Here is a 1,153,433-nt window from a genome sequence, read left to right on the forward strand (position 1 = left end):
AAGATGGAGTAACTCAGCGCGGACAGGCCGCATCTCTGGAGAGAAGGAATGTTTCAGGTCGAGGCCCTCTGCAGTTGTCCAGGGCCTTGGTGAGACCGCACCTGGAGTACTATGTGCAATTTTGGTCTCCTAACTGGAGGAAGGACATTATTGCTATTGAGGGAGTGCAGCATAGATTCACCAGGTTAATTCCTGGGATGGTAGTACAGACATACAGTATGGTGAAAGAATGGGTCGACTTGGCTTGTACTCGCTGGAAATTAGAAGGATGAGGGGATCTTATAGAAAAATACAATTCTTAAAGGATTGGACAGGCCAGATGCAGGATAAATGTTCCCGATGTTGGGGGGAAGTCTAGAACCAGGGGTCACAGTTTAAGAATAAGGGGCAGGTCATTAAGGACTGAGATGAGGAAAAACCTTTTCACCCAGAGAATTGTGAATCTGTGGAATTTGACACATAAGGCAGTGGAGGGAAATTCACTGGATGTTTTCAAGAGTTAGATTTATCTCTTGGGGCTAAAGGAATCAAGGGATATGGGGAAAAAGCAGGAACGGAGTACTGATTTTATATGATCAGCCATTATCATATTGAATGGCGGTGCTGGCTCGAAGGACCAAATGGCCAACTCCTGCACCTATGTTTGCAGATGCAGTTGATTTACAGGGAGATTTAAGGCTGCCTGGAGTAGGTGGATGAATTTGAAGAATAGGTGGATGAATTTATTTTCCCACTGCCTGCTCTAACATGGAGTGGCAAAGAGTAGGAGTAAACGGGTCCTTTTCACAATGGCAGGCAGTGACTAGTGGGGTACCACAAGGCTCAGTGCTGGGACCCCAGCTATTTACAATATATATTAATGATCTGGATGAGGGAATTGAAGGCAATATCTCCAAGTTTGCGGATGACACTAAGCTGGGGGGCAGTGTTAGCTGTGAGGAGGATGCTAGGAGACTGCAAGGTGACTTGGATAGGCTGGGTGAGTGGGCAAATGTTTGGCAGATGCAGTATAATGTGGATAAATGTGAGGTTATCCATTTTGTTGGCAAAAACGGGAAAGCAGACTATTATCTAAATGGTGGCCGATTGGGAAAGGGGGAGATGCAGCGAGACCTGGGTGTCATGGTACACCAGTCATTGAAGGTAGGCATGCAGGTGCAGCAGGCAGTAAAGAAAGCAAATGGTATGTTAGCTTTCATTGCAAAAGGATTTGAGTATAGGAGCAGGGAGGTTCTACTGCAGTTGTACAGGGTCTTGGTGAGACCACACTTGGAGTATTGTGTACAGTTTTGGTCTCCAAATCTGAGGAAGGACGTTATTGCCATAGAGGGAGTACAGAGAAGGTTCACCAGACTGATTCCTGGGATGTCAGGACTGTCTTATGAAGAAAGACTGGATAGACTTGTTTTATACTCTCTAGAATTTAGGAGATTGAGAGGGGATCTTATAGAAACTTACAAAATTCTTAAGGGGTTGGACAGGCTAGATGCAGGAAGATTGTTCCCGATGTTAGGGAAGTCCAGGACAAGGGGTCACAGCCTAAGGATAAGGGGGAAATCCTTTAAAACCGAGATGAGAAGAACTTTTTTCACACAGAGAGTGGTGAATCTCTGGAACTCTCTGCCACAGAGGGTAGTTGAGGCCAGTTTCATTGGCTATATTTAAGAGGGAGTTAGATGTGGCCCTTGTGGCTAAGGGGATCAGGGGGTATGGAGAGAAGGCAGGTACGGGATACTGAGTTGGATGATGATCACCATGATCATATTGAATGGCGGTGCAGGCTCGAAGGGCCGAATGGCCTACTCCTGCACCTAATTTCTATGTTTCTATGGGATATTGGGAAGTCCCTTCTATATTGGTGGCATGGGATCAAACTGTCATCACCTCTGACTATTCTGTACAATTAGATTGTTGTAAACAGCAAGACTAATGATATATTTTGATCGTTTTCATTGTCCTAAGTTTTCACAGTCCCTAAGCTCTGGCATTCGCCCCCTAAACCTATTCCTGCAAAACACAGATATTTTAGCCATGTTTAGTGCAGTGTATAAATGCAAGCTGTTGTAGTGTAGATATTACTTAAGTCATCAGAATACTTATAATAAAAGTAGTGTAGACCTAGGTCATCAGAAGACTAAGAATAAAACTTTTAATTTTGATATTTCAGATACAGTGTCTGGGCTGGGAACGTTTTTATTTCAAGGGGCATATGGCTGGCTCTGGATGCACTGGAATTTCAGCAGTTGTCCGCCCAGATGGAATTCCAGGCAGAACAGGCTTGACGTTGAATCCAAGTCGCAGAGTAATTGGCTCATTGGTTTTGGCGAATAGCTTCTTGGACAGAAGCTGTACATCGTTTGGTGATTCTGCAGTACCAGCTTTGTCTCTGTCAACTAAACCCCTAGTACCTGCACACAAATTTAAACATAATTTAGTAATTGCTCACCCTTTGAGGGATAAAAATGTCACGAAAACATTTTGGTGAACCTGGTCAAACGTCCCGCTACTCCCTTTTTCTGTCAACCGAACAATTCTGACTTTCCAAAGACATTTGGACAGATAATGTGGATTGGAAGGGTTTAGTGGAACATGGGCCCAATGAGAGCAAATAGCACTAGTCCAGAATGCTAACCTGGTTGGCACAGACAAGGTGGGGCGAATGTCCTGTTTCATAATGTTTTGTAATGGATAATGAATGGTCACTAGTCTATTTTTAAATTGGAGATGTCAAGAAGGAGGAGTCGGGTATGGGCTTTGACAGTGAGCAGGGTAGAATGTACCAAAGGTAATGAATTTTTGTAGTTCTGAATGAGTCATAAAAACATTCATAGATATTGCTGTATCTTTCTGCTTCAATTATTTTCTATTGTTTCTAACCACTGAATGTTAAAGTAATTGCTTTTTTGACAACTTTGATCCACATCCTATCACAGCTATTTTATTTCTTCCATTCTCTTCATCCCTCCCTTTGCAATTTAAAATGTGCTGTTTTCTCACTTTTCAGTTCTGAAGAAGTTTGTTCTTGTTGACTGTTTCCCTTCCATAGATGTTCCTGCTGATTGCTTTCCATATTTTCAGTTTTATCTCCATTAATACCCCTATGTATCGTAGGACAGCACGGTGGCGCAGCGCTAGAGTTGTTGCCTTACAGCGCTTGCAGCGCCGGAGACCTGGGTTTGATCCCGACTACTGGTGCTGTCTGTACGGAGTTTGTACATTCTTCTCGTGACCGCGTGGGTTATTTCTAAGATCTTCGGTTTCTTTCCACACTCCAAAGACGTACAGGTTTGTAGGGTATTTGGCTTGGTATAAGTGTAAATTGTCCCTAGTGTGTGTAGAATAGTGTTAATGTGTGGGAATCGCTGGTTGATGCAGACTTGGTGGGCCGAAGGGCCTGTTTCTGCGCTGTTATCTCTAAAGTAAACTAAACACACATTGACTTTGTTTCAATAGAAACTTGTCAGATGTGTACTCTCAGGCCCTATCCCACAATCATCTTGGAAACCTTTCAATTTTGAATGGAAAGTTTGATTATTTATGTCTGTAAAATCTTCTTTGTATAAATAATTCACCAGGCGAACTGAATGCTCCAGTATATCATTTTGTTTTTTGTAGTTTCATTCATACCATTACTGTAATGAAGCCAAGTTTTACACAAGTATTGTTAAACTTTGAAAGAGTAACAGAAGATGAAAGTTTCAAAAATCTATTGACCACTTTACTGCTTGGGATTAAAATTCTTCTGATTTTAGATAGAAGACTGAAGGAGGTAAAGACCAATTTGAAGGAGTTAAGAGTACCAGAGTATGTGCAAGGAGTCCTGATTATAACAATGTAGACACAACTAGGAATACTGGACAGAGGAAGGACATCACAGGAGAGAAGGAGAAGTGGTAAGACATTAGAAGGTCAATTATCAAAGTATTTTAGATAAAAATGAAATTGTTAGGCAGATCACTTTTGTTTATGGTTATTTTTGCTGTAGTGGTAAACATACCTTTTAGTGTTATCTGCAAATCTGATAGAAGATTCATTTCCATGTTTTGCATCATCTCATTATTAAGCTGCACAGATGAGTCGGAATCTGTTTCAATAGACGAGGACTTGGCTGCATATAAATCAGGTGATAAAGGCGATGACTCTCCATTACTGATTTGGGTCATCTCAGAGCTGCCATAGAAAACAACGTGATTAGTGGCCTTGCACTACATGGAAATAGTCAATCTTTTTATCTGTACTTCTATTAAACTAAAATATTGCAATGTTAATGCGTGCCAAACATTCATATGAGTTTAAAATCAACCAGAAAGGTTCCAGTCAGCCATAACGCAATTGAGAGCCTCAGATTTCTAATTCCACCTCTCCCCTGAAAGAAATATTTTTAGGTGTTAGGGCAAGGGAAAGGTTTCTAGAGTCATGCAGTGAACAAACCGACCCTTCAGCATAACTTGTCAATGCTGATCGACATACTCTATACGAGTCCCATTTGGCCCATGTCTCACTAAATCTTTCTTATCCATGTACATGTCCAAGTGTCTGTTAATTGTTGTTATTCTACCTGCCTCAATTACCACATCTGGTAGGTCATTCCATATACCCACCACGCTCTGAGTAAAAAAAAATGACACGTCTGTTTTTTTATTAAATCTTTCCCCATGTCCCCTGGTTCTTGATTCCCCTCTCCTGGATAAAACACTCTGCACTCATCCTATCAATTCCTCTCATGATTCCATACTCCTTTATAAGATCACCCCTCGGCTTCCTGTGCTCCAAGGAATAACGTCCTAGCCTGCCCAACCTTTCCCTATAACTCAGGTCCCCGAGTCTTGGCAACATCCTTGTAGATTTTCTCAACACACTTTCCAGCTTAATGACATCCTTCCAAAATTCAACACAATACTCCAAAAGTAGTCTCACTAATGTCTTGTACAATTGTAACATAACGTCCCAACTTCAATAGTCAATACTGTGACACCACTTATAGGGAATTGAGCACCTATATTCTTAGATCTCTCTGCTCTTCAATACCTCCCAGGCCGCTACCATTCACTGTGAAGGTTCTGCCCTGGTTTGACTCCCCAAAATGTAACATTTCACACTTACCTGCATTAAATGCCATTAATCATTTCTTAGCCCATTTGCCCAGCTGATCAAGATCCTCCTGTGATTTTTGATACCCATTGTCACAATCTACAATTCCACCTGCTGCAACTTACTAATCATTCCTTGCATGTTCTCATCCAAAGCATTGACATAAACTGACTGAATAAAAAAAGGAAATAAAAGAGTCTGAAGAAGAGTCCCGAAATGTCACCTAACCCGCAGAGTTACTTCAGCACTTTGTTGTTATTTTGTAAACCAGAATCTGGAGCACCTTGTTTCGACATTCTGAATAATAAAAAAAAATACTCTGCTTTGAAAATGCAACTCAAATCAAAAGGGGTCATTTGGCATTCTACGACCCATAGTTAGATTCTTATGTGTTGGAAATAATCAATACCTGCCACCTTTGTGGCACAAATATTACATCCCACTTATACCCATCACAGGTTGCTTCATTAAGATGTTCTGAATGGTATCAAACATTGTGCAGTAGTCAGCAGACATCCTCTCCAATTACCTTATTACATTCGGAAGGTCTAACTTCACAAAACAACACTAAATCAGTGATACAACTCCATAGGTGATATTCTGAAACTTCTAACCACCTCATGCATCTTGCCAAATGCAAGGCATGAGTTCAGCCATCCCTTGATGCCCATTGACATTAGTTTATCTACACAGAGTATCATTTCCAGGTGTTTAGTTCAGATTAGTTTAGTTTATTGTCACGTGTACCGAGCTACAGTGAAAAACTTTTGTTGCGTGCTAACCAGTCAGCGGAAAGACAATACGCGATTACAATCGAGCCATTTACAGTGTATAAGATAGACGATAAGGGAATAACGTTTAGTGCAAGGTGAAGCCAGTAACGTCCGATCAAAGATAGTCCGAGGGTCACCAATGATGTAAATAGTAGTTCAGGACTGCTCTCTAGTTGTGGTAGGATGATTCAGTTGCCTGATAACAGCTGGGAAGAAACTGTTTCTGAATCTAGTGTGCTTTTTCACAATTCTATACCTTTTGCCTGATAGGAGAGGGGAGAAGAGTGGCCAGGGTGCGACTCATCCTTGATTATGCTGCTGGTCATGCCAAGACAGCATGAGGTATAAATGGAGTTAATGGAAGGGAGGTTGGTTTATGTGATGGTCCGGGCTACGTCCACAATACACTGCAAATTCTTGCCATCTTGGATGGAGCTGTTCCCAAACCAAGCTGCGATGCATCCTAATAAAATGCTTTCTGTGGCGGAACTGTAGAGGTTGGTGAGAGTTGTTGAGGACAAATCAAATTTGCGACGTGCGGAGACTTGCCCACCATATACACATCGGGAGAACAGATAGATACATTGAGCGCGTGATTCCCCATCTCTTAAAGATTAAAAATAAAAATCTGAGATTTATTCTATCTTGTGGAACTATCTGTTGGCAGCTTAAATGTTTCTGGGGAAATTAACACTACCTTAAGGTGAACAAGGGAAGCCGTCTGAATTCCATTCCCTTGTAGCGGCACCTAGTGGTGGCTTGGGGCAACACGAACCCTCGCTATTGGCTGGCAGGGTCATGTAATCGCGGGTGCTTTTTCGCGTGTTTTTGTTTCGTTAAGGGCCTCTCACTTGGGCGACCTCGTCCACGAGTTCTGGCGAGTTTGCCCTCGACTCATACTCGCAGCACGGTCGACACAAGGTCGTAGGAGGTCTTCGCATCTCTCCATGTTTGATAGTGGTCTCCGCGTACTCGAGGCCTTAGCTAGGTCGCGGCGTTTTTTTCAATATGTTAAAAAATGCCCGCGTGTAAAAAAAGGTCGCCATGGAAAAAATCGCTACTTTTTTACTCGTAGGTTTAGTCGTAGTAGGTCGGCATGTTAGTCGTAGGTAATCGAGGGTAGTCGTAGGTAGTTTTCATCATGGTCGAAGGGAGGTTGACTTCACTCGCCACTATTCGTTGTCCAATTTTCCCGTATTTAGTCAAAGCTGGTCTTCAACATAGTCGTAGGAGATCTTCAACATGCAATTTTTTTTCAAACTCTTTTAAACTCGCCAATTAGGTCGCTCAAGTGGGACAGCCCCTTTAATCAGTTGAGCTCCACCCATGCAGAAGGCGCTTAGTATTATTTGGCTGACTTAAAACGCGATTGAAAGAAACGCTTTGTTTATCCTCCTAAATAAAGAATTAATTTTCACTCAACTGTGTTGTCTCGCCAAACCCTAGTGTCTGTTTGACAGTACCGCAGACCCAGGATGTGACTGTGTCAAAATTAGTGTGTTCTTACATAATTATCAATGTTTGCTTTTCTTGTTTGTTGTAAGAAGAGGCAAGAAATTATATCTAAGAATTGATGACGTATAATTTATATAGACCTTCCTTGAGATTTTTTTAAAGTAGTTCCGTCAGTTTTATTTAATGAATGGAATATTAATTAGGGGAATGGGATCGATGGGAATGCGCCAGCATTCCCAAAAGTCCCAAGGAACAAATTGCCACTGTCTTCGTCATAAGATATGAGAATTTACATTTTCCAGTATTTATTTTGTGTAGGTTGAACATTTTGGGTCGAGACCTTTCTTCAGACTCAGATTCTTGAACTTACTCAGAAGTCTGAAGTAAGGTCTCAACCCAAAACGTAACCTATCCATGTTCTTCAGAGATGCTGCCTGACCTGCTGAGTTACTCCAGCACTTTGTGTTCTTTTGTGAACACCTATGCCGAGCTTTCTCCTGCATCCACCTAAACTTTGGGCAAGTTATAGCATCTAATTAACACATCTTTGGGTTGCAGGAAGATGCCTAGTTATGATTATATTACGTCTGTAATGACAAACTGGCCTTAAATGACAAATTCACAAAATACCCCAGAAGAGCTTATGCGGAGAGGACACTAGTGCAGTAAAAGGTTGTCTTAAAACTTGGACATTTTTTTCCACATGCAGAAAAAGTTACAATTCCAGACTCAGAAGAGTAAGGGAAACCCAAAATGAAAGTATCTACATTTGTCAACACTAACATCCGTTACTTGGAAGAACAAGTTCAACATAGAAAAACAATTTACTAAAATGCACCTACATTTCTTCCACAAAGAACTGAAAATTGATGAGGAATAAATATACCTGGCTGAACGAGAAATGCTCCCAGGTTCAACATCCTGAACCGAGGTACTTGCAAAGGGCAAAATAGATGTGCCAGATGTCCATACTGATACCTCACTCTTCAAGAAATTGAAGTCTCGAACCCTGTAATGAGAATGTTTATTAATGATAAAGAAATTTACTCCCAGCTAAAAGCAGATTTTTTTTTTTTTTTTTTGCTTTATCCATTCTCTTTCCCATTGTATTTACTGTACTGCATTTCATTCATTTCAACTTTATTAATCCATTTAATGATTGCACAGTACTGATTGATCATTGCAGCATCTGTGCTCTGATCTTTAATTTGTCTTATCTTTATTTGATTGTGCAAGATCTGACTTCAGGCGAAGGAACTCCACACACAGGACGTTGCTTGGTTACAACAGGGTTCCATTCCTGAAAACTGTTCCTAATGAACAACAGCTGCATGGGAGAGGGTCACAGAAACATCTGTGATGGGAGAGGAGCAAATGTAGGAGGAGTGGCCGCCCTCACTTTACTGAGTGAATGAGTCAGCTCTGCCGGCTCCACCCAGCCCGATTGTTGCAGTTTGTGGACGTGGGAAGAGAAGGCACATGGAAATGCCTCTTTCCTACCCAACTGAAGATGCCTGCAACCCTGCAGAAGTCAGCAAATCCATCATCATCCATGCCACCGGTCTCCCAAACACTTAATAGAACAGTGCAGCACAGAAACAGGCCCTTCAGCCCACAATGTTCGTGCTGAACATGAGGCCAAGTTAAACTAATCTCCACTTCCTCCTCTATCTCCATTGCATTCATAATCATGTGCCTCTCCTAAAGATAGCTCATATGTACGGGGTGTCCATACCCAGGGAGAAGCGAGAGCAACGTGCTATTTGAAGATCACTCCAGCCTAACCGATCAGAGACGGCCAAAAACAAATTAATGGTTGGCAATGTTGTTGACAGTGAGAAAGCACGTTAGGATTACTGGAAACCATCAATGGACTGGTGAGGTTTTATAATTAAAGAAAGAACAAAAGGTGAACTAAAGACTTCATAAAAGAAAGAGATGACGCTGATGTCACAGGCAGGGCAACAAGTGTGAAATATTAGATGGGATAAAAGAGAGAGTATGAAGGGGTTTAAAAATGCTGACATTGCCTGGCCTAAATTAAGTATATCCCAGATTGTTAAAATGGTGGTAGGCTGCTCTTGTAAATTTTCAATCCACTCTGATACAGCAATGGTCCCAAGCCAATGGAGGCCATTAATGTTTCATTCTTTAAACAGTGAGGATGGGATAAGTAATTACTGGGCATTTAATTTGTGGCTATTCATAAGGGTCTAAGGACAGTACAAACTTAAATTGGAAAGGCAAAGATTAATCAAGGAGTCACAGCATGGATTTATTGAAGGTCCTATCAGTTTATTTTGAGCATGTAATAAAAATGGTTGTGGAGGGCAGGGTATAGGAGTGTTACAAAATTTTGAGATTTTAAAAATCAAGCCTGTAATTTATCCCATCAGATAAAGCATAAAAACAACTTTAATTTGATACCTAATTCACTTTCATATCTTCAGCAATAAAAAAAAGTTATGGTCAGTTACGGTAATTTCATACTCGGAAATTAGCATCTTGTTCCCTATTGCTTTTCCATTCTTAACACAAAAGCTGCAATCGAGGACAGTCAATTGACATAAAAGCCCGTAACTTTCTTAATTAAGCGAATTTAATTAAAATTTCAGTTATAGATTGAAGCATTCTGAAACACATATGATACATGGATGACCTGAAATTAAAGTGTATAATTAGTTAATTACCTAATTAAGTAGTTAATTACAAAATTCACCGTTGTGACAGAAATAGTAATAAACACCCAGACTGCCTTGAAAACGCAAAAATATGATATTCTCAAGATCCGAATCTCTCCTTGACAACCAATAAAAATCTGCATTTTACCCTCCACCCCACAGCTTCTCGAGTTGCAAGCACAAGCATTGAGCAGATCAAGAGCGCCACTGATGGCAGGAATTTGTAACAATATCCGTATTTCTACACGGATTTTAGCAAGGCTATCGATATGGGCCCGAAAGGCAAGGTGGTCAAAAAATGTAAAAGCCGATGACAGGAAATAAAGTGGGGTTGTTGTTAACGGGTGCTTTTATGACTGGAAGGGTGCTACCATGAGAACTCAGTTTATAGTCCTCTCCTTTTTGTAATACAAATAAGCAAGTTAATCCAAACACAAATGGGACAATAAAGAAGGTTGGAAATGACAAGCTAGAATGACTGAGGCTTCAAGGAAATGATACAAAATCAGCTATAAATGATGAGGGAATAGTGGTGGTTGGATTCTGAATTAATTCCCTGAGCATGAGGAGAACAACAGTGCCACGCAGTGAGCTGGTCAACACGCAGAGCTAAATCACACATAATGGAAGGGAGGTTGGTCACCTTTTGAACAGATAGGTGTTAATATTTCGAGATATCCCCTTCACAGCCTCCCGCGCTATCATCCGTCGTTGCTCAATGGAATCTTGTTCCTAGATAACGAAGAGAATCAATTTGAAGACAGCGTTGAGTGCTTCTTAAATAATATAAAGCTCGTAAATAAAGGTTGGAAAAAATTAACACCCAATGGAAATTATGAAACTATTGAACTCCAGCAGTCCTCCATAAAGTGGAAATTTTATTATTCTTATTAATACCATGACTAAAATAGACGGTTGTGATTATATATTTATCATAATTAAGAATTTTTTAATTATCATATGATATATATGTATTCAGAAAATTCAATGTAACTTCATGCTTATATCTTCTTTATTTAACGTAAATCTGAAAGGATAGAACACCGACCATTATTCACAATAAAACAACTCTTATTCTGCTGTGAAAATTCTTTGATTCTGATCTTTCCACCAATGCCAGCCAATGATGTTTATACAGTGCCCATGGCATGATGAATATTCCATGGTGTATGGATAAGAACAATTTGCTGGGCTTGAGTGGTGGATGCACTTGAATGAATGGGTTGGAAAGTATTTGAAGATTGGAATAAGATAGAACGACTGAAGCTTCAAGGAAAACATTTGAGAGCTAAGATGCTAAGGTTAATTGTGAAAATACGTGCGAGAAGTTACAGGCTGGCACTGGGGTTGAATTAGAATGAAGAAATGAGAAAAGGAGCTGGAGTAACTCAGCAGCTCAGGCTGCATCTCTGCAGAACATGGATTGGTGACGTTTTGGGTCTGGGCCCTTCTTCAGATTGACTGTGGTCAGCAGGAAGAAAATTAGAAGATAGGGGAAGGACAAAGACTGCTTAATTGTAGGTTGTTACCCAAGATTGGCCAGAATTAAAGATAAGGATAGAGATCTAAGCTACGGAAATAGACCAAGAGGGTGCTGTTCCTTACCAAAATTGGAGAATTTACAAGCTATGTGCTGTTCCTCCAGTTTGCATGTGGCCTCACTCCAGCAATGGAGGTAGCCGAGGGCTGAAAGGTCAGTATGGAAATGGGTAGAGGAGTTAAAATAGTTAGCAGAGAGAGCCAAAGACAGATAGGGAGAAAGACGTTATGAAAGAAGGACAGATTTAGGATGAGAGATACAGCAGGGATTTGCCCTACACAAGGCCTTGTTAACTATCCATGATCAGCCCTGATCTTTCCAAATGTACACAAGTGCCTTCTCTTAGGATTTCCTGCAATAATTTCCCTACAAATAATACAAGGCTCACTGGCCTGTAGTTAACTAGTTTGTGATTTAGTATGGTTCCCATATGGAAGGCTTTTTACAAATGTGGCACCAGCTTAAAATAGGAAAGAGACCAGTGTAAAGAATCAAAGTGAATAAATGTACATTTCTATATTTCCTTACAACCCAGGAGATTATTTGACCCATTACTCTAGGTCAGGTCTCAGAACAATTGCATCAATCCTATTCCCTCACTTAAATCAGTTCACAGTTTAGTTACTAAATTAGGTTAGCTTGACAGGTGCAAAAACAATAACTATGGATTACTATTGTAAAATGATTTTAATGATTCTTACCAAGGCTGATTTTTGTGCTGACAGTCTAGCCTGTACTCTGGAAGAATAATTTCTGGTAGAGGAGTCCACAAATTCAGGAGGGTAGCCAGTGGCCCATGAAATTGAACTCCAGTTTTGTTCATTTTCACTAGATGGAATCGTGGTCATCAAATCTGTGCAACAATAAATAACGTATTTTGTAGTTCAAGAATACGGCACTAAATGTTGCTACAATAGAAAATTGGAGAAGATTTTGCTAATAATTCAAAAGAATCACTGGACTACCAACTAGGGACATGAGTTCAAATTAAAGGAAATTGCGCACCACTCTTCCAGCTTTCTTCCCCATCCCCCATCCACAATCAGTCTGTAGAAGGGTCCCTACCCAAAACATCACCTCCCGTGTTCTCCAGAGATCCAACCTGACCCACTGAGTTACTCCTGCACTTTGTTTTTTTTTACTCTAAGGAGCGAGGCAATCACCAGGAGAGTTGAATGAAGATCGTCTGGGAAAGAACAAGATTTATTTAACTGCTTTTGATGCTTCCTTTTCTTGTGATAGAATAATTACATAGGAAAGCAACATACCCTTTGTGACAGGAAGTACCTGTGTAGATCGCATGACAAAAGAGACTTTGCTGCGAAGATAGCTTGCAGCTTACATTGTCTTATATAATAGCATTCAGAGCTGCACAATGATTGATAGTACCATTTAAGCGATACAAGAATAATCTTCAAACTAAACATTACATAACTGAACTGCACTGCTGGGATTCAAAGCCGTTATTGCAGAAATATGAGGTCAGCAATTCATCACCAGAAACTCTGCTATTAATCCATATTTTGATATTATGGCTCAAACTCACTAGACATCTGCCATCTTTCATCATCCAGGCTTTTGGTACTTTCATCGCATTTTGGCACATTGAGGCTCAGATACTCTTTTATCAACTTGCTTAGCTCCGCGTACGCATCCGTAAGTTCATCTGCATACAAAGATGGCACAAAATAAGAGTTGATGCCATTACTTAACTTCTTCATAATCTAAACACCATAAAATTAAATGTTTGGTAATATTTGCATGTTTGACAAGCCGTCCTCACTTTTCAGAACAGCTTTCTCATCTTTGACAATAAACATGTACAGTGTATCATAAGAAAAGAAAGATGTGCATGTTCTATTACTACATATCTCTTTATCTTTATATACATATAGTTATATACATATTCATCACTGAGTTAGGATAAAGGAAATAACATTGAAGGTAGTAAACCGATTCCTTTTTGAAAAAAGTAATGAACAGCCATTGCGTTGGAGGTGAAGATGCAAATATGCTAATGTAATTTAGGGGATGTCATCAATTAGATGAAGAACTCAAACTAGAACATAAAATAGTATAGTACAGGAACCAGATCTTTGGCCCATGATGTTTGTGCTGAATATGATGCTGCAATAAACTAATTCCTTCTGCCTGCACCTGATACGGCATAGAATCCAGCCATTTGGCCTAACTTGTCCACGTCCACCAAGATGTCCACCTTTGCAGGTCCTATTTGCCCATGTGCCTCTAAACCTTTCCTATTGATATACCTGTCCAAATGTCCTTTAAATGCACTTGCCTCCATCACTTCACCTGGCAACTCATTTCATGTACAAATGTACAAAATGTACAAAAAGTTGCCCGTTGGGCAATTAAATAATTCCCCTCTCACATCAACCCTATGTCCTTTAGTTACTGATGTTATTGATACCCCAACCTGGGAAACGGACTGTGCACTTACCCTATTTATGCCTCTTACAGTCTTATACACCTCTACGACTTACTGCATTCCGTGAATGGCCCTGCAAGCTTCCCAGCAACACTGGAACCCTATGTTTTTCATTAACTTAATCTGAATCTCATGAAGGGTAACACAATAGCGCAGAACTGGTAGAGCTGCTGCCTCAGAGTGCTGGAGACCCAGGTTCATTTTTTACCTAGAGTGCTTTCGTTTCCTCTGGATGCTCAGGTTCCCTCCCACATCCCAAATAATTGTGGGTTTGTTGATTAATTGGCAACTGTAAGTTGTGGAGTCTTTTAAATTCCTGGGAACCATCATCTCCAAGGACCTTAAATGGGGGCTACCATCGATTCCACAGTCAAAAAGGCACAACAGAGGAGGTGCTTCCTGCGGCAGCTGAGGAAGCACAATCTGCCACAGGCAATGATGGTCCAATTCTATATGGCCATCGTAGAGTCTGTCCTCACCTTCTCCATCATGGTCTGATTTGGCTCAGCCACCAAGCACAACACCTGGAGGCTGCAGCAAATCGCCCGATCAGCTGAGAAGGTTATTGGCTGCAACCTTCCCTCCAACTGTACACTGCAAGGGCCAGGAAGCTAGCGGGTAAGATCATCTCCGAGACCTCTCACCTTGGCCACAAACTCTTTGAATCACTTCCCTCTGGAAGGCAACTCCGGACTGTCAAAGCTGCCACAGCCAGACATAAAAACTGTTTTTTTCCCACGAGTAGTAGCTCTACTCTATAACCAAAAATCTGTAGCCTCCTTTTGCTCTGGTATTTTATTTAATTCACATGTTCAATCAATAATGTTTTATTATTAATGTTTTACGTGTCATTCCTAATTGTAACTGTATGTCGGTGTCACTTGCGGGGAGAGCACCAAGGCAAATTCCTTGTATGTGAATACTTGGCCAATAAACTTATTCATTCATTCCTGGTGTGTAGGAAGGGGATGCAAAAATGGGATAAGAAAACACTAGTGTGAACGGGTGATCGATGGTCAGAGTGGACTTGGTGGGCTGAAGGGCCTGTTTCTATGCTGTAACTTTCAATCAATCAATATCCTTCAACGTCTTTCAGACGAGATATTGGGCAATTATCAGGAATTAGTTGACTTCATTTAACAAGCTTATTTTTAATAACGTCTATAAGAATGTACTCATATCTTCTCCAGACATAACTTTGAGGGGAAGGTAACTATATATCTTTACTATTTATGGCAGGATCCGATCATCCCAGGCATCATTAATAGGGGGGAACAAATAAAACTGATTTTATTCATGCTCTCGGTGGAAAACTACTTGGTTAAATATACGAGAATAAAATAGAAACTGATTTTTTTTTAAAGTATAACTAATCTATTGACACCTGCATTAAGCTAAATTCTTGATTTTGAATCCATTCATGGAATTTAGCATCTTGGTGGTCCAGCTTCAGAGTGCTAATAGCAAAGGCCGAGGCTAGTTTTCTTCACTGTAGAATGACTACGAAAGAAGGCAAAACAACCAAAGGAGGGGATTTCCAGTGTAATACACCTGAACTTTAAAGTGTGATTATTTTAAACACTGGCTGATAAGTGTTGAAGCAATGGTAACCAGGTAGTCCAACCAGTAAAGAGGAAAGTGGGGATAATTTGGGCTCTATTCTTTGGTAATGTTTCTCTCCAATAATAAGGTAACAAAGAGATGGGTTCCTTACCAGAGTTAATCACAGCATCAAAATAGCCTGGAAATTCTTGGTTTATGCTGATATAATTATCAACTTTGGATAGAGCACGATTGATTTGTGATTCATTGAGCACGCCTCTAAACCTTAATCTTTTCTCGTGCTCTTCCTTATTGTTTGGGATCAGGAGAATGTACCGAGGCTCAAAGTATGTCATCTTCAAGCTGCGGACTCCCTGTTCAAAGATGGAATACAAAACAATTTAGATTTGTCTACTGTTCCTATTTAAAACAATTCAATTTCTTTAGTGGACTAAATAACATTATATTAAAAAAACTATTAGGTGAAGAGTCAGACTTTTTACAGTAGCACACAAAGATATTGTGAAACATGCACGTGATCTATTTGCCTCCAATCCCTGTGTATTCCTGTGTCTATTTATAATGCCCCTGTCCCACTTAGGAAACCTTAACGGAAACCTTTGGAGACTTTACGCCCCACCCAAGGTTTCCGTGCGGTATCCGGAGGTTTCAGGTGGTTGCCGGAGGTTGCAGGTAGTGGAAGCAGGTAGGGAGACTGACAAAAACCTCCGGGAACCGCACGGAAACCTTGGGTGGGGCGCAAAATGTCCAGAGGTTTCCGTTCAGGTTTCCTAAGTGGGACAGGGGCATTAGGCTTTTAAACACCATCCCCACTCTTGGCAGCGCTTTCCAGGCACCAACCACTCTGTCAAAAATAAAAATTGGCCCACACATCTCCTTTAAACTTTGCCCCTCTCACCTCAAAGCTGTACCATCAAGTCTTTGATATTTCCATCCTGGAAAAAAAGATTTACTATGTGGAAAGTTTATTGTTCCTTTAAGAATATTTCAAAACAATGGAGTAAAAAGTGAAATCATTGTTGCAATGTAAAATAAACTGCAGACTTTAGTTGAGAAACAAGAGCTGCTATTTTTGTCACACATCACATTTTTATAACATCCCATTAGATTTTACAAAATATCGATTACTCTTTAAGTCAATTCTTGTTATATTGGTAAACAGGTTGTACTAGATCGTGCTGGATCCCTGTTGCTGTTTAGAGGCATTTTGCCCACCCAACCAAGTTTAGTTGGTTTTGTTATTATTTATATTATTTTGCAAAACAGATGGAAGCTGTTGGCCATCAAGTCTTTCACAGCACTCAGAACATTCCCATCAATCCCACCCTTATCTTATTTTTCCCTGTAATCCATTCTCTCTCAAAATCTGATGATTTATCCCTCACTAATTCTCCACACCTGGCAGGGCAAACATAATCCCTGGGTCCACTCTATTAAGCCCAAAAGAACTTTAGCTCGATCACTATCATGAATGTGAGAAGATGCTGACCTGATCCGCTTAATCTCCCATGACATGACAACCTCTCCATTACAAGAATTAACCTGGTGAACCTTCATCACACTATCTGTATCGCAAGATATGATAGTCTGATTTTCATGTAAGACTTTTCACTTTCTCTACTAAGATCTCAACATTGGTGGAATGCCTTAAATTTCCTGACAATTGTAAACTTTTAAAACAAACATGTGATGCATAATGCTGGGACATTTAGACAATAGACAATAGGTGCAGGAGAAGGCCATTCGGCCCTTCTGGCCAGCAACGCCATTCAATGAGATCATGGCTGATCATCCACAATCAGTACCACGTTCCTGCCTTCTCACCTTGACTCTGCTATCTTTAAGAGCTCTATCTCGCTCTCTCTTGAAAGCATCCAGAGAATTGACCTCCGCTGCCTTTTGAGGCAGAGAATTCCACAGATTCTCAACTCTCTGGGTGAAAAAGTTTTTCCTCATCTCCGTTCTAAATGGCCCCAGGTTCTGGACTCCCCTAACATCGGGAACACGTTTCCTGCCTCCATCGTGTCCAATCCCTTAATAATCTTATATATTTCAATAAGATCCCATCTCATCCATCTAAATTCCAGAGTTTACAAGCCCAGCCACTGCATTCTATCAACATATGACAGTCCCGCCATCCCGGGAATTAACCTCATAAACCGTCGCTGCACTCCCTCAATAGCAAGAATGTCCTTCCTCAAATTTGAAGACTAAAACTGCACACAATACTCCAGGTGTGGCCTCACTACGGTCCTGTACAACTGCAGAAGGACCTCTTTGCTCCTATACTCAACTCTTCTTGTTATGAAGGCCAACGTGCCATTAGCTTTCTTCACTGCCTGCTGTACCTGCAGGCTTACTTTCAATGACTGATGAACAAGAGTTGCTAAAAATACCTAAAAATGGTTTGCTAAAAATAAACAATCAGAAGAACAGAAAAGGGTATATTGAGGTGATGGCTGAATTTGACAACGAGAATAAACATTTACAATCAAAACATTGCTGAAGCAAAGCCAAAATGCAGACTACATTGTTTCTCGTTTAACTGGAATACACCAACGAGGTACTGTTTTATCAAAATGATAAATATTTCCAATGATGCACCATTCTTCACATGTAATAACATTACATTCCTTCACAAACTATTACCAACAGAACTATATCTGTCATTACTACATCACGCTCACATGGCAACCTTCATACCTACCTCTAGTCCCATGTGAATGCAGCAGGCCAGACCCCTACTGGCTACAGTTTCCAGTGCATCTCTGCTGAGGCCAAAATAACATCCATCCTGCTTTACTGTCTCGATAAATTTCCCCTGCACAAATATATTCAAATAGAAAGAGCAGTCAGTATCTCATTGTTATAATGTCATGGAAAATAATAGCTAATAGCAAGTGTTTCACGTTTTGATTCAAAAACAAGTTTGAAACGGAAAATGGCAATGTTATCTTAATCCATCTCTGATATTTTCTTGCTTCAAAAATCATGTGACAATCTTTTTAAACAACTTTCGACCATTAGGGAGACTGACAAAAACCTCCGGGAACCGCACGGAAACCTTGGGTGGGGCGCAAAGTCTCCAGAGGTTTCAGTTCAAGTTTCCTAAGTGGGACAGGGGCATAAGGATGGCCAAAAATTGTAGCACAATCCTGTACTGTTTTTGCGCAAATATAGGTACAATTTACAAAGGTACAAACAAATCTACAAACAAGATGAGAGTTTTAGAAACATATACTAGACCAAGTGGTACCTATTTTGATCCTGTCACAAGGGTATTCTACCACTCACCCACAGCCCCCATGGGAGGCCTGGTCCCCCAACGCAACCCGTTTCCAATGCAATATTACACCCGTTTCCCCAACGCAAACCGTTCCCCCAATGCAATATTCCAGCACTCACCCATAGCCCCCAACTGCACAGGGGCTCATTTCCCCTTATTCACCCTCCCTCATTAAGCTTTTAAGAAAATCCTTGCTGCCAGGAATATAAAAAAAGGGACTGCAACATTGTAGCTTGCAATTCCACTTGTTTACTACTGGCAGGACTAAATGTCCTGGGATAGCAACATTGTAGTGAGCAGGGTTACAATCCCATTGTGACATTATTGCTCTAAGTGCCAGTGCAGAGGGAAGACATTTTTTCTCAAATTGGGGTTTTGTAAATTAGAAAATGTGAATAACTTGTGAAATATAACATCAATCTGAACGAAACGATACAAACCACCACATGACAATTGTGAGTAAGGTGGTCCAACAATTGTAGCGCTTAGCGCACCTATAATCTGGCGTAATACGACGACATCTCCGAATCAGAATTCACAGACAAGCACGCACGCGCACACACACACAGAAACAAACAAGATGAGAGTTTTAGTATAATAGATATATAGATGGATGTGTCTCAAAATCAGTTTTACCCAGTGTAGATCACTTTTGCATAAAATTGGACTAGGCATTTCATGACAATTTCCACTTTAACGAGGTTGACCTTTCCCTGGCACCAGACATACACCTAATTATATTGCTGGCTGCACAACACAACTGTCTACTCCAGCTGACATAAATTGGAGCTTAAAGATGCACACAGCAAAAGTCTCAGTACAACTAGGAACACATTGTTCTACATTCTTGCTTTTGTTATTATTTAATGTGACATTTTACTGCTTTTAGGAATTTTGATTTGGCAACCTCACAGTTGACACTAGACTGGTCAAGTGTCTTCCAAAGTCCAGAGTGTTCTGCAAATGATATGGATGACGTTCGCAGTGTTTTGCTGCGATGCTATTCATTCAATAAGTGCTCAACTGGTGAGGCTGCAGGTAGGGATAGAAGGAGTCTTTGCAACAGTAGCTTAAGATATACCCACCTGCACTGAGTCTTTTCCTGAGAGTCTTCAGAGATGCTACATCCTACCTGGAGCTGTCTGGTTACCAACCCATTTACAAGGTCTTGTTTTTTAAGACAGCCATCTTAGGAGATGTGACATCTTGTAGAATAACCACCAGCCACACTTGACAATGGACTTTTCATGGAGGTCAAGGCCATTTATCCTTGTAAGGGAATAGCAAATGGAGTATTGTGAGCAATTTTGGTCACCATATCCGAGGAAGGATGTGCCGGCTCTGGAGGCCCAGAGGAGGTTTACAAGAATGATCCCAGGAATGAGTGGGTTAACATATGATAAGTGTTTGATGACATTGGGCCTGTACTTGGTGGAGTTGAGAAGGATGAAGGGGCACCTCATTGAAACTTACCAAATAGTGAAAGGTTTGGATAGAGTGGATGTGGAGAAGATGTTTCCACTCTATCCAGGGAGTGTCTTAGAGGTCATAGCCTCAGAATTAAAGGGCATTTGTTTAGGAAGGAGATGTGGAGGAATTTCTCTAGTCAGAGGGCGGTGAATCTGTGGAATTCTTTGCCACTGAAGGCAAAGCCAATGGATATTTTTAAGGCAGAGATTGGTAGATTCTTGATTGGTAGGGGTGACAGGGGTTATGGGAAGAAGGCAGTAGAATGGGGTTAGGAAGGAGAGATAGATCAGCCATTATAGAATGACATAGACTTGATGGGCTGAATGGCCCAATTCTGCTCCTATTACTTATGGCATGAACAAATCTCTGCAACATCTCTCAATATACTGCTCATTGCAGCTTCTGGGAGGTCACCCAGACTCCTGGTGAATAAAGAAGTGATTTCCAATCTAATCATTATTTATAATTTTGCATCCCATGAAGATGTGGAAACTCAGTTGAGTACATTCTGAGATTGGTAGATTTTTGCACACAAATGGAATCAAGGTATATATGGATCAGGTGAGATAGTGAAATAGCCACTATCCTACTGACCAGTGTCCAAAGGCAGTGTTGCCTACATTGATTTCCATTTCATTTATTCTGAACAGCCTTCGCAATGTTGTCCTAAAAGTCCTATTCTGATTATCATTTGATTTTAGTCAACTAGGTTTCTAATCTTATTGCTGCTCTGTGTAACCAAGCTTTTATCTGGGAAAAATATGTAACCACACACAAGGGAATGATAGGTTTGTACTCTGCAGCAATACTTCCCATGGTCATTAAACTGCTGGCAGTCACTATGTAGAATCAGCAGGAGCGCTGGCCATGCTTAAGAACTTCTGAAAGGCTATGAGCTCTCCTGTGTCACCAGTAGTAAACTAATGAGTCATATACTCTAAGAGAAGAGAAAATTGGCAAACACTGGTGATTAAAACAAACAAATGGGATAATAAAAGGAATCACACAGCATGACAGATGGAATGCAGTGCACAGAACTCTTGGGGCTCATCAGTAACTGTTCCTTCACTGGAGTAAAATAAATGTTTTATTCCAGTTGTCTTAATGGTTTACCCTTTATTTAACTGGTTTGTCCTTCATCACATTTTGAAATTTAAATTTTGGGTTTGGATCAGAATTTTGCTCAGAAGTGAATCTGAATCAAGAAATTCAAGTCACACATCATACAGTTTATCTGGCCGACTCTTCTGTAATATCAAGCTGATTCGTACCAGAAAATAGAAAGGAGGTGACTCCAGGGTGAGAAATACCATGTCAGCCAAGATTCTTCTTCAGTTCAGAACTGCCCATGTCAAACAAAAATAGAAGGCGTATGGTATGAATACCTTCATCGATCGGGGCATTGAATTTAAGAGACAAAAAGTCATATTGCAGCTTTATAGGACTTTGGTTAGGCTGCATTTGGAGTACTATGTGCTGTTCTGGTTGCCACATTACAGAAAGGATGTGGAGGCTTTGGTGAGTGTGTTATAGAGGTACACCAAAATGCTACCTGGATTAGAAGGTATTAACTATATGGGGAGTTGGACAAACTTTGATTGTTTTCTCTGGAACATTGGAAGTTGAGGGCAGACCTGATAGAAGTGCAGACAATTATGAGAGACATAAATAGGGTAGACAGTCAAAATCTTTTTCCCAGGGTGAAAATGTCAAAGAATAAAGGGCATAGCTTTAAGGTGACAGGACCCAAGTTTAAAGGAGATGTGTGGGCAAAATGATTTTTTAAACACAGAGATTGGTGAGCCTGCAATGTGCTGCCAGGCATGGAGGTGGAGGCAGATATGAGGGTGATATTTATGAGGCTCTTGGATAGGGACATGAATATGGAGGGATATGGATCATGTGCAGACAAAAGATATTGTGGGCCAAAGGGCCTGTTCCTTTGCTGTACGATTCTATGTCAACTGCACATCCTCTCAAACATAGTTGGTACATAATCAATTAAACTGGGCAGGCAGAGAAAATAGTCTTGAAAGGGGCTACAAAGATGTGGAAATAAGAAATAAAGGCATTTGTCACAGGAAGATACACGAATACAGCACCAAATTTATGAAGCACAGTTTAACCAAGCTCTCAAAAATGAATTATGTAATACTTATCTCATTTAAATTACAGATTTATAATATGAACATAGAAATGAGTCACAGAAAAACTATCACACCGGTGTACTGAATTCTAGATTGCTGGGATAGGAAATCTAAGTACACGATTTCCAGCAAAATCTGTGCCATGATTTTGGCTGTTTCATAAGGAGTTGCAACACAGATGGTAGACAGAGTGGAAGCAAAAACTGAGGGCAGGAGTCATTTCTAGTCAATCTCAATTTGTTTTCATGCTTCTCAGAATTCTCTCTCTATGATCAATGGCCACACACACACAAAATAACAAAGGACCAAGCATATATCTTTTAAGCAGTAGGAAAGAACTGCAGATGCTGGTTTAAATCGAAGGTAGACACAAAATGCTGGAGTCACTCAGCGGGTCAGGCAGCATCTCTGGAGAGAGGGAATGGGTGAAGGGTCGCGACCCGAAACGTCACCCATTCCATCTCTCCAGAGATGCTGCCTGACCTGCTGAGTTACTCCAGCATTGTGGGTCTACCTATCTTTTAAGCAGATTTGAGGATCTCAGGAAAGTGAAGAGAAACAAGATATAAAATAGGATATTTTTTTAAACAAAGATTTGAAATCTCTCACTGATGTGAGGTCGATTATTGAACTCAATGAACTTTAACTTCAATAGTAGAAGTTACATAATGATTTAAGTTATGCACATATAAACACATTTTAATGTGCTTAATGATTATTGTGTGATCTTGTACATCTACTTGGTCTGCCCTGCATTGTTAGAGCTCTGTGTAAATGTCATAACCCAGTTAACACACAGGCACCAAACATATGGATTTGCAATATCTGTGATACAACATTTTGCAATCATAAATGGTTAAACATGGGATATGGGAATAACCGTGAATAGTTCCTTGAAGGTGGAATCTCATAGAGATAGGGTGGTAAAGAAAGCTTTTGGTATGCTAGCCTTTATAAATCAGAGCATTGAGTATAGAAGCTGGGATGTAATGTTAAAATTGTACAAGGCATTGGTGAGACCAAATCTGTAGTATGGTGTACAATTTTGGTCGCCCAATTATAGGAAGGATGGCAACAAAATAGAGAGAGTACAGAGGCGATTTACTAGAATGTTGCCTGGGTTTCAACAACTAAGTTACAGAAAAAGGTTGATTAAGTTAGATCTTTATTCTCTGGAGCGCAGAAGGTTAAGGGGGGGGACTTGATAGAGGTCTTTAAAATGATGAGAGGGATAGACAGAGTTGATGTGGACAAGCTTTTCCCTTTGAGAATAGGGAAGATTCAAACAAGAGGACATGACTTCAGAATTAAGGGACAGACGTTTAGGGGTAACATGAGGGGGAACTTCTTTACTCAGACAGTGGTAGCTGTGTGGAATGAGCTTCCAGTGGAAGTGGTGGAGGCAGGTTCGATGGTATCATTTAAAAATAAATTGGATAGGCATATGGATGAGAAGGGAATGGCGGGTTATGGTATGAGTGCAGGCAGGTGGGACTAAGGGTAAAAATTTGTTCGGCACGGAATTGTAGGGCCGAGATGGCCTGTTTCCGTGCTGTAATTGTTATATGGTTAAAACATCTCAAGTTGCTACCTGAAGGGTAAAGCTCATTGAGGGAAAAAAAGGAAAGGAAACCGACCGGTAATATTAAATGCGCATTAAACTTTATTAAAAGTTGTCTGGTTTCTTAAAAGTGTCTCCACCTTCTCCCCCCACCCTTCTCTCTCATTCTCTCCCCCCCCCTCCAAAGGACTTACCGTAACTGTGCCAGCCGTATTCTACCTTGCTGTTCATCACGGGTGTGAATTTCAGACAACGCACCCCTGCTTTCCCTGGCCCCCGTCTTTGAGATGTGTGTGTGTGTGTGTGTGTGTGTGTGTGTGTGTGTGTGTGTGTGTGTGTGTGTGTGTGCGCACAGACGGTCGTTCCGGTTCGCGGTTTTATCGCTGATGGTCGATCCAGCTCAAGGTTTTTCAGGAGAGGGCCCTCGAGGTTGGAGGTCGAAGACAGTCGCTGAAAAATCGCGCTAGTGGGACAGGCCCTTTAAGTGTTTTAACCAAAGTAGTCACTGTTATAGAGATTTGACAATAGACAATAGGTGCAGGAGTAGGCCTTTCGGCCCTTCGAGCCAGCACTGCCATTCAATGTGATCATGGCTGATCATCCACAATCAAGACTGGATTAATATATACAGTAAGTGATGGGTGAAGTGGCACAAGGTACATCAGATCCTGGAATTTTCAAGACAAAATAATAAAATGTTTTTTGGAATACATTGAACAGAACCTGGTGGGAGCTCCCAAAGAGTTTAAGAAAATGATGTAATATATTCATAATGCTCAATGTCAACTAATTCTTACCATTTGAATCATTTCTTCAAAGTTTTCATTGGACACAAATTGATATTCTTTTCCATTCTCTTCGCCATTGTAAGGAGTTCGGCTTGTGTGGCTGATGCTGAAAATGAAGTTGAAAGATAAGCTGCCACAAATTATTTTGCCAACATGGGATTGTTTTGTTGAAGCGTCTCTTAGCTTCAGAAAGCTTCAGAAAGACAGCACTGTAAGCGCGGGAATCAATTGAATCTAATAAAATAGATGTATAAATAAAAATAATGAGATAATTTAAAATGTCAGGGTTGGAAATTATTCAGTACATTAAACTTTTGCTGGGGACATTGGGAAAGCGATGTTTAAAGTGCGCAATGTGCAATAAATCAGTTAGAGTCAGCAACTACAGACTGCATCCAAGTAATCCAACACAAATTGTGGGATAAGGCCAAATTGTGGGATAAGGCAAAGCAAGATTTCTTCTACGATCTTCAGTTGTGTATCATGAACTCAGAGGACCTTAATCAAATTTCTGGAAGCCCAAAATGAGCAGGAGGACATCCAATTGTGTTTAGCAATTGGGTTTTAAATTAACTCCAATGCAAAATACAAAAACACCGTATCATGTGATTACATTTTTAAATCCAGATATCCTATCAATCTTAACAAAAATAAGTGCACTACATGCAAATTATTTTTCTACCTTAGAACCATCAATTTATATTAGCGTAACTTTCATACTAATCAAATTGCTTGGTAAGGAAGATTTTCCACTTATTTGCACCCAAAGTTAAGTGCTCTCCGCAACACACAATATAACGCAAGAGAAAAGATGTTTTGGTTACAGCGTAGTTATGAAATAAATACGTTCAAAATAATATTTTTGTGACTTTGCTTGGTGAATACAAATGAGAACTATTCATTTAGGAACTTGCCACATTGCCTGGCTCTGCACATAGGTAACCCCATTGGTCCTTAAGTAGACCCACTTTTTCCCTTGCCACTCTATCCTGCTATACATAACCCAACATTATGGGATTCTCCTTAATCTTATTTGCCAACATTTGTTTGTGAAAAAGCTGAAATAGCCTTAAGAGGAGGTGCAACATTTTATCTTGTAATCATTCTAAAGCCCCTGTCCCACTTTCACGATCTAATTGGCGACCTCTGCCAAGTTTGACCTGCACTCATACTCGCAGCATGGTCGCCAGGAGGTCGTTGAAGGTCGGAGGTCACTCTTCGTCATGCTCGTGTGTGGTCTCCGCGTACTCGTGGCCTCAAGTAGGTCGCTGCGTTTTTTCAAGCCTGATAAAAAATGTCCAGGAGTAAAAAAAGGTTGGCATGGAAAAAATGGATACTTTTTACTCGTAGGTAGGCCGTAGGTAGGCCGTAGTAGGTCGTGATGGTAGTCGTAGGTCGGTAACTGGCCCGAGAGAAAAAATTGCAACATGACATCATTTTATCATGTGATCATTTCCACTCGTAGCTAGTCGTAGTTGGTCTTATGTGTGGAAGACTGAGGTCGAGGGGGGTCGTAGGAGGTCGTAGACATAGTCGTAGGAGGTCGTAGACAGAGTTGTAGAAGGTTGTAAACATAGTCGTAGGAGGTCATAGCAGTTCTTTTACTTTGGCAACTCCACACGACCTTGACATTTTTTCAACTCGTCTAGGGTCTTCTAAACTCGTGGATTAGGTCGTCCAAGTGGGACAGCCCCTTTACAAAGCTCAGCATATCTTTAGTGAACCCAAATTCGCTTAGACATTTCTCTTTCCCCACAAAAAATATTTGCTAGACAAAAAATAATATATCTGCAACAATGCAAAATATAATAATGGAAGAACATATCCCTCATTATACTATAACTCCAAATTTAGAAAGTTGTTGTTATTACAACATTTCATATTCTGCACCAATTAAACCCAGGGTACTCGGTGATAATCCCGTAAAGATGTCAATCAGTGGTGAATTACAGGCAATTTTGTGGTGTTGTTTTACTCCAATTGGCCCTGGTTTGTGATGTGGTTTAAATTCACTACCGGTGATAAAAATAAAGACATTTCCGTTACACGAGTCTACATTAGACCTGAATCTATGTGTCAGAGATGAAAGAAAAGCATTCTAACTCATTAAGCCACTCTTTTCCTCAGTATTTTCTCAACAGCAATATTTTAAGAAATTTTACTGTTCTGTCTGGCTTTGAAAGATGCTGAAACCAAAGGGAAACAGATGTTCTCATACAAATTGGTTCTCAAGTTAAACCAACATAAAAGGAACAAAGCTATTTCTTTCAAATATGCACAGTAGCTGTGTCAAAGGTAATGGATAAAATTAGATTCCATAACTGCAGGCAACCAACAGTGCTTCAAAAGATATGTTCCAAATGTGGAATAATTTATCAACACAAAGCTCATTTTACACCAAAAAAAAAATGTGAATCACATGTTGCTTGTAAAACATTATTTTCAAAGACCACTTTAGAAAAAAAAAGTTATGAATATGTCTAAGGCTTTAGGCATCAGTATTTCTTTGCATCTCTAACTTGTGGCAAATTGCAGCAAACTGTAAGATGCCAAAAGGGTCACTACCATCCTTTTTTAAATTCTTTAAGATTACAATGTCACCAAATCATTTAGCAAATGTTGCATTCTTGAGCACTAATGGCAGTATTCATATTCTCGGATAATTCTTTACTTTTAACTTTAATTTGGAAGTGCTATAATTTCAGATGAATAATTGGAAGACACCAAATCAAACTGGTTTGCAGAGACTGGTATAACATGTTATTCAGGTTACAGCTCAACGCCGTGACAATAATCTTCCACCTGCTGGATAGAATAAGCTTACAAAATGTGGGTTCAAGTAAAATTACAGTCAAAGTAAAATAGGCAGGGAAAAATGAAATCATAGACTTGAGTAAGTTACTGAGGATCACTAATCTAGCACAAAAAATATATTGGTTCTGAAAAACATATTTAAATGCAAGTTCTGCTTGGCTGTGGAAATATTCATTCTAATATTGCAGTACATACATACTGCAATATTACTAGACACTGTGGTTCAATCCTGTCAAATGGTTAAATCAGAGAGAAAATAATTCTGATTAGTCACTTTAATATTGTGTTTGAAAAAGAAACAAACTGTCGGAGGGACACAGCAGGTTAGGAAGCAGCGTGAAGGGAAGTAGATGGATGGCATTTAAGTCAGGATCCTTCCTTCCTATTTAAGAAGGAACTGCAGATGCTGGAAAATCAAAGGTACACAAAAATGCTGGGGAAACTCAGCGGGTGCAGCAGCATCTATGGAGCAAAGGAAATAGGCAAGGTTTCGGGCCGAAACCCTTCTTCAGACTCAAAACTTCTGAAGAAGGGTTTCGGCCCGAAACATTGCCCATTTCCTTCGCTCTATAGATGCTGCTGCACCCGCTGAGTTTCTCCAGCATTTTTGTGTACCTTCCTTCCTATGCCTTGAAGAAGGGTCCTGATCTGAAATGTCGTCTGCCCACTTCCTTCCACAGATAGCCTGATTTCTTCCAGCAGTTTGTTTTTTTGCTCAAGATTCTAGCATCTGCAGTTTCTTCTTAAAATTGTGTTTGTTTAATTGCACAAGTATATAACAACTAGTTTGTGATCACAAGTGACTTGAAAATAAGTCCTTCATTACTGGGTCCAAATCCTGGAACATCGCTTTCTTGGTTCTCTCTCAAGCTTGTACTGGTTTGATTTGGAAATTTCTCACTGATCCCTCATCGCTGCTGAAACCTCCAACCCAACAGCACTGTGGGAGCACCTTTACCAGAAACATTACGGTAGTTCAAGAAGTAAGCTCACCATCACCTTTACAACAGCAATTAAAGACGAAAAATAAATGATAGCTTTGCCAACAGTGCCTAGAAATTGAAAATTGAATAAATATTTATTTTTTACAGGATCTGTCAAGAGGAGCAACAGGTGACAATAAAGAATCAGGCCCGGTGAGCCAAGAAACACTGTTGGAACAGCCTCAGCCCTTGCACTAATGCAAAAGGCAATGTGTGTGAACAATAGCAGACTGCAAGATCAATAAGCAAACTGACTATAGCAAATACAGTTATCTGACTTAGAGCGATAGACAAAGTTATCCTTAGCTATTAGTATGACTTCAGAGGAGTTGTTGCCTTTGCAGCACCAGGGTTAAGGGCATCTCCTTTGTGTTGCAAGGGAACATGGCCTGGGAGTGTAAAGAACCAGCTATTGTTGTGCTTGAGGGGAATAATGATGTAGATGGAACAAAGCGTCCAAATTTAAGAACATGGAGTCCAAATTAAGATGCAGAACCACAAGGTAAATAATCTCTGTATAACTTCCTGAGCTGCAAGCTAATTAACATACAATAAATAAAGTCAGAGAATTGAAAGTACATCTCATGTGAAAAATACATTTCAATTTACGGGACACTGGCAGCAGGACTTGGGAAATAGGGAGCTGCTCATTCATTTCATTAAAGATGGGAGTAACGAATCAAATACCTAGGGTTGTAAATCAGCCTTTAACCAAGTACCATGTTGGTTTCCCGTGAGGGGAATCTTAGAAAGTTAAACGACACAGTGATAATTCAGGGTAGCAAAATGTGCAATGATAACTTGCCAGAAAGGGTCAGAACATTGAAACATTAGAGTATACATTCGATTAGAGTCAGAGAAGAGGAAAATGTAAAACAAAGCAAAACCGAAGGGCCCTTATTTGGATACAGTTTTCATAATAAAATAAGTGAATTAATTGCATTGTCACCCAGATTGGGAATTGAACCTTTGGATCATTTAGCCAAAATGTTAAAGGGGCCAAGGTAGCCTGATTTTAAAATATTGGTTAAATTCTGAAGATAAGATGTATCTGAACTCAGAAAATAATAACATATCATCAGTGTTAGTAGAGCACAGGTAAAAACAATGTTGAGATTGGTTTTGGGGCCTTGAAACAGGAGTGGAAATCTAGTATCAAGTAGAAGTCAGGAAATTAGAGGTGATTGAAACAAGAATAATACAATTATTATGCAGGACTTAAATCTACATTAGACTGAATACATTATTAAGGAACCCTGTTTAAATGATCAAGTGATCAAATGGAATCAGGGGAATGTTTATCATTAGCGTGAGTTATACATAATACAAAAATTAGTCCTTATTACATAAATGCTAATTTAAGAGAAGACATCCTGTTTATATTGCAAAACCCCTTGATAAAGTGCTTGTGTAATAACCACAATATTTATTGTTGCTCCACTGGTCACTATGGTCAAACAGACAAGCTCAAGAATAATGACCATTTACTGTAACTAAGGTAATGAGTGGATGCAATGCTAGCTTGAGGAAAAGTGATCTAACAAAGATGCAGGACAAAGGTAAATTATCTGGGGTTTGTGGGGGGGGGGGGAAGTAAATTGTCAAGAAAATGAATAGCAGGGCAAAATTTAGCAAGCATTGCACATCCGAAACTCTTTACTGCTTCGATTATGGAAATACTTAACTCAATCAAACAGCAGGATGAAATACTTTAACAGCTCCGATTGAAAAGTATGAAAGGTAAAGTGTCCTTTCACCTCTACAACCTGGCTGGAATCTAGATGAGACTGATGAAATGCATGTGCGTTCTCTCTGACAGCAGTAAGAAGTGAAGTATGGGCAATCTCAATTTGGTTCCTTGCGCCTGTGTGTCAGCAGCATGACACAGGTCATATTTCAGAACTAATTGGTTATCACACATTCATTGAAGCTGGCTGCATCTTGTATTTATATAATACCAACTTCAAAATGGAATTTGTTGCATAAATAGAAACAATGACAAAATAAATATGCTGTCTTCAGTAGTGAATCAAAGAAATTGATTAAAGCATTGCTGCTAGTTGTTCAAAACCAATTTGTCTGGAAACAGTGGCTAATAATGCACTGTGATCTCATTAAGATAATTGAGGAAAGAAGCATTAGTGTATCTGACAAAGTACTGAATGGGAAGTAAATTACTCCATCCAAATACTGGGAACTTAAGCCCTTTCTGTGAGATGACCCCCACACATTCAATTACACTGCCATTCCAGTTTGGGGCCAAATGAGGTAGTTTTACATTTTAGTATCATGCTTGATACCAAGAAAGGTAACCAATCATAATGAAAAATAATTTTCAGCTCTGTTTTTTCTTTCTCATTACACGGCTCCATACTCAAACCAGCCACTGCTTAATCACTCGATGTCCAGGATACACCAGACCCGACCATTGCACTGTACCCTTGGCTGGCTTCCTAGATTCCAGATGCTGGTTTACACTGACGATAGACACAGATTGCTGGAATATCTCAGCGGGCACAGGCAGCATCGTTGGAAAAAAGGAACGGGTGACAATTTGGCTTCTCTCCGGAGATGCTGCCGATCTTCTTATTATGTCTGAAGAAGGGTATTGATCTGAAATGTCACCTATTCCTTCTCTCCAGAGATGCTGCCTGTCCCGCTGAGTTATTCCAGCAATTTGTGTCTATCTTCAGTGTAAACCAGAATCTGCAGTTCCTTCTTACACATTTGGTATCAGAGGTCCAACAGCAAGCAGTCCATTTGAGAAATCCTAAGGGAATCATAATTTGATGAGTCCACCAGTCCTACTAACACTGAGGGAATCTTGCATGTCCTAGCCCAATAATAATTGAATTGCAAGGGACCCTCTGCCCTCACCATCTGAAATTCTCTCACCTTGGTCAGTGTAGTTTGCAAATAAACCAAAGCAGCCAGGTTTGATTACCAATGTCTAAAAAGATAGATCCACATTCAAAATCCTGCTACAAAATCATTCTTCAGTCTGAAGAAGGGTCTCGACCCAAAACGTCATCCATTCTTTCTCTCCAGAGATGCTGCCTGTCCCGCTGAGTTACTCCAGCATTTATATTCTATTGTTGATCTTCTCTGATACCATATGTTATGTTAGAATATATGATTAGTATTGGGAGAGGGGGAGCAGTCAGCCAACTTAATACATTTCTGCTTCAACTTTGGAAATGTGCAATTTTAAGTCCTAAAAGCAGTGAAGCCATTTATATCTGGCTTTTGCTTTTATGAACCACACATTTTTAGCTAAAGGAAATTGCTTCGGAAGCACAGAGTAAAATTCAGACCTGTTCCCTATTAAATTAAATTTGTCATCTACTGCAGAATGGACTCTCGTGCCAAATGAAGAAATACTATGTGTTGCTGATCTATGGTACTCATTTCAAACCCTGTAAAGCAAGAACAACCTGATTTACTTTAAAGATGCACCTGGCGCTTAAATCAAAGATAAATGAACCACATCATGAACATTCAGATTCCAGCAACATGCACCAGACTTGGTCACTACATATGTTTTGAAATAATTAAATGAAAGACATATTTTGTTCACATTTAACAATATTCCTCATTTTGCATCAATATGGTGTTCACTAGACATGTATTGTAACTATGGCATTTCAGAACCATAGGTTATGACACCGTTTTTAAATACATCAGCCTCTGAGCTCCAAGTCACAGGTAGTTTTCCCCAAAACAGAAATGTAATCTCAGTACTTTGATGTTTAGATTAGTTATATATTTTTTTAAATGTTGCTTGTAAGTTGGCTCCTCCATATTAACTTCACTAACAAAATTCAGCTACCATCTAGGGTTAGCGCAATCCAAAATTACATAAACCTGTTGAAGACAACCCGGTTCATGTTAAAGTCCAATATCAAATGTTTATAAGGCAAGCTAATCACGTTCTTCTTGAAACATTGTGATTGCTGCATTCTAACAAAGTCACAGAATCCAAAGAGATGAAGGAAAATCAAAATCAAACAGCATAATTCCTTGTCTGAAATTTTCTTGGAAAAAAAGGGAAATATAGTGATTGTTAAATCAAAGAAAACCCTCACGGCCACAGGGACAAACATACAGACAGCACCTGTAGTCAGGATTGAACCCAGGTCTCTGGCGTTGTAATGGATGCATAGCATGTTGACTGATATGACTTAAAGTGTAGTAGAAATGAATATTTCATCTCCAATTCAAGTAAAATTAGTTGCAGATATTTCCTAAGACAATGTTGGCTGGAAACCATAATAGGTGCAAGAATGTTTCATATTTTGATTGAAGTATTCCCATTCTGAATAGAAATAAAGGGAAAGCTTGCCAAGGGCTTACAATCTCCCGATGATTTACTCTGCTAATAAATTCATAAAATTTACAAATACATTCAAGATGTCATTCTTCCAGCTAAATTGAGTGCATTAAAAAGGTTTTACTGGAAACATTGAACCAAGGAAATCCGTACGCCTTATTGTTTAAATTCATTGCACACAACCATCAGCTGCTGTTCTACAGTCGTGCCTTTTATGTATCCAATCACATGGTCTACTTCCATCAAATCGAAACACTTCAATACAGAGTGCTGAACACTAAATTAATCAGAAAGTGCTCCTTAAACCACTCTTCTGAAAGATGGGAAAGTCATAAAGATTAATACTGGAATTCTGAGCAATCTAGTCTATGGAAGGAAAAAAAGTCATAGGAATCATTGCTTCAGGCTGTTGTATGATTGACACCAGACTGCATATGTCCAAACAGTCTGACAGATAAATTAATGGGCCAGATGTGCTTCAAACATATATTTTTTAATCTGTTCATTTCTTAACATCTGGGCATCACATGCTTGGCCAGTATTTACTCTCCACCATTGGCAAATGCCAATGTTGTACTATACTGCAACAGCTTGACTTGAGGTGAGACTGGATCCACAGTGTAAGTCTTCATCATTATTACAGCTGGAATGGTGCCGAGTCTCACGACCTTTGTTATATCTAACCATTTATTGATATCATGTTGAAAGAATCGAATGAGGTGGAGGCTAGTTTCTGCAATGTGGTGACTCACGAGGAAATCAAGATGAATTATAGAAACATAGAAATTAGGTGCAGGAGTAGGCCATTCGGCCCTTCGAGCCTGCACCGCGAGTCAATATGATCACGGCTGATCATCCAACTCAGTATCCCGTACCTGCCTTCTCTCCATACCCCCTGATCCCCTTAGCCACAAGGGCCACATCTAACTCCCTCTTAAATATAGCCAATGAACTGGCCTCAACTACCCTCTGTGGCAGAGAGTTCCAGAGATTCACCACTATCTCTGTGTGAAAAAAGTTCTTCTCATCTCGGTTTTAAAGGATTTCCCCCTTATCCTTAAGCTGTGACCCCTTGTCCTGGACTTCCCCAACATCGGGAACAATCATCCTGCATCTAGCCTGTCCAACCCCTTAAGAATTTTGTAAGTTTCTATAAGATCCCCTCTCAATCTCCTAAATTCTAGAGAGTATAAACCAAGTCTATCCAGTCTTTCTTCATAAGACAGTCCTGACATCCCAGGAATCAGTCCGGTGAACCTTCTTTGCACTCCCTCTATGGCAATAATGTCCTTCCTCAGATTTGGGTTGATATGGTTGAATATGACTATGAGTGCTCCAGACATATCATTAATATTCATAAAATGGAGCCTGCCAATGTTGAAGATAGGGATGTCATTAAATTATGATCAATGCTGGATAGTCTGTCCTGCTTGACTCTCTCTTTTTCAATGGTTTCCTAAGCCTTTTTAGAAAGTATTTAAGATTTAAGTCAACTGCATGGGCTGGTCATCATACGGAAGACCAGAGTGGATGAGAAAGCCGGATATCCATCCCTTGAAGGACATTAATGACCAGGTGGGTTTTCATGACAATTTGTAGTTTTGTGAAATCATTACCAAAAATGAATTAACTTAAGTAGGATAGTAATCTTTAGATTGTTAGTCCAGAGTTCCTATTTCTTAACCTAATAATGTACCCATTATTTGAATGTAAAAGACAAGCAGGTAAAATATACAATTACTGTACTTTTTATTACAATGTTAAACTATGGAACTCGACCCCTCCATGGAAGAATCTGATTTTTTTTTTGCACCATATTGTGGAGAGTCAATAGACTTGGTTATTAGACTCCATATAATTCCCACATATCTTGAGATTGCAGCAAAGAGGAGCAATAGAATAAACTGGAACTCTAGAAAAAAAGTGCAAATGCTATAAATCTGAAAACATATCAGAAAATGCAGATCAGGCAGCATTTGTGAGAAAAAAAAAAACAGGAATTAAAATTTCAAATAAGTATGTTAACTAAATATCTTTTTCCACAGATGCTACCTGACATGCTGAGATTTTGCAGCGTTTTTTCTGTTTTGGTTCAGAATAATCTGGATCATTTTAATGCCCTTGTTAGAGAGTTTCATTGTAACAGACAAAAGGTAATGATACTCCAAACCCAGCAAGAAGTAGTGAAATGGGGAATATGAGAGTTTAGAACTGTGCCTCTGAATATTTCCTTTGGAGGCAACACCAAATCACCTTGGATGTCATCTGGTCTTATGCAACTGGCAGAGATGTGAGAAGTCATCTAATATTATGGTCAGCCAATGACAAAAACTTCAGTAAAGAAAATATTTAAATTGACAGCAAATAACAATTAATGTGGATAATAAACAGAAAAAAATAATTCATCAACCAGACACTGGGATTTAATACAATAAAAACTGTCACAAGGTACATCATAAAAGGTTAGTACTGATAGGAAATGAGCTGCAAAATAAAGAAAAATAATTCCCTGTCATCTGGTACATCATTCAAGCCACTGCACCCTACTGATCACTTAATTAATTTAACAGCTTTCATTTTCTCTCTTCAATCCACTGGTCTCACACCTAATGTTTTTTTTTTAAATCTCTGGTCTTTATTCAACCATTTGCCTATCAACACCCCCTCCCCTCCCCCCACCTCCCTGTGTTCACATAATCCACCACATTTTGCCCCACCACTCCTCTCTTCCAGATTTCTTCCCCCCCCCTCCCTACAATCAGTCTGAAGATAGGTCCCTATTCAAATGTCCCCGACCCATGTTCTCCAGGGATGCTGCGTGACCCGCTGAATTATTCCAGTACTTTGTATTGATCAAGACAATATCATGTCCTACCAAGAGGAAGCTAATGAGAGGACCATGTTAGCCATTATTTTACACAGAAATTCCAAAATATTACATAAAATGGCAACCTTTTGCTCCATAAAAACAAGCCTAAATTGACTACATCCAAACATGTCCGCAAAATTGTCTATACCTTTCTCCCACACATATTTATCAAGCTTCATTTTTACAACATAAAAAGGCTTATTCCTCTACCCATCAAATTAGCCCACACAAATCACATAAACCTGTTTTTGTTTGGATCAGGTCAGGAACATATTAAGCTGTTCAGAGAATGCAAAAAAGTGTTTGTTACTTATTTTTCTGAGATCAATTTCATTAATCAGCAAGAAAAATAAATCAAAAATATTGCTACTAAATTTCACAGGAAATTATTTTAATTAACAAATAAAGTGCATCAATATCAATTACATTATGGCAATGCATCATGATTTACTGGAAACATATGGTTACATTAACATCTTAAAAGTACAATACTATAAAAACCCAAGTTGTTATTGTTCTACCTTATTTTTGCCCAACAACGTTTCATGCGAACAATTATATAAATGACTGTCAAATTATTGATGTCTTTTCATTTTAAAGATGGAGAAAGGTATTCTATTTTCCAATTAAAATAGCTTTTTCTGGGTTTAGATAGATAGCCTTTTATTGTCATTCAGACCGAAGTCTGAACAAAATTGCAGCAGTCATACATATAATACAATACAATAAAACAACAATAAACACACATTAACATCCACCACAGTGAGACCACCCAGCATCTCTTCACTGTGATGGAGGCAAAAGTCTTAGGTCTGCAGTCTCTTCCCTCCTCTTTTCCCTCTGCGATGGGGCGAACCCCCCCCCCCCCCCCCCCCGGGGCGATGTTAAGAACAGTCCCGCGGCTCAAACACCGCGGCCCGGGGTGGTTGAAGCTGCCGCCCACCATAGCAGACGCAGTCGCTGGCCCGCGGCCGAACCCCGGACTCAGGCCACCACCGCCAGAACACCGTTCCAGCCACCCTCACGTGAGTACTGCGCCGTCTTCAGCCTCGGGCTGGGCCGCCCCGACTTGGGCGTCGCTTCTCTTGGGTTTGTCTCTTCTTCATGATTTTATTTGTACTATTGGGATAACTGGGTTATTTTATAAAGATATCCATTGGCAGTTAGCTTGTGACTCTAGCTGCCAATGTCACGTCAATTAAAGCTTCTTTTCTCTCCAAAACCAGAGGTACTGCAATTATAATCCTTAAGGGTATACCATTTAAACATAAAACCACCATAGCAGACAAAGATGGTAGGTACATCATAGTATCTGGGGAGATATATTCTACCCCACTTACTATGGTAAATGTCTACGCTCCCAACTTTGATAACCCACAATTTTTTAACACAATTTTTAATATAATTTCAGATTCCACCCAGCAAAACCTGATAATTGGGGAACTGTGTTCTGGATCAATACTTGGATAAATCCTCTCAACAAAAGAGATACATCTGTACATAAAACCTTTTCAGGTATTGACTATTTTCTGGTGCACACAAAATTAATACCTTTTCCAACTAATCTCAAATACCATAATAGTACTATTTCCGATCATTGTCTGCTAACCTTCTCCCTAAAACTAGAAGGAATGTACAATAAAAAATAGTTCTGGAGGTTTAATCCTCAAATACTAAACAACCCAGATTGCTGTATATATTTAAAACACCAGATGGAATTCTATTTTGAGACCAATGACACTCCAGGTATTTCACTCTTGTTATTATGGGAATCGTTTAAGGCTTTTATTAGAGGTTCTATCATTTCATATCAAGCATATCAAAACAAAAATAATAGGATGGAACAATTGCAACTAGAAGAACAGTTCAGATAGCTGGACTCAGAAAACCCAACAGATCCGTCTATGGATAAACATAATAAGATAGCAGTATTAAAATTTAAGCTAAATCAAATTCTCTCTGCAAGAGTTATCAGATTATTTCAAATGACTAAACAGGAAAATTTTGAATTTGGCGACAATCCACACAAACTTCTAGCACGCCAGTTGAGAAAAGTGGAAAAGGACCATACTATTCAAAAAATTAGATCAGATAAAGGTGAATTGCTTACACTTCCAAAAGACATTAACGAAAGATTGGCTCAATTCTATTAAAATTTATATACATCCAAAACATCAAGAGAAATTATAAAAAGTACAAACTTTCTGACACTTAACGCGGTGGAACGAGATGAATTAGGAGTACAGATTCCAATTAAAGGAATAGGAGAGACTATCAATTCATTGAAGAATGGCAAAACACCAGGCCCAGACGGGTTTAGTAACGAATTTTATAAAAGATTTTACGAGGTAATCTCCCTGCATTTACATAACCTTTATATACACGCATTTAAAGAACAGACACTACCACAAACCCTAGCCGAATCAACTATTACACTTGTACCTAAAAAAGATAAAGATCTGGAAGATCTGGGATTATACAGAGCAATTGCCCTGTTAAATACAGATCATAAAATATTAGCTAAAACTCTGGCTAGAAGACTAAGTAAATACATTAATAAATTAATACAAACTAGGTTTATACCCAAGAGACACTCGTTTAATAATTTGAGACGCCTGTTCAACATAATGTACTCACATAGAACTATAAAAGACATCAATTATTTAATTAGATGCAGAAAAAGCATTTGATCAAGTAGAATGGAAATATAATTTTACAGTATTGCAAAAATTCCAGTTGGGAGAAATTTTTATCTCATGGATAAAACTGCATTATGATAAGTCGACTGCCAGAATGCTGACTAATCCTATACTCTCACCTAAATTTCAGTTATCCAAGGGCAATAGACAGGGATGTGCATTATCACCCTTGTTATCTGCCCTTGCGATTGAACCTTTGGCGGAAAGTATAAGAGTACATCCGAACATTCACGGCTATAACACTAAATACTCCAATAATAAAATATCATTATATACAGATGATGTACTACTCTATATAACTAATTCCCAAGTTAGCATTTCATGTATATTAAATGTTATAGAGGAATTTGGATCCTTTTCAGGATATAGAATAATTTGGAACAAAAAATGGAATTATGTCAATAAAACCTCAAGAGCCGTCACACCTCCTAAAATTCCCTTTCAGAATTGCTACGGAAAAATTCAGATATCTTGGTGTTCATGTAACCAGAAAATACACTTCTCTATTTAATGCAAATTTTCCTCCTTTAGTTACTAAATTAAATGCTCTTACTTAATTTTGGAAAACACTTCCTATGTCTCCCATAAGCAGGATAAATGCCATAAAGATGATCTTCCTCCCACAAACCCTGTACTTATTTCAATCAATATACCTTCCTACATTTTTTTTTTTTAAACTTTATTCTTTGATCACAAACTTTATTTGGGATTATAAAACACATAGAATCCATAAATGGCATCTATGTAAACCCAAAGAAATTGGTGGACTGGCTCTCCCCAATTTTTTTTATACTGTACTATTATTGGGCAACGAATATTAAAAACGTAATCTATTTGTTGCACAGCACATGCCAACAGGTAAACTGGCTAATAATGGAGAGAGAGGATTGTTCGCCTTTCTTCTCTCACAAATAAATTTGAAGAAAACACTATATGAGAAAAATCCGATTATCCACAGCACCCTACGAATCTGGAGACAAGTGGTCAACCCTTAAACTGAGAAATGTATCTCTTCCCTCACCAATTGCCAACAATCCTTCATTCGAACCATCTATTTTAGACAAAACGTTCACACATTGGGAAAGATTAGGAATCAAAAAACTCAGAGATCTTTATGAGATGGGAACTTTTCTCTCATTTCAATAGTTAAAGTTGAAATATCACTTGAAAGGTAGTCAATATTTTAGATATCTTCAAATTCGAGACTATCTGAAATCATATACCCAAGACTACCAATCTTTGTTGCCAGCCATACTAGACGAATGTATGAATAGAAACTCGGACTCAAACAAGTTAATATCATATCTGCATAACACCCTTTTAAATATAGAAATCGCATAGTCAGAAGTAATTAGAAGAGCTTGGGAAGATGAACATTCTAAAAATTCTAAAAGACAGAAGGAAAACCTTCTATATATACACACAGAAGTAATTAGAAGAGCTTGGGAAGATGAACATTCTAAAAATTCTAAAAGACAGAAGGAAAACCTTCTATATATACACACAATTGTTCGATTAGCGTTAGGCATTCGTTAATTTAATTTAAAATACTGCACAGACTATTATTCAAAGTCTAAACTGAATAAGATCTTTCCAAATGCATCTCCTATTTGCGATAAATGTCTTCTTCAGGAAGCAACTATAACTCATTCCTTTGTCTTGTATAAAGTTACATAATTTCTGGAGAGGAGTTTTTGAAAAATTTTCAAAAACACTAAAAATAAAATTGGATCCCGATACGGAATTGATCATTCTAGGTACGTCAGAAGCCTGCTCTGAGCTATCATTATTTCAAAGACGTTTCCTTAATTATGGCCCGATAATGCCAAAAAAAACTAATACTCAAATTCTGGAAACATACATCAGTCTCAACTCTTAAGATGTGGACTATAAACATGTCCAAGACACGACATCTTGAAAATATTAGACTTGTCTTGGCAGAAAAACCAGATCATTTTTCAAAGACATGGACACCATTCATTGATTTATTACAAGGATAGTATGGTACAACACAACTTTGGATATAAATCTAATTACAGGTGGGTGAGGTGGGTGGGGAGGGAAGTGAGGCAGATATATCACCACTTTTTTCTTTCTTTCTCTTTTTGTCCTTTTATTTACTTATTTTTTTCTATTCCTCTCTTCTTTTTTTAATTTATTCACTCTTTGGCTACACAACTTTGGTAGTCTAGGGGGTTCTATCTTTGCACATTTCACTTTTTCTCCTTGCTTTTTCTCCTTTCTTTTCTTCCAACTATAGCTGCAAGTAAAAATTGAAGCTGTACAATAACTATTATTTTATATGCCGTTGGTTCTATTTTTGTACATTTGCTTCTAATAATTAAAAAAAAAAAAGAATTGTTTACAGAAACATAGAAACATAGAAAATAGGTGCAGGAGTAGGCCATTCGGCCCTTCGAGCCTGTACCGCCATTCGATATGATCATGGCTGATCATCCAACTCAGGATCCCATCCCTGCCTTCTCTCCATACCCCTGATCCCTTTAGCCACAAGGGCCACATCCAACTCCCTCTTAAATATAGCCAATGAACCGGCCTCAACTACCTTTTGTGGCAGAGAATTCCACAGAATCACCACTCTCTGTGTAAAAAATAATTTTCTCATCTCGGTCCTAAAATACTTCCCTCTTATCCTCAAACTGTGACCCCTAGTTCTGGACTTCCCCAACATCGGGAATAATCTTGCTGCATCAAGCCTGTCCAACCCCTTAAGAATTTTGTAAGTTTCTATAAGATCCCCCCTCAATCTTCTACTTCTAGTTTCTATTCTCCTCCATGAGCATACTTTGCTTAGTTCAGCTTAGTTTATCATCACGTCTACTGAGGTACTGTGAAAGGCTTTTGTTTAATCAATCATTACAAAACATCCATTGGAATAGAAATTTTAAATTTTTTGCTTGAATCAATAGAAAACATCCACTGAAATTGAAATTTTACATTAAAAAATAAATAAATAAATAAATGAAAGCACACGTAACCATTTGTTTATACTTACCAATATCCAAAATACTCATGGAATTCATGACAAAGCATTTGACAAAGTTTTCGTTTGCCAGAGCCCTGAGGCCCTACCAGAACCAACATTGGGTACGGAATATCAAAGTTAGGCAAAGTGCTGCAGAGGGAAATGAGAAATATGTTCTTAAAAGGTTAACGTTCTAAACTTGGAAACAATAAAGGAACATCAGTGAATATAATTTTCACAAGAGCAACACAGGAGGGCAAGAGATCCAGATTCTTAAGAATGTTTTAGTCTACAATACGTATTTGCAATAAGACTTAAATTTAAACCATGCCCGTTCATTGAGATGAATTCAAAATATCCCAGGCACAGTTTCAAGTAAAATAATTTTTTGAATCAACTAAAATACCTGTAGATGCAAATTTTTCTACATTGCATTTTAAAGGCACTAAACTGTCTCAGGTGTGCTTTTGGGTATATCGAGGCAGAAGGCAGCTCATGACTGAAAAGCTTGTTGATTGCCTGTTGCAGGACTGCCAACATTGGGTGACAGTTGGGAGTGAGAAATGGAATGGAATGCTATTTATTTTCATTCAAACCTAGGAGACCTGGGGGAGCGTAATAAACGAGCGGTGGGGGGGAGTGGAGGGTGTGGGAGAGGGGTGTTCCCTCCTCCAATTGGTATGGAGCTTTTGCCTTTTTCAGCTTGAAATTGTGCAATCTGGTGCATACTGTAGCGAGTCTTTTAACTTACACTTGAATGCAATATTTATGCTTTAAATTGGATTAGCTATGAATAAGGTTAGGCTAACTTACATTCCTAATTACATTCCACAGTAGAGCCAGGCTCTGATCAACAGGTGCAGCACATGAATTACCTTAGTACATTCATGTATGGAAATCAGATTATAATCAAACACTTGGCCCATGTTGACCAACCTAGGTCTCACTGCACACCTGGTACTACTCCTGACCCTGACTTGAGTTGCATACCTTCTCTCATTCCTGACCCTGAGTCCAGCCTTACACCTACCCCCCTATTCTACCCTGATCATAGCTGCTTACCTGCTTAGGTTCCCAGTGCTGAACACTTCCATTGTCCCAGTTTTTTTCTGGACACCTAGTACTATCCCAGACCTTGACTCTGGTTGCACACTTGGCCTTGCTCCTAGCCCCTCAGCACTGACAATATATCTGGCCCACACATAAAGCCCCATATCTAACCTATTACATGCAAGTCCACAGTCTAAGTCCACTTATCTAATGTGATGATCTTTTATGGGGCACTTCACAGGCCAAATTTTGCATAACAAAATTTTCTACATCCATTGGCTTCCTTGTTATGTAACATTGGTAACTTTGTCAAAGAAGTCATCAATTGGTTGAACACAATTTCTCATCCGTAAAATTAAACTCACTCAGCTGTATGAGTATTCTGTTACCATTTCCTTCATTTTCTTAACAAACTGTCCTGAAATCATTTTCACCCACAATATTTTCAGTATTTTGCTGTCTTCCTCTCAGCTGGGCCTTTTCCAAAATGCAAAGTCCAATAACTATATATTTAAGGGACAAACAGTTTAAAACTGAGGAATTTGTTTTGTAAATTGGTAAATTAGGCAATTTATTAGTCAATGTAAGCAAGGCTGCTCTGGGGGAGCGGCAGTGAGGGAGTGGCCTTGTGAGTAAAGTGTGAGTGGTTGGCTTGAGAGCTTTGGCGAGGAGGCTGAGGGGAGGAGACTACGCAACACGCTGGAGAGGGAGAGACGAAAGGAGATGTCAGGCAAGCTGATTCAATGCGATGCTCGCAGTATGTGGGTGGTCAAGGAAGCCGCTGGTGTCACTGGCTGCTTCATGTGTGAGAAGTGCATCCAGGTACAGCTTCTGAAGGACCATGTTGGGGAACTGGAGAAGCATGTGGATGACCTCGGGTTCGTCCGAGAGGCTGACTCATTGCTCGACGAGTCCGACAGCAAGATTGTTACACCGAAGGTACTGGAAGAGGGAAGGTGGGTGACAGTGAGAAACGGAAGTAAACATGGAATGCGCAGGTCCCCGGGTGTTGTACCTCTTGTGAACAGGTTCACCCACTTAAAAGCTGTCGGGACAGAAGACATTGATGCACTGAGCAGCGCACTGGCTTGCAATGCAAAAAGTGCTGCTGAGCCAAAACCAAAGAGGCCAACGTCAGGCAGCAGTGGTGGTTGGAGACTCCATTGTGAGAGGTACGGACAGGGGTTTCTGCGGCAACAGACGGGATTCAAGGATGGTGTGCTGCCTCCCGGGTGCCAGGATCCAGGATGTCATGGACAGAGTGCAGAAAATCCTCAAAGGCGAAGGTGAACAGCCGGAGGTTGTAGTGCATGTTGGCACAAACAATGTCGGAAAGAAGGGGATGAATATTCTGAAGTGTGTCTTTAGAGAGCTCGGAAAAGTGCTGAAAACCAGGACCTCCAGGGTGGTTATCTCCGGTTTGCTTCCAGTTCCTCGTGCTGGCGAGAGCAGGAACCGGGAGATACAGGACCTGAATGTGTGGCTGGGGAACTGGTGCAGGGGGCAGGGATTTAGATTCTTATACCCCTGGGATCTGTTTTGGAGTAAGGGGAGCTGCACAAATGGGATGGATTGCACCTGAACAGGTGGGTGACTGGCATTCTGGCAGGCAGGTTTCCCACTGCGACACAGGGGTTTAAAACTAAATAAGGGGGGTGGGGGTGTCAAATGGGATAGTCAAGGACGGAGTTAAAGGTAAAGGGATAGTTAATGACCCCAGAATTAACGGGAAAGAAAGCTCACAAAGGGATAGGAGAGTATGGCCAAGTGTAGCAGGGGTCGATGTGAATGGTGAGATGCGTAAGGAATTAATAGTACTGTATTTGAATGTGTGAAGTATAACAAGTAAAGTAGATGAGCTTGAGGCTCAGATAGAGGTTGGTAGATATGACATTGTGGGGACTACTGAGACGTGGCTGCAGGAGGATCGGGCCTGGGAACATAATATTCAGGGTTATACATCCTATAGAAAGGACAGGCAGGAGGGCAGAGGAGGGAGGGTAGCTCTTCTGGTGAGGAATGGAATTCAGTCCCTTGCGAGGGAAGACAGGATTGGGAAACTTTCATGGGACAACTGAAGGAAACAAAACGGGCAATACGGGCTGAAAAGATGAAGTACGAAGGGAAGCTGGCCAGGAATATAAAGGACAGTAAAAGCTTCTTTAGATATGTTAAGGAAAAACGAGTAACAAAGTAAATAAGCTCAGAAACCTAGAGATGCAGTCTTTTTAAAAATATGCATTGTGATTGAAAACAGAATTAGCTACTTTCCTGAAATTGGCCAGCATCCTGGTCTCTCACACTAAATTAATATACACTTTTGCATATGAGTCCAGAACATCGCAAGAAGGATCAGCAACCTTCTGGCTGCTATCAAGAACCCATTACATGAGCAAAAGAGGTAGTGGGCTGATATTAGGCAGCTGTTTCCCATTTCTGGAAGAAATGGAGCTCAAAGTATGTGGCTCAATTTGTTTTCATTGACAATGACAATCCTGTGATGCAGTTCAATTGTAAGTTACTTGGACTAGTTGGGAAGAGATTATATGCTGACTTTAATGCTATTCAGTAACTTTTCCATGATATTTGCCAGGGTCCATTGAGCTATGAACTGTTGGTTCATAGTAAATGCAGTCAATCTCAGTGGGCAAGACCACTAGCCACCATTGAGATGACTCCTGTTCACCAAAATCTGACAAAATATGGCAAATTAACAAAAGTGCCAGTTAACAGTTGGAGTAATCATAATCAATGTTGTATTCTGCTAATATACGTTTCAACACTTTTACGGTAGCAACTAGATATTACAGTCGGGCTGTTGCAACAGCATTGCATGTAATTAATAAGAAAACTGTCATAGCCCCTATTTAACTTTCCCCAGGGAAGGAGGTGGAAAGCATAACATATATTCACTTAGTTTTTGGAATAACTCGAAAAAAGAGCATGGCTGGAGACATTGATATTTTGATAACTTGCTACCAATATATCAATCCAAGTTTCGGTTGAAATAACTACATTTTTCTCCACTTGGCAAACAATGAAAGAAGTGAAGGAAATTGAAATTGTAATAAACCGAAGAATAGGTCAGAATACTGCAATTAAACCTCACAGACTATGGAATCATGTAAACAAAGAACAAGCACTCGTGGCATATCCTTCATCTGAGAAATCGCCGAAGACCAAGTTAGAATAAAAATCTATATTTAGTGGTCATGAGACACTTACACCACATTTGGAAATTGACAGGTTAGTGGAAATTAAAGAACAGAATTATTTTTGGCAATTCAGGGATTGGGGATTCTGTACAGATAAACCCCACTAGCTATTTTGTGAATAAAACTGTTGCCTGAAAGGATCATACAATGAAAATTTGGAGCAGAGGGATCAATGAAGTAAAAAGAAGAAGGGCACTCCGAGTGGGAACCCATGCAAACTTTGATCTGTGACTCTAATTCAATGAAATTGAATAGGAGTACAGATGCAGTTCAATATTTATACAGTCTCACTTTAGAAAAAGATAATCTCATAATTTCTCAAAGCTGTTTGTGAAAGCTAGCTAAACACAAATTGTCTGCAGTTTTCCCCCCCACATATTTGAATAGTGAATGTAGGTCCTCCTTTTTTTTAAAAAATAGTGGATACATTTTTTACACCATACTTTAATGATAAAAGAGGCCCCCATACCAGAAGCATCCACGTCGCGGGGCTGGAAACCGGAAGTATCCTGAGCTAATTCTGCTACCACTATCATCTATTGTAACAAGTGGTGGCTCCCACTGATTGTCGCCGGAAGCTTGCGTCCTTTTCAGGACGAACGATGACCGCGATGTCAACATTTGTAACAAGATGGACTCGAAAGAAGAATGATAAAAGCAAAGTCCAAATTGTATTTAAATGAGCCTATCACACAGGAGCTTGGGGTCAACTAGTACAATATGCATTTCTCCTATCAGAGCTTTAAGGAAAGACAAAATTGTGGAAGAGATTATGATGAAACCAAAGAATATGTTATAGTTACTTAAACCAATGAAAATTAAAAAACATAACACTTGAGTAAATCAGAGTAGGAAAATACTGCCTTATTTTCTCCACATGCTTCTCAGGCCAAAAATTAGCATAGATAAAATTGGAAGCAAGTTCTCATTTAACAAATGTTTACAAAAATTGAATATGACCATTTAAAATTCCAGTCTATGGGTGATGCAATCTTCAAGCGCCCTCTAGGGGCAATGGACATATTTTCAGTCAAATACTTTATAAATACCTGTCATAAATTCTCTGGGTTTGTAGAAAGCGATACATAATATTGGTCATGTGATCGTTGGCAGCTACCACTTCAGGAGGAGGGTTGTATTTATTCATGGCTAGAACCTGGAGAGAAAAGGTTAATGTAAGTATGTACTTGTACTGCTATCAAGGGTAATATTATTCTCCTTAGCTACTTCACGTGATAGAGTGATCTAGTTTCCTTCTCTTCTCAGATTAAAGACTATGTAACCCAACTTCACTGCTTTGATTGCTTCAATTCAGTGACTATCAATATTAGCTTTCCTCATCCTAGTATAAAAGTTATCATACCAGAGTTAAGTAACTGGACCAGAAGCCAGAATAATGTTTAACTGTTCCAGCAATACGAGCTCAGAGCAGCCAGGGTATTTAAGCGCAAGTAATTAAATAAAACTCTGTTTTGCCAAACACTTGCGCTCAGTCTGCGAAGGCCTACTGGATCTCCCGGTTGCTAACCATTTTAACTCCTCCTCCCATTCCCATACTGCTTTTTCTGTCCTGGGCCTCCTCGATTGTTAGAGTGTGGTTGCACACAAATTGGTGTAACAGCACAATATTCCGCTTGGGTAGCTTACAACTCAATGGTATGAACATGGATTCTCCAATGACAGGTAACTATAAACATGGCTCCCCTTTCCCTTCCCCCTCTCCGCCTCTTTTCCCCATCTGGACTCTCGCCTATTCAAGGGAGAGTTAGATTTAGCTCCTAGGGCTAAAGGAATCAAGAGATATGGGGAAAAAGCAGGAATGGGGTACTGATTTTAGATGATCTGCCATGATCATAGTGAATGGCGGTGCTGGCTCGAAGGGCCAATTGGCATACTCCTGCACCCATTTTTCTTTGTTTCATCTCCCCTACATTCCTTCCTCTTCTTCACAATTCACAACTCAATGATGTTGTCTCATGCCTGCTATCTTTTCGTCTCTTGCCATTGTCTAACCACTGGCCTATGAAACCCCGTCCTCTCACCTGTATCCAACAAAGCCAGGCTTTGTTCTGTCCTCTTTCGTTCCAGTTTTTTATCTCCCCCTCCCCATAATTGGTCTGGAAAAGGGTTCCGACCCAAAGTGTCACCTATCGATGTTCTCCACATATGCTGCTTGACCCGCTGAGTTAGTCCAACACTATGTGTCCTTTTTTGTAAGCATCTGCAGTTCCCTGTTTCTACAACCTGACTTTTATTCGATTTATCGACTTCTGCCTTACTTCTATAATCTCTAATTCTTGAAATAACTTCATTTTTATTCGAATTAACTACCTCATCAGTTTAAGGACATTCACCAGGCCATACCTCAGAATCCTTGACCAAAAAGATAGACAGTTAGATATTTTGCCTTTCACTAAATCATGGATGTTTGCAAACTACTTTACAACCATTGAAGTTTAGGTTTATTATTGTCATGTCATAGTCTTACAGAGTAGAAATGGGCCCTTCGGCCCAACTTGTCCCATCTATACTAGTCCCACCTGCCTGCGTTTGGCATATCCCATATCCCTCTAAACCTGTTCTTTCCATGTACCTGTCTGAATGTTTCTTAAACGTTGTGATAGTACCAGCCTCAACTATCTCTTCCAGCATTTTGTTCCATACACACATTACCCCTCAGATTCCTATTAAATCTTTCCCCGCCACACCTTAAACCTATGTCCTCAAGATTCCCCTATTCTGGGCAAGAGATTCTGTGCATGTATCTGATCTATTCCAGTCATGATTTTGTACACCTCGATAAGATTACGCCCCACCCTCCTGCGCTCCAAGGAATTGAGTCCTAGCCTGTTCAACCTCTCCCTATAGCTCAGGCCCTTGAGTCCTGGCAACATCCTTGTAAATCTTCTCTGCACCATTTCCAGCTTAACAATATCTTTCTTTTGGCATGGTGCACAAAACTGAACACAATACTCTAAATGTGACTTCACCGACGTCTTATACAACTTTAACATGACCTCCCAACTTCTATATTCAATACTCTGACTGATAAGGCTAAAGTATTTTTGACCACCCTATTTACCTGTGATGCCACTTTAAGTGAACTATGTACTTGTACTCCAAGAACCCTCTGCTCTACAACACTCCCCAGGGCCCGAATGTTCACTGTGTAGGTCTTGCCGATGTTAGTGCCAAAATACAACACCTCACATTTCTCTGTATTAAATGTCATCAACCACTCCTCAGACCACCTACCACACTGATCAAGATCCTGTTGCAATTTTTGACCACTATCTACAATGCCACCCACTTTTGTGTACCAAGGTGCAGTGAAAAGCTTTGTTTTACATGCTATCCAATCAAATTAGATAACCAGTGAAGTCACTGCGATAATATAGCAATCCATTTGTACACAAACTGCTACAAATATCAATATGATAAGAGCTGAACAATGTGCAAGATGGAACTGCAGATGCTGGTTTAAACCGAAGATAGACACAAAAAGCTGGAGTAATTCAGCGGGACAGGCAGCGCTGAAGAGAAGAAATGGGTGACGTTTCGGGTCGAAGAAGGGCCTTGACCCAAAACGTCACCCATTCCTTCTCCCCAGAGATGTTGCATGTCTCGCTGAGTTACTCCAGCATTTTGTGTCTATCTACAATTGTAATGATGTTGACAACAGGATAAATATCGAGCATATTAACTGGGATATCTCCCCTAATCTTTAAAAATGATTATCCTAAATATTATCCTAAGATCTTTCACATCCACAAATGGAATCAGGCAGCGTAAGATTTATTTCAGGGATTACACCTCTGCAAGGGTAGTGCTCAGTCGCTGCTGCATGAGAATGTGAGGCTAGATTCATGATCTGAAACCACAACCTTCCACTCAGAGATGGTGGTGCTGCCAACCGAGCCAGAACTATTCGGAGAAGCCCAATCTGTTCAATCTTTCAGTATTAACTTCTGAACAATGTATTTCCACTGCCAGTATAGCTTTTTTTTAAATGAAGTTCAGAACCATACATTAACTGTAATTAGACTTTGCTTGCAGAAATGTATAAATTTAATGTGATTTCTCTACTTCCCAATTCTCCCTCTTGAAATACATGGACTTTTAACAGACAATTCACAACCTTGTACAACACAAACTATCAATTCTAGAGATAAGAACAACCTGGAAAAAACACTTCACTCAGACCTGTTCCTATTGAGATATTAATCAGTTACAAATCCTGCAATCACAACCATAGATTTAGGGGGACAAACTCTCTCTGGATATCCTGTTTTATGAAGTAGCACATCAGTTTCAATTTAACTATCAATAAACAATTTTACTTCCACTGTATCTATAGGAATCCCAATAGATACACGTCAACTAAGGCAATTAAAGTCAAAGCGCTAATATAATGCAAACTATAAATGAAATAACGTAAGAATGATGTTTATAAATGCTTAAATTCATTAACACGGAAGAAATTAATTAAGATCCCTTCATCCAACCACCCAAAATTATGTATGTAAAATAATGGAGCACAGAAATAATTACATTCAGTGATTTATCAATGTTAACTATGTCTGTATTTATAAGCCATATGGTTTCTCAGTCTTCTGTAGTATGAGAAACGTTTCTCCTGAACATTCTGATTCGCTACGTGGAATCTCCTTTAGCTGCTGACTTCTTGGTTTCAATAAAACTGTCCAATTCCCCCCAATTTGAACTTGTAGTTTTATGTAAGATGTGAAATAGCAGATCAAAATGTATTAGAACATAGTTTCTAAGACAGGATTAAATGATAAACCTAACTAATCTTGTTTAATTTGTGCACTCTTTTTAGTGTATTGGTAGGTTAAATATTTTTTAAAGTACTGCTTTCTTCAAGCCCTGGGAAAATTCTTGTAGAGTGTTTCAACCCTTTGCGTCTGGTCATTCTAATAAAACTGCTTAATGTAGTTGCTGCTGAACCAGACTGTTTAATAGAATGTTTCAGAAGGAGAATTGTAGAGGCATTGAGTCAAAGCACCGTAAAAGAATGTGCACATTATACAATAAAATCCAAATTAAGTACAGTACTTGGTATCAAACTTTATTAATTTAATTAAGGTGAAGACTCATTGAAAATAAACACACATAATTGAAAATGCCTTTATTTGCCACTTAAGAAAACGTTCCATTAAAATCTGTTCGATTAAAATCTTTATATAATTATTTTCTGCTATTTGGCCTGCCATAAATTTTAATAGACACAAAACACCAGAATAAGATGATGTCTCAGACAATAACCATAAGGATTAGACCTTCACCTACATTTTGCTTTTGGAGAATTCTGGCTGTGTTGATAGTTAATCAATTAATATTCATGCATTAAACTCAACGAAATGCTTGGTTAGGGTGGGGGGGGAGAGGGGAGGTTGTCAGTAATTGTGGTTTAATTTTGCTGGCATAATATTTTAAAAGTGGTAATTTCTTACAATATCATGAGATATGAGTGCTATAATTTATTCTTCAAAGTCTGACGTTAAATCAACATATTGTTAGGAAAAGTAAACTGATTGCACAGAAAAATGAGAACAATTAAAAACTGACATATATTCAACACTTCTGATGCAATGCTGAGGCCCAGAATTATATTTTGTAAAAAAACTGCTTTATTTCAGATGATTAATGTTCCATTCCAGAATGTTGGCTTATATGTTTCCAATTTACTTGGCTGTTTTAATTACTCTATTTACCTTATCAGTTACTTTCACTTTTTTATTGTCCAATGTGGTCAGTTTCTGTATTACGAAAAGAGTCCACAACAAATAATCTGGATTTTTCTAGTGGTAAGAAACAAGAAAGAAAAAAAACGGGTTACCAAAATACTGAATATTAAACCGTTTCACTAAAATCCATTCATTTCAGTATATGATCAATGTTTCCTAAGGAGATCTTTTTTTGTGGCTCAGTTTTGTCTGTAACTGTTGAGTACATTTTGGAAATTAAACGTTGGTTTTAATATTGACGCAATGCATCATAGGACTGAAAAATAGGTAACGTTCATGACAGTTCAGAAAACTGCAAAGATTGGAAAGAAATAGGATAAGTAGAATCAAGAGGTAAAAGTAGCATTGGTGTGAAGTTCTGCAGAATTCAAGGGGGAAAGCAGTTTGAGACATTCTGCAGTTTTGTAATTTTAAGAGGGTGAGAGATTGTGTGGTACGAGGAGGGGTACATAAAAACTGGTAAAATTTAGTATTTTGGAATGAAGCAGAATTACTTCAAGTAGTAAGCCATATTAACCATAAAGGATCTACCTCTGCAGGTAAATGTGTAAGAAGGAACTGCAGATGTTGGTTTAAACCAAAAATAGACACAAAATCTGGAGTAACTCAGCAGGACAGGCAGCATCTCTGGAGAGACATTTCCATTCCTACACAGACCTTTCTGTCCTCGGTCTCCTCCATTGTCAGAGTGAGGCTAAATGCAAATTGGAGGAACAGCATCTCATATTTCGCTTCGGCAGTTTAGAGCCCAGTGGTATGAATTTTTATTTCCTCACCAGGTAGCCCCTCCCTCTCTATCCCTCCCTCTCTATCCCTCCCTCTCTATCCCTCCCCCTCCATCCCTCCCTCTCTATCCCTCCCCCACCCAAGTCGCACTAGCTTCTCATTTTCACCCTACAAACAGCTTACAACGGCCTGTTTTGTTTATCATCGTAACTTTTTGCATATCTTTCATTTATTATTCTTTATCTCTCCACATCACCGTTTATATCTTTTGTTTCCCTTATCCCTAACCACTCTGAAGAAGGGTCTCAACCCGAAACATCACCCATTCCTTCTCTCCAGAGATGCAGCCTGACCTGCTGAGTTACTCCAGCTTTTTGTGTCTACCTCTGCAGGAAGTCTGGCAGGGATCTCAGTTAGAATACAATTCGGGGATACAATTGGTCTCAGCATCATTAGTTCAGGGGTTGGACGTCAAAATAACTAACTAGAAGTCCTATATCCCGAGCAGTGTTCTACATTTGAAACAAACTATTATAGATAATGGGAGGTGAAGTAAAATCTACAAAGCTGTTATGCCTTCAGGTATAATAACTTGCTGGCTTTCTTATAGAAACATAGAAAATAGGTGCAGGAGGCCATTCGGCCCTTCGAGCCAGCACCGCCATTCATTGTGATCATGGCTGATCGTCCCCTATCAATAACCCGTGCCTGCCTTTTCCCCATATCCCTTGACTCCACTAGCCCCTAGAGCTCTATCTAACTCTCTCTTAAATCCATCCAGTGACGACCTCCACTGCCCTCTGTGACAGGGAATTCCATAAATTCACAACTCTCTGGGTGAAAACGTTTTTTCTCACCTCAGTCTTAAATTACCTCCCTTTCATTCTAACACTGTGGCCCCTGGTTCTGGACTTGCCCAACATTGGGAACATTTTTCCTGCATCTAGCTTGTCCAGTCCTTTTATAATTTAATATGTTTCTATAAGATTCCCCCTCATCCTTCTAAACTTCAATGAATACAAGCCTAGTCTTTTCAATTTTTCTTGAAGCTTAAACGTTAAAAGTAGCCATCTGTATGAGACCAAAAGGCTTGCTTGGCTTCAAGAAGAGACAGGATGAGTCGACATGAGCCAGCACACAACTTGGACATTCAATAGTTATATTCAAAACATCAAAAGTAGGAATTAAACAAAGCACAGATCATTAATAACTTTAAAATCCACAGTCAATCTGTATCGCAGATGGGCATTTAAAAACCGTTGAACATATGCCATATGCAGACAAGATTAAATATGCATCATAAATCTGCAACACACCGTTTCAATTGAGTGAATGTATTCCTGTTATATCAGAATATTTCTTATTAATTTAAATATGAGTAAATCTAAATCGAGCAACAAAAAAAAAATGTATATGCACAATCTAAATTCCTAATTTTGGTTACTTTCCCCAAAGGAGAATTTTTTAAAACACCTTCTGCATCGGAAAAAATTGGATGTTGAGGAACTGGATAACAACAATGACTTTCGTGAGACAATTTGCCAGTCAGATAAAGAATCTCATACAGCGTGGTTGGGGAAATTGCTCAGAGGGATGGCAAAGAATTTGCTGGGCAAAAGGAGGAAGTATGGTTGGGCAAATTATGAGACTCGGGGTGGCGATGCCCAGTACCACGCACAGTAACGTCATACACTGTTGTGTCGCCTGCTCAGAAAAGCCAGCTATAAATCCTCACCACAGAGGTTTGTTCAGAACTGGAAAAAGCACAACAAATCCAAATTATTTGGCATCCATATTCAAGATTTTTAAATTAAATGATGCAATTAATAAATAAATTGTCCCCATTATACATGTAAAATAAAATTATGTTTACTCGATTCTCCATCATCTGTCCCACTTCTCTTCCCCTTTCCTTCTTTAGTACCTGTATTGGGTTGTGGAGTAGGTTCAGGTCCCTCAAAAGCGGAAGGTTTCGCAGGTGCATTATTTCATCCAGGTCGCTAATCTAACAACATAAAAATCAATATAGCAAACAAAATAAGCTTCTTAACCGTTGTATTAATTTTCACTTGACACAGAGAATCTTAACACATCATCAATCCAACACTGCTAACGGTTAACATTCAATGGCAATTTTAAACTAAACTAGACCAAGTGCAGACCCGTTGGGTCTGTTCCCCCAACGCGCGGTGGGGGGAGTTGGGGGGTTGGCATGTGGTGTCACACACACTAACCACCCACACACACACACACACACTAAGGGGAGGGGGAGAGGTGGGGGGGGAAGGAATGGGGGAGGGGAGGGAGGGGAGGGGGGAGGGGAGGAGAGAGGGGGGGGGGGGAGGGGGGGGGAGGGGGGGGGGGAGGAAGGGGGGGGGAGGGGGATAGAGAGGGGGAGAGAGAGGGGAAGGAGAGAGGAGGTAGGAGAGAGAGAGAGGGGGGGAGAGAGAGAAAGGGGGAGAGAGAGGGAGTGGGGCGGTGGGGGGGGGGGGCAGCTCGCGAGGCCCGAGCGAGGCCCGGAGCGATCTGAGGACCAAAGATCCTATAGCTTGCTATGCCTAGCTTGTTATAGGATCTTTGCTGAGGACTGCCAAAAGCTGTGGAGGACCGGCCGATCGTGGCTTACGCGAGGGGAAGCCCACCCACCAGCGTGAGACGTGTGGGCCGGGGAGACGGAAAGGAGGTCATCCCCTGTGATGGGCATAGAGGAGACGGGAGAGAGGGGGGTGAGAAGAGGAGGGGAGGGGAGATGGGGGGAGCCGGGAGAGTGAGTGAGCTACGAAAAGCAGAAAGAGAACCGGCTTGACTCTGGAAACCCGCAGCTGCAGTGAGCGCGCTGGGGGGGGCGTGACTACACAAGCTGCGCTGGCCATGAGGAGGGAGAAAGTGTGAGCGCCCTTGAGCGACGGTAACCTCGCGATCTGCAGAACTTTCTCGTTCTTTCTGCGCCTTTTGAAGAACGGGGCGGGGGGGTGGGCGAGTGGTCGTGGGGAAAAAGGTGGGGGGGAAGAGGAGGAAGGGAACGGGGAGTGTAACTGGCTGCGCATTGAGAATCTGCGCAGCTGGTCGCAAGCAGCAAAGGCATTGTGATGACAGCAGCTGGCCAGCGGCGATATTTGAAAAAAACTGTCTTTGGTGAACAATTTTAGTGAAAATATAGGGAAATAATTGACCAAATTTACAGCGGAGTGAATTTCTAAAATCATATGGTAAATCGCTACTGAAATATGTAAACGTTTCCCCGTTTTGGCGTCTGGTTTTCAAGGAGATGTAAAGGGCAAAATCACACACACAGACACACACACACACACACACACACAAGCACACAAACACATTGTGATGACAGCAGCACACACACACACACGACACACACAAAAAAACACACACTTTGTTTTAAAAGTATACTAGTGAAAATATACCAGGAAATAATTGACCAAATTTACAGCGGAGTGAATTTCATTAAATGGAATTGTCATAAAAAAATGTCTCACCTGTTTAAGCTTCCAAGAACCTAGAGAAAGATGATGAATGAGCTGAATAGTATTCCTAGGTAATTCTGATGGTAATATTGATTGTGTATTAATAAAGACCATGGTCTAGAATTTCAGTCTTGGGTAAAAACTAGAAATGAAGTGGTGCCGACTTGGCACCCCTATGTTCCAGTGGCAAAGATTTGTGTTAGCTTGAAGGGCCAGACTGCTAATTCTGGCCCTATTGTTCTATGTCTAGTTTTAATACAAACTAGACTCACATAATCTACCAATCACAATTTGTGATATACTTTGCTCTGAATTCAGGCCTTAAGCATTTGAAAATTTGGAATGTGACTGAATTTACAAACAAAAAGATAATGGAAATAATATAATTTTTACACAACTTGCATGAATTTGATGCAACTCAGTTGGAAAATATGAGAGCTTCTCCTCTCTCCAACGATTTATATGGCCCCGCATGAAATCTGTTTGGGTAAAACTACATTTGGTTCATAATGCGAATGTAAAAAAACCTCATCACCTGGTAAACACATTCATAGGAATGCAGCAATGGTTTGTGTAGGAAATAGAAATAACACACAGGGACACAGTCTCTTTCAAGATTGGAATTATTGATGTTGCAGGGCATAAGAGGTTAATACATCGATGCTGCATTGCTAGAAAGCTTTGTTCTTCATCTGGCATATCCTGTGCCAGACTTGGAGTTGTTGGAGGATGATATTAAGTGACAAAGAAGGAGACCACTTTAGTTCCCAATACAAAATCGTTTGCTATGAAGAGAAAAAAAATCATTCCACAGGACCTCATCCCCATACACCCTGATTACAATATGCCCATTATTCAAACATGTATTCATTCAACATGAATAGCTGGATAGTTGTCTGCAAGTAGAAAACTATATACGTACATGTGAATAAAACCTAGGCTGAAAGGTGAATGGGTGAAACTCGCATTCCCATTCTGCACAGATTGTTACCTGATTGTTATCCAGATTGATTGTTTCCAACAGGTCATGGTCCTCCAAACCAATCAGAGTTTCTATGTTGTTTTCCAACAAATCCAGCTTGTGTAGGCGTTTCAAATTTACCAGTCCTTTCACATTTACTAGTTGGTTACCTCGCTGTGAATAAATTTAGAGTTTAAGCTATAGAAAAAGAAAATATTTAACATTTTGTGATATTGCTTTTCTACCATCTAAGGAATTGTTAATATTTCCTACAATTCAGCATTTTTAAGGGTTTCATTTGCAAGGGTTAATTTACTATCTTTTAGAAAGATGTTAATAATCCTAAGAGAATAAACTAAAACATGAGAAACTCATAACCCAATGTCCCAACTACACTAGTCCAATCCGCCTGCCAAACACTCACCACCCTTTGCATGAAAAAAATTACCTCTCAGATTCCTATTACGTCTTTCCCCCTTCACTTTAAACCTATGTCTTGTTCACGATTCCCCTACTCTGGGCAAGACTCATGTTCGTGTACCCAATCTATTCCTCTCATGATTTTATACACCTCTATAAGATCAGCCCCCATACTCCCACGCTCCAAGGAATAGAGTTCCAGCCTGCCAATCTCTTCCCATAGCTGAGACACTCTAGTCATGGCTCAGACCCTCAAGTCCTGTTTTGTCAAGGCAATTCAAAAGGCAATTATTAGAAAAGAAGGTAATGTTGAATGTCTGTAAGACCTTTCAGCGGAGTGATTATTTATAGCATATGCTGCAGTAAAGAGCTAAACATGCTGATACAGCACAAATTCACCAGTACATCACAAGAAATGAGGGTTAACAGTTACAGTATGGGTAGATATTTAAGAAATCAGAGATATTTCATTATTGGTGAAAATTAAGGAACAACCTTGTTGACCAATATTCTGAAGGATTATAATGGAGTAAAGAGTGATATAGTGTCTCAATTAGTCCCTGGAATTTCAGTGAATTATCAAATTTAAAATAAGCATAATAAGAATTAGAGAATCAGAAAGGACAAAGTTTACAACTGTTGTTTGTGAAGTCAAGCTGAAACCTTTCCCGAAGAAGAATTTCCATGGCTGCTTATGAAACAGTAATAATGAAAAGGGGTGAAACAAGCAAGATTAGACTAGGTTCCTCATACACAGATCAGATTGAACTTGACAATCCAAAGCACCATTTATTGAGTTGTAAAAATCCATATCCGTGCAAACTACAAACAAAAAATATCACAGTAAGTCTACAACAAGGCAATAGACAGGGAGATCATTCTCCCCGGCAACATAATCTTCACAAAATCAATTCTACCAATTTTACTGCAAAATAAGCGAAATTATACAAGGCCATCAGCTTAACCAAGGGCGTCTCACCCTGGACACTCCCATCAGGAAAGAGGTCCAGAAATGTGAAACACCTCCAGATTCAGGGATAGTTTCTTCCCAGCTGTTATCAGGCAACTAAACCATCCTAACACCAATTGGAGAGCGATCCTGAGTTAGACCTTCAGGCAACTTCATACAGACAGGGGCGGAAATCCCGGGAACATGTCCCCCCCCCTCCCTGTTTTGAGAGGTGGGAGACGACCCCCCCCCCCCCATTTTTTGTATTCCGGATTTTAAAACCCGGTGAAATCTCCACTTTCCGCGAGACAGTGGGGGTGGGACTGATAATCGAGGGCGCCGATTGGACGAGAGAGACGTCGATCAGTAGGCAGCGGGGGCGGGGCAAGATGATTCAGCGCAATGATTGGAGGAGGGAGGGAGGTGTCCGTCAGAGGCCGTAGGGGGGTGGGACTGAGGATAGAGAGCGGTGATTGGAGGAGGGAGACGTCCTGGTTTAGCAAAGATCATTGAGCGGAGCTTGAATTGCATGCCCAGGTCATAGGGTCACAAGGGAAAAACACTCTCGGCAGCCCTGGACTCAGACTTACATGAACGACAGGTTTACAGCCAGCGTGGAGAAGCAGCGCTAGCTCCACGGCTCCACGGCTCCGGACTAGTGTCCCGTCAGTCCAGGCAGGGCTGTAGGTTAACCGGCGAGACAGGCAGAGTTGAGCTGCATTTAGCGCTGCTTCACCACGCTGGCCGTAAGCCTGGGCTGTCGTTCCCGTAATTACCGTCCACAGGGCCCACGGCTGAAGCCTCTGAAGCCTTGCGCGCGCGCGTGTGTGTGTGTGTGTGTGTGTGTGTGTGTGTGTGTGTGTTTGTGTGCGTGCGCATGCGCGCGCGCTGCCGACAAGAAATTGTGTGTCCCCAGTCCCCCCCATGTTTTGATAGTGATTTCCGTGCCTGCAAACAGACTTTACTGGACTTTATCTTGCACTAAATGTTAATCCATTTATCTTGTATCTGTACACTGTGGACAACTCGATTGTCATCATGTACTGTCTTTTCGCTGACAGCACGCAACAAAAAGCTTTTCACTGTACCTCAGTACACGTGACATTAAACTACTGAATAAAAATAAAAAATAAAATAAATGATATAAAAAGAACACATATTTTGTACATATTCAAGGTGAGGAATTATCTATCACAATCTCAGCAAAGAAATATCCAGACTCCTTTGAGTCCTTGTTTAACTTTCCTGCGCTGCATGGTTTTGTATGCCAGTGTTCTAGAGGCTGTTTAGTATGTTGGCATGTTGTAAATTCCAATTAAAAGATTAATGAAGACTGGAATATAAAAAAAGGTTTTAATGGCACAACTTTAAATTTCCAAGGAATTCTGCAGGCCTAGATAATACTTGATTGGCACCTGAACTCCCAAGGCATTGAAATAATTAATCACCAAATCCAAACTTTAGTTTCAAAAGTTCCCTGTTAAAAATATATATTCTCCAAAGAATTAATAATTAAATCTTTTTGCAATGAACATAGAAAAGTACAGCAGAGAAACAGGCCCTTCGGCTCACAACGCCAAACATCATGCCCCGATAACTTCATCTTATCTGCCTGCACATGATCCATATTCCTCCATTCCCTGCATCTAAATGCCGTTTAAATGCCATTCTTACATCTGCCTCCACTACCACCCTGGCAGCACATTCCAGGCTCCTACAACACTCTGTGCACAAAAACCTGTCTCGCACGTCTTCTTTAAATGGTGGCCCTCTCACCTTAAAGCCATACTGTCTAGTCTGACATTTCCATCCTGGAATATAGATTTTGACCATCTACCCTATCAATGCTTCTCAATACTTTTATATACATTATTTCAGGACTTCCTTCAAAACTCTCGTGTTCTGGAGAAATCAATCCTCATTTGCACAACCTCTCCCTGTCCCTAATGCTCTGACAAATGAAGGTGAGCATACCTTACTCCCTCTTTACCACTTTATCTACTTGTTTTGCCACTTTCAGGGTACTATGGATCCGGAGTCTAAGATCCCACTGCGCATTGATACTGTTAAAGATCTTGTCATCAACCGTTTTCCTTACATATGACTTCACAAGTGCAACGTCTCACATTTCCTCAGATTAAACTCCATCTGCCATTTCTCCACCCATTTCTGTTGTTGATCAATCCTGCTGTATACTTTGAAGCCTTCCTCACTGTCTGCAAGTCTAGCAATCTTCTTGACAATTTATCAGCATAATTTGTTTGCCACACCACATATTTCTATGCATTTCTACATGCGTTTAATATTAAAACAAAATGGCAAGACGAAGGAGCCTGGTTCTATCAATTGGAAGATGCAGAAGATCAGTAATTATATTTTCCAGTTCTCACTTTATTCTATTCATTGTTGTCCAAACGAATAATTTAATTGTAAGATTAATTGGACAAAAGGAGAGAGAAGCAATTTTAAAATTCATATATGGAATAAATTTCTGACAAGAAATGTCCAACATATGTGTAGGAAGGAACTGCAGATGCTGGTTTACACCGAAGATCAAGAGTCAAGAGTCAAGAGTCAATTTAATTGTCATTTGGACCCCTAGAGGTCCAAACGAAATGCCGTTTCTGCAGCCATACATTACACACAAATAGACCCAGACACAACATAATTACAATTTTACATAAACATCCATCACATAGCTGTGATGGAAGGCCAAAAAAACTTATCTCTCCACTGCACTCTCTCCCCCCCGATGTCAGAGTCAAAGTCAAAGCCCCCGGCTGGCGATGGCGATTGTCCCGCGGCCATTGAAGCCACGCCGGGTGGTGCGAGGTCGCACACCGGGTCTTGGTGTTGGAGCCCCCGGTGTGCGCTCGCAAGTACCCGCGGCCATTCCAGCCGCGCGGGGCGGTGATGTAGGCCCCGCTCCAGTAGCTCCCCAACCCCGCAACACGGGCGGGAGAATTCTCCGTTGCAGGAGCCCCGAAAAGCGGTCTCCCTCCAGGGAGCCGCAGCTCCCGGCGCCGCTGTCCGCAGACCCGCAGCAGCAGCCCCCGACTCAGCAGCGGCATCGGCAGCAGCAGCAGCAGCAGCAGCAGCAGCAGCGTTCCTCCACCGCTCCGGTCTCGGCCAGCTCCGCGACGGCAACGGTGAGTCGGCACCTGAGTCCCCGGCTTCTTCCTGTTGGAGGCCGCTCCTCGTTGCGGCCTCAACGACAACGGAACCCGACGAGAGAAAGGTCGGGTCTCCAGTGCAGGGAGAGATTTAAAAAGTTTCCCACCCCATCCCCTCACACACACACCCCAACAAAAACATAACAAAAACTACATTAAAACACAGACAGAAAATAATAAAAACGCGGACAGACTGCAGAGGCCGCTGCTGGCCAGAGCCGCGCCGCCTACCGTTTTCTAAGATAGACATAGCTGAGCGGAACAGGCAGCATCTCTGGATAGAAGGAATGGGTGACGTTTCAGGACGAGTCCTTCTTTAGACCCGACCCGACCCGAAACATCACCCATTTCTTCTCTGCAGCGATGCTGCCTGTCCCGCTGAGTTACTCCAGCATTTTGTGTCTATTTAAGGGTTGGCCATCTCTAATTTCCCTGGAAAAACTGACTCAATGTTCACTACTCTTTTCCTTCTTGGTGGCAGTGCCACCAGTTTGATTAGCACTATTGAAGTAAATTTGGCAGTGTTATGATTGAATGTTTAGCACAATGGATAGTGTGTCAATCAAGCACATTCACTTCTTTGTTCTGGATAATTTTAATCTTCTTAAGAGTCATCTAGGCAGATACAGATTGCTCCATCACACTCTAGTTGGTTGGTGACAGGCCATAATTTCTGAATTGTTTTTGTAGTCCAAGTACTTTTGTGGCTGGCCAAGTTACAGTTTGGTTAATGATAACCCTCAGAATGTTCATGGTGGAGCTCATTACAACGGTTATAATAGCTTTTACAATCTCAATACATAGAAAATGTCACACTCCATCCATGTTTTCTAATAAATCACTGAGAATGTATCTCTGTAACACAAGGGAAGATATTTACTGGCTCTAGTTTTCCTTTCACCTCTTTACTATCTACTACATTTTTAACTACTGCTGGGTGTCACCCAGCTGCCTGGTAAAAATAGATAAACATAATAACTATGTTGGGAGCACCTTGGTTCCAAACACAGCAACCTGCTGCTGTCTGTGGGTGTGATACCAATGTTATGTTGCTTATCAGTATCAGAGTTGCTTATCTGTGGCTTCTCAATTGTGTTAAAATAATATTTATGATGGAACCAATTAATATAACAGAAAAAAGAGGGACCATTAGAAATACCTAGAGAATGCCTCCCCCCATTTCTTAAGGAAAGGTGTATTTTGTTGGATGGAAAAATAAAATAGAGATGGATGATTGTTTGTGATGAAATGCATGATTAATTAAGGGGAACAAATACTCCTTTATTGGAGAAGTTAAGAGATTTAGATAATTGGTGATGAAATTACACAATCAAACTGCAGAGTAAGGGCTCTGGTTAAGATTATTTTATTTGGTAATCACACCTACAGGCTTCAGAATCTCTGCCGGGCAATCGCTTGAGCATCAGAAATCTCAGGAACAATTGGCAACTCTCTTAACCTTTGCTTCCCATTCTTTTAAAATGTGACAGAAACAAGAAACAAGTATATATCAAATGAAGACTTACAAGGGAAAGAAATTTAATTGGCAAGTGGTCCAGGCAATCGATTTCCAACAGTCTATTTTTTATCATGCTGAGGAAGGAGAGACTTCTGCAGTTCTGCAAGCCTGCAATTGCCTGAATTCGGTTGTCTGAGAGCCAGCAATTAGACATAAGGAAGAATACACCAGGCATATTCAACAATTTGCATCCCAAGGAACATTTGCAGTCCAAGTTAATTCTGCCAGTTTAGTTAATTCTGCCAGTTTAGTTAATTCTACTTCATAAATTACCCTCAGAGAATGCAAAAGATGAGGAAAGCAGACCAGCTCTAAAGAAATATTTCTAAAATGTGTTTATGGATGTGAACCCACATATTTTGATGCTTAACCTTGTAAACTTGCATGGATACGATACGTTTTTTTAGCGTCTGATGAAGGGTCCTGACTCAACACATCACAATCCATGTTCTCTAAAAATGCTGTCTGACCTGCTGAATTACTCCAGCACTTTGTGTCCATTTGTGTAAACCAGCATCTCCAGTTCCTTGTTCTTTGACTCTACACCTCAATAAACCATGCCATTTCGATATGCTACTGAATAATCTGCTGTGCAATCCAGTATTGTCTGATTTTGTTTTCTTTTGCAATAATATTGGCTTGTTCTCTTTGTCCTGTGATATTTTATCATTCAAGTCCCAATTTTCCATCTCCCTGCTTGCCTCTGTAGAATCCTAATTTTCTAACATGCCTTTAAAGCTCTTCTGTGTACAATTTTCCATTATACACAGTGTATATCTCTGTAGGATTAGCTCTTCATTGACAATGATTTAAACATCTACCTAAATATTTCCTACCCCATTTACATTACCTCCTCCACCCATTCAACTTCATCTGATATATCGACTTCCCCGCTGCACCTTGGCCATGTCCGCAGTTTCCGTGCTTAGAACCATAACAGTATTTGGAGGAACTAATGCATTACTTTAATGAAAAAAAATGTTCAGAGTATGCCCAATGCAGTAAGTAGGTAAAGGATACTGTCCAAATTCAGTTTGGAAAGAAACGGATAGCCTGATAGTTCCTTCATGTCAGATATCTTGTTAAAGGACAAGTCCACTTCCTGTAGCATATAATAAATGAAAATTATATATTGAATGCAACTGAAGAAGGTTTGACAAATACTCTGAGACAATGTTAAGATATTTCACTCACTTTCAAGACATCAACAATTAGTCTGACAATGTTAAAAAATATAACAAATGGGCTAATGTACAAGCGATTATAAAGGAATAACAAATCACAATGGTAATCACTGAGGAATGTGAATGGCAATTTTCCATTTGGAAGATTCAAAAGGAGAATGGGATAATTCAGATCACTACAAAAAACATAATAACAACTTTCTTAAATGGTAATGTAAATATACAGAAACTGAGACTTTATCAAGTAAAGAATGAAACATTTCTACTTCATGAAAAAACTCATGACCTTGCAGTCTTGTCCACTAAACCGGTTATTTACCATTTCTGAACTAGAGGCCATCCGCTTCATCACTTTCCTTTGCTTTTGAGAAAGGTCACTGAGTTTAAATCCAAAACAATTAAATTCTGATGTTCTATTGCTCTTAGTTGTGACACAGTGGTTGCAGGAATGGATGATGGGAATTAGATTAAAGCTTTACTCCTTCAAAGTATTTGTTGCTGTCACATACCTACAAAATCATTCAATCAGTTTTTGAACTAGATTCAAAGTGACTACGCCTGATAATCCTGCAGTTGTTTTATGAGCTTGTTCTGCAAGCATTAAATTGTCAAAAATAAGGTAATATGCATTAAAAATGATAAAAGAGGTGAATGGTTCAATGAGTTGGCTTTGAAATTTTTAAATTAACATGGCATATTTCCAATAAGTTTTAATTAAAACCCATTACATTGGCAGCACCCTTCTGTGAACCTCAGAAACGTTACTCTCTTTATCCTATATCAGTACACAGTGGGCAGCTTGATTGTAAGCATGTACAGTTTTTCTGCTGACTGGATAGCACGCAACAACAAAGCTTTTCACTATACCTCGGTACATGTGACAATATACTATCCCTTGGTATATGTGACAATATACTAAACTAAACTGGGGTTATCGAACCGTGCAGGGACAATTGGTTATGTAAGTTCACAATAAAGACACAGCTAAATATTTATTTCAATAATTGTTTTACATAATATGCCACTCGTCCACATCTTTTCATTCTTGGAAATCAGGGGTGACTTGCTTTAATTCTGGTTTTGAGGTGACTGATGAGATAGGAGGGGACAGGTGGGTGGTAGTTTATGAATTTGTGCACACTTTCTGCTATTTACTGTATGCTCCTGATACATGGGCTTGAAGATGACAACACCACCTGAAATGATCTATTTTCATTTTGCATGGTATTGGTTCTCGGAAGTTAATGGGCATGTTGCATTTCTTCAAAAAAGCTTTGAATATGTATTTTAATGTTTTCCTCTGTCTGCTGGTATTCTCTTCCCATGACCGAATTCAGAACAGAGTGTCTATTTGAGGAGTTTGATGTTGGGCATGCCCAATGAAGCCGACAGTGTGTAATTTGAGCCCCAATGCCGGGGACAGTAGATTTAGAGGATTTTGTGGAGACATCACGGAGAAGCTGTGATACCCTTCCTTTCCCCTTTATCCAGGGATGCAAACAGTCTTTCCAGGTGAAGCGGCAATTTACTTGCGCTTCCAATCTACGGTACTGCATTTGGTGTTCACAATGTGGTCTTCTTTAAAGTGAAGAAACCAAATGCAGATAGGGTGATTGCTTTGAGGAGCACTTGTGTGCAGATTGCAGGGACAATCCTGAGCTTACCATTAAACACCTCTTTAATTATCTGTCTTGCTCCCACTCTCACCTGCTGGTCTGTGGCCTCTTCTCCTGCAAGGGGCCCAATTCAAGCTTGAGGAACAACACCTCATTTTCCAATTGTGCATTTTGCAGCCTCTGAACTTGATAAATTAACTCAAAATGAAGCTTTTCAATGCAAAGTTTCAGCTACAGTTGGAATACTTTCTGCTCACATGCCTTGTTGATTGTCTTAAGTAGGTTATGACCTTTTCAACATCTTGGCAGCCAGGAGTGGTGTTAGGGTTGGTTGCATTAGTTTTATGGTATGGTGTTAATAGACGCACGTCAAGGACAGAGTGATCGTTAAAAAGACCCTGGAAACAATCCTTTCAGCTGATGTCCATTGCCTCTCTATGCTTGATAAATTCAACCCTGTTTTTTGACTCTCAACGGTTGATGGACTCAAGAACATAAATGGCATGTGGCCAACATGTTCAACATACACAATATGGTCAATTTTGAGTTTGACAGCTGGCAATCAGTTTTGACAATGACTGAGCACATCAGGAAATCAAAACATCTGTCCACAATTTTTTAATATGTAGGTTATGGGGAGAAGGCAGGAGCATGGGGTTAGGAGGGAGAAATAGATCAGCCATGGTTGAATGGCGGAGTAGATTTAATGGGCCGAATGGCCTAATTCTGCTCCTATCACTCATGATCTTATGAAGTATGTACACGGAAGGAACTGTAGATGCCAGTTTAAAATAAAAGATACAAAATGCTGGAGTAACTCAGCGGGTCAGGTAGCATCTCTGAACAACATTGATAGGTAATGTTTTGGGTCAGGACCCTTTGTTGATTGTAGTAGAAGGTAGAAAGCTGAGAAAGATGTGGGGGTGGGACAAAGCCTGGCAAGTGATTGACAGATAAAGGCCAAAGTTGAAAAGACAAGAAGTGTGCGATGAGGAGTTAAGGGTAGAAGATCCGTAAAATGCAGAGCCTGAGGAAGGAATTAAGGTGGAAGGGGCCAGTGAGAAGGCAAAAGGGAGAAGTGGGTTTGCATCCAAGTGGGGCACAAGGAAGATAGGGGGAAAAAGGGGGGGAAGAGGGTGTTTGTCGTTAGCTATTTAAAATTGGAGAATTATATGTTCATACTGTTAGGTTGTAAGCTGCCCAAGCAGAATACGAGGTGCTATTCCTCCAGTTTGCAAGTGTCCACTATGGCAATGGAGGAGGCCCAGCACAGAAAGGACAGTGCGGGAATGGGAAGTGGAGTGGTTAGCAACAGGGAGATCCAGCAGGCCCCTGGTGGACGGTACGCCAGTGTTCAACAAAACAGTCGCATAGTCTACGCTTGGTCTTCCTGATGTAAAGGAGGCCACATCGGGAGCACCAATGCAGTAGATGAGGTTAGAGGAGATGCATGTGAACGTCTGTCTCACCTGGTACGACTGCTGGGGTCTCAGGATGGATGTGAGGGAGGAAGAATAGAGACAGGTGTTACATCTCCTGCAGTTGCAAGGGAAAGGACCTGGGTTATGGGTGGAATCGGCGAGAAGGAATGAGTGAACCAATGATTTACACAGGGTGCAGTCTCTGCAGAAAGTGGAAAGGGGTGGGGAAGAGAATATGTGAATGGTGGTGGAATCACATTGAAGGTGAAGGCTGATTTACAGCTGATATATAAATCATCACTTCCTTGACAGGGTTAACATAGAAAAATGGCAGAAGAATAAACTTAGTGAAACAAATATTAACATTATTTATCCAATCATAGTCCTTGTGAGTGCAACTTCCTTTCTAAAACCAGATGCTCTTTGATTCAGATCCATTTATCTTACCTCAATGTTTTTCGGTAGTTTTAGGCCAGTGAGTGAGTTCAGAGCATTATGAGAGGCATCCAACTTTAACAGGTAGGGCATATAACTTACACAACGCAAATCTATAAAGCATAAAAGATATGTTGGGCAGCAGTTTAAAATAGTCAAGTGTCAAACAGTGTTTTATTGTCATATGTACAGAAATGGATCAATGAAATAATTACCAACTTGATTGATAAAAGTCATAATTATTGAAAATTAATTACCTAAAACTTTAACTGTTTCGCCCCCTGAGACCCTGTCTGCTAAGAATTTTTGTTTTGCTTTTCAAGTGTAATTAACTGCAAATGATAAGCTCTTATCATTGATTTTATTAATATTTGCCGGTTGAGTTCAAGCTGACTTTAATCAAAGTGAAAGGTCATGCTGAGTCATATATTTAATCGCGGAACTGACAGTTTAGAGCATTTTAGGCATTTCAGAACGGAATGCTGTCTTGCAGCAAAGTAACTTGGTTTCCATTTCAAAGAATAGACAGGTTTTAGAAAGTATTTTAGCAATGTTTATTTAATACCCTTTTTAATAGTTTTGATGACTTATATAGACAATGCATAAACTGAAATCGAGTGATAAAAGAATTAAACAATAACGTTTTCCTGCTGCAATTTTCCATGATTGCCTGAGTCTTGGTTATTTCATGATTTCTTGACAATATTCCCTATCAAATACATGGAGACCTAAAGCTAGAAATTACTTTGAGACATTTAAAGTCTCGATGCTTTCATATGGTGTTCCCTGAATTTAATCATTTTCATCAATATAATCTGCAATAAAAAATTTCAAACTCATTTATATTTACTCATCGTGCACTATCAATGAATTATTTACCAATCTTTGGAGGAAAATGCCCTCTTTGTTCCAATTTGAGTAGGCAGTAAAATGCTTATGTTTTTATTAACAGAATCACAAACATTGGTGGGAACAATATGAAATATTAATACAATGCTTTAATTATGGATTTTGAGCAGGTACCCAATGAAGCCACACTTCTTCCAAATACAACGTGATCAAAAAGCACATCAAGGTTACACCAAATTAAATTATATTCCTTGTTTTCCATTGCAGGTGCCTTTTGTCTGCATCAGTTCTATGCGCTTTCACACCGGGGAACAGCTTATCGCAATGTTTAGGTTCCATTGCTTAAAGTTTTAGTGTACATCTCTCCTCACTGGTAAATCTGATAATCAGCTATCCAATAGGTTCAAGGGTGCACCAACCCCAATTGTCAAGGTTTCTTTAATTCCATCTACTAGCGCTATTGTCTAAGGTGACGATAGCCTCCGTGCAACATATTGTGGGTTGCAAAATGGAAAGCTTTCATCTTTTCAACCTATTTTGCAGCTGCCTCAACATTTCTATGGAGATGGAATTCCAGTAATGCGTTGGTGCGGGTGAGTACATGAGTGGGCGGTGAAAAAAGGAAAGCGAAACATACCGATTAACAGCAGTAAAAAATTGTAAAGTAAAAGCAATCTTGAACACGCCACATACAATGATGACCTTCAGAAACTGAAAAATATGGTATAATACCGTGTCAGATGTACTTTTCTTCAAATAAACATCCGTATTGACCAACTGAAACAGGCAGATAGGGTTTCACAGTAAAGGCCCACCTCACTGGGAATACCTCTGATCAATGGCATTCTCTGGAGTACCAAAAACTCCACCTTATTTCATAACCTAAGTATCCAATATTCTCACCTCAAAGAACACAAGTAATTCAATGCAGATTAGCTTCATTCCATACCCACGCTTATGTAAAAAAAGACATTGTGCTGGAGTAACTCAGCGGGTCAGGTGATATCCCTGGAGAACATGGATAAATGACTTTGTATAAGGACCATTCCTGACCCAAAACATAATCTATCCATGTTCTCCACGGATGCTGTCTGACCCGTGGAGTTACTCAGCATTGTCTTTTTTTTGTAAACTAGCATCTGAAGTTCCTGTTTCCACCTTTATTTTGTTTGCCTTGCCATATGTAAGAAAATACTGTTGGCGTAATAGGGAATTATAACAGCTTAGCCTGGGGGAAATACCTGTGTCTATTATAAAAGATGCAATAACAGAGCACTCGGTGATGAATGTCAGGATTGGCCAAAATCAACATTGATTTATAAAAGAGAAATCATGCTCGACAAATATGCCATCATTTTTTTTTGAGAATGTAACTATTAGAATCGATGAAGGAAAAAAATAGCAGTGATATAGCAGTGATATATTTCCTGAGGTATTCCATAGGTCTTACTTAAAAAAAGCATGCATAGGATTGTGAGGTGGGGGGGAATTTTGAAATGGACAGAGATTTGGTTAGATGAGAGGAACTAAAGAGTAGGAATAAAATAGTCCTTTTTCCAGGAGCAGACAGCAACTAGTGAGGTATCACTAGTACTGAGATCCAACTACATATATGGATAATGGAATAAATGGGATGGGTTGGATTGCTCTGCTGAAACCTCACTGACTGAATGTCCTACTTCTAGATTTTAAGAATCAGGCAAGCCGGGGCTCATTAGGTAGCAACTACACCCTTACCTGTGAGTCAGAAGACTGATTTCAAGTCATATTTGTGTTTCCTATCCTATAGCACACAATCTAGATAGATGCTTGAGTATAGAAAGAAGAAACATAGGAAAAAAGGAGTTGCCTCGGATCAGATCGATGTAAACAATTCATTGGCTCCTGTATGAAGATGAAAGAGGCTGTTTCCTCCACTCTATTTGTCCCTCAACTTGCAAAGCCAAAATGCAAAATATCTGATTGTTACAACACTGCTGTCTGTGGAAATCAATGTGTGGAAATTTGATTCTATTGTTATTTAGGTAAAGTAGCAATTATTATTTGAGAAGTATTTTTGAAGCCATGCTTTCTTTAATGGAATGGGCAGTTCTTTATTTGCAGAGAAGGAAACTTGAACCAGGGTAACCATCACTTTCGTAAAAGCCATCTTTAACTTGTCCCCACAACTCCTCCAGCCAATTATTTAAAGATTTAGGGTTGTGATCCATCAATAACTAAAACCTAACACTCTAGAGGCAGATGATTGCTGCCTGACATCTGGCCCTGACCATACCATTCCCAATGGATTATGAACAACTTGCAAACAATGTGCCATTCAAATATCTGAATGATGTGACCCTACAACAAGCAGAATGATGGAAGAACATCAGTCTGAAGAAGTGTCCTGACGCAAACCGTTGCCTGACCATTTCCACCACAGAATAGATGCTACCTGACCCACTAAGTTCCTCCAGCACTTTGTTTGCTTCACTGCAAGAACTCAGCAGGTCAAATCGTATCCATAGAGGAAAGAGGTGTAAGTCGATAATTCAGTTCAAGACCCTGCATCTGGACTGAGAGGGAATAGGGTATATTGCCAATACAGAGCAATGTGAAGGAGGGATGGCACAGAAGCTGGTAGATGATAGATTCAACCAGATAGAGAGGAGATTGGATGAGAAATGCGTTAAAAAAAAGGAGAAGAAAGCTAGGTGGACAGATGTGTGTGTGTGGAAGAAAAAGACCAGGGTTGTGGATTATCTAAAACTGGAAAAATCAGTGTTCACACAATTCAGGTAGCAAGGTACTCAAATGGAAGATGATATATTGTTCTTCTAATCTGATTTTGGCTTCTCTGTAGCAATTGAGATTGCCAAGTACTGACTAGTTAATGTGGGATGTGAGTAAAATTTCAAAGCCATGCAATGGGAAACTCAAGCAAGCCACTGCAGATAGGGCACAGATGCCGAGTTCTATTTCAGATTCCAGCATCTGCAGTCTCTTTTGTCTTTGATTCTATAACACCTTGTCAGGACATTTTACTTCTACTTCACTTCATGCGCACGGCACATCTAATATGTCACATCATTCATCGCTGTATGATTTCAGTATCTCAATGTAATTTGAGAAGAGAAAATACTTTCCAATGCACTATTTTAAATTACAGTACCTGTTATTTTATTGTTAGGAAGTTCCAACTTCTGTAGGTGAATGTAGTTACAAAGAATAGAAATATCACTTAGTTCATTATTCTGTAAAATAAAAAAATTGAATTATATGCAGAGAAAACTTGAACAATGTAAAGTACTAAGACATTCTGATCCTCAATATGAGTGAAAATGAATCCTCATAAACTGATTTCTTTACAAAACTGTGGTAACATCCAGCACCACTAGTTGTGGGTTGTTTAGATATTAGATCATCTTGGGACGCAAATGGAAACAGGGCCACCTAAACTCCAACCAACTTTCACACAAGCCTTGACTTAAGGGTATGTTGAATTGCTTCGATTTATTTACAACTCTCTTCATTCATGTTGGGACATCTTGTCTCCTTCGTGATCTTAGCCCCCCACCCCCCCCGCTAGCCTTAGACACTGACAGTGGACCGAGGTGGTCTGCTTGAACGGACACGGTTTTAAAGGACCGAGCCCGGGGGCCTCCTAACATCGGCCGACCAGTGGCTACCCCCCAATGCGCCACAGAGAACTTACATCGTCGTACCATCGTCGGCGCAGGGCGTTGAACATCGGTCAGAAACCCAGTTTTCCTAAGAAGCTGCAGCTTGGATCCGCGGTCCAACTTGAATGGATTAAGGACGACGATAGACTAATAAGAATCTGACTTACATCACAGTGCAAGGACGTAGTGATTGCGAGACTCACTGTGCAATGCCAGATGATCTTATACTAACTGTGTAAGGTGTGCGCGTCTTGCGTTTTTGTTTTCTTTTGTAATGTAAAAACTCGTGTCGTAAATGTAATTGTTACGTTTCAAACTCCCAGTTTTTTGATATGACAATGCACAATACCAATTACGTAATAACATTTCCATCCATTACAAATTTAGGGCCACTGCTTAAAAACTTAATGGGTGTAGCCGAGGCATGAGAGATATATATTTTCTGTAGAGAACCGGACCCACAGTCAACGCCTCTCTCGACGCAGCAAGCGTACGTCTCGTTACGGACCGCCACACAGCAGACCCAGGCTCTCAATCCTGATAGGCAGTTGTGCTTACTCTGTAAGGAGCTGTGAGTCTCCTGCGACGGGTCTCTCTCCACATGCTCTCAGTTCGCTCCCTCACTCTAAAGACGTACAGATTTCTAAGTTAATTGGTGCTTGGGTAAAATTCTAAATTGTCCCAAGTGTGTAGGATAATGCTAGTGTATGGAGTGATCGCTGGTCGGTGGGGACTTGGCACCGCTGTATCTCTAAAGTCAAAAGTTTAAAGATCATGAGATCCTATGAAGACACTCTTCAAAAGTCAGGGGAGCAGCTTTTTATTTAAGGACAGCAGATGCGAAAGATACTATGAGATAGAAAGGATACTAATGCATAGGCAGATGTTGGAGCGGTTACAATGCATCAAAACATTGACTTCTGACTATTGACACAGCGGATCGTTATTATTTCGCTTTGGACATGCTTAACAGCCCCAGATGTATGAGAATTACTCTGATTTATATCACTGTCAGGATAGGCCCTCACTATCCCTCCTATCCGTACACCCACCCATTAGCTACAACTAGCTTCTAATTTTCACACTGTTCACACAGCTTCTACTATAATGCGCCTCCAGTACCCCGTTTCCTGTATATCTTTGTTACTTTCTAGCATATATTGATTCCATCATTGCTTACTTTATCTTCCAGCTCTAATCTACCATCTAAATTTCACGTTATCCCCTGTACTCTCCCTATAACCAGCTCATGAAGAAGCGTCTTGACCCAAAACGTCAACCCATTCCTTCTCTCAGGAAAGACGTGTCTGAACGCTAGAGTCACTCAACGTTTCTGAATGTCTATCATTCTATTATCTTGTTCATTTTTTTTCTCATTCAATTTGTATCCTGATCTGGAATGCTCTTATATGATCACTTAGTGTAAAAATAAATCGCATTAGAATATGATATGCCACTGTTGATGAGGGTCAAGCGTAGACCAAGGGAAAAATAAACGGTGAAATATTGATTGATTGTCAGCCAGGAGGTAAACTGAGAAAAAGATCGAATAGGACTCAGGCTCTTATGACACGCACCATGCTTCAGATGGGGAGCAGCAAGTCAGAGAAAGTTATTGCAATGTCACCAGAATGATGCACTTCAAATACGCTGATGTTCTACCTGAAAGAATTCCATATATCTAAATTCTGATTGGTGCTGTGGGTCTTGATTTCAGGCCTGAGACATAGAGAAAAAGATCTCACGCTGTTTGCCTAGAATTTGATAAGAAATTTTGTTATGAATCTAATATGTGCCATTTCTCAAGCTGGGAACCGGAAAAACAAACATGATGAATACATCAGTCATCTATCTAGTCTCCTCTCCCTTAATAAAAATCATGGCCCTTTTTTTAATTTTTGATGTCACCCCGTAACTCTGCATTTCATGAACTTCATTTTACATTTCATAACATTCATAGACTTGTCAATAATCTTCTTCAACTGATCTAAAAGATTTTCACAGATATTGCTCTCATCACTGGCCCCTTGGAGGAAAGAAGCACCGTTGCCATCAGGATCAGGACTCTGTCTTGAGAAATCGCTTACTTAATCTCATTGCACCAATATGGATGCGCTTGACTGCGATGTGATAAATTTAAAGAATTGCTCTTTGCAAATGCGCTTTCAATTAGAAGGGAACTGTCCAGCTGTAAGGATGACTATGTGTCGTTTAACTTACTCTATTGTTTTTTAACTGTCAGCCGAATATTGTTTTGCTTACATTAGTATGATTTGCATTAACTTACAGGCAAGGCAGAGATGGCACCCGATAGCCTGCCCCTTTCCAGTCCAGTGCTGCTTTAAGTGTCTCAGATTGTCAATTTCCACCATATAGCTTCTGTCAATTCATCACACGTATCTTAAATTCTTCCTAACGGAAAAAACATACGCCTTGTGTAAAGTAGAATTACATCACACAGACCCTTCTTGAACAAGCACAGACTAAACGAGCCTTTTTTTGCACAGGTCCAGCGGTACATTCTTTGCTTTTATTAGCATACGGTTATGCCTTTTTGCTATAGCCCATAATCTAATCTTATGCGAAGCCAGACCATATATATGAAGGTAGCAAGTGCTGCGCGTTGGAAGAGGGTCCAGAGGAAGCGTTTTACGCCGAATGATACCCAGGAATTATGAGAGCCTGTAACATATTGTGAAGCGTTGATGAAGGTACTGGGCTGCTTTACTCATCGCTGCAATTTAGAAAGCATCAGGGGGATCATGCGTGAATTTACAGAATAATGAAAGACCCTGGATAGAGTGTAATCATGCGAGAAGAGGATGTTATCCACTAAGTGGAAGAGCTTTTTTTTTTTTTTTTTCGCGCCTGAGACGATTGTAATGTAGAATAGGAGGAGGGTACCTTATAAAGGAGATGAGAACGAAGCTCGTCAAGTGCCGGTGGAAGGGCATCTATGTGAATTCATCTGTCAGCAGCATGGGTTGATGACGCTAAATCACCTGCGATATTTTTATTGGCCCACGCAGATGACAGATGTGATTAGTAAGGGTGGTGGGGATTATTCGGCGCAAATGGCAACAGGGACGAATGAGAGTTCGAGATGAGCACGACCAAGATTAGATCATGCCGTGATTTAATGTGCGAGTAGCACATGATGGACCGAAATGCCGCCTATTTCTCGCTTACATGAACATATGTCACAAGAACGTCTAAATTACTGCTGTTAATTCTGAGACACAACAAGAGTGAAAAGAACGAGTTAATGTTTCTAGAAAACTGCGATGCACAACCCAGCTTTCGCGATGAATATGCCTTACTTGCCTCCACAAGCAACACTAGAGAGGCTCTTAAACACATCACAACCTAGTGTCTCGGTGTGCTAGGACGTGGATGATAATGTGGAAGACTACGAATTAAGCTGTGAAGATCAACTGCGTCGCGTGGCGGACTCAGATGGAGCCAAAGCCCGACGCCTGTTTACCATCGACCTATTTCTAAACATTAAAACCAAATAAACCACTAACCTCTTCTCTTACTCCCCCCGCTCTCTTTCTTCTTTCCCCAAGATCTCGTCTCCTTCTTCATCCTCTCATTCCTTCTATCCTTCCCCTTCTTTCTATCTCCTTCTCCATTCGCTTTCCTCTCTTTTCTCTCCCAAGGCTTCTCCTGCCATCTCCTTCCTCAGATCAACTAGAGGAAATTCTCCCGATGTATCCCTCTTCTTCCTTTCTCCCTCCTCTCCCCTTCTTTCCACTTTCTCTATCAGTCTTTCTCCACCCTCCTTCCCTCTCCCTCAGCCTCTGCTGGTACCCCTTCTTTCCCCCTCTTCCCCCCCTATCTCTCTTCCCCCCTAACTCCTTTCTCCTCCTTTCTATTCCCTTCCTCTTTCTTCACCCTCGCAGATTCTCCTAACTCCCACTCCCCTCTACCTGTCCGTCTTCTCCTCTCTCTCCTTCTGCCCCCGTCTCTCTTACCCTTACTCTACTTCTATTTTTCTCTTCCCCCTCTCCCTCTCCACCTCTCTTCTCTATCCTCTCTCTTTCCCTCCCTTCTCCTGTTCTTTTCTTCCTCCCTTCTCCTTGGCCCTTGCCTCCCTTCTCCCTTTCCGCTTCCCTTCCCCTTTTTTTGCCTTGTCACTTCTTTCCTCTAGTACCCCTCTTCCCTCCTTCCTTCCTCTAGGCCTCCTTCAGCCCTCACTTCTTGCTCCTGTTGTCTTGGCACCCTTTCGTCTCCTTTCTATCTTGCCCTTCTCTTTCCTTATTCCTCCTCCCTCCCTATCCTATCTTCCTATTTTCTCGCTCCCTTCTAAGCATCTATATCCCCTTTCTTTCCTCCCACTCCCCTCTTCTTCCTCCTCGCACCACACTAGCTATCCTTCACTCCCCTCCTCCTCTTTACTCTTCTCTCTCTTCTTCTCCTCCTCCCCCTCCCACCCTTAGAGCTTCTCTCTTTTCTTTCTCCTCCCTTTTTCCCTTTCCAACCCAGATCTATCTTCTCTTTCTTACCTCCCTACCCCTCTTCTCTTTTTCTCCTTCTACTGCCCCACTCTCCACACTTCTTGTCCTCCCTCCTTCCCTTCTCCTTCCTACCTCCCCCTATTCTACATCTTCTCTCCTCTCCTCTATCATTCTTCTCCCTCCCTTTGCCCCTCCTTCTTCTCCCCTTCAGCCTCCTTGTCCCACTTTACCCTTCCTCTATTCTCTTCTCTTCGATCCTTTCCTTCTCTCCTTCTTCCTCCTTCCCCTTTTCTTTTCATCCTTCCTTGTTTCTCTGACCCTTCCCTTCCCCCTTTTCCTCCTACCCTCTTTCCTATTACTCTCCCTTAAGAGTCTCCCCCTTCAGCTCCTCTCCTTCTGCTCCCATCACCTCTCCCCCCTTCTACCCTCCTCTCTTTTTCTGCCATTATCTTTTCCTTTAATCCTTTAGCTATCTCTCTTCCCTTCTATCCTCCTTCTAGTCTAACTTCTCTTCTCTCTTTCCCTCTATCTTCCCCCTTCTAACTCCCTCTTCTCTCCGTCCCTCTTCGGGCTTCTCGCAAGTCCTCCTCGATCCTTCGCTTTACCTTCTTTTTCGCTCCCCATCCTTTCTCGTTTCTTCTCTTTCCTTCTTTCCCCCTCTAGAATATCTACCATCCCCCCTTCTCCATTAATGCCTTCTTTCTCTCCCCCTCTCTGCCACCAGACTTCTCCTTTGCCACGTATCCCTTTCCGGGACATTTCTTTCTCTTTCTACTCTTCACATCCTTCTTTTTTCCTTTATAATTCCTCTTTTCTCTTTTTCCCCCTTTCCTCCCTCCCTTTTCCCTCCTTTCTTCCCCCGGCCACTCCCTTTGCTCTTCTCCCCTCTTCCTCTTCTTCTTTGTCTCGCTCCAGATTCCCTTCCCTCCTCTTCCCTCCTTCCCTTACTCTTCCCCTTCCCAAGCTTTCCCCTTACCTCCTTCTCTCCTCTCCCCTCTCCTCCCCCCTTTTTCCCTTCTCCCCTCCGGTTTTCCCTTCCCTCTCCTTCTTGACCTCCTCTCCCTCCCCTTTCCCTCCCCCTCCCTCTTTTCCTCCCCTCCTTTTCCTCTCCCTTTTCTACTCCTTTCCTCTCCCTTCTCCTTTTTCCTATCTCTCACTTCATCTCCCTTTCCCTCCCTCTCCCTACCTTTTCCACTCTTCCTTTTCTTCTTTCCTCGATCCTCTCCCTCTCCTTCTCCCTCTTTCTCTTTCTTTCCCTTCTCCCTCTGCGTCTCTCTTCCCACCCTTTTTTCCCCTTTTTCCTCCTCATCCCTCCCCCCCTCTTTTCTTCTCCTCCCTTTCCCTCTCCTTCCCTCTTATTCTCCCTCTTCCTCCCTTCTCCTTTTTTCCTCTTTTCTTTCCATTCCTTTCTTTACTCCTCCCTTATCCCCCTCCTCCCTCCTTTTCTTCCTTTTCTTCAACCTTCCTCCTTCCCTTCCTCCTTCTACTTCTGATTCTTTTCCCTCCCCCTCCATCCCTTTCTTCTTCTCCTCTTCTTCCCTCTTATCCCTCATCCTTCTCTTTCTTCCCTCCCCCCTTGTTCTCTCCCTTTCCACTTCTCCCCTTCTCTCTTCCTCCCTCTCTTCTTTCCCTTCCCCCCTCCTTCCTTCTCCCGCACCCTCCTCTCTCTTCTCTCTCCCTCTTCCCTTCTCCCCCTCTCCTCCCCTCCTCCCCCCTCCCCCCCCCTCTCCACCCTCTCCTTCCCCCCTCTCTCCCCTCTCCCATCCCCCCCTTCCCCTCTCCTTTCTTCTCCCCCTCCTCCTCTACTCCTTCCCTCTCCTCTCCCCCCTCTCTCCCTTCCTCCCCTACCTTCTCCCTGTCCCTCCTCTTTCCTCTCTCTCCCCCCCCCACCCCCTCCCCCTCCCTTGATTTTTCCCTCCACCCTCCCCCCCTCCCTCTCCTCCTTTCACCCCTCTCCCCCCGTCTCTCTTCCTTCCCTCTCCCCCTTTCCCTTCTCTTCCTTCCCTCTCCCCTCTCCTCCCTCGCCCCCCCTCTCCTCCTTTCCCCTCTCCCTTCTGTCTCCCCTCCTCCTCTCCTCTCCCTTGGAGCTTTCCTCTTATCTCCCCGCCTTCCTCCCTTCTACTTCCCCCTCCTCTATCCCCTCTTTTCCCTCTCCCCCTCTCTCTCTCTCCCCTTTCCCTCTTCCCTGGTTTCTCCTCTCTTCCCCCCCCCTCCCCTTCTTCTCCTTTCCCTTCTCCCTCTCGCTTTCCCCTCCCTCCTCCTTCTCTCCTCCTTCACCCTCTCCTCCTCCCTCTTCCCCCCTCTCCCCTCCCCTCTTCCCTAGCACCTTCCTCTCCTTCCCTGACCAGCCTTTCATCTTTTTCCCCGCTCCCTTCTCTCCCTCCCCTCAACCTCTCTTAATTTTTTCTCCCCCCTTTCTCTTCCCACTCCCCCCTTCCCTCCCCCACTCCTCCCTCCCTCTCTCTCTCTCCTCCTCCCCCCCTCCTTCTTTTCCCCGTTCCCTCCATCCCACCCCCATCCTCCTCCCTTTTCCCTCCCTCCCCCTCCCCTGCTTCCCTCTTCTCTTTTCTCCCTCCCTCTCTCCCTTTCCCTTCTCTCGCCCCTTGCCCCCCCCTCCTTTCCCACCACTTCTTTTCCTCCCCCTTACCCCCACCTCGTTTTTTATCCCCCATCTCCCTTCCGTTCTTTTATCCCCTCCCCCCCACTACCTTCCGCTCCTCCCGCCCTCCCTCTTCCCTCCTCCCTCCTTACTCCTCCTTTCCTCCTTCCCTCCACCTCCCCTCCGTTCTTCCTATCCCTCTTCCCCCTTTTCCTCCTCTTCCCTTTCCGCCCCTCTCCCGGCTTCCCCTTCGCTCATCCTTCCCTCCTTCCCTTCCTTGCTCCCTCCCCCTTCCTCCCACCTTTCACTACCCCTCTCTCCCTAAGCCCTTCAAACCCCTCCTTTTGGCTCTTCTCGTCCCCCCCTCTCCCCCTTTCCCCCCCACGTCTTTCCCCCTTCCCTCCCCCTCTCTCTCATATCCCTTCTCCCCCTCTCTAAGCTCTTACCTTTATCCACCCCTCATCCCCATACCCGTCTTTCCTCCCTTGTTAACCCAGTTGTGTAACTCCCCTCTCCCGCTCTCCCCCTTCTTTTACCCCTCCTTCCATATCCCTCCTACCCACCGACAATCACGCAGACCAGATTTCTCACCATTGACTCCATCTACACCTTACACTGTCTTGGAATAGCACCCTACACAATCAAAGACTTGTCCTATCCCAGTCATTTCTTCTTCCCATCCAGCATAAGGTAGAGATACTTGAAAACGCTCACCATCAGACTCAGAAACGCATTCCCCCCCTCTGTTATCAGGCTTCTGAACGGCACTACCATAAGCCAGAAATTCAGTACATAAGCTCCCATAAGTCAGATTCACTACCATGTTGGATTCACCTCTACCCCATTGTGTATGTTGGGCTTTGTCTATGAAACCTTTGCACTACAATGCTATATTTTTCACTCTGTATCACCCCCATGGCTCTATCGATTGCACTTGAGTTTAATTTGATTGCATTTTTGTCGAATATATGAAATCTGTTTGGATCACGCAAAATGAACTGTACCTCGATGCACCTGAGTATCAGTGTACATTACATTTACAGGCCTCTTAAGCTGCTGCAAATAGGAATTTCATTGCTTGGTTGTCAGTGCATATGACAATTAACCACTCTTGATTTTTATATAGGCCAAGAGAACTTCACTGTATCCTCCCAAATAAATATTGAAGATTAAATAGTTTGCTAGCAGTGAATCAGCAAGGTTTTTCCGATAAATATGTTTGCAATCAATCTCATATTTTACAGCCGAAAATCCTATTCTTAAACTTCTGGCTTCTGTTAGCTCTGGGCAAATTAATTGCGGGTTTTTGTCCAGCCCTACAACTCACTTCTTCCTCATCTTCCACCAGTTCCTCGCACTCCCCTGTGCTGCTGCTGTCGCTGCTGCTGAGGGCATTGGCCAGCAGCTCCTGGAGGAACTCCTGCGCCAGCTCCCTAGTGCCGTCGTCCAGCATGTCGATGAACATCCCCTCCACCGCCGCCTCCTCCACCGCTTCGTCCACGGCGTCGCCGGCCCACTCCCTGGCCACCTCCTCCACCAGCTCCCACACCATCTCCAAACCCTCCGCCTCCTCCTCCTCCTCCACCTCGGCCACATCGCTCTCGTTACCCGCCGGCGCCTCCATTATCCACGAGTGTCCGTTCAGAAAGCGCCCATTCCCTTGCTCGTTCGGCCGCGCCATCATGTTGTCGGGCGGTTGCTAGGAGACGGACTCCATGCTCTCTGGGCCTAGGACTACAATTCCCATCATGCTGTCGGGCGGTTGCTAGGAGACGGACGCCGGGCTGACTGGGTGTTGGACTACAATTCCCATCGTGCACAGCTCCTGCACATGCGCATTCTCTTCCCAGGAGTTAAAGGATTCAGATTGTACATTTGTTCTTGGAACGTGTGCTTTTTTGCGGATAAAGATGGGGTAGGAACAAAGACAGTAGTAAAATTATGTGAAGAGGTGTCCAGTTTTGGAGAATTGTGTATACGATCATAGAGTCTTACAGATGCCAAATAGGCCCATTGTCCATGGCAACCAAGGATGCCCCAACTGCACTAGTCCCAGTTGCATGCATTTGGCCATTATCTTTCTAAACCTTTGCTAAACCATGTACCAATCCAAGTGTCTTTTAAATGGTGTTATAATAACTGCCTCAACTATCTTCTCTGGCAGTTATTTTCATATACCCAGCCACTGGCGGACTGGCCAGGGTGTCAGCTTGCCCGATGGCAAATGGGCCCCTGATGAAGTGATAGCAAGTGATGGCAAGTGGGCCCCTGTTAAATGATAGCATTGTAGTTGTGGGTGGGCCCCCTTTGTCTCCTGGCAACCAACATTTTTAGACCCAGTCCGCCACTGTACCCAGCACCTTCTGAATGAAAGAGTTGTCCCTCAGGTTCCTCTAAAATCTTCCCTCTCGCCTTAAACCTTTGTCCTCTTGTTTTCGATTCCCCTTCTCTGGGTAAAAGATTCTGTGCATTCACCCTATCTATCCCCTCATGACTTTATACACCTCAGTAAAACCATCAAGAGAGAGGCTTATCATAGTCACACTGACCTTAGTCAGACTCAGCAACACTTGACAGCCAGCTAACCTAAGGATCCTGTCCCAGAAAATTAACTTGGAACTTCTCTTTGGAGGATATCAAGACCTTAGCGAAGCGTGCAAATGGTATTAGAATAATATTGAGGATGCTGGAGCTCACATGGAGGTACTAAAGAAGCTGAGGTTCCACCAACCATGAAGAAAGTCATTCAACCCTAGATGGGTCTAATGGCCTAATTCTATTCCTATCACTTATGAACACGACGGATGACCAAAATCTTGATAAAGAATGTAAAACAAATTTTTAGTTCTATTTTTTCTCTGAGTTTCTTCTAATGCTACTGTTCTTAGTTCTTGATTCTTTCACTATGGTTTTCGAATAGCTCAAAACAGGCTCATCAGTAGTCGATTATCCAGAGAAGCCCATCTTGGCTCAAATAAACTCTAGAGTCAACAGAGGATGTAAATGTAACATTATTATTTACTAGCACCTGCAACCAAATTCTCTGCCCAATCAGACCCTAAAATAAAATATTATGTACTTTGATGTTTTCCGAGAATCTCAGAAGCAGAGAGAAAAGTACTGACCCAAAACAGACGAATATGCAGAGGCATTAATGCTGTATGTGGACACAAACTCAATTACTAAGCCACAGCTGATCATAGAGAGTAAGATAAAGAGACAGGGAGACACACGCAATGACAGAAGCACAAATAGGCAGCTTTGTATTCTCCAAATACAAATTTTGTCCAGGTTTTATTTTTACAAACAGCTACCTTTGCCGGGATTGTTATAAATGTGCTGTACTACAGATTACAGAAAAATATTAAATAATAACAATTCCCATGAGGTCTGCAGTGCCTGGGATGATGTAGTATAGCTTAAAATCTGCAGAAAAAAATAATTAAACAATTAATCAATTTAACATTAAATACTTGAAGAGTGGCGTTCAGCAAATGTCCCAATCCAACATTTTTTAATTTAAATGGAAACTTTAACTCAGTAAAACATTCCAAGGTATCTTACTGAATCTTGCTGTTGAGTCACACAAGGAGATAATAGGAGAGATGACCAGAAGTTGAGTCAAAGCAGCACATTTTAGAGAGCATCCAAGAGGTGATGTAAAGAGAGAGAAAATGTTCATGGGACGAATTAGGATCTTAACAGCTGAATACACTATTCCCAGTGTTGCAACAAATAAAATTGGGGATATATGCAAAATGCCTGAGTTCCAGACTTGGAGGAAAATTTTGGAGTTTGAGGGAATTGCTCAAGTAACCCTAGGTTTTTGGTGCTGAATTATTCCAGTCACTAATCGGGCTACAGTTGGGTTTAATTACTGGCAATCACAGTAGCAGGTAACTCAACACGCTGACTCAACTTGTCCTCCAAGGGACTTCCAGCTCAATACAAAATTAATCCCCAGTACAATAATGACAGGAGGAACTAAAGTTAATGTGCAGCAAGACTTTAACTAACCAAAATCACACACAATAATAATAATAATAATAATAATACAATTAGTAGTCACATAATAATAATAATAATCTTTATTTATATAGCACTTTTCAACAAAACCAGTATTTGAACCAAAGTGCTTTACAGAGATTGATTAAATTAATTGAACAGATCAAATGTCAATATATCCATACAAAACAAAAAAGAGAAAAAAAGAAAAAAGACACAGAACAGTACACTATAGAAATCAACATGAAACGTCCCCCCACAGCAGAATTCACGGTGAGGGAAGGCACTAAAAATATCCAGTTCTCCCCCTCATAGTCCACCCGAGGTCGGGGTCTATATGTGGCCTCCTCAGCCAACTCGAGTTAAAATAATGATAACAATAATAACAACAATAATACTTATCCAAATAACAATCCAAATAATATTACAGAAGTATCTCTACATATTGTATTATTACACACACATAGGTATGAATGAGCCCATGAGATGATTTGAAAGCAAGGATGGCAATATCATGCTGGCTGTCAATTTTGCTTGCTCTGTTCTATGACTAAACATGTTAGGCCAGGCTATGGCTGGATCCCTTGAATGAGCCAATATTCAATATCGTGCTCTGAAGTCATATTCTTGTGTAGTTAAAACTTTCGGTATCACCTTCAGTCAGCACAGAGTGTCTCCATCAATCTGGCAATCCAGAGCTTCTTGAGCCTGAAAAGTTGTAGTGATCACCATTAGCCCGCTGATTCAGATAAATTAACTCTGTATTGACAAATAGTTGCATTTGTGACTTGGGGCCTATGTGTCAAGCTCCGTATTGTAATGTGTGGTGGGTCATTAACAAAGCTATTTTGAGAGAGTCAGCTGTAATTTTACCTTTACCTAAAATTTAAGCAGACTCAATGTGCATATAGAGCAGAAAGGAATTGACAATGTGGAGCATAAGGAACTGCAGATGTTGGAATCTCGAGCAAAACACAAACTGTTGGATTCAGCAGGACGGGCAGCATCTGTGGAGGGAATGGATAGGTGACATTTTGGGTGAGGACCCTTTTTCACACTGAGCTGACCCATTAAGCTACTCAAGCAGTTTGATTTTTGCAGAAGGTTGTGCAGATAGGGTTAAGGGAACTCGAGCGAGAGGAGGTTTATGGGATGCATCAAAGCCTGCACCCCCTCATCGGGTTGATTGACCTGTTTTTTTTGCTGTCATAGTCATAGAGTGATACAGTGTGGAAACAAGCCCTTCGGCCCAACTTGCCCACACCGGTCAACAAAGTCCCAGCTACACTAGTCCCACCTGCCTGCGCTTGGTCCATATCCTTCCAAACCTGTCCTATCCATGTACCTGTCTAACTGTTTCTTAAACAATGGGATAATCCCAGTCTCAACTACCTCCTCTGGCAGCTTGTTCCATACACCCACCACCCTTTGTGTGAAAAAGGTACCCCTTGGATTCCTATTAAATCTTTTCCCCTTCACCCTGAACCTATGTCCTCTGGTCCTCATTCCCCTACCTTGGGCAAGGTATTCTGTGCATCTACGCTATATTCCTCTCCTGATTTTGTACAACTCTGTAAAATTCCCCCTAATCTTCCTGCGCTCCATGGAATGGAGACCCAACCCACTCAACCGCTCCCTATAGTTCACACCCTCCAATCCTGGCAACATCCTCGTAAATATTTTCTGAACCCTTTCAAGCTTGACAATATCTTTCCTATAACATGGTGCCCAGAGCAGAACGTCTTATACAACTACAACATGACCTCCCAACTTCTATACTCAATACTCTGACTGATGAAGGCCAATGTACTAAAAGCCTTTTTGACCACCTTATCTACCTGCGACTCGACTTCAAGGGACCATGCACCTGCACTCCTAGATCCCTCTACTGTACAACACTCCCCAGAGGCCTACCATTCACAGTGTAGGTCCTGCTCTTGTTAGATGCCCCAAAATACAACACCTCACACTTTTCTCCATCAACCATTCCTCAGCTCAACTGGCTAATCGATCCAGATCCTGCTGCAATCTTTCACAACCATCTTCACTATCTGCAAAGCCACTAACTTTTGTATCATCAGCAAACTTGAATGTTCTCAACCAAATCATTGATATAGATGACAAACAGTAACGGGCCCAGCACCGAACCCTGAGGCACACCACTAGTCACAGGCCTCCAGTCTGAGAAGCAACCTTCCACCGTCACCCTCTGCTTCCTTCCACCATCACCTTCTGCTTCCTTCCATGGAGCCAATTTGCTATCCATTCAGCTATCTCTCCTTGGATCCTAGCGATCTAACTTTCCAGAACATCCTACCATGCGGAACCTTGTCGAATGCCTTACTGAAGTCCATGTACACAACATCTACAGCTCTGCCATCGTTGACCTTTTTGGTCACGTCTTCAAAAAAATCAATCAGAGTTGTGGGACACGACCTCCCACATACAAAACCATGCTGACTATCCCCAATCAGCCCTTGCCCATCCAAATGCCTGCATAACCTATCCCTCAGAATACTCTCCAGTAACTTTCCAACTACGGATGTTAAGCTCACCAGCCTATAGCTCCCAGCATTTTCCCTGCAGCCCTTCTTGAAAAGAGACACAACATTTGCCACCCTCCAGTCTTCCGGCACCTCTCCTGTATTTAAGGACGACTCGTAAATTTCACCCAGGGCTCCCGCAATTTCCTCTCTAGTTTCCCGCAATGTCCTCGGATATATCTAATCAGGCCCTGGAGATTTGTCTACCTTCATACACGATAGTACCTTCAGTACTTCTTTGACGGTAACACTGATTGCTCTCATGAAACTTCCATTGACTGCCCCAACTTGCTCCGTCCTACTGTCTTTTTCCTTGGTAAATACAGAGGAGAAATACTCATTGAGGACCTTGCCCATCTCCTATGGCTCCACACAGAGGTGACCACTTTGATTCCTGAGAGGTCCCACTCTCTCTCTAGTTACCTTTTTCCTCCTTATGTATTTATAAAATCTTTTGTGATTGTCCGTAATGCTACCCGCCGGAGCTATCGCCTGGCCCCTTTTTGCCCTTCTGATCTCCTTTTTCAGTTTACTCCTTAGTTCCTAAAACATCTCCAGGGGTGCACTTGATCCCAGCTGCCTGTCTATACCTGTCCCATGCATCCTTCTTGTTTTTGTCCAATGATCAATTTGACATCATTTGAAAAATACGCAGAAGAGCATCACAATACCCTCAGTGTTTCATTCAGTACTTACTCCACTTCGGCAATTAAATTTTCTGATATATCCTTACATGATTCCATAGTGACTACTCTGCTGAAAATCTAATAAACCACTTGTGTGGTTATAACCCCAACCTTATCATCAGTTCTGTTGCCTTTACCTTGTGTCGTCCTCATTTCGTTCAGGAACCCCTTACACATGATATCAAGTAAATTAGAATATTTTACCATTCTCAATATTGTGCTGTATCGATGAAATGAGAATTTAATTCACATCCTTCTGACTCATAGACGTTAGTGTTACCAAAGAAGCTATGAAATACCTCATCTTCATTGGGGAGCCTGCAACAGTCTATCCATCACGACAAGGAACTGCAGATGTTGGTTTTCAAATAAAGACACAAAGTGCTGGAATAATTCAGCAGGTCAGGCAGCGTCCTTGGAGAACATAGATAAGTCACGTTTGGGACCCTTCTTCAGACTTTAAGGAGAGTATTCGTAAAATTGAGCAGCTTGAACATTCCTGAGTATTCATCTAGTTTTGGTCTTTGTCACAGCTTTAGCTCCACACAAGCCATCTCTTAAGGGCAGTATTCTCATTCTCTCATCCTCTTACTTGGATAAATCATGATTTTGTGCAATGCTTCAATATGGGCTACGTGAGATGGTAATTTATTTTATATCCCTTCCCATTTCCACAGAAGTCAAATCATAAAGTGTTTAAAAAATAAATAACATCTGGGTAGAGGGTGAAGGATATATGGAACATCTGCCAGATGAAGTAGTTGAGGCGGATAACAACATTTAAGAGACATTTTGGACAGGTACATGGATAGGAAATGTTCAGCAGGACATGGGCCAAATGCAGACAAGTGGGGACACAAGGAACTGTAGATGTTGGTTTACAAAAAAAGACAAAATGAGAGAGGTAACTCAGTGGGTCTGGCAGCATCTCCATATTTTCTTGTTAAGTTACTCCTGTATTTTGTGTCTTTTCTCGCGGGAAAATAGACCTAGTTTAGATATGGCATCTTGTTCGACACTGACGAGTTAGGCTGAAGGGCCCGTTTCTGTGCTGTTTGACTATGACTCTAAGGCTGTAGATTCTCGCAGGCTAATGGATGTGACCATGACCCCCAGGAAATACCTGGGTTCTTGAACACTCGTTTCTTGCTTGGAGACCAAGTGGGCTGATAATTGTCTTCCTGTCCTGTCCTCTTCATTGGCTTAGCGTAAATGCTAAACTCTCTATAGGATTGTGTAACCATTTTCCCACTTGGGCTGATGACAATATTCCTGCTGTCAGTTTTCAAGAATAGAGTTACTCATCCAAACCAGTAATGGAAGTAAATTCCGCATTTTAGGGTGTTGTGATTCTGCTGAGTGCTTGCCCATCAACCAGAAGGCTGTGAATTGGAGTCTAGGGACTGTCTGTCACTTTGAGTTGCCTTGCCACAGTTGGGTGAGCTTTCTCAGGTCTCAGCCAGGTTGCTTGATGAAATGCCACATAGAAGAAGAGAAGAACTCAAGCTTCTGTCTAATCTTATCACACTTGAATTGTCCCAGCTGCTGTGGAAGACGGAATAATTCACAGCATTTGTTGAGGAATCTGTGACCCTAAACTGCCACTCCATGTCCATCGAAAAATGTGAAGACTGTCAAGATTTCTCTTACAACAAAAATACGAAATGTGCCGAATATTGCAGCTCGTTTTATTGTGCAGCCAAATTGTAGCGATCTCTTCATCTCAACAACATTGGAAAATGATCTAATTCATTATAGGGGACAAGCTACTTCACGTCAAGGAGAGTTTTGTTTTAGAACAGTAGACGGCTGATCAGAAATGTATGCTTTTGACTAAAATAATTGCTGCCAACTATCCATATACCTTCTGCTTTCCTTAATAATGTATACTGCATTTCATTACTGCTGTTTAGAAACATAGAAAATAGGTGCAGGAGGAGGCCATTTGGCCCTTCGAGCCAGCACCGCCATTCATTGTGATCATGGCTGATTGTCCCCAATCAATAACCCGTGCCTGCCTTCTCCCCATATCCTTTGGTTCCACCAACCCCTAGAACTCTATCTAACTCTCTCTTAAATCCATCCAGTGATTTGGCCTCCACTGCCCTCTGTGGCAGGGAATAGCTGTTTCTAATGCTTATCCAAGAAAAATGTCCAGCAATGTGAAAAGAGAAATAGTTAATGTTTCAGGTCCTAGATCCTTCCTTATTTCCAACATTTTCTGTTTTTATTTCAGATTTCTAGCATCTGCTGCTCTTTGTGATTTTCATTGCCAATTATGAAGGCTGCAACAGAGAATCATAGAAACATAGAAAACATAGAAAATAGGTGCAGGAGTAGGCCATTTGGCCCTTTGAGCCTGCACCACCATTCAATATGATCATGGGTGATCATCCAACTCAGTATCCTGTACCTGCCTTCTCTCCATACCCCATGATCAATTTAGCCACAAGGGCCACATCTAACCCTCTTAAATATAGCCAATAAACTGGCCTCAACTACCTTCTGTGGCAGAGAATTCCACAGATTCACCACTCTGTGTAAAAAAATGATTTTCTCATCTCGATCCAAAAAGATTTCCCCCTTATCCTTAAACTGTGACCCCTTGTTCTGGACGTCCCCAACATCGGGAACAATCTTCCTGCATCTAGCCTGTCCAACCCCATCAGGAACAGCCACCAATTTATTGACAAATTAGCTATTGTATGAAAAAAGGGTCCCACCATTCAAATCCTGCGCTTGTTCCCCAAAGGAAAACACTATTTACATTAATTCAGTACATGCAGCAAAATATGAGATCACAGATAATGTAGGCTTCTTTTTTGAAAGGAGCTCTTGAACCCAAGTGGTCACTGTTGACTGAGCAACAGGATAATGGATTGAACCTTACACACAACCCTTCAAACAATAGCTGAGCATGCACAATTATTGAGCTCAGGGTCAATCCTTTGTGCTGCCAATTAGCTTCAGGTTAGGAAGCGATGAAAAAGATTCATGAAAAAGGTTTCTATTCCTGATCACTGACTTCCTCTTCCCCCTTGGCATTTTTCTGATGCTGCAAAATGTCAGTTGTGACTTGGTGTCTTATTTGACCCCAAGGTTAACTTCTAACTTAAAATCTGCTATATCAGCTTTGGCTCGCTATGTAGAACTACATCCAAGCCTTTAATATCCTTAAGGCTTTGACACTTCTAGTCGTCTTCTGATCACATCTCACTTTCCACTTTACATAAGCTGACCTTCATCCAAAAATTTCTGTTGTCATGTCCTGCCTTACATTATTCATCTTGTACCCCATGATTCCCAGCCCAGCAAAGCCTCAAAGCCTTCTTTGTGGCCACATCCATCCCCTCAACTAAAACTTCCTTCAGGATTCCTGCACTCTGTTTAACCTGGCATCTTCTGCTGTTCTTAAGTTTAATTGTTCCATTATTGGTGGCATTGACTTCTGTATCTTAGGCTTAAAAACCTGCATTTCTTTCCCTCAACTTCTCTAGTTCCATATTATGTTCCCTCTGGTTATGGTGACTTTTGTTTTTTTTTGGCCATCAATTCTTTTGTTTGATAACTCTAGTGCAAAGCGGTTTGGGTCATTTTTACCATTAACTGTGCTGCTCTTTTTGATTGTTGTGTTAAATATGATGTCTGGAGATTGGATAGAGCGCTGATTTATAAAATAAAATGTAACATTTAAAAAAAGCCTTTCACTGCTCGAGGACATTCCAAAGGGTTTTACAGTCAAAGTAGTATCTTTGAAATGCAGTCAGTGTCCGAATGTAGAAATTGCAACCGAAACATTATGCATGGCATTCACCTTTAAACTAATGGAAACAAAGACCAAATTTGGGTTGCTATACCATTGTGCTGATTGTCACTTGCAATTCCTGCTCGTATTTACCAAACAGGCTGCAAGCAACATTGGTTGCTGCAAGAGAAAGAACCTAGCAGGAGATTGCATCCTTTCATTGTAGCCCTTCCCCTTCTCCATTTCAGAATATTCCTGCCTCCTTCCTCTGCTATCCCATCAAGGGACCCTCTAATGTTTCCTTTGTGCACTTTTCCTCGGTCCTTGAGGCTGAGCTACCATGGAACATGCCATCCAGAACAGATAAATTAAGGAATGTAAATAGACCTTTTAAAATAACAACAACAAAGCTGGAAGTACACGGCAGATCAGGCAGCATCTCTAGAGGAAGAAATAAAGTTAACATTTCAGGTGAATGGCCATGCTTCAGGATGAGAAAAGGTTAGAACTCAAAGGTCATAAGTGCAGAGTCGAGAACCATGGGAAGGGCCAGTGATAAAATGACACAGGAGGTGGTGGAGCTATCTGAAAGAGGATGGTATGGTCTAGTGAAGAACAAAAGGCATGAAGGAGGGAGGATAAAGAGGAGGAGATGAATGACATCTGAAGTTACCAGAGGGAAAAAACAACTGCTGGAAATGAGAGACATGTTCTGTGGAATGGCTGATTATATTGAGCAGTTAAATTCAATGTTGAATCAGAGAGGCTGTAATGCAGGGTTCAACCTAATGTTGAACTCTATCTGGCAAGGCTGCCTTCATCGAACAGAGCATTGAGTACAACAATTGGGATGTCATGTAACGGTTGTACAAGACATTGATGAGACTGCACCTGGAATACTGTGCAGTACTGGTGATCACATACCATACAATTACAACATTGAATAGACATTTGGACTGGAAGGCAGTGATTAAGCTGGAAAGGCGCAGAAAAGTTTCACAAGGATGTTGCTGGGACTGGAGGGCTTGAGTTATAAGGAGAGATTGGATAGGTCTGGACTATTCTCCCAGAGGGAAGGGGAAATCATGACTCAATGAGTCGAGCAGCATCTGTGGGAAGAGAAAGAATTGTTGATGTTTTGGATCGAAACCCTGCAGTGCGTCTTGAGAATGGAGTAGGAAGACAGCCTGTATAGAGGAGATGAGGGATGATGAGACTGGGCCATTTGGTGACTGGTGGAATGCGGAGGGGAGGGGAGGGGTGGATTAGGGAGAGTGAAAGCGGAAGTAGCTAAGAGGGTGATGTGCACGAACTGAACATCTGCCAATGCTGGAATCTGATAAGTGAGGAAGGTGGAGATGGGATCTATTAGGGGAGAGGTGAACGACAGATGGAGAAGAGAGTATGCTGGTGGGTGAGCCTGCACCGCCATTCAATATGTCATGGCTGTGATCCAAACTCAGTATCCCGTACAGAACCCCCTGTCCCCTTCCCACAAGGGCCACATCTAACTCCCTCTTAAATATAGCCAATGGGCCTCAAACCCAAGAGGAAGACACCACTCTCTGTGTGAAAAAAGTTATTCTCATCTCGGTTTTAAAGGATTTCCCCCTTATCCTTAAGCTGTGACCCCTTGTCCTGGAGGTGATGGAAACACAAGAGGAAGACAGAGATAGGGGTTTGACACAGGTGGAGGGGTGTCTGAAAAAGGGGACAAAAATAGGAATGGAGATAAACACATTGTTTTTTGCACTAGATTTCCGGAATCAACACATCATCTGTAGGGTAAAGTTAACTTGCCTCACCATCCACTTGCCTGTCCTCAATGTCCACCCTTCCCCAATGTGGCTCATTCAGCCCGACATCCTTCACCTCTCCTCTGTCCACCTGTGTAGCCCATCCATTTCACCTCTTCCCCTTGTCTCTTTATACTGGTTATCTTCCCTCTCCACTCTTATTCCTGTTCAACAGTTGGGACTTGAAATGTTGATAGTTCCTGATCCCCCACTTTTTGTATATCATGCTGTGTGGATCTTTGTTGACCTCCATGGATTCCATGGGCTGAATGTCCTTTCCTCATGACTTCTCCATAGCTACAATGGTAATTTTATAACCATCTCATGAGCACTGAAGGCTCAGACAGAAGGAGAATTAAATCACTGCTTCCCCTGGAAAAAGTTGGATGTCATTAAGAATCTTAAAAAAATGCGAATGTAGGAAATCTGAAATAAAAACAGCAATTTATTTGGGCAGCACGGTGGTAGAGCTGCTACCTTACAGCGTCAGAGACCTGGGTTTGATCCTGACCTTGGGTGCAGTCTGTATGGTTGCACATTTTCCGTGATTGTGGGTTCCTTTCCGGTGCTCCGGTTTCCTCTTAAATCTCAAAGGCATGCAGGTTTGTAGGTTAATTGGCCTCTGTAAATTACACCTAATGTGTCGGGAGTGAATGAGAACATGGGATAATAAAACTACTGTGAACGGATGATTGATGTGGGCTTGTTGGGTCAAATCACCAGTTTCCATGCTATATCTCTGAACTAAGCAATGTTAGAAACATTCAGGTCAGGTGGCATCCTACCTAATTTACTGAGTATTCCCAGCTTTTGCTGTTAGATAAGTAATTGGCTAGGCTCACATCAGAATACAGATAACTTGGCATTTGCCTGCAAGAAGCAACTCTCTAAAATTGCATGAGTGTATCAGTTGAGGAAGTGTGGTCGAACCACTTAAAGTGTTTACAATTATTAAGGAATGAATGAGCCAGAACATGAGAAGTTGTTCTCTGTGCAAAAATGGGAGCACAAGGTCAGTGGTCACATTGTAAATTTAAATAAGCATAAACAAGATATGATATTTGAAATACTGCAGAGAAATTAGATCTCTTTATATGAATTTTACCGCAGGAAATTGAGACATCCCGATGAGGGAATGAATGAAAGGATAGTAATGTAAGGGAGAGTTCTTGTGGAGGGGTGAAATTGAACAGCCATTGAGCTCTAAATAGTTCAACATGAATGAAGTAACCTTTAATGTATTCCCTGCTTAGTCTAGTTTAGTTTAAAGGTAAGCATGGAACCAGGCCCTTTGGCTCACCCAGTTGACACCTACTACCGTTTACACCAATTCACTGTTATCCTACTATTGCATCCATTCCCTCCACACTAGGGACAATTTACAGAGGTCAATTAACCCACAAACCGGCAAGTGTTTGGAATGAGAGCACTCAGCGGAAACCCACATGTCACAGCGAGAACGTGCAAACTCCATACAGACAGCACCCAAGGTCAGGATTGAACCGGGGTCTCCATGCTGTGAGACAGCAGCTCTACCAACTATGCCATTATGCTGCCCACTGCGAGTTATTTTGCTCATTATTCAGTGTCTGACATTTTAAAAAAATTAGGGCCAAATCTTTTCTCACCAGGCACTTTCTTGGCAAATGTTGTGAGAAAGTACCTGTAGGTGTTTATTCAGAATAATTTTGACTCTGGTCAGAAGTTAATTTAGAGCAGCCCTATGGAGATTCCTTGTGCGAACATCATTTCCTAAAGCTAATCCTGTGGTGATTCATCTGGGCTTGGAATGTCAGTCACCAGAGAGTGCACCGTTGAATGCAATACTGCACTTCATTTGACAGGGCTTTTGCTCCTGCGTAAATGAGGGGATGAGAAAGAAAAGCAAAGAATCTTGACAAATAACTTTAATTCCAGCTTTATTGCAGAATGCTTTGAACACGCTAAGAACAGAGGAGCCATTGGCCCATGCAGTGCAGGGATAAATCTCATAGTTTAAGTCGTAATCACAAATCATTCATTTACTGATCTAACTAAAATAATTATTGCAATACTAATTCTATGTATGTGCTTTTTATTTTGCATTTGACCAATTCTAATTTTGAGAAAGCCCTGCTGGCAACAATCTATTTTCTGCTGTTTCTATTGATAACAGTTGGGAGTGTATGCAATATTTGTGAGCATGAATCTTTCTTGCACAGACAGTTTGGTACATAGAAATTAAAAAAAGGGTCATTCCTTTTAGAGGAGAGCAAGTCCTTTTTAATTGACCTACATACACCAGAGAGAACAAATACAATTTCTGGAGCTTCCTTAACATCTTCTACTCTTTTGAAAATTCTATGTGATATACTTGACTCAAATGCCTTCTATTGCATGGCTTAGAAGTCTGGGATTTGTAAAACATGAAAAAAGCCTCAAAATCTGGATTCACTCACCATCCCAAAATTACATACGTGGCTGACTGAGGTGGTTTGGCTGAACAGGACAAGGACGAGGATATTAAGCCAGAGATATTTAAAAAAAAGCAAGCAAAAAGGACATAAAATGCTGGAGTAACTCAGCAGGCAAAGCAGCATCTTTGGAGAACATGAATAGGTGACGTTTTGGGTCAGGACCCTTCTTCAGACTGAAACAACTCAATGGTCATTGGAAAAGATAGATCAACTTATTTCCCCTGGGAGTATGCTACGGATTGTTCATTCAGAAGATCACAAGATGTGAACATCATCCGATCATTACACAAGTCTTGCACCGTCAGTGATAATTGCGTTTGTGTGTATGACCCATTCATCTGCATTGTTTATTGTGCAAAGCCTTTTGCTAGCTGGAGATAGTCCCTCTTGTACAAAGTGTACTTTTCAGTTGTGTATTTTAGCATAAATCTGTCTCTTTTTGAAACCACCATTCATTTTTTTTCGTGATAATGTGATTAAACCAATCAGATGAGGAATTTAAAAAATGTAAAAAAAAAGGGGAAAAAATGAATTTTGTATAAAAGTTCATTATTAATTGGGCTCAATCCTGTTAAACTAAATTAACCTTATTTCAGCCATGTCAGTGAAATTTGCCCAATTGTGTAACCCCATTATGTATACGGATATGCATGTGGATACCCTTTGACAGTCTGCTGTGTATCTAACCACACAAGACATACTTAATCAGTAGGTTTTCTATTTTGTTACAAAGAAGTCTCTCCTTGCATTCTCTATCTGAGAATGTGACACAGTTATACAGATCACCTTTTGACCGTAATACTCAGTTATGAAATCCAAATATGGTTCTCGTGCTAGGCCTTTTCCTGAGTTTTCCTTCCATGCCAGGAGCTGATTTTAATATCCCAAATGCGATCTTGGCTGAATTGAGAAAACCCAATCTGGGACCTGAGGTGGAGGTTACATGTTCTACCAAGGGACCTTTTACCCACTTGTCCATCTGTAAAGGTTTTTCTCCAGCTGAAGTTTCAGTTAGTGCTAAGGGGACGTCGATTATCATTTGGAAGTTCCTGATGGGCACATTTCATGAAAAAAATGTAGGATTTCAAAAGTGTGTCTTTATGGTCCATTTTAAATTCTAACAAGGAATTGTAAATGTTTCTTCCTGCCTCTCTGAAGCACAGGAAGGAGCTTGATCGCACTCTTAATACAATGTATTCTTCTAAACTGTTACTCATTTGTGTTTTATAATGGAGTTGTGCACAAGGATTGGGTCGTAGGTGAAATGCAACTTCCTTCCTGTGCTTTGGCAGGGCACATATAGATGCGTGGTGGAGAAAGACACAAGCGAATGAAACATTTCCCACTTTGTACACCCGGAAATAATATAAAGTACTGGAGAGAAAAGGTGCACAGGCACATCATGGTCAATGAATGGGCAGCACTGATGGTATTCCAAGCTGGTGCGATGAAGGAGAAGCACAAGGAAGTGGCACAAGGCAGTTGTGTGAGAACTCAAAGCACAAAAAAATGGGAAAGGTGTGTTTTAGGGGCAAAAGTTTATCTTTGTTAATGTTAAACTTCTATTATAATTGGCTAATGAAAGGTAAAGTAGATCCATGGGAATAAAACTCTTCCAACAGAGAACACCCCTTGCCAGGACAAGGTAGGGCAGTGCCACATTATCTTTTATAACGTATCTACATATTTCATCAGTAATACATTTAAACAATTAAACAAATGTCAAACATATTGCAGGTTGGCTTTGAACAATTCTAAATATGATGAAGTCTCTCTTTACTCAGACTCTCTTTCACATGCCTGGCTCCCTACACTGTAGTGATCTTCTTGTCCTTGGTGGCTTGTTTGATGGCAGCCTGTTCACAGATAATCTCTTTGAGCCGCTGTACACGCATGTTTTGCGTAGTCTGATCTCCGACGCCCGTTTGGCTGCGGTGGAGGAGACTTAGGGCATTAATGTACTCCAGCTCTGTGTACTTCACCCCTTGGTCCACCACGAGATTGAGCAGCTCGTCAGGATTGTTGTACAGCATTTCGTAGTACTGCCTGTTTACAAAAAATAATGCCAAACCAGAATTAAAAACGTCAAGTGAACTGCCAGTTCTGATGGTAATAGTTTCATTTCATTCCGCCTGTTTATAGTTTCATATAATTTCACATCATCATCGATGGGACCATATGAATAAATAGTAAGTACCTTTCTAGCCTACCTATCCAAAAAAGTCTGATATTCAGAGCCATAAAAAAATTAATAGAATTAAATAAATTATAAAGAAACGTAAAGATAATTGCAATTTAAAAAATAAAAATGTTATTACTTAAAAGACACAATTCTTGTTATTCTGCCTCCATACTGTAAACCCCCTATTGAAGTTGTTGAGAATCTTTTGTCCAATCTTTTGTAGCAGCACAGCAAATATGTAAACATAGTAATGTGTTTAAGAAGGAACTGCAGATGCTGGAAAATCGAAGGTACACAAAAATGCTGGAGAAACTCAGCGGTTGCAGCAGCATCTATGGAGTGAAGGAAATAGGCAGCGTTTTGGGCCGAAACCCTTCTTCAGACTTATGTAAACATAGTAATCTGCAAACAGCTAGGTGTAACCTGGTATAAAATTATTAGCAAATTCATAGCATTATTGCTGGGGAACCCCAGGCAGCTTATGGAATGTAGTGGAGGAGTGTACTAAATAATTTGCCGACAGTGATCTGTGAACAAGTTCAAGACATGTCCATTTAGATGTGCATGCACCTACACACCATGTGTAGGAAATTAGATACAAGATACAATTTAATTGTCATTTGGACCCCTTGAGGTCCAAACAAAATGCCGTTTCTGCAAACCAAAGATAGACACAAAAAGCTGGAGTAACTAGGCGGGACAAACCATGGTATATATGGTGTCTGAAGAACAGTCTCAACAGGAAACGCCACCAATTCCTTCTCTCCAGAGATCCTGCCTGGACAGGCAGGATCTCTGGAGAGAAAGAATTGGTGGCGTTTCCTGTCGTGACTGTTCTTCAGACACCATATACACCATGGTTGCATTCACAATGGTAAATGTAGTATTTACTAGAGGAATTCAGCCCCATTTATTGTCCACAAAATATGGATGGGTTGGATAGAATTTTTACTTTATATTGTGGTTTCTCTCTTTTGCAATTTCTGAAAGATTCCATGCTTACGTAGGAATGGACTGGAAGTCTCTCTGCTCTAGTCGTCACGAGAAAGTGGGTTATTGTTCACTGCTTGTTATTGAGTAAAACTATGACATCTAGTCCATACTGTTGTGATGTGTATTGAGATAGTTCAATAGATCCACCTGGGCTTGAAAAACTCATGACATGACTTTTGAGTGACCTGGATTGCAGTGAAGAAGATTCAAACTTACTCTCTCATCTGGGCAAAGCAGCTTCCAGGGAAAAGGCAAAGTCAAAATGCCTGGAGAAGTTAACTGGATGCATGGATGCAAGAGCTCCCTTCATTATTGCAGGATGCTGCCAGACTGCTTCGGGATCCACTCCTGATTTTCTATCTGGTTTATTCTCATAGTCCCATTTTTCACCAAAACAACCCATGGGAAAGCAAGCACCTTCTGTCAGGGATTACGCCCTCAGCCTTATCCGCCCCTGAGGTTAGAGTTGCCAACTGTCCCGTATTAGCCGGGACATCCCGTATATTGGTTTGTCCCATAGGGGACCACCCTGGTCCCGTATTCGACCGCTACTTCTCGAGTCGAGGAGAATGTTGGGTTGGAGCGCCACGTCCGGTCCCGCCTCACCCACCCTGACATACTGCAGCCCATGGAGTGCAGCAGCAGCTCCTCGCCCATGGCCCTCGGTTCTCGTGCTAGGCCTTTTCCTGAGTTTTCCTTCCATGCCAGGAGCTGATTTTAATATCCCAAATGCGAGCTTGGCTGAATTGAGAAAACCCAATCTGGGACCTGAGGTGGAGGTTACATGTTCTACCAAGGGACCTTTTACCCACTTGTCCATCTGTAAAGGTTTTTCTCCAGCTGAAGTTTCAGTTAGTGCTAAGGGGACGTCATAGTTTAAACTGAAGGAAGAATGATTATCATTTGGAAGTTCCTGATGGGCACATTTCATGAAAAAAATATAGGATTTCAAAAGTGTGTCTTTATGGTCCATTTAAATTCTAACAAGGAATTGTAAATGTTTCTTCCTGCCTCTCTGAAGCACAGGAAGGAGCTTGATCATACTCTTAATACAATGTATTCTTCTAAACTGTTACTCATTTGTGTTTTATAATGGAGTTGTGCACAAGGATTGGGTCGTAGGTGAAATGCAACTTCCTTCCTGTGCTTTGGCAGGGCACATATAGATGCGTGGTGGAGAAAGACACAAGCGGATGAAACATTTCCCACTTTGTACACCTGGAAATAATATAAAGTACTGGAGAGAACAGGTGCACAGCCACATCATGGTCAATGAATGGGCAGCACTGATGGTATTCCAAGCTGGTGCGATGAAGGAGAAGCACAAGGAAGTGGCACGAGGCAGTTGTGTGAGAACTCAAAGCACAAAAAAGTGGGAAAGGTGTGTTTTAGGGGCAAAAGTTTATCTTTGTTAATGTTAAACTTCTATTATAATTTGCTAATGAAAGGTAAAGTAGATCCATGGGAATAAAAGTCTTCCAACAGAGAACACCCCTTGCCAGGACAAGGTAGGGCAGTGCCACATTATCTTTTATAACGTATCTACATATTTCATCAGTAATACATTTAATTTCATCAGTAATACATGGAGTGCAGCAGCAGCTCCTCGCCCATGGCCCCGTCGGTCAGCAGCCCGGCCAGCTGTCTGTGACAGTCGGACCTTTGCTTACTGCCGACACCATCACCCCTCCTTCTCATGGCCGATCATCGGTTCATGTGTTGGATGGGGTGCCGATTGCATGCAGCAGAACACAACGCCCAGCCAGTGGGCTGGGCTTTGTGCGCAGTCCAGCACCCGGGCGAACTCATCATTCGCCCAGGCAAGGCCGAGTCGGTCAACAAATTTACGTCGGGAATTTGTCTCTTATTTTGACCGTTTGTCCCTTATTTGGGAGTGAGAAAGTTGGCAACCCTACCTGAGGTACCCACAAGGTGATGGGACTATTCTCCCATAATTGGGGAATCGAGTATGGAACGGGCTTGACAGACCAGCTACTCTTTTCCCTGCCTGTCATTGTCATATTTCATGTGTCAAAACAATTTCATAGGTTTCTGAATGTGATAAGACATTTCATGAATTAAAATCACTTTTATGGAACAGGCAAGATAAAACACTAAATAAATTATTGTAGTTGGTTAACAAAATATTTTTCTGATACCAGAGGAATGTTGGTTTAGTTAGCGATAAAGGTAATTGTCTGCAAACAAAACCCTTTAGAATTTGGAAACCCAATTTACTTAAAGCAAATATTTGATAGAAAATAAGGCTGTTCAGATAATTACAATAATGCACAGTGTCAAAACAGGAAATCTTAAGGTTATAAAAGGCCAATTATAGTCACGTTTTACATTTCATCATGTGATATGATCACTGAAATCATCCATCAAATTTTGAAATTTTCTTTCCTCTCCTTGTCCGTTAGATATGTCATAAATATTTATGAATTACCTCAAAGAATGAAAAATTAAATGAAATTAGTGTTGAGCTGAAACTCGTTTATGCAAAGTGTTCACGACCGTAGGCAATAGCGATTTCAGAGTTAATTACAACTTTCTAGTAATAATTTCTGCCGTGCTATTGCAGCAGAAACGAGTACAAAGTACGCAGAAATTAACCATTTCACACTTGACATTTTATTTATGAACTTTAAATAGCACCAAATTAGTTAACATTACTCTATCCATTATGCATGAATCCCCTTGGCTTTCAAGGTCCTTGATCTCATTTACAAATAATTTCATGGTCTTGCCTCACTTTTCCTGACATAGCTTACACTCTCCACAACTTGGGAGTGTTGTCCCTCAGACGAGGTTCTCTGGAATGCCTGAGGTTCTCTTTGTTCCCTTCAAATCCTTGTGAATCTATTTTCTTATCTCTCATTTGTCCTTGTCTATCCCCCTTTCTAACAAAGGAAATGTTAATGTGAATGCTTTGCAAAAATGATAGAAAACTGGTGAGTTGTATGACCATTCCAGGATGCATGCTTCTATACAGAAATAAAATAAGGACTGATGTAGCACTCTCCATGCAATCCAAACCACTGTGAATGATTCACCACCATGAAATAGTTTTGAAGGGAACTGAAGAGATATGTTTCAGCTAGTTTATTGTCAGCAATTTTTCACAAACGCTAGTAAAATATATCTTCATAAATCTCTTTGAGGAGCCTTTAAAAAATGAATATTAACCAGGATACCAAGAAAACTCTTTTGCTTCGTACTAATTAGTACCTTAAAATTTTTTGTCCACCAAAAGAGCAAAAGATACATATGAAAACCAAAAACAAAATGTAGCTGCAGGAAATCTGAAATAAAAACTATAATATTAGCTGGCGACACTTAGAGGTCATGGAGCAATCATGGAAAGAGAATCAGAATGTTTTAGGTGTGAGATCCTTCGTCTGATGAATTGGACTTGAAATATCAACCTTGTTTCTCTTTCCACTGATGCTGCCTAACCTGCTAAGTATTGCTAATTTTGTTTTTGCAAAGATGCATCCCTCAAACTGCAGTAAGCAAAGAGAGGCAATGCGACTCAGAACAGAATCTGACATCCTAATGCCCCTGTCCCACTTAGGAAACCTGAACGGAAACCTCTGGAGACTTTGCGCCCCACCCAAGGTTTCCGTGCGGTTCCCGGAGGTTGCAGGTGGTTGCCGGAGGTTTCAGGTAGTGGAAGCAGGTAGGGAGACTGACAAAAACCTCCGGGAACCGCACGGAAACCTTGGGTGGGGCGCAAAGTCTCCAGAGGTTTCCGTTCAGGTTTCCTAAGTGGGACAGGGGCATAATACACTTCCACTGTTCAAATTGACACCTGTCTCCTACTCAGGAGGCCATTTCACACCACTTCACATCTGCATCAGATGCGGTGTATATGCAATGTGGGGCAAAGTCACCTCTTAAAACACATCAACCCATTGACTCTCTGGGAACTTGTAAAACTTTGCACAGAATTGTTTTAACTTGAGGTCAGACATTCCCTTTTGTTATTACAAATCAGCAGTCAAGCAAGAAGAACTCCGTGCATTCGTGGGAGCTGTAATGTGCAGAGCTCTTTTGTCACTTTTTTATTTTCAGTGACATATTAGATTGATACAACAAAGATGTGTCATTGTGCATTGCAACCACCAAATACCACTCAGATCAATGATCAGTTAATTGATGCTGTTTTGCAGTATCCTGATCTGCATAAATGACTATTAAAAAGGCTTTGAAGACAAAAAGACTTTTATTTAAATATGTCCAAGAAAACTGTTATATAATTAATGACTATGCAATGACTATGTTATATGGGCAGATGCAGCAATCCATATATAGATTTCCCAAACGTAGTTTAGACGGAAGATTAGACACAAAAAGCTGGAGTAACTCAGTGGGACAGGCAGCATCTCTGGAGAGAAGGAATGGCTGATGTTTCGGGTCGAGACCCTTCTTCGGTTTAAACCAGCATCTACAGTTCCTTCTTACACATATTATTGTGGGGCCCTCGATAAGGATAGTGCCAACCAACACCACAAGAGGCATGTTGTGATCACAGACGGCCCCTTCCTTAACCCTCGAGCTGTCTCCTCCCATCCCCCCACCCTCGGGCTCACAGACGGCCAACCTTCCTTAACCCTCCCTCCTCCCTTTTTCCTTCCTTCTCTCCCCCACCCCCCATCAGTCTGAAGAAGGGTTTCGGCCCGAAACGTCGCCTATTTCCTTCGCTCCATAGATGCTGCTGCACCCGCTGAGTTTCTCCAGCATTTTTGTGTACCCACAAGAGCAATACTTTCCTTTTGGAACGGTGACAATGAATTAATTTATTTTACTAGCACTTGTACAGGGTAGTGTTGAATTTACAATCCTTATACTTGAAGGGCAGTGTTTATTAATTGTCATGTTGTCATTCAAGGGTCAAAATATGATTGTTGTATGTGTAAGGCAAGGATACAGGTGATAAAGGGATAAGCTGCCTACCTGCCTGGCAATTATTCACAAAGGCACTCACTTGAAATGGTTAGTTTGTTGTTTCAATGTTCCTAATAGCAAACAAGCTGAAATCCAGTTTCCATGGAAAGTGAACTACAATGCCGACCCAAAAGCCTGGCAACTTTAACTGAACGGTAAAAAGACTGCAGCCCCCTGATGAAAGTGCACAGAGGTAGGTTTATTTGGACATCCGTTTCAAAGCTCTGTCTCAGGATCGAGGATCTGAATCGCCTGCTTTTATGTTTAAAAATTCTATGATCATAGCATAAACAAGAACCTCCAGCTTCATAAAATCCAAACTCAACTGCCTTAAATTTAATGGTATGTTCACGAGTTGATTAATACTTAATATGGACGCTGATATCGATGCTATCTTTCATTACATCATTAAAAGAATAACCTATAGTTTAGTTTTCATTACAAGGAATGATTCGATTTTTCTTAAACTGTAAAATAAAGATAAGCCTTAAGGCTTGCGAGAAATATTCCGATGCATTAAGAACCATAATATGTGAAGACATTGACTGATGATATTTTGCAATATATCCAGCATCAAGTCCAGCATATTTATATGTGGGTAAAAGAGCAGCTATATATGCTTATAATTCAGGTCACAGCACTGAATGGAATATATCCGCATTGCAAATAAATTAGACAAATTTACTGGGTTGTTTTGCAAATAATTTTCCTCGGATGAATAAAGTTTCATAGTTCAATTTAATACCTTACACAGAATGCAAATTTCATTTTTACACATCAGCATAATGCCTTTAAAGCAGGGACAGCACAAACTCATCAACATAACCTGCAATAATGAATAATTAAAACCACCATTTTGCCTGTATTTTGATGTACACATTTGGGGAAAAAAAACCTCAGGTTTAATGATCCTTTTTTTTAATGCAGTTGATACATCTGACTGGTTATTCGGGAGAAATGGATGAGTGTGCCAATTAAATCAGTAAGGAAATGTTACTCATCATTCAGATTCCCATCAGTAGAACTTACCAGCAAGAATATAAATTATTTCCATTATTCACTTTATCGCTGCAATCATGAAAACACGATGCAGGGAGAGACGAATTGGGTTGGGATTTGTTGCGAAAGAAACAATGGGGCTAACAATGTTCACTTATTTACATTGAAAGTAAGTCCTGAAAGGATATAAATCATTAACGTTGCTTTCTGAGAGGCGCTGCTTCAGAATGACTGTAGTCGAGGGGAGAAATCTGGAAGAGAGGATGGGGCGGGACAACGCCTAGCTATTGATAGTTGTAGGGGGATGGCATCTTTGCAAAAGGCAGGGTGAGAGGCAGTTATCTGGACTATCTGTGGGAATTGGTGGGTTTATAGTTTAACATCAGTTGATAATCTATCTCCTGAGATGGGGAAACAAGATTGAGAAAGGGGAGGGAGGTGTCCGAGGTTGTCCATGTGAATTTTGATGGTAGGGTGGAAGTTAGTGGTAAAGTTGATGAAATCAATGAGAGGTGTAGGAGGCAGCCCCGATGCAGTCATCAATGCAGCAGAGAAAGACCTTCAAGGACCTTCAAGAAGGCTCACCAGCGTCTCTTCTTCCTGAGGAGACTGAAGAAGGTCCATCTGTCTCCTCAGATCCTGGTGAACTTCTACCGCTGCACCATCGAGAGCATCCTTACCAATTGTATCACAGTATGGTATGGCAACTGCTCTGTCTCCGACCGGAAGGCCTTGCAGAGGGTGGTGAAAATTGCCTAACGCATCACCGGTTTCTCGCTCCCCTCCATTGAGTCTGTCCAAAGCAAGCGTTGTCTGCGGAGGGCGCTCAGGCATCGCCAAGGACTGCTCTCACCCCAACCATGGACTGTTTACCTTCCTACCATCCGGGAGGCGCTACAGGTCTCTCCGTTGCCGGACCAGCGGGTCCAGGAACAGCTTCTTCCCGGTGGCTATCACTCTACTCAACAACGTACCTCGGTGACTGCAAATAACCCCCCCCACCAGACACTCCTCCCACAGGAAAAACACTATGTCTGTATATATGCTAATGTAAATATTTATTCAAATCATATGCTATGTCGCTCTTCCAGGGAGATGCCAAATGCATTTCGTTGTCTCTGTACTGTACACTGACAATGACAATTAAAGTTGAATCTGAATCTGAATCTGAAAGAGGGGAATGGTGCCAGTGTAGGTTTGGAACTAATGCCCCTGTCCCACATAGGAAACCTGAATGGAAACCTCTGGAGACTTTGCACCTCACCCAAGGTTTCCGTGCGGTTCCCGGAGGTTTTTGTCAGTCTCCATACCTGCTTCCACTGCCTGCAACCTCTGGCAACCACCTGCAACCTCCAGGAACCGCACGGAAACCTTGGATGGGGCGCAAAGTCTCCAGAGGTTTCCGTTCAGGTTTCCTAAGTGAGACAGAGGCAAAAGGCTGTTTGACGTAACCAAAAAGACAGGCCCATGCACGTGCTCCATGGCTACACCTTTTACTTGAAGAAGGTGAAAGGAGTCTAAAAAAAAAGTTGCTGAGGGTGAGGCCAAATACTGCCAGGTGGAGGAGAATGTTAGAAGAAGAGAACTGATTGGGTGTTTGTTCAAAGACGATCTGGTAGACCCTGAGACCTTCTTGGTAGGGAACAGAAATATAAGGGGACCGGACATCCATGGTAAAGATGAGGCATTGATAGTTATTGAAGTGTTGAAGGGCATGTGAGGTGCCTCAGATGTAGGTAGGAAGGGACTGGGCAAAGAGGGGACAAGATGGAATCGAGGTATTTGGAGATGAGTTTAGTGAGGCAGGAGCAGACAGAAACAATGTGTCTGCCAGGGATGTTTTATTTTCAGATTTTGCGAAGGAGATAAAAATGTGTACTTTGGGTTTAGGAATAATGAGGTTAGAGGTTACACAGAAAAGCTGGAGAAACTCAGCAGGTGCAGCAGCATCTATGGAGCGAAGGAAATAGGCAACGTTTCGGGCCGAAACGTTGCCTATTTCCTTCGCTCCATAGATGCTGCTACACCCGCTGAGTTTCTCCAGCTTTTCTGTGTAACCTTCGATTCTCCAGCATCTGCAGTTCCCTCTTAAACAATGAGGTTAGAGGATGTGGAATGGGAGTTTGCCAGAGGCGATGCGTTCAGAAACAGTCTGGGAGATGGTGGCCTGGTGTTTTTCTGTGGAAGGGGTAGAGGAGCTGGCGCTTGGCTCAGTACAGGAGAGGTCAGCCTGCAAGACTTCAACGGTACCTCCTTAATAGAAGGCACTTCCCTGATAGGATAATAGAAATCAAGGACATTGCCCTGAAGCAATGATCTTCCCTCTCCTAAGGTCAGAGATGAGGATTTTTGCTGAAGATTGAACACTGTTTAATTCCATTCACAACTCCTCAATGAAGACATAGACACAAGAAACAGCAGATCCTGGATTCTTGAGCCAAAAAGAGTGCTGGAGGAACTCAGTTGGTCAGGCCGAATCTGTGGAGGGAATGGACAGATGTCTGTCCATTCTCGCCGTAGTTGCTGCCTGAGTTTCTCCAGCACTTTGTTTCTTCCTCAATTACGCAGCAGTCTGTGCATGTTTGCCGAAAGACCCAGATAACATGAAAATATGCGCTGATACGTGCCAAATAATATTTTTATCACTGTTATTTAATTGTTGCTGGGTCTAAATCCTGGAACTCCTTGCCCAAAGCAATTTGTGTAAAATGGACTGTAGCAGTTCAAGACGGTAGCACACTATGGCAACATTGCAGCGGCACCTGGTGGCTAGCCATGGGCATAGCGAACCCTCGGCTCAGGAGGGAGGGGTTGAGCGTCTCGGAGTGGGAGGCATCGGGTCACGGGGTCTGACGCTGGGTATTTAAGGTCGGGTAACGCCTGTGCACGTTGTTGGAGTAGGGAGCACTGAAATAGTAATAAATACGTTCGATCACACAACTCTGTGCATCCAACTAATTATTTTCTGGACTCCTGTGAGTCCCCGCCACAACATTTGGAATGGACAATAAAGACCTGCCTTGCCAACAATGTCCACATTCCTAGAAATTAATAATTGTTCAATTGATTCTTTGTCAGTGGTCCATTAAGCCACGTATATACAATTGGGAAAATTAGGATGTCTGGACCCCAATTTAAGGATAACATGCAAATTAATAAATTGACCGTCTGGTTATCAGGGAGGGCTAGTTACTTTGGGGATTTCCAATGGGAGTTTTTGATGAATTCAATATTTGGTGCTGAATAATTAGCTGTTGAGATAACATGTAACAATATCCCTTCGTGTCTGCTCTGTTATTTCTGCTGTCACAATACGCTGTTGATCAATATATCAATCAACCCTTTCACATTCCACAAGACAGATCCAAACGAGTATTATTCCCCCATAGTAGGTTTTCTCAACATATAGATTTAGAAAAGTGATCCAAATGCATCCATGAATTAATTTTCCACCTTATTACATCAATTTCCACAAATGTGAATTCTATGGAGCAGCAAGTTCCACATTATTCACCATTCTCTGATTGAAGAAGTGTTTACTGAACTCATTGTTAGATTTATTAGAAGTTGTGTTAATGGCCCCTAATTGTAGGCTTTCTATTTCTGTGATTAAAGGACTGGCTTATAACTGCATTCTGTTAACATTCTGCTTAATGTCTTTGCATGTGTTTAGTAGCTCCACTTGGCATCGCAGACAGTTGCCATTTATATTCTTTTCCTACCGAATGGGCACCTGACAATGCAGGGTGGAAAATAACATATACTTTCCTCCGTCAGTTTTGCCACCTCCAACGTGACCCCACCACTCGCCACATCTTCCCATCTCCCCCCATGTCTGCCTTCCGCAAAGACCGCTCCCTCCATAACTCCCTTGTCAATTCTTCCCTTCCCTCCCGTACCACCTCCTCCCCGCAACCGCAAGAGATGCAACACCTGTCCGTTTACCTTCCCCCTCGACTCCATTCAAGGACCCAAGCAGTCGTTCCAGGTGCGACAGAGGTTCACCTGTATCTCCGCCAACCTCATCTATTGCATCCGCTACTCTAGATGTCAGCTGATCTACATCGGTGAGACTAAGCGGAGGCTGGGCGATCGTTTCGCCGAACACCTCCGCTCGGTCCGCAAGAACCTACCTGACCTCCCGGTGGCTCAGCACTTCAACTCCCCCTCCCATTCCCCGTCTGACCTCTCTGTCCTGGGACTCCTCCATGGCCAGAGTGAGCAACACCGGAAATTGGAGGAACAGCACCTCATATTCTGCTTGGGGAGTCTGCTCTCTTGCTGTCTCCTCCCTTTCCTCAGCCTTTGGGCTCCTCCTCCTCCTTTTTCCTTCCTTCTCCCCGCCACTCCCTATCAGTCTGAAGAAGGGTTTCGGCCCGAAACGTTGTCTATTTAGTTCGCTCCATAGATGCCACTGAGTTTCTCCAGTATTTTTGTGTACCTTATACTTTCCTTACATTGTTCTGCTTCACAAAGTAGTTACCAGCCTCTCCTTTACTAACCTTGCAAAGTCTAAGTCTGCCTCTCGAGACATGGTGATGTTGGTCAGGTTCTGCTGCAGCACAAAAATGTTCCTGCACATTTTCTTGATCCCTGATTCACTGATCCTCTTGAAATACTGTGCACCGTTGATCAAAATGCAGGAAATTAGGTGACCCAAGCCTAGGTTCAAAGCAGAAACAAAAGTTAAATCTTTTCTAAAATTAACATTGATACAATCATTCAATTTTCCCGTTAAATGGTGGGATTTAATCAATGTTCAAAAACTACTGAAATATGCAGGAAAAATAAAGATATTTTATTTTGTTAAGATCTGCAGAGCCATGCATGGCTGTTGATGTCAATGCATAAATCTTTGAAAGGGTACCATATCGTTTCAACACCAGCATGCAAACCGCAATGCTACCTGTACCTCTCTATATGGATATACCTCTATATCTCTCTATATGGAATTGACAGCATGCAACAAAAGCTTTTCACTGTACCTCGGTCAGTACACGGGACAATAAACTAAACTGAAACTATAATTAAAAAATAATGTTTTCATTCCTCCTTTCCTGCACAAGTCATGTTTATCTTCAATTCAATACAATGCAGGCGGATATCCTATTCATATGATTTAATTTGTTCAAACATGATCAATGGTGGTGGATGTCAAATGTAGATGGTGTCAATATTAACGCCTGGATTTATTATTAACCAGTTTCTATGCATGAAGCAGCTAACTCAGGGAACAGAGATGTATTTCTTTGGCTTCTTGTTGAAACCTGCAGTAATGGTCTACCTTCTTTCCCACAATCAGTGATCCACCTAACACATGCCTCACATGCTTCTATAATAATCCAATCATTCCCTTTATATCTCCTCACTCTGAATTTCATTGCAGAACAATCGCATGCAGTGACTCTTGCTGATTTTTCCTTTCTGTAATCCAAAAATGCACTGTATCCAAATTTTAAAAATGGATGTCTTTGCAATCATTCACACTAATGATTCTACGTATGGAATCACAGTGGGGTCACTGCACAGAGTGGCTCAGTCTGCAAGGCTACCGCCTTTAATCATGAAAAGCCAATTCATATATTTGAGAGTTCCCAACATTTCTGTATGGGCAGGAAGGAACTGCAGATGCTGGTTTAAACTGAAGATAGACACAAAAAACTGGAGTAACTCAGCGGGACAGGCAGCAATTCGGGAGAAGGAATGGGTGACGTTTCAAGTCGAGACTCTTCAGTCTCAGTTTCACTAGCTTTTTGAGTCTATTTGTATATGGGCACTTGGTTAAATTTCCTCGATTTGGTAATAACATGTTCTGCATTCCACTTGGAAATTTCCTCCTGAATTTAAAGAATCACACCTGTCCCAATCTTTCTCCTCCATAAATTCTATTATTGCCTTTCTGAGGAGTATAAGCTTTTAATGTGCTTCTCTAAATTTCCTGATCTACAGTAAGTCCTGGGACCATTCTAGTTATCTCTGATTTCTTTCTGATGACCCTGATGCTGCTCCTAAGAGGTTCTGTCATCTGGTAATGTATCTTTGTGGGATAATCTACTTTGTAAAATAAACAGATGAGTTTGTAAAGATAAAATTGATGACAGGATGAGCTCTGACTCCAGCTCTACGTCAATGACAAATTCAAATAAATGAGGGTGACAAATCTATCTGTATACTTGTAAAACCGTGTGTGTGTGTGTGTGTGTGTGTGTGTGTGTGTGTGTGTGTGTGTGTGTGTGTGTGTGTGTGTGTGTGTGTGTGTGTGTGTGTGTGTGTGTGTGTGTGTGTGTGTGTGTGTGTGTGTGTGTGTGTGTGTGTGTGTGTGTGTGTGTGTATATCATTTTTTTTGCCTTTGATTCGTTACTCTGCGAAAACCAGACGCAAAAACACCGAGATTTTTACCATTTCACTAGCGATTTTACTTTTAGATTCGCACATGCACTCTTCTTTAAATTTAGTCATTTGTCTGTACACATTTTTAATAAAATCCTTCCCCCTCACTCACTCATTTTGTCGCCTCTTGCTGGCCACCATCTCATCGCGTCTCCCGCGCGACCATAATGGCTGCTACCGCCCGGCTCTACCCTCTCCCCCTCCCTTTCTACCCATTCCCCGGGGAAGAGAAAGAGAGGGGGGGGGGGGGGTGAGAGAGGGTGGGTGGACGGAGGGGGGAAGAGGGGGGGGGAAGGGGGGGAGGAGATGGGAGAAGAAGAAGGAGAGGGGGGGGGGGGACCCTTCCTCTCTGCCCCCCCTTCCTCTCTTCCCCCCCTCCCTCCCTCTCTGCCCCCCCCCCCCCCCCTCTTTCTCTGCCCTCCTCCCTCTCTAGGGAGTGGTGAATATTGGGACCTATGGGTGAATGGTGGAGTATTACGTTCGGGTACCAGCCCTCCCCTGTGATGCCGCACCCCTCCCCACCCCTCAATCTCTACCCCTCTCCTCCCTCTTTACCCCCCCTCCCCCCCCACCCCCCCCCCCCCCTCTAGCCGCGCGTGCGCAGTTGAGGGTTGTGCGTGAGTGGATAGGGCGGGGGATGGGGTAAAAGGAGCGAATGAAATATATTAATATAATATCTAGGGTGGTGGGGGTAGTGTGTGTGGAGAGTGGTTAGTGTGTGTGTGACACCGAAGGCCGTCCCCCTCCCCCGCAACCGCACGTTGAGGGGACAGGACCCAACGGTATGATATAAATCGGATCTGCGCAGAAAGACAATATAAAAACATACCACAGAATTTTATTTTACATTTTATTTTCCTGGCTTTTCTCTCCTAAAGGTAGCAACTTAAACATTCTAGATATTTGTTGTGTTTCTACACATGAATCAGTGCAAGTCTCCAGACCATCAACTGCTGTGGTATTGATCCAGACAGAAATTGAGGGATTAATTTATTTGAATAACCTGAGAGGCCAGGCAAGGCACAGCAGGCATTCATTGTTAGAACTATGCTGAGAAACAGTGCAGGATGGTAGCTCAATTATCCAGAATGAAAGGGCTGGTGAAGGTCAAGCAGCAGTGTTATGGGGTCCTACTCTCCAAGGAAGGATGGCAAAGAGCAACAGAATATTTATTTCACAATGAGCACAATTTAAAGTAGGTAATCATTATTCTCAAATTTTCTACCTCGCTCCTACATTCCAACAGTGACTCGACTTCAAAAAACGTATTCATGAGGCGTAAACACTTTGTGGCGTTGAGGGAATGTGAAAAACATTATGTCCAAGGTATATTCATTCACACATATTCAATGCAGAATCTTCTACTTCCCGTTATTCATATTGGTAATCTTTCTACAGCGTCATATGAAATTCTATTTTGCACAATGGTAATGTCCTTGTCCTTAAAAACATGCACCTGACAGTGTTTGTTTGTGTATAGATATTGTTTTCAGAATGTAACAGCACCCAAACTTTATCTTAAAGGATATTCATAAATTGTCAGGGAGGTAAAGATAGACAATGCAAATGTGTTATTAGATGTGCAACCATCTGGGAGACACTGCATCAATTCAGTTCATACTTATGCTTGTCTGTCAGTGTATTTGTACATGACTGTAATTCAGTAATGGGAGTATAGTTTGTCATCTGATGCCAATAAATCTTTTCTGAATCCTACAGTGATTTCAACAATTGATTTCTCTGTGTATTAATGGCTGAAAATCAATGATCTGAAACAAATCTCGTCGCAATTGCATGCAGTCATATTGATTAAGTTTCAACTCATTTACCTTCAAAAATGTATTGGAATTTGTGTTGCTGCAAGCTGCCACTCATGGCTTCTTCAATGGCACTGATGTCTTTGTTCAGTCGCACCACCAGAGGGTCATAATCCATGCTCTCTGCATTTGCAACAATGGCATAGTTGCCTTGCTTAGCCAGTGGGATTAGGTAGTGAAAGCAGTGAACTCTGAGGAAACAAGGGAGGTTAATGTAAGGTCTCCAGAGCTGGAATGAAGCTCCAAACTGCTCAATTGTTCAAAAAGAAAACTAATCTGGAATTATGTGCATGGAATGATGTAAAATTCTCACGGATGTTTGGTTTTCATCACCAGCTCCCAGCATTGTCTTAATTAAAAAGAGGTTTGCACATGGCTTAGAACACAAATTGTTAATTATTGCATAGTGGCTGACTTAAAGGAGAAAGCTTATCTACACTATGGCAGCATGTAGGATGGCAAATGGTTCTATTAACGAAAGAGTTAAAAAAAAACAATTTTGCTCACATTTAATTAGATTATATTGAGAGCAGAATCTCACATAGCAATATGGAATATTACTGCAATATTCCGTCACATACAGGGCAGACAATGCACATCTACAGTGGAGAAGGGGCGTGGCTGCTTCCTCCTGATGTCCACTGGCATCAGAATGATAAGCCTCCTGTGCAGAATATTTTGGACATGGTGTAGTTGGGGCCATTCTGGGGATGGGCGGTGGTACGTAAAGGAAATGTGGAGGTGAAAGTGACAGCCTACAGCTACTGATGCTCCTCAAACATAATTAAAAACATTAATCAAGGGGACTCGGGGAAAATAATAAAAAGTCCTCCAACAAAAGTGACTCTCTGCTCCTCTCAGCATTCTACCTTATTCTACTCACTGGTACCAGCATTGTGCCTTTCACTAAATGCCTCTATCTTGGAGGTCATTTTTAGGTGTCATTCAGAAGCTATTGGCATTTTCTAGTTTCGAAATTTTGAAACTTATATGCTTTATACACTCTTTTGATTTTTATTTAGAATAAACGATGCACTTAATAATTTATTGAGGGAAGAAAAGTACATTTCTGATACTTCACAATTGACTATGCATTTCTTACTTTTAATTTAAAATGAAGTGGGAGTTCTCCTAATAGTAATTGAATGGAAAAAGATCCCTTCACCTCTGGTTTTCTTTTTGTTGTGAAAAATGGCACTGAACAAACAATGTTGGGCAGTACCTGTACCAGTATGTATTTTGGGATTTTGGTCAATTGACCCATTCCTGCCATTGAATTTGTGGACTTGGTGTGATCAGTGGGCTGGCTCGATGCTTGAGGAGGCTTTCCATTGTAAGATCCATGTGTCATTACCACTCTACACTAATTTCCACTTCTCTCCACTAATTAATCCCATTTATGGGGATCTCTTCAAGTTTGAATGTAACTTCATGGCTGTCAGAGAGATCTCCTCAACAGAGTTGATCTATTTCTCGAGGCAGTGTTGAAAGGATGTTGCTGGCATGTGTCTAAGATCTGGCTGTGTGGGTGGGGTGCACAGATCAGTTTCTTAAGGCATGTAAATCACAAAAATATTGTTTTGGTTACTTTTGATGGGAGTTATTACTAACCTCTACAGATGTTTACATCAGATATGGCCACAACCTAATTCTTAAACACCACAAAGGGCACATTTAAAAGAATAATTTTAAAAAATCAAAGATGGCAAATATCATTCAGTAGTGCCAAAGCTCATTCTTCAAGTATCTAATTCTTCAGATGAAGCATCAATAGTTTGATTGCCTCAGAAACCTCGAATCTATGGTGTGATATTAGCTATCCTCTGCACAGATTTCTCCTTTTACTACCCAATCCACAGTTAATTTGTCAATACTTTTGACCTTATTTGACAAGAATCAGAGGGTGGTGAATCTGTGGAATTAATTGCCACAGACGGCTGTGGAGGCCAGGTCAATGGATATTTATGTGGATATAATGGATAAGGGTGTCAGGGTTTATGGGGAGAAGACATGAGAATGGGGTTGAGAGGGAAAGATAGATCAGCCATGATTGAATGGTGAAGTAGACTTGATGGGCCGAATGGCCTAATTCTGCTCATAGAACTTATGAACTTATGAAGAATGATTTATTTCTGCTGTGTTTAGAAGCGTTCCCTAAAAAAAACACCAATACATCCATTTGGACAATAAACCTGTCCAATGAGGAAGACGTTGACACCAAGAAAAAAAAAATCAATAAAGAATTAATAAAAAAGAGAGCATAGTCCATAATTCAGCTAAACGGAAATGAAGCGGAGAAGAATCTCTTGTTCAAATGATTTTAGACTTGTGGCATTAATTACTAGGATACATCAATAACTAAAAATGTTAATTTCATTTATATTGTGTTGAGCACAACAAATTGTATTCAAATACTTCAGAGACAGAATAGCCTTGAAAAGCAGTGGTTTCACAAGAGATTGTGGAGCTCTGAAGAGGGGGAATTGCAGATTTTAAAAACAGCCATCAGGACAGTTCCTAGAACCAAATAAAAGGGAGATCTGTTCTTGCAGAGCGGCCATTTTGAAGCAGCCATTGCGAGAGTGGCTGTGTGCAAGTTCCAAGTGCAATGTTTGAGTGTCAAATGCTGAGGCTTTGTCTAGAGCGGCTTCGGCAAGGTGTTTGAGCAGTGGAAAATGAAGATAAAGTAAGGTATTTCTAATTTTCCTGTTTAGCCTTATTGTAGTCAGGGTGACAGTCGTATTCTCCTCCTGCAGGATTGTGGGAGACCAGGAGGAAGGAAGGGGATGCTGGGTTGGCGAACTCTGATACTTTACCTGACTTCCAAATGAAGTGCCAGCAAGCAGCGGTCAGCCATTTCTTGAAACGACTTTGCAAGATCATTGAGAGTCTCCACAATCTGCTCAGACACAGGGGGGATATCCATGTTTACATGGGTGTCTTGTCCTTGAGGGAATGCTGTGGATCAGGAACAAAGGACACAAATACTCAGGATACACAGAACACATTTAAATTATGATCGATATATAGAATGGTACATTAGAAATTGATAATAACATATACATATAATAATAACATGTTAATATTGAAAAAAAAGACAGGACGGCTGAATTCCATCTCAGATAGCCAGGAACCCGGAACTGCTTTGATCTTTGATCTAACTATATGAATCTCAACAGTTCATACACAAAAGACAATCTAAATGGATTGTTTTCTCTAGAGTGTCCGAGGCTAAAGGCTGTCCTATAATAGACAATAGAAAATAGGTGCAGGAGTAGGACATTCGGCCCTTCGAACCAGCACCACCATTCAACCACAATCAGTACCCTTGTAGCGGGGGACTCACAGGAGTCCAGCCAGAAACTAGTCGGACACGAGTCGTGTGCACTAGATGTGTTTATTCTCTCTAATACAGCTCCCTACTCCTCGCAAGACACGGGCGTTGCCCGGCCTTAAATACCAACTCAAGTACCGACCCCGTGACTAGCGCCTCCCACACCAAGACGCCGTCCTCTGGAGCCGATGGTTCGTTATGCCCTTGGGTTGTCACCAGGAGCCGCCACACCCCGTTCCTGCCTTTTCCCCATATCCCCTGACTCCGCTATCTTTAAGAGCCCTATCTAGCTCTCTCTTGAAAGTATCCAGAGAACCGCCCTCTGAGGCAGAGAATTCCACCGACTCACCACTCTCTGTGTGAAATATATAAGATTATATGAGAGATACAGATCATCAATCTGTTTCCCAAGATAGACACAAAATGTTGGAGTAACTCAGCGGGACAGACAGCATCTCTGGAGAGAAGGAATGGCTGACATTTCGGATTGAGATCTTTCTTCAGACTGTTTCCCAAGATGGAAATGTTAAATAGCAAGGAGAATAGCTTTAAGGTGAGAGGGGAAAGTATAAAGGAGATGTGCGGGGCAAGTTTAGTTTTTACACAGAAAGCGGTGAGTGTCTGGAGCACTCAGCAAGGGGTGGTACTGGAAACAGATGTCACAGTGGCATTTAACAGACTGTTAGACAGACACACGAAGACAGACAGGGAATAGAGGAATATGAACCAAATGAAGGCACATGTGCAGTTTAAAGTGGCATCATGGTTGACACTGTGATTGTAGGCTGAAGGGCCTGAGCCTGTGCTGTACTGTTCTATGTTTTATTATATCTCCCATTGCCAGGCTTAATGCTCCTTTAAAGCTAAATCCTCCGAGAGAATGTATTCCTTAAAATACCTTGATTGAAATGAGGAAAATGCAACTGAGCCAATCAATAAAGCACTATGGTGAAACCTTCTCTGGCATTAATGTTGCGATACACAATTTTAATCAAGTATAATGTCAAAACATTCATCTCTTCATTTTAGGTAAATTCTCTTAACTCATTTCTCTCCCTGGGGCTCCTGTTTTTTTTCTTTAATATGCCAACTCATTATTTACGGAATATCAGTAAAGGTTGTGTAAAGAGGAGCAGCATTTCAAGCAGGCAAGTGGCACATCCGTGACAATTGCTACTGTTCGAAGAGCTGGAAGATGATGGTCATTGTTCGATGAGACTTCAGGTGAATGGATTGGATTGGATGGAGGGAATGGAGGTGTGAAGGAAATACTGACATATGCATGGGATCCGATTTTTCATCTTGCCCTCGATCAAAACTTCTCTTGCATTTCTTCCACTTTGAAATTCCAAATCACCCAGCAGGTCTAGAATAGTGAATAGTTAATAGGAAGGTCTTAGCACAATCCAAGTTAATTTGTACGGTTCAGTACCACAGGACAGAAAGCCACTGTACCGTTCTAACTAGTAGGGGTCTAAAACTGGATGAAATGCACACTTTACAAAACGTTCGTCTATTATACTGATGCATGGTGTTTATCCTTTACAGTATCGTCAGTTCTGTGTAGTCGGATCATGCCGGCAACCTTGGGAAATCTTGTTTTGTACACCATACAGATAGAAACTTTTAATCTATTCAATTTTCCTTGGAGGCCAGCTCAATTTAGATGGCTTACAATGAGATGCTGCCGGCATGATCCGACTGCACAGAACTGATGATATTCTAAAGGATAAATTACATTGCTACAATAAAACATTACGGGTGGTGCACAAATAGGAAGCTGTTACAGGGCTGATAAATGGTGCAGATGGGAATATATGTAAGCAACTGGATTATCAAATAGTAAACAACCTCAAACAACACTTTTGGACGGTTTAACAAAATCCCACTCCATCCATCCTTCAACCAGTAACAGGACTAATACTTTGAACATTTAATACGTGAACAAAAGGCCATTGCCCTATCTTCACCCAGATACCAAAACTAATTTACATGGATTTCATTTTCTTCCTATCTGTATTTTTCAACAGAATTTAAAGCAAAGAAACAAACAGGCGTAACTGATTTATGATGTTTGATGTTTCTCTTTATCAGGTTCCACCTTTACACCCAGTGCTCTGTTATAGCTCTGTCAGATAGGTTTCACATCAAATATTTACCATTATTTTTTAAATGCCCAAACACATGGACCTACTGCAAATTTCAGATTTATCAGTTTAATGAGTCCACCAAACGCATCCCACGAGTGAGTATGGCCCAGAGTGGTTGGATTTCCGGTGCAGTGCTGTTTGTCAGAATCTGTCAGACATTGTCTTCTTGTTCAAGCTTGCAAACATACTGGCCTTGAAATTAAAATACTTGAGACGATGCAGACGTAAGATTGGCTGAGGAAAAACTGGAAGGCAGCACCCAACTGAAAGTAGGTTAGCAGCTTGGATTTCATAGGAATCGTCAGCCATTTAAATAACATTGAGGCAGATCTCAGCCCCTTGGCCAGGTCTGCTTAAGCACACAGGGCCCACACTAGCTGCTGGCCTTGTCTGCTCAGGGCCATTTCATGTGATGTCAAAACCATTGCTAAATGTAATTTGTCATCTCCCACAGACTCGGAGGCTCTCTGATTAAGTTAAAAATCTGGAAACATGCCACTGATCGGACAAACCGTGATCAGTTATTTGTAAAAACTACATGGTGCAGTGCACCAAACTGTTCAAGGTCACCACTGTCTGGATGCACTTTGATGTGTGATGGAACTGCTTGTCAAATGGATTCTTTCAAAATGGATACAATATAATTCAAGAATAGAATGGAAGCTCATTCAAGCTTGGGAAAAGAGTGGTTTTCTTCATAGTGGAATGATCTAATGGGGAAGGAAGAGTGTAGGTTCAGCCGAAATAAATTCGGCAACAGTGACCCTGAGCCCTGATTTACCGAAGTATGCCATTCCGCTTTATCCACAGATTTTGAACCCCATTAAAGTATAAGTCTGGGTGCCACTGTGGCATTACAGTGCCAGAGACCAGGGTTCAATCTGACCACGCGTGCTGTCTGTATGGACTTTATACGTTCTCCCCGTGACTGCATGGGTTTTCTCCTTGTGCTCCGGTTTCCTTCCATGCTCCAAAGATGTACAGGTTTGTACATTAATCAGCTTTGGAAAAAAATTGAAAATCATCCACAGAGTGTAGGATAGTGCTTGAGTACACGGATTGCTGGTCGGTGCGGACTCAATGGGCCAAAGGGCCTGTTTCCACGCAGTATCTCTAAACTGAACTCTATGGTTCCCAACCTAAGGGGTGTGATTTACTTGAGCTTGGGGGTAGTGTCAGAGTTTACAAGTGTCCATGAGGCTTTAATTATAGAGTCAATTAAGTAAGAAAGTGCACCAACAAAATAAAAACATGCTTAGGACATTCACTGCCCTCGCTATGGAGTTACTAGCAGTTCCTGGGAATGCACAACTCCATAAAGGACTGGCCCATAATGCCATCAGTTTGTTCTTGGTGGTGGGATATTTGACCAAATCAAACAAGTGGGGCTTTCATTCAGTAAGGTTGTGGATCACTGGGCTCGCTCACTTCTTGGTCCTGCTCCACGGACTAAGAATTCTAATGCTGCAAGTCATGAGGTCAGATTGTAAGAATTATCAAATTAGTTCAACCCATCAGGAGTGCTCGTCATGCAGTCAGAAGCTGATGAGTGCACTCCATGCAGTTGACCTTGTAGAAGACGTACAGCCTTGTACTCACGTTTCATGAAAACGCATGATGCGCTGACTCATTTTATAGTTCGCAGGATGTGTTCCCATGCCCCCCTTGCCCCCGATCTAGAACATTTTCAACAGTTCTCTCGAACTTTCAAAGAGAGTTAGTTTAGTTTAGAGATTCAGCACGGAAACAGGTCCTTTGGCCCACCGGTTCTGCACCGATCACTGCACACTAACACTATCCTACACTCTAGGGACAATTTACACATACACCAATTCAATTAACCTAAAAACCTGTATGTCTTTGGAGCGTGGGAGGAAACGGAAGATCTCAGAGAAAACCCGCGCGATCATGGGGAGAACATACAAACTCCGTACAGACAGCACCCGTAGTTGGAATCGAACCCAAGTCTCCAGCGCTGTAAGGCAGCAACTTTACCACTGCGCCACCGTGCCGACCTTTAGTTTGAGACTTTCTTCTTCAATGTTAACTTGCCCCAATGGTTCAAAATGGTTACTTGTACACCTCACATTTACCATTCCTTTCCATAAAAACGTTTTAAATGTGAGCGGTGTACGGTGACAGTGGCTGAAGTGATGTGGAACCGTGTTGGAATGTGGAATCGGGACACAGCAGTCAGCAACCTCCCCGGCTGCTGTCAGATGGAAACCAGGCCATTTGACCTTTAAGACTTTGTCACTTTGTCCTTGGGTAGTCTTTCACAGAGCAAAGCTCCATGCATTGATGGACATTGAATTCTTTTGTCACAGCATCTGTTAAAAAAAAGAATTGATTTTTTTTGAAATTCTATTAAATCATCCGTGTCTATGTTTAATATGAGTTCTGTGTCAGCAGGACCATTAAGGACAGAAGACAGGAGAACTTTTCGATTGTCATTGCTTAAATGGGTTTCTGGAGAAGGAAAGGTCCTTGTTATTTATTCGTTTTGTTTCATATCATGCCTCTTCATACATAACTGCATTGATTTACTAGAAACAATCTTACAGGGGACAGCCATCCTGCTGGTAAGGTCATCTAGGTTGTTGGCTCTTGTCTCATCAGTTTGTTTCTGAAAAATGCAAAAAGGGAAAGTCCTAAAGCTGACGCTCAAATGTAGCGTAAAAGTCGTAGGGTCATGTTTGTAGTCATAACAGCATGGAATCAGACGCTTGATCCCAATTCGTCTTTGTCGGCTGAGATATCTATCCACGCAAATCCCATTTTCATGTATTTGATCCATATCCTTCTATTTATTTCCAATACACGTCCAAATGCTTTTTAATTGCTGTGTTTGTTCCTGCTTCAATCACCTCCTCTGGCAGTTTGTTCCATTTACCCACCACCCTCTGTGTGAAAACCTTACCCCTCTGATCTCCTCTGAATATTTCCCCTCTCACCCTCAACCTTTGTCATCTAGTTTTAGACTCCCCTTCCCTGGGAAAAAAGCCTATCTACTCTATCCATACCCGGCATAATTTAATACATCTCTATAAAGTCACCCCTCAATTTCCAGTAAGAACAATCCAGCCTATCCAACATCTGATTTTAACGAAAGGTCTGTTCCAAGTAACATCCTGGTGAATTTCTTCTGCACTCTTTCTGGTGCTTCCTTAACCTTCCTGTAGTGTGGTGTCCAGAACTGCATACAATATTCCAAATACGGCCTAATCACTGTCTGACACTGCAACAACATGATGTCTCAACCTCAATGGCAAGAAGGGCATCTTGCCATAGAGGGAGTACAGAGAAGGTTCACCAGACTGATTCCTGGGATGTCAGGACTTTCATATGAAGAAAGACTGTATAGACTCGGCTTGTACTTGCTAGAATTTAGAAGATTGAGGGGGGATCTTATAGAAACTTACAAAATTCTTAAGGGGTTGGATAGGCTAGATGCAGGAAAATTGTTCCCGATGTTGGGGAAGGCCAGAACAAGGGGTCACAGTTGAAGGATAAAGGGGAAGATCTTTTAGGACTGAGATGAGAAATACATTTTTTACACAGAGAGTGGTGAATCTCTGGAATTCCCTGCCACAGAATGTAGTTTAGACCAGTTCATTGGCTATATTTAAGAGGGAGTTAGATGTGGCCCTTGTGGCTAAAGGGATCAGCGGGTATGGAGAGAAAGCAGGTACAGGATACTGAGTTGGATGATCAGCCTTGATCATATTGAATGGTGGTGCAGGCTTGAAGGGCCGAATGGCCTACTCCTGCACCTATTTTCTATGTTTCTATACTTGATACCTCTGCCTATGAAGGCAAGCAAGCTAAAAACCTTCTTCTCTATCATGTCCATTATCTCTATTTACAGGGAGCTATGCACTTGCACCCCAAGGTTCCTCTGTACATTAATACTACATGGGTTCCCGCTCTTTACTGTAAACGTCTGGTCAGTATTAGATGACCCAAAATGCATTACCCCACATTCACATTTATCTGGATTATATCCCATCTGTCTCCGCTCCACCCAGTTTTTAAGTTGATCTATAACCCTCTCTATCCTTAGGCAATTATTTTTGTAATCAACACCTCCAACCTTACTGTCGTAAGCAAACATATTTATCAGATCACAGACATCGCATCCAAATCAATTATATCTCTGACAAACAATAAAGGCTCTAACATTGACCTCAGTGGTACACCACTGCTTACAGATCCAGTCAGAAAAATCCTTAGAGATCAGGATTTCTCTCCCCCGTGTTGTTTTTCTACCTGGAAGCACTGACTTCGTTTTTGGATGCAGCTTTAATTTGGATTTTCCCTATACAGATGCCCTGTGTTCATCAACTACCAGCTGCACTCCTCTCTAAAATACCTCTGATGTGTAATTGTAAACATCATTGATTAATAGACAATAGACAATAGGTGCAGGAGTAGGTAATTCGGCCCTTCGAGCCATTCAATGTGATCATGGCTGATCATTCCCAATCAGTACCCCGTTCCTGCCTTCTCCCCATATCCCCGCTATCTTTAAGAGCCCTATCTAGCTCTCTCTTGAAAGTATCCAGAGAACCCGCCTCCACCACCCTCTGAGGCAGAGAATTCCACAGGCTCACAACTCTCTGTGAGAAAAAGTGTTTCCTCGTCTCCGTTCTAAATGGCTTACCCCATATTCTTAAACTGTGGCCTGTCTGGGTTTTCATAATCATAATGACTTTATTAGCCAAGTATGTTTTGCAACATATGAGGAATTTGATTTGCCGTACAGTCATACCGATAAAAAGCAACACAACACACAAAATACATTTTGAAGGCCCCAACTCGAGACGTCATCTGTCCATTTCCTTCCATAGATGCTGCCTGAACCACGAGCTCTTCCAGCAATTTAATCTCTGCTCATTATGCCAGTTTCATGTGTTTCTTTGGGGTTTATTCTGCACAAAGAGTGGTGGATACTGCCCAGTCCACCATGGGCACCTCACCATCAAAGAGACCATTTGGAAACGCTGCTTTTTGGGGCAGCCAGCAATCCACACAATCCTGCCCATGCTCTCATTTCACTCCAACCGTCGGGAAGATGGTAGAGGTGTCTAATAACCATGACTGTTAGGTTCAAGAATAGCTTCTTCCCAATAATCATTAGGCTCTTGAACACTGCACAACATGAACGTCAACTATGAATTATGGCCTGCCTTTGGCTGCACTAAGGAGTTGGGAATTCTTTTCTGCGCTACTATTGAGATTAGTATTTTATTTATTTTTTTGTTTACTATATATTATCTCTATGAATTGTGTACCGCGTTTACAGGCCTGTAACAGGCTTCTAGTAAGAATTATGTTGTTCCGTTGCCGGTACATATGAAAATTAAACACTTCACTCTGAGTTCACGCTGTAAATGTATAGACCGTCCACACACAAAACTGGACTGTCTGGCTCATGTTGCAGTCAATCTATGCTAAGTTTGTGAAGCCATAAGCACCTCAATTAAAAATGCAATTAACTATTTGTTATTTTACCATGACTACACAGAATTCACTCAGAAAATTCCTTCTGCAATTTACTTTTGAACACCTATGTGAACTCCGGAGATTTCAATAAGACGAAAAGCAATTTCAAACGTCTGAAGATAAAATGACAGCCCTGTGGTTTCCATCAGCTCAGTAAACAATCATAATGAACAGCAGAATGACTGTCATCTGTGATAAAATGCTAGTTAAACAAAGGCAGTATGTTATTTTCATGAATTAATGTTTCCATGGGTTTACTTACTATTACTGTTTAATGAATTGTCACATTAAAACAATGTGAAAGAATGGCATTTGCTGCTCCAACAATAACACATAAACTCACTGCAATCATCAAAAAATCCGAATCTCTCAGGCTTTGCCAGGTATAAGTGTTTCTTTATGATCACGTTTTTTTGATTTGCACTTCAGTGTTCAAATCCATTTCGATTTCCTGAATTAAATGTCAGATTTTGCATCTCTCTATGGGTAAAGCACCTCCAGATATAGGCACAAAAATCCCTAGGTTAAAACCCAAATATGTGGTCATTTAACTTATCTTAATAGATAACCGGTATATTTGGCCAGGAGGGGATGAAAAGAAGGTGAGCCAGTTTTCTTATCCGATGAAAATGAAAAAAATAACAGACACTGAGTTTTTCCAGCATTTTCTGCATCCTTATCCAATACGCAGGTTGAAAGTGCATGTTTGCTCGGATGGCGGGTGAAGGTAGGATGTGGTGATTTGCAATGTTGTTTGATAACTCTATTGCTGATCAAACAAAAGATTTCTCCACTTTGTTAAGCTGTGAGTAGGAATGGAAAGTCAAGTCAACCAATTTGTGTCCTTCAAATCCCATGGGTACCAAAGCAAACAGCAGGTCCTGGATGTAGATAATTTGTTGCTGAATCAAAGTTAGATTACAAAGCTACCAAAGTCTGTTAAATCCTGCTTTCCCAGTATTTATGGGCCAGGTGAAAATTTACACAGAGTTTTGGTGCCTGTTCAACATCCTGTTGAATATGCAGTACTTAACACAAGATGAAAGCCTGGCAAAATTCAAGGGCAGCAATGTAAAAGAGCATAAAACATAAAATAATATTTTGTCCTTTCAGCTTCTATCAATTTAATTCTGCGAGAGTGTTTGGTGGCAGCTTCTGTGGGTTTGGTGATCTCTTGGTGCGCATGGGAGGGTGATCTTTGGGTGTGGGAAATATTCCTGGGTATAAGGAGGATTGAACTCTTATGGTCTACATTCCATGAGTCCGGCGGAATAGACTTGGTGGGCCGAATGGCCTAATTCTGCTCCCTTAACATGAACATTTGCATCTGGGGTCTCTCAGTGCAAGAGGTCTCTGTGTGTTTGGGAGTGTCATTAACCTAGTCCTCTATTATAGCATTCTGGATCCTGACTGCAATATCATTATTTTTAAAGGAAAGGTAGGATGGCCTTGCTCACAAATATCAAACTAAATGTTAGTACAAAAACAATTTGGATAGAATGTTTAAATGGATACTGAACCAAAGAAGGCAACAGTGGCCTCAGAGCTGTGTGAGTAATCAATAATTTGTGGAGGAGGTGCATTTTACAAAGTATTAAGCAGAAAAACATGATATTTAATTCCCAAAAGGTTTATTGAGCATTTTGGATTGTTGAAAATCAATATCAGCAAAAAAAAATGTTAAATAAAGTTAAATTAAATTACGTTCAAGAAGTCATGTTCGAGCTATTGTGACACCCTGGACAAAGTTTATCTTGAGTGCAGCTTTGCAGGCAGAAGTAAACTGGAAGAAATTCATGCGTTGCTGTCTGCAACAGAAGAATCATGATCTCTGGTGCTGCAAGCTCAAATTATGAGAAAAGATTGGAGAAAACCTGAATCAAGACACCGTTTTTTTTTACTAATTTTCTTACCAATCTCGATTTTGGAGTTAATAAACATTGGCTAAGAGTTAGCTCAATAGATGCTAATTTGCTTTCTGTACTATTCTCAAGGAGATGCTCTGACCTACATTGACCCAAGACGCATCCAGTCCAAGATCAACTGACGATTTTTTAACATGCGAATCTAAGCAATGAGGCTTTCCTTCATCATTCTTATAAGGATGCTGGTGCCAGGATCTCTGTTGCTACCCTAGTCCCACCTGGCCGCATTTAGTCCAAATCCCTCCAAACCTGCCCTCTCCATGTACCTGTCTAACTGTTTCTTAAATGTTGGGATAGTTCCTGCCTCAACTACCTCCTCTGGCAGCTTGTTACATATACGCACCACCCTATGTGTGAAATAGTTACCACTCACCTTAAACCTTGGTCCTTGATTCCCCTACTCTGGACAAGAGACTCTGTGCATGTACCCGATCTATTCCTGTCATGATTTTATACACCTCAATAAGATCACCCCTCCTCCTCCTGCGCACCAAGGAATCTCTATCCCAGCTTACACAACCTCTCCCTATAACTCTCTATAACTCATCAAATGGATCGCAACGGATGTCCGGGTCTGAGAAATTAATGCAGACTTTCTTACTGAAACTCTAATCCTGAGAATACATTACTCACCCGCTTTGCCACTCTCATTTAATCCTTAATTTTCCTTACCTCAGGTAGACCATTGTCAATAAATTCAATATAAAGAAAACCTCTTTCTGACAGAGAATATTAACTAAGGCAGCACAGTTCTGGGAAGAATTCAACACTCAAAGGGTTACTTTGAGTTTTAATTTATTACATTTCACATTATGTGACAAGGAAAATTATTTGTATTATTAATAAAAAAAATAATTTTCCTCCTTGAATAGCCTAATAAAATGAAAACCAATTTTGAATGTCTCCAGATAAGACAGCAGCTACACAACTTCCATCTACTCAGTAAACAGTAATAATGAACAGCGAGGTGACTGTCATCTGTGATAAAGCACTCCTATTAGCCATCCTGTTTTTATATTAATGTTAATTATAACATACATACAGTAATGGATTATTGAGTTTTTATCTGTTTTAAGAACACTGATGGTAAACATGCCACAAAACGCCACCTTCCCTTTTTTAATTAGATTATTTTTTTTTACAAGTAGAATTCTTTGTTCTGTTTTTCTCGGTGCTTTAAACCATAGTACCCGTTTAATATTATTGCTGCTAATGATATCGCAGGAACGGTACACACTGGTTACTATGTACATGGAAGTATGAGTTATTATTTGGATTTTTTTTTAAGTTAAAAATTAAGCTCAAGTAGTCATTGCACTGTACTTCGTGTGAAGCCTTGACCCTGTGGCTGTAAGTGCATTGTGGACTCGAGCCCCAGTCCAAAACAAACATGCAATGCTTAAGTGCAATAATGAGGTTGTACCGCATTGTACGAGATGCTATCTTTTGTAAGGCGCATCAAACCCATACTCTTTCAACTGTCAGGTTGATGTGAACGTCCCTGCTACAGTATTTAAAGAACACTGGAGCTGTTCACCTATGGGTCTTGCCATGTATACCACTAGTAACAATCCATTTACCATTTGTGGGTTGTTGGTCACTGTTGTGCACAAATTTGTTGCCATTATAAGCTGTAAAACAATGAGTACCATGGAAAATCTTGCATTTGCAAAGTATCTTTAAGGGTGAAAGCTGCCTAAGATTTCACCGGGGTGTTAGACCAAGGCATTTTTATTACAAGTTACTGAGAAAGGGTTTTAATGGTCATAAATGAAGAGAGGAGTTGAAGAAGTGTGAGGATGGAAAGATACGACGCTGGTTGTTTTAGAATGAAACTTCCAGAGCTTAGGATGGGAATTGCTGAAAGTAACAAAGTTGAAAAAGTTGGATTGGAGGGAGGATTAGGTCAAGGTCAAAGGTCAAAAACTTTACAAGGGGAAAATGAGAGAGAAACAGAAGCTTGGGAGCATCAAGTGTGTGGACAGGAAGGAGGTTACTAACAACAGAAGAGAGAATGTCATGAAGGGATTGTAAGAGCAAAATGGGTAGTTTAATATGAAATACTGGAAAGTTACCACTCTATTGTAGAGGGTGGAATTAAATGGATCACATCGCGGATGAAAGGTTTATGAGATGCAGATAGCCAGCAAGTTAAGAGGTGACAAAGACATGGGGTTTGGAAGTGGGATGGACACCAATGATGTTACTGCAGTGGAAGTGGAAAGTTATTGCCACGGCCTAGATGCAGTTACAACATCAATTTAGGATTGAACAGAAAGTTTAGGTTACATTTTGATTGAGTGGTTGAGGATGGAATGGGATCGGCGAGTTTGCAACGAGTCAAAGATAATGCCTTTGGTTTCTTAATATGAGGCTGGAGGAGAAGGCTAGAGCCAATACTAAACTTGATGTTGGACAACCATTTTGGATGATATATCAGCAGTAACGCAATCAAAATAAGTGGTGGCGATGTATAGCTGTGAGATGTCAGTATAGCTGAGAGAGATACAAGAGATACACAAGATATATACGAGTCAAGAGTGTTTTATTGTCATATGTCCCTGATGAAATTATTACTTGCAGCACCACAACAGAATATTTTGTTTTCCATGATGATGGGGATAGGTGGGTGAGCGGTGGTGATGATAAGGGACAAACAAGCCACAGAGAAAGAGCACAAACATCTATTCCAGTCTGCAACGTTACCAAAGAAGATGTTAAACTCAGACAAATTCATACTATGAGGCCGAATCAGAACACTGCAACTTGTGTTACAGTCTGAGCTACATACTTACACTGAGCTGTTGGCAGACTGTAGAAGAAGCCCTTTAACCGTGCAGCTAACCATTCCAGGCTCTCATGCAGGTTTGCCAGAGCCTTTAGATCACTGACATCTCGCAAAATCTCATTTTGTGGTATTAGTTTGTCTCCCAAATTGCCAGTTAAGACTTCAGACTCTTTGGCATTGGCAGCTCTGTAACAATAATGATATGTTTTCATTAAAGCTTTGAAGGGAAAGGAAGAGCTCATCAATAAAAAACATCACAATTAAAACTATTAACATTCTTTTGTCCCCCACAATGAGGTTAAAGATCATTCATAAAACCATCCACAAACGTAAAACGTAATTGATAGTGAACTGAATTACAAACCCAGCCTAGTCAGCTGTTAACGTTGCCAAAATACTAACAATGCTTTTGACATTATAGACCATTGCACACCAGGGGCGTCGGGGAGATGGCCAGCCCTGCCGGTAGTCTGTTCGTTTTTTCACCTTTTTGTTATTTTTAGCGTCTGTTACAAGTTTGTTTTATGTGGGGGGGGGGGATTGGGGGAACTTTTTTTTCAAGTTCTTACCTTCCCGAGATGTGATCCATTTTCGGATCACATTCTCCGGGTTCTGCGGCCTACCATCGCTGGAGCTGGAAGTCGCCTCGGACTGTTGTGAGCCTCACCGCGGAGCTCGAACTTAACATAGGAGCGGATCCCTTGCCTGGGATCGCTCCCACCACGACCACCGCGGAATCAACAACAAGGGCTCGCAGTCTCGGGAGAGGCCGAGTTGGGAGCTCCAAAGCCGCAGAAGGTTCGACCAGCCCCGATGCGAGGTTCGATGGCCCGGCGCGGGAGAGCTGACATCCCCCCGATGCGGGAGCAGATCGCCTCGACGCGGAGGGCCCGAATGCCGCCGGCTATGGGAGCCAAGTTCGTCCTGTCAACCGGGGCTCGAGACCCCCTTCCGAGGAAGAACAAAAGGAAGAGACTTTAACTTTATTTCACCTTCCATCACAGTGGGGAATGTGTAGTAGTCACTGTGGTGGATGTTCATGTTAAAATGTGTTTTTGAGTCTGTTGCTTTTAATTGTATGACTGATCTGGCCAGTAAAATTCCTCGAATGTTGCAAAACATACTTGGCGAATAAAATCTGTTTCCGATTCAAATATGGTGCTCTTAGCTTCATTTCCCCCTGTTTTTTCTTGATAACACTTTAGCTAATATTAATTTGTTTTCTTGATTATTCTATGAATTCAGAATTCACCCATTTCCTGAATCCTCCCTTCCTTTACCATCGTTACTTTTTTGCATATCTTTCATTCCTTGTTCTTTATCTCTCTTCATCATCGTCCATATCACTCGATTCCCTTATCCCTAATCAATCTGAAGAAGGATCTTGACCCGAGACATCACCCATTCCTCTTCAGAGATGCTGCCTATCCCGCTGAGTTACTCCAGCGTTTTGTGTGTATCTTTGGTTTAAACCAGCATCTGCAGTTCCTTCCTACATACTTCAATAGTGAGTGTTGTACACAACTCTAGGTTGAGCAAAAGCATCAAATAGCTGCAAAAGTTTGCAATGGAACATTTATTATTTGTGAAATACATAGAAAATCCAATAATTTCTGTAAATATACAGCTTGATGACTTGTTGAATGAATGGGGTTACGAGGGAGAGATAGATCAGCCATGATTGAATGGCGGAGTAGACTAGATGGGCCAGCTGGCCTAATTCTGCTCCTATCACTTATGACTTTATGACCAATACTATTACCGGATAATATGTCATTCATGATCAACACCAATTACTTGAAAATTAGCCACAACCTTTACATTCTACACTGGGAAGGAATAGGGGTGACGCGGGCCGTGATATCGGGTAAGTTTCATTTGAATGGGGTTAGGAGGGAGAGATAGATCAGCCATGATTGAATGGCAGAGTAGACGATGGGCTGAATAGCCTAATTCTACTCCTGTCACTTATGACCTTAAGATCATCCTGGCCCCATCATGGCAAATACGATTGTCCCAAAATATCAGACACAGCGACTGTCCTTACACCCAGCTGTTAAACCAGCTATATAGTCATTTGCTCTCTTTTCAAAGCAAGTCAAGGATTTGGATGCTCACCATTTGTCTTACTTTGTTATTTCTCAGGGCACCCATTTCCTTCAGCAACCTTACTTCAAACCTTTATGAAAGCTATTGTTACATTTATGCAGCCATTTACTGTTAATTACACTCCCTGGACTGATGTGTGCAAGGAAGAGCAAGAACCTATTTAAATATGTTGCCCTCAGGATAACTGATGAGGTTTATTCTTCGTTGAATAAATATGTGCTAAGCACATTCCCATCTGGTTTTGCCAGCGTTGTGTTAGAAAGGAACATTTACTCTTATAGAGGAGTTTAACAGAATATGCCTACTCATCATCTGGAACTGTAAACTTGATTACCTAATATATCTCCAGTGTCAGTGGACGACAGAAAAAGTATTTCATCACCACGGAACAAAGCCATTCTGTCCAAGTACTCTGTCAGTGTGTATGATCAGCACATCTCTTCTCACCTTACCCCAGCAATATCCTTTATCCTGGATCTGTATGCTGTTAACAGGCTGATTGTAATCATGTACAGTCTTTGTTAACTGGATAGCACATGACTAAAAGTGTTTCACAGTACCACAGACTTTCAGAAAGCATTTGATAAGGTCCCACACAGGAGATTAGTGGGCAAAATTAGGGCACATGGTATTGGGGGTAGAGTGCTGACATGGATAGAGAAGTGGTTGGCAGACAGGAAACAAAGAGTAGGGATTAACCGGTTCCTTTCAGAATGGCAGGCAGTGAATAGTGGGGTACCGCAAGGCTCGGTGCTGGGACCGCAGCTATTTACAATATACCTCATTGATTTGGACGAAGGGATTCAAAGTAACATTAGCAAATTTGCAGATGACACAAAGTTGGATGGCAGTGTGAACTGTGAGGAGGATGCTATGAGAATGCAGGGTGACTTGGACAGGTTGGGGGAGTGGGCAGATGCACGGCAGATTAAGTGTAATGCAGATAAATGTGAGGTTATCCACTTTGGTAGCAAAAACAGGAAGGCTGATTACTATCTAAATGGCGTCAAGTTTGGAAAAGGGGAAGTACAACGGGATCTGGGGTCCTTGTACATCAGTCTATGAAAGTAAGCATGCAGGTACAGCAGGCAGTGAAGGAAGCGAATGGCATGTTGGCCTTTATAACAAGAGGAATCGAATATAGGAGCAAAGAGGTACTTCTGCAGTTGTACAGAGCCATAATGAGACCACACCTGGAGTATTGTGTGCAGTTTTGGTCAAGATGAGATGTTTAATTATATAGATGTATGTGTGTACTAGTGGGTATGTGTGTATATATACACACACACTGAACTTTTTTCTCTCCCTCTCGTTTATCATATTGTTTACATATTCTGTTGTCCTGCAGCAAGTAAGAATTTAATTGTTCTAATTGTGACATGACAATAAAACACTCTTATTTCACCTAGATTCATCATCAAAACCTTTCTTAGTATGGACAATGGAATTTGAAAGGGGAAGGATGATTTAAAAAAAATCAGCTTATATAACTTAATCAACTATGGTTGAATCCACATTCTAGCTCCTCAGAGTAAGGATATTGAGATTCATCAACTATACCATTCCATGCATATCCCTCATCGTATCTTTCATTTCAATGTAATAGTCAAGCAAAGGTTGAGCTATAAATGTTTGAAGGGTTAAAAAAAGAGGATACCTGGACTAAGAAATGCAGTCAAAATTATTGTTGCAACTACTTGAAGGCCATGCCAATATTTATGAATAAATACATCTCTACCAAACAAAGTAGGACTAATTATCCGTATTTTATTTTGCATAATATTGCCTCCTTTCTCTTGCTAGATCTCTTTTTTTTTCCCCTTAGTCCCACCTGCCTGCACTCGTACCATAACCTTCCATTTCAGTGAACCTGCCTCCACCACTTCCAGTGGAGCTTCCAACAAAACTGGTAAAGATCATTCCCCCACAGATAGGAATTTGAATCCCTTAATTCTGAAGTGAGTCTCTTGTTTGAATCTTCCCTATTCTCAAAGGGAAAAGCTTGTAAATCAACTCTGCATCCCTCTCATCAAAAAGACCTCTATCCCCCCCTTAACCTTCTGCGGAGAATAAAGACACTGATTCAACCTATCTCTGTTTTAGTTGTTGAAACCCAAACATTCTAGTAAATCTCCTCTGTACTTAGCACATCCTTCCTATGATTTGGACCAAAATCTACTCCAGAGCAAAACAATTGTACAAAGTTGTTTGACAGTGATATAGTTGAGCTAACAAAACTGGAATCATTGACCCACAGATAGGAATTTGAATCCCACAGTCTGAGTCTCACCAGAGCCCTGTAAAACTGCATCAAAACTTCCCAGGAGACACTGATCTGATTCACTCTTTGTTGAATAATATGTGCTTAGCACATATGATGGAATCTTGAGCAAAAATTAAATTACTGGAGGAACTCTGTGGGTCAGGCAGCATTTGTAGATGGAAATGGACATACAAAGTTTTGGATCGGGACTCTTCTTTTGACCGAAGAACAAAACCTACATTTGTACTCCACTGCCCTAGAAATCCAATATTCCATTAGCCTGCCTTATTAATTTGCACGTTGACATTTTGTGCTTCATGTACTAAGATTCACAGATCCTTTTGCACTGCAACATTTTGTTGTAATTAAATAGATGTAATTTAACAAAGCTAAGATCAGCAATGGTTACATGAAACCACCGATTGTCTTAAAAACCCATCTGGCTCACCAATGTCTTCAGGGAAGGAAATCTGCACAAGTATGACTCTATGCCCACTGATATGAATGATTCTTAACTGCCTTTTCAGTTCGCAGGCTGTGAGGCATGGACAAAACTGCAGGCATTGCAAGCTTAATTCACCTCAAATAAAATAAACTCTACAAGTCTCATATTTTTTTATCTTATCTAACTGAATGGTTTTGACTTGCAACATGCTCACTGTCTGCTTGCCTTATGATTTCAACCATTGCAGTTGGTCTCAGGACTGCCATATGCCCAAAGGCTGAATGGAAGAATTTAAGTAAAGAACTTCAAAAGCGAGGTGGGAAACCACGTGAGGATGCTATAAAGAAATGAAATTTAGTAATTAAAAAAAAAATGACTTGAATGTTTTTCTAAGATAAAGGAATGGTATCTGACTAAAGCACTACTGAATGATAACAGTGCCTAAATTAGGGGATCAAGAGTGGCAGATTAGTTTAGTTTAAAGATACAGCTTGTAACCAGGCTCATCGGCCCACAGTGTTCTCGTTGACCAGCGATGCCTGTACACTAGCACTATCCTACACACTATCCTACAAACCTGCACATTTGGAGTGTGGGAGGAAACCAGAGCTCCTGGAGAAAACCCATGTGGTCACAGGGAGCGCGTACAAACTCTGTATAGTAAATTACCTAGCAAAGAGGTCAAGTAAGCAGAGATGGCCTAAGTGGAATGTACAAGTTTAGAAAGGGAAAGAGAGATATGAAGTAGAAAGTACAGTGTGATGGTTCAATCCACATCTGGGGCTGGATTCAAGGAAATAAATGTTTAACCTATAATCACTTTACATCCTATACAAAGAAAGGTTTGGATGAAGTAATTAATAATAAAATGTCCTGTTCCTTTTCAGATGCTGACTGACCTGATGTGCTTTCCAGCATCTGCTGTTAACAGTTATATCTTCTACTTTATCACTTAGAAACATTAGTTTTGGATAAGTTTTTGCAGTGCGTAGTGTGGATTAATAACACTGTTACGCTTTCCATTTCCCTGCAACAGTCAGTTGACAATCTCGTGGCATAGAATTTCCATTGCAAAAAACTACTTTCTTCCACCAAGACCCCTAATCTTCATCCTCCCCTAACGGAAGAAACACCTGAGGTAAAAATCTCAATTTGCAATTCCAATGAATCGGAGATTGAATTATTGACAATGTCGCACCTGGATAAAAAAAACCTAATCGCAAGAAGTATACGTCAGAAAATCGTATAAATTCTCTTTTAAAAGGTCAGCAGTTGAAAAATCACAATTTTTCTCTTGCATTTAAAGCTGCTTTGAAGATTTGTAGAGACATGTTTACTGGAGCTGCTCTTGAATCTGAGACTAATGAATTCTGTCAGCTGTTGTTCTACTGCAAGATGCTTATTATTATGAAGAGTAACCTTTTTGAAATGGTGTACATATCAGTTGCTTAGAGACCTAAAAGCCAAGAGAATTAACTGGCGAGGACAGAAAGCAGAGTGATGCTCATCAATTAGCATATTACTAGTCACCCTGCAGCTCTCAATCATATTAAAGGAAAATTGCTGACAATTCATTACAATAGGGAGTTGATATATTGCAACGCTTGACCAGAGCCACCTCAGGTCATTTAAACTTCAGTTGCCCACTTCCTCACTAACTGCCCCAACCACTTGGTAAAATGCTGGTGGTAACGTGTCAGCAAGTACAATTAATCACGTTTACTCTGTTTCTTTCTGGACACTTAAAAGATATTTCTATTTCAGGATTCTGACAGGGTGATAAATGGAAGGATGGGCCAAGCCATGGAAGGAGAAATGGAAGTCACTGGTGCCATTCAAGTATGTTTTATGTGGCTGAAACTCATCCTGCTCTTTTAACCTTTTAAGTACAACATGTTTAGAAACCATCTATAATCGTCACTGCTTTCTGAAAGCTTGCGATGGAGAGGAGTGCAGAATGTTAATCCTTCTTGTATACTTTGATGACACACAGCAATACTATGTATTAAAGCAGGGATATTCCCTGTACCCTTGAAATTGGCTGATTGCAAATGTTGCCTTAACCCTATTTGATTTTATTAAAGAAACCTCAACATTATTATGTTCTTAAAATTAAAAATAAGATAAATTGGACAATTAATTAACTACAAATATATATTATTGGCACCGTTCACAATGTTCATGTGACTCACTAGCACTGAAGCATGCAGACACAAAGAAGAATCACGGACTGGTACAAAGGATATCCTGGCAAAAATGCAGAGAGAGAGAGATATCCATCTATATCCTTGAGAGACTAATTAATTGGCCACTTATTCAATTGAAACCAAATCTAACATGCATGGACACACAATCTATTTAGCCCCAGCAATTTTTAATGCTATCGTTGAGAGGAGAAAAATCAACTTGCTTCATTTTTTAAAAAAAAGGAAAATAGGGCTGAGCCATAAATTGGCCTGTCCATAAATTGAATGTGAAGTTTGACCAAGGCTTGAAGGTCCAATAGGTTAATGCCAATTTAGAACACAAGCTAAATTAAAAATGGAAATTATAGTTAGTTTATTTCAATATTTACTTTAGCTTATTTATATAAACTGCAATTTTTAAATGGTTACTTTTTTTTGTTTGAAATAAAGACTCTAACTGACACATCAATCACAATCTCAGATAGACACAAAATGCTGGAGTAACTCAGCGGGACAGGCAGCATCACTGGAGAGAAGGAATGGGTGACATTTCTGGTCGAGACCCTTCTTCAATCTGAAGAAGGATCTTGACCCGTCACGAAACCCATTCCTTCTCTCCAGAGATGCTGCCTGTCCCGCTGAGTTACTCCAGCATTTTGTGTCTATCTGTGTTTTAAACCAGCATCTGCAGTTCCCTCCTACAAAATCATAATCTCAGACAGGTCATTATAAGCGTACAATGATCACCACTCCAACTATACCTCCAACTGTAGTCAGAGCTGAAGAAAGAAGCCCTTATGAAATATAAAACACTCCCAAAACGGTTTATTTTTAAAAGAAAATTCCATGGGTTATTCCATTATAATATCATGGACAACCATTCATCATGGCTTCAAATTGCCAGACTATTACTGTTACTTGATCAGAGATAATACACATTTTGTAAATTGTTGGTTTGAATCTAAGATCAAAAACTGTCTACTCTTCCCATCCGGAGGGTAGCATTGCTGACTATTCTCCTATCTATGTTTCAGCAATTTTAACTGGAGTGGTACTTTTTACTTTTCAATAAAGATAATGGTCCCTTATATTATCCCTCATCATACAGTGGGACATGAAAACGGCTGTGAGATCGTGTACTGCCTCCTGCCAATATTGCTCTAAAGTTGGCCATCATAATCATAATTTATTAGCCAAGTATGTTTTGCAAGATACGAGGAATTTGATTTGCCATAGTCATACCAATAAAAAGCAACAGAATACATGAAATACATTTAACATGAACATCCACCACAGTGACTCCTCCGCATTCCTCACTACGATGGAAGGCAAAAAAAAGTTCAATCTCTCCCTTCTTTGTCCTCCAGCAGTCGGGGGCCAATAACCTTCCATTGACGGGACGATCTTACTCATGTAGCCGGCGGCGGGCCTCCTCGTCGGGGCGTTCAAGCTCCTGCATCTGGGGGGAACCTCAGCCCCCCCTGCACCGGGCGATCTACCCCAGGTCGGAGCTAGTCGAATGGTGTGCGGCTTTTGGAGCTTCCCGACATCGGTCTCAACCCGAGACTGCGAGCTCGTTGATGTTGAAGTCCGCAGGCCGCGGTTGGAGCATCGATCCCAGGCAAGGAATCGGCTCCAATGGTTAAGTCCACGCCCCGCGGTGGGGCTCAAAGTCAGTCCCGAGCAAGGCCTCTGGCTCCACGATGTTAGATCCGCAGAGCGGCCGGAGATACGATGCGGTAAACAATCGCATCTCCGGCAAGGTAAGAGATTGAAAAAAAGTTTCCACCAACCCCTGCACCCAAACACCACATAAAACAAACCAAAGAACATTAACACAAACTTTTTAAACACGCTAAAAGTAACAAAAAAAAACCCAAGGACAGACAGACTGTAGGCGAGGCTGCCATCGTAGCACCACCCAGTGGTATATGCGTGATAGAAGTGCGTGAAAGAAACCCGAGGGAAATCCTCTTCTAGGCTTCTCCTCATATTTGTCCATTAGATAGAGAACTCCCAATGTCCTACTTGATGCATCCAAATTTCCCCTCAACCACCCCATGTATTGAGGGTCTGCATCATTAATCTGTATTGCTAGTTGTGCCAGCAATGTGCTGAGATTCAATAGCGGAGAAGCTTCTGTGGGGGGGGGGGGGGGGGGGGGGGGGGGGGGGGGGAAGGATCGTCACTGCTTCAGTCGAAACCCTGCTTCTGGACTCTGCTGTTTATATAACTGTTTATTTCTTTAATTTTCATTCTGTACTCTGAACAGCCTACATTATTGTCATAAAACAAAACCTTTAACCATATTGATAAACCAAATGACAATTTGCTTATTTATTGCATTGTCTGAGAAAAAGTAAGCATCAGACCTTTGTCTTACATGGATGGATAAGCCCTTATTTTTGGATGATAATCCAAAAATGTAGATTCTCCCAAAGGAAGCAAAAATCCCTTGTCCACCCTTCAAAACTCTTTAGCATCTTATATTCCAACCATTTCCTTTCACTCTTCTAAACTCCTGCTAATAGAAGACTGACCTGTCCAATCCTTCCCTGTGATCTTTTTCTGAACTGCTTCCAATACATCTACTACCTTTTTTATATCAGGGGACCGCACAATCTCACCAATACTTGGCATAAATGATGCATAATTTCCCTACTTCTGCATTCAGTTATCCTACCAATAAACAGTTTCAATCTATTAACTTTCCTGTTTGCTGTCCAGCCTTTGTGAATCTTGCACTAGGACATCCTGATCTCTCTGCACCTTCAGGCTCTGCACTCCTTTATCATTTTGACATGTTTCTATTTCACTTCACCTGCCAAATTAGACAATTTACATTTTTCCTTGATTATACTCCACACCATATCTTTATCTACTTGCTTAATCGTTCAGTCCTTTTTGCAGCCTCATTATCTCTGCGTAATTTATTTTCCAAACTTTCTCTGTGACACTAGCGAAATTAGTAATCAAACCTTTAGAGTCGTCATTCGAGTCATCTACATAAATGGTCAAGAGTTAATGGTCTAATTCTGATTTCTATGGCACACCGCCCATTTTATTTTTGCCAACGAGGAAAAGATCCTCAAAGGTCTCCTCTTTTACCTGTCAATCAGTTAATCTTCTATCCAATATGTTATAATCCGCACAGGCTCCCTTTTGTCTGCAGAACATGTTATTTCTTCAAAGAATTACAAGAAACATAATTTCCCTCGTTGATTTGCCTAATTAGTTTGAATTTTTCAAGGTGGTCTACTGTGACACTTTATATCATAGTCCTAATGTTTTCCCTCCAACAGATGTTAAATTAATTGGCCTGGGGTTTCTTCATGTCACCCTTTTGAAAAGTAGTTTTATTCACTATTTTTCAATCTTACGGACCCTACCCCAAACTTAGCAAGGTTTGTAAAAATTAAGGCCAGTGCATCAATCATCCCAGTACAGTTCATTTCCTACCCCTGAAATCGACCATGAGGCTCAGGGGACTTGTCAGCCTCCGACTCCACCAGATTTTTCAGTACCATTTCCCTGGTGATGTAACCCAGGTTCCTTCCTCCCTTGCAATTCCCATTTTTCTGCTATTTCTGGGACAATATTTGAGTTAGCTGTTAAAACCCCCAGACTCAAGCACCCAGCTTACACTTGTCTTTTTGTAATATCTGTAGAATCTCCGACCATGTTTTTACATTTCTAGCTGGCTTTGTCTTGTACTCTAATTTAATCTTTTATTGTTGTTGTTTCTCATAATGTCCAAAAGCCTCATCTCAGATCACAGCTCTTCACGTGTGTGGGTTGGCCAGTTGTGCCATTAACATGTCTATCCCACTCCCAAGTGCATTTTTTCCTGGAAGCGGCCTAGTGGGACATTGAAACTGATTCACGTCAAACCTTTTCAGGGACATTTATCTCAAACTAACGTGGCACATGAGAAAATCAGAAATAGACACAAAATGATGGGGTAACTCAGCGGGACAGGCAGCATCTCTGGAGTGAAAAATGGGTGGTGTTTCGGGTCAAGACCTTTCTTCAGATCTTTAGTGTAAACCAGCATTCCTTCCTACACATAATGAGAAAATCAGAGAGTTGTCCCCAGACACTTGACATTTCGTAGGTAGCGCGTGCTCAACGGATTTTATTCCAACCAGAATTTTCAATCTTAATACAGGTGCACAACCTTTTATCCGAAAGCCTTGGGACCAGACACTTGTCGGATTTCGGACATTTTCGGATTTCCGAATGGAAGATTTTTAGCGTAGATTAGGAAGGTAGCGCGGGCGGCTTGAAAAGTCTGGAGCGGCTGCCTCCTCCCCGGAGACCGGGGAATCATTGCATAAATGTTAGTCAGTTAGTTTGGAGGGATTTTATGGGGTGGTGGTGGGGTGTGAAGGGGGAAACTTTAATTCTTAGTCCCCTACCTGGTCGGCGACTCCCAACATCGCGGAGCTGGGGGCTCCGTCCAGCCGCGGGTGGCGTCGGTTGGAGCTCCGACCCCGGCAACTCTTCCCCTGGCTGCGAGGCGCTCCAAATCCAGCGCCGCCCGCGGCCGGACGCCCGCCGTCCCAGCTCCGCGAATGTTGGGAGTCGGCGGCCACAGCGCTCCGGAGATTACCGTACGGCGACCTGGTAAGGCATTGCCCGCTCCCCGCTGGTATCCCAGCGCTGCGACGCCGCCGTCTCCCAACATTCGCGGAGCTGGGACGGCGGGCGTCCGGCCGCGGGCGGCGGTGGATTTGGAGCGCCCCGCAGCCAGGGGTAGAGTTGCCGGGGTCGGAGCTACAACCGGCGCCGCCCGCAGCCCCAGCTGGGAGTTGGCAGCCACAGCGCTGCGGAGCTTACTGCACGGCGACCCAGTAAGGCATTGACCGCTCCCCGCCTCTCCGACCAGGTAGGGGACTAAGAATTAAAGTTTGCCCCTTTAACCCCCCTCCCTTTCACATAAAAGCCCTCCAAACTAACTGACTAACATTTAAGCAATGATTTACAGATGTTTAAGTGTCTCCGGGGAGGAGGCAGCCGCGACAATAGTACAGACCTGTGTTGACCGTGGGTCGTTTCGGTCAAGTTTGGCGCCAAACGCGAGCTTTGGTGTGCAGACGACATCCTGGGGAAAAATGGCCGGTTTTCGGAGTTTTTCGGTTTCCGGAACACCGGATAAAAGGTTGTGCACCTGTACAACTTTCTTCAATTTCAACTTTTTATTTCACCCATATGGTTCCAGATCAAATGCCAGATTGTGGGGTTTCACTTGAAAGCATTACAAGACATAATACTACAATACAAAATAAACATTCATTCTTTACCTTATCACAACAGAACATTTCCTTTTCATCCCAACTTTTTGGTTAAAACATCAATTTGATTACATCAGAAAAGGAACTACTCATTGGCTCGAAATGACAGAAATTGAGATTAAAACATTAAATGAAAAGCCCCGACCCAAACATCATCTATCAATTCCTTCCACAGATGCTGCCTGAGCCACGGAGTTACTCAAGTACTTTATGTTTGCTCAAGGTTCCAGTATCCACAGTTCCTTGTGTCTTCAAATGTATGTCCTACCTTGTAAAGTCTTCCTCGTCTTCTCGCTTTGGTCTCATCTGTTTAGGCTGAGCCATGTTCGTCCAGTTAGGGAGGGATGTTAGTAATCGGCTGATGTCCTCGTCTTTTGCCCACGATGCACTAATGATGAGCTTCTCTTCTGACTGAACAATGCTCCTGCAACAACAAGAAGAATCTAGTTTTACACTGATCATCTCCTGCATGTTATGAATTTCCACTTCCACAACTCAGCAAAAAAAAGATAGAATTCAGCGGAGGTATTTTCCATGGGATGGACATTAATCCTAAAGACTTACTGTAAAAATAAATACTCTGGGGAAATAACAATAACCAATTACATAGCACCTCTTCTGTAATGAAGTTAAATGTCCAAAGGCACAGAAAAGGTCTTTTATCAAATAACAATTGACGTAAAGGACCATAAGAAAATATCAGTGCAAGAAATGGAGGGATTTTACAGATATTTAGTGATTGGATTCTGAAACCTAGTGTTTGTTACCAGCAGGTATGGTTGCCAGTGGTGGAATGATTAAATTCAAGGTGTACAAGAAACCGGAATTAAGGGGCCACAGGTAACTTGAGGATAAAGAACCAAACAAAATAGGAAGGAACAAGAAGACTGAGGTATTTAAAAAATAATGTGTCTTTTAAAATCACGGTGATGTTTAACAGGAAGCAATTATAGGTTTGCAAGCACAGTGACAATGACAATGGATAAATATAACCTGGTATAAATTAGGATACAAGCACCAGAGGTTAGGATGAAAGGTTTATAGAGCAGAGGGTTGGATCCTAGTCAGGAATGCTTTGCAGCCATTATCCAGTGAAAACAAAGGTAGGGAATGGGTTTCAGAAACAGATGAGCGGAGGTCCTGAAATTGAGGATGTGGAGTTAGCAGTTTTGTTCATGACATGGGTACATGCTTCAAGCTTCTGAGTCAAATATAACATTAAACGTTCATCAAGAGGCTTGTTAAATTTGATTTGCCTGGAAAAGGGCCGCATTGTGGTGCAGCCCTAGTGTTGCTGCCTTATAGCGCCAGAGAGCCAGGTTCGATCCTGACTGTGGGTGCTGTCTGAGTTTGTATGCTCTCCCACATGGGTGCTCCAGTTTCCTCCCACATTGTGAAGTTTCACCCGTTTATAGGCTTCTGTAAATTGTCACTAGTGTATAGATGGAACTAATGTACAAGTGATCGCTGGTTGGGGCGGACTCAGTGGAGCCAAAGGGCCTGTTTCCACGCTGTATCTATAAAACTAAAAGGGATGGAGTCATTTGTTTACAAATGAGGAATGTGGCAGAAACCAAAGGTGGGGTATACTATCTTCCGAATATTTAACTGGGAGAAATTTCACCTATGTTTAAGAAGGAATTGCAGATGCTGGAAAAACGAAGGTAGACAAAAATGCTGGAGAAACTCAGCGGGTGAGGCAGCATCTATGGAGTGAAGAAAATAGGCAATGTTTTGGGTCCAAACCCTTCTTCAGATTGATGTGAGGGTGGGGGGTAGAAGAAAGGAGGAGGAGGAGCCAGTGGGCTGAGGGACAGCTGAGAAGAGGAGGAGAAAGTAAGTACTATCTGAAATTAGAGAAGTCAATGTTCATACCGCTGGGGTGCAGACTGCTCACGCGAAATATGAGGTGCTGCTCCTTCAATTTACGGTGGTCCTCACTCTGGCCATGAAGGAGGCCCAGGACAGAAAGGTCGGATTCGGAATGGGAGGGGGAGTTGAAGTGCTGAGCCACCGGGAGATCAGGTTGGTTATTGCGATCACCAAGCCTACGCTTGTTCTCGCCGATGTAGAGCAGCGGATGCAAAAGATTAGGTTGGAGGAGGTGCAGGTGAACCTCTGCCGCACCTGGAAAGACTGCTTGGGTCCTTGAATGGAGTCAAGGGGGGAGGTAAAGGGCAAGGAAAAGTGCCCGGAGAGGGGGTGGTTTGGGTGGGGAAGGACGAATTGACTAGGGTTTCAGCTATCCTGTGTTGGATAAAGAACCTTGTAGATCATGGATATGCTTCAAACTATGCCTCATAAGAGAAAGATTCTGGATCAATATGTTGCGGAACCAATGAAGATACAGATGACTTTAGATATTGCACTCTGTAATCAGCAAGGGTTAATTGATTAATGATAGAAAAGGGTCTTTAATTATAATAATCTGATATAATTGTATATGAAGTTTTGAAACTAATTTTGTTCATTCCGAAACTCATGTCTTATATCTGAATAATGCAAAGTGCAAAGGCTTATCTATATTTAACTGGGAATCTACATTAAAATTAATGATAACAAAGAAGCAATAATTCACAGAAAAGGAACAAATACACTGCCTGTAAGGCAATAAAACCTAACAAGGCAAGTGCTCCAATAATGGCTATCAAGAGAAGATAAAGATGGCATATAATCAAAGGAAAATGATTACGATATTGCCAAATAAGGATTGTGACTATTTCTGAATTTAGCAAAGGAGAAAGGTATTGTTTTTGGTAATTCACAGAATCATATATAGATTAAACTATTACAATATAGATACGTCAGTGAAGGAAAATATGTTTTATTTATGAAAAATCAGTTCTCACAAATGTTCTTTGATCTGAAATATGAACTATGTTGCTCTTTCCACAGACACCACTTGACTCGATCACAGTTTCCAGCAGTCCGTGCTTTTATCTCAAAAGTTCCAAATCTGCCAGTTTTCTGTTTTCATGTTTTCTTAAATTTCAAAAATAAGCTTTGTTCAAAGTAAAAGGAGATATACGAAAGAAAAGCTCAGTGGAAAGATCTTTAGTTTCTTAGTGTCATTCGGGTTATACATTCAGTCCCAACCCAACACCTCACCCATCTGCGTTCTCCAAAGATGCTGCGTGACCTGATGAATTACTCCAGCGCTTTAAGTGTCCTTTTGTAAACCAGCACCTGCAGTTCCTTGTGTCTATACATTTGGTGTTGTTTGTTTTATACATTGTGATGTTAGCATCTCATTTTTGTATAGAGCACTGTTGCCACTTATACGCAGCCCTGGGGCGTTACACCCTCCATTTTTTGGAGGAGTTTCCCCACAGCCCTGATTTTCATGTACCAAAGGCCACAGCAGCTAATTAATTAGGAAGAGGCATGGAGGGAAATGAGCAGGTATGTTGAACACAGAGAGCTCCCACTCACAGCCATGATCATATTGAATGGCGGTGCAGGCTCGAAGGGCCGAATGGCCTACTCCTGCACCTAATTTCTATGTTTCTAATAAAGTGATAATCGACTGTTAATGATGTTAATTTAGGCATCTTAGAATACCAGCAATAATTTCCCTGATTTTCTTCAAAATAGGATCTATATGTCTAACGGAAGTTTCCACCAAACAACATTTCTGACCATACATTATTCCATACCAGAGCTTGACTTAAACGCACAAGTCTCTGACTTAGAGCTGACAGGACTACCAAGTAAGCAATGTATGCGATATTCTGACCATTGTGGCATCTTTGTGCCTTTTCTCAAAATAGAAAAATATTTCTGTGCTTAATCTAGAGATTTCGGTATGCCAGCTCCCTTACCAGCAAATATTCCCCCGTAATGTTAGAATGCTTCTTGCAGCAGCTGTAAATTGTATTACTACGTAATATAGTCGCTGGTTCTTCTGGTCTTTGGCTCCATTTGTCATGTTTACTGTTTGGTAGAAGCTGCAGAACCCTGAACCCCGTTCCCTTTTGCATAGTTTGGATGCGTTTTCCTGCCATGTTACATCAGCCACACTGAGCTGTGAGAAACAGTGACAAGTTACCCTGTGTGCTTGAGGGGGAGCTGTCTCCACGTCAGATTGTAATCAGCCCGCTTTGATACATGCAGCCACCTTCAGAGGACCGCAATTCCAGGCAGGTTTTCAAACTCAAGGTGTCAGGTGGCATTTGTCAAAAAATCTGCACTTGATATTTGGAGATGGTACATATGTGACAGTTCTCGGCTCTCTTGCTTTTAAAAGAAACATTGAATCTATTAAGAAAATCTTAAGGTGGCACAGTGGTCGAGTTGCTACCTCACAGCGCCAGAGACCCGAGTTCGAAGCTGACCAGGGGCGATGTCTTGGTGGTGTTTTCATGCTCGCCCTGTGATCACGGGTTTTATCCGGGTCCTCCGGTTTCCTCCCACATCCCAAAGACATGCAGATTTGTGGGTTAATTGGCTTTGTACAATGCGAAAATGGGATAACGGAGAACTAGTGTATGGGTGATCGTTAGTCAGTGCGGCTTCGATGGGGCCTATTTCCTATTTTCCTATTAAGGACCTATTTCCACGCTGTATCTCTAAACTGAACTAAGAATGCAATGTACGGCATTTCATGCAATCATACAGCACAACAGATGGTTGATTCATTTTGCCTGAGTTGGCCAAATAGTATCAATCACTGGCTGTTTTCCCACAGCATCTTCCACAAGTATTTTTCCAATTCTTTGACTCTTCTTTTGCCACTTTATCAGTCACATTTTGGACCACAACTTGCACAGATAATTACTCTGTTGCTTTTTGGCCAATAAATTTTGCAGTGTTCCCAAATACATCTTCAAAGCCACTCAAACTTTTCACTTGGCATAACAACTGAAGGCTTTGTAGATCCTCCGTGTATTTAAAATCATTTATCCTTCAAAGATCTTCATAAAACTTCCCTGGATCCTCACCAAAGCCTTAGCCATTCCGAAAGTGTCGTCCCAAGAATGAGGCACAACTCTCCAGAGGAAGACTAAACAGTCAGCTATACATGTTTTGGTACCCTCTCCGTCTTTTGAATTCCATGCATCTTTTTATGAAGATTAGATCCCGCACATTTTTTTAAACAGCTCATACAAGTTGTCTGTTCTGGGATAATAGTGCCAGCTTGGCAAAAGGCTGAATAGCTCCCATTTTATGAGGGTTTTATGATATTTAGATAATTATTTAGGCTGACTTAAGGGCCTACCCCACTTTCACGATGTAATTCACAACCTTTTTTTGCTCATAAAAACTTCGGTGACTGCCAATCACCCCGGACACTTATTATTATTTATTCAAATCGTTTGCTATGTCGCACTTCCAGGGAGATGCTAAATGCATTTCGTTGTCTCTGTACTGTACACTGACAATGACAATTAAAATTGAATCTGAATCTGAATCATGGACATTTTTCATCAGTTTAGAAAAACGCCCCCCGACCTACTTGATGCCATGAGAACCCACGACTAGCATCATGACCTACCTACGACCTCCTACGACCATGCTGTGAGTATGAATCAAGAGCAAACTTGGCAGAAGTCGTGAATTAGGTCGTGAAAGTGGGACAGGCCCTTAATGATTTGAGTTAATTGATAATCTGCCACAGCCATTATTTCCTGAGATCCTATAAATGATTAATTACATATTTCATTGTGTTGTTGGACTAAACTGAAGTGAGAGAGTCAGCTGGATAAACCCAGACGGAAGAGACTTACAATAAAGTGAAGCGTAATAGTAAAGCGGATAAACCCACCGATGCAAAGGCACAAAGCCGATGAGAGATGCAGAAAGATGAAATAAAAGTTAAGGGGAAAAGCATGGAGGAGCTAAAGGAAAGAATTAGAGATAAATTGAGAAAGTAAAGCTTTTGTTTTTCCAAAGTTTTTGCAGATGGGAATACAATAGATGATCATCACTACACGATAGACACATTCTTTTGGCACAAAGGTCTATTGCTAAAAAATAATATATTCTACATTGTGAGAAATGTTAAGGGCAATCTGTTAATATTACTTCAAAATAACATATGGCTCTTCCAAATAAAAGATCATGCAAATTAACTGTAACATGTGTGGGAGTTACAAAGTTCTGTTTTATACCAGTTCCCAGAGAACAATGCAACAAAATCAACCTGCCAGGCTCTTCTCAAATGTGAGCTTTTGTTATTGTGTGCGTTTCTCCAAATTGACCAGGATAACTTTAATTTTGATTTCTGATCATCCACCCACATCTGGACTGGTGGTAAGGGGTTTTAGAAACTGAAACATTATTCAGTGCTCCTTTCCCTGAATCTTATCCTTGATCGCTTCACTGTAAAACCTGGATGCGTAGAGATATAGACATGATCCATTGAATTTCCTAGTATGTTTGAATACCATGTTGAATCTACAGTAGACTCATACAAGGTCAATGGTAACTTGGGCATTATCGTTGACCGCTATCAGTCAAAATTCTGTGCTTAGATAGATAGAGTTAGCAAAATAAAGTTGGAAATCATTACTTTCTGTCATAACTTTATTACATTCAACCCTGCACCCACCCATATAATCATCACTCAATGAGATATTGCATTGCTTTCTATTCAACAGATTTCATATGTAACACCTCAGGTGCACAGGTATTGATGGTCCGAGTTAGATTTTGGAAGAAGTTAAACATCTGACATTGCTAATGCGCCCATTCCCACATCAAGGCTCCAGAACACTTGATGGAGTTGACAGTTCCAATATTACTCATTGTAAGTACAGCAGTACTGTTTTCAATATGAAAAATTCAGCTGCTACTGGAACAAGTTATAGGTGGAACTGGTGTTGCATTGCAGAAGTGGATCAGGAGGAGTTGCTGGAATTGGCAGTGTGAAGTATGGAGTACAAGCTCAAAACTATTCCTTGCATTGAACAAGTTGTATTAGAAGCGCTGCAATCATATAGAGCAAGAACATTAATGTCATTGATGAAAGAATAGCACTGGGACAGATGACAAAAAACTACTGAAGAATTTTAAATGGATAAGATACTAAAAATGTGTCCAACATTAATTTACTAGCTTGCCTGAGGCTTAAGAGACAAGTTGGAGTTTGCCTCTAAAATCACTACTTCCTGCTGTTGGTGCTTTGTTGAAATAAAACTATGCTACGAGTACTGGGTAATGCTTCTGGCACAAGCAGCATTGTACACCAGTAATTGTTATACATATAAAAATGTAACTGCCTGAATTTCAAAGATAGACATAGGAATACAAATCAGTACCATCCAATCTAAATGTCTTGATTTTTTCAGCTCTTTTGCTACCAAATACAAAATTATTATCCCACAGCAGACAACCCTCTGTTCCGTTTCTACCTCTGGATCCCATGTCCAAGATACACATTCTCCCTTCTTGTTTAACTCCCTGTCCAGAGATTCAACTTTCCCTGAAGCCACACAATAATATACATCCTTCCCTATTTCTTCCTGTATTTCTGGATTTCAACTCCTGGTCTCAAAGGCCTGAAAAGTGCCTCTAAAAATCCCCATGAATCTCTTGTGCATTATTCAATGTTTTCATTTCACGTACTCACCAAACTTTCTCCCCAATCCCACCTCTCCACTCTCAATCGCCTTGATTTTGTGCTTTGTGTCATCCTGTCTACTTACAGCAACTTTCCTCTCCTACTTCTCCTCCAATGTTTGTTTACTTCCACTTCAATGTTAGGAATAAATTAAATGAATTATTAAATGAAAGCCTGGATCTCTTTTCTACTCTCCCCACAACCCCCTGCTCAGTGCATAAAGCTCATGGAGACAACCATCTGCTCAGCTATTTACCTTGGTCTCCAGGGGCATAAAACTAACAACGGCACCTGATTAGGTGGCTTAACATCAGTGGGAAAGAAACCCAGACTGAAACAGTTCAGTGCTTTTTCTTCAAGGAACACCTGCCACTGGTGGAGGATGATTTCATATGATTTCCTCATTTATTCAGTCAGCTGGAAGATCTGCTGGCAGTCCTGGGACACAGGTCCTGGCATGTACAGAGTTTGGCAACCATGGTGAGAATGAAGGGAACTCAGATGTCTACACTGAGCCTTGCTGACAGCTACATTCAGGAGAACACACAGTGATGAAAAGGGAATAGAAATCAAATCCCTTTCAGTCAACACTGCCAGTTCAGAGGTTTTTAAAATAGAAAACGCCTTGGGCTTTGCATTTAAGATATTTAGAAACAAAATGACAGTTTAGCTCTTTAATTATTGACGTTATTTCTTCTTGGTCCTTTGTCAGAGTCTGCATAAATAAAATATAAGATTATAAAAATCCACGACTGATATTGCACATCACAAATGAAGGTATTTCTCCACATAATAATAACATCAGATGACTTATTTAAAATGATGTTTTGTGCATTCTCCCCCTCTTGTCTCTGGAGAACAGTGACTAATGAATGGGGCTTTCAGCAATGTGTGATAGCAGGCCTCGTCACCTTAGCCAATGAGCACTTATCATGTGGAGTATTGACTGGAATGCCGCCGAGCTATTTGATTTTAGGGAGCACCACACACCCCACTGAACATTTATCACCTGTCACAGAGCAGTACACCTGGTACTCTATTTAGTCCTTTACAAATGACTGTTACCCTAGACCACTTCGAAAGACATTAAGATGTAGAAATTTAGCCTTGGTCTTCAGCACTAAATAGATGTCAGAGTATAGATTACCAATTTTGCACCTACCCAAACATGTGGTTCAGTCAACTTCCACACAATTAAATGAAGGGAGAGGTGTAGACAGAGATATGTTGCAAAACAAGTCTTTATTTTACAGGGAGCGTGGTATGTGCCTGGCAAGTGCTGCCAAGGGTGGTGGAGGAGACACCGAGAAGAAATAATAATTAAAAATATGATAGTGGCATTCATGAGGCTTTTAGGTAGACACTAGACCAAGGGGGACCCGTTGGGTCCTGTCACATCAACGCGAGGTTAGGAGGGGGGGCGGGGCCGGCCTGCAGCGTTATACACACACACTAACCCCCCAATCCCCCCCCCCCCCCCCACACACACTAACCACCCCCCGCCCACCCCCCCCCCCCACACACACACACTGACCACCCCCCTTGATATTATATTAATATTACTCATTGGCTCCTTTTACCCCAGCCCCGCGCTATCTCGAGGGGCAGAGAGAGTGGGGCAGAGAAAGATAGAGAGGGGGGGAAGGAGAGGGGGGGGGGGGGAGGGGGGAGAGGGGTGGAGAGGGGGGGGCATGGAGAGGGGGTGGCATGGAGAGGGGGGAGAGGAGGCTGACTGCGAATGGGTGGCGGGCCTCGACAGCTCTCGGGTCCTCTTGGGACCTCTTAAGCCCTCGGAAGCCCAACCAAATTACTGCGTGTTTAGCGGCTTCAATCCTGAGCACGGGGGGGGGGGGGGGGGGGGGGGGGGGGGGGCGGGGCGCTGCCGATGGCCAGCCGAGTGCGAGTTACGCGGGGGGGGGGGGGGATTACGTAACTAGCTGCTCATGGAAAACAGTGGCCAGCAAGCTGCATGTTGAAAACTCTGCACAGCTGGCTGTGAGGAGCAGAGCCATTGTGACGTCATCAGCTCGCTTCAGCTCGTTAACTTCCAAAAAGTTCTGATTCGTGACGAATTGAAGAAATAACTCAAGAAATAATGAATCAAATTTACAGATGAGGCGATTTTCGAGATCATGAGGTAAACCTCTACCGGAATACGTAAAAATTTCACCGTTAGATCATCGGATTTTCGAGGATACACAATCAAACGCACAAATAAATACGGACATAAACATCCAAGATCAGAGTTTTATAATAATACTAGACCAAGTGCAGACCCGTTGGGTCTGGGGGAGAGGAGAGGAGAGGAGAGGGGAGGGGAGAGGGGGGGAGGAGAGGGAGAGGGAGGGAGGGGGGGAGGGCGAGGGGGGGGGAGGGGGAGGAGGGGGGGGAGAGGGGGGGGAGGAGAGGGGGGGAGGGGGCCAACGTGCGGTTGTGGGGGGGGGGGAGAAAGAGAGTGCCTTTTTACTTCAACCCAAACCCAAACAACCATTTGCAGGCAGTGCTTTTTTACCTCTAATCATATTTTCATTTTCAAACCAAATTAAGGGTACTCACAGTGCTGTAGACATTTGTCAGTGTCATTCAAAGCTCTGATTGAGGCACACCACTTGCAGAGACTGATTGAGGCACACCACTTGCAGAAACTGATTGAGGCACACCACTTCCTGGTTTTATAGTCCCTCCCCCTCCCTCCAGCAGAGGCAGCAGAGAGAATGGGGAATGTTGTAAAAACATTAATATCTCTGTCAATTTTCATTGACGGGAAAAATCCTCGGCACACATACAGCGGAGGGGGGCTCTGAACGAGGTGGCCAAAAATGACGGCCGTAGGTGGTGGCGTACTCTCGGAAACCGCAGCACAGAAAGCCAAAACCGGTCAAGAACAGAGTTTTAGTAAAATAGAAAATAGATAGATAGATAGATGTGGATGTGCAGGGAATGGAGGGTTATGAATCACATGGAGGCAGAGAAGATTAATTTAATTTAGCATCATTTTCGGCATGGACATTGTGGGTCAAAGTGCCTCTCCCTGTGCTGTACTGTTCTATATTCTAGATGACACAATATAGTACTTTGATCACTGTTCAGTGTGCACCAATTTAAATCACTAAGAATCCATCAAAAACTTGTTTTACATGTCAGGATGACCGGCCCCTATATCAAAGGGGATTAACAACCCATTAATGCCTATATTTCAGAAACTGACAAAGTTCAATTTAAAATTACCAGTGCAATGCTAGTCCACTTTTCTTTTATAACCATCTATTCATCAATTCTGGCAAGTTCTTGGTCCATTTCCCAGTCTATGCTCAGTTTGTTGACTTAAACCACAGCAAAGATAAGAAACCACTAAATAGCCTCAACACACTGAATAAGAGCAGGAAAATTCAGTCAGGGTTTCCTCTCCCGATTGCTGCAAGTATGTGCACAAACTTTGCTGAGGATCTGAAATAGCTTGGAGGCAGCATTCTATTCTACAACAACCTTCTGACAATCACAGCTAATAATCACTAAAAAAAAAGGCAAGTCAGAGATGGATAATTAGCATATGGTGAGGAAACAATGACCAGGAAAGAGGGGAAAGGAAGAAAGTTGGTTGACAAGACTGGTGGGAAAAAATAAATTAAAAATATATATTTTGTTTAGTTTTCTTCAGATTTATGAGAATATATTTTCCCTGCGATGAACAATATTCCGAACTGTGAGGTGGCTACACACAATTTACTTTGATGTGAGGACATTTCTGTTATTTTGAGACCTACATTCTAAATACATCATAACCTATAGGACTGTGAGATTACAGCATTTATAGCTTTGTTTAACGGCTTGCTTTGGTTAATGTCAAAGTGCCAATAATCTAGTCGTAATTCTTATCAGGAAAATCATCAAAACGCGTTTCCAAAAGTCCAAATATGATAGACTTCTTTTAACAAATGCAGAAAATTAAAGTAAGGCAGGATACCATTCAATAGTGTAAAGACTGGGGCACACAAGATAAATTAAAGAGAGTAATTAAATGATGTCAAGTTAAAGATTTATTCAAATACAGTTTCTGACAGGTTAGGAGCTAAATTGTGAGTCCTGATTGCAGGAGTGAATTCTATTGAAAAGCTCACCTCTAATTCCCTGCCCATGATGGTGGGCAATATTTGTAGCAAAGGTGATGCCTTAATTAAAGATTGTTTCCCAATGTCCTTCAGATTTGATTGAAATAACTCTGCCTAATTGATGGCAGCTCCCCTTAATCAAGGTGACCATGTGTTGTCTGGACCCACTTCAGCCAAAATAGGTTTAAAAAAAACTGAGGGTGCAAATAAACTTGTTTTTTGTTGTCATGTTCCTTCAACCTTTTTAAGCTTTAATTTGACAAAAGCGAGGTATCCGAATGCCCACAGTGGTGTGACCTGAATGAAGAGCGGTTGATTCTAAGGGACTACTGGGAGTTTTGTCCTTCACTCAGTCACGTCTGCCTTTGCTTGTAGCCCATTTATATTACTACCCACAGTGTGTGGGCGGAGTCGTATTCGTTGCCCTGTAAGGAGCAAAAATACGGTAAATAATACAATTAGCTTATGTTTTCTTTTATCTCCTTTGAAATATTTCTTGCCTCTTCTGTATCTTTTACATTGGTTGAGAAACAGTACAGGAGAGAGATACTACACCAAACAAAGCGAAAGGGACCGATATTATTGCCTCTTTAGTATTGTTACACATTTTTCAATGTAATTCAATTTTACTTTGGGGATAGTGCATTGACCTGCGAGAAGGTAAAAATCTAGCGTGCAAAAGGAAAAAAGGATATTTAATTCAATACATTTAGAATGCTGGTTACAACCAGTAGGACTAAATTATTTTGAAATGTAGTTCAACAAAATGCAGCACAGATTGTGCGGGAGGTGGGAGTCGAGCACAATGACTTCCGTCTCTGTTTTCTCACCTTTGAAGTCCTCATTCAGAATGCAGTCCAGGCAGATGGGGCACAAAAATAAGTGAAATAACATTTTAAATAACATACTGTGTTTTTATGACGGAGGCGGATTTGATCTCTACATTGAAGGTATATTTTTCCAAATCCAAAACCGGATTTAAAAGTGCACAGGTCAGACAGCTGAGGTGGGTGAAAAATTCTGCAATGGATGGAGAACAGATGTCAATCATTCACCAAAAGGGCCACTTTCATTAAAAGGGATGAACAGGATGTGATATGAATAGATGCACGTTGTATAAAAATGCAGATTCTGTATTTCTGAGAATCTTTTGGCAGGAATTAGTAGAGAGAATGGATGGAATTGTAATAGGTAGTAAGAAGGCGGCAACATTAATAGTTAGAGCATAGAGAGAGGAGGAGATTGTAATTGAGAGTTGCCTTCACGGAATACAAGGACAATTGAACTTTAAAATGCCAAAAGAAGGTTTATGATCTTACAAGTTCAGAAAAGCCAAATGGATTGATAAAAAAAAAAAAAACACACTGAGACATAGAGAAGTCTGACCTAATATTAACACTGCAGCATTTTAGTTATCAAGTAGCTTCAGGTTCCCATCACCACAAACAGTATGACTAGATCTCACTTGTCAAATATGCTCTCGAGGTTTGCATCCTTGGTCCTTGTTCCCTTCCGCTTACTGATATTATTCCCCGTTCCAAGAACTGGCAGATTGTGACAGTGGAATCTGGAGACTGCTGAAGCCAATTAGTACAATCCAACAGGAAGAGATTGCACATAATGTCAGGGAAACACAAATGTGAGCCACAGAGGAAACAACTGCAGGCTTTTGCACATGAACTCAGCATGAAACAATAGAACAATGATAATCATCGCAACCAAATATCGCCTGCGTATTGGGAATTAAGATATGGGAGTCAGTGTGCCTTGATTAGATTTGAGAGCATGCCAATATTTTTACAATGTGGCTGCATTTTATAGTATCTCCACCAGCTTTCATGCTGCAATTATGAAATCCACAAAAAGTGTCACATTTGTGTCACTAATAACCTCAAGATGGAAAAGTATCACTGAGCATAACCTCAAGATGTAAAAGGAATTCCTTCGGCAGAAAGTGTAAGGTAGGAAGAAGAAACGGAAAGGGCAAATATGTTGACCAGGAGATGTGTTTCAGGCCAAGACGGGCATCCTTTCATTGCCTCTCACTCGGTCAGGGGGAAGCAAGAGAGTGCCAGTGAGGAAAAGATATTTGGCAAATACCAAGGGGTGGTAACGGAGCTGACAAAAAATATCAACACCTGATAAACAGTCGGGAGACCGAGAAGAAATGGAGTCGATACATAAGCCTATTGACGTATGACAAAGTGAAGTCAGGCAGAATCAATGCATTCTTCTACAGCATGTTCAATACATTTAATGCCCGTTTTGAACAGAAGGTCAGTGGAATGACCTGGCCCCTACACCTCAGATGTACTTGTACTCTTAATGGAACTCTGAAATGGGCTGGCTAGTTCAGGGGCAACAGTAAATGTCAGAATTGCCAGTGATTCCATGTCCCATGAAAGAGTCAAATAAATTAATCAAGTTAGTCAAAGATGATTTGCAAGTATATGCTGTGTTTTCGTGATTAAGATGTGCCCTTTAACACACCCACACTGGTTCTCCTCAATTGAACCATGTCTTTCCAAGTGAGAGTTATTTTAGGTTTAGATATTAGTTTCCAATTATCTAACAAGACAAAGGCAGCTGCGTAGTAAAATGTGTAAATCAAAAAGTTCTCACTGAAATATGTTCAATTCTACAAAAAAACAAAGCACGTCTCAGGAAGTTAAGCCATTAATGCAAATTTGAGTACATTCTTAATTTAATGTGTTATGGCTTGTCAGCCTTTGGTGTTGTAACTTAATTATTACAAGCTTGGAGTGTTATTCCTTAAGGTTTTTAATGGAGTTTTTAAGAAGGAACTGCAGATGTTGGAAAATCGAAGGTACACAAAAATGCTGGAGAAACTCAGCGGGTGCAGCAGCATCTATCGAGCGAAGGAAATAGGCAACGTTTCGGGCCGAAACCCTTCGAGGTTTGCTTTTTCTGTCCATTTTATCCTCTCATAATCCAATCATTCATTCTCCTTTTATTTATGATGCTCTTTCTTTACGTTATTTGAAAACCATTTCTCCATTATCATTAATATGTCCTTCTCATTCCTTGAGCGGTTAACTTCACTATGACATTTAGTATAGACTAGACTAAGTTGGGTCCCAGCATCACACAGGAGGGCTGATCATCCAACGCAATATTCCACCTCTCCACCAATTCTAATATTGATGGCCAATTGGGGGGGGCTTTCTGTAGCGCTAGTATGGGTGTTGTTGGCTGAAGGGACTGGTTTCCAGAGGGCTAGTATGCAAATTGTGCGCCAAATGGATTCTTGGGCTGGCGTCTCAGTCAAGCCTGTTGTGCTGGCAACTCACTCACTCACGGCTGGTGGGCTGGTAGTTGACTCACGGCTAATCCTTCAAACAAGCTATAAGGCCACCAAATTCAAGTGCAGTTTCTTACCACTTCTAGTAGGGTGCAAGGCCACCAAATTCAAGTGCAGTTTCATACCATTTGAAGTAGGGTGCAAAGCCACTAAAGACAGCGAGTCGTGACCTCTCCCTCCTCCATCTTGCAGAGACTGAGCCACAACAACATTTCCGGGTTTTATAACCCCTCCCCCCCCCCCCCCAACGGAAAAGGTGTGGCTTTCATGGAGTGATTGACAGGAGAGAGATTCTCAACATTTTTTAAAAAACTAATAACTTTTATTTTTCATTGATGGGAAGAATTCTCTGCATCTGCTCAGTGGAGGGGGACTGAGTAAGATGGCCAAAAATCACAGCCGTAAGTGGTAGCGTTTTATCTAAAATCAATATACAGTGCAAACAGGAAGTAAGTGCATTTACAGTAGTGCCTTTTAACTTCAAGCCAAAGCACCCACGCCACCATTTGCAGTAAGTAGTGCATTTCAACTTCATGCCACCATTTGCAGTAAGTGGTGCCTTTCAACTTCAAGCCAATGCACCCACGCCACCATTTGCAGTAAGTAGTGGCTTTCAACTTCAAACCACACCCAAGCCACACCCAAGCCACCATTTGCAGTAATAGTGCCTTTCAACTTCAAGCCAAAGCTCCCAAGCCACCATTTGCAGTGCCTTTCAACTTCAAGCCAAAGCAACCAATCCACCATTTGCAGTAAGTAGTGCCTTTCAACGTCATGCCACCATTTGCAGTAAGTGGTGTCTTTCAACTTCAAGCCACACCCAAGCCACCATTTGCAGTAAGTAGTGCCTTTCAACTTCAAGCCAAAGCAACCAAGCCACCATTTGCAGTGATAATGCCTTTCAACTTCAAGCCAAAGCAACCAAGCCACCATTTGCAGTAAGTAGTGCCTTTCAACTTCATGCCAACAATTTGCAGTAAGTAGTGCCTTTCAACTTCAAGACACAAACCAAGCCAAGCCAACCAGGGGCAGTAAGTAGTGGAGGGGGGGGGGGGGGGGGGCATTTTCTGGAAGTAGTAGTATGAAACATTTTAGAACCAATAGACTTTTGTTTGCAAGCTTTAGAACCAATAGAGACACTTTTTGCAAGCTTTAGAACCAATAGACATTTTTTTTGTAAGCTTTAGAACCAATAGACACTTTTTGCAAGCTTTAGAACAAATAGACATTTTTTGCAAGCTTTAGAACCAATAGACATTTTTTTTAGAACCAAGCTTTAGAACCAATAGACATTTTTTTTTACAAGCTTTAGAACCAATAGACATTTTTTGCAAGCTTTAGAACCAATAGAGACACTTTTTGCAAGCAAGCTTTAGAACCAATAGACATTTTTTGCAAGCTTTAGAACCAATAGACATTTTTTTGCAAGCTTTAGAACCAATTTTTTTTGCAAGCTTTAGAACCAATACACAAGCTTTAGAACCAATACACATTGCCTAGAATCTAATTTACTTTAAACAATGTGCCACCTGGTTTCCACCTGCGACGCTGCATATGCGGATCATTACTCTGCCGCAGCAAAGATTGTTTTATCAACCAAAAATGATCAATAGCAATTCCATTTTGAAGCTATCGGAAAGATGCCCCTTAACTACCGTTAACCATGTTAAAGAAGGGATAAGATCACCCAGGTACAATGGCGGAAGAACATTTTAACACAGATTCAGTCAATCACCAAGAAGGTCAGAAGGAATAGTAGAATTAGCTCCATGGAGTCTACTCCACCATTCAATCATGGCTGATCTATCTCTCCTAACCCCATTCCCCTGCCTTCTTCCCATAACCTCTGACACCTGTACTAATCAAGAATCTATCTATCTCTCTGCCTTAAAAATATCCACTGAATTGGCCTCCATGGTCTTCTGTGGCAAATAATTCCACAGATTCACCACCCTCTGAATAAAGAAATTTCTCCTCATCTCCTTCCTAAAATACGTCCTTTAATTCTGTGGCTATGACTTCTAGTCCCAGACTCTGCCACTAGTGGAAACATCTTCTCTACATTCACTCTATCCAAGCCTTTCACAATTCTGCATGTTTCAATGAGGTCCCCCCCTCATTCTTCTAAACTCCAGCGAGTGCAAGCCCAGAGCCGACAAACACTCATCATATGTTAACCTGCTCGTTCCTGTGATCATTCTTCTAAACCTCCTCTGGACCCTCTCCAGAGCCAGCACATCCTTCCTCAGATATGGTGCCCAAAATTGCTCACAATATTCCAAATGCAGCCTTCCCAGCTCCTTATAGAGCCTCTTGAAATAAATACTAGCATTGAGTTTGCTTTCTTTACTACCGATTCAACTTGCAGATTAACTTTTTGGGAATCCTGCACCAACACTCCCAAGTCCCTTTGCACCTCCTATTTCTGGATTCTCACCCCATTTAGAAAATTGAAAATTCCATTTGCCCATGGGTGGAAATCCCGGGGGGAAGGGGGGTGGGGGGACGGACACACACGTCCCCTACATGTTTTGAGAGGTGAGGGGCAATCCCCTCCATGTTTTGTAATCTGGATTTTGAAATACGGTGAAAAACAATTAAAAATCTCTGCTTTCCGCGAGACAGTGGGGGTTGGACTGATGATCGAGGGTGCCAATTGGACGGGACAGACGTCGGTCAGCAGGCAATGGGGCGGTGGGGGCGGCACATGATGATTCAGCGCGATGATTGGAGGAGGGAGGTGTCAGTCAGAGGTGGAAGTAGGGAGGGTGGGACTGAGGATAGAGTGCGGTGATTGGAGGAGGGAGACGTCCTGGTGGAGCAAAGATCATAGAGCAGAGATTGAATTGGCCCATTCGCGGGGCCTTTCGTCGCCTGGTGAGACTTAAAATCGGCCGCAGGATCTTCCACCGTCCCGCAGTAAAATTGCTGTGTCGAGGCGATCGAGGCTCCCGATGTTGAACCCCCCGCCGGGCGATGGAAGATCCCGCGACCGGTTTTAAGCCGCGATTTGGGGCGGATGAAGCTGCTGTTGTTGGAGTTCGGAGTCGGACACCAACCAGGTCAGTTCCCATGTTATCGTCCACAGGGCCCATGGCCGAAGTCTCCAAAGACTCGCGTGTGCGCGCACATGCGTCCGGGCGCCAAGAAATTGTGTCCCCCCCATGTTTTATAGCGATTTCCGACCCCTGGTCTGCCCATTCTCCCTACCTGTCCAAGTCCTTCTGCAGAGTCCCTGCTTTCTGTACACTACCTGCCCCTCTAAATATTTTCGTATCATCCACAAATTTGCCTCAAATCCTTCAATCACCTCGTCCATATCATTAATATACAAAGTGAAGAATAGAACCCCCCTGCACCGACCCTTGTGAAACTCTAAGAAATAGGTTTATCTCTTCAAAAGAAACCTCTCCTCCAGAAAGCTTTCATTAATCAGGCGCATGTGCCTGACTGAGAAAGCCCTGTCAATAACGCCATGCACAGTGTTGCAAAATCTCAACAAATGGGAAGAGCCCCATCACCCCATCCTCAAAATGCTGGGATTTAGGATTTGATTCTTTAGTTAGATTGGGGCTCATTAACCAATGGGAAAGTTTCAGAATTAAAAGGATCGGGGATATGTATGAAATGGGAAATCTACTATCATTCCAACAATTACAATTAAAAGTTAAATTGAAAAACAACCAATATTTTAAATATCTTCAGATTTGCGAATTCATGAAAAAAAACATACAAGGATATTCCTCTTATTGGAAGAAGCAATGAATATTAATGACTCACAAAAATTAATTTCATATTTATATAATAGTATTTTAAATATAGACCTACCATCGACAGAGGTACTTAGCGAAGAGTGGGAACGGAAATTAATGATAAAAATTACAAAGGTTACATGGGAAAAGTACTTGATATATATTCACAAATGTTCGATTAATGTAAGACATAATCTAATTCAATTAAAAATTTTACATAGATTATTATTCAAAAACAAGATTGAACAAATTCTATCCAAATATATCCCCCATTTGTGATAAATGTTTATCCCAAAACGCAACTATAACACATTCTTTTGTTTCCTGCATAAAACTTTATAGATTTTGGAGTGATATTTTTGAAATATTTACAAAATTATTTAAGATAAGAATGGAACCTAATACTGAAATGATTATATTTGGAGTAATGGAAGATGGGAATAAATTGAACTCATCTCAAAATTTAATTTTTAATTATGGTTTAATAATAGCAAAAAAATTAATAAAATTTTTGAAAAATACATCAATATCGACGCTTAAAATGTGGATCGCAAGCATGTTGGACACCACACATCTTGAGGAAATGCGATTCCTCCTAATAGATAAATCAGACCAATTCATAACGAGTTGGTCTCCATTTGTCGTCTTTTTGGAATCATATGGTGCAACACAATTGTAAAAGCTAACTGTTTCAGGACTGGATGAGGGATGGTCAAGATTATAAACAATGATCTCCTTACTTCTTTTCTTTATGTCTTATTCTCTTTTTCCTATTTTCCTTTCTTCAACTTTCTTCATTCATTCTTATTTTTTCTTCTTCTTCAGACACTATATATCTCACGTCTTTCTATCCTTTACTATCTAATTTATTTTTCTTTTTCTTATTCTTCTTTATTATAACAAAAAAAAAAGATGTACATAAAATGTATTATGAAAATATATATTAGGCACTTTAGTGCCATATGATTATAAAATAAAATATTAAAAAAAGATTGGGGCTCATTCCCAAATTCCACACCCTGCAAAATCACATATCCTAATTTATTTAAACTTTTCAACTCATGTGCATCTGTGGCACAAGTTTTCCGTTCCCTCTACTGTATTTAGTCTCATTGTTTCTGTTGATCTGGCTGACAGTGATTATAAACCATTGGTAAACTTAAGGGTCCCTGAAGAGCTCTAGAGACTGTATTTTTTTTTAATATATTCAGTTATGTAGTGCAAACATAATGTCACTATTTCAATGTAGATAGAAACTAAATGCTGGAGTAACTCAGTGAGACAGGTAGCATCTCTGGAGAGAAGGAAATGGTGATGTCACTCATTCACTCCCTCAAGAGATGCTGCCTGTCCCACTGAGTTACTCCAGCATTTTGTGTTTATCTTCGGTGTAAACCAGCATCTGCAATTCCTTCCGACACATTCTTTCAATGTATTCTAATCTCCTTTCCACAAATCTGTTTACTTACTAATAAGGCATAGGTTTCAGTATGACCTTCTTATCATCTCTTTTCGCTGTGGTAAGAGAATGTTACCTAGGTACAATTACTCTACACCTATTATATTGCTTAATTGTTTAATCATTCACAGCAGCGAATGAATTTAAAATATTCAGTCATTTGCAAAGTGCTTTGGGACCTCTGAGATTGTGTGAGTCATAACAAATGCTATCCTTTATTTTTGCCACTTCACCAGGCCATGTATTGCATAATAAGTAGCAAATGCAAATGGCCCTTGCACAATAGGCCTCAAATACTTTAGCAAAATAGTTCAGATACTGAAAACCTGAAGTAAAAATAGAAAATAGTGGAATCAGGCAGCATCTGTGGTGAGACAAATTAGATCAATGACCTTTCAATGGACTCTCTCTCATCTGAAGCATGAATAAGGCTTTTAGATATGCAGCTATGATATCTAAACTCCAGGCATGAATGTACCTCAATCGTTCAAACTGATGTTTCACTCTGTCCTTCAGTGCCACTGAATCGCTTAAAGTGCCATTTCAAAGTACTTTAAACAAGACGGATGAGTTGGCAAGCTGTGGCAAAACGGCAACGACAGTAAATATCCATTTACTTGTGCAGTGCAACCCGCTACACAAGTAGAGCAATTCGACTGCAGACAGCAAAAGGCAGTTTCCCCAGTTGATCTGGCTGGGAACAAGTCACCACAGCAAATCACTTGCCATCGTTACATGTTTTCAATCAACCTACTTTCAAAATAATCAAAAATGTTTAAATTACTATTTTATGAAACCCATGAACATCTAAATTATAGTAAAACTTCAGAATAATCACATGGCAAATTATCACCAGAGCTCATTATATGCTTCTTTGGTTTAATTTTGGAACTCAAGTTTGTGAAATAAATCACAGCTCAGTTGCCAAATCAATTGTGAATCTAAAGGGAATAATATTCCTGGTATTCGGCAGTAATCTTTCTCTTGTTTGGGTGTTTGTTGACCTGAAATATTACCCAAACATGCAATTTTCTTGCCATACACGCATCATTTGAATGAATATGTGGGCAGGTGATTTGCTTGCTGCTGCCGACTATTGCTCGTGAAACTGACAGTCGCAGGCAGGTGAAATGGCCTTCTGAGAGCTCTCTCTAAATTCCACTGGCTAATCCCCATTGTTACCGATGTAATTTCTACGTAATGTTGCCTCAGAGTGACTTGTAGAATTAATAAACACCATCCCAACCACTCTGTGCCTCTGTGGGTCTATTGCCACTCTTTGTAGGTTTTATTTGGCACTTTAAAATGTACTTCCTTCAGAATGTCAGGTTCAGAGTATTATTGGTTGCGATTAAAAGATTATTTGGGTACATTTTCCATTTAACGTCCTCCTGGAGATTCGTAACATGAAAACAGCGTTAAACAACTAGATTAAAGCTCAGAAAAGTAAATTCTGATTATTTAAAGGTTTTGAACATGAAAACATGTTTTTAAAATGTGCAACTAAGATGACCACCATTAAAAAAATAATCATATGGAATATTGTCATATAGAATCAAACACAAGGGTGATCTTGTCTGCCTTTCAAGTTCCTAGGAATAAATATCACCGGCAACTTATCCTGGACCAGCCATATCGAAGCAATGGCCAAGAAAGCACACCACCACCTCCACTTCCTTAGAAGGCTTAAGAAGTCTCCAACAACTCACTCCAACTTTTACAGATGTGCCATAGAAAGCATTTTATCGGGATGCATCACAACATGGTTTGGGAACAGCTCCATCCAAGACCACAAAAAATTGCAGGGAATTGTGTATGCAACTCAGACCATCACACAAACCAACCTTCCCTCCATTGATGCCATCTACACTTCACGCTGCTCAACAAGGCCATCAAGGACGAGTCTCACCTCTTCTCTCTTCTCCCATCAGGCGAGAGGTACAGAAGTGTGAAAAAGCATACCAACAGATTCAGGGGCAGTTTCTTCCCAGCTATTATCAGGCAACATAACCATCTTATCACTAATTAGAGAGTGGTCCTGACCTGCTATCTACCTTATTGGAGACCCTTGGACAGTCTTTTATCAGACTTTACCTTGCACTAAATGTAATCCCCTTTATTTTGTATCCCTACACTGTACATGGCTTCATTGTAATCGTGCGTAGTCTTTCTGCTGAATGGGTAGCACACAACAAAAATGCTTTTCACCTCTGTACACGTGACAATAAACTAAATTAAACCATCCATGTGATAATTTTATAACTTGGGGAATGTGATGGAATTGCTCTGTTTTTGGACTTAAACCAATCCCGGGCCACAGGTTCCAATTTAACAATTTACGAATACAATTTTGTGAATAAAATGTCTTTATCAAAGTCTACAGTCAACAATCAATAGACAATAGGTGCAGGAGTAGGCTATTCGGCCCTTCGAGCCAGCACTGCAAATCTGTAAGTGTCAGAGAATGTTCCATGGCTGGTTTGAGCTGGTCCTGACAACTTGTACTCTACTTTGTTACAATTCCAGCAAAATCCTCCCGAACAGTTACCCTAGTTGCTGATTTTTTTTGCCAGTACAGGTGCACAACCTTTTATCCGAAAGCCTTGGGACCAGGCACTTTTCGTAATTCAGAATTTTTCGGCTTTCGGAATGGAAGATTTTTAGCGTAGTGGTAGAGTGCTCGGCTCATATCCGCAAGGTCGCGAGTTTGCGCCTCGATCCCGGCAGTTACTCGATCGTGAGTTTGAGTCTTCAATGTAGTTTTTTCTTGCAGAATAGGAGAGAATAGGGAGGGTTAGGCTGGGATCATTCTCTGTGAGATGATCTTAGTGCGGGAGACAAGTGTAGGAGAGGTGTACTGACTGTGTGGGCAGAACTTTGGAAGTGATTGCCCACCATTCTCAAAAGCCGCTGAGTCTCCCTGTCCCTCCAACTCCAGAGGAATCCGCTCCCCGATGGGCCGCTACGGCGACAAGTGGCAGTTCGCCCACAGCCCGAGCTGCGGCCCCTCATCCGCAACCCGGGGTCCTCTGGAGTTGGAGCGGGGCTGGGCTAGAGTTGTTGCTGGCTGTGAGTCTCTGGGATCTCCGTGCTTGCAGTGGGCCTGGGGGTCGGTGTCCCGATGAGGGGGCGCAGCTCGGGCTGTGGGCGAACTGCCACTTGTCGCTGTAGCGGCGCATCGGGGAGCGGCTTCTGGTGGTCCTGACGTCTCTCAGCTCCTGTCCAGGGGGACGGCCGGAGACGTCAGGACCAACAAGAACCCGCTCCCCGATGGGCCGCTACAGCGACAAGTGGCAGTTCGCCCGCAGCCCGAGCTGCGCCCCCTCATCCGCAACCCGGGTTCCTCTGGAGTTGGAGCGGGGCTGGGCTGGGCTAGAGTTGCTGCTGGCTGTGAGTCTCCGGGATCTCCGTGCTTGCAGTCGGTGTCCCGTTGGTCCTGACGTCTCCGGTCACCCCCCTGGAATGGAGCTGAGACTGGGAACTGTACCGCCCTTGCCCCCTCCCTCTGCAACTGCAAACAACCCCATTCTCCTGCTCACCTGCACGGGCGGTACAGTTCCCAGTCTCAGCTCCTGTACAGGGGGGTGGCCGGAGGCGTCACAGCCCGAGCTGCGCCCCCTCATCCGCAACCCGGGTTCCTCTGGAGTTGGAGCGGGGCTGGGCTAGAGTTGCTGCTGGCTGTGATTCTCTGGGATCTCCGTGCTTGCAGTCGGTGTCCCGTTGGCCCTGACGTCTCCGGTCACCCCCTAGAATGGAGCTGAGACTGGGAACTGTACCGCCCTTACCCCCTCCCTCTGCAACTGCAAACAACCCCACAGTTCCCAGTCTCAGCTCCTGTACAGGGGGGTGGCCGGAGACGTCACAGCCCGAGCTGCGCCCCCTCATCCGCAACCCCAAGACCAAGACGTACTTTGCACACCATCAGCTTCTGTCCCTACGGGCAGAGCGTGTTCCTCTGGAGTTGGAGCGGGGCTGGGCTGCTGCTGGCTTTGGGTCTCTGGGATCTCCGTGCTTGCAGTGGGCCTGGGGATCGGTGTCCTGTTGGATCGTGACGTCTCCGGTGACTGGCGCTGGCTCCGACGTGAAGACAGTGCAAAGCCCCCGCGCCGGTGCAATGGGCGGGGAGCTGGAGAGGGGAGGGAAGGGGTCACACACATGGCCGGGAAGCAGAGGGGTGTAGGTGGGGTGAAACTGAAGGGAGCGACAATCTGCTGCTCCCTGCCCGCTGAGTTAAAACGTTCCCACGCAAGACTCATGATACACTGTGTATTATTAACCCTCCCGCGCAATATACCCTCACCTTCTCTTTTATGAATGGGGATTTAGTTCCCCTTTCTTCGAGGACCGACCGGAGGTTCCGCTGTCACCTCTGCGGGCCGCCCTCGGTGAACATCTTCAAGGACCTCTTTTCAAGGACCGAAAAAATGTCGCTATTCGGAGCTTTTCGTTATTTGGAACTTCGGATAAAAGGTTGTGCACCTGTAATATAAACACATCTCGTGCCACAATTCCTTAGCTTCCAGGATCTTGTCCTTTAGAAGGCAGTGATAATATGATCCATGGAGCAGATGATTGAAAAAGATAGCAGTCAGAAATCAGAGTAGACAATGTACACATGAAGCAAGACGGAAGAGAGGTATATGAGTGCAAGCTGGGAATAACTAATCTGACTTGAATGGGCCGCATGGGCAATGCAAACTGAGGGTCACGATGGCTGGAGGGGGGAAATGGCCTGTACCCGCACTACAGGTTCGAGGTAAACCAGTACTTTCACACACCTTTTCATGCCACAGTGAGTGCAGCCGGTAATGTTAGTTACCATTTTAAGTGAGAGTGGATTGAGAAGACTGCATGTATTCCAGGCACACTTCTGTCTATTACTGCTGTTTTTTGTTCATCACAGCACCTCCTAAGCAACAATGCAGGAATTAGGTGAATTGTTGCAAATTTTCAAATGGTGTACGACTCTATACGTCAAATTAGGTCCTGGTGGCTAATATTGGACCGCTATTTAAGTGACTTTTGGAAAGGCAAATGGTAATGCAGGGAATGGATGGATATAGATTATGTGCAGGCAGATAAGAGTTAGTCTTGGCATCATGTGCAGCACAGACATTGTGGGCCGAAGGGCCTGTTCTTGTACTGTGCTGTGTACGATATAAAGGGCAGCAAGGACAAGTCGGTAGTGGGAAAGATGTTGGAGGGGATTCTGAGGGATAAGAATCAACTAAGGAGGTGTAATGTTCAGGGTTTTGTGTTACTGTAGGTTTAAGACAGATAGGCAGCAATGCAAATGCATTTTAATCAGTGAAATTCAAATAAATGAAACAAGGAATTATCTAAGTCACGACGTGGAAATGGGAAACAATGAAAGGATTAGGGTCAGTTTGATTTGCAGAATTGGTCATCACCTGTAGGCAAGGGTACATGTGTCCTTGTACTCCTGCAGTTTCACGCACACCATGTTCAGGAATTGGTCAGAGTAGGCACTCAGGTCATGCATCAGGTTCACCAGATCCTGCATCGATTTTTCCACCACCACAGTGCTCTACAGGAACAAAAAAGTAAGATCCGTTACCCAGCGAATTATTCAAAACGGAAAATACAATAAATTATATAATTTTTTCATGCTGAAAAATCTTTAAAAACAGACACATTTGCATCCAAATCCTTGTACCGGGGGAGTCCATCATACCGTCAGTGCCAGACATTCACTTGTCTCATTGTCTGATAAGCTGGAGTGCCAGGTTGGCGATATGCAGAGTACTGCCCTGCCGACTACAAATTCAGAAGGTTCAGAAGGAAGGTCCTTCTCAGCCCAGCCTCCGGTTGTCAACACCTCACAATTATAAGGTCGGGGAAAGAGGATCGCTACATTGTGAATCATAGATACAAATTGTTATCCAATACTCCATGGTATTGTGAGTTTTCAATAGCTCCTTATGACATTGGAAGCTAGTCAGCTCATAAATTCAACGCTGGCTCTCACAACAATCAAGAAGCCTCATCAGTCTTGATTCCCCTGTGTCTCCCACAATCCCGTGTCTCCCTCTCTTCCCACATTCACCCACCCGCCATCCACAGTAATCTAAGAACCCACACGTATGGGAGAAAACCAGAGGACCTGGGCCACATCCACGTGGTCAAAGGGAGAATGTGCAAACACAGACAGTATCCGAGTTCAGACTCCACCTGGCTCGTTGGAACTGTTCTTGTAGCATTACATACAATAAAGTAATTAGATTTGGTTGAACTATTTTATGTTTTTCTCCATACAAACTAAAAAAAACACAACGGATTGCTGTCAGTCATATTCATTTTCTAAGAAAAATATTTAATAGAACAACATTCTGTATGAAACAGAAATGTACTCGTCTTTACCCCATTCTGATCCTGTAGTTGAATTCAACAATTGGACAGGGAGATCTCAGTGATACAATTCATTTGCACACAGAAAGCCAATCAGCCCTGCAAAGTACACCTATGCAGAGTCTATAGTTCACCAGTTTACAGCATCTATCTCCTTAATTATGTCAGTGCTTTTGTCTCGATCATCCTGTCTGGAAATACATCCCTTTATCAGTCAGTGTGAAGAAAACTGTAATGAATCAGACGGAAAGTTGCTTTTTAATTAGCTTTGACTGGTGTGTTCTTGCCCAATTTCTGTATAATTCTCCATAAAGTACATCATGTACTGATCTTATTTCTGTAAATAATCTAAAGCATTTGTGCATAAATTAAAGTTTTAGTTTTATTTCAAGTGAAGTAGGAAGAGTTGCACTGAAACTAAATGGTGAAAATCTTTTCCAGATGCTCAACTTACCTCCACATAGCTAATAATTCCTTTGGCCAACCTTCCTCAAGCAGGCTGGGAAACATTAGGATTAATGTCAATTTGCCACTGAACCAAATTATTGTTGTATTTATTAACACACAGCGAGTACCAACACGTTATCTTTGTGGAAAGTAGAAAATGAGGATACTGGGCAGGAATATTGTCAACAAATGTGGTTATCAGTCTGATGTTTGATTGCTGCGCTACTTAAATACTCAAGAGTATTGAACCATTCAATCTCTTCTCTGGTGAATTTTGTCTGCTAAAATATTTGGATGCCGCAAAAGTGTGTTGACCACTTTATGATCATTGTGTTTCGGAATGGGGTATCATAGAAGTGCTTTGACGGTGAGCTATTCCCATAGAGGACAGGAGAAAATGAGAAACCAAATCATCCTGAAAATAAGAAAGCAAATTTACCTTTACCCTTGTGTAAAGCAAGCAACAATCTCAAACCCAAACCTCGGACAGAAGAGCTAATATAAACGAGAAGGCGCAATTCCAAAAGAGGTGGAGGATCCAAACTAGCATGAGCATTGTTTGTTAAAGGTGGATTGAGAAAGTGGTTAAAATGCGTACAGAATCTTCATCTTATTGAAAAGATACATAGAGTACAAAAGACAGCACATCATAATGAAGTACTGATTAGGCCACTATTGAATTTCTGGGCACTGAGCTTTAGAAAAGATGGAAAGACTTTAGAGAGGGGTTAGAGGAGATTTAATTAAATGATCCCAGGGATGAGAGACTTTAGTTATGTGAATTGTTTCTCTTGGAACATAGGAGGCTGATAAGGGCTTTGAAGATTTAGGTGTCAAGGGTTATAGGGAGAAGGCAGGGGAATTGGAAAAGGTGGGAGAGATAGATCAGCCATAATTGAATGGCAGGGTAAACTTGATGGGCCGAATGGCCTAATTCTGCTCCTATCACTTATGACCTTAGGAATTGTCCCCCATTGGCAAAAGGTCAAAAAGCAGTGGACAGAATGAAGGCGAAGAGCAAAAGAATTAAAAGTAGCATGAGGAATTTTTTTAATGCAGTGAATGATTTGGGGTAGGAGCAGATTCAATTGCAATATTGAAGAAAGAGCTAGATTAGTCCTTGATAGGAGAGAATTTTCAGGGCTGTGGGGACAGGGTGTGGACTAGCTGGAGTAGTCTTAGATTGTGTTGTTATGGTCCTGATGGGCCAAATGGCCATGCTGTAAATATTCTGTGATTCAACAATGAAATCTTATGTAATTGTGTGTCTTGTTGCTTGTTTTATATGGCTGTATGGTAATTTGCATATTACTGTACCTTAATTGAGCGAGAGATATGCCAGAAAAAAACCCTTGAATTTATATAATGTCGCTCAAAACCTTGAGTCATGCTAAAACACTTTGCAGTTAATGAGATCCAACTATGGGAAAATCACTTGGAGGAAATTACAGTAAATTTGCATGCAATAATCTTGCACAAAAAAACCCCACATAATCTGCTTTTGTGCGATTGGCGAAAGAGAAGAAAGGTTGGCGGGGATACTTTGAATGACTTCCCTACTTTTCTTTTAAAACTATAAGATATTTTATATAGACCAGAGAAAACAGGTTAACATCTCATCTGAAAGACAACGCTGCATTCGGCTGGTATTGCACTGAAATTTCAGATGTAAATTTTGTGCTCAGGTCACATCAGTCAAACATGCTTATCATTTTCTAATTGAAAATGGGAATACTTCCAACTGTGCCATGGAGAGTAGGAAGAAGCAGAACTTCTATGGTAATTGTCCCACGTACCACAGGGAGGTGAAATTATGAAACTGTTGGATTGGATGGGCGAAAGGATCATATTTTGACTTGTGTGAGGAATCTCAGCACAAGAGCCATAACCAGGTACATTTTGCTGCGAGATGGGGTGGCTGAGTTGAATAAAATAAATGTACACAAGGGGAAAGCAGTGGGAAAATGGAATAGAAAAAATGCTGACAATTGAAGTTTGGGTGGATGATACCATCACAGACTAGTTGGGCTAAACAACATGCTTCGGTACTGTAGATTCCATCTTTTTTTTTTTACTTCAATGTAACTATTACATGCACCAAGCAGCCTGGTGAAAAACAAGTGAAAAGAGAAAAATCTAATATTTTTGCATTCGCTTCAGGAAGGTGTGGCCGCTGCTGAACCGCCGACTAGCAAGTGCACAGTAATTCAATCAAGTGCTTTTGAGAGATTTACTCCTACATATTGAAAAGATAACAGGTTTCACTGATCAATATCTTATTAATTTTGCATACCCATTTGTGAAATGAAAACTGCAGAAACTGAGCATGCAATCTAGGAACACCATAAAAAATGGAGGTAGAAAGTTGTCTGGATCTTGCAAAGATCAGGTAGTGACAACAAGTACATTCCTTATTTTATTTCTACACATTTCAGACACCACTGGGTAAAAGTTGTATGATTTTGCTAAATGTATTGTAGTTTGTAATGCAGCCTACAAATCACTCACAAACCAGCAAACATACCTACAGTGAGGCAGGAAGAAAAGCTCTACAATATTTTTAAGATGCACCGCATGCCAGTATTTTCATGGTGATTTTACAAACGTAATGGCCATTCAGTTTACCTGTTGGCAGATGGAAAAGATTGAACGTTTACTTCGTCTTAATTACAATGGAGGTAATTGACCTTGGCCTCTTTGGCTATCTGCATTCCCCTAAACCCACAAGGATAGATTTTTAAAACATTATTCATTTTCCTCCCGGCTCTGACAGGGCTTATTCAGCAGTGGCTGCCACTGACCCGTGATGGGTACTATTCATTAAGGACTGGCCACAAATATATCAATCAATCTGTCAGTGAAGGAAGCCCACATCCAAGCCAGTGTCTCTGAGGGGAGCAGCAATCGGTACCGATTTGTTCCACTTCATGAGGTATCACCTGTCTGCACTGCTGTGCACAGAGCAATAATCCATTACTGTGACAGGACCCCAAGTGGGCCCAGTGCTTGATGCTATACACTTCTGTGGTTATCACTAGCCCCCCCCCCCCACCCACCACAAACCACGCAGAAACAATATTGTTTCTAGTTCAGCAGCAACAGGGATGAAGAAATGATTGATAAAATAAACCTGTAATAGCCACGGAAATGAAAACAGATTTAACTAGAAGAATGCCGATAAGCATATAACTCAATTAATTGAACATAACTTGCACTAGTTTTTATCCTCAACATCTCTCTCCCAGTCGAGTGCACAGTCAGAAAGATTAAGTTAGAAGGATGTAATTTTCACATCATTCCAAGGCGGACAAAGTTTATATTTTTGGGTTGGAAGTAAAAAGTGAATTTACTACGTTGGAAAACTACGTCGTACTAAAGATCTGCTCAGGTGTAAAATTGAAACCTGACCCAAGTCTATTTCAAGCATGGCCAACTTGAACCCAACCTGAGAACCAACATGTACAGTCAGATCCTGTCAGGCTCAAGTGCAGTAACCAGCTTTTCTTTAAGTTAGCCTGATGTAAGCTGGAGAACATAACACTTCATGCCTCACTACACCTAATCCTGACAAGCAAAATTGGGTCCCATTGGGCAGGAGTTGAGGAGCCATGCTCTACTTAATGTTGGAGATAGTTGTTAAATCAGAGCCGGCCAGGTCTGACACAAACAGGAAAGGGTGGTTATCTAAAGGTGTTGTATATAATAATGAGTCCCAACAAGTGTCGTATGTGAGGCCTTGAAGTGGAACAAATCAGTACCATTTCCACACCCCTCAGAGCAATTGAATTTCCTCCAGGTGCTCCTGTTCCTCCCACATCTCAAAGACGTGCGGATTTGTCAGTTAGTCGGCCTCTGTAAATTTTCCCTTGTGTGTAAGGAGTGGGAAATTGGGATAACATAGAACGAGTGTGAAGGGGTAATGGATGGTCAGTGTGGACTTGTTTGGCAGAAGGATCGGTTTCCGTACTATATCTGTAAACTAAACTAAATTCAAGGCTCACATGTCTAAGTTTTGGATTGTCAAACTGGCTTTCCTTTCAGCAAAATGGTGTTTGATTGGATTGAAAACTTGAAGAGCTAAACATGATGGGCTGAATATTCTCTCATTTTGTGCTATATGATCCTAATCTGGAAACATTGATGCAAAGGTGAGACAATATACAGTGTTTAAGAAGTAACTGCAGATGCTGGAAAATCGAAGGTACACAAAAATGCTGGAGAAACTCAGCGGGTGCAGCAGCATCTATGGAGCGAAGGAAATAGGCAACTAAGTGTTTTGGCCCGAAACGTTGCCTATTTCCTTCGCTCCATACATGCTGCTGCACCCGCTGAGTTTCTCCAGCATTTTTGTGTACCTGAGACAATATACACCCAGGAATAGTTAGAGATTCTTTATACTTCATCTCAGCACGTAACTCATTTGATATTCATCTTTTAGTGGATTTTGCAGCTGATAATATATTAAAGAAAATGCTGACTGGATAATGTCATGGTGGAATCTGGAAGCAGCAGTGTGTGGCCTTCACAAATCAACTACTTAGTGCTGTACGAGACAGAGTATTAGCCTTGGGCAGTTTAAGCTTCTCAGCCAGACACTGGGAAGAGGGCACAAATCCCCAGCTTGATTTATATATTTCACACAGTAACTGACCTCTCACACATTCGACCTGCACAGGAAAGAGTACATTCAGTTGGCATTAGCAGTTCACGGCCCAGGGCATTCAAAGAGTCCTGGATTCACAGAGATACAGCATGGAAATAGGCCCTTCGGTCTCACCGAGTCCATGTTGACTATCCACCACCCATTTAACACTGATCCACACCAGCCTGGTCTCACTCTCATTTCATTCCTGCCACCGGGAAAAAGGTATAACTGTAACGCCCAGGTTCAGGAGTAGCTTCTTCCCTACAACTATCAGGCAATTAAACACTAGAACCTCCAAATAAACTCCAAACTACATAGACTTGGGGGCATTGTTTTTAGTTTAGTTTAGTTTAGAGATACAGCGCGGAAACAGGCCCTTCGGCCCACCTAGTCCACGCCGACCAGTGAACCCCGCACATTAACATTATCTTACACAAACTAGGGAAATTTACACCTTTACCAATTCAATTTACCTACAAACTTTGGAGTGTAGGAGGAACCTCAACATCTCAGAGAAACCCCACGCGGTCACGGGGAGAATGTACAAACTCCGTACAGACAGCACCTGTAGTCGGGATCGAACCCAGGTCTCTGGCCCTGCAAACGCTGTAAGGCAGCAACTCTACTGCTGTGCCACCGTGCAGCCCTTTTTGTCTTTGCACTTTATTGTGTGTTTGTTTTTTGAATATATAAACTGAACTTTACGGAGTACTATGTTCACATATCTGCTATGCTGCTGCAAATAAGAAATCATTGTTCCGTTTTGGGACATATGACATGTACTTGATTGTACATTAATCCCATGGTTTATACTCCTGGCATTCTAACCAACCCTCGCCAAGTTCAACTCTCACACTTACACTTGGGGCAATTTACATTGGTCAATTAAACAACTATCCCACACATTCTTTGGAATGTGAGAAGAAACTAGAGCACATAGGAGAAAGTCCGGCAGTCATAGACAGAATGTGCAAACTCCACAGAGACAGCACTCAAGGTCAGAATTGAACCTGAGTCTTTGATGCTGTGAGAATATAGAACTTATAACTTATAGAAACTTATAGAAACTTACAAAATTCTTAAGGGGTTGGACAGGCTAGATGTAGGAAGATTGTTCCCGATGTTAGGGAAGTCCAGGACAAGGGGTCACAGCTTAAGGATAAAGGGGAAATCCTTTAAAACCGAGATGAGAAGAACTTTTTTCACGCAGAGAGTGGTGAATCTCTGGAACTCTCTGCCACAGAGGGTAGTTGAGGCCAGTTCATTGACTATATTTAAGAGGGAGTTAGATGTGGCCCTTGTGGCTAAGGGGATCAGTGGGTATGGAGAGAAGGCAGGTACGGGATACTGAGTTGGATGATCAGCCATGATCATATTGAATGGCGGTGCAGGCTCGAAGGGCCGAATGGCCTACTCCTGCACCTAATTTCTATGTTTCTATGTTTCTATGAGATAGACAGAGGTAGATGGGCAGAGATAGATAGATAGATTCTTGATTTGTACAGGTGTCAGAGGTTATGGGGAGAAGGCAGGAGAATGGGGTTTGGAGGGAGAGATAGATCAGCCATGATTGAATGGCGGACTAGACTTGATGGGCCGAAAGGCCTAATTCTACTTCTATTCCTTATGGCCTTATGAGACAGCATCTTTACTTGCTGTGCCATTGTACAACCCAATATTTCTTCCAGAAGATTTTTATTTTAAACTTGATGGGCAGTATAATCCAATTACCATTCACCAGCTATCATGTTTGCTTATAGTTGCAAAGCATTTTGTTCATTCACCTTCATTATCATAGTTGAACTCAGTTTATCTGGTGAATCCTGCACATGTAGATATCAATAGCACTTGCTGCAGACCACATGAATGGTATTTCTACATGCTGATAATGTAATTGTTGCTGGCTAATTATATACAGAGCTCTGGGAGAACAGGTACATTTAGGGATTTGGGAAGTTTAAATAAACTTCTGGTTTCAATGCAGGAAAACTGGCATTTTCTTTTTTTAAAAAGGGTATGTAAGTGTTACTAACTTTTAAAAACATTGGCAGGTGGGAGTGAGATAGGAGAGCAAAGCAGGTCAAACTTGGACAGAAATGCAGGGATCAGTTACGACTTCCAAAATAAGTGACTGCAGAGACAATAAAAGCTGACACAAGTAAATAGCATCACAGTGTACACCACTGAATGTGTTAAGTGAATTTAATAAGGACACAGAAGGAAAAAAGATCAGCCAGTCCACAACTGAGGCAGTCAGTCCTCGTGGGGAAAGTGCTAGGCTGATGCAGAAGGTTCATGCATCTGATGACGTACCGGTATCTAGGGAAATCACAAGGTCAGCACTCCAGCAATTGCGGTGCTACTCTGCAGCAACTGACCAGAAACATAGTTCAGATCCGACAACCATCTCTGTAACTGTTGGCCTGTGGGTCTGATTGTTTGGCCCAGTGTGTTATAATAATAATTCTGTGCATGCTACATACAAACATTTGTGCAATCTGATGGAGTGAGTTTGTTCTGGGAGGCAGACTAAGCCCCCTAAAGTTTAGGTTGGTCAAACTTTATATTTATTTTTAGAGTTGTAGCTAGGAAACAGGCCTACTGAGTCCTCGCCGACCATCGATCACCTGTTCACACTAGTTCTGTTATCACCATCCACTCCCTACGCATTACGGGGAATTTACAGAGGCCAATTAACCTACAAACCCACATGTCTTTGGGAGTGTGGGAGAAACTGGAGCACCCAGAGGCAATCCACAGTCGTCACAGGGTGAATGTGTAAACTCTACACATAGTTAGCACCCGAGGTCAGGATCAAACCTTGGTCTCCAGAGCTGTGAGGCAGCAGCTCCACCAGCTACGCTACTGTGCCGACCCTGAAAGCTGACACACGGAGATGGCTTCACAGTGATCACTGCGCTTGAACATTGGAGATCAGTCCTGACCTCGATCAACACTGAAGAGAAGGCAATACTTAACCTGACTCTCATTCAAAATAGTGACTGACTTTGTTTCTTGTCATGGTGTACCATTTTATATTCCTACCATACAAAAATCTAGAATGTATAGAAATATAGAACAAAATATAGAAAAATATAGAAAATGTTGAACATACAACTGAAACAAGTTATTTGGCCCAACCAATCCACGTGAGGTGTTTATCCTCCAAATGGTAGTTTACCTTGTTCAAAGTATTGGACAAACACACAGCACAGCACTATAAATATAAAGCAAACAAAAAATCTATTTCAAAAAACTCTCTTTTTGGGTTATCAAAGTCTCCAGAAATCTCTACGAATCATTATTTATGAGACCATATGAATTAGAAGCAGGAATAGGATCTTGTTTACTTAAAAGATCCAATACCTAAAGAAAAGCTTGCTCCTATAAATTACAATTAAAACACAGTTTTTATTATTACAATTACAATTTTAAAAATTACAAAAAAACACAAAACACAAAGTAACATCAGGATAAGCGTTCATCCAAGACCCATGCCCAAAGCCAAAGTACTATCTAAATTGATTATACAAACTTATGCTGAGGACAATAATAACTAACTCCATATGTAATAATCAGCTACCTACATGTTAACAAGCACATAGTGTAGATGCAAGTATATCATTGGTGTTTTGTTGAGTTAGGCCCACGATACCTCGGGAAGGCTCAACAGTTAGTTCTGGTGTCCCAGAACAACCCTCCTGAGTACCTGCTCTCACCACCTCTGCTGCCAGTATCTACTAAATAAAGGAAACTACCAATTAATTCACTCTAACAAATGCTAAACACTCGATGTACTTCACCCTCCATGGGCAGAATTACAATACTAAAGATGGAATGTCAAGTTCAACCTAAGACTGCTCCAATTAGTAACTCCAGGAACACAAATAAAATTGTAATCTATCATTAAAAAACATTTAAGACACATAGAAAATTGAATCGTAGAGGACAATAACTGGCCCTTGACCACAATGTTTGCACCGAACATGGGAAGGGGGAGGGGACACACACACGCACACACGTCCCCCCCATGTTTTGAGAGGTGGGGGACAATCCCCCCCCCCCCCCCCCATGTTTTGTAATCCGGATTTTGAAATTCGGTGAAAAAAAATCTATTAAAATCTCCGCTTTCCGCGAGACAGTCACTATCACTTTTAAGCGCTTGTTGAATGTCTCTATTAGCATTGTATTAAAATGATGTGTCACCAATTGTGTTTTGACCTTCAAGTATTACTGAAGGTATTCACGGAGAATTTCTTAAAGCTGTCTGATGCGGGTACAATTACCATTTGAACTAATTGGATGTATTGGTGGATGGGAAAGATTTAAACGGGTATCGGATTTAAACGGGTTGGGTCATTAAGGGCTCCAGTCGAATGGGTTTTCAGACATTTTCTAAGGGCTGAATCGGCCCATTCGTGGGGCCTTTCATCGCCCAGCCCGGCTTAAAATTAAACAGGAATTGTGTCCCCCCCATGTTTTGATAGCGATCTCCGCCCCTGCATAAGATCACCCCTCATTCTCCCACGGACCAAGGTATTAAGTCCCAATCTTCCCAACCTCTCCCTATTACTCCATTTCTCGAGTCTTGGCAACGTCCTCATAAATCTTCTATGCACCGATTCCACCTTAATGGCCTCCTTACAATTGCAAGGTGACCAAAACTGAACACAACATTCCAAGTGTTTCCTCACCAATGTCTTGTAGAATTGCAACATAACATCCCAAATACGATACTCAATGCCCTTACTGATGAGGGCCAGCATGTCAAAAGACTTCCTCACCACTCTAACCATCTATGATACCAGTTCCAGGGAACAATGTACTTGTAATCCTAAGTTCCTCTACTCAATAACACTTCCCACAGCACTCTTGGTCACTGTAATATTGTGACAGTACCTGCCTCAACTACGTCCTCTGGCAGCTTGTTCTCCAATAGTTGTCTGGAATATTGTATGTCATAAATATTGCTGGCAATGATGACTGTCTTACACTTTCAGCAGTGTAACTGAGATTAATGTCCCAACAATGAAGCAGTAGTATAACAGCAATTAAATATAAATTGTTGTCCACTGAGCAGCTTAATCATAAGCCACAGCAGTTTTAACACATGCAACAAACATATTGGATTCTTTGAAAGCACAGCTCTAAACATTCCCTGCTCACCTTGTGATTTGGCAGAAGGAACGGAAGCTCAATCAAAACAGATACAGCAGCAAGAGATCACCCTGGAAGAAATGTTTATCTTGTTGCACAGATGAAGGTTGAATATCAGGAACAGTGGGTTCAAGAAAGATGAAGAACACATTGGTTTGGGCAGTGAGGAATAGTGGAATGGGCAGGGGGTGGAGGAGTGGGTGTAGTGCGAATGAGGTGTGCAACCCAACATTTTAAATCAGTGCCAGTGAGTATTCATGGCACTTTTGTGTTTATATAGAAACACGGAACTGCAGATGCCGGTTTACAAAAATGACACTGTGCTGGATTAACTAGGTGGGTCAGGCAGCATCTCAGGAGAACGTAGATGTGTTTGTGGTGACATTTTTGGGTCGGGACCCTTCTTCAGATTGATTGTAAAGGGGTGGGTGGGGAGAGGGTGAGGAGAAGGTGGAAAGATGGAAGAGAGGAGGGAAAGACCAAAGCATGGCAGGTAATAGGTTGATATAAGTGGGGGTTTGATAAGCATCTCATTGGCAAAGGCCGGAGATGAAAAGACAGAAGGCATGAAACAAAAGGATTGAAGAGTTGGAAATGGTGAAGTTATTGGTAGAACCAGAGGGGGAAGGGAGAAATAGGTGCTAGTCTAAGTAGGGCACAGAGAAAATGGTGAGGGAGAGTAGGGGGAACTTTTTAGATAACTACAAAACCCTCCCCAACAACCCAGGTGTTACTTCAGCACTTGTTGTTTTTACATTTATTTATTTATGTGTATTTAAGACCTTTTATTATGTTGTTAATACATTTTGGAGTTATTTTTATTTTGTAGGAACCAATGTGAACATAGAAATGTCCTACAGATAGGCATAGGAATTATAACCAGTTAACTTGCTCTGGGGAAACTGACTAAGGAAGGACTAAGGAAGGAAATAATGTTTGCTATACTGGATGAAGCGCACATCCACAAAAACTCAATGCGTCACCAGTCACCACGTAAGTAGGCAGGACTTTTTTTTAAACATAGGAAGTCAAAATATTATATTGAATTTAAAATTTCCTTAAAATTAGGAGGGATAATCAGCAGTTCAGGTGCCAACACTTGAACTTTCAGTGTGAGCTTTTAAGGATTAAATGGCATATTGTTTGTGTTTAGCTGGGCAATAGTAGGTTTATACTCATTGTTCTGGAACATGAGGGCATATTTTTCAGGTGTAAGAAGATGATTTAAAAGAGTCCCGAGGTGCAATCAAAAATCAAATTTTGTGAAGCAGAGGTTGGTGGGTATGTGAAAGGAGTTGCTACAGGGAGTCATAGAGGGGTTACAATGGCTATGTTTAAAAGACATTTCAAGTAATACATAGATTGGAAAGGTTAAGAGGGATGCGAGATGAATGTGGTCAAATGCAACTGGGTCGGCAAAAAGCCTGGCCGGCGTGGATGAGTTGAGCCGAAGGTCCTATTTCCGTGCTGCATGACTCTATGACATCCAACTGTCCAGCATCGCCCGTCCCAACTCTGCCAGAGTCTACCGCTCTCGCAAAGGGCTCAAATGCTAGATCAAGCCCCATGGAATTTAAATGGAGGGAGATTATCCTCAACCTTGAAGAGCACCAAAGAATTGTGCAGAATCAATTGTAGCACCCATGACGTTTTAACCCGAAAGCCAGAAGAAAAAAACAACAAAAGGTTTATCCTTGTGTATCCTGAGTAAATTGCTGTTGGAAAATCCACGTAAGTAAATGCAGGTGACGTTTGCAATAAATAAATATTAATAAGCTTAATACCGTGAATCACACACCTTTACAGAAATTGCAGAAATATGCCAATACCTTTGGTATCTTGTTCCCCAAAATGATCTTCAAGAATGGGAAGGAGAAAATTAAAGAGGCAGAAAAAACATTCTTGGGATCGGACCATGTTGATACCAGTGCGGCAGAGAGCCTTTTGTTTAGTCATGGACATATTTTTAATGAACTGTTGGATGCTTCGTGAGCAATAAAGGTCTCCACGCCATGCCAAAAAAATGCACGAAACTGAAGATTGATGTTGTATGGCAAAAACTGTAGGGATAGCCTGGATAGGATGAGATTTCAGGTTCACAGGAGTTAATGAAATGGGTCAAGTGCTTTTCCATTAATTCTCATTGACTGGGATTTTAGCTGAAAGGAGCAGGTGAAAATGCTTAACCTCTCTCAGCTCACAGAACCTAGCGCTTGTACAGATTTATTTTTTAAATAGAACAGCCATTGCTGCAATGATGCCAGTGCATCACTCGCCATCTCCATATGATTGGGACCAATCCTTCTTTGTTACTTGATTGCCCGCGCACACTATAATCGGATACTGCTGACTGAAGACAGCACAGCTTTCCAATTTAAGGGTGTGGATGTTGTCATGAAACTACCCGACCACAACATAGGTCTTGCATGTTCACCCGCATCCTGAAATTAGATCACAGTTCATAAATCACTGGGAGCCTCCAACATTGTTGACACTGCCCTTGTGTAGTTCTCTGCGGGGTTGTTTATTGTCTCTGATAGAGAGCAACAAGATATTGCCTACAACGTTACTACAATACTGTGAAGAAGATACTTCAGATAGTTTCAGATTGTTTAGTTTAGAGATACAGCATGGAAACAACCCTTCGGCCCACCAAGTCTACGCCGACCACACTAGTTCTACGTTATCCCAATTTCACATTCACTTCCTAGACATTGGGGGAATTTTACAGAAGCCAATTAACCTACAAGACCCGCATGTCTTTGGCATGTGGGTGGAAACTGGAGCACCCGGAGGAAACCCACGTGGCCACAGGGTGAATGTGCAAACTTCCCACAGCACTCAAAGTCAGGATCCAACCCAGATCTCTGGTGTTGTATGGTAGTGGTTCTTTGAAAAATGGAAGGGAAGAAATAAAGGAGGTTGTCACCAACACTGCTTAATTACATTTTGCATAATGTTTTGCATGCGATAACTGGGAAATATGTAAACAAATTTGGTAATGCTTTACAATCAGCGCAATTTCCATAAAAGCAATGAAATTGATCTTTTGATGCTGTTGAGGGAGGAACAGTAGCCAAGAAATTTGGATTAATTCCTTCAATGGTACTTTGGGAATTCTAATGACTGAATATATTTCACTTAAAGGATTGGGTGAACCAAGATCACACATTTATTTTATTAATTTTATGGAAATCTTAATATGTGCAAAAATGTTAAGTGTAAACCATTGCCTTCTTTGGTTGCATACAAATAGTTCCCAGTACAGCAGTTAATTGGAAATAAAATATTTCGCAAAATGCGATTAAGCATTGTTGGTGACAACCTCATCTTTTTCGCTTCCTTTTCTTCCTTCACAACAAGAAAACACTCTGAGATCCCAAGGATAGTTTCTCGCCACTGATGTGCAATGAAGTATTTTATAAATTCCCTATCTGCCATGCTATTAATTACATATATTTTAATTCATTTTAATAGCATTTCTTCCCTTTGCAAACTTTTAGCTATGCATCCTGAACTTTGATACGTTCTGTTGCATGTCATCTATCGTTATGGTTTGCAGAATTTGAGGTGTGCAATCTGCCTTAGAGGTTCGTCCACGGAGCAGTTCACAGTTGGAACCTTGCTATTTTCCTTATGCTCTCGGTTAATCTCAAATATGCATCTGAGAATAGACTTGAGAATAAAATTTATTCTAACCCAAGTTTCCACCAGGTGGCACAATGCACTACCTGTATGGTTGAGGATAGTTCTTAATTAAGCGTATTGTATTTCACTCATGAAACTTGGGGTGGTGTAATGAGGAAAAAGATTTAAGGAGTAAGTAATAGTTATGTAATATTCTTGCATTTTTTACATCAAACCTTTCCAGATTAGGCAGAGATACTGTTGGAAGCAAAGTCCTTTCAAGCTCATTTCAACAAACCGCCAACCCCTCGTGCACAAGTTCCACAGGATGATTGAAGTCCACAAATCAGCGGGAAACTCTCCTCTGCTTTCAGTCATCGCAAAGTAAAAGTGCTCTAATTGTTGGAGGACATATGTTCAAAACAACAGGAGATGATGTGTTCTTAGGGCTGTATCCTAGGCCCAAACATATTCTGCGACTTCACTTATGACCTTCCCCATATTACTGGACCTGAGGCGGACCACAGGTTACAGGACACAGGTCATGGAACACAGGACATAGTGCAGTATAGCACAAGAACAGGCCCTTCTCTTATCTGACTGCACATAATCCATGTCCCTCCATTTCTTGCATATCTATATGCCTATCCAAAAGTCTCTTCGACTCCATTACCATGTATACCTCAACCACCACCCCTGGCAGCAAATTCCAGGCACTCACCACCCTCTGTTGTACTTGCTGCAAACAATCCAGTTTAACAATTTCAATGCTTAATAGCTAACACATTCAATTGCCATTCACTGAAAAGATATATGCAGTAACTGCATCTATGCAGTAGATGCACAGTCTCTTGCCCAGAGTAGGTAAATCGAGGACCAGAGGACATAGGTTTAACCTGAAGGGGAAAAGTTTTAATAGGAATCTGAGGGGTAACTTTTCACACATAGGGTGGTGGGTGTATGGCACAACCTGTAAGAGGAGGTAGTTGGGGCTGGGACTATCCAAATGTTTAAGAAGCAGTTAGACAGGTAAATGGATAAAAGAGATTTAGAGGGATATGGACCAAACGCAGGCAGGTAGGACTAGTGTAGCTGGAACATGTTGGCCGGTGTGGGCAAGTTGGACCGAAAAGCCTGTTTCCACAGTATCACTATGACTCTAACATTTGGAAATCTATACTAAATCTATACTAAATTCATGATACTGAATCGATTGGTAATGTTCATTAGGTTGTAAAACATTACCATCAAAAGTATTCTAGTTGCTGCAAACACTTGGCACAGGGGCTAACTTTCATTCAACTCCCATTAGCTAAAAGACATGTATGCAGTAACTTCTTGTAAACCACTCTATAATGTGTAATTCATGATGCTGAATCGATGGCAATATTTACTATGTTGTAGAACCTTACCATTAAAAGTTACTGCAAGCCGCATCAAAAAGTATTCTACTTGCTCTTGATCGTATAATACACAATTTCATGAGTAATCCTAAAAAAAGCAGTCGATGCTGAAATGCAGTGAGTCGCGGAATACAACGAGGTTTCGACCACCGACAAGGACAAAGTATTTGCGCATGACCATTGCCAAGAAGAAAGAAAACAGTTGCATCCCCATGTAATTCAAAGTATCCTCAAATCTTCACAATTACAATTCTGCTAGGAAATGTAACTGGATATAGATCAGCTAGCGAAATGGGTAGAGGAATGGCAGATGGAGTTTAATCCAAACTAGAGTGAAGTATTGCACTTTGGGAGGTGGATATAAGGATATTGGATATACATTGGATATACAGAGGGATCTTGGGGTCCAAGTCCATAACTCCCTGAAAGTGACAACATAAATAGAGTGGTAAAGAATACATATGGTATGCTTGCTTTCATTGAGTATGTCAGGAAGTCATGAGACAGCTTTATAGGGCTTTGGTTAAGACATCTTTGGAGAATTGCATGCAGTTTATGTCACCCCCATTAAAGGAAGGATGTGGAGGCTTTAGACAGGGTGAAGAGGAGATTTACCAGAATGATACCTGGATTAGTGGTATTAGCTACACGGAGAGGTTGGAGAAACTTGGATGTTTTCATTGGAATGCTGGAGGTTGTGGGGGACCTGATGTCAGTATATAAAATGATGAAAGGCATATAAAGGGCAGATGGTCAGATCTCAATTCCTAGGATGGAAATATCAAATACTAGAAGCCATACCTTTAATGTGAAAGGGGCAATTTTTAAAGGCGATGTGCAGAGCAAGTTTTTTTTTCAGCGGGTGATGAGTGCCTTGAACATGCTGCCAGGGGTTGTGGTGGAGGCAGATATGATAGTGGCACTGAAGAGATTTTTTTGGATAAGCACAGGGAATGGAGATATTTGGATTATGTGCAGACAGATAAGAGTTGGTCTAGGCATCATGTCTGTTACAGACATTGTAGGTCGAAGGGCATGTTCCTGTACTGTACTGCTCTAAATGCTCAAGGGTGTTATATCTGTATCCTGCATTGAAAACAAGTGCTGGTTTATTGTCCATTTGGCCTGAATTCTATTCAGTTTTATAAGATTCCCCCAGATATTTGACAAAACCTTTGCTCAGCCACTCATTCTTTACCACTCTCAGACCGCAGGCTTAAATGCAGCTCAGATCCGTTTATAGAAACACGCTGCTCAAAAGTGAGGCAACAACTATCTAGTTTATGTATTTGATACAACATTGCTGACAAAAACCAACTCTTGACTTGGTTTATTGCCCCCAAATATGGATAATTATTTTCTGGCAATTGCAGCAGGGTCTCCTCCTACACTTCTCTATTAGATTTCCGTGCATGTTTAATAACTTAAAACAAAGAAAAATATAGAACTAATGACATTTTAATCAATCTTTAAACAACACCTCCATCCTGTTAAGTGTAAACCAACACAAAATCACCATGACATTAGGCTTTTTTAAAAATGGAAACAAGCCATTCTGGTGTCTTGCGCTGGAGAACGTATTTTTCATGAATTTCCTTGATTCTCTTACTTGGTCTAGCTCAGAAATATCTTCCATTTTGGAAGATCATGGCAAACATCAAGAAAGGCTGAGATTCTCAATGGGCTAAGAGTTCGGCTGGTAGCCGGTTCAAATCCCGCTTGGAGTGCATACTGTCGTTGTGTCCTTGGGCAAGACACTTCACTTTGCCAAATGTTACGGAACACCGCGACGCCCTGTGAAGATGCAAAAATGCATTTCGTTGTCTCTGTAGCAACAATGACAATAAATTGAAAGGCTTTCATTTCAGAGGGATTATGGGCCAAATGTAGGCAGGTGGGACTAGTGTAGATGGGGCATCTTGGTCGTGTGGACAAGTTGGGCCAAAGGGCCGGTTTCCATGTTGTATGACTCTATGACTCTCTAACATAATTTGTTAGCAACGCAGATTATCTTTACGGTGGAGACCACAACCAAGTGATCCAAGCTATGCTTCCTAATGGTAAAAGTGCGACCCATTATCTGAACTTTTTTTATTCACTCGTGGTTGATATCATCTGGGTTTCAGCAACTTTTAAATGCAATATTGCAAAGAAATTGCAGTGTGCTTGAACTGAAAGTTTAAAAATAATTTCTAAAGAACTGTTTTCTGAGTTCATATAGAAATATTGAACAAAAATAGAACTCTTAGTATCAGGATACTAAAACTACAGATAACATCAGAGACCTTATCAGCTGCATTGGAAAGTGGAAAGGAGGCTAAGGAAACACTGCAAAGAAAGCATGCCATAAGAAAGATAGCCTGGCCTCTGTGCCGCATGAGAATTCACGTACCACAGGAGATACAGTAGGAAGTTGTACAGCATGAAAGTACAGATAAGGGTGTGAAGTAAAGGCTTATTGGAATGAATGTATAGAAGACAATTGGAAGGGCTAATAGTACGTAATTGGTTGACTTTGGGAGAGGCCGACTAATCCTGCCTGTAAATATGTCCCTGAGCTATCGCTTTCACTGATTTTCCCAGATGAACATGTGAAAATAGGAAGAGCAGCAGGCCTCTGGGGTACAGGGCACCACCCTTGGCGAGAAGCTCTTAAGCACCCCTGTTTTAATTGACCACCTCTATTCTTGTAATTACAATTCCTTGTGGGAGATTCTCCCACTAATGGAAACATTTGACATCCCTCTTCTCGTATTCACTCAGGACCCGAGATATGTCAACATGATCACTCATCATTCATGTTAATACAGAAGAATTTAGATCTAATTTCTTTAGCTGTTCATGGTAGGAATGGTGCCCCATAGCTCCATTTCCTCAGTAGTCATCACCCGCTCTTCACTTCTCTATTGATTGACATTATAATCCATGATTCAAATCAACCAACTGCCTTAAGTAATGCAATTATAGTTGGCAGTTATTGTTTGCAGTATTGTGGGATTCCTGGAGATTACCCAAGAGAGAGTCTAGGATGGTAGATCCCTGCAGAAGACTTGCCATTCATAAAATACCATAGAGTGCAAACACCAGCATGCTAAAATCTGACTGTTCTTTGCAAATCAAATTTCCTTAGTTTGCACAAGGAAAGAACTCAGGTGAAGTTGCCCCTAGTCAGCCATTAACAGATAGCAGATTGTACAATATTATCCTCTTTCACATGAATGGCAATGTGCCACAGTTTGCTTTCACTTTAGGGACATGCAGATGAGCTCTGTGGCCACCTCTGGCAATAGGAACTAATCACAGTGACTGAGTTTCTTCTCCGTAATTATGAATTGAATTGATGGAGTTCCTAACCCAGTGACACCATCTGCAAAGTAATCACGAGAAGGAAAGCTGAAAGTCAATTGTCATTTAAAAGGATAATTTTGCCTCATTGATTTGTGGAGCTTTCCCTGAAAATTGCATTCTCGAGACGCCAAATTGAACATCATAAAAAGCTCAAACGCAAACACCTCCACCGCTAATTTTGCTCAATACTCCGTGTCGTATTTGACCTAAGTGCTTTTCTATCAATAAATGAACGGGGTTGAACAGAAGGCATAATGTCACAGCAAGGGAACAGAAGCTCACACTGTACAATGAGCAAAGCATGGACAAGCACTGGTTTACACTCAAGTTGTTAAAATGTGCTCAATTCACTAGATGACAAAAGCCGTGTGTGCTCCTGCTGGAAGTGTTTCCTCCTATGAGAGGGCCATGACCATATTCTAGAAAGGCTTCATAAACCAGGGAAGAGTATGATTAACGTTTAGCAATCAAAGGATCATCTCACATATCCTTAATAAAACCCAATGGCCTTCACCCTAGAAAGTGCATGTAGTTGATAAACATTGAACTCTCTCCCTCTAAAATGCAATTGAGGCTGGAGATCAAGAGAACATTTCAAAGAAAGATCTGAAAGAATTATATTAGGCAAGGATATTAAGAACTGTGCAGCATGTAAACCTGATAATAAGATAAAAGTCACCTGTTCTTGGGATCTCCAAGCAGCATCGTGGCATAGGGTGTAAAAACCTGAACAGACAGTGCCACAGCATGGCAGAATGCTAATTCTGTTCACCGTGTGCTACTGATATCAGACTTGTCATTGTGCAGAGTTGCCGAGTAGCCACAAGCCACTTCATTGCAGCATTCAGAGGGAATTTTAGATCAAGAGATGCTTTTCTTTGATAAAGGATCTCCTCACAAAACATTAATCTACCTTTTCTCGTTCCAGAGGACATACGTGTTGTAAAATTTATACAGTGCATTCTCGCTTTAAAAATCATTAGCTAAGAAAGTCTTGGAGTTACAGAGTAGCTTTCAAAGTTGTCTCAGAATAATTGCCATTGTGCAAAGGCTCCCGTGACGATGAAATGGGACATAGAAAGGAAAGACTGTAGTATTAGACAGTTGTCAGCAGCAGCAAATAAATAACTTACAGGATATCCATGTTAGAGATAGAGCTCAATATTCTGGTGTTGGTTTATTATTGTCATGTGTAGCAAGATACAAGGAAAAGCTTTTGTTTGCATGCTATTCAGACAACTCAAACCATTACATACGAGTACAATCAAGCCATAGATAGTGCAATGCGATAAATACCAGAGTAAAGAATATATTACACTGTTATACAATTACAGACAAAACTTCCAAGATTCACAACAAGGTAGGTTGTAAGATTGGGACTACACCCTAGTTAGTTTATTGGAGGATTGTTCAGCCGCCTGTTAACAGCGGGAAAGGTTCTTGATTATGTTATCTGCTTTCCCAAGGCAGCCTGAAGTGTAGATGGAGTTGATGGTTGAGAGGTTGGTCTGTGTGATATATTGGGCTACAACCACAATTTCTTGTGGTCTTGGGCAAAGCTGTTCCTAAATTAAACTGTAATGCAACAGTAGATAGTGCGCTATCAACACACTAGTACACTTGTGTGCTTTCTACCGTGCCTGTAGATGTTGGTAAGAGTCGTTGGACACATGCTGAACTTGGTAATGGGCCTGTCCCACTTAGGCAATTTTTTCGGCGACTGTCATAGTCGCAGCAGGCCGTTGAAAAACTGGAGACTAGACCCCCCTACGACAATGTCTTCAACAACCTATCACCTAGTCGATGTCAAGGTACGGCAAGCTACCGACAACCAGCGACCCATTAGGACGTCCACCTACGACCACACCTACGATAACCTACGTCCACACGCGACAAGGTAAGACAATTCAGTAACCAGTACCCGTCGCTGGTTGACGTAGGTAGTTGCCAATGGAATTCACCAAAGTCAGCACCGGCGACAACCTACATCACCTGCCGACAACCTACGTCATCATGGCGACAACCTACAACAGCACCTACGTCAGGAGAAGACAAGCTATGATCATTGGCGTCAATCCCACTGTCGCCGAAAAGTTTTGAACATTTCAAAATCCAGCGGCGACCAGAAAAATGCTAGAACTCCTTGGGCGACTTGAGGAGACTACTCATGACCATACCGGTGTCACCCCGCGACCATGTGGCAACTGTCTAGTTGCCTGTAGTCGCCTAAAAAATCCCCTCAGTGGGACTGGGCATTTGGTCTCCTGAGGAAGTAGAGGTGTTATCATTTGCTTTTTTTGAGTGTAGCTTCAATATGGTTGTTCCAGGGCAAATTGTTGGTAATATATAGGCTTACGGACTTGAAGCTCCCCATTGTTAGTACTTCTGCACCTTTGTTGCTGTTTGCGGCATGTACTCCACCATGCTTCCCAAAGTCAATAATGAGCTCCTTCGTCTTGTTGACATTGAGGGAGGGCTTTTTAATCTCAACACCATCTTACTAAGCTCTCTATCTCCTTTCTGTACTCTGTCTTGTCATTACTTAAGATACTGCGCGCTATGGCAGTGTCATCTGAAAACTTGTAAATTGAGTTAGAATAGAATTTGATTGCAGTCTTGAGTGTATGGGAAATATTTTAAGGGGCTGGGAATATGTTTAGGATGCAGAACTAAATTAAGATCCAAACAAATTGTGTTGTACAATTTTGTATAGTTCATTTTAGTTCCATTTTAATCTCAGTTTATTGAATCACTCTCTCCTGTATACGCATGAACAAATATATTGATCCCCATGATATACAGGTAATATTATTGATAGCTTTAAAGCCTAACTCTCATGAATGTAATGGGTCTGAGACAGAACTGCAAAATGCTTATCATGGGAATGAAAAAATTGCTTGAATTTAAAAAATATCCTCCTGCCATGGTAATATTGGAAGATGTCTATCAGTAATCCCACATTAAATTTATCAGTCTTACTTTTTACTCTATTGTCTATGCTAATAACCCAGGCAAATAATTTAATCCTACGAGGTACAATTTTTCTACCAAACGTTTATTCACAGAATCATAGAATTGTTATAATACAGCAGTCTATCGAGTCTGTGCTGATTTATGCTCAACCAATCTGATTAGTTCCACTGACATGCTCTTTCCCAAAAGCCTGTAAGTTATTCTCTCAGAAGTGCCTATCCAATTCCCTTTTGAAAACTCGGATCGATTCCATACAATGAGAATGTTCATTTCTCATAACAAATTGCTTGCCTTAGACTTAGAGACAGTCAATGAAATCTTGTGTGAAATGTGAAAAGCATTACCAACAGAATGATCACACCTTTACCTGCATTTGACGGCCTCAATCTTAGTGGAGGAGAAAAAGATAAGAGGAATTTTACTTGAATAAGAGATTTGAGGAAACAAATTCCAGAGCTTAGAGCTGAAGGCCTTGCCAGAGTGGAGTGATTACATTTAGGAGTGTGGAAGAAACAAGAACTGTAGTATTCCAGAGATCCCACAGAGGTTTAAAGGGGTTGCAGGGACAGGGTGGAAAGGACAGGGATTGGGATCTTTACAAACTTAAAAAAACAAGGATGCGGATTTTAAAATTGGAATATAGATCAGTGTAATAGGTGAGGCAAGATTATGATGAAGTTAAGAAATTAGTGGCAGATTAGAATCAGCACACATTGGCAAAATGTTTAAACATTGGAATAGTCTCATCTAGGAAGTTACAATAGGATCAGCTGAGTTGACATTCCAATGTTACATTGGGGGGATTCACAGTTTTAGTTAGCGAACTGTATTGTCTGTGGTTAAAATGTTCAGCTCTGCGTAAAATACAATAGCAAAGTTATGACCAATCTGGGTCAGCTTCAGAAATCTTTCTGGGATAAAAGTGGAGGCATGGGTGCTGGTTTTGTGATAAGGACAAGAGAATGACTGCAGGCATCCCCATATTCACTTGTAGGAAATTCCTATCTATCCAATATTAGTTAACAGATAAATAATGTGACAAACCTAAGCCCATGGAGTGGTCCAAAGAGAGAGGTTAATCAGTGATCAAGTATAAAATCTTAATAATCTTTGATTGAAATAATTGAGGTTTGGAGGGATAAAAAGTAGAAGGTGCCCATGGTAGAAACCTTTGTTGTTTATTCTATGGGCATGATTCAATAAATAAAAACAGAACCTAGTCAGAGGCTCATCTAGGAGGGCCGCTGCCTCATAGTGTTGGAGACCCAGTTTCAATTTGACTTTGGGTGCTGTGTGGAACTTGCACATTCTCGCTGTGACCAAGCTGGTGTCCTTGGGGCTTTCTCGCTTCCTTCCACATCCCAAAGCGATGTGGATGGGTGGGGCTTAATTGTAAATTGCCCCCAATGTGTTGGTGAGTGGTACAATCTGGGAGAGTTGATGACAATAGACTATAGACAATAGGTGCAGGAGTAGGCCATTCGGCCCTTCGAGCCAGCACCGCCATTGACTGTGATCGTGCCTGATCATCCACATTCAGTACCACGTTCCTGCCATCTCACCATATCCTCTGACTCCGCTATCTTTAAGAGCTCTATCTAACTCTCTCTTGAAAGCATCCACAGAATAGGCCTCCATTACCTTCTGAGGTAGAAAATTCCACAGATTCACAACTTTCTGGGTAAAAAAAGTTTTTCCTCATCTCCGTTCCAAATGGTCTACCCCTTATTCTTAAATTGTGGGCCCTGTTTCTGGACTCCCCCAACATCTGGAACATGTTTCCTGCCTCTAGCATGTCCAATCCCCTAATAATCTTATATGTTTCATTAAGATCCCCTCTCATCCTAAATTCCAGAGTATACAAGCACAGTTGCTCCATTCTATCAACATATGACAATCCCGCCATCCCGGGAACAATAGCATCATTAGCAACAATGATGATAATGTATGATTAGTGTAAATGGATGGCCAATAGTCAGTGTGGACCTGGTGGGCCAGAGGCTCCCCTCCCTATGACTTTATAACCAAGCAAGTTGTTGATTAATTCAAGAGGAGACTCTAGGTGGATGGAGATTTTGTCCCAGTGGAAGGTAGATTAAAAGATGCCTCTGCAGAGATCAGAGAACATTATGTAACATTTGAGGGTGGATATTTAATGTCAATTGTAATGTAATTTAATAATAAGCTTCAGTTATGCATCGATTTTGTGGCTTTCCTGATTATTGCCCATTACAATTTCTGCTGTTGACTACTAAAATGGGATTCTGGATAAAATCGTACATTCTCAGTCATTGTCAAATACTCTGCCAATTGTCAATGCCCAAGTTGAAAGTGGAATATTGTCAATCTGTTTGAGGTGGTGCAGGGCTCCAGGCCACACATATATCATCGTAGGGTAATGGCTTCAGCAGGAATATTAGTGACATTTGAAAATTCACCAAACTGTATAATAAAGGGAGAAACGCAAATAGGTATTGGTGCATTCTAATTAAATACACTACCCTATTCTTCCCCAGGCTCTTTCATCAATCATATTAAACATGTGCTATCTGGTCATTAGCCATTGGAAACAATTTCCCTTTAATGGCATTATTAAAACCATCCATAACTTTACGTGGCTTTGTCAAACATACTGCATTGCTCCAAGGAAAAAATAAACTAGCTTCTTCAATCCATCCCTGGAACTATAATCCACATTCCTGGAGTCAACTTCACAAGTTGCCTTGCCAACGGTCTGTCTCGCCTTTTACCTTCTTTGTTGTTTTTAGTTTGTTGTAAAATGTATGTTTTAGTGTACTTTTAGTTTTGTGTAATTTCGGGGGGTTGGGGAGGGGGGAACTTTTTAATCTCTTTCCTCGACGGAGATGCAACTTTTTTTCCGTGTTGTTTCTCCGTCCAAACTGCGGCCTAACATCGTGGAGCTGGTGGCCTCTTGTTGGGGTCCGACTTTGATATCTCCAACCATGTGTGCCCACATCCACATATATTCCAATCTTCCATTCAATATCCTTTGATTCAATGAGAGTCATACAGGGTGGAAACAGGTCTTTCGCCCACTTCCCATTGTCTTTCCCCCTTCATTTTAAACCTATGTCTTCTTGTTCTCAATTCCCCTACTCTGGGTAAAAGACCGTGAGTGTATCATTATTCCACTTTCCACTTTGTGCCCAAAAATCTATCAATATTGGTCTTTAATATTCTTATTAGCTGAACATCAAGTGGAGATCTCTAATAAATTATAATGCAGTGAATGAATACATTTCCCGTGATCTTAGTTCTCAATTACCAACCCCTCAACCCAATAATATGACTAGTTCTAGCCAGGGAATATCTACCTGCCAAGTTCTGATGAATGTTATGTTGAATGTTATGAGCACCACTTATTCTTTGAAACTTCACAGAAGACAAGGAAATTCTATTCCATCCCCTCTTTCATCCTAGGATTCAACCCCAGCAAATCTTTCCGACACACTAATCTCAAAGGGTTGACAAAAATTATACTCTAAAAAATATTGTCTGAACAAAGACCATATACTTGCAGCAGGTTGACTCTGAAATAGTGCGGTTCCATTGTAAAGAACGCCAAAATACAATCTGCCTTCTGGGTTAAAATCTATACCATCTATACCATGCAATCTTGATGAGAATTATGAATACGAACACACAATTTGTGATCAATAGCAATGTATACTAGCTTTTCTCTCTTCTTTGAGTTTTTAAAAAGTCTGCTTTTTCATTCTTTTCCCAAATGAATATTTCCAAGCTACCACACAATATTCCATTTGTCATCTTCTTTCCTACTGGTCATCCAGTTTGAAAATCCCTTTGTACTCTTTTGTTTTAAACATCGAAACATAGAATATAGGTGCAGGAGGAGGCCATTTGGCCCTTCGAGCCTGCACAGCCATTAATTGTGATCATGGCTGATCATCCACAATCAGTAACCCGTGCCTGCTTTCTCCCCATATCCCTTGATTCCACTAGACCCTAGAGTTCTATCCAACTCTCTTTTAAATTCATCCAGTGAATTGGCCTCCACTGCCTTCTGTGACTGAGAATTCCACAAATTCACAACTCTTTGGGTGAAAAATATTTTTCTCATCTCAGTTTTAAATGGCCTCCCCTTTATTCTTAGACTGTGGCCCCTGGTTCTGGACTCCCCCATCATTGGGTACATTGTTCCTGCATCTAGCTTGTCCAGTTCTTTTACAATTTTATACGTTTCTATAAGATAGCTTCTCATCCTTCTAAATTCCAGTGAATACAAGCCCAGTCTTTCCAATCTTTCCTCATTTGACATTCCCGCCATCCCGGGGATTAACCTATGAACCTACGCTGCACTGCCTCAATACCAAGGATGTCCATCCTCAAATTAGGAGACCAAAACTGGCTTTGTTGCCTTGTTTTCTATTGCTATCAAGAAAATGTATTACACTTGTTCCCTTCAGAGTCATAGGGGTCTACTTAACTCACACGGTCTATTCCATATTTGTTATTGATATTAGATGTAAATGGCTGAGACCTGAGCACTAATCTTTGTTACATTCCCTGTCCTTTTCAATAATTTGTGCAGAATACCACCTCTTGGCATCTGGGTATTTGGTGTATTTAATCTATTTGTGGCCATTTTTTCCCATTCACTGCACAGAGCAAGAAAGTCTCAGTGGTTAAACAAAATAGTTTAAAAATAAATTTAACGAGCAGGTTATGATATACTATGTTCCTGCAGGTATTCATTTGTTGTAACATGATACAGATTTTTTTTTCTGTGAAACTTTTCAATAGCAATCATTTACTAAAAGCATTAACAGACCAAAATGTTCCTATGTGGAACGACAATCAGAAGATTTGAAGCATATAAATAGTTTTTGAATTATTTATGGAATAGTCATGAATTGTGTCTATCCATTAGACTAATCAAAACGGAATTTCACATCAGAAAGTCATTCTTGTGGAGATGAATACCTCGCTCTCTTCTCAATAGTTTCTGAACAACAACAAAAAATGTGCATAACTTTTTGAAAAAAATATTTTTTCAGAAATGCAATCCTCAAATTGCAACTTGTTTAAGTTCGTAATTTGAATAAATCAGAATAAATTTATTGATGGCGTCTGAGATGACAAGCAATAAATAGAATGTTGTTTTAAAAATCTGCTTTCACCCAGGAACAAGTGTAAATTGTACATTTCCCACTTTGTGAAGCAGAACGTCAAGGCAACTCAAAGTGCTTCAACATGAATGCAATCAGTTGAGAATGTCATCACTTTAGAGTCACCAAGTCAGCAATTTGTTAATCCTAGTATCACACAAATTCAATGAGAATAAAAATAAATGGATTAATATTGTCCAAGCCAATCAGTGAATCTGCCAACTCTTCTTTTAGTGATACCAGAAGATCTTGTAGTTTAATTTCAAAAGATTGAAAAGGCTTCAAAGATTCGTTGAGCCACACATTGCTGCCTACTTACTGCCCATCGAGTCCTAGCTGACTATTAACAACCCATTTATACTAATCCTACAATAATCCCAATTTATTTTCTTCCCAATTCCTCCCAAATTCGGTCATTCACCTACATGCTAGAAACAATTCACAATAGCCAATTAATCAACCACCCTGCATGTCTCTGTCCTGTTGAAGGAAATTGGAGCTCCTGTAGGAAACCCACGTGCAAACATGGTGCAACCCACAGGTTAGAAAGGTCGGATTCAGAATTGATCGCAATAACCAACCTGATCTCCCGGTGGTTCAGCACTTCAACTCCCCCTCCCTTTCCAAATCCGACCTTTCTGTCCTGGGTCTCCTCCATGGCCAGAGTGAGTCCCACCGCAAATTGGAGGAGCAGCACCTCATATGTTGCCTGGGTAGTTTTTACACCCCAGCGGTATGAACATTGACTTCTCCAATTTCAGGTAGTCCTTGCTTTCTCCCTCCTTCTCCTCCCCAGCTCTCCCACAGCCTCCACCACTTCCTTTATTTTTCCCGCCACCACCCCCACCCCACAGCAGGCTGAAGACGGGTCTCGACCCGAAACGTCGCCTATTCCTTCACTACATAGATGCTGCCTCACCCGCTGACTTTCTTCAGCATTTTTGTCTACCTTCGATTTTTCCAGCATCTGCAGTTCTTTCTTAAACAAGTTGGTTATGGCAGATTTCTCTTCTTGAAGAATGAGTGAACTTAATGTGTTTTTATGAAAATTGATGATTTCATGGCTACTGTTACTGGAACTAACTTTACTTTCAGTTTTATTTAATTACTTGCATTTAAATTCCCCATTGCCATTGTGGGAATTGAATTATCTGAATATCAATTGTCTGGGGAAAAAAAATCGAAAAATGGCAGATGTTGAAAGTGTGAAATTAAAAAACAAATAAAATGCTGACAACTCTCTGGGGACCAAGCAGCGTCTATGGAAAGTTACGTGACATGCACAAGTACGATGAAGAAGGCACTGAAAGCTCCTGTTTCCGCACTGTATCTCTAAACTAAACTGTAAAGAAGTAAGCAAGTAAAATTCAAAGTGTTGACACAAAAAAAATATATGATAACATTTGTGTAGCATTCTGAAAACCCCCCCAAACATTTTACAGCTATTCCTTGTCCATTCATCAATTTGTAACACGGGTGTTTTTGGTGTTTGCAGTATATTGTAGTAGTTATGTGCAATTAGAAACTAATTAGCTTACTCCAGTCTGATATTTCATTACTATTTCCAATGTTTGACAGTGCAACTTTTGCAGCTCGAGCTCTCCCAAGTGATAAAAACTTTGCTTTAGGTGATCATTTAAATTTGACAGTGGTGCTCAATCACAAGAAGCATTCCAGAGATTGAGTTTGCTACTTCCCTGGGATGGCCTGTAACCATCACTCAATTATCAATTGCACTGACTCTCTAAACATTTTTTAAGACGTGAATACGCCCAAGAACTGAACTGGATTTTGCCAAGTGCTCATGAGACTGAGGAGTTGTTATTCCAATTCAGAAGATTAATACATTCATCTGCACTTTGCAATAACGATGCATAACTCTGAAACACCAATGGAAAAAAATATATACATACATATAATCTTAAGACAAAGTGAACAAATGTAAACTATAACAGCAATAACTAAACTTGCGAAATTACTTATACTGCACTACAATTTTTGACAGTGATTGAACATTTCTTAAAATATGATGCTCAAACATCTCACCGACTTTCCAAATCTAGGGTGCCAAAATTCCTGACTGCAGTAGACATCTACCATACTAACCAGACACCGACCCAGTATTTCCACATTCACTAAGCCCTCCTTCAGCATTAATTTCTTCAATTAGGTTAGGTGCCAACTCTTCTGTGATGATTTGCACAAGGCAAGGCCTTGGGATGTAATTGCAAAATCAGTTCAAAATGTCCACGTGCTATAACTGCCAGAAGAAAGGCCATATTGCCTCAGCATGTCGGGCCAAGCTTAAAACAGGAAACCAACAACCTGCGGGAAACAAGCGACAACACCAGAAAGGAGTTCACAACTTAGAAATGAACTCAGATGGAAATGAACGTGGGTTGTACACCATTTATGCAACCAACATTGATAAGCCTACAACCAGCCAAGGCAAGGACTTTCGAACTAAACTATTGATTAATGAACAGTTAATTGATATGTGTATTGACACGGCCGCAGATTGTTCGGTCATGAGCAGAGACCAGTACAAAACAAAGTTCCCACAGATACCATTGTTTGAGAGTAAGGTCAAGCTGAGAACCTACTCGGGCAAAGTTTTGGAGACATGCGGACAAATGAACTGTAAAGTTCAGCATAATGGTCAGTCAGTAACACTGCCCATCATAGTGGCTAGCTACAGAAATAAACCAACCCAACAACAGGTTCCTCACCTGCAGAACTGTTGATGAAGAGAAGGCTAACAATACACTTAAGTCTAGTTCAACCCAATTTGGCCTTGAGAGTTGAGCAAAAACAGAAGTCAAAAATTCAATTTTGTCTCCCACAAAAAAGTAGAGGAACTTCAAGCCAGATGAGCAAGTTTGTGTTCCCACTCCTCCCAACAAGTCCAGTCGATGTTGGAAAAATAGTGGAAGTGTGTGGAACAAAAAGATATTTAGTTGAGGTTGGAGATAGGATCAAAAGTGTTCATGTTGATCAAATGATTCCAGCCAAATATGAACCAAAAACTGAGCATGAAGTCCTAATCCCTGAGTTTTTATCTGAAAGCGAGTTGGAAGAGACCACTATGATTGAAACACAACGTTCAGTTAGGACAGATAAAGAAACAGATTCCTCTGGTCAAAGTCAGGGCACTAAAACAGAGCCAAACAAGCCTACAATTGAGTCACCACCTAAACCTGTTACACCTGTTACTATTAGACGATCAGGCAGGATCTGCAAACTAGAGGTCAGGTTAAGTTTGTAAGTTAAATAAATCACTGCACAAGTAAAACAAAAATGTGTAGATATGTAAAATAAATATATTATGTTATCATTTAGAATTTCATGAACACTAGTTTAAATCGAGTCTCACAACAACAAAATTGTAACTGAGTACTTAGGTTTAATACTTAAAACAAGGAGAGCAGTGTAATGTATTCATACATATTCATGTGTATGTTAATGAGTTGATGTTCAATATAATCAGGGAATGCTGGGTAATAAATCTCTCCCGCGTGATCCAGGCAACCAGTGTGCAAGTTGTTATTCATTCTGCCATCCGGAATATAACATATTCTCTCTATGCAACACCTTCCAGCATTGCGATGAATAGAACTGCTTGTATTACTCCAGATATGTTCTAATTAGATCTTTGCATGATTTCTAACTCCTCATATTTGAGATATGCCAGGATTTCTCTGACTCTTGAAGTAATAATTGAAATGCCTCGACTCAATTTTCTCTGGAACTTCAGTTTCCATCGTTTTGCCTTTGAGAATGTATTTTTTTGTCCAAAATGGATAGCCACATATTCGATGACAGTGAATTTCATTTGTCATGGTTTTGCACATTCCTTTAATGTCTTAACATTTCCATGTGATTTAATAAATCTAACTATTCTGCTTATAATACACCCATATATGTGTTAAATGTTTGACGCCAGCAGAGCACTTGGCATGCTGTCAATTACAGTACTTGTGCACAGTCCTTATATTCTATATCCTACCACTCACATTACAAATCAATAATTTGCTTTCAATTTTATAAGCTTTAAATATAGAAAATAGTTACTTTTGATGATTTGTTTCCCCATTATAACATCTATAATAACCCAATATTATAACATCTAGTCTTGACAGTCTTGCAGCCTGGAATGGCTACCATATCATACTTGTCAGGTTGAATGTGTCCTTATTTTAGTTTCTAATAAACATTGGGTATTTGGGCCACACACACACAAACCTGTTTGTATGCTGTCATTTATTATTCGGTTTTCTTTTTTCTTTCTTCTGGTTTAATTACCTCATGTATTTTAGAATTCCCTTTACCTGCAGTGCCTGAAGCATAATTTCTGACCATTACTCTTCTCTGTTTCCTTTGTTTGCTTTAGAACTATTACTTACACAGCCTTCCCAAAGTAAAGCCTCTCCTGCCTATTCTTATGTCAAATTGCACAAGGATTATTTAACAATGCCCCGAGTTCTATTTTTCAAGCTGAACCCTCAACCCACCATCATGCTGCTGGGAATGTGCAATTTGGAGTTGTCAATCCTTCGTAATTGCCATTTGATTAATGAATCCACAACAACCACAACAACTCTCTACCCCCCCCCCCCCCCACCCAACCCATGCAAACCGTATCTTCACTACAACCTTATCATACAAGGTCTGTGAACATCTGCATTGTTTTTATGTTATCTATTTTACTTCTACACAGCTTTCAGGTTGGTCTGCCTTCAACTTGGTTTTATACAAGTTAAGTACTTGAAGAAAATTCATGAAAAATCACCATCTCCTCATTCTCATAAAGCCTTGACAAAAGAAAAATGGCCTGTCAGCCTAACCATTCCCCTTTCTCTCTTCTACCCTCTTGGAGAAGTTACAGGAGTTTGAAAGCTTGGACTTCCAGTCTTAAGAACACCTTCTTCCATGCTGCCTTCTGACTCCTGAACCAATCACCTCTTTCACATCCCATTTCCGGAAGTGTTGCCATGTGCTCTTTTAACTCTGGCCCAGTCGGGTATTCCATTTTCATGTTTCAATATTCTTTTGTACTGATTGGATTTTGCATTACAGTTTTGCACAATGTTGTTGTTTTGCATTTCTCATGGCATTTATTCTTCTATTTTTCATAACTGTACACAAAACCTTTATAGCCTTCATGTGAGTAAGGAATTAATGGCAACAACCTAATGTGAATCTGAAAACTTTCCAATATACTTTCTGTTTATGATGTACACTATTTAAGAATAGAAACTTGACCTTTACATTGTCCTTCCGGACAGCCTTATATCCAAACTCACTGAAATTTAAAATGTCTTCCCCTATACAAATTTTAAATTGCTTCTTAATACCACTTCGTCAATGCCTTGAGGCACTTGTCAGGTTTCTGTGGCTTTGTATCAACATGTTATTGATCAGGGAATGGTTTCAATCCAGTTCATTGTCTATGTTTGTTTCCACCCAGACATGATTCTCACATCCACATTCACATTGTGTGGCAACATAAGTCCAATATCCTTACCAATATACTGACGGGTGTCAGGGACTATGGGGAGAAGCAGGAGTATGGGGTTGAGAGGGAGAGATAGATCAGCCATGATCGAATGGCAGAGTGGACTTGATGAGACAAATGGCCTAATTCTGATTCTATTACTTACAGTATATCATAATATTTCAATACTTCACTGCCAAGGTTTTGAACTGATTTTATGTGTCTCTCAATCAAAGACATTTAAACAGCTCAAAATAAATGAAATACTATAAATAATACGATAATTAGTTAAACCAATTAAACGCCTTTACATATGGAGGTATTAATTACAAATATCTTCATCAATATTAAGATAGAAATTTTATCCGAACTACCTATCAGCACATATCTTCAATTGAGGGCAATCTGAAAAGAATTGAGGTCACATGACATTTGTGACGTAAAAACGATGCATCCGTCCCCTCAGCTCAGAGTTCAGCTTTAGCGAGGGAATTGTGTACTGTGGTCTGGTGAGCGACATGAACCAGCCAAATTGCTCCTGTGAAGTCCTTTTGGAAAGTGTTGCTTCTAAAGAACGGTCCAGAACCGAAATGTCTCCTCTACATTCCCTCCAGAGTTGCAGCCTGATCTGCTGAGTTACTCCACCACTTTGTGTTTTGTTTATACTGTACATTTTGTGTGCGTTAATATTACGCATTATATAGTTGCTATTGCTAGTAAGAGTTCAACAAACTGAACTAGTTATAGACCGATGTAAAACCTTTTCTGAAATAACATGAAATGGAGGCAGGTTAATTGCAATACAGATGATACTGAAAAACAAAGCAAAGTGTAGCTGTTTCTGGGCCTTAGGTCACATCAATACATAATTCCTAATCCCACAAACAAAGAGTCGAGATGTATTTCTGCAGCTGGGTAATGTGATAATGCTCAAGTGATTGGCAACATCTGTTAACATAAATAATTGAAAACTTTTGGGCCATCTAAATTAACATATTAAAACAGATTCCTTAAAATACTAGTGTATTTGAATTCAGAGGTCTGGCCTAATAATCCATCACACCAGCGTTTATATCACAACACAGCAGTCATGGAATTTTAATTTGGTTAATAACCTGAAAAACACAATTTTAGTAAAGACAACCACAAAAACTAGCAGATTGGTGTAAAACTTTGGTTCAGATATTTCCATCATGGAACACGTGTCATCCTAACTTGGTCTGGTCAATGTGAGACTCCAGGCCCCCCTTCGTCACTGACTCTCAAATGTTACCTGGAATGCTCTCGGGAGACACCCAGGTTTTTATTTTTATTTCAAGAGTCAAGAGTCAAGAGTCAATTTAATTGTCATTTGGACCCCTGGAGGTCCAAACGAAATGCCGTTTCTGCAGCCATACATTACACACAAATAGACCCCAGACACAACATAATTACATTTTACATAAACATCCATCACATAGCTGTGATGGAAGGCCAAAAAAACTTATCTCTCCACTGCACTCTCCCCCCCCCCCCCCCCGATGTCAGAGTCTTTGTTCTTTGTTTTATCAGAGAAAGAATAAAACTGGACATCCCCTGGCATCAAATTTGCATCTGGTAACAATGCCCTAAGCACAGGTGACTTTGAAAATGCCTTCTCATGAGCGTCACTTGAGAGCTCTCCTAAAGATTGTGACAAAACATCTCAGACCTGAATCATTAACTCTATTCACTTTTCTACAGATGCCGCCTACCTGCTGAGTGCTTCCATCATTTGCTATTTTTATTTTTGGTCAGCACGCATTTATGAAAGGAAAATCTTCTTTGACAAATCTACTGCCATTTTCTGAGGATGTAACTGGTAGAACAGATAAGCGAGAGACAGTGAATGAGGTATATTTAGATCTTTGATAAAGTTCCACACAAAACGTTAGTGTTCAAAATTGAAGCACATGCTGTTGGGGGAAAATATACTGGCACAGATTGAAAATTGGTTTAAGAGTAGGATTATATGGCAGAGTATACACATCAGAGTGGTGCAGAGATCAATGCTTATGCACCTGCTATTCCCAACGAATGTCAAAATTCTGGATGTTACACAATGTTACACTTGGGAGAGCAATGAGTTGAGACAAGGATGTAAAGAGGTTTCAATGTATTATAACGTTGAATAAGTAGACTGGTGGCTGTCCTATAAAGTTGATACTGTAGTGAGACCAGGCAGGTAGAGCAAAATGTTCTTTATTAGCGAAACAACACTCGCACTGCATGCGTACCTGGTCAGGAATAAATGATCTAAGCTCCTGTCGTCGTGAGGAGCACTAGCTACTGAACATACTGAAAAGCCCGCAAACGAACCCCCGGTCATGTGACAGTCCCGACCAATGACGAGGGTTCTGAATACACAGCTTCACCACTAGTTGCCGCTACAATACATGTGAAGTAAAGAAAAACAGAAAGACAACTATTATTTAAATAATAATAGATTGGAAGATACGGATATATAAATTGATCTAGCTTGACTTGCACTCGGGTCACTTAAAGCAAATATGCCAGTGCAACAAGCAGTTATAAAAGTAAACTGCACATGGGCCTTTATTGCAAGTTTTGTGCAACAGTAAGTCATCGCGTTTTATGTCTGCTGCTCTGTTGAAGGCACTATAAACCTCGTTGGGTGGGGACTTCCAGAACTTAGACCCAGCAAAGGAATCTCCTACAGTGATGATCTGGTGTTGGGTTAATTGACCTTCCACATCGCAACTGTGTTCCATTATTCAAAGTAGGACAACAAATGTTACCTTGGTGTCAAGGCCAGTAATTCTGAGCTCACCACTGGAATTCCAGTTTTGGACTAAGGCTGTGATGCGGCCTTGTGATGAATGGTCCTGGCGAAAATAAGAACTGGCAATTGGCTCATTTCTTTAACGGAACCAATATTATAAATGCATGCTGAAATAGGTGAGGAAATCCTGCCACTTTCCAGTATGCTTCGAATTTTGGTGGTGCTGAAGTCAGCTGCCATACATTAATGAAAACCGAAATGAATGAATTCAGTACAAAGAAACTTGAAATTCTCCTAGTCTGATAGGAGTCCGTGGGGATGATGCATTTATTTACTGATCCATGTGTGAAGCGAGCTGAATAAATGCCAGTGTGGATGGTTTTGCTCCTTGGAGCTGGAAGATATGAAGCTTGAAAACAAGGTAGTTTAAAAAAAATAAAGATCAGAATTTCCAAAACTCCAGAATGCAGACATCGATGAAGAAGGATTGAATGAATGAAGCAGTAATTAATGGGGTGCACCACTTATAAACTACCCACCCGCCTTCCCAAACCGCTCTGGTCACTTCAAGATAGAATTAAAGGGTTATACATTATAGAAACATGCTCGTCAGCCCAACTCGTCCATACAAGTTGCGTAACTGGGCTGGTTTGAGCTGGCCATATCCCTCCAAATTTCGTATTCGGGTGATTCTTCAGTAAGTATCTACTTTTAAGTTTCTGGAAACCCGAAAATAAAATTTTTGCAACTTTGAATGTTGTTTTACATAGATCAACATCTCTACTATGGGAAAAATATGCAGTTTTCGGGGGTGGGGTGGGGGTGGAGGGCATCAAACATCGGGTAAAAAATTAAAAAATAGCACTTTATTCATTAGGATTTAATCTTTATGGGGATTATGTTTATTAACAATATAGAAAAAGAAGAAATTGGATATATTTACAGATGTTCCTAATATACGGCATCAAAGTAGCGGGACACCAAAGTATCAACTACTGATCTGGTGTTGCGACTACAGGATGATCGATTTTCAACATGTTGAAAAATTTTTGCGACCAAAAATTGTTCGCCATGGAGAAAATCGATCATCCTATAGTCGTATGTGCAGATGTAGTGGGGTCGCCTTGTAGTTATACGTAGTCAAGGTAGTTTTAGTTAATTACCTTTGCTGAAATTACATTTTCATTGGCTCATGGGGGGGAAAAAACCGTAAGCACGAGTTTTCAGAACCACGGATAAGCGACCAGTTATGTTAAATGCCCGTCGAACTTCACAGCTCTGTATCACTGGCTTATTAAAAGTTGTCTGGCTTCTTAAAAGTATCTCCACTCCTTCTCCACCCTCTTTTAAAGAACTTACCGTACACTGTGTTAGCCATCTTAACCGTCCAGTTCATCCCAGTGTGTGTCTGTATCACCTTGGCTTTGCACCGTGTGAATTTCAGACAGCGCTCCCCCCACTTGCCGTGGCCCCCGCCTTTGCGATGTGTTTGTGTGTGTGTGTGTGTTCCACTCTGACAGTCGCTGTTGCAGTTCCTGGTTTTTCAGGCGAGTGCCGGCAGTCCGCTGAAAAATCGCCTAAGTTAACTATTCCACCATTTAGCTGTGCTTGGATGCAAGTTTATATCCAATAGCTCGAATGACTCAGTGACGACAAAAGTCCTCTGTTGCCGCTCCCCCGCCTTTTCATGCAGTTTCGGTGTTTGTGTTCAAAAGTAACCATGTTGCAGTTCCTGGTTTTTTTGTCAGGCGAGTGCCGGCAGTCAACGCTGAAAAATCGCCTAAGTGGGACAGGCCCTTAACTATTCCACCATAAAAGGAATCACGTTTCTCCTCAACGCTCAATTAGCTGCTGCTTGGATTTGCTCAAGTACTCTCCGCAGAAAAAACAAGTTTATATCCAATAGCTCGAATAAAAGCATGGAGTTTACCTCAGTGACTTAGACAAAATGTATTCCTCAATCAAAATTACTAAACGTATCAATCGATATCCTATTGCTATTTATGGTGAGCATGCTGTGCACAAACCCGTTGCTAAGTTTTCATGGTATATAGTTCAAAAGTACTTCAATGACTATAAAGTGCTATGAATACCCTAAGGTCCTGGAAGACACTGTATCAATGCAATACTTCTTAAGCTTCATTGTCATAATATGCAGTCTGTTAATAAGAATATCTTACACAGCACCTTCAATACAGCATGGCCTGCCACAGTACTAACTGGAGAGTTAACAGCCAAAATGTTACACTCTGTCATGTACCAAGATATTAAATGATCAAGAATCTGAGGAAAACAGTGTATATTTAAGAATATTTTTAAAAGAGGAGGCACAACAAACGTTTGATGTCAAAATATAGAACTTAATATCAGAAATTAGTCTGAGACGAGAAGAAAATTTACTTATATAGCTCAGATGAACAACGAGCAGTGTTCAGAATCATTGTTTAGCAGAAGACATTGCATTTCAGAGGCAACATATGCTAGCCGTTTTAGACTTAAAGATAAAAATAAACTCGACTAGTTTCACCTCACTTGAAGCTCCCTCAGTTGGAACACTGCCTAATAATTACAGGAATTCAAAGTACTGTGCTCATGAATAATAAGCTACCTACACATTTCCTTTGTACCTCAAACCTGCAATTAATCCAATGGTGTGAATTTACTCACCAGCTTAATGACATACGAATGTCGAACTAAAATACCTTCATATTTGGAAGTTGGTTATCAATTAGTAGTGTGTCAACATTGGTATTGGTGTATTATTTCACACACAGAGTGGTGAATCTCTGGAATTCTCTGCCACAGAAGGTAGTTGAGGCCAGTTCATTGGCTATATTTAAGAGGGAGTTAGATGTGGCCCTTGTGGCTAAAGGGATCAGGGGGTATGGAGAGAAGGCAGGTACAGGATACTGAGTTGGATGATCAGCCATGATCATACTGAATGGCGGTGCAGGCTCAAAGGGCCGAATGGCCTACTCCTGCACCTAATTTCTATGTTTCTACGTTTCATTGTCAAGTGAAAAAATGTATTTAGCGTGCTATCCGGGCAAATCATATCATACAGGAGTAGAACTGGTGTGCAAAAAGAGAAAGGAAACACAGTGCAGCAATATACTGTTACAGTTGCAGTGAAAGTGCAGTTAAAAATTGCAAGAGTCACTGCAAGGTAGATTGAAAGATCGGGAATACTTCTAAGTTTATGAGAGGTCGGTTCAAGAGTCTGATAACAGCAGGGAAGATCTTGCAAACGCCATATTTGCACACGCTATTTTTTATTAGTAAATTTTACTTTGTATGTTCAGCAAGGCAAAATACTAAGTTATCCCAGGACAGTAAAATAGAATGATTTTTATCATCACTGTACTTAAAGTCCTATTCCTCAGTACATTTCCAATAGCAAAAAATTTTTAAGGGTGGCATGTCATAGGTATGTTGCAAAACCTACCATAAGCGTCCCTGCAGATCTGTCCCAGCCCGTGTGTGTGATTATGGCGCCGTTTAGAGGGGGGCGGGTTTAAAACGCGATTTTCCCTAGGCTGTTCAAATCGAGCTTGTTCAGTCTACCTCAGCTGTGAATGAAAAATCGCTTGAAGTTTCGCTCGCATGAGCTATTTTTACATTTTACGGGTTTATTTAATTATTATAGTAAGTTAAAAATTAACCTCTAAACCCGCGACCGCCGACAACGGGTCGGATCTCATACAGGGGACAACGGAAGGTAGGTTGTTTATTTTTACATTAAAAAGCGCTTCTTAAGATCCCTTTATACAAAGTTTTATGTTGCGAATAGCCCCATTATATCCTGCAGTTTTTTTGGGGGGCATTTGGGGGCACAAATCTACTGCAATGTGAACGTTCTAAACCAGCGCGTTCCACAGGATCCCACTTGTAAGCTGATTTAAATGGCCATTAATTTACAGCAATTGAACACTAAATTCCTTCCATTTGGCCTATAAATTAACGTAAATGAGATTTAAAAATCATGTTTTATCGTGAATTCTTTGTGAATATTATTTGGACACTTAGGCTATTTACAAATGTTATTCATTTCTTAAGAAATGGATAGATGTTTAGATCTAGTAACTGAAGTTTGGAATTAGCTACAATTGGGTAACTAACTAATTATATGCTTTAATTTCAGGCCATCCAAGTAAGATTATTTTATATTTGTTTCAGAATACTTGAGATATGAAAGTGAATTAGGTGTCAAATTAAACTTCTTTTTATGCTTTATCTGATGGGATAAATTGCAGACTTGATTTTTTAAATCTCAAAATTTTGTAACATTGCCACATGTCAACATGTGATAAACTGCAAACAGCTCTAGCATATGGACAATAGCCCAACTCAACTTTATTTGAGCCTTCCCAAAACCCATTTTTACTTAGTATCTCCTCAGCAAGCAATGAAAGAGAGAGTAGGCCCAAATTGCTAGAGTAACTCAGCAGGACAGGCAGCATCTCTGGAGAGAAGGAATGGGTGACGTTTCGGGTCAAGCCCCTTCTTCAGACTCAATAGAGGTACGTCATCCAGACTGGATCTAAATTTATTTTTTCTGGCAAGCGAAAAGATGGTGAGTATCTTAATATGAAGGGAAGGAAATTGTACCAGAATTATTTTTTTAAAAAACACCCGTAGAGTTAACAGTTTAAACATCTCCCTTAAAATCAGTGACTGGGGAACTTTTACGTAATTCTAACGAAATTACAAAATGTTTGCGCTTCGGGCTGTAAGTTACTCCCAAATGGCAATTACTTTCTCAGGCGATTTGGATCCGATAATAATGTGACTGACTGGCTAATGTTCGAAATGCTGTTGCCTCTGGCTAATTTTTGTTTGTTTCTGCCCTCGTATTTGCAGTATGCTGCTAGCAGAAATATTTTCATAGGCTGCCAACTTTGAAATAGATTGTAAATTAGCTGTCCATCAAATCTCTGCACTGAAACAAGACCACATGATTAGAGAGCAGACAGATGAATCTTTACTGATCAAGATTCTGCTGCTGTCCAGGTGCTTTATGCTAATGATACCTGGATCTCTTTTTTCCCGTATTATCCATTTTGTGTAGAGTGCACAGCAATGAAACTCACAGAAGGATAGTTATTCTCTTGCGTCTAATGACATCAAGTATGTCCCTGCACTCCATTCAAAAAGCACCATCATCATGACATTTACATCACAAAAGAGTTCAGATGAATTATTACCTTTGAACAGTGATATACAGCAGGAAAACATTTCATCCGTCCAGACTGTCCCAGTCAAATCATGATGTATAGTCACACTCTACTCTCAAGCCAGAATCAAATGAACTCCTGTGAGATTCGAGAACCGGTATAAAAACCTAAACTAATTTGGGGGAATAAACACCTGTCAAATACAATGTGAAGCACACAGAGGTGATCAAAAACTAATCTGTGACATTCGACTGGCCCTGACTTCCCAAAGGTGCCTACCTTTTGTAACAAATCATCTCTGCTCCAGCTAGAAATATGTTCAGGTCTCAAATCTGAAAAATGATGTGCTGCCCGAGGTCACGCTTTTCCCCAGTTTACACGATGGAGCTGGTTCAGAAACCAGCAGGAATGCAAGAGCAATCACACCTGCTGGCTCCTTGGGGGTTCAAATCCAACTTTAGGTTACCAACTGCACAACTCTGATTTTCAGGATTGGATACAACAGACAGAAATGTATGTTTTGCTTGGGATGAGGCTGAGAGGGCTTCAGGGAACAGTAGAAACATCTCACAACACGATGCACCGCGCAATGTCTAAGAATTACAAAGTGTTTATGCTGAAACATTAACAAGGATATCATGCACATTTATGTATTTATGTATTTATATTATGAGGATGTTGCCTGAACTAAAGGGTCTGAGCTATAGGGAGAGGTTGAGTAGGCTGGGACTCTATTCCTTGGAGTGCTAGGAGAATGAGCGGTGATCTTAAAATCATGTATAAAATCATGAGCGGAATAGATCGAGGATATAGGTGATGGGGAAAAGATTTAATAGGAATCTGAGGGGTAACATAAGGGGTGGTGGGCATATGGAACAAGCTGCCAGATGCGGTAATTGACCATCCTAACGTTTAAGAAACAGTTAGACACGTACATGGAAAGAACAGCTGTAGAGGGAAAGGGACCGAACCCGCGCGGGTGGGACAAGTGTAGCTGGGACATGTTGGCGTATGTGGGCAAGTTGGGCTGAAGGGCCTGTTTCTATGACTCTCTATGACTAGCATCCAGCATATTCTGAATAATCTTTAATGCATTTGTCTATTGCACAAAAGGCCCCATGACTGAAAAGATAGTAATTTAATGTCACATCCCAAAACAATGCTTCTATTGATATTGTATTTAAGTCCCTCACCATCACTCCCAACCATCAAAATTATTCAGAAGAAAGTGATTGAAGAGAAGCAATGGAAAAAACATAAATATCAATTATATATAAATCCGTGGGAAGTCTAGCAGTTGCTAATGTTTTCCTCATCGATGATGGACAAACCATTAGACTCACTGTGACTATCTCTCGGGTGGTATCATGCAGTAGTTAAGGCCGTAGTATTATTGGAAGGTCTCTTGAAAGGAACAACGAGAGAGATCACTTCCAGATGTATGTCAGGACTTTATGTGGGTAAGGTTTGACTCCAGGTTTTTGATAAAATAATAACCAGCAGAGGCTCTGTTGGTGACTCACTCTCGCCAGAGTTAGAAAATGGTGGCTTTCAGTAGCAGAACATACAACTCCAGGATGATGTTCAAGTACAATATGGAGGTAGAGCAACATTTGCAGAAAACATGTATAACCAAAGCAGCATCTATTTTCTCAGGTGGACACAAAAAATTCAATGACACTATTTTAAAGAAGCCCAGGGGAGTTATCCCTCGTATCCTGGTTGCTCTTTATCCTGATTATATCAACTACAATAGATTTGATTATCTTCACGTTAATGTTTGTTGGAGCTGGCTGTGTTCACACTGGCTTGTGGACTTCCCTCCTGCCAACATAGAATATATTTCCTAGGAATTAGCTTTCAGGGACTTTCGGACATCATGAGACATGCCACATAATGACTCCCTTTTCTTCATTTGGAGTTTAAGAGACTGAGTTTCTCAAAGAAAGTGGGCTTGAAGCTGACATACATCGTGTCAAGAAGTTTCTGTTTGTTGTCAAGAACTTAGAAGTAAGGAGGATCAGAAGACGGTTTATTAGTGAAAGAACCACAATGGGAATCAGAGAGGGGGAAAGGTGCAGAAATCAGAACAGATGATGATAGAATTTTCGGCCTGTGAAAACCCACAATGTTATCATATGCTAAACTTTTTTTTTTGGTACTAAAATTGTGAAGTCCTGTGCCCCTCCTTGGAGATGCTGCCTAATTTGCTGAACGTTTCTGGAATCCACTATTATTATTTCCAAGTTGCTCAATCTTCTTCTTCTTGCGAAAGGCGTGCACAGCCGAAAGTTGTAGGACAACTTGTTCTATTTGATCTTATTTGATTGTGCACGCCGGGTTGATTGCATTCGTCGAAACAGGGCGGACCACGTGAAAGTTGCAATCTCCCACCCCAGTTGCTCAATGATTGTATGGGAGGCAAGGATTGTAGTAGAGAAACTGAGGTGAATTGATTGAAAGATATACTATGGAAACGGGCCCTCCGGCCCACCGAGACCTTGCCGACCATCAATACACACTCCTTACACACCAAGGGAAATCCACAGAAGCCAATTAATCTATAACCCGTACGTCTTTGGGATCTAGGAGGAAACCAGCAAAGCCGGAGGAAATCCTTGTGGCCACAGGGAGATCATGCAAACTGCACACAGTCAGTGCCTGAGCTCAGGATGGAACCCAGGTCTCTGGCACTGTGAGTCAGCAACTCTTCCACTGAGCTATCGTAGAGATACTTTGAGATGTTTTCAATTTCCATGACGATCTTTGTATAAACTGGTATATGTCACTCCTTTGGTTTTAATTCTCAGCTTTTAAAGATTGTTTGGGAAGAGTTGTTAAAAGTAACTACATCTGAAGAATGATGGCTTTGTTTTTGGAAGCTGGAAGGGAATAGAGCTCACTAATTGGACGAAATGAGGAGCCATAGAGTGATATAGTGCGGAAACAGGTCCTTCAGCTCGATTTGCCCACATATGTCCGAGCTAAACTAGTCCCACCTGCCTGCGTTTGGTCCATATCCTTCCTAACCTGTCTTAACCTTGTACCTGCCCAATTGTTTCTTAAATGTTGGGATAGTCCCAGACTCAATTAGCACCTTCTGCTTCAATAAAGCTAGGATTGTGGCGCCACCTGGTGGTTGAGCCACTTATAGATCGAACCCTCGTCATTAGTGGTGGAATGGTCACGTGACTGAGTTTGGTGGGAGTGTGGGAGTGAATATCGTCATCAGTGCACGGGTGTGTCCTACAGCAGCAGCACAGAGATCGCTAGAGCTCTGACTTAGCGCGCGGGTGTTTAACAATTGTATTTGCCAATAAAGATTGTTTCATTCACGACACGTGAATTACTACAGGCTGGCATTTCTCATTAACCACAGCATAATTTGGTTAAATAATCAGAAGTGCTCGAACATGTCCTATTGATGTCTGAGAGCAAGCTCATTTGTGTGTAAGATGGACACAGGCAGTTTAGAGGAATCATTGAAATGTGGAAGCCATGCTGTGCCTCAGATTGAAGTGCGCGATATTTTGTGAATAATATGATATTGAATCACCATGCCAGCTAATAAATTAGGCAAGGAAATGGGAACTTCCTGGTATGCATCTCACCTGCTTTAACTCTCCCATACCATGTTCCTGCCAGAGAAATAGAAACATTCTCAGTAGATTTCAACTTTAATGAGTAATACATCACTGGGTGGCACATCAGCGATGGCAGACAACAGTCTGTCTGTCTTTTCGTCTTTTTTTGGTCTTTTTCGTTTGTTTTAAAAAGTATGTGTTAATGTTATCTGGTTTATTTTATGTGGGGGGTGAGCGAGGGAGTCGGGGGAAACTTTTTTCAATCTCTTACCTTGCCGGAGATGTGATTTAATTCCAGATCATATCTCCAGTCGCTCTGGAGGCCTTGCTCGAGACTGACTTTGAACCCCACCGCGGGGTCATGGACTTACCATTGCAGCCTGCGATAGATCCCTTGCCTGCGATAGACGCTCCAACTGCGGCCTGCATTTTCCAACATCGAGGAGCTCGCAGTCTCAGGTCGAGACTGATGACAGGAAGTTCCAAAGTTGCAAGAGGTTTGACTAGCCCCGACCCGGGATCCGATCGCCCGGCGCGGGGAGCTGAGATCTCCCCCGATGCGGGAGCATGATTGCTCCGATGCGGAGGGCCCGTCCGCTGGCTACGGGAGCCAAGATCGTACCGTCAACGGAAGGGTCGAGGCCCCCGACCGAGGGAGAACGAAGAAGGGAAGAGATTGTTTTCCGCCTTCCATCACAGGAGGAATGTGGAGGAGTCACTGTGGTGGGTGTTTATGTTAAAATGTATTTTGTGTGTTTTGTGGATTTTATTGGTTATGACTGTACGGCAAATCAAATTCTTCATATGTTGCAAAACATACTTGGCTAATAAGGAATGATTATGATAATGATTAATATGATTATGATTAACAAAGGGTGGAAAATGAGAACAAATTTCCTATTTCTCTAAGTGTGTTGATGTTCATTTAATCAAATTGCTACTTTAAATATCCATGCTCCTTTCCATTTTGTTACCGACGACTTTATTACACCAAGAATGCGACAATAAAACAAGCTTCATTTATGTTCCAGTATCTTCATACATTTGCAGAAAAGATTAATAACCTCCTTTGGAACTATTAATCTGTTCGTTGCTCATCTGAAAAGAACAGTTCAATACTTCATGTTTCACCAACCACTGAGGTTTACACAATGAACTGAGGAAAAAGCATACTTCGTGCACCAGATTACAGAATACAGGGCCTGTCCCACATGGGCCTGCTAGCGTGTGGGTAGCGCGGGACGGGCGCATGGAGTGGTGTGGAGGAGTGTGGAGTGGCGTGGAGGAGTGTGGACTTCGTCCAGCACAAAATCTTCGCGTGCCACTGGCCTGTGAGACGCAATGTCTCACCTCCAACAGCAGAAGCAGTCAAATGATCGCCGTGCTTGGCCTGGGGCTCACAGCAGTTGTGGATCCAGATCCGCCCCCACTCCTACTCCCACAGAGCCAGGCCAAGATGATTGGAGATAGACACTAAATGCAGGAGTAGCTCAACGGAACCGGCAGCATCTCTCTTGAGACTGAAGAAGGGTCTCGACCAGAAACATCATCCATTCCTTCTCTCCAGAGATACTGCCGGTCCTGCTGAGTTACAAAGGAAGATGGTGGATGACATTGGAAATTAATCAGCTCAACCCCCAAGATATCCTTGCAGAATTTCTTCAGAGCAATGTGCTTAGCAAAGACCTTCAAGTGGTCTTGGTTCTTGGTTCTGTGTTTCTTGGTCCTCCAACATATTCCAAATTGAATTTAAACTGGAGGTGGTATCCCATCTCTCCCCTCCCCCCCCCCTCTCTCCCCCCCTCTCCATCTCCCTCCCCTCACCCCTCCCCCCACTTCTCCCCCTCCTCCTCCCCCCCCCATCTCTCTCTCCCCCACCCCCTTCCCTCTCTACCGCCCCCCCTTCCCTCTCTCTCCCCACCCCCTACCCCTCTGTCCCTCTTCTACCACTCCCCCTACCCCCCCCCCCTCCCTCCCCACTCTTCCACTTCTCTCCCCCCCCTCTCTCTCTCCCCCCTCCCTCCCCTCTCACCCCTACCTCTCTGTCCCTCTTCCACCACTCCCCCTACCCCTCTACCCCTCCCTCCCTACCCACTCTTCCACTTCTCTCCCCCCCCCCCCCCTCCCACTCTCCCTCCCCCCCACTCTCTCCCCTCTCTCCCCCCCACCCCTCTTGCATGGAGCGAAGGAAATAGGCAATGTTGCCTATTTCCTTGGCTCCATAGATGCTGCTGCATATGGTCAGCAGTAGGGATGTTCATTGATGATTGCACTGTTCAATTCCATTTGCAACATCTCAGCAAAATGGACCAGTGTAGGTCTGAATGCAGAAGGATCAAGACAATATTTGGACATGGGCTGATAAAAAGCAAGTAATATATAGACCACCTCTAAACCAGACACCCAACATTAAAGGGCATTACTATTGTCATGACCTCACCATCCACATTCTGAGCTTCACCACTGATCAGAAACTCAACAGGATCACCAGCCACGTAGCTGGAAGAGCAGGTGAGGCCCTGGACATCAAGTGACGAGTGTTTAACCTCACGACTCCTCAAAACCTTCGCACCATCTAAAAGACACAGACCAAAAGCACGACGCACGACTTTCCACTTATATGGATGAATGCAATTTCAACCACGGCCAGAAAGGATCCAGGAAAAAGCTGCTAATTGCAATGTGGCCAAATCACCACCCCAAACAATTATTCACTGCATACATTTCTTTCAGTTTCCTGGCATTCACTTACTAGGCATTGTTATGAACAATTTGTTAAAAACACCAAGAATGCTGAGGAACAAATACTTTTAAAAGCAAATTAAATTGATATTAATGATGGACAGAGGTCAATGTATGAGTGTTTGTAGAGATGTTGGCCTTTATAACGAGAGGATTTGAGTATAGGAGTAAAGAGGTCCTTCTGCAGTTGTACAGGGTCCTGGTGAGACCACACCTGGAGCATTGTGTGCCGTTTTGGTTTCCTAATTTGAGGAAGGACATCCTTGCTATTGAGGCAGTGCAGCGTAGGTTCACGAGGTTAATCCCCTGGATGGCGAGACTGTCATATGAGGAAATATTGGGCTTGTATTCACTGGAATTTAGAAGGATGAGAGGATATCTTATACAAACATACAGGGGCCACTGTCTAAGAATAAAGAGGAGGCCATTTAAAACTGAGATGAGAAAAAAACGTTTTCACCCAGAGTTATGAATTTGTGGCATTCTCTGCCACAGAAAGCAGTTGAGGTCAATTCATTGGATGAATTTAAGAGAGTTAGACTCAAGAATCAAGGGATATGGGGAGAAGGCAGGCACGGGTTACAGATTGTGGATGATCAGCCATGATCACAATGAATGGCGGTGCTGGCTCGAAGGGCCAAATGGCCTCCTCCTGCACCTATTTTCTGTTTCTATGTTTTCTATGAAAGAAGAGAACACATGAACATCAAACATGCAATTGCAAAGAAACTGCATAATAGCTGAAATTGCCACATTTTCCCACTTCAAAAGGTGTGTTAACCATTATATGAAAACTAGAAGAGGAATTTAAAGAGATTGCTTTCTACTTGAAGGCAGTAAAATCTGCATTTATCAGATTTAAATGTTCAATCCATAATTATGCTACCTTCAATAAAACACAAATGTACCAGTTTTATGTTTTAATTCCTAAATTACAATCCCTCACAAATGAGCCTAATTACACTTCATGGAGCGAAATTATATATTTTCTCATCTCAAAAACTGTAAAAGCCGAGTGACATAAGTCATTTGTCTAAAATTAACTCTACAAACAATTGAGTTTTATTTTTCTGGAGAACAGGATTTTTTCTTATCAGCAGATTTCCTCCTTGCCGTTCCTTTCATGAATCCACACAAACAAACCGTGTGCAGAGTTGAAGGTTGCCAAGGAATAGACAAGGTCAAATTGTCAACAGAGGCTGTGACATTCGACTCCAACACTTAACTCTCTGGTGGGATGATCTTGTCACTGTTGATACCATGTGGAACCAATTTGATTTTGAAAAAGTTCTTAGCTAAAAGAATGAGAGAACAACCTATGTGGGAAGTGAGGGGGATTCACAGAGTGTTTAATTTGATTGCCAGGTCAGATACTTAATTTTAATCACTTTTACACAAGGACTGAAATATGCTAGATTCAATTTTCAATCACTTCCATTATTACAAAATGTATAATTTGCATCTGTGGAACTGATATGCCACACAGATGTCAATTATATTCTGCACTCTATCTTTCCCTTTGCTACATCTTGTGCACTTGAGTTTGACTTCATTGTACTCATGCATAGTATTATCTGATGTGTTTGGATAGAATGCAAAACAAAACGTTAATTGCACCTCAGTAGACATTACAAGAATAAACCTAACCATTAAAAAACACGGCTTAACATATCTCTTGAAGGTAGACACAAAATGCTGGAGTTACTCAGCAGAACAGGCAGCATCTCTGGAGAGAAGGAATGGGTGATGTTTTGGGTTGAGACCTTCTTCAGTCTGATGTCAGGGGAGCGGATAGGACCGAGATAGAATGTAGTCGGAGACAGTAAGACTGGTGGGAGAACTGGAAAGGGGTAGGGGGTGGAGAGAGAGGGAAAACAAGGGCTATTTGATGTTCGAGTAGTCAATGTTGGTACTGCTGAGGTGTAAGCTACACAAGTGAAATACGAGGTTCTGTTCCTCCAATTTACGCTGGGCCTCACTCTGACAATGGAGGAGGCCCAGGACAGAAAGATCAGATTGAGAAATAGGAGGGGGAGTTTATGTAATTTGAGCATGTATATACAAATGTCCAGGGCAATTTTATGTCACAACAACTTCACACCATTACAGTGTGACGCTAGGAGTTTAACTGGGATATTAGAAGAGTAAAACCAAACTTGAACACCACTAGATAGACAAAAGTGCTGAAGAAACTCAGCATCTATGGAGCGAAGGAAATAGGCAACCTTTCGGGCCGAAACCCTTCTTCAGACTTTTGTCTACCTTCGATTTTCCAGCATCTGCAGTTCCTTCTTAAACATTGAACACTAGTTTGCCTTGAGACATTATTGGCCAAGATGATCCCCAGTAATGTCAAGATATTTTCGTAAAGTACAGTAGTACTTTATCTTCTACCGCTCGTCCATCGAGAGCCTGCTGACATACTGCATTACAGCATGGTATGGCAGCTGCACCATGGCAGACAGGGAGAGGCTTCAGAGGGTAACCAGGACAGCGTAGAGGATCATTGGCTGCCCTCTCCCCTCCCTGATGGACATCTACACCTCCCGCTGCCTTAGCAGGGCAAAGAAGATCATCAAAGACAGCTCCCATCCTGCGTTTGGACTGTTCGACCTGCTGCCCTCTGGAAGGCGCTATAGGTGCATCAAATCCAGGACAAACAGGCTCAGGGATAGTTGCTTTCCGAGAATTATATCTACTATAAATTCAAATCCACACATGCACTGACTACACCGCCCAACACGGACTTCCATCTGTATATATGTATATATGTATGTAGCGCCGCAGAATTTGTGCACCTATTCCCCCCCCCCCCCCCCCCCCCCCCCTCCTCCCTTCTGTTTTTTGTTTTTTCTGTTTCTTGTTTTTTGTGCTAAATTGTATGTATGCACTGAGTACGAGCAGCTTTCAGTTTCACTCTACATGTATAGTGACAATAAATGGCATATCTATATCTATCTATCTATCTATCTAGTGTATGTTTGCTCAATTTTTCAGAATAGGGAAAATGACATTTTACATTACAAAATAACCAAATGCCAAACACTGGATCTGGGTATCAAGAATTAAATGCTCTGCCACTACTGCACTCGGAAGGCTGAACAATTTGCTCCAACTGAGTTAAAAAACAGCAATTGGGATAAATAGAATTTACAACCAAAATATCACAAAATGATTGTTGAAGCTGAACAAAGCAATTTTGCTCATTTAATTCATTTGTCAATGGAAACCCAGTTACCGATCATAACTTACCTTTAATACCTTTTTGGCTCTCTAAACCCACCAGCAAGGCCATTCCGTGTAAATCACACATGTTAAAAATCCACCTCTTGACTGGACTTCCCTGGTTTGTAATTTATCTGTAACTAGTATTTATGATAATCTAAATTTTCCTTTTGTATCCAATTATCTTTCTGCAGCTCCATGTTCCGTATCACTTCTATTCCTTCGTGGCTCAGGATCAGAATTTCTTCTTGGCTTTTCAAAAAAGACAGTTATAAATGATTAACTCTGGGTACAAGCATTGTCCTGCACATTTGAAATAGTTCTTCTTTCATCCAGATACACCAGTGTTAGTCAAAAACTCCATGAAAAAAATCAACAAAAAGTAATGAAAAGATATACCATTAAAATTGTTAATTGTTGGACACTTAAAATAATTGGATTGTTGGCATAATTACCTCACTTTAGGCACTGGGTGGCTGTTTCCAGTATGAACAACAAAATGATACTTCACAGAGCTGAAAGACCAATTACTTTTGGTCCCCTAGTCTTATCCCATGGGATACATTTTCACTTCATTAAAGTCTTTATCCAAATCTCATTTAAATGTTACAATTGAATTTTGTTCCTATGCTCTTTTCAGGCAAACCATACCGCATCATAAAAAAATGTGTGAAAATAATTATCTGTTTCTGTTGCCAATTACCGTAACACTAACAGTTTGTCAATTGTAAATGTGTCTCCTCATCTATGTGTCATAGAATAATTATAACCTTAAAATTGCCTTATGACTTCACTAACACATCTCTGCCTCAAGTGTGGCCTCTGCTCATATAGTCTTGCACAATACTGAAGATCCAATCATTAATAATCTGCCGTGCATCTTTTTCAAGGTATTGACATTTCTCCCTGTGTGCTCATTAGAATTAGGTAGAGTGCTCTATCTGAATCCTAATCTGAGATGTTTTAAGGTTTAGCATGATATACCTCCTCCCCCTGTATTCCAAGCTTCAGGTTGTAAAGCAAAGGAACTCTTATTTTTCAGCCAACAGCTTATCCTACAATCTTCATAATTATATTGAATAATGAAAGGTCTAGATAGAATGGACGCGGAAAGGATGTGCCCAGTAATGGGAGAATCTAGAACCAGAGGGAGAGCCTCAGAATGAAAGGATGTACCTTTAGAATGGAGATGAGGAGGAATTTCTTCAGCCTGAGGGTAATGAATCTGTGGATTTCATTGCCACAGGCAGCTGTGGAGGCCAAGATATTGGGTATTTTTAAAGCGGAGATTGATAGGTTCTTGGTTAGTAAGGGCATCAAAGGTTATGGGGAGAAGGCAGGAGAATGGAGATGAGAGAGAAAAATAGATCAGCCGTGATTGAATGGCGGAGTAGATGGGGCGAATGGCCTAATTCTGCTCTTTTGTCTTAAGCATTGCACAACACCACATACTATCCCCAACTATGAACCATAGTCTGTCTTTAGTTGCACTAAGAACTTAGGGTTTTTTACTCTTATTGAGGATAATGGTTTATTGATTTTTGGTTATTATATATTATCTGAGCATTGTGTTTACAGGCATATTATGCTGCCACCTATAAAGAGTTCTGTTGTTGGTACATATGACAATTAAACACACTTGACTTGACTTGTGACATACATGTACCTGACGGTCTTTCAATCCTCCAACCCCTTTAAAATTCCACCATTTTGTTTATGGAGTTATACAGCATGGAAACAGGCCATTTCCGCCTACCACATCCATGTTGTCTAATTAGCGCCCATCCATATTAATTCTATCTTCCATCACCTGGCCCAAAGCCTTCAATGTCCATGCAATTCTAAGTGCTTATCCTAAAGCCTTTCAGTAATTCTGGTCCCATCACTCTCCAGCAGTGCATTCCTGGTACTTGCCATTCTCTAGGTGAAAAAGCCCTCCTCAGATCCTCTCTAAACTTCCTTACCATAAAATCCATGTCCTCTCGTTTTATTCACCTTTGATAAGGGGAACAGATTCCTGAAGTCTACCCTATCATAAATTTTCTATACCTCAATCGTGTCTCTTCTGCTCCAGTGAAAAAGGACCTAGCCTCTCCTGTCTCTTCACCTAACTGAAACATTACATCCCAGCATCATCCTGGATCTTGGTGAAGCTCCTCTGCTTCCTCTCCAGCGCTAACACATCGTTCTTATAGTGTGATTACCAGAAATATTATGTTTAGGAAGGAACAGCAGATGCTAGTTTAAACCGAAGATGGACACTGGAGTAACTCAGCAGGTCAGGAGGCATCTCTGGAGAGAAGGAATGGGTGACATTTTGGGTCGAGACCCTTCTTCAGACCCAGAATATTATTTCACATACCCACCCCATTATTATTTCCAAACATGTACAGTACATAGAATGGGCCACAAGTGAAAAGCTACCCATTTTTTGCTTTCTTTCACAGGGGAGGTCACAGAATGCATCATTTCCACCTCTGACTCTTCACACTGACCAGCCAAACCCGATGCAAAGCAGAATCATTTCCCAATAGAAAGCATCGATGCAGAGCCGTAAGCTATGCTTTGCCGGTTGCACGACAGCATAGAAGATTATGAAGACAGAAAGTCATTCAAAGATCAAAATGCAGCCTATTGCCATTTTACAAATTAATTTTAATTCTTCACACAAGTAAATTTAAAATTGACCACGATTCTTGTACCTCCCATAGGTTGTTAATGCAAAGCAGATGTTTCCACTTAAGCAAACTAAAAGATCCCCGGTTGGAGGTTGTTGATTATCCAGTTATTTAAAACAATGTCAGACAAACAAGATGAAAATAAGCATCACTGACATTTTCTGCTGAAAGGAGAACATCTATCAGTTTAAATCACCATTTATTCATCATCGTTGAAAACATTAGCGACGCAGTGGTGCTGGTTTCCAACAGGAACAGTGACGGACGCACCACACGTCGCTGTCCTCCTGTTCCTGCGGACTTCCGCCGCTGGATGTACAGGATTTTGGTGTGTGTGCTTTATCATCATTCCTCACAATGCCGTGTACGACAGTGATCGCAACTTCTACTGAAGTGTGGATGGCCGTTGGCTCGCTAGAAGCTTATCTGCCCTTTGACAGGTCTTGTTTTTGGTCCTGCTGGGGGTCCACAGGCCCCTCCTCACCTGGCAAACCAGGTGGGGAAGACGTGTTTAGTCGCTGACTATCCGACCATGGAGAAGGTAGCACGAGATTACATGGTACCCATGGTGGGGGGACTCCCTGATAATGGTTTCACCATTTCTGAAACCATTATCTCCAGACTCAACTACTACAAAGTACATACATATCATGCTCCTCACCATGATAGATGTTTATTATTGTGAAATGCAAGTGTTAAGTTCATGATGTCATGATTAACCTGGGGACCATGTCCTGTATTAACCATATCTCCCAAATTCTCCTGGATTAAGTATGTTATACATTGCTCCATCACGCCAAGTACCAGAACACCCCAATACAATACATACAGTACACCCTACGTAAATTCTCAAATCAGCTAAATCTCCATGTCATTTGCATCATGTCATGAGCATTTAATTTGTCAAATGCACTAGGAACAGCAAAGTGAAATGCTTTGCAGGCACATTATACAACAAAAATAAATACACAATAAACAATACGATAAATTAACAGTTATACTCGTAACCAGACCATAATAGTACATGCTGAAGTACATTGTGTGTCAACTTCACAAAGCAAACCATCAGGCTAAAATTTAAACTTTGCTGCTGGTTAAGGCCAATTAATATTCCCTGGCAATTAAGATGCCATTATTAAATTTTAAACGCAAGCACTAGAAGCCAAAATGATTGCAGAATTCTCAGTGAACAAGTCTAGTTCTACTGTCATCCAAAGTCCATGGACACTCATTAGGAGCAGAACATTAGATAACTGTAGCCATTTTAATCCTGCGAGCTAAGGGAAGCTATCCTGACACAAACTGGGGACCAAACATCTCATCCTAAGACGTGTACACACATTGAACAATGACTTACTTGGGCTAAGATGAGTTTAGTGAATTTTCACCTTTTTTGCTAATTACCAATTCTTGATAGGACCATTTCCTGCGGACACAAACAGTCCTTCAGTTTCTTGACAGGTGGCTATTTCCTTTGTGACAGCCCAGATAGTCAGAGAATATCATCAGCTCATACAAGAAGCAGAGCATCATCAAAATATGCCTTTAACCAAAAATCCTGCAAGAGCGCAAACATCAAGGGTTGTTGTCTTGGCTAATGGGTCTAATTGCAAAAGAAAAGTAAATGTTTGATTGAATTATGGATGATACCATCAGGCCTCCATCCATCAACGAATTAGACAATTAATATGACAAGTTGCCACTTATTCGGAATTGAAGTAATTCATTATGATTACTGAATGGTTTCCAGTCTTACAGCTGAACGCAAATTACTATTTTATAACCATACTCAAACCAAGAATATCTGCCACAGTATTCAAATCACGAACTCTAGTTTCAGAATGCCGTGGTGCGTAAATGTACTTCTATGGAAGAAAGGAGGTTCCAGGGTTGGTGCCGATGAAAATTCTAACTATTTTAGTATAGTTAGGTGTTAAATCTGACCTCAGCAATTCTAGCTTGAAAAATAAAATGTCCAGACTTCTGTATATAGTTTAGTTAAGAGATACAGCGCGGAAACAGGCTCTTTGGTCATCCGAGCCAGCACCAACCAGCGACAATTTATATGTTTTAAATATAGAAAGCCAATCAATCTACAAACCTATACATCTGTCCTTGGAGTGTGGGAGGAAACTGAACAACTTGGAGAAAACCCACACGGTCACGGGGAGAATGTACAAACTCTGTACAGACAGAACTCGTAGTCTGGATCGAACCCGGGTCCCTGGCGCTGAAAGCGCTGTAAGGCAGCAACTCTACCGCTACACCACCATGCCGCCTTGCCACCGGACTTACAGTCCAATACTCCTGCTGGAATGTACGCCAGTTGCATCAGAGAAAACAACACCAAGCTCAGCTCTGGCAACAGTACTGCAGAGATAGCTTACTAGAACTCGCTCACAAACTAACTCGTCCCATTTCATCCGTGCCAATGAAACCACAAAGGGGTAATAAGGATCAGCACAAGGGCAGGGAACATTTTACCCGAGTGGTTGCAGAAGCAAGAGACTGCAGATGCTGGAATCCAGAGCAAAAATCAATACTGCAGGAGGAACTCATAGTCAGGCAGCAGCAATGAAGGGAAAGCAATAGATGATCAATCTTTGCCTCCACAGACTCTCCTGGCCTGTTGATTTTCTCCAGGAGTTTGCTTTTACACTGTGTGGTTTCCTTAAATGAAAAAAAGGCAACGATCATCTCCAGGCTTCATGTCGAACACATTTAGGCAGGTAGACACAAAATGCTGGAGTAACTCAACGGGTCAGGCAGCATCTCTGGAGAGAAGGAATGGGTGATGTTTCGGGTCGAGTCCCTTCTTCAGACATTTAGGCAGGTTTTAGTGGCCTCAAAATGTGCAAGATTATAGCTATCTAATGCCCCCCATTGCTGGTATCTCATTATTGATATCTCGTGAGAAACTATATCTTGTTATATTAAAAGATTACCAAACAATCAATATTTCTGTTCTGCTTTTTAAAAAATATTGTCATGTGTATATATTGATGCAGTGCACATTGCAAGCACTACATTGCTAAAACAATGTTATTACAATGTATGTCACCACATGGTTGACTTCAAAAGTAATATCACTGGACTGTTGATTGAATGAATAAATGCAAAGAATGCAACAAGCAGTTGCTTATTTGGAGTTTGTAGTTAAAACTCATGATTCAATCTGGGCATTTTGCAGCCTTTGGACTCAAATTTAATTTAAAAAATTCCAGGTAACTTGACTTCGCCCATTTATAACAAATTAGGTCATTTTTTACTTTCTCAACGTTAAATCCATCAATAATATTAACAGTCCTCAATCTACTGCCATTTCTTGCATTCTGCCTTTGATTTCAAGTTTAACCTATTGCCATGACGTGCATTTCACAACATCCCTTTGTTTGCTTTCTCTCACTTTAACGGTCTTCATTCATCTGTTCCCTTTGTGCAAACATTTCAGAAATATTCCCTTTGTCCCATCCATCCCTCTGCTATCTCCACGACCTGTTTAAACTGAAGTGTTAACTCTGCTTCTTTCATAGGCGCTGTCTGATCTAATCAAGAGTGTTTAATTGCTGTACGTACTGAAACAGAACAATGAAACCCCAATATGTGAGGAATTGAGAAACAAATGAACACATTCAAACTTGATCAACTTAGTTGCAATTAGAAAAGGATAAAAAGTCATACTAATGGTTGAAACATTCTGAGGCATTTTTCTGCACGATACACAATGACATGCATCAAATTCAAATTGCGTGCTCATTTTAATGGAACTTCTACTAATGACAAAGGACAGTCCTACTGGAGTGAGGAGAATTGTTCAAGGTGCTCAGGTGGTAAACGAGATAAAAGCATCTGATTACATTATCATGTGAAGAGGTCTTTGAACAGTTTCCTTGAAAGACAAGATCAATTCTCTTTGAAGAACAGTTATTGTAAGTGCCCAGGTACTGTCAGTTTATTAACTTTCTCTCTCTTTCAGTGTGCTCTTGTCTGTTAGTTATTATGAATGCACAAAAATCAGATTTGATCTCACAATGATTTGCACTTGAGTAATGATGCTGTACTTTTAGCTGTTTGTACTATGCTTGATGACATTTTCCCGGGGAATTTTGGTACGTCAATGAGGGAGAAAGCAGCATAAGAATGGGGCTGATCTTCCACTGCAATGCACATGTACCTGCCAGCAGGAGGCTATTCCTCAGCAGTGGCTGTCGCGTCACCTTCTGCTCAGCAGAATTCCAGCCGTGGGCCACCTGTGGAACTCCAGTGGAGTCCTCAACGGCACAGCGTAAACGTCCACAGCTTTCTCAGCTCATAGTACGGGACATGTGTCCACTGTTAGTCTCCTCCATGACATTGTGTCCACTATTAGCTTGACCTGGTTAATTAACATTGGAGCCATTAAAATGAATGAATGCGTGTGTGAGTGTCGACATAAATAATTACAACTTCAGAAATTAATTTTAACATTATTAACTTGACGTTGAACTGTTTCAGAGAGATCTTGAATTTTGGAATGCTGTGGATATCAAAGAGGTCTATATCCCTTCATCGAAACTCAGTTTCTGTTTTTGTATCAGAGTTCCAGCATCTGTAAATCGTTGCTGCTTAAGGATGGTAGTGGGGATGTGCTCTGGGTCAGCTTCCCAGCGAAAGTCTGAACATAGCACAGTACAGCAACAGTCTCTTCAGCCCATGGTGTCTAAGCCGACTGTGAAGCCAAATTAAACTGAAGAAGAGTCTCGACCCGAAACTTCACCCATTCCTTCTCTCCAGAAATGCTGCCTGCCCCCAGCTGAGTTACATAGACCAACCCCACCTGCCTGTACATTATTCAGTTCCTTCCTACATACTATTTTTACATTACAATTGTCGTACTCATGTTTGATTGCGCTTTTGTACAGTATAATTTTACTGGATTGTTAGCAAAACTGTTGGTGCACCTGATATTTTACTGTTGGTGCACCTGATATTGAACTCGTGATATCCCTCAATTTCCTGCATATTCATGTGTCTATCTAAATGCTTCCTCTACGTCACTATTGTGTCTGCTTCCACCTCTCCCCATGGCAACCTGTTCTGAGCACCTGCCACTGTGTGAGATAAATGTCTCGCATATCTTCTTTAAACTTTCCCCCTACTAGGACTATGCTTAAAAAGAGAGCAATCTTGGATCTGCCTTGGTATTTAAATGGTCAGGCATTAACTAAAAGGATGGGAGATGACTTGTGTGGGACAAGTACTCGCGCATTGTTCAAAAACTTGTACATTGTTCAAGGCACATTCTTTCTATGTTATACGAGTATCTGGCGACATTTAAACATGAAAGTTTATTACTTTTGCTGACATTAAGTTATCATCGTGTAATATCAAATTTATTGATGCATACATATTAAACATAACTTGTAAAACCCAAATGCCTTAAATACTGGGAACAACAGTAGTTTGTTCTTGTTCCATTCTAATCCTAACAGCACTGTGGGGAGCTGTTTTCCAAAGATTATGCTGTCAAATAAGGCTCTCACTCCTATTCAGACTTATAGATCTGCAAAAAAAACTTAGCTTACAATCATAACTCTGGCAAATCAAGATAACTGACCTGTGGAGAGTACAATAGTTTATAAAAGTAGGTAGGCCAGATCAAAGGAAAATCTCATGGATGGCACGAGCTTTCCTTGTTTATGTGCAGCCCATACCCCTAGCTCATTAAAAAGGCTAGTTTCTGTCCCCATGAAATGTTCACTTGTCTTTCACACAAATATTTTCACCCAGCAATAGGGATGACATGGACATGTGTGAACGGGGGGTGGAAGATATGGACTCAGTGGGCCAAGAAGTCTGTTTCCATCTGTATCTTTTTTTAAAAAATATTTTATTTTATCAGAAGTAAGTACAATCATATGGCACCAAAGTGCCTAATATATATCTTCATAATACATTTTATGTACAGCTTCTTATTTTTTTTGTTATAATAAAGAAAGACGAGAATAAGAAAAATAAATTAGATAGTAAAGGATAGAAAGGCGTGAGATATATAGCGTGTGAAGAAAAAGAAAAAAAGACGAATGAGTGAAGAAAGTTGAGGAAAAGAAAATAGAAAAAAGAGAATAAGACATAAAAAAAAGGAAAAAGAAAAAAAAAAACAAAAAAAAGGTAAGATCATTGTTTATAATCTTGACCATCCCTCGTCCAGTCCTGAAACAGTTCGCTTTTACAATTGTGTTGCACCATATGATTCCAAAAAGACGACAAATGGAGACCAACTCGTTATGAATTGGTCTGATTTATCCATTAGGAGGAATCGCATTTCCTCAAGATGTGCGGTGTCCAACATACTAGCAATCCACATTTTAAGCGTTGGTATTGATGTATTTTTCCAAAATTTAAGTATTAATTCCATCTGTATCATTAAACTAAACAATGATATTTACAGAGAATAACATTGCTGGAAAATGTAGTCTGCTGGTCGTTTCACAATTACCCAGGGCTGGCGGAGCATTGATCTGTGGTTGTCATTTACATCAATAGCAGTAAATGAGGAGGTACAAGCGACTTTGGTGGCCCTGAACTAGGAAAGAGATGCTGATGTCTGCCACCCATTGATTCCTGCTACAATCTGCCCACTGTATTCTGACTGAGGTTGGAGGCAGGCTCAGTGTGCCTTTTCCTTTCATGGGCTCTGCAGCCATACAATAAGAAAAATAACATCGGATAAGGTAATGTGTGAATCTAAGAGTTTACAGTGCTGATTTCCTGCAACAACAAAAAAAATCTGCATATTCAGATAAGGAATGAAAAAGATGTGCCTCCCACTTCCAGCTGAGCAACCCAAAACTGAATATAAAAACCATTAAAAACAAATTCCAAGAAATACTTAGATGTGTGTGCAGCATTACTGTGTAACATCCACTGCCTCATTTAACCTTTCAAGAAATTGAGTAGGTCAACTGGACAGCAAAGGTAAAGACTAAAGCATGACAGATGCATTGTTCTCTCAATTCTGCTCGCAAGCATGAAGACTGAGAAAACAAAAATAAAGATTTATGCTTTCAATTTGTGTCTTGCTCAGGCAGCCTGTTGGAACCACACGTAATTAAAATGATCAGTCAGAAAACTGGAGGAGAGTAACACTTGGATGCAAACCCTCAGCAGATAATATCAGGACAAAGCCAGACTGCAGATGACTGCTGCACACCTCACTGCTATTGAATGTCTTGCAACAGTAAGTTCCATCCCACACGAGAAAGCAACTTTTATACTAGCCAGCCGCTAAGTGCTTGGATGAACGTACGTTATAAGTAAAGAAATGAACACGAGACCAGTATTTATATGGCACTTTTCACAACCTCTGGGTGGCACTAAGCTCTTTTCGACCACGAGTATTTTTGAAATGCTGCCACTCTTTCAATGCTTATACCGTTGCGGCAATATTTAACACAGAGCAATTTATTACAAGCAGCAAATGCTATTGACCAGATAATTTGTATTTTAATGATGTTGACTTTGCAATCGTTGTTTGTGATAAATGACTCGGACAAAACCAGAGATGGGTTTGTTAGTAAATATGCAGAGGGCACAAAAATTATGTCAAAGGATACAGCAAGATATAGATCAGTTATTGATAGGGACTGAGAAATATCAGATGGACCTTAATCTGGGCAATTGTCAGGTGTTTGGGAGGTGAATATAAGGGGAAAGAGTGCAGTTTATGGCAGTACTTTTAAAAGCAATGATGTACAGAGGAATTTTGGGGTTCAAATCTACGGCTCCCAGAAAGTCACAACAGAAGTAGACAGTGGCAAGAAAGGCATTGGTATGCTTGCCTTCATTGGTTGAGGCAATGAGCATAAAAGTGAAGAAGTCACATTGCAGCTTTTGGAGTGCTGTGTGCAGCTCTGATTGCCTCATGACAGGAAAGATGTGAAGCCTTTGGAGAGGGTGGCAGGTTCACCCGTACTTTGCCTGGGTTACAGGGTATTTGTTATTTTGCGAAGTTGGATTGTTTTCTCCGTAATGCCGGACGTTGAGGGGAGACCTGATAGCATTTTATAAAATTATGAAAAGAGTAGATGGGTAGACAGTCAGAATCTTTTTCCCATGTTGGAAATGTCAAGTGTTTGAGGGTATGGCTTTAAGATAGAGAGAGAAAATTAAAAAAAATAAATGTGTGGAGAAGACTTTGTTATAGAGAGTGGTAGGTGTCTGGAATGTGCTGCCAAGGGTTTGGGTGGAAGCAGATATAAAAGTGGATTTTAGATAGGCACATGAATAAGTGGATAATGGAGAAATGAGGATCTGGTGCAGGCAGAAGGGATTGGTTTCATTTAGCCTTGTGTTTGCAACAGACATCATGCCTGTTCCTATTCTATGATCTATATTAAATAGAATTTTGTCAGGAAATTAAATATGTGAATTGAGAACTCTTACATTCAATGAAGAGAGTAGATGGGGCCTGGGTTTAACAGCGTACATGAAAAAATGAATAATTATTTATATTTCATACCGAACATGTTTGATATTCATGTACGCACTCCTTGGAATTTATGTTACCAAATCTTGAAAGGATCTGGTTGAATTCCACCCTGCTCTTTAAAATCCCTTCACCAGCCAGGGCCTTTATTTATAGGGGGGTCGTTCTCATCCTGCAGTCTACGGCCCTGACTGAAATACCTACTTAGGTCCATGTGTGTCAGAACCATTATCCAACACGGTGATTAGAGATCAAATCTGACAACTACTTGCTTGCATGACTTTGTTCTGCACCAGGTGGTAGTTTTACACAGCAGGCTAATTATTGGATTTAAAGAACAGTACTTTAAATAAATGATAAATGCTATCTACAACTTCTGTCCAACACTTCAACCGCATAAAAATAAATCAACAACTAAATGGCATGAATTACACATTAAGTTGTGTTTCACGGAGAGTTGTATTCAATATTCCACAAATGAATCTGTCAGAATTAATCCACAATGGAGACTTGAAGAATCGCTTTCCTATTATCCATGCTTATTATTGCCTGCAAACCAGACCAGGGCAAGTAGGATCAGAGTGCACTTTAATTGCTGTGGTTCCCCTCTTCCTCTGCCTTCCATACATGTCCACATTTTGACTTCAGACTGTGTATCTATTTGCCAGGGCAGTAATCATAAAATGAGCTAAAATATAAAATATCTATAACAGTGTGAAACTCTTGGTGGAGAGGACTGGATTCACAAAACATTTCCAAGGTCCAGTTATGAAAAACATTTTATTTTAAGTGCAAATCTGCTACTTTTGGCCAGCTTCAAAAACAAACTCTGCGCTTCTTACTGTTTCTCATCAACTTGCTGCTGTACTGCTCATTGCTTCCTCGCTGTTGATATACTCTCCTGGATGCCATATTCCTGCAATAGTCTATCCTCTCCGCTGCTTCTCTAAATATCTCCAAGGTTCTTTATATGTTTCCTCAGTTCATTTTTATTGCTGCCACACTGTAGTGATCGGGCAAAATACAAAGTGCTGGAGGAACTCAGCAGGTCACACAGCATCTGTGGTGGGAATGGATAGACTATGACTTGTGTTAGGACCTTTCTTAATGTCGTCTGTCCATTTCATCCACAGATGCTGCCTGATCAGCTGAGTTCCTCCAGTACTTTGTGTTTTGCTCAAGATACCAGCATCAGCAGTTCCTTGTGCTTCCACTGAAGTAATAGATTTGTACCAATATGGAATCAGTTATACACCAATGTGGTACACTTGGATCTAGAGCTGAACATGGGCCTAGAACTGGACTTGCACCCAGAACATCAGACCAGGTCAAAATAGCCCTTTGGCAGCTCCTCACTGAGTTTCTGGACTTTATTTCCTTTCAGAACTGGTGACGGAGGTGCAAGCACCCAGGACTAGTCCTGGCACCTGGCAGATACAGGAAAGGGCCATGGTGGAATGGAAGGTTTGAGTCCTGTTATGGGTTTTTATTCTCATCCTTCATGGTGCTTCTTTTGCCTTCCCTCATACTTCTTTTGAAATTGTCTTTGGATATTCCTACTCAGGAGTAGAGTCAGCTCCAGGCCTTTCACATCAGAGTGGCTGAATGACACAGAAGAGGAGTTGCAAGGATTGTATGGACGGGCGGGACCGAGCCATCCCACAGGCTGATTCTGGTGTAGCGCGAGTCCAATATCTTCCTTAAATAGTTAATTCCAGTTTGGAAGAATAATTTACTCACAGACATTGTTTTGGAAGGTAACGAATGAAACAGCTTTACGTTAATCAGCTACTTCCTTTAAAACCAGGTGAAAACTATCAGCATCTGAAGAGTTGGCTGCCTTAAGTGCTATTGGTGTTATTTTTAAGCTTTGTTTTCTTGATTACATTAACTTAAGTTCCTGCCTTTGATTTATTGCTGTCTAACGTGGAATAAGAGACTTGGTATCCATGTCCTCTACTGCCATTACTGTTATTAATTGAATAAGTAATTTAATAAGTCTGCCACGTCTTAATTTTAGTTTGCAATATAACCCAGCTGTTACTAAATAAAAACAATTCCAATAATTATATTTTTCTTCCATATTTTGAAAATCTAAGATGCTGGAACGCTGAAATAAAAACTGAAAATGCTGGAAGCAGAAATGTGCAAAGAGAAACAGTGTTAATGTTTCATGCCAAAAACCTTTTTTTTTAATCAGAACTGGAGGGGTCAATAGACAATTGACAATAGGTGCAGGAGTAGGTCATTCGGCCCTTCAACGTGATCATGGCTGATCATCCCCAATCAGTATCCCGTTCCTGCCCTTCCCCATATCCCCTGACTCCACTATCCTTAAGAGCCCTATCAAGCTCTCTCTTGAAAGTATTCAGAGAACCGGTCTCCACCGCCCTCTGAGGCAGAGAATTCCACAGACTCATAACTCTCTGTGTGAAAAAGTGTTTCCTCATCTCCGTTCTAAATGCCTTACCCCTTATTCTTAAACTGTGGCCCCTGGTTCGGGACTCCCCCAACATCGGGAACATGTTATCCTTAATAATCTTATATGCTTCAATAAGATCTCCTCTCATCCTTCTAAATTCCAGAGTATACAAGCCCAGCCGCTCCATTCTCTCAGCATATGACAGTCCCGCCATCCCGGGAATTAATCTTGTGAACCTATGCTGCACTTCCTCAATAGCAAGAATGTCCTTCCTCAAATTAGGGTACCAAAACTGCACACAATACTCCAGGTGTGGTCTCACTAGGGCGTTATACAACTGCAGAAAAATTGCAGGACCTCTTTGCTCCATAACTCCTCTTGTTATGAAGGCCAACATGCCATTCGCTTTCTGCCCTGCCTGCTGTACCTGCATGCTTACTTTCATGAACTGATGAATAAGGACCCCCAGATCCTGTTGTACTTCCCCTTTTCCCAACTTGACACCATTTAGATAATAATCTGCCTTCCAGGTTTTGCTACCAAAGTGGATAACCTCACATTTAGCCACATTAAACTGCACCTGCCATGCATCTGCCCACTGACCCAACCTGTCCAAGTCACCCTGCATTCTCATAGCATCCTCCTCACAGTTCACACTACCACCCAGCTTTGTGTCATCTGCAAATTTGCTAATGTTTATTTGAATCTCTTCATCTAAATCATCTAAAAATGTATATTGTAAATAGCTGCGGTCCAGGCACAGAGCCTTGCGGCACCCCTGCCATTCTGAAAGGGACCCATTAATCCCTACTCATTCTTTTATCTGTGCCAACCAATTTTCTATCCATGTCAGCACTCTACCCCCAATATCATGTGCCCGGATTTTGCCCACTAATCTCCTATGTGGGACGTTATCAAATGCTTTCTGAAAGTCCAGGTACACTACATCCACTGGCTCCCCCTTGTCCATTTTCCTCGTTACATCTTCAAAAACCTCCAGAAGATTAGTCAAGCATGATTTCCCCATCGTAAATCAAGGAAAGAGCATTCAGGTTGCAGTCCAGTTTCCACCAATCTTTCCACCTCTATGCACAAGAAGCACAGAAAGTGCAAGAAGCGCAAGATGCCATCGTATGCAGATGCCAAGAAGTGTGTTCAACTCTGGCCGAACAATTTCTAATCTTGTGATGTGGACTCGATAAGAAGATCAGGACTGGAAAAGTGAGAAAACAATTGAGTTTTAAATTGTTGAGATGACTGGGAGGGAAGAAGGATGAAGCAATAGTTGCAACGGTATTAAGCAGTTGATGAGGCGAATGAAAGAAATGAGAGAAAAAAAGCAAAATATGTGTAAAGGTTGTGACATGCAGGTCTAAGCTGCAGGAAATACCCATAAGATCAGGCGGTGTAAGTAGTGTTACTAACCACCGCCAGTCTCCACTGCCCACGTTGCACCAAGGTGTGTGGATCGTGGATCGGCCTCTGTAGACATCTGCAGGCCCACAAGTAGATGACCCTATGGAGAGGAGAGGACAGTCATACTCGTTTTGAGTGACCACCGATGATGGGAGTAGAGGAAGAGAGAAACTGAATTAATACTATGTGGTTAACCTACAGCTGAACAGACCAGATATTACTAGAAAAGGCTAGATACCTGGATTTATTGAAATTGATATTGAACCCATATAAAGGAGAGCATTCTGATGAGAGAGAAATGGAGGAGAGATGGGTGGAATTTTGGAATGTTTGAAGGAAGCGTGGACGGACATGAGACAAGATTTAGTAAAATGGTGAGGTGCAAACGTTTGTGATAGCAAAGGGTGAGAGCATGAACAGATTTAACATGATCAACAGAATTGGGAATTGAAGTCAGTGGAATCAAGGTTCAAAGGTCAGTATTTAGTCACGTGTATCAATTAAGGTACAGTGAAACTCGAATTGCCATACAGCCATACTCAAAAAAAGCAACAAGACACACAACTACATAAAAGTTAACATAAACATCCACCACAGTGGATTCCCCACATTCCTCACTGTGATGGAAGGTAATAAAGTCTAATCTTCCCTCTTTATTCTCTCACGGTCAGGGGAGTCGGGGTGTCGGGGTGATTGGAGCTCCCGAGTCGGGGCAGTCGAAGCTCCCGTGTTGGGATGGTCGAAGCTCCCGAAGTTGGTATCTAACGACGGACCGCGAGCTCCATAATGTTAAAGTCCGCAGTCTCCCGCAGTTGGAGCTCCGAGGGCAATCCCCAACAGCGATCGCCAACTCCGTGATGGTGTCTTCAGGTTCCTGCGGTTCGAGCTCTGAGGTCGATCCCCGACAGGGATCACCAGCTCCGCGATGGTAAGTCCTGCAGGCTCCCGCGCGGTTGGAGCTCCTGAAGTCGGTCCCCAGCAGAGGCCGCCAACTCCAAGATGTTAGGCCACAGTGTGGACGGAGATACGATATGGAAAAAAAATTGCATCTCCGTCAAGGTAAGAGATTAAAAAAAGTTTCCCCCGACACCTCCCCCACATAAAACAAGCTAAAGAACACTAAAACATGCATTTAACACACACTAAAAAACAACAAACGAGGAAGGGACAAGACAGACAGTTGGTGAGGCAGCCATTGCTGGCGCCATCTGGTGGCCAATTGGAGGCAATCAAGCCGTAAGGATAGGAACAATGAGGCAGATGCATTTTGAAGATGTGCAGAGTCTCAAGGATGGAAGCTGAATCTGACGTGACAGTTTCAACAGTAGATAAACTCAGACTTGAGCAGTAACAGGCATTGATGTAAACATTCATGTAAGCACTCATTTCAACTAAATATTTACAAAAGAACTATGATGACACTAAAAGCAATTGATTCCAGATGACATTCTTTTATGAGGATAGTGCTACACATCAATGCAAGTAGTTCATTTATTTTGTGGATTTTGAGAGCATTGGAAACTATTTTTATCAATAATATCAAAATAGGATCCCACAGTGAGGTGCTTGGAGATTCACTATGATGGATGTTTATGCAAATTGTGTTAATTGTGTGTCTTGGTTTTTTTTCTTGTTTGTATGACTACAGAAACGTAATTTTGTTTGAAATTAGGTTCAAATGACAATAAAAGTTATCTTATCTTATCCACAGTGCATCTCCCCTGGCATAGTTCTTAATACTAAATTTACAAAATCCAAAAGCATTTTGCTTCTTTTCCCCCCATTTCATCTACATCAGGAAGCTTCACACCAGATTCTGATATGGCCACAATATTGAGATTGTTTGTTTCCCATGAGGAATCCTCCTTAATGTGGAATGGATTTTAAATGTATAATAATTTCAGTGGAAGGTTTCCACATATATCTGATTACATATATAGTACACTGTGTCTGACTCTTACAACGCTTCACATTCACGTGGCAACAGAAGTGTAGAAATGGCTTCAAAGGCAGCAGACGATTCAGATGTGCTGGTAAACCATCTGCTGCAAGTCACCTGAAGTAGCTATCAGGTTTGCAATGGTTACTACCATTTCATTCAGTTAGTTTACTTTGCCAGCTTTCCAGTAAAAGTAGTGCTGCACGGCAACATCAAACAGCCACAATATCAAATTTACTTTAACTTTTTATCAATACAGGGTCTTTAAAAAAATGTGTAGCCATTATAAAGATTAGTATTCCATTTAAATCTTCATGTTTGGTCACTTAGGTTTCATTCCATGTGTCAGGAAGTCCTTGACACTGAGTGATCAACACATGATTCAGATTTGTGAATTGTGTGCAGGAGATAATAATCTATATTATAAACCTCTGACCTTGGATGTTTACTTGTGGGTTTGCTTGCTTGAACATTTCTCCTCGAGAACCTGTCGCTGTAACGGTGAAATTTTTACATATTCCGGTAGAGATTTACCTCATGATCTCAGAAAACGCTTCATCTGAAATTTGATTTATTGTTTCCCGAGTTTATTTACCAAAATTGTTCACCAATCTGACATATTTTTAAAATCTAATGAGCTGGATGACGTCACAATGGCTCCTCTCGCTCACAGTCGACAGGCCTGCCATCAGCAGCGCTCCGCCATGCCTGAGGACCAGCCGCCCTTCCCCCCACCCCACCGTGCTCTGGATTGAAGCTGATGACGAGTTACGTTAACCTCCGACTCCGATATTTTGTTGCCTCCTGACTTACAGTCCACTCGCACTTGGCCGTCCGTCCGCAGTGCAGCGCCCCGCCCCTCACAGGGTTCTGGAATGAAGCCGCTGAAATGGATTACACACGCACCTCGGCTCTGGTTTTCCTAGAGATGCCGAGAGCTTTGTACTAGAGTAGGGCCCTGTACTAGAGTAGGGCCCTGTACTAGAGCTCTCTCTATCTCCCCAGGCTCTCTCCGCTTTTCGCAGCCCGCTCGCTCGCCCCTCCCCCCCCTCCCCCCCCCCTCCCTTCTTTCCCTTACCCCCTCTTCCCCTCTCCCCCTCTCTCCCTCCCCCTTCCCCCTCCCTCCCTTCCCCCTCCCTCCCCCCTCCTCCCTGCGTTCTCCATCCCCCCCCCCCCCTCTCCCCCCCCCTCCCTTCCCTCTCTCCACCCTCATCTCCGCCCTCCCTCCACCCTACTCCTCTCCCCTCCCCCCCCCTTCCCCCCAACTCTCCCCCAACTCCCCCCTCTGACCCCCCCCCCCCCCTCTCACCCCCTCTTCCCTTCTGCCACCCCCCTCCTCCAGCCTCCCTCCCCTATTACCCTCCCCCCGTCCCCCCCCCCTCCCCCCCCCCTCCACCCTCTCCCCTCCCCCTCTCTCCACTCTCTCCTCCTTCCACCCCTCTTCTTTCTCCCCCCTCCGCCCTCCCTCCACCCCCATCCCTTACATGCTTCTCAGGGGGATACTGAACCATTACATCATTTATTAAAATTGTTCTTTATTCCTATTTTATTCAGAATATAGATGTCTCTAGCAAAGCGGGAATATGGGCCCATTCTGAATTACTTTTGAGGTGATGGTGAGACAACTTCTTATATTGCGACAATGTGAGTACTCCAACAATGTTGTTGAATAGGAAATTCCAGGAAGTTTCAGAAGTCCCAACAATGGAGGATTGGTGCTATAATTGCACGTTGGGATGATGTGCAGGTTGGTGGGGAACATGCAAGTGGTGGCGTTTCCATGCACTGGAAATAGTTGCTTTTTCTGGTGACAGAGATTGCAGGTTTGAGTGGCTTCTTCTTCTTTCGTGCCCATCTTCCATGTTTCAAATGTTGACATCGCTGTCATCGTCCGCAAGCTTCCGGCGACAATCAGTGGGAGCCATCACTTGTTGTAATAGATGATGGTGGTAGCAGAATTAGCTCAGAATACTTCCAGTTTCCAGTCCCATGATGTGGGCGCTTCTCCTATGGGGCCGGTTTGAGTGGCGTGTTTGGAGTTGCCCAAGTAATGCAGTACATCAGTCTTGTAGGCACTGGATGTTGATGATGTACAGAAATGAATGCAATAGGGTGGTAAACTGGGAATCTAATCATGTGGATTGATTAGTCTCAGATGGGTTTGCAGGGAGGTTTGCAGCAAGTTGTCCTGGCGGATCTCATCCACATCATTGATAAATATGTCAGGCTGCTCCGGTACAATGACAAGCAATTTTATTTGTGATCGCCCAAGACAGATTTGACACTCGGTCGATTTCAGTTGTCCATGAGCATTTTAAATGTGCTCACAATGCAAAATCTATTTTCTTGTTTTAGATTGTGGAATTGTTTGAGTAATTTTGGCGAGTTGATGATTCTATGCCACAACAGTGCAAATTTATGAGCAGAAATAAGCCACCAACTTGACAATGCACATCTTCCAGAATTCAAACAATCACGTGTAATATAATAGCTTCTCGAGAACAGACGACCCAACAGGTTACTTTATTGAAAGTTAATGCAATGGATCAATAGGTGACTGAATTGGAACAGTTCACGAAAAAAAGACTTAATGAGCTCTGTATACTCTAATGCGGCTCAATTGTAGCATCAATTGTATCACTTATTTATCCATGGGTATTGATCTGTTGACAGACCAGGTGTTCAACAGGAGATTTAACGAGCTGCAAAACATGCTTCTAATTTATATTAACTGGCCAATTGCAAAATAAACTTGTGTGACTATTTTAGCACTGAGTAATGGAGAAAGCTGCACTTGGGCATTTTTCAGACGCCTGAAAAACCGGCGACTGGAACTGTTAAACGTGTTTCAGAAGAATTTATTTAATTACGGGCTAATAATGGGAAAAAAGCTTATACTTAAATTCTGGAAAAATGCGCCGACACCAACAATAAAAATGTGGATATCAAATATGTTTGAAACATTACATCTGGAAGAGATGAGATTCCTCCTAGCAGGTAAAGCAGACTAATTCCAAAAGACGTGGTCTATGTTTCTGGACCTATTACAAGTATGAGGTGCAATAGTAATCTAAAAAAAAACAAATATATAAATAAGCGGAATCAGGACCTGGTAACGGGAGGTAAAATAACAAAAACAGACTTGGTTGGTAGTCCCCTTTCTGCTGAGTTTAATGTTATAATAGAGCGATTGTTTCTACTTTCTCTTTCTCTCTTTTCTAGGGTCTATTTTCTCACTTTACTTCCTTCTCTAACTTCTTTCCTAAGGGGCTTTCTTTTCCTTACACTCTTGCACTGCACGACTCTCTTGCACTTTCTTTACTTTCCTTACTTCTACCCAGAGTTCCTTAAAGCTCTACCTAAAAAAAAAAAAAAAATGACAAGCGGTACAAAAAATGTATCAAGATATATGTGTTGTGTAGAATTGTAATTTACCGTACTTCTAATAAAAATAAAATAAAATAAAAAAAAAAAAAAAAAAAAAAAGGAACAGCGACGGTCAGAGTGGAGCACACACACACACATCGCTTCCTTCACCAGCCCGTTATGCAGGCGGGGGACAGGGCAAGCGGGGGGAGCGCTGTCTGAGTGAAATTCACACGGTGCAAAGCCAATGTGATACAGACGCACACCACGATGAATAGCGCTATAATTAAGATGGCTGTTCATCATGGTGAAGCACAGTGTACGGTAAGTCCTTTAAAAGAGGGGGGGGGGAGAGGGGGGAGAGAGGGATGGAGAAGGAGTGGGGACAACTTTTAAGAAGCGACAGAAGCTCGGTGGACATTTAACATTATCGGTCGGTTATCCTTGGTTCTGAAAATTACTGCTTACGTTTTTTTCCCCCCAATGAGCCAATGAAATTCACCAGTCAGCGCCGGGTACAACCTACGAGAACCTTCGACCTCCTGGCAACCCACCTACGGCACGAGAATTCTCGTTATCCTCCATGGCGGCTTCATTCTGGTCACTGCTAATTTTTCAATGTGCTGAAAAATGCGCGGCGACTTTAATGAGGCCGCGATTAGTTCCCAGAATGCGGGAACTCCTCACGACCATGAAGGCGACTACCCGGCAACCACCCGCGAACATGTGGCGACCATGTGGCGACAGCAGAGTCTCCTGTAGTCACCTAAAAAGTTGCCTAAGTGGGACAAGCCCATTACAAAAACATGCATATTTGCCCGTTCCCTCCTGAGAGATGCGATGCAAGTGATTGCATCATCTACTTTTTTTTAGGTTCGGATGTCTCAACACCAGCAGTAGTTTGCAAGCATGGCCGGCTGCAAGGTGTTGAGATCAGTTGTGACACTCCTAAAATAGATGAGCCAGTCAGATCTTATGAACAGCTGCCAAGCTGATGGGTGTTATTGTGAGTTACGTTTTGGAAACTGGGAGCACCAGCATAGCATAAAGCCAATACCCAAGCAACCTAAATGTTAGTCAGTTGCCAAGAGATGAAAAATATCAGTGAATGTAGGTATACTTTTGGTTTAATCTCCTATTTCTCATGGCCTGAACTAAAGCAGTGCAAAATATAACGCACCTTTGAATGCAGCAGCCAAAAATGCTGGAGAAGCTCAGCGGGTGAGGCAGCATCTATGGAGCGAAGGAATAGGCGACGTTTCGGGTCGAGACCCTTCTTCAGACTGCTTTATCACAGTGGACAACCAATAAATTTGACAGCATATTACACGAGTACTGAAAATTATCCCTTCACAGCAAAACAGAAAACTACAACTTGGAAAGTAAGGCTTTAGCCTAACCAGCCAGGATCTTAATTATCCAGCATTATCAAGTGATTCTTGAATTTTGTAATGGTCAGTTTCAAATCATAATTGGGTACTTAATGCAATTTGAGAACCTCATAATGCAAAAACACTTTTCCTAAATTATAAATGTACTGACCTGTATGTGAATGAACTCATTGGATAGAAAATTCCAAAGATTTACCACCAATCTGCGTGAGGAAATTTCTCCTCATTATTCCGAGACTACAATGTCTGGTTCCAGACTCCTTAGTCTCGAACGAAGGCTTGTTGACCCCTGTAGGAACTTTGTTATCTCCAAAGGGATCTATTCTCATTCTTCTGAACTATAAAGAACACGGGATCTGAAGAAGGGCCCCAATCCAAAACATTGTCTTGTCTATTCCCTTCACAGATGCTCCCTGATCCACTGTTCCTCCAACAATTTGGCTTTTCTTTATTCCTGCAGAGTTAAATGTTTATTATAGGGAGAGGTTGGTTAATTGAGAAGACTAGAGTACACTTTGAACGTACATCCTAATCCAAAGAACATTAGATATTCACTGTAAATGTTTCGTACCTGTAAACAGCATGTAAAATACACGTGTTCTTACGGAGACTCGTCATATCAAAGAGGATTCTCTTGAACCTCTACAGGTGCACAGTAGAGAGCATATTGACTGGCTGCATCGTGGCCTGGTTCGGCAACTTGAACGTTCAGGACCGGAAAAGACTGCAAAAGTTGTGAACACTGCCCAGTCCATCACCGGCTCAGATCTCCCCACCATTGAAGGGATTTATCAGAGTCGCTGCCTCAAAAAGGCAGCCAACATCATCAGAGACCCACACCATCCTGACCACACACTCATCACACCACTATCATCGGGAAGAAGGTACAGGAGCCTGAGAACTGTAACGTCCAGGTTCAGGAACAGCTTCTTCCCTACAGCCATCAGGTTATTAAACACTCCAACCTCATAAGCTCGGAACTACAATAGACTATTATTATTATTGCATTGCTATTGTTTGTTTTTTTGAGTATGTGTGTATGTGTATATATATATATATATATAAACATATGTGAGCATGTGTATATATAACCACTGAACTTTTTTTATTCTCTCTCATTTATCATGTTATTTATTATGAATACATATTCTGTTGTGCTGCAGCAAGTAAGAATTTCATTGTTCTATCTGGGACATGACAATAAAACACTCTTGACTTGAAGTTTTATGTGCGTCTGTCATGCAATACCAGGTTCCTACCTGAAGGAGGGGTCGTTGCACTCCCAACACTTTCATAGTATCAGCGCTGGCCAGTAGTTTCAAAGGATCCGCGACTTTGGTTGCTGCCTCAATCTCCTTGTTAACATCTAGGTGAACCTGATTTAGGAAGAAGTTCTTGATGTACATGGTGAGGAACTCTCGCAGAGGACACTGCTTACCAGAGCCTGACCACATGGCACCTTCAATCTCCTGAATGAATCTGAAAGAGAGGAAGAGAAAGTTTAGAATTCAGTGAGCATTCGAAACAGAGCAATCATGCTGGAGGAAGTATTGTAGGTACTTTCGCTTTTCACACTGTAAACATCTATGGTGAATTCAAAATTTCAGATGCAGAACTAGATGTACGCTTTAACTTCAATTTTACAGGTGCGAATGAAATTCATTGCCTCGAAATTTGGAATATTTACATTTGAAACTTTATCCTCTAAAGTAGAGCAATGATCACACTTTCTGCTACTGACAGTGTGATCAATGACCTAATATAACAGGCACAGGTCTAATTGATATTGTAACATTATTTGATCCAGAGGATAGATAGTGTCAGGCTGAGTCAAGTGTGTTGAGAGATTATAACCCTTTATAGTGGAGATGGGTCTGTGTTCAATCGTTAATGATTTTAAGGACTCCGTTACTTCTTCATCAAGCACACATTTGATTCAAAACTTCAGTCAAGCTCCTAATACTGAAGAAAGCATTGAAATGATCCTGAGAGCACGGAGTGGTGGTAAACGTGAACATCAAGCATTTTGCTTACTGACCAGGCTCACTGCAACCAGGTTTACTATAACAGTTTACGCAGAGCTAAGGATGTAACGTCATGTCTGTTTTTTTAAAATTCCAAGATTATAATGAAGAATGAAAAGAAAGAGTAGAAACAATGCCAAACAATTGAATTGAAAAGGAAGAAAATAAAGCTAACAATAAGCTTGGACTCAGTTCAATTAATTTAAGGGACTATAAATTACTAATAGCTAATAAATTATTTTAACCTTTGCATTGATGTTCAAATTGCGGTGCCACAACCAATAAGCTGTGAAGTAAGTGGTTGTAGGGTGCATACATAAAAGAGGAAAAGATAAAAAAACTTGCCTCGGCTACTCAACAAACCAATTATAGTCACATTTAATTAGGAACCGCAATACATGAGGTGACTTGGTAACTTTTGTGCAGATATCACAAGTTAGTGTGCAGTGCTAGCCCATCATAGAACCACAAATAAATGTTCTTCATCTTTAAAAAATCTCTCGTAGGCAAGTCTACGGCTGTGCTGTACAAATGAATCATCGTGCTTCCAGCCTAAATAAAAGTGGTTGAATTTTAGGAAATTTTGTTTATTTCATCTTTAATTTCAGATATTTCTCTGCCATTTGATGACATTGATGAATAGCTTTTTTTTCACTTTTCACTATTTCCTTGTTATGTGCCCTTTGGTTGAAGGGAGAGAATGCAATATGAGCAACTTATTTCCAGATTACTTTTACATGAATGAACCACCAAAATAAGTTTGGCACTGTCCATTTCCTTCTCAAACTCAACAATGCAACATCAGTATTTTACCAAGAATAATGATACCACCATGAAAGAGGAAAACCCATTACAAAAATAATTCATCTCTCGCACTGGAAAATAAATCAAATATAGAGTTGATGGCACAAGACCAGGAGTGAGTTTAATTTAAAAAACTGCATGATATAAATCTGTTCATTTATCATCGAACATCAATAATTGTGGAGTCTGGTGCATTTTTTGTAAAGATTATGAATGTATTTTTAAGCAATTCTCCACCTCTTCCCACTCTGAACCACAAACTAAACAAGGGCTATAAGTACATTAATTTTAAAATAACCCAAACTAGATCTTCTAAAAACGCAGTCTTGTGGTTTATACTATTGACTCCTAACAATGACTTCATCCCAGTATTTCCAAGTTAATAGTTGGTACGGAGCTTTTGCATTATTCAGCTTGAAATTGTGCTATCTGATGCATAATGTAGCGAGTAACTTACACTTGAATACAATATCTATGCTTTAAATTGTATTAGATATGAATAAGGTTAGGCTAAACTACATTCCCAATTACATTCCACAGTAGAGCCAAGCTCCGATCAACAGGTGCAGCACATGAATGATCTTAGTATATTCATGTATGGAAATCAGAATATAATCAAACACTTGGTGCATGTTGACCAACCTGGATCTCACTCCACACCTGGTACTACTCCTGACCCTGACTCCAGTTGCATACCGTCTCTCATTCCTGACCCTGAGTCCAGCCTTACACCTACCCCCCTATTCTACCCTGATCATAGCTGCTTACCTGCTTAGGTTCCCAGTGCTGAACACTCCCATTGTCCCAGCTTTGACTGCACACCTAGTACTATTCCAGACCTTGACTCTGGATGCACACTTGGGCTTGCTCCTAGCCCCTCTGCACTGACAATATATCTGGCCCACACATAAAGCCCCATATCTGACCCCCTGGACTTAACCTATTACGTTCAAGTCCACAGGTGCTTATCTAATGCGGTAATCTTTTATGGGGCACTTCACAGACTAAATTTTGTATAACAAAATTTGCTACATCCATTGTCTTCCTTGTTATCTAACATACTAGTTAATTTGTCAAAGAAGTCATCAATTGGTTGAACACAATTTCTCATCCATAAATTTATACTCACTCAGCTGTATGTATTCTGTTACCATTTCCTTCATTTTACTAACAAACTGTCCTGAAGTCATTTTCACCCCCAATATTTTCAGTATTTTGCTGTATTCCTCTCAGCTGGGACTTTGCCGAAATGCAAAGTCCAATAATTATATATGTAAGCAATATTATTCTATTAAATGTGATCTTGAGAGTACATGATATTTTCTGTGGTTTTCATAACACAACAATGATGACAAGATCTTTGAAAAGATCTTTGTTTTGATTGCACCTACTGTAGATTGACTACGCATGTTAACCAATCACACATAGTTAGCATCATTAACCCCACCCTGCTATAATGTTTATATTAACACTTGCTTCTGGCACTACTCAGTTCGAACAGTAGTTGGCATGTTCTGGCATCTAACCATCCTTCATGCTGTTAAAGTTTAAGTGCTGATTAAAGATGATTTGGGATCACATAGCGTGTCTGGACCTCGTCTACATGGAGGTGTATGTTTGAATCCCACTTCTGACACCATGTATGTGATCCAGCAAGAAGCACTGGCTACTCCTGAATAGCACAAACCCTGACTGATTTTGCATTTTCTATAGAGAGCACGAAGATGGAGCACTAGGACTCCAAATGTTATTTTGTGTGAGATTGGCATGAGCCAAACAGAAGAAGAATGGGAATTCCAAGTGGGATGTGTTGAATTTCCTTGACACTTTGAAAAGACGACCAGCTATGCAGTTTCAAAGCAAACTTTGCTTCAGGGGAATCCACCTTCCTTGACAAACACAATGACTTTCATCCACCCAAGAGCAGAGTAATCAATGGAGAAATTGAGGCCAGCTGTAGTGTTGCTGCCTTACAGCACCAGAGACCTGGGTTCGATCCTGATTACGGGGACTGTCCGTCTGGAGTCTGGACGTTCTCCGTGTGACCGCTTGGGTTTTCTCCAAGTGCTCCGGTTTGTTCGCACACTTCTAAGACGTACAGGTTTGTAGGTTAATTGGCTTTGGTAAAATTGTAAATTGTCCCTAGTGTGTAGGATATTGTTAATGTATGGGGTGATCGTTGGTTGGCGTGGACTCAGTGGGTCGAAGGGCCTGTTTCTGCGCTGTATCTCTAAAGTATAAAGATTAAAGTAAAGACATCTGCCCTACGTTTGTGCCTACAACATTTAAGTAGTTAGCCCTGTTAGGTTTTTTGTCAATGGCCATCCCAGGGTGTTCAACATGAAGATTTCAATGAAGGCAATGTTCAGAACCGATTGTTGCCCACGTCTTGCTACATTTCATGCACGGGATGCTTCAGCTGTTAGCAAACAATGAATGGAGCTGAATCAGCAGCAAACATTCCCATTTTAGACCAGATGATGGAGATAAGGCAGCCAAAGAAATCCACAAGTTTGCAAACAGGTGGAATTCCATTTCAGGCTTAAAAGAAGATACTCCACATGTAACTTAGTTTAAAGCCTCGAGACTCACTGGTAAAACTCCTCCTATTTTGCAAATGATGAAGAAAGGATAAATAACAAATCACTATATTTATACCCATGAACAAAGGTTCTTGTCCAGTTATGCAGAATACAAGCTTGTGCATGTGAAGTGACGTTATTTATACTTCCTCATTCAATCTTTGCTTAAATCGTTCTTCACTGTTATTAAATTGCATGAAGTGAATTAATCCATGAGAGGCAGAGGGGCCTCAACGACAAGGGTGCTACAGAAATCTTCAGACGTACTTTAAACACTCTGCTGAAATAACACCTCTCAGGTGGCATTTTATTTCCCCCTCACTCACCAACCCATCCAAGATTCTCATGAATCAGTGGCCACCTTGTTGCTTTATAAGGTAGAATGGAGACACAAATGACTAATGGGCCTGTCTCACTTACGCAACTTTTTGGGCGACTGATGGCACCCGTCATAGGTCATTGCAAGCCGCCAAAAATTTTCCACTTGTTGAAAATTCAGCGGTGACGAAAAAGACGCTATGACTGTTTGGGCGACTGAGGAGACCACTCACAACCAAACAGGCGACACCCTGGCAACATGTCGTGGGGTGAAGCCTGTATGGTCATGAGGAGCCGTCCAAAGAGTCGTACCTTCTTCTGGTCGCCGTTGGATTTTCAACATGTAGCGACCTGTAACGACCTATGATGGGTAACGGCAGTCGCAGCAAAAGTCGCGTAAGTGGGACAGGCCCATTAAGATGCTGGAATCTTGAAACTCTGGAGAAGGACCCAGCCCAAAACATTGTCCATTTACTTCCACCGATGCTGTCAGACCTGCTAAGCATCTGCATGAGTTTATGTTTTTTTTATTTGTTAGGTAGCCCTTCTTGTTATTTTACTTGAAGTCTTGTAGCACCCAATTGCTTAGTTTAGTTTATTATTGTCACGTGTATCGAAGTACAGTGAAAAGTTTTTTTGTTGTGTGCTAATGAAGACTGCATGATTACAATCAAACCGTCTAGTGTACAGATACAGGTGAAAGGAAATAACATTTAGTGCAAGATAAAGTCCAGTAAAGTCCGATTAAAGATAGTCCAAAGGTCTCCAATGAGATAGATAGTAGACCGCTCTCTAGTTGGTGATAGGATCACTCAGTTGCCCGATAACAGCTGGGAAGGGGAGAAGAGGGAATGACCGTGGTGAGACTCGTCTTTGATTATGCTGGCAGCCTTGTCGCGGCAGAGTGAAGTGTAAATAGTCAACAGGAGGGAGGTTGGTTTGCGTGATGGCCTAGGCTATGTCCACAACTCTGCAATTTCTTGCCCTCTTGGATGGAGTTGTTCCCAATCTTTCCTTTGGTGCATCCTGATAAAATGCTTTCTACAGCCATCTGTACAAGTTGGTGAGGGTTGTTGGGGACATGCCAAAGTTCCTAAGCTTTCTCAGGAAGCAAAGGAGTTGGTGTGCTTTTTTGGCCATTGGTTCAATATGACTGGTGCAGGACAAATTGCTGGTGATATTTACTCCTAACAACTTGAAACTTTTTAACTATATCTACTTAGTACTGCTTCACTTTCTGAAGTTGGTCACAATTTTCTTTGTCTTGCTGATATTGAGGGAAAGCTGATCACTTCAAGAGTGAAATGCTCAGTACAATATAATACAATTAAAACCATGACTGAGAGATGACGTTAGACAAGTGTATTGAAAGAATACAAAACTACAGCACATGGATAGAAGAAAGGTACAGGTTAATCATGAACAGGATTGAGGAGCAAGTCTAGGTTTGCCGAACACGGCTTCACAACTATCACAATCTGAGATAAGGACTAAAAACTACAGTGGCTGTTATTTCCCCATAAGTTATTTATGCATAATCTTTCACTGGAAATAATTCTAAAAGATTGGAAAAGAAAAATATTCTTTTCATTTCCTCCCTCAACAATTACACATTCTCAATTCAATTGTATCCTCTGAGACATTTGCACAAGAACCAATTCAACACCTGAAAATCTATACAAGACCACTACAGCAAATAATTATTTTCCTGAAATAATTCTGCCAACAAAATTGCAATCACAACTGTAACAATCTGCTTAATAAGCTTATCTTGGCTTTGTTATGAAGAATGAGGCGCAACATTATTGAATGTTTTAAAAATATATACATGCCAAAGCTGCTCTTTAAGCAGGATTATACAAACCAATTATTGAAGGTTCTTTTTGTTTATTGTATTCTAACATGGCAATTACAATGATTTTAATAACAGCAGGGGGTTGAGGTTGAACTTCTCAGTGAGACTGAGTTCTTGTCAACTACCTCGTTACAAAACAGGAAAAGCTTCACAATAGAATTAATGCACCAATCAATTGTAGCAACAAACCATGCAGACCAAGAAGTCCAGCTTCATTCCCCGATCTATGCTGAATGTCAGACTCTTAAACTGTGGCTTCCAAGATTATAAATTAAAGACATAAGAAAATCAGCTAAACATAATTCTACTCTTAAGACGGAGACACAAAGAACTGCAGAGGCCGAAATCTAGAGCAAAACACTAAGAGTTTTCACTGGAAATAATTCTAAAAGATTGGAAAAGCAAATAGTTTTTTTGTTTCCTTCCTCAACAATTAACCATTCTCAATTGTAATTGTGAAGCGCTGGAGGGTGCGGGTCAGGCAACATCCATGCTACTCTTGGTTATTTTACTGGCATGAGATATATTTAATAGTATTAGAACTCCCAGCCAACTCTGAAGAAGGCTTGGCAGATTCCAGTATAAATTACTAAAGGCTTATGACAGTTCAGAGAGAGCCTTACATTATTGGAAATGTTGTCAACTAGATGAGATGTTAAAGAAGACCCCATCTGTCGCTGCAAATGATCTGAGAGAATAATTTCAAGAAAGTGCAGTGAATTTATCCTTGGCACTCCTGCCAATATTTGTTCTTTAACCAGCTTTAGGTGAAATATCTGGTTACATTTATGCTGGTTTATGGAAACTTGCTGCACACAAATTGGCTGCTGTTTTTTTCTATGTTTATCTGGTAATTGCACTTCAAATGTAGCTTATCGTACAGTGAAGTGCATTGGGATGAACAGAGATAAATACTGGATACTAGGAGAAATCAAGGACTGGTTGGTAGAGACTTTTTTCAAATATTTTTGTCTTTTCTTATAAATAACAGAAGCATCCCAATATTACTAAAAAAGTGTAAAATGGATGGAGAAACTTAAAACAACTGTCATACTAATGAAGTAATGTCAGGAACATTTAAAGGCTGACAAATTTACAAGTAAGTAAGTAAGTAAGTAAGTAAGTAAGTAAGTAAGTAAGTAAGTAAGTAAGTAAGTAAGTAAGTAAGTAAGTAAGTAAGTAAGTAAGTAAGTAAGTAAGTAAGTAAGTTTTATTTATATAGCACGTTTTAAGTCAACTCGCATTGACACCAAAGTGCGTTACATAAAATAGATAATAAGTTTCCATACCATAGAAAAAGGTTAAAAAGGTTAAAAAAAAGGTTAAAAAAAAGACCTGGTGGTTAACATCCAGACTTGTTAAAGATGTAGAGATGACGGATGAATTAATAATAACCCTCTGCTATGGTCAGATCTTAGGACTGGGGAAAAAAAAACCCAATTCAAGAAGAAAATGGAGACAGTTATCAGCCAATTATAGACCCCTGATTGAACATACCTTACAGGGAAAATGCAGGAATCGATTTTTGAGGAAATTCTGGCAGAACATTAAAAAAATCATAATTATGTTATGCATGGTTTCATGAAAGGGAAATCAATTTTATTAGGGTTCTTCAAGGATGTAATGATCAAAGGGAAACTAACAGGTGTAATGTATTTGGACTTTCAAACGGTGATACCGTAACAGTCACTGGATAAAGTTAGAGCTTGCAATGTATGGATTAAATATTAGTGTGGGGAAAAGACGGGCAAAATAACACCAGGAGAGGCATTGGAACATTTTCACGTTGGCAAACTGTAATTAGTAGGGTACCAAAGGGCTCAATGGTGGGGAAACAATACATCTTTTCAACATGGACAATGATACCGAGGTGGATCTGACCAAACTAGTTGACACCAAATAGGTAGGAGGAAAAGCAAATGAGGAGTGGGGGACAAAAGGTCTGCAAAAAAAAACTACGTTGAAAGGTTAAATAGTCAGGCAAACATTTGTTAGATGGCATACAATGGAAAGGCAAGGTTTATTCAGCAGCTAATTAGTACGACGGGTGAAATGTTAGCCTTTATTTTACACTAATCCTATTTTATCTTCTTCACATTCCCATCAACTCCCCCCAGATTCTACCACCCACTAACTTACGCACAGTTGGGAGAATGTACAGTAACTAATTAACCTACCTACCCACAATTATCCAAGCCAGATGCTGCTGTTATACCTGGACAAGATCAGTAAATACTTCACTTTCAGTGACTATTCGTCTCCTGTACATATAGAATACTACTGAAGGTTACTACAGACTGAAATTAGTAGCAATCCCCTCTAATATTGTCAAAACAATCCATATGGGGATATTTTTTCCCAGGGCGTTAAATATGATATAATTTACATCTGGAATTCATAAACCCATCTTTATCTACAAGTAGACAAAAATGCCGGAGAAACTCAGCGGGTGCGACAGCATCTATGGAGTGAAGGAAATAGGCAACGTTTCGTCCCGAAACGTTGCCTATTTCCTTCGCTCCATAGATGCTGCCGCACCCGCTGAGTTTCTCCAGCATTTTTGTCCACCTTCGATTTTTCAGCATCTGCGGTTCCTTCTTGAACATTTTATCTACAAGTAGTACATTGCTTGCAGTTAAGTCAATGTACCCACAACAGCTTGAGGATAGCAACGAGCTTGTTGTAGCATTGCAATTTCTCTGCAGTGCCGTGTAAAACAGGAAAATACTTTACCATAGCATCACAGCATCATCTCTGGCAGAAGGGTGTAAATTCAGTGTGCCTCATTTGTACGGCCATTCAACGTTATAAATGTAAACTTAGGAATTTATAATAAAGGACTGGTGGAGAAAAGGATGACAAAACTGTACCCGAGGTTTTGTTCCCAGGATGTGCACACGTAAAAGACTTAAGTATGTTTGAATACATCCTTATCTATTGCTATGTTTACAGCATATATTTTAATTTCAATCAAAACATTGCACCACGTAAGAGATTTTGTAACATGTAAATCTGTATTTAATTTACCTTAAAGTGATGCTGCGTAATATTAACATACCAAACTGCAATCACCCGTTGAACCCTATACAAGGTACAATAATATTGCATTCATTCATTTTCTGATTATTCAGGAATGCTGATGGATTGGCATCTGGCTCACTAGGTACTGATTCCTGAACTTCTTTTACCTTGTTTTTGATCTCTTTTCTTATTTCATTTTTTCTGATTTCTGTTCTTTATTGCAGAACTAAACTCGACTCACAATAAAAACATATAAACAAAACAAATACTGGGAAAAAGCTCAATAAATTCTTAGTGTCTATACATTTGCTTGAATCATGCTGAATTGTGTCAGCACTTGTCTTTGCACAAAACAGCCTTGCCACCCATGTGACCCTCATGGGGCAATATCCCTTCCCTTATTTGAAGGGTGTCCTCCATTGGAGTTAGCCCTCAATGTCTAGCAAGGAGGACCCTATCCCGTGGCCCTCTTCTACAGAAACTTCGGGTTGGCTGCCCCAAGCTTCCCTCAGCACATGCATCCGCAGTCTGGGCTGTGCTAGTCAGTACCATTCCCTTACGGACATCTCGCTGAACCAACAAGATTCAGCCAGAGCAAAGTGCATCCTTCATGGAATTGATGGTTTTCCAGCAGTACTTGATATCTGTCTCCGAATGCAAGTCTGAGAACAGCCCGTACAACAGAGAATCCTCTTTTTGTCTGCTCCCTTGAAACTTACCAGGGTCCCGTCTCCACACTCGCTAAAAGCTTACTGGGTTCTGTCTCCTGCAGCCCCTTAAAACTTACCGGGTCCCATTTCCCATGCTCCGCAAACTTTCCTGGATCGCTGGGAAATTTATTACACTACTAAGTATCATCTAAAAAAAATTAGAAGAATGTTAAGAGTATTAATTGGAATAACATCCAATATTCCGGAAAATCTGCTACTCTGGTGTCACCAAACCTCCAAGCAGGTTGGATGGACATAAAACCAGGGTTAAAAATGTTGACTGTTGGAGATGCCGATAGTCAAAGAACACCTGAAGTCTGAAGAAGGGTCTCAACCCAAAACATCACCCATTCCTTCTCTCCAGAGATGCTGCCTGTCCTGCTGAGTTACACCAGCTTTTTGTTTCTATCTTAGGCTAATTATCACATGTGCATTGCAATTTTGATGATGGGCTATTCCCAGAACAACATTACTTTGTGATGTCTGAAGAAGGGTCTCGACCCGAAACGTCGCCTATTCCTTCGTTCCACAGATGCTGCCTCACCCGCTGAGTTTCTCCAGCATTTTTATCTACCTTATACTTTGTGATGAGGTGCTTTCCTTGAATGGGATGGCAATGCAAGCTGGACCATCTGTAGATGATGATGCAATAATTCCTAAACTTTATTCACCTAAGAAAGTTGACCCCCACCTCATGAAATTAGGAGTAAACAAGGGATCTAAAGGAGGCACTGCATAAAAAGACAGCAATTATCATCGGATGCTTTTGCTTTTTGCTTCACAATGGCCTTTATTAAAATATGCCAATGTGTACTTTAACTGCATGGTGCATTTTTTCTATTACAAATCTCAAATTGTGGAGTACAGAGGCAAATAAATAAATGATGGTTCTTTGTCCCAAACATTATGGAGGGCACTGTATGAAATTTATTGGCATGTTAATTTAAGCTGTATACTCTGGCATGTTTACATTGTAGATCACCTTATTGTTTCAGCACAAATGAAACTAGAAGAAAAATTGAAGTGAACTAGTCATCTGGAAACTCCACTAAATGAATTAGGTCTTCTCCATTCCCTGTGACCCTCCAGATCATCAATAACATAAAATCTACTTTCTTGTATTTTGTGTTAAAATGGTCAACAATACAAGATACAAACATTAACATTTGAGAATACCGACCATTTGTAACCCAGGACATGGAATAAAAAAAATTCTTGCTTCTCAATTACAAAACATCAGATTTATGAACCTACCCAGAATCTGACAAGAAACTCAATAGGTTAATGCTGATCACATCATCTATGGGATTGGATTACTTCTTGAGATATGCTCAGAGAGCTTCAGTAATGTTATGTGGCACTGCAGTGGCAATGTATTAACTTTGTCAAAATTAAATTAAAAAAATGGGTAGGACTTGCAGCAGTAACGGTTCCTTGAAAGGACCAATTGTATCATCAAGTTAGTGACAGAGGCATTTAACATGGAAGCACGGCCTTCGGCCCATCTTGTCCAAACTACCACAGCCAAGCTAGCCCTATTTGCCCATGCCTGGGCCACATCCCTCTAAACCTTTCCCATCCACGTGCCTGTCCAAATACCTTTCTCATGTTGTGATTCATAACAACATAATACAATAAATTAATAACAGTAATATTAGGCAACCATAATGGTGCAAAACCAAAGTCCAACCAAGAACAAAGATCATTGTTACTGATGTGAGTGTGTAGTGTTAAAGAGCCTGACGGTTGCTGAGAAGAAGTTGTTCTTGAATCTGATGCTCATGTACCTTCTTCCCAATGGCAGTAGTGAAATGTGAGTGTGACCTGAATGGCACCGTCTTTGATGATATTGGCTGCCCTTTTGAGGCAGCGCCTCCCATCGATCCCTTCAATGGTGGGGAGGTCGGTCCCTGTGATAGACTGGGCAATGTCTATTATCCTCTGTAATCTCCTTTGTTCCTGGGTATTCGATTTGATGAGCCAAGCCGTGATGCAACTGGCCATTATGTTGTCTCCCATGCACCTGTCCCAATGACTCCATCGATTCACGTAATGGATTGAGAAACCTTCAGCTGGAGGGCTGAGTCTGGAGAGCTGGGACTGAATCATGTCTCTGTGAAATACAGTATTTAACATTCCCTCAAGTCGATTAGATAATATTGCCCTTAAATTCTTAATCTTGTTTTCAAGGGACAATAAATTGGCCAATGGGATGCTGGGGTGGGATCAAAATCACCCGCTTCATTCTCACTTGCAGGCTGTCCTGACGACTGCATTTCCAGATACAAGAGGCTTCAGGTTCTACACTCACTGTTTATGTAGGCTGCAGGGTTGGAGACTTTCCTGTTATCGGGAACTCCATGGTGTCAATGCTCCTAAATGGACGAGCAGCCTGCCAGTTAGGCCATTGATTTGTTTTATTTCACTTAACTTAAATAGTTCAAAATGGCTATATTTAATTATGACCTTTTCTGCGGCTTGCAAAATATTTCCCAATCTGTTGCCATTTTGGTCTGTTAACCTGTCTCAACATCTGGTAGCTAGTTCCATATACGCACCACCCTCTAATTGAAGAAATTACCACTCAGGTTTCCATTAAATCTTTCTTGTCTTGTCTTAAACCTATACCCTCTGGTTCTCGATTTCCCTATCCTTGAAAAAGACTCTGTTCATTCAACCTATCTATTCCTATCAGGATTTTATATACTTCTGGAAGATGGTTCCTCAATCTGTGCTGAAATAAAGTCCGATACAGATTCTTTTGATGCCATCTGCAAACTAACTTGTACATTCTCATCTAACTTGTACAGGGCCCTGGTGAGACTGCACCAGGAGTATTGTGTGCAGTTTTGGTCTCTTAATTTGAGGAAGAACATTATTGTTATTGATGGAGTGCAGCGTAGGCTCACCAGGTTAATTCTCGGGATGGCGGGACTGACATATAATGAAAGAATGGGTCGACTGGGCTTGTATTCACTGGAATTTAGAAGGATGAGAGGATATCTTATAGAAACATATACAATTCTTAAAGGATTGGACAGGCTTGATGCAGGAAAAATGTTCCCGATGTTGGGGGAGTCCAGAACTAGGGGTCACAGTTTAAGAATAAGGGGTAGGCCATTTAGGCCTGAGATGAGGAAAAACGTCTTCACCCAGAGAGTAGTGAATCTGCGGAATTCTCTGCCACAGAAGGTTGTTGAGGCCAATTCACTGGATATTTTCAAGAATTAGTTAGATTTAGCTCTTGGGGCTAAAGGAATCAAGGGATATGGAGAAAAAACAGGAATGAGGAACTGATTTTAGATGATCAGCCATGATCATATTGAATGGAAGTGCAGACTCAAAGGGCTGAATGGCATATTCATGCACCTATTGTTCTATGTTTCTAACCACATCATTGATATCGATGACAAACAGCAGTGGGATTAGCCCCGATCCCAGAGTCACACCACTAGTCTGAAAAACAACTTTCCACCGCCACCTCTATTTGTCAGGTTGTTTCTCGTGGTAGGAAGGAAAAAAAATAATTCTCCAGAATGAACTGTACTTTGACACAAAAAACACATGTGGCATATTTAGTGGCTGGTATGGATTATTTGTGATGCTGGGTCTCATCTCATGTAATAGTAGAATGCATTAGCTCTGACAGGGTTAGTTTTCTATTCTCAGAACTTTACCTTAACCGTCAGCTGCTGCCAGTGTGCAAGGCTCCGATTAGACTGGGGAAAAAAAATGAACTGGCACATTTCTTGGAAGTTCCTCAGCACTTGGTAACGTACCAAGGAATTGATAGATGATGCTAATGCAATTTGCATTCGTTGGCCAGAAAGTTAAAAAAAAAAGTGATAAATAAATATGAAACAATCCCCTGGGCAACTCTGGTTAATGAGCTCCTCCAGCTATGAGCAAACACAATTTCTCAATTAATGGAAAGTGGAGTGTGTAGGAAGAATGTTCCCAACTGTGCTACAAATTGCCAGTTACAGCAACGTGTCTTAATTGGGCTTTTCTCCCCTTTCTTGTTTTGCCATGGGTTTTCTTTGCCATACTACACCCTGCAGTAGAATATTATAAAAAATAGGAGCAACCACATTTTACTTGGATCCTGTTTAGTTGTAATCTTTTTATTATTGATTTCTAACTAATAATAATAATGAGTACCTGTACGATTTTAAAATAACAATGGAAATTTATTTTTTGTTTCCTTAATTTCAAAATTGAATGCTCAACAAACCCATTTTGTGGAGTTTTTCCCTTCTGTTCAAATCTTCTTGTCTCTCCATGAAACACTCTAAAATCTTTGGTGGTTGTTATGTGGTGAAGTGTGGTCAATGTTAGTATACACATACTTGTACATGTACAGAGCAAGCCTTACAGCATGTGTTCAAATTAACCCGTGTTCTGTGCTGGAGGTAAATCACCTTTGGTCCTTAATTTCAATTGATGAGGTGGTATGAATTGCATTTTCTTATGGCAAGTACGCAGGACAAATGAAGTCATTGCACACTGCTCTGCTAAAACTTATAAATGGAAAGCCACAGTAAATCTAAGCAAGTAAGTGTTTAAGAGGGAACTGCAGATGCTGGGGAATCGAAGGTTACACAAAAAAGCTGGAGAAACTCAGCGGGTGCAGCAGCATCTATGGAGCGAAGGAAATAGGCAACGTTTCGGTCTGAAGAAGGGTTTCGGCCCGAAACGTTGCCTATTTCCTTCGCTCCATAGATGCTGCTGCACCCGCTGAGTTTCTCCAGCTTTTTTGTGTAACCTAAGCAAGTAAGTGGTTCTGCAGTTGTTTGTGCTAAACCTAAGGTTCCTTCCATCTGCTCTCTCTCTATCTAGCAACAATTCCTTTCTCTTCCATACACTCACCAATCTTCTCCTGACATCCAGCTACCACTGGAGAACTCTTGGAATGAATTTGTGCAGCCACTTGCCCAACCAAGGTGCAACATTTTTAACGGGTTTTATGATTAGAATCATAAACTACATTTGTTCCTAACTCACAAAAAAACACAATTTGTATCCATCACATTTACTATTCCCGAGGATCAAGTCACAAAAGATTTGAGTACAAAACAGCAGCATTCAAATTGCTTCAAAACACAATGAAAGCAGGAGTAAATACAACTGCCAATGCTTTGGACAAAGAGTTTAAGGAAAGCATTTCAAAATGCTTTTTAGAGAAATATCATTGTAAATGTATTTTATGATTAGAATATTTCTAAACTTGACTCACAATAGAACAACATTCATATCCATCCCATCTACTATTCCTGTTATTTTAAAGATTTCTGCAGTTCACTTAAAATTTATTTGAAATATTGTTTAGATGGATTTTCAATTTCAGCAAACTGCTAAAATATTAAATGAGATTTCAGAAAATTGCCTCAAAGGATCTTGGGGACATTTTGAAGAGGTATATACAACATTTTAGGTAGACAAAAATGCTGGAGGTACTCAGCGGGTGAGGCAGTATCTATGGAGAGAAGGAATAGGCAACGTTTCGGGTCGAAACCCTTCTTCAGACTTTTGGATGGTCCTATGGACATGCAGGAAATGGAGGGATATAAGTTATGTACAGGTGGATAAGTGAAGGGTTTGGCATCATGTTCAGCACAGATATTGTGGGCTGAAGGGCCTGGTCATATGCTGTACTGTTCTCTGTTCTATAATTGCCTGACTTTAAAGTACACAAAACTGTCCCTTTTCTGTTTTTTTGCTCCTAATTGTAATGAACTAGTTATTTTTCTTTCCGTTTCTTTACCAACAGGAATTACACTAGTATCACTGACTTTTGCACTGCATTGACAATGAAATACCTGCCAGGAATTTTCAGAAGTTTATGTTTCACCAAGTTGGATAATTAACAATGTGCTGAAACAACGGAATTATTTTTTTTTTCAGCTAAAATCATAAAGCAATAGTAAACATCACAAATTAGCTGCAGAGATATGCGCGCTGGATGTGGAATGGGACAACACTTGATATTAGATGTAATATTTTGTTTTAATGATAGCATTTAAAAGCACAGCAAACACATACTTAATTGGGTTAATATTATGAAGTGCAGCAATTAGAAGAGGCATTTTTGGGACATGTTGAAAGACAAATATTAACACATTTTTTCTTCAATTACACCTAGATTTAATGAATATAAACATTGGAATTGTTGGAAAACCAGTATCCGATAGAGTACTCCTTATGCTGTTTGTTTTCAAACTAGTATCAGGTCAGCCAGTAATTATCCAACTGTGGATAGAGTATTGGTTAGACACAAAGGGATGTTCCAATGTATTTTTAATCCAACTAAAGGTCAATGATGGCTTAGACCCATAAAAATTACTATTAAACATCAAAAGATCAGACATGTTGCACAATCATAGACTAATTCAGGGATGCAGTCATTTAAAAAAAAATCTGTTCTGTCGGACTAAAGATATTTGTGCAGCTCCCATTCATTCACATTTGTTTTCATTTACATTAACATTCTAGTTCCAGTATTCAGCAGGATGAGTTATTTTCAATTGCAACTTTCACTACACCTGTACAGTGTTTTCCAGGTCCAGTTCAGCTACATACTTAAGAAACAAAGGAATTACTCAAAGTGAAGGTATCATTTTCATTTGAAATTGAATAGAAATTAAATGGTCTAAAGAGTAATGTGGCCCAATTCCCCTTCAGAGGCCAGTGTCTTGATTTCACAACATTTATGCAATACCCTTCAGATGGAAATATAGCTTCTTCTCCATTTCCACGATTCCTGGACCAATCACTTGTTTCATGTCCCATTCCTGGAGGTGCTGCCATGTAATCTTATTCTTAACTCTACCACATTCAGTTATTCCATTATTGCGCTTTAATATTTTGTTGCACAACTTCGATTTTGCACTGCAATCTTGTCCCATTCTGCTATTTTGCACTAATCGTTGTATTTATTGTTGCATTTGGCATACCAGTATGCATATCATTTATACTGCGGGCTTCGTGTAAACGAGGAACTTCATTGCACTTTGTCCCTCCCCTCACCTCCCTTCCAGTTTTCTCCCTCACTGCAATCAGTCTGAAAAAAGTCCCCGACACGAAGCATCGCCTGTCCATGTTCTCCAGATATGCTGCCGGACCCCTGAGTTACTTCAGCAGGTGAGGCAGCATCACTGGAGAACAAAACTTTGTATATTTTTTTGTAAACCAGCATCTGCAGTTCCTGGGGACTGCATTTCATTTCACCCTGCTGCATCTGGCAATAAAACTATCAGAGGATAAACGATCAGAGGAATGAAATGAGTTAAAATCTCTAAACCTATTTGCATGGGCCGTGGAACCAGGGGGACTGGAGGGGGGCTGCATTCCCCCCCCCCCCCCCCCACTTTTTTGGCTAGACATGTTTCAATGTCTCCGGCTTTGGTTGAGGCGCTGCTGTGCTCTGAGCAACCTGGTCATGGGTGTTGGAGCGCCGGGGCGGAGGGATGGAAGCAGAAGCAGCGGCGGGGACAGATGCAGACGGGGCTGGTGAGTGTTTGCCGGGCTGGCAAGTCGCTCACTGCAGCTCCGGCCATGGAGCAGGCTCAGTGCAAGAGTCCCGGGCCGTCGGAGGCGTTGCGCCGCTGCCGTGAGAGTCCCTGCGCCGAATTTGCCCTGGTCACTGGCGTGGACCAGACTGAGGCTCGGTGCATCCTGGAGGACAACCAGTGGTTGCTGGAAGTAGGTACCAAGCACTGGGTAGAAGCGGTGGAAGATAGTGGCCTTCAAATAGACGTGGTTGGAGAAAGCATCCTGCTTGTCTGCTAGATTTTCACTTACTGTAACTGCAGGAAAAATGTTCACAATGTTGGGGTAGTCCAGAACCAGGGGTCACAGTTTAAGAATAAAGGGTAGGCCATTTAGGACTGAAATGAGGACAAACTTTCTTCACCCAGAGAGTTGTGAATCTGTGGAATTCTGTGCCACAGAAGGCAGTGGAGGCCAATTCACTGGATGTTTTCAGGAACATTTAGCTCTTGGGGCTAGAGAAATCAAGGGATATGGGGAAAAAACAGGAAAGGGGTACTGATTTTAGATGAACAGCCATGATCATATTGAATGGCAGTGTTGGCTCGAAGGGCCAAATGGCCTATTCCTGCACCTATTTTCAATGTTTCTGTGCTTGAGTATATGGCAATAAAATTTGACCACTTGATTTTGAAGCATTCATGCATAGTGGAGGTATAATGTAATCATAGAGTGATACAGTATGACAACAGGCCCTTCGGCCCAACTTGCCCACACCCGCCAACATGTCCCAACTACACCACCTGCTTTTGGTCCAGATCCCTCCAAACCTGTCCAGTTTTTGGAGGTGGAGCAATAACAAAAATAATAATCACCTGCTCCTATCACTCATATAGGCCCTACATTATTTAAAAAATACTTCAAACAAAAAACATTGAAATCATACTTCTACAATGCACTAAAACATGATTTGAATACATTAAATTTCAAAATGTCCCACACCCTCCTCTCACTAGGTCGCTCCACTCCCTCGCAGGGTGCCCCCAAGGCCAGTGATCAGTGATCGCTCAGCCCCCCCCCACTTTCAAAAACGCTCCGCGGCCCCTGATTTGTGCACTCAAAACTATACAAATCATCCAACATAGCCTAATTAAAGAATGAGAAATTAAACTTTTGCAGTTTCATCGCAAGAAAACTTCTGCAAACTCTCCTGAAAAATAAGTACTTAAGGTTTAAAATACAGGTGCACAATGTTTTATCCGAAGATCCAAATAACGAAAACCTCCGAATAGCGACATTTTTTCGGTCCTTGAAAACGTTCACCGAGGGCGGCCCGCAGAGGTGACAGCGGAACCTCCGGTCGGTCCTCGAAAAAAGGGGAACTAAATCCCCATTCATAAAAGAGAAGGTGAGGGTATATTGCGCGGGAGGGTTAATAATTGACAATATGCTGCTACCTGCCAGCTGAGTTAAAAAGTTCCCACGGTAGACTCACGATACACAGTGTATCGTGAGTCTTGCGTGGGAACTTTTTAACTCAGCGTGCAGGCAGCAGTAGATTGTCGCTCCCTTCAGTTTCATCCCACCTACACCCCTCTGCTTCCCGGCCATGTGTGTGACCCCTTCCCTCCCCTCTCCAGCTCCCCGCTCATTGCACCGGCGCGGGGGCTTTGTACTGTCTTCACGTCGCGATGCTAGCAGCACAGTGCCAGTCACCAGAGACGTCAGGACCAACGGAACACCGACCCCCAGGCCCACTGCAAGCACGGAGATCCCAGATCAGCAACTCCAGCCCAGCCCCGTTCCAACTCCAGAGGAACACGCTCCCCGTATGGACAGAAGCGGATGGTGTGCAAGGGGTACGTCTTGTTCTTGGGGTCGCGCAGCTCGGGCTGTGGGCGAACTGCCACTTGTCACCGTAGCGGCCCATCGGGGAGCGGATTCCTCTGGAGTTGGAGGGGGAGGGGGGTATTGTGCTGTTTGATCGCCCCCTGCTATCCCAGGGACAGGGAGACACAGCGGCTTTTTAGACTGGTGGGCAATCACTTCCAAAGTTCTGCCCACACAGTCAGTACACCTCTCCTACACTGCATTTCATACAAACATTTATTCTGCAAGAAAAAACGACATTGAAGACTCAAACTCGCGACCGAGTAACTGCCGGGATCAAGGCGCAAACTCGCGACCTTGCGGATATGAGCCGAGCACTCTACCACTGAGCCAGCCATTAAAATCTACGCTAAACAATTTCCATTCCGAAGACCGACAAATTCTGAATTACGAAAAGTGTCTGGTCCCAAGGCTTTCGAATAAAAGGTTGTGCACCTGTATACTGCAACAGAAATCACCAACCCATGAATCCAGGATCGAAAATAATCCCATTTAATGTCTTGTTCCACTCAACATAAGACCCATCACCAATCTTTACCCTTCAGCTCACCACACACCACCCACCCTTCGACTTGCCAATATTATATTAATTTCAATAAAAATAGTTGTCCAAATCATTTGTTCCACAAGATGGGGGGAAAATGAGCAGATAAGAACATGCAGACTCAGGTACAACTTCTATTTATATGGACATGTGCTAGCTTGAATAAATAACGAGAAAACAAAACTAAAACCAGGAATTTCTCTAAATTTCCAACTGAGTGAAAACATCATAACACAGTGCTTCAATCCTAACAAGTGTCATTCCACATGGTTTTCCCTGGATTGAAGGATAATGGTAGACACAGCCCTTGTGCTTTCCTATTAATCAATCAACCATCAAAATATTTTGAAATATTTTGATAATGTCTGATACCTTAATGAACTCTTCACTTCTAATCTGACCTATCTCCAGGCGGCAAAGAATTACTAATAGGTTTGATGACGGTAATGTAATTAAGGTTTCAGCCGTTTAAAAAAAAAAAAAATCCTTTCCCGGTGAAAGGACTTGGAACAGGGTACTAATATTGTAATGATAAAGATGGCCGTCATGGCAAGCTGACAGGTGTTAGCTAGCAAGTGAGCTACTCTAGTTTTTTCGGAGGCATGCTTGTTCACTTGAAGATCCTTTAATTAGAATCGGATTCTCTTAACATATGCACTCCGTTGTAAATTACAGCATCTGTTAAGTAACTAGGCAGAGAAATGATTTAATTATATCACTTGGGCATTTGGAAGTGCAATGTAATTACAAATAATAACCTTGGAGATGCTAATAAATGTTATTTTGCTCACAGAGAGCCCGTGTGTCCTGATAATTAAAGGACCTCGACAAAGGACATCAACTTACTATCAAAACATTTGGAAAAGGTTCATTTTCCGATGTGCTCAGATAACACTGTGTGGTGCGAATATATTTAAGCACAGGAGTTGGTCGCTAGTTATGGAATAATTGAGATGGCACAAACTCCTGTAATTGCTTGCAGCATTCCCTTCCTGAAACACAAGATCCATAATTTTGTGATCCCCTTCAGCTCATAGTCTGCATGATTTATGTCAGACTACTGTCCTCAGAGGTATCACTTTATTGACAATGCATATAAGTGCATTAAGCAGAGGCAATAAATTAAATCATTTTTGGAGGCAGAAGGTTATTGAAAGCTGTTTTTATTTAGTCTTGATATGTTTCATTGAAAGGGTGTTTGACTTCTGATCACCAAATTCACATTTCAATAAGTATTTTTAGTGTAGACTTGTGAGAATAGCGATTCTCTAGATGGGGCAGGACGTTCATTGTGCAATGAAGACGAGATCATGCGAGGCCTCATATAATGCAAAGAAGTGTAAGAGCATAAAGCTGATGGAGAGTTCTCCCACATATCGCGGAAATATGGACTATTAGAGAATTGCACCCGTGCAGTTTACAGAACCTATCAAACATTAATAGACAATAGGTGCAGGAGTAGGCCATTTGGCCCTTTAAGCCAGCACTGCCATTTAATGTGATCATGGCTGATCATCCCCCAATCAGTACCCCGTTCCTGCCTTCTCCCCATATCTCCGCTATTTTTAAGAGCCCTATCTAGCTCTCTCTTGAAAGCATCCAGAGAACCTGCCTCCACCGCCCTCTGAGGCGGAGAATTCCACAGACTCACAACTCTCTGTGAGAAAAAATGTTTCCTCGTCTCCGTTCTAAATGGCTTACTGCTTATTCTTAAACTGTGGCCCCTGGTTCTGGACTCCCCCAACATCGGGAACATGTTTCCTGCCTCTAGCGTGTCCAAACCCTTAACAATCTTACAAGTTTCAATGAGATCTCCTCTCATCCTTCTAAACTCCAGAGTGTTCAAGCCCAGCCTCTCCATTCTCTCAGCATATGACAGTCCCGCCATCCCGGGAATCAATCTTGTAAACCTATGCTGCACTCCCTAAATAGCAAGAATGTCCTTCATCAAATTAGGGGACCAAAACGGCACACGATACTCCAGGTGTGGTCTCACTAGGGCTCTGTACAACTGTAGAAGGACCTCTTTGCTCCTATATTCGACTCCTCTCGTTATAAAGGCCAACATGCCATTCGCTTTCTTCACTGCCTGCTGTACCTGCATGCTTACTTTCATAGACTGATGAACAAGGACCCCCAGATCCCATTGTACTTCCCCTTTTCCCAACTTGACACCATTTAGATAGTAATCTGCCTTCCTGTTTTTGCTACCAAAGTGGAAAACCTCACATTTATCTGCATTAAACTTCATCTGCCATGCATCTGCCCACTTCTCCAACCTGTCTGTCGCCCTGCATTCTCATAGCATCCTCCTCACAGTTCACACTGCCACCCAGCTTTGTGTCATCTGCAAATTGCTAATGTTACTTTGAATCCCTTCCACCAAATCATTGACGTATATTGTAAATAGCTGCAGTCCCAGCACCGAGCCTTGCTGTACCCCACTAGTCAATGCCTGCCATTCTGAAAGGGACCCATTAATCCACACTCTTTGTTTCCTGTCTGCCAACAAATTTTCCATCCATGTCAGGAGGAACAGAGGAACAGAGATCATCTTTGCCAGTGTTTTGTTGATTTTTAAAGAAGCAAGTAAATCTAGTCATTCAACATATTTTACATTTCTTGCTGGCCCCAGAAGGCGATGTTGAGAGTTCATCATACCTCAGGGTACCCACTTGTTAAAACCAACAGGCTTGGATAAGCCACTTCAGAAAGCATCAAGAGTCAATCACCGAGGTTGAAATTATGTGCAGCAGGGGAAGGGTAGCAGATTTCCTTTCATAAATAACATCAGGGCACTAATTAGCTTTTCACAACAAGCCTGGAAATTTCATATTGATTTTCCTAATGGAGCTTGCAAGTCACCAGATTTGGTGATTTCAATTTCTGAGTTTGCTATGGGGAATTTAACCTGCATGATACTGCTGTGCCCAGACTAAGCCCAAATTAACAGGAAAGAAGAAATCCTCCTTCATGCCTAGTGAGGTAAATCAAGAAAAAGCTTTTCATATCTCGTGAAATAAAGACAAATGAATTCAGCTTTGTTCTTTGTGTTCACATAACAAATTTCTTAGATAGAATAATTCAAAATTCAATTAAGTTCTGTCACTCTAAGAGTAAACGTTGCTTATGCCCCTTGTCCATCTTTGCTTTGTCTAAGCACAATGTGCAATGGCCCATTTCGGAACAAATGTCTCCAAAATCAGAACACTAGCAAATGCTACAAACTGAGTGAACTATTGATTCACAAACAATCTTTTGTTTACTCCAGAACAAAAAAAACAGACGTTTGGATCATTACTCTCACTTCCCCTATTTGTGTCCTAAAATGCCTGAGTTATAGAAACTGTCTGGATATAAATAATGCAATCTAATGTCCCAGGGCTTTGTTCGATTCTCTGTCTAACTTTAATCCAGTCTCTTTACCCACTGCGCCACTTAATTTTACACACAAGACCACATTAAGTAATGAAAAATCCATGAATTTTGCCTCCAATCCAAATTCACTTTCCTGGTATAACTTTATTTCATTCATCAAGGTAAATGCACATCTATATGGAAAATAAATCTATGGTTCAGATAATTAGTGTGTGCCTGGTGAATTATGGAACAACAATGGAATAATAGGTCATAAAAAACTCATGCTTAATCCAAGTGTTCTTCCTACAAGATATGGATATCAAACAATGTATTGTGTATAATACATGGATGTTTTAAAATTGGAGATACAGGAACAGCAGTCAGTTATTCAGACTTACAAACCTGTTCTGTAGTGTCATAAGATAATGGCTGATTGGTATCTCAACTCTATTTATTAGCCCTGGTTCCATAACCCTGAATGGAATTATCTATCACACCCTCGCAAGGACATCAAAGGATATCTGGTTGCAACGGTGAAATTGAAGAATTTATAGTTTAGTTTAGTTTAGTTCAGAGATACAACACAGAAACAAACCTTTCAGCACACCGAGTCCACACAGACCACGATCCCCGCACATTAACACTATCTTACACACACTAGGGACAAATTTACATTTATACCAAGCCAATTAACCTACCAACCTGCACATCTTTGGAGTGTGGGAGGAAAGCGAAGATCTCGGAGAAAACCCATGCAGTCACGAGGAGAACATGCAAACTCTGTACAGACAGCACCCGTCGTCAGGATTGAACCCGGGTCTCTAGTGCTGTAAGCATTGTAAGGCAGCAACTCCGCTGCTCTGCCACCCTGCCACCCAAAAATGGCAACACATTGCCAATTTAAGGCAAGTTTCTCCACTTTTAGTATTTCCATTCACTTCTACATTACAGCTTCACATCACGTTTACAAAACTCTCTGAAGTACTCCAAAAATACTCAACCACGCCAGGCAAGTAAAAAGGATTCAAAACATTTTCAGAATCTGATTGCTTCTGCCCTTTTGCCTATTTTCTCTCCGACTCATTTGAAGGCATTGCCAGGTGTAACTTTGAAACAACCTGACGACCCACTGATACGTTATCAAGCCACCCAATTTTTATGCATGAGGCAGGAAAATGAGCTGTGAGCATGTATTATACACAATACTACTGGATCTTTGCAAATTCCTCGTCTACAAACATCTCATTCTTATTCAATGTCCACACATTCTCACAGCAGTGACAGCTGGTAGTGATTAGGAGCTAGAATACTGATGGATTATATTCTTTCTTTGGTTCCCAGGGATTAGCAGCACTCCAGCGATGACGGCATTTATCCCAGCAATGTATAAGGATTCGACATTAATGGTCGAGGCAGAGAGCCTTCATTCTCTTCCTTTGTAAAATAATTCTGCTGAAATGGTTGACGGTTAGTTCTCACCTACAACAATACATTCGTCCAACCAAAATGTTACAGTGATTCAATTGCTTAAAGTTTTAAAAGTCTACAGGCAGTTGAAAAGTTTATTGCTCCATGTTGGAATGAGAAGTTAACAATTAGAAGTTAGAAATATTATTCATTTCAGAAATGGCATGTGAATATGGGGAAGTAATTTAACTTTCCATTATATTTTGTTTTTTGGAGCATAGGGTGCTGAGGGGCAACTTTATTGAGGTGTACAAAATCATGAAGGACATGGGTAAAGGACATGCATCATGAAGAACATGGATAAGGTGAACGGTCAGAGTCTTATACCCAGGGTAGAGGATTCTAAAACTAGAGTGCATAGGCTTAGGGCGAGAGGGAAGAGATTTAAGAGAGAGTTCAGAAGCAACTTTTCACTGAGAGGTCGTCCATACTTGGAAGTAACTGCCAGAGAAAGCTACAGAAGTGGACGCAATTACGATTTTTACATTTGGACAGATGTGTGGATAGGAAGGGTTTAGAGGACCATGGGCAAAATGCAGGTAAATGGGACTAGCCAGGTATGCCAACTTGGTCAGCATGGGCTGAACGACCTGTGTCCATGCCATACAGCATTATGACCCTACATAACAACTCACAGTGTGCACTTTGAAATTCTAAATGACACCAGATCCCTAAATCCTACTAAATGACACCAAATCCCCCATCTTCTTTCTTTTAGTTTTCCCTTTTCTTCTCCTGAAGGAACAGACTATTCAGCTCCCTAAGCTGCTCAAACATTCAGTTACGCTGTGGTTGATCTGCACTTCCACTTTATTTCTCTGTTCTTGCTCCATATTTCTTGACACCGCAAACAAAAGTTAATGAATTGTGATAAATTGTGGTGCCTTGGGTGCCATATGGTGCACATTAGATACTCACTCCATGCGGGGATCAAATGTGGACAGAAGAGCTCAATTCCAGAGGCAAGGTTAGAATGCTTGTCTTTGACATCACAAGAGCAGATTACATGTAACATTAAAAAACATTTATAAAATTAAAGTCAATGGTAATCATGCGGAAAACTCCCCAAAGTTATATCTTCATCTCTTTCGGGCGGCACAGTGGCATAGTGGTAGAGCTGCTGCCTTACAGCGGCAGAGACCTGGATTCAATCCAGACGATGGGTGCTGTCTGTACGGAGTTTGCACATTCTCCCTGTGACCACGTGGGTTTTCTCCAGGTGCCCCAGTTTCCTCCCACACTCCAAAGAAGTACAGGTTTGTAGGTTATCGGCTTTGGTAAAATTGGAAATTGTCCCTAGTGTATAGGATAGTGCTAGTGTACGGTGTGGACTCAGTGGGCAGGGGGGCCTGTTGCTCTGAAGTCTAAATCTCTATGCCAAGAGAGTGCTCAGGAGTTCCTCAGGATAGTATTCTCGGCCTTAACATCATTTGCCACTTCACACTATTGGCAAGCAGTAGTCCTGCAGAGGAGCACCAACCCTCTGCAGTAAGCATGCAGAAGAAAAGAACAGGCTAGAAATCCAGGGTCAGTCTTAGCCCTATCGAGCTGAAGGATCAGATAACTTGACAACTAGCCCATCAATTACATTGCTTGTGTACAATTTATACTGGATGAATATATTTTGAAATAAAAATTATTCTACCGTTATTTAATTTAGCATGTTAGTGCTTCCAAAAGCAGATGATCAGAGATTTAGGAAAAGTCGAAAAGGTTATATAATTAGCACATCATCAGGGCTGATGGTAGATGGAGCCTAGGACTGTGCTACACGAGGCCTGTTTACTGCTTGCAGATTGCTTCCCTTTGCAAAACGTTTTCAGTCGTGAAGCAGCAATACCACAAAAGGGAGGGCATGGGAATCCAAGGAAAGGCAATTGCAAAGGTAGGTCTTGTCAGGGATCATCCCACCTGTTGACCTTTGTTCCATCAACATTTCAGAATGGAGATATCACCATGTTCAATTCCACAGATTCTAGATTACAAAGATCCAGACAAGTTGGTGTTGTGTTGGGCCATGTGGAAAGTAACATCCACGACATACAAGGGGCCAGTTTATGACAGTGGTGAAATTCTGGTTGGTTAAATCTGGATAAGGTGGCCAGAAACGTATGTGTGTGAATCCTGTGCACAATAGCACTTCCTGACTCTTCAAAGGACAGGAAACGAGTCAGGAGTATGATGGAATAGTCTGCCCTTGATGGATGTGGAGTTTTAACATCCCTCATGAAGCTCAGCATTATCCAGGGCAAGTGGGCAGTATACCCTGCATCATCTTAAACAATTATTCTCAACACCACTGCCACACTATGACTGCAATATATAGCATTGACAAAATGAGCATAGTCAAAACAATTAAATAATCTGTTTGATGAGGCAAAAAACAAACTGCTGGAGTAACTCAACCAGTCAGGCAGTATATATGGGCGTAAATTGACAGATGACATTTCGGGTTGGCAAGAAGAGTTCTGTCTCAAAACGCCACCTGTCCCATTTCCCTTCACATATGCTGCCTGGCCCGCTGAGTTCCTGCAGCTCTGTCTTTTTGCTCCAGATTCCAGCATCTGCAGTCCCGTGCATCTTCCATTTACTCATTTACTGCATGACCGGGAGCTGATCTTCCACCTGTAATAATCTGTTTGCACCAATAACACAGTGTGGCTCTCGCATGCATTGTTACAAAATGTCATGCAACATTTCACCAAGATCGCTTTGATAGCACCTCCCAAAACACATGAACTCTCACAGAGAAGGGCAAAGGAATGAAGGGCATGGAAATGACATAATCTGTTTCCTTCCAACTACACAGCATTTTGACTTGGAAATTGAATTTTCGATTTGAGAATGAGAATGAGACATTGAACTCGAGCATTTCAAACAATACTTGTGCAGATAAGATAATCAGCAATATATCGAAGTGAGTGAGAGAAATAGTCTTGTGCACAATCTACTTTATATTTCCCTAAAGCATTGCCTAATAATGATTGTCCCACACTTTACAATCTGGGTAATATCCTTTTGACCCAGAGATAAACTTCAGTCACTTACACTTCTAAAAATGACACTCGAATTGTAGTCAAGACAGACAAAATTGCAGAAAAGTAGTGAATTTACATTTATCTGGTATTTATCCGTCCAGAATCCTTATTGAAATCATACTGACAGAATCATTCTAAGAATATGAAACAATTTCTTAAACTGCTCAAACAGTGACATGTATGTCAGGTGTACATTATATGTTCAGTCTATTTGTGTTCATAAGGGCAGTGCAGTTGGAGACTCATTAGAAGCAAGCAATATTCTCTAAAAATTTGGTACCATTTGATGGTGTCATTTCATTTGATCTATTTTTGCTGCATTTTGCTGTATTATATAAGAACATTGTTTGTCCTTAAAATAAAAGAATTGCAGTGTAAATCATTGTTATTTAAAAGGATATGTAGATGACATGGTTTGGTAGGTTATTTAAAAACACACATAGAATGGGTGTGTAGACTAGGAGTGTATGAAATATAGTAATTGTTTTGAAGATTCTCATGCAACTGGCACCATCCCACCCTCCTGCCACTCACATTCCCCAATATATGCTGAGAATTTACTTTAATACCTTTATGAAATGCTGTAAAATGCAAGTCAGTCGGCCATTTATTTCTGGTTTGCAAATGTTTCAACCATATGAAGACCTTTTATACTTCCAAACCCATTTCACTGATGCACACCTGTGGAGTGCCTTATTTTGGTAACTAGTCTCTTTTCCTTAATACGTGTTGCTTGATGCACTATAGTTCATGTCTGCAATCCAGAATGTGACTGGGTTACATAGAATTTTTGATAAGCGACTAAAGGTCTTCTTTCATGTCAATTTATATAGCATCAGTGTAATTCAGTGCCATTCAACCCAACTTGTCTTTGTCAGTGTTTATGCTCTGCTTGAGTTTCTTCCCAGCTTTCATCAGTTAAATATTGCACCATAGCCCTAGCTTTCTTTCACCCCCATGTATATGTCCTGCCTTGTCCTTCAGCATCTGCACTATTTACTTCAAACTCATCTTGTAGTTTGAACTTTCACATTCTCATCATTCTTTGGATAAAAAAGAAACATTTTTCCAAATTTTCCAGTGGGCTTCTCAGTGGCTCGTCAGATTGATATTTACTAGTTTTGGTCTTCAACACAAGTGCAAACATTCTCTCAGCCTCTAGTTGATCACAACCTTTGTTCATTTTGGAGGCCTCCATTAGGTCGCCCGAACACTTCCTAAGAGACAGGAGAGGGTCTGTTCATCCTTTCATGATGTATGTACCCTTATGTATCTAGTATCATCCTGCTAAACCACCTTTTCTCAATCTAGGTTTGCTCCACATTGCAAATACGGTTACACACAACTGCTTAACACTTGCCAAGTTGTCCGACTGATTTTAGTTGTGTCAAAATTTGCTCCGACTTTGGGAAAACTGATTTTGTCGATGAACCTTGCCACCATGGCATTACCCAGCCATCAACTATTCTTCAAGAAGGAACTGCAGATGCAGGAAAATCGAAGGTACACAAAAAAAAGGCTGGAGAAACTCAGCAGGTGCAGCAGCATCTATGGAGCGAAGGAAATAGGCAACGTTTCGGAACGTTTCAGTCTGAAGAAGGGTTTCGGCCCGAAACGTTGCCTATTTCCTTCGCTCCATAGATGCTGCTGCACCCGTTGAGTTTCTCCAGCTTTTTTGTGTACCATCAACTATTCTTCTGCTTGGCTACTGTCTGATTTGAATCAAAATGAGTTTCAGACCATATGTCGAAGCTCTTGTACCTATTTATTTAACAGTGCTCACCTCTAACTTACCACAACTCTCGTCCATGAATTTATGACGACTCATTTATTGGATTTCTGGCTAGTCAAACTTTTCTGCCTTCCATAAACTTAAGACCATGCAAATCTCTACTGCGCATGCCCATCATGTAGCTTAACAATGATGTGACATAAATGGACATGAAAGGAGAGACTAATGACCAGCGGAGAGAGGGGGGTGGAGAATTACTTGATGCTCACAATTATAGTATGCTCTGTAGCAACTCAGAAAGATTTACTTGGCAACACTTAACCTTAATGACCTTAAGGACCAGATCAACTAGTGCAAGGGAAGGCCATCATCAAAAAGCTCCTCTCAGTCATATATGATCTTAACTTGAATATACATTGTTCCCACCATGTAAATAATTCCATTTAAATTGGGCAGTTAGTGCAAGTCATTTTCCTTCGCTATTACTGCCAATTATCAAGATGTCGCAAGATGCATAAAGAACTGTACACAGTAACTGTGCACAGACGTAGCTATTCAGCAAGCAATTTGCACCTTGTTGCTTAATCATCTCGAAGCTGCAGACACCAATATTACGAAAGTTGAAGACATTGTGAACAGTGCTCAATAAATGTGTGAACAACGACAGCTTTCAAGTCTCAGTTAGATCTTTTTAATTAATTGTTAAAGCAATATCTAAAAGCTATGTTCATTTCTGGTTTTACTGAATTTAAATAATAAGTTTGTGCTTAGGTGAGAGCAGCAGTTTGAAATTAAAACTTCAGTGTCCCTGACAAATAATTTAGTCATCTAAGGTGTTGAATGCAGACAGCAGGCAAATTGCAACAGTACTATACAATCACCGAGAATGATAGAGACTATAATACGTCCCTTTGCAGAGTCCAATCCAGGAATTTTGACATTAGAATATTGTAGGAAGTGCTTATGTACCGTGATACTTGTACTGAACTGTATACGAAATGAATGTCATTGTCCCTTGGTACATTTGCCAAATAAAGTACCATTGTAACCAGTCTGAAGAAGGGTTTCGGCCCGAAACGTTACCTATTTCCTTCGCTCCATAGATGCTGCTGCACCCGCTGAGTTTCTCCAGCACTTTTCTGTACCTACCATTGTGACTATATTGGAGTATCTTCATTACATGGATTTGATCTTCTCGAGGAAATGTGGATGGGGAATACATTTTGGGTGTGGATTAGCCCATCAAGAATGAATAAAAGTGAAAGTTGCCCAGACAGATACAAGGCTTTTTGCAGATTGGAGTATGCTGATTTTGCAGGTTAATTACTGCCGATCAGGAAATTGAACTGCACGTCCATCCACAATGCTTTCCTGAGCCAATTAGATGGTTAATAGTCAATGGTTAATAGTCAGATTTATTCGTCACATACACAATGAAGTGCAGTGAAATGAATTTGCCAGCAACGGTACAATAAAAAAACACACAATACACAATAAAAAATCTAACACAAAACATCCACCATAGCATTCATCACTGAGGTGGAAGGCACAAAGTTTAATCAGTCCTCCTCCATTTCCCCCCATGGTCGATACCATAAACCTCTGCAGTCGCCGCTGCGGGCGGCCAGATAAGTCCCGAATCGGTGCTTCCCTACCGGAGACCATGGCTTGAAGATGATGTAGGCCGCAGGCCAGCAGTCGGAGCTCTTCTCCAGGGATTCCTGGCAAAGGATCCCGCTCCGGATGGTAAGTAAGTAAGTCCCTACCCTGCAGGCTAGAAGCACCACAGACCTCGGGCCTGTGTTGTAGGCCGCGGGCCGGCGGTCGGAGCTCTTCTCCTCCGGGTGCCCCAACAATGGATCCCAGGCTCCGGTCGCCGCGCCAGCTGGAATCTCCGCAGACCGCGGCTTCAGGCTGCCGCGGGCCAGCGATCGGAGCACACCCTTCTGGCGACCATCAGAGAGGGCTCGCCCGCTCCGTGATGCCGCTGAAGCTCTGGGCCCGACTCCGGGAAAGGCCACACCAATCCTTGGTGTTAGGCCGCGAGGGAGGCGACATGGAAAAAGTTACCTCTCCGTGGAGGAGGCAACCAAAAGCGGTTCCCCCCTTACACCCCCTCACCACCACCCACACAAGACACCCCGAGAGACATTAAAACACACATTTGGACATACTAAAAAATACAAAAAAAGTAGAATTGACTAACGCTGCTGGCAGGGCAGGCGTCTCGCAGCATCCCCACCGACATAATGTCATCAACATCTGCAGAAGCTGTTCTGCACTTTTTGAACTAAATTGGTGCATAAAGGTGCAACAAACAACCTTCAGTTGGTCAACACAAGAAGCAATTTCCACGGCAGATTGGCGAAGAGACGAGAACCAAAAGTCTCTCATGTGATGTTAATGCTTCCTCAACATGGAGGAGGAGGAGGCAATGGCAAATGGAAACTAAAAATCGCTGTGTTCTCCTCTTGTCTGCAGCAGCCCTCTCTGCAGTTGGTCTGTGGCTGTCATTCAGCAAGATCTGATGACCTTTACAGCAACAGCTATGGCTATGACACAATAGCTGTGAGCTCTGCATATGGGAATAGCAAAGATTCTTTTTCAGCACATGAATAAGTGCGCAAAGTGACAGTTACATTTAATACACTTTTCCAATCTTGTGATTCCTTTTGTGAAATCCTAGTGGGCATTAATGCTACAGAGAGCATGAATAAGACAGTAAAAGAGGGTAGACTACAATTTCTCCCTGTTTATTCCTCCATAAGCAGCATTGGCTATTACTGTTTGTTGTCAAGGAATGGTGATGTTAATAGAGCAGTGTCATTTTTTTAAAGTATTTTTAATGCAGGGATGGCTAGATTTTTGTTAAGTAAGGACGTGAAAGTCACATGAAGTAGGTCATAAAGTCATGTGATAGGAGAAGAATTAGGCCATTCGGCCCATCAAGTCTACTCCGCCATTCAATCATGCCTGATCTAACTCTCCCTAACCCTATTCTCTGTCTTCTCCCCATAACCCCTGGCACCCGCACCAATCAAGAATCTATCTATCTCTGCTTTAAAAATATCCATTGACTTGGCCTCCACAGCCTTCTGTGCCAAAGAATTCCAGATTCACTGACTATATAAATTCCTTCTCATCTCCTTCCTAAAGGAACGTAATTTAATTCTGCAGTTATGACCTCTGGTCCGAGACTCTCCCACTAGAAACTTCTCCACATCCACATCCACTCTATACAAGCCCTTCGCATACAGCGAGTACCGGCCCAATGTGGTCAAACACTCATCATGTTAACCCACTAATTCCTGGGATCATTCTTGTAAAAGAATGGGAATGAAGATTTGAGGTCAATAGTTTTCATTGTTATATGTACCGGAAAGGTACAACAACTTGCAGCAGCAGCACATGTTTGTATGCACAGTACTCAATAGTCATCATCAGATGTACCTGTCAGGTTGACTGAAAATCATTCTATACTGTATCTCAGTTCACATGTCAATAATAAACCAATACCAAAGATATTTGCCAAACACTTCCTTTACATGAATAGGTGTAGAAAGATTAATTCAGTGTTCATTTCATTCATAATACATCAGTAATCAAAAACTTGTACTCAATCTATCTTGAGCCAATTGACTTTCATATATGTTTACTTACAATACATTTCTTGTCTGCATTACAGAGACAAAATTGCAACAACCATCTTGAATATAATCACAACTTTTGAGTATCTGCAAATTGTATTGGACAAACTGTTACATTGGTCTAGCATTTCACAGAGAAATAAAACAAATGTCGATGTCATCACGCAATATATTGCATTTCCAAGTTGGAGACAGCCCTAAAGTACAAGAATCATCTGACATTATCACGACTAATGGAAAAGACTCCATTCAATATGCAGGAAAGTTAAATTAAAATTTTGACAAGCAACCTCTTCTCAACAATTCCTTTAAAGATTTCTTCCAAGATTCTTAAAAAGAACATCATTACAGATTGTACATTTAATTTCAGGCATCAAGTAGAAGTCAAGAAGAGCAGTAAATCTACCTGATGTACAAATGACATATTAAGTGATTTCAGCTCAATCTGTCACCAGTCTCAACATATGCAGTTGCTTGGAAAGTAAAAAAACGACAGAACGTGAAGTTGGATGTAATACAAGTGAATTGCTGCTTCAGCTGAAAGGAGTATTTGGAAGATGAAAGGAGGTAGACGGGCACAAATTGCTTATACGGTAGTTACATGGGAAAATGCAATTAGAAAGGCACAAAGGGGTCTCGACCCAAAACGTCACCCATTCCTTCATTTTCTCCAGAGATGCTGCTTGTCCCGCTGAGTTATTCCAGCATTTTCTGTCTATCTGGTTTAAACCAGCATCTGCAGCTCCTTCCTACACAATAAGAAAGGCACTGGTTTTGCTGATACGGAAGTGTAAACTGCGGAGGGACAGAGGCAAAGGTCCCTTAACAATGTTGAAAGGGGAGGGGGCAGTGATAGTCTGGCAGAGGTATCATGTTGGAAGTACCAGACATTATCATTAACTGATCATCAGTTGATTGTGAAGGTTGAAAAGTGGAAGGTGAGGACAAAGGAACCATTATTCTTCTCCTGGCTGGGATGAGAAGACTGAGGCTAGAGGTACGGGTGGTGGAACAGACGACGCAGTATTTCTGACAGTACTGAAGATGAACAATCAGTAATTTAACATCAACCTATATTGATAATCTGCTATTTTCAACCTCACTTGCACGATTCTTTCAAGGACTTGGTTCATGCCGTCAAGTAGCTCTCTGAAGCACTTAAGCAAAACAACCCTCGCGTAATGCTCACAATAAATGCTACTACTGAAGTGTCTACCGCACTATTCAAAAATAAATATATTTCATGAAATTGATACATCCATGTATATCTCCACTGATCTGTTTTTAAAGGGGAAGAACCCACACAAGCATGTGCAGAATTCTGTCCTGCTGAGTTATTCCAGCATTGATTTCCATTCAAGTAATATTGGAGGCACTACAAGGGCCATTGAGATCCTGGACTGAAAAGGGAGGAATAGGTAACAGTTCTTGATGAAATCCATTGTTTAGTACTTTTTATGCATGTACACATATCCCTTGGAACAAATTGCTAAATTCCGTGTCAAAGCATGTACATTAATAACGGTTACTTACATAAAATCACAAAAGAGTAGACAGGGGAAAAGGAGTTGACAAATTGGACATTATATTCCATCTATAGACAAGTACAAGCGTCATGTATCATGCAAACCTATTCAGATTAGTTTGGGAATTATTAATCATTACTCAAAAGATTATGAGCCATTTATCATAATGACAATGATGTTTGGGAAAGGGAAGTTGTGTATCCATAAAAGGGATCTTATTGAAACATATGATTATTAAGGGATTGGACACACTAGAGGCAGGAAACATGTTCCCGATGTTGGGGAGTCCGGAACCAGTGGCCACGGTTTAAGAATAAGGGGTAGGCCATTTAGAACGGATATGAGGAAAGACCTTTTCACCCAGAGAATTATGAATCTGTGGAATTCTCTGCCACAGAAGGCAGTGGAGTCCAATTCTCTGGATGCTTTCAAGAGAGTTAGATAGAGCTCTTAAAGATAGCGGAGTCAAGGGATATTGATAGGAGTCAAGGGATATGGGGGAAGGCAGGAACGGGGTACTGATTGTGGATGATCAGCCATGATCACAGTGAATGGCAGTGCTGCTCGAAGGGCCAAATGGCCAACTCCTGCACCTATTGTCTATTGTAGGGGGTAAATTTTGCCTATCCTATAATAGACATATCTATTCTCCGTGGCCTTTGTAGACCAGTGAGGTGTTGAATTGTTTATTAACTTTATTTGCTTGGTTTTGATGCGTTGTTCGTACTCGTGTTTTATGTTTTTTTAATTTATTGTTTGGATTTTTGTATGTAATTTATGCGCCTCGTGTTAGTTGTATGTTCTGTTGTTCTGCCTGTTTTATGATGTCTTGCTTGTTTTCTTTTTTCTGTACAGCACTTTGGTCAGCTTTGGTTGTTTTTAAGGTGCTTAACAAATAAAGTTATTATTATTATTATTATTATTATTATTATTATTATTATTATCCAGGAGGTAAATTTGTTGATTCTGGATTTGTACAAATTTTTTCTCATTGACTGACTGTGTTTGGTTCTGGTATACTGGCATCTGTTCATCATTAGTTGTTCATAAATAAGTGAAATAACATTGTTAAGTGCTGTTAAAATTGCCAGGTTGTAAACGGGACAAAAAAGGTTGGGAACCCCTGGTCTATTATCTATTGACATCAAGAGGTTAAACATTTTGACTAAAATGTAAGATGCATATTTTTATTTAGCTGCTTGAAACTTGTTCCGAATGTTATCTGCACAAAATAACCACAACCACAAGGTAGGAAAATGTTGCATCGAGCATTTTCCATGATTTCTTGGCACAATGCGCTATTTTTTAGATCAATCATCACTCCACTTGAATAGCCCTGAATATCAGAAATAAATCTACTGACCTGGAAGAAACAAGACCACAGCTTTCAAATGATTTTCTTTCTCATTATAAAGCAAAAAAAATGACGGAGAGGCTTGTGTGGGATGAGAAAGATAATCTCAGAAGGGACAGGGGAATACAGCAGAGAAAGGGGATCATTGGCTGACCTTGTTTTGATCACATACCATGTAGTAACTCAGTTATCCAATGTGTTCATTTAAAATAGGCACCAAACCTACTTCCACGTGAGTGTACTGTTACACCTGTCCTCTATTCTTATCAATAAACTCCGAATGCAAAGGCCGAGAGTTATATTATTTAATATAAAAAGGAAATCGAACAACTCATTTAATGAGGTAAAAGGTATAAATATCAAGCAATTTCAAGAACATCAGTAAACACACGTTTTTTTAAGCAAGAGTGTTGGCAGTAGAGATACATCTATTAATGGCTTCATTGAGTCGCATATCAAAGAAACTGGTCTTTTGCTCACTATGTTTATGCCGCCCATTGTACATTAATCCCTCCAATCAAGATCTTCCCGTTTACCAAAACTCCTGTAGGCCTCACTAATTACTATGTACGTTCTATCCTTGTTTTCCCTCTTATAGAGCGTCACCTCACACTTGGCAGGATTAAATTTGCCATTGCCATTGCTCTGCCAAACTTTGCAGCTGGGACATACCATGCTGTACAATTAGACAACATTCCCCATTGTCCATGACCAGAACATTTCATTCCGTCAGCAAACCAACTGATCATATCTGCAACATTCACATCCAAGCTACTTATCACAAACATCAAAGATCCCAGCATTAATCCTTATAAATGTTTGGGGGTTGGGGGAAATATTTAATGAATATGATGCTCTATTTGTTCCAACAAAATTTTGAAAATTCAGGTAGATTATGAAATGGATGAGGGTAGGTAATAAACAATGTACTTCTGCGTAATTTCTAAATCAAATTGTTAATTCTTCGATCCACAGAAAAATATTTTGTAGTAAACTTAAATTGTGGTTGCTGGTCATGACAGACAACCTCCATTTTGTCTCTAGAACATTGAGACACAACTTGCAACAAAATCCATACTTGCAAATACATAACCTTCAGGAGAGGACACACTTCATTCTTTCTAGGATTAGGATCAAAAAATGAGAGGTCGTTTTGTGGAAACATTCCAGCTTCATTCAGCAATCGTTCTTATGTCTGCAGAATAATGCGTATTTTAACCCCCCAAATAAATTGAGAATGTGTAGTTTCCTTGTTTCCATATCGAGACGGCATTTCTAGATCTTATCTCTGTTCAGGGCTTTAATGTACTCATTGATATTAAAATTCACAAGCATCACAATCCTCCAGATTTTCTTCTTAAAAAGAAATCAGTAATTAACACATACACAATCATACTGACAGATAATCTCCTAATCTTACTTCCCAAATATTCATTGAAGAGACCTTGACATTGAATACCTCATTGCTCATTGCAATTGTTCAGATTCAATTTTCAGATTCAATACTTTTCTGAAATGAAATCTAGACTTCATACAGTCATAAAGCATGAAATAAAGGAAAATCACTTGACCCATAACTACAGTACATGCCGATCATGATAGCACTGTTTCGAGCCAAAGTGGTCATGACTGGGTAATTCCCACATCAAAGCATGCCTGAAGCCTAGAATTGATTTCACACACATCAGTATTACATAATTATTGTGTGTTTGCAGTACTTGCTGGTGAAATCACTTTTTTGATATAAACCTGTTGCTGAGATGCTGCTTGCAAATAGAATTTTTTTTAATCATGCAAAACACCTAATTTGCTTTGCCACATACTGAATACATGTAAATCTAAGCATGTCTCACACATCTTTAAACTTTTCTCTGAAAAAGACTTGTCACCAGGCATTTTGATAAGGTGTGGTTCATTATAGTGTTAGGTGGCACTTTCTTGCATTAATCCGATAATCCTTTATTTCCTGAATAACTGAAGACCCAACATGTACTTTCTTGATAATACTCAGTATCTGCAGCTCTCATAAGCATTCCAATTAATTCCAAAGATTAACTACCCTCTCGATGATTAATGTGTTTTCTTCCCTATCCCAGATACCCAACTCCATATTTAAAAACAGTTACTCCCAGTTCTGGGCCTTCCAGCCAAGGAACACTTCAATCTGTATCGACTCTGTCATGTTCTGGAGTAATTTTCGAAGTTTCAATTAGATCACTTCTCATTCTGATAAACTCTAAATATCAGATGCCCTGTCTGCTTAACATCGCCTCATAAGACTAACCCACCAACCCACCATAATTATCCTGCACTCCTTCAATCGCAAGTATATCCTTAGGAAGGGAGCCCAGATCTGAAAACAATATTCCAAATGCTTGACCCACCTAGGGCCTATATGACAGGAAGAAGACATCTCTCATCTTGCACTCAAACATAATTTTTGTACCCAACTGGTTGCAATAATTGCATGACTTGTGAACTGGAACACCTAGGGTCTCTTTAAAAACCAACACTTTTCAAACTCTCACCATTTCTAGTTCTTTAACCCAAGTCTAAGGCCTTTCTGTCCCATTAATTTCGCCAACATAATTTCCTCAACCTCCACATTCACAGAAAATTAGAAACTTTCCACAATTTCCATCTTTGTCCATGAATACAGGCCAAGAGTATGTTTACTGTTTCCTGCCTTTTCATTATTTCCCATTATCTGTGTGCATCAACAAATAAAACATTGCAGTGAACAAAATGTATTTAATGGTCTGATCATGGCCTCTGAACACAAAACTGGTTGTCAAGATTACGTAAATGTTCATTAAATAGGAGAGCATAATACTGTTCATATTGTAGGGCAGACTAGATATTTGAGAGTTTGATTGGAGTCACAACATGCACTTGAACTTTAGCAGCCCTTCATCTGCTTAAGTTCCAATAACTTTCATAACAACTGAATCCAAGTTTGTGGAGGCTATCTTTCAAAGCACAACCATATGCAATGCAACTCCACTGGGGCTCAAGCTAACTCTTCATATTGAGCGAGTTAATTATTATTTGGTCACTCTGCTCGATGGGATACAATCTGCTTATTCTAGTGTTTATATTGGATTAGTTTAAATTGCAGAAAGCATCATTATTGCAGAAACAATTCCAAGTAAATATAATTTTCAAAGCATTAAATACTAAAAAAAAAATTCAAAGCCAATGAACAGAATAACAACCGGAGTGGGTATTTCTGAAATACAGTCAAGAGGCTGCAAATGATTGTACTTCAGTCATCCAAAAATCATTCTGATTTTGAAATTATAGAACTAAAATACTTTGTGAATATTATTTCAGTATTTTTCAGAAAATCGAAGGTGTATTTGAATAATCCCGAGGACTGCTTTTAGACAAATGACTCAAATGCATGTGCTACTGGCTCAAAGTTACTCTGGTGATTTAATTTTTTTTCCCCCTGAGATTCAGGCATTGCTGGTGAGGCAAAATGTATTGGCTCTTCCTCAAGAAAGGTGGGGAATAAAATGTAGTACCAGCGCGGCCTGTGGACTTCGGGAGCCGCGGTCTACGGTAGGAAGCGGCTGATTCAGAACTCCAATGCCGCTTAGAGTGTTCTCTCCGAAGCTGGAGCTCCATCATCCCGGAAAGAGGGCCTGAAACATCGGGCCTCCGCTGCGGCGACTGCAGAGGCCTCAAATAGGCCCCGACCACGGGTGAACACAGAGGAAGAGGACTGAACTTTTTACTGCCTTCCCTCACAGTGGAAAATGTTGATTCTGCTGTGGTGGGACGTTTCATGTTAAATTCTATAGTGTGTTGTGTCTTTTCTTTTTTTATTTTGGATGAATGTATGGAAACCCAATTTATCTATGTACAGCACTTTGGTTTCAATGCGAGTTGATTTAAATGCGCTTATTTAAATAAATCTTACTTACTTACTACAAGGTGAAGGTATGGGAAGATGGGAATGGGGTGGGGGAGGGGGTGAAAAACAGGCTCGCCGATTAGGCAGGTGTGGTTTTGAGCAGATGGAGGAGTGGTAAGAAATCTGGTGAAGGGGGCAGAGGCAGCGGGGGGGGGGGGGGGGAGTGTATTTACAGGGGGGGGGGGGAGTTGGGTAGAATGGTGATCTCCTCCCACATCCACATAGATTCGAGTTTAGTTTGGAGGTATAGCCGGAGGCAAGCCCTCCAGCCCACTGAGTCCGCGCCGATCCCCGTACATTCACTAATCATACACAGCAAGGACAATTTACACTTTTACAAAAGTCAATTAACAAACAATCTTGTATATTTTTGGAGCTTGGGAGGAAACCGGAGCACTGGGGGAAAATTCACGTGTTCACAGGGAGAATGTACATACTCTGTTCAGACAGAACCCGCAGTCACGATCAAACCTGGGTCTCTGGCGCTGTAAGGCAACAACTCTACCGCTGTGCCGCCCAGGGATGGTGCTTTACTGTAGATTCCTGTATGTGCAGATAATTTACTTCATTTATTTTGATTTTGCCTGCAGAATGCAGAATCACAATGCCCTGAGCAAATCAAGAACACCCTTCCACACTCGAATGATGATGAACAATACAAGCACACTGATAATCAAGCAAAGAAGACTAGATGGCACTAGATAATCCCTCACAAGCTGCTTTGCAAATTCACCTGTCCCAATGATAAAACATCAATAAATGGACATCAGTATGTGCATATCATTGTAGCCTGTGACAACACTGCAGCAGAGTGGCCACATATGAAGCTTTTACTATAATTGGTTTCTTTGCTGAGATCACCAAATTAGCTAAGCGAGTCCAATTTAGTGTTGTGGAATTGGGTCCTCAGAGATGCACCACAACTCATTCGCTTCATGAGAATTGTAATGAATATCAAATCCTATCCAGTCATCAAAGCTAAAAGTGTTGCATCCACTCAACAACCTACTCGTGATTAAATCAGAAGACAGGCAAGCAAACTAGTAGCATTTACAATCACCTTCACCAATGCGTCATGTCTAAAATGTAAAACTCATTCCATTTTCCTATCATGCTTTTGGTCCAGTCACTGTATGATGTAAATAGATTGATGTCTCGCAAGCTGTTGGGTGATAACTCACTACACTGACAAATAAAGATGATAACGTGCAGAGCAAGAATAACAAAGGGACGCTAACAGCTCGGTGCATTGGTGCTTTTTTTGTAATGGCTCCAAGCATTGCGTTACTGAAAGTAATTTTGGCGAGAGGGGAACAATGAAAATTCACAAGACTAATTACGGAATCTTTTGAAAAATTGGTGACTCCCACAGGAAATGGGAATCAGAGACATAAAAATGTTCACACAGGTTGTCATTCTGCCGATCTAGCCAGTGCCAGTTGGAAACCAGGCACCCAGCCTTTGGTTTCCAGCTTTTGGTTGCAGCTTTAGTGCCATAGCTTGTGAAGTACACATCCAAGTTTTGTTTAACTGCAATGAGAGTATGTGCCTCCTCCAGTCCTTCAGGCAGTGAGCCTCAGAACCCTGCCATCTTTTGAATGAAAACATTTTTCCCATTTCCCCTCTCATCCATCTACAATAAATCTATGCCACCAAATATTTGACCCACCTGCTGAAAGAAGTCCTTCTTATTTACTGTCTCTAAGTTCTTATATTACATTGCCTTTTCCCCCCATAAATCTTCTGTCTCTAATTTATGGACTTAGAGACTTAGACGTAAATTTATGTGGGCAAAAAAAATTCAAGACATAACCAGAACTCATACAGGAACAGCAAATGGAATCACTCATCAAGGCTGTGACTTGTATGAATGATTACATCCGTGCTGGTCCTCAGAACCACAGACAATATACTGATACTATCCTGTGATATGTTCAAATGGATTATCAACCATGGCAATGAGCTCCATAATTGGTAAAGAAGTGGAGGGAGCTACAAGGTAAAGGGCCAGAGGAATGAAATTCATGAAGAAGTACATGGGTCAAGCCCACAAAATAGCTCAGTGGGAAAAAGATACCTCAGGTAAGAGCAAAGAACACAGAGCTCCGCTCTATGATCTTTGGGTAAGAGTCTAATACAACTGAATGTGAAAATGCAAGCTTGAACATATGTCTGTTCTTTGTTAGATCATCTTAAACAGGAACATTACTGTTGGGAGTCTCAGCAACCACAAGATAAAGTGGTTGCTAATCTCTCCCTGTCAAGAATTACCTTGTTCCTCATTGGACTTCTTCTTCATTAGAGATCAGACTTGATGCACTGTTAGTTTGACTTGAAGGTTTGCGAGCATGAGAAAATTCCCTAGTGGGCCCAAGCCTTAAGCAGTTCATCGGTTCTCTAGGTGTTGCCAGTTAGGTAAACTAATGTTTGCAGAATAATGCCTTTGTGTAGGAAACATCCAAGAGCAAGGCAAGACAGGATGGAGAATTGTGGAAGAAAGGGAAGGCTTTTATGGACGTAGGCATTAATGAATAGTGTTACTGCATGGTTTGAGGTAAATCTTAAATCTTGCAAAAGGCTGGGAGAATAATAGAAATAAATATTTATTACTGGCTTCCACCCTGTTGCAGGAGTGTAGCTCCAGGTTCCATGCCATGCATATCTGAATAGTTGACACAAAGTGCCCAGGAAATAAAAGCATTTGTATTACCACGTGATCACAGCCAGTGAAAAATCATCAGCTGTAGATTAGAATAAGAAAATTAGTATTATTATACGTGTCTGTTCAACACCATTGAAGGCCACAGAATCTCTACAGTGGACCAGTATGCTTCTTTAGTGTTTCACTATATTAATTAATTCATCTTTAAAGGGGTAAAGGACAAGGTGCAAATTGCATTCAGTGTGATTGTTCTGTCATACTCAGTCTGCAGTCAAGTTCCAATCATCCAATCTACAGTATTTCCTCATCTAATTCATTTTGTTGTAGCTTCACTTTTAATGTCTCAATTAAAATGCAGCTGTTCAGTTGTTTCACTATACAGTATTACAGATCACTTCAGGCATGTCTTCGAAGGGACTACACGGATACTAATTATATATGCACCTTGTTAAATCCAGCTCACCTCTCTGACACCATTCGGTTTTCCTCCCACGATTAACTGCACATAAATTGAAGATGCTGAATATTTCAGTGCATGTTATCAATCATATCATGGTGTTAGTAAACCATCTGGAGAGACTGCTGGATCAGTTCACACAAGAGCAGAGCTGAAAATGTTTTCTGCTCTGTTGATTTACACTTCTAAGTACCATGTTTTGGGCTTTTAAATAATTACAAACAAAACCCAGCAAGATTCACAACTTATCCCCATGAGCCAGAACCACAGCTTGCAGAGGACACAGGCTGATCGTTTCTTGAGCCACTTATTATCTTCCCACAATGAAATACTGTAAAAGTTTATTTGAATTACGTAGTCTTTCTATTTACTCCACCGGTATCCTTGGTCAAACAGATACAAAACACTAATTCTACAAGATTTCATCTAGGTAGGATCTGAGGAGACAGATGAGGTCAATGTGGGAGAGCACGCCCTTCCACACGTTAGACAGGTGGGTGGGTAGTTGTCAACGTGTGGATTTGAGGCTCTCAATACCAGTTCAAATGCACCATATCCATTTTCATGGTCAGTTATGGCCAGAGATTCCTGGGAATCAGTGGGGATGTTGTCTCCCCCCCCCCCCCCCCCCCCCCCCCCCAACCTATATGTTTCTATAATATTCCCTCTCATCCTTCTAAATTCCAGCGAATACAAGCCCAGTCGATCCAGGTTTAGCAGGTTTAGTCGTAGTAGGTCGGCATGTTAGTGGTAGGCAGTCGAAGGTGGTGGAAGGTAGTTGTAGATAGTCTTCATCATAGTCAAAGGGAGGTTGACGAGAGGTCGAAGGAGATCGAAGGAGGTCGTCTTCACTCTCCACTATTCGGTGTCCAATTTTCCCGGTTAGTCGTAGCCAGTCGAAGCTACGTCTTCTACATAGTCGAAGGAGGTCTTCAACATGTCATTTTTTTAAACTCTTCTAAACTCGCCAATAAGCTGCCCAAGTGGGACAGCCCCTTAAGTATAATTTGCCAGTCTATCCTAGCCAATTTCCATCTGATACCTTCAAAATCTCACAAAACAAATGGCAATATCTTTTCATTTAAGTTGATGGTGCCAAATATTTAAATTCTTAATGCTGCAACTTTAATACGAACAGGAAGCCAAAGCAGGATAGAAAACAACAAAAATGTTTGCTATTGTAAAAAAAAAAATTGTCTTCGAACTGAATTGAGTTTTACATAAACTGTGCAAATGGCTAGGTATTATGCTATCTAGGCTGTGTGAATATTCATTTTAAGGGTCAAGTAATTCTTTTTGATGAAGCCTTTATTCTGGCACAAATCAATTGATTTTCTGGTCAAATCACAGAACAACTGCACTGGAAATTTAGTATGCTGCCATGGTCTTCTAATTTAGCTCTAGGATGCATGACAATTTTAAATGGTCAAGATGAGAACAAGGAGATGAACTTTGCTTCATGAATCTGGCGAGGCACAGCTGGTTTCAATGGCCTTGACGAGGAAAAGCAGGTTGACATTGAGGAGGCCAACAACTTTAATTTCTTTATTTGTTAACGCTCGTCAAATTCCTCGTATGTTGCAAAACATACTTGTCATAAAGTATGATTATGATAACTATTCACCTCTCCGTTGCTTTGTTCTGTTACAATGCCATTCATTGATGATATCTTTCAGTTCCAAGAAAAAGACCCATTTCTGAAAGTTATAATTTCAGAATGATAGCTCTGCAAACACTCAGCTCCCCTACAGTGTTGTTTTTTTTTCAGGGAAAGGCGAACCCAGCTGAGGGGCTAGGAACAATAATTAACCCTCTTCTGACCTTAACATTTTGAATTCTCTTTGACATCAGAACAGGTTCTGTTTTTGATGTCTCATCTACTTCCAAACGTACATTGCGGCCGATCAAACTGAAAAAAAGAGGACAATGCGCCGAATGAACTCGATATGAACTCGCAGCCTGGCACTTGGCAATGGCTGCATTCATGGTCAATTTAATGGGCAAACATGGGTACAATTTTGTCTGAATTTCTGGGAATAACATGAGCAATGTACTTATATCTGAGTAAACAAACTTCTTTAGATATGCACTGGCATGGAGGACCAACATTAAAAATTTTAGTTGAACTGTATTGTAATTCACTTTCTTGAAAGCTTGTCCTTCTTTACCAGAAGTATAGATACTTCAAAGTTCAGGAACTTCACTGTGGGATCTTGTGTTCAGTTCAACTACAATTTGCTTAGCTCCACTCTAACATCAACAATTTACAGTCTTATTGCCTCTCTATTGGGGGAAAAAAATCCTGTTTCACAGAAGCATCAGCATATAAGATTTGTCAGTAAATTATGAATTAAAAAAAGACACAAAATGCTGGAGTAAATCAGGGGGTTAGGCAGCATCACCAGGGAGCATAGATAGGCGATGTTTCAAATCAGGATCCTTCTTCAGACTGATTGTGGGGATTGTGGGAGGGGCAGGACAAAGCCTAGCAGGTAATAGTCTGATACAGGTGAGGGGGGTGTTTGCTCACCAGAGGTGAGGATACAAAAGGTGTGAGATGAAAAGATTGAAGAGTTGTGAATTGTGAAGCTAGAGGAAGGATTGAAGAGTTTCAAACTGTGAAGCTAGAGAAAGGAATGTACGTGGAAAGGGAGATTTCAAGGGGACTTGAAAGGACACTTTTGCTCACACAGGGTGGTGCATATGTTGAGAGCTGCCAGACAAAGTGGTAGAAATGGGTTCAATTGGAATGCTAAAAAGACAATTGCATAAATGCACAGATAGGAAAGGTGTAGTTGGATATGTGCCAATTGAAAGCAAATAGATCTAGCTCAGATAGGCAACTTGGTCATCATTGGGCAGAAGGGTCTGTTTCTATGCTGTCTAACTCTATATCTCCATGACATATGCCTACCTCTGGTGTGTGTTTGGACATCTACCATGATTCTCGGATGATTTTATGATTATTTCATGCCCATCACATAGCCTTAAAACAGTACCACTTCAATAAGGACCAATTCAATGGAGCTCATCATGTTACGGACTGAGATCGATGTAGCTAAATGGTTGAATAACACTAAAGATGAACAATGCAGGAAAGAACTGCAAATGCTCGTTAAAATCGAAGATAGACACAAAATGCTGGAGTAACTCAGCGGGACAGGCAGCCTCACCCATTCCTTCTCTCCAGATATGCTGCCTGTCCCGCTAAGTTACTCCAGCATTTTGTGTCTATCTTAAGATGTACATATCTATCTCTTCAGAATTTATAGATGTCTTGCTTTGAAATACCAAGCCATGCCAGATTTCAACCACATTGTGACACTCCCCTCCTCTGTGAAGACTTCAAAGTACATAATCACCTCTAAAATGACTGATAAACCTGTAGCAAATAACCAAACTGCTGGAAGAACTCAGCAGGTCAAGCAACATTTGTGGAGGCAAAAGAATAGTCAACGCTTCAATTCGGGACCCTGCATCGAGGATCATCACCCAAAACGTCAACCATCTCTTTGCCTCCACAGATGCCGCTTGGCCTGCTGAGTTCTTCCAGCACTTTGTTTTTTGCGCCAGATTCCAGCACCTGCCATCTACTGACAATGCCTGCACCTTCAAACTCGAGTACAGTTGCAAGACTTTGGAAGTTAATCACTTGTTGCACTTGTTATTCCTTGTTGGATACTTTGAGAATGGATGTGTTGGGTTACGAGGGCCAAGCTAATCTAAATCAGTCTGTATGGGATAGTCTGACTTTACAAATTTGCTGATGTGGGAAAATAAATGGGTCAATTAGGCTTACTGAAGTTTATTCTGTCAAAGTCGCATTGTCTTCCTGTCACAAATTCTCCGTGTAATGATTGCTTTACGTGAGACGGGATATGCAGAAATCAAAATGATATTGGACAAAAATGAGTAAAATATGCATCCAGCATATTATATGGTTATATGGTTAGCTGCATCAATTCCTGATAAACACTGTGTTGACAGTCTTGCTGAAACTATTGATGCTTTGAACATTATGCTCTCGTGATTTTTTTAAATAAAGATTTCTTGTTCCCTGCTCTCACACCTTTTCCTTTAAATCAAACAATATCATTAAGTCAGTGGGAAGGTATGGGAAATACTCCTCGACATACTATCTCCTGGTGAATATTTCTATTTAGACCTGCATTTCATAAATCAACATCCCAGAAAGAAAGCTCATGTGGTATTCTCAAGCAAGACTGACCAACAGTGCAGATCAACATGAAATTTATTCACTGCAGTATATTTTCAATAGATGATGTTTTAACTGTCTTACTATCATTACAACAATTTTAAAATGTAAAAATATGCAGAAAAAATAATTATTCTTTAGCAAACAGCAGAGCCAAGAGAAATGAAATAGTAAATTTTGGGAAAACAGAATTTCATTTCAATAAATATAAAGCAGAGCAAACCAATCCGAGTTGTGACATAAGGCATCAGGGCTACTTTTCTGGCAGTTTTACTGACAATTTTGTATGCACAAAAACCCAAGAGAATTTAGTAACTGCAGTTTTTTTGTTGGCAATAATCATAAAGCAAGACAGTGAAATCAATTGCTATTCAAATGGTTTATGGAGGGATATAAATACAGAAAAAAGTAGTTAAGCACAAAGTTCCAATTTCCTTGCATGTCCCTCTGTGGTAAAATCAGAGCGACTGTTTTATGAATGGACAAATATATACGCATCTATCTGCTGTGAAGGACTCATCCGTGTCGCCCAGGAGCTGTATATTTTAACAAGACATTTTTAGTATAGAAGTGCTAGAATGATGGACATTCTCCATGGGAACTTCCCTGCATCATGCCTGCCACTGCTGTATTTTATAGCATTCAATGTTATTAAGAAGTGTCACAGCCTATTATTTTGTGGTTTGTCCCTGCTGAGCTTTATATCAAAACTCAGCAGGGAAAGATTACTTGAGTTTAAATATCCATCGTTGCGCTGTTTTTTCAAGAAGACCGTGTTTTTTTAGGCAGTGTAAGTGACATTCCACAATAAGGTAATAAATAGCAAAGAAGAAAAAATGTCCATCATCAACAGCTAAGAGACTGAATTTGAAAAGTGGTCTCCAAATGCAAAAGCAAATTTGATTAATTCATGTTTTTTGCCACAAACCTTGGGGGACAAGGAAGAATAATCTCAAATGATCTTTAGGCAGATGTGGATCATTAGGCAGATACACAAATATTTTCAAATATCTTTCTTTTTTCTTACAACCTACAGATTCCTTTCGAACATGTAATAAAAATTGATTTCATAAAATGATTGTGAAATGATGATCTCTTCTCAACTTCACATGTGAGAAAAAATTATTACACTGCTCAAAGATAGAATTCTGATAAAAGTGGGAAATCTTTGTTAAGATCTTCAAAATGGTATTCTTGATCAAAATGTCAGATCCTGAGGCAATTCTTCAGAAAGAGAATGCTTCAAATTTGATTTCCCCCTTTTAAAAGCCTACAGCATTTCTGTCAAAACCCTTTACTTTAACGACAACTAAGAGTCTAAAGGTCGAAAAGTTTCCTATGCCGTGCATTCAACTTTTCACTGGCTTTCAGAATCTGGAGAACACTAGGAGCAAACCTGCAGGTTAAGAAGTGAAGCTTACATTTTCCTTTAACACTGACCTGCCAACAATGTTTTGTATAATCCGAGTTTAATCTTCTGGAAAGCCAGAAGGATTTGTCAAGTGAGGATCCCACTAATCTTTCCATACTGAAAAATGGTCTATTTATACATTGGAGTGAACTATTAGGTCTGCTCTTTATAATTCTTTGTCTGGAACATTTGCACTATCATTCGGATAACCCAGGGCAAGTCAAACCCTTCCCTCGTGAAGTTAGAAAGGCCTTTCACAAAAGGTAGAACTGCATTGACAGAGATTCCTGATATGCATGCTTCTAACCAAATGCTGATCAATCAGGCAAATTAATGTCAACATTATGGGTAGTTATTTACAATTATTCCCTCAAAGTTCCATCAGTCATTATTGCGTTTTATCTTTTTGCCAGTGAATTATATTGGAGCTGATGTGATGATAAAACCCATCCATGTCATCTTAGCTCAATAAGTTGTACTCCTTTGAGGCCTCCTCCGAGTAGAAGCTTTTGAGTTCAAGCTCCTGCATGAAACACACAATCTTGGCTCATATTTAAATGGAACATTCAAAGTGTGCTCAAACCTGCAAGATCACACCCTTTCAACAAGATTTTAAGATGAAGCTCCATTTGCCTGCTCAAGATCCTTTGATACCATTTAGGGGAGGTCAATGCCCCCCCGCCCCCCTTTCCTTGGAGCAATATTCTTACCTCAACCCACAACAAATACTCATATATAGTAGTTTGTGAATAAAATAATATGAACTTATTTCATGACACAGCGTTCTGGCATGTGATTAGTGACTTCAGAAACAAATCGTCCTTCCTTTTATAAATAGAATGTAAAATTCATAAGATTTGATAGCGAAGTTATTTAAAAACTCTTCCAACCCTTCTCCTGCACAAGACCTCTCGTCTCTTCTTCACCTTCCGACTACACACCTCACCGGCCACATATTATTCTATGGATAGGTAATGTTTCGGATCGGGTCCCTTCTTCAGAGTCTGAAAAAGGGTCCTGACCCAAAATGTTGCTTATTCATATCCTGCGGAGATGCTGCCTGACCCGCTGAGTTACTCCAGCACTTTGAGTTCCACGCAAAATTCCAGCATCCGCAGTTCCTGGTGTCTCTTATTATTCCTTTGCTACTTTGCCGTATGGTTCCCATCTGTTAACAAGAAGTAATCTGTTTTATTTTTTAACTATTTGTGTTAAATTATTTCAATTGCTTTTAAACAAATAGCGTAAAGTTCTGCCAGATGTAGGTATAGTGCATCGGGCTGTAAATAGTTTTTGATTGTTTCGCTTTCAAGTTGGGGTTTGAGGAGACGTGCCAAACTTCATTAACATCCATGGACATCAACTGAACCATGAAGCCTTGGAACAGGAAGAGAAACTTGTTTCCTTTCAGGAAGTTGTGGCATGAAATAATTTATTTGCAAATTACGTCCTTAAATCCTGTCACACCTGATTACCAGCAAATATCAAAGGTCGTCATTGTTTTCCATTTGTAACACGACTTTATATTTAAATAAATGAATAAATATTAGATTCACAGACATTTCAGAAAACATTAACACTACATTTATGAGGTTGGTCTTGTTGTCTCTTTAGGCCTATAACCTTATCCTCATTGGCATTGTAAAGAGTTGAAAAATAAAATGACACAGCAACATATTTTTGGATGTGTGAAACATGACATATCTAACATATGCACACATTTGTGCTAATACGTACCCTAAAGACACACGATCCTTAATATCTTCTACTAACAGGGATGCTTGTTCCAGCGGTGTGACATATCTGACATACATTGCTATTTCAATTCCAATGAAACACTCAGGGTTTGAGCCAGCTTGACATGCAGTACAAAAAACAACAACTACTCCCTGCGTAATGTCCCGTGCTGCAGAGAAGCCTGCATGCTAACATAAATCTTATCACGTCAGGAACATGGAAGGATTTCAAGGGGACTGACAGATACATCACCCAGAGCTGCGAACACCAAACGTTGATGCCCCTTGACAGCACAGGCTTTGGTGTGTTTTACTGCAGAGACCTGTCACTAAGGCATGCTGTAGTCAAAAGGTATCTTAATATTGTCGTGACACTCTGCCCCACGGGTCTCATTTCTGTCGATGTGTCATTAATTGAAGACCAATCGAAGATGTATGTTTATCACTGTCCATAATGGTGCCTTGTCAATCTGCATTCCAAGTTGTTTGTCATGGGGACGTGCAAAATTGTAAGAGACATTCGACACGGGTATAGCGCAATTTCTCCAGCCAATACCACGTCCAAACAAATTAAGCTCTTTCTGGCCATTGCACCACAGCAAATTGTTGAGAATCAGAAATTACATTTCAATAAGGAAAGCGAAGATAAGTTTATATGACACTGTCATTCAAAAATACAGCGTTATTTACACTTTTACACCATCCTCTTACTGAAAAACCCCAAAATAAACAGTAAACTTGTTTTGCACATCTGAACACAGAAACCAGTTTCATTTGTTTGTTATCATGAAGCAGGTTAAAGTGGAATGGCAAATATTCCTATTCACAATTATGGGCTTAGGTGGATGCCTAGATGACAACCAACCTATTAAATCAGTATCTGTCTGCAACATTTGTGCAGCACTCTTGGCGCAGTGCAGCAGTTGCTGCACAGCGCCAGGACCCGGCTTTGAGGAAATATGGGGGGGGGGGGGGGGGAAACGTTGGCTGTACACGCGAGTTTAACTTCGTTTTAAATACAAACCTAGCAACACTTTGAACTTTGCACATGTGTCATGAACCTGTTTTAATAACATTTATAAATGCACATAAAGTCAGTTAATCCAACAGTGATACAGTTATAGAGCTGTTACCTCATAGCACCATACACCCACGATCAATCCTGACCTCTGGTACTGTCTGTTTCCACCCACTATAATTGGTCACAGTAGTGTGTAGGTGAGTGGTAGTTGATGGCAATGTGGGGAGAATTATGGGGCTGGTGCAGAACGAGTATAAATGAGAGCTTGATGGTCAGAGTGAATTCAAAGGGCCTGTTTTCACGTTCCACAACAAAACAGACCAGCTATTTAACTCGCATCCTTTGCATTTCCATATTTTAGCAGCTACATCAATAAAGTTCTCAGCTTCACTTTAAAAATAAAAAAAATTAGAAACAATTACAAATCAAAAGGACAGAACATATTTTTATGCGTCACTCAAGTCACACAATATTTCCAACATTCTTCGTTGCAAGGTAACTTATTGAATAAGCTGCAAGCAGTGAAGGGAGAACCATGGAACTCCCTCCTGCTGTGCAGGTGAACCTTCCTAAATAATTCCTTTAGGGCGCCCTTTTGTTGTGGGGGTTGCTTGTTGGGGAATTTATAGCACAATTTTCCACACACGCACTGAATTCTCTGCAATTAAAAATTCTACTGAGCACAGAGAAACAGAATGGCTGGCTGAAGAGTGATCTTTTGCAGCATGGCTGCCTAGTATAATTTCTAGTTTTCTTGCACAGGGTTTGCTGTAAAGGGAAGGTTCAGCAGACGGAATATACATGAGAGGTGGTATTATTTTTCTCATTGTTGCTAAATTCCACATTGAGCAACTTAAGTGAAAAATATTTCAAAAAAGTCTGCCAAGCATTATTCATTCTCTTTTGAAAAGAATTTGATGAATGTCAAGTAATACGTTTTAAATGAGCTTGCTATCCATGTAACTTTAATTGCTTGTAACTCTGACTGTCAATGTTTCCACAAAGGTAATATGATGAAAGTAAAGCCTTTAAGTGCAATTAATAAACGTCCTATTTAACCAAATTCCAACATGAATAATGTAGAATCTAAGAAATGCCGATGCTGCTTTACAAAATTAAAGTGCTGGAGTAACTTGGTGGAGAACGTGGATCTGTGTGTTCTGTGTCGAGACGCTTCATCACACTGATTGTGGGGGAAGGGGAGACGGGTTAAGAAACCTGGGAAGGAGAAGAGACAGGACAAAGTGTGGAAGATGACAGGTAGACACAGGTGAAGGTAGGAACAAAGGCCAGACATTCAAACCAAAGCTGTGAGACAAAATGTCATAAGTTATGAGGTTACAAGTGACAGGAGCAGAATTAGACCATTCAGCCCATCAAGTCTACCCTGCCATACAATCATGGCTGATCTATCTCCCCCTCCAAACCCCATTCTCCTGCCTTCTCCCAAACAAAACAGACCATCTATTTAAAAATATCCTTGACTTAGCCTCCATATCTTTGTGCAAAGCTTCCACAGATCAATCCAACTAATGACATTCTCAGCTTCACTTTAAAAATAAGAAAAAATTCTGAGGCTAACAATAGTCTTTGACTCAAAAGGAAAGAACATCTTTTTAGCCACTCACCAAGCCTTTCACTATTCGGTACTTTTCAATTAGATCCCTCCTTCATTCTTCTAAACTTCAGCAAGTACAGGCCAGTGCTGTTAAACGCTCATCATTAGTTAACCCATTCATTCCTGGGATCGTCCTTGTAAACCTCTACTGGACCCTCGCCAGCTCCTCAGATAGGACGCCCACAATGCTCACAATACTCCAAATGCACCTTATAAAGCCTAATAACATCTCTGTTTTTGTATTCGCCCTTGAAATTTTGCGTTGTGGGGGTTGCTTGCAGATGGGGGAATTTATAGCACAATTTTCCACACACGCACTGAATTCTCTGCAATTAAAAATTCTACTGAGCACAGAGAAACAGAATGGCTGGCTGAAGAGTGATCTTTTGCAGCATGGCTGCCTCGTATAATTTCTAGTTTTCTTGCACAGGGTTTGCTGTAAAGGGAAGGTTCAGCAGACGGAAACATACATGAGAGGTGGTATTATTTTTCTCATTGTTGCTAAATTCCACATTGAGCAACTTAAGTGAAAAATATTTCAAAAAAGTCTGCGAAGCATTATTCATTCTCTTTTGAAAAGAATTTGATGAATGTCAAGTAATACGTTTTAAATGAGCTTGCTATCCATGTAACTTTAATTGCTTGTAACTCTGACTGTCAATGTTTCCACAAAGGTAATATGATGAAAGTAAAGCCTTTAAGTGCAATTAATAAACGTCCTATTTAACCAAATTCCAACATGAATAATGTAGAAACTAGGAAATGCCGATGCTGCTTTACAAAATAAAAGTGCTGGAGTAACTTGGTGGAGAACGTGGATCTGTGTGTTTTGTGTCGAGACGCTTCATCACACTGATTGTGGGGGAAGGGGAGACGGGTTAAGAAACCTGGGAAGGAGAAGAGACAGGACAAAGTGTGGAAGATGACAGGTAGACACAGGTGAAGGTAGGAACAAAGGCCAGACATTCAAACCAAAGCTGTGAGACAAAATGTCATAAATTATGAGGTTACAAGTGACAGGAGCAGAATTAGACCATTAGAAGCCTATTCAATTCCCTAACCCTGCCCTAACATAACATAACCCTAACCCCTACAACCCTAACCCTAATCCCTAACCCTAACCCTCAACCCTAACCCTAACCCTAACTAACCCTAACCTAACCCTAACCCCTACCCTAACCCTAACCCTAACCCTAACCCTAACCCTAACCCTAACCCTAACCCTAACCCTAACCCTAACCCTAATCCTAAATCTATCCATCCCACTTTAAAACCCTATCCAACCCTTTAGCCTCCACCCTAACTTCTGTGGCAAACCCTAATTCCACAGATCACCATCCACTGACTAATGACATTCCTCCTCATCATCTCCTTCATAAAGGGCCACCCTTTAATTCTGAGGCTATGACCTCTAGTCTTTGACTCTCCCACTTGTGGAAACATCCTCTCCGCAGCCACTCTATCCAAGCCTTTCACTATTCGGTACATTTCAATTAGGTCCCTCCTTCATTCTTCTAAACTTCAGCAAGTACAGGCCAGTGCTGTTAAACGCTCATCATTAGTTAACCCATTCATTCCTGGGATCGTCCTTGTAAACCTCTACTGGACCCTCACCAGCTCAGATAGGACGCCCACAATTGCTCACAATACTCCAAATGCAGCCTTATAAAGCCTCAGTATAACATCTCTGTTTTTGTATTCTAGCACTCTTGAAATAAATGCATTGCGTTTGTCTTCTTTATTACTGATTTGACTTGCAGATGAAGTTTTAGGGAATCCTGCACCAGCACTCCCAAGTCACTTTGCACCTCCGATTGCTGGATCCCCTCCCCATTTAGAAAGTAATCTAAGCCTTTAAGGATTGAAGGATTGAAGAGTTGAAAATTGTGATGCCAGTGGAACAAATTTGGATGGAGGAGGAGGGGGAGGGGAGAAATAGAGGCGAGTCCAGATGGAGCACAGGGAATGATGTGGGGAGAAAGGGGGGAGGCGAAGGGGTTACCTAAAATTGGAGATTTCAAAAGTTCACAACATTGGGTTGTGAGTTATCCAAGCGGGATACGAGGTGCTGTTCCTGCAGACTCTGTGACCGTTTTGTTGAACACTGGCCCTCAGCCCGCCAAGGCCTGTTGGATTTCCCAGCTGTTAACCATTTTAACTACCCTTCCCATTCCTATAGTGACCTTTCTGTCCTGGGCCACCTTCATTGTCAGAGTGAAGCTACACGCACATTGGAAGAACAGCATCTTGTACGCCGCTTGGGCAGCTTACAGCCCAACAGTACGAACACCGAATTCTCCAATTTTAGGCGCCCTCCAAAAACCGTATCCCATCCCCTCCCTTTACCCCCCCTCACTCCCCCAATTATACTTTCTGCGTCTCATCTATTTCTTCCCTCCCTCTCCACCCACATTCCTTCCCCTGGCTTCACAATTTGCAATGCTTCAATCCTTATGTCTCACATCGTGGGTTTTAATTTCTAGCCTTTGTTCCAACCATCTGCCCATTAAATCCCCTTCGCTTGTGTCTGCATATCACCCGCTGCGCTTTGTCCCGCTTCTCCTCTCTACCAGCTTTCGTTTTCACTCCCCGCAATTAGTCCAAAGAAGGGTCCTAACCCGAAACATCACCTATCCATGTTCTCCAGAGATCCTGCTTTACCCACTGAGTTACTCTGGCACTTTGTGTCTTTTTTACTTAAATGAATAATAATTTCTCAAGATTCAGATTCATGGTCATGTTTTTGTGCAAAAACATTGCCAAATTGAACACTGTTCAACCACTGAGTTCCTCTGCTGGCTCAGGATTAAATCTCAGTAGCTAACGAGAACCCAGGTTTGATTCCCTATCTGTGCAGAGTTTGCCATAAAGTCATACAGCATGGAAACTGGCCCTTCAGCCCATCTCATCCATGCCAACCAAGATTTTCCAGCCAAGCTATTCCAATTTGCCCACATTCAGCCTCTATTATCCCCCTAACCTTTCCAATCTGTGTAACTGCCCAATTTTTTTTTAATGTTGTTATTGTACCTGACTCACCTCCTCTGGCAGTTCTTTCCTTATACCTATCATCCTCTGTGTGAGAAAGACACCACTCAGATTCCTATTAAATCTTTAAACCTACGCCCTAAGTTTTTGATTCCCCTATCCTGGGAAAACGACTCTGTATTCACACTGTCTATGCCCCTTATTATTTTATACACCTTTATAAGTTCACCCTTCAGCCTCCTGCCTCCCAAGGAATAGCCTGCTCAATCTCTCAATATAGATAAGACCCAGCATTTGGTTTGACCTTTTTTTTTTAGAATTTTAGCATCTGCAGTTTTTTGATCTTCATCAAGGAAATGAAGTTCAACTTGCGCAAACCGCTACAGGCAATTCCGGGATATCAACGAGAAGATTTCAGTCAAGAAAAATAATCAGAAATACAGCAAACAACAATGAGAATGGTGCTAGGCATGAGAGGTAAAAGTAGATAATAATGTGAAATAAAGTAATAATGCGGAGAAGCAGAATGAAGTCGACAGCTGCTACTGAAAAAAATAACACGTGCGTGATGTGTCAAATGACTGCTTTGCCATAATTTCTTAAAGTAGTCTGCCATTATACTTTCTCTTGAAGTCTTGATTTAGTCAGGCAGCAAAGGTTCCTTTGCATTTACATGGTAAATTTAGCTCAGCCTTTCTCCAGATACATTGAAACATGATAATAGCAGTCAAATTTATACTGTTGAATATGTTTTTTTATTCGGCAAGCTGTTGGTTAGAAATAAAAATACAATGACCAATTAAAGTTAAATTTGTGAGCAGGAATAGCAAGAATAGGTCATCCGTTCCTTCTCTCTGCCTTGCCATGCAATATGTTGGCTGATCTGTTACGCAGTAACACATTTCTCCACTAACCTCTTGATCATTTTACTATTTAAAAACCAATTGATCTCAGCCTTGAACATACTCATCGAATGAACTTCCAAAAATCCCTTGGGTAGAGAATATCAAAAATCCACAAAACAGATCTTAGCATATCACATGGCTCCTTCCTTCACACTCTGTACAGCTAAGAATAGTATTTTTTTCTCCTGGATTGTCACCTAGGATTGTCAATGCGATTGCTGCCTGGTCACGTTGATGACAACAATGCCACTCTATAAGGAATCTTGTTTAACTGAAAACAAGACCTTCGCAGGCGGCAAGACCTTTCTTTGTTGCCAATTTTGTTGCTGACCTCAAAATTTAGCCAGCTTAATTTGCTAAAATCACTTCAATAATGTGCAAGACAGCCAAGAAATTAATTTAGATTTTGACAATTGGCAGCAATTTGCGAAAATGTGAATCAAACCGCACAGAAGTATCACAAACCTCTGGATTAATGTTCATGCGTGACTCCCGTTATTCAATTGAAGGACATACAATGATTCAGAATTAGTCCCATATTCCGTTCTGGGAATTCTCAGAAATTCTTCAAATGAAGGGTGTCTGATCTGAAATGCTGATTCTGCTTTTCAGAGCCTGCTCTACTGAGTATTTCTAGCATTTTCTGCTTTTGTTGTAGATTTCTCGATTCTGCCTTTTTTTTTTTAATTATCTCTCAGGTTATTATATTACACTCATCAGCTCACATCACAATTAATTTGTATCTAGTTTTACTTTAAAAATGACATGCCTTACAGCAATAGTAGTTGGCAGGGAACATAAGAACGAGAGAAAGCCTTTCAGTCCCGGAGCCTTTTCCACCATTCAATTAGATCATGGATGATACGCATCTTAATTCCATCCACTCAACTTAGTTCTATATCTTTTACCATCAGAACAACAGCATTTTATGACACCTTTCATAATAGAAAGCCTTCCAAGGAACTCTGATTTATAACAAAAGTTTTTTTGATTATATTTCTGCAAAGTAACGAGACAAAACAACAAGGAGACTTTACAGCTGTTGACTAAAAGCTTGGTCACAGAAATGGGGTTTAAAAAGCATTTTATGAATGAAAAGAGAAAAGAGGAATGCCAGAGGTTTGAGACTTGGTTCCTCAGAGCAAAGTCAGCAGCAGGTAAATGTGAGGTAACCAAAACCACAGTTAAAGATTTCAGCAGAAAACTGTTGTTCATAAGTTCAAGGAGCAGAATTAGGTCATTCGGCCCATCAATGATCTACCCTTCCCTCTCAACCCCATTCTCCTGCCTTCTCCTGACACATTTACTAGTCAAGAATCTGTCATTCTCCATCTTAAAAATATCCATTAACTAAGGTGATGTTGTTGTACAATGCTGTACAGGCATAAATAGGAGGCTTAGTATTGACCACCTCCAGTTTAGATTTCAATTGGAATATTTTGGAGGACCAAGAACCCAAGAACCAAGAACCAAGACACTAACATAGTTAGCTCAGATTCAAATATGATATCAGAAAATTGGTTAAAGTTGAGATCAAGTTCATCCTGTAGCCAAGAAAAATGGATTGTTGAGCACAGAAAGTGTGGGTGGGGGAAACGAAATGCAGACAAATGGAATGAATGTACTGTAGATGGCACTAAATTAGGCATGGACTTTGTTACCCGAAGGGTCCGACATGTGACTAGAATGGGGTTGATCTTCCTAATATTTAGTTGGTGATTTATTTGCATGCAGAAGTGGTTGCCCAAACACAATTAACTAAATTAGGAACAGATACTTTTGACCAATACATTTAATTGATTTCAGTACAGAATCCCTAATTCTCCTTTCCGTCTGATGATTTCTAGATTTTCAACATTTGGAAAATATAAATTCTATCTTTTGTTGGTCTAAATCAGATAATTTTACACACCTTATGCCACAGTTTTGGCCATTCGCTTAGTCTATCAATGTACAATTTTATGCTCTCATCTCAACTTTCTGCCATACCTTGCATAATGTAATCAGTAAACATTTAAATACATCACAAGTGCTTTACAAGAATAATGGAAATATGAGACTGCATTATAGATCCCTTGGGACACCACGGCCTAGATACTGGAAGATGTGTCTAGCGGTTTTCAAACTGTAAGCAACAGGCCTGCAACCTTTCAGGACATTGAGTTACACTGAAAGCCACAGAACATCAGCAAATTCCGTGTATATATCCATACTTGGCTAATAAAATGTATTCAATTCAATTCAACGCATGCCACCTACTGGACTGTACTGGGACTCCTCGGATGAATCAGGACACTGACAGCTTCTCTTGGCCAGGCTGACCCTGCAATGGCACCAGGGCAATGCGCCTTCACGGCCAAGTCAAAAACTCTACACTTATAACATCTTCAGACTGGAATCTTTGAAAATTGTGCCAAAACATGGCGACTCTTGTATACTGTCTTAGTGTACTATTCCTATATACTTGTGGGCAGCACGGTGGTGCAGCGGTAGAGTTGCTGCCTTACAGTGTCAGAGGCCCGGGTTCGATCCTGACCATGGCTGCTGTCTGTACGGAGTTCATCCATTCTCCCTGTAACCACATGGGTTTTCTGTGGGTGCTCCTGTTTCCCCCCACACTCAAAAGACTTACAGGTCTGTAGGTTCATCGGCTTCTGTAAAGTGTAAATTGTCCCCAGTGTGTAACATTGTGCTCTGGTACGGGGAGATTGCTGGTTGGCACGGACACAGTGGCTGTATCCCTAATGTCCAAAGTAAAGAAAGGCATTAGGGTCAAAATATGTGGCAAGAGCTGCAGCTGGGAGAGGGGGTGGGGAAATAGATGCAAACTGGAGATCTTTGTCAGTTACTGGGACAGGGGCCTTCCTGGTGTTTGTGCGATGGGTGGAGTGGTGGAAGAGTAAAATGGGGTTGAGTGACTGTGATCTTTGAGTGAAGGGAATAGAGAAGAGACAATTTACTGGGGACAGTGAGGATATCAAGAGGAGGATTGACACCTGTGGCGAGATCCCAGGGATTGTGGATAGAGGGTTTGTAGTTGGGATGTGTTCAGCAGTTAGGGCTTTGAGATCAAGAGGATGGGAGAATGGAATGGACAGTCTGTACCAAGATATAAAAAATATATAAAGAAACTTGCTAGTTATTAGAGTTCCTTCCAGAATTAAGTCCTTCCAACACAAGAAGGAATATTGTAAACAAAGTGATATAATCTGAGCACTCAAATCATAGCATCGGTGCAAGCATAAAACAATTCGAATTACCCAGTCAAATTTCTAATGCAGTTAAGTGTCTTATGACACACTACTGCCATTTTGTGATATATTGTGCTCCATTGTGTTCATAAAAAACAACAGCGTGATGAAGCCCAATATATAGGCTAGCTATTTAAATTCTGTCATCTTAAATATCAATCCATTTCTCTTGCTTTTTCTCATATGTCTTTAACATTTCAGGTTGATGACTTTTCATTGCAAACAGTTTGTTCTGATGGAAGATCATTGACTGCAAACGTGAACTCAGTCTAGACGCTTGAATTTGCACTTCTCTGAATCACAGCACTGATATGTTGTTTTCCCATCACATCAGGTCAAATTAAAGCATCATGAGGACACTTATAAGGATGGTCTTACTTGGACTGTCACTCAACGGGATCTCAACACTAGTCACGTCTTCCCATCTCCACCCCTTTCCGCCTTTCGCAGAGACCTTTCCCTCCGCAACTCCTTCGTTAACTCAACCCTTCCCACCCAAACCACCCCCTTCCCAGGTACCTTCCCCTGCAACCGCAGAAGATTCACCACGTGTCCCTATACCTCCTCCCTTGATTTTGTTCAGGGACCCCGACAGTCCTTTCAGGTTAGACAGAGGTTCATTTGCACCTCCTACTACCTCATCTGCGGCATCCGTTGTTCAAGATGTGGACTCTTATACATCAGCGAGACTAAATGTAGACTGGGCGATTGTTTCGCTGAACACCTTCGCTCAGCATGCCTGAACCTATCTGATCTCACAGTTGCTAAACACTTTAATTCTCCTTCCCATTCCCACACAGACCTTTCTGTCCTAGGTCTCCTCTATTGTCAGAGTGAGGCAAAACGCAGATTGGAGGAACAACATCCCACAATTCGCTCGGGCAGTTTACAGCCCAGTGGAATGAACATTGATTTCTCTAACTTCAAGTAACCCCAGCATTCCCTCTCTCTCGATCCAACCATTCCCTACCCAAGTCACACCAGCTTCTCGTTTTCACCAAACAGCTAACAATGGTTCTGTTTCCTTTATCATCGTTATATTTTTTCATATCTTTCATTCATTGTTCTTTATCTCTCTACATCATCATCTTTATCTCTGGTTTCCCTAACTAGTCTGAAGAAGGATCTTGACCCAAAACGTCACCCATTCCTTCTCTCCAGACATGCTGTGTGGCCCGCTGAGTTACTCCAGCATTTTGTGTCTAGCTTCGGTTCCTTCCTACACACTCCTCTTTGAGAGGTCTGCTCGCTACCTAGCAATTCAATCAGGGAATGAAGGATTCAGAATCCTGATATGGAAAGCTCAATTCCCATGGTGTACAAAGACTGTCTGGTTAATGTTCATAATTTAAACCAAGCTTGCAATCTCATTGTTAATTTATGATGCCATAAAACTTTATTCATCCTCGGAGGGAAATTGGTCTACCAACATTTATATATTTGTCCATAATGGTTGACACACTGACCAACTGAAGAAGGGTCTTGATCCGAAACATCACCTATTCCTTTTCTTCAGAGATGCTGCCTGACCCGCTGAGTTACTTCACCCTTTGGCGTCTGTCTTCAGTTTAAACCAGCATCTGCAATTCCTCCCTACACAAAGAATCGTTGGACCCTTGAGATTAAATACAGTTTTATTCCTTGGATGAAAATCATACCCAAATATCACAACTGAGGGTCTAATAATGAGCAAATTTAAGCAATTTTAGAAGTTTAATTTATGTCAAAACGTAATGTTTTATAATGCACTGGCCAGCACTGTATTGTTAAATTTCAAAGCTACATTCTCACGGAAAAGAAACTCCCTTCTCAATTCCTTCAGTACAGACTGCATACCCACTCATGTGCTTGAATACAAAAACAAATGCCTCATTGAATTAACAATGAGAAACAAATTGTGCACTATTAGGGTAAAGCAAAACCTGTGTACATTGATGGCAAAACAATTCAGTATCTGAACGAATGACAGAGGCAAGAAAGACATCAAGTCATCCCAGATTCTGCAAATACCTCTCTCTTGTGAGTTCTGCCTTTAAGCTGATAAGGCAAATGAGTGTATAATTACCATTAACCTGATCCATTTTATTGAATGCAATAATTGCCGAAAAGCATACTTCACCAGGAGGAATCCAAGTCAAAGTCACATTGGCCTTCAATCCACAAGGGCTACTTGGTTAAAATAAATAGATTTGAATGATCTGGTGCACAATCTGTTGTGACAGTTAATCTCATGCTTACTCACCACTTCAAATTAATGTATACTTACTGGTTTTTTTTTAAAGCATTTCATTCACTGTCATCAAAAGGCAAACCATTAACCTGAAGGTTTTAATATCCATCAAGTAATATCAAGGACAAACACCCATGCTGTCCAAAAAATACAAATCTGATAACATAATAGTTAACTTAGAGACATATTTTGCACTGACCCAAACATGACAGATAAAAGGCCTTGTAGCAAGGTCATTTCTCTGTAATAGTCAGCGTTTAAAACATCAAAAAGGAAAGCTGAACTATTTGAGATAACATTATTTTGTTCTGGACAAACTTAAAGAATGTGTTCGATCCATAACCATACAGTCTGGCTACCAATTTGAGCAAAGTTCCTGCAAATAAAGACAAATTTGAATTCAAGAGGCCAGAACAATTAACATTTGATAGTTTGTCTGCTCCATATGACTTTATTGGTACAAGAACTGTGGCAGCAATATACTTCAAATATGTATTGGTAGTAAATAAGTTTAATTAGTTCATGTTTAAAATTTAAAAGAACAGTTTTGAAATACTGGGGGAAAATATCTTTAAACAGCAAAATAGTAAGATGTGAAAACACAGCTAAAGAGTCTGAAAACATTTGTGTAAGTGTGCAAAACTGACAGACAGGGAAAGACAGCTGGCCGATAGAACCTGTTGTAAACAGAAAAATAACCGTTTTTCTGATGGTGGAAAGGCAGGTCTCAAAGTTATGATAAGTGCAGGGAAGGATGTTCGAAGGGCTGTAGAAACTGGTTGAAATAGCTTACTAAGTCAATTCCATCTTCTCCAAAACAAACAATGCTGATGGAAACAAGTGGTGTAAGATCAACTAAACATATACCTGTACTCCGCTACAAGTACGTCGTCAGTCATGAGACAAATCCAGAGTTTTCAGCACTGCCTTTGCGCATGTACTTGGCATGTAGGACAGAACCTGCCAGCAATACCTCAGTTAACACCATCCAGCATGAAAAAATGATTCAAATGAGTGTTTTAAACTAACATTTAACAACAGACTGTATAACATGGGCAAAGATAGAACATCAGTCTTTGCTGAGCTGAATGCCTCTATGATTTTCCATGTGATCCAGGAAACTTAATGACCCTGGATTATAGAGTCAGGAGTGTGCAATGTTATTCATTGTTGAGCTCCAAAGTAAATGCAAACATCTTACCGGGATCTTCTTAGGGGAAACTTTGAGGAAGTGCCAGCAGTAATAAATTACAGCATGGCACAGCAAACGTCATACCTCAGTAATGGCCCATTCCAGAAATACTCCGACAGTGCTGTCTGTCAAATGCTGACATTTAACTGAAGCTGCTGAAGGAAGGAAGGAAGCAGGGATAAAGGAAACATGGAATGAGAAGCAAGGAAGGAGATATACATTGAAGGGCAGATGAGAGAAGGAGAGAGGAAGGGAGGCCCTGGTGAGCAGTCTCCTTGACCTGCTGTATTTTTTCTGGTGACAATATCCCCAATGCCACTGAGCAGAGATTTCCAGTATTTATATTTGAGTCAGGAAGGTGTGGCAAACAGGAAAAACAGCAAATAGTTGAGTTCACATGTGCCCCCTTTGCTTGTCCCTGATGGTTGAAGTTATCCGGATAGGTGTGAAAGTAGACAAAAAATGCTGGAGAAACTCAGCAGGTGAGGCTGAAGAAGGGTCTCAACACGAAAAGTCGCCTAATCCTTTTCTCCATAGATGCTGCCTCACCCGCTGAGTTTCTCCAGCATTTTTGTCTACTTTCGATTTTTCCAACATCTGCAGTTCCATTTTAAACAGGATAGAAGGTGCAGTTGGCATTGCCTGGCCAAACAACAGCTGAGCATGGGGTGGCCTGGTGGCGCAGCAGTAGAGTTGCTGCCTTATGCCCCTGTCCCACTTAGGAAACCTGAACGGAAACCTCTGGAGACTTTGCGCTCCACCCAAGGTTTCCGTGCGGTTCCCGGAGGTTGCAGGTGGTCGCAGGTAGTGGAAGGAGGTAGGGAGACTGAAAAAAACCTCCAGGAACCGCATGGAAACATTGGGTGTGGCACAAAGTCTCGAGAGGTTTCCGTTCAGGTTTCCTAAGTGGGACAGGGGCTTAACAGCACCAAAGACCCTGATTCAATCCTGACTATGGGTGCTTGTCTGTATGGCGTTTGTATGCTATCCCTGTGACCTGCGTGGGTTTTCTCCGGTTTCCTCCCACACTCCACACTCCCACACTCCAAAGATGTAGAGGTTTACAGGTGCTCTCCCCTAAATCTACCCTAAATTTTCAGATGCCTTCTCTACTGCACCATTTAAAGGTGCCCTCCTCTAATTCACCATTTACAGATGCCCTCCTAACTCACCATTTAAAGGTGCCCTCCTCTAAATCCCCCTCCCATTTACATGCCCTACCCTAAATCCACATTTACAGGTGCCCTTCCCTAAATCCCCTCTATTGCTAGGCACCCGCCCCTATATGTAGCCATCTAGCTAGCATTAGATGGATAGATGGATACTCGGCTTGTACTCGCTAGAATTTAGAAGATTGAGGGGGGATCTTATAGAAACTTACGGAATTCTTAAGGGGTTGGACAGGCTTGATGCAGGAAGATTATTCCCGATGTTGTGGAAGTCCAGAACAAGGGGTCACAGTTTAAGGATAAGGGGAAAGTCTTTTAGGACCGAGATGAGAAAAACATTTTTTACACAGAGAGTGGTGAATATCTGGAATTCTCTTCCACAGAAGGTAGTTGATGCCAGTTCATTGGCTATATTTAAGAGGGAGTTAGATGTGGCCCTTGTGGCTAAAGGGATCAGGGGGTATGGAGAGAAGGCAGGTACAGGATACTGAGTTGGATGATCAGCCATGATCATATTGAATGGTGGTGCAGGCTCGAAGGGCCAAATGGCCTACTCCTGCACCTATTTTCTATGTTTCTATGTAAGAGTAGGTCAGAGGCAAGGAATCATGCAGTGAGTAACTCACCCCCAAAGCCTGTCCACCATAAAGAAGTTTCAAGTCAGGAGTGTAATGGAATAAGCTTCACCTGCCTGGATGAATACATCTTTAACAACTGTCATGACAAAAAAACCTGTTCATTCATTTTCCAAACAGAGGGAGGACATGGATGTGGGGTCATAGTTAAGGTCATTTGGCCATTGTACCTTTAGACTTTAGAGATACAGCGTGAAAACAGACCCTTCAATCCACCGAGTCCGTGCTGACCAGCGATCACCCTGTACACTAGCACTATCCTAACACTAGGGACAATTTACAGAAGCCAATTAATCTACAAACCTGTATCTTTGGAATGTGGGAGGAAACCGTAGTAGCTGGAGAAAAACCACTTGGCACCCACCCAGGCAGCAACTCTGTGCACCTTCTAATAATATACGTATTTATTAAATTCCCACTGGTTTTGCAATCACGGTTCTTTTCGGCAATGCTTACCAGATCACATCTTGCCATCTAATATTTTTCAGATTTAACATTTTTGGTGTTAAAAATACCATATGTTGCTATTAGTCTATTGCTATTGCAACTACTAGTCTAGTTGGTGAACCTAATGCCATGCAAAACAGTCACTTATTATTCTGAATATTATTCATGATTTTGTCCATTTATATCATATTTCCTCTTATTTTTAAGCATGAGGAAAAGCTTCTGGCTCATTCTAGTGGCATCAAGTCCCAGAAATGTTCCCCTTAAAATAACTGAAAATACTTCCATTCAAAATTATTGGTTCACATCCTAAAAACTTGCAAACCGCAGTTGATTAAGCAAACAGATTGTTGAAATTTACACCCTTATGCAAACTGTAAATGAGATAGGATGCTACAGGACTGACAATTACTCCTTAATTAAGGCATATTGTGAAAGAGAGGACATGCGGTGTCTGCTATCATATAACTTCATTAGATAGCAAATACTGGCCAAGAGAAGCTTCTTAGCAACTAAATTCACTACAATGGTATGACAATTAGACATTGCATCAGCAAATAAGAGAGCAAACGAAATCAAGATATTAACAACTCTGTTAATTTGTGCAGGATCATCACAAAATGAACCTATCATAAAAATAAACAGCTTATTCACTCATTTTCCTAACAGGAGGGATCATGACACCTTTTTACAGACAGGTCCACACATAGTGGCAGCTGGTGACAATTTTGACTGGTGATGTGGCACAGTAGAACATGTCTAACCAAGCCAGTGTATTACCATGGCAACAGTCCTTTCCATCAACCTTATTTTTTAATATATAAAAAATGTTTTAAATATGCATATAAATGCTTGGCTGAATTATGAAACTGTGCTGCACACATCCAGAATGATGTGTTATTATTTTAACATTTATAACAGTGTCATGCCCAGAAGGATAGAGGTTGCCAGAGGGGTTAATACAGGAGAACCAAAGTCCGACCACAAAAATCTTATCGTTCATGCAAACCCCACAGCACAGATTATTCCAATTACATGCCCACAGGTAGGTGAAGAACATTCTGTACACGTGTACAACAACGTGTGTCGGCATAAGATTCTAGGTAAGACAATACCATGTTGCCTCAAAGGACAAGCTACCCTTGCCGACATGTGGAGCCCAGTTGCACATTATAACAAGGTCTTGATATCCCTGCTGGTGAAGCATACCAGACATGAAAACACTAGAGAACAGCAAATGAAATAATGGATATTGTATCCCATCAAGGCAAGTCTTGGATTTTCAGAAGGACTTTGAGATGGTGCCGCACACGAGGCTGTTAAACAAGATAAGGGACCATAGTATTAAAGAGAAGATATTAGCATGGATAGAAGATTGGCTGAATGACAGAAGGCAAAAAGTGGGAAGAAAGGGGCTTTTTCTGGTTGGCTGCCAGTAACTAGTGGTGCTCCGCAGGGTTCGGGACTGGGGCCACTACTCTTTACGTTGTATATCAGAGCTGGAATAAGCAGGGCCCCAAGAGTCCTAATCTTGACCCTGCAATTTATGACCCAAAACACTCTAGAGCCAATAAGGTACATCTGAGGTTAGTTCAAATGTTGGATGTGCGATAGCTAATTAGCAAGGTCTCAAAAACAGCACACGATCACTACCAGTTGATGCAATTTTCAGGTGTTAGTGAGGGTTGAACATTGGTCAGGACATTAGGGAGAGCTCAATTTCTTTTTTCAAACATTCTGCAAAGCAATCTTTTACAGCTATGTTATAAGGAAAGCACTGCTGAATGTGAAATTCTTCCTCTGTGCTCGAAGATGAGAGTGTGACCATTCAGCCACAGGGAACATATCTAAGATGTTATATAATAATAATAATAAACTTTATTACGGACTCAAGGACCAGACAAGGGGCAACATTACATTAAAAATGGATTGCATATCAAATATCATAAATATATATAAAATCATGGTATATCACATAAAAACATTATAATTTATATTTAACAAAAACCCACAATACTTAAGTTAAAAATCCAGATTAAAGGATGATCAATGCCCTACAACGAGACAACGATACCAGTGTCTCCACAACTGGGATTTGTAGCGTGTGGTGCTAACCCTTATGTTTGTCAAGGCCACAATAAGCACATTTTTAGAGTCATTTATCCTGCAAATGAATATATCCATGTGGTGTCTTAGGATAGCTTCTAAAGTACTGACTTCTGCAGCCACAAACATATTACTGGCACTACACCATCTAGGTTGCCTTAGCAGTGTTCTCATGGCATCGTTATATGCCACCTTTAGTCTCTGAATACTTGTCTTTAAATAGTTCGACCACAGGTGCGCAGTGTAGAGGGGTGTGCAGTATGCTCTAAATAGCGACATCTTCACCACATCTGCACACGGACCAAATTTACGCAAGAGGATATTTGCCTGTACATACAGCATGCGTCGTTGCCTATAAATATCCTCATCATCTGTCATTTGTTCTGTAATAATATGCCCTAGATATTTTATCTTATTACAGACACTAAGATTGTTGTCAGACAATTTAAAAACAGGATATTTTAGGCATTTATCCTCTTTGGTTCTACAGACCATAACAGCACTCTTACTAGCATTATATTTAATGTCATGTTCCACACCATACACGGAACATATAGTAAGGAGCTGCTGGAGACCAGCGCTAGATGGACTAAAGACCACAAGATCATCTGCATACATAATATGGTTCACTAAAATATTACCAATCACGCACCCAGTGTTACAGGCTTTCAATTGTTTAGACAGATCATCAATATATAGATTAAAAAGGACTGGGGACAAAATTCCCCCTTGTCTAACACCATTGCTAACCCCAAATGGGGCTGAGACCCTATTGCCCCATTTTATTTGCATAGTCTGGTGGGCATACCAGTAGGCCAGAATTCTAACAATGTATTCAGGCACCCCTCTTTGACTCATTTTACCAAACAGCTTTCTGTGATTAACACGGTCAAAGGCTTTGGAAGCATCAATAAAGCACATAAGGATTGAAGAGTTTTTGCCTCTATATTTGTTTACAATCTCCTGACAATTAGTTACAAATGTGTAAGAAATGTTTGTGCTTCTGTGTAATTCCCCAACCTAACTCCCATCACTTTGTTCGCTGATCACCAAAACTCCATCGTTCACATTCGATATAGTCATCCACTGAATATTCACAAGATTATATCGGGTTACGAATTTTAGTCGAATATCCCATTTGATTATAATTATATGTTTTTGAAACATAATCATTCTGCCCATGTTACAGAAAAGTCCTTTTTTTGGACCAGAGGTAAAAGCAAACCCATCCGTGGAGTGAATGGACAGGTGACAATTCAGGATGGGATCCTTCTTCAGAAGATGGTCCCCGACCCAAAACATCATCTGTGCATTCCCTGCAGCGAAGCTGCCTGTCTGAGTTCTCCTTTGGTGCAAGCTCTGACCATAGGATGGCATTCCCTTTGAGGGTTTCTATTTGGCAGCACTTTGTACTTAATAATTTGGTTGGATCAGGCTGGGCTGCAGTTCGCCCACACCCTACTCATCAGGACTGGCCTTGCTTGTTTGTCATCCACACCCTAGATTCTACAATGTAGTCTGGATACTGAACGGTGACCGAGTCTCAGGTGGCACAACGCAATGGACCCATCCTCCCCCTGAAAGCTTTTGAAAGCCAGCAAACAAGGTGAGAAAGGGAGTTGGGGGTGATGGAAGAGCCATTTGCCAGCAGCAAGTAGCTGCTGATTTTGATAGATTTTAAAAGTCATGTTCAGTGGCATTTACACACTCAAAATTGAAGTCAATAATTTAAAATTAAAAAAATAGATTAAAAAGTTAACCAACAACAACAAAAAGAAAAACTTGAAAGTAATTCATAGAAACATAGAAAATAGGTGCAGGAGTAGGCTATTCAGCCCTTCGAGCCTGCACCGCCATTCGATATAATCATGGCTGATCATCCAACTCAGTATCCTGTACCTGCCTTCTCTCCATACCCCCTGATCCCTTTTGCCACAAGGGCCACATCTAACTCCCTCTTATATATAGCCAATGAACTGGCATCAACTACCTTCTGTGGCAGAGAATTCCACAGATTCACCACTCTCTGTGTGAAAAATGTTTTCTCATCTCGATCCTAAAAGGCTTTCCCCTTATCCTTAAACCCCTTGTTCTTGACTTCCCCAATATCGGGAACAATTTTCCTGCATCTAGCCTGTCCAACCCCTGAAGAATTTTGTAAGTTTCAATAAGATCCCCCCTCAATCTTCTAAATTCTAGCGAGTACAAGCCAAGTCTATCCAGTCTTTCTTCATATGAAAGTGCTGCCATCCCAGGAATCAGTCTGGTGAACCTTCTCTTATGAACTGACTTGGCCTCCGAAATCTTTGCTCCGCAAACCTCCTTGAAATAATTGGGGGTCACAGATCCTGCTCTAGGTCCAATGTTATGAGAATAGGATACGAGAAGGTATTCTCAAGTTAATGTTGTGGAATCCCAGCAAGGCTGGTTTCTCCTGGTGGACTCTACGTGGCTACACATACCCAAAGTCTCAGGTTTCCGAGCATAAATCATGATCATAGTTAAGGTAGACAAAAATGCTGGTGAAACTGAGCTGATGAGGCAGCATGTATGGAACGAAGTAATAGGTGACGTTTCGGGTCGAGACCTTTCTTCAGACTGATGTGGGGGTGGGCGGGAGAAGAAAGGAAGAGGCGGAGACAGTGGCCTGTAGGAGAGCTGGGAAGGGGAGAGGAAGGAGGGAGAAAGCAAAGACTACCTGAAATTGGAGGTCAATGTTCATACCTCTGGGCTGTAAACTATAGACGAGGCTCTCACCAGGGTCTCTTCTATGTCCCGTACCTCCGCTCTCACTCCCCATCCCCCACTCGTAACCGGGACAGAGTCCCCCTTGTCCTCACCTTCCACCCTACCAGCCATCACATACAACAGATAATCCTCCGACATTTTCGCCACCTCCAACGGGATCCCACCACTGGCCACATCTTCCCATCTCCTCCCCTTTCGGCTTTCTGTAGAGACCGCACCTTCCGTCACTCCCTGGTTAATTCGTCCCTTCCCACCCAAACCACCCCCTCCCCTGGTACTTTCCCTTGCAACCGCAGGAAATTCTGCACTTGTCGCTTTACCTCCCCCCTCAACTCTATCCAAGGACCCAAGCAGTCTTTCCAGGTGAGGCAGCAGTTCACCTGCACCTCTTCCAACCTCATCTACTGCATCCACTGCTCTACATCGGTGAGACCAAGCGCAGGCTTGGCGATCGCTTCGCCCAACACCTCCGCACAATTTGCATTAACCAACCCGATCTCCCAGTGGCCCAGCACTTCAACTCCCCTCCCATTCCGTATCCGACCTTTCTGTCCTGGGCCTCCTCCATGGCCAGAGTGAGTCCCACCGCAAATTGGAGGCGCAGCACCTCATATTTCGCTTGGGTAGTTTATACCCCGACATCACTAATTTCAGGTAGTCCATGCTTTCTCCAACCTTCCCCTCCCCTCCCCAGCTCTCCCACAGCCCACTGTCTCTGCCTCTTTCTTTCTTCTTCCCACCTCCCCTCCACCCCCACATCAGTCTGAAGAAGGGTCTCGCACAGAAACGTCATCTATTCCTTCGTTCCATAGATGTTGCCTCACCCGCTGAGTTTCTCCAGCATTTTTGTCTATCTTCAATTTTTCCAGCATCAGCAGTTCTTTCTTAAATATGATCATAGTTAATGGTGGACATGTATTTGAGTTTGACTCCATTTTTTTGTTTAGTTTAGAGATAGAGCAGAAACAGGCCCTTCGACCCGCCAAGTCCACACCGACCATCGATCCCCGCACATTAACACTATCATACACACTATACTAGGGACAATTTACATTTATACCAAGCCAATTTACCTGCATACCTGTACGTCTTTTGAGTGTGGGAGGAAACCGAAGATCTCGGAGAAAACCCACGTGGTCACGGGGAGAACATACAAACTCCGTACAGACAGCACCCGAAGTCGGGATTGAACCCGGGTCTCCAGCGCTGCGATCGCTGTAAGGTAGCAACTCTACCGCTGCGCCAGCATGGCCCCCCTACCATATATAGTGGCACCACTTTTTATAGTGGTATAGCTGATTGGATAGCATGCACAATTATGTTTTTCACCATACATCGGTGCATGTGACAATAATAAACCTAAACCTAAAACAACAGGCTGAAACTGCCACATGCCCCTTTGCTCCTCACGGAGTTATGGCATGGAAATAGGCCCTTCTGCTCAGCGTACCCATGCCCACCCTTGCCTTGCCCATGTTCCTGCACCTGTTTCTTATGTTACTCTGTGCAGAAAAAAAATCAACAAAGTGATGAAGAGTTTGAATATCGTAAAATCAGCATGCTGTTGGACTGGAAGCCAGCATACACCAGAGTCACAGCATGTTTTCAGATGCAGACAACACAAGGTTGAAATGAATAGATGGTAGGCCAGCCTGAAGAGTGTCAAAATATTTGAGTACGAAGATAACATAAGAGCCGATTCAAGAATATGCCTTTGAAGGGGCAGAAATGTGTGATCAGTGTTCTATGGCGTAATAGAGCTCCGTTAGCTGACTTGAGCCCAGAGGGATCCAAACATACAAGTCAGTTTTGGATCGAGTTGGATGTACATTCTGAGCGAGGATTGCACTGATAGATGTGAACGAGACAAGACAATAGCAGATTCTAATGGAGCATAAATGTCAGCGTGCACTAATTAATCCAAATGGTCTGTTTCTGTGCACATATCCTATGTAAAGAATACCAATCACTTGGAGTTCCTTCTTCCAGGAGGTCCAGTCAGCTGTCAAATTTGCTGAACAGTTTATTGTCAAATAGACTCCTAAAATACCCAGAACAATAAAAATCAAATTGCCTTGCAAACAATTATTTTGCACCTTAACAGTTTACCAATTAGAGCAATATCTACAATCGACAGTGCGACATTTAAACATGCAGTTACAAACAAGTTGCAAGAATGGGCTGCTGATATATATGCTCGAAGATTCCAGCATTTTTGAGACCCAATAGCCAAATGGTGTTCAACAGCATTAAGATCAGTGGCATTTTCACCAGCAATTAAACTATGCAGTCACACAGCACAAGCCCCTGAAGCGATGGCATCTGTTCATAGAAATCTCTTGTAATAAATATCCTCCTGTTTTGGCAGCTTGCTCCCTCCCATAGATCAGCAAAGGACATAGAAACTGACAGCATGAAACATTGGGATTTGAGGAGAGTTAAGTGCTTTTAAATGCTATTGCATGAAAGAAAACATTAAAAAAAAAACATATAAATGTCAAGATTAATCTCATGTCAAGAATTATAAAACATCTGAGTAAATGTTCAGTGGAGCCCCTTTATTGCAATCACTTGTGCTTATGAATACGACATTTAAATCATTCAACAAGGGGACAAGGATATATTAAAAGGATCTCGACCCGAAACGTCACCCATTCCTTCTCTCCACAGATGCTGCCTCACCTGCTGAGTTTCTCCAGCATTTTGTGTCCAGCTTCTATATATTAATGTTGTTCACTTGGAAATATTTTTACATGTGGAATCCATTTGCATGTATGGCATCCAAGTGTTACATCACAGTGGGATTCTTGGGTTTAAAATTATAAGCAAAACTCAACTCTGACATGTTTCCATCATACTTTCCTCATACCCAACCTAACTATCACTGTTAATATAAACATCTCAAACATGCTATTCATCTGTCGGTTGAAATGCCAAAAGGTACTTCTGAAATCCTGAATAGTCAACATCAGAAAGTTATCTTCTTTTCATGCAAATTATTTGGTTCTGTATAAAATACAGAGCCAGGCAGGCAAGATACAGCACTGGTGACCCAACCCCAACATATATAGTCAGTGCAGTAGCAGCATGCTAGGTGGCCAGGCATGATTGCATCACATACCTCTTCTTTGTTTCCTGTGCGTCTTTGCTACCTTCAAAATGGCAGAGGCCAATTGTGCTGTTGATTGAATCTCATCATTCCTCACTTCATTCGAGGGAAAAAACGCAATAAAGTTGCCATTGAGCTGAAAACTGGCAGTGGAGTCTTGATTGCAGAGCCAAAGTCGCACATGGCCCGTGACTTTAGGACAACAACATGTTTTGTGCGTGCAAGGCCTGGCATTGTTAATTCAATAGTACACGATGGATTACCCAAAGTCTCAAGCAAAATTGGCACAGGTGGCTTCTGCAGGTTTCCTTAAACATGTTTAAGTATCCTGAAGATTTTCTGGGGCCCTATTTATAAATATTGATATTTCTAACTGAATCAAAGTTTTTTAACGTTAGAATTTAGAGATACAGCACGGAAACAGGTCCTTCGGCCCACAGAGCCCATGTGGATCAGTGATCACCTCCTACACTAGCACTATTCTACACACTAAGAACAATTTTCAATTTACAATTACAGAAGCCAATTAATCTATAAACCTGTATGTCTTTGGAGGGTGGAAGGAAGCTAGAGCACCCTGAGAAAACCCACGTGGTCACAGGGAAAACGTACAAACTCCATTCAGACAGCACCTATAGTCAGGGTCAAACCTGGGTCTCTGGCACTGTTAAAGCCCTGTCCCACGGTACAAGTTCATTCCAAGAGCTCTCCCGAGTTTGCCCTGATTCGAACGCAGAGATTTACGGTAATGGCCACTTGTCGGTACACGGGGCTCTCGTGGACATTTTTCAACATGTTGAAAAATCTTCACGAGTCTTCCCGTGCTTACCTGCCATTAGCGAGTCTTCCTGAGTACCTGCCGTTAGCGTTAAGAGCCACTAAGAGACGTCCCCGAGCTCCGACCTACCCGCTACGTTCATTCTCCGTGTTTATCACGAGTTTGATTTTATTTTAAACTCGGGAGAGATCTTGGAATGAACTCGAATCGTGGGACAGGGCTTTAAGGTAGCAACTACTGCTGTGCCACTGTGTCACCCTCAATTTCAGCATGTGCATTTTAATAAGGAATACTTTAAGTGTGGTCTAATTTCTGGACTGCTTTACAGCCTATGCTAATGCATTGAAAATGATCCGTTGCAGTGACAATGCCTCAAGACATTTACACACTAATTTTAGCTCCAAAGCATTCTGAAAATGCTCCATTTTATTGTGTGCTGTCCAAATGAAATCTTTATGGCATCTAGCCATAATTACTGCTTAGCAAACACATTGACCCTAATTTTAAATATATAAGTTGCTAATCCTCAGACATTTTAACCATTTGATCAATATGTACAAGTTCTACCTGTATCTGTATTTGGCATTTTGCAAAATGTTTAAACAGATAATTAAAAATTGAATCTTTCATTGTGCGAATTTAACACAATTCAGTCAAAAAATCATGGAGTTGTACAACTCAAAAACAGACCCTTCAATCAATTATGTCATGACAACCTTTTGTGCCATTACAATAATCCATTTGTTTGCACCACATCTGTAACTTTCTATGCCTTACCTATTTAAATACCTGTGTTACAAATTATGATTGTACTTGACTCCACCACCACCTCTGGTTCTAAACATCAATAAGTCTCTGTGCAAAGAAACAGTCCCCTCAGATCCCCTACCTCTTGCCTTTTTGCTTCTGATACCCTGCCTATGGGAAAATGATTCAGATCACCTTACAATACCTTTCTCTCTTAACATTTTGTTATGCTTTTATGATATTATATAAAGCTCTAACTTCTCTAACTTCAAGTAACCCTTGCTTTCCCTCTCTCTCCATCCCTCCCCCTTCCCTGTCCTCCGACCAGTCTTTCTCTCTGACTACATTGTATCTCTGTTTGCTTTGTTGTTACCTTCTCCAAGCTAACAATGATCTATTCTACATTTTCCTTGATCTCCATTGCCTTTGCCCTGTTTTCACACCTTCAGACGTCCTTATTTATGTATCTCCCCCTTCCCCCTGACATCAGTCTGAAGATGGGTCTCGAGCAGAAACATCGCCCATTCCTTCTCACCAGAGATGCTGCCTGTCCCGCTGAGTTACTCCAGCATTTTGTGTCTATCTTTGGTTTAAACCAGCATCTGCAGTTTCTTCATACATGATTTTATTTAACTCTATCAGGTCATCCCTCAGTCCTCTTCACTCCAAGGAAAACAAACCCAACCTACCTAATCTCTGGGAAGGAACTGCAGATGCTGGTTTACACCAATGATAGACACAAAATGCTGGAGTACCTCCAGTCTGAAGAAGAGTCTCGACCCAAAATATCACCCATTCCTTCTAACCAGAGATGCTGCCTGTCCTGCTGATTTACTCCAGCCCATTCCTAAAGTCCTTCAATCCTGGGTACATGCTGTAAATCTGAGCTTGCTCCAGTGCAACTACATTCTTCCTAAAATGTGGCGACCAGCACCGCACACAATACTCCAAGTGCAGTCTGATAAGTACTTTGGAAAGTTGCAAGATAAAATCCCAACCTTTATCATCTGATTCATCACTTGACTGTCAGATGTTTAAAAATGTTTTTGTGAATTATTTGTCCTTCACACATCAGTGAGCTCCATCCAGCATTCTGGACAACACAACAGAATTCTGAGCTTCACTTATGTGGATTATCCTGATTATATCCGGTTATTGCTAGAACAAGGCCTGCAGTAGATTCTCTTGCCACCAATTCACAGTTACCTTTGGAGTCATCCAAGGAGCTTATCTTCAATGTCTTCATTCTGCTCATGACGATGATGATTTCACCCACAGCGATGGATCAGATAAGGAAGTTGCACTTGACTACATGCTGCCATCACATCACATCACTCAGCCGCTGTGTTGATTCTTCACATCTTTGTTTTAAGAGAGTCTCAAAGGATGCAAAACTGCGTTCTTGAGAGTGGGATTCCACAGCCTTGTTTTCTTGAAGACCCACCTAACCTGGGTCATCACACCCAGTAGATGACATATTTATGTGACACTAACGTTCTTGTATATTTCAAATGCTATACACTGGATATTGTTTTGGTTGTCTTCATTGTCTGCAGCAGACTATTCCATCTTTAGTGTCTATTTTTCTCATTATATATTTTTGTCTCATGTAGAATTATTTTCTCTGGCTTTCTTCTTGTCAGCCTCTGCTAAACCACCGCCTTTATCAAGCAGCTTGTTCTCTGAAATCCATGACATACACTGGCCTAATTATCACTCAATGTATTGGACTTAAAATTCACAACCTTGACTTCTATGTCCTCCTGTGATCTCACGCTGCCTCATTATCGCCTTCAGATGAATATTTATTACAAGGTACTCAAGTTGCTCAAACTATTAAAGTCACAGAAAGTCCCGACCGGGGAAAGGAACCTTAATAGACTGGGTAATCAAAGGTGATTTTAATAATTGAACTCATCAGCTACAATATCACTGACCTCATGTTTGATGTTTAGGTAATAAATACCTAAATAAATCATTGCAATTCCACAATAAATTAGGTCTAATTGATGTGATTTATAACTGGAGTATTTGAATCAAGAATTGATTAACCTTGGAGGTCAACAACTGAATTATTTCCACCCTTTTAATGTATTAAACAATAGAGCCACCATTTATTATTCATTTACTGTCACCAAAATGTAATGAAAGTAAAACTAACCTGTGAAACTAATCTTTCTTATTGCCAATACAAATTAATTAATCTTCAAGATCATAGGAGTAAAACAAGATGCAGCCAAAGGCATGCTTAGCTTGGACAGATGTATCATTAGTTTAGTCTTTGATGAAAATAAATTGTCTACGTAACCAATAAGATATAGAATATGATGAAAATAGATTATGCATATTTCATTAGCTGGCCTCTTCATATTCAATCTTGGTGACCAGTTGCACTACAATGCACAAAACAAGATCCTCTTGGATCCTTTGACAGCATTGTTAATGATGACACCTTTCCTCACTTTGCTGATGATTGGGAGTAGAGAAATATTAGCTGGGAATTAAGAGCACTGGATTGCCCTGATTTTTGTGAACTGGACATAGCTGGGCTGTTTTCCATGCCTTTGGATAGATGCTAGTGTTGTGACTGTAATGGAACAGCTTGGCGAGAAGCAAGGCTAGTATTAAAGTGCAGGTTTTCAGCACAACAACAAGTATGTGGTCAATCATAGCTAATGTTACTTGATCTGTGCAAGAGTAACAGAGGATTTCTTGTTTTATGCTATGCGATACTCTCCAATCTTCAGTTATTTTTTAATGAAAACCCAATATCCATTTGTGGAAAAATAACTAGCACAGAATAATACAAATTCAAGGAGAGTGTTTCCTGGCCTGCCACCATTTGAAGCCTTATCGTGAATGCCTGATGTCATAGGACAAGGAAGAACATTTCCTATTCTCACTTTTCTTTTGCTGCTTTAATCTCGGGTACAATCATAGCTCAATTTTCCATTTGATTTCTTCTAGTCTTTTCCAAACAACTCTTCAAACTCACTTCAGCCGCTGCACAAAGCTTCTGTCAATAATGTACGGAGATTACTGCCTGTATTGTAATTATGAATCAACATTGTCTCACAAAGGCACCCTCAATCTACAAGTGTAATATAAAGTGTAACATAATTATCTTGCTGAAGTACCCTGTTTTGCAGTATTATATAAATACGATTTAAAATACTTTGTCGTCTGCAATGTTACCATCAAAGAATCTTTCTGATGCAAAACAGAACAAAATGCTGTGTATTTAGAAACCTGGATATATATTATCACACAAGTATCACATAACCTATCTTACAAATATTTTGTCATAAAATTCTCCTGAAGCGATCTTACATGTAAGACCTTGTTTCCAATAGAAAACCCACAAGGCACAGCTATTAATACATTTTATGTATAATAAATTTGTATTCTGCATTTTAAATTAATGTTGTAAAAGGAACAGTTGGGAAAGATTTGTTTCTGTTTGAGGTTTAAATACCTAGTAAAAGCAGTCTTAATAAAAGGTATAATATGCATAAAAAATGATTCACAATCCTGTCTTGTGATGCTGGAACATAAATGCTTTGGTTTTGCAAATTTCATTTAGGCTGGGTGCTGAGTAAGTACTGAATATTAATTATCTTGCTTCCATTTAATACATTGTCTCTGATAACATAATGAAATGTTGAACATCAGTAACTTGAAAGACACTGACCTTCAAGTTTATACAACTCTCAACACAAAAGAATGAAAAATCTTATGTCTGTATGTATTTCTAATTGGTCAGCTTACAGCCCATTACAAATTCATATTCACACATTTCTAATGACAAGTGACTCTGTAAACATGTCACACTGTCATTTCGCCCCCCTGCTGGATGTACTGCTGCAGCATCTCATTATTCTATCTCCCAACTCTTCAACCTGTTCTGCAAAGGAACTCCCATGTCCAAACAACATTCACTCTCTGCCTGTCAAATTGCTGTGAGCTGCAGTTAATTATGATTATATTAAAAAAAAAAACAAAGGAATATATCAAAATAATAACAGAATGCAACATTCCAAAAAGAGATGGTCTCCTCCTTGAATATTTGTTTGGTTGGCTTATGCTGTGTAATATAATGTGACATATCCTAATTGAATTATGTCTGCAGAGCATTTGTTTCCTATGTCTGCTGCCCTTGGAAATAGGTATTCTGAAGTGGTCTGCCACCCAAGACTCGAGCAGTTGGTCCCGACTTGTATGTGCAATGGTTCAGGAGATTAGCGTGCCATAAAAAATATTCACAATCGATTTTTCTCAGCAAAGGGAATAAACAGTTTGTTCAGAGTTAGAGTCAGTTCAGATTCTGTCTTGCTTTGCTTTGTCTTTATCAATTTATTTATTTATCTGTCTGTTTATTTATTTATTTATTTTCCTTTCTTTTTTTCTTTAGTTTAGGGGGGTTTTGTTTCTTCTTTTTTTCGTCTTTTTTGTCTTTTTATCTTGTGTTTTTTTTTCTACATATATAAATTTTCTTTTAAAGATTTAACTCAATAAAGTAATTCTAAACCTGAAACAAAATATATATTTTTTAACTATATTTACATGGAGGTCTATATTCAATGTGTATTTTGACAATGGACTCATATTAGGTTATACCTGTTATTAATGTAATCCTGATCCATATGTATCAATACCATTGTTATGTTTATCATTATTCTTTTTGCTCTGTTTTTTATGTTTTGTTTTTGTTTTTGGAAAAAAAAATGAATAAAAAGATTTAAAAAGAAAGAAACTGTGGGAGGGCCTGCCTGTTTACGATAGAACACGTCAGCCACAGCAGAAAATGCAACCATAGGTGAAACATTCATCTCTCCAAACAGGACAGCATCAAAACCGCACCATCATCTCTCTCAGATGGACGGATGCAAACACTTAACAGTTCCCTATGGATCCGATGCAAGTTAACTTTCCAGAGCAGTCGACCATGCAGAGGCTTATCAAAAGGCTTATTGAAGTCCATATAGAATACATTTTCCACTTTGCCCTCATCAACTTTCTTGGTTACATCTTCAAAAAACTCAATCAAATTTGTGACACACCATCTTCCACTCACGAAACGAATCTAACCATTCTCATCCATTCTTGTCTTTCCAAATGCATGTATATGTTATCCCACAGAATCCTCTCTAGTATCTTGCCTACCACAGATGTTAGGCTTACTGATCCATAGTGCCCAGTTATTATTTTGCAGTCCTTCTTAAATAGAGGCACAACATTACCCACCCAGTATTGTGGCACCTCACACATGTCTAACGATGATTCATATCTTTTGGAAGCTTTGTTTTTAAGTGGCTATGGAAATTTTTACAGATCCTCCCAAGGTTACACTTGACTTATGTACAGCCAGGACATGCAAACAAGCCTTGGGAGACCAGCAGGATGGATTTGCTGGCTGCATTAAGGCTCTGTGCATTTTCTGCTGTGTGGGAACTTGATTCATGGAATTATCTGAGTGGTTGAGTTGATTACACTGGTTTAATATAAACGCTGCCAATTTTGGCCTCAGTTTTCATTTAAATATATTGTTGGGTGGCCACATTTCTGACTTGCAAAATGTTATGACCAGCTCTAAGGAATGGAACTCTCTCATAACCTGGGAAGGACCTGTATTAAGAATCTCTTTTTCACAACTCACATGCTAGGTCATCAATTGCATCTATCAAGAATGGTGCAATAGCAGAGAAAGGTATAAATAAGGATGCATTCAAACAACAAAAATATCTGTGATAAACAACATCCAAGTTGACTTTTTTTCAGTCTTTTATCTTCTACGTGCATGTTCAATTTTTTTTATGAGTACAGTGCGTTGGAACTTCATGAGTTAATGATTAATAGGAGCAGAATTAGGCCATTCAGCCCATCATGTCTACGCCATTCAATCATGGCTGATCGATCTCTCCCTCCTAAGCCCATTCTCCTGACTTCTCCCCATAACCCATGACACCTGTACTAATCAAGAACCAATCAATCTCTGCTTTAAAAATACCCGTTGACTTGGCCTTTACAGTCACAAAAGTTGCGCAGAACTATACCTCTGCAACTCCTGGAATATGAACACAACTCCAGCACAGAACAACTGGCAGAAAGGATATCGCTTTGCAGTAAGTCTTAAACAGCCAAACTGAAGCAAATGATGGAACTTTAAATTCATTATTCGATTGGCATGAGTCTACATTGCCATGAGTTGGTCTTAATTCACAATTAATTAGCCTTAGCTGAACCATTTGCGTCAGGAAATTGCTTATTTGTTGAATGTAGAGATAGGACAGAAATTTAAATAACAAGTGGACGTGGAAAAATGAATGCCTATTTTGGGATGTCTGAGTTGACAAGAGGTCTCTAAGTGCTTTTGACAAAGTTCTTAATAATTATGCCTAAGCACACGTGCTTTCAGGGATATATTTACAAACATTGCTGTAACAAAGACAATAATGGTTTGTTTGTCCAGAATATTAACATGTTCTTTCGATACAGTCACTTGTCACACGACGGATAGGTTGGATTCTGAGATTTCCTTATGCATTGAGTTCCTGATCTTAGCTAGAATGCCTGGAGATATTTTGAAAGGAGTCAATAATGAGGTGGGAACCATGAACTCCTTTGGTTAGTTGTCAGCTTGTGGGATTTTGTGTTGCAGGCAAGTGAAAGCCATAGGCCATTTGAAAGAAATAAGGTTTTATAATTAGAAAATCTTGGAGAGGATTGAACACCTGTTTCCTCAGCAAAGCTGAGGAATTTAGACAGACGTCAATGATAAAATTAGAAATGTTGACATTTTAGAGAAAACATAATATCATTATAATTCAAGATTCTATTGCGTGGAGTTAAACAAATAAGTATAAAATATTTTGTAGGGTCTGAAAATTGCCTATAATAGCAAAAAACCTAGAAGAAAATGATCAGATTAGATCAATTGAAATAAATGCGTGTGTAGAAATAACTTCAGGCTCCATTTCTAACAGCTAATATTTTGCAAAATATGATTTAGACAATACCTTAACAGTGGATGAAAGATAACTGTAATGTTGCGAGCCCCGGGTTTACAAACAAACTTTGTGCCTCCTCCTTCAATTAGATTGTCATCAGCCCCACCTGAAAATAAACAGATGAAAACTGTTGTCAAGTTTTTGGATTCCCAAAGGATTTCAAAGGGATACAGTGAACAGTGAGTATTGTTACATAGCCAGCAACTTTGAACTTAACTGAACATATTATGGACTGAAGCAGATATATAACATTCAAACATTAATCATAAAATCTGCATGATGATGTGGCAAGCACAAAGGCTCATAAAATATCATTAAAAAAGTTAGGGAGCAATTTGGAGATAGATCAACATACACGCAAGGAAATCAGTTAACATGGGTATTAACAATACGACTGTAATGTAAAGGGCCTGTCCCAGTTGGCCGTCATTTGTGCCTCATTTACGCGTCATATGTAAAATAGGTCGAAGCGACGTGAGCGCTTCATCATGCCGTCTGGTGCGCGTAACATCATTAGAATACCCTGCGGTGCACGGCGAAGCATGGTTATGCACGGTGACATAACCATGCGTCACCACGCGATACACGTGAGACGGCAGGACGCCAACGTGCAACGCCAATGGGTTAGCGTGCGTATCCAATGCGTCAGCGTACGTACGCGATACGTCATGCAGGTGGCGCGCGAGGATTTTGTGCAGCATGAAATCCTGGAGCCCCGCGCGATACCGAGCGCAACTCCACACTCCTCCACGCCTCTCCATGCGCCCATCCCGCGCTACCCATTCGTCACAACGCGACAACCACATTTTTGGAGGTCACGTAAATGGCGCGCAAATGACGGCCAATTGGGGCAGGCCCTTAACTGTGTGCAGTGTCACAATAGCACTACTTTGGTTTGGTGTGTTCATCTTGTTTCAATAATGCAAAGATCGTTTAAATCCTTGTGGTGCTTCATCAGAGGTTATTGTGCAGCATGAAAGTTCATGATATAAGTATTGGCACAGATAGAAGATTGGCTGGCTAACAGGATATGAAGAGTCACCATGATTATGTTTTTTACTGGTTGGCAGTTGACGATACAGTCACTCACTTTGTTGATGATCGAGAGTAGACTGATTGGGTGTTTATTAGCTGGATTGGATTAGCGAGTGGGATACACCTGGATAATTTTCCACATTATTAGTTAGACAGCAGGGTTGTTGCTGTATTGCAATGGCTTGGCTGGAGGTCCATCTACTTCGTATGGACCAGATTGTTATCTGGTTACAAACCCAGTCAACAGATGACAACGCACAGATGTGAACTGAAGGCGAAGGGTAAATCCTTGGGGGAATTTTCTTTAGGGGAGGAGTGGCCATTGTTACAGATTATCTGGCAGCAATCTGATGTAAGGATAATATATCCCCATTTTGTACAATGAAAAAAGATGTTAGCAGAGAATGATGTGGTTAACTTTGTTGGATGCTTCTGAAGAATTCATAAGGACGAGGAGAATAGTTAACCAGGGATTGTGGTCAAAACATTTTATTTTAAACTTGGATATGAAACTAAAACAAAAAAAAACACAGGTTCAATAACAATGTTTTGTTCTCTGGACATAGCAAACGAAAACTATCCTCTGCAGAAAACCAAAAGCAACCTCTCTGCTAATAATCTGATGCTAATGATTTGACCTAATGATGCTCAGTAGGAACTTCCTTTTCTAACGTTTTAAACAGTCTTAAGTAAAGAATTGTCTAAGGCAACTATCAATTTATCATAAAAGTGACGTTATGCCTACTGATGGCTATGGCTGATGATTTTCAAATGAAAAATGTTGAATGATAAAATTATAAAATACTATTGTTGTAAGGTGCAATGCCAAAGCTTAGCTGAAGGTGTGGCTACAGTATTTCTGGAGAACCTTCGGTACTTTATAAACATAAGCACAAATCAAAAGGAATTTTATTAGTTTCTACAATTCACTGTTTTTTTGGAGGGCTTCTTGGTAGACTACTTCTGTAAAATCCGGCGTAAACCTACATACAACTAGGATGTGTTATTACTTGCAGCATTAATATTACAATTACATGAACAAGTTACTAATGTGTTGATTGTCCTCCACCAAAATATTTTTCTGTGGTCACCCCTGAAGTGAAATCATGGTACCACACAGCCTGTGGTACCTTGTCCAAATGAACATTTTAATGAGAGTCCAGCTATGATAGAGATGTGATCGGAATGCAGGGGACAATATTGATAAACCTAAGGGATTTGCAAACAATCACATGGGCACTGTGCAGTTGGGACAAATGCATAGTTATTAGACCAGGAATCCACGCTAATGCTGTTTGTTCCCATCTTGAACTGCAAACTAAACTAATCTTAACCTTGCATCAATTTATTGCATTACTGCAGCCAATATAGTCTCTGAAAGTTATTTGGCCTGTATTTGAATTCTCCACAATTAAACTTCAGGAGAGGAAAAGTCAAATTACATGATTTATGGCTGTTTCTCATCTACCGCCAGAGAAAGCTCAAAATCATATTGCCATCAGAATAATCAGATGAAATATCTATTGGGTCAAAAAAGAAATCAGCCTGAACTCGACTGTTCCATTTAATCAATCAACTTCATAAGATCAAATAGAGCAATAGCATAAAAGAACTCCACTGTGTTCATGCCAGCCAAAAAGTGGCTGCTACATAAATCCTTCTTGCCATCTTATGGCCCGTGACCTTGCAGGTTATGGGTCTTAAAATGTTGTTCAAGTGCTGTTTAAATGTGGCAAGGGCCTTCCGCCACCCTTTCAGTGATGATCAATGTAACAAATAAACAATGAACGTAGAATAGAACACGACAGCACAGGAATGGGCCCTTTGGCCCACAACATTGAATGAATGAATACGTTTATTGGCCAAGTATTGACATACAAGGAATTTACCTTGGTGCTCGATGTGCTATTTGTGCCAAATACCATGGTAAATTAAACTGATCTCATCTGCCTGTACGTGATCCACATCCTTCTATTCCTTGCACTTCCAAGTACCTTTGTGAAAGCCTTTTAAACGGCACTATCACATTTGCCTCCAGCACCACCTCTGGCAATGCGTTCCAGGTCCCCATCATTCTCCGTGTACAAAATGTGCCCTGCAAATCCGCATTAAACTTTCCCCCTCTCACCTTACAGCTTTGCCCACGAATATCGGACATTTCCACCCTATACGAAAGGTTCTGACTGTCTATCCTATTTATACCTCTCATCATTTTATACAAGTCTATTAAGTCCCCCTTCAACCAATGCTTCAGAGTAAACAATCCAAGTTTATCCAACTTCTCCCTGTAGCTGAAACCCTGAAATCCGGGCAATGGATAAACATTTTCATTGAACTTAAGGGGTGTGACAGAATGCAAGTCATAGTGACAGCGAAACTTTGCTCAGTTCAGTATCTTGGAGCTCTATCAGCAATTACAAATATTTAATTGGAAATTAGGTAAGCTGTGAATATTTTGACTCGGGGTGTGAATGGTGTGATGGCGTGGGGTAGAGAACCAGTTAAGGAAGGCTTGGAAAAAGAGCAAAGAGAAAAAAAATGAGGAGGATAAGAGCAAGAGATTGAAACTGGTTAATATTTAAGGTTAATATTTAAAATCTCATTCTTTAGGGAACAGGGGTTTCCCTCTTCAACTATAAATTAGGCTCTCACCAGGGTCTCCTCTATGTCCCGTAGCTCCACTCTCACTCCCCATTCCCCCACTCGTAACAAGGACAGAGTCCCCCTTGTCCTCACCTCCCACCCCACCAGCCGTCACATACAACAGATTATCCTCCGACATTTTCTCTACCTCGAACGGGATCCCACCACTGGCCACATCTAACCATCTCCTCCCCTTTCTGCTTTCCGCAGAGCCCGCTCCGTTCGTAACTTCTTGGTCAATTCGTCCCTTCCCACCCAAACCACCCCCTCCCCTGGCACCTTCCCTTGCAACCGCAGGAAATGCTACACTTGTCGATTTACCTCCCCCCTTGACTCCATCCAAGGACCCAAGCAGTCTTTCCAGGTGAGGCAGAGGTTCACCTGCACGTCTTCCAACCTCATCTATTGCATCCGCTTCTCTAGGTGTCAGCGGCACAACATCGGTGAGACCAAGTGTAGGTTTGGCGATCGCTTCGCCCAACACCTCCGCTCGGTTCGCACTAACCAACCTGATCTCCTGGTGGCCCAACTTCAACTCCCCCTCCCATTCCGAATCCGACCTTTCTGGCCTGGGCCTCCTCCATGGCCAGAGTGAGTCCCACCGCAAATTGGAGGAGCAGCACCTCATATTTCACTTAGGCAGTTTACACCCCAGCAGTATGAACATTGACTTCTCTAATTTCAGGTGGTTCTTGCTTTCTCCCTCCTTCCCGGTTCTCCCACAGCCTACTGTCTCCACTTCTTCCTTTCTTTTTCCTGCCGCCCCCACCTCCACATCAGTCTGAAGAAGGGTCTCGGCCCGAAACGTCATCTATTCCTTCGCTCCATAGATGCTGCTTCACTCGCTGAGTTTCTCCAGCATTTTTGTCTACCTTTGATTTTTCCAGCATCTGCAGTTCTTTCTTACACAATATTTAAGGGTATCACTACAGCAAACAAATAATGAGAGTCTATGTTTCTTTTTCCATTAAATTACTTAAAATTGCCAACTGTGGTTACATTCAAACATTTAGAATATTTGTTTTCTGAAAACAAAAACTCCTGTAGATGAAGATAACTGGAAGCAATTTTCCACCAATCTGTCTAGGGACTCATCAGTCAATAAATCAAGGAATTGATCGAGGCAATATTTTGCTACAATAGATTTCTATCAAAGGTGAATAATTCCTTGTGGAACCAGTCAGAGTATACACAATTATTATATATTCTACCACTGAGACCAAGTATTATGTTACTTTAATAATCTCTTTTGCTTAAAGTATACCTTTCAATTGTGGCGATGAACTCAATTATAATTATAAAGGTTTGTTCTCTTTTTCATATCATGCCTTTGTTATTCCGGCTCTTCCCTTCTCTGAAAAGGTTTAATATCTGCATACTATAGCACACTATTGGTGATGATGTCTTTTGGAGAAGCATTTCAACTAAAGATGGAGCAAACTTTATTAAAGAGCGATAAAAGACAACACAAAGTGCTGGAGTAGTTCAGCAAATCAGGCCGCATCTCTGGAAAGGTGATGTTTCCGGTCACTACCTTTCTTCAGCCTCTGACCCAAAATATCACCCATTCGTGTTCTCCAGAGATTCTGCCTGACCCGCTGAATTACTCCAGCACTTTGCATGTTTTTCTGTAAAACAGAATAGCAGTTATTTTTTCCCCCCCTTTATTTAGGAGCTGTAGCTTCATGTAGGTAACTGGAAAAACGTCACCCTCAACAATTGCCATTCAGATCAATGAATTGCTGAGTCCATTTTTGTTCCATTCAATTTAATCCGACCATTTCATTTGTCCACCCAGGTTGATGTAAATGATCCAAGGTATCACTAGAAAATAGCATCCCTTGGTGTGTAAAGCAACAGTCATCTCTCAGCTGACTGAACTTACTAAAACAAATTTGTTGGGGGAGTCCAGAACAAGGGGTCACAGTTTAAGGATAAGGGGGAAAGTCTTTTAGGACCGAAATGAGAATTTTTTTTTTCACACAGAGAGTGGTGAATCGGTGGAATTCTCTGCCACAGAAAGTAGTTGAGGCCTGTTCATTGGCTATATTTAAGAGGGAGTTAGTTGTGGCCCTTGTGGCTAAAGGGATCAGGGGGTATGGAGAGAAGGCAGGTACAGGATACTGAGTTGGCTGATCAGCCATGATCATATCGAATGGCGGTGCAGGCTCGAAGGGCCGAATCCTGCACCTATTTTCTATTTTCTATGTTTCTAAATGAGATGGTTATAATAACTCGCAGTTGTGGGACCTTGATGGACACACATTGGCATTTGTTTCCTAGTGATGTAACATAAATCCAAATCTTCATTTCTTTACTTGAATGCTCAATTCTTTATTTTACACAACATGGGTCCGTGGTTGCAACTAAGTAAAAAAAAACAAGAATTTATCCAGAATATTGAAGTGAAAGCATAAGGTATTTCCCTGGGAGACTTTTGGAAGCTGGAGAAGAAATTGCAGGTACCCTGGCTGAGATTTTTGGATTATCAGACGCAGGTGAGGTGCCAAAAGACTGGAGAGTAGCTAATATTGTGCCTCTATTTAAGATGGGCTGAGAGGAAAAGCCTGAGAACTATAGACCAGTGAGCATAACATCTGTAGTAGGCAAGTTACTGGAGAGGATTCTGAGGGATTATATGCATTTGCATTTGGATAGGCAGGGGCTGACGAGGGATAGTCATCATGATTTTGGATGTGGGACATTGGGTCTTATGATTCTGATAAAGTTTATTGAAGAAGTAACCAAAATGGTTGATGAGGGCAAAGCTGTAGACATTGTCTATTTGGACTTCAATAAGGCATTTGATAAGGTTCTGTATGGTAGACTGGTTGGTAAGATTAGATCACATGGGATATGGGGAGAACTAGCAAACTGGATGGAGAATTGCCTTTAAGGAAGGTAGGAGAAGGTGATGTTGGAAGGTTGTTTTTGAACTGGAGGCTTGTGACTAGTGCTGTGCCTCGAAGATCAGTGCCGGACTCATGGATGTTTGTAGTTTATATCAATGATTTGGATGAGAATGTAGAAGGCATGATTAATAAGTTTGTAGATGGCACAAAAGTGGATGGTATCATAGATAGCAAAGATGATTATCAAAAATTACAACTGGATTTTCATCAGTTGGGCTAGTGGGCTCAGGAATGGTTCATGGAGTTTAATGATAGGTGTGAGGTGTTCCAATGATGCCCCAGTGTTTGGGTCAACGCTCCTTGAAAAGGCCAAAGATTTTTCTTACTGAACCATGCGTTTTCTGACAGCTGGTTTTCTTGTTTCAAAGTCCATCATGGAATAAGGCTGCTTTGGGCAAACAGAAATCAGTTGATTGTGAAGCGGGGGAGGGATATTCAATAAATTAATGACCAAACATGATTTGTCTCCAGATCCAGAAAGCAGATGATGAACCTCTTGTTGTAATGATTGCCCGCTTGTACCTGTCCTGGTGACATGAGTGCTGCTAAATTTAAACCACGAATCAGATGACTGTGCTAATGCGTGTTAATGCTTCAGGAATCACAAGAGTGAAATTTTTAATAATCAGTAAATGCAAATGCCCTGGAGCTTTCAAAGAAGAAAAACATGAAGTACATAGCTCAAAGTAATGGATATTTTGTCATTATAATGTATTCTCTTGTTGGACAATTGTTAACTAATGAGAGTTTGCTTCCAGGAATGTATTTACCATTTTTTCGTTTGTAAACTTTGATATAACCTATCGATCAATCAAAACACGATAGACACAAAAAGCTGGAGTAAATCAGTGGGACAGGCAGCATCGCTGGAGAGGTAGAATGGGTGAAGTTTCCGGTCGAGACCCTTCTTACACATTTTGCCCAATCAAAACATGACTTTTTCTAATGGTGATAAAATTACAAGAATGCTGGGCATTGGATTAATTAGAAGCAAAACTTTAAGAAAAGATTAGTGAAAATGATGGTCCAGCGAGAAGCTTGCTGAAGGATCTAATGAAGAAGAACTTGAAGACCTTCAAAGTTTGACACTACCCACAGCTGTAGAGATTGTTAAAATTGTAAAGAATGTTTCCTTTGCAACTTAGTGTGGTATCGAAGTGTTAAAGACATTTTTAAATGAGAAAAAAAAATTGGATTTTGGTATTTTGTGACACAGAAATTATAGAGAGTGTGATAAATCCAAGTTTGCTGAAAGAAAATAGGGGCAGCACAATAGGCTCAGCTAGTAGAGTTGTTGCCACAGAGCACCTGGTTTCAATCCTGACGTTGTCTGCTCTCTGGAGTTGGTCCGTTCTCCCAGTGTTCCCAGAGTCCCTGGGCACTCTTTTTTCCCCACATCCCAAGGACGTGCAGGTTTGTATTTAACTGGCCTCTGTATATTGCCCCTAGATTGTGGGGTGTGGATGTAAAAGTGGGAATAAAAGCAACTGCATGAATGGGTGATAGATGGTTAGTGTGGACTTGGTGGGACGTAGGACTTATTTCCATGTCAATTCCAAGCATTCAGTCAACGCCCAAATCATTCTAAGGCCGCCCAATGACGCGAAGATTCGGAAAAATATGATTTTTGTGAAATAATGGGCCAACACTGCTTTAACTCCACTGACAATCCTCAATTTTGCAGAATGCAACTTGATATTCAGCCCATGAAGTTACACAATTGCACATTTTGGACTTTATTTTTGTACAAAAAGACAAATTCCAACTAAATGGATATTTGTAACAAATCATAAAAGAAGTGCGAGATAAATTTCCAACATTTGCATTTAAAATTTAATTCACTTATCAGCTAAGCCGGCACACATCAACTGCATTATGCACTGAGCAACCAGGTTTATCTACAGATTTTGCGCTTTGAAATACAAAAAAACATTAATTATTTTAAATTCCTATATTTAACACAAGGGCAAGCACAAGGTAATTAACCATATTTTCTTAAAACCATCAGGTCAGTCAAAATTGATTGATTCCTGACCAATTGTCTCGAACATGCTCAAAATTTTAAATCACAGATACCACGATTCCAAAGCAAACATGACTTCAAGTACAAATAGCTTGTGTACGGAGAGTCCTTCGAAATATTTACACAGTGTAGAAAATGGAGCATTGCTATGATAAGCATTTTCAACCATTCATGCTCTTCTTGGATAACACTGTGTGCATTTTGTAAAACTGATCCGTGTAAGATCAATAATTTCTTTCAAGAAAAGGTGAAGTATTTTACATTTTAAATGCATTTGCCAGTATAGTAATATTATTTAATTTGTAAAACAATAAATAATTTGTAAATTATTTATTTTACAAACAATACTGCATTTGCCAGTATAGTAATATTATTTAATTTGTAAAAAATGTAAACAAATTTTTAACAATTTCTTAAAAACTATTATTTTAAAGAATTGAGTGATTTGACTTCCCAAATTCAACATTTGTTGGAATTCAAGTGCTGTGCTTTCAGATTCAAATACAAATCAATTCTGGGGCAGTATTTGGCATTACAACTTTTCCAGCAGCTCCTCTCCACTTACGTCTGAAGCTGTAACACATTGAAATTTATTTTGGCTCACTCTTAACTTACAAGGAGCAATGTCAAGTAGAACATTGCAATATTGTCTTTGTCTCCTCCCTATTTACCTCCTCATCTTTGTTTGTCGACACAGAGATGTATAGCAGTTAGCAAGTGCAACCTCAGCACGCTATCCTTCAGTTGTTTCTGCCTTGATCAGTTAAGCACCTCTTACAAAAAAGACTGCTACAGATACATTTTATGGGTTTCTCTCCATGAAACTATTGTTCTTTTGTAGTTCTATCTTTTCATCTTCTGCTCACAACCACATCTCAGTGACAAAACGACAAGGTTTAAAATAAAATCACCAAATCCAATGACGATCACATTTGAATTTCTATAAAGCTATCAAGGTTACACATTGTCATCTTTCTATCACCAAAAACTTGTTTTACTTTACTTTGAACAACAGTCATCTATATTACTAAAAGTCTGTTCTTGACCGGTTTTGGCTTTCTGTGCTGCGATTTCCGAGAGTACGCCGCCACCTACGGCCGTCATTTTTGGCCACCTCGCTCAGAGCCCCCCTCCACCGCATGTGTGCCAAGGATTTTTCCCGTTGATGAAAATTGACAGAGATATTAATGTTTTTACAAAATTCCCCATTCTCTCTGCTGCCCCTGCTGGAGGGAGGGGGTGGGTCTATAAAACCAGGAAGTGGTGTGCCTCAATCAGTCTCTGCAAGTGGTGTGCCTCAATCAGTCTCTGCAAGTGGTGTGCCTCAATCAAAGCTCTGAATGACACTGACAAATGTCTACAGCACTGTGAGTACCCTTAATTTGGTTTGAAATTTAAAATATGGTTAGAGGTAAAAAAGCACAGCCTGCAAATGGTTGTTTGGGTTTGGGTTGGTAAAAGTCTCTCCCCCCCCCCCCCCCCTCTTCTTTCCCCCTCCCTCTCCTCTCCCCTCTCCCCCCCGCCCCTCTCTCCCGGAAGGGAGAGAGGGAGAGAGAGAGAGAGAGACCCCCCCTCTCCCCCCCTCCCCCCCCCCCCCCCCTCCCCCCCCTCCCCCTCCCCCCCCCTCCCTCCTTCCCCCTCTCTCTCTCCCTCCCCCTCTCTCTCTCTCTCTCCATTAGCGTGAGTGCGGGGGGGGGGGTTAGTTAGTGTGTGAGGCTGCATGCCGCCTCCCCCCCCCACAACCGCACGTTGGGGGAACAGACCCAACGGGTCTGCACTTGGTCTAGTAATTTATAAAAAACTCCATAACTTACTGAAATCTATAACTTGCTGAATTTATCATTTAAGGTTCAGCACACAAAACATAATTGATACATTTATACCAACCTGAATCTTATAAACTATTATTGATGAAATCATCCAAATCCTTGTCAGTTTCTATTCGTCAAAATAGATGTCTTACATATCTGATCAATGTTAGCTGCTCCTGTATGCATTATCCTGTGCAGTTATCTATCGTCTCCTTCCATTCCTTATCTATCTGCACAGATTTATGTCATTAACAAATTGATTGTTACTGGAATCTTTGCACATCATTTCGTAACTCAACAGAATCTTTCTCACTCTACAAAGCTGAGATTATATACCAACAGATAAAACAACGAGTAACAGAAAAAGAATGATGGCTTAATATGGAAATATCATCAGTAGATCTATTTGACATTTTTATTTCTTTCCTTTTGGCTGTCGCAACATTTTTGTGCAATTAGTTCAATTAAGAACATGCTGTATTTTTACAAAATCTCTTTTTCTGCAGTCATTTTATTAAAGCACAATTCTGTTTCAAATGCAGAATTGTTTTTCTCTAGAAAGCAGGCTGAAACTAGACTAAAGCAATGGGAATAGAAGAGAATGTAGGAGCCAGAGAGAGGCACAGTAATTGAACTCTCGTTGATATCACCAAGAACAGGGAAAATAGCCAAAGTCTCAGAAATTAAATATAAAGGACACTTAAATTCCTACTTGTTTAGAAGAGAGATAAAACAAAGACCAGTAAGTAAAATTGATATCCAAAAGTGTCAAGGAAGATGATGAAGCAAAATTACATGACATTCAGAAGACACACGTGGAACATCTGGTAAATATATAGATGAGGGGAAGTTAGCATAACATTTCTGCTGTAATGGAAAACTAGATGTTATCAAAATAACATATTTGGAACTACAGTCCCGTGAGTCCAACAATCCATAATGGACAAAATAATGAAACGAGCCTCAGATGCAATTATGAAGTTACCATTTAATAAGAAATTGGCAGCATATATCAATAGGGGTAAATTTTCTTCATACATTTCCTTAACCCCTTACAGTGGTTACTAAAAAGTCTGTGATGCACTACCACCTATTATGCTGTATAAATCAACATGATATACTTGACTGTTGTTTCAAAATACATTATATGGGCTCCCAAGAGATTCAACAGTAAAAACTATTGGATTTTAGATGAGAATGAAATATTCAATAAAACTGTTGCTTTTAAAAAGAAAATTCTAGCTGCCACATCAGTCAAGAAGATGTTTCGGAGGGGAAGTACATTAGAGCCCAGCATTTGAATCACTGTTGTTAATTGCTTGGATAAATGACCTGCATGTTAGTGCCAAATGTAACCTCTAAAATTTGTGGCAACTCAAACAGCATAATAGGGATGATTTGTCAGGAGGCAAAGATCAATTTTCCAACTGGGCAGACAAATGATGAATGTCAACTGCATGTTGGCAAATAAGAACACAGATTAGAAATTAAAATGAAAAGATAGAAACAAAATTAGTCCAAGAGCCATAGAAAAGCACACAGAACACCTGGCCATCACTGAAACAATAGATCTGTTTGACATTTTTATTTCTTTCCTTTTGGCTGTAGCAACATTTTTTTTCAATTAATTCAATTAAGAACACCTGCATTTTTACAAATCTCTTTTCCTGCAATGATTTTATTAAAGCACAATTCTGTTTCAATTACAAAAATGTTTGTTTCCAGAAAGCAGTTATCAATACTGAAACAATAATGAAGGATTTTCAACCCCAAATCCTCCACTATAAAACCCCCATGCATCCCGACAAAACAGCCTGATTTTGAACAAGCAGGTAATTCATTGCAAGTTACCATCCAGGTGAAGTAGTTGAAATTTAATCAAAATACACGTAACTAAAAATACAAATACAATCTTGGGAAGGATACTCAGAAGACTGGGACTTAGGTTATTTATCTTTTCAAATTATTTTTGAAATATTGTTGCATAATGTTGATCATTAAAGGACATGGACAGGCAGGCAGACCACAGAGAAGAGAAAAGAGAATAATATCAGATAATGTCAAATAATTTTGAATTATGAATATCAAATAAGACGGAAATGCAGTTAACTGAAACTAAATGTTGCCAGTGCTCTGGATGTGTTAACTTTCAGAGAATGAAAAATAGAAGGCAATGAACTTTCATTGCACAAAATTAATCTCCATGAATGTTGGGTTACAATAGCAATGGTCCAGATAAATGGATAAAGAAAAAGGGTTAACATGATTTTGCAAATAAGCAGGTAAGTGTACCTAGAAATATTTGCCTCAGTGGAAAAGGTGACCCCATTATGAGCAGTTAACACAATGCACAAAATCGCAAATAGGTGCAATCAAGAAAGTCATGGCAATTGATAGGTTTACATGAGATATTGGTTCAACAGCAAGTTGGTTCACAGATGGGGTTTACAATGCAGAAGCAATGATAGCCTATGCATTTCTCAGTGCATTGAAAATGATCTTGTACATGAATCATCTGTTCCAAAAATAGTGAAGGACAAATCCTCTGTTATGAACTGTGAACCTTTCAGTTGGCAGGGAGAGATTTTAATTTTGTTCCGCTGTATGCAGATTAATCACTGTCTATTACAAACATTTGTCTTAGAAAATGTCCCAGGGCATCAAACATATGCAGTTACTTCAATGCAGTCATTATCAAGAAATAGAATCAAGTTTCGCTGAACTAAAAGTGAACATCATGAATATTCACAAAATTACTGTAACCATTAATTCCACATGTTTATATGTAAATTGGTTTACTGCCCGTGGCAAACGTGCAGTCCCAGGAGTAAAATACTGTGTAAAATAAATTGGTCATCACATCCAAATCTGCACAAGCTTCAGCTCCTCAGCCACATACTGATTGCCAAGATGATATTCTCCAATAATACAAAGGAATCATTGCTTTTTTACCCCCTTTGAATAAATGGTCACATTAAATCTGTGTGTGAATCAAAATTCATCATAAAAAGCATTTTCCTTTATCTACAAAAAATGTTATTTATATGCGTGAACAAATCAAAGGCTGCATTTTAAACTTCTCACCCCTAATTCTTGCATTAGCATTTTTTTAAACACCCTGCACTCACTTTTTGACTATTTTGAACATAATTCAGTGATTGCCTTTTCAGTGATTAGTCTGTATTATTGTCACCAAATCGCATTTGGTTTGCTCCCACTCCACTGGCACTTTTTACTCTCCGAGTCTCATCTTGTTTCAAATCATGTGTTTCTCGTTTGAAATCTTGGACAGCACACACAAGTAATGTTTTCCTAGTCTCTGCGCTGACTAAATGACTTCTTATTCACAGTGATTTCTTAATTCACCATGTCCTCTGCCCTTTGAATTCATGAGCTTGACGTTCTTTGTCAGAGTCAATTCAGTATTAACATTATTGTCATTTCACCGAGTGCTTACATACACAGAAGAAACAAAAAATTGTTTCTCATCAGTTTTTGTCAGTGCAATTAATAAAAACAGAATAAATACATACAACTTAAAAATTATCATATCTAAAATAGACCTAAAATGGAACTAAAAACAGACATTCAAACCAAACAGTGACTTTACCTTGACAGGTGTCTAGCTGTCAAGGTTTGGGCGAGGTTATTTGTGGGGGTGTATGTGTATGGGGAGGGGACATAGTCTGTTAACCATTTTTATTGCTTGTGGGAAGAAGCTGTGTAGCATCCTGCTGGTTCTGCAGCTGATACTCCTGTACCTCTTCCCAGATGGCAGAATGGAGAAGATGTGGTGGGATGGGTGGTAAGGGTCCTTAATGATGGCTCTGCGGATGCTGCGCTTCTGATAGATCTCCAACAGGAAAGGGAGTGGGACACCAATGATCCTACTGGCTGTCTTCACTATCCTGTTTAGCTGTCTTTGTTCGTAAACCTTGCAGCTCCCAAACCAGGAAGTGATGCCGTAGGTCAGTATGCTCTCAATGGTACCCCTGTAGGAGGTCGTTAGGTGAACAGTGGGGAGACCTGCTTTTCTGCATCTCCGGAGGGGGTGGAGCCGCTGCTGTGCTCTTTTGATGACTGCTGTGGTGTTGGTCGTTGAGGTCAGGTCGTCCACTAGGTGAACTCCCAGGAACTTCACGCTGCTAACCCTCTCCACAGCAGCTCCATCAATGTGCAGCGGTGTATGATGGTGTTGGCCAGCCCTCCTGAAATCAATCACCATCTCCTTCGTCTTATCCACGTTGAGGGTTAGGTTGTGAGATCTGCACCACTCTGTAAGCAGCTCCACCTCCACCCTGTAAGCCGACTCATTATTGTCACTGATGAGACCCACCACCGTTGTGTCATCAGCGAACTTATTGATATAATTGTTGCTGAGTCTGGCAGTGCAGTCATGGGCAAGCAGACTGAACAGCAGGTTCAAAACCACATCATTGATCCTGTCATCTCATGTGGCCTTGCTGGCCAAGTCATGTCAAGTGATGTTAAAGCCACCTTTAATCACCTGCTTATATCACTAGCCACCTTCTCCTCCCAGCCAAACTTTCTTCTACGTCAGTTCCTCTGGAAGAGTGGTGAAAAAAAAAAGATTCCTCCCAGTGATTCCAAACTCAACATCATTAGGCCTTCATTTACCAACACATTTCTGTAGCTATTCATCTGCTCAACCAAACTCTCATCACCACCTTCTGTACCTTGTTCAAATTAAAGCTATCTTAACTCACTTAGTTATTGATTTGCTTTTTAACTCATGCCTTTATTCTCGAAGGTCCACATTTTAAAACATATCAGTTAGAAAATCTGTTTTCTCTCAAACTGTTCAGTTTTCCTTCATCACTCAGGAGGTCAAGAATAATAAAAATTATTACTCCAAATAATTCTGGCTTCAGTTTGTGACTTCTCAACCTTTGGAATTCCCACGATGAATCTTCCTGCCCACCCCCCATCACAGTTTCTTCCTTTAAAAAACAAATCTTGCCTAACATCTCATGAGGCTCAGTTTTAAATGTTGTCCAATATTTCTGACACACCACAACTACATTTCACCACATTAAAATTTCCTAAGTCAGCACTGCTAAATTCATGACATGATTTGCTTTCAAATGTTCTGCCTGAATCTAAAATCCAGTCGTTCAGCAGTTCTATAGTTTTTGTGACAATTTCTAAAAAGGTTTTTGAGTTGATAAAGACTCGATAAAAGCTCGTGTTGGTGTCATAACATAAACCACTTGAGGGGAAATTAAGTCTGAAGAAAGGTACCTACCCAAAACTTCATCCATCCATTTTCTCCAGAGATGCTGTCTGACCCGCTGGGTTACACCAGAGTTTTGTGTCTCTTTACGATACAATAGAACTTTATTTATCTAAAACATGAAATTACAGTGATGAAGTGGACAATCCAGGATTTGGGACGTGCAAAGATTGGGAAGGGGGGGGGAGGTGGAAGGGAAGTCGGTTTTCCCCATGACAGAAGGGGGAGGGGTTGTACAGTTTGATAGCCACAGGGGAAGAGGATTTCCTGTGGAATTCTGTGCTGCATCTTGGTGGAACCAGTCTGTTGTTGAGGGGATCTGAGGGGGAATCATGTTCACTTAAGCTAGTGGGCCAGTGAGAATTATTAAATGTTAATGGTGATTGGAAAATTGTGGTAATTTACTATGTGTCAGCCTCGATAACAATCAGCACAGGAGCACCTCAAGACTGCGTGCTCAGCCCCCTGCTGTACTCACTCTATAATCATGACTGCGTAGCCGGTCATAGTGTGAACACCATCATCAAGTTCACTGACGACACCACTGTTGTGGGACGTATCACTGATGGGGACGAGTCAGAGTATAGAAGAGAGATCGACCGACTGACCAAATGGTGTCAGCACAATAGCCTGGCCCTCAACACCAGCATAACCAAGGAACTGACTGTGGACTTTGGAAGGGGTAGGATGGGGACACACAGTCCCGTTGATATCAACGGGTCGACGGTGAAACGGGTCAGGAGCTTCAAATTCCTGGACGTGCACATCTCTGAAGATTCTCTTGTTCCGAGAACACAGATGCAATTATAAAGAAAGCACGTCAGTGCCTCTACTTCCTGAGAAGATTAAGGAGAGTCGGTATGTCAAGGAGGACTCTCTCTAACTTCTACAGGTGCACAGTAGGCTTTTGCTGACTAGTTACATCGTGGCTTGGTTCAGCAACTTGAGTGCCCAGGAACAGAAAAAGACGACAAAAAGTAGTAAACATTGCCCAGTCCATCATCGGCTCCCACCTCCCTACCATCGAGGGGATCTATTGCAGTCACTGCCTCAAAAAGGCTGGCAGCATCATCAAGGACCCACACCATCCTGGCCACACTCATCTCCCCACTACCTTCAGGTAGAAGGTACAGGAGCCTGAAGACTGCAACGTCCAGGTTCAGGAATAGCCACTTCCCCACAGCCATCAGGCTATTAAACTCAACTCATACAAAACTCTGAACATTAATAGCCCATTATTTGTTTATTTGCACTTTATCTGTGTATTTATTCATGTGTGTATATATTTATATAATGGTATATGGACACACTGATCTGTTCTGTATTCATGCCTACCATATTCTGTTGTGCTGAAGCAAATCTGGGACACATGACAATAAACTCTCTTGAATCTTGAAGTGTGCAGATAAAATGTGTAGATGGCAACAATAACCACCAATTTGGGAGAAAGGAAGCTGTTTAAAGTTGTTAATATATCCGGGAATGACCCCAGAGATGATTATCTCATTGCACTGAGCACAAGAAGAAAGCTGATCAAGAGGATACCAAATGAATATACTTAGCCACAGTCTAGACAGCACATTCGACTGGACAACCTAAATGACTTCTCTCCTCCATAGCCACTGTCCAGTTTTAAATGGCCAATAAATAATCTGGAATTGTAACTAATTAGATGGCAAAGGCCATCAGGGGATATACTCTATTAGTTCTGCTATTGATAAAATGTGAATGTTTAATTATCATCACTTCAGCAAATAAACATTAATGTTCTATATTGAAACAAAATAGCCGAGGTAGAGCAAATGTGAAAAATTATGCTCCATTTCATTTATTAACACATTTATCAGGTGGTATGTCTATCCAACCAAAACCTACTGGCTTTTCAATTTATATTTGATCCACAAAAAATCAATTGAAATGCGTTGTAAGTCTGATCACTAAGAATCAATAAGTATAATTCTAACTCAAACATGCCACAAAATAAATGGTAGACATTTTAACTGGGAAAGCTAGTGAAATATTTGTTCTCTTATCACAGGGCATGTATTCATTTAAAACTGATAAAACAGTCTCCATGTGCAGCACCTGCTGTTAGGTAATCAGCATCTCCACATTACTAACTGAGCTAAAGACTTCTAAAGGGCATTTCACATATTGGGGAACATTTGTGTATGTACATGGAAATGATCAATCAGCCAAAATAAAAAGTCATAAAGGCAGGATCTAAAAATAAATAAAACTTTAGGGGAGGTCCAAATGAAATGATAATTTTGTTTTTTTAAACAAGATTGTAGTACAGGTGCACAACCTTTTATCCGACGATCCAAATAACGAAAACCTCCGAATAGCGACATTTTTTCGGTCCTTGAAGAAAGGTCCTTGAAAACGTTCACCGAGGGCAGCCCGCAGAGGTCCAGCTCATTGCACCGGCACGGGGGCATTGCACTGTCTTCACGTCGCGATGCTAGCAGCACACTGCCAGTCACCGGAGACGTCAGGACCAACGGGACACCGACCCCCAGGCCCACTGCAAGCACGGAGATCCCAGAGACCCACAGCCAGCAGCAGCCCAGCCCCGTTCCAACTCCAGAGGAAAACTGCAAACTGGCCGGAGACGTCAGGACCACCAGAAGCCGCTCCCCAATGGGCCGCTATGGCGACAAGTGGCAGTTCGCCCACAGCCCGAGCTGCGCCCTCTCATCGGGACACCGACCCCCAGGCCCACTGCAAGCACGGAGATCCCAGATCAGCAACTCCAGCCCAGCCCCGTTCCAACTTCAGAGGAACACGCAGTGTATGGGCAGAAGCTGATAGTGTGGAAGGTACTTCTTGTTCTTGGGGTCGCGCAGCTCGGGCTGTGGACGAACTGCCACTTGTCGCCGTAGCGGCCCATCGGGGAGCGGATTCCTCTGGAGTTGGAGGGGGAGGGGGGTATTGTGCTGTTTGATCGCCCCCTACTATCCCAGGGACAGGGAGACAGGACGTTCACCGAGGGCGGCCCGCAGAGGTGACAGCGGAACCTCCGGTCGGTCCTCGAAGAAAGGGGAACTAAATCCCCATTCATAAAAGAGAAGGTGAGAGTATATTGCGCGGGAGGGTTAATAATTGACAATCTGCTGCTACCTGCCCGCTGAGTTAAAAAGTTCCCACGGTAGACACGATACAGTGTATCGTGAGTCTTGCGTGGGAACTTTTAAACTCAGCGTGCAGGCAGCAGCAGATTGTCGCTCCCTTCAATTTCACCCCACCTACACCCCTCTGCTTCCCGGCCATGTGTGTGACCCCTTCCCTCCCCTCTCCAGCTCCCCAGTCATTGCACCGGCGTGGGGGCTTTGTACTGTCTTCACGACGGCGATGGCTGCAGGTCAGTGCAGTCACCGGAGACGTCAGGACCAATTGGACGTCGACCACCAGGCCCACCGCAAGCACGGAGAACCCAGAGACCCACAGCCAGCAGCAGCCCAGCCCAGCCCCGCTCCAACTTCTTCTGCCGGGATCAAGGCGCAAACTCGCGACCTTGCGGATATGAGCCGAGCACTCTACCACTGAGCCAGCCATTATAATCTACGCAAAAAAAATTCCATTCCGAAGACCGACAAATTCTGAATTACGAAAGGTGTCTGGTCCCAAGGCTTTTGGATAAAAGGTTGTGCACCTGTACATGGATAGGACATGTTTAGCGGGATATGGGCCAAATTCAGGCAGGTGTGCTCGCATAGATGGGGCATCTTGGTTGGAATGCGCAAGCTGAGCCAAAGGACCTAGGAGCTAGCGGAATCAAGTTAGATAGAGCTCTGGGGGCTAGCGGAATCAAAGGATATGGGGAGAACTCAGGTACTGGTGACTGATTGTGGATGATCAGCCATGATCACAATGAATGGCGGTACAGGCTCGAAGAGCCAAATAGCCTCCTCTTGCACCTATTTTCTGTGTTTCTGTGACCAGTTTCCATGCAGAATGACTATGTCTACGTGCCGAACAATTTTCTCAGAGAGTATCCATGTGATCTAAGTTAACGGTGTCTATTGTGTCCGATATTCAGCTCAATGCAAAACTTAGCTGAACATCCTTATGGAATCTGAGATCCAACTCATTGTGCTTCAACTAATGCTAATCTTATATGATGTCTAAACCTGCATCTGAGATTCAGACTCTAATGATTTAGTCTTCAGTTGAAGCCTTGGATGATCTATACTGAATTGTTTTGTTTCAGCTTGGTTATTTGTTCTGATTTCACAAAGAGGAAAGGGACATCATGTTGTGTGTAGCGATATTATGATTCTTAATTGGACTGACCTATGTCCAAGACACCTCACATGTCCTTCATCTCTTTAATGACTTCCGCTGTATGAACCCCCACTCCCTCATCTTTACTATGGACGTTCAGTCACTCTACACCTCCATCCCCCACAAGGAAGGCCTTAAAGCCCACTGTTACTTCCTCAACCGCAGAACCATTCAATTTCCCTCTACTAACACTCTCCTCCACCTAGCAGAGCTGGTCCTCACCCTCAACAACTTCTCCTTTGACTCCTCCCACTTCCTCCAAGTCCAAGGCGTAGCTATGGGCCCCAGCTATGCCGGCCTCTTTGCAGGGTACGTTGAACAATCCCTGCTCCAGGCATACACTGGCCCTATGACCGAACTCTATCTCCTTCACTTGGAGGCTTTCACTTGTGTCTCCTCTGTACCCCGCATCTCTGCGATAGATCACCTTCCCCTTAGTCGCAACAGAGACAGAGTCCCCCTCGCCCTTCCCTTCCACCCCATCAGCCGTCGCATACAACACATAATCCTCCGAAATTTCCGCCACTTCCAACGGGATCCCACCACGCCACATTTTCCCATCTTAACCCATTTCCGCCTTCCACAGAGACCGTTCCCTCCGCAACTCCCTGGTTAACTCATCCCTTCCCACCCAAACCACCTCCTCTCCAGGTACCATCCCCTGCAACCGCAGAAGATGCAACACCTGTTGCTAAACCACCTCCTCCCTCGGCTCTGTCCAGGAACCCCGCTAGTCCTTTCAGGTTAGTCAGAGGTTCACTTGCACCTCCTCTAACCTCCTCCACTGTATCCGTTGTTCAAGATGTGGATTCTTATACATCGACGAGACCAAACGCAGACTGGGCGATCGTTTCGCGGAACACCTTCGCTCAGCACACGTGAACCATCCTGATCTCCCGGTTGCTGGACACTTTAATTCTCCGTCCCATTCCTACACAGACCTTACTGTCCTTGGTCTCCTCCATTGTCAGAGTGAGGCAAAATGCAAATTGGAGGAACAGCATCTCATATTTTACTTGGGCAACTTACAGCCCAGTGGTAAGAATATTGATTTCTCTCACTTCAGGTAGCCCCAGCATTCCCTCTCTCTCTGTCCCTCTCCCACCAAGTCTCACTGGCTCCTCATTTTCACCCTACAAACAGCTTACAATGGCCTGTTTCATTTATCATCGTTACCTTTTTCATATATTTCATTCATTGTTCTTTATCTCTCTATATCTCTATATCATCATCTATATCTCTCGTTTCCCTTATCTCTAACCAGTCTGAAGAAGGGTCTCGACCCGAAACGTCACCCATTCTCTCCAGAGATGCTGCCTGTCCCGCTGAGTTACTCCAGCTTTTTGTGTCTTTCTTCAATAATATATACTAACTGGAGTACGAACAAATCTGTTGTTCAACATATTTTGCTCTATTAGCTATTAGATGGCCTTACCAAAACATAAAGTATTGTGGGTCCTGTGGTAAAGAACACTCTGTAAGGGTTTACAGGACGTTAATAAGGGTTTTCAAGAAGTAAAAACGTAGAAGGGTTAGATATTTTAGTTTAGTTAAATGAAAGTGTGGAAACAGGCTCTTCAGCCCACTGTCCACATCGACCAATGATCACCCTGTACACCAGATCTATCCTAGACTCTAGGGACAATTTACAGCGGCCAATTTACCTAAAAATATGCACGTCTTTGGAATGTGGGAGAAAACCGGAGCACCCGGAGAAAACCCATGCGAGCACAGACGTGACCATGCGATCACAGACGTGTGACAACATGCAAACTCTGTACTGAAAGCACCCATAGTCAGGATCGAACCCGAGTCTCTGGCATTGTAAGGCAGCAAATCTATTGCTACGCCACCTGGCCGCCCAATATCCCCATTATGCAGAAAAACTTTCTTTTTACTACTTTGCTTCTGCTATATTTTCTTCAGAAATGTTTTACAGCAGCAAGGACTCAACAGTAATGGGAATTAAGTTGGATGTATGTAGCCAACCATCCGAGATATCAGATAACATGCAGGTACTGAGCCAGACAGGACTGTTTATACCACTGAATCACTAATCAACTCACCAGCTAACAGAAAATTACTGCACAAGCAAATGTTGACTGCAGATAATTAGTCTAAAACCCATTTCAGCATGAATATTTTATTACACAGAACAAAACTCGTTACTGAGAGAAATTAGAGAGTCAGGATGTCTGAAAGAAGCCACGCTGTGATCAGTCAGAACTTGATAAACCCTTCCAGAGCAAGAGTTTACCAATGCATCAAAACTGTGCTGAATTTCATTAGAAATAATATTAAGTGCCTTATGTTGATAACAAAATAAACTATGCTTCCTGCATATCAAACACATTCAATATTTTAATGACCTCCTTTGTAGAAAATAACTCCAGAAGTGAGTATTTTTACTTTTTGCCCTTTGTTTTCACATTTTTATAAAACAGAAAATATCCAATTTGGGAAATGTTTCCATTTTCCCCACCCCACACCCTCGTCATCCGTTTAGTTTAGTTTTTTAGTTTAGTTTAGTTCAGAGATACAGCGCAGAAACAGGCCCTTCGGCCCACCAAGTCCACGACCAGCGATCCCTGCACATTAATGCTACATTGCACACAATAGCGACAATTTACACTTATACCAAGCCATTAATCCACAAACCTGTACGTCTTTGGAGTGCGGGAGAAAACCGAAGATCTCGGAGAAAACCCATGGGGTCACGGGGAGAATGTACAAACTCTGTACAGTCGGGATCGAACCCGGTTCTCTGGCGCTGTGCCACCATGCCGTCCTGTGCCAACATGCATCCTGTTCCTTTCCCTTCTTTTGTACGCTCATACCCCATCACCGAGTCCCACATTTCCCTTTTCTCCTCCCCTCTTTCCCCTCCCTTGTTCCCTTCCACCCATGTGCCTACCTCCAGCTTTACATTTCACCCCTCATCTTCTCTCCTTATCTGATACCCCTTTATCTCGTTTTCAATCTCAAACCTTTGTCACTTAGTTCATGTTCATAAATCATAGGAGCATAATTAGGCCATTTGGCTAATTGACTTTACGCTGCCATTCAACCATGTCTGAACTATATTTGCCTCTCAACCCCATTCTCCTGCCTTCTCCCCATAAGCTTTAACATCCTTAATAATCAAGAACCTGTCAATCCCTGCTTTAAAATAACCCAAATACTGCCTCCACAGCTATCTGTAGCATTGATTTCCACAAATTCACCACTCCACCCATCTAGCAATCACTACCATCCACTCCTCCTCGCCTCCATCCACCTATCATTTGCCAGGTTTTATCCCACCCCCAGCTCCCTTTTCCAGTTTTCTTCCTGCTTCCCCTATTAGTCTGAAGAAGGGCCCCGGCATCAAATGTTGACTGTCAATTCCTCCACAGATGCTGCCTGACCCACTGAGTTCCTCCAGCACTTTGTGTTTTAACCAAAATATAGATTTTTCAATAATTTTTCACAACTTCAGTAAGTTTTTATCTCTGGAAGCTCAATCGGTCCAGAGAAATGCGTATGTCCACTCATGCCCCTGCTACTCCAAAAGAAACTGGTAGCTGCTACAATTCCATCACTGCAAGCTTGTCTAGGTCAGCTATGGTATCCAACAAATTTATCACCACATTTTCACTCATACCAATGCAGGCAAAGGGACCTGACAAAGAAACAGTCGTAAGTTCAAACCTGGGTGCTTCCCCTGTACATTACATAAGCACACACAATTAAATTCTGTTCCTTTGCATTATTGCTGACGACATTTGTTTGTCTTTAACACTCAGGCACAAGGTTAGTTTAAAATCTCTGCAACTAGTCGGCAAGAATAAAGAATGATAATAATCGGACTTAGACCATGTCCATCTTGCTACACTCTTAATACCTGCTCATGTTTACCTTGACTCTTGTGAAAAGATTAATTAGTAACAAAAGACCAATGGACATCTACAATTATTGTACAAAAGGTAAACCAGTTCAATATCATTCTTATATCCATGTTCAGAAGCAAATCAGCCGTCCTTTGCACATGGCCCAACCTTCTCAGTTTATTCAATCGTGGGCAAGTCAAGTTTATTATCATATGGACAAGTACTGCCTGATACAATGTAAATCTTGCTTCCAGTAGCATCACCTGCACATGGACTCAGACCAACACATACAAACATAAACCATACATAAATTATGCACACATTATGCATATATTACACGACATTTTGCAAGGCAGTAAAACACAATTAGAAAAAAAAGTCCATGGTAATGCAAGAGGTCACTTATGGAATAGACTGCGATTCGGTTGCTATCATCAACTATTACTGTATATTATTACTGTTATATCAGTGTCAGCTGGGGCTCATTTGGGAACACTCTTAGTTCTGAGTCAGAAGGTTGTGATTTCAAGTCACACTTGAGCATTGAACATAAAGGTCGTGGCAGAGTGCTGAGTGAGTCATGCAGCAAAGTTGTTGGAGATGCTGTCTTACAAAAGGAAAGTTAAACTAAAGGCCTACTCAAACGCTTTGCTTGTACGACCTGAAAGAAATCAGAGATTCATCCTAAAAATATTGTCTGGTATTATAACATTTTTAGGACCACGCAATGTATAAAACTAACTGCTGCGTTTCAACAATGCCCACATGTCAAAAGTAATTAAGTGAGTGCTTATCATCTAGGGATGTCCCAAGGTAATGATATTTGCTCCAGAAATTAAAGTCTTCTTTTAATGCCACTGGGAAAACTAAATACCAACCCACAGTAATTAAAATTGATCACACTAACTTAATTGATCATTGCTCAAAGTGGACAGTCTCTCAGAAGACCCAAATGTAGCTAAAGATTTAGTTGGACCACCTGAGACTTGTGACATTTTCACTGAATGATTCAAAAGGTTAACCAAAAGAAATAAACTCTGCTATAGAAGTGAAAGTCAATATAATCTGATGAAGCCAAAGAACTAGGGTATGTGATGATTACATTGAATGTTTTCAATGAAAACATTTTGCAGTTTAGTTTAGAGATACAGCGTGGAAACAGGCACTTCGGCCCAACGAGTCCGTGCCGACCAGCGATCACACGAAGACTAGTTCTATCCTATACACTCGGGATAATTTACTGAAGCTAATTAATCTACAAATTTACATGTCTTACTAAGAGTAGGTGACAAACTATTATTGCAAGTCGAAATGAACAACAGAAATTAACAGTAGCTCCAATCAACTCAGCTTCACTGGAAGAAATCAATCTGAATATTCAGCAATTACTCCATGAAACTGAGCATGCATGCACTGCGTTGTCACACTTTTCACAAGTTTATCCTAAAACAATGGTTAAGTTTTAACCAAGGCAATGAAGGAATCCAACATTAGGAGTAGAAAAAGTAATCCCATTATTTTAGAAATAAGGGAAAGATAAACATGGAACTGTTGATTGGCTATCAACATTACCTAGAATCTATTATTAAGGAGGTCGTAAAAGGTCACCATAAAACAAAAGCAGGATTGGGTAGAGTTAAAAAAAAATTTTAAAGGGATGTTATTTTGAATAAGAGCGAGGGCCTGTTTGTGCCGACTGTTGGATTTCTTGACGCTGAAATGAGTAAAATAGATACGGATGAACTGGTTGATATAGTGTATTTGGACTTTTTAGGGCATCACACAAGAGATTGTTAAACCAAGTTTAAGTGCATGGTTTTGGAGGTAATACAATTGTGTGGATTGAGGATCGGTTAACAGATTAAAAAAAGAGGTGGGATTACATGTCAGTTTTGGGTTGGGAGAATGTAAATAGAGGGTATTGCATGAAACAATGTAGAGGCCCCAGCTATTTGCAATATATATTTATTACTTCAATAATGGTATTAAGTGCACTATATTTAATTTGCTAATGGATTAAACGCTCAATGGCAGTGTGCATTTTCAGGAGGATGTAGAGAAGTTTCAGGTTGAGAGACACAACTTAAATGAATGACAGATGGAACATAATATGGAAAGTATCAGTTATTGATTTTGGGAGGAGTGATAGAAAGGCAATGTAAATTTTTAAATGATGAGCAATTGAAAGTGTTAGTATTGAACGCCCGTGTCCATTTGTGCTTTAAACACAAATCACTTCATGTTAACATGCAGGAACAGCAATCAATTAGGAAGCAAAATGGTACAACACCCTTTATTGTCAGAAGGTTTGAGGGCAAGGTAGGGCTGACTTGCTCCATCTATATGTGAAGTGGCAAATAGTATCAATGTCGTAAATGGCAGGTTTGTAATATGTGGAGAAACTGATGCAGGGACGCTGTTTCCTTTGGCTGGGATGTCTGAAAATAAAGGGCAAGCCATTCAAAACAGAGACAAGAAGACATTTCTTCACCCAGAGGATAGTGAATCTTTGGAATCCCATACTCAAGATGGATGAGGAAGCTCGGTATAGTCACTGAAGAGACTCACTGATTTTTATATATCAAGGGAATTAAGTGCCTTATATTGAATACAAAATAAAGTATGTTTCCTGCATGTCAAATACGTTCAATCCTTTTATGATCTCCTTTGCACAGTGAAGTGGTCCGGGGGGGATGATAACAGCTATGTTGCTTGTTGAATGGCACAGTTGGCAGGAGGGGCTGTATGGCCTCCTCCAACATTTCTTATGTTCTTAAGTTCAATCGTTATTTTTTTCAAAGGGTCATTCTGAGTTTACCAGACCATTTATCATGACTGATCTCTTGGACAAAATTAGGATATTAAAAAAAAAACAGTAAAGCAGCTGGGCTTTATTGGATGTAAAACAAATCAATTAATTTGAACCTATAATTGGATCCTTTAATTGGACACGCAGAGTTATGCCAGATCCCCCAAATGAGGCGTTTACAATAATGCTGTTCACATTGAAATGTAGTAAAAACCCTTGAAGCTACTTCCGACGAAGTTGCCATGTGCACTGTACAGCACATAAGAAAATGAAAACATTGTGAAAGTGTAGGATGTAAGAGCCCTCAAGTCTCCACCTTTGTGGATTTCCATAGATAGACACACAGTGCTGAAGTAACTCAGCAGGTCGGGCAGCATCTCTGGAGTAAAAGGATGGGAGACGTTTCGTGTCTCTCATCCCATCATTATTAATTTATTGCCAACTTTTTCATGGAACTATGCAAAAATAGAAAGGAGGTGGATTAAGTACCTACAATATTGCATGCAGGCACCCTTGATACTAGGTGCTGACAGTGAAGTACAAATATCAACCATACATTTGAACATTGGAGTTTTCTATATGCAGACAGCACTTTTAGATACTATTTACAGCCAAGCATTTGGAAAAGTCAGGAAAAACATGCATAATGCTCTAGCTGGCTAAAACAGTATGCACCGTGTACTAAATAGACAGGCATCAGATCACTCTGATAGCATCTCCCAAACTCACTACCGTTGCCAGCAAGATGAATGAGAACAACAAACATATGGTAACACCAACTAAGCTGCAAAAAGTGCAGAGAGATTTACGAGGATGTTGCCAGGCCTGAGCTATAGGCTACGACTTCATTTCTTGGAGATTTACAAGATCACGAGGGGAATAAATAGGGTGAATGCAGTCTTTTACCCAGAGTAAGGGAATCAAAAACTAGAGGTCAAATGTTTAAGACTGGAGGAGACAGATTTAATAGGAACCAGAGGGACAACTTTTTCCATGCAGTGGGTATATGGTGCGAGGTGCCAGAGGAGGTAATTGAGGCAGATACTATAACAGCATTGATAAGACATTTGGACAAGTACATGGATAGGAAAGGTTTAGAGGACTATGGGCCAAACAAGGGCAGGTGCCCAAACAAGGGCAGGTAGTGTAGATGGGCCTATTGGATGGCAAGGGCTAGTTGAGCTGAAGGGCCTGTTTCCATGTTGTGTGACAAAAGGTTTGCAGATGTTGTAATTTGGGGCAATAAACTATTTGAGGAAAACACAAAGTAAAAGAAGAACTCCATGGACCAGGCAGTATCTGGGGAAGGAACGGATAGGCGATGTTTCAGGTCTGGACCCTTCATCAGACTGAGGAACACACCTTGAGGAAGGCAGTGGGTCAAGCAACATCTGTTGGGGAGAAGGAATTGATGACATTTTGGTTTAAGACCCTGCATTAGGACTAAGAGTGGAGAGGAATGATAGCTAGTATAAAGAGAGGGGGAATGTTGAGAAAGGAGCAGTGGGTGATTGGTGAACTGAGAATGGTGGAGGATGAAAGGGAAGTGGAGCCAGGTAGTGACGGGGGAGGGGTGGAGTTGGGGCACAGAGGGAGGTGGATAATAGATGGAGGCAGACAAAGGCAGATGGAACCAGGTTGGGGAACCTGGTGGCCACCCAACAGGCTCCATCTGCTTTATAGGAACACTATGGATAGAAGACAATTCTTTAATTCATGCCTGCTACCATTGTGTTGTTGGCCAGGTTAAATCTGCCAAGTAGATGATCTTTATCCACTGTTGAGTATTGACCCTCTATATAGAGATATTCAAAAAACAGCAATTACCAGAAGCAAATAAAATAACCCTCTGTAAGCCTTACCATCCTTTGGCTCAGTCAAAAGTAGATGTGGAGACATAGTTTCCTGGATTTACGAGCAACAGTGAAGTGGTAAGTTTAACAAATGGATCAACAAACTAAACCAAACTTGAGACATAAAGCAAATTGCTGGAGGAACACAACAGATCGAGCAACATCTGTGCGGTGATGGAGGGAAATTGTTGACAATTCAGATCAAGACCCTGCATCTGAACTTGGTCTTAATGCAAAACATCAATAATTCCTCCCCCACCCCCTTGCACAGATGCTGCTCGATCTACTGAGTTCCTCCAACAGTTTGTGACCTTGTAGTTGGATACTCTGAATCAATGTCAAACCAGGAATGCCTCAGACCTTAACACACTGGCATTGGCTACATAAAAGTAGCGAGATTGTAATGGGGTCAATAATGACAACAAATCAGTCTCCGTGAAGAGGCGGATGAATTAAAATTGCCCATCTTCTCCACCATCAACTCCCGTCAGTAAATTCAACATTAACACCAAGGCATAAGAAGCCATGTGCCATATAAGAGTATCTTAGTGCAATTTGATGATGTAAATACATATATAATCACCTTCCACTGCTTCATTTTGCAAATATGGCAAACATTTCCTAGTCAAGGGAGCGATGGCTCTTACTCAAATATTAGAAACTTCCAATTTGGCAGCTAAACACCAATCACACTCAGCATATCAAAGCATCCTCAATGACAGCTGATTGTGTGCCATCCACAAATTTATAGAATAATGATGAACAATTATTTTTTAAACATCCAACTTGCAAAGTCGCTTTTAGCTTGGAAAACATTACACAGATAAATTATGTTAAAAAGAAAGTAATACCTGTATAGTGTTTTCAAAGAATAATGTTGCAGATTAAACCATTGCTGCCAACCTCTTAAAAAATGTGTAGGAAAGAACTGCAGATGCTGGTTTAAATCGAAGAGACACAAAATGCTGGAGTAACTCAGCGGGACAGGCAGCATCTCTGGAGATGTAACCTCCAAGAAATACTGGCCTGCAGTGCCATAATGTAACAAAGTGACCAACACTCTCATTATCGAACCAAATCTCATGTTATTTTAAAATCCAGTTTGATGAGGCTGAGATATTGTTAACATGATAGTTAAGTGCATTTACATTTTAACTTGCATTTGGTTATGAATTTATAGTTTATAGAAAAATAGTTATAAGCTTTTTTATTACAAATTAAATTCCATTTTTCATGTATTTGACTTAGCTAACCTTAAGGCAGTCAGATTACATTATTACTTTTGTACATTTGATTTCACCGTTCTCGTTTTCCACCCAGTGGCCAAATTTAAACATCTTGCCGATTAAGCAGAACTGGAGATAGCTGCCAAAGTAAATTAATAAGCCAGCAGCTTTGTATGTTTTTTTTTTTTAAATAGTTAAAACATATTTTAATGATCTATGAAAGAACCAAATGGAAGCTAAAATCTGAGTGCACATATCTGTGATATGAACAATACCTCAACCAAAATATACCAAGTCTAAATTTAGGTTGAAATGAGAATTTGGGAACATTGTCATTACATACAACCAAAAAAACAATAATATGGATTTGATGATAGAAACATAGAAAATAGGTGCAGGAGTAGGCCATTCGGCCCTTCGAGCCTGCACCGCCATTCGATATGATCATGGCTGATCATCCAACTCAGTATCCCATCCCTACCTTCTCTCCATACCCCCTGATCCCTTCAGCCACTAGGGCCACATCTAACTCCCTCTTAAATATAACCAATTAACTGGCCTCAACTACCTTCTGTGGCAAAGAATTCCACAGATTCACCACTATGTGTAAAAAATGATTTTCTCATCTCGGTCCTAAAAGACTTCCCTCTTATCCTTAAACTGTGACCCCTAGTTCTGGACTTCCCCAATATCGGGAATAATCTTCCTGCATCTAGCCTGTCCAACCCCTTAAGAATTTTGTAAGTTTCTATAAGATCCCCCTCAATCTTCTGAATTCCAGTGTGTACAAGCTGAGTCAATCCAGTCTTTCTTCCCTCAGAATACTCTCCTGAAACTTTCCAACTACAGATGTTAAGCTCACCGGCCTATAGTTCCCAGCATTTTCTCTGCAGCCCTTCTTGAAAAGAGACACAACATTTTCTACCCTCCAGTCTTCCGGCACCTCTCCTGTATTTAAGGACAACTCGTAAATTTCAACCGGGGCTCCTGCAATTTCCTCTCAAGTTTCCCGCAATGTCCTCGGATATATCTGATCAGGCCCTGGAGATTTGTCTACCTTCATACACGACAGTACCTGCAGTACTTCTTTGACAGTAACCCTGACTGCTTTCAAGACACTTCCATTGACTGCCCTAAGTTCCTCCGTCCTACTGTCTTTCTCCTTGGTAAATACAGAGGAGAAATACTCATCGAGGACCTTGCCCATCTCCTGTGACTCCACACAGAGGTGACCGCTTTGATTCCTAAGAGGTCCCACTAACTCTCTAGTTACCCTTTCCCCCTTATGTACTTATAAAGAATAAGCGGGATGGCTGGTCGGCGCAGACTCGCTGAGTCTAAAGGCCTGTTTCCGTGCTGTATCTCTAAACTAAACTAAATACTAAATATTCACATATAATCCCACCAAGGAAGTCAGGAACAACTTGAAAATATAGTTGGAATATGGAAACCCATTGTGGGAAGTTGTGGAGAACTAAATTGATGAATTTAAGGGAATGCTAGAAAAACCACATAATGGAAAAAGATTAAATGTATATGAAAATGAGATTAGATGTTAATGAGTGGAAGGGAACATATCTTTTACATAAAAAAACATCATGGCTTAGTTGGACAAATTAGAACGTACTAATCAGGATCAGCAGGATATAGCCTAGGATTAAAGAGTATTAGCTACTAGACTAAGTGGGACCTGTTGGGTCCCTGTCGCACAGGAGGCTTGGTCTCCCAACGCAATATTCCACCACTCACCCATAGCCCCCAACTGCACAGGCGCAACTCATTTCCCCTCATCCCTAGCACTCTCTCCCCCTCCTCTTCACCCTCCCTCTTCTTTCCCGTCTCCTCCTCCCCTTCCCCAATCCCTCCCTCACCTCTATCCTCCTCTCTTTTCCCCTACCTAGGTCTACTGGATAGACTTGGGTAGACTACTGGATAGACTTGGTTTATACTCTCTAGAATTTAGAAGATTGAGAGGGGATCTTATAGAAACTTACAAAATTCTTAAGGGGTTGGACAGGCTAGATGCAGGAAGTTTGTTCCCGATGTTAGGGAAGTCCAGGACAAGGGGTCACAGCTTAAGGATAAAGGGGAAATCCTTTAAAACGGAGATGAGAAGAACTTTTTTCACACAGAGAGTGGTGAATCTCTGGAACTCTCTGCCACAGAGGGTAGTTGAGGCCAGTTCATTGGCTATATTTAAGAGGGAGTTAGATGTGGCCCTTGTGGCTAAGGGGATCAGGGGGTATGGAGAGAAGGCAGGTACGGGATACTGAGTTGGATGATCAGCCATGATCATATTGAATGGCGGTGCAGGCTCGAAGGGCCTGGCCTACTCCTCACCTAATTTCCTATGTACCCTCTGTCACTCCCTCCATAACTCCTCTCCCGTCCCTACCTCCCTCCTATCCCTCTATCCCCCTCCACCCCCACTCTCCCTCCTCACCTCCCTATTCTTTTCCCCCTCCTCTTACACTCCCCAAACCCCTCCCTCAACTACTTTCCCCTACCCTCAGTCACTCCCTCCCTCCATAAATCCTCTCCCCTCCCTACTCCCCTCCCTCTATCCCTTCTCCTCCCCCCCTTTCTCCCTCCCCAGGATCTCGAGGTTGCCGCTCCTCTCCCTTCTTGCGTGCCCCGGAGGAGCATCAGCCGTCGGCGCCCGTTTGGAGACCTCCACTGGCCCCCCTCAGCTTCAGTAAAGAGGCAATGGCGCAGGATGGGACGGACCGTCCGCGGAGTGACAGGAGAAGAGACTAATCCGCGCGGCGCTGACTGGCAGGAGAGGAGAACGATCTGCGCACTCACGTTTTTTTATGATTTTTAAACCTCGCTAACGTTTACATTATACCACCGATTGGAACGAAACTTGGTGCACTCGCAGCACAGGAGAACGGTGAGTGAGTTGGTGAAAATCTTAGCGCTATCGCATACCATTTTTGCGCAAATAGAAAAAACACGCAAACCAGAAGAGCACAAGATCAGAGCTTTAGTTATGTATAGATTAGGAGTGGTTGAACACATTTGGATGTGTGTGGTGGCGAGGTGGTGGAAACAGATGCAATTAGTAATATTTAAAAGGAACTTTGACGGCACACGAACAGACAGAGATGGAAGGATATGGTTTGATATAGACTTTGTGGTTCCTGTCTCTTGAACTTTCTTGAACTTACTTGCTTTCTTTTCCCCAGTTCTATGAAGCGTTCCAGGCCTGCAATATTAATTTGTGCAAGAAGGAACTGCAAATGCTGGTTTACACCAAATATAGACACAAAATGCTGAAGTAACACAGCAGGTCAGGCAGCATTTCTGGAGAAAAGGAATAGGTGACATTCTGGATCGAGACCCTTCATCAGACTGATGAAGGCTCTCGACCTGAAAAGTCACCTATTCCTTTTCTCCTGAAATATGAATTGTTTGCCTGACCAGCTAAGTGTTTCCAGCATTTTCTATCTGTGTTCCACCTTCTCATGGATACACGATAAATTATAGTTTTGCCAGCAATGCTCACACCACGGTTATGGCTGATGGTGTGGTCAGACAAATGGGAGACACCAAATGGATTATCACAGTAAATATCCCAACTGTTTTATCCCCGAGGCATCTTTATCATTTATGCATAAACATAAACAAATGGCTTTAAACCTCAACAAGAACTTTTGCAATTAAATCTCACCAGAAAGTGCAGCTGCCTCACAGCTCCAATCACTTGGGTTCAATCTTGAACTCTGGCGCTTTTTGTGCAAAGGGTGCATGTTCTCACTGAGACCATTTGGTCCTTTGGTGCCCAATTTGCTTCCAAATCACAAGTACTGGCTAAATACTGCAACTCAGAGTTTAGGTGGATAATAGGAAAAATCAGGTTGCCGTTATTGGACAAGTTAAACAAAATGGATTACAGGGAAATAGTTGGGAGAGTGTGATTGCTCTTAAAACTAGCATGGACACAATGTAAAAATGGCAACCTTCAATTGTGTGAGGAAATACAAGAACAATTTCCATCTCACATACCAAAGATTTTTTGTGGATCCAATCTGAACCAATTTACCTCTGTGTTATACTCACAAACCACAGTCTAAAATGGCAAAAACAAGTTCTTATGGCTCATATAATTTAGTCCAGCAAATTCAAAAATGTCAATACTGTGGATAAGAAGCAATAACATTGTGCTATGATCAACTACAACTATGTAGCAACCAGAGACCAAAAGAAAAAACAAGTGGAAGTGCTGTGTGTTGATTTTTCATTTAGCATAATTCACTGGAGGGATCGTTAACTGCCATTTCTAAAAGTGGTGTATGTTTCATTGCAATATTGTTAGCAATACATTAGGAAATATCTTGTCTGCATGAGGAAGGAATTTGCTTTTCCTAGATTGATAAATGTGTTTATCACTGATTCAGGAATCAATTAGATTGTACTGGTTTTGCAGACAGTTGGAGGTGGATTAAATGATACTTATTCTAGCAATTATCTTTCGATATAGAGCAACTATTTTTATTTGTAATCTTTATTGCTAAATAAAGATTAATTGTGTTTTCCTGTTAAATCAATAAAAATAATGTTCTGATGCGATTTTGCCCGTGGAACCATCGACTGTGGATACCTGAATATCGGTCAATGCCTATTACATTGCTTATACATAAATGACATGGAGAACTTCAACAAATATTTCAGTCAGAGAACTATCAATTTATGGAGTTCCCCTGAGAACCATTAAAAACAGGAAGATTACCCTTCCTTAGGAAAAGCTGTCATCATTCTTTCAAGCTAAAAATCGAACTTATCTTACCTTGTGTTAGGCATGATATAGTGAAATGGGAAAATCATCATCTTAAGAAAATTCACATTTGTACATATCACAATATCGTTTCCATTATATTACATAATTAGCCATTCTGGCCTTAGATCCTATTGCTAGATGGATATAGTCGACTAATAAATGCAGAAAAATCTTTTTTTTTTACCTTGGAGGCAGTAAAAGTATCAAACTGACCATTTTGTTTCCTGTATTAAAGTTTTAACAAATGGTTTTAATAAAATAAAAGGATAACTGCACAGATCTACATTTCTTGTGGCTCTCTCTGAAAGCAGGGGATTTCAAACCTTTTGGCCACCATACATATATTCATCATGGAGTGAACCTTCTGCAAAACGTAAATCCACATTCCCATAAATGTGCATCTGTAGCAATAAACAAACGATATTAAGGAATAACATGAATAAACATCAACTCTTTCACAGCACACAAAGTTGGAACAGCACAAGAGAGAGGACAACGCACAAGCAGCTGAAAGCTGCCTGATCTTCAAGGCTCAAGGGTAGGTAGCATCTGTCCAAATGGTGCCTTGCAGATTCGTGTGCAAACTGATATGAAGTTTTCAGCTTGCACAATACCTGTCTTCGAAGAGGCATTGGTCTTATGCCACTCACACTTAAATGAGTGTGGAACGTTTTCATTCATAGTTTCTAAATAATAATTAATATTTCTATAGAGAAATGAAACCTCGAGCTAAATTTGGCTATTTTATAAATTGTAAAAATGCTTTGAAAATATAATATTAACTAACATTTTCTCTTTCTGCCATATTTGAATATGGTGGAATATTACATTTTGAAAAGACAGATTCTAAGGAAGCTTAATAAGTATTCAAATGTCATTGTTCCCCATGGCAATTTATATGCAATTTTCCAAATTTCTGAAACATACAACAGACGGAATTTACCCTGATTATCTGAATGGTGGCCGATTAGGAAAAGGGGAGATACAACAAGACCTGGGTGTCATGGTACACCAGTCATTGAAAGTAGGAATGCAGGTGCAGCAGGCAGTGAAGAAAGCAAATGGTATGTTAGCATTCATAGCTAAAGGATTTGAGTATAAGAGCAGGGAGGTTCTACTGCAGTTGTAGAGGGTCTTGGTGAGACCACACCGGGAGTATTGCGTACAGTTTTGGTCTCCTAACCTTAGGAAAGACATTTTTACCATAGAGGGAGTACAGAGAAGGTTCACCAGACTGATTCCTGGGATGGCAGGACTTTCATATGAAGAAAGACTGGATAGACTCGGCTTGTACACGCTGGAATTCAGAAGATTGAGGGGGGATCTTATAGAAACTTACAAAATTCTTAAGGGGTTGGACAGGCTAGATGCAGGAAGATTATTCCCGATATTGGGGAAGTCCAGAACTAGGGGTCACAGTTTAAGGATAAGTGGGAAGTCTTTTAGGACCGAGATGAGAAAATCATTTTTTACACAGAGAGTGGTGAATCTGTGGAATTCTCTGCCACAGAAGGTAGTGGAGGCCAGTTCATTGGCTATATTTAAGAGGGAGTTAGATGTGGCCCTTGTGGCTAAAGGGATCAGGGGATATGGAGAGAAGGCAGGGATGGGATACTGGGTTGGATGATCAGCCATGATCATATCGAATGGCGGTGCAGGCTCGAAGGGCCGGATGGCCTACTCCTGCACCTATTTTCTATGTTTCTCTGTTTCTACCCGAAAATCCTAAATTTTCCATTTTACAATATTTATCTATAAAGTTTTTGAGAATTTAACATGGAACAAATCATATTAATTAATTTTCTGACTTCTTTATCAGAGATTCAGATTTGGATTAGTTTATCATATGCACCAAGATGCATTGGAATTCATTGTTCACATGAAGCTCTGGATCATCTTGACAAAAGGAACACCTATCTAAGATGCTATTCATGAACTACAGCTCGGCCTTCAAAACGATACTTTTGAATAAACTGATCCCTAAACTTCTGGACCTTGGCCTTGATGCCTCCAACTGTATTTCTTCTGGATTTCTTGACCGGCAGATCTCAGTCAGTTAGAATTAGTCACAACATTTTCTCCTCCCTGATTATCAACACTGATGCCCCTCTAGGTTGTGTGCTCAGCACCTTGGTCTACTTCTTGTACAACCATGACTGTGTGGCCACATACAACAACAACTCGATATTTAAGTTTATAGATGATATCACTGTTGTTGACCAGATCTGCAGATGCCGGTTTACACCGAAGATAGACACAAAACATTGGAATAACTCAGCGGGCCAGACAGCATCTCTCGAGAGAAGAAATCGGCGAAGTTTTGGGTCAAGACTGAAGAGAGTCTGAAGAAAGGTGTAGACCCAAAAGGTTACTCATTCCTTCTCTTCAGAGATGCTGCTGCCTGTCTGCTGAGTAACTCGAGCGTTTTCTGTCTAACTCGGTCCTTAATGCCTGCAAGACCAAATATTTAATAGTTGACGAGGAAGTGAGGGGGTGAACATAACCCTGTCCTCATCAACAGAGCTGCTGCAGAAATCATCCTTGTCATGGATGGGAAGAGAGAAGATGAGAAGAGAAGATGTGGGAAATGGAGCCGGAGCTATTGAAATCCCTGTCAATTGTGGTAGAAGGATGAAGGAAAAAAACCTCAGAACTACCCAAAACGTCTGATCATCAGAACAGTTACAACAGAGCTGGCGACACTGAGAATAGAATGGAAGCCTTACTGGAAATAGGGTCAGAGAAGGTTAGTTCACAAGGGATATTATTTTTGAGGACAAGAAACTGGGTTACTTTATAACATTTTGTGTGGTTTTTAATTTAAGAATCTTGTTTTTTGAAACCTGAGTGGCCTTTAAGAGTTAGAGAAATGTTGAATGGTTATGTATAAATCCACCCACACAGGAGAATTGGGACAGTGCAACTCATGCAGCGTTGATTGTGTGAAGTTGCACAATTCCTGTAGGATTTGGCCAAATGGGATTGAATAGCACAGAAGTTAAGATTTTGTATGAACCTTGTGTTTTGCTTATGGCTCAAACTGATTTTCATCAAAGCAGGTTTTGAACAAGCTATTTGACATAAACGGAGAAGAGCCCAGCCTTATTTGTTTCACTGCGATTAAATGAACTCCCAGATGAGTGTGACATTTGATTTAGTGAGGAGGTATTACACACAACTATACTTCATAGAATTCCTGTAACAGGAGGTAGACATAAAGGTCACTACAGTTTGGTGCAGAACTATTGCCATTTTCCTACGACTTCAATACCATACCACTAATTAGAAATGAATAATGTGTGTAAGCAATGATCTATCTATAGCCCACTCTCTGCCTTGAAAGAGATCTTTCATATCCCATTCTTGTCCAAGACTGCAGTATCCTTTAAAAAAAATTATGCCCTTTTACTGATATTATAGCCCACAACAGTCAATGTTAGAATAAACCATTCACAAGTGATATGATAAATGACCGAGCTGTAGATAACAATTCTTGAAATTTGACTGCAGCTTTGGAAATATTTTCATGTAGCTTAGATGAGGTTTGAGAGATGTAACATTGAGAAGACCACCCAACATGCTTACGATTTACACAGAGTATGAATAACAATAGAAAATTGATTAAAAAACATTAAAGGAGATCAGCATTTGCCAACAGTGTTACTGACATCAGACATTCTATTTCAATGTTTTTTGAAGAAATGCATCCAAAGAAAAATATATGAACTTATTATTTTGACAATACTATGATAATAATGGAATTCTGATGATAAGCGATTTTCTGGGGAAAGTGCTGGGTGAACTGCATGGTTAAATCAAATTGGTTCAGAGAATTCAGCCTACAAAAGATGTCGGCATCACGTCCATGTGGGAAATGAGAATAAATATGGCACCAAATGAGTTAAAAACATAGGGGGAAAAAAAGCTTATTAGCCCCTACATTAAGATGTCCTGTCCAATCAAGGTTAATCTGATGAGCAATGATTTTGGCAGTGGAAATAGCAGTGATTTTCAACCACTTAGCTAATCAAGGAATGCCAATTAAAGGTAAACATGACATTGATGTGTGAAATGATAGCTTTTATTCTTGGGAGCTGAAGATTAGTTGAAACCATAACAATAAACAGACAGAATCTGGGACTGCAGAGTGGTCTTTTTTTGCAGTGATTTTCTAGTAATCATTTTTACTGACATAATTATCTGGCAGCTTTTGTGTCTTTCAATTATTTTAATTACCTTCAATGATTTAAATTATTTTTTAAATGATAACAATTCTCAATGTTGGAAAATGAATTAAAAGTTCCTATTCTCTCTGTACGGTCCTCTGTAAAGACAAATGACAAACAGTACAAATAGACCCAGTTTTATTTTTATTGAGGTTCAAGTAATTCTAGGTAAGCTCAGTCAAAAGGAAAGACAGTGCTATTAGCCAAGCCAGTAGCAATCATCATTTGCGGCAAATAAAATTATATCATTGGCAATGGATATCTCTAAGTGAATTACAAAGCAGTAATGCAATTGAGACTTCCTGTTGACGTTATAGATTATTAGATTGATGCCTGAATGATTCACCAACTCAGCTGAAATTAGTTTTCAAAATTAGCAATATTCCCCACAGTGAACAGTGAAGCAAAGGGTATTTACTGAAAACATTTATGATCGGATTTGTCTTCTAAAATCACCCAAATTTGTGGCCAAATTACAATTTTGGAAGAAAGACTTGCCACTCAGAAATTCCACTATAATTTTGAAATACAAAACTTCCAAATATGAGAAAAACATGCATCTAGCATTTCACCTTCTGAGCTGAAGCATGTAATAATGTTAAGAACAGGGCAATCATTCTCATAAACATTGCCGACCCTCTGAAGAAAGGCATGCATGGAAATAAAAACATGGCAAATGAAAATAACATATTTTTCCGTTCATAATTTCAAGGCAAATGTAGTTGGTTATCCTCATCATATATTCTAAATGTTTCATCACGTGTTCACATCAATTTTCTCCTTGGAAAAAAAAACTCGCCAAACACTCGCAAGAAATTATAAATGTAGTCCACCTGTCCAGATAAACCATAAGTGGTTCATATTTTTTGATCGACAGTTTTAAAGCATTTTTATGGGAAAATGTGTGTGTCAAATGTAATCTTCAGCCACTTGGCTGAGGCGATGGATGAAAACCACAACATTGTTGATCAGTCTTGTATCTCACTTGGAAGATGTTGTGGGAGCAGATAATGAAGCTGGAGAGATGGTGCATTAAATATCCTTAAATATTTCCAGATAACAATATTGACAACATGGTCCATCTAATAATTGATGATACAATAGAGGGTCAAAACAACATGTAAAACTGGCCCTTCAGCCCAACGTATCCATATCAACCAAGATACCCCATATACACTAGTCCGATCTTCTTGCGTTTGGCCCATCTACCTCCAAACCTTTCCTGTCCATGCACGTGTCCAAATTTATTTCAAATGTTGCTATGACACCTGCCTCAACTAACACCCCTCTCCCCCCCCCCCCCCCCTCCCCCCCCCTATATACTCCCCCCCCCCCCCAATAGAAGCCCCTCAGTTCCTATAAATCTTTCCCCCTCTCACCATGAAAAATGAAATGAAATGATGCCCCTCATTGTCAGTGTTCCTATTTTTAGCATCTTTCCCGCGCTCACATTCCATACAGGCAAAGGTGGGTGAAGTGTCTAAGGACACAACGACAGTATGCACTCCAAGCGGGATTCTGGTTTAGCCCATTGTGCTATCTGTCGCCTAAAACCTATGTCATCTGGTTCTTGATACCCCCCACTCTGCGCAAAAGACTCTGTGAATCTACCATATCAATACCCTCGATCTTATACATTGCTATAAGATCATCCCTCATCTTCCTGTGCTCCAAGGAGTTAAGTCTGAGCCTGCCCAGCTTCTCCCTATAGCTCAGCCCCTCACATCCCGACTACATCCGTGAAAATGTTGACATAGAGAAAGTACCACTTAAATAAAATTTCAGGTGCAAATTACAAAATTCCTATGAATTTCTTCCTGCCTATCTCTTTCCTACATACTTTGACAGATAAACCAGTGTTAAACTCTTCTGTTTTCTGTAAATCAGTATTTTGATGCAGTTGCGATTTGACATACTATTTAATGGTTTCTCTGTAAACAATGTCCAACATAGTTTACAATTGCAGTTTGAAAGACATGTGGTTTGAAGTGTCATTTTAGATTTGGGAAACATAAACCAATTAGGTGCTAATAATACAAAGTGCTATCTCAATGTCATCTCTTTTTTAAACACAAATATTTTCACTCCATCAATAAATAAGAACGACCAAATCGCAAACTTATCAAGCCAAAATAAAACACTTTCATTTTGCAGGAGTTTTTTTTAGCTTCGAGATACAACATGTGTCAGGTTTATTCACATCTGTTTTTTACTGGCATTCTTTAAAAATTCTGTAGAACATATAGTCACATAGGCCTCAGTTAACCTGCCAATAAACAATAGACAATAGACAATAGGTGCAGGAGTTGGCCATTCGGCCCTTCAAGCCAGCACCACCATTCAATATGATCATGGTTGATCATCCACAATCAGTACCCGTTCCTGCCTTCCCGCCATATCCCCTGACCGCTATCTTTAAGAGCTCTATCTAACTCTCTCTTGAAAGCATCCAGAGAATTGGCCTCCGCTGCCTTCTGTGGCAGAGAATTCCACAGATTCACAACCCTCTGTGTGAAAACGTTTTTCCTCATCTCCGTTCTAAATAAGAACATTCCAAAACATGCAGCCTAAGTGCCATTACCTTATTTCACGATATGATGAAATTCAGCTCTGTCTTTGCTTCGACTTTTACTTCTAGTTTTGCCTTGTGCACTATCTATTAGTTTGCACTCACATTATTAATACTTTATTTCTATTATTTTTGCTTGAACATTCATTGTTACTTGCTTGAGAGAATACAGCTGGTCAAATTGATTCTATAACTATTGGGAAGTTGTAAAGAAATATCTGGATTATGGAAACATCAATTGTTTGAATTTCCAGAATAGCAAGGATACATTTCTGAAGTTCTGGGTACACAATGTAAAATTTTTAAGGCTAAAAGTTTAAAGGTTCAAATTAAACCATGCCATGAAGCCATGAAGCCATGAAGGCTGCCGATTGAACCCTAAAGTTGTAACAAAAATTATATTGATTTTTACTTGTGCCGTTTCCTTCAACTAGTTGATTACCAAAATAACTTAAATTTGTCTTCTTCTTCCAAAAAATCATTAACACCTTCAGGCCAAAAGAAAACATATATTGGCAGAAATATTTACATAAATCCTGCCCCTTAAACAGTTTCTTTTCTCTCCCTCCAAGATCTGGTAAAGCATCTTCAACTTGAAACATTAACTCTGCTTCTCTTCCAACAAATGTGGGCTAACTTGCTGAATATTGCCTGGCCAACTGAATGTTTTCCGCATTTTTCTACCTTCATTGCAGAGTTCCAACCTGTGCAGTTTTTTTTGTTTTTCGATTGGCAATTAAAAGGGACACAATAATTTCATCTAAACCAGAGATTACCATGGATGGAGGAAAAAGGCTAGAGAGTTATATTATAGATCAACCATGAGCTCACTGAGCAACAGAATGGGTATCATTTGGAAATCAGCCTATTCACATTTCTGTTTAAGAAGGAACTGCAGATGCTGGAAAATCGAAGGTAGACAAAAATGCTGGAGAAACTCAGCTGGGTGAGGCAGCATTTATGGAGCGAAGGAAATAGGCAACGTTTCGGGCAACGACCCGAAATGTTGCCTATTTCCTTCACTCCATAGATGCTGCCTCACCCGCTGAGTTTCTCCAACATTTTTGTCTATTCACTTTTCTGTGTTCTCTATCTACCACTTAACGGTTGGGATTAAGCAATGTAAACAACAAAGGATAATTTTACACGTAATTTGCACATAGCTTTTACAGGGTGTTTCAAATGTCGAAAGAAATTGGGCATTGAGCATACATACACTTGCAATGAGAACCGCATATAAGTTTGAAGTGGAAAACTAACTCTGCACTGATAGCGAGCTAGAATCGATGAAGTCAACATTCCAGATAAAGGCGTTAAGTTTTTCCCTGCAATTAGAGTCTGTTGTTCCTGTAACAGTGAGACAAATTGCCTTAAAATTTCAATGCTGGTCAAAAATAAACACTGACACACTTGCATCTTTAACTGAAACACAAGTGAATGTGCACACACTGCATACCAAGCAGGACATTAATGAAGCCTAAAGCTTCAGACTGTGAATCAATGCCTCTCCGCGTGGCAAAGTATGCTGCAAATCAAGTAACAGATCTATTTTATATTCAAACAATCCTACCGCTGTCAAATACCTGACCTCTGTCTGATAATATCATTCTCTCTATTTTGCCTATTAAACCAACCAGTGATTCGTGCTTACGACAGTATTAAGTGCAGCTGGGACCACTATGAATAATCAAAAAATTAGATGTTTTGCATGAAAATGCTGCAATAATTAATTCACCACCACAATGTACTCTGACTTTAGTGGCCCTTGGTTGAATATTCCCTCAATGAGAAAACCTACATAATCCGTGATGGAGACAATAAGCCATGCAGAGGAATTAAACCACTGCAGTCAGATTGGTTTGCAGCATTAATACATGTTCATACTTTATTAGGATTTTAGCACCTCTATTATCGTACAACCAATGTGCAGAGAAACATCGGGGTGTCAAAATATCTGCTCTGTCAGAGCCACCAGTCCATAAGGCATCATTTCCCTGCTTGAGGCCATTTTTAAAAGCCAACCACACCACTGGTGTAAGTTACTCTGCTGGGAGTAAACACCTCATTTATGTTATCCACCCAGGGAAGAGATGATTTGCATAATATTTTTTTTTTTGGTCTTATCTCTTGCATTCAATCAGTGCACTCAGCCTGTTCAAAGCATTCTCTCAGGTGAGAGCACACTGATGAGCATTTGTTAGATAGATAGATAGAATTTATTTGCCACACAACCAGGGTCGGTGGAATTTGGGTTGTCAGCAGCGATACAATAATAAAGAACACACAACCACAATAAAAATGTAACACAAACATCCACCACAGCATTCATCACTATGGTGGAAGGCACAAAATTTGGCCAGTCCTCCTTCATTTCCCCCCCGTGGACAGGACCAGAGTCCAGAGTCAGTCCAGGATCGGCTCTTCCTCACCGGAGACCGCGGCTTTAAGTTGGTGTAGGCCGCAGGCCGGCGGTCGCAGTTTAAAGTCTCCGCCGCAGCCAGAAGCACCTTAGACTGCAGGGCCGGCGGTCGAAGCTCCCCTCCAGGGGTGTTGTTAAGTCCACGCCGGGCCCGCGGTAGAAGTTGGCCGCGGGCCGGCGGTGGAAGCTCCTTCCTCCCCCGGGTCCCCCACGCCGCACCAGCTGGAACTCTGCAGACCGTGGCTTCAGGCTGCCGGCTGCCGCGGGCTTGCGAAAAGGAGCGTTCCCCTCCGGTGAGCCCCAGCGAGGGGTCACCCGCTCTACGCCGAGAGTCCACGCTGCGCCCGCTGCTGAAGCTCCGGGCGCGTCTCCATAGAAAGGACGCGCCGATCCTTGCTGTTAGGCCACGGGGGAGGCGACCTGGAAAAAGTCGCCTCTCGATGGAGGAGGCGACCGAAGCGGTTTCCCCCTTACCCCCCCACACCCCCCCACACACAAAACACACCGAGGAACATCAAAAACACACTTTAAGACATACTAAAAAAATTAAAAAAGTTGAAAAAAAACTAACACGCTGCTTACATGGCTGCTGCCAGAGCAGCGCCCCCTACGAAGATGTAGTTGCCAGTAGAATTAATTGTGGCCCAGGCCAAATCTACATGATTCCCACGTGGCTGGGTTTCTTCTTCCTGCGTACAGGTAGAGACAGAAGAACATGGTACTGGCAAAGAGGACTACGAAGAGTTGGTCAGGAAAGGCAGAGAGAGGTATATGCCTATAGTCAGATCAGTTTAACAGCAGCTGCACTGCATTCTCCTCTGGACCATCTGGATAACCGGAACACATACGTTAGTTGTGGGACTGCTTCAAACCGTTGGAACTGGGCCTTGTTTAAGGATTTCTCAGTGGACCTGAACGAATGTGCCGCAGTCGTCAGCTGTGGCAGGTCTTATATGCAATTACTTCCAACGACGCAAAACCTGGCAATGCAAGTGGCAAAAATGCATCACTTCCAGATTAGGCTCTATGCATGCTTTGAAAGGAGGAACAATATAACACACCTGCACAAGCCCCCACAGGTCCTGACAACCCTTTGATCTCAGTCTCTGAGGCCGATGTCAGAGGAGCAGCCATGATTGAATGGCGGAGTAGACTTGATGGGCCGAATGGGTTAATTCTGCTCCTATAACTTATGAATCCACGGCTGGCTCAAACAGCATCCCTTCAATCTCTCACTTCTGTGGCTTGAGATTCCACCTGCTTCGAAGGGACATCTGTTGTACAAGTCCCCAAGAAGAACATGGTGATCTGCCTCACTGACTACCATCCCATAGCATGTACATCCACCTTAAAGAAGTGCCTCGAGAGGTTAGTTGCAGGATGAATCAATTCCTGCTTCAAAAAAATAACCTGGATCCACTTCAAACTACCGATAGGTCAACAGCAGATGCTATTTCACTGGATATCCACTCTGCTCTGGACTTCCTGGATGACAGGAACATATACGCCAGCCTACTGTTCAACAACTATAGCTCGGCTTTCAACACAATCATCAACCTCCAAACATATCACCAAGAATCAAAATCTTGACCAGAACAGCACATCACATTTCACTTGGGCAGCTCACAACCCAACAGTGTCAATAGTGATTTCTCCAACTTCAAGTAACCCTTGCATCCCACACTCTCCGTCCCTCCCCCACCCAAGACATCCAACTAGTTTCACTGTCATCCTGTTTCGTTTCACTGTTTGTATCCACTTGTTATCAACTTCTCCACAGCCGCAATGGACCATTGTGGGCTCAACCGTTCCTTGATCATCTGGCTGACTTTGATTTGTTCTTTTCACACCTTTCATTCATTTGTTCTTTGTACCTTTTCATATCTCTAGTTTCCCTCTCCCCTGACTCTCAGTCTGAAGTAGGGACTCGCCCCAAAACGTCACCGATTCCTTTTCTCCAGAGATGCTGCCTGACCCGCTGAGTTACTCCAGCATTTTGTGACTATCTTCGGTGTAAATCAGTCTCAGCAGTCCCTCTGTATCTCCCTTTGCCGCTGGATCCTTGACTTCTTCATTCGTAGGCTTCACTCAGTGTGGATCGATATCAACATCTCCTCCTCACCTGACACAGGTGCACCATGCAGCGTGCTTGCCCCCTCTATTCTACTCTCTTTACTCCCATGATGTGGATAAATGGAGCTCCATCCACAAGATGACATCACTGATGTTATGAACGATGTTATGCTCATACATAGGCCCCCCATTTCAGGGCGCCATAATGTTTGGGACACATGGCTTCACAGGCGTTTGTAATTGCTCAGGTGTGATTAATTGCCTCCTTAATGCAGGTATAAGAGAGCTCCTAGTCTTTCCTCCAGTCTTTCCATCACCTTTGGAAACTTTTATTGCTGTTTATCAACATGAGGCCCAAAGTTGTGCCAATGAAAGTCAAAGAAGCCATTATGAGACTGAGAGACAAGAAAAAAACTGTTAGAGACATCAGCCAAACCTTAGGCTTACCAAAATCAACTGTTTGGAACATCATTAAGAAGAAAGAAAGCACTGGTGAGCTTACTAATCGCAAAGCGACTGGCAGGCCAAGGAAGACCTCCACAGCTGATGAATGAAGAATTCTCTCTATAATAAAGAAAAAACCCCAAACACCTGTCCAACAGATCAGAAACACTCTTCAGGAGTCAGGTGTGGATTTTTCAGATCACTGTCCACAGAAGAACTGCCCATGATCCAAAGAATACCACCTCATGTGTGAAACATGATGGTGGGGGTGTTCTGGCCTGGCATGAATGGCTGCTGAAGGTACTGGATCACTTATGTTCATTGATGATACAACTGCTGATGGTAGTAGCATATTGAATTCTGAAGTGCCTATCTGCTCAAGTTCAAACAAATGCCTCAAAACTTATTGGCCGGCGGTTCATTCTATAGCGACAATGATCTCAAACATACTGCTAAAGCAACAAAGGAACTGTTCAATGCTAGAAAATGGTCAATTCTTGAGTGGCCAAGTCAATCACCTGATCTGAACACAATTGAGCATGCCTTTTATATGCTGAAGAGAAAACTGAAGGGGACTAGCCCCCAAAGCAAGCATAAGCTAAAGATGGCTGCAATACAGGCCTGGCAGAGCATCACCAGAGAAGACACCCAGCAACTGGTGATGTCCATGAATCGCAGACTTCAAGCAGTCATTGCATGCAAAGGATATGCAACAATATATTAAACATGACTACTTTCATTTACATGGGGGTACTATGTATAAACACTGCTGTAATTTCTACATGGTGAGACAAAAATGTATAAAAATTGCCTTTATTAAAATCTGACAATGTGCACTTTAACCACATGTGATTTTTTTCTATTACACATCCCAAATTGTGGAGTACAGAGGCAAATAAATAAATGATGGGTCTATGTCCCAAACATTATGGAGGGCACTGTAAGTAAAATGTCAGTCAGAAGAATGTAATACTAGGATTTATTGTTGAAAAGATTATAAGTATGTGTTCATCCACTGCTTCAACAAAAGGAGTTTACTATGCAAAATAAATAAGTCAGTGAGAAGAAATGGTATCACCCAGATGGGAGTCTTTGAAATGCTCTACCCATGAGGGCTATGAACACTCAGCCACTGTATATTAAAAATAATAAATTATTGAATATTAGAGAAATCAAGTTATATAGATTCAGTGCAAGGTAAATGCTCTGAGATATAGGATGTATATGATTGGGAGAGCAGGCACAGTAGGATGAATAGAATACTCCTGCAACTGGTTAACATTTTCCTCCTACATTATGCTTTCAGTCACGTATCTCCAAAATTCAAGGCATTGCAAGCTAGAGCATAAACATGGCCTTGCAATTATAGCACTGCACCAGTTTTCCCTAAAACCATTCTAAGTGAATCACTTTGAAGTGGAGAAATGTTCCGTATGCGGTCAACAAGTTTAAATTCCAAGAAATGAGGTATTCAAGAGAGCTCTGGATTAGAAAATTAGTCCAGGATAAACAAACGTTACTTCAATTCCATTTTAGTGCAGAAGTATTAACCTCCAAGTCATTTAATTAACTTGCTCATAATTGTCGTTACTCTTAAAATTTCAATGAACTGTATCTTCTGCCAGTTTCAACAAAATAAGACAATTTTACAGGATTAGCTGATTTTAGGAAGAACCACTCAACTTCAAATTGATTAAAATGTTGAGTTGCCCTGAGTTATCCCTTTGTAACTTTGTACAGATTCACAAGATTCTGTATAAATGTCCATCCCTTGATACGGCTATCTACTGTGCAAGCAAGCTTCTGAAGCTGAAATTAAAAAGCTGACGCTTTAAACCAAAGCTGTATTCGCCTGCAATCTACAGTCACTGTCACTCTGCTGTCAAGACTTGAATTTATGCCTGGAAGCATGTCAAAACTAAATCCTTGTGCAAACTTGCTTCACACAATACAGAGTTTAACTTTGTTGGACAAGCTGACAAGGCTTCACTTCAAAGTTCTGACTTAAACCACACCTGAAAGGAGAAAAGAAAAGCTATTCCAAATGAAAGAACAGTCACGATCATCCCAGACCATCACTACCCATAATATTGGTGCAGTGGCAATATAACAGTATTTTTTTTTTTTTGCTGTTTAAAAGCAGTCCGTCCAACATTTAGTCTAACCAACTCATGCTGTTGATACAAGATAAATATTGGTATTGCTTTGTTAAGTCAAATTGTAATTATAGTTTCACATGATATTCTGTTGATGGGCTTATTTTAAAATATAGCTTAGTCCTCAACATGACATCTCTTTTACATTCTTCCCAAAGTAAAAAGAAAAGGTCATCAAAATGTATTATATTTAAACATATAAATATCCAAAATATTAAATAACTTCAATATTGTTTGAATCATATTGTAGTAATGCTGTTGAGTCAAAGGGTATGGAATTGCACGGAAACATAGACATAGAAAATAGGTGCAGGAGTAGGCCATTCGAGCCTGCACCGCCATTCAATATGATCATGGCTGGTCATCCAACTCAGTATCCCGTACCTGCCTTCTCTACATACCCCCTGATCCCTTTAGCCACAAGGGCCACATCTAAATCCCTCTTAAATATAGCCAACGAACTGGCCTCAACTACCTTCTGTGGCAGAGAGTTCCAGAGATTCACCACTCTCTGTGTGAAACTTATCCATGTTTTATAACTGATGTCTTATTTGTCTCTTCTCTCAAAGTTCCTATCCATCTAAATATATTTTACGTTATCATTGTTTCCACCTCGACAGCTTTCCCTGGCTACTTGCTCCATATATGCATCAATCTTTGTGTGAGGAACTTTAGAAAGAACAAAGGGAACATACAGAGTGCAGAATTCTCAGCATTGCAGTGCATCAGTTCCTTCGACAAAGTCCAATATCTTAAATGGGGTAGAGGAGAACTGAAAAGTGCCCTCGCTGATGGAATGACTATTCAGAAGCCTTATGATGGAGGGGAATAAGTTGTTCATGAATCTAATGGTGCATGCTTTCATCCTTCTGTACCTTCTGCCAAACGGGTGCAGGGGAGAAGAAGGAATGACCGAAGTAGGACAAGTCCTTGATTATGTTGGCTTATTTTCCAAGGCTGTGTGAAGTGTAGATGGTCACCATGCAACTACACTTTTGTTACATGTATTAAATCCTACAAATATGCTGCTCTCGATGCTGTCAACTCAAATCTTCCTGTAAATGATCATCCATTTAAATAAAGGCTGTTAAATATTTTTCTTCGTTGGTTTTTACAAAATCAGATTTTCTATGTGTTGAATAATTTTGTTTATCCAGCCTGTCACACATAACCGCACAATTTTCCCCTTCATGACCTGTGCCATCGCTCTCTCACTTCCCCGTGTTGTGTTTTAAACACTTTTTAGGAGAGGGGGGAAGGAGGGGGGAGGAGAGAGAGGGGGGGAGAGGGAGAGGAGAGGGGGGGAGGAGAGAGGGGAGGGAGAGGGAGAGGAGAGGGGGGAGAGGAGAGGGGAGGAGAGGGGAGGGGGGGGAGAGGGGGAGAGGGAGGAGAGAGGAGGAGGGGGGGGGGGTTCAAACGAAATTTGGTTTCTGCAATCAAACAAACAAGTAGAAGAACCAAGACACAACACAATTTACACGATATACACAAAAAGCTGGAGTAACTCAGTGGGTCAGACAGCATCTCTGGAGAAAAGGAATAGGTGACATTTCGGGTCGAGACACTTCTTCAATCCGAAGAAGGGTCTCGACCCGAAACATCACCTATTCCTTTTCCCCAGAGATGCTGTCTGACCCGCTGAGTTACTCCAGCTCTTTGTATTTCTGAGAATCTAATTGTTGTTGCATTTTCATTCCAATATTCAAGGTGGCATAATCATTGAATTCCAGCTTTCTGAATATTCACCGAGTAAGAACTGTCACAAACCAACCAAATATTATGGCTACAGGAGAAGGTTGCAGAAGAGGTACATTGCGGTGAATAACCCAACTCCTGACCGAGCTTTGTACAATCTATGTACACATGGAAGGAGTACAATGAATTTGCCAGAATGATTATTGATTGAATAATCTTCATGTTCGACACTGAGTCAAATAACCCACTTGACTGTCATCTCATTTACCAGCTTTAGATTTCACTTTACTTTTGGCTGCATTGTGTATTATTTATGATCTACAAATTACATTGAATATCTTCCCATGGTTTCTTCAACAGCACCAACCAAAGTTACAAGCATACCCAGGTAGAAGGACAAATGCTGCAGGTGGTTTGGATGTTGGCACCATCCTGACCTGGAAAGATATCTCTTTTTTGTTTAGCAATGTCACACAGTAAAGATCATCAAGCTCCGTTTTGTGGTTCAAAAACGTAGTTCACTGCCTTCCAAGGACCTGCTAGGATGAACACTGAATGTTGCGTTTGACAGTGGTACCAATATTCCACATGTGAATTAAAAATGGAGCAGGCAATTCTGGATTTAGTGTTACGTAATGAACCGGATTTGATAAGGGAACTCAAGGTAAATAAATCATTAGGAGGCAGTGACCATAATATGATGTTTAATCTGCAATTTGAGAGGGAGAAGGTAAAATCAGAAGTGTCAGTGTTGCAGTTGAACAAAGGGGACGCTGGAGGCCTGAGGGAGGAGGGACTGGCCAAAGTTGACTGGAAAGGAACCTTAGCAGGGACGACGGTGGAACAGCAATGGCAGGTATTTCTGGGAATAACCCAGCAGATGCAGGATCATTTCATTCCAAAGAGGAAGAAAGATTCTAAGGGGAGTAAGAGGCGACCGTGACTGACAAGGGAAGTCCAGAACAGTATAAAAATAGAAGAGAAGATGTATAACATAGCAAAGATGAGCGGGAAGCCAGAAGATTGGGTAATCTTTAAAGAACAACAGAAGGTAACTAAAAAGGTAATACGGGGAGAAAAGATGAAGTACGAAGGTAAGCTGGCCAAGAATATAAAGGAGGACAGTAAAAGCTTCTTTACGTATGTGAAGTGGAAAAAAATTAGTTAAGACAAATGTGGGTCCCTTTAGACAGAAACAGGTGAATTTATTATGGGGAACAAGGAAATGGCAAACGAGTTGAACAGGTACTTTCGTTCTGTCTTCACTAAGGAAGACACAAACAATTTCCCAGATGTATTGGGGACAGAGGACAATAAACAATATGACCTAGTGTATGGAGGAACTGAAGGAAATTCACAGTAGTCAGGAAATGGTGGGCAGACTGATGGGACTGAAGGCGATAAATCCCCAGGGCCTGATGGCCAGCATCTTAGGGTACTCAAGGAGGGGGCTCCAGAAATCATGGACGCATTGGTGATTATTTTCCAATGTTCTATAGTATCAGTTCCTGTGGATTGGAGGGTAGCTAATGTTATCCCACTTTTCAAAAAAGGAGGGAGAGTGAAAGCTGGGAATTATAGACCAGTTAGCCTGACATCAGTGGTGGGGAAGATGCTGGAGTCGATTATCAAAGATGTAATAGCGGCGTATTTGGATAGCAGTAACAGGATCGGTCCAAGTCAGCATGGATTTACGAAGGGGAAATCATGCTTGACAAATGTCCTGGAATTTTTTGAGGATGTAACAAGTAAAGTGGACAAGAGGGAGCCAGTGGATGTAATGTACCTGGACTTTCAGAAAGCCTATGACAATGTCCCACACAGATTAGTGGGCAAAATTAGAGCACATGGTATTGGGGGGGGTAGGGTTTTGACGGATAGAAAATTGGTTGGCAGACAAGAAACAAACAATAGGGATTAACGGGTCCCTTTCACAATGGCAGGCAGTGACTTGTGGGGTGCCACAAGATTCGGTGCTGGGACCGTAGCTATTTACAATATACATTAATGATTTAACCATTAAAGCTGGGTGAAAGTGTGAACTGCGAACAGGATGTTATGAGGATGCAGGGTGATTTGGATAGGTTGGGTGAGTGGGCAGATGCATGGCAGATACAGTATAATGTGGATAACTGTGAGGTTGTCCGCTTTGGTGGCAAGAACAGGAACGCAGATTATTATCTGAATGGTGTTGGATTAGGAAAGGGGGAAGTGCAACGAGACCTGGGTGTCCTTGTACATCAGTCACTGAAAGTAAGCATGTAGGTACAACAGGCAGTGAAGAAAGCTAATGGCATGTTGGCCTTCATAACACGAGTAGTTGAGTATAGGAGCAAAGAGGTCCTTCTGCAGTTGTACAGGGCCCTGGTGAGACCACACCTGGAGTTATGTGTGCAGTTTTGGTCTCCTAATTTGAGGAAGGACATTCTTGCTATTGAGGGAGAGCAGCGTAGGTGCACGAGGTTAATTCCCGGGATGGCGGGCTATCATATGATGAAAGAATGGAGCGACTGGGCTTGTATTCACTGGAATTTAGATGAGAGGGAATCTGATAGGAACATATAACATTACTAAGGGACTGGACATGCTAGATGCAGGAAACATGTTCACGATCTTGGGGGAGTCCAGAACCAGGGGCCACAGTTTAAGATAAGGGGTAGGCCATTTAGAACTGAGATGAGGAAAATCGTTTTCACACAGAGAGTTGTGAATTGGTGGAATTCTCTGCCGCAGGAGGCCGATTCAGTGGATGCATTCAAAAGAGAGTTAGATCTTAGGGCTAGCAGAATCAAGGGGTATGGGGAGAAAGAAGGAACGGGGTGCTAATTGTGGATGATCAGCAATGATCATATTGAATGGCGGTGCTGGCTCGAAGAGTCAAATGGCCTACTCTTCCACCTATTGTCTACGTATCTATGTATCAAAGCACAGTTCATGTGTGAGACATTATCATATTTAGATGACCTCTGCAACAAGATCTTCTCAATTCGGCCCATAAAATTAAAATAATCTTAAAACTCTTTGCAGCATCAAATTCCCTAAAATATGATACTGAAGCACAATAGGAGGGATCTTGTCAGGTGATAGTAAGCATGGTCATAGTCATAAAGACGTACAGATCTGAGACAAGCCGTTTGACATAATTTGTCCCTGCAGCCCACAGTCATGTCTAACAGTTAGATGCTTCAAAGTTACTTTGCATTGTGGCAAGTTAATTTTAGAATCATTGGTTATATTTGAATCTGCATATAACAAATACATTCACTGTTATTTTGGGATCAGAGTAGGAAGTGCAAAAAAAATATTTAAATCACAGCCAAATCATTTTTTAAAGATACTGTAATGGAGCAATTTATTTAACTAAATTTGTTCAAATTTATTTTTGGTTGTTTAGGCAGAGATCGGGAATACAGATGTGGTTACAATTGGATGTCAAGCAAGTTAAACAACAATATGGCTAATCGAACTGGGAGGTGGAGGAGATTGGGGGGACAAGAGGGTGCTTAACATGCATTGAGGATTTCACAGGCACAGAGTTGGAATAAACTGTTCCATTTTGCAATGGAATTGGTAAATTATAATCAAGTGTACCGAGATGCAGAGAGAAACGTTTGGATGAAAAAGAGCAAGGTGGGAATGTGAACTGTGTAGAACATGCAGAATCTGCCAAGGGGAGTAAACGGCTTAATTGAATGGGCAAGAATACAATGAAGTATAATGCATTTTAAATGTGAAAAACTATAGCTTTCTTCACAAGAATTACAATTAAATCTGCTTGAAACAGCTGTGGAGTTCAGTTACATTCATTCAAAACTGAGGTTGGTAGATTTATGGGTATAAATGCAATCAAGGGATATGGGGATAACACCAGTAAATGGAGCTGAGGCAAAAGGTCAAGCATGATCCAGATGAAAGACAGAGCAGCTCAAAGGGCTGGACAGCTTTTACAGATGTTCTTGTTTTCCTTCCTCAAATAGGAAGAATGAAAGATAATCTCATTGAAATACACAATATTCGTTAATGGCTTGACAATGTGGGGGGAGGGGGATTGTGGGGGGAGAGTGGTGTGTGGGCTGGGGGGGGGGGGGGGTATGTGTGGGCGGGGGGAGGGTGTGGGGTTAGCTTGGAGAAAAGATGGGGGAAGAGCCAGGGGGGAGAGGGGGGGGGTATCACGGGGGAAGGGGGCAGGAGCCAGTGGGGCAGAGGAGAAGGGGCTGGAGCTGCGGGGCTTTGTGTGGCGGTGCGTTTGGGACTTACAGCGGGGGCTGGACGCTCTCCTCTGCCGGGATTAGACTTTCCGCTTTCCGTTTGGCGACATCTCCGGGCCAGGCCGCTTCGGGCCGCTTCTAGTCCCTCTGATAATTGTTAGAGACCTCCGCCGGCCTCTCTCGGCTCCAGTAAAGACGTGATGGCGCAGGAAGGGGCGGGCCGTCCCGGGGAGTGACAGGAGAGGAGACCAATCCGCGCGCCGCTGACTGGCAGGAGAGTAGATCGATCTGCGCACGTGCAGTCTTTACGATTTTTAAACCTCGCTAACGTTTACATTATACCACCGATCGGAACGAAACTTCATGCACCTGCAGCACAGGAGAACGGTGAGTGAGCTGACGAAAAATCGTAGCTCTTTCATGTACTGTTTTTGCGCAAATAAAAAGAACTCGCAAACCGGAAGAGCACAAGATCAAAGTTTTAGTAATGTATAGATGAACCTACGATACAAGTTTAGTCATGAAATTAATAGATGCTCAAGGGCCACATGGCCTATCCATTTTCCTATTTCATGAGATCTTAGTATTCCCTTGCCAACCATACACACAAAAAAGCAAAATCAGATTAAGTGAATGATAGGGTTTGCATGAATGAATATGTTAACGTATTTTGTTGTGTTGCTGCAAATACGAATCTCATTGTTCTATCTGGGACATATGACAATAAAACACTTTTGACTAAAGGATATACAGCACAGAAAAGGCCCTTTGACCCAAATCGTCCAGCTGATAATCTCTTTCCTTACTATGGCTTATGAGTAATTCTCCAAGAAAATTGGTTGCCACATTTGTTTTTAGAAAAAAACCCCATATATTAAAAATGAAATTTATTCCAAACATGTGATTTTTAGTGTAGTTTAGAGAAACAGATCGAACCGACCAGCGATCCCCGCACAATAACACTACCCTACACACACGAGGCACAATTTTACATTATTATACCAAGCCAATTAACCAACAATCCTGTACGTCTTTGGAGTGTGGGAGGAAACCGAAGGTCACGGAGAAAACCCACGTAGGTCACGGCGAGAATGTACAAACTTCGTACAAACACCCATAGTCAGGATCGAATAGGGGTCTCTGGCGCAGTAAGGCAGTAGCTCTACTGCTACGCCACCGTGCCGGTTACATCTCATCTTATGTCTTCCACAGATGTGATGATGTACTCAGAATCAGCATTACAAAGACAAAGAACTAACATTAGTCACTCAACTTGGATGTGTAATATTTTCTGTTCATAATGTGCTATCAAACCTGAAAAATTGTAAATGTCACTCGCTCACCCTGCACATTGAACATTTTTGGATTGTTATTCCCCAAGCAAGACAACATTTAAATTTTACAGCATCCTTTTTTCTGATTTTGTGCTAAAATTTTCATGTGACAAAGGGCACAACAGCATAGAATTTTGCAATATTAAATTCTACAACACGACATAATGAAATGCAAATGAGAAAAGTAACACGGTCCTCTGTGATCATTTGAGCTTCTGCAATCAAAACTCTGATCACCTCACAGAGAGCAGCCCAGAAGTCTCTGCATGAAACTCCCCATCCACCCTCAGAATTTACTCTGCATATGAAAATCAGCTTAACTAGGCTATATTGTGAAATATTGTGCCTATTTTGTGTGTCTTCATGCCAGTCAGGAAATTTGATTCCTGACTTTTTGCAGGAATGTTTGGTGGCCTGAGTACCATTTTCAGGTGCAAAATTCACCTAACATCATCAGCAAAAGACAATGCACACAATTATTTTCCAGTACAATTCATTGCTATAAAAAACGGTAATTAAATACGTATCCCTCTTTCTCTGAAACCATGTTATTTTATAGGACAACATTCATATTGTATTTCAAAAGGGGGAAAAAACAGCAAATGTTTGAAATCTGAAGTAAATAGGGAAATCACTGGGCATACTCAAAGCGATGAATGCTGATGGAACAGAGTGAACTTTTTAGGAAGACAATAAAGTATTATCACCAAGAAACACTGATTCCGTTTTTCTCTCTGCAGATGCTACCTGAATATTTCCAGCACGCTCTGTGTTTAATCTGCACTGTATTCTTTGTCCTCACTAAGATCTCTAATCTCCTTGAGCCTTGAATGCTCATTCACATAGTGCCTTGTCTGTTTTTCCTGTGCATGTCAAGGTCATTGCCACTTTCAATTTGCTAATCTCAGAATCATTTTAAGGTGCTGCTCTGCCCATTTCTATCACATTTCTGGAACAGTCAATAACACATCTTTACACTTTTGCATGTGGAACAAACCACCTCCATTAACCTTAGTTAAAAGTACATTTTAAAACATTGCCACAATTTCATTGGTGAAAATAATTTGATTTGATTTTGATAGAATTTATTGCCACATAACCAGGGTTGGTGGAATTTTGGGTTGTCAGCAGCGGTACAATAATAAAGAACACACAACCACAATAAAAATGTAACACAAACATCCAAAAATGTAACACAAACATTCTGTGGTGGAAGGCACAGAACTTGGCCAGACCTCCTCCATTTTCCCCCGTGGTTGGGGCCTCCACCCTCTGCAGCCGTTGCTGCGGGCGTCCAGATGGTAAGGGACAAAGTCAAAGGCAAGGTAAGTCCAGGATCGGCTCTTCCCCACCGGAGACCGCGGCTTCTGGCTTGTGTAGGCCGCAGGCCGGCGGTCGAAGATTTAAGGTTCCCGCCGCGCCGCAGCCAGAAGCACCGCAGACCGCAGACCGCAGGGCCAGTGGTCGAAGCTCCCCTCCAAGGGTGATGGTAAGTCCATGCCGGACCCGCGGTAGAAGTTGGCCGCGGGCCGGCAGTGATGGCTTCTTCTTCCCCTGGGTCCCCCAGGAGGGATCCCGGGCTGTAGACGCCGCGCCAGCTGGGCAGACCGCTTCCGGCTTCAGGCTGCCCCGGGCCAGCGAAACGGAGCGCTTCCCTCCAGCGAGGGCTCACCCGCTCCATGCCGAGAGTCCACACTGCGCCCGCCGCTGAAGCCCCGGCCGCGTCTCCGGGAAAGGCCACACCGATCCTTGCTGTTAGGCCACGGGGGAGGCGGCCGAAACGGTTTCCCCATCACACCTCCACAACAACCCCCACACAAAAATCAAATTTTGGATCTGATTTGGCGATGCACCCATATAGATGAAGAAGGGTCTGAAGAAGGGTCTTGACCCGAAATGTCACCTATTCCTTTTCTCCAGAGATGCTATCTGACCCACTGAGTTACTCCAGTTTTTTGTGTCTTCTTCTGGAAGTTATTGGTGTTATTATAACAAAACAATTGAATGAAGCAACTGGACCAGTCCCTGGTATTCACTGCTGTGCATGGAATCGGAGAAAGGATAACAATTATGGAATAGTTTCTCATTTTCAACATATTTATTCAGACAAATACTGGCAGCACAACCTCTGCAAAAGAAATCAATGCTCTTCTAAAATCGGTAAGATTCTTACTTGCTTCTGTACTTCTCTTTCCTCCTGCACACAAGCACAAGGAATATAGCGCAGCCAAGAATGCCAAATGACAGGTGAGCCCCTTATTCCTCTAGGGTGCTGTCTGTGTGCAAATGAAACATTACTGTATAACAAAGACTACATTTCCAATGTAATCAATTGCCAGTCCTGAGATTCTCAATAGTTAATGCAGTTAATTTTAATTTAAAAAATGTAGATTACTTTTCACTGATCTCACCCAAAAGTGCAAAGTCTCTTTGTCACTGACAAAGGCAGCATTGATTACCACCCCTATTTTCCTTTAAGATGGTGCTACTGAAGTTTCACTTAAACTACTAAATTTCTTGACATCAAAAACATTCATCTACAATTCCAGAAATTTGACATAGTGGCAATGACACAATGGCAATATACTTCCAGGTTAAGATAAGATACAACTTGGAGGAAACCGTGCTTTTACATGCTTTTCTTTCACTCACCACAATGGAATTCCATTGGGCCTCCACCTTCTTTAGGCTTTGTCCTGACTCACACAGGGCAATGAGGGAGCAATGTTGAGAATTCACAACATAATATGATTCTATGAGAATGATTGTTACACAGAAAAGCTGGAGAAAAACTGCGGTTTAAGCAGCTGTATGGAGCGAAGGAAATGGCACATTCTGAACCTGAGCTGGGGATATTGGGGGTGGGTCTGTATCAAGAAAGGCAAAAGGGGAGTCCAGAAGGCTGGATTTTGGGAGGAGATGTTTTGTAGCAGTTTGATAGACAACAAGGACTAACAGAATTGGGAAAATGATTGACTATGAGAATGATTGTCAGGCTGCTGTTTAATAAACTGTTGCAAACATCTGACATTCTGAACTGAGCTGGGGATATTTTCTGTATCTGTTGCATGGGTCAGGTTATTTTATTGTTTTGTAGCAGTTTGATACAACTGAGCAGCTTGTTAGACCATTTCAGAGGGCAGTTTAGAGTCAACTGAGCTGTGGATCTGAAGTCACATATGGTCGAATTCCTTAACTAGCGTACATTTGGGAACCAGATGAGTTTCATGATCCCATTACTGATACTGGTCTTTTATTCTAGATTTACTTTTTTTTTACTGAATTTAATCCTCCCATTGCCCTAGTAGATTGTGAAATCACATCTCCGGATCATTAAATTACTTGTTTGGTAACCATCACTATGCTATTGCACCCACAAGAAATGAGCAAATGATTATTAAACCTCCATTGTTTTTCAATTGAAACACACTGGTTGATTCAACATCGATACCTTTAGAAGCCTGGCAGGAGAAAAGCAGCTTAAAAAATGTATCTTTGTACATGGAATAGAGTACTGGGGAAATATTATCCTTTCACTTTCCACTCTGCATTCCCAGCCACAATTGACAGACACTAATGTGATTAATTGTAACTTAATGTAAATTTAGAGGCATATTTGCTTTCCAGTGCATAATTAATCATAAACTCCAGATACAATGGATTGAAAACTAAAATGAATTAACTTAAATTCAGGCAGGTGCAGATAGGCAGGTCGATGGTGATATGAACACTGATTAAAACTCATCAATTGTATTGGGCTAAAGCTTCTCAGTATGGCGCAACATTTGCACAAGAAAATGAAATCAGTTTTTTCTTGACAGTTTTATTCACTAATGTAAAATGATCAGGCGGGAACCCAGTGATCAACGTGGTGCCAATGCCACAAAGATTGACAGGAGCAGATGGTCTGAGGTTCAAACTGCATGACGTACTCAAGTCCCTGAAGCAAAACACAATTAAAAAGATTGGGTTAAAGCTGATGCCACCAAGGTTGAAAGATATTCTCATCAATTGGAAGATTTTTTAACAAACTAATGCTGGGGTATACTGGCTACAAAAGATTTCTGCTGGCAATATCACATTTAAGCATTTTGTAGTTACAGTGAGCTTTCCAGACACTTGTAGCACAAACTGGATGAAATAATGGTGCGCAAAATAATTAACCAGGCTGGCAATATAATTATTTTCCCTGACAAGCCACATAAGTAATGTCTACATCATTAGCTTACACAAGTGTTCACACTATCAAAATGAGACTAATAAACCTATGTGTCTTACATTATGTTTTTTTTTTTTGTTTTATGGTTGGTTTTTTTATTTTTTCAATAAAAAATTTGTTTTTTTTTTTTGTTTTTTTTTGTTGTTTTTTTTTCTATGTGAAAACAGGATGAAGGCTGATCTTTTATGCCTCATGATAAGGTGTCACCACTGAATAGAACAGAGACATAAAGATGCTGAGGTTCCAACAAATCACAGAATATTGCGAGTGCCAGAAATGAAGGAAGTGCCTCTGATTTCCTAAGTAAGTAAGTTAGTAAGTAAGTTTTATTTATATAGCACGTTTAAATCAACTCGCATTGACACCAAAGTGCTTTACATAAAATAAATAATTAAGTTTCCTTACATCCATAGAAAAAAAATTAAAGTGAAGAGTTCTGCAGATTCTTGCATTTGCCGAATTATTGATAATCAGTTGTCGGACTTATCAGAATGAAGAGGAACAGGAACAAATCCTGGCCTATCCACAACGTCCATATCAAAAATTGAATTGGCAAGTATCTGGAAACTTTTAGCTTGTGCACTGTTTTAATTGCAGTAATGGTACTAAACCAGGGGTGGGGAACCTGCAGCCTTCTAAGCCATTAAGTGCAGCCTTTTGATCAATCCAAATTTTGTAGAACAAATCTTTTTATTATTATTAATACGTTTTTGTTCATCTATTATTATTTTTATTTTAATCATAAAATGAACGTATTTAAAATACCAAAGAGTAAAAGACGGCTCAATGAAATAATCCTCCCCGACTGACGGCCACAATTAAAACATTAGTAAGTCATGAGGGCTATTTTAACAAAATAATGTACATTTTAAAGTATATTTAATTGAAGTTTCTTGGATGCGGCCTTATTAGATTACAACTAACTTAATTTGGCATTCCAACATGAAAAGGTTCCTCACCCCTGTACTAAACAATAGACCTGAATTGCAAATTCTATTGTCAATAGATCACGCACAATTCTGATCAGGAAATGCAATATTCTGATTAGACTTTAGAGTTTAGAGATACAGTGCAGAAACAGGATCTTTGGCTTACCAGCCACCAACTCTCCTACACACTAGGTGGCAATTTACAATTTTTACCCAAGCCAATTAACCAACAAACCTGTACGTCTTTGGGGTGAGGGAGAAAACCAGAGCACCTGGGGAAAACCCACACGGTCACAGAGAGAGCATACAAACTCCGTACGACAGCGCCCACAGACAGGATCGAACCAAGCTATTCACAATTGTCAATTATGTGAAAATCTGCAAACATGGAATTCTACATGCACAGTACTTTCTTCATGTTTAAATACTTTGATATATACATATATTTACGAATATCAATATACAATGTGCCCTTAAAAATCAGTAATTAGACATTTCCAAAGATGACAAATATAGGGATTCAGACAGATAGGATGATGAATCACTGGTAGGATACACACCAAATGATGGAGTAATTCAGCGGGTCCGGCAGCTTCTCTGAAGGGAAGGAATAGGTGCTGTTTCGGGTCGAGACCCTTCATAAGACTACTAAACAGGTAGGAGTTTAGGATGCCAAAAAAATCCCTTAACCCACCAGCATTGCAGCAATGTGATGTTGATAACTATTCCCATCACTAATATAACTAATCTTGTCATTCAGGGAAATGGGAAAAACACATTTAGCCCATCAAAAATACTCCAACCTTGCACACATCTCCCTTACTGGCGTTTCCAATATTTACAATTCCATTCATTTATCAGAAGGGCTACTACATCACTTGTAGTATTACTTCACTCAGGTGGGAAAGAAAGTTGAAATGGATTTCGAAACTCCATAGTCTAAAAAAGTGGAACACATATAAACAATAATTCAAGCATGATGCAGAGAGTCATTTATTTTAATCCATCAGCACAACACTTTAGCCTTCACAGTGAATAAGAAACGCCCATGAAAGACTTGTCTGTCCTTGTCAGAGGGCAGTAATGTGTAAGTCCAGCAGAAATGTACAGAGAGCGCAATCCTGATTTCCAATCCAGGTCTGGATTTACAATGGAAATAAGACGCTAGCAAGATATTGCCACTATACTACCCACTACAGGAATTGCTGGCTTTTAATCTTCAATGATAGATATTACAAGGTATTGAGTTCATGAAATGCCTTAATTTCATTTTCAATGTGCAAAACATTATTATTCTTCAAATAATAATGTTTGGCAGCAGTATTTTCCAACTGAAGTATCAAATAAAAAAAGACCGGGACTTTGTTGGATGAACAACTAGGCAGGTTCATATAACAACATTAATTTGGGGATTATGAATTAAAGTTAAATATTAGAAGTTCAAGGAGGTAATTGTAATACATTATTTTGTTTTACCAAAGCATGATAAGTATGAAAACAGACTATAAGGAGGACACAAAGAGACTGCAAACACTATTTGACCAGTTAAATGGCGGAGAAAATCTAAAATGTGAATTTACACTTTGGTAGAAAAAAGGAAAAAGTAATACATTTTTAAAGGAAACACTGACAAACAAAGGGATTTGGGCAATAATGGAAGCCAGAGAGAATTAGCTCTCCAAATTTCATCAGTAAACGGCACCATTTAATTTTGATAAATATTCTTTTATTTTATGTACTGCTGCAAGTGCAATACCTGAATTTAGTTAACGTCGGAAAATACTGTCCCTAAAATTTTAAATTAGTAATCTAAATTTCTGTTTAGTAATTTGAAAATATTATTTTCACATTATTTTCCAGTATACCTATGTGTACAATTTTACATAAGCAAATACATTAAATATTTTTTTTTTTTTAAGTAAAATGAAATATTCATGTTGAAAACTTGGTATTTAAAGTGAGACTAATTGTGCTGGGTTTATTGTGTGCAAATATGCCAAATATCAGTTAACTTTAAGCAGTTAATGTTAACATTTTGAAATGTACTGTACTACTGTATCTAACAATGTACAAACGTACTATTGTATCTAAAAAAGAAAATATGTTGAGAACTTCTCAGTATCCCGATTAAAACAATGTGTATCCAGTTAGAGTTAGGAGCAAAGGGTAGGAAGTTTTGAAGGAATTACAAAAACAGAGAAGCAAGGAATAGGAGACACAAACAAAAATGCAGATGCTGGAATCTTGAGCAAAACACAAAGTGCTGGAGGAGCCCTGTGGGTCAGGGAACATTTGTGGAAGAAAAGGACAAAGAATGTTTTGGGGAGGGACCCTTCTTTGGACTCTCTTGAAACAAACAAGAGTGTGTCTTTTGGCTCTTTGGGCCTTCTCCATCATAAAACACGACCATGATCATCTGTGTTGGTACCTGCTGTTGCCTTTTTCTAATATGCCTGGATCCCTCTGATACTAACAGAAAGATATCTCGGTCCTTTTGTGTATTGTTGCAAGTTGTCAGATTGCAGGTTGGCATGATTTAGCACCAACTCAGAATCCATAGTGAAGTAAAGAATCCGTTTATTCTTTGAGACTGGAGAATCTTAAGTGGTTGGTAACAATGCAAGATGCAAGATAAATGTGTAGACAAAATGTCCTGTGAGAATAGATCAGATTTTCCGAAGAAAGTTGTGCCTTCGAGCTACACTATGAAACTTTAGCACTCAACGCAGCTGACAATTTAGTACAGTACAATGCGAAACTCCTCATTAATATTTCAAATTACTGAAGATGTGAATAGCAACAATGCTATTTGGATGCAACCCAATCATTTTGACTACTCCCAGTCACTGAAACTGATTTTATGCACACCATCTTTGTATAACAGTACTCCTCTCCTGGGATATTTTCCAGTGGTTTATCCTGCTTTCATTAGGAGACAGTGACATAGTTTATGAAAGGATATATTTCCTCCACTCTTTAAATAGACATTGTATTGTACATAATTAATGACAATGAACACCGGGCATATTTATCCTGAAAACGCCATCTCATTGTTTGACAGTGTTATACAAATTATCAAAATACATGCAAGCCCATTGAGAGCCAAATTATCTCAAATACAATACATGCCATCCTTAGGTTACAAATACCTGACTTACATATGATGAACTTCCATATGTTGTTAAATTCTAAATTCCAAAACATGCCCTATGAACGGCAGCATTCATTTCCCTTTCTCTCTCCACTTTCAGTAATTGTTCTTTCTTAGCAGTCTTATGTGCTTTAGATGCCATCTCTATTATTATAAAACTCTGATCGCGCGCGCGCGCGTGTGTGTGTGTGTGTGTGTGTGTGTGTGTGTGTGTGTGTGTGTGTGTGTGTGTTCACATCTTCTCGAAAAAACGACGCGCGCTAACGGTTAAATGTTTACATATTCCGGTAGAGATTTATCCCGTGGACTCCGAAATCGTCTTATCTGAAAAATTAATGCATTATTTCTTGAGTTATTAATCAAAATGTTCACAAATCTGAAACAACTTTGAATCTAAACGAGATGGTCTCGCTGATGACGTCACAATGGATCTGCTGCGCACGGCCAGCGCTGTGTTTCAAGCTTATAAGTTCTGTCCATCTCTGCATATGGACCACATTTCATTTTGCATCAAGGAGAAAAGATCTAATTCATTTACTTTACCTTGTAGCTCTCCACTCTTGCTGTACAATTCACGTCTCTGTTCGCGCAGGTAGGCACTCATACTGATAGCATGTGAAGAAGATTCAAATCTGTAAAAAGATAAACCTTATTGAAAAACACATCATTTTTTGGACAACATGGATGTGACGTTTCAGCTCGGGCAGGTGCTCCATCTCTTGCGGTTGCCGGGGAAATTACCTGGGGAGGGGGTGGTTTGGGTGGGAAAGGATGAATGAACCAAGGAGTTGTGGAGGAAGTAGTCTCTGCAGAAGGTGGAAAGATGTGGGATGGGAAGATATGACTGGTGGTGGGATCACATTGGAGATGACGGGAATGTCAAGAGGATGATGTGATGGATACAAAGGCAGGTGGGGTGAAAGACGAGGATCAGCAAAACTCTATCCTTGTTCTCTCTGAGGGTAGGGGAAGCGAGAGCAGAACAATGGGACACAGAAGAGATGCGAGTGAGGGATCCATCTATGACAACTATGTTTACTGCAGAAAGAGGACTTCTTGGATGTCCCAGAATGAATAGCCTCATCTTGGGAGCGAATGCAGCGGAGACAGAGAAATTGAGATTAGGAGATAGCCTCTTTGCAAGAGGCAGGGTGGGGGATGTGTATTCCAGACAATTGTGGTGGTCGGTAGGTTTAGAGTAGATGTCAGTCGATGTTCTGTCCCCTGTGATAGAGACAGAGAGATCAAGGAAGTGTGGAATGGACGAGGTGTAAGGGAGTCCAGTCCTTGCAGGTTTGACAAAGGTTCACATACACTTCCATTGCCAGTGTGAGGCCACATATCAACCGGAGAAACAACACTTCATATTCTGCTGGGATAACTTACTCAAAGGTATCAGCATTGAATTCTCTAATTTTAAGCAACACTCTTCTCCTGCCCCCCCATCCTTCTCCTGTCCCCAACCTGGACTTGCAGCTATTTCTCCTGTCACCTCCCCTTCTATCTCCATTCCTTCCTTGAGCTTCACAATTTGCAACACCTGCTGTCTTTCCTTATTAGACCTTTGTTCTCTTTTTTCCTTGCCTCTCCTCTCTTCCAGCTTTCTTCCCCGCCCCCCACCACAGTCAGTCTGCAGAAGGGCCCCAATCCAACATATCGGGTATCCAAGATCTCCAACTATGCTTCCTGACCCGCTGAGATACTCGAGCATTGTGGCATTTTTTTGTAAACCCGCATCTGCAGTTCCTTGATTCTATGTATGTCATTTATTTCTCTGCGATGTTCCCCTTCAATGTGTTTACTTTATAAAATTTGAATAAATTTGTATGGTGGAAAGTTAGGCACACTTTAGAAAAGAAATACTCCTTTTTTAATATGAGCATTCTACTTTGTAACATTCATACATTAAGTTCCTTCAATGACTGCAAACATTGCATACATTTTTAGTTTCCATGCTAGCCCTGATTTTTTCTCCTTGAAAAATCTCTTTCTGGTATTGATCCTGGCTACATGTTAATTCTGTTTCTCTCTCTTCAAATGCCACTTTAGCTGCAATGTACTTCCAACTGGTTATGTTATTACATTGTTTATAGCAGCCGGAGTATTTCACGATTTTGTACATCGTTCCTCCATCTTTTTGTATGTTAACATGATGGTTATGCCTTCCGAACATTTCTAGTCTTCATTTTAAATGGAGGGATTAATTCACTTTGAGGGATTATAATTAAAATGATTATGTCACACTTCAAAAAAGTACAGCACAAAGATGAGAGAAGCAGACTCTCTAAAAGGTTGTATGCATTCTTGCTAATTTCTTAAAACTGTCACAATGCTCTTATTGACAGGGTTATAATGTGATTCTAGTTTGATGGATCACGTGGAAGTGACAAAAATAACATTTATTTCACACAATCTCTCAGAAGTTTTCAAGCTTATTTTTCGCAATAATACTCTGTGGTTATAACCCAAGGGACCTATCATCATTTTTTAAATGCATTGTTCCCCTGTTATAATACTCATTAGTTTCAACATGCAACCTTTATTCCTACTGTGCTGACAGAAAATTAATCCAAAACACGATCGCTGCATCAAGCTTCTAATACAATGCCCTCATTATGTTTGGGACAAAGACCCATCATTTATTTATTTGCCTCTGAACTCCACAATTTGAGATCTGTAATAGAAAAAAAAAATCATGTGGTTAAAGAGCACATTGTCAGATTTTATTAAAGAGTATTTTTATACATTTTGGTTTCACCATGTAAAAATTACAGCAGTGTTTATACATAGTCCCCCCTTTTCAGGGCACCGTAATGTTTGGGACACAGCAACATTATGTAAATTAAAGTAGTCATGTTTAGTATTTTGTTGCATATCATTTGCATGCAATAACTGCTTGAGGTCTGTGATTCATGGACATCACCAGTTGCTGGATGTCTTCTCTGGTGATGCTCTGCCAGGCCTGTATTACAGCCATCTTTAGCATATGCTTGCTTTGGGGGCTAGTCCCCTTCAGTTTTCTCTTCAACATACTCAATTGGGCTCAAATCGGGTGATTGACTTGGCCACTCAAGAATTTGCCATTTTTTAGCTTTGAAAAACTCCTTTATTGCTTTAGCAGTATGTTTGGGATCTTTGTCTTGCTGTAGAATGAACAGCCGGCCAATGAGTTTTGAGGCATTTGATTGAACGAGCAGATAGGATATGTCTATACACTTCAGAATTCATTATACTACTACCATCAGCAGTTGTATCAGCAATGAAAATAAGTGAGCCAGTACCTTCAGCAGCTAGACATGCCAGACCCCGCCACCGTGCTTCACAGATGAGGTGGTATGCTTTGGATCCTGGGCAGTTCCTTCTCTCCTCCATACTTTGCTCTTGCTATCACTCTGATATAAGGTAATCTTTGTCTCATCTGTCCACAAGACCTTTTTTCAGAACTGTGGTCGGTCTTTTAAGTACTACTTGGAAAACTGTAATCTGGCCATCCTATTTTTTCAGCTAACCAATGGTTTGCATCTTGCAGTGTAGCCTCTGTATTTCTGTTCATGAAGTTTTCTGCAGACAATGGTCATTGACAAATGTACAGCTGACTCCTGAAGTATTTCTGATCTGTCGGACAGGTGTTTGGGGGGGTTTTCTTTATTATAGAGAGAATTCTTCTGTCATCAGCTGTGGAGGTCTTTCTTGGCCTGCCAGTCCCTTTGCGATTGGTAAGCTCACCAGTGCTCCCTTTCTTGTTAATGATGTTCCAAACAGTTGATTTTGGTGAGCCTAAGGTTTGGCTGATGTCTCTAACAGATTTATTCTTGTATCTCAGTCTCATAATGGCTTCTTTGACTTTCATAGGCACAACATTGGTCCTCATGTAGATAAACAGCAATGCAAGTTTCCAAAGGAGATGTAAAGACGGGAGGAAAGACTAGATGCTGAGAGCTCTCTAATACCTGCATTAAGGAGGCCATGGGGTGGGAGGTTGCAACCTTCACGTGGTCCACCCTGTTTCGACTGCAATCAACACGACGTGCACAGACAAGTAGATCAAATAGAACAATTTGACCTACAATTTTAGGCTGTGCACGCCATACACTAGAAGAAGAAGGAGGCACTTAAACACACCTGAACAATTACAAACGCCTGTGAAGCCATGTGTCCCAAACATTATGGTGCCCTGAAATGGGGGGGACTATGTATAAACACTGCTGTAATTTCTACATGGTGAAACCAAAATGTATAAAAATGGCCTTTAATAAAATCTGACAATGTGCAATTTAACCACGTGATTTTTTTAAAATTACAGATCTTAAATTGTGAAGTACAGAGGCAAATAAATAAATGATGGGTCTTTGTCTCAAACATTATGGAGGGCACTGTAATTTGTGCATCAATCCCAACTAATTTTACTGTGCGAAAGACATTCAACAACTTCTTTGACTCATCAAAAATAAAGGCCAAATATTTTTACTCCTCTGCCATCAAGTTAATTTAAATCCGCTCGTCTCGGATTTGGGAATTTTCACAATCCATTTTGGAATCTACTCCTCCAATATGCACTTGCTTCATAATAAAGATATGAAACTTTGAAATGTATTTTGCCTATCATTTCTCTAGTTCACAAGGATATTTGATAAAAAATATACGAGATTGACAGGAATGCTTTTTGATGTGAAAAATTAGTTATGTGAATGTAGAAGCTGGAATCATCCTCCATGGAGGGAACACCTCAAAAGATCTCTATACATAGCCTCTCCCTTATTCTGCTAACATTTATGAATAAACAAAATGTATTTTTCAAATAGCCCTTAAGATCAAACATTAACACATTAAAGAGGTCTCATTTGAAGCTCAGATGCTTTACTGCTCATGAATACATAATTAGAAAGGAAATCAGTGATCACTCCCATTTGTTTAACAAAATCAGTTCATTGCCTCCACATGTAAATGGCATAATTGAGTTTAAAATGAAAGGCTAAAATTCAATATGCAAATCATTACTGTCATGGCCATACTAATATCCCTGAATTGTTTGGCTTGGATGAAGATAATATATTATCCATTCCACAGTACAGGAGGAACAAAGAAATGCTGATGCTAGTTTGCAAAAAAAAATAATCAAAACCAGTCTGAAGAAGGGCCCTGACTCAAAACATCGCCTATACATAGAAACATAGAAAAATAGGTGCAGGTGTAGGCCATTCGGCTGTTCGAGCCAGCACCGTCATTTGATATGATTTTGGCTGATCATCTAAAAACAGTACCCTGTTCCTGCTTTTTTCCCCATATCCCTTGATTCCTTTAGCCCTAAGAGTTAAATCTAACTCCCTCTTGAAAACAACCAGTGAATTGGCCTCCACTGCCTTCTGTGGCAGAGAATTCCACAGATTCATAGCACTCTGGGTGAAGACGTTTTTCCTTATCTCAGTCCTAAATGTCCTACCCCTTATTCTTAAATAACCATGTTATCCAGAGATGCTGCCTGACCCTCGGAGTTACTCCAGCAGGATATAGGTTTCCGTTTATTATTGTCAGATGTACTGAGGTATAGTGAAAAGCTTTGTTTTGTTTCTATCCACTCTATGTAGAGATGGACAACATGGCTTTGTCAGTGGGAAATTGTGTTTTGACAAATTTACCTTTGAAGAGGTAACCAAGGGGATTAACGAGGGCAGGGTTGTAGATGTTAACCATATGGATTTTAGAAAGGTTTTTGACAACGTCACACATGCTCGAGTGGTGCAGAAGGTGAGACTATAATAATAATAATAACTTTATTTATAAAGCGCTTTTAGACAACATCAGTTACCACAAAGTGCTGTACATGGGAAGTCAACAAAAAGTTATTACAAACTACTAAAACCATTAAGACGACAGGACTATAAAAACAGTAAAAATTAAAAGACATTAAAAGCACTAAAACAGGAACAATGTCTCAGCCAGTGTCGAAAGCCAGTGAATAAAAGTGAGTTTTTAGGGAGGATTTAAAGATGGACAGTGAAGGGGCCTGTCTGATCTGCAGTGGCAAGGTGTTCCAGAGTGCCGGGGCAGCAACAGAAAAGGCTCTATCCCCTCTGAGCTTCCGCTTAGACCTTGGTACACTACACAAAATATGCAAGATAATCTGGAGACTGCTGGAGAAACTCAGCTGGTCAAGCAGCATCTGTGGGGTGAAATTAAATGTCAACGTTTTGGGTTGAAACTGTGTCAGAACTGTCAATGATTCAGGTTGAGACACTGCATGAGGACAGTTCATATCACATCGGATCATCGGAGCGAGTCAATTGGATATAGAATTGACTTGGTGGAAGGAGTCAAAGGATGGTAGCGCAGGGTTGCTTTTTAGATTGGAGGCCTGTGACAAATAATGTGCGTGCCATAGTTTAGTTCATTTTTGCCATGGGTACCGAGAAACAGTGAAACATTTTTGTTTGCATGCTATCCTGCTAAGGAAAAGACTATACACAAATAGTCCCCTCCACAGTGCACAGATAAAGGATAAAGGACACAACATTTAGTGCAAGACAAAACATTGATCGAGGCTGGGGCCACTGTTGTTTGTTAACGATTTTGATGCGAATACATGTGACATGATTGGTAAGTTTTCAAATGACATCAAATTTGGTGAAGTGGTGAAAAGTGAAGAAGTTTATATATAGATCCAACAGCATCTACTGTAGATCAACCAAGTGTGCTGAAGTAGTACAGCAAGCTTGCCTTGATCAGACGGGACATTGCGTATAAGCAAGAGTTGGGACATTATGTACAGCTGTATTGGACAATTGTGCGCCGAGAATATTGTGTATAGTTCTGCTTGCTGTACCATATGAGGGTGTGATTAAGCGAGAGTGGATGCAGTAAAGATTCACGAAGATGTGGCCAGGACTGGAGGGCTTAGAAGAGACTGGTTAGAATGGGACTGTTTTGAATGAGGGGAGGGTTTATTAAAAGTGGTGGAAAGCATAGGTTTAAGGTTAGAAGGGAAAGATTTAAAGGGTAACTGATTTAAAGGGAAACTTTTTCAAGCAGAGGGTGGTGGAATCAGCCACTAAAGGACGTAGTAGATGTGGGTCGAATTACAATAGTGAGAAGACATTTAGACAGGTGTATGGCTAGGAAAAGTTTGGAGGGATATGGGTCAAATGGGACTAACTCAGCAAGGCATGTTCGTTGGCATGAACAAGTTGGGCCAAACGGCCTGTCTCCATGTTGCATAACTTTGAGGTCTCAGTATCTTGGTCAAAAAGGTAATTTAACTGAAGGGGAAAATTGTTCTAAATTTCCAGTTTTGCAGCCAAAGTAAGTGTTTGGCACGGACTGAAGGGCCGAGATGGCCTGTTTCCGTACTGTAATTGTTAGATGGTTATATTATATGGTTATAAATATTTGCATAATATTGGCAACAACACTGAACTGTGTTTCTTAATCTTTGCCTGGTGTTTTTAAACCAAAAGAAAGCTTTTCCCCTTTCTTCTTACTTTCTATGCACTATATACACATCCACTAATCCCCTCGCAGTGCTTAGATTTTTAAATAATTATTTCCCAGTAATAATATGCAAGCATGAAGTGAGCATCATGACAGCCAAAGTGATGAATTTGAAAATGTTCCAATCCTTGATTAGGTCACTGTCAAAACAAGGTTATAAATGTGCAAGTTTATGATGCAGGATTACATGAATCACATTTTAATTTCTTTCTTCCTGCAAACCCACAACACTTACATTCCATTTTCCAACATGCTTTCCAGTAATTAGGAGGTATATTATGGCTTGTCGGTTACTCTGCGGTTTTCAGTGACACTGATCCCATCTTTGCCAAATGGAAGACAGCTCTCAGGGACCTGTTTACTGTGACTAGTGCATGCAGAAAAAGGAGCAACCAAGGGATATAAGGATGAGATAATTAAGATTGTGAATCAACTTATTCATTGCCAGAGGAGTGATAAAATAGTTTTTCATTTGAAATTGAAACAGTATTAAGGCGACAATCAATTACTTTCAAATTACATAGTAAAAATGAGCGAATGATTCTTACTTAAAAAGAGGGATTTTAGGTCTCTGAGGTCTCTTTTTGGCAAAGAATGCTGCAAAGTCGCTCCCAGAGCTGGCGTAGCTGAGCTGTGAAGAAGGTTCAGAGGCAGTTCGAGTGTTCTTCACATCCAAGTATTCTGTCAATAGTATCTGTAAAGATAAAACAGTTATATTATGTGAACCTTACAATACATATTTGTCATCAGTTCTCATGTCTATCAATGATGGTCTCATTCTCTTACCATGAAACACAGACACTTCAGATTCAGAAAACGTTATTGTCTGTCGTAACAGAAAATCTTCTTTGACGTGGCTCAACATACAGACAGGACAATGTACTGATAAGCAGTCATACAACACAGATTTCTGCGAGCACACACAGTAGAAATGTAGAAATTATCTGTCTCAACAGATAGTGAAAGTTTTTTTTTTTCCCCCCAGTAATACACATCATATATATCTTATTACATTTGTTATACCACTTCATTTTTCAAACTTTAAAAAAGGTAGAAATAAAAGAAGTAAGGAAAGTGAGCAAGAGTCGTGAAGGTGCAGGAAAGTGTTGGGAAAAGAAAGCCTCTTAGAAAAGAAGTTAGAGAAGGAAGTAAAGAAAGGAAATAGACCCTAGAAAAGAAAGAAAAAAAGGAGAAACAATCGCTCTATTATAACACAGAACTCCGCAAAAAAGGATATACCAACCGTGTTTTTTTACCCACCGTTACCAGATCCTGGTACCATTTATTTTTTTTAATCACTATTGCACCTTACGCTTGTAATAGTTACATAAATGCAGACCACGTCTTTTGGAAGTGGTCTGCTTTGCCTGCTAGGAGGAGTCTCGTCTCTTCCAGGTGGTATTGGAGCGTTTTTCCAGAATTTGAGTATAAGCTTTTTCCCCATTATTAGCCCGTAATTAAGTAAGTTATTTTCAAAAGATAGTGAAAGTTGGTTCATGAATTCTATTTAAAAAGGAGACAACTAAATACCTGATAGACTGAGAAAGAGAGAAATATGGAGAAATGGCAAAGAAGAGTTGAGGCCAAAATCAATTAAATGCGGGGCAGGCATGAAGGGCTCGATAGCCAACTCTGCACCAATTTACTTGTGTTCTTGTGGTTGCGATGGTTCAATGCTGATCTGTTCTTACGTTTTTGCCAATTATAAATTGACTCATGCGTGAAATTACTCAGACACAAATTCTGTAAAGGGAAAGGGGTACGACAACATAGTTGTAAATATTCTCAACAAAGTTGTGACAAAGTTCAGATCTAGTTTTCTAACAAACGTTATTTTTTTTAATGAGGGACAGTCCAAAATAAGATCTTATTTTAAGACCAAAAACAAATAATAAACTTGCATCATTGAATTCACCAGAGAATGATGAAACAATGATGCATTCAAGTTCTCTCATGCCGCCTGGACAGCTGTTCTCCAACCCTTCAGGATTGCTTTAGTTTTGGTTAAAATTAATCCTTTCTCTATTTAGTGCATACAAAATCAAGTGTTGCATGAGTTTTTCCTTTCAAACACATCAAACAATTCCCTCGTTCAGCTTCATGGTGCAAAATCAAAGCCGAAGCAACTTTTTTCAGCCACAAGGGTCAACATTATGGCAGTTAAATATAGATGATAATTCTTCTTACATTACTTGATATGTAACTTTTGCAACCATTCTATGGTGGCACTGGCGGTAGAGCAGCTGCCTCACAGCGCCAAGACCCGGGTTCAAATCCTGACCTCGGTTCTGTTTGTGTGGAGTTTACACGTTTTTCCTGTGACTGCAGTGGTTCCTGTTTCCTCCCATAATCCAAAGATGTGCGGGTTTGCAGGTTAATTAGCCTCTGTAAAATGCTCCACATGTGTAGGCAGTGAATGCAAAAAGTGGGACAACAAAGAACTGATGTGAATGCATAATCGATGGATGGAGTTGTCTCGGTGGGTCAAAGGGCCCGTTTCCATGCTTTATCTTTCAATTGATCAAAAAAAACAATTAGTATTGTGAAATGTAATCCTGTTGGTATGCAATCTGCATCTAAAACAAATTGAAGTGCAATGCAGATGACAGGAATATTTAAGCAATTCGTTGGCGTGACTTCATTACATTGTAATGCATCATAAATTAATAACACGGCATGGTTTTGATATGCAGATGTGCTTACAAATTGGAGATAACAACCAGATAGCTCGAGGACAACATGCTTACAAGTAAATTTCAGCATCATTCTGGCATGCTCGCTCCTCCATCATACAAATGCATTTAGTTCTAAGTTTGAAATCTCAGTTATAAACATGAGTCAAGCTACAAGTATGCTACAAAATTAACAAATGATTTGTACTTCCTCTGTTCCAACTAAAATGCAAATTTATTTTTTATCTTTTGTTATTCATAGTTGTGACTGATCTCGCTGCTTATAGTGTGTAATTTGGTCTGGTATCAAACTTAGGTGTTGACAATAAAAATGAAACCAGATATATAAAACCTCCTATGAAAATGTCAGCTCTCTCCCAAAGAAACAGACTCAGGGCATAGTTTCATGGTTCCTGGTAACTTCCTGATACCTTGCTCGACTGAAAATGAATTCATCAACACGAGCAGCTCACAGTGAACATACTGTAGATTATGCTCAATGGTGCCAAAAATGCTTGTGCTTTTTCGGAGGGGGCATGGATGAGGAAAAGGTGACGTTGGCACTTAGTTATGCTCCATTAATTGTCTCCTGAGATCAACCAACTATTTGAGATGATATCTAACACCTTTCTCAATAGCAAACCAAATTGTTCAATTACGCAGAAGAATGTCAATGCAACCTTCCCCGTTAGTCCTTGCAGTTACAAGATCTGCTTTATTACAAATCAATAATTTATATCAACTCAAATAGGAGTGGACGTAACCCCAAGAACTGTCTATAGAAAAGCTCATACAAAAAACAATCGCCTAGGGTGATAAGCATTTCACATCTCCCTTATTTATTTTGCAATCAGAATGAATATGCTTTAAAAAATTTGAAGATGAGATGTAGGCATTAAAGCCCAGCCTTAACTGCTCTTGAAAAGGTTTTGATCAGCCAAAACCTTGAACCTTTGCAGTCCGAATGTTGAATGTACTTTCAATGAAATTCCAGGATTTGGACCCATCAATGCAGTCCCACAATACTTATTGGACATATCCATTTTTAAAGTTATTTGTTCAACAGGATAAGAATCATAGAGTCTTACAGGACAAATTCATCCATGTTGACCAAGATGCCTTTCTCAGGTAGTGTCACATGCCTGCACTTGGCCCATATCCTCTAAACCATTTTGTTTTAATCCATAAACAAGTCCCAATGTCTTTTAAATGTTAAATACCCAATTCAATCATGTCATGTCAGCCTTCTCCTTCACATAAACATGAGCATGCTATCCCTATCTCACTTTCATAAGCCACTCACTTGCCATATGTCCCTTTATCTGTAAAGAAACTCTCCCAACCAATCTTTGCAACTTCTTGTCCAGTGCCTTCAAAATTAGCTTTGCCCCTATTTAGAATTTGACTTTCTGGACCAGTCTTATCTTTTGCCATGAATATTTAAACACCAATAGAATTATGGCCATTGGTCTTGAAGTGCTCCCCCTGCTGACAGTTCAGCCACTTGGCAAGCTTCATGTTCCAATATGTGGTCCAATGTTGCCGCCTCTCCAGTTGAGCCATCTACTTATTGTTTGCAAAAGATTTCCTGGACACCTTGAAAAAATTCTGTCCCATATAAGCTCTCTGTACGATGGCAATCCCAGTCAATATTAGGGAATTAGAAATCACAATTAGCTATATTCTTACAGCTAACTGCACCGGCCATACTTATTTCCGGCCAAGAATAAAACCTCATCAAAGCAACCATTGCCTTCCTATTTCCAGTTCCACACATATGGAATTGCAGATGCCAGTTTACAGATGGTTTTGTCTTCTTTTCATTTCTTTCCTTTGTCCACTCATCTACCAATGAAACTCCCCCATCACATGCTAGGCTTTGCCCCATTCTCACCTATTTTCCACCTTTCTCTTCCCTCATGCAATCATCCTCAATACATATCCTAACCCAAAACATCCCCTCTCCACGCATAGAGCCTCAGGATGATTCCCCAAGAATGTCCTCTCTCAGTACTAATGTGTTGTTCTCCCTAATCAAAGACGCAACTTGCCGCCTATCTTACCTCCATCTCCTTCAAAGTGGATAACGTCACATTTATCCACATTAAACTGCATCTGCCATGCATCTGCCCACTCACCCAATCTGTCCAAGTCACCCTGCATCCTCATAGCTGCAACATCCGTACCTGGAACCATTGAGCAGCCAGTCCTGCCCTTCCCCCAACAAGGTTTATATAAAAGCTATAATATCTCAGTCGCATGTAACATCCATGCCCTCGGTGCATCTGCCTTACCCGTCAGGCTCTTTACATTAACATCAGTGCATTAAATGCAGTTTATTCAACCTTCCTTGTTCTCTGCCCTGTCCTGCCCTTGCTTGTTCGAACATTTATATTTATCTCAACTTGTCCATCTGCTGGACTGCTGCTCTGGATCCCACCCCGGCTAGGTTGGTTTAAACCTTCCCGAGTAACACAGTGAATCTCCCCACCAGGAATTTGGTTCACCTCCAATTCAGGAGCAACCCATCCCTCTTGTACAGGTGACCTCTGTCTCAGAAGAGATCCCAATGGTACAATACACATTCATATGCCCTATCTTCCCATTCCCACCCCTCATTAGTACATGGCATCAGGAGTGATTTAAACATTACAGAATGTAATTTTAACCTTTTGCCTATCTCCACACATTCTGCAGGATCTCATATATTTTTCTACCTGCGTTGTTGGCAAGGTATACAATGACTTCTTGCTATTTAAATTCCACCTTGAGAATGTTCTGCAACTGTTCCCTGGTGCCCAAGAGGCATCAAACCATCCTGGAGTCTCCCTTGTAGCCACAGAATCATCTGACTGCCCCCTACCAATCGAGTATCTTATCTCTACAGGTTTGCTCACCTTCATACTCCCCTATTGTGCTTGAAAGCCAATTGTTGTGCCATAGATCTGGTGCAGTTGGTCTCCTCTGAAAGGCCATCCCCATAAAAATATCCAAAATGGTTTCCTTGTTAGTGAGGGGAATGGCCACAGGTAAATCTGCCTAGGCCCTCTACCTTTCCTGATGGTCACCCCCATTACCCACTGCCTACATCTGGGGCAAGGGTCGATCATGAATGTTCCTGAGCGAGTCGAGATGCAGCCCTAGCCTCTCAATGTGTCAGTGAAAAGCTGCAGTTGGATGCACTTCCCACAGGTCGAGTCACTAAGAGCATTTGTGGCTTTCCTCATCTCCCACTACATGTGTGCAACTGCTCTAAATGTCATCTCTAAGGCACTAAGACTACAGAGGATAGTAAATGATATTGTCAAACCTTACCACTGCTCAGCCTCCTCGCCAAAGCTTCTCCAGACAAAGCCCTTACACTTCAAACACAACATTTCAAACTCACATCACCACTCTCACCGTTTCAAAAATCACAAGATGACATTGAGCACAGGATAAAGAGTCAATGAAAGAGTTGGAAACAAGTCCTCAAGTCTGCAAAAACCTTAACAGTATTTCACAAAGTCATGAGACATAAAGTATTACACGTAATTTTAAGACAGACATTTGAAATTGATATTAATAGTCAAGGCCCATGGCTGTTAAAGACCTTAATAACTGAATTAAAGTCAAAGTCTTTTAAAAAAGATATATAATTATAGCGATAGAATCCTCAGAAAAGGATGAGAACACACAAACATTGTAAATAAATGCATGATTTGCATGGTTTGAGCATATGATGTGACCAGCAAAATAAAAGGCAATTTGACACTGATGTCTTTGTTTATCACTGTTCCTAATTGACTTATCTGCAAAACAATCTATTGAACTGCTTTGCCGAATATTACATGGAGTAAAGCATACTGTCACAGACGAAAGCAAGCCTGAAAACTAGTATTTTTTATAGATAGCAAAACTGTCAGCATTTCTAGCTACTGCAACAAACTGACAGTAACTTTGGGCACCCTCATATATATATAGTTCATGATGGAAGTCAGAAGCTATGTAAACAATTCTCTACTTCTCCACATGTTGCATTGCTTCACAATCTTATCTATCTTTTCTATGATCTCACAGTCATAGAGTGATGCAACGTGGAAACAGGCCCTTTGGCCCAACTTGACCACACGGTACATGTCCTAGTTACACTAATCCCACCAGCCCGCATTTGGCCTGCATCCCTCCAAAGTTGTCCTATCCATGTAACTGCCTAACTACTACTTAAACCAGGGTCGGCAAACTACGGCCCATGGCCCAGATCCGGCCCATAACCCAAAATCATCCGGTCCGCAGGGGTAACACGAAACACACACAACACCTATCCGAGAGTTGTTTTCTCACACACAGCCACAGCCAGTTCCACATTGCTACACCTGTCGACTCACTCCCTCTCTCCGTCCCTATCCTCCCACCCCCTCTTCCATCCTCCCAACCACCCAGCATGAAAGTGCCCCCCACCCCGGTGTCGCGGCATGTGTGAAATTGAAGCGGGCTGAGAACGGCTTCGCCAAGGCGGTGCTGGAGCTGTTTCCTCGGGAGCCCAGCGGCGGGCGGGCTGGAGGAAAGCGAAGCATCAGCGGGGTCGGCGAGGAATTCCGCTTCGGCCACAGTGTTGCACTTTAGCTGTAGTTTGTCGCGGGGGTAAATGTCTTTATGTTACATTTTTGTTGCGATTTTTAAAAACTATCATTAATTAATTATTAACTATGGCGATAGATGTGGCCCGCCATCCGCTCACAGACAAAGGTCCTGGCTCCTACGCAGAACAAGGTTGCCGAACCCCGACTTAAACGTTATCCTTTTTTTCCCCTTGTGCGAAAAGGGAAACCACTTTTTCCCCCATTTAATTATGACTGCTCTTCCTTCACCAAAGACTGGCCCAAAAATCTAATATGGAATTGAAATCTGTTACTTCTCATGGAATACAGCCACATCTTTTAACTATATTGGGGTTTTTTGTTTTAAACAATGCAGACCGTTTGTTGATACCCTTTTAAAAAATATATATATATGCTTTATTTGTAATAATTAATATATGCAGAGAATACAATTGGCAGTAGTCGTTCTCAACATTATAACCATTCAATCAATCTGTTTCTCTTAGATTTGTTAGTGCCACTCACATTCTGCTCAAATAATATACCCATGAGTGTTTAACACAGGGTACAGTCCCTCAGTGTCCACAAGAAAAAAACAAGGATTATTATTCTGAACAGCTTACTCCAACAATCATTATTTACATTTTGTTTATTGCTGATCTATAATCACAGAATATTTTATAAGGGAAAGAGATCAAGTAGAAAGTAAAGAAGGAATGAGCTGGTTGTTTGAAAAACTGTTGCTGACATTTTTGTGCTTGTGCCTTCAATTCGCTGAGCTGAATTTTGCTACTATGATTAGTGTTCCAATGTCTGCAAAGAGGAATACATTGTATTGAAATATGATGATGAATTTCACCCAGACTCTTCGATTTATGAAAGTTTGCTCAACAAAATGTTCTCTAGGACAGCATTTATTTCACAAATCAATTATTTACTGTATTTTATCAGTTTAATTTGTGAAGCATTCAGTAAAACATCTGCTCGAGTGTCTCAAATTACTCTCCCACTTGCTCGTCCAAAATGACATAGTTAATTAACTCATCAAGCAAAAAGGACGGTCTCTAATTGTGATTGGAAGTCACAAAATTAACTATTTGGCATTTCTGCTGCAACACACAAATGAGCAGTTAAGATCATAATTTTCTTAAAAATAAATACAACATTTTGTGCAACAAACTTTTTGTCATACTTGTCACAACTCTTAAACCAAAAGGTATGATGGATTATTGATGAGATACCCCAAAAAAATATGACAGTGGCATTCAGTACAAAGCAATTAAGGGGCATGTTTATTAAGATTCAGCACAGTTCATTTTGAAGGACTGGAAAATTCCCTCGTGAGCAAATCATTTATTTGAAGAAGCCACTTTGGTTCCAACACCAAGTTCCAAAAGCAGTTATGCCTCCTTTTCATTTGAGAACAATGATTGTCATTATGATCAACATCTGGTATCAAGGTCTATTTTTCTGCATATTTTGCTAAACAAAAATATCTTTGCACAAAACAGGTGCTAAAGGTAGGAAGGTCATGCTGAAACTCTGTAAGACAGTAGTTTTACAGAGAGTTATATCCGTGAGTTCTGATACAGGGTCTCGATCCCATACGTGGACCATCCCTTTGCTTGACATGGTTCATCCAGTAGTTTGCTTTTACTCTATAATTCACGTACGTCACAGTTAAAGTACAGTGCACAATTTTGATCATTACTTGATAGATATGAAAGCACAAAAGAGGTTGCATCAATTTATAAGGGTAGATATCAGGGTCAAAGAATTCTTGTGCTTTGTGAAGAAAGATTTGCTATCTTTGGAATTCTTGTATTCTTTGGAATAGAGGACACGGAGGGGAGATTTAATTACCATTATAAATGAAGGGAAAACAAGCTATGAAGACCCTATTTTCCCTAGCAGAGGTCTGTAACAAGGGGAATATATATTTACAATGATTTGTAGATGGACTAAAAAAGAGATGCTTAAATCTCCTTTACCATATTGTGAGTTCTCCAAGTTACTGTGTTAAGAAGAGCAGAAGAAGAGGGCCTTATCAAAGTTAGTACTTGAATGAGCACGTTAGATGCAGTAAACTACAAGGTTGGGATCAACAGTTAAGGAGTAATGCTGTATTAAATTATTTTTGTTCAAAAGAAATGTTTCAATATATTGTTCTAATTTGCACACAAAGGGCTATCACGACAGGAGAAACTTTAGCCAATATTTTAAACAAAAATTGCTGCAGTATTTTTAATACATCATAGTGACTCGGGAACAGCAAATGACTTGCTGGAGGAACTCAGTGAGTTGAGCAGCTTGAAAACCAGGAGATCCAGATTTAAGATCACCTTCTTTCTCACTGCTATCGGACTCATGAACCAATTTCCATTTCACATCCAATTCCCGGAAGTGCTATCACGTATTCTCAATGTGCATGGCTTTGGAGCTACCGAAGGAGAAGCGTGACAGCTTTGCTTAGCACGTTTTGCAACTAAAAACTCTCTCAAGCCAACAATTACAAATGTTATTGCATAGCCAACTTAAATAACAACACAACAAATGGCCATATAATTTGGTTGAGTTGTTATAACCATATATAATAACCATATATAACAATTACAGCATGGAAACAGGCCATCTCGGCCCTACAAGTCCGTGCCGAACACTTATTTTCCCCTAGTCCCATCTACCTGCACTCAGACCATAACCCTCCATTCCTTTCCCATCCATATACCTATCCAAATTATTTTTAAATGATAAAATCGATCTTGCCTCTACCACTTCCACTGGAAGCTCATTCCACACAGCTACCACTCTCCGAGTAAAGAGGTCCCCCTAAACTTCTGTCCCTTAATTCTGAAGTCATGTCCTCTTGTTTGAATCTTCCCTACTCTCGTTGGGAAAAGCTTATCCACGTCAACTCTGTCTATCCCTCTCATCATTTTAAAGACCTCTATCAAGTCCCCCCTTAACCTTCTGCGCTCCAAAGAACCCTGTTAGCTGAGGGTTAAATGCTAGTCAGGACATCAGAACAAGAATCCAGTGGCACATAATAGTTTAATCCCGTTAGATAAAAAATTAGCTTATATCAGGCAAACCATTCAAGGGCGGAAGAACTCACTCCTTGAAAAGTAGGCTACAAAGGGAAATAGATTGGTTAAGTGAATGGGTAACGATCTGGTAATTGGAATTATAGGAGGATATAATTGAAATGGTGAGAGATTACATGATTTGATTTATTTTATTAAGTATTTGAAAAAGCAGACAGAATAGTTTTTTTTTCATAAATGGAGATAAATACTATATTTGCGAGGTTATGCTTCAGTTATGTGAGGAATTGGTGAGACCGCATCTGGAATATTGTGGACAGTGTTGATTCCTTTATTTAAGGGAAGATGTAAACAATATGGAAGACATTCAGAGAAAGTCTGCAAGACCAATACTTGGAAATATTGATTTTTTTTTAATGAGCAAAGATTGGACTAAGCTGAGCTTGGAACTGTCAGGAGTTCAGAAAAAGGAGACTTGATTGAAACATACATGATCCTGATGGATGTTGTCAGAGTAAATGCGGAGAGTCATAAAGTCATGCATCCTGAAAACAGTTCCCATCGACCGTGTCATTCAAAATGCCCATAAACACTAGACCCATTTGCCTATGTTTGTCCAATGTTCTTCTCAACTTTTCCTCTCTGTATATCCGTCCAAATATATTTTGAACGTTGTTATTATACCTGCCTTCACCACTTATGGGTTGAAATGGGTGAACATCTGTAGAGTTCACCTTACAATCAGATCAACCATAATATGCATGTTCATGTGCAAAATCAGGTTAACCTGATGGGGTGTGAGATTGCAACCTTCATGTGGTCTGCCCTGTTTCGACGAATGCAATCAACCTGGCGTGCACAACCAAATAAGATCGAATAGAACAAGTTATCCTACAGCTTTATGTGCACGCCATATGCAAGAAGGCGAAGAAGATGATGAACCTGATGAAAATTTGTTGACCTGAAATATTAACAGTTCTCTCAACACAAATGTTGTCTGACCTGCTGGACATTTCCAGCGTTTTCAGTTTTATAAAACTGATGAACCAATTAACTGTGAGAATGTTGATCCACAAATTAATTTCACAATATGGTGCCCAGAATTTGAACTTGGATCTGCCTATGTGTCCTTTGCATCACTATTGACGTGTAAATGCTGAGCACTGCTTTGTTGTTTTATCCAAACCTACTCTCATTTAGAAACATCCAAGTAATTTCAGTCCCATGCAACTGAAGTAGGGCAGCTGGAGAAACTGAGTGAGCCAGGCAGAATCTACTGAGTGAAGAGACAGAAGGGCAGGAGACAGAGAGGGGGTGGTGGAGGGGAGGAGGGGTGAGAGGAGAGAGAGATGGGAGCAGAGGGGAAGAGAGAGAGTGGGGGGCTGAGAAGGGGGGAAGGGAAGGGGGGAAGGGAAGTGGGTAGGGGAGGTGGTGGAGAGAAGAGGGTAGGGGAGGGGAGGGGAGGTTGTGGAGGGGGGAGGGGGTTTAGGGGAGAGAGGGTGGGAGGGCAGGGGGTTGGGGGAGTGGAAGGGGGAGAGAGAGAGAGGGAGGGGGAGAGAGAGAGAGAGAGAGAGAGAGAGAGAGAGAGAGAGAGAGAGAGAGAGATAGATAGAGAGAGAGAGAGAGAGAGAGAGAGAGAGAGAGAGAGAGAGAGAGAGAGAGAGGGGGGGGGGGGGGGAGAGAGAGAGAGAGAGAGAGAGAGAGAGAGAGAGAGGGAGAGGAGAGAGAGAGAGAGAGTGGGGGAGAGAGAAAGAGAGAGGGGGGAAAGGAACGGGGTGGCAGCCCGAGCGCGAGGCACGGAGCGATCTGAGGACGGTGAAAAGCAGCAGGGGGAACCAGCCTGTATAGGATCTTTGGTAGAGAGGAGAGGGGAGAGGTGGGCCTGGATTTGTGGGCATGTGGGCATTGTGCCGTCAGCAGCTGGTGAGCAGTGTGTATATTTAAAAATTAGAGTTTTGTGATCAATATTGTATACACACACACACACCAATTTCTATGTCAATCTACATCGACTTTTTTATCCTCTGTAACGTGGATGCTAGGAGTGTCAAAATGAAAAATAAACTTTGTTCCAATGTGTTAAAACTTTCCTCCACACCACTTCCTCAGACCCATCCAGTCATATTAGCTGAATAGCTAGGTGCGTTACTTGCCGTATCAGTTACGTAAAACACATTAATCAATCTATAATTGATTGATTATAGGTAATTACAAGACAAGACAATTATTATTTTGTGCAATTATTCAAATTGCAAACCTTGCAAACCACATCTTCAACATAATCCTTAAAATAGATATTGTGCATGGTGGATGCGATCTGCATGATGTTATTGAGACGTACAGCATGGAAATATGCCCTTCAGCCCAACTCATCCGTGTCGACCAAGATGCCCAATCTAAACTAGCCCCATTTACCTGCATTTGGTCCATATCCCTCTAAACCTTTGCTATTCGTGCACCTGTCCAAACATTTTTTTAAATCTTGCTATTGTACATGTTCCAACAAACTCATCTGGCAGCTCATTCCCACCACCCAGCAATGTTAGCAACAATTCGTGCTGCAAGAAAATTGATATGCCAAAGGTCATTTGTTCCCCCTTTTCAAAATATACCATTGTGTCTTTTCTTCAAAACATGGGAAAGATCTATAGCTGGTCAATAGCTCAGTACTAGAAGAATATAAAGCCTGCACGAAAGATATTATTTAAAATTACAAAGGAGACATCTTTCTGAGTCACAAAAGGCATAAAATATTTGTTCCAAAATAAATAAGACAGCAAAAACACAAAAGATGTACAAACTCAACTGCTTCTATTCAAAGGTTTCAAAGATCTTTTATTGTCATGTGTACCAATTAAGGTACAGTGATTTACACAAAATGCTGGATTAACTCAGCGGGTGAGGCAGCATGTCTGGAGAGAAGGAATGGGTGACGTTTCGGGTTGAGACCCTCAGTGATATGCCCACAACCTAAATTACATAAATCTGCTTATCATTCCTTGAAGGTTTGTGAAAAGAGATGTGAAAGGAAGAAAAAATACTGGTTTCCAAAAATATACATGAACAGAACGGATATTTTTTTGCAAGTGGTTTAGTGTTAGTCCCAAGGATCCTTATTAAATACTCGCATAATATAATTCAAATTTGGCATCAATTTGCTGTCTCCAAACGTTTAACAAGTGGGAAAAAAATCTGCATGTAAAAATAAAGGACAGAACGGTAATTGCAACACATTAGATTAAATAGTGACTCAATATCTTGATTGGCCTTGGCTTACCTGAAGCACATTCTGGATCCTTGCCCACACTTCTGCCATGTCATAGAGTTTGATTTCACTCACATTCAAACCAGAAGGCGACACAACCATTTGGTGAAGATAACCAAGAACAATTTTATGAGCAGCAGCTACTGCGTAGAATTTTTCAAATAGTAATTCCAGAAGCTCCAGTAATAACCTGCAAACAAATTCAAATAGAAATCAGTCTGCTTAAATGGCCAGTAATGGACTTCCTACAAATAACATTCCACTCTTTAAATCCACATCTCAACTTTCCCAAAGCCCACTAATGACACCCAAATTTACCATCTAACCAAGTCAACAGTTAAAAACAGTTAAAAACAGTTAATCTAATCCTTCATGAACTGATTCTAAAAACAAGCATAACTCCAATTTTCAGACGCATGATGAACATGCTTCCGATAATTTTGGGCTCATCTGGTTAATCAGAGAAAAGCTGGGAAATGAAAACCTTTCAATTCATTATCAGAAATGTCCGAGTCAAAACATCTACAACAGTGCAATAAAACTCTGCACGTTCAATCAAAGGTTTCTTGTGTCCGTGCACTTGGTAAATCAAGTTTGCACTATTACATAAGCAGTGCAAATTTCTCAACACAAATCAAGTTGTTGATATATATAAAATCATGAATGCCATAGATAAAGTTAACACTCAGTCTTTTCCTCAGGGTAGATGAATCTAAAGGAAGAGGCAGAGGCTTAAGATGAGAGTTTTAAGCGAAAGCTAGGGGCCATTTTTCCACTCAGAGGATAGTCTATATCTAGAACAAGCTGCCAAAAGAAGTCATAGAAGTTGATACAATCGTAACTTTCAAAAGTCGGATATATGGATAGGAAGGGTTCAAAGGGATATCGGACAAATACAGGCAAATTGGACTAACCCAGATTAGTATGGTCAAGTTAGACCGAAGAGCCTTAGATAGGACTACATTATATCACATTAGAACAACAGTGAACATGCCACACAAATAACTCTAATGATAGTCATAATAAATTACTCTAAAAATGTAATTATTGTGCCTTGTCAAACATAAGATTTAGCACTAAACGTTACGAATCCCAGTTGTGGAGGCACTGGTATCGTTGTCTTGTTATAGGACATTGATCATTCTTTTTTATTCTGGATGGGTTTTTTTAATTCTGGATTTTAATTCATGTATTGTGGTTTTTTTTTAATATATATAATTTATGATGTGATATACTAAGATTGGATATGTATTTTATGATGCTTTTATATGCAATGTATTTTTATGTAATGTTGTCACTTGTCTGGACCTTGAGTCCAAAATAAAGTTTATTATTATTATTAAATATACGGCCTTAAAACCTGTGGAGGTTTGGACCTGGAATTTGGAAAATAGATTTCTTCCTACAGTGATGAATTTAAGAAATTACATTTGAACAATTTGCCTTGTAAAAAGGTAATATCTTATTTTCCAGCAAAACTCATATTTTATTCCAAATGTCATTATCCAATTAAGCTTCAGTGTAAACTAAAAACAGTTGCTTGACGATCACACATAAATGGTACTTGCTATATAAACATAAATGCATAAACACTTTTAGTCATTAATTACAGTGATGTACCATCCAAAATCCTGAACCAGCTACCTCTCTACCAACAGGCTGCCAGGATAGTTTGGTATATATATATATATATATCCCAAGCATAAATAAATTGTAGTTCAATTTCTAGAGTACATTAAGCTTTCTGTTCAAAAGACAGTTAGCCAGAAGACAACAATAGTTTTTTTATTCTCTCTTTACTATCACTACTTGTGAAGACTGCAGACAATTAGTTTCTTTCCACTTACATCTTCACAAATCATGATCTATTGATTCCTGGAAAACAAGTCTCATCAAGACAATTTACCCACGAATGGCTATTCCTTACAGCAATGTAGCCTTTCAACGTATCCCCTTTTCTGAGCAATCAAGTAAGCTTTCTAAGAAAAATGTGGCAAATTGAAAACAATAACTTGAATGTAGCTAGATAAATGCCATACAAAAAGTAAAATATCTGACAATACAAACAAGTCAAAGTACTTAATTATACTGCATGCTGTGAAGCAACTCATTTTCCATCAGTTTACTCTGGCTGCGTTATGTAGAAATGTAGGCCGCACTTAGAATAGTGTATTCATTTTTGGTCAGCCTGCCATAGGAAAGAGGTCCACAAAAATGCTGGAGAAACTTAGCGGGTGCAGCAGCATCTATGGAGCGAAGGAAATAGGCAACGTTTCGGGCTGAAACTCTTCTTCAGACTGAAGCCCGAAACGTTGCCTATTTCCTTCGCTCCATAGATGCTGCTGCGCCCGCTGAGTTTCTCCAGCATTTTTGTGTACCTTCGATATTCCAGCATCTGCAGTTCCTTCTTGAACACAGAGGAAAGAGGTCGTTATGGTGGAAAGAGTGCAGAGAATCTATACACAAAAGCAATACACAAAATGGTGGAGGAACTTGGTGGGCTAGGCAGTGTCTATGGAGGGATGGACAAATGACAAGTCTGAAGAAAGGTCCCTACTGGAAATTTTGCTTGATATTCCTGATGTAGATGCTGCCTGACCCATTACAGTTCTCTAGCACTTCGTGTTTAAGATTAGAATGGAATTAGGTAAGAATGCCTACATGCTAGAAATCAGTGTAGAGGCATTGGAGGACAGTGGTTTGGTCAACAATAACAAAGGGTGGAGAATGTTCAAGATGGATAAGTGGAAGATCATCCTTCACACAGTTGCAGTGATTAGAGAGTTTCAAATGCAGTTCAGTGCCCCATCCAACAATTCCATTTTTATTGGTGGCTCGATTTTAAGTATGGCTAGATAGGATCGATCAATTCTCAATGTCCACACTTGTACAGGCAATCCCTGGTTTACAAAAGCCTCGACTTATGCACTTTCAACTTTGAAAAGATTTTCGGATTAATTTTTAAACCATTTTTTGAAATAAGTTAACCATGGCTAACATTATAGCAAAGCTTCACAGGTAAGTCTGTACAGCGATTGAAGTGATTCAGAATTAGCCAGTGTGGTCTGAGGTGCACATTTGTATGCTACTGAGGTGGAGGCAATGTATTTGGCAGGAATTGATGATTTGAGTCGCCGTTTGGAGATTTACATGGGGATGTATTTGCCGGCTGCTGTGGGGACACAGGCAGTTGTTTTTAGGATTGAACGAGATATTTCCCCAGGCTTTTGGGAGACCAGTGGAATGGATGGGGCTGTAAGCATCTTCAGCTGAGTGAGAATGGGACATATGCGTGCCTATTCTCACCACTCACCCACCTTTCTACAAGCCACCACAATTGGGGGCAGGGTCGAGCCAAGCAAAGCTAGGGGCCCTCTCACCCACTTGCGGAGTAATTGCGGTTGGCTGGCAGCCACTCTCCCCTTGCTTGCTTGCTCTCTTGTCATAGCTGTTTCTGTGATCCTGTTCACAACTGACTTATGACTGCATGCACTTTCTAGCGTGATCACCGAGAACTAGAATTGTGACAGTATTCCTATCCGTTCGGAGGAGAATGGAACAAGTTTAATTCTCATAAATCTTTGGGAACTCACTGGGAAGACCTAATTTCCAAAGATGCTTGGAAGTTTAGAGCCCTATCTTCAAAATGTGGAACATAAGCACGGAACAGAAGAGCCAATGTGAACCCTTCAAGATATATTGATTGATTTTAAAGAAGAGATTGAGATGTGGATTCAACTCTTTCAAAATGGTGTTAAGCAAAAAAATTAATCTGATACACCAAAATGTTAATTAACAATCTTGAAGTTTAAAATCAGCAGAAAATAAACCCTCCAACCAATACCAAATATCAAGCTGCAGGAAGGAACTGCAGATGCTGGTTTAAACCAAAGATAGACACAAAATGCTGGAGTAATTCAGCAGGCCATTCAATAAGTAAAGGCAGTAATCAAATCCATCTCAGGCTCAAAAGTGCACTGAATACCAAAGCTCACAGGGTTTTTCATATATGAGGGCAGAGCTTCAAAATACGGAAATTTAGAGAAAAAAAATCTCAAATATATTCTGTTAAAGATTAATTTGTGATTGCGACCTTTAAATTATGACATTCCATTTTGACATGCTAATTAACACAGGCACATCCCTTATCGCTCATGAAATACAACAAAATACCTTGGTTGATTTTCCTGTGACACAATTTCACCTCGCTGATAAGCATGGTCTGCGATCTGGGTTGTGGACCGTTTCACAATCTGTTCCAGTTCTTGATTGAAACGCTCTTTAGTTGCTTTGACGGTCTCCGGAATCTTTTTCAGTTTCGCCAGAGCTTTTATCAAAATTCCCATGAAAAGTATGCTGTTCTCCTCTGGATCACACTCCGGGTCCTCCTTAATGTCCTGTAGGTTTATCTCCTTCACTGTGAAAATAAACAAAAGTTAATCATGCAAAACTACACACCTCAGCTAATATTTATCTGTCTTTATTAAATTCTCCAGTGCAATCAAGTTTTCAGCAGAAAATCATGGACAGCATTGTTCTCCGAGTGCTCCTATTTGGTACTGAGTGTTCCAAACTACAAACAAACTAACGGAAGATCCACATAGCAACAAAAATTATGAGGAGGTATGAGATTTTGCAGAGAAGTCAACAGTCCAACAATTGCCATTCTTATAGAGGATCTGATAAATAAACTTCTATATATTTTATCTCATCGCTTTCACCTCAAGGACAAGTTCTCCAAAAGTACGCAATTAAGACTCTCATCCACTGAAAGCGCAATACCTACAGAAATGTTACGCTGTAAAGTGCCCACAGCAAACTGCAATAAGTTTATTTTTCACGTTTTTAAACTTCAGTTACTGTGCACCATCAGGTCAAAATAGTGTACTGGCACAGAAGATATAATTAAGTGGGAGCCAAGCAGGAAATTAAAAAGCAAAACAGCAAAAAAGATGATTTTGAAATATGTGTATTTTGACAGGATAAAATAATATACATGCTTAATTAATGTAGCCATTAACAAAACATAGAACATCCAAGCAGCTTAGAACAATAAGGTTGATTAATCATATCATCTCCTTGTGACCAAATTATTCTAAGTTGAGTCTTCCTGAAACCGCAATATACAAGCTTAGATGAAGTACAGCTACAAATTTAGAATGCAAGTAGAATTTTCTATCAGAGCAGTGCTCAGAAAGTGATAGCTTCTTCAGGCTGAAATCATTCATCTTTTTAAGAGGAGAACTTCACAGATATATCTGAATGTCAAACTGAACAGATCATGTCAATTGTCTGTGGACGCCCAAAACTCCCCCAGATATAATTATTTACTGAGAAACCCAAGCAATCCAAAACTGAAAAAAGGGCATTAAAAATCTTTCTCAAACAAATGCTATTATTTTTTACATTTGCAAGAAGCAGAACTTTGGAAACTATTAGTTAATTTTCTGTCATGCTTCAATGCACACAATTTGGTGATCATTTTCCAATGTTCTATAAATTCAGGATCAGTTCCTGTGGATTGGAGAGTAGCTTATGTTATCCCACTTTTCAAGAAAGGAGCGAGAGATGAAACGGGAAATTAAGAGTCAAGAGTCAATTTAATTGTCATTTGGACCCCTGGAGGTCCAAACGAAATGCCGTTTCTGCAGCCATACATTACACACAAATAGACCCCAGACACAACATAATTACATTTTACATAAACATCCATCACATCGCTGTGATGGAAGGCCAAAAAAACTTATCTCTCCACTGCACTCTCCCCCCCCCCCGATGTCAGAGTCAAAGTCAAAGCCCCCAGCTGGCGATGGCGATTGTCCCGCGGCCATTGAAGCCACGCCGGGTGGTGCGAGGTCGCACACCGGGTCTTGGTGTTGGAGCCCCCGGTGTGCGCTCGCAAAGTCCCGCGGCCATTCCAAGCCGCGCGGGGCAGTGGTGTCAGGCCCCGCTCCAGGAGCTCTTCAACCCCGCAACTCGGGCGGGAGAATTCGCCGTTGCAGGAGCCCCGAAAAGCGGTCTCCCTCCAGGGATCCGCGGGCTCCCGGTGCCGCCGTCCGCAGACCCGCAGTAGCAGCCTCCGACTCAGCAGCAGCAGCGGCATCGGCAGCAGCAGCAGCAGCAGCAGCAGCGCTCCTCCACCGCTCCACCCGCTCCGGTCTCGGCCAGCTCCGCGACGGCAACGGTGAGTCGGCACCAGAGTCCCCGGCTTCTTCCTGTTGGAGGCCGCTCCTCGTTGCGGCCCCAACGACAACGGAAACCCGACGAGAAAAGGTCGGGTCTCCAGTGCAGGGAGAGATTCAAAAGTTTCCCCCCCCCCTCCCACCCCACCCCCACCCCCCCCACACACACACCCCAACATAAAATAACAAAAACTACATAAAAACACAGACAAAAAATAATAAAACGCGGACAGGCTGCAGAGGCCGCTGCTGACCAGAGTCGCGCCGCCTACCTCATTTATGGACCAGTTATGGACCAGTTAGCCTGATATCGGTGGCAGGGAAGATGCTGGTCAATTATTAAAGAAGTGATAACGGCGCATTTGGATAGCAGTAAAAGGATTGGTCCAAGTCAGCATGGATTAATGAAGGGGAAATCTTGCTTGACTAATCTTCTGGAATGTTTTGAGGATGTGACAAGTAAAATGGAGAGCCAGTAGATGTAGTGAATCTGGATTTTCAGAAAGCCTTTGATACGGTCCCACACAGGAGATTAGTGGGCAAAATTAGAGCACATGGTTTTGGATGTAGGATATTGACATGGATAGAGAATTGGTTGGTAGACAGGAAATCAAAGAGTAGGAATAACCGGGTTCCTGTCAGAATGCAGGCAGTGGCGAGTGGAGTGCTGCAAGGCTCGATGCTGGGGCCGTAACTATTTACTATATATTAATGATTTAGATGATGGAATTAAAAGTAAAACTAGCAAATTTGCAGATGACACAAAGCTAGGTGGCAGTGTGAACTGCGATACTTGGAGGTTGCAGGATGACTTGGACAGGTTGAGTGAGTGGGCAGATGCACGGCAAATGAAGTATAATGCAGATAAATGTGAGCAAGGAGGTCCTACTGCAGTTGACAAGGGTCCTGGTGAGACTACACTTGGAATATTGTGTGCAGCTTTGGTCTCCTAATTTGAGGAAGGACATCCTTGCTATTGAAGGAGTGCAGCGTAGGTTCACAAGGTTAATCCCCAGGTTGGCAGGACTGTCATATGAGGAAAGATTGGAAAGACTGGGCTTGTATTCACTGGAGTTTAGAAGGATGAGAGGGTTCCTTATAGAAACATATAAAATTATGAAAGGACTGGATAAGCTTGATGCAATACAAATGTTCCCAATGTTGGGGGAGTCCAAAACCAGGGGTCATATTTTCACCCAGAGAGCTGTGAATTTGTGGAATTCTCTGCGACAGAAGGCAGTGGAGTCCAATTCACTGGATGAATTTAAAAGAGTTAGATAGGGCTCTTGGGGCTAGCGGAATCAAGGGGTATGGGGAGAAGGCAGGCACGGGTCACTGATTGTGGATGATCAGCCATGATCACAATGAATGGCGGTGCTGGCTCGAAGGACCGAATAGCCTCCTCATTCACCTATTTTCTATGTTTCTATGTGTTGGATGCAGAGGTTGCTGGGGAGAAAGGTGCGACAAGGTCGGAATAGATGCACTTGAACATCAGTCTCACCTAGTGGTGGGGTGACGTGGTTGAAAGCATTTTCACGTATCTGATACTCTATTCAGGTATCTGCTATTAAAATCAATGAAATGTACTTCATAAAAGCCTTTTGTCAACCTGTTGATTAGTTTCATTGGCGAACACCAATAAAAGTAGTAAATTTATTTTAAAGGTCTCTGGATCACCAGGCCCATGCATTTGCAAAGGAATGGTTGGACAGCAAGGTTAAAAGGGTGCGAATAAGGGAAGGTTTTTCTTATAATATTAGTAATTATCTAAAAATGTTACCCAACACATAGTTGATATCATTATTTTTCTAATCTGTATCGTTTAAAAACCTTTAAATTGCTCATTGTGTTTTATCAGGTTTTAATCGCTCTGAATTTGAAGGATAGTGAGAAGCTTTAAAACACTCTAACAGGTTTGACAGATGGGTCCTTGTGGGCGCCGTCCTGTGCGGTATGGCTGTCCAGCCTGCAGCTGTTCGCTTTTCACTCTTTTTTTTTTTTAGTGAGTTTTAGTGTTTTGTTTTTGGAGTTCTAGTCTTTTTTATGTGGGGGGTGGTGGGGGGGGGATAGAGGGAAACTACATTTCAAGGTCCCTACCTGGTCGGAGAGGCAGCTTTTCTCCGGGCTGCACTTTCGACCCGTCCTCGTGGCCTACCAGCGGGCCTTGAGCGGCGTTTCCTGAGGGGACTGCCCAGTACCTCAGATGCGGCGGCGGCAGCGCAGCGTTGGAGCGCTATTGCGGAGCGGGCGATGCCTTGCCCGGGTCGCCGCGCAGGAGCTCCGGTGAGCTGAAGGCAGCCGATGAAACATCGCAAAGCTGCGGGACTATGGAGCGGCCAGCTGCGGGCGGCGGTGCTGAACTTAAACATCGGGAGCCTGGGATCTCTTGCCAAGATCGCCAGTGGTGGGTTCCATCCAGCGCGGTCTTGTTGGCTTCGGAAGCCACAGTCTCCAGTAAGGGAAGCGGCCGTTCCAGGGTTCCCATGCCGCTGAGAGGATTCTCCCGACGCCGGAGCACCATCACCCGGCGAGAACGGCCTGGAACATCAGGCCTCCGTAAAGGCGACTGTGGAGGCCTCAATAGGCTCGACTAATGGTGGACATGGGATGGGGACTGGACATTGTGCCTTCCCTCATATTGGGAACCATTGTGGGGGTTGTTTATCACGTTGTATCTGAGGTTTTTCTGCCCACCAATATGGACTAATTATATTGCTGGAGATTCTGCTGCCACTCCACCCGAGGGCCGTCTCCCTCAAAAAGATAGTATTAATATATAAGGGGCAGGTTCAGTTTGAGCACTCAGAAAAATCCACATCACACCAACTTCAGATAGCTTTCATTTTAGAGTTCAAAAATAAATTCAATTTTTCAGGCATTGTTGCCTCCAAGGGCAGTATAAAATTGTTTGCATTGCACTGCAATTGTAAGATGACGTTTAACCTCACAATAAACTCACCCCAAAATCTAATCATTTCAATTACATCATTTTCACCTGTCCTTCAGATTATTTGCTACTTGCCACTATCTATGAGATTAATGTTGAAAGTGAAAAATTAAAATATTTAACAAAATAAAGATTGATTATGTTATTTTAAATATTTATCATTAAACTGACAATACACACAATTTAGAGTCGGAAGGGTTGTTAATCAACAATTATGGTTCAATGTAATGTTAAAGACTAAGCGACAAGACATGGAACTATGCACAATTTTTCAGATATTTGATAGAATACTTTGTGACCATTTTAAGTTCTCATCGGTTCATGTTTCCTGCAGATTATACTGTAGAGGCTCTGTGGGAAAGCAAAGAATCATCGACAGTTTCTGGATTTATGTGTTTAATGTGCACATGCATGGTCCAGAAGTTGTTTTTCTAATTTGTGGTGATCGCTTGAATTAAAGTTTCTCAGCACAAACTCAAGTGTCCTGTTGCACCACAACAATATATTCTATCTTTATTACTTTGGTGTTTACATTTAATTCAAGTACAAAACTAGTTGCTATTTCTATACAATTTTGCAATCAGGACAGATTTGTCAAGGTTTTGTCCATTTTACCTACTCAATATTCATTAATCTTACGCAAGTGTTCAACATTAGATCACCAATGGATGTGGTGTCCACCATGAGAAGTTCCCACCCCATCACAATTATTACCATAATCTAAAACAATAAATATATTTTGGTCTGACCTTTTTTATTCAGATTCCAGTAATCATGCACCTTTCAGCTGACTCAAGAGAGTTTATCAAGTCAAGAGAGTTTATTGTCATGTGTCCCAGATAGGACAATGAAATTCTTGCTTGCTGCAGCACAACAGAATATTGTAGGCATAAATACAGATCAGATCAGTGTGTTCATATACCACGGAATATATATATATATATATATATACACACACACACATAAATAAACAGATAAAGTGCAATAGGCTGTTATAGTTCAGAGTTTGTTTGAAGTTGTGTTTAATAGTCTGATGGCTGTGCGGAAGTAGCTGTTCTGAACCTGGATGTTGCAGATTTCAGGCTCCTGTACCTTCTACCTGATGGCAGCGGAGAGATGAGTGTGTGGCCAGGATTGTGTGGGTTCTTGATGATGTTGGCAACCTTTTTGAGGCAGCAACTGCGATAGATCCCCTCGATGGTAGGGAGGTCAGAGCCGATGATGGACTGGGCAGTGTTTACATCTTTTTGCAGCCTTTTCCGCTCCTGGACGCTCAAGTTGCCGAACCAAGCCACGTTGCAACCGGTCAGCATGCTCTCTACTGTGCACCTGTACAGGTTCTAGCGAGTCCTCCTTGACATATCAACTCTCTGTAATCTTCTCAGGAAGTAGAGGCGCTGATGTTACATCAGTGTTCTGGGACCAGGAGAGATCTTCGGAAATATGCACACTCAGGAATTTGAAGTTCTTGACCCTTTCCACCATCGATGATATAAACGGGACTGTGGGTCCCCATCCTACCACTTCCAAAGTCCACAATCAGTTCCTTGGTTTTGCTGGTGTTGAGAGCCAGGTTATTGTGCTGGCACCATTTGGTCAATCGGTCAATCTCACTTCTATACTCTGACTCGTCCCCATCAGTGATACGTCCCACAACAGTGGTGTCGTCGGCGAACTTGAGGGAGTTCGCACTATGCAGTCATGAGTACAGAGTGAGTACAGCAGGGGGCTGACCACACAGCCTTGAGGTGCTCCCGTGCTGATTGTTATCGAGGATGACACATTTCCACCAATACAGACAGACTGTGGTCTGTGAATGAGGAAGTTGAGGATCCAATTGCTGAGGGATGTGCAGAGACCCAGATCTGAGAGCTTGGTAACCAGCTTGGAGGGGATGATGGTATTAAATGCCGAGCTGGAATCAATGGATAACAGCCTGACATATGAGTTTTTGTTGTCCAAGTGGTCCAGAGCAGAGTGGAGAGCCAGTGGGATCGCATCCACTGTTGATGTGATGTGATTAAATCGGGTTCCATCCACCATACAAAAGGCTGCATATATGGCATTGTTCATGTGATGGTATACTTTTATTTATCTTCAAGATTTAATAATCCGGTAATACCACAAAGGAAGCACCTAAATTTTATATATGGATTGGAGCAACTGAGGCACTTCAATACAATTGCTACTATGCCAATAAATTTATTATATTTCATTGACACTGGAATACATTAGAATGTGAAAGAATGACTCTTTTTTTCCTCAGATCAAAACATGTGAATCCAATTCTATAACAAATCTACAAAGTTTGTCCTTTATTTTTCCACGACAGAGGTCCACCACGATACAGACTGAGCTTGCCCAAGACTTGACATTTAATCAATTGATATAAATCACTTAGAAGGTTATTAACTTAAAGATATGTCAAACCTGACTAAACCACGACAGATTACACAAAGTAATGGGAAACTGAAGGTGTTCTTATCTCAAATAATTGTGTGCTATTTCAATCCATTTAACACCTTAGTTCCTGAATTTGGTTTGTATTTCCAGTGCATTTTCTCTTACTGTTAATTTGTACATTTTATTCCAGTAAAGAATCAAGAACCAAATGACATAGGTTTTTGGTGAGGGGGAAAAGATTTGATAGGAGCCTGAAGGGCAACTTATTCACATTGAGAGTAGTGAGAAAATGGAACAATGTCAGAGGGAGTAGTTGAGGCAGGTATATAACAACATTTAAAATACATTTGGACAGGTAAGTGGATAGGAGGATAGGAGAAGTTTAGAGGGGTATGGGGCAAAAGTGGGCAGGTGAAACTAGTGTAGATGGGGCACCTTGGTGCGGCATGGGCAAGTTGGGCCAAAGAGCCAGTTTCTATTGCTGTATGTCTCCAAGAATATTGATTTGCAAAATCCACAAATAGTATTGCACCTTTGGATTTGTTACCACTTTGCCTCTTTCATTTGTACTTCAGCAAGGAAAAAAATAAAATGGTCACTTTAAAGACAACTTCCTGCCCACCCCAGAGATGACTATAACTGGAGCTGCAGATATTGCCGTAGAATGGAATTAATTAAAATGCGTTGAAAATAATACCATCTTGTGAACTTCAGACCCAGACCAATTCCAGATTTGCATCGCTCTGCACGAGAGGAATATTGATAACTATAAATAACTAAAACTGCTGGATCTGATCTCTGATTACAACAAACTGAGATGTGACATTATCTTACACAAATTTGTGGCTGCATATATTCAATTTTTCAGTTTGTTGGCAAAAATAAATATGTATGGGAAAGGATATTATGTTGTTTTACTCCCTCCCTTTTTGTACAGTCCATTTAGAGAGCAATGTATTATTTCCAGGCTGGTGGGCTTTTCTAATTATAATTACTGTCCAAGAAACAACACATTTAAAATGAGAGTCTATTATAAATGGTTACTTTTATTAATGAGAACAAGTTGTCACATACAGTAATATATCTACTACTTCAAGAAGTACTGTATATTAATTGGCTGTGTCTTATTTTACTTTTTCAAGGAAAATCACTGCATTTGTCATGCCATATTTTACCACTAATTAAAGAATTACCAAAAAATATATGTCACGTGAGCCAAAAATGTATGATTTACTTGCTGAACACGAGCAAATTTTAATAGTTTAGGCAACTTGATAATATTGTACCACAAATCACATGGTACTGCTTGAGCTGGTTATCAACAGATAATGGTTCATGTAAAACTAAGAGCTTACGTTAAAACAATAGACCACAAATTCTGTTTTTAATATTTCCTTTAAAAAATTGACAAATAATGAGCATGAAAAATTGAACGTTGGTTTGTTATATATTCAAATGACACACTTATCATCCATGTTAATGTGTAATAATTTCAAATATTATAAACCTATTTAAAAGGTGCAAACCACTCGACATGAAAAATAATTATGGATTGCAGTTCCTAATTATATTTCCCAACTGGCTGCAAAAAATGTTCAAAGCTGATAACCTATTTGCTGGAAGTATGCATTGTTCCTCAACCTCATTAACTATGGAATGTAGAGCTCTAATACTTGAGGTCTTTGATCTCTGTGATGCCAATCACAAAATACAGACCTGAATACCAATGAGCAATTATGATGAGCATTAGTGTTGGGCTGTACAGAGTTGATTCTGGTCTGAACCTTGCAGTCAACATGTGCACTGGTCTTGCAACCAAACTATTTTTTTTTGCAGTACATGGATCTCAAGGTCCTGCTGATAACATAACTACCTTCCTGCAGGGTAAAATTGAATTTGGTGACTTGGTCAAAGGGTGGCAAACCCTCAGGCCTCCATCAATCGATTGGCATGTGGTTTTCTAAAGGCCTATGCTATCATACAGTAATGGCCAGTTCTCACGGTGCGATCTGATGCAAGATGTCACCAGAGTGAAGTGGTCGTGGTCCAGCAAGAGTTCCGCACGATATAGCGGGAGGTAGATAAAGAGTTCCCACGGTACTCTGCAATTCTGTCATTTTTGCGAGTGACTTGTCCGTCTCCCGATCTTTCCCGTTAATCGTGAATGAACATCGTGGACTGTAGTGTAGTTAATCACGTGGCACAAATGATGTTACTTTGTGTCACACACTATATTGGTTTTTTTCACCCGAGCTCTTTAATGAGCTGAAGAATAATCTGTGTTTTTTTAGACAAATGTTGTTTGGTGTGATGCACCTTCTCTCAATACGTGCAAGGTCGTCTTTTTATTTTGTCAAATATGAATAAAGACTGTGTCTCACATTGACCGTGATGATTGTGTTATTTTATGATCTACTGAGAGGTGAAACTTTCAGTCTGAAGAAGGCTCTCGACCCGAAACGCCACCCGTTCCTTCTCTCCAGAGATGCTGCCTGTCCCGCTGAGTTGCTCCAAGCAACTGGTGTCTATCTTCAAAGGACTGACCACCGGGCTGGTTGTCGGGGCTGGCGTGTTGCATTTCACAGACCGAACTTGGGACGGGACTGGAGTTGGGAGGGAAAGGTGGGGGAGTCGAGGGAGAGGAGGGGGAGACAGATGGGGGTGTCTTCATTTAGTGGCGGTGGGTATCTGTCACTGAAACAGGCAGGTGATTTTTCACATTCACCTTGTGTGTGCCTCTCTCTCTCTCTCCCTCCCTCCCTCTCACACAGACATGAATGGATGAACTCCGCGGGCCAGGCAGCATCTACGGAGGGAAATGGACAGGCGACCCATTCTTCAGGCTGCCTTATGTCTCTCTCCCCCCCCCCCCAACTCCCACCCACACAAACGAATGCTGGAGAAACTCAGCGGGTGCAGCGGGTGCAGCGGGGCCGAACCGTTGTCTATTTCCTTCGTTCCATAGATGCTGCTGCACGCGCGGAGTTGCTCCAGCATTCGCGTGTGTGTGTGTGTGGGAGTTGGGGGGGGGGGGGGGAGAGAGACATAAGGCACCCTGAAGAATGGGTCGCCTGTCCATTTCCCTCCGTAGATGCTGCCTGGCCCGTGGAGTTCATCCATTCATGCCTGTGTGAGAGGGAGGGAGGGAGGGGGAGAGAGAGAGAGAGGCACACACAAGGTGAACGTGAAATCTCACCTGCCTGTTTCAGTGACAGACACCCACCGCCACTAAATGAAGACACCCCCATCTGTCTCCCCCTCCTCTCCCTCGACTCCCCCACCTTTCCGTCCCAACTCCAGTCCCGTCCCGACCCCCTGGGAAACTGAAGGTTTCCCGCTGTAATTAAAGAGTTCCCACGGTAGACTGTAAAACTGGGACCCTGGTTCTGGACTCCCCCAACATCGGGAACATTCTTCCTCCATCTAGCCTGTCCAATCCTGTAGATACGATTAGACAGGTATCTAGTTATTCAATTCAATTAATGATTTCTATCGCCCAGCCTCTCATCTTTCAATCGGGTTCGGCCAGGAAGGAACTGCAGATGCTGGATTAAAACGAAGATAGACACAACATGTAGCTCAGCGGGACAAGCAGCATATCAGAAGGGTCTCGACCCGAAATGTCACCCATTCCTTTTCCCAAAAGATGCTGCCTGCCGTCGAGTTACTCATTCTCTTTAAACCGGCATCTGCTGTTCCTTCCGACACATGCACAAGAAATAGGCAACTTTTCGGGCCGAAACGTTGCCTATTTCCTTCGTTCCATAGATGCTGCTGCACCCGCTGAGTTTCTCCAGCATTTGTGTGTGTGGGTGGCAGTTGGGGGGGGGGGGGGGGGGTGTAGAGAGATAAGGCAGCATGAGGAAAGGCTCGCCTGTCAATTTCCCTCCGTAGATGCTGCCTGGCCCGCGGAGTTCTTCCAGTTAGAAACTGCTTTCAGACAAAAAGAGACACAAACTGCCGGAGTAAAATAGCTCAGCAAGTGGAGGTACTTGGACACTCAAAAATGAAAAATAATAAAAATGTGATTATTTCACCACCCTTCAACTATTTTGTGTTTCAGCATGAGAGGGATTATAACATTAGAGATATTCCTCTTGTAGTGATGTGTTAATGAAGAGTTGCAGACATCAATCTGATAGTAAAAAATATATTTATTTAACCTCACCTTATGTCCCCTCTGTCAGGCTTCCGGGTTTGCCGTTCGCAGGAGTTCCCACGGTACCCGCAAGAGTTATTACGGATATCGCACGGGCCACTGCATTCGAACAATGTTGCAAAGCTCACCAAGGCACTCTTGGAGAAATTCAAAAATGTTTGAATTTTCTCCCGACCTCAAAAAGTATCGCGACTACCTGACGTTAGCGCCACGTAGGTCCTCGGGGGTCCACGAATGCCGTACTGTTATCGCAGAAGGTTCCCACGATGTTAAACTCTTGTTAAGTCTTGCTTCAGGTCGCACCGTGAGAAAACCCTTTAAGTCTCCTTGCTGTTGTGGGAAGGAACTAGATGCAAAGTAAATTCAGCCTGGCAGCTTTGCAACAAACGAAACACCCTTGCAAGCAGTGCTGAGTTTAGCATCAGGCCCCAAAGGTCAGATACGTGCACTGTTGACCTCTAGGATCAACAGGCATGAAAATCTAGGAAGCACTTACTGCTCGCTCTTCAGCAAGCGGCAAATCTCAAGAAATCTGTCGGATAACCACCTGCTACTTCCAGACTACTGTAAAAATAAAAGTTTTAGATTTAAACTTGGAAAGTTTGTTAAGAAGCTTTATGAAACGGTCAGTTAAAGAATCGAAAGCAACTTTAAAAAATAAATAAGCTGTTTGACTGGATTGTTCTAGGATCTTGATGAACTTGAAGCAGACATCTTTACAAGCCATGGTACAAAAAGGCAACCAATATTTATCTAATAAATATTTTCAGAGATAATCATTCATGAGCTCATTGAGTCATCGGCTGAAGAAATATGCCCTTTGGCCCAACTTGCCCACACAGACCAACGTGCCCCATCTACATTCATTCCACTTGCCTGCATTTGACCCATATCCCTCCAAAACCTATCCTATCCATGTACCTGACCAAATGTTTTCAAACATTGTGATAGTAGTTGCCTCAAGTACCTCCTCTGGAGACTTGTTCCATCTACCTGCCACCCATTATGTAAACAAGTTGCCCTTCAGGTTCTTCGTTTCCACCCCCCCCCCCACACCCTCACCATAAACATATGCCCTCTGGTTCTTGATTCAGCTACTGGTTGATAAAATGTGTATTTACCCTATCTAATCCGCTCATGATCTTCTACACAAAACTATAAGATCACCCCTCATCCTCCAGCGCTCTGAGAAATATCTGTTTATCAACAATGAATGCTAACTTTGGAAATAATACTATTTCCTTACCCAATTCTCTGCCAATTTGCAAAAAGCAATTGTGCATGAAATGCGCATAAAGCTTGCCTTGAGTGTGGTAATAAACAAAACTAGCCTCATTTGGTAATTGCTGCAATTTATGCTCTGTGTTTGACTACTGGCAACGTTGACTTTGTTTCGTACAAAGACAAAGATTTTGTATGTGTCTAATTTGCTACAGGCTCACAGTTGTCTGTTTTCCAATCAAGGGGCACAAATTATTGGCATTCAGTACAATGGGCCACATTACATGTCCCACTGCCCACAACTGTTGCAGTAACAGACAGCACTTTCTGGTGTTTTGTCTGCATCAGATTAGTAGCTCGGCAGACGTGGATGATGATTGCCAAATCATTGTCCAATTTTCTCAGACACCAGTTTTGTGCTATGCCATTCAGAATCAGTATCTGGTGATCCAATAAATAATGTTTCTGTTGAATTGGAAAGAGGCTTTTAGCTTAGTGAGATCCTAGGTGGGAACAAGATCTCTTGCTCAGTTGGACACTTGGGATTGAGTGAACAGGGGGATGGGAATGGGGAATGGGAAGGAAGTTGGTGGTAGATATATTCACAGTAGTACAGCCTAGCGTTAACTTGCAGATACTACATATAATAATAATAATTACAATGGTACTTTGTCACATTACCAATGTGCAGTGAAATACATTTTACGACATTATATCAGCAGGCAAAACAAGATGAGACTCCCAGCCATTTCCTGCTTTCTCAGGTTTTAAACAGGATACACTCCTACTTTGAATCCCAACCTTCTAGCAACCTTTACCGAGATCAAATTAACTGAATTTCATGACCCCAAGGTTCATCATATTTATGGAATAAACAAAGAAAAATAGGGAGAGACATGCTGGATTTGATCTCCAATTGAATTCTAATGCATTAAGAGAAACATACTGTACAACACATCTAACCATGCATGACACCTTTGCTGGCATTAAATAAGTGATTAACGAATTCAAACTGAACAATGGCCAAGGTAGGCATGCTTGAAGGAGCAGATCGCAGGAGAAGAGTTATGGGAGGGTAGGATCTCTCGCAAGCCCAGTCCATTTCTCTGAGCTAGCTCGCATACTTAACTTGCGATATGCTTGATGGAACTTTCACTGCCAAGAGAGAACTTGGCAATGAAAGATTGAAGAGAATCAGCACATACAGAAGTGGTGAGTGCCCCAATTGTCACCTCAATGTTTCAGCTTCAATTGAAACCAAGACTTTTATCATGATGACAAATGGATGTTAGGGTTGGAGGAGCACCTTAGCTTCTTAGGGAGTATCAAGACATGTATTGTCACCTAAAAGAGGCATCTTCCAGAGGCTAATGCCTCAACTGCCAACTCAATAAAATCTGCATTCAATATAATCAATCGAAACTGCAGATGCTGGTTAATACACAAAAGGATATAAAGTGCTGGAGTAACTCAGCAGGTTGAGTATTCTGTATTTCACCTGATAAGTGGGCAGAGAAATACGAGAAGCTACTTTTTAAATTCATAGGACTTTGCTAAAAAAGCTGCAGTCCACCCAGTGAGGGTGCAACTGATGCCTGGTGTTTGAGGGAGGTTCGTAGGATTGTGGGAACTCCGATTGTCTCCTGTGTGGAATTGGATTTTTTCACCAACATTATAGGCATTGGTGATGAAATTACATGGTCAATACGCACAAACAAATAAAAACTTGTGGTCGGGTGTGCAGTGTGCACTAATCATACCTGTCCAATGCTGCAAAACATAAGTCAAGATGACTACCGACTGACATTGAAGCCTTGTGAGTTATCACCAATTCTGTTACCCGTAAGAAAAAACATAAGGAAACTGCTAATTTCTTGATAATTCACAAAAAGATCAAATACTATACAAGGTATTTTAACAGATGATGTTAAGATGCTCAAACATAGCTTTCCCCTGTTAATTAACCAAACGCTTTGCTTTTTCCTCCATAGAGATCAATTAGATGAATCTTAAAGCACTATCCCATGAGCAACATGTCAAATGCAGGCAGCATCAAAGATCTTTGGAAATTGATGTACTCACCTGCCATACTCCCAGAACCACCGTACTGTGAGTTATCGATAAATTTCCGTGAGTTTGATACAAAGTTGATATCAATAAGAGGAGCAGGAGATATATCCTTCCCAAGTAAGCTTTAAAAAAACAAAAAAAAATCCTATTTATGTTTATCCTCACACAAATGACATATCAATTTAACCACAAGCAAGCAATGTAAATGCAGATATTTTGCTTAATAAAACAGAAACTGCTGGCATCAATCTGAAAGTCATGTACCATTTCAAAAGAGAGAAATAAGCCTAATACATAAATTCAACATATCGTCATCAAAACCCAGCTAAATATTGTCAATCTTCCTGAACATTTCAATTTTGATGGATTTCAAAAATAATTATTACACAACAGTACTAATGTTTGACCATGCCAACAAGACCTAAATCAACAGAGACAGAATAAAATAACAACAAATGTTGTCACTGGAGACATAAGAGACAGGAGATGCCAAAACCTTGAGCAAAAAAAAACCTGGAGGAACTTAACAGGCTAGGTAGTATCTGCGAATGAAAATAGACAGATGGTCTTTTGGTTAAAATGTTTAACAAGGAACTGCAGATGCTGGAAAATCGAAGATAGACAAAAATGCTGGAGAAACTCAGCGGGTGAGGCAGCATCTATGGAGTGAAGGAAATAGGCAACGTTTCGGGTCGAAACCCTTCTTCTGGGTCAGGTCTCGAAGAACGTAGCCTGCTGAATTCCAGCACTTTGCTTTTTGCTTAATAATGTCACTGCTCGCTTTGTCTGACTGGCCAGAATTAAGGTTAGAAGATACTGGAAACAAACACACAAGTGTCATGGTCAATTCTGTTTGAGCAGCAATTCAATGTCAGAATGAACATCAGTGGGATCTGACAAATCAGCTTTGCAACAAATAAAGGACAATGTAGCGATGTTACAAAACCTACCTTCAGCGGCACTGCAGATCTGCCACTGGCTGTGTGTGCGACTCCGGCACCTTTGAGGGGGTGGGGGGGATTAAAATGCAGGGTTGCATCGCTTGTCAGAGAGGGATTACCTCAGGCTGCTAGTCGATGATTAAAAATGGATCGGACTTCAAGAATCAAGTTTGAAACTGTTCATTTCAAACTATTTAATAACACTTTTAAACACCAAGCAACTACATGGTTGTAAATAATATTGCTGAATATACTGCAAATAATTAAATCCTTGTTGAATCGGATAAAACTAGCATCTAGCATAATTGGGAGAAACTTTTGGAGACAAGGAAGAGGCTAATAAACAAAGTATGTACCAATTTGCTAAAGGCATACAAGGTTTCATCAACTGGACCAAGCTTGATAAAGAAACAGAGAGGATTGATGAAGGCAGTACATGTCGCCTGCCACATTGTATGTAGGCTTTCAAAAAAGTGCACAATGAAGCACTATGTAATAAGATTTTTTATAAGAATATAAGTCCATGACATAAAACAAGCAGCAACAGCAAGTAGAAATATTGGCCGAGAATAAGAAAGCCGAGGGTGGTGTGGGTAATTGATTTCTAGATTAGCAAGGTTATTAATGCGCTTCATCAAGGGTCAGAAATAACATAAGAATTCTCATTGGTATCAATTAATGACTTGGGTTTACTTATCCAGGACATGTTTGTAGAAGACACGAGGATAGTAACAATGAGGCCACAGGACATAGACAGGTCAATAAAATGACCAATGAAATTAAGTATAACAAAGTGTGAAGTGATACACTGCAATTGGAATAATGAGAAAATCTAAAATACTGGGCACCATCATTACATTAAAAATCATGCGAGGAATACATTCCTGTGCTGTTGAACTTCAATTCAAGAAATTAAAAAAATCAATGAATTTAATACTGCCTAACCAAGCTCTACTTTGATAACTAATAAAATAAGTGATGCACCTAAAATTAAATGTAATTGAACAATAGCTATTCCGGAAACCATCCATTCTTAACCTAAAATAACATTTTCTTAATAACGTCTTTGTATAGCAATCAATTCAACTTGTGACACGTTTCATTTTTCATGGTTTTCTGGAATTTTGAGTTGGATTAGATTATTCATGAACCTAAGAAACCTCATTTTAACGTCGAAGATTACAAGAAATGAATCTGCGGAGTGAATTAACTTGGGAATCTAATAAGATGCAGTAGGTTTGGGTTCATGGAAACATTCATTTTGGACTGTGTTCTGAAATAAAATGATCGTCAATTTAAGATTGGGTTTCAATCTGCCACCATGGCAGATATTCAACAAATAACCTATTTGTGGAGCACATCAAATTCTAAGTTACATTTGGAAAGAAATGCATCTCTATCAATAGAAACAAGAATTTTTAATAAATGAGAACGTGAGAGAGCCCAAATGTAACATCAATGGGACTAGTAATATACAACAGCCAATTCTGTCCCCTGGGATAAATCCCTCTGGCCCTACCTGAAGCTTCTGACATGGCAACAGGGCTAATTAGGCTTCAATTTTCCGATAACCTTATGCAGATCCAGATGGTACTGGGGAATAGAGGAACTTAAAGCAAACAGTCCAAGAGGGAAATATAGAAAGGCTTCAACAGAAGAGGCCCTGTTTTATTATTTCCCTCAGAAGAATGATCATGGAGCTGCTGTTTGACCCGTTCTTCACTTGAATGCCAAGAGATCAGACAAAACGATACTGTTTTCAACTTTCTTCTTGCTTTCAGAAAATGATGTAATGGCTATGGTTAGAAAACGTTAAGAAGCAATGAAAAAAAACATTAAAACATTGTTATACTGTTGTCCATCAAGATAAACTGACGATGGAGGACTGAAATGGCTTGATGTGGATCTTCACTTCCCTCTTCTTCACTTCTGTTATCTCAGCCCTTTCCCTGGTTGCATTTTCCTCACTCCTACATTGTCCCTGTGGTTCAAGTTCCTACTACTCACAATCCTTGTAACTTTATGGGATCAATAGTTGATCACTCATTAACGAGCTGTAAATGCAATATCAAGTCAAAGTTATTTCGAGCTATCAATGGTGTCATACACTCTCCCAATTTTCAGAATAATATTTGTTCATCAGCTTGCCAATGAACATTATAACATTTACCAATAATTTTAGCAAAAAAAAGTTTGTTGTCTGAAATATTGACTGAGAAGTGCTTTAATCAGCTCCTTCGTGTTAGTCCTCCTGATGAAAGGTATTTGAATCAATCTTAGTTCACATTTTTCATCTTTGCAATGAATTGTTGAAAGTTATGTCTGTATGTCATAGTTAAGAACAATAGCAATTTTTGCTGTTCAAAGCAGGTCGTGAAAGATAAATTCTGATGCATGTGTGCAATATACATTCTTAAAGGCCTGTTAAATATTGCATGCTATTTCCATTGAATGCATCGCTGCTTTTGTAAATGACCTGTGTTAACTGGTAACACAGCAAGTACAGCATCTTTTACACTACATATAGAAAGCACTTGCTAGAGAAAACATGGATTATTTTATGAAGCATATAATATTCATGAAATTTGTCGCTGACATTAATTTTGGGAACTGATGAAAACGACAAAATGACACCATAATGAATATATATTTATAGTTCCTGAGCCATCTTCTACTCTTCAAGCACTAACATCCAAAGTAATGAGTAATTTTACTCAGAATTAAACAGCTTAATATTCATGAATTTAAATATTATAAAAAGGTCTGATTCTATTTGGTAACGATTAAGGCAGTAAAATGTACCATGCTAATTGGTCAGCGAATCAGAGAAGAACTTTTTATTAAATACAATAAGTTATAGTCAATAATCAGTTTTATTCGTCACATACACATATAAGTGCAGTGAAATTAATTTGCCAGCAGCGGTACAATTAAAAAAAAACACACAATAAGATTTAACACAAAAATATCCACCACAGTAGGTGGAAGGCACAAAGTTCAGTCAGTCATCCTCCATTGTTCACCCATGGTCGGGGCCATAAACCTCCGTAGTCGCCGGTACGGGCGGCCGGTTGTACAAGCCCTCTCTCCGGACGGTCGAACACATTCCGCGGCTTAGAGGTCCCGAATTGGCTTTTTGTTACCGGAGACAGCGGCTTCAGGATGTTGTAGGCCACAGGCCGGCCGTCGAAGCTCTTCTCCAGGGATCCCTGATGAGGGATCACAGGCTCCGGACACCGGGCCCGCGGCTAGAAGATCCGCAGACCGTGGCTTCAGGATGTAACAGTCCGCGGGGCCAGCGATCGGAGCACTCCCTTCTGGCGACCCCCGGCAAGGGCTCACCCGCTCCGTGATGAAAAGATAACTTTGCGCCAGCTGCTGAATCTCCGGGCCCGACTCCGGGAAAGGCCGCTCCAATCCATGGTGTTAGGCTGCGTTGGAGGTAACATGGAAAAAGTCGCCTCTCCGTGGAGGAGGCGACCGAAAACGGTTCCCCCCCCCTTTCCTCCCCTCACCACAAGACACACCGAGAGACGCTAAAACAAATATTTGGACACACTGTGTCTGTGTCTGTGTATGTGTATGTGTCTGTGTGAGTGTCTGTGTCTGTGTGAGTGTCTGTGTCTGTGTGTGGTCTCAGTGACTGAGCTGCCAGCCCACAATGTCCATAATAGCCCTCTGGAAACCAGTCCCTTCAGCCCACAACACCATGCTAGTGCTCCAGAAAGCCCCCCCCCCCCCCCCCCCCCACCCCCACCCCACACACTGGCCAGCAATATTGGAATTGGTGGAGAGGTGGAATATTGTGTTGGAGACCAGTCCTCTCGTGTGAAGCCGGGACCCAACGGGTCCCACTTAGTCTAGTGTATATATATATTTACTGAAATATATACACTGAACAATTTGCTGCTTATTATGGTGTTTACAGACTATGTTTACATGTCTGTTGTGCTAAGAATTCGGTTCCATTTTGGGACATAAGACAACCGAACACTATTGACATTACACTTAAATAAGCAAGACAGAGAAATACTGTATGTAGTCCAAATGTGGGCAAATGGGATTAGTATGGATGGACAAAAAGGTTAACTTGTACACAGTGGGTCGAGCCATGTCCATGCCAAAAATATGACCCTATGACATCACATAATTTGATACTGACCCAGTTCTGTTCTTATCCCGGTTTTTGTTGCCAACACGGCTTGTGGATTTAATATACAAGTGGCGGTGTAGTTCATCAATCAGAACCATGTGCATGTTCATTTTTTTGCTGTGGAGCTCCAAGCGTAGGTCACTCAGCCCTTCCACTTGCAGTAACTGCCCCTCCAAAGAATCTACTGCAGAGACCTGCCAATAAAAGACAGCAGTCAATTAAAACATGAATTTTCATACTTCTAGTTGCTGACTATAACCATATGAAAAAAAAATATGAATGCTGCAAGCATGAAGCCACACTGGATATCATTAAAACATTTGCTTTCCTTACATTGAATAGTTCTGAGATTTGTGCCATCAAGCAGGAACTATCAGTAAGCTCCAGCAGTTTTACTTGCTGGATTGCTTCCCCCTTATTCATGGAAGACAAATTCAGAAAGCCATTCAAATTTAAAAATACTTTTCATTAAATTTTTTTAGCAAGTTGCCGTTCTTCCCGAATGTTTTTGCATGGAATTGAACGCCATGTAAGTTCTCTGACTAGTTTCACTCTCCTCCTTTACTGTTTTCCTGTTTGTCTGCCTCATTGCTACCTTCCCCTCAGCCTACATTGAACCAATCTACATTCCCTTGGACATTGTCTGCTTTGATCTGTTGTTTTCACACCTTACCCTTCCATATATCAAGTTCCCCTCTCCCCAACATCAGTCTGAACAAGGGTCTCAACTCGAAACATCGCCTATGCCTTCTCTTCAGAGATGCTACCTGTCCCGCTGAGTTACTCCAGCATGTTGTGTCTTAGGTGCAAACCAGCATCTGCAGTTCCTTCCTACACATCATGCAAACATCTCCACTGGTACCAATTTAAGAAAGGTCATTAATGAAGCAGCAGAAAATGGTATTACTGACCTTGAAGAAACACAACCATCCTTTATGCGAGTTGAATCCCCAACACAAAAGACACGGCCTTGTAAAGATCATGGATTTCAATTTTGATATCAAGTGGTATATTGATAGTCAGATAATTATTCTCACCCCACCTTGCAATTAAACTCCATGGTCCATGTTTACACAAAGGAGGGACAGAGGTCTACCGCTCAGTTATTCCTAACAGAACCCAAACTGGGCATCACCGAGTAGATTGTTAATGTTTAAGTACCACTCAATAGCACATTGAACAACATTCAATACATGGCTAATAATTGAGAGTAGTGTAGCGGTCCAAGCTTTGCATAAACACTCTGTTTAATAATATACCGATACATCCTCAAGAGTGTTTTATTGTCCCCCACACACACACTCAAAAAATAAACATAGCAGTGCAACAAAAATAATAAGTCTACTGTAGTTCAGAGCCAAAATGAGGTTGTAGTGTTTAATAGCCTGATGGCTGCAGGGGTGAAGCTGTTCCTGGACGTTACGGTTTTCAGGCTCCTGGACTTTCTTCCCAATGGCAGTGGTGAAATGAATATAAGGCCAGGATGGTGTGGGTCTCTGATGATGTTGGCTGCCTTTGAGGCAGCGACTCCGATAAATCCCTTTGATGGTGGGGAGATCAGAGCGGTGATGGACTGGGCAGTGTTCACAACTTTTTGCTGTTTTTCTGCTCCCGGACGTCCAAGGTGCCAAACCAAGCGATGATGCAACCATTCAATGTGCTCTCTACTGTACCCCTGTAGAAATTCAAGAGAATCATCTTTGACATACCGAATCTCTGTAATCTTCTCAGGAAGTAGAGGCATTGATGTGCTTTCCTTATAATTCCATAAGTGTGCTGGGTCCAGGAAAGATCTTCGAAAATATGCACGCCCAGGAATTTGAAGTTTTTGACTCTCTCCACCATCGTCCCATTAATATAAACAGGATTGTGGGTCCTCATCCTTCCTCTTACAAAGTCCACAATCAATGCCTTGGTTTTAATGATATTGAGAGCTAGGTTGTTGTGCTGGCACCATTTCGCCAATCGGTCGATCTCACTTCTATACTCTGACTCATCGCCATCTGTAATTCGTCCAACAACGGTGGTGTCATCGGCGAACTTGACGATGGAGTTCGCACTATGTCCGGCTACACAGTTGTGAGTATAGAGTGAATAGAGCAGGGGGCTGAACACGCAGTCCTGAGGTGCTCCCGCACTGATTGTTAATGAGGGTGAAGTATTTCTGCCAATTCGAACATACTGTGGTCTGCGGATGAGGAAGTCGAGGATCCAATTACAGAGGGATGCGCAGAGACCCAGTTCCATGAGCTTGGTAACCAGCTTGGAGGTCATGATGGCATTAAACGCCGAGCTGCAGTCAATAAACAACAGCCTGACATAAGTGTTTTTATTGCCCAAGTGGACAAGCGCGGAGTGGAGAGCCAGTGAGATCGCATCCTCCGTTGGGATACTGACCATCAAGTATATTCAAGACTGTGATCAATACATTCTCTCCATACCCCCTGATCCCTTTAGCCACAAGGGCCACATCTAACTCCCTCTATATTGAAGAGAGAGTTAGATGTGGCCCTTGTGGTTAAAGGGATCAGGGGGTATGGAGAGAAGGCAGGTACGGGATACTGAGTTGGATGATCAGCCATGATCATATTGAATGGCGGTGCAGGCACGAAGGACCGATTGGCCTACTCCTGCACCTATTTTCTATGTTTCTATTTTCATTTAGCAAGATCAGGTGGGAAAACAGTTTTGAGGAATGCCGGTGATGAATGGGCTCCAACTGTCATATGATCTAAAACTGCTTTTATTTAGGTTCTTGTGGCTGTCCCACAACAATTAATTCAGTGGGGAAATGATTTTCTTTAAAAAATGTTACACCAAGAAGCACTGCGTAACTCTCTGGGCATTAAACAATCATGACTCCTCAGTAGGAAACTACATCGCATGGGTTTGAGAAAATTATTTGTGCAAATATTCTGAATTGAGAGTACAAAATAACGTTGCCTGAGAAGCTGTTACAAATCTATTTCAATCATTTCAATGACTTGAAGGGTACAGGATGATGGTAACCTAAAAGGTGTTGACTCTTGTGTGCTCACTCAATGTGGTCTACTTTCTTACACTTAGAATGACTGTACCTAATGTATAGAAGGATTGTCACTAAATTGAATACAAAAAAAAATAATTTCACTGTACTTCAGTACACATGGCAATAAAGTACCATTGATCATAAAAATAGTTAGGTAGCCAGACACATTGTGGCTGCTTAAAAACCCTCTATTATTCAAGGGTAAGGTTTGATTAAACAGTCTTTTTCTGCTAACTTGGCCATTCTAGGTAGCAATCAATATGGTCTTGAGTAAATACTTACAAATACCAATACTGAATTTGTTTCTTATTTCAAATAAAGACAAACATGATGTTGGTGTCAGCGATATATTTAATGAAAATAAGAGTACCTACAGTCACTGGTATTGGAAATAGGACAGGCATTGCTGAATATTGCAGCCTCGTAAAAGTCGCAAAATACAAAATTCCAAAGAGGAGAAAATGATGTATTATATTTTATTTTTGTCTTGATTTAGCCTAATGTATAGTTGCCAGTAAAACCAGACAGAAACACATACAAACATATTATGGGCTACCTGCTAAGCCAATTAGTTTCACATTATACACAAAATAATATTGATTTAAGCAAAGCACCAGAGGGCAGTGATTGCATGTAAATCCATTCTCGGCATGAATAACAATCTTCCAGAAAAGGGAAAAGTTGATGTCACAAACAAATTCTTGGAAAAAATTGGCAAATGTTCAAATGCACTGGATCTGAAATTTAAGCAGGCTCAATGTTGTCCGATGATTTGCTCTACAGTATTAATCACTTACATTTACATTTGCTCATACGACATCCACACTTTGCTTTAGATGATTTAGATACACAGTTTCCCCTTGCTGGAAAGATAAACATTTAAAAAGTAGGGAAGAAATAAAATGGACAGAAATGGCAAATTCTTGAGAAGTTGCCACTATGTTAACAATCTCCAAATTACTCCTTCATTCATCAGACTAGGTAACTGTACTATAAAAAGTGAATGAAATTGATTTTATGCACGTAATTTATATATATTTTTCTGGTAATATTCAGATTTTTCTTTTGTAGCTTGTGTAGCTTGCTTCCTCCATTGTTTAAATAAACTGGAGCATCTCTGGATAGGAGGAATAGACTGGACGGGGAGCATCTCTGGATAGGAGGAATGGGTGATATTTCCCATTTCTTCTATCCAGAGATGCTGCTTATCCCACTCAGTTACTCAAGCATTTTGTGTCTATCTTCAGTATAATCCAGCATCTGCAGTTCCTTCCTACACATTGTGCTGTGCTACAGCAGGTACTGCTGCTGCTCATTGCTCTGGTGACCCAGTTCAAACCTGACGCCTGGTAATATCCAGGTGGTGTTTGCATTTTCTTCCTGTGATTGTGTGGAATTTTCTTGGGTACCTCCCAAAGACACGGTAATTGGTATGTTAAACGGTTATTTAATAGGACTGTAATCTGCTGTAAATGTAGGAACATGGTAGGATAGACAGCGTGGAGTTGATGGGCTTGTGGGAGAAAGGTTCAGAGAATTAAGTGCAAGAATGTAAATCATGGGATTGTTCTATAAGGCAGCATTCACTTGAATGGCTGTTCTCTTTCAAAATAAATAGCTGACTTTGGATTTCGTACAACAGATTCTTTACTATCCAACCCTACTTCCAATTGCTTTTGTTTTGCTAACTCAGTGTCAGTAATAAGTATTCAACATTTTTTTAAACTCAAAAGGAGAACAGGGGCAAATTTCTTTAAAGGCAGGAAATTCTGTTTTTCAGTGATTTGAAATATCTGTAATTGAGCCCTTCCCACATTCCTCCAGTGACCCTCTGCTGGTTGCATATTCTTTTTTCATCAACAGTTAAATTCTCACAATATCCCGTTACTTGGGTATCCCAGCCAGTTTTGTTCCTTTAATAACTTTTGGAAAACTTTCTTTGCCCATTATCTTGTTCAAATAATATTGCAACAAGAAATCTCCGATGATCGTCAGTACCAAAATCTCAAACTGCTGGTGTTTTAAGATCAAGCATTCTGCAAGTAAATGAGTAAGAAGGAACTGCAGATGCTGGTTTAAGCCCAAAGATAGGCACAAAAAGCTGGAGAAACTCAGCGGGACAGGCAGCATCTATGGAGAGAAGGAATGGATGACGTTATCGGGTCGAGACCTTTCTTCAGACTGAAGAAGGGTCTCTACCAGAAACATCACCCAATCCTTCTCTCCAGAGATGCTACCTGTCCCGCTGAGTTACCCCAGCTTTTTGTGTCTATCCGAAAGTAAATTAGATTAACAAAGAATTTAACAAATGTGATGCATAACAAATTGTTGTCATTGTATTTAAGATCAGCAATACATTCTGGGAGCTACAAATTAAATCAAAAATTTAAATTTTTGAATGGAAGATTTAGTCCCATTAAATACTGACAACCAAGTCATTATCTCAAATGTCAAACCTGTAAAGTAGCTAAATAAATGTCAAATGTCTAAATGTTAAAAAACACGATTTTGTTTTATGCAATTCAAAATGTTAGCATAATATATAATAAAATGATACATCGCTTTTCAATAAAAAGCCTCTCACAATCACCTGAACACACATCTTATAATCACAAACTATGAAAATTCTGCATTTTAAACAGCTGCCGCAATGAAAACAGGAAGCAAAATTCAAGTTCATCTTCAAAATATCACAAAAAGTGAAGATTAAATTGCCCAATATATAAAATGCCTCCAATTACGAAGGCCTTAAAGTGACAATATAAATTATTTCCTTCTGGGCAATACAATAATTACCCAGCAAAGCATGGTTAATGAAACTAAACTGATTAAGTACCAATCTAAGAATCACATAAATTCTCTGAACTGCACTTTCAACATTATTCAGTTCATAAAATAATAGCCATCAAGGAATTTTCTTAATCGAACATTCCTTATATGGACAGACGAGAATATATTAAATAATAAAATGCAAACAGTATCCCTTTATTCTCATGCTACTTAACATGCCAGGCTAATGGGAATGGTGGCATTATAGTTAAATGACTGAATTGATAATCCAATTGCCTGGACTAATGATGCAGTGAAACAAGTTTATATCTGATCATGAAAGCTGGGGAATTAAAATTGTATTCATTAACTGGTATCAGTAATGGTGACCATGAAACATCGTAGCAACACCCATCTGGGATTCAGGGCAAGAAATCTGGCACCCAAGCACGGTGGTGCTGCAGTAGAGTTGCTGCCTTAGAATGTCAGAGACAGGGGTTGAATTCTGACTACGGGTGCTGTCTGCACGGAGCTTGTATTTTCTCCCCGTGGCCGCGTGGGTTTTCTCCGGGTGTTCCAGTTTCCTCCCACACTTCAAACACATACAGGTTTTGTAGGTTAATTTGGCTTTGGTAAAAATTGTAAATTGTCCCTAATGTGTACGATAGTGCTAGTGCACAGGGATCGCTGGTCGGCATGGACTTGGTAGGTCAAAAGGCACTGTATCTCTAAGCTAAACTTATCTCCCGACCAATGTACAATAGGGTAGATAGTTATAAACGACCCGCTTAAATGGCCTTGAAGAAGCAGTGTCCAGAATCAATCTAGGTAACAGATTGAGATCTGCCACATGTAATCCAAACACATCGTTGGATTATGAGTTCTCCTCATAATCATTTGGGAATGGTAACCAAATTTGGATCATTACGGCACAGTCTGGTTGCACAGTAGTCTAACATCGCTATAGAATCATAATTTTCATGCCACCTGTCAGTTCTCCTGCACCTTGCCTCAGATTGGAGCTCCATGGCTCTCTGACTCTGAATATAAAATACCTTTGATACCTTTGACTCGTAAGTTGGGGAGCAAGACTGGGGTCCACATCATTGAGCAATAAACAAACTATCCTGTTTATTATTCCTTTGGAGCATCTACAACCCTCTTAAAACTTATTTCTTAAGAATCTATCCATCACAAGCTGAACTAAAGCCAAAATATTGCAACTGCTTGCAATCTGGATTAGTGCAAAAATGCAATTATTAGAAACATAGAAAATAGGTGCAGGAGTAGGCCATTCAGCCCTTCGAACCAGCACTGCCATTCAATATGATCATGGCTGATCATCCAAAACCACATTCCTGCTCTCACCCCATACCCCTTGATTCCATCAGCCCTAAGAGCTATATCGAACTCTTTCTTGAAAACATCGCAGTGCCTTCTGTGGCAGAGAATTCCACATATTCACAACTGTCTGGGTGTAATGTAGTAGAGGCGAATGGTGAGTAAGGTGGTGAAAAATCGTAGTGCTATGGGGGATCGTTTTTGCGCAAATTTAATTACAATGCAGACCGGAAAATTGTCAAGATAAGCGTTTTAGTAATAGTATAGATAGGTAGATAGATAGACAGATAAGACACCCTCTCATCCTCCTAAATTCCAGTGAATATGAGCCCAGTCGATCTATATGTCAGTCTCGCCATCCCGGGAATTAACCTGGTGAACCTATGCTGTACTCCCTCAATAGCATGAATGTCCTTCCTCAAATTAGGAGATCAAAATTGCATACAATACTCTAGGTGTGGTCTCACCAGGACCCCGTACAACTGCAGTAGGACCTCCTTGCTCCTATACTCAAATCCTCTCGCTTTGAAGGTCAACATGCTATTTAATTTCTTCACTGCCTGCTGTACCTGCATGCTTACTTTCAGTGACTGATGTACAAGGACACTCAGGTCTCGTTGCACCTCCCCTTTTTTTTAACCTAACACCATTCAGATAATAAACTGCCTTCTTATTTTTGCCACCAAAGTGGATTACTTCACATTTATCCACATTATACTGCATCTGCCCACTCACCCAACCTATCCAAGTCACCCTGCAGCCTCATAGAATTCTCCTCACACTGCCACCCAGCTTTGTGTCATCCGCAAACTTGGAGATGCTACATTTAATTCCTTTGTCTAAGTCATTAATATGTATTGTAAATAACTGGGGTCCCAGCACTGAGCCTTGCGGCACCCCACTCGTCACTGCCTGCCATTCTGAAAAAGATCTGTTAATTCCAACTCTTTGCTTCTTGTCTGCCAACTAGTTCTCCCCAACCCCCAATACCATGTGCTCTAACATTGCACACTAATCTCGTGTGGGACCTTGTCAAAGGCTGTTTGAAAGTCCAGATACACTACATCCACTGGCTCTCCCTTGTACTAATTCTACTTGTTACATCCTCAAAAAATTCCAGAAGATTAGTCAAGCATGATTTCCCCTTCATAAATCCATGCTGACTTTGACCGATCACTGCTTTCCAAATGCGCTGCTATCACATCTTTAATAATCGACTCAAGCAGTACAGTTTTGGTTGGAGACTTTTCTTGAGAACTTGTAAAGCATAGAAACAAGTGATCAATGATCATAATCAATAGGCTTGTCTAATTTCAAAGCTTTTATTCACTCTAAGATAGTACTTGTATCCAACGACAATTCTAGTTTAATTATGAACTGCTTGTAATATTCACTGTAATGGAGCATGATCATTGGACTGCCAACCAATATCATTTCAAATTATATAGTTATTCATTTGATTGCAACGTGAGAATTTGTTACAGATAAATTGCTTCTGAATTTTGTCCACCGAATAAGTGTATCAATAACAATCTATCAAAGGACTGAAGAACTTTGAAAAGTTTGTCTAAAAAAGGGTGTAATCTTACTAATTTTCAACAAAAATTGTATTTAAAATGATGCAATTTTACTGTATTTCCATGCAATAGTCAAATAGGGTGGTGCGGTGGCGCAGTGGTAGTGGTAGTGGCAGTGATCCGGGTTCAATCCTGACTATACGTGCTGTCTGTACCGAGTTTTGTACATTCTCCCCATGACCTGCGTGGTTTTTCGCCAGGAGCTCTGGTTTCCTCGCACTCTTGGCTTGGTAAAATTGTAAATTGTCCCTAATGTGCATAGACTAGATGAGAGGGCCTGTTACCGTCCTGTATCTGTACACTAAACAAAATGTATTTCTAAACTAAACAAAAAGTAAAGATTTTTTTTGCACCTTGGACTCGCAAACCAGAAAACTAGCTACTAATTTAACTAGGTTCTAACATTACTGTTCAAGTCACCTTTTATGAAATGCTCATAATGGACTCCAAAGACATGGTATGAATTCTCTTGCTTCACTTTATTAAAAAAAGTTGGATAGAATGTTAGTGAGATCACAAATTCACTTTTGACTTTTCAATAGGAAACACAAATGGCAGCAGAAACATTTAAAATGCGCTCAATAAAGACCAGTTCATTGCCAGAATTGTATGGAAATCAGTATCTACAAGCACTGTTCGTGATTTACTATTCTAAAAAAAATAGCAGATCTCTTAAAAAAAAACTTCAGTGTACAAGTGTTTCAGTTCATAAAATACACTGCAAAATCTAATCTCCATCAGCATATTGAAGACAATAAGCAACACACAATTTGGAAACTTCAAGCGTGCAGCTCCAATTATTTTGAGTAGGGAGAAAGGAAATTAAAAATACATCCATTATCATTTACAATCTTCATGTTCACATATAATTTAGATACAAGCAGGAAACTAATATTCATGAGGAAAGTTTGTTGTTAGTTAACAAGAGGAAATAGCAAGAAAATACCAAAAACAAATCATAACAGTTTAAAGTATTTCTCCACATATTTGTGCACCGGAACTTAATTTGCAAATAATGTTTAAAATGTTTGATGGCATACTACGTTACAGCGTACTGTACTGAATATTCACCTTGTTAACAATGAATTACAATGAAACAGACTTCATCAAGATCAAGGAAAGATTGTTACAAAGGTACATATCTTTATGTAAAGTAACACTTTGTTGAAGGGACTTGTATCATTAATTGTTTACCACAGTGAGCAACTGTTATATAGTTGTTGTTCGAGCTTCTTACCAACACGGACATCATTTTCCTTCATTAGACGGTGTTGACTCATCACAAACCTGCATCTAATTAGGGTTGCATTTGATATTGCATGCCTAAACTCAATAAACTACAACATTCTAATTTGAAGAATAGCAGAGTTAATAGTAAGCCAATATAAGATTTGTCACCTAAAAATAACAGCAAATAAATCTACTAAGAGCATAAAAAACTGCAGAGGTTGTAACTCGGAAGCTAAAAAAACAGAACATTCTGGAAGATTTTAAGGAAGGCGTAAAAGGTGCAGTGGGTAGAAAAGAGTCAACCTTTCAGGTAACGAACCTTTCATCAGGCCCGAGTCGTGTGGGGTGCAACAGTGAATTGAGGAGGTCGCAAATCTGTTCCTAACTGGTTCTCCATGCTCCTAGTGTGTTGAAACCAGAGCCACAGAGCGTTGCTGCGTGACAGGAGAAGGGGCGACGAGATGACAGGCGTTGAGGTCCCAGTTGCTGCGAGCTCTGGCGAGGTGGTGCAGAGGATGTTTGGCATCCGATGGGGCCTTGCACACCAGCCTACGAGTGAAGTACTCTCTGAGAAGCTTGGCGAGTGCGATACCTGCGAGCACCGGCAAAAGATCCGTCAGAGTAGAGCTTACGCAGCTGGTGATGATCCGCATGGTGTCTAGCTTGCTAGAATGAGCGCTGCGGCACCATGCTGGGGCGGCATACTCAGCTGCGCTGTACACGAGTGCAAGACCACTGGTTCGGTGAGATGTCCTGATGCCCCATAACGATTCAGCCAAGCAACGCAGGAGGTTGTTCCTCCGAGTCTTTAACATGGAGAGCTTCAAGATATTGCTTGTAGGTCAGCTGCCGATCAAGTTTCATTCCTTGGTCTGTATGAAATGGGTTATAAGGTAAGGGTGACCCATTGAAGGTGACGGTTAGCTGGCGTTGAGATTCCTTGTTGTTCAGATGAAAGGCCGTTGTAGTGGTTTTTGCCACACTCAGTTTTAGACTCCAGGTTTTAAGGTAGCCCGCGACAAGTTCCATATCCCCATAGAGCACATCCTCCACATTTGACCAACTCCTGGCCGAGTGCAGAAGGGCCAGGTCATCTGCGTATCCATACTGGCGCAAGGTTGTGCATGGCAGATCGCTGATATAGAGATTTAAGAGCATGGGAGCCAGTACCGAGCTCTGGGGGACGCCGTTTCTTCGGCCTCGCAGTCGGCTAGATTGTCCATCGCTGGTCTGGAGTACAAAACTGCAGTTGGCAAGGATGTTGGCAAGGAATCGCACTAAATGACGGTCAGGAATGGTGCGGAGGAGTTTCAAGATCAGGTTGGTGCCACACTAAATCACAGGTGGCAATGAGGTCCACCAATGTGACGCACACATTGTGTCCCTTTTCAAAACTGTCTTGGATTTAAAACTGAGATACAGATGAACTTCTCATTGAAGGCAGTGAATCTCCAGAATTCTCCTCCCCAGAGGTTTATGCAAGCTAGAACATTGGGGGCAAGAGGAGAGAAGGGAAATCATTTTCTAAAAGATCAGGGAATTGAGGGTTGGAGAACTGGTATAAAAGAGGAGATACGGTCTGTGCAGATCATCCATGATCACGTTGAATGCGGGGCAGGCATGAAGGGCCTTGTGGCCTACTCCTACTCCTATGAAAATGAAGTTCAAATACCCTAGCACCAGTCTATCACCTAACAGTCTTTATTATATTGTAAAATGTGTCCCATTTAGTAACAGGATAATGACATCTCAAAGGAGATTAGGCAAACCTGACCATTTATTTCAAGTACCTTATAGCAAAATAAACTGCAAGTTCATTACAATGGCAGATGATGGATTTAGAATTGTCCAAAAGTTTAAGTATTCTGGGTTCATAAATGGGAACAAAGAGTTATATTCAGTTGAGTCATTTCAGAATGGTAACTTTTTAAACATCTATAAACTTCTGAGTTACAGTGACTTCAATAAACTTCTTATTACAAATCCCTTGCCATGACTCAACAATGCTCGAAGATATTGTATGACTTGATCTCCCACGTTAAACAAAAGACAAAACACAATAACTAGCGTGGGCTGAATTGATGTCCAATTACTGAAGTGGGAGTCCAACATAGTCAACACTTACTCTTGTTCCGGGGAGGAAATTGAAAGTATTGTGGAAAAAGTGGCAGCAACAACAAAAATTTATCATCCAACTTAGTTTAACAATAAAATCCAGGTAAATTCAACATGATCATCCCTCAGAAGCTGGTGGGGAAGCTCTCCCTGCTCGGCCTCAATACCCCCCCTCTGAAACTGGATGCTGGACTTCTAAATACATCGACCACAGTCAGTCAGTGTTGACAACAACACCTCAAACACCGTCGTCATCCTGACCACCTGATCCCCCTCAAGGCTGTGTGCTCAGTCCACTACTATTCACACTACTTACCCATGACTGTGCCATCAAACACAACACCAACCAAATAATCAAATTCACAGATGACACTACAGTGGTGGGCCTCATCAGAGACAACAATGAGACTGCCTACAGAGAGGAAGTGGCACAGCTTGTGAACTGGTGCAAAGACAACAATCTGTCTCTGAACATCACCAAGATCAAAGAGATGATTGTAGACCAGGAGAACGCAGGCTGCCCCCCTCTCCCTTGCACATCAATTGCTCCATCGTGGAGAGGGTGAGCAACATCAAATTTCTCAGGGTGTACCTCGCTGATGACCTCTTCTGGTCTCTCAACACTACACACCCGGCTGGAGGGCTCAGCAGAGGCTGTACTTCCTCAGGAGGCTGAAACAAGGGAGGCTTCCCCCACCCATCCTCTCTATGTTCTACAGAGGTACCATAGAGAGCGTAATGACCAGCTGCATCACTGTCTGGTACGGGAACTATACCACATCAGGCAGGAAGACCCTGCAGAGATTAGTCAGTACAGTGGAGAACATCATTGGGGTGCCTCTCCCATCCATTCTGAACATTTTCAACAAAAGATGCCACCGAAAAGCCTCCAACATTTATAAAGGACTTCTCCCATCCCTCCCATGGACTCTTTGCCCCTCTGCCGTCCAGCAGGAGGTACCAGAGCATCAAGGCCAGCACCACCAGGATGTGCAACAGCTTCTTCTCCCTGGCTGTTAGAATGATGAATACCCTACTGACCCCCAACACACACAAACACACAGCACACACCTCACCTAAAACACACACACTCGCAGCACTGGCATTTTGCATCAATATCAACGACTATGCACCTTGCATAGCCCCGTGAGGAACGACATTTCGTTCAAATGAATTGTAATGGCAATTTCAAACCTTTTCATTGTCATTACTACGCAGGCAGGGTGGAGTGAAACGAGTTTACACGGTCGATGATAAAAACAAATCTTCCAGTCGTTATCTCCAGTTTCATTGATATTTTATTGAAGTTGTTGTAAACACAAAGAAGTGAACAAACCAGATCCTCTTTATTCTTATATAAATTGCAGCTTTCCATTCTTACTATCTGAACTGGTAAAAAACTATATTCCTTCTCTCCTGCCGGCTCCAGTCGATCTGACCACTCCCTGTGGTTTCGCTAGCCTCATCCAATGTATGTCACGACCATCTACGTATCAAAATCTCACCCCCAATCGTACAAAATAATTCTGCAAAAAATATTTAAACAAAATAATAAAATATGCTGGCAGTAACTAGCCTAAGAAAGAATGGCTCCTACATGTATACTTGTATGTTCGAATGACAAATAAATTATTATTACTATTAATGGAGTAATAGATCAGAAAGAGAGAGAATTACTAGGTGCTGAAAAGACATCGAAGAGTCAATTAGATCTTTAAAAACGGAAAAGCCGCAGTTCCTGATGGCTTAAGTACTGAGTTTTATAAATAATTTTATGATCTGATCATAAACTGTACAAATACGCTTACACTCAACAGAAACTCCCAGAAACTCTAAATGAATCTATAATCACACTTATACCAAAAACTGATAAGGATCTTGAAGACCCAGGTTCATATAGAGCAATAGCTCTCTTAAATACTGATCAGAAAATATTAACCAAAATCCTCTCATAGATTGAGCTTAGTGATTAACAAATTAATACATCCCGACCAAACAGGTTTTATTCCAAAACGTTACTCATTTTATAATCTGAGACTATTCAATATTATATACTCAAATAGAATTCCTAATGCAGATCTAGCAATTATTTCATTAGATGCTGTAAAAGCATTTGACCAGGTAGAATGGTCATATTTATTTTTGGTGATGGAAAATTTTCAACTGGGAGAGAAGTACTGTACATGGGTTAAATAGTTATATTCTAACCCAACAGCTAGAATATTAACAAACCAAATGTTATCAACTAAATTTAATCTTTCTAGAGGTTGTAGACAAGGATGTTCACTATCCCCACTATTATTTGCTCTTGTAATTGAACCATTAGCAGAAAGCGTTAGAGCCCACCCAGAATTACACGGGTATAACACTAAAGACACAAGGAATAAAATCTCTTTATATGCAGATGATGTATTAATATATATTACAAAGTTAGAAACTAGTATTCCAAATCGATTAAATCTAATAACTCAATTTGGTCAGTTTTCAGGATATAGAATTAATTGGAATAAAAGTGAAATCATGCAAATAACAAAACTCAATTTACATACATTACAACAATCCCCTTTTAAAATAGTTAAAGATAAACTTAAATATTTATGAATTTATGTAACTAAGACATATACCTCTTTATTTAAACTAAACTTTCCACCCTTACTGAATAAACTACACAAAAATATTCAGTATTGGAAAACACTTCCCATTTCAATGCTTGGTAGAATTAATGCTATAAAATGATCTTTTTACCGCAACTACTGTACCTATTTCAATTAATCCTGATATATATCCCAAATATTTTTTTCAAAAAAATCGATTCCATTGTTACTAGCTTTATTTGGGATTATAAGAATCATAGAATAAGTAAAAAACATTTATGCAAGTCAAAGATAAATGGAGGTTTAGTCTTGCCAAATTTTTGTTTTATTTTTGGGCAGTCCATATTAAAAACATGAATTTATGGCTGGAAGAAATGGATCAGCAACCAGATTGGTTAAGGATGGAAAAGGAAGACGGTTTACCTTTTGAAATTGGTTCGATTATGTTTGCTCCCACAAAACTGCACAAAAAAACCTATAGGGAAAATCCTATAACACATAGTGGAATACAAATTTGGAAACAACTAAAAAAAAAAGCTTTAAAATTGAATAATATACCACTATATCTTCCCATTGTAAACAATCCTTTATTCAAACCATCCATATTGGATAAAGGTTTCACACAATGGAAAAATTACGGAATTAAAAAGATAGGACATCTCTATAGGAAAGGCATTTTTCTTTCATGTCAAGAGTTACAACAGATCTATGGACTGCACTCAAATAATTTCTTCAGATATCTACAAATTAGAGATTATGTTAAATCTAATACACAAGTTTATAGGACTAGGGAACCAGAAACTCTGGATGAATGTTTGAATCCTAATACTGAAAAATGAATAACTTATATTTATAACACCCTCTTAAACAACGAGGTACCATCCTATAATGAAAGATATTTGGGACGAAAGTCTACAATATATACATCAATACTCATTAAATGCCAGACATGCTTTAATACAATTTAAAGTCTTACACAGATTACATTACTCCAAAATAAAACTAAATAGAATCTTCCCACATATTTCTCCTATTTGTGATAAATGTCTGCACCTAGAGGCCAATTTAACACATACTTTTGCAAATTGTACAAAAATTAAAAATGTCTGGACTGATATTTTTGGAATAATTTCTGAAGTTGTTAATACTAAATTGGATCCAGACTCAAAACTAATAATACTTGGAATATCAGAACAAAGTTTAACACTCACAACAAGCCAAAGAAACTTCCTCGACTACAGTATAATAAACTGGGAAAAAAATAATATTAAAAATTTGGAAAGGCCCTATAACCCCCACAATTAAAATGTGGATTGTGGAAATGTTGGAGACCCTACATCTAGAAATAATTAGACTTGTCTTAATGGACAAACAGAACTTTTTGTTAAAATATGGTCTCCATTCATTAATTATTTGAAGGGATAGATTGGCCCTTCACGGAAACCCAACTGAAGCTTGAACTCAGGATTAGATGAAAAGTTATACTTTATAATCTACGAACCTATCTCCAATGACGTATTATTAGTAATTAATTCCACTTTTTCTCTTTTTTGATATTTGTAATTCTTTTTTTCTCTTTCTCTCTCTTTCTATCTATATAAAAAAACACTAGAAGCAGAATTAATTGACAATTGAACATTTTAATAATGTATGATCGATGTACATGAAAAGTTTTTTTACTATAATATGTAATTATACTTTACCATAATATGTTTGCTTCTAATAAAAATATTTAAAAAAAAACAAAAACTAATGGAATAATCCCACCTACCCGAGTACAGAACAAATGCCAGAACTGAACAGTTGCAATATCTACAATCACTGCATTTAGAACAATCTAGCTGATATATGCATGTTTTAAGGAATGCCTTACACAATTCAACAACAACTCTCTTCAATGAACTCGACCACCAAAAATGAAATTGTTGTAAAATTTTACAAAGTTCCTCTACAAATCTTAAACTGCCTGATTTGGAAAAGTTAACACCCTGCCTGAATGTGTTGAACATGAAATTATTATTAAGCAAGATTGCTGAATTAGCAACTATACCTGCAGCATCCCTGAAGACATGAAAGGCCCTGTCCCACTTAGGCGATTTTTTAGGCGACTCGGCTGTCGCCACATGGTCGCCGGGGTGTCGCCTGTATGGTCGTGAGTAGTCTCCTCAGTCGCCCAAGGAGTCATAGCGTTTTTCTGGCCACCGCTGGATTTTTAAATGTTCAAAACTTGTCGGCGACAGTCGTAGCTTGTCGTAGCTTGTCTTCTCCTGATGTAGGTGCTGTCATAGGTTGTCCCCGGGATGGCGTAGGTTGTCGCCGGTGCAAACTTCGATGAATTCCATTGTCGTAATCGCCGGCAGTCGCCTAAAAAAAATCTCCTAGGTGGGACAGGCCCATTGGTCCAGTCGCTGGTTTATCGGTGACCTGCTACGACTATGACAGTCGCCGGCGGGCGCCTAAAAAATCTCCGAGTGGGACAGGCCCATAACAAGCATAAGGTAATGAGAAGACTTTATGTGTTCACAATAATCAATTCTAGAAACATGAAACAGCTGCAAAATTTCTAAGACTAAAATACTATTCAGATCAGTAAGTACAAAGCTGTGCTCTGATAGTCACCATGGAAAGTTCTATTATTGCAGATAAAATGCTTGTTGGCAAGGGGTTCCAAGAACTATCAAATCTTCCTTTCCCACTTTCATCCTGTTTCGTTGTAACAGGAGTAGGCCAATTGGCTCCTCAAGCCTGCACTGCCATTTAATGAGATCAACACTGATCAATTGCCACTCAAATTCACATTTGAATATACCAAAGTTATATTTCAACCCCATGCTAATTAAATAACCACCTCTCTCTGTCTAAAAAATAGTCCAAAGCTCTCCTCAACTACACAATGAAGAAATAAATTCAGAAGACCTTATGAAAAAAAACTTTGCGTTTGTTTTAAATGGACAACTCAATATCGTAATACCTCGCTTAGCACTACCCTGCATGGTGTTGCTTCACTGTGGCACTGTTTCCCCCCCCCCCCCCCTTCTCCCATCTGGGTGACAGAGAGAAACTTAATTCACAAAATCATAACCTCACTGCTAACATCTGGGAAGAGGGAGACATACCAGGGGTCCTCATGGACACTTGTAATACTGATCACCTTCAAGAGACAGTAACAATTGGAGCATTGGAGGAGTCTCCCTGCTATCTGCCAGAGTCAGACATCACCAAGGATCCTTCACCTCCACTGCCTCCTACCAATGACCCAAGAGCTGCTCGCAGAATCAAAACGTGGACTGTGTCCAGCTGGTAAAAAACTGGACATGACCTTTACAATGTTTAGTATAATTTAAAGATACAGCGGGCCCTTTGGCCCACCGAGTTCGCGCTGACCAGCGATCCCCGTACACCAGCATTATCCTACACATTATGGACAATTTACAATTTTTACCGTAGCCAATTAACCTACAAACCTGTACGTCTTTGGAGTGTGGGAGGAAACTGGAGCACCTGGGGGAAAACCCACGCAGTCACTGGGAGAACGTACAAACTCGTACAAACGGCACCCGTAGTCAGGATCAAACCCAGGTCTCTGGCACAGTAAGGCAACAACTCTACCGCTACGCCTCTGTGCCATCCCAATGTGACAATTCCAAGAGAAGTTCAAGTTGCAGCATGAAGAATTCTGCAGTCTTTTTTTTAACATCTTGAATCAAGAGGAACTGTGGATCATGCTTTCATAGAAACATAGAAAAGAGAAACATAGAAAATAGGTGCATGAGTAGGCCATTCGGCCCTTCGAGCCTGCACCACCTTCAATATGATCATGGCTGATCATCCAACTCAGTATCCTGTACCTGTCTTCTCTCCATACCCCTTTAGCCACAAGGGCCACATCTAACTCCCTCTTAAATATAGCCAATGAACTGGCCTCATTTACCTTCTGTGCCAGAGAATTCCAGAGATTCGCCACTCTCTGTGTGAAAAATCTTTTTCTCATTTCGGTCCTAAAAGATTTCCCCCTTATCCTTAAATTTGGCAGCCCACAGATATTAATTTCCATCTTTTCATTGACTCCTGATGACCTGCTACCTGAGATCCTAACGAACACGTCCATAGCTGACCCAAACTCAACACAGAAAGTGTCAAGAAAGATTGCTACATGACCTTGATACTCCTTTCAACCTTTTTGTATCGCAATATTGCACCATCAAAAAGCCTGCTACTGCAGTACAGTGAATCTACAGGATTAATTGATCCACATTGATGGCTCCGAAGCATAGATGGTCAAAAGCTTCAAGTTCTTCGGAATAAACATCACCAGCAATTTGTTTTGGATCAGCCACAATGAAACTATGGCCAAGAAAGCACACCAACGCCTCTACTTCCTTAAAATGCTTCGGAAATTCGGCATGTCCCAAACAACCTCTGCTTTGCTTCCTGAAGTCAATCACAATCTCCTTTGTCTTGCTGACATTGAGGGGAAGTTGTCTTGGCACCAGGTGACTAGGTTCTCAATCTCCATCCTGTACTCCATAGCAATTTAACTTTTCGTAACTACACATCCATTGTAGCGACAACACTATAATCTGCACTTTTTTTTCAGATTCAGACTCAACTTTAATTGTCATTGTCAGTGTACAGTACAGAGACAACAAAATGCAGTTAGCATCTCCCTGGAAGAGCGACATAGAATATGATTTCAAGTGACATAGAATATGATTTCAAGCGACATAGAATATGAATTTGCACTTTTCTGTATGTATTCATAGTACGATCTGTCTGGATAGAACACAAAACAAAGTTTTTCACTGTATCTTGGTAGATGTGACAATGAAAAGCAATATAATCCCCGTTTCCCCAGCAACCTGACGACAGATTCCCATGTGCACAAGGGGAAAGATTCAAGAACACTGCAACTTCCTCACTGTTGCTGGGAACCCTTTGCCCACTCGGGTTATCATCAGGAGCCTATGTGTCAGGAATGCAGAAACCCAGTATAATCAACAGAAGTAAGGCATGACTTGCTAAGATTTCCACTCAATACTCCACCCCGAATAGACCTCCTGTACCACATCCATGCCCTGATATTAAGAAACCTGGTGGAATGAAACTATACCCAAGTATCTCTGAGATGCCCTGATTGTCAATATTGTTTTAAAGGAGGACAGAGCAGACTGCGGAAACCATAGTGAATCTCCCTCCCGTCCACTACATTAACATAAAAAAGACCAAAACCCTCCATCAGCCACCACCTGACGATGTGCCATTATCCCCAATAATGCAATAATCAACAATTGCTGTCTGGAATATGTGGATCACTTTCCATCTCTTGAACACCATTTCTCTTCCAGTACATACCTGGATAATGAAACACATCACCAACTCCACTGTGCAAGCGGGGCTTTTTGCCAGGGTTAGGAGTAGAATTTTTGAAGACCGTGACCTCCAAGTGAGAACCAAGCTACTGGTCTACAAAGCCATTATTCTTCCCACCCCACTATATGTAGCTGAGAATTGGACCACCTGCAGCAGACACCTTGAAGCCCTTGAGTGCTTTTGGAAGATGCTGCGAATAAACTGGAAAGACAGGCACACTCACATCAGTGTGCCAGAAGAGGCTAACATTGACTCCATCACTACAAACATCATCAAACAGCATCTCAGATGGAATGGCCAAGTTGTCAGGATGCCTGACTTCTGTCTCCCAAAACAAATACTCTAGTCCCAACTCCTGAAAGGACTGTGAACCCCTAGAGGTCAGGCGAAGCATTGCAAGGATAACACAAGGATTAACCTCAAAAGTGCCACATTAGCCCCACCTACTGGGAGGACGTAATACAGAATGGAGAGTCATTGTTCACAAAGGAACTGCATTCCCTGAAGAAGACCTGAAAAACACAAGCACCCATGACAAAAGGAAAGACTTATTGTCAAGAAGGCCCAACTACATCCCACCACCAATACCACTCATCTCACTGCAATCAAGATAGTGGCACTAGAATTGGCCTCTTCAGCCATCTCAAGACCCACAGAATGACCCACCATCGAAGGGATTTACCAGAATCGTTGCCTCAAAAAGGCAGCCAGCATACTCAGAGACCCACACTACCCTGTCCTCACACTCCTTTCACCCCTGCCATTGAGAAGAAGGTACAGGAGCCTGAAAACTGTCACATCCAGGTTCAAGAACAACTTCTTACCAACAACCATTCGGCTATTAAACATTACAACCTCAAATAAGTTCTGAACTACATAGACCACTATTGTCATATCAACACACAACACACATAAAACAACACACACACGCACAAATATGGTCCGCCATAATATTGGTTTGGCTGGCTGAAGGACAGGTTTTCCTGAACAGAATGATGGGAAAATTAGTAAGGCAGGAAGAGGTGGATCCGATAAAGAAAAAGGTAAATATCATGTGCTTTTTGGGGGAGTGTACAGAGAAAATCAAGCAGATGGGAGGATGGATTTGTGCAGAAATGTAAGGCAAAGGGATGGGGCAGGGAATGAATATCTGAATCTTGGGCTGGGGGAATACTGGCATTTCACAACACATGACACGTTAGTTTCATTCTCAAAGAAGCCTAACATGATTTCATTATTATTTGTTGACTTAACAATAGTTCTTTCAAGCATCGTGTTAGCCATTCCTTCTCTCCAGAGATGCTGCCTGTCCTGCTAAGTTACTACAGCTTTTTGTGTCTATCTTTGGTTTAAACTAGCATCTGCAGTTCCTTCTTACAGTGTTACCATTAATTTCAGGCAAAGCCTTTGGTTCTGTCTTAAGCAGCAAATTTACAACTTAAATCGTCGTCAACTCAACAATTAAAACCTTTACAGAAATACAAATTTATTAAGAAAACCTATTTTATGGTGACTTTGGTCAAGAAAACATTATAAAATGCCTCCATAGCAATATGAAATTATAACCTACATTATTCAACCTGAACGTTGCCCAATTAGTGCATGCCTTTTCTGCAAATCCAGCAGCATTAATTTTATTTTGTCTAATTAAGTATATTGGTCCACTTTTTCCATAGATAATTAATCAACGGAGCACAGATTTTGTTTATATCACCTGTACATTTATTAATCCGAGCTAGTTTTTAACAGCACATTAAGTTTGGTAGTTTCATCATCGACATTTGTTTTTGCACCACGTAATAAATAGCCAATTTATAGAAACAATTGGTTTGTTTTAGACATGGAGAAAATCCCAGCAGACCTTTTTAAAGTAAAAAATGAGCTCAATTTTGTTGAACAAAGTTGAAAACACCTCACCTCACCTCCCCTCACCTCACCTCCCCTCCCACCCTGCCCCAACCCTGGCTGATCTTGCACTGGTTTCTTCCCTCCTTCTCCACAATTCACAACTTTTCAACCCTCAAGTTCCACAATTTGCAAATCTTTATCCTTTCGGGCTCACGCTTGTCTTTTCATCTCTGGCCTTTGTCCAACAATCTGCCTATCAAAACCAAACCCTTGCCTTAGTTCACCTATTACTGGCTGTGCTCTGTCCAGCCCCTCCTCTTTTCCAGCTTTCTTATCTGCTCCCCCTGCTATCAGTCTGAGGAAGGGTCCCAACACGTCACCTCACCATGTTCTACAAAGATTCTGCCAGACCAACTGAGTTACTCCAGCATTTTTGTGTCCATTGATGTCTGTCACAAATCAACAATAACATTTCCATCCACAGCTGTTGCTTTCTTGTGAGTAATCGCTAGCTCATCAGAACCGTTTTGCACAAACTGGTAAATAAGGCATGATTATAAAAAAATCTCCTGTACTCAATCACATGCCATAAGTTAACTTCCAAAGCCCTCGCCAACTAGCTTTATTGATAACAGTTTCATGCTCAAAATACTTGCATGCACGGTCTTTATCACAACTGAAAGCTTTATTTCAGACATTTGAACTTCAAAGATTACTGACATATATAATATGAGAAAATATAATATCTCGTAATTCACATTTTGATAAATAATACAGGGTACTAACCAACATGTCCGTGGCATGAAGATAATGTTTGCTTGTCATGCATCGCTCCAGTTTCTGTGGTACTTGTTTGATGCTTTCGATTTCATCCAGCAAGTTTAGCACATGCTTATGTTCAATACCTTCAATCCATAATTTACGCAATTCATCTCTTTTGCAGTGCAGCAACATTTTGCATGAAAGTAGATTCTCCTTCACCTGCTTAATCTTGTTACGAGAGCTGGTGATACGTTCAGTGATGCTTTGGTATGTCCTGATGGCTGTGGTAAGTTCCGTATAATGCTGCACAATCAATTCATCCAAGTCATGGTCACATTTCTCATAAGCTTCCTCCAGGCGGCCCTTTTCAGCTTCGCGATCTTGAACATCATTGCTGGTTGACAGAGTTCTTTAAGAAGATACAATAAATATTAGATGGCATTTTCATGATGAATGAAAGTACGAGCAAAGTACTTAACAGTACAAAGTACTTAACCCTTGTTGAATACTGAATGACAATCGTTTTAAAGTTAGCAATTCTCTGTAATGTTTGTAATCTTGTAGTTATTTAGACTATGCATTGTCAAAAAGGCAATACATGTGAAAACTTGGTACATCTTGTTTAATGACACAATATAAATCACACAAAGAATGTGATAATAGACAATAGGTGCCATTCAATGTGATCATGGCTGATCATCCCCAATCAGTACTCTGTTCCTGCCTTCTCCCCATATCCCCTGACTCCGCTATCTTTAAGAGCTCTATCCAGCTCTCTCTTGAAAGTATCCAGATAACCGGCCTCCAACAGAGGCAGAGAATTCCACAGACTTACAACTCTGTGAGAAAAAGTATTTCCTCGTCTCCATTCTAAATGGCTTTCCCCTTATTCTTAAACTGTGGCCCCTGGTTCTGGAATCCCCCAACATCGGGAACATCGGGATACAGGAGACAATTTGCCCCATCACTGTGCCAATTGAAAATGCAACACAAATTAATCCCACCTTTTAGAACAAGGACCGAAGAATAGCTAATATTGTACTTTTTTTTTAGAAGGGCAACAGGGACAAACCAGGAAGTTATAATCTGGTAAGCATTTTATCAGTGGTAGATAAGTTATTGCAGAAGATTCTTTGAGGCAGAATTTACTTGCATGGAAAAGCATATGCATATTATGAATAGTCAGTACAGCTTGATGGAGTTGGGGGCAGGAGGGGGTATTGGTGTTTCATAAATACTATTGAGTGTTTTGAGGATGCTATGAAGGCGATTGATGAGGGTAGTGCTCTGGACGTTGTCAACATGGACTTTCGTAAAGCATTTAACAAGGTCCATTATTGTAGACCAATCCATAAGATTAAGTGACATGGGATCCACAGCAAGTTGGTGAATTAGATACAAGATTTTCGCGTGGCAGAGACGGTGCTTCGGTGGCTGAGGCGGCGTTCTGGCAGCGGCGACCTGAATCCGGGGCTCGGCCGCGGGCCAGTAGGCGACATCGTCGGAGCTCGCAGGTCACAGGCTGGTGCCTGTTTTCCGGAGCTCCCGCGGCAACAGCTGCGTCTGCTGGACTGGAGGGCGGCAGCTTCGACCACCCCGGGCCGCGGAGCTTGAAGCGGCCCGTTCGCGGAGCTCAGTGAGCCGCGGGACTAACTTACCATCGCCCGATGGGGTATCGCCTCAGCGCAGAGGGAGAAGAGGAGGGAAGAGACAGTAACCCTAAGATTTTTGCCTCCATCACAGTGAGGAGGTGCCTGGTGAACTCACTGTGGTGGATGTTAATTTGTGTTTATGGGTGTTTTGTTGTTTATTATTACATGTATGGCTGCAGGCAACGACATTTCGTTCAGACCGAAAGGTCTGAATGACAAATAAAGGATCTAAGTCTAAGTCTAGTGCTAGAAGACAGAAGATGGTGGTAGAGGGATCTTTTCTTGCCTGGGGGATATGCAACCAGCTGTGATCTGCAAGGATCAGTGCTGGGACTTCTGTCATTTGTAATATATATTGATGATTTGGATGATTAAGTCTGATTACTAAGTTTCAAAATAATGACACGAAAATTGATGGAGTTGTGGATAGCCAAGTACAGTTTATTATCATGTGCACGTACGGTTAGGAACAGGCACAATAAAAAAGCAATAAAGTTTGTCAATGGATGCAGCAGGATACAGACCAGTATCAAATCTTGGCAAATAACTGGCAGACAAAGTTTATCTAGGCAAGTTTGAGGTGATGCAATTTGTGAGGTCATATGCAAATGGAATGCACAGTAAAAGGCAGAACCTGTGGGAGGACTGATGTACAGATTGATCTCATGCTGCATAGCTCCCTGGTCTGTGGATCCCTGCAGTGGCAACACAAGTTGATAGGGAATGAAAGAAGACATAAGGATGATTGCTTTCATTGCTTGGAGAATTGAGTAGTCAGATTATTTTGCAGCAGCTTTATAAAACTTAACGTCAAGCCACATCTGGAATAGTGTGTGCAATGCTGGTCACATTACAAGATGGATGTGAAAGTTTGGGGAGTGTACAAAAGTGGTCACAGAAGAAACATAGAAAGGTGCAGGAATAGGCCATTCGGCCCTTCGAGCCATTCAATATGATCATGGCTGATCATCTAAAATCAGTACCCGGTTCCTGTTTTTTCCATCCCTTGATTCCTTTCACCTTAAGAGCTAAATCTAACTCTCTCTTGAAAATTGATGGTCCACCAGGATGCTGTCTGAATTAGCAAGAAGGTAAGATTGCACAAACTTGGGTTATTTTCTCAGGTACATCAGAGGAAGAGGGGTTACCATATGGAAGTAAATAAAATTCCAAGAGACAGATAGATAGTCAGTCTTTATTCCCCGGATAAAATGGTCAAATACTGAAAGGCATACGTTTAAGATGGGTCAAGTCAAATGAAGCAGCAGATACCATAACAATGTTTAAGAGTTCCTTGTACAGACACATGAACAGGCAAGGAAACGTGTATTATGGACCACAGACAGGCAGATATGATTCATTTAGCTTGGCATTATGGTCAGCACCGAGTGTTCCTGTACTGTGATCCCTTCCTGGGGGAAAAAACGGCTCTTATTTACTCTATCACACCCCCCCTTCTTGTTACGTCTGCCATCATGTCAGTTTAAGAATTCAATGTGGAGGATGTTCCACCCTTGCCCAATGTTTCTCTCCACAAGTGACAGCAGAACAATTGGCTGACCACCATTTAAAAAGAAATGTCGGTAATTTCCAGAGAATTAGCAGAAATTTCTCCAGCGCAAGAAATACAAAATGAATCCCCCTTCCCTCGAGTCGTCCACTGCACTCACCTTATCACTGAAATCAGTAATCCAGAGGGATCTTTACTTTTGCTGATTGCAGTCCTGTACTTCCCAGTTTCACTCGCCATCTTGTCGGGTGGCGCCGCCCCCCCGCGCGCCGCAGCTGACAGTTGGAGCAGCCGCCGGCAGTTAACGCCTCTCACCCACCGACACCCTGGCTCTCCAGCTCACGGCAAGGGTGGGGGGGCTCGCTGAAGGCCAAGAGAAAGTACATATTCAGCAATGAAGGACACATTCAACGTTGGCTGAACGCAACTTCAAATTATCTGTTATTTATAGAGAACAAAAAACTGGACTACAGTTCCCATGATCCTCTGACTCACGGCCTCAACGACAACTTTATTTAAAATGCACTGACAAACGGTACTGCTGAGCACAGATACAAAGATGCTGGAGTAACTGAGTGGGGCCAGGCAGCATCTCACATAAAATGAGTGGGGCCAGGCAGCATCTCACACAAAATGCTGGAGTAACTCAGTGGGGCCAGGCAGCATTTCACACAAAATGCTGGAGTAACTCAGTGGGGCCAGGCAGCATCTCACACAAAATGCTTGAGTAATTCAGTGGGGCCAGGCAGCTGGAGTAACTGAGCGGGGCCTGGCACTGGCAGCATCTGACACAAAATGCTGGAGTAACTCAGTGGGGCCAGGCAGCATCTCACACAAAATGCTGGAGTAACACAGTGGGGCCAGGCAGCATCACACACACAAAATGCTGGAGTAACTTAGTGGGGCCTGGCAGCATTTCACACAAAGTGCTTGAGTAATTCAGTGGGCCAGGCAGCACCTCACATAAAATGCTGGAGTAACTGAGCGGGGCCTGGCACTGGCAGCATCTGACACAAAATGCTGGAGTAACTCAGTGGGGCCAGGCAGCATCACACACACAAAATGCTGGAGTAACACAGTGGGGCAGCATCACACACACAAAATGCTGGAGTAACACAGTGGGGCCTGGCAGCATTTCACACAAAATGTTGGAGTAATTCAGTGGGGCCTGACACTGGCAGCATCTCACACAAAATGCTGAAGAACTACATTTGAAGTGGCTCTTTCTTCCCAATAACCCTTCCTGGCTTAAGTCCTCCCTCCACCACCTCCAGTTTAAATTCCATTTGGAATATTTTGGAGGACCAAGAAACCGAGGACCAAGCTGAGTAGGATAGGCAGCATTTCTGGAGAGTAGGAACCGGTGTAAAAAATTACTACAGATGCTGGTTTACACTGAAGATAGACACAGAATGTTCGAGTAACTCAGTGGGCCTGGCACTGGCAGCATCTCACATAAAATGCTGGAGAAGCTGAGGTCAGGCAGCATTTCTGGAGAGCAGGAACCGGTGTAGCAAATTACTGCAGATGCTGGTTTACACTGAAGACAGACACAGAATGCTGGAGTAACTCAGTGGGCCTGGCACTTGCAGCATCTCACATAAAATGCTGGAGAAGCTGAGGTGAGGCAGCATTTCTGGAGAGCAGGAACCGGTGTAGCAAATTACTGCAGATGCTGGTTTACACTGATAGATAGACACAGAATGCTGGAGTAACTCAGCGGGTCAGGAAATGCAATGCTGAGCAAACGGGGTCATTCCACCCGCCACCCAATCAGTGGCATCCTTCAATCGTGCGTGGGTCCACAACGCAGCGAACTGACCAATCGGAGCTAGTTTTATTGTTGGTTGGTTGGTCGGCCCGGTGAGAGGCGTGATGGAGTGGATCGGTGACGGCCTGTGACTGGGTTTCTTTTTCCAAGGTGCCTGCAACTTCTGGCAGAGACAATTAGTTCGTTTTTACTTTCTTATTTCGTCTGTTTGCTTTTTATTTAATGCTGACGAGATGGGAAGTAGCGGGAGCACCAAACGCGTTTCCTTCGAAGCGGATGAGAATGATCAGATCACAGTGGTGAAGGGCATCAGGGTGAGTGAGTCACTGTGTCAAACTTTCCTCGTGAATGCATTGTCACCTTCATCTAACAAACCCGCAGTTATATTTTAAAGCACAGTTATTTTCCACCATGACCTTGGGTCTTATAAAACTTATTTAGCTTTTGGTATTCTATGAGCTTTTAGTTTTAAGTTTTTATGTTAATTTCAAGTTTTTACACGAGTATAACTATTGCACTGTATTTCTTTTGGAAAGCAGCTCTTTGGCTCAACTTATACATGCAGTCCAAATTTACATTTTGGGCTAGACCCATTTTGCCCATGTGCCTCTGAACCTTTCCAATTCATATATCTGTCCAAATGTCTTTTGAAAGTCATAATTGTATCCACTTTCATAGGTGCCTCTGGCGGGGTGGTAGATTGCAACCTTCACATGGTCCGCTCCGTTTCGACGAATGCAATCAACCCGGCGTGCGCAATCAAATAAGATCAAATAGAACAAGTTGTCCTACAACTTTAGGCTGTGCACGTCATACGCAAGAAGAAGAAGCCACTGTCAAATTGCTCTGGATACCCTCTGAATGAAAAAGTTGCTCAGACGCCCCTTTTAAATTTCTCTTGACCTTTGCCCTCTACTTTTAGAATTCTCTCCTCTGGGGGTGTAAAGGCAGTGAATGTTCACTTCGTCCATTCTCTCTATTTTGTACACCTCAATAAGGTCAGCCTTGGTATCATAGAGTGATACAGCATTGATACAGGCCCTTTGGCCCAACTTGCCCACACCAGCCAACATGTCCCAGCTACACTAGTCCCACCTGCCTGTGGTTGGCTCATTTCCCTCCAAACCTGTCCTATCCATTTACCATATCCCTATCTCCTTTGTTCCAAAGAAAATAGTCTCAGCCTATCTAGCCTAGACTCCCTATAATTCAAGACTGCAAGTCCAGATAACATCTTGGTGACACCCTTCCTATAGCTGGTGAAACAGCATGTAGATCTCCAAACACATTCTGCCCAACAAAGTGTACATAATTTCCTAACTTTTGTACGCTTTCCAATGAAGACAAGAGTGCAAAACTCTGCTTTCGCCACTCTGTCCATTTGTCAATACAATACGGTTTTATTTGTCACATTGCACATAAAGTGCAAGTGAAACTTACCACTTTTAGGGAACTATGCAAGAGCGGAACTCGCTATCAAAACATGGAGGGGACAGGGGGACACAATTTATTGGCGGCCACGCGTGCATGCGCACAGTCACACACACGCGTGAGGCTTCGGAGGCTCCATCCAGCGCTAAATACAGCTCAACTGTGCCTGTGTCACCGGGTTAACTACAGCTCTCTCTGGACTGACGGGACACCAGCGCTGCTTCTCCACACTGCCATATTTCCCACAAGTCCAGGAAGGGCTGTGGGCTCACCTGGCGGGACAGGCAGAGTTGAGCTGGGTTTAGCGCTGCTTCTCTGCACTGGTTGTGGGCCTGGGGGCACCGCGTCCGTCTGATTCCCGACCAAAGATCCTATAGCGGAGGATCTTTGCTGCCGACCTCTCTGGCCACCCGTGGGCTCGGACAGCGCCGGAGACCCGGCCGGGATCGGTCCTGACTGTGGATGAGGCACAGGTCTGTGCCACATCTCCCTCCTCCAATCACCGCACTCTATCCTCAGTCCCACCCCACTCCTCCCTCTTCAAATCATCGCGCTGAATCATCATGTCCCGCCCCCATTGCCTGCTGACCGACTTCTCTCGTCCATTCGGCGCCCCCACTGTCTCGCAGAAAACGGAGATTTCACTGGGTTTTCAAATCCGGATTATAAAAAATGGGGGGGGGGGGGGGGGATATATCCCCCACCTCTCAAAACATGGGGGGACGTGTCCCCTCTGCCCCCCCCCCCCCCCCCCCAGGTTTCCCGCCCCTGGAACTATGCACTTGTATTGCCATATCTTGTTGTTCTACAACACTCTCCCGGGCTGTACCATTTACTATGTAAATCCTATTCTGGTTTGATATACTAAAGTGCAACATCTCACACTCGTCAGAGTGAAATTACATTGGCCGCACCTGGGCCCACCTTCCTAGCTGACCTAGATTCTGTTGTAAACTTGGATATTCCTCTTCACAGCCCCCGATAAAGCCAATGTTGGTATCATCTGTGAAGCTACTAACAGTATAAATTGTAAATTTAGATAACAAAGAGCAGTGGACCAAGCACCAAGTCCTGTAGCACACCACAGGTCACAGGCCTGCAGTCAGAAAAGCCAACCTCTGTAACTAGATCTATATCGGTGAGACCAAGCGGAGGTTGGGCGATCGTTTCGCCGAACACCTCCGCTCGGTCCGCAATAACCAAGCTGACCTCCCGGTGGCTCAGCACTTCAACTCCCCCTCCCACTCCGTCTCTGACCTCTCTGTCCTGGGTCTCCTCCATGGCCACAGCGAACAGCACCAGAAATTGGAGGAACAGCACCTCATTTCCGTTTGGGGAGTCCAAAACATTGCTCCCAATTTTGTTAGTCCTTGCTGTCTCCTCCCCTTCCTCAGCCCCCCTGCTGTCTCCCCCCATCCCCCAGCCTTTGGGCCCCTCCTCCTTTTCCCTTTCTTGTCCCCGACCACCCCCGCCCCCGATCAGTCTGTAGAAGGGTTTCCGCCCGAAACGTTGCCTATTTCCTTTGCTCCATAGATGCTGCTGCACCCGCTGAGTTTCTCCAGCTTTTTTGTGTAACCGATTCTCCAGCATCTGCAGTTCCCTCTGTAACCCTCTGTAACTACCCTTTTGTTCCTTCTTCCAGGCCAATTTTGAATCCAATTAGCTTGTTCACTGATTGCATGTGCTCTGATCTTCCAGACATGTTTACCATGTGGCCTTGATAAAATCCCCATAGACAGTCCTCTGCCCTCATCAATCTTCTCATAAAAAAACTCAAATGCTGATAAATCCTGCCCCTCAGAATTCCCTCCAACAACTATCCACTGCTGATGTCAGGCTCATTAGCCTACAGTTCCTTGGTCTTTTTAAATAACAATATAATATTAGCCACGCTCCAGTCTTCTGATACTTCCTTCTCTGATCTTCGCATTGTTGAGGTGTTAAAGTTCCTTTTTGGAGAATGTAGCTGTATTAATCTTTTCCTTAAATTAAGGAATTCATTTTCATGCTATACAGATTTCTAGTTGATGTGTTTTCATTTGTCCTTAACCTTTAGAAACTAAAATGGAATCTTAAAAATGAGCATAAAACTTGCATTTGCATGTACTGCCACTTTCCATATCAATGGTCAAGAGTGTTTCATTGTCAAATATACCAAAAATGGAACAATTAAATTCCTATTTGCAGCAGCATATCAGATCTGTAAACACAGTACCCATAAATTACAAACAAATAAATGAAAAAACCTCAGTAGAGGTGCAACAAAAGCATTTATGCAACCAAAGCAATTAATACAGTGCCCTCTATAAAAATGTTTGGGGCAAAGACCCATCATTTATTTATTTGCCTCTGTACTCCACAATTTGAGATTTGTAATAGAAAGAATCTCATGTGGTTAAAGTGCATATTGTCAGATTTTAATAACGGCTATTTTTATACATTTTGGTCTCACCATGTAGAAATTACAGCTGTGTTTATACGTAGTCCCCCCCCACCCCTTTTTCAGGGCACCATAATGTTTGGGGCACAGCAATGTAATGTATATGAAAGTAGTCATGTTGAGTATTTTGTTGCATATCCGTTGCATGCAATGACTGTTTGAAGTCTGCGATTCATGGACATCACCAGTTGCTGGGTGTCTTTTCTGGTGATGCTCTGCCAGGCCTGTACTGCAGCCATCTTTAGCTTATGCTTGTTTTGGGGGCTCGTTCCTTTCAGTTTTTTCTTCAGCATATGAAAGGCATGCTCAACTGAGTTGAGATCGGGTGACTGACTTGGCCACTCAAGAATTGACCATTTTTTGGCTTTGAAAAACTCCTTTATTGCTTTAGCAGTATGTTTGGGATCATTGTCTTGCTGTAAAATGAACCGCCGGCCAATGAGTTTTGAGGCATTTGTCTGAACTTGAGCAGATAGGATGTGTCTATACACTTCAGAATTCATTATGCTACTACCATCAGCAGTTGTATCATCAATGAAAATAAGTGAACCAGTCAGTACCTTCAGCAGCCATACATGTCCAGGCCATAACACCCCCACCACCATGTTTCACAGATGAGGTGGTATGCTTTGGATCTTGGGCAGTTCCTTCTCTCCTCCATACTTTGCTCTTGCTATCACTCTGATATAAATTAATCTTCGTCTCATCTGTCCACGAGACCTTGTTCCAGAACTGTGCTTGCTCTTTTAAATACTTCTTGGCAAACTGTAACCTGGCCATCCTATTTTTGCGGCTAACCAGTGGTTTGCATCTTGCAGTTTAGCCTCTGTATTTCTGTTCATGAAGTCTTCTGCGGACAGTGGTGATTGACAAATCTACACCTGACTCCTGAAGAGTGTTTCTGATCTGTCGTTTGGGGATTTTTCTTTATTATAGAGAGAATTCTTCTGTTACCAGCTGTGGAGGTCATCCTTGGCCTGCCAGTCCCTTTGTGATTAGTAAACTCACCAGTGCTCTCTTTCTTCTTAATGATATTCCAAACAAACAGTTGATTTTGGTAAGCCTCAGGCATGACTGATGTCTCTAACAGTTTTATTCTTGTTTCTCAGTCTCATAATGGCTTCTTTGACTTTCATTGGCACAACTTTGGCCCTCGTGTTGATAAACAGCAATAAAAGTTTCCAAAGGTGATGGAAAGACTGGAGGAAAGAAAGAGGTGCTGAGAGCTCTCTTATATCTGCATTATGGAGACAATTAAATACACCTGAGCAATTACAAACACCTGTGAAGCCATGTGTCCCAAACATTATGGTGCCCTGAAATGGGGGGGGGGGGGGGGGAGACTATGTATAAACACAGCTGTAATTTTTACTTGGTGAAACCAAATGACCAAATGTATAAAAATGGCCTGACAATGTGCACTTTAAACATATGTGATTTTTTCTATTACAAATCTCAAATTGTGGAGTACAGAGGCAAATAAATAAATTATAGGGTCTTTGTCCCAAACATTATGGAGGGCACTGTACATTCCTTGGTTCATAGGGTACTGGGGAATGATCTTATAAAGGTGTACAAAGTCAAGAATCGCATAGATAGGGCGAATGGTTAAACCGTGATCTGTCCAATCTTTCCACATATGCTGCCTGAGAAAACTTGCAATTCGGGGATCTTCAAACTAATCTTGTTTGTGTGTTTTCTTTATCAGTCTTTTCCATAACTCTTCCAATGTCTGGAGAATGCAATTTCCAGCTTTTAAAAGTTAGCTACTTATTAGAGTTATCATTATACACTTAGAATTTTTAAATACATGGACAATTTGCTAATAAAAACACATTCCCACAAGCTGAGGAATCTAAACCAAAGAGAGATCACATCACTTTGTCTAGGGATAGTAACCGCATTAGAACATTGCACTCAGCAATTTAATTAATCGGATTGTATTTGCAATAAGCAATTAATTTATAAGCAATTAATTAATTTTGTATGTCAAACATTGGTAAATGCCCCCTTGTTGAAAGCCATGCCATCAGCCACCTTGGCTTCACACTATGCAATTAATTTCATCTCACACGATCATTTTTATGGCTTAGTTATTTTTTAATTCATGCAACTTAAGCAAAAAATTTGCGAGCCTTCCATATGCAAAATAATTAGCAGGAAAAATGTATCTAGGTTCTGTAAATATTATCTAGAAGACTTCAAATATGTCAGGCTCAGATCCATGCTCTGTGCTTAGTCACACCATCAATATCATCTTTAAATTTACAGACTTAACAATGTATAGGAAAAAACTGCAGATGCTGGTTTAAATCGAAGGTAGACACAAAATGTGGTAGTAACTCAGCGGGACTGGCATCTCTGGAGAGAAGGAATGGGTGACGTTTCGGGTCAAGACCCTTTTTCAGACTTAACAATGTTGTCAGATGAATAGCAAGTAATGATGTGTTTGAATGGTGTTTGATTGAATGGTGCCAGAATAACAACCTTGTTCTTAACGTCAGTAAGACCAAGATACTGATTGATAACTTTAGAAGAGGGAGGCTGAGGATCCACAAACCTATTTTCTTCAAGGGATCAGCAGTGGAGAGAGTCAGCAACTTCAAGTTCTTGGGCATGCATGAGATTTGTCCTTGGCCCAACACATTGAAGCAATTACAAAGAAAGCCCAACAATGCTCCTAATTTGAGGAAGGACATTCTTGCTATTGAGGGAGTGCAGCGTAGGTTTTCAAGGTTAATTCCCGGGATGGCGGGACTGTCATATGCTGAGAGAATGGAGCAGCTGAGCTTGTACACTCTGGAGTTTAGAAAGATGAGAGGGGATCTTATTGAAACATATAAGCTTGTTAAGGGTTTGGACACGCTGGAGGCAGGAAACATGTTCCCAATGTTGGGGGAGTCCAGAACCAGGGGCCACAGTTTAAGAATAAGGAGTAAGCCATTTAGAATGGAGACGAGGAAACAGTTTTTCTCACAGAGAGTGGTAAGTCTGGAATTCTTTGCCTCAGAGGGCGGTCGAGGCAGGTTCTCTGGATACTTTCAAGAGAGAGCTAGATAGGGCTCTTAAAAATAGCGGTCAGGGGATATGGGGAGAAGGCAGGAACGGAGTACTGATTTGGGATGATCACATTGAATGGCTCGAAGGGCCAAATGGCCTACTCCTGCATCTATTCTTTATTGTCTAATGACACTTTGCTTCCAAAGAAGATTGACAAAAATCTGTATGTCGACGAACACTCTCTTGAAATCCCACAGGTGTTAGGTACAGAGCATACTGACTCATTGCATCATGGCCTGGTTTGGCAACTTGAATTCCCAGGAATGAAGGAGTTGCTGAGATAGGCAGAATAACAATAGGCTGGAAGAAATAGCCCAGTTTACTACAGGTACTGACCTCCCCTCCATCAAAGGGATGTACTGGACGCTTTGCCTCTAAAGGCAGTTATTTTCAACAAAGACCAACATCACCCGGGCCTTTGTAGGGTACGTCGAACAATCCCTGTTCCAGGCGTACACTGACCCTATCCCCAAACTCTACCTCCGCTACATTGACGACTGCGTTGGTGCTACCACCTGCACCCATGCAGAACTCACTGACTTCATCCACTTCACCACTAATTTCCATCCGGCACTCAAATTCACCTGGACCATTTCCGACATCTCCCTACCCTTTCTAGATCTAACCATCTCCATCGCATGGAACAGGCTAGTGACCGACATCTACTACAAACCCACTGACTCCCATAGCTATCTTGACTATACTTCTTCCCACCCTGCTTCTTGTAAAGACTCTATCCCCTACTCCCAATATCTCCGTCTACGCCGCATTTTTGCCCATGATGAGGTGTCCTCATTCTTTAGGGAACGGGGGTTCACCTCTCCATTATAGATGATGCTCTCACCAGGGTCTCCTCTATATCCTGCAGCTCTGCTTTCATTCCCACTCCCCCTATTCGTAACAAGTCCCCTTGTCCTCGCCTTCCACCTCATCAGTCGTCGCATACAACATATAATCCTCCAACATTTTCTCCACCTCCAACGGGATCCCACTACTGGCCACATCTTCCCATATCCTCCCCTTTCTGCTTTCCACAGAGACCGCACCCTCCTTAACTCTGGTCAATTTGTCCCATCCCACCCAAACTATCCCCTCCCTGGGTACTCTCCCTTGCAACCGCAGGAAATGCAACACCTGCCCCTTTACCTCCCCCCTCGACTCCATCAAAGGACCAAATCAGTCTTTCCAGGTGAGGCAAAGGTTCACCTGCACCTCCTTCAACCTTATCTACTGCATCAGCTGTTCCAGTTGTCAACTTTGCTACATCAGTGAGACCAAGCGCAGGCTCGGCAATCGCTTCGCTGAACACCTCCGCTCAGTCCGTCTTAACCAACCTGATCGCCCTGTTGCTTCAACTCCCCCTCCCATTCCCACTCTGACCTTTCTGTCCTGGGCCTCCTCCATTGCCGGATATTTCATATTTCGCTTGGGTGGTTTACACCTCAGCGGTATGAACATTTACCTCAAATTTTAGATAGCCCTTGCTTTCTTCTCCCTTCGCAGCTCTCGCACAACTCCTACTATCTCCGCCTACTTCCTTTCTATCCCCCCCCCTCCCTGACATCAGTCTGAAGAAGGGTCTCAACCCGAAACATCGCCAATTCCATCTCTCCATAGATGCTGCCTTACTCACTGAATTTCTCCAGCATTTTTTGTCTATCCCCCAGGCCATGCTTTCATTTCGCTACTAACATTGTGAAGCAGCTACAGAAGCTTGAAAACCGTGACCACCAGATTCAAGAACAACTTCTTCCCAGCAACCATCAGGCACTGCCCAATACTTACGTTAGCAACTATGATCTTCTATGCATATGTCTTTGGTAGCACTGTGGACTGTGATTTTGCTCTATTATGGGCACCCAGTCATATATTACTAATTTATTATATTGTTGATTATTATATATTTATCTGTGTTTATTATGTTAATGGGCCTGTTGAGCAGCAGCAAAGAGAATTTCATTTTTCCATTGTTCGTACATCTGATAATTAAACACCCAACTTGACCATAATTATCTGATTGTAATCTGTAGATCTCCATGTAAATTTTAACTTCAATTCCAATTTTTAAACTGGCATTTTGAATGGAATGATATATGTTATCATTTGAAGAAAACAAATTTCAAGAACTGATAGTATAAAAAAAAGGTTCTGAGAATATTTCTGCTATGTTATGGTGAAAGGAGATTTTGTAGTCATTTTTTTCCGTAAACTTCATAAGCCAGGTTATGTGCGTATATCTTTAATGGAATTTCTGTAAGTTAATCTTGATTTGCGTCTTAAAATTTTAAATTTTGTCTGGTCATGGACAAGCTTCCGCAGCATGAGTAATGTACTGCCACAAAGCTATCAGTGAAATATTACGCATTTTGTATTTCTGCCAAGGAGGCTGCCTGTAAAAGTCGAAAGTGATAAAGCCAGCCTTGCAAGTGGAGATATTTATCACCAACTGAAAACCTGAATTTTCTTTAAAATTTCATATTAAGGCATGTGAAGTGTAGAGATGTAAAAAATATTTCCACACTTCACAGATCATGTGCATGATATGAAATGAGTTCTCTGCTCTGAAATTATTAAGCTATTGAAAGATGAAGTAAATCTTCTGGGAATGTAACTAGTAAACAAACATTACTGAAGTTTTTTTTATAAAGTATAGTTTGTGCCTGAAATATTTAACCTTTTTATTTTACCAATACTGGAAGAATATCCTAGATAGCAATGGTCCTCAAAATTGGGGCTTTGACCTTGACTGTTCCACAATTTTCTCTGAACAGCTTTCCGATAGTGTTATCAGCCGTATGCGAGATGCTTCGCCGTCTACTGAAAAGTCACAACCATCTCTAGAAAAAACTTCAAGTGGAACTTCACCACCTTCTTCTGTCCAGCCAATAGGTATTTTGCAGCTGCATTTTTTTTTAAAGTCTGTCCATTTGTGCGATTGTGTATAACTTTAATGATCTACTTAAATTTCAATCTATTATTTTATCATGTGTTATGTACTAGATTAAATCTGTACCAAAACAAATTGTAAAACATAATTTGTGAGCCTAGAAAATCCAGGTTCAGAAAGTTTTTTTTTAAATGAGAGAAAGAGAAAAAAATGGTGAGTGCACAGTAGCAATTGAGATTACAATGCTGCAAAAGCAATGTATCATAGCTGTTTAGAAATTTGAAATGTACACAGAATTTTAATCTGCAAGTGGTTTGCAGATTGTAATGTGAGCACGAACTGGATGGGTTTTTTGCATGAAGAGTGAATGCATTGAGGACACTGGATTTTGTCTGTGGAAGAATATTCTGCATTCTGTATCTTCCCCTTTGATCTGCCTATCATACTCGAGTTTGACTTGCTTGTATTTATCTGTAGTAGTATTATCTGATCAGATTGTATGCAAAACAAAGCTTTTGACTGTTCCTGATAGATGTGATAATAATAAACCTAAACCTAAATCAAACCATTGGATATAGTGGAGATTGTTCACCCCTGTAAGAGAATTAGAGTTAAATAATCAGAACCTACAAACCCAATGGGTGGGAAATTGCTGGTGGATGACTTGCAAAGTATAGTAGTTGGTATGTTGGTAAGATTGGCACATTACTGGAAGCATGTAATGAGACGAGAGAAGAAATAGAGCCTGTGCTTAAATGTTAACAGTGGAAGGAAATTGGATGGACTGGAATTGGTTTTCTTTGTAACTGTGAAGGGTGATCGGAGATGTAATTGGGATGTTAAAAGATATGAGGGGTTTAGATAGTGTGAAGAAAGGACCCATTTCCTATAGTAGACAAAGGTCAGTAGGCATTGATTTAATAATTAAAAAGGCTTTCGCCCAACGGAACTTGCTGCGCGAAAGGAAATTGGAAAATACATTGAAATTGCGTTCATTTTTGTGCAACAGGCAGTGGGCCGTGAGTTTGAAAATATGAATTGGCCGAATCTTTTTTTCGCCCAACTTTTATGAAGAGTTTGGTTTTCTTCTGTTCTGTAAATTTCTAAACTTCAAAATTATAGTATCCCTCCCACCAACTGTTCTTATGACGATTGAAGCATGTTGTCCAAATGAAGATGATACTTATGTTTGTTTTGTAGTTATTGCAGTAGAATGACTAATTGCTGTTATTGATCTCGATCAAAACCTTTGAGGTTAATTTTCAGTTTGAGGATTTAATTCTAAGATTAGAATACATACAGAAGGTATTGAATTGAGTCAACAATTAAGTTATTTAATTGCAGTGAAAAGGATAATGAGTCTTCTCTCAATATATGGTAAATGGAGAGAACTTTTTTTTTGTCTGGAATGCACAGAATTAGGTTTCTTAACCTTAAAATTAGAGTTCTATGTGAGTGTGGGAATCTTTTCATGGATGATGATCTTTAGAGCTACATCAGAAAACATTACTTCATACAAGGTAGACAAGAATGCTGGAGAAACTCAGCGGGTGAGGCAGCATCTATGGAGCGAAGGAAATAGGCAATGTTTTTGGTTGAAACATTGCCCATTTTCTTTGCTCCATAGATGCTGCCTCACCCGCTGAGTTTCTCCAGCATTTTTGTCCACCCTCGATTTTCCAGCATCTGCAGTCTCTTCTTAAACATAACTTCATACAAAGTGCTGTTTGAATATGGAACACATAGTTAGATTTAGTAGTCGAGAAAATTAGGGTGAACGAACTAATGCATGTAAAAGCATTGTTTATGTAGGTTAACTGATTTTACCTGGATGTCGCAATCAGCTCAAGGCCCAAAAGGCTGATACCTATTTCAATTTTTAAGGTACTGCTTCTAACAGGGCAAGTTCAAATAATGATGATTTGAATAATGGGGACATAGTGAAATCCAGATTCAGCAAATGTGCCATTGCTAATTTTGCAGAAAACCCAATGGGTATCATATAGTTTGAGTTCAACTAAGCTTCAATTCAATCCACTGATAAAATGTGTTTTATTTCTCCTGCTTATCTATAAAGAGAAGAAAGATATTGTATATCTTGGGAAAATGTCATGATGTTAGTTTGGAAAATTAATGGATTTGAGTTGCATGGAAATTCATTTGTAAGCTCAGTAGCTTTGTATCTTCAAGATTAAGTGTCTCCTGTTGTACAGGGTATTCTTCATAAATGTATTGAAAAATTAAATAGACGCATTTAGCCCAGTGGATATAAACAGCAGTTGTTAGTATTGTTTAAGCTACTTTTTAAAGATGTCTTGAATGCTTGTCCTTTGAATCAGAATTAATTTGCTTTAGTTTTAAAATGCTATGCTTGTGATTTTGGAAAACTTTAAATAGAATGGATGAAAACACTGTAACCCGAGATGTTTGCATAAATGATAAAACAATTTAATCAATGTTAAAACATGAAAGCAAGAGTGCTGAACTAACTTGAAACAGGACTTTGCAAAATCAATGGATAAGACTGGTGTATATTTGATGGGATAGATTTGCAAAGAAACTGCAAAAATTATTCTCAAGCTTCATTTTCTTATTAATCTCACAATCTTCAGATCTAGAATTTAATGCTGTTTCAAATATGATTTGCAAACAGGACAGCTAAAATCAGGCACATTTATATTTGTCAATGTTTAAAAAGTGGTTTCTCTAATTTTTTATGAGGCCTCCAGAAAAAAAAATGTTAAATTATACAAGCTGTTTTGGCTCAATATCTAAAGAATCTTTCCTGAAATTATTTTCATGTAATCACTCCGATTTCAGTTCTTTGTTTCAAATTAACATTCAATACCTGTGGCTAAATTTGTTCATGTATATGATAATTTTTCCATACTTGAAATTATCAATAGATGTAGGAGGAAGCAGAAGTAACTCTTGCACCTGTTTTAGTTATTTATTTCGTTATTGAATTATCAAATGATTAATATTGTGTGTAACTGTTATTTATAGATGAAAAATAATTGTAGTTTCCAGCACTTAGTAATGTGCAGTGCAATCGTCTAGATGCAAATAAATGCATCAGTTGACATGTGGGTGTCTCAGCAAACTAAATGCACAATGGGGTTTGCACTCAGTGCTCGCCCTACAAAATCAGTCCAAAATAATGCAATTATTTCATTGCTGTTTAAAATTGCATGTAAATTATGTTAGTATGTGCGATGTCATGAAGTATTTGGTGAGATATAGTTATTGGATCATGCTTGCAGAGGAAATGCTTGCAAAATGCTTTTAATAAAGGCTTGTGTAAGTTAGATAAAAAAGTTGTTTTGCATTAGCCCCAACATATGAACTCTGGTTGTAAGTAATTTCAGGGATTTATATATTAAGCATGATGTGTTTGTATTAAATTAAAATGGATGTCGGGGCAAAAAAGTTTAGTCAATCTGGGATGCTGGATATCTAACAAGGTTTTATTAGGAAATTTACGGCTCTGAACTACAGTAAATTTGCTTTGGAGCCTATGATTTGAGTGCAAAAGCACAATTATATATATGCAAGTCTACGATGGTGCAAGAGGTCTGTCCTATTTTGTTACTGAGGTAACAAAGATTACGGTTGTGATGGTTGGTTCAAGACCCTGATGGTTGCAGGAAAATAGCTATTCCTGAACCTAGTGGTGTGAGACGTCAGGCTTCTATACCATTTGTTCTTTAAGTGATTACATATTGGCTATAGGGATTCGGGGAGGAGGGAGAATCACATCCCCCAATGCTTGCTTGATTGGGGAAGGCCTCTAATGACAATAATTTTAGCACAATGCTAATATTTAATATTATGCTGAGAGGTTTGGCTCTCTAATCAGTGTCAGTTACTCCTGACAAAATTGCACAGATCAACTTGTAAATTTGGAATAAATTAACATTTGCTGCAAATATACAGGTGTCAATGAGTGCATTAAAACATTTCCAGAAGTTACTTGATAAAATCCTGCATCAAAGATGATGATGGAATAATAAAAAGCTCATCATGTAGGAGAAGGCTTCGATAGAAGATTGGCCAGTTTTCAGGAAAGGGAGAAGGCATAAATGGATTTAATTTGTCTTGCAAGATGTAACAATTGGTATGCACAGGTATTGGTGCTGAAACATCACACCATTATACTTTGGGTGGAGGCACCAAGGATTACCGTTATAGAAACATAGAAATTAGGTGCAGGAGTAGGCCATTCGGTCCTTCGAGCCTGCACCGCCATTCAATATGATCATGGCTGATCATCCAACTCAGTATCCCGTACCTGCCTTCTCACCATACCCTCTGATCCCCTTAGCCACAAGGGCCACATCTAACTCCCTCTTAAATATAGCCAATGAACTGGCCTCAACTACCCTCTGTGGCAGAGAGTTCCAGAGATTATGTTTGCTGATGACACCAAGATTGAAGTAAATTTTGAAGAAGATATTTTATATCAGGAGTGCAAATATATTTTCTCAAGGATGAAAACTTCAGACTTGATTGAGCCATACACATTCCTCAAAGGTATCTTCGTAGGATGAAGAGGAGGTTTTGCCTTGCCTGATCTTTTAGAACTAGATGTCCTTGCTTTGTAAAAAAATAAGAGATGTCAATATACATGTATAAAGAGATTTTTCTTCCCCGCCACCAAAGGATTATTAATTTCAGGAATTAGCCTTCATATTAATTTGTGGCGGAGGTTTGAATAAGTGAATGATCGATCACTCCTAATTTGTGTATACTTGTCTTTTTTTTTAAATATTTAACTATTTGTTGCTATTTTGATTTATTATTAATTTTGAGGTGATGTTTTACAACGTTTTCATCAAAACAGTACTGGAATTGCCTTCATCAGAAGGACTGAAGTGAATCAAGAAGATAAATCACCAACATCTTCTAAAGGGCAATAGGAGCAAGCACAAAATGCTGAACCTGCCAGCTGTTGCCATATCTGCAAAATTACATAATGTGTTAAATAGTATTCCATAATTTAAGCAGTTCTCACATGTTCTAAAATATTAGTGACAATTAAAAACCGTATTCCTAATTGGAAGCATAAGTGTGAAGGATTAAGAATTGTTATGGATGCAGTCAACCAAGTCTTGGATGAACTGATCAAGTTTATTTAAGATTACTATTTCTAATGTGGCATGCTGTGGCCTCGATTTATCAAATTAAAGTCATGCTCCAAAATTATGAACCACTTTCTATTTTATAGCAATTACCTGTGGTTTCTTTCTGCTCTGTTGTAGTAAATCCATTCAATTATGTGAACTTTAGACCTTTTTGCCAATCCAATCCGTTTAGGAGAGTATTGAAATTGTGAAATCTAGGTAAAGGTGATAAATGTTTTTTCACAAACTGGAACCAGGCAGTAACATAGAAATGAAAGAAGTTGGTCTTTGACCTAGAGACAAGTTTATGTCCATGTGTAGACAAATACTTATCATTTGGGTCAAATGCAAAACCTGGACAGCCAAGAATCTGGTTTGGCTACAGACAGTTCCCACAAAATGTGAAACATGCAAGAATTTGGGTGCGATGAAGGAGATGCTGCCAATCGGTATGTCGCCAATCCTTTTTTTTTCTGTATAATTGTGTTCTTGGTTAGGTCACTGTATTTCAGAATGACATGTATGGAAATAATAGATTTAAAAGCAAGGGTTTTATTCCCCAACTGAAACCACGCTTGAAACGATTTCCCATTACAGGAAAAAAATGGTAATTTGACTTCTTGGGGAAATTATGGACATTTATTTTTCCTGTATGTATATATAATGGCCTCGTAGTGCTGCTTTTATAGGGCAATTTTCATCTGTCTAATGTACTTGATTCTCTGAAAAGAAATTCGGGAATGAACTAGTGTAGGAAAGAAATGCAGATGCTGGTCTGAAGAAGGGTGTGGACCCAAAATGTCACCCTTTCCTTCTCTCCAGTGATGCTGCCTGTCCTGCTGAGTTACTCCAGCATTTTATGTCTACCTTTCAGAATGAACTCTGTTTGAGCCAATTTTAGATACCATTCGTGAAAATGAAAGCACGTTTTCTTCTGTTCAAGCATGTTTGGAGGCTATTACAAAGATAAGGGAAATAGTTACATCTTTCTCAAGGGGCTTGAATTAGAAAAGGTGGATAAAGGAATGTGTTCCTCCTGTGGGACAAAGTAGATTTGAGTTCTGAGGAAGAAAAGTAAACGCAAAAGGTTAATTGGTGTCTTTTTCCACAGATGCTACTTGACTGGGCTAGTTCGTCCAGCATTCCTGCTTTTGGTTCAGATTCCAGCACCTGCAGTTTAATTCATTTTCAGTTGAATCTTTGTACTGTAATTGGACCATATATAAGATGCATTAAGATGTACTTTTTAATTCTTCCAAAAGACCGGATTTTACAAATTTATTCTTTAAAGTTTTTTGTGTGAAAGTTTGTTTTAAAGAACTTGCATTTTTACATCTGGTTCAGTTCATTTGCTGATACAATTGAAATAGAGTACAGTCCCATAATTAAAAAAATCTATGTTGCATTTTAATCTGCATTTCAATATAATCAGTTTTAATCAAATATTCACTTTTAGTTCCTCTGTGATCTCACCCTCACAATTTTCTATATGAACCACCATATATTGTTTTATTAATAAAATGACAGGTTATTAATTTTAACCAATCGAGTCTCTTTGAAACAGCAGTATTTCACAGTAACGCTTAATTTTGTAGATCAGCCTGACAGCTAATTTTATTTGTCTGAGTATTAAACAGGGTAATCAACATCAAGGGCTTTATCTACTTGGAGACCTTTGAGAACCTGTTATCCCTGAGCATGAAACAATCAATGATCAAGGCAGTTAAGTTAGAATCTATATAGAAGAGATGAAAAGAAAAGAACTGCAAATTTGGAATAAAACAAAATTATGAGGGGAAAAAAAGGAGATGTGTATAATTAATGAAGAATACAGATTCTGATGTTTTGGGAATCAAAACATGATCATAACTATAAAATCTGAGAAATTTGAGGCCTTTATTGGATTGAACAAATAGATATTTGTGTGTTAATTAAAAGATACACAATTATTCATTCCACAATAACTGCAAGAAAAATGTCAATAGCTGTAGCAGGGATTGGTAGAATATACTCCTGAGATTCAGCTACCCATAAACATTCATCTCCAACGTATGTGTAGGAAGGAAATACAGATGCTGGTTTACAACGAAGATAGACACAACATGCTGGAGTAACTCAGCAGGCAGGCAGCATCTGTGCATAGAAATAATCTATCTAGAGATACTGCCTGCCCCGCTGAGTTACTCCAGCATTTGTCTAGCTTGTGTTTATCTGACAACAACATGAACTATGATATTACCCCATCCCCTGCTAGATATAAACTGGAGAGACAACACCTCATATTCAGCTTGGGGTAACATAGAATCCAACAGTATGAACATTGAATTTTCCAATTTTAGTTAACTACATAACCCCTCCCTTCTTCCCCCATGTAACCTCACACCCCCCCTCCCCCACCCCCCCCCCCCCCCCCCCCCCCCCCCCCCCCCCCCCCCGGCCTCAAATTATTTCTCCCCGCCCCTTCCCCTAACCCACTGAATTAGTCCAGCACTTTGCATTTTCCTTTGTCAACGAAAGCTAGGAAATTAGTAGGAAAGAACTGCAGATGCTGGTTTAAATTGAAGGTAGACACAAAATGCTGGAGTAGCTCAGTCAGACAGGCAGCATCTCTGGAGAGATGGAATGGGTGATGGGTTGGGTCTGAAGAAGGATCTCTTCCCGAAACGCCACCCGTTCCCTTCTCTCCAGAGATGCCGCCTGTCCCGCTGAGTTACTCCAGCATTTTGTGATCTACCTTTTAATCACATCTTACTGGATGAACAGGAAAAATTGTGAATGCTATCTAAATACCATTTTGCAAAATTGCAGGTAAAAAGTGTTGTCATCATTAATTGGAACACACTTCTTGAAAGTTTATGGTTGTGACCTGCTTCAAGGAAGTCTTTTTCAGTTGTTGTTTGGAATATGAAAGCTCTGTATTTATACCTGAGTTGTGTTGTGAAGTAAATTTTACTCTACAAATTCTCTGAGAAATTATACTGGTAATATTGGTGCCATCATATGATAAACCAGAAATGGTTTTTGCCCTTTCGAGAGTGGGAATTAAATTTTCCTCCATCATCAACAGTAGATTTGTGACTTGTATAAGAGTTTCTTCCCGTTTTAATTTAATTTAAATGGATCCATCCAGGCTAACTTAATTCAGATAAACATGAGTTGGTACAGGGGGCAGGGAGTCAGATTTCTGGATCATTGGGATCTCTTCCAGGGTGACCTGTATAAAAGGGACAGGTTACACCTAAACTGGAGGCTGATCAACATCCTGGCGGGAAGGTTTGCTGATGCTACACGGGAGGATTTAAACTAGGTTGGCATGGGGTGGGACCTTGTGCAGGACAGAGGTACGTGACAGGCTAAAAGTTGGTATGGAGGGTGGTGTGGGAAAGGTTAGTTGACAGAATAGGCAGGTGAAAGGTGGAGATCGAGGAAGGACGGTTGGTTTAAACTGCATGTATTTCAATGCAAGGGGCCTGACGGGTATGGCAGATGAGCATAGGGCATGGATAGATACGATCGACTGAGTCGTTGCAGCGATGACTGAAACCTGGTTGAGGGAGAGGTGGGACTGGCAGCTCAATGTTCCGGGGTACAGGAGGTCCAGGAGAGATGGGGTGAGGGAAAAAGTGTGAAGGGCAAAGCAGGCAAATGTAAGGAAGCTTGGCTGATGAGGGAAATTGAGACATTAGTCAAAAACAAGAAGGATGCATGGGACAGGTATAGGCAGCTGGGATCAAGTGCATCCCTGGCGGAGTTTCGGGAACTAGGAAGTAAACTAAAAAAGGAAATCAGAAGTGCAAAAAGGGGCCAGGAGATAGCTCTGGTGGGTAGCATTAAGGACAATCCCAAAAGATTTTTTAAATACATAAGGGGGTAAAGGGTAACTAGAGAGGGAGAGAGTGGGATCTTTCAGGAATGAAAGCGGTCACCTTTGTGTGGAACCACACGAGATGGGCAAGGTACTAAATGAGTATTTCTCCTCTGTATTTACCGAGGAGAAAGACAGTCGGACGGAGGAAATTGGAGCAATTACTGGAAGTGTCTTGAGAGCAGTCAAGGTTACTTTCGAAGAAGTACTGAAGCTGCTGTCGTGTTTGAAGGTAGACAAATCTCCAGGGCCTGATCAGATGAATCTGAAGACATTGCGGGAAACTAGAGAGGAAATTGCGGGAGCCATGGAAGAAATTTATGGGTCGTCCTTAAATACAGGAGAGTTGCTGGAAGACTGGAGGGTGGCAAATGTTGTGCCTCTTTTCAAGAAGGGCTGCAAAGAAAATGCTGGGAACTATAGGCTGGTAAGCTTAACATCTGTAGATCGTAAGTTACTGGAGAGTATTCTGAGGGATAAGTTATACAGGATGGGCAAGGGCTGATAAGGGATAGTCAGCATAGTTTTGTATGTGGGAGGTCGTGTCTGATTTTTTTTTTGCAGAAGTGACCAAAAAGGTTGATGAGGGCCGAGCTGTAGATGTTGCGTACATGGACTTCAGTAAGGCATTCGACAAGGTTACGCATGGTAGGCTCCTCTGGAAGGTTACATCTGGAAGGATCCAAGGAGAGACAGCTGAAAGGATAGCAATTTGGCTCCATGGAAGGAAGCAGAGGGTGATGGCGGAAGGTTGTTTCTCGGACTGGAGGCGTGCGACTAGTGGTTTGCCTCAGTGTTCGATGCTGGGCCCGTTACTGTTTGTCATCTACATCAATGATTTGGATGAGAACATACAGGGCAAGATTAGCAAGTTTGCTGATGAGACAAAAGTTAGTGGTTTTGCAGATAGTGAAGATGGTTGTGAAAGATTGCACCAGGGTCTAGATTGATTGGCCAGGTGGGTGGAGGAATGGTTGATAGTATTTAATACAAAAAGTGTGAGGTGTTGCATTTTGGGTTGCACTACGATCTCGGCTAGAGATCCCAGGCTCCGCGGTGTTTAAAAGTCAGCACCGCCGCGGCTGGAAGCTCCGCAACGACAGCTCCGCGATGTTGGGAGTTGGCGGTCTCAGCACTCCAGAGCCCACCGCACGGCGACCCGGGTAAGGCATCGCCCGCTCTGCGATGGCGCCCCAGCGTTGTGCCGCCGCCGCCGAGGTTCTGGCCGGTCCTGGCAGGAAACGCCACTCCAGTCCCGTTGGTAGGCCGTGAGGAAAAGGCGAAGATACTGCTCAGAAAAAAGCCGCATCTCCGACCAGGTAGGGACTGAGAAATGCAGTTCCCCCACCCCCCACATAAAAAAGATTAGACCTCCAAACAAAACTTTTTAACAACCCAAAAAATTAAAAAAGGGTGAAAGGGTGCAGGCTGGGCAACCATAATCGACTGTGTCCCCTCGGATGCCCACAATACTCGACGGCGCCCCCTCCAATATCTACAAGCCTGACTGTTTTGGTGGACACATTACTTCAGCTTTATTTTATCTCTCAGAATATAGCTCTTCCCACTGAGCCTTAAGTCTTTCTCCCCTTGTCTATCCTTTTCGGTTTTCATCTGTGACTCATGTGTCTCCATTATTTTGACAGTTGCCACTTTCTTCATGGATGATCAGCCATGATCACAGTGATTGCCGGTGCTGGCTCAAAGGGCCGAATGGCCTACTCCTGCACCTATTGTCTATTGTTTATTTCCTCATCTGCTTCAGATCATCATCATCATTGATGTACAATCCTCCTACATCTCCATCCCAAACCCATACTTGAAAAGAAGCTGAACTAGTTTCCCTTCAGTACCACCCTTATTGTTGCAGCTCTAGACTCTCTATTGAATATAACAATCTCTGATAGCTTGCCCTTCCTATTTATATCGGAACCGATCTGTTCTAACAGTTCCAACCGATCAGTCACGCATGTAACATTTAACCTGGTTTTCTGTCTGTACAGTTGTTGCCATAAGCATTTATCTTATTTTCTTGATGGCGTCGAAGATAAGTGTGCATCTTCTGGATTTTCCTGGTACCATTTCATTCACAGATATGCAATGCTCTCTCTCCTTTCCACTAGAACCAAAAACCAGTCTGAAGAAGGGTTCCAACCCTAAACGTCACCTATCCATGATTTCCAGACGTGCTGCCTGACCCACTGAGTTACTCTAGAACTGTCTTTTTTTTTGTAAACCAACATCTGCAGTTCCTGGTATTAACTAAAAACGGTTGTTTTCCCAATTTTCTGGTTAACCTTAAATGTTGACAGTGTGTGTACATCTCGCTCTGCAATCACTGACTGTTCTGCTGAATATCTCGTGCACTTTTTAGTGCAAATTTCTAGTTCGTGTTTCCTGGTCATTATAGATCTTTTGTCATGGCATACTGTACCTGTGCAGAAAGTATTTTAATAGCACAAATATTATTCATTTTTTAATCAAAAGAATAGACTGCCTTGCCTTCATTTTCTAATCAATCATTTTCGAATAATATATTTATTATCCATCACTTCTGTTGCAAATTCAACAGTTGCCAAGAAAAAAAGATACTCGAGATCAACATCATACAGAATGTTATGGAAATACCCTAAAGTGAAAAATAAGTTTGTTTTTGGTGACATATTGCCAGTTTAATCTCAGACGGTCTTCAGGCAAAAACACTTCCACAAGAACATTCAGTTTTTGCAGCCTGTGTCGCCCACTCACTCATTTAAGCATTAAACCTCAAACTCAAAACTGTCAGTTTGTTATAATGCATTCCTGCCATCTGCACATAGATCTTGGAATGAGAGATTTTTCTTTTTAGTTTGTAATAGATAAACAGCAGGTCTACTTGCCACCTGCCTTGTAAAAAGAAGGTAATTTATTTGAAATCATTTTGATTCAAAGTTACAGTGGAAGATAAATGGTTAGCAGGAGTCTGTTATCCATAAATGACTGATAGTTTTTAAAAAATCCTTTACCCGAGACGGTAGACAATAATTCAATTTACTGTTCTATCCTGAATGCTGGTATCTGCCAGCTGTTATTTAGCAGTTTTGCCTCTCGGTTATTTTGCTGTTTTCTAGCACTGATTTTTTTCATTGTTCGACAATTTGAAATGCTCTGATATTTATCAAAATTCTGTTTTTGTTAAATGATTCTAGAGAACTCATTGGTGACCAAGGCAACCATTTAATTATAATATCTGATGTCATTGTAAGTGTGCTGGTCAGTAGCGACCCTGGTTTTGTTTTAATGTAAAATGTCATGTTTTTAAAAAAATAGGTACTTAATGAATTTGTAACTTAGACACTGTGTAGGGAGCAATTCGATCACAGTGACCCGAATTAAATTTCAGTTTGTTTCATGCTTAATACGTGTGGTGTTTGCACAATTTCTTTACTATGGCACAACCTCAGCATTGAATAGTGCTACATTGGACTGTTGATATTATTGGTTTTCTTATATTGTGAGTTCAGTTTATTTTCTGCTGAACATATATAAAAATTGAGGCATTTGCAAAATAGTAAGAAGCCACTCGGATGATTGGGTCTCTCACAAATGTGTGTAAAGAAATTAAAAACTATGCGTGTTTAAGAAAGAACTGCAGATGCTGGAAAAATCGAAGGTGGACAAAAATGCTGGAGAAACTCAGCGGGTGAGGCAGCATCTATGTAGCGAAGGAATAGGCAACGTTTCGGTCGAGACCCTTCATCAGACTGATGGGGGGGGCGGGAAAAAGAAAGGAAGAGGCGGAGACAGTAGGCTGTGGGAGAGCTGGGAAGGGGAGGGGAAAGAGGGAGAAAGTAAGGACTACCTGAAATTGGAGAAGTCAATGTTCGTACCGCTGGGGTGTAAACTACCCAAGTGAAATATGAGGTGCTGCTCCTCCAATTTGCGGTGGGACTCACTCTGGCCATGGAGGAGGTCCAGGGCCGAAAGGTCGGATTCAAAATGGGAGGGAGAGTTGAAGTTCTGAGCAACCGGGATATCAGTTATTGTGAACTGAGCGGAGGTATTGGGCGAAGCGATCGCCAAGCCCACGCTTGGTCTCACCGATGTAGAGCAGTTGACACCTGGAACAGTGGATGCAATAGATGAGGTTGGAGGAGATGCAGGTGAACCTCTGCCTGACCTGGAAAGACTGCTTGGGTCCTTGGATGGAGTCAAGGGGGGAGGTAAAGCGACAAGTGTAGCATTTCCTGCGGTTGCAAGGGAAGGTACCAGGGGAGGGGGTGGTTTGGGTGGGAAGGGACGAATTGACCAGGGAGTAACGGAGGGAGCGGTCTCTGTGGAAAGCCGAAAGGAGGGAGGAGATGGGAAGATGTGGCCAGTGGTGGGATCCCGTTGGAGGTGGCAAAAACGTTAGAGGATTATCTGTTGTGTGTGATGGCTGGTAGGGTGGAAGATGAGGACAAGGGGGACTCTGTCCTTGTTACGAGTGGGGGGGGATGGGGAGCTACGGGATCTAGAGGAGACCATGGTGAGAGCCTCATCTATAGTCGAAGAGTGGAACCCCCATTCCCGAAAGAATGAGAACATCTCTGATGCCCTGGTTTGGAACACCTAATCCTGGGTGCAGATGCGGCGTAGACGGAGTAATTGGTAGTAGGGGATAGCGTCCTTACAGGAAGCAGAGTGGGAAGAAGTGTAGTCCAGATAGCCATGGGAGTCAGTGGGTTTGTAGTCGATGTCGGTCAGTAGTCTGTTGCCTGCGATGGAGATGGTGAGGTCTTGAAATGGTAGGGAGATATTGGAAATAGTCCAGGTAAATTTGAGTGCCGGATGGAAGTTAGTGGTGAAATGGATGAAGTCAGTGAGTTCTGCATGGGTGCAGGAAGTAGCACCGATGCAGTCGTCAATGTAGCTGAGGTAGAGTTCAGGGATAGGGCCACGGTATGCCTCGAACAAGGATTGTTCGACATACCCTACTAAGTAAGAGGCAGGCATAGCTGGGGCCCATGCGCATGCCCATAGCTATGCCTTGGATTTGGAGGAATTGGGAGGAGTCAAAGGAAAAGTTGTTGAGGGTAAGGACGGGGATTGGTTGGTTCTGCGGTTGAGGAAGAAACAAAGGGCATTAAGACCCTCCTGGTGGGGGATGGAGGTGTAGAGTGACTGGACATCCATGGTGAAGATGAGGGAATGGGGGCCAAGAAAACGAAAGTCATGAAGGAGATGAAGAGCGTGTGAGGTGTCTTGGAGGTAGGGAGGGATTTGACCGGAGGGATAGGATGGTTGTGGTATGTGGAAATATGTTTGGTGGGACAAGAATAAGCAGAAACAATGGGGTTTGTGGATTTTGGGGAGAAGATAAAATTGGGCCCTGCGGGGGTGGGGAACAATGAGGTTGGAGGTTTGGGAGGGCAGGGAGCTGGAAGCAATGAAGCCAGTGATGGTGTTTGAGATAATGGCCTGGTGCTCGTCTGTGGGGTCTTGGTCCAGGGATAAGTAGGAGGTATCTGAGAGTTGGCGCTAAAACTATTCATTATCTCCAGAACCATGTAGTTTAACCTGTTCTAAATATTTATGTAGTAGTGATTTTATTTCAGTCTGTGGGTGGATACAAACTGAACGGAGCCATTTAGAACGGAGACGAGGAAACACTTTTTCCTCACAGAGAGTTGTGAGTGTGAAATTCTCTGCCTCAAGAGGGCGGTGGAGCTGGTTCTCTGGATACTTTCAAGGGAGAGCTAGATAGGGCTCTTAAAGATAGCGGAGTCGGGGGATATGGGGAGAAGGCAGGAACGGGGTACTGAATGGTGATGATCTTCCATGATCACATTGAATGGCTGTGCTGGCTCAAAGGGCCAAATGGCCTACTCCTGCACCTATTGTCTATTGATACAATATTCACCTGACAAACCAGCAAGTTCTTTTACAGTCTCTATTCAAATTAATTGAGGCAATAATTAATTAACTCCAATTATTAATTAAGGGTGAAAATCAAAAACTGCAGATGCTGGAAAATGGAAACTAAAGAAAATACTGGAAAAATTCAGCAGGTCCGGCAAGCGGCATCTGTGAAAAAGAAAAGGACAATACTTCATGGCTGCCACCCTGTGAATGATGAAATTCCTATTCCTGATTTGAATCATCCTTATCGGGTTATTTTTGCCATAGTATTGGAGGAACGATTCTCCAGATCCATTACACCATTTGTGGGACATCAATCAGGAAAGTGATGGGATACTTTGTACATGTAGCGATGAATACATCTACAATAGTGTTTGAAAGGTATAACATTATCCAGAGATAAAAGATTTGCATGAGCCTTCCCTAATTGACATTAGTATGTCTAAACACTCTCCACATGTAATGGCTTTTTTTTTTAGCAGTGTGCTCTCACCTGAAATCTAAGTGGTGCACCAACTCAATGACAGTCCAGTACTACAACAAAATGTAAAATGCATATGGACAGGTACATGGATAAGAAACGGTTAGAGGCATATGGATCAAACCCAGGCAGGTGGGACTAGCATAGATGGACATCTCGGCCGGCATGGGTAAATTGCACTAAAATCCTTGTTTCTGGGCTTTATGACTGAGTATAGGCACAAATTAATGACCTTGTTAATATGGTTCACTTCCAATGAGCGAATGAAAATAACTTCAGTGATTCCAGAGCTTTTTATGTGAAGATGAATAACATTTTGTTTCCTTCAACAGAAAAAAAAGGGAATGGGGAAAAAACTAATCAAAAACCATGTGCAAAGTAAATATGTTTTCTTCTGTAAATTTAACAGCGTGAGTTAATTTTACTTTAGGACAAGGAAAGTGGGACTGGTTATTTGCAATTTGAGTATTTTTCCTAACCTTTGTGGAATTGCTAATGTTTTAAAGCATCTTAAAGGCTAGCTTTGTTGAAAGGTCTGTGAAAGGCAACAATAATGTCAGGATTAAATTTAACATTTTAATTAAAAAAACAACATTAAGTATTTCTTCATCGGGGTTTATCTGTGTTGCCCATATCTGTGTTTGCTGACATTCGGGGTCCATCTACTTGACAAAGACTAAATTATCGGAGAGCAGCACTTGCTTCAGAAGATGTATATGCCTTTAACAGAAGTAAAGAGGACGTTCAAACATAGAATTAATGTTCCATTTTCTGAGTTCCAACTCGTGGGTAATAATCGAGGAACCAAATCCAAATTTTAGTGGTTAACACAAATGTAAGCATAAAGAAAAAGCCAGTTGATACAAGGATAATGCTGTGAATGCAGGGGATCGCATTCCTTCCTGTTTCATGCTTGTCTTCCTAATTTTGATTGCATTTTGTTTGCAAGTTTTCGTATACACAGTATCTTGTTCTCTTAAAAAAATGCCTACCAATGTATTTGTAGCTTGATTACAAAGTTTACCAATCTTTCAAACAATCAGTAATTTCATACTCCAGATGGGTATTCAGTTTCTGAAGCTGTCTATAATTATATTTCCAGAGAAATTCTGACCTCTCCAACATGACTTAACAGTTTTACTCTTATCCTGGAATTGTAGTACATGGGTCTACATGATTCATATTGAACACCAGGTGAATATTATGATTGGTAGCTATTTGTTTCTTGTTTATCGATTAAGTTGTCTTCAGGAAGCACAACTGGTAATAAGCTTCCATACAGACATTTTATTATGTGTATCTTTGGCATTTGCAAGTTATGGAGCAAATGTAGTGAGTCCTGTGCCACTGGAATACCCATGCATATATTATGGCAGTGAACATGCAATTTAACGAGGAAAAATAAATTTGCATATTAAATCCATCACATGGTTTCACATAATTTTTTTTCTGAAACTCTATTCTCCTGACAGTGAAGTCAGCAGTTTTTTTTAAATATTAGTGATATTTCAGTAATGTTTTTTTGATGGAACATGGTAATTTTGAAGTGTTATGATATAGCAATTATTTTAATACTGTGGAATAATACTTTCACCCTGCCTGACATGCAGTTTTGTTCACTGAATTAAAAAGCTTTGTTGCATTAACCTTGACCTGTTTCCTCCATAACTGAAGTTATTGAAATTGTGATGCTTTATGAATCAATGTAAGAAGAATTGGTGAATCGCACAGTGTTTGCAATAGTTTTCCAGGGTGCAAAGGGAAAATTGTGAAATGTTTATTGAAGCTATATTTAGTCAGCTCGATAACGGTTACCCTAATCAATATTGCTTTGGCTTAGTTAAAGCATTTGTTTCTGTTTATTGAGTAGCTGTTTTTTTTTTTTAATTCCTCAGTTGTAGCTTGCATCTGTCCACTGATATTTGATAAATGGCGTCAATTTTTTCTGGTTTACTAAAATGGTTTTGCTCCAGATTATTGTTGTGCCAATTATTGTCTATTGTCGGAACATCTTTACACCAATAAATAACACCGTGAATTCAGCAAATTTTCTATTTGAATATCTCCAAAACAAAATTAATTTTAGATTGTGATCTTAAAAAATTAGAACAGGGGTAACATTTCGTGCTTGCTGTATCATTTGTTAAGATCATGCCTAATATTTTAGCTGAGTACCACTTTCCTCGACTGTTCCCAATCAATATCTCTTGATTCCCTTAACATTCCCTTAACATCTGAAAATCTCTTGATCTTTGCATTGAATATACTTCCTGATTGAAAGTGCATAGAGAATTCTCAAGATTCAGTATCTACGATGAAGAAATGTCTTCTCATCTTTGACCTGAAAGCCCAACTCCTTATTTTGGAGTTGTTGATCGTTTGTTCCAGATGTCCCTGTCAGGATATGGAAGAGATGTTCATGTTTGAAGAGATCAACTTTTAATTTTTCTGACCTTTGACGAGCATTAGACAGTTTGCTTGATGTCACCTCTGAATCTCTGTTAGATCCAAGGATTTGTTGTTTCATTCCATCTGCTACAAGTACATCCATCCTTGTTGGGGAGAACACTTCTATGCACACTTTTACCAGGTCAGAATATAATTTCATTAGGCTGCCTTCATTGTCGTATTCCAAACCTCTTGAAATAAAGGCCAATCAAATGTTTGCGTCCTTAATTGTTCACAGAATCTGATATTTAGTGGCCTAGGTGGAAGGAGTGAACACTTAACTTGCCATATTAAGAAAAGTAACTCCCATTGTTTTCCGCCAAAATGACTGTCTGAACATTCTCTTCTGCCGTATCCTTGCCCATTCCCATAGCCTGTCTGTATCCATTATCTTGGACGTACTACACTTTGTTCTCATATTGGAATCATTCATAGCGATTAATAGTTCCTCCATTTATAAATTTAATCTTGCCACAGCTTTTTGAGGATGGTATGCACATCAGAGATCTGATGTCACTTTTAAAAATCAAATATGCACAAAAATGGATGAATTCACTGATAATCCTGATCTTTGAGCAATAAGCCAGTTCGGCGTTCTGAAAAAACGCAAGGAATCATGGGATTTGGCAAAGGTCATTCGAGAATAAAAAAAGCGAATGGGGTGCCTGGTAGTGAGGAAGAGCGGGGTGTAACAGCGAGAGAGGGGGTAGATACGAGTGGGAGACAGGGAGAAAATTGAGAGGTGGGGCCAAATGCGGTCAAGTGGGACTAGTGTAGTTGGGGCATTTTGGTCAGCATTGGAATGTTGGGCCACAAGATCTATGTCAGTGCTGCGTGACTCTATGAGAAGGGAGTGGGGCATTGCTACCCGAAATACCACTGAGTTCCTCCAATGTTTGTTTTTAGCTCAAGATTCCTGCATCTGTAGTATCTTATGTCTCTATTACATTAGTGAACAATGCATGTGAGTGTTCAGACATTTTCTTTGAGAGGGTAAAGTTTATGCATCCTTTGCATTAGACACTGGTGATGCCACATATGAAATACAGTGTGCAGAATTATATATATATATATATATACTAGACCAAGTGCAGACCCGTTGGGTCTGTTCCCCGAACGTGCTTCAGACCCCGAGTACGGGGAGGGGGGAGGGTGGAGTGGGCGGGCGGGCGTGATGCCGAGTGCTGGCATTGGAGCGGTTCCAGAGCAGTTTTAAGAGAATGATCCTGGGGATGATTGGGTTAATGTATGATGAACACTCCAGTTCTTTCACTTTTTTGTCTAAACTGAGTTTTGATGCCAAATTAAATCTGATGCATCCTCAAAATGATTTCACCTTCAAGATTATATCCACGTGGAGAGCAAATTTTGATTCCATGAGTCAAGAATGTTTTATTGTCATGTCCCAGATAGAACAATGACATTCTTACTTGCAGCAGCACAACAGAATATGTAAACATAGTACACTGTAAACAATATAATAAATAAGCAAAAAAGTTCAGTGTGTGTATGTATATTCTTGCCATTGAGGGAGTGCACCAGGTTAATTCCCGGGATGGCAGGACTGAAATGTGATGATAGAATGGATTGACTGGGCTTATATTCACTGGAATATAGAAGGATGAGCGGGGATCTTCTTGAAAGATATAAAATTATTAAGGGATTGGGCAGGCTCGATGCAGGAAAAATGTTCTCGAAGTTGAGGGAGTCGAGAACCAGGGGTCAGAGTTTAAGAATAAGGTGCTGGCCATTTACGACTGAGATGAGGGAAAACCTTTTCACCCAGAATATTGTGAATCTGTGGAATTCTCTGCCACAGAAGGCAGGGAGGCCAATTCACTGGATGTATTCAAGAGAGACTTGGATATAGCTCTTCGGGCTAACGGAATCAAGGGATATGGGAAGAAAGCAGGAACGAGGTACTGATTCTGGATTATCAGCCATGATCATATTGAATGGCGATGCTGGTTCAAGGGGCCGAATGGCCTACTCCTTGACAGGAAAAAAAGACATTCATAGTTAATATAGTTCAGAGCTTATTTGAGGTTGTAGTGTTTAACAGCCTAATTGCTGAAGGGAAGAAGCTATTCTTGAACCTGGATGTTTTATATTTTATATTCTAAAGTGTGCTTCCGAGGTGGTTTCAAATGAAAATCCAAGAAACTGCAGATTCAGAAATCTGAAATAGTACTGAAAACAGTGGAAAGATTCAGCGGGTCGGACAAAATCTATTGAAAGGTAAACAGAAATTATGTTCAGTGTGTCACAATTGGAAAAAAGTGAAGAAGTTGGTTTTGTGGGGAGGGATGGATATGAAAGCGGTTTCTGGTATTCTGTTTTGCATTACCTTTATTAGAGAATGTTTCAGAGTTCACTTGAACTACTCAAAAGTTATTGTTATGACATTGACATTGTCCTTGATGAATCTGTATTTGGTTTGTCGTGTAGCAAGTCCCATCACAGAATTTATCATGCCATGGTGATTGGTCTGATGTTTGAGTTTAGAATGGCAATACTCTTGGTTTTACTTCTCCACCCACTTCCACAATGCAAAACATTCCAATTAAGTCTAATCAATCATCATTGCCCCTTTGCACTGCTGTAATCAAATAGTTTCTAACTACATAGAGACCATAGCCACTATTACTCACTGTCAATACTTTCAATTGTAAAGGAGATCCAATAAGATTCTGAGATTTAAAATTCTGGATGCAGTTTTATCACAAAAGTCATAATTGACATCTCACTGGGTGTGACTGCAATGAGTTTGGATGGGACTTGGACTGCATTAACTACGTGGAATGCCTCATTGTTCCAGTCATAACTTTTGAGACAAAGTGCATCCATCATTACTCATCTGAAGCTGTCGTTGCTGGCAACATAATTATTTCTAAAGTTGTCTTGTAATACCTGAGCCATTCAACCCAGTCTGTTTCCGCTTGTCTTCTCATGCATCAATTAAACTCCACACTGTCAGAATATATTTACTTTTTTGTTCCCTTACCAGTTTTCCTGACGCATAGTTTTGGTGTTGCTTTCAAGAGTCTGAAGAAAAAACCTAACCCAGAACGTCACCTCCAAATTCTCCAGAGATGCTGCCTGACCCCATGAGTTACTCCAGTGCTTTATGTCATTTTTTCACAATGTTAATGTGCATTCTTGGACTCTTCATGTTTAGTTTAGTCCTGAGGTACAGCACGGAAACAGGCAGTTCGGCCCACCGGGTCCGGACCGATCAGCGATCACCGCACATTAACATTACCCTACAGGCACTAATGACAATTTTACATTCATACCATTCAATTAGCCTAGAAACCTGTACATCTTTGGCGTGTGGGAGGAAATGTATCTCGGAGAAAACCCCCACAGTCACAGGGCGAACGTACAAACTCCGTACAGCACCCGCAGTCAGGATCAAACTCAGGTCTGGTGCTGTAAGGCAGCAACACTACTGTTGCGCCACCCTGTTATCCAGGGCGGCATGTTATTCTGTACCATCCCCATTTGAGTTTATTATAAGTTTGGACAAGTGATACATTGGTGTTTGCATTTTCGATTGGTCCTCATTGTTGCTAAACATGGTCCACTGCTCATTATAGCGTGCGCTTGGCAAACCATCTTCAATGCGATGAAAAATGACAAGAATTTAAACTTCAGAACTAACTTTGGATTTCAAAAAAGTGATTTTCTTGAATTAAGTGAAGCAAAGTTTTTAATGGCATCCCTGGAGTGAAAAAAATTCTCACGTATGCCAGATTGAGCAAATTCATTCATTAGCAGACCTGAGCTCTGTTTTTGGTTGTTGTTATTAACATACCTAAACAGTTTGGTGACTTTTTTTAAACATGACAGTGTTTTTATACTGTTTAAGGTTGACATAAAATCTGCCTGAACATTTCCTTATGTAAATAAATGGTGTGGAAATTATTTTAAAATCTGTTGTGATGAATCTGTGTCATTGCCTTTAGTATTTCGAATGATGTAATGTGGCTTCTGGTTTTATTTCTTAAAATGTTCCTAATGTGGAAATGTTACAACACAGCTCTGATTTTGTTGCAGATAAATTCACTTCTGCAGCTACATATATTTATGAGATTGAATAACTGTGAAATGGGGCCTGATTCCTTGTGTGGCAGTGTTGGAAGTACAAATGGAAAATGTTGGAATCACTCTGCAGATCGTATAGCAGCTTTAAGGAGAGAAACACATTTGGTATTTGGAGTCAGTGACCTTTGTTCAAAAATAATTTGATAAGATAATTTAAATGAAATGGGTAAAAATGGCAATTGAAGGAAGTTGAAAATAAGTTGGCAATGTTAATATTGATTGATTCATAATACTTTAATCATTTGTTAATTTAGTGTGTGAGTGCACTGTTAGGCACATAAATTTACATGAAATCACCCATTGGAGATGATTGACTGAAGAACAACAGGGAAACAAGAACACTTATTTAGACTATTGTTAAAATCTGCAATTTATTATCATCGAGGTTGATGGAAATATATTCTGACACAACTGTTGCGGTAAAAAGAATGAGCAGTTGTAATGGAAAGAAAATTGGAAATACTCAGCAGGTCAAACAACATTGAAAAAATAAACTATTAGCATTTTACCTTTTCGTAAAAATTGAGGTGGGTTTGGAGATGTGTTTCAGGGACAAAAGAAAACAAAGGCAAAATAATGCGATATTAAAAAATAACAATAGGGATGGTGGCACTTATTGAGGAATTGGTGATCAACAGTCAATATGGACAAAAAATGATTATCAGAAATTAGAATAAAGATTAGAAAGGCTAGGAATGTGAAATGCAAAATTTGAAAAATCATGTCCATAATGTGGTGACCAGACATGTAGGCAAATCAATGTTTGATAAAGCTGTACCATGACATCCCTGCCTCTGTACTCTTTGCTCCAGCTCCTGAAGACATCATCACCAAGACAGATTAACCAGCTGTGCTGCAACCTTGAGGGATCCTCAGACTGTATGCCAAAGACTTTCTGCTCATTGATACTTCCCAAGACTGTACCATTTACTGTGTTAGCCCTTCCCTAATTATTCCTCCCAAAGTGCATCACCACACATTTACCAGGATTAAGTTCTATCTGCTATTACTTTGTTTATTTCACTTACAGAAAAATATCTTCCTGTAGCCTAAACTTCCCTCCACGCTATCAACAACCCCACAAATCTGGAAGCTTACTGATCATGCCTCCTACATTCGAATGCAAATAATCAATGTATCTGATAAAACAGTAAGGAACCCCACACTTATTTCTGTTGTACACCACTGGTCAAAAGCTTCCAATCTTAGAAGTAACACTCCATCATCGACAGTCACCTATTGCCAAGCCTATGTTGGACTCAGTTTAGCAACTTAACTTGGATGCATTGGTTATAAACGTTTGGACCAGTTTCACATGTAGAACCTTGTCGCAAGCCTTACTCAAGTTGACCAAGTTAACATTAACAGCTCTGGACCTTTAACATATTTTGTTACTTCTTTGAAAAATTCATTCAAATTGGTCAGACAGAATCTCTCACGAATAAACCATACGGACCATCTGTGATTAATCCCAGCCCTTTCAAACATTTTCTTATATGGCATTTGGGTTGCTGCGCAAAATCCAGTTTGTTTCCAAACTTCTGATTTTCCAGATTTAACACTTAAAACATCAACACATGAGTGAAAGGAGAAATGTGAATTCTGTTCATATTTATCATCACAATAGTTTTCAGGCTTCAAAGCAAAATGAGTGTTCCTTCACCAGAAATAAAAGCTTTTGTGGAGCCATTTGTGGACGTGGCCTCACATTGTCAACCACTGCTAACTACCACATTTGTTTTCCATTACACTGATTACCTCTTGCCTGCAAACATCGCTGGTTCCAGTGTGTATAATCACAAGGCATTTAAAGCCATTAAAAATTAGATGAATTAAGTATGGTGTTGCATTAGTAATGTGAGGGAACTAAATTATTGTAATCACATAAAGACTAAAATAATGCATCACATGTCAACATTCAATTTTTTCTTGTAAATTCATACTAACCAGACACATGACTTAAACACTTTTATTTCATTGATAGTGATTTTATTTTCCTCCAGATATTCAACAAATGTTGCCTTGTTTTAGAAGATTTGGGAGTAAATTACAATTTACAAAGCAGTCATTGAATGTTCACGTATCCCGACAACACCTCATTTTTCAGGTGGGCAGGTTACGTACATTTGCGGTATGAACATTTGATTTATCTAATTTCAATTTACTCGTGCATTCTCCCTCCCCCCGCCCACCCCCACCATATTCATCCTACTGGTTCCACTGTTCGTATCCTTGTATTCCTCTTGTTAGCACATCTTCTCTGGGGCTCATGTGTCATGTGTCCCAGATAGGACAATGACATTCTTGCTTTGCTTCAGCACAGCAGAATATAGTAGGCATAAATACATACAGAATAGATCAGTGTGACCATATACCATTGAATGAATATATATATCACACACACACACACACACACACAAATAAGCAGATAAAGTGCAATGGGCTATTAATGTTCAGAGTTTTGTGTGAGTTGAGTTTATTAGCCTGATGGCTGTGGGGAAGCGGCTATTTCTGAACCTGGATGTTGCAGATTTCAGGCTCCTGTACCTTCTACCTGAAGGCAGCGGGGTGATGAGTGTGTGGCCTGATGATGATGCTGTCAGCCTTTTTGAGGCAGTGACTGTGATGGATCCCCTCGATGGTAGGGAGGTCAGAGCCGACTGGGCAGTGTTTACGATTTTTTGCAGTCTTTTTCCGCTCCTGGGCGCTCAAGTTGCCGAACCAAGCCATGATGCAACCGGTCAGCATGCTCTCTACTGTGCACCTGTAGAAGTTTGAGAGAGTCCTCCTTGACATACCGACTCTCCGTAATCATCTCAGGAATTAGAGGTGCTGATGTGCTTTCTTTATAATTGCATCAGTGTTCTCGGACCAAGAGAGATCTTCAGAGATGTGCACGCCCAGGAATTTGAAGCTCTTAATCCTCTCCACCATCGACCCGTTGATATAAACGGGACTGTGGGTCCCCATCCTACCCCTTCCAAAGTCCACAATCAGTTCCTTGGTTTTGCTGGTGTTGAGAGCCAGGTTATGGTGCTGGCACTATTTGGTCAAACGGTCGATCTAACTTCTATACTCTGACTCATCCCCATCAGTGACACATCCCACAACAGTGGTGTCGTCAGCGAACATGATGATGGAGTTCGCACAATGACCGGCTACGCAGTCATGAGTATAGAGTGAGTACAGCTGAGCACGCAGCCTTCAGGTGCTCCCGTGCTGATTGATATCGAGGCTGACACATTTCCACCGATACGGACAGATTGTGGTCTGTGAATGAGGAAGTTGAGAATCCAATTGCAGAGACCTAGTTCTGAGAGTTTGGTAACCAGCTTAGAGGGGGATTGTATTAAATGCCGAGCCGTAGTCAATGAATAACAGCCTGACATATGAGTTTTTGTAGTCCAAGTGATCCAGAGCGGAGTGGAGAGCCAGCGAGATCGCATCCACCGTTGATCTGTTGTGGCAGTAAGCGAACTGCAGTGGGTCCAGGTTTTTGTCGAGGTATGAGTTGATTTGCGCCATGATCAACCTCTCAAAGCACTTCATCACCACCGACGTTAGTGCCACTTGTCGATAGTCATTGAGGCACGTCACCTTGCTCTTCTTGGGCACCGGTATTATTGATGCCCTTTTAAAGCAGGTGGGAACCTCAGACCTCAGAAGTGAGAGGTTGAAAATGTCCGTAAAAACTCCAGCCAGTTGGTCCGCACAGGTTTTTAATCTGTGTCCAGACGCTTTCCGAGGGTTCACCCCTCTGAAGGATTTTCTGGCGTCGACCTCTGTGACCGTGACCGAAATACCACAGCGAATGGGGGCTCGAGAAGGCACATCAGTGTTCTCCCTATCAAAGCGTGCATAAAACGCATTGAGCTCGTCTGGGAGTGATGTTTCGCTGACAAGTGAGCTGCCTCCTGATTTCGCCTTGTCGGAGGTGATTGCATTCAGGGCCCACCACAGCTGCCGAACATCCGTCTCATCCTCCAGCTTGGAGCAGAAGTCCCTTTTGGCCTTTTTGATGGCCTTACTAAGGTCGTATCTGGACTTCTTGTAGTCCTCGGTATCTTCAGACCTGAATGCCCGGTGTCTGGTCTTCTTGTCAGTCTTCCACAGACATCGGGAAAATGTACCTACCAATGTCTTAATTTTGGTCATTACTCACAAAAAGCAATTGCTGTAAATTAGATTCAGTTGAGTTTCTATTTCAATATCTTTAAAACACTGATTTATATTGCAATTTGTTTTCAGCGGTTATGTATTTTGATGATGACTATTAAATGGAATAAAGGTAAATCACTGGCCACTATGGTACATCTTAGTTATTGTATAGAACCCTTCTTAAATTAATGCTTATTTGATTTGCTGATATGTTTAAATTAAAGGGCATTGATCGATTTATGTTCCATATTTTCTCAATAACATTAGTTTGAATTATATTGATTATTGTGTAATAACCAAACTAAAATATCATGTTAACAAAGCTTCCCCGGGAAATTTTATATTCTTCCTTTGCCAAAGAAGGATAACATCTGAAATAAATTTGGACATTGTTATTTTATTTAGATATTAAAAATCTCGCTGTAACTCAAATTAATTGTTAATCATTTCTAATTATTTTCTTCTTTATTTAAGTTTTTCATCATAACTAATTGAGATACAACAATGGTTTTGCACCCTCATTGCCGTTTTATCTTGTTGGGTGCTTTATTGTCAGCAATGGAAACAAGTCAAATTTGTTGCAGATTGTTGAATGTTTTTTCTAGTTTTGCATTGTGTTTAAACTGGGAGCCGAAAGAGAGGGGTGGTTTCCTTTGTGTGCGTTCCTTTGAACCACCTAAGTTTCAAGATCTGGTCCTGATGTTGAGATTAATGGTTTTACAATGACACCATATACATTGCAAAGGGGGATGAAAGATTTAAGAACAGAATAATAGTTCTTATAATATGTTCTAGATTATTGACAAATATTTACAATGCAATAAAAATCAAACGGGGTGAAATATTTTTTAAACTAATGTTTTTCGTTAAGTACTTTACCAGGTTACTCAAAATAATTATAATGATTTATTGTTGCTAGCACTTGTGCTGGGGATGCGGCTTAATCAATTGTCATTTTTACTCCCAACTTGTTGTATGACAGATGTTTGTTCTCATTGCCACAACCATTTTGAGCATTTAGGAGCAAATTTAATTTTTAAAACTATAGAATCTACATCTGATCCCTTATTTCACTTCTTTTCCATTCTGATTAATGGAGAAGCTGTTCCTGCTCCAACTTTAACCTGTAAAGGGTTCTCGCATGCAAAGAATAGATCACACCTTGCTGTTAGTCCAAAGCAAAAGCACAGTTGGGGAAAAAGTACAAATGAGGTCAACAATTTTGGAACTTCCACATTAGAACATAAAACAGGATAGCATTGAAATGGGCACTCTGCCCCATAATGTCTGTGCCGAACATGATGCCGTTAATCTCTTCTGTCTGCAAGTGATCTATATGCCTTCATTTCCTGCATATCCATGTGCCTATCTCGAGGCCTCTGAGATGCCACTCTTGTGTTTGCTTCCACGACCACCTCTGGCAGCACGTTCCAAGCACCTACTCTCTGTATAATAAAAAAACATGCCCATACATCTTCTTTAAATTTTGCCCCTCCCTTTAGATTTGGTCTCACCAATGCCTTGTACAATTTCAACATTACATCCCAGCTTCTATACTCAATGCTCTGATTTATAAAGGCTAGCATACCAAAAGCTTTCTTTAGGGTGGTAAAGAAAGCTTTTGGTATGCTAGCCTTTATAAATCAGAGCATTGAGTATAGAAGCTGGGATGTAATGTTGAAATTGTGTACAAGGCATTGGTGAGACCAAATCTGGAGTATGGGGTACAATTTTGGTCGCCAAATTATAGGAAGGATGTCAACAAAATAGAGAGAGTACAGAGGAGATTTACTAGAATGTTGCCTGGGTTTCAACAACTAAGTTACAGAGATAGGTTGAATAAGTTAGGTCTTTATTCTCTGGAGCGCAGAAGGTTAAGGGGGGACCTGATAGAGGTCTTTAAAATGATGAGAGGGATAGACAGAGTTGATGTGGACAAGCTTTTCCCTTTGAGAATAGGGAAGATTCAAACAAGGGGACATGACTTCAGAATTAAGGGACAGAAGTTTAGGGGTAATATGAGGGGGAACTTCTTTACGCAGAGAGTGGTGGCGGTGTGGAATGAGCTCCCAGTGGAAGTGGTGGAGGCAGGTTCATTGGTATCATTTAAAAATAAATTGGATAGGCATATGGATGAGAAGGGAATGGAGGGTTATGGTACGAGTGCAGGCAGGTGGGACTAAGGGGAAAAAAATTTGTTCGGCATGGACTTGTAGGGCCGAGATGGCCTGTTTCCGTGCTGTAATTGTTATATGGTTATATGGTTATAGATCTCCGTTTAGATCTAAGTGTCTTTGACACTTCCACCCTGCGAATAAAGGTTCTGACTATCTACCCTATTTATGCTTCTCATATTGTATATTTTTCTATTAGCGCTCCCTTCAGCCTCCGATGCTCCACAGAAAACAATGTAAATTTGTCCAATCCCTCCTGATAGCTAATAATCTCTAATCCTTGCAGTGGGATAGAGGTGAATTTTAGGAAGTTAAACCAGGGGAGGACTATCACAGTGAACGGTAAGGCCCTGGGAGTATTGTTGACTGGATTTCGGAGTAGAAATTCCATCACAAAGTGATGTCATGGGTAGACAAGGTGGTGAAGAAGGCTTTTGGCAGATTGACCTTCATCATTCAGGGCACTGAGTTTAAAAATTGGGACTTATTATTGCAGTTGTACAAGGCGATGCTGTGACTGCACTTGGATATTGTGTAGTTTTGGTCACGCTGGTGTAGGAAAGATACTGTTAAGATGGAAAGGTTGCAGAAAAGAATTATGAGAATGTTGCAGGACTCAAGCGACGCATTTATAGGGAGAGGCTGGGCAGACTGGTACTCCTTGCAACACAAACGACTGAGAAGTGATCTGATAAAATCATGTGGCACAGAATGCACACACTCCTTTTGCCAACAAGAAATAGAAGGCATAGATTTGAGGTTGAGGGGGGGGAAGTGAAAAGGAGATGTGCAGGGCCAAATGTAACACAGAGTAATGGATGGCTGGACACAAAACAAGGATTGGTGGTGGAAGCAGATGTGATAATGATGTTGATGAGGTTTTTAGATAGGCGCACAAATTTGCAGGAAATGGAGCGATATGCAGGCAGAGGAGATTAGTTTAACTTGGTATCATGTTCTGCACAGATGTAGGGGCCTGTTCCTGTGCTAAAATGAACTCTGTTCCAAACACAAGATAAATGGAACTAGCATCTTGGGGCAAATTGGTTGGTGTGGACAACTTGGACCAAACTTTTTTTTGTAAGGTGTCCTTGAGACTCTTGAAAGGCGCCCATAAATAAAATTTATTATTATTATTAAAGGGCCAGTTTTTGTATTTTATGACTCCAGAATTTCCAACACTTCTACTGGAACCTCATTTATTCACATCTGTTTATATCTTCTTCAATATCTTGGACTTCTGAGTGAGGTTTTTATTTGCTTTATTTGCATATTTTCAAAATATTCTGTTACTAATTCTCATAAAGAAAAGAAGGGGTACAGGAAGAAGATGGAGAGCTCAGTTTCATGGTATCAATACAAAACCTCCCCCTCAATGTCAGTAAGACAAAGGAACTAATTATTGACCTCGGGAAGTGAGATGGAGTACATACCGCAACCGGCACCAATGGTGCTGACGTGGAAGTGGTTGAAAGCTTCATGTTCCTTGGCGTAAATATCACTAACAATTTGTCCTTGACCAACCACATTGAAGCTTTCACCAAAAAGCACAATCCCTCATTTCTCCAATGACCCCTTGCAAATTTCTACAGTAGCACTGTGGAAGGCACTCTATCTGGATGCATCACAGCTTGATTTGGGGGCAGCCCTCCCTGTTCAAGACAGCAATAAATTATTGCAGTTTGTGGGTGGAGCCCAATCCTTCATAGACCAAGCTCCTTACCATCCACTGTATCTACATGGTGGTGCAGTGGTAGAGTTGCTGCCTTGCAGCATCAGAGACCTGGGTTCGATCCTGACCACAGGTGCTGTCTGTCTGGAGTTTGTGCATTCTCCCCGTGACCTGCGTGGGTTTTCTCCAGGTGCTCCGGTTTCCTCCCACACTCCACAGATATAGGGGTTTATAGGCTAATTGACTGAGTAAAATTCTGAAATTGTCCCCAGTGTGTGTAGGATAGCTATAGTGCGGGGATCACTGGTCAGCTCGGTCGACCCGTGGGCCGAAGGGCCTGTTTCCGCACTTTATCTCTAATCTAAACTAAACTGCAACCACACTTCACACTGCCTTTGGAAAACTACCAACATAATAATCAAGGACTTTTCACTGTAATTGGGCAGAAGATACAAAACCTTGAGAGTACGTACCAGCAAATTCAGGAACAGCTTCATCCCCATTGTTAGCAGAGTACTGAACTACCTCAGGTATAGGATGTAGTTCCCGAACTGCAAACCTTCTTCATTGCAGATCTTGGACTTTCTTTCTCTGTAATTGAAATGGCATAATGCTGTAACTGGAAATTCTGCACTTTAGTATTTTTCTCGTTATCCTACTTGTTGTACTTGTGTAGGGCTTGATTGTACTCGCGTATAATGTGATTTGGTTTGATTGGATAGCATGCAAACAAAAGCTTGTAACCGTATCTCGTGACATGTGACAATAAATAAATTCATATCAATACCAATAATAAATTAATGCCAGCATTTTCCCTTCAATAAATTTTAAACTTGCAATTACCTGTTTTCTTTCCTGGCCACTTTCCCTCCTTCTCACCCACCCTTATTTTTTGTGTATATATACTGCTTAGGAATTCCTGTGGATTGCTAGAATTTTGCACATTTCATGCTTAAGAATGCATTCTCCCATAATCTCTCTTCGCCTCCCTCAAAGCCCTGTGTTATGAGCCAGAAAATTTGTTGGCCTTCAGTCCCTTAATTTTCTCAAGTTCATTTGAAGTCCATCTGGAAATTCCAGATTTCATTAGGTCACAGTAAATGCTACTTAAAAACATAATTTATAAATTTGAATTGTTCATTGCTTCAAGTTTCCCCACTCTCATTTGATGGCTAGTTCTCCTTTTTCTGCTCTCCAGTAATGGATTGAATTGTTTGATCTTATTTGTACTGTTAACTTTAAATCACATTCCCAGTACCTTATTTAACAGATCTAATTTAGTTGAGTGGATAGGTTCTCGTATGCCCCTTCTGACTTTCTTTCCTTTTCCTCGGCTTGGAATTGATTATGCTGTTGCAAACTATTATCGTAATTTAATTCTGGAAAGCTCAAGTAAATTAGAAGCCCATTTGAAATCATTCAATTTGATTGGATTGTGAGAAAATTGTAAACTAATTACAATAATTATAATTCTCTGGACCTGTTTTTCAAATAAGGTGATGCTTTTTGCATTTTGTTCATTTTTTTTATAATAAACTACTGTATTGTTATCATTAGTTCATAGCCTTTTAAAAGGTTGAAAGTGGTTATTTTTGGAAATAAACCATATTAGAAAATTATCCATTTATTAAAACTGCACTATTTATTAAAACTATGCACTATTATCCATTTATTAAAACTGTGCACTAAGCTAAAAGAGAAATGGAGTAAAGTCATTATATCTATATTTTATTTGATTCATCCCTCACATACATGTTTCTGTTGTCCAAATGGTCTAGCGCTGTGCAGCAAGCCATTGAGATAATTTATTCTGTTGATATGCCAGGAGGTTGCTGGGTGACTTGGGACAGGTTGAGTGAGTGAGCAGATGCATTGCAGATGCAGTATAATGTAGATAAACTTGAGGTTATCCATTTTGGCGGAAAGAACAAGGAGGCAGATTATTATCTCAATGGTGTCAGATTAGGAAAAAGGGAAGTGCAACAAGACCTGGGTGTCCTTGTACACCAATCACTGAAAATAACCATGCAGGTTCAGCAGGCAGTGAAGAAAGATAATAGCATGTTGGCCTTCATAATGAGAGGATTTGAGTATAGGAGTAAACGGGTCCTTCAGCAGTTGTACCACAGCTGGTGAAACCACATCTGGAGTATTTGGTCTCCTAAATTTAGGAAGGACATCCTTGCTATTGAGGCAGTGCAGTGTAGATTCAGGCGGTTAATCCCTGGGATGGCGGGACTGTCATATGAGGTAAGATTGGAAAGACTGGGTTGGTATTCGCTGGAATTTAGGAGGATGAGAGGTTATCTTATAGAAAATATACAATTATAAAAGGACTGGACAAGCTAGATGCAGGAAAAATGTTCCCAATGTTGGGGGTGTCCAGAACCAGGGGCCACAGTCTAAGAATAAAGGGATGCCATTTAAAACTGAGAAAAAAACTCTATCACCCAGAGAGTTGTGAATTTGTGGAATTCTCTGCCACAGAAGGCAGTAGAGGCCAATTCACTGGATTAATTTAAAAGAGAGTTAGATAGAGCTTTAGAGGCTAGCGGAATCAAGGAGTATAGGGAGAAGGCAGGCACGGGTTACTGGTTGTCGATGGCCAGCCGTGATCACAGTGAATGGCGGTGCTGGCTCGAAGGGCCAAATGGCCTCATCCTACACCTAGTTTCTATGTTTTTAAACAAACAGCCAATATATTGAATTGTAAATGAATGACAATACAGAAGGATGCCATTTTGTCCATTGGGTTTCATTTTAGCTCCTGGGAGGAATACCATTGGACCCTCGCCCTCTTTCCTTGCCACAGCTTACTCTCTCTCTCTCTCTCTCTCTCTCTTTCTCTGATGTCTTTCAAAATACTGACTTTGTGTCTTGTAAAGGGCATATTCCAGCAGCCAAGTAGCCTACCAGCATTTCTTCTCTGATATATGAGCAAATCACAGGAAACCCACATGGTCACAGAAGGAATACACAAACGGTGCACAAAGTGCACCTGAAGTCTCGATCACAACATTGGAAGAGGGAGTCAGAAAGGATCACACGGTTCTTATTTCTGACGGCCAGCCAGTCACCCTGCACTGCATTGCACGGGTGAGCGCTGGACCGATCCATGATTTCCATTCTTGAGCCGCATGTCACCATTCCCTACAACAACTCATCCATGCAGGGTTGCCAAATTTTAAAACAAAAGTGGTCTTGGAGAAGTTTGTAAATGAAGGATAAGACTTTTAGCCTGAAAGATGTATAGTGGGAACATATTAATTCCATGAAAAAAAATAGTTCACTGATTGATGGAGTGATATATGAAGTACACTGCATAAAATTGCTGATGCGTATGTACACTGTTTGTTTGAGGAGATCCCAATAATCTAACCCCCAACACGTTCTGCACAAATCTGCTGCAGGTGCGGAGTTTTAATGTGCTGCTATGTACGCAGCAAACCTGCAGTTCCCACACCGCAACCAGCCAGATGTTGGCACAGGCCAACTCCGGAACTTGTTCAGATACGCAAAGGAGACAGAAGCCGTTCCTATTAGCATATGTTGTGATGACCTGGGACATTTGTTTAAAATATGAAAATTGAATAAAAGTGGGCGAGGTGGGAAACCTTTTTATTGTATCTCGCAGACATAGAAATGGATACAAAACAGTATTTTCAAGAGGGAATTGGATCAATACTTGAGGATAATTCAAAGGACAATAATGATGAATAACAGCCTCCTGTTTCATAATAATTATTTGTATTATCTGAAATAATTTTAGTACATGAAGTATTTGCAACTTTGAGACACTCTTGAAAGCTTTTCTCCCCAGAGTGGATAGAAAACATCATTTATTAACCGGATAATCTTTTATTATTGTGTTGTTGAATGATTAGCAATTGTTCTGTAAACTACCAGTATCATACTTTAATATTATAACATATATATAAGCTGTCAGAATACATGTCAGATAGATTCAAGAAGGGTTTCGACCCGAAACGTTGCCTAACTCCTTTCGCTCCATAGATGCTGCTGCACCCGCTGAGTTTCTCCAGCATTTTTGTGTACCTTCAAATGCCTTCAAGTTCCATTTATTGTCACATGCACCAATTGGTACAGTGAGATTTGAGTTACCATAGAGCCATACGAATAAAAAGAACACAATACACGATAGAATTTAACATGAACATCCCCACACAGCGGAATCAACGTTTCTCCATAACACTGACTAAATACTTATGTTTTTAGTAATATTGTGTTTTCTTGAATTTATAGGACATGATCAAATATGTTTGGGACTTAATTCGTACAAATGCGGCAATGAAAACTGATTGCTAAAATCAGGTCATTGTGAGCTTTGTAACATTTTCTGAAATAAAGGTAGTGAACTGTGTCTCTGCCACTGCACATACCAATAAATCCCTTTGAATTGAAGACACTTTTCGGACCTGTCCCGAGGTATTTGATGATAAATCTCAGATAATGGATAACAGCAAGTCAGTATGGATTTTCACTTGTCTTATTCAATGGACATTTTATACGGGTCCTTAACCAGGATGGTAAAAAAAAGGATTTATTGTTTATCATTGATTATTGTAGATATAAAAGTAGATACACTGTATATTCCTGTACTCAGAAATTTGAATGTTATTTTAAAATCTCACTTCAGATCCATTTACTTGTTTGTTAAATCTTAGTGTTTCTTGAACCTGGTATTTAATGAACAATGCGATTGATATCAACTACGCTGGAGGATGAAAGGGAAAGTAAATCAAGGCTTTACATGAATAGGGAGTAATTTACAACCTTTTATAATTTCACCTGCAAATTAATTTATAAAATAGGATAATTTTTAATCTTAAAATACATAATGACAGATAATCGCAAAGTGGTTTAGGTTTATTATTATCACATGTTCCGAGGTACAATGAAAAACTTTGTTTTGCAAGCTATCCATTCAGATCAGTTAATACTATACATAAATACAATCAAGTCAAACTCAAGTGCAACAAATAGAGGGAAGGGGGAGATAGAGTGCAGAATACACAGTGTCCTCCATAATGTTTGGGACAAAGACCCATCATTTATCTATTTGCCTCTGTACTCCACAATTTGAGATTTGTAATAGAAAAAAATCACATATGGTCGGTACACATTGTCAGATTATACTCAAGCCCATTTTTATACACTTTGGTTTCACCATGTAGAAATTACAGCAGTGTTTATACATAGCCCCCTCCATTTCAGGGCACCATAATGTTTGGGACACATGGCTTCACAAGCATTTGTAATTGCTCAGGTGTGTATAATTGCCTCCTTAATGCAGGTATAAGAGAGTTCTCAGCATCAAGTCTTTTCTCCAGTCTTTCCATCACCTTTGGAAACCTTTATTGCTGTTCATCAACACGAGGACCAAAGTTGTGCCAATGAAAGTCAAATAAGCCATTATGAGACCTGAGAAACACGAATAAAATTGTTAGTGACATCAGCCAAACTTTAGGCTTACCAAAATCAACTGTTTGGAACATCATTAAGAAGAAAAAGAGCACTGGTGAGCTTACTAATCACAAAGGAACTGGCAGGCCAAGGGGTTGCGGACTTGTAGATTCAGAAGTTTGGATGTGATTATGGTGTTGAAAGCAGAGCTATTGCCAATAAATAGGACTCTAACATAGGAGTTCTTGATGTCTAGATGTTGTCCAGAGATAAGATTAGGGCCAGCATGATGGCATTTGCTGTGGGCTTGTAATGATGATAAGCGAATTGCAGTGGATCAAGACTATCTGTGAGCCATCACCAGTCTCTTAAAGCATTTGATGATGTCAGAGATGCTAGACTGTAGGCACACTATCTTACTTTTTTTGCCACGGGGGATGGTAATGTTCTTGAAGCAGGTGGGGACCTCAGAATGGAGTAATAAGATATGCTGAAATAGCTCAGCATGTCAGGCAGCATCTCTGGAGAACATGGCGACAGTTACAGATCAGGACTCTTCACCAGGCTGATTATAAGAAGAGGGGGAGAAAACTGGAAGAGAGGTAGGGATAGGACAAAATGAGGCAAGTACATGGGTGATACCAGTGAGGGAGTTTGATTGTCAGATGGGTGAACAATCGCCACCTATCAGTTACCTGGCTTTCTCCCACCTCACCTTCCTTCTAGCTTTATCCCTCGACTACAATCAGTCTGAAGAGGGGTCCTGACCTGAAATGCCACCTGTCTGTTTTTTATCAGATACATTGCCTGACCTGCTGAGTTACTTTGTGCTTATTGCTTAAGATTCCAGCATCTGCAGTTCCTTATCTCTTTTTGTTAACAAATGCCTGTCATATCTACAGTCCAATTTGGTAATTTTAGTACTACTAGTCTCACGATGTTTGAAGGAATAGTCATCTTGGGAATGATATTGGCAAAATAGTGAAAAGAGATTAAAAAATACTAGTGGTTAAGGGCCTATCCCACTTTCACGACCAAATTCACGACCTCTGCCGAGTTTGCCCTTGACTCGTACTCGCAGTATGGTCGGCACTAGGTCGTAGCAGGCCATGATGCTAGTCGTAGGTACTCGTGGCATCAAGTCGGTCGGGTTGTTTGTCTAGATATCCACGAGTGAAAAAGGTTGTGAATTAAGTCATGAAAGTGGGACAGGCCCTTAAGTCTTTTTTTTTTTTGGCTGGAAGGGAGCAGAGAGTTTGTCTTTCTCCAACTGCAGCATGAAATGTATATTTTTTAAATTTTCAAACACTTGTAAGTATTTGCCTGTTATTGTGTTTTTGCATTTGATCAATGCCCATCGATTAGTTCAGAGCTTATGTTGCTTTTACTGTGCTAATTTTTTGTGTTTCCTATTTACAGTTATTAACGAAGAAGTCCGAAAACAAATTTCCGAACAGTTGGCTCACGAGCGGGCAAGGCAAGATTTGACCTTTCAGAAGAGGTTTGTGCCGTATATCTGGCATCCTTCCATGAATTCCGCCAACATGATATTAGCTGCTTTTTATGCCACTATTTAGACTTCACATTGTTCAGAATTCACCACTGCAAGTACGAATTAATAATTTTACTTGCGGCTGTACATAAATCCATTCCAATTGAAATTCAATCTGTCATTAACTGTTACTTGAGCATAAATTAATAAATTATTCCAAGATGGCGCACAACCCAGGCGACTATTTGCTTGCTAGGCACTGACCTAATGAAAGAACATTAAAATGTTGCTTGAAACAGAAATATTGAGGCAGAGTAAAGTTGGGAGCTTTAGGTGTGAGGAGCTAAGATTGGTTCTTTGCTCAAGTCTGCAACTACATGAATTCTTGATTTTCTGCATATAAAGTCTTGGAATCTTTAGCTTCCACCTGGAGACTCAAAAGCCACAGGAGAAGCTTGTGCTTCATGTCTCTTCCAAAGATTTTCTCAGTGTAGCACTCCTTGCATTTGGAACCCATGCCATGCTGATGGAGGCTTGTTTTCCTGGCAACTGAGTCTCCAGAACCAAATTCAAGTGCAATCACCACTGATTAATCAACAAGTTGCTGTCGTAAGGAGGAAGTAAATAGGTCCCTTCTGGTTATTAATTTTCTGCTCTCAATTAAGTGAGATTTAGAAATTGTACTCCTAACTGGATCATGGCAGTATAAAAAGATGTTCTTTTTTTCAAAAGTTAATGATGGCTCAGAACCATTTTTAAATAAGTAATATAATAGGTATTTTATGTCAAATGTGAAAAACTACATGTTTTCATAAAAGCAGCTATAAATACAAACTCAATATTACTGAAAGGAAAAAAATGTGATTTATAATTTGAATTATGTTTTGTGTCTTTGCGAATTGTGTCAGACTGCAACCACTGTATGAAAATATTTTATTATCAACATTCACAGAATAAACTAAAAAATGCTAATATTTATTGATAAAATGTCAGGATGCTACTGCAGTCCCGTTTGTGAGTGCGATAACTCAAAGAGAAGACATTTTTATCCTTGCACTGTTGTTAACTAGCCAGTAATAAAGAAATTATTAATTTCACATTATTCAACTTAATGATTTGACAAATGTTTATCATTTTGCATGCATGCTTATTCTCTTAAAAACAAACCTAGTAAAGTAAATGAACCGGGCCTTTGGCACACGATGTCTGTGCTGACCATGATGCCAATTTAATCTGTTTAAGAAGGAACTGCAGATGCTGGAAAATTGAAGGTAGACAAAAGTGCTGGAGAAACCCAGCGGGTGCTGAGTTTAAACCCCTTTAGGGTTTCGGCCCGAAACATTGCCTATTCCCTTCGCTCCATAGATGCTGCTGCACCCGTTGAGTTTCTCCAGCACTTTTGTCTACCTGCCAATTTAATCTGCACATTTGTCTCCATATGGTTTATATTCCTCCATTCTATGCCTGGTCATGTGCCTGCTTAAATGTCTTAAACATTGTTATCATATCTGCTTTCACCACTTCCCTGGCAGCCTGTTCAAGGCACCTATCAATCTGTGTAAAAAATAAATATTGCCTCCTTGAAGCTTTCCTCCTCTTTAAAAGCTGTGCTCGCTAGTATTTGATAAATTTCCACCCTCGGCAAAGGACTCCGATCTCTACCCTATCAAAGCTTCTCACAATTTGATGTTCTTTTGTCTGGTTTCTCCATAGCTTCTGAAAATAACAATGTAAGTTTGTCCTAGTTCCCCTTTTAGCTGATAATATCTAATTCATGCTACATCCTCATGGAAAAATACAAATTGTTGGGAAAACTCAGTGGGTCATGCAGCATCTGTGGAGAGAACAACAGTTAATATTTTGGGCTGAGACCTTTTCTTGAGAGACTCTGGCTCTCGACCCTATTTATTTATCTCAAATCATATATACTTCCATCAGGTCGCCTCTCAGCATTGGCAGTCCAGAGGGCGAAACTTCAACTGTTCATTTCTCTTCACCGATGATGCTTCACCGATCCTCCACAGCTCTCCTTTTTGTTCCAGAGATTCCAAGATCTGCACTTTTTGCGTCAACATCCTGGTGAATCTCTTCTACACTTTTTGACTAATTTGAAACATCTCTTGCCGTCCTCGGTTCCAAAATCTGGCCATCCTCCTTTTTCTTTCTCACAGAAACACATTGGTCCTGACATGTGACTAGCTGGCCTTTAAATAATTCCCACACATCAGATGTGGACTTGCACAATAACAGCCACTCCCAACCTACTCTTCCCAACCTCTAAATAATACCGTCATAATTAGCCTTTCCCCAATTTAGCATTTCCACCCCATCACACAGTCTGATCTTATCAGATTCAGATTCAAGTTTAATTGTTCATTGTCAGTGTACAGTACAGAGACAACGAAATGCATTTAGCATCTCCCTTGAAGAGCGGCATAGCAAACGATTTGAATTAAAAAAAATAATAAGTGTCGGTGGGGGGGTGGGTGATTGGCAGTCACCGAGGTACGTTGTTTAGTAGAGTGACAGCCGCCGGAAAGAAGCTGTTCCTCGACCTGCTGGTTCGGCAACGGAGAGACCTGTAGCGCCTCCCGGATGGTAGGAGGGTAAACAGTCCATGGTTGGGGTGAGAGCAGTCCTTGGCGATGCTGAGCGCCCTCCGCAGACAGCGCTTGCTTTGGACAGACTCAATGGAGGGGAGCGTGGAACCGGTGATGCGTTGGGCAATTTTCACCACCCTCTGCAATGCCTTCCGGTCGGAGACAGAGCAGTTGCCATACCATACTGTGATGCAGTTGGTAAGGATGCTCTCGATGGTGCAGCGGTTTCACCAGGATCTGAGGAGACAGATGGACCTTCTTCAGTCTCCTCAGGAAGAAGAGACGCTGATGAAAGGGCTTCATCGGAGATGTTGACTCCCAGGAACCTGAAGCTAGAAACACATTCCACCTCCGTCCCGTTAATGTGGATGGGGGTGTGCGTGCCGCCTCTGGACTTCCTGAAGACTACAATTAGCTCCTTGGTCTTCTTGGAGTTAAGGGCCAGGTTGTTGTCAGCGCACCATGCTGCTAAGTGCTGGACCTCCTCCCTGTAGGCCAGCTCATTTGTTGCTGATGAGGCCAATCACCGTTGTATCATCTGCATACTTGATGATGGTGTTAGTACCATGTACAGGTGTGCAGTCATAGGTGAAGAGGGAGTAGAGGAGGGGGCTCAGCACACAGCCCTGAGGAACGCCGGTGTTCAGGGTGAGGGTTGAAGAGGTGTGCTTGTCTAACCTCACAGACGGGTCTGTTGGTTAGAAAGTCCAGTATCCGGTTGCAGAGGGGGGGGTCGATGCCCAGGTTACCGAGTTTGGTGATCAGTTTGATGGAATTATCTATAACTATCTGAAAACTTACTGAGTTGTAAAGGGCTTGTCCCACTTACACGATTTTTTTCGGCAACTTGCCGGCACCCGTCATAGTCGCAGCAGGTCACTGAAAATGTTCAAAATGTTGAAAATCCAGCGGTGACCAGAAAAAGGTACGACTCTTTGGGGACGACTCACGACCAAACAGGTGTCACCTCGCGATATGTCTGTGTGGTTGTGAGTAGTCGCCCAAAGAGTCGTACCTTTTTCTGGTCGTCGCTGGATTTTCAACATTTTGGAAATTTTCAGCAACCCGCTGCGACAATGACGGGTGCCGGCAAGTCGTTGAAAAAAAGGGACAGGCCCTTAAGCACTGTTCACAAATAAATTGGCCAGGCTCATTTCCCCACTGAAGATCTAGTATGGTCTCTTCCATGGACGGAATATCTCCACACAATGTCAAGAAAGCCTCCTGCGTGCACTAAACAGATTTTGCCCATCTAAGCCTCTGGTAGTAGGCGAGTCCTTGTCAATGTTAGGGAAAGTAGTCATCCAGGAAAACTACTCTGTTACTTTCCCATTCAATTAAGGGAATTATAGAGGGATTGCACCACAGAAACACTTCAGAAAATGAAATCGACAAAATCCCAGCATAATTGATGCAGACTTATGAATAATTCTGTTGACACTTGCCCATTAAGAAATAAGTAATTGATATGGTTTGGTTGATGAGCTCAGTACCAAGAAGTGAGAAATCTGAAGCAAAGGCTTGATTTTGCACTCGCTCAAAACATTTATCAACTTGCAAAGGAACAGAATAAACAAACAAATAAAACACCTGCACCTCATAATGGAAGAAACAGTAAAATAAAAATAATAAGTTAATAAAAATAATTGGAAATTATTCAAATTGATTCAGCATTCATTTTGTATTCCATTGATTTAATTTATTTCTCTGAAGTACACCTGGATTTCATAGAAAAGTGCATTGAGGTGTTTGTGCTGACTCAGACAGCTATTTAATCTAAATAGCTGTAAACCAAACAATTGCTTGTAACTCAGCTTCTAAGTGTTGAAAAAATTATACAGTCAGGGATTTTACTTTTAAATCGGGTACATTATTCTGCTCCAATGCCCTACAAACCTGCTCAGTTGCTGAGACATCCAGTGTTGCAAAACATTATCCTGACCAGGGTCGCGCAGTGGGCTGACCTGAAACATCGCCTATCCATATTCTCCAGAGATGCTGCCTGACCCGCTGAGCTACTCCAGCATTCTGTGTCTCCTTTCAAAACGGTCTCTTTGCTGTAGCTGCTGCAATGGCCTGAAATCATCTCTAGAAATTTGGTTATCTTGAAGAAAACATATTATTGGTTGTAATTTTTGAAATGTCCAAATGCATGAGATAATTTCTATCCATGGCAATTGGTCCATTGTGTTGGAAAATACATGTGCAATCCGTTTCTTCAAACTGAGATTAAAATAAATGCAATTTATTGCAATCTCAATAAATGTAAAATTTACCTATTGCAAACATCCGGCAAGCAAACCTGACATTTTTGTTTTAAAAGTTATAAAATGGTATTTTCTCTCGTATCTCTGTAATTTTATTTAGCCGTTCAACTCTATTAATCTTGCAATATAATCTTACTAGAGTTTAATTGCTTTGTGGAAACAAACACTGGAGTATTAAGTACCTCATTGGGTCAGTCAGCATCTCTGGAGAACATCTAAAGGTGACGCATTGTAATTCACCGCTGCATCTCAACCTCTTCTCTCATAAACAATGCTCTTTTAAATCCTGTAAATTATTCAGATGTTTGCTCATTTACCCATGTACCTCTTTCTGGTTGTGTCAAATTCTATTTGGTAATGCTCCTGTGAAACATCCTGAGATAATATGCATTAAAACAGCAGAAACAAGGGAGTCTAGTTTTCAATTTGATAATACGTTTTAGGACCCTCTTTTTAGTTCATTTTCAATTGAATCGCTGAACAACAAAAGAAGAAAATAGAGGAAGATATAAATAATTTTGATTTTTATAATTGCTTTCATAATCTTGGGACATATCAAACACTACACTGAAAACTAATGGTAATTTTGCAGTCACTGGTGCAATAATGGCGAAGATAGTTCCCCAGAATTTAAAAGTGGGAAGTGTGAGAATTTGCCTGACTCATTTAATATTTCAGTGACATCTCAATAAGCATTAGTGTCACAGATTGTTTTTTAATTAGTGCGATAAATTAATCCGTGACTTTTTTGATTTGATCATTAATTTTATCACAAAATAGCATTGAGTTTTTGTTAAATAAATGTTCTCTAAAATGGCAACATTTCTTAATACAAAACCTAGAGAGATGTAAGTTGGTCAACAATTTTCAATTCAGTAATGCCTTGAACAGCAACAGTATGAAGATGTATATGAACATGGCCTGGGGATTTGCTTGCACACAATGGAAAAGAAAGGTCCCACAGGCTATTTAAACTTAGTAATAGATTCTGGAACAGGGAATAAGTCTCCAAAGAGAAGTAAGGAGCAGAGGAATTGGACATGCTTATTTAAAATGGTTGGTTTTGAAAAGCATTTTAAATTATCTCAAAATAAATGCTATAAACTCACTGTATAAAAACACTAGCCCCACACGTCTCCTTTAAACCTTTCCCCTCTGATCATAAATCTATACTCTCTCTGGAGAAATGGATAGATTACTTTTCGGTTCGGGACCTTTCTTCAGATGTGAAGAGTGAGTTTACTGGAAGAGTCCTAGCCAGATGTTTATCCAAGGTAGTCCAATTTGCCTCAGTTTGGCCAGTATTTCTCCGAACTTCTATCCATGTACCAATCAAAATGACTTTTCAACATTGGTAATTGTACCCACCTCTGCAGCTGCTTCCTGCTTGTTCCATATACCCACCATAATCTGTGTGAAAAGGTTGCCCCTCTACCTTTTTTTAATCTATCCTCACTCGCCTTAAATCTATTTTCTGTAGTTTTAGATGTCTCTGTCCTGGGAAAAAGCCACAGTACCTACATTCCACATGATCTTATTTTTATATATTTATAAGGTTGCTGCTCAGCCTCTTGGACTCCAGGGAAGAAACTCCCAGCCTATCCAGCCTCCCTTTATGACTCAAACTCTCCAAATCGGTAACGGCATCATAGAAACATAAAAATATAGGTGCAGGATTAGACCATTCGGCCCTTCGAGCCAGCACCGCCATTCAATATGATCATGGCTGATCATCTAAATTCAGTACCCCATTCCTGCTTTTTCCCCATATCGCTTGATTGATTTAGCCCCAATGGAGCTAAATCTAACCCTGACTTGAAAACATCCAGTGAATTGGCCTCCACTGCCTTCTGTGGCAGAGAATTCCACAAATTCACAACTCTCTAGGTGAAAATGTTTTTCCTCATCTAAGTCCTAAATGGCCTACTCCTTATTCATAAACTGTGACCCCTGGTTCTGGACTCCCCCTACATCGGGAACATTTATCCTGCATCTAGCCTGTCCAATTCTTTAAGAATGTTATATGTTTCTATAAGATACCCTCTCATCCTTCTACCATGACTCTTTTCTGCACCTTTACGCACATAATGCCTTTCTTAGAGTCATAGAGTGATACAGTGTGGATACAGGCCCTTCGGCACAACTTGTCCACACCGGCCAACAATGTCTCAGCTACATTTGTCCCACTTGCCTGCTCTTGCTCCATATCCCCCCAAAACCTGTCCTATCCATGTACCTGCCTAACGTTTTCTTAAACAATGGGATAGTCCTTAGCCTCAACTACCTCCTCTGGCAGCTTGTTCCATACACCCGCCAACCTTGTGTGAAAAAGTTACCCCTCGGATTCCAATTAAATCTTTTCCCCTTCACCTTGAACTTATGTCCTCTGGTCCTCGATTCCCCGACTCTGGGCAAGAGACTGGGCAAGTGCATCTACCCGATCTATTCCTCTCAAGATTTTGTACGCCTCTATAAGATCACCCCTCATCCTCTTGCGCTCCATGGAATAAAGATCACCCCTCAACCTCTCCCTATAGCTCACACCCTCTAGTCCTGGCAACATCCTCGTAAATCTTTTCTGAAGCCTTTCAAGTTTCCTATAACATGGCGCCCAGAACTAAACATAATATTCTTGCCACCGTGTGAATTTGTAGTCAAGTGGATTGAATTGAAATGGTGCAGTCGTGGAGGGATGAGCAGGCTTTTTGACATAATGCACAGGATGAGTAATTACACGATGCACAGATTGTGAAAGAATATGTAACTCACTGAGTGGATTTGGATAAACTATGAGATCATACATTTGGGAGAGAAACAGGAGAGATGTACCAGAGTTTGAACTTGGAAGAAAGTCCTGGAATCGAACATCATCATTGTCAAAATATGACAAAGCATTTGAGATATCCTATCCACTTATATTTTGATGGAATAGAAGATGAATTCTCATAAGCTTGTTGTCTCAGTGAGTGCAAAGTAATTAATACTTTTTTTTTGCATGATCTGCTTAAGCTAGAATGCTTAACAAAATAATAGACTGCCTCCACAGTGACTAAAAACTCAATGGCAGAGTAGATAAGCGTTGTCTGCTACGCAATCCTGCCTGGCATTAGATCTTTGTGATTTACATCCATTTAAAGCGGGTTTGATACGTGGATTGATGTGGATAGAAGTATGCTGCTGCCATCAGAGCATTTACTGAAACAAAATTGCTCTGAATGGAATATTCACCTTGTTAAACTGCCCTAAATTTAGAACTAGTAATGTACTAATTCTACTCCCCCCACAACTGTCTGCAAACAAAAATATAATTTTGAACAATTTATTCCCTATAAGCACAAATAATTCAATAATGACCCCGTCACCCCTCTCCCGTATCCCTCCTGGACACACACCGATTTCTCCTGTCCTCCTTTCCCCTCCTCCATTCCTTCCTCTGGCTTCACAATTTGCGACTTCAATAGGTCTGTTTCACACCTGCATTAATCTCTGGCATTTATTCCTCCCCCTCACCTGTGCCCATTGTCCTGCCTACTCTCGCAGCATTCTTCCCACCCACTCCACTTACAATCAGTCTGAAGAAGGATGCCGAACCGAAACATGTTCTCTAGAGATGCTGTCTGATCTGCTGAGTTACTCCAACACTGTGTCCTTTTGTGTAAACCAACATCTGTAATGCCTTGTTTCTGCTCGAAAAATTGGAACAAATAAATGTGTGACAATAGACAATAGACAATAGGTGCAGGAGTAGGCCATTCGGCCCTTTGAGCCAGCAAATGTGGCCATGGCTGATCATCCCCAATCAGTACCCCGTTCCTGCCTTCTCTTCATATCCACTGACCGCTATCTTTAAGACCCCTATCTACCACTCTCTTGAAGTATCCAGAGAACCGACATCCACCGCCCTCTGAGGCAGAGAATTCCACAGACTCTCAACTCTCCGTGAGAAAAAGTGTTTCCTCTTCTCTGTTCTAAATGGCTTACCCCTTATTGGTCCTTGGTTCTGGACTCCCCCAACATCGGGAACATGTTTCCTGCCTCTAGCGAGTCCAAAGCCTAAATAATCTTATATGTTTCAATAAGATATCCTCTCATCCTTCTAAACTGCAGAGTTTCCAAGCCCAGTTGCTCCATTCTCTCAGCATATGCGTTCCCATGTAATTGCAGTATGACTAGTTGCAAGGCTGCTTGTGGGCCATGTACAAGTGAAATCAAACATGTTAAGAAATGCACGTTGTGGCAAAGCAGTAATACTTTAAGTAAAAAAGTTAAAACTTAAAATTGGAACATCTATAATATACAAAATACTGATTAAAATGTGCGTTAATTTAACGTTAAATGTCGTTCAAACAACAAGATACAATGTGAAGTGCAGTTGAGCAATGGACCTTCTCTAAGTCATTGCAAGTTGGTAAAGTTTGTTCTTTTTCAGGTCATAGCATAGCAATACAATGAATAAAATATATCAGGTTATGACATTTCATGCCAGTGATAGATTTAATGCAATTAATAATTTAAATGCCTGAGAGAGAGCTTGGATCGAAATGACAGGAATTTAAAGTTAAATTTAATTTTTAAATTTAATTTCATTTAAATTTGCATCTTAATTTTAAGTTCTGCTGTGGATACAATGTCATGCTGTAAGTACAATTAATGTCAGAGTTTTACCAGTCAGTGAAACATTACTTCACAATGCTGACAAAAGGTTCACAACTCACTGAATTTTCAAACTTTCTGTATTTAACTGAACAACTGCCCCTTGCCTGACATTGTTGTAACATCCTGGTAATAAGACAAATGCCATCATTTTGACATAAAAATCTACCTCAGTATTGTACCAAGGCAGGTATTTGTCCCACTAAGTTTTCTCAACATTTTCTTTTGAAAGCATGGATTGCATTTGGTCAGCTGACTAGCTGACAAGATTTATTCTTTTCAGTTGCACATGAAGGATTACGAGCTGATGCATAATGCCCAAGTTGAATTTCCAATAATTTCCAATTTCCAATAATAACAAGAGATTATACTTAGCCTTATCCTTTATCAGACTATCAGTCCTCACGTTTTTGCCCATCGACATAACATCCCATTTGCTGAAGATATATACAAAATGCTGGAGTAACTCAGCGGAACAGGCAGCATTTCTGGATAGAAGGAACAACCCGAAACGTCGCTTATTCCTTCTTTCCAGAGGTGCTGCCAGTTACTCAAGCATTTGTGTCTGTCTTCGGTGTAAACCTCTACAGTTCCTGCTTACACATCCCAATTGCTGACATTGTCTTTATCTATCTATGCCTTGCCTATTTGTGCCTAAATAAATGTCTCTTGATTATAATCTGATAAAGGATAAGACTAGAGGTCTTACGAAATTCCTTGTTTTACATGAACTCACAGAGTAAAAAAATAAATAAAAAATATACAACAATGAATACAGCAGAATGGTGCCAAAATTATAGTGCAACCTGAAGTAAAACTAAAATAGTATACAAAAGTATAGAATATCCGAATGAGGTAGAGTTAAGAGTAAGATTATGTGGCAGCATTACTGGGAAGGGTTGTGAAAGAGGTGATTAGTTCAGTAGTCTGATAGCCATTGTGAAGCAGTTGCTTTTAAGTGTGATGTCAGGGCTTACAAGAGTTACCTAGCTATCCAGTATGTAGCTCAGTCTTGCTATCTACCAAGCTATCCAGCATGTAGCCATCTAGCTAGCTACCTAGTTATACAGGATGTAGCCTTCTAGCTGTCTCAATAGTGATCATGTTTTGTCTTTCTGCTGACTGGTTTGCACGCGACTAAAGCTTTTCACTGTACCTCGGTACACGTGAGAATAAATTAATGGGGAAAAGAATTATATGAGATTGTTACGTGGATTGGTGTAACAACACCAGTTGTTGTTGTAAAGCTTCAGTTGTTGCTCATATTGTATTGCTCCTTTACAGGTGCTCTCCCCTAAATCTACCCTAAATTTTCAGATGCCTTCCCTACTGCACCATTTAAAGGTGCCCTCCCCTAATTCACCATTTACAGATGCCCTCCTAATTCACCATTTAAAGGTGCCCTCCTCTAAATCCCCCTCCCATTTACATGCCCTCCCCTAAATCCACATAATTACAGGTGCCCTTCCCTAAATGCAGGAAGATTATTCCCGATGTTGAGCGGGGATCTTATAGTCCAGAACAAGGGGTCACAGTTTAAGGATAAGGGGGAAGTCTTTTAGGACCGAGATGAGAAAAACATTTTTTACACAGAGAGTGGTGAATCTCTGGAATTCTCTTCCACAGAAGGTAGTTGATGCCAGTTCATTGGCTATATTTAAGAGGGAGTTAGATGTGGCCCTTGTGGCTAAAGGGATCAGGGGGTATGGAGAGAAGGCAGGTACAGGATACTGAGTTGGATGATCAGCCATGATCATATTGAATGGCGGTACAGGCTCGAAGGGCTGAATGGCCTACTCCTGCACCTATTTTCTATGTTCTTATGTTGCTAAGAGTTTAAAAGCCAAAATGTAGAAGAGAGAAAGGGGAAAGGCTAGGGGGTGGGCATCCTTGATACTTGAGAGACTTCCTGGCCACGCACAGTGAAAATAAACTGGATGGAAGGAGATAACGAGGCTCTGATGGACTGGGCAACGTTAACTGCTCTTTGTTAATTCATATGGTCGTGAACAGAGCAGTTGCCATACACCAGTCCTAGATGCATCCAGTCAGAATATTTTCTATAACATGACAGGTTGAAAGATTCCTTGTGGACATGCCGAATCTTCTCAGACCCTAAGAAAGTAAATATGCTGATGCACTTTCTTGATCTCCTCATCCTGCTGATGTTATGGGTTACATTATTATTCAGATTCTCGATCACTTTCCTGTATTTCCTCTCGTCATTATTGTTAATCTGGCTGACAACAGTGGTATCATCATCAGAATTTAAGATCAATTTGGCGTTGTACTTTACCACATAGTTATGGGAATACAGGGAGTAGAGCAAGGGACTAAGCGCACAAGCCTGAATAGCACCAGAGTTGAGGGTCAAGCAGAGAAAATATTATGACCAATTCCAACCCAACTGAGGTCTGCCAGTCAGGAAATCCAGAAGCCAATTGCCGATGGTAGCCCAAAGGCCAAGGTCTGGAAGCGTACAGATGAGCTTACTCAATATTACGGTGCTGAAGACTGAGCTGTCGTCAATGGATAACATCCTGACATAGGTGTTCATATTTCAAACGAATAACATGATTTATTGGAATAAAATTTGTGCCAGGATCAAGGGAGCCTTTTTATGATAATACAGGGCTGTGTTTATCTATATTATCATAAAACTCGGATTTTGGATGTTTACTTGTGGGTTTGCTTGCTTGCTTGAATTTTTTCTTTGATTCACGTCTCCTCCAAAACCCCCACGCGGTAACGGGGAAAATTTTACATGTTCCGGTAGAGATTTATCTCATGATCCCAGCCCCCCCCCAGGGCTCTGGATTGAAGTCATTGAACATGTGCTCAAGTCGTGCAGCCGCTCCGCTGGGCTCCTTCAATTTCTACAACATGGCGGCGGTCGTTAACAAGCGCAGTGAAAAAGTGGCCATGGAGGCCGTCACAGGGGACGACCTCCTCTGCGTCCTCCCCGCCCAATCGTCTGCCACGCTGGTGGGTGGGCTTACCCTCACGGAAGCCACGATCGGCCGGCCTCCCGCTGCTTTTCACCGTCCCCAGATCGCTCCGTGCCTCGCTCTGGTCCACGCCGGCCACAGCCTAGCTCGGGTGGAGTCCGCTCTATGGCCTGGGTAGGTGCTGCCTCTACCTCCCCCCCCCCCCCCTCTTCCTCTCCCACTTCCTACCCCCTCCATCTCCTCTTCCCCCCCCCCTCCCCCCCACCCCTCTCTCTCTACCCACTCCACGGGGCCGAGAAAGAGAGACAGAGGGGGGGAGAGGGTGAGGGGAGGGGGGGAAGAAGAGAGGGAGGGGGTAGGAAGTGGGAGAGGGGGGTAGAGGGAGGAGGAGAGGGGATGTGGAGGTGGGGACCAAAGGACATTGGTTCGAGGTGAAGGGGAAAAGATTTAATAGGAATCCAAGGAGTAACTTTTTCACACAATGGGTGGTGGGTGTATGGAACAAGTTGCCAGAGGAGGAAGTTGAGGCAGGAACTATCCCTACATTTAAGAATCATTTAGACAGGTACATGGATAGGACATGTTTGGAGGGATATGGACCAAATGCTGGCAGGTGGTACTAGTGTAGCTGGGACATGTTGGCTGGTGTGAGCAAGTTGGGCCGAAGGGCCTGTTTCCACACTGTATTACTCCATGACTTCTTTAGTTGATTCGCTGATGTCTAGTCAAATTGGTGTTAATATAGAGTTGATATTTGTGAATATTCATCATTGCTGTTGATTAGTTGCGATTGTTGCAAACAATGTCTTTTAATCCCATGACAATTGTGTCATTCACTAAATCAAGGCAACAAAGAAGCTTTATGGAAGCTTTATGGAAGAGAAAAGTGAATCCATGGATTCTCGTATCACCAGAATCAAGGTGGCATGGAATGGAGGCGGCTTTGCTGCATGTGATGAACCCGATTAACCAATGCAAGCCACAAATGAGAGGGATTAAATTATCCAGGGATTTGGTGCTCTGCAAATGTGTCAGTAAATGATTCCATGTAATAGGCAGTATTCATCTTTGTAGTGAGGAGGCAGCTGGAAACAGCAGCAGATGGTGCTATGCCTCATAAACTTGGAGATGAGCTCTGTGTCTGGTCATTGTTGTGTAACTGTGACTGCACTGAGTTCTGCTCGTGATTTTTCTCTGACCCGACAGAGCAACACACACATCTAAAATGGAACATGTAGCTGAAGTAAAATTTGCAGCAGAATCTACTTTGCAGATGAGTGGTTCTCTGCATTTAAACAGAGGAAGGCAATCACTTGGGAAAGTACTTGAACTTGGTTCTCAAATTGGTTTGTGATGATTATTTCACACTGAATTGACCCAAATAGCCATAGGTTCAGCAGTGTTGTATCTGAAAATGTTAAATTGGTCAGCAGTAAGAGAATTCCTAATCAGGCTCAGCAATAAAAAATGCGTGTTGCAGAAACACAATTTAAAACATATAACATTTAGATAATCACTTCCCTTTATAAAACTAGCGGTTTGTGGGATGATTCCATAGATAATTTGATGGAGTACATTTTTATCAATTGCTGCCAACAAACCTTTTGCAGAAGCAACAGAAGATTCTGGTCGACTACATTTGTGGTTTTGTTGACTTCCTTCAAAGGCAACATTCTTATTTTGAATGCGATGCTGTCTTGCACAAGCTCTTTTCGTTATAGAATACTGGAATAAATTATTTGTATGACCTGGTTTAGGTCTTTCCTAAACAACTCCCTTGAAGAATATCAGCTATTACAGCTATTAATCAAGTTTGAGTCCAAATCCTGGAACTCCCAACTCAACAAGTCTGTGAGAATACCTTGCTGGAGGAGCTGCAACATTAAGAAGATACCTTACCACTACTTGCTGAACATTGAAAATGGGTGGATAAAAGATGCAGGCATCAGTGATGGTGCACGATCCTGAAATGAACTAACTAAAGGAACCCGCCACCACCTACCGAGCCACAACCGCAAGCCATTTATAACCATTTGACCCTGGCACCAGCTTTAAAGCTTTGAACCATAGTCTTTATATTTTCAAATAACATCGTGTGGCTCTCTGACAAGCCTGGCATTTCTTACCCAGCATATGTTTCTGCACGGAAGGTAGTTGGAGGTCACTTTCGTATATTGCATAGTGTGTGATTTGGTGGATTGGTGCAGCCTAGGCGAGGAACTGAGTGCAATACAGCCATCATACACTGGTGATAAAATACCTGTCGAAGGTGATGGATGGATATCAAATGAGCAGGAGAGAGTATTCAGTGTGGTGTTCAGTTTGTTCACTCTTGTTGGAGTTTCAATCATCTTGGCGTATGGAGAGTATTTCATCACACCTGATTCGTAACACAGTGATGCTAAAAATGTTTTGGAATTGTCAGGAGCAAACACACAGAAGGATAATCAGCCTTGAACTGCTCTGATACCATTTGAAGGAATGATTCCAGATTTAGTACTGGTTCCTTACATTTCTAAGCTTTAAAACTTTCTACCATATACCTTATTTAAGAGACTGTGATGTAATACAGAATTGTTTGAGAAATTAATTGGGATTACATGTAGGGCTAATTATATGCGTACGTATAAATGTAACTATAAATGTAAACTAGCACAATGGGATTTCTCCCAATGAACAATTCTTAATTCTAACATCTGTGTTATCAGTTTATTTATACTTCTGCATTTTCTCTTTTCGATCTTTTTTATCCTTCCTCTTCCATTGAGTCAATTGATGCCAGTAGCTAATGGGCTCATAACATGCTGATCTATTCTTCATAGATGAGCATGAACACTGTTTATTTTTAACTCCCAGGTGAGAATACAGCAAAGACAGCAATGTGTTCAATGCAGAATAGAACTAAAGAGTTTCCAATTAAATTTAATGGCAACCTATCAACTATTCAACCACTGAAAACGGTTAACAGGAAGATTCCAAGGAAAAATGACCTGCCCTAACGCTCACCAACGTCTGTCGGGATGCATCACAGCATGGTTTGGGAACAGTTCCATCCAAGACCGCAATAAATTACAGAGAATGTTTGATGTAGCCCAGACCATCACTCAAACCAATCTCCATTCCATTGACTTCATCTACACTTCATGCTACCTCGGCAAGGCCACCAGTATAATCAAGAACAAATCTCACCCACGGTCACTGCCTCTAATCAGACGAGGTATAGAAGTGGGAGGATGTTTCCACTGGTGGGAGAGTCTATGACCAGAGGTCATATCCTCAGAAATAAAGATTGCGCTCTTTTAGAAAGGAGATGAGGAGGGACTTCTTTAGTCTGAGGGTAGTTAATCTGTGGAACACATTGCCACAGAGGGCTGTGAGGCAATTTCAGTGGATGTTTTTAAGGCAGAGATAGACAAATTCTTGATTAGATTGGGTGTCAAGGGTTATGGGGAGAAGGGCAGAAAATTAGATTGGAAGGCAGAGATCAGCCATGATTGAATTGTGGAGTAGACTCGATGGGCCGAATGGCCTAATACAACTCCTATAACTAGTAAAGTGTGAAAATGCAGATTCTGACCTTCGAAATTCAGGAACAGTTTCTTCTCAGTTGTTATCGGGCAACTGAGCTATCCTATCAACTAGAGAGCGGTCCTGAGCTACTATGTATCTCATTGGAGACCCTCAAACATTTGCAACCGTGTTGTGATAAGGATCAAGAATCCAACCCGGCTTTCTCCATATTCTGAGGAAATAAGAGTTTGGCTCCATTTATGTAAAAAGTACAATTCTAAGCAAATAGTATTTACAAGGATTTGGATTTTGCGATTGACTTAATTCTGCAACCTACCACATCATTAATCCTTATTCGATTGTTTTGTTATAATTAAAACCTAACAGAGGTATTGGTTCTTGCTAAAATATGCCTTGCCTGTTGTTTGAAAATATGTTAGCTTAATGTTTTTACACACTTGTCCATACTTATCTGTTTCTTTATGGCATATGATGCAGAGGCAGACTAATTTGTTCATTGCTGCTTTGGACAGTGCACTAAAACCGATGGAATTAGGCTCCATGACCTGAAATTTTAATTTGAAATCCCCCCCAAATTAGATATTTATATGATACATACATTAAAATTGGAAAAAATGATATTGGCAAAGTGTAGTGCAAGGCTCTCATTCATGCATATGAATGTTGGTTCAGTTCAATATGTTTTAACAGGGAGCAAAAAAAAAATAGGATAAATGAGCCTCATTCAAGAAAAGGAAAGCCCTTCAGGGGACACTCGTAAAAAATGAAATTTTTGAATCGATAATGTCTAATACAAACTACTTGAGTTATTAATATTCATTTTATATATATATAAGAATCAGTTACTTTAACAGAAAATAATGAGCCCATTTAATAGTGTTTCAGCATCAAATTTTAGCTTTGAATTTTTATTCCATGGGCTAATGATCTGTGGATTATATATTTTCATTGCCTGCACAGAGTTTCATTTTCACACTCACCATCAAGTTTTGTACATATGTCTGATTAGTGACGGAAGCTGAAGAATTGTGCCAAGAGAGATTCACCCTTTGCTTTTCACCAGCTTCCAGTCAAAAACTTTGGCTTTTCTTTAAACTTCACCATTATTGTGAATAGAAATTATTTTGTATATTCATTCAAATTGTGATGTAATGAGCAACCATTAGTGTCCAGTTTTATCCTCCAAATCTGTATTTGTTGTGGGATGGTTGTGGAGAAATGAATTTCATACAGATTCTCAGCGAAGTGGGTATGATATGACTCAACGTTTCTGCATCCAGCCGTTTGAAATCACCTGTATTGTTATCTAAGTAAAAGCAACACTTTTCTGCATAGTAAGCGAAATAAAAGTCACAGATGAGATGTGTAACCCATTAAATCTGATTTAGTAACATTAGTTGGGAAGAATTTTGGTAATTTGACATAGTTATTCTGCATTTAATGGTTTTTCAAATAATAGCATATTATATAACAAGTATGCTTTTATCAATAGAAGCTGTGTAAGTTGCGTTCAGGTGTATATAAATAGAGGATTTTTTCATTGTCAGTTCAATAGTGCATAGTTTGCACCGGACCAATCTACATTTAAATTCTGACCTACCTTTTTACTTCCAAAAACTAGTTTGTGTCATTGTCATGATGCTGGACAATCTGTTTCTATGCTTGAAAACTATAATTCAAATTCTATCTGACACACTTTAACCTCTTCCTTTGGTTTCATCATCAGCTCCATTTATATCAACATTCATTCAAAATAGTTTTTAAAAGTCTAATATCCGTAAATTTGCTCTCACCAGTTGTGTTGGTAAATTTAACAATGGATGCATCAGCATATGCTTTTTACTCAATTTTAAAGGGCTGGGATCAGCAATGCAAATAAATATATAGAAACAATAAAAGAATGCCGGTGTCTCAGTTGATAATTAAAAACTGGACTGAGAAAAAGAGCATTTGTTGAGCATTAACTTCATTGATATCTTTGAATAAAATAATATAATAGGAAATAAGAATCTCAGTTAGCAATAGAGCTATACAGTATGGAAATGGGCCCTTTGTTCCAACGTGTCTAACCAAACTAGTCACACATACCTCCACCTAATCAGATCCATCCCATCCAAGTATTATGTCAGCCCCATTTAATATTTAGAGGTCTAAATCCCTCACTATAATCTTTGCTGTTGGTCTGTTAAGCAATTCTCAATCCATGCCACTATATTATCCCCAATTCCAAATCCTCTCACCTTGACTAACTTCTTGTGTGAGACCTCATCAAATGTCTGCTGTAAATCAAAATAAGAGGCTGCAATATATACAGTGGATCAGTTAAGTAAATGTCCAGGAGTATAGCTGTGATAATACATTGACAGCTGTAGTTTCCTTTTAGTAGTCGGGATTAGTTTCACTGTAAGTGGTCAGTCCTTTGAAATTAAGATGAATTTTCTGGAATTGCAAATCTTTAGATTCTTTTTTGTAGAGGAATTTGAATTTTCAGCCATTTGATAAATTCAAGACAAAGGTATTATTCGAAATATCAGGAAGTTAAAGCAAAGAAGGATATTTTGAAAAGCTGGAGAGACTGAAGATCAGTCGAAATCCTGTTAAATGGCAGAACAAGCTCCTAGGACTAGGTCGCACTCCTACTTATATCTCCTTTGTTTATTTATCAACAAGTGGGAAATAGTTTTATTGGGCTGTTTGATTCCCTGAGATCTGACCTATTCTCCTGCGATTTAAACTGAAGCAAAAATGCCAAGCTTCAGTTTAGAAAGGCACTTAACTTGACCATTAAATATTAAAATAAGGTTTAAAAAGTGCATTTCACATCCATTAATATTACATAAAGTACCTGGACAGATTCCTCAGTGAGAGTATTTAAATATGTTACATCATTTTGTTCTCATTGATCCAGGCAGATCTTTCAAAAATATTTTCTAAGGCGAGGATCCTCTTAAGACAAAGCAAATCAGAATTTTATTTTATGTATAGAAAGATTTATCAACATTTTAATTGATCTCAAGATAACTCAAATCACTTTTTGCTGGTTAAATACACTTGATCCGTTGTCTTGTTATTCAGCGGTCACTTTGCACACAGTCGAAGCTGACAGAGATGAGATAAATAATTGGATAATCTATTTATTAACATTGGTTTAGAAAGATATGTCCAGGAACGAGAAGAGCATGCCTACTTGTCTTAACAATATAACTAATTTTATTTTTATTGATTGAAATGATTGAAAGATACAGTATGGAACCAGGCCCTTTGGCCCACCGATTACACGCTGACCATTGATCACCCGTTCACACAAGCTCTATGTTAACCCACTTCCACTTGCTACACATTATTAGAAATTTACAGAGGCCTGTTAACCCTGCCATCTTTGGGATGTGGGTTAGGGTTAAACTGGAGCACTCGGAAGAGACCCATATTATCACAGTGTGAACGTGCAAGCTCCACACAGACAGCACCCGAGGTCAGGATCAAACCTGGGTCACAGGCGCAGTGAGGCAGAGACAAAGCCTATCATCTATCTGAACAGATAGTTGTTCAGTTTCCAATACATAAATGTAACACCCTCTCTGCACTGCACTGCCTGGAGTGTTGGCCATTGTCGTGTTCCTGAATTTGAAATGGTGGTTCTGTGCATGATTTCCAAGCAGTCATGATTCTTTTTTGAGTGAATTAAAATGTTGATGAAAAGGGACTGATATTTAATTAATACATGTGTCACAACATTATCCTCCATCCATTTGGCAATTGACAATAAGTGGCATTCAAGGTAGCGTGCTGTTTGAGTTCTGCTGGTTCAACTTCTTTGGGAGAGCAACTAATGGCCCATAATTCTTTGAAAATAGGTGCACTTAGACATGAAGTGCTGAAGTCTTGTAGTTGACTAAGTTACTCCATGTCATTAATTGTTACAATGTGAACTGGCATGGTCAAGACGCACAATTATTCAGGGGAACAGTGATTTTATGTAAGAGTTAGATGAGAAGTGTGCGGTCCAAATGCATCCGTTATACCTGACTCGGTGGCGCAGCGGTAGAGTTGCTGCCTTACAGCGAATGCAGTGCCGGAGACCCGGGTTCAATCCCAACTACGGGTGCTGTCTGTATGGACTTTGTACGGTCTCCCCGTGACCTGCGTGGGTTTTCTCCGAGATCTTCGGTTTCCTCCCACATTCCAAAGACGTACAGGTTTGTAGGTTAATTGGCTTGGTAAATGAAAAATTGTCCCTAGTGAGTGTAGGGTAGTGTTAATGTGCGTGGATCGCTGGTCGGCACGGACCCGGTAGGCCGAAGGGCCTGTTTCCGTGCTGTATCTCTAAACTAAACAAAACTAAAAGACTAGTAAAGTAAGCGTTCTGCACTACATATCAGAGACATTGTTAAATCAGAAATATCTTTCTGCTGCATCCAGAAATTCTCTGCAAGCAATGCATGCTTTAGAGCAGCTTTTTTAAAGCAGATTAGCAAGCGTGAATGTGACATTCACCTTTCTTAAAGTTGCATTCCAGTATTTGGTCATGTCTATCTATTAATTGATAAACTATTTTACGCACTGAATTGAAAAATTAAATCACAAATGGAATTCCACTCATTTTGACCATTGACATGTATGTACATTAGCCATGCATTAGCCATACATTGCTATCATTGTAATAACCAACATTATGTGTGGACATGGGAAAACTGCTGACATTTCTTCCATGAATTAGAGAAATTCAGCATTTCATGCTTGTGCATATGAGGACACGTCTTGGGATAGTCCTTGGATGTTCACGGACATTTTCCCAACTGCGCTCCAATGCCTATGATACATAAATCCACGCAACTGTCATCACTTCTTCAAGGAAATGGCTGCAAGGAGCGTCAAGATGATTCATTGTTCAGAACTCTTTTGAATTTATATCTTTTTTGTATAATTAAAATAATGTTAAGTGTTTCAGGCTTTTTATTTTAAATTTAAATAAGATTTGTTATTTAATTTTTTTATGCTGTCGGCTTGCAAATTCAATGAAAAATATACTGGGCATAAATTAGACTAACTTGTGCATTTAATGAACTAAATGTGCATAAAAGCGTTTTCCCTTTGTGAAGGTGGACACAAAATGCTGGAGTAACAGAAGGAAAGGGTGACGTTTCGGGTCGAGACCCTTCTTCAGACTGATGTCAAAGGATTGGGCGGGACAGAGATAGAATGTAATCGGAGACAGTAAGACTGGTGGGAGAACTGGGAGGTGGGAGGGGATGGAGAGAGAGGGAAAGCAAGGGCTATTTGAAGTTAGAGTAGTCAATGTTCATACCGCTGTGGTGTCAGCTTACACAAGCGAAATGTGAGGGTCTGTTCTTCCAAACGATCGCCGAGCCTGCGCTTGGTCTCACCGATGTACAGAAGTTGACACCTGGAACAGCGGATACAATAGATGAGGTTGGAGGAGGTGCAAGTGAACCTCTGCTTCACCTGGAAAGACTGTCGGGGTCCTTGGATGGAGTCGAGGCGGGAGGTAAAGGGACAGGTGTTGCAGCATCTGCGGTTGCTGGGGAAAGTACCTGGAGAGGGGGTGGTTTGGGTGGGAAGGGACGAGTTCACCAGGGAGTTGCGGAGGGACCAGTCTCTGTGGAAAGCAGAAAGGGTGGAGATGGGACGATGTGGCCATTAGTGGGATCCCGTTGGAGGTGGCGAAAATGGCGGAGGAATATATGTTGTATGCGACGGCTGATGGGGTGGAAGATGAGGACGAGGGGACTCTGTCCTTGTTACGACTGGGGGGAGGGGGAGCAAGAGCGGAGCTGCAGGATATCGAGGAGACCCTAGTGAGAGCCTCATCTATAATGGAAGAGGGGAACCCTCATTTCATAAAGAATGAGGACATCTCCGAATCCCTGGTATGGGGAAAACCTCATCCCGGGCACAGATGCGGCACAGGCGGAGGAATTGGGAGTAGGGAATAGAGTCTTCACAGGAAGCAGGTGGGAATTCCCTTTGTGAATCTCATTAGCAAATCCTTCCAGGAGAAATCTTACTCATCTAAAAATTGGCCTGGATTACCTGACAAGACTAATGCTTGAACACCAGAACAGGTCATGGGTTGTGGCGCATCCACTTCCTCCATCACAGGTTATATATGACTTATGGCCACCATCATTAATTGAATAAAAAGCGTGAAGTATGTTACATAAGAGTGCAGAAAAGAAAGAGGGGTCTTGCACTCAGTTTCTACCAGTCTCAGATTTTGTTTCTCATCATTTTGTGAAATTATTCATTTGTTCAAACTTCTCTACTTGCAGATGCTTCACCATGTTTCTTTCTGATGCTCTGATCATTGACCCCCTAATCTGTTGGTAGCTCACGGTGACTTGTAGCCACTGACAGGACTAGAGTTGATCAGGCCAGGCAAACAGGAAAGCACCATGTTGCTTCTCCTGTATTTTCCCTCCACTACATGACAATCTTTACTGCTTCACTTCAGTCCTAAATAATATACCCTTTATTTTGACCCTCCTCGACTCTAAACACCCTAATGTCACTATTTGTAGGACCACACTGAAATCTCTTCATCAAAGTTCATACTTTGTAGATGCTCCACTCAGAACCCAAGTGTTAAACATATTTAGGTGGGGTCATAATTTATATTCTCGGTTAACAGTACTTAAGTGCCTGAGGATACAAAGTGTTGGAGTAACTCAGCAGGTTAGGCAGCATCTCTGGAGAGCATGGAGAGGTGATGTTTCGGATCGGGATGCTTCTTCTGACTGGGTTCCTACCAATGTTCTCCAGAGATGCTGCCTGACCCATGGAGTTACTCCAGCACTTTGTGTCCTTTTGTCTAAACCAGCATCTGCAGTTCCTTATTACTACTTTAAGATACCTGACTTTATTTAACATGTTCCACTGGTAATCCAATTAACTTGGAGCTATAAGACTATATTATTCATCTCTAATTTATGGCAACAAGACTAAAATAGTGTAACTTAAGTAAAATTAAACAAATGTTTCAAATGAAACTAAATTCATCACCTTTTCAGTGATGTTCATAATCTTACGACCTAGTGTCATTCAATCTGGAAGTGGACCAAATAGGAGCAATAGGTCATCCTTCATACTGGAAGAAATGTTGCCTGTGTATATTTTTAAAAACTCAATTATGTTTTGGGCTTGAGTAGTACAGGCAATGTTGTCTGTATTTTCCAGCAATAATTGCCATTCGGATTTGCTGATGGTAACTTTTATAGTGGCATAATTGGTGCACTGGAATTGGTTTGCAGGTTGAGCAAATGGCTTTGTTGAGTACGTTTTTGAGTACTTCAGCTAAGATGTCAAGGCCACAGCCATTGTTGTGTCTAATGCATGCCATTATTTGCTGAATCCTATGTGACATCAACTATGTCAGATGGATTCTGTGATGCCGCTGATTCTGGGAGAAGTTCATTCAAATTGTTTAATTGTTATGATTGATTAAACGGTTATATGATTAAACATGGTTGCAAGCATTTCTTTTGGTTACTGGTCAAGCCATTGGTTTTGAAACTGCAGTACTTGAACACAACTTATGATAGCCCTTGACATTTTTGTGCCCTAAAGTGATTGTGCATTTTTCTGTCCTTGTTTTAAAATGCAGGCTTGAACATGATAAACGCTATGTTCACGATGAGATCGGCAAAATTCTTGAACGTGAGCGTGATGCTTCAAATGATAGCCTCGTAAAAGCTGTGTTGCGGGAGAGAACATTGACTGAGGAGGAGCGGATGAAATCCAAGCACGCAGTAAGTAGACTGATAGTCTTTGCTCACTGATCTGTTTGCTGGTTTGGGAATTGCAAACTTTGATAAGGAAATCGTTGAGGTATTACTTGAAGTTTAATGTTATTAAAATATGAACCTCATTCCACTGATTCCCTGGAATGCCACTATCAACAAAATGACCTTTTATAGGATTTATTCTATTGGTTGTAATTTGACCTTAATTACTGCTAGATTAGCATTGGCTTGTATATTTTTTCAATTCCTGCTCTGACAAGCAATTTGCATGTTGATAAGTGAAACCATAGTGGTGGTGCCAAGCAAATCTATCGAGTGGGATTGTTTGCTTGTATGATTGACTGAAAAGGTTTGTAAACCTTTCTCCTGATTGCAGATCTGCAGTTGGTTTCTCCAACTGGGAAAAGATGCATGCTGGGCTTCAATATTTATATACTTTTTTTTGCAAATAAGATTGCCAATGCCTTTATTGAGTGAAATAAATTAAAATAAGAACAAAGATGCCTTTTCGATCTTTACGAGAATCTGGCTGTGAAAAGAGATGAAAGGTCCCTCATTTAATCTTGAAGAATTTGTTTTTAAATAAGTTTGCCTTTCCTGAACTTTACCATTGCACAAAAGTTGCATTTGGAAAAGCATGATGAGATTTTGATGAATGTCAAGATCCAGGTTCAGACATTCTGTTTTTGAATTTAATTCCCTTCAAGAAATGTGTTGAAGCGAATTCCCTCAGTGATCTCTTTTGGTAAAAGCAATTCCTAGCCTAATCATACTGAGTTGTAGATTCAGATTATATTTCCTTTCTGCACTGATAGCTGAACTCAGCTGGGTGGCAGCAAGAATCCTTTTTGCCTTGCAGAATTCTTTATGGCCCTGAATAATGAAGAGCAAATTTTACAAAGAAAAGCAATGCACCAACCCGTGCTTCCAAGCTACTTTTTACAAACAGAAATATTTAGTATGTCTATTTAGTGTGTCCGTCTGTAGGGTTAACTTATTGCAGTGGTTTTATTATTGCACTTTATATTTTTCCCCCTAAATTAAACTACGGAGAATTCAACAATGTCCCTGATCATCTAATGATCACTGCGGTAGGGTGTCATTGACAATAATAGGTATACAGAAAGCACAGGATGAGGTTAGTCTATGATTATCCCATTATTAAATAGTTTGCACTATAACACTTGATATATTTTTTTGTTTGGACATCAGGTTCCAAGATGAGGCATGCAACTGAATAACCTATCAATGTGACCATTGAGAAATGCTCTCAGTTACCTCTGGCATTCACAGCATTACATTCTAGCAAAAACTGCTATCTTTGGAATTGGTAAAAGTGAGAAAGATTTTCTTTAGGGATATATTTATAGAATACTTTTAAATCAAGGAAATGGTAATGAAACTGTGCTGAAGTAGTTATGCACCAGTTACTCTACCTCCACTTGGTATATTATAGTCATCATGTTTCATTAAAATGTATTATATTGTTAAACTGAACCATATATTGTTCTAACTTGACATTAAAGCAATATAACTAAGCATTGGCAGAATTCATCATAGAATTCACAGGCATCACTTTTGTTAAATTGCCCTTCAAATGTATTTTATGAAATAACTATTTCAGAGAATATGTGCACCAATTTATCAAGAACTACTTCTCGTTTTAGTGGTCCACCGTTAAGTTTATTGTATCTGATATACCAGACTATTTAGGCCATATAACAAAATGCATTGTCCCTTGAATATTTTCCAGCTCCCCATAACTGTTCATGGCAATACCATGGATAACTGGACGAAATAATCCATTATTATGTTTCAGCAATGAGTTGATCTATTGGCATTATGAAAAGGTGTATATAAAGTGCCAAGAGGTTGCTTCGTCAGTAAGAAAATTCTGGGAATTTGTGATGGGGGCACTTTTTCAGGGATTATGGGGAGTTATGGAGTTTCAGGGGTCATGAGGAGAAGGCAGGTGAATGGGGTTAGGAGGGAGAGATAGATCAGCCATGATTGAATGGTGGAGTAAAATTGATGGGCCGAATGGTCTAATTCTGTTCCTGTCACATGACCTTTTTCAATATATTTACTAACTTTTGGTATCTAGTATTTGGGGAATGGAATTAACTGAAATAAAACTTGAGAATAGAAAGTTATTAATATTGGGCTTTGTGGTAGAGGCTTCCAACTTAGCCACTAACCAGTTGAGTGCTCTTTTTATGGACATTATTAGTGGTTGATGCCGCTACCAATAACTCCTTTTGTGTCTTTCCTGAACTCTACTCCCCTTTGCAATTAAAAATACATTTAATCATGTATAAATATTATTTTGTAAAGAGTACTGCAGCTCTAATTGAGAAACGCTTTGTAAGATCTATGGGCCAGTACATGAAAATAAGTAAGCCTGAAAATACCAAGATAGAAGACCATGTAAATCAAAAGGCATTTGACACCAAGCTTACACTACCTAAATTTACAGTAAAACTCCGTTAATCCAGGAGGGGAGAAATAGATGCGAATCCCAGTGCGGTACAGGTAAGAAAGAGGGATTGGAGAAGAGGAGGGGTTTGTCGTTACCTAAAATTGAAGTATTGGATAATTGGAGTTTTTTTGTTGACTTCAAGGCTTCAGAATTAGCTTTGGCTGATTAGGATTTTGTTTTTAAATACTACAATTTGTGTCATCAGCACTACTTTGATGGGAAGTTTCATTATTTGACTTTTTATTGAAGACGCCCCAGTTGTTGGCAAGTAGACTTGGAAAGTCATTGAAGGAATGAAAGGAAAAAAACGTTAATTTTTTACCAATTTAGGCAAAATGATATGAACCATTTTCAAGCAGTATTGTCACAAGCAATCACATATTGACATATTGAATCCTAATAAACGGTGGGTGAAGTGGAGCATGTAAAAATCCATTGTTCAGCAATGTGAAGAATACCATTCTAATATTATTTTAGTGTAATGATCCTGCGGTTTCAAGTGGACCAGCTGCTTCAGAGACTAAAAATGAGCTGTCATTAAAGCCATTCCAAGTTGGAAAACAGCTTTATTGCATTGTGAATGTTCCTTCTCAGATGAGCTATATGCAGATGAAGTGCTGTCAACTCATTATGCAACTGAATTATTACTGCATGTACATATTGCCAGTGGAATGCTTTAAAACTTTCAATTCTTGTCAGTGTATCCTCGGTTTCAAGCAGGGAGTGGTAGAAAAAGCGCTTTGGTGTTGAATTTCCTCAGTTTTGTTGTGATCTGCCACTGTGATTTGGTAGATGATCAGTGGAAACCTATTTGGTTTTAAGTTGTGATGGGAAGATAATTCCAGACTGATACAAGCAATGGAGAACTTCAGGATTTATCTTGAATATTAATCGTAGAGCTATGAAAATGAAGGGACAATTTATCAGAGGTGTTCAAAATTACATTAAAAAGATAAAGGACAAGAAACTACATGGATAGTAAGATCACTTACTAAAGAGCACATCTCTATATAACTAAAAGTCTTTGTCTTGTTTGTGTGTGTGTCAATCTGGTTAATTCTTATTTTCTTCCAAACGCTAGGCCACAGCTTTCCCATTTTCACACATTCTGCTCGTATTTTCCCCGTGGAGGCGATAAACCTCTTCCCGTCGCATTTCCTCCTATATTTCCCAAGTTATTGATCCTTGAAATTTTAAAAATTCACCCAGTGACACTAACAAACTTCTACAGATGCACCATAGAAAGCATACTGCCAGGTGACATCATAGCTTACTTCAGGAACGGCAGTGCCCAAGAAATTGCAGAGAGTTATAGATGTTCATCACACAGACCAGATTTCAAACCATTGGTTCCATCTACACTTCACTCTGCCTCTGAAAAACATTCAACACTGTAAAGACTTGTCCCACCCCAGTCATTCCTTCTTCTGCCTGCTCCCATCCGTCAGAAATACAAAAGCTTGAAAGTGCACACTGCGTTTTGCTGGTTGATGATCACCGGGTGGCGCTCGTAATGGCCGCCTCGCCAACAGTCTGTCTCGTCCCTTCTCTGTTTATATTTTAAGTATGTCTCAAATCCATGTTTCAATGTTTCGTTGTATGTTTTATGTGGGGGGGTGGGGGATTGGGGAAAACTTTTTCCAATCACTTACCTCAACGTATATGAGATTTTTCTCCGTCTCCCCTGCGGCCTAACAACGTGTAGTTGGCGGCCTTTCCTGGAGACTGGCCTGGCGCTTCAAGCTGCGGGCGCGGCGCGGACTTTAACACCGGGAGCTGCGATCCTTTGCAGAGGATCGTCGAGAGCTCCAACCGCGGGACCGTGAAGCCCGCGTTCTCCAGGAAGAAGAGGCTGATTCGGGAGCTCCATGCCGCAGAGCGTTCCATTCAGTCCCGATGTCGGAGTTTCCATCATCCCGACGAGAAGACTGCGGACTGTCGGCAGCGGCAAACGGCAAAGCCCCGACCACGGGTGAACAAAGGAGGAAGATGATTGAACTTTATTACCTTCCATCACAGAGGAATGTGGATTCCGTTGTGGTGGATGGTTATGTTAAATTTTATTTTATGTGACTGTGTGTCTTGTTGCTTTTTACTTAGTACGGCTGTATGGTAACTCAAATTTCACTGTACCTTAATTGGTACATGTGACAATTAAATTGAATCTCGAATCTTGATGTGCTGATCCGGATCGAGGTGAGAGTGGAATGGGCCCAACTGCCATGGGTTACAGTATCATCATTTACCACCACATCCATAAACACTTGGTGTTGCATATTTATTGCACTCCAATTACCCCCAATCTCTGGTGGACCAACTTTGCTTTATTGTGAATATGTAGAATATGTCAAGACAGACATCGTTTGCACCTGAAATTGATTTACCTACCGAGTGAAGCTGCAAGACAAAATGTTTACTAAATAATTAAAGCAGCATGTTTCAGATACAGCTAAGTGATCCCAAAATGAATGGTTCAGATCAAAGCTTCAGCCCTGCCACATCCAATTATGAGTAACAGTGCAGAATTAAACAGTTCATGGGAGGCAGGCTGAACACAAGAGTGTACAAGACAAGACCAAATTAATCATTTATAGATGCAAAGATACATTTCGGTCTGCTCTTGACCACCTACCATCAGAGAAGGAAACTTTTAGCAAATTTATTGTCAGGGAATGGCTGAATAAGCTGAATGCAGCAAATAATGTTGGTCCCAAAAGTATGCAAATGTTGCAGAGAAACATCTGTTTCATATTCAGAGACACAAGAGACTGCGGATGCTGGAATCTAGAGCAACAAACAATCTGCTGGAGAAGTTAATCGAACTGATTGTTTATTGTTTCATATTTTGCCTGTTCTTATGGTTTAATAAGCCATTCAAGTACAGCTACAGCTTGTTGTGTCAGACAAATCCAGTGCAGTTGATTACTTTTTTGGTGTTAATGATCTAAGAAAAGATGGAAAGTGATATCTTTAGAATAATCTGGGACCAGACAACCTACTTACCTACAGTTCAACCTACCTGGATTTTCAAAAATCCTTGCTGAGGCACTTCAGGATTTGGTCTGAGGACCTGTATCTGGGATCTTTCAGTTATAAAGTGCTTGACACCAATAATATATAATGGTTTTCAGCTGTGGCAGCGAAGTCAAAACCAATTTCATAGCAGTGCAGAACTCTGTGACTCCCGAAGCATCACCTGTTCCTTTTCTCCAGAGATGGTGTCGGACCCGCTGAGTTACTCCAACTTTCTGTGTCTATCTTATGTGACTGGACAATCGTGTTTATCATGTACAATGTAGCATTGTATATTTTTGCATCTTAATGATGAATGTATTTGGTCACGCTTTGATAACACCATTAATAGATTTTGCAGTAAAACATATTTAAGTGCTCAAGAACAGTTGCAATTAACTTCAACTTGTTATTTAGTTTGATGATTGGATATCAACAATTTATTTCTGAGATTTGTTTTTTGTCTTAAAAAATCCAAAATATTTGGGGGGGATGGGGGGGGGGGGGGGGGCAGGGGGCAGGGACATAGGAGAGATTTAAAGAGGTGGTAGATACATTTTATGAAAGTTCATGGGAATTGAGGCGTCTGAAACTGGCACAGAAAAGGTGTTGAGGCCTGAGGCAGATCAGCATGATATTGAATGACGGACATGTTTGAAGGGCACAATGACCTATACCCGTTGCTATTGTGTTCTTGAGACGTGCCAAAAAAAGTTTCAGTTCACCTTTGGATCACTTAATCTTTAGGATAGAAATATTTTGTGCATTGGAGAATAGTTTTAACAACTTTTTATTAAAACTCTGGAATTTATTTTAACAAAGGTATAATTAATGCGAACAGCATTTAAAAAGACACTTGGACAGGTATGCGATAGGATAGGTTTTGAGGGATATGGGCCAAACGCAGGCAGATGTAACAAGCTTAGATGGGCCATCTTGGTCAGCTTGGATGAATGGGGCCCAGTGGCATGTTTCTGTGCTGTATGACTCTATAATCAGCTGAAGATTTGGAGGAAGTTTGCAACTCGAGGATTTCACATTGTTTTGAACGGTTGTTACTCTTTGGTAAGTAGAAAGACTAAGAACCCTACTTATCCAAAATGAATAATCATTGCTTTTCCATTCCTCCACTTAACTACTGACTTATGTTTGGATCTCCTTAATTAACCAACACAAAGATCTTTACAGTTTACAGTTTTTAAACTTCCCTCGATGGTACTTTTGAAATTTACCAACAGTTGTGTTGATTGTTTTGTTCATGTGGTCTTTACATAACCAAAGGGATAAATTACCTGGATAAATCAGCTGGAGTCCTTGCTCTGCAATATAGACTATTAATCTTAACGGAGATGCAACATTTTTCCGTATCTTATTTCCATCCGCACTACGGCCTAATATTGAAGAATTGACGGCCTTTGCTGGAGACTGATTTTGAGTGCTCTCCCGCGGAAGCCTGCGGACTTACCATCGTGCAGCCAGGGATCGACTTCTCGGCTCCAACCGCGGGTGCCTGCAGACTTTAACATCACGGAGCTCGCGGTCTATGGTTAGAGACCGACGTCGGGAACTCCAAACCGCGAGAACTTTGACTGCCCCAACGCGGTAGCTTCAACCGCTCCGACACGGGAACTTCGACCGCCCCGACGCGGAAGTTTCGATCGCTTCAACGCAGAGGCTTCGACCACTGGCTGTGGGAGCTTTGATCGCCCCGACTGCAGATGGTTCGACTGCCCCAACCGCGTGAGAATAAAAGCTGAAGAAGTTTGGACTTTATTGCTTTCCATCACAATGAGGAACGTGGGGAATCCGCTGTGGTGGATGTTTATGTCAACTTTTATGTAGTTGTGTGGCTTGTTGCTTTTTTTTTGGTATGGCTGTATTGTAATTCGAATTTCACTGTACCTTAATTGGTATATGTGACAATAAAATGACCTTGAAACCTTGAACCTTGGCTGTTCTTCTCCTCATAATTGTTGCTGTCCCATTTCAGCAGTGTAGTGTCGTAAGATCGTTGAGGAGCCCATGTTCTAGAATCTAGAGCATTTCAGCAAAAAAAAAGTTGGGATTCCGGCATGACAGGTTGGTAATTTAAGTAATAAAATATGATGTGTGTACAACAAAGTGTTTGATGCTAACCATGAAGTGACCAAATTGCTGTGAAAGTCATCCAGTTTGATGATCCCATTTCAAATAAAGAAATTGGCCATCCAGTCCCGCCTGCATGTGATAAAAGACTGACCAATGTGGTTGATTTTTAATGACCTTCTCAGTCCAATGTCAATTAGGAACTGACAATAAACATACCATAGTCAATGATGGCCATGCACAAAGAAAAATGTAAACGGAACCAACATGTTCCAATTATCTATCAGCAGTGCTTCTATGTTCCTATGCCAGGAATGTTGATTTTTCATGGAGAATGTGTTTGATGGTGTCATGTGTCTTTGCTCAGCAAGTTCTCTGCCACAAATGATCAAGATCGGGACCTCTGATTTTATTTTCGTCTTCCCCCTTTCTTTACCCTATGGGCATTGAAATTCAAAATGAACAAACAGGGCAGCTCAATGGCATAGCTGTTAGAGCTGCTGCCTCACAGCACCAGAGTCCTGGATTTGATCCTGATCTTAGTGCTCTTTGTGTGGAGTTTGCATATCTCCCTGTGACCACGCGTGACTCCTCTCGGTGCTGCAGTTTCTTCCTATATCCCAAAGTCATGCGGGTTTGTAGGTTAATTGTCCTCTGTAAAATTGCCCCTAGTCAGTAGGGAGGGGATGAAAAAGAGGGATAGCAAAGAACTAGTGTGAACAGATGATCAATGGTCGGCTTGGACTCGTGGGCCGAAGTGCCTGTTTCCATGCTATATTTCTAAAATTAAAACTAATGTAGGATAGTCATTTCCTGCCTTGTCTGCGTTCATCATGAGAGGGCACACTGATCATTTTGTAAATTTACAGGCAAATTTTATATTTGCATATGTCTGTGAATAGGAAAATTGAAGCTTCTGTGTTGCATTTGCATTATCTTGGATTTAATTGTTGAACGTCACCTCCAGTTATTTGTCTCCATATAGATAAAAAGAAGCAATGAAGTGCTTATTAACTCAATCTCCAAGTTTGGAGATGACACATTGCTAGGTGGAGTATGAGCTGTGAGGAGGATGCTATGCGGCGGCAGGGTGATTTGGATAGGTTGGGTGAGTGGGGAGATGCATGGCAGATGCAGTATAATGTGGATAAATGTGAGGTTATCCACTTTGGTGGCAAGAACAAGAAGGTAGATTATTATCTGAATGATGTCAGATTAGGAAAAGGGGAGGTGTAATGAGCCCTGGGTGTCCTTGTACATCAGCCACTGAAAGTAAGCATGCAGGTACAGCAGGCAGTGAAGAAAGCAAATGGCATGTTGACCTTCATAGTGAGAGGATTTGCAGTTGTACAGGGAGAAAAGACATTCTTGCTATTGAGGGAGTGCAGCATAGGTTCACCAAGAATGGATCGACTGGGCTTATATTCACTGGAATTTAGCAGGATGAGAGGGATTATTATAGAAACATATAAAATTCTTAAGGGATTGGACAGGCTCGATGAAGGAAAAATGTTCCCAATGTTGGGAGGGGTCGAGAACCAGGAGTCACAATTTAAGAATAAGGGGTAGGCCATTTAGCACTGAGATGAGGAAAAACATTTTCACCCAGAGAGTTGTGAATCTGTGGAATACTCTGTCACAGAAGGCAGTGGAGGCCAATTCACTGGATATATTCAAGAGTTAGATATAGCTCTTAGCACTAACGGAATCGAGGGATAAGGGGAGAAAGCAGGAATGGGCTACTGATTCTGGATGATCAGCCATGATCATATTGAATGGTGGTGCTGGCTCGAAGGGCCGAATGGCCGACTCCTGGACCTATTTTCTATGTGGCCGGAAACACTAAGTTGGGTGCTGTCAAATGTGAATTTGAAAGATGGTGGATCCATAGGATTGGTCAAACAAAATGTAGTTCTCTTAAATCCTCCTCATAAAAATAAAATGTTGTTGAACCCTTTTTTAATTGGCACTAGATGAATCTCTTGTTATCAGAATTCCTACTATGAATTGTGATATGTGAATCCTACTGGGAGCATAAGAGGAGTAGGCTAAGGCCTGTACCAGGTGGCTAAATAAGAAAAAGGAAAGAGGCTGTCAGCCACTGTGTGAAACTGCTCCATTATTAAATTTACAATCAACCTGTGGAATTAAGGAAATTTGAAATGTGCTTATGATTCACTTGTTTTTTTTAACTTAAAATGGAAGTAGTAGTTCACTGATTTACCACCTCTTCAGACTTTTTGGAATACCTGTCATCCATTTTCATACACAAGTCATTCTAGGATTCATCAGTTTATTTGTACAATGTAATTTGCTTTACTTGAGGGACCCAAGATATTGAAAAAGGCGAGACCTGTTGATACCCCACGGCTATTAGAAAGTAGTACTTTTGAATAACATGCTTCTTTGAAATTTGAGTCAGACCACTCTCTTTCCTTCCCTTATTACTGTTGGGCTTTCAGAGCTCATACTTGTTTCAGTTGCACAGCATAGTTCAGATGAATGAAGAGCTGTCAAATCCTGTCCCTGTAAATGACACTATGCCAATTCACATGTTGGATTAAACATGTTTGGGTTGACAGAAATCTTTACACAAAAAATATTAGGCCCCTTTGGTGGTTATAAAGTCTGTGGTAGGGGACTATAGGGTTATTTTGTAGTTGTCAGTCATTCATGGATATCTAGGGAAAATATTGATTATATTTTGATAAAAATTCTGAGCACATTACATGTAGACGAGCTAAACCTATATAACAAAAAAAGTATGGTTGCCGAAATGCTTAACCTGTTTATCACCAAATGTAGCTTGCAGGATCACAGTGTTTTACAACACACCATCTCCAGAGCACTGTAACTATGACAGCTGATTAAATGAGAGACTCTGTTGCTTTTGTAGAAATAAATGGAGTTTCAACAAAACGTAACTTTTTTTGTGAGTTTCTATTTTAATTAAAAAAAACCTCAGGTACAGAGACCTTTCAAAATCCGATGAAAAGCCATCTATCTGAAACACGCTGGATGTTTCCAGCAATCCTTTTCAGTTTTTCTGATTTCTAGCAGCTGCTTTTGGATTGCTGTGAATTGAAGAGCTGACATTAAGTTGTTCAGTAAACCAAATAGTCTATTTGAAGTCCCTCTTAATGCAGCAGCTCCTTCAACTGAAATTTTATGTATTGTACCAGAGTGAACAACAGTTGCATCAAATTTCTCACTTTTCAAAAATACCTGATCAATATGAACCTCAGTTATGAAATATAATTTGATCGTCATAATTTGTACCAGTGACACTGCAATTTACTGATAAACAAAATTGATTGTTTTTGTTCTAATCACTGAAATCATATTCATACAGTGTGGAAACAGGCCCTTCGGCCCAACTTGCCCCATTTACTCTAGTCCCACCTGCTGGCGCTTGGCCCATATCTCTCATTGCCTATCCTATCCATGACCAAATGTCTCCTCAACTACCTCCCCTGGCAGCTTGTTCCATATACCCACCACCCTTTGTGTAAAGAAAGGTCACCCCTCAGGTTCCTATTAAATCTTCACCCCCCCTCTCCTTAAACCTATGTCTTCTGGTTATCGATTTCCCTACTATGGGCAAAGGACCCTGTGCATTTACCTGATGTAATCCTCTCATAATTTGTACACTTCCATAAGATCACCCCTCATCCAGCTGCACGCCAAGGAATAAAGTCCAGGCCTGCTCAACCTCTCATTATAGCTCAGATCCATGAGAACTGGCAACATCCTCGTAGACCTTTCCTGCGCCCTTTCCAGCTTGACAATATCTTTCCTATAACATGATGACCAAAATTGAGCACAATACTTTAAATGTAGCATCACCAATGTCTTATATAACAGTAACATAACCACCTAACTTCTATAGTTAATACTCTGACTGATGAAGGCCGGTGTGCCGAAAGCCTTTATGCCCACCCTAACTAGCAGTGATGGCACTTCAAGGAACTATGTCGCTGCAATCCTAGATCCCTCTCGTCTACAACACTCCCAAGAGCCCTACCATTCACTTTGTAGGTTCTGCCCTTGTTAAACTTGCCAAAATACAACAGTTCATATTTCCCATCAACCATTCATCAGTCCACCTGCCCAACCAATCAAGATCCCACTGAAGTTTTTGACAACCATCTTCACTATCTACAACACCACCCACTTTAGTGACATCTGCAAACTTGCTAATCATACCATGTATGTTCCCATCCAAATTATTGATACACATGACAAAGAGCAATGAGCCCAGCACCAAATCCTAAGGCACACCACTAATTGCAAGCCTGTAATCCTGGAGACACCCACGCTTAAAGCATTGGCATCAACTGGACCTGATCCTAGTCAGAAGTGCCACCATCAAGAATGTTCTCCACAGTGCGGACTGCGAAACAGACTACTCCTTGGTGTGTTGCAAGATCAAGCTGCAACCAAAGAGGTTTTACTGTACCAAGAAGCAGGGGAACCCCCGCATCGATGTCAGCAAGATGCCCTGTCCAGACCTCGTGCAACAGTTTGCAGATGCTTTTGAGAGAGAACTTGGCACCTCGTGAGACTCTGCAACAGAGAAGTGGGAAATTCTTCGGACACCATGCACCGCACAGACTTGGCTAGCTTTGGGAAGAAGACCTCGAAGACACACGACTGGTTTGAGGACAAGTCGACCGAGATGACTCCCGTCATCGAAGCCAAGCACGCCGCCCCAGCCGAGTACAAGCAGTCAGCTAACAAGAAGAACCTGAAGATCCTCAGGGCTGCCAGGAGTAAGGTTCAGCAGACTGCCAGGCGTTGCGCCAATGACTACTGGGCACAGCTTAGCGAGGACAACCAGACGGCCGCCATAACAGGGAACATCAGGGGAATGGACGAAGGCATTAAGAAGGCACTAGGACCAGTCCAGAACAAGACAGTCCCTCTCAATTCCTCCACTGGGGAAGTAATGACAGACGAATACTAGCAGATGGAGAGATGGGTGGAACACTACTCCAACCTCTACTCGAGAGAGAACACTGTGCCCCCCTCAGCCCTTGATGACTTAGAGTGCCTGCCGACCATGGATGAGTTAGATGCAGAGCCGATGGTAGAAGAGCTCAGCAAGGCCATTGACAGCCTGGCCTCAGGCAAGGCCCCAGGCAGCGACGGGATTCCCCCTGACCTGATCAAGCATTGCAAGACTACCTTACTGCTTCCTTTGTATGAAGTCCCCCACCAGTGCTGGCAAGAAGGAGCTGTACCGCAGGACATGAGGGATGCCACGATCATTACCCTCTACAAGAACAAGGGCGAGAGAAGTGACTGCAACAACTCCAGAGGCATCTCCGTCCTCAACATCGTCGGCAAGGTCTTTGCTCGGGTCATCTTGATCTGCCTGCAGAAGCTGGCAGAACGTGTCTACCCAGAGTCACGATGCGGTTTCCGAGTTGGAAGGTCAACAGTGGACATGCTCTTCTCCATTTGCCAGCTCCAGGAGAAGTGCAGAGAACAGCGGATGCCCCTGTATGTTGCTTTCATTGACCTCACCAAGGCGTTTGACCTCGTCGACAGAGATGGCCTATTGAAGGCCCTGCCAAAGATTGGCTGCCCACCAAAACTGCAGGGCATGATAGAATCCTTCCATATCAACACGAAGGGGACAGTGCAGTTCAATGGCAGCTTCTCGGAGCCCTTCGACTTCCGCAGTGGCGTCAAACAAGGCTGAGTCCTCGCTCCCACGCTCTTTGGGATTTTCTTCGCTCTGCTCCTGAAACATGCCTTCGGCACCGCAACTGGGGGGAATCTACCTGCGTACTAGATCAGATGGGAGGCTCTTCAGCCTAACCCGCCTCAGAGCAAAGACAAAAGTACGTGAAGCTCTCATCAGGGACATGTTGTTTGCCGATGACGCAGCAGTTATGTCCCACACCCAGCAGGAACTACAGTCACTGATGGACTGCTTCTATCGGGCTTGCAAGGACTTCGGGCTGACCATCAGCCTGAAGAAGATGAAAGTCCTGGGGCAGGATACAGAGGCGCCGCATGTCATCGCCATCGACGACTACGAACTTGATGCCGTACACCCGTTCATGTACCTCGGCTCCACCATCACCGACAACCTCTCGTTGGACACAGAGATTGATAAGAAGATCGGGAAGGCAGCTACAACTCTCGCTCGCCTCGAACTTGAGTGTGGACCAACCCAAAGCTGACGGTGAAGACAAAGATAGCAGTCTACAACGCCAGTGTCAACAGCACGCTGCTGTACGACAGTGAGACATGGACTATATATGCCAGACAGGAGAGAATACTCAACACCTTCCACCTTAGAAGCATCCACCATATCCTGGTCATATTCTGGCAAGACAGTATCCAACGCTGAGATCCTGTCTCGCGCTGGCCTTCCCAGTATGTACACTCTACTCAGGCAGCGCAGACTGCGGTGGCTGGGCCATGTCCACGGCATGGAGGGTGGCCGTATTCTAAAAGACATCCCCTATGGAGAGCTGTCTGGGAAGAGAACCATTGGAATAGAAGAATAGAATTTCCTTTGATGTCATTCAAACAATAGTTTGAACGAAATTGCGAACCTTGCAGTCCTGACAGAAAAAAACAACAAAACACCCAATGAACACAGTTTAACACAAACATCCATCACAGTGAATCTCCCGGCACTTCCTCACTGTGATGGAAGGCAAAAGGTCTTATCTCTTCCTTGCTTGTTCTCCCGCTGCGTCGAGGCGATCGAGGCTCTCGATGTTGAAGCCCCCGCCGGGTGATGGTAAATCCCGTGGCCGATTCCAAGCTCCGCGAACGGGCCGATTCAAACTCCGCAACCCGGGGCGGACGAAGCTGCCACCCTCCAGTCCAGCAGACAAAGCTGTTGTTGCGGGAGCTCCCGAGAATCGCTCACCAACCTGGGAGCTGCGAGCTCCCGATGTTACCGTTCGCAGGGCCCAAAGCCTCCAAATCTCCGAAGTCGGGTCGCAGCCACAGCGCCACCGCAGCCTCCAAAGTCAGCCAGTGAAAGGTTCCTACTGATGTTATTGTTTATATGGGAACAGAAATAAAAGGTATGCTCTGCCAAAAATGAAGCTTCAGTCAAAGTCCTGGATCCTATTCCTCCTCCACAACCATCAACTGTTGCTGTCACATTTTTCCTTAATGCAGGCTCAATCAAAAGCATTTTCCTATTGTGGCACAAGAAACCACATCTGTTGGGAAACCTGAGCAAAATACAAACTGCTGGAGGAACTCGTAGGTCAGGCATCATCTAGGTCAGACCATGCAAGAAAAATGTTCCCAATGTTGGGCGAGTCCAGAACCAGGGGCCACAGTCTTAGAATAAAGGGGAAGCCATTTTGAGACTGATCAAAACTTTTTCACCCAGAGAGTTGTGAATTTGTGGAATTTCCTGCCACAGAGGGCAGTGGAGGCCACGTCACTGGATGGATTTAAGAGAGAGTTAGATATAACTCTAGGGGCTAGTGGAACCAAGGGATTTGGGGAGAAGGCAGGCACGGGTTATTGATTGGGGACGATCAGCCATGATCACAATGAATGGCTGTGCTGGCTCGAAGGGCCGAATGGCCTCCTCCTGCACCTATTTTCTATGTTCCCATGTTTCGAGTCGGGTCTCTTCTTTAAAGTGATCAGTCTAAAGGAGAATCTGGACCTAAAGCATAATCTGTTCATTCTGTCCACTCAAATGAGTTATTTCAGCAGTTTTTTTTTTTGCAGCAGTTTCCTATAGTGCTCATTTCAAACAAATTGTTCCTATAGGAATTTAGATTATATAATGTCGCTTCACTGTTCTTCCTTTCCTGTCAACTTTGAAATTACAGTAGGCTGCACAATTTCTGAATATTTAACATATTGAAGTTGTTTCTTGCACTATATTCATGGAGGTGTTTATCATATGATATAAGCTGGTAAAATAAAATAGATTAACTGTAGCTTGTTTTTATTCTTGGATTGATGTCAGAGAAATACAAGGAAAACTTTCATTTGGGTTGTGCCTTCTGTGAAATAAGAGCACTAAATGTTTGCGAATTGTTGTAACTGCTGCAAGAAGTGTTAGTCATACTGATTTATAAAGCAGCAGTGAGACACATGAGCACATGGTGCTATATAAGCAAAGTCTTAAACTAATCCATTTAATGCCTGTAGCAACAATTCATGGTTGAAGTTCAACTTTGTCTCAACTATAGGAAAGGAATAGTGGAGGGATTAAGTTAGATACATATCTATTCTTTGCTTTGATGTGCAATAAGGTTCTGGTATCTGAAATCATTCTTCGTCATATTTTATATGATATATGCCCAGTAACTTTTAGTCAGGTCATAGATGTCCATACCAAGATAGTTTCCTGGAAATCTGAGTCACCATTCTCTTTGAATTTTGTTTTTATTAATCAACCCATTGGGAAACAGCATTTGTTTGTATTGATCCAATTCCATTCTTGCCAGTGTCATGGTGGCCATGGCAACAGAGCAAATGCCTTTTCTGACTTTCATTCATTCTTAAACAAGACGGCTTCAGACAGACACAATTTTTACCTGTTTCAGGGAACCTGTCAAGTTGAAATTGCCTTTGTCTGAAACAATCAAATACAGGTTTGTCAGTTCTTCGTCAGTGACAACCAGACTGATGCCCGATATTAAATGTCCCCCAGCATTTTAACGTTTGCTGCTTCTTCATTAAATCTTCGCGCACACTCTCCAGCCCTCCTCCCATGCAATTCCTACAGTATGAAAAGGGAGGAGCCATTCCCGGAGGTAAATGGGCCTAATTTTTCCTTTGTAATGTATGGAGATTTTGTATAAATTCTTTTCTTATTCCACTTTATTCCATTCAATTTTCTAGATGAGCAGGAAATCATATTAAAAGATAGCTTTATGCTTATGTGTAGTTTCTTTAGAATATTTACTGATGGTTTCCCTTCCAACTGGACAGTATAGATGTGATGTTAACAGATATGTACGAACATAGAATCTGGTGGAAAGACATTTCAAATACAGCAGAAGCTCAGTTACTGGTTACGCAACCAAAAAGTGGTTTAAATACTCTGTGGATGAGGTAGCAACTACAGTGAGAGAAATAGAAGATGGATCAAAACTTATTATCAACAGTGAGTCTCTTGTGTTCATCTATGGCCCAGGTGAGGTGGACATCCTTGTTTGGACTGTGATGTAGTCTAAAATAGCGGGTGCCTGGATCTGTACGTTTTGCATGAGGTCTTGTACTGTTTCTGACCAAATAAAAGTGCTGGTTATGACAAAATTCTGCTCCAAGTATGTCGACAGGAGAGTATTTGTTTGCATTAACTTTCTTGACATTCACACCTAGCCAATGGCCATCTCTTTTTCTGCCCAGACAATGAATTTACACTGGAGGATCTGTTTTTCTGCCTCTGGAATAATGACTAGAATTTTTCATTGTTGTTGGGCAAGATCTGTAGCTTCTGGAGTTACAGTATTTATGCTGATGACTGTAACATGTTGATTCCACATTAGAATGAGTCCAGGAGTGGACTCCACAGGGGAGTTACTAAAACAATTCCCCTGTGGGAGTACCAATTCCACAGGGAAGTTACTAAACCATCACATTGATAGATTCCTGTTGACGATGCCCAAATCAGGGAGAAGCCACCATTTTAGCCCGTGAGAGGAAATTGCCCCACCATCTTAACTTGGCCATCCCCTGCATGTTCTTTCATAGAAACATAGAAAATAGGTGCAGGGGTAGGCCATTCGACCCTTCAAGCCAGCACCACCATTCAAAATGATCTTGGCTGATCATCCAAAATCAGTACCCCGTTCCTGCTTTCTCCCCATATCCCTGGATTCCGTTAGCCCGAAGAGCTAAATCTAACTCTTGTCAATGTACTTACAACCTAGACTGGACAGGCTGGGACTCTTTCCCTGGAATGCAAGAAGCTGAGGGGTGACCTAACGCAGGTGTCTAAAATCATGAGGGACATGGATAACTTGGATGATCAGTCTTTTTTCCCAAGTTATAGGAATCTAAAACTAGAGGACACAGGTTTTAGGTGAGAGAAGAAAGATTGAAAGGGGACATGACGGACATATATTTCTAGAGGTTGGTGGGTATATGTGACGAAATGCCAAAGGAGGTAGACGAGGCAGATACAATGACCTTTGAAAGACACTCTGACATCTACATGGATAGGATAAAATTAGAGGTATCTGGACCAAATGTAGGCAAACTAGCTTAGATAGGCATCGTGGTCAGTGTGGACAAGTTGTCCTAACTCCATTTATAAGTTGTATAGGAAGGACCAGCAGATGCTGGTTTACACTGAAGATAGACACAAAATGCTGGAGTAACTCCAGGGTACAGGAAGAAGATAGAAAGCTCAATAACATTGTCCTTCAATGTCAACAAAACGAAGGAGCTGATTGTCGACTTCAGGAAATTGAGTAGAATACACACCCCAGTCTGTGTCTGTGGTGCTAAAGTGAAGGTGGTCAAGTATTTCATGTTCCTAAGTGTAAATATCACCAACAATTTGTCTTGGTCCAACTGACCAAGAAAGCACACCAACTACTCTATTTCCTGTAAGGCTAAGGAAATTCATCACGTTTCCAATGACTCATATTTAATCTAGAGAGTAGCTTTTCGCTTGGTGTAGTGACTCTTTTGCAGAGTTGTGAACACAGTAGAGTCCATCACCCAAACAAGTCTCCACACCGACCAACTTGATCTATATCACATCACTTTGGGAAATCAGCCAACATAATCAAGGACCACTCTGTTCATTCTCGCTTCTCCCCTCTCCTGGTGGACTGCAGATACAAAATCTTGAAAACGCGTATCCCCAGATTCAAGAACAGCTTCTTCCTTGTTATCTAACCAATGAATGGACCTTTCACTTGCTCAGGATGAATTCCGAATCTAATCTACCCTCATGTAGCTCTTGCTCCTGCTTTTTAATCTACAGTTCTCTGTGACTGTAATACTCTGTTTATTTTCTCTTTTCCACTGCATGATGCACGATCTCGTATGGTATTATTTGCCTGGATGACACAAAACAAAATTTTTATCTGTATCTGGGTACACTTAACAATAATAAAACAATATCAATGTTGGAGGCAAAGTGTCTGGATTCCTGAGCTATGATCGTAGATTAATGTTCAGGACTGTTGCCATTGAGGCTGCCAGTGAGCCTCTCTATGATGCTTTAATGACCGTCCTACCTTCTTGGAGGGGATTATTCACCATCACTTGTCCTTTCCCATCATCGTTAAATCTGGCAGTGGTGGATATTGATCATGTTTGAATTTTTTACATTTTAATCAATCTCATCCTTCTCAGAGAATTAAAACCTCTCTCTCTTCTCCCCCAAACAATGGGAGTGAAGAACCTGTTGAATATTTTGATTTGAGTCCATAATTAAAGAAGTCGTTGCAGATTCCTGAGCCATGGCTCAAGCCTTGGCTCTCGCCTTGCCGCTGCAGCATGTACTAAGTATATGTAAAGTAAATCCCTCCGCACCCTGGAGCAGTAAGAATATGAAAACAGCATCAACATTTATGAGGGATTGCAGAGTGGAAAGTTTTTGCCCAAAAGCAATACATGCAAGATACAGCATTCACTAAAATTTCACATGACACAAATATTAAAAATCGCAGTATGGGACCCTGCAATTGCCTTTTTATTTCAAAGTTTAAACCACATTACACATTATTTGCATAATCTCCGAAATGTCTGTTGTTAAAAACGATTAGTATGGCATCGTTTGAGATGTACATAACCATTTTCTTATAATCTATGAGAAACAGGTTTTTGTCTGTTTGACATGCACTTACCCAGACATAAACAGCACACATTTGCCTCTGAGAAAACTCCAAATTGGTTTTCACATAAAAAGCACAGCAGTCATGAGTAACTGGTCAAAGAACACATTAGTACACTATTAAAGGATATTAAATCATAATATGCATGCTAATATCATTGTGAAATGCCTCAGGATATTTTTTACGTTGAAGGTCCTAAATTAATACATGTTTTTGTAGTCTGACCTCCTTGATCTTCACCAAATTTAATCACTCCACCGATGGCTCAATGCCTTCAGCAACCAACTGCCAATGATCTATAATTGGTTCCTCAATGCTCTCACCTATCCTTCCACAATTTTAAATGCAGGAAACGTATATCTTTGATCAAATTATTGCTCATCTATCCTTTTTGTAGTTTGGTACACAATTTGTTCATTCTTTTGTTATGTGCCTTGGGAAATTTCGCTACTTTAAAATGCTACATTAATGTAATTTAGATTGAATTGGCCTTAATTTAATTGAAGAGAATACAAGAAGGATGTGGAGCATTGAAGAGGATTCAGGTTTACCAGGATAAAGAGGGTTAGATTAGAGGGTATTGTAAGAAGCGGTTGATGAACTTGGATTGTTTTCTCTGGAGCATTGGAGACTTGGTGGAAGTTTATAAAATTATGAGAGGCATAGAGGAAGTAAACAGTCAAAACCTTTTCCCAATGTGGAAATGTCAACTGCAAGAGGGCATGGCTTTAAGGTCAAAGGGGGAAAGTTTAAGAGAGAAATGCAGACCAAGTGGTTACACAAAGTGGTAGATGCCTGGAACTTGATGCTATGTTTAAAAGGCTTTTAGATGGATACCTGCGTACGCAGATAATGGAGGGAGATGGATCATATGGAAGCAGAGGGGATTAGTTTAAATTAACATCAAGTTCAGCATAGTCACTAAGTGACAACACTTTCCTGTCCAGTCTGAAGAAGGGCCCTGACCCAACCGTCACCTGTCCATGTTCTCCAGATTTTTGCCTGACCTACTGAGCTACTCCAGCACTTTGTCTTCTTTTGTAAACCAGCATTTGCAGTTTATTTTTTCCATATTTTACTGCTCCACTACGAAATCTCCTCAAGGTATGCCCATTTTGAAGAAGTTCTCCTCTCTCCAAGTCTGAAGAACTGTCCCAACCTGAAACGTCACCTATCCATGTTCTCCAGAGATGCTGCCTGATCCGCTTAACTATTTCAGCATTTGGTGTCTTCTTTTGTAAACTCCCATCTGCAGTTCCTCATTTCCACATTCCCTGTGTGACACTGTTTTACATTCTAACTGAAATCGTGTGTGTTTTAGTTTTTAGCCAAATTTGTTGAGATGCAAATAATTCTCACTTTGTGGCTGTCCACATAGCTTCATTTAAGTTGTGAAAATGGTTTATTTTGTTCTGTTAAATATTCATCTCCCCCTAAAGATGTGTGGATGAATAAACAACATATGATACTGAGCCTAACAGATTTGATTTAATACTAGTTTGTATTTTGAAAAGGCATTCAATTAGATACCACATAAAAGGTGAACTAAGTAACTAACACTACAGGCAATCTGTATTTATGACCTTGATATAAGGATGACCTTGATATATCCTCTGTATCCATGTTTGTTAAAACAGCAAAGGGAACTGGGAAAGTAAATTTCACAAAGGTTAGGTTAAATAAACGGGCAAAAAAAATGGAAGATGGAGGTCGCTATTATGGAGTTACTTTGATAGAAAGTGTAGAAAAGTATACTTTCAGTGTCATGAAACTAATAAAGGTTAATGTGCAGAGAAATTGGGGTGCATTTGTCCACGAAATAAAAGGTTAACATGTAATTGAAGCAAATCGAAGTTGACCTTAAATACAATTTTCAACAAATCCTACACAAATGGTACAGGCTTTTGAGAGCACATCTGGCGTAGAGTGTACAGTTTTGGTGGCCTTATTTTGGAAAGGATACGCTTTGGTGATATTACAGTGCATGAAGCTTCATCGTTTCAGTTGCTGGGAAGGAGTAGTTGTCTAAGAGTTAAAATTAAGTAGAATGAATCTCTGCTTGTTGCCGTTGAGAACAGTGAGAAATTGATTTATTATTAACACTTATAAGACACTCAGGAAAATTGACAATCTAGAAATTGTAGGTGCTGGAAATCTGAAATAAAAAAGAAAATGCAGGAAATATTCAGCAGGTCAGGGGGCATCTGTGGAGAAGGGCAAATACATTTTATCAGGTTACATCAATTTATAGGCCGTCTACAATTACAACGCAGAGATCAAGTACTGATGATTTCAATGATTGGGAATATTCTCCATGAAGAGTGTTTGGAAAGTTCTGGCATTTAAGATGTTGAAGACTCACTCTTTAAGTACACCCCTGGCTGTCTCCCCTCGTTCTATCTTAAATACATTGTAGAATTTTGCTACATTAAAGTTTTTGTCTGAATTTATTATTTTCTTGAAGTTTCCTCCAAGTTTCCCAAACTAAGCATTTAAAAAAATATATGTTTTTAAATGATTTATGGGAATGCTGCTTGTGGGTATTAAATGAATCCTGAAGTTTGGTAGTACTAGACGTAGAAAAAAAGAGCCATTGAAACTAAAATTCCAATACAAATGTAGTTTCTGAAGAGCCGACTGCTCTTTAAACAGAGAGGCCTTTTAAAGTCCATTAAATGATTCTTCATGAATAATTTATCTTTGCACTGCATAATAACCTTTTTAAAGTTTGGTCATGGGGAGCTGGCTACTGTTCAGATGGCAAAAATACTTCAACTTATGACAGAGGGCTCAGCAAAGATTCTAGCTGAGAAATCCAATACCACAGATCATAATCACAAATTGAAATGTGAATATATACATTAACTTATCACAAATTTTTGCTTTGCACTTCTTCCCCAATAAAGATTTGTTGCAGGTAAGTGGTCAACTGTGTTACCTCAGTCATTCTTGAGATAGATTATTTCACTGAAGGTTCAGGACGTTGAACCTATTTGAAGTTGAACTCACCTGAGCCAATGCCTGAACGTTTCCCAGGGACAGGAACTTCAACTGAATCCCACATACAATCTGGCTCAAAACGCAATTCCTGTCAGTAATATTATAACTTAGTGGTGCGATCCCGCTTCTGGATAATGAGATAAATAAATGTGTTTGTTGAATATTGTGCGCAGTATGGGGAAATCATTGTGGGGTGTATCACAATCCCTTTAAGGTTAAACAGCTCGTCTTCTGTAAGTCTTCACCATAAGCCACCTGTTATGCGCTGAAGAAACATTGAGGTAATTTCTATTTATGCAATAAGCAATGGTGTTATAAATTTGTCACAGTGAACATGTTCAAAAAGCATATAATGGTTACAACACCATACTGTATAGGATTCAGTAATGCACTATATCATGTATTTGAAACTCCCAACACTTGCTGTAATTGAGATCAGATTTCAAACCTCTTGGAATCAAAGTATGTGGCTTTTGAATAAATTACATAATTTGGCTCACAATTTGTAATAAGAAACCCATAAAGGTGGAATTTAATAATGAAATGATAACACAGATTGATTTGTGAAGAGGCAGTGCCGGCAATGTTTTCTCAGAGGGTAACAGACTGATTTGAAGCATCGTGAAGTTTTTGCTTTTGTTTAAGGGAAATTATTTATAGGAAGTGAAACCACTTCAATGCGCAAACTAATCTCAGCAGTTTTCCACAGAACATGCCGACCATAAATTTGTTCATTTACAAATGTCTTCATGTTTTGGTGATTATACTAAATGTTAATATGTTTATAACTTGCATGGATATATGAGTTATGAGCAACAGGTCATTAAAAGCTCTGCTGATTTAGAATGTTGGTCACCATCGAGTTGACTTTAGTTTATTACCACGTGTACCAAGGTACAGCGAAAACCTTTGTTGCATGCTAACCAGTCAGCAGAAAGACAATATATGATTACAATCGAGCCATCCACATGATAAAGGGAATAATGTGAATAACATTGAGTTAGCATGAGATTTTGAAGTAGTATTCTTCAAATTTAAGTTTGGACACCATCCAAAATAGCAAACCTGAAGGATAATCAATCAGTAACTCAGTAAAATGGATAGACCATAACATTTTTCATTACTAAAATTCCATAAATGAGTTTGCTATGCTACGTAAGGTAAGAATCAGCATTCCAGAAATAAAGAGTAACTATTCAACATCAAACTGACTGTTTAAGAAAGAACTGCAGATGCTGGAAAAATCGAAGGTAGACAAAAATGCTGGAGAAACTCAGCGGGTGAGGCAGCATCTATGGAGGGAAGGAATAGGTGACGTTTCGGGTCGAAACCCTTCTTCAGACTGATGTGGAGATGGGATGTGGGGGGGGGGGAGAAGAAAGGAAGAAGCGGTACCTGAAATTGGAGAAGTCAATGTTAACGAATTGACCAGGGAATTATGGAGGGAACGGTCTCTGCGGAAAGCCCGAAATAGGAGGAGATGGGAAGATGTGGCCAGTGGTGGGATCCCGTTGGAGGTGGCGAAAATATCGGCGGATTAACAGGTACTTTACCTTGCAACCACAGGAAATGCTACACTTGTCGCTTTACCTCCCCTCTTGACTCCATCCAAGGACCCAAGCAGTCTTTCCAGGTGAGGCAGAGGTTCACCTGCAACTCATCTATTGCATCCGCTGCTCTAGGTGTCAGCTGCTTTACATCAGTGAGACAAAGCGTAGGCTTGGCGATTTATTCGCCCAACACCTCCGCTCGGTTCCCACTCCCGGTGGCCCAGCACTTCAACTACCCCTCCCATTCCGAATCCAACCTTTCTGTCCTGGGCCTCTTCCATGGCCAGAGTGAGTCCCACCGCAAATTGGAGGAGCAGCATCTCGTATTTCGCTGAGGCAGTTTACACCCCAGCAGTATGAACATTGACCTCCAATTTCAGGTAGTCCCTCCTTCCCCTCCCCATCCCAGCTCTCCCACAGCCTACTGTCTCCTTTCTTCTTCCCGCCTCCCCACCTCACAGTCTGAAGAATGGTCTCGACCCGAAACGTCACCTATTCCTTCGCCCCATAGATGCTGCCTCACCCACTGAGTTTCTCCAGCATTTTTGTCTAACATCAAACTGAATGCATTTTTTATTGAATTTGGGCAAAACTGGAATTTGGTTATGACATAATGTAATCATGGTATAAACTGCAAAGTGTTCATTGACATGTAGTGTAGTCAATGTCAAGGTCAAGGTCAGTTTATTGTGGGTCACTGCAAAAGAGAGTTTACTGTTTTAACTGTTTTGCCATGGAAGTCACAAAGCAGAAACCTCCCACACTGCAGGACTAGAGGTGGGAGCACACATGTTGGCAGTTAACAACTTAACTTATATGTGTGAGTTTCCTTACGCGGCTGAAGAGGCCCAAGTCATTCTTTATTTAGAAAGCGGTGAGATTGTTTAATGAGAGATACTAACAAAGCAAGCAGAATGATTATTAGATGATCGCAATTCATTTTAGCAATGTATGTCAGCAATACCATTCTTTTGAGAATATCCTTGGCTCTGATTGATAGGCTTCCTCTCCATAAATATGTTTTGAAAGTTGCTAGGAAGTCTTTAATCTTTAACCTTCTCTTTATGAAGGCCAATTTGACATGCGGAATAAAATATAATAACTTATCTGTGACTGCTAATTGTCCTCAGAGGAATTATTTCAAGTCTATAACCAGGAAGCCTCAACACTTATGTCAGTGCTAACTGTAAAGGTACTTAAGCGATCTCGAAAATACAAGATAAATGTTATGTACTTTGCCGTCATTGGTGTGGTTTGCAATAACGAATGTTTACTTTTCCTACTTTGAGAGTTGAGGTGCCTATAATTTCATGGGCTTACCATTAGGAATTTTGAAATTTCAGTGAGAGAAATGGAAATTATGTCCCTTTCATTCAAGCCTTGGTGTTATTTGTTCACTAATCGTCTCACCTCCAATGGGTCAGCACAAGACAACATTCTGCCTATCCCGGTCAAAGTACAACTGAGGCCAGGAACACTACGTGTTACCACCAATGAGAGTGGAGCACTGGAAACATTTGATGTTTAGAACTGTATTTGAGACAGTGGTACACATTTCATAAGTCATAGGGGCAGAATTAGGCCATTCGACTCATCAAGTTTGCTCCGCCATTCGATCATGGCAGATCTATCTTTCCCTCCTAACCCCATTCTCCTGCCTTCTCCTCATAACCCCTAACACCCTTACCAACCAAGAATCTACCTTGAAAATATCAATTGACAGCTTCCAATGTGCCAAACTATTCCACAGATTCCTCCTCTTCTCCTTCCTAAAGGAATGTGCTTTAATTCTGAGGCTATGACCTCTTGTCCTAGACTCTCCCAACAGTATACTTGGACCAGCTTGTACAACTTAACCCTTACTGGACAACGGAACACCATGGTCCACCTCTTGCACTACTTTAGATTTATGTTTTATCAAATAAAGTTTTTGTATTAATGTTTTTTTTTGCAGTCTACCTTTTAGAATTTTATGTATAATTTACAAAAAAATGTTTTTGTCTGTTTGAGTCAACATACCAGTGATGCTGCTGCAGGCACGGTACTTCACTCCACCTGTGCCTCTCCTTACTTGTCTCCGTAACAATAAACTTAACTTAACATTACTTGACTTGTCCATGTCCATAAAAAATATATTGAGAGCAGGAAGTCAAATTATCTGGCCTATTTACTTTCTCTAACGTAGGTCCTTGTGGGGGCTGACCTACACCAATCTCCCACTCTTGCCTTACGGAAAAGTATTTTGTCCTCTCCAATTACTTGCGTAGAATAGAGACACAAATGACTGCAGATGCTGGAATCTTGAACTGAAATAAATTGCTGGAAATACTCAGCAGGTCAAGCAGCATCTGTTGAGGAAACAGAACAGACAGACGATCATTCCCTTCACAGATGCAACTTGTGTGGAATGACATAATATTTCAGTGGACCAAGATCCTGTCGTTTTAGTTTCCTGAGGAGGGTTTTTCATTTTGGCACTGCAGATGCTGCCAAATGCCATTTGTTTCTTCGAACACCTTTGAGGTGCATCAGAAACGACATTTATATTGCCGCACTGTATATATTTGCACATGAAAATCACATCGGATTCAGGATGCAGAATACCAATCGTAACATTATGCACATTGTATGCATAATCACACTCAACAACTTTGTTGCTTTACAAAAACCTGTCTAATTTCATAGGATTTATATCTTCATGCAAAGTTTCAGTCAAAAATAGAAATTGAACCAGTTCAGTTCTTGCAGTAAAGGTGGTAAGCTGAAAGTAACCCTGCTGTTTAGAAAGACTTGTGGTTTTACGCATTTTTCTCTCATGGTACTCTATGGTACGATTTCTCTCATGGTACTATTTTGTCCAGATATAAAGGTGCTAGTACTTCTCAATATTTCACCCAATCGCTCATCTGCCAGGAATGTGCCACTTAAGCATTGGTAAGCTTTCAGGTGTAAAGCAAACCCGAGTCTGATTCTTATTGTAAACCCCGGGCCTTGCACCTTATGTTAGATCAGTTGGCAATGAACATTAAAATCCCCCCAACAGGTTTGTGACCTTTTCTTATGATTCAAGATTCAAGATACATTTAATTGTCACATGTGCCAGCTGGCACAGTGAAATGAAATTCCCATACAGCCATACAATAAAAATAAAGAATGCAACACACTATAGAATTTGACATAAAACATCCCCACACAGCAGAATCAAAGTTTCCCACTGTGTGGGAAGGCACCAAAGTCAGTCTCTTCCTCCACTGTTCCTCGTAGTCAGGGCCTCCCCAAGTCCTCCGCAGTTGCAGCTACGGGTGGCCCGATGTCCAGGACCGCTCGCCGGGGTGATACAAGTCCGACGTCGGGGCTGCGGGACGTCGATGTGATTGAATATATTGTAATCTTTTGTTGCAAGATGCTAGTGTTTAAAGAGGACATGCTATGTTTCCCCCTGCTTTCTGCTTCTGTCAGTGCACAATGATAAAGAATAGGATTTGTGCCCAGCCAAGAAGTCATCAAAGATAAAAAATAAACAGGTACTTGTGCAGCTCTTCTCAAGGTATTGATCTGTTTTAAAGCCTAATACGGCCAGTGAAGTATCTCTAAAGCATTGAAGATAGACACTAAAAGCTCGAGTAACTCAGTGGGACAGGCAGCATCTCTGGAGAGAAGGAATGGGTAATGTTTTGGGTCGAGACCCTTCTTCAGACCGAAATGTCACCCATTCCTTCTCTCCAGAGATGCTGTCTGTCCCGCTGAGTTACTCCAGCTTTTTGTGTCTATCTTCAATTTTAACCAGCATCTGCAGCTCCTTCTTACACACCTCAAGGTTTCAAGGTGAGTTCCTCATTACACACCTCTGAAGCATTGTTGTATTTGTGGACAGTTCTCTGGATGTGAGAATTGCTTGTTTTCATTCTGGTTTTCTGAATTCTGACATAATAGTGAAGGTCAACATCCAACTGCAGATACTTCCGCCATATGAGGCAGGAGATGCTTGACGCTACTAGGTTGTGAGGGGGTGAACTCCATATGCCATTTACGCAGAACTAATGTATTCCCCTGATGTATTCATTCTGAATACTATTCTTTGGCAATTCTGATTATAATTCCAATAGAGGCATTCCTTAGAGTAGATGAGTGTATTGGATTTATTTTTTTACAAGGAGCCTTTCAGCACGTTCTTCAATCTTTCCCTCTGTTTGCATGGTAATCTCTTCCCAGAATGAACGTCAGAATATTGTCTGTTTTGGGAATCTGGCATTGGACTTGTCCTAAGGAGCTGATAGAATACAACTAGTGACTCATAAATGGAAATTTTGACCGGGGAGAGGACACAGATGTTGGTTTGAGTGAATATGGAGCGATGTCATTGATGTAATGCAGTAAAATAGTATACAGTTTGCAAATGGCAATGTCTCACAAGCATTGTTGCCAGATACCCACCTTTAATAATCTTGATTGAAATGATGGGAAGTGGGAAGACAAGAAAACAAATACAGTAACCTGAAGTGTCAATTCATCTCAGGAAATCACACTCTTTTTATTGTCAGTTCCTGGCTTACTTTCACATTAACTTGAATGGTGGGCAACACAAATATTTTCAGTATGTTCTGTTTCAGTCATTAAAGTTGTAATTGTATTTTGAAAATATGATTTTTGGAATGCTGTTTTGATTAGGTTGTCTCTGGCTTTCTATATTGATTTTACTGTGGAAAAATCATTCATTTAACAGATTTACATTAAACTGTTGAGCTATTGCAGATTGTATAGGAAAGAACTGCAGATGCCGGTTTAAGCCAAAGATAGACATAGAAAGCTGGAGTAACTCAGCGGGTCAGACAGCATTTCTGGAGAAAAAGAATAGGTGACGTTTTGGGTCAAGATCCTTCTTCAGACTGCTTTTGTAGATTGTTGGCTTTCCCCCAAGCCCGAGTTGAATCCATTCAGTGAAAATTTTCCTGGCTAACCTGCTGTCCATTTAGAAGGTACAAGTTATATTCTTGTTCAAAGTTTCAAGTTGACACATGTTTTGTTAAAGCAATGGCTATGTACAAGGTAAATCATTTAGTGCTTACAATCAACGTTAATTAATACCAATTGATTTCAGAAGAGAAATTGGTTTATCGAAGTTCATGATGGCAAAGTTCCAACAGTTGGACCTCACAGGCTTTTAGTATTAACAAAAATACATGTACACTAAAAAATTGATTCAACAGCAGTTCAATATCATTACCACTTTTGTATTATTGGCGAATGTTAATTTAATGTAACAAGAACTGTTTTCATTGATGGTGATTTCACTGATCGCCAGCAAACTTTTTGCCAAAAGCTAAATTTCTGACGCTTAATAGAGCAGAGCACTCCAGGTTTTGAAATCAATATCATGAAATTAATTTGATTCCACGTCTTCTGGAATCCAATTGGAGTAATAGATTGAAACATCTTTGCCAGAGAATGTTTGTAAGTTTTCATCACATGCTCCACTTGCACTGAATACCATTTTTTAGAACAGAAAGTGCGAGAGGAACTCAATGGATCAGGCAGCATCTGGGAAGGGAATGGATTGGTGATGTTTCATGAGTCACAAACTGTGGAGTCACTCTCCAAATGCACCCTGATCCACTCTGATCTTCCAGCACTTTGTCTTTTGCTCAGGGTTCCAGCATCTGCAGTCTCTTGTGTCTATCATCATTTCAAAAATAAACTATAGTAAGGTGGGAAACTACTAATAGTTGTTGCAAAGCCACCATTCAAACCCCAATCTAATTCTTTTTTTTGGATTCAACTATCCACTGTGGGCCTATTATTAAGTGTTTCTTTAATAGTTAAATATAATGTTTAGTAAGGGAGTAGACATTAAAAAGGAACTTAATTGTAGTTCACACAAGGACTGCATTAAATTGTGATATATTATAATTTTACCAAGCCAATTGACCCACACACCTGTACATCTTTGGAGTTGGGGAGGAAACCGGAGCACACGGGGAAAACCCATGCAGGTCAAGGGGCAGAACGTACAAACTCCATACAGACAGCACCTGTAGTCAGGATCGAACCCAGGTCTCTGCCGTTGTTGGGCAGCAACTCTACCACTGTGCCACCGTGCCGCCCGGTTCCTTTTACATTGTTATTTTGCTCGTCTCCATTGGGATAGTTCATGTCTCCCTTCATCAATAAATAAAGTTCTGTCATTTTTTGCAATTTTGTTGAACACTTGCACCTCTATCAGACTATTCTGTGGTATCATTTACAGTATAAAATAGTCTAACATGAGAAATGCACACAGCTGCAATAATTTGAGCAAATTCCTGCTTCAGTTAATATCAGCCTAACACCACCAAATATTATTATTTCAGTTAAGAATTAAATGCCAAAAGGCTACTTTATGGTTCTTTAAAATCAGCCTATAATTTATTATAGATTTAAATTATAAAGATTTGCACACTAGACTGATTATTCTGTTGAATCAATGAATCGGGCAATGTTTATGAAGTGAAGTCGTTGCAGTTGCTATAGAAACTCCATCCTTGTGAAAATGTTACATTTCCTCATTTCTTGTGCAGTTTTCCAATTCTCCCGTATTGATTTATCTGCACCGTGTAGCATTGCTTTATATTCATAAGTGGCAGTGTTTTCCTATTGTAAATATTTACATAACTTCCAATTTTATCTTTAACAATATTCCAATTGAAGTAAAATGAGGCAGCGGTCGAGGACCTGTTCTGCAAATACCTAATGTTGACTATTGTTAGCAAGGTGTGCCACACTTTTCACCATCCGTTCAGCTGCTGCAGCAAAAAAAAAGATTTTGAGATTAATAAATCTATTGACACAACTATCAAATGCGCTTTTATGGTGAACCAAGATTTGATTACATTAAACTTAAATGTCATTGTGCATTTTATACCCAGTATTTAGGATTACATTTTCTGCATTGTATTTCAGTCTGCCTGTATGACAACCGTTCGTTATCAGCCTTCTATAGTTCAGCCACAACAAAATACGATCACAATCGAAACCAAGAGAGTCAGGAGTCAACAGTGTCTAATTGTCATATGCAAGGGAATTAAACAATTAAATCATTACTTGTTGCAGCTTTACAGGCCCATTAAAGCAATAACAACAAATAAATATACAATAAACAATAATACAATAAATTATCAGTAATGTAATCTTTCAAAATTCAGTTAAATAAGGACGTGTGTAGTTTTTATTCTTCCTCTTCTCATTCTCCCCACTATCACCCTATTCCTTCAAACCTTTATCCTCCTCCTCCTTGGCCAGCCCTTCTTTGCAAGCCTGTCTGACCCTTCCCAAAACAACATCTTTGTACTTGTTCCTCCACCAAAATCATGTTGGGTTTGGACCTTCCAATTTCTCTCTTTCCATCCTTATCTGTGTCCTTGCCAGATATAATGAAGGTTCATTTTTTTTCTGGGCACTTTCTGATTTTCATTTAACATACTCATCTGCGGACTCTCGCATCTATAGGTCTGGCATAGTTGAAATGAATCCAGTTTTTCCTTTTGAGCCAAATATAGAATTCCAATCTAGGGTTGATAAAGTAACCACTTATAGTTTGGTCACATATACTGTTTCAGTGTGCTGATCAGTCACCATGTGTGTTTAAATTGCACCATTTTTGTTTTATTTTTATGGAATGGCAGCAAGAAAACATTAGGATCTAAATAGGATGCACTGACAGATAGTCATGAGTTCATTTCATGAGTGTTTGTGAGAGAATGATGTTTTCTTACATTTGCTTTTTTTTAACTGACATTTAAAATAACTGGGAACTGGAGCTCTGTACTGGGGATAACATATGTATCCAAGATGGGCAACAGGGCACCAACATCTGAGATAAGAGATGCGTTGCCATCACAAATTAGAATTATTTGCATTTTTATTTGCATTAGTGCACTTTTACTTTCTTAAGAATAACACACCATTCAGTGTGAAGGTGAAAATTGACTTATTCTGTTCCTTGAGCTGTTTTTTATGAAATTATTTATTGTATGTTACAATCAAATTTAGGCGGTTGAAACAAGAAAAAAGGAAAGTATCATACTATTTGCTTTTAATATCTGGGGCTCTGGATACTTTGTTATCTCAGTCAGGAAACTGACACTGTTATCTCTTTTTCCCCAATTGATGGATGAAGTTTGATTTTTGTTTTGGATAGGAGTGAAAAATGCTATGCACCAACAGATTTAAAACTGCAGTGAAACAAAAGAAATACTGCAGTTGCTGGAAGTTCTGAAATGTTGGTAATACTTGAGGGGAAGGAACGATCTGTACAGAGAGGAACAATTAACATCAACCATGATACCAGTCTAATTCATCCCATCTACCTGCACATGGTCCATATCCCCTCAATTCCCTTTCAGTTCACATGTCTGTTTAAATGCCAATTTAACATTGTTTTACTTTAGTTTTACTTTAGACTTAAAGAGTGGAAATAGACCCTTCGGCCCACCGAGTGTGGGCCAGCCATCAATCACCCCATTCAATAACACTATCCTACACAGCTTTGTAAGGAAAAGAAAGATAGAAGTAGAGCAAGAGAACAACAAATGTGAAAGAGAGAAATAAAAAATGCCCTGCCTTTTAAATTGGCATTGACAGCCGCATGGGAGATCAACAAAAGTGACTCCATGGAGCACAGCAATGTCTCGTATCATGTAGTAAGTACAGTCTGTTGACTGGATGACCATAAAATGGAACCCATCAGGAGCCAGACTGCAATATCTTTTATTAGCTAAAGGTCAGCAGCAGAGTGTCCCTGAAAAAGGAATACATTGCTCACAGCCCAGATCTGGTTGTTCCAACTGTGTTTTATTCAAGGGCACTCCAGGGCTTCATGTTTTGCAGGAATTCAAAGGCTCTTATCCAAAAATAATGCTAATATAATGGTTTTCAAATAAAATCAGCTTGTTTCAAAAGTAAAATAGCGAGTGCATCAATAACAGTCATAAGATTGCTGTAGCTATTTTCCCTGATCAATTGGTAAAAGAAAATCAAAGACCACTCCATTTCCTTTTAAGTTTGTATTCCTTATATTACATAATAGTTCAAAGATCTGTTTATTGTCATGTGTACCAATTACAGTACAGTGAAACTCGAATTACCATACAGCCACACTAAAAAAAAGCAACAAGACACACACAAGAGTTAACATAAACATCCACCAGAGCGGATTCCCCACATTCTTCACTGTGATGGAAAGGAATAAAGTTGTGTGTGATCTTGCATAAGATGTCTGCAATAAAGAATTAGAAAACTGAGTGCAGGGCCTGAGAACGGAAATCACTGATGTCTGCGTATTACTTTTGATTTACTAAATTCTAAAGACTAAATGAGTTTCACCAGGTTATGAGATAACCAAATGTGATTTTAATATTCAAGAAAGGAGAGGGCAGACTAGTTATCCTAACATCACTTGTCAGGGAAATCTGGAGTCCGTTTGTAAGAAGGTTTGTCATCGGCACATGGAAAACATAATGTGATTAGGCAAAGTCAGCATGATTCTATGGAAAGGAATACTATGTTTGATAAATTTATTAGTGTCTAGTGTTGAGATAATGGATAGTGCATTTTTTCTTTTGAAGTGCTGTGTAAAAGGCGTTTTGTAAAGATATGGGTTCATGTCCTCTATATACTATTACTAAAACTCACATCTTGTCCTCTTCCGGTTTGCGTTTTTAAATTTGCGCAAAAACAGTACCCTATATCGCTAGGATTTTTATGCCTCCTTACTCACCGTTCTCTTCTGTTCCAAGCGCACCAAGTTTTGTTCCGATCGGTGAAATATTCCAAAAGTTATTGGTAATGACAGCGACGCCCCTTCCGGCACCCGCTGTCAATCACCGCGCCGAGGATAAAGCTGCAGGAGCGGAGTGTGGGCTGTGTTCCGCAGGTGGGGCCTGGCTGTGAGTGCGAAAGGCGCTGGGGACGGCAGCCGCTGAGTGAGTCCAGAGCCGTGTCCTTGAGCCGGTCCGTGCGATCGGGAACCGGTGAGGTGATTACTTGTAATGCTTGCAAGGATGCGGATGATAAAAAGCTGAGGACAATAGACAATAGGTGCAGGAGTAGTCCATTCGGCCCTTCGAGCCAGCATCGTCATTCAATGTGATCATGGCTGATCAGCCCCAATCAGTACCCCGTTCCCCTCCTCCCACCTGACTCTGCTATCTTTAAGAGCCCTATCTAGCTGTCTCTTCAAAGTATCCAGAAAACCGGCCTCCACCGCCCTCTGAGGCAGAGAATTACACAGACTCACAAATCTCTGTGAGAAAAAGGGTTTCCTCGTCTTCGTTCTTATCCCTTATTCTTAAACAGTGGCCCCTGGTTCTGGACTCCCCCAACATCGACAAATAAGCTGCGAGGACTCAGAACTTTCAAAGGCCTTTGAATCAGTTAAGTGAGTGGTAAGATGGAGTTGGTAAAGTGGTCAAATGTAAATTACTCATTTAATAAGTTACTCATTTTGTAAGTGCAGAAAAATAAAATATTTGTCAAGTTTGGTGTCCTTGTAGCTGGCCTGCAGAGATTTGGTTTCCATGTGTACTGAAAAAATAGGAAGCCCTGTTGGCCATTTCAATTTGAGTATTTAAGAAAGGAAGCCTTGCTCCAGTTGCACTGGGACACTTGTGGAACACTGAAGTTTCCCATGTGTCGGGAAGGGTCCCCACTCTGTGGAGGCAGTGCAACGCAGGGTTTGCAGATTAATCCAAAAGCTAAATACACATCATTGATCCTGATCCTTCACCTTTGTGACTTTGATGTTTCCGGATGATTCCGGTTCCGGCAGACACAGAGCAGACAGGATCCACATTATTCCCATTCATTCCTAGCACACTGTTTTACTTTATTTTCCGTAAAGTTATTATGCAGTAATGTGGATCAAGTGAGTTTAAAAGGAGCAGGAAATATACAAAGGCTCTGGCCAAAAGCCTACCCACATTCCTGACCATGGTATTCCAGAAATTGTGATGAACCAGCAACTGATTTACTTATTATTGTGAAATACCCAGCTCTCAATGCACACCTTGTCCCCAGTCTGGCCCCCTGCCTCAGCCACAATCCGGAGCCCTGGCTCTGTTCACACCTCCCTTGCACCCTTGGTCCTTGGTCCACATTTCATACTGCCAGATCAGCGGTATTTCTGAATCTCAATAGGATGCCAGAATATTGAATTTTATTATACTGCAGATGCTGGAAATCAGTCATCACTCTGATCCTTGAGTCCTGCCATGAAAAATTAGATTTGGGAATAGGGCAGCAAGTAAGTTGCGTAAAGGAAAATGAAGGGATACATCCTTGTACGGAGGAATAGGTTCAAAGGGCCTTCCTGTTCATATTTCCATTGTTATACTGCAATTGAAGAGAATGTAAAGAATAGCAGTGCTGATGACACAAGCGATTGCAGATGCTGGAATCTGGATCTAAAAAACAAACTGCTGGAGGGTGAAGCTACATCTTCAAGGGGAAAGGAATTGTGAACGTCTCAAGTCAAAATCCTGCTTTAGGACATACTGGGTCTCAATCCAAAATGCCTACATTTCCTTCCCACCCACAGATGCTGCTCAACCCCTTAAGTTCCTCCGGCAATTTGCTTAAAGCCAGTACTGAATGTGGGGAGTAATGCAAAACTGGGAGAGATTTCAGGCTTAAGTGTTCAGACTTTGGATAGCTTTGCACACCAGGATCATAATATTGTTCCTAGAGTTTTTGTGCTGCTGACTATGGAACGTTGATGAGAAAACGCTGAATGGGGCAGCGAAGTTACCCTGTGAGTCCAAGAAATTATTTTGCATTGGTAACAGACTGTAGTAGACGTGGGCAGTGTTAATGGTGAATATTGCTGAGGTTTAGAAACTCAATCAATCTAGCACAAGCGGCATGTGAGCCCTACCTCTAACATTGAAGTGTGGGCAGAGATATTGCCTGTTGATGGTTACATTTTACCTTTGTGTAAAGAAAGACTCGGGTTTGGTGGACGCTTTGTTTCGTTGGGATTGCAGGAGACCATTTCATTTTACCTCAGTTTTTCTTAAAAAAGTTACGCCAGTTTCTTGGTTACAAAACTTGGGCTCTTTGGTGACAATTTTATGTGAAATGTCAGTAAAGGAAGGGAGATTAGGCGAAGAATTGAAATAAGCAGATGCTTCAAAGTCCAGAAATTTCTTATGCTTACAACAGTTGTAATTGTTATGTGGATAATGTTATTTTATAATAATTAAAGCTCAACGCCACAGAATGCAGAGTGTTAATGTGTGTAGGCATGTGAGGGAATGCACAGGATTTTACCAAAAAGCAGCATAAACACTCCATGAATTAAAACACAATTGTTTAAATCTTGTATTTACTGTGCTATGCTTCAAGGTTAATGGACTCTCTGCATGAGTGTTTGGATCATTACAGATTAATGCAATTAAATGAACTTAGGGCTGAATCAAGGGATATGGGGAAAAAGCCAGAACGAGGTACTGATTTTGGATGATCAGCCATGATCATATTGAATGTGTGTGCTGGTTCGAAGGGCTGATTGGCCAACTCCTGCATCTATATTCTATGTTTCTATGAATATTATTTAAATAGGTAAGATGCTGAAAATAATATCACCATTTGGCAAAGGCATTTCAATGTATCCCATTCCATCACCTTTAACTGCACATGCTTCCTAAAGTTGATTCTTGTCTGTATTTGAGGAGAGGGCAAAAATATATGGGGTTGTCTCCTGTCAGTTATCATTCATCTTCTGTGGGACTGCGATATGTGTCTACTGTTTTCAATCTACACTGCAATCTAAAGGTCTAAATTGCATCAGAGGAAAGCCCTGGATGGTCCTGTAATTGCCTGATACAAAATCTAGTGGCAAAGTTTCAATTTGTTGATGCTCTAATTGGCACAGCGGACTGCCGGCTGGCTTAAAAAAATGGAGGGACTGATTGATGGTCAGTCCACAGCCTCGTCTGACCTTTTCACATTTGTGAGCTACCACATTCAGTTGACGAATGCAATTGTACGTATCAGGTTAGACAGTGCATTCCTGTTTTCCTCTAATGAAGGGTGGGGAGAAACAACTGTCCAGTGTGAGGGATTGCAGGTAATCATCGTAAGTGAGATAATGAAATTACGATTTGCACTAATTCTACTTTTGCGAGTCGTTTTTAAAAATAATTTTATAACATGATTGAAGAATTGACGTGACTTAAAACATAATTTAGAGGAATTCATGTTGTCGTCTGCCTTCGTTATTTCAAAGCCATTTCCTCGCTCATCTTTTTGCACACATTCTTGATATCTCACCCGAGTGGCAATTTCTCACCACACAAGGTTTTGTCAAATTTGACAAGTTGCCTGACCAAAGAGGTCGTCACAGCTAGGCCAGATCCAATGCATACACAAAAATAATTCCAACCAGGGTCACCTGGACAGCAGGTGCGGACTTGTGGACGTTATTAAGTTGAAGCCAATTATTGTGCTTTTCTTCCGTTCCTAGCTGGAATCTAGACTTCAACTGGTTTGCATGATTCAACTACAGGTTCTCTTAATTGGCTGGCCCAAAGTTTAGTATTTAAGACTTTATGGTCTTTCTGTTGGGTACAGTAAAGTGATTTCTCTATTCCTGGCTTACCTTTTCCCAACTACGGTTCAATTTTATGCTACACAGTTGTGGCTTGACAATAAATCTCTGGCATGCTGTAACTGAAGAAAGAATGAAAACTACTCATTTAATATAGATTATAATTATGAAATTATCTTGGAATCATCCAGTTCAGACTATGTCGAGCCACGTGTCCTGTATATATTATTTTTATTTACTGATTTTGAAGACGGCTGCAATTGTCCAGTGTCTTTGATGGAATATTTCTCGACTGCAACTTGACTACTATTAAGAATATATAATGCCTTTTTAAATTGCGTTCCAAGCAGAGCAAATCTCAATATGCAAAGGTAAATTCTGACCGCACTGTAACGTTTAAACTAACATTTTGTCATAATATCTATCACAAACACTAAATCATGCTTTCAAATGGAAGCCTAGAGAAGACTTGGCATAATCCTTTGAATCTAACTCAAGCAAACAATATGCTCAGAGCATAATGTTTGCATGGGTAATAACAAAATGTACCATTTAAAGGGTTTCTTTTAAATTCCTGGAAGTAAAATGGCAAAAACGTTTCCTGGTCATTTTCAAATTAAACAAACCTACATTACCTGTAACTTTCTGCCGCACATTTTGGAGAATGCATCAAGGTATTCAATACCCAGAAAGGTTTTTCATGCCACAAATTATTTAGTTTCATCCACCATAGATAACAGAAAGGAGGACTCTGAAGAGCTTGTTGGACAAGGCAAAAGTTTGTATTTTTCATTATCAGACTTGCTTTATTCTCAGTTAGCTCCATGTCTTGGCTGGTGTAATTCAAAGCAGGAAAGGTGAAACGCAGCTGCCACTTCCATCCATTATAAATGATTTTCATTTGAACATGTCAAATTGGTTTTCTGTTACAATGAAGATCAAAGGCCATTTTCACTACCACTGCACACAGAATATTTCAGATTCTCCTTTTTAAATAATAGCAGCAGGATTAATTCACAGCAGTCGTGCATCTCTCATAGATCTCTGTCATCTCATGTGGCATTTGGATGACTGTTCATTGCAAGCTTAGTGTGGTTTTTTGGCAAGAGACATTTCCTTAAAGGGCCTGTCCCACTTGGACGACCTAATCCACGTGTTTAGAAGACCCTAGGCGAGTTGAAAAAAATGTCAAGGCCGTGTTGACTCGCCAAAGTAAAAAGACCTTCTACAACCTCCTACGACCATGTCTACGACCTCCTACGACTATGTCTACGACTTCCAACGACTATGTTACCAACCTACGACTATCTACGACTACCATCACGACCTACCTACGAGTAAAAAGTATCAATTTTTCCCATGCCGACTTATTTTTTTACTCGTGGCCATTTTGTATCAGGCTTGAAAAAACGGCGCGACCTACTTGAGGCCCGGAGTACGCGGAGACCACGCATGAGCATGAGTTACGATGACCTCCTACGACCGTGGCAACCATGCTGCGAGTATGAGTCAAGGGCAAACTCGGCAGAGGTCGCCAATTAGGTCATGAAAGTGGGACAGGGGCTTAAGGCAGGTAGGTGTTACAAATGGTTCAGAGTGCCTAGATATTTTTCCATGCTTTCCAGATCTTTGGTGTCACTTCTTGATAAGGGGTCAAATGGAGTGCAGGTTTTCAAATCATCAGTTAAATGTGTGGTATAGTTCTGTAAATTTTGTTGATCCACATTTTAAACAGTTAATTTAATGATGATTTACAGAAAATGACGAGTTTTAAAACCTTTTAAAGTGGTAGATTTTAAATTGATGCATTGTGGAGTAATTTAGTTTCCAGGTGGACTGTATTCTCAGTGCAGACAGACAATTTCATTTGCACTTGTTCCTTTTTTTCCTGCGATTCGCCTCACAGTTAATTCTAAATTGATCTCATAATGGTCACAGCACAGAAGGTTATCATTTGCCCGGATGGCAGATGTGCGGGAGTGGGCGCCGTCTGTGTATGGCAGCCTGCCCGCAGTCCGTCTCTACACCTTTCTTTATTTTATTTTATTTTAAGTCATGTTAAAAAATGTTAGTGGAGGTCTTCTGTGGGAGGTGGGGGTGGGGAAGGGGGAAACTTTATTTCTTAGTCCCCTACCTGGTCGGAGAGGCAGCATCCCTCCGTGCTGCTTCTTCGCCCCGTCCTCGCGGCCTACCACCGAAAGTGGAGTGGCGTTTTCCTGTCGGAACCGGCTGGGACTACAGCTTCGGCGGCGGTGACGCAGCGCTGGGGTACCAACACGGAGCGGGCGATGCCTGCCGGGTCGCCGTGCGGTAAGCTCCGGAGCGCTTTGGCCGCCGACTCCCAACATCGCGGAGCTGTGGCTGCGGGCGTCTGGCCGCGGGCGGTGCTGGATTTGGAGCGCCGCAGAGTCAGGGATCGAGTTCGCCGGGGTCGGAGCTCCAGCCGGCGCAGCCTGAGGACTACAAGTGCCACGGTCTCCGGTCTCCGGGGAGGAGGCAGCCGCTCCAGACTTTTCCAAGCCGCTGAGGAATGTTTCGCCCGATGCCGATGTTCCATCTTTACGGCAAGAGGGCCCTGAAAATCATCGGACTGGCTGCACGGCCACAGATGGGCCCTGACCTCGGGTGTTTCACAGAGGAAGAGGACTTAACTTTCTGGTGCCTTTCCCCCACAGCGGAAATGTTTTGATTCTGCTGTGGGGGGACGTTTGTGTTGAACTCTATAATATGTTGTGTCCATTCTTTATTTATTTATTTATTTTTTAAAACCTTTTTCTATGGTTTGCAATGGAACTTATTATTTAATTTATGGAAGTACTTTGGGGTCAATGCAAGTTGACTCAAAATGTGCTATATAAATAAAGTTTACTTACTTACTTACTTACTTCTCTTTTGCCTCTGCAACACTATATTATGAAGAGGGTTCCGACCCAAAACATCACCCATTCCTTCTCTCAAGAGATGCTGCCTGTCCCGCAGAGTTGCTCTGGTATTTTGTGCCTATCTTAGGTGTAAACCAGAATCTGCAGTTCTTGCCTACAGACGCTATTCAGAGAGTTGTGAATCTATGGAATTCTCTGCCGCAGAAGACAGTGGAGGCCAATTCACTGGATGTATTCAAGAGAGAGTTAGATTTAGCTCTTGGGGCTAACGGAATCAAGGGATATGGAGAGAATAGACAATAGGTGCAGGAGTAGGCCATTCGGCCCTTCAAGCCAGCACCGCCATTCAATGTGATCATGGCTGATCATCCACAAACAGTACCATGTTCCTGCCTTCTCCCCATATCCCTTGACTCTGCTATCTTTAAGAGCTCTGTCTAGCTCTCTCTTGAAAGCATCCAGAGAGACAGCCTCCATCGCCCTCTGAGGCAGAGAATTCCACACTTACAACTCTCTGTGTGAAAAATGAGGAACGGGGTACTGATTTAGGATGATCAGCCATGATCATATTGAATGGCGGTGCTGGCTCGAAGGGCCGAATGGCCTGCTCCTGCACCTATTTTCTATGTTTCTGTGGAAGTAAGCAGTCTTTGTGATAGATGAAATGTATTGTTTAGTATAAGAAGGGCAAGTGAAATGAAGTGGATCCGCCCCCACTCCTACTCCCAGAGCGGGGCCAAGACGACTGGAGATAGACACAAAATGCAAGAGTAACTCAGCGGGACCGGCAGCATCTCTGGAGACAAGCAATGAGTGACGTTTCGGGTTGAGACCCTTCTTCAGACTGAAGAAGAGTCTCGACCTGAAACATCATCCATTCCTTCTCTCCAGAGATGCTGCCGGTCCCGCTGAGTTACTCCTGCATTTTGTGTCTATCTTTAAATGACGTCACGCGCTCCAGACGGCTGTGCGGACGCATGATGACGCGGGTGACCATCGTGCGACAGTCACTACCGGCCTGTCGTGTAAATGATGGCCAAGTGGGACAGGTCCTTTAGAAACAGGTGTTAGCCCTTTCGATCAGTTCTTTGATACTGTGTGTTTTTCACTGTTGCTTATAAAACAAAGATAGGTATATTTAAATGTTAGGTGGCATGCTTGCAGTTGGCTAGCCAGGGGACAGTATGTGCATTCAGAAAGTGTGTTAAGTGGCTTATTTGTCTTAAATAAGGTTCATTTCTGAAATAGATGCAGTTATTGCATTCAATATGTTGTGGCATGCAAATGTGGACTAGAAATATTAGGAGTAAGCGATTAGAAATCAGAGATTAAATGGTGTGAAAAGAAAGGGATTTGGAACATGGGAGTACTAGATCCATCAAGCAACTATTAAGTATTTATCTTCTCTCAGTGGTGTAGTTGAAAGTATTACAGAATTATGGCAGACGATAAAGAATCATTTAGTTTACCATGAGTGTTGTAATATTAGGGATTCTGTGCAAAATGCTGATTTTTAGTATAATACGATGGAATGAAGCAAAGCATTATCTGCTGAAAGCCAGCAGAATCTAGCTTGATGCTCCTGCTTATTTCAAAGTGGAAATTGTGCAGTGGAAAGGTACTTGCCAACAGGTTTTATGAAGATATGGGGAAACTTTCATCCAATTGTTTTGTCTGGTGGTGCAATTAATTTTTCTTTGTGCTGTTGTCTTGCGTTGCTCTCGAACAAAAAAAAGACTATGTCTGCTGTGCCATATATTACTCTTAGCTCAGTGGATAGCAGGACCAATACCTGTCAAAAAGCAAAGTTAAGGACTTCAGGAAATAAACTCAGCCGAAGGTTCAGTGTAATACAAGGATGCAGTGTATTGTGGCAAGCGCCATCTTAGCCTCTCCCCTAGAAACTTGTCCTCTAAACGGAATATAAAAGATCCTACAGCATTATTCAAAGGATAAGCAGCATAAGTTTGTCAAGAATTAGAATATAGAACAGCCCCATTGGCTCATAATATCTGCACCAAACAGGATGGCAAGTTAAACTAGCCTCCTCTGCCTGCATGTGATCCATACTCCTCCAATCAAGATTATGAAATAAATTACATGAAAGTTAGCTGTAGAAATTAATAACAATGGAAAGATCTCAGTTGATCAACTTTATTGTAGTCTCTGAAGATATGAGAGAGCAGCTAAGTTGCATAAGGTCATTTCCTAAAAAACCTTGGATATGTGGGATATCAAAGGGCACCACAGTGATACAGTAGCGGAGTTGCTGCCTCACAGCGCCAAGGATGCAGGTTTAATCCTGGAGTTTGTATGTTCTCTCTGTGACCGCGAGGATTTTTTTTCCGAGTGCTGTTTCCTCCCACATTCCAGAGAATGCAGATTTGTAGGTTAATTGGCTTCTACAAATTGTCTCTAATGTGTAGGATAGAAACTGTACATTAGGGACAATTTAGTCTCCACATTACCAGAGTGATCACTGATTGGCGTGTACTCGGCAGGCTGAAGGGGTTGTGTCCACGCTGTATCTCTAGAATAAACCAAAACAAAATCATAAATTAAGGAGTCTGAAGGGTTCCGACCCGAAATGTAACCGATTCCTTTTCTCCAGAGATGCTGCCTGACCCACTGAGTTACTCCGGCATTTTGTGTCTATTTTGGCTATAAACCAGCATCTGCAGTTCCTTCCATAAATTAATGATTTGTTGGATCATTTATTGGCTCCAGAAAGAAGGCAGTTAATTATGCTAAATAGTAAGAGTAGAGTTTGCCGATTATGTAAAATGTTGAGGTCACTGTTCTGCATAATTTGTAATCATAAATTAGATTTTATAACATAACTTCTACATTTGCAGATGACAACAAATTTTACTGGAGGGTGCAGGGTGGTCAATTGACAGGGTAATCAATAATTATTATTTTTTTAAATCACAAGAAAATGTGAGTAATTCTTTGAAAAAACCAAATGTTTTTCAAATAAATGTTATCATCGATGTACAGTAATATATTTGGAAAATAAGCATTTGGCCACAATTATTTGATAAGAATTTAAATGAATTAGAAAAACAAAGATCTGGGAGTACCCAAATTAACTTTGTTTTTTAAAAAAAAGATCAAATTGAAACAAAATGTTGAATTATTCAGTTTGTCAGGCAACATGCATGGGAAAGGCAGAGTTCATGTTTCCATTCAGTCGTCTTTCATCAGTGGTGAGGGGGCGGTGCGAAGCGGGGAGAAACAGATTTAGTAAATGTACAGAGTTTTACTGTGGACTAAAACACCATAATCTTTACTTATGGAGAATATATAATTTTTTTAATTAGCCCTCCATGAAACACGTTGTTCAACTATGTATGTAACTATGCTTCTAAAGTATAGATACATGAGAAAGGTTTCTATGAATAATTCCAGAAATGCAAGGTTTTAGCTAACAACTTCTGGAAAGGGAAGTTTAAAAGGTCATCAAAGAATGCCTTCACAATTATTTAGATAGAGTAGAAATGGTCCTTTGCTTGCTGGGAAAAGCAAGACAAGAACCCATCAATTGGAATCATACTGAAGAAGGGTCCCGACCTGAAACATTGGCCATTTCTTCCAGCAATGCTGCCTGACCCGCTGAGCTCTTCGCTCCGGCGGCTATCAATGTGAGACTGTCACCAAGAAATCGAAGAGGAATTTGAGACGTCCTTTTTAACTAATGGAATGGACTTGCTACCATGGAATTGTAGAATAGTACACTTGTGCTTGAGGGCAGATTGGATAAGCATGTGAGGTCAGATGAGGAAAAGTAGAAGGAGGCTTAAACAAATCAAAAAAACATTCACATTATTGAAAATAACCTGGTGCTGAATTCCATCTGATTCTTGTTTACTGTGGCACTCTAGACAATATTTACCCAGCAATTAACACCAATAAAGTTGTTTGTCAATCTTTGCTGTATGAAAATTGATTGTGGACATTTATGACACTGATTATATTTAAAATGTACATCACTGGCTTGAAATAATTGTTTCATGATGTCTTAAATCCTCTTTTTTATTTTTCTATTTATTCTTTACCTTTCTCTCTTTTATGTATATTTAGTATTAATTATCATGTGGAATTATCAGACCCATTTGTAAGAAAATGTGACCAGAATTTTCTTTGTTCACTCCATATGACACATTGAAAATCAAATGCTTCCACAAGTGGCTTTTTTTTTGTTGGCTCAGAGGTACATTTTATTTTTCTTCCAGTCATGATCATGTCCTTTTCAATGCTTTTATTTTGAATGTACATCAATTTTTCAATGTTGGAAAAAACTGTCAATCTCCATCGCTGACATAGGTTGGAACAAACTCTCAATGTGAACATTACCTTGCAAATTGCTGAGTACATTTTCTCTCAAGTCTTGTATCAGATTTGTTTCTTTGTTCATTTTAAGCTACCTTGCATGGATGGTAACTGCAAGGTGCACAAACCTGTAAACACTTCTGGTGAAGGATGCAAGAACTGATATCAAAAGGCCCTTTAAGCTGTTATAACTTTAAGCTGCAGAAGCTTTTCCGATTAACAGTTTGCACACTTGTCTGAATTGCAGGATTTGACTTTATCTGCATCTGTAACTAATTATTTTTCTTAACTATTTGTTCATTCAAAGTATTTTTTGTTTTCTTTCCATTTCAGTTGTCAACTTTCTACTGTGTTCACAATTTGTACCTGATATGCATTCCAGATTTATTTTATCTGTTCGAGCGTTAATACTTATGCTTGTGTATATATTTAGTATCCTTCCTGGCTTTGATCTCTTAAACTAAAGCCCATGTGTCTGTTGGAGAGATCAGTCAGCTAAGTGTAAATACAGTTCAATAACCTCCCAAACAAAGATGAAAATAATATGGGAATGTGTGAGCTCCTTCAATAAGGAAAAAAAAATGGGAACGGAGAAACAAGGAACTGCAGATGCTGGTTTACAAAAAAAGACACAAAGTGCTGGAGTAACAGTAGATCAGGCTGCATCTCTGGAGAATATGGATAGGTGGTAATGTGGGGGGAGAGAATGAGAGGAGGGGCAAGACAAAGCCGTGTGAGTGATAGATGGATACAGGTGGGGCGGGTTTTTGATAGGCAATTAGTTGGACAAAGGCCAGAGATGAAAAGACATATGGCGTGAGATAACGATAGAAGAGGTGAGAGTTGTGGGGAGCAAGAGGAAGGTATATAGGTGGGTGGGAAGGGGAAGGGGAAAAATGGGTGTGAGTCCAGGTAGAGCACAGGGAAGAGAGGAGAGGAAAATGGGTTGGAGAATTTTATTGATATAGAAATTATCAAGCGATCAAAACATGTTATAGTACTTCACGTGAATTATTTCAATAATGAATGCAGTGAAGTCTTATAGAAGTGAAGTCTTGTAGAGTCACACAGCACAGAAACAGACCCTTCAGCCCAACTTGCCAATGCCGTTCCACAGGGCTGTGTGCTGAGCCCCCCCCCCCCCCCCCCCCCCCCCCCCTCCCCCCCTCTACTCCTCTTCACCTATGACTGCACACCTGTACATGGTACTAACACCATCATCAAGTATGCAGATGATACAACGGTGATTGGCCTCATCAGCAACAACGATGAGTCGGCTTATAGGGAGGAGGTCCAGCTCCTAGCAGCATGGTGCGCTGACAACAACCTGGCCCTTAACTCCAAGAAGACCAAGGAGCTCATTGTAGACTTCAGGAAGTCTAGGGGCTGCACGCACACCCCCATCCACATCAACGGGACGGAGGTGGAACGTGTTTCCAGCTTCAGGTTCCTGGGGGTCAACATCTCCGATGACCTCTGTTGGACCCACAATACCTCAACTCTGGTCAAGAAGACACACCAGCGTCTCTTCTTCCTGAGGAGATTGAAGAAGGTCCATCTGTCTCCTCAGATCCTGGTGAGCTTCTACCGCTGCACCATCAAGAGCATACTTACCAACTGTATCACAGTATGGTATGGCAACTGCTCTGTCTCCGACCCGAAAGCACTGCAGAGGGTGGTGAAAATTGCCCAACGCATCACCGGTTCCTCGCTCCCCTCCATTGAGTCTGTCCAAAGCAAGCGTTGTCTGTGGAGGGCGCTCAGCATCGCCAAGGACTACTCTCACCCCAACCATGGACTGTTTACCCTCCTACCATCTGGGAGGCGCTACAGGTCTCTCCGTTGCCAGATCAGCAGGTCCAGGAACAGCTTCTTCCCTGTGGCTGTCACACTACTCAACAATGTACCTCGGTGACTGCCAATCACCCTCCCCCAGACACTCCTCCCACAGGAAAAAACACTATGTCTGTATCCATGTAAATAGATTTATTTATTGAAATCATATTCTATGTCGCTCTTCCAGGGAGATGCTAACTGCATTTCGTTGTCTCTGTACTGTACACTGACAATGACAATTAAAGTTGAATTTGAATCTGAATCTGAATCTGAATCTGACCAATATGCCCCGTCGACACTAGTCCTGTGTTTCCAATCCAATTGGATTCAAGTGACTTCCATTTTGCCTAATCGATGACCTGAATTGAGATTAAGAGCCGATAACCACATTTAAGGAAGTAATATGTGCCAGTACTTCTATTTCTTGTGTGATGCCATAGGATTCATTTTACATTCTGGAGAGAGAGGAAAGGGATGAAAAAAAAGTGATTTAAAAACTTAAGGGCCTGTCCCACTGTGGCGACCTAATTTGCGAGGTTAGAAGAGTTTGCTCTCGACTCAAACTCGCAGCATGGTCAACACATGGTCCTAGGAGGCCCTAGGAGGCCCTAGGAGGTCACTGGAACTCTCCCTCCTGCTCAAAGGAAGTTCCCGCATACTCGCGGCCTCAGTTTGGTTGTGGAAAATGTTTCAACATGCTGAAACATTTTCCGCAAGAAGAAATTGGTCGGCATGGTTCTTTTGAACTCGTAGTGCAGTGGGGTGGGGTCGCTATGTAGTTATAGGCAGTCGAGGGTAGCGGAGGGGGGGGGGGGGGGGGACATATACATGGATAGGAACGATTTAGGGGGGTTTGGGCCAAACGTGGGCAATTGGACTGGCGTAGATGGGGAGTGTTGGTCGGCATGAACGTTACTCCAAATGGCCTGTGTCCGTGCTACATATTCCTCTCACTCTTGTGAACTAGTCAAAACCCAGGGGTTCAGAGAATAACGAGGATAGACTTCCTTTTCTGTTCAGCCATCGGGTTCCATGAACTAAGATACAGTTAATTGTGCACTTTCTGCAGGTATGCTTATATAGCATCATACCCTTCAGAGATGACTCAAATCACTGTACCTGTAATTAACTACTTCAAAATCTAACTACTTCTGCGGGTTAATGGGCATTTTGTATTTCACAAGATTGCAAGTGTGAAATGCAGGAACAAGACAATATGCTGTCCTGTATTCATCTGTGGGATCTTGGAAAGTGAACAATACGGCAGAGAAACGGGTCCATCCATCGGCCCACAATGCTTGTGTCAAACATGATGCCGTTAAACTGATTTTACCTGCCTGTATATAATCCATATCCCTCTATTTGCTGCAGTTCCATGTGCATATCTGGAAGCCTCTTAAATGTCAATATTGTATCTGCCCCTGGTAGTGCACTACAAGCCTCCCACCCCACCAACCACTCTCTGTGTAACCACTCTCTGCCCCTCACATCTCCATTACATTTTCCCCCTTTACTTTCTAGTGATGATAAAGAGATTCTGACTGTCTACCCCATCTTTGCCTCTTATAATATTATATACTCTGTCTAGGCTTCCCTCAACCTCCGACATTCCAGAGAAAACAGTCCAAATATATACAATCTCATTCTCTAGCTGAAACCCTCTAATCCTGGTAAACTTCCTTTGCACCCTCCCCAAAGACTCTACATCTTTCCTGTAATGGGCCAACAAGAATTTCCTACTTTACCAAATTCAATCCTTTTTATTTTCACTTGTCCATAAAGACTGATCTGACTCACATAATGTATTTTTAAAATCACAGCTACTTTTCAGAACCTTCAAAAAATGATCACTTGGTGATATACACTTGGAAAGCATGTATTTTGTTGGCATGTTTCAGTATGGAGTGTTGTATATTATTTGATGATCCATGGTCAAATACTTCACGGCTGTGAACAGCCACCAAGCTTTGTGAAAATTACAGTTTGCTCTTTACAGAGGTAATATACTCAAACATCATCAGGGAATGCTTTTTAATATAGAGATGATCAAATGCAGATTTGTCAGTATTTATTCATCCCATATTTCATATTCTTTCTGCCAGAGTAAATTACTTCTCGTTTGTTAATCTCCAAGGAACACTTTTGCGATAAAGCAATAAGAAGAGATGATTGCAATGTGCCTGTTTAAAAACCAAGATGTGAATTCCAATATGGACAGGCTAATGAGTCGGTGGACACAAAGACCACGTGGCCTGATGCTGGCACATACAAAAGCAAAGAAAGAACATTTAAGTTAGCATCTGATTTTCTGGAAAGTTCTGTAATCTAATTCAGGACTGAATTTGGGAACAGCAATTGACTTTGGCATACTTCAGCAGAGGACGAGGAAATATCAGAGTTTCTCACTCCCGATTGCTGATGCATTGATCATGATCCACGTTTAGTGCATATTGGTGAGGCCAGAATCTCCCCAAGCTGTGGTACTGCAATGTAATTCTTACTTGGTAATGCAGAAGGGAAATTATTACAAATAATAATGATTACAAATAAAGTTCAGTTCAAAGCCACAAGAGTTCTTATTTGATTCATTATCTCCAGAAGCAGAACCAAAACTGGCTGTATATTTAAATAGAAATATGGAAACATATAGACTCGCATATGTCATTTAGTTGCAAGTAACAGAAATGTATTTGAATGTAACTTGTCAGAAGTGATCTCGATAAAGATAGCTAAGGCAAACCACTATTGGGAACATGACATGGATAGGGATGGTTGAGAAGAAGTTGAGTCAAATGCAAGTAAATGGGACAAGATTAGATAGGCATCTTGTCGGCATGTTCAAGTTGGGCAAAATGGCCAGAGGCTCTGTGTCCGTGCTGTATAGTATAACATAAAATGAACCGTGTAACATCCCGAGGATAAAAAGCTATCAACACACATTGGCAGCAACAGCATTATATAAAGCATCTTTACCATAGTGGCTTATATGAGCAGCAAGTGCTGGTGCTAACTCCCAGCTCTAGCGCCCAGGCTTCAATCCTGACCTCTAATGCTGTCTGTGTGAAGTTTGCACGTCCTTCCTATAACTGTGTTGGTTACCTCCACATGCTCTGGTTTCCTCTCATCCATGTTAAGTAAATGCCTTGGAATAATGACATGTTGACTTTGACTGGCCCAATGTTTTTATTTAAATATATTGCCAAGCAATCGTATTTCTGACTTGCGAACTGTTCAGCTTATGAACCGTTCTCAGGAACCGTTGGTCGGTTGGGGGCGCTGCACGTCAGCTGCCCTGCCAGCAGCGTGTTCGTTATTTCGACATTTTGGGGGGGGGGTTGTGTGTCCAAATGTTTGTTTTGGTGTCTCTCGGTGTGTCTTATGTGGGGAGTGGTGTGGGGGAAACAGTTTTACGGTTACTTCCTCATGGAGAGGCGACTTTTTCCATGTCGCTTCTCGGCCTCCCCTCTTATGGCCTAACAGCTCGGATTGGAGCGGCTTTTCCCGGAGTCGGGCCCCGAGCTTCAGCAGCGTGCGCAGCATGGACTTTTCCACCGCGGAGCGACGCAAACCCTTGCCAGGAGTCACCAGAAAGGACTGCTCCAATTGCTGGCCGGGTGACTTTGGCATCATGGGGCTGTGGTCTGCAGAGCTTCTAGCTGCGGGCGTGGCGTAGACTTACCATCTGGAGTCTGGGAACCCTTGCCGAGGATTGCTGGAAAAGTGCTCCAACCGCCGGCCTGCGGCCTATAACATCGTGAAGCCGTGATCTCCGGTAGGAAGCGGCCGATTCGGGACCTCCAATCCGCGGAGTATCCATGCATCCCGAGTTTCGAGCATCCCGACTTGAGGGCCGCGACTGTGGAGGGTTCATGGCCCCAACCACGGGTGAACAAAGGAGGAGGACTGACTGAATGTTATTGCCTTCCACCACAGTGAAGAATGTTGATTTCACTGTGGTGGATGTTCATGTTATATTCTATTATGTATTGTGCTCATTTTGATTGTGTGGCTGCATGGTAAATCAAATTCCACTGTACCTGAATTGGGCATGTGGTGATAAATGTGAACTTGAACTTGAACGGAGGACTGTTGTAACCTGGAGAGGACCTGAACGTGTTTTTATGATTTTCCTTGCTATTCTGTACTTAAGAATTGGATGAAGACAACAGAGTAATATTGTCTGTTGCACTGATGAATGGAAGTAGATCACTTGAGGACATTATAGCAAAGACAGTATTTTGATAACGGTTGTCCCAATTGATTAGGAAACCTCGAGGAAATATGTAAATGGGTAGGCTATGCTGCATACACTTCATAAATCTTGCTGGAAACAATATGATTCTCCTATCCACTAGTAACACCTGCTGCTCCCAGCACGAACGAAAGTTAAAACTACTCCCTGCTCCTTTTTCCCCAATTAATAGAACCGATATGCATATTTTGTCTACACTCTATAATATGGCAGTCTTTGAGAAGTGTGGCATGTGATCTTTGTAAAAGTACTACATGCTTATAGGCTTAATGTAGCACATCGGGTATTAATGTTGATATTTCTACCTCATGATTTTATGAGGACATTAATCATTTTATTCATCATTATTTCCTCTGAGAGGAATGCATTACCTTTCATTGTTCTGATAGTGACGGTTGTGATCCTTTTGGGACTTTAGATGTGCTTGCACTGATTACTCACACATTCTGACACGTTTAGGATTTCTCAGTTGCCGCATCCATGGTGTGAATTTCCCCGTTCTTGTGTGCAGATGCTTTGTTTTTCAAGCGAGACACATCACTACACAGCAAGACATGCCACTGCAGCCTTTTAAGTGCCATGTCCTCTCATTTGTAGTGAGGGATGTTACGTTGCCCAAGGTTGTTCTCTGTGGCATCTGCAGGAGTCTTTACTCTTTGCTAAACTGGGCTTTGTAGTTTTGGGAGCACAGAAAAACTATCAATGACCATGGGATGTAGAAACACTTTACAATTTTATTTTGCAGAGGCCACAAATCCTATACACACAAGAAGGGCTTTTTTGTTACATTGATGTGCTATGCAGTTGTTAAATTGTAGAGTTAAATTATTAAAATGTGAATCAAATGCAGATATTACAGTTGAAAGTGCAGGTTTTGAGAGGGTATGCTTCATGAAAACTCTTATTTTTAAGCCTGAGAAATCTGTATGATGGAGGGAAAAATAGAGGCTGTGTTTTAATATAGAAAATTACTATTGGATGATTCTTTGTGATTAAATGCTACCTGACGCACAAAATCTACAACTTTACACTATAAACTTAGTTAGTTTTGGTCGGTAAATACATTTTTCTACCAGATTGTGGCTGGGAAGGATTTTCTTTAATCCCTCTGATATTCGGTCCAATGCTTTCTATTTGGATTTCAATACAATCTACAAGTGGAATATTCATGTAGTGATATTCTTTACTAGGATTTCAGTGAAGCATAATGTTTGGTGTGCATTAAACTGTGGACTGCACAAAGCAGTAGATAATAGATTTAGTACATTCAAACGGGGATCTTGTTTGGAAGAACATTATGTGTTGCATAAATATTAAATTTACTACTGCTTATAAATCTGTCACACTTAATATCAGGAAGAGTCAATTTAATCAATGAGATTTGGAGCCCAAGAAGCCAAGTGTATAATCTTACACTGGAACTTTCGTTCACAGGATGTGGGAGTTGTTGACAAGTTACTGTAGTAGTAGTTACTGACATCATAATCCTAAATTGCTCAAACGTTTCCAGGGAATTTTGGAGGATATTTAACAGACAACTTACTGCCCATATAGCCATGGCATAGAGACAGGTCCTTCAGCCAAACATGTTCATGTCGACCATTAATGTGGGTCTGGAGTCACAGAAAGGCAGAATTGAAAAAGGAAGACAAATGTTCTTCTCTACAGGGACATAAGCAAATTGAATAGTTTAAAAAAATAATTAAGATCGTCTGAAGAAGGGTCTCAACCCAAAACGTCATCTGTCCTTTCCCTCCACGATGCTGTCCGACCTGCTGTTCCGCCAGCAGTTTGTCTTTTGCCCAAGGCTAGCATCTATAGTTCCAATTTGGTAAAATAACGTTGCTCAATATTTAGTCCAAGTCATTCTTTGTGAACCTGTATCTACGACAATCCCACTGCTCAGTTGTTAGTGTCCATACTAAAGGGCTACTTGAATACCATGTAAGTTAACACAGGTTCTGCAGCCCACAAACTTTATGGTTAAGCTGGCAATAATTACCTATTAATGACCAAAGCCATGCACTGTTTACTTTGAGAGTGCACTTTCTTCATGCTTGAAGTTTGCACCATTTACAGCCGGTTAAGGAATTCTTCAAAAGCTTTCAAAATTAATTGGCACTTGTAGAATTTGACTCCTGGGTCTAAAGTACTTGTAAAACATCTGGCCATATCCTTTATTGTACTTCCCACTGTGAAGCACACTTTTGCCCAGCTGAGGAAAGGATTACTGTTCATGAAAAACACATAAAGCCTGCTTGTTTCAGCCAGAGTTTGGTGAGAAGATGGGGCGAGTACTGGCTGTCCTGCGATGATGAATGGATTCAATTTTTATAGTCATTCATAAGTTAATTTTGTCCATAACCTGGAAAATACACACAAAAAAATCCCCCCCATATGGTAACCATACTCCACGGCATTGTAATGAATGCCATCAAAAGCAATAAGACTGATAAGTAAGACCAATTACTAAAAGTGGAGAAAGAGAGAGGAAGAGGAAATTTTTTCTGCCATTTGTAGGATCAGGCATTATACTTTGAATTTAATAATGTTATGAGGGCTCTTTTTATATAGGGGTGTCTTTAGGTCTGGTGTACAGAACCTCTATGTTTTTTCAGCTTGTGCATATGTGCACCAGAAATAAATCGTTCTATGCAACAATAACATCTGCATTTTTATTTACACATATTTACCTGCTTAGTCTGAAGAAGAGTCTCGACACGAAACGTTACCTATTCCTTCGCTCCATAGATGCTGCCTCACCCGCTGAGTCTCTCCAGCATTTTTATCTACCTTCCTGTTTAGTAATGTGTGTGCATCACAAAAGGATAGAAGTGTCTTCTCACCTTTTCATAAAAGCCAATCTATTCCCCAACATTATCCAATCATTGCACATCCACATCTTAAGTGATTTTTAGCATCATGACTGCCCTGAAAGATAGTCTCGACAAATATTGGAACATGACGATTAAGTTGGACATCTACTCATTGTATCCAAATTCGGTTTGTATATTTCAGCTATAGTAAAGAGAGAAAATCCTGATGGTACCGAGTAGATCAAGTATCTTTTGAAGAGAGACAAACAGATTTAACATTTAAGGTCGAAGACCCTTCTTGTTGACCTATAAAGTATTTTAAGATACCGAGAATGGAATTAATTGCCACAGAAGGCTGTGGAAACTAAATCAATAGATATTTTTAAGGCAGAGATAGATTCTTGATTAGTACGGGTGTCAGGCATTATGGGGAGTAGGCAGGAGAATGGGGTCAAGAAGGGAAGATAGAACAGCCATGATTAAATGGCAGAGTCGACGATGGGCTGAATGGCCTAATTATGTACCTATCATTTATGAACTTATGAGAGGGGGATGATTGAAGGGAACAAATGAAAGGGATGTGGTCAGGTGGAAACCAAGTGTGTTCAGATAATATAATTGCCTGTGGGATTGTTTTTTAATCATAGCTGATCTGCCTGGAGGTTGTAAAGAGAAGTAGTTGAATGAGGGCAGAGACAAGGAAGAAACTGGAAGCAATAATATAGTTTATATTTTCTTTATTGCTGCATCTAATATGTCTGTGCTACAGCAAGTAAGAATTTCCTTGTTTGAGTTCATATCCATTGCAAATAACAAAGAAACACACTTGATTATCTTGAACCATGATGTAAATTTATTGCTGGAAATCTGAGTGAAAGGGAACGTTAGAAATACTCAGCAATCCAGGTTGTGTCTGTGGATGGGAAAAAAACTGAATAAATTCTACAGGCCTTGTATCTCAACTAACAAAAAGAAGAAAGATTGGTGTTGTTGAATTCAGACTTGAGCCTCAATGGTTGCGATTTGGATAAAGAGATGAGATGATGTTCCTCCAACTTATATTGGATATTGGAATGGTACAGGCCAAAAACAGATCAGAATGGGATGGAGTTAATGTGGAATCTCAGTGCTCCATCGCAGGCAGAACCTGAATTCTGCATTCTACAGAGTGATCACCCAAGCTGTGTGTGGATTCTGCAATTAGGGGGGGGACTGCACATTTGTACAGAATACTAAATTGGAAGTGCAAATTAATGCCTGCTTTGCCTGGAAAAACTGCTCAGGTCTCAGAACGATGGGAAAGTGTCAAGGTAAAACACAATTAGTATGCCCACGATATTTACCTGAGAAGCAGAGTGGTCGGTGGAGGTGGAAAAGAAATTTGCGGAGTTCCAGCGGGGCAGTCCCTTCGGGATGCTGAAAAGGGAGGAGAGGATAGGATGAGTTTGGTGATGAAATCTCGTTGACACCAGTGGAAAGTACGGATTATAATCTGTTGAATTTGAAGAGGCTGGTGTTATGGAAATGATAAAAAGGAACTCTATTTTACTCTGATGAGGAAGAGAGTGGGTGAGAGCAAAAGTGTGGGAAAGAGAGGAGATGCATTTGTGACCCCTGGCAACTCTGGTAGAGGAGAAACCATGGTTAAAGAAAAAAAAAGACAATTCGTAAGCTGTCCGTTCCATTCACCCATCTCTTCTGTCTCCATAATATCAGTTTTGATCGCAAAACTTTTCACAAATTAACTGTTTCTTTTACTTCTTATGCTGCCTGACCTGCAGTTTTATTTACGATTGGTAGCATCTGATTATTTTGTTTTTTTAGTTTGGCTAAACTTAACTCACCAGCTATTTTCAGCATCAGTCACTGGATCATTGTTTTGTGGCAGAAGTGAATCAAAATAATGGTGTAGCTTCACAAGGCCAGGTCTGGAAAACACCATAGAGTACGATGGCACTGAAGCACACCCATATTAGTATCGGCTTATTCTTGTCACGTGTATCAAGGTATAGTGAAATGCTTTTGTTTGCTATCAGATCACACTATACATGTGTACCCTCAAGCCATACACAAGTACAACAAGGTAGTGCGAGGGGAAAAGGCATTGCATACACTTTTTGGCATTTTTAGTGATGTCAGACAAAGACAGTGTGCCTTATGAAAAATAGCGAGTAAAATAAAGATGAATGTCAACATTTTCTCCTCCATACATTGTTCAAAGTAAGAATGTTGTTTAAAATGATTTTCAATTTCACGAGTATGGTAACAACGCAATGAAGGTCATTATGGAGAGGACGAAATATAGAAGAGAATGAGAGGGAGAATTATAATGATACTTCCATTCATACTAGAATGTTGATTTGAATGCGTTCCTGGCCCTGTACATCTACATTACAAATGAATGTTAGATCAAGGCTCAACACCACCCATCGAGGGCAACTTATGAATTTCAATAAATCCTGGTCATGTCACTTTTTTAAAATTCTCCGATGCTTCAACTTGTTTACTGCACTGTATGCTTTCCTTGCAGTCATGATGCACAGATGAAACACATTTGTTTTGCAGATGTTACTGCAGGCTTATGTCCATTCTATTTTCTACAATGAATACCAGCTGTGGCCCAGTATACTATTCAAATACAAAGCAAAGCTGCTATAAAATTACAGAAGTTAGTTTATAATTTTTTACAATAAGCAGCCTATCCTTCTAACTCTTCAAAACTGATTTCTACTCATGTTGTTGTACAGTAAAGCATTCCTGCTTGATATTGTAATTTAGGAAAATTGCTTTGAGATATATTCAATGGGTAAATAATTGGATGGCAAATTACAAGATTTGCTGTGCTTTCACCATGTCTACAAAAATACAACAAATTATTTGCGAATTTGATTGGTTTGTTTCATGGTTTTAAAGTTTCAAACAAAGCCTCACATTCCCAACAGTGCGACTCTATGATCTTTTGAAAATTCTGCAACTGCTAATTAGTTTGGTTGCAGCAAGAATCAAGGAGATACAGAATTAATGCAGGAAAATGGTGTTGGATACAAGATCAACCATGAAACTAGTGATTTATTACTCAAAGATCCAAATAACCGATGTCAGCTTCAATTTCTTGTGGCGTTATGAATGGATGTGTTAGGATAGATTACACCTGTGCAACTCTGTCAACTAAGATTTAAGTGTCAATGCCGTCAAACCAAATGTTATTGTAATCTTGGATATAAAAAATAATACCGATATTGCCTTTGTTCAGGATTCCAAAAACATAAAGTATGTCACATCGCTCTCTGCATTGAGTAAAAAATAAACTGTAGGAGCAACACCGCAGTGAGTCAGGCAGCATCCATGGAGGAAAATGAACAGTCAACTTTTTAGGTCTTGACCCTTCCTCTGGACCGAATTGAGAAATCCAGATCTGCTGAGTTCATCCACTAGTTTGTATTTTACTCCAGATTCCAGCTTTGAAGTATTTTTGTGTCTCCATTTCTCCGCAATAAGACATTGCAATTTTTGGTTTTATATTGCTGTCCCAATGATTGTAGATTGTAATGCTTTTGTTTTCGAGCACATATTCCTTCAGGGGTATATTGCATCATTGACATGAAACTAGAAGTATCAGTTACAACCACAATAAAGCAAATGTTAGAAACGTGGTATAATTGCCATGCCGCTGTTGCAAATCACATCTCTGTTTTCTAATATACCTCCTGAACGGATGATTACCATCTTCTGAAGGATACGATGTCTCTCCTGTTACTTGACCTATTTTTGGCTCGGCTCTCCCTCTCCTGCTCCGGAGATGCTGTCTGACCCGCTGAATTACTCCAGCTTTTTGTGTCTATCTTCAAGGGTTTATGCAAATGGTCTGGGGAACAGGAAGTCACAGCACATCATAGGATTTCTTGAACTTGAGCCCAATAAAACTGAAAAGATTTCAGATTTCTATTTTTATTTATAAAAAAAATAGTTGCTCACTGTTGGCTTCCAATTAGTCAAACTTGCCATCTAACCATAGCTTAATGCCGTGTAATTCAAACTCAACATTTTATAATTGACTCCTAATATGTTCTGCAGCTGGTCTCAGACACTTAAGACAACCGAACAATGGAAAATATACTCATCCAGAAAATAAATTCATTTAACAAATAAATATTACGCTGACAATCAGGATGATGGCGCGCACAGAAGTTTTAAATCATTAGATGCAGAAACAAGGAAGTATGTTAGTTTACAGAAAAGGACATGAAGCTCTAGAGTAACTCAGCGGGTGGGCAGCATCTCTGAAGAACATGGATAAGTTACATTTCAGGTTAGGTCCCTTCGTCAAACTGAATCTTTGTTTGAAAAGGAAATACTGCATCTCTTGCCTCATGGAAGATAGAAGTATTAAACTTGATTTAGTTGATTTGCATTAGTAGATATATATACGAATGAACATTTATGGAAGTCTGAAGAAGGTTCCCGATATGAAACCTCATCGTCCATTTCCTCCACAGATGCTGCCTGACCAACTGAGTTTTTCCAGCACTTTGCATCTTGCTCAAGATTCCAACATCTGCAGTCTCTTGTGTCTCCATTTGTGGAAGGTGCTTCCCTAACTACCTAAAGTGGGCTGTGCAATATACACACAGGAATTTACTTCATTATTTTTCAGGCGTGTTGTATTTATTTCAACTTTAATGTGTTTTAAAATCCATTTGGAATATGTTCCTGATGTGCACCTTTTATTCATTTCAGAGCTTCCCTGCCTTTTTGTGGCAGGAGTCAAGATCTTCATTCCCGGTTTTCCTCAGCTGACCCTGATGGGGTTTTTTTCTGCCTGTGTATCTCTGCACATTTCTGCCAGGAAGCTGCACAAGTCTCAATTCCTATTAAATATTTAGTCTTCCTTTGCTATTCAGTTTGTTATTCCTTGTTTCTGACTTTTATTTCTGTACTGTTTGAACCTGGTTCAGCTTGGCTAAGGTTGCAGCCTCTTGTCAACAGTCCCTGTTAATTTAGTTTACTTTTTATTCCAGCTACATTTGAACCACAAATGTTTTCACAAGGGCCCATGAGCCTGACACCCATGTCCTTTTAGGTGGCAAGGCCAAGGGCATACGAGATGGTGTTAAAGTAGAAGTTGGGTAGCTTTATTTTATGTTGTAGATGGAATATAGTGTGCTGGCAGCAAAGGGTGAATGTTTAGCTGGTTTTAGTCCTAGATGAGTAAGTGTCCTGTAGATGAAGAGAATGTCTTGGGGTATCAGGATGTGAGGCAGATCCAGCCTCTGAATTACTTTTGTAATTTATTTGCTTATGTTGTTGGGCCATGACTTTCTAGTCAATGGTAACTTCCAAGGTGTTGATACTGGGTTCCAGGCAAGGGTCGGTAGTTAGGGACGAGAGGTGGAGATGGTCAGTGCTTGTGGGACTTTTTATCTGGGGCTGAGATTATTGAATGCAGCAACAATATCCTTCCTCGAATCAAAAACGAAATACTGACAGAGGCGACATTGTATCATGTCTTCCTTTATGCTAATTCACAAAGCAGCTCTGCCTCGGGTTAGTTTTGCCAATTTTTTTCCAGATTTCTTCTCTCATTTGTAATGCAGATTGTTCTGATAAGTAATATGAAGATAATGAGGCTGTGATCAACAAAGTTCCCCATTCTTGCAATGGCACATGTCTTCAATATTCTCTGTTAATTATCTGGCACCACTGACGAGTTTGTGAATTCATTATTTTCTCTATCTGGACAATGTTAATTCTTTGAAAGTTGCAATTTTGAATAAGAATTTGCAAGTGGAATCTGCAAAGTATTGCAAATGTTGAAAATCATGGAATCATAACATTGGTACATCATAAGAGGCTGTTCGGCCAATCCAATCTCTGCTCTTAGTTTGCTGAACTATATATTTTGTTTTGCCCTCAATTCCCCAAGTTATTTTTCTTCAAATGACTATCCATTTTCATTTCAAAAGCTCAGATTGGCTGTTCATACCATTCCTGCAAGCAGAGTTATAGACCATTATGACTATCTTCATAAACAAAATTCTCCACGATCCTTTGCCTATTACTTTGATTATATCCCCAGTCCTTGAATCATGTTCAAATTGTATAACTTCTTTCTGTTTAAACCTATCCTGACCACGTACTCCTTTATCAATCTGTCACTCATTCTTCTTCGCCCAAGAAACCCAGCTTCTTTAACTCGGCTGTTTGTTGAAATCTCTCTGTTCTTTCACATCTTTGGCACCTTTCACGTTGAAGCCTTTCACCTTCTTGTTAAAGAGTACTAACCAGAATTTGTTTTGCACTTTGAAAATTCAACTTGCCAATTCTAATTTAACATTGTAACTTCAAACTATTAACACAGTCCTGTTAGAGTTGTGGTTTCCCTGGTTTTAATCCTTTATTCATGAAACACAGGGTCTCATATGTTTGATTAACAGCCTGTCACCATGACGCCACTTCCAAAAATGTAAGCACAGATGTACCCAGTTCCTTCCGTGTTGTACACCTGCTGGCAGTGTGCCACTTAGCTTGTGTTGTCTCTCGCCATCCATTTTGACAAGATGTATCACTTTGCACTCTGACAAAACAAGACAAAGGTGGAGAATACTGGGAAATCTCAGCAGGTCGGGTAATATCTGTGAAGTGAGAAGTATATTTCATTAGAAGTGGGGGACAAGGTGAAAGAAAAACAGATATCGGGAGTGGAAAGTACAAAGAATGCCAGTCATCAGCTGGTAAGCAGGAGAGGTTAAATTATAGAACATGTGACAGTATAACTATGTAAATACAGTGTGGTTATCCATACTTCACAAAATTTAAACTTATTTCAGTCTCTTTTCCTGTGCATTTGGCTGAAGATAAATCAATTCGAATTTATTTCGGAATTTACTTTGATTGCTTACAGAGGGTAAACTTCACTGTTGGTTTCGGACCCTTCCGGAATTGGGATTTGTTATTTTTCAGTGCAGTGGCTCGTCAAGAGAAACGCGTAGAATAAAACTGATTGGAAACATGTTTGCTGTTTTAAATTAAATTGCTAAAAACATAAAATGATTCCACATTTCACGATTGTTACTTAATTTTGCGTAAATAATTGTTTATGTAACTAGAAATAATAATTAAGAAGAAGGCTGGAGATGAATTCAGAGGCAAAATTGAGGCAATTCTTATTCTTTCCAAGCAACCAGTTTCTGCATCTTATGTTAACTGAATTTTCTGAACTGGTTGACTGCACTGGCTCTATTAGATGCAGCCAATTGGATTGTTTTTTGGTAACTTTACACACTGTTGAAATATGAATATAATAAAACACAAAACATCCCCGTGTTCTGTTTTAAACCGTCAACTTTTGGACTCAGGGCACAATAGCTTTGGCCATCGTTTAAACCCCCTCCCATGAGAAGATTTGGGCGAGTCACTACTGTGAATGGCTTCAGACGTTCCCACAAATCTGATAGGAGGCTATTCCCAGGTTTGGTCTCAGCAATGATGTAGGCTCAGCTGTCTTTTTCTCCCAAGGGTTGTGTGAGGTATATGTGGGGTATGTTCAGGAGGCTGTGTTCCCTTATGCAGGAAGCCCCTTTGGTCGTAGAGATCCTGGATTTGGACAATGCTTCACGGGTGGTCTAGTTGAGTTGTTAGCATGCATTTTGCAGATAGGCACTCTAACAGGTGCACCAATAGCAGAGGGAATTAATATTTTATCGCGGTGTGTGGAAGATCAATCGTTTACTGGCATTTTTATTGGGCTACTTGCTTGCTAATTAACAGCCCAATGGAGCAACCCCTTAATGTTAACACAAGGAAATGCTGATCCTGGAATCACAAGCAAAACATTAAGTGCTGGAGTAGCTCAGCATATCCCTGTTTTCCAGGGATGCTGCCTGACTCGCTGAGTTACTCCAGCACCCCTGTCTTTTTTTTGCGAACCAATTTTGTGAACCAAGCTGCAGTTCCTTCTGTCATCCTCTAATTTAAGTCGTTGTGTTGAGCTGCACCTAAACATATATCAAACACAAGATACAGAACCATGTGAAAGTTAAGTTAGGCGGTTTTCCATTAAATGAAATAACAATTCTTGTGCTACAAAACCTATTAGTCTTTGGCTTCAAAGCATTCAATAGTGAACAAAAATAATGACAAACTGGGTTTATCTAAGTCGGCCTGTTGATCTCCTCCCTCCCACAAAGCTAATCAAACATCCTGACACCTTAAATGTTTCCGAAGACAAGAAATCAAAAGTAAATGAGGGAGATAATTTTACTTCATGTTTGCTCCATCATCTTCTTCACAAAGGGTGTGTTGGGATTGTAGAAGACGTTGCTTCAGAGTATTGTCAGGGTATCTGTATTCTGAGCAGCAGCTACTTCATAAAGGATTCATCAAAAGGCTCTCAAGCTCTTGCCGAAGTCATTAACGTGCCTTGAAGGACGTTGAGAGCAAATGCAAAAGAACAATACGATCCTGGAATAATTCTCCGTTGGTAGTGAATTTTTTTTTAAAGGAGAAATAATTGTTTTACAGTTGCTGAAGGATATAGTTAAATGTTTTGGGATATTTCTGTAAAAAATGCTGGCATTTATCAGTATTGTCTGGGGAGGAGTTGCTATGCCTCCGACAATTAAATTTAAAAGCAACTAATCTAAATAAAGTCATCAGTGAGGTTGCCCAGATTAGGAGTTTTAAAAATAGCTTGTAGGTATTGCAATACTGAGCAATGTTATTCCTCCAGTTCTATCTCACAAATTGAATTATGGGCACTTGACTTAATGTTGCCGAGATATTCTTTACATCTGACAATACAACATAAAACATTTCTCATTCATAATTGCTTCTCTTGCTCTTATTTTCGGAGTATATATTGTCTGGCATTTGTCCCAGTGTAGCCAAACAACAATGAGTTAGTATCTGTCAGGCGACAGTGGAAGCCAGATCACCAGCCTCAAACTACCAGTAAACTCTTAACGTTATAAAAGAGCTAATTGTGTATGAAGGAATTACAGATGCTGGTTTTCACTGAAGATAGACACAAAATGTTGGAGTAACTCAGCGGGCCAGGCAACATCTCTGGAGAAAAGGAACAGGTGACAATTCAGGTCGAGACCTTTAATCAGACTGCGAGTCAGGGAAGGGGAAAGAGCTAATTGCCTCATTGTCTGACGTTCTTTTTGGGGTAGTCAAGCTGATTCTGAAAAATAGCCCAGATTAAAAGTATTGCACACAATTCTCATTGAATATTATAAATAAGCTTTGTGCCGTGCTGTAGTGACAATATCATAGAACACGGAACCGTACTGTACAGGAGCAGGCCCTTCAGCCCACAACGTTCATGCAGACCATGACCAGGTTAAACCAATCTCCCTGCCTGCATATGATGTAAATCCCTCCACTCCCAACATAACCATGTTCCGATAGCAAAGGGTAGGAAGGAACTGCAGATGCTGGTTTAAACCGAAGATAGACACAAAAAGTTGGAGTAACTCAGCGGGACAGGCAGCATCTCTGGAGAGAAGGAATTGGATAACATTTCGGGTCGAGAGTTTGAAGAAGGTTCTCAACCCGAAACGTCACCCACTCCTTCTCTCCAGAAATGCTGTCTGTCACGCTGAGTTACTCCAGCTATTTGTGTCTATTTCTGATAGAAAAGCTTCGTAAACGCCACAACCGTATCTGCCTCAATCACCACCCGTGGCAACACATTCCAAATCCCCACTACAGCTGCTCCTCGGCCTACGATGGGGTTATGTTCCAATAAACCCATCGTAAATCGAAAATATTGCTAGTCGAAAACGCATTTAATACAATGCGACCGGAAGTGACGTGACAAGCAACAAGCGTTTGCACCATCGTAAAGTCTAAATAAGTCGAAGCTTTGTAAATCGGAGAGCATCTGGACATTATTTTTAAAAACAAAAACTTGCCCCACACATCTCCTTTTAAACTTTACCCCTCTCAATTTTGTATACTTCTATCAGGTCTCCCCTTAGCCTCCCAACACTCTAAAGAAAACAATCCACGTTTGTCCAACCTTTCCTAAAAGCTAGTACCCTCTAATCCAGACAGCAATCTCATAAGCCTCTTCTGCACTCTCTCCAAACCCTTCACAGCCTTCCCAGGGCAACCATAACTGCACACAACACTCTTATAATGCAACCTCGCCAAAGTCCTATCAACGTACAATACAACCTCCTGACCCTTGTGCTCAATGCCCGGACTGATAAGCCATCAATACCATATTCCTTCTTTACCGCTCTATCTACTTGTATTGCCAGTTTCAGGGAGCTATGTACTTGAACCCCAATTTCCCTACTAACACGAATATCATTTATTTGTGAAATTATAGTTGTCTGGTCTTTTGTCTTTCAGACCAAACAATTGAAAGAAAAGGAGGAAGAACTGCAGAGACTCAATGATTACTACAAGGAGCAAGTGACCAGACTGGAAAATAGGGTAAGGAATGTTTTTTTTTTAATTTCAAGAAAATTTGCTTTTATTTTCATTAAAAAAAATTACTCCTGATCAGACTAGATATATTCTATTACCCGTCACCACTTAACCATCATGGGATCATCTGATTAAATGATGAATAAATGTTTTCAAAAAGTAATAACTCAACTTTGTGTGCGTCCACCTCATTTGACCTTCCCATCTTTGGGTCAATGCTCAGCTTCATATCTTCAAACTTGATGCAATTTCTCTTTCCACAGTGATTACATTTCACACAAACAATGTTATTAACGCACTTCTAATCATGCTCTTATTTGCTGTTCCAGGAGAACTTTGTGTTCTTCATCCTCTTAAAATAGAAATTGTTCCATATAATATTAGCTCGTAAACCACACATTGTCAAATTATATTTTGCGCACCATTTTAATCAAAAGAATTAACCCTTAAACACATTGTCCGTTTTAAGTGGTGAATGGAACCAATTGGCATGGCTTATTTTTCTTGTTCTGCTATGATGGTTCTGAAGAAGGGTCTCGACCCGCAACGTCACCCATTCCTTCTCTCCGGAGATGCTGCCTGTCCCGCTGAGTTACTCCAGCTTTTTGTGTCCATCTTCAGATTCTGTGAAGCTGTTTTGCCATGTTTCAAGGTGCATAATGTGAGTGCACCTTGAAACATGTTAGCAGTTCAGGGACTAATATTTAGACTGCAACTTCAAAGACGATACATTTTTTTGTTGCCTAATAGGCCAACACATCTATTTACCTTTTGAGGAAGCATTTTATGATTTCAAGAAGCTAAACAATATTTCTGTCAAACATACTAGTGATTTCCTTTCTCCAGATACTAATAGGGTGATGCTTCACTGTTGTTTGGAAGCATTAGGCACAAATATCTCAAAATGTTTAACAGCTACTTGCTAAATGAGGTAGACAGCAGTCACCTCTTAACTTTGTTCTTAAATATAATATTATTGGTTCCATTACTCCTACATGTGATTGATAAATATAACTAAATATTGGGCATTGTCTATTAGATCAAGGAGTTCCCATTTTCTACATGGCCATGATCAGAAAGAATCAAATTATATACTTTGAAGAAGGGTTTCGGCCCGAAACGTTGCCTATTTCCTTCGCTCCATAGATGCTGCTGCACCCGCTGAGTTTCTCCAGCATTTTTGTGTACCATCAAATTATATATTTTGACTTAGGATGCTTTTCTGAATTGATGGTTTTGAGTACTTTATTTATTTCAACATCCTTAACTTCCACAGATGCAGGGATGTTTAATCGTGACTATAATCCATTGTAAATGCACCTTCCAGGAAGGAGACAATGAATTTCCATCGATAATAAAAAGAATACTACATGCTTTGAGGGACTGGGTGGAAACTGGCCTGAAATCATTTGACAGATCCTGAGACCACATTTAAGATTGGGTGTTTTAAAGAATTAACGTAACATCATCACTCTATCACAGTTTTTAGTTTAGTTTAGAGATACAGCACAAAAACAGGCCCTTCGGCCCACCGGGTCCGCGCCGACCAGCGATCCCCGCACACTAACACCATCCTATACCCACTAGGGACAAATTTAACATTTACCGAGCCAATTAACCTACAAACCTGCACGTCTTTGGAGTGAGGGATCTCAGAGAAAACCCACGCAGGTCACGTGGAGAACGTACGAACTCCGTTCAGACAGCACCCGTAGTCGGGATCAAACCCGGGTCCCCGGCGCTGCATTCGTTGTAAGGCAGCAACTCCACTGCTGCGCCACCGTGCCCACCACAGTAACAGTGAGCCAATTCCACACATCCACTTACAAAACCCACATTTGTACAAACCCCAAGGAACTTCCTTACAGCAGCCTTTCCAGCCCTTATCAGAGAATCCTGGAAGTAAATCTCATCGCATTATAGGGCTGGATAAGGTCAATTCCACAGAGATACTAAAAAATGTTGACAACCAGCTAAACTTCCCGACTTCCCTGCTTTCAAATTTGTCAACAAATTCTATTGAACTTTACCATCTCACAAATGTTAACAATGACAATTTTTGGCTAATAGCAAAACGTTAATCTTCAAAACAATTTACAAATATAAAGAAATCACCCAATAACCTTTGTCCCTTATTCCTCTCCATTAAATTTAATGGTTGTTGTTCCTGCTCCAAATTCTGAAGAGATTGAAGCGCAGGAGATTTACATTAAGTGTGTTTTTGCCAATGGTTTCCATGAACACATTTGAGTGGATATGCTCAGATGGCAGTGATACCTTGTGTATTATGAAATAAACACTATGGTGTTCGGCATTAAAATTAACCTGAAGTTATGCTTGCTTGTAACTGAAGGCCAGCAATGCTTAAACTACAAGGTGCAACTGTAGTTTGTGTTGTGTGTAAATGCACAATTATACTAACAATAATGAATCCCTATTAAGAAAAATAAAAACATTTTGAGCACGTTGTTGCATCCCGAAGCTCTTCACAAATGTTGCGTGTCTTAAACCATGTGAGCACAGGAAGGAAAACAATACACGTGACAATTCACAATTCGTTTTTTGCCAAGGATTGCAAGCTGCTCTCTTGCACACTCAATGAGATTCAACTACAATAATTAGTTTAAATACTGAAGTGCTATCCAGCTGATACATGGACACCCAGTCACATCCCACTGCCTATGATCAATAATCTGGAACGTGAAAGTTCTCAGCAAATATTTTTACTTTGGCAAAGCTGGCTTGTGGAACAGCATTAATGCTGTTCACATTTACAGGACCAACTTTGTGTTTGGAAGATTAGAGCATTCTGTCCGAAGAAATATGTAAATCTGTTACATTGATCCTTTAGATTGTGCTCAAAGGACAAAGCTGTTGTCCTCTCCAATCCAGCATGTGCACTAATGTCATAGATCAGTTACTGCAATAAAAGAAGCAATTTAATCATCTCCACTTGTACTGCTTAAAACCAAATGACAGAACAAAGATTTGAAAACCTTATTTCTGGCAAAGCAGGAGAGGAGTTGTTGATTTTGCTGTTAGGGTCCGTGGTCACTAGAAAGAAAATCAATCCATGTTTCTCAACCCAGGTTTCTACTCCTGATTGTTATCCAACGATACATGTGATAACTGAATATGAGGCTAAATTATGGCAGTACAGTTACTATATGACATGACTGAAATGCCAAAACTGTCTAAGCACCGTTGTGGCAGCCTTAGTGAGGAAATACACCGTTCCTCTTACGTAGCTTGAGTCACAGCCTTCATAACAGTAATAAAAGATAAAAGAATGAAATATTTTGCATTGCATAATTGAACCAGACCTTATGATCTACTGTATCTTTGGTCAAGATGTGGACTCTTATACATCAACGAGACCAAATGCAGACTGGGCGATCATTTCGCGGAACACCTTCGCTCAACCTGCCTGAACCAACCTGATCTCCCAGTTGCTGGACAATAGGCAATAGGTGCCTGAATAGGCCATTCGGCCCTTCGAGCCAGCACCACCATTCACTGTGATCATGGCTGATCAGTACCCCGATCAGCACCCCGACCCTACCTTCTCCCCATATCGCTTGACTCCCCTATCCTTAAGAGCTCTATCCAACTCTCTCTTGAAAGCATCCAGAGAATTGGTGGTATGAATATTGATTTCTCTCACTTCAGGTAGCCCTGGCATTCCCTCTCTCTATCCCTCCCCCAGCCACTTTTCATTTTTACCCTACAAAACGGCTTACAATGGTTACTTTTCGTAACTTTTTTGCTTATCTTTCATTCATTGTTCTTAATCTCTCCACATCACCGTCTGTATCTCTCATTTCCCTTATCCTTAACCAGTCTGAAGAAAGGTCTCAACCCGAAACTTCACCCATTCCTTCTCTCCAGAGATGCTGCCTGTCCCACTGAATTCCTCCAGCATTTTGTGTCTATCTGCCATTTAATATGGTGATGGGTGATCTATGCTGGACACAGCTCCTCTTCCATGCCATTTCTCCACACCCCTCTATTCTTCAATTATCAGATATATATCCACCTTAAATACTTCTAATGATCCAGCTTCCACCATCTATTGGGGGAAAGAATTCTAGAGATTCACCACTCAGTGAAGAAGAAATGTCTCTGTTTTAAATGACCAGTTATGTCCCCTTCCTTGAGACTCTCCGTGAAAGTATCCCAGCATCTACCCTATCAAGTCCCCTGAGGATCTAAGATGTTTGAGTAAGGTCACCCTTTGTTCTTTTAAACTCCAAATGCAGACCAAACTATTTGGTTTCTCTTCTAGTGGAATAAACCTCTCATTCTGGAATTTGCCCAGTGAATATATCCTTTGTGATTGCTCCAATGTTATTATATCACTTTTGGTAAGGGGACCAATACTGTCCACAGCATTCCAGGTGAAAAATCACCATCTCCCTGTACAATTGCAACAAAGCCTCCCTATTTTTTAAATTCCTACCTCACTGACTTCCATTCTCTCTCTTTCTAGATAATAATTTTCCTTGTAATTTACAATTCCTCACGTTAACCATTTGCCAACCTTTTCCCCATTCACTCAAACTATGTAGATCCCGGTGCAGAATCACAGTATCCATATCACAACATATCCTTCCACCTACTTTAATTTAATCTGCAAATTTTGAAAACTTGCATACCGATTCTTCCTCCAGATCATTAATGTAAATAGTGAACATAGAACAGCACAGCACAGGAACAATGCAGGCCAAGAGCTGCTCTCTTTGCTATTCCACTAATTATCTCCTTGCAGTCGTAAAATGATCCACTTATTTCAACGTTCTGTTTTCAACAGTCAATTTTCAATCCAGTCTAACACACTTACTTTGATATCATGGGCTTTTAATTTGTACACATTGTGTTGCACTTTGCCAAATACCTTTTGGAAATCTAGATACACTACATCTATGGGATCCCCACTATCAATGCTCCCAGTTGCATCCTCAAATAATTTGTACAAATTTGAGGAATGCAATTTATCTTTCATAAAACCATGTTGACTAAGTTTCATTATATTCAGCCTTCTTAAATTGTTAATTCCGGAGAAAGGTATTTGATTTTGAAAATCCAGATTTCAGACACCTGCAATTTTTTGATTTTCATTCACTGTTCCTGGTGTTGTAAAAAATTGTGCTTCATTTCCAGTCTGGAAAATAGCCTTCAGCGCACAGGTCCTTCGCAATGTACCAGTTTTTCACTTCTTTCTTCTAGCTGTTTGGTAGACTTCTATATCAGAATAGGGTTTCAACTGTTGCATGTCCTGCTCTTTGGAATTTCTTTCTAAATTAATTTTTGCCTGCTCCTCTCTGTACTTCTTAAAATTCCCTTTTAAAAATCCTTCCCCATGTTATTTAAAAAATCTTCCCGCCTACCTTCATTCCTGTATACTCTCTTCTCCTGTGAGGAGCTCTGAGACAATTATGATAAAAAATATTTTTTTATTGACATATGGACATGTTGTTCTGCCCTATTTTAATCAGAGTGTTGATAATATTTAACAAAATTACTTCTAAATCCTTGGCATTATTCCTGAGGGTTGTTTTTTAACCTGACAACATTTTAAAGAAGAGATAAATTGCTGAAGAATGTTTTGAACCAGTAGGAGGTAAAAACCTATGGCTTTGATTGATTAGCTTTATAATCTGTGATTTATGTAATCTGTGATTTATGTGAAGTATTCTATCAGTTTTAGAACATGAGGTGTACTACTGTGCAGTTCATCATTGATAAGCAAAATGGACTTTCTGTACGTACATTTTGTATTCTAATCCACCACCAGCCACATATCAGAACATTAGTTGACAGTTTACGTAAATCAGTCCTGTTGCTAACTAATGTGCAACAAATGTACAAATCAAAAAACCTAATATTTCAATCCAACTTGAAGTAAGTTCAATACAAAAATGGTTTACATAGGTCCATTATGTACCTCATGCTAGGAAACAAATCCGTCAATGAAAAAGCAGCAAAGACACATTGTCATCTCACTAAATAGTGCCAAACTCTTCAGTCTTTCTGACCACCAAACAAGATGAAGTTTGAAATTAGTGATAAGCTAGTGGCAACGTGTTAAGCAAAAAAGGTGGATTTTTAAAAATAATTAGAGCACTCCAATTGCCCATCTGGTTCAAATGTTGTCCAATGCAGGATAACATTCTTAAGTGTCACTAGCTTTGTTCCGGGAGGTACATGAGAACAGAGTTTCATTCTAATGGCGCATATCTAAACATGTGTTCAAGACAGAAAATAAAGTCCCTTATTGAGGGAGTTCTGTTTTGTGGGCTGCAGTCTTTTGGAGATATGGTAAACTTAAAGCAATGTTTATTTGTCAAGTTGTTTGCAGATCATCTACAGCACTATACAAGACAGAGCAGGGACTTGTAAAATCCAGGCCATTATTCGGCCTTTGGCCAACACCACTGACATAGATTAGCTGGTCACCTTGCTCACTGATGTTTATGGAAACTAATGTGTGGAAATTTTCTGTACCTTATCTTATAACAACTGCAAATGCATTTGCAATCCACTTAATAGATCGCAATGAGATTTGATATACTCGTAGGAGGCGAAAGACACCATCTAACTTTACTTTCTCCAGGGACTACATAAAAAAAGCTAATGTACATCTAAATTGCGTTAATGTCTAGGTGCTGATATAGGTTGAATTCCAGATGTTTCCATAAAAGCTGGTTTAAAAACTCATTTTCAAGCCTGCCTGTTCACAGGATAAAATAAGCAATTAAAAATATAAACAGAACTACATTTGAGGTGATCTACAAACTCACCTTGTACTGTTCAACTCATTTTCATTACTTTTTGGAACTTGTCCTTTCATGTTAGGAAAGGACAATCGATTAGTCATCTTGCTGTGGTTGAATTCTACTCCTGTTATATTTATCTGTTCAAAATTCTAGCTTGGTTCAAAACTAGCAATGGTTTTCCATTTTTTCTATCGTAATGACTCCGGAACACCAAGAATAATGGTGTTTATAATTCAATTAATTTTTGTTCACATTAGCCTGGTTCATTAGTTTATGGGAGAAGGTTTATGTTATTGAGACTGGCTTACAAGGCCATTTTTTAACATGTCAATTCTTTATAATTTTTATAATATATTTAGATCATTAAAAACATCATAATCTTTCATTGTCTGTGAACATCATGGCTCTTGCTTTGACTGGAAACATTGATTAACTGTGTCTATTCTCATCCATATTGCAGATTACAGCATTAAACCGGCTCAATCTTTTTCAGCTGCCGACCCAACAAATATCTTGCATGTCCTTGCATTCATAAAACCAAGCATCAATTTGTGCAATGTAAATTCTGCACAGATTGTCATCAAAGACTTCAATCTGTAATTCAGATAGATCAATTTTTATAGCAATTGCAGACAGCGAGCAGCACAATGCTGCAGAGGATCATTTATAAGACTGAAACACAAAACTAAACCTTTTCCATTCTAATTGTGAAAACCCGCAGGCCAAAATAAATATTTTTTTCCCCCAGACTAAATTATTGAATACTTTGATAGCACTGCCTAAAATATCAATTTAGTTGAGTGTGCACATGCCATTATCTTGGGGAACATGGGAGATGGTGGGCTGGAATACATGAACAAGTATTGAAAATCATAAAAGACTGAACTTTATTCAATCTTATCTAGTCTCACTAGGAATGCAGTTCTGATCAAGCGCTTGTTAAATAATCATGAATAACCTTAGGGAACATGAATCTGGTGATGAGATACAGACTACGATTTAAAAGTGCAGAATAAAATGTCCTGGAGTTCTTAAATTGGACTTTACTCAAAGTACGTTAAAGCAGTGCTATTGATCAGACTGAAGAAAGGTCCCGATCCCAAATGTCACCTATCCATGTTTTCCAGAGATGCTGCCTGACCCACTGAATTATTCCAGCACTTCATATCTTTTTTTGTCAACCAACATCTTCAGTTCCTTATTTCTCCCAACCTCCTTTATTTGGTACTGGTGTCTTCAGATTGCTACAAATCCCTATTTGTAATGACAGGGAGGTAAGAAGCACAGCAATTTCAGAAGGAGAATTCTCAATCAAATGGCTGTCTTTAGGAAAGAGGTGGTTCAGAAATGAATGAAGAACATTTCCATATGTAGCAAAGATCAAATAAGCAATGGAAGGCAACAGGGTGGAAAGGTAAAGCAAAACAAAAGTCGCAAATGACTGGATTGTAAATACCAGAATGAACAAGGATGATTAGAAATGAATTTGAAGGGAAGTGAAAATTAAAGTAGGGGAGACAAAGAGTGTATGAGAAACCATAGAAACATAGAAAATAGGTGCAGGAGTAGGCCATTCGGCCCTTCGAGCCTGCACCGCCAGTCAATATGATCATGGCTGATCATCCAACTCAGTATCCTGTACCTGCCTTCACTTCATACCCCCTGATCCCTTTAGCCACAAGGGTCACATCTAACTCCCTCTTAAATATAGCCAATGAACTGTCATTAGATTATCTTTAAACATAAATGGGAATCCAAAAATATTCTTGAAACATAAGAATAATGAAAAATGACATGGGGCCCATTCAGGACAAAAGTGGCAACTTGCAAATGGTGCCAGGGGTACTGTTAAGGCACTTTACATCTGTCTCTGCCTTGGAAGACGGTGTTTTAAAAATAATAGTGAAAGAGGCGATAGTTGATATGTGAGGTACAAATTATATACAGTAATTATAAATACATATAAATTGATAGCATGAATATATATTGGAAATATTGGCTGCAGTTAAAATAATTATGTAATGAGGACTACATGTGATACATTGTGAGATTTTGAGGGAAGCACTGGAGAAAAGACAAGGACCACTGATCATAATCTTTCAATGGGCTTCAGATCCCAAGGTCATGCCACAGGATGGACAGCAACACACTTGTCTGTTATGTTCAATAAAGGGGGTGAAAATGTCCAGAAACTACAGGTCTGTCATCTCGGACTTGGTAGTGGAGTGGCATTGATCCAAACAGGACTAACAGTCACAGGGACTGCAAGCAAGGACAAATTTATTAAGGACGAAAATGGACACGAGGAACTGCAGATTCTGGAATCTTGAACGAGTCACACAAAGTGTCATAGAGTGATACAGTGTGGAAACAAGCCCTTCGACCCAACATGTCCCAGCTACACTAGTCCCACCTGCCTGCGCATGGTCCGTATCCCTCCAAACCCGTCCTATCCATATACCTATCTGGCAGTTTCTTAAATGTTGGGATAGTCCCAGCCTTAACTACCTCCTCTGGCAACTTGGTCCATACACCCACCACCCTTTGTGTGAAAAAGTGCTGGAGTAATTCGGCAGTCAAGCATCATGTTCTGGAAAACATGGATAGGTAACATTTCGGTTGGGATCCTTCTCCAGACTGATTGTCGTGGGGGGAGAAAGCTGGAAGAGAGGCGGGGACGGGACAAAGCCTGGCATGTGGTAGATGGATATAGGTGAGGGGGTTGATTGGCAGATAGATGGACAAAGGGTAAAGATGAAAAGGTGAGAAATGACTTGGATAAAATACATTAATTGTAAGGCAAGAGAAAGGGAAATAGGTCAGAGAGAACGGGGGAAGGGGAAAGGCGGACAGGAGTGTGGAAGAAATGTGTGTGCATCCAGATGGGGCACATGGAAGGGTTTGCTGGTTAGTTACCTAAAATGGAGAATTCAGTAACAGTTTAAGGATAAGGGGGAAATCCTTTAGGACCGAGATGAGGAAAACTTTTTTCACACAGAGTGGTGAATCTCTGGAATTCTCTCCCGCAGAAGGTAGTTGAGGCCAGTTCATTGGCTATATTTAAGAGGGAGTTAGATGTGGCCCTTGTGGCTAAAGGGATCAGGGGTATGGAGAGAAGGCAGGTACAGGATACTGAGTTGGATGATCAGCCATGATTTTATTGAATGGCGGTGCAGGCTCGAAGGGCTGAATGGCCTACTCCTGCACCTATTTTCTATGTTTCTACCTAAGCAGAATATGCAATATTGTTCCTCCACTTTGCATGTGGCCTCACTCTGGCCCAGGACAGAAAGGTATGTATAGGAATGGGAAGGGGAGTTAAAATGGTTAGCAACCAGGGAAATCCAACAGGCTTTGGTGGGCCGAGCAAAACAGATGCCTAGTGTACGCTTGGTCACACTGATGTAAACGGGGCCACATCGGGAGAACCGAATGCAGTAGATAAGGTCAAATTGTGTTTAACAAATCTCTTAGAATTTTTTGATGGGGGTAATGCAGTTGGTGGTATAACTGGATTTTCAGAAGGCTTCTAATCACTGTGTGCCGTGTTGGTAACTCCGCAATGGGGATGATATCATTAAGTTGGAAAGGGTGCATAAGAGATTCACCAGGATGTTACCTTGGCATGTGAGCTTGAGTTCTAGGGAGAGGTTGGATGGGCTGAGACTTTTTTCTTTGGAGGGTAGGAGAATGAGGGGTGTCTTTATTGAGGTGTACATAGTCATGAAGGGCATAGATAGAAAGAGCGCTTACAATCTTGTAACAGGGCCGAGGATTTTAAAACGAGAGGGCATAGGCTTGCGTTAAGATGGGAGAGATTTAAGAGCAACCTTAGGCAACCTTTTCATTTAGAGGATAGCCCGTAGCGAGATTGAGCTGCCAGAGGAAGCTATTGAAGCTAAGATATATGCATAGGAAGGTTTAGAGTGCTGTGGGCCAAATGGGAAATGGGACTAGCTCGGTTTGTCAACTTGATGGGCCAGAGAACTTATTCCCATGCTGTATAGGTCTGTGACTCTAACAGCAAAGTTGAGGCACAAGGCATGTGAAATTGACTAAGTAACAGACAACAAAGAAAGTGACAGATTGCAAATATATGATATGAATGAGCTGGCGGAGTAGACATACTTGTGGCAGATAGAATTTAATGTGAAGCTATTTAGAAAGGGTGAAGAAAGGTAATAAAGAATTAAGGGTATTGTTCTAAAAGAAATGCAGGATTACACTGACCTGGGGAAATGGATGTACAAATCAATGGAAGAGGCAGCATAGATTGAGAAAACAGCTAATAAGGCATGCACGATTCAGCACTTTATCAATCGAGGCATGTGTAAACAGGGAAGTTATGCTGCATCTTATATAACCACTGATCCAACCTCAATTGGAGTTTTGTGCTCAATTCTGGTCATCCCTTCGTAGGAAGGAAATAACGGTCTCGGGAGGGTCCAGAAAAGATTTACAAGCCTGGTTCTTGAGATAAGGGACGGAAGTTACAAGGATCAATTAGAGCGACTGTGACAGAGAAGAAAAGCCTGAGGGGAGATTTGCAATAAGTATATAAAATATGAAGGGCTTAGGACAGAATGGATAGCGGGAAGCTGTTCCCTTTGGTGGAGGGATTGGGGACTTGAAGTCATAGGTTTAAAGGGGAAGAGAATTAAGAGTGACACGATTAATTTTTTTTATGCAGCGTAGTTGAAATGTGAATGCGTTGCCTATGGTGGATAAGGTGGCATTGAGGCATTCACAGGAAAATTGGATAAAAATGAGGCGAGCAATTTATAACGTTTTGTTTTCTGTGGCAATGGATAAGGATGTATGCTTAGATTTACTGACTGAGAGCCAGGGTGGACTTTAGACTTTTGAAATACAGCGCGGAAAGAGGCCCTTTGGCCCACCAAGTCTGCACCAACCAGCGATCACCCAGTACAGGATCACTAACCTACACAATAAGGGCAATATTTTAACAATTTTACATGTCAATTAAACTACAAACCTGGACATCTTTGTAAAATGTGGGAGGGAACTGGAGTACCCGGAGAAAATCCACACGGTCACTGGGAGAACGTAAGAACTCCGTACAGACAGTGGCCATAGTCAGAATCAAACCTGGGTATCCGGCGCTGTAAGGCAGCAACTCTACCACCGTGCTGCCCCTTGTTGAACTGAATGGCCTTTTGCTGTGGTGTAACCATTCTATTATTCTGTGATTCAAATTGTTGGTTTATTGTAGGTGAAGGGCAACATTGGGTCAGAGGTATGTTGTCTAAGGTTAAACTGTTTCCATATGTGCCAAAAAAAGTACTTTAAACTGCAGAAGTTTGACATGGACTGTAAATGCACGGATTTTGGAAATGTGAAATAAAAACAAAATATAGGAGATACACAGTGGGCCGGGTAACCTCTGTGGAAAGAGGAAACAGAGTTTGTTTTTAAGAAGGCTCAAGAGACTCCAGGTACTGGAATCTGGAGCAAAAAATATGCTGCTGGAGGCACTTAGTGGGTCAAGCAGCATCACCCACTGAGTTCCTCCAGCATTTTCTTTGCTCCAGAGTTCACATTTATGTTTGCTGATCTTTCATTGGAGCTGAAAAGAGAGAAAACAAATGTTTTATGTTACAAGGAAGAGGATGGGATGGAGAGAAACATAGAAACATAGAAAATAGGTGCAGTGGTAGGCCATTCGGCCCTTCGAGCCTGCACCGCCATTCAATATGATCATGGCTGATCATCCAACTCAGTATCCTGTACCTGCCTTCTCTCCGTACCCCCTGATCTCTTTAGCCACAAGGGCCACATATAACTCCCTCTTAAATATAGCCAATTAACTGGCCTCAACTACCTTCTGTGGCAGAGAATTCCAGAGATTCACCACTCTCTGTGTGAAAAATGTTTTCCTCATCTCGATGATCTCAAAGATTTCCCCCTTATCCTTAAACTGTGACCCCTTGTTCTGGACTTCCCCAACATCGGGAACAATCTTCCTGCATCTAGCCTGTCCAACCCCTTAAGAATTTTCTAAGTTTCTATAAGATCCCCCCTCAATCTTCTAAATTCTAGCGAGTACAAACTGAGTCTATCCAGTCTTTCTTCATATGAAAGTCCTGACACCCCAGGAATCAGTCTGGTGAACCTTCTCTGTACTCCCTCTATGGCAAGAATGTCCTTCCTCAGATTAGGAGACCAAAACTGTACGCAATACTCCAGGTGTGGTCTCACCAAGACCCTGTATAACTGTAGTAGAACCTCCCTGCTCCTATACTCAAATCCTTTTGCTATGAATGCTAACATTCCATTCGCCTTCTTCACTGCCTGCAGCACCTGCATGCCTACTTTTAATGACTGGTGTACCATGACACGCAGGTCTCGTTGCATCTCCCCCTACTTTAATAGTCTACTTTCCTGTTTTTGCCACCAAAGTGGATAACCTCGCATTTATCCACATTATACTGCATCTGCCATGCATTTGCCCACTCACCCAGCCTATCCAAGTCACCTTGCAGCCTCCTAGCATCCTCCACACAGCTAACACTGCCCCCCAGCTTTGTGTCATCCGCAAACTTGGAGATGTTGCATTCAATTCCCTCGTCCAAATCATTAATATATATCGTAAATATCTGGGGTCCCAGCACTGAGCCTTGCGGTACCCCACTAGTCACTGCCTGTCATTGTGAAAAGGACCCGTTTACTCCTACTCTTTGCTTCCTGGTGCCAGCCAGTTCTCTATCCACATCAGTACTGAACCCCCAATACCGTGTGCTTTAAGTTTGTATACTAATCTCTTATGTGGGACCTTGTCGAAAGCCTTCTGAAAGTCCAGATATAACACATCCACTGGTTCTCCCTTATCCACTCTACTAGTTACATCCTCGAAAAATTCTATAAGATTCGTCAGACGTGATTTACCTTTCATAAATCCATGCTGACTTTGTCTAATGATTTCACCACTTTCCAAATGTGCTGCTATCCCATCTTTAATAACTGATTCTAGCAGTTTCCCCACTAACGACGTTAGACTAACTGGTCTGTAATTCCCCGTTTTCTCTCTTCCTCCCTTTTTAAAAAGTGGGGTTACATTAGCTACCCTCCAATCCTCAGGAACTACTCCAGAATCTAAAGAGTTTTGAAAAATTATCACTAATGCATCCACTATTTCTGTGGCTACTTCCTTAAGTACTCTGCGATGCAGCCTATCTGGCCCTGGGGATTTATCGGCTTTTAATGCATTCAATTTACCTAACACCACTTCCCGGCTAACCTGGATTTCACTCAGTTCCTCCATCTCATTGACCCCTGGTCCCCTGCTATTTCCGGCAGATTATTTATGTCTTCCTTAGTGAAGACAGAACCAAAGTAGTTATTCAATTGGTCTGCCATGTCCTTGTTCCCCATGATCAATTCACCTGTTTCTGACTGCAAGGGACTTACATTTGTTTTAACTAATCTTTTTCTCTTCACATATCTATAAAAGCTTTTGCAATCAGTTTTTATGTTCCCTGCCAATTTTCTTTCATAATCTATTTTCCCTTTCCTAATTTTTTCCTCCTCTGCTGGACTGAATTTCTCCCAGTTCTCTGGTAGGCTGCTTTTTTTGGCTAATTTGTATGCTTCATCTTTTGTTTTGATACTATCCCTGATTTCCCTTGTTATCCGTGGATGCACTACCTTCCCTTATATATATTTTTGCCAAACTGGGATGAACAATTGTTGTAGTTCATCCATGCACTTTAAATGCCTTCCATTGCATATCCACCTTCAACACATTAAGAATCAATTGCCAGTCTATCATGGCCAATTCATGTCTCATACCCTCAAAGTTATCTTTCTTTAAGTTCAGGACCCTTGTTTCTGAAATAACAATGCCACTCTCCATCCTAATGAAGAACTCAACCATATTATGGTCGCTCTTGCCCAAGGGGCCACGCACAACAAGACTGCTAACTAACCCATCCTCATTACTCAATACCCAATCTAGAATAGCCTGCTCTCTCGTTGGTTCCTCTACATGTTGGTTTAGAAAACTATCCCGCATACATTCCAAGAAATCCTCTTCCTCAGCACCCTTGCCAATTTGATTCACCCAATCTATATGTAGATTGAAGTCACCCATTATAACTGTTTTACCTTTGTTGCACGCATTTCTAATTTCCTGTTTGATGCCATCCCCAACTCCACTACTACTGTTAGGTGGCCTGTACACAACTCCCACTAGCGTTTTCTGTCCCTTAGTGTTTCGCAGCTCTACCCATATCGATTCCACATCCTCCAAGCTAATGTCCTTCCTTTCTATTTCGTTAATCTGCTCTCTAACCAGCAACGCAACCCCACCTCCTTTCCCTTTCTGTCTATCCCTCCTGAATATTGATGTTCAGCTCCCGGCCTTGGTCACCCTGGAGCCATGTCTCCGTGATCCCAACTATATCATAGTCATAGGGAATGATAGGGTGGGTGGTGACTGAGAAAATCCAGATGACACAATTGCTGTCAGTGCCAGCCCAGAGAAGCTGTGATCACAGGTAATCTGTCTGAAGGTGGTATAAAGGGAATCTAAAGGGAAACAACTGAGGGCAGAAGAGAGGTACTGTCAGGTTCAGAGCATTGCAGGTGCTGGACATCTGAAATTAAAAAATGCTGAAAATACTCAGCCAGTCAGAAAGCTATTGTGGAAAGAGAAAAGCTGAATTAGTATTGAAGGTGAAGGGCTTGCAACTAATTTGACACAGTCAGAAAAAACTGATTATCTAAAATTATTGAATTTGGTATGGAATCATGATAGGTATAGCATTCTGATAGCATCCAGCAACTGATGCTATAGATTTGAAAATGAAGTAATGGTTAAAAATAGGTGTATTTTGTAAGTATTAAAGTCTTGCTGGGTTATAATAATACATACCGTCAGTTACAACAAATAAATGTTATACATGCATCGATTCCAAAGTATTGAAATGAGATAAAGGCAAAAAAAAACACGTAGGAAAACTGAAATAAAAATAAGTTTTGAGCACTGGTCAGTTAGCACCAAGCACTGTTTAGTGGGAGGAACACAAAAAAGCTGGAGAAACTCAGCGGGTGCAGCAGCATCTATGGAGCGAAGGAAATAGGCAACGTTTCGGGCCGAAACCCTTTAGTGGGAATTCCTTTGTAACTGGAAGCTTGAAGAAAAACCTACTACTTGTTTTTTTAGGAAGATAAGCTGCTTATTAATGAGAGAAAAGGACAACTTGTAAAAGTCAAGAATCACATATGCCAATTACTGTCACATTGAGGAGGTTTAATAGCTATGATATGCTGGCTTTTAAAGCTAGTGCAAAATTCATGCTATCATTTGAAAATGGGTTGCATGACTAAAGTAATAAAATCGGCATACTCTTCATGAAGTGGCGGCTGATACTCATGCCCAATGTTTCGTTTTAATTGCAATTCCTCAGGCAATTAAAAATCATGCAGAGCATAGACGAATATGTAAGAACTGACATTTATTCCACACAAATCCCAATAACCACCTCCAACACGAAGCATTCTAACCAGCCACTGTTGACTTTCAGTGATAGTACCGTTACTGTATTCCTCACCGTCAGTACCCTGGGGGTCACATTAACCAGAAACTCGACTGGTCCAGCAACATAAATATAATGGCAACAAGAGCAAGGCAGAGGCTGGGTATCTGGTGGTAAGCAATTATCCCGATGGTACCTCAGACCCCCTTACAACATTTGCATGATGCAAGTCAGAATTACGATGGAATGTCATTCACCTGAAGATGAATATCTATACTTGCCATTTAGTATTGGAGAGAAGTTAGCTGATATGATTCTCAAACCCCCATCTTATATTATCAAGTCAATGTCAGTCTGGAATCCAGTATTATCTTTGCTTTTTGTTGAATTGGTTATTACATTACTACTGTGTTGCATATATTCTAAATTACCTATTCAACTCGTGTAATAAAATGGATAATGAAAATCTTCAGTGTAGATTTTACAGACATTTCATTGTGTTTGGCACACTCCACTAAGATCAGAGGGTTTTGGTGTGTTGCAACAGAAAAAATATGCCGCGTACTTAACGTTTAAAATGCACACATTCCAAGCTCCATTTCATGAATTTAAAAATCACTCCCTGACGAGCTCAATGCGTTTTACACACGCTTTGACAGGGAGAATACTGATGTGCCTTCCCGATCCCCCATTCGCTGTGATGGCATTTCAGTCTCAGTCACAGAGGCCGACGTCAGGAAATCCTTCAAAGGGGTGAACCCCCGAAAAGCACCTGGACCTGATGGTATACCCAGTCATGTTCTAAAAAACCTGTGCTGACCAACTGGCTGGAGTTTTTACGGACATTTTCAACCTGAGGTCTGAGGTCCCCACCTGCTTTAAGAGGGCATCAATTATACCAGTGGCCAAGAAGAGTAAGGTGACGTGCCTCAATGACTATCGACCAGTGGCACTAACGCCGGTGGTGATGAAGTGCTTTGAGAGGTTGATCATGGAGCAAATCAACTCCTACCTCGACAAAATCCTGGACCCATTGCAGTTCGTTGTGGGAGGAAAACGGCTACAGTGTGGTCAGCAATTGCCATCTATACAAAGCGGGATGCAGGGGATTTGTTGCGACATCTATGATCAGGCTATTAAAGAAAATGGGGTGGAGGGTCGTTCCCTCCAACAAGCAAACAAATAATTATCAAATTCTGCAGAAAAAAGCAGCAATTGGATTTAAATCAAAAGGAGAGATAACAATTGGGCTGCAAGACTTATTACAGGGATTGAAACATCAAGTCCTATTAGCTCTACTCTACATTGATATAATGTAATGCAGACATCCCATTCAAAAATCAAGATGCCTGCTCTTCAAATAAATATAAAATCAAGAACAGTCTGAAGAAATTCCACATCACATCAAGCAACTGGGAGCACATTGCACTGGGCAGGCGCTCCTGGAGGAAATCCGTGCAGGAAGGAGCTGCACTTCACGAAATTGAACGACACCGTGTCACAGAGACAAAGCGACAGCACCAGCATCAGAGAGAGAGAAGGGGGCTCAACGACTACCAACCACCGCCAGTCTCGACTGCCCACATTGCACCAAGGTGTGTGAATCGCGGATCGGCCTCTACAGACATCTGCAGACCCACAAGGTAGACGACCCTATGGAGAGAACAGTCATACTCGTTTCGATTGACCGCCGATGATGATGATGATTGATATAGAATATTCAATGCAAATAAAATTGGAGTCTATTCATCACAAAGTCATTTATTCCTGTCAAAGGTTAACCTACAAATGCAGACATCCCATTCAAAACTCACGATGTCTGCTCTTCAAATAAATCTAAAAGTTTGGGAAAAAATGTGAAAATAAAAACTTTGTAACAGAAGAGTGCCAACCTTTAAAGGCTTTTGGGAGATTTATAATTCATTTCTATGATCTAATTTGTGGCTAGGGCTTGTGAACAATATTCCCAAAAAATCCAAAATATTACATGTAGGAGATAGAAACAGTATGTTAGTAATTTGATCTCATGGTTCATGATGCCAACAAATCCTTTAATTCATTTATTGCTCTGTGCCCCACTGCTAACCATCTGTTACCTCAGATGTGTCCAAAGTACGGCTCGTTTGGTTTAGAAACATTGGGGCAGAAAGATGAAGTAAGCTTTTTAAAAAAAACGGAACTTAGACTACTTTACAAAAATGAGAAATGTAATACAATACAAATTTATTGTCATTTGAGCCCCAGTGAGACTCAAACGAAATTTTGTTTCCACAGCCATACAAACAAAGACAATGTCCTACAGACATACACACAATTAAATTCACACAAACATCCTTGCACCCGCAAGAGATGCAACACTTGTCCCTTTACCTCCCCCCTCGACTCCGTTCAAGGACCCAAGCAATCGTTCCAGGTGCGACAGAGGTTTGATCTCAAAGAACTTTCCTGCTCTAGATCAGCAGATTATAAAGGTGACCAGCGGAGTGTCCGCTCGAATAACAGTATTAATGATGAACCTCTCTGTGGCTCAGCGAGCAACCGAAAAGAATCAACTCCCCCTCCCAACCCCTCTCTGTCCTGGGTCTCCTCCACTGCGATATTCCGTTTGCTTCTGAATGACACAACATTCTGTTATCCTAGTTTTTCCTCAGCTCCCCTGCTGGGATGTCAGACCCACACTGAGCAAGAAGGGTTTCGGCCCGAAACGCACTAGATTGCCACCCGCTCTTTTCTGTGTAATTGCTCTTGAACCCAGTGTGAGGATGCAAAGTCTTTTCGTGATTTCTCTCCCGATGTCCAAGCCCCCTTTGATAAGTCCCACTGCTTTTAGCCGCGCGGGGCGATTTACGGCCCCGCTCCCGTGCTAAAGTTTCACCCCACGGGCATTCTACAATTTGATCAAGGGTTGTACGGTCCCGGTCCGGGTTGTTCAACCCCGCGATACGGGCTGGAGAAGTCGCGTTCACCATGAAGCGGTCAACAAGCTAAAGTTCACCGGACCTGCGGCTGCGTTAATTATCCGAGAAATAAATATTTGATCTCAAAGAACTTTTTCGAGTGTTGACAGTAAATGATGAAAAAGGCGATTTCATGCAATGCCAGTTTGGGGATGTCAGAGACACTAGCAAGAAGAGCACTAATTGCCCATCTGTAATTGCTCTTGATGAGGATGTCGTGATGAGCCACCTTTATGAACTGCTGCAGCCCTTGTGCTAAAGTTTCACCCATTCTACAATTTGATCAAGGGTTCCAGAATCATATTTAACCGTTCACCATGATCAACAATAAAACTTAATTATGAGAAATAAATATGCGTTATAAAGCAATTTTCCCAGCTGATTTGAAATTAGCAATTGGCTGTTTAAAGTGGAATGTGGTTTGAGGGCAAGGGACCAGCTTAAGTGAAGTTTCGGGAGGGACAATGTTTCGCAGCAATGTGCGTTTGCTGTTATTGACCATTAATTCTCCATGTCAGAAAGTCACACAAGCTTGGTCAACGTTTTATTCACATAGCTAAAATATATCAAAGCCCCCGAACGGAATTAAATTCATATTTACTGGCGTCTGTTTCAAACTTGCACTTTGCATTCTTGATCATGGCTGTCTGGGGATATCTGAAAATATTGTATCACATAATTATTTTGTTCCATTTGGTAATTTGTGTACGATTATCAAATTTCTCCTGAGACATCTCGCTTCAAAGCTGATTTATCAAACTGTTGCTCATCACTCCAGCTCCTAACCCCAATTATCAGCCAAGTTGCACTTCATCCAACCTTTGCTTATTGTAGTACTGAAGAAACGTTTGAAGGGAGAGTAAGCATTTCCCTAAGTAAAGGGAAATTGTAATTTTTGATTGATTTTAACAGATCAGCTAGCAACCATCAAATTAAGTGTTGCGCATATAGTTCCTGGATGATAATGGCGATTGCTTGAAGAGAGTAATGGAAAGAAGAGAAAACAAATAAGATTTTAGCAAGATTGCCCCTTGGGTGGGGCTGTAAAGAGAACCTTGTCTATGGTCTTTGTTTGTTCTTTTGCACTATGTATTGTTGGTGAGATTTGTGATTTGTGATGTGGTATGGATGCACTTTATTACGGTGATCTGTGTTATTAGTTGTATGTAACTAAAGCAGTGTACCATCATGTACCGAACCCAAATACCACCAACCCTGGTTGTGTGGCAAATAAAGATTCTATTCTATTCTATTCTAACCTGCCTTACATTTCATAGTAAACATGTGAAATAGTGATCTGTCCCAGTATAAAACTGTAACTCAACCATGGCCAACCTGAATCCCACGTCCTATTTTTATTCCATAAAAAACTTTTTTTTGTGCATGCTCATGTTCAGAGAATCCTGTCCTGGGTGGTGGTATGTGTCCACTCTACACGACATTACAGGCAGGGAAAAACACTTGCTAAAATGTGGTTGTTGCAGTTCAGTACAGTATAGTGATAGCACCATTTTGCATGTCAAGAGTCAAGAGTATTTTATTGTCATGTGTCCCGGATGGGCAATGAAATTCTTACTTGCTGCAGCACGTGGAGAAGTTGGAGCTATTGGGGGTTGATGCTGGCACATGCAACTGGGTCCTGAACTTTCTGTCGCAACGGCAGCAGACAGTCAGGGTGGGCAATAGGACATCAAAAAGCATAGCCGTGAGCACTGGCTCACCCCAAGGCTGTGTCCTAAGCCCCCTGCTGTTTAGTCTGCTGACACACGACTGTACTGCTAGACTCAACAACAACTTCATCAACAAGTTCGCTGATGACACAACAGTGGTGGGTCTCATCAGTGACAATGATGAATCGGCGTACAGGATGGAGGTGGAGCTGCTCACAGGTTGGTGCAAATCCCACAACCTCATTCTTAACGTGGGAAAAACTAAGGAGATGGTGGTTGACTTCAGGAGGGCGGGGAAACAACACCATACACCTCTGCACATCGATGGAGCTGATGTGGAAAGGGTCAGCAGCATGAAGTTCCTAGGACTACATCTGTCTGATGACCTGACATCCACGGCCAACACCACACCACAGTCAAGAGAGCCCAGCAGCGACTACACCCTCTCCGAAGACTACGTAAAGCAGGTCTCCCCACTACACACCTACGGACTTTTTATAGGGGGACAATCGAGAGCACATTGACCTACGGCATCACTTCCTGGTTCGGGAGCTGCAAGGCGTACGAACGGCACCAACTAGACAGGATTGTGAAGACCGCCAGCAGGATTATTGGTGCTCCACTCCCTTTCCTGCTGGACATATACAGGAAGAGATGTATCAGCAGAGCCATCTCCATCATCAAAGATCCCTACCACCCATCGCATGACATTTTCTCCATCCTGCCATCTGGGAAGAGGTACAGGAGCATTAGCTGCAAAACCAGCAGGATGCTCCTCAGCTTCTTCCCACAGGCTATAAGACTGCTAAATGGACTTTGCCCCCTGCCAAAGTATCGCGCACCAACTACCAACCTCGACACACTGCAGCAGAACCACTGTCGTGCCGCTACCGATCGGAACGCCTGTTGAATGTTTAGTAGAGTGTTAAATTTGTTCATGATATATGTATTTTTATTTCTATTTATTTTTAATGCACACTGAATGGACACTGGTTGAGCAACGTTTTTTTGTTTCCTCTGGGTATGTGAATACTCAGGAAATGACAATAAAAATATACAATACAATACAATACACAACAGGATATGTGAATATGTAAACATAGTAGACAATGGGGGAAGAGAAAAAAAAGAAAAAGTTCAATAAATAACAAATATAGTGCAATAATAATATAGTCTTTTGCAGTTCAGAGCTCAGAGCTTGTTCGTTGTTGTGTTTAATAGCCTGATGGCTGCAGGGAAGAAGCTGTTCCCGAACCTGGACGTTACAGTTTTCAGGTCCTATACCTTCCTGATTGCAATGGCAGTTGAAACCAAGGTACAAGATTGCTGTTCCATCAAGCTCTGGGATTAAAAATCTTGGTGTAATTGATGTACTTTTAAATTGGACTAATTTAGCAATGGTCATGTGGAGTATTTAAAGCTAAGTTGTCCTGAAATTATTGTAGTGCTCCACTGGATGCTCATTGATATCACATTACCTCCTTTAATATTGCATACAATCCAGTGCAGGTATGGTGTAAAAATGGACTGAATAATGAATTGTAAAGCTACTTATACACATTATTGTCATTAGTGGGTAGGAAGGAACTGCAGACGTTGGTTTAAACCGAAGATAGACACAAAAAGCTGGAGTAACTCAGCGGGACAGGCGGCATCTCTGGAGAGAAGGAAGGGGAAAATTCACCCATTCCTTCTCTCCAGAGATGCTACCTGTCCCACTGAGACTCCAGCTTTTTGTGTCTATTGTCATTAGTGGATCAGGGGAGTTTATTATCACCAATATAAATTCCACTGTTGTTTTTGTGGTTAGTTTGAGCGCATCCTGTGGATTGTAATTCTGGGCCTTGGAATTACTAGTCTGGCAATTGAACCATACCCACAAGTACGACTGCAGTAAAGGTGGGCCCCTAGGGTAAAATTACCCAACACCCTTTCTCCACCATCTACCCTATGACAAGGCTGACTTCATCGCTGACTTCAGCATTCTCTACAGGACATCAATGTGCTACACCTTAAGACATATTGTTTAAGGTACAAACTTTCCAGACTGCTGTTGAGTTTTGGCATTTGTCATTAAGCTTGCATTTGAGCTGATTGAAGCTGGAAATATTCCTTAACTTTTAACTGTGGCAGGGAAGTTTTCAATTAATTCATGAGATGCGTGCATCATCAAAAATGTTTGCCCTTCGAAATGCCAATGGGCAAGTGATAGTTGACGTGAACTGCTGCAGTCTGTGTAGATTTACTTCAAGAAACTCCTAAGTAGTAGGTAGACGGCACACACATTCATGCGTGAAAAACCATTAAAATTACAACTGGAGTATTGAACAAAAAATCTGATTTATTCCTTGAAAAACTTTCATTTGGCCTTTATTTTGTGAACTGTGATCTTTCGATTGAACTGCATTTGACTTATTTAATCCTATTCCAACCGCTGCTTCAAAGGTGCAGCTTCAAGGTTCACTCCAGGACGTGACAACACAACCTTATCATTTTTCAATGCATTACTAAAGTAATTGTGAAAGATGCAACATTAAACCAACATTGTTCCATCTTTTCATGGCTGCAGTAGTTCCCCTAATCCCCTTTACAGTGACCATCCAATGATGTCCACAAAACCATTTAACCTTGAGATCAAATGGCTACGATCTTATCTTCTCATTCTCTCTCTTCCCACATATAAAGACTTTTGAGCTTTTTTTTCAAGATTTAATTCAGTGTAACAACCCATTGACCATAGAACAGAATATAGAACATAGCCAGGAACAGCTCCCTTCACCCACAATGTTGATGCCAAGTTAAAGTAATCTTCTCTGACGGCGCTTGATCTATATCCTTCCATTCTCTGCATATCCATGTACTTAAAAGCCTCTTAAACGCCACTATAATATGTGCCTCCACTACCACTCCAGCTGTGCATTGCAGACACCCAACACTCTCTGTGTAAAGAACTTGCCCCACACAACTCCTTTAAACTTTACCCCTCTCACGTTAAATCTTATGCCCATCCGTCTTTAACACTACCACCCTGTGAAAAAGTGTTCTGACTGTCTACCCCATCTTTTGGTTTTGGTGGGTGAGAAGTAAGAAGGTTTTTAGTGACTTACCATTGATGTTCATGATAATTTGTTGAGTTTCCCATGCGTGAACACTACACTGATGAAAACACGATGTAAATAAAATAGGTTTATGTAAGTATACTTTATTTTATAAAGTATCCTTATCGTCTTTACAATGATGACATAGAAAAGCAGCGCAAGAGTTAATAGGAAATTGTCATGCCTTCACTTTGTGATGGGCAGAATTAGCTGCCACAATGATGGACAATAAAATTCATAAATGAGAATGGTTGATTTGAGAAATTTATCAGCCGCATTATCATCGAAGTGTCATATCAATTCTGAAGTTGTCTAAATTAAATGTGTATTTGCTGTTGTCAACAGTAATAAGTGGCATTTTTCCCTTCCCATCTCTTCCAAGATCATGGGCATGCAGGCCTTCATCTGTGTGATTAATTTGCTTTTTGATTGTTTCAGTATCTGCACTGTTAGGACTTTCATTTTCTGCTCTGTCTTTTGGTGATTGAGTAAACACACAAACCAGTTTTGTATTCAGGTCACTGATTGACGCCGGATTAGTGGCAGCTCTGTGTGCTCTTTCTGAAGAAAGATTATTACAAACATCTCCTGTCAGATGACATTTTAATAATTTAATGCAGACTGCAGTGAAGGAATATTTATTTCCTTCCCCTTCTTTCATTCCTTTGCTATGGGATAGATCAAGTGAGGTAAGAAATAGGAGCAGGAAGGAGGGGAGATATAGGGGGAGCCAGAATCATAAAGTACCAACCTTACTCTATAATACAAACAGGTGACCTTTTAAGTGTGATGCTGTGGAAAACCAGATTCCTGTATGATAGGAGTTAACAGAACACTCAGTATGCAGAAGTTTGGATTGGTACCGAGATCCTTAAGTCCATGAATTGGATGCACAGAGAAGCCCTGTGTAATTGGCAGAAGAAGCAACTCATCTTACAAACCATTAACACTGTCAGGCAGCTCCTGCCCCATCTGCAGAGGAGCCTGCAGTTCTCACATAGACATATTAACCGCTGAAAGCCACAGCTAAAGCAAGCCGTCCTTGATTCTGAGAAACTGCCGAAGAATAATATTATTATTATTAATACTGGTTCACCTGGTGGAGATAATTTAACACAAAATTTCATGTTCTTTCCAACTCATTTTTTGTCCCTTTTAATTGTACCCACAATTGATTATATCGTTTTGGAGTGACAATAAAGGAAATTTGCATTGCATTTGTAAGAAGGTATTTGTGTGACACTACAACTGCTCTTATCTTGGTAGATAATTGTTTGAAATGTCACAGATTCAGTGAAGTTTTCTTCTTTTTTGTCCTTTGAACAACATGTCAAAAATACTAATACCATTTTCTGCGAGAAGCACACACGGTCAAGGGACAATAACACCTATAACTCACCAAAGCCACCCAAAGGTTCTTGAACAGGAACTCGATCAAACAGAGTTTAGAATCCCAGGAGCTGGAGACCAAAAATGGAATGATATAATTTTTGTGAAGCCCAAGATTAAAATGGAAGTAACATAGATGAGGTGGAAGCTACAGATGTGGATGAGGGGACAATATGGAGGAGTTTGAAAAAATGTTTGAGAATTTAAAAACGAGAATTATTACATATATCAGTAAACAGCTGAATAACAGGTGAAATCTGTGATGCAAGTAAGGACATGCGGTAGAGATTTGAATAACCTTGTTTAACTTGACAGGGGCACAGTTTATAGGAGATGTGCGGGGCATGTCTTGATACACAGAGGGAGGGCAGTGAGTGCCTGGAACCACTACCAGGAGTGGTGGTTGAAGCAGATACATTAGTGGCATTTAAAATACTTTTGGATAGGCATATGGATTTACATGGAATAGAGCGATATGGGCTATGTGCAGGTTGATGTGATTATGTTGACATCATGTTTGACACAGACATTGTGGACCGAAGGGCTTGTTCTTGTACTGCACTGTTCTGTGTTTACACAAAGGAAAGCAAGGGAAGTCTGCCAGGCGTACAATGAAATAATCAAATCTACAGTTAGTTATAATGTGGAGGAAGGTTTCGGTGGCAAATGGATGTTACAGAATTTACAAGTACGTGGTCAGCCCTGGAATGTATTTTGGGTGTGAAACACAAAGAAGATTGTGTTCAGATAGTTAGAATGGAGAGGGATGAAGTTGGTAGTTGGGTAACAATTTGTTTTGGTCTTTCCAGTACATCTTTGGGAAAGATTTCTGCACAACTGCGAGACAAAGAGTGGGGAAAATATTTACAAATATCACTAAAAGCAGGTGGTGATGCCTAGATAATCAATTAAATATCTAAATTACAAATTAAGCTATATCTTTGTCTCACAGGAATTCTCTCTCTTGAGGACGATTGCCACACCATTTATTATAAGGAATGCAGAAATCACAGCCTCTGGAGCCATGACCACAGAATAACAGACAGTTAAAAATATCCTTACCACGGGGTCCTTACGTGTCATTTGTAAGAGTGTATTAAAACTCTGGGAAATTTACTCTTCTGGTTAATCCAGAATTTAGATCCAAATTCAACATTGTCACTGCCACAAGGGGCTAACATGATGGGTAGCATGGTGGCGCAGCAGTAGAGTTGCTGCCTTACAGCGCCAGAGTTCTGGGTTTGATCCTGAACACGGGTGCTGTCTGTACGGAGTCTGTACACTCTCCCCGTGACCTGCATGGGTTTTCTCTGGGATCTCCGATTTCCTCCCGCACTCCAGTGGCGTACAAGTTTGTAGGTTAATTGGCTTGGTATGATTGTAAATTGTGCTTGGTGTGTGTAGGATAGCGTTGCTATGCTTTGATCGCTGATTGGCATGGATTCGGTGGGCCGAAGGACCTGCTTCCCTGCTGTATCTTTCAACTAAACTAAATCTTCAATCTCAGTGGTATCTGTAAAACATCAGGTAGAAACAAAATTCTGGAGTAACTTAGCAGGGCAGGCAACATCTCTGGAGAAAAGGAATAGATTACATTTTGGGTTGTAACCCTTATTCCGACCCGAGACGTCTTCTTTCTGTCTGAAGAGGGGTTCCGTCCTGAGGCGTCACCTTCTCTGTCCAAACCTCATTTCCCAGTGATCACCATAGATTTAATCCCCCATCATGTTTGCTGCTCCGTTAAATTTCTCACTGTCCCATTTATCAGATCCCTGAATTCTCCTCTTAAATAAACATATTCCGCTGTCCATAACATGTCACTCATCTATCATTGACAACCATTGTTGCTCTACAGGAACAAGCAAAAAGATGCAAAAGCTAGAAATCTGAAAACATAAAATGCTGGAAAGACTCGGCAGGTTGGGCAGCATCTGAGGAGAGAGAAACAGAGTTAATGTATCAGCGTAGAGGCCCTTTGACAGAACTTGGAAGGAGAGAACATATAGATACTGCAGATGCTGGAATCTTGGGTAGATGACATACTGAGATGGTCAGGCAGCATCTCTGGAGGGCACAAATAAGCAACATTTTGGATTGGGGCCCTTATTCAAACTGCTTTATCTGAAAGAGGATCCTGAGGTCCTTCAGAGGAGCTGCCTGACCTGCTGAGTTACTCTAGAACTTTGTATTCTAGTAGAGAAAATCTGTCATTTTTCTGTAACAAAAGAGAGTGGGGTGGCTAGAGCAAAGCGAGTATCTATGATAGGGTGAAACCAAATGAGTTCATGTGGCAGTTAAAATTTATTAACCACAGGGCTGTAGGACATGGCCAGCTGGCCTGGCTACACTAAAGAAAGAAGAAAAATAAGCCAGGTCAAAATCACAGGAGGGTGACTGTAGAAATGTGAACATGTGATAGAAAGACAGACAGAAAGAAAGTTGTCAAATTTGGTATTAAGCCTGGCTAACTGCAACTTGCCCAGATGGAAGAGAAGATGTTGTTCCTCAAGCTTGAGTTGGATCTCATTGTTACCTAAGAGGAGGCCTTGGATAGGGAGAGGTGATGCCGAGGAGATTAAAAGTGACAGGTGACGGGACTCGAGGTTGCCCTTGTAGATTAAACGTAGGTGCTCCTTCAATGTGATCACCCAATTTGTTTCATTTCTCCAACATTCCACACTGTTGCAGTACACTGGAAGAAATGCAAGTAAATCACCACCTTGTCTGCAAAGACATTGCTCCACACTTGTTTTCACTCTCTCAGAGCACTGAATATAAAATATAATTTGTTATTTGAACCTTTCTGTAACCATCCATCCACTGGTGTACCCGCCTGTTCTCAGACTCTGACAATTCATCATTCCAGAAGACCCTCTCTTTATACAGCCATTGATGCTGGTCCCATCACACACTTGAGCATTATTCCCTGACACCACAACTCTAGACTCAATTTCTATCCTCCTCTAAAAGACTTGTAAAAAAAATGTAACCACATTTTCTATTACCTCCTTTTTTCTCTTCCACAATGATGCATCATTTCTTTTATCACCTCTGCAAACGGCCTTGGTTATTTTCTATATTACAGACTGCAAGTTGTGCACATTCTTCTCCCAGCAGAAACTGCAATATCATTTTTTTTTCCATTTTAATAGAAAATCAAATGGTTTGTGGCAGCGTGGAGCTAAATTGTGACTGCTGCACTTTGTATCGCTTGTGAATCTGCAATCTCCATGGATCACCAAAATCTCCAGAAATGAATATAATTGATAAATGACTTGGTATCTTGAAAGGGCCTCTGGAGCAGTTGGTAATTCCTCACAAAAAGTGTCAGACGCAGTTTGGGGTTTATATTAAGTAACATTTTGAAATGTGAAAGAATGCAATTTTCTTGTTGAAAGGCTGTGGCACACTACATGTTTGAAGATGGGAATAGAGAATCATTGAGATGTTGACATTGCTTCTAATGATGCTCGTTATTTCAACTAGTTTAGTTTAATTCTAGTATTTAATCTATCCTTCACCAGAGGGAATCCTGTGCAACAGTTCAGTTTTGCCACCCTCTTAGGATCAGCACAGTCATCTTGCAAGAGCTGCACAATGGATTAGCTTCTCCTCTATTGCACCCACATTAGGTTAGCCAGTTATTTACCCCTCGTGCAGGCAGTCATTTAGAAACATAGAAACATAGAAAATAGGTGCAGGAGTAGGCCATTCAGCCCTTCGAGCCTGCACCGCCAGTCAATATGATCATGGCTGATCATCCAACTCAGTATCCTGTACCTGCTTTCTCTCCATAGCCCTTTAGCCACAAGGGCCACATCGAACTCTCTCTTAAATATAGCCAATGAACTGCTCAACTGCATTCTGTGGCAGAGAATTCTAGAGATTCACCACTCTCTGTGTGAAAAATGTTTTTCTCATCTCAGTCCTAAAAGATTTCCCCTTTATCCTTAAACTCTGACCCCTTGTTCTGGACTTCACCAACATCGGGAACAATCTTCCTGCATCTAGCCTGTCCAACCCCTTAAGAATTTTGTACGTTTCTATAAGATCCCCCTTCAATCTTCTAAATTCTAGCGAGTACAAGCCAAGTCTATCCAGTCTTTCTTCATATGAAAGTCCTGACATCCCAGGAATCAGTCTGGTGAACCTTCTCTGTATGGCAAGAATGTCCTTCCTCAGATTAGGAGACCAAAACTGTACGCCATACTCCAGGTTAATGGAGATGGATAAAACCGTATTACTTATGTTACTCAATTCATAATTGATGTACATTGTCCTTTAATAATCTAGTAGTTTAATGCACTTGAGCAAAGCGCACAAGATTTTTGATGATTGGAAAAAGAACCAGGGATTCAAAGTATCATTGAATTACATTTGGAAAGATATTTTTTCACAACAAATGATTAAATACAATTGTGGATATACATTTAATGGGAGACTTTGTAAGGGAATTGCACAATGTTTTAAGGGGGAAAAGTTTAAGGAAGCTTAATTGTTGAACAAAAGACACAGCACATGGTAATGGAAGGAATTGCCTTTAGCGCTGTGGTGTGTCGTGAATTTATATGAGGAAAGAAGTAGTGGGGGTTGTGGGAAGCTAGAATAAGTAGGAAAATATGATCATATAAGTATTGGCTCAATGAATAGAGTGTATGCAATGTTGCAGCATCAGTCAGAGAATTTGTCGTCGTAAGCTCCTGTGAAGCGTGTTTCTAATTTCACGCTTGTATCTGTCTCACTGGCTAAACCTTGGTTGATGATATCCTCACTTAACTTCAGTTTGCCCCTATTCATTCTTTCTTCCAAGAATACTCCTTCATAAGTAATTATTTTCTAAACTGTTGTTCATTTGTGATCAATAAGCCACACTGATATGCATAAACAGGAGGTACCACAAACTGAAAAGTATTCATAGATAAAGAATGTGTTCACAATGAAAATGTAAAAGCCTGAACTCAAATGTGTTCTGTTGCTTTGTTTTATTAAATAGTTGCCCAGAGAATGCATCATGATATTTCACACTCTCTTCGTTCAATTCAGCTTCACTGAATATTCAAATAATATTTCACAAGAATAAAACCATACTATTTGTGACATTCAAATCATTAAAAATATGAAATCCTTTCATTGATAATCTGCATAATTATTTTTAGCTGCAAAGGTTGTAATGACACTGGAGAAAAAAAACTGGAATGCACTGAAAGGGATTTCTGCAAAGAGACAACAGTAAGATCTCTGCCAGCTTATAATTTTAGATATATTGAAGAGAACTGAGATTAGGTCCTCACTAACCTGATGTAATATCTACTTTCTCTCTGTCCCTGAGAATGATGGAGGACAAGTTATCACATATTTTAAGGTGGAGATAGATAGTATTTGAAAGATCAAGGAATTGAGGGATATGAGGAATTGGTACAGAAGGGAGCTGAGGCCCAAATAGATCTACACAATCGTATTGAACAGTGGCACAGGATTGAGGGGCCTGGTTGCTTATTCTTGCTCTTATTTTCTCGTGGTCATGAACCATTGTCTCCAAAAGGGGAATGTATAGAACCTTTTATATATATATTACCATTTGCTTTAAAATAATGTGTAACAAGACAGCCGACAGAATTTAATAGTGCTATGTAGCCTGCTTAGAAAATAACACAGTTGATGGGCTTTTTGTAATCTAGATCCAAGTGTCTTTGGTTTAAAAAGCCCATCTAGCATAGCAAAAATATATTGCCATCCTGAAGAAGGGTCCAGATCCAAAATGCCACCTATCCTTGTTCTTCAGAGCTGCTGCTTGACCCACTGAGTTGCTCCAGCACTTTGTGTCGTTCTTTGATAAACCAGCATCTGTAGTTCCTATTTACTGCATTGAGCACATTCTGTCTATTAATGGGTCAGCTGCACCTAGTTGCGACTCAACCATTTGGTGCTTTGACCATGCACTAATATATTTCAATTCCTACAATGAGCACATTTGGATTCATTACCTTTCCATATGTCCCTTCTATTTGTGACGCCATTATTTACTGGAGTGCAACTAAAGAAACAAAACCTTATTTTATATAACACAATGCAGATACTGCAAATTACAATGAAACCAAAATGATAGAAAATGTAGGCAAATACAGCAACTTTTTCATACTCTGAAAATATTATAGACATAACCAGATCATTTAGTTTTGTTTCTGATGTGTTATCTCTACAAAACAAATGGAGTACCATTTTGATATAACATCTTGGGGAACCCGGAGAATTGCCTTTCATGTTTGTATTTTTTTATAAACCATATCCTGGAGAACATTTTTTTTTAAATTCTGTGTACACTGAAAAGATGTTTGCAATGTTATACTGTGAAATTTTATTTCATTTCCAATAAAGCCTGGTTTACTGAAGAAATTAGCATGATGCATACACTTCTGAAATAATGATTGTTTGTATTGAATTAAGCCCAGTACGACGGATTTCAAACACTGTTGCTATCCTTTTCCAAGCAGATAAATTACGCAGGGTCACGTCTGCCTGAGGGACTGTGTCTGGTTCTGTGTTTCCCCCTTTTTACTACATTAAAAGTGGGTGGTGAATAAATGTCTTCAAACATCACGACTGGTTGTGTAATGAGGAAGTGATGCTGGAAGAGAAAAAACAGAAACAAATGATGAATCCTGTCTCTGCTGACAAATGATTTTTTGATGTCGGCTTGCAATAAAATTAGAAAAACCTGTCTTTGTATTGGAACTCTGACCGAGGCATTGAACAGCAATCAAAACAGCAAATAAACGACTCAAAATATCGTTCCTAAATAAAAATGAGCCTTTGGGCTGAAACGATCAAAAATTGTTATCGATTCTTACAGCTGTTGTGTTCATCTTTATCGATCTGATAAAGAAAGATAAATCTGAGCCCAAATGAGATTACTGTGCGTTAGTGCGTCAGACCACAAGGCCAATTATGAACCATTCATCACTGCAAGCAATCACCCATCTCAGTGTGCTCCTGTCTAATCACATCACCATTGATTTTTATCTAATACAACAGACCTCGTCTATCGCAATAATGTGTATCCTAAGACCTGCTGTGGTGATGGCTGGGCTAGACTTAGTCCCTTGGAGGGAACAGGGTTATAGTTCAATGTAATTTTTCTTCACTTACTATGCTTTACTTTGTCTCACTGCAGAGTGCCCAGTTCTCCAAGCTGACCACTGAAGAATACCAGAAGGCAGTTAGTGAAGTGGAGTCCAAGTTCAAGTAAGATGCATTGTTTGGTTTTATATATAGCCTTTTCTTAAAAGCGAATCTGATGTTGCCGTTAAGTCCTTTAAGTCTTATATGTGCGCTCCATTTCACCCAGCAATCATCATGATACTTAGGTTACTTCTCTTAATATTTATTATTTTCATCTGAAATGTAACAGCATGGGAGCTTACACTGCTGCTGAGATTTCCTGCGCCTTCTGTACAACTGTGGGGAAGTAATGAGGTAGAACCTACGCAGTGATCGCCTCTTTTATTTCCTGCTCCAAGTCATCATTTAGAAAAACAATGCTTAAAATTCTGAGGTTAAACCAGCAAATTCTGGAAATGCCTATCAGATCAGTCAGCCTGTCAAAGATACGAATGGAATCAGAATGAGTGATGTTTCACCAAGTGGCCACATCTAAATCACTAACCATCCTTCCACCTTTCTCTCTGAGTTGATCTGCTCTATTTCAGGCAGTTTTAAAATTTCATTTCAAACATGTATGTACACAATCTTGTTTCTCAGAAGCCAGCATTCTGCTTATTATAACAAGATTCTGGGTTAATTGGGAATAAAATGCAATGATTCAAGTAAAATTAATTAAGAGATTTCCTTCCTCCTTCAACAGCTGAGGTCCCATTGTCTACTCGGGTAGCCTTCCTATATTTCTGCGTTTAGTTTAGTTTAGAGATACAGCGTGGGAACAGGCCTTTTGGCTCACCAAGTCCACACTGACCTTTTGGCTCACCAGTAGCATTATGTTAGGTTACCAAAAAAGCAGAAACTGCGGGTGCAGCAGCATCTATGACGAAGGAAATAGGCAACCCCGAAACCCTTCTTCAGTCTGAAGAAGGTTTCAGCCCGAATGTTGCCTATTTCCTTCTTTCCATAGATGCTGCTGCACCCGCTGAGTTTCTCCAGCTTTTTTGTGTATATTCTCCAGATCTGCAGTCAAAAACAGTAGCATTATTTACAAACTTTCACATAGACACATGTAGGCAATATAGGAAGCCAATTAATGACAAACTAGAATGTAGGAGGGAACTGGTGAACCCGGGAAAATGTATAAACTCCGCGGGATCACAGAGAAAATGTTACAGGGAAAATGTACAAACTCCACACAGACAGGATGGAACCCAGGTCTCTGGCGCTGTGAGGCAGCAGGTCTACCGCTGCGCCACCGTGTTATAAAATGACAGAATGAAATTGAATTGCACTACGGGAACAGGCCATTTAACCCAAGCGATCAATGGCAATAATTTTGTTCTATTTGTGCTTCCTGCAGTCCAATATTATCTATTAGTATATACATCTATTCACTCAGGTGTTTATTTCAGCTTTTTTTAAAGGTGACAGCAATTCAGATCAGAGAGAGGGAACCACAATGTACCTCTTTATTCCTAATATCTGCTTGAAGGAGAATAAATAGTACACACGTCACATGAATCTGCAGATGATGTAAATGTAGAGTTGGGTAATTTAGAACGGTAATTAAATCAAATAATTGTGAGCTGATTTATCAGCCAAATTAATGTCATTTTTGAAAACTGGCACAATCAAAAGATTGCATAATTCTTTGTAGATCTTATTCTTAGATATAATCTGTGAAATCAAGAAGCTGCCTGAGTTTTAAAAGATTATTAATTAGAAGAAAAAGGTCAGACTCCACATCCTTGTGATCATGGGAGAGAGTGAGCTTGAGTAAGTGTTTAACACACAAGCATGTAGGAGGAGTGGTACATTTGGGGATTAGGATGAATAAGAGAAGGGAGAAACCTAGCAGCAGCACGGCCAGAAATAACATTTGTCAAACAATTGTATTCTTCTTTTCTCCCCTGGAATGAATAATATTGTGCAAGACATTTGGTATTGATGTTGTGCCTCAATGAAAAACAAGAGTTGTTTCTTGTATCCTGAGAGCTGAGGTTAATCATTAGACCGAACCACATTGACAGGATAATGTCAAATAAATCACAACTGGCTAGAATGTGCGTGATAATTTCTTAGGATATCGGCCTTGCACAAATCAAGTAGGGGCATTCTTGGCCACATAAAACATTTCCATTATAAAGGGTCAATTAGCTGTCTGGACTGACTGAGCCATACTCCTTAATGTGAATCCATTTTACTGAGCATCATTCAGGCTGATGCTGCATGAGGTTACATGTATAGTTATAACTCTTTGAATAGTAAACGAACCATTAGGAATTTTGACGTTTGCTATCCATCAGGATTTCAGCAAGAAATTGTTGTGATTTTTTTCGACAGTAATTTGTGAAGGACAATCTTTAGCCACTGGGTGACTGCTCTATAATATAGTAGTCAGCATATAGTAGTGAACAATATCAAGTAAACGTTACATTGCAGGGGAACTGGGAAACCAACATTTTCCAAATGTTGTTTGATTCCCTTTCAATTTTATTGATTGTTTCTGCAAATATGCTTTGAAATTCAATTGTGAAGGTTAAATATTACACTTCTGTATCTATTGCATTGGGCCAGGGAACACCAAATACAGCTTCCCATTTCCAAGGAACATCAAAAACAGCCTGCCAAGAGTTTATTTTGGGGCCAAGAATACACCGAATAAAAGAGAGACAGACTGGTCTTGGATCACATACATGTAACTGAGACTAGAAGAGGGTGAAAAATGTATCTTAACTGGACACTGGAAAGTACAGGAAAATATCTTTCAAAAATCTGCTGCTTTTTGTCCAGCGAACTGATGTGCTGCAATGCTGAGAACTATATGCTGCACTTTGTTTCTTCCCCTTCCCTCAATCTATTGTACTTGAGTTCGACCTGATTGTATTTACCTATAATATTATCTGATCTGATTGGATAGCATGTAAAACAAAGCTTCTCGCTGTACCTTAGTACACCGGATGATAATGAATATAAACCTATGCAAGAAAACCAAGTGCTGGAGGAATCCTGCATGTCAGGCAGCAGCTGCAAATGGAAATAGACAGATGTTGAGATGCTTCTTCCAACCTAAAATGTTGTTTGTCTATTCCCCTCCACAGATGCCGCCTGAACTGCTGAGTTCCATCGGCATTTTGATTTTAGCATTAGCGGCTTATTGTCTCCTTTTTTTCCCCTTATTGTTTCCTAAGTATTATTAGCACTCTCATCAGCACCAGTGATTTATTTTGTTTTTGATAAATGTACGTAGCTGTCGCTGTTTCCAAAAATAATGGGATGCAGTAGAGGTGGAGGTAGACGCTTGATTTGAAAGAATTTCATGGACAGCTGTAAGTAACAAAACATTTAGCAGGTGGCATTGATCTGAAAGCCAGGAGAAGCCCTTCACATAAATTAACAGCAAATTTACAGGCAGTGTGAAAATACTTGTATATATCTGGATGAGAACAGTGTGAGTTTTGATCTGCCAGCTGCGTAGGATTCATGATCTTGCATTTCTTCCCCTTGTTTTGTCGTCTTCTGAAATGCAAAAAGAAAATATCTCTTGATGCATGTTTGGGATTTTTGATCGTGTGACTTAATGATGATTCATATGGGTTGTAAAGGAATTACTTTGTAACAAAAGTAGCAGCACAAAAATTTAGCTCTAAGAATTTAGCATTCCCACTTATGCAATAAGCATCTTTTCCCTTTGTGATATATTTCTTGGATCTAGCATGCATTAAGCATCTTTCCCAATGTGGTATCTCTTGGATCTAGTTGGAAATGTGGCACCACAGATACAGAATACTATCTGCATAGTCCATACCAACAATTTAAATTCTATTTACACTGTATATAAACCTACTTGAATACATCAAACTCTTTGAATGATTTTAAATTAACGTGTGTTAAAATGGCTTACTTCAATAATCAAATTGCAAATAGCATATAAACTCATTTGATATTCTGAGCAATTCATGCCTATTAACTAACCACAGACCATTCAATTCCAATTTTAGCAAATTATTTTTCCCTAAATAATGTCACAAAAAATTTGCTGAATGCTTATCAATGAAATGTGCACAGCTCCAACTGCCTGCTTTTTTTTCTCTATTGTAAATCAGATGTTAAAAATTCAAGATAATAATTGAACTCAGCATTTGATATTATTAATGATTGAAGAAATCTTTTGTTAATAATGTTGAATTTGCTCACCAGTTGCAATGTAATATTCATTGTTTAATTCATATCATTTGATTGTAGTTTGAAACATGTCTCAAAATAGCTATGTTTGCAGAGTAGTGAATGCTTTACATTAGTGGCTTTAGCTAATGGCCATAACCCATGGCCGACTAGCAGACACTTGTGTCGAGAATGGTCTACTAGCTGCAATGCATGGTGCAACACAATGCTTCCTTCCACACCTGAGCAACTCAGTGCAGGTCAGGAATGCACCCAAGATCAAATGCGTGCGCATCTGGAACCCGCAGCTTGAGGAGTAAATGGTGGCAGACACTCTTGCGACATTTAAGAAATATTTTGATGTGCATTTGACTCACCGAGTAATAGAAGGCTACAAACAAGTGCTAGTTAATGGAATTAGTATAGATAGGTGAATGCAATGCACCAAAATGCCTTTTTTGTGTGTTGCTAGATGCTTTCAATTTGTTAAGGAGTGATTCATAATTTTTGGATAGTCATTTGAACCTGTGAAAAATATATTATATTCTAAGATCGCATTAGGATCTTTTGTTAAAACCTGCCGTATATGTAACTTATTGAGCAACTTAAAAATGAGCTGGAATCAATGGGACATCTGAATTAGTTTTTCAAACTAAACCCTTGCACTCTGAAGATCCCCACCTTTCAGCTGAAAGCTTAATGAAGAAAGCCCATCAAATCTATGTAGACAAAGTGTGCCTGATCCCAGAATCTGAATCCTGAGAGAGCCGTTATTGCACGCAGACCATTGTGATTTCATTTCCTGCTCTTTATTGCCCTATTTTATGGGGGAATAAAATAGTCAAAGTCCGATGTGTTTCATATGCTGTGAATGATGGAGTGTTAAGGTGTGTTATAATTAGCAGTGTTACCCAAACTGCAGCAGCCTTATGCAGTAGATAAAACAATAATGGATACCTGGGACTCATTGTAAGACAGTAAATTATATCATAAACTGTGCAAACTAAGTGAGAGAACCTTATAATTAATGTCTGCCCCATGAGATTTCATTATAACTCTAAAAGCACTCCCTGGTAACCATGCATATTTTGCTGGAGTTGTAATGTAATTTTATTTATATTTGCATCCAAATTGTTTCTTTAAATTTGTTTCAGCTGCTTTTGTGAGTACTAATCTGGTAGGTTAACATATGAAGTGAGGCAGTGGTAAAAGATGAGGTATTAAGTGACTGAGTAATTCACTGAATGAATTATTTGTTCCATTGTTGGCACTGTTTGTTTGCATGTTTAAATTGAAGGTCCAAATGGTTTGGTAAGGATTGATTCTGATTATATATTCTGATGGCATAATGTACCAGAGCATTGTTTCTCTCTTGATACTTCCTGCTGGGGTAAAGTCTTAATGGCATTGATCCTGGTAAGCTGCCATTATTCACATGTGACTTTGACCCTGAATGCCAAGGAGCTATGAAACTATTTCCTAAGTCAGCCAACTTTCAAACATCCTGCAAAACAATCAGAGTAGAGGTTCTACCTCATTGTTCCTTCCTACTATACTGCTTATTTAAGGTCAGCAATAATGGACCCCCTCCATTATCTGACCTTTCTGTCCTGGGCCTCTTCCATTGCCAGAGTGTGGCCCAGCGCAAATTGGAGGAACAGCACCTCATGTTTCGCTTAGGTAGTTTACACCACAGCGGTATGAACATTGACCTCTAATTTTAGATAGTCCTTACATTCTTCCTCTTTCCCCTCCCCTTCCCAGTTCTCCCACACTTACTGTCTCCGCATACTTCCTTTCTCCCCCCCCCCCCCCCGACATCAGTCTGAAGAAGGAACTCGACCCAAAACGTCGCCTCTTCCTTCTCTCCATAGATGCTGCCTCAACCGCTGAGTTTCTCCAGTGTTTTTTGTCTACCTTTTAAGATCAGCAAGTTTGCTTTTGGATCTCAGGATCACAATATACATGGACCATCTTCTCGCCCCTTTAAGCAATTGGCCTATGGATCTGGTCCAAAATTAGGCTATTTCTGAGAAGAGGCAGGTACTATCACATTGTTTAAGAAGCATCAGATGGGAACGTGGATAGGATAGTTTTGGAGGGATATGGGTCACACGCAGGCAAGTGGAACTAGTATAGATGGGGTGGAGCTAGTTGGGCCGAAGGGCCTGTTTCTGCGCTTTATGACATGACTCTATAATGTGATACTTGTTTTTTAGTGGTGGATTTTATTGTCATATGTACCACTAATGTGAGGTGCGGGTACAATTAAAATTTTGTTTGCAGCAGCATCGCAGGCACATGGACTCAGACAACACAAAAAAACATAAATGATACATAAAGAATACAAATTGTCCAAGACAGTAAAAAGAAATAAAGACTCAGAAAAAATAAATCCATGGTAGTGCAAGAGGTGATCGGTAGTGTTCTGTTGCTGAGGTAGGATTAGGGTTATGCAAGTCAGTTCAAGAACCTGATAGTTGTAGGAAAGTAACTATTCCTGAACCCGGTGGTGTGTGGCACCAGGCATCTGTACCTCCTGTCCCATGGTAGCAGTGAGAAGAGGGCACGGCCTGAATGGTGGGGATCCTTGATGATAGATGTTGCCTTCTTGAGGCAGCACCTGATGTGGATGGGTTTATTGGTGGAGAACTGACTCCATCGTTCTCTGCAGCTTCTTGTGTTCCTGAGCATTGAAATTACTATGCCAGCCCAGATTGCAACCAGTCAGGATACTCTCCCCATTTACGTCATTGACATAAAACTCAGTTTCAAGCCATCTAAAATACCAGCATTTCATTAAAGGCAATTTTCTTTTACTGCTTGCCCATCTGCTTTTCTTCTCCTTTGATCGAGCCTTCTGCAGAGCAAGCAGGAGCCTTTACTGTGGAGGTATCGGGTAGGGCCCTGTTATTTGACTTTTGGCGATGTCCACCAGAAGGCAGCGTTGCAAAGCTCCTGATTGCTGGACCTCAGAACAGCACCACCTGCGACTTGTAATTCTTCAGACAAAGACGGGTGTGACATCTCACCTTCTTCCCTGTACTCTCCATACATTTAGCATTCAATAAAGAGTTAATTACTTTCAGCCAGAACATTGCAAACCAACAAGCTCTGCTTTTCTCTCTCAGGATACAAGTAATATGAAGATATTATGTTGGGAATGCAGCAGTAATGCGCAGATTAAATTCCTCGTAGTTAGATTAAAAGAAAAAACATTAGATTAAGATAGTCACATTTTCTAAATGGAATGAAAGGTTTACACAGAATGTACATTGAAACATGGCAGTGCATAAGGAAAGCAGCCTTGGGTTATGGTTTCAGCTTTTAGCAAATGATTAGATTTACGTTTCTTGATCTCTTCTTGTGTAATTGGCGAAATGGCTACTAATAGAAAAGAAGGCGGATTTAGAGGTTCTGAAGCACCCTAGAGCTTAGTAACATCCTGATGATTGCATTTCAGAAGAATCGGTTTTATGCAATTATGTCTGATGCTTTTTTGTCACCCATCAAATTAGATGTTGTACCAAGCTTTGTTTAGTCACGGGATTCGTCATGGGAATTAATATGTCAAGAAGGAACTGCAGATGCTGGAAAATCGAAGGTAGACAAAAATGTTGGAGGAAACTCAGCGGGTGCAGCAGCATCTATGGAGCGAAAGAAATAGGCAACGTTTCTGCCCGAAACGTTGCCTATTTCATTCGCTCCATAGATGCTGCTGCACCCGCTGAGTTTCTCCAGCATTTTTGTCTACCATGGGAATTAATATGATTTGTGTGAATGTTCAAATGTTGAAGTAATTGAGACTAAGCATTTTTAACCTATATTTCAAGTCTTTTTTCTGGCTCATGTCCACCCAACACCACACACTAACCACAGTAACCAAATCCAATGTAATCCAAAAAGATGAAGAAGTTGTCCCTTGCAGATGCCCTATATTTCTCAAGGATAATAATGTGCACCCTCCCTATATTTCAAAAGGTTGGCATGCCATTTCTAATGTGTGGGATGTAGCAGTCAATTCACAGTTGTGTCTGGTCCTGTTCCACAGACACGCAATTACTTGTAAGCATTATTGGCTGGGTTTTCAGTGTCCAACCAGAGTGACTTCTCAAAGCTTTTGGGAAGTGCAGCTATCCATGGATCTAAAACACTTCCACATATTTGTTCCACAGAACTTGAGATGAATCTGCATAATCTCCGTCTGATTCCATTGTACATGGTTCACTGAATGTTAGACGGAACACTTTTGCCATTATTTTAAAATTTCAATCCCTGCTTTGAATCCTGCCTTTTCTTCAGGCCCTCTTCTGCAGCATAGCAGTCAGCCTTATCCCCAACATTGTCTGTTATGGAATATTTTAGTTATGTCGAGAGACTGGAGAGGTTCAGGCTGTTTTCCCTGCATTGCAAGAGGTTTAGAGGGCACCTGATGGAAGTATACACTATTATGAGGGGTTAAGACAGGGTACATTACATGAATCGTTCCTCATCATCAGAGGTGAATAAAACTAAATGACACTGATTTGGAGTAGGGAATAAGGAAATTAGAATGGATAACCCAGACATCGGTGAGTACCTGGAATGCATTGACAGAGAGAGTGTCAAGAACCTGGAATGCATTGACAGAGAGAGTGGTGGAAGCAGAATGGCAAACAGCATTTATAAGATATCTAGATGAGCACTTGAATTGTCTGGGCATTGAAGGTTCTGGGACAAGTGTTAGAAGATAGGATTAATATGGATGGGTGCCCACTAGTTGGTGAGGCCGTGGTGGGCTGTGGCCTACGTCCATGATCTATGACTCCGATTCCCAACTCATTCATGCCTTCATTTAAAATAACCCAGGCTTCATGGTGACATAGTAAAGGGCGTGTTGCCAAATAATCACAATTCAAAGATAAAAGAGGGCGAGGCTTGTCGGTACAATTAACCACTCAGTTTAGAGTATAAAAATGAATAACGTAACTACTTGCTCATCAATTGCTGAGTTCAGTTTGAAAATCAAATTTGATCTGTCAAAAATTAATATCACCAAATAAATCAGAAGGTGCTGAGCCTGTCAGTCAGCAGCTGCAGATAGAGCACCAAAATAGCTCACAGGAGATGGAGGAGTCTTCAGATGCAAAGCAAAAAACTGCTGGAGGTGGCACTCAGCACGTTAAGCAGTGTCGGTGGAGGGAAATGGACTGATAAGTTTAATGGACAAATGGACAGATTTGTTTAAGTATTTGGTAACAAATTCCACTCAGCCTCTGGTTGGGTAAATTAAATGTATACTAAACTTATTTTTAGATTGTTAATCTGAGTTTCCCTTTTTCCAATACTGACAGATCAGATGTGTGTTTCAAAGATTTTGTGATGCGATTTCATGTTCCTGTATTCTCATTGGGTTTCTTTGCAATGTTGTGTTTGATCTAAATCTTCAAATCTAGTTGAAGGAAAAATAAATTTAAATTCGGAAAAAGAGAACTAAAGGTAATAGGTGTAGATGCAAAAGCAGTATCTGAAAACCATATGTGAATTAAATTATAGTCCCATAAGTTAGAAGCAAAATACAAACCGGTGTTTTTATTGCTGCGCATTTCAAATAATTTATTTCTATTTGCAATCTGTATTTATCAATGTGATACAATCTAAGAATAAGCATAGGGTTAGGTTTGTTATTATTGTTGCGTGTACCAAAGAACAGTGAAAACGTTGTTTTGCATGCTATCCAAACCGATCAGATACATAAATACAATCAAAGAATAATGGATAGAGGAAGAGGGAAGATACAGAGTGTAGCATATTGTTGAAACATAGAAAAATACAGCACAGGAACGGTCCTTTGGCCCATAAGGATTGTGCTCAAAATGAAGCCAAATTGAACTGATCTCATCTGCTTGTACATGACCCATATCCCTCCATTCCCAACACTTCAATGTGCCTATCTAAAAGCCTTTAAAATACCAGTATCGTATCGAGTTCTCAGCATTGTAGGGCATCAGTTCCATAGACTTACTCCAATGTCCACAATAGGAAAGAGCTGAATCCGACAGTACCTAATCAGTGGTACTGGTTAAACTGGTGAATGGTTCACGCAAGGGCAAATGAAATTATTTTGGGGTGAATTAAACTAGATGGGTGAATGAAGGGTGAATGACAATTTATTCAGATATTATACACAAGGGAGAATAAGACGAAAATTATCAGAAAACATAAGAACATTTAGTCAAGGGTGAATAGTTTAAGAAGCCCTGCCCTATCTTACGAAAGGACCATTTGTGAAGCTTAATAACAGAGGGGGAGAAAAGTTTTCCTGAGTGTGGTGGTGCGCACTTTCAAGCATCTATACCTTCTGCCGAACGGGAGCAAGGAGAAGTATGAACGACTGGAGTGGGATGTCTTTAATTTTGTCAGCTGCAATGTTGATGCTAATATAAATCATTTCCGTGAAGTGCAGATTGGGTCAATGGTGGGAAGTCTGGTCTGTGCGATGGACTGGGATACATACACAACTCTTTGTAATTTCCTGCGGTCTATGTATTAATGGCTGGGGGACAGTGCACTCCTGTCCTCATAAAGCACCTGTCAACTCATTTGCAACTTGGAGTGCGGCAGACAATATAGAAAGTCTAGCCCTATGGAGATGGTGGCCGATTAGGAAAAGGGGAGATGCAACAAGACCTGGGTGTCGTGGTACACCAGTCATTGAAAGTAAGCATGCAGATGCAGCAGGCAGTGAAGAAAGCGCATGGTATGTTAGCATTCATACCAAAAGAATTTGAGTATAAGAGCAGGGAGATTCTACTGCAGTTGTACAGGGTCTTGGTGAGACCACACCTGGAGTATTGCGTACAGTTTTCGTCTCCTAATCTGAGGAAAGACATTCTTGCCATAGAGGGAGTACAGATAAGGTTCACCAGACTGATTCCTGGCATGGCAGGACTTTCATATGAAGAAAGACTGGATAGACTCGGCTTGTACACGCTAGAATTTAGAAGATTGAGGGGGGATCTTATAGAAACATACAAAATTCTTAAGGGGTTGGACAGGCTAGATGTAGGAAGATTATTCCCGATGTTGGGGAAGTCCAGGACAAGGGGTCACAGTTTAAGGATAAGAGGGAAGTCTTTTAGGACCGAGATGAGAAAATCATTTTTTTACACAGAGAGTGGTGAATCTGTGGAATTCTCTGCCACAGAAGGTAGTTGAGGCCAGTTCATTGGCTATATTTAAGAGGGAGTTAGATGTGGCCCTTGTGGCTAAAGGGATCAGGGGGTATGGAGAGAAGGCAGGTATGGGATACTGAGCTGGATGATCAGCCATGATCATATTGAATGGCGGTGCAGGCTCGAAGGGTCGAATGGCCTACTCCTGCACGTATTTTCTATGTTTCTATGTTGGTAGTTTGCTGGGGTAGCAAGATGTCAGTTTATTTGCACCTAAACCTCAGCAGATATAGTTCAAGGTCCACTGTGTGATGCTATAAGTTTCTTGTAAAACAAAGACCAAACAACTGACTCGTCCAAATGCACTTCCAGAACCCATGATTTCAAATGCCAAGAAGTACAGGGGCTTGGTGAGCAGAGCATTGCCATCACTTGCAAGTTACCCTCGAGGTCACGCACTGTCCTGACCTGAAAATATATTACCTCCTTCGAAACTGGGTTTAAATCTTTTTACACTTTCCTGTGAGGCACTGCGGTAGCTTCACTCGAATTGCAGTGGTTCAAGAAGGCAATTCACCTCTTTTTCTCAAGGGCTGTTAGGTATGGGCAATCAATCCTGACCTTGCCAGTAATGCTCTGTTACTGAAAATGAATGAGTAAACAAGCATCCCTCCCCTCCTCTGTACCGGTGAAGATCAGTTGCTAATATAAATCAGACAGAAAAATGATAGTACTTTGTGCTGCAGCCACAGTGAAACATCACTGTCACACGAATCATATGTGCTGTCTCGGTACAGGTGTTTCCATTTGGGTTGTCACAAAACAAATCAGTGGCTTGTTGTTCATCCTGCAGCCAGACACATCAAGGCTCTAAACTTTACATGTATCCTGCACTCCAGTAGGGTCCTTCTCTATACTGTCGAAACCTTGTTGCAGCAGCCCAATGTGAACGACATACACTACAAACCAACTGACTCACATGGCTATCTGGACTACATGTCTTCCCACCCTGCCCCCTGTAAACATAGAAACATAGAAAATAGGTGCAGGAGTAGGCCATTCGGCCCTTCGAGCCTGCACCGCCATTCAATATGATCATGGCTGATCATCCAACTCAGTATCCTGTACCTGCCTTCTCTCCATACCCCCTGATCCCTTTAGCCACAAAAGGCCACACCAGGGCATCGGAAATGTCCTCGGTCTTCAGGGAACGGGGATTCCCCTCCGCCACCATAGATGAGGCTCGCACCAGGGTCTCATCCATACCCCGCAACACTGCTCTCTCTCCCCATCCCCGCACTCGCAACAAGGGCAGAGTCCCCCTAGTCCTCACCTTTCACCCCACCAGCCGGCAAATACAACACATAATCCTCCGCCACCTCCAACGTGACCCCACCACTCGCCAAATCTTCCCATATCCCTCCTATGTCTGTCTTCCGCAAAGACCGCTCCCTCCGCAACTCAATTCTTCCCTTCCCTCCCGTACCACCCCCTCCCCGGGCACTTTCCGTTGCAACCGCAAGAAATGCAACACCTGTCCCTTCACCTCCCCCCTCGACTCCATTCAAGGACCCAAGCAGTCGTTCCGGGTGCGACAAAGGTTCACCTGTATCTCCTCCAACCTCATCTACTGCATCCGCTGCTCTAGATGTCAGCTGATTTACATGAGTGAGACTAAGCGGAGGTTGGGCGATCGTTTCGCCGAACACCTCCGCTCAGTCCGCAATAACCTACCTGAACTCCCGGTGGCTCAGCACTTCAACTCCCATTCCCATTCCCAATCCGACCTCTCTGTCCTGGGTCTCCTCCATTTGAGCCAGAGTGAGCAACACCGGAAATTGGAGGAACGTTGAATTCTCCCAATTTTGCTAGCCCTTGCTGTCTCCTCCCCTTCCTTAACCCTCGAGCTGTCTCCTCCCATCCCCCCCTCGGGCTCCTCCTCCTCCCTTTTTTTTTCCTTCTTCTTCCCCCCCCCCCCCCCCCCCCATCAGTCTGAAGAGGGGTTTCGGCCCGGGACGAAACGTTGCCTATTTCCTTCGCTCCATAGATGCTGCTGCACCTGCTGAGTTTCTCCAGCATTTTTGTGTACCTGTGACCCTAATGCTGTTGAGCACCACACTTACACAGCATCACCAAAACAAACCAGTGGCAAGGAATTACAGGTCAGCCCTTGCCTGAGGCATTTTATCATCTATCCCGTCCTGTGATTTTGTGTGATTACCAAACATCCAGTCTCGGTGTCAAGATAGACCGCATCCTTCCTCCAATACCGTTCAAACTTTCTCGCTGCAGTGCTGCAAATCGTCTCCAGCATGCTTCAAACTCGAGTACATTTAATCTGCAGGACCGGTGAAAAACTGTTCAATCTATGTCACTCCATTCCAGCTTGTGTATTTACATTTACTTTTGGATACTAAGCTCAAAATCGCCATTAACTCACTTAAGGTAATGAGGGTGGACAAAAATGCTGGAGAAACTCAGCGGGTGAGGGAGGCAGCATCTATGGAGCGAATGAAATAGGCTACGTTTCGGGTCGAAACCCTTCTTCCGACCAGGTAACGAGGGAATGGGCTTAACACCAAATGTTTCACAATCCAAGGTTCTTGACCACTTTGCCCACACTGCATAAAGCTGCCTTCTGACAATGGAAAACATGGGTGATTTTCTAAAAACTTAGCGGGTCAGGCAGCATCTCTGGACAAAAGGAATAGGTGACGTTTCGGATCAAGACCCTTCTTCAGACTGAGAGTCGGAGAGTAGGAAGTTTGGCTTTCATATCTTGGATGCATCCCCTCAGCCAAGGCAGATATCAGTGATGAAATTCACAATTGCCTTTTGTGTGCCTACACAGGCTTTTACCATTTGAGGAAAAGGGTGTTTGAAGGTCAAGATCGTAAATCCTGTCCTCTGTGCTTCTGAGACAGGGATTACTTGCATTAAGCACCTCAGAGCAAAATCCTCCAAATGCATTGCAGAATAAATAGTCCAATTTCAGCATCCTCTCTGACCATAATTCCAAATACTGAAGCAGTCATGATGCCAGCCTCCAGAACTCTGTTCCGAGCTCTGGCATAACAAAACATTATGAGGTGCGCAGAGGAAAAGAAGTCAAAAGAGAATGCAGATGCTGTAAACTAGAGCAATAAATCGCAACACAAGAAGAACTCATCGTCTGTGGTGTTCAAAGATACTACTTGACGGGCAGAGGAAATTATTTGGTGATGTTCCTTAAACCTCCTTGTCAAAGGTGCAACATCCCCATTGACACAGGGAACCTTTTATAAGATGGGGAACGAACGTCCAAGGGACATAGAGAACCTTAAGAAACTACAGCAACACGTGAAGCCTGGCAGAAACAGCAGATAGACACCACTGACTACACTGATATCCTTCATTGGCCTCAGCAGCCACTTCCAAATCTACACAATTGCCGTGACAGCATGTCAACCTTGATCCCAAGGGACAGCCTGAGAAGGAAGCAAGGATGCATTGTTGAACAAAGATGCACGTAAAACCAAGTCGCCTTTCATTTTCTCAATCCTAATAAAGTGGTTTAATCGCTTAATTGCTATTACATGGCTATCTAATTCTTTGAGAGCTGGAAATGCAAGCTGAGCAAGATACCATTCTGTGCAAAATTGAAGTAAACAGCATTACTCCGTTGCTCTGATAGCCAGCTAAGTGCGCAGTGTTTTGTTCTGGTTATAACCAATGAACTTGTCAGAGCAACATCAGATTCAATACATTTGCAAGGCAGGGTTGTGACAAATAATAAAAAAAACCTGCATAAATCAGCTTGCCCTGATTCCCCCCCGAGGACTCTCAGGACATGGTAAATGGACAGTACAGAAGAGAAAAAGGCCTTTATCGTGATAACAGACTTGACCTCACTCTGTGAGATGCATCGCAAAACAGGGGAGCTGAACACCAAGTATCTTAATAGTTGGTGTCGGAACATTAGCAAGTCATCTGGGACAAGGTCATTCTACCAGCCCCAGGTTTTCCCAACAGACTTCCGCGGATGATGAAGCGATCAAAGCTGAATGCCGGTACATCATCAGAACCTCATTACACACACCATTTTACGTACACAGCTGCTGCCAGCAGCATTAGGAATCTCAGATCCACATTCATTAGAATTCTCGTTTGACTATCTCTTCTGCCTTATCGCTGAAAGAACGCTGGCGCATGCAAGCCTGTTTGCCTCTGTCTCTTCCCTGCTTCACCATTTATAAACCCATTCATTTAACAGATTATTCAAGTAGCCTCATCAAGCCACCGGGGTCAGTCCTTTGTGTGCATTAGGGGCTGACATGCTGTAATGTTGATCTAGTTGTGATTTCATGGACATGTTTGTGAAGATTGATACAGCCAAGGTTCAGTGTTAACTTTTGACTGTCACAGGCTACATTAGCATGGTTCCGTATTGGTTTTAGCATTGATTTATGTAACAGCTGCTGTATGGTAGATACATCATACCAGCCCAACCGCAGACATTAGACAACACAGCCATAAGAGATTCGAGCAATAACTATAATCATGTTCATAATAATCTTCCTCCTGGGCTCCCCATCGATTTGCTGTGTCTTCAGAGATAGCAAGAAAATACTTGTGACAATGAGCCTCTCTGGTGTTTTTCCATTGAAGACAATTGCAACAAAAGGCTGTCACTAATACTAATGCAGTTTGTCACATGTCCATACAGTGTTCCGCAATCAGAAAGAGAATTTTGAAGCTCTGTTAAATAGTGGTTAAAATTGAAATTCAGAGCAGCTGAAAAGAGCAGTGTTTACGTTAACAATGGGCAGAATTGGCTGAAATTTCAAATAACAAAAAAGTAGAAGAATCTGATTTGTGCTTCAATTCACTGAACAGGTGAATACAGTAGTCCCTCCTACTAACTGAGGCTAAGATGGATAAAGGAAGGAAATCAGGTTCAGTGTCCCGACATGGAGCAATTCCTGAGCTGCGTCAACAACTATTCAGTGAAAGTGATGGCTTATCTTGGTGAAAATGGAAATTGTATGAATGTTTTTGTTTGATCCTCACTGACGCATGAAGTCCCCTAGAGATAGACACAAAATGCTGGAGTAACTGAGCGGGACAGACAACATCTCTGGGGAGAAGGAATGGGTAACGTTTCGGGTCGACATAATTCGTCCAGAGATGCTGCCTGTCCCGCTGAGTTACTCCAGCTATTTGTGTCCATCTTCGGTGTAAACCAGCATCTGCAGATCCTTCCTGCACAAGTCTCCTGGAGTAGTTGCAACACTCCACCACTGAAGACAGCCATTTACAAAAATAACTGTCAATAATAACTTACAACTTCATGGGTGCATAGGATCTTGTAAGCTGTACAGGTTGTTCATATTTGCAAAATTACAGCCGCCACTTCAAGCTGGAAAGGGTGCAGTGGAGATTAATGAGGATGTTGCCAGGACTCGAGGGCCTGAGCTACAGGGAGAGGTTGAACAGGCTAGGACTATTCCTTGGAGCGCAGGAGCATGAAGGGTGATCTTGTGGAGGTGTACAAAATCATGAGAGGAATAGATCGGGTAGAATATCTTGCCCATGGTGGGGGAATCAAGAACCAGAGGATGTAGTTTTAAGGTGAAGGGGGAAAGATTTAATCGGAACCTGAGGGGTAACATTTTCACACAAAGGGCGGTGGATGAATGGAACAAGCTGCCGATGTAGTTGAGGCAGGTACTATTGCAATGTTTAAGAAACATTTAGACAGGTACATGGATAAGACAGGTTTAGAGCGATAGGCACCAAATGCAGGCAGGTTGGACTAGCGTAGATGGGACATGTTGGCCGGTGTGGGCAAGTTGGGTCGAAGGGTCATTCAGTTCCACACTGTATGACTCTATGACACCTCTGGTTTATTTACTTGAACCATAAGTCCACCTGTTTTTAGGACCACATCTACTCATTCCCCATTTATTATAATTGGAAAATATAATTTGAAATGTCATTGTCATTTATTTCTGGTACAAGTCCAATTGGGTGCTCAAATTCAGCTCACTTGTCTTGTTTTTCAATTGGAAATATTCCATCCTCACACTTCAATTGCCTTCCCTGTGTTTCCTTATATGAATGAAGTGTTGGCTATCTGTATTGTTCCTTTAATTGATAGTAAAGAAGGTCAAATTGTTACGCCATGTGATTTTTTTTTCCTTGCTCTTGCCTATCGATCCCCATTCCCGCAGGAAACCACTAGTCCTTTGTTTTGCATTATATGCGCTAATGCTGGAATTAGCAATGTGGACGGCTATGCGTCTCTTTGGAACAGTAAATTGAAGCATCAGCATTTAGTACAACTTGATTAAGCTTTAGAGTGTGGTATTTTGGGATATTGATCTGGTGATTCCAATGTGTATTGCTGGGTATCTCCTACCCACTGTTCAGTTCATCTCTTGACTCCCACAGATGCATTGAATCGTGGAGTCAAACACAAGGTCAGATGATTGATAGCTGACCTCCTCTGCTGCTGGATATGGTAGGCATGAGCAGAACAACACTATTGGTCAGCAGAGGGTTGTTGGGCCTGAGTAAAATTCAAGCTATTTAATTTTCATTATTTTTATCATATAATCATAGAGCTTTAGAGCTTGAAAACAGAACCTTCGTTCTAAGTCTCCCATGCCTACCAAGGTCACTGTCTGAGCTAGTCCCATTTGGCTCCTATCCCTCTAAAGTTTTTCTATCCATGTTCATGTCCAAATGTCTTTCAAATGTTGCACAAAAATATTTAGTTTAGTTGAGAGATACAGCGCTGAAACGGGCCCTTTGGCCCACCGAGTCTGCGTCGACCAACGATCACCCCATACACTAACATTATCCTACACACACACACACACACACACACACACACACACACACACACACACACACACACACACACACACACACACACACACACACACACACACACACACACACACACACACACACACACACACACACACACACACACACACACACACACACACACACACACACACACACACGAGACATTTTTTACTGAAGCCAATTAACCTACAGACCTGTCCGTCTTTGGAGTGTGGGAGGAAACCGGAGCACCTGGAGGAAACCCACACAGGTCACAGGGAGAACCTACAAACTCCGTACAGACAGCAACCATGGCCAGGATCGATCCCAGGACTCTGGCGTTGTAATTTTTGATATTTATTTAACATTTTATTTTTATATGGTAATTTTATTTAATCATTTAAGTCAATGTCAAGCTAATTTTAATTATTTCTGGATCATTGGTGACACCTGAAAACAATTAAAGGCAGAAGTAAGCTGAAAGGCCTGCGCAGCGTCCTTAAGCCCGAAGGGCACACGCAGGAACTCGAAAAAGCCGAATGGTGTTATGATGGCCGTCTTGGGCACGTCGTGGTGGTGGACGGGAATTTGATTGTAGCCACGCACCAGGTCGACCTTGGAGAGCACCGCAGTCCAGGCCAGGTGAGCATTGAAATCTTGAATGTGGGGGGACCGGGTACCTGTTAGCGGTGGTGGCATCATTAAGCCGACGATAGTCTCCGCAAGTTCGCCTTTGGGACCATATGGAGCGGGGACGCCCCCGGGCTGTCTGAGCGGCGCACGATACCCAGTGACTCCATAAGGCAGAACTCCTCCCGAGCTAGACGGAGTTTGTCCGATGGAAGACGCCGCGTCCGGGCGTGCAGGGGCGGGCCAGTAGTCGGAATGTCATGCTTCATCCCGTATTTCAGGGCGGAGGAGTGGAACTGCGGGTCGAGGATTACAGGGAAATCGGCCAGTACACGCGAGAATGTAGCATCCAAGGACGCCAGGAGCCCATCAGGCAGCACGACCGGGTCGCCCACACGGAGGGAAACAGGCTCCAATGTTACAGAGTGCACCAGACGCTGCTGCGTGACATCCACAAGTAGGGAATGTGCACGTAGGAAGTCCGTGCCCAGCAACGGCTGGGAAACGTCAGCAGTGACGAATGGCCATGAAAAGCGGCCATCTACGAAGTTGAGGAAGAGCGTGCGCACCCCATATGTGAGGACTGGGTTCCCAATTGCGGCGGTGAGGAGGGGGCCGTGTTTACCGGCGCAGATGTCGCCATTAGAAGCGGGCAGCACACTCATCTCTGCCCCGGTGTCGACGATGAAACGAGCCCCAGTGCGGCGATCCCACGCAAACATGTGATGAATCTGGCTGGCCGTCAAAGTAATCACTGGCGGCCAGCCCATACGTTTCCCGGGAACGTACAGGGCTGCCGACACAGACGAGCTGCAGCCCCCCAGCGGCAGTGATAGTAGCACCAGCTCCCCCTGCTGGTATCTGAAGCAACAGGTGGAGGTGCGGGCTGATCCGACCACCAGCGACCTCTGATGGCGTCCAAAGAAATTGATTGCCGGCCACGCTGGAACGATGGACCGGCGCCCGGGTGCGCAATGGCGGCCGGATACCGCCATGGAGGGTGTTTAGGCGTGGCGGAGACGCAGTTAATTGAAGCACCGACCTGCTGTGCGCCCCCTGGCGCCGTAGGGAAGATCCCCTTCGCCTCCAGGGCCTGCTGATGGGCCATCCAAAGTTGATCGGCACGCTCGCCCACCGACTGCATGTTGGTGAAAGGGTCGCTGGTAAGCTGCAGGCGGATGTCCAACGGGAGCTGCTGCAAGTAGGCATGTTTAAAAAGAAAACAAGGCTCGTGGTCGCCCATAAGGGCCAGCATATCGCCCAGCAGGGCCGAGGGCCGGCGGTCACCCAGGCCAGTAATCCGCAAAATCTGAGCCGCCCGCTCGGCCTCGCTGAGGCCAAACATGCGTACGAGTAGGGCCTTAAGGGCCTCATACTTATTAGCCACTGGGGGGGTGCAGAGAAAAGGCTTAACCCGTCGTGCAGTGACATGGTCGAGGGCGCTGATAATATAATAGCATTTAGCTGTATCTGCCGTCACGCCCCACAGTGCAAACTGCGCTTCGGCTTGGTCAAACCAGATTTTGGGCTTGTCGGTCCACAGGGTAGGCAGCTTCAGCGCGACGGCGTGGAGATCGGCGGGGCCGGCAGGGCCCAAGGACAGTTGACCGGGTTGTGCGTCCTGAAGAACATTTGGGTCCATCGAGACTTGCGACGAAATGTCGAGGGTCACCAGTGTAGTGGGTGTGTGAGAGAGCCCGGAATGAAGGCGAGGAGCCAGGCAAATTCTGTGAAAGCTTTAATGAGCACAGCACACTACTCTCCGCATCAGTGAAGACTGGTCTCGCTCCAAAATTCCCTGCTCTTATCTTCGTAGCTGGGAGCCTCCCCCGGACCAGTCCATCAAGTGCCGAGGGGGATGAAGCAGGGAGTAGCCTGCTCCCCAGGAACCGCCACACTGTCATGATTGCATTGGGACTCGGCTTCAGGAGATGTCACCTGATGTTCATAGGGTATCACATGGGGATGTAGCCCAAATCCAGCTCACTCAGACTTGCCGGACATTGCATGTGTCTATTTGGGCAGCGTGTTAGGTCTCGCAAAACAAACCTATTGATTTAAATCCAGAAGCAAATTTTTCAGCTGTGGCAATTGTTGATCTGTAAGGACAATTATTAATTTGTTGGGACAATCGTTGATCAATCCCTATTTTAGAATCAATAAGGTTCGAAATCGAAAAGGAGAATTTTGCACTAAATCCCCATAAGCAGTTCTCTTCCAACAACATCTAATTATCCTTTGAATAACTTACATTGCAGCATTGGTTTCATTTTGTGTATTTTGGAAAGGATTTTGGCCTTCAACTTGCACTATCTCGGTATTTAGTCTATCACTCTGAGACATAAACTTAACTAATGTGTTTCAGAATTCATTTACTTTGCTTTCTTTCAGTAGTGAAAGAAAAGGGTTAGTATTTTAACCAACATATCTTACACATTTATCCATTTCCCTGAAAATGAGAACAACAGAAATACTGTTCCCTCTATACTGGTTTTTCATGTTTTCCCCATTGTTTCCAAGCTTCATGTAGTTCTGTTCTACTCTTTGTTTTCAGTAAATTTACATCACGACCTCTGGCTTTTAACATGAAGGCTGAGACATAATGCCACGTGTTTCTGTGGTGTCGGCGCTCAGTGCCAACCTGACAAGTGGAGAAGCATTTGGAAGGTTTGCACAGTGGTTCTAACTGCACATGATTTCCAAATAAGTGTGAGGAAGTTCAGGATTCAGGAGTGCCGAACCTCCTGACTGGTATTTGCCAGGTTGGGCTGGCACTCTTTGTGTAGCTTTCATCCTTATGGAATTCAATGATAAACTGTGAACTTTGACAAGGTGGATTCAGTGCAAGAGGAGTTAGTCTCTTACACCAGGGTAGAAGGGCTGCAAGGGAATTTTCAGTATTGTATGTAAATGGAGTTACTTTCATATTTAAAGCGTCTTAATATTTATCTAACATTTTTGCTGTTGCTGATGTGGATTAAACTGGACAGACATTCCCCACTTTCCTCCTTTCTCCAGTTCTGGGATGGTGTGGAATTTTTACTGCTTTCCAGTTTTGTGGGAACAGATCTAGAGATGTGGATCTTGACACCACAGTGGCACAGTTTGTTAAGTTGATGGCTCCCAGATCTAAACACCTGGGTTCATACCTGATCTCTGATGCTACTCATGTGAAATCTGCATGTTTGCCCTGTGTCTTTGTGGGTTTCTTCTGCATGCCACTTCCCAAAGACTCGTGGACTGGTATGTTAATTGGCTACTATAACTTGTTTAGTTTAGAGATACAGCCTAGAAACAGGCCCTTCGGCCCATTGCCGATCATTGCTCACTCATACACTAGTTCTATGTTAGAACACTTAATCACAATCCTATACTCGAGGGGCAATTTACAGAAGCCAATTAACCAACAAACCTGCACGTCTTTGGAATGTGGGAGGAAACCAGAGCAACCAGAGAAAACCCACGAGGTCACAGGGAGAACGTAAGAACGCAAAGACAGCACCCATAGTCAAGATCGAACCCAGCTGGGTCTCTGGTGCTGTGAGGCAGCAGGTCTACTACTGTGCCACTGTGCTGCCCATTGCCCTAATGTGAAGGTGAATGGTGGAATCTGGGGAACATTGATAGATATGTGGGAAGAATCAGGGATTAGAAAATGGGTACCTAATGATCAGCATAAATGGATGGGCTGATGGGTCTTTCGCCATGCTATATCACTCCATATTCACTTCAAAGCCAAGCAGTACAGCTCCATCATGACCTGGGGTGTACTGGATTCCATAATATTTTGTTTTCCCTAATGCTAAATTGTTTCCGTCTAGTTATGTTGTTCAGCAGTATTTTTGGGCAGTGCAAGAGACCACTTATTCTGGAATCTGTATCAAAAACAGGAAAGCTGCTGGAGGAGCTCGGCGGCTCAGCCAGCATTCCTGGAGGGAATCTGTAACAGTTGACGATTTGGGTCGGGACCCGTCCTTGACACTGAAAGAGCAGAGGGGAGATAGCCGGTATAAAGAGGTGGAGGGGGAGGTGTGGGGCGAGAGCTAGCAAGAAATAGGAGGTTGGTTGGCAGGTTGGCAAGTAAGGAAAGGTTGGTTGGCAGATGGGAGAGGGAAGGGTGGAGATAGTGACAGAAGCTGGGAGGTGAAAACAAAAGGATGCAGATTCTGGAATATGATAGGAAAGGAAGGAAAGGCAGAGTGGAGATGAAAAAGCAGTGGTTGTGACAGATGGAACAACAGTGGGAGAGGAGAGGTGACAAGCAGTGGCAATGGTTATCCAGTGGGAGGAGTATGTGGGTGATGCATAAATTGAGTGATTAAAAGGAAAGGGGAAAGAAACCGAGTGCTGGGGGTGAAGGTGGGAAGAAGTGTGAGAGAGTGTGGGTTGACAGGAGGAAATAGAAGGGGACAGGGGGATGTTAGTAACCTGGAATTTGGCGAATTCAATGTTCAACACTGAGCTGTCGACCATTTTGACAGAATCTGAGATGCTGTACCACAAGTTTGGATTGTTTTTTGTGCCATCCATGAAATTAATCATACATTGTTGATTTCTCTTGCATTTCCTTACTCTGTCATTTATTTCTCTTTTCTCTTCAAGGAAGTCAGATTTACTCTTGCTAATTTTTACCTTTTTAGATATCTATAAAAGTATTAAGCAACTATTTTACTTTACTCCCAGATTATTTTTGTGTTTTAATTAATAATAACTTGAAACTCCTTTGCTATATTTGAACATTTTCTAATTTTGAGACTTATTGCTGTTCTTTCAGGCATTATAAGCTTTTTCTTTGGATCGAATTCTGTCCTTACCCTCTTTTTATCCCGAATTGGATCAATTATTTTTGTCTTTGACGGGATATATATTCGTCATCAATTCGTTAAACATTGCCCGCTGCTTGTTTATTAACATGCTTTTAAAGGCTGTTTCCCGAGCCAACTCATGACTTAAGAACCTGGTTTCAGATTGAAATAGATTACTATCAATTTTTATGTAAAGCTCTGTTGTACTGTGATCACTCTTCCATGAAGTCTCATAAATTACACAGTTATAAGTTAACCCTTTCTCATTACACATCACTATATCTAAAATAAGTGTTCCCTGCTGGTTCCTCAGCATACTGGTCTTGGAAATTGTTTTCTACACTCTCCATGAACAACTCCACATTATTATTACTTATTTGGTTTGTCTGTATGTAGATTCAGAATCCCCATTATTTAGTATTTCCCCTGTTTTACGTGCTTCCAATTTCCTGGTTTACATTGTATCTAGCGTTACCAGCACCGTCCAGATTTTAAAAGGCCGAAAGGTAACAAATGTTCTTTGGCTCTTGTGTTTTAGCTTCAACCAAACTGATTACATTACTGTATTTTCCCAACAAAGATCCTCTTTCACTGCTGCCTTTATCTCATCCTTATTCTTTTCTCTTTTTTCCATTTAGTCTATCTCTTCTAAAAGTGAAATATCCAGAAATGTTAATTCCCAAACTTGGAAACTGAATTTCTGTGAATCTTAAGAAACACCTATTTATTTCTGCTTATGTTGTTAATTTGCCTGTGTACATTCAGTTTTGCCTTTTTACAATCGTTTTCCCTGTTCTGACAATTCGAGGCATGCTCTTACGCTTGTATGCTCTGTCCCTGTATCTCACTCATGTTATCCTTATCCATTTTACTACCCTTATTTTCCTTTCTCATAAACTTTATATATTTTCCATCATCATAAAACATGACCTATATTTTCCATCATCATAGAACAGGACGATGAAAAATGACATGCAACATTAGCATGGAGATATAGCAAACCAATTGGAAAACAAGTGGCATGATAGGCCTTTATTCGTACTGGAGAACACATTTGAGGAAGTCTTGGTACACTCTAGATGTGTGAGAGATGACACTTAACACCTTTCATAAGTGAGGGAGGAGATACTTGCCTTCAAAGTGATAAAGTATAAACCACAGGTACTATTTATATACAGGTACTATCACAACGTTTAAGAAACATTTAGACACGGTACACAGAAAGGATAGGTTTAAAGGGAAGGTACACAAAAATGCTGGAGAAACTCAGCAGGTGCAGCAGCATATATGGAGCGAAGGAAATAGGCAACGTTTCGGGCCAAAACCCTTCTTCAGACCTTTAGGTTTAAAGGGATATCGGCCAAATGAAGGCAGGTGGGATTAATGTCGATAGGACATGTTGGTCGGTGTGGGCAAGTTGGGCCGAAGGACATGTTTCCATGCTGTATGACTCTATGACTATGACACTAGAATGGCTTGTCCCATGATGAGAAATTGTGTGAAGTTTGCCTAATCTCACTGTCGTTTAGAAGAATGAGAAAGGATCTAATTCCTTCATCCAAGGAATTGTCAATCTTTGGAACTCTGTATCCCAGAGGGTCATGTGACCACTTGTTGGGTGTATTCATGGCTGCTGTATAGATTGTGAACACAAAGGGAATCCAACAATGTGAGTTTGAGAGTGGGCAATCAACTGATATGTAGATCAGTGTAAGCAACTAAGTAATTGGAATTTGGGGCAAGGAATCATGCGATATGATCAGGAACTGAAGCCAATCATCGAGTCAAGGGTAGTGTTCCGATAATGTCACCTAATTACATATGCATCAATAAATGATTTTTCTGTTCGATATGACCAAGGACAACACCCTAACCCTATCATTTTATTCTTTAAACATTTTCCCTTTGTTAAGGAAATGAAGCTTTCTCCACCTCAGTAATATCTTCAGTGAAATTGTACACCACAACATTAATAACTGCAGGCACCACTACATCTTAAATGCTACACTTAGTGCTGTTCTGTAAATCCCACTAATCTTATTGTGAAACTAGCAGGCCAAATGGTTTTCTGGAGCTTTTTGTAAGCAATCCATTTTCGTCTTGTTTGATTTAATTTATTTAGCATTATAAATACTAATACCAGAGTCACGGAGATTAGATTTCCTCGTCTCTTTCTCACATTGCTGCTCTAAGTGATTTATGTTAAGTCACGAGAAACATTTTTAGAAAATATCAACCTTATTTTTTTTCCTTAAAGTGTTTTACAATATCTTCTGTACCTTAAAAAGAATGGAGGGGAAATCTGATTGGTACATAACAGTAGAACAGGTTGAGCTCCTTCTTATTTTGTCTGCGTATCTGTATGGGTCAAATTTTTGCTAAGTACCTGACTCTGTTTCACCAAATAAATAGTAATTTTAATTTACCCATTTACATTACCCTCATCTCTCCCGCCATTGCATAAAATGATACCTTTCTTCCTTCTTCTCCATTGCTGGGTAACTTATGCCAACGTGTGCTTTCACAGGCACCCACCATTATCTGCATAGTACAGGGAGACCATCTTAACAGTTTAAACATCACAATGATGGGTTGTTTTTTTGGGTCAGTGTTGGGAAACTGGATTCTCGGAATATTCTAATCTAATATCACTTCCATTACTCAGTCAATGAATAGGTTGGAGATTAAAATGGATTTTTGGGCAGGCATACAGAGCTGGGCTGGGAAAATAGGGTCGATGTCAAAGGTCGCTTATGGAATGGCAGATCACGTTCCCAATTGAACCTGATGCCAGACCTAGAAAGCCAAACAGATGGTGTTTTGTGACAATCCAGCTGTTTGCTGGTCACCATGGTTGAAATTGATGTTTATTCCATTTTTATTTAATTTGTATTCCCCAGATGCCATGATGGGATTCAAACTTATGTCTCCACAACATGCCTCTGGGTACTGAGCAACTTCCTCACCACTCTACCATATGTCATTGCTCCATGTCAGTGTTTACAGCGCAAACACGCTTCCTCTCACTCTACTTAGTCCAACCCCATTAACATAATCCTCTTCATTCTTCGTCCTGGAGTTATCTAATTCCTGGTGAAAGTGGCACTCCATGAATAAGAGTTTTGCATTCTAACCAATCACTTGGTAAAGAGATTTCTCCAGAATCCTTTGCGGAATGTATTATATTTGTGGACTTTTGTAGTTATAAGATCGTAAGGAATAGGAGTAGGATTAGGCTTTTCATCCCATCAAGTCTACTCCGCCATTCAATCATGGCTGATCCATCTCTCCCTCCTAACCCCATTCTCATGCCTCCTCCCCATAACCCCTGACACCTGTACTAATCAAGACTATCTATCTCTGCTTTAAAAATATCCACTGACTTGGCTTCTACAGCCTTCTGCGGCAAGGAATTCCACAGATTCACAACCCTCTGACTAAAGAGATTTCTCCTCATCTACTTCCTAAAATAACATCCTTTAATTCTGAGGCTGTGGCCTCTAGTCCCACTAATGGAAACATCCTTTCCACTTCCACTCTATTCAAGCCTTTCACTATACTGTATTCAGTTAGTATATGAATAACATGTGTACTAAAGATAAAGAGGCAAAAATAAATGCAAAAAATGGCAGGAATCAAAACTGAAAGGAAATGCTTTCTTGCGCGTTGTCGATTCTTCTGTCCTTCAGTCCTTCATTCCACCTGCAATATTCAGCACATACATTGTGGGCCAGAGGGCCTACTCCCATACTGTTCTATGCTTCCACTCTAGTCCAATGGTTTTGTGTAGCTATTGTGAAACCCATACATACTGGCAAAAAGAGCAGACTGGGAGGCAGTGTTCTCCTTCTACCATTTATTTGGGACCTCCGCTAGCTCCCTGCAAAGGTACTCCAGTTTCTCTGTGCCGTCCTAAACATTGCTCTTCCATTTTGAGCGACTGTGGGCCAGTGATTCCCATAAATCAAAGGAGATGTTACACGTTGTCTAAGCGGTTTTGAGAACATCCTTCATTCATACTGTCCACCTTGTGCTAATATTGTCTGTTTCTGGAATCCAGTGTTGGGCTTGCATGCGGTCAGAGAGTAGTTAGGCCCTCGATGCTGCCCTGAAAGAGGATGCTGATATCACTTTATTAATCATGCCACGGGATTTGCTCTCGGGTGAAGATGGCTCTCTTTCCAGTGTTTTAAAATGCCTGCATGACACAGAAGCATACAGGAGTGCAGTCATTACTACTGTGCCCTAGACCATAAGCTTTCTGACATGTTTGAAATCTGATTTACACAGACTTTATTTCCTTCCAAAAGCATGGAAACGATGCTGAATTTAATCATTGAAGCATGCTTTCATTTAGAGGTGACTCCTGAAATATGGGAACCTTTATTGTTGAAGGTACATGCTGTTCTGTGGATCAGGTTGGTTTGTCTCAATAAATAAGGGGGTGATGGTTTGAAGCTTGGTCTTCCAACATGCACATGTGCAAGCATTGTCTGTATACTGCAGCTCAGTGGCTGAATGTGGGGCGATCTTTGTTGTGGTGAGGAGGCAACGGGGGTTGAACTGTTCACATTTGTCCTGTGGATTAGCTGCATTCCAGCGGGAAGATTGACGTGTACCAGTCACTAATTCTGGCAGCACAGATTTGCAGGAGTAGAAAGTACCGTTGCTACTGAAGCAAGCTTCTACCTTGTGCTTCTCTTCAGTATTTCACCCAAGTTCATGTCTGAGCTTGGGTACGAACGACAGGTAAGCTAACCAAGTAAAGTGTATCTTCGCCAATCAGCCAGACATTCACTTCCCAGCAAACATTACAGGATAATGTTCAAAAGCAGCTGATTCTGTTGTTCTAACACAAATCCCCGAAGATAGAAATCCACTTTAGTTTTTATTTAAATATCACAAATGACCATTGTTCAGCATGTGAGCTGCAATTCAATCTCTGGATTCAGATGATGATGTAATCAACTATCGCCATTTTGACATGTGTATCTCCCAATTAAATTACAGCCTTGTTACATTCTCCTAATACTTCAATTAGAGTCTTCCATATCTATGCAACATTTGAAGAATTATTTAATTTGTTTGAAATGAAATAATTAATCTCAGTGATTGACAGTTTGATCCAAACTACACCATTCTCATTCTTATTACTTTTTGTTAAAATTTAATTTGCTGTAATTTTATCTGCATCTCATATGAATAAAAGTAACTTAACCTCATATCCCAGAACTTGTCAATGTGTGAGCACAGCTGAAGTAATCCAGATCCCATGTTTTTTTTGTACTCTAATTATTTCCTTTATGGCTTAATGCTAAAGTATAATAGCATCTTTCCGATCATACATAGTGTGCTATGTACGCAATCAGGTTTGATCCGCTATCATCTAAGAAATAATGCAAGCAAAATATTTATGCAGCAAAACGGAACATAACCACTGCATTTGCAAAATACAGACAAAACATTAGTTTCATTATCGAACCCGTCGTCTTACCAGAAATACCTTATTGAGTTTTCCTGAAGGTAGATCTGTGAACTATGACTGGTATGATAAGTGGATGGGATCAATACCTCCTTGCACTCCTGGTGGAGTTCTTCTAAATAATAAAAGAGTTTGCTGGAAAGATGTGTAGAATGAGCACTTTGCTGAGCTATTCACTGAAGATTGGTTTGGAGTTGCAGGTGGAAAGTGGTTATGGACTCTCTCAGTATAAGTGGCTAAATTATGCCCAAAGGAACTGTGTGACTCATTTACTGATTCCTGGTTTCTGGAAGCTGCTTTTTGCGGGACTAAGTTCTGGTTAATGTCCCGTTACAATAAGCTTTTAATTTTGTAGGAATATTGAATCAGTGCCGAAAGATTCAGTGAATACAAGCTGGTGGCATACTCTCTTCATACAGTGCAGCTGTAAAACTCTGTTGACTGCGAATAGGGGAGAAATATACTGCAAGCCTGAATACATAGAAAACGCCATCCTGGAGTAATTTACTTTACTCCTCATGTATGCCATTTGTTTGAAAGGAATGAATTGGCATTGGCAATTAGCAACGAACAGCTGCTGCTCGTGCTTGCCGAACAAAAAAAGACAAGCCTTCACAAAGAACTAGATAACAATCAAAGGAACTGAACAATGTAGAATAATATAAAGCGTTATTTGAAGTTCAACTTCACTGCAGACTCCCAACAGAAGTTTCCGTTACTTTACTTAGATTTCAGCAAGGCATTTGATAAGGTGTTGTATCAAAGGTTATTGAGAGAAATAAAAGCTCATGGTGTAGGAGGTAACATTGGCACTGATAGAAGATTGACTGGCTAACGGAGCGTGGGTATAAATGGGCCTTTTCTTATTTGTAAAATGTAATAAGTGCCGTGCCAAAAGGATTAAATGTGGTCTCGACTTTTTACATCTTATTAAAAATGATCTGGATAAATTTGCTTCTGATGCAAAGGTAAGAAGAAATGTAAGTTAAAAAAAAAGATGGAGAAAGGGGTAAGTGAGTTGGCAAAAATCTGGCCAGTTGTGAAGGGGATTAAATGCATAGGGAGAGAGGTTATGCTTCAGTTTTATAGGACATTGATGAGACCACATCTGGCAAATTGAGCATTATGCAGGAAAATGTGAACACTCCGTTTTGGCAAGAAAAATAAAAGCAGTGTATTATCTAAATGGCACAGACTACAGAGATCTGAGGTGCAGAGGGTTCTGCATATCTCAGAGCATAATTCTCAAAAGGCTGTTATAGCAAATAGCAAATATCTGCAGTTATAGCAAATAATTAGGAAAACTACCAGAATGGCATTGTTTATTGTTTGGTGAATTGACTACAAAAGGAGAGAGTTTATGCTTCAGTTATATCGAGCCATGGTGAGACCACATCTGGAGCACTGTGTATCGTTTTGACCCTGAGGAAGCATGTAAATGTATTACAGGCAGTTCAGAGAAGGTTTACAAGACTAATATCTGGAATCTGCCAGGTTGACTTGAGGAGAAGTTGGACGGGCTAGGTTCGAATGACCTGAGGTTCAGAAGAATGAATGTTGACTTGATTGCAACCATGCAAAAGTCTTTTGACAGAATGGATGTGAAGGAACATTTACTCCTGCGGGAGGATTTAGAACTGGAGGCCACTGTTTGAAAATAAGGAGTCAACCATTTCAGTGATAGTCGATGTAGAACTTTTTGTCCGAGTGAGGTAGAAGCAGAGTCTCTGAATATTTTGAAGGCAGGTTCTTAAATAAAAACAGAAAGTGCAGGCAGCATCTGCGGAAATTGCCACAGGTAATATTTCAGGTCCAATAATTTTTGTGGGAACTGGGAAAGGGAAAAAACAAGCTAGCTTTTAGAAACAGAAAAAGTGAGGGAGGGATAGATAGAACAGAGGGAGTATCTTTGATGGGATGAAAACAAATGAGTTAATAGCAGGAGTCGGACATTCTGCCCTTCGAGCCAGCACCGCCATATAATGTGATCATGGCTGATCATCCCCAATCAGTACCCCGTTCCTGCCTTCTCCCCATATCCCCTGACTCCGCTATCTGCAGCTGCTATCCAAGTTTAACTTCCTACATAGTTACAATGAGGCCCGATTCAAACTTGAGGAACCACACCAGCTGATAGCAGCTGAATTATATTACATTACATTTCTTTGTCTGTTTTATGTAATGTTATTAGTGAGGCTGTGGGGCATGCAGAGCAGATTAGATCAAATTAGTGGAAAAAAATATTAACCCAAAATGATATTAAGCAGAAGAAAGACACAAAATGCTGGAATAACTCAACGGGACAGGCAGCATCTCTGGAGAGAAGGAATGGGTGACATTTTGGGTTGAGACCCTTCTTCAGACTGAGACCGGTCTCGACCCAAAACGTCAACCATTCCTTCTCTCCAGAGATGCTGCCTGTCCCGCTGAGTTACTCCAGCATTTTGTATCTATCTTTAGTTTAAACCAACATCTACAGTTCCTTCCACCACATGATATGAAGCAGAAGTGGCGAGTTCTGATATGGAAGGAAAGAAATTGTGAGTTACGTAAAGTTAGAGAATTTGATTTCGGGTTTAGTAGCTGCAACCTGCCTTAGAAGGTTAGAAGACGGGTGGTTCCTCAAGTTTGCATCGGGCCTCATTGTAATCATGTAGGAAGTTGAACGTAGATAGGTCAGAATGGTATTTAATTAAAATAAAACAAAAACAATTAAGCACAAGAATAGGCCCATTGGCTCACAATGGCAATGTCACAATTATACATGATGCCAAGACCTAATCTTACCTGCCTGCACCTAATTCATATCCGTCCACACCCTGCATATCCAAATGCCTATCCAAAAGTCTCTTAAATACATCTATCATATCTGCCTTAACCACCACCATGCAATGCTCCAAATATGGCCAAGCCAGAATCCTATAATGGGAATTAATCATAAGCTATTGGAGAATCTACCACTAACTTCCCTACCACTAACGTGGGGCTCACCAGCCTATAATTCCCTGGATTCTCTCTACTTCCCTTCTTAAATAAAGGAAGAACATTAGCTACTCTCCAGTCCTCCGGGACCTTACTGTGACTAGACAAGTTGTTGCAAGTGCTTTTTTGGTGATGAAACGGAAATCTGAAATTTTGGTTGAATTTAAATACTATTGTCATCAATATCATCCTCAGTACAACTGAAACAGTACCACTATTACTGTCTGTCATCTTTGTTGTACGTTGTACAAGACAGACGAATAATTTCCAGTTTCACATCCACTCCCTGCACACCAGAGGCAATTTACAGAGGTCAATTAACCTACAAACCTGGATGTGGGATGAAATCGGAAACCCACATAGTCACGGTGAGAACATGCAAACTCCACACGATGGCAATGGCGTCATGATGCAGAGCTTTGTCAGCGGCATCGCTGTGTCACTTTAAACCTTAACTTGCAGAATTGAAATTCCGTTAATCATCTGGACTTTAAGAAAATTAGTCATTCATAATGGCCACTAAAATACTGAATATCATCTGGTACAATATAACCTTCCAGGCAGAGAATCCGCCATCTTTTTGTGACCAGACGCATCTGTCTAATGTGTGTGTATAATGAGAATATTTTTTTAAGTAACTTCCGGCAATGGGCCTCAACTCGAAAAAAATAACTACATTTTAAAGAAAATAAAAGAGCTGAATTGAAGTGGTCGGATCATGATAGATTCTGATCCTGTGATATTTTGGAGGGTAAAATCTATAAAATATTATTTTTCTAAATATAATTTCCAGCAGCAGTTTATTAGCATGAGTAACGATTGTCAGGGTCCGCTTGTTTATTGCCTTGTTATTTCGGAGCGTTGGAAAACAGCTGATAACTATAAATGAGTCATGCATGCATGTAGCCCACATCCGTCTCGAATTGAACATATTCAATTTCTGGTGTTTCTAAACGATTGTTCTGATTGCTGGATTGAATTGGTTTCCACTTGTGGACAAACAGATGGAACTATTTATCATTAAGAGTCACACTGGGAATTTGGGTGACGTGCCGAATACCCCATTTACAGTGCCCTCCCTAATGTTTGGGACAAAGACCCATCATTTATTTATTTGCCTCTGGACTCCACAATTTGAGATTTGTAATAGAAAAAAATCACACGTGGTGAAAGTACACGTTGTCAGATTTTATTAAAGGGTATTTTTATACATTTTGGTTTCACCATGTAGAAATTACAGCTTGTTTATACATAGTCCCCCCATTTCAGGGCACCATAATCTTTCGGACACAAGGCTTCACAGGTGTTTGTAATTGCTCAGGTGTGCTTAAATGCCTCCTTAATGCAGGCATAAGAGAGCGCTCAGCATCTAGTCTTTTCTCCAGTTCCCGAAGGTTTTTGTCAGTCTCCCTACCTGCTTCCACTACCTGCAACCTCCGGCAACCTCTGGGAACCACACGGAAACCTTGGGTGGGGTGCAAAGTCTCCAGAGGTTTCCGTTCAGATTTCCTAAGTGGGAGAGGGGTAATCGCAAAGGGACTGGCAAGCCAAGGAAGACCTCCACAGCTGATGACAGAAGAATTCCCTCTCTATTAAAGGAAAATCCCCCAAACACCTGTCAGACAGATCAGAAGCGCTCTTCAGGAGTCAGGTGTGGATTTGTCAATGACCACTGTACGCAGAAGACTTCACAAACAGAATTACAGAGGCTACACTACAAGATGCAAACCACTGGTTAGCCGTAAAAATAGGATTGCCGGGTTACAGTTTGCCAAGAAGTACTTAAAAGAGCAACCACTGTTCTGGAAAAATGTCTTGTGGACAGATGAGATGAAGATTAACTTATATCAGAGTGATGGCAAGAGCAAAGTATGGGGGAGAGAAGGAACTGCCCAGGATCCAAAGCGTACCAAGGTGTTATGGCTTGGGCATGTATGCCTGCTGAAGGTGCTGGCTCACTTATCTTCATTGATGATACAACTGCTGATGAAGCATAATGAATTCTGAAGTGTATAGACAGATCCTATCTGCTAAAGTTTAAACAAATACCTCAAAACTCATTGGCCAGCGGTTCATTCTACAGCAAGACAGTGATCCCAGATATACTGAGAAAGCAACAAAGGAGTCTTTCAAAGCTAAAAAAAGGTCAATCTCTCGATCTGAACCCAATTGAGCATGCCTTTTATATGCTGAAGAGAAAACTGAAGGGGGACTAGCCTCCAAAACAAGCATAAGCTAAAGATGGCTGGCAGAGCATCACCAGAGAAGGCACCCAGCAACTGGTGATGTCCCTGTGCGGTTCCGTATACATTTCAAGACCCTCCTCTGTGTCTACAAAGCCCTCAATGGGCTTGCCCCCTCCTACATTAAAAGTCTTCTCACCCATCACTCCACCTCCAGGTCCCTCAGATCGGCCGACTTGGGGCTGCTGAATATCCCGCGGTCTAGGCATAAGCTTAGGGGCGACCGCGCCTTTACGGTTGCAGCTCCTAGACTGTGGAACAGCATCCCCCTTCCCATCAGAACTGCCCCCTCCATCGACTCCTTTAAGTCAAGACTAAAATCTTATCTATACTCCCAAGCCTTTCCTGACGTCCGCTGAGCGAGAGTTATATGTATGTAGTTTGTTTGTCTATACTATTCTTATAACAAATGTAAAGCACTTTGGCCAACGAAAGTCGTTTTTTAAATGTGCTATAAAAATAAATGTGACTTGACTTGATTTGACTTGACATGAATCGCAGACTTCAAGCAGTCATTGCATGCAAAGGATATGCAACAAAATACTAAACATGACTACTTTCATTTACATGGCATTGCTGTGCCCCAAACATTATGGTGCCCTGAAATGGAAAGGCTAGATGCTGAGAGCTCTTTTATACCTGCATTGAGGAGCATTTAAACACACCTGAGAAATTACAAACACCTGTGAAGCCATGTGTCCCAAACTTTATGGTGCCCTGAAATGGGGGGGCGATGCATAAACACAGCTGTAATTTCTACATGGTGAAACCAAAATGTATAAAAATGGCCTTTATTAAAATCTGACAATGTGCACTTTAACTACATGTGATTTTTTTTCTATTATAAATCTCAAATTGTGGAGTACAGGCAAATAAATAGATAATAATAATCTTTTATTGTCATTGCACATAAGTGCAACGAGATTTGGTATGCAGCTTCCATCCGATGTCATAACATAAATAACTAATAAAATTTAGATTTAGATATATATACCCCAAGAACATGGTTTATAAAAGAACAGTGAATAGTCAAAACAGTTCAAACAGACTAAAGTGCAAATGTGTCTGTGCAACGTGACCATCCGAGGGAGACAGTCCAGGGGTGGGGGGCATGCAGCAGGACCAGTTCAGAGCCGCTATAGCTCTGGGAAAGAAGCTGTTCCTGAATCTGGAGGTTCGGGCATAGAAGGCCTTGTAACGTCTGCTGGAGGGAAGTAGTTCGAACAGTCCATTACAAGGGTGTGAGGAGTCTTTATGGATGCTGACGGCCTTCCTGAGGCACCGTGTGTGGTAGATGCCCTCCAAGGCTGGTAGCTGTGTTTTTGATGATGGATCCTTGTCCCAATCATTATGGAGGGCACAGTATATTGCGATTCTAAATTCACATTTGTGCTCAAATAACAGCTTAATGGCAATAACTAGAGAATGGTGAAGAATATGAGTGTTGTCTTCTCTCCCTGGATTAATATTTCCAAATACTTTTTCCCCCCAGAGCTGCACAGCAGGCGATTGGCTTTGTGCTGATATAATTAGCCTTGCTTGGTCGAACACCCATTTCTGATCTACAGCCAACTCCAACTGTAAATGTAAATTAGATCTTTGTTAGTTGTTTATACTGAAAGTTAAGCATATCTGAGATTGGTTACAAAAATAGCAGTTTCTGCCTAGCATCTCTTTTTTTGCAGATTAATTGATCTTCAGATGAAGTGTGGGTGCAGATGAACTCCTTATATAGCGAGTGAAAGTTCAACACTTTGTCTCAGACCTTTACATTTCTTGGTGACATTTTATTTAAATAAACGTTTGGTATCTGGGCATCCCTAGCAAGGCTGCCTCTAGTTACATAGAAACGTAGAACATAGACATAGAAAATAGGTGCATGAGTAGGCCATTCAGCCCTTCGAGCCTGCACCGCCATTCAATATGATCATGGCTGATCATCCAACTCAGTATCCTGTACCTGCCTTCTCTCCATATCCCCTGATCCCTTTAGCCACAAGGGCCACATCTAACTCCCTCTTAAATATAGCCAATGAACTAACCTCAACTACCTTCTGTGGCAGAGAATTCCACAGATTCACCACTCTCTGTGTAAAAAATATATTTTCTCATTTATTCTTGGGAAGCTTGTACATAGCTGCCTTCCTCTGGACATGACACTGTTGGACGACAGATTTACATCAATATGTCAAGTTTGTATGTGGTTGACTGACATTGATCGACCGACAATTTCACTGGAATTCGCACTCTACTTCTACCCAGGCATTAGCACGGTTGTTCTCACTATTTCTCCACTCTAGTTGCTAGAACTACCTTAACCTAACTGTCATCCCAACTTCACCACGAGTCAGATCAACTAACATAGAGCGGACCAGTGGTCAGACCTGACACTTTGTATGCAGATGTTATCAAGAGGTGATTATAATTGAGAACTGGGCAGGAGACAAATTAGTGAGTTTAAGAAGGAACTGCAGATGCTGGAAAATTGAAGGTACACAAAAATGCTGGTGAAATTCAGCGGGTGCAGCAGCATCTATGGAGCGAAGGAAATAGGCAACGTTTCGCCCCGAAACGTTGCCTATTTCCTTCGCTCCATAGATGCTGCTGCACCCGCTGAGTTTCTCCAGCATTTTTGTGTACCGACAAATTAGTGAGTGCTGGTTTGTATCCCTGTGACCTGCCTCTACGCAATATTTCAGGTTGCATATTGCATCGCTTGTGCTAATCCCGTTGTACATTCTAATCCAATTTCTCTTGATCTCATTTTTCTCCCGCAGGAGGTACAAGTCTCGACCCATCTGTGCCGAGCTCCAGGGGGATGTCCTCCGCTGCTATCAACAGAACCCAGACCAGACTCTCAGCTGCTCTGCCTTGGCCAAGCAGTATGCTCACTGCATCAACTATGCCAAACAGGTGAGCATGGTAATGCCAGCCACAGAACTGGAGACAGGCATGCAGTAGCAGGACATGGTTTGGGTGGGCGGTGGACATACAGCATAGACTATGGTGAACTGTTTTTTTCTTTTTAATAACTTTTATGTAATCAATTCGCCATCTCCATCCTTTGAGTTTCTCAACAATATTTTTTATTCAAGCTCCATACAAAGATTTTATTATTTTAATCATAATCATACTTTATATGCCAAGTATGTTTTGCAACATATGAGGAATTTCATTTGCCATACAGTTATACCAATAAAAAGCAACAGAACACATAAAATACATTTTAATATAAACATCCTCCACATTCCTCACTGTGATGGAAGATGAAAAAAAAGTTCAATCTCTTCCCTTCTTTGTTCTCCTACGGTCGGGGGCCTCGAGCCTTCTGTTGTCGGGGCGATCTTGGTTCCCATAGCCGGAGGTCGGGCCCTCCACTTCGGGACGATCATGCTCTTGCATCAGGGGGGGAATCTCAGATCCCCCGCGCTGGGTGATCTGACCCCAGGAATGGTCGAAACCTTCTGCGTCGTTTGGAGCTTCCCGGCATCGGTCCCTACTCGAGAGTGCAAGCTCCTCGATGGTGAAATCCACAGGCCGCGGTTGGAGCGTCGATCCCAGGCAAGGGATCGCATGCTCCGGTGGTAAGTCCACGGCCCCGCGGTGGGGCTCAAAGTCAGTCCCGAGCAAGGCCTCCAGCTCCATGTTGTTAGGCCGCAGAGCGACCGGAGATATGATCTGGATAACAATCGTATCTCCGGCAAGGTAAGATATTGCAAAAAATAAATCCCCCCACCACCCACATAAAACAAGCCAGAGAACATTAACACAAAGTTTTAAAACACACCACAAATGACAAAAAAAAAGACAAAAAGACAGACAGACTGATTAGCGAGGTTCCCATCGTGCAGCGCCCCTGGTGGGCAAAAGTTTATGCTAGACTTTTCCTGATAGATAAGATCTCTTTTTCTTGCATATGGCGTGTACAGCCTAAAGTTGGAGGACAACTTGTTCTATTTGATCTTATTTGATTGTGCACGCGGGGTTGATTGCATTCGTCGAAACAGGGAGGACCACGTGCAGGTTGCAATCTTCCACCTCAGATAATATCTGATATGACTAGACTTACTCATTCCATTCATTGTGAATATTCGCTACGTGGACAGTGTATCAGGAGACTGTCTGTGCAAGAATCAGTACTTATATTATGGGTGTGCTTCCACTAACAATTTGCAACACAGATGCAGACCATACAGTCCAGCTGATATGTACCAATTATTATGTTGTACATGAGATGCAGCCCATCCAAAGTTTTCTAAATCTAGCAGCAACTTATGGTGACAATAAGTGTTGCAATTTGATCCAGAGATGTCACAGAAGCTGGGAATTAAATATATTTGGACTAAAAAGTTAGAATTAGTTATGGTGATTGTGATTAGATTGTCATGATCCATCTTCCTATTTATCATCATTATCCACTCTGCCATGCATTCTTGACATTGAGATGATACCACACAGCCACTTAGTGTCTGGGCAATTGGTGATGGACAATGAGTGTTAGCCCTGCCAATGACATTTACATTCTTCGAATGAATAAATAAAACTTTTTTTTTTCTCTTCTGGTAGCAGCTCTGTTCTGGTGCCAGTATGTTTTATAAATACCTCAATGAAATGCAAGGCAGCAATTCCATCAAGTAATTATAGAGCAATGCTCTCAATGAATGCTCGCAGAACAAATATATTCAATTACTGCATTAAACTAATTTTCATCTGTTATGCTGCAACTATTGAAAGTCTCGTGATGTTATTAGGCAGCTGCACTAAATATCATGGAGATGTAATGATGTAGGTGAAAAGGGCACACAACTGATAGCAACCCAAGTTACTGAATGTGTGATGGTGTAATTACTATGGAGAAACAGGAGAAGTAGTTTACTGGGAAACAAAGTGATCATTACTTGAACAAAAACAGAATGCTCAGGAAATATACGGCACATTGATCTGCATCAATAAAGGACGTTGATCCTTTATTATTCAATGATGTGTTTATCTTTCCTGCTCAAGTATTCAATTTTTTGCAAAGTCAAAAGGGAACAAAACCAAATGTGTTAAATATTTTAAGATATTTGAAGGCTCAGACTGAACAACAATGTTACTTGGAACAGTACAGCAACGGAACATGCGCTTTGGGCTACAATGTCTGTGCCGAACATGATGCCAAGACCAACTCTTATCTGCCTGCACATGATCCATATCCCACTATTCCTCGCATATCAATGTGGAGTTTCGGCATAACTAAATGAAGACATTTGAAAATCACTGTCAAACTAGTGCCACTCACCCATGACATCCTCTCTGTCAAATAAGCACATAAGTTAATAGAAACCAAATTGTGGGAGGAACTCAGTGGGTCAGGCAGCATCTGTGGAGGATATGGTCAGACATCATTTTAGGTCGGGAACCTTCGTTGGTGCATAAGAAGAGGAATGAATGGCTTCATTGGTTGGAGATGAAAATAAAATCTGTGCCATCATAATATCAAGGAAATGTTCCTGTTTGTACCGCAGTCCTAACAGTAAATATAACGGCATTCAAAATAGGCTGCGTTGCCAAGATGCATTGCTCCAAGTCACATACATGGGAGCAAATGTTCTTCTAGAGCTGATAAAGTTAACAAACTCTACTGTAAATACATTTTAGATACAGAATCAACTCTTAAATTAAACTATTTGAGATATCAAGGCTATTTCATTTTTCCCCATTTTATCTCAATTCCCAGATTTTTTTTCTCTATCTTGTAATACCTTTATTTCAGATAAATTGTTTGGCTGACATCTCTTCTGGCTGCTCAGATGTGTGTCAATTACCCATGACATTACTCAGGTTGGGAAAGGAAAGGAAATTCTCCAGGTGCCCTATTCAACATTGCACCTTCAAACCAACACTACTAAAAATCAGAAGAACACATCATTCAGTCTTTCATTTCCTGCATTGGGACCATTACTGGTTGTGCCAATAGCATGCAATGTAGTAGTGACAGCATCAAGAGTAATTCATTGGCTTGAAGCACTTTTGGAATCAGGAGGTTAAAAGAAAGGCACTGTACAAATGAAAGTTCCCTTTCTCAATTGCTTGCTTATCTTTTAAACATCTTGTGACATATGTGCTATTCTGAGATTTTGAGCAGCCTTTTCTAGATTTACAATTATTCGTTTGTTCAGAATTCCTAAAATAGAGAGACTTCTTTGTCGGCATTCAATGCCTTTATATAAATGTCTTTGTCAGATCATGCTTTAACCATTTCATCTCCATATATCCAATCTTGCCCTGTGTAATCATTTTCCATCAACAATTTTTTTATTTTTTTTTTATTTTTTAATTGTTGTTTCTTTGACAAGGCCATTAATTATTGCCTATTTCTTGTTGCCCATGAACAGCGTGCATCTAGAGTTGCATATACACATGAGCAGGTGATGAAGACAGATATCCATCCCTGAAATATCTTTGTGAATCAGAATGGTCTTTACAGCAATCCATGTAATCGTGCATTTATACCAGTTACTACATTTTTTACATTAAACTTATTAACTTGATTTTGAGAGTGACGGTTGTTATACGCTTCAACTCTTGATATTAAGTCTAAGCCTCTAGATTATTGGTATAGTAACCTAACCACTATAATACCATTGTACCCCTGAATATCATTCTTGAAGTTGGGTTACAAAAACCGAACTCAATGTTACACAATATTTTGTTCAAACTTTTAATTATTTTTAGAACAACGGACGAGGCACATCTAGACACCTACATATTTCCAATGACTTTCTGTTCTCGATGTGTGAAGTGCAATTTTTTTTAATGTGTAGGTACCATTATAAGGTTTTGGAAGTGTGGTGTAAATTGGTTTCTGGATGATGAAAGACTTGCCAAAGTTTTTCTTTTATTTCCTACACATTTTACTTTGTTGTACTTTGCAAAATACTCCAATCCCAATGTGGAGTTAAAGAGAAGAAAAGAATATGAAATGTGAGAAGACTATTCAGCCCATCAAAACTACAAATTTTGTAGACCTGTTACGATTAAACCATCCATCCGCAATTAAAAAAAAATAACATGCAGGAGATCACCAGGTAAACAATAGCTGTCAGTGCTGCATAACTAACAGTAGCATTGTGTACCTTTCAGTCTCTCACTTTTCCTTCGAGCCCCTGCTTCTGCTGAGATTAATCAAATATCATCAAGATTGGGGCATGTCATCCCTTTAAGCCAACATCTTTATCCTTGGGCCATACAAATTCCATTCGCACCATATTCCATTAATGTCCTAAAGATGTACTTCCAATCTAATGTGGAGAGGGAGTGGATTATCCGCTTCTGCCAGGAGGTGGTGAACATTAGGACAGTATTTGTGACCCAACTGGTATTCAATGAAATGAAATACTGACCTTGAGACACCAAGTTGAATTTGCTTAAACAATTAAATAAAAGACTAGCATCAGTACTGGTGACCATGAAACTACTAGATTATCTTTAAAAAAAATTCAATCAAGTTTCCAAATGTCCTTGGATAGATGAAAATCTGCTATGGCCTGCTGTGATTATTCCGAAATGGCCTTGCAATTCCTGGGGCAATTAGGGTTGGATAATAAATGCTGATTTTGAACTGTGCACATTGCCAATTAGCTAAATGAGAACAGTAAAATGTTTATTAGGTGAATATATTGTGTTTATTAGAATCTATTACCTTAATGGGAATATGGAAACTGTGGTAGATATACCACACAGGCACATTTCGAGAAGATCATTTAATTGACCTTGGTTACCCTTCTCATCGTTTTTTTTAAATAAATATACATGTCTTGTTTCTTTTCTTGCATTAGAGCCTTCTGGGCAAAGGAGGTTAAAATAGTCTCCCGTCTCATCAAAAAGCCCTCATCATCTACTTGGACGACAGATCACCTTTCTGAAGTAATCAAAGAAACGCAACAAAAGCATCAGGACATTATGGGAAAGAGGAAACAAAGGGCAATTGTCACCACAGCAACAGCCACAGCAAGCACCCTAATTTAATTGGTGGGGATGTGTTTGGCATGGTTGTGAATGTCTTAACAACCTGTCAGGCTTCTAGTCCTACCAAGAATGTGTTCAGCTTTTCTGTAATTGTTCTGTCCTATGACATTATATGGAATATTTTTGTTTTGTTTAACATGAGGCCATGGAAAATTCTAACAATGATGTGATTAAATCTGTCTTTCAAAATGCAGCTGACTTGGCCTCAACTACTTGGTTCTGTCTGAGCTTTCGATATACAAAATGTCTTGTTATTTTGAGTGTACGCATTACACAATACAATTCAGTATGTTTTAATTTTTAAACCCCCCCCTTGCTGAACAGTATTCCAGACATTGCTTGCACATTCTGATTTTTGAGGCACTGAGATAAGCTCATTACAACCTTAGACAGGACAAACTCTTTGAAATTACTGTTCTAATCAAGAATACGCTTCACTGAGTTTGGTGCCTGGACTTGTGTCACATTATAAGAGGTAGCCAACTGGCCCCAAACCAGGCTATCCCCTGTGGCCTAATGATTATCTTCTGAGGGTTTCACATGGGGCTCACATCCATCCAAAGTTCTTTCAACTTAATATTGAGGACTAAATTTGTGATTGTATCTTTGATTTATGGTCTGACCCCCAAAGTGAAGTGGGAGAGCAATGTCTCCTTCAGTTGAATCTCTCTTCATTTAGCTACAATGCTAATTTGGGTCCCGTCTCAGATTCAAACGGCAAAGTGTGAAAGAAAAATATTTTCCAGTAACTCTGTACTGGAGTATGAATGACTCTTTAGAGGTGCAAGACACTGCATAGGCTGGAAACACTCACTTAGTTTCTCTTTTCCTCAGATATTCACTCCACGGCGAGTTCAAACAGAGGGAGAAGGCCAGGTGCAGCTAACCTATTGTTCTGTGGATTGATGTCAACTTAGAAGTTTTAATACGTTCTGGAAAAATGTGTTCCGCAAAAAGAACAAACTAAACACAAAGGAGACTTGTGGGTAAATAAATACAAGGGACAATTGAAAGTAAGCATAAAGCCAAATATTAAGTACATAGATAGCAGTGGAGAGCACAGGAGAGAGGTTTAAGAAAAACAATTGGAGAGACAAAGAGAAACCTCTCTCTTGTTAGGCTATTTATGTTGTTTATCAATGTACATAAAACAAAATAGCGAAATAGGTCATATAATAAAAGACTGGATGGGAATACAACAATAACACAGGAAATATGATGATGGCTGAAATATTAAATAGAATAGTTTAGTATTAATCAGCATAGATGGATGCTGAATCCATCCAAAAGAATGATTGACTGGGCTCATAGTCACTGGATTTAGAAGGATGAGAGGTTATCTTATAGAAATTATTAAGGGATTGGACAGTCTAGATGCAGGAAAAATGTTCCCCATGTTCGGAGAGTCCAGAACCACAGGTCACAGTTTCAGAATAAGGGGTAGGCTATTTAGGACTGAGATGGGGAAAATCATTTTCACCCAGAGAATTGTGAATGTGGAATTCTCTGCCACAGATGGCAGTGGAGGCCAATTCACTGGATGTTTTCAATTGGATTTAGCTCTTGGGGCTATGGGTAAAAAGCAGGAACAGGGATAGACACAAAAAGCTGGAGTATCTCAGCGGGACAGGAAGCATCTCTGGAGAGAAGGAATGGGTGAAGTTTCAGGTCGAGAGCCTTCTTCGGCAGGAACAGGGTAGTGATTCTGGATGATCAGCCATGATCATATTAAACGGCGGTGCTGGCTCGAAGGGCTGAATGGCCTACTCATGCACCTACTTTCTATGTGATGTTCAATAATGGGTAAGTAGTCAGGTATGGGCACTTAGAGTAGTTACAGGGGATGTATTAAGATATTTGGAGGATGAAAGTCCTGGTGTGGGTGTATTGCATTTACGCATTATGGAAAAAAGACAGCCAAGGCCTTGCTCCACTAATTAATAGCCTATTAGACTTGGGTATAGTTGGGAGAAAACTGATGGATAACTTACACCTTTAGTAAGGAAGATTGAAGATCATGCCTGGCAAATTATAGATCAGCTAGTTTAACACCAAAAGGATGGAATCTCCACACAAAAAAAAAAAAGAACATCTAGAAATGAAAAGTATAAATAATGAAAAGTTAGCTTGAATTTCCAAAGGGAAAATCTTGCATGTCTGCCATTATTGAAATTTTTTGAAATGGGAACAGAGAGGAGATAATGGTAATGCAGTTGATGTCATGAGGATTTTTAATTTTTTATTATTTTAATAAAAGGCTTCCTATGAGTTACCTCATTATAAACTAATGAATGTGGAGTCAAGGGAAATAGAAATACTCAGTGGATTCAAGGCAGAAAACAGACAGTAGGAGTAAAGAGTAACCATTCTCAATGGAAGACAGTGAGTTGTGGTGTTCCATGGTGATTGTGCTGGGACCACTGATATTCATGATCCCTGTATCCTGGAATGAAAAAAACAAAAACAATTCCTAAGCGGCAGCAAGCCTTCAGGTCACATCCCAAAGGTATGCAGTTTAGCAGGTTAATTGACCATGGTGAATTGCCCCTGGTGTGTAGAAGAGTGATAGATTATTTTTTCCTACTTCAAGCATTGAAGTGGATAATGTAATCTTTCCACATAACATTGCATCTGCCATGTTCTTATTCACACTTTATCGAATATTTCCCTTCAAATCCCTTTTACAATCTCTTCCCTACTCACAATCCCACCTGGTTTTGCATCATCAACAAATTTTGAAATATGCTATTTGATTCCCTCAAGTTATTGAATTTAGCAGTGAATAACTAGGAACCAAGCAGTGATTCCTGTGGTTCCCCACAGCTCCTAACCTGCCTTGCTGAGAAAGCTGTATTTATTCCTCCTCCTTGCTTTATGTTAGCCAGTTCTCAACCTATTCCTATATATTGCTCCCAATTTTATATTCACTGATCTTGCAGACAAATGTGTGAGACTTTACTTAAAGCCTACATCTATTGGTTTCCATCTTATCAGTTCTACTGGCCAATAGATCCATGTTGACTCTGCTCAGTCCTGTTATTTTCTGGCTGTGATATTGTTAAAGATTCCAGCACTTTTTCTGTCACTGATGGCAGGTGAAATCAGTAACGCTCACATAACAGCTATTATGTGGCATGTGGCTCTCTGAAGCAAAACATGCAGCTCTTCAAGACCTTTCATTTCTGTCCCGGAACATGAAAGTTTACCATGTCAGCCATGTCATCTCTGGGTGCCAGCTCTACCACCCACCAAATGGAGCTCAGGGCCTGGCAGACATTGACGCAGAGACAACAACCTGGCTGCTCAACACACAGCTTGAGATCTAACTATTCCTTTGGTTTATGTTTCATTCGCAAGAAGAAGAGAAGAAGAAGGTTTACCATACTAGAGTACAATGATTATTAATGCTAACAATGGGGCACCAGTAAAAGATCATTTTGACTATTTGAACAATCACATGCATGGCTCTTGTGGATAATAGCTCCCCTTGATGTGTGAACTAGTTAAACACAGTGATAAAAGAATGTATAAAGATGAATGCAGATCTTTTAAAAAGGACCAGGAATACAATTTCTGCTTTGTGCCTGGCCATGGTTGAAGTGTGTCCGTTTGATATGACAAATCCATTGCTCAATTCAAAACAAAGCAAAGATTAACTTAATTAAATGTAAACCCGAATCTGCAGTTCCTTGTGACAGACAAAATCAACATTTTCCAGCATACAAAGGACTCCCTTCAAACTGTCCTCATAAGCCTGTAACCCAACTTCATGGAGCGTATGTCTCAGAAGAGTCCCGTACATCAAACTGACGTACGTAATTAAATACTTGTAATAAATAAGCTATTTAACTTTTGATTTTATTGCAATTAAAATTGATTTGGTTAGCATATTGGAGGATTTAACTATATCTAGTTATATATGTGATATAATTTAAGACACCAAGTGCTGGAGGAACTCAGTGGGCTAGGCAGCATCCCCAGAGAACATGGATAGGTGCCAGTTTAGATCAGAATCCGTCTTTAGAGTCCCAATGCGAAACGTCACCTATCCATGTTCTCCATGTTGCCTGACCCACTGAGTTACTCCAGCACTTTATGTCTTATTTTGTAAACCAGCCTCTGCAATTCCTTCCTTCTAAATGTAATATAATTTTGTGTGTTTGGTGGGGTGAAATATCCTCTAATCTGTGGGAATTCTTCCAGAATCTATTGAATTTTGCAAGACATTTACTACAACATCCATTATCTCTCCAGCTGCCTTCAAAACGCTGGGATTTAACTCAGAGGGTCCTTAAGTTTTATGACATTTAGTCCACGAATTCTCTATTTTTTTGTTACTAATAAACATTTCCTTCAGTTTGTCTTGCTGGAACTTCCTTTATTTTGTTGTACTGCTTATAGCTCTGGTAGTTCTTGTATTTTAAGTATTGCTTGTAGGGTTTTTCTGTACAGACAGACACAGGAATTTGCCCTCTTTAATTTTAATTTTACTTTGATAAATATTATCTGATAGCCTGGTTTAATCTTGTACTGGTTTTATCTTAAACTTGTTTTACCAGTTTACCTTCATGTTTATCTTCACCTTTCTTCATTTGTTTCTTGCACCTCCTCAGAGTTCTAAAATGCTCTCAATCTTCGACTTTGCCGCTACTTCATCATGTATATATTTCTTTCTTTTAATGCAATCGTTAATTTCTTCCACGGGTGGATCACATTACTGATGGGTTTTCGTGCCTTCAAATAATTTCATTTTGCAAATCATGTATTATTTCTTAAAATGTCAGCCATTACCTGTCCAGCGTAATACCTTAAATCATAGATAATCTATAGCCAACCCATCCTTCATACCTTTTATAATTTCTGTGTAGATTTAAGACCCTAGTTTTGAAGTGAGCTACATTTTAAAACTTGGTGTAAAACTCATTATTATGGTCACCAATCCCTAAAGACCCTTTACAGCAAGATTATTAATTAACGTTCTCTGTCCATGATATTAGTTTCCAAATAGCTCTTTCTCCAGTTGGTTTCTCAACATATCGATTGAGAAGTCATCTAGTATTCCATGAATTCATCCTTCACATATAATTTAATCTGTCCAATCTCTACATGAATTATTGTACCTCTATGATTATTAAATTACCCACGTTTGGCCTTATGGTTAATATCTGGAATACATTGCCAGAGAAGGTAGTGGAATTAAACACAAGTACTATGTGGTATTTCAACATAGAAATAAGCAAGGCACAGGTGGATACAGTCCTAATGTGGGCAAATGGGATTAGTGTAGATGGGAAAAACAATTGACATGGATTGATGGGACGAAGGTCCCGTTTCTGTGCTGTATGTTGAATGCATGGCTAATTTCCTGCTGCATGCCATGTTCACCATTTCCCCATTATTATCTCTTAGCCCTCTGAACTAATTCTAATTCGAATCATGATCTGCAAACCAAGATTATTTCTCACCACCATGCTGATCTCATCCCTTATTATCAGCACTATCCCACCTCCTTCACTTCTTTTGCCCGTCCCCTGAACGTTACACTTAGGTCCTAGTCACCTCTCAAATACACTTCTGCGACGATCTTGTTGCAAATGCTGAAGGCATTCAGGTGTAGCTCCCCTAATTTTATCCTCTGAACCACTTTGCATACATTGATCCCTTCTGTTGCTTGGATTTGTTTCTGCCTTCTTAGCTTCCCTCTGAGAATCCCATCAAAAGCCTTCCTCAAAAACCTTAGCAAATACCCATGTGTGGATTTGAACACAGACCTATTGAAGTGTAACCCACCCAATTTGTACAAGTCCTCCATGCTCCAGAAAGCGTCTCAATGTCTCAGAAAACCTAACCCACCCCCTACCCCGAACCTCATTGCAACATCATTTATTTGGATACTAAGTGCTGGAGTAGCTCAGTGGGTCAGGTAGCAGCTTTGGAGAACAAGACCAATCATCAGACTAATCAGAGTCTGAAAAAGGGCCTTAACCCAAAACATCACCTATCCATGTATCCAGAGATGCTGACTTGCAGTTACTCTAGCATTTTGTGTCTTATTGTGTTTTAGACCGCACCTGTAGCTGCCTGCTTCTACCAACATTGTTTTGTTCTATTCTCCTGTTTCTACACTTAACATATGCACTGGGAGTAATACTAAGATTTGTATCTGTTTTTTTAAATATCAATTAAGGTCAATGGTTGAGAGACAAGGAACTGCAGATGCTGCAACCTTGAGCAAAACATAAAGTGCTGGAGGAACTCAGGCCTGATCTGACCTGCTGAGTTCCTTCAGCATTTTGTGTTCAGATCAAAGGTTCACAAGAGAATCGAAATTGGGCAATTGTAGAGATTGTGGAAGCTTTTGAAGGGCTGGAAAAGGTTTAAGAGTTATGAAGGAGCAACGTCAAGAGGAAATGCGAATGAAAGCACAGGCTGGACTGATGAACAGCACCTGGTCTGAGATGCAAAATGAAAAGCAGACTTTTGAATTAATTCAAGTTTAAATTGATTGAAAGTGATTTAGTTCTGCCTTTGGGGTTTCCAACCAATTAAAAGAACTGATAGTGCAGATAGCGAGAAACCCTTTCCTTGGGTTAGAGAAGATTGGAGGACACAGTCAAAAAATTGTACCAGTCTTTTCAGAAGCAAAGTTAGGAAGAACATTTACACACAAAAGTGGGAAGAAGTATGGTGCACCTTTCTACATAGGTATTAAAGGTTTTCACATATATTACAGGTTATGCAAACTGCCATTTGTATTGCTTAGATTGTATATCGTTGACCCTCTGTTATATATCATACACCATTATAAGATTATTACTACATTATTAGATTGGTCAATAGGTGCAGGAGTAGGCCATTCGGCCCTATGAGCCAGCACCGCCATTCAATGTGATCATGTCTGATCATCCAGATTATTAGATTATATATCATACACATTCAATTAACAGTGACATGGTTAAATAAATTAAATGGACTCTCCCTTTCCTATATGTAGGAAGGGACTGCAGATGCTGGGTTAAAACAAAGTTAATCACAAAAAAGCTAGAGTAACTCAGTTGGTCAGGCAGCATCTCTGGAGAAGAGGGATAGGTGAAGTTTAGGGCCGAGGCCCTTCTTCAGACAAGGGTCTCGACCCAAAACATCACCCGTCCTTTTTCGGCAGAGATGCTGCCTGACCCTCGTAGTTACTCCAGCTTTGTGTGTCCATCTTCCTGTCCTGGACCTATTGATAGAAATCTCATCTATTTCACACAATGTATTTTGTTTGCAATTAAGCTAAAAAAAAAAAATTTTAAAATCCAGAACATCCCCAAACTGAGCCAAAACCTCCTATAGTTGAAGTCTATTAACCCTCATCATGGGACCAAAGTAGACCATAGCAGTTGCATGGCAATAATAAAATACCTTTGATACCTTTGATAAGGAGTAAGCCATTTAGAACGGAGACGAGGAAACACTTTTTCTCACAGATAGTGGTGAGTCTGTGGAATTCTCTGCCTCAGAGGGCGGTGGAGGTAGGTTCTCTGGATGCTTTCAAGAGAGAGCTGGATAGGGCTCTTACAAATAGCGGAGTCAGGGGATATGGGTAGAAGGCAGGAACGGGGCACTGATTGGGGATGATCAGCCATGATCACATTGAATGGCGGTGCTGGCTCGTAGGGCCGAATGGCCTACTCCTGCACCTATTGTCTAATTCAAACATAGTAAATCTGGTCAAAGACCGAAATAAAATCCCGATTCTGGATTAATCTAAAATGAAATCAGAATGCAGGCAATATTCAGCAGGTCATGCTGTATCCTGTGGAGAGAGAAACCAAGTTTATGTTGTGGATAACCTTGTGTCTCAAGAGAGACAGGAGTCAAGTGTGGTTCATTATCATTGGCACCAGGAACAGAACAATGCAACAGACTTGATGCTGCATGACAGGCACATTCATTTGCCAGTTATCCACCTTGCCTTCTTAACTTAATACCTAAGTTCAACAAAAGTCTATCTTTCCGAGTTTGGGCATCTTTGTAGTTACCCTCATCTCAAGAGATGTTTGCTCTTAACATCTGAAGAAGGGTCCCGACCCAAAACATCACCCATTCCTTCTCTCCAGAGATGCTGCCTGCCCCACTGAGGTACCCCAGCATTTTGTGCCAATCATCAGATGTTTGCTATTGTTTGACTGTGATAGTCTATCCATAAACATTTCAGTTCTCGTGCCGAGTCCAATTCTGAAAGTACCTTTACATTTGTGTTTGCAGTTTGGATTTCTGTCTCCTCATATTTATTTAACTAAAGCTAGTTCCTTATCCAGAGAACCCAATAAAATAGATGCACTACTCAACAGCAAGAACGAGAGAAAGTGATAGTCTTAAACCAGACTATCTGCACATCCGTAGTATCTTGTAGAATTTACATCAGAATTCCAGGTGTATTCTTTCTCTTTCATCTTAGTTTTCAGTTCCTGTGTGGACAGAAAGAGCTGTCCTAATTGCCGGTGGCAAAATGCATGCTCACTGAAATTAAGCTTTGAAAAAAATGGTTGTAAAATGAATTACTCCTGACCATCTACCCGTGCTGCTTGCAACACCGCATTATCAAAGACTTCAGGTTAAAGTATGCAAGTCTGCTTCTAGCTGTGGTTTAATTTGCAGCTCTCCTTCAATCACTGCACTCTAAACCTCCGCACTTATTACACATGTTGTTTGTTTCCTTGACCTGCTTCTGCAGTTTATTTTATACAGCAGACATTTTGTTTTCATCTTTTGCATTGTGCCATCTCCATAACCACAGTGGCAGATGTGAGGCCCCATTCAAAATGTTAATTGGTGAACACATTCAAGATATTCTATGAAAGCAGTTGCCCCAGTCACAATTTATGGCTGTGTGATACACAGCACATCACGCATTAGGTTTTAACGTGCTACAAAATTACGGTACCATGGGTAATCACCGGGTGCAGTATTGTATTCAATCACCCTATTGTGAACGATAATGAGATTTAATTTTGATAAACCAATAAATTTAAAATCAACTTATCCCTTCGGCTAGCATCTTCCACCGTGATACAGATTGCAGTGTGAGCTTGCAGCCTAAGGGCCAGTGTGACATTAAATACTTTGATATATTTTAAAATAAGAAATCAATTTTTTTCTCCCCCCCATGATTAAAATGTTGGAAATTAATGTTAGAAGTTAGCGTTGGCAGAGAGCTCAGTGGAATTTACATTTTCAGTGTTCCACGGAGCATTGACCTGCCAATATGTCGTCATGTTTAACATTTCCAGATACTTTTAAGGATAAACTCTGATTTTCTGTTGTGGTGGTAATCAGAGGGTGGCGAATCCGTGAAATTCATCGCCACAGACCATAGTGAAGGCCAAGATTGACAGATTCTTGATTAGCAAAGGCGTCAGAGGTTACGGGGAGAAGATAGGAAAATGGGTTTGAGGGATAGATAGGATCAGCCATGACTGAATAGCAGAGTAGACGTGATGGGCCAAATGGCCTAATTCTGATCCTGAGCGATGAACTTCATCAAATGTTGGAGCGATGTGTCACCAAATCGTTCTGTTTGTTTCTATAATCAGAGCAATGCACTAGATCGAGATCAAAGTGATACTGACTTCTGAGATCAGGTTCAAACCAAAACGTTCTTTGTACAAAAGTGGTAGAATTGCTGCCTTACTGCACCAGCGGATCAAGTTCGATCCCGACTTTAGGTGCTGTCTGTACGGAGTTTGTACTTTCTCCCTGTGGTTTTTTATGCAACCTCCGGTTTCCTCCCACACTTCAAAAGCATGCAGGTTTGTAGATTAATTGACTATTGTAAAATGTCACTAGTGTGTCGGATAGAAGTCGTGCAAGAGTATCAAACAAGACATCATGCTCAAAGCTCTGGATTATGATGAACCCTTCAGCCAAAGGGTGGTGAATCTGTGGAATTCATTGCCACAGACGGCAGTGGAAGCCAAATCAATGGGTATTTTACAAGCAGAGATTGATAGGTTCTTGTTTACTAAGGGCGTCAAAGTTTACAGGGAGAAGGTAGGCGAATGGGGTTGAGAGGGAAAAATAAATCAACCATGATTGAATGGTAGAGTAGAGAATGGGCGAATGGCCTAATTCTGCTATTGTCTTATAGTCTAAACTCATGAAGACAAGAGTGGGACGTAACTGATAGTTGGCATGAGAATTGTTGACTAGGCTGAGGCAGTGGAGTGATTTATTTTGGTCACGAACTGACACCCCTAACACACACACATATATATACACACACCACACACACACACACACACACACACACATACGAGTGTTGGTTATCATCGAGTCTCCCAATGCCACTTTGATAATATTCAGATGTGAATGCGAGTCCCACACCTAAGCATTTGCTGCCTTCGTTGTCACCTCCTGCGTGACCCCACCCCCATGACTCACCGAATGAAATGTCCTTCAAGTTTCAATCATTAGCCCAGAATAAATTTAAATCCAAATTTCAGAGGTTAAAGGACTACATGCAAATTTATCATGCCTCTGTTGACAAGCCAAGCATTTTTGAGAGCTTTAGAAGTCTAAATGCTTTCATAATTACTGTACATGATCCACACAGCTTTAATCTGCAGTTTTAATCACCTAATCACCTAAATTAAGAATTGTAATTAACAGCTCCAGCATTCCTCTGGAAGATAGCCATGTGCAAGTTCCACAACATCTAAATATATTAACTACTGTGCTCTGCATTAATTACCCTGTGCCCGCTATCTGGTCTCTTTTCCATGGTTTGTCTGTCATGACGTCAGAGTTAAAACAACAGCTCGTGCTTGCATGACCTCATTGTCACAGGAACATGACCCAAAGGAGGTTCACGCAAGCGTAATGATAAACCAAAGATGGATACCAAGCTTAAAAACATGCCAGGCCAGGTGATCAAGGACTCGCTCACCGTTCTGAAGATACAATTCCAGAAGGGGTCAAAAACAAACATGGAAAAATTGAGCGACAAAGTTTACGTCAAGTCCTCGCCAGAGATTTGAAAGTTAAATACTTAGGGTTTCAGAGATTGGAGCACCACAAATTTCACAAATTTCTTGGGGGAGACGGCCATTAGAAGGATTTCAATGCAAATTTTATCACAGCCGCCTAGGCACTGACATGGGTGAATGAGAATGGGAGCTGGGGTAGGACAGGGGCGATAAGCAAATAGGGCTTAATGCTGCTGGTGTAGTTTGGATGTGCTCAGATAATCAATGGGAAATGGGAAACCTTCCAGCAGTGCTTTGCAAAGGTGAAGTCAGGAGGCAACTAAAGATGAAGGAGGCAAATCAAGGCTAGGACAGAGATGAGCAAAATAACAGAGGAGATGGGGTGAGAAGCTCAATTTGAGATTGTTTTAGTATGTCACAGTCTAAGAAGATGAAATCAGTCCATGGGAAATACAGTTTGCAGTCAGTGGAGGAAACCCACGCAGTCACATGGAGAACGTGCAGACACCACACAGCCAGCACCCAAGGTCAGGATCGAACCCGGATCTCTGGCGCTGTGAGGCAGTGGCTCTACCAACTGTGTCACTGTGCTACCCATGTTTTTGATGCCTTTTCCTAAGCCAAACTTTATAGAGACAGTTGGACGGGAAGTGTCAAATTTAGGGTAACTAAAGGATGGTGACCAGAAAAAGCATAATAAATGGACTTGAACCTGGAATTAATATCTTAAATTTCAGATAAATAGGCATGATCTAGTTATCAGTATAAACAGCAAACAGCCAATACAAAATCAGGGTTAAACTCTGTTCAGGACAAAGGCCAAGCATGAAATGGATTCATTGTACTGAAACATTGAATAAACCCGACTAAAATCAGCAGGTAAGCGTTGTGGTACTTACTGCTAAAGCCACAGTGTGATAGTAAGTGTGACTGGCATTCTCCCGACTTGTTTTATCCCTAAAGGACAAAGCTTGTTTAGAACATTGTACCTTTCAAGGATATGCGGAGAGTAACCAATGCTTTGTTGAACAGTTGTCAAGAAAGAAAAGTACACAAATAATGATTATTCCGCTCGGCAACAGATTCAAAAAGAGATAAAACAAAGAGCCTGACAGTATGTGTACACAACTTAACGTTCATACACATTGAAGATTTAACTTTCACACAAAGGAGGGCTGGATGGCTTTTTGTGTTCTCTTCCCCGGAATAATGTTGTATGGCATTTTTACCCGCAAAACTGTGGTTTTAATCTTTATAAAATATTTGGAGTATTTGAAGTCAATCCAGAACTTCCCACAATTGATTCTGAACTTTCTCAACTGTAATAAAATCAAGGTAAACCTTAACGGAAAACAAGTGTTTCATGAAAAGAGGATTAAGCCTACACAACCTGAAAATCAAAAGAGCAAATGCAAGAAATCTGAAATAAAAAAACGACAATGCTGGAAACACGCAGCAGGTCAGGCAGCATCCGTGGAAAGAGAATAAGCGTTAATGTCAAAGTCTTTTCATCAGCTGAATGTCTGAAGAATTAATTTATTTTTGTTTTGTCTGATGCAACTGTAAAGCTACATCAAGTAAGAACATGTGAAGGAAGAAACTGCAGATGCTGGTTTACACCGAAACAGGAACAGGGATAGACACAAAAAGCTGGAGTAACAGCGGGACAGGCAGCATCTCTGGAGAGAAGGAATGGGTGACGTTTCGGGTCGAGACCCTTCTTCAGAAGCGTCATTGGCTATATTTAAGAGGGAGTTAGATGTGGCACTTGTGGCTAAAGGGATCAGGGGGTATGGAGAGACGGCAGGTACGGGATACTGAGTTGGATGATCAGCCATGATCATATTGAATGGCAGTGCAGTCTCGAAGGGCCGAATGGCCTACTCCTGCACCTATTTTCTAGATAGATAGATAGATATGCCATTTATTGTCACTATACATGTACAGTGAAACTGAAAGCTGCTCGTACTCAGTGCATACATACAATTTAGCACAAAAAACAAGAAACAGAAAAAACAAAAAACAGAAGGGAGATGGGGGGGGGGGGGGGGGGGAATAGGTGCACAAATTCTGCGGCGCTACATACATATATACATATATACAGATGGAAGTCCGCGTTGGGCCGTGTAGTCAGTGCATGATTTAAGAGGGAGTTAGATGTGGCACTGGTATCTATGTTTCTATGTCACCCATTTCTTCTCCCCGGAGATGCTGCCTGTCCTGCTGAGTTACTCAAGCTTTTTGTGTCTATATTCAAGTAAGAACATCATTGTTCCAATTCATATCCTGTGCACAAGACAAATGAATACGCTAGACTCTTGATGACGGATCTTTGACCAGAAATGTTAACTCTGTTTTTCTTTCCACAGTTGCTACATGATCTGCCTGTACCCTACATGTTCTGTTTTCATTGAAGTGAACAGCAAGTTTGATTTCATGAACAAGGTGAGGATGAGAGTTATAGAGGTAACTGGAGGAGACAGGGAGTTGGTGGCTTGGTGGAAAGGGGAAATGTGCATTGACCTAAAGCAATCAAACTCTCGGACTCAGTGTGAAGCCAAGTCCCCTCACTGTGAGCAGTGTGGAAGGAGTTGGGGAGAGGTAATGATGAGCAGACTTAATTGAGATAGAGTCCCCCTTTGTGGTTTTATATCAAACATATATATAGAACATAGAACAGTACAACACAGGAACAGGCACCTCTGTTCATGACATCCCTGCTCCTAATGAGAATTGCCAGTGGAGCCAAATCAAGGGTAGTTGCTGGAGGAACTCAATGAATCAGGCAGCATCTGTGGAAGGAAATGGAGAGTCGACGTTTCAGATCATGACCACTCATCGAGACTGCGTGCAGGTCTAGTCGCCCCATTGCAGGACAGATGTGGAGCTGGTGCAGAGGAGGTTTACCAGAATGCTCTCAGGATTAGAGGGTTTCAGCTAGAGGGAGAGAATGGATAAACTTGGATAGTTTTCTCTGGTATGTCAGAAGATGAGGGGGATACACGATAGAAGTATTTTGAATTATAAGAGGGATAGTTAGGGTGGACAGTCTTTTTTCCCCAGGTTGGACATGTCCAACACTGGAGGGCATAGCTATAAGGTGAGAAGGAGAAAATTTAATGAAGATGTGCAGGGCAACATTTTTAATACAGAGAGTAATGGGGACCTGGAATGCATTACCAAGAGTGGTGATGGAGGCTCACACCATAGTGACATTTAAGAGGCTTTTAGAATGGCACATGGAAGTGCAGGGAATGGAGGGATGTGGACCATGTACAGACAGATTAGATCAGTTTAACTTAGCTTCATGTTGAGCACAAACGTTCTGGGCCGAAGGGCCCATTCCTGTGCTGTACAGTTCTGTGTTCTATGTTGCAGACTGAAAGGGCAGAGGTGAGATAGCCAGTTAAAGGAACAGTTAAAGGAGAGGGGAGGGTTTAGAGCTAGCAAGCAATAGGTGGATACAGGTGAGGGAGGATTGATTAGCAGATACAAGTCAGATAGGGGATGGAGGGAGGTGACATGGAGACAGCAAATGCAGCAGATTCTGGAATCTGATAAGAAAGAAAAGTGAAGTGTGGAACCAAATAAGGGAGAGGTGGTGGCAGAGGGAAAGGAAGGAGTGAAAAGTGAGTTGGGGGGGAGGGAGTGTATGGATGAATGGGGGGTAGGTGGCAGAGGGAGAAACATTGTGATAGGGGGCTAGAGATTTATTGTAGGAATAAGGGCGTGTGAGAGGATTGGGTTAGAGAGGAGAGAGAAAGTGTTAGAGTGGGTTCCGCAGCTTAATTTTCATTGCTCCAATTCCAGCATCTTCAGTCTCTCATGTCCACACTACTGCTGCCATTTTGTTTGATCCATGGGTGAGCTTAGTTTAGTTTTAGTCTAGTTTATTGTCACGTGTACCGAGGTACAGTGAAAAGCATTTTTATTTTTTAACATGCTACCCAGTCAGCGGAAAGACAATACCCGATTACAATCGAGCCAGTTACAATGAGTGTGCCAGGTGGATTCAGTAATGGGGCAGGAAACATTTATTTCTGTCAAGGACAAGCGTGACAATGGTGACGTGGGAGCATCATGGTTAAGTTATTTTGCTTGTAACCAGAAACCCGAGTTGCTGCTCTGGAGACAGGAGTTCAAATCTCACCACCGCAGCTGGGGAATTTAAATTCTCATGATTAAATAAATATGCAATATATATATCTGGTTTATTAATGGTGTTCAGGGAATTAACTCTGCCTGTATATGTCTCAAGACCATAGCAATCCTAACTGATCTCTAAAATAGCCGCAGAAGTCACACAGTTCAGGGCTATTATTTGAGGTAAATAATATATACCGACCCAATTAATGACGCCCATGTTCCAGGAATAAATATAAATGTCATTCACAGTAAACCAGGTGCTTTTTCACAAATGGCAAATCAGTCTGGAATAAGATGATGTGGAAAGTACTGGTAATGGTCAATGATTCTGGAACCTTGTGGTATGGGTATGTGAAAAACCATGTGCGTGGTCCAGTGAAATCATTTTATACACGAGTTACAATCAAGTCATACACAAGCAAGTACTACAGAGAAAAAATACCGGAATGCAGAATATATTATGGTGGTATAGGATTACAAAGTTAAGAAAAAGTGCAAGGGGTGTATGTGAGATAGGTTGGGTGGTCAGGACTACACCCCTGGCTTCTGAGAGGACCGATCAATGGTCTGATAACTCTTGGGAGACGCTGTTCTTGAATCTGATGGTACACGCATTCGTACATTCTGCCCAATGTGAGGGGATAGAAGAGGGAATCACATGGGTGTAAGTGTCCTTGATTATGTTGACTGCATTCTTAATGCCCCTGTCCCACTTAGGAAACCTGAACGGAAACCTCTGGAGACTTTGCGCCCCACCCACGGTTTCCGTGCTGTTCCCGGAGGTTTTCGTCAGTCTCCCTACCTGCTTCCACTACCTGCAACCTCCGGGAACCGCACTGAAACCTTGGGTGGGGCGCAAAGTCTCCAGAGGTTTCCGTTCAGGTTTCCTAAGTGGGATAGAAGCATTAGGCACCATGATGAGTAGATAGTGGATGTGGGGGTGGTTGGTTTGTGAAATGCACTGAACTACATTCACCTTTCTTGGCAATAGGGATATTGGAAACTCAAGATGTTTAACCAAGAGGAACCATCTTTGCCCAAACCAATTTGTCAGATGAATGAATACTGGAACAGCAGCCAATATCACCAACCTGGGCTGATATTAGTTTAATCAGACAGAGTAGAGACCTGATGCTCTCATCTTAATTTAGTTCAGTTCAGTTTATAGTTTAGTTTAGTTTGGAGACAGAATGAAAACAGGCTCATCAGCCCTCCGAGACAACGGCGACTAATGATCATCCTATTCATTCCTACACACTAGGGGCAATTTACAGAAGCCATTTACAACTACAAATCTGCACATCTTTGGAATGCGGTAGGAAACTAGAGCACTCGGAGAAAACCCACGTGGTCACAGGGAGAACGTACAAACTCTGCACCAACAGCAGCCATAGTCGGGATCGTATCCGGGTCTCTGGCGCTGTAAGGCAGCAACTTTACCACTGCGCCACCGTACCACTCGAGCAGAACAACGTCACAGCTGTGTCACAGGGACGAAGAAGGAGCTAAGGGGTGGAACATCTAGTGGGGCCCGCAGAGAATCAAAAGAAAATAGAAGCAGGCACCTTGTCCTGCTCTGCCATCTGATAAGATTATGGCTGATCCTTGACATCTGCGGCATGTTTCTGCTCTTGCCCCATATTACTTAATATTGGATTGGATTGGATTCAATTTATTGTCATTATCTCGTAAGAGACAACAAAATGGATTTTCCTTAGTCATAAAAAATAAAAAAAGCACAAAACACAGAAGTCCACGACACAACATCCCCACAGCGCCACCGAAGTTCCCCACTGTGAGGGAAGGAAAAAAACCCAAAGAACGCACTTCAAACATAACAAATATGGTTAATATCTAAAAATCTATCACTGAATTTACTCTGCAAATTAAATTCTGTTGGATTCTACAGATTCATTACCCTCTGACTGAAGAAACCTCTTCTCATCCCAGTCCTAATGGCCATCACATTACTTTGAGAAAGCACATTCAGGTTTTAGACAGAGTCAAGTCCTATCAAGCTGTGTGTGCTTCAAGGTGATCACTTGCCATTCATAGAATCATAGGGTCATAGAGTCATACAGCACGGAAACAGGCCCTTCAGCCTAACCTGTCCATGCGACCAAGATGCCTCATCTAAGCTAGTCCCCGCATTTAGCCCTTATCCTTCTAAGCCTTTCCTATCCATGCTCCTATCCAGTGTAATTTTCAATGCTGTTATAATACCTGCCTCAACTACCTCCCCAATAGCTTGTTCCATATACCCAACACCCTCTGTGTGTACAAGTCTCCCCTCAGGTTCCCATTAAATCTTTCCTCTCTCACCTTAAACCAATGTTCCCTTGTCCTGATTTCCTACTGTGGGTTAAACACTCTGTTGATTCACTTATCTATTCCTCCCATGGCTTTGTGCACCCAATAAGATTACCCCTCAGCCCCCTGCATTCCAAGGAATAAACTCCTAGCATGCCCAATCTCTCCCTATAGCTCAGGCCCTTGCATCCTGGCAACATCCTCGTAAATCTTAGAATCATAGAGACGTACAGCACAGAAACAGGCCCTTCGGCCCAACTTGCCCATGCCGGCCAACATGCCCCATTTACACTTGTCCCACCTGCCTGCGTTTGGCCTATATCCCTCTAAATCTTGGGAAGTCCTATCCATGTACCTGTCCACCTTTCTTCTCTGCCCCTTGTCCATCTGTAATAACACAATGTGCTTAACCTCTCATGGGACAAAACCCTGTCCCAGGAATCTTTGCCATACTCCCTCCATCATAGCTTCACATTGAGGTGGGGACAACTGACCTGAACATAATATTCAATCATAATTAGTTTCGAGATACAGCGCGGAAACAGGCCCTTCGGCCCACTGAGTCTGTGCCGACCAGCGACCCCCGCACATATAACATTATCTTACACACACTAGGGGCAATTTTACATATACACCAAGCCAATTAACCTACATACCTGTACGTCTTTGGAGTGGGAGGAAACCAAAGATCTCAGAGAAAACCCACACAGTCATGGGGAGAACGTTCAAACTCCGTACAGACAAGCACCCGCAGTCGGGATCGAACCCGGGTCTCCGGAGCTGCATGGGGCGTAAGGCAGCAACTCTACCGCTGCGCCACCATGCCGCTTAAATGTGTTGGCTTTGTAATTGTGGTGTCAATGGCATCTTCAATTAAACTTCAAATACTTGAGCTGTTCCTACCTGATTTCCAACACAAGTGCCTACACCGAGAATATTAAATTCAGCAGTCAGCATGTTAACAGCACTGTTGAAAAGGACACTGACTCTGCTTTGAATGAAAAGTTCAGAGGCAAATGGATACTTACAAAATAAGGATATTTAAAAAAAATTGAAACACAAAGAAAATTAGTATTGTAGATAGAAAGGTCAAAGCTTAAAAATGTTTTATCAGAGGGCAGTTTAGTCCAACTTGGGCAACTCAATTAATTTCTTAGCATATTGCCAAGTCTCTTGGAATATTGCATGTAGCAGTTTGTGTGATGAAATGACTGGGTTTTGATAATCTCCCGATGGACCTGGCATTAACTAGAGTAGAGCAAACAATTAATGTTCTGTCCTGTGAGGAATGATTGCAGCAGAGTCAAGTGGGCATGTTATAAAAAGAATGAAGACAAAACACCCCCAACAGCGAAGACAAAGACCACAAACTCCCCTCCTCCTTTCCACCAACAAATACTCCTTAAACAGATGGGCCAAATTATTTGCAGCAAATCAAACCTCACAAACCAAATGTGCTTCTAAGGAAGGTTATAAAATAACTTTCACAGCAATTCAGTGAAGAAGATGAACATTATGATAGCGGTAGAGCTGCTGCCTCAGGGCGCCAGAGACCCAGGTTCGATCCTGACCTTGGGTGCTGTCTGTGTAGAGTTTGCACATTCTCCCTGTGAACACGTGGGTTTCCTGTACATTGGATATGGCTCATCCAGGACAAATTATCTGGTGATATCTCTACCTGAGCGCCATCAATATATATCCTGCTTCACTTCCTGAAGTCGATCACAAATGTCTTGCTGACTGTTGAGGGCGAGGTTGTCTTTGGCACCAGGTTACAAGGTTCTCAATCTCTTTCCTGCGCTCCTACTCATCATGACTTGATATCCAGCCCACTACGAAGATGTCGTCTGCGAACTCGTAAATTGAGTTGGATTGGTATTTGGCTACACACTCATGAATGTGGAAGGACTACTGTAGGGGCTGAGAATACATCCTGGGAAGGAATGGGAAAAGTGACATTGAGATGGAAATTGGAGCTGGGCATTGGCTTTGAATTGCAGGATGAATGGTGAAGCAGGCCTCCACCAGAGGTGCATATGTCTGCACCTCGTGAAGAACAAAGATACTGGAATCCGTGGCATTGCGATGGAATAAGCATGATGAGAGAGAGAGATAACGATGGCTAAAGGATCAAAAGAAGATGAGAATTCATCAGAACAGCTGTGGAAAGGACAGTCTGAAAGGACATTTAAAATACACTGAGCAAGAGAAATGGAAGAGTTATTCATGGCCTGACAGAGGACTTTAGTTTAGTTTAGAGATACATCGCAGAAACAGGCCCTTCAGCCCCCTTAGTCCGTGCCGACCAGCGATCCCTGCATATTAACATTATCTAACATACACTAGAGACAATTTACATTTATGCAAAGCCAATTATTTGGCATAAATAGCCACACTATTTGGAATGTGGGAGGAAACTGAAGATCTGGGAGAAAACCTATGCAGTCACGGGTAGAACGTACAAACTCCGTACAGACAGCACCCGTAGTTGGGATTGAACCCGGGCGCTCTGAAAACGCTGCACGGCAGCAACTTAACCTCTGCGCCACCGTGCCGGCTTTTGAGTTGAGGAAAGAATATTGATTGGCTCACCATCCGTTGTAAAAACCAAGGTTAAAGGTTTCCTTTTTTAAAAGATAAGGTATTGCATAAATGTTTGCAAACAGGCACAGCGTGTAACCCAACAACCGCCCTGTATAATTTAAACCCAACATCGATGTCCTGAAATATTACCATCTCTTCACGCTTCTCGGATGCTGCCCGACCTCATGGGTACCACAAGCACATTTGTTTTTGTATTTAATGTCGACACTTTATGTGGACACTAAACTCCCTTTCAACAAAAATAAAATCAGAGACCATCTGCTGGATAATGGAAGTGAGAAAAAAAACCCCCAAAAAACCAATGCAATAGAGGAGCACCTTTAACATGTCAGGACAATTCCAAAACACTTCACAGGCAATTAATTACTTTTGAAATGCAGTCACTGTTTTTTGTCGGCAAACGTGACAGCCAATTTGCAGACATCAAACATCCATAATTAACATTGAGATAAATGACAAGTTCATCTATTTTTGGTAGCGCTGGTTCAGCAAGAAGTGTTGGTCTGTTTCTCCAGGACAAGTGGCCAGCTCTGTGCAGGGAGCCGAGGGCCACATACGCATCAAATAAATGCCTCGTGCCCAAGGTGACAGCAGTCTCTCACAGCCGTGCTGAAGTGTCAGCCTGGTTTAGGTTCTCACATCCCAGGTTCATCACCCCAAGCCCATGTGCCACTGCTGAGCCAAGGCAACATTTTATTAAGTGAGCAGAACTCTTCAGAATGAGAAATGTAGAAACCATTGAACTGCAGATGCTGGTTTAGCAAGAAACAGCACAAAACGCTGGAGTAACTCCAACGGCTCAGCCAGCATTGTTGTTGGACACAGCAGCAGGAATCACAGAGGGGAGCAGAACTACCAGCTGAGAAAGGCGGAGCACTATTTGCAGAACTATTTGGGGGAATACGACCCGTGAGGCATCGCCGCTGCTGCGAGGCTTCACCACCGCCAAGGCCCCATCGCCGTGTTGCTGTATTACAGCGCCAGAGACCCTGGTTTGATCCCGACTGTGGTTGCTGCCTGACCCACGGAGTTGTTCCAATATTTTATTTTTAGGTTTATGGGATCACTGGTATTTTTAAACCTTTATGCAGGCAATCGGTATGCTGTCCTGTCTGCCCAGAGGCCTCGAGTACGAGAGAAGCGATGTCTAGCTCCAATTAGATGACACTTCAAGGATGTGTACAACATTGGTCCCACTTCCTAAGCATATACATGTCAAGGAAATGCAATGAAAGCTCATCAGATGGGTTCCTGGGATGGTTGGATTGTCACAGGGAGAGATTAAGCAACTTGGACCTACAGTGCATTCAGAAAGTATTCAGACCCCTTCACTTTCTCCACATTTTTGGTATGTTACAACCTTATTCAAAAATGGATTAAACACATTTTTTTTAAATCATCAATCTACACACAATACCCCATAATAAAAAAGTGGAAACAGGTGTTTAGAAATTTTTGCAAAGTAATTAAAAAGAAATAACTGAAATATCACATTTACTTAAGTATTCAGACCTTTTAGTACTTTGTTGAGGCACCTTTGGCAACGATTACAGTCTCAAGTCTTCTTGGGTATGACGCTACAAGCTTGGCACATCTGTATTTGGGTAATTTCTCCCATTCTTCTCTGCAGATTCTCTCAAGCTCTGTCAGGTTGAATGGGGAGCGTTGATGCACAGCTATTTTCAGGTCCCTCCAGAGATGTTCGATCGGGTTCATGTCCGGGCAACTCAAGGACATTCACAGACTTGTCACGAAGCCACTCCTGCATTGTCTTGGCTGTGTGCTTAGGCTCGTTGTCCTGTTAGAAGGTGAACCTCTGCCCCAGTCTGAGGTCCAGAACACACTGGAGCAGGTTTTCATCAAGGATCTCTCTGTACTTTGCTCCGTTCATCTTTCCCTCAATCCTGACTAGTCTCCCAGTTCCTGCCACTGAAAAACATCCCCACAGCATCATGCTGCCACTACCATGCTTCACCGTAGGAATGGTATCGGTCAGGTGATGAGTGGTGCCTGGTTTTCTCCAGACGTGACACTTGTCATTCAGGCCAAAGAGTTCAATCTTGGCTTCACCAGACCAGAGAATCTTGTTTCTCATGCCTTTTGGCAAACTCCAAGTCAGCTGTCATGTGCCTTTTACTGAGGAGTGGCTTCCGTCTGGCCACTCTACCATGAAGGCCTGATTGGTGGAGTGATGCAGATATAGTTGTCCTTCTGGAAGGTTCTCCTATCTCCACAGAGGAACTCTGGAGCTCTGTCAGACTGACCATCAGGTTCTTGGTCACCTCCCTGACCAAGGCCCTTCTCCCCCGATTGGTCAGTTAGGCCGGGCAGCCAGCTCTATGAAGAGTCCTGATGGTTCCAAAGTTCTTCCATTTAAGAATGACGGGGGCCACTGTGCTCTTCGGGACCAGCAATGCTGTAGAAATTGTTTCATACCCTTTCCCAGATCTGTGTCTCGACACAATCCTGTCTTGGAGGTCTACAGACAATTCCTTCATCTTCATGGCTTCATTTTTGCTCTGACATTCTCAACTGTGGGACCTTATATCAAGAGCTGTGTGCCTTTCCTAATCATGTCCAATCAATTTAATTTACCACAGGTGGACTCCAATCAAGTTGTAGAAACATCTCAAGGATAATCAATGGAAACAGGATGAACCTAAGCTCAATTTTGAGTGTCATAGCAAAGGGTCTGAATACTTATGTAAATGTGATATTTCAGTTATTTCTTTTTAATTACGTTGCAAAAATTTCTTAACATCTGTTTTCGCTTCTTCATTCTGAGGTATTGTGTGTAGATGATTAAAAAAAAAAATCAATTTTAAAATAAGGCTGTAACGTAACAAAATGTGGAAAAAGTGAAGGGGTCTGAATACTTTCTGAATGCACTGAATGCTGTCTAGACTTCAGAAGAATATACAAGATTCTTCATGACTTTTAAGAAACATTTGGACAGGTACATGGATAGGACAGGTTTAGGGGGATACGGGACAAATGCAGGCAGGTGGGACTCGTGTAGATGGGACATGTTGGCCAGTGTGGGCAAGTTGGGCCGAAGGGCCTGTTTCCACGCTGTATCACTCTATGACTTGACAGGGCCTGAGCTATATGGAGACATTTGGCAAGCTGGGACTTTATTCCTTGGAATGCAGTAGGATGAGAGGTGATCATGAGGGGAATAGATATGGTTAATATACAGACAATTTTTCCAAGAGTAAGAGAACCAAGGACATGGGGTTAAGATGAGAGGGGAAAGATTTAATAGGAACATAAGGGGCAATTATTTTCCTCAAATGGTGGTGAGTATTTGGAACAAACTGCCAGAGGAAATAATTGAGGCAGGGTATCACAGCATTTAAAAGACACTTGGACAGGTGCATGGATTGGAAAGGTTTAGAGATATACTAGACCAAGGGGGACCCGTTGGGTCCCGTCCCCTCAACACGCGGCAAATGGGACTCACTTAGAGGGGGCATTTTGGTCAGCATGGATGAGATGGGCCGATGAGCCTTCATCTGTGGTGTAAGACTCCATGAGAGGGTGGATGCAAGGATGATGTCTCCCGTGGCCGTGCTGATGAGAAGCAGGGTGACATTGTCACAATGAGGGGTTGGTCATCAGGGACTGTGCTGAGAAGAGAACTCTTCATCCACAGGGTGGTGAACCTTTGGAATTCTCTGCACAAGAGGGTTGTGGTGGGTTAGTTACCAAAGATGTTAAAGAACATAAAGGATAGGTTTAGATAGCGCAGCAATCGATGGATCTGCTGTTTGTGCAGGAAAGTGGCATTGAGTTAAAGGATTGTTGATGATCGAAGGGATGATACAGCAGACTCAGGGGACTGATTTGTCTACTGCTTAGCTTCTTGTGTCTCTATATTTTGCTTTTCTTGTTGTCTGTGACTGCACAGAGTCACGAAGGATGCTACATAAACACATTCTTTTTCAACGCTCCCATTGAAAGTTATGAACTAATTGTGAAACAGTTACCAGGAACCCCAGCACTTAAATAACTGTCAGCTAGACTGAACTAGGAGATGCTAGCCATGCACATAATTGAACAAATCACACAGTTTGTTTTTCTTTTGTTTTATAATTGAGTAGCTGGCTTCATTCTCAGGAAAGAAAGCAAAACAGACTGCCCTCACACCATCTGCATCATTCAAAGTCGGCCGCACGATAATGAACCCAGCTGCACTTTACCTTCTTACTCATTGTCACATTATTTTTCATATAGTTTCAGCATAGCTTTGTTTATTTCACAGTGACCTGTGTCGCTACCGAGGAACATGCTGAAAATTTCACTCTAATGTAATCACTGCCTGTGATTTCCCCAGCATCACGACAAAAAAGCAGAGTTCTCTACGTGCATCGGGTGCAATTACTTTTTTAAAAAAATTTAAAAATTGACTGAAATCGTAACCTTTACACCCAAAGTTTCCAACTCTTTGGATAGTTGGTTGTTTATGCCTGGGGATGGATGTTAATTAAGAGTCCAATGCCATGTTCAAGGCAATATTTCTGTGGTTATGAACCATTACATGAAGTGGTCGTGAAGGATTTTCCATGCTTGCTTTCCCCTATCTGCCGGCTTCTGCCATCCATTTTGTGTTAATGTGAGCCACAGTAAGTTTAGTTTAATTCAGAGGTACAGCAGGAAACAGGCCCATCAGCCCACCAAGTCCACACCAATCATAGATCACCCATTCATGCTAGTTGAGTTTGAGTTTGGTTTATCGTCACATGTAACGAGGTACAGTGAAAAGCATTTGTTGCATACTAACCAGTCGAGCCATCTACTGTATACAGCTACATGATAAGGGGAATATTGTGAATAACGTTTAGTGCAAGATAAAGCCAGTAAAATCCGATCAGAGATAGTCCGAGGGTCTCCAATGAGGTAGATAGTAGTTCAGGACTGCTCTCAAGTTGTTGGTTGGATGGTTCAGTTGCCTGATAACCCCACTTTCACATCTACTCCCTAGGGTAATTTTACAGAGGCCAATTGACTTACAGACCCGCATGTCTTTGAGATGTGGGAGGAAACCAGAGCGCCCGGAGGAAACCCACGTGGTCACAGGGAGAAGGTGCAACTTTAACCCAGAGTCCCTAAAGCGCAGGGCATCAGAGGTGACAATGCTGACAGCAGATCCGTGGTTTAAGTTTTGCAACGAAGAATGCGTTGGTTATTGGGACAGAAATATCACAGAGCCTGCAGTCTGACAGATCTTGGACGGGGAGACATCGACCGTGTTTGGAAGGTGCATAATACTGTATGTATATCTAATGACTTTTCTCTTCTGCCATCCCTGGAGTTTATTGCAGGAGTATTACTGTTACGGCGGGGGCTGGGATGATGGACCAAGGTGCACTGAATTATCTGTCGCTGCTGGCACAGTAATTTTGTTTCATGTCTTCAGCCAGAGCACGGCAGCAAGAGAAAGCAGGACTGCCACTGAGATGAATGATTAAAATATGGTGTTCCCAGAGAATCGGCAAAGGATTTTTATGAGAACTGGAGGAAAAGATTAGCTCGCAGCTCCTGGCCTTGAATAAATCATGCAAACAAGAAGCAATTGAATAACAAGATGAATGCAGCGGTTTCTATGCTCCCACAATTGGAATAAATGACACATCATCCTCTACGGAGGACTGGCCAGGTGGCATTCGTGACTTTGTCAGTTGTACTTGTCAGGTTAGACTATTTATCAAGTGTTATCGTTGTCCTTGACAATGCATTGACTCACTCATTCATTCACAACTGCATCAATTTTGTGTATACATTCCCTCCCCCCCCCCCCCCCCCCCCCCCCCCCCCATTGTCTTGAGGATTTATGCACCGTGATCATTAACACATTGTGGAAAATGCAGAAAATAATCGAAAAGGCTAATAGAATGCTGGCTTTTTGCCCTCAAGGACGGGTTAGTGGGAATAGAAGGGAACAGAGTCCCTTGGATGAAACGAAAACCTGAATCGATGCAACTGTGTCCAATTAACCCGGTGGATTTTTCTATGAAGTTTCTGAATAGGTTGATGGGGGGAATTGAAGCTAATGCGGTAAATATGGGCTCGCAAAAGTTATTGAATAAAGTGCCAGGTAATAAGCTTGCCATTAACTTTGAAATGCCATTGAACTGAAGGGGCTGTAGGAGATAGGGTAGAACATTGGCAGAGCAACAGGAGGCACACCTGTATTGTGCAAGTTGTATTGTAGTGAAACATGGCCATGGGAGATGCGTGCATCCAAAGGCAAGTCCGTGGGAGGCAAATGTGACGCTCAGGCTGGGCCGAGTTATGACCAGGTCTACTATTGATTAAATTACCTCATTCTACAAGCATTCAGAGCCTGATCATTTATTGGATTTAGTTTTCTTCTAGGAGAGGCACCTCACTTCAAAACTCAAGTGAGTCACCTCTCCACGTTCTCCAGGGATGCTGCCTGACCCGCTGAATTACTCCAGCGCATTGGGTCTTTTTGTTTTCACTTCAATACAAAGTGCATTTTTCATGTTCATAAGTGATAGGAGCAGAACTAGATTATTCGACCCATCAAGTTTATTCCGCCATTCAATCACGGTTGATCTATCTCTCTAATCTAACCCCATTCTCCCGCCTTCTCCCCGTAACCCCTGACTCCTGTACTAATCAAGAATCTGTCAATCTCTGCCTTAAAAATATCCATCGACAGCCTCCACAGCCTACGGCAATGAAATCCACGCATTCACCATCCTCTGACTAAATAAATTCCTCCTAATCTTTCAAAATGTACATCTTTTATTATGAGTCTATGGCCTCTGATCCTAGACTCCTTCTGTGGTGGAAACAAACTCTCTACATACACTCAGTGTATCCAAACCTTTCATTATTCAGTAAATTTTCAATGAGGTGTCCCGTCATCCTTCTAAACTCCAGCGAGCACAGGCCCAGTGCCGACAAACGCTCATCATATGTTAACCCAATCATCCCCAAGATCATTGTCGTAAACCTCCTCTGGACCCTCTCCATCACCAGCGCATCCCTCCTCAGATACAGGGACCAAAACTCCTCTCAATACTGCCTTATAATGTCTCAGCATCCCTTCCACTTTGAACACTGGAAAACTATATTCAGGATTTGACCGGCTGCCACGATGGGAGCATGGCACCTATAAACCTATTCGTTGGGTATCCCTGGGATGTTCCGGGAATGTTGGAAAACCTAGAGGGATTTGCGAATTTTGAAATATTTTCTGAATAATGTAATTTCCTGACTCTAGATCTCAAAAGCCAAGGCTGATATGCAAGGGGTATTTGTTATTGGAAAATATATTTAAGCAACAGAAATAAAACAATAAACACACACATCTGGCACCTCTGGCATCTGTGGAGAGTGTGCCTGAGCTGTCAATCCCGCAATGTTTTATTTGAGTTGTTCGGAATTGAAACCAGTTACCCAAGGGGGAGGAAAAATGGTATGGTCAATAAAAAAAGGATTTTATATTTTCCCTGCATAGCTTTCTCCAAATTTTAAATTAAGTATTGGGATTGTTTGGCTGTCATCCAAGATCCAGGAAATGAAGAGACTATTTGTATTCATATTCATATGGTTTAAAATGGAATCACCACCTGACCGACATACCCATTGACTGACCATGAAAGATAGCGGGGGAGGGGGAGGGGAGTTGGCTGGGATGGAGGGGGCATTGGGGAGGGGGGGGGGCGAATGTAGTGAGGGGAGGGGAGGGGGGAGGGAGTTGTGTTACTGGAGGGAGGGGGGGGGGGGGGGGGAAGGGGGAGCGGGGTTGTGAAGCCACAATCAAGATGGCAGCTCTATAAGACTTTGGCCAGGCTGTGTTTGGAGTGTTGCAGGCAGCTCTGGTCACCCCAATACAGGAGAGATATGGAGGCTTTGGAGAAACTGCCGAGGAGGTTCACCAGAATGCTGCCTGGATTGGAGGGTTTCAGCCACAGGGTTGGTTAGACTTGGATAGTTTTCTCTGGAATGTTGGAGATTGAAGGGAGACTTGATAGAAGTATATAACATTATGAGAGGCATAGATAGTGTACAGAACTTTTTTTTCTAGGGTGGAAAAGGGCATTGTTATAATGTGAGAGGGGGAAATTTAATGGAGACTAGACCAAGTGCAGACCCGTTGGGTCTGCTCCCCCAATGGTGTGATCCCCCAACCCAATATTGCGCCATGCACCCGTCTCCTCCATTGGAACTGAGCCCGTTGCCAAATGTAAGTTTCCAGTACTCCCCTGCCTCCCTCAATTGCAGCCCTCCCCTGCCTGCTGCAGCAGTGAAAAGTTCAGTGTTCCTCTCTTGCAACTTTGTTTCGAAGTGTGTTGGAAGCTGATGTAAATGGAGAAGCCTGTTTATTTTTGAAATACTTGGGGGGGGGGGGGGGGGGAGAAGGATTTGATTAAAAAAGCGTACTTCAACACGACGAAATGAAATGAGGAGCGGATACTTAGAAAGAAAAGCGAAATCTCTACCGAAATGGAAAATATCTCGGAGACTGAGCGTCCGGTTTCGGAGTTGCGGAGCGTCAAAGGAAGAAACGTGCGGCGGACGCCGTACGGCGGCAGGCGGACTGATTTGAGTTTTATATATATATAGATAGATGTGTGGGGGATGTTTTTTACACCGAGTGTAGTGGGGACCTGAAATTTTGCCCGGGGTGGTGGTGGATGCTGATATGTTAATGGTGTTTAAGAGGCTTGTAGGTGGGCACAAGGAAGTGCAGGGAATAGAAGGATATGGATTGTGTACAGGCAGATGAGATCAGTTTAACTAGCCATCATGCTCAGTACAAATATTGTGGGCTGAAGGTTGCCAACTTAGCCGGGACATCCCATATATTGGGCTAAATTGGTTTGTCCCATACGGGTCCGCCCTTGTCCCGTATTTGACTGCTGCTACTCGGGTCGAGGGGGACTGTCGGGTCGGAGCGCCACGTCTGGCCCGGCCTCACCCGTCCCGACGTAGTGCAGCCCGTGGAGTGCAGCAGCAGCGCCTCGCCCGTGGCCCCGTCGGTCGGCAGCTCGGCCAGCTGTCCGACCTTCGGACCTTCGCTTACCGCCGACACCACTGGTTCATGAGTTGGACGGGGCGCCGGACTTTGCGCGCTACGTCGCGCGGGCCAAAACTCCTCAGCTGGCCCGCCGGCTGGGCTTTGTGTGCAGTCCAGCACCCGGGCCAACTCATCATTCACCCAGCCACGGCCAAGTCGGTCAACAAATTGCCGTCGGGAATTTGTCCCTTATTTTGACCTTTTGTCCCTTATTTGGGAGTGAGAAAGTTGGCCACCCTGGCTGAAGGGCTCATTCCAATGCTGTGCTGTTCTTTGTTCTAAGAATATGTCTAACAGTCATGGTATGAAGCATTTAAAGATAGGAACACCACCAATGTGTCTATAAATAATGGAGAAATAATGGAAAATAAAAGATATTGGGGTGCATAGTGCTGCACCAAAAGCTTTTCACTGTACTTCATGTACATGACAATAAACTAAACTGAACTGAGCTGAACCGGTAGAGTTGCTGCCTCACAGTGCCCGGGACCTGGGTTCAATCCTGACTCCCGGTGCTGTCTGTACGGAGTTTGTCCGTTCTCCCTGTGACCTCGTGGGTTTTCTCCGGGTTCACCGGTTTTCTCCCACATTCCAAAGACGGGCTTGTGTAAAGTGTCCCTAGTGCGAAGGATAGAACCAGTGTACGGGTGATCGCTGGTCGGTGCGGACTCGATGGGCCGAAGGGCTTGCTTCCACGCTGTATTTCTAAACTAAATGTCAAATTTATTTGAATATTCAGGAAGTGAAATGAGAGATAAACTAGTCCACCGCACAGTATCATCCCCTCAACGTTATTAAACTTCTATTTGAAATGATAAATGGTTTGCTCGCACCTGTGAAATGTGTGTGAATGTGGATGCGATTGTCCAACTCCTCGCTTGGGTCACCATCTGAGAATGCAGCTGCATAACAGGGTCTGAGCACAGCATTGACACCCTGTTGAACTAGTAATCAATTCAAGAAGGAACCGTTTACAGTCAGATACTAATTCATCAAATCGTGCTAGATATGTTGACATGTGCCTCCATTAAATCTGCCTAATTCCCATGTGAGGGACATACAAGCACACACAACGCACATATTATTATATGTGTGTAGATATACCCACACTCAGCAAATTGTTTGTGATGGAATACAATTAAAAATGACTATCTGACGAGAGCTCTGCAATACTCTCTTACACTGTTCCCCCTTTGTGATTCCTCCTGCTCTCCAGCTCTGCGACCACGTTTTAATCCTGACTCGCTACCTCAGCCACGTGTGTTTTCTTGGTGTTTGCCATCGTCTGCCTCGGAAGAGTCTGAAGAAATGTCTCGACCCGAAACGTCATGAAACGAAGGTTCACCAGACTGATTACTGGACTGATGTCAGGACTTTCATATGAAAAAAGACTGGATAGACTCGGCTTGTACTCACTAGAATTTAGAAGATTGAGGGGGGATCTTATAGAAACATACAAAATTCATAACGGGTTGGACAGGCTAGATGCAGGAAGATTGTTCCCGATGTTGGGGAAGTCCAGAACAAGGGGTCACAGTTTAAAGATAAGGGGGAAATCTTTTAGGACTGAGAAGAGAAAAACATTTTTCACACAGAGTGGTGAATCTCTGGAATTCTCCGCCACAGAAGGTAGTTGAGGCCACAGTTCATTGGCTATATTTAAGAGGGAGTTAGATGTGGCCCTTGTGGCTAAAGGGATCATGCGGTATGGAGAGAAGGCAGGTACAGGATACTGAGTTGGATGATCAGCCCTGATCATATTGAATGGCGGTGCAGGCTCGAAGGGCCAAATGGCCTACTCCTGCACCTGTTTTCTATGTTTCTATGTCACCCGCTCCTCTCCAGTGATGCTGCCCGACCCTCTGATTTACTCCAGCATTTTGTGTCTATCTTCTTATGAATTATTACTATCTGTGTTTAATCCAACTATATTCAATTTCTTCTCTGCTTACTTTAACAAAATTAATGTGTCCTCTAAAGCCAGACTGATGAATTTAATATGTGTCTGACAGATATTCATATACGGTACTTATGTCATTTGCAGTAATTTCTAACCTCCGAACACTAATGGGAAAAAATGCCTCAGTTATTTGAAGGCAAACCAGCGCACTCGTGGGATTGAGCCAAAGGGTCCATTTATCATCCCTGGTCCGTGGCCTCAATGACCCTGAGGGGGGAGGTCAGATTGCAAATCGATGAGGTTTCTCCCCTCCTGGTTACTGCCTCGGGCCACGACATACAAAGAACCTTCTCCGCAGCTAGGGTCGCCGTCAGTCAGAGAACAACAAACAAGTTAGCTGGAGTGACTGCACAGTCATAGAGTGGAGAGAATCCACACACTGACCATTAACATTCATGCTGTAGTCGGATGTTGCATGGACAACAGCATCAGTCAAAACGACATTATACTCCATTAATGATTCATTGAAACACCATCATCAAACACGCAAATAATGTTGTGCTTCAATTGACCACACGCTGCGGTTTGAGGCTTGAGAGGAAGTAATTCATTCACCAAAGGTGACAGAAAGTGCCTTGTGATGGATGTAGTGTGCAGTTGTATTTCCTGAACTCAAGCACCGAGTGCCAGTGTCAATGAGCACCAAACAAACCAGGACACAAAGAGGTGACGATTCAGGTCAAGGCCAATCGTCAGACTGAGAGTCAGGGGAAAGGGAAACGAGAGATATATAGACCTCTACAGGTATATCTTTATATCTCTCCTTTCCCTTTCTGCTGACTCTCGAAGAAGGATCTCAACCCGATACATCACGTATTTCTTTTCTCCATAGATGCTGTCTGACCCGCTGTGTTCCTGCAGCTTTTTATGTCTATCTTTGGTTTAAACCAGCACCTGCAGTTTCTTCCTACAAACAAGCACAGGGTGGAGAGGGAGGAGATGAGATGGACTGGGCAGAGGGATGGACCAGTTCATATCACATTATCAGGTTTCCACTATATCGTAACGGTTGATCAATATTTGCTACATTATAGACTACTCTGCTTTATTTTTGCAACTCTCTTGAATATTTTTTCATTGATTTATTGTTTTTATTATTTCCCTCTGGAGACTTTGTCAAAAACCTCAAGTCAAATGTTCACCATCAGTCACAAAGGATCTGGAAGGAAATTGGGTTTTTTTCCCATTCGGTGTTTGGTCAGAGTCCATATATGAGGTTGAACCCATTAATAATTTTACATGGCAGTTCAACGTTGACCGAGAATGGTCTTGCAGGCTTATGGACAAAAAGAGAGTTGAGGGATAATTGTCCTTCCTAACAACATCTATACAGGCGGAGTTGGTCAGTGGTCTCTTTATATAGTCATAGATTCAGCGGGAGATACAGAGCTGATACAGGCCCTTCAACCCATCAAATCCTCTTCAGCCGTCAACCACCTATTTACACTAAACCTAAACTATTCCTTTTGTTTTCTCCCCAGAAAGACACTTGGACAGGCACATGGATAGAAAATGTTTGGAGGGACAAACATGGCCAAATGGGACGAGCTTAGATGGGGCATATTGATCGGCATGCATTGATTGAGTTGAAGGGCCTGTTTCCGTGCTGTATGACTCTATGATTCCCTGAAGGGCCTGTCCCACGAGCATGCGACTGCATGCGGCAAGCGCGACCTAACGCGGTCGCTTGAGCCGTACGGTCTTGCGGGGCCGGTCCCACTTCGATCGCCGGAGCCGTATGGAGTTGTGCTCCGAAAAACTGACAGTGTTCAAAAATTCCGCACGGCAACGGCCTGCCGGCCCGCAGCCACACCGACGCCGTAACCACCGCCTCGACGGGCATACGCAGCGTCTTGACGCTGTACGTCATGCTTGAACTTCCCGCGGACTTCGCTCGAACTTCACGTCACTCACTCGACCTCCGCGCGGCCCCCGCTTCCAGTTTGGTCGCGCTTGTCTCATGCAGTCGCATGCTGGTGGGACAGGCCCTTTACTCTACAACTCTATGGCATATTGTCCAATTCCCCTCAGATTCTGCCACTCACCGACCCACTAGGACCTGTTTGCCTACTGACTCTTGTGTCGTTGTGAGGGAGGAGGGAATCGGAGCATCCGAAGGAAACCCACACAGCCAGAGGATGAATGTGCAAACCCACCCAGGCAACGCTCCAGGCCAGAAATGAAACTGGGTGTGTGGCGATGTGAGGCAGTGGATGTACTAGTGGATATGCTACTGAGCACACCTCTGCTCCCACAGATCTGCACACTGTGGGATGGCTTGATTGTAACCATGTATCGTCTTTCTGCTGACTGGCTTGCACGCAACAACACCTCTCCACTGTACCTCGGTACACGTGACAATAACTAAACTAAAATAGATTATAGATGCAGGAGTTTGACAATGGAACCTGGAATTTAATAGCATTCTAGAAATTGGTAAAGGTTGCCAATTCCACAATGCCTTTCCATTTCATAGATTAATTCCACCAACTGTAATGTGGAAATTGATGATACACTTCATCTGTGTAGACAGTTGTGATCAACTTGTTTAATGCATCAATCATTTCCTGATCCTCTTTAATATTTCCCCCCTAGTCATCCTTTAAGGCGCCCATCTGGTCTTTAGCACTCTGTTACTTATCTAGCACCTAGCGCTAGCTCTTTGATGCTTTTAATTGTCGTTGCCAAGCATCTTTGATGTCTTACTGACCCTTGCTATTACAACCAACATTACAACTTGCTAAACTATTATTTTGGCTATCGGGTTACCTCTGGCTCATGCTTGAGGTCCTGCTGCCTTTCTCTATTTTTACTGTTGCCAAATATATTTGCTTCATACACCCGAGGAACAGGAAACTTGGCAGGAAAGTCTATCCTGATCACTCTTATGTGCCTCCAAGGAGTTGGTCCAAGAGTGGGAGATGGTGCATGATACTGAATGGAGCGGTACTAACACAGCAAGAACATCACGAGAACAAAATGCATTTAAAATGGGGGACGGGTAGGAATACAAACAGCAGATGGCTGTAAGCACCCCTGGCTTGAAGGCTGTTATGGATAAGTGGAAGATGCAGCATCAGTTGCCAGATGGTGAGACAAAGGCGGCATGGAAGGTATTTGGACTGTTGCATTTTCAACGAAAACCTCACGACAGTGCCAAAAGAAATACAAGAGAACTCCCTTTGAAAACACAGTGTACAATGTCTGGCAAAAGCTTAGTGAGATGAATTTAAGAAAATGATACCTTTCATTTTCACAAGGAGCGTGTGAATGGAGCCAGCATCTGTCTTCACCTGCAACAATTGAAAGTAAATACTCAAAATTTTCGAGATTTAACCTGCTCCTTCGAACCTACCTCTTTGAACAAGCTTTGGTCCCTATCATTTTCTTAAATTCATCTCACTAAGCTGTTGCCAGACCCTCTACATTGTACATTGAGTTCTCTTGTGTGTGGATTGTTGTCGAGTTTTGCTTGACAGTGCTCTTGTTTAGGCTGATAGAAGTGCTATACTTGTTGATAAGTTTCACATTTTCGTTTGTTGTTGTGTAACCCAAAGCTAATTCACAACTTGTGCGTCAATGTTCCTCCAAGCTCATTCTCTGTATACAGTGGGAAAATAAACTTCCATCTGAAGTGGATCTGGTTTGCGACGTGCGTGTATCTTATCTGGGTGGAATGGTTGCACAGCGGTGGAGTTGTTGTCGTATGCCCCTGTCCCACTTAGGAAACCTGAACGGAAACCTCTGGAGACTTTGCGCCCCACCCAAGGTTTCCGTGCGGTTCCCGGAGGTTTTTGTCAGTCTCCCTACCTGCTTCCACTACCTGCAACCTCCGGCAACCACCTGCAACCTCCGGGAACTGCACGGAAACCTTGGGTGGGGCGCAAAGTCTCCAGAGGTTTCCGTTCAGGTTTCCTAAGTGGGACAGGGGCATTACAGGTCCAGAGACCCAGGTTCGGTCCTGACCCCGAGTGCTGCCTGTACGGAGTTTGTAAGTTCCCCAAATGACCACGTGGGTTTTCCCTGGGTGCTCTGGTTGCCTCTCACAGTCCAGAGGAATATAGGTTTGCAGGTTAATTGGCTTCAGTTAAAAATTATAAATTGTTCCTAGTGTGTAGGATAGTGCTTCTGTAGAGGATAGCAAGTCGGTGCAGATTTGGTGGGCTGAAGGACCTGTTTCCATGCAGTATCTCTAAACTAAACTAAGCTAAACTAAATGTGGAGCATTGCATTCCCTATATCAGATCATTCATAACAAGAGGAGTTGAGTATAGGAGCAAAAAGGTCCTTCTGCAGTTGTACAGGGCCCTGGTGAGACCACACCTGGAGTATTGTGTGCAGTTTTGGTCCCCTAATTTGAGGAAGGACATTCTTGCTGTTGAGGGAGTGCAGCGTAAGTTCACAAGGTTAATTCCCGGGATGACGGGACTGTCATATGCTGAGTGAATGGAACGGCTGGAATTTAGGATGAGATGGGAACTTATTGAAACATATAAGATTATTAACGGTTTGGACACGCTAGAGGCAGGAAACATGTTCCCGATGTTGGGGGAATCCAGAAACAGGGACACATTTTAAGAATAAGGGGTAAGCCATTTAGAACGTAGATGAGGAAACACAATTTCACACAGAGAGTTGTGAGTCTGTGGAATTCTCTGCCTCAGCTGGCGGTGGAGGTCGGTTCTCTGGATACTTTCAAGAGAGAGCTAGATAGGGCTCTTGAAGATAACGGAGTCAGGGGATATGGGGAGAAGGCAGGAACGGGGTACTGATTATGGATGATCAGCCATGATCACATTGAATGGCAGTGCTGCTCGAAGGGCCAAATGGCCTACTCCTGCATTGTCTATTGTCTATTATTGTATCAGTTAGCTTTAAATATGCTTTCTCAGCTCAGGTGAGTTGACTCATCAAATCTGAGTGGTAGAAACTTTCACAGCAGTAAGTCTTACATGGACATTGTTCATTCATTGAATATGGACAGCAATTTTCTAGTCAAGCCAGGTTTATCGTAATTAATGTGCAATCTCGATATGGACACAACATCTTGGGTGAGGATCAACCCAGCTTCCTGGAGTTATGAAGCAGCAACATAATTCACCATCCACACTTTTCTCCAGTGCTTTCTGTTCTGACTTTAGAGATCAATCGACCCCTTACCTGCACCATTGCTGATGGGATAGCGCACAACAAGGGCTTTTCACTGTGAGAAGCAACTGCAGATGCTGGTTTATACTGAAGGTAGACACAAAATGCTGGAGTATCTCAGCGGGGCAAGCAGCATCTCTGGAGAGAAGGAATGGGTGACGTTTCAGTCTGAAGAAGGCAGTCGCTACCTCAAAAAGGCTGGCAGTATCATCAAAGATCCACACCATCCTGGCCACACACTCATTTCCCTGCTACCTTCAGGTAGAAGGTACAGGAGCCTGAAGACTGCAACAACCAGGTTAAGGAATGGCTACTTCCCCACAACCATCAGGCTATTAAACCTGGCTCGGACAAAACTCTGATTATTAATAACCCATTATCTGTTATTTGCACTTTATCAGTTTATTTATTCATGTGCGTATATATTTATACAATGATATATGGACACACTGATCTGTTTTGTAGTAAATGCCTACTATGTTCTGTGTGCTGAAGCAAAGCAAGAATTTCATTGTCCTATAGAAACATAGAAACATAGAAATTAGGTGCAGGAGTAGACCATTCGGCCCTTCGAGCCTGCACCGCCATTCAATATGATCATGGCTGATCATCCAACTCAGTATCACGTACCTGCCTTCTCTCCATACCCCCTGATCCCCTTAGCCACAAGGGCCACATCTAACTCCCTCTTAAATATAGCCAATGAACTGGCCTCAACTACCCTCTGTGGCAGAGAGTTCCAGAGATTCACCACTCTCTGTGTGAAAAAAGTTCTTCTCATCTCGGTTTTAAAGGATTTCCCCCTTATCCTTAAGCTGTGACCCCTTGTCCTGGACTTCCCTAACATCGGGAACAATCTTCCTGCATCTAGCCTGTCCAACCCCTTAAGAATTTTGTAAGTTTCTATAAGATCCCCTCTCAATCTCCTAAATTCTAGAGAGTATAAACCAAGTCTATCCAGTCTTTCTTCATAAGACAGTCCTGACATCCCAGGAATCAGTCTGGTGAACTGTCTCTGCACTCCCTCTATGGCAATAATGTCCTTCCTCAGATTTGGAGACCAAAACTGTACGCAAAACTCCAGGTGTGGTCTCACCAAGACCCTGTACAACTGCAGTAGAACCTCCTTGCTCCTATATTCAAATCCTTTTGCAATGAAAGCTAACATACCATTCGCTTTCTTTACTGCCTGCTGCACCTGCATGCCTACCTTCAATGACTGGTGTACCATGACACCCAGGTCTCGCTGCATCTCCCCCTTTCCCAATCGGCCACCATTTAGATAATAGTCTGCTTTCCCGTTTTTGCCACCAAAATGGATAACCTCACATTTATCCACATCTATCAGGGACACATGACAATAAACTCACTTGAACTCGACTCGAAACATCACCCATTCTTATTCTCCAGAGATGCTGCCTGTCCCGCTGAGTTACTCCAGCATTTTATGTCTATTTTCAGCTTTACACTTTACCTCGGTACACGTGACAATAAACTAAAATGAACTAGTTATTGGGATTGGGGCATTGCCACAAAAAGACAAAGTTATTCGACTGCAAAGTATACTTATATAGCTAAAATTGTAGGATTAATCAATTGTCTGCTTGGTTTCAATCCCTTGGCAATGAATCATCTCAAGCTTATTCTCCAAGTTGATTCTGCTTATCATATTATTCCCAATTCCTATGACGCGCTTGGGATGCATCTCAAATCTTACGTTTTCTCTGACATTTTGTCATCCATTTTTATGTCTAACATTACGTTTTGTGGAGTTTTTGTGAGGATTTTTCTGTTGATGGGGTTACATTCAGTGAATAAACTTTTGAAGGATGCTGGGGCTGGTGGAATAGTGCAAAAAGCTGTGGTGCTCTATACATCAATTGCTGCTTTTAGCATTGCATTTGCAGGATTGATGGCACTTCTGTGTTATGCAAGAATGATGGTGTGCCTCCATTATTCTCCACTGAATGCATTACCATAATATGCTCAAGTTATGGCACCACCATTTTCGTAGGATGTTGTATTGATATGATGCCTCTAAAATTGTATGGGGATGATGGCTCTTCCATATTATATAGAAGCAGTCTCTATCATCCCCTATAGAAGTGAGCCTCTAGTGTATTGTAAATGAGTGATGCCTCTACAGTTACAGAGAGAGCTGATGTTTCTCACATATTGTGTAAGAATGATGACTCTAATGTTTTGCAAAAGAATAATGAATTTATTGCTGTCTTCACCCACTCTCTGGCACTTTAATACTTTTTTTTCATTACGCAAGCATGTGGAGTAATTTTATTTTTGCAATTTCTACCTGTTCGTAAGATGAAGTCATCAGTCCTGGGTCGTGAAACACGTTGTGCTAACCCACAGCTCCAGAGGCCCGGGTTCGATTCTGACCTCGGGTGCTGTCCATGTGGAGTTTGCACCTTCTCACTGTGACTGCATGGGTTTCGTCCGGGCGCTCCAGTTTCCTCCCACAGTCCGAGAGTGGTACAGCTCAGATTCATCGTTCTACCAGTGAATCTTGACTCTGCCCTGCAGGGACTACTGTGACATTTGATAACTATCACATAGACCTGCGGCCCATTTGAATTACTCATCACTTCAGTGCCATCCCAGCAGTTCAATGCCCTCAACTTGTGGATTCTCAACGTTCCCCTTCTAAAATCACCAATCAGCTCCTTGGTCTTGCTGACATTGAGAACAAGATTTGTGTGGGAAGGAACCGAAGATAGACACACGCAGCTGGAGTAACTCAGTGGGACAGGCAGCATCTCTGGAGAAAAGGAATGGGGGACGTTTCGGGTTGAGACATCTGAAGAAGGGTCTCCACCCGAAACGTCAACCATTCCTTCTCTCCAGAGATCCTGCCTGTCCCGCTGAGTTACTCCAGCTGCGTGTGTCTATCTTTGAGAACAAGATTGTTGTTCTGGCTCTCAATCAGACTTGCAATCTCCCTCCTAGTCATGGACATTTTAGGGTGTTTGCCCCTTTCCTGTGACTTGTGAGAGCCGAACGTCTATCCCGCCATTTCCAAAACTTTTGCAAGTTGCATTGGTGCTCGTGATGGTGCTCAGGCATCGCCTAGTATTATTAAAATGGATCCCGATCGAGTCTGAAGAAGGATGCCTACCCGAAACGTCACTAATCCATGGCCTCCGGGGATGCTGCCTAACCCGCTGAGTCACCCCAGCACTTTGTGTTCAATGCAAGATTCCAGCACCTGCAGTTCCTTGTGTCTCCATTAGATCAGTGATGTCATTAGGTTACCTTTACATAAGCACAAGTGCATTAAACAAAAATGACCTCCTGTTTCCAGAGTTCAAAGGCCATAGTGACAGGGAAATCAAACAGCATTTCCAAGTAGTAGATGAACGAAAACGATTATTGTGCCAACTCATCTAATGGTACAATATATGGCCCATCTCTTTTTGTGCAGAAGAGCTGAGCTATGATCTTGAATGGTTCCTCAGGCAAAAACATCAATATGGACTTATTGATACAATAATTGATATCCTGCAAGTTTTTTCCCAACTGGGTGCTGAAGGTGACTTACAGTAACATATTAAGGAGCGCTCAATTCTTCCCTTTGTCTCTTTGATAGTGGCTGTAATTGCTCGTCAAAGTGATGCTGAATGGACAAAATGGATTGGCGACAAATAGTTCCTTATTAACCTTTAGAGAATGGAAAGGGAAGATTGATAAAAAAACAGCTCAATATGAAGCCCTGATTGCAATCTATGATCCATAAGGTTCAAAGGTAAAAGTGGGTCACTTTTATTAAAAGGTTTACCACATGATCACACAACAATAAAAAGGAAGGTAAAGACTGGCACATATACAATCAAACGGAAAAATCAATCAGCCATGATGCATTTTGCAATTATACGTTTGCTGCATGTTATCAATCGATGAAGAATGTGAAAATTAGAATATAAATCTGCATCTTTCCTTCATTCTTGAATCATATACGTTTACTGAGCTAATTTTCAACTCTCCGCACCACTGTTTTGGAATGTGTGGCTCTTTACCATCCATCTGTGTTGAAAGAATGGACTTGTGCCGTGGAATGATTGCAGCAGAAGCCACCCGTAAATTGTTGGGAGTGATCACATCATGACTGACTTTAGGCAGTGAAAAAGTGAATGTGTCTGAAGAAGGACCCAGACTTGAAACTAGGGACAATTTTCCATGTTCTCCAGAGATGCTGCCTGACCCACTGAGTTACTCCAGCACTTTGTGTCTCTCATCTGCAGATTCTTGTTTCCACATTTTAGTGAATGTGTACGGGCCTGTTATTCGCAGAGGAAGAGAGATCTGAGATTGATCCTTCCCTTTGACCTGAAATGTTTCACTTTCCACAGATACTGGCTGACCAGCTGAGTGTTTCCAGCATTTTCTGTTTTATTTTTTGACTCGCTCCTTGTACCACCCTCCTCCCCCAAACCCTGACCATTCCCCCACCATTCAGGTGACATTGAGGGACCCACGCATTGTGCGTCAGATATCTGTGAAAGGTAGGAACCTTATAAGTATTATGTTTCAAAAATAATCTTACTTTGTCTGTTCAGTGGGTGGTCTCCTAGCCTGTGCTGGGAAAGTTACATGAAATGTGCAGGAAGGAACTGCAGATGCTGGTTTACACCTGAGATTGACACAAAATGCTGGAGTAACTCACCGGGACAGGCAGCATCTCTGGAATGTAGGAATGGGTGATGTTTTGGGTTGGGACCCTTCTTCAGACAGGGTCATTATGGGTTGGGGCTCTTTTTCAGACTCAAGGATTAGTGGATTTGATTAAAGTCGCTTGACTAAATCCTCAAGATTTACACCCTTGATGCTCATATAATTCAATGCATTTCTCAACTCTCTCATCTTGCAATTGTAGAGCTCGCCATGAATACAAAATAAGGTCAAAGTTGTTCGACAGTTTGCAGCTGGGAAAGTGAACCACGATTTTCCATTCTCCTCAGGATCTATGCGTTGTTTGTTGTTTAAATGTTAATATTTACCTCAGCTTCAAAAAGATGGCTTAGAGTGAAATGAACCACCCTGTCACTGAGCTAAGATGGGTTAAAACAGCCAGCATTATTATTCCCAGCAACACTGGAAAATAGCCTGCCTAAACATTTTAAATATTACAATCCCATACAATAAAAGACAGGCCTTAACATAAACTTACAAAGGATCTGGGGTCTAATTATGTGCGTACAGTCTCTCTAAATCCATGGAAGACAAGATTGTGATTTTCGGATGAAAGTCGTTGAACGGAAACATTAACCACCTCTTTACAATTTTTTACCTTGTTGTTTGACACTTTTTTTCTGCACATCTTGGCATTACTTATCACTCATAATGATAACGTATTGCTCGGACGGGCCAAGGTCACAGAGGGAATTCTGTGCTGTGATAAGCAAGCATCGCCTGCAGTAGTACATAGATCTCAACTAGAGGCACAACTATCAACAAGAGAGTGGTCATGATCCACCATCTACCTCATTGGAGACCCCTCGGACTATCTTTAATTGGACATTACTGGACTTTATCTTGCACTACACGTTATTCCCTTGATCCAGCATCTGTCCACTGTGCAATCATGTATAGTCATTCAGGTGACTCGATAGTTTACTTTAGTTTGGAGATACAGCACGAAAACAGGCCCACCAGCGATCCCCCAACACTAACACTATCCTACACACGCTAGGGACAATTTAAATTTACACCAAGTCAAATAACCTACAAACCTGTACGTCTTTGGAGTGTGGAAGGAAACCAAAGACCTCGGAGAAAACCCGTGAGTCAGGATCGAGCCTGGGTCTCTGACTCTGTAATGCCCCTGTCCCACTTAGGAAACCTGAACGGAAACCTCTGGAGACTTTGCGCCCCACCCAAGATTTCCGTCCGGTTCCCGGAGGTTTTTGTCAGTCTCCCTACCTGCTTCCACTACCTGCAACCTCCGGCAACCACCTGCAACCTCCGGGAATCGCACGGAAACCTTGGGTGGGGCGCAAAGTCTCCAGAGGTTTCCGTTCAGGTCTCCTAAGTGGGACAGGGGCATAAGGCAGCGACTCTACCACTGCGCCACCATGCCGCACACACCAAAAACTGTGACAATAAACTATAATAAACTAAACTCTGCAGTGCAGTGTCCTCAATGACGGTCGTTTCATGATGTTTAATCACCCCGCTCCCCCTGAAGCTAGAAAGTTGAAAGCTGCAAAGCATAGCCAGCTCACCCTTGAGCTTCCTGCATTTGCTGCACCTCATCTCAGAGAGCCCCAGTAACATCTTCTCCAGTCAACCAATAAATCGCTGAAGAAATCCTTCCTGTCAAATATTCAGCTTTAGTCTCATCAAGCCCATGATCACCCTTCCAGAATCTCAACTTGAAAAGGTTGTTAAACAACACACGATGCAGCAGGAATAATGCAGAGAGGATATTTAACATCACACACTCACAGTGACCACATCAGAATTAAAGGACGTTCCTTTAGGAAGGAGATGAGGAGGGATTTCTGGTGCCAGTGGGTGGTGGATCTGTGGAATTCATTGTCACAGAAGGGTGTGGAGGCCAGGTCAATGGATATTTTTAAAGCAGATAGATGGATTCTTGATTAGTACGGGTGTCAGTGGATATGGGGAGAAGGCAGGAGAATGGGGATAGGAGGGAGAGATAGATCAGCCATGAATGAAAGGCGGAGTAGACAATGGGCCGAATGGCCTAAATCGTCTCCTATCCCTTATGACCTGATGACATCACCTTCCACTAAAGGTAGCAGAATGTTGATCTTATGTTAACAATACGTCGGCAGTTTTTTTCATGTCTAAACCCAATTATCTCTGAAAATACTGATAATCTGGAATGGCGGCACGGTGGAACAGCGGTTGCCTTACAGCATCTGAGACCTGGGTTCGATCCTGACCACGGGTGCTGTCTGTACGGAGTTTGCACTTTCTCCCTGTAACTGCGTGGGTTTTCTGCTGGTGCTCCGGCTTCCTCCCACATTCCGAAGACGTACAGGTTGGTAAGTTAATTGGCTTCGGTAAGAGTTGTAAATTGTCCCTGGTGTGCAGGATAGTGCTAGTGCATGAGATGATTGCAGGTCGGTGCAGACTCCTTGGGCCGAAGGGCCTGCTTCTGCGCTGTATCTCTAAACGAAACAAAACTTTAAAAAAAACAGAAAGTGTGGAATCGCTCAGCAGGTCAGGTAGCATCTGTGGAAAGGGAAATAACAGTTAACGTTTTACTGCAATAAACTTTCATCAGATTTCATATGAAAGGCTATGCTGATGTGTATTTCTAATATTTTATGCTAATGGCTTCTGAATATGATTTTCCAAACAAAATTGTGTGTGCCACACATCCACTCTCAGAAAGATCATTTCTCTTTATCACAACTTTTTAGGTCGTGATTCCATTTCCACTTGTAAAGTCAACGTTAATTCTGAGACGTCCTAGGCACCAAGGGGCTGCTGTGATTCAGGCCTCCATGCGGCAGATGGAAGCTCTTCGGTTCACCATCTCTCTCTCAGATTTATTGATCAGCTTGGTTCATGGCTGGTGGGTTTGTCATTCGAGGTGATTGGGCCCGCACTCTTGTGAGTATAGAATTGCTATCTGCATATTCCCTCTCTCCTGCGCCAGCATCCCATTCAAGAGGGCAACATTTGTACACAGAGGGTGGTGAGTATAGAAGAGAATGGTAGAAGTAGGTCCAATTACAATGTTGGAAATACATTTGGACAGGGTTCATGGATAGGAAGGTTTTATAAGGATATTGGGCAAATGCAGGCAATTGGGACAGGATCAGTTGGGAAGTTGGGCCAAGGAATGGCAAAGGGAATTTAACTGTGACAACTCGGAGGTGTTGCATTTTGGTATGTCAAACCAAGGCAGGACAGGTATATAATAAATGGTGGAGCCCTGGAGAGTGTTGTAGATCTGGGAGTACGTGCAGTGTTTCTTCAAAGTGGCAAGCCACAAAAGAGAGGCAAATGCACAGGGTGGTGAAGAAGGCATTTAGCACACTTGCACTCATTTCTAAAGGGTATTGAATACAAAACTTGGGAAACCATGAGTTAGCTGCACCGGTCAATGGTGAGATCACATTTGGAGTACTGTGTGCAGTTCTGGTTACCCAGCTACAGGAAGGATTACGTTGGAAAGGGTGCTGAAGATATGCACCAGGATGTTACTTGGACATGTGGGCTTGAGTTATTGGGAGAGTTTGAATTGGCCAGTGGGGCGAGCTTACTGAAGTTCACAAGATCATGAGATAAAATAGATACTTACAGTATTTTTTTCCCCAACGGTAATTGATTATTAAATTGGAGGGCACGGGCTGAAGGTGAGAGGGGAGAGATTTAAAGGGGACATTGAGGGGCAGCCTTTTCATTCAGAGGAAAATCCTTATCTAGAATGAGTTGCTACAGATGTGGATACAATTCTGAGGCAAAAGGCATTTGGCAGATGTAATAGATCGGAAGCGTTTAGTGGAATATGGACGGCACGGTGGCGCAGCGGTAGAGTTGCTGCCTTGCAGCACTTGCAGCTCCTGAGACCCGGGTTCGATCCCGACTACGGGTGCTGTCTGTACCGAGTTTGTACGTTCTCCCCGTGACTGCGTGAGTTTTCTCTAAGATCTTCGGTTTCCTCCCACACTCCAAAGACGTACAGGCTTGTAGGTTTATAGGTTAATTGGCTTGGTATAATGTGTGGGGATCGCTGATTGGTGTGGACTCGCTGGGCCGAAGGGGCTGTTTCCGTGCTGTATCTCTAAACTAAACTGGACTAAAAATGCAGGTAAATGGGACCCACTTAGAATGGACAATGTCTGTTTCCATTATGACACTTATTTACAATTTGTTTGACTGATTTTTCACGTTACAGATTAGAGTCTGTGTCCTTTAAATTCCACAAATAGCAGTCTGCATTAGACTTTCATTTAACTTCTGGCTGAATATGCTTTTTGGGTTTAGTGGTAATTCCACAAGATATTTCCTGCAATAAACTATGTGCTTTGCGCATGGTACACACTTCCTGTAATATCCCAATATGGTAACACTCGTGGATTAGACTTTATTCATAACAGCACTTTGTTGTTATAAAATAGCATATCACTAACTCAATGTGACAACGCAATTCAGATCTGCAGAGAAATATCTACGTTAAAGATGTAATTAAATTCCTGGCTTGTGAACTCAGACAAACGCTGTCCCTGTTTTAGATGCAGAAACAATGAACTACAGGTGCCGGTATACAAAAAAAAAAATTTTTTTAAATCACAATGTGCTGGAGTAACTCTGGGTCAGGCCGCACCTCTGGAGAACATACAGCACCTATCCACGTTCTCCAGAGATACTGCCTGATCCACTATTTTAGCCAGTATAATAAGATGTTAATTGGGGGATAATGTGGTGGATGGGACTGCAATGTGTTTTTTTTTCTTAGTATTGTTACAAGATATAGACTGATGATCAAGGTTCGGTATAAGCATATGCCAAGGGGGGCTCATTTGATGCCCTCTTTGATCAACCTCTTTGATGCAGTTTTTATTGAGACAGTGCACACCACAGTCATAGAGTCATTGAGTTATGCAGTACAAAAACAGGCTCTTCAGCCCAATCAGCCCATGCCGACCAAAATGCCCTATTCACGCTAGTCACACCTGCTCGCGTTTGGCCCATATCCTACAGACGTGCACGTCGTTGGTTTCCTGCCGCATCTTAAAGACGTGCAGGTTTGTAAGTTATTGGTAAATTACCCCTAGTGTGCAGGGAGTGGGTGAGAAAGTGAATTAACATAGAACTAGTGTGAACGGGTGATCGATGGCCAGCAGGGACTTGGTGGGCTGAATGGCCTGGTTCCATGCTGTTTCTTTAAGCATAAACTAAACTAATCTTACTTGGTCTGGTCTACACATGACACCAGACTCCGAAGAGCTATTCAGTTCAGGAGATAATTGGTTGTTTCCCTTTGCACAGATGCTGCCTGACATACTGGATAATGACCTGATCTGCACCAGAAAATGATGAAAACGCTCAGCAGGTCAGACACATCTAGTTTAGTTTAGTTTAGTATAGTATTATCATGTGTACCAAGGTACAGTGAAAGGCTTGTTGTCGCATACTATCCAGTCAGCACTAATCCTACATGATTACAGTCAAGACGTCCATAATGTTCAGATACCCCGTTTTGATTTTAATAAGTTATTCACGACTTACTTCCCAGTCTTTTTTTTTCTGTTTGGGGGACGTTACTATGCTTCAATTGGGAGAAATAGGTGTATTTTCTGTTTCATTATGTGGTCACAGGGAGAACATGCAAACTCCACACAGACAGCACCCAAGGTCAGGATCAAACCCGGGTCTCTGGCGCTGTGAGGCAGTAGCTCTCCCAGCTGCAAGTAGTCTAAAATGCTAGACTGAACCAGAAGCAACTTCGCCACAATCCAATAGTTTCATGGTCAGCCTTATTGAGGCAAGATTTATATTCAAGACTTATGTGTAATTGTTTACATTTGAATAACCTAACCGTCCTACTGGGATCTGTTCAAATGTCTCATGATCAATAGCATGGCTTAACTACTGTACTATTGTGAGCACTGGCTGACAAAGGGTTTTCTCATTAATTTCAACCCTGGCTGGTTATATTGCCAAACTGGATGGAGAGACTTTACTGACCTCAACAGTGGAGTTCCGAGGGACACCAATGCTCTTCCTGAATTCACGTTGAGACCAGACCGATCGATAAGTCTGGAATACGTCAGTTGGCCCATTATCCCTCTCTTCCTCTCACAAAACCACAGCTGATTTTTTATCTCGCTGCGATAATCCTCTGCTAATCCTGTTATTCTCTTAATTATCTAAAAATCTATTGATTTCTGTCTTGAATATACTCAGCAACTGAATCTCCATAGCCCTCTTCAATGGAGAATTCCAAAAATCACTATCAACACTCATTATAAGTCAGGAAGTCATGCTGCAACTTTATAGGACTTTGGTTAGGTTGCATTTGGAGTATTGTGTACAGCTATGATCGCCCCATTACATGAAGGATGTGCAGGAAAGCTTTGAAGAGGGTGCAATAGAGGTCTATCAGAATGCTACTGGGATCTGAGGATCTTTAGCTATACAGATTGGCTCGAGGGGAGACCTGCTGGAATATATAAAATGGTGTGAGGCACAGAGGGGGTAGATAGTCAGAACCTTTTGCCCAGGGAGGAAAAGTCAAGGGTACATAGCTTTAAGGTAAGAGGGGCAAAGTTTAAAGGATAGACACAAAATTCTGGAGTAACTCAGTGGGACAGGCAGCATCTCTGGAGCAAATGAACGGGTGATGTCTCGGGTAGTGATTCGACTTCAGACTGAGAATCAAGGGGAATGGAAACTGGAGATATGGAAGGGTACAAAGAGAATGTAAGGTGTGAAAAGGACAGATCAAAGCAGTCAATGTTCAGGGAAATGTACAATGGTCTCGGTAATGTACAATGGCCTCAAAGAAGGGTCTCGACCTGAAACGTCACCCATTCCTTCTCTTCCAGAGATGCTGCCTGTCCTGCTAAGTTGCTCCAGCATTTTGTATCTATCTTTAGTGTCAACCAGCATCTGCACTTCCTTCCTACACAAAGTTTAAAGGAGATGTGTGGGGCAAGATTTTTACAGTCTGACGAGGAAGATACAATAGTGGCATTTAAGAGGCATTTAGATAGGAGGGATATGGATCATGTGTAGACAGAGGAGATTAGTTTAATTTGACATTGTGTTCACCATGGATATTGTGGGTTGAAGGGCCTGTCCCTGTGCTGCACTGCTCTATGTTCTAACTGGGTGCAGAGAGCTTCTCTTGTCTCTGATCTGAATGGCTAATTCCTTACTCCGCGACTGTGACATTTGATACCAGACATCTCAGCCAGAGGAAACTATCAATTCCCTTTCTAATTTTGTATGTTTCAATAAGCTCACCTTTCACTCTTCTAAACGTTTGAGGAGAATAGGCCCAGCCTGCTTAATATCTGCTCACATGATAAACCCGCCAACCCAAAAACCAATCTGGTGAACTTTCACTGCACTCCATCCATCACTAGTATATCGGCCCTGTGTACAATATTCCAGATGTGGTCTCACTGGAAATCTATTTAATTGGAGCAAGACAAATCTAATCATGTATTCAAGTACTCTTGTTATAAAGGCCAACATAATTCCTGTTTCAGATTCAGAATAGTTTATTGTCATATACACCAGGGTGTAATGAAATTCCTTGTTCTCGTGAAGCTCGCAGAGTAAACAGTATACATGGTAATGATAGGTGCAACGATAAAAAATAATAACGGATGCAAAACAGCAGAACGTGCAAAGATTATAGAGCAATCTGAAGTAGCGTCAAATAAATACTTCAGTACAAAAAGCGGAAGAACTGAGTGAGGTGGAATATGTGGCACCGGCTCCAGGAAGGGAGTATAGAAGAGGTGACCGGTTCACGATTACATTGGCAGTGGCAAAGAAGCTGTTCTTAAGTCAAGACATCTCAGCGTTCAAGCTCGTGTATCCTCTGAAGAAGGGTCTCGACCCAAAACGTCACCCGTTCCTTCTCTCCAGACTTGCTGCCTGTCCCGCTGAGTTACTCCAGCATTTTGGGTCTATCTCTGCCATTAGGCACTGACTTATTGAGTTCCTCCAGCACCGCATCCGCAGTTTAGTTTAGAGCGCGGGAACTGGCTCTTCGGCCCACGAGGTCCATGCTGACCAGCGATCCCCGCACACTAACATTATCCTGCTCACTGGGGGCAATTTACAATTTTTGGAGTGTGGGAGGAAGCTGGAGCTCCCGGGGAAACCCCACACAGGTCAGGGGGAGAATGTACAATTTCCATACAGACAGCACCCGTAGTCTGGATTGAACCCGGGTCTCTGGCGCAGTGAGGCAACAGCTCCACCCGCTGCGTCATCGTGCCATCCACGGTTTCTTGTAACTTCAAAGTAAATATGTTGATGAGCTTTCCTGATCATCACATCATTGTAAAGGGATGAGGTTAGGTTTCTGGTGAGATGGATGAACTATAGCTATATAGCTATATAGACTATATATGATTACAATCAAGCTGTACACAGTGTAACGATACAGGATAAAGGGAATAATGTTTAGTGCAAGATAATGTCCAATAAAGTCTGACTAATGATAGTTTGAAGGTCTCTTTCTGTGCTGTATCTCTAGAGTATAAAGATAATATCTTGCTTGTCTCTTTTAGAATATCCCAAATGGCTTCATATCCATTGGAACATTTTAAGTGGTCCTTAAAGTTGAAATGCAGGAAAACAAGACAGCCAATTTACACACAGTAAGGTCCCACTATCTGGTAATGAGCTGCTAATCTGTGTTTCAGTTGTTTGAAGAATCTATATTATCGGGTACTGAGGACAACCACTGTGAAATTGTAATGTGGGTGATTCATAATTCATACGAAATAGGAGCACAATTAGGGCATTCAGCCCATCAAGTCTACTCCGCCATTGATCTATTTTTCCCTCTCAACGCCATTCTCCTGCCTTTTCTCCATAACCCCTGACATCCATACTAATCTAGAATCTGCCAATCTCCGCCTTAAAAATATCCATTGATGGCCTCCACAGTCGGCTGCAGCAATGAATTCCACAGATTCATCTCCGTCTGACAGACATTCCTCTTCTAAAGGCAAGTCCTTTTATTCTGAGGCTATGGCCTCTGGTTCTAGATTCTCCCACCAGTGGAAACATCCTCTCCACATCCACTCTATCCAAGCCTTTCACTATTTGGTAAGTTTCAATGAGGTGTCCCCTCATCCTTCTAAACTCCAGCGAGTACAGGCCCAGTGCCGTCAAACATTCATCATATGTTAACCCATTCATTCCTGGGATCATTCATGTAAGCCTCCCTTGGACTCTCCAACAGATATGAGGTGATATGGGGGTATGTCAGATATACCCCACATCCTTCCTCGGATATGGGGCCCAAAACTGCTCGCAATATTCCAAATGCAGTCTGACCAGTTCCTTGTAGAGTCTCAGCATTACATTCCTGATTCATGATCAACTGCAGGCCCAGACAACATCAACCCAGCAGTGCTCCATCATTGTGCAGCAGAACTGGCTCCTTTGTTCACCGACATATTCAATTCCTCCCTCTGCCAACGTTCAGTGCCCCAGTGCTTCAAACAATCCACCATCGTTCCTGTGCCCAAGTCTAACACATCATCCTGCCTCAATGACTACAGACCGATTGCCCTCACATCTGTGGCCATGAAGTCATTTGAGCGCATTATACTCGCTCACCTCAAAATCAGCACTTCCTCCAACATGGACCCATATTAATTCGCATATAGAGCCAACAGGTCAGTACAAGACACAGTCAACCTGGCCATCCATCACACTCCTGCAACACCTGGAAACCGCCAACAGATACATGGACTTCAGTTCGGCATTCAACTCCATCAACCCGGTCAAACTCTTCCATAAATTAACGGACATGAACATTGACCCCTGCATCTGTCACTGGATCTATAGCTTCCTTTGGAACAGACAACAGAGGGTGAAGATACATAACACCATATCTCACCCTCTGCACCTCAGTACAGGAGCCCCTCAGGGCTGTGACTTGTCACCCTGGTTATTCTCACTCTACACAAATCAACTCACATCCCAGTATAGTTCAGTTAAAATATATAAATACGCAGATGACACAACCATCATAGGTCTCATCTCTAACAACAACAAAACAGAATACCGCACTCAAACACACACAGCAGTCACTTGGTGCACAGATACTAACCTCCTACTCAACACATCAAAAACACACAAACTTATCATTGATCTCAGACGAAAGGCACAACCCAAGACCCCCCTATTCATCTCAGGCGAACCCATATCCACCACTGACTCATTCAAATTTCTTGCCACTCACATAAGCAATAACCTCAAATGGAAAATCAATTCAGATCACATTTATAAAAAAGCCAACCAAAGACTCTTCTTTCTCCGCCACCTCAAGAAGTTCAGAGTGAGGAAACATCTCCTAATCCGATTTTACACAGCCATCATCCAAAGCATGCTCACTTCATCAATAACAGTCAGGTACAGCAGTTTAGACACTCACTCCCGTAATGAACTACAGCGCATTGTCAACAAAGCATCCAAAATCATCAGCACCCCCCTCCCATCAATAGAATCACTCAATCTCAAACGGTCCGTGTCAAGGGAGAAGAAAATCATTTCTGATCCCTCCCACCCAGCTCACTACATCGTCCACCTGTTGCCGTCAGGAAGGCGCTACAACTCACTGCCCGCCAAAACATCACAATTTAAAAACAGTTTCTATCCACATGCAATTCGAATTCTGAACACTCTATGACAACATCACATAGCCACCTCGTGCATGTACTGTATACTGTATGTTGTTGTGTTTTATGTTATGTTTGACGGGAATCAGCCTATTGTGTAACATCCTGTACTGAACCTGAATTCCACCAGCTTGACTGTGTGGTCATTAAATAATCTGGATCTGAATCTGGGAGAGCAGACAGCCTCGGGTTAATGTTTCATACAAAAGGGAAGAAAACGGAAACAGGAAGAGAATGCAATGAAAGAAAATCTATACACTGAACATGTAATAACCAAGAACTGCTGTAGTTATGATTTTTTTATATAAAAACCTGACCGTTGTTCCCAAAGGGCCTCACATAACAGACAGAGCTGATACGGATCACTCTGTGTTAAACCCTGAATCACAACAACTTGGAACTCAAGTGCCTGAAAAGCTATATGTCAAACTGAGGCAACAAATTTAAATGCCAGGGCTCTCGACATTGTGTAAAATGAGCAGAGATAAAAAGCCTCTGTACTTAATTAAATACCTCAGCAGCTAAATGGCCTCATTAATATTTAGACTGATTTATGATATCTGACTTTTGATAAGTGAATCACATGCAGTGTCTGCAATGTAATTAATTAATTGTCCTCTCTGTTTAATTTGTTTTATAAATAGTGCATGCCAACAGTTGGCCATTTAGGATATGGACAAGGGCAAAACCTGCCTTAAAAATGTTAGTGTGGGCATTAAAGGTTAAGCAATAGGGGCAGCTGCAGGCCAAACATGCTCTGGAGTCTGCTCTAGATTAGTTTAGAGATACAGTGTGGAAACAGAACCTTCGGCCAACTGAGTCCACGCTGACCAGCGATCCAGTACACTAACACTATTCTACGCACACTAAGAACAACTTACAGTTTTACCCAAGCCAATTAACATACAGACCTGTATGTCTTTAGAGTGTGGGAGGAAACTGGAGCAGGTGGAGAAAACCCACGCAGGTCAAAGGGAGTCCTTGAGGAGGTAAAGAAGGGTTTTGGCCCGAAACGTCACCTATTTCCTTCGCTCCATAGATGCTGCTGCACCCGCTGAGTTTCTCCAGCATTTTTGTCTACCTTCAAGTCAAAGGGAGAACTTGCAGGCACCGGAACCCCGGGCTCGATACCGACCACGGGTGCTGTCTGTACGGAGTTTGTACGTTCTCCCCCTGACCGCGTGGGTTTTTGCCGAGATCTTCGGTTTCCTCCCACACGACAAAGACATACAGGTTTGTAGGTTAATTAGCTTGGTATAATTGTAAATTGTCCCTAGTGTGTGTAAGGTAGTGTCTGTGCATTGATTGCTGGTTGGCACAGACCTGGTGGGTCGAAGGGTCTGTTTCCATGTTGTATCTCTAAACTAAACTAAACTAGACGAAAGAAGTAGAACTGATCTCTCGTCTCTACTCTGGGAACAAGGAGGAAAGTCAACAACAGCATACGCCTTTGCAGAAAAGTATCACTTTGAAATTTATTCCAGTGAAGCCAAATGCTTAGTGCATCCATGCATATATATTAATTCTTGAAGATATTGGAGACCCATCTCTAGTAATCTCTCAGTCGACCACACTGGACATACCCTTGTTTCTTGGGCCTGTCCCACTTGGGTCTGTCCCACAGTTACCTGACAGGCCGTTGACGCGCAAAGATTTTGGTCGCAACAAAAATTTCGTAGCCCCGCGCGATGTCACGCACAACTCCATACCCCTCCGCGCTTCTCAATGGGACCGGCCCCGCGCGGCCACTCGATGCCCGTGCGCCTCAACGCGACGACGAGGTCGCGTAATTTGCGTGCCAAGGAACACGTAAGTGGGACAGGCCCTCAAGTCTCTTTCCAAGTTAAGCTGGTAACAGTAAGAGTTGTAAGAAAGACATGTGGAGTTTCATGAGGATATGGTAAACCTAATAGTACAGGGCAGGGATGAAATATAATGTGGAAAAATGTGAGGTCTTCAACTTTGATAGAGAAAATAGAAGAGGAGTGTTTTTTTTTAAGGACAAGAGATTGAAAATTGTTGGTGTACAGAGGAACTTGTGTGTTCTTGCACAAGAACCACTGACAGTTCACCAGAAAGTTCAGCAAATGGTAAGATGGACTTTATTGCTGGTATATTTATGTGGAAGAAAAAAGAAGCTGTGGTCCAATTCCACAGAGTGTTGATGATACCGCATCTGGAATATTGTTTACCGGTCTGGTGTCTGGGATATCCTTGATATGTGGTAGGTACAACAAAGGTTCACCAGATTGAATCCTGAAAAGGGGTATTATCCTATGGGAAAAGATTATGTAGTCCGGGTCTCTACTCTCTTCAGTTTACAAGAATGAGAGGTGATTTCATAACAACAAAGTTCTTGTGGGATTTCACAGGGTTAATGCAGGGATGATGCTTTCACCGGCTGCACTGGTTAGACCCAGGGTTGGGATTTGCTTGATGCATCCTCATTGTAAGGTTCAGTGATGGTCATGTTGAAAATCCAAGTGCAATTCACATTAGGGCTCAGCTTTCCCCAAACAAATCATTCACAATGGACTGCGGAAGGAATTGAGAATGTTTTTAGAGAGTAGTGTAGTGGGAAAGGTTCCAGAATTGGTCTATTAATAAGTCAGGGGTCAGATGAATCGCATTGAGTGGTCATCTCCTCGAGCAAAAGTCAATGAATTCCTCCTTTACTCATACACCTGAACTCTACTCAAAGCCTTCAAGAAGGAACTGCAGATGCTGGAAGATCAAAGGTACACAAAAATGCTGGAGAAACTCAGCGGGTGCAGCAGCATCTATGGAGCGAAGGAAATAGACGACGTTTCGGGCCGAAACCCTTCTTCAGACTCAGTCTGAAACGTTGCCTATTTCCTTTGCTCCATAGATGCTGCTGCACCCGCTGAGTTTCTCCAGCATCTTTGTGTACCTTCTACTCAAAGCCTGCCTGTGGCCCCTTATTGCTACATGTTATTAGTTGGATAAGCAATTGAACAATGGATTTGATTAACCTTACTGAGGTACTTTAGTAAGATGTTGTGGACTGTCCCTATAGTTGAGGGGAGGCCATCAGAGCTTGTGTTGTCCTTGCAATGGTATTTATACATTTGCCGTGAAATCGTCATTATTTTACTGTTCCTAAAGCATAGTTCATGAGTAATTAAGTTTGCTGATGACACTGTGGTGGTGGGCCTGATCTCAGACAATGATGAGAAGGCCTACCGGGAGGAGGTGGCTGATCTAGCACTCTGGTGCCAGGATAACAGCCTCCTCTTGAACATCAAAAAAACGAAGGAGCTGATCATGGACTTTAGGAGGGCACATCATCCGAGGACTTACACTCCATTGAGGATAAATGGGGATCGTGTGGATAGGGTGAACTGTTTTAAATATCTGGGAGTCCACATCTCCGAGGATATGACATGGGCATCACACGCCTCAGCACTCGTGAGTAAGGCAAGGCAGCGCCTTTACCACCTCAGGCAATTGAGGAAATTCAGAGTGTCTCCGAGGATCCTCCAGTGCTTCTACGCAGCGGCGGTGGAAAGCATCTTGTCCGGGAACATTACCATCTGGTTTGGGAATTGCTCTGCCAAGGACAAGAAGGCTCTGCAGAGAGTAGTGCGTTCGGCCGAACGCACTATGGGAACTTCACTCACCCCCCTGCAGGAACTATACAACAGGAGGTGCAACTCCAGAGCAAATAAAATCATGGGAGACCCCTTCCACCCCTGCAACGGACTGTTCCAGCTGCTACGGTCAGGCAAACGCCTCCGTTGCCATGCGGTGAGAACGGAGAGGTTGAGAAGGAGTTTCTTCCCAGAGGCAATTCGGACTGTAAACGCCTATCTCACCAGGGACTAACTCTACTGAACGTTTTTTTCCTTCCATTATTTATTAGTTAAAAGAATATGTGTGTTATGATTGTGTTTATAATTTGTTTGGTTGTTTTGTTGTTTGTCTTTTGCACAAAAGTCCGCGAGCATTGCCACTTTCATTTCACTGCACGTCTCGTATGTGTATGTGACAAATAAACTTGACTTGACTTGACTTGACTTGATGAGATGCACCTCTCATGTTTCAATGCTCCACTGCAGAACTTCAGGGCATCATCTAGGATGCTGAAATGACTGTGTAATCCTGACTGAAGACCACATTGTTATAGGAACTCGTTTTTAAGATGCGCGTCTGGTCTTCTCTGCAACAGCCACTGTGGGTCAAAGTAACTGATTATGTGCACAGCATTCACCGGTGCAACACACAAAGTGCTGGAGTAACTCAATGGGTCCGGCAACATCTCTAGAGGACATGGATAGGTGATGATTTAGATTGGGACCATTCTTCAGTCTGAGAAGGGACTCGACCTGAAACGTCAGCTATCCATATTCTCCAGAGACATTGCCTGACCCGCTGAGTTACACCATCACATTGTCCTTTTGTGTAAACCAGCATCTGCAGTTTGCTGTTTCTACAGTAGGAGCCTTTATCTATTTATAATGCTTCCCCTGACCTTTATATGGTCAATGGTTAATGCTTTCTTTATTGTCACATGTACAAGGTAGTGTGAAGTACATTTTTTTGCGTACAGATCTGGAAGACTATCCCCGTACATAAATACAATCACCCCAGTCAGTACAGAATGTCCAGACAGCCCACCGAGTCCACATGCACGAGTTGCCATTTGGGGTTTTGGATTGGGACCCTTCTTCAGACTGGGTCAGATGCCTAGTGTACCTGTGAATATAACTACTAGGTCCAAAGGCTCACACTTTCTAAGTCGGGCGTTCCATGGATATTCTCCATGATTATACATGAGAAGAAAGCTTCCACGTAGCCGCCTCCAAGCATCAGCGGAATGGCCAAGACGAAGCAGATGAACAGGAGGAGCCAGACCCAAGTGGAAAGTAATTTGCCATCCATCATCTGCGACCCCCAACACTGTGGAACAAATGATCAAGCCTAAAGGATACAATTTAATTTGCAATATCCTCCAGTGAGCCACCTCGTAAAAGGTTGAGATTTTCCTTTCCTCCACCTGGGGAATACGAGTCACCTCAATATCAACAACCATGGATCGAAGCAGCAGGAGATAGGAAATGGTTCAAAGCTCTGCAAACACTTCTGATCCTCCGCACTTTGCCATCAATAGTCTGTGTGGGGATTTTATTTCCTTGCATCCCACAGCTCGGTTTGGCTTGGCACGGGTTGCTCTAGCAGGTTGGCTCCGTCACCTGTCATCTGCTGATTCTGCTAGGCAGCCACCTGCCACCCTCCACATAACTCAGAGGTTGCCAATCAGACCTTCTTGAAGCCTCCAGCTCCAGTGAGAAGCCGTCTCAGACAGAATCATCACTGCCCTTTTTTATAAAACGTTCCAGCAAAAAAATGATCCCAGTGAAAGGCTGGTTTAGTGTAGTTTAGAGAAGCAGTGTGGAGATCAATCGATGTACACCACACATCGATCTCTGGTTTACTATGTTATTCCCCCTTCCTCATCTACTCTCTACACACTAGGGGGTAATTTACAGAGACCAATTAACCTACAAACTCGCACGTCTTTGGGATGTGGGAGGAAACCCAAGCACCCGGAGGAAACTCTTGCGGTCACAAGGAGAACGTGCAAACTCCAAACAGACAGCACGCAAGGTCAGGATCGAACACGTTCTGACACAGTGAGATAACAGTTCCACCTGCTGCACCAGTGTGCTGCCCTAAGATCTCAGGGTTGTTTTCCAATCACGTTTTTAAAAAAATCAGAGGTGGCGATGATATCCACAAATAGAATTTCAATTTCATTATAAAACATTATTGGCCTAGGTTTTCTTGATCATACTCTCTAATTAAAGAATTTGTTTCTAATTGTAATGCTTTCAGACTGAAAGCCGATTATAGAGGCAAAGCCACAGAGTAATCCTACGTCTTACTCTTTCCAAATTCTGGCAAATGCAACAAGTCATTTCTTCAGTTTAGTTTAGAGACACAGCATAGAAACACTCCCTTCGGCCCACTGAGTCCATGCCAACCAGCGATACCTGTACGCTAGTTCTATCCTACAAACTAGGGACAATTTACCAAAGCCAATTAACCTACAAGCCTGTATGCCTTTGGAATGTGAAACCAGAGTGCCCAGAAAAAAGCCCACGTGACAACATGGAGAAAGCACAAACAGTATCTATAGTCAGGACCGAACCCGATTCACTAACGCTATAAGGCAACAACTCTACCACTGCGCCACTGTGTCACCCTGATGAAGAAGGTGATCCATCATTAATTTAGCAACCTCAAGATATTGAGCATTCGAAATCTGGTCTTGGGAAAGGGCAATACTACATTGCAGTTGGGTGGCAATTAGAGATGAGTTGGGTTTAAACCTGTTACCCTGAGTTCACTGCCTTATTAAGATGTTCTCCTTCAAAGCATTCCACCATTCACCTCAGATATAGAATGTATCTATCACCAATAGGTCTATTATGGGTCCAATCACAATGCATACTTGTGTCAAGAAAGGCACTGCCATCACATCAGCCATCTTCCCAACCATCCTTGCTACAATACTTCACCTCACATGTGACAAACTCCTTACACGAGTGGAACTAATCTACAAGATGAGAGAGAGATTGTGCAACCATCGTCAGTTCCATTCCAGAACCAAGATCATGGTCTAGACTCTCCAGTGTGCAGAAAAATGTACCCTCAGAGGCCAAGCCTTACATTGTTGATTCTTTCACCACACAGCTCCATCCATTGGCAGTCAACATATATGATGAAGCCCTGGCCAAAGTGGATCGGTGCCCATAGCTTGGGAACCACCTCTCCACAAAGATCATTTTCAGCAAAAAAATATATCTTCATCAGCCAGCACTGTCTATGGCTGGCCATGGGAATGAGTTTTTGAAGACCCAGCACCAAGTTCATGGGTGACCATAGACCATTGGAGATCACCATCCTCCTACATGCATTGAAACTTATATAAGGTATCTCCAACATCAGAGGAGGTCTTCCCAAACTGGCAAACTCCTTCCAATCCTCTGCTAGAAAAGGTGAGCTGCTCTCAGTTCTTACAAAGAGTCCTCATCTTGAAGTGTTCACTCAGTATTTCCTTCCACTGAAGCAATGTTATCTGCAGACAGATGTTGTCTGATTTGCAGCATCAGCAGTTTTTTCTTTTTTTTAATTTATTTTTTATATATTTATTAGCACAGTAATGTGGCACCAAGTATATATTGGCATGTTACATTTTATGTACAGCCTCGTTTCTTTTTTAATAATAAAAGAGAGAAAGAGAGAGTAGATAATAGAAAATAGAAAAACATGTGATGTATGGTGTGTGAAAAAGAAAAAGGAAGAGAGAGAGAAAGTGAGAGAAATAAATAAATAAAAAGGAGAGAGGAAGAAATAGAAAGTAGGAGATAGGAGATAGGTATTTATATTCTTGACCATACATCAGCAGTCCGAAGCCAATGAAGGGTCTCGACGTTGGAGAGGGAGAAGGGGGGGGAGTCTACCTTATATAAGTTTCACTGCAGGTAAGAGTGTAGGAGCATGGTGATCACCATATGGCCTGGAGCATGTCACTCATGAGCTTGGTGCTGGGCTTGGTGCTGGGTCTTCAACCACTCATTCCCATTGAGTCTGAAGCAGGGTCTTGACCCAAAACGTCACCCATTCCTTCTCTCCAGAGATGCTGCCTGTCCCGCTGAGTTACTCCAGCACTTTGTGTCTATCGTCAGCTAGGTGGGAGTGTTTTTGCCATAGGTTGGTGAGGAAGTGACAGAAATTAAGGTCTGTAAGATCATGAGGTGAACAAGGTGAGATTATCAAGGTGTATAAGATCAAGAGGAATAGACAGGGTAAATGCAGAGAGACTTTCACACTAGTGAAAGAGACTAGTGGAATCAAGAAGCAGAAGTCATAGGTTTAAGGGGAATGTTTTAGAAACATAGAAACATAGAAAATAGGTGCAGGAGGAGGCCATTCGGCCCTTCGAGCCAGCACCGCCATTCATTGTGATCATGGCTGATCATCCCCTATCAATAACCCGTGCCTGCCTTCTCCCCATATCCCTTGACTCCACTAGCCCCTAGAGCTCTACCTAACTCTCTCTTAAATCCATCCAGTGATTTGGCCTCCACTGCCCTCTGTGGCAAGGAATTCCATAAATTCACAACTCTCTGGGTGAAAAAGTTTTTTCTCACCTGAGTCTTAAATGACCTCCCCTTTATTCTAAGACTGTGGCCCCTGGTTCTGGACTCGCCCAACATTGGGAACATTTTTCCTGCGTCTAGCTTGTCCAGTCCTTTTATAATTGTAGATGTTTCTATATGATTCCCCCTCATCCTTCTAAACTCCAGTGAATACAAGCCTAGTCTATTCAATCTTTCCTTATATGATAGTCCCGCCATCCCAGGAATCAATCTGGTGAACCTACGTTGCACTGCCTCAATCACAAAGATGGAACCCGAGGGGCAGCTTTTGTACATAGAGGATGGTGGGTACATGGAATGAGCAGTCAGAGGTGGTAGTTGAGACATGTACCATAACATAATTTGAAAGTCAATTGGACAGTTACATGAATAGGAAAAGTTTAGATGGTTTGAGCTAAATGTGGGCAGGTGGGATTCATGTAGATGGGGCATTTTGCTAGATTAGGGCCAAGGACCTGTTTCCATGCTGTATGACTATGGCTCTGTTAATGGTACATCTAGGAGTGACCATAAGAGTGGTCATGTCCTGATTGAATTCAATCCGTGAATCTTTCGCAAACGTTTGACGAGAGGGAAATGAAGTAAATGCCCCTCCCATCATTCCTCCTCTCCCTAAGCCTGAAGTTGTTATGTCCAGTGGAACTAACAAAGCTGACAGTGGTAAAATAATGCCAAGATTTCCTCAGTTCCAGACTCACTCTGCAGTTCCCCCCAAGGCCCTGACTCCTGACCACATGTGTTTGCTTTATTTTGTTAACGGCTCACGGTGAGAGGAAAGCCCTTTGTTCAAAGCGAACCAGACTTGTGCTCATTGACGACGCAACACTCAACCCACCGCGTGGACACCAGGAAGAAAGAATGTGCAATTGAGACTTGTCCAAATCCATTGGAATTTAATGTGTCACACAATGTTAAGAAGAGTGTAGATTGTACTTGGCACCTGGGGCTCCAAGTACTGAAATCCATGGGACACGACTAACTTCTGAAGGAGTTTTCATGCTGGTGGGCAAGAACGAGGCAATTATGGGAACACAATCTGGGACAACGAGTCTTCTGGGGATTTGAATACATTCCAGAAACCATGATGAAGGCAGGGAAAGCAATACTGGAACATTGTAATGCGTGAACCAAACATATTTGCTCTGGGCAAAGATACCGAGGTATCATCTAATCAATGCATGAAGTGTGGGTATGCCCATCCATGGAAAACACTATCTCTCTCTCTATATTTTCTCAGTCAATTTACCAAGGACTATAAATATAACCACGCAAAGGGCTCATTCTGGGATTATCCTTGCAATGTGATTATAATGGGATTGTGCACTGTTGCAACAACTAGAATGAGGTGAATTTGCAGTAGGATGAATTTCTATTTAAGGAGAGGGACTTATTTTCTTGTGCCTTTATTTCCTTTGCTCAAAGAGGCCGTGCTCTTTTCTTAATATTCTATTTGTCAATTTCAGACCAGTGTCATAAATCCAGATTCAATCCCAGCTCGGGGCAAAGATTACGCTGGGGTCTATCTGGTTAATGAGTAGAAAATAACAGAAGAAATTGTACCGCCAAGGAATGTTGAATATATGTTTGATTTTGCCTTGATGAAATTTCTGAGTCGGAAATGACAAGGTTTTTTCAATGACAATTCACTCAGAGGGTGGTGGGTGTGTGGAACGAGCTGCCAGTACTGTAACAGCATTTAAAAGACACCTGGACAGATACATGTGTGGGAAAGGTTTCAATGGATATGAGCCAAATGCAGACAAATGGGATTAGCTTAGAGGGGGCATCGAGGAGGGGGTGGAGGACATGTTTCTATGCTCTGTGATTACAATTAACAAATGAGGCTGTCATTTTTATAAATCTTATTGTTAATCAGCAGCTTCAGAGAGGGGAGTTAAATGTACAATTAGAATTGTATATAAAATGATGAGGCATGGATAGAGTTGACAAGCAGAACCTTTTTCCCAGGGTGGAAATGTCAAAGTCCCAAATTGCATAGCAAGGTGAGAGGGGCAAAGTTTAAAGGAGGTGGGCGGGCAAGTCTTTACACAGAGGGTGGTGGGTGCCTGGAATGTGCTGCCAGGGATGGTGGTGGAGGCAGATACGATAGTGACATTCAAGAGCCTTTGAGAAAGACACATGGATATGTAGGGAATGGAGGGATATGGATCATGTACATGCAGATGAGATCAGATTGGCATCGTGTTCAGCACAAACATTGTGGGCCGAAGGGCCTGTTCCCATTGCTGTGATGCTCTATGTACACATGGTGTACGGAGAGAAGTCTCGGAGATGCATTGTAGTGGTGTGGCATGGTGTCCCCATCTAGACTTGGCTGTTGCTCTGCTTTAACCCTTTGAGGGTTGTTCCTGAGTGTGGAAGAGTAAGGGAATGACACAATCATGGTATTTAAAATGACCAATGAACCCGGCAGTGGACAAGGAGAAAACTGTTTTCTCTGGTTGAGAAAAAGTGACACGAGCTTACAATTAGTGGCAAAGCGTTCAGAAGTGAAATCAGGAAGAATTCTTCACACAAATGGTGGTGAAAATGTGAAGTATTCTCTGCCAAGGAACTGTGGTTACTGGGACAAGAAAAACTTGATTGATTTTGTCAGGCCCTATGGAGCTAAAGCAGGTAAATGGGACCACAGTGCAGATCAGTCTCAATCTAGTTGGAGAGTCAGGGAGGCATGACAGACTGAATTTCATTCTATATTCTCAATGCTACACTCCCAAACAGTTATTTCCATAGTGGGGGGGCTCGATGATCAGGAAACACCAATTCAAGGAAATGAGCAAATTATATATTATGCAGGAACAAAGAACTGCAGATGCTGCTTTATACCAAAGGTAGACACAAAGTGCTGGAGTGACTCAGTAACTCAGTGTCACTCTCTGGTAAGATGTGTTTAGATGCACAAGAAATACAATTTTAAACAAAGGAATGTTTAAGCTTCAGTCTTGGATTTTGTTGACTCTCCATTTTCTGACTTTTCCTCTTGCTTTCGACTGCATCCTCTGGGAAAAAACTAGTCCCGAACCTGGAGGTATGCATTTTCACACTTCTGTACATCTTGCCTGATGGAAGAGGGGAGAAGAGAGAGTGTCCGGGGCGAGACTCGTCCTTGATTATACTGGACTATCAGAATTATTCTCCAACTACCCACATGCCAGATTCCAAGACAGCACACAAAGTGCTGAAGTAACTCAGCGGGTCAGATAGGATCGTGCTGCCTGACCCGCTGAGTTACTCCAGCACTTTGGGATTTTTTTTTGTAAACCAGTATCTCCCAGTTAGCACAGTTTCATATTGAACGAGATCTGCTACTTTGTAAACATTTATAAGTTCATACATGATAGGAACAGAATTAGGCCATTCGGCCCGCCAAGTCCACTCCGCCATTTAATCATGGCTGATCTATCTTTCAACCTCATTTTCCTGCCTTCTCCCCATAACCCCTGACACCCGTACTAATCAAATGTTATCAATGGGTCATACTGTGTATGAGTCAGACCTAACCATATATCCTCACTCTGGGTGGGTAACACACTGCAGACCTGTAGCAGTGTCAGGTTTCCAGTATTTTCACCTGATTCCTGTCACAAACGTATTCTCGGCCTTGTATTGTTTTGCAGATTGCTCTTTGCCGTAAATTCTTGTGGCCACTCTTCATCAATCTTCATCTTTTAAAGGCATTGAATGAAATCACCAATATTAGAAGTGTCTTGATCACATTACATTGAAGTCCTTTCTTCTGCTTGATATCCCGTCGAAGCCTGAATGAACGGGGCTGCCACAGATAATACTGGACTGTCTTAAACTTCTCAATTAAGATAAACAGAGCCTATCACAATTGTCAGCTTTCAGCTTTTCAAATTGTGCACTTTGGAGATTCAATTACCTCCAGTCATTTTCCATCAATTGATCTTTAACCATTTGTCTTTCTTATCATGCCCTGGATATGCACATTACATCAATTTGGTCTCAGAGATGCTTCACCAAGATATCTTTATCAACCCACTGAGAGTTTTTGTCCCTTCTTTTTGAAGAGGGTTCATTCAATTCATCTCCCTATGAATGCATCTATTGAAATTCTGAATGACCACTTTTATTTCTTAATTACTAAACTAAACTAATCTAATTCTGATTATTTGCTTTCTGAGCATAATTTTGACATTTTTTACGTGCAAATTCTCCCATGATAATTTGATTCACTGCCATCAGAGTTTCTTTGCTTCTTGAGTGTTTTCCGGTAAGTACATTGAGTTGGATTCTCCCAGTACCTAGACTTGCATTTTGACACAGGTGCGGCATTGTAGTGGTCAACCCACTTGGTTTACAGCCTAAGCTTTGGACAACTGAACCACAGACATGTTGAATCTCAACATACAGCCATAGACTCATGCAGCATGGAACCTTTGGTCCAACAAATCCAAGATGACCAAGATGCTTAGCTACGCTAATCCCATTTTCCTCAATAAGACCAATCCCACTCTTTTTATCCGATGCTAACATGGTGTCAGGACAACAACCTCCTCCTCATTGTCAGTAAGATGAAAGAGTTAGTTGCCAACTTCAGGTTGCATGGAATACATGCCCCAATCAGCATCAATGGGGCCAAAGTGGAAATGGTTGAAAGCTTCATGCTTAGTTTTTAGTTTAGTTTAGAGATACAGCGCAGAAACAGGCCCTTCAGCCCACCGGGTCCTCGCCGACAAGCGACCCCCACATATTGACAGTGTCTTCAGTGTCACCAGTGAAACATGAACAGCAAATGGATGCATGGTTCAGGGGCAAAATGGGATGAAGTGAATCGGTCCAGGAAGGTCCAAAAGAAAAGAAAGAGCAAGTGTCGGAAGGAGCTGCAGATGCTGGTTTCAACCAAAGATAGACAGAAAAAGCTGGAGTAACTCAGCGGGACAGGCAGCATCTCTGGAGATAAGGAATGGGTGACATTTCAGGTAGAGTCTGAAGAAGGGTCTTGTCCCAAAACGTCACCCATTCCTTCTCTCCAGAGATGCTGCTTGTCCCGCTGAATTACCAGCATTTTGTGTTTAAAAGGAAGAGAGCAAAACTGGTTCATTAAAAGTAACAGAATTTGTTCATCTTTGGGTCTTTATAGATAAGCATCACTCAGTACAAGGAAAAAAAATGTCTCTCATTGAAAGATAGATAAAATCCACAATATAAACAAGCGATCTATAAACATCACACTGTCAATCCAGTTTGATGGAATGAATGTTGCTCAGAAAGACATCATGTCACTTGAGTCTGATGACTGTCATAAACCTGAAATCTTGGCAATATATTCTGTGGAATTGCTGGAACAGTTTTGTCTTTTTTCCTTTCTCTTTTTAGTGATTCATTGATATGAAAAAGGGTCTTGGAACACAGATATTTGATTAAACCGCTGTGCACAATAAATTAAATGAGGTTGTGTAAGAAGGAACTGTAGATGCGGGTTTAAACCGAAGATAGACACCAAAAGCTGGAGTAACTCAGCGGGACAGGCAGCATCTCTGGAGAGAAGGAATGGGTGACGTTTCGGGTTGAGAATCCTCTTCAGACTCAAGTCACCCATTTCTTCTCTCCAGAGATGCTGCCTGTCCCACTGAGTTACTCCAGCATTTTTGTGTCTATCTTTGATTTAAACCAGCAGCTGCAGTCCCTTCTTTCCTTTGTTCTACCCCCCCCCCCCCCTCATGTGGCGGTTCCCCAACGTCGGGTCATCCTTTGTTCTCAACGGCACGTCTGTCCTCCAGCATCCGCATGGCCCATCCTTGACCCCCCCACATCATCTTCGACCTCCCCTCCTCATCGACCCCCAGCCCGACCTCCACACCGGGGAGTCACATTAGGGATTTTTCTTGTATTATCACCCTTTAACAGTTCAAATTAACCCATTTGATTCAGTTTAGTTTATTGTCACGTGTACCGAGGTACAGTGAAAAGCCTTTGTCGTATGCTATCCTGTCAGCAGAAAGACAATACATGATTACAATCGATCCATTTACAGTTTACAGATGCATGATAAGGGAATAACGCTCAGTGCAAGGTAAAGCCAGCAATGTCCGATCAAGGATAGTCCGAGGGTCACCAATGAGGTAGATAGCAGTTCAGCACTGTTCTCCGGTTGTGGTAGGATGATTCAGTTGCCTGATAACAGCTGGGAAGAAACTGTCCCCGAATCTGGAGGTGTGCGTTTTCACACTTCTATACCTTTTGCCCGATGGGAGAGGGGAGAAGAGGGAGTGGCCAGGGTGCGACGTCCTTGATTATGCTGCTGGCCTTGCCGAGGCAGCGTGAGGTATAAATGGAGTCAATGGAAGGGAGGTTGGTTTGTGTGATGGTCTGGGCTGCATCCACAATTAGCTGCAATTTCTTGCGGCCTGGTCCAAAACCAGGCTGGTTGATGGACATCTCATGATTTACTGGTCTCACTTCATCACAGATATTTCCTTTCTCTGACAGGTGCATGATAAAGAGCAGACTTACTTTGTTCATTGTTTCTCCATGTTCCTGCTCTGCTGTGAAATCTCCTCAAGGTATGCTTAATTTAAAGAAGTTCTCCTCTCTCTGATGGCGGTTCTGTGAGACCCTCTCTCACTGCTCCCCCTCACTTGCCAGGCTTAGTCTTGCCCCTCCTCTCTTACTGCCCCACCCCACGATAATCAGCCTGAAGAAGGGTTGCCTATCCTTGTTCTCCAGAGATGCTGCCTGACCCACAGAGTTACTACAGCACTTTGTGCCTTGTTTTACAATATATTCTGTATTCTGTTACCTTGCTCTTTTTGCACTACTTGCACATATATACAGCTGGATTGTATTCATGTATGGATTAATTTTCAAGGCTAGCACACAAAACAAATTTTTCACTGTATCTTGGTACACCCTACCAAGAGTAATCGGACACCAATACAGATTAAAGAGGCATTGTTGCCTTTGTGACAAAAGGAATTTACTCCCTAAGGTTATTGATATTTGGTACCAAGAAACATTGCAAGGGGCCAGTTCACACTAATGAGCAAGTTTGCATTACACACCACATTTATAATTTTCCCATTTAGCTCACTGAGCTTGCTTTGGCTTTTTCTTTGTTTTATAATTGCAATAGTATTTCAAGACAATACAAAGTGATTTAATTACCCTCTATTTCATTTGTCGATGTGGAGATTACTTCTCTATTAAAAACAAGGCATGTTGGAGATGAGCGGGTGATTGGTGTAAAGAGTGAACTGTCACCTAACCATTCTCTCCACAGATGCTGCCTGACCTGCTGAGTTAATCCAGCACTTTGTATCCTTTTGTGTAGTATTCAACATCTGCAGTTCTTTGTTTCCAGAAGAGTGAAGGGAGCTTACTATATCAGTATGAAACTATTTGCTGCCTTACTGCGCCAGAGACTCGGGTTTAATGCTGACCACAGGTGTTTGTCGTTACAGACTTTGCATGTTCTCTCTGTGACCTGCGTGGGTTTTCTCCAGGTGCTCTGGTTTCCTCCCACAGGGCAGCATGGTGGTGCAGCAGCAGCATTGCTGCCTTCCAGTGCCAGAGACGCAGGTTCCGATCGTGACTTCTGGTGCATGTCCTGATTTTATACATTCTCCCCGTGACCAGCGTAGGTTTTAGAGTCATAGAATCATAGAGTGATACAGTGTGGAAACAGCCCCTTCGGCCCAACTCGCCCACACCGGCCAACAATGTCCCAGCTACCCTAGTCCCACATGCCTGCCCTTGCCTGGGATTTCTCCCAGAGCTCTGATTTTCTCCCAAACTCAAAGACCTACATTAGTAGGTTAATTGGCATGGTATAATTGTAAATTGGCCCTAGTGTGTGTCGGATAGTGTTAATGTGCGGGGATCGCTGGTCGGGGCGGACTTGGTGGGCCGAAGGGCCTGTTTCCAGGCTGTATCACTAAACTAACTAAAACTACACTAAACTATTAGGTAGAATGAGAAATAGACAAGGCTTGTCTACTTAATATCCTGAATTACCTTTTGATTTCTCATGAGCTAAATGCAGGATGCAGATGCGGGAAATCTAAACTTAAACAGATAAGATCGAAAATACTCAGTGGGTCAGGCGGCAGCTGTGGAGAAAGAACCATAGTGAATGTTGCAGGTAAATGGCCTGTCATTAACTCTTTGAAAGGTTTGGGGTTTGCTGTTGGGGGTCCTGTAAAATTGCAGCTTTCGGAGGATTGGGGAACGGAGAGAAGGTTGCCTTCCGTGATGGCCGGAGGAATCGCAGGTCTTCATAGACGGCTTCTCCCAGAGGGAGTAACGGCCACCACCGCACTGCCCCGGACCCTCGCCCGCGCCCAAAGATCAAAGAGCGGGGCCCGCGTCCGAGCGGCTATAACGGCCGCCGCCATGTTCGAGAAATTAAAGGACACTATATGTCTGGAAGAGATTTTTTTAAAGTGACAGAGTCGGGAAACTGCGAAGGAGATGGGAAAGAAGCAGAAAAACAAGAGCGAGGACAATGCCAAAGATGACAGTTTGGCCGATGTAAGAACGGCAACCACGTTTTTGTGAACTTATTTATTTCAGAAATAACTCTTTGGTTTACAGGTCCTCACAAGCACGTCTGACCACAACGGCGGTCAGCTACACAACTGTGGCGCGAAAGTAAAACCGCGCGAAACAGCAGCCCCTCCCGAGTCACGTGACCGCGCGTTCGATACCTGCGTGCGCCAGCAGGCGCCGCTACAACAGTGACATTGATGCTTTAGCAGCAGAGATTGAGGGATTGGAACATCTAAACCCAAGGCTGGAGGCAAAATGAAATAAAAATTAAGAAGCAAATTGCCATCGCCTCTATTGCTCTTACTGCCACATCATGTCCCTCCCATGGGACCACAACTGCTAGTCACACCAGGGTCATACAGCAGACATTACACATACAAAACATAGAATTCAGAGCACAGGAGTTATTTCAAAGGACTGCTCCAAGTAGCCCTACTTTCCTGTTGCTGCCCCACTGCTCAGTATTATTTTCCTTTCTAATTCGCTTTTAAAACTTGCTTTTGCACGGATTTATTACATCTGATTATACTAATTTTACACACAGTACATCGCACATTTGCATCTCACTGTACAAAAATAAATCTCCTCACTTCCCTATTGGTTGAGCTAATTACTGTAAATGTATTTTCCCTGCTGAATGACCCTCCTGCTGCTTAAAACAATTTCTCATTTAGTCTATCAAAGCCATTCATAATTTTGGAATCCACTATTAAATCTCCTCTGAGTCTCTTCTGCTGTGAGAACAACACAGGCATTTACAGTTTTCCTGTATAACTGTGGTCTGTTACCAGTCTAGTCAATGTCTTCTGTCAATTTAAAGACTTAACATCATTTATAAAACAGTACAGCACAGGAACTGGCCCTTCAACGCACAGAAGATAGATGCGAAATGCTGGAGTAACTCAACGGGTCAGGCAGCATCTCTGGAGAAAACATATAGGTGACACCTTCAGTGTGATGAAAGGTCTCAACCTATTCCTTTTCTCCAGAGATGCTGCCTGACCCACTGATGTTACTCCAGAATTTCATGTCCATCTTTGTAAACAAGCATTTGCAGTTCCTTCTAATACCTTCAGCCCACTATGTCTATACCAAAATTAATGTAGCGATGTTACAAAACCTACCTTTAGCGGCACTCCAGATCTGCCACTGGCTGTGTATGCGACTCCGGAGCTTTTGGGAAGGGTGGATTAAAATGCAGGTAAATTGTATTGCTTGTCGGAGAGGGATTTCCTCGGGCTGCTAGTTGATGAAGAAAAATCGATCTGACTTCCATTCCCCTTTTTTTTATAAAGTCGTTGGACAATTTAATCGCTGGATTAAAGTAAAAAGCGACTTCTAATGCCCTCAACGCCTTCAACATCACGGATCGCAATATCAGGACAAAACAAATGGTAAGTCGTGTATTTCACATATAACCCTGCTTCTTGGGGTGGTTTTAGTCTAATATTACGATGCAAAATGTTATTTAAGCCCCATACGAATTGGCCGTGTCCTGCCTGCTGATATGGGATTAAAATATACAGCAACGGCAACGTTCCAATCGATCACATTCCAGAAACATCCACTCTCAAGATTAATAAAATTCTCTCTTTTTTGGACAATCATGTCATAAGAGCATCTAAATCGTCTATATTTTGTGTTATTGTCTATCCATAATTAATATTTTTATACTAAATATCTACAGTTTTAGTCACATGTATTGTGCAAAAAATAATAATTTTGATTATATTGAGAGTGGATGTTTCTAGATTAATTTATGGGAATTAAACATTAAATTCCTTCCATCAGGCATATAAATTCATGACAGTGAGATTTAAAAATCATGTTATATTGTGAATTCTTGTGTGAATGAGGTCAGTTTGTTATTTGGATACTTAGGCTATTTAAGAATGTTAGCCTTTTCTTAAGAAATGGATAGATGTTTAGATCTAGTAATTGAATTAGATAATCCCAAATGTAATTAAATGGGATTCATTTAGATTGGACGTCTTGGTTGGCATGGATTGGTTGGACTGAAGGTCCTGTCCCTGCGCAGTATGGCTGACTCTATAATAATTTGGAAAATACTGGAAAACAGAATCAAGTACATCTAAAGTAACTCATTAAATGAAAAAAGTCCTCTTTCTTAAAACAAAATTAGTCACTGAACTTGTGTCAAGTCCAAACTGTTTCACATTCAGTGGGCGAGGTTTACCGATCTGGGAAACTGCAGCAATTTGACATTTTGTGCTGGAGTACAAAAGTGTAAAAACGCACACCTCCAGACTCAGGGACAGTTTCTTCCCAGCTGTTATCAGGCAACTGAACCATCCAACCACAACCAGAGTGGAGTGCTGAACTACCATCTACCTCATTGGTGACCATTGGACTATCCTTGATCGGACTTTGCTGGCATTACTTTGCACTAAATGTTATTCCCTTGTCATGTATCTGTACACTATAAATGGCTTGATTGTAATGATGTATTGTCTTTCTGATTACTGGATAGCACTAACAAAGGCTTTTCATTCAACCTCAGTAAGTGTGACAATAAACTAAACCGAGTGTCGTTGAAATGACAAAAGTGAGGGATACCAGGTAGTCTAGGATTGCTGCTTTTGCATGGATCTCTACAAAAACCTTCTGAGAGTTACGTGGGATTATTTCTCATTTAAAGATGAAGGGAGGGGTAAGAAAGCGCAGAGGAGGAGATGTGATGAACTGAAGTCCAATCATAGACAGGATGAAAAGTGAAGAGAGAGGGAGTTGGACTAGAATAACAATGATCGATGGAGAAAAGAAAAATATTAACAAATTTGAAATAAAGCCTAGAGACCATTAACTATATACAACAACCAAACTTTCCAATTTAAATTGGTCCGGGTCCTGAGTTAGAAGCCCAAATCTCACTATCCACAGGACTAACTAGCAATGATTATCTGTGAGGTTCCAGTTAGCATAAGAATGTGATACAGATTGTATGATTCACAACTCTTGGCATGGTTCCTTCTTAATACGGGTTTGTCTTACAAATCTTATATTCACCCTTAATCTGATTTCATTCTCTTCCCTTGACTTTCATAAAATTCTGTTCCAAGATTGATTTAAAAATATCAATGTACTTCTCTCATAGATTAAGCTGTTGACAGTCACAGTGTAAATATGTGTAAATAACTACCAAGAATTCGCTTGATATTAGTTTAGTTTTGCTCCAGCACTAATGTAACTGGAAACATGGAAGGTTGTACATAGTACGATGCAGCACAGGAACAGGCCCTTCAGCCCACAGTGTCTGTGCTGCCAACTTAAACTAATCTCAGACACAATGCAGATTCAGGTTTCCAAAATATAAGGCACAAAGTGTTGGAGTACCTCAACAGGTCAGGTGCATATCTGGAGAACATGGATAGGTAACGCTTTGCATCAGGGCCCTTGTTCAGAAGCTCATATTTCCTCTGTAAAAAAATCGCCTTGCAAAATTTCCTTCAAACTTTCCCCCTCTCACATGTTTGGTTTGTGATTTCCTGTTTTTTGGCCAGTTAGAGCCGAATGCCTTTGGTAAAATCCATAGAAGACGTTAAACCATATGGATGTGATTAATGTATTTGGATGGATTGATTTATTTTGCCACCCCCTTCCCCTCCTACACTCCTTGTTATAGGATATCATCTCACAATTATATAGGAACTTGATGAGACCACAACATTCTCTACCATAGATGGAGCTGGGGGTCAAGTCATTGAATGTATTTAACGATATGATAGGATAGAACTTTGTTTATCCCAGGGGGGAAATTGGTCTGCAGTCAACAGTCATAAAACACAACAAGACACATGAAACATTAAATAAAAGTGACAAGTGGAAAGCCCAGGATTGGGGATGTGCAAGGATTGGGGAGGGTGGGAGGGGAGTCAGTCCAACCCACGACAGAAGGGGGAAATAGTTGTACAGTTTCATAGCCACGGGGAAAAAGGATCTCCTGTGGTGTTCTGTGCTGCATCTTGGTGGAACCAGCCTGTTGCTGAAGGTGCTCCTCAGGTTGACCAGTGTGTCATGGAGGTGTATTGTCTAAGATGCTCCGCAGTTTGAGGGGCATTCTCACCTCCAAGACCATCTCCTCCAACTCCTCCCCCAGGAGGGAACCAGCCTTCCTGATGAGCTTGTTAATTATGTTGGCCCTGCTACCCCAGCATACGACAGCAAAGAGGATGGCACTGGCCACCACCGATTGATAGCACATCTGAAGCATCTTACTGCAGGTGTTGAAAGAGCATTAAAAATGACATTTCAGTCGTGCTCGTGGGAGAGTTGGTAGGGCTCTGGAGAATGTTGCAGAGTTTGGTGTACAGGTGGCATGGACAGTGGCATTGTAGGTAGATTTTGGTCAAAAGGCTTTTGGCACATTGGCTTTCATCAGTCAGAACTGAGTATAGAAGTTGGGAGGTCATGTTGTATTGTATATCTTTATTGTCATTTTCTGAGTATTCACATACCCAGAGGAAACAAAAAAACGTTGCTCAACCAGTGTCCATTCAGTGTGCATTAAAAATAAATAGAAATAAAAATACATATATCATGAACAAATTTAACACTCTACTAAACATTCAACAGGCGTTCCGATCAGCAGCGGCACAACAGTGGCTCTGCTGCAGTGTGTCCAGGTTGGTGGTTGTATAGGATGTCCAGTGTGTCCATGTTGCATTTGTATAGGATGTTGGTGAGGCCGCATTCAGAGTATCGTCCTCAGTTTTGGGCACCATGTTATAGGAAAGATGTTGAGAAGCTGGAAAAGGGTACAGAGAAGATTTACGAGGATGTTGCCAGGACTCGGGACCATGAGCTATGGGGAGAGGTTTAGCAGGCTGCGACTCTTTGGAGAGCTGGAGGGTGAGGGGTGATCTTATAGAGGGGTACAAAATCATGCGATGAATAGATCAGGCAAAAGCACCAAATCTATTGCAGAGTAGGGTATTGAAGAACCAGAGGACATAGGTTTACGGTGAGGGGGGCAAGATTTAATAGGATCCTGAGAGGTGACATATTTACACAAAGGGTGGTGAGTGTGTGGAACAAGCTGCCGGAAGAGTTAGTTGAGGCAGGGACTATCAACGTTTAAGAAACATTTAGACAGGTACATGAATAAGACAGGATCTAGGACAGGTGTTGCTGGGACATGTTGGATGGTGTGGGCAAGTTGGGCCAAAGGGCCTATTTCCACACTGTATGACTATGACTTGATGTTGAAGTCATCTCACATAGGTCCATGTTATTGGGTGTAGGAGATTGGTTTAATTCTGTGGGACAACAGAGATAACCATGAAAGCTGCAGATCCGATCAATAAACATAACATGCTGGAAAAGTACACAAAGTCAGATAAATATCTCAGCAGCAGTCCCCTCTCTTCAGCCTTCTCATCATAATCCTCTTTTACTATCAACATGATAAATGTAGAAAAATGCATTAATTCATAATCCATGCACGTTGCCCTCTGGTTAGAAGTGTGCCGCCCGCTCGCCGAGTTCAAGTCCGCCCTCTCCCTCTCTCTGCCCCCCCCCCCCCACCTCTCTCCCCTCCCCCCTCCCCCCCCTCCTCCCCTCCTCCTCCCCTCCTCTTCCCCACTACCCCCCTCCCCTCCTCCCCTTCTTCTCCCCTCCCCCTCCCCCTCCTCTCCCCCACTATCCCTCTCCTCCCTCTCTCTGCCCCACTCCCCCTCTCCCCTCCATCCCCCCCCGCCCCCTCCTCCCTCTCTCCCTCCTCCCCTCCCCGAACCTGTGCAGTTTGGTTGGTTAACCCGCCACTGTGAATCAATGGTGGTTGGAAAACCAAGGAACAGCAGATGCTGGTTTACAAAACCCCCACAAAATGCTGGAGTAACTCATCGGGCCAGGCAGCATCTCTGGAAAACTGGGATAGGTGACATTTCTGGCCGGGACCCTCCTTCAAGGTAGTTGGACAGGTCACAGGGAAATAAGGGGTATGGGACGGATGCGGGGATAGCATGGACTTTGTGGGCCGAGTAGGCCGCCTTAGTGTCGCAATGCATAAGTGAGAATACGTTCCTTAATTTAACGCGTATATCCTCTGTATATCACTTGAGGTGAGAGGGATATGTGTTCAAATTTGAAAACGCGCTGTCTGGGAAATATTCCCCAAAGCCAAACTATTCCTAATGTAAATACAGACAAAATCCAACACCGTTGTAGTCCTGCATCTATCTATCTGTGGCGTGAGATAGTGTGTGACTCGTGCTGAGCGGTGAAATGCCTCTGCGGGAACTCGCTCCGTGAGACGAACCCTTGTGGACCTCTACTGGGGAGGGGAGAGGGGAGAGGGGAGGCGAAGTCCCATTCTCCAGGAATCAACGCTATCACATTTCCAGAGAGAGTAGCTATCAGACTGTGGACGGGGGAAGAGGCTACAGGTTTAGATTGGACACCTTTTTACACGGGTGAGTGGAGGGTGATAGAATATTGATTCTGAGAACCCAAAACAGGTGCGCCGTAGATAGACACAAAATGCTGGAGTAACTCGCTGGGGCCAGGCAGCATCTCAAGAGAGATCGACACCCTTCTTCAGAAAAGTCCTTATTCCTTCTCTCCAGAGATGCTGCCTGGCCCACTGCGTTTACTCCAGTATTTTTGTGTCTATCTTCAGTATAGACCAATTCCTTCCTACACCAAAGGGGTGCGTTTAGTCCAGTTTGGGTTGGGGTGGGGGGTGGGGGGGGGGGTGACGGTGACACGAAAGAAAAATACTGCGGATACAGGAAATCTGAGTTGTTACTGGACGACAGCGCTGAGAACATGTTCCCGGTCTCTCCGCTGGCTCCCTCCACTGAAGCCGCGTCAGGGACTAACAATGGGAACAGAGGTCCACTCATTTACAGCCTCCAATTTAACTCAGGCTGCCCGCATTCACTCAACTGGCTACATGCCATCCCCGCTCAAAAACAGCCGACGTCCTCCCCCAGTCCTCGACCTGGGACAATCTGCGTTGCCCCCGCCCCCGCCCTCCCGAGTGCTAGTGCTGAGTTTGCAAGATATATCTGTCCTGTAGAGGTCGTTGCAATGCAGGGATTCGCCAGCGAGTTTTCCCTTCCACACACCGAATGCACTCCGTGTCTGCTGCAATCTCAAATGTAACAGCGGTCGCGTTTATTTCAGTGCGTCCTTTCTCCGTGCGATTTCTGTGCAGGAAATTCCATTTGCGTGGAGGACCAGCGTGTCCCAACAACCACCAGGCTATTAAACACTGCAACCTCCAACTGAAAGGACACAGAGTGCCGGAGTAACTCACCTGGTCAGGCGGCATCTTTGAAGGACATGGAGAGGTGGCGTTTCAAGGCGAGACCCTTTTTCAGACTTCAGAAGAAGGGCCTCGACCCGAAACGTCACCTCTTCATGTTCCCCAGAGCAGCTGCCTGACCTGACCCGCTGAGTTACTCCAGCACTGTGTCCTTTTGTTTATTAACCAGCATCTGCAGTTATTGTTTCTATAACCTCCAACTAAGTAATGAACTACCTAGACTTGGGGGCATTGGTGTTGTCTTTGCGGTATTATTGTTAGTTTATTTTTTTAATGCGTTTTCCTTTTTTTGTTGTTTTATGATGGTATCCACTCAGTACTATGTCTGTGTATCTGCTGTGCTGCTGCAAGTAAGGATTTAAATGTGTAAGAAGGAACTGCAGATGCTCGTTTCAACCGAAAGTAGACACAAAGTGCTGGAGTAACTCAGCGAGACAGACAGCATCTCTGGAGAGAAGGAATGGGTGATGTTTCGGGTCGAGACCCTTCTCGGGATAAGGGGGATAAGGATAAGGGGGAAGTCTTTTAGGACCGAGATGAGAAAAAAAATTCACACAGAGAGTGGTGAATCTGTGGAATTCTCTGCCACAGAAGGTAGTTGAGGCCAGTTCATTGGCTATATTTAAGAGGGAGTTAGATGTGGCCCTTGTGGCTAAAGGGATCAGGGGGTATGGCGAGAAGGCACGTACAGGATACTGAGTTGGATGATCAGCCATGATCATATTGAATGGCGGTGCAGTCTCGAAGGGCCGAATGGCCTACTCCTGCACCTATTTTCTATGTTTCATTGTTCCGTTTCGGGACATTTGACAATAAAACGACTTTTGACTCTTAGTATTTTTTTCCGTGGACGGAGTGCTTTCTTATAAACATGTCTTAAAAGTTAAGGGGGAAAGTCAAGAGGTCAGAGTGTTTAATTGTCATAGGTACCTAACAGTGAAACTCTTACTTGCTGCAGCTTAACAGTCAACTAAACACAATAACACGCAGATAATATATAATAATCAAAAATGCAAATAAATTAACAACTGAAAAGTGCATAAACGGGTCTGCAATGCAATCAGACACAGTCCAGAGTGGATCATAAGTGATGGGAGCAGATTTAAGCCATTCGGCCCATCAAATGTATTCTGCCATTCAATCATGGCTGATCTATCTTTCCCCCCTAACCCCATTCTCCTGCCTTCTCCCCATAACCCCTGACACCCGTGTTAATCTGCCAGTCTTATAAATATCCATTAACTTGTCTCCACAGCCGCCCGTGGCAATGAATTCCACAGATTCGCCACCCTCTGACTAAATAAATTCCTCCCCATCTCCTTTCTAAAGGTGCGTCCTTTTATTCTGAAGATCTGGCCTCTGGTCCTAGCCTCTCCCACTGGTGGAAACAACCTCCCCACATCCACTCAATCCAGAGCTTTCACTATACGGATCACAGCGTCTGAGGTTAGTGTTGTGTAGTGTACAGGAGGCTGATGGCTGCCAGCAAGACGCCGTTTTTGAAGCAGATTGAACCAGCCACCAGGATTGTCATGAAGGTCCAGTATTCGCGCTCGGTGCACGGGTGCAGTTAGTTTGGGAACTCCGCAGCTTTCAAACGTTACGCCTGACACAATGTTGTCATCCCTGGCACTCTCTAATACAGGTGTCAGAGGTTATGGGGAGGAGAATGGGGTTAGGGTGGAGAGATAGACCAGCCATGATTGAATGGCAGAGTAGACTTGATGGGTCGAATGGCCTAATTCTATTCCTATTCCTTATGACATCATAGAAACATAGAAATTAGGTGCAGGAGTAGGCCATTCGGCCCTTCGAACCTGCACCGCCATTCAATATGATCATGGCTGATCATCCCGTACCTGCCTTCTCTCCATACCCTCTGATCCTTTTAGCCACAAGGGCCACATCTAACTCCCTCTTAAATATAGCCAATGAACTGGCCTCAACTACCCTCTGTGGCAGTGAGTTCCAGAGATTCACCACTCTCTGTGTGAAAAAAGTTCTTCTCATCTCATTTCCCCCTTATCCTTAAGCTGTGACCCCTTGTCCTGGACTTGAATGTCACCCTGTCCATGAATGTTACCCTGGGTGGAGGAGGCACGGCAAGTGACGGGGGAACATGGATCCCGCCGACGGGGGGGGGGGGGGGGGGGGGGGGGGGGGGGGGGGGGGCTACTGGGCCGCTGTGACCCGGAGTCCCCTTTAAATCCTAAAGAGAGATCCTCAACAATGGTTACATTATATTTTCTAGCCGAATCATACACCAAAAAGCATGCTTAAAGTCCCCGTTAATGTTGAAGGAAATTCATATAATTTGTGTGGTTTACGCAAATCAGAATACATAATTGAATGGGATGCAATGTTGATCCATCTATAAGCAGTGGTCACAATTACTTTTCTCATTCAAGTTACCAAGTTCTGGAGGAACTCGGTGGATGGGAATGGACCCTCGAAATATCATCTGCAATTTTCCAGACGCTGCCTGGCCCGCTGAGTTCCTCCAGCACTTTGTATTTTGCTCAGGATTCCAGCATCTGCAGTTACTTTCCACAGAAACGGGCGGTGTGTCTCACAGGAGGCGATGCGAATGGACCCCACCCCGTGAACAGTCGTGTTCGTGGTGGAGAAAGTTTGCCGCAGGTGAGCGAAGGAATGGAACTCAGCAACCCTTGAGCAAGCTTGTCGCCGTTCCCCCTGTCCGTGGACTGACTAGTGCAGCGCTCTCGGGTGCAATTCTTTCAGAGCGAAGGCAGCGCCGTTAATAATTGCAGATACTATTTCTGATAAGCCCGCTTGTATTTCTGCCGCTGTGTGAACCAGAACTGTACGTCACTCCGGCCTAGCGGCGGCGAATGGTGCAACAAACTCCTGGCCGCCACTGCGCCTTGCCCGAATGCAAATAGGATACACACACACACATGACTTTACGCATTCAAGGCAAAGTTAGTGTCTGCATTTTTCCCCCCTTCCAATCTTCGGTGCGCGGATCTGATCTTTGCGGCAACAGCCCCGAGAACCGCTCCGATCCGATCCATCTCGGTCGCCGCCGCTGCGGTTCGCCGCCTCAGTTCGGGAAGGTTGCAGTAAGGCAGCCGCGCTCTGCAGCAGAGAACCGCGAACGAGGGGCTGATCTACCAGTGGAACCTGGATGCCAGCTATCACCCCAGCCTCCCCCCCTCACCACCACCACACTCTCTCCACCACCTCCTCCCAAATGCATTGAGGTGTACAAGTGTTGCATGGTTTTACCGACCGAATCCGAGTGAGAGGGCGAGGGTGCCGCAAGACGCCGCCGATATACACCGCTCGCTTCTGCCCTTCACCGGGTCTGCTTTTTAAGTGGTTGAAGACCAGGAGAGGGGTTTTTCCCCAACGTTTTTATTTCTGATTTAAGGGGGACATATCAGTGAGGTGTTTCCCAGGATTTGGTCCCCCCCCACATCACCCCGTCTTTGCAGCGTGTGTCAATGCGGCGCTGTGCGAATGCAAACCGAGGTAAGTGAACCATCGCAGACCGGCAATGGGGAAGTTTAGCTGATCCAATAGTGTCAGTTTCAAGCTCATTTGTAAGTAATGATATACTATCTACCCTCCTCTGTATATGAGTTATAGATAGTATATATATATATATAGAGAGAGAGAGAGAGAGAGGGATAGAGCTGGCAATATAATGTCATGCTGCCGGATCGTCAACACCTGTGCCATCCAGTCTGATCGGCTGCTTATTCAGAGTTACCGGTAAGGGGTCTGTTCTTGCAACCCAAATAAATAATACCAGGAAAATTAACCTAGCGATGACAGCGACGGCCGCCCTGTGTGTGTGTGTGTGCTGGTTGAGCCGTCTCTTCTGTTCTGTTCTGTTCTGTTGCGGGCGCCTTGCTGCAGGTGGCAATGTGGATTCGGTAGCGTTTATTTCCCCTCAATTGCTTTTCCCTGCGAACGCACTCTCAGCCTTCCACTCAGGGGGGTTTCTTCCCGTTCATTGACTGCCAACATTTCTGTCTCCGAGGTTTATTATTTTGTTTTGTGGAGCCGCGATCATTGCATGCGTGCGTGAGTGTGTATGTGTGTGTGTTAGTGTGTGTGTGTGTGTACGAGTGAGTGAGTGTGTGTGAGTGAGTGTGTGTGTGGGAGGGGGGGGTGATCTTTGCTCGTGTGGTATACACTAGTCTGTTCTGTGTGTGTGAGAGAGAGTGTGTTTGTGTGATCTATGACCGTGTGTGTGTGTGTGTGTTGTGGGGTGGTGGGGAGAGATCTTTGCTCGTGTGGTATGTGTGACACTAGTCTGTTCCGTGTGTGTGTGTGTGTGAGAGAGAGAGTGTGTTTGTGTGATCTTTGACCGTGTGTGTGTGTGACTGTGTGTTTGTTCTTTGCCAGTGTGTGTGTGAGAGAGAGATAGATCTTTGCCCGTGTTTGTATGTGTGTGTGTGTGTGAGAGTGTGTGTGTGTGATATTTGACCGTGTGTGTGTGTGTGTGTGAGAGAGAGAGAGTGTGTGTGTGATATTTGACCGTGTGTGTGTGTGTGTGTTGCTATGTATATCTGTGCTTCTTAAGATGCCGTCGACTAATATTGCGGCTGTGAATATATGTATCGTGAGTCTACGCTTCGGTGTACCTGTATCTATCTGTCTGTATTCCCTCGCTGTCTGGTAGACTTGGGATTGCCCACGTTGGTTACAGGTACAAACCCCATACTCCCGCAACAGAGCGAGAGAGAGAGTGTGTGAGTGAGAGATTATTCCGTAGTGTCCTAAAGACCGTCGAATCATTTGTAAAGGAGACCTTTGAGTAGTGGCAGCGAGAACAGAAAAGCGCAGACTGTATAGTAATTGTAAGACACGGAGCTGCGAGCGGGCTGGAGCCCGGGTACTTCGGCTCTTCGCTTTTCCAATACCCTTCCTCGCCGGATCACAGGTCCAATGCGCTTAGAGTCTGCCTCATCGATCTGAACATTCATTGGACTGGCATCGTTCTACCCAGAGCTGGTAACACGCGGTCTGTCGGCTGCCTGTCCGCCTACACGCTTCTAGTCACAGCCTCGATAGTGGCGACTAATACCAGGTTCATTCAGCAGAGAGGCGCTCCTCTCCTGGGTTGCGATTGCTGTTTGCTATCAACGCAGGCACACGCGCACACATATATATATTCTTGGTGGAATATGATTGCAAGGAGATTGAAATTGAGCAAATGAGCAAGGTAGGTGCATCATTAGATTGTTACACAAGATGAAAGGGAGCGAGAGATAGTCATTCACGTTGGAAATGAAATCCTAGCTGTCAATATCATGGAAAATAGTGGCTTTATTTTGGAGATTCGAGGTGTGTTTTTATTTATTTATGCAGCGTGTCTGTGGGTATATTTAATTTAGCGACGGTCACCGTGGTCAGATTTTGCAGGAGAGAGTGAGGGGCCGTTGCCGGACGACACGGCCAAGGTCTCCGGAGACCAATAATACATGAACCCATTCTCAGAGGGCGGGCACCAACCACTAAACTAAACTAGTGCTCCACTCCTTCAGCGCTGTCTCCAGAGTCACCTCGCTCCGCCGGCCAAAGAGGCTTCGCCGCGCATTTGGGGAACCTCGGATCACCCTTGGGGCTGTGATTGAAATGCGGAGGTGGCGCTGGCTTCGAAACTCTGCTTGGTCTTTAGGCAGTGGAGTGCAGTCGGAATTGTCTTCCGTGAAACTGTAGTGAAACTCCCCGGCTCGCCACAACGCGAGAGGAATTCATTCCGGGTAACGAGTGCGATTAATGTGATTAAAGGCTAATTTTCTACATTAACCCAATTAAACCGATTAATGGTAACGATGGAAGTGTACACTCCAGTGCGATCTCAGTTTATTAGCCCATTAGTTCAGTATCTTTAAGCTGATTTTAAATTAACTTTTTGGATAACATAAGGACAGATTTCAATTTAAATACCAGAGTATAGGCTCGGGTTGACCGAGGCAGTTCATGATATTTCAATTGGCCCATTAAGATCTAATTCCACGGTCGAATTGCAACAACTACTATCGGTCAACGATGCAGTGAATCTTGGCTCCGTCCAGCCAGGAACGGCTGTGTTAAATTTCCATCATGTATTGCGTTATTTTTAGCTATTATTAAGAGTGTTGTCACTGTTTTAAAAAAAAAAAGGTGATGGGGCTAAACATGTTCGATTTATCTCGGTTGATTATACCGGGCCAAGCCCGCGTCTCATTAACCGGTTGATTTAAGGAAAAAGCGGCCACTTCCCAATTGTGTCATCGTGTTAACAATGTAAATAAATCACACTCGCGGCAGTGGTGTTGCGGTGTCGCTTACACTGTGTATGTGTGTGTGTGTGTGCGCTTCAGAGAGGGAGAGAGGGAGAGAAAACAGACGATTGGTGCAGGAGTAGGCCATTCGGCCCTTCCAGCCAGTGTGATCATGGTTGATCATCCAAAATCAGTACCTCGTTATGGCTTTTACCCCCAAAGGGGTGAGGGGGGGGGGGGGGGGGGTTAGAGAGGGGGGGGGTTAGAGAGGGGGAAGAGAGGGAGGGGAGGAGAGAAGGGGAGAGGAGAGGAGAGGGAGAGTGGGGAGGGTGAAGGGAAGGAGAGAGATTTAGAAATGAGTGTATGTGGAGAGTCCATTGGGACAAGGGGGAGGGGGGAGACACACCAGCAGTGAGTATTCGGAGTGAGTTTACGATGAAGACTATCACCTTTTAGTATTGACCGTGACCCAGATCGTCTGTCTGGCGAGGCACGAGGTAATCCTCCTACTGTATCATCAGGGGTCTCCCTAATACGGAAATAGTCATCACAAATCTGTTTAAATGAACCGAAATGAATAATTTCGCTTTAATTATACCCTTAATAACCGCCCCTTTAATTGAGATTTACAAATAACTTTTGGGCAGTGCTTTGCAAAGAAAAACGCTATGGTTCTGTTTGCAACGTAATGACTTAAGAACGTGAATCATGGCATCCCTTCAGATTAGAGAGTTCAATCGCATTAGGTGTTTATGACAGGTTAAATAATTCATTCAGTAGTGTGCAGCGGCGCTAGGACCCGGCGGCGTTCACCGCCGAGCTCATTCACTCCCTCCCTCCCTGCGGCAGCGTGTGGAGCTCACAGTGACTTTGCCCTCGTCTGCCGGCACTGAACGGGACACCGGGCTGCAGGAACGCTCCCCTCCGCTCCACTCATCGTAGCAGTCTAAGGCTGAGTTGATGTCCTGCCCATTCGCACCTGAACTAAAACTGCAGTCGGGCTGTGAATCTCACTTGAAACAGATTTGGTGAGTCTCAAGCACCCTTCGCCTGCTGGGTCCGAGCGCCCTCTCATTCCTAGCGAGTGGGAAGGGATGGGAAGGAAGCGATAACACAGTTTGTCTTAAAGCAAAGATAGACGCAAAAAAAAAAGCTGGAGTAACTCAGCGGGGCAGGCAGGATCTAGAGTCTTAAAACAAGTGTCTTAAAGCAAGGTGGCGCGTTTTAAAGTATTTTTTTATTTTTTTTAATGGGCTACAAATGCCGAGAAGTCATTTATAAGAATTGCTTATAGATAATTAAAGTAGTGGACCTTATTAGAAAGTTTGCAAAAACAAATGTATTCTTCTGGACTCTTAATTCAGTAATTAGTCAAAACTTTCAGGGCTTTGATTTAAGGTCGTTTTCTTGATCATTCTGAGTTATTGGTCTGGAAATAATGTCTAATGTGTGGGGTCACGGTTATTTAAACCTGATTTGGGCAATATTGTTGACCATGTTGGTTATCTAACTATCATCACGAGTGGGGTGTGTGAGGTACGTTTGTCTGGACGTGCAGTTAGAGGGGGAAACGCTCAATATGATCATCAGGTCTCAATTATTGTCTAATTCCACTTCATCTCGTTTATTCTTTACATTTGTAGCGGTCGCGTTGATTCGGGTTAATTCCCGCAACCCCCCTCCCAGAAACTAGAAACCAATGTGTCCTTTCTTAACCCCTTCACCCCCCAGAGTAATAATTTCTCGAGATTTTGATCGATTTAATTTACCACGAAGAGAGAGCATGAGTTGGGTGGTGGGTTGTCCGAGATTGGAAAGGCGGGTCAACATGAACCCTTGTGTTTAAGAAGGAACTGCAGATGCTGGAAAATCGAAGGTACGCAAAAAATGCCGGAGAAACTCCGCGGGTGCAGCAGCATCTATGGAGCGAAGGAAATAGGCAACGTTTCGTCCCGAAACGTTGCCTATTTCCTTCGCTCCATAGATGCTGCTGCACCCGCTGAGTTTCTCCAGCATTTTTTGTGTACCTTCAACATGAACACTTTCTCCCGCTCCGGTAACCGGTACCCGCGCCCCAATTAAATCGGAGCCCGGTTCCAAAGGGGTTTCTCCTGAGATTCTTCAGAGACCAGAGCTCCAATAAAAGACGCGTGACCAATCAACAGACTTCCATTTGGCGGCGGGTTCAATGCTGGATGTGACTTGTGTGGAAATCAGCGGGCTTGTTTAGCGACGTGGTATAGACTGCATTGCTCCAAAGGTGAACACAGACTACAATTGGACGGAAGACTTTGATTGGTATTAGCCGAGTGAGTGATTGCAGTGAAGTTGCCTTTCGTTCTTGTTCGCCGAGGTTGGTGAGGAGAGAGACGTGACGGAAACTCCGCAGATTTTTTTTCAGTGTTTCTTTTTGTTTTTACGTTGGCTGTTATTTTTATGCTGCAGTTTTCATCCAGTTAGTTCACTGAATGCATATCAAGCGTTTTTCTTTCTGTGACTGGTAGCGCTGGATAGACTTGGGCGGAAAGGTGAGCGGAGTACGCTATCTCCCCAAACTGCCTTGCTCAATGCAGCCACAAAATGCTGGAGTACCTCAGCGGGTCAGGCAACACCTCACCCGACCTGACCCGCTGAATTACTCCAGCATTTCGTGCCTGCCGTTGGTATAAACCAGTATCTGCAGTCCTTATTACATATTTAATGTGTGGGAAGGAACTGTTGGTGCTGGTTTACTGAAGATAGACAAAAAATGCTGGAGTAACTCGGCGGGTCAGGCAGGCAGCATCTCTGGAGAAAAGGGGGTGGGTTACGCTTCGAGTTATCTGAAGTAGGGTCTCGACCCGAAACGTTACCTATTCCCTTTCTCCAGTGATGCTGCCTGACCCGCTGAGTTACTCCAGCGTTTTGTGTCCATCTTGCTCAACTTAATGCTACCTTTAAACGTGGACCCTTTGTAAAAGGCACACCTTACTTCTGCTGCCGGAGCGAACGGGCCGTTAACTCGTAAGTGACCGAGAGCATACGAGATGCAAGTGTTTCGTGGTTACAGATACTCACCTTTATTGGCGAGCTGCTTATATTTAAGACGCACGTTTTAATGATAATACGGGGCAGTGCGCTTGCTGTAGTCACGGAACTGGTAAGAGCAGTGCTTTGGACGCAAGGAACTGCAGAAGCTGGTATCTTGATGGGGGGAAAACACGAAGTGCTGGAGTAACTCAGCGGGTCTATGATGTCCACGAATCCACGTTCTTCAGAGATGCTGCCTGACCCGCTGAGTTACTCTAGCATTTTGTGTTATTTTTTTGCTCAAAGCAGTATTGTGCTTGGTTGCTTTAATTTCAATGGAACCTCAGCGAGTAATTCCCTCAACCCCGGGCTAGTTACCTGTGTGTCAAAGATCCACTCCCGCCGATTGAATGTTTTGAGTCTAGGCTTTTAATCTAGTCACTGGTCTTTTTACACACTGTTAGATTCCCAAAGTGTGGGGCTTGCGTTGACGCAGCTGATAGCAATGTTCTGATTTAAGTAAGTTGACTAGATTTGAAAATACCTCCTCTGAGTGGGTATCGGTCGCGGGTCCGTGTGCTACAAGTTAATGCTGATAAGAAGCTGAAACAATGCGGATATGAGTCCAGGGACGCAACAAACTGCAGATGCTGGACTCGAGCAAAAAAACCAAAACAGAAGTGCTGGAGGAACTCGGCGGATAAGGCAGCATCTGCGGCTGGAATGGACAGACTAATCTAATGTATGTTTCGTAATGTCAATTACTAATGTTAAACAAGCACTTGTATTACGACGCGAAGTGACTGAGAGATCGCGTGCACCCTTCTCACTAAATCTTCCCAATGGTCAGTGAAGAAGGGTCCCGCCAGAAAGTCTGTCCGTTCCCCTCCACCGATACTGCCTGACCCGCTGGGTTCACCCAGCACTTTGCTCAAAATTCCAGCATCTGTGGTCTCTGGTGTAGGAAGGAACTGCAAATGTTGGTTTACACCGAAGTTGGACACTAAATGCTGGAGTAACTCAGCGGGGCAGGCAGCATCTCTGGAGAGGAGGAGTGGGTGGTGTTTCGGGTCGAGACCCTTCTTCAGACTGAGAGTCTGGGGAGAGGGAGACATTGAGATATGGAACGGTAAGGGGGATATCTCTAACTTCAAGTAACCCTTGCTCTCTTCCCCCCCCCCCCCCCCCCCCCTCCGACTAGTTTCCCCCTCCTCCTGATTACATTTTACTGAGTATTTGCCTTGTTGTCACCTTCCCCTCAGCCAACACTGATCCATTCTACATCTTTCTCTTTGATCAGTCGTTTTCGCACCTTACCCTTCCACATCTCAATGTCTCCCTCTCCCCTGAATCTGTCTGAAGAAAGGTCTCGACACGAAACGCCACCCATTCCTTCCCCCCATAGATGCTGCCTGTCCCGCTGAGTTACTCCAACATTATGTGTGTGTGTCTATCTGTAGTCTCCACAGTTGATCCTCCGCAGTGTGACATTGAATCACTGATGGTTATTTCGCAAACGTTTGGGAGACGGTGCAAGTCAATGCTTCTCCCTATTCACAGACTTGGCGTTTGACATTGTAGACCAGGAGCTCCGTAGAGCGGCGGGAGATAACAGCCCCTTCCCAAAAGCCCGTGTCTCTGTGCGAGCCCCCCTAGCCTACACTCGGCTAGAATGTGTCTGCTTCCTTGTGAAAATGACGCGCTGTGCTAAAAATATCCCAGCCCAGAGTTACAGTTCCCTTTATTCAAAGAGCCTGGGTCTCAACAATCTGTTATCAGAGCCTAGACTTGGGCAGGTCAAGTGCCCTTCAGTTCCAGTCTAGCCTGTAGAGATCTCGATACACATCAATACTTTAATGCGCATTTCTCAGAAACACAATAGTAAAACCCTAATCACTCCACTGGGCAGAATCATCGGGATTAAATCCATCCTCACCAAGCACGTTGACAAGGTTATCACAGTTAGTGTCGTCGCCTTTTTTTTTACATTGAAGCTCATGTTATGAATTCAGGTTTTGGGCAATTCAAAGCAGTCTGTATTTCCCAGCAGTTGTGCCCTCCGCCCCCGTTGGGGTTTGCCGAGGAAACGTTGGGTAAACGACCCCTGCCTTGAGCCGGTGTTCGGCGGGGGGGATTTCAGAACCCATCACTGGGGCTGCGGTTGAGGGTTGATCAGATGTGATGACACTCCGAGACACCATGAAAATGAACAGTTCGGGCTCCCATGCTTCCGTATTCGCGAAACCCGTTATTTAATCTCTCCCCTCCCCTCGCCCCTTATCCCATGAACCAGTTGCCGTTCATCTTCCCGGTTTTAACGTTGGACTCGACACCAGCGCCGGTGGGGAACGCCAGTGCGTTGTGACTCTTCTGACACGTTCACTGTGCGATGGGCAACGATGGAATGGGGCTGGCGGTGGATTGACGTTGTTAGATGCAGTGCGGGCAATAGATGTAGGAGTAGGCCATTCGGCCCTTCGAGCCAATGTGATCATGGCCGATCTTCCAAGGACATGAAGGATGGAGCGATGATCCTCTCAAATTAGTTGAGATCCTAACAATCGGTCTAGTTCCCGATCCACCGTAAACTCCACACGTGATACTGTGAAGATATGGCAAACTCACCAAGGGTTCATTAAACAGCGGCCAAAATTCAAATTTCACCCACTCAGAAATGTTGGTAGCCGTTCATGGAACTGAGAATTATATCCTGTACTCTGTATCTTCCCCTTTTGTTGTATCCGTTGTATTTGAATGTATACGTGTTGTATTTATGAACCATATTATCTAGTATACACCAGGACAGCATGACAGGGCAAAGGTTTTCACTGTGGCTCGGTACATTTAACTATAATAAACCCAAACTTAATGTTTTGAGGCTGAATGTTCTATCTAACATCTCTAGACATGTTGATTCATGTAATTCACCAAAGTTGTATATAGATGTGTGACGTGAACTGAAGTTGGTTGTTGTAGTGATATCATCTGCAGTATTCAGGTTCCTTGTTTTACCGGTTGGGTCTTCGGGCAGTTGGGCAACTCCTGTGCTGTTAAATTCAATGAATAGAAACGCGTCTCCGTGGATCTCCTTTTAAAGGTTGAGTCGCATGCGAGCGGGTTTGCCTGATTGGCTTTGCGAGGAGGCAATGGGTGGTCGATGCCCGCCCCTAACGGTGGGAAAGAGCAAATGGGAGCCCGGTGTAGGCGGAGACCCGAACCCGGCTCTTAAAGCGAGCCCGGTACAGTGGCATCATTGGAGCGGGGCTGGGGCAGAAACAGCTCGCCGCTACCTGTGCCCTTGGATAGCGGAGTCCCGAAAGCTGTCTCGCCTTTGATCGGGTCACATCGCAGACTTCAGCAATCGATTGGTTTAGTGGAGGTACTGAAACTGAGCGCAGAATCCTAATTATTTAGTAATGCTATTTATTCAGCATTCTGGGCAACAGGAAATGTACAAATCAATGATTAAGGGGGCAATGTTTAAATGTAGTTTGGGAAATTTGAGGTTTCCCGCACGGAGCTGTTACTGTTTCCCTTTCTGTTTTCTGCATGGCGGTGACATTTCTGCAGTGGGTGAAATTTGACTGGTCGAGTTGCCTTTTGGCCGCTGTTTAATGAATCCCTGGTGGGCTCACCTTATCTTCACCGTATCACATGTGGTGGAGTTACGGAGCCCCTGGTTGATGTGTGGGTGGCAATATGTTGAGGGGTGGGTGCAAGGCGAGGGGAAGGAGGAAGAGAGGGTGTGGAAGAGAGCCCATGGCATTCTCGAGCAGAGATGGGCTGCATGCCTTGGTTAGTACGAGTATCGGGGGTTATGGGGAGAAGGCAGGAGAATGGGGTTAAGAGGGAGAGATAGATCAGCCATGATGGACCGAATGGCCTATTTTTGCTGCTATCACCTATGATTATGATCTTATGATGCTGGAGGGAGAGAGGGGTGAAGGGGTTGGGTACCAAGGAGAGGAACTCAGAAGCTGAGACGCGGGCATCCCGTCCCCTGGCATGGTAGGCATGCAGAGGATAACTCCCCGGGTCCTTAACATCTCTCTCTGTCTCCCTGCTCAGGTTGGCGATGCTAAAGATCGGATACACATTGTTGGGCGGATTGTAGCCGAGCGCTTCACCTGGGAATAAAACTTGCAGCGAGCGAAACTCCATCAGAAACGACCCCAGCAGAATAAGATGGCAGCGTGCAGAGGGGCGAGAAGGTACTCCATCTTCCTCTTGCTGTTGTCGGTGGCGTCCGGGCGGCGGGAAGCCACGAATCTGGAGTATAAATCCTTCGAAGGGGAGAACGCGGACTGGGCGTTCAACCACTTGTCGTTGGACGAGCGCACTGGCAGCGTGTACTTGGGGGCGGTGAACAGGATCTACAAACTGTCCAGCGACTTGCAGCTGCTGGTGGTGCATCAGACGGGGCCGGACGAGGACAACCCGGACTGTTACCCTCCCCGCATTGTGCAGCCGTGCAGCGAGCCGCTCAGCCTGACCGACAACGTGAACAAGATGCTGCTGATAGACCAAGGCGAGAGGCGGCTGATCGCCTGCGGCAGCCTGTACCAGGGCATCTGCAAAGTGCTGAGACTCAACGACCTCTTCAAGCTGGGCGAGCCCTTCCACAAGAAGGAGCACTACCTGTCCGGGGTGAACGACAGCGGCTCGGTCTTTGGGGTGATCGTGGCGGGCCAGGGTCACAGCTCCAAGCTGTTTGTGGCCACGGCGGTGGACGGCAAGCCCGAGTACTTCCCCACCATCTCCAGCCGCCTTCTCGCTGCCAACCCCGAGGCGGACGAGATGTTCTCCTACGTGTTCCACGACGAGTTCGTGGCGTCGCTCATCAAGATCCCCTCCGACACCTTCACGGTCATCCCCGACTTTGACATCTACTACATCTACGGCTTCAGCAGCTCGGCTTTCGTCTACTTCCTCACCCTCCAACCCGAGGTGGTCCACGCCGGCCCCGGCTCCACCCGCCAGAGGGTCTACACCTCCAAGCTGGTGCGCCTGTGCCAAGCCGACACCACCTTCAACTCCTACGTGGAGATCCCCATCGGCTGCGTGAAGGACGGGGTGGAGTACCGGCTGCTGCAGGCTGCCCACCTAGCCAAGGCCGGCCCGGTGCTGGCCAAGTCCCTGGGCATCATCCCCGGCCACGACGACGTGCTCTTCGCCGTCTTCTCCAAGGGCCAGAAGCAGCGCAGCCAACCTCCCGACGAGACAGTCCTGTGCATGTTTGTGCTCAACACCATCAACGAGCGCATCAAGAGGCGCCTGCAGTCCTGCTACCGGGGCGAGGGCTTGCTGGACCTGGCCTGGCTCAAAGTCAAGGACATCCAGTGTGTGCCCGCGGTAAGTGTGTGTGTCTCCCTCTCCTTCATGTTGCCGTGCAAACACTGTGTGGTGGTGGAGCATTTCAGTCATAAAGTGCCTGTCCCACTATGGCGACCTAATTTGCGTGTTTAGAAGAGTTTAGAGCCTGTCCCACTGACAGCGACCGTCTTCGACCTTCAAGGGGGGGGGGGGGGGGGGGGGGGGGGGAAAGGGGGGGAGCGCTGTTTGAAATTATGAACAGGAAGGTAAAAGACGGCTGCACAGTGTATGTTAAGTCCTTTAGAGAGCGTGGAGGGAGAGAAGGAGGGGAAAGGGGGAGGGGAAGGGAAAAGAAGAAGTGGAGCCACCTTTAAGAAGCCAGACAACTTATAATAAAGTTTAGCGGTAGGATCAGTTTTCCTTGGTCCTGAATACTCCAATGAGCCAATGAAAACACCTGGTCAGCGGAGATTGCCTACGGCTGCCCTCCACATAGCGACCCCACTCCACTGCACTACGAGTTGAAAAGAACCAGGCCGACCAACATGCTGAAAAAATTTCCTTCACCAAACTGAGGCCGGGAACTTCCCTCGAGCATGAAGGAGAGTTCCAGTGACATCATAGGACCTCCTAGGACCACATATCGACCATGCTGCGAGTTTGAGTCGAGGGCAAACTCTTCTAAACTTGCCGATTAATGCAGGGGTGATGGGTGGTAGGCAGGAGAATAGGGTTGAGGCAAAGGGCCATGATTACATGGCGGATTAGACGATGGACTGAATGGCCTAACTGCTCCAAAACTCATGAACAAATGAACGAGAGGCTGGGTCAAGGAAGTTAAAATGGGACATGACTGAGATATATAAAATGATCAGTGATTTGGCACTTAAGAGGCTTTTGAATAGACTCTTACACCGTGGAACCGGGCCCTTTGGCCCAAGTGCCCATATCCACCAACATACCCCATCTACATTAGACCCACCTGCTGGCATTTGGCCCATATCCTCCTAACCCTATTGTGTTACATGGGGTTAGGAGTGCATAGGTACATGGATATGCTGGTAATGGAGGATGTGGATCATGTGCAGACACAGATTAGTTTAACTTGGCACCATGTTCAGCATGGACATTGTCGGCTAAAGGACCTGGTCCTGTACTGTTCTATCTCCTATGTATGGACAGGGTACACTGCAGTTCCCATTGGTGTCAATTTTTGGTGTAAGCCAGCATTTGCAATTCCTTCCCACACATGATGTTGTTCGCACTGATGGCTGAAGTGAGTCCAAAAAGAAACGCATATTTAGGTTTGGGGATACAACACGGTAGCGCCCATCAAGTCCACAGCAACCATTGATCACCTGTTCACACTCGTTCTATATTATCTCACTTTCTCATCGACTCCCCACACACTAGGAGTAGTTCACACACACAGGCCAATGACCCTCCAAATGCGCACGTCTTTAGGAAACTGGAGGTCCCGGGGGAAACCCATAGGGAGAATGTGCAAACTCCTCATAGACAGCACCCAAGGTCAGGATCGAACCCAGTTCACAGGCTCTGTTAGGCAGCGGCTCTTCCAGCTGTGCCACAGTGCTGCCCTATTCTGAATGTACGTATTCTTGATCAACCCTTGTGTGTTGTTATGGCATTTAAATCATGTGAACAAAAGCAGGTTTCTAGAGGCTCACCACTCAGACAGCAGGTCTCCTGGAAAAGTGGTATCTCCACCCACATGGTAGATCCAGGGCATGTACATTCAGCAAAGACTTGCTATTGGGCAAGTTCCTGATATTGGTAGCACTGTGGTGATCGGAGCTGTTTGGCACTTCACCCCAAACTATGAAAGATGCTCTGGATACTGAACTTACCAGCGTGCATTTGCCGCCAATGGAAGTTTTGAAAGAATGAGGCGCAATGAAGGTTGTTGTGGGAAGTGAAAGAAATATTGCAACTTAACGCCAATGTTTGTATTGCTCCCTGCTGACTTAACTGTCTGACCAGGCACTAGATGTGTGCATTGGCACCCACATACTTGATTCAGTTCACTACTTTTGGTATTGGGTTATTAAATCTTAATTCTTGCCTGGAGCCCCCATCACCATTTAAATAAGCATGCGTGTTCATCGGGAGGTGGCATGAGTTGGTCGCCGCCAACACTTGCTCTTATGGACATGCATCAAAGATGGGCACTTGCATTTGGCACAAGAGCTCATGAAATTTAAGGATTGGCTTTAAACCTTGAAATCTAAGATTCTGAAAACAAAATGTAATTGGCAGTCAAGAAAACAAAAAAACATTTTATTCAATAAGTGTCATTACTTTGGCCATCATCTTATATAATGTTTAAGAAGGAACTGCAGATGCTGGAAAATCAAAGGTAGACAAAAATGCTGGAGAAACTCAGCGGGTGAGGCAGCACCTATGGAGCGAAGGAAAAGGCAACGTTTCGGGCCGAAACCCATCTTCAATGCATTGATTTTTGAGGTGCACTTGATGTAGCTGCTGTGTCATTTGTATAAAAATGCAGCAAAAATAATATTTGAATGACCAAATAACCTACACTTGTTGTTTGAGGAAGGAGTGTTGGCCAGAAAAATACCCTGCACTTCCAACAGATTTCAGTTCGGGGATGAGAAGCAATTTAAATTGTGATGTCTCCAATCCTTTATGCGACTCTCAGTAATTTTTGACATCCAAATCCATTTGTCCCCAACTGGTTTATAGTCCACTTGAGCCTCGTTTCACTCTCCCAGCCCTTCCACCTCTTGTACATTATAAATTCTGTACACATTTTGCAATGGAAATTGAATCCACAACTTCAGACTGGGTGCCAAGCTGGTTGTGAAGAATTTGTCATTATAGTTCTCATTTGATGGGTAGCGCTCATTTGCATTGGTGTATGATTTAATTTTTGCAGTGCCAAAATTTGACATTATCTTTTAATAGCCACTTGGTCTTTCCCGATTCATTTCTGCAGTTTCAGCAAAGAAATTAGAAACCTTATTTCAAATATGATAAAATTAATTTGAGTAGGGAACATAAAGTTTTCAAATGTTTTTTTTTAATCCTTGCTTGTAAGGCTGGTGATTTATTTGTGACTTTAAGGGCTTATGAATTATGCACGGCACTGCTCGGATATTAAAGTAGAATGTTCTGATGGTTCAAGAGTGTAAATGAACCGTGTGCCGAATAGTCGTGTCACCAGATTGGGAAGCGTATAGTTTCAATTCTGCCTTGTGCTGAGCTAGCTCAGCTGCCTCGTTTTATTTAATGACAATTTTCAGTTCACTGCCATTTTGCTGTTCAATCTTGTAACCGCAATATTTCAATGTCTATGCAAAATGAATGTGGGCCGCCTGACCAGACGTGAACAGTTTTGTCTCTCTTGCCTGCTTGCCTGATTTCATTGCCGTATCTTTACCTTCATTGCAAACTAACCGGGCCAACTTTCCCCATCACGTGGCATTGCGGCTCCAGGCTGACCTCTCTCTTGCCACTACTGCCTTTGTTTGGCTCCCTTCAATGTGACGTGGACTGCCTCTACTCCAAACTGTGCGTTATTAACTGCACACACCCCCTGTGACAATGTTGTTAATTCTCTGATCTTAGTTTAGATTAGAGATATTCCGTGCAAACAGGCCCTTCGGCCCACCAGTTCCATGCTGACCGATGAACTCATGCACACTAGTTCTATCCTGCACGCGGGAATGGTTTACAGAAGATAATTAGCCTGGAATCCTGCATGTAGTTGGAATGAGGGAGGAAACTGGAGCACCCGACAAAAACATCCCAATATTCACCTTGACAATCTTGATGTATATGTCCTTCAGCTGAAGGAGGAACAGTCTGACAAAGGGTCTCGACTTGAAACATCACCCAGTCCTTCTCCCCAGAGATGCTGCCTGTCCCACTGTGTTACTTCAGCATTTTGTGCCTTTCTTTGAGGAACTTGAACATTGAGTGACTGGTCCAACTTGACCAACTCAAAGAAGGGCACCTTCAAGCCTGCATAACAACAATTTGGCCATTCTGATGGGGAAAATAAATTAACAGTGATAAAGAGGAATCCAGGTCCCATATCCTTTTGTTCCTGTTCACTAATTTATGATTCTCCTTGAGTAATTTATATGGTGATTTAAGAACGTAAGGCCAATCATCTCCATAAACTGGCTCCTCCATTTAATACAATCAAGGCTGATTCAATATTAGCATCAGCTCCACATCCCCACTGCCTACAGACACCCTTGTTTAAATGTTCGTCAATCTCTGCCTTGAATAACCTCATTGGCATCAAATGACTCGGCCTCCCAGGATCTCTGGGATAGAGAATTCCGAAGATTCATGATCCTCGGAGAGATGAAATTTCTCCTCGTCTTCATCTGAATTGGCCACCCTCTTGTTGTCGGAATATTTAGTTTAGAGATACAGTGTGGAAACAGGCCCTTCGGCCCACCGGGTCTGTGCTGACCAGCATATCAACACTAACCTACACACACTGGGCACAATGTTTACATTTACCAAGCCAATTAACCTACATACCTGTCCATCTTTGGAGTGTGGGAGGAAACCGAAGATCACTGAGGAAACCCATGCAGGTCATGGGAAGAACGCACAAACTCCGTACAGACAGTATCCGTAGTCGGGATCGAACCAGGGTCTCCGGCGATGTAAGCGCTGAAAAGGCAGCAACTCTACCGCTGCGCCACCATGCTGCCTTTGAAGCCCTCTAGGTCTAGATATCCCCATTAGAGGATGTCTCGTCAGTTCAAGTATATTGTCATATGCATGATTATGGTGAGCTGCAATGAAAGATCTTGCCCCCAGCATCATCACAGGCATATAGTCTCGGACAAATGTAGACAAGTAAATCACACTTGAAATCTCAGCATCTACCCAATTTTGAATAAGGCCACCTACTGTTTGACTTGACTCCAATGAGTATCGATCCATCCTGCCCAGTCCTCTTCATATGCCCACCCCTTCTTCCCACAAATCAACTGAGTGAACTTATTCTACACAGCCTTGAGTACGGAGACCAAATGTGTACATAATAGGGTAGATGTAACCTCATTGGCATCAAAGTTTTCCCATTTTTGTAATTCATGGCCTTTGCAATAAAGGCAAACATTCTCTAGCCATCCTAATTATTTGCCGTGCCTGCTTGCTATCTTCCCGTGCTTCATAGAACAGCACAGGAACAGGCCCTTCGTCCCTTAATGAAAGCTCTGAACACGATGCCAAGTTAAACTAATTTTCTCTGCCTGCACATGAACTTTATCCCGACATTCCTGTCCAAAAGCCTCTTAAATGCTAGTTTTCTATCTTTCTCCACCACTACCATGGCAGCATGTTCCAGATACCCACTACTCTCTGTGTATGTAAAAAAACAACTTCCCCTGCCCATCTTCAAACTTTCCCCCTCTCACCCTAAAGCTGTGCCCTCTCATCTTTGACACTTCCACTGTGGGGAAGAAAGGTTCTGACTATCTAGCCAAAATTCACCATTTAATCACAAATCTCCTTTTCACAGATCAGTACTGGTTTTCGCTGATCAGTGCAGTACTGGCATATTTCTGTCTTGAAGTGGGCATAACATTGATGCAGGATTCAGATTATCATTTCTGGGTGCAGAGGTGATGAGGGTGTCCAACTTGCGACACCAGCCAGTCCTGTCTCAAACACATATTTTTGAAGTGTAATTTGGAAAATCCAGTTTTATTTGCTCACCCTTTGATTCGTGAGAGAATCAAAGATTGCGCTCGAAGGGAAAAGAGTTTTGACAAGGCTTTGATTTCTTTTCCTTCTTTCCCCACCCCCTGCCTCCTTTTTATCTCCATTTCCTTCCATTCTCTCCCCTGACATTCTCCACATATAAAGGCAGTTTATGAACAAGATCTTTCTGCCGTTTTGTCTGAGAGACAATAAAGTTGCCAACCTTGTTGTGCCCTTCACCAGTGTTCACACTGACCCCAAGCACTGTCATTACAATCTAAATAAAGTCCATGCAATCATAGATGGAAGTGTAAAATAAATCACCGTGGCAGCAGGTGTTGGACAGTGCATTTCAATCGTGTGATGAGGCGCGCACAGTGTGATTAGTGCACAGCGCTCTGTTAAAGTCTAGAATTAAACCACTTTCGCCCAAACACATTAGGAGAAAAGCACTTTGCTGTGCTGAGGAATGAACCAGTGTTGTTCTTGTTCTCCAACTCGATGCCCTGTAATACATTTGTAAGATTGAGGATTTGCTGAGGGGTTGATGGGTGGATGACTTGATTAAAATCACAGAATCATACATTGTGGAAACGGGGCCCTTCAGCCCAACTTGCCCACACCGACCAGCAAGCCCCATCTTCACGAGTCCCATCGGCCTGTGTTTGATCCATATCCCTCTAGGCCCCCTCCCTATCCATGTACCTGTCTAAATGTTTCTTAAATGTTGCGATTGTATCAGCATCAAATACCTCTTCCGGCCGCCCGTTCCATACACCCACCACCCTTTGTGTGAGTGAGTTACTCCTCAGATTTCTATTAAATCTTTACCCCCTCACAAACCTATATCCTCTGGTTCTCGATTCCCCGACTCTGGGCAAGAGACTCTGTGCATCTACCTTATCTATTGGTCTCATGATTATTGTAGTGGCAAACTGGTGCTTCAGTTGCCAGACCATTTCTATCCATTCCCCCCCCCCCCCCCCCCCCCCCCCCCCTCCCCCCCCCCTTCATGGATAACAATGGTCCATTTAGTTTATAGAATTTGGGACCCATATTACCTTTCCATTTGGGCATTTACCAACTGGGAGCTACTTAACTCCATACGTTCTTCTGTTCTTCCGGGGAAAAAAATTGCATTTGCATTAGGCTTTGCACTGTAGCAGAAAACCATAAAGCACTTTTGAGTCGGTGAAGTACTTTAGGAAGTGTAACACTTCTGCAGTAGCAGTGTTGCAGTTTGTCAGAAATGTGGCTGGCAACCTGTGCATAGAAAAATCCCCGTAAAACTAAGCGATAATGACCAGGCAATTTGCTTGGGGATTTTCGGTGAGGGATATTGCTACTTCTCTGAAATAGCGCTGGGGTTTATTGCATTCATCTGTGTATAGGCAAGGCCTTGATTTAATCCTTCTGTCAGAAGATGGTACTTGTGACAGAGTTGCACTGTCCTCTGGTGTCAGCTGGGTCATTTCATGCTTGTTATCCCTGGAGTGTGATTTGACCCTTTATGTTCGGCCAAACTGGGAACAATGCGGGGATAGTTAATTGCCAATACAAGAAACCAAATGTAAAGTGCAGAAAGGAACTCGTGATCTCAATGGTTAGTCAACAAAGACACAAGATGAATTAAAAAAAACATAGGACTCTTGCCTTTTTCCTTTCCGATGTTTCACACACACCTCACACACTCTGAAACTAAGAGTAATAGTGTATTGATTAGTAGTGTAAGTTAAAACTGAAGGCTGTTGTGCTAAACACACAAGGGTTTAAATTACAGTACGAGTCAATAATCTATTTATAAGTGCTTTAGGTTTGGAACTTTTACTGCTCAGGCGATCCAAGACCAATTATCTTAAGGATAAGCTGATCCATGTGAAGCAGTAAGGGGACTGTTGTTGGTTTAACACCTCGTCAAAGACAGCACTGATAAATCCCCAACAGAACTCTTGAGGTAGTTGTAAAAAAAGTATTTATTGTATGCATTTCACAGAGGAAGCGTTCGCAATGTCCTTGCAAACGTCTACCCCTCAACCAATATCGCCTTGTGCAACAAATGCTTTCCTGCCCCATGTAAAGTCTGATCACGTTCCATTCTGATCTGATCTTGCTGCAATGTAGTGCATTGTTGTACGTGTGATTCTCAGAATGGGAAAACCCCAGGCTAATGACTTTCAGTCAGGGGGAGTATCATTGTTAGCATGGTATGAGTACAGGTCCACCGCCGATTTGCCGGCACCCTTCTTTCCAGAGCCTTGTCCGATTATCCGTTTTGCTGGACCAACAGAGGTCAGGGCCTCAGAGAGGAGTCTAACGGTACTGGAGATGTTCGCCTAGGCTGCCGGGGGGCCGAGATACCGGCCCACAAATTTGGCTTTGGAAGTCGGCTGTGGGAATGGATCTGCCGGCTCCGACCAGTCCGGAGTTCCAGAGCCCCGGCTGCAGGAGGCAACTTCAACCCATCCATTTGGAAATTTGACCGCGGAAGTCCCGATGCGTTTGAGATTGGCCGCCTCACCCAGTCTATGCCTCACATTGCCTGGGGGGGGGGGGGGGGGGGGACATCAGGAGGGGGGTGGAAGATTCCACATGTAGTTTTGTCCAGATTAATGGAGGAGCTGGACTACCAGTTGCCCAACAATCAGTGGTGGACCTGTACTGCTTGGCGTATAGCCAAACCATTCTGCCTTCTGGGTATCAACAGTGGCGACTATAACTGAGTGATTTTTGTTACCCAAAATGGGGGAAAAAAACACATTGTGTCTCCTTATTATTGCTGAAGATTTTGTGGTTGGTTCTTATTTGGCAATTTTTTTCTGTCATAAATTATCGTAGAGATAAAATGAAGAAATAATTAGAATATAAAGCATAGAAATGGGCCTTGGGTGTTCATGCTGACCCTCATGCCTATTCATATTCATCCCATTTGCCCACATTAGGTCTACATCCCTCTCTTTCTTTCCTGTCTAGGTACCTGTCCCAAATTCCTTTTCATTGATTTAATGGTATTTATCTCCACAATCAATAGAGGCAGCTCACTCCAGGTATTTACTGCCATTATCACCGTGTGATAAACAAACTCCTCAGATTTCACTTACCGTAAATTTTCCCTCTTCTTACCTTAAACCTGTGCTTGCTAGCTCTAGCCAACCACGTCCTGGAAAGAAAACAATTATGACTACCTATCCTATCCTATCTATGCTCCTCAGAGTTGTAAACGTCTAGAAAGTCACTCCTCGGCCTCCAACATATCGGACTTTGTCTCTGGCTGTAATCTCTACGGTTATGCACTTGACCAAAGATAAATGCAGGCACATAATGCTGGAGTCACCCAGCGGTCATGTTGCAACTCAGGAGAACATGGATAGGTGACGTCTTAAGTCTGACGAAGAATCCCGACCCAAAATTTCACCAACCCGTGTTCTCCAGAGATGCTGCCTGACCGACTGAGTTACTCCAGCACTTTGTGTCTTTTTTTTTTTTTTGCAGACCAGCACCTGCAGTTTCTCGTGTCTCCAAAGATACATACACATTGAATCTTATTTTGGAGTGAGTTTTAACCAATGCCATTCTTTATCTTCTCCACAGCCTGTTCCAATCGACGACAATTTTTGTGGCTTGGACATTAATGCCCCATTAGGCGGTTCCACCCTCATGCAGGGCATTCCCCTGTTCTCAGAGGAGAAAGACAGGATGAGCTCGGTGATTTCGTACATTTACAACAACCATTCGCTGGTGTTTGTGGGCACGAAAAGTGGCAAGCTGAAAAAGGTAGGAACGCTGATTCCTTGTTTCTCTTTCCTTGTCCCCGACCCCATTCCCTTGGCTGTTGATGCGTGAGGTGGTATTTGTAACGGCCAGCATTTGGTGTTGAAAGCTTGTGTCATACATTTTGATGTACTTGACGTTGCTATACACATTTCCTTCATTGAATGCTTTCGTCTGGGATCAGTGCGTTGGAGTTGCTTAGAATTGACAGCAAACACACTGTTCTTTGGCAAACAACACTGAAGCATTTTCAGACTTTTAAATCTGTGTGATTTGGTGTTCGTGACCTGGTGCTGGAGAGCTGGCCTCAAGAGCAAGCACGTTCGGGATATGCATGACCATTGGAAGTTGGTGAATCGACTTCACTTCCAGCAAAGACGCTAACAAAGTTGGTCAGCAGTGCTGGAAAGTTAATTGTTTTAGTGGAGATCTGGTGGTTTTTGGCAGCTTGATAAATGAAAGAACCTTGTTGAATTGATTGATGTTTTGGTGTCATTTGAGTTTGTGGACACTGTGGAGGTATTGTGTCCTAATGCAGGGAGCCATTGACATTTGAGTGCAAAATCACCACTGTGCTGGCACTTTGACCACTGGCTCTGTAGCCTGCCCGCACTCTATAGGAATGCTGACCCACAGGCATTTACCAGGATGCTGTGTAACCAAGGATAATTTATGAGTTTTAATGCAACGTTATATTTTTCACACTACATATGTGATTCCTTGGTGAGTGGGTAATCTTATCCCTGAAGATATGTTAGTATAGAACTAACCAGCCCATCATGTGGAAGGGATAGTTAATTGTTTACTATTTGTAAAGGTTTGTCAATGAAATGTATACTGTCACATTTAGGTTTTTGGATGTAGTAGCCTTTTTATTGCATGGGGTAATTCTGTATGTAGTTGACTATATAAAGGGATATTGTTGTGATAGAATGCTTGCAAAGTAATCTCTCTCTATTTTGACTATTAATCCCTCAGAATCTGCCTATATTCAGACTATTACCAAACTCTAGGCACAAGAGCAGTGCAGGTACTGAAATTGGACCAGTTTTTAACTCCCAGCATAACCTCTAACCAGCAGAGAAGTAGTGTCAAAGACCAAATGCTTTAAACTGATTGTTAGAAGAGAGATTAGAAATTTGTTTTCACTCGGAGGATTGTAAGGGTCTAAAACTCGGTGCCAGAGGGATATAAACCTCATCATGTTTATACTGCACTTGGTGAACTTAAAGAGCCCTGTCCCTCAGGGCTACAGACCCAGTTCTGCAAGGAGTGATGAGGTTGGATAGCTCTTGTAAGATTCTCTCAGACATGGAGCAATCGACGACTATGTCTATTGTAAATTTTCTGATGGCCTTTCTACCTGTTGCCAATTTTTGATGATGGATGGTGGTAATGTCTGAACCACAGAGAAACTGAAGCCTGAAACCTACAGTACGGTGTGATTGACCCACCCTTATGGTTTTTTGAACAAAAATAAACTTACTCAGTTATTGCAAGAATAATATATACAATACAAAACAATACCAAACGTTGTAATCAAATACTAAACCCGCCACCTTAATACAAAATCAGCCAATTATCTAAACAAATATTCTTAAATGTCAAATATATTCGTAAACAAGTACATTACAATCCTTGTCAAGGATGCAATCAACCCCCCGCGGTCCCGGAAATCCCCCAGGGTGCCCGTGGACAGCGCGTAGTCATAGAAACATAGAAAACATAGAAACCAGGTGCAGGAGTAGGCTATTCGGCCCTTCGAGCCTGCACCGCCATTCAATATGATCATGGCTGATCATCCAACTCCGTATCCTGTACCTGCCTTCTCTCCATACCCCCTGATCCCTTTAGCCACAGGGGCCACATCTAACTCCCTCTTAAATATAGCCAATGAACTGGCCTCAACTACCTTGTGTGGCAGAGAATTCCACAGATTCACCACTCTCTGTGTAAAAAATATTTTTCTCATCTCGGTCCTAAAAGACTTCCCTCTTATCCTTAAACTGTGACCCCTCGTTCTGGACTTCCCCAACATCGGGAATAATCTTCCTGCATCTAGCCTGTTCAACCCCTTAAGAATTTTGTAAGTTTCTATAAGGTCCCCCCTCAATCTTCTGAATTCCAGCGTGTACAAGCCGAGTCTATCCAGTCTTTCTTCATATGAAAGTCCTGACATCCCAGGAATCAGTCTGGTGAAACTTCTCTGTACTCCCTCTATGGCAAGAATGTCTTTCCTCAGATTTGGAGACCAAAACTGTAAACAATACTCCAGGTGTGGTCTCACCAAGACCCTGTGCAACTGCAGTAGAATCTCCCTGCTCTTATACTCAAATCGTTTTGCTATGAATGCTAACATACCATTTGCTTTCTTCACTGCCTGCTGCACCTGCATTCCTACTTTCAATGACTGGTGTACCATGACACCCAGGTCTCGTTGCATCTCCCCTTTTCCTAATCGGCCACCATTCAGATAATAGTCTACTTTCCTGTTTTTGCCACCAAAGTGGATAACCTCACATTTATCCACATTATACTGCATCTGCCATGCATTTGCCCACTCACCCAGCCTATCCAAGTCACCTTGCAGCCTCCTAGCATCCCTCTCACAGCTAACACTGCCCCCCAGCTTAGTGTCATCTGCAAACTTGGAGATATTGCATTCAATTCCCTCATCCAGATCATTAATATATATTGTAAATAGCTGGGGTCCCAGCACTGAGCTTTGCGGTACCCCACTAGTCACTGCCTGCCATTCTGAAAAGGACCCGTTTACTCCCACTCTTTGCTTCCTGTCTGCCAGCCAGTTCTCTATCCACATCAATACTGAACCCCCAATACTGTGTGCTTTAAGTTTGTATACTAATCTCTTCTGTGGGACCTTGTCGAAAGCCTTCTGAAAGTCCAGATATAACACATCCACTGGTTCTCCCTTATCCACTCTACTAGTTACATCCTCGAAAAATTCTATGTTCAATACTGAACCCCCAATACCATGTGCTTTAAGATTGTATACTAATCTCTGATACCACCCTGGCACGGACGTAACCCCGGAAAAGGGAACAGGCAGCCGGCTCAGGCAGAGCCTCCTTCCGCCTGTCGCTGTGGCTCGCGGATGGCCAGCTAAGCCCAGGCCTCAGTAGTTATGCTGGCAGTTACAAAAAGATATCATCAAAGAAGCGTCAATAATCATGCCCTTGCCATGTTCTGTTCTGCGGAATTGAGATGGATGGATATTTGGGAACCTAAACAATTGGAAGCCACGTGAATTAGATGGCAGTGTGGTTTTGAGGCCTATCAGCACTTTTCCGAATAATGGATTTTATTTCTGAGCAAATGCAATTAAGATTGATTGATTGAAACTGCTGGGGACAATTGTTAACCAAACGTTATCAATTGATGTGATCCTGCACTCTCAGAGCAAGATGTGAAACTGAAGATTGAGATAGTGGTGAGTGTTCTCAAAACTGCGTTAGATTTTCACCACCCTCCATCCTCCCTGACACAAGTCGCTTGAAGTCGCTGTTGGTGAAGAGATTCTTCTTCTCATTATCAGGTTATTGCCTAGACTCTCATTAACCATAATTAATAGCAGTTTTAACGTGGAGCATTGAATGAATCTGTAAGAGGAATGAATCCCAGTTAACCTGGTTGCATTGGTGGAGTACAGGCCTAAATGTTTACAATTATTACACAATCATGTATTAGTGCTCCTGTTTTATTCTTTCTTTGATGATGACATAATCACGCTCTTAAAACCATAACTAATATTTAGTTCTAAATTAATTTTAGTGATTCTGGAGTCAGAATTTAATTGTTTCAAGATTTCATTGTGACAGTCACTGTGCATTTTTGTGTGGGAGTAATGTGTGTTGGTTTCTATTATTTAATCTGTGTATTAATTGGAGCTTAAAACCAACAGGGGGAGAATGTTTTCTGCAGCTCAGAGATGGGTCATTCTGGCTGTTGGAAGTTGCCTTTCTCTGGATTTTGGTCTTGGAATATAATAGAAATAATTTGTTGTATGAGTCGTTGTTTTAAATGTGAGGGAGCATCGATGGTGGGATATAACATCGGAGCATAGCTTGGAGCAATGGTCATCTTTACTTTGCACTGCATTTCTTACTGCATGGAAACAGGCCCTTTGGCCTGACCTCCACACCGGCCAACATGTCCCATCTGCACTAGTCCCATCTGCCTACATATGGCCCATATCCCTCTAAACCTGTCCTATCCTTGTAAGTCCATAAGCTCAACATGGGTCCATGAGAGTGAACTTGCAGTACAATAAATACAAGGTCATGCGCTTGGAACTGAGGTACAAGGTGCAGGACTTCAGAGAGAGAAAGAGAGCGCAGTGGGATTAATTGCAAAGTTCTTTCAAAGGGCCGGCATGGTTACGATGGGGTGAATGGCCACCACCTGTGGTGCGTGATTATATCAAATGATATATGTCTAGCAGCACGGAGACCTGTCGCCCCTGGAGCTCCTGACACCAGTTTGACATGAACAGGTTTTTGAGTTTATAGAGACACAGTGCGGCCCAACTGAAACCGTGCCAACCAATGATCACCAGTCCACTACTTCTATGTTATCCCAATGTTGCATCTTGAATGCTAGGGAGGCCAATTAACCTCCAAACCTGTACGTCTTTGCAATGTGGGTGGAAACCGGAGCACTCGATGAAAACCCACGTGGTCGCAGGGAGAACGAACAAACTCCGTGTAGACAGCACCCGTAGTCGGGATCGGACCCAGGTCTCTGACGCTGTGAGGCAGCAACTCTACCGCTGTGCCACTGTGCCACCCTCTAGGTTACCACGTGCAGTGTCCTATCTGTGTCAGCGTTTTGAAGTGTACATATCAAATCTCTCTCAACCATTACAACATTTTGTATTCTACTGATCAGACCTGAAGGATATTGCTTTTGAGCGTGTGGAAATGTGTGCACAAAGGATGCAACTTGTGCTTGTAAGTAGTGTTGCTGCGAATAATTTGGCCATGGTAAATATTTACTATGCCCATCTCTCATCGCTCTCTGTGTAAATAGGTTGATTTCATAGCCGACAGTGTTTATTATGGTGGTTGGCTGGATAGATTGTCAGGCCTTGTGCTCCCACCTGCTTCTCTCCACAGTTGGAAAGAATGGAACAAAAATAAATTCAAATATATATTTTCAAATGCAAATGGTGTGCGAAAGCTGACATTTGAGGAGCTTTGTGTATTGATGGACATGTCTTGATGGAGAAGGCTGGCGAGTTAGATCGGAACATTCTAAGAGTCAAGAGTGTTCAATTGTCATATGCTTGACAACTGAACAATGAAATTCTCACCTGCTGTCCTCGTTCCTTAAAAATGCTAACTCCCATTGGCATACGTCATGGGGAAAAATATACACAAAGTGCTGGAGTAACTCAGCAGGACAGGCAGCATCTCTGGAGAGAGGGAATGGGTGATGTAAGTCCTGTTCAGACTGAAGAAGGGTCTCGTCCCAAAACGCCACCCATTCCTTCTTCACAGATGCTACCTGTCACACTGAGTCACTCCTGCATTCTGTGTCTATCTTCAGTGTAAACCAGCATCTGCAGTTCCCTCCTAGGCATGGATAGGTGATGATTTGGGTCAGGATTGATCAGTCTGAAGATGGATCCTGACTCGAAATGTTACCGATCCATGTGCTCTGGAGATGCTGCTTGAAACACTGAGTAACTCCAGCACGTTGTGTCCATTCTTTGGCAAACCAGCATCTGCAGTTCCTCACATTGGCATATGGCATGATGCTGTGTAACGTTTGTGTGCAAGGATTGCATGGGTTTTAATCCAACATCATGCTTTATATAGGGCGTATGTGTTACCTGAGTGTGGTAGTCTTCCCCCTGAAGATAACAGTATATTATTTATAACAAATCATCAGTGCAGATTACTGTTATATTTGTGTGTTTGGATTAACAGGCCTGAATCATACAGATGAGCCAGGTAGATGCTTTGTGTCTGCCACCATATTGTTGCCCAAGTGCCAAGTGATTGTGTGGCACTGCATGGCCTCTCCCAGGCACCAGGTACTTTCAGGATGGTACAAAGTTACAGTGGCACAGCTAGTGGTCCAGCTGCTGCCTCACAGCTCCAGTAATCCGGATTCAGTCCTGACCTCCAGTGCCGCCTGTATGGAGTTTCTCCCTATTTCCTATGGATGCTCTGATTTCTTCACACATCCCAAAGATATAGTATAAATGGACAATGCAAAGTTGCCCCCAGTATGTCGGTGATCGGTAGATATCTGGGGGGAGTTGATGGGAATGTACTCGGCTTGTACTCGCTAGAATTTAGAAGATTGAGGAGGGATCTTATAGAAACTTACAAAATTCTTAAGGGGTTGGACAGGCTAGATGCAGGAAGATTGTTCCCGATGTTGGGGAAGTCCAGAACAAGGGGTCACAGTTTAAGGATAAGGGGGAAATCTTTTAGGACTGAGATGAGAAAAACATTTTTCACACAGAGAGTGATGAATCTCTGGAATTCTCTGCCACAGAAGGTAGTCGAGACCACAGTTCATTGGCTATATTTAAGAGGGAGTTAGATGTGGCCCTTGTGGCTAAAGGGATCAGGGGGTATGGAGAGAAGGCAGGTACAGGATACTGAGTTGGACGATCAGCCATAATCATATTGAATGGCGGTACAGGCTCAAAGGGCCGAATAGCCTACTCCTGCACCTATTTTCTATGTTTCTATGTTTCTATGAATGTAAGAATTAGTGTAACTGAACACGTAATGACCAGTGTGGACTCATTGGAACCAGGGGTCTTGCTGCCTGCTGGACAACTCTATATGGCACCTTTCCAACTGGATATTCCAGCATCTTGCCATAGTTGCCAAGAACAATTGGTGGCAGGTTGCTGACTGTGGAGGCCTGATTCCGATGACCCAGCTCATTTCTCAGTGGTTGAAACCAAGATGCGTTTCTGGATTATTATCTGCCCCGACTCGCTCCCGATCTTCCATTCTTCTGTCGTTCTAGCTTGGTTCTGCACTGAACCCCAGTGAAAAGAATGGATTTTCACAACCTCTGTGTCCTGGTGTTACCATAAGTGAAGTACTATTAAATTGTAACCCCTCTGGTTTAATTGTAAATAAAATCAAAGCAACTATCTTAAAATGTTTAGAATAACTAGAGCAGTAGAACTACTAACCTGATGTATCTACCCCAAGGATTTGGGTCAAATCTATCTTTCCTAATTTTACAAAGCAAATGATGCATGTACACATGTTCGGAAGGTGTAAGACAACTTTGAAACTTGTGTCAGATTGCAAGAGACTCTTCACAGCGCAACAGACTGGTCATTATTTAAGAGGAGAAGGATGCATACTGAAGATTTTATCTGTACTTATAGTGGAAAGACTTACTTATAAATTGAAATATGCATATGACTTGCAGTCACACGCACTCAGAAAATCAATAAACCAGCCAGTTAATTTTGGGCAGTGTGAGAAAAAAGGAATTGTTGAATTCTCACCACTTTGCAGTGAATGGAGGAGGAACTAGTTAGCATGAAAACAAAATGACAGCAGATGGCGTGAGCTTTACCAACCCTTAGGCAGCCCAACTGAGCTGTGTGCACAAGGAAAGCTCAGATCCATCGACGTAACAGGGAGAGGGAAGTTATTTCTTCACTTGGCTTGGGTTTTCAAAAACTCAACTCCTGGGGTGAGAACCTGGTTTGCTAACCCATTGAATTAGATATTGTCAAACAAAAAACCATGCACAGCTGCAATGATTGATCCCAGGAATGAGTGGGTTAACGTATGATGAGCGTTTGTGGGCGCTGGGTCTGTATTCGCTGGAGTTTCGAAGATTGAGGGGGGACTTCATTGAAACGTACAGAATAGTGAAAGGCTTGGATGTGGGGAGGATGTTTCCACTAGTGGGAGAGTTGAGGACTAGAGGTCATAGCCTCAGAATTAAAGGACGTTCTTTTCGGAAGGAGATGAGGGGGAATTTCTTTAGTTGGAGGGTGGCAAACCTGTGGAATTCTTTGCCACAGAAGGTTGTGGAGGCAAAGTTAGTGGATATATTTAAGGCAGAGATAGATAGATTCTTGATTAGTACAGATGCCAGAGGTTATGGGGAGAGGGAAGGAGAATGGGATTAGGAGGGAGAGATAGATCAGCCATGATTGAATGGCAGAGTAGACTTGATGGGCTGAATGGCTTAATTCTGCTCCTATCACATAAATATGTTGTTCTTGGTAGAAAAATATGCTTGGCAGAATACGGAGACAATTGGAGATCAGGTTCTGCTGCTGGAGATCAGGTTCAGATCAGGTTCTCCATGACTTATGGATGCCTAGGAACCTCAAAGCTGTCGACCATCTCGCCAGCAGCTCTGTTGATGAGGACAGGGTTGTGTTCATCCCCTTGGTTATTAGATCAACAACCAACACTTTTGCCTGGTTGGGTTGTTGTCCTGACATAATGACCCAAGGTCCTTGATCTCTTTCCTGTACTTTGTCTCATTGTTCTGGTTGACAACAGTGGTGTCGTCAGCTAGTGTCAAGATCGAGTTGGTATTGTACTGTCCCACACAGTCAGGTATACACAGAGTGGATAGCAAGGGAATGGATTCAGATCACCAGCCATTGACTTGAATTCAATTGTTAACTTCTACATTTGCGTCAACATTCACAGCATTGATATTAGAAACCAACAACTTGAAACATTTCAAATCAAATTTTAAATATTTTATACAATTTAAAAAAAAAAAGTCTTTTTTTGGGGGGGAAACTTGTTCGGTTATTGCAGTGTGTGGGGATATCGTATGTTGAAGGGTTTCCAAACTTAGTTTAGCCCACAGGCACTAATGCAAAAGAAAGGAGTATAAAGCAAAGATCCTATAGCAGAGCTGCTATAGGATCTTTGGTATAAAGTATTGTGCAGGAAGGAACTTCAGATGCTATTTATGTTACAGTGTCTGGGGACCATTATTCTGCCTGCGAGCAAATGGTTCCTTGCTGAAGGGCTTGAGATAGGGTAAGACTTTCTTCACAGGAGTGTAGGAGGTTGAGAAACTCGGAAGAACTCTTGAATTACCTCGTATAGTGGGACAGGCCCAAGGAGAAAAGGTGAATAGCCACAGTCCTTTCCCCAGGGTAGGATGCATAGCTTAAATGTGAGAGAGGAAAGATTCAAATGGGATCTGAGGGGCAACTTTTTCCACTCAAAGGGTGGTGCTTATATGGAACAAGCTGCCAGAGGACAAGATAGAGGAGGGTACAATTACTTTATTTAAAAGGCACACAGACATTTCCATGAATGGGAGAGATTTGGATAGATATGGGCAGGCACAGATGGGTGGGACCAGCTGGGTTCGGCAGCTCGGTCAGAATGGATGAGTTGGGCTGAAGGGTCTGTTTCCATGCTGTATAACTATGACTTTAACAGGTGCAGTCAGTGTCTGTATGTATTTTTGCACAATGCAGTTGAGCTCAAGATTCAAGAGTTTATTGTCATGTGTCCCAAATAGGACAACAAAATTCTTGCTTTGCTTCAGCACAAGAGAATTATAGAAGGCATGAATACAGAACAGATCAGTGTGTCCATATACCATTGTATAAATATATACACACATGACTAAATAAAACAGATAAAGTGCAAATAAACAGATAATGTGCTATTAATGTTCAGAGTTTTGTTTGAGTTGAGTTCAATAGCCTGATGGCTGTGGGGAAGGAGCTGTTTCTGAACCTGGACGTTGCAGTCTTCAGGCTCCTGTACCTTCTACCTGAAGGTAGAGGGGAGATGCGTGAGTGGCCAGGATGATGTGGGTCCTTGATGATGCTGCCAGCTTGTTTGAGGCATCGACTGCGATAGATCCCCCCCTCCTCGATGGTAGGGAGGTCAGAACCGATGATGGACTGGGCAGTGTTTACTACTTTTTGTAGTCTTTTTCGCTCCTGGGCACTCGAGTTGCCGAACCAAGCCACGATGCAACCGGTCAGCATGCTCTCTACAGTGCACCTGTAGAAGTTAGAGAGAGTCCTCCTTGACATACCGACTCTCCGCAATCTTCTCAGGAAGTAGAGGCGGGTGAAAAATCAACCAGCTGTATTTCATATTGCTATCCTATAACCCTCTCTGGGAAGAGTCCAGTGCAATATTAAATAAGAAAGTGGCCAAACCACGAATGGAATAAGCACCTCACCAGAGATGTGGAGCTCTGGCACAGCACAACGTGTAAGTGACTGCAACATAGGGAACAAAGAATAAATTATTACATTCGCTAATTAAATTGAATCTCAACAATAGAGGAAGTGCTAACAAACAGTGAATAGCAAAATGATTGCATTTTATTTCATAGCAGCCTGTTTTGGAGGGAGGGCACAACAAGATTCCAATTTGATTTAAAAGACAATAGCAGCGAAGGTTTCTATTTTTAAAAAGTCTAGAACAGGGTGCAATTTCTTTGCTTCCGACAAATGCACTTTTACCAATCTTAATGCTTGTTAGTCAACGATTATTGCATTCATACAAAGCCGAGCATCTGCAAGGATCTTATTGTGCAACTATTGCACCATTTTTCTTCAATTACTCTTGAGAGTTTCGATGCTCCATTAAATTATTAGAAGCGTAAACCTTTTCATGACACATTCTGTGGACGTGGTCGTCACTGGTATTTATTGTAATTAACCTTTCAGAAGATTAGCGAGCTGTCTTCATTAAATCGGGGCCTTCCATGTGGTGAAGGCCCTTTCACAGTTCTGGTGGGTTGAGTGGGTTTAGTTTAGAGATACAGACCCTTCGGCCCATCGAGCCTGCACTGACCAATGATCGCCCGTTATCCCAGTTTCACATCCTAAGCATTGGGGCCAATTTGTGGAAGCCAATTAACCTACAAACCTGTTTTAGAAGGAACTGCAGATGCTGGATAATCGAAGGTAGACAAAAGTGCTGGAGAAACTCAGCGGGTGCGGCAGCATCTATGGAGCGAAGGAAATAGGCAACGTTTCGTCCCGAAACGTTGCCTATTTCCTTTGCTCCATAGATGCTGCCACACCCGCTGAGTTTCTCCAGCACTTTTGTCTACCTTTGTTAACCTCCAAACCTGCTTGTCTTTGGGATGTGGGTGGAAACTGGGGAAAATCCATGCTGTCACAGGAGCAACGTACAAACTCTGCTCACAGAGAATCTGCACTCGGGATCGAACCCGGGGCTCCGGTGCTGTCTGGCAGCAACTCTACCGCTGTGCCACAGTGACGCCTCTACGTGGATTGGCGATGTATTTTATGTCAAGGTGTTGGTGCTGGGGTCTTGTCTTACTTCCTGACCACCACTGTTTGCTCGTTCAGCCAGTGATGCTGCCAATCTGTTTCACTAATAGCCACTCCTGCCATAACGACTCGTGAATGCTCTCTTGGTGGCCAAGAGCACTGTCGGCTTTTGTGTGAAAAGTTCCAGATTCAACTGCGGAGGGCTGAGTTGATTTTATTTGGGTTACAATGATATCCCTGGTCATGGACCGAGTTGGCTGTATTCTGCATTTGCCAAGAAACCCCAGTGAAAAGTGAATGTCTATCATGTCCACTTGCTTATTCAATAATTAACTTGCATGGACCCTCAGAAAAAAGGTTGTGTTTTGAATTGTCACACAGTGTCCTAGCATGGAAATGGGCCCTTTGGTCTAACTCGGCCATGCTGACCATCTAAGCTATTCCTATTTGCTCGCATTTGGCCCATATCCCTCTAAACCTTTCCAATCCATGTACCTGTCCAACTATCTCTTAAATATTGTTATAGTACCTGCCTCAACTAGTGTTCCTCGCACCCTCCGATTGAAGAAGTTATCCTTCAGATGGGTGAAAGCCAAACCTGTCACTGCAGTGTAATCACTTACAAGGATCGTTGTGGATGTAATGAGAAGGAGGGTGGAAGAGAAATCTGGTTCCATGTGTGGAGTCTTCTTGACGTTTGGGAAGGTGAGTTTCGTTGAGTTTATTGTCACGTGTACCGAGGTACAGTGAAATGCTTTTGTTGCATTCTAATCTGTCAGCAGAGAGACAATACATGATTACAATTGAGCCACCCACAGTGTACAGATACACGATAAAGGGAATAAGGAATTTTACTGTTGGAGTAGAGACTTAAAAGAGTGGAGCGACAGGATTGCGTGATTGCGTGTCCACTTCTGTGACTGGCACACAATGAGTTGCCTGGTTTTGGGCGCCATCTTGGGTCTCCCGATTTCTGCTGATCAGGACTACTTATGATCAAGCAGGAACGGTGGGGAGTGAGTTGAGCACTTAACTCAACCACTGGTCATTTGTGGTCTATAGTAAGTTTCAAAGCCAAAGGTAATGAATTTTAGAAGGGACGTGTGGCAAGGAATATGGGGAAGTCCCGGAAATCATTGAACCTTCTGGCTGAAGTGAGCATTGGGTATTGAAGTGCAGAATCCCTATGATCAAGTTGAATATGAGAGTGGACTCACCACTGCATTGTTTATTCCAGTTGTAATTTTGGACACTGATGTTGTGTTGCAAGGCATGACAATTGGAGCTTAATGCCCCTGTCCCAAGGTTTCCGTGCGGTTCCCGGAGGTTGCAGGTGGTTGCCGGAGGTTGCAGGTAGTGGAAGCAGGTAGGGAGACTGACAAAAACCTCCGGGAACCGCACGGAAACAGTGGGTGGGGCGCAAAGTCTTCAGAGATTTCTGTTCAGGTTTCCTAAGTGGGACAGGGGCATTATAGAGCATTTTCATTGGCAACACCTGAAAAGCTTTTGAATGGAACTGACAGCCACCTGCTAAGGTGTGACTGGATTTTCCAATCTTAATTACACTGCTTTGCTCAGAATTTTGATAATTAAACTCAACGAAGTCCCAGCATCAAACTCTTTCCAGTTTAAACGGCCTAGCCATCAATTATAACAAGAGCAGGAAATAGGAGAATAGCGTTCTGACAGGGGTTTGTACATGATTTATATGCATCAATTTGTGTATTCAAAGGAACTCCAAATCATCTTTAAGACTTTGCAGCACGGCAAAGCTTTGGTATGTGGTGGAGCCAGTCTTGCTGCCCTCAATACAGATCCGAAGAAATGTTTCATTCCCTAAAGGCCGCATTTATTGGAAGGTAGTTTATTTATTGGGAGTGGGCCATTACTGAGTGTTTCAAACTGAGAAAGAAATATAGATGCACACACCTTGTTGGAGTAACTCAGCAGATCAGGCAGCCTCTCTGGAGAACATGGATAGGGGTCGGGACCCTTCTACCCATGTTCTCCAGAGAAGTTGCCTGACCCGCTCAGTTCCTCCAGCTATTTGTCCCTTTGTGTAAACCACATCTGTAGTTCATTGTTTCATCAGAATGAGTCTATATTCATAATACTTCCTCTTGACCTTTTCATACCAATGGAGATATTGATGCAATGGAGAACATTGGTATGAGGTACAGGCATGTGATGAATGTCCCATGCATTCAAGAATTTGACTTTGGCTATTATTGGTAGCCAAAAGGCACGCAGGCACGCACACAAGGAATTGGGAAGAAGGGAGAATGTTGTCCAAGCAATGAGTTTTCTATTCATTCATTCATAAAATTGCAACGTCACTGGCAAGATATTATTTATTCACCGTCTCTATCGCCTCTGGAAAAAGCCTGGTTTCAGAAGTCAATTAAGAATCAACCCTATTGATGGGCCTGTAGTCACATGCAGATCAGACCAGGTAAGGATGATCTATTTCATTCCCTGAAGGATATTGAATTAAAAATAAAGTTATGGGTTCACAACAATCCTGTAGTGTTAATGCTTCCCATGAAAGATAGCACCTCTTTATCTAGGTTTTAATTAGTTCCTTGAATTTAAATTCTCAACCAACCTAGTGGGATTTGAACTCCTGTTTGCGGGTCTGTAGTCCAGATGTTGCAATCTTGTCTGCGCTACCCTGAAAATGTGGTGGAAACTGATTCACCACCCATGGAGAGGATTGCATAAATGTACGCGACTGAATAGCTGGAGATCTTTCTTCTGCATCTAGAGGGAAAAGCAGAGATGAATGATTGGGGTAGATTCTTCCAGGAACCAGTATATGGATGATAGGCCAACCGCTCTCCTATGCTGGAATATATAATAGAACATATTTTAAATCTTGAGGGAGAAAGGAGTTTAAGAAACAAAGCAAGGCTCTCGAACAAAGACGGCAATGGATCAGTGAGCTGGATTTTCACTCTGGGTCTTGAATGGATGTCAATGAGATGGAATTTTTCCTATCTTGATTGTTTGGGTCCAAGCTGATTACAGAATCTCTTGCAACTCCAGAATTTTATCTCGATCTGGAAAGAAAGTATATGGATTGATGATTGGCAAAATGTTAATAATGGCGGAGGAGTTCTATGCTTCAATAAAGTGTTTTTTTTGGTTGAGCATGAGAAAAGGAAGTTTTGCTACATTCGGAAAGCTCGGCTCAGAGGTGCTCTGCAGTGGCAATGTGAAAACTTGGGAACAAACTCCCGTTCTCTTAATCACTGCAGATTGCATCCTGTTTTTATATTTGCTCCGCTCCACCTTATTCAAAGAAAAGCAAATGAAGACCACAATTGTAGTTTTATCTTAGATTATTACCTGTAGCCCCTGGAAACCATCTTATGAGCCCTAGGAAAACATTTTTCACACAGAGAGTGGTGAATCTCTGGAATTCTCTGCCACAGAAGGTAGTTGAGGCCAGTTCATTGGCTATATTTAAGAGGGAGTTAGATGTGGCCCTTGTGGCTAAAGGGATCAGGGGGTATGGAGAGAAGGCAGGTACAGGTTACTGAGTTGGATGATCAGCCATGATCATATTGAATGGTAGTGCAGGTTCGAAGGGCCGAATGGCCTACTCCTGCACTTTTTCTATGTTTCTATGAGTGCATATTGTTTAATTGTGCTTGAGTAACTGGGGTTATAATACGGATTGCATGATGCCAGGTTCCTTCTAGGATGCAGTGTTTCTTTATTCATCATTGTTAAAGTTGCCGGGTGGGCAGTGGGCAGCACGGAGGCGCAGCGTTAGAGTTGCTGCCTTACAGCGCCAGAGACGCGGGTTTGAACCTGGCTACAGGTGCTGTCTGTACGGAGTTTTACGTTCTCCCTGTGACCTACGTGGGTGGCCTGTTGCCACGCTGTATCTCTGAACTGAACTATACTAAAAACCCTCCTGATGAATTGGACTCTAGTCCACTAGCATTTAAACAATAGCATTAAAAGAATTAACTAGGGAAGTTAATTCTTTCCACTAGATCGATACCCTGTGTTCTCTTCCCTTCTGCTCACATCATCCGCGTTGAGGAGAAAGGCCCTCCGAAGGATGGACAATGATAAGGGCCTCTCAAAGGGAAGGTCACACACTTCGCTTCATCCATTGACCTTTCCTGGAGGCAATTCAGACTTCCTGCTGTGTCTGCTGTTCATCAGAAGTGGAATTTGACGGGATTATTGTCTCTGGGTCAAACAGTGAAATCATTCATACAATGCCTTGTGATCGGGCATCAAATAGTTTGAGTTATTGCAGCCTCAGTTTGGCCAACTGGGCAATGTAAATTAGTGTGAAATTGGCTGGCCAGATCAAGCAGGAAACAGGAGACCACTTCATGAAGGCCGCAGTGTGACTTGCTTTGCCATGTTCTTCAACTTTAAATTGACTCCAATGTGTGCAGAGAGTGGACTGATGAGATGGGTCGCAGCTTGGGGGCAAGTTGTAACTTGATGGGAGGAATCCCTCCGTCCTGAATTGGAAGGATTGTCAATTTAGGTATTATACCAGAGGCTCTTCCCCAAGCCATTCTGAGAAAGCGCTGCACAAATGGAGACCCTTCCTCTTGGCTAAAATGTGAATCGGCCCACCCGCCTGCTCTTGATTAATTCCAGTGTCCTGACTGGTGTTTGTAGTTCAAGAAACCCCCCCTCCCACACACATCACCTCTCTGCTGCCGGGGGAACTTTGCTTGGTGTAAATTGTCAGCTGCATTTATTATCTGCAAAACAAATTGTTCTAAAATAATCTGTTGTTGTGAAACACATACCTTCCATAAACATAATAGTGTCCAAGGAAAATAATGAGAGTGAAGCTGAAGAACTCCCTTGTAGTTTTAAAGATCCCTTGAGTCACCTCCTGAGCCACCGTTTCTGGAGAAAGGAAGACTGTTCAGCTTTTACTGTCAGTATATTGTCGATTGATACTTGTGTTTGCAAGTGACATGTCACAGCGAAATTATTTGTTTTACATACCGTAAGCATGCAATAAGTCACCACGTATAGGATGCCGACAAATAGAATATATAGTTATAATAATATAGACAATAGGTGCAGGAGTAGGCCATTTGGCCCTTCGAGCCAGCACCGCCATTCAATGTGATCATGGCTGATCATCCCCAATCAGTACCCCGTTCCTGCCCTCTCCCCATATCCCCTGACTCCGCTATTTTTAAGAGTCCTATCCAGCTCTCTCTTGAAAGCATCCAGAGAACCTACCTCCACCGCCCTCTGAGGCAGAGAATTCCACAAACTCACCACTCTCTGCGAGAAAAAGTGTTTCCTCGTCTCCGTTCTAAATGGCTTGTATAGAATATATAGAATATAGGTAAGCATAGCACAAGAACAGACTTCCCCGCCTACAATGTCTGTGCCAAACATAATATCAAGATCATCTCTCACCTACCCAAAATCTATCGCCATTCCCTGCTTATCCATATGATTATCCAAAAATCTCTTAAATATCATATCCACCTCGATAATCATTCCAGCCATGCGTTCCAGGCACCGACCAGCCTGCGTCTTTATTACAAAAGTTTGCCCCAGACATCTCCTTTAAACATTGCCCCTCGTTCCTCTAAAGCTATGTCCGCTACTATTTGTCTTTTCTGTCCTGGGAAGAAGTTTCTCACTGTCTGTGCCTCTCATGTCCTCTTTCATTTTCCCCGTCGCCTCCATATTTCCTTATTTATAAGGCACTGTAGTTGGACAAACTAAAGGTTAACTGCACGGTTAACATTGCATCTTTCTTTAGACTTTAGCGATACAGTGTGGAAACGAGCCTTTCTGCCCACTGAGTCCACCCCGACCAGTGGTCACCCTGTAAGCTAGTTCTATCCCACACACACTGGGGACAATTTTACTAAAGCCAAGTAACCTACAACCCTGTACATCTTTGGAGAGTGGGAGGAAACTGTTGCACCACGAGAAAACTTACACAGGTCTTGGGGGAGAACGTACAAACTCCACACAGACAGCACCCGTAGTCGGGATCGACTTGGGGTTTCTAGCGCCATAAGGCAGCAACTCTTCCACTGCGCTACTTGCTCTTCAATTCTAATCTTCTATTTGTACTTGTTTTATCTTTTCTTTAATTAACCTGGGTGGCTGCTGCTTAGTGATTTTAGCGTCTCTCTCTCATTCCTCTGGTGCTGCTCCGTTGAGCTGCTGGTGTGAAGTTTAGTTACTGTTGCTTACTTTTGACCATCATGCCATTGTCTGTACCCCTGGCCTCTTGTGACGTGTACTGTTCTGAGGCGAATGCAGTTCCCCAGTTCCCTCGGGACGTGATGGAGCTCTGGCACTGAATGGTCGACTGTGTTAAAACGCATGACTCTGGTGATGTGGTAATATTATTTATAAAAATGCGACTGGAACAAATCCTTTTTTTGTAATCCCGCGGACAGAGATCCCCTGGAGGTCTGCATGCTTCAGCAGTGATATCACGTAGGGAGAGAATTGGAGTCGGTGCCAGATGTGGACAAGGGAGGGGATGTTCTTTGGATGGAGTTGGCTTTGTGTCACCTTGGGTTCTTGGGTCTTTTGAAACCAAGGACGATGGTGCTGTGGTCAGGAGTGCGGCATGGAGTTGTAGCTTTGCATTGTTCAATCAGAGCACAAAAGGGTTAAATATAACCTTGTATCTGAAGTGCTTGTTCTCTAAAGGGCCTGTCCCATGAGCATGCGACTCCATGCGGCAAGCGCGACCTAACGTGGTCGCTTGAGCCGTACGGCCTCGCGGGGCCGGTCCCACTTCGATCGCTGGAGCCGTATGGAGTTGTGCGGAGCTGGTCCCGACATCGCGCGGGGCTCCGAAAAACTGACATGTTCAAAAATTCCGCGTGGCAACGGCCTGCCGGCCTGCAGCCACCTCGATGCCGTATATCACGCGCGAAATTCCCATGTACTTCGCTCGAACTTCATGTCACTCACTCGACCTCCACGCAGCCCCCGCTTCTGGTTTGGTTGCGCTTGCCGCATGCTCGTGGGACAGGCCCTTTACTGGCCATCTCTTCACCTCCCCTCATCTCCACACCACCCCCTCACCCCATGTCATTAGGGTCATATTTCTTAGCTTGTTGCAGGATAACCATAAAGGTGTCCATCTTCAGAGCAAACCTGTTGATTCTGTGCTCCTTGGTGGTTCTTCCTTCTTCCACTTACTGTAATGGGTTGGGCAATAACCTCCCTTCAGCCAAAGCAATTGGGTTTGAATTATTTCGCTTCGAGCAGCTGTGAAATCTGCAGGAACCTGTAGGATATGTTGACACGGATTTCTCAAAGGAAATACAATGTTATTTTAAATTTCTTTCACCCCACCCCCATTCTCCCCCCCCCCCCCACCCCTTTTCTTCATTTACCTTTCTGGAAAGTGCCAGTTCCTGCTGATTCTACACTAGGTAAGCATTCCGGCCGAGCCCACCGACCCTTTCATGATCTCGCCCACTTCTCTCATGTAATGGACAGGTCTTGCCCAGAGCCGTCTCTGAGAGCAGAGACCCTGTGCCCCAGTTTAGGGGCTGTCCCACTTGGGCGACCTAATCCGCGAGTTCTGGCGAGTTTGCCCTCGACTCGTTTTCTCAGCATAGTTGACACAAGGTCATAGGAGGTCTTTGCAACTCTCCTTCATGCTCAAGAGTAGTCCCCGTGTACTGGAGACCTCAGCTAGGTCACGGCGTTTTTTTCAACATGTTGAAAAATGCCCGCGAGTTAAAAAAGCTTGCCTTGGAAAAAATGGATTCTTTTTTTTACTCGTAGGTTTAGTCGTAGTAGGTCGGCATGTTAGTCGTAGGTAATCGAGGGTAGTCGAAGGAGGCTTTCAACATGCCATTTTTTTCAAACTCTCCTAAACTTGCCAATTAGGTCGCCAAGTGGGACAGCCCCTTTAGATGTGAGTGGGAGCACTGATGGTGGGGGAGAGACTATCTCTGCTGTTTCATAAATAAAATATTCCAGTGGCTTTGGTGCAGCTCCTGGTTTGAAAAGGGAAAGGCTATTCCTGAACCTGGTAGCCACTGTTTTCAAGTTGTTCCTTCTTGATGGTAGGAGTGAAATGAGATTGTGGCCAGGGTGGTGAGGAGTCTTTGATATTGGCTGCCTGTTTGAGGCAAGTGCTTCCTACAGATTCCTTCGATGGTGGGGAGGTCATAACCAGTGGTGCATCGGGCAGCGTTCACCACTCTCTGTCATCTCCTTTTATCCCTGGGCATTTGAGTTGACTGAACCAGGCTGTGACCAGTCATGCAACCAGTCAGTCTGCTTGAAACTGAAGGAATTTGTTCACCGCCCTGCATCCACAAGTAAACATTTAATTAAAATTGAACTCAATGAGTGTTTCAACATCTCTTTCCAAACATTGAGTTCAAATGTGGGTTCATTGTCCTTGCATTGTTTTGCTAAGCAAACCTTCCCCAAATGTCAGTTTGGCTGAATGCTCACTAATGAGGTTTAATGATTGCTTGTTCATGACAGAAGTCAAAGAGCAATAAGTGGTTGAGACAGTGGTGGTGACACTTAACATAACGAGGGGGAGCTCACTGCTACACTGGAAATCAGCACTCTGGAAACAAGGGCCTAAAGAGGCTGATTACAAAGCTGAGGAGCTGCTTGATGCCCGTGTAGCCTGCGCAGTTACGCAATCCAATGCAATTTTCAAACCGTCTAAAATCAATGTGTTTGTATGTAAAAACACACTGTGGTCAACTGACTGATTTGGGACAATGGCACTTTTCGCACTTAAGGCCTTCGACTTCTTTCGAAAGCATTCTGTTCTCTGTGTGTTTGGTTGTAGAGTGGCTATCAGCTGCTTGGTGCCTTAACAAGGGCTTGTTCTTCTGTTGCAGGCCGTTCGTGACTGAGAGTGTTATTAGGCGTTTGACCATGGGAGGAGATTTTTATCTTGGCCTTGGGTCTGAATTTTCCACTGTGTCATCAGGAAGAGGAAGCCAGGCTGACTTACTGTTTGATTGAGATTGAGGGAGGATCTTGTAGAAACTTACAAAATTCTTAAGGGGTTGGACAGGCTAGATGCAGGAAGATTGTTCCCGATGTTGGGGAAGTCCAGAACAAAGGGTCACAATTTAAGGACCAATTTAATGGTTATCCATTTTGGTGGCAAAAACGGGAAAGCAGACTATTATCTAAATGGTGGCCGATTGGGAAAGGGGGAGATGCAGCGAGACCTGGGTGTCATGGTACACCAGTCATTGAAGGTAGGCATGCAGGTGCAGCAGGCAGTAAAGAAAGCGAATGGTATGTTAGCTTTCATTGCAAAAGGATTTGAGTATAGGAGCAGGGAGGTTCTACTGCAGTTGTACAGGTTCTTGGTGAGACCACACCTGGAGTATTGCGTACAGTTTTGGTCTCCCAAATCTGAGGAAGGACATTATTGCCATAGAGGGAGTGCAGAGACGGTTCACCAGACTGATTCCTGGGATGTCAGGACTGTCTTATGAAGAAAGACTGGATAGACTTGGTTTATACTCTCTAGAATTTAGAAGATTGAGAGGGGATCTTATAGAAACTTACAAAATTCTTAAGGGGTTGGACAGGCTAGATGCAGGAAGATTGTTCCCGATGTTAGGGAAGTCCAGGACAAGGGGTCACAGCTTAAGGATAAGGGGGAATCCTTTAAAACTGAGATGAGAAGAACTTTTTTCACACAGAGAGTGGTGAATCTCTGGAATTCTCTGCCACAGAGGGTAGTTGAGGCCAGTTCATTGGCTATATTTAAGAGGGAGTTAGATGTGGCCCTTGTGGCTAAGGGGATCAGGGGGTATGGAGAGAAGGCAGGTACGGGATACTGAGTTGGATGATCAGCCATGATCATATTGAATGGCGGTGCAGGCTCGAAGGGCCGAATGGCCTACTCCTGCACCTAATTTCTATGTTTCATCTTGTCCCTATTCCAAACTGCGAGTCACAACCCCAATTCCAGTTGCCACTTTGTTATCTAGTTTCAGTTCCATGAATTGGAGACTGACCATGGGACCTGGCGTGTGATCCCAGTGACGTTGTGTGAGTGCACTTGGTCATTTTATCATCAGAATAGTCAGAATTGGACTCCATGTGTATTACAAAATATGTTCCTGCGTTATGTGTAGGAAGGAGCTGCAGATGAGGATTTTAAAACGAAGATGGATACAAAACGCTGGAGTTACTCCACGGGATGGGCAGTATCTCTAGTGACATTTCGGGTCGAGACCCTTCTTTACATTCCTGTTCTGCGTGCTTTGTGACCTGCGTTTGTTGAGCCTTGGTATCCTATTCGACTGAGCACTATCCGCTGCCCACTCAACCCCTCCCATTACTGGGTTGCCAGCTTAAACCTGGCTTCATTGTCATTCCCACTCTTGTTCTGACTCCCTGTCAGAACCCCTTGTCCAGACCTTCAGCCATGTATATCTTGTATTGCACCAAATCTAGCTGGTCCATGTGCCACTGTGTTGGCCAACATCAGCTCCTGAGGTGCGGTGATCCCTTGAATCTATCCAGTGACCTCACTATTGTTGCTGACTTCTGAAAGTCTGCCAGATCTCTCCATTTCTTACTCTGGCCTCCTGGATTTACATGTCTCTATATTTGAGTTCCGCGCCTTCAGCTGCCTGGACCCTCCCTTTCTCCAAGAAGCTTGTGTTCGTAAGTTAAAAGAGTAGAAATAGGTCACTTAGCCGATCAAGTCTACTCCGCCATTCAATCAAGGCTGATCGATCTTTCTCTCTCCACTCCATTCTCCTGCCTTCTCCCCATAACCCCTGATACCCGTACTAATCAAGCAGCTTTAAACTCAGCAGTATAAAGTCCCTGTCCCACGGTGCGAGTTTACCCAAGAGCCCTCCCGAGTTTATAAAAAATAAAAAAAATCAAACTCGTGGTAAGTACTTAGAATGTACGTAGCGGGTACCTCGGAGCTCGTGGATGTCTCGTAGCGGCTCGTAATGCTAACGGCAGGCAGGTACTCGGTGAAACGCGGAAACTCGTGAAGTTTTTTCAACAGTGTGAAAAACTTCCAAAAGTTAAAAAAAATGCTCGTGATGAAGTACCACGAGTTTGATTTTTTTTTTTTTAACTCGGGAGAGCTCTTGGGTAAACTCACATCGTGGGACAGGGACTTAAGGAAATTGTTGAACATGTTGTGTCAAGTTGTGTCTGTTTCACCTTTGTGAAGCACTCCGCCTGTTGCCTGTGCTATATAAATGTATTATCACAGTTGGCAAATAGCTCCTAAACTGGTTTGAGGTTGGTGACATGGGACTTGGAAAGCACTCGAGAGAAAACAGCTCATTTTATAATTTTTATGAAGGGAACTATTGTTTATCCCTCAGGCTCCGAGTTCCCGTGTGAGATCTTGTCAGCTCAACTTCCCATGCTAGTGTTTGGGTTGCAACAGATGCCCTTTTACCTCTTCCATTTGCACCATCTAGGGACCCAAGCACTGCTTGCAGGTGAAATGGCGATTCACTTTACTCCCGATTATTGTACTGACTTCGATGTTCTCAAATTGGTCTCCTTCAATGCAGATTGGATGACAGCTTTGCCTAGCAGATCCATTCAGTCACGAGAACGAACTGGGCTATTGGTTGACTGTCATTTTAATAAGCCCTCCCCCCCTATAACTTTTTTACTTTAGTTTAGAGAAACAGTGTGGAAACGGGCCCTTCTGCCCACCGAGTCTGCACCGACCGATGATCACCAGTACAGTAGTTCTATCCTACACACCAGGTACAATCTGCAGCAACTAATTAACCTACAAACCTGCACATCTTTGGAATGTGGGAGGAAGCCAGAGAACCCGGGGAAAACCCACGCGGGGAACATTAAAATCTCCCCACAGACCGCAACTGTAGCAAGATTGATCGCTGGGGCTCTGGTGCAGTAAGGCAGCAACTCTACCACCCTGTCACCTTTAACTTGAGGAACAGCCTCTTATCTTCCAACCAGTCGTATTATGGATGTCAGAGTTTTGTGCTGGGTTCAATGATTTCAGATATCCCGCCTTTCCAGCGTGGAGCAGTATTGGCCACTTTTTCCTCTTTCTGATACTATGTGAAATTCTGAGTATTCTGAGCATTTTTATTTAGGTTTCCAACAATTGCTTGTTTTATCCCTCGGTTCCCACACTTATTTTTTCCCCTCTGTCCTCTGGTTTCATTCATCTTTCTGTGTTTGTCTACTTCAGACAGATCAGTTGATGCCAACAAGCCATTGCCGCCCACTCTTAGCTGGCATCAATGCCACTTGCATCCTTCAACTTCAATTGGCCTCACTGTATCACAAACGTTCCCTTTGTCCCCCCCCCCACACCCGTCCCTCTCCTCTGCAACTTAAAACGTGTTCGATTTTTTAGCGTTTCAGAGTCATGGCAGCATGGAAACAGGCCCTTCAGCCCAACTTGCCCACGCCGACCAGCATGTCCCACACTCGTCCCATTTGGCCCGTATCGCACAAAACATGTCCTTTTCATGTACAATGTTTCTTAAACATTGCGATAGTACTATTCTAATCATTTAGAAGATTGAGGGGGGATCTTATAGAAACTTACAAAATTCTTCAGGGGTTGGACAGGCTAGATGCAGGAAGATTGTTCCAAATGTTGGGGAAGTCCAGAACAAGGGATAAGGATAAGGGGAAAATCTTTTAGGACCGAGATGAGAAAAACATTTTTCACACAGAGAGTGGTGAATCTCTGGAATTCTCTGCCGCAGAAGGTAGTTGAGGCCAGTTCATTGGCTATATTTAAGAGGGAGTTAGACGTGGCCCTTGTGGCTAAAGGGGTATGGAGAGACGGCAGGTACAGGATACTGAGTTGGATGATCAGCCATGATTATATTGAATGGCGGTGCAGGCTCGAAGGGCCGAATGGCCTATTCCTGCACCTATTTTCTATGTTTCTATGTACCTGCCTCAACTACCTCCTCTGGCAGCTCGTTGCATACACCCACCCTTCTTTGTATAAAAATAAAAGTTACCCCTCAAGTTCCTATTAAATCTTTTTCTCCCCCCTCCCCCCTCACCTTAAACCTATATCCTCTGATTCACGATATCCCCTGTTGAACTTTCTCTTGCCACAGATGCTGCCTGACCTGCAGAGTATTTCCAGCGTTTTCTGTTTTTTTCTCGTTTGGACATGTACATCCCTCTATGCTGATGGCTTTTCCAATAAGAACGGAGAGAAAACACGATGAGATCCCTCCTATGTAATTTGATTCTGGGTGATATAAGAAGCATGTTGTGAGTTTTGGCTGAGGCAGCTGACACCCAGGGAATGAGCGAGCAAAGACCCGCCTCACCACATATAATTATTTAGCAAGTGTAAATGCTGCCTTCAGGTTTGATGGCATTTTGTCATCGGCCGGGAGGGTTGAAGCTCCTGGCGCTGAGAGGTTTAATCCATTTTGATATTTCCTCTTGACTTCCTCGGTGATGTGGTTGGATCAAAAGAAGGTCAGCATCTTGTCAATGATTATTGCGCTGTCAGGTATTCCCTGAGACTGGATTTATCACAGGCCTGTGGGCATCTGAGAGTATCAGGGGGGGGGGGAACCAAGCGACATCTCCCGATGGCTGTTTTAATTTGCAACTCGCTGATGTAATTAAAAATCAAGTGAGGAGTTTTCTTTAAGTGGACCCACTACCTCCAGGTGACCTCCACCCCTTTGGTGCCCCTTGATCGGGTTTTGCTGGCTTTACCCTGCACTAAACGTTATTCCCTTATCGCGCATCTACACACTGTAAATGGCTCGATTGTAATCGTGTATTGTCTTTCTGCTGACTGGCCAGCAGGCGACAATAGCTTTTCACTGTACCTCGGTACACGTGACAATAAACTAAACTGAAACCGAAACTTGGTCCTAGGATGGATATCGTTGTCTTGAATGGGGTTGGGAAGTGCCAGCTACATTCCTCCCATTTCATTTTGAATGAGCTACAGGGGGTGGTGGGATAGACGATAATATATATGCATGCTATGCTGGCTTATTTAGTGAGTTGAGACCAACCTGGAAACTGCCATGGTATCAATAGATCACTTTATGCCACTGAAATGCAAGGGGGCACTATAGTTTGTTTAAGAGTACAAACTGTACAGAGGTGCATATTTCATCTCTTGGGGATTGAAAGATCCAGAATGGATGCTACTGTCTTTTTTCCCTCTGCCACATAGAACATAGAGGAAAGAGTATAGCACGGGAAGAGGTCCTTCGGCCCACAATGACTGTGCTGAACACAATAACAAGCCAATCTAATCTCACCTGCCAGCACGTGATCCATATCCCTCCATTTCCTACATATCCACGTGCCGATCTAAAAGCCTTTCAAACGGCACTATCATATCTGCCTCCACCGCCATTCCTGGCGGCATGATTCTGGCACCTACCACCTGCCGTGTAAAAGCAACAAAAAAGCCCTGCCCCACACATCTCTTGTGACTTGAGTGGAGTATGGAATCAACTGGGAGATAATAATGCATCTGATGCTGTCTGTTTCCCAATTGTAGATCTGTTGAAGTTGATGTTTTGATGTACAAACAGCTGAAACTAGTTCACAACTACCAGTCATCCTCATACAGAATAATAACCCCAGTGGGCTGACTTCCTTGAGAATGCAGTGGAGGCGTATAGGGTGGGGACTGCAGGAGAACAGGGGCTGAGGGAGGTGAGATCCCTGAGGGGAAAGAAGGCGTTTGCGCTACCGGGTGCAGGTTTGATGCCAGCCGTAAAGGAACTCCATTGACAATTCACGGTAACCCCAGGGAAACCAAAAGATCTTCTTTCACTGTGGTCATTCTCTCTACTCTATTCTGTTGGGCAGAAGCTAGAAAGCACATGGCATCAGAGCGGGAACAGCTTCTTCCTTCTGTTACCCGATCACTGAGCAGTCACTCATAAACTAAGATGTAAAATCCTGATCCTCCAACCTACCCTGCTGCAGCCATTGAACTTTTTCATCTGCAACTGTAACACTACATTGTGGGTCTCTGGCGCTGTAAGGCAGTAGCTCTGCTGCTGCGCCACTGTGCTATCCTTCGTTGCTTAGTCTAAATCCAGAAACTCCCCACTGCATGGTGGCTATACCTTCAGCTTGGATCTTGGTTTCTTGGTCCTCCAAAATATTCCAAATGGAATTTAAACTGGAGGTGGTGAAGGGAGGGCTTAAGCCAGAAAGGGTTATTGGGAAGAAAGAGCTACTTTAAATTTAGTTGCATCTGGTTGGGTAACCATAGTTGGGTGGAGATTATTCCATGCTTTAATTGTGCGGGGGAAGAACAAATTGCTATATACATCTGTCTTTGCATCTGAAGGACTGCACCAGTTCCAGAACTCTAGAGAGCAAAGAAGGAAGGGCCATAAACTCGGAAGTTCAGATTTGATAGGAGCTGAATTAGGTCGTTTGGCCCATCAAGTCTACTCCGCTATTCAATTATGGCTGACCTATCTCTCCCTCTCAACCCCATTCTCCTTCCTTCTCGTAACCTCTGACACCCGTACTAATCAAGACCCGGTCAATAATGGCATAAAAATCCGCCAGTCTTGGCCTCCACGGCAGTCTGGTGGCCTCCCCAGTAATTCCCACATTATATGAATTGAAAAGCAAATAGATTTTTGTTGCTTTAACACTATTGAATAAAATCGGTATCCATTATTAATCTGAGCAATACATATTTAATTGAAGGCACTAAGAGATGTGGGACAAATTCAGGCATATGTAGACTGTGAGTGTCTGGATTTATGGCCTCAGAGACAAGAGATCTATTCCCACCATGACAACTGAGAAACTAGAAACAAGTTTATTAGATAAATCTGGAACAACAAGCTACCATCGGTAATGGAAACCTATCTGGTTCATTTATCTCAGAAACATAAAAACAGAAACGTAGAAAATAGGTGCAGGAGTAGGCCATTCGGCCCTTCAAGCCAGCACTGCCATTCAATATGATCATGGTTGATCATCCAAAATCAGTGCCCCGTTCCTGCCCTCTCCCCAATCCCTTGAATCTGTTAGCCCTAAGAGCTACATCTAACTCTCTCTTGAAAACATCCACTGGCAGAGAATTCCCCAGATTCATAATTCTCTGGGCAAAAAAAGTATTTCCTCATCTCAGTGCTAAATGACCTACCCCTTATTCTGAAAGTGTGACCCCTGGTTCTGGACACACCCAACAAGGGGAACATTTTTCCCCCATCTAGCCTGTCCAATCCCTTAATAATTTTACTGGAGAAGAAATGTGCTGTTTCTCTTCAGTCTTGTCTGTATATGTTTCCAGGTGAAGAGGGGTGTGCAAACATGCCACTCAGTTCAAGGGCAGATCGAGATGAGTAATAAGCACTGGCTACGATGGTTTCCGATGGCACTTAACTGTGTGTTACATATCATGGAGAGCAGGAAGTCTCTTTATTGCCACGGCGGGGGACTAATTTGGCAGTGTGGAAACGCATCTTTGGTTCCAAACCCCATCCACAAACTGAAGCACTGTTATACATCCTGCGTCCAAAACGCCAAATCAGTCATATCATTTTAGAGGAAAAAAAAAATAATAAGACTGGGCAGCCGTAAAGAATAATCAAGTGGTCTTGCACTGTTTATTGACTTCGAGCAATAGCTCGCTGGGGTTGAGATGGTAAAAAGTAAATTAAATCTGGGGCTGACTATTGAATTTCAGTCTAGACTTGTGCCGCTGCACATCTGTGTGAGGCCGAACTGCAAGAGCTGAACAGAATGAGGTAATAAAAGATCATAACGGCTGCATTTTCACCTCGTGACCTCCATGTATCTGAAATGATCTGTTCTCTGTAAAGAGATGGCTGAGCTGAATTGTCCCTTTGTCTTTCGCACAGCTTGATGGACTTGATATAATGCGTGATCTTGTTATTTTTATACAAATATTGGTGGCTTTTGTGCGTTGATGGCTCCTGGTCTTTTTGTTTCTTGCTTGGGGGGGGGGGGGGGGGGGGATGTCTTCACATTTACTCTACCAAACCTTTATCAGATATATTTGCATCCTGTAAAATTATATGAATGCATATCTCCATCCATATCTGTGCCTCCACATTACACTGTGGACACTTTTTTTCCCCCTTCGGTCATCATTAGACAAGTTAACAAATTTTGATGAAAGGATGAAAGAAAATAGAGCTTGATTCTGATATAGAAAGGTAGGAAGTGGAACGTAATCAGATGTGGACATGTGATATTTAAAACTGTGACGATGTGAATGGGGAGCAGAGAAGAATTTGAGGTTGAGTAATGACTGTTGCACCAACATATGCAGACAGGCCAACAACAGCCTGACACACACATGCCTGGTTGTTTATTGGTGGGACATTTTTTTTCTGTGCCATTTATTGTGTAGACAACCCATTTACAAAGAAACATAGAAAATAGGTGCAGGAGTAGGCCATTCGGCCCTTCGAGCCTGCACCGCCATTCAATATGATCATGGCTGATCATCCAACTCACTATCCCGTACCTGCCTTCTCTCCATACCCCCTGATCCCCAAGGGCCACATCTAACTCCCTCTTAAATATAGCCAATGAACTGGCCTCAACTACCTTCTGTGGCAGAGAATTCCAGAGATTCACCACTCTCTGTGTAAAAAATGATTTTCTCATCTCAATCCTAAAAGATTTCCCCCTTATCCTTAAACTGTGACCCCTTGTTCTGGACTTCCCCAACATCGGGAACAATCTTCCTGCATCTAGCCTGTCCAACCCCTGAAGAATTTTGATGGTGAATGCACAGAGTTTGCGAGAGGGGATGGTTTAGACGGTTACTATATCAGCATTTAAAATACTTTTGGACAGGCAAAGGGTGCAGAGGAATATGGACCAAACCCGGGCAAAAGGAATTGGTTAAGATCGAGCATCTTGGTCGGCATGGACGATTTGGGCCGAAGGGCCTGTTTCCGTGCTGTACGACTCTATGGTTTCCTGGCCTTTCCCTGGAGCTGGGGCATGCCAGTGGAAAACTCAGTTTACCAGCTTTGTATCAAAAGGTCAATTTGCAAGTTGAATCAATAATATGGAAGCCAGATGCAATGTTAACATTTATTTAGAAAGGATTAAATGTAAAAACTGAGATGTAAAACTAAGGCTTTATAAGGCACCGGTCAGACCGCATTTGGAGTATTGTGAGCAGTTTTGGGTGTGAAGAATAGCTCGGGAATGTCTTGAGGGTCCCTCATGGACTAGGGTACCTCATTATTTTGTGTGCATTGCAGTCTTGTGGACTTTCTGCCATTTCTGTGCCTCATGTTTTTGAAATATACTTCCTCCATCTTTTGATGAAGGATACTTTGGTGGGGATGTCACAGATCCATTGACCAGAACTACAGTCACTCAGCTTGTGGCTTCCCCACCATCATATTCCCCACCTCGCCAAGTTTTGGTGACTGTGATTTAGGCTGCCGGACGGGAAGTGCCAAGGAAAATGGGTCATGTTCCTGGATGGTTTGACTCGCCTGATGCTTTGTAGCATTGTCCCAGATCGAGCCTGGTTCAATCCCAACCTAAAATGCTGGCTGCGTGGAGTTTGCATGTTCCCCCGTGACCTCATGGGTTTCCTCGGGGTTCTCTGGTTTCCTTCCCTGTCCCAAATATGTGCGGGTTGGTAGGCTAATTGGCCCAGTATATATGGCCCTTTTTGTGTGCAGATGAGTGGTGAGATCTGGGGGGAGTTGATGGGAATGTAAGGGGGAATAGAACACAGCAGGAGTAACTCAGCAGGCCAGGCAGCATCTGTGGAGGATGGACACAAAAAGCTGGAGTAACTCAGTGGGTCAGACAGCCTCTCTGGAGAAAAGGAATAGGTGATGTTTTGGGTCGGGACATCTGTGGAGGACATGGATGTGCAATGATTTGGATGGGTGGTTGATTGTTGTTAAGGGTTTGCAGGGCCTGTTCCATGCTGTTCCTCTCTCTGTCTCAGTGAATCTATACCTTGGGTGAAGTCTCACTTTAACACTTTAAGTACAGAGAAGGTTCACCAGACTGGAACCAAAGATGCGTTTCCACACTGCCAAATTAGTCCCCCGCCGTGGCAATAAAGAGACTTCCTGCTCTCCATTCCTGGGATGTCAGGACTTTTATATGAAGAAAGACTGGATAGACTCGGCTTGTACTCGTTAGAATTTAGAAGATTGAGAGGGGATCTTATAGAAACTTACAAAATTCTTAAGGGGTTGGGACAGGCTAGATGCAGGAAGATTGTTCCTGATGTTGGGGAAGTCCAGAACAAGGGGTCACAGTTTAAGAATAAGGGGGAAGTCTTTTAGGACCGAGATGAGAAAAACATTTTTTACACAGAGAGTGGTGAATCCCTGGAATTCTCTGCCACAGAAGGTAGTTGAGGCCACAGTTCATTGGCTATATTTAAGAGGGAGTTAGATGTGGCCCTTGTGGCTAAAGGGATCAGGGGGTATGGAGAGAAGGCAGGTACGGGATACTGAGTTGGATGATCAGCCATGATCATATTGAATGGCGGTGCAGGCTCGAAGGGTCGAATGGCCTACTCCTGCACCTATTTTCGATGTTCCTATGTTTCTATGTTTAACTACCCCCTTTCTGCTCTGCAAATGTTTCCATTATTATGCCCAGAGCCATCTTGGCAAGCATGGCAGTCGGATTTGGACACTGTACTTCATTGTGGTTTGACCAGGTTATACCATTATCTTAAATGATACAGAATGGCATGAACATTGCACAGTAGTTTGCAAGATCCTTTAATTTGGTGGTGATGCCCGTATAATAGAAGGTATAAAAGTATAGCATAGAAACAGGCCCTTCGGCCCACAATATGTGTGCTGACCATGGTGGCAAGACCAATTGCATCTGCCTGCACATAACTGAAATCCCTCCATTCCCTGCACATCCATATCCAAAAGCCTCGTAAACACTGCTATTATTTCTACCTCCGCTGCCACCCCCAGTAACGTGTTCTAGCTACTCACCATTCTGTTTAAAAAAAAAAATGCCCCCGTGCATCTCCTTTATACTTTGTCCCTCTCGCCTTAAAGCTCTGCCTTCCAATCTTTGATATTCCCACACTGGGGAAGAAATGTTCTGACTGTCTACCCCATCTATGCTTCTTCTAATTTTAAATACTTCCCTCGGGTTTCGCCTCGGCCTCCAACGCTCCAGAGCAAACACTCCAAGTTTCTCCAACTTGTCCTTGCAACTAATGCCCTCTAATCCAGGCAGCAAACCTCTTCTGCACCTTCTCCAAAGCCTCCACGTGCATCCAGTAATGGGGTGACCAGAACGGAACGCAATATTACAAATGCAGGCTCGCCAAAGTCCTGCAGAGTTGCATCATGACTCTTGCACTCAATGCCCCGACACATGAAGGCAAGCATACCAGACATTATTTTTAACCACTCTATGCTCCCCCAGCACATTAGTTAAGTCCATAACATTTGAAGTTATTGCTAAATATTTGAGCCATAAACGGAGGCATTGAGAGGGAGTAATTCATACACTATTGCCTAGCCTTAGGAATTTGTACTCCACACTGTGAACTGATCACGCAATGCAGAGTACGTTACATCTGATGATCACACTACCCTGAAGGAACCGCTGCCATTTAGAAAAAGAACACTAAAAGTATTAACTGCCGTGTCGAAGGGATTATGCACAGCTTAACAATGCACCACCAACAGTCTTTCTGGCCAAGAAGCTAGTGTGAATTAATGTTTCGAAGAGATTGTTCTGATTGCTGTCTGAATGTTGAACGCTGATAACCCAGTCTGTGGGATGGAAATTGCCATGTGATATGCGTCTGATCTCCGAGGTGCAGGGTAGTTCAAAAGAGGTGAAGGAACAGGTTGATGAACCAGAAGGAGGTGTGGACATTATTCCAGTGGAAACAGGGGAAAGGAGTGCCGGGGTAAAAGTTGAGGGTGACACTCACTGGGATTGGAGACAGCACACTGTCTGAAGAGATCCATGTTGAAACTTTGGATTGTGTGTGGGATTAAGTGGGGCAAACTTCAGAAGAGTTTAAGAAGGGGGCACTGTAATTTGCAGTTAATGGTCTGTCAGCAATAGTATCCTGGTTTGTAGCGGTCTATATCAGGACATTGAACAGTGCAGCACATCAACAGGCCATTCGGCCCACAATGCCCATGCTGAATATGGTGCCAAGTTAAACCAACCTCCTCTGTCTGCACATTATCTATTTTCCTTCCTGCATATCCACATACCTATCTCAAAGCCCTTTGAATGCCACTGATGTTTCAGGCATCCACCCTCTGTGTTTAAAAAAAACAAAACGTATTTCTTCATTACACCTTCTTTAAACTCTGCTCCTCTCCTCTTAAAGCCATATCCTTGCGTCTTTGACAATTTCACCCTGGGATAAAGGTTCTGACTCTCTACCCTATCTATCCCTCTCAAAATTTGATACATTTCTATCATGTCTCCTCTCAACCTCCTGTGCATCAGGGAAAACAATCTAACTTTCTCCAATCTCCCCTTACAGCCAATAGCCCCAAGTCCTGGTTGCATCCTGGTGAACCTCTTGGGCAATGTCTCCAAAGCTGCCCCAAAGTTGCTCTAATTGTTTGCTAAGATTTTTCTGTCTTTAAAGCCACTTCATTGAGTTGACCTGTTTCTGAATTGCCCGTTATTTATTATTAACAGTATATAGTGCATACTCTCTTACCCAGAGTCGGAGAATCAAGAACCAGAGGACATTGGTTTAAGGTGGGGGGGCGGGGGGGGAGATTTAATAGGAACCTGATGGGTAACATATTTTATACAAAGGATGGTGGGTGTGCGGGAAGAGCTGTCAGAGAAGATTACCATCTTCTCTGACAGCTAGAGGCAGGTACTATCGCAACGTTTAAGAAACATTTAGGCAGGTGCGTGGATAGGACAGGTTTAGAGGGATATGGGCCAAACAGAGGATGCCCAGCACTGGTGCAGATGGGACATGTTGGCCGGTGTGAGCAGGTTGGGCCAAAGGGCCTGCATGAGTCACCATTCACTTGGCAGCTACGAGTTCTTGCTGAGAATCCACTGTATCGGTCAGAACAGGACTGGGCCACCCCAGACTTGTCTGGGTAAGATCCATACAGCAGCTGTTGGATACAGGAGCTGGGCATCCTCTGTGAAATGAAGACAGGGCTCCCACTGTAGCCAGGGTTCAAGGATGACCATAATTGTGTCGAATGCATTCATTTCAAAGGCTGGGGTCCGGTGGAATAATAGTCGCTCTTGCCAGCGCTGTTGTTGATGCCCAGCGGTCTCCACAATGCAAATCTGGGCAGGTTGTGCAGCGAGCAGCAGATTTGCTGCCAGTGGTGAAATGGGGATCCTTGCTGCCTGTGTGTTTAATTGTTTAATTATAGGACTGCAGGAAAGTTCCTGCTGTGCCAAGTCCTTTGATTCCCAATTGAAGACGGCTATTATTCCAACTCTCCGAATGGAAAGATGCTCATTTACCTGGAGCTTAGTGAACCCTCTACACCCCAGAGGGCCTTTATTGCCAGGAAACTGCTTGTCTGCTGCACTGCAAAACCTCCTCAAGGTATGCCTACCTTGACGAAGTTCTCCTCTCTCCGACGAGAGTTCTGCAACACCCTCTCTTGCTGCACCCCCACCCCCATCGCTCTCTGGGTCGACAACCACGTTTAAACCCAGACTCGCTTTGCACCTTTCTCTCATCCCTCGCTCTCAGTCTGAAGAAGGGTCTCGACCCGATACATCACCCATTCCTTTCCTCGAGAGATGCTGCCTGACCTGCTGAGTTATGCCTCTGTCCCACTTAGGAAACCTGAAAACGGAAACCTCTGGAGACTTTGCGCCCCACCCAAGGTTTGCGTGCGGTCCCCGGAGGTTTTTGTCAGTCTCCCTAATGGTCGAAAGTGGTTTCCGCTTCTTCTATGTTCCTTGTGAAGTCAGACAAAGCCGCAGTTAAAGTTGGCTGAAAACTGCAGCTCAAACAGAGCAACACTCCCTCTGCTCCAAAGATAGACACAAAAGGCTGGAGAAACTCAGCGGGTCAGGCAGCATCTCTGGAGAGAAGCAATATGAAACAACACTCATTTCCTTTTCCACAGAGATGTTGTCTGACCTGCTGCGTTAAGGGCCTGTCCTACGAGCATGTGACTCCATGCGGCAAGCGCGACCTAATGTGGTCGCTTGAGCCGTACGGCCTCGCGGGGTCGGTCCCACTTCGATCGCTGGAGCCGTATGGAGTTGTGTGGAGCTGGTCCCGACATCGCGCGGGGCTCCGAAAAACTGACCGTGTTCAAAAATTCCGCGTGGCAACGGCCTGCCGGCCCGCAGCCGCCTCGACGCTGTACGCACGTCTTGACACTGCGCACGCCCGTCGGACTTCGCTCGAACTTCACGTCACTCACTCTACCTCCGGTTTGGTCGTGCTTGCCGCATGCAGGTCGCATGCTCGTGGGACAGGCCCTTAACTCCGGCTTTTTGTGCCTATGTTCGGTTTAAACCAGCATCGACAGTTCCTTTCTACACACTCCCTCTGCACCGTACGGTGGCGTCTGACTGGGTTGCATGTTGCCAATTCTGAGAGTGAAATCTCGCTACCTTCTGACACAGAACAAGTGTAGAATCCACTCCGCCTCTATCTCTGTCTCCTCACCTGGCTTTACATTTCACTCCTCTCCTTATCTGACTCCTTTTGCCTCCTTTTCATCTATCGCCTTTGTCACTATCTCCATCCTTCTACCTATTAACCTCCCCTCCTCTTCACCTGTACCCACCTATCACTTGCATTAATCTACCACTTGCCAGGCTTTGATCTTGCCCCCACCTCTCTTTTCCATCTTTCTCCCCCTTACTACAATCTATTTGAAAAGGTTCCCCGACCCGAAACGTTGCCTATTCTTTCCTTCAACGGATGCTGGCTGACCTGCTGAGTTCCTCCAGCACTTTGTGTTTCAGCCATTGTTAGCCTTTCACTCACGTGTCACTGATTCCCAGGAACTGGATCAGGATTTTCTCTTTCAGATGAGAAACTGAGCATCTATCTGGCATCGAGGACAAGATGTGGGATCTCTGTATTACCTAAATGAAAAGGAAAAACTCATCAGGAAATATGACCCTGACTATTTTGTTATGGCATGTCCGAGGTCCTAATAGAGAAACTGTTGCGTAAAACGTGACCAGGGGGGCTGAGGGTGATTAATCTAAATGAACGCTCTCTACCAGCCTGAACCGGAACAGAAGGAATCAATTTTAAACTTAATCAAAGTAAATGTAAATCGATTTGTTCCACTGCTGTTTTGGGCACAAAAAGAAATCAAATCGGAGGCTTGAAATTGTGCTCTAGTATTGCATTACCTTTATTAGAAGGATCCCATGGGAGTTTTAGCCAAGGTTCTCTCTATCGTTTGCTGTTTGCAAATCGACAAGCTAACCTACTTTTCGGAGGGATCTGGGCATAATTGCTGCAGTTTTGTTGTCCGTGCCGAGACTTGGCATTGATGAAACACGCAGTGGCTTTCTGCAAGCACTTATTGGTGTGTATGATCGGCTTACCAAGGCACCCAAAGTTGAAGCAATGTAATGGCTCAGGAAGTTGGCACTGGGTCATAGTCAGAGAGTGATTCAGGGTGGAAAAAGGCCCTTTAGCCCAACTTGCCCACACCGGCCAACATGCCCCAGCTACACTAATCCCACCTGCCTGTGTTTGGTCCACATCCCTCCAAACCTGCCCTATCCATGTCTTGCCTGGTGTCTTTGGCTTGGGCCATAACCCGGCCTCGGTGGGCTGATGAGGGTTTTCTTAAGCAAATAACAACTGAAATGGCGCAAAGCTGGGTGCTGAGTTTGGCTGTTGATTCTGTGCTGTGAAAATGAGCCTGCAGGACATCCTATCAAGAATCTATCAATCTACGCCTTAAAAATATCCATTGACTTTTGTGGCAATGAATTCCTTACTTTTCTTAGCGTAACTTAGCGGGTCACACAGCGTCTCAGGATACGTAATGTTTCGGCTCTGGACCCTTCTTCAGAATAATTGATACTTTGTTCCTTTACAAATCACCTCGGTATCTGTCACGGATACAAACACTCAATTTTTGCTCCTAAAACTTTTGTGTTCATTCCATAAATATATTGAAGTCTTCGTTCAAATTCAGAAAGCTGGAAGAGAGGTGGGGCTGGACAAAGCGTGCTCGATTATAAATGAGTACATGTGAAGGGGTGGGGGGGTGGAGGTTTTGACAGTCGGATGGTGAACAAAGACCAGAGATGAAAAGAGGTAACAGGACAAGTCACTCAGCGGGTCAGGCAGCATCTTTGGAGAACAAGGATGGGTGGCGTCTCAGATCGGGACCCTTCTTCAGACTGATGGTGTGAGACAAAATTATTTCCCTCCACTCTCCTCCGCCTGGCGGATCTTGTTCTCACCCTCAACAATTGCGTGGGTTTTCTCTGGGATCTCTGGTTTCCTCCCACACTCCATAGACGTGTAGGTTAATTGGCTTCGGTCAAATTGCTAACTGTCCCTAGTGTGTAGCATAGTGTTAGTATGTGAGGTGATCGCTTGTCGGCGTGGGCTGAAGGGCCTGTTTCCGTGCTGTATCTCTACACTAAACTAAACTTCTCGTTTGGTGACTCCTCTCACTTTCTTCAAGTTAAAGCCAAGAGCACTCGCACAGGCCCCAGCTATGCCTGCCTTTTTGAATGAATGAACAAGTCACAGTTAAATTCTTTGCTTGCATACCCAAGGCATGCAATAGTCGCCACATAAAGGACACTTACAAAGTTACAAAGTATCCCGTGCCATGTCTACATTTGTTCTCCCCCCCCCCCTCACGGCAGTCCCCCCGCGCCCATTGTTCAGATTCAGATTCAATTTTATTGTCATTGCACTTTTCAGTACAACAAAATGGTTTAGCCTGCAGTTATATCATAGAATAAATAACAAAACACACACTCAACACAGTTTAACATCCACCACAATGAGTCCACCAGGCACCTCCTCACTGTGATTGAAGGCAAAAGTCCCAAAGTCCTTCTTCTCCCTCTGCGTTGAGGCGATCCAGGTCTCCGATGTTGTGACCCCGCCGGGTGATGGTAAATAAGTCATTCCCGCGGCTGAATCCGAGCTCCGTGAACGGGCCGGTTCAAACTCCGCAGCCCGGGGCGGTCGAAGCTGCCGAAGCTGCCGCCCTCCAGTCCAGCGGACGCAGCTGTAGTTGCGGGAGCTCCGGAAAAACAGGTCACCAACCTGTGACCTGCGAGCTCCCGATGATGATGTCGTCCACTGGCCCGCGGCAAAGCCTCCGAGGCTCCAAAATCGGGTCACAACGCCACCACAGCCCCGAAGTCGGCCAGCCTCGCGTTGGTAAGTCCTGGCTCTGCCTCCGGAGCCTCGAGGTCGGCCCCAGTTGGAGGCCGCCAGCTCCACGATAGGCCTCAGCGCAGACGGAGACAAGGGATAGGGCAAGAAAGGTCGCATCCCCCCCCGAAGGAAGTCAAAAAACATGTTTCTCCCCCGCCCCCACACCCCCACACATACACAACTAAATGTTCATTGCTAATGCCGGTTCTGTCGAACAGTCCTTGTTCCAAATGTAATGTTGTGGTGCATTTCTGCTGGAAGCAGTGAGGCAGTTTTGATTTCTTGCTGAGCCTGACTAATGCACAGTCACTCCTATAGCAGACAGGCCTTTGCTCTGTGTAATTGGACAGTGCCCAATGGCTGTCAGTGTCAAATTAGCAGGCGGTTAGAAACCATCATTTTCAGCTAACTAAGATGCTGGCTTTGGTGTGATAATTGGTCAACACTTGAGGCAACATGAGTGCAATTTGTTTAAATTTTAATGCTATATCTCAGCAACCTAGCCTTGTTTTTTTTTTATTTGAGAGACAAGATTTTGAGAATATTTGCCAGCATTAATTTGCAGGCTGTGTGGATTAAACCAGCTGCAGTGTATCCCGATGTGGCACGGTGGCTCAACGGTAGAGTTGCTGCCTCACAGCACCAGAGACCCGGGTTCAATCCTGACTACGGCTGCTGTCTGCACCGAGTTTGTACGTTCTCTCTGTGACCGCGTGGGTTTTCTCCGGGTGCTCCGGTTTGCTTCCACGCTCCAAAGACATACAGCTTTGTCGGGTTAATTGGCTTCTGCAAATTGTGAGCTGTCCCCAGTGTGTGTAGTGTAGTCCTGGTGTACGAGGTGATCGCTAGTCAGTGTGGACTCGGTGAGCCGATGGGCCTGTTTCCACAGTATATCTAAAGGTGAACAGCGTTGCTTCTCAAACTGGCGACATTTGAAGGCATCAAGTCAGATGGGAGCCGTCTACAGGTTTCAGAATTTTGTGGAAAGACTAAGTTAAGTATTAGTTAACGGAGCAGTCACAACTACCCGCCGCTCTTCTCCAACCATTTAATGAGTTTACCTCCCCTGTACTTTGAGGCTGAAGATCCTCTTGTCTCACCAACCCAATAAACCCAGCACAGAAACAGGCCCTTCGGCCCAACTTGCCCGTATGCCCCGTCTACACCTGTCCCAACTGGCCATGTTTGGCCAATATCCCTCCAAGCCTTTCTTATCCAGCAATGTTAACTACCAGTAAATAACAAACTAACTGGCTGTTGGGAACATATAAAAAGCCCATCTTTTAATTTTTTTTCTCATATTTTTCATCATTTTCTGTTTCTTTTACCCATTATTTTTCTTTCACATCTGTGTATCTGTCTGTGTGCCCCCGTCTCTCTGTCTGGCTGTGTGTGTGTGTGTCTCTATCTCTGTCTGGCTGTCTGTCCCTCTGTCTGTCCCTCTGTCTGTCCCTCTGTCTGTCCCTCTGTCTGTCCCTCTGTCTGTCCCTCTGTCTGTCCCTCTGTCTGTCCCTCTGTCTGTCCCTCTGTCTGTCCCTCTGTCTGTCCCTCTGTCTGTCCCTCTGTCTGTCCCTCTGTCTGTCCCTCTGTCTGTCCCTCTGTCTGTCCCTCTGTCTGTCCCTCTGTCTGTCCCTCTGCCTGTCCCTCTGCTTATTCAGGCTTACTATTGTCACGTACACTGGGGTACAGTGTAAAGCTTTGCTTACGCAATATTCAATCAAATCAGATAAAACTGTACGTGAGTACAATGAAGCCAAATTTAAGTGCGAGAGATGGAGCAAAGGGAAAGTTGCAGAGTGCAGACCTTGTTTATGTCAACATGCATGTGTATGTACATCTCGTACTTTGTGGAGGAACCTATTTAGGACATTGGATCGTGTAACTCCAGTGTTGCATTTACAGGGCTGGACCAGTGAGGGAGCCTCTCTGTCATTGTGGTGCTGCTGACAGTATCTTTGTATCTTTGAAGCTGCTGAGCTATATGAAGCCTTAAGAACCTGCTGTCATTGACTTCTGGGTCAAAACCCCTTCACTGGCTGCTCCATGTGGCAGCGCTGAGCCTACCGTGAGTTTCTAAAGAGAGAGACTACGAACAAAAAAGTTGCCTCAGGAATATAGTCCGCGAGGAGAAAATATGCAAAAAAAAAACCAAGGAACAATTAGTAATAATGAGGAGGCCATCTTTCCTCAAGCTACCTTAATTATGTTCTTTCTATAAGATCTGAAAAGACGGGAAGTGTGAATGTTGGAACTTTGAGATTAACATTTTAGAGAAAAGGCAATCCTTCTTTTCATTTGAATACTCTTTAAGATTTCATTAAGTTCCATCAAAGTCTGGCTGTTCCAACAGTCTAGCAGTCGATGTGAGATTTGATGGCCCTAATCCTGTTGGCTACCTCTGCCAGCTACACCCTATTTTCTAAGTCACCGGTATAATTTCTGTTCAAATCTTACTGATTAATGGTGATTAACCTTTTAACACCTGGAGCCACTGGGTGCAATGAAAATGAAAATCGTACATTTTTCCACCAATCAAAGCAAGCAGGCTTCACAGACTTTTCCCACATTGTAAACCGAAAGAACTATGATCCTGAGCTGGAGGCCATTTGGCCTCCTGTGACCGTACTGGCTTCCAATTTTTTTTCCAATTAGTCCCATTTGCTAATCTTGCCCTGTAGACCTGCAGAATTGTCCCGTTAAATTGTTGTTCACTTCTCTTTGAAACCTGCTCTTGGACCTGCTTCCCCCCCGATGCATTCCAAATCGTGACACTTTGCTGCTTTTTTTTAAATGTTTCCTCATCGTCGCACTGATTTGGTCGTGACCTATGTCAAATACGCAGAGAAATCACCTGAAGGGCTTGTGCCCTCGTGCTGTTTTGTTTCATACCTGCCCTACTTGAAATGGACAACGTGCAAACATCTCAAGACCAACTATTAAACTTTCACCTATCTAAAATTTGTTTGCCTAATAACTTAAGGTTACAATCTTGAAATACTCTGAGGCAGATAGTTGCTCTTTACTGTGACTAGCATATTTTCACCATTATAAATGAAACCATAGTCTTAAAGGGACCACCACACCAATTCAACTGAATAACACCCTCCACGTTACATGCGGAAAGGGTCCCCTCCATATACCACAATGCTTGCCTTGTATCAAATTGGTACATCCTACTATTAAAGACATGCAAAGATCCAAAGTGCTGGAGTAACTCATAGAAACATTGAAAATAGGTGCAGGAGTTGGCCATTCAGCCCTTCGAGCCTGCACCGTCATTCAATATGATCATGGCTGATCATCCAACTCAGTATCCTGTACCTGCCTTCTCTCCATACCCCCTGATCCCTTTAGCCACAAGGGCCACATCTAACTCCCTCTTAAATATAGCCAAGGAACTGGCCTCAACTACCTTCGGTGGCAGAGAGTTCCACAGATTCACCACTCTCTGTGTGAAAAATGTTTTTCTCATCTCGGTCCTAAAGGATTTCCCCCTTTATCCTTAAACTGTGACCCCTTGTCCTGGACTTCCCCAACATTGGGACTAATCTTCCTGCATCTAGCCTGTCCAACCCCTTAAGAATTTTGTAAGTTTCTATAAGATCCCCCCTCAATCTTCTAAATTCTAGTGAGTACAAGCCAAGTCTATCCAGTCTTTCTTCATATGAAAGTCCTGACATCCCTGGAATCAGTCTGGTGAATCTTCTCTGTACTCCCTCTATGGCAAGAATGTCTTTCCTCAGATTTGGAGACCAAAACTGTACACAATACTCCAGGTGTGGTCTCACCAATACCCTGTACAACTGCAGTAGAACCTCTCTGCTCCTATACTCAAATCCTCTTGCTATGAATGCTAACATACCATTCGCTTTCATCACTGCCTGCTGCATCTGCATGCCTACTTTCAATGACTGGTGTACCATGACACATAGGTCTCATTGCATCTCCCCTTTTCCTAATCGGCCACCATTTAGATAATAGTCTGCTTTCCTGTTTTTGCCACCAAAGTGGATAACCTAACATGCTGGAGCAGGTCATATAGGATCTCTGGAGAACATGGATAAGTGACGTTTCAGGTTGGAACTGGTCTGAAGAAGGGTCCTGACCCAAAACGTGGATGTATGCATGTTCTCCAGAGATGCTGCCTGACAATTGAGTTACTCCAGCACTTTGTCAATTTTTGTATACCCATATCTGCAGTTCCTTTAGTCTTTTGCCTCTTTATTTCTGTGTTGGTTCAACTTCATTAAATCCATGCAGTATCAGTACCAACGGTACAGCAGGAACTACATGCAACTCAAATTAATACATTTTCCCCTGCTGACTAAAATTTCTAATGTCAAAAGTAAAGGGTAATAATGTAATTAAAGCATAAGAAATTAAATACTTCACAATAGGATTAAATCTAGCTATAGAATCTTCTTCAAGGACTGTCATTAATTTCATTCTGAGTCCTCTGCCACTTCTAAAGTGCTGCTCAAAACAAAATGTTGTATTTTCTACGAGGCCTCGAGCTATTATTCACTGCTTGCATCAATGGAGAGCAACCGGACTGTCTATGTAGCCTGTGCCAACAAGCTCTTCGATCAAATGGCGCATCACAGCAGGGTCTGGAGTTATTGTTGTGATAAGTCATGGATGTTATTGCTGGAAGAAGTCACCAGAATCTATTTTGGCTTTTCACCACCTCTCCCAAGAGAATCCAAGGCCCATCTCATTGAGGCCCAAACTGAATGGGAGATGGACGGAAAAAATGATTTAAAAAACAAATGCAGATGCTGCTAATCCAAAATAAAATCAGAAAATGTGAAGGACATTCTTGCTATTGAGGGAGTGCAGCGTAGGTTTACAAGGTTAATTCCCGGGATGGCGGGACTGTCATATGCTGAGAGAATGGAGCGGCTGGGCTTGTATACTCTGGAGTTTAGGATGAGAGGGGATCTTATTGAAACTTATAACATTGTTAAGGGTTTGGACACGCTAGAGGCAGGAAACTTGTTCCCGATGTTGGGGGAGTCCAGGACCAGGGGCCACTGTTTAAGAATAAGGAGTAAGCCATTTAGAACGGAGACGAGGAAACACTTTTTCCCACAGAGTTGTGAGTCTGTGGAATTCTCTGCCTCAGGGGTCACAGTTTAAGGATAAGGGGGAAGTCTTTTAGGACCGATATGAGAAAAAAAATTCACACAGAGAGTGGTGAATCTGTGGAACTCTCTGCCACAGAAGGTAGTTGAGGCCAGTTCATTGGCTATATTGAAGAGGGAGTTAGATGTGGCCCTTGTGGCTAAAGGGATCAGGGGGTATGGAGAGAAGGCAGGGATAGGATACTGAGATGGATGATCAGCCATGATCATATCGAATGGTGGTGCAGGCTAGGAGGGCCGAATGTCCTACTCCTGCATTTATTTTCTATGTTTCTATGGTTCTGTGGGCCGATGTGAGTGAACTGTTGTATTTGATTGTCATGGTTTTTTGGGTGGAGCGGGCTAGAGGCCATGAACTGCCACTGTCTTTTCCATTGCACGAAGGGAGTATTTGCATCCACCATTCGTGTCCTTGGTGCTCTAACATGCGGTACTGCCCGCGACGTCCCTGTGCCAGTCCAACGCTGTCAGGAAGAGAGGTGTGGTTGTTAGTCTGAGCGCGACGATACAAATGGCAGTAATGTGCCTTATTTAAACACGATGATTGGAGGATGAATCTTATCCAAGCCACGAGGGACAGCCTCCCTCGTCCACGACCTCGCTCCATGGCGATGTTCTGCACGTGGGTGTTGTGATTTATTGCCTCGAGCTAAAGCTGGCACCTCCAACATTGAAGCGCCCTCTGTGCCCTTGTCAAGCTTTGCCCCCAACGGTCTAGCGTTCTTCAATTTCTGAAGAGCAGACGTGATGGTTACATGGCCTTATACTTTCCACAATGCAGTCCCCTCACTTAATTAAACATCTTCTGCTCGTCGAAGGCAAGGAATTGAAGTTGTTTCTTGCATTGTCCATGAAATGCTGTCACAAAGCTGCATTTAATTGATAATTTTGCTTTGTCATTTTTTTTTAAACAGGGACACAGTACATTTGCCTCTTAATTTATTTATGAATGAGGATGGGAGATACTGAAAGGCGGGCATGAGTTGATTATCTTTTCAAAGCTGCCTTGCCTTGCCAGCTGTCTTTGTTTAGACCAGTTCACCGTTGCAGAAATGATGAGCCTGGTCTCGTTACTTTGCTCCTCAGGTGTTCGAGCCTTCCCATTGCTTTCATAAACTTTCTTTGAGGAGGTGGTGGCGCAGCGGTAGTGCCGCTACCTTGTGGCGCCAGAGGCCCGGGTTTGATCCTGACTACGGGTGTCTCCTGTAAAGAGTTTGTACGTTCTCCTTGTGGGCGCATGGGTGCTCCGATTTCCTCCTCCATTCCAAAGACGTGCAGGCCTCCAGGTTAATTGGCTTCTGTAAAAAAAAAAAGCCTCTCGTGTGTGCGATAGAATTAACGTGTCCTAATGTCATAAGCCAAGGGTCCCCAACCTGGGGTCAATTTAACCCCGGGGGGTAAATTTGTTGATTCTGGATTTGTACATATTTTTTCTCATAGACTGACTCTGTTTGGTTCTGTTATCTGTTCATCATTAGTGGTTCATAAATAAGTGAAATAACATTGTTGTGTGCTATTAAAGTTGCCAGGGGTAAACGGGACGAGAAAGGTTGGGGTGATAGGAGTAGAATTAGGCCATTCGGCCCATCAAGTCTCCTCCTCCATTCAATCATGGCTAATCTATCTCTCCCTCCTAACCCCATTCTCCTGCCTTCTCCCCATAACCTCTGACAGCTGTATTAATCAGAAATCTATCCATTTATGCCTTAAATGGATGATTGCTGCTCGGTGTGGACTCGGCGGGCTATAGTGCCTGTTTTCCGGCCGTATCTCCATGTTGCTTGGATAGCATGCCAAGCCAATCTTTCCACTGTCCCTTAGTACATGTAACAATAATAAATGGGGTTAGGAGGGAGAGATAGATTCAACAAAAACCCAATCTCATCCCACTTCACCATCTACTGATGGTAGATAAGCAGTCATAAGTTATAGTTGCAGAATTAGGCCATTCTGCCATTCAATTATGGCTGATCTATCGTTCTATCTCAGCCCCATTCTCCTGCCTTCTTTTAAATTAAACTAGAAGCTAAAGTCGCTTTGCCCGCAAGAGAAGATCCAAGGAATACCTGGGTTAATGCTTCATCCCATTCACACTGACAACAAGTTGAGAACTGCCTCACACGTTGCCTAGGGTACGGTTGCTTATTATGGTGGCGAACTATAATCTAGAGGCCGGCGATTCAGATCTCAAGGGGGAAAGAAAGACTTTGTGTTCTCAACACCTTTTCCACCCTCGAGACTCCCCGAAGTGTTTCACAGTCGACGAGGCAATGTTGAAGTGTGGCCACAGTTGTACTGTGATACAACACCTTCCCAGCCATGCATGCTCCTACATGAGCAGTCCGTTTTGGATCTCTCGCTGTCCGAACGTTGGTCTGTTGTCCGAGTATCTCCATGGTCTGCACCCACCTTGAGAAGATAGATGACATTTTTAGTTTTAGAGACACAGCGCGAAAACAGGAGTCTGCACTGACCAGCACTAACATTAACACTAATATTAACAGTATCCTACACACACTAGGGACAATTTACATTCATACAAAGCCAATTAACCTACAAACCCTGTAAGTCCTTGTGGAGTGTGGGAGGAAACCGAAGATCTTGGTGAAAACCCACGTGGTCACGGGGAGAACGTACAAACTTTGTAGGATGCAGGAAGATTGTTCCCGATGTTAGGGAAGTCCAGGACAAGGGGTCACAGCTTAAGGATAAGGGGGAAATCCTTTAAAACCGAGATGAGAAGAACTTTTTTCACACAGAGAGTGGTGAATCTCTGGAACTCTCTGCCACAGAGGGTAGTTGAGGCCAGTTCATTGGCTATATTTAAGAGGGCGTTAGATGTGGCCCTTGTGGCTAAAGGGATCAGGGGGTATGGAGAGAAGGCAGGTACAGGATACCGAGTTGGATGATCAGCCATGATCATATTGAATGGCGGTGCAGGCTCGAAGGGCCGAATGGCCTACTCCTGCACCTAATTTCTATGTTTCTATGTACAGACAGCACCTGTAGTCGGGTTCGAACCCGGTTCTGTGGTGTTGCAAGGCAGCAACTCTACCGCTGTGCCACCGTGCTGCCCGAGATGTTGGTTCAATTCTTATTTCTTCATTCTAACAGTACATCTTTTCTTTATTGCTGCATTAAAATATCATCTTCGATTTGGGATGTGAATGTCTTAAAGAGACTTGAACTCTCGCTCCGACTGAGTATGCATGCTATCCAGTTAAAGAAAAGACTATACATGAATCCAATCAACGATAGGCACAAAATGCTGGAGGTACTCAGCGGGCCAGGCAGCATCAATGGAGAGGAGGAATGGGTGATGCTTCGGGTCAAGACCCTCCTTCACACTCTTGTGTCTGTAAAAGTGTCTCAACCCAAAACGTCACCCATTCCTTCTCTCCAGAGATGCTGCCTGTCCCGCTGAGATGCTCCAGCATTTTGTGTCTATCTTTGGTGTAAACCAGCATCTGCAGTTCCTTCCAACACATGAATATAATCAACCCGTCCACTGTTGCACAGATAAAGGGCAAATAAAGATTTAAGAGTGGAAAGATTGTAATGGATGATACCAGATCCTCTCCAGGGACCAGCACACTTTATGTCCCTGTCCCACTAGGAAACCTGAACGGAAACCTCTGGGGACTTTGCGCCCCACCCAAGGTTTCTGTGCGGTTCCCGGAGGTTGCAGGTGGTTGCCGGAGGTTGCAGGTAGTGGAAGCAGGTAGGGAGACTGACCAAAAACCTCCTGGGAACCGCACGGAAACCTTGGGTGGGGCGCAAAGTCTCCAGAGGTTTCCGTTCAGGTTTCCTAAGTGGGACAGGGGCATAAGGGTAAGCCACACAACGGCGCCATCGTGAAGCAAGATGGCGATATTAACGGACAACGTGGAAGATGGTGGTCTGCCTTCACTGGGATCCCCTGTCTTCACTTTCTTCACATCTGTCAGTCATCAGTGTTTGCAACTTTCACCCAGGGGTTGATGTTCACAGCCTCGGGATGAGAAAGGTGGGCACTAAATACTGGATGAGCTGCGTTTATCGCTTTCCAAGAATAAATATTTAAACAATGCTGTTGAACACAATAGTGAACAGATATTGAATGGAACAACCTAACTCACTCACAGTGCTGACCAGTGGTGTAGTTTGTCGACTCCTGTGATTCTTCACCTCGTGTACTTACTTCAAAGGAAGTAAACTTGTCTTCCCAATCTGGTGCACACATGCTTCAATAAAGACTCAAGCAAGTTGGGCAATGAGCCAGTTTTTGTAATCCATGTGTAAATGGGAACTCTTCATTGAAGCTAGATTGGCAAGAGGGCTGTGTGGCTCTGTAGGTCCTTCAGGATATTCGGTGCTATTTAAACCATATTGGGAAACGGAGATGTGTTTCAATGTGCAGGGAAGGAACTGCAGATGCTGGTTTACTCCAAAGATAGACACAAAATGCTAGAGTAACTCAGCGAGTCAGGCGGCATCTCTGGATAAAAGGAATAGGTGATGTTTCTGGACCCGACCCTTCTTCAGACTGAGTCAGCGGAGAGGGAAACAAGAGGTATGGAAAGGTACAGAACAGATCAGAGCCGCCGGCAGTGATGACCAAAGAGCCCGCAATGGTCCACTGTTGGCTGTGGAGGAGGTGATAATGAGGGGGATACAAAACAATGAAACTAGCAGTACGACCAGAGTGGGGGAGGGAATAAAGGGTTACTTGAAATTAGAGAATTCAACATTCACACTGCTGACTTGTTTCAATGTTGTTCTTCAGAGTTGCTGGTGATGATTCTGGACATCATAATGAAGAACTGATGTGGAGTAATTGTTGGACTAGCTATTGCCAAAACAACCAGCCGGTAACTAACTGGTGCATCATAGAAACAAGGAAAATAGGTGCAAGAGGAGGCCATTCGGCCCTTCGAGCCAGCACCGCCATTCATTGTGATAATGGCTGATCGTCCCCTGTCAATAACCGGTGCCTGCCTTCTCCCCATATCCCTTGACTCCACTAGCCCCTAGAGCTCTATCTAACTCTCTTAAATCCATCCAGTGACTTGGCCTCCACTGCCCTCTGTGGCAGGGAATTCCATAAATTCACAACTCTCTGGGTGAAAAAGTTTTTTCTCACCTCAGTCTTAAATGACCTCCCCTTTATTCTAAGACTGGTTCTGGACTCGCCCAACATTGGGAACATTTTTCTTGCATCTAGCTTGTCCAGTCCTTTTATAATTTAATATGTTTCTGTAAGATATCCCCCTTCCCCTCATCCTTCTAAAAGATCCTGTCAATTTGACGTGGAATGTGATTCGTCACGTTGCAATTTCCCTGGAGAACAGGGGTAAGTGACGTTTTTGGCCGAGACCCTTCTTGGGAAGAAATCTTTCCCACCACAGATGCTGCCTGACCCACTGAGTTACTCAAGCACATTGTGACATTGATGGTAAATCAGCATCTGCAGTTCCTTCGTAGTAACCCCCTGTTTCCAGAGGCTTCTGGACGTCAAATGGGGACGGCGTTCCGTTGACGGGATCTGTCTCCATTTTGGGGATCTAAAAATAAGAAAATAAATTTTAAAAGTGTTAATTTCTGGAACATGTGCATCTCAGATGCATTCTCCCTCTAATCTCTTTCCAATTCTGTAAAGTGTTGCGCAGCTTGGAATTACACGTTTATCTGATGTGATGAAAACTCTTATCTGTTGAAAAGTGTGAAGGGCATTCAGTACTCAAAGGACTTCTCACTGCTGCTCTGTATCTATGGCAACCATCTCTTAGTGTCTTGTTTCTCAGCACTGTCTACCCATTTGACAGACAATTTCAGTGCCAGGCCCAAGAGCTGTGTCTTTCTCTCTCCCCCCCCCCCCCCCCCCCCCCACCTCCCCACCAGTCTATCTGTCTGTCTACAAGATTGTATGTATTCCGCAACCTCCCTCTCTGTCCCTCTCTCTCTGTCCGTCTCTCTCTCTCTCTCTCTCTGTCTCTCTCTCTCTCTCTCTCTCGCTCTGTCTGTCCTCTTTCCCCTTCCCTCTCCCCCCTCCCTGTCTCCATTTACCCCCAAAGAAAACAACAGCTAATTTTGTTGAATCGATTGTCTTTCCGCAGACCAACAGCAAGCAACCAGAGCTCCTCACTGGTTCTCAGAGCAGAATTAGGCCATTCAGCCCATCACTCTCCGCCACCCAATCATGGCTGATCTATCTCTCCCTCCTACAGTTTGTAGGTTAACTGGCTGGGTGTAAGTGTAAATTGTCCCTAGTGTGTGTGTGTGTGTGTGTGTGTGTATCGGATAGTGTTAAGTTGCGGGGGGGGTGGGAGATCGCTGGTCGGTACGGACTCAGTGGGCCGAAGGGCCTGTTTCAGCACTGTATCTCTAAACTAAACTAAACTATGACTTTCGAGTTTCTCCATTGCTTTGTTCTACACAGGGCAAGTTAGGTTGGAGGCAGGGCTGGGAGGGGAGGTGGAGTATGTGGGTTTGCCATGCGTCTGGGTGGGACAAGCTTGATGGAGCTCCTGGATTCTTCTCGTGTTGTAGAGTGCCCATCTGGCCTGCTCTTGACCCGCCTTAGGGGATGTTTTATTCATTTCATTATCCTTGGTGTCATGGTCTATTGCGAGTTTTTAATTTATTTAGGCTGAAGTGTCACTGGAGCATCAGGGGGGTTAATCACCTAATATTTTACGATGCCGGCTCTCAAGCTAATGGGCAGGAGGGGGGGAGAGGGTCGGCGAGATAGGGTGGCCAAGGAGGAAACAATCACACAATGCGATGTGTGTGTGTGTGTAGGAAGGAACTGCTGATAGACACAAAAAGCTGGAGTAGCTCAGCGGGACAGGCGGCATCTCTGGAGAGAAGGAATGGGTGACGTTTCGGGTCGAGAGAAACCCTTCTTCAGACTGAAAGGGAGCAGGAGGTGGGAAAAGGCCAGAACAAGTCGGGTACAAGTCTATCCGCATGTTGTGATGAGATGGAAGCTGTGTTCTTGACTAAACCTGAGCGGTGTCGTGAAGTTACACACACTCTCTTTGGGGGTGGCTCAGTGACCCAGCGGTTTGATCCTGACCTCGGGTGCTGTCTGTACGGAGTATGCACGTTCTCCCTGTGACCGCGTGGGGCTTTTCTCCTATATCCGGAAGGCGTGCAGGTTGGTAGGTTAATTGGCTTCTGTAACTTGCCCCTAGCGCGTGTAGGATGCAAAGATGAGATGACATGGAACTAGTGTACAGGTGATAGACACAAAAATGCTGGAGTAACTCAGTGGGACAGGCAGCATCTCTGGAAAGAAGGAATGGGTGACGTTTCGGGTCGAGAGAGACCCTTCTTCAGATAGGCATACAGGTGATCATTGGTCAGCACAGATTCGCTGGGTCGAAGGGCCTATTTCCACGCTGTATCTCAAAACTAAGCTTTGTGGGAGAGGCACTGACATTCCATGTGATCTTTTGCGCATCCCGGTTAACAAGTTGACTGGGAATTTTTTGATTCGATTATGTAACATCTTTGTTTAAAAAAAGAACTAAAAGTGTGATGGAATATTAATAGGAATAACATCCAATGACGTATGAAATCTGACATCACCAAAGTCCGGATGATAGAGTTTTATCCCTGTAAATCTAGTAGGGAATTCTGTTTGAACTTACTGGGAATGTGGAGCTTGCTGTCACTAAGTGTGGTTGAAGTGAACAGTGTAGTTGCACTGAATGGGAATGTGGATAAGTAAAGGAAGGAGCCTGATGACTGCAACGTCCAGGTTCAGGAATAGCTGCTTCCCCACAGCCATCAGTTTATTAAACCTGGCTCGGACAAAACTCTGAACATTAATAACCCATTATCTGTTATTTGCACATTATCAGTTTATTTATTCATATGTGTGTGTATATATTTATATAATGATACATGGATACACTGATCTGTTCTGTATTCATGCCTACTATGTTCTGTTGTGCTGAAACCAAGCAAGAATTTCATTGACACATGACAATAAACTCTCTTGAATCTTGAAACAATAGTAATGAATGATGGCAGGTGAAGGTGGAGTGGAGGGGACTGGTGTGAATCACAAACTCTGCAATTGTAATGATCGGGAATATTGGCCTGTTTATGTGGCGTTCCTTTTATAAAATATATTAGCATTTCTCTAGGATATTAAATGGGGTATTCAGCGGGGCACGATCGCAGGATGTGCAGGGCTCTGACACCTATTGGTATAATCTCCCTGACCCTGTGGGTGTCACTCTCGATAATCATGTAATGGAACCTGCAGAGCTAATGCACACAGCTGGGATTTTAATAGCCTGTCACTTTAAATCCGCTCTCGAGCTAACCAAATGAGCAACTGCTTAATGTGGCAATCAGCATTGTTTCAATGCACAGCTTGACTCCAGCCGGAGTGGGCCATCACTCTGAATGGGCACGGAGGCTGAGGGAGAGAGAGAGAGAGAGAGAGAAAGAGAAAGAGAAAAGAAAGAGAGAGAGAGAGAGAGAGAGAGAGAAAGCGAGAGAAAGAGAGGGGGGGGGGGGGGGGGGGGAGAGAGAGAGAGAGAGGAGGAGATGGCATGCTAGATAGGGCTCTTAAAAATAGCATAGTCGAATATCAAGTCAAGTCAAGTTTATTTGTCACATACACATACGAGATGTGCAGTGAAATGAAAGTGGCAATGCTCGCGGAACAACAAAACAACCAAACAAATTATAAACACAATCATAACACACATATTCTTTTACATAATAAATAATGGAAGGAAAAACGTTCAGTAGAGTTAGTCCCTGGTGAGATAGTCGTTTACAGTCCGAATTGCTTCTGGAAGAATATGGGGAGAAGGCAGGAACGGGGTACTGATTGGGGATGATCAGCCATGATCACATTGAATGGTGGTGCTGGCTCGAAGGGCCAAATGGCCTACTCCTGCACCTATTGTCTATTCATGTGCCTGTACATAATCCCATACCCTTCCTCTCCAAAAGCCTCTGAAACACCCCTATCATATCTGCCTCCACCACTACCCCTGGCATCACATTCCAGGCCCCCTGATCTATATACTTTCTGAAACCCACCTGGCCATTTGAGGCTGGATATAATATTTGCAGAAGATCCGTGCTGAGAATCTATATTTTCTTCAATAATTGTGGTAGGTTATTTCTGCTAGAAACTAATTAAAAACTGCTCTGCAGTTTTGGAAGAGAATACTTGTTCAATACTTCAATTAAACCTTGGCTTTGGGATCTTGTCTTTGGCACCCAGTTGGCTTGAATCTATATCAAGCTCCCATCAGGGGTCATTTTCCTTTTGAGACGTGTTTGTGTAATATCGAGATCCCCCTTTCCTGCTAACTTTCTGCCAAGCGCATGGCTCTTTGTAAGTTGAGGTCTCCCGCAATGCGTATCTAACTCACAAACAGCCTGCTGCAACCATCAAGTTTCGAAGCATAAGCAGAATGAAAGATAGGATAGTCTCTCCAACCCTCGCATCAATTAGTACTTGCAATGTCAAAACATATGAAAAATCAGAGTGGGTTTCAATCACGGGACTGAAATGTGCTCGCCAAAGGGCGGCACGGTGGCGCAGCGGTAGAGTTGCTGTCTCACAGCGCCAGAGTCCCGGGTTCGATCCTGACTACAGGTGCTGCCTGTACGGAGTTTGTATATTTCCCCCGTGACTTGCGTGGGTTTTCTCCGAGCTTTTAGATTTCCTCCCACACTCCAAAGACGTACAGGTCTGTAGGTTAATTGGCTTGGTATAAATGTAAAATTGTCTCTAGTGTGTGTAGGGTAGCGTTAATGTGCGGGGATTGCTGGTCAGTGCCGACTAGGTGGGCCGAAGGGCCTGTTACTGAGCTGTATCTCTAAACTAAACTAAACTAAAATTTCAATCAACTGTTAATTGTAACAAGCCCAAGGGCTGTGTTTCTAAGAAGAGGAGTAAATGCAATGGATGTGTTCACTGGACTCTCAGGCCCAGTGTCCCGGGTTTGATCCCGACCTCGGGTGCTGCCTCTGTGGAGTTTGCACGTTGTGTGTATGTTCCCCCTGTAAATGCATGGGTTTTTCCCAGGTGATCCAGTTTCCCCCCACATTCCAGATTACGGAGAGTCGGTTTGTCAAGGAGGACTCTCTCTAACTTCTACAGGTGCACAGTAGAGAGCATGCTGACCGGTTGCATCGTGGCTTGGTTCGGCAACTTGAGCGCCCTGGAGAGGAAGAGACTACAAAAAGTAATAAACACTGCCCAGTCCATCATCGGCTCTGATCTTCCTTCCATCGAGGGGATTTATCACAGTCGCTGCCTCAAAAAGGCTGGCAGTATCATCAAAGACCCACACCATCCTGGCCACACACTCATCTCCCTGCTACCTTCAGGTAGAAGGTAAAAGGAGCCTGAAGACTGCAACAACCAGGTTCAGGAATAGCTACTTCCCCACAGCCATCAGGCTATTAAACCTGGCTCGGCAAAACTTTGATTATTAATAACCAATTATCTGTTATTTGCACTTTATCATTTTATTCATTCATGTGTGTATATATTTATATTATAGTGTATGGACATATTGATCTGTTTTGTAGTAAATGCCTACTATGTTCTGTGTGCTGAAGCAAAGCAAGAATTTCATTGTCCTATCAGGGACACATGACAATAAACTCACTTGAACTTGAACATGTTTGGCACCTAACCTTCTAAATCTTTACTATCCATGTACCTGTCCAAGCGCTTTTTAAAAATTGTCATGGTCCCTGCCCCGACTACCTCCTCTGGCAGCCCGTTCCACCCTCTGTGTGTCTTGAGTATGAATGCATGTGTTTCTGGGTCTGTGTGCGGATAGAACTGGCAGCTGCAGAGACGGGAAAGCATTATACTCCCTTTCGCATTTGCACAAGATCAAGCGATTCCGGGGTGTTAATATTCCATGCGCATGCCTTGCAAGTTGTTTTTTGAGGTTGACAGCAAAGACTTGCTGAGTAGTTGCTTAATACGAGTGTAATATGAAATGTGTAATTTGCGGCCTGTTAATGGTGATCTGTGACAGCCCAGTGAACTGTAAGTGATCAGCCGCCTTCCTCAGAGGGAAGGATGGTCCCCGCCATCAAACCCTGGCCCGGCTTGGCGCTGGGAAGCAGCGCCAGCTCACTTTAATAACCTCCGCATAGGAAAAAAAATCAAATAAACAAGACTTATGCACTTGTTATTAAGGGAGGTGAGCCGCACATTGTTTTAATTTGACATAGTCTATGGAGCAACACACTTGGCCACTCTAGGCAGTGTTGCCGTTATTTGAGGCTGGATGGGATTCAAAAGATCAGCTCCTCCCAAGATATTTGTCATCGGCAGCTCGTTATTTGAGGTTTTGTCATTACTTTCGGAAACGCAGCAACCCGATTTACACACGGCCAAAGACACAAAGACGCTGGGCTAACTCAGCGAGTCGGGCAGCATCTCGGGAAACCTTGGGACCCTTCTCCATCCCCCACAGGCAGCTCCGTGTTAATGAGGGGTTGATACCAATAGATAGTAAATATTCATCAAAAAGCTGGAAAATAGACCTGAATGGAGTCGACGATATCCTCAGAATAAAAGGACGTGCCTTTAGAAAGGAGACGAGGAGTTTATTTTATCAAAGCGTGGTGAATCTGTGGAATTCTTTGCCACAGACGGCTGTGGAGACCAAGCCAATGGATATATTTTAAGGTAGAGATAAATAGATTCTTGATTAGTACGGTGTCAGGGGTTATGGGGAGAAGGCAGGTGAATGGGGTTAGGAGGGAGAGATAGATCAGCCATGATTGAATAGCAGAGTAGACTAGATGGGCCGAATGACTTTACTGGCTTTATCTTGCACTAAACGTTATTCCCTTATCATGTATATGTACACTGTGAATGGCACGATTGTAATCATGTATTGTCTTTCCACTGGATAGTTGGCACGCAACAAAAGCTTTTCACTGTAACTTCGGACACATAACAATAAATTAAACTGGACCTCCCATCCCTCCACTTCATCCCTTGGGCTTTTGATGAGGGAGTAATATTGCTCACTGCAGAGGTGAGAGGCCCCTGCTAAGCTCTCACACATACATGACCTTGAATATAATGCTTCCAAGGACAACGGGCAGGGTACAGCGCTCCACTGCACTAATGCCAGTTGTGTGGGGCTGCATTCTGCACTCTAGTCTCGGGTGTGGACCTTGAATTTTTTAATGGCGGATCTTTTGAGTGCACCCCACCAAGCCTACCATGCTGCCCCCTGGCATTGACCCCAAAACTCTGGTGCTTTAGACTGCAGCGATACAGCGTGGAAACGGGCCCTTCGGCCTCCTGAGTCTGCGCTGACCAATGGTCAACCCGTACCATCAACACTGTCAACACTATCCTACGCACTGGAGACATGTTACAATTTACAGAAGTCAATTGCCACACAAAACCTGTACATCCATGGAATGTGGGAGGAAACCGGAGCATCCGGAGAAAACCCACGTGGTCACAGGGGGAATGTACAAAACTCCGTACAGACAGCACCCGTAGTCAGGATCGAACCCAAGTCTCTTGCGTTGTGAGGCAGCAACTCTACCGCTGCGCCACTGTGCCGCCCTTAGTTTTTATGAAGTTTATCTGAGCTTTGGACACTTTGGTTTCAGGGTTACAGACAGGGGTGTCAGAGGTTATGGGGAGAAGGCAGAAGAATGGGGTTGCGAGGGAAATATAGATCAGCCATGATTGAATGGCAGAGAATACCCGATTGGCCAAATGGCCTAATTCTACCCCTATCCCTTATGACCTTATGACTTCGAGCATACTGGGTCATGCGTTTAGCCTGTGCCTTGCCCAGCCTAGGAGAATACTAAAGGGGCTGTCCCACTTGGGTGACCTAATTGGCGAATTTAGAAGAGTTTGAAAAAATGACATGTTGAAGACCTCCTTCGACTATGTTGAAGACCAGCTACAACTAGCTACGACTAACTTCAGGAAAATTGGACCCTGAATAGTGGAGAGTGAAGACTATCTCCTTCAACCTTCCTTTGACTATGATGAAGATTATCTACAACTACCTTCGACTACCCTTGATTACCTACGACTAACATGCCGACCTACTACGACAAAACCTACGAGTAAAAATTGCAGCCATTTTTTCCATGGCGACCTTTTTTTACTCACGGGCATTTTTTAACATATTGAAAAAAAATGCCGGGACCTAGCTGAGGCCTCGAGTACGCAGAGACTACTCTCGAGCATGAAGGAGAGTTACGAAGACTCCCTACGACTTCGTGTCGACCATGCTGCGAGTATGAGTCGAGGGCAAACTCACCAGAACTCGCGGATTAGGTCGCCCAAGTGGGACAGCCCCTTAAGGGTTGTTGTTGCCAGGAAGCTCAGAGCTGCAGCTAATGGCCCGGCATAGCCAGCACCATGGGTGAAACCAATCCACTCGGTCGAGAGTGGCTCAGGTGGAGAGCTGGCAGCTCGCCAGCACCAGCAGAGCCGGTGTTAATTGAGCCATCACTGTAACGAGCGCACGGCATGAGCGAGGCTGTACAGAGGCTGCTCCTCTGTCCCTCTCCTCCACACAGCACGTGGACGGATGCGCAATGTCCAATCAATGTCCGATCAATCGGTTCCGGAGACATCGGCGCGGCAACGGGGCGCTCTCGATGCCACCCAGACACGATGACAACCGTTGCTGCCCGCACGCTGTGGCATAAACAAACCCCCAGTGTCGAGGGGCCGACTGGCTAGCCTCCGCTACAATGAGTTGTCAGCTCTATAGAGACTGGCGGATGGGAGGGGGAAGCAGAAATCTGCAGCCTTGAGCCATTTGGCTACACAAACCTGAATCTGAGACACTGCTGGAAGAATGAACTGTGGCTTGGAACAGCCCATCGTGTAGAGAATGAGTGCTCAAGCTCTGTGGTGACTGCAACCAAATATGATTTAAACTATCCAGCTTTCACTGGGTACGGGTGGTGGCTGAGTGTTCAATAATTCCGTGGAATGAGGAGTTTGTTAAATTGCAAAAGAATAATTACTTTTGGCTACATCTTTTTACAAGTCAAAATCAGTCAGAGTCTATGGTGATTAGTGTTCCACAATCATTTTTTAAATCTTTATCTTAAAGTTGCACCTGAATTTATAATTTATGATTTCCGCAATGCCTTTTTATTTTCCCGGGAAATAATATACCTGGCAAAATATCTGGTTGCTCCAATACATAGAAACATAGAAAATAGGTGCAGGTGTAGGCCATTCGGCCCTTCGAGCCTGCTCCGCCATTCAATATGATCATGGCTGATCATCCAACTCGGTATCCTGTACCTGCCTTCTCTCCATACCCCCTGATCCCTTTAGCCACAAGGGACACATCTAACTCCCTCTTAAATATAGCCAATGAACTGGCCTCAACTACCTTCTGTGGCAGAGAATTCCAGAGATTCACCACTCTCTGTGTGAAAAAAGTTTCCCTCATCTTGGTCCTAAAAGATTTCCCCTTTATCCTTAAACTGTGACCCCTTGTTCTGGACTTCCCCAACATCGGGAACAATCTTCCTGCATCTAGCCTGTCTAACCCCTTAACAATTTTGTACGTTTCTATAAGATCCCCCCTCAATCTTCTAAATTCTAGCGAGTACAAGCCGAGTCTATCCAGTCTTTCTTCATATGAAATACATGCAAAGATGTGGAGATTACAGGAAAGATTTGGAGAGGGTGCAGAGGAGGTTTACCCAAATGCTGCCTGGACGGTTTTAGCTGCAGGGGGAGGTTGAAGAGACTAGGATTATTTTCACTGGAATGTCGGAGGTTGAGCAGAGATTTTATGGAAATATATAAATTTATGAGATGCACTGATTTGGGTAGACAAGTAGATTAGTGGAGTTACAAATGCTGGAATCTGGAGCAAAACACAAAGTGCTGGAATAACTCGGATGCTAATGAGGCTGTCCCACTGTACGAATTCATTCCAGAGCTCTCCCGAGTTTAAAAAAAAATCAAACTCGTGGTAAGCACGTAGAATGCACGTTACGGGTACGTCAGAGCTCGGGGACGTCTCTTAGCGGCTCGTAACACTAACGGCAGGTACTCGGGAAATGCGGTAAGCTTGTGAAGACTCGTGAAGATTTTTCAATGTGTTGAGAAATGTCCACGAGAGCCCCGAGTACCTCCGAGCGGCAATTACCGTAATTCTCACCGTTTGAATCAGGGGAATCTCGGGAGAACTCTTGAATTAGCACGTACAGTGGGACAGTCCCATAAGGCAGAATCTCTGGAGGACATGGATCGATGATGTTTCTGGTCGGGAATCTTTGTCAGACTGTCTGGAGATGGATCCTGATCCAAAATGTCATCTTTCCATTTCCTCTAGGGATGCTGCCTGACCTGCCGAGTTCCAGCATTTTGTGTTTTGAATACGATTTGCAAGGAATAGATCGGGTAGATGCACAGACTCTCTTGCCCAGAGTAGGGAAATTGAGGACCAGAGGACATAGGTTCAGGGTGAACGGGAAAATATTTAATAGAAATCCGAGGGTTAGCTTTTTCACACAAAGGTTGGTGGGTGTACGGAACAAGCTGCCAGAGGAGGTAGTTGAGGCTGGGACTATCCCAACGTTTAAGAAACTATTAGACAGGTACATGTATAGGACAGGTTTGGCGGGATATGGACCAAGCGCAGGCAGATGGGACTAATGTAGCTGGGGTATGTTGGCCGGTGTGGGTAAATTGGGCTGAAGGGCCTGTTTCCACACTGTATCACTCTATGACTGCCCGGAATTTCATCACGAAAGAGAGCTTGCGGGCAATGATTGCTTCCCAGGTCCTAAGGATCTCAATTTAACATCTCCTCGGGATGACAATGCCCTCGGACAAAGTGACAGTTCACATTGGTGTCAGTCCGAAGAAGGGTCCCGACCCGAAACGTCACCCATCAATAATCTCCAGAGATGCTTCCTGACCCGCTGAGTTGCTCCAGCACTTTGTGTCTTTCGTGGGATGTCGCCAGCATTTCCAATTCACAGGCGGTGGGTGGTCCCTGCTCACAACTGAGCCACAGCAGAAATAATGGAAAAATAAATTGACGTTTAAAGTCTTTGGACATTTTTTATTTTTTCCAATAAATTGCTGATGGAGGTAAAAAATGATGGCATCTGTTCAAAAATGTGATTTTCTGTGAGTTTTGCAGTGGTCTCAAATGGTTGCCATGGAGACCTCAAAATTGGGTAGATGTTGTTTCCATCTTCAGACACTTTAATCAGCAAGGTTGGCTGTGTGGCTGGCAGTAGTTTTAAAGCATGAATCTTTTGAATGTATCCCCAGGTTGATGAAGGGAAGACTGCAATCTTAGATGCTGTGGCTAAAAATAAAATTGCATCTTTCCATTTAGACAGAATTGATAAATGGAATGAGGGAATTGAGTAGGAAGTTGATAAGTTCCTCCCATCCCCAGCCTCTTCCTCCCAAAGCACAGTTCAGAAATGATACATAAACAGCACTCTGGGGCAGTGGGTGTGAGCGGTGTGATGGGCACGAGGGATTTATGTGGTTGTCATTACTGTGGATAGTTAGAGTAACCTGGTTTCTCTGCTCCCCCTACAACACTGGGTAGGTGTTGGTTAGTTTAGTGTAGAGATACAGCACAGAAACAGGCCCTTCGGCCCACCAGGTCCATGCTGACCAACGATCCCCGCACATTAACACTACCCTACACACAGTAGGGTAAATTTACACTTATACCAAGCCAATTAACCTACAAACTTGTACGCCTCTGGAGTGTGGGAGGAAACCGAAGATCTTGGAGAAAACCCACGCAGGTCACGGGGAGAACGTACAAACTCCGTACAGACAGCACCCGTGGTCAGGATCGAACCGGGTTTCTGGCGCTGTAAGGCAGCAGCTCTACCACTGCGCCACTGGTTAATCCCCTGCCTGAATGCAGAAGTGGTGGCTGAACGTTTAAACCTGTGCTTTGTGTGGCTCACTTCCCCATCAGTCATCTTGTCATAGGGTCATATAGCGTGGAAACAGACCCTTCGGCCCACCGAGTCTGTGCTGACCAGCGATCCCCATACACTAACACTATCCTAGACATACTAAGGACAATTTACACTGTCACCAGGCCAATTAACCAACAAACCTGTACGTCTTTGGAGTGTGGGAGGTAAACTGTAGCTCCTGGGGAAAACCCACACAGGGAGAACGTACAAACTCCATACAGACAGTGCCTGTTGTCAGGATCGAACCCTGGTCTCTGGCGCTGTAAGGCAGCAACTCTAGTGCTGCATCACCGTGCCACCTTCAATGTGCGTGAGTGTGTTTTGTGTGTGAGTGAGAGTGCCAATGAGTGAGAGTGCGAGTGAGCGATGGTGCGAGTGTGTAAGAGTGCGCGTGCGAGCGTGTGCAGGTGCGAGTGTGTCCGGGTTTGTGTGAGTGCAAGTGTGTGAGGGTGCGTGAGAGTGCGGGTGTGTGTGAGTACGAGTGTGTGAGCGTGCTGGTGTGTAAGGCTGTTGATGTGTGAGTGCGAGTGCAGGTGTGAGTGAGTGTGAGCATGTGTGAGTGCGGTTGTGCGTGTGAGTGCCGGCGTGTGTGAGTGCCAGTCCGTGAGTGTGCAAGTGTGTGTGAGACTTTGTGTGTGAGTATGTGTGCGCGAGCTATTAACTGATTGAAAATCCAATGTCTGCATTGCAGCAGCAAACCCCCTGATCTTTGACCCGCTAAAGGCCTAAATACAATGACATGAATTAAAACAAATGGGCCTGAGTGTTTCTACGAAAGGTCCCCTTGCCAGTTATTAATTTGAGCCTCGGCAAGAGCTTCAAATATCGCCCATGTTTGCGTTTGCCATTGACGCCTGCACTCGCGACCCAGAGCCTTTATTACAGGCGAGGGACAGTGAGAGGATCTGTTTGAGCTCCTGGGATTTGTTTGTTTTAAGCCGCTGCAGTGTGAACACACAAAGCTGTTAACCCCTTCAGCTCACCACTTTTATTAAACGTGGCTCCGATCAGCAAAGTAGCTTCCCCTTCCCGCTCTCCTCTGTGCACCACTGAACCTTCAGGTAATGACATTTTTGTTTCCGCTCAACCCACTTGTGAGAAACTGCTGATGACAGACACATGAAGCTGGAGTAACTCAGCGGGCCAGGCAGCATCTCCGGAGAGAAGGAATTGGTGACCTTTCGGGTCGAGACCCTTCTCCAGCCCGCCGTTGGGCTTCTCTTGCCGTGGGCTATTTTTGGAGGCGTCATGGGACCGGCGTTGGCACTTGTGGCCGTGGTTCCCCACCCACTGTAACGCTTCCCTCTTTTAAGCTCTGCCCATTGTTGTAACTTGTAGACGGCCGTCCTTCATGCACAAGTCTCGCCGTTGAGTTATCCACGAGGAACTCCAGTCTTATCCAGGCTTGAGCCCAAGCCTGTGCCTGCTCACACCTGCTCACAATCCCTGCCTTCTGACATGCCTGTGTTCCTCTGCCGCACCACCACTGTTTTGGGTGGGTCAAGCCTCTCCCTCTCCATGCACCTGGATCAGTTTCTTCCTCCCGCCCACTATTGATCTGGGCATTTATAGATAGCATTATGCTGTCTCTCATGTGTATATGCCCTCCCACTAGAGAGAGCAGAGTACAGCACAGCACAGCACAGGAACGGCCTACAATGTTTCTGCCGAACACAATGCCTCACTAAACTGATCACACTAACGGCGGTGGATATGAATTGCCGGAGGAGGTAGTTGAGGCAGGCACAGTCGCAACTTTTAAGAAACAATTAGATAGGTACGTGGAATGTACAGGTTTAGAGGGATGTGGGCCAAATGCAGGCAGGTGGAACTAAGGCAGATGGGACATGTTGGTCAGTGTGGGAAAGTTGGGCCGAGGGATCTCTTTCCACGTTGTATGACTGACTCTCTGACTTTGTCTGCCTGTACACGATCCACATCCCCCTTGCACTTTCATGTGCCCATCCAAGAGATGGCGGAGTCAGGGGATATGGCAGGAACGGGGTACTGATTGGGGATGATCAGCCATGATCACATTGAATGGTGGTACTGGCTCGAAGGGCTGAATGGCCTCCTCCTGCACCCATTGCCTGTAAACACCACTATCTGCCTCCACCACCACCCCTGGCAACACATTCCAGGCCCCCACCACTCTCTTTAAAAACAAAACTTGCCCCCCCGACCCCCCCGGCTCACCTTATGCCCTCTAGTGTTCCACCCTGGGAAAAAGGTTTTGAATGTCTACCCTATCTATGCCTCTCATAATTTTATATACAAGATTTAAACTCTTTTTGTCCCTCTCTAGACAATAGACAATAGGTGCAGGAGTAGGCCATTCGGCCCTTCGAGCCAGCACCGCCATTCAATGTGATCATGGCTGATCATCCCCAATCAGTACCCCGTTCCTGCCTTCTCCCCATATCCCCTGACTCCGCTATTTTTAAGAGCCCTAGCTCTCTCTTGAAAGTATCCAGAGAACCGACCTCCACCGCCCTCTGAGGCGGAGAATTCCACAGACACTCTAGTCCTATGTTTTTAAGGAACGAGAGATTTGACAGAAGCCAGCCAGTTGGTTATTGTTAGTGTGCAATGAGCTCTTTGTGTTCAATACTGATGTCAGTAGTGACACCTAGTTTTTGCTAAGCGTTAGAATACCCCGTGGAAACAGGCCCTTCGGCCCTCCGAGTCAACACTCCCACCATTGACTGCCCGTTCACACTAGTTCTATGTTATCCCACTTTCTCGTCCACTCCCTGCACACCAGGGACAATTTTACAGAGGCCATTTAACCTACAAAGCCACACGTGCGACGGGAGACTGGAGCACCTGCAGGAAACCCACGCACGCGGTCACAGGGAGAGCGTGCAATCTTTAGTCAGGCAGCACCAGAGGTCAGGATCGAACCCAGGTCTGTGGCATTGTGAGACAGCAACACCACCAGCTGAGGCACTGTGCTTCCCAGTTAGCCTGCTCTTGCTAGTGATTGTGTGTTATAGAGGAGAGAAGGCCAGAATGCAGTGTCGCCATGCTCTCTCGATCCCATTCCTACTTGTCTTTAGGCCATGTCATAAGTGATAGGAGTAGAATAAGGCCATTCGGCCCATCGTCTACTCCGCCATTCACTCATGGCCGATCTATCTCTCCCTCCTAACCCCATTCTCCTGCCTTCTCCCCATAACCTCCGACACCTATACTAATCAACAATCTATCTATCATTGCCTTAAAAATATCTACTGTCTTGGCCCCCACAGCCTCCTGTGGCAAAGAATTCCACATATTCACTACCCTCTGACTAAAGAAATTTCTCCTCATCTCCTTCCTAAAAGAACGGCCATTAATTCTGAGGCTGTGACCTCTAGTCTTTGTTTACCAGGTGAGGCAGAGCTTCTGAGCATTTCACAGTCACCTGGGGACTTGCCTGTTTCCAAATCCTCTTTTAACAACCTACCTGAGCAGCAGTAGTTTTCATCCCAGATCTTACAGAGAAATGTACAGCGTCGTTTTAAGAATACAATATTTTGTTGCCCTTCGTGCCAGTATGAAGAAAACCAAGACAATCTATTTGAAAAATGAATGCATTCCTGCCTTGCTTTTGAATCGATGTTGGCCCATGGAATTGAAAATGCTAATTTTCCTTTGCACGAGTGAATTTGGGGGGTTGATAGTTTATTTTTGCACCGGTATTGTGGTCATTAATGTATTGAGTTTTTATTTATTATATATTAACCATATGTACTGCATTAACAGGCATATTATGCTGCTGCATAATCATGTTTGTTGCTCTGTTGCCAATACATAGCCCAATTAAACACCGCTGATTAATGCCCCTGTCCCACTTAGGAAACCTGAACGGAAACCTCTGGAGACCTTGCGCCCCACCCAAGGTTTCCGTGCGGTTCCCGGAGGTTGCAGGTAGTTGCAGGTAGTGCAAGCAGGTAGGGAGACTGACAAAAACCTCCGGGAACCGCTCGGAAACCTTGGGCGGGGCGCAAAGTCTCCAGAGGTTTCCGTTCAGGTTTCCTAAGTGGGACAGGGGCAAGCAAGTCTGAAGGAGGTTCTCGACCCGAAACATCACCTATTCCTTTTCTCCAGAGATGCTGCCTGACCCGCTGAGTTACTCCAGTGTTTTGTGTCTATCTCCACTGACTTGACTCCCTAACTTATTAAAAGTTATTTGCTATTTGCTCTCCTTTCTTTGTTTCATTCTCTGCCCTGTTAACATAGAACAATACAGCACAGGAACAGGCCCTTCGGCCCACGATACCTGTGCTGAATGTAATGCCAGCATAAACTAATCTCATCTGCCTGTACTTTATACATCCTCCTCTTTTCCTTACGTCTATCATCTGTTTGGATAAAATAATGATTCCATGTGTTTAAACTTGGGAATAGATTCCCTTTGACCTCTAGTTTGTTTATCATTGCTACTGGTGGGACTTTTGTTGCCTCTAACACCAATGCCACTGGATGTAGAGTCACAGCCATGCAGTGTGGAAACAGGCCCTTCATAAGGTCATGAGGAATAAGAGTAGAATTGGGCATTTGGCCCATACGCCTCTACAGGCTTCTGTGACAACGAATTCCGCAGATTCACCACCCTCCAACGAAAGACATTTCTCCTCTTCTTCCTAAAAGAACGTCCTTTAATTCTGAGGCTATGACCTCTAGTTCTAGACTCTCCCATCATTGGAAACATCCTCTCCACATCCACTCTATCCAAGCCTTTCACTATTCTGTAACGTTCAATGAGGTCCCCCCTCATTTTTCTAAAGTCCAGATTAAGTCCGGCCCAACTTGCGTCTACTTGATAGAAACATAGAAACATAGAAAATAGGTGCAGGAGTAGGCCATTCGGCCCTTCGAGCCTGCACCGCCATTCAATATGATCATGGCTGATCATCCAACTCTGTATCCCGTACCTGCCTTCTCTCCATACCCCCTGATCCCTTTAGCCACAAGGGTCACATCTAACTCCCTTGATCTATTCCTCTCGTGATTTTGTACACATGATGCATGCAGGAAGAGAGGGTTCAATGTAACATTCTCTACATAGCTCCTCAGGCTCTGACGTGCGATGTTATTAGCTTGTCGCTGATGTATACAAGCCCACTGTGTTTGCGTGCATGTGTGATCACGCAGAATGCTATTTCCCAGGTCTCTGCCACTATGAGGCAATGCCTCTACCAGTTCGCACTGCTGGGCCACGCTTTTGGGGTATTGCTAATGGAAGTAGGATTGCACCTTGTCTGACTGAGGAGAATACCCCCCCGTCTTTTCTGCAGCCGGTATTATTTTTCCACGGTTTTAGTTTCATTTTTTGAGATAAATGCAGAAAAGGCGGGTGAATATGCACTGAGTCCATGGTAACCAGCGATCATCCCGTACACTAGCACTCACCTACACTCGTGGGACAAATTTACACAATTCCTACCGAAGCAGATTGACCTACTCACCTGCACGTCTTTGGAGTGTGGGAGGAAACCGGACATCCCAGAGAAGACCCACGCAGGTCACGGGGAGAATGTACAATCTCTGTACAGAGAGCTCCCATAGTCAGGATCGAACCCGGGTCTCTGGCGCTGTAAGGCAGCAACTCTCTGTGCCACCATACAGTGTGGTTGTTAAAGAGGAAGCTACTTATTATTAACTTTCCTGGATTTTGCTGAAGTGGTTAATAGTTTAAGTTTTGCCATGATATTGGAGGCTGCATCTTTCTGTGTAAATGATTGCGATCAGTCCTGCAACAATCGATGGTCTTGTGCATGGCCCTGTGATGCCCAGTTCACACACAACTAGCTATTGCAGCAATTCTCTGGCCTCGCAGCTCTGATCAATCACACACTCTTCTTCCCTTGCTGTCGGCTTGTCAGTTTTGGTTCAATTTCATCAATTCCACCAGCTCTTTATTCATCCGTTTGATAGTGCTGCTGAAATCATTAGTTAAGATGCTTCCGTCCCGCACGGGGAAATGTAAAGCTTCATCACTTGTGGCGGCCTTGACATCATGCTTTGTTTGTCATTACACCTATAAAAGCCCCAGACTATTCAATAACTAATCCCCTAATCCTACCACAGTCCGTGAAGCAGGGCAGAGTAACGCCAATTTTTCCATTGTTCTACTTTTCTCAGTCTGAATGATGGCTGAAATCTCTTGTTTTCTTGCCCCTGACTTGCTTGTCTTTGGTGATTCTATTAAACTTTTATCCCCTATCTGTCGGCTGCTAACTGAACACAAAGCAGAAACAGTGTAGGAAGGAACTGCAGATGCTGGTTTAAACCGAAGATAGACACAAAAGGCTGGAGTAACTCGGTGGGACAGGCAGCATCTCTGGAGAGAAGGAATGGGTGACATTTCGGGACGAAACCCTTCTTCAGACTGGTTCGGGATAAGGGAAACGAGAGATATAGTTGATGATGTAGAGAGATAAAGAACAATAAATGAAACATATGCAAAAAAGTAACGATGATAAAGGAAACAGGCCATTGTTAGCTGTTTGTTGGGTGAAAACGAGAAGCTGGTGTGACTTGGGTAGGGGAGGACAGAGAGAGAGAGAGGCAATGCAGGGGGTTACCTGAAGTTAGATAAATCAATCATTCATACCACTAGACTGTAAGCTGCATAAGCGAATATGAGATGCTGTTCCTCCAATTTGCGTTTAGCCTCACTCTGACAATGGAGGTGACCTGGGACAGAAAGGTCTGTGTAGGAATGGGAAGGAGAATTAAAGCCTTTCGCAGCCGGGAGATCAGGTAGGTTCAGGCGGGCTGAGAGAAGGTGTCCGGCGAAACGATCGCCCAGTCTGCATTTGGTCTCGCCGATATATAAGAGTCCACATCTTGACCAACGGATACAGTGGGTGAGGTTGGAGGAGGTGCAAGTGAACCTCTGCCTAACCTGAAAGGACTGTCGGGGTAAAGAAGCCATTGGTGTTGATAGGATAGGTGTGTTCCTCCCTATGATTCAAGTTTGGTCATTCCAGGGAGATTGCTCATTCCTATCTGTGTTGTTCTGCCTCACTCACAGATCTACCAAACCATGTCCAGTTATTCATTACTCTGACCCCTAACAACCTGCTATCTCTTTGCTTTAGGTTATTTTCACCTTTATGAGGCTTAAAATCTTCCGCGAAACACAAAGTGTCGGAGCAACTTGGCGAGACAGGCAGGAGGATATGGATAAACAACATTTTGGGTCGCGACCCTTCTTCCGATCCGAAACAGATGCTGCCTGACCCGCTGAGTTACTCCAGCACGTTGTGTCTTGCTCAAGATTCCAGCATCTGCAGTTCCTTGTGTCATAAACTCTTCCCAGCTCTCCAAGCCACCTGCCCCAATATCTCTTTATGTGGCTCAATCTCACAACACTTCTGTGTTGCACCTTGGAACCTTTTAATGTGTTAACTGTGCCAGATGAATGCATGTTGTTCTTGGATAGAGGCCCATCAACTTCAAGCTTTACCTCTCTTGCGGAACTACTGAACACGAATGGAGATGTTGACCATCTTTAACAATCAAGATAGTGTCAAGAGTTTAATTGTCATATGTGCCCACAACGGAGCAGTGAAATTCTTATTTGCAGCAGCATAATGGGCCAGCAAGGAAGAATATCATTGTCCCAATCAGGACACATGACAATAAAACACTATTGACTTGACTAAATACAATGCACACATCATGTATAATAAAGAAAAAGAAACCCAATAAATTAATAACTGCAATAGCAGTATAACAGCCCCTCCCCCTCCCCCCAAACCTTAGTGCAACCAAAGACAATCTGTTGAAGTTTGTAATCGAGGTTAGTGTTGAGCCTGACGGTGGTTGGGAAGAAGCTGTTCTTGAGCCAGCTGATCTAGGTTTTCGGACTCGTATACCATGCCCCTGATGGTCGGAGTGTGCAGTTACGCCTCTACTACTTAAGCTGCCGTTACATCCAAATTACCCAAACTGTTTCTGAAGGTGAAGAGATACATTGAAGTGAAGACATTCAAACAAGACTTTGTTTCCTATGAATGGGGACCATAAGAGATAGGAGCTAAATTCGTCCATTCAGTCCATAGAGACTACTCCACCATTCAATCATGGCTAATCTATCTAAGGAGAAGAGATCTTCCCCTCTCAACCTCATTCTCCTGCCTTCTCCCTGTAATCCCTGACATTCATACTAATCAAGGTAAAATGCCTTGCCACTTATTCACGGGAAAAGAGACTTGTAAATTTCTCTTTTCAAATGCCTGGTGTTGTCACCTCATCTCAGTTTATTGTCACTGATTCCAATCATCCCTGATAACTATCATAATTTAACACTGAAATATTTATAGACTCTTCATATTTAGCAGTTGAGACACCAAATAATCCTCTGAGATAAAATAGGAAATGTAGTCTGGGATTACTTTAATTGTAATTCCTTTAATCTTGGAATTATACTCTATGTTTTTGTGAGCCAATTATAATTTGGAATCTATGGAACATAATATTTTCTTTGAAAATCTACAGACAACTTACATCAAGTGCATAAATTGTTGTGTTTTGTATTTAATTGCAGTTTTTTCTATATGAAATTATGTAAAGGAACTTTAAGAACCAGGTTTAAAATAATTGCATAACTTTGGGTGACAGATGGTTGATTGGAGTTCATCAAAGGTCAAATCAGTAACATCAGACATCAGTGACATAGGGCAGCACGGTGGCGCAGCGGTAGAGTTACTGCATTACAGCGCTTGCAGCACCCGTGACCCGGGTTCGATCCCGACTACAGGTGCGGTCTGGACGGAGTTTGTACGTTGTCCCCGTGACCTGCGTGGGTTTTATCCGAGATCTTCGGTTTCCTCCCACACTCCAAAGACATATAGGTTTGTAGGTTAATTGGTTTGGAGTTGTATACTTGGTATAAGTGTAAATTGTCCCTTGTGTGTGTGTGTAGGCTTGTGTTACTGTGCGGGGATCACTGGTCAGTGGGCCGAAGGTCATGTATCTGACTTGTATGGGATACATACCTGACTTGTGTGGGACTGGAGTGATATCTGGGCCAAGCTGCATGTTAGTGGCAGGTTACTTTAGCTCAGGAACCTCTGTTTGACCATTATCTGGCATTTTTATTTTTAAATGCCAGATTGTGAGAATCACCAGAGAAACGCACCTCTGTTTAACAGCTGCCAAGATGGCATTTGAACTCCTGACTTCTGAACTTTCTGGCCTTCTGGTTCCATATCCACCTGCCGATATATGTGCCCATGGTGCTGAATGCTGGACAGCCACGTGGATGTACAAGTTATTAAAGGTGGTTGAGATGGGAGCAAATGTACATGGCCTTGGGCTTCGTAATGAAATGACACCAGGACCGATATTGTTTCAACCCTTTTCTTGGTGTTAGTGAACCATAAACATTCACCTCCCATCTGTCTCAACATAATTAAATTTGATTCAATGATACTTTATTGTCACCTAGTTACAGTGAAATTCTGTGTTTTAGCAAACAATGCTCAAAGTAGGCAAAGAGTCACCACGTTTCTGGTGCCGACAAAGTAGTCTAGTCTCAATGGTCCCACCTCGTCCTCAGCGCCTCCTCTCCCCCCCAAGTCCCTTTGTTCTCAGCGGCCTGACCAATAATTCTAGACAATACTCAGGGAGAAAGAGACTGAAAGACCCACATTTTCTGCGAAATATAAACTTCGAAAATAGCTCCTGAATGTTTAGTTTTGCAGCAGCTCTACAAGTTTTAGTTTTAGTTTAGCTTAGTTTAGCGATACAGCACGGAAACAGGCCCTTTGGCCCACCAGGTCCACACTGACCAGCGATCCCTGCACATTAACACTATCCTACACACACTAGGGACAGTTTACGCTTATACCAAGCCAATTAACCTACAAACCTGTACGTCTTTGGAGTGAGGGAGTAAACCGAAGATCTCGGAGGAAACCCACGCAGGTCACAGGGAGAACGTACAAACTCCGTCCAGACAGCACCTGTAGGCGGGATCGCCACTGTGCTGCTTGATTTTGGCCAGATTTTACTGAATTTACGAGGATCAGTTTTTGTTTAAAAAGCATCCCTAAAAGCTGAAAAATACCTGGGTGCTTCACTAGGCCTTTTCTGGGCACGGCAACAGCAGGAATCAGTGACCCAGGCAGCTTTAGTTATTTTGAAGGCAATTCACAGGACTGTTTTTGTTATGTGGGGCCAGTATAAATATAGACTGTTTGTCAGTGTTGTGTCAGCTCCCTGATTCCCTTCCACTTGTGAGCTACAGTTATTGATCTAATGTGGCCTGGGGAATTGAGTGTGGATTCAAGAGTATGGTGGGGCAAGACTGATTGCTCTAGTCAGGCCGAGAGAGAGAGAGAGAGAGAGAGAGAGAGAGGTTCCTTTCAAAGGGTATTTACATGCTGCAGAGGGGAGGGGGGGGGGGGGGGGGGGGGAAGTCGACAAACACTTGAAATTTGAAAAAGAAAAAACAGAGAAGATGGCTTGAATGGAGAAGTCATTAATCATGTGGAGAATTAAAGTCAATATTCCCAAAAGGTACACAGCTTTCACAAGCTCTGAATCCCATCCCTCTAATCTTCTCAAACCCTCTCCCTCCACCTCCTCCCTTTCAAATCCTTGAACCTCTTGGCCTAGATTTTGGACCCCTCTTCGTATCACGTTTTGTGACTCATTCTCATGATTTACCCGGTGGGTGCAGTTGCAGAGTGTTTTAGGGTTGGCTGCTCTACTGAAGGGGACAGGTGCCACTTAAATGCAAGTTGTCGGGGCTGTCGATCATGAAGCGAGAGAGGTTGCAGATGGATGGTTTCTGGTGACTGTGAGCTTTGGAACGAGAGGATGATAGATACAAGATCAATAGCTAGTGACTCGGGACAGCCAGCGCTGTGAATTGCATGTAGCCAGTGACTCTGGTAACCATCGATCAGGCAGGTGGAGCAAGTCAAAGTGAATAAAAAGCCTCTGGACAAATGGTGAGCACTTGGGAACTGGTCTACTCTCTGTGTGTGGCACCTGGAGTTACATGGCCTGTCAGTTTCTTTCTGACGTCCATGTCATATTAATTGTGGGAGCCTTGACTCTCCATTCTGCAGCCCTCTCCACAGAGAAGACGAGCGAACTGAAGAAGGGTCGCGGCTTGGTGGTGCAGCGGTAGAGTTGCTGCCTTGTGGGCCTGTTCCACGGGCGACTCTTTAGGCGACTGCCAGAGACTAGTTTTAATGGAATTCACCAATGACACCTGGCGACCACCTACGACAACATGTTGAACATTTTGCTCGGGAAGACTCGTGAAGATTTTTCAACATGTTTGAAAATGTCCACGAGAGCCCCGAGCACTGACGAGCGGCCATTACCGTAAATCTCTGAGTTCGAATCGGGGCAAACTCGGGAGAGCTCTTGGAATGAACTCGTACCGTGGGACAGGGCCTTGAGGCAGTAACTTTACCACCACACCACTGTGCCGTCCCTGAAATGCAGAATATAGTTTTATTTATATCCAATCATTGAATATTAGATGCAGTTTCAGTGATTATATCTTCCTAAATATGTACACAGTTTGTGCTTTGTTTAAAGTTATGTTTCACTTTTTGTGACTTATCACATGCACTTGCTCTGTTTCCTGGCAAACACAGAAACAGAACCGCTGTGTGTTATTTCTACAAATTCATTGTGATTTTTATCCTGTCCCTCCCTCGTTGGCCATTTCCACATCTTACCTTGAATTCTGAAAGTCGTGTGCACTGTGGAATATTTCACCACTTTGTTTTATGCTTGATAATTCAATTTCATAATTACTTTGCCTTTCTAATTGTCTTTTGATTTCTCTCTTAATCTCCCTTGTCAGGTTTTCCCTTGTTGACCGTGCACTTAGTAGTAAGCCTTGCCTTTTGTTCATTCATACTGTTTCATTATTCTAGTGGAATAAATGTGCTTCGCCAAATACTGACTCGATTCCTTCCGACATTGTTAGTCAACATTGAAGTCCATTTTAATTATCCAAGTTCCATTCTTAGCTCGTCAAAATCCTTTTTCTTTTCATGAATCTAGAGGTAGTGTTTTCACTCACGATCACCCTTTGCCTGGACGTTCCCTCCACACACACCCTTGTCCCACCCCCGCGACCCGTAACACATATTTCCACCATCCCTTTTTGAATGCCCCTGCCCCACTTAGGAAACCTGAACGGAAACCTCTGGAGACTTTGCGCCCCACCCAAGGTTTCCGTGCGGTTCCCGGAGGTTGCAGGTGGTTGCCGGAGGTTGCAGATAGTGGAAGCAGGTAGAGAGACTGACAAAAACCTCCGGGAACCGCACGGAAACCTTGGGTGGGGCGCAAAGTCTCCAGATGTTTCCGTTCAGGTTTCCTATGTGGGACAGGGGCATAACTCAGCAGGTCGTGTAGGAAGTTGTCCACTTGAAAGACTTTGCAACTATCTTCCTTGAAGGGTGGTGGAAATGGGGCCTTTGATTATTTTTAAGCTGGTGGGAGCTAGATCCTTGGTCACAAGGTGGTTGCAGGGTCACTTTTGTTGGACAAATATATGGAATTATGGTCACAACCAAATCAGCCATGGTCTCATTGAATGGCAGAGCAGTTCATCGGTTCTCGGAGCAGAGCAAGGCCATTCGACCCATCAAGGCTACTCTGCCATTCAATCACGGCTGGTCTATCTTACCAACCCCATTCTCCTGCCTGCGCCCCACAACCCCTGACACCCTTCCTAATCCAGAATCTGTTAACTTCAGTCTCAGAGGACTGATTACTAACAGTAGTGAATAATCCAAAGCGCTGGAGTAACTCAACGAGACATGCAGCATCTCTGGAGAAAAAGGATGGGTGACGTTTTGGCTCAGAACCCATCTTTGGACTGAAAGTAGGAGGGGGGGTGTTGGGGGGAGGAGGTGAAGAGCTGTAAGCAGGGGAATAGGATAATCTGCCTTTGTCATCACGATGGATACTGGCTCAAAAAATGAAGCAGTATACTATATGGGTAGTCCAATCCCTTATCCCTTTTTTTTTAAAGCAGTTAATGAAATAATGCATCTTTTTCTTCTTTCCCCCCCAGTGGATTTCTTTCACCATCTCTCTTCTATCTATGCAGCCCCTTGCTCCAATGTGATAATTCCTCTCCTCTTCTAATTCTACTCTCACTGACTCAAATTCTGTCTCTGCAAAAGTGCCATCGCCCCTTTTTCACCTGCTCTTCCCGATATCTGCGGACACTGTGATCACGTGCGGCTGCCCCTTCGCCTCTCTTGCCCTCCCCAATACAATCTCGCTCGGCAAGGTTTAATTCCCAGTCCCGATATCTGTGCAGCCACGTCCCAGTAATCCCCATAATGTCCGCCTCCTTGCAGCAGATGTTACATTTAAAGATTACGCACTCGAAGCTCGGAGTTGTCCTTGAACAAAGAAGTGTTTGACTTGGATTCGAGAGTTCTTGCGGCAGTGTGAACCTCACACCAGGAGGAGCAGGGAGAGCACGATGGTGTGATAGCCTTTTCACACTCCTCCATGGGAAGATTCTAAATATATCATTTTGTTTTGGGAAAGACTCGCAGTTTTCATTGCCGCTCAAGGTTACATTTCCCACTGGTTTTCCCGGTGGTTCTGTGTAACACAAAAGGAAAGGACTGCCCCCGGGGGTATTTGGACCTGGCAATAAACACAATTTTGCAGTTGATTTTAATTTTTTTTTTTTAAAGCTCCTTTCTCAGTACGGTAGCAAATTAGATTCCGATCAGTGAGGTGGAAACCAAACAGAGTGGGTTTATGTAAAGTGTTAATTAGAAATGCTCCCTGCTAATTACATTGGCACTGCCTTTCTCTTCATGACTCAAGATAATAAAACAGACCTGAAGCCTTCCCCGCTCTGTACACACGTAAGTATTTAGGACGTTGGGCAAATGAAATAGCGTGGAAAAAAGAAAAAATGTGGAAATATTCGCTATATTCAGATTAAAGACAGGCACAAAGTGCTGGAGTAACTCAGCAGGTCAGGCAGCATCTCTCGACTTGCTGAGAGTGCAGAGCAAGAAAGGACCAGGATAAATCTGTGCCGACATCAGGGAAGTTCCCTGATAAGCCAATTGTCCGCTAGGACCGATGAGATCCCAAGAGGGATACATCATTGCTTTCAAGAGAGAGCTAGACAGGGCTCTTAATATTAGCAGAGTCAGGGGATATGAGGAGAAGGCAGGAACCGGGTACTGAATGGGGAAGATCTGCCATGATCACATTGAATGGCGGTGCTGGCTCGAAGGGCCGAGTGGCCTACTCCTGCACCTATTGTCTATTGTGAACTGTGGAACTGGTTGATCAGCTTTCAGTAGGGGGGGGGGGGGGGGGGGGGAGTGGATGAGGGAGGGGAGTGAGGGAGGGGGATGAGGGAGTTTTATGTATGTTAACTAAAAAGGGAGAATTCAATGTTCATATTGGTGTGTTGATGCCAACATCTGCAGTTTTGCTATATTCAGATTGCTAATCTTAACTACTTTACGAAATGGTTAAAGTAGTGGTTTAGTAGTGAGGAACATTTCTCTCCACCAACACAGAACATAGGAACACCAATGGAACAGTTCCTTCGGCCCACAATGTCCGTGCTAGACATGAGGCCAAGCTCTGCCCACCATATCCTTCCATTTCCTGCATATCCATGTGAGGAAGGAGACTTTACAATTTAGTATAATGTTGGTTAACACCATTTAAAAGATATTTAGACAGATACATGGAAAGGAAACGTTTAGAAGGATATGGGTAAAATACAGCAGGTGGGACTAGTCCAGATGGGGCATCTTGGGCAGAATTGGGCGGATGGGCATGTTTCCATGCTGTAGGACTATAGCCTTAGAGCCGGGTTGTTCAGGAGGGATATGAGTCAACAACTTTGAATCGGTGTGGGCTGATGTCACAATACATGCCACCACATCCTCCAATATTTCTTTATAAACCACATCAATAACGTCCACTTCTTACAGGGCTTTCAATGTGGTAAGAAATTCCAGTTCTCTGCCAACTACAATTCAGGATGAGCTATTAAAGCAGAATGACAAATATGTTTTTCTTGCATTGTAACATTGTGGTTGAGAGTGAACGGGGAGAGATTGTTACAGGAGGATTCCCAGAGTTTGTTTGGGGGGAAAATGCTTGGCCGTTAATGCTGGGTTGGGGAGGAGTGGACATCAGGAGAAAGTGTCCATGGCTAGTTGGGCAGCAGATTAGCTCAATGGTTTTTTTAATGTAATTGGCCATCTCTTAGCATCATTGAGTCATTCAGAGTGCATGTATGTTCGGCCCAACTTGTCCACGTGGGCCATCGTTCCCCATCTACACGAGACTCACCTGCCTGCATTTGACCCATATCCCTCTAATCCTATGTGTAGGAAGGAACTGCAGATGCTGGCTTCCACCAAAGATAGACAGCATGGAGTCTCAACCCAAAACGTCACCCTTTCCTTCTCTCCAGAGATGCTGCCTGTCCTGCTGAGTTACTCCAGCTTTTTGTGTCTATCTCCTTCTAATCCTATCATATCCATGTACCTGTCGAAATGTTTCTAAAACGTTGTGACAATACCTGCCTCAACCACCTCCTCCGACAGCTCATTCCATACACCCACCGCTCTGTGGAGTAAAAAAAAAAGTCGCCCCTCAGGTTCCTATCAAATCTTCCCCCCCCCCCCCCCCCCCACCTTAACCCTATGGTTCTTGATCCCCCTACTCTGGATAAAAGTGTGCTTACCCTATCTACTCCTCTCATGATCTTGATACATCTCTAAAGTGTAGATAACCACCAATATAAAATTCCCACTGGTGTAAAAATGGAATAAATGTCATATTTTTTTAAATATGGACTGTGCTGCCCTGTTCTTTATTCAGTGGAGTGGAATGTTTCTCACTACCTAACCTATCAAGCAATCACTCCTATTCTGCCTTGCTGCCAATTTGGCTCAAATCCCTACTTTTATAGTCTGGGCTTAAGGTTTACATTAAAGGACTGATTGACACCCAGGGCTGATTGAAGTGATACGATTGCTGATCGGCTGAAGGAAATGAACGTGGTGAATGGTCGTCTCTCTCTCCAGTGTAAGTGACGGCAAAATATCCTTTTGTTCGACAATCCTTTCACCGTGGTTTAAAATTTCTGCTCCTGTGGTGCCTAATCTCAAGTCCAGCCATTGTCAGCGTGTTGAAGGCTAGGAACCTTTTGGAATGATTCAAGTTCCCTTGAAAACTGATAAGAGAAAAAAAAACGCACATTCCTATTTTGTCTATTTTTTAATTGTTTGGTTGCAAAAAGCGGACTCGCGTTTGGCTGCCGAGGGCATGTTGAGAAACCGTCCTCCAATCTGCAAATAACGATTTAGGTTCTTGACCTTTTTAACCAGAACCAACAAAGAATAAAAATGAGGGGGTTAAAAGCAAATTAGCCTATCATTGACTTAGAAGTGCACCTTAACATAATGTAACTTGTCAGAAAATACTGACGACTTCTACACCTGACAGATTACATGTCCGTTACTGAAGGAATGTACACTTGTTAGATTGTTATAGGCGTAGGAAGGAACTGCAGATTCTGTTTCAAATCGAAGATAAACACAAAGTGCTGGAGTAACTCGGGATGCTGAAGAAACGCCACCCATCCTTTTTCTCCAGGGATGCTGCCTGACCTGCAGAGTTACTCCAGCACTTTGTGTCTATCTTCAGTGTAAACCAGCATCTGCAGTTTCTTTCTGCACATTTTGTCTGCTCCACTGCGAAATCTCCTCAAGGTGTGCCTGCTTTGAAGAATTTCACCTCCTCTCTCCGACCCTAGAGTCCAAAGAAGAGTCCCAACCCGAAACGTCATCCATCCTTTTTTTCCACATTACTAAAGTTATTGGCTGAGTTGCAGCAGGGCTTGTCATTGGCTTCAGTTTCGGAGACGAGAGACTATAAGGGGGGGGTGGCACAGTGGAGCAGCGGTAGAGTTGCTGCCTTACAGCGCCAGAGACCCGGGCTCAATCCTGACCACGGGAGCTGTCTGTACGCAGTTTGTACTGTAACTGCATGGGTTTCTCCAGTTTCCTCCCTCATTTCTACAACGTGCAGGTTTGTAGGTTAATTGGCTTCTGCAAATTGCCCCTGGCGTGTACGATAACGTATGGCCGATCGCTGGTCCGCGCAGACTCGATGGGTCGAAGGGCCTCTTTCCACGCTGTATCTCTAAACTAAACTAAATGCCGGAGTCTCGAGCAAAACGCAAAGTTCTGGAGGAACGTGGTGGGCCTGGCAGCATCAGGGTTCAGTTTAGGCCTGGTAGTCGCAAGATGCATGGATTATCCCATCTTTTTTCTCTAGCCTCCTCCCGGGAAGGCTCTCGGACCTAGATTTACATCCTCTCTTTAAGATAAAGCCATCTTCTGCATTCAGTGCACTCTGTCCTCGTTCATCCTGAGACTGACTATGTGCTGATGTCCAGCACCTAAGTCCCACAGCTGTCACATCCAAGCCAAGCTGACATCCCTCCCACTTGCTGGGAGCAGTAATTGATTTAGGAAGACAAGAACAGCCAGAGAAAGGCCAGGATCCAACTAATTAGTCGCCTTCCATCCGGGTGAATATAATGAAGATGGAGTTCCTGTCCAGTCATTGGAATCGATCTCAGTTAGACCACAATTTCACTCTGACATGAGGTGACCCAAGCCCCACTGACAGAAAACTTCAAGGACCAAAGTTACTTTCTCCTTTGAACCATTTGTTAATTTTCAGTAATTCTCAGATTTGTCTGAAACATTAATACCTGAAATAATTCTGTCTGACTTGCATTTCACGAGAATGATCTCAGGAATTATTGGGTTAGCATATGATGAGCGTTTAACGGCACTGGGCCTGTACTCGCTGGAGTTTGGAAGGATGAGGGGCAACTTCATTGGAACTTACCGAATAGTGAGAGGCCTGGAACCTTTTCCCCTTCATTCTTCAGCTAGATGCGATAGTGGCATTTAAGAGACCTTTGGATAGGCATATGGATATGTAGGGATTGGAGGGATATGGGTGATGTGCAGGTAGAGAAGAGATGGCCTTGGCATCATGGTCACTTCAGACATTGAAGGGCAAAGGGGCTGTTCCATTATATGTCCGCTGAACAAGATGATTCAACACATCGGTGGGAATATGGGAAGTGTGGAGAGAGTGTCCAGCTTTAAGTTTCTGGGCACTCACATTTCTGAGGACCTCACATGGTCCACCAACACCGCTGCGCTGGTCAGGAAGGCACAGCAACGACTGTTCTTCCTGAGGACATTAAAAAAGACTGGTCTGCCCCAACAGCTGCTGACAACGTTCTACCGCTGCACCACAGAGAGCATATTAACGTATGGCATCTCTGTGTGGTATCTCAGCTGCACGGAAGCGGAGAGGAGAGCTCTTCAGCGCGTCGTCCACAGAGCGCAGAGGATCATTGGGACACAGCTACCAGCCTTGGAGGGCATCTACCACACACGGTGCCTCAGGAAGGCCGTCAGCATCCATAAAGACTCCTCACACCCCTGTAACGGACTGTTCGAACTACTTCCCTCCGGCAGACGTTACAAGGCCTTCTACGCCCGAACCTCCAGACTCAGAAACAGCTTTATTCCCAGAGCTATAGCGGCTCTGAACCGGCCCTGCTGAGTGCCCCCCACCCCCCCTGGACTGTCTCCCTCGGATGGTCACGACACACAGCTTATTTATTTATTTTACTTTTCTTTTTCATCGGTTGGAGCTGCATACTAAATCTCGTTGCACTGACGTGCAATGACAATAAAAGATATATTATTATTATTATTATTATATAGTCGATGACATTGTAATCTGTTGGGGCAGCTGAGAGCAAATTATTTTCGTCATACTCCTGTCACGAGTACTCGAGCAACCCGCGTAGAAGTGGGGAGAACTAAGGGCGACATGGTGGCATAAAACTATAACATGCTTCAATAGGGAGGCACAGTGGCAGAGCTACTGCCTTACAGTGCCAGAGACCAGGGTTCGATCCCGACCACGGGTGCCGTCTGTACGGAGTTTGTACGTTCTCCCCGTGACCTGCGTGGCTTTTTCCCAGATTTTCAATTTCCTCCCACACTCCAAAGACACACAGGTTTGTCGCTTTAATTGGCTTGGTATAAATGTAAAATTGTCCCTAGTGTGTGTAGGGTAGCGTTTGCGTGTGGAGATTGCTGGTCGCTGTTTCCGTGCTGTATCTCCAAACTAAACCAAACCAAACCAACTAAACTAAGGGGGAGGATGGAAGGGGGAGGAGGGAGGGGGGGGGGGGGACGAGGGGGGGGGGGGAAGTAAAATATGAGTTGGAAGAAGGAGGGAAGTGAATGATTTAACAACATAAACCTCTTATAAAGGAAAGAGAAATAGCCATTTAGGAAAAGCAGGGCAATAGGTCTTTCAAGTTAATAGATTTGTGATAAATCTGTAAAAAATCTTTTACTGCCCAAGTTAAAGCAGCAAATAGCACGGGCGATGGAGGAATCAAAAGGTTAATTATTTAAGTGGGTGTCGACTTAATTAAGTTGATAAATTTGGTCAATCGCCCTAATTTCTGCCCAGCATTAATGGCGCACACCCATTAAACCACATTAGTTTGTTATTTCATCAGTGTAAAAAGGAGTCATCTCTCTTAATGGCAAATGCTGTGGTTGGGACCTGAACTGTCTATTTTGCTGCAAATGCAGCCTGTCGAATTGATTCAGTGTGTAATTCCTGGCCCTTTACAAATATTATTCGCAGACAACTGTGCTATACTTTATGGACAGCCAGTGGTAATGACACAATGATTATTACTAACAGCGGTGCCCGCTGAAAGCCTTGGTGTGGTGGGCATATTGCAGAAATTTCAGACTTAATTCATACATGCTGATTTATAGTAATTGCCTCGACTTGCTAATTGTACTTCTGTGTCATCCTTGAAAATGTGCACTTTGCCTAGGTTTGGCTAAATGAAGGCTGTACATTTGGTTGGCAGATATGCGTGGCTTTGTTCACCTCTGGCAGCAAACAAAATATGGCACGACAGCTTAACTACCATGGTGTTAACCTGCGTCTCTGCTTCAGCCTTCTGTCTCTGGAGAGTATTGGATTTTCCTTGGGTGTTGACAGTGTTGCTGCTCCTACTGTGACCTCTGTGTTGGAGTGTGTCTCTGACTCCAGGCACAATTGTATTAGTTGCAAAGGTGTTGCTTTGAGGCAGCTGCTTGTTGGTGGATAGTGTCAGGTGCTTATTCTCTGGGTTACAAAACAGCGTGTGAAAGTGTCCAGAGTCTGTCTGGAAGAGGCATTTTAACCAGTATAATATTGTTAATGGTATCCTCTGGCTCTTGCTGGTTCACACTTCAATCAGTTTGGACAACCCAGAAATTACAGTCTGACATTATAATGGACAATTTCATTCTATCTGGGACATATGGCAATAAAACACTTTTGACTCATCGTGAGATCATAAAAGATAGGAGCATAATTAGGCCATTTGGCCCATCAAGTCTACACTGCCATTCAACCATGTTTGATCTATCTCTCCCTCCTAATCCCATTCTCCTGCCTTCTCCCAATAATCCCTGACACCCGTACTAATCAAGGATCTATCTATCTCTGCCTTAAAAATATCCACCAACTTTTACCTCCACAGCCTTCTGTGGTAAAGAATTCCACAGATTCACCACCCTCTGACTGTAGAAATTCCACCTCGTCTCCTTCCTAAAAGAACGTCCTTTAATTCTGAGATTCTTGTCTCATTGTGTGTGTGCGAATGCGCACATGTTTATGGTCTCATTGTTGTATCTGTGGTGCTTGCTGTGTAGTAAGGCCTACTGTTATAATAGTTACTCGGTTGAGTAGAGTCTGTTCCTTGGCTGAGCAGAGTTTGGGACATCCCGAATGCTATGAAAGTTGCAAGTCTTTTTGGTGGATTTTTTTTCAAAAAGCATCAAATTAAATTTACATCAAGGAATTAGAGAAGGCAGTGACGGATGAGCTGGAGGCCTGAGATGAATCGTTTGAATGGTGAGGACTGGTGGAAGATTTGAAGTTTAGTTTTGTGTGTGTGTTACATTTGAAGTTGTGGTCCAATTATCCATTTAAACTCTGTCAGCCTTGGAGCTGCTGAACACCAGTTGGAAGTGGTGGTTCAGGATGACATTAATGAGTGGGGTTTTGTACATCATCACAAACACAAACCCATCCTTGCGATCGGTGCGTAATACTGATTTCATGCCCTCTCTGTTTGTGATTGAATCGAGGCCCTAATTGAATATATGCAGCTGAGCTCTGGGGGAGAGGTTGAGCAGGCTAGGACTTTATTAATTGGAGTGCAGGAATGCAGCCTGAAGAAGGGACCTGACCCGAAACGTCACCCATCCATTTTCTCTACAGATGCTGCCTGACCTGCTGAGTTACTCCAGCACTTTGTATTTGTCTTTGGTATAAACCAGCATCTGTCCTTGAGTATGATGTCAGGTCGGGGGGAGTTCCCCCGCACCACGGGTACCATGTAATCCCGTGCTACCCGCTCCATGGTCGGATGGTCGCCGACTAAACCATCTCCTCCACCTGGTTTGCCAGGTGAGGAGGGGGCTGTGGACCCCCAGCAGGACCGAAGACAAGACCTGTCAAAGGGCGGATGAGCTTCCAGCGAGCCAACGGCCATCCACACCTCAGTGGAAGTTGCGATCGCTGTCGTACACGGCATTGTAAGGAATGATGATAAATCACACACACACCAAAATCCTGTACTTCCAGCGGCGGAAGTCCGCAGGAACTGGAGGACAGAGACGTGTGGTGCGTCCGTCACCGTTCCCGTCGGAAACCAGCGCCACTGCGTCGCTAATGCTTTCAACGATGATGATGATGAGCATCTGCCGTTCTTTGTTTCTTCACCAGATTCCCCATCATTTGGTCCATCTACTCTTCAAGCTGCCTTGGGGAAGCAGCCAACTTTTTAAAATACATTTTTATTTTTTGTAAATATATTTTTATTAGAAGTAGTGTCCAATAATATAAGGCATGAATAACATATTACATTTTGTGTACAACTTCTTATTTTAAATTTAATAGTTAAAAAAAAGAGTGGGAAAAGCAAGAAATAGTGAAAAAGAGAACATTGGATAAAGTAGTGATATTACTAGTTCGAGAGGAAATAGAAAAGAAAAATCCCATGCGGGTGTGTAGCCCGAGGTAGAAAACAAAACGGTGAGGTGAAATAAGAAAAAAAAGCGAATAAAGGATAAAAAAAGAGAATTGAAAGGGATATACCTGCTTCATATCTTTACCCACCCCTCACCCAGTTAATTTCTAAGTTTTCGTTGCACCATATGCTTGTAATAAGTCGATAAAAGGAGACCAATTCTTTAAGAAATGGTCTGATTTGCCTGATAGGACGGATCCCTCGGAAGCCGCCAACATAATCAAAGATCTTTCCCACCCTGGTTATTCCTCCTTCCCCGCATTCCGGTCGGGCAGAAGATTCAGAAGTTTGAAACCACGCACGCGCTATCAGACTCAGGAACAGGTTCTTCCCCTTGGGTATCAGACTACTGAACAAACGGTCCTTATGTAAACTGTGCCGATTCTCCAGCCTACTTCGTTGTGGACTTTGGACTGTTGCCCTGCAATACTGAGAACTATACGCTTTGTACCTTTCTCTTCACCCTGCCTTCTGTCCTTGAGTTTGGCTTGATCGTATTTGTGCATCGTAGTATCTGGATGTGCAGCGAACAAACGCCTTTCTCTGTACCTGACAATAATGAACCTGAACCTAAAGCGCACTAGACAGAGTTGAAGTTGTTGAAAGATGAGCCTTATGCCCCTGTCCCACTTCGGAAACCTGAACAGAAACCTCTGGAGACTTTGCGCCCCACCCAAGGTTTCCGTGCGGTTCCCGGAGGTTGCAGGTGGTTGCCGGAGGTTGCAGGTAGTGGAAGCAGGTAGGGGGACTGACAAAAACCTCCGGGAACTGCACGGAAACCTTGGGTGGGGCGCAAAGTCTCCAGAGGTTTCCGTTCAGGTTTCCTAAGTGGGACAGGGGCATTATAGCAAGCATGATTTAACAAACACTCCGATGATATAAATAATGCCCACAAATTAGAGTAAATACAATCGGATGGATACATTCTTTGTTATTTGTACTTAGGTTGCATTTGCTGATTAATATTGATATTTAATATTTAAATATTTAATATTTTCATGTTGACCAGCTTACCTGGAGTACAGCAGCCCCTTTGGTGTTTCCATAGCTGCCAGATAGCCTTTCGATGCTTGGTCTCCAGCACCGGCTAGAGGTTCCTGTTCATATACGTTATAGGAGCAGAAATAGGCTATTCGTCCCTTCAAGTTTACCATTCAATCAAGGCCGATCCACCTTTCCCTCTCAACCCCGTTCCCCTGCCAGAAGCAGCAGGACCATTGAGAGCTCCTCCTCTGCAAGTACACCTCTGCATCGCTGTCCATTCTGGATCAGGGTATAACTTCAATGCTGCCAAGTCAAATGACTGCCCCAGCAGAATGTTGGGTGGAGGTAACTTCATACCTTGCGCACACCTCCAGGAGTTCAAGGAGGTTGTCCACCAGCCCCGACCCACCCCACCCCACCCCACCCCAAACTGAGGACAACTGGAAATAGACGCTGGTCCTGCCCACAGCATCTGCAAGCTGAGCAGTAAAACAGCGATGTGTCAATCCTCACCTCCTTAGCCGGGAATTATAAGGAGCAGAGATATTGTTTATGGGTTTAGCAATCTCCAAGGCAGATGATATTGTTTTATTTTGCAAACATGATGCAGCGTGATGAGTTCCAATTCTTTAAATAATTTTTAATTACCAAACCCCCACCCATTCAGGTGCCTTGCTATTGATTCTATGTTGCTCAGTCATGCAGGTGGTCTCTGGGCCTTTTGATATTCAATGAGTGAAGCTAATTATGTTCACCCAGATAGTTTAATCAGCGCACATTCAGGCACAACACATTGCATCCCATTGATCTGCTGAAATAGCAAAACACATATTGAATTATAATTAAGAAAGCTTGCAAATAATATGCAGTGAAGCTTCCCCTGAAAAGAAATAAAATTCACTGGGCATTTGCATCTGGTTTTCCTGTTCTAAACTCAATCTGGTTTAGTTTAGTTTAGAGATACAGCGCAGAAGCAGGCCCTTCGGCCCAACAAGTCCGCACCGACCCGCGATCCCCGCACATTAGCACTACTCTGCGTGCACACGATTTACATTTATACCAAGCCAATTAACCCGCAGACCTGTACTTCTTTGGAGTGTGGGAGGAAACCACGGATCTAAGAGACAATCCAACCCACGCGGTCACAGGGAGAACGTTCAAACTCCGTACAGACAAGCACCTACGTAGTCAGGATTGAACCTGGGTCTCTGGCGCTGTGAGGCAGTATCTCTACCGCTGCGCCACCGTGCCGCCCTAATCAACTTTCACACAAAGTCCTCTCCCCTACAGTTAAAGGCCTGTCCCATTTGCGCATCATTTACACGACATCATTTGCGCGTCACGAAGCCGCTCAGGGTAAATGGCACGGGTCATTTACACACCATTTACGTGACCTGGTAGCGTGTGGGTAGCGCGGGACGGGCGCATGGAGTGGCGTGGAGAAGTGTGGAGTTGCGCGCGGGATCGCGCAGCGCTCCAGGATTTTCGTTCTGGACTAAATCTTCGCGCGCCACCGGCCTGTCGCGTAAATGACAGCCAGGTGGGACACCCTGAGGCGGCGCAGCGTCGCGTCTCACCTCCAACGGCGGCAGAAGCAGGCAAGCGATCGCCGAGCTCGGCCTGGGGCTCACGGCCGCTGCTACTCCCGGAGCGGGGCCAAGACGATTGGAGATAGACACAAAATGCAGGAGTAACTCAATGGGGCTGGCAGCATCTCTGGAGAGAAGCAATGGGTGGCGTTCCAGGTCAAGACTGAAGAAGAGTCCCGACCCGAAACATCATCCATTCCTGCTCTCCAGAGATGCTGCTGGGCCCGCTGAGTTACCCCAGCATTTTGTGTCTATCTTCAAATGACGTCACGCGCTCCAGACGGCTGTGCGGACGCATGATGATGCGTGCGTCAGTCACTACCGGCCTGTCACGTAAATGACAGCCAAGTGGGACAGACCCGTAAGAATCTAGAGCGTTACCCCGGTCAGTGTAATGGAACAATTCCACCCTTCCCCCCACCATCCCAACAAAATCCCACTGGTGTGACTGCATTGCCTTCCCTCTATGGCATGTAGTCCGGTCATTCACTCAATATTCCAGGTGCTGTTTCACCAAGGAGGCGGCTCTATATAACTGCAGTGTGACACCTTTGTTGCTGTAGTGCCAGCACTCTGTCAATATTACATTGAAGCTTTGGCCCAGGGTAAGTGATCAAGTTCCTGTAATGGGATGTTTGCTGACAACGAAAGTGAACGCTACAGACTGTTCTGGGCGTGATCTAGATTTCAAACTCGGGGATTATTCACAGCTGGACTCAAACTGCAGTTTTGTTTGTACAAACCATACAAAACCCAAAGACCACATTGACTGGGTTTTTTCTGAAATGATGCATCGGTTTTGTTTTTAATGTTTGCCTTGTGTGAGGGAGAATGGATTGGGACATTCACATACACTGCAGATGTGAGGGGAATGACGCATTCTAGCACTTGGTTTGCCTGCTAATATCAGGCATATTTTTAGCAATGATCCAATTAAAATACAGCGCAGGATACATATTTATTACTGACAGAGAGCTTCCATTAATCATTTAGACTGTTAAAACATCAGCCTCATTTTCTCTCTTCCCTTCGATTTTTCTCATGTTCTTCTGCTTCAGTTTCTTTACCTTACATGGAAACAGAGAACCATAGAAATTAGGTGCAGGAGTAGGCCATTCGGCCCTTTGAGCCAGCACCGCCATTCAATATGACCGTGGCTGATTATCCAGAATCAGTACCCCGTTCCTGCTTTCTCCACATATCCCTCGATTCCGTTAGCCCTGAGCTAAATCTACCTCTCTCTTGAAAACTTCTCCTTGCTCTGTCTCTGACTCTCTTCTTTCCCCTCTTTCACACACTCTCTCTCTCTCTCTCTCTCTCTCGCACTGTATCTGCTTTACACACTCACACACTCACTCTTTCTCCACTTGCTCATTCTCTATCATTCTCACTCTCTCCTCCTATCTCTCTCCCCATCTCTCTCTTCTCTCTTTCTCTCTCTTATCTCTTTCTCTCTCTCTCCCCCCATTTCTCCATTTGTCTCTCCCCATCTCTCTCTCTCTTCCTCATCTCTCTCTCTCCCCATCTCTCCCCACATCTCTCTATTTCTCTCTCTCTCTCTACATGTTGTACATGGTTCATGTTACAATGACAATAAAGAAAGTATTCTATTCTACTTATCTCTCCTTATCTCTCTCTCCATCTCTCCCTCTCTCTCCCTCCCCCTCCCCCTCCCCCCCCCCCCCTCCCCCCCCCCCCCCCCCCTCCTCCCCCTCTCTCTTTCTCCCCCTCCCCTCCCCCCCCTCTCTCCCTCTCTCTCTCTCTCTCTCTCTCTCTCTCTATCTCTCTCCCTCTCTCTCTCTCCTCCCTCCCCCTCTCCCCTCCTCCCCCCCTCCCCCTCCCCCCCCCTCCCCCCCCCCTCTCCCCCCCTCTCCCCTCTCTCTCTACCTCCTTCTCTCTCTCTCCCCTCTCCCCCCCTCCCCCTCTCCCTCCCCCCTCCTCCTCCTCCCCCTCTTCCCTCCCCCCCCTGTCTCCCCCTCTCCTCTCTCTCCCCTGTGCCCTTTCCTTTGGCTTCATCAGGCTCCTGCACCCTCCAGGACACAGTGGGCTGCTGTAAAATACGTGACACTTTGTTTAATTGAAAAGCACCGTTTCACCCCAGGGGTCGTGGGCGTAATTAAACAGTAAATAACACAACCAGCCCCGAGGCAAGGGTCAGGTTTCTGCAGGTTGTCGAGCGCTCCACTGGTCGGCCAGTGACCCCTGCAGTGTCTGGGTCACACTGTGATCTGTTGATCCTTCAGCTTGTCACAGCAGGAGTTATACCAGAACACGGAGCTTATACTCGCTGTGGAATTCTCTGCCGCAGAAGGCAGTGGAGGCCAATTCACTGGATGTAGCTCTTGAGGCTAATGGAATCAAGGGATATGGGGAGAAAGTAGGAATGGGGTAATGATTCTGGATGATCAACCATGATCACATTGAATGGGCAAGTGGCTATGGTTTGATTGTACTCATGTATATGTGACAATATTAAATCAATACCAATGTGAAGTGGGATCCACTGTGAGGGTTGGATATGGGGGGAGGATTGTGGCTCAGATTGGTGGCCTATTTCTCTAAATTCAAAGCAAGACTGAATTGGGGCACAAGGGAAGATGCAGTGTGTGCAAAATCTATAGCAACACAGTGGTGTAAAGAGCAGATCCACTGTCTCATAGAGCCGGAGACCTGGATTCAAATCTGTCACATACCATCGGATGCTCAGTGAAATGTGGCTGTGCGGAGTTTGCCTGTTATAAACCAATACCACATGACCAATAAATGGGAAAAACTTCATTCGGGTGAGATAGCTCCAGGAATTCCTCTGGGAAGAAGAAGGATTCAAATCTAACCTCGGGCTCTGTCTGTGTGGAGTTTGCCTGTTCCTACCGTGACCACGTGGGCTTCATTCGGGTGCTCCAGGTTCCTCCCCCATCCGATTTGTTATTACCTTATCATGTATCTATACATTGTGAATGGCTCGATTGTAATCATGTATTGTCTTTCCACGGACCGTTAGCACGCAACAAAAAGCTTTTCACTGTACCTCCTTGCACGTGACAATAAACTAAAAACTGAAACTGAACTGAAATGTTACAGTGGCCGGTTAACCCGGAGTGTGTAGCAAGGAACTGCAGATGCTGGTTTACACCGGAGATACACGCAAAACAGCTGGAGTAACTCAGCGGGTCAGGCAGCACCTCTGGAGAAAAGGAATAGGTGACGTTTTGGGTCGAGACCCTTCTTCAGACTGAGGGTCAGGGGAGAGGGAGACTGGGGGTTTGAAAAGGCTCAGAGGAGAGAGGAGAACCTCTTCAAAGTAGGCGTAGTGTGGTGTAGAATCTGGGGCAGTTGACGAGAATTGGGGAGAATAAAAAGGGGATTAATGTAGTTCTATCTTACACACAGGGACAATTTACAGAAGCCACTTAAACTACAAACCTGCACATCTTTGGAATGTGGGAGGAAACCGGGGCAATCCCACGTGGTCACAGGGAGAATGTATAAGCTCAAAAGGAGGAGGATAACTTTTGAAAGGCAAGATGTTCCTTACAGGCTAGACAACTGGAGATATGGTGGTGCCCAGAGCCTGGGTTCCTGCAGAAGGTTTGGCTGAGTTATTTCTGCTGAAACACTGCATTCCTGCCAACATCAACCTTCAACATAATTAAAGTCAATGTAACATTTAATCATGCTTGACTAATTTTAGAACAACTTGAAAATAGGCTGTGTTTTTATTGAGTAGATAAATTCTTGCCTATTGTTTTGCCATCCAAGTGCATATTGAGTTGGAATCAATTACAGCTTCATCTGGTTGAAACCACGTTTATGGCTGGGGAGTTGGAGTCATTCCCCGACTCCACAAAATGCCACAATGCATCTAACGATCAATTTCTCTCCTCCCCCCTCCTCTCTCCCTCCCCCCTTCTCTCTCTCTCCCCCTCCTTTATCCCCCCCTCTATCACCCCCTCTATCCCCCCTCTCTCCCCCTCTCTCCCCCCTCTATCCCCTTCTATCCCCCCTCTATCCCCCCTCTATCCCCCCCTCTCAATTCCCCTCAATCCCCCCCCCCGCTCTCTGAGTTAAATAAAATGTCTTCTCAACTGTGTCCTGAATGGCAGTCGCCTTCATAATTTCTAGGCAAAAGAGCAAAAGTGGGCCATTCAGCACATCAAGTCTACTCCAACATGCAATCATGGCTAACCTATCTTTCCCTCTCAACCCCAGTCTCCTGCCTTCTCCCCATAACCCCTGACACCCTCACTAATTGAGAAGTATGGTGGGCCGAGTGACCTGTTTCCGCACCGTATCTCAAGTCTACAATAAAAAAGAATTTGCTTGCAATACATTGAGATGATCAAGGGTGCAGGGCAAAGGCTGTATTTTATGAGAAGTGCTTGGGTTCTGCTGCAAGTACGTGGTGCTTCAGTAATTACAAAGCCAACTTGTTTAGTGTAACGTTCAACAGAGGAAGAATGCAGAACTCTGCATCGTTCCCAGGCCTTTAACTCCTGGGAGAATGTGCCTAAGAAGAGCTAAATATAACAAATGGCTGGTTACTTAACTTTCCCAGACACCTGTCAGGTATAAGTCTCGAGATAACCACTAATTATTCCAGTATGGAACTCAGGGAAAACTTATTTGTCGAGAGTGATGTGTATGTGAGCATCAGCTGAGACGAATGACGTGGATACCCTTTTAAAAGGAAGCTGAATAAACATGAGCTAGTGGATGGATAGTCGGATGGAATGAGGGCAAGGTGGGCTGGGGGAGGTCATTTGAAAAGGCCAGCTAGTCCAGAATGAACCTCCTCCTCACTGCCCATTGTCCTGTGTAGCTATCAGAGCTTTCAACACTAAGACGGGGAGATTTCTATATGACAGGATTGATCGAGAACATCTCAAGAGCACAAACTTCACTTGAACTTTCCCCTAAATAATAGCAAAACCACCAAGTACAATTGAGCCAGAGTGTCTGATAAATTTGGCTCTCATTATGATTAATGTGGTGGTATTTTGTTTAATAGTCAGCCTAGAACTGTTCCACTTCCATTTGTTCTCTGAATTTTATTTTTGGAAGGTATGAATTCCACAGAATTCCACACCGAGCAAGCACATGACCTCATTTATATTATTCCATCGGGATTTTGTGCAGTTTATCATTAGTCAGGTTTAACAGAATCATTTGATTACAATGAGAGTTTCCTGAATGAGGCCTCAAGTGAAGAGTCTTTAATAGATCTGCTTTGGAAACCCTTTGGTTTTCTTTTTGCCTATTCTGTGACACACACACACAATAGATAATAGGCTGGAGCAAGTCCCAATCAGTTGGGTGACTAATCTAGCGTGTATGGTAGCCAATAAACCTGGCTGGCCACAGTTTGGATTGGCTCCCTTCCCGGTCGCTGGTGCTCCAGAACGCATTATACCGCCCCAGGCCCTACTTATGACATTCACAGTTTTAGCTTCCACTCTATCCCAGGTTTCAGGAGCGAGACGAATAGAATTGGCAACTAGCGACAAAAAAAGTTTAGAGATGATAAAATAAATTTCCCAGAAATCAATTGCAGAATTACAGCTCGGTTTCGAGTTTAATTTCGAGATACAGCGTGGAAACAGGCCCTTCAGCTGCCGGGTCCACGCCGACCAGCGATCACCCCCGTACATTAGTTCCATGTTATCCCAGTTTCGCATCCCACACGCTCGCAGAAGCCAGCTAACCGACAAACCTGTGAAGCCAATTAACCTACAAGCCTTCAAGAAGGAACTGCAGATGCTGGAAAATCGAACGTACACAAAAATGCTGGAGAAACTCAGCGTGTGCAGCAGCATCTATGGAGCGAAGCAACGTTTCGGGCCGAAACCCTTCTTCAGGCCTACAAGCTTGCTCGACTTCAGAGTGTGGGGGGAAACCGGAGCACCCGGAGAAAACCCACATGGTCCCGGGGAGAACGTACAAACTCCATGCAGGCAGCTTCTGCGGTCAGGATCAAACTCTGGTCCCTGATGCTGTGAGGCAGCAACTCTACCGCTGTGCTGCCCTATACTGTACTGTAGAGAAATGAAATTAAAACAGTACTGACTCGCAGAGCCCAGCAGCTTTTCCTTACTAAATCAACAAGAGATTACAAATAAAACTCTGCTAATACATTCTCACCCTCCTTCCACCCCTGAAGCATGCACAGTCCATCCCTTTACTGTAGTCTTAAGTTTTTAATCCCGTTACAAAATGCATCAAATGAAGTGATCATAAGGAAAAATATATATGTTGACAACACTAAAGATATACTGTCATCGGTTCAGCTGTTGCCAGAATGAGGGTCTATGATTTGCAACCAAGTTAAGTTTCCTTTCTGACTCGTTGGGCCAGCATGCTTTTTATTGCAGTGAATTTAATACCCACAGGCCCTATTAATTCCAGTGAGGTATTTTAACACTTGGCAAGCAAGACCCATGGCTAAAATTGTTCCCACTTCCTCATGACCCCCTCACCAGTTAATTGGTGTAGGCATCCATAAGGTTTGCAGAGCATCTTAACGCATTCGCGTTTGACACACAATCCATCTGTGGTTTTCACCAAGGCTAACTCCCATCCATGTTTCTGAATGACGACTTTGAAACTGCTGCTGTCTGCAAAGTTAGTATTAAAATCCAGTTAGCTCCTTCGATGCACAGTCGTCTGAAAATTAATGTTGCCTGATGCTTGGTGAGGGGCAGGTAAATGCCAGTTAGAGGAGTGCAAGATTGTACAAGCGTTTGGAGGGTGAGGGTTCTGAAATGGTTACAGATAAATTCAGTGGTTTAGTTTGGTGATACAGCACGGAAACAGTCCCTTCAGCCCACCGAGTCCGCACCCACCAGCGATCCCCGCACATTAACACTACACGAGGGACAATTTTCATTTATACCAAGCCAGTTAACTTACAAACCTGTACGTCTTTGAAAGGAGGAGGAAACCGAAGATCTTGGAGTAAACCAACACGGTCACGGGGAGAACGCACAAACTCCGTGGTCAGGATTGAACCCGGGTCTCTGACTCTGCAAGCGGTGTATGGTAACAACTCTACCGTTGCAGACTCTATCGTAAATGCTGGAGTTACACCACCAATTGAATAGTATCTATTTCAGGGGATAAATCGAGTCAATGTTTCAGGTTGACCGGTTGGTTAGTAAGTTTGCAAACAACGCCAAAATTGGTGGAGTTGCAGACTGTGACGAAGGCCGTCAAAATATACAGCGGCATATATATCAGCTACAGAAATGGGCTGAGAAATGGTGAATGAAGTTTAATGTGAACATGCATAAGATGTTGCAATTTGGGAGTTCCGAAATAAGTGGAAGATTTTACAGTTAATGACAAGACCCTTAACAGCATTGGTATTTGGAACGATCCTGACATCCAGATCCATTGCTCACCGAAAGTGGCAACACAAGCAGTTGGAGTGATAAAGAATGCGTAGGGTAAGCTCGCCTTCATTAGTCGGGGCATTGAGTATGAGCGTTAGGAAGTCATCGTGCAACTTCATAGGACTTTGGTTCGGCTGCGTTTGGAGCTCTGCTCCTCCCATTACAGGAAGGGTTTGATGGAGGCTTTGGAGAAGAACCTGAATGATGCCTGTATTAGAACATACTAGCTATAAGGAGAGGTTGAACAAACTTGAATTGTTTTCTCTGGAGCGTTGGAGGTTGCGAGGTGACCTGATGGAGCTTTAAGTTCCTTGATGTTGGCCGAAGATCTGTCGTGGGCCAACCGCATTGATGCAACTGCCTGGAAGGCACACCACTGCCCTGAGGAGATGGAGGGGATTTGGCGTTTCTCCAGTGACTCTACAGGTGCACCATGGAAGCCATGCTGTCAGTTTGCAACACAGCTGGGTTTGCGAATAGCTCGACCAAAGACCACAATTGATTGCAGAGAATTGTGGTGTAGCTGAGTCCATCACACGGAGCACCATCTAATCCATCTACAACATACTGCTTCCCAAAAGCAGCCAACATCATTCCAGAACAAGGGGTCACAGTTTAAGGATAAGGGGGAAATCTTTTAGGACCGAGATGAGGAAAACATTTTTCACACAGAGAGTGGTGAATCTCTGGAATTCTCTGCCACAGAGGGTAGTTGAGGCCAGTTAATTGGCTATATTTAAGAGGGAGTTAGATGTGGCCCTTGTGGCTAAAGGGATCAGGGGGTATGGAGAGAAGGCAGGTACAGGATACTGAGTTGGATGATCAGCCATGATCATATTGAATGGCGGTGCAGGCTCGAAGGGCCGAATGGCCTACTCCTGCACCTATTTTCTATGTTTCTATAATCAAAGACTTGTCCCACCCAGGTCATTCCCTCTTCGTCTTGCTCCCATCTGGCAGAAGTTACAGTAGATTGAATTTGCGCACCACCAGACTCTGGAACAGCTTCTTCCCCTCTATTATTCAACTCCCGGATGGTCTTTCCATAAGCTAAGATGCTATTTGGTTCACTTCTACCACATTGCAGACATTGTACTTTGTCTAAGGAACTGATGTCCTACAACGTTGAGAATTATATTCTGCACTCTGTATCTTCCCCATTGCTCTCTCTACTGTACTTCAACGTGAACTGATTATATCAATGAGTCAGAAGGAACTGCAGATGCTGGTTTAAACCAAAGGTAGACACAAAATGCTGGAGTAACTCAGCGGGACAGGCAGCATCTCTGGAGAGAAGGAATGGGTGATGTTTCAGGTCAGACACGAAACGTCACCCATTCCTTCTCTCCAGAGATGCTGCCTGTCCCGCTGAGTTACTCCAGCTTATTGTGTCTGTATGAGAAGTGGAAGAGGTTAGAGAGAAGAAGGGAGTTTGTGGGATGCAGGGATAGAAACAAGGACTGTGGAAAAGCAGCATCCTCTGTCAATTTATGAGCCTGTTTTCCTGAATGAAATGAAGCTTCTGAGGCAAAATTGGGATGAGTTGGTTTATACTTGGTTTATACTCTCTAGAATTTAGGAGATTGAGAGGGGATCTTATAGAAACTTACAAAATTCTTAAGGGGTTGGACACGCTAGATGCAGGAAGATTGCTCCCGATGTTGGGGAAGTTCAGGACAAGGGGTCACAGCTTAAGGATAAGGGGGAAATCCTTTAAAACCAAGATGAGAAGAACTTTTTTCACACAGAGAGTGGTGAATCTCTGGAACTCTCTGCCGCAGAGGGTAGTCGAGGCCAGTTCATTGGCTATATTTAAGAGGGAGTTAGATGTGGCCCTTGTGGCTAAGGGGATCAGGGGGTATGGAGAGAAGGCAGGTACGGGATACTGAGTTGGATGATCAGCCATGATCATATTGAATGGCGGTGCAGGCTCGAAGGGCCGAATGGCCTACTCCTGCACCTAATTTCTATGTTTCTATGTTTAAGTACCCATGACTGAAACATGGTGGGGAGACAGGTATGTGGCTGATTGAGGGTGGAACAGGGCGAGGGGAATCATTGCAAGAGCCGGGGACACGTGATTCCTTTCCGAGTGCGTAGATTTAAAAAATATGTTTTAATAAACAGTCTGAAGCCTTTGTGAACCAAGCAGAGAAACGGAGGAACAAAATCGATGAACATACAACTTTTGTCTAATAATAGAAAGGGGATTGATAGGTTGCACTACTAAAGTCATCCTGGCAGTTAATGTTGTTGCCACAAACAAATACATCAATACTACTCCCTGCCAACAGGAGTCTAATCCAACAGCACTGCATTATATTTGTACTGACACTGGGGACAAGGGATCCCATTAAGGTGGCCTGCAATGGAGAATACAGAAGCAGAAAGCAGGCTATTTAAAAATGCGGGAGTGGTTATAAAAGGCTGCTTAACTTGTGGCACATAGCACACAGCTTACTTTACATGCCTGCTGCATCCCCATTCACAGGGGCTTCCAGGCAAGCTGAAGGAAAGACCTTATCCCTTATAATATAGCGGCAACCCAAATTGTCTCTGATTTACAGTGGTGCAGCAGTAGAGCTACTGCCTTTCAGCGCCGGAGACCCGGGTTCAATCCTAACCACGGGTGCTGTCTGTACGGAGTTTGTACGTTCTCCCCTTGACCTGCGTGGGTTTTCTCCGAGATCTTCGGTTTCCTCCCACACACCAAAGGACGTACAGGCTTGTAGGTCAATTAGCTGACAAAAAAACAAACTTCGAATCCTGCCCAGGTTATTACCATAGAAACATAGAAAATAGGTGCAGGAGTAGGCCATTCGGCCCTTTGAGCCTACACCGCAATTCAATATGATCATGGCTGATCAGCCAACTCAGTATCCTATCCCTGCCTTCTCTCCATACCCCCTGATCACTTTAGCCACAAGGGCCACATCTAACTCCCTCTTAAATATAGCCAATGAACTGGCCTCAACTATCTTCTGTGGCAGAGAATTCCACAGATTCACCACTCTCTGTGTGAAAAATGTTTTTCTCATCTCGGTCCTAAAAGATTTCCCATAATGATTACCCTATTCCCATAATGATTCTTTTATACCTATTGGCAACTCAAAGAAATTGTAACATCATTAAGGATTAAAGGGATTTGAAAGATATTTGGACAGTTGTATGGATAGGAAGGTTTTAGAGTGGAATGGACCAAATGTAGGCAAATGGGACTATTTCAGTACATCAATTTGGTCAGCATGGACAATGTGGGCAGAATATTCCGTGCTATATTTCTCTGTGTATTTGTGATTATTCAACTTTCCCAGTGTTGACAATTAATCTCTTGACTGCCGCTGTGAGCAAATGAGGAGAGAAATCTATGAAGCATTAATATGAACACTGCTTTTCTTCATTGCTTTTGATTTGTTAGTAAATAAAATTGGAGCATTAACTGTGGCACATTTGGTATTATAATCTCTCCTCAGGCAGAAGGCTGATAGTTCGAGTACTACTCCAGAGACCTGAACATTAAAATGTAGACATTTGTGACAGTACTGAGACAGAGAATGCCCAGCGTTTAAGAAGATGTCTTTTGGATGAGACATTAAACATAGCTTGTCCTGGGGAACTATGCCTGGTGTCAAGTTGGAAATTAATTGCATGATACAGATCACCATAAATACATCAATTCATGAGTGATGGGGGCAGAATTAGGCCATTCGGCCCATCATGTCTACTCAGCCATTCAATCATGGCTGATCTATCTCTGCCCTCCTAACCATTATCATCTAGCCTTGTGGTGTGCAAATAGATTCAGATTCAGATTCAATTTTAAAAGTCATTGTCAGTGTACAGTACAGTGACAACGAAATGCAACGAAATGCAACGAAATAGGCAGCTGTATTTCCTACATTTCTGCAGTGTCTGCATCTAGGATACAACATTGGCCACAGTGCTTTGGGGTGTTTGAAAGGCGCTATATAAATGCAATCCTATGGCGTGGAAACTTTCAGTTAACCGGACAATGGCAGTGAAAAAAACGATGACTCCTTTGGGAATATTTCAGGTTGGAATTGGCGAGTCCTGCCTGTTATACTGGAATGGATTCATGGAATTCCAAGCAGATATTTTGCCGTTTCCCTTCATTTTTCATTCCATTGCCAAGACAGTTACTCATCCTGGGACAAGTGATGGGCTGCAACTCTTCCCCTCTCTCTCGTCGCATTGATACATTCCGCTTGGAATTAATTTCAGTGTCAAGGCGAACCCCTCTTTCTGGGACTGCAGATGCTGGTTTAAACCGAAGATAGACACAAAGTGCTGGAGTAACTCAGCGGGACAGGCAGCTTCTCTGGAGAGAAGGAATGGGCGACGTTTTGGGTCGAGGGTCTCGTCCAGAAACGTCGCCCATTCCTTCTCTCCTGAGATGCTGCCTGTCCCGCTGAGTTACTCCAGCACTTTGTGTCCATGTCGTATTTCTGCTCCTTCTCTTTTCCCATCCCAAGTCACAGCGATGCCAGGAGCAGTGGAGAAACCAGACTCATGAAGGCTTTGCCGTTCACCTGTCTGTTAAACTGTATTTACTTTGGTACTTTGAGCACCAAACTGTTAGCACTGCGATGTGCGTCTGCTTTCCTGATGTCTTGCCAAGCAAATCTTTCCTGCTTTCAAGTTTCCCTCGTGAAATTGATTCTTTACTCTGCCCGCCTTCGCTCACTCGGTTGGTACAATTCCCATCTCGTTGCGGGAAGACTCAAGTCCCATTCCAAAGGCTTAAACATAAAATCTAAGCTGACACCTGGAAACAGTACCAGGGGAGGCCTGCACTGTCAGAGACGTTGTGTGCCTGACGAGATGCAAAACTGTTTCCTCTCTCATCCTCCGCTCCTGGAGCTGATGTGAAATGTATCCGTTCAGTACAGTTTTGGTTTATTGTCACATGTACCGAGGCTTTCGTTGCGTGCTAACCAGTCAGTGGAAAGACAACACATGATTACAATCGAGCCACACACAGCTTACGGCTATACGATAAGGGAATAACGTTTAGCGCAAAAGATAAAGCCAGTAAAGTCCAATCCTTTAGCTCCTTTTTCCTTTCTTCTCCCCGCCACCCCCCATCAGTCTGAAGAAGGGTTTCGGCCCGAAACGTCACCTATTTCCTTCGCTCCATAGCTGCACCCGCTGAGTTTCTCCAGCATTTTTGTGTAAGTCCAATCAAAGATAGTCCGAGAGTCTCAATGAGGTGGTTAGTAGTTCAGCACTGCTCTCCAGTTGTGGTAGGATTGTTCAGTTGCTTGACAACAGCTGGGTAGAAACTATCCCTGAAAATGGAGGTGTGCATTTTCATATTTCTATACTTTACGCATGATGGGAGAGGGGAGGAGTGGCCAGGGTGCGACTCATCCTCAGAAGGCGGTGGAGGCCGGTTCTCTGCATGCTTTCAAGAGAGAGCTAGATAGGGTTCTTAAAAATAGCGGAGTCAGGGGATATGGGGAGAAGGCAGGAACGGGGTACTGATTGGGGATGATCAGCCATGATCATATTGAATGGCGGTGCTGGCTCGAAGTGCTGAATGGCCTACTCCTGCGCCTATTGTCTATTGTCCTTGATTATGCTGCTGACCTTGCCGAGGCAGCGCGAGGTGTCGATGGAATGGGGCAATTCAAAAGTGAGCCGGGAAGTTTTAAATCCTTGTCCTGCATAGTACTGACTCCACAATCAATGCTTAAATCACATTCTCTGGCTATTATTGTATTGGGATTGTGCTGAGCACAAGATGCCTGTTGCATTTGCTAACATAATGATGGAGCAACAAAAAAAATGCAAGGTAATATGCTTTGTGAATAGCTCCACTGCATTATAAGTTGGTATTTTCTTTGGTAAGCTTTGAAAAATAAATGGAGTCAGCCGTTAAGGTAAGGGCTTGTAGGCGTCACGGAGATTGTGAAGCTGTAAACAGGAGAAGCAAAGGAGATTTCAAAGAGCAGCCACTAAGAAGCAGCAGCCAAGGTTCTAGCAGAGCGGTCATTTTATAGTGGCTTTAGTTTAGTTTAGAGATACAGCACGGAAAACCGGCCTTTCGGCCCACACCGACTAGCAAACACCCCATACACTCACACTACCCTACCCATGAGAGACAATTTTCAATGTTATCGAAACCAATTAACCAACAAATGTGCACATCTTTGGAGCGTGGGAGGAAACCGGAGAAAACCTACTCGGTCACGGGTTGAACGTACAGACTCCGTGCAGACAGCACCGTAGTCAGGATCGAGCCGTGGTCTCTGACACTGTGAGGCAGCGACTCTGTTGCTGCACCACTGTGCTGCCCTTTATTCCACTGTGTGAGTTCCAAGGGCAGTGTTTGAGTGGTAAACCCTGAGGTTTTATGATGTAGTCAGCTATCTTGTGCGTAAGAATTTGATTATCTATTTAAGGGACAGATATTCGTGAAATATTTGATAAATATTGCCTCAGAGCCTGGGATGAATTGATGATGTTCAAAGAGGCATGAACTTGAGGCATTAATAAAGAGAGAAAACTTAATCAGCCTTCCCTGGTTGTCCAGTAGGTGTGGCTGCAGCGAAAAAGCAGGATTCACTTCCATTGTATTCCAAGCCAGCATTCCCCTCCAGCCATCTCTTGCATCCAGTGGAAGCAAGGAACTGCAGATGCTGGTTCACACAAAAGGACACGAAGAGCTGGAGTAACTCTGCGGGTCAAGCAGTATCTCTGGAGAACATGGGTAGGTGACGGTTCAGGTTGGGAGCCTTCCTTGCAGTCCTCACTCTGAAGAAGGATCCCGATCTGAAACGTCACCTATCCACATTCTCCAGAGATGCTGCCTGACCCGCTGAGTTACTCCAGCACTTTGTGCCTTGCATCTGGTACCATGTTTACTGCCATAGAGGGAGTACAGAGAAGGTCACCAGACTGATTCCTGGGATGGCAGGACTTTCATATGAAGAAAGACTGGATAGACTTGGCTTGTACTCGCTAGAATTTAGAAGATTGAGGGGGGATCTTATAGAAACTTACAAAATTCTGAAGGGGTTGGACAGGCTAGATGCAGGAAGATTGTTCCCGATGTTGGGGAAGTCCAGAACAAGGGGTCACAGTTTAAGTATAAGGGGGAAGTCTTTTAGGACCGAGATGAGAAAATCATTTTTTACACAGAGAGTGGTGAATCTGTGGAATTCTCTGCCACAGAAGGTAGTTAAGGCCAGTTCATTGGCTATATTTAAGAGGGAGTTAAATGTGGCCCTTGTGGCTAAAGGGATCAGGGGGTATGGAGAGAAGGCAGGGATGGGATACTGAGTTGGATGATCAGCCATGATCATATTGAATGGCGGTGGAGGCTCGAAGGGCCGAATGGCCTATGCCTGCACCTATTTTCTATGTTTCTATGTTTCTAACATATGGCTGTCGGAAGCCTCTCTGTGCCTCACCAGTATTCTAGAGCTTCTGGAGTGACTTGGTGGAGAAGGAGTCTACACCAAGTTTTTTAACCAAAGACCGTTTCAGTAATTGGTTTTCGTTTTGGTCTTTGTGCTTCTGTTGAATGCTGATAACCCTGTAATTGAGTTTGACAGGACAGTTTCAAGATATTTATATACTGCGGGTAAAAATGATCAATTGGCAAATCCTTATAGTGCAGTCCATTTAATCATCTGCTTGATGCTTCAATCTGAGCACAAACACCAGAAAACACAAAAGCATATTTTGGAAAACACTGATTAGCCTGTGAATAGTGTGGGATGGGTTGTACCCAATGTGCCGAATGCTCACAAACCTCATCATTGGATTCGGGGAAGACTGTATGGGAATGGAAGTGAGCGTGAGCTTCAAGCTGCTGATTTAACTGAGTGCTTCTGAAGGATCAGGATTTGATGCTGATTCTCTCTATAACGGGAGCAAATAGATTCGGCTTTGATTCCTTTGCAATTCCTTATGCTGGGAATGACTGGAACCGACTTGCAATTCTTTATGCTGGTGGGTACCTGCACCATCGGAGTTCAATGAGACCAAATTGAATGAGAAAAGGATATGCAATGACGATGGGGTTTGGCCCATTGGATTTCTGTTTGGTTGCAGAGATTATTTGTCCTTTGTGGCTAAGAAAGGTTGAAGGTTGAACGGACTTGATTTGAGCTACGTGTGGGATGTGACTTCTCGATCCCATTCAGTTCTATTATATGAATTCTTTGCATTTACATTTTCCATCAATTGGAATCTTAATCCAAGTAAATGCAAGCACTTAGCTTAAGATAAATGGATGAAGCCCGCGAATGGGATAACATTCGCAAGAGGTAGTCGCAGAATCGCAGACCAAGGCCATTCAACCCATCATGCCTGTGCTGGTTGGAGAACAGCTACCTAGGATAATCCAACCTTGTTCTTGATTAGTACGGGTGTCAGCGGTTATGGGGTGTCAGGGGTCAGGAGAATGGGGTTGAGAGGGAAAAATAGATCAGCCATGAAGAGTTGATGGGCCGAATGGCCTAATTCCGCTCCTCTAACTAATGAACTTCTGAACCTGGTTGGATCTTCAAACTAGAAATCTGCAGAACTGCTCTTTAAAATTTGTTTCAATGTGAACAGGATGTCTGCTCTTACCTTTCTTTCAGGCCATGAGTTCCAAACTGCCTGTCAAAACCGTTGGTGATTTTTTTTTTCTTTATTTGCTCTCTAATCCTTCTTGAATGATTTAAAACCTATGTTCCATGGTTTTTCATCCCTCTACATAAGGACCTTCCTATTTACTATATCTGGCCCTGCCTCAATGACCTCTGGCAGCTCGTCCCAGACACCCTTTGTATGAAAAAGTTACCCCTCGGATTCCTATAAAATGTTCTCCCCCTCACCTTAAACCTCAGACCTATGCCCTCTAGTTCTTGATTCCCCCACTCTGGGCAAAAGAGACTGGACATCCACCCTATCTATTCCTCTGATGATTTTATACTCCTCTATAAGATCACCCCACCCATCCTCCTGTGCCCCAGGGAATAGAGTTCCAACCTGCTCAACTATTGTTGTATGCGGTTTCCCATTGATTATTGTATGCCTTGGCTTTCAGAAGATATGTATATATTATGTCTTTGAACCATCTTTGTGATCTGCGCTGTTGACCTTTGAAGATCTGTAGACAACCACTGCAAGGCCCATTAGATCTTCCACCCATCAATGTTCTCCCATTTATTGTTGAATGCCATTAACCTGTTGCTTCTCCCCAAAATGCAATTCCACACACTTGCCTGGATTACATTTTTTTCCCACCCAACTGACCAGACTGTCGTGTGGGGAAAGAACTGCAGATGCTGCTTTAGACCGAAGATAGACACAAAATGCTGGTGTAACTCAGCGGGACAGGCACTGGCTACATACTCCTTCAGTCCAAATCATTTCTCCTTCCTCTCGATAACACGGCCAATTTTCCTGTAACGTCCCCATCTTGCCCCCTAGGCTGGAGTTTAAGACATGGGGACACAATGCAGTTGGCGCATGAGGGCGAAAGCCCCTCTTGCTTTACCGTCTGTTTCATTATACTTTTCTCAAAGCGCCAAAGGGCACGCTGTGATCTCCTCGAAGTGTGCCCGCCATTGTGCAGCCAACATCAAACAGGTTGCTTTTAGATGTAGTCTGGGAGTTACGACCGTGAACCTGTGCTATGATGAAAGTGAGAAAGACATTCCTTTGAACATCTTGTAAAGTAAAGCCACTTATTTGAGAGTCCTGCATTTGGGACCTAACACGAGCCACCTGCTTTCATGCAATTCTAAAGAAACCTTGGGTACAGACCGCTTTTGATCTTTTATTTTGATGCAGGCAGTGGAGAATATTGTTGTTGTTTTGTGTTATTGAAGCTTTATTGATTGTGAAGTGGAACATTGATTTTGTTTCTAAAAAGGACTTACTTTTTTGTTGCCTTTGGTTTCTTTCATGGCGGTCCAATAGTGCTTCAATTTTGAAGGCTGGTTACAATTGTAAAGTAGCAAATACAAAGGGCAATCAGGCTACATGTGCACGGCAAGCTCGCTGTGATGTTATGATCAGGTAAACTGCACAAACTATGTTGAGAGTGAGGGTTAGATATTGACCAGGCTACTGGGAATAACGCCATGGGGTTTTTTTTTCTCATAAAGATCCTTCTTACACCCACTTGGCTTTTGTTGTAAAGCCTCTTCAGAACTGTGACATCTTTGTCAGTGCAAGACCTCCACAGGTTCTGGTGAATCTCTCACCATTTTGTGCTCATACTACGAATGGGTTGCTTACAACATGAGTATTGAATTCTCCAATTTAGGGAACCTCTAACTAAACCCCCCTTCATCTCCCATCACACCCCCTCTCTTTCCCCCCCCCCCCACCCCCCCCCCCCACCCTCGCCTGTGCCTCGCCTGGATTCCCATCTATTTCTCCCCTCCCCTCCATCCCCTTTCTCTCCCCCCCCCCCCCCCCCCCTCCCCCCACCCCCCCCCCCCCCCCCCCCCCCCCCTCCGTTGTCCTCCTATCACTTTCCTCCCCCTAGCCTCAAAATCTCATCATCATCATAATCATCGACGGGCATGGTGCCTTGCAATCTGCACCGCTCCAAACCTGTCTCATACCTACTGTTCTCCTCTCTGGACTTTGTTCCAATCATCTGCCTATCAAAAAACTCCCCTCACTTGTGTCGACCTATTACTTGCCACGCTTTGTCCTGCCTCTCCCCATTGCCAGCTTTCCTCTCTCTTTCCCTCCTCCCGCTAAATATCATTCTTGACCCGAAACGTCAGTTATCCATGTCCTCCAGAGATGCTGCCTGACCCGTTGAGTTACTCCAGCACTTTGTGTCCTTTTGAGGCCTAGAGTTAGGTTAGGACTTAAACATAGAAACATAGAAATTAGGTGCAGGAGTTAGCCATTCGGCCCTTCGAGCCTGCACCGCCATTTAATATGATCATGGCTGATCATCCAACTCAGTATCCCGTACCTGCCTTCTCTCCATACCCTCTGATCCCCTTGGCCACAAGGGCCACATCTAACTCCCTCTTAAATATAGCCAATGAACTGGCCTCAACTACCCTCTGTGGTAGAGAGTTCCAGAGATTCACCACTCTCTGTGTGAAACTCGAAGACTTGAACCCAGAATGTCTAGTTTAGATTAGTCTAGAGGTACAGTGTGGAAACAAGCCCTTTGGCCCACCGAGTCCGTGCCGACCAGCGATCCCCGCACATTAACACCACCTCACACACACACACTCGGGACAATATTACACTTATACCAAGCCAATTAACCTACAAACCTGTACTTCTTTGGAGTGTGGGAGGAAACAGAAGATCTCGGAGAAAACCCACACAAGTCATGGGGAGAACGTACAAACTCCGTATAGACAGCACCCGTAGTCAGGATCAAACCCGGGCCTCTGGCGCTGTAAGGCAGCAACTCTACCGCTGCACCACCGCGCCGCCCATGTCTAATCTAAAGGGAAGAATGCTATTCCCTGCACTGCAGGTGAAGGATACTGAGGCATGAAATTCTTAATTTAAATGTAACATGTGCATTCATGATCAGTAAATTATTAATGGAGTACGTGGAGCATGTGGCTTTAATGTGGGTATTTTGAAAACAAGGCGATCCAAGCAGTAAATTAGTCCAATCTCCTGTGAATTTGTACCTCACTGTTTTTGGTCCCTTATTGTGGAGTCACAGAACTATCTATGTCTCAGAAGGGAACAATCTACAGTAGCTTATCGAGTGTATGCAGGCTCCTGGTGGGCTATTTCTATTGCCCTAATTTCCCTTGTCTTTCCTTAAAGGCCTACACACTTTTCTCCTCAAAAGTACAGCCAGCATCATCAAAGACAAGTCCACAAGTTAGAGGAGTGGAATTAGGCCATTCGGCCCATTGAGTCCACTCCGACATTCAATCATTGCCACCTAAACCCATTTTCCTGCCTCCCCATAACCCTTGACACCAGCTCTAATCAAGACCTTGTCTATCTCTGCCTTAAAAAATATCCACTAACTTGGCATCCACAGCCCTCTGTGGCAATGAGTTCCACTGATGAACTACCTTGTGACTAAAGGCCCACACGATCCTGGCCACACTCTTATTTTGCTCCTGTCATTGGGACAAAGGTTTTTGGGAGTCTGCAAACTGTGACTACCAGGTTCAAGAATAGCTTCTTCCCAACAACCATCATGCTCATGAACATTGCACACACTAGCCTCAACAATAAACCATGTTTGGTCTTTGGCTGCTCGTTAGATTATTTTTGCCCTTGTGTTGGGCTTATTAATTTATACATTTTTTTGTGCGTATTATATATTGTCTATTTGTTTTCTGATGATAGGCCTGTTGTGCTGTTGCGAGAGAGAATGTCATTGTCCTTTTTGCTGGTGCCTCCGACAATTAATAACTCTTGTTTCTCTATTTTTTGACGGGGAATAGAGGTTCAGTTCTGGGAATTAATCGTCTTAAGATTCCATTTCAGAATATGGAAGAATGGTACCATATAACCATATAACAATGACAGCACGGAAACAGGCCATCTCGGCCCTTCTAGTCCGTGCCGAACACTTACTCTCACCTAGTACACATGAGGTGAAAGGTGGATTGGAGTCCACTTTAAATATTGATTCCCATTGATTGACCTGAGAAGGTAATTGTGGGATGCTGCCTTTGAATATGTGCCGAAGCTGCTGTCAGATGCAATGTTCTGTTTTGGCGCTGGTTGAGTAAGGAATGTTGGCCAAGTGAGGATTGAAATATCTGCTCGTTTTCAAAATGGTGCCATGCGATGCTATTTGTTATAGAATCATACAGAATGGAAGCAGGCCCTTCAACCCAACTTGTCCATGTCATAGATCCATGCAGTGTGCGGAAATAGCTCTTTGGCCCAACTTGCCCACATCGACCAACATGCCCATCTACACTAGTCCCACCTACCTGCGTTTGGCCCATATTCCTCTAACCCTATCTTATTCCCTGTACACATCTGAATTTTTCTTAAACATTGCAGTAATACCTGCCTCAACTACCCCCTCCTCTGACAGCTCGTTCCATACACACATCACCCTTTGTGTAAAAAATCGTACCCCTCAGGTTCCTATTAAATCTTTCCCTCCTCACCATAAACCTATGTCCTCTGGTTCTCAATTCCCTTACTCTGGGCAAAAGACTTTACCCAAACTACTCTACTCATGATCTTGTACACTTCTATAAGATCACCCCTCATCCTCCTTCACTCCGAATAAAGTCTTAGCCTGCTCAACCTCTTCCTCTAGCTTGGGCCCTTGAGTCCTGTCAACATCCTCGTAAATTTTTAGCTTGACAACATATTTCCTATAACACGGTGCCCAGAACTGAACACAATACTCTAAATGTGGCCTCACCAACATCTTATACAACTGCAGCACACACCCTCCCAACACCTATACTCAATGCTGATCAAGGTGCTCCATCTAAGCTTGTCCATCCATGCTGGTCCCTCTAAACCCATCCATGTCGAGTCCGAAGAAGTGTCTCGCCCCGAATTGTCACCTCTCCATGTTCTCCAGAGATGCTGCCTGACCTGCTGAGTTCCTCCCGCACTTAGTGTCTTTTCATGTACCCATCCAAGCGTCCTTTATATGTTTTCATCTGAGAAGATGGTCAAAATCCTGGGGTTTTTCTTTCTGAAAGGCAGCACGTATTCCCGAAACGTTCCCCGTTCCTTCTGTCCAGAGATGCTGCCTGTCCCGCTGAGTTACTCCAGCTTCTTGTGTCTATCATCAGGACTCATTCCAAGGCAGGAGAATCCTTTAGCAATGCCCTGCTAGATGAAATGCTGTTTGTGGAACGGCACATTACATTAGTAGGGCCCTTAAAGTCACAACCTGTGGGCTGAGGGGAAATAGCTGCAGCACTGATCCCAGGGCGTTAGGGGAGAGAGTGTCACCCGAGGCTTTGTGCAGCCAGCATTGACCAGGGCTGTAACAATGGAATCCTGTTGCAGCCTACATCCCCTGGGATGTCTCCTCTGTCAGTGTAACCATGGTGGCAAATGAAGATGCAAACGCAGTTTCCGTGTCTGGAATGTGGCACTGCAGACGGAGTTTCAAAGGAGCATGGAGGATAAGTGCGGTTGAGTTGGTGGCAGGGAGGTATTGTTTCAGGGCATTTGAAATTTCATCCCAGAATTTGTCGGACACGAGGCTTATCAGCATCACTTAATAATGAGTCCTGTGAGCTGCTTAAATCAGCACTGTTAATCTGCAGCCTGCTTTGATAGTTAAAGCACTCGCGTGCGCAGTGGTAGTGACCTCGGGCACTGGGGTGGCGGTGGGAGGTACTCGGCACTTGTGACCAATTTACCATGAAATTGCCAGCGCTTATCAGTGGACTGCCCAGGGATTTCCATTGAAATCTGATTTTGTGTCATCTTCCTGCGGTTATACAGTTAAGTCATAAGGTCATGTGATAGGAGTAGAATTAGGCCAATCGGCCCATCGAGTCTACTCCGCCATTCTATCACGGCTGATCTATCTCTCCCTCCTAACCCCAGTCTCCCGCCTTCTCTCCATAACCTTTGACATCCGTACTAATCAAGGATCTATGTCTATCTCTGACTTAAAAATATCCACTGGCTTGGCCTCCACAGCCTTCTGTGGCAAAGAATTTTACATATTCACCACCCTCTGACTGAAGAAATTCCTCCTCCTCTTCTTCCCAAAGGAACGCCCTTTAATTCTGAGGTTACTTGTATTGCATGGGATCTCTCAATTGTAGGTGTGAGTTAACGATTGAAGAAGGAGAGGGATTCTGTTGGTGTGGGGTGTGGTGTTGTGTGACCTGCTGTGGATAAGAGGATTGAGCAGAGGGGCGTCATGCCAGAATGGGATTAACAATATGGCCGAGGGGACTACACGGGGCAACCTTAAAGAACAGCGCTGTGGGTCACAGCCTCAAACATCATGGGGTTAATGTGGGATTAGTACAAAGGGCGTAAATGCCTGTTGTAGACCCTACGTGCTGAAGGGCCTGTTTCTGCGCTGGATGTCTCTGTGGTTTCGTTTATTATGGTCACATGTACCGAGGTACAGTGAAAAACGTTTTTTGTTGTGTGCTATCCAGTCAGCAAAAAGACTAGACATGATTACAATCAAGCTGTCCACAGCATTCAGGTACAGGATAATGTTTAATGCAAGATAAAGTCCAGTGAAGTCTGATTAAAGATAGTCAGAAGGTCTCCAATGGGACAGATGGGAGGTCTGGACCACTCTGGGAGAACAGTTCAGTTGCCTGATAACAGCTGGGAAGAAACTGTTCCTGAACCTGGATATGTGTGTTTTCACACTTCTGTATTCACTCTTGCCTGAAGAGAAAGAGAAGAGTGAGTGACTGGGGTGAAACTGATCCTTGATTCTGCTGGTAGCCTTGATGAAGCAACATGGAGTGTCAATGGAAGGGAGGTTGGTTTGTGTGCCGGTCTGGGCTACGTCCACAACTACAATTTCTTGCAGTCTTGGATGGAGCTGTTCCCAAACAAAGCTGTGATGCATCCTGATAAAATGTTTTCTATGCTGCACTTGTAGAAGTTGTTGATGGTTGTTGGCGACATGTCGAACTTCCTACGGTGACTAAGGAAGTAGAGGGTTGGTCTGTGACTCGATAACATAAGAGTGGCATCTAATTAGCGGTAAAAATATTGCTCCACAGGGCAGCAGAGTGGCAGGGTTGAGGGAGCTGATGGCTTGCTCCATAACCCTTCAATCCTGTCCTATCCATGTACCTGTCCAACTGTTTCTTAAATGATGGGATAGTCCCAGCCTCAACTACCTCCTCTGGCAGCATTTGTTCCATACACCCACCACCCTTTGTGTGAAAGAGTTACCCCTCGGATTCCCATTAAATCTTTTCCCCTTCACCTTGAACCTATGTCCTCTGGTCCTCGATTCCCCCACTCTGGGCAAAAGGCTCTGTGCATCTATCCGATCTATTCTGCTCATGATTTTGTACACCGCTACAAGATCTCCCCTCACCCTCCTACACTCCATGGAATAGAGACCCAGCCTACTCACATGTTAAATGTCTGAACCTGACGCATTTATGCAGACTGCTCATGTGTTTAACGACCATCAGGGTTTCCCCCCCTCTGTGTGTGTGTGTGTGTGTGTGCACGCAACTGGACCTGGGACATCCGAAGTCTGGCTTCACCAATACCTTGACCCACTCTCAGCCTCACTCCCCACTTTGCTTTTCTCCCTGAGGACGTGATAGGTGAGGGTCTCTCTGGGGAGTGTAGGTGGGGGAGGAGGAGAGAACGGGTGGGGGTCATGCTTTGTATACTCTCTAGAATTTAGGAGATTGAGCTATGGGATCTTATAGGGACTTACAAAATGCATTAAGGGGTTGGACAGGCTGTACAGTACAAGATGACCGATGTTGGGGAATTCCAAAACAAATCACAGTTTAAGGATAAGGGGGAAATCCTTTAAAACCGAGATGACTGCTCATTTTTTCACACAGAGATGGTGAATCATCTGGAACTCTCTGCCACAGAGTGGTAGTTGAGGCCAGTTCACTGGCTATATTTAAGAGGGAGTTAGATGTGGCCCTTGTGGCCAAGGGGATCAGAGGGTATGGAGAGAAGGCAGGTACGGGATACTGAGTTGGATGATCAGCCATGATCATATTGAATGGCGGTGCAAGCTTGAAGGGCCGAATGGCCTACTCCTGCACATAATTTCTATGTTTCTATGTTTCTATGTATGCCCTACTTCTCCACAGTGACAGTGCCACTCCGATCCACCTTCACTAATTACCCTGCATCTATCTATCTCAGCATCTGCTATTTTGCAACCCAGCTTCCTCGGAGGGGGTGGTGGAGCTGAAGCTGATTGAGAAGTTGCGCTGGAAGTGTGGAATAATTAGTGGCAACCGACCTAATTGTGGCCCGACGGCGTTTGTGTACTAATTGTACTGCCCCCTGGAAAGGTCGTCCAAAGAGTGTGGCCTTAATTACTGTTACCACACGGTGTTTCCGCCTTGCCTCCTCACCGCTGCTCTGAGGGGGATTTCACGTTAATAATGTCGTTTTAATCCCCAAGACAGGGGCCCAGCGTGTTGCAACTTAGCTCCCTCCTGAGCAATGATAGCCACAGCAGGCAGTAGAGGCCAATTCTCTGGATGTGTTCAAGAGAGAGTTGGATTTAGCTCTTGGGGCTAACGGAATCGAGGGATTATGGGGAGAAAGCAGGAACTGGGTACTGAAGGTACACAAAAAAGCTGCAGAAACTCAGCGGGTGCAGCAGCATCTATGGAGCGAAGGAAAAAGGCAACGTTTCGAGCCAAAACCCTTGTTCAACTGATTTTGGATGATCGGCCATGATCATATTGAATGGTGGTGATGGCTCGAAGGGCCGAATGGCCTACTCCTGCCCCTATTTTCTATGTTTCTGTGTTGCTCCCAGGCGCTGGTCCTCCCACTCTCGTTCGTGGAGATGGAGGTTGAAGCTCTGACCTGGGATTTCAATTCATCTCTTTAACCAGTGCTTCAGTTCTGTTCCGTTTATTGTCACGTGTAAACATAGAAACATAGAAAATAGGTGCAGGAGTAGGCCATTCGGCCCTTCGAGCCTGCACCGCCATTCAATATGATCATGGCTGATCATCCAACTCAGTATCCCATACCTTCCTTCTCTCCATACCCCCTGATCCCTTTAGCCACAAGGGCCACATCTAACTCCCCCTTAAATATAGCCAATGAACTGGCCTCAACTGCCTTCTGTGGCAGAGAATTCCACAGATTCACCACTCTCTGCATAAAAAATGATTTTCTCATCTCGGCCCTAAAAGACTTCCCTCTTATCCTTAAACTGTGACCGGATGTCCTCGGATGTACCGAGGTACAGCCAAAACATCCCGTGATCCCATTCTGAAGAGGAACAGAGAGTTCTGCCTGTAGGTCTGGGTCAAACGGGCGGCCTTTTCTTGCTGTTTGTGAGAAGTTGCTTTGTGCAAATTGGCTGCTCTCCTCCAAAACAATGACTACACCTCAAAAGCACTTTGGCTCTCTAGCCCCTTGGAATGCACTGGGATTGCGGAATGCCCCACGTATATCCACATTCTTTATTTTGTTTCACTCTCTGAGTCTGATTCATTGTCCAAACCACTCAGGCTTCCCTTGCAAACGGCGTCATTTAACCCAGGGCAGAAGCATTCTCTGGCTCTGGCCCACTGTGAGGGGAATGGTATCCTGCACCGTGGCCACTTATTCAGTCCGGGGGACAGTACTCAGTTGGGAATGGACAAACAGAGGTTTCATTGAAATAATCCCGGAATGATTTGTGTTTCAATTGAATGTTGCAATTTTTCCTCTTGCAGGGAATACCACCTTCTCCTTGTTCTCCTTGCCACCTCACTAATACTCTGACAGTCTTTCTCCTCGATTTGCTGGCGGCAGTTTTAAGCAGCTTAAACCCAAAGACTCTGGAGCAGTGACTCAGTAGCGGGGATGACCAGAATGAATAATTTGGCCAATTTGACTTAATCTTCCCTCTCCTGGTGCTGATACTTAAAAACAATATATCGTTCGTTTAGTTTCAGCTTGAGAAGGAATTGCAGTTGCTGGAAAATCGAAGGTACACAAAAATTCTGGAGAAACTCAGCGGGTGCAGCAGCATCTATGGAGCGAAGGAAATAGGCAACATTTCGGGCCGAATCGTCTGAAGAAGGGTTTTGGACCGAAACGTTGCCTATTTCCTTCGCTCCATAGATGCTGCTGCACCTGCTGAGTTTCTCCAGCATTTTTGTGCACCTTTTAGTTTCAACATAGTTTAGAGATACAGCACAGAAACAGGCCCTTCAGCCCACCGAGTCCACACTGACCAGCGATCCCCGCACATTAACACCACCCCCCACACACACACTAGGGACAATTTACATGTATTCCAAGCCAATTAACATACAGACCTGGACGTCTTTGGAGTGTGTGAGGAAACCGAAGATCTCTGAGAAAACCCACGTGGTCACGGGGAGAACGTACAAATGTAGAATTTGCTATTCCTAGCGAATAGATCTTGCAGATGGAAGCTGCACTGATCTATGTCTCATTCTCCACCACACATCACCGACCTTGCCTCCACCTTACAGTGATGTTCTGACTGAGAATAATGCATCTTGCAGCTGGTGGAACTGCTGGATCACAGCGCAAGATGCCCAGGTTCGATCCTGACCTCGGGTGCTGTCTGTGTGTAATTGGCGTCTGTGTGCCCTTAACGTGTAGGGAGCGGATGAGAAAGTGGGATAACATCGAACTAGTCTTTGAGTTTGACTTTAGTTTACAGTCACGTGTACTGAGGTACAGTGAAAAGCTGGGCCCAAGGGGCTGTTTCCCCAAACTAAATACTAACAGCAATATTATTTCCTGGCTGAATCCATTTCTTTGGACACATTAGCCATGACGACAGATTGCTGCACCTTTGGATACTTCCAGCAGTGTCCTTCTGCATAACTGCAGTTCTTCTACTATTGGGCAAAGACCAATTCTGTGAGTTGACAGCATATACTCAGAAGTGACTGTGGGCCTCCTTGAGACATTTACCCCATTGATTTACCTTGGAGCCAAGATCCAGTCATGAATGATGCACAACACAGTTACTGCTCCAGGAGTGCTTAGATCAGGTTGACTCTAGTCTGGCTTCTCAGCCATTGCGATGGTTTATCTCCCCTGTTTTATTTGGCTGTCTAAATTCCTGATTTCCTCCTTTTGGATCTTGCCAAGTTCCTGAAACGTGGCCTCTCAAATGTTACCGGCCTCTCAACGCTGACTGTTTTTGTACGTATGTGCACTGGTTGGGATGTTCCTATCCTGGGTCTCTGCCAAGGCCACCAAATGTCACCCAATCCCAGTTGTCCAAGGAGGAAGTAAATCGATTTTGTTTGATGACTGGCTAAAAGTTATGTTAAAAGGCAGGGTGGCGCAGCGGTAGAGTTGCTGCCTTGCAGCGCTTACAGCGCCAGAGACCTACGTTCGATCCCGACTATGGGTACTGTCTTTACGGAGTTTGTACATTCTCCCCATGACCTGCGTGCGTTTTCTCCGAGATCGTCAGTTTCCTCCCACACTCCAAAGACGTACAGGTTTTTATAGGTTAATTGGCTTGGTATAGATGTGTAAATTGTCCCTGGTGTGTGTAGGATAGCATTAATATGCGGGGATCGCTAGTCGGTGCGGACTCGGTGGGCCGAAGGGCCTATTTCTGTGCTGTATCTCTAAACTAAACACTAAATTCTACTGTAACTAAGCCTGCAATTCTACATTAGTGACATTGTGTAGGCAGATATGAGGTGACTGTCAGCTCTCTCTGTTATTGGCTGGATTGGTTGAAAGATCTGGATTCATTAAGCATCTCGTCACATCTCTCTGATTTCAAAGTGCTTCACATTCACAAAATTCCTTTGAAGTAAATGGCTGGATTGAGGGCTGTTCCCAGATTGTTTGCACGCACAGATGCACAAACGGCAACAGGATGAATGACAACATGATCTGTTGAGTAAATGTGAATGAATGGGTAAAGTTGGCTGGGACTTTGAGAAATCTCCCAATGCTTGTTTTGGGAACGCATTGAGATGCAGTGGGTTTGAGGGAAGAGCAGGAGGTCACTGTCAATGTTTTGGTGGGAGTTTTCACATCGTCTGCACTGACTTGGAATTGCCGCACAAATCTATCAACCTGCAGCCAGGAGTGTTAAGGGCAATTTTTTAGGCGACAAGGCTGTGTTGCCTGTGTGGTCGTGAGTTGTCTCCTCAGTCGCCCTAAGAATAGTAGCATTTTTCTGGTTGCCGCTGGATTTTGAAATGTTCAAAAGTTTTCAGAACCAGTCGGCGACAGTGGGTTTGACGCCAATGAGCGTAGCGTGACTTCTCCTGACGTAGGTGTGGTCGTAGGTTGTTGCCGGAGCTGACTTCGGTGAATTCCATTGGCGACTACCTACATCAACCAGCGACGGGTACCGGAGACTGAATTGTCTTACCTTGACGTAGCTTGTCGCAGGTGGACGTAGGTTGTCGTAGGTGTGGTCGTAGGTGGACATCCTAATGGGTCGCCGGTTGTCGGTAGCTTGCCGTAGCTTGACGTCGACTAGATGGTAGGTTGTTGTAGACATTGTCGTGGGGGGTGGGGGACCTGCTACGACTATGACAGTTGCTGGCAGTAGCCAAAAAAAAAAATCACCTAATGCCCCTGTCCCACTTAGGAAACCTGAACGGAAACCTCTGGAGACTTTGCACCCCACCCAAGGTTTCCGTGCGGTTCCCGGAGGTTCCCGGAGGTTTTTGTCAGTCTCCCTACCTGCTTCCACTACCTGCAACCTCCGGCAACCACCTGCAACCTCCCGGAACCGCATGGAAACCTTGGGTGGGGCGCAAAGTCTCCAGAGGTTTCCGTTCAGGTTTCCTAAGTGGGACAGGGGCATTACCTGCTGACTGAGCTCTTGAGTTTTACAACAACCACAGTGTTTGCCTCTGCTCCCTCTCGCCCTCCCCTTGACCAGGACAAACTGCAGGGGTTCATGCTGAGAGGGGCATCTTGTAGGTGTAGATTTTGATCCTGGTTAACAAGAAGGTTAGGAGTTTAGCTTAAAGATAAAATGTGGAAACAGGCCCTTCGGCCCACTGAGTCTGTGCTGACCAACAATCACCCATACGCTAGTTCTATCCGACACTCTAGGGACAATTTGCAACCTACAAAACTCACACAAACCCCTTTGGAATGTGGGAGAAAATCGGAGCACCCGGAGAAAACGCACGCGGTCATATGGAGAACATACAAACTCCATACAGGCCTGTGGGTTAATTGGCTTGGGTAAAATTGTAACTTGTCCTTGTGTCTCTAAACTAAACTAAACTAAGCTGTGTCTCGCCAGGCACCACCCATGCTGAGGATGAAACCCAGGTCGATGGCATTGTAACCCGGCAGCTCTACCGCTGCGCCACTGTGCCGGCCCACCTATCAGGGGCCTGGGGTGGAGGGTATACACCGAGGAGTCCCTTGCAACCTGTTTGTCTCACGGTTCACAGACTGGCCAGCCGCCTGCCACTGTTGCGGGCTGGAAGAGTCCGTGTGCCACGTGTACATGGAGTGTGTGAGGCTACAGCCCCAGTTCCAATATCTAAAGGGGCCGCTCCTTGCCTTCTGGCTGCACTTGTCACCCACCATCCTCACCTTCGGACACCCTGTGGGGCCGAGGATGTCCTGGTTTGGGTTGCTCCTGGGCCTGGCCAAGCTGGCCATCCACGGCACCAGGCAGGAGAGGGCTCTGCCCGAGCCGGCTGCCCGCCTCTTGTCTGGGAGTTACGTCCGTGCGCGGGTGGTGTGAGCGAGGGACTATGCGCTGTCCACGGGCGCCCTGGCTGATATCCGGGACCGCTGGGCACCGCGGGGGGTTGAATGCATCCTTGACAAGGAGGTACCCGTCCCACTTAGGAAACCTGAACGGAAAACTCTGGAGACTTTGTGCCCCCACCCAAGGTTTCCGTGCGGTTCCCGGAGGTTGCAGGTGGTTGCCGGAGGTTGCAGGTGGTTCCCGGAGGTTGCAGGTAGTGGAAGCAGGTAGGGAGACTGACAAAAACCTCTGGGAACCGCACGGAAACCTTGGGTGGGGCGCAAAGTCGCCAGAGGTTTCCGTTCAGGTTTCCTAAGTGGGACAGGGGCATCAAAGATAGTTGTATAGCAGTTTATCATTTGTCATGTATTATGGCGGTGGGGTCCGTTTTTTGTTTTTTTTTACTTTACTGTATTTTAATAATTTGAATCAATATTTTTGATTAAAAGAACACTGTGCCAACCACCCGGTTTAATGGAGAAGCAGACATGATTGAGAGCTGGTGCATTGGAAGGGGGTTTGGAGGGAATTTATTTTCAGATGCTGCAGAAGTGAACCTGGGCCTAACTTGGCTGGCTGCCACCAGCTCTCGCATTTACAATACTACCAGCTCGCTGTTGCCAAGACCCGGGGGACCTGCCTGTTCATGGAGAAACGTTGCAGACAGGATCTTGTATATTAATGAGGCAGGGAGCTGAGGAAGAGAAGCGGACTGCTGATTTACTGGCTGGGTCCGTGCTGGACACAGCAGAGCAGAAGAATGCTTCCATGTAACAAACTCCCCCCTCATGACCCTTATCCCACAGTACAAAGTGCTTAATAAGCTAAAACCCGGCTCTTCCAGTCTCTGCATTCAACACAGAGGGATTAACAGTTCTGCTGTTGCTGCAGCAATTCCCGGAATTTAGAATATGAGCAGGTATTTAACTGTGTAGGAAGGAACTGCAGATGCTGGTTTAAACTGAAGATAGACACAAAAAACTGTAGTAACTCAGCGGGGCAGGCAGCATTTCGGGTTGGAAGGAATGGGTGGCGTTTCGGGTCAAGACCCATCTTTTTACTGCTTGGTTTAGTTAACGTGGGCCTGTAAAAGGTACTCCAAATCAGCATGAGGTACAGGAGAGAGCAGGTCATACAGTGTGGAAACAGGCCCTACAGCCCAACTTGCCCACACCACCTAACATGTCCCATCTACACTAGACCCACCTGCCTACTCTTGGGCCACATCCCTCTAAACCTGTCCTTTTCATCACCCATCTAAATGTTGCGATAGTACCAGCCTCAACTACCTCATCTGGCAGCTCTTTCCATTCACTTGCCACCCTTTGTGTGAACAAGTTACCCCTAACGTTCCTATTAAATCTCCTATTAAAAAAACATTTGGGCAGGTGCATAGATAGGACAGGTTTAGGAGGATATGAGCCAAACGCTGGCAGGTGGGACTAGTGTAGATGGGACATGTTGGTCGGCGTGGGCAAGTTGGGCCAAAGGGCCTGTTTCCGTGTGGTATCAGTCAACGGTGAAAATCTCTAGATACTGGAAAAGGAAACCTGGAAAATGGTTCCAAATTGAAAAGCTTCCATGTAAGAGGGAAAACAAATAAAACTGCAGATGTAGGATTCTGAAACAAAAATCCAGTCTAGTTTAGTTTAGTCTAGTTTAGAGATACAGCGCTGAAACAGGCCCTTTGGCCCAACAAATCCACACTGACCAACGATCACCGCACATTAACACTATCCTACCCAAGCGCCAATTTTTACATTCACACCAAGCCAATTAACTTACAAATCTGGACGTCTCTGGTGTGTGGGAGGAACGAAGATCCCGGAGAAAAAATCATGCAGGTCACGTGCAGAAGGTACAAACTCCGTGCAGAACAGCACCCGTAGTCGGGATCGAACCCGGATCTCTGGCACTGTAAGCGCTGTAAGGCAGCAACTCTACCGCTGCACCTAAGCTGCCCCCATGCAGTCAAACTGGAAAGCTGAGCCAGTTCAGGCTTCTGGTCAGGGATATTGCTTCCAGTTTATTGCCGTCCTGGAAAGGGTCAATTCTACTCCCATCGCCATCCTCCCCTCCCCAAAGAATGAGCCCAGCTTGTTTTCTGCTGGTGACAGGCAGACATTTGCTCAGCAATAGTTGATCATCTCAAGTCTTCATGTTTTGTTTGGCTCTGGCCTGCCCTTTCTTCCCAGCTGGGCTCCTGCAAATAGCCAGCCTTATTGTCGAGCCAGAGTCCTTCCACACAAAGTCTTGCATTTTGCTTCTCCTTTGTCTCGTCTTTCCTCCTGTCGATGTTGCCTCCAACTTAACGAGCAGGCAAGAAGAAAGCTTGCACAGAGCCCGGTTGTGTCAGCACTGGCAGTCATTTGAAATGATAAATAAGGCATTCAACAGCAGAGGCACGTTCAGTGTGCTGATCCAGGGCGCTGTGAGTGGAACTAAAGCTACCTTGTTTGCAAACACTAAGATAGACTTCAAGGCCTCACAGAAAGCATCTTGAGCATTGATGCCTTTGGCCAGTGTTTGGTAATACGCAATGTAAGCTGGTCTAATGCCCAAATACTATTGAGGGGCCACAAAGTACTGGAGTAACTCAGCAGGTCAGGCAGCATCTCTGGAGAACGGAGGGTGCACGGTGGCGCAGTGGCAACGTTGCTGCCTTACAGCGCCAGAGATTCAGGTTCAATCCTGACTACGGGTGCTGACTGTACGGAGTTTGTACGTTCTCCCTGTGACCACGTGGGTTTTCTCCGAGTGCTTCGGTTTCCTCCCACACTCCATAGATGTACAGGTTTGTAAGCTAACTGGCGTTGTAAAATTGACAATTGTCCCTAGTGTGTGCAGGAGTGTTAGTGTGCAGGGATCGCTGGTCGGCGCGGACTTGGTGGGCTGAAGGGCCTGTTTCCATGCTAAACTAAACTAAAACTGGATAGGTGACGTTTTGGGTCGAGACCCATCTTCATACTGCATACCTGGAATTCTGCAGTCAAAATGCAGAAACAAAGAACTGCAGATGCCGGATACTAATACTGGAAAGTCTGAAGGGTCCTGACCTGAAACATCCATGTCCTCCAAAGATGCTGCATGACCTGCTGAGTTACTCCAGCACTTTGTGTCCTTTTGTGTATTAACCGGCATCTGCAGTTCTTTGTTTTTACATTTTGACTGCACAAATGCTATTGGTCTGCATCACAAAGTGTCCTGAGAGATTGACGTAAGGATGACAGGGGTCATGGGGAAAAGGTAGGAGAATGGGGTTAGGAGGGAGAGATAGATCAGCCATGATTTGCAAAAGGATTTGAGTATAGGAGTAGGGAGGTTCTACTGCAGTTGTACAGGGTCTTGGTGAGACCACACCTGGAGTATTGCGTACAGTATTTGTCTCCTAATCTGGGGAAAGACATTCTTGCCATAGAGGGAGTACAGAGAGGGTTCACCAGACTGATTCCTGGGTTGTCATATATGAAGAAAGACTGGATAGACTCGGCTTGTACTCGCTAGAATTTAGAAGATTGAGGGGAGATCTTATAGAAACTTACAAAATTCTTAAAGTGGTTGGACAGGCTAGATGCAGGAAGATTGTTCCCGATGTTGGGGAAGTCCAGAACAAGGGGTCACTGTTTAAGGATAAGGGGGGAAATCTTTTAGGACCGAGATGAGAAAAACATTTTTCACACAGAGAGTGGTGAATCTGTGGAATTCTCTGCCACAGAAGGTAGTTGAGGCCAATTCATTGGCTATATTTAAGAGGGAGTTAGATGTGGCCCTTGTGGCTAAAGGGATCAGGCGGTATGGAGAGAAGGCAGGTACGGGATACTGAGTTGGATGATCAGCCATGATTATATTGAATGGCGGTGCAGGCTCGAAGGGCCGAATGGCCTACTCCTGCACCAATTTTCTATGTTTCTCTGTTACTGTGATTGAATGGCGGAGTAGGCTTGATGGACCGAATAGCCTAATTCCGCTCCGAGAATTAATGAACAATGAAGTGAGGTGCACAGTGCTTTCAGTACAAGGGTAAGGGGGAAGTTGGAAGTAAATGCTTCCACCCGGAGAATGATGGGTGTCTGGGACTTGGTGCCTGGGTAGGAAATCCTCACTTCATTTGAAAAGAAGACTGTGGATGAGTACTAAATCTGCTGTAATCTGCAGGCTGTGATTTGAGGGCTGGGAAGTGTGATTAATCTCTGTGGCTCTTACTCTGACCTCCTTTACTGTAAACGCCTGTTGTTCGGAGGCACTGTTAAACTTGGTAACCACGGGCAGGCATTGACCTGCTAAAATCTATTTGTTGGCACTATTTACTTTGCAGAATAATTGCTTGTTGAAGGATGGAGAAAGGTCACTGCGATTAAATATGATGTGTTTTGCATTTAAAGGTGTCACGTTGTAATCTATTTCAATCCTTTCCGATAGAGCATTTGGCTTTTTGATCAATTGGGAGAATGCCACTCCTTTTATAATCTCAGGAAATTGCAAAGTGCCTTGCAGTCGATGAAGTACTCAAATGCGGTCAAGTCAAGGGAAATTATGCTGCTGTTTTTTATGTACAAGCTTCTGTAAATAGCGTTGGGCCTGTGAACTAATAATCCATCATGTTGCATTAGTTAAGGGATAAATATTGGTGAGGATAATCGAGAGAAATGTCTGACTCTTCAAAGTAGTACCGAAACTACCTTAGGGAATGTTTGCATCAAAAGTAGTTCTGGGCAGCACAGTGGAGCAACAGGTAGAGCTGTTGTATCACAGCTCCACTGGTCCAGGTTCAATCCTGACCTAGGGTGCACAAAAATGCTGGAGAAACTCAGCGGGTGCAGCAGCATCTATGGAGCGAAGGAAATAGGCAACGTTTCGGGCCAAAAGCCTTCTTCAGACTGATGGGGGGGGGGGGGGGGGGGGGCGAAGAAAGGAAAAAGGAGGAGGAGGAGCCCGAAGGCTGAGGAAGGGGAGGAGACAGCATGTCTGTTTGCAGTTTATATGTCCTCCCTGTGACAACAGTTTCCTCCACATGCTTCAGTTTGCACCCATGACACAAAGATGTGTGGGGGTAGGCATTTTACTTACTCACTGTAAATTGTCCAAGTGAATGGTTGAATCTGGCAGAGCTGGTGTGACTAGAGTCACAGTGATACAATACAGAGACAGGCCCTTCAGCCCAGCTAGCCCACACCGGCCATGGTGCAACATTTAGGTTAGTCCTATTAGCTCATGTTTTTCCCATATCCCTCCAACTCTGTCCTATTCATGTATCTGTCCAATGTCATTGAAATGTTTACATAGCGAGTAGGTTATGGGGAAAACTAGTTGGAGGCGGTATTGCTCTGTGATATAGAAACATAGAAAATAGGTGCAGGAGGAGGCCATTCGGCCCTTCGAGCCAGCACCGCCATTCATTGTGATCATGGCTGATCGTCCCAAATCTATAACCCATGCCTGCCTTCTCCCCATATCCCTTGGGGCATACAATATATATTCATGATTTAGATGAAGGATGATCAGCCACGATCATATTGAATGGCGGTGCAGGCTCGAAGGTCCGAATGGCCTACTCCTGCACCTATTTTCTATGAATCTATGAATTACAAGTAACTTTAGCAAATTTGCAGATGACACAAAGCTGGATGGCAGTGTGAACTGTGAGGAGTATGCTATGAGAATGCAGGGTGACTTGGACAGGTTGGGTGAGTGGGCAGATGCATGGCAGATGCAGTTTAATGTGGATAAATATTAAATGTCCACTTTGGTAGCAAAAACAGGAAGGAAGATTATTATCTAAATGGTGTCAAGTTGGGAAAAGGGAAGTACAACGGGATCTGGGGGGTCCTTGTTCATCAGTCGATGAAAGTAAGCATGCAGGCACAGCAGGCAGTGAAGAAAGTGAATGGCATGTTGGCCTTTATAACAAGAGGAGTTGAGTATCGGAGCAACAAGGTCCTTCTGCAGTTGTACAGGGCCCCAGTGAGACCACACCTGGAGTATTGTGTGCAATTTTGGTTTCCAAACTTGAGGAAGGACATTCTTGCTATTGAGGAAATGCAGCATAGGTTCACGAGGTTAATTCCCGGGATGGCGGGACTAGCATATGCTGAGAGAATGGAGCGGCTGGGCTTGTACACTCTGGAGTTTTGAAGGATGAGAGGGAATCTTATTGAAACATATAAGATCACTAAGGGTTTGGACACGCTATGAAACATGTTCCCGATTGGAGGCATGAAACATGTTCCCGATGTTGGGTGATTCCAGAACCAGGAGCCACAGTTTAAGAATAAGGGGTAAGCCATTTAGAATGGAGATGAGGAAACATTTTTTCACACAGAGAATTGTGTCTGGGGAATTCTCTGCCTCAGAGGGCGGTGGAGGCCGGTTCTCTGGATACTTTCAAGAGAGAGCTAGATAGGGCTCATAAAGATAGCGGAGTCAGGGGATATGGGGAGAAAGCAGGAAGGTCTGTGAATGATCAGCCATGATCACATTGAATGGCGCAGTCACGGGGAGAACGTACAAATTCCATACAGACAGCACTCGTAGTCAGAATCGAACACGGGTCTCTGGTGCTGTGAGGCAGCAACTCTACCGCTGCGCCACTGTGCCACCTTCGTTGGCAGCCATACCCTATATATAATTAAAACATTTTTTTTATTAGAAGCAAGTGTACAAAAATATAACCAGCGGCATATGACATAATACAGTTATTGTACGGCTTCAATTTTGACTTTTAGACTTTTAGCTATAGTTAAAAGGGAGAAAAAGCACGAGAGAAAAAATGGAATGTGCAAGGATAGAACCCCTAGATGACCATAATGGTGTAGCAAAAGAGTGAGTAAATAAAATAAATACAAAATTTAGATGTGCTGGTGGGCTTTCTCTACCATGGAAAAGGGTCAGAGGAAACTGTCGGGTGGTCCAAAGACCCAGGTTCGATCCTGACCACGGGTGCTTTCTGTGTCGGGTACACACGTACCTCCTGTGACTGTGTGGGTTTCCTCCAGGTGCTCCGGTTTCCTCTCACATCCCAAAGGCGTGCGGGGCTTGTAGGTTAATTGGCCTCAGTAAATTGCCAGGGAGTGGATGAGAAAGTGGGATAACAGAGAACTAGTGTGAACGGGTGATCGATGGTCGGCATGGACTCGATGGGCTGAAAGGCCTTTTTCCATGCTAAATCACTTTTTTTATAAAAAGAAGATGACTTCTGAAATTCAACTCCAAATTTTGTGGTGAGCAGCTGGTGCAACTCAAGCTTGGTGCTTTAACGTTGAGTTGGGAAGATTTTGGTTCAGATCGCATTCCAACAGTTAAACTCATGCTAAAGTGTAACACCCTGCGAGAGTCTGGGTAACACTGTGAGTGTGCACCATTGCAAATGAATATTACGGGACTCTCTCCTGTAAAAGGACGCACCATGATGGTGTCAGGAGATGCAGGAGCTTTCCCCGTATCCTGAATCCTAGGATCAGCAGCGTGAAGGATGGATTTACTGTTTAGTTCAGTTCAGTTTGGTCTATTGTCACGTGTACTGAGGTACAGTGAAAAGCTTTTGTTTCCTGCTAACCAGTCAGCGGAAAGACAATGCGTTATTACAACCGAGCCATTCACAATGTACAGGCACATGATATGAGAATAACGTTCAGTGCAAGATAACGCCAATAAAGTCCGATCAAAGATAGTCCGAGGGGTCTCCAATGAGGCGAGGTAGATAGTAGTTTGTGTCTTCTCTCGAGCTGTGGTAGAATTAAAGGGGAAGGAAGAGTTGGCAGTCTGAGTGGAAGTGTTGAGAGGGAGAGAGATTCTTCATCAGAAACTACATTAATTTAAGGACCAGTTGCGTCTGCAGAGTATGAGTGTGTGTGTGCACCATTTGTTCCAAATTACCAGCACTCGTTTCAGGAGGCAACAAGTCTCTGTTTTCAGTTGGAGAACTGTGTGAAATTTCAGCGCATAACACTTCTATTACTGGGTGGCATTCTAAATGGCTGATACATATTTAAATTAAATGCCATTAATGGGCCACCTTTTCCTACCTGGTGCGGCTTTAATAAAGCTTGAAGCTGCACGGATCGAAGCAAAGATCTTCAGTGAAGAGGAGGCCCTTTTAGAGATACGGCGCGGAAACAGGCCCTTCGGCCCACCAGGTCCACGCTGACCAGCGATCCCCGCACATTAACACTATCCTACACACACACACGAGGGATAATTTTTACATTTACCAAGCCAATTAACCTACAAACTGGTACGTCTTTGGAGTGTGGGAGGAAACAGAAGATCTCGGAGAAAACCCACGCAGGTCACGGGGAGAACTCTGTTCAGACAGCACCCGTAGTTGGGATCGAACCCGGGTTTTCGGTGCTACATTCTCTGCAAGGCAGCAACTCTACCGCTGCGCCACCGTGACCGCCCTATGCTTGTTATTTCCTGCTGCACCAGAGATTCTGATCATCTATTCTAGAGTGGCCTTTAATCCTTCACCTACAGATCCAGAAGCGCGAGTGGCACAAACTAAGTCACATTGAAGATAAACATCGCCCATAGTCATTGCATTGTAAGCCATGCTTATATCTACAGGCAAAGCTGTGCACTCAACAAGCTCAGCAAATGTGTTGGAGAGAACTGCAGATGCTGGTTTAAATTGAAGGTAGACACAAAATGCTGGAGTAACTCAGCGGGACATGCAGCATCTCTGGAGAGAAGGAATGAGTGATGTTTCGGGTCGAGACCCTTCTTCAGACTGATTGACACAGCAACAAGCTCAGCCCATGTGTCCTTCATTTGGCAGGCACCTTTATTTTCAGATGAGGCAAAGTTCTCCCAATTAGTTTAGTTTAGAGATACAGTGCGGAAACAGGCACTTTGGCCCACTGAGTCCGCACCGACCAGCGATCCCCACACACGAACACTATCCTACACAAGCTAGGGCCAATTTACAATTATACCAATGCCAATTAACCTACAAACCTGTACGTCATTGGAGTGTGGGAGGAAACCGGAGCTCCTGGAGAAAACCCACGCAGGTCACGGGGAGCAGGTACAAACTCTATCCAGACAGCACCCGTGGTCAGGATCGATCCCGGGTCTCTAACACTGTAAGGTAGCAGCTCTACCACCGTGCCTCCCTATTGAAGCATGTAATGGTTTGGTGCAGTGGCCTGTAAATGAGCAACTTTTTTAAAGCTACCCTCCCAGATTAGCCTAGTGGAAGTAGTTGCAAATAACCCTGACCAGGAATCATGGCTGACCCTGGAACTATGTCTGCATGATCCAATTTCCACGCTACTTTACATATATTGAGTTTCTTAGATTGGCTTCTCGGGTCCTTGCTTATTCCCAAGAATAATGCCGTCCTTGCCGTGGCATCGGCTGCACGGCAGGGCCAATACAACATGGTGATCCCAGGGTTGGGGGTAGGAGGGTGTGGCAGGGATCGCAGGACCCCTCTTCTGGAATACATGGCCCCAAATATGCTGGGAAGGTGGTTGGTAGACTGGTGGATCAGTGATAAGCATCCCATAATCTCGGTACTGGATGAAAGGCTTGGATAGAGTGGATGTGGGGAGGATGTTTCTGCCAGTGGGAGAGTCCAGGACCAGAGGCCATAGTCTCAGAATAAAAGGACATACCTTTAGAAAGGAGATGAGGAAATTGATTTAGTCAGAGGGTGGTGAATCTGTGGGATTCATTGCCACAGACAGCGGTGGAGGCCACAAGTCAGTGGAAATATGTAGGGCAGAGATACATAGATTGTTGATTAGTGTGGGTGTCAGGGGTTATGGGCAGAAGGCAGGAGAATGGGGTTGAGGGGGAAAGATAGATCAGCCCTGAATGAATGTCGGTACAGATTTGATGGACCGAATGACCTTATTCGGCTCCTACAACATAGAACTATCTATATCAGTAGCTGGTGAAGTGAGATGTGGAATGAGATCGAGGTGGGAGAGGTTTATTGTTGTCACAGGTACTGAGGTACAGTGAAAAGATTGGTTTTGCATGCTATCCAAACAGGTCAGATGTACCATCCTTGGATACAATCAGTCCAAACTCAACTACAATGGATAGAGCAACGGGGAAGGTACAGAGTGCAGAATACAGTTCTCAGCACTGTGGCGCATTGTGGAGCATCAGTCCCATTGACCCGCATGAACAAATGCGCCATTATTACCCAGTCCCAGCAACAACAGGGAAGCCATTGTCTTGCTGAGAAATTGCCGTGCATAGTATAGTTGTGAGAGTGGGCAGTTCATCTGCCATCAAAAGCTTCCATTTCCACAAAGCTCAATTACTGTCCAACGCAGGAATGACAGCAGACGATTTGCATACGTTGCTGTCCCTCGAAGCAGCAATGAGATAATTGACCAGTTAATCAGTTTAGGCGATGTTGATTAAGGAATAAATATTGACTGGGACTCCAGTGATAACTCACCACTTTGACATAATGCCATGGGAAGAGCTTGTCAGTGTAACAATGTCAGCGGACTGACAGTGTGGATGGTTGGCGTAGAGTCAGTGGACCGAAGGGGCTGTTTCCATTTTGTATTTTCTAATTAGAATAGTTTAGAGGTACAGCGCGGAAACAAGCCCTTCGGCCCACCGTCCACCGTCCACCGTCCACCGTCCACTGCCTACCGTCCAGCGATCCCCGCGCACTTACACTATCCTACGCACACCAGGGACAATTTTACATTTGCACCAAGCCAATTAACTGACAAACCTGCACGTCTTTGGAGTGTGGGAGGAATCCGGAGATTTTGGAGAAAACCCACGCAGGTCACAGGGCGACCGTTCAAACTCCATACAGCCAGCGCCCGTAGTCAGGATCGAACCCGGGTCTCTGGCGCTGTAAAGGGCCTGTCCCACGAGCATGTGACTCCATGCGGCAAGCGTGACCTAACGTGGTCGCTTGAGCCGTACGGCCTCGCGGGGCCGGTCCCACTTCGATCACCGGAGCCGTATGGAGTTGTGCGGAGCTGGTCCCGACATCGCGCGGGGCTCCAAAAAACTGTCCGTGTTCAAAAATTCCGCGCGGCAACGGCCTGCCGGCCCGCAGCCGCCTCGACGCCCAATGCACCGCCTCGACGGGCATATGCAGCGTCTCATTGCCGTACGCACGTCTTGACGCCGTACGTCACGCGCGAACTTCCCGCAGACTTCGCTCGAACTTCACGTTACTCACTCGACCTCCGCGCGGCCCCCGCTTCTGGTTTGGTTGCGCTTGCTGCATGCAGGCGCATGCTGGTGGGACCGGCCCTGTATGAGGATCACTCGACCTCCGCGTGGCCCCCGCTTCCGGTTTGGTCGCGCTTGCCGCATGCTCGTGGGACAGGCCCTTTAGGCATCAACTCTATAGCTGCTCCACCGTGTCGCTCTATTGCTAAACTAAACGAAATAGTGAAATATCGCAGGTGACAACTGTTGAAGATACTGTAAATACTGAACAGGTGAGGCCACGCGTGTGCAGACAAAAACCTGCATTAACATTCCCGGTTGATCACCTTTTAGTTCCCCTTGCACCTTCTAAGGGTTAAGCCCTGCTAGAGAAGGCCAGTCTCCTTGGAGGAGACGAATGTCTTTGAATGGAATGAAAGCCTTTATCAGAGAGGCAGGAACCTGGAGATAGGGAGTTTGTCAGTTTAACAAATACTACTTATTAAAAGTATGGTGTGAGAAGGAAAATAATAACGCAGCCTCATGAAAGCTATTCATTTCACTGAATTACCAATCAGACAGATTATATCGTTTTGAAGATGACTAATCGACCAGTTATGTTTGGCTCAGCCTTTCAGTCTCTGAAGCTTCTATACTTATTTTGAAGATAAGGGGAAAGAAATAGCAAGAGAATTTTGCCCGACCCCACCCATCTCTTTGCCCCATTATGTGCTCAGAGAAAAGAGTAAATTGATGGGTTTAGGCTTTAGTCAGCCAAGCCCAGAGGAGAGTCTCCCTGTAATGGGAGAGTCTAGAACCAGAGGGCACAGCCTTAGAATAAAGGACGTACCTTTAGAATGGCAATGAGGAAGTTTTATTTTTAAACCAGAGGGTGGTGAATCTGTGGACTTCATTCTTACAGAAGGCCGTGGAGGTCTAGAATTGGGTTTTTATAGAACTGAGATTGTTAGGTTCTTGATTAGGAAGGGCATCAGAGGTTACGGGGAGAAGGCTGGAGATGGAAAAATCTATCAGCCATGATTAAATGGTGGGGTAGACGTGAAGAGACCGAATGGGTCCAATTCTGCTCCTGTACCTTATGGTCTTATGGTATAAATGGTTAAAGATGAGGAAGGAAACTTCTCTGAATATTTAATCCATCATTAGACTTTCTTGTCATAAATTTATTTTATTCGGAAAGTTCTCCAATATTCAATTTAATAAGGGTTTCGGCCCGAAACGTCGCCTATTTCCTTCGCTCCATAGATACTGCTGCACCCGCTGAGTTTCTCCAGCAATTTTGTGTACCTTCAATTTAATAAACACCAGTAGTTTTCTGCATTGAAGAGATTGACTTGTAAGATTGATGTCCTCCAGCTGGTGATATTAAAATGGTTGTTCAACAATGTCATTGATAAATCACTACAGTCCATTCTTCCCTTATTTATAGCTCCGTGGTGGGCGCTCTGTGGGAACCAATTTCCTTCAAGTCTGGTGGGGCACTGTGATGCAGCGTTAGAGTTGCTGCCTTACAGCGCCGGAGACCCGGGTTCGATCCCGACTCCAGGTGCCGTCTGTACGGAGTTTGTACGTTCTCCCCATGACCGTGTGTGTTTTTCACCGGATGCTCCGGTTTCCTTCCTCAATCCAAAGACGTACAGGTTTGTAGGTCAACTGGCTACAGTAAAGATTGTAAATGGTCCCCAGTGTGTAGGATAGTGTACGGGTATTTCTGGTCGGCGCGGACTCGGCGGGCCGATGGGCCGCGTTCCACGCTTTATCTCTGAAACTAAAAAAAAAACTAAAACAGTGGTTGTTGAACAGCAGGGGGTGGACACTGGGTGAACCTCAGTTCGCATTTCAACTGCCTTGAGTTTTAGTAAGGCATGCTGAGAATTGCAGTCTTGAAATGGTTGAGTAACTAGAATGCCAAATCCTCAGGAGACCTTGGCAAGAATGCTTTGGGTCAATAGACAATAGACAATAGGTCCAGGAGTAGGTCATTCGGCCCTTCGAGCCAGCACCGTCATTCAATGTGATCATGGCTGATCATCCCCAATCAGTACCCCGTTCCTGCCTTCTCCCCATATCCCCTGACTCCGCTATCTTTAAGAGCCCTCTCCAGCTCTCTCATGAAAGTATCCAGAGAACCTGCATCCACTGCCCTCTGAGGCAGAGAATTCCACACTCACAACTCTCTGTGTGAAAAAGACTTTCCTCGTTTCTGTTCTAAATGGCTTACCCCTTATTCTTAAACTGTGGCCCCTGGTTCTGAACTCCCCCATCATGGGGAACATGTTTCCTGCCTCTAGCGTGTCCAAACCCTTAACAATCTTATATGTTTCAATAATATATCCTCTCATCTTTCTGAACTCCAGAGTGGTCTGGGATAACAAAGGAGAAGGAAGGTGCAGATGAACTTCCATTGATGATACTGTGGATCGACACTAAAGCTGGAGTAATTCAGTGAGTCAGACAGCATCTCTGGAGAAAAAGAATAGGTGACTTTACGGGTCGAGAACCTTCTTCGGACGGAGGATCCGGGGAAAGGGAAACGAGAGATATAATCTGTGATATAGGGAGATACAGAAAAAATGAATTAAAAATACGCAAAAAAGTTACGATGACAAAGGAAGCAGGCCGTTGTTACCCTGTGGACTAGGAGAAAAAGGGTTACAGACAATGAAAGTTTACACGACCACTGTGGAGATGGCTGAGTGCTAAGAGTGTTTGGAAAAAAAAACTTTTATCTGTCCAGTAGCTTTCACAATCTCTGGACTTTATTACCAATTAAGAGAATATTGAAGTGTTGTCGGACATGGAGTGAGTTCTTGAAGTAGAGTGGGGAGAGTTAACTTGAATTACCAGCCAAACCTGTCAAGGAAATGAAAAAAAAACATATAATCTAATCTTGCTGCTGGAATGCTAGCCAGATAATTAGAGCCTAGCAATTAAAAGTGACCCAAGAGCACTATGAATTTGTCCTGCTTTATTACCCCCTGCCCAGTAACCTCCTGATAAGCAGCGAACCCACGCGCACTAACTTAGCAATGAATGACCTTATTTGATGGAATTGATTCAGCTTCCTTCTGATTACTTTTTTTAAATTAACACCGCTTGTGTGGCTTGTTGGAATCAATGATTGCAATCTTGCAATTTTGTTAAAGATCTCCCCTCCCTCGATCATTTTGTTAAGGATTTTCCTCTCTCGATTTTCACAAAAGCGGCCACGAGTCATCATTGATTCTCAGACAATGGATCAAAGAATTTGTTTTATTTAAGCTTAACTCATAGAATTGACTGGCCTTTCACTCCCAGTCCTCAATGTGACCCCTTGCTGATAAATAACTACTCAGTGAGCAACTATCATTTAATAGCTAAAAACACAGGAGCTGCGTTGGAGGAGCTCCACAGGCCAAGCTGCATCTGTCGAGGAGATGGATAGATGATGATACTGAAGGCACCTTACATGAATTGTCACCTGCCCATTCCCTCCACAGATGCTGCCTGACCTGCCGAGTCCTCTAACAATTTGGTTTTTTGCTCAAGTTTCCAACATTGGCAGATCGTTGAGTCTGCCTCTTTGATCTCCCTCAGACTATTCTTGACCAGACCTTGCTGGCTTTACCTTGCGCTAAACGCTATTCCCTTATCATGTATCTGTGCACTGTAAATGGATTGATTGTAATCATGTATTGTCTTCCTGCCGACTGGTTAGCACTCAACATAAAGCTTTTCACTGTACCTCGGCACACGTGAAAATAAGCTCAACTCAAACTGATAGCCTTTAATTAGTGAAAGGTCGGAACAGTAAATGGTAATAGATGTTTTACCAAGTGGGAATTCTCAGCCAAGTCCAACCCTGTTCTGGCCATTCGAGAAGTGCATTCACAGTTGTAAAATAGGCAAATTAAGCTGATTATTTTTTATAACAGCAAACTCTGGCAAGCAGGAATTAACTCATTATCAAATCCTTTGCTTTAGTATTTAGGGGATGGGGGTTCTGACCTGAAACGTCAACTATCCATGTTCTCCAATGATGCTGCCTGACCCCCTGAGTTACTCCAGCATTTTGTGTCCTTTTGTGTAAACCAGCATCTACAGTTCCTTGTTTCTACTGCTCAAGGCACACCTACATTGAAGAAGTTCCTCTCCCCTCTCAGATGGGAATTCTCTGAGACCCTCACTTACTGCTGAGTCTGAAGATGGGTCCCGACCTGAAACGTCACCTATCCATGCCTGTCCCGCTGAGTTACTCCAGCATTTAGTGTCCGTTGGAATGCATTTGTTGGGGGAAGGTAGTGGTGGTAAAGGGAAGTGTTGGTCATCTCCCATTGATAATCTCCATAGCCAGATGGTGGCAGGCAGAGGTCACACAATAGTTACGAGATTGTGGCCTTTCAGTGCCCTGGTCACCAGTTTTTAAAGAGAAGCCCCACTGCCCTCTCTGTCAGATGTAGCAATTCTCAAGGCACTTCCTATGAAGAAGAGCAAAGGAGTTTGCTCTGTTTAGTTTTATTATGAGATACGTGTCGGAAACAGGCCCTTCTGCCCACCGAGCCCATGCCGACCAGCGATCCCAGCACACTAACACTACCCTAAACACACTAGGGACAATTTACACTAAGACCAATTAACCTACAAACCTGTGCGGCTTTGGAATGTGGGAGGAAACCGAAGATCCCGGAGAAAACCCACGCAGGTCACGGGGAGAACGTACAAACTCACCTGTACAGACAGCACCCATAGTCGGGATCGAACCCAGATTTCTGGGCCCTAAGGCAACAACTCTACCACTATGCCGCCCTATTTTATTTTGAGTAATGTTTATCCCTTAACAGTATTGCATAAAAAAGCTCAACAGGTCGTTTGTTACTGAGGGAATGAGATATGGAAGAATGAGATATGGACTAGAATGAGATATGGACTAGTTGAGCCTGGTGCACAAATTCAGTTGCTGAATTTCCTCCATCATCAGTTGTAAATTATTTGGGACCTTTTGAAATAAGGAGGTGCAAAGATTTTCTTTTTGTTTCTTTAGCGGCACGGTGGTAGAGCTGCCCCCTCACAGCGCCAGAGACGTAGGTTCGATCCTGACCTCAGAAGCTGCCTGTGTGGAGTTTGCACGCTCTTCCTGTGACCGCGTGGGTTTACTCCGGTTTCCTCCCACATCCCGTTGATGGTCGGCATTGATCAGATGGGCTGAAGGGCCTGTTTCCATGCTGTATCTCCAAAATAAACTCCCTCTCTCTCCCTCCCTCCCTCTCCCCCTCTCCCCCTCCCTCCCTCTCTCCCTCTCTCCCCTCTCTCCCCCTCCCCCCCCCCCCCCCCTCCCTCCCCCCCCCCCCCCCCCCCCCCCCTCCCCCCCCCTCCCCCCCTCCCCCTACCTTTCTCCCTTTCTCAGTTACCACTATCGTGTTCTCTCCCCTGTGCCTGCTCTGCCGTTCTCTCTCACCCCCTTGCTTGTACTCTATTTTCCTCCCTCCCTCCCTCCCTCTTGCTCAGTCACTGCCTTGCGCCCTCTCCATCTCTCTTTTTCGTCACTGCCCCCCCCCCTTGTCCCGGTCTCCTTCTCCCTCCCCCAGTCTCTGTGGAACACAATGTCTGGAGACAGTTTAGAATTCAGCAACACGTTGTCAGCCTTTCCAATCTTTTATAGTTATTTCATATCGTCTTTAGTGAGGCTTGGAACATTCTCAGTAATAAAACCTCCTCATCCATCCCTGTGGCGTGTAGATTGATAAGAGTGCAATATTTCACCTACATGGATGTAATCAGGCAGAGTGTAATCATGGCAGAAGCAATTTGGCAGTAAAAATGTGAAAGCACTAACCCAGGGATCTGGGCTTGAAGCAACAAACACCAGTCACCAGTGTGGGCATTGGACAAAACATGACAGCCAGTTGCATGTAACGGTGTCCCTCTAGAGCAATGCGATGTGGATCGGGTCATCTGTTTCTGTGATGCTGGTGGAGAGAAGACATTGCCCAGGGCACTGGGAATCCATCTCCTGAGACCGGTCGTGGGATTCTTTACAGAGGAGGACATATGGTCTTTCAACATCTCATCTGAAATTTGTGCCTTTGATCTTGCGGCACTCTCTCTCCCTGATGTGCTGTGGACTATGGAAGGCATTGGGTCAGAAACACTGGAGGTTTCTGTGTGGTTCCCGGAGGTTGCAGGTGGTTGCCGGAGGTTGTAGGTAGTGGAAGCAGGTTGGGAGACTGAAAAAAACCTCCGGGAACCTCCGGGAACTGCTCGGAAACCTTGGGTGGGGCACAAAGACTCCAGAGGTTTCCGTTCAGTTTTCCTAAGTGGGACAGGGGCATTATTAGGCATTGGATCAGTAACACTGGAGAGTATGGAAGATAGACAAAAATGCTGGAGAAACTCAGCGGGTGCGGCAGCATCTATGGAGCGGAGGAAATAGGCAACGTTTCGGGCCGAAACCCTTCTTTAGACTCACTCGGCCCGAAACGTTTGTTAGTTAATTGGCTTCGATAAGAATTGTAAAATATTGTCCCCAGTGTGCAGGATAGTGCTAGTGTGCGGGAATCGCTGGCCAGCACGGACTCGGTGGGCCGAAGGGCCTGTTTCTGTGCTGTATCACTAAAACTAAAAACATATAAACTGCACCCTTGTGAACACCCATCTCTTGTTGCTTCCCACTTCCATTTCCCTTCTACCCTCTGCATTCACACTGTGGGGTAGTTTCTCTCTCTTATTCCAACTCATTCTTTCCATTAAACTCCAAGTTGTGGAGTGCCTCAACTCCCCTCTGCCCTCTCAGTGAGCCATGCATCCATGCCATGATAGAGCACCTTTTGCCCTGCCACTCACCTTGTGCATGTGTACTGTTTTGTACTTCGGACACCTTAAACCTATGAAAGATAAAGGCACGCCAAAACCGTGTGACTGTCTCTCCTTTTAATTCTGCGTTTTGAGACAAAAACACTTGGACACCATCATTGGGGAAAAACATTGTGCTCTTAAACCATCGTTTAGAGTTGGTACGATGATTTGTGTGTGTGTCTGTGTGGGCGTGTGAGTGAGTGAGTGAGTGTTTGAGTTAGCGAGTGTGCATGTGTGTGTGTGTACATATTTGTGAGTGAGTGTTTCAGTTAGTGAGTGTGCATGCAGGCATGCGTGGGTGAGGTGAGTGTGTGATTGTGTCAGTCAGTCAGTGTGAGAGAGAGAGAGAGAGAAACTTTCTGCGCTGTTCCTGACTGGACTGTCAACCCTGGGGGAAACCACAGGGCTCTCAAAGGTCTCCCAGGGATTGTGTTGCCTGTGCCAAATAATTCTCACTCTTGCCCAATGTTAACCTTTTGTGTGTTGAATATCTACTGTTTAGCTCACTCTGCTAGATGCGCAGTTTGCTAAATGTAGCGATCAAATGCTGACAACCACGGTTCATGTCAACAATGGTTTAAAATAATTTGGGGCCTTTAATAGACTGATTCCATGAGCCACAGTTTTCCTCTTGTGCAACCCTTTCTCTGTGTCTGAGATTTCTTTTCGGCCGAGTGCTTATTGAAAATACCCCATCAGTTAGATTGCTGCTCAGTTTTCATTGCTCCATCAGTTCCTACAGTGTTTTCACAGGCCTTTGACTTAGTGGTGTTTCCAACACAGTGTTTTCTTTACAAAGAACCTATAGTAGGAGTATCCTAAGAAACAATATGGCTCTTCAATCAATCAGAATCAGGGTGCCTGGGGTTATGGGGAGCAGACAGGAGAATGGGGTTGGGAGGGAGAGATAGATCAGCCATGATTGAATGGCGGAGTAAACTTAATGGGTCGAGTGGCCCCATTCTAGTCCTATCACTTATGAGAGTCATAGAAACATAGAAACATAGAAAATAGGTGCAGGAGTAGGCCATTCGGCCCTTCGAGCCTGCACCACCATTCAATATGATCATGGCTGATCATCCAAATCAATATCCCATACCTGCCTTCTCTCCATACCCCCTGATCCCTTTAGCCACAAGGGCCACATCTAACTCCATCTCATCAGAGTCTCATCAATCCGGCAACAATCTCAAACTAAAGAGGGATTGACAAGTTGATTTATGCATTAAATTTTTTTTTTCCAATGTTCAAAAAATGTATATTCCAAAGGACCAAGGCTTTTACATTAGCAGTGAACAAGCAAGTCTGTTTTCAGGAGTATCCAAGACTTGTCAACGATTAAAAATTCTCTTCCACTTGAATGAGCAAGCCCCAACATTTCTTGATGTCTCAGTGAGTGAAGGAGAGTATAAGTGCCGTATCTTTATCTGCCTCTCATGAAAATGTGGGCAAAAAGGTCATGGCGAGCAGGAAGTCTTGGGCGGGCATCCTCAAGGGCTGCCGTCCAGGTTTAACAGACACCACTTCTACCGCAGGGCTTGCTACCGATCAGTTGATTCTCTATATCTCAGCTGGGAGCCTTTGCAGATGTAGAGCCAATGCCTGGCACTACATTCCATCTACTGGACATACATTCATAGAAATTAGAAGGGAGATGAAGAGGAATTTCTTTAGTCAGAGGGTGGTGCATCTGTGGAATTCATTGCCACAGACGGCTGTGGGGGCCAATGGATATTTTTAAGGCGGAGATTGGCAGATTCTTGATTAGCGCGGGTGTCAGGGGTTACGGGGAGAAGGCAGGAGAATGGGGTTGAGAAGGAAAGAGATCAGCCATGATTGAATGACGGAGTGGATATGATGGGTCCATTGGACCAACTGCTCCTGGAACTTATGAACTGATGAATTTGTGAACTAATGACATGTTCAAATATGTTACACAATCAAATATATTTCCGATGCTTAATGTGTTAGCTCCATTGATTCCATAACCAGTTCCTTGCGAATCCGTAAAGATTGTTATGTTTCAGGATTATTTTGGCATCTTTGTGCAAAAGATGAGCTTAATATTGAGGTTGTAATACCTTGTGCATTCATGCGAATATTACAAGGACATCAAGACAATGAATGGGTGATTAGATCATTTGTGAATTAAGCCTTTAATGTTGTTCGTAAGTTTGTAAGTTCTAGGAACAGAATTAGGCCATTCGGCCCATCAAGTCTACACAGCCATGGCTGATCTATCTTTCCCTCACAACTCTATTCTCCTGCCTTCTCCCCATAACCCCTGACCCCTGTACTAATCAAAAATCTGTCTCCTTAGCTCGACGTCCCTGAGTCCTTCTGCACTGGGGATACTCCAGCCCAGATCTGAGGGAGATTTTAGAGAGATTCAGTTAATTTGACAGCAATTGAAGTCTGACTCTGTAAAAGGCAAAAATATAAGCTTGGTCTCTTTAATTAATGTAGGCCAACACACTGAAGTGAGGAAGTCTACTGCTTTCATTGTTTACAGTATATTGCTACTTAATGATAAATTGAACTGGTGAAACAAAATGATTATAATGTATTGCCCTGTCTGTTCACTTTCAAATAGAATAATTCAATGATTCATTCATAGTCTGGTGGTACGTAAATGAAATAACATGTTGAAAATGTTCAGAAGGTCAGCAGCACTTGCAGAGGGACAGAGCTGGTCACTTTTTTTTAATCAGTACTACAAAAAGAGGGGTAAAGTCAGTTTAAAGTCTTTAGGTATAGTATGATACTTTATTTGTTCCATGTACCGAGGTATAGTGAAATTCATTTTTGTATACAGTACAGTATGTATCACTCAACATAAACACATATTAGATGAGCATGTCAGATACAGTACAAGTGTACAGCAGTGGTACACTGAGACAGTATGAGCGTAGGCTTTGACGATCGTTTCGCCGAAAACCTCATGGCTGGTCATCCAATTCCTGCTTTTCCCCCATATCTCTTGATTCCTTTATCCCCAAGAGCTAAATCTAACTTTCTCTTGAAAACATCCAGTGAATTGGCCACCACTGCCTTCTGTGGCAGAGAATTCCACAGATTCACAACTCTCTGGGTGAAAAAGTTTTGGAGGAAAACATGTTGGAGAAAGTAAAGGGCCTGTCCCACTTTGGAGACCTCCACAGCAACCTCTGGCGACCTTGCCCGCCACCCATGGTCGCTGCAAGGTCGCCACAAGGTCACAGGACGTTTTGGTCACCTTGCCTAATGGTCGAAATTGGTTTCTGCGTGGTCGAGGTTTCATCTAAGTTGCTATTTTTTTTCCCATCATGATTAAAACCAACCTCGACTAAAAATAGGTTGCCGTTTGTTCGAAGAATTTACTTACAGGCAGCCGTAGGCAATCTCCTGCGCTGAGAGCCATTTTGATGGCTCATTGGAGTTTCATGACCTAGAAGACCCACCAGTAGGTAAAATGCCCGCTAACTTTATTATACTTCTTAAAACTGTCTCCACTCCTTCTCCTCCCCTTCTCCCCCCATCTCTCTCCCTTCTCTCCCCATCTCTCTCCCTTCTCTCTCCCCCTTCTCTCTTCTCTCCCCCTCTCTCCCCCTCTCTCCCCTTCTCTCGCTTCCCCTTCTCTCGCCCCCTTCTCTCGCAATCATCTCCCTCCCCCTTCTCTCCTCTTCTCTCCTCTTCTCTCCCCTTCTCTCCCCTTCTCTCTCCCTCTCCCTCTCTATTTCTCTCTCCCCCTCTCTCTCTCTCCCCCTCTCTCCCTCTCCCTTCTCTCCCTCCTCTCTCCCTTCTCATCCATCTCTCTCCCTTCTCCCTCTCTCTCATCCCCTCCCCCTCTCTCTCTCTCTCCTCTCTCCCCCCTTCCCCCCCCCCTCCCCCTCTCCCCCCCTCTCTCCCCCCCCCTTCTCTCTCCTTCTCTCTCCACCCCTCCCTCCCCTCTCCCCTCGCTCCGCCCCTCCCTCCCCCTCTCCCCCCTCTCTCCCCCCTTTCCCCCCCACGTCTCTAAAGGACTTACCGTACTGTGTGGCAGCCGTTTACCTTCATCTTCATCGCACAGACAACACTACTCTGCTCTCCATGGCCCCCACCTTCGCGATGTGTGCGTGTGCGTGTGCGTGCGTGTGCGTGCGTGTGTGTGTGCGTCTGTGTGTGCGTGTGTTGTGCCTTGCATCTTCATGTGCACAGACAACACTACTGTGTGTGGTGTGTGCTCCATGGCCCCGTGCGTGCCTGCGTGTGTGTGCATGTGTGTGCGTGTGTGTGTGCGTGTGTGTGCGTGTGTGTCGTGTGTGTGTGCTCGTGTGCGGTCTGTAGATGCAGCTCGCGCTTCAGTCGATCCAGCTCGCGGTTTCAACGCGGCCGGTCGATCCAGCTTGAGAGTTTCCAGGCGAGTGCCCTCCATCTTGAAGGTCGAAGGCACTCTTCTGGACTCGTGGGTTAGGTCGCCCAAGTGGGACAGGCCCTTTTGTTGGAGGAGCCCAGAAAGATGAGAGAGGGAATAGGACTGAGTCTGAAGAAGGGTCTCAACCCGAAACGTCACCCATTCCTTCTATCCAGTCTCGGCCAGGTCCTCCAGCATTTTGTATCAGTGACAGGACTGATGGGATTGTTCTTGGGGACTTGACATTAACTTGATGGGCTGCATGCTTCCCTTTGTGTTAGAATGAATTAGCAAATCAGGGAGATGGTAGATTTTCACAGTCCCCAACAAAACGTCACACTTTTGACTAGTGAAGGTAATAAAAACTATTCTTCAAAGCGAGCAGCTGTGATACGGAGATTAAACGCAACATGCTCAGATAAAAGAAAGAGCTGAGAGTAGGAATTTGTTTCTATCATTTGCTGTGTTGTGACATTTAATTAAAGGATGCTGGGTTGTGTAATCGTCTTGCCTTTGGGCTTTCTCCTTGTCATCCTAAAAGGATAGTTTTTGGATGGTGGATTGGGGGTATGATGCATGAATGAGGAGGTTTTCAGCAACTTATAAACTGCAAGAATGACAGCAGACAATAGACAACAGGTGCAGGAGTAGGCCATCCGGCCGTTCGTGCCAGCTCCGCCATTTAATGATCATGGCTGATCTTCCCCAATCAGTACCCCGTTCCTACCTTCTCCCCATATCCCCTGACTCCGCTATCTTTAAGAGCCCTATCTAGCGCTCTCTTGAAATGGTTTCTGGCCGGTCAGACTGTGACTCTTCCAAGTGAATGTGGGGCTGGCCTTAATTTGATTCCTTCCATTCCCCATATTGTCGACATTGAAGAAACTCTTTAGCATTCCATGGATGTGGGATTCACATCCCTAATTGTTGTCTGGGACAAATTAATTGCTGGACCAAGTGTATTGATTGATTAGTGATCAATCCAATTGATTAGTGCGGGTGTCGGGGGTTATGGGGAGAAGGCAGGAGAATGGGGTTTTCGGAGGAAGAGATAGATCAGCCATGATTTAATGGTGGAGTAGACTTAAATGGGCCAAATGGCCTAATTCTGCTCCTATCACATATGAAACGTAGGCAGGTGGGACTAGTGTTGCTGGGAGATATTGGCCGGTATGGGCAAGTAGGGCTGAAGGGCCTGTTTCCAAGCTGTGAGATTCTATAACTCCAAGTGCCCAGCAGCAATGATGAATCCTCACCAGCTGAGAAATGTTTGGATATTGTACAATTCCCAATTCTAACTGGATCACACAGGCGTAGTGGCTCTGGAGCCAGGAGCTTGCACAAGATTTAAGAAGTATCCAGCTAAGCACTTCAATTCACAAGGCATTGAGTCAAGTATGGGTAAACAGGATTAGAGTACAGAGGTACTTCATGGACATGTAGAGCCACTGGGCCTGTTTTGTGCTGTATGTCTCCAATGACTAATTCTCACAGGCAGCACGCCAGGAAGCCAAACTAATACAGTTTATAACCAACATACTAAATTCCTTACAGTGAGCAAAACATAATTGGAGCGTACACATACGGCAAAAGCATAAAATACACTAATCCCTTGTCTTCTTCTTCTTGCGTCTGGCATGCACAGCATAAATTTGTAAGACAACTTGTTCTGTTTGATCTTCTGTTTGTACACGCCAGGTTGATTGCATTCGCTGAAACAGGGTGGTCCAGGTGAAGGTTGCGATCTCCCACCTCAGTAAACCCGTGCTATAGTGGACCATAGGGGAGAGGAATGGTGCACGTTCTTGTCAACTGCCTGCTATGACTGAGTAAACGTACTATCACTGCAGTTGAAAGAATGGTGGTTGATACACAAAAGGGCACCGATTGCTGGAGTAACTCAGTGGCTCGGAGCATCACTGGAGAACATGGATAGGTGACATCGGGACCGTTTCTTCAGACTGATTCAGTCTGCTGAGTTACGTAGAAACATAGAAAATAGGTGCAGGCATAGGCCATTCGGCCCTTCGAGCCTGCACCGCCATTCAATATGATCATGGTTGATCATCCAACTCAGTATCCCATCCCTGCCTTCTCTCCATATCCCCTGATCCCTTTAGCCACAAGGGCCACATCTAACTCCCTCTTAAATATAGCCAATGAACTGGCCTCAACTACCCTCTGTGGCAGAGAATTCCACAGATTCACCACTCTCTGTGTAAAAAATGATTTTCTCATCTCGGTCCTAAAAGGCTTCCCCCTTATCCTTAATCTGTGACCCCTTTTTCTGGACTTCCCCAAAATCGGGAACAATCTTCCTGCATCTAGCTTGTCCAACCCCTTAAGAATTTTGTAAGTTTCTATAAGATTCTCCTTCAATCTTCTAAATTCTAGCGAGTACAAGCCGAGTCTATCCAGTCTTTCTTCATATGAAAGTCCTGCCGTCCCAGGAATCAGTCTGGTGAACCTTCTCTGTACACCCTCTATGGCAAGAATGTCTTTCCTCAGATTAGGAGACCAAAACTGTACACAATACTCCAGGTGTGGTCTCACCAAGACCCTGTACAACTGTAGTAGAACCGCCCTGCTTTTATACTCAAATCCTTTTGCTATGAATGAATGAATGAGTCTCTTTATTGTCATTGCACATGGTACAACGAAATTTAAAAGTCAATCCAACGGTGCGATTCACAAGAACTATTTTAAATATATAAGAAAAGGTAAGAATATATACATATAAAAAAATTACAGATAAATAACAATAGCAGCTGAGGTATTCGGTGTTGCACAGTTATATACAGTTATATAGTAGTGCAAATGGTTAAGTACATTCAGGATGTTTTTAAGGTGCTTGTGAGTAAGAACCATTCAGTTGAATGCTAACATACCATTCGCTTTCTTCACTGCCTGCTGCACCTGCATTCCTACTTTCAATGACTGGTGTACCATGACACCCAGGTCTCGTTGCATCTCCCCTTTTACTTCAACCCTTTGTTTCATCATAACACTAGGCACTGACGCCGCTAGTCTGCACCAGTGAGCCCGTCTTCACCAGATACCACATGGTCTGTGTGACTTGGCTCACGCTGGAGTCCCTGGCCGTCAACTCTTTCTTCAGGCTGCAGCCACTGACAGGACCCGCCAGGTCACCATGGGGCTCCCTCCCCTAATCCCTCTGAACCTGTCCTATCCATGCACCTGTCTAAATGTTTCTTAACCGTTGTGATAGTCCCTGCCTCTAATGCCTCCTCCGCCAGCTTGCTCCATACATCCACCACCCTTTGTGTGAAAAACTTACCCCTCCGGTTCCTGTTAAATCTTTCCCCCCTCACTTAAAACTTATGTCCTCTGGTCCTCAATTCACTTACCCTGGGCAAGAGACTCTGTGCATCTACCCGATCTATTCCTCTCATGATTGTATACACCTCAATAAGATCAACCCCTCATCCTCCTGCGATCCAGGGAATAGAGTCCCAGCCTGCCCAACTTCTCCCTGTAGCCCAGGCAACATCCTTGTAAACCTCATGCAAGAAAACACAGTCTTTTCGGGATTTGTGAAGGGCGAGAATAGTTTTTAATTACTTTTTGCTCTCGTTATGCAAATGACAGTGTGGGGGGGAGGCTGTAAAAGGGTGCCCCCTGTGTGGGAACAGGACGTGGGCTGCGGTAACTTCTGTGTTTACATCTTTAACTCTGCGTGTGTGTGCTCTGCAATTCTCTCTCACACTTCCTCAATCAGCGCCCTGACGGCTGGGCTGCCTGTCATCCCCCCTCCATCTCTGTGTCCTTTCCGTGTGAGCACTCGCAGGGTGGCCATGTACATCTTCACCGTGACACATGAGGAGGGTGTCACGCCCAGCTCACTCCAAACGAAGGTGATTTGAAAATGCGCAGATGCCCAATTTACATCGAGCCGTGAAGTGTCGAGGGCAAATTGCACGCCGAGATTTTAAAACCTGAAGATGGCAGCGGGATTTATTTCCGAAAAGCAATTAAAGTCGTAGAGTACAGAAGTATTCTAGAGTAAAGTCATACGGCACGGAAACAGGTTCTTCAGCCAAACATGTCCATACCAACCAAGATGCCCCAACCACACTCATCCCACCTGACTGCGGTTGGCTCATTTCCCTCTAAACTGTTCCTATCCATGTACCTGTTTAAATGGATGTGCATTCTCATCTAAATTTAGTTTAGTTGAGAGATACAGTGCAGGCACAGGCCCTATTACCCACCGGGTCAGCGGTGACCAGCGATCCCTGCACACTAATACTATCCGACACACACTAGGGTCAATTTACCTTCATAGCCAGCCAAATAGCCCACATACATGTACATCCTTGGGAGTGTGGGAGGAGATGGGGACCCCAGAGAAACCACATGCAGGTCAGAATGAGTATAGAAGTTGGGATGTAATATTAAAATTGTACAAGGCATTGGTGAGGCCAATTCTGGAGTATGGGGTACAATTTTGGTTGGCTAATTATAGGAAGGATGTCAACAAAATAGAGAGAGGTCAGAGGAGATTTACTAGAATGTTGCCTGGGTTTCAGCAACTAAGTTACAGAGAAAGGCTGAACAAGTTAGGTCTTTATTCTTTGGAGCGCAGAAGGTTAAGGGGGGACTTGATAGAGGTCTTTAAAATGATGAGAGGGATAGACAGAGTTGACGTGGAAAAGCTTTTCCCACTGAGAGTTGGGAAGATTCAAACAAGGGGACATGACATGAGAATTAAGGGACTGAAGTTTAGGGGTAACATGAGGGGGGACTTCTTTACTCAGAGAGTGGTAGCTGTGTGGAATGAGCTTCCAGTGAAGGTGGTGGAGGCAGGTTCGTTTTTATCATTTAAAAATAAATTGGATAGTTATATGGATGGGAAGGGAATGGAGGGTTATGGTCTGAGAGCAGGTATATGGGACTAGGGGAGATTATGTGTTTGGCACGGACTAGAAGGGTCGAGATGGCCTGTTTCCGTGCTGTAATTGTTATATGTTATATATGTTATATGGGGAGAACGTACAGACTCTGTAGAGACAGCACCCATAGTCTGGATTGAACCCCAGTCTCCGGCGCTGCAAGGCAGCAACTCTACTGCTGCACCACCGTGCCACCCACACTGATATAAACCACAAGCAACAGTGAGTCCAGCACTGATATCACCCTGAGGCACACCACTCGTCACAGGCCTCCAGTCTGATAAACAATCTTCCATCTTCACACTCGGCTACCTTCCTCGAAGCTAATTCTGCATCAGGTCAGCTATCTCTCCCTGGATCCCATGCGATCTAACCTTTCTTGTGGATCCTTATCAAAGGCCGTGGAGCCTTGTCAAATTGGAAAGTAGTTGGTTGGCTTTCTAGGTTGATTTGTATGAGGGTGGAATTCATCCTCCCTGTGAGTAATCTTTATAAGGGTTTCATTCTGAGCAGTTGGAGTACAGTTGCCAATCCTGGTCACTACATGGCTAGAGGATGTGGTAGCAACAGAGAGATTGAGGTGTATAAAATCATGAGAGGAATAAATCAGGTAGATGCACAAAATCTCTTGCCCAGAATAGGGGAATCAAGGACCAGGGGACATGGGTTCAAAAGATTTAATAGGAATCTGAGGGGTAACATTTTCACACAAAGGTGGTGGGAATATGGAATGAGCTGCCAGAGGAGGGAGTTGAGGCTGGGACTATCCCACCTTTTAAGAAACAGTTAGACAGGTACATGGATAGGACAGGTTTGAAGGGATATGGATCAAGCGCAGGCAGGTGGGACTAGTGTAGGTGGGACATGTTGGCTGGTGTAGGCAAGTTGGGCTGAAGGGTCTGTGTCCACACTGTATCACTCAATGACTATGACTCTATGACTCTAATACAGAAGAGACTTCACAGTGGTTTGGAGGGAAGTAGTTATAAGGGGAGGGGAATGTAGGTGGCTGAGGAGTGGCCTTACAAGAGGTTGGCATGGTGGCACAGCAGTAGAGTTGCTGCCTCACAGCGCCAGAGACCCAGGTTCGAACCTGACAACGGGTGCTTATCTGTACGGAGTTTCAACATTCTCCCCATGACCTGCGTGGGTTTTCTCTGAGATCTTCGGTTTCCTTCCACATTCCAAACACGTACTGATTTGTAGGTTAATTGGCTTGGTATAAATGTAAAATTGTCCCTAGTGTGTGTAGGGTAGCGTTAATGTGCGGGGATCGCTGGTCGGTGCGGACTCGGTGTGCCGAAGGGCCTGTTTCCATGCTGTATTTGTAAACAAGAGGTTCGAAAATGATGGGGGAAATAGATAGGATAGGTCATCAGGATTTTCTTTACCCTGGGCAGGGGTGTCTAGAACAAGGGAGCACAGGCTTAAAGTGAGAGTGGTGTGGGGGGGGGGGGGGGGGGGGGGTATTTTTGTTCTGCCCCTCAGAGGTCAATGCTTTATCTGGAATGAGCTGCCCATGGAGAGGGTAAAGGCACACACAATGACAACGGACTCATATGTGGGTTGGAAAAGCATGGATAGATATGGGCCTAACACAGGCAAATGGGATTAGCATGGACGGCAGTAATGTCAGCTTGGACAAGGTGGATTACCAGGGCTCGTTACTGTGTTGTATGATTTTATGATTTAGGAATTTATATGGAAGAGAGATTCTTTGTACCCCAGACAATGGCCTTGCAGCAAAGTTCCAAATCTTGTTTTTAGAATGAAGATGAGGTTATTAAGTCACTTGGCAACCACAATTTCTTTTGAGACAACAAAAAGGCAGACCGTTGTGTGTGATTAGCGTACTGCTCAATGCCTATCTTTTAGTCTCATGCCTGAAAAGACCTTTCAGACAGTTAAAATATCTAAAAAGCATTAATTAAATCTCCTTGGTATCCTGCATTCATTTCTCTCTCTTCCCCTCTCCCCCTCTATTTCCCCCTCTCCCTCCCTCTCTCTTCCCCGCTTTCCCTTCATTCCTCCATCCTCTATCTCTATTGCCCTGCTCTCTACTTCTCTCTTTTTCCATATCTCTACCTATTCCCCCCTCTCTCTTTCCCTCTCTCTTTCTCTCTCCCACTCCCTCTCCCTACCCCCCCACCCCTCTCCTCTCTTCTCCCTCCCCCTCTTCCCCCCCCTCTCTCCTCTCTCCCCTCTACCTCTCAATCTCTTTCCCCCCTTCCCCTCCCCCTTCCTGCCCCCTCCCTACCCTCCCCCCCCACCCCCTCTCCTCTCCCTCTCCCCCCTCTCTCCCCCCTCCCCCTCTCAATCTCTCTCCCCCTACCCTCTCCTAACCCCCCATCCCCTCTCCTCTCCTCTCCCTCCCCCTCTCCTCTCTCCTCTCCCCCTCTCCCCCTCCCTCTCAATCTCTCTCCCCCTCCCCCTTCCTGCCCCCTCCCTACTCCCCCACCCCCCCTCCCTCTCCTCCCCCCTCCCTCTCTCCCCCTCCCCCTCTCAATCTCTCTCCCCTACCCCCCTCCCTACCCCCCTCCCCACCCCCTCCCTACCCCTCCCCACCTCTCCCTACCCCCTCTCCCTCTCCCCCCCCTGCCCTCCCCATCTCCCTCTCCCCTCCCCCTCCCCCCCCCCACCCTACCTCTCCCCCTCCCTCATGTATGTATATGTAGTATTATACATTCCCTCTCTCTATTCCTCTCTCTCTCTCTGTGCCTGAGGAGTGGCAGAGCTGTGCCTTCAGAAAGTGCAGGGCAGTCACGTACTTACCTGAACAGTAAATATTGTCTCGGCTGGAAGATGGAATAGAAAATATAATGAGAATTGATGCAACATTGCCGAATCCAGCGCTTTTGTCACCAGCTATCTGAAGAGTAATAGCATTGCGCGGAGAACCTGTGGATTGAAATCACTGGGCATATATTACAGGTTGGAAAAATCTGTTTCCAACAATTGTCCCAATATTGATTTCATTTATATTTTAAAATGATAGTATTTTTGAAGAACTGGTTTTCACTGGTCTAATTTCCCATACCACTCAAAGTATCTGTGCTTGATTTATTAAAGAATAAAATCGCTGCAAACATTTTCAATATAGAGTCATATAGCACAGAAACAGGCCCTTCAGCCCGACTTGCTCATGCTGAGCAAGATGCCTCATCTAAACTAGTCCCACCTGCCTGCATTTAGCCCACATCCCTCTAAACCTTTCCTATCCATCATGTATCCATCCAAATGTACTTTAAATGCTGTTATAATACCTGCCTCAACTACCTCCTCTGGCAGCTTATTCCATATTGGAATTTGATACAGAGAAGTGTGAGGTGTTGCATTTTCAGATGGAGAACAAGGGCTGGACCTACACAGTAAATGGTAGGCCTCTGGGTAGTGTTGTAGAGCAGAGGGATCTAGGAGTACGTGCATGGTTCCATGAAGGTCAAGTCTTGAGTAGATAAAGTGATCAAAAAGGTTTTTTGTACTTTGGCCTTCATCAGTCGGAAGTATAGAGGTTGGGAGGTCATGTTGCAGTTTTATAAGACGTTGGTGAGACCGCATTTAGAATATTGTGTTCAGTTCTGTGGACCATGTTATAGGATATAGATTGTCAAGCTTGAAAGGGTTCAGAAAAGAATTACGAGGATGTTGCCAGGACTAGAGGGTGTGAGCTCTAGGGAGAGGTTGAGTAGGCTGGGTCTCTATTCCATGTAGCGGAGGAGGATGAGGGGAGATCTTATAGAGGTGTACAAAATCAAGAGAGGAGTAGATCGGGTAGATGCACAGTCTTTTACCCAGAGTAGGGGAATCGAGGACCAGAGGACATAGGTTCAAGGTGAAGGGGAAAAGATTTGATATAAACCCGAGGGGTAACTTTTTCACACAGAGGGTGGTGGGTGTATGGAACAAGCTGCCTGAGGAGGTAGTTGAGGCTGGGACTATCCCATCATTTAAGAAACAGTTAGACAGGTAAATGGATAGGAGAGTTTGGAGGGTTATGGACAAAGTGCAAGCAGGTGGGACTCGGGTAGCTGGGACATTGTTGGACGAGTTGGGCCGAAGGGCCTGTTTCCACACTGTATTAATCTATGACTCTATACCCACCACTCTCTGTGAAAATATTACCCCTCGGGTTTCTGCTAAGCCTTTCTCCTCTCACCTTAAGCCTCTCTCTTCTGGGTTTTGATTCCTCTACTCTGGGTAAAAGACTGTGCATTCAGTCTACCCATCCCCCTCATAATTCTATGCATCTCTATAAGATCATCCCTCACCCTCCTGCACTCAAAGGAATAAAGTCCTCGACTGATATGAACAGTGCGACCAACTTTTGTGTTTTTGCATCCCTATTTACACATACAAATGAACAAGTCCAGTGTGAAGAAGGGTCTCGACCCGAAATATCACCCATGCATTCTCTCCAGAGATGCTGCCTGTCCCGCTGAGTTACTCCAGCGTTTTGTGTCTATCTTCGGTTTAAACCAGCATCTGCAGTTCCTTCCCACACAACCTTGATTGGGTGTGTTATTGAAGGTTACATCGCAAATGCATGTGGTCATGGCTAACCCCCGGTCGAAGTACCACCTCCCCCCTCTCTCTCCCCACTCCCTAATCTCCACCACCTCCCGGAAGAAGTAGATAGAGCTGATCCCTCACTGCGCCAGAGAACAGGGTTCGATCCCGATCTCGGCTGCTGTCTGTGTGGAGTTTGCGGGTTCTCCCTGGTTTTCCTTTCCTCCCGTTTCCCCCCACATCCCAAGGACGCATGGCTGGCTCTGAATTGCCGCTAGTGCATCGGGAGCGGATGAGAGGGTGGGATAACATAGGACTAGTGTGTGAACGGGTGAGTGATGGGCCAAAGGGCCTGTTTCTGTGCAGTGTCTTTCAATCAATCAAAAATAAAGCTCCTTCCAGCTCGATCTCTTGGTCCATTCTCCATGCGAGTTGCTTTCTAACAGATAATTGAAAAGGCCATAGAATCTTTTTAAAATATTAGATTAACCGTGCTTTACAAGCCGTTATCTTTTGTCACCACATCTCCTGGATATTTATTACTGATATTCAGCTGGAAGACTGCCAACATCTGTGTTGAGAATGGATGTGGTTGAAGTATATTGAAATCAAATCTTGATGGAAAAAAATTGTCAGGCAACGGGTTGCTTACTTTTTTAAATTACGCCTACCGCTTGTAAACAGGCCGTTCAGCCCACGAGTCCATACTAGTTCTATATCCCGCTTTCTCATCTACACTCTACACATTGGAGGCAGTTTGGAGAGGTCAATTAATCCACAACCTCGCACGTCTTTGGGACGTGGGGGGGGGGGGGGGGGGAGCTGGTGCACCCAGAGGAAGCGCACGTGGCCACGGGGTGAACGTGCAAACTCCACACGGACAGCACCCGACGTCGGGGTCGAATCTGGACCTCTGCCGCTGTGAGGCAGCAGCCGTGTACTATGCCACCTTTAGAGGAGATGGGGAGAGGTTTCTGATACGACCTTGGTTTAAATTCCCCGAAGGGTTTCGTCCCGAAACGTTGCCTATTTCCTTCGCTCCGTAGATGCTGCCTCACCCGCTGAGTTTCTCCGGAATTTTTGCCTACCTTAAAGAATTCCTTCATTCTCTCAATCCAGACCACTTCCTCCATGATTTTCTTCGCTTCATCTGTTACTGCTTCCTTCAGAAGCCTAGATTTTGTGTATCTACACTGAATTCCTTCATTTGAGCAGTGTAGTGGTGTTAGCTGCTATACAGGGCCAGAGACCCCAGTTTCGATCCTGACTTAGGGTGCTGTCTGTACGGAGTTTGTACGTTCTCCCCGTGGCCTGCGTGGGTTTTCTCGGGGTGCTCCAGTTTCCTTCCACACTCCAAAGACGTGCAGGTTTGTAGGCTAATTGCCTTCGGTATGTTGTAAAATTGTCCCTAGTGTGTAGGATAGTGTTAGTGTACGGGGTGAATGCTAGTCATCACGGGCTCGGCAGGCCGAAGGGCCTGTTTTCCCGTTGTATCTCTAAACTAAACTAAAATTACTCTTTCCGATGCCTCTCAGATCCAAGACATTCGTCATCGACCTGTTGAATTTTGGATCAGTGACTGAATCTGAAGCAGCTTTAAGCATTTACTACATTAAAGCTGTTGAATAACCACCTGGAATTGTTCTCAGACGACTGCCAGGGCTGCCTTTAGTGTTCTGAATTAGCCAGAGGGGAATTGCTTTGGCTTTTCGAGAGTGAGTTGACAATGACCATTTTGCCTGGAGGATTTCACCTGATGTTGGGCGGTGGACATTATGCATGCAATGAACTATTGGCAAGCATTTATGTGAGGAAATTCTGTCAAAGTTGGTGTCTGCACAAAATTGATGTTGCAAAAATTGAACGTGGTGAGTGTCTGGAACTGGCTGCCTCGGATGGTGGTGGAGGGAGATATGAGAGCAGTGTTTGATCGGCTTTTAGATAAGCACATCATGTGCAGAGAATGGAGGGATATGGATCACAAACAGGCAGAGGAGATTAGTTCAGCACAGACATGGTGGGCCGAAGGGCCCATTCCTGTTCTGTACGGTTCTGTGTTATATGTTTGTAATAGAGACCATCTTTAGCAAACTCCAGAATGTTTTTCACACCGTTAATTCCAATGAAATATGAATATGGGGAATGGTTCCCTCAGGACTGTATTACCATTCAGTATAAGTCATAAGTGATAAGAGTAGAATGAGGCCTTTCGACCCATCAAGTCTACTGCACCATTCAATCATGGCTGATCTATCTCTCCCTCCTAACCCTGTTCTCCTGCCTTCTCCCCACGACCTCCGACACCCACACTAATCAAAAATCTATCGGTCTCTGCCTTAAAAATATCCACTGACTTGACCTCTATAGCCTTGTGTGGCAAAGAATTCCACAGATTCACCACCCTCTGATTAAAGAAATTCCTCCTCATCTCCTTCCTGAAAGAATGATGGCTGCTGTCTGACCTAACTCCATGCACCTTCCTTTTCTCCATGTCTAATAGTATCTCTGGTTAAACCAAAACTACCGATCTCAAATTAACAGTTGGTCTGGTGTCAGCCGTAGATTGCAGGAGACGGCTTCACGTGCAGAATTGTTTACGGAATTTAATCCCATAAAGTCTCACTGTAAATTGTGAACCGTGTCAATTAGCGGAACGCTTTCAGCCCCTGCTAACATGATAGTTGTATCTCGGGCAGAGTTACAGCAACAAAATCAATTCTCGCCTGACATTGTGACCGAGAGATGACCTTGAAGAAGTGTGCAAGATTTTAAACTGTGGGTGAAGGAAGCAGAAGATATTGCTTTATGGACAAGATACGAGACTTGGAGGTTAAGGCCGTCATATCGTCAAAAGGTTTCAAGGAGATGGAGATTTTTGGTCAGTGAGTCTACGATCAAAAGCATATAAAATACTCCCAATAAATCTGTGGAGAGATGTCTTTATCGAGAAAGTGGTTAGAATGTAAATGCTCGACATACTGTAGTGGCTGAGCAAATAGCAGCGGTGAATGTAAAGGGCAACTTGGTAACTCTGCGAGAGAGAATGGATGGCAAAGTTGTGGTGATGGGATTAGATGGTGGGAGGAGACAGAAGTACTAGTATAGAACACTGGGGCCGAATGGCTCATTCCAATGGTGGAAATGGTATTTAATGGCCACCAGCTTATTGTGACATTTTCCATAAAAGGCAGATTATGTCAGGAAGTTTTTTTGTGTAGAATGTAATATAGGAGGAATGGATTGAAGAACAGGGGTAGTTCCATGAAGAGCTGGGAGCAAGTTACAAAGTAGCCTTTCTCAATGTTAACCTACTGTTATTTGTTTTTAAATCTCTGAATGGGCTCGCCCCACCTTACCTCTCTGAGCTGCTCCACCCAACCTCTCTGAGCTGCTCCACCCATACGCTCCTGCCCGGCCCCTCAGGTCAGCTGCTCCTGGAGGTACCGAGGTCTAGTCGGAGGCTCAGAGGGGATAGAGCCTTCTCTGTTGCTGCTCCGGCACTCTGGAACACCCTGCCGTTGCACATCAGACAGGCCCCCTCACTGTCCATCTTCAAATCCAGTGTTAAAACACATTTGTACTCCCTGGCTTTTGACCATGCCTGAGGCTTTGCTTCTGTTTGTGGTGTTTTTGATGTTTCTTTATTTTACTTGTCTTTTCCTACTATTTCTTTTGATTGTTATTTTTGGTGTGTATTAACTTTTTTTTTTGTCAATGATTAGTGATGTACAGCACTTTGTTGCAGCTATGTTTGTTTTTAAAGTGCTCTATAAATAAAATTATTATTATTATTATTATTATTATTATTATAATGTGAGTCACATTGCAAACTAGAATACATTTTCACACTGGCTGGGCAAGTGTCCAATCAAGATTTTTAAATGAGAGGGGATCTCATTGAAACATATGATTGTTAAGGGCTTGGACACGCTAGAGGCAGGAAACATGTTCCAGAACCAGGGGCCACAGTTTAAGAATAAGGAGTAAGCCATTTAGAACGGAGACGAGGAAACACTTTTTCTCACAGAGAGTGGTGAGTCTGTGGAATTCTCTGCCTCAAAGGGCAGTGGAGGCCAGTTCTCTGGATGCTTTCAAGAGAGAGCTAGATAGGGCTCTTAAAAATAACGGAGTCAGGGTATATTAGATTAGATTAGATTCGTTTATTGTCATTCAGACCTTTCGGTCTGAAAGAAATTCTGTTTCCCTGCAGTCATACATATAATTTAAAAAAATGACAAAACACATAGTCAACACAAATTTAACATCCACCACAGTGAGTTCACCAAACACCTCCTCACTGTGGTGGAAGGCAAAATCTTAAAGTCTCTGGCTCTTCCCTCTTTGTATATGGGGAGAAGGCAGGAACTGATTGGGGATGATCAGTCATGATCACATTGAATGGCGGTGCTGACTCGAAGGGCCGAATGGCCTACTGCACCTATTGTCTATTGTTTATTGTCTATTGTCTAAATGTGGCCTGGAGCCTCTTTAGCATAGTTTTAGTTGAAAGATATAGCGCGGAAACCGCCCCATCGGCCCACTGAGTCCGCACCGATCAGCGATCACCCCGCACACTAACACTATCCTGCACACGGTAGCGGCAATTTACAATCATATCAAGCCAATTAGCCTTCAAACCTGCACGTCTTTGTGTAGTTTTGTTTAGTTTATTGTCACGTGTACCAAGGTACAGTGAAAAGCTTTTGTTTGTAGTGTGGCAGGAAACCTGAGTACCCAGAGAAAACCCACGCGGTCACAGGGAGAATGTACAAACTGTGTACAGACACCACCCGTAGTCAGGATCGAACCTGGATCTCTGACGCTGTAAGGCAGCAACACTACCGCTGTGCCACCGTGCCGCCCAGGGGAGCATAAAAGTATATTTTTAGTGAATAGTCAACATGTGGGGGAACTTCTTTACTCAGAGAGTGGTAGCTGTGTGGAATGAGCTTCCAGTGAAGGTGGTGGAGGCAGGTTCGTTTTTATCATTTAAAAATAAATTGGATAGTTATATGGACGGGAAGGGAATGGAGGGTTATGGTCTGAACGCAGGTAGATGGGACTAGGGGAGATTATGTGTTCGGCACGGACTAGAAGGGTCGAGATGGCCTGTTTCCGTGCTGTAATTGTTATATGGTTATATGGTTATTGTATCCGACGGCTAAGCAGAGTTGCTCCAAAATGTGAATTGGTGACCAGATACCACTTTGCAGACCATGCTGTATGTTTAACTGTGTACAATAAGATGGGCTGCTGGAGCCACACTCAGTGTGTATACGATACTGAGGGATCGCTTTCACCTTGTAATACCCACTAGTCTGTTTGTCAAGCACTTACCGTATTCATTACCTTTGTTTGTCGCATTGTACGGGCTGTGGGACTTGAATTAAATCATCAGCTGCAGGTGCAATGTGAAGATCGTTCAGAGTTTGGAGAATACAGCAGGAATTAAACAGACTGCAGGGAGTGCTGCTTGTTACGGTGACTGCTGAAGCTGTGTGGCAGTTCAGTGGCATTTTAGACTTTCGCCAAGAGCCAGTTTCCATGCTGGGTGACCATGACTATCACATAGCCCGTATCCCTCCAATCCTGCAGATTGGTATTCAATGCAAAAGTCCTTTCAATGCCTCTGATGTATCTGCTTCAAGCGCCATCCCCGGTAATGTGTTCCCCGTACTTACCACCTCCTGAGTAAAATATTTGCTCCACACATGCCCCTCACCTTAAAGCTATGCCATCTAGTGTGTGATTTTTCCATTCTGTGGAAAAGGACCTAACTATCCACCCTCTCTATGCCTCTCAATACATACTTTTATAAAGTCTCCCTGCAACCTCCGGCATTATAAGAAAACAACCTGAGTATGTTCAACCTCTCTAATCCAGGTATCATTCTGGTAAACCTACTCTGCGCCCTCTGCATGGGCGGAAATCCAGGGGGGAGTTGGAGGGGAAGCACCCCCCCCCCGTGCCTTGAGAGGTGGGGGACAACCCCCTCCCCCATGTTTTGTGATCCGGACTTTATCAGACACTTTCTAAGGGGTGAATCGGCCCGTTCACGGGGTCTTTCAGCGCCCGGCGCGGCTTAAAATGAAACTGCTGCATCGAGGCGATCGAGGCTCCCGATGTTGAAGCCCCCGCCAACCCACGTAAAGACCCCGTGAACGGGCCGATTCAAGCATCATGATTCAGGGCGGACGAAGCTGCTGTTGCTGGAGTCACCAACTAGGGTCAGCTTCCGATGTTACTGTCCACAGGGCCCACGGCCGAAGCCTCGCGTGTGTGTGCGGCCACCATGAAATTGTGTCCTCTCCATGTTTTGATAGCGATTTCCGTGCCTGGCCCTCTCTAAAGCTTCCACATTCTTCCTGTAATGGGGGTGACCAGAACTGCACACAATGCTCCAAATGCGGCCTCACCAAAGTCTTACAAAGCTGGCAAGGAAACATTTTAAGTAAAATAATCCAAAATGATTTTTTTTTTAAAGATAGGGGAGTGAGGTGGAGCGGAAACATCAGGGTTGAGGCAGCCAAAGGCGTAGACAGCATGTTGACCAATGAAAGCTGACAACTTTGACAAGGGTGGCACGGGGTAGTGCTGCGGTAGAGCTGCTGCCTCACAGCGCAAGAGACCACGGTTCGATCCTGACTACGGGTGCTAATCTGTGCGGAGTTTGTACGTTCTCCCCGTGTGACTTGCGTGGGTTTTCTCTGGGATCCCTGGTTTCCTCCCACACTCCAAAGATGTACAGTTTTGTAAGTTAATTGGCTTTGCATAAATGTAAATTGTCCCTAGTCTGCACGGACCCGGTGGGCCGAATGGCCTGTTTCCGCGCTGTATCTCTAAACTAAACTAAAGTTGCAAGAGACTGGAGGTGGAGAAACAGAGAGATTTGAGGTCATGTTGCATTAAATAGGCTACAGGTAACGCTAGGTAATTCCTCCGTCAATCATGCCTCATGTCTGAACTGCAGGTCGTGACTGAGATTGATTTTCTGCACACAATTTGTCTAGAACTATCCTCCATTCACTGCAATTTCTCTGCAGAAATTGCAACACTTTTACAGCAGGAGGTTGTGCCTTTTGGTCCATGCGAGTTGTGTTCCTTCATGAGCCGACCTTCATCACATTCATAAGTTAAAGGAACAGAGTTAGGCCGTTCGGCCCATCGTGTCTACTCTGCTATTCAATCATGGCTGATCAATCTTTCTCTGTCAACCCCATTCCCCTGCTTTCTACCCGTAATCCCCCAAACCTACACTAATGAAGAATCTCTCAATCTGTACCTTAAAAATATCCATTGACTTGGCCTCCACAACTGCCTGTAGTGATACATTCCACAGATCCGCCACCCTCTGGCTAAAGAAATTCTTCCTCATCCTTTTAAACAGTGGTTCCCAACGTGGGGCGTACGCCCCACAGGGGCGCAATTTGATTTTTAAGGGGGGCAATTGAGCGCGACTGAGGAGGTCTGGGTCCAAATTTTCGACTTTTATTTTTTTGGATTTTCCATCAGGTAAACATATGTAGTTTATGTTTCAGATGTTATTTTGAGTAAATAAATTTTTTTGGGTAAAAAAGGTCTTTATTGTGTAGTTATTACATAATCACCGCGCCATCGCTCTTCATGCACGTCGCACGAAGCGAGCGAGGTCATGGGAGAACCTTATTTATTGAATTGGATTTAGAAATGCGATTCAAAGAGCTTCTGCTAAGTTACCCTTATAATATCTATTTCCTCCGTTTTCTCTCAAGGGAAAGCAAGGGCATCAGGATTTTAGAGGTGATTAGGTGGGGCATGGCCAAAAAAAGGTTGGGAACCACTGTTCTAAAGGTATGTCCTTTTATTCTGAGGCTATGAGCTCTGATCCTAGACTCTCCACATCCACTCTATCCAGGCCTTTCAGCCCATAGCTAGATTATGGGTTGCTGATCACTGATCCAACAGTCTACCAACCACCTTCCCAGCATATTTGGGGCCAAGAATTCCAGAAGAGGGGCGTATGAAGGAACTGCAGATGCTGGTTTAAAACAAAGATAGATTCAAAATGCTGGAGTAACTCAGCGGGACAGGCAGCATCTCTGGAGAGAGGGAATGGGCGACGTTTCGGGTTGAGGATCTCGACACGAAACGTCACCCATTCCTTCACTCCAGAGATGCTGCCTGTCCCGCTGAGTTACTCCAGCACTTTGTGTCTATCTTCGATTCCTTCTTCAGACTCTTCTTCAGACTCTATCCAGGCCTTTCACGATTCTGTAAACTTCGATGAGGTTTCCCCCCTCATCCTTCTGAACTCCAGCGAGTACAGGCCCATTTAGATTCCTGTGTAAATGGACTCTGTGTGTTGTGGACCTAGTTATGCATCCTTCATGCACTTTTTCCTGTTGAACTCATTCATGTGACAATGCAACCTTGCTGATGAATCTGAATTATGCCCCCGTCCCACTTAGGAAACCTGAACGGAAACCTCTGGAGACTTTGCGCCCCACTCAAGGTTTCCGTGCGGCTCCCGGAGGTTTTTGTCAGTCTCGATAATGGTCGAAAGCGGTTTCCGCTTCTTCTATGTGTCGGCGATTATTTCAAAAAATTCTAAACCAGTCTCGACTAAAAATAGGTTGCCGTTTTAAAAATTAGTAATTTTTTAGTCGAAGCCGGTTGCGATGCTAGTTGAAGGTGGTTGCAGGTGGTTGCCGGAGGTTGCAGGTGGTTGCCGGAGGTTGCAGGTGGTTGCCGGAGGTTGCAGGTGGTTGCCGGAGGTTGCAGGTGGTTGCCGGAGGTTGCAGGTGTTTGCCGGAGGTTGCAGGTGGTTGCCGGAGGTTGCAGGTGGTTGCCGGAGGTTGCAGGTGGTTGCCGGAAGTTGAAGGCGGTTGACGGAGGTTGCAGGTGGTTGCCGGAGTTTGCAGGTGGTTGCCGGAGGTTGCAGGTGGTTGCCGGAGTTTGCAGGTAAAGCCACCATGCTGCCTGCATCACAGCAGTGATCGTTCAAAAGGAGAGGATGAACAAGTGATTGTGAATACCATTCAAGAGGCGCAGTGGTAGAGTTGCTGCCTTACAGCGTTCGATCCTGACTACAGGCGCTGTCTGTACGGAGTTTGTACGTTCTCCTCGTGACCCACATGGGTTTTCTCCTGTTGCTCCAGTTTCCTCCCACAGTCTAGTTTTGCGGGTTAATTGGCTTCTGTAAATTGTCCCTAGTAAGTAGGATAGAACTAGTGTATGGGTGATTGCTGGTTGGCGCGGACTCGGTGGGCTGAAGGGCCCGTTTCCAAGCTGTATCTCTGAAACCGAAATTTCCAAGTTGAATTATCTTTATTGAATCTGCATTATCTGCACAAGAATTAGTTCCACGAAAGAAATCCAATGAGGAACATTCAGCTCGTATCGAAGTTTTATTTTATTGTTCATGAATCCTCATCCACATCCTTTAAAATTATTTAACGGGTAATGTGGCAATCACATTGTGCACAGTAAGCCCTTGAAAATAGGAAGTTATTCACTCAGAACATGTTCACCATGATCCCAGGAGACTTCTGTTACTCCATCAGGGATCATTTACATTCACCAGACTTCTGCCTCATATAAAATATGGCACATTGTCTATTCCTTAATTGTATATAGAGATAGGTGCAAGACCAGCATTGATTAATATTGATGCATAAAACCATGCATCATGTAAACAACAATGTATAAAATCATGAGAGGAATAGATCGGGAAGATGTACAGACTATTTTGCCCAGAGTAGGTGAATTGAGGACCAGAGGACATAGGTTTAAGGTGAAGGGGAAAAGATTGAATAGAAATCTTAAGGGTAACGTTATGGTGGGGATATGGAATGAGCTGCCAGAGGACGTAGTTGAGGCAGTGGCTATCACAACGTTTTAGAAGCAGTTAGACAGATGCATGGATAGGACAGATTTGGATGGATATGGGCCAAATGCAAGCTGGTGCAGCTGGGACATGTTGGGCGGTGTAGGCAAGTTGGGCTGAAGGGCCTGTTTTCATGATGTATCACTCTATGACTGCTCATTGCTAATTGCTCTTTGAATAGTGACTGCCCCTTCTTGGGCCCACTCCATGCACAGCTAAGAGTCAACCATATATGCATCATCGGTTGTCTTTGAAATGCTCTGTCTGTTGATCCAGATCGGATTGGATTAAATCAGTAGATTTAATTCCCTAAAGAATGTTAATAAAGCAGATGGTGTTTTTATAGCAGTACACCAGTTTTATGGGAGTATTACTAATATTAGCTTTCCATTCTAGATTTCTGCAATAAACTGAATTTGAGTACTGCAGCCTCTGGCCTTCCAAGTCCACTGTAAAAACCACAATGTCATAAGTCCTCTCAATTCTACTGACAATTAGGACTGACTGGCTCTGTATTATGTTTGATAATCTACAGTGAGACATGAGGCCAAAGATAGAAACAATGAAATGCAGATGCTGGTTCCATAACAGAACACAAAGTGTTGGAGCAACTCAGTGAGTCAGGCAGCATCGCTGGAGAACATGGATGGGTGACGTTTGGAGTCGGAACCCTTCTTCAGATTGATTGTACTCAGATTGTGGGGGGGGGGGGGGAAAGGGGGATGGGGGTTGGGGGTTGGGGAAGAAAGCTGGGAGAGAAACAGGACGTTGCGGGCAGTTATCGGTGGACACAGGTGAGGGATTTTTTTGGTTGATAGGCAGATAGTTGGAACAAAGGTCAGAGGGGTGTGAGAGGGGAACAGTATTCTTGAAGATGCAATCCCGTCGACATACGTTGGCATGTTTTTGTTTCTTCTTGTGAAGTATTTAGTTTTAGGTTAGAGATATAGCATAGAAACAGGCCCACGGCGACCAGCAACCCGTGTACTCTGCCCTACATACGAGGGTCTTCTTCTTCTTGCGTATGGCGTGCACAGCCTATGTTGTAGGACAACTTGTTCCATTTGATCTAATTTGATTGTGCACACCAGGTTGATTGCGTTCGTCGAAACAGGGCGGACCACCCGAAGGTTGCAATCTCCCACCCCACATACGAGGATGCTGCGTGTTCGAATCACGTCGGGGTCACCAATGTAGCGGCACCAAATGTGGTGAATAAAAGTGAGACGTCAGGCTGGTTCAAATAGTTGTTTATTCAGGTTTGACACGTTAGGTTGGTGCGCTAACTATATTAACATTGTTGCTGTTGCTGAGCGAGGTTGTTCTCTCGGGCTCAGCTACCAGTTGACTACTAAGGTCTCGAGGTGAGAGAACCTTAAGTACCAGGAAACTCCCTCTAGCCCATGACGTCATGTGCCCGCCCTCGTACCTCCTGACGAGGGTTCGACCATAAGTGGCCCGTGTATAGGCTGATGCCACAAGGGTCAATTTACAGAAGCCAATTAGCCCACAAACCTGCACGTCTTTGCAATGTGGCAGGAAACCGGAGCACCCGGAGAAAACTCACATGGTGGCAGGGAGAACGGACAAACTATGTACAGACAGCGCCCGTAGTCAGGATCAAACTCGGGTCTCTGGTGCTGTTAGGCAACAACTCTACCGCTGCGCACCGTGCCGCACCATAACATACGTTTATTTGGCATTACGGTAAGTTGCAGACGCCTTCTGCATTTCTGGGAGTTGCGAAAAATATGAACCGTTGCAGGAGGCATGTAGTTAATACATCGATGCCCTTTTTGATACTGAGGGAATTAAAATGATTCCACATCATAATTAACCTTAAGTGCCACATGACTTCAATAGTCATTCCATAATGTTGCCCGAACCCATTTGTGAAATTGTTATTATTTTTAGATAATATGTTTAATTATACACAGTGGTACAGAATGATCAGGTCATGCTCCCAAGGTTCTCTTGCATGCATGTCACTCCAGCCAGCATTATGCAGTTAAATTACGAGAAAAATCATTAAATCTGCACTAATATTTCCTCTCTGTGTATATCTACTGCAAATTTATTACATGCATCTCGGAATGGAGGTTTGTTGCTAGGTTTATATTCCCAGTGTGGCACTAAAGACAAACTACAGAAACCTTCCGACCCTTGCTTTATTGAGGCAGATTCAGACAAACCAGCAGAGGCTGGGAGAATTAGCAGCAGGGTGGGTATTTTAATTGGCACCTAATCACGCCGTTTCCTTTCATCCAAATTAAAGGGTTGCAAAATGTCTGCTGTAATTTTAATCACGACGTGTAGCACCTCTCTGGCAAGGCTTTGTTCCTCCCGGGGTGTGATCAGTGCACCAAGTGGGCATGTGCCTCCGATACACTTGTTGGTTTGAAGCCCGTCCCTGAGACTGAAATCTGGTCAAAGGACAATGGTTGTAGTCAAATTTCGATCCCAGGTACGATCCTGACCACTGGGGTTTAGAAGGATGTGGGGATCTTATAGAAACATATAAAATTATAAAAGGACTGGACAAGCTAGATGCAGGAAAATTGTTCCCAATGTTGGGCGAGTCCAGAACCAAGGGCCACAGTCTTAGAATAAAGGGGAGGCCATTTAAGACTGAGGTGATAAAAAACTTTTTCACCCAGAGAGTTGTGAATTTGTGGAATTCCCTGCTACAGAGGGTAGTGAAGACCAAATCACTGGATGGATTTAAGAGAGAATTAGATAGACTGTGGGTTAGTGGAGTCAAGGGGAGAAGGCAGGCACGGGTTATTGATTGGGGACGATCAGCCATGATCACAATGAATGGCGGTGCTGGCTCGAAGGGCCAAATGGCCTCCTCCTGCACCTATTTTCTATGAGTGATGCTGTACAAAGTTTGTACGTTGTCCCTGTCTGAAGTAGGGTCTCGAAGAGATGCTGCCTGTCCCGCTGAGTTACTCCAGCATTTTGTGTCCATCTTCGGCTTAAACCCGCATTTCCTTCCAACACACTCCCTGTGACCGCATGGGTTTTCTCCGGGTGCTCCGGTTTCCTCCTAAACTCCAAAGACGCACAGGTTTGTAGGTTAATTGTCTTTGGTAAAGATTGTAATTTGTCCGTAATGTGTGGGATAGTGCTAGTGCATGGAGTGATCGATGGTCGGCACCGACTTGGAGGGCCGATGGGCCTTTTCCCCACTGCATTTCTAAAGTCTAAATCTATAGTTATGATTTTCATTTTCAGTTGGGTTACATCAGATAACTTTGAACATGACCACTATTGAAGCCGCTGAATCTTTGTGGAAAAGCAATATTGCTCTCAGTTGTTATATCGTGCCTATCTGTAGGCTGCGTGGTTTTACAGCGGTTCTGCATTAAACTCTGGCTAATTAGTCTGTTAAATAGCTCCAGTTAACAGATTCAAATGTGCGGCATTTGATCCCTTATCTGTTCAGTGGGAAGCAGTTTGTTTTTCAAATTGATTGTCATGCACTCTTAACTATGTGCTGTAGAATGTTTACTGGTGACATCCACGATCATTATTTTAACGGGCCAGACTGTTTTTTTTATAAACAAATCTCTATTATTATGAATGGTGTTGGTGGCTTCCTCTATTGTACATTTGCATGGAATTTTTGAACAGTGTCAGTTTTTCGGAGTCACGCACGATGTCGGGACCAGCTCCGCACAACTCCATACGACTCCAGCGATCAAAGGCCGTACCGCTCAAGCGACCACGTTTAGGTCGCGCTTGCCGCATGCATTTGCATGCTTGTGGGACAGGCCCTTAAGGAAGCATGTACTCTCATCTTCCAGAATAAATGCACAAAGCATTCAGCAAGTTGGGTCGCATCCACGGCTGTTATCATTACAGTTCAAGGATTGCCAATTGTCTATGGTCTTTGAAGAGAAGCATTCTGAAGAAGGGTCTCGACCCTGAAACATCACCCATTCCTTCTCTCCAGCGATGCTGCCTGTCCCGCTGAGTTACTCCAGCAGTTTGTGCCCATCTTCAGTGTAAACCAGCATCTGCAGTTCCTTCCCACACATTCACTTGGTTTTCCCTCCACAGATGCAGCTGTAGGTGTTGGCAGCTTCCAGCATCTTCCTGTTTTTATTTAATAGTTCTGGCATCTGGAGCTTGCTGCTTTAGTACTTACACTCTCTGGTGTTCTTGTGTGTGTGTGCAAATTCCTGTGAACCCCGGGCCAATTGGCAACAGATGCGAGTGTGAACGATGAACGGCTGATGTTGCATGTGGGTGAATGCACGAAACCTTCCACCCAGGGCAGGGTTAGGGTGAGTGGATCGGAAAGAACTGCAGATGCTGGTTTAAATCGAAGGTAGACTCAAAATGCTGGAGTAACTCAGCGGGACAGCCAGCATCGCTGGAGCTAAGGAATGGGTGACGTTTTGGGTCTCGACCCGAAACGTCACCCATACCTTGAGAACTGCCCAAGCTGTTCCTCCAATTTGCGCTGGACCTCACTCTGACAATGGAGGAGGCCCAGGACAGAAGGGTCAGTGTGAGACTAGGAGGGGGAGTTAAAGTGTTTAGCAACTGGGAGATCGGGTAGGTTTAGGCAGACTGAGCGGACGTGTTCAGGGAAGCTTGCCATTGCTCAGACTCACAAAAAGGATGTGGCATTAGTAAGCAAAGGAGGAACCCAAAATCAAAATGGAATAGCTCGGGCACTCTGCTTAATGGCATCTCCTGATGTGTTTTGGCCCGGTTTCTAATGATGCCATCAGCATTTGCCAACTGCCGTTTCATACCTCTTAATGCTTTCAGCCATGTTTCCACCCACAGAATCTCTGTGTTTGTTTATTTGTTGTATAAATAAGCCGCTCAGCGATTAATGAGGTGTGCTTTTTATTTGAAGCATTTGCTCCCGTTGTGGCAATGCGGGGTTTGCAGTCAAAAGCAGGCACGGGGAACGAGAGAGAGACTACGTCCCGCCCATCTCTCCGTCCCGCTACAACTGCCTGTCACTCCCCGAGGCTTATTGACTCTAATTGTGATTAGAATTTGCCTCAATGAAATTGCCCCCAGCGCATAAACAGTACGGATTTTGCTTGACAATTCGTTGGGTAAGGATATGTGTTCCGAGATTTGAGGCTGTGAATTAATGAGCGGGGAGAGTTGTGTGTCTGACTGACGGGGTGGTACAATAAGGGGTCAGTCACTTCTGCTCCCGCTAGCAACTCTGGTTGGTGTTTTCCATCGAAGTGTTGCCAGAGACCCGAGTTTGATCCTGACACCGAGCACTTGCCTGTACGGAGTTTGTTTGTTCTCCCTGTGACCTGCGTGGGTTTTCTCCGAGACCTTCGGTTTTCTTCCCTCAATGGCATTTTCCATTGACGTATTTCCAACCCCCAGCTATCCCCACACCCTCTCCCCTCTCCCTCTCCCTCTCCCTCTCCCTCTCCCTCTCTAGATGTGCCTGTGAGTTGGGGGCTATGCGTGAGTGGATCACACAGTCCCCCTCCCCCTCCCCCTCCCCCTTCCCCTCTCCCTCTCCCTCTCTCTCTCTCCCTCCCTCGTTCTCTCCCTCCCCTCTCCCTCCTCCCCTCTCCCTCTCCCCTCCCTCCCCTCCCTCCCTCTCCCTCCCTCTCCCTCTCCCTCTCCCTCTCCCCTCTCTCCCCCTCCCCCTCCCCTCCCCCCCCCTCTCCCCCTCTCCCCCCCCCCCCTCTCCCCTCTCTCCCTCTCTCCCCCTCTCCCTCTCTCCCTCTCCCTCTCCGTCTCCCTCCCCTCTCTCTCACTCCCTCCCTCTCTCCTTTCACCCCTCTCTCCCTCTCCATCTCCCTCTCCTTTCCTCCCTCTCTCCGTTCATCCCCCTCTCTCCCTATCTCCCTCTCCCTCTCCTCTCCCTCCCTCTCCCTCTCCCTCTCCCTCTCCCTCCCCCCCTCCCCTCTCCCCCTCCCCCTCCCCCTCCCCCTCTCCCCCCCCCTCCCCCCCCCCCCCCCTCCCCCTCTCCCCCTCCCCCTCCCCTCTCCCCTCTCCCTCTCCCTCTCCCTCTCCCTCTCCAGTAATTTCAATTACATTTTTCTTTTTTTTAAAGTCGTCCTGGGACACCTTAAATTATAAGTTCAAAATAAAACGTTTGACTCCTTGCCTGCTCGGTAAACCTCCAAAGGAATACACAAAGTGTTGGAATGAAACAATTACATTCTCGCTTGCAGCATCATCCCAGGTCTATAAACACAGTATTCATAGGAGAGAAGACAAGTTCGTAACTTAGTTGAGGGCTGCTGAACACAATTAAATTCTTGCCAACTGAATGACCTAGATAGAGAGGATGTGGAGAGGATGTTTCCTTTAATGAGAGAGTCTAGAACCAGCGGGCACAGCCTCAGAATAAAAGGACATATCTTTAGAATGGAGATGAGGAGGAATTGGATTAGTCAGAAGGTGGTGAATCTGTGGAATTCATTGCCGCAGACAGCTGTGGAGGCCAAGTCAAGCATTTTTAAGGCAGAGGTTCTTGATTAGTACGGATGCATAAGCTTGCAGGGTTTGGAGGGATATGGACCAAGCGCAGGCAAGTGTAGCTGGGACATTGTTGGCCGGTGTGGGCAAGTTGGGCTGAAGGGCCTGTTTCCACATTGTATCACTCGATGACTCTGTGAGAAGGCAAGGAGAATGGGGTTGAGAGGGAAAGATAGATCAGCCGTGATTGAATGGCGGTGTAGAGTTGATGGGCTGAATGGCCTAATTGTGCTCCTGTGAATAATGGTCTTTTGGCCATGGAATCGGGAGGGAACTTTGTGGCTTAACTGCTGCTCCTTTTGCCTTGGTTTTCAGATGGAGAGTTTTGGAAACAATAACGTCCTGTAGAGACTGGTAGCTTCAATATCTGCCTTGCAGCTTTCAGCACCGACACACCAAGTGTTGCAAAGCATGGTTTAACGCCTGGCTCTGATATTTTCTGTTGTTGTATCTGGCACGGTGGCGCAGCGGTAGAGTTGCTGCCTTACAGCGCCAGAGACCCAGGTTCGAACCTGACTACGAGTGCTGTCTGTACAGAGTTTGTACGCTCGCCCTGTAACCACGTGGGTTTTCTCTGGGTGCTCAGGTCTCTTCTCACATTCCAAAAGGCTTCCAGGTTTGTCGGTCAATTGGCCTCTGTGGATTGACCCGAGTGTGGAGGATGGAATTAGCGTGTGACTGATCGTAGGTCGGTGCGGACTCGGTTGCCCAAAGGACCTGTTTCCACGCTGCATCTCCAAACTAAACCTGATGACCAATGTAGAAACCCTGATCAAACTATGGGGCATGCAATGGTATCCTATCCCTGACACAAGTTTCAGGGCAACATCTTGTAGTTCCAACGGTGCTTCAGATTGAGTTTGGGACACGAAAAATATGATGACAGTTTTTGCTCCAAGAATCTGATGAAGGGGGTCAGAAACTAGTCCAGGCGATTGTTGGTGGGTGTGGACAGGTGGGCCTGTTACCATGCTATATCTCAAAACTAAACTGTCCACCCTACTGCTGGTGATCAAGGTGGAGTCTCCCTCTTGCCACTCACTCTTCTCCCCTCTCCCATCGGGCAAAGGGTACAGAAGTGTGAAAACGCACACCTCCAGATTCAGAGACAGTTTCTTCCCAGCTGCTATCAGGCATCTGAATTATCCTACCACAACTAGAGAGGAGTGCTGAGGTAGAACTCCTATCTACCCCCCACACTTAAAATGTGGATTGTGGAAATGTCGGAGACCCTACATCTAGAAAGAATTAGACTTGGCTTAATGGACAAACAAGAACTTTTTGTTAAAATATGGGCTCCATCCATTAACTAATTGAAGGGATAGACTGGCCCGGCACGAAAACCCAACTGAAGCTTGAACTCAGGATTAGATGAAAAGTTCTACTTTACAATCTACGAACCTATCTCCAATGACGTATTATAAGTAATTAATTCCACTTTTCTCTTTTTTGATATTTGTAATTCTTTTTTTTCTCTTTCTCTCTCTTTTTATCTACATAAATAAAAACACTAGAAGCAGAATTAATCGACAATTGAAAATTTTAATAATGTATGATTGATGTATATGAAAAGTTTTTTTTACTATAATATGTAACTATACTTCACCATAATATGTTTGTTTCTAATAAAAATATATATTTTTAAAAGAACTACTACCTACCTCATTGGTGACCCTTGGACTATCTTTCATCGGACTTTACTGGCTTTACCTTGCACTCAACGTTATTTCCTTATCATGTATTGTACACTATGAATGGCCCGATTGTAATCGTGTATTGTCTTTCCGCTGACTGGTTAGCACGCTGCAAAAGCTTTTCACTGTACCTCGGTACAAGTGACAATAGACCAAACTGAACTGAGAGAGGGGGAAAGCAGAGGGGTCAAATGTTTCCTGTCCTTGGCAATCGTAAGGGGTGTGATCCTTTGTCCCTGCAGGCTGACAGCAAGAGCTTCAAACTCCCAGCACAGATGTGAGGCAGGATTTTATTAGCAATTAAAAGAACGAGCAGCCCTGGTTCCATAAATGGGATTAGCGAGCAATGTGCAAGACATCTATTTCCCTCCTTCATATTCTGTAATGTTAAAAATCTCTTTAATAAACATGATCCTGATGGGCTTATTACAGCAGGCACTAATCTCCCTTTTTTTTTTAAAGAAAAGATTTGAGTTCTGTGAGTGGAAAATATCTTATTAAATTGTTGAGCTCCTGATCCTTGTCTTCCCAATAGGCGTGTTCACGCTCGTCTTGATGAAAATTAGTGTTTGAATTCAAAGGTTGGAATGCAACTCTGGAGCATCTGAGGCTCCGCCAGTTGTCTGTCTGCGGATGAAATTGCGTCTGGTTAAAAATCACAAAAACCCGAGAAGCAAATTGCATTGTACTTGAGACTTTTGAAGTCCCTTTGAGGGTCAAACAAACGTCTGCATTTGTACATTTCCCCCAAGGTTCCGTAACAGAGGCGGCAATTTGTTTGTAAATCCACTAAAAAAACATGTTTCATGTTAATAATCAATCAGCTAGCGTAACTCAAGTCCGCTATCTGCCAAAGTGCTCATTATCGCACTTGGAGAAAAGCCTTATTGTTCTTCTGAAAAATATTTACAACGTTGACTTCTGTTTCATGATGTAAAATGTCCCACGGTGTTTCCCAGTGCCGAATCAAACAAATCTCTCGATGTGGAGCTGAACAAAGGATTTAGCAGAGGCTTGGAGGGGAGGGAACTGCGGAGATAAGGCCCCAGTGATAAAGGGGCGGTCCCACTTGGGCGACCTAATCCGCGAGTTCTGGCGGGTTTGCCCTCGACTCATACTCGCAGCATGGTCGACACGAGGTCGTGGGAGGTCTTTGTAACTCTCCTTTATGCTCGAGAGTGGTCCCCGCGTACTCGAGGCCTCAGCTAGGTCGCGGCGTATTTTTCAACATGTTGTTAAAAAGCCCGCGAGTTAAAAGAAGGTTGCCATGGAAAAAATCGATACTTTTTTACTCGGAGGTTTAGTCGTAATAGGTCAGCATGTTAGTCAAAGGTAATCGAAGGTAGTCGAAGGTAGTCATAGATAGTCTTCATCATAGTTGAAGGGAGGTCGAAGGGAGATCGAAGGAGGTCATCTTCACTCTCCACTATTCGATGTCCAATTTTCCCGAAGTTAGTCGTAGCTAGTTGAAGCTAGTCTTCAACATAGTCGAAGGAGGTCTTCAACATGACATTTTTTCAAACTCTCCTAAACGCTCCTAAACTCGCCAATTAGGTTGCCGCAGTGGAACAGCCCCTTTAGGGTAGCAATGAAGTGCAAGAGGCCATAGAACTTGGTGAACTGGTGGAACAACCATAGCCACAGGTACAACACACATTGGCTCCAGTGCCAGACACAAAATGCTGGAGTAACTCAGCGGGACAGGCAGCATCTCTGGATACAAGGAATGGGTGACAATTTGGGTCGAGCCCCTTCGTCAGTTTCAAGTGCCCATGCACAGGTTTACGAGTTGTCCAGTCCATCAGAATTTTAGATGTCAAATGTTCCCCCAACCCAATGTTAAGACCATAAAACATAGGAACAGAATTAGGCCATTCGGCCCATCAAGTCTGCCCCACCATTGAATCTTGGCTGATCTATTTTCCTTCTTAATCCCATTCTCCCGCCTCCCCCCCCGTAACATTTGACGTCCTACCAAACCATGAATCTATCAATCTCTGTTTTAAACACCCACTATCTTGGCCTCCACAGCCACCAGTGGCAATGAATTCCACAGATTCACCAGCCTTTGGCTGAAGAAATTCCTCCTTATCTCCATTCTAAAGGTACTTCCTTCCATTTTGAGGCGGAGTCCTCTGGTTCTAGACTCTCCCATGACTGGAAACATCCTTTCCACATCCACTTTATCTAGCCCTTTCATTATCCTGTAGGTTGCAATGAGATCCCTCTGTTACCTGACTTTGGTATCTAGCGGCATCTACAGTTCCTGTCTACATAAAACAAGAAAGGTTTGGTGAATAACCAATAGGGGGGGGGGGGGGGGTGGGGAGGGGGGGAGGGGGTGGGGGGGAGGGGTAGTGGGGGGAGGGGTAGGTGTGGTAGTGGGGGGAGGGGTAGTGGGGGGAGTGGTAGTGGGGGGAGGGTAGTGGGGGGGAGGGGTAGTGGGGGGGGGAGGGGTGGGTGGGGGGGGGTGTGGTAGTGGGGGGAGCGGTTGTGAGGGGGAGAGGTAGTGGGGGGGAGTGGGGGGGTGGTGGGGGGGGTGTGTGGTAGTGGGGGGAGGGGGGGGAGTGGGGGGGGGAGGGGTAGTGGGGGTGTGTGGTAGTGGGGGGAGAGGTAGTGGGGGGGGGGAGTGGGAGGGAGGAAGGATAATTGTCTTTGTATGAATCTAACCTGTTGATAGGTTGGGGTGGGTGCAGTGAGTAAACAGTTGCTCAAAACGATAAGATATCCATAGAATATTAAATTTTTCAAAGAGCTAAAGGATTCCTGTGTCCTTTTCATTCTATCTGACAACGTTCTCCTGCCTGTGCGGACATAGGCGATCTGTGAAGAGAGGTTTATCTATTATTCAGGCAAATTATGTTTATTAGCGTGCTGTGATTTTCTCTGTTGCCGTTACAATTTCTACGTTGGATCGCTTCACCATTGCCCTGCGTTAGGAGCCAGAACCTGTCTTCACTCAGGATGTGTCAGACGATGATTCAGCTGATTTAGGGGAGGGCTGTAAACCTCTCAGCGAGTTAACCAATCCATAAATATCAAGACGGGATCGCAAGGGACACAGAAGCTGTAATCTGGAGCAAAATAAAGTGGTAGGCGCAACACGGTGGCGCAGAGGTAGAGTTGCCGCCTTACAGCGCCAGAGACCCGGGTTCGATCCTGACCTCGGGTGCTGTCTGCACACAGTTAGTACGTTCTCCCTGTGACCCCGTGGGTTTTCTCCTGGTGCTCCCGTTTCCTCCCACACTCCAACGACATACAGGTTTGTGGGTTAATTAGGTAGACAAAAGTGCTGGAGAAACTCAGCGGGTGCGGCAGCATCTATGGAGCGAAGGAAATAGGCAACGGCAGTAAGTTGTGAAATTGCCCCTAGTGTGTGTAGCATAATGCCAGTGTACGGGGTGATCGCTGGTCAGTACGGTCTCGGTGGGCCGAAGGGCCCGTTTCCACGCTGTATCTCTAATAACTAACAGCAAACATGCTGGAAGAACACTCCAAGTCAGATTGCATCTGAGGAGACTCTTGGGTGAAGACCAACAGGAAGTCAACCATCCCTCTGCCTCTACAGATGCTGCCTGACCTGCTGTGGTTCTGCTGCCAGTTTTTTTTTTGCCCCATTAATATCAAAATGGGCTTGATGGAATTGCTTGGTTGCAGTGATCCTCACAAATACGTTCAACATCTTCAGCACAGATTTTATGTACCTGAAGATGCTGGTCATGTCATCTCAGCTCTGGAAAACCCTGGAGAATGTTGATGAACAAAGAGATCTGGTGGTAAAAGTGCAGGAAGGAACTGCAGATGCTGGTTTACACCGAAGATAGACACAAAAAACTGGAGTAACTCAGCGAAAAACGTCACCTATTCATTTTCTCCAGGGATGCTGCCTGACCCGCTGAGTTTCTCCAGCTTTTTGTGCCTATTTTCAGTGTGAACCGGCATCTGCAGTTTTTTTTGCATACAACTTTTTGAATTGTCAGATTTATGGAATTCGATTGGAGGAGAAACAGTGACTACTGGCTGTAACAGAGCTGTGGTCTGATCTTCGATCAAATATGCAGAGTAAGTACCAAGTTATCTGCAAAATGGAGCATAAAAGATGGTGATGGAGAGAAGCCAGAAACCTTTAGGTTTCGAAAGAGGGAAAGAAAATATTGTGGCCTTCTCCAGCAACTTATTGGACCACGCACACATGTTTCACCTGTGACATGAATGTGAGAATAATGTGGTGGACTTTTCAAGAGAGCAGGGACCCAGGATATAACTGTGACGGAGAGTGAGCTGTGTGGGAAGGAACTGCAGATGTTGGTTTAAATCGGAGCTAGACACAAAATGCTGGAGTAATTCAGTGGGACAGGCAGCATCTCTTGAGAGAAGGAATGGGTGACGTTTTGGGGCGAGGGTCCCAGTCCCACACTGACCCTTCTGTCCTGGGCCTCCTCCATTGTCAGAGTGAGGCCCAGCGCAAATTGGAGGAACAGCACGGCATATTTCACTTGGGCAGCTTACACCCCTGCGGTATGAACACTGAGTTCTCTAACTTCAAGTAACCCTTGCTCTCTCTCCATCTCTCCCCCTTCCCAGTTCTCCGACCAGTCTTACTGTCTCTGACTACATTTTATCTGTTAGCTTTGAAGTTGTTACCATCTCCCAGGTAACAATGATCTAATCTACATTTTCCTTCATCTCCATTCCCATTGTCCTATTTTCACACCTTACACTTCCTTATCTATGTATCCCCCTCTCCTCTGACCTCACTCTGAACAAGGGTCTCTTAGAACGGAGACGAGGAACTTTTTCTCACAGAGGGTGGTGAGCCTGTGGAATTCTCTGCCTCAGAGGGCGGTGGAGGCCGGTTCTCTGGATGCTTTCAAGAGAGAGCTGGATAGGGCTCTTAAAAATAGAGGAGTCAGGGGATATGGGGAGAAGGCAGGAACGGGGTACTGATTGGGGATGATCAGCCATGATCACATTGAATGGCGGCAGGGGTGGAAAACCCAGGGGGGGGACAGAGGGGACACGTCCCCCCCATGTTTTGAGAGGTGGGGGACATCCCCCCCGAATGTTTGTAATCCTGACTTTAAAATCACCGTTTTTAGCGCTGGATTGAGCCTCCGAAGCCTCGCGCATGTGTGTGAGTGCGCGCATGTGCGCCAAAAAATTGTGTCCCCCGTCCCCTCCGTGTTTTGAAAGTGAGTTCCGTTCTTGAATGGCGGTGCTGGCTCGAAGGGCCAAATGGCCTACTCCTGCACCTATTGTCTATTGTCTATTGACCCGAAAGGTCACCCATTCCTTCTCTCCAGAGGCGCTGCCTGTCCCGCTGAGTTACTCCAGCATTGTGTGTCGAACTAAAGGATAATGAGCTGGTGTGTTTTTTTATTTAGCTGTGCTTGGGGAGCGGAACATTAAATGGTGCAACCACAATCATTGTGGGCAGGATGCTGTAAATGCAAAATGAAATCCAATTTGTTGCAATGCTTCTTGACCAGAAATCACAACTGGTAATAAAGTGACAGGTCTGTGTGGAACAGCAGGCCTCCATGTTCAGGTCTATTCCATGATGGAAAGGCTGGGGTGGCAACAGGGGAACAACCAGAGGGTACTTGATACGTCTGTGTTTTAATGAGTGGTGCCGGGGTAGCTCTGGGTTTTGTGTGCAAGTAATTCAAAACAACCGTACAGGATTTCAAACTTCATCTTAATGGTCACTTCGAAATCTCTTGATTATATCGTTTAAATTAATTTGGCCCACTGACGTCCTTCAGAGAGGGGAGTTGATTGAAAGGCGACAGCATGGAAACAGGCCCTTCGGCCCACTGAGTCCAGGCTGACCATCGATCACCCGTTCACAAGTGATAGAAACATAGAAACATAGAAAATAGGTGCAGGAGTAGGACATTCGGCCCTTCGAGCCTGCACCGCCATTCAATATGATCATGGCTGATCATCCAACTCAGTATCCCGTACCTGCCTTCTCTCCATACCCCCTGATCCCTTTAGCCACAAGGGCCACATCTAACTCCCTCTTAAATATAGCCAATGAACTGTGGCCTCAACTACCTTCTGTGGCAGAGAGTTCCACAGATTCACCACTGATAGAAGCAGAAAGTTTACGTCTCCCAGATAAAATGACTCGAGGTTGCCAACCCACAGCGCACACCATCACTCCCCCCTTTTGTCCCCTCACTCTCCAAAGAATGAGGCCATTCGGCCCATCAAGTCTGCTCCGCCATTCAATCACGGCTTGATCTATCTCTCTCCCTCCTTAACCCCATTCACCTGCCCTCTCCACATTACCCCTGACCAGGGGCAGAAAACCGGGGGGACGGGGCCCAGAGGGGACACGTACCCCCCATGTTTTGAGAGGTGGGGGACATCCCCCCCAAGTTATTGTGATCCCGATTTTAAAGTCTCCGCTTTTAGCGCTGGATTGAGCCTCTGAAGCCTCGCGCGCGTGTGTGAGTGTGCGCATGCGCGCGTGACCGCCAAAAAATTGTGTCCCCCGTCCCCTCCATGTTTTGATAGCGAGTTCCGCTCTTGCCCCTGACACTGGTTCTCACTGGGGTCCATGCTGCCAGCATTAAGCCTTGCGTCACCGACTGCTTTTACCAGGGTAATGCGAGCTTGTAATCAGTTGAATCCTGGAGTCCAAGCTGCTTGAAGTCATTCTCCCGCTGGATAATATTCTGCAGCTCCCATTCTCAGATGTCCTTGTTGCCCTGTGCACTCTGTGTCTCTGCTCTGTGTTGCTGCATGATGCAATACAGCGATGTGCTTTGTTTAATTCACTTCTCCACAATCGTGCCAGGAATTGTGAATAGACTAGAAGACACAGGAAGTCAGAGGGACACAATGTGGAACTAGATCCAGTGTATATATAAACCCTGCTGGCAGATCTGAGATCATAGTTCGACTGCCTTCTGTTTTCTATTATTAGTTTTGGGAAGTGTTTGTCAGACAGTAAAATCCATCTGTGGATTTTTTTTTTTCTTTCCCGGCAACTCATTTTGTTTTGAAACAACAGTCCCTTGGGCTCTTTGAAACCCTCACTGGGGTCATTATTGATGCAGTTGCTAGCACTACATCGGAGAGAGAGAGCCCGTGAGTAAAGCACAAAGTGCCGGAGAAACTCCGGGGGTCAGGCAGCATCTGCGGAAGGGAACAGTCAGGCGACGTTTCGGATCAGGCAGAAGTCGGAAGAAAGCCTGAAAAGAGGCAAGGGTGGCACAAAGTCAGGCAATTGATCGGAGGATACAGTTGAGAGGAGATGGGTGGACAAAGGCGAGAGATGAAACTGAGACAAAAGGTTGACAGACAGGGAGGGAAGAGGAGTGAAATGTAAAACCAGAGGGAGGAATAGATAGGTGGAAGTGGACGGAGGAGGGGTGGGAGAAGTGGGTGAGCATCAGGGTGCAGGTTACAGGAGAGAGGGGAATGGGGGGTAGTTACTGGAAAAATAAGCCTATAAGCATGAGAACTTGGGACAGGATAAGGCCACTCAGCCCCTCAAGCCTGCTGTATCATTCATTATGATCATGGCCAGTCTGAGTGTAATCTGTCGTTTATGAACAGGCAACGTTTCTGGTCGGAACACTTCTTCAGGGCCTGAAGAAACTCCCAACCTAAAATAACGCCTGTTCTACCTGCAGAAAGGTCCCAACCTTAATAGTCATCTGTCTGGACCCTCCGTCCCCCCCCCCCCAACACTTTGCCTTTGGCTCCAGATTTCAGCATGTGCAGTATCTTGTGCCTCTGGCTTATGTGCCTATATCTGTAGCCTCCTGCACTGTTACAGCTAAGGTTGATGAAGGGCTGAATGGAATCCCATCTACTGCAGGGTATGTTGTGGTCATCTGGATTAAATACTGAATTCTACAACTTCCAATAACTCACTTTGTCTGTACCAGACCTGGGTATTTCTGGTCTTGGTCCATCACTGGTACTGACCTCCCTGGCATTGAATGGATCTATCCACAGGAGGCGCTGTCTCAACAAGCCAGCCAATTTCAACAAGGACCCACATCATACTGGCTGTGCTCTCATTTAGCTCCCATCAAAGGAAGAATAGGAGGTATCGGAGTCTCGCTAGAGGCAGGAAACATGTTCCCGATGTTGGGGGAGTCCAGAACCAGGGGCCACAGTTTAAGAATAAGGAGTAAGCCATTTAGAACGGAGATGAGGAAACACTTTTTCCTCACAGAGAGTGGTGAGTCTGTGGAATTTTCTGCCTCAGACGGCGGTGGAGGCCGGTTCTCTGGATGCTTTCAAGAGAGAGCTAGATAGGGCTCTTAAAAATAGCAGAGTCAGGGGATATGTGGAGAAGGCAGGAACGGGGTATTGGAGATGATCAGCCATGATCACATTGAATGGCGGTGCTGGCTCGAAGGGCCGGATGGCCTACTCCTGCACCTATTGTCTTTTGTCTCATAGCTGTGAGCGCAGCGGTAGTGTTGCTGCCTCACAGCGCCAGAGACCCGAGTTCGATCCTGACTATGGGTGCTGTATGTACAGAGTTTGTACGATCTCCCCGTGACCTGCGTTGGTTTTCTCCGAGATCTTCGGTTTCCTCCCACAGGTTTGTAGTTTAATTGATTTGGTTAATGTAAAAATGGCAAACTGTCCCTAGTTTGTGTAGGATAGCATTAGTGTGCAGGGATCGCTGGTTGGCGTGGACCTGCTTCGTGCTGTATCTCCAAAGTACAAAATAAGGAGGAGATGGTGACGGGTCAGGGGAAGTACCTTCACAGCTGTTATCAGGCATCTGAATCATCCCACCACAACCAGAGAGCAGTGCTGAACTACTATCTACCTCATTGGTGACCCTCGGACTATCCTTGATTGGTTTTTACCTTGCTCCAAACGTCATTCCCTTAATAAGTATCTGTACACTGTAAATGGCTCCATTGTAATCATGTATTGTCTTTCCGCTGACTGGACAGACAGCACGCAACAAAAGCTTTTCACTCTACCCCGGTTCACGAGACAATAAACTCAACTAAATACAATACAATACGGTTTTATTCGTCACATTGCACATAAAGTGCGAGTGAAATGAATTTGTCAGCAGCGGTACAATGAGAAAGAACACACAATACACGATAAATATTTAACACAAACATCCACCACAGCATTCATCACCGTGGTGGAAGGCACAGATTGGCCAGTCCGCCTCCATTTTACCCCGTGGTCGAGACCTCAACCCTCCACAGCCGTTGCTGCCGGCGTCCATATGGTAAAAGGACAAGGTAAGTCCAGAATCGGCTCCTCCCCACCGGAGACCGCGGCTTCATGCTGGTGTAGGCCGCAGGCCGGCGCTCGTAGATTTAAAGTTTGCGATTTAAAACCGCCTATTATTCTCTTGAACACTGCACAGCACTAACCTTAAGTCTAAACTTCCGTGCATTGTCTCTGGATGTCGAGGCCTTTTGAGAATGTGTGAGCTTGGGTATGAAGCAAATATGGCGTGACTTGATGGGAAAAGTTTTGAGGAGATAATGAACAGACATCCAGTTTAATTTTGCCATTAGTCTCACATGAGTACTAGACATGGTCTATTTTTGCACCAGTGTGAACCGTAACGTTGTGCCCCGAAGGGCCTGTTCCATGGTGCATTTTTGAATCATTCAATCAATATATTGGGTTAGGACATGAGATTTCTTTCCTCGAGGAACGTTGATGAACCAGATAGGTTTCTGCTTCAACACAGTGGCTTCATCACTGCCGGTTATTGTGTTTTAAATTCCACATTTAATTTAATTTCTTGAAATTTAATTTTGCAATTTCATTCAAATTAATTAAAGATTCTAATTCTCCAGCTACCGTGGCTAAACAGCCGCGTGTGCTGCGAGATTCTATCACGTGTGTGTCAGAAGAGGTTGCTAGCTTGAAACAATCTCTTCAATCCAAAGTACTCTCAATTTCCTGTGAGATGTTGAAGATTACCTCAGTACTGAATTAAGATACTGTGGTCTTTGTGTGTCACCCCATGATTTATTTATTTATTTATTTTTTTATTTGTTTATTTTGTTCCGAACAAGTTAAGACATAAATAGGAATAAATAACAACAACAAAATCGAAATAGTCAAACAATTGGACATTCCAGGCAATATTTGCAAAGCAATGAAAAGCATAAAGCAAAATTTAAATGTCCAACACTTTTTCTTTACAAGCTCGAAAAGGAGTGAGAAGAAGAATAACTTATTTAATCTCACCCCTTCTCCCTAAACCCTTCTTCCATATTTAATAATTAATTAATTAATAATAATAATACCCCAGACAATTTTTAGAGATGCATACAGACATATATATATACATACAACTGATATACACATACAAGTAATATGTATGAAGTAACCAAAAACATAAATTAATAATAAATAAAATAATAAATAAACATTAACCCCTGTTTGTCAACCATCCCCTTCATCCCCATGATAAAAGGAGAGGGCGAGAGAAAATGAGTCTTTCAACGTAAATGAGTAGTATAAGGTTTGTTTATCGAAGGGGGGCCACCATCGACTCCACAGTCAAAAAGGCACAACGGAGGATGTACTTCCTGCGGCAGCTGAGGAAGCACAGTCTGCCACAGGCAATGATGGTCCAATTCTACACGGCCATCGTAGAGTCTGTCCTCACTTTCTCCATCATGGTCTGGTTTGGCTCAGCCACCAAGCACGACATCCGGAGGCTGCAGCGAATCGCCGAGAAGATTATTGGCTGCAACCTTCCCTCCATTGACGAGCTGTACACAGCAAGGGCCAGGAAGTGAGCAGGCAAGATCATCTCTGACCCCTCTCACCCTGGCCACAAACTCTTTGAATCACTTCCCTCTTGAAGGCGACTTCGGACTGTCAAAACTGCCACAGCCAGACATAAAAACAGCTTATTTCCATGAGTAATAGCTCTACTCAATAACCAAAAATCTGTAGCCTCCTTTTGCTCTGGTATTTTATGTAATTCCCGCGTTTAATTGATAATGTTTTATTATCAATGTTTAATGCTTTATGTGTCATTCCTAACTGTCACTGTATGTCATGTTGTCACTTGTGGATGGAGCACTAAGGCAAATTCCTTGTATGTGAATACTTGGCCAACAAACTTGTTCATTCAGCGGTTACTAAATGTGCTCTACCATGCTAGAGATCTCAGAGATGAAAGCGAGTATCCTAATGCGACCAAGGCCTTTCTGGGGTGGAGGGATGCCAGGGGCTGTATTACTTACGTTGAGCATAGCTTGGCTATGCTCATTGGGAAGAGCTCCCATTGACCATGGTAGACTAAAGGCCATTAATGGTGGCTGGAGTTATGGCATTGAATAGAATTCACTGTGGCTTCAGCTGATGAAATGAGGGAGAAATCAAACGCAAATATATTTCCCTTGCGTAGAATAAAAAATGCTGGATTACCAGGTTAATATGCTTTACACTTCACCTGGGCCTACCTGATCTCTCGGTAGCCAAACATTCTAACTCCCCCTCCCAATCCCACACTGACCTTTCTGTCCTGGGCTTCCTCCATTCAGAGTGAGGCCAAACACACATTGGATGAACAGCACCTCATATTTCGCTTGGGCAGCTTACAACCCAGCGGTATGATTCTTGATTTCTCTAACTTAAAGTAACCCTGGCAACCCCTCTATCTCCATCCCCCCCCCCCTCCCCCACCCTAGTCATCGTGCTAGTTTCACTGTTGTTCTGTTGACTTTCACTATCTGCATAACTTGTTATCACCGACCCCACAGCCAACAACGAATCATTGTGGGCTCCACCTTTCCCTGATGATCATTGCTTTTTGCATATCTTTCATTCATCTGTACCGTCTATATCTCTTATTTCTCTTTCCCCTGACTCTCAGTCTGAGGAAGGGACTCGACCCAAAAAGTCACCCATTCCTTTGCTCCGGAGATGCTGACTGACCCGCTGAGTTACTCCAGCTTTTTGTGTCTGCATCTGCAGTTCCTTCCGCAACAAAGAAAAGTCTCTTTGGCAGGACTTTCCGCCTGGGAACTAAGAAACGGCTGCAAGCAGCTCTAACTTTATTCATCTAAATATACCCCCTGACATCACTGGCGCTGATATCACTGTGGTTGTCACCGATCAATGTCGCTGGCATCTGACCCCAGCGGTCAGTTACAGATCAGAAATTGGCAACTGCCACCGCGTTCTGTCATAGAATGGTGCCAGTAAATCTTGCCATCTCTTGCTTCAAGTTTGTAGCCCTTTGATCCCGCGACTTGAACTCAAATGCATCAACCTTTCAAATTCTCCGCATCTATTTTCGAGCCCATGTGAAAGATACGAGTATTTTGTTTTCTCAGTTGTTTTCATTTGTTTGATTTCGTACATAATGCAATGTCACAAATGTCGTTCAATAGAACGCAGAGCAGTACTCTGGAAACTGGAAACTGCCAATGCTGGGTTATACCAAAGATAGACACAAAGTGTTGGAGTAACTCAGACGGTCAGGCAGCACCTCTGGGGGGGAAAAGGATGGGTGACGTTTCGGGTCGGGACCCTTCCTCAGAATGTAAGGCAGAAAGTGCTGGAGTAACTCAGCGGGTCAGTCAGCACTTCTGGAGAATTAGGATGGGTGATATTTCTCAGACTTTTACTAAAACCCAGTACTCAAACAGTACTCCGCAGTAACAGTCCTTCCAGCCCACAATGTCCATGCCGAACATGATGCCAAGTTAAACCAATCCAATAACCAGCCTTTCTTAATTTGTAACTCTTTTCCTGACAGCCTCATCTATACCGCAAGGTTAATGTTTGCCATAACAATGAAGAAAGTTGCGCATCAAGGCTATAATCCCATCGTTAGTTAGGTCTGGTGCCAATCCATGGTTTCCATCAACTGTGAAGCCATTAATCTAATGAACAGCCCATCAAATTAAATAACTCTCATTCAATAAAAGATCAAGTGAAATGATTGCTGTAAGTTTTTTTCAATATTTTGCAGAACCCTTAATAAAGATTAGATGTTCATGCTTCAGTGTGTTCAGTTTAGTGATACAGCACAGAAACAGGCTCTTTAGCCCACTGTGTCTGCACCGACCAGTGATCCCCCGACACTAACACTATCCTACACACACACACACACACTTGAGACAATTTACAATTTTTACTGAAGCCAATTAACCTACAAACCTATACGTCTTTGGAGGGTGGGAGGAAACCTGGGCACCCGGGGAAAACCCACGCGATCACGTGGAGAACGTGCAAACTCCGTACAGACAGCACCCGTAGTCAAATTCGGGTCTCTAGCGTTGTAATGCAGCAACTCTACCGCTGCGCCACCGTGCCGCCCTTACGTAACACAAGATATCAAAATGATTTTTAAATTTGTTGAGTATTGAGGATAGTCGCCCACAGAACGTTAGTCTCTCTAGGCCACAAGCTTGCTCGGTAACTGTGGCTCGGAATGCGACTGGTAAAATTATTTTAGATGGTATTCAAAGAGGCATAACTTCACAAAGTGCTGGAGTACGGGTGTTAGAGGTCATGGGGAAAATGCAGGAGAATGGGGTTAGGAGGGAGAGATAGATCAGCCATGATTGAATGGCGGAGTAGACTTGATGGGCCCAATGGCCTAATTCTGCTCCTATCACTTATGATCCTATGATCTTTGGAACTCAGTGGGTCAGACAGTGTCTCTGGGGAACGTGGATAGGTGACGTTTTGGGTCAAGTCCCGATAGGTGACGTTTGTGGGTCGGGCTATTGGGTTGTTGCGATGTGAAATGCGTGTGAGGAGCTTCAAGAAGCTGCAACACTGCGCCCTGCGTGGAGAGGCCGCTGACGGCAATATTACAATTCCTGTCCTTAACTGAGATGGTGCAGGCGCTGGAGTTTGCTCTCAGTTTCATTATGCACTGACATTGAGAGCTAACATCTTGACGTTCATTGTGAGAGCAACCTTTGGGATTTTATGGCTGAGAGAACTGTGCAGCATCCATTACTAAATCAGAGTGGTATTGTATGGGTAACTTATGCCAGACGGGAGCCAGAATAAATTGGAAGCACAGTCATGAGGTTGATTAAGCTGAGTGAACCATTTCAACAATGCTGCATGTCCATTGTGACTGTTGCGTTTAATGCCAACATGTCTAATTATTTTCCTATGAGTTGTAACAGAGTAATGTTTAGTAAGTTGAACCAAGGCAGGGAGATTAAGTATATTTATTATCATCGTGTGTACTGACGTGTAGTGAAAAGCTTTGTTCATAAGATCTAGGATCAGAATTAGGCCATTCGGCCCATCGGGTCTACTCCGCCATTCAATCATGGCTGACCTATCATTCCCTCTCAATCCCTTCTTCCAATAACCCCTGAAACCTTTGCTAATCACGAATCTGTCAACCTCCGACTTAAAAATATCCATTGACTTGGTCTCCACAGCCTTCTATGGCAATCATTTCCACCCTCTGATTAAAGAAATTCCTCCTCATCTCCTTCCAAAAGAATAAATGTCCTTTTATTCTGAGGCTCCGGCCTTTGGTACTGGTCTCTCCTCCTAGTGGAAACATCCTCTCCACATTCACGTCATCCAGGCCTTCCATAATTCGGTATGTTTCAATGAGGTGCCCCCTCATCCTTCTAAACTCCAGCGAGTACAGGCCCCATGCCTTCAAGCGGTTATCATATGTTAATCCAATCATCCCTGGGACCATTCTTGTAGTTTTTTTGCAGCTGCAGTTCCTTGCATCCTCTCTTGTGTATATAGTAATGAGTCTGTGCATACAGCAAGTAAATTCTGAGAGAGCAACACAGCACGGAAACAGGCCCTTTGGCCCAACTCGCAAATGCCGACCATGGTGCCCCAACTAAACTGTCCTGTTTGGTCCATATATCCCTCTAAACCTATCCTATCCAAGAACTTGACCAAATGTGTAGGAAGGAACCGCGGCTGCTGGTTTAAAATGAAGGTAGACGCAAAAAGGTGGAGTAACTCAGCGGGACAGGCAGCAGCGTCTCTGGAGAAACGGAACGAGTAACGTTTCTGGTCAAGACTCTATGTGTTCTTTTAATTCCATCTCCTGCTGGAATCGTTTCTCCAGGATAACTTTGCACTGTACAGCACTTGAGGGAATAAAACGAGGTTTGCCGTTACTCAGATCACTTTCAAGTGTAATGTGGTTCCTTTTTGGTAATTGTGTAAGATTATGCAAGGCCCTGTTTTTTTACCGCTGAACTTTTAACCCCACGTCAGCCCGCTGTTTCTTCTGCTAAGCGCTGGGGTGTAATGTTTCCCTGACCTGGTTGCTGAGAGCGCTTGGCAGAGTGGAGAAGGGAGGGTGGATTACACTGAGGAGTCTCTGTTGTTGTGGGAGAAATCAATAAGATGAAGGGGATGACGTTACACCTGTCGAGAGAGGGCCAGTACAATGCACAGCATCCAATGTTCCCCGAATTGGCAGGAACCGCCTTGACCTGCCAGCACTGTTTAACTTGGTGAGCCAGGTCTTTTAAGTTTCTGTGTCGGGGAATGAACTGCATGTGCTGGTTTAAATCGAAGGTAGACGCAAACTGCTGGAGTAACTCAGCGGGACAGACAGCATCTCTGGAGAGAATGATCAGCCATGATCGTATTGGCTAGATGATCAGCCATGATCGTATTGAATGGCGGTGCTGGTTCGAAGGGCCGAATAACCTACTCCTGCACCTGTTTTCGATGTTTCTAAGGAACGGGTGACGTTTCTGGATCGTGACCCTTGTTCAGACTGATGTCAGGGGAGAGGGAGACACATAGATAAGGAGGTGTAAGGTGTGAAAATGGGGCAAAGGGAATGGCGATCATCGGGAAATGTAGAATAGATCATTGTTAGTTGGGTAGAAGGGAGAACTTTTGATTTCTCCTCCACACCAGTGGTATTTCTCCATTTAATTCATCCTGACCTCTTTACTCAACTGAGCCAGGTTGTATTGGGGCAGATTATATTTCCCACTGTGACATGCATATTTTGTGTCGTTCATAATATTCTGCCAGTTTGGACATTGTTGCCCATCAGTATGATGTTTCTCAGTGGAGAGCTGAAGAAAGTAACATAAACCAGCTTGATTGATTGTCAGCTCTCTGCTGGAGACCTGGGTGGTAACTGGATCTGTCCAACCCACCAAAAAGCACAACATTTATCAAGCTCTCCCTGATTTATTGTTAGCACGCCAGATAAACACAGAAAATGGACGGAATTTCACCTCCAATAAAATAATTCTGAGTAATTTGCAAAGATTTTTCACGATGGTTTTAACCGCCTGGTTACACTATGTGTGTGAATAACGTTGCTTTGTGCATCGCAGATGTTGCGTACAATGTTTTCCTCACTGAACCGGGGGGGGAGTGAGGTGGAAGGATGTTTGCGTCCAGCAATAATAGGCATGGCTCCTTACAGCAGTGCCAGGTTTCAGTAAAGCAAAGCATGGCACGGTGGCTCAGTGGTAGAGCCTAAAGGGGCTGTCCCACTGTACGAGGTAATTCAAGAGTTCTCCCGAGTTTCCCCGATTCGAACTTGGAGAATTACTGTAATAGCTGTTCGTCGGTACTCGGGGCTCTCGTGGACATTTATTCAACATGTTGAATAATCTTCACGAGTCTTCCCGTGCTTACCTGCCGTTAGCGAGACTTCCCGAGTACCTGCCGTTAGCGTTACAAGCCGCTAAGAGATGTCCCCAAGCTCCGACGTACCCGCTTTGTTCATTCTCCGTGCTTACCACGAGTTTGATTTTTTTTTTAAACTGGTGAGAGCTCTTGAATTACCTCGTACAGTGGGACAGGCCCTTTACAGTGCCAGAGACCCGGGTTCGATCCTGACTATGGGTGCTTGTCTGCACGGAGTTTGTTCATTCTCTCCATGACCTGCATGGGTTTTACTCCGAGATCTTCGATTTCCTCCCACACTCCAAAGAGCGCAGGTTTGTAGGTTAATTGGCTTGGTGTCAATGTAAAAATTGTCCTTAATGTGTGTACGTGCGGGGATCGCTGGTCGGCGCGGACTCGGTGGGCCGAAGGGCCTGTTTCCGCACTGTATCTCTGAACTAAACTAAAACGAAGAGCCTGGAGTACTGTGTATTTAGTACGGGCACTTTGCTTAAAGACGGATGCACTTACATTGGAGGTGGTTTGGATCACATTCAAAGGATTGATTCTGAGGACGAAGGGGTTTGTCTTGTGAGGGATGATTGAGCTGGATGGGCCAATATTCATTGACATTTAGAGGAATGATGTAATAGTGTGGTGATTAAATTGCTGGACTTGCAGCAAGGGTTCTGGAACATTGATCCAGAGGGATGAGTTAAAACCCCATCATGGCAACTGGGGAATTTAAATTCAAGTAATTTATTTTGGATGATCAGTCATGGTCATATTGAATGGTGGTGCTGGCTCGAAGGGTCGAATGGCCTACTCCTGCACCTATTTTCTATGTTTCTATCTCACATCTGACCCATACATGTGGGTGACGGGGACAGTTAGGATTGATTAGTACGGGTGTCGGAGGTTATGGAGAGAAGGCATCCTTTGGAGGGAGAGATAGATCAGCCATGATTGAATGGCGGAGTAGACTTGATGGTCCGAATGGCCTAATTCAACTCCTATTCCTTATGACCTCAGTAAAGCTCACATCCCTTGAGCATTACTAACACAAATTGCAAGGTGACTAAAGCAAAACGGAGAACTTTGATGTAGTTTGTTGGGTAAGTTACTTGACAGTGTCTCGCTTGGAATAAAAATCTCAGGGGCACAGTTTCAGAATATGGTTCAGTTTAGTTTTAGTTTGGTTTAGAGATACAGTGCTGAAACCAGGCCCTTCGGCCCACCGAGTCCGCGCCGACCAGCAATCCCCGCACATTAACACTATCTACACACACTCGGGACAATTTAACGAAGCCAATTAACCTACAAACCTGTACGTCCTTGGGTTGTGGGAGGATCTCGGAGAAAACCCACGCAGGTCACGGGGAGAACGTACAAACAGCGGGGCACTCTAGCGCTGTAAGGCAGCAACTCTACCACTGTGCTACCATGCCACCCATTGGAGATGAGGAAAAATCTCTGAGGCAGAGATCGAGTGAGTAGTACAGCACACAAACAGGCCCTTTGGCCCATCATGTTCATGCTGACCATTTTGCTCATCTGCACTAGTCCCATTTGTCCACAGCAGGCCCTTTGGCATCACATTCCACCACACTCTATGCTTTTCTTATGTACACTTAATCTTCGGTCATTAGAATGAATGAGTTATATTTTGCAGATAAACTAGTCTATTATTTCTACATGTAATATGATGAAATAGTTGTTATATGAGGAGATACATGGATTTTTATCAACCCAGTTGCAACTGAAGGGCTTTATCTATTATCTAGCCGTGCACTCAGAGCTGAGATTACCTCATCACATACTAACGCATTCTCATTGACCAAGTGACATGATGATAAGGAACCCTTGTTTCTCTCCTCAATCAGAGCTCGTTTGGCTAATGATTTTTTAAAGGGATAACCAAGCTCCTTTCATGACTCACTACCATGTGGGCTGGTGTTCCTCACAGGCCCAAGTGCAGAGACAGGAGAAAATGAATAACTGTCTCATTGCATCGATGTATCTCTGGTTTAATGACAATATCATGCTTTTAAAATAGATTTAGCTTTTCTTTTTGAAGAAACGCCACTGTGAAAGGACTTCAAATGACTGTGGTAACTCTATTTAAAAGAAGTATTATAAGGCAATTGTTGTCAACTTGAGACCTTATGAAAGATGTAAATCCAACCTTTTGCCAAGACTTTTCTTCAAACTTTGCATGTTTCTTTCCATAATGTCATTAGTTTATTGTCACGTGCACCGAGGTACATTGTAAAGCTTTTGTTGCGTGCTATCCAGTCAGCGGAAAGACAATACATGATTACAATCGGGCCATTTACAGTGTATATATACATGATAAGGGAATACCGTTTAATGCAAGGTAGAGCCAGCAAAGTCCGATCAAGGATAGTCCGAGGGTCACCAATGAGGTAGATAGTAGTTCAGCACTGCTCTCTGGTTGTGGTAGGACGATTCAGTTGCCTGATAACAGCTGGGAAGAAACTGTCACTCTCTGTGTGAAAAATGTTTTTCTCATCTCGGTCCTAAAAGATTTCCCCCTTATCCTCAAACTGTGACCCCTTATCCTGGACTTCCCCAACATCGGGAACAATCTTCCTGCATCTAGCCTGTCCAATCCCTTAAGAATTTTGTAAGTTTCTATAAGATCCCCCCTCAATCTCCTAAATTCTAGTGAGTACAAGCCGAGTCTATCCAGTCTTTCTTCATATGAAAGTCCTGACATGGAACTTTTTTCACACAGAGAGTGGTGAATCTCTGGAACTCTCTGCCACAGAGGGTAGTTGAGGCCAGTCATTGGCTATATTTAAGAGGCAGTTAGATGTGGCCCTTGTGGCTAAGGGGATCAGAGGGTATGGAGAGAAGGCAGGTACGGGATACTGAGTTGGATGATCAGCCATGATCATATTGAATGGCGGTGCAGGCTCGAAGGGCCGAATGGTCTACTCCTGCATCTAATTTCTATGTTTCTATGTTTCTATGACATCCCAGGAATCAGTCTGGTGAACCTTCTCTGTACTCCCTCTTTGGCAAGAATGTCATTACTCAGATTTGGAGACCAAAACTGTACGCAATACTCCAGGTGTGGTCTCACCAAGACCCTGTACAACTGCAGTAGAACCTCCCTGCTCCTATACTCAAATCCTTTTGCTATGAATGCTTGGTGAGGTGTGCAAAGGCAACTTCAAATGCAATACCTCTTGCTGCCACACTGCTTTATTTGAGCGATGTTGGACAGAATAATTTTTCTGAAGGATAAAGTTGCCATGAAAAGATGAACTCGGAGATTTATCTGATACGTGCGTGGTGAGAGGTCACCTCTACAGATTGGCTTCGAGAGGGTCGCTGTGGCAAGATTTGTGGTATTTTGAATCACACTAACCTTTGAAAGCAGCAACCCTCCACTGTGTTCCTTGTCCTCTGGGCCATGCGATACACATCCTGCCCTTCACACTGAAATCAACCTGGGAACATCCTTAGAAGCCACGCTAATTAAGCCTATCCCCGGGTGATGCTATCTGTGGCACTACAGTATATGTCATCGGTTTCCATGTCGGGAGGGAGGAAGAAAATAACAAGAGGAAAATAACTCATTGCATGTTGGTGATCCTTTCGTCAAAACCATGTAGTTGTAGTTTTGTGTGACTGCATTAGTTTAGTTTAGTTCAATTTAGAGATACAGCGTTGGAAACAGGCCCTTCGGCCCACCGAGTCGCTGCTGACCAGCGATCCCCGCCCCCTAACACTACACTACCCTATGCACACAATTTGGACAACTAATAATTTTACTAAAGCCAATTAAGCTCCAACCTTGTACATCTTTGGAGTGTGGGAGGAAACCTGAGCATCCAGAGAAAGCCCACGCAGGTCACAAGGAGAACGTGCAAATTCCATACAGACAGCACCCGTGGTCAGGATCGAACCCGGGTCCCTGGCGCTGTAAGGCAGCAACTCTACCGCTGCACCACCGTGCCGCCCCTAAAATGTACTAAATTGACGTTTAACACTTTAATATGTTTTGAGATTATTAAAATGAAATTACTTGTTTGAAAGAGGTGAAATTCAATTAATTATTGGTTTTCTATCAGACCTGGTTATAAACTGTTACATTTTTAATTTTAGCAGTTTGCCAATTTTATTGTTTTGACGGGTAAATTAGTTTTAATGACCTACTTAATTGTTTCAATTTTAATCAAATGTTATTAAATTGTCTCTTACTGAGACATATAAACACAGAAAAACCCACATTTGTATATTAATCTCTTCTGCTCTCTCTCTCTCTCGCACGCTTGCCCTCTGTCCGCCACTCTTTTGCTGTCTCTCTCATTGTAGATAATAGTTCCTGACAATAATTTACAGAGAAACATAGAAAATAGGTGCAGGAGTAGGCCATCCGGCCCTTTGGGCCAGCACCGCCATTCAATATGATCATGGCTGATCATCCAAAAACACTACCCCGTTCCTGCTTTTTCCCCATATCCCTTGATTCTGTTAGCCCTAAGAGCTAAATCAAACTCTCTCTTGAAAACATCCAGTGAATTGGCCCCCACTGCCCTCCAAAGTCAAAGTCAATATTATTTGTCACATGCACCCGAAGGTGCCGTGAAATGAATTTGCCAGCAGGGAAACACTTAACAAGAACACACAATACACAATACAATTTAACACAAACATCCACCACAGCATTCCTCACTGTGGTGGAAGGCAACAAAGTTCCGTCAGTCCTCCTCCTTTGTTCATCCGTGGTCAGGGCCATAAACCTCCGTAGTCGCTGCTGCGGACGGCCCCATGTAAAGGCTCTCTCGTCGTCGAGATCAAACATACTCCGCGGCTTGGAGTGCCCGAATCGGCACTTTCCCACTGGAGACCGGTATAGGCCACAGGCTGGTGGTTGGAGCTCTTCTCCGGTGATCCCCGGCAAGGGATCCCAGACTCCGGATAGTAAGTCCATGCCATGCCCGCGGCTAGAAGCTCCGCAGACCACAGCCCCCATGATGTCAAAGTCACCAGGCCAGTGATCGGAGTACTCCTCTCTGGCGACCCCCGGCAAGTTTGCTCGCTCTGCGATGGAAAAGTCCACACTGGGCTCGCTGCTGAAGCTCTGGGCCCGACTCCCGGAAATGCCACTCCAATCCATGCTGTTAGGCCGCAAGGGAGGCGACATGGAAAAAGTCACCTCTCCGTCGAGCAGGCGACCGAAAGCGGTTCCCCCCCTTTCCCCCTCCCCCCATAACCCCCCAACACAAGACACACCAAGAGACACTTAAACTAACATTTAGACACATCAAAAAATAACAAAAAAAGTCGAAATAAAGAACACGCTGCTGGCAGGGCAGCCGACTCGCAGCGCGCCCCCACTGACCCCCAACGTGGCAGAGAATTCCACAGGTTCGCAACTCTCTGGGTGAAAAAGTTTTTCCTCATCTCAGTCCTTTATGGACTCCCCTTTATTCTTAAACTGTGACCCCTGGCTCTGGACTCCACCATCATGGGGAACATTTTTTTCTGCTTCTAGCCTGTCCAATCCCTTAAGAATTTTATATGTTTCTCTCAGATTCCCTCTCATTCTTCTAAATTCCAGTGAATACAAGCCCAGCCGACCCATTCATTTAGTCTCATACTTGCTCTGAGACCCATCGTACTTCCTTCATTCACGCAGTGTGTCCCTGAGCCACCCGCTCTGGCAACATCACAGTCAAATCAGAAACCTGCCCCTTGTATAGTGACTAGCAAAAACGCTAGTGCTCATCCATAACTTAAGCAAGCGTTTAGCCTCCTTTCCACTTCCCTGAAGGTCCTTGCACTCTGCAGTTTTGCAGTTCCCTCCTTTATCTGGAAAGCCATTGCAGCTTGTAGTCTGCATTAAGTGGAGGCAAATCCGAAGCTGGAGAAGGTCACAGAGCATTGTGATCAACACCATGTCTGGGGTGGGTGGGGATAATTTGTATTCTTGCCCCTGCTCCTGACATAGAGTCATGCAGCATGGAAACAGGCCCTTCGGCCCAACTCTCCCATGCTAACCAACATGCCCCATCAACATTGGTCCCACCTGCCTGTGTTTGACCCATATCCCTATAAACCTTAGATAGACACAACATGCTGGAGTAACTCAGCGGGACAGGCATCATCTATGGGGAGAAGGAATGGGTGACGTTTTGGGTCGGGACCCTTCTTCAGACTAAAGGGAAACGAAAGATATAGACAATGATGTAAAGAGATCTTTCGGAAGGAACTGCAGATGCTGCTTTAAACCAAAGATAAATTCAAAATGCTGGAGTAACTCAGCGGGGCAGGCAGCACCTCTGGAGAGATGGAACGGGTGACGTTTCGGGCTTCAGACTGATTGCAGTATCACAACACATTCAATCAACAGTCCCCGCTGGCCTGAAAGTGTTAATTCACAACCATCTTCTGATGGGGAAGCAGATTCTGTGTTGGTCGGTGAATCAGGAGAGGTGACAGGGCAGAATGAGGACTAAAAGCTCATTCATCACTGACCCAATTCCTCCTGATCTTTGGGGTCCTCTTGACTTAATCTTGTAAACAATGCAAATCGATTTGTCATTATTTCCCTTCCAATTGCTGCCACCTCTCCCGCCCCTTTCTCTCAGAGCAAAGGGAAGAAATTATCTGCTTTTTTTTAAAACCGCTGCCTAATCGATCTGAATTTCAGAGAGAAAAGAACCCTTTATACATCGCAGGCATCAACAGATGGCCCTGGGCTGTTTGCTGCTCAAGTTAAGTTACCCTGCTCACTGAGACAAAGTTGTAAACACTGACCAGTCCATCATCGACTCTGACCTCCCTACCATCGAGGGGATCTATCGCAGGCGCTGCCTCATAAAGGCTGCCAGCATCATCAAGAACCCACACCATCCTGGCCACACACTCATCTCCCCCGCTACCATCAGGTAGAAGGTACAGGAGCCTGAAATCTGCAACATCCAGGTTTAGGAATAGCTACTTCCCCACAGCCATCAGACTATTAAACACAACGTCAAACAAACTCTGAACTATAACAGCCTATTGCACTTTATCTGTGTATTTATGTGTGTGTATATATATATATATATATTCTGTGGTATATGGTCACACTGATCTGATCTGTATTTATGCCTACAATATTCTGTCGTGCTGCAGCAAGCAAGAATTTCATTGTCCTATCTGGTACACATAAACCCTTTTGACTCTGACTTGAAGTTTATGGTCACTGGTTTTATAAGGGGCGAATGTGACAGACTGATAGTGATTGTATTTATTCCACATGCCGCAATATTTGTGCGTGTGTGTTGTGGGAGGTGAGGGGCTAAATGATATTTTCCTACTTCCCGACTATTTCAAAGTACTTTTCCTGTCTCTTTAACACAGCATGAAATGTTAGTGTGAGGATACTCCTGTCGTGAGACATTTCATTGCATTAGAGGTGCTGTGTTAATACCAGTGTTTTTTTTTGTTTCATGAGAACAATGGGAAACTTGCAGCCGAATTAGTACAGATTTCTGGTGAGTTTCACCAGGAGCCGCTTTGAGAAGCTTGACACAGGCGAGTTGTACACAAAAGCAACCTGCAGAATAGCAAACCATCGAAGATGCCTCTATAAACACTGTCAAACCAAATTTGGTGCCGGGATGAAGCTTGGAGCAGCAACTTAATGCAGGAAGGTGGAGAGGTGAAGAGGTTCCCATGTCAGGCGTTGCAGTGGTAGAGTTGCTGCCCGACAGCACCAGAGACCCGGATTCAATCCTGACCACGGGTGCAGCCCATACGGAGTTTGTACGTTCTTCCTGTGACCATGTGGTTGTCTCCGGGTGCTCTGGTTTCATCCCACGCTCCAAAGACGTACAGGTTTGTAGGTTAATTGGCTCCAGTAAAAAATATATAAATTGTATCTAGTGTGTGGGATAGTATGGGGTGATCGTTGATCGACGAGGCTTCGATGGGCCGAAGGGCCTATTTTCACACTCTATCTCTAAAGTCTAGAGGTTAAGGAAAGGAATATCCGAGTTCATGCTCCAGCCAACGGCCTACAAGAGAGAGTTAAAGGGCCTGTCCCATTTGGCGATTTTTTTTCAGCGACTGCCGGCGTCATTTCAAGATCCAGCGGCAACAAAAAAAATGTTACGGCACTTGTAAAAAAAAAACGCATCATACATCATCTAGCCGCGTCACTCCGATCATTTTTCGGTGACCTGATACGTCAATGACGCTAGCAGTTGCCGAAAAAATCGGCAAGTGGGGCAGGCCCGTAGGAAGGAGCGAAATCACAGAGACATGTGAAAATGAAGGTTCAATATAAATTCATTTCAAATTGGTCTGTCTGAGCCCTCAGGCCATCAACCCTTCAACTATCAGTGGCATTAATAAGTATCACCGAATCAGATGGGCTAGGCAAATTGTGAGTTAGTAATAACACTATTAGGAGTTTTCTGCTGCTGCGGAATCAAGAACCTTTCGGACTTCCACTGAGGAGAACAAAAATATGTTTTAATACATCAGATGTTCACCATATTTAGATCAGCACTGAGCTAATTGATTTTTGATGCTTTCTCATTCCCGCTGCTGTGCTGTTCATGGTCTCTTTCTCAACCTATCATCCCGCTCATTCATCTTGCTTTATGTATTCCTACTGTGTTAAGATAAGCAACGGGTTGCATTTACATAGGCCCTTTAAGCGTGGAATGACTTCCCTGGCACTGTTATATCAGACATAATGTGACCCCAGGTCACACAATGCGATCTTATCATTATGTGTAGGAAGGAACTGCAGATGCTGGTTTACATTGAAGGTAGACACAAATTGCTGGAGGAACTTAGTGGGATGGGCAGCATCTCTGGGGAGAATGAATGGGTGAAACCCGAAACACCACCCGTTCCTTCCCTCCAGAGATGCTGCTGATCGTATTATTACTTCTGAAGAAGGGTCTCGACCAAAAACGTCACCTATTCCCTTTCTCCAGGGATGCTGCATGACCCGCTGAGTTACTCCAGCTTTTTGTGTCTGCCTTTGTTCTTATTTAAAGGTAGGTTTGAGGGAGCATCTAAAACGCATCAAGATGTTGAGGATGAAAATTATCCGGGGCAGATCAGCAGAAGGATGAATGAAAATGAAGGGTGTGCAAGGGGTTAAATTGGAAGTATTTTAAACTCTCCAGGCTGTTTGAGCTAGAGGGGTTCCACAGCTGAGGAGCCTCGTTGATTTGGAAGGAACATTGTCATTTGGATTTGAACCATTGCAGATCACAGGGCCAGGAATAACATTGAGGGTGGGAGTGCAGCTTCCTAAGGGACGGGAAGAAACTGTGTGTTATGGGAGGTCTCCTTAAGATTTTTGAAAACGAGGATGAAAATAGCTTTAAGAAATGTATTTCTCTAATAGAAGTTGAAGGTGGTGGTGAAATCAAGCACGCGAGAGTTGCGGAGAAGACTAAATTGTTTACATAGAAACATAGAAAATAGGTGATGAGTAGGCCATTCGGCCCTTCGAGCCTGCACCGCCATTCAATATGATTATGGCTGATCATCCAACTCAGTATCCTGTACCTGCCTTCGCTCCATACCCCCTGATCCCTTTAGCCACAAGGGCCACATCTAACTCCCTCTCCTGGAGCGGGGCCTTACAGCACCGCCCCGCGCGGCTTGGAATGGCCGCGGGACTCTGCGAGCGCCCGCCGGGGGCTCCAACATCAAGAACCCGGTGTGCGACCTTGCACCACCCGGCGTGGCTTTAATGGCCGCGGGACAATCGCCATCGCCAGCCGGGGGCTTTGACTTTGACTCTGACATCGGGGGGGGAGAGTGCAGTGGAGAGATACGTTTTTTTTTTTTTGGCCTTCCATCACAGCAATGTGATGGATGTTTATGTAAAATGTAAATTATGTTGTGTCTGGGGTCTATTTGTTTGTAATGTATGGCTGCAGAAACGGCATTTCGTTTGGACCTCAAGGGGTCCAAATGACAATTAAATTGACTAATGACTAATGACTAATGATTAAATATAGCTGTTTTGTGTTATGAGGGAAGGAAATGGAAATGATGGGGTTATGAAAGGGAAATGAGTGGGTGGCACGGTGGCACAGCGGTAGTGCTGCTGCCTCTCAGTGCCAGACACCCGGGTTTGATCCTGGCCTCGGGTGTTGTCTTGGTGGAGTTTGCACGTTCTCCCCGTGACTGTGCGTGTTTCCTCCGGGCTCTCCGGTTTATGCTCCCGCATCCCAAAGACGTGCGGGTTTGTCGGTTAATCGTGGTTTGTCGTGGAACTAGTGCGCATGTGATCAATGATCGGCATAGACTTGGTGGGCCGAAGGGCCTGTTTCCATGCTGTATCTTTAAAGTCTAAACTAAACAAGGAACTGCAGATACTGTTTACAAAAAAAGAGACAAAGTGCTGGAGTAAATCAGTCTGGAGAAAATGGATAGGTAACCTTTCGGGTCGGGACCCTGTTTCAGGAAATTAAGGAAATGTGCAGGGCAACTCATTAAAAACTCCCCACATAGGTTCTAGGCTGAGAGGAAAAGATAGACCTGCCACGATTGAATGGCAGAGTAGACTTGATGGGCTGAATGGCCTTATTTTGCTCCTAGAATTAGTGAACATAACCTTGCGTACGTAACTGGGTTCTGTGGGCGTGAGAGGTCTATCGAACCTGTGCTCAATGAAACTACAGGCCCGTGCAGGACAAGCCGCAGATTCGCCAATAGTTTCAGATGCTTTGAAAGGGAATGCCACGCTTGAGCTGGCCTTTGCATCTGATTGACAACAGAAATTACACATCTGCTTATCAGAGGGAAGGTTTCCTTGATCAAAAAGAGAAGGCCATAAGGGAAAACTGGCTGTGTGTCGACATATATTAGCATATGATGTTACGGAGATGAAGTGATTTATGCATAGGCATGGGGATAAGTGAAAAGGTTTTGACGGACTTGTGCCTTAAGGGCATCTTATCCGAGGAATGATTCATCCTGCCACTCCTTTCATTCAGTCCTCAGGTGTGCACACCTGGTTAGAATAAGACTGCAGCAGACAGGTAAACAGTGACACATAGGAAGAGACAGGCATGAACTGTATGTTCTGTACAACGCACTCAGTCTATGCCTGAGAAATTTCCCCTCATCATCGAAAATGGTGGCGCAGTGGTAGAGTTGCTGCCTCGCAGTGCCGGAGACCCTGGTTCGATCCTGACTACGGGTGCTGTCTGTAAGGAGTTTGCACATCTGGAGTTTGTACGATCTTCCCGTGATTTTTGCGTGGGTTTTCTCAGGGATCTCCAGATTCCTCTCACACTCCAGATGTGCAGGTTTGTAGGTTAATTGGCTTGGTGTCATTGTAAATTGTCCTGAGTGTCGGATAGTGCTCATCTGCAGGGATCGCTGGTTGGCGCGGACTCGGTGGGCCGAAGGGCCTGTTTCCGCGCTGTACCTCTAAACTAAACAGACCATCACATGTGGATGGATAGATACCTCAGAGGGCACTCACATTCACCCGACGCATGTTGACACATGCACGTTGCAGATGTACACACCCACTCACACGTGCACAAGTACATGCGCGTGTGCATGCACACGCAAACCCTCCTGCAGTTGGACATGTTGCAGCACAAAACTTCCATGCACGTTAGCTTGTGCACTGCACTCTTGCTGAGTTTGACTAAAGTTGACTGCGTGTGTTTAGTGAAAGAGTAAGGGGTCGCTGACCAACGGAGACATTTTGAGGAAAGGGACAAAGCAGACGGATGATATTTGATTTGGAAAATGAAAGGTATAGCAGTGCGATAACACACACCTCCAGATTGAGGACCAGTTTCTTCCCAGCTGTTATCAGGCAACTGAACCATCCTACCAACAACTTGAGAGCAGTGTTGAACTACTATCTACCTCATTGGAGACCCTCAGACAGAGTTCATTTATGCGCATGTAACAGGTTTTTAGCTTTGAATATTCCACTCAAGCTGTGGGTAATAATTGGACTGCAGTTGGATTGGCAACAACAGTAGCAGGTAACTCCACATGCCCTCTCGATGTATCAACAAGGTGACTTTCTGCGCTGTATAAAGTATGTCCCAAATAAAACCATTGGTGGTAGGAACCAAAATTAATGTGGGGAGAGACTGACAACAATAATAATACAATTAGTAGTCACATAACAATACGATAGCAATACTAACAACAATAATATTTCTCTATGTAACAATCCAAATAATATTTAAGAATATTACAGAACAATGTTCAGTTTCGGGCATCATTTTATTGGAAAGATGTTGTCAAGCTGGAAAGAAGGCAGGAAAGATTTAGGAGAATGTTGCCAGGATTCGAGGGTTTGAGCTATAGGGAGAGGTTTAGCAGGCTAGGACCTTATTTCTTGGAGCGCAAGGAATCTTCCTTCTCTCCAGAGATGCTGCCTGTCCCGCTGAGTTACTACAGCTTTTTGTGTTTATCTTTGGTTTAAACCAGCATCTGCAGTTCCTTCCTACACGCGGTGATCTTATCGAGGTGTATAAAACCATGAGAGGAATAGATTGAGTTGAATTTAATTGAATTTCTTTATTTGTCATTCAAAAACAAGTTTGAACGAAATTTCCTTCCCATGCAGTCATAACAGTCAAAAAGCAACAAAACACACAATTAAACACAATTTAACACAAACATCCATCACAGTGACTCTCCTCCGGGCACCTCCTCATTGTGATGGAAGGTTGAAAATAATGATTGGGTTGGAAGATTTAATACGAACCTGAGGCATAGGAACCAAAGGGTGGTTCTTGTAGAGAACGAGCTGCCAGAGGAGGTAGTTGAGGCAGGCACTATCGCAACGTTTAAGAAACATTACAGACGGGTACATGGATAGGACAGGTTTAGAGGGATATGGGCCAAATGGGACAACAGATGGCACAATGGGCTAAGTGTTCGGCTGGCGACCGGAAGGTAGCCGGTTCGAATCCCGCTTGGAGTGCATACTGTCGTTGTGTCCTTGGGGCAAGACACTTCACATTTGCCTGTGTGTAAATGTAATGTAATTATGTGAAGCACTTTGGGATCAATGCAAGTTGACTAAAAATGTGCTATATAAATAAGATTATTATTATTATTATAAATGCAGGCAGGTAGGACTAGTGTAGGTGGGACATGCTGGTCAGTGTGGGCAAGTTGGGCTAAAAGGCCTGTTTTCACACTGCATGACTCTATGACCCCATGACTCATTGTCCATATTAAGTGGAAAGGCCTAGATTGGATTATTGGATTAAACCTCATAAAAATAAATGCAAAACAATTACACATACATTTATAATTTGCCCCAGAGGGTAACCAACTTGTTCTCATCACGTTCCGACATGCTCCACTAATTATATTACCTCGCGTTACTGACAAGTTCACAGGTTAGGTCACAGATTATAGGAGCAGAATTAGGACATTCGTCCCCATCAAGTCCACTCCATTCATTCATTCATGGCTGATCTCTGCCTCCTAATCCCATTTTCCTGCCTACTCCCCATAACCCTGGATACCCGTTCTAATCAAGAACTTAGAAACAGAAACATAGAAAATAGGTGCAGGAGTAGGCCATTCGGCCCTTCGAGCCTGCACCGCCATTCAATATGAACATGGCTGATCATCCAACTCAGTATCCTGTACCTGCCTTCTCTCCATATCCCCTGATCCCTTTAGCCACAAGGACCACATCTAACTCCCTCTTAAATATAGCCAATGAACTGGCCTCAACTACCTTCTGCAGGAGAGAATTCCAGAGATTCACCACTCTCTGTGTGAAAAATGTTTTCCTCATCTCGGTCCTAAAAGATTTCCCCCTTATCCATAAACTGTGACGCCTTGTTCTGGACTTGTCCATCTCTGCCTTATAAATATCCACTGCTTTGGCCTCCACAGCCCACTGTGGCAATATTCCACAGATTAAATAAGCTCTGACTAAAGAAGTTCCTCCTCGCCTCCTTTCCCAGCCGGTTGAGCAGGCTAGGACCTCATTCCTTGGAGCGCAGGAGTGATCTTATGGAGGTGCATTAAATCATAAGAGGAATAGATTGGGTGGATGCACAGATTTTCTTGCCCAGTGTCGGTGGACAAGCACCAGAGGACATAGGTTTGTGGTGAGGTGGAGGGGGAAGACAGATTTAATACGAAACTGAGGGATAGGAACCAAAGGATGGTCGGTGTATGGAACTAGTGTTTCGAACAACACAGAGAATTGTGAATCTTGTGGAATTCTTTGCCACATTAGGCAGTGGCCAATTCACTGGATGTTTTCAAGAGAGAGTTCTGCCCCTGTCCCACTTAGGAAACCTGAACGGAAACCACTGGAGACTTTGCGCCCCAACCCAAGGTTTCCGTGCGGTTCCCGGTGGTTTTTGTCAGTCTCCCTACCTGCTTCCACTACCTGCCACCTCCAGCAACCACCTGCAACCTCCAGGAACCGCACGGAAACCTTGGGTGGAGCGCAAAGTCTCCAGGAGTTTCCGTTCAGGTGTCCTAAGTGGGACAGGGACATTAGATAGAGCGCTTAGAGCTAATGGAATCAAGGGATGTGGGGAGAAAGCAGGAACGGGGAACTGATTTTGGATAATCAGCCTTTATCATGATCATATTGACTGGCAGTTCTGGCTCGAAGGGCCGAATGGCCTACTCCTGCACCTATTTTCTATATTTCTACGTTCTTTCACACCCCCAACCTTTATCTCACAGTTGGATTGGATTGACTCACCGCTGATGACAGAAGAACAGGCTTCATTCAACGTGTCAGTATCTCTGTAACTCTGGCTGGCAGCGTGCCTTCCTGCAAGTTATGCTTCTCATCCTGAAAACTGAATCTGCATTGATGAAAGACCAAGGACCGTAACATGACACGGAATTATCCCTCTGCAATATTGATGTTTTCCTGGTCCAGAGTTGCCAAAAGAAACAGCTGTTTGCTGAGGAGCAGATTGGGTGTCACGGCCACTAATGTTTTGCTGTATTGAGTTGAACTGTTTCCAGTTCCCAAGATGATAAGTTTATTTGTTCTCTTTTGACCATCAGACCATTATTGGTTTTCTGTACACTTAAGGTGACATCAGGTCAATGGAGCACTCCCATTTGGCATTTAACTGAGTTAAGGTCAGTTTGAGTTTAGTTTATTGTCACGTGTACTGAGGTACAGTGAAAAGCTTTTGTTGCGTGCTGACCAGTTAGTGGAAAGACAATACATGATTGCAACCGAGCCGTCCACAGTGTATAGATACATGATAAAGGGAATAATGTTTAGGGCAAGATAAAGCCAGTAAAGTCCGATCGAAGATAGTCCGAAGGTCTCCATTGAGGTAGATAGTAGCTCAGGACTGCTCTCTAGTTGTTGGTAGGATGGTTCAGTTGCCTGATAACAGCTGGGAAGAAACTGTCCCTGAATCTGGAGGTGTGTGTTTTCACACTTCTGTACCTTTTGCCCGATGGGAAAGGGGAGAAGAGGGAGTGGCCGGGGTGTGACTTGTCCTTGATTATGCTGCTGGCCTTGCCGAGGCAGCGTGAGGTGTAAATTGAGTCAAAAATGAACAATCCAAGTGGAAATCTTGTAAGAAGGAACTGCAGATGCTGGTTTACCCCGAAGATAGACACAAAGTGCTGGAGTAACTCAGAGTTGCTGCCTTACAGCGAATGCAGCGCTGGAGACCCGAGTTCGATCCCGATGGGTGCTGTCTGTACGGGGTTTGTACGTTCTCCCCGTGACCTGCGTGGGTTTTCTCCGAGATCTTCGGTTTCCTCCCACACTCCAAAGACGTACAGGTTTGTAGGTTAATTGGCTTGGTAAATGTTTAAATTGTCCCTAGTGTAGGATAGTGTTAATGTACGGGGATGCCCCCCCCCCCCCCCCCCAAATGGGTGTAGGAGGAGTAGGCCATTTGGCCCTTCGAGCCAGCACCGCCATTCAACATGATCATAGCTGATCATCCCCAATCAGTACCCCGTTCCTGCCTTCTACCCATATCCCCTGACTCTGCTATTTGGAAGAGCCCTATCTAGCTCTCTCTTGAAAGCATCCAGAGAATCCGCCTCCACCACCCTCTGAGGCAGAGAATTCCACAGACTCACCACTCTCTGTGAGAGAAAGTGTTTCCTCGTCTCCGTTCTAAATGGCTTACTCCTTATTCTTAAACCCCCCCTCACCTGTATCCACCAATCACTTGCCATGCTTGGTCCTGCCCCCACCCCTCTTCCTGCTTTCTTCCCCTGGCTCCCCCCCCCCCCCCCCGACTCGAAACATCACCTATGCATGTTCACCAGAGCCGCTGCCTGATCCGCTGAGTTACTCCAGCACTTTGTGTCTTTTTTTTTTAGTAATGCAGTATCTGCAGTTCCTTGTGGCTTCTTTTGAAACGCACCCTCACTCTGCCTCGCGTCCGGGAGTGGGGAAACACTGGAACGTCAGACTGGGATTCTCCAGAACGTCTGAGAGTAATAGAATCTCCGAGTCCTGGAGAATTAGCAGTATTTATTGCATTATCTTTTTTAACAAAAAAATTAATCTTTTTAATATTTTTAGCTGTCGTGTGTAGGCATGAAGAGAGGCTTGAAGAGAGACAAATTCACTCGCAAACTATCGCGGCAGATTTATTTAATTGCCCCCTCTATTATCTCCTTCACATGTTCCTGGTATTGAAAGGTCAGAGTGCAGCAAATTTCAATGACAACAATGGTGATTTAACAAGTCATTTCGGGTAGTTGACACCGTCTCCCCATTGATCACCCTCTGCGCTGGCTCTTTAAAACACTTCCTAACGGGGCAATGTTAAATCTGCCACTTCACAAACCGAACCGTGGCTGTCAGATTTGCGAATCGTGGCAAGGCCTATCTTCTCAGTAGCACTATCCTTCACACAACACGCCTCATGCTTTTCCAGGCCTATGTTTGAGTCATTGGTCATGGAGTAGAGGGATTACAGGTACAATTTCCAATTACAGAGACTTGAGTATCCACTCTGGGCTGAAACAGTACTGAGGATGTGTTGTAACATTGGAAGGTGTATCCTGTGGGAACAATGGTAAGATGGGACTTTGGTCACTACCACCACCCCAGCCTTGTGAGATCTTGATGGACAAGATCTATGTGCACTGTTTTATGTGCACCCTGGCCAATATCAATCCTTCAACCAATATCGCCAACTAAAAATCATCCGCACTTTGTACTTTGTGGGACTTTGGTTGTGTTATGAAGTTGGGGCATTCTGAATATCTCATTCATTGTATTCATTGATATATCATTCCTTATATCATTCATTGATTCATTGTAGCAACCAGAAACTGCACATGTTTATGCTAAAGGTCACAAAGTTCTGGAGTAACTCAGCGATCAGGCAGCATCTCTGGAGAACGTGGAGAACAGGTGATGTTTCGGGTCGTAAGTGTCCATCCAGTCAGTTGATCCATTGGCTGTTTTTGATGCCTTATGACCAAGTAGCCCATCTTTTGCAAGTCATTCTTGAGTTGTTCCCCGTACTTTGAGCCTCAGGGGCTGCACTGTAGAGCTACTGCCTCACAGCACCAGAGACCCGAGTTTGATCCTCACCACGAGGTGCTGTCTGTACAGAGTTTGTCTGTTCTCCCTGTGGCCATTTGGGATTTCTCCAGGTGCTCCACTTTCCACCCACGTCGCTAAGAAGTGTGAGTCTGTAGGTTGATTTGCTTCTGAAAATTAGCCCCAGTGCGTAAGATGAGAACATGGTCCAATATTGAGCTAGTGTTTGGATGATCGCTGGTCGGAGCGGACGGGTTGGGCCAAAGAGCCTGTTTCCACGCTGTATCTCTGAACTAAGCTCAACTAAATTTCCAATTACTGTATTCTAAAAAAAGAACATTAGCGATGTGCTGTCATTATGTGATTCATGTAAACTCAGCATTTTTGCACCTTAAAGATTCTATGTAAATTCAAATTGAACTTGGTGAATGCATACCTGATTCCATACAGCCATCACTGTCACCCTGTTTAGTTCCGCTGTCTGTTTACTTGTTTTCACCTATGTCACGCCCAACAATGGCCCATTGTGTGCCCTATTATCGGTGCTTCCATTCATTTCTCCAGCACTGTTTATATCTCCCATTCCCCTCACCCCTGACTCTCAGTCTATAGAAGGATCTTGGCTCAAAACATTACCCAAGATAGACACAAAAAGCTGGTGTAACTCAGCAGGACAGGCAGCACCTCTGGATAGAAGGAATGGGTGGATTTTCGGGCCGAGACCATTCATAAGGCTCTGATTTCCTCCCATATACCGAAGACGGCAGGCTTTTGTTAATTGGCTTCTGTAAAATAATGTCTCTTGTGTGTGCGATAGAACTAGCGTATCACAAGGTCATTAGTGATAGGAGCAGAATTAGGCCATTTGTCCCATCAAATCTACTCCGTCATTCAATCATGGCTGATCTATCTATCCCTCCCAACCCCATTCTCCTGCCTTCTCCCCATAACCTCTGACACCCGTACAAACCCTTCTTCGGACTGAGCTGTTCCTTCCCTCCAGTGATGCTGCCTGACCCGCTGAGTTACTCCAGCCTCTTGTGTCTGCCTTTCTGTCTTTGACCATCCCAACAGTGTTGGAGGAGTGGGTTTCATTGCTTGCCACACGGCAGCAGATGGCCTCGAGTGCAGAACATCAGAAACAGCTGAGAGAAAATGCCTGCTGTCGAGATTAATGTCAAACCCAGACTCTTCCCTAACGAGGGGGCTCACAGCATGTTATTAAGTGTAACTCCGCCAATGCAAACTTTTAATTACAAAAACAAGCTTAATTGCGACTTGAAAGCAGAAGGCATGGTTTTGCTTGTGCACCAGCCAATCCTTCCCATCGCCCACTCTAAACCATTTGTAACTTGAAAGAACTATGTAGGAAGGAACTGCAGTCACGGGTTTAAACCGAAGATAGACACGAAATGCTGGAGTAACTCAGCGAGATGGGCAGCATCTCTGGATGAAGGAACGGGTCGAGTCTGAGTCTGAAGAAGGGTCTCGACCTGAAACGTCGCCCATTGCTTCCATCCACTGTCCCGCTGAGTCACTCCAGCTTTTTGTGTGCAACCTGAAAGAATTAGGAAGCAGTTAGTGCGATTCATGCCTGAAAATGTCAGGCTCGCTTTTGCACTGAGATATTCGGCATACTATTCAGTTTTTCTCGCTGGAACTCTTTGCTGAATCTTATTTCAATCATTTAATAAGGTCACTGATGGCTGAAGTTAGCTGAGTTTGCAAGCCGCGGTGATGTTGTATGCTGCTCATGTATAGGTTCGCAAGGTAGAAACTTGCTGATGCAGGTAGATCATAGTACGTGCAGTGTCCTTTAATTTGCACTGTCCCGCTGTGTTGAGCATTACTGATGGCAGCGATGATAAAAGACCTGTAATCTGTTTCAGAGGTCCAGATAACGTCAGAAACCCAGAGATGAGTTTGCAATCTTGAAATCTTTTCATGAAAAATGTCTGTGTCATATCAAATACTTTTTTTTTATTTTTATGCCTAGTTTCATACTGCTTTGGTAATGAACTGGCTGCTGCATTCTTGACACATGTTGATGTTTAGATTGTCTGCTGGTCGTGATGGTACTGCAAGCTAATGTTTGGTTTTAGTTTAGTTTCAAGATGGAGCATTGAAATAGGCCCTTCAGTCCACCAAATCCATGCTGATCATCGATCGCCCATCCACCCCCAACACACCGTGGCGCGATGCGCAGAGGTTTATTTAGCTACAAGCCCGCACGCCTTTGGGATGTGGGGGGAAACCGCAGCACCCGCAGAAAACCCCACCCGGTCACTGGGAGAACGTGCAAACTCCACAGAGACAGCACCTGAGGTCGGGATCGAACCTGGGTCCTTGGTGCTGTGAGGCAGCAGATCTACCGCTGTGTCACTGAGCCACCCTTAATTACACCGAACTACATCTCCCAATGATTTTACTGATCACATAAATGTTTGGTCATGTGCCCACATGATCTGAAGAATTTTATTTCTTAGATCTGAAATAAAACCTGAAAATGCTGGAAGCGCTCAATTCTGAATGCAGACCTGAAATGTTAACCTTCTCTTCCATATTTTCGGCTGAGAATTTCCTTCATTCTCCAAATCTACTGCAGATTTCTAGCATCACCAGTTTTTACAATGTTCTTATCTCTAAAGTCACTTTGTATTCTCCGGGGACTTGGAACATAGAACATTACATTCACAGGATATGTCTTGCCCTCATTTAACTTTCCAAAGTACATCGCCTTGTATTTGCATTCTTACTGACCTTGGCATCCACCACTGGGAGCTGGGTATTTTCTTAGCAGACATATAAACAAACGTTGGATTGAATAAAAGGGAGACCAAAATGCTGGAGAAACTCAGCGGGTGAGGCAGCATCTATGGAGTGAAGGAAATAAGTGACGTTTCGGGTCGAGACCCTTTCTCAGACTTCTGGATTGAATAAAAATCTGATTAAGCAATTAATAAATCTGAAAGAATAGGGGTGTTAAGCCAAATCATTGCCCATCTAGACATTATGTATTAGACCAGGAAGGCTGTGGTTTCCACATTGACCTCATCAGACATCTCTGAACCCATGAAGCTGGAGTGGAAGCAAGTCAGCCTTGGTCCCGATGGATACTAAGTGCTGGAGTAACTCAGCGGATGGCAGCATCTATGGAGAAGATGATAGGTGACGTTTCGGGTCGGGAACCTTCTTCAGACTTGATCCACTTCGGCAGATTAGCTGTTGCACGTCTCAATAAATGTTACAAAATACATGGAGCATTGGTGAGATCTCACCTAGAGCACTCCATGTGTATTTTGTTCTCTTGAACCAAGCAGTGATATCTTTGAATGAGGGCCAGGTCAGGTAAGGGATAGAAAGGGTTGTTTTATGAGAAAAGGTGGAACAAGTTGGGATTATAAACACGTTGGAATTTAGAAAGGTTTAGTTTAGTAATAATAATAATAATAATAATCTTATTTATATAGCACATTTTTAGTCAACTTGCATTGACCCCAAAGTGCTTCACATAATTACATTACATTTACACACAGGCAAAGGTGGGTGAAGTGTCTTGCCCCAAGGACACAACGACAGTATGCACTCCAAGCGGGATTCGAACCGGCTACCTTCCGGTCGCCAGCCGAACACTTAGCCCATTGCGCCATCTGTCACTTGTAGGGGAGGGAGATTGCAACCACATTTACGTGGCCCGCCCTGTTTCGACAAATGCAATCAACCCGACACCCGAAGATGATCAAATAGAACAAGTTGTCCTACAACTTTAGGCTGTGCACGCCATATGCAAGAAGAAGAAGCTGTCACATGTACCGAGGTACAGTAAAAAGCTTCTTTGCTGCATGGTATGCAGTCAGCGAAAAGACTGTATATGATAACAAACAAGCTGACTACAGTGTGCAGGTACGGGATAAAGGGGTAAGATAAAGTATAGTAAAGTCCAATTAAAGAGTTTTCAAAGGTTTACAATGAGGTAGATGGGAGGTCAGGACTGCTCCCAAGCATCTGTCCAAAGCCTTCTATTCCAGTTCAGTTGAGTTTAGTTTATTGTCATGTGTACTGAGGTACAGTGTGAAGCTTGTTGTTGCGAGCTAAACAGTCGGCAGAAAGACAATACATGATCACAATCGAGCCAATTACAGTGTACAGATACATGATAAGGGAATAACGTTTAGTGGTAGTAAAATCCAATCAAAGATAATCCAAGATAGTAGTTCAGGACTGATCTCCAGTTGTGGTAGGATGATTCAGTTGCCTGATCATCACTGGGAATAAACTGTCCCAGAATCTGGAGGTGTGCGTTTTCACACTTCTATATCGTTTGCCTGTTGGGGGAGGAGAGAAGAGGGAGTGGCCAGGGTACGACTCGTCCTTCTGGTTTAGTTTAGAGATACAGCGTGGAAACAGGCCCTTCGGCCCACTAGGTCCGTGCTGGCCAACGATCACCGCATATTAACACTAGGGCCAATTTTTACATTTACCAAGCGGATTTACCTAGATGCCTGTACGTCTTTTGAGTGTGGGAGGAAACCGAAGATCTCGGAGAAAACCCATGCGGTCACGGGGAGGATGAACAAACTCCGTACAGACAGCACCCGTAGTCGGGATCGAACCCGGGTCTCCGGTGCTGCAAGCGCTGTAAGGCAGCAACTCTATCACTGCGCCACCGTGCCACTCACAATCCTTGATTATGCTGCTGGCCTTGCCGAGGCAGCGGACGGTATATATGGAAGGGAGGTTGGTTAGTGTGATAGTCTGGGCTGCGTCCACAATTTGCTGCAATTTCTCGTGGTCTTGGATGAAGCTGTTGCCTAATGCCCCTGTCCCACTTAGGAAACCTGAACGGTAACCTCTGGAGACTTTGCGCCCCACCCAACGTTTCCGTGCGGTTCCCGGAGGTTTTTGTCAGTCTCCCTACCTGCTTCCACTACCTGCAACCTCCAGCAACCACCTGCAACCTCCGGGAACCGCGCGGAAACCTTGGGTGGGGCGCAAAGTCTCCAGAGGTTTCCGTTCAGGTTTGTCAAGTGGGACAGGGGCATAAAATGTCATATTAGGGAATGGAATCAACTAGAGAACGCTGAGGAGTTTGGAGATGGAAATGGGGTGACTGTGTTCAGGAGAATGAACCTTTTGGGAAAATACAGTCCAGTTTTAGGCCCGAACTTGGCAAAAATGAACAAATTACTAAAATGTTCTTATTTCACATCTTCACCTGTGGGACAGGGGCATAACCAAGCTGTGATGCATCCCGATGCTGTCTAGAGCACATCTGTCCAAATGGCAGAAGGATATCGGCAGGCAGGCAGGGATCACTGCTGTCTGGTAGACCATGCGTTTTGAGCTGGGCTTGGTCTTTCGTCTGCAGGCACCCTTTTCCTCAGTGCTGATGTATTGAAGGTGATGGTGAGTTTCATCATCAGTCAATGCCTTTGCTGAGAGGCACTATTGCCGTGAGAATCAGATTAACAGGCCATTTACTGCATTATTGGGCTTGATCTTGATAAGCATGGATGAGCAGCCATGTACGTCTATCCAGCTGCACTTGCTGCTTTGAGCAGAGAGCCTCTATTTGCATAGGACCTTGAGAAGAGTGAACAATCCCAAAGAGCATCGCAGGAACCACATAAAGCGATATTAAAAGTCAGCTGATTTATATTTAGTTTAGTTTAGACATACAGTGTGAAAGCAGGCTCTTCGGCCCCACACACTCCACGCTGACCATTGATCACCTGCACAAAATTTCCATGTTTAACCTCTTTTGCATCCTACACGCTAGGGCCAATTTACAAGTTCACAAGTTGTAGGAGTAGAATTAGGCCATTCAGCCCATCGAGTCTACTCCGGCATTCAATCGCGGCTGATCTCTGCCTCCTAACCCCATTTTCCTGCCTTCTCCCCATAACCCTTGACACCCGTTCTAATCAAGAATTTGTCTACCTCTGCCTTAAAAATATCCACCTACTTGGCCTCCACAGCGCTCTGTGGCAATGAGTTCCACAGATTAACTATCCTCTAACTAAAGAAGTTCCTCCTCACCTTTCCAAAAGAGCGCCCTTTAAATCTGAAGATGTGACCTTTGGTCCCAGACTCTCCACACCAGTGGAAACATCCTCTCCACATCCACTCTATCCAAGCCTTTCATTATTCTGCAACTTACAATGAGGTCCCCCATCAACCTTCTGATCTCCAGCAAGTACAGTCCCAGTGCTGTCAAACGCTCATCATCTGCTAACCTGCTCATTCCTGGCATCACAGAAGCCAATTAATCTGCAAACCCACACGTCTTTGGGATGTGGGAGGAAACCGGAGCACCCGAAGCAAGTCCACCTGGTCACAGGGTGAACGTACAAACTCCATCCAGGCAGCACCCTTAAGTCAGGACCAAACCCGGGTCTCTGGCACTGTGAGGCAGCAATGCTACCTCTGCACCACTGTGCCGCCTGTTATGGAACATCTTTAAGACAGGGACGTCTCGGGAAGCAACAGGGTTTGGATCAAAGATCCTATAGTGGAGCAAGATAGACCACTCCTGCTAAATGCAATGGGCTGACATGTAGTACGCAACGGAGCGGAACGTGGGCCTTTTTTTCGTCCATTTCTGCAACCTGATCCGGCCCGGCCCGACCCGACTCGCAGTATAATCAACGTTGCGGGGGAACAGTTTGTGTTAATAAATTAAAATTCTGAAAATGAGGAGAAGATTTTTTACCAGAAAACTTTTATTTTTACGAGGATGTTTCCGTAACCGGCTTCCGTCTCCGCACTATTATCCTACGGGATGTTTGGTGCGGAGACGGAAACCGGTTACGGAAATGGGGCCTTAAATTACCCATGAATCTGCCCATGACCGTACTATGTCTTTTTCGGCGAATGGACTGTCTTGCTCGCTGTAGGATCTTTGGTCGCATCTGAAGTCCCAGCCACCAGTGCCTCATGCTAATTATAAAACAAAGTGGTAATTAGGAACTCTCTCCGGTTGTAAATAATACAGGAGGAAAGTGGTTGTGTTACCAGACTCTGCTACAAAGGCCAGCATCACTGAACCAGTGAATCGATTTGAAACTCCACCATGGCTGCTGGGGAATTTAAGTACAAGTAACTAAATATGTTTGAAATTAAAGGCTAGCCTTTGCAATGGTGACCATAATGTTATCAGATTGGCATATTGATTGATTGAAAAATACAACATGGAAACAGGTCCTTCATCCCACTGAGTGCACATTGACCACCGATCAACTAACTAGTTGGATTGGGTGATCAAAGATTGGTGTGGACTCGTTTGGCCAAATCGTATGTATTCATACTGTACCTCTAAACTAAACTAAACCCATTTTCATTAGTTATATGTTATCCTACTTTCGATTATACTCCCAACACACTAGCAATTTACAGAGGCCAATTAATCTACAAATGTACATGCCTTTGGGATGTGGGAGGAAATTGGAGCACCCAGATTCAGCCGACACAGTCACAGGGAGAAGGTGCAAACTCCACACAGACAGCACCCGAGATCGGGATTGAACCCGTGCCTCTGCCGCTGTGAGGCAGCAGCTGCGCCACTCTGCCGCACTTGTGGTTGAATGATGTACTGCCAGGGAGGACATGGGTCAGCCTTACCATGCCTGGGTAACGATGAGGCCTGACTCTTGGCAATGGTCGATAGCTAGCGCTTCGCTAGTATCTTTCCCGCATGGAACGAGAAAGATAAGTTCACTATTTTGTTTGTGAAATGCCACAGAAACACACAGGCAGTGTACATTCAAAATACACCCAGGCGGACTGTTAAATGTCACTCAGCTGGCAGATTGTTCACATGACACAGTCATGGTTGCTAAAGGGTTTTTCTGTTACCGAGATTCCCTGAGATGATGTCTATGGACCCCTCCTTTGCCCAATGTCATGGTTCCTGCAGACAGGATTTACTCTCTACTCACATTTAACACACATGGCTTTTTCACTGTGTTCTGCTAAGCTGCATTAAAAAATGGCAACTAAAAAGGAAGGATATGTGAAGTGTGACACATGCATTAAGTTCCTTTGTTGCCTTCAGAGGATAAACGGGTGAGATACAGTGAACAGGCAGGCAGCAGCAGCTAGCGTAGACAGACTTTAACATGTATTATATAGTGCCTTTAATGGAGCAGCAAGTCCCAAGGTGCCGAACAGCAGCCTGAGCAAACAGCAATTGACACTGAGTCACCAAAGGGGATATCGAGAGAGGAGGAGTTCGATCCTGACTACGGGTGCTGTCTGTACGGAGTTTGCATGGGTTCTCGCTGTGACCGCATGGGTTTTCTCTGGGTGCTTCGGTTTCATAGAAACATAGAAACTAGGTGCAGGAGTAGGCCATTCGGCCCTTCGAGCCTGCACTGCAATTCAATATGATCATGGCTGATCATCCAACTCAGTATCCTGTACCTGCCTTCTCTCCATACCCCCTGGTCCCTTTAGCCACAAGGGCCACATCAAACTCCCTCTTAAATATAGCCAATGAACTGGCCTCAACTACCTTCTGTGGCAGAGAGTTCCAGAGATTCACCACTCTCTGTGTGAAAAATGTTTTTCTCCCCCATCCCAAAGACGTAGGGGTTTGTAGGCTAGTTGGTTGCTGTAAATTGTCCCCAGGGTGCAAGGAGTGGATGAGAAAATGAGATTAATATTCTACAAGTTTGTGGTTTAATTGTCTTGGGTAAAATTGTCCTGAGAGTTTTAAATGAGTTCCTATATATTAGGAAGGTATAGAATGGGGCGAGATAACCAAGAGAACTTTGCGTCTGATGAAGGGTCTCGACCCGAAACATCACCCATTCCTTCTCTCCAAAGACGCTGCCTGTCCCGCTGAGTTACTCCAGCATTTTGCGTCTGTCTTCATAGCTTTGGGATACTCAAGTCCAGGGGCGTAACAGGCATAGATGGAGCTTCCACATCAGATGAAGTGGGAATGTAGGTAAATGATTTACCTGAGAAGTAGTGACTGTAGGATAAGGATCAAGGCTGAAGGGGAATGAGGTTTGAAGTGTGACACAAAGTCCCTTTCTTGCTGCAGTGAATACAAAGATGAGATATAAGGAATTGCGAGGAAAGTAACTCGTAGTTAGTGTTGAAGGTGCCCTTGGCCTGAACTAGTAAATGTTTCACCCTCCATTGGAGCTGCCTGACCTCTAGTTTGTTTAAGCCTCCTCTAAAAGTGGGAGCATCATTTGGAACAGAATCTGATTGCTTGGAAAATGGAAAATGTACGAATTCACCAAATTCCCCAGTGTGCGGATTGATGGAGTTTTGCTGCAGACTAAGAGCTGCTTTTATGTTTCATGTTGATCGTGGGACCAGGGTGGACAAGTGGACAGAGGTTACCCCTGGGTTCACGGAAAGGGTGGAATGGACACGAGGTTGAGCGGCCTCCTGCACGTCGGTTTGTGAAACCATTCTGAGGGTCATCGTTCTCGAATGATAGCGGACAGAAATACTAATGAGTTGTTTACGAGGGGTTGGCGAGAGGAGTTGGTGCCTGCCAAGACACACTTAGCAAGAGCATCTGCTTATTGCAGGGTGGGTTGGTGCTGTGTTAGACTGAAATGAATGCAGATAAAGAGGCCGAATATTGATGCATCAACAGCTGGGCATGATCTCCCTTGCTGATCGACCTTTCTGCGTGCCTTCACAGCAACGCTTTAATACTCGGTTTCACCGGGAGAGAATATTGCTTTCTGCTGGAGGGAATTATTGGGTTGTAATCCCGGCACTGACATTCTGCTCGTTTGATTTAATGAAACTCTGCTCTGTCTGGGGATTATAGGCCAGTCCACACACACTATGTTCCCGCAACACGCCTCCCGTCCTACAGCACTGGACTCGTGCACCGCGCATTCTCGTTCCAAAACTGGTTCGTATAGTTTTAGTTGAGACATACAGCGCGGAAACAGGCCCTTCAGCCCACCGGGTCCGCGCCGACCAGCGATCCCCGCACACTAACGCTATCCTACACACACTAGGGACATGTTTGCACTTGTACCAAGCCAACTCACCTACAAACCTGTACGTCTCTGGAGTATGGGAGGAGACCGAAGATCTCGGAGAAAACCCACACAGGTCACGGAGAGAAAGTACAAACTCCGTACAGACAGTACCCGTAGTCGGGATCGAACCCGTGTCTCCGGCGCTGCAAGCGCTGTAAGGCAGCAACTCAACCGCGGTGCTGCCCTGGGCATAATTTATATTCCTGACAAGAACAACACACACACACACACACACACACGTGCGCAGTATGAGGAGCAGAAGGGTTTTGGATCCTCTCCCAGTTCAGACGGCTACAGCAGATGCTGCTCACAATCTCAGAGAGACGGGTCAAGTGAGAGTGCCTCGCACCAACCACTCAGTCTCCTGTGGCCCTTCCCCTGAATCTTTCCCTGTTGAGTTTTAGACCTCATTCTCCCAGGGATGATATTCTTGCCCCTGAGTCCGGTCATAGATCCAAACTTCACTGTAGAGTGGGATGCCACAGAGTTCAACAGCGGAGGGTTGTTGGTCAGATAAGATCAAAAGATTATAAATTCTCGGATCAGAATTACCCCTTTCAGCTCATCAAGTCTACTCTGTCCTTCAATCATGGCTGATCTACCTTCCCCTCTCAACCCCATTCTCCTGCCTTCTCCCCATAACCTCACAATGCCTCGCGGGAACGTAATTTGTTGCCGTTAACAGATTGACGTGAGGGAGGGTTAATGTTTGCGGTCTGTGGTGTGGCAGGAAGAGGGAGTGGTCAACTCCTACCTATTCAATCCCAGCGACATGGAACGGCAGAATCTTTACAGCTTTCAACGTTACTGGAACGTCAAAAGAGAAGATAAGAAAAGCAGGAGTTAAAATTGAAATCCACTCTCCGACCTCTCACTTATATTTTGATCCCAGTAAAAAAAAAATCATCTGTCCTACAAGTTTTGTGACAACTCCGTGAATAAAGAACACATTTAAGATTGGGAGCTGGGGTGTATGTATTATGAAAGAGTAGAGAGGGTCTCATTTACACGCTCTCAGATGTGCCTGGGTTTCTAATTAACTTGGGTTGCTTTGAATGCTGATTGATAAACAGGGCTTGTCTCCTGCAGTACATAATGGGTCTGTGGGGATTTCTTGCGGGCTGCAACAATCTTGGCCTGGTCCAGTCTCTGTCCTTGTGCATGCGTTCTCTGCCAGTGCAGGCCTCCTTTTGATTCACAGCAGCGCGCCTCATACCATTCTCTTGCCCAATGGCACTGGCAGAGCAGGACACAAACATTTAGCGCTGACTGCTCGCTCAGCTGAGCCTGCGGCATTTTATGGAAGGATTCAAAGAGGAAGTCACAGGGGAGGTTCCCCTGCCAAAGAACACCAGCTAAGTCTGAGGCACAAAGTCTGACGGTCAGGCCAAACCCATCTTGGCTGCCGCCTAGTTTTAGCGTTCAAAATCTTCCAACTTGGGAGAGGAAATTGATGGGTGCTGGAAGGAGAAGGAAGTGTGGCACAAAAAGCTGGAGTAACTCAGCGGGACAGGCAGCATCGCTGGAGAGAAGGAATAGGCAACATTTCACGTTCGCTAATCCACAAGCTGCAGGAGTAGAATTAGGCCATTCGGCCCATCGAGTCCACTCTGCCATTCAATCCTGGCTGATCTCTGCCTCAATAGACAATAGACAATAGTTGCAGGAGTAGGCCATACGGCCCTTTGAGCCAGCACCGCCATTCAATGTGATCATGGCTGATCATCCCCAATCAGTACCCCATTCCTGCCTTCTCTCCATATCCCCTGATTCCACTATCTTTAACAGCCCTATCTAGCTCTCTCTTGAAAGTATCCAGAGAACCGGCCTCCACCGCCCTCTGGGACAGAGAATTCCACAGAATTCGGCCTCCTAATCCCATTTTCCTGCCTTCTCCCCATAACCTTTGACACCCGTTCTAATCAAGAATTTTGGGTCGAGACCCTTCTTCAGACCTGACTCAACAGTGCCAATAATAATGCAAAGGCTCCTTTCAATCCAAAGTCCACCAAAACCAGGGAGGATTAAGGAACTGCAGCTGCTGAGTTTACAAAAAAAAAGAGATCCAGCATTTTGTGCCTATATTTCAGTTTAAACCAGCATCTGCAGTTCCTTCCTACTCAGAAGGAAGTATGAGATGGGCGTGTGTGTGTGTGTAAGTGGATGATCTGAGCAATTGATCAGGATTTCAACCCAGAAAGAAAAGATGTGCCCACCCACGGCTTTTATTTCTGGAGATAGACACAAAAAACTGGAGTAACTCAGCGGGTCAGGCAGCATCTCTGGAGATCAGGAATAGGTGACATTTCGGGTCGAGACCCTTCCTCAGACCTCGGGTCCCAACCAAAAAATGTCAGCTGTACCTTTTGCAACAGAGATGTCGCCTGACCTGCAGAGTTACTCCAGCACTGTGTGTCTTTTTTTGTAAACCAGCACCTGCAGTTCCTTGGTCCCCATTTGCTTTTGGTGGATTTTGGATTGGAAGGATCCTTTCCTTTGCCATTATTATTGTTATTGTTGAGTCAGGCTGACTCATCATTAACTTTGCTGAGCGATGCAGATGTCCAGAGTCTTGCAACACAGACAGAGAGCATTCAGCCCACTCACTATACCTGTTGTCTCTTTTTCCAATTCATTCTACTTCCTTATGCCCCTGTCCCACTTAGGAAACCCGAACGGAAACCTCTGGAGACTTTGTGCCCCACCCAAGGTTTCCGTGCGGTTCCCGGAGGTTTTTTGTCAGTCTCCATAATGGTCGAAAGTGGTTTCCGCTTCTTCCATGTTCCGGCGATTATTTAAAAAAATTCAAAACCGGCCGCGACTAAAAATAGGTTGCCGTTTTAAATTTTTAGTCGAAGCTGGTTGCGATGCTAGTTGAAGGTGGTTGCCGGAGGTTGCAGATGGTTGCCGGAGGTTGCAGATGGTTGCCGGAGGTTGCAGGCAGTGGAAGGTCTTACCTTCCACTACCTGCAACCTCCGGCAACCACCTTCAACTAGCATTGCAACCGGCTTCGGACTCCGGGGACTTCCGGGAACCGCACGGAAATCTTGGTGGGGCGCAAAGTCTCCAGAGGTTTCCTAAGTGGGACAGGGGCCCACTCTTTCCTCACAGGCTAAGCAACACTTCCCGTGCAAACATTTATCCTACCCCTTTTTAGAATGTCCTGTTGAATCTGCCCCCACCGGCCTTGAGGGAATCGGGCAGTGGTTTCAGTTTAGTTTAGTTTCGAGATACAACGTGGAAACAGACCGTTCGGCCCCCTGAGTCTACGATCGCCGGTCTCTGGCGTTGCAAGCGCTGTAAGACAGTAACTCTACCACTGCGCCACCATGCCGTCCTTTCTAACTCAAGCAAGACAGTGACCAACTGATCCATCTAAGACAGGACGATTAGCAGTCTGGAGAAGCTTCTTCAGATTCTAAACCCTGCAACAATGAAGGGTTGGTTATATATTTACAAGTCAGGATAGGGTGTGACTTGGAGGGGAGCCTGTAGATGGAAGTGTTCCCATTTGCCTGCAGCCCTTGTCATTGTGATGATACAAACTGTGAATTTGGGAGCTGTTCAGCAAGCCATGGCAAGTTGGTGCCATGCATTTGTCACTATTCCTCAGTGCAGCAACACAATGCGCCTGTGCTGTGATGGATTGCTTGATCGTGGATGTCAGTGGTGTTAGAGCTCCATGCATCTGGGCAGGTGGAGGTGGATTCCATCACACTGTAGAAGGAGCAAAGGCCCTGGGAGTTATTCAGGTTGATTAGATACTTGTCACTTCGACGGTCACTGCCTGGTACTTGTATGGAGTGAATATTACTTTCAGATTAAATCAGATTGCTGTGTAACTCTGTATGTTTGCTGTATGTTTCCCAAGTTACAATAGTGGCTGCTTTTCTAAAGGACTTCATCGGCTAGAAAACAATGCGGGCCTTGGCTTATGTAAGGCTCAATATAGATGGATATTTGTCTTTAGTCAAGAATTGGAAATTGGAAATGGAGATCTTTTCTCAGCAGTTTGGCGTTTTGTTTTGCAAGTTCGTCAGGGCAAGGCTGTGTTTCTGTGGCAGTATCCATTGAGCATGGACAGAACAGTTGAAATCCCATCTCTTCCATTTAATTGAATCCGACTGCACAGTGACAGCTAAATATGTGTGATATCCAGTAATGGAAAGCTCAGCAACGCCTCGGTTGATTAAGAGGGCTAACTTGCATTGGGGTCAAGGTACACACTTTACATCACATGCCAGCAGAACTTGGCTTGTGTTCCCTCAAGTGGAGAAGATTAAGAGGTGGAATAATTGACGTGTTTAATAAGTGGAAAGAAACTATTTATTCTGGTGGAGCAATCCAAAGCAATGACAGTTAAAATACAACGGGAAAACTCTGAGTGTGTCTCTGTTGTAAAGATGGTGAAGCTGGGAATTGTTTTCAAACTGAGATTGACAGCTTATGGAACCACCTCCCCAAAGTGAAGTCCGGATCTAATTGAATCACAGCCACACCAAAAAGATCTACTGGATCTTCTGACCCTCTCACCTCCCCAAATCGCTCAGCTTTGCTCAGACATGCCTCTATCCGGCAGGGGAGATGTGCGTAAAGACCGCACCAGATGCACAAAATGTCACGGTCACCAACAATCTGAAGCAATAGACAATAGACAATAGGTGCAGGAGTAGGGCATTCGGCCCTTTGAGCCAGCACCGCCATTCAATGTGATCACGGCTGATCATCCCCAATCAGTACCCCGTTCCTGCCTTCTCCCCATATCCCCTGACTACACTATCTTTAAGAGCCCTATCTAGCTCTCTCTTGAAAGCATCCAGAGAACCTGCCTCCTGAGGCAGACTGGCAAAGTCAGAAAATGCTGGAAGCACACAGCAGGTCAGGCAGCATCAGTGGGGAGAGAAAGAAAGTCACGTTTCAGGTCAAGGACACTGTATCAGAACAGGAAACATGAGAAAACAAGTATGGTCTAAGTCAGGGATAGACACAAACTTTTGGAGTAACTCAGAGGGCCAACAGCACCCCTGGAGAGAAGGAACGGGTCGTCACCCGAAACGTCACCCATTCCTTCTCTTCAGAGGTGCTGCCTGTCCCACTGAATTACTCCAGCATTTTGTGTCTATCTTTGATTTAAATCAGCATCTGCAGTTCTTTCCGACAGTTTTAAGTCAGATTGATTGGTTAATAAAATGAGGCATAAAAATATCCAATGACTTGCCCTCCACAGCCATCTGTGGAAATTAATTCCTTAAAGCCCTGTCCCACGGTACGAGTTCATTCCACGAGCTCTTCCGAGTTTGCCCTGATTCGAACTCGGAGATTTATGGTAATGGCCACTCATCGGTACTCGGGGCTCTCGTGGACATTTTTCAATGTGTTGAAAAATCCTCACGAGTCTTCCTGTGCTTACCTGCCGTTAGCGAGTCTTCCTGAGTACCAGCCATTAACGGTACGAACCGCTAAGAGACGTCCCCGAGCTCCGACGTACCCGCTACGTTCATTCTCCGTGCTTACCACTCGGGAGAGCTCTTGGAATGAACTCGTACCGTGGGACAGGGCTGTAAGACTCACCTCCCTTTGGCTAAAGAAACTACCCCCTCATCTCCACTTTGAAGGTGCCTTCTTTTATTCTGAGGCTGTGCCCTCTGGTTCTAGACTCTCCCATTAATGGGAACATCCTTATCCTGTCCACGCTATCTCTGCCTTTCATTATCCACTTTCTCTAGAGATGCTGCCTGACCGGCTGAGTTACTCCACACTTTGTGTCTTTTTCTTAAGGCAGAAAATAACCCTGAGCTTAAGATGTTAGTTGAAACAAAACTCATAGTACAGGTAGTCCATCATCCGGAGTGAAATGCCAAGATTGAACTTGGATTGTAGCCTCCAGAGCAGGTTGTGAACCATCTGTCCTTCTGATCAGAGTGCTCCTCAGTGTGATATCAGGAGCCACATTTGGTCGTAAATCTAGAACTTTTCTGGAGCCACCAAAATGGAAGTCATTCACTAGCACTGTGGCATGTATAGTCCCTGAATGCAGCGAGTTTGAATGGGAAGATTGTGTTCCATTGGGACTTTACATAAAGAATGTGAATGGAACGTGAGTTAGTCCATTGGGATTCCATCTAATGGGATTGAATGGGGAACTGTGGTCCATTGAGACTCTTAAGTGTGTTCGGAAGGATAATATTTTGTTATGGAAGTGAAAAGAGAATGGTTTGGCCAATTGTAATTTGTAACAAATCGATTGGCGTTGGTTCTTCTGAACTTTGTTGAAGGCTCTTTGAAGAGTTTTTTTTCTTTTTCAATGATGTGAATCTGGGGTAGAGTTGGTATTCACCATCAATAAGATCACGAGAATAATTAGGGCGGCATAGTTGCTGCGTTACAGCGCCAGAGAGCCAGGATCGACGCTGACTACGGGTGCTGTCCGTATGCAGTTTCTACATTCTCCCTGTGACTGCGTGGGTTTCCTCTGGGTGCCCTGGGTTCCTCCCTCATTCCCAAGACATGTGTGTTTGTTGGTTAATTATCCACTGTAAATTGTCCCTAGTGTGTAGATTGCGAAACTGGGATAACATAGAACTAGTGCAGTCTGATCATTGTATCTCTAAACAAAACCAAACTTAAACAAGGAAAGATGTTGTATTTTCTTTAACCACCTTGAGAAGTGTGAAAGCACTTTGCGATCAATAAAATGTTTGCAAAATGTCACGGTTGCTTTGAGGGCAGCGGCAAGCATGCAAGCCTACAGTCATATTTATTAGACAATGTGCAGGGCAAGATCCCACATATTGATTGCCAGTCTGTCACTTGTAAAATGAAGACCCACAGTGGTGGAGTATCTCAGCAGGTCAGGTAGCACCTCTGGAACACATGGTAGGTGACGTTTCAGGTCGAGACTTTTCTTCAGGCTGAGGGGAGAAAACTGAAGAAAGAGTTAGGGGGCGGGACAAAGCTTGGCAAGTGATAGGTGGATACAGGTGAGGGGAGATTTTCTCCGTAGATGGACGGACAAAGGCCAGTGATGAGAAGAAGGGGGACGAGGAGCAGATGAAGGGATATAGGTGCAAGGAGGGCGGGGGCAGGATAGTGGGAGAAAGGAGTGCGCATCATGATAGGACAGAGAATATAAGGTGGGAAAGTAAAGACGGGGTGAACGGGCGGTTAAGCTTTTTCTTTCCCCTAGAAAGTACAGTACAATTAGTTTGAAGAAGAGTCGCGCCAAGAAACGTCCCCTATCCACGTCTTCCAGAGATGCTGCCTGACCCGCTGAGTTACTCCAGCACTTTGTGTCAATCTTCGGTATAAACCAGCACCTGCAGCTCCTTCCTACACACTTTGGGTGAAAAGATTAGAGGAAAGTGAAAACTAGTTCTCGGGGGGGAATTGATACTTTACAGCGACGTGTGTTTTGCACAATCCACTGTGTTGCCGCCGTCCGCAGACCCGTCAGCCTTCAACGGCAGCAGCAGCAGCAACTCCTGACCATGCAGGCTCCACTGCTCCACCCGCCGCTCCGGTCAACGGCAACGGTGACAATTGGAAGATTTGCGATCACAGCAGGGTGCACGCCAGTAAATTAAAAACGTGCCAAGTGCTATTGGTAACTGATTCATTTTAATTCTCACCTCTCAGTAGGGGAAACAATCGCAGAGCTAGGGAAGAGTGGCGCCGAACACTGCAATATCCTGTTTCAATAATTACCTGGTGTTCGGTTAAACATGTTGGGCTTGTGAGACATTTAATTTTGTTTTTTTTTAATTTTTTTTTTAAGTGCACTAATGTGCCCCCATTGGTAACAAACCCCCGCTATTAATAAGAACAATATCCTTGCAAATGTAATCATCATAATCACAAATGAATTCATAAACATAACTCGATTAGCAAATGGTTATGGAGAGAAGGCAGGAGAATGGAGTTGAATGGGGAAGATAGATCAGCCATGATTGAGTGGTGGAGTAGACTCGATGGGCCGAATGGCCCAATTCTGTTCCTCGAACTGATTAATTTATGAACATGGCTCAAAGAAGTGGCTTGCATTATATACATGGGGTGATGGGACCATTGGGTGGGTGAGATTCGCCTGGTTTATTCCTGATTCAAAATCACAATTCTTCTGATTCAGGAGATCTGAAGCAAAAATAGAAAATTCAAAGAAAAAAGATCTGGCAGCGTCTGTGGAGAGAGAAACCAAGCTGAAAAAGAATCGGTGACGTTTCGGGTCGTGACTCTTGTTCAGGCTGAGTTAGGGGAGAGGGAAACTAGAGATATGAAAAGATACATAGAATATATGAATGAAAGGTATGAAATGGTACAGAACAAATCAGAGCGGGCACTGGTGACCAAGGAATGGTGGAGTCCACAATGGTCCCTTGTTGGCTGTGGGGGGTCCAGTCAAATACCTTGCAAGAGACTTGGCGGCAATTCATAGCCTGAATCAGTGGTCTATGAGCGAATGGTATGGAGGGCTCCAACAAATGGCACTCATTGTGTCGTTCCAAAGAAGAAAGGAGGGGGGATCTTATAGAAACTTACAAAATTCTTAAGGGGTTGGACAGGCTAGACGCAGGAAGATTGTTCCCAATGTTGGGGAAGTCCAGAACTAGGGGTCACAGTTTAAGGATGAGGGGGAAGTCTTTTAGGACCGAGATGAGAAAATAATTTTTTACACAGAGAGTGGTGAATCTGTGGAATTCTCTGCCACAGAAGGTAGTTGAGGTCAGTTCATTGGCTATATTTAAGAGGGAGTTAGATGTGGCCCTTGTGGCCAAAGGGATCAGGGGGCATGGAGAGAAGGCAGGTACGGGATACTGAGTTGGATGATCAGCCATGATCATATCGAATGGCGGTGCAGGCTCGAAGGGCCGAATGGCCTACTCCTGCACCTATTGTCTATGTTTCTATGTGAAATGGTGAATAATTGTAAGGGAAATGTCGTTGAGGAAATATGAGGAGATGTTGACATCTCGGGAAAAGTGTGAAGTTTCGCAGTCAGTAACCTCGCTCTCTCCTTTCTGTCCCTCTCAGATTCGAGTAGACGTGGCCTCTCACGGCGGCAGGCAGTACGAGACCATTCAAGCCGTGCAGAGCGGTGCCATCCTGCGTGACATGGCTTTGTCCGTTGACCACCAGTACCTCTACATCATGTCACAGAAGCAGGTAAGGCCCGGGCACTATCTTCAGGCCGACCACATTACAAAACTGTGCTGTTGCAAAGACGGAACTTAGAATTGAAACGTGGAGGGGGCATTGAGGTGACCTCCGCAAAACGGTTAACGTTCACCTCCGATTCAAACGGATCGCAGGTCAGAGGTAATTATTGAGGGGTGACAAGAGAATGAAAAACAGAGTGAGAGATCATCAAAGTGTTGAGAATGAGGACTTCCAAGTAGGTTTGATATGTGGCAAGTTGATTGCCTACGTTTTTTCAAATTGCCGCTGTATTTGCAGTCAGAGCTGGGACCATTTCAATAGACAATAGGTGCAGGAGTAGGCCATTCAGCCCTTCGAGCCAGCACTTTTCTGTGTTGTTGGCCTGCTACACTATTGTTGTCCCACACATACTATTGTATTTCTGTTTTAAGAACACTTTGCATTAGCTGTTGATAAAGATGCTCTATGTGTTCCGTGCAAACCCAGGATCTAAAGTGGTTTAATATATAAAGCTGCCCATGTTTCCATCTTGCTTGGAGATTCGACTAAATTTGCCGCAACGGTAAGGATGAGAACAGTCAAGAGTTGAGACTTTGCATCACTGATTTGGCTTCACAAAGTGGTTGCTCCCCTTACTACCTGGACAGCGCAACTATATCTAATGAATACGCTGATCAGCAGAATTCATAAGTTCAGAAGTTCATCCAGTAAGTTATAGGAGCAGAATTAAGCCTTCAGATTCAGAAAACTTTATTGTTTGTCGTAACAGAAAATCTTCTTTGACGTGGCTCAACATACAGACAGGACAATGTACTGATAAGCAGTCATACAACACAGATTTCTGCGAGCACACACAGTGTGTATCGATCTTAAAAGCAAATATAAAGATTAAAAACTGTAAAAATAGACAAGATAAAAGTTGAGTATACGTGTAAAGTGACTATGCGTCAGGGTTAATTTGTCCATTGTTCATTTTTTATTTAAGCTGTTTATGGCAATGGGTATGAATGAGTTTTTGTGGATGTTTTTCTTGGATAGGGGGACTTTATATCGCCTTTCAGCCCATCATGTCTACTCTGCCATTCAACCATATCTTTCCCCCTTCATCCCATTCTCTTGCCTTCTCCCCATAACCCCTGACACCCATACTAATCATAGATCTGTCAATCCCTGCCTTAGCAATACCTATCGATGGACTCCACAGCCATCTGTGGCAATGGATTGCACAGTTTCACCATCCTCTGCCTAAATACATTCCTCCTCATCTCCTTTTCTCCTGAGGCTGTGCCCTCTGGTCCTAGACTCTCCCACTTGTGGAAACACCCTCTCCACATCCACTCTATCCAGGCCTTTCACTATTTGCTAAGTTTCAATGAGGTCCCCACTCGTAGAAACATAGAAAATAGGTGTAGGAATAGGCAATTCGGCCCTCTGAGCCAGCACTGCCATCCAATATGATTGTGGCAGGTCATCCAAATTTCAAGTTTGCTTTCTCCCCATATCCCCTGATTCCCTTAGCCCTAAGAGCTATATCTAACTCTCCTTCTAAACTACTTCTAAACATCCTTCTAAATTTTTTTATAGCTCTGGACTGTAGTCCCTGGAATTAACGCAGCCAGGTGTCCACTGAGCAGGAGTCAGAGCTGTCACACTGCGCGTTGTGGAGTCATAGAAACATAGAAAATAGGTGCAGGAATAGGCCATTCGGCCCTTCGAGCCTGCACCGCCATTCGATATGATCATGGCTGATCATCCAACTCAGTATCCCGTACCTGCCTTCTCTCCATACCCCCTGATCCCTTTAGCCGCAAGGGCCACATCTAACTCCCTCTTAAATATAGCCAATGAACTGGCCTCAACTATCTTCTGTGGCAGAGAGTTCCACAGATTCACCACTCTCTGTGTAAAAACTGATTTTCTCATCTCGGTTCTAAAAGACCTCCCTCTTATCCTTAAACTGTGACCCCTTGTTCTGGACGTCCCCAACATCGGGAATAATCTTCCTGCATCTAGCCTATCCAACCTCTTAAGAATTTTGTAAGTTTCTATAAGATCCCACCTCAATCTTCTAAATTCTAGCGTGTAGCATGGCCTTTTCTCTGGCACGTCCCCAGTGACATCCAGCTTTCTTGATGCACCTCTAGGACTTACCGGCTGGCTCCCGTTAGAGCTGGTGACAAGGGGTGCCATTAATCCTGTTGAAATATACCCAGATTTCAGGTCACTTTTAACGGTACTATAACCGAGTCACCTTTGGTACGTCTCTTAGCTTCGATGACGCACTGAAACGCTGAGGTGGTATTGTGTTGTCAGCCTGTGTTGGCACTTGTGTACGTTGGAGCATAAACCAGGATGCGTCAGTGGAGTCTAAAGGGCCTGTCCCACTTGGGCGTAATTTCCGTGTCATTTATGCAACATAATGTACGCGTGATGCGTGCATGGCGGGTGGTGAGGCGTGGTGGCATGGGCTGTGTCGCGCGGCGCCCAGGATTTTGAGGATTCACAAAATCTTCGCACGCCAACTGCGTGACCCGCAAATGATGCCCAGGTGGGACAGACCCTTAACATACTGTGTGCATGTGCATGTGTGTGTGCGTGTGCGTGTACATGCATGTTAGGACAAGGAATGAATGAAGTTGAGAAATTCTCTGCTGTACGATTCTCGGAAGCATCCCCCCCCCGCTATAGAGTGACTTCTCCCCGCTCCCATCGGGCAGAAGTTACAGAGGCTTGAGAAGGCGCACAACCAGACTGAGGAACAGCTTCTTCCCCTCGGTTCACAGACTGCTGAACGGTACTTCCATTAGCTAGGCTGCAGTCCTGGTTCTCCATTGCGCACAATGCACGTTTACTTTGGAATGGGTTTCCACCGGGTGCCCCAGTTTCCTCCCACGTGCCAAAGGCGTGCGGGTTTGTGGGTTAATTGGCCTCTCTGTAAATTGCCCCTGGTGTGTTGGGAGTGAATGAGAAAGTGGGATAACACAAATCAAATGTGAATGGGTGATCATAGATTGGCGTGGATCCGTTGGTCCAAAGGACCTACTTCCTTGCAGTATAGACTGTCATAGGGAGCCATAATCATACAGGCCCTTCAGCCCAACTTGCTCAGGCCGACCAACATGTCCCATCTATACTAGTCCCACCTGCCTGCCTTTGGCCCATAACCCTCCAAACCTGTCCTATCCATGTACCTGTCTAAATGTTGCGATAGTCCCTGCCTCAACGACCTCCTCCAGCAGCTCGTCTCATACACCCCACCACGCTTTGTGTAAAAAAAAGTTACCCCTGAGGTTTCCATTAAATCTTTCCCCCCTCACCTTAAACCCATGTCCCCTGGTTCTTGATTCCCCTACTCTGGACAAGAGACTCTGAGCGTCTATCTGATCTATTCCTCTCATGATTTTGCATACCTCCGTAAGGTCAATCCCTCATCCTCCTGCGCTCTGAGGAATAGAGTCGTAGCCTGCTCAACCTGTCCCTCCTATAGCTCAGACCCTTGAGTCCTGGCAACGTTCTCGAAAATAAAGGAGGATGCATAAGTATCTCTAAACAAAAATGTTACAAAGGGAAGAAAAGGGAAGAGTTGTTTGTGCGAGCGGTCTTCATTCCCGCTTGGCCAATGCAGACCAGTATCTGCTCGGGCAACTCGGAGATGTGCTTGCAACGTGAGGTTTGATTTTTCCTGCGTGTGATCAATCAAAGCCTTGAATAAAATGCCGTGACATTTCCTGATTTTGCTTTTATTGTGTCTTCACAAACTGCACTGATTGTCATCCATCTGGGAGCTTGTTACGTTAAAGAACATGCCAAGGCAGCGCGAGTGTGCTGCTTTCATCTGCCCGTGTTGTCATGTTTCCCAATAACCACTCTGCCATTGATTATTAAAGGACAAACAATTGTTCTGTTGCCATTTTAAATCGGGCATTAGCACAGCAGAGCCTCTGAGCTGACTGCTGTCGAGCCAACTCCATCTAGCATGCAAAGCACACTTTGCTAATTTGAATCAAGCTGACCACACATTTAATTCGCACTGGTTCATGGACTGTGGGGCAGGGAATTTCTCCCCTCTCCTCCATGCCGGCAACATTTCCGCATCTTCTCACCCTTAGTTTAGTTTAGAGATGCAGCGTGGAAACAGACACTTCGGCCCTCCGAGTCCGTGCCGACCATCGTTTGCCCTTTGACGCAGTTCTGTATTCTCCCATTCCCCATCCGCTAGGGGGAAATGTACAGAGGTCAATTAACCTGCATGTCTTTGGGGTGTGGGAGGAAACCGGAGCACCCAGAGGAAACCCACACAGTCACTGGGAGAACGTGCAAACTCCACGTAGACATGAAGCATTGTGGTCAGGATCGAACATGGGTTTATATTGCAAAACTCCCACTGCATTTACCTGTGTCTCAGCTCTCCCTTCAGTCCAGAATTAGTAGATGATCCAATTGACATTGATTCCAAGGAGTAAATGATAACCAATTGTTTGGTTTCATGAAGGATTGTGGCATGATTTTGTGTGAAAGAGCATAAATACTAGATTTTACAATTGTATCATTAACAAGCTGAAGAGGGCGTGGGTGGGTGGGTTATTAGGGGCTGTTAGTTATAGAATCTTTCAGTGTGACAACAGGCCCTTCAACCCAACTTGCCTACAGCCTCAACTACCTCCTTCCATGCACTCGTTCCATGCACTCACCATCCGCTGTGTAAAAAGGTTACCCCTCTTCACCTTCAACCTGGTCCTCGATTCCCCTACTCTGGGCAAGAGACTCTGTGCGTCTACCCGATCTATTTCTCTCCTGATTTTGTCCGCCTCTATAAGATCACCCCTCATCCTCCTGCGCTCCAAGGAATAGAGTCCCAGCCTGCTCAACCTCTCCCTGTTGCTCAGCCCTCGAGTGCAGGCACAGATGAACAGATGGTGACTGGAGTTTGAACTTGGCATATATCTGTCAGTTACCTCACGTTGACCCCATCTCTAAATGCCATGCTCAATCAAATGCACTTTTGCACTCACTCAGTTGAGTTTAGTTTATTGTCACGTGGACCGAGGAACAGTGAAAAGCTTTTGTTGCAAGCTAACCAGTCAGCAGAAAAACAATACATGGTTACAATCCAGCCGTCCACAGTGAACAGATACATGATGAGGGAATCACGTTTCGTGCAAGGTAAGGACAGTAAAGTCCAATCAAAGATAGTCCGAGGGTCACCAATGAGGTAGATAGTAGTTCAGGACTGCTCTCTGGTTGTGGTAGGATGGTTCAGTTTCCTGATAACAGCTGGGAAGAAACTCTCCCTGAATCTGGAGGTGTGCGTTTTCACACTTCTGTATGTTTTGCCCGATGGGAGAGGGGGAGGAGAAGAGGGAGAGGTCAGGGTGCGACTCATCCTTGATTATGCTGCTGGCCTTGCCGAGACAGCGCAAGGTATAAATGGAGTCAGTGGAAGGGAGGTGGGTTTCATTTCCAGTGTGATGAAACAAAAAATGTTTTTGTTTTGTCCGTGTATATTTTCTCCGAGTTTGACCCTGTTCATACATAACAAATCAATCTTTCATTCCAATAGATTCCAGGTCAGGTTGCCATCTTATACTCTGACAGAATAGGTGCCTGCCCATTATTGACAGTTCATTGTAAAATGTGCTGATAGATAATTTGCTGCTGTGATCATTATGTGCAATGTATTTTTTAAATGGCACTTGATATAATCATGCATTGACCAGTGACTAACTAGCAGTCCTGCAGAGTGCAGTTTCTAGCTGAGAGTGGGGGCGATGAGAAAAGGGCACAGAGAACAAAGGAACACGCTCCCCGTAGGGAGGGACCAGGCGGGCGCTGAGAATGAAGGGGGTACTCGATGGGGAACCCTGCGGTGGGGTGCGGGGTTGCTGACACGTGCCGCGGTGAATGTTTGTAACTTAGTCGGTACCAGAAACGTAGAAACATAGACTATAAGGTGCAGGAGTAGGCTATTCGGCTCTTTGTGCCAGCACCGCCATTCAATATGGTCATGGCTGATCATCCAGAATCAGTACCCCGTTCCTGCTTTCTCCCCACATTCCCTTGATTCCGTTAGCCCTCAGAGCTAAATCTAAAAGCCCTGTCCCACTGTACGAGTTCATTCCAAGATTTCTCCCGAGTTTGCTCTGATTCGAACTCGGAGATTTACGGTAATGGCCGCTCGTCGGTACTCGGGGCTCTCGTGGACATTTTTCAACGTGTTAAAAAATCTTCACGAGTCTTCTCGTGCTTACCTGCCGTTAGCGAGTCTTCCCGAGTACCTGCCCTTAGCGTTACAAGCCGCTAAGACCTGCCGTTAGCGTTATGAGCCGCTAAGAGACCCCCCGAGCTCCGACGTACCCGCTACGTTCATTCTACGTGCTTCCCACGAGTTTGATTTTTTTTTTAACTCGGGAGAGCTCTTGGAATGAACTCGTACAGTGGGACAGGGCCATTACTCTCTCTTGAAAACATCCAGCGAATTGGCCTCCGTTGCCTTCTGCGGCAGAGAAGTGCCCAGATTCACAACTCTGAACACAACTCACAACACAGAGACGTGGCGACACTTGTGTACTGCCTGGGTGAGGTCCCCTGTATAGTTTTAACGGGTTGTATGCCAAAATAAAAAGCTGTTCACTGTATCTAGGGGCACAAGTGACAATAAAGACTCATCGTTTATTCAACAGCAGTCTCTAACCTTTTCCCTGGCACCACCCCAGTTGGGAAATATTTCTGCAACATGAAAATGACACAGGACACCAGTTGGCAGCGTCATAAACATAGACTACATGTTCACAATCCTAAAATGGGTCACACAACCGCTAGGTTTGGGAAATGTGGATTTATGGTGTTTCATAAGTTTAGTTTATTGTCACGTGTACTGAGGTACAGTGAAAAGCTTTTGTAGCGGGCTGACAAGTTGGCGGAAAGACAATGCATGATTCCAATCAAGCCGTTAACAGTGTACAAATACATGATATGGGCAAAGGTTTGGTTTGAGGTAAAGTCCGATCGAAGACAGCCCGAGGGTCACCGATGTGATAGATAGTACTTCAGGACTGCTCTCATAAGGTCATAAGGAATAGGAGTAGAATTAGACCATTTCAGCCCATCAAGTCTACTCTGCCATTCAATCATGGCTGATCTATCTCTCCCTCCTAACCCCATTCTCCTACCTTCTCCCCATAATCTCTGACATCCATATTAATCAAGAATATGTCTATTTCTGCCTTAAATAGATCTACTGACTTGGCCTCCACAGCAAAGAATTCCACAAATTCTCCACCCTCTGAGGCTACAAAAATATTTTGTAACGATTCTTTAATGAGATAGGGGGGGGGGGTTTATTGGGAAGGCCATTTCTTGCCTAGCTCCCTCAAAGCTGGTGACCACTGGAGTGCCTCTCAATGTGCGCTCCCCACCACGGGTACCATGTAATCCCGTGCTACCCGCTCCATGGTCGATAGTCGGCGACTAAACCGTCTCCCCCACCTGGTCTGCCAGGTGAGGAGGGGGCTGTGGACCCCCAGCAGGACCAAAAACAAGACCTGTCAAAGGGCGGATGAGCTTCTAGCGATGGTGGTAGGTTCAGGATATTGATGGCAAAATGAAGGAATTGTAACTTGGAGTGACGCATGATTTGGAGAGGTGATTTCAAGAGTATTTTATTGTCATATGACCGTACTCTGCCTTCCAGTTCCTCTTGCCAAAGGGAATAATCTCAGAATAGTTCATTTCTAGGGATTTCTAGGGATTCCCACGATGCTCAAAGGACCACAAGAGAATAGCCACAAGCCCCAGTAGCCACCATCTTGCCCACTGCTGCAGGGTGGCACAGTGGCTCCGAGGTAGAGCCATTTTACAGCGCCAGAGACCCGGGTTTGATCCTGACTACTGTCGGTATGGAGTTTGTACGTTCTCCCCGTGAGTTTTCTCCAAGATTCCCAACACTCCAGAGACGTACGGGTTTATAGATTCATTGGCATGGTAGAACTGTACGATTATCCCCAGTGTGTGTAAGGTTGCGTTAATGTGCGGGGATCGCTGGTCGGCATGGGCTCGGCGGGCCGAAGGGCCTGTTTCCGCGCCGTAATCTCTAAACTAAAACTAAGCTAATAGCTAGCCCTTTCCAACCCTCTTTGTGTGCTCCACACGGCTAACTTGCTCGCCTCATCTAGATTTGTCAGCCGTTAAAAATTCAGTCTCTTCGTCTCAGTCATTCATGTAGATTGCAAACAGCTGAGGTCTCCAAGGCTGAGGCCTCTTTCTCCACACTTGCTGCTGCCTGCCAACTTGGGCGGAGTGAAGGGGGTGCGTAAGGATTAGCGCCTGGTGCATGTTCTCTTGTGGGAGTTCCAGGTCAACACCAAACCCACTTCCCCATGTCTTTACGTGTGCCTGTGATTCAAAGGGGAATTATTCTGTAGCTGGGAGGTGAAGAGGGATTTCCAAAACGCTGTAAAAGGCAGCAGAGAGCGTGACAGGTTTGTAGCTTTGGTGACTACTGAGAAACACCTGGTGATGAAATATCGGGCGGCCATTGTCAGCACCCTCACATTCCCACTCTTTCACTTTAAGGCCCCCCGTAACCATGGTGACACAAATTAATTACCAGGGAGAAACATTTTTTTTTAAAGCAGGTTACCAAGATATGAAAGCTTGCAGTAACAACCTGAGTAATGAGCACATAACGTTGGAAGAACGTTAAAATGTTCTTGCAATCTGGAGGAGCAGCATAGTAACCAAAGAGAAAATGGTTCTAGCTGAAGGGTATGTGTCTGGAGATAAGAGTAATTTTGTCTTCAACCACGTTTTGAGGTAAAATAAATTAATTGATTTGTCAAACAATATTGACGATCATTTTTTTGAGGTGCCATATATTACTTGGGGATATTCACAAAAAGCTGTAGTAACTCAGAGGGTCAGGCAGCATCTCTGGAGAAAAAGGATGGGTGACATTTCACCTCTTTCAGACTTAGCTTCTTTGAAGGGCAGCACAGTGGGGCAGCTGGTAGTTGTCAGAGACCCAGGTCCGATCCTCACCTCTGTGCGGGAATGTTCACCTTCTCCCCGTGACTGAGTGGGTTTTTCTCCAGGTGCTCAGGCTTCCTCCTCACTTCCCTGAGACATACGTGTTTGTAGGTTGTAACTGTCCTCTGCCGATCGCTCTTAATGTGCAGGGAGTGTTTGACCTGAATGAACCCTCTCCTGTCGGCTTGGCTGCCGGCAACGGATTGGAAATGGCCACTTCGGAGAGGTGCTTGTTCTTGTTGACCTTCCGGGCGCCCACAGGATGTTTTACAAAGTTGGCACGAAGGACAAAATGGAAAACCAAAGGGTCTCGACCCGAAACGTCACCCATTCCATCTCTCCAGAGATGCTGCCTGTCCCGCTGAGTTACTCCAGCTTTTTGTGTCGAATCTAAGGTAGGATTTGGAACTGGATCAGATGATAGTGGCCAGAGTTAGAACAGGGACAATTGGTCGGGGGGGGGGACAACAATAAATTGGGAATGGGCCACAAATTGGGAGCAGGCACGATCATCTGTAATTTCTCCAATGTTCTCAAACTAAATGTCCCCATGGCTACCTGAACAGTGACGTTGTCTCTCACCACTGGGCAAACGTTCACCCTGGGCTGCGGTCCTCCTTGCTCTGCATATGGCTCAGTGCCGGGCCATCTGCTCTCTTTACTGAGCCAGCTTGGAGCCATCCAATTTTAAGTTCTTGTTAAACAGCCATTGCTCTGTACGGGGGCAGTTTTATAGGTGGGATTTTTGTTTTGTTCCTTGCTTGCCAGGAAGGAATCTGCTGACAGTGCAATAAGTTGTCCTGTTCACGACTCGCCGTTGGCTGTGGGGTAACTGGAAGCCACCTCGATCTTGGGAATCGAGAGGTGTGGGTGTTTTTCGTGAGACATGCCGGCTTCTGGTGGGCCCCAGTGACACTATATTGTACTGGAACTTGCCCAGCAGTGCGGAAGGAGAGAAACAACCCTCCTGTGATAGCCGGAGCAGCTGAATGTCAATTGCTGCCCATCCTCCTGGACGTGGCCTGCTCATATAGAGCAGCTCTTTCAAAATAGACTCGTAGCATCTCTCTCTCTCTCCTCTCTCCTTCAACTTCCTTTCCCTCTCCCACTATCTCCCTCTTCCCTGTTCATTTCCTGTCCTCTCTTCCCACCCTATCCCTCTCTATCGCCCATCTCAGTCCCGTTCTGATCTTACCCTCCCCCCCCCTCTCTCCCCTCCCCCCCCCCCCTCCCCCCCCCCCCCCCCCCCCCCCCCCCTCCCCCCCTTCCCCCCCCTCTCCTCCCCCTCTCCCCCTCCCCCCCCCTCTCCCTCCCTCCCTCTCTCTCCCTCCCTCTGTCTCCTCCTCTCTCTCCCCCCTCCTCCTCTACCCCCTCTTTCACTCCTCTCTCTCCCCCTCTCCCCCTCTAGTCCCCTTCCTCTCACTATCCTCACTCCTCTCTCTCCTCCTCTCCTCCTCTAGTCCCCTTCCTCTTTCTATCTCTCTCCCCATCTTCTTGTCTCTGTACTTCTCCTTCTCTCTCCCTTCCTCCCTCCCTCTCTCCCCCTCACTTTCACTCCCCTGCTGTCTCTCTTTCCCCCTCTTCTTTTCTCACCGACCTACATCCTTCCCCACCACACATCCACCCACCTTGATGAATTAATAGACTCCTGGCGGGCGACAAGATGGAATTGGATGAGTTTCATCTGGCATCCGACTGTTTCTCTGAATTGTGGCCTAGTTCAGCAAAAGTAACCAGGGCGCTGGTTAGAGACTAATTATGGGTGGCACGGTGGTGCAGCGGTAGAGTTGCTGCCTTACAGTGCCAGAGGCCCAGGTCCGATCCTGATAACTGGTGCTGTCTGTGCAGAGTTTGTACGTTCTCCCCGTGACCTGCGTGGGTTTTCACCGGGTGCTCTGGTTTCCTTCCACACTCCAAAGACGTGTAGGTTTGTAGGTTAAATGGCTTGGTATAAATGTAAATTGTCCCTTGTGTGTGTAGGATAATGTTAAAGTGCGGGGATCGCTGGTCGGCGTGGACTCGGTGGGTCTGTTTCCGTGCTGTATATCTAAACTAAACTAAAGTAAAGTCAACTAAACTAAACTAAAATTAATGTAGGCAATTGATCCACATGATCGAGACCATCATTACCAACTGCATCACAGTATGGTATGGCAACTGCTCTGTCTCCGACCGGAAGGCATTGCAGAGGGTGGTAAAAATTGCCCAACACATCACCGGTTCCTCGCTCCCCTCCATTGAGTCTGTCCAAAGCAAGCGCTGTCTACGTGGCGCTCAGCATCGCCAAGGACTGCTTAAACCATGCGGGGATCGCTGGTCGGCGTCCGGAGGCGCTGGGTCTGTTTTGCCGCCAGCAGGTATGTATATTCTTTCTGGCGGCTGTCAACTAAACTAAACTAAACTGCCATTACCCCCCCCGTACACTTATTATTATTTATTCAAATGATTGCTATGCTCTTCCAAGGAGAGGCTAAATGCATTTCGTGTCTCTGTACAGTACTGACAATGACTTAAAATTGAATCTGAATCTGAATCAAATCTGATTTTGCCCCAGAGGTCTTCTCAACTTGACTTCGGGCCAAAACCCCATCTTCTCCTTACATCGGGCACATTGTAATAATGAGGTTAGGCTTGTGTCGCTAGTGACAATACACAATATTATAATCATAAATAATTATAATCATAATCATACTTTATTAGCCAAGTATATTTTGCAACTTACGAGGAATTTGATTTGCCGTACAGTCATACCAATAAAAAGCAACAAGACACACAAAATTCATTTTAACATAAACATCCACCACAGTGACTCCTCCACATTTCTCACTGAGATGGAAGGCGAAAAAATTGGGCCGATCAAACTCCCGCATGGGGGGGGGGATCTTAGCTCCTCAACGCTGGGTGATCGGTCCCCAGGTCAGGGCTGGTCGAACCTCTTGCAACTTTCGAGCGTTCCGACATCAGTCTCTACCCGAGACTGCGAGCTCCTCGATGTTGGAATTCGTAGACTGCCGTTGGAGCGCCGATCCCAGGCGATGGATCGCAGGCTCTGATGGTAAGTCCATGACCCCGCGGTGGGGCTCAAAGTCAGTCTTGAGCAAGGCCGCCAGCACCATGATGTTAGGCTGCAGAATGACCGGAGATACGATCCGGTAAACAATCGCAACTCTGGCAAGGTAAGAGACTGAAAGAAAGTTTCCCCAGAACCCCTCCCCCACCCCCACATTAAACAAACCAGAGAACATTAACACAAACTTTTTAAACACATTAAAAATAACAAAAAAAGACGAAAAGACAGGCAGACCGTTGGCGAGGCTGCCATCGCTGACGGCGCCACCCGGTGGATGTAGCCCCTGATCAAGGAATAATTTTGTCAACATAGCTATCCAAAGCTTCCTTGCAGGAAAAATCTTCCCAATGTTGGGTGAGTCCAGAACCAGGGCCACAGTCTTAGAATAAAGGGGAGGTCATTTAAGACTGAGGTGAGAAAAAACTTTTTCGCCCAGATAGTTGTGAATTTATGGAATTCCCTGCCACAGAGGGCAGTGGAGGCCAAGTCACTCGATGGATTTAAGAGAGAGTTAGATAGAGCTCTAGGGGCTGGTGGAGTCAAGGGATATGGGGAGAAGGCAGGCACGGGTTATTGATAGGGGACGATCAGCCATGGTCACAATGAATGGCAGTGCTGGTTCGAAGGGCCTAATGGCCTCGTCCTGCACCTATTTTCTATGTTTCTATGTTTCTACACAACGTATCAATTGCTTAACTCTTGCAGGTTGCATTTTGCTGAGAAAAATTAAGATGATAAGACATAGGGGCAGATTACGCCTTTTAGCCCATCGAGTCCTCTGCCATTCAAACATGGCTGATCTATTTTTCCCCCCTCACCCCCATTCTCCTGCCCGCTCCCTGTAACCTTTGACACGCTGAGCCAAAGGTTTCAATGTGAATGGCAAATCCTTACTGAAAAGTAAACCTCTGGCCCTGGTTCTGAAGCATGTCCGACCATTCAATATGATTATGGCAGGTTCATTCCAAGTTTCACCAATCCATTCCTGAGGATGGAATCATTTAAGCATCAGTTGGGTGCTGTGATAGTGGTCACCTGGATCATCTTCCTGAGTGGATAGTCCTGTAAATATCTCAGAAGAACCTCCTCATCTTCCGAGTTGAAGCATTAACTTACAAAACTTTAGACTTTAGAGATACAGGCTGGAAACAGGCCCTTCGGCCCACCGAGTCCACGCCGACCAACAATTACTAGCACCATCCTACTATGGATAATTTACAATTCTTATTTAATCAAAGCCAAACCTGCACGTTTTAGGAGCGTGGGAGGAAACTGGAGCACCCGGAGAAAACCCACGCAGTCACAAGGCGAACGTACAAACTCCGTACAGACAGCACCCGTAGTCAGGATCGTACCTGAGTCTCTGGCGCAGTGAGGCAGCGACTCTACTGTTGAGCCACCGTGCCATCCTGAAAGAGAATGAAAAATGTAACGTGTTGGTCCAGAATGAATAAAAAATACAGAGAGTGGAACGATGGGCCGAATGGTCTCCCTCAGGTGCCGAACAGTCTGGTTATAGTGTGGCATCTTAGGTGTGAAATTTCTCCACATATTTGTTGGTTGAACTCTGATGGGCAGGGGTTTGGGATTTATAATATCTCCAAACAGACTCTGTGCACAGACCACATAACACTGCACGCACGATAATATTGGATCTTGCTCAAGCAAATGTTAAGAACATCAAGGTTAGCCGGCAGGTTGGTGAGGGACTGCACTGCAGGTAAATTAATAAGATTTCTCATCTCAGTTTCCCCATGTACAGTAGCTGCCCTTATCTGCTGGGATTATGTGCTTTCGAAAATCTTAGTTTTAGTCTTAAATCTGCTTATTTTTTTTATGAAGCGGAGAGGGAGATCTGTACGACAGGCCGATTTCATACAAAGTCCAACAGCGCGGTCTAACCTTTTAATTCAATATGCCGATGCTATCTTGGACCTTAGTTTTTCAAACATGGTGCGAAACATTGTGAGGAAAGGTCAGACTGGATCAGCTGAAGGGGGGAAGTATTGGGGCAATGGTTGAGGAGGGGAGTGGGGACTCATTCATAAGGTCATAAGTGATAGGAGTAGAATGAGGCCATTCGGCCCCATCAAATCTAGTCCACCATTCAATCATGGCTGATCTATCTCTCCCTTCCAACCCCAGTCTCTTGCCTTCTCCTCATAACCTCTGACACCAGTACTAATCAAGAGTCTAACTATCGCTGCCTTGTGCCCCTGTCCCACTTAGGAAATCTGAACGGAAACCTCTGGAGACTTTGCGCCCCGCCCAAGGTTTCCGTGCGGTTCCCGGAGGTTTTTGTCAGTCTCCCTACCTGCTTCCACTACCTGCAACCTCCGGCAACCACCTGCAACCTCCGGGAACCGCACTGACATGGCCTCCACTGCCTTCCGTGGCAAAGAATTTCACAGATTTACCACCTCTTTGAGTAAATAAATTCCTCCTCATCTCCTTCCTAAAAGGACGTCCTTAAATTCTGAGGCTGTGACCTCTAGTCCTAGACTCTCCCACTATGTGCTGCTCGAGCCACTCATGCCCATGTTAATTAATGCCTATAAAACAAAGTACTGATGGAACGTGACTGGTCAGGCAGCATCTGTGGAGGGAAACCATCAGCCAACATTTTGGGTCGAGATCCATCTTCAAATTGAGTTTCTCCAGCAGTTCGCACCTCGTAGAGTGATAGAGTCCGACAGCGTGGACTCTATCCGGCCCAACTTTCCCTCACCGACCAACATGTCCCATCCCATCTGCCTCTTCTATCAAGGGGGGATCTTCTAGAAACTTACAAAATTCTTAAGGGGTTGGACAGGCTAGATGCAGGAAGATTTTTCCCGATGTAGGGGAAGTCCAGAACAAGGGGTCATAGTTTAAGGATAAGAGGGAAGTCTTTTAGGACCGAGATGAGAAAATAATTTTTAACACAGAGAGTGGTGAATCTGTGGAATTCTCTGCCACAGAGGGCAGTTGAGGCCAGTTCATTGGCTATATTTAAGAGGGAGTTGTGGCCCTTGTGGTTAAAGGGACCAGGGGGTATGGAGCGAAGGCGGGGAAGGGCCGAATGGCCTACTCCTGCACCTATTTTCTGTTTCTATGTTTCTATCCTTACCTCGCACTTTTTCTCTCCTCATCTCTAGACTTTGTCCAACTATCTACCTGTCCAACCCCTCCTCCCCCTCAACTGTATCCACCTATCACTTGCCGAGATTTGCCCTGCCCTCACCACTCTTCTAGCTTTCTCCACTCCCCCTCCCCTCAATCAGTCCGAAGAAAGGTCCCAACCAGAAACGCCATCTATCCCTGTTCTCCGGAGATTCTGCCTGACCCGCTGAGTTACTCCAGCTCTTTGTGTCCCTTCCAGCTGTTTGCTTTGTGCTCAAGATTGCAGCATCTGCAGTCCCTTGTGCCTCCGTCTTAATAAATGTGGCTTAATTTGGTGGCTTGGGGTAAACATGTTGCCTCGTGTGGTCAGAACATAATGGAACTGTGGCAATAAAAACTAGAGGGTGAAGATTTAAGGTGAGAAGGGGAAAGTTTAAAAGGGACCTGCAGGGCAATATTTTCCACACAGAGGGTAGTTGGTATGTGGAACAAGGTATCAGAGAAATCTGCAGGTACCCAAGAAGCTGGAGTAACTCAATGGGTCAGTCAGCATCTCTGAAGAAAAGGAATGGGTGACGTTTCGGGTCGAGACCCTCCTTCAGACTAAGAGTCAGGGGAAAGGGAAACGAAAGATATAGACGATGATGTAGAGAGATACAGATTAAATGAATAAAAGATTTGCAGAAAAGGTAGTGGGAGAGCAGGAGGACTCACAGAGGGGGAGCAGTGAGAGAGGGTGGTGCAGAACACTCTGCTCTGTATGTGCCTGGGTGAAGTGAAGAGGTCACAGGCTGATGAGACCACAGGTTCGAGCCTGGCTGTGGTCCTTTGTGCGCGGGTCTGTCGAGACTGTGTGGGAAATGGCCAGTTCTGAAAAGCTTATGATGCCGGATAGTGCCATTTAGTGTATTGATTTTTACAGTTGATTAGTCAGTTCATTGAATAACTAGAGTGCAAAATATAATTACAAGAACGCTCAATAGACGAGCTGTATGCATTTGTTTGTAATTTCATTAAGAGAGTGGGTGCATGCATTGTGTGTGCGCCTGCATGCATGTGTGCATGTGTGTGCTTGCATTCATGCATGTGCTTGCGTGCATGTGTGTGCGTGCATGTATGTGTGTGTGCATGTATGTATGTGCGCCTGCATGCATGTGTGCATGTGTGTGCTTGCATTCATGCATGTGCTTGCGTGCATGTGTGTGCGTGCATGTATGTGTGTGTGCATGTATGTGTGTGCATGCATGCATGTGTGCATGTGTGTGCTTGCATTCATGCATGTGCTTGCATGCATGTGTGTGCGTGCATGTATGTGTGTGTGCATGTATGTGTGTGCGCATGCATCTATGTGTGCATGTATGTGTGCATGTGCATGCATGCATGTGTATGCGTGTGTGCGGGACATGCATCTGCATGCGGTCTGCATTTAAATTCTATGTTGCCATTTAACAAGTTACGCCCATGGAATGAGGATGACAAAGTTGGATAAATCCATTTAATCTCAAAACAATCAAGGAACGGGTGGAGGCCTTTTGTTCATCACTAGATTCAGATTCAGATTCAATTTTAATTGTCATTGTCAGTGTACAGTACAGAGACAACGAAATGCATCACTAATTCATAAACTGTGCATGAACAGGCTTGCTTTTCAGCTCACGTAAATTTAAAGGTCCTTTCACACTAAGTCCCTTTTCATCAGAACCTTGCACATAGATATTTCCATCTCCATCACTTCTGTAATCCCTCCCAGCTCCCCATCTCCCAACTACCTACCAGCGACACTCTGATTCTGGTCAATGCTGTGAATTCAAGTTTCTCCGTGGCTCTGAGCCGAGGTCAGCTGGTTCTTCACTGACAGTGAGCAATGCCACCCATACTAAAACCTTGGTGAAGCATCCCTCTGCACAGGGTCGGAGATGATACATTGGTGCGGATGTTGGGTTGGGTTGGATTGGGTTGGTTTGGGTTGGGCTATGTTGAGTTGCGTTTAGTTAGTTGAGATTAGTTTTGTTCAGAGATACAGCATGGAAACAGGCCCTTCGGCCCACCGACTCCACACTGACCAGCGATCCCCGCACACTAACATTATCCCACACACTCTAGGGACAACTTACAATTATACCAAGCCAATTAACCTACAAACCTGTACATCTGAGAAGTATGGGAAGAAACCGGAGCAGCTGGGAAAACCCACGCAAGTCACGGTGAGAATGTACAAAATTTGTACCGGCAGCACCCGTAGTCAGGATTGAACCCAGGTCTCTGGCGCTGTAAGGCAGCAACTCTACCGCTGCACCACTGTGCTACTGTTTCATTATTTCTTTTAAATGGACATATTTGCTAACAGCTCATTTTGCCATAATCACCGGGATCTGTGATGAAATGTGTCATCAAAAAGTACAGTGGGAAATAAAACCTACGGCCGTGTGTAGCGCATGGCCGCGTGTGATTCAGCGGTATTGTGGTGGATCACGGGAATTATTATCCCGGTAGCGCTTCATGGAGAATTTTGGTTGCATTGCCTTCAGCTCTTGATCTCAAAAATGCTATGTCTTTGTGTAGGAAGGAACAGCAGATGCTGGTATAAACCAAAGATTTAAAGTCAGGAGAAAAGGAATAGGTGACGTTTCGGGTCGTGACACTTCTTCAGACTAAGAGTCGGGGGAAAGGGAAAGAAGTGATATAGATGGTGATGTAGAGAGAGCGAGAGAGAGAGAGAGAGAGAGAGAGAGAGAGTGAGAGAGAGATAGAACGAATGAATGAATGAAAGATATGCAAAAAAGTAATGATGTTAAAGAAGACAGGCCGCTGTTAGCTGTGTGCTAGGTGAGAATGAGTTACAAACAATGAGACTCAACAAGATGACTTTGAAGCTGGTACGACGGGTGAGGGAGGGATGGAAAGTGGGGATGCAAGGGTTACTTGCATGTTTTTGCATGTTTTCATTGGATTGAGAGAGAGCTGAACGTAACACTGACAAGAAGCATGCTTATCTCAGTATCAGGAGAAAGGGTAAGAATGAGCTTCACGACTTGTTCCTGTACCCTGAAGGGGTTAATGGCTTGTTGTCAGTTGCCATGCATTCTAATTTCAATCTACCTTGCGTCAATACTGCTGTAGCAGAAAGTTGGGCTCACCACTCCTGCTTAAAAAAAAAAGCATTTGTATTTTGGAAAGGCCAGGAGGCTTGATAAAACATGCTTAAGAATTAGTTTTGATCTGTTTGTGTGTCTTCTGACATAACAGCAGAGTGGAGGCAAATCCAGTTACGAGAGGGGATGAGTTCAGACAATGGATGTAATTGCATTTACTTGATGGCCTCGGGGCTTAAGTGGCCTGCACTCTCCGCCATGCATCTTCTGGAATTGGTGTAAAATTCAGTTAGAGCATCTGACCAGACCCGAAACAGGAACATAAATTGTATTGTGCTTCCCTTGTGGAATCTGTTATTCGTTTTGTGGTCAAAAGGAACAATGTTAGTCATATTTCACATGTGCAGTTTTTTTTTTATTTTACCCTTGAAGACAATGACCGTTTGAGCTGGTCTCCTTAGTGGCAGTAGATGGACACAACAAGCTGGAGTAACATGAAACATCATTCGATATTAAGGGACTTTGAGAATCTGGGATAGACACAAATCGCTGGAGTAACTCAGCGGGTCAGACAGCATCTCTGGAGAAAAGGAATAGGTGACGTTTCGGGTCGAGACCTTTCTTCCAACCAAAAGCCCAGCAGCGTCACCTCACCTGAGGTCCAGGCTCTGCACCAGGCCCACAGCCTCCACGCTGTAGACTCCAACACCATGAGATCTGAGTCTCCCGGGAAATTTCCATCTGCACCTCAGTGGCGGACATCATTTCATCTCTGACTCGGTTCTTCTAAGCCTCAAGTGGAACACAGAAGAGCATTTATGGAATCTCCGTAACTTGGACTCTTTCTGTGTATCTGGGTTTTCTCCGGGTGCTCCGGTTTCCTTTGACACTACAAAGGGGTACAGGTTTGTAGGTTAATTGACTTCAGTAAAATTGTAAATTGTGTAGGTCAGTGCTAATGTATAAGGTGATTGCAGGTCGGCACAGACTCAGTGGGCCGAAGGGCCTGTTTCCGTGCTGAGTCTTTAAAGTCGAAAGGTGTCAACAGAATCAGAGAGGCATGTGCAAGAGAAGTTGGAGGGGGCGGGACTAATGGGAATGCCCTGCCGGGAGCCAGTATGGACACAACGGGCCAAATGGCCGCCTGTGTGGAAACAAGTGGTGCGGTCCTTGTCAGGCCCCCAACAACGAGATTATTGCCGTTCGATGTCACTTTGAACTTGTTGATGTTGCAACACTAGCCTTGTGGTGCAGATTGGAGGTGAAATCTGGCATTTAATCCCAGCTGGCCTGAACCAAACCAATCAGTTCTTGATTCCAGTCAGAGAGAAACAAGAGTCCAGGGTCTTTTATTCTCATGTGGCCCAGATAGACCAATGAAATTCTTACTTGCAGCAGCACAACAGAATATGTAAACATAGTACACTGTAAGAATAAGATAAATTACAGTGAAAAATAGTTCAGTGTGTGTGTGTATATATATACACATACTCACAAATACATATACATAGATTTTGATATATATATAATTTATGTATTCCGGGAAGATTTTGACATATATGATTTATATACATATATATATATGTATTTATTTATCTGTCTATTTATTTATTTATTTATTTGATTCTTTATTTCAAACAGAATAAAAGAATAAAAAGCAAGTGTGAAACAGCATCCAAAAAACAAAACAAGTATATTTATAAAGTGTCATAAACAAAATCTATAAATAAATGAAATTGTATGTGTCCGAAAAGGAGCAGGAAGAAACCAAAGCTTATTAATACCCACCCCTTATTCAACTGCTTATAATTATCTTATACAAATGTAGCAGCTATACGTATACACCATATGTACACCAGCAGCTATATGTACACCATATGTACACCAGCAGCTATACGTACACCATATGTACACCAGCAGCTATACGTACACCATATGTACACCAACAGCTATACGTACACCATATGTACACCAACAGCTATACGTACACCATATGTACACCAACAGCTATACGTACACCATATGTACACCAAATTATTTACATTTATACACTAATCAAATATTTCCAAAGCCATACAAAAAAGAGAGAAAAAAAGAAAAAAGAAAAATATCAAATATATAAATCATATATATCAAAATCTTCCCAGATGAATTGTTTCAGAATACATCATGTCCCTGAATCATTTATAGCAGGAATATCCACACACACATTCGTACACACAAAAAACAAAGTCTGAACTTGATACTAGACAAACAGGCAGCCTAGTTCTATGGAATGTTTAGTTTGTCCTCGAGACTTTTAAACATGGCGTATGTGCCAAGTAATCTTGGCGTGATGTTTGCTGGGCCAATAATATTTTCTGCTCCTCTCTGTGAAGGCCAGAGACCCAGCTGAAGTTTATAACCTACTTGTCATCAGTTAACGAAGTACCCTTGCAGTTTGATTGACCTGTGGTGAACTGGCAGCGTGTATAAAACTTGGCTTCGCGTAGTCTTTTTCTTGGCAACGATTTGAAAAGAAAAATATCAGGATTAATTGCTTCAGAATGCATCGTGTCACGCAACCATTTTTAACAGGAATAAAGAGCCACGGTCTAAAGTTAACCCGTTTTTCTTCTGTGATCTAACTGAAAAGAGAAATGTTGAGTTTGTGTTGCATTTATGAGCTTTGCTTTGCTGTTGGGCAACGGAGGTGAACTACCTCCATTAATGCTTATGGAACCCAGCGTTGCCACCCCCATTTGCCCCAACATCCGCCATCTTGGAATTGTCTCCCTCAGAAGGTAGGATGAAGGGCTGAACAGATCGGGGTTCTTTAATCCAGATAAACAATGGAGTGGCCTAATGAAGTTGAAAGTTAATGGAGTTTGGATAGGACTAATTAGTTTAGTTTAGTTTCATTGAGAGATACGGCGTGGAAACAGGCCCTTCGGCCAACCAGCCATCACCCCGCCCACTAGCATTATTCTACACACTGCGGGCAATTTACAATTTTTTACCGAAGCCAATTAACCTACGAACCTGTACGTCTTTGGAACGTGGGAGGAAACCAGAGCACCCGGGGACAACCCACACGGTCACGGGGAGAACATGCAAACTCCGCACAGACAGCAGCCCATCGTCAGAATCGAACCTGGGTCTCTGGCACTTTAAGGCAGCAACTCTACCGCTGCGCCACCATGTCACCCCTTGACTATTATCTAGGTTAATATGGCGGAGTAGATGTGATGGGCCGAATGGCCTAATTCTGCTCCTATTCCTTGACATTACTTATTTCTTGCTTCCATGGCCAAATTTTGTTCCACTCGAGCAGCAGTTTTCTTTTGGCGAGCGTTGCTTTCACTGTTTGTTGCGGGCGAAGGCTGATTCAGGCTGATTGCAAGTGATGAATGACTTCCATTTCAGCAATGTGCTGAATGTGGGGAGGTCTTTCAGCTCCACTCTCCGGTGGTGCAGTCATGGGAAGCGAGTCAAGAAGCCATTAATTGCCAAAACCTGGAACAGATAACAAAATATACATCCAAATTGACACATTCACTGGACATTGGCCATGGATCTCAGAACTTTTTGAAATTGCAGAGACTTGTAGATGTAGCCCAGTCCATCGCACAGACCAGACTCCCCACCATCAACTCCATCCACACTTCACTCTCGCTTGGAAAAGCAGGCCATATAATCAAAGACTTGTCCCAGCCCGGAGTGACACACCATGCCAGAGTAACTCTGAGGGTCAGGCAGCAGCCCTGGAGAACATGGATAGGTGATGTTTCAGGTCGGGACCCTTCTTCAGTCTAGAAACGAAACGTTACACATCCATGTTCTCCAGTGATAATGTCTGACGTACTGAGTTACTCCAGCACTTGTGCCTTTCCTTGGTCAACCATCATCTGCAGTTCCTTGTTTCTACTACTTATCCCACCCCAGTCGTTTTATCTTCTCCCCCCTATCTTGTCATGCAGACGGCACTGAAGCTTGAAAGTGCACACCACCAGACTCACGAACTGCTTTCCCCCCCCTCTGTTATCAGGCTTCAGAACAGTTAGGAGACATAGCATAGAAACAGGCCCTTCGGCCCACCACGTCCCTGCCGACCATTGATCTTCTGTTCCCACGAAAGCCATGTTATATCACGCTTTTGCAGCCCCTCCTTATACACTCAGGGCAATTTTGCAGAGGCCAAATAACATGGAGAACTGCACGTCCCCGGGATGTGAGGGAAAACCGGAGCACCCGGAGGAATCCCATGCGGTCACAGGGAGAACCTGCAAATTATCCGCACAGTGAAGCTGTGCTTTTGATTATTTCTAATATCAGCTTGCATTGAGCCAGGTCTATTGAATGATATTACATTTCCCATCTGCCATGACAAGATTCAAACTTCTGTCTGCTTATTGTCAGTCCAGGACTCTGGAACACTGATCCAAAAAAGATAATCACTGCACTACTGTTCCCTTTCCCCTTCGGCTCTGCAGCTAAAAAAAATCAACAGAAAGAGCTGTTTGAGACAAGGAAGCAATGATGTTTCTGGCTGATTGCTTGCACATGAAGATGTGCCATGCAGTGGCAGCCTACATACGCTCTGACCAATTACAGATGATCACACTCATGGAGGTGCCCGTTAGAGGGAACTGGCAAACAGCGATTAGGCTGGTTGTACAAACTCAAACCCACTACTTGCTGTGGCCTCAACATCTTGCAATCCGGCCTTCAAATGCTGCAATTGTATTAGAGTCATAGAGTGGTACAGTGTGAAAACAGGCCCTTCGGCCCAACTTGCCCAACACCAGCCACCAATGTCCCAGCTACTCTACTCCCACTGGCCCGCGCTTGGTCCATAACATTCCAAACGTGTCCTATCCATGGTACACAAAAATGCTGGAGAAACTCAGCGGGTGCGACAGTATCTATGGAGCGAAGGAAATAGGCAACGGTTCGGGCCAAAACCCTGACCCATGTACCTTTGATCCATGTACCTGTCCAACTGTTTCTTAAACGATGGGATAGTCCCAGCCTCCTCTGGCAGCTTGTTCCATGCACCCACCACCCTCTGCGTGAAAAAGTTACCCCTCGGATTCCTATTAAATCTTTACCCCTTCACCTTGAACCAATGTCCTCTGGTCCTCGATTCCCCTACTCTGGATAAAAGACTGTGTGCCTCTAAATTCACTCCGGATATCAAACTCTGCATGTATTTGCAGCGATTTGCAATGCATTCCCACTCGACAATGACTTCCCACTCGAACACCATGAAAACCCATTTTGTGCCGGATCTTTCCACTTTCCCTCAGTGAAACTTGCAAGAAGCTTGAAAGGAGTGTTTAAGAAGGAACTGCAGATGCTGGAAAATCGAAGGTACACAAAAACGCTGGAGAAACTCAGCGGGTGCAGCAGCATCTATGGAGCGAAGGAAATAGGCGATGTTTCGGGCCGATACCCTTCTTCAGACTGAGGGTTGGGGGGGGGGGGGGGGGGAGGAGGAGGAGGAGCCCGAAAGCTGAGGGATGGGGGAGACAGCCCGAGGGCTGAGGAAGGAGAGGAGACAGCAAGGACTAACAAAATTGTGAGAATTCAATGTTCATACCACCCAGGATGCAGACTCCCCAAGCGGAACATGAGGTGTTGTTCCTCCAATTTCCGGTGTTGCTCGCTCTGGCCATGGAGGAGACCCAGGACAGAGAGGTCTGATACGGAATGGGAGGGGGAGTTGACATGCTGAGCCACCGGGAGGTCAGGTTGGTTATTGTGGACCGAGCGGAGGTGTTCGGCGAAACGATCGCCCAGCCTCCACTTGGTCTCACCGATATAGATCTGCTGACATCCAGAGCAGCGGATGCTTGAAAGGAGTGGCCGTCTTAAGTTCTGAGCCCTGGACTGCTTTCCTTTTACCAACCTGACACCACCCCTGAGCACATTTGTCACGGGTATGAGTGGTCGCCGAACATCACAGGATACTCCATTTCGCCGCCACGGACCACGTGGAATCAATTGATCCAGGATAAAAGCTGCAAGGCTCAGATAAGTCCGCTGAGTACCTGTTCACACAAACCACCATCGCTTCTGCTCCTGTCGAACCAGGGCGGTTGACAAGTGTTTACAATCCCTCCTCGTCTCGCTGCTGAAGAAAGGACGGTGTTCTTATCAAGTTTTTGTAGCTGTGTTTGCTGTCTCGTCTCCCTGATTGCAAAAGTCAACATCTGATCAGGAAACAGGGGGGTTGAGATTAGAACCTTAGTCGCAGCCTTTCAACAAAGAAAGTATTTGTCCTTTTCTTTTGAATAAAGTGGACACCCCATATTGAGATGAAACATAGCCATCACTCACGTGCCTCCTTGATAGTCTCCTCATTGTGCGTTTGCAACAGGAACGCCTCTGTGACGGTTGTATCTGAGCTGGAAGCTCTTCGCTCTGGCCTTGACAGATTAAAATACAACTGCACTGTTTGAAGTTTTGATTTGACTAGCAAGATTTGCATGAATGTACAAGCAAAGCCACCTTATCTGTACGGAATTGCTAGAATTCAGTGGCAAGACAAATTTCAGCAGCTTTCCGAGCTGGAATCCAGGCAGGATTTTCTTTTTTGAGAGATTTGAATTTGCAGAGTAGCTTAATGTTTGGGAGAGAAAGTGACTTGAAGCCAGGAAAGTGAGTGGTTTAACCTCTATGCTATGTCTCCTAATAAACTAAACTGCTGGAGGAACCTAGGTGGGACAGGCAGACTCTCAGTCTGAAGAAGGGCCCCGGACCGAAACGTCACCCATTCCTTCTCACCTGTCCCACTGAGTTACTCCAGCATTTTGTGTCTGCCATCAGCAACTGTGAAGGGAATATATATTCATATTATGGTATATGGACACACTGATCTGTTTTGTAGTAAATGCCTACTATGCTCTGTGTACTGAAGCAAAGCAAGAATTTCATTGTCCTATCAGGGACACATGACACTAAACTCACTTGAACTTGAATGGACAAATGCCGCCTTGGATCAGGACCGTTCTTCAGGAGAGCAGCTGCGTTGAGTCTCTATTTTAGGAAGAAACGGAGGGCCCTGGGTCTTTCCTGATGATGGATGGAAGTGTGGAGGGACTCTACCTTTCTCTTCCCTTTCTGAACCATCTTCCAATCAACCCCTCCTCTCCTGGATTGACCAATCACTTTGCATATCTTTCATTCATTGTCCTTTATCTCTCTACATCTTTCCATTGTCTATATCCCTCGATTGCCTTATCCCTAACCAGTCTGAAGAAGGGTCTCGACCTGAAACGTCACCCGTTCCTTCTCTCCAGAGACGCCGCCCGTCCCGCTGAGTTACTCCAGCATTTCTGTGTCCATCTTGACCAATCACTTCCTGGCTGTGGCTCCGCCCTTCCTGCACCTCTACCAATCAGCGGCATCCCCTCTATTCCAGTCGCAAAGGAGGCTCGTGACCCAAAACACCGTCAGTCCATGCCCCTCCACAGAGGCTGCCTGCCCCCCTGAGTATCTCTAGCTCTTTACTTTGTGCTCAAGACTCCAGCATCTGCAGACAATGGCCTCTGTTATTATTAATTGTGACTATAAGAATAGTTTCATCCTGTCAATCAACAAAATCCCCAAACTCCCAAAGGTGAAGATGTGAAATAGGTACATTTTAGTAATTTGTTCATTTCTGCCAAGTTCGGGCCTAAAACTGGACTGTATTTTCCCAAAGGTTAATTCTCCTGAACACAGTCACCCCATTCCCATCTCCAAACTCCTCAGCGTTCTCTAGTTGATTCCATTCCCTAATATGACATCTGATGCCCCTGTCCCACTTAGGAAACCTGAACGGAAACCTCTGGAGACTTTGCGCCCCACCCAAGGTTTCCGTGCGGTTCCCGGAGGTTTTTGTCAGTCTCCCTACCTGCTTCCACCACCTGCAACCTCCGGCAACCACCTGCAACCTCCGGGAACCGCACGGAAACCTTGGGTGGGGCGCAAAGTCTCCAGAGGTTTCCGTTCAGGTTTCCTCAGTGAGACAGGGGCATTACACCTTTACTGCTCAAAAACTGACATAGCTGATTCACGTTCAAATCCACATCAGTCCCAGTTCCCTTGGAAACTGAACACATATTGCCATAAGTTCATAACTGCATAAGTCTTAGGAACAGGATTAGGCCATTCGGCCCATCAAGTCTACTCTGCCATTCAATCATGGCTGACCTATCTTTCCCTCTCAACCCCATTCTCCTGCCTTCTTCCTGTAAAGAGTGCAGAGACAATTTACGAAAATGTTGCCAGGACTTGATTGCCTAAGGTTGGGCAGGTTATGGCTGTATATGGAGGAGTATAAGATTGTAAGGGGAATTGGTAGGTTAAATGAAGGTGTCTTTTATTCCTAAAGATTTAATAGGAACTTGAGGGGCAACATTTTCACACATATGGGTAATTGGAACTAGTTGCCAGAGGAGGTAGTTGAGGCAGGTTCCACAAACACATTTAAAAGACAATTTACATGGATAGATGGGTAAAGTTCACAGGGAAGGTAGACACAAGATGCTGGAGTAACTCAGCGGGACAGGCAGCATCCCTGGAGAGAAGGAATGGGTGACGTTTTGGGTCGAGACCCTTCTTCAGACAGATTCAGGTTCAAAGGGATGTGGGGCAAATGGGGCTTGATGGGAGATGGGGCATCACGTTCAGCTTGGACAAGTTGGGCCGAAGGGCCTGTTTCCATGCTGTGAGACTCTATGTTCTGAAAGATGCTGACTCCAATGCATTATCAGCGCTGTGTTTGGGTTTAGAGAATGCAGCATGCTGCAACAAGCTTGTGTATTTTTATCCACCCTGCAAGGCTGCGGCACTATAAAAGTATGTGTGAAGTCCCTGAAGTCATCGGCAAGCTGGTGTATCTGCCACTTCAAGGGTTTGCTGCCTTTGTTCCAGATTTCTGCTAAGGCTCAAAGTGAGAAGTGGCGTGAAATATCTCCGGGCCAAAGCAAACAACATCTGTATTTATTGTCTGGTGGGCAGTGCATCACGTGACATTGGAAGACCCATGCAGGTTTTGACTCCTCATCACAGAAGATGTGTGATAGATGTAGCAGTGTGATTTAAAAAAATAATTAGCTTTAAAGCTGAGAGAAGCCGATTGTGCCCAAATTCGGGATTGTTGGTCGATGTGATTAGACTTGAAAGGCAAGGTGGCAAAAAATGGCCACCGTTGAAATGAAATGAAATTTCAATTTATTGTCATTGTCAGTGTACAGTACAGCGACAACGAAATGCATTTTTAGCATCTCCCTTGAAAGGGAGACACAGGGCGTCGCGGTGTGCCCGCGCCTGCCGCCGTAACATTCCATTACAGGCAAAGGTGGGTGAAGTGTCTTGCCCAAGGACACAACGACAGTATGCACTCCAAGCGGGATTTGAACCGGCTACCTTCCGGTCGCCAGCCGAACTCTTAGCCCATTGTGCTATCCTCACCGTTATTCCCCTGTCTCCCGGAGCAGGCTGATCTCAGCAACAGCAGGTGTGGTCTGCTTTGCCACAGTGTCACGGAGATTTGCAGCACGGAGACAGGCCATTCGGCCCACCGCACCTGCACTCACCACCAGGCACCACCCAACAGCGCTAGAGACCCTGGTTCGATCCTGACCTCAGCTGCTTGCTGTCTGTGTGGAGTTTGCACGTTCTACCTGTGACCTATCTCCCTATCCTTCCCTATCTCCCATAGATAGATAGATTCTTGATTAGTACATGTGTCAGTGGTTATGGGGTTAGAAGGCAGGAGAATGGGGTTAGTAGGGAGAGACAGAGCAGCCATGATTGAATGGCGGAATAGACTTGATGGGCCGAGTGGCCTAATTCTACTCCTATTCCTTATGACCTTACGATCGCGTGAGTTTCCTGCAAGTGTTCCAGTTTCCTCCCACTTCCCAAAGGCGTGCGGGTTTGTAGGTTAATTGATTCTTTGTAAATTGCCCCTTGTATAGAAACATAGAAAATTGGTGCAGGAGGAGGCCATTTGGCCCTTCGAGTCTGTACCGCCATTCATTGTGATCATGGCTGATCATCCACAATCGGTATGTAGGGAGTGGATGAGAAAGTGGGATAACATAGAATTAGTGTGAGTGGGTGATCGATGGTCGGCATGGACTCGATGGGCCGAAGGCCAGTTTCCATGCTGTAGCTCTAAGCTAAGATGCTAAACTAGACTAAACAAGAACGCTGTGAGGCTGCTAAACAGTCACTCCACCTGATTCTGCTGCTTTTGCACTGACAATTGAATAACTGGCACTGAGTAATAACTCTGGCACTGGCTCAGGCCACTTAAACCAGCTGCCCTGGACATTTTATGACTTTTTTGGTTTTTTTTTACTTGTATTTTAATGTTGCTTTTTTTACCTGCACTTTTTTAAACTATTCGTACTGTTTTTTTTATCAGGAACTGGATTGTTTTTATTTATTCGTGAAATGTTTAAGTTTTTATGTGCGATGCTCCGTTATTCCCTGAGAAACGTCTTCTCATTTTGCACTGTACAACTGTTGCTTGCATGATGACAATAAAAGGATGATAATGATCTTTAGCCAATAGATGGCACCTCCGACAGTGCTACAGTCTTACTGCACTGAAGTGCCAGTCACCACTCAGTTAGAACGTCAGTGCCCCCCTCTGTGCCAGAGGTTGGGGGTGGTACCTTTGACCAACGTGACCCACTGAGGTACCAGATGAGGCAGTTGAACACTTTGTCAGCCGTTACCCTTCACCGAGTGAAGTCAGTGAAAGAAATCCTAGTTCCCTTAAACTTTAGAAACAAGGAACTGCAAATGCTGGTTAATACATAAAAGGACACAACATGCTGGAGTAACTCAGCAGGCCAGGCAGGCAGCATCGCTGGAGAACATGGAAAGGTGACAAATCAGCCTGAAGAAGGGTCTTGACCCGTAAGGTCACCTATCCATGTTCTTCAGAGATGCTGCCTGTCCTGCTAAGTTACTCCAGCACTGTGTGTCCTCTCTAGGTTAGTGCTGCTGTGGCTGTATAAAGATTACAGTGCCCTGATGTCCTGTTTTTGTCTCAATTGGTGCTGGGAATCTAATGTCAGCAAAAATGAATGTCTCTGGTTCAGTTCATGCCTCTTTTGCACCACCTTCAATGTTCATACTTTCGTGTCAATCCAGTATTTTACTCATTGTATTGTGGGTCTGCTGTCTCTCATTAGGTGTGTGATGGATGGGTATATCAAAGGACTTGTGCAGACTTGAGTTTGCTTGTGTGTGGCCTGCAGGATGCCTGCATTGGAGCTAGGCCTATGGGGGAGGCCCCATTATATCCAAGTACTTGGCAGATTAGGTTGCCATCCTGACAGGCAATGGTGGGGAGGTGGCACCTCCAGACTCAGAGCCAGACGTGACACTGATGTCCCAGACAAGAATGGCACAGGCCGGCACTGCGGTACAGTTGGTAGAGCTGCTGCCTCAATGTGCCAGAGACACGGGATCGATCCTTTCCTCGAGTACAGTAGTACGTGACCACCAGCCTCAGGAATAGTTTCCTCCTAACAATCATCATGCTCTTGGAACATGACACAAAACTAACCTCAGGTGTTGTCTCACAGCACCAGAGACCCAGGTTCAATCCTGACCTGAGGGGCTGTGCGTTTGGAGTTTGCACGCTCTCCCATGAGCTTCCACGGGGTGCTCTGGTTTCCTCCCACGTTTCAATGACGTGCGGATTTCTTAGGTTAATTGGCCTCTGTAAATTGTCACCTCGTGTGTAGGGAGTAGATGCGAATATGAGATAACATAGAACTAGTGTGAAGGGATTGAATGTCGGCATGGACTCGGTGGGCCGAAGGGCCTGATTCCATTGCTGTATCTCGAAACTCTAAAAGATAACATAGTCACATAGAAACTAAAACTCTGTGTTACTGCCCTTGTTCTATCTATCTTGGCGGCCATCGCATCTGTGGTCAAGATCGCGTTTGAGAGGCCTTTGGACAGTAAGTAGTTAAAGAGAAATTCGGAAACAAAGAACTGCAGATGCTGGTTCATGCCAAAGATAGACACAAAAGTGCTGGGGTAACTCAGAGGGTCAGTCCGCATCTCTGGACAAAAAGGATGGGTGACATTTCGGGTCGGGACACACAGTGTGTCTGAAGAAGGGTCCCCACCCGAAACGTCACCCACCCTATTTCTCCAGAGATGCTGCCTGACCCGCTGAGTTATTCCAGAGTTTTGTGTCTACCTTAAGAGAAATTGAAACTGGGTGGAAACTGGATGAGGAACTGCATTAGCTCTGATGTTATTGAATGAGGGAGTAGATTGTTGGATCACTGGTCTCTTGCCCAACACAAACTGAACAGCTGTTCCAATTCCATTCTGGGTCCTCCCACTCCAAGAATTTGAGATGCGGCCAGTTTATTGTGGTATCATTGTGAAGCCACATTATTGTTTCTCTCTTTTGAGGGCACTCTTTGTTCCCTGTACTGAAGAAAACACTCATTGTTTTTCTCAGCAGTAAATCAGTGAGTGCCAGTAATCACAACTTTAATGGCTAAATCTGGCAGATTTTTCATTTATCTGAAGGGGAGAATTTGACTTTGGGAATAACGTCTGCCCGATATTGGAAAGGAACATTGGCAAGTCCCAAACTAGTGATGATAATGATCGTAGATAAAACAAATAAAGGATTGTTAATCTGGTGATTTATTTTTCATTCTCTCTTTTGAAAATTAAATCTGTAGACCAATGCAGTTTTCTTGAAAGGATAAATTTGCAAATTATGTGGCAACTTGGTCAATGAGTTGGAGATAGAATTGTGTGAGCCATGAGCTAGCGAAGACTTTATGTCTGGGACACGTGAGAACATTTTACTCCTGGACCTCAACTTGGCTTCCTAATGCCCTTGTCCCACTTAGGAAACCTGAACGGAAACCTCTGGGGACTTTGCGCTCCATCCAAGGTTTCCGTGCGGTTCCCGGAGGTTGCAGGTGGTTGCCGGAGGTTGCAGGTAGTGGAAGCAGGTAGGGAGACTGACAAAAACCTCCGGGAACCGCACGGACACCTTGGGTGGGGCGTACGGCCTCGCGAGGTCGGTCCCACTTCGATCGCCAGAGCCGTATAGAGTTGTGCGGAGCTGGTCCTGAAATCGCGCGGGGTTTCGAAAAACTGACCGCGTTCAAAAATTCCGCGTGGCAACGGCCTGCCGGCCCGCAGCCGTCTCGACGCCGTACGTCACGCACAAACTTCCCGCGGACTTCGCTCGAACTTCACGTAAATCACTCGACCTCCGCGCGGCCCCCCGCTTCCGGTTTGGTCGCGCTCCCCGCATGCAGTCGCATGCTCGTGGGACAGGCCCTTAAGGCAGCAACTCTACCATTGCACCACCGTGCCGCTGAGTATTGTGCTTAATCATCTACTGCATTCTGATATTATATATCATCTGTGTGTATTGTGCTTATGGGCCTGTTGTGCTGCTATAAGTAAGAAGTAAGAATTTCACTGTTCCATTGACGGCACATATGACAATTAAACACTCTTGACTCTCTCGACTGGATCAGTTTGTGAAGGAAATGACTGCCCACGAAGCATTTTCAAGCACAACAAATTGAATTCCCAGTCTAAAAGATGGCAGAGATATTTTGTCTTCTTTTCCTTCCACTTCCACAGTGAGGGTCATAAAAGCCAACAAGGTAGAAATGGAAAACCAAATTATTGTTAAAACAAAATGCATGGGCCTACTTTATAAATAGATTAAACGAAAATCAGAAAAATACCTTCATAGATAAGTACTTTGATCGGGCTCGTAATAATAATAATTTGAACAACTTAATTCCTTTCTAATTTTTTTTCAGTATAATATAATCCAATTTGGTAATGAATTTTAAGATAATTAGATTTTTATCTTCTAACACACTTCAGCTGTATATCAAGCTCAACCTGATTATCTAACACAAAATGCTCTCTGAGGTAGTGAAGTGTGTACGGGACTGACTGATTTTATGTTGAACAACTGGCTGTTTCCCAATTGAGTAATTTTTAAAGGGCTTCACCCTTCCAAACCAACAACCTCACACTGTAACAAATACAGGTTTGTTGCTGCAGTCACAGTAGCTGAACAAGTGCACATATTTAGCTCATTATTGATAGACACAAAAAGCTGAGTAATGCCCCTGTCCCACTTAGGAAACCTGAACGGAAACCTGAACGGAAACCTCTGCAGACTTTGCGCCCCACCCAAGGTTTCCGTGCGGTTCCCGGAGGTTGCAGGTAGTGGCAGCAGGTAGGGAGACTGACAAAAACCTCCGGGAACCACACGGAAACTATCGCAAAGTCTCCAGAGGTTTCCGTTCAGGTTTCCTAAGTGGGACAGGGGCATGGCTCAGCGGGTCAGGCAGCATCTCTGGAGAAAATGTCACCTGTTCTTTTCTCCAGAGATGCTGCCTGTCCCGCTGAGTTATTCCAGCATTCTTCAGTGTAAACCAGCATCTGCAGTTCCTTCCGACACATAACTCATTATCGAGCTTGTGAATATGTGCAAATCAAGGATAAATGATGGATTTTGGGTCATCGGAGTGTTTGGAGCCATCGAACAGCTGCTTGATTTCCAGCCCGAAATGCCACCTCTCCAGGTTACTCCAGTACTCTGTGTCTTTTTTGGTAATCCAATATTGTTGTGTCTTCAAGAATTTCTTTGTTCCATTCCTGGTGTAGTCATCAGTCTGAGTATTGAGTATAGAAGTTGGGAAGTCACGTGGCAGTTATATAAGATGTTGGTGAGGCCACATTGTGTTAAGTTTTCGTCGCCATGTAACAAGGAGGTAGTTGAGGCAGGCACTATCGCAACGTTTAAGGAGCATCTGGACAGGATAGGACAGATTTAGAGGGATGTGGGCCAAACGCAGGCAGATGATGCTGATGAGGGCAGTTGTATTTTTGTGCTCTGAACTTTACACTGTTTCACTGCTTTCTGTTGGTTAAAGGCTGATGCCCCTCTGGGATGTTCCCCGGAGTCTCCAGTAAGGAAAGATTTATCACACAGAGTAAAAAAAGACTGGGGGGGAAAACTCAGAGGACCACATTAATAAAAAGGAAACAACTGAATTATAATCATGTGCTTTTGCTTCTCTGAGTTGAAAGATGGGGATGTAGAATTTGATCACAGATATCCAGCTAGATATTCTCATGGGTTCATGCGATTGGAGCAGAATGAGGCCATTCAGCCCATCAAGTCTACTCCATCATTCAATCATGGCTGATCTACCTCTCCCTCCTAACCCCATTCTCCTGCCTTCTCCCCACAACACCGGACACCCGTACTAATCAAGAATCTATCGAGCTCTGCCTTAAAAATATCAATTGATGGCCTCCACAGCCTTCTGTGGGGCAATGAATTCCACAGATTCTCCACCATCTGACTATAGTAACTCCTCCTCATCTCCTTCCTAATTTTGTTATTCTGAGGCCCTGGCCTCTGGTGCTAGACTCTCCCACGAGTGGAACCATCCTCTCCACATCTGCTCAATCCAAGCTTGCACTCGTTCCTGCAAAATAGCCCGGTCGTGAGGTGTGAGGTGTGAGGTGGTGTCACTGTACATAAACTTTAAATACTCGACAGAGGGAAAACATGTCAGTTTGCGCTGATGACCCAGGTGGGTGATGATGGCAGCTTTGGACGTGCCCATTTATTTTAATTAAGGGGAGCTCATTGATACCATTGGCGTAGCTATATGCCTCCATGTTCAGATGGGGCAGCATTGTTGGCCTTGGCATATTGGGCCGAAGTACCTTTTTCTGTACTGTATGATTCTGTAACTCTGTACTCTGTGTAATGTACTTTTATATATATAGAGGAAGGAACTGCAGATGCTGGTTTAAGTCGAAGGTAGACACAAAATGCTGGAGTAACTCAACAGGTCAGATACAAAAGGGCCGAATGGCCTACTTCTGCACCAATTGTCTATAAAATGCTGGAATTACTCAGCGGGAAGTCTGAAGAAGGGTCTCGACCCGAAACGTCACCCATTCCTTCTCTTCAGAGATGCTGCCTGCCCCGCTGAGTTACTACAGCTTTTTGTATTTACCCTATATATAGATACGTCTGTGTGTATATATGTCTGTCTACATATATATGTATTCATATGTGTGTATATATTTTATCTATATAGACACATTAAAACAAGAAATATATTGTATATTAAATATATCATATTATATATTAAATATATATCACATAAATATTTAATATTATGTTATTATATAATATTAAATATTATATATATGTATATATAAAAGCACCTGTGCATCTCTTTGGCTCTGCGTTTTTGCATGTCCATATTTGTATGTGTATATCAATATGTGTGTGTGTGTGTGTGTGTACCTATCTGTACCTGTGTGCCGGCACGTATATACAGACTCTTTTTTTGCAAAACACGATCACTTCTGACACTTTCCGCGTGAAGTAATTATCCACCTAATGCGTTCTCAATTTCCTTCCATGTTCTCTCAAAGAACCATTTCACCCCCTGCTGCCTGATCGCTAATCTTCCTTACTGTGCCATGTCCAAACATTGCAACAAAGCTGAAATAGTTTCAAAAATAAATATCATTTTGTTATTGAGCTGCGGCCTGAATGCGGAGGATTTATCTGCAGCAAATAGGAAAATGCTCCTCCTCATGGATGTACCACATGCCGAAAGCTTCGTCTGTTCATACTGACTGACCCGCTGATAGATAAGTGAAGGGCATTTCATGATGATGAAATTATTCCCATGGTTTAGAATGTGCTGTTATATCCCGTAGGGGAATTCCCCGCAAGGATATTGGTAAAGAGTGCGTAATATTTAACTTCTTAGGGCAAAGGAATTGTAAGGAGGGTAGAGAAAACAGTTAAAGGACATAGAAACAGGAAACGCCTAAACTAACACAGTCAATCGGGAAGGTTCGGGGAGACACGGTGGTGCAGCGGTAGAAATGCTGCCTCACAGAGCCAGGGACCACGGTTCGATCCTGACTGCGGGTGCTGTCTGTACGGAGTTAGTACGTTCTCCCTGTGACCGCATGGCTTTTCTCCAGGTGCTCTGGTTTCCACCCACACTCCAAAGACGTACAGGTTTGAAGGTTAATTGCTTTAGGTAAATTGTAAATTGACCCTAGTGTGTAGGATAGTGCTAGTGTACAGGGTGATCGCTGGTCAGCACGAACTCAGTGGGCCGAAGGGCCTGTTTTTACTGTGTAACTCTAAAGTCTAAAGTGTAGACAACTGGACCGTCCTCTCACCAACCAGAGAGCAGACCTGACCTCCCATCTATCGCATTAGAGACCTTCCAACTATCTTTAATCGGACTTTACTGGGCTTTATCTTGCACTAGAAACTATTCCCTTTATCCTGTGACTGTACACTGTGGCAGGCACGATTGTAATCATGAATAGTATTTTCGCTGGCTGGACAGCACATAACAATAAACCTTAACACTGTACCTCGGTACACGTGACAATAATAAACTAAACACAATGGACAATAGGTGCAGGTGGAGGCCATTCAGCCCTTCGAGCCAGCACCGCCATTCAATGTGATCGTGGCTGATCATCCACAATCAATACCCCGTTCCTGCCTTCTCCCCATATCCCCGGACTCCGCTATGTTTAAGAGCCCTATCTAGCTCTCCTTTGAAAGTATCCAGAGAACCGTCCTCCACCACCCTCTGAGGCAGAGAATTCCACAGACTCACAACTCTCTGTGAGAAAAAGTGTTTCGTCGTCTCCGTTCTAAATGGCTTACCTAAATTCTAATATCTAAATTCTAATTTCTAAATCAACTAATATCTAAATTTTAATTTCTAAATAAACTATACGAAACTGTAACACCACTGTGCCTTAACATTGATACATTTTTTGGGCTCCGTCTTTACATAGGAGGATCCATCTCAGTAGGGAGAAATTTGCAGCTAGTCAAGCATGACTCCCTGTGCCAAAACACCTCTGAGGAAGTATTTGCTGCAATAATTTTGCAGTTCAATGGTGCAAACTAAACCTCAGTAACTAAAGTGGAATGCCACGCACACTAGTCCATTATCAGTCGTTAAACCCAGTGCTAGCTGGTGGTCTGATCTACTAAACCAAGACATGCTCTCAGTGAGATTGGGCTGTGGTTTGCCTTCATCATTCACATCAGTACCTCTGTTCACAAAACATACAGGCTGTTGACTTCCTCGAGGCCACTTAATAGTAAGTTTAGTTTTGAGATACGGCACGGACACAGGCCATTCGCCCCACTGAATCCGCTAGGACCAGCAATCCCTGCACACTAACACTACCCTGCACACAATAGGGACAATTTTACATTTACACCCAGCCAATTAACCTACAAACCTGTACATCTTTGGAGTGTGGGAGGAAACTGAAGCACCTGGGGGGGGGGGGGGTGATTTTTAACTTCACAAGCACCCTTTATGGGCGACTATTTGTATACCTTTGCAAGGAATGCAAGCAAGGAATTTCACTGTGAATTGTCACATGTGGCAATAAAGTATTCTATCCTATTCTAATCTATTCACTGACCTTTCTGTCCTGGGCCTCCTCCATTGTCAGAGTGAAGACAAATGCAAATTGGAGGAACAGCACCTCATATTTTGCTTGGGCAGCTGACATCCCAGCGATATGAACATTGACTTCTCTAACTTCAAGCAACCTTTGCTTTCCCTCTCTCTCCATCCTTGTTTGTCTCTCCATCATTTGTCTGCCTCGTTGTCAACTTCTATATTTAAGAGGGAGTCAGATGTGGCCCTGGTGGCTAAAGGGATCAGGGGTATGGAGAGAAGGCAGGTACAGGATACTGAGTTGGATGATCAGCGGTGCAGGCTCGAAGGGCTGAATGGCCTACTCCTGCACCTATTTTATATGTTTCTATGTTTCCTTTCCTCCAACAATGAACCAATCTACATTTCCTTGATCGCCATCTTCTTTGATCTGTTCTTTTCACACCACACATATTATTTGGACCCTTCCATATCTCGTTACCCTCTCCCCTGACTCTCGGTCTGAAGAAGGGTCTCGACCCGAAACCTCACCCATTCCTTCTCTCCAGAGATGCTGCCCGTCCTGCTGAGTTACTCCAGCATTTTGTGCCTGCCTTCAGCGCTTCAGGAAGAGGGATAAAATAAATAGTGCACGCAAGCTGAAGAGTTTGCGGGAATCGGGACTGAATGGAAAGAATATGGGGGCAAAGAGACAATTATTATGTCAAGAAATTAGACTTTAATATTGACGTCAACTGCAGAAAAAGTGGCAATTCCATTTTGTCAGGCACATCCTCACACACACTTTGACTGTCATTACTGGCTGTGATTTTTCCTCCTTGACAGCTCCATATAAAGGTCAGGCAGGTGGCTGCTGCTGTCAGTAACCAGAGAAATGGTCAGAGCAACAAAAGCCCTGCCACTGCTCAACACTGCTGCAATGAAAGCCCAGTGTCATTCCTCCCTGACCAGCTCCTCTCAAATGGATCTGGACCAATCAGTGAAAATTCTCCTGCTTACCAACAAGTCACAAGAGGCACATACTCAAGCAACAACCTCTCCTGATAAGAATGGTAACAACAAATAAATAAGCTTCCACAGAAATTTACTCATTTAATAATCTTACATCATTTTAGGTTACGTTAAAAATACTCCAGTGCCTTGAAAAACAGGGACTTTTAACATCCAAGAGATTAATTAGACTCTAGATCTGAAGAAGGGTTTTGGCCCGAAACGTTGCCTATTTCCTTCGCTCCATAGATGCTGCTGCACCCGCTGAGTTTCTCCAACACTTTTGTCTACCACAGTGTCATTAGCCTGGAGTGGATGGCAACTTTACCCACTCCGTCTCCCTGTCTCTCTGTATCTCTGTCTCCCTGTCTCCCCGTCTCCCCTTCTCTCTCTGTCTCCCTGTCTGTCTCTGCTCTCTGTCTGTCCCTCCTCTCTCTCTCTCTCTCTGTCTCTCTCTCTCTCTCTGTCTCTGTCTCTCTGTCTCTCTCTCTCTCTCTCTCTCTCTCTCTCTCTCTCTGTCTGTCTGTCTGTCTGTCTGTCTGTCTGTCTGTCTGTCTGTCTATCTCTCTCTATCTCTCTCAAAGAAAGAAAGAGAGAGAATGAAAGAGACTGACGGGGAGCGAGGGAGAGAGACAGAGAGTGAGACAGACAGACAGAGACAGAAAGAGGGAATGAGACAGGGAGGGAGACAAAGAGAGAGATCGAACCCAGAATCGAACCCAGGTCTCTCGCGCTGTAAGGCAGCAACTCTACCGCTGCACCAACGTGCCACCTGCTGGCATTTAAGACACTCTTAGCTAGGTACATGGACAGATGGGGAATTGATACGGATCATATCCAGGGAGAGAGAGATTGGTTTAACTTGTCATCATGTTAGGCACGGACATTGTGGGCTGAATGGCCAGTTGTTGTGCTGTACGGTTCTATATTCTATTTGGTAGAGTCTCATTCATCTCTTGGATGTTAAAAGTCCCTGAATTTCAAAGCAATGGAGTATTTTTAACGTAACCTGAAATTATGTAAGATTATTAAATGAGTAAATATCTATGAAAGCTTATTCATTTTTTGGTACCATTCTTAACAGGGGAGGTTGTTGCTTGAGAATGTGCCTCTTGTGACTTGTTGGTAAGCAGGAGAATTTTCACTGATTGGTCCAGATCCAGGGAGGATAGGAATAGGAGAGTGTCACGATTGGGTTAGATGAAGAGGTTGGAAAGAAAGCGTGCAGTTAAAAACAAAACATCTTTGATGCATTGAAGTGAATGGTTTTCTCCCGAGGCTCTGGTTTCCTCCAACATTCCAGAGACGGACAGGTTTGTAGGTTAATTTGGCCGGTAAAAATAGTAAATTGTCACAAGTGTGTGTAGGATAGTGTGAGTGTACGGGGTGATCGCTGGTCGGCGAGGATTCGGTGGGTCAAAGGGGCCTGTTTCCACGCTGTATCTCTGAATGTTTAAAGGTAGTTGAGCTGACAGCATTAAGACCGATATGTACATGGGCAGGAAGGGTGTAAGAGGGATATGGGCCAAATGCCAACCTGTCACTGTATGTCATGTTGTCACTTGCGGGCGGAGCACCAAGGCAAATCCCTTGTATGTGAATACTTGGCCAATAAACCTATTCATTCAAGAGGGGTATGGGGCAAATGGGACGAGTTTAGATGGGGGCACCTTGGCAGCATGGCAGAGTTGGGCCAAAGCCCCCGTTTCTGCACTGTACGACACTATGCCTCCAAGAGAACTTGGAAAAGTTAAATATAAATCAAAGTTAAGTCTCGAAGGAGGATAGAGGAGAGAACAGGACAAAAGGCGAGATGCAGAATAGGGTGTAAGGCGGTAGAGATTAAATGAATAAAGTGATGATGGTACAAAGAACATGGGGGTGGTAATGAGGCGTGAAGAAAGATAAGATGGGTCTAAATGCGAAGAACAGAATCATCATCAGAACTAGGGGAAGTTAATGTTGCATTTGGGTCTGCAATGCGCCTAATGGAATGATGATGAGCTGCTGCTTGAGTTTACATTAGGGTTTGTTAGATCAATGTAGGAGGCCAGGGACATTAGGGCTGTTTCCACCCACAGCTCATTGGACTTACGGGATAAATCGCTACCTGCTGAGTAAGCTATTGCTCTCTCATCACGTGAAAAAACAGCATCTGAGCATTGGACGTGCAAGTTATAGGCTCAACAGAGAGCGCTTTCTGTACGAGTTCTATGCACATTCTGCACTTGCTCTTCATGGGGGTGGGAAAGAATCTTTGTGTTGCTGCGTTCTATCGGCCTTTACTCAAATAATTCACATCTCTGCCGCCACAAAAACGCATCTCCAAAACGTTACGGGGGGAACACAAAGCGCCCATCGCACAAACCAACCTCCCTTCCATCCACTCCATTTATACCACACTCTGCCTCGGCAAGGCCAGCAGCATAATCAAGGACAAGTCGCACCCTGGCCACTCCCTCATTTCCCCTCTCCCATCGGGAAAAAGGTATAGAAGTGTGAAAACGCACAGCTCCAGATTCAGGGACAGTTTCTTCCCAGCTGTTATCAGGCAACTGAATCATCCTACCACAACCAGAGGGCAGTCCTGAACTATTATCTACCTCATTGGAGGCCCTCGGACTATCCTCGATCGGACTTCACTGGCTTTGTTTTGGACTAAACGCTATTCCGTCATAGAAACATAGAAAATAGGTGCAGGAGGAGGCCATTCGGCCCTTCGAACCAGCACCTCCATTCATTGTGATCATGGCTGATCCTCCCCAATCAATAACCCGTGCCTGCCTTCTCCCCATATCCCTTGACTCCACTAGCCCCCAGAGCTCTATCTAACTCTCTCTAAAATCCTTCCAGTGATTTGGCCTCCACTGCCCTCTGTGTCGGGGAATTCCACAAATTCACAACTCTCTGGGTGAAACAGTTTTTTCTCACCTCGGTCTTAAATGATCTCCCTTTTATTCTAAGACTGTGGCCCCTGGTTCTGGACTCGCCCAATATTGGGAACATATCATGTGGCAAGGTGGGCCGAAGGGCCTGTTTCGCTGCTGTATGACTCCACGATTCCATCTATGACTATATGTGGAAAAAGAACTGTCAGGGTTAATGTTGCCTGAAGATTTTTATTGGCTGAGTTAGAGAGGGAGACAGAATTTTAGAGTCTTGTTGTCAGGCAGTGATAATAATGGCGGGAGGTTTCATCGAATGACTTGTGAGTCTTTGTCCTCTTTACCTACTCCAAAGTGTCTACTGCAAATGCACCTCCAATCCTGGGCCTCCTCAGGTGAAGTGCTCTCAGTGTTGGTGTGTGAAACCGAGAAAGACTGTAATGGATTTTTGATAGCTGTAATTATTGAAATATGTCACACAGATGTGGCCAAGCAACTTGACAACACTTTAGGGTAATAACTGCTCGAGGTTAGATTGCCAGATCTCGTGGAACATTGATTGAGGGATGATTTTACTTCTTTTTGATATGTCGAGGTGATATTTCTTGTTTCTGGTCATAGCCCTGTCCCACTGTACGAGTTCATTCAAGTGTTCTCCCGAGTTTGCCCTGATTCAAACCCGGAGATTTACGGTAATGGCCGCTCGTAAGTACTCGGGGCTTGGAGGCATATTTGGTGATGGAAGGTTGAGTGGTGGTGCTTACAGCACAAGATGCGAACCCACTTTTCATTGTTTGGTGGAGTGGGAGTTAAAGTCAACCACAATCCAAATCAATTAGGAGCAATAAATCTATGAGCGGCATAGGTTAGTACGGGTGTCTGGGGTTATAGGGAGACTGCAGGAGAATGGGGTTGAGAGGGAAAGATAGATCAGCCATGATTGAATGGCGGAGTAGACTTGATGGGCCAAATGGTCTAATTCTGCTACTAGAACTTATGAACTTAGATAGGATAGACAGCCAGAACCTTTTTTTCCCAGGATGGAAATGTCAAAGACTAGAGGACATAGGTTTACGATGAGAGGGGCACATTTTAAAGGAGATGTTACAGACCGGTTTTTCCGTACAGTGATTGGTGGGGGCCTGGGATGCACTGCTAGGAGTGGTAGTGGAGGCTGACGCGATCATAAGGTCATGTGAAAGGAATAGAATTAGGCCATTCGGCCCATCAAGTTTACCCTACCCTTCAATCATGGCTGATCTATCTCTCCCTCCCAACCCCATTCTCCTGCCTTCTCCCCATAACCTCTGACACCTGTGCTAATCAAGAATCTATCTATCTATCTATATCTATCTATCTATCTATCTATCTATCTATCTATCTATCTATCTATCTATCTATCTATCTATCTAATCTATCTATCTCTTAAAAATATCCACTGACTTGGCCTCCACAGCCTTCTGTGGCAAATAATTCTACAGATTCACCTCCCTCTGACTAAAGAAATTACTCCTCATCTTCCTAAAAATAGTCCTTTCATTCTGAGGCAATGGCCTCTACTCATAGACTCTCCCACTAGTGGAAACATTCTCTCCACATTCAATCTCAAGTTCAAGTGAGTTTATTGTCATGTGTCCCTGTATAGGACGATGAAATTCTTGCTTTGCTTAAGCACACAGAAAATAGTAGCCATTTACTACAAAACAGATCAATGTGTCCATATACCATTATATAAATATATACACACATGAATAAATAAACTGGTAAAGTGCAAATAGCAGAAAGTGGTTATTAATAATCAGAGTTTTGTCCGAGCCAGGTTTAATAGCCTGATGGCTGTGGGGAAGTAGCTATTCCTGAACCTGGTTGTTGCAGTCTTCAGGCTCCTGCACCTTCTACCTGAAGGTAGCAGGAAGATGAGTGTGTGGCCAGTCTATCTATCCAATCTATCCAAGCCTTTCACTATTCTGTATGCTTCAATGAAGTCCCCCCTCATTCTTCTAAACTCCAGCGAGTACAGGCCCAGCGCCGACAAACGCTCATCATATGTTATCATTTCTGGGATAGTTGCATTGAAGAGGTTTTTATGAATATGCAGGGGATGGAGGGACACGGATCACTGAGTAGATTAGTTTAACGGCACCACGTCCGGCACGGGCTTTGTGGGCCGAATGGCCTGTGCTGTACGGCACATCGTACAATGATCCTATCTGATGAATGGCTGCTTTCAGTCTGAGGCATTGTGTGCTTGCAGGGTTTTTTCTTGTGTGGCGATCCCTGCTGTAAAGTAACGAGCTTCAGTGTTCGGTGTGGAGCGAGTCTCCCTGTAGGCAAACACAGGGACCGAGATTCTTCACGTGGCTGTGCCCTCAATTGATTTTTTTTGTGTGATTTTTCTCTCTCTCTCTCTCTCTTTCTCTCTCTCTCTTTCGGCTTTTGCACTTTTCCGAAATGAGAAGGTATTGAGCGCTGTGACTGACGAGGGGGCGTGCTGTCTCATTCCGTACGCTGTTCCCAGTGCTTTCCGAGCGAAAGCCAGTGTTTGCCTGCTGCTGCTGACTGCCTGACTGTTTTGGCTGACATCTTCAATAATGGATTGTGTCAGCGACTGTAAGCACAGCACAGCTGAATAAAGCAATTGGCTTGCACAGCATTGAGTATTGATCAGTATTTTATTTATAAAGGGCTGTTATTTTGCTGATTTATGTTCATTGTCCCTGCTTGCCAGGCACGGTCTGTACATGTAAACTCCGAGCATGGCAAGCTGTCTGTCCGTGGTCCGCTTTGTTGTCAGCCCTTAGAATCGACCAAATCACAGTCAATTAAATACATTTCACATGCCTTTGTGCAGCTGAGCACTGCAGTTTGTGCATGCACAGCAAGATCCAAATATCAGAAAACTAACTAATACAATTAGCGGTTAAGGAAGTTAGATGCTACTTTCAGTTGCTTTTTGTTTCTGTGGGGATCATTGTCGTGAAGTCTCTTGCCCAGAGTTGGTGAATCGAGGACCAGAGGACATATAGGTTTAAGGTGAAGGCTGCTCGACAAACATTACCTGGTGAGCCAGATGTCTAGAAAATTGGATAGAGAAATAGTGCTTTGATATGTTGTCAAACTGGAAAGGGTACAGAGAAAATTTACAAGGATGTTGCCAGGATTCGAGGGTCTGAGATATCGGGAGAGGTTGGGCAGGCTGGGACTCTATGAGTCTGGGTACGTGAGTGTGTGTACGTGAGTGTGTGTACGTGAGTGTGTGTACGTGAGTGTGTGTAGTGAGTGTGTGTAGGTGAGTGTGTGTACGTGAGTGTGTGTACGTGAGTGTGTGTACGTGAGTGTGTGTACGTGAGTGTGTGTATGTGAGTGTGTACGTGAGTGTGTGTACGTGAGTGTGTGTACGCGAGTGTGTGTACGTGAGTGTGTGTAGGTGAGTGTGTGTACGTGAGTGTGTGTACGTGAGTGTGTGTATGTGAGTGTGTGTGTACGTGAGTGTGTGTATGTGAGTGTGTCTACGTGAGTGTGTGTACGTGAGTGTGTGTACGTGAGTGTGTGTGTGAGTGTGTGTACGTGAGTGTGTGTGTACGTGAGTGTGTGTACGTGAGTGTGTGTACGTGAGTGTGTGTGTGAGTGTGTGTACGTGAGTGTGTGTACGTGAGTGTGTGTACGTGAGTGTGTGTACGTGAGTGTGTGTACGTGAGTGTGTGTATGAGTGTGTGTACGTGAGTGTGTGTACGTGAGTGTGTGTGTACGTGAGTGTGTGTACGTGAGTGTGTGTATGAGTGTGTGTACGTGAGTGTGTGTACGTGAGTGTGTGTAGGTGAGTGTGTGTAGGTGAGTGTGTGTACGTGAGTGTGTGTACGTGAGTGTGTGTACGTAAGTGTGTGTACGTGAGTGTGTGCTGGTGAGTGTGTGTACGTGAGTGTGTGTACGTGAGTGTGTGTAGGTGAGTGTGTGTACGTGAGTGTGTGTACCTGAGTGTGTACGTGAGTGTGTGTACGTGAGTGTGTGTACGTGAGTGTGTGTACGTGAGTGTGTGCTGGTGAGTGTGTGTACGTGATTGTGTGTACGTGAGTGTGTGTACGTGATTGTGTGTACGTGAGTGTGTGTACGTGAGTGTGTGTATGTGAGTGTGTGTGTACGTGAGTGTGAATAATATGGGGAAAAAGTTCTATTATTCCTTAAATCTGAAAAGGGTCCCGACCCAAAATAATCGCCGGAACTTAGAAGAAGCGGAAATCACTTTCGACCATTAGGGAGACTGACAAAAACCTCCGGGAACCGCACGGAAACCTTGGGTGGGGCGCAAAGTCTCCAAAGGTTTCCGTTCAGGTTTCCTAAGTGGGACAGGGGCATTAATGTGCGGGGATTGGTGCGGACTCGGTGGGCCCAAGGGCCTGTTTCCGCGCTGTGTCTCTAAACTAAACTAAACTAGTGTGCGGGATGATTAAGTCGGCACGTATTCAGTGGGCCGAAGGGCCTGTTTCTCTCAAACTAAACTAAACTAAATTGTGGCAGCATTTAGGGTAAATTGTTAGTGCTGGAGAAGTGAAATGTGGTTGAACTGCACACTATTCTTCGGCTTTCGTGTCCATCTTCCGTGTTTCAAATGTTGACATCGCTGTCACCGCCCGTCCTGAAAAGGGCGCAAGCTTCCGGCGACAATCAGTGGGAGCCATCACTTGTTGCAACAGATGATGGTGGTAGCAGAAGGTACACAAAATGCTGGAGAAACTCAGCGGGTGCAGCAGCATCTATGGAGCGAAGAAAATAGGCGACGTTTCGGGCTGAAACCCTTCTTCAGACTGATGGGGGGTGGGAGGGGAGAAGGAAGGAAAAAGGGGAGGAGGAGGAGCCCGAGGGCAAGGGGATGGGAGGAGACAGCTCGAGGGTTAAAGAAGGGGAGGAGACAGCAAGGGCTAGCAAAATTGGGAGAATTCAACATTCATGCCATCAGGATGCAAGCAACCCAGGTAGCAGAATTAGCTTGGGATACTTCCACTTCCCAGCCCCGCGATGTGGATGCTTCTGCTATGGGGCCTCTGGACACCATTAAAATGGGCTGAAGGTGGTTCCTTATGTGACAGAGAGCTCTCCCTGTGCAACGCTGAGCAGCGTCAAATGCAAAACATGAACGCCCTTTTCATGCAGCTGCTGCTTTGGAGAGCATGTTGTTTTTATACGAAGCAGACTTGTGTTAAATGCTGTTTACTCAACATTTCATAACTGTGTATCATATTTCATGTACCTTAAATCAATTACCACCTATCTTCCCATAATTTATACGTTGCATTCGCAATCTGCATTCTCAGCATCGTCAACCAAATGTCACATCACTAATCTTATTAATGAAATATCACATCATATCCCAGCAATCATGTTTTGCAAATTGCATCTTGCACATGGCTAACCAAATATTGGCTTATTGCTGTCACGTATACTGAGGTGCTGTAGTAACTTTGGAGATGGGGAATGCATCCTTAGTATATGGGGGGCCAGACAAGGGCCTGATAATAGTGGGGGAAAAACTGTCCTTGAATCTATTGGGAGATGGCTTCAAGCTTTTGTATATTCTGGTCAGTTTGAGAGGGATTGACTGGGGTGTGAGTGGTCCTTGATTATGTTGTCTGCTTTCCCAAGGGGATGTGAGGTATGCATGGAGTTGGGGGAGGGGGGGGGGAGGGGGGTGGTTATGAGGCTGGTTCACATCATGGACTGGGTTGCACCGCAACAGGGTTACACAGGGCGGTCACGGTGGCGCAGCGGTAGAGTTGCTGCCTTACAGCGACTGCAGCGCCGGAGACCCGGGTTCGATCCCGACTACGGGTGCTGTCTGTGCGGAGTTTGCACGTTCTCCCCGTGACCTGCGCGGGTTTTCTCCGTGATCTTCGGTTTCCTCCCACACTCCAAAGACGCACGGGTTTGTAGGTTAACTGGCTTGGTAAATGTAAATATTGTCCCTAGTGGGTGCAGGGTAGTGTTGATGTGTGGGGATCGCTGGTCGGCGCGGATCCGGTGGGCCGAAGGTCCTGTTTCCACGCTGTATCTCTAAACCAAACTGAACTCTCTGCAAATTGTTGCACTCTTGGGCACAGCATTAGGTGAACCAAGGTGTGATACATCTCAATATGATGCTTCGATGGTGCCTCCATATAAATGAGTAAGAGTCATTCGAGACGTGCCAAATATCCTTGGTCTTCTGAGGAAGGAGAGGCCACAATGTCAATGTGGTTGGACCAGGAAAATTCATTGGTGATATTTATGCCGAGAAACTTGAAGGTCTCGTCAATCTCCACTTGATGAGACACGATTGGTGTAGACTGCGGAGATTTCCCCACCTTGCTTTCTAAAGTCATTGACTAGCTCCTTAATTTTGCTAACATTCAGGGAGGGGCTGTTGTCTTGACACCATGCTGCTAAGCTCTCTGTCCCCACCCTGTACCCTGTTTTAGCATTATTCAATCTCCACTATGGGGCTGCCATTTTCAAACCGAAGAGAAAAAGAAGAGCTTTCATGCTGTCGACAGAGTTTGGCTGTAGAGTCGGATCCAGTAACAGAGAAGAATGCTGAATTCTAGGTCTGGGCGTTTGGAGATGACTTTGGTTGGAATTATGGTGTTGAAGATGGAGCTGCAGTCATTGTAGTGTGGAGTCGGTGTCCTTGCTATCCAGATGTTCCAGGGATGAATGTAATGCCAGGAAGATGGCATCTGCCATGGACCTGTTTGCGGTACCAGACAAATTGTGGGGGATTTTGGGGTTGTTTGGGAGGCTGGAAATGATGTGCCCCATGACTAGTCCCTCAAAACAGTTCATGATAGTGGATACTTTACGTATACATCACATCTACCCCTTCACTTTAATTACATCCCAAGAAGCACTGCGGGGTTTGTCAATAAGGCACGCATGCTTGCTTGTTTTTGGCCCCCGGGTGATAGTGGGCTTCTCAAATCACGTGGGCACTTCAAATAGAGTCATCGGGGCTTACAGCATGGAAAAAGGCCCTGCGGCCCAACTTGCCCACACCGGCCAACATGTCCCTTCTACACTAGTCCCACCTGCCTGCATTGGGTCCATGTCCCTCCAAACCCATCCTATCCATGTACCTGTCTAAATGTTTCTTAAACATTGCGATAGTCCCTGCCTCAACTACCTCCTTGGGCAACTCGTTCCATACACCGACCACCCTTTGTGTGAAAAAGTTACCCCTCAGATTCCTATGAAATATTTTCCCCCTTCACCTTAAATCTATGTCCTCTGCTTCTGGGCAAGAGACTGTGCATCTACCTGATCTATTCCACTCATGATGTTGTACACCTCTGTAAGATCACCCCTCATCATCCTGCACTCGGGGGAATAGAGTCCAAGCTTGCCCAACCTTTCCCTATGGCGCAGGCCCCTCGAGTCCTGGCAACATCTTTGCAAATCTTCTCTGCACCCGTTCCAGCTTGATGTCTTCTTGGCTCAGTCTGGGTTTCGGGATCTGTTGCATGGACCTTGGCTTGGGCCTTGTGTCTCTGGATCTGTGGCGCTGGCTGGCTGGCCCAGAACGTGTATTGTTCCGGCCCTCAGTTCAGTTTTGTATTTGTATTTTTTTTTTTTGTATATCTTTATTGTCATTTCCTGAGTATTCACATACCCAGAGGAAACAAAAAAACGTTGCTCAACCAGTGTCCATTCAGTGTGCATTAAAAATAAATAGAAATAAAAATACATGTATCATGAACAAATTTAACACTCTACTAAACATTCAACAGGCGTTCCGATCGGCAGCGGCACAACAGTGGCTCTGCTGCAGTGTGTCCAGGTTGGGGGTTTGTGCGCGATACTTGGCAGGGGGCAAAGTCCATTTAGCAGTCTTATAGCCTGTGGGAAGAAGCTGAGGAGCATCCTGCTGGTTTTGCAGCTAATGCTCCTGTACCTCTTCCCAGATGGCAGGATGGAGAAAATGTCATGCGATGGGTGGTAGGGGTCTTTGATGATGGAGATGGCTCTGCTGATACATCTCTTCCTGTATATGTCCAGCAGGAAGGGGAGTGGAGCACCAATAATCCTCCGTGACAATCAACTAACAGTTTAGTTGATTGTCACGTGCACCGAGGTACAGTGAAAAGCCTTTGTTGCGTGCACTGTGTTAGTGGTTCTGATACTGTGCCTTGCACTGTGTGGTGCAGACTCAGTCTCTGGGGCCTTTCATCCAGCATCACAGTGCATATCAGTTTAACGTTCTATGCTGCGTATGTGTCTGGCTATCAATGTCTTTGCAGATATAACCTGATTGCTGATTTGACCTTTTTATCTAAATCTTCCCTGTTTTCTTTGGTTGCAGCTGACCAGGGTCCCCGTGGAAGCGTGTGGGCAGTACAAGACGTGCACGGATTGCTTGGGATCGGGAGACCCTCACTGCGGCTGGTGTGTGCTCCACAACACGTGAGTCTCGATACAACTACTTCCATAACTGCTGATCGTCCCGTCCGGAACATACGACAATAAAACACTCTTGACTTAACTTCTTGATGTGGGGGAGGATGTTTCCACTAGTGGGAGAGTCCAGGACTAGAGGTCACAGCCTCAGAATTAAAGGACGTTCTTTTTAGGAAGGAGATGAGGAGAAATCTCTTAAAATCTATCGATCTGCCTTAAAAATATCCACTGACTTGGCCTCCACAGCCTTCTGTGGTAAAGAATTCAACAGATTCACCACCCTCTGGGTGGTGAATCTGTTGAATACTTTCCCACAGAAAGTATTCTGTGAATTCTTTACCACAGAAGGCTGTGGAAGCCAAGTCAGTGATATTTTTAAGGCAGAGATAGATAGATTATTGATTACTATGTGTGTCAGAGGTTATGGGAAAGCAGCAGGGGAGTCGGGTTAGAAGGGAGAGATAGATGATTCTGTACAGAGATAGAGAGATAGAGAGATAGAATGGCAGAGTAGACTTGATGGGCTGAATGGCCTAATTCTTCTCCTATTATGACTTGCAACGTTACTGCCGCTGTGCTAGGCAGCAGCTGTGCAGTGAAGGGGAGGATGATTTGTAGCCAGTGGGTCAGTGGGTGACCAGTGATCCTCTTGTACACTGGCTGTATTCTGTCAAAACAACACTCCATGCCTGCTTGGGGCTCGAGGGCAGCAGTGATGGATAGTTCACCTGGATTAATGTTTAACATGCTCGCTTTGTATTGGGTTGCCTGGGCAGTAATGAGGCAGGAGAGATCACCTGCCTGCTTCAAACCCTGCCTGACTTTCATCTGCTTGTTGAAAGCGGGATGAAAAATCATTCGATATCAAGGGACTTTGGGAATCTGGGATGGACACAAATCGCTGGAGTAACTCAGCGGGACAGGCGGTATCTGTGGAGAGAAGGAATGGGTGACGTTTCGGGTCGAGACCCTTCTTCAAGATTCAAGATTCAAGAGAGTTTATTGTCATGTGTCCCTGATAGGACAATGAAATTGTTGCTTTGCTTCAGACTGATGTCAGGGGATTGGGCGGGACAGAGATAAAATGTAGTCGGAGACAGTAAGACTGGTGGGAGAACTGGAAGGGGATGGAGAGGGAGGGAAAGCAAGTGCTACTTGATGTTGGGAATCTGGGATATCCCTTATCATGTATCTGTACACTGTAAATGGCTTGACTGTAATCATGTATTGTCTTTCCGCTGACTGAATAGCCCTCGACAAAATCTTTTCATTGTACCTCGGTACACGTGACAATAAACTAAACTAAGTTAAGTGGGGCTGAGATACAGATCAGTTCTGATCGGATTGGATAGTGAGACAGGAATGATGGGCCGAATGGCCTCCCCTGCGTATGTTCTTATGTATTTAATGTTTATCAACAGTTGGGGAAAGTGCTCATGTTTAGAGATACAGTGCAGAGCAGGCCCTTCGGCCCATTGAGTCCACGCCGACCAGCGATCACCCGCTACACTAGCCTACACAGCAGGGACAATTTACAATTTCACCAAACCCAATTAACCTACAAAACCTGTCTGTCTTTAGAGTTTAGATTTAGTTTAGTTTAGAGATACAGCGTGGAAACAAGACCTTCGGCCCATCGAATCCGTGCCGGCCAGCAATCCCCACATACGAAAGCTAGTCTATACACACACGAGGGATAATTTACAATTATACCAGGCCAATAAGCCTACAAACCTGTACGTCTTTGGAGTGTGGGAGGAAACCGAAGGTCTCAGAGAAAACCCACGCAGGTCACGGGGAGAACGTACAAACTCCGTACAGACAGCACCCGTACACAGGATCTAACCCAGGTCTCTGGCGCTGTGAGGCAGCAACTCTACCGCTGTGCCACTCTGTTGCCCCACCAATAGCCCCAACTCCTCCATCCCCAAAATCCCCCCCCAGTCACCAAGATAAATCAGGAAATTGATTCTTGATTAGTACGGGAGTCAGGGGCTATGTGGGTGAAGGCAGGAGAATGGGGTCGAGAGGGAAAGGCAGATCAGCCATGATTGAATGGCGGAGTAGACCTGATGGGCCGAATGGCCTAATTCTGCTCCGATCACTTATGAAAACCTGATATTATGGAAATGAAATGTAAGAAAAGCAGTCAGATTATGTTGAACCTTTATGCCTGGGTTATTGGCTGATGAACATGAAGAAAGAACCGTATTAATTCATGACCTTGCTTGATTCTGAAGAGTCTTGCATCCAATGAGGTATTTTTTGAAGTGTGTTCTGTGCCTTGAGGTTTTCCAATCACCCTGCGATACTGAACACGTAATCTGCATCTGAAATGTATCTTGATGGATGAATATTGGCACGGGGAAGTCACATACAATCTATAATCAATTACTCCCCAGTAATCTGCTGATCATTTCTCTATACTCTTATTGCTTTTTAGTTCATTGTGTATTTCTTTGTCATGCTAATCGGCCTGTAGTGCTGCAGCATGTAAGATTTGCATTGTTCATGACAATTAAACACACTTCACTCTTAACCCTCTTGAGAACTGTCCTTCGCTCCCAGACAGCAGGACCTGACTGGGTCTGGTGCCCCCGATCATGGAACAAAGTGGGAATTCCGCTCCTTCTCTTCACCACCTTCCTCCTTCACCTACTCCACATTTTCCTCTTGTTTACCTCACACAACGTGGAAAAGGGCCACACAGAAAAGCTTTTCCAGCTTGGTAGGCAACGTTTCGGGCCGAAACCCTCTTCACATCAACGTGGGGAAAGAAAGGGCCCTTCGGCCCGGAAGGCTGGAGGGTGGGAGGAGACAGCAGGGGAGCTGAGGAAGGGGAGGAGACAGCAAGGACTAACAGAATCGGCCCAACTTGCCCACACCAGCTAATGTGTCCCATCTACACTAGTCCCACCTGCCAGCGTCTGGCCCATTTGGCAGGTACGGGATACTGAGTTGGATGATCAGCCATGATCATATTGAATGGCGGTGCAGTCTCGAAGGGCCGAATGGCCTACTCCTGCACCTAATTTCTATGTTTCTATGTTTCTATCCCTCCAAGCCTGTCCTATCCATGTACCTGCCTTAACTGCTTCTTAAAATTTGGAATAGTACCTGCCTCAACTACCTCCTCTGGCAGTTCGTTCCATACACCCACCCACCCTTTGTGTAAATATGTTACCCCTCAGGTTCCTATTAAATCTGCTCCCGTCACCTTAAACCTATGTCCTCTGATTCTCGATTTCCTCTACTCTGGGCAAGAGACTCTGCGCATTTACCCGACCTATTCCTCTCATAATTTTGTACACCTCTTTTCGAACACACTTCATCCTCCTGCGCTCCAAGGAATAGAGTCCTAGCCTGCTCAACTGCTCCCTATCATCTCAGACCCTTGAGTCCTGGTCTCCTTGTAAATCTTTGCTGTAACCTTTCTGGCTTGACAACATCAGTACTGAAGACATTGTAGTTGTGTGCTTTCATCTTGCAGGAGGGGACCTGGGCTGGCAATGAGTCAAGAAAGAAGCAGGCTTGATTCAGGGCTGTGGGCAGTGTGTGGTGTTAGATTCCTGCTCTTGGGCACGGTGCCAAGGTGTGTGGATGGATTTCATGAGGTCTCTGTCCTGGCTTTTTGCTCCTCGAAACTTGACTCCAGCCACGGAGCTGCAGAGAGCATCGATTGGGATAGTTGTCGGAGCGCCCAGGCAAGCCAAGGAGATCCTGTTGCCTCGGCTGCTGTCTGCACCGTGAGGAAAGCTCTTCAGGCCTGATGAATCATTTAGTTGGTGTCAATTGAAAACGTAGATCTCTGCTGCCAGGCCTCCAGGGGTGGAGACTGTCCTGGAAGGCAAGCCGAGAGCTGACTATTTGTAACGTGTGTGGTGACTAGTTCTAGGCTGGCTGAGGTCACTCTGGAGGTCACCAACTTCCAGACTCTCAGCTCGAAAGAAACTTGAGGAAAGAACGGAGAGGTTTGGGGGATTTGTCAGCCGCATGAAATGCTCTTTCTCTTGTTAACCTGTTGGCTTCTTGCCACCAGAAACTGTGCAAGGTTATCCGAGCGTGAGTTGGCTCCTCCCGGTCTGGCGAGTTTGCAACGAAAGGAACTTTATTCAATCAGATTCACTTTGCAACCTCATGGGGTTTTTTTGGGGGGTCGTGAAATCTCAGGAATATTGAAAATAATCAGAATCGTTGGATTGTAAAGGCACGGGGTGGTGGTGTGCAGTAGCGCAGCTGGTAGAGTCGCTGTTCGCGTGGAGTTTGCATGTTCCCACTGTGACCACTTGGGTTTTCTCCGGGAGCTCCAGCTTCCTCCCACACTCCAAAGACATATAGGTTTGCAGATTAATTGGCTTTGGTAAAAATTGTAAGTTGTCCCTAGCGTATAGGATAGTGTTAGTACACGGGGTTATCGATGGTTGGCATGGACTCGGCGGGCCGAAGGGCCTGTTTCCGCGCTGTATCTCTAAAGTCTAAAGTGCTCTGTGAAGTGGATACAAGCCAAGGGAACGGCACTAATTCCCATCTTGGGCTCAGTTTACTTATTCAGCAGGATAAAATGTTGCCATTTTGGTTACTGGCTAATAGTCCAGCTGCTCAATGAGTGACCCAGAGATCATTAACTTAAATCCCACCATGAAGATATTTTCAATTGAAGAAAGAGCTAGTCTCGACAATGGTGGCCATGAAACTATTGGGATTATCGTTTAAACCTATTTGATGCATTATTATATCTGTAAAGGAAGGACATTTACAATCCTCCCCTAGTTTCTGACGTATGTGACTCCAGAACTGGAAACATGTGATCGACTGTCCACAAAGACATGTGAGGAATAGATCGGGTAGATGCACAGAGTCTCTTGCCCAGAGTAGGGGAATCGAGAACCAGAGGGCATAGGTTTAATGTGAGGGGGGAAAGATTTAATAGGAACCTGAGGGGTAACTTTTTCACACAAAGGGTGGTGGGTGTGTGGATCAAGCTGCCGGAGGGGTTAGTTGAGGCAGACAATAGACAATAGGGGCAGGAGTAGGCCATTCGGCCCTTCGAGACAGCACCGCCATTCACTGTGATCATGGCTGATCATCCACAATCAGTACCCCGTTCCTGCCTTCTCCCCATATCCTTTGACTCTGCTATCTTAACGAGTTCTAACTAACTCTCTCTTGCAGGTAGTACAGCAACATTTAAGAAACATTTAGACAGGTAGATGGGACATGTTTAGAGGGATATGGGCTAAACACAGGCAGGTGGGACTAGTGTAGGTGGGACACGTTGGCTGAAGGGCCTGTTTTCACACTGTAAGACTCTATGACTATGAGTCTCAGCTGCCGTGAAGCAGATAAGCAAACCTCTAGGTTCAATGTAATTAGTAATGGACAATAAAGGTTGTCCATGTGCTTTGAACAAATTAAAGGAAATAATAAAAGCTGCAAGGCCAAGCAAGGTGTGAGTGGAATTTGAAACTAGACCTGGTGTAGTCAGCGGCTCGCTGTGGTGCTGTTGTGACTGCTCGCAAATACAGCTTTACATACATCCATCATTTAGTCCAGCCAAACTGAGGTCAATGTGAAACCAACGCATCAACTGCTTTGCTGTGCAGAGAGCCTTTGGGTTTGTGAGTTGAACCCATGTGGAGAGATGATTCCCTAAAGGCACTCCAAGAGATCCAATACCTGACAGAGATCAGCAGCCATATCTGACTCATGAAACACTGTCTGTAATCAACCCCTTCCTGATGATCTTATAAATACCCTGCATCCATTCACAATGCCATCTACTATGTTTCTCTTTCCTACTCAAGTGTTTTTATATAGATGACTGATGACAATGCTCTATCACACCAGCATCTCTTGTGTACCAACATGTTTAACTGTCTGATATCCAACACTGTTTCAGCAGAAATGTCCTACAATAGACAATAGGTGCAGGAGGAGGCCATTTGGCCCTTCGAGCCAGCACCGCCATTCATTTTGATCATGGCTGATCATCCACAATCAGTACCCCGTTCCTACCTTCTCCCCATATCCCCTGACTCTGCTGTTTTTAAGAGCCCTATCTAGCTCTCTCTTGAAAGCATCCAGAGAACCTACCTCCACCGCCCTCTGAGGCAGAGAATTCCACAGACAATGAACCACTGGAGAGGCATAAACTAAAGCTTTCCTTCCCCATCACAATGAATGTAAGACACCAATAGCTGGAGTATCTCAGCGAGTCAGGCAGCATCTCTGGTGAAAAGGAATAGGTGACGTTTCAGGTCGAGACCCTTCTTCAGACCTTTCTTCTTTGGGTCTCGACCCAAAACGCCACCTATTCCTTTTTGCCAAAGGTGCCGCACGACCTGCTGAGTTACTCCAGGTTTTTGTGTCCATCTTCGGTTCCTTACGGACACTGTTTTATGAGTCAGATATGGCTGCTGATCTCTGTCAGGTATTGGATCTGGTGCAGTGCCCTTAGTGAATCATCTCTCCACACGGGTTCAGCTTCCTTCACAACAAATATGGCCCTTGCGGCTAAAGGGATCAGAGGGTATGGAGAGAAGGCAGGTACGGGATACTGAGTTGGATGATCAGCCATGATCATATCGAATGGCGGTGCAGGCTCGAAGGGCCGAATGGCCTACTCCTGCACCTAATTTCTATTTTTCTATGTTTCCATCCTGCTGCCCAGGGACTCTCCCCAATGGACTGAGGTCCAGATATGCCTTGGAGTCATATTTATCCCAAATAAATGTTAGAACCTCTGTCCATGTCATGAGCCAGGCCATCCATTTCCACTTCTGTAACATCTTCCACGTCTACCCACATCCTCCTGAGCTGAAGCCTTTATTCATACCTTTATAATCCAGATATAACTACAGTATTTCCACACAATCCTCGCTGGCTGCCATTGCTCATCCTGAACCCAGTCCCATCTGCCTTTGTGCTGATTAATCTTTATTGGTTCCACTTTGATTTTAAAATTCTCATCCTGGTTTTCAAAGTGCGTTGTCATCTTGCTCATTCCTACCTTTGTAACCTCCACTTCTCTCACAACCTCTATATCTGCAACCTGGCCTCTTCGTAACCCGGTTTGAATCCCTCTGCTGTGTCTTTGCAGCTTCTCATTCAGTTAGGTTTAGTTTAGAAATACAGCGCGGGAAACAGGCCCTTCGGCCCACTGAGTCCGTGCCGACCAGCGACCGCTGTACACTGGCAATATACTGCACACTAGGGACAATTTACAATTATACCTAACCTATTAACCTATTATAAACTCGTGCGTTTTTGGAGTGTTGGAGGAAATCGGACATCCTGGAGAAAACCCGCGCAGGTCACAGGAAGAACGTGTACGGACAGCACAAGTAGTCAGGTTCGAATCCGGGTCTCTGGCGCCGTAAGGCAGCAACTCTACCGCTACGCCACCGTGCCGCGTTAATCTTCTTCCTAATCCTCATTCCCTCTCTTTTCCTGCTTCGATTTCTTCCGCTGCCTCACGGCTCCAGCAACTCGGGTTCGATCCTGATCTCGGATGCTGTCTCACGTGGACCTTGCACTTTCTCCCCGTGACCACGTGGACTTTCCCCAGAGTTCACCAGTCTCCGTCCACGTCCCAGGCGATGTACATATGCGTTAGTTGTCTCCTCGCTGTAGGTGGGTGGCGGGCGGATTGGGGAGAGTTTTTTTATTTAATAATATTTTTATTAGAAGCAGTGTACAGTAGTATAAACCGCGGCATATGACAAAATGCTTTTATTGTACATCTTCCATTTTAATTTTGACAAAAATGAAATAGAAAGAGAGAAAAAGAGCAATAAAGAGAGAAAGAGCTAGTGAACATGTAAACGCCTAAACCACCAAAGAGTGTAGTCGCAGAGTGAATAAGTAAAAACTTAAAAAAATAAAAATAAAAAGACAAAAACGAAAAATAATAAAAAGAAAAGAAAAAAAAAAGACCAAAACGTGTTGATACACCTACTTCGTTTCTCACCACCCCCATCACCCTGTCTGTAAATCAGTTTAATTTCGAAGTTGGGGAGAGTTGGTGGGCATATGTGAAAATTTTGTTGGAGAGGAACAGAACCGATTGGATTGTCTCGGAGAGCTAGCAGGAGCTTGATGGGCCAAATGGCATCCTTCAATTGTACAAGAATATGAGCATCTGCTCCTTCAAAATGACCGTAATATTTTGATTTTTTTTAAATCTCGTCTTGTTTTCAATATTCTCTGCGATCTTGCCCGTGCCTGCCTTTGTAATGACATTATCCTGACATCAAAGCTTGGCCCATTTTCCCCAAAGTCTTGTTATGTGACGGTCAATTATTTTTGTTTGTCAATGTTCCCACGAAAGGCTTTAGAATGTTTTTCCGACGTTGCATGCAAGTTATTACACTGTGTGGCATTCACCTTTTAATTGTCGAAGAGACAAAGAGCGTGATTGAATCTGGGGATATTGTCGTGCGGATGGGCTGATTGTGTGAGAGGTGCCATTCTCTCTCTGACTGCTGTATGGCTGCGTGCCCAAGGCTGCGAATAGCTGCAAAGTCTCAGAGCGGAATATGATACGGGCAAGTCTCGGTCTAATTGATTTGTCTCAAAGTTCCCCTTCCTTGGTTGGAGTTGTGAGAAGACCTGGGCTCACCACTGATATGGCAAGCTCATTCCCACTCACAAACCTGTGACAATTAACTCTCTCCGCTACCACTCGTATCTCCACGTATCGTCAGTGCGAGAAAACGTTTCATTTAGTGTGCTTTTAAGTTAGAGATACAGCGTGGAAACAGGCCCTCAGCCCAGCCATCCATCCAACGCCCGTACACTAGTTCTATATCCTGCACACTAGGGGGCACACTCCATAAGACGAACAGGTTTGTTGGTTAATTGCCTTGGTATTAATGTACATAGGGTAGTGTTAATGAGCGGGGATATCTGGTTGGTGCGGACTCGGTGGGCCGAAGGGCCTGTTTCCATGCAGGACATCTCTAAACAAAACTAAACTGTTCTGCAAATGACTTGGATTCGAAGGCATTTAATGCAGCAATTGTTTTCCATGGTTCCATCTCACCGGTCTATTTGTTTGGTAATTATTCCCCACTCCCCTGATTCGTCGCAGCAGATGCTTCACTTTCAGATGGCTTCACGTCACCAACCAGGCCCGTCACACAGACACTTTCTTGTCATCTAAAGCCACCCTTGATTTCCTGATTTCAATTCTCCTGTTGCTACTGCTTATGCCTTCAATTATCATTGCTGGAATTCCCTGCTTCAAGGTGCTCCTTACAATTCACCTCTTAGATACTCTCTCTCATAAGGTTCCCAGGTCATAAGAGCAGAGTTAGGCCACTCAACCCATCAAGTCTACTCCACCATTAAAACATGACTGATCTATCTTTCCCTCTCAACCCATTTCTTCTGCCTTTACCCCAGAACCCTTGACACCCGTACTAATCAACAACCTATCAATCTTCACCTTAAAAACATCCATTGACTTAGTCTCCACCGCCTTGTCCTCACATCTCACCAGCTGACCCTGTGTTATTGTGCAACGACTCTCCTATGAAGCCCATTTTTATTACAGCAAGGAGGTTTACGTTGCCCCATGTGGTCCTTCATTGCTGATGGGCCCCTTCATTGTTGATGGGCTCGGAATTGTACAAGTGCTTGCCCCTCAGCTATGCGGGGATGACTAACTGAAGGAGTTCAAGAAAATAGGGCACCCACTTTTCAAGAGAAATGAGGGTGTTGGGTAGAAACGCCGCCGTTTCTTGCAACGCCCTGATCGTCAAAAATAAATCCTGAAGAAGGGTCTCGACCCGAAACGTCGCCCATTTCCTTTGCTCCATAGATGCTGCTGCACCCGCTGAGTTTCTCCAGCATTTTTGTCTACCTTCGATTTTCCAGCATCTGCAGTTCCTTCTTAAATAAATTCTAAAGATCTTTTTTTTTTTGCCAGGCTCAGAAAATGTTCTCGTTGAGGCCAAACGGATAAACAAGCACTTTAGGCGGCAGCTCTTGTAACATGTGTTATTCTCTCATTTCCACCCTGTAACCTACGCTGTGAAACGTGCAATTTGGGTCATTCTTACTTAAGTGCCCGGTGCCGGAGTCAATACATACACGTGCACGGCTAATTGCCCCATTTCTGTTCATTGTTCATCCAGTTTGAACAGTTATATTATTCTCTAATTACCCAGGTCAGATTGGCCTAATTCTAGGTATGTTACAAAACGTACCTGAATCGTGGCTGAGCATCTGCCCCTCCCCTTGTGTGTGATTTTGGAGCTGTTTGGAGGGGGCGGGTTTAAAACCCGATTTTTACTAGGCTGTTCCAATCGCAGATGTTCAGCCTAGTAAATCATTAACGGAGAATCGCTGCAAGACCCGGTCCCAAAAGCTATTATTAGTTTTATAGGCCTCGAAGAGTAGATATAATAAATTTAAAAGCTCTCGTTCATTCCGCAAGCACTGGCAGCCCCAGGGTTTTATAAAGCAAACAATTAAAGGTACGTACCTTATTTTTGCATTAAATGGGGCATGTATATAACCCTATAATTATAATTTTCTATAGCGAGTAGCTCATTTTGGGCTTTTTATATCCCCCAGTATTTTTCTCGGCATTTGAGGGCACTAATCCAGCGCGCTGTCAACATTCTAAACCTGCGCGTTCCACATGAACCCACTAGAAAACCGATTTAAATGGTCATTTATTTACAGCAATTGAATACTAAATTCCTTCCATTTGGCCTATAAATTAATGTAAATTAGATATAAAAATCATGTTATATTGTGAATTATTTGTGAATAATCTTTGGACACTTAGGCTATTTAAAAATGTTAATCTTTCCTTAAGAAATGTGCTTTTGACTATCTAAGATCACAGCTTTTTTGTAATGCCCATTGAAAATCAGTAGGGAACAAGATGCTAATTTCCGAGTATGAAAATGGTCATAACTTTTTTAATACTTGAGATATGAAAGTGAATTTGGTGTCAAATTAAACTTATTGTTATGCTTTATCTGATGGGATAAATTGCAGACTTGATTTTTTAAATCTCAAAATTTTGTAACATTGCTACTAATTCCCTTTAAACCCATCCAGAATGAATTATTTTTGCATTTTGTCACAGATCCTCCTCTATCAGCCTCGTTCGGACTCCCTATTAGCTGTAGGTATCCCAATAAATCCATAACTTGCAGAGATCCCATTGTGTGTAAATGCAGCCTGCAGTGTATCTCAACCTTCCACCCCCACCTCCCTCCCCTCCCCTAAATCCCTCAGGACAGCTACAATCCGGGTCTAACGCCTGGATGTGGAATCATGGAGGACCCCCACAAGGCCGAGACGTTGAATCATACTTTACTACCTCCTTCCTGCAAGGTGCATACACGTGTCCAACATCAACGGTAACATGAGGAGGAGAATTACACTTACACCAGCCCTTGGAACATCCCAGCCATTAGCCGGTTCACCACTTGTTTTGTGGTGTTTTCTTGTCTGGTAATCTCTCGAGCATTGAGGGGGATTGGTTTCCATCTCAATTCTGAAGAACAGAAACATTCCACCCATCAGCTACCTCCTAGGACACAGGAGGTCTCAAAGTCAACCCAAAACATCACCTTTCCATGTTCTCCAGAGATGCTGCCTGACCTGCTGAGTTACTCCAGCACTTTGTGTCCTTTTGTGTTTTAGCTAGCGTCTTCACTTCCTTGCTTCTGCCATGAGCTACCTCTTCCTGTACCTCTCCACCACCTCCTTTCCCTTCTTCTCTTCTCTTCCCTTCCCCTTCTGTCCTTCTTATTCATCCCTCCATCCTCTATCCATCCTTCACCTTGCTCTTCCCTTGTTCTCAAGAGCGTCCGCTTTCCTCTCTTTCCCCAGTCTTTCCTTCATCCTCTCTTCCTCACCGCCTCCTCTCTCCTGTTCCTTGTCACCTCCCCATAGTTCTCTTTACCCCCTCGCCCCCCCTTTCATTTCACCCCTCTTTATTAATTAAGCCATTAACAGTGTACAGATACGTGATAAGGGCAAACGTTTGATGCAAGGTAAAGTCCAAACGAAGATAGTCCATTGGGTCACCAATGTGTGAGATGGTAGTTCAGGACTGCCCTCATAAGGTCATGAGGAATTGGGGTAGAATTAGGCCTTTCGGCCCATCAAGTCTACTCCGCCATTCAATCATGGCTGATCTATCTCTCCCTCCTAACCCCATTCTCCTGCCTTCACCCCCATAACCTCTGACACCCGTACTAATCAAGAATCTATCTATCTCTGCCTTAAAAATACCCACTGACTTGGCCTCCACAGCCTTCTGTGGCAAAGAATTCCACAGATTCACCACCCTCTGACTAAATAAATTTCTCCTCATCTCTTCCTAAAAGAACGTCCTTTAATTTTGAGGCTGTGACCTCTAGTCCTAGACTCTCCACATCCCTCCCATCCAGGCCTTTCACCATTCTGTATGTTGCATTCTTCTTCTTGCGTAAGGCGTGCACAGCCTAGAGTTGCGGGACAACTTGTTCTGTTTGATCTTATTTGATTGTGCACGCGGGGTTTATTGCATTCGGCGAAACAGGGCGGACCACGTGAAGGTTGCAATCTCCCACCCATGCCGACCATCGATCACATGTTGCATTGAGGTCCCCCTCTCATTCCTCTAAACTCCAGAGAGTCTCTCATTGTGGTGGGATGGTTCGGTTGCCTGCTGCGTGGCAGTTTGGGTCGGGACCCTTCTTCAGATTGAGTGGATGAACGGGGAGAGGGCGGGAGGGTAGGTGCAGAAATGACCATGGGTGAACCCGAAGGTGCAAACCTTCATCCCTCCACAGTCTCCCAGCACAGCGCAAGCTGCCTGTTTGTTGTCAGGCCGGGAGTGGGGCTGGGAATGTTGACAGCCCTTTATGCTTGGTATGTGCAGGGGCCACGGTTTCTGTAACACCAGCACTTTACTGGGGGGGGGGGGGGGGTGAAGGGCCTTTGAATCGGCATTTTAAGTCCTCGCTCATTATTGATTAAAATGTAATATAAAAGCTTGCAAAGCCTCTCTGATCTGTCACAATAAAACAATCCAGACAAGGCAGCGACTCACGTAATGCATGTCCAGCTATTCAATATTTGAGTGTTACATTAATACCGTATTGATTTTTGGCATATTATTGAGACTACGGTAAGCAGGGTTTTTGTTATTCAAACCCCACCAGGACCGGCGTGTTTCCCCGTGCAGACAGCGATGAGTCACGTCGCGAATGCGTGCCATGTGATACGTTAACTCTGGCCAAGTAACGTTCTCGGAACCTCCAGTCCCCACTTCCCCGACCATCTTCTCTTTCACCTCTGCGGGCCCCACTCCCTCCGATGAATACTCGCGCGTTCCACACTCGCCAAGTCCTTCAAGCCCTCCTGCTTTTCCCATCCGCGGTCCATTTGGGGCGGCACGGTGGCGCAGCGGTAGAGACCCTGGTTCGATCCTGAACACGGGTGCTGTCTATACGGACCACGTGGGTTTTCTCCAGTTGCTCCTGTTTTCTCCCAAGCTCCAAAGCCATACAGCCTTGGTAAAATTAACAATTAAAAATTGTCCCGTGTGTGTCGGAGAGTTCTTGTGTACAGGGATCATTGGTCGGTGCAGACTCGGTCAGCCGAAGGGCCTGTTTTCACGCTGTATCTCTCAACTAAACTAAACTAAACTAAACTAAACTAAACACCAGCATTTACCGTTGGGCCAAATGAACCATTTCTCTGCCATATATCCTATGTAATCCACCCCTAATAGAAAGATTGATTGAAAGATCCAGCACTAAAACAGGCCCTTCTGCCCATCAAGTCCATGTCGACCATTGATCACCTGTTCACACTAGTTCTAGGTCATCCCACTTTCTTGTCTCTTCCTGACAATTTTACAGAAGCCAATTAAGACTCAACCCCGCACGCCTTTGGGATGTGGGAGGAAACCAGAGCACCCGGAGGAAACCCACGCAGTCACAGGGAGAGCTTGCACTCCACGCACTAAGCACCCGAGGTCAGGATTGAACCCGGGTCTCTGGCGCGGTGAGGCGGGACCTCCACAGACTGTGTGACTCCCCGTTGGTCTTTGTTGGGTGTTTCTAAATGTGTCACCTTTTATTCCTGGACCTGACTCTGGATTCTGGGATCAGTTGAGGTCTGTAGCCGGGTTTAATGCAAAAAACAGAATGAGGGTCCTTTCCTACGAAGAGAGGAACGTGTGGATCCCTGGCGACAAGGTAGAATTTGAAAGGCAAATGACACGACCAAATTTGTTTTTCACTGCCGGTAGACTTAATGAGTCGCTTCATGGTCACATTTCAGTGAGGAATTATATGTCAAAATGTGTGCTTCTAGCTCATCCTCCACTGACTAATGACATGCAACGGTATGGTACTAAAGTGCTTATTGAATCACATGGTGCATTGCTCTCAAGAATGATCTCCAAATGACGGTTTTGTCTTCAATGCTCATGACTCCATAATGGATTTTTTTTTAAAATTGAAATGTGTGTGTGTGTGTGTAATTCAGAAATTGTCTGCATTTTGGATTCTCCACAGGTGGCAGCTGATAGTTTAAGGTGTGTGAGGAAGAGGTGAGTGGGAGTTGTCTCAAAGTCATCCGCTTTCTCTCTCTTGGGTTTTGTTATCCTGGGGAGTGGATGGAGGCGTTCTTTGAGGAAGGAGATGAGGAGGAATCTCGTTAGTCAGAGGGTGGTGAATCTGTGGAATTATTTGACACAGAAGACAGTGGAGGCCAAGTCAGTGGATATTTTCTGACAGAGATAGATAGATTCTTGATTAATATGGGTGTCGGGGGGTTATGGGGAGAAGGCAGGAGAGCGAGGTTAGGAGGGAGAGATCAGCCATGATTGAATGGCAGAGTAGACTTGATGGGCCAAATGACTCTTTATGACCTTATGACTGGCCAATGAGGTGGTACTGGCTGCAGGTCTGTTGAGATACCACAGGTTGCCTCCTGATGGGTGTCTGGGCATCTTTCAGTAGCTGGTACCTCGTGGATTCTTCCCTCCAGCTGTTGCTTCTGGGGAAAGCTCTAAAGGGCCTGTCCTACTTTCACGACCTAATTCACGACCTCTGCCGAGTTTGCCCTTGACTCGTACTCGCAGCATGGTCATCACGAGGTCGTAGATAGGTCGTAGGTAGGTCGTGATGCTAGTCGTAGGTACTCATGCCATCAAGTACGTCGGGGTGTTTTAAGAAGGAACTGCAGATGCTGGAAAATCGAAGATACACAAAAATGCTGGAGAAACTCAGCGGGTGCAGCAGCATCTAAGGAGCGAAGGAAATAGGCAACGTTTTGGGCCGAAACGGGCATTTTTCTAGCCTGATGAAAAATGTCTACAAGTAAAAAAAGGGTGGTGAATTTGGTCGTGAAAGTGGGACAGAACCTTTAGATGTCTGAGGAAAAGTAGGAGGGTTTGTTTAGAAGCCATGTGGAACAAAAGATTAGGAAGGCCGGATTTGGAAGCAGGTGGAAGGAGACTGGAGGGTTGGTAATGGCCCTGGTTTGGGCTTGGATCAATCCAGACCCAGTGTCTCCATTGGATTGGAAAGTGATTCGCAATCATACAGCATGGAATCAGGCCATTCGGCCCAACTTTCCCATCTACCCAGTCTAGCCCATATCCCTCTAAACCGTTCCTATCCATGTGCCTGTCCATTTGTCTTTTAAATGTTGTTATAGTATCCTGAATTACAGGTGGAGTAAGTGCTGGAGTAACTCAACCGGACAGGAAGCATCTCTGGAGAACATGGATAGGTGACGTTTTGGATCGGGACCCTTCTTCAGAGTGAAGAGTTCACCCCTCCAGTCTGAAGAGGCGTCCTGACCTGCACGTCCCCTATCCATGTTCTCCACAGTTACTGTCTGACCAGCTGAGTTACTCCAGCCTTGAGTGTCTTTTTTTTATATAAACCAGCATTTGCTGTTCCTTGTGGTGGTGCCATCAAGTGTGGCATCGAGTGTTGCAGCCTCGTTTCCAGCTGTTCGTACTTTCATCCTTTTTTTATTTTTAGTCCGTCAAAAGTTTTGTTTTGGAGGTCTTTTAGTCTTTTTATGTGGGGGGGGGACCTGTTTTTCGCAGTAGCTACCTGGGTCGAGGATGCGTCTTTCCTCCGAGCCGAAATCTTCGCCCCCTCCTTGCGGCCTGGCATATGAATTGGCGTGGCCTTTCCTGCCGGAGACCGGCCAGAGCTTCGGCTTCAGCGGCGGCGCGGCATTGGGGTGCCATCGCGGAGCGGCCGATGCCTTGCTGGGGTCGCCGTGTTGGAGGCTCCAGAGTGCTGGGACTGCTGTGGAGCTGTGGGCTGCGGAGCTTTCAGCCGCGGGCGGCGCTGACTTTAAACATCGCGGAGGCCTGGGATCTTTCGCTGAGCTCGCCAGTGTTGGAGCTCCATATATTGATGAATATTGATTTCTCTAACTTCAAGTAAACCTTGCATCCCCTCCCTCTCCCATCACCCTAGCCTTCCTACTAATTTCACTGTCGTTCTGCTGAGTTTCACTCTTTGCATCACTCATTATCACCTTCTCCACAGCCAACAATGTACCATTGTGGGCTCCACCTTTCCTTGATCATTATTGCTGGCTTTGATCTGTCTTTTTGCAGATGTTTCATTCATTTATTCTTTGCACCTTTTCATCTCTCTCGGTTCCCTCTCCCCTGACTCTCCATCTGAAGAAGGCTCTTGACCCGAAACATCACCTATTCCTTTTCTCCAGAGATGCTGCCTGACCCGCTGAGTTACTCCAGCATTTTGTGTCTGTCTTCAGTGTAAACTGCAGTTCCTTCCCAGACATTTTAAAGCCCAATTGTTTCAACACTACATCATGCCCAATTTCCTCAGTCACGTTCCCCTCATAGATATTCCCCTCTTCCTTTCCCCTTCCCCTCCCTGTCCCACCTCCACCCCCCCCTTCCTCTCCTCCTCCTCCTCTCCTCCCCCTTCCCCTCCTCCCCTCACTCTCCTCCTCCCCTTACCGTCGCCCCTCTCCCCTTCCTCCCCCCCTCCCGTTGCCCCTTCCCCCTCCCTCTCTTCCTCCCCTCTCCCTCATCCCCCCTCACCCCCTTCTCCCCCACACCTCCCCCTACAGTACCCCTCATGCAGATTACACACCCTCCCCTCCTCCCCCAAAAGGTATTTGATTTCTTGCTCAATAACTGGAAGGATATTTTGGTGTTGGATGGCTTCCCAACTTCCCTGGTTTGTGGCTGAGCAAACTCTCGAGAGCAGATCCGTGAAGCTTCATGCCAAGCTTAATGCCTCCCATTAGCAGAAACTGGATCTCCCTGCTCACTGCCACTGTAACTCAAAACGGGTTGTGTTTAACAAGAGAGGCAAAGAAAAAATCTAATCTGCACAAGGCAGACTTTTTTGGAAAATACCCAAGTAACAGGAGATATCACAAAATAATCCTGTCGATAACTTAATAGCGTTGGAATAATTGAAAGCTCTATGTTGTAGTTCAGCTCTGGCTAATGTGAGTGTTGGTACTTTTCCGACTCTTGACTTGCTCTTTGTTTCTGGTTCCCAACGACTTTTCCCCCGTCTTTGTATCCCCTTTCTTGTGACGTTAAAGTACCTCACTGTTTCTGGGTGATACGCCGGGGATAGCCACTGTCTTACAATGCCAGGCACCTGGGTTCAATCCTGACCTTAGGTAGTGTCATAGAGTCGTACAGTGTGGAAAGAGGCTCTTTGGCCCAACTTGCCCACGCCCACCAACATGTCCCCTCTACGCTAATCCCACCTGCCTGCATTTGGCCCATAACCCTCCAAACCTGTCCTAACCTTGTACCTATCTAATAGTTTCTTAAATGTTGCAATAGTCCCAACCTCAACTACCTCCTGTGGCAGCTCGTTCCATACACCCACCACCGTTGTGTGATCATGTGGGATGGGACATGTCTATGGGACATTCTCTCCTTGAGAGTTTCCTCAGGAATCCTGGCTTCCTTCCACATCTCAAAGATGATAATTTAATTGTGAATCCAAAGAGCTCCAGATGCTGCTTTCCAACCACACTGGAGTTATTGCTTCACAACACCAGACACCCAGGTTTGATCCTCACCTTGGGTGGCATCTGCACGAGAGTTCCTCTCTTCTCCCTGTGAGTGTGTGGGTTTCCCCAGTTGCTCCAGTTTCCTCCCAATTATGTGCAGGTTTGTCGGTTAATTGGCTTCTGTCAATTGGCCTTGGTGTGTGAGATGTGAAAGTGGGATAGCATGGAACTCGTGTGAATGGGTCGGTGTGGACTGGGTGGGCCAAAGGGCTTGTTTCCACACTGTATCTCTAACCATAAACATAGCCTAAACATAAGCATAAACAAAAACACAAGACTCAAAGTGCCGGAATAACGCAGCGGGCCAGGCAGCAACTCTGGAGGACGTGGATAGTTGACATTTTGGGTTGGGACCCTTCTTCAGACGGATGATAATTTAATTGGCCACTCTGTGTGTGGGTGAGTGTGAGGGTAGTTGATGAGTTAGTGGTGATAATTAACGATGAGAATGATGTCGGACCAATGTAAATGAGTGCTTTATGAACTTCCCAGAGACCTACCTAATGATGGCAGGCTACAGCAGTGATTCCCAACCAAATTTGCTATTGGGCAAATGACCAATTACCATGGCAAATTTCAGGGGGTCACAGAAAAATGTTGGGATTTAGGGGCCCACAGGTTCAATGAAGGGGGCCACAGAGCTACCACCCTGTTGCCTCCTAAATTTCAGTTCTAATAAATTTAAATCTATGTAGTTGAAATATTTTTAATATTTGTGGAATAGAATAAAAGAGAATATATGTGCAATTAATAGACGCTGATATTTTTATGGAAGATATTATAATATTGAAGTACTTTTTTTCCCGCTAATAATGTCTCGGGGGGGGCACAGAAAAATTAAAATACCCAAGGGGGACATGTGCTAATAAAGGTTGGAAACCACTGGGCTACGGGACTGTACAGGAAATAATGGCCTTGCCTTGAAATCCCTCCACAATCACAAAGGGCATGATGATAGAATCTCATCAGTACATTGTTCTCGGCCTCCAAAACTCATTAAAGTCGGCTGGATGAGTTTCAGCGTACGGCATGCTGCGCTTCCGTTAAAGCGCGTTTAGTCCCACTGCCCTGGTCAACGTCCAGGCACCTGTATTTACACAGAAGGCCGTTGATATTGCCGGCTTCCCCGGAAGAGAGCACTGCTGTTTGTACAGGAGATGCGCTCTGTTTGTACAGAATGGGAATGTTGTGCGGAGTGAAGTTGCACTGTTTATACGGGGTGCGTGGAGCCATTTGTGCAAGCATTCATTATATGGGGGAAGAACAATGCCTTCATATTTATGTCCATCCCAGTTGCCAGGCAACTCAGTAATGGCTTTCCCTGCTCTGTGCTATCAACTCATCCTTTAAATGCATCGCAGCTTGCAAAGTTCGTGTGCGCTAACACAGTGGCCTCCAATACATTATAATTCTATAGTATTTGGCAGGACTGAATTGCCCACTGTTACACAGTGTGAACACACAGCCTACAGCTGATAAGGATATACATTGAGCTCACAGAAGTGGATTGTCTCCCGTTAGACAGTGATGCCACACAGTGTAAAGGAAACAAAGATTACACATTTAGCCTGAAGAAGGGTTCCGACCCGAAACGTCGCCTATTCCTTCTCTCCAGAGACACTGCCTGACCCGCTGAGTTACTCCAGCATTTTGTGTCCACCTTTCTACACACATAGCTCACAGTCAAGTGACCAGCTCACTCACCACAGGCTTATGTTAGATATATAGCAGGCAAGGAGCAGTGTGGCACAGTGGCACAGCTGGTAGAGCCACAGCCTCACAGCATCAGAGACCCAGGTTCGATCCTGACCTCGGGTGCTGTAAGTGTGGAGTTTGTTCTCCCCGTGACTATGTGGGTTTCCTCCAGGTGCCCTGGTTTCCTCCCACATCCAAAAGACGTGCGGGTTTGCAGATAAATTAGCCTCGTTAAAATTTCCCGTAATCTGTCGGGAGAGGATGAGAAAGTGGGTCGGTGTATCTCTAAAGTAAAAGATGCTGCCTGACCCACTGAGTCACTCCAGCACTTTGTATCTATCTTTGGTATAAACCAGCACTTGCAGTTCCTTGTTATTATTCTACGTGTGCAGTCTGCTTGCCGACCTACACGCGGCTCATTACACAATCTTCAGTTTTGCTACCCAGGCATTAAGTGCTTAGTGGGGTTGGGAAACCATCTGCAGTGGTGGTATTTCTGAAAATGCTTCCTTTGCCAAAAGCACTTTGCCTCTCTGAGATTTACACTTTAGAGATACGGCGTGGAAGAAAGGCCCTTCGGCCCACCAGGTCCGTGCCGACCAGCGATCACCCGCGTACACTAGTTCTTACTCCTACACACTCGGGGCAATTTACAGAACGTAATTAACTTGCAAACCTGCACGTCTTTGGAGTGTGGGAGGAAACCGGAGCACCCGGAGAAAACCCACGTGGTCACAGGGAGCACGTGCAAACTCTGTACAGACAGCATTGGCAGTGAGGAATGAACCTGGGTCCCTGGCGCTGGATAGTGAAAGGTGGGATATAAGAGCGGTCCTGGTAAAGCATGCACGTTGGTGCTAACGCGGGCCGGAGATGAATGCTGGGTTGCCCAATTTGCACAAACGTCGATACAGCGTCAACTGTTTCCCTGGTCAGCCCTGGATTGTCGAACCTTCACACAGTCTGAGAGAGTCTGAGGATGTTCCAAGCCACTGAAGCAAATTTCACGCTGCGGTGATCAACATTAACCCCCCAAGATTAGGGCAGGATCACCTTACGACAAGGTAGAAGGGTGCTTTCAGAAGGACATTCGGTTTTGATATTGATCAATTTAGTTGCAGGCTCCGTTTCTGACAACGAAGGACCTTTGCATAGGAGTGAGATAGACAAAGGTCACCACAAACAACTTCCTTTAACACCATAAAATGCACCAAGGCATTTCATTGTTTATTCTCAGTAGGATACAGTAGCAATCATTATTGGACTAGTAACGAGGGATCTGGATCATTGATTGCTGGTGTGAATCCCACTGTGGTAGCTGGGGAATTTAAATGCAAGTTATAAAGTATATTTGGAATTTTGTTTAGAATGTTTTAACAGACACAAGGAACTGCAGATCCTGGGACTCAAAGTAATGGGGTAGAAACTCAGTGGGTCTGGCAGCAACAATGGGGTACATGGTCTGTAAAGAAGGACAGCGTCCCGAAACGTCGCCTATCCATGTCTTCCAGAGATGCTGCCCGACCCACTGAGTTTCTCCAGCACTTTGTGTTCAGCAGAAAGTGAGAACTGGCCAGATTGTTGTGTATCATCGGGTTCATCCAGGGCAAACATTCTGCTGTCCTCACCCCATAAGTTTCTCCAGACCTGTCAGTGTGTGACTGGCTTTTTAATTCATGGGTACTAAGGTTGGGACATCAAGGATGGAATTGCAAGCACAAGGAAAAAGGAGCTACAAGGAAAGGGAAACACAGTTCACTCTTTGTGATGTGGAAACGAGGAACTGATGTCAGGGCAGAGGGAGGTGCCTAGATAAGGAAGTGTAAGGTATGAAAACAGGACAAAGGAAATGGATATCAAGGAAAATGTAGAATAGATCATTATTAGTGGGAGAAGGTAACAAGAAAGCAACAAGAGAGAAGTCAATGTTCATACAGCTGTGGTGTAAACTGGCCTAGCGAAATATCAGGTGCTGTACCTCCAATTTGGGTTGGGCTTCACCTTACCTGATGCTCAGAGACTGTGTCTCTGTCCACAGGGGAAACGTTCCAGACTGCTAGCCTTCAATACTGGAGCTGACAGTCAGGTTGGATGTTGTTGTTGTAATCATTGCAGAGTCTAGGCGTGAGTCCAGAGACCTATTGTGTGGGACACCAGCGTGAGATGAGCTAAAATGGCCCCGAGCCACTTCCGAGCAGCGTGTCTCCAGTTAGTGGCTGTTTGAGTGCCAATAATAAAAATTGCTTTAAAAAAGCTGGCAGTCATTTATAAATGGATGCTTCTTGTATAATCAATAAAAAGAGGACACAACGTCATCTTAAATCACAGTACGTCCACAACAGATTGGGACTGCTCCACCTCTGTGTACAAAATGCTCGCGTCCATTCTCTCCAAAGTAATTAAAAGTCACCCAATCTTTAAAAAGTAATCAACTTGCCATGGTTTTGCCCATTGTACAAGGTTTGGTTTAGTTTTGTTTCGGAGCTCTGTGAGACACCTCTCTCACTGCTCCTTCTCTGTGATCCCTGCTGCTCTATCCATCTTCTCCGTAGACGTTGCCTAACCCACTGAGTTACTCCAGCACTTTGTGTCCACCAGTGACAAGATGGGATGGCTTTGAGCCCACAGGTTTCTGGCGGAGAGCAGAATCAAAATGGCACTGACAGCAAAACCTACCGAGCACATCGGCCTCGCAGGTAACTTCCTCCTCCATTCCACTGAGTTACTAGGAGGTGGCGAAAGTCGGTGAAGGGATGGGGGTGTTACAAGTTCCAGGAGCCTAAAGGCATCCCTGCATCTCTCAAATAAACTAAGCTATAACTTAGCCTATAAAACCATAAGGCAAAGGAACAGAGTTAGGCCATTCGGCTGATCTGGTCTGCTCCAGCATTTAATCACGGCTGATCTATTTTTCCTTCTCAACACCATTCTCATGCCTTCTCACTTTGACACCCTTAAGGGCCTGTCCCACTTGACATCCTAAAAATTGTTTGGTGCGTCGTGACTCGTGTGTGGTGAGGTGAGGCGTGGTGGCGTATGCAATGACGCGTGGTAACAAGCCGTGCTTCCCTATCGCCCCAGGATTTTGGAATGTTGAGAATCCTCGATCGCCACCTTCGTGACGTATCCGTTACGCACGCTGGCGTACTGATGGCGTACATGTAGCGCGTGGTGACTCACGGTTACGCACAAACATTGCCTATGCTAATGTATTATGCATCACCGTACGTCAACGCCCGTAACCATGCGTTGGCGCACCATTTGCGCGTCATTTGAGCGCCGCACCACGTGATCACCCGGGTAGGAAGCGCGCCAAGTTTTGAATTTTTTTCACTGGGAAAATCCTTGTCACGGAGACTGGCGCTACTTGGCGCGCGACTGTCGTACTGCGAGACGATTTTTGCCCGTCAATCACTGTGGACCTCTCGCGTAAATGACGCCCAAGTGGGACAGGCCCTTTACTGATGAAGAACCTGTTCATCTCTGCTTTAAAATACCCAATGTCGTGGCCTCCACAGCCGCCTGTGGCAATAACTGGCACAGATTCACCACCCTCTGGCTAACGGTTGGCTTTTATCTGAACCGAACCATGGCTTTCTCCTTGAACTGTAAGAGTTGCTCAGTATGCCTCAAGGTACAGTTTACAATATCAATGCCTGGTTTAGAGGGCATTAGCTACAAGGAGAGGTCGGACAAACTGGGATTGTTTTCTCTGGAATGTCGAAGGGTGAGGGGAGACCTGATAGAAGTATATAAAATAATGAGAAGCACGGATAGGGGAGACAGTCAGAACCTTTTTCACAGGGTGGAAATTTCAAAGACTGCGGCACAGTGGTTGAGTTGCTGCCTTGCAGCGCCAGAGACACGAGTTTCATCCTGACTACAGGTGCTGTAATGTACAGAGTTTGTACGTTCTCCCCGTGACCTGCGTGGATTTTCTTCGGATGCTCCGGTTTCCTCCCACATTCCAGACGTGCTTGTTTGTAGGTTAATTGGCCCCAGCGTGCAGGATGCAAAACTGGGATAACATAGAACTAGAGTAAGATAGCGGAGTCAGGGGATATGGGGAGAAGGCAGGAACGGGGTACTGATTAGAGATGATCAGCCATGAGCGGCAAAGTTTAAAGGAGATGTGTGGGGCAGGTTTATTTCACAGAGGGTGGTGGAAGCTTGGAACGGGCTGGCAGGGGTGATGGTGGAGGCAGATACGAAAAAATAATTAATAATAGATTGGAGGGAATGGAAAGGTATGCAGAGAAGATTAGTTTAACTTGGCATCATGTTCAGTATGGACATTGTGGGCCAAAGGGCCTGTTCCTGTGTCACACTGTTCTATGTTATAGAGTCATAGAGTGAATACAGTGCAGAAACAGGCCCTTCGGCCCAACTTGCCCATACTGGACAACATGTCCCAGCTACACTAGTCCCACCTGCCAGCATTTGGTCCATATCCCTCCAAACCTGGCCTATCCATGTACCTGTCTAACTGTTTCTCAATTGTTGGGATAGTCCCAGCCTCAACTACCTCCTCTGGCAGCTCATTCCATACACCCACCACCCTTAGTGGAGAAAAGTTACCCCTCAGATTCCTATTAAATCTTTTCCCTATGTCCTCTGGTCCTCGATTCACCTACTCTGGGCAAAAGACTACCTGATCTACTCCTCTCATGATTTTGTACACCTCTATAAGATCACTCTTCAACCTCCTGCATTCCAAGGAATAGAGTCCCAGCCTACTCAACCACTGCCTACAGCTCAGACCCTCTAGTCCTGGCAACATCCTCGGAAATGTTCCCTGTACCCTATCCAGCTTGTCAACATCTTTCCTATAACACGGTGCCCAGAACTGAACACGGGCCTAAATGAGGCCTCACCAACATCTTATATTCTGTGAGTTGGCTGGGACTCTACTCCTTGGAGTGCAGGAGGATGAGGAGTGATCTTACAGAGGTGCAAAGATCATGAGAGGAGTAGATCAGGTTTTGCCCAGAGTAGGTGAATCGAGGACCAGAGGACATAGCTTTAAAAAGAAGGGGAAAAGATTTAATAGGAATCTGAGGGGTAACCTTTTCACACAAAGGGCGGTGGGTGTATGGAACAAGCTGCCAGAGGAGGTAGTTGAGGCTGGGACTATCCCAACATTGGCTGAAGTTGTGGAGAAGTACTCATATTACAGAGTTCCTCAGATTGGAAGCAGTCGTCTTTCACCAGGAATAGGATCCTGCCATCGGGTTAACATAAGTAAGATGCAAAATAACAGTCTTCATGTTAAATGAGCCTTCCTTACGTTTTAGATTTGATGTAGCCCTGCTGAAATTGCCACAGAGCTCCCCAGCTAATTTTATGCCTGAGCTGTTCAGGATTGCGTCTATTACACTGAGTTATGAAAGAATGAATATTTTTCTACATACTTGTGAAGTACCTTTCACATCATGAAGCCATTCGAAACCATGTTATAGATAATGAAACGCCTTTGCAGTGCGGTCATTGATGTGATGTAAGAACAGTGGGAGTTTATCAGCTCCCAGCTATCCTTACAAACTTCATCCCAATGACTTGCCTGACCACCATTGCCTGAAGAACAGTCCTGACCAGAAACGCTACCTATCCATGTTCTCCAGGTTTGCTGCTTCACCCCTTAAGTTGCTCCAGCTCTTTGTGTCCTTTTTTTTGTAAACCAGCATCTGCAGTTCCTTGTTTTTACTATGTTTTTGAGAGTTATGCCCCTGTCCCACTTAGGAAACATGAACGGAAACCTCTGGAGACTTTGCGCCCCACCCAAGGTTTCCGTGCGGTTCCCGGAGGTTTTTGTCAGTCTCCCTACCTGCTTCCACTACCTGCAACTTCCGGCAACCTCCGGGAACCGCACGGAAACCTTGGGTGGGGCGCAAAGTCTCCAGAGGTTTCTGTTCAGGTTTCCGAAGTGGGACGGGGGCGTTTAAGTTAGGGCCGGCCAAAAGAGCAAAACTCTCCTGCGTTCCATTTGCATCTTGTATATGATGGCACGATGGCTCAGTGGTGGAAGTGCTGACTTTACAGTGCCAGAGACCCTGCTTTGGTTACTGACTACTGGTACTGTCTGTATGGAGTTTACATGTTCTCCCCGCGACCGTGTGGGTTTTCTCCGGGTGCTCCTGTATCCTCTCACACTCCAAAGACGAGCAGGTTTGCAGGTTAATTGCCCCTCATGCATAGGAGAGAATTAGTGTACGGGTGAGAGCTGGTCGGCGTGGACTCGGTGGGCTGGAGGGCCTGGTTCCATGCTGGATCACTAAACTCAGTTAATCTTCCTGAATGTGCAGACGCTGATTCAGATCAATGTCTCAACTTCTGGATGATGCAATTTGTCCATGTTGCTGAATTGAAGGTAGACAAAAATGCTGGAGAAACTCAGCGGGTGCAGCAGCATCTGTGGAGCGAAGGATACAGGCAACATTTCGGGCCGAAACCCTTCTTCAAAAGTGTTGGTTTAGATCAGTTTAGTTTAGAGATACAGCGCGGAAACACACCCTTCGGCCCACTGAGCTTGCCCCGACCAGCGATCCTTGCACATTGACACCACCCTACTACCCACACTAGGGGCAATTTTATTTACATTGATACCCAACCAATTAACCTACAAACCTGTACGTCTTTGAAGTGCGGGGGGAAACCGAGGATCTCGGAGAAAACCCATGCAGGTCACGGGGAGAACGTACAAACATTGTACAGACAGCACACATAGTGAAATTTTGGCCTTCATAACAAGAGGATTTCAGTATAGGAGTAGAGAGGTTCTTCTGCAGTTGTATAGGGCTCTGATAAGACCACATCTGGAGTATTGCATACAGTTTTGGTCCCCTAATTTGAGGAAGGACAGCGTAGGTTCACGACTAGGCTTGTATTAACTGGAGTTTAGAAGGTTGAGGGGGGATCTTATAGAAACATATAAAATTATAAAAGCACTGGGCAAGCTAGATACAGGAAAAATGTTCCCAATGTTGGGCGAGTCCAGAACCAGGGGCCACAGTCTTAGAATAAAGGGGAGGTCGTTTAAGACTGAGGTGAGAAAAAAATTTCACCCAGAGAGTTGTGAATTTGTGGAATTCCCTGCCACGGAGGGCAGTGGAGGCCAAGTCACTGGAAGGATTTAAGAGAGGTAGATAGAGCTCTAGGGGCTAGTGGAATCAAGGGATATGGGGAGAAGCAGGCACAGGTTTTTGATTGGGGATGATCAGCCATGATCACAATGAATGGCGGTGCTGGCTCGAAGGGCCGAATGGCCTCCTCCTGCACCTATTTTCTATGTTTCTGTGTAGTCGGGATCGAACCCAGGTGTCTAGCGCTGTCAGGCACTGGCTCACACCTCCTGCTAACCCCATGGCCAAGATTCCAGCTGCTGCTCTCTGTGTCGATGAGAGAGGAAGCTGAGCTCAGTCTGTATCCACGCTACCATCGTTTCAGCATGAGGTGACACCTCAGGGGGAGCAAAGGAAGAGAGCGCGGTTCATAACTCCCCCTTAAATCAATCCCTTCGACGTGGTTACCATGAACGAAGGGGTTACTAACTGAAAGACTACCGATACTGTGGCACGGACTTTAATAAATCCCAACACAAGATCTGTTCTAAATCAGATTTGGTCAGATGCAAATTTGCAAATCATTTTGCTCCTCTGTTTACAAATCATTACCATTTCCAATCTTGGAGCTTTAAACCTTGCTGCGTTTAATCATTATTCACAAATGTCACTTGTTAGATCAGATCTTTTTAACTTCAAAACCTCGATCTCATCATCTGCATTACCTAAGTCTCCAATTATCATTCATTCCCATCCCTCGATGCTGGCTTAACTGTAGGCACATCTGTCTGTGGTAGTCGAGTGAGCGACTCAGGGCAACATTTTATAAGCACGGAATTTTTCCCGGTGTTCCCAATGGTTTTCCCCCCTCGCTCAACCAACACAGTTGGAATATTCATTCATTGCCGATACCTTGTGTAACCACACTCACTGCACCACTAAATAAAACCCATTTAAACTAAGTATGATGAAGGGTCTCGACCCGAAACGTCACCTATTCCTTCTCTCCACAGATGCTGCCTGGCCCGCTGAGTTACTCCAGCATTTTGTGTCTATCTTCGGTTTAAACCTGCATCTGCAGTTCCTTCCCACAGCAAATTGAGTACATGATGTGCTTGGGATGTTTCTAAGGAACAAAAAAAAGGACGAATTGCTGATTCTCCTATTACTCCAGATTGGAACAAACCTTTGGTACAATTTATGAACTGCAGGTGCTGGTTTAAACCGAAGATAGACACAAAAAGCTGGGGTAACTCAGCAGGTCAGGCAGCATCTCTGGAGAAAAGGAATGGGTGACATCTCGGGTCGAGACCCTTCTTCAGACGTAGATCGGTACAGTTTACATCTCAGACAAAGGTTGCAAGGTTTTAAAAACAAAGTGCGTGAGGAACAGATTGTCCGTGGCCCTGGTATTTGTTGCTTTGCAGTAAATACTCTCTTCACTCATAGTAACCACGTCTAAAGGATTGTTATAAAGGGGAGGTGGTGAGGTACTATGGTACACCCCCTCCCTCTTTTCTCTCCTGAGGTGTCGCCTCATTCTGCAACCATAGTTACTGGGAGGGAAAAAGCAAGACTACGACCGGATCGGGACATCTGATGTGGAGTCCCGACCTGAAACGCCATCTGTCTTTTACCCTCTACTACGCTGCCTGGCCCGTTGAGTTCCTCCACCATTTTGGTGTTTTTTTTAATTGAATTGATTGAAAGATACAGCTGGGAAACAGGCCCTTCGGCCCACTCAGTCCGTGCCGACCGTTGATCATTCCACTAGTTCTATGTTATCCCACTTTCTCATCCGCTCTCTGCACGCCAGGGACAATTTACAGAGGCCGACTAACCTACAAACCCACACGTCTTTGGGATGTTTGATGGAGAATGTGCAAACTCCGCACAGACAGCACCTGAGGTCAGGATCGAACCGGGGTCTCTGGCACTTGTGAGGCAGCAGTTCTATCAGCTGTGCCACTGGACTGCCGTTTTTGCTCATGATCCCAGCGTCGGTCATTTCTTGTGCCTTCATTGCTGACTGGTTAACACACAAACAACAGCTTTTCACTGTACCTCGGTACACGTGACAATAAACTGAAGTGAACATTGCAAAGTTCGAATCCTCAAGCCGACATTTCACGTCTGAGATAGAAACATAAAGCTGGAGTAACTCAGCGGGGTCAGGCAGCATTTCTGGAGAAAAGGAATCGGGGACGTTTTGGGTCGAGACCCTTCTTCAGAGGTCTGAGTCCTGAGTTGGCATCATATGGGAAACCTGCATTCAGTGGGTCAATAACACCCTCAGTAATAGCCCCTCTCTTTGTTTCAGACTTTAGGTTTAGTTTTAGAATTACAGTGCGGACACAGGCCCTTTGGCCCACCGAGTCCGCACTGACCAGCAATCCTTGCACAGTAACAATATCTTACGCACGATGGGGACAGTTTTCACTTATGCCAAGCCAATTTACATGCATAGCACCTGCACGTCTTTGGAGTGTGGGAGGAAATCGGAGATCTCGAAGAAAATCCATGCGGTGATGGGGAGAACGTACAAACTCCGTCCAGACAGCGCCCGTGGTCAGGATCGAACCCTGGTCTCCGGCGTTGCAATCACTGCAAGCCAGCAACGCTACCGCTGCGCCACCGTGCCGCTCTTGGTTGGTAGAATGGATGGTGGGGTCAAGGAAGGGACTTTCAAAGTACATAGTGATCACCCTTTCCAGTTCTCCCAATGACAGGTGTGCAGATACAAAAAGGCCTCTGTTTAAAATTATAAATATATATATATATATGTGTGTGCACACATAATATGAGAACAAAAAACTAATTCTAACATTAATATTAATTCGGAAAATTTTAATAATATTGAGCTTGGCTAATCTGTTTGCAATATCCACTTTCCTCAAACTCTGTTGATTATATTCAGTAATTCCTGATTCATATCTAGCCTTTGTTAGGATTCGAAATTAATAAATCATAGGTTTATTCTGATATTTATGAAAAACTGAGTTTAATTTTGAAATGTACTTGATTATATCCGTGAATGTTTAATCAGATGTGGCAGCAGAGAGAATTTGTTTCGGTACGAGGGAAGTTTTTCTCTCTCAATTTCCGCAGCTTTATTCACTGCTCTTCCTTTGTTTGCTTCTGCGATGATTCCTTTTACTGCTCCCCCTTTCACTCCTGTCCTTCTGTATCTTTCCACATTTTTCCCTGATGTTTATTGTCCTAGTTTAAGTTCTTCTTCTGTGGCTTCTCTGCCACAGAAGGTAGTTGAGGCCAGTTCATTGGCTATATTTAAGAGGGAGTTAGATGTGGCCCTTGAGGCTAAAGGGATCAGGGGGTATGGAGAGAAGGCAGGTACAGGATACTGAGTTGGATGATCAGCCATGATCATATTGAATGGCGGTGCAGGCTCGAAGGGCCGAATGGCCTACTCCTGCACCTATTTTCTATGTTTCTAAGTTTTCTTTACATTTATCCCTTGGTCTATGTGCTAACTTCAAAATTAGTGCCTACAGGCGTAATATTATTTCAATGTTAAATTATTCCTGTTGTTCACCCTATGAAGGACATTCATAAGATCATAAGAAATAGGAGTAGAATTGTACCATTCGGCCCATCAGGTCTACGCTGCCATTCAGTCATGGCTGATCTATCTCTCCCTCTCAACCCCATTCTCCTGCCTTCTCCCCATAACCCCTGACTCCCGTATGAATCAAGAATCTGTCAATCTCTGCCTTAAAAATATCCATTGACTTGGCCTCCACAGCCTCCTGTGGCATTGAATTCCACAGATTCATCTCCCTCTGACTAAAGAAATTCCTCCTCATCTCCTTTCTGAATGTACGTCCTTTTATTCTGAGGCTGTGCCCTCTGGTCCTAGTCTCTCCCACTAGTGGAAACATCCTCTCCACATCCACTCTATCTGAGCCTTTCACTATTCAGTGAGTTTCAATGAGGTCCCCCCCCCCCCCCCCACATGCTTCCAAACTCCAGCGAGTGCAGGCCCAGTGCCACCCTAACTCTGAATGATGAACTCATGAAGGCTGCTCTTACATTGATTAGTACGGGAGTCAGTGGTGATGGGGAGAATGCAGGAGAATGGGGTCAGGAGGGAGAGATAGATCAGCCATGATTGAATGGCGGAGTAGACTTGATGGGCCAAATGGTCTAATTCTCCTCCTATCACTTATGACATGACATATGATGCAGATACAGCAGGGTGGCAGCCTAGAACTGATCGCAGGCATGAAAGTGTTCCGTGGAGATCACTAGACTGCAGGCTTCTGCCCTTCAGACAAGGCAGGGTTAGCAGACTCGATAGACCACAACTTCAAAGGAACAGGTGCCCAGTGGGAAAGATTTAATCTTGCGATTGAGATTATGCATGAGATGATTGAACAGTGAGATTTAGAGCTTTAATACCCTGGATTTATAAATAGGTCAGTAAATAAAGAAAGGATTTGCTCAATTGAATCTAATAAAATCTGATTTAGAAAACATTAGTCTTCATCAAGGTATTTGGAACTCTTCATCTTTTAAGGAATATATTTGAGTAATATTTTCATGCCTGCTGTCGTTACAGCAGGGAACCAGCATGAACTAGTACCATGGACAGGGGAGTTACAACCTATGGGGTGGCGCAGCGGTAGAGTTGCTGCCTCACGGAGTCAGAGACCCCGGTTCGATCCTGACTATGGGTGCTGTCTGCGTGGAGTTTGTACGTTCTCTCAGTGACCATGTGGGTTTTCTCCGGGTGCTCTGGTTTCCTATCCACATTCCAAAGACTGCAGGTTTATATATGTTAATCGGCTTCTATAAAATTGTCCCGAGTGTGTGTCGGATAAAATTAGCATTCATAGAAACATAGAAAACATAGAAAATAGGCGCAGGAGTAGGCCATTCGGCCCTTCGAGCCTGCACCGCCATTCAATATGATCATGGCTGATCATCCAACTCAGTATCCCGTACCTGCCTTCTCTCCATACCCCCTGATCCCGTTAGCCACAAGGGCCACATCTAACTCCCTCTTAAATATAGCCAATGAACTGGCCTCAACTACCTTCTGTGGCAGAGAATTCCACAGATTCACCACTCTCTGTGTGAAAAATTTTTTCTCATCTCGGTCCTAAAAGATTTTCCCCTTATCCTTAAACTGTGACCCCTTGTTCTGGACTTCCCCAACATCGGGAACAATCTTCCTGCATCTAGCCTGTCTAACCCCTTAAGAATTTTGTAAGTTTCTACAAGATCCCCCCTCAATCTTCTAAATTCTAGCGAGTACAAGCCGAGTCTATCCAGTCTTTCTTCATATGAGAGTCCTGACATCCCAGGAATCAGTCTGGTGAACCTTCTCTGTACTCCCTCTATGGCAAGAATGTCTTTCCTCAGATTAGGTGACCAAAACTGTATGCAATACTCCAGGTGTGATCTCACCAAGACCCTGTACAACTGCAGTAGAACCTCCCTGCTCCTATACTCAAATCCTTTTGCTATGAATGCTAACATACCATTCGCTTTTTTCACTGCCTGCTGCACCTGCATGCCTACATTCGGGTGACTTCTGATCAGATCGGAGTTGGTGGGATGAATTGGGCCCCTGCTGCGTCTGTGCTGTGTGTCTGTGCTGTGTATCTGTGCTGTGTCTCTGCGCCTCTAACGTCCAAAGTAAACCACCAAAGTTATGAAGGAGAGACAACAAGATGAGAAGTGTGCAGAGAAAGAAAGTACACATAAAAAGCTGGAGAAACTCAGCGGGTGCAGCAGCACCTATGGAGCGAAGGAAATAGGCAACGTTTCGGGCCGAAACCCTTCTTCAGTGTGCAGAAAAATGTGGACTGCTGAGGAGGGAAGCAGGTAGACGGCGTGGGGCCACAGGGAAGAGGTGGGCCAGTGAGCCAGGGAGGAACAGTGAGCAGGGGGCGAGAGTGTGGGGTTAGGGAGGGCCAAGGACTGGGACAATGGATAGTGTGGTGGGGAGAGAGATGGGAACACATGATGGAGCGAGAGGAGGGACCACTCCTCTGAGGTGTCCCCATCATCTCCCTCCCTCTCCAGTGTCTTCCCTCCATCTCCCTCCAGTAATTCTCACCACCTTTCCCTCAGTGGTCCCTACACCACTCACCCACTCCCTCCCTGTGTGGAGAGAGACTGTAACTCACCCCTCCCAGTCTGTCTCCAGCACAGACCCACCCTCACTGTTGGACTCAAGAATTGACATTGGAGTCATCCATGGGACCACCTGGCTTTGGCAGGTCAGGTTTGTGGGTCCCGTCGATGAATGGGAATTACGTTAGGAACTGCATTGTGAATCTCTGGGAAATATAGTGTAGGAAGGAACTGCAGATGCTGGTTCATGCAAATGATAGACACAAAATGCTGGAGTAACTCAGCGGGTCAGGCAGCATCTCTGGAGAAAAAAGGAGATGAGGAACCACTTTTTCACACAGTGAGTTATGAGTCTGTGGAATTCTCTGCCTCAGAGGGTGGTGGAGGCCGGTTCTCTGGATACTTTCAAAAGAGAGCTTGATAGGGCTCTTAAAAATAGCGGAGTCAAGGAGGGATATGGGGAGGAGGCAGGAACGGGGTACTGATTGGGGATGATCAGCCATGATCACATTGAATGGAGGTGCTGGCTCGAAGGGCCAAATGGCCTACTCCTGCACCTATTGTCTATCGTCTAACAAGAATAGGTGATGCTTCAGGTTGGGACCCTTCTTTAGTTGGAACCCTTCATGAGGCCAAAGAAGGGTTTCAACCTGAAACGTCCCCTTTTCTCCAGTGATGCTGCCTGACCCGCTGAGTTGCTCCAGCACTTTGGAGTCTGTAATACATATTCTTCTGGGAATTATTAAGTTTGATGGAGTTTAATTCAGTTTAGTTTAGTTTATTGTCACGTGTACCGAGGTACAGTGAAAAGCTTTTGTTGCATGCTATCAGGTCAGCGGAAAGACAACACATGATTACAATCGAGCCGTCCACAGTGTACAGATACATGATAAAATAAATAACATGAATAATGTTTAGAGCAAGATAAAGTCCAGTAAAGTCCGATCAAAGATACTCCGCGGGCCTCCAGTGAGGTAGATAGTAGCTCAAGACTGCTCTCCAGTTGTTGGTAGGATGTTTCAGTTGCCATTGAAACAGAGTAAGTGAGAGGGTAGTAGGTGAAGGTAAGTTCAGGGGTCTTCATATCTCATGTAGAATTAATGTGTTCTGCTCTTTGAAGGAAGGTTTGAACATGCTCTGACAAGAAACTATTTATGTCAATATTGATTCCGCACTGATCTACTTTTTCAACAAATGACTGCTCTCACTCAGCTGCCTGCTGTCTCGATTAAGGTTAATGTGCGGGTCCTGCTGAGATCTAGTGAGGCCTTGCCTTTATTTGCCTAATTTCATCAATACTCAATGTGCGTTTGCTTCACTGCTGCCCGCACCTAGCGCTGATCCCATTGGATGCCTGGCGTGTTCATTCACGCCTTCGCTTCTTCATTCACAAAAGAGAGACGGATACTCCACCACATGGCCCAGGGATTGCTGTGTTGTCCACCGCCACTATCCTTTAGATGTGGTGAGAAACTGAGGCCTTGGACTAATCGCTCGGTAGAGTTGCTGCCTTGTAGTGCCAGAGACCCAGGTTCCATCCTGACTTACGGCTAATGTATACGGAGTTCATCCTCCCCGTGACCTGCGTGGGTTTTCTCCAGGAGCTCCGGTTTCCTCCCACGCTCCAAAGATGTCGGTTAATTGGCTTGTGGGGGGTATAATTATAAATTGTAGGATAGTGTTAGCGTATGGGGATCGTCGATCAGCGCGGACTCGATGGGCCAAAGGGCCTGTTTCCGCGCTGTATCTCTAAACTAAACTAAATTAAACTAAACGTCGGGTGGATGTGGGATTATAGCATCATAAAAGATGCTTCTACACCCGGCAAGGCACCAATAGTTTTTCTTTATCATCACTAAAAGTAATTAACTGATCCTTATAGCATTTGCTATTTGTGGGAGTTTGCATACATTACAATGGCGACACGACTTTAGAAAGTTAATTGCCTGTAATACATATTAAACACATTGAGTTAGTGAAAGATTCCATCTACATACAGGATTTATCTATATCTCTATCTATTTGTTGTCAGCAGCGTTGATTGCCACAGTGGCTTCTATCATGAGGTACATAGGAGGATTTAGTTTAGTGATACAGCACGGAAACAGGCCTTTCGGCCTTCCAAGCCCACGCCAACTAGCGATCCCTGTACATTAACGCTATCCTATACACACTCGGGACAATATTTATTTTATATCACGCCAATTGACCTACAAGCCTGTACGTCTTTGGAGGAAACCGAAGATCTCGGAGAAAACCAACGCGGTCACAGGGAGAACGTACAAACTTCCGTTCAGACAGCACCCGTAGTCAGGATCGAACCCCGGGTCTCTGGCGCTGTAAGTGTTGTAAGGCAGCGACTCTAGCGCTGCGCCACCGTGTCCCCCTTAAACCGCGCCGCTCTTCTCGAACCCTATTAACTTGCAAAGGAGGGGCCAGAGGAGAGATGCTGCTGGGAGCCACTCAAAGTGGGTCAGGGCAAGTGTGGAGATGGCTAGTTATTGAAGTGATCAATGAAACCTAATGTAGGTTTCCCTGACGGGTTGATTCTGATCAAGGATCTCATTGTGCTAGGCTTGGTGACCCAGGTGGAGGTCAGTATCAGGGCCCCACCAGGACTCAGAACCGACAATTAGTTTTCTAAAAACAGACTCAAAGTGCTGGAGTAACTCAGTAACTTAACGGGTCAGGCAGCATCTCTGGAGAAAACGAATGGGTGACATTTTGGGTTGGGACCCTTCTTCTGACTGAGAGTCGGGGAGAAGGAAACGAGGGATACAGATGGTGATGTGGAGAGATATAAGGCCAGTTTATTGTCATGCGCACCAATTAAGGTACAGTGAAACTCAAATATAGAACAAATGAATGCAAAAAAATAACAATGATAAAGGAAACTGGCCATTGTTAGCTGTGTGTGTGCTAGGTGAAAATGAGTTACAAACAATGAGACTCAACAAGACGACTTTGAAGCTGGTACGACTTGGGTGGGGGAGGGATGGAGAGAGAGGGGTTGCAAGAGTTACTTGAAATTAGAGGTCAATATTCATACCACTGGGGTGTAAACGAAATATGAGGTGCTGTACTTCCAATTTGCGTTTGGCCTCACTCTGACAATGGTGGATGTCCAGTACACAAAGGTCAGTGTGGGAATGGGAAGGGGAAAGTTGTTCAAGGTGTGGACTCTTAAGGGCCTGTCCCACTTGGGCGTCATTTACGCAACATAATTTATGTGTCACAACGCACGACGCGCCACCTGTGTGACACGTAAATACGCCCAAGTTGGACAGGCCCTTTAATCATTGGCGAGACCAAATGTAGGCTGGGCGATCGTTTCACTGAACACCTTCGCTCAGTCTGCCTGAACCCACCTGATCTCCTGGCTGCCAAACACTTTAGTTCCCCTTCCCATTCCCACTATCTCTACCGATGCCAATCTCTACCCAATGCCTGGTCAACTGCGGTTGCTCAATCAGTGTCACTGCTAAATCTGGACTTCCTGATTCTCCGTACTTCCTCCAATCCCACTTTAGATTTTCTCTTGCAGAAACAAGGAACTTCAAATACTGGTTTACCAAGGAAAGACTCAACATGCTGGCTCAAGACTCAAGACTCAAAGATAGACACAAAGTGCTGGAGTAATTTAGCGGGTCAGGCAGCATCTCTGAAGAAAAAGGGTTGGTGGTATTTCAATTCGGAACCCTTCTTCAAACTCCGACCTGAAAGATCACCCATCTTTTTCTCCAGAGATGCTGCCTGACCTACTAAGTTACTCCAGCACTATGTGTCCATCTCCGGGATAAACCAGCAAAATGTTAATGTGGATAGCGTTGAGATTATAATCAGGTGAACCCTCTTGCCATGGAATGGTGAAGCAGGCTTGAGGGACTGAGGGATTGATACATTTGTTTGTATCATACCATGTGTGACAGCTTCATCACTTTACTTTCAGTAACACATGAAAAGACATGAAAAATTATGTCAAATTCCACGGAGCGTAATCTTTAATGACAAACATGCGATGGCACAAATTGCACCAGAGAGTGCCGTCTCCCCGCTCCGGAGACCCTTTTTCTAATACATAGACTTCTGCACTGATGTTGGCAGCAAATTTCCACCTGTAATGTCATTCATTGGGGGGGAAAAACATGTTTGAGCAGGTGCTTTTCTGGCTAGTTTCTCTTCTATCAACCCCCGACAATGTCTGCCTTTTTTCTATTTTTCACATTTTTTTGGCTCTGTTCCCCTTCTACTTTTCTTTTCTCACGCGCCAGTCAGATCTCGCCAGCAGGAGAGAAACGGTTGCTTTAATATTCAGCTGCTGACTCTGGCAATTTTGTCCGCGGCTCCCAATTCAATTACCGCCGTGGCAATGCAAAACTATGGAAATGTATGGTAATTAGCACAATTAATATTCATGTATTAATACGACGCTCCACCCAGTAGAGGTAGATGGTATCTTATCTTTGGTGCCAAGGAAACCTGGGCATGGCAGACAGAAGATTACAACAAGGTGTGGACCTCCTGTACATGAAAGGTTCCGATTGCTGTTATTGCTGGCTCGCAAGCTTGCACATAGGAACAAAAGTACTTAATACTATTATGCTCGGACATGGTTGATCCGGTCCCCAACTCCCCTCACTGGCCTTTGTTCTATATCCCCCGATGGTCCCCTGAACGAAAACCATTACTCTCTCAATCTCTGTGCGTCTCACTGCTTGAACATGGAACTTCGCTTCACCTTTGTGTTTGCAGGGTGCAGGACAGTCAGGGGCTCATAGTGCCTCTTTGTTAGAGTCACTGCCTTACAGCACCAGAGAGTCGGGTTCGGGTGCTGTCTGTACGGAGTTTGCACATTCTCCCCGTGACCTGTGTGGGTTTTCTCCGGGTGCACCTGGTTTCCTCCACACTCCAAAGACGTACAGTTTTGCAGGTTAATTAGCTTGGTATAATTGCAAATTGTCCCTAGTGTGTGTAGGATAGTGTGAGTGTGCTGGACTCACTAGTCGGTGGGGACTCGGTTGGCCGATGGGCCGATTTCTGCGCTGTGTCTCTAAACTAAACTAAACTAAACTAAGCTTCGGAGGTACTCTGCCGCCTATAACGTGCCGAGGATATGAAAAGCCAGATTCAAGCACGAGATCTTCCTTCTCATAAGATGAGATGAGGAGGTAATCTTTTAGAAGTGTACAAAATCAATTATTGATGATGGGACATGTTGGTCGGCGTGGGCAAGTTGAGCTGAAGGGCCTGTTTCCAAGCTGTGTCACTCTATGACTCTAAGAAATGGTATCTGAACTGAAATAATGGAGATCCATGGAGCCATCATCAGCAGACAGTATTTTCAAAGGAAGGTCATTCAAATATAGCCTCTTAACTCTGCCACCGACTGAGGCAATTTCTGTTCCAAAGCATTGAAATCTAATTCTGCTGTGCCAACAGAAAATTATGGACATTTATTGTAATGAGCATCATTAATATTCACTTATTAACATGACACATCAGCGTGCTAAGACAGAGGGTGTTCCTGGACAGACCACAAAAACTTGGTGACTCAGGGTCCACTCAGGGTCCAGGCCTCAGGGTCCAAGCCTCTCCAGGCCTCTGGAGAGAAGGAATGGGTGACGTTTCGGGTCGAGACCCTTCTTCAGGCAGGTTAACTTGGGCTATTGCCAATATAGAACCTTAACAGTACAAACACACCCATCTTACTATGGCCTTTGGTCTTGTAAGGTGGTATGGCATGGCGTAGGAAGGAACTGCAGATGCTGGTTTACACCAAAGATAGGTACAAATTGCTGGAGTAACTCAGCTGGACAGGCAGCATCTCTGGATAGAAGGAATGGGTGATGTTTCGGGTCGAGACCCTCTGCAGATTCGGGGGAGAGGGAGACACAGAGATAAGGAAGTATAAGGTGTGAAAACAAGACATCAAAATAGATCTGGTTCAAGGGACATGTAGAATAGACCATTGTTAGCTAGGAGAAGGTGACAACACAGCAAACAGATAAAATGTAATCAGAGGGACAGGCAGACTGATCGGAGAACTTGGACGGTGGAGGGATGGAGAGAGAGGGAAAGCAAGCGTTCCTTGTAGTTAGAGAAGTCAATATTCATACTGCTGGGGTGTAAGTTGCCCAAGCGAAATATGAGATATGGTATCGGTGCTTGACTTGTCACATGTACCGAGGTATGGTGAAATTCATCCTTGTACAAGTGTCACTATACACAAGCACTTAGATACGGTTCAAAAAATGGGAAGGGGTCTCGACCCGAAATGTCACCCATTCCTTCTCTCCAGAGATACTGCCTGTCCCGCTGAGTTACTCCAGCATTTTGTGTCTGTACTTAGATACGGTGCTGTAGGAACCCACGCCTTCTCATGTCAAGGGTTAAGCTGGCAAAATACCCTTCCCCGAAAGAAGATGCAGTGTTTCTTCAGCTTTAGATCCAACTCCTTGGATTGCAATCAAAAGCAATGGGAGCCCATGAGGTGGATTTGATAGGCAGTCTAGAGAATCAAAGGCTGATACTTACATGGGGCCAGTGCTAAATCAAGATCAAATTCCCTCATGCAGTTATAATAGGAAAGGAGTTTCACTTAAAAAGGTTTCTTTGTGTCCCTGATTGTACGTTGGAGATGGGCTAATGGTGGTACAAATGTACTTTTGACTGACTCAAGGAAGATTCCTAGTCTCCCAGAGCTTTGGGGAGGGTTCTTCTCACCCTATGTATGACAGTTAGACAGGTGCATGGATAGGCCAGGTTTGGAGCGATATGGACCTAGTGTAGCTGGGACATGTTGTAGTTGGGACATGTTGGCCAGCGTGGGCAAGCTGGGGCGAAATGCCTGTTTCTACGCTATACCACTGTATGTGCCTAAGCTAAATGGAACAATCGATAAGTTTTCCTTTTGCATATCCATCATTGTTTCCTTCTGAAGGATGGGTCTCGACCCAAAAACGTCACCCAGTCCTTTTCTCCAGAGATGCTGCCTGAGCTGCTGAGTTACTCCAGCTTTTTGTGAGTCTGTGACTAACGGGTGGTGAATGACAGTGCTTTGTTCGACTGCCTGGTAAACATGTGCGGCGATCGGGATCGGTTGCTGCATTTTGGAGTTCAGGTCGGGACTCTTTTTCAGTAGGTCTTTATCACGGGTATGAAGAAGGGTCCATATCCGCAACGTCACCTATCTATGTTGTGCCGATATGCTGCCCGACCCGCTAAGTTACTTTGTGTCCCATATTGTAAACCGGAATTTGCGCTTCCTTGTTTCCACATCACAAAGAGTGAACTGTGTTTCCATTTCCTTGTAGCTCCTTTTTCCTTGTGCCTCGTTCACAAGACGGCGTGTAGCTTGCAATTCCATCCTTGATGTCCCAACCTTAGCACCCATGAATTAAAAAGCCAGTCACACACTGACAGGTCTGGGGACACTAATGGGGTAAAGACAGCACAATGTTTGCCCTGAAGTTCATCCGAGGCCGATGATACACAACAATCTGGCCAGTTCTCACTTTCTGCTGAACACAAAGTGCTGGAGAAACTCAGTGGGTCGGGCAACATCTCTGGAAGACACGGAGAGGCGACGTTTCGGGTCGGAGGGACATCCATGTGATTGAGGGAGTGCAGGGTAGGTTCACGAGATTGATCCCTGGGATGGCGGGACTGTCATATGAGGAAAGATTGAAAAGACTAGGCTTGTATTCACTGGAGTTTAGAAGGATGAGGGGGAATCTTATAGAAACATATAAAATTATAAAAGGACTGGGCAAGCTGGATGCAGGAAAAATGTTCCCAATGTTGGGCGAGTCCAGAACCAGGGGTCACAGTCTCAGAATAAAGGGGAGGCCATTTAAGACCGAGGTGAGAAAATACTTTTTCACCCAGAGAGTTGTGAATTTATGGAATTCCCTGCCACAGAGGGCAGTGGAGGCCAAGTCACTGGATGGATTTAAGAGAAAGTTAGATAGTGGAATCAAGGGATATGGGGAGATGGCAGGCACGGGTTATTGATTGGGGACGATCAGCCATGATCACAATGAATGGCTGTGCTGGCTCGAAGGGCCAAATGGCCTCATCCTGCACCTATTTTCTATGTTTCTATGTCTTCATCCTGGAGAAATGAACTGCAGTGGCTGGTATATACTGAAGATAGACACCAAGTGCAGCATTAACTCAGCGGGTCAGGCAGCATCTCTGGAGAAAAAGGAATGGGTGGCGTTTGAGGTCAGGACCTGACTTCATACTGAAGGTAGAGGGGAGGGAACTGGAGGTATGGAAAGGCAGCTGTGTTGACTTCTGGTGGTTTGTCATTATTGGCGTCAAGCTGATGAACCTCTAGGTTTTATTTATTGGAGCCCGTTACACCCCAATGCATATCAATCCACACACTGTGAATAGTCACCATTAAAGAAAGTCTTTTAATGGTTTGCAACACAGTTGGGTGCAGAATCCATTACTGAGTACATTAAGAATGATGCTCGTAATAAAGCTGTGATTTAATTCGTATGCTAATCTCTTTCCTATAACCAATGGCAAATTTAACTTGCATGCAAAAATAATGCAACTTGTACTGCATGACGGCGGTTTTGAAAGATGATCTAATGTTCTAACGATGCTTTTCTGTGGGAAAGGAGGGGATAAGATTTCTGAAAGGTGTTGATTTTGGAGAGCTCATTTATAGACGGTGATTATTAAATCCTGCACTTAATTCAGGAGGAGCATAACATCATAAGTGATAGGAGTAGAATTAGGCCATTCGGCCCATCAAGTCTACTCCGCCATTCATTCACGGCTGATTTATCTCACCCTCCTAACCCCATTCTCCTGCCTTCTCTCCATAACCCTTGACACCCATACTAATCAAGAATCTATCTATCTCTTAAAAATCTATCTATCGCCTTAAATATCCACTGACCTGGCCTTGAATTCCAAAGAATTCCACAGATTCACCACCCTCTGACTAAAGAAATTCCACACCATCCTGGCCACACACTCATCTCCCCGCTACTTTCAGCTAGAAGGTACAGGAGCCTGAAGACTGCAACAACCAGGTTCAGGAATAGCTACTTCCCCACAGCCATCAGGCTACTAAACCTGGCTCGGACAAAACTCTGATTATTAATAACCCATTATCTGTTGTTTGCACTTTATCAGTCTATTTATTCATGTGTGTATATATTTATATTGTAGTATATGGAGACACATCTGTTTTGTAGTAAATGCCTACTATGTTATGTGTGCTGAAGCAAAGCAAGAATTTCATTGTCCTATCAGGGGCACATGAACTCACTTGAACTTGAACTTGAACACCCTTTAATTATAAGACTATGATCTTGAGTCCTAGACTCGCCCACTAGTGGAAACATCCTCACCACATCCACTCTATCCATGCCTTTCATTATTTGTTACGTTTCAATGAGCCCCCCCCCTCATTCTTCTAAATTCCAGCGAATATAAGCCCAGTGCCTTCAAACTCTCAAAATAGGTTAATCCACGCATTCCTGCGTGAAACAGTAGAGAATGGGGAACTGACAAACACCAGGAGACATAGAAACATAGAAACATAGGTGCAGGAGTAGGCCATTCGGCCCTTCGATCCTGCACCGCCATTCGATATGATCATGGCTGATCATCCAACTCAGTATCCCATCCCTGCCTTCTCTCCATACCCCCTGATCCCTTTAGCCACAAGGGCCACATTTAACTCCCTCTTAAATATAGCCAATAAACTGGCCTCAACTACCTTCTATGGCAGAGAATTCCACAGATTCACCACTCTCTGTGTAAAAAATGATTTTCTCATCTGGGTCCTAAAAGACTTCCCTCATATCCATAAACTATGACCCCAAGTTCTGGACTTCCCCAACATCGGGAATAATCTTCCTGCATCTAGCCTGTCCAACCCCTTAAGAATTTTGTAAGTTTCTATAAGATCCCCCCTCAATTTTCTAAATTCTAGCGAGTACAAGCCGAGTCTATCCAGTCTTTCTTTATAAGACAGTCCTGCCATCCCAGGAATCAGTCTGGTGAACCTTCTCTGTTCTCCCTCTATGGCAATAATGTCTTTCCTCAGATTAGGAGACCAAAACTGTACGCAATACTCCAGGTGTGGTCTCACCAAGACCCTGTACAACTGCAGTAGAACCTCCCTACTCAAATCCTTTGGCTATGAATGCTAACATACCATGTGCTTTCTTGAGGTGAATGGATGTGTTGCTGGGTAAGGAGGAAGGCAGGAACAGACTGCCTCTCGCTTTCACCAGGTCAGATCCCCTCCTCCCAATTGTCTGATTTCTTCTCCTCTCAACCTGGTGGCACCTGGCCAGACGTTTGGCGAGGAATAGGTGACCCTGAAAATGTATTTCAGTTGGGCCTGATGTTGAGAATCTTCTGCGACATATGGTCAGGGCAGAACCCACAACAGCATCTCATATTTTGCTTGGGCAGCTTACAACCGTTACAGCTTTACAATAGATGGATTTGTGATTAGTACGGGGGTCAGGGGTTATGGGGAGAAGGCAGAAGAATAGGGTTTGGATGGAGCTATAGATCAGCCATAGAGAGATCAGCAGAGTCGACTTGATGGGCCAAATGGCCTAATTCTGCTCCTATCGCTTGTGACTTTATCAAGTTATAAACCTTGCAGTACGAATATTGATTTCTCTAATTTCCAAGTTATCCTTGCATTGCCTCTCTCTCCGCCCCACCCTCGCCCTAGACGTCCTGCTAGTTCCACTGTTTGCATCCATATGTCCCTTCGTTATCACCTCTTCCACAGCCAACAATGGACCATTGTGGGCTCCACCTTACCTTGGTTATCGGTGCTGGCTCGGAGTTGTCCTGAACCTTTCCATATCTCATCGCGCTTTACCCCGATTCTCAGTCTGAAGAAGGGTCTTGACCCGAAACGTCACCTATTCCTTTTCTCCGGAGATGCTGCCTGACCCGTTGAGTTACTCCAGCATTTTGTGTCCATCTTCGACGTAAACCAGCACCTGCAGTTCCTTCCCACACAATTGCCTTATCCACGACTAGCGGCCCTTGCTGAGTCAGTTGGAAGGAAGGGTGAGGAACTGTGTTACACTCCCTTGAAAGCCCTCGCTCCTCTCCAACAGGGTCTGGGCAAGCCAAGAGCTGTGGAAGGTTTCCAACTGAGCTGAAATGTATTACTTCACACACTTATCCTATTACCAAGTAGTCCCGCAGTTAGTGAAGCCTTAATAATGCATTGCTGGTCCACGCTCAGCCACTGGGAGAGTTGTTCATTCATTCACGTTGTCGTTTGGCCAGTTTCATTCGCTGACCCTCCTCACCGGCTCCATTCCCACACCTGACAGAATAAGTGCTTTAAAAGGAAAAGCGAGGGCAAGAAAGGTGCGTTCCTAGAGTCACAGAGATTAGTTTAGTTTAGAGATACAGTGTGGAAATAGGCCCACCATGTCCATCGACCAGCCTTTTTTCATTCTGTATCTTAGATTTGTTTAGTTTAGAGATAGAACATGGAAATAAGCTCTTCGGCCCACCGACCAGCGATCCCCGCACATCAACACTATCCCACACACACTTGGGACAATTTACACTCTTCTCCCCTGAAGAAGGGTCCCGACCCGAAACGTCGCCCATCCTTTTTCTCCAGAGACGCTGCCTGACCAAATTCTTTGTTTCTACGTATTATCAGATTTGATTAAATAGCATGCAAACAAAAGCTTTTCACTGCCCCTCGATGCTGGTGGCCATAATTAACCTGAATGTAAACACTGCCCATACCCCAGGATCTGAATGCGTGGGAAGGAACTGTAGATGTTGCCAAAAGAAAGGCACAACATTTTGAAAAGGGTCTTGACCCGGAACATGGAACAGGCTCTTGGGCCCACCGACCAGCGATCCCCGCACATCAACACTATCCCACACACATTAGGGACAATTTACACTTACACCAAGCCTACAAATCTGCAAGCCTTTGGAATGTGGGAGGAAACCGAAGATCTTTGAGAAAACCCATGTGGTGATGGGAGTGAACGCACAAAGTCTGTACAGACAGCACCCGTAGTCAGGATCGAACCTGCGTCACTAATCTAAATCTCCGACTCCAACCCACTCTTTCTGCCTTCCTCTATCTTTTCCTCCACTGTGCTTCTTGGAAGTCTATTTAACCAAACACTGGGTCCATTTCCTCACACGTGTCTTGAGATGACGTTTTGGTTGATGAAGCTCCTTTGAAGACCCTTGGCAGGGTTTACCACACTAAAGGCATCCTATTGCCGTTGTGTGCAAGAAGGTCTCATTCTTTGGCCCATTAATCTCCGAAACGGTGTTTCGTGTCAAGGTTCGGGGGTGGGTGGAGGGGAACAATTTGCCAGGATCGTGAATCCAGCCTCATTGTCCCCAAGGCCACAGGAAGTTGGTGGATGTAGCCCGGTCCATCACACAGACCAGACTCCCCACCATTGACTCCATCTACACCAGGCTGCCTCGGGACAGCAGCCAAAATAATCAAAGACCTTGCCAACCCCAATCATTCCTTTTCACTGTTTCCACTGGGTAGAAGATACAGAAGCTTGATGGCAAGTACCACCGTACCCAGGAACAGCTTCTTCCCCTAAGCCATCATAAGATCCTTCCGTAAGCTAGGGTACCTTCCGATTCAACTCTACCCCATTGTGGACATTGGACTTACATTACCATCTGGTTTGGGAATTGCTCTGCCAAGGACAAGAAGGCTCTGCAGAGAGTAGTGCGTTCGGCCGAGCGCACTATGGGAACTTCACTCACCCCCCTGCAGGAACTATACAACAGGAGGTGCAACTCCAGAGCAAATAAAATCATGGGAGACCCCTTCCACCCCTGCAACGGACTGTTCCAGCTGCTACGGTCAGGCAAACGTCTCCGTTGCCATGCGGTGAGAACGGAGAGGTTGAGAAGGAGTTTCTTCCCAGAGGCAATTCGGACTGTAAACGCCTATCTCACCAGGGACTAACTCTACTGAACGTTTTTTTCCTCCCATTATTTATTATGTAAAAGAATATGTATGTTATGATTGTGTTTATAATTTGTTTGGTTGTTTTGTTGTTTGTCTTTTGCACAAACGTCCGCGAGCATTGCCACTTTCATTTCACTGCACATCTCGTATGTGTATGTGACAAATAAACTTGAGTTGACTTGACTTGACTTGACTTGACTTGGTTTGATGGGACTATTGCACTACAATGCTGAGAACTATATTTTGCACTCTGTATATTCCCCTTTGCTCCACCTACTGTACCAGTTTGACGATTCTATTTATGTACAGTACGATATGATTTATAAACACAAGGTGCTGGAGCAACTCATTGGATCTTGCGGCATCTCTGGAGAAAAAGGATGGGTGATGTTTCGGGTCGGGACCCCTCTTCTCCCCTGAAGAAGGGTCCTGACCCGAAACGTCGCCCATCCTTTTTCTCCAGAGACGCTGCCTGACCAAATTCTTTGTTTCTACGTATTATCAGATTTGATTAAATAGCATGCAAACAAAAGCTTTTCACTGCCCCTCGATGCTGGTGGCCAGAATTAACCTGAATGTAAACACTGCCTGTACCCCAGGATCTGAATGCGTAGGAAGGGACTGTAGATGTTGCTTAAGAAAGGCACAACATTTTGAAAAGGGTCTCGACCCGGAACGTCACCCATTCCTTCACTCCAAGATGCTGCCTGTCCCGCGGAGTTACTCCAGCGTTCCGTGTCTATCCCCAGGGTCTGGAAGCCAGCTGAAGGTGCTCAGACATGGGTTGGTGTGGGCTCGGATGGTTTCCCTTTATCTCACGTCAGCCTCTTTTTCTTTTCAGGTGCACGAGGAAAGATATGTGCAAGCGCTCCACCGAGCTCCGAAGGTTCACCTCCGACATCAGGCAGTGCGTCCGCCTCAGCGTGAGGCCCAGCAACATCTCCGTCTCTCAGTATAACGTGGTGGTGAGTGTCCCCACCCTCCCCATGCCCAGCTCCCACACTCCACACGCTATCAATAACGGGCGCTCTCATGTTCTTTGTTTCCTGAAAAAAAATATGAAACATTGTTTGAAATCCGTTACAAAATGTACGGTGTGGGGGGTTATGGGGAGAAGGCGGCAGAATGGGGTTAAGGGGGAAAGGAGGGAGAGATAGATCAGCCATGATTGAATGGCGGAGTTGACTTGGTGGACCGAATGGCCTAATGCTGCTCCTATCACACGACCTTATGACTAACTGACCACTAGCTGTGATAGCGGAGTCAGGGGATATGGGGAGAAGGCAGGAATGGGGTACTGATTGGGGATGATCAGCCATGATCACATTGAATGGTGGTGCTGGATTGAAGGGCCGAATGGCCTCCTCCAGCATCTATTGTCTATTGTCTATGTCTTATGAACTGAATGAAGAAGGGGGGAAATTTGCTGCTGCTTTAAGCAAATAAATGGGCTCCCCACATTAGGAGGGACGTGCAGACTCACCAGTGCAAATGCTGCCTGGTTTAGGATAACATAGATACACTAACCTGTACAGATGCACTATTTGTAAACACAGCACACACACAAGGAGTATGGGTCCAAGTCCCTAGCTCGCTGAAAGTGGCAACCAACATAAGTAGGTAAAGTGGTAAAGAAGGCTTATAGTATGCTTGAAGATAGACACAAAGTGCTGGAGTAACTCAGCGGGCCAGGCAGCATCTCTGGAGAGAAGGAATGGGTGGCGTTTCGGGTCGAGACCTTCCTTCAGTCTCAACCCGAAACATCACCCATTCCTTCTCTCCAGAGATGCTGCCATTCCTGCTAAGTTACTCCAGCATTTTGTGCCTATCTTCGATTTAAACCTGCATCTGCAGTTCTTTCCTACACATACAGTATGCGTGCCTTTATTGATCAGGACTTTGAGTGTAAGAGTCAGGAAGCTACAGGACTTTGCTTAGGCTACATTTGGAGTATTCTGTGCAGTTCTAGTTACCCCATTACAGGAAGGATGTGGAAGGTTTGGGGCAGATGCAGAAGAGGTTTACCTGAGTGGTACTTGGATTAGGGAGGTGCTAGCTACAAGGAGAGGTTGGGCAAACTTGGATTGTTTTCTCTGGAGCATTGTATGTTGAGGATAGACCTCATGGAAGTTTCTACAATGATGGGAGGCATGGATAGGGTAGACAGTCAGATTCTTTCTCCCAGGATAGAAATGTCAAAGACCAGAGGGCATAGCTTTACGTTATTTAACGGAGGGAAAGATAGATCAGCCATGTTTGAATGGCGGAGTAGACTCAGTGGGCCAAGTGGCTAATTCTGCTACTATGACTTATGAATGATGAACTAGAAACTGGCTTCCCCCCATTGCCAATGGTACCTTTCTGGCACAGTTTGGCAGCGATTGGTTTCAGATGTGTGTCCTATGTATTTCTTCACCATTTGCAGTGATGTGGTTTTGTACCGATATTTAGTTTAGTTTATTTTAGAGATACAGTGCGGAAACAGGCCCTTTGGCCCACCAAGTCCGCACCGACCAGCGATCCCCGCACATTAAGTACCCCGTACTAGATTGTTAAGGGCTTGGACACGTTAAAGGCAGGAAACATATTCCCGATGTTGGGAGAGTCCAGAACCAGGGGCCACAGTTTAAGAATAAGGAGTAAGCCATTTAGAACGGAGATGAGGAAACACTTTTTCCCACAGAGAGTGGTGAGTCTGTGGAATTCTCTGCCTCAGAGGGCGGTGGAGGCAGGTTCTCTGGATGCTTTCAAGAGAGAGCTAGATAGGGCTCTTAAAATAGTGGAGTCAGGAAGAAGGCAGAAACGAGGTACTGATTGAGGATGATCAGCCATGATCACATTGAATGGCGGTGCTGGCCCGAAGGGCCGAATGGCCTACTCCTGCACCTATTGTCTATTGTCTATTAACACTATCCACACACACACACACACACACACACACACACACACACACACACACACACACACACACACACACACACATTCCTTTGTGTGTCACACACACACACACACACACACACACACACACACACACACACACACACACACACACACACACACACACACACACACACACACACACACACACACACACACACAACACACACACACACACGACAGTTTTTAATTTTTATACCAAGCTCAATGAACCTACAAACCTGTGCGTCTATCGAATGTCGGAGAAAACCCACGCAGGTCACGGGACGAAGGTACAAACTCCGTACAGACAGCGCCTGTAGTCGGGATCGAACTTGGGTCTCCGGCGCTGTCAGGGCTGTAAAGCAGCAAGTCTACCGCTGTGCTATGGTGCCACCCCATGTGGGGTCAGTGGAGAGAGAAGTAGAAACAGTAGCATTCCTTTGTGTGTCTGTGTGTCACTCACCACAGCTGATCCCCAGCCACAGGTAATTGCAGCAGGAAATGGGAAAAAAAGGCGACTGTATTATTTTAAAACATAGGTTATGAAATTACACCTTGCCAGCTTCCATTTGCTGATAAAAAAAGTGACAGGTTTTGTATTCCAACAGCAAATTATTTCTTAGTGCAGCCTGCCAGCAACACTCGCTCCGAAATGCAATTTGAGGCCTAGGACTAGAAGCCCCTCCAGCCTGCGGTGGAAATTATAAGTGACAGCCTATTATTTTCAGACCATAAATTCAAGTCTTATTTCCTTTAAAAAAAATCAGGGATAAAAGGTGTGTGTGCGCCAGGGGGGGTATATTGGGGGGGGGGGGGGGGGGGGGTATAAGGGGTGGGGGGGTGGGGGTATGGGGGGGGGGGGGGGGGGGGGGGGGGAAACAAATAAGAGAAAGCCTTTGCACCTGAGTGCAGGTCTTGAGAAAATGCACGGGATATCCGTTGGGGCGGGAAGACAGATGCGATGCCCAAAACCACTTGGAAATGGGCAACGATTCTTGTTTTGGAGGGGGGGAGGCGCTCCATGGAAGATGTGCAGCACAGTGGCGCAGCTGGTAAAGTCGCTGCCTTACAGCGCCAGAGACCCAGATTCAATCCTGACCTCGGGTGCTTCCCCATGTGGAGTTTGCACATTCCCCCTGTGACTGCGTGAGTTTTCTCCGGGTGCTCCGGTTTCCTCCCACATCCTAAAAGACGTGCAGGTTTGTAGGTTAATTGGCCCTATGGCAATTGCCCCATGTCGATCGAAAGTGGGATAACATGGATTTAGGTGTGATGCGGTGGTGCAGCGGTAGAGTTGCTGCCTCACAGCGCCAGAGACCCGAGTTCGATCCTGACTATGGGTGCTGTCTGTACGGAGTTTGTACGACTTCCTTGTGACCACGTGGGTTTTCTCCAGGTGCTCCGGTTTCCTCCCAAACTCCAAAGATGTACAGCTTTGTGGGCCGATATCTCGGTTTCTCGGCTGCCGAGGCAGATCGGTCCAGTACCGTTAGACTCCTGCTGGAGGCCGTGACCCCTATTGATCCGGCAAAACGGATAATCCTGAAGTCTCTGGAACCAAGGGTGCCGGAAAATCAGTGGTGTACCCGAGTTCATCATAGTGCAAATGACCAATGTCTGAAGAAGGGTCTCGACCCAAAACGTCACCCATTCCTTCTCTCCAGAGATGCTGCCTGTCCCGCTGAGTTACTCCAGCTTTTTGTGTCTATCTTCGGTTTAAACCCGCATCTACAATTGCTTCTTACATAATGTCATCCGCTAATCTCTTTCGCACATAGATAAGAAGCAAGTTAATTTGATCAGCAACAATGCAATACTTTGGCACTGTATTAAGTCCAATGAAGGGAATGAGAGCATTTGCATTTTGTCAAATTTTCCAAACAGTCCAGACGGGTGAGATAAATTTCTCCGTATCCATGTGTGATATGGTTTAGTTTAGTTTAGAGAAACAGCAGCGAAACAGGGCCTTCGGCCACTGAAACCGCACCGACCAGCGATCCCCGCACATTAACACTATCCTACACACAACAGGGACAATTTACATATTAACCAAGCCAATTTACCTACAAACCTGCACGTCTTTGGAGAGCAGAAGGAAAGCAAAGATCTCGGAGAAAACCCACGCAGGTCACGGGGAGAACGTACAAACTCCGTACAGACAGCATGGTTTCTTTTGTATGAAAGACATTTTGAGGTGTGTCGGATATGGTGTTCCAAGGGACATTTGTGGCCTTGCCTTCAGCTACCAAGGCCCTCAATGGTGGAAACCCCAGGCTAAATTTCTTCACCCCATTCCCTCTCTCAGTTCCTGTGTGATTCCTCTTTCCCGTCGCAAGTCCAGACAGTTAGACAGAAGTAACCAATAAACAGATCATCCTTTATTACAGACAGTAAACAGCGCTGTCTAATTCAATATTGTATCCAGGGCAAGCCACTCAATTGTGAAACCTTCCCTTACATTGATGTACTGCACAGCTCCCTTCTGATGCTCATAATATTTTCTTTGTCCAAGTTCACCTCCTTTCACGGCCTGGTGTTAAGCTTTGTGTGACAATCTTCTTATGGTGATCACCTTTCTCAGATATGCAGTATAAAGGAAAGTTGTTATTATTTAGACAGCTCAAATTGTTCCTAATGTTCTAGTTACTGTTGATCTGAGAGACAGATGGGGAGCGGAAGGGAATGCCCATTAAACTGGAGGCATTATTTGGGTCTGAGGGGTGGTGCAGCAGTAGAGTTGCGGCCTTACAGCGCTGGAGACCAGGGTTCGATCCCGACCACGGGTGCTGTCTATACGGAGTTTGTACATTCACCCTGTGACAGTGTAGGTTTTCTCCAGGTGCTCTGTTTTCCTCCCACACTCCAAAGGCGTCCGTGTTTGTTGGTTAAGTGGCTTCTGTAAATTGTGCAGGATAGAACCAGTGGTTGGGCGATCATCGGTCAAGGCAGTATCGGTGGGCCGAAGGGCCTGTTTCCTTGCTGTATCTCTAAAATAATTAAAACTAAAAGGTTAATCAACAGGTTGAATGAAAATCCATTCCTGTGCAAGTTTGTACTTTAATTGGCTTCTGTGAAATTGTTGGGATTAGGATAATGTCAGCACGGACTAGGTGGGCCGAAGGGCCTGTTTCCTCGAAGTATCTCTAAAGCCGAAACGTCTAAAGATGAGTAAAATAAGATTGATCACAAAGTGAGGCACTGGGAGAAATGAAGTCCAATCCATTCACACACATTATGTACAGTATGCCTGACAATAGACAATAGACAATAGATGCAGGAGTAGGCCATTCGACCCTTCGAGCCACCACCGTCATTCAATGTGATCACGGCTGATCATCCCCAATCAGTACCCCATTCCTGCCTTCTCCCCATATCCCCTGATTCCGCTATTTTTAAGAGCCCTATCTAGCTCTCTCTTGAAAGCATCCAGAGAACCGGCCTTCACCGCCCTGTGAGGCAGAGAATTCCACAGACTCACCACTCTCTGTGAGAAAAAGTGTTTCCTTGTCTCCATTCTAAATGGCTTACTCCTTATTCTTAAACTGTGGCCCCCTGGTTCTGGACTCCCCCAACATCGGGAAACATGTTTCCTGCCTCTAGCGTGTCCAAGCCTTTAACAGTCTTATATGTTTCAGCGATATGCCCTCTCATCCTTCTAAAAGCCAGAGTGTACAAGCCCAGCCGCTCCATTCTCTCAGCATATGACAGTCCCGCCATCCCTGGAATTAACCTAGTAAACCTACGCTGCACTCCCTCAATAGCAAGAATGTCCTTCCTCAAATTAAGGGGACCAAAACCGCTCACAATACTCCAGGTCTCGACCGGAAACGTCACTTATCCAGTGATAGGGGATGCCCGCAACACTGGAGGCAGCGTGAGCTTGGGCCTGAGGGGTAATGGTGAGCAGAGTGGGGGGACCACTTGCCCTGTGATCACCTTTCACGCTGCCATTTCCTGCCCAATTCAGCAGAGCCGCAAACTAACCCAGGACGGAGAAAGGAGGAACTCGGAGGAACACTTCAATATTAAGAAAAGGTCGACAAAAATGCTGGAGAAACTCAGCGGGTGCGGCAGCTTCTATGGAGCGAAGGAAATAGGCAACGTTTCAACCCGAAACGTTGCCTATTTCCTTCGCTCCATAGACGCTGAGTTTCTCCAGCATTTTTGTCTACCTTCAATTTTCCAGCATCTGCAGTTCCTTCTTGAACAAGTGAATCATGATTCAAGAAACAACTGAATCATAATCATGAGCTTTGGTTTTTCTGAGATGAAAGTTGGGGTTGCAGAATTCCACCCTGCTAGATATTCTCATAGGTTCGTGTGATAGGAGCAGAATTAGGCCATTTGGCCCATCAAGTCTACTCTACCATTCAATCGTGGCTGATCTACCTCTCCCTCCTAACCCCATTCTCCTGCCTTCTCCCCATAACCCCTGACACCCGTACCGATCAAGAATCTATCTATCTCTGCCGTAAAAATATATCATCCACCTACTCGGGTTAAAAGTGAGCTTGCTGCCTGCCTTGTCATGTGAAGGTCTGCAGTCTCCACTGTCACCAGAATTGCCGCATCTACGCCACAGATCTTTTTCCGCGCTGGAACTGTCTACATGAGGTGAGGCTGCCACTTTAAACCAGTGGCTTGAAGCTAAAGGCATTGCCATGGTTACACAGGAGCCTGCTGCCAGACTGAACAGAAGGAGCTTTTTGCTTTTGTCCTAGTATCAACAGGAGATGCTGAGACTCTGGCTGCTCTCAGCTCACTGTGCGCCCAGATTGAACTCATCTTTCCATCTTTCCCAGTCCAGTCGCCGTATAGATATCCTGGCTTGGTGCAAAGCACTTTTACCCTTGCACAAGTCCCACATGAGTTCATAAGTGATAGGAGCAGAATTGGGCCATTCGGCCCCTCAAGTCAGAGACAGCCCAGCTTGACACTGCGGGTGAGGTACTGCTGGAGTGTTGCACTGTCAGAGGTGCCAGCATTTGTTTGGAGACAATCAACTGTGATTCAGGTGATCGTAACATCTATGGTAATTCATTCCCATGTATGCCAATATAACATAGAGTCAGAGTGATACAGTGTGCAAACAGACCCTTCGGCCCAACTTGCCCATGCCAGCCAACATGTCCCAGCTACACTAGTCCCACCTGCCTGCATTTGGTCCATAATTTCTTCTCCTTACAGTCTTAAATGGCTGACCCCTTATCAGTCATGTCAGGATGTTGTGCCAGAATAGAGCAGCACAGGGAGGGAGTCCTGTGGGATATGGTCAGGTCCATCTCTCGGGCGGTACGGTGGCACAGCGGTAGAGCTGCTGCCTTATAGCGCTTGCAGCGCCAGAGACCCGGGTTTGATCCTGACTACGGGTGCTGTCTGTACGGAGTTTGCACGTTCTCCTCGTGACCTGCGTGGGTTTTCTCCGAGGACATCGGTTTCCTCCCCCACTCCAAAGACGTACAGGTTTGTCTGTTAATTGGCTTGCTATAAATGTAAATTGTCCCTAGTGTGTGTAGGATAGTGTTAGCGTGCGGGGATCGCTGGTCGGCGCGGACTCGGTGGGTCGAAGGGCCTGTTTCTGTGCCCCATCTCTAAACCAAACTTAACTAAACCTGTTGGAGTCCAGTCTACTGGGCAGTGTTTACTACAAAAAGTAATAACCACTGCCCAGTCCATCATCGGCTCTGACCTTCCTTCTATCGAGGAGATTTATCGCAGTCGAAGCCTCAAAAAGGCTGGCAGTATCATCAAAGACCCACACCATCCTGGCCACACACTCATCTCCCTGCTACCTTCAGGTAGAAGGTACAGGAGCCTGAAGACTGCAACAACCAGGTTCAGGAATAGCTACTTCCCCACAGCCATCAGGCTATTAAACCTGGCTCGGACAAAACTCTGATTATTAATAACCCATTATCTGTTATTTGCACTTTATCAGTTTATTTATTCATGTGTGTATATATTTATATTATGGTATATGGACACACTGATCTGTTTTGTAGTAAATGCCTACTATGTTCTGTGTGCTGAAGCAAAGCAAGAATTTCATTGTCCTATCAGGGACACATGACAATAAACTGACTTGAACTTGAACTGACCAGACCCCACCTCTGACATTGTGCCTTCCCTTCCACAGCTGGTGCTGGAGGCACACAACGTGCCTGAGCTCACCGCGGGGGTCAACTGCTCGTTTGAGGACTTTGCAGAGATGGACGGCCTGGTGATGGGGAATATCATCAAGTGCATCTCGCCGGCCAAGAGAGAGGTGCCTCGGATCCAAACGGACGAAGGTAAGGACGGGCAACAAAGAATTTCAGATGCTGGTTTACAAAAGAAAATTGCACAAGGTGCTGGAGTAACTCAACGAATGGGTCAGGTCCCATCTCTGGAGGGCATTTCAGCTCAGGCCTCTTCTTCAGACAGGTTGCTGGTTCGGACGAGGGGGTGGACGAATGTGAAAGAGGAGGGGGGTGGGGTGGCACAGCAGTAGGGGCTGCTGCCTCACAGCACCAGAGACTCGGTTCAATGATATGAACAATGTTTTAGCCCTGTCTCACTGTACAAGTTCATTCAAGAGTTCTCCCGAGTTTGCCCTGGTTCGAACTCGGAGATTTACGGTAATGGCCGCTCGTCGGTGCTCGGGGCTCTCGTGGACATTTTTCAACATGTTGAAAAAATCTTCCCGAGCTCACCGTGTTTCCCGAGTACCTGCCGTTAGCGTTACGAGCCGCTAAGCGACGAGAGCTCCGACGTACCTGCTACGTACATTCCACCTGCTTACAACGAGTTTGATTTTTTTTTTTAACTCGGGAGAGCTCTTGAATGAACTCGTACAGTGGGACAGGGCTTTAACTTTATTGTACAGTGAAATGCTCTGCTTTGCAAAACAACCTGGTCAAGTCATGTAGCAGACCTCACCATGGCAGTTCACAAGAGCCCAAAGAGAGTTTTTGATCCTGTCTGTGGAACTGTGGAAGAGACTGCAGATGTTGGAAACCTGAGCAAATAGCAAAGTGCTGGAGGAACTCGGTCATCATCTGTGGAGGAAACATGGAGAACATGTTCTCCAAAGATGCCTCCTGACTCGCTGAGTTACGACACCACTTTGTGTCTTTTTTCATAAGTACATAAGTACTAGGTACAGAATTAGGCCCATCAAGTCTACTCCACCATTCAATCATAACTGATCTATCTTTCCCTCTCAACCCCATTCCCCCTTTTTCCCTTTTAAACATTGCCTCTTTCTCCTTACATCTATGCTTTATAAGAGGAAGGGATAAAGAAGGGATTTTCTCTTTAAAAATAATGTTGCCGACATCTGGAGTCACGGTGGCGCAGCGGTAGAGTTGCTGCCTTACGGCGCCAGAGACCCGGGTTCGATCCTGACTGCGGACGCTGTCTATACGGGCTTTATACGTTCTCCCCGTGACTGCCTGGATTTTCTCCGAGATCTTCGTCCTCCTGCCACATTCCAAAGACGTACAGGGTTTGTAGGTTAATTGGCTTGGTATAAAAATGTAAATTGTCCACGATGTGTGTGTAGGACAGCGTTTATGTGCGGGGATCGCTGGGCGGTGCGGACTTGGTGGGCCGAAGGGCCTGTTTCCGCGCCGTCTCTCTGAACCAAACCAAAATCTGATCACTTGTATTTGATGCATGACCTTCCACCTGAGTTTCGCATGTCACCTTAGAAAGCCAACCTTACACTCCACCTCAATTGTCACTGTCAGGTAAACCTGCCCTCGCCAATCGAAGCCTCTTAACTCCCACTGACAGACTGTGATGATTTGAAAGGTTTGTTGAAAATATAGCTGTACACTGAAATTTCTTACAGGCAGATTGTACTTAAATTAATTGCACCCATTAAGGTAAGTGGAAAGGAAATTGCTACCTGGAGGTGCATTTCTTGTTTGAAGGGCTAGATGTTTGCTGGAGTACTTGTGTTTAACCTAACAGGAAAATCAATTGCTCCTGGAATTTAGGTTTGACAGTTCAGCTGACTCCAGCTCTGATCGATAAGGTGCAGACTGTACAATGGGATTATTTTTGTTGTGTGTATCTCTGTTGGATTTTCTCCCTGCGTTCCCGTAGCTCTGAGCGACGGTGCCTGAACTTTCATGGTGGGCGAGGGGAGCGGGTGGGGGTGGGGAGAAACCCGCCTCATGAATTTGAGGCCATTCGGTGGCCATTCCCCCAGCCATCAGGTTGATGGTGGCTTGCGCAAAATAGCTACTGCAAATGAAATCATCGTGGCCTTTTCAAACGTAAGGGTTAGCACCACACGCTACCAATCCCAGCTGTGGTGACATTGGTAGGACATTGTCTCCTTGTAGGACACTGATATTTGTATTCTTGATCTTAAACTATGTATTGTGCTTTTGTGAGTAATTTAGTGTACCTTGGCTTGCAATTTATTCTATGTAATGTCTTGTCTTTTATCTGGACCTTAGGTCTGTCATTAAAAAGTAAGAAGAAGAATATAGGAACCAACAATGTTGGTTTACCAAGAAAAGACACAAAGTGCTGGAGTAACTCAGCGGGTCAGGCAAAAACTTTGGAAGACATGGATAGGTGGTGTTTCACGTCAGATTCTTTGTGGTAGGGGGAGAAAGCTGGAAGAGAGCTGGGATAGAGGGTGCAAAGGCGGCACGGTGGCGCTGCGGTAGAGTTGCTGCCTTACAGCGCTAGAGAATCTGGTTCGATCCTGACGACGGGTGCCGTCTGTACAGAGTTTGTGCGTTTTCCCTGTGACCGCGTGGGCTTTCTCCGGGCACTCCGGCTTCCTCCCACACTCCAATGACGAACAGGTTTTGTAGCTTAATCGGCTTTTGTAAATTGTCCCCGGGGTGTCGGATGCCAAACTGGGAGAAGGTAGAACTAGTGCGCAGGTGATAGTTGCTTGGCGCGGACTCGGTGGGCTGAGCCACCAGTATCCACGCTGTATCTCTGAGCGCTAAAGAACAAAGCAGGGCGGGTGATAGGTAGATACAGGTGTCGGGGGTATGGTTAGCAGATGTTTGGACAAAGGCCGGAAGTGAAAAGGCAAAAGGCTGCAAGATTAGGAGAGGAGGCATGAAATGTGAAGCTGGAGGAGGGAATATAGTTGAGAGGGGAGTGGAGAAAGAGAAAGGAGGGGCAGGATTGCGCGAGGAATGTGCGTGCATTAGGTGAGGCACAGGAAGAGGGGGTAAAATGGGGGAGAGTTGGATGGTTTGTTATCTAAAAATGGAGAATTCAATGTTCGTATTTTCTATCAATGAGCTATTTTTCTCACTGTATTCAGTCACCGTTAACTGCTCCATTTTAAGCTTTTAAGAATTTACATTCAAAATCCTTTACATGCCTTGTGCATCTTAGTTTAGTTTAGTTTAGAGACACAGCGCGGAACCAGGCCCTTCAGCCCACCGAGTCCATCCCGACCAGCGATCCCCGCACACTAACACTACCCAACACACACCAGGGACAATTTAGATTTATTAACCTACAGCCAACTAACCTACAAACCGGTACGTCTTTGGAGTGTGGGAGGAAACCGAATATTTAGGGGAAAACCCATGCAGATCACGGGGAGGAACGTGCAAACTCCTTACGGGCTGCACCTGTGGTCAGGATCGAACCCTGGTCCCTGGTGCTGTAAAGCAGCAGCTCTACCGCTGCACCACAGTGCAGCTGATATTTATGTTGCGTTTGTTGTAAAAGAACAAACTTGCATAAAGACTGTTACCTCTTTCGGCCAAGTGTCAGCTGGTTGAGGGCTCTCTGGGAGATGACGTTGTTTGAAGAAGCTTCCTGATCTTCTTGTGCTCACGAAATCCAGCTCGAAATGTTGGAAACTCTTCAGAGGCTGAAAGTGATTGCAATTAGCAGGATCGCAGCATGACGAGGGAACTCACTCCCACGGACCCGGACGCTTCTTAGAGGCTGGGTGTGGCATTCAGTTTAGTTTTAGAGACACAGCGCGGAAGCAGTCCCCTTCAGCCCACCGTGTCCGCGCTGCCCAGCGATCGCGGCACGTTAACACTATCCTACACACACTGGGGACAATTTACCCTTATACCGAGCCAATTAACCTACAAATGTCTTCGGAGTGTGGGGGGATACCGAGGATCTCGGAGAAAACCTGTGTGGTCACGGGGAGAGCGTACAAACTCCATACAGACAGCACCCGTAGTCGGGATCGAACCCGGGTCTCTGGCGCTGCAAGGCAGCAACTCTACCGCTGCGCTACTGTGCCGACGTGATTAACATCAGTGTAACAGATTAGAACTTGGTGGAGGGAGTGGGTGAGAAAGTGGGTTGCCTACTTATCCACATATAGTATTTAAACATATCAGTCCGGATCAGTTCAGTTCTGTTTAGTTTACTGTCCCGTGTACCGAGGTACAGTGAAAAGCCTCTGTTGTGTGCTAACCAGTCAGCGGAAAGACAGATAAACTCACTTGACTTGACTTGACTTGACAAAGTTAATAACAAGATAAAGCCAGGATAGTCTGATCAAAGATAATCCAAGAGTCACCAATGAGGTAGAAAGTAGTTCAGCACGGCTCTCCAGTTGTGGCAGGATGGTTCATATTTGCAGAAGGTGCCTACAATAGACAGCACGTCTTGGCAATACAAAGTTTATTTCACTTTGCAAGGATGCTGCCAGATCTAGATTAGTACAGATTAGGTTCTTGATTAGGACGGGTGTCAGGGGTTATGGGAGAAGGCAGTTGAAGGGGGCTAGGAGGGAGAGATAGATCAGCCAGTGGAGTAGACTTGATGGGCCGAATGGATCCTCTGCTCCTACCCGCTTATGAGCTCATCACTTATCGGCTGAATGCTTTCTGCATTTTCTGTTCTTTGTTTCAGGTTTGCAGCATCTGCAGATGCTAGACTTGGGTGCGGGATTGAACTGTTGATTAGCATGTCATCACTCACAGGGGCTCTCTCGGTTCTCACTTGGACCAGTGAAGCAGAGAGTTACCCCGTCCCAACTATCTATTCTGTGCTTGCTTTGCTGAACTGCTGAAGCCAGATTCATTCAAACTGAAGCATTTTCTCAATGCCATTTACCAAGTCAGCACCTTGCATGGAAAAAATAATATTAATTTTCAGGCATATCTCTCTGTCAATATTTTAATTACATTTTAAATTATCTGACTGCTTCGATTCTCAGACTAGCTGATGTGTTCTGAATGCCAGCCAGGATTACATTAAAAATACAGAGGCACGCAAATAAATATTAAAGTAATTAAATAGGAAATGTGTGTAGCAGTGGTAGACATACTAAATAGGGAAATGTCATGGTGTCAATAAAATTGCATTTTCAACAAATTTATGATTAAATTAGATTTTTTAAAAAGCTGTCTAGCTTTTCATTGGAAAATCAATGTTGAATGATCTCTGGGTGAATTTGCTCAATTTGATCCAGGAATGTTTCAAGCTCCACGATTTTTCATTACTGCTGTGGCTTAGTGTTAACACTTGTTTGCTCCCGAGTCAGAAGGTTATGAGTTTGACTGCCACTTCAGCTACATCATGTTTAGGAGGGGTTTTGATGAGTTTGACATTAGAGAACATAGAACATAGAAACGTAGAAAATAGGTGCAGGAGTATACCATTCGGCCCTTCGAGCCAGCACCACCATTCAATATGATCATGCCTGATCATCCAGAGTCAGTCCCCTGTTCCTGCTTTCTCCCCATATCCCTTGATCACGTTAGCCCTAAGAGCTATCTCTAATGCCCCTGTCCCTGTCTTAAGGGGTTGGACAGGCTAGATGCAGGAAGATTGTTCCCGATGTTGGGGAAGTCCAGGACAAGGGGTCACAGCTTAAGGATAAGGGGGAAATCCTTTAAAACCGAGATGAGGAGAACTTTTTTCACACAGAGAGTGGTGAATCTCTGGAACTCTCTGCCACAGAGGGTAGTTGAGGCCAGTTCATTGGCTATATTTAAGAGGGAGTTAGATGTGGCCCTTGTGGCCAAGGGGATCAGGGGGTATGGAGAGAAGGCAGGTACGGGATACTGAGTTGGATGATCAGCCATGATCATATTGAATGGCGGTGCAGGCTCGAAGGGCCGAATGGCCTACTCCTGCACCTAATGTCTATGTTTCTATGTTTATGCCCCTGTCCCACTTAGGAAACTTGAACGGAAACCTCTGGAGACTTTGTGCCCACCCAAGGTTTCCGTGCGGTTCCCGGAGCTTTTTGTCAGTCTCCCTACCTGCTTCCACTACCTGCAACCTCCGGCAACCTCCTGCAACCGCCGGGGGTGGTGGGGGGGGGGGGGAGGGGGGTCAGAGTCCGATGGGGGTCACCCCTCAAACAAGGGAAGAGATATTACCCCAGCCGGGACTGACATGAGCGGCAATGATGGTTTTTTAAAGATAGATCCGAACATTACTGACTATGACACTATTGCATGTGTAGAATTCAATATATATTGAATATTGAGATTGTTCCATTTATATTGCATAATTAACATTTGTATTAAGAGATTGGACACAGCTTTTGTTTTGTTTATCTTTTTATTTCTGAATAATTTTTAAAATAAGAAATTAAAAAGCAGGGTTGTGGCTGGGAGGTTGATGCACACCTCACAATATAACCAAGATACAAGACAGCGGGTGGCGCAGCGGTAGAGTTGCTGCCTTACAGCGCTTGCAGCACTGGAGACCCGGGTTCGATCCCGACCACGGGTGCTGTCTGTACCTAGTTTGTACGTTCTCCCCATGAGCTGCGTGTGTTTTCTTTAGTTTCCTCCCACACTCCAAAGACGTACAGGTTTGCAGGCTAATTGGCTTGGTATAAGTGTAAATTGTCCCTCGTGTGTGTAGGGTAGCGTTAGTGTGCGGGGATCGCTGGTCGGTGCGGTCTCGGTGTTTCCGCACTGTATCTCTAAAATAAACTAGAGACTGCAGATGCGGGAATCTTGAGCTAAAAAACAAAGTGCTGGTGAAATTCAATGGGTCAGGCAGCATCTGCGGAGGCCAGGCAGGATCGGTCGAGAGGGAAAGCCGAATGTTTGCCAGGGCACTCTCTGGTGTTTAGTTTCGAGGGCAGAGAGTGTGGTAAATTGCCATGCAATATATCACAGTTATTGCAGTGTAAATGTTACAAGAGTTCAACACTCTCCCTGGCTGTTGTGCACTTTTTAACCGAAGTAATTGTAAGCAAAGTATAGAATCCTAAAGCTCTAGTCAGTAACAGTAAAAACCCATAAAACATAAATCATTAATACCCATCGGATGCACTGATATTTTGAAGAGAAGGACGTATGCAGTCTCACAGTAATATGGTTCGCACTTAATTGCCTCTGGAACTAACAACAGACTAATGGCCCTGTCCCACGGTACGAGTTCATTCCAAGAGTTCTCCCGAGTTTGCCCTGATTCGGACTCGGAGATTTACGGTAATGGCCGCTCGTTGGTACTCGGGGCTCTCGTGGACATTTTTCAACATGTTGAAACATCTTCATGAGTCTTCCCGTGCTTACCTGCCGTTAGCGAGTCTTCCCGAGTACCTGCCGTTAGCGTAACGAGCCGCTAAGAGACGTCCCCGAGCTCTGACTTACCCGCTACGTTCATTCTCCGTGCTTACCACGAGTTTGTTTGTTTTTTAAACTCGGGAGAGCTCTTGGAATTAACTTGTACCGTGGGACAGGGGCATTAGTTTTGGGCTCATAAAGCATGCCTCAGACTTAAGCACATATGACAATTATCCACTCTTGTCTCTCGACACTCATTTACACCTCACGCTGCCTTGGCAAGGCCAGCAGGACAAAGGACAAGTCGCACCCCAGCCACTCCCTCTTCTCCCCTCTCCCATCGGGCAAAAGGTACTGAGTAGAAGTGTGAAAACGCACACCTCCAGATTCAGGGACAGTTTCTTCCCAGCTGTTATCAGGCAACTGAATCATCCTACCACAACATGAGAGCAGTCCTGAACTACTATCTACCTCATTGATGACCCTCAGACTATCCTTGAGCGGACTTTGCTGGCTTTACCTTGCACTAAACGATATTCCCTTATCATGTATCTGTACACTGTAAATGGCTCGATTGTAATCACGTGTTGTCTTTCTGCTGACTGGTTAGCACGCAACACGGCTGTAGTCTCTGTGGCATTTCACATTCTCTCTGTGATCATGTGGATGCTCTCAGATTGTTCCAGATTCCTCTCTTGTCTCAAGGACGTGCGGGTTTGTAGGTTTGTTGCCCTCTGTAAATTCTCTTTAGTGCGTAGGGTGTGAATACAAAAGTGGGATAACATGGGGCCGGTCTGAACGGGTGATTGATGGTCGGCATGGATCTAGTGAGCCAAAGGCCTACTTCCATGTTGCTTTCATGTAGAGTCTATTTTTAATTTTTAGTTTAGAGATACAGCACAGAAACAGGCCCTTTGGCCCACCGAGTCCGTGCCGACCAGCGATCCCCACACTCTTAAATTATCCTGCACATACTAGGGACAATTTACAATCTTACTGAAGCCAATTAACCTGCAAACCTGTACGTCTTTGGAGTGTGGGAGGAAACTGGAGCACCTGAAAAAAACCCATGCTGTCACGGGGGCGGTCGGGAGGCAAGAACTGAGGGGGAAAGGTCACTAGCTCCATATGGACGGCACCCATAGTCAGGATTGAACCCGGATCTCAGGCGCTGTGAGGCAGCAACTCTACCTCAGAGGGCGATTGAGGCAGGTTCTCTGGATGCTTTCAAGAGAGAGCTAGATAGGGCTCTTAAAAATAGCAGTCAGGGGATATGGAGAGAAGGCAGGAACAGGGTACTGATTGGGGATGATCAGCCATGATCACATTGAATAGCGGTGCTGGCTCGAAGGGCCGAATGGCCTACCCCTGCACCTATTGTCTATTGTCTACCACTGCGCCACTGTGATCCATGGCTCTGTCGAAGTTGGAGATATAAAAAGAGGCACAAAGTGATGGAGTAACTCAACGCATCAGGTAGCATCTCTGGAGGACATGGGTAGGTGATAGATTAGGTCAGGTGCCTCTAGAGGGAACTGGCAATGGCAACCTGTGGAATAAATAGAGCCTTTAACCAAAATGTTCAACCCCAGCTGCAGCGATGAGGTTAACTCTCTTTCCCAGCCAATACATTCAGTACAATTCACTGTGGAAATCCAATTGCATGGTTCATCTCTCCTGCATAATGCCAGCAAATGACACAATCCATGCAGTAAGGGACGATAATTACATAGTCAATGAGGAAAGAGAACGTAATTAGATAATCAATGAGTCAGGAGGAAAGACACAATAGCAAGGTACGACAAAGTCCGCCGGTGACTTAAGTCATCAATTAGGAATCATTATCGATAGATTAGGTCGAAGCAGTTTCTTTTCATGAGGCAAAGGTGCAGCCTGAATCAATGTTTAAACACCATACAGAACTTCAGGACATCCAAGTCCACGGAGTCAACTTGTGCGGGAGCCTTCTAGAAATTAGAGAAACTCAGCGGGTGCGGCAGCATCTATGGAGCGAAGGAAATAGGCAACGTTTTGGGGCGAAACCCTTCTTCAGACCGTGTCCTTCAAAGTAGGCATACCTTGAGGAGATATCGCAGTGGAGTAGATAAAATGTTCAAGAAGGAACTGCAGATGCTGGAAAATCGAAGGTAGACTGAAGAAGGGTTTCGGCCAGAAACGTTGCCTATTTCCTTGGCTCCATAAATGCTGTCGCACCCGCTGAGTTTCTCCAGCATTTTTGTCTACCTTCGATTTTCCAGCATCTGCAGTTCCTTCTTGAGCCTTCTAGAAATTATTCTGTACCTTCAGTATCCCAAAGCATAACACGAGTGCCTAGCAAAGCAAGATTCAATGCTGAGCTACAGGTAGCTGAACCCTGGGGGCAAAATGAACCCCCCTGTGGACCTGCCTAAAACAGGGCATTTGCTGAGTGATGGAACAGCTTCTGGTCCCAGCCATGTAGCAGGGTCCCATCCCAAAATGTAATCTATCCTTGTTCTCCAGAGATGCTGCCTGACCCATTGAGTTACTCTAGCACTTGGTGAGCAACTTTTTTTCGGATGGTTTAAAAGCGAGGAAGTTAGATGAGCAACTGGGAGTGTCGAGAGGCAAGGGCATTTAATTGTCATATGTAGATTAGATTAGATACTTTTATTGTTACATGTGACAAGCCACAGTGAGATACTTTGTTTTAAATAACAAGGCATACAAAGTGTCGCCACCTACCAGGTGACAACAATGTTACAAAGTGCCCCCCTTTTTTTTGCCCCAATGTCCCCCCTTTCCCTTCCCCATCAGTTCTCGACCCCTCCCTCCTCCCCCCCCCCGAGAACAGAACAATGAAAATCTGACTTGTAGCAACAAAACAAGTCTGTCAGTCTGAAGAAGGGTCTCGACCCGAAACATCGCTCCATAGATGCTGCCTCACCCGCTGAGTTTCTCCAGCATTTTTATCTACCTTCGATTTTTCCAGCATCTGCAGTTCCTTCTTGAGCAGGTTTGTCAGTGCAGTATTCATAACACAATGTACAACTGAGATTTTAATAATTTGAAGAAATATATTCAATGAATGCAATGATTCCATGATGGTTTATTGCCACAGGTGCCTAGGTACAGTCAAATGCTTTGCTGTGCCTACAAACCCAGTAAAACCAAACAGCAGGCCATCTTCTTCTTCTTTTCGAGTCCATCTTATTACAAATGTTGACCTCGCTGTCATCGTCCGTCCTGAAAAGGACGCAAGCTTCCGGTGACAATCAGTGGGAGCCATCGCTTGTTGCGCTAGATGATGGTGGTAGCAGATTTAGCTCAGGATACTTCCAGTTTCCAGCCCCACGACATGGACACTTCTGCTACGGGGCCAATAGCAGACCATACCAAGACCATCGTTCTCCGAATAGTCCCATCTTCTGCTCGCCACGGCGGCGATCCAGGCTTACTGGGTTAGTGCAAAATAAAAGGCCAAGGTCCTTAGTGCAACCAAAACCAAGACATCGCTGTTATTGACAATAGACAGTAGGTGCAGGAGGAGGCCATTCGGCCCTTCGAGCCAGCACCGCCATTCAATGTGATCATGGCTGATCATCCCCAATCAGTACCCCGTTCCTGCCTTCTCCCCATATCCCCTGACTCCACAATCTTTAAGAGCCCTATCTCGCTCTCTCTTGAAAGTATCCAGAGAACCGGCCTCGACCGCCCTCTGAGGCAGAGAATTCCACAGACTCACAACTCTCTGTGTGAAAGAGTGTTTCCTCGTCTCCGTTCTAAATGGCTTACCCCTTATTCTTAAACTGTGGCCCCTGGTTCTGGACTTCCCCAACATCAGGAACATGTTTCCTGCCTCTAGCGTGTCTAAACCCTTAACAATCTTATATGTTTCAATAAGATCCACTCTCATCCTTCTAAACTCCAGAGTGTACAAGCCCAGCTGCTCCATTCTCTCAGCATATGACAGTCCCGCCATCCCGGGAATTAACCTTGTAAACCTATGCTGCACTCCCGCAATAGCAAGAATGTCCTTCCTCAAATTGGTATGCCTTCAAATGATGATATCAAATGATAATGGCCGTTGAACTGGATCAGAATGTAGGCTGGAGATGTTACAGCGATACTATGCGGCTATGGTGGAGGGAAGGATTGGACGGGCATCTCAGGGCGGCATGGTGGCGCAGCGGTAGAGTTGCTGCCTTACAGCGCCAGAGACCCGGGTTCAATCCTGACCACAGAGTTTGCACGTTCTCCCCGTGACTGCGTGCGTTTTCTCCAGGTGCTCCTGTTTCTTCCAACACTCCAAAGGCGTACAGGTTTGTAAGTTAATTTGCCTGGTAAAATTGTAAATAAAAATGTCCCTGGTGTGTGTAGGATACCGTTAGTGTGTGGGGATCGCTGGGCAGTGCAAACTTGGTGAGCCGAAGGGGCTATTTCCACAATGTATCGCTGAACAAAACAAAATGAAATGAAGTGCCACTCAGTTGCGAGATGTTCACAAAACAATCGATAGGCAGGCAATTGACGCGAAACACGAACTATCTCTCTCCACGTAGATACTGCTTGACCTGTTGAGTATTTCCAGGGATATTTTTCTCAAGGAACAAATGCAGGAAGGCAGGCCATTTTATCCAATTACTTCTGCATCAGAAGCAGTCATTTGCTTTATCCGATGGGTTTTAATTGCCCTCTGTTCAAATAAATCAGATGATAAGTCACAGATGCCGGCTTACAGCTTTCCTATGCGTGGAGTCACATAGGAGGTGACGATTAATGATTATTCAATTGCCAATTACATCTGCAATATTTACAGATCATTTCATTAATTAATATCCAATGGCAAATTTTGATAGTTTCAAACACCGATTTGATTACAGAAATTTCAGTTGGATACTGTGCAATTAATTATTCATGGTTACTCTCCAAAGAATGGATGACTATTGCTGTACCGTAGACAAGCGTTACATTATTTAAATGCTCCTTGCAAGCATCTCTCTAAGACAGCAATAAATACAGCTTATTATGAGAAGATGATTATGAAAAAAAATTGGATTGTGAAATATTCATTAAAAGTAATTCCTTTTAAGGATCTAAGTGGAAAGCGATGATAGACACAAAATGCTGGAGCAACTCAGCGGGACGGGCAGCATCTGTGGATAGAAGGAATGAGTGACGTTTCGGGTCGAGACCCTTCTTCAGACTGAGAGTCAGGGGAGAGGGATTTGAGAGATATGAATATCTGCCAACATTTGAATATGAAAAACCTTACTCTGAGTAAGCGGGTTGACGGAGTGCAAGCAGCGAAGGCATTACGGGTGGGGTCCAGGGGCCCGCCTTAGCTCCTGGATTTTAATGTTTTTTAGTAGTTTGCCAATATCGCGATATATTCACAGCTGCCAAATTTTGTCGGAGCATTTCCATATTCTAGTACCTGAAAATCAGTATTTTGCTGAGGAAATCAGTATTTTTAAGCGGTGCCATTTTGCTAATTTTTTTTTAGTGTTTTAAGTGCGGTCATACCCATGTAAGAGTACAAGAATGCATAACTTGTTTATTATCTATTTGTAATACAGTTTATTGTGTATTATATGTCATAGCTGCTTTCTTGCATTTGTCCAGAAGTTTATCATTGAAAGTCATTTGGTAGCAACCTTGTAAGAGTACAAGAATGCATAACTCTGCCTCTCCCTCTCCCTCTCTCCCTCTCCCTCTTATCTATTCTGTCTCCGCTCCCTCTCCCTCTCCCTCTCCCTCTCCCTCTCCCCTTTTCCCCCTCCCCCTCCCCCTCTCCCTCTCCCTACACCTCCCCCCTCCTCGTAGGTTCGATCATGGCTGCTGAGAAGTTGCCCGTGGCTCATGTGTAGGATCTCCCGAACCATTTTCACACTCCAGGCTGGTAGGCTCATTGGCTTCTGAAATTGCCCCTTGTGTAGGATAGGCGTTTTGGCGGCGCGGACTCGATGGGCTGAAGGGCCTGTTTCCACACCGTATCTCTGAAAAAAAACAAAAAACTAAAAGGTTAATCAACAGGTTGAATGAATATCCAAGCAGGGTAGCGCGTTGTATATTGCTCAAATGGAAGGGGCTGTTGGCAACGCTGGTAGTTGGACGTGTGCATTGGGTCCATCTTTGGCATTGACTTCCAGAATGGCCTTACGGTTCCCACCGTAGCCTCAAACAAAGACATAGAAAGAGTACAGCACAGCCACAGGTCACAATGTCCACGCCAAACACTGCGCTAAGATAAACTAATCTCCTCTGCCTGAACAGGATCCATAATCCTTCATCCCCTGCAAATCCGTGTACCTATCGAAAAGCTTCTTAAACGGCACTATTGTATCTGTCTCTACCACCATCCCTGGCAGCGCATACCTTGTCTGGATGCCTGCAGCGGCGACTGCGGAGGGTTGTGGTCCCGACCACGGGGGAAAATGGAGGAGGACTGGCCAAACATTGTGCCTTCCACCACAGTGATGAATGCTGTGGTGGGTGTTTGTGTTAAATTTTTATTGCGTATTGTCTGTTCTTTTTTATTGTACCACTGCTGGCAAATTCATTTCACTGCACTTTATGTGCACGTGAAGAATAAAACGGACTTGACTCCAGGTACCTACTACTCTCTGTGTAAAACAAAAATTTTGCCCCCCCCCTCAATCTCCTTTAAACTTTGCCCTCTCACCTCAAGGCTATGCATGCCCTCTAGTCTGTGGCATTTCCACCCTGGGAAAAGTGTTCTGACTGTCTACCATCTCGATGCCTCACATCAATGTATATAATTCTATCAGATCTCCCTCAGCCTAATGCATTGGCGAGGATAGACACAAAAAGCTGGAGTAACTCAGCGGGACAGGCAGCATCTTTGGAGAGAAGGAATGGGTGACGTTTCGGGTTGGGACCCTTCTTCAGACTTGCTTTTCCACTGACTGGTCACCATGCAACAAAAGCCTTTCACTGCACCTCGGTACAAGTGACAATAAACCTAAACTCAAGGCATTCTTGAGAAAACAATCCCCATTTGTTCTAGTTCTCCTTATAACTAATGCCCAGTTAAGGCAGCATTCTGATAAAAATTAACTCTTAGCTTATAATAGTGACTTAAGTTTGTACAGCCCCATGTGTGACATTGCAGCTAATGAAATGATCATAAGGCAGCAACCACAACATTAATCTGTGTGCAATACACTCCCACAATGACCTGATCATTTATATTTCCAATTCTGATCGTTTTTCCTTTGCTGCTCCTTGAGACGACCATTTTTGTTTAAATCCAAATCTCGCTGGAGTCTTGATGAATTTCAGCATTTCAGATCTCCCCACCACACACACACACACGCACGCACACACACCACACACCTACACACACACACACACACACACACACACACACACACACACACACACACACACGCACGCACGCACACACACACACACACACACACACACTCACACGCACACACACACACACACACACACACATACAAACACACACACACACACACATACACACACACACACACACACACACACACACACACACACACACACATACAAACACACACACACACACACACACACACACACACACACACACACACACAACACACACACACACACACAACACACACACACACACTTCAATTAGAATGGCTTAAATATAACTGTACATTCTGAACTTTACAATTGTACCGCAGACAGCCATTTTGTGTGTGATATTTTTTCGTGCTGTCGGTGAACAATGAGCCGGACGGCAATGAGTCAACGACGTTATTTTACCAAAAAATGCATTTTTTTCTCCTCTTTTCAAACTTACCTTTAATACGAAAATGCTTTGAAAATTCTGCCAATTATGTACAGTTGCTGTCACAGTAATGGGAATGTCAGTAAATGCCAATCAATCAGGTTGCACATTACAACTGTGCCCCTCTGCCACTTTAATGTAGGTCAAGGAGAACTAAATCTAATCATCTCAATGATGGGAATACACTAACGACGGGCAATTTAATGGTTGTGCTTTAAATCAGAGCCATTTGTGAGCTAATTCATGTTTATTTGAATGTATTTTAGTAGGTGCAGAGCCTTTTATCTAGAGTAGGGTAATCAAGAACTAGAGGAGAAACATCAGTCTGAAGAAGGGTCCCGACCCGAACCGTCACCCATTCCTTCATTCCAGAAATGCTGCCTGTCCCGCTGAGTTACTCCAGCATTTTGTGTTGATCCTCAAGAACTAGCGGGCATACAGTAGGTTTAAGGTGAGGATGGGAAATATTTAATAGGAGCCTGAGGGGCAACTTTTTTACACAAAGGGTGGTAGGAGTATGGAACAGACTGCCAGAGGAGGCAGTTGAGACAGGTACTCTTGTTTAAGAAACATTTGGACAGGTTCATGGATAGGAGACGTTTGGAGGGATAAGAGTCAAATGCAGACAGGTGGGACTAGTGTAAATGGGGCAAGTTGGTCGGTGTGGGTAAGTTGGGCCGAAGGGCCTGATTCCATGCTGTATCACTCTGAGATAATGCAGGAGTGCTAAACTTCCAACTTAGGGTCAGAAGTAGTTTTAGTTTAGAGATACAGCGACCAGCGATCCCTGCACATTAACACAAGCCTACATACACTGGGGACAATATACACTTATAGGAAGTATACAAAACCCAAGCCAATTAATCTACAAACCTGTACGTCTTTGGAGTGTAGGAGGAAACCGAAGATCTTGTAGAATAACCCACACGTTCACGGGGAGAGCGTATAAACTCCATACAGACAGCACCCATAGTTGGGATCGAACCCATGTGTCCGACGCTGTAAGGCATCAACTCTACCGCTGTGCCACCGTTCAACTGGTTGTGTTGGGTGGGGGGGGGGGGGGGGTAGGGGGGAGCTGGAAGACTGAAAGCTGGGAGCAGGACAAGACCTGGTGAGCGATAGGTGGATACAAGTCTAAAGTCTTAAGGGCCTGTCCCACTTAGGAGTTATTTGCGCATATTTGCAAGATTTTGTACATCCAAAAATCCCGGGGCACCACGTGCATCACTGCCTACGTCACCACGCACCTTGCGCGCCTAATCTGCACCATGCGCGCTTCACGCGAGCGGCATGACGGGCGCGTCGTGTGTCATGGCGTGTAAATTATGTTGCGTAAATTACACGCAAATTACACCAAAGTGGGACAGGCCCTTTAAGCTTACACACGCAGCTACTGTACTCTTATTTTAATGTTAGTTCCTCCTGTTCATGGGTCCCCTGTCAGAGGAAATAATTTATCTTTATCAGATCGATTGTTAATATTGAATTATCCTGATTGGGTCTCTATTAAATCTTCAAGAAGCTGCAACCAGAGTCAATGCCACATAAAGTAAATCTAGTTTGTGTCACAAAATGAATCGAATCTATAATAATATGTTGAAATCATGCAAGAATTGGAGTTTATTCAATGCAGCTTTTGACCAAAGCTGATCAATCTGACCTTGGGCGACAACCTTCTGCTGCAAAACGCAGTTTGTTAAAATGTTGAAGATAGACACAAAGTGCTGGAGTAACTCAGTGGGTCAGGCAACATCTCTGGAGGAAAAGTATGGGGACGTTTCAGGTCGGGACCCTCCTTCAGATTTGCAGGACTCTCGTCGGAGAGAGTTTAGTTTAGTTTAGAGATACAGTGTGGGAACAGGCCCTTCAGCCCACTGAGTCCATGCCGACCAGCGATCCCCGCACACTTCCAATATCCTACAGGGGACAATTTACAATTTTTTATTTTTTTTTAAATTTTTTATTAAAAGCATGTGTGCCAATAGTAATAAACAATAAACTGGTTACAGAATTCTTACATAGTTTCAATCTTTAACGGTTTTTTATTAAAGAAAAGAAATAGAGAAAGTAATAAACCATTATACTAAGCTAATATACCTACAAACCTGTACGTATTTGGAGTGTGGGAGGAGACCAGTGCACCCGGAGAAAACCCACGCAGGTCACGGGTAAAAGGTACGAACTCCGTTCACCCGGGATCGAACCCGGGTCTCTGGTGCTGTGAGGCAGCAACTCTATCCACTTCTTCATACTTGAGGAGATTTTGCGGTGGAGTAATCCAAAATCCAAAGAACTGCAGATGCCGGTTTCGACATTGTTGACTCTGTCTGGAGTGGGCGATTCTCTGGGAACCTGCTGGTGGGTTTGAGTAGGTCCAGAAAGTTGCCCATGAGATGGAGCCTGAGGTGGACGACAGGTGCTGGAAACTCAACAACAAAAACAAACAGCTGGAGGACCTCAGCGGGTGGAGCAGCATCTGTAGGGAGAAAGAATTAGTTGACGTGTTGGATTTGCTACAGTTCCTGCTCAACCCACTGCATGACTTCAGCAGTTTATTTGTAGTGCATCAGATGGTCGCGGGACAGAAGAATAGAAGTCACGCTCTGAATAAAGTCTAAAGCAGCATCTGCAGTTCCTTGCTTCAGGATAGAATAATGTCCTTTGGAGTAAGGGAGATGAAACTAGAAGCTCTGTCGTGGAAAGCGGATCTGACACTAATAGAATGGGTGGACTTGGCAGTCATTTATAGCAGTCGGTGCCTAGAAAGTTTAGCATTGAACTGCAGTCTAATCCATTGTCCCTGACAGTGCTTGGAGCTGAAAATCCTTCCTTACATCCCTCACTCCTCATCCTTCGAAGCATGCTCGCAATCTTCAGTTGCCTCCGCTGAATTTTCCCTCCTCCATTCCCCGGAGCTCGGAATGTTTTATTGAATTATTGTATTAAAGCCCCACCTGAATTTCAATGCATCTCCCCTGCACCTCTCACATCACCACTCCCACTGAACAGTGCACTAATTGGCTTCTCATTGGGCGTTGAATGTTTTTGAGACATTGCAGTCCTGAAGCTTACAGACCCTAAACAACGCACCAACCTTCGTTAGTCGATCACCAGCTCCTCTGGTTTCATTGAACTTCCACGCCGCCGCAGAATTCAGCTGCAATTCTGAAGTCTAATCTTCCCAGTATTAGATAATTATAAATATATTTATTTACAATCAATCATTTGCAAACAATCATGATTCAGAGATATTTCCCCCGAGTGAAATTAACCGGCCGGTAGAACAATTTGTTTTGTACGTTGATAAATTCTTCATGTAAAGAAAGCACAGTTAGTTTACTGCGTGATTGCTCAGGTACCCTTGGAGCTTTTGGAACGAGAAATGATTTTCTTCATTGTTGGTGATGCCTGCCCAATTTCATTTTCTTTTTCAGAAGCGTAAGCAGCCTGCACTGAACACCAGGTTAATAAAACTCCTTGCGGGCTTTCTGTGTAATCACTACACAACCTTGTGAGCTAATAACAAGGCTGCTTGCATTCAGGGCATTTAAGTGCAAACCGAATTTAAAGAAAAAACATTTAAGAAATAAGTTGTGGTTGAATCTAGTAGAATTTAAATACAGGTTGGCAGTTTGAATTTTCTTTACACTGGAATGGTCTATAATCCCGAGTATGGAATGTGATAAAAATGCAGTAAAAGGAAACTGCTGATGCTGGTTTATGCCAAAAAAACCAAGTGCTGGAGTATTGTGTACAGTTTTGGTCTCCTATTTTGAGGAAGGACATCCTTGTGATTGAGGCAGTGCAGCGTAGGTTCACAAGATTGATCCCTGGGATGGTGGGATGAGGAATATGTCATATGAGGAAAGATTGAAAAGACTAGGCTTGTATTCACTGGAGTTTAGAAGGATGAGGGGGAGGTCTTATAGAAACATATAAAATTATAAAAGGACTGGACAAGATAGATGCAGGAAAAATGTTCCCAATGTTGGGAAAGTCCAGAACCAGGGGACACAGTCTTAGAATAAAGGGGAGGTCATTTAAGACTGAGGTGAGAAAAAAAAATTTCACCCAGAGAGTTGTGAATTTATGGAATTGCCTGCCACAGAGGGCAGTGGAGGCCAAGTCACTAGGGGCTAGTGGAGTCAAGGGATGTGGGGAGAAGGCAGGCATGGGTTATTGATAGGGGACGATCAGCCATGATCACAATGAATGGCAGTGCTGGTTCGAAGGGCCGAATGGCCTCCTCCTGCACCTATGTTCTATGTTTCTATGTTTCTAGTAACTCAACGGGTCAGGTAGCATATCTAGAGAAATTGGATAGGTACTGCTTTGGGTCGAGACCTTTCTTCAGTCTCTATGGAATGTGAATATCTTTCTTGTGGTTTAATTAGGTTATTGTCAGACGATATAGGATAATTTAGCTTTCGCTTGCAGTTAATGAAATCGTTCAAAGAGGAGTCATACAAATGTCTACATTGCAAGCTAGTGGCAATTAGCATGGATTATAGTCAATGATAACAATGCGTATTTTTATAGTAATTCATTTATTTATTATCTAACTCAATTATATTCCGAGGCAGAACACAGTTTGGTTCTCAAACCCAACATTATAGAGAGAGGACAATTACTGTGTAGATCAAGGGACTGCATGAGGGGGAATTAAGAAGGATCTGAAAGTTGTGTCGAATAGTTTTGCCTGGGTGGCACAGTGGCATAGCTGGTAGAGGTACTGCCTCACAGCGCCAGAGACCCAGGTTCGATCCTCGCCTCACCCCTACAGTCAGCACCCGTAGTCAGGATCGAACTCAGGTCTCTGGCGCTGTAAGTCAGAAAGTCCGTTGCAGCGCACTTTAATCTAATCTAAATTACTTTAATTCGAATCTAAATTAAATCTAAATTCACACTATAGATGGGTAGCAAGAAATCTACTGAGCATGGAGAATAGAGTGGGGAGGGAATATGAAGAATGGAGATTGAGGCATCTGTGTCTGGTGGTGAATGAATAGATAGAGGATCACAAAGTAATGGGGTCAGGACTGTAGGGTGAGGGGGGGTGATGTTGAAGTGGTTCAGATGGTTGTGCATTCAGCTGATAAAATGTAATGTTACAATACACTGTCTGATGTGGTCAGTGTTGATGGAAGGACCAGTTTGAATGCCTAAAAGTTTGGTTTAGTTTAGAGATACAGCGCGGAAACAGGCCCTGCAGCCCACCGGGTCCTCGCCAACCAATGATCCCCGCATATTCAAGTTCAAGTGAGTTTATTGTCATGTGTTCCTGATAGGACAATGAAATTCTTGCTTTGCTTCAGCACACAGAACATAGTAGGCATTTACTACAAAACAGATCAGTGTGTCCATATACCGTAATATAAATATATACACACATGAATAAATAAACTGATAAAGTGCAAATAACAGATAATGGGTTATTAATAATCAGAGTTTTGTCCGAGCCAGGTTTAATAGCCTGATGGCTGTGGGGAAGTAGCTATTCCTGAACCTGGTCGTTGCAGTCTTCAGGCTCCTGTACCTTCTACCTGAAGGTAGCAGGGAGATGAGTGTGTGGCCAGGATGGTGTGGGTCTTTGATGATACTGCCAGCCTTTTCGAGGCAGCGACTGCGATATTAACACTATCCTACATACACGAGGGCCAATTTTTACATTTACCAAGCCAATTTACCTACAAAGACGCAAGTCTTTGGAGTGTGGGCGGAAACCAAAGATCCCGGAGAAAACCTGCATGGTCACGGGGAGAACGTGCAAACTCCGTACAGACAGCGCCCGTGGTCGGGATCAAACCCGGGTCTCTGGCGCCGTAAGGCAGCAACTCTATCGGTTGCGCCTCCGTGCCACCCTTTGCACAGACGTCGAGAGGGTGAGCTCCATACAAAACCAATCGAGCCTGATCTTACCCGAGTTTTAATCCTCCTCGCTGTCCTGCAATCTGAGACCAAGTTTGATTAAGGGGGGGAGGAAACACCCCCAAACCAATTGGTTCTGTTTTTGTACGAAATGCGTAAAAATAAAAAAATAGGGCGGAGCGGGAGGGAGGATAGAGAGCGCAGAGATTATAAAAAAAAACAATCCTGAGTAATAATCTGGAATCAAATTTGTGAAAAAATAAGAGTAATTGTCATGTCCTTTCAGCTAAGTGCACTTAAGGGCTTTCATCACTTTAATATTAAGTGTCATGTTAATGGGACTGCCAATCATAGTCTGTTGCAAAGACACTTAGATCAGGCACTGAGCTTTCGTAATGATCATCAACTATTATACAAGTGTTGGGCTGTATAACCGTCACCCCTTTTTGAAGGAGATGGGAGACACATTCAAAACCGAGGCCCATTTTCTGATTGCTGGATAATTGCTTGCAATCACTTTTCCATTATCAGCCGAATAATTTATTTTTGTCACTGCTTTTTTTTTTGTAGATCGTCAGTTTTGCTGTCAATTATCAAATCTGCGAAAGAAAGAGAGGGTGACTTGTACCGCTGTAACAACCCTCGCCACCCCGGGATGCCTCAAAGTGCTTTAGTTTGTAATGGATAGATAAAGTTTTGGGGGGTTTTTTTGACGGAGGAAGTACTTAGCGCCTGCTCTGTGAATGAGGAGGCTGCGGTCTGATTGAGGGCTGTCGAGCACACAGAAAGGCAGGAATAGACTGTTAACATCATAAATAGAAGCTCCAGGATAACAGTCGGCACTGCAAATTGGTCCACTCTCAATAATTTGCTCCTCAACCTTCCCAGCTACCGCCGCCCACCACCCCCCCCCCCCCCCCCCCCCCCCCCCCCCCCCCCCCCCCCCCCCCCCCCCCCCCCCCCCCCCACCCCCCCCCCCCCCCACTCCCCCCCCGCAGCTGAAACTGCGGTATATGAAGCAGAATTTGGCATGGTTTGATTATATCTATTTGAGAGGCAGCAACTTCCCTCTCCCGTCGACATCTAAACCCCATCCCCTTGTCTCGTTCTGCCCCGCTCAGCTGCCTGGCCCAGGCCCGTCGCATTCAACGACCCCTAACTGGGCTTTCTGCCCATGTCAAAGACTAGAGGAAGGATTTGCCCTCAGGTGTAAAGAAGATGTACGGGGCAAGTTTCTTTACACAGAGAGTCGCGGTGGTGCAGTGGTAGAGTCGCTGCCTTACAGCAAAATGCAGCGCCGGAGACCCGGGTTCGATCCCGACTACGGGTGCCGTCTGTACGGAGTTTGTACGTTCTCCCCGTGACCTGCGTGGGTTTTCTCCGAGATTTTCGGTTTCCTCCCACACTCCAGTGACGTACAGGTTTGTAGGTTAATTGGTTTGATTAATTGGCTTGATGACATGTAAAATTGTCCAAGTTGGCGATATGGAGAGTACTGCCCTGCCTGGACCCCACTGGGACAGATGGTGGGGGAGGCAGACATGATTGTGGCATTCAAGAGGCTTTTGGATGGGCACATGGATGTGCAGGGAATAGAGGGATATGGATCACCTGCAGGCAGAGGAGTTCAGTTTAACTTGCCCTCATGTCCTGCACAGGCGTTGTGGGCCGAATGGCCTGTTCCTGTGCTGCTTAGTTCTATGTTCTATGCATGTTGGAAGCTCTTCCACTTGGATAGTAGCAAAGTACATCGAGAGCGAGGGGCGACCACACTTTGGACATTGAATATTGGGGCCAAAAATGGCGGTGCCAGCATGTGTAATATATGCAAAAAACAATTTCACTGTGAAGTTGCATATGTGACAAATATGGCACCATTGAACCTTTAATCTTGGTAACCTCAAAGATGTCCAGGCGTTTTAGAAATAACTGCAGATGCTGGAAAAATCAAAGGGAGACAAAAACGCTGGAGAAACTCAGCGGGTGAGGCAGCATCTATGGAGCAAAGGAATGGGTGAAGTTTCAGGTCGAGACCCTTCTTCAGACAGAAGAAGAGTCTCGACCCGAAACTTCACCTATTCCTTCGCTCCATAGATGCTGCCTCGCCCGCTGACTTTCTCCAGCATTTTTGTCCACCTTCAAAGATCTCCTCTGCATCTTTCCCTTTTGACCATACGTGTAGATGCCTCCTTTAACTGGCTCCCTCTACTAGCTCTGTGTCTATAGACATCAAGGACTCTATATATAAGCGTAGGAATCTAAAGGGCCTGTCCCATTTGGGCGTAATTTGCGCGTCACTGCCTACATCAGCACGTGCCATGCGCGCATCACGTGCGCTTCACGACGCGCGCATCGTGTGTCATGACACGTAAATGACGTAGCGTAAATGACACGCAAATTACACCCAAGTGGGACAGGCCCTTAAATAATCTTAAGTGGTTCTTCTCACTTTTCCTTTGCTCTTGTGGCCTTCTGGTCTTGTTGAATTATTTCCCTCCCAACATCCTCCTCATCTCCTCTGAAGACGCTACAACCACCTTCATGCTTTCAGTACCAAGTGCTCCACAGTCAATGAAAGTCGTTTGAGATTTGTCTTCAGTGAATACATTTGTAAACTGCTGCAGTGTTTCACATTGACAATCCCAGAAGGAGACAGGGCCATTGGAGACTTTAGACTTTAGAGATACAGCGCGGAAACAGGCTCTTTGGCCCACCGTGACCACACCAACCAGCGATCACCCGTACACTCGCCTACACACGAGGGACATTTTACAATTTTACCCAAGCCAATTAACCGACAAACCTGCACGTCTATGGAGTGTGGGAGGAAACCGGAGCACCCGGAGAAAACCCACGTGGTCACAGGGAGAACATACAAGCTCCTGGAAGACAGCACCCCTGGTCAGGATCGAACCCGGGTCTGTAAGGCAGCAACTCTACCGCCACCACTGTGCTGCCCTAACAATCTTATACCATTGTACCAATGTTGACTCTTTAAAAATGTTCTTGGCTGCTTGATCCCATTCCCTTCCCTTGTCCACTATCCGTTTGTAAGTTGCCATTGAATCTTTTTTAAATTTTATTTTTTATTTTTTTATATAGCACGTTTTAATCAACTCGCGTTGAAACCAAAGAGCTTTACATAGAAGAAATAATTACGTTTCCGTACATCCATAGAATAATTTTTTTTTTAAATGTAAACAAATTCTGTTCTCACTATCATCTCAAACTTATTTCTTTGATCTCACCAATACTTTTGACGGACTGAAAGTCATCTTTTCTCAGGCGAATGACCTTTCGCGGGGTCAGGACGTGATGAATAAGGTGGCAACTAGAAATAATCTAAAATAATTTGGTGTGGTGCTGAATTGGAGTTGCTGCCTTACAGACAGTGAGACCCAGCCCACTGAGATCCACGCCCACCTTCGATCACTAGTTCACGCTCATTCCAGTTCATCCCACTTTCCCATCCACTCCCTGCACACTAGGGGGCAATTTTACAGAGACCAATTATCCTGCAAGCCCGCACGTCTTTTGTGATGTGGGAGGATATCAGAACACCCGGCGGAAAATCGCGCGATCACAGGCAGAACGTGCAAACTCAACATAGACAGCAGCACCTGAGGTCAGGATCGAACCTGGGTCTCTGGCGCCGTGTTGCAGCAGCTCAACCAGCTGCGGCACCGTGCCGCCCCAGGGTGGATGGGGCTTTTTAAGGGACTGTGTAAAATCAAGAGTTTATAACTAAAGAGAATCGCGATGGTATGTATTTGGCAGGAATTTTAAAATTGAGTTTAGTTCATTGTCACGTGTACCGAGGTACAGTGAAAAGCTGTTGCAGCGTGCTAACCAGTCAGCGGAAAGACCATACACAATTACAATCGAGCCATTCACAGTGTACAGATACATGATAAAGGAAATAGCATCAATAATGTTTAGTGTACGATATAGTCCAGTAATGTTGCTCAGAGCCCAATGACAAAGAGTGCAGCTTATGTGAAGTGTGGATGAGGGAAGGGAACTATCAGTAGCAGCACCGGCATAACATTTGTTACCGCGGAGCTGGCGATCCTTCAGTAACTGCCCCCAACAGACACTTTGATAGATGAGGCAATCAGAAAGCAGAGGAGCCCTGGCCGGCTTCCAAGAAGCAGCAGCCTGTTGTTGCTGTCGTGGGATCTCACAGTCCCCACCACCAACCAGTCGCTCGGCCATCCCAGGAGCTGAAGGCAGCCTGTTCCAACCTGGCCGACCGCCCAACCACATCACTGCCGCGCCCCCTCTCTTCCTTTACGCAAGCTGCTTTACCTGCGGCATCCACACAGGATAGCGGACTTGCTGGTGAAGGGGGCGAGCCGTCGCAGCAGGGATTTGCGGCTTGCGATGTCCACGAAGCATCTGATGCATCGGTACCATTGTAGCAAGAGGGGGTGCGGACTCTGATTCCCAAAATCCTGCAGGTTTACAGTGAGGCGGCAACACGGTGGCAGAGCAGGAGAGTTGCTGTCTTACAGCGCCAGAGACTGTGATCGATCCTGGCTACGGGTGCTGCCTGCACGGAGTTTGTACGTTCTCCCTGTGACCGCGTGGGTTTTCCCCGGGTGCTCTGGTTTCCAAAGACGACAAGTTTGTAGGAGAAGGGTTTTGGCCTGAGACGTTACCTATTCCTTCGCTCCATTCGCTCCAAACACTGCTGCACCCGCTGAGTTCCTCCGGCATTTTTGTGTACCTAAAAAAAAAAATTTGTAGGCCAATTGGCTTAGTAAAATTGTAAATTGTCCCCAGTGTGTGTAGGATAATGTTAGTGTGCGGGGGTCGCTGGTCACCACGGACTTGTTGGGCTAAAGGGACTGTTTCCGCGCTGTGTCACTAAACTAAACTAAACCCATTGATTTTTCATTTCAATCTTCTCCTGAATGACCCACTCTCTTTAGCGCCAGACCTAATTATTGCTACGAGGGCTTCATCATCTTATTTCCTGATATTCCTTCTCGGTTTGGGTTTCATCATGGTTTTTCCCCCCATTCGTCAGTGTATCTGTACACTGTGAATGGCACGACTGTAATCATGTGTTGTCTTTCCGCTGATGGTTAGCATGCAACAAAGGCTTTTCACTGTACCTCGGTACACGTGTCGAATAAACTAAACTCAAACTCAACAGATACACCATGGAAAACAGGCCCTTCAGCCCACTGAAACTATGCCGACCATCGATCACCCGTTCACACACTAGTTCTATGTCATCCCACTTTCGCATCAACTCCCCACACACAAGGGGCAATTTGCAGAGGCTAATTACCCTCCAAACCCGCGCGCCTTTGGGATGTGAGAAGGATCCAGAGCACCCGGAGGTAAATCACGCGATCACAGGGAGAACGTGCAAACTCCCCGCAGACAGCACCCCTTGTCAGGATCGAACGTTATTCCCTTATCATGTATCTATACGCTGTGAATGGCCCGATTGTAATCATGTGTTGTCTTTCCGCTGACTGGTTAGCGGGCAACTAAAGCTTTTCACGGTACATGTGACAATAAACCAAACTCAAACTAAACCCGGATCTCTGGTGCTGTGTGACACTGGCTCTATCAGCTGCAGCTCTCTGCTGTCGTTATAGTCCGGTGATGCACCTTGCTTCACACAGTGGTTATAAAAGAAGTGATTGATGTTCTATTCTAGGGATATAATCCTATCAAACCTTGGCTCCTTTGTTAAAGGGTTGCAAAGTGAAGAAAAACAATTTCATCACTTTCAAATGTCAGTGATGATTAGATTCGATTTTATTTTAAGCAGAAGTAAAGAAATGATATATTTTCACTTGTAAAACTCCATGCCTGTAAGAGATAGCATTAACCTGTAATGTTAACTCCGTTTTTTTCTTTCTGCACATTGTTTATAACCTGAGTTACAGGTTATAAAGTCATAGAGTGACTATAGAAACAGGCCCTTCGACCGAACTTGCCCACAGCGGCCAACAATGTCCCATCTACACGAGTCCCACCTACTGCTCATTTAGCCCATATCACACCAAACCTGCCCTATCCATGTACCTATCCTGCCCTAAATGTTTCTTAAACGTTGCGATAGTCCTAGCCACAACTACCTCCTCTGGCAGCTCGTTCTATACACCGATCCACTATGTGTGATGAAAAAGTTTCCCCTCAGATTCCTATTAAATCTTTTCCCCTTCACCTTAAACCTTTGTCCTCTGGTTCTCGATTCCCTTCCTCTGGGCAAGAGACTCTGTGCGTTTGCCCGATCTTTTCTTCATGATTTTAGTCATCTGGTTGTTGTATTATGTACATCAAAGTTCCTGCAGTGATTTTTCATCCCTCTGTCCTTATTCATTTCTCTCCACTTGCACCACACTACACTGCAACTAACAACCTTCACCTCCCCCTCTCATCTTGCACCACCACATTTTATGTCCTTGAATCCCCTCAGGTCTCCAGTAATGGTTATTCCCATTATTTCCTCACCACTGGCCCTGTCCCATCAATGCTTCTATTCCTTTCTCCACAGGCACTGCTTTACAGCGGAGTAATGTTCTAGACTAACAGCATCTGCTGATTTTGTAATTTTTGGTTGTGAACTGGTTATTAGACACCGGTTGAATTGTCAATGTGTATTTAAACATATACAAATTATTGTTGATGATTTTGCTGTAATTACAATTTATTGAGGCTGAAATTGAACGAGTCGTTTCAAATAATCAGTAATACCCATAATATCAGAAATATGTCTGTATTGAGCTAACTCAAGATGATAACATTCAAAGGTACACAAAAATGCTGGAGAAACTTAACGAGTGAAGCAGCATCTATGGAGCGAAAGAAATAGGCAATGTTTCGGGCCGAGACGTTGCCTATTTCCTTCGCTCCATAGATGCTGCTGCACCCGCTGAGTTACTCCAGCATTTTTGTGTACCTTCGATTTTTCAGCATGTGCAGTTCCTTCTTAAACATGATAACATTCAAGCTCTGCTTTTAGAAAATGGTGTTGATTCATCAGTGCGGGGAGCAGTTCGCAGAAGAGTCTGAAGAAGGGTCCCGACCAGAAACGTCACCCATTCCTTCTCTCCAGAGATGCTGCCTTTCCCGCTGAGTTGCTCCAGCATTTTATGTCCAAATTCTTAAGGGATTGGACAGGCTTGATGCAAGAAAAATGTTCCCCATGTTGGGGGAGTCCAGAACCAGGGGTCACAGTTTAAGAATAAAGGGTAGGCCATTTAGGACTGGGATGAGGAAAAACGTTTTCACCCAGAGAGTTGTGAATCTGTGGAATTCTTTGCCACAGAAGGCGGTGGAGGCCAATTCACTGGATGTCTTCAAGAGAGAGTTAATGCCCCTGTCCCACTTAGGCAACCTGAACGGAAACCTCTGGAGACTTTGCGCCCCACCCAAGGTTTCCGTGCGGTTCCCGGAGGGTTTTGTCAGACTCCCTACCTCCTTCCACTACCTGCAACCTCCAGCAACCACCTGCAACCTCCGGGAACTGCATGGAAACCTTGGGCGGGGCACAAAGTCTCCAGAGGGTTCCGTTCAGGTTTCCTAAGTGGGACAGGGGCATTTAGATATAGCTCTTAGGGCTAACGGAATCAAGGGATATGGAGACAAAGCAGGAACGGGGTACTGATTTTAGATGATCAGCCATGATTATATTGAATGGCGGTGCTGGATGGAAGGGCCAAATGGCCTACTCCTGCACCTATTTTCTATGTTTCTATGTCTTTGTTTCCACAGGTGACATCTGACCTGCTGAGTTCCTCCAGCACTTTGTGTTTTGCTTTGGTGGGTTGAAGGTGGGGTTGTCTTTACTCATTGGTGGTTGGACTGACTGCTGAAGGTTGTGTTTCTTTGTGGCAGGAGACCACCAAGTGGTCCAACTCCAGCTGAAGTCCAAGGAGACCGGCATGACCTTCGCCAGCACCAGCTTTGTCTTCTACAACTGCAGCGTCCATCACTCGTAAGTTAATCCACATCATTTGTGCAATGAGATGGTTGTTGTACCAAGGTCGTGGGATGACATCGTTGACCTACGAGGAGAGACCAGAGAAAGAGAGAGAGAGAGAGAGAGAATCAGAGACAAAGAGAGAGAGAGAGGAGAGTCAGAGAGAGAGAGAGAGAGACAGACAGACAGAGAGGGACACACACACACAGAGACAGAGAGAGAGACAGACAGAGAGAGAATCAGAGAGAGTCAAGAGGAGATAGAGAGACAGAGAGAGAGAGAGTGAGAGAGAGATACACAGAGAGAGAGAGACAGAGAGAGAGAGAGAGAGAGAGAGAGAGGGAGAGAGAGAGAGAGAGAGAGAGAGAGAGAGAGAGAGAGAGAGAGAGAGAGAGAGAGAGAGAGAGAGAGACAGAGAGAGAGAGAGAGAGAGAGAGAGACACATGGCGAGAGAGAGAGAGAGAGAGACAGAGAGAGAGAGAGAGAGAGAGAGAGAGAGCGAGAGAGAGAGAGACAGAGAGAGAGAGAGAGGAGAGAGAGAGAGGAGACAGAGATAGAGACACAGACAGAGAGAGACAGACAGCGAGAGGGACAGAGGGAGAGTCAGAGAGACAGAGATAGACAGACAGAGAGAAAGAGACAGAGATAGAAAGACAGAGATAGACCAGAGAGAGAGAGAGAGAGATGGAGATAGAGGCAGAGAGAGAGACACACACACACAGACACTGAGCGAGAGAGAGACAGACAGAAAGACAGAGAAAGACACAAGAGAGACGGAGACAGGGAGACACAGGGAGACAGAGAGCTAGACAGAGAGACAGTCACAAACAGAGAGACTGAGAGACTGAGAGAGATGGAGAGCTAGACAGAGAGACAGAGACACAAACAGAGAGACTGAGAGACAGACAAGAGAAAGAGACAGAGACACAGAGAATCGCATGTTTATTTCGCATATGTACCGACAATGGAACAATGAAATTTTTACTTGCAGCAGCATAACTGGCTTGCAAATCCAATACACATATTAAAATGTATATATTTAATATTACAATATTATAATATATTTTAATTTATAAATTAGATAAATATTATAATATATTTATATAAAATATAAATTATAAATCTAAAATAAATATAATATACTATATATACATATGATAATAATACAGATAATACATATATTAATATGTATATAATCATATATAATGTATAAACAATATATATACACACAATAATAATATATAATACATAAATATAATATATAATAAACAAAACATCAATAAATAAATGGAAGGACCGTTCAGCATCGTGATAAGGGAGGGGACGAAGCTGCTCCAAGTACTCACCACACTGCTGTAAAAGCAACATATCCATGGAAAGGGGCTTTGCTGACCTGGTAGCTGGTAGTCAGCCTGCGAGCCTATCTGGCATAAGGCGAAAAAATAAATTATTAAAATCGAGATATGCCTCATTGTGGAGAGCTGCTTTCTACAGCTCAACTGAGTTTAAGCTTAATTGACAGCAGACACCTTGAGCTGCTCTGTCTGAGCTGCCGATGCAAGCTGGATGGGTTCCCGATTGCAAGGTGGACCACAAGTGAGAGCAGGAGCCTGCACAAGAAATGTCACAAATCTTCAGTTTCAGTTCCTGGCTCCTTTTGGTAACATGATGTCAACTTTCAGCTTTGACTTACGACAGCTGTACTTGGCGCAGCTGGTACAGAGACCCGGGGTTGGATCCTGACCTCGGGTGCTGACTGTGTGGAGTTTGCACGTTCTCCCTGTGACCGTGTGGGTTTCACCCAGGTGCTCTGGTTTCCGCCCACATCCCAAAGATGTACAGATTTGCAGGTTAATTGGCCTCTGTAAATTGTCCATGGTGTTCATAGGGAGTGGACGTGAAGAGGCGGTGACACAGAGCGAGCATGTGTTACAGCAGACAGTCGGCGCGGTGGGCCGAAGGGCCTGTTTCCATGCTGTATCCTTAAACTAAACTGAACTAAACTACACTAAATACAAAATATTCTTGCAAAAACACTCTCTGTGTAAATATGAAATCAACTTTAGACTTTAGATATACAGCACAGAACCGGGCCCAGTCCGCGCCAACCACTGATCACCCGTACACTAGTTCGATCCAACACACAATGGGGCCAATTTGCAGAAGCCAATGAAACCTACAAACCTGCACGTCTTTGGAGTGTGGGAGGAAACCGGAGCACCCGGAGCAAACCCACGCGGGTCACAGAGAGAACGTACAAACTCTATACAGACAGCACCCGAGGTCAGGATCAAAACCGGGTCTCTGGCGCTGTGAGGCAGCAACTCTACTGCTGCACCACCGTACATCCCCTTTAGTTCATCATTAAAGGCCGTCAAATATTAATTGTTTTATTGCCGCACCTACATGATTATGTTGGTCTGCAAGATGCTGAATAATAAATTTCATAAACAAACTGCAATTAGTGGCATTAATTCTGCTAAACATGCTGGTGCTTAAATTCCTCAGATCATTTGCTGAATGTTTTTCCCTCATCCCATCACTCCTCCCTGCCAAACTGATAATGCCAGCAGAAGGCCTGTAGAATCCCGGTGGAAATCCCAGCCTCTAAATTCCTAATGTGGTGATTACATTGGATTATTCAGGAGTGGACTGGCACCAATGATGAAACCTGCCTCTCCTTCACATGTTAACCCAAGTTTAAGATGTATGTTTGTAACTACAGGCATAGTTTAGTTTCAAGTTGAGTGTGAAGAAGGGTCTCGACCCAAAACGTCACCTATTCCTTCGCTCCATAGATGCTGCCTCACCCGCTGAGTTTCTCCAGCATTTTTGTCTACCTTTGAATTTTCCAGCATCTGCAGTTCCTTCTTAAACATAGTTTAGTTTAGTTAGTTCAGTTTAGTTTATTGACTTACAAAATTCTTAAGGGGTTGGACAGGCTAGATGCAGGAAGATTATTCCAATGTTGGGGAAGTCCAGAACTAGGGGTCACAGTTTAAGGATAAGGGGGAAATCTTTTAGGACCGAGATGAGAAAAACATTTTTCACACAGAGAGTGGTGAATCTCTGGAATTCTCTGCCACAGAAGGTAGCTGAGGCCAGTTCATTGGCTATATTTAAGAGGGAGTTAGATGTGGTCCTTGTGGCTAAAGGGATCAGGGGATACTGAGTTGGTTGATCAGCCATGACCATATTGAATGGCGGTGCAGGCTCGAAGGGCCGAATGGCCTACTCCTGCACCTATTTTCTATGTTTCTATGTCCCGTGTACTGAGGTACAGTGTAAAGCTTTTGTTGCGTGCTAAGGAAAGCGTCTGTGGAAAGGCTATACACAATTACAATCGAGAAGGCAGAAGGCAGTGGAGGCCAATCCACTGGATGAATTTAAAAGAGTTAGATATAGCAATGGGGGCTAGCAGAATCAAGGGATGTGGGGAGAAGGCAGGCATGGGTTACTGATTGTGGATGATCAGCCATGATCACAATGAATGGGGGTGCAGGATCGAAGGGCCGAATGGCCTCCTCCTGCACCTATTTTCTATTTTTTCTATGAGGCATTCACAGTGACCAGACACACGATAAGGGAGATAAATGTGTGAGTCGTAAGGAACTGCAGATGCTGGTGTATACCCATAGATAGACACAAACTGCTGGAGTAACTCAGCGGGACAGACAGCATCTCTGGAGGAAAGGAATGGGTGACACTTCAGGTGAGAACCGTTCTTCAGACGGAAAGATAGAGGCAGGGTGGGAAGCGAGAAACAATAGACAATAGGTGCAGGAGTAGGCCATTCGGCCCTTCGAGCCAGCACTGCCATTCAATGTGATCATGGATGATCATCCCCAATCAGTACCCCGTTCCTGCCTTCTCCCCATATCCCCTGACTCCGCTATCTTTAAGAGCCCTATCTAGCTCTCTCTTGAAAGTATCCAGAGAACCGGCATCCCCCGCCCTCTGAGGCAGAAAATTTCACAAACAAAGCCATAACAAATCAGGGCCTGCCACAGATGAGCTCAGTGAGGGTGAGGTCCATAATGGCCCATTGTTGGTCAGGGAAGGAAGGTGTGCTAGCGAGAGGGATACACACATGTAAACTGACCCTTAGTTCTTGATAAATTAGTCTGGAACTCTTCTTCACCTTGATTTATTCTAACACTCAAAACAAAATAAAAGCTAATTGTTTGACAGCCAGTTAGTTGAACATTTTAAAGGTGGTGTGATTGTACCGAACCCGAATGGTGGATGTGGATCTCTGCTCTGAAACGGATGATTTATTTAACGTAAAATAAGAAACTGAAGGCCCTGTCCCACTGTACGAGGTAATTCAAGAGCTCTCCCGAGTTAAAAAAAAAAATCAAACTCGTAGTAAGTATGTAGCGGGCACGTCAGAGCTCGGGACGTCCCTTAGCGGCTCGTAACACTAGCGGCAGGTACTCGGGAGACGCGGCAAGCTCGTGGAGACTCTTGAAGATTTTTCAACATGTTGAAAAATGTCTACGAGAGCCCCAAGTACCTACGAGCGGCTATTACCGTAATTCTCCGAGTTGGAATCAGGGGAAACTCGGGAGAACTCTTGAATTAGCTTGTACAGTGGGACAGCCCCTTAAAGGGTCTTGTGTTGTAGTAGTCAGATTGTAATTCACGAGGAACAGTTTGAATTAAAACGCTCATGGATTTTGCGATGCGTTGTGACTCATAATCCGTTTGTCTAATCTGTGCTACAGGTGCCTGTCATGTGTGACCAGTCCCTATCGATGTCACTGGTGTAAATATCGACACGTGTGCACACATGACCCACGGTCGTGCTCTTTCCAGGAGGGCCGGGTCAACGTCTCGGAGGTAAGGACGTGTCCATAATTACTTCCTCCTCCGACCCCACAGAGGTGCCAGAACCATTGGATGCATCAGAAGCCTGGAGTGTAATTCTAATTCACGACCTCTGCCGAGTTTGCCCTTGACTCATACTCGCAGCATGGTCGTCACGAGGTCGTAGGTAGGCCGTAGCCGGCCGTGATGCTAGTCGTAGGGTCTCGTGGCATCAAGTAGGTCGGGGCGTTTTTTCTAGCCTGATTAAAAATGTCCATGAATAAAAAAGTTTGTGAATTAGATCATGAAAGTGGGGCAGGCCCTTAAATGAGGCAAGAAGATCAGATTGAGACAATTGCATTGTCTCAACCTTCCTACTCCCTACACTCACTGTCCCTCTAAGAAACTCGTACAACTCATTTTCACCTGCCCCTCAGCCAACAATAGACCGCTTCCTTGATCATCGGTACTTTCTTTCATTTCTTTGTTCTATATCCCTGTATATCACCATCGACAGTATATCTCTCCTTTCCCTCTCCCCCGACTCTCAGTCTGAAGAAGTGCCTCCATCCGAAACATAGAAACATAGAAACATAGAAATTAGGTGCAGGAGTCGGCCATTTGGCCCTTCGAGCCTGCACCGCCATTCAATATGATCATGGCTGATCATCCAACTCAGTATCCCGTACCTGCCTTCTCTCCATACCCCCTGATCCCCTTAGCCACAAGAGCCACATCTAACTCCCTCTTAAATATAGCCAATGAACTGGCCTCGACTACCCTCTGTGGCAGAGAGTTCCAGAGATTCACCACTCTCTGTGTGAAAAAAGTTCTTCTCATCTCGGTTTTAAAGGATTTCCCCCTTATCCTTAAGCTGTGACCCCTTGTCCTGGACTTCCCCAACATCGGGACGTCACCCGTTCCCTCTCTCCAGAGATGCTGCCTAACCCGCTGAGTTACTCCAGCTTTTTGTGTCTCTCCTCCCTGGATTGAAAGCCAGGCTGCAGTGACGGAAATGCTGAGCCCACTCATGCCGTGTTCTTCGTGTGCAGTTGCGTTGACAGCCCATAGCATTTGCTTTTGTCTCGGGCACATTTGATAACAACAGGGAAAGCTGCTGGTCTTCTCGAATCGGGAGGCTGGCCAACACGAGTGTGCATTCACCCACGGCTGTGAGCTGCCAGGAACCTCGACTGGCAAAAGTAACACCAAATAAACAGTGTTGCAGTGACTGAGCCTTAACACTCGGAGAGCTTTGCAGTCTGATCCTCAGTTACTGATTAAGACTGCCAAAATGGCAACTCAGTGACTCCTTCTCAGGCTTGGGACCTGATGTAAGTGTGAGTGAATTCAGGCTGCAGAGCTCCTTCTGTTCTTTTGTGTTCTAATGAATGCCAAAGTAACTGCTTACCAAGTTTCCTGCTGAGCTCCTGTAGCCTCTGCTCTGTGGAGTTTACACTTTCCTGCCGTTGTCATAGAGTCTTACAGTAAACAGGCCCCTGGGGCCCAACCTGCCCACACTAGCCAATGTGCCCCATCCGCACTAGTCCCACCTACCTGTGTTTTGCCCTAATCCCTCTAAACGTGTCCTCTCCATGTACCCGTCTCAATGTTTGTTAACCATTGTGACAGTCCCTGCCTCAAATACCTTCTCTGGCAGCTTGTTCCATACACCCACCACCCTTAGTGTGAAACATTTACCCCTCAGGTTCCTAATAAGTATTTTGCCCCTTACCTTAGAAACATAAAACATAGAAATTAGTCTTTAGGCAATGCCCTTCGAGCCTGCACCGCCAAAATATGATATGGCCCAACTCAGTATCCCGTAGTTCTCGATTCCCTCTGATCCCTGGGCAAGAGACTCTAACTGTGTGTCTACCCCAATGATCTATTCCTCTGATGATTTTAGAGCACCACTCCGTGTACAAAAAGTTCTTCCATTCATCCTCCCTGGCCCCTCCAAGGACTAGACCCGTCTATTCAGCACCTGCCCAAACCTCATCCCTATACCTCAGGCCTCAACCTCAAGTGCCGGCAACATCCTTGTGAGAGGATGGAGGAGAGGAGAAGAAACTTTCCCACTCACCTCCTCATTCAACAATATTCCGTCGTCAGCCAACTATTGCTGTTCCTCTGACTGGAAACCAATGAAACAGAGGTTTAGAGTTTAGTTTTTTATTGTCACGTGTACCGAGTTACAGTGAAAAGGTTTTATTGTTGCCTGCTATCCAGTCAGCGGAAAGACCAGGCATGATTACAATCAAGCCGTCCACAGTGTACAGATACAGGATAAGGGAATAACGTTTAGTGGAAGATAAAATCCAATTCAAGATAATCCAAGGATCTCCAATGAGGTAGATTGGAGTTCAGGACTTCACTCTAGTTGGTGTTGGGATGGATCAGTTGTCTGATAACAGCTGGGAATAAACTTCCTGAATCTGTCTTCACACTTCTGTGTTTCTTGCCTGATGGGAGAGAGGAGAAGATGGAGTGACCAGAAGATGGAGAGGACTGGTCTTTGATTATGCTATTGGCCTATTACGAGGCAACCTGCAGTGTAGATGGAATCAATGGAAGGGAGGTTGGTTTGGGTGAAGGGACCTGGGCTACGTCCACTATTCTCTGCCATTTCTAGCCGTCTTGGGTGGAACGGTTCCCAAACCATGCTGTGATGCATCCCGATAAACCTACTTTGGTGGGGGAAGTCCTTTTTTACTCTGCTACTTGTACCCAGCTATCTCTGAGCAGAAAAGGTACCAATGACATGTTATCCTGATGCAGGGTCTTGAAACAAGACTACCCTTTTCATCTGATCTAGCCATCATTATACAGCACAGAAACAGACCCTTCATCCATGCCGACCAAAATGCCTCATCTCTGCTATTCCCACCTACCTGCGTTTGGTCCTTATTCTTCTAACTTTTTTTATCCATGTACCTATCCAAATGTCTTTTAAATATGAGGGGTAACTTTTTTACGCAAAGGTCTGTGGGTGTATGGAAGGAGCTGTCAGAGGAGATGGTTGAGGCAGGGACTCGGGTTAAGGCACGCATCGTAAGGCACTTCCCTCAGTCTGATGGAGGGTCCTGACCTGAAACGTCGACTGTCCATGTCCTCCTGAGATGCTGCCTGACCCGCTGAGTTTCTCCAACATTTTGTTCCTTTACATGTCAAGGAAGGATGTTGTGGAACCTAGCAGGTCTTCGAGATGGTGTTTCCTGACGTCCTTTGAGGCGAAGAATCTGCGCAAAAGGAACGCTGGTGGCTTTTAAATTGTGAAGTTGGCTTTGTTTTTTGCAGGGATATCGTCATAGTCAGAAAGTGTGGAAACAGGCCCTTCAGCCCAACTTGCCCACACTGACCAACATGTCACATCTATGCCAGTCCCACCTGCCTGCGTTTGGCCCAGACCCCTCTAAACCTGTCCTATCCATATACCTGTCTAAATATTTCTTAGACGATATGCTAGAGATTGTGAGTGGAAGAGAATTAGCGAGGGGATAACTTCCAATTAACCACTAGATTCAAACAAACATATTTTGTGATGACTTGGTTAGAGCTGATCAGTGAAGACCCCGGATTAGCACACAGATGTTGAGCGTAGATTCAGCAAGTTTGTGGTCTTGAGGCAGAGTGTTCAGTTCAGTTTAGTTTATTGTCACGTGTTCCGAGGTACAGTGAAAAGCTTTTGTTTTTGTTGCGTGCTAACCAGTCGGCGGAAAGACAATACATGATTACAATTAAACCATTAACAGTGCATGGATACCTGATAAGTGAATAACGTTTAGTGCAAGGTAAAGCCAGTAAGCCCAATCAAGGATAGTCTGAGGGTCACCAATGAGGTGGATAGTAGTTCAGCACTGCTCTCTGGTTGGGGAAGGATGATTCAGTTGCCTGATAACAGCTGGGAAGAACCTGTCCCTGAATCTGGAGGTGTGGGTTTTCACACTTCTATACCTGTTGCCCGATGGGACAGGGAGTGGCCAGGGTGCAACTCGTTCTTGCTGAGGCCGCATGAGGTATAAATGGAGTCAATAGAAGGGAGGTTGGTTTGGGTGATGGTCTGGGCTGCAATTTCTTGCTGCCTTGGATGGAGCTGTTCCCAAACCAAGCGTGTGATACATCCAGATAAAATGCTCTCCGCGGCGCATCTGTAGAAGTTGGTGAGAGTTGTTGGGGACACGCCGATCTACAGCAACTCTATAGGCTGCCCTGTGGTTGCTCCTGGTATGGGTCTGCTCTGCCTCAAAAGCTTCTTGCTTTCACCCAACAAACAGAAAACAACGGCCTGTTTCCCTCCTCTGTGTGCATATCTTTCATTCGTTGTTCTTTATCTCCCTACACCATCGTCTATTTCTCTCGCTGACCTTTTCCCTGAGTCTCAATCTGAAGAAGTGTCTCGACCCGAAAAAGTCACCCATTCCCTCCTCTCCAGAGAATGTGGCAGCATCTATGGAGCGAAGGAGATAGCAGAAGAAGAAGAAGGGTCTGAAGAAGGGTTCCGGCCCCGAAACGTTGCCTATTTCCTTCGCTCCGTAGATGCTGCCGCACCCGTTGAGTTTCTCCAGCATTTTTGTCTACCTTCGTTTTTCCAGCATCTGCAGTTCCTTCTTGAACACCTCCTCCCCAGAGATGCTGCCCGTCCCGTAGAGTCACTCCAGCTTTTCGTGCCTGACTGCGCTGGGAGCGTAGCCGTGATGTAATTTCCATTGAGAAGATGGTCACTTGGGTGTTACATCAGTGGTGTTTAACTGGGATCGATAGCTTCTCAGATCAGAGCAAATTGGGCACCAGGCAGTTTCCGCCTCGGATCAAGGCCGTGTCCTTCAGCCAGGGGGGCAGATTGACTACTCCAGGAACAATTGTTTTTCACCAGCTTTCAGTCAGTGGGCTGCAGTGATTGACAAATCTAATTAGCACACAAGGGCCTTGTGTCACAACTGAGACAGTAATGAGGTTATTGTTAATTCAGGGAGATTCAGTAGTTTAAGATCCCCTGTCTGCTGCTTTGGAAACCCGCCCATACTGAAGGAAACGGTGGGAAAATGAGACGAGGAAAATGAACTACTGATACTCAGCTTCACAGAGAAACTTCGCAATGGGAATTAGATCATAGTATCCACACTTCACATTTATTCTGCCAATTATTTTACGTTAGTTTAGAAATACAGTGGGGAAATAGGCCCTTTCAGTCCCCACACATAAACACTTTCCGATACCCATTAGGAACTATTATTATTATTTTTTTTTAAACATCTGCCAAGCCAATTAACCTACATACCTGTACGTCTTTGGAGTGTGGGAGGAAACCGAAGATCTCGGAGAAAGCCCACAAAGGTAACGGGGAGAACGTGCAAACTCCGTAAAGACAGCACCCATAGTCAGGATCGAACCCGGGTCTCCGGCGCTGCATTCGCTGTAAGGCAGCAACTCTACCGTTGCGCCACTGTGCCACCCTATTTCCTTCGTTCCATAGATGCTGCCGCATTCTCTGGAGAGGAGGGAATGGGTGACGTTTCGGGTCGAGACCCTTCTTAAAATCAATCCCATGTTATAACCCCTACCAAGAGTTGTTAAATGTGATCTGGTCTTGGAGTGGGAGAGTATGCGTTTGGGATCACAAACCTCAGAGTTACCATGTTCACGGGAGACTTCAATCAGCTCACACAGTTAAGCGAATGATATTCTGAATGAACAGTAGGAAGTTTAACCTTAGCATCACTGACAAAGCTTTACACTAGTTGACTTGCTGAACCATTTAAGATTCAAGCATGTTGCTGGCTCCAGGGTTCCAGTGTAGGCCAGATTAGGTTAGAGTATCGTCAGGGGTTTAACATCAATCCAGGAACTGTGTCAGCGCTCTAACTCATGATTATTAACATTCCATATTATTAACTGAGTAACACTTCCACGATTGGCATGATGGCATTGAATTACATGTCCATATGTTATCGGAGCAGAATTGGGCCATAGTGCTCATCAAGTCTACTCTGCCATTCAATCATGGCTGATCTACTTTTTCCTCTCAACCTCATTCTCCTGCCTTCTCCCCATAACCCCTGACACCCGTATTAATCAGGAATCTATCAATCTCCACCTTAAAAATATCCATTGACTTGGCCTTCACAGCCTTCTATGGCAATGAATTCCACAGATTCGCCACGCTTTGATGAAATAAGTTCCTCCTCATCTCTTTTCTAAAGGTACGTCCTTTTATCTGAGGCTGTGCTCTCTGGTCCTAGACTCTCCCACTAGTGGAAACACCGACTAGTATCGCCAGACAATTTATGCACAACGACATCCAGCAACTAATGCTTCAGCTTCAGATTCAGATTCAATTTTAATTGTCCTACAAACCTGCTCGTCCGTGTTACATGTACACTCGTCAGTATTAACGGTTCAGCTGCAGTTTCTGACCTGATGGTTCACCCTCTGGGGTCTTAGTCTTAATCCTGGTTTCCTTTCCTCATTGGTCCCCGGTGGAAACAAGTAACTGCTGCAGATGCCGGTTTACAATGAAAAGACACAAAGTGCTGGAGTAACCCAGCGGGTCAGGCAGCATTTCTGGAGGACGTGGACAGGCGACGTTTGTGTTCGGGGCCCTTCCACAGACTGATTGTTACAGGCACGGAAATCGCTATCAAAACTTGCGGGGGGTAGAGTTTCTTGCCGGCTGCGCACGCACGCGGTAACATTGTGGACGGTAACATCGGGAACTGACCTGGTTGGAGACCGACTCCCAACTCCAGCCGCAGCGGCTTCGTCCACCTCGGCCATCTCGGCCCTTCTAGTCCGTGCCGAACACTTATTGTCCCCTAGTCCCTGCACTCAGACCATAACCCTCCATTCCTTTCCCGTCCATACACCTATCCAATTTATTTTTAAATGATAAAATTGAACCTGCCTCCACCACTTCCACTGGAAGCTCATTCCACACCGCTACCACTCTCTGAGTAAAGAGGTTCCCCTTCTGTGGGAGGAAATCAGAGCACCCAGAGGAAACCCACGCGGTCCACATGTGGAACCTGCAAAATCCACACTAGGTCGGGATCGGTATCGAACCTGGGTCTCTGGCACTGTGAGGCAGCAGATCTACCAGCTGCGCCACAGTGTTGTCCACAGGGCACCAACTCTGGCATGAATAAGGTTACACAAAAAAGCTGGAGAAACTCAGCGGGTGCAGCAGCATCTATGGAGCGAAGGAAATAGGCAACGTTTCCTATTTCCTTCGCTCCATAGATGCTGCTGCACCCGCTGTGTTTCTCCAGCTTTTTTGTGTAACCTTCGATTCTCCAGCATCTGCAGTTCCCTCTTAAACTCTGGCATGAATAACATTAGCTCCCTCACAAGGAAAGCAAACTATTCCAGGTGTCTCTTCCCTAAACAGCTATCTTCATGCTGAAGATACAAGGGCCTGGGAAAACGGAGTCATTTGAGTAACCGCACAACTTGTGCCAAGCACCTGCTCTTCTTGATAGCGCCTCCTCTTTACCAGAGAGCTCGACCGTTGACCCAGGGACACGAGTTCAAATCCCACTCTGGCAGCTGAGGAATTTAAATTCAAGGAATTATGTAAAGCTGGAATTTTTGAAAGAGCTAGTATTATAAATTACCAATGCTCGCTGTGTGCTGGTTACTATCTTATCGTATGCAGTTAATCCTCAGAAAACCTTGAGTTTAAGAAGTGAACAGTGTCGGTGTGAAAAGCCTTGAGTTTGCAATTTTTATTTAACGTTTTCCTGCCCGAATTCCATTTACAAGTGAAAGTCAAACTAGGATTTGCCTCCCGTGCATTCCTTGATGTTCTTGCATCCTAATGCATGCTCCTTAATCATCGCTGCTGTTTTTGGCTTAGCCTGGTGGCAAGATGAGAGAGCTGGTCTCCTCTAGTTTCTTCTGCACAGTGGGCTTCTGATATTTCCCAGATACATGCAGCCAAGGCTAGTGCACGTGGTGAAATGTTGCTGGTTCACATTCTCTGTTTGGTGAATCAGTGACCACAGTTTGGGATGAAGAAGGGTCTCGACCAGAAACGTCATCCATTCCTTCTCTCAGCCTGTCCCGCTGAGTTACTCCAGCATTGCGTGTCTAATCACCGTTCATTATATAAGTGCTGAGCTGATATTATTATATCAGGAGATTGCACTTGTGGGAGCTAAGGACAGGGCTAGCATTCAGAGACCTGGACATTGATTCTATAACATTATGGGCTGCACAGTGGCGCAGCGGTAGAGTTGCTGCCTCACACCGCCAGAGACCCGGGTTTGATCCCAACTGCGGGTGCTGTGTGTACGTTCTCCCCATGACCGCGTGGGTTTTCTCCGGGTGCTCCGGTTTCCTCCCACACTCCAAAGACATACAGGTTTGCCGGTGAATTTGGCTTGGGTAAAAAATGTTAATTGTCCCCTAGCGTATAGGATAATACTAGTGTATGGAGATCGCAGGCCAGCACGGACTTGGTGAGCCAAAGGGCCTGTTTCCATGCTGGATCTCTAAACTAAACTAAACATGAGTTCAATTCCCAGCACTACAGCTAAGAAAATTAAATTCAAGTAATTAACTAAGAAGGTGTCCTTTTAAAAATAATTCTAGCTATCAGTAATGATATTCAAAAAATTGTTGTTGTTCCTTAATATCCTTCAGAAGAGGGAATCTGAATACTTTCAAGAGAGAGCTAGATAGGGCTCTAAAAGATAGCGGAGTCAGGGGATATGGGGGGGAAGGCAGGAACGGGGTACTGATTGGGGATGATCAGCCATGATCACATTGAATGGCGGTGCTAGCTCGAGGGGCCGAATGGCCTACTCCTGCACCTGTTGTCTATTGTCTACTGTCTAGCCTCTACTTGACTCCACATTCACCAATGGGGCAGATTTATAGCTGGCAATTAGACACAGACACACATTGATGGAGTAACTCAGCGGGTCAGGCAGCATCTCTGGAGGAAAGGAATAGGTGGCATTTTGGGTCGAGACACTTCTTCAGCCTGGGAGTCAGGGGAGAGGGAAACTAGACGTATGAAAGGGGACAAAGAACAAAAGAACGAAAGGTTTGAAAAGAAGAAATCAAAGATGACAACAATGATCAAGGAAAGGTGGAGGCTACAATGTTGCTGGCTTTGATTTGTTCTTTTCATCCCTTTCATTCATTTGTTCTTTGTACCTTTCCTTACCTCTAGTTTGTCTCGACCCGAAATGTCAGCTATTCCTTTTCTCCAGAGATGCTGCCTGTCCCGCTGAGTTACTCCAGCATTATAGACAATAGACAATAGGTGCAGGAGTAAGCCATTCGGCCCTTCGAGCCAGCACCGCCATTCAATATGATCATGGCTGATCATCCCCAATCAGTATCCCGTCCCTACCTTCTCCCCGTATCCCGTGACTCCGCTATCTTTAAGAGCCCTATCTAGCTCTCTCTTGAAAGTATCCAGAGACCCGGCCTCCACCGCCCTCCGAGGCAGAAAATTCCACAGACTCACAACTCTCTGTGTGAAAAAGAGTCTATCTTTTTGTGTCCCTCTTTGATGTGAACCAGCATCTGCAGTTACCTTCCTACACAATTAGGGATTTACGCTGTGAATGACTTTGAGAGTCGAGTCAAGTTTAATTCTCTTAAGCACCGACAATGGAACAGTGATATTTTTGCTTGCAGCATAACAGGCCTGTAAAAACACAGTATTCATTGATAACATAATAAACAGGAACAAAATTTCCACACTGCACGTAAGAAATTAATAACAAAAATCTCTCCAATAAGTTGGATCAAAGTACCTGTACATGGATTTAAGCCCCAGTCAAACATAGAATTTGTTGTGATACCTGCAGTTTATCAGGTCTCAGCAAGCCAGGGAGAAACTTGAGTTGAGGAGTTGAGGAGCTTCAATGCAGTGCTTCCTGTAGTTTGACCAAAGTACTTTATTTCTTGTCTTCAGTCCCCATCTCTCCCCCCCCCCTCACCCCCACCCCCCGCCTTGTTGCACCTGCCCACTCTCCCAACGGCAACTATAAGCTCCTTATCCAGAGCTGTGACCCACGGCAGACGTCTTTCTGCTTGACAAAATGGAGCCCAGCATTTGTCTGGGCAAAGGAATATGGACACACTGTGAGCGGACTTGGGCCACATATCTGAGAAAGGACGGGCTGCTGCTGGTGGAGAGGGTCCAGGGGAGGTTTACAAGAACAATCCCAGGAATTATCAGGTTAAACATACAGTGACCATTTGACAGCACTGAGCCTGTACCTGCTGGAGTTTGGAAAGATGAGAGGGGGACCTCATTGAAACTTACCGAATAATGAAAGGCCCGAATAGAGTGGATGTGGAGAGGATGTTTCCACTAGTGGGAGAGTTTTGGACCAGAGGGCACAGTCTCAGAATAAAAGGGGGGATCTTATAGAAACTTACAAAATTCTTAAGGGGTTGGACAGGCTAGATGTAGGAAGATTGTTCCCGATGTTGGGGAAGTCCAGAACAAGCAATCACAGTTTAAGGATAAGGGGAAATCTTTTAGGACCAGGATGAGAAAAACATTTTTTACACAGAGAGTGGTGAATCTGTGGAATTCTCTGCCACAGAAGTTAGTTGAGGCCAGTTCATTGGCTATATTTAAGAGGGAGTTAGATGTGGCCCTTGTGGCTAAAGGGATCAGGGGGTATGGAGAGAAGGCAGGTACAGGTTACTGAGTTGGATGATCAGCCATGATCATATTGAATGGCGGTGCAGGCTCGAAGGGCCGAATGGTCTACTCCTGCACCTATTTTCTATGTTTCTATAAAAGGGCGTAACTTTTGGAAAGGAGATGAGGAGGAATTTCTTTAGTCAGAGAGTGGTGAATCTGTGGAATTCATTGCCACAGAAGGCTGTGGAGGCCGTCCATGGATATATTTAAGGCGGAGATTGATAGATTCTTGATTGGTTAGTTAGTGTGTCAGGGGTTGTGGGGAGTAGGGGTTGAGAGGGAAAAACTGATCAGCGATGATTGTATGGTGGAGTAGACTTGATGGGCCGAATGGCCTAATTCTGCTCCTATGACTTGTGAACTTATGCTGTGGGATGAGAGTGCTGTGGCTTGTCAGTGTGGGATCTACATAATTCCTGCATGGTGCAAGGGTTGTGAAGGACATGCACATGCCTTGAGTACAGACCAAATAAATAATCACTGTATGTTATAAAAACAACTCCCTTGAATCAACAGTGCAATAAAACAAGCCTGTGCTCAATTATTCTGCAGTTGATTCTTCCCACAAGAACTATAAATCCAAATCTCCTCTTGACTCCATCAACATTTAACTGACCCGTGGCCTGTAACATGGGATGAATCTTGAAGACTGGTTGGGCACTAAAGGGACACCCATCAGTGTTGAGGCGTAACATTGATTTGCCTTTCAAACTAATTATCCAAGTAAGAAAACTGAATCCAGAGAATTGGTAAGCGTGGCAGAGGTCGACAGTAGATAGAACCAAGGAACTGAAGATGCTGGTACACAGAAATGCTGGAGAAACTCAGCGGGTGCAGCAGCATCTATGGAGCGAAGGGAATAGGCAACGTTTCGGGCCGAATCCAGACTGATGGGGGGTGGGGGGGGGCGTCGCATGGCGTTGGGCTGTGACGTCATCACGCAATGCCACGCGCTTAGGCGTACTCCGTCAAGACGCTGCATACGCCCTCAATGCGCCTGCGGGCCGGCAGGCCGTAGGCGCGCAAAATTTTCGGACAGTGCAGGATTTTCGGAGCCTCGCGCGATGTCGGGACCAGCCCCGCACAACTCCATACGCCTCCACGCTTGGAAGTGGGACCGGCCCCGCACACCTCAAGCGACCACGTTTGGTCGCCCCAGACGCATGCAATCGCATGCAAGTGTGATAGGCTCTTAACTCTTGAAGTATGGCAGGGCACTAAAGTGATACCCATTCAGTGTTGAGGCAAGTACTTACTGCAACTTTTTTTATTATTTGCAGTATTTTGCTTTTTTTTTTCTATCTCAATGGTCTCAGCTGTTCCAGAGTGGAGATGACAGCCGCATAAATCTGTTCGGCTTCACCAGCAAAGGAAGAAAGTTTCCGACCCGAAGCGTCGCCCATCCTTGTTCTGAATCTGAAGAAGGGTTCCGACCTGAAAAGTCACCACTCCTTTTTCTCCAGAAATGCTGCCTGACCGCTGAGTTACTCCAGCACTTTGTGTCTCCCTCCCAGGATACTGGTCTAACCTCCAGTTCAGGTGTACTAGAGGTCCCTCTTGTACAGGCCACACCTGCCCCAGAAGAGATCCCAAAGAATCCAAAGATTTGAGCCCCTTCCGCCATCTCCTGTAGAAACATATGAACAGAAAATGTTTCATGAGAGAGGCAGGGTTAGAAGTACTAACATGGAAAGGATTGTGTGGAATTCTCTGCCACAGAAGGTAGTTGAGATCAGTTCATTGGCTATACTTAAGAGGGCGTTAGATGTGGCCCTTGTGGCTAAAGAGATCAGGGGGTGTGGAGAGAAGGCAGGTACAAGATACTGAGTTGGATGATCAGCCATGATCACATTGAATGGCGGTGCAGGCTCGAAGGGCCGAATGGCCTACTCCTGCACCTATTTTCTATGTTTCTATGATTCCTCAGTAGAGGACTGGAGTGGGAGGGGAATGGCTTACAAATGGTGTCTACCCATCAGGAGCAGATGAAGGGCATCAGTTCTTGCACTTAACGTTACCTTATAACCGGAGCTTGCTGAGAGTCAAAGGGTAAATGGAACGCTGTGGCTGTGAAAGATGTGCAGCATATTAAGTGGCCATTACATAAATGAGATGGTTGTCATTGTCTTAGTATTGTAAATGATACCAGTTTGGAAGCAGATCAGAAAGGCAACCTTATCCACAGCTGCCGCTGTTTTGTGTCCAAAAAAGTAATGGGAGATTAGGGACTGATCAAAGCAACTCATCTTACATTGCAAAAAGAGGTGTAAACCAAATATTCCAACAATGCCGGCTTTGTTGTGTCTATTAACTTGGATATAAAAGCCATGCGGGATACACTTTCCTCTGTTAGGGGGGGAGGGGGGGGGGGGTTAAGTGGAAAGGTGTGTATGGAGATTGGACCTGGCTTGATCAAGGGTGATAGACAATAGACAATAGGTGCAGGAGCAGGCCATTCGGTTCTTCGAGCCAGCACCGCCATTCAACGTGATCACGGCTGATCATCCCCAATCAGTACCCCATGTCAGAAGCCTCTCTGTACACAGAAGGTAGCAGCCCAGTCGTCGAGGAATTCTAGACGGCACGGTGATGCAGCGGTAGAGTTGCTGCCTCACAGCGCCAGAGATCCAGGTTCGATCCTGACTACGGGTGCGAGTCTGTACGGAGTTTGTACGTTCTCCCCGTGGCCTGCGTGGGTTTTCTCCGGGAGCTCCGGTTTCCTCCCGCATTCCGAAGCCGTATAGGTTAATTGGATCGGTATATTTGTAAATTGTCCCCAGTGTGTGTGTAGGATAGTGTTCGTGTGCGGGGATCGCTGGTCGGCGCGGACTCGGTGTATGTCTAAACTAAACTAAGTCCAGAAGCCTGCCTTGGCAGAGTTCAAGTATTAAAGGTCCAAGTGGATTTTTATTCAGAGGGACATCAGTGGTGATGATGGTCAGGCAGTAAGTCGGCGTAGAGGCCATGGTCAGATCAGATTAGGAGCTTGGGATCAAGGCAGCCTAGTCACCGGCAACAATAGTTGAACAATTAAAATCAGATAATGCACAAGGAGTAGGTGGATAAATAGAACATAGACCAGTACAACACGGGCCCTATGGTACACATTGTCTGTGTCGAACATGATGCTAAATTAAATTAATCTGCCTGCACGTGATGATCTATATCCCCCCCCCCCCCCCCCCCCCCCCCCCCCCCCCCCCCCCCCATTTCCTGCACATTAATGTACCTATCTAAGAGCTTCTTAAAACCCGCTATTGTACCTGGCAGTGTGTTCTAGACACCCACTACTATCCATGTGAAAAACCTGCCCTGCTCATCTACTTTCAATTTTGCTCCTCACGTTAAAGCTATGCCTTCTAGTTTTTGACATTTTCACCCTGAGAGCAAGGTTGACTGCCGAGCTTATCTATGTCGCTCATAACTATATCTACTTCTGCCAGACTTCCTACAACCTCTGATGTTCCTGAGAAAACAATCCAAGTATGTCCAACTTATCCTTATATGTAATTCCCTCCAATCCAGACAGTATTCTGTTAAACTGCTTCTCCAAATTCTTCTTCCACATTCTTCCTGTAATGGGACGACCAGAACTGTACGCAGTATTCCAAATGCAACCTAAGAAAAGACTTATAAAGCTGCATCATCATGACTCCTTGATTCTTATGCTCATTGCCTCGACTGATGAAGGCAAGCATCCTGTATGCCTTCTAGAAACAATAGAAAATAGGTGCAGGAAGAGGCCATTCGGCCCTTCGAGCCAGCACCACCATTCATTGTGATCATGGCTGATCTCTGCCGCTGCAGGAAAAGACGGAGATGTGGAAGGTTGCCGCAGCCATCTGTACGTTTTCTTTTGAGGTCCATTTCACTCTATTTGGAAACAAAGGTATGCCAAGGGGCGGCACGATGGTGCAGCTATGGGGATGCTGCCGGGTTCGATCCTGACTACGGGCGCTGTCTGTACGGAGTTTGTGCGTTCTCCCCGTGACCTGCGTGGGTTTTCCTCCGAAAACTTTGGTTTCCTCCCGCACTCCAAATATGTACAGGTTTGTAGGTTAATCAGCTGGGTGTGAATGTAAACATTGTCCCTAGCGTGTAGGGTAATGTTAATGTGCGGGGACCACTGGTCGGTGCAGACTCGGTGGGCCGATGGGCCTGTTTCCGTGCTGTATCTCGAAACTCAAACTAAACGAGAAGATTGGCTAAAGGCTGTACATCCTGTTTCACTTTCCACAATTGCTGCCTGACTTGCTGAGTGCATTCTGTTTGACTTTGGACCTCCAGCATCTACAGTTTTGGATTTCCAGTTGGCATTTCCATCCATTTAATCCCCCTGAGCCGAGTCCGCCCGTGCCATTGTCTCAACAGATGTTCGTTTAATACAGATGAATGTGTGCAGGATCGCACTGTAGCAGCAAGCAGCAGACGTGCGTGCCTGATGAAAGGGCACCCGTTAGCAGACCAAGCGAAAGCCACGAGATTATTGATCATTCACTGAGAGTGCAAAATTATTGCCAGCAGAGCTGGGCAGTCCAGAGCTTCATTAAAGGGGCATCTGACTGCAGGATGAAGGGAGATATTCTGGGCTCGTGTCAACAAATCAATATTGCAGTGGATCAGGGGCAACTCTAAGTTGTATTGTTGCAGTCTTAACATGGTCATAAAGGCCCATAATCCTGGTGGTGGCATTGGGTCAATTGCAGAGGCTTGGTCATGATGTACTTGGAATTTAGGTCCTGTTTCTCCCATTGTAATGCGCAGAAGTTCATAAGTTATAGGAGTGGAATTAGGTCCTTTGGCCCATCATGTCCACTCCACCATTCAATCATGGGTGATCTATCTTTCCTTCTCAACCCCATTCTCCTGCCTTCTCCCCATAACCCCTGACACCATTAGTAATAAAGAATCTGTCAATCTCCGCCTTAAAAATATCCATTGACACGGGCTCCACAGCCATGTGGCAATTAATTCCACAGATTCTCCACCCTCTGACTAAAGAAACTCCTTGTTTTTTCCTGTTCTACTGCAGTTGTACAGGGTCTTGGTGAGACCACACCTGGAGTATTGCGTACAGTTTTGGACTCCAAATCTGAGGAAGGACATTAATGCAATAGAGGGAGTGCAGAGACGGTTCACCAGACTGATTCCTGGGATGTCAGGACTGTCTTATGAAGAAAGACTGGATAGACTTGGTTTATACTCTCTAGAATTTAGAAGATTGAGAGGGGATCTTATAGAAACATACAAAATTCTTAAGGGGTTGGACAGGCTAGATGCAGGAAGATTGTTCCCGATGTTGGGGAAGTCCAGGACAAGGGGTCACAGCTTAAGGATAAGGGGGAAATCCTATAAAAACCGAGATGAGAAGAACTTTTTTTCACACAGAGAGTGGTGAATCTCTGGAAACTCTCTGCCACAGAGGGTAGTTGAGGCCAGTTCATTGGCTATATTTAAGAGGGAGTTAGATGTGGCCCTTGTGGCTAAGGGGATCAGGGGGTATGGAGAGAAGGCAGGTACGGGATACTGAGTTGGATGATCAGCCATGATCATATTGAATGGCGGTGCAGGCTCGAAGGGCCGAATGGCCTACGCCTGCACCTAATTTCTATGTTTCTATGTTTCCTTTCTAAAGGTACGTCCCTTTTATTCTGAGGCTGTGGCCTCTAGTCCTGAACTCTCCCACTAGTGGAAACATCCTCCCCACATCCACTCAAGTCAGGTCTTTCACTATTGTGGAAACAAAGAACTGCAGATGCTGGTTAATGCACAATAGGAACCAAAGTACTGGAGTAACTCAGCGAGACAGGTGTGGAGTAGATGGATAGGTGACATTTCGGATTGAGGCCATTCTTCAAACTCCATCCTAAGGATACTATTCCATCCTTGGCCTGAATATGTTCGTCATTGTTGCTGGGTTGTTCGTGCAACTCAACATCAGGTCGCAAGAGATGAAAGGTGATGTCCTGTGGTCACCACATTTTCAAGGGGTCACACACTGTCAGAAGACCAGTCCATTAGCAACAGTGTTAGCACCAATTCCAGAACAAATGCATGTATTTAATAAATATAGTCAAAAGAAAACTTGAAAAGTTTTCAAAACTGGAGGTCAGACTAAGGGACTAAGGGAAAACTAAGGGACTGAGAGGATTAATCTTCCATCGACTGGGCCTGGAAGGAGGATATTTTCTAGGGTTGTAGAGGAAGATGTATAGAATTAACCCAAGAAAGGACACAGATTGCAGGAGTAACGCTGGCAGTATCTCAGGAGAACATGGATAGGTCACGTTTCGGGTCGGGGATTTTCAGACTTTGTGTCCCAACACTTTGTATCCTTTTTTGTAAACCAGCATCTGCAGTTCCTTGTTCCTCTGTCCAGAATTGACCCTGTGACCGCGTGGGTTTGCTCCCACGTCCCAAAGACGCGAGCGTTTGCAGGTAAATTGTCCTCTATAAATAGGGTTGCCAAGTTGTCCCGTATTAGCCGGGACATCCTGTATATTGGGCTAAATTGGTTTGTCCCATACGGGACCGCCCTTGCCCCGTATTTGACTGCTGCTACTCGGGTCGAGGGGCCTGAAGGGTGGGAGCACCGCGTCCGGCCCCGCCTCACCCATCCCGACGTAGTGCAGCGCGTGGAGTGCAGCAGCAGCAGCACCTCGCCCGTGTGCCCCGTCAGTTCGGCAGACCGGCCGGCTGTCTGACCTTCGCACCTTAGCTTACCGCCGACACCGCCACCTCACGACCAATCATCGGTTCATGAGTTGGATGAGGTGCTGGGCTTTGTGTGCAGTCTAGCACCCGGTCATTCACCCAGCCACGGCCGAGTCGGTCAACGAATTGTTGTCGGGAATTAATGTCGGACCTTTATTTTGACCTTTTTGCCCTCATTTGGGAGTGAGAAAGTTGACAACCTGATCTGTAAATTGCCCCCGACAGTGTAGGGAGTGGATGAGGAAGTGGGATAACATGGAACTAGTGTGAACGGGTGGTTGATGGTCGGTGCGGACTTGTCTGAAGAAGGGTCTCGACCCGAAACGTCACCTATTCCTCTCCTCCAAAGCCGCTGCCTGTCCTGCTGAGTGACTCCAGCTTTTTGCGTCTATACTGGGGAACTGTTTCCCCTTGGCATCGCTCAATGCTCAGTCCCATCTCCATGGATGCAGACTCACCTCGGCCAGGGGACTGTGAACGCCGCTGCTGCGGGGGACGAGAGGGGAATAACGTGCTCCATCACGGCTCTCCCTTGCAAAGAGCTTCTGTGGCCTCAGCATTTCCTCCACCGCCTTTGTTCTCGCACAATCAACCAGGAGAAAACCCCCAAACACGTCGGAATGAAAGGGAGTCACAAAACAGACAAGAGGAGTGAGATCTGTTCCGATGGACTCACAGATACGCTCGGCAGTTGCAATGTGTTAAATAGTGTGACCTTTCCCAGAACATTGATCTGTGTACGAAATATACGGGGAGAGAGAGAGATAAAGAAATGGACCTGCAGTTTGGCTTTTCCCTTCTGAAGGGCTCTGCGTGCAAATCCGTTGGAAGGAGTAAAGTCTCATTAATTTTCAATTACTTCAAATGACAGCCATGTAAAGCTGATAAAGTCCAGCATTGTGTAAGGTTGTCAGTTTTGCGCTGAGGCTCTTCAGACCCCTTGTTCCTTTCTCTCGGTGTGAAGCCATTTCATATGCAAAGTAGTGCTGTCTTTCGGAAAGCCAAGGGTTTAGTCAAGTTAATGAACCTCAAGTTGTGTCTAACCCTGACACACTCTCCCCGAGCTAAGTTCAGACAAGATGCCTGCAGATGGTCAGTTTTTGATGTGTTCTTTTCTATGGCACCTCATTCCCGTTACGTGTTGCTGTCTGCAGCTATAACAGGCCTGCTCACATTCTACAGCCCATTCCCTTTCACCCTGTTTTCACACCTTCACACTTCCTTATCAAAAATTCTCCGACTACAATTTATCTCTGTTTGCGTTGTTGTCACCTTTTCCCAGCTAACAATGACCTGTTCTACATTTCCCTTGATCTCCATTCCCTTTTTCCTGTTTTCACACCTTGCACTTCCTTATCTATCTATCTCCCTCCACCCCTGACATGAGTCTGACGAAGGGTCTCGACCGGAAACGTCGCTCTCTCCAGAGATGCTGCCTGTCCCGCTGAGTCACTCCAGCATTTGATGTCAATGTTTGGTTTAAAACAGCTTCTGCAGTTCCTTCCAGTGATGTGCGGAATGCCAATGCTTTTGAAGGTCACTTTCTTCGCTTGTTTGGCTATGAAACAATGTTTCTATTAAATCTTATGAAGAAAGATCTTTGAGATATAGTTTGCTACATTTCGGAAGGAAATTTACCTTAAGAAAAAGCTTCACTGCTTTTATCACAAAGTACCTGCATCTCGACCAGTGGGAGCTGAAGACTCGATGGGAAATTAAATGGTCTGTCCCACTTACGCGATTTTTTTCGGCGACTGCCGGCACCCGTCACTAATTACCGCCCACAGAGCCCACGGCTGAAGCCTCCGAAGCCTTGCGTGTGTGCGTGAGAGTGCGCGCATGTGCGCGCAGCCACCAAGAAATTGTGTCTCCCGATCCCCCCCATGTTTTGATAGCGATTTCCGTGCAAGTATCTCGTGCCAACCTTCCTCACTATCCGCGGCTCTGCTGATTTTGGTTTCTCCTGCTCTCTCTCCTCAGGACTGTCCCCAGCTGCTGGCTGCTGAGAAGATACTGATGCCAGTGGGAGTGGTGAGGCCCATCACTCTGAAGTCCAGGAACCTTCCGCAGCCCCAGTCTGGCCAGCGTGGCTATGAGTGCATCCTAAACATCCAGGGAGTTGAGCAGCGAGTGCCAGCCTTACGCTTCAACAGTACCAGTGTCCAGTGTCAGAATACTTCAGTAAGTGGCTCCAGTTATCAACATATCTGAAGAAGGGTCTTGACCCAAAATGTCGCCTGTCCATTCCTTCCACAGATCCTGCCTGATGGCGTTAGAGTTACTGCCTCACAGCGCATGAGACCCAAGTTCGATCCTGACTTTGGGTGCTGCCTGTACGGAGTTTCTACGTTCTCCCTGTGACCATGCGGGTTTTCTCCAGCTGTTTTGGTTTCCTCCCACATCCCAAAGACAATAGACAATAGGTGCAGGAGTAGGCCATTCGGCCATTCAATGTGATCATGGCTGATCATCCCCAATCAGTACCTCATTCCTGCCTTCTCCCCATATCCCCTGACTCCGCTATCTATAAGAGCCCAATTAAGCTCTCTCTTGAAAGTATCCAGAGAACCGGCCTCCACCACCCTCTGAGGCAGAGAATTCCACAAACTCACAACTCTCTGTGTGAGAAAAAGTGTTTCCTAGTCTTCATTCCAAATGGCTTACCCCTTATTCTTAAACTGTGTCCCCTGGTTCTGGACTCCCCCAACATCAGGAACAAATTTCCTGCCTCTAGTGCATCCAAACCCTTAATAATCTTATATGTTTCAATAAGATTCCCTCTCATCCTTCTAAATTCCATAGCGTACAAGCCAAGCCGCTCCATTGTCTCAGCATATGACAGTCCCGCCATCCCGGGAATTAACCTTGTAAACCTACGCTGCACTCCCTCAATAGCAAGAATGTCCTTCCTCAAATTAGATTTGCATGTTTACAGGTTAATTGGCTTCTGTAAATTGTTCCTGGTGTGTGGGCTAGAACTAGTGTATGTGTGATCACTGCTAGTGTGGACTAGGTGGGTCGAAGCGCTGATATCCACGCAGTATCTCTAAACTTCACTAAACTAAACTAAATTGACCTGCTGAGTTCCTCCCAAGTTAATTTACTTGCACCCCAGCGGTATGAACATTGACTTCTCCAATTTTAGATAGTCTTGCTTTCTCCCTCCATCCCCTCTCCCTTCCCAGCTCTCCCACAAACCTACCGTCCCCGCCGCCTCTTCCTTTCTTTTTCCCGCCCCCCCCCCCCCCTCCCACCGACATCACTCTGAAGAAGGATCTTGATCCGAAACGTCATCTATTCCTTCTCTCCATAGATGCTGCCTCACCCTCTGAGTTTCTCCAGCATTTTTGTCTTCCTTCGATTTTTCCAGCATCTGCAATTCTTTCTTAAACCTCCAGTACCCATAGTCAGGATCGAACCCAGGTCTCTGGCGCTGTGAGGCAGCACTTCTACCGCTGCGCCACCATGCTGCCCTTTCTAGCAGTTTGTGTTTTGGTTCAGAATTTAGTATCATCAGTCTCTAATGCTTCCATGCAGTCTCAGGAAGTCAGTGGGTCAAGCAGCATCTATGGGGGTATGGGCAAGGAATAGTTGACATTGCAGGCCGTGACCCTGCATCGTGATACACAGATACTTCTAGACCCGCTGAGTTCCTGAGGAAAGGAGCCCCCATCTGAAAGGTCACCTGTCCATGTTCTCCAAGGATGCTGCCTGACCCGCTGAGTTGCTCCAGCACTTTGAGCTCCTCGAGCAGGTTTTTTTAATTTGCTGCAGTTTTGAGGTATTGTCTATTATCGTCCATGGCCTGCAAATTTCACTCGATGATTCAGCTGTTAATAAGACCAGACGTATTCTGGATGAAAAAAAGGACAGTTACTGTCTCAAAGCCGTTTCTTTGTTCTCTACCGAAGGTTGAAAAGGCTCAAATACCAAACGTAACAAAGCAGATATTATTATTTTTTTCAACCTGAATGGCCTGCTAATTACTGCAGTTCCAGCTGTCTCTGACACACACAACACACCTAATACAACCCAGTGCTGATTTATATGCACAATAGTGCGATTCAGATTCCACACACACATGCCGCATTGTACCAGGGCTGTGTGTCACTTTACAAATTCTCCTGCAGGTGATTCTTTAAGACTGTGAGAGGCAAGAGCACTCTTTGTGAGAAAGAAAATCGAACTGCCTCTCAAGCCGGAAAGGGTACTGAGAAGATTTACGAGGATGTTGCCAGGACTCGAGGGGCCTGAGCCACAGGGCGGCGTTGAGCAGGCTGGGATTCTATTCCTTGAAGCGCAGGAGGATGAGGGGTGATCTCATAGAGGTGTACAAAATCGTGAGAGGAATAGATCGGGTTAACCCACATAGTCACTTGCCCACAGTAGGGGAATAGAGAGCTTTAAGGTGAAGGAGACACGTTTTAATAGGAATCTAAGTCACAGAGACAAAGAGCCACAGACACAGAACGGAGACAAGGAAACACTTTTTCTCACAGAGAGTGGCGAGTCTGTGGAATTCTCTGCCTCGGAGGGTGGTGGAGGCAGGTTCTCTGGATGCTTTCAAGAGAGAGCTAGATAGGGCTCTTAAAGATAGCGGAGTCAGGGGATATGGGGAGAAGGCAGGAACGGGGTACTGATTGGGGATGATCAGCCATGATCACATTGAATGGCGGTGCTGGCTCAAAGGGCCAAATGCCCTACTCCTGCACCTATTGTCTATTGTTTAAGAAACAATTAGACTGGTACGTGGATATGAAAGGGTTAAAGGGATATGGGCCGAACTCAGGCATGTGGGACTAGTGTAGAAGGGACATGTTGGTTGGTGTGAGCAAGTTGGGCCGAAGGGGTCTGTTGACACACTGTATCACTCTATGACTCGACCTGCCTTTAGATTGTGCCGTATTGGAACTGATTTATTACCCCTTGAGGGACAATACATCCTAGAGTGATACAGTGTGGGAACAGGCCCTTTGGCCCAAGTTGTCCACACCGGCCAACATGTCCTAGATACACTAGTCCCACCTGCCAGTATTTGGTCCATATGCCACCAAACCTGTCCTATCCATGTACCTGTCTAAATGTTTCTTAAATGTTGGGATAGTCCCTGCCTCAACTACCTCCTCTGGCATCTCGTTCTATACACCCACCACCACCCTTTGTGTGGAAAAGTTACCCTTCAGAATCCTACTAAATCTTTACCCCTTCACCTTAAATCTGTGTCCTCTGGCCCTCCATTGCCCTCTGGGCAAGAGACTCTGTGCATCTACCCGATGTATTCCTCTCATGATTTTATATACTGTACTACCAGATCACCCCTCATCCTTCTGCGCTCCAAGGAATAGAGTCCCAGCCATCTCAACCTCTCCCTATAGCTCAGACCCTCGAGTCCTGGCAACATCCATATAATGTTTGGGACAGGAATGCCAGGGTGGAGGTGAGCCAGTGAATAGATTGGACAGCAGCACTTTCCCACCCGCCCATGGCTACCTTGATCTACAAGACTTTCCCTACCTTTACCTTTATCAAAGCCTCTGTCTCCAACACCGTCTAAGGAAGTGGCATAGGGCCATACAGTGTGGAAACAGGGCCAATTTGTCCACACTGACCAACAAGCCCCATCTGCACGAGTCCCACCTGCCTGCATTTGGCCCATATCCCTCGAAACCTGTCCTATCCATGTACCTGTCCAAATGTCTCTTTAAACGTTGTGATGGCACCTGCCTCAACTACTGACCCTCCTCTGGCGGCTTGTTCCATACACCCACCACTCTGTGTGGAAAAAAAAAAAATTGCCCCCCAGGTTCCTGTTAAATCTCCCCCCCCCCCCCCCCCCCCCCCCCCCCCCCCCCCCCTCACGCTGCGAAGAATCTTTTCCGCTATCTCATGACGCTATTCCAAACACTGTAGGTCTTGACAATTTACTATGTTGCTTGTTCCAGTACGCGTACGATGAAACTGCGATCAACAACCTCCCGGTGAGCCTCTCCGTGGTCTGGAACGGCAACTTCAGCATCGACAACCCAGCGCACATCCAAGGTGAGTCAACGCCAGCGCCCGCACGTTTGTTCATGCTGCGCTGGGCATGTCTGGGGGGTTCTTAACTGTAGAGGCATCATGGCAGATCCTGGGCCAATACCCAGTGGGAGGTATGGCACAACGGTAGAGTTGCTGCCTCACAGTGCCAGAGACCCAAGTTTGATCCTCGGAGTTTGTACGTTCTCCCCGTGACTGCGAGGGCTATCTCCGGGTGCTCCGGTTTCCTCCCGCACTCCAAAGACTTTCGATTTTGTAGGTTAGTTGGCTTCTGCACATTGTAATTTGTCCCCTAGTGTGTGTGTGTGTGTGTGTGTGTGTGTGTGTGTGTGTGTGTGTGTGTGTGTGTGTGTGTGTGTGTGTGTGTGTGTGTGTGTGTGTGTGTGTGTGTGTGTGTGTGTGATAGTGCTACTGGGCGGGGTGATCGCTGGTCGGCATGGACTCTGTGGGCCGAAGGGCCTGTTTCCAGGCTGTATCTCTGAAGTCTAAAGTAAAAGTCCAAAGTGCGACCATAGTGTTTTGCAAGCTCATGACAGACGTTAAAATCTGCCCCCTTCTCCGAGTGCTGATATATTTCATGCCAGTTTCCCAGTCACCGACTCTGCTGGACGTGTTTCGAGGGGCTTGTGATGTGGCCTGCCTCCAATATGCTTCACCCAGTCACACAACCCGTCCTTCCTGCAGTCCCCCAGAGTAAGAACGGAACTCACTATCAAAACATGGAGGGGACGGGGGACACAATTTTCTGGTGGCCGCGACCGCTTGCGCACACTCACACACGCGCGCGAGGCTTCGGAGGCTCAATCCAGCGCTAAGTGCAACTCAGCTGCCTGTCTCACCGGGTTAACCAGCAGCCCTGTCTGGACTGACGGGATACCAGCGCTGCTTCTCCGCGCTGGCCATATTTCCCGCAAGCCCAGGCAGGTTAACCTGGCGGGGATGTCGCCCACCTCTCAAAACATGGGGGGGGGGGGGACGTGTCCCCTCTGCCCCCCCCCGGGTTTTCCGCCCCTGCCCCAGAATATTTTGAACCATGTGGCCAGGATCGCAGGGAAGGGAGGGAGAAATCGCCCTTATTTGTATTTCTCCTGGGGTTGGCTGCAACACATCAAACTGGCTCAGTGTGTCACGCCCCTGCCTCAGTGAATCAGAGAGTTGTGGGCTTGAGTCTTGCTTCAGACCATCGAGTCACAATATTTGGGCAACACTAAGAGAGTGCTGCACCCTTGGAGATCTTTTGAATGAGGCGTTAAATTGAGGCCACCTCCCCCCCTCCACAGTTTGCACAAAGTATCCCGTGAGAACATTCTTGAAGAAGCGCCCAGGATTTGAGCGAGATTTAACTCTTGACCAATGTCGCGAAATAAAACCCAGCGTGTTTGGTTATTACTCAGATTGGTTATATTTGGAAACTTACGGCGTCGAATTGAGCTGATGCATTCCCAGTGTTGAATTGACTGCAAAGGAATTCAAAGGTCGGCAGACACGGTGGCACAGCGGTAGAGTTGCTGCCTTACAGCAAAATGCAGCGCCAGAGACCCGGGTTCGATCCCGACTGCGGGTGCTGTCTGTACGGAGTTTGTACGTCCTCCCCATGATCTGCGTGGGTTTTCTCCGAGATCTTTGGTTTCCTCCCACGCTCCAAAGACGTACAGGTTTGTAGGTCTTGTAGGTTAATTGACTGCCGACTACAAAATTCAGAAGGTTCAGAAGGTCTTTGTGATGAGATTAAGACAGGGTTTTATGTATTTTGACATCATTGCATTGGAGTTGCATATATTTTGCGTTGCATTTTTTCGCCCTGTCTCTCACTGACTCCTGCCCTTCCTCCCCGCCAGTGCACCTGTACAAGTGCGGAGTGTTGCGTGAGAGCTGCGGGCTGTGCCTGAAGGCTGACCCCAACTTTGAGTGCGGCTGGTGCAAGGGGGACGGGCGGTGCACCCTCCGCCAAGACTGCACCGTCTCCGGGGACAACTGGCTGCAGCCGACACGTACCAACAGCAAGTGTACCAACCCTCGCATCACCAAGGTAACCTTGTGCAGCATCGAGGGGGCAGAACGGGGTGTGAAAGCCAGTGGGAAACACAGTGGCAAAGAATGAACAAATGCTTTCGACTGCTTACTTTATGAAAAATCTAGGACAGGACTTTAAACCCTGAAGTTCAGAACCAGACAATGGACACGTGTTAACTATTTACTCATAGAACTAAGCACTTAGTGTCATGTAGTGTGGAAACAGGCCATTCGGCCCAACTTGCCCACACCGGCCAACGTCCCATCTACACTAGTCCCACCTGTCTGCATTTGGCCCATAACCCTCTAAACTTGACCTATCATAGAAACATAGAAAATAGGTGCAGGAGTAGGCCATTCGGCCCTTTGAGCCTGCACCGCCATTCAATATGATCATGGCTGATCATCCAACTCAGTATCCTGTACCTGCCTTCTCTCCATACCCCCTGATCCCTTTAGCCACAAGGGCCACATCTAACTCCCTCTTAAATATACCCAATGAACTGGCCTCAACTACATTCTGTGGCAGAGAATTCCACAGATTCACCACTCTCTGTGTAAAAAATGATTTTCTCATCTCGGTCCTAAAAGACTTCCCCCTTATACTTAAACTGTGACCCCTTGTTCTGGACTTCTCCAACATCTGGAACAATCCTCCTGCATCTAGCCTGTCCAACCCCTTAAGAAATTTGTAAGTTTCTATAAGATCCCCCCTCAATCTTCTAAATTCTAGCGAGTACAAGCCGAGTCTATCCAGTCTTTCTTCATATGAAAGTCTTGCCATCCCAGGAATCAGTCTAGTGAACCTTCTCTGTACTCCCTCTATGGCAAGAATGTTTTTCCTCACATTAGGAGACCAAAACTGTATGCAATACTCCAGGTGTGGTCTCACCAAGACCCTTTCCATGTACCTGTCTACATTTTACTTAAATTCTTAAATTCTTCCTTTGGCTGAAAACTTAAATCAAGTCCCTGCTGCATGTTCCAATGAACGGCATGGTGGCGCAGCGGTAAAGTTGCTGCCTGACAGTACCAGAGACACGGGTTCGATCCTGACTGCGGGTGCTGTCTGTAAGGAGTTTGTACGTTCTCCCCGTGACAGCGTGGGTTTTTACAGGGTGCTCTGGTTTCCTCCCACATCCCAAAGACGTGCAGGTTTTGTAGGTTCATTGGCTTCTGCAAATTGCTCCTAGTTTGTTGGGAAAAAGCCGTGTACGGGATGATCGCTGATCGGCGCGTACTCATTGGGCCAAAAGGGCCTGTTTCCACCCTGTAACTCTAAAACTAAAAAGAACTGTAAAGAAAATCGAATGGCTCCCATCAAAACCTTTCTTTTACTTGTCCTATCTTGCACCAAACATTGAGCCATCTTGCCTCAATATCTTCTGGTTCAGTAATCCCTTAATAGTTAACATTCCCGTCTTTGTTTTCAAATCTCTTCAGGGCCCCTTTCTGCTATAAGATCTCCGGGCTCTGCTCACCTGCCTTTCTGCACAATCACAATTTTCGTAAGACCTTATACCCTGGAGTTCCCTCAATAATCTCTGGAATTCTTTTGTCACACCCCTTTGCCTCCCACCTTCCCATTTTCTCTTCCTCCTTAGGCCCCTTAAAACCAATCCTTCTTCATTAGTTAAGCTGGAAGGAATTGAAACTTTTGCTTTCGAACTTGGATTTGGTAACAACAGTCGAGTTAGTTTTGAACTCACTTTGGAAATTAATTCTACTGTGAGTTGGATATTAACCCTTTACTACACTGCAATGCACTCAAGTAAGTAAGTAAATAAGTTTATTGGCCAAGTATTCACATACAAGGAATTTGCCTTGGTGCTCTGCCCACAAGTAACAACATGACATACAGTGACAGTTACGAATGACTCAGAAAATGCTAAACATTAATAATAATAAAACATTAATGATAAAACACCATTGATCAAGCATGCGAACCAACAAAATACCAGATCAAAGGGAGGCTACAGATTTTTGTCTGTTGAGTAGAACAACTACTCATGGATATCCACCAAGCATGGATATTGAAGATTTCCAAAGTTTTATTCCGCTGACTTGAAGAAGAACTGGACATTAGAAGAGGATGATAGGGTGGCGCAGCAGTAGAGTTGATGCCTTACAGCGCCAGAGACCCGGGTTCGATCCTGACTGCGGTCCTTGTCTGCAAGGAGTTTGTACGTTCTCCCCGTGACTTGCGTGGGTTTGGTTCGAGATCTTCGGTTTCCTCCCACGCTCCAAAGACGTACAGGTTTGCAGGTTAATTGGCCTGGTGTCAATGTAAACTTGTCCCTAGTGTGTGTAGGATAGTGTTAGTGTGCGGGGATCACTGGTCGGTGCGGTCTCGGTGGGCTGAAGGGCCTGTTTCCGCGCTGTATCTCTAAACTGAACTAAACGATAGTTGAACACACTCCCAACCTTTGAGAAGACAAAAAGGATGATTTATATTTTAGCCTTGGATAAGAGTGACTATTTATGTCGAACATGTATATCTTTAAACCAAATAAAAATTTCAAGACCTTACAAATCTGTGCTGTTTGGACTGTGAAGCACTAAGATGCATTATTCATGGAATGTTCCTTGAAAGCTCCTTTCCCTACCATTAATACCGAGGAAATCACTCCATGGTTTATCTATAATGCACCAGCAAAGTCCCATATTGGCAGCGGTCCAATTTTGACAACCGATCCACTTAGAACGATCTGATACTATAGACTGTTGTCTGTCTCAGGAAGCCAGCAGTGGTAGGGAGAGCCGGCTTGCTTATGATTAAAAATAGATACACTGAGATAGATACTGGAGGAGAACCAACACATAGAAGGAAGGACTCACACTTATGCAGTTGCTTATGCGATATACCCATCGTATCACAACCAGAGAGCAGTGCTGAACTACTATCTACCTCTTCGCTCACCCCTTGCCTTGCACTAAACATCATTCCCTCATCATGTATCTATATATTGCAAATGGACCAATCGTAATCATGTATTGACTTTCTGATGCCTGGTTAGCACAAGTGGATAGGACAGGTTTGGAGGGATATGGACCAAGTGCAGGCAGGTGGGACTAGTGCAGCTGGGACATGTTGGCCAGTGTGGGCGAGTTGGGCCGAAGGGCCTGTTTCCATGCTGTGAGATGTCCACCCAGGCAATAGCTTTGTCATTCATTGCTTCATTAATATAAATACATATTCTCCTCTTTCCAGATCGTACCAGTACGTGGGCCCAGGGAAGGCGGAACTAGAGTTACGATCTACGGGGAAAATCTCGGCCTGAATTTTTGGGAGATTGAAAACTACGTCCGTGTGGCTGGAGTCGATTGTATCCCTTTGGAAGAAGGATACATTCCAGCGGAACAGTAAGCCATGTTTACACATTCCCATTGAAGAGGGAGCTGGCAGGCTGGAACAGTGTCCTGGTCAACATGCAGCCATGCCTGGATAGTAGAGCGGGTGTTGAGAGGATGGTTACACTAGTGGGAGAGTCCAGGACCAGAGGCCACAGCCTCAGAATAAAAGGACGTACCTTCAAAAAGGAGATGAGGAGCAATTTCTTAAGTCAAAGGGTAGCGAATCTGCGCAATTCATTGCCGCAGACGGTTGTGAAGGCCACGTCAATGGATATTTTTAAGGCGGAGATTGCCATATTCTTAATTAGTGCGGGTGTCAGACGTTATGGGGAGAAGGCAGGAGAATGGGGTTGAGAGGGAAAGATAGATCAGCCCCTGATTAGATGGCAGAGTAGACTTGATGGGCCGAATGGCCTAATTCTGCTCTTAGAACTTATCAATTTATAAATTTATGAATTTACGCAACCCTTTTGGAACAGGAATGGGATTATTTGGATCCCTTCCTTGAGAGGTGCTGGAGATAGAGCCTTTGAATAAGGTAGAGGTAGTAACGCCTTGTGGAGCTCGGAAGCCATGGGCAGATGGGGAAGTGGAGGCTATGTATGATCAGGACAGTTGTGACGATTACATGGAGGAGCAGGTTCATAGGGGGGAAGGACTTGCTCGAATAATCTTAACCCGGGTTCTTTATCTTCGAAGGATCGAGTGCGAGATGGACGTCGCCCGGCATGGCCAGTACGCTGGCTTCGTGGAGGTGTGCGTGGAAGAATGCAAGCAGGAGTTCATGGCAAAGTCAACGCAGCGCTACAGCTTTGTGGTGAGTGGGAACGGAGGCAGAGAGAGGGTGTACAACATGCTCCTCCGACCGACAGGCTGGAGATACGTCCACTCTGCCCTGAGTCCCATCGTGTGCTTCTAAAATCTTTCGTTCGTGCTGGTGAATCTGTGGAATTCATCGCCACAGAAGGTTATGTGGATATTTTTTAAGGCCGAGATAAGATAGATTCTTGATTAGTACGGGTGTCAGAGGTTCTGGAAAGAAGGCAGGAGAATGGGGTTAGGAGAGAGAGATAGATCAGCCATGATGGTGGAAGAGACTTGATGGGCCAAATGGCCTAATTCTATTTATATTCCTTATGACCTGATGTTAGTCTAACAGATCCATTAGAGTAACAAGCAGAACTACAGCTTACTTTAGTTTCGAGATACAGAGTGGAAACAGGCCCTTAGGCCCACTGGATCCTCGCCAACATGCAATCCCCCCGCATACTAACACTATCCTACACATTTGGATCATTTACAGTTACACCAAGCCAATTAGCCTACAAACCTGTACGTCTTTGGAGTGTGGGAGGAGGCCGGAGATAACTCACGCAGGTCACGGGGAGAACGTACAAACTCCGTGCAGAGGTGTGAGGAGATTGCATAGCTAGCAGGCCAATGCAATTGCAAATCTATTCCATAACCTCCAAGCCAGCTGTGAGCGACAGGTGATAGCGAGTTGTTCTCTTGTTGTGTGGGAAACCGTGAATCTCAATCTCTGCAGATAAGACATTGTTCATAAGCTCTAGGAACAGAATTAGGCCATTCAGCCCGTCAAGTCTACTCCACCATTCAATCATGGCTGATCTATCTCTCCCTCACAACCCCAGTCACCTGCCTTCTCCCTATAAACCCAGACACCTGAATGAATGAAGAATCTGGTAATCTTCACCTTAAAAATATCCTTTGACTAGGCCTCCACCGCCATCTGTCACGTTGCCTGTGTTATACGATACGATATGATACAATATAACTTTATTGATATCCCAGGAGGGAAATTGTTCTGCCAACAGTCATAAAACTCCAAGATACATGAAATATGAAATTAAAGGGACGAGTAGCAAGTTGAGGAATGGAGATGTGCTAAGATTGGGTAGAAGGGGGGGGGGGGGGGGGGGGGGGGGGGGGAAATTAGGTGCAGGAGTAGGCCATGTTCGGGGCCATTCAATATGATCATGGCTGATCATCCAACTCAGGGGATCCCCTTAGCCACAAGGGCCACATCTAACTCCCTCTTAAATATAGTCAGTGGCAGAGAGTAGAGATTCACCACTCTCTGTGTGAAAAAGACTGTCTACTCCATGACAGAAGGTTGGGGGGGGGGGGGGGGGGGGGTTGTACAGTTTGATAGCCACAGGGAAGAAGGTTCTCCTGTGGCGTTCTGTGCTGCATCTTGGTGGAACCAGTCTGTTGCTGAAGGTGCTCCTCAGGTTGACCAGCAGGCATGTTATCACGGACACACAAGGCAAAGTAATGCAGCACAGAGGAATCTTTAACGTGTAAAAACTGCATGTGGTTGAACTGATGCTATTCTCAAGAATTAATTCATACGCCGGGCATCAACAAGGGGATTGTAAAACTTGAAAGATTTAATCCTTTCATTTTATCATCTCTAATATGACGATTTACATCTCCAATATAACCAGCCCTAGTGTTTGGGTAATGGAAACCCACCCTTTATGGAACACACAAATCACCCAAAAAATCTGACATTCAAATTCAAAATTTGCTCTTGTGCAATTTAAGGGGCTGTCCCACTGTACGAGGTAATTCAAGAGTTCTCCCGAGTTTCCACTGATTCGAATTTGGAGAATTACGGTAACGGCCGCTCGTAGGTACTCGGGCTCTCGTGGACATTTTTCAACATGTTGAAGAAACTTCACGAGTTTCCGCGTTTCCCGAGTGCCCGCCATTAGCGTTACGAGCCGCTTCGAGACATCCACGAGCTCCGACGTATCCGCTACGTACATTCTACGTACTTACCACGAGTTTGATTTTTTTTTAACT

The 1,153,433-nt window shown here is 43.1% G+C and overlaps 4 protein-coding genes across 5 annotated transcripts in view; 2 read left to right on the forward strand and 2 right to left on the reverse strand.

Annotated features, from left to right (window-relative positions):
* Window positions 1–2,177: 2,177 nt before the first annotated feature.
* Window positions 2,178–83,010, reverse strand: LOC129708059 (leucine-rich repeat and guanylate kinase domain-containing protein-like). Its single transcript, XM_055653603.1, has 20 exons — window positions 80,237–83,010; window positions 75,102–75,144; window positions 71,402–71,483; window positions 67,414–67,514; window positions 63,766–63,847; window positions 62,753–62,877; window positions 56,715–56,858; window positions 54,169–54,249; window positions 51,486–51,572; window positions 46,800–46,906; window positions 41,516–41,635; window positions 24,814–24,910; window positions 18,260–18,373; window positions 15,704–15,905; window positions 13,087–13,206; window positions 12,242–12,393; window positions 10,644–10,732; window positions 8,206–8,328; window positions 3,998–4,170; window positions 2,178–2,408 (listed from the first exon to the last, which is right to left on the reverse strand). The coding sequence occupies exons 1-20, from the start codon at window positions 80,653–80,655 to the stop codon at window positions 2,194–2,196; spliced, it is 2,676 nt and encodes an 891-aa protein (XP_055509578.1). The 5' UTR covers window positions 80,656–83,010; the 3' UTR covers window positions 2,178–2,193.
* Window positions 83,011–93,648: 10,638 nt separating this feature from the next.
* Window positions 93,649–456,370, reverse strand: exoc4 (exocyst complex component 4). 2 transcript variants are annotated; one of them, XM_055653386.1, is made up of 17 exons: window positions 456,232–456,370; window positions 452,934–453,318; window positions 430,285–430,469; window positions 425,194–425,303; window positions 410,370–410,613; window positions 406,209–406,386; window positions 393,184–393,329; window positions 385,694–385,782; window positions 321,235–321,331; window positions 238,773–238,992; window positions 165,147–165,283; window positions 139,801–139,956; window positions 127,243–127,421; window positions 114,350–114,491; window positions 111,546–111,724; window positions 107,829–107,988; window positions 93,649–96,248 (listed from the first exon to the last, which is right to left on the reverse strand). In XM_055653386.1, exons 1-17 carry the CDS (start codon window positions 456,309–456,311, stop codon window positions 96,011–96,013), a joined length of 2,925 nt encoding a protein of 974 aa, XP_055509361.1. In that variant the 5' UTR covers window positions 456,312–456,370; the 3' UTR covers window positions 93,649–96,010. The 2 variants fall into 2 exon arrangements, with proteins under 2 accessions (XP_055509361.1, XP_055509362.1); XM_055653387.1 differs by lacking the exons at window positions 93,649–96,248; window positions 107,829–107,988; window positions 111,546–111,724; ... (4 more) ...; window positions 238,773–238,992; window positions 321,235–321,331 and adding an exon at window positions 379,885–380,791.
* Window positions 456,371–457,897: 1,527 nt separating this feature from the next.
* On the forward strand, window positions 457,898–667,347 carry chchd3a (coiled-coil-helix-coiled-coil-helix domain containing 3a). The gene is made up of 8 exons (XM_055653388.1): window positions 457,898–458,156; window positions 467,545–467,662; window positions 504,412–504,493; window positions 528,105–528,249; window positions 592,230–592,313; window positions 624,866–624,936; window positions 661,924–662,059; window positions 666,967–667,347. The coding sequence occupies exons 1-8, from the start codon at window positions 458,076–458,078 to the stop codon at window positions 666,988–666,990; spliced, it is 741 nt and encodes a 246-aa protein (XP_055509363.1). The 5' UTR covers window positions 457,898–458,075; the 3' UTR covers window positions 666,991–667,347.
* An 87,593-nt stretch (window positions 667,348–754,940) lies between these two features.
* The window catches only part of plxna4 (plexin A4), a 485,825-nt gene continuing 87,332 nt past the window's right edge, over window positions 754,941–1,153,433 (forward strand). Inside the window, 14 exon segments of the mRNA XM_055653389.1 lie at window positions 754,941–755,356; window positions 756,046–757,329; window positions 766,591–766,773; window positions 983,904–984,035; window positions 1,033,016–1,033,116; window positions 1,079,852–1,079,975; window positions 1,088,066–1,088,219; window positions 1,116,919–1,117,018; window positions 1,121,731–1,121,845; window positions 1,141,182–1,141,382; window positions 1,145,144–1,145,240; window positions 1,147,076–1,147,266; window positions 1,150,462–1,150,613; window positions 1,151,304–1,151,421. Of these exon segments, the coding sequence (XP_055509364.1) occupies window positions 756,163–757,329; window positions 766,591–766,773; window positions 983,904–984,035; window positions 1,033,016–1,033,116; window positions 1,079,852–1,079,975; window positions 1,088,066–1,088,219; window positions 1,116,919–1,117,018; window positions 1,121,731–1,121,845; window positions 1,141,182–1,141,382; window positions 1,145,144–1,145,240; window positions 1,147,076–1,147,266; window positions 1,150,462–1,150,613; window positions 1,151,304–1,151,421 (2,835 nt within the window). The 5' untranslated portion in view covers window positions 754,941–755,356; window positions 756,046–756,162.

The sequence above is a fragment of the Leucoraja erinacea genome, chromosome 22 (genome assembly GCF_028641065.1).
Source record: "Leucoraja erinacea ecotype New England chromosome 22, Leri_hhj_1, whole genome shotgun sequence".
In the NCBI taxonomy this organism is placed as follows: Eukaryota; Metazoa; Chordata; class Chondrichthyes; order Rajiformes; family Rajidae; genus Leucoraja; species Leucoraja erinaceus.

Bases quoted from the DNA above. Each gene is read 5' to 3' on its own strand.
- LOC129708059 (XM_055653603.1), bottom strand. From the start codon at position 80,655: ATGATGGCGCGGCCGAACGAGCAAGGGAATGGGCGCTTTCTGAACGGA. The intron at 15,906-18,259 runs GTAGGTATGAAG...ATCTTTGAACAG, and splicing joins GCATTCACATGGGACTAGAG to GGAGTCCGCAGCTTGAAGAT. The intron at 4,171-8,205 runs GTATATTTATTC...TTTCTATGGCAG, and splicing joins AGCATTTCTCGTTCAGCCAG to CTCTGAGATGACCCAAATCA.
- chchd3a (XM_055653388.1), top strand. From the start codon at position 458,076: ATGGGAAGTAGCGGGAGCACCAAACGCGTTTCCTTCGAAGCGGATGAG. The intron at 504,494-528,104 runs GTTTGTGCCGTA...TTTAAAATGCAG, and splicing joins GATTTGACCTTTCAGAAGAG to GCTTGAACATGATAAACGCT. The intron at 624,937-661,923 runs GTAAGATGCATT...TTTCTCCCGCAG, and splicing joins GAAGTGGAGTCCAAGTTCAA to GAGGTACAAGTCTCGACCCA.
- exoc4 (XM_055653386.1), bottom strand. From the start codon at position 456,311: ATGGCGAGTGAAACTGGGAAGTACAGGACTGCAATCAGCAAAAGTAAA. The intron at 385,783-393,183 runs GTAAGAATCATT...ATCTTTTTACAG, and splicing joins CCTAAAATCCCTCTTTTTAA to ATTTGAATCTTCTTCACATG. The intron at 107,989-111,545 runs GTAAATGAGTTG...CTTTGAACCTAG, and splicing joins ATTCCAATACATTTTTGAAG to GCTTGGGTCACCTAATTTCC.